Source organism: Ambystoma mexicanum, chromosome 5p (assembly GCF_040938575.1).
Source record: "Ambystoma mexicanum isolate Mex_15411 chromosome 5p, UKY_AmexF1_1, whole genome shotgun sequence".
Taxonomy (NCBI): domain Eukaryota; kingdom Metazoa; phylum Chordata; class Amphibia; order Caudata; family Ambystomatidae; genus Ambystoma; species Ambystoma mexicanum.
The window spans coordinates 834379796-835533228 of record NC_090930.1 but is presented as its reverse complement, the minus strand read 5'-3'; the positions used below and the strand labels follow the sequence as shown (position 1 = coordinate 835533228).

The 1153433-nt window shown below is 46.7% G+C and overlaps 2 protein-coding genes, 1 long non-coding RNA gene and 1 pseudogene across 5 annotated transcripts in view; 3 read left to right on the top strand and 1 right to left on the bottom strand.

The window, feature by feature from the left end:
* The window catches only part of CFAP70 (cilia and flagella associated protein 70), a 1359754-nt gene extending 1236663 nt beyond the window's left edge, over window positions 1-123091 (bottom strand). For all 3 annotated transcript variants that reach the window (XM_069613256.1, XM_069613257.1, XM_069613258.1), the window contains exons 1-2: window positions 123010-123091; window positions 89681-89768 (exon numbers count right to left, since the gene is read on the bottom strand). In XM_069613256.1, the coding sequence (XP_069469357.1) occupies window positions 89681-89768; window positions 123010-123011 (90 nt within the window). In that variant the 5' untranslated portion in view covers window positions 123012-123091. The remainder of the gene's footprint in view (window positions 1-89680; window positions 89769-123009) is intronic.
* Window positions 123092-321968: 198877 nt separating this feature from the next.
* LOC138481714 (uncharacterized) lies at window positions 321969-322954 on the top strand. The gene is made up of 3 exons (XR_011274350.1): window positions 321969-322143; window positions 322677-322790; window positions 322875-322954. It is a non-coding gene; the product is annotated as an uncharacterized lncRNA (long non-coding RNA).
* Window positions 322955-435192: 112238 nt separating this feature from the next.
* On the top strand, window positions 435193-436392 carry LOC138480588 (52 kDa repressor of the inhibitor of the protein kinase-like; annotated as a pseudogene).
* Window positions 436393-483850: 47458 nt separating this feature from the next.
* Window positions 483851-1020338, top strand: MATCAP2 (microtubule associated tyrosine carboxypeptidase 2). Its single transcript, XM_069613255.1, has 7 exons — window positions 483851-484153; window positions 556930-557591; window positions 611942-612085; window positions 661314-661446; window positions 723354-723659; window positions 880333-880430; window positions 1019853-1020338. The coding sequence occupies exons 1-7, from the start codon at window positions 484129-484131 to the stop codon at window positions 1020012-1020014; spliced, it is 1530 nt and encodes a 509-aa protein (XP_069469356.1). The 5' UTR covers window positions 483851-484128; the 3' UTR covers window positions 1020015-1020338.
* Window positions 1020339-1153433: the final 133095 nt, after the last annotated feature.

Here is a 1153433-nt window from a genome sequence, read left to right as displayed (position 1 = left end):
TTTTTTTGACCACATGTCCCAACTAATTCCCGATCACCACCTCATTGTCATTGGTGACTTCAACCTCCCCTTTAACTCTCTACTACTTAACCAATCTCTATTCCTGTTTCTTCCTCACTCCCTCCATCTTTTACAACTATTACCAAGCACAGGTTTCCCTCCTCCAAACTCCCAGACTACCTGTCTTATCTACACCACTCTCTCCTCCTATGCCAAATTCACCTTTTCATCCACTGAAGAAGCCTTCACTGACTTTAACACTGCCCCTTATGTCCCTTCTCCTCTCAATACACTCACTCCTAAATCCTCCCCTCCATGGCCCTGGATTACACTCGTCATCCGCACCATGAAAACAGGAATGTGGAAAAAGCTTTGTACTTTGCAAAGGTCAAGACAATGCTCTGGTCTCCAAATCTATCTCACTGTTCTTCTAAACTATTCCTCTACCCTTGATTCTGCCAAATGTGACTTCTATCTCTCTCTCATTTTGTCTCACTCCTCCCAACCCAGGTGCCCGAGAAAGTCTCACAATTCAATTCTCTTACCTCCTAAACCCACCTCCATCTCTGCTACTCTTTGTGCAAATGATCGTGCTCTCTACTTTGCTTCTAAAACTTCCATCATCCACAATACCCTTGAAACTTACCTTCTATCTCCTCCTTCAGCTCATGCCTTCCTTTGACCCCACCAACCCTGATGAGATTCTTCCCCTACTCCTCCAGGCTAACCTTTCCTGTGCCCCTACTGAACCACTGCCCCCACACAATGTGAAGCACATAGCCCCCAATGTTGCTCCACATATTGCTTCCCTCTTCAACTCCTCTCTTGACAATGCCACATTTTTCTAATCTTATAAGATAGCTACTGTCATCCCTCTGCTTAATTAACCTGATCTAGATCCTATATGTCCTGCCAACTTTCACCCTGCCTCTCTTAAGCCACACTATATCAAAATTGTAGAGAGAGCTGTATTCAATCAACTCAAAGAGTTCCTTGGTACTCAAAACCTCGACTTCAATCTGGCTTCTGAATTCGGCATTCTACCGAGACAGCTCTCCTCAATGTCAGCAACTTCATCTCTTCCGCTCGTCATGCAAACCTTTCATCTATTCTTATCGACCTCTCTGCTGCCTTGGATAGTGCCTAGATTATGTCTCCTTGGCATCAGAGATAAGGCCCTCCCCATTGGTTTGCTTCATACCTTGCCTCCAGACACTCAGGTGTCCTGGAACAAACCTACAGCCCCACTCACCCCCTTAATGTTGTAGTTCCCGAAGGATCTGACCATGGTCCACTTCTTTGCACTCTCTATACTTCAGCTTGTGGTGCCCTGATCTCTTCTTACGGCTTTCCTATCAACTCTTCGCTGACGACACTCAGATCTTCTCCTTTCCAGTGGTCGAAGTGTATGAAACAAAGTAGTGGAACTACCTTCCCTGCTGACCTGCCCCTGCTTCCCACAAATCCCATCACCACGCCCATCCCACGACCCTCCCACGCATATTCCAATCCTCCAAAAAAACGATACTGGTGTTTGCACTGAAGTGCAAGTTTCAACTTCTTCCTACACTTATTTTAAAAAGAAACCATTCAGGAGTGGTATCTTTTTAAAATAAAAGTATAGGAACGGAAAAACATGATTAACAAAAATAGAGCAGAACAGCTCCCGCCCACTTCCATCACTGCTTCTTTCACTCCGTATCCGAAAAGCTGTTGTCAAAAATGTCAAAATGTCTCTCCACTATCCAATATTGGAAGCCGTCTCACTCGCTCATGCTCCAATCCACTAACACTCAAGTTCTTTACTTCTCAGCCAAACAAGCTATCTCTTCCTCTCACCCTCTTGTTTTCTTCTCTCCTGAATACCTTCCTTACTCTGCTTCTGCTCGTAACCTTGGTGTCATCTTAGACTCATCACACAATTTCTCGCCCTTCATCTCCAAATCTGCCACTACAACCAGACTCAACCTTCTCAATACCAGAAAAATGTGTCATATTCTTCCTTTCAATAAAGCTAAACAGCTAATCTCCTCCTTATTCCTTTCTAGATCTTACTACTGTGCCAGTCTCCTCTATGGTCTTTCCAACTATGCTTTTTCCCCTCTGGACAAAGTCCTCAACTTTGCAGTCTGCACGCTTTGACCTTTCTCACTTTGCCTCTGCCTCCTCTTCCTGTCGCCAGATGGTCTGGCTATCTATAAACTTCTTCTCATCATCTTCAAAACTATCCATTGAATTGGACCACTCTACCTATCTGCTCATCATACTACCTACTGTCCTACTCGCTCAATACAATGATCCTCGACTAACCTACTTGCCACCATTGAACGCCTCTGTGCTCCCACTCATTTCTGCTCTCTCTCTCCTCACTCCCCTACTCCGGAATGCTCTTCCTCTCCCTCTCTGTACTACTCCAACTCTACCACTATTTAAATCCAACCTCAAAGCTCTCCTTCTTTCTGAAGAATCCTATTTCTAGCACTCTACGCTACTGCAGCACCCTGTTTTCTTTTCACTCTACACTTCATGGACAATCCCAGAGCACTTTTCCGTCACCCCTCCATCATTAATTCAGCACTTTCTCCACCATCCCATTCCTATGTCATTCTGTCCTGTCCTCATCCCTGGTTTCTGTTTTCACCTTCCCCTGCAACATTTGGTTTTCAAGTCACATTCTCTCACCCCATTGTAAAGGACCAATGTCGTCCACTCTGTTATCAACAGTACATTTTGTAAGCGTTTTTGTGCCAAAAAATGCATTACTTTCCCTCTAGTTTTTATAAATAAATGTCACCTGCCAAAAATATATAAATAGGCAGTGAAATATGGAAAATATTTAGGAACAGTGATTGTAAATGTAACGATAATTTTTTTTTAAACGTCTTTTATACTATTGAATAAAATGATGTAATGGGAAACGTGTCCATATGTTATATGTTAAGGACCAATAGGTACACCAGGAAGGAGTGGCTTAGTAGAAATTGGTTGTAAGTTCCCAATAGTTTCCATTCCTCAATCACCCACAATTCAATAATGATTGTGGTCCTTCCATAAGTAGAAGAAGAATCCAGTGTAGAGACAGGAGCAAAGCTCTTATCCCCACAATAGTGTACCTTATATAAAAGGGCAGCAATCTCATGTCCACATTCTAATACATGTGTCTTATTCAACTGCATAGATCTATTATTAAGAGTTGGTTACTAATAAGATCTTAAATGATACCTCTGCTGGACACGAGTTGAGAAATCATCAATGTTGGCTAGGAAATATTCTCCTCCTTCACTTGGGATGATCTACAGGGGTCCCTTTAGCCCAAAGCTCACTGCAATCGCACATAACTCACCGGATCCCAAGAAATCTTCTTTGCTCCTGCAGCTAACTCTCCTAATTCTCCCTACAATGAACAAAAGGGAGAACAATCCTATTTTACACTGAATATGCTAAAAGCAAAGATCTCACTTTCAAGTCATGGTTAACCCTGTACACCTCTAACTAATACATTTTTGCCTGGCGTCCACAGGGACCACTCTGTATTTTTAGTAAGATGCTTGATAGAGAGCTTTCACAATTAGCCCACATCAGATCTAAATTAACATCAGAGTTTGAGATATCATGAGCTTCAGTAACCACATCTTTATGGGTCACAGTTGTCCAGGGCTGGTGAAAGTAGGCATGGAAGGACAGAGTTAAATTTGAGGGAAATGACAATGTGCATTGCTCTTCTTTTTGACCTCTGTGGTTGATGGTAGGAAGTGACATGTTGCATATCTCCCCACCCCAATTTATTACAGGTTTCCTCCGTTCCTCTGACATTATTTGAGGATGACTAGATGATTATTTGTATAGTTTCGTCCCTGTGTAGAGAGATATGCAATTCATCGCACAGACACCAGAATTCTTCGCATGAGTTTACCCAACAAGAATATATCTTCCAGGTTCATAATGCCAACATGAACAAAAAACACATGTGGTGTGAACTCAAGTCATTTTTAATTAACATACTGCAAGGAATGAAGAATTGCCAAATTGCTTGTGGTTGACCCAATTCCAACCCATTTATCATGAGATAACATTTAGCAAAGAAACAACAAGAGAGCTGTGTTTAGATATGCTCACTACATGCACCTGGACAAATTCCACTGGAATGGGTGTACTATCATGAGCTTGTAACGATGACAGAGTCCTGAAAACATTCATAGAGGGCGCCCCATGATTACACACATCCACCCCCTGATGTGGAGCAGGAGCAGTCACATTTTTCAAACATGCATAGGCAACATTGTGGCTGGAATCCTATTTGTTCACGGTATTATGTTTCACACTTAGGGTATTATGTAAGAATCATACATCTCTTTTTTGTCATTGGCCAAAAAGCATCTACATTAAAATCTACAACTGGCAAGGTGGCTACCCCTTTGCAGAGGATACGTAAAGTGAAAAGACAGTGCTCATTGCCTGTTTAGGGTCTTCTTTAGCATCCAACCAGAATGTGCTTTTAGAAGTTTTAAACAAGAATTTCTTGTGTTAGTACTTGTTAGCTTTAGTCAGCCCTTGCTGCTTCATTAGTCAAATTAAACATGTATGTATGCAATCATGTCCACTAACAGTCTCTTTAACACAAGACTGAAAATATTAAGCTCAGCCTTTCTTCATATGCCAACCCTCCTGCCCTCTATTTAAATAATTGCACATTTCTGAATGCCCGGTTTTGATTGTGGTGACCACAATCAGGCGCGGCTCTAGGAATTTTTATCTGGGTGGGCCGGTTTGGTGATCAGGGGGGGCCAAACTTTTCTCAGATTTGTGATCCGGCAAAACATGTCTTCCTGGTCTGAAAAATCAATTTGCCCTTAATTTGCCCGCAAGTTCTTTAGTCTGTTAGGTTAGACTGCTTTATAAAGTGCAGAAGAATGGATTCAAACCCAGGTTGCTAGGACCAGAGTTAACATATTTACCCACAAGACTACTTGAATGTCTGATAAAATGCTTTTTGGGATTGCACTCCCTGGCAGGTTTAAGCCAAACGGATTCTTGGGCAAGGCTGACAGATGGTCCTGGGTAGGTGGGGCATGGGTGTGCATGGGTGTGGAGCTTATGGTGGGAGTAGTTAATCACTGTCATGAGTGCAACAAATGTTACATGTTTTTTCAGTTGTCATTTTCTACTATTGGAGCTGTATGTTTGGGGTATGACTCTAGCTGGAAACAGCCTGTTCACCTCACCAGGTTTTGCTGACATGAGGTGATTTGCCCAGGTTCACTCAATTTGTTCAAATGGGAAACCTGCTCTCGCCTTCCACCTGCTCATCCCTTCCAAAATCACAGGCTCTCCAGCAACCCCTTCCACAGTCTTCTGCTCTCTTCTTCCATTTGCTCCTTGGTTTCCTTCCAAAAGCTCCCTCACTACGTTGACCTTCCATTGGCTACTCACTTCATCTTCCATATGCTACCCCACCTCCACATGGAAAATGTATGCCACAAATGAAAAATGAAAGCTGTATACTGCGTTAACAAGAGTCTGAGAGATTAATCCCAATTATTCATGCCTTAAGAAATATGTTTTGTACCTTTTTTCAACATACTGCTATAATTGAGATTTATTAAAAAAAACAGTACAGAGCAAAAGAGAAGCAGAAAAACAGTGTGGCAATATCACCCCATGTCACCTTCATCAGCTCCCCCTGACTACCATTCCCAGTTACAATCACTCCCACCTACCCCACCATGTCTTTGTGGTCTGGCTGGGGAGAATCGAAGATGCCACCTCCTCCTCTGCAGGGGTTGAGCAACGAGGACGCCAGTCCTTATTCCATCTAACGTAGTGTGCACTCAAGAATACCTCCCTGAATACTGTGGCTACTCCCAGGAGTAGGAAGTGCTTGTGGTCCAGCCATTTCGATGTGAAAGACAGCCCTCTCCTCCTCGATAAATATTGAAGCAAGGAATAGGATATTTCGTTTCTTACAAATGACATTCTGAAGCACAACATTGTATTTTTCTTGCAATTTTGCAGCTAATTTTAATTGAGTTGAGGGTGTGTGGGAGTGCTAGCATGCAAGTGAGAGTGGGATCAGGAGGTAGACAGTGGAGGTTGATGGGTTTCCGGCCTCCTGGCATCGCTCCCGGTTGGATGTGGTAGGTAGAAGGGGCCGCCGCTCCCCTGCCACCCCCTATACGTCATTGTCTGGTACATACTTTTTCCATACTGTTTATAATATGCAATTGTCCATGATGACTTCTTATTTGACATGTTTACTTTGCTATTTTGAATGTCACAATTTTGATCAATAAATGTGACCTTATATTTTTCCAAAGAAAGATGTGTGTATATCTCCTTGGCTGGCCCAGACCCCTGCACTGCCCATCTATTAAACCCTACTGCAAACTGGATCACTTCTAGGGGCTCCTCATTTTGTCAGGAAACACACAGTGAGATTAAATAATTTTCCCAGGATTACACACTTCAGGTTAAGTGGTAAAGTCAGAATGTCAGCATAGCCTGAAATTTAGGTACTTGACCAACCATCTTGCCAGCTAAAGTTGGTACAAATATGTATTGAAGTTTGGTTTTAAATACCTAAAATATTACAATTCTGGGTCTTTGAACACAAGTCACCTTTTGTACAGAATTTTGAAATGGTACTTATGCCCTGCTTACCATGGCCATTACTCTGTATATAAAAGAAACTTTAAGTGATAGGGATGATTTATAGGAAAAAAAAATTATTGTCATGAATTGCATACTTTTATTCCAATGATTGTAATCCATGAAAATTAAAATGTTGTTTATTTTGTAAGTTTCTGAATCCGATGTTTCTCTTTACTTTTCTTTTTCCATTTATTTAGTTTCTTTTTCTTACTTTGCTAACTTTTATTGTAAAGGTTTGTAATAAGCCATAAACAATAACAAATAATAATACTCACTTTTATACAGATTAGTTTAAAAATGCACAAGTCACATGACAAACAAACCCGGCAATGTGTTCATCATTGTAGAATCAGGTTGATGAAAAAGAGTATTGGGGCAATTTTGTTTTGAATCCTAAATTGCATAGACGGGACTGCTACTGTTTGCACCTTCTTTGCAAAAGGGCCCCTACAGGCAATCAGAATTGTTTACACAAAGTACTGGAAAAGTAAATAGCAAAACATAGGCAAAATCGCCTTTTCACCTCACTTTTGCACCATGTGTCTGGAAAAGTATAAATCTCTCCCATAATTAACGATTTGGAATCTGCTTGCTTTTACCAATAAAGTTACAATCATAGGTGGTCGTTTTCTAAGTCCTGTGGAGTGGAAAAAGTGGTGGTAAATGATTTTTGATTGTAGCTTTATTTTCCTTGTTCTGATTGGAAGCCTACAAGCTCCAGAATGATAATCAATCAGAACTTACAAAAGTTCCCATACAGACACAAAGTGAAATAAAATTCATAACAAAGTCATTGGGCCTCATTACGAGTCCGCCGGTCCGGAATGCGGTGATTCCGTGACGACGGTGACACAGTTACCACGACCGCAAGGTTGCGGAATGAACGGCGATTACGGCTTGTAGGTCGGCGCACCACACCAACGCGGTAACTGTGCTTGTGGAGCATATAGTGGAGCATGCAGAAATGCTTTTCAGTGCAGACCAGAGGCGCGCCACCCAGCAACGCTGTAAGGAGGTGTGGGCTGAAGCAGCACGCAAGTGCACAGCAGTAGGGGTGACAACACGCACCGTAAAGGACTGCCACAAGAGGTGGGATGACCTCAGGCTCAGAGTGCGCAACCTCATTGCTGCACACCGCCAGCACAGCACTGGCCCCGGTGGAGGCCCTTCATACCCACTGAAATTGCAGTCGTGGGAGGAGCGCTGCAGCAGTGTCCTGCACCTTGAGGGCACACACAGCATTAGCGATGAAGAGGCAGGAGTGAGCCCACCTGTAGATGCCTGTAAGTGCACAAAGTACAAAGCCATGAGTGTGAATGGACCCCAGAAGTGACCCAATGGACCCACTGATAACCTCCCCCACCCCAGCCAGAGCAGAAGTGACCCAACAAACCCACCAATTGCCCAGATGACAAGCAACACACCCCAAATACATGGCCCCTGGACATGCACACAGTGCGTGACTGAGTACAAGCAGAGAAACACACACACACCTGAGTGCATCAGCAGTCATATGTGTGCACATACAAGTGGTCACAGATTGTTCAGTTTGATGCATGTGATGGACCCATCAAGTACCACCACACAACTAACAGCATACCCTCTGTATCCCCACAGCCATGTCAAGGGACAGCGACAATGCCCAACAGGCGACGCAACGTCCACCTGCACGTGGCCAACGCAGCACTCCTGCCCAGGAGGACGAGGCAAGCTGCTCCGGAACACAGGCACCAGCACCAGCTGCATCTGGCACGGATGCACCAGCCGTCGCCACCATCCCCATGCAGGCTGCCGCCACACAACTGGCACACACTCCCACCATGGCCACAGATTCCATCCTGCAGACCATCTGCACTCAGGAGGAGGTGGCATCCAGTGACGACAGTGCCCCAGCCATGCAGGCCTAAGTTGGAGGACAGGGGGAGGGGGACAACATGGATGACCCGTCATCCCTCCACAACCTACAGTTCAGCCCCACCTCAATGCACAGCCCCATGAGGTCACCAACGCCCTCCATGGCAGAGCTAAGTGCCCGCATGCAGCAGATGGAGGAACAGCAGGCCACCCTAACGCAGCTTGTGGAAAGGCAGCTGGAGGAGGCTAGGCTGCAGCGGGAGGAGGCGATGCAGCAGCAGGAGGAGGAGAGGCAGCAGCGGGAGGAGGCGAAGCAGCAGCGAGAGAGCAATGCCACATCGGTGCGTCGGCTTTCCAGGGCCATTGGACATTTCGCCACGACCATGGTCACCTTGGCACGCCATGTCCAGGAAGGCAACAGTGTGACATCCACCATTGCAGAGTCCATGTTTATTTTTTTTAATTTATTTATTCGGATTTATTTAAAGCGCACGTCAGCCCGGGGGCATCGTGGCGCTGTTACATGAAGACATACATAATCTGGTTACCGTGGAAGGAAGATGGTTACAAAGAAATTTTCGTTACAAGACACATTTCGTATCAGACACATTTCGTATCAGACGTATGCGAGCTGGTGTGGGTGAAGGAAGGATGGAGTTAGTTGAATAGACTGGTTTTGAGAGATTTGCGAAAGGAATACAGAGAAGGTTCTGCTCTGAGTGAGTTAGGGAGGGCATTCCAGAGCTTAGGAGCTATGTGTGGGAAGCCAATGCCGCCGGCTTTGGCTCTTTTTACAGTGGGTACTCGGAGTTGGTTGGCGTGATGGCTTCTTCTGGGACGGATGGAAGAGTTCTTAGTTATAGTTTCAGATAGGTAGGGGGGTGCTGTGTGATTGATGCACTTGTGTGTGAGAGTGAGGATTTTAAAGTTGATTCTTTCCTTGACTGGGAGCCAGTGGACAAGTCTTCTGGCCTGTGAAATATGGTCAGTTTTGGGGATGTGTAGTGCAGCACGGAGGGCTTTGTTTTGCACTATTTGGAGCCTGCTTAGGTTTTTTGACGATGTGCCTGCCAGGAGGGCGTTGCAGTAGTCCAATCTGGCTCCTATAGTAGCTCTGGCTATGGAGAGGCAGTTGGGCGTGGTGAGGTAGGGTTTTATGGCGTAAATGAGTTTGGTGGTCAGAGCAGAAGCTGAGGCGATGGCGCTGGTTTGTCTAGTCATTGAGAGTGTGGCGTCAATGTAGACTCCTAAGGTCTTGACGGCAGAGGAGACAGGTATGCTAATACTGTCGATGATCATGTGAGAATAATTGGGGCTGAGTTTGGTTAGTGTTTCGTTGGGGGCTAGGATGATGATGATTTTGGTTTTGTCTCCGTTTAGGCAGAGACCATTGATAGCCATCCAGGTTTGGATAGTCGAGTAGATTTTGAGGAGGGCTTCTGAGTCTAGGTCGTAGTCTCCGGAGAGGGGGAGGAGAACTTGTGTCTCATCTGCGTAGTTTGTGTACGCTATGTTGAGGGAGTCCAGTAAGTCAAAGAGGGGTTTGGTGAATAGGTTGTAAAGGGTCGGAGCAGTGCAGGACCCTTGTGGGACTCCACAATTTATAGTGGTGGGGGGGCGCTGTCCTGGTCAGAGTACACTTTCATGGCCCTACCTTCAAGGAAGGATGTGATCCAAGTGGTAGCCTTGTGAGAGAAGTGTGCAGCATTGAAGAGGTGAGATGTGAGAATGCTGTGGTCGACCAGGTCAAATGCTGCAGAGAGGTCGAGCAGAAGGAGAGCAGGTTTGCCTGTGTCCATTATTTTGGTAATTTGATTTTTTAAATCTAGAAGGGCAGTTTCAGTCCCATGGCCTTTGCGGAAACCTGATTGTCTTTTGCCTAGGATGGTGTTGGTTTCCAGGTTGTGTTGGATTTGATTGGTTGCCCAGCAGGCGTTTCTTGGGCGTGTGCCACCAGTCACACCACTAGTGCCGTTCACCAGCACCACCCCATCAAGCTCCACCACTGCCAGCCCATAGAGGCGCTCTAGTCGGCTGACTGGACCCTCCAGCAAGGACGCTCATGCGCATAAGCGCCCCCGGAAATAGTGCCATGTGGGAATGGCTGTCCACAAGACATTCTGGGACACAATCGGTGTATGGGGATGGTGGTGGTTAGTGGTTTGGGGCCTGGTTGGGGGTGGGTACGTTTGGGTAGTGGGTGGGCACGGATGTACAGCTTTCCTATCCAATACACCTTCTTTCCTGCTTTTTTTTTTTTACAATAAATCACCTTTTAAAACTCTTTCACGAGTGGACATCCGTAATTTAATTTCCAATCAATCCATTTATTAACCTGCATCTTCATATACATGCAATTATGTTCATGTGTAGTCTCTCAAAAGTAAATGCGAATGAGTGTATCCCATGCATGTTGACCATCTTGTGTCCCCCCGCGAGAGAGTGGAGCCATCCCATCCCCATTTTCATCATCATCTCCATCATCATCCTCTGTGTCTTGGGGCAGCGGAATGTTCCTGCGCATGCACAGATTGTGCAGCATGGCACAAACGAGCACTATTTTACCCGTCTTCACTGGGTTGTACAGCAGTGATCCGCCAGATCTGCTCAAGCAGCGGAACCTGGCCTTCAGTAGGCCATATGTCCTCTCGATCATGCCATGTGTGCGGACGTGTGCCCTGTTTTACGCCTCCTCATGCCTGTTCCTTGGCCTTCGTACGGGCGTCATCAGCCATGGCGTGAGTGCATATCCTGCATCACCTACATGGGATGTAAATGGAGGGGACATGTCAGTGTTTGTGGTATACATGTCTTGATCAGATGCAGTGCAATTATCTGTCATTAGTCAATCATCCATATGGGCCAAGCAGTGGTCTGACCAGTGGGTGATAGCCATTCCTGGGTCATTGTTGTCCACATTGTCGTTTGGACATTGCCCAATGACTTGCTGTGCATATGAAGTTGCCCTTGCGGCCAGTAGTGGTTGGTGGGTATGGCATTGTGCAGTGATTTACACACATGGAGGAGTCAGTCAATGGAGTGTGAGTATGTGGTCGATGCAGAATGTCTCATGTGCACACATCATGTGCATTAGTGGGCAGTGGTGCATAGTGTGGGTTGCTGTATTAAGTGACTCAAGTTGTATGAGCTTGTACTAGTCTTGGTTGTGCATCTCCTTTGGCAGGGTGTGTACGTGCACACTGTGGCCACCTGTCATGTGTAGCTTTGTGATGCGTGGGTTGTGGTGATTGTCCATTACATGGGCCAGGGGGTGATGCATTTGCAGTTGTAGCAGGACAGTCACACAGGTCATTGCCCTGGACACCCCCCTTTCACAGGGCCCGTGCATTGGCAGTTGTACTCACCCAATAGCCATGTGCTTTGTCCAGCATAGCGTTCCATGTACCGTGGCATTCTCGAATTCCTAAGGACCATTGAGTCATGTGTTGACCCCGGGAAACGTGCACAGCAATGTGTTATCACTTGTCCAGCGTCACATATCATCTGTACATTCAATGAGTGGTACAGTTTCCTATTGCGGTACACCATCTCCATTGCATGTGGTACTGTGAGCTCTATGTGGATGCAGTCTACTGCACCAATGCAATTTGGCATGGCGGCAATGGCATGGAAGGCCAACTTGGTGGCAATGACCTGGGCAAGGGTACGGGGTAGGGGGATGTATTCTTGAAAACAGGGTTGTGAGAGCCCAGGCAGCTCACCAACAGTGTGCTGATACGTTCTAGTGCCAAGAAAATGCAGTACCGACACCACCTTCAGAAGGGGGGGTTGCGGTCGAAATGCCAATGCGGCTGCTGATGTCGTCCTCAATCATGGTGGTAATGTACATGATTGTTGGACGGTCCAGCCGGTATAATGTGTGGACTGTCCTGGGATCAGGTTCCAGGGTGAGGCCCTGATGCGGGGTATTGCAGGCTGCCTGCGGGGTCCAAGGTCGGAATTCGCTGATCCAGTAAACGGTGCCAGTATGGTTATACCGGCAACGTTAAGTCCGGACTGGCAGACTCATAATGAGGCGCATTGTTTCACACAGTTTGTTCTGTACCCCCATCATTTCTAATCACCCAACAGCCACACTTAAATAGCTTATTAAAAGCGTATATAATTTTAAGAAAAAAGTACCTTTACCTATCACTAATCACTTCCTATTTTAAATAATCTGCATCTGAGACATGTTAAAAAGATAAGACGTCACTGGAAGGACCTGTGCAGCCCTGACTGACTTTGAGGGGAGAAAGGCAAAGCAAGGTTGCCCCATGAACATTTGTCCATTGTTTGACTGTTAAATCCACCTTTGAATGCACTCTGCAGGAAATATTTCAATACCCTTTTTTTCGGTTTAACAGATGTGCATCGTTTATACGTTGCAAGAAACATATAAAGAAATGCTCTTTTCTTGTGTTATTTTCAAGGTTTCTTAATCAATCTTCTGAGAGCCAAATGTTTACTGGGGGAAGTGGGAACAATCCTCCAGTCCGGAACCCCTCGAACCCCCTCTGTCACTGGTGGGATCCCACGGTAAATAGCTTCAATTTCTGGCACTGCCTAAACACCTAGCAGTTATATCATACTTTTCAAACAAGACCCACAATACACATGATGTATTCAGTTTGCATACAGACATTGTTAATTGTTACTCCAATAGTATGATGTTATTAAGGCAGTACTCATCTGCCCATTTCATTAAATGTTCTGGCCAGGCAGCCTAGGCTTCCACACAGACAAATATGCATACTATTTAGGTCAAGAACCTACTGGTAAGTATGCATGAGAAGATGATCTGAAGTTGGTCCATACTTGCCATCCTGACCTTGATATATTCAGGTAGGTTCTTGTTGGACCAACTCAGTGAGGTGCAGTTTGTGTCCTTAGGAGTTCCAAACAAGGCTCCCACAACAGGGCATATATACTTTCACTTAGGGAGATAAACTGAAACCAAAACACATTGGCAAAGCCAACAGTTAGGGCTTTTGAATGCACATGGCAAAGGCCTTAGCCTGGCACTGCCATAAGGGTACCACCTGGCACTTAGGTGGGAACATCTAGAAAATGGGGCGAGTACCTAGGCATATGATGTCATTGTCTGGAAAATGCCTGTGTAATACTAATACACATGTCAAAACGGTTGACTTTACGATTGCTTGTTTTAGGATTCCAGTGCAAGGAACAGATGTGAGGACGCCATGTTGCTTTTAAATCTACTGGCTGAAAACACACCATGTTAAGAGATTTTTTATTACAACAGGAGCTCATTTACAGTGGCAATTAAGTCATTGAACACTCAAAAGAATGCTTAGATATAACACAAGCAGGCCCAATGCAGCACAAAGTTTGATGTTACTTTGTGACAGAGCTAGCTCAAAGAGTACCCAAGAGGGTATGTTTCAGCAGGGAGGGGGCAGGTAGTTGGTGGGAATACCATAGAGATTAACATGGCAATGGATGGGTAAAGGACCAGACGCATCCATTGAATGTGTATCCCTCCTAACATCCTTTATGCATCCTATCTGTGGTCCAATGCAATTGTTCTGGCTTACACCTAATAGCATACTTCAATGCCTTACAACAAATCACTTTGATTTTACTACACTCTCCCCTCCAGAAGTATATTGTTCTTACTACCATCCTTATTGTTTCACTTATTCTCAAGTAGTTCATGCAGCCGAATATATACTTTGAATGGAATTTGTAAGGGCTCTCAGTCTAATTTACCACTGACATTGCTTTAGTCAGGCATCCATACTGTTCTTTACGAATCAACCTTGCCTCCCTGCCATTAATGTGAGAAGCCCTGCCCAAAATGCTGGACCACAAGGCCTATAAATGCTTGTGGTATCTTGTGTTCCAGTGAATGAAACGTGTCAAGGTCTTCAGCCATTTATGCAACTGGTGTAGAAATCTGTGTCCAAGCATAATCACCTGCCATTTATTGTTTTCTACAGTTAACCATCTTATAAGGCATGATTTGAACAGTTATATTCCCACACATAAAAACCTACATTCAATTACAGAAATCTACTTGATTGACGGTTTGAAACAATAGCTACCTTATAAATGAGAGGTTTGAAATGTAAGTAAGATTAAAAGTGCAGTTAAAAAAGCAATGCAGGATCTTGCTAGAAAGTTGTAGGATGACTTCTCAAGCAAGCTCGTTTGACTGTCAATACTACTCCACCTTTACCAGCAGTAACCCCTTTGCTTCTATTACAGCTATTCACAAAACTGTGCTAATGGACCTCACTCCTAGCCAGCAGCAACCCCTGTTTCATTACAGTGGCTCACACACAGATCTGCCAATGGACCCTCCATCCTGGCCTGCAACACCTCCCGTTGTTCCACAGTCAGTGGCTCCTTCACACGCAGCTCTACCAGTGCAACTTAACCCTGGCTAGAAGCAACCCCCATTCTTCCACTACACTCACTCCCACAAAGCTCTGCCAATGGACCTCAATCCTGGCCAGCCGTTCTCTGATCTTTCATGCTTGTGGTAGGTTGTGAGGTCTGCATGCCCCCAGAGTTGGCCGTGATAACCAGGTATAAGACAATGCTGTTTCTGGACAGGGAGGAGTTGTGTGTGAGGGGGGTGTTCCAGCGCCCCCCTCTGATAACCCCTTATCTTATCTGGTTGTATTTTGGATGCCCTAATAATGCATCTCTGCTTTTGGGCCCCTGAATCTCTGCAATAACAATAACACATTCCAGAGATTCCAGACATTATTTGGCTGCGGAGGGGGGCTGCAGGTTGTGCAAATGATGGCCAAGGCCTGCAGGTGGCACTTAGCAAGGTGCTTACCTCCTTGTGCTGTAACATTCTCAGTGGAGGTAGTGTGCTCTCCCAGTGCTGTACTCTTCAAGCCACTTGCTGTAATATTCTCACTGTCTGCTGCACCATCCACTTCCCGATGTAACATTGGCCTCTTCTGCTGGTACATTCGCTCCCTGTGGTGTGCACCTCTCTTCCTGCATTTTAACGCTCCACCCTGTGTGCTGTAATATATCAGTGTGGTGTGATTTCCCCAAAATACCTGCACTAAATCTCTCCTTCCTCAGCAATCGTTGGTTAGTACATTATGCCCTGCCCACTCCCTTCCTCCACACACTCTCTGTCCTCCCCTCCAACTCCCCAATCCTCCAGACTCCGATGGTAATTTCATATCTTCCCGGCTGATTTATGGGTGCCTGCCTGCCTATGCAGTTGTCTTCTCGCTGCGCCGAGTACCCCACACCACAGCTTGTGCATGCTGTGTAATCCTCCAACCCGCCACTGGTCGATGGTTCTCCTAGTGTGTAAAACCCCAGCCCCATGCTGTAATATTTCTTCCACATAAGAAAAAAAACCTTCCATATTATGTAATCCCGTAGCCCAGCATAAAGCCAGCGCTGTGCTGTAGCATGACCTACCCAAAACATAATATGTATCTGGGCCAAAATCGTCCAGCCCTGTGCTGTACTATTTCACCCTCTGCTTTAAAAATCACATTTGCCATCACCCCCCATGCCGTGGGATCCCTCTGCCGTACTATTCACTACACGCTCTCTTATCCTCATCTATGTGCTGTTTTTTGATTAGTTTGGGTTTCTAAATGGCACTTGCACCAGCTATAAGCCAAAAACTATTGCATTAAAGTATAGATGGGGAGGAATCGGCTATGAGGAGGGACACCCAGCGTGTAGGCGTTGTTTGGTTATTTGCCCACCCATTGACTGCCCATGATAATCCCTATGGCTATTCCCACCCAGCTTCTGTCCCTCCCCGCCAAAAACACCTCCTTCAGAGAATTCTTTGACTTTGCTTTAAACAAGCCTTACCATCAAACGTTGCACTCAAAGTGCCTGCCAGTGTTTTGTCGAAGCAGCCTTCTGAGAATTAATGACTGAATTGGAGTTGTAAACCCACTAATGGTGTAGTAAAAATTTCTTCACCAGGTCTGCTTTTAGCCACTCGATTTATAAGCACTATGCATGCCCTTCACTTAAGTCCTGTTAAAAATAAACATTGGTAAAGCCAACAGTTTTGGCTTGTGTATAAGTATTAGGAATTTTCCAGGCACTGCTAATATGTGCCCAGGTACTCGCACCGTTTTACACCTGCTACCATTAATGACCAGTTAATACCAATACAGCGGTGCTTGAAAAGTGCCCGTGCCATGCCTACACAAACTCTTGGCATTGCCAATGCTTGTTTTCAATATGATGGAATCGACCAGCCTTATTTTGCAATAGTGCCCCTTGGTGCAGACATATTTTCCTGTGCACTAATATTGCTCATTTATGTGGTGAAATATGGAGCCCCTTTGATCAAATTATCCAGGGTCTCATTTGGTTCCCAGTCCGGCCCTGATTTCTAGGGGGGCCAGTGGCTGGCTTTGGGGGGGGGGGGCTGACCCCCCTGCTGCAGCCGGGCCTGCCACAAATGAAGATAGGGTCTAAACGGGTCTTATCAAAACACTATGAATGTAATGTATTGCTTCTCTATTTACTCCCAATACACTTGGATGTCGAAGTGAGGGATAGCTAACAGACACTCAGACCAAGGACAAAAATTAGCCGAATTATAGAGGACAAAATAAATAAAAGTAATGCAATTATGGCCCACTTTGTTCATGTCGTCATGAATTGGCTCACCACTTGTTCTCATCTTTGGGCTTTTGTACAGGTAACCTTCAGGGGAGGGCCTCCACCATCTGCAAATGCGTTATTCTGAGTCATTTCTAATTGAAATTGAAATCCATGTTCTTCTAATAACTAGAAATACAAAGATATTTTCACAGTTCCAGATTAACTTTTGCAGTTCAAGTCAAGGCTCTCGGAAAGTTAAGGCATTACATCACTGGTCTCAACTATTTGCTGAAATGCATTACACTTTGGAACAAAGCATTTTTCAAAAAGTTCTAAAAAGAATTGAACAATTCTGATCTGCAAAGCAGGGGAACTGTCCCTTAGGAGAAGAAACGCTGCGTGTACTGACTGAAATAAATATTTCAAGATCAGGAGATAAAACGTGTTACTTGCTACAAGCTTAAAACAACACAAGTGGGCCCTAATAATGTAATTGTTTTCGGATCAACACGTGTAACTCATTCACACTGAGATCCCTAAACCTGGATGATTTTGGCTAATTCTTATTCTTATTAGTACATATTATATTATTATTGGGAATCTATAATGTACTTATGTTGTTTCACTTGTGTTGTTTTAAGTTTTTGTATTTGTTTTATGCTATATGATCATTTTTATGATTGTTTTTAAGGAACACCATGTTTTTTGATTAATAAAATGTGTTATATTTTGTGAACGTGATACATATATATCTCAGTATTATTGAAACTGTTCGATAAGATACCCTACCTTTAGGCACTTTTTAGATATTTGAACTTCTTTTGGAATATGATAACCAGAAACAAACGCCATTCCCAAATGAAAACTCAATCCACTGCAAACAGAGTGTGCACTCCTGTGGAGCCACTTGCAGCCATGTATGCTGCTGTCTGTCTACACATGCAGGGAATCCACAGCACCGCGTTGCTATACAAGCTCGAATAGGAGCAAGCACCGGATAATTGGGGAAAGGAGATTGACACAACTGTCTGTCTGCCCCAACTGAAATGAGGTCCAAAGCAGGTGTTAATATCATCTTGAAGTGTGGCCCCGCACTTCGCAGAAACCAGCGTAATTGTGGTTGAAACATTTTGATGTGAGGTCATTACTTCATGTTGTTCCAAACTGCACACGTGTGCCTATTTGGGAGAGATACTCATTATTTAAAGACCTGCATAAGCCCTTTTAGTCTTTCCTTTCCTTTCCTTTTAAAACACCAATATATCTGATGCATGCCTATGGTGATTGTCGTACTGCTCGTTTCTGCCTCAAACCCTCCGATGCTGTAGTAAATCAACATTTTGGTAAGTATGCACTGCACGTGAAGAAGCATACATTCATTATAGTATACAGCTCTGCTGTTCTGCTTAAAAGAAATGGGAGAATCGTGATGGGGCAAAAAACAGCCTATTTCATAGACCTATCCTTTCAGCATTGTGTGGCTCCATTTCATTTCCTGTTAAAGCAAAAGTTTACCATTATATACGCACAGCTTCTCTTGGACCACTATGTGGTCATTATCAGCATCTCTGAGAGCTTGTACAGAGCAGAGGATGAGGGGGAGAATAGGCAACATTATTAAGCTACACAAAAATGTATTATTGTACAACACGGTAAAATGTCATATCATGATTCATAAAAGGAAATTCTGAATGTCACTTTTTCTATAATGCCCTTTTAGTTTTGGCCGATTGGTGGTGAATCCAACAATTTCCAGATGTTGTCATGCATATGGAGGATAAATTAGTAGACCCTCCTGCATACAAAGTGTGCCACACTTAAAGTTCGTTTGTTCCAGGATTGCAGTTTTTATTTGGCACATACAATTCTGGAATCCATTCTTAACAGGTTGCCCTATTTAAATAGAATGTTAAGAATGGATTCCAGAATTGTATGTGCCAAATAAAAACTGCAATCCTGGAACAAACGAACTTTAAGTGTGGCGCACGATGTATGCAGGAGGGTCTACTAATTTACTATTCATATAGAGGCGGGGTCTTGGACCTCTATCTCTCCAGCAAGTGCGACAGGGGTACAAGCACAATCTAACTCTATGCAGCAAGGTCGCAGAGTGTTAAAACAATTCGGCTTTAAATACCCCTCATCTTCTCATGCATATGGAGGAGGCTGAGGAGATTGAATGGACTAAGTACTGGATCCCACAGATTCCATGCTGTATCTTTCCTTCCATATGCCAATTAGTGCATTGGAAAAGGATGCACATGGCAATGCTGTGAAGTACTTGCTCTCCAAGGCCGGTAGTGAGCATATTAAAGCTTTACACCATAAATGGTAGCGGTAAGGGTTACCATTGAGGGCATTTTTTCAAATTTCCTCTGCAGATGCACAATACTTGGCATATGGTGAATGCCCGAGCATACACCTACATGTACAAAAGTCAAAATAATTAGCTTAGTTAACGCTAGTGAAGAATTATCAGGAGAAGTAACCGAAAAGCAGCATAGCAGTTACATCTCAACTTCAATTAGTGTTGACTAAGGAGAATAACATGAAAAACAATCCAGGAGTACTCGCTGCCTTTCTCCATCCAAATCATTAGCCCTCCATCAGACTACACTCCACCACACGTCCTCCGTATAACCTCGGTTCACTTCCAAGGTCATAGTACCACTACTTTCTTAGTCCACCTCTTCCTCGGAGTGTGACTGTGTACTCCCACACGCACAACACCATCTCCAGGGTTCTCTGGGCCAGCCAATAGGCAAAGGCATACATGCCAAATCATACTTTTCCTTTCACTGTAGCATCCCTGGATGGGTGACCAGACAGTTGCTGAATCTCTCAATCTCATCATAAGGTCTGGGGCTCCAAGTTGGATCATGCATAATAGTGAAGGTTATTAACATCATACGAGAGTATGGCCAGCCTAGGACTGCATGCATCAGAGCATCAGTTAATTTTACCTTTCCTACGTCCAATGCACGATTGTAAGACCAGCAGGCTGTGGCTTTTATGACTTTGGAAATTATTTCTAGCTGCTGCTGGCTGATTTTAGCTTACATGAGTGGGAAAAATACTATTTCTAGATCTCATAAATGCCAAGCATATTTATTTATTTTATTGAATGCAGTAAAATATGCACAAATTGGGACATTGGGCATGGAGAACAGTGTACAATAAATGTACATCGTGAAATTTGTGAGCAAAATATAAGACAATTCAAAATGATAAAATCAATGAAAAAATAACCCAACCTAAAAACAATCCATAAGCCAGTCTATAATGTGGTGTTTGCGAATGCAATAGCATCAACATCAGGCTAGTGTTAGGGACCATGCATTTTGACATTGTTGGGTGTCTTGACCCACGTTCAAGTTGTTATGCTGCAACATTTGGTGCTGTGGGCTTAGAAAATCCAACATGGCCGAAAAGCCCACATTTGCGCCAGAATCCAGGAAAACCACGCAGTTTTGCGCACACCAAAATGGTTGCCTGACCTGCCACCCACCAGTGCGAGCGTGATGGGCCAGAAGCACCATGAGTGAAACGTGGTGCCAAAGGAAAAACAGCAGTGCCTGTTATCTCAAAAAGCGCTTTGAAATCACCTTTGTTTCTCTGAAATGCAAGCTAAAATGCCTATTTTAAACATTGCAAGATATTCAAAAATCTCACTGAACACCAGCAGACATTTGGCAGAATGTAGTCTTGTGTGCATACAAAATCTGGAAAGATGAAGAGCCTAAAACAACCCTTATAACAAAACTGGCTGAGCTGTGGCTGTCAGCAGCTTAAGTGAAATTGGAGTTAAAACCACTAAAATCGAAATGTTAAAATAAATGAGTGACCTACTTTTGAGTGTCACATAGGTTGCAATTGTTTGGGCCTCATTACACGGTAGGCGGTAAAAATCGGAATTTTACGGCATGGCGCCATTAGCGTGTCCGCCCTCGCAAGAGGCCGCTAATAGCGTCCCATCACGAGTACGCGGACACGAGCATAGCGCCATGCCGTAAATGACCGTTCCGCCCTGCCGCTAAATACCCCAAAAAGCCCCTTACCGGCGCCCGCAAAACCGCCGATAGTGCCTCCGCCCTCCCGCTACCTGCAAATAGCGGACACCGCTATTACCGGTCACCGTTAAAAGGCGGAACCGGAAATTACATCATCGCACAGGAACGGGAAAGAGCACAGCGGCCATCTTTAAAAACACAATCCATTGCCATCCTCTGCATCCAGGACATATATCCATGCAACTCCGACCAGGAACCATACCGGATAGCTCGAAGATGACGAAGGCGCTTAAAAAAACTGCTGATCGCCAGCGCAAAGAAAAGTTTTCTAATGAGGAACTTATGATGCTGACCACCACACTTGCTGCAAATGCAGAAGTAGTATTTGTGAACGATATGCGGCGGGAGGCCCTCCTTAAGAAGAAGGCCATCTGGGCTGAAGTCGCGCTAAAAGTCAGTGCGGTGGGCACCACCACCCGGAGTGTCAGGGAATGCCGCAAGAGGTGGGACGACCTCTGGATGCGTGTGCGCAATATTTTATCTGTGAACCGCAACATGGCAATGGCCACAGGAGGTGGCGCAGAGTCCCCCTTGAAGATGAAGGAGTGGGAGGAGATATGTGCCTCCACAATTGGAGTCGAGTCGATAGAGGGGGTCGGCGATATGGAGCATGGCATGGCCGTTTCATCGGATGGAGGTGAGTGTATGCACCCAAAAATGCGCAGTGAAGGGAGAGGGGTCCCACAATCATGTGTCCATATGAATGCCGTGGATCCAGCCACAAACAGACATGCATGCATCATCACATACCCGCCAACACAGGGCCAATCATGCATGAGCCAGCCAACATCCCCATTCCATGCCTCCACAATGATGACCCCAAAATGCATCAAACTGCATGACGTATACATCTGCCATAATGCAGGTAGACCCATAGATGATGATTTACCCTTTTTATCACCCCTGCAGGATCACACACGGAAAATGAGGAGCCACGCACGTCAGCACCCACTCCCACACCCATGAAAAAAGCCAGGAGGAATGCCACCGGGGACCACGCAACATCCTCTTGGGGACCCAAGAGTAGTGACCGGGACAAAGGCAGCAGGAGCAGCAGTGCCATGCAGCCAGAGGCCATGCCTGCCGCTGTTGTGGTAACCACGGGAGTGTGTCTCCTATCAATTGAAGGCAGCATGGAGGGAGTGCACTCTGCTGCCACCAGCTCTACGGGTGAGGCAGCAACCACTGCCCCACTTATCGATGCGGAGGAAGCACCGGTGATTGAGGATCTGAGTCAGAGCCCCATCCCGACACGCCACTTACTCACATCCCCAATGTTTTCACCAGGTCCGTTTAGCCAAGGCGGATCGCCCACCCACACACATGATGTGTCATGGAGCCCCCTGGAATCCACACCTGATGCCAGTGCTATTGATCCAGGCGCATCAGCCATTCCACCGGCAGACACCGTGCAACTTGAACTATCAGCCATCTTCCAGAGGCAGACCGAAATGGCTGGTCTGGTAGGTCAACATGTGGCTGAGACAGGGCGCCTGAGGGAGGACATTTGTAACGCTCACCTGATTCCCGCAGAGGCGCCGGTCTTGACTGGGTGAATGCCGTATCTTCAAAGGTGATGTGTAACACACGGTTGGCTCTTTGGGCTGGACCTCTGTGCACTGTATGTCTAACTCGAAGAGTAAGATGTCTGCAGATAGAAAATATGGGATTAATGAACTGGGGTTATTGGGTGCCTCTCTCCTCTTCCCTTTCTCTTCTCCTGTAGAACCCCAAAGGTTAACGCCCTCACCTTAGGTAAGTGAACGCCGAGCTCTCCATCTGCCTCGGGGCAGGGTGCCGTAACCAGTTTCTTCACTGGATATGGGTGCAGGCCTCTTGACCTCAGAGGACTGCTGTCCGTCGTTAACTGCACGAACGGTAAGTTCTGGGCACTTCAAATGTCTTAAAAGTCTTTTGTAATGATATCTCTTGTTTTGCAGGGTTCCGGCGATGGCGGGCTGATGAGAGTTGAGGATCGAACCCGCGTGAGGAATAGAAGCGCCTGGAAGCACGTAAGTAAGCGCTTGTAGCCTGCTTCACGATGCGCACTAACTGTCCCTTTTATCTTGCAGGTACAAGTTCGGAGCTTTAGAGAAGCTGAAGGGTGCTGGAATACCCACTGGATTCGGCGTGGGAAGGAGTAATGGCACGTGAGTAATAAAGTTGCCCAATGTCTTTAAACGCACCTTCTTTTGTCTTTCAGATGCGGGATGCAGCGCCGAAGGCCTCCGGAGCGTGCGAAGAGCTGGTAAGCTTTTGTCTTTCAGATGCCGGAATGCAGTGCGAAGACCTCCGGAGCATGCGAAGAGTAGGTAAGCCTTTGTCTTTCAGATGCCAGAATGCAGCGCGAGGCGTTGGTGACAGCCGATGGACCAGGTAAGAGATGCGCTGCCACTGAAGACCGTAGTGCTAACCTGTTCTTTCTTTGTCTTTACAGGTGCTGCTGAAGACTGGATTCCAGGATGGTAAGCCTTTGTTCCCTTAGGCCCAGGATCAGAAGCAGAAGACACGATGAGCGTTCTGCTGCAGAGAATGCAGAATAACACAAAGCAAGATTCATCCATCGGGTGTGGTTTAAATAGCCTCCTGTAGTGCTTAGGTGTCTCCTTCCACAGCCACGCCTAGGTAAGAAAAGAGTTCCTGCTTTCCAGAAGAGTTCCAGTGTTCTGAACCTAGGGAGTGGCTCCTGCCCCACCCAACAGGAAAAGTAGTCCCAAACAGAAGAGGATCAGGGGTTCAACTGGCAGGTAAGTAAGCAGCATGGTCTGCTGCAGGTAAGTCCACCCAAGCATTATGAGCCCAGCGCTTCCAGCGCTGGGACTGGGCATCTTTATGAGCCTGGTGCCACTGGCGCCAGGACAGGGTCCAAAAGGTCCCAATTGGGACTGGTTGGCACTCGGAACCGGGGTTATGGGTCTGCTTCCAAGGGAGTCGGGCAAGTCCTGATCTTTTGGAAGCAGAGATCATGACAGCACCCCCCCTCAAGGCCCCTCCCAAACCGGGCTTCTCCGGGGGTTTGGGCTTGTTAGGAAATGTTCGATGAAATCTTTTGATTAGACGAGGCGCGTGGACATATTCTGCAGGTTCCCAGGATCTTTCTTGGGGACCGTAGCCTTTCCAGTCAATCAGGTAAAATAGTTTAGATTTGGAGATCTTGGAATCCAGGATGCTTTTGACTTCAAACTCGAGTTCTCCATCAACTAGAATAGGTTTTGGAGATGTAGTTAGTCGGGTTTGAGGTTGCACAGGTTTTAATAGAGAGACGTGGAAGACCGGATGTATGTTCATGTGAGGGGGCAAGTCCAACTTGACCGCTACTGGATTTACTATGGTAGTGATGGAATAGGGACCAAGGTATCTTGGGTTGAATGTGCGTGGTCCTTTTAGAGGTAGATATTTGGTGGATAACCAGACTTGATCTCATACTTGATATTGGGGGGCTTCCTTCCGATGTTGGTCTGCTCCTTTCTTGTATGGTTCTTTAGCCCTTTGAAGGTGAGAAACGGCTTCCTTAAAGGCTTGGGTGATTGTAGAATGCAGGTGGTCTACTGCTGGTGTTTCAAGATCTTGGAGTGGATCCAACTCCGAGGTTCGAGGGTGACTACCGTATAAAAGAAAAAACTGGGTTTTCCCAGTTCCCGAGTGGACAGAGTTATTGTAGGCATATTCGGCTATCCAAAGGATATCTTTCCAAGTTTTTTCAGTTTGTTGTAGCATGCAGCGCAAATACTGTTCCAGAGTTTGATTGGTCCTCTCGGTTTGTCCGTCGGTTTGAGGGTGGTGGCTGGTCGAAAGTCTCACATCAATTTGAGCCGACCGACAGCAACTTCGCCAAAAATGAGAAATAAATTGACTACCTCGATCCGAAATTAGAACTGAAGGAAAACCGTGCAGTCGGACGATGTTTTCGAGAAATTCTCGGGCCAGAGTTGCTGCTGTTGGTAAGCCTTTGAGTGGAATGAAATGCGCCATCTTGGAGAATAGGTCCACGATTACTAGGATCGTATTGTATCCGGAGCATGGAGGTAGATCGGTGATGAAGTCCATAGAAAGCGTATGCCAAGGGCGAGGCGGGATGTCAATAGGGTGTAAGAGGCCGGCTGGTTTTTCCTTTTGACTCTTGTTTTGGGCGCATACTCCACAGGACATTATAAAGTCTCTGATATCTTTTTTCCAAGACGGCCACCAGAAGTAGCGCTTGATCTTTTCCGAGGTCTTGGTCATACTGGGATGTCCTTCCATTAAAGAATCGTGATAACAAGAGATTACCTTTTTCTGTAAATCTGTGCTGGGCAGGTATAACCGTTCTTGGAAATATAATAGGTTGTCCTTCACCGTAAAGTCCTTTCCCTGCAGATGCCAATTCTGTATGTCTGCTGGAGTTACCAGTAGCCTGGCTTTATCCTTAACTTCCTCTATGGATTGTGTGGCGATTACACTTAGAATTCTTTGTTCGGGAATGATAGGTACAGGTTTAGGATTGATCAAATGTTCTTCCACTCCCATCCGAGAAAGGGCATCAGCTTTACCGTTTTTTGTACCAGGTCGATAGGTAATTATGAAGTCAAACTCGGCAAAGAATAGTGCCCAACGGAGTTGCCTAGAGGATTGAGCTTTTGCGGTTTTCAAATATTGCAGGTTTCGGTGATCTGTAATCACAGTAACGGTGTGTCGGGCCCCCAGAAGATAATGCCGCCAAGCCTTAAAGGCGGACTTGATAGCTAGAAGTTCCTTATCAGTAATAGTGTAATTGATTTCAGGAGGCGAGAATTTGCGGGACCAAAATGCCACGGGATGCAACTGATTGGTTACTGGGTCCTTTTGTGATAGAACTGCCCCCATGGCAAGGCTCGAAGCATCAGTTTCAACGATGTAGGGGAGTTCTGGGCGAGGATGTTTTAAGATCGGTGCAGAGATAAATCTAGTCTTCAAATTCTGGAAAGCTTGTTCCGCCTCGGTAGACCATTCAAAACGTTTGTTTTTCTTTAACAAGGCGGTGATGGGCTGGACCATTCGAGAGAATTCGGGGATAAACCTGCGGTAAAAGTTAGCAAAGCCTAACATGCTTTGAACACCTTTTACAGAGGATGGCGATGGCCATTTGAGAATTGCATCGACCTTCTTTGAATCCATACGCACTCCGCTAGGTGATAATATGAATCCCAAGAATTCAACTTCAGTCACGTTGAAAACACATTTTTCCAACTTAGCGAAAAGTTTGTGTTGACGCAATCTCTCGAGGACCATTTTCACGTGTTTCCGATGTTCAGTTTCCGATGAAGAATAAACGAGGATGTCGTCAATGTAAACAACAACACACACATCTATGAGCTCTCTGAGGACATCGTTCATAAAATATTGAAAGGCGGCCGGGGCATTGCAAAGTCCGAAGGGCATGACCTGATATTCAAATAGCCCATACTTGGTGCGGAAGGCCGTCTTCCATTCATCGCCCCCTTTTACTCGTACCAAGTGGTAGGCTCCTCTAAGATCCAGCTTTGTATATATGCATGCTTTTCTGACTTGGTCCAGGAGTTCAGGGATCAAAGGTAACGGATATCTATTCTTAACGGTGATCTGGTTCAGGGCGCGATAATCTATACAAGTTCTAAGGTCCCCTTCTTTTTTTGGAACGAAGAACAAAGCTGAGGAAGCAGGGGACTTGGAAGGATGAATAAACCCATTCGCTAGGTATTGATCCAGGTATTGTCGGAGGTGAAGATTCTCAGGCTCGGTGAGGGCATAAATTCTACTACAAGGAGGAGTAGATCCAGGTATCAGGTCTATCTGGCAGTCATAAGACCTATGAGGAGGTAGAGAGTTAGCCTGATCCTTCCGGAAAACATCTTGGAATTCTAGGTATTCAGGAGGTAACTGGGGAGCCTCCGAGGAAATTGCTGCCAGTGCAACACCAGGTCGAGGGTGACAAGTAGAGACACATTCTGGAAACTGAACCGTTCTTGCTCGCCAATCGATCTGAGGATTGTGCTTCTCTAACCAAGGAATTCCTAGAATAATCTGGAACTGAGGGGCCTTGATCACATCGAACACGATCTTCTCACGGTGTCCATCTTGACTTACTAGCGTCACTTCTTGGGTGGTATGCGTTACTGGTCCGGAGGCTATCTCCGTACCATCCACCGTAGTAATGATGTCCTTTACAGCCTTTGGACAAAGAGTCAGATTCATCCTCAAAACCATTTCATGATCCACATAATTGCTGATGGCACCGCTGTCGACGTAAGCTCCAATCGCATGTAATCGATCCGGATGTTCAGGGCTAATGAGGACCATAGGTATCACGAAATGCGAGGTCACGGAACTGGTTTTAACGCTCGGCAAGAGGACCTCTATTCTTGTCGGGCGAGGTCGTTTCCCTGCTCAGAGTTTGTGACCCTGGTAACTGCAGCTCCTACTGCCTTCTTGGCTGGTTTCACCAGACAGTCTCGAAGAAAGTGCCCAGAGTTTCCGCAATAGAGGCATAATTGCAGCTGTTTTCTCCTTTCCCGCTCCTTTTGTGTTAGTGGTCCTTTCAGGCCCCCTATTTGCATGGGTTCCCCGGAGTCTACTCCTTTGGTAGGAGTTGGTGGTTTGGAAAATACTCGAGCATCAAACTTGGAACGATCGGCCTTCCTGTTCTGCAGTCTTTGGTCAATTTGAACGACTAAGTCAATATAGTCCGAACAGTCTTGCGGGGGATTCACTACTTGGGCTAACACATCTTTGAGCTCTCCACGTAGACCTCTATAAAACAGCGTAATCCTTTTGTTCTCAGGCCATCGAGTTTCCACTACCAGTCTGTTGAAAGACGCAATATAAGCCAAAAGGTCTTGATTACCTTGTCGCAATGAAAGGAGCTCATTGTCCAAGGCCTGCCCCTGTGAATGGCTTGCAAACAGTTTTTCCATACTGAGCTGAAAAGCTTGAAAATCATGGAGAACCGGATCATCTTGATTAACTAGAGGGATCGACCAGTCTGCCGCATTGCCACTAAGGTACGAAAGCACGAAAGCTACCTTAGCTTGATCAGTTGGAAAGGCTGCTGGCCAGCATAAGAAGTGCAACCGGCACTGATTAATAAATACTGCAAACCTCTTTGAGTCACCAGAAAATCGTTCGGGCGGAGCCAGAGGTACATTCCCAGGTAGGTTGATCTGCACTGGGTTCGTAGAGGATGATGAAGGAAGATTTGCCCCTGATGCGGATAACAGAGCTTGTCCGGCTTGTGACTGTAGCAATTGTCTAGCGAGATCGTCTGTTCGCTCCTTGGAAATAATCAGTTCCCTTCTTAGAGCATTCGTTTCCTGACGGGCTGCATGCACTTCTGCTCTTAGTTCCCCAAGTAACTGGGCTAGCTGGTCGGTATCCGAGGTTTCCATAGCGCCTGGGTGGGAGTTTTGCGGTAGGCTTTGTGTTCTGTAACGCTCACCTGATTCCTGCAGAGGCGCCGGTCTTGACTGGGTGAATGCCGTATCTTCAAAGGTGATGTGTAACACACGGTTGGCTCTTTGGGCTGGACCTCTGTGCACTGTATGTCTAACTCGAAGAGTAAGATGTCTGCAGATAGAAAATATGGGATTAATGAACTGGGGTTATTGGGTGCCTCTCTCCTCTTCCCTTTCTCTTCTCCTGTAGAACCCCAAAGGTTAACGCCCTCACCTTAGGTAAGTGAACGCCGAGCTCTCCATCTGCCTCGGGGCAGGGTGCCGTAACCAGTTTCTTCACTGGATATGGGTGCAGGCCTCTTGACCTCAGAGGACTGCTGTCTGTCGTTAACTGCACGAACGGTAAGTTCTGGGCACTTCAAATGTCTTAAAAGTCTTTTGTAATGATATCTCTTGTTTTGCAGGGTTCCGGCGATGGCGGATGGCGGGCTGATGAGAGTTGAGGATCGAACCCGCGTGAGGAATAGAAGCGCCTGGAAGCACGTAAGTAAGCGCTTGTAGCCTGCTTCACGATGCGCACTAACTGTCCCTTTTATCTTGCAGGTACAAGTTCGGAGCTTTAGAGAAGCTGAAGGGTGCTGGAATACCCACTGGATTCGGCGTGGGAAGGAGTAATGGCACGTGAGTAATAAAGTTGCCCAATGTCTTTAAACGCACCTTCTTTTGTCTTTCAGATGCGGGATGCAGCGCCGAAGGCCTCCGGAGCGTGCGAAGAGCTGGTAAGCTTTTGTCTTTCAGATGCCGGAATGCAGTGCGAAGACCTCCGGAGCATGCGAAGAGTAGGTAAGCCTTTGTCTTTCAGATGCCAGAATGCAGCGCGAGGCGTTGGTGACAGCCGATGGACCAGGTAAGAGATGCGCTGCCACTGAAGACCGTAGTGCTAACCTGTTCTTTCTTTGTCTTTACAGGTGCTGCTGAAGACTGGATTCCAGGATGGTAAGCCTTTGTTCCCTTAGGCCCAGGATCAGAAGCAGAAGACACGATGAGCGTTCTGCTGCAGAGAATGCAGAATAACACAAAGCAAGATTCATCAATCGGGCGTGGTTTAAATAGCCTCCTGTAGTGCTTAGGTGTCTCCTTCCACAGCCACGCCTAGGTAAGAAAAGAGTTCCTGCTTTCCAGAAGAGTTCCAGTGTTCTGAACCTAGGGAGTGGCTCCTGCCCCACCCAACAGGAAAAGTAGTCCCAAACAGAAGAGGATCAGGGGTTCAACTGGCAGGTAAGTAAGCAGCATGGTCTGCTGCAGGTAAGTCCACCCAAGCATTATGAGCCCAGCGCTTCCAGCGCTGGGACTGGGCATCTTTATGAGCCTGGTGCCACTGGCGCCAGGACAGGGTCCAAAAGGTCCCAATTGGGACTGGCTGGCACTCGGAACCGGGGTTATGGGTCTGCTTCCAAGGGAGTCGGGCAAGTCCTGATCTTTTGGAAGCAGAGATCATGACAACATTGGTGCATTCGCACGGCAGACGAGGGAGGGCATGGAGGCATGCACCAACCGGATCTGCAATGAGATGGGGCAACTCAGGCAGGCCATGAACCGCATTGCAGAGGCTATTGAGCGCAGATGTCCACTCCCTACCCAGGAGGAAACAGGCCCAGCCTCCTCTGGGAGTTCACGGCAAACAAGCCCCCTACGCCGCTCTATGCGCAACCTCAGGCGCACAACATCGCAAACAACGGAAGATGGAGCGGACAAATAGGGCCATCAAGGAATATCGGCCACATTTGGGGAAGGACATGTTCACGCTTTGAGACTCACGTGGGAGTGTTGTGGGGGGAGGGGGTGGAGGGTGTATTCGGGGGTGTTGTGGGGGGAGGAGGGGAGGGTGTATTCGGGGGTGTTGTGGGGGGAGGGGGGTGAGGGTGTTTGCACAGTTGGGGTAATGCATTTTCTGTTCAGGTTATGTTCAAAATACACTCTTCTGCAGTTGAAAAACAGGCATGGTCTCCATCATTGTGTATGTGTGATTTTCTTTGGGAGAGGGCCCTTTGTGGGCCTCAAGACGGCCACAAGGGCAACAATGCACATCTCTCCATGCATGATATTCCACCTTTGTTCCTGATGCTATTCCTGATTCAGATGCTGACGCGGATCCTGTCCCGCCATGCCATCGCCTCTTGCATGTCCGGGCTGGGCATTTCAACAATACTCATCCACATCCACATCATGCTCATCTGGTGTTTGCATGGTGCCATGGGCACATTCTATCAGATGCACATTTAGTTGTGCCTTACACATACCATGGTCATCTTCGCCTTGATTCCGGGGGTTTGTTGGCTGCCCTTGTGGTGTTTCTGGGTGCCCCGGTGGTGCTTGCTGCGCCAGTCTCGTCCTCCTCCTCCTCCTCCTCCTACTCCTACGTCTCTTCGGTGCTGCCTGTTGTTGTTGGTGCTGCACTGCAGTCATGTACGCAGGCCCATGTCATGCTGCTGGTGTTGGGACCATCTTGCTGTGGGAAGGGGTGTGGGAAGGGGTGTGGTGTGCTCTTTAGTGCTGGCTGTCTCCATTGACTCCACCTGTGCTGGTTGTGTCCACCTGGGGCAGATGGGAACACTGCTCAGGTCTCTTAACGTGTGGTTTTCGATGCTGTTATTAGCGCCATGCCGGTAAATGCTTTTTGGGTCTTTGGGATGCCGGTATTGCCGTGTAGACATGGGTTGTGATTGCGTGCTATTAGCGCCATGGCGCTATTTAAGGTGTGGGGGTCGCGTGCAAGCGGCCACGCCGCTATTGGTGGCGCCGTACTTTACAGGTCCACTAATAGCGGTGGGTCCGGGTCGTGATCGGCTTGGGAAAATACAGTTACCGGTATTTCGTTACCGGTAACGGTATTCCCTTACCACCTACCGTGTAATGAGGCCCATAGTTTTGAACTTAGAATCAGCGTTCTAGCTGCATGTGTAAAAATTGTAAGTTTGATTTGAATGAAGAAAACTGGAACAAAAGTGACATTTAGCTGAAGCCTGGCTAAGAGATTGAATTCTGCCCGGCAACTACCCCCGACAGGAGTTGAAACTTGCCCAGAAACTGCATTTGCAGGCCTGGCTGCCTTCTGGTGTTCTCACCAAAAGGAGATTACACCTCTCTGATTGAATCAGGGGAGGAGCACCTGGGAGCAGGGAAACAGAACAATGAGCTTTCCTTGGCTCAGGCAAATGTTAAATTAGGGGGGGTCGTAAATGGCTTCCTCTTGGAAGAAACTGGGAGGAGCAGTGCCTCTGTGAGCAACCTGAGTTGGAGGAAGTGGATAAACCAGAAATTCCACCATGTGCTTTGGGAAACCACACCCCTCTGGTCCAGAGCATAATTTTAAAAAGATGGATAATTCATAGTACGGACTTGTCAAAATTATATAATTAATATCATTATTCTTGTGATTTTTCTGTGCACATTTTAAGAGGTGTTAGGACTCTGTGGTATGTTCTGGGGGTTAGTAGCAGAAAATAAGGTATTACTCCGAATGTCTGTATGTTAAAAATCTGAGACTTTATCATCTGATGCCCATATTCCTTGTGCATGTTTGTGTAAATTCTGGAAAAGTTTAGAGGTTGTGTTCTTAATGAAAAGGGCAGAATTCTGTCATAAGTGGACACGACATCTTACAAAGACAGGGATCGGATGGTTTGGTGCTACAGAAAATATGTTAACTGGACATATAGTATTAGAAAAATGGTACATAGATAAATATGTATTTGGATCAAAAATAGATTTGTGTGCAAATTGACAAGGCGAGTGTTCTTTCTGTATGCCATAAAATTGATGCCTGATGACACTCCATTCCTTCCCCCAATCAAGGAAGAGAGGAGAGCTTGGCCAATGATAAGTTGTGAGGGGCAGGCTTAGTTATGCCCACGCACACACCCATTTTCAAAAGACATAAAAAGAACACTGAAACCCAGGAAGGGAATTCACTGTCCCCTTTCTTGGAAGCATTTTGCCGGACCAGACAAGAAGGACCATCTCCAGAACTTAGAATCCAGACTTCAGAACTTGTAGCAGTGAGGCCTGAACAACCAGCTGAATCCTTTTTTTTGGGCAGGAAGGCCTTCAGAGCCGATTGCCCGCAGCTCCAAAAGATTTATATGTAGTTTGGATCCGATGGAGACCAACGACCACTGTCAAATCGTTGGCATGGGCACCCCACCCCGTGAGTGAGGCGTCCGTCACTTCTGTAATCTCCGGCCATGGTTGCCAAAATGGTTTTCCCTTCAGAACATTTTCCTCACAGCCCACCACAGAAGATCCTGTGAGACCTTGGCTGGAATCTGAAGTCTGTCCGACATCTTTCCTGAGAATTGGGACCATTGTGTTCTTAGAGCCCCTTGAGATACCTTCATTCTCAGGCAGGCTTCTGGCACCAAAATGCAGGATGCCATGAGGCAAAGCAACCTCAAGAAATCGAAGGCCGGAAGAGTCTGGGCATTCTGAAATTTGGATATCATCTGAAGAATCTCTTGAGCTCTCACTTTGGGAGGCAAGCTCTTTCCCAAAGGCGTGTCTAACACAGCTCAGATGTATTGGAGCTGTTGGGAAGGTGTTATATGAGACTGCTTGTAATTGAGGGAAAGCCCAATCTGTGAAGGGAGTGGCAGGTGACGCCGAGATGATCCAGGGCTTGTTTGGGAGAAGTCGCCCTGGTCAGCCAATCGTCCAGGTATGGGTAGACGTGAATTCCCCCTCTCCTGAGATTCGCTGCCACTACCGCCATCAGTTTGGTGAAAACGCTTGGGGCGGAGGTTAACCCGAAAGGCAGAACTCCAAACTGATATAAGAACTGCAAACCTCAGGTATTTTCTGTACTTGAAATGGATTGGCACAGGAAAATAAGCCTCCTGAAGGTCTAATGACACCAACCAATCCTGGAGTTGGAGGACCTGGAGGATCTGAGAAAGTGTGACTATCTTGAATTTGTCCTTCCTGAGGAACATGTTCAAGTATCTCAAGTCTAGGATGGGTCTCAGTCCTCCATCTTTGTTGGGGATCAAAAAATATGGGGAGTACCATCCCTTTTTCCTCTCCGCTACAGGTACTGGTTCTATAGCACCTTTCTCTAGAAGAGTTAAAACTTCCTGCACAAGGAGCGGATCCGGAACCATCAAAGAGCGGCTCCCCAGTGGATTGTTTTGAGGTCTTCTTATAAAAGGAAGGCAGTAATAATGGGCTACAGTTTCCAGAGCCCAAGCATACAAAGTAATGGCTCGCCATTCTTCTAAATGCTGAGACAGTCTGCCCCCCACTGGTGAGCTGTGATTCAAGACCTCAAAGTGGTTTTGAGGCAGCTGTTGCAGAGGCCGATGGTAAGGAGGCTGCTTCTTGAGCTGGCTTGGCACCTCTACCTCTACCTCATCCACCACAAGGACATTTTCTCTGGCCTCTTTGACTGGCCATTCCTCTCGCCCTTCCAACTGAGGAGTAGAAGCAAAAAGATCTACCCCTTCATGGTTGTCCACTAGTACGAAAAAGCTGAGGTTGCCTAACAGCGGCACCTAAAGACTTGGCCTCTGCCACCTTAGAGGTCTGCAACTTCTCAAGGCTCTCGTCAGCCTTGCTGCCAAAAAGATGAGACCCATCAAAAGGCATGTTGAGGAGCCTCTACTGCACATCTGGTGCAAAACCGGGCTTCCTCAACCACGCATGTCTGCGTATTACGGTGCTGGTCGCCATGGATCTGCTGACGCTATCCGCAGTATCCAACCCAGATAGAAGGGATTCAAAACTAGCTTCTTTGCCGTCCATAATAATAGCTAAGAAGCCATCCCTTTTGCTGTCCGGTCAAATGGTCGAAAATAAAATATTGAATGACCATTTGATCAAAAGTCAAATGGTGGGGAAAAAAAAATGGTCGACTTTTTTTATTTATTTATATATTTTTTTTTAGTTTTGTTTGGTAAAAAAATTAATATAGAAAAAGGGGAGTTGGGGGGAACCCCCCCCATAAAAAAAATAAAAATAAAAAAATCAACCATTTCACTCTCGATCAAATGGCATTCGATCAGTTGGTTTTCGACCAAATGACCTAGAAGCATCTCTTTCTATCCCCCTCGGGGATATGCTCTGCCGCCATAGATATGCAATCCCACAGAGTGTATGAAAATTTTGCCAGGGCACAGATGGAGTTGGCTAATTTAAGAGCCATGCTCCCCGCTGAAAATACATTTCATGCCCATCCATCTACACGCTTGTCGTCGCTATCAGGAGGGATGGTAGCGTACGCTGCCTGCTTCGACGGTGCTGTAGCTGCCAGAGTCGGTTGTTTTGACAGGTAGTCAGGGTCACTACTGGAGGGGCGGAATTTTCGTGTCAGATTTATATTAACTGCCGGATTGGTATATGGAGTTTCCCAATTTCCAGCCACCCTTTTTGTAAAGCCATGTGGAATGGCAATACTGGTTCAGTTTGGGGATCATAAAACAAAATATCGGTTAAATCATCCTGTTCATAAGGGAGTGGTGGTCTGCTCCGTCCTAGATACTCTACAACTCTGGACATGAGTTGTCTATATGTAGCGTCAGCATGTTCACCAGGCTCAGGTCTACCGAACTCTAGCTCGAGTGAAGTATCAACTCCACTCACTGACTGTAAATTGTCATATAGATCTTTAATCCTGTACTCCTCTGAAATCAGACACTCTGGAGCATTGGGCATCCCATATTATATTCCAAATTCCAAAAGGAGCATCCTCCCCATCATAGTGTTCATCATCTTCACATATTGAAGAGAGTGATTTGAAAAACTCCTTTCTGGGTAGACTATAGACTTTTTCAGATGAAGTCAGTGTAGGCTTCGATGGCGTCGAAGGCTTCATTGGTGCCGGATGAGGAAAAGCGCCTGGCTTCGGTGAACAGCCAGCATATCCAGCATAGCTGTCTTTGAAGTTGTCGATGTCGATGGCACCGTTGTGGACAAAGGTTTAGTAGTCGTCGATGACACTGTTGGTGTCGACGGATTTGATGGCGTTGAGGGTCTCGATGGTGTCGAGGACCTCAATCTAGATTTTGATCGACAGAAGGCCTCGAGGGCTCTCAATGTTTGTGAGGCTGTTTACCCGGGCTCGAGGGCACACAGGTTTTTGGCTGAGACCTATCCTTACCGGCTTGCTTGGAAGGCTCGGTAGGAGCATGACCCTGTTTTTCACTCTGAAAACTTCCTATTCTGCTAGGCAGATGTTTTAGTGGGACATGCAACCCTTACAGGTGAATCGTCGGAGGAAGACATCGATGAAGGTGACCTCCGCTGCCGCTTCTTCGACTTTTTAGCAGACGATGACGAGTGGTGCAAACCACTCCTTGACCTAGAGCGCTTCGCCTTCTTCTTTCGAGGAGAGTCTCCTCTCGACTCGTCAGTCGAAGGCTTAGCAGGTCGGTGCCTAGGAGATTTAGGTAATTTTCCTACCTGGAGTTTCCCCTTTCACTCCCTCAAGGCCTTTCCTGTCATAGATTGACATTTTTAACAATTGGTCGTGTCATTGGCCGTGTCATGGTCCTCGCCAAGGCACCACAAGCAGACACAGTGCAGGTCGGTAAGGGACATCTTGGACCTGCAGTCCCGGCATTTTTTTAAACCAGTTTTCGGTGTTGAAGTTGTCGAGGATGAAGACATCTCGAAGGATTTGTCAAAGAATTTCTTTAGAAATCAAATCGTTAGACGATGAGGCGTGCCGATTCTCATTAGACGAAGCGATAGCTGTTGCAGAAAAACGGAACTGAGGCCAACGGGCACCACACGTTCTATATATGATCTCCGATGACCTCACCCTCGACAGAGGCCTTCGAGGGACATCAACTCAATGCCATCAACGCCCAGCGCCCTCTGCCGAAAAGTTTTCCCGAAGCAGCTGAAGCTGGACATTACATGTCAAAGATGAGAAATACGTTGGAGAACACAATCCATTTGAAAGGGCCTATACTAAAAAAAAAAACTATTGCCAATCCTTACCACTAATTTACGTATAATGCGGGGGGGGAGTGTTCATGAAAAAGAAAGAAGTGCTCACAAAATGATAGGTCAGGATATTTGGGCTGTTCGCCTCCCTTCCCCACGTTTTCAGCACAGCACAAGGCGGTTCACTCGAGCAAAGCACACACTTTGGCTTCTGCGGCATGAGGATACAGTTCCATTTTCACAAAGTCTCTGTCCAAGCCAAGCCTCTTTACATCTTGCAAGTCTCTTGGCCTGGTATACAAAAATAACACAGAAACATTATTTTCCTCTTCCAGTATTCAATTTGGGTGCTCACCCTGGATCCCCTGCATCCGGGCTCAGACCCTTTTCAAAACAAAAGTTCAACGTTGGCTCCCCCTTTTCTGGGCTCAAATCCCTTTCCAACTATATTCAGACAATTCTTTCTCAGGTGACTCACAGTTCACCCCGAACCCCCCTCAGCCGGGCTCTGATCCCTTTCTTTCGCTCAATTAGTTTCCACTAGCCGGTGTCATGGGTAATAGGTTCGGAGGCACTATCCAGACGATTTCATACCCAGTTCATGATAACTGGAAGAGAAATTGGTCAGGAGCATTATGGGTAAAAGCATGGAGCGCTAGGTCAGGGTTAATATCCATGTCTCCCATAGGAACCTCCTACGCCCATAGGATAACATGAGACTTCCTGTTCCATTAACATGAATCCCTTTTGTGCCAATCCGGAATTTATGCAACGCTCTAGTCTTTGGGCGAGGCCCTCTATAAAAGCCACGCCCAAATAACAAGACTTGCTTCGTGTGATTTCTGTAGCAGTGAGCACGCTCTTACCTGGTTTCAGTCTCCGGAGCTTCTCCCACGGCTTTCTGCAGATCCAATCCCCGGCAGGACAGCATCCTCGCTTCTACGAGCTTTGCATCTACAAAAGAGAACAACAAAAAGCATTAGTGAACTTCGTTTTTCAACTCACCTGTTTGGGCCTTCAGGTCACCCCCGCACGTTGGATTCCTTTCCAAAGAGGTATTTTCTTGACAAACCAGCTAGGAGAAAAAACAAGGGAAAGGGGGATTAGACACTAAAGACAATTCTGGGTGCAAACTTCAAAAAGACAACTCCACGCTTTCTCTTACCAGTGCCTAGTGAAGTAACTGGGTAACCGAGGACACTTGAACATTTGAACTCTCAGATCCACCGCATAAGGGTCCAGTGAAGTAAGTAGTCTTCTTTCCCGCAGCATAACCACGACTAGTGGGAACAGCATCACTACCGCACAACAGCCGGGCTCGGACCAATTGTGATGTACTTGAAACTATTGCTGCCTTCTGAATGTGCACCGGGTTTAGCTTGACCCGTTGCATGACCACTTCGATCTTAATATTCCTTTTTCTCACACTCAGCATCAGTTCGATAGCAAACAGAGACTTTTGAATGAGCACCCACGTGGCTCCGGACCACCCTGTGTATGGTATCTTTTCTTGGCCTCCCAAACTTCAATTATAAAGTTCAACTACTTCCTTTGGCTTCCAATTATATTTGCGTTGCTCATCCCAGATGCTTCACACACTGTTCTCTTTATACAAAGTTGGCACTTACAACCTTGCTACAAAACACAAGCTGGTTTGGTATCAGTCTCTCCAACTCTCTGTCTGTGCTGTGTTTTCTGACGCCGCTTTGTTATAGGAGCCAAGGACAGTACCACAGCGGCAATCGCTCCTCCCCGCCTTGATTATTGATGCAGGAGAGCCACAGGTTCCTCTGACACACTGTGCAGGTTTGATCAGCTTCAGTTCCTGGCCTTCGGTTTCTTACTTTGCAAGGCTTGCAAAAGCAACAGTCTTTGCAGGTCAAATGTGCTTCCCTCCTCACAACCCTTTCTGGTCTCGCCATCTTTCTCCTTGTATTAAATCGCCATCTGGGAAATGCTGTTTCCTCGTGTGTTTTGCCTCACTCAGAGTGTGCTTTCATGCTCCGCCTTTTATCTGTGTAGGGAAGTGTGATGGAAGTCAGGTGTGTGTAATGATCCGTAATTGCCTGAACTTGCGGGACCATGGTGTTGGCGCATGTCAGTATACGGCTCTGGTGTTAGTCTGTTGTGGCTCACTGTGAACTATCCGTGAGAAAGAGATTGTGTCGGGAAAGGGGATGGGGGGTTGAGTTCCTAGGTATCCTACCTGGTAGGATGGGGAAAAAATGTTAAAAGGAAGGGGATACCGCGTCTCACCCTCCGGTGTCCCACTTCCACTCCCCAAACACCCCTCATCTAGGTGATCATCCCGCAATGGTCCACCCCCAGGTACAGGATCCAAAAGCGATGGCCATGTCCTGGCCACCTGGATAACAGATCCCCAGGGACTAGCGGGTGATACACTTTCAGGTTTCTCATACAGGGCACAGGTGTCCCAATAAGAAGGATTTATGTCTTACTGACATTGATACAGAGATCATTAACCACACACAATGCCTGAATGGCGGTCAGACAATCGGAGATTAGAGAGGGAGAGCAGAAAGTAGTCGAGGGAAGTTTCAAAGAAAGCTGTGTGTCATTGCCATGACAGTGGAAATGAGGAGAGACGGAGAAGATCAGGTGAACCAGAGGGACGAGATACATATTGAAGAGCCACGGCAATAGGGTAGAACCCCGGGAGACGCTGCAAGTACAGAGTGAGGTGGTAGAAGAGAAACGGCCCAGTTGCAGCTGAGAAGGGCAGTTAGTGAGGAAAGAGGTCAGTCAGTCCAGTGCCCGGTCCGTAATGCCAAAGGTATCATTGAGCCGTTTAATAAGGATAGAATGGCTGACAGTGTAAAAGGCAGAGAAGAGATCAAGGAGCACTATCCTCAATTGTACTACGATCATAAATACCATAAACTCTTCATTGATATAATTCCACCATATTCCAAATATGGTATACTACCTTATAGTTCTTATAATAACTATACATCTATTACTATAGGGTTTGTGGCGACTGGCCACAACCACCAAACTAGAATATAACCATAAAAAGTATGTACAATACACCTTCAAATAACAAGACTCACCCAGACCCCTCCCCGCTAATCCCAATAATATCCATGAACCAGAAAATTCCAAGCACACACGCAAGCACCTACACAGTTTTTTTACACCCATAAAAAGAGCTGTATAACAACTTTTTTCCTCCCCCCATGCTTTCAGGCCTCTTTCATCCTCAAAATAACCCCAAATATATTTTCCAGACTTCTTTTCCTCACTGCCCTATCTGCGGCCATAGGCCGTGATCCGCCCATCCAATATGGCCACTGTTTCAACAATTATGACGCATCTCACGTTTTCAAACATCCAATCAACATGCACCTCTCTGCAAAGTTTGGTTACCAATCGTCATAGGGCGCCAAAGTTATAAGCTGCCTAAAAAGTACTCTTTCAATAAGTGATACGGAGGAGGATGACGAGGAACACAAAGAAAAGGTGGCGCAAGTGCCTACCTCCAGAGACAGTCATGGGTGTGGCAGTTCATTAAGACTGCAGGGAGGGTCCCAAAGGCTTGGCCTCCCGTGTTCAATGCACTGAGTGTGGGGGTCATACTTAGCCATAGACAACACGGGCAGTACTCCTTTAGGACCACCTCCATGCATGCCACACCAGATCCAACCACCCCGGTGCTCTGAGAAAAGCTGTTCCTTTCTCAGGGAGAAGTAGGTTAATGTCCTCTACCCCATCTTGCTCAACTGCTCCTGCCACCACACGTGTGGCGCAGAGGATCCCACAGGCTGCCTTGTATGCCCTACTGGAGGCTGTCTATCATTAATTTTCGAGGGTCACAATTCTCTGCATGTACATTAACACACCGCTCTGCAGGGGGGAGCCGTTTTGGAATGCTTTCGAGGCTTCGGTCAAGGACAACGAGAAACATTGCCCCCTACCTTAGATTTAAGGCCCCTCCAACATCTTCCCCTGTCCACATGCCCCTCTTTGATGTCCTGGGTGTTAGTCTTAGCAATGTACATAGGTGGCGCGAGTTATGGTTGCTTAGCTTACCATAACTAGCGAATGTCAAGGGATTTTCGGTTTTACTTTGAACCAGTTTTTTACTGAATATATATATATATATATATATATATATATATATATATATATATCAGTGAACAAAAACAAAGGGGCTACACATGTGATATCATCAGTGATGTCATCAATGATGTGATGCCACCTTTCATGTCCTGGGTGTTAGTGTTAGCAGTGCACAGTGGGGTGGGCAGGTATGGTTGCTTAGCCTACCATAACTGGCGAATTTCAGGGTTTTTTTCGGTTTTACTTTGAACCATAATGTCACATTTGTGAAGTTTGTTTTGTGAATTTCACATGTTTTTAGTAGCGCAACTTAACCATAACATCCCCTTAAAGTTTTTTTTTGTGTGAATTTTACGGGTTTTTAGTAGGGCAACTTAAAAAATCTTTGTCAAGGGGACATTATGGTTAAGTGAATTTTACGTGTTTTTAGTAGGGCAACTTAACCATAATGTCCCTTTAACAAAGTTTTTTTTTACTGAATTTCACAGGTTTTTAGAAGGGGAACTTAATCATAATATCGCGTTAATAAAGTTTTTCTACTGAATATACACTTTCCTCATGTCATTTTGGGAGTTGTGTACGATAATTTCCTTACTTTATATACATGTAACATAGAACATACTGAATCCCCTGGCTAATGATATTTGAAGATGGAACTGTCCGTAGAACAGGCGCGGTGGCCGGCATGTCCGTAGTCAAACAAAATGGAGGTGTCCTAAGGACACTGTACCTGTCTGTACAGTCAGCAGATCATGTACGCACATGCGCGCAACACCCATAAGTACTGCGAACATCGCGCCTGTCCGTAACTGTCCGTGTCACTTGTGTCGCACTTTTAATTAGTTTCAGGAGCCGAACACTGTCCGTAGAACACCCGCGTGCATGCGCACGTCTGTTACTCTGCATTTGCTGTCCAGCGGGCACCCATTTTCCTTGCGGATGTGTTCACGACATCATCATGTGACCACACCCACGCTGAGCGTATGGACTAATTTGCGCAGTTTGTCTGCTTCTGCAACATTCCAAAAAGACGTATACAAACATGGGAAAGTATTTTACAGTATAAAATCACCATTTCACATGTCCCATACAATTGGCCTACTTTTGAACGTATTGTTTAGAATTTTTGCAACGATTTTGAGTGATCATTGTGGTCATGAGCCGCCCCCCTCGAACCCTATAAATGGCCACACCCCCGAGCGCATCTTCATTTTCCTTCTGGCTATAGCAGATTGAGTTGTGCTGCCTTTACTGCTGTAGCGAACATTAGCCGACTACTCCTTATGGCATCCATGGCTACTGTTGCTTCATTAGCCTCAGCACCACCCCCAAACCCTCCACCACCACCACCACCTCCCCAAGGGCCTGCAGAGGGAAAGTCGGGTGAGGATGTAGAGATTGAGGAAGAAGAGGAAGAAGAGAATGAGGTGGAGGAACTCCGCACTACAAGCACTCGCCGGCAGTCGTGGGTGTGGTGGTCATTTACTGTTTTTGGTAACGTACCAAAAGCACGTGCGAACCTGGTCAAGTGTAACCAGTGCCAGTTGGTGCTGAGTCGCGGGAGACCTGGTGCATACAGCTTTGTTACGACAACCATGAAACGACACCTAACTTCGTTCCACAGTGCAGACATTAGCAAGGTGGTGCCATGTGAAGAACGTAGTTGTTTGAGTTCCTCCACAGCATCCTCCGTGTCCGATCCTCTCACCACAAGAGACACTCCTATGGGGGAGCGCATCCCTCCAGCTGCCTCACAAGCCATTCGCGATGCTGTTGACCCTTACCTTTCGAGGATCACAATATTGTGTATGTACTGCGATGCAGTACTCTGCAGGGGGGAGAGTCTTCGAAGTGCTTTTGGAGCTACGGTCACAGAGCACCAGAAGAACTGCCCCCTACCTAAGTAAAGGGCACCCTACATCTTTCTCTCTCCACCTGCCCTTTCTTATCCCCGTGGCTGCTGTCCCTTCCTTACCCCCCTTTGGCCTCCTCTCCTAGTGTGTCGTGTGCTGAAAAGCAATAAACTTGAAAACAACAAAAATTACAAAAAAGGCTCTTTTCAGAGCCGCCTTTCTCAGTTTAACCATAGAAACTATCAAGTGACCGTTGTAGGCCACCACGCATTTTTCAAAGACGCACAAAAATGGAGGGTGCAACGGGGCAAAACCAATGCACTTTTCGCTGGGAGTAAGTGGTGGCTCTGAAAAGAGCCTTTCGGTGGTGTTTTGTGTGTTTCAAAAACTGTGGATTCGAAAAAACGGACTGCCAAATAGGTGACTATAAATCCAAAAAAGGTTGCAATGCATTTTGTACATTGCGAAGAAAAATCTGATTGCCAGCATATGTGAGATAGACTCCATCACTGCGTAAAATGAAAGTGCTGCGAAACAAAATATTTTCATTGTGGAATGAGGACATGCCAACATCTCTTAGAAAGGCACAAACAGCCTTATTGACATTGCGCCTCGCTTTCTCCATTTGTGGACCAAATGCAGAATAGCGCAGCCATATTTGTCTTTGTGCAATACAGGAAAACACTATTTGGCAATTTAGAAACATGTCCATGACCTTCGCAAGACCTTCCTTCATTGCAAATTGCAAAGAAATTCCAGAGACATGGCCTAAACGGTTTCTTCTGCAATGAATGATAAGTATGTCAGGATGTCGCTCTGTCTGTAAAGTAGCACAGAGAGGTACCAAGTCCAGCCACCTCATTCCACGCACGCCATGCCAGTGTACTTCCACATGAGGAAATCCAATATTTGCAGGTAGACCACAACTTTCTGCATGCACCTTCAACCAATGTATCCATGAGTCTCCCAATATCCAGATAATCTGTTTTCGAGCACACAGAGCCATGGCTGTCTGGTCTCCTGTCAGGGAAAACACCTTCTCACTAAATTTCTCAGTTCAGAACACACCCACTGAACTTTACTGACCAATCCCTATCTTCGCACATTTTCATTTGCATTTGTCTCCACCCCAGAATCCCCGTTGGTAATACGCGCTGCCGGAAAACTCTCGCCATGTCCGCGGACACGTAGAGGATCAGACCGTGATGACTGTACATTTAAATATTATTCCTCTTTTCCCCTTTAAGGTGGGCTCTGAAAAGAGCCGGTTATTTTTGTTTTTTGGGCAGATGCCTTACAGACACCTTGTTATTTTGTTTTTTTTAAATATTTTTTCTTCTTACTTTACTTCTACAACCATTACAGAACCTTCTCCAAAAGAACATGGCATTTCCCAAAGAATATAACGCAACACCATCTGCTTCAAAATAAGCAGCATTACTGGGAACAATGTTCTCGTGGCTGCAAAAAACATACCAGCTCGTAACATGAAAGCACGCATGCCGCGATTGAGGTTACACCTCCCAATACTTTGATCAGGACAGAAAACAGAACTGTTGTCCCATTTTCCTCTAGGGAGTAACCCAGAAAAAAAATTACTTTTGCACTTGGAAAGATGTTAATGACTGCTTGTGCACCAACTGTTCCAAATCTTCCAACAAAGTATGTGAACTCATGTAGCCCAAATGGCAAGCACTGTAGTGCAAAAGTACCACATGTGGACTGGCCATCCTACGCATGTCTCTGCAAACTTGGAGAATTGCCGCAATTGAGATCAGTCTCAGCGCTCCACACCACCTCCACTCCTCTCACATCGAAATTGTGTGCCACATGACTACTTTCGTAATAGTGCTGTAAACCATGGACAAAAATATCTCCAAGCACCAAAACCCTGACTCTCTCCACCTCTGCCATCTTCAGTATACGCACCGTCTTTCGACACAAAAGAGCAATGTGAACATCTGATTGGCTGATGCCTACAGTCCCCTTTCCATGCTGGATTTGCTGTAGAACCCTGTATGTGACATGCCCCACCCGCGGACAAGCGCTGTCTACGTGCGGCATGTAACTCTTAGCCAGTCCTTCTACCCTTTCCACATCACTCGCGAATCCATTCCCTCATTGGCCAGAGCTAAGCAGTCACACAACCATCCACCAATCACATTCAACATCTCTACATCTAACTCCGTCATCAAAATTTCGCACTTCAAATGTACTATTGATCACTCTGAATGCAAGTCGCATATTATTGCAAAGCACCTACTTCAAAAACTACTGTGCAAGTGTCGTGGATTTCTACGTACAGCTCCATGCATGCGCACATGCATGAGTATAAAGTACAGGTATGCATATTTTAATCATAGAACATGTGCAACCTTTATGATTTCATTTAAACAAATGAATGCCACTAAATCTGCATAGCCAATACATACCAACGCTCCCCCTTTAAGTGCAAGACGTCAGATTTTTCATTGACAAACCGCACTACTTCTTACTGTCCCCCGCATGACCTATACATACGTAACAACCCTCCCTATTTAGCAAGAAACTCGATTTTCCATTAGAAAATGTCACCATTTTTTACTGTGTACCGCCTACATTAATGCTACTTCCAATGTGATCGTATGAGAAAAATAAACTCTCCCGATTGCTTTGGTGACATCTCCCTCTGAGGATGTCCCGATTTTTCGGATTCGTACTTATAAAATGAAAGTAGTGACATTTTTCTCATCTAGTAGAACGACCTATCACTTACAAACCTCTCTGCTATGGATAACACAGCTTAAACAAACAAGGCATTTTCATAAACTAAACATTTTACTCATTTCAGAATCACGTTCAACTAACATACTGCAAATAACATACAAAGGCAGCACATAGTGAAGTGAAATGCACCCATGCACTGTGTTGAGATATCAAAGGAGAATACTCCGACAAAAGATGCAAAATTAACGTGTACAGTAACATCACTGCTTTAAATGCACAAAGTTACTAACTTCTTCTTTTTACAATCGCAGTGAAGACTACTCTCCTGAAAATCAACAGCATCTACACTGCAAATGACATATCTGAAGAAAGCTGGTCCTTTGGCAAAAAAAAAGTAAGTACAGTACTACCTTTATATTCTTACTGTTCCTCAAAGAGATTGTGTGGGTTATTTATTTAATTTGCGCACCAAAACAAACATTGATTTCTGAACCATTCTACCCACAAATCCCCATTTATTAAACAAAGAATAACAGGCAGAATGGCTCACAAACCCCTGTGTTTTTGGAACTCAAATAACATACAGAAGCCTTAAATGTTAGTACTAGAAAACAAATAGCTGTTTCAATTTTATACCATTACGTTTACTATTAATGCTTCTCCTCACCACTAGCTCCTGTTGTACTCTCATCTGAAGCACAGTGTAGTAGTATATAAACAGAAAAATAGCCTTCCCAACTCATTGTAACAGCCCAATGCACATTCACATACCACCACAAAGAGCTTCCCCATCAAACTCATGCATGCATACAGTACACATATATTGTACAACAGACCAAACCATGCCTTCTTTTTTTTTCAACAGACCCCAAAGAATGCCTACCAAAAAGCAAGTCCGTAGAAAGGAACGCAGAAATAGAGCAAATGAAAATAAGTGTCCAAAGTAAGCATCCTTCAGTAGCAGAGTTTGTAGAGAATGTTGTAACAAAACAGCTAATACAGTCGTTTAAAGGAAGCTTCAACTACCGAAACTTTACCTCCTCTATCAAAATGTGGCATGAAACACGAAACGCTTCACAAAAAAAATCGGCTACCAGTGCTGCTAACAATGCTCCTATTAATCCTGTTATAGTAACAAGAACCCATAGTAAAAAAAGTATTTTAGCAAAAATGTTTCACCACAGAGTCCTTCAGAATCTAAGAAGAGGACCAAAATCATCCTCAACCCTTAAAACCTACCGTAGAAAAGTAATCCTACAAGCTTTCGTACACAGTGCAATACTTCTCAAAAGGAAGTTGTTCATATTAGTGTTAAATAGGATGAAACCACTAACAAAACTAAGTACTAAACTACAAAAGAAAATGATCAATAAACGGAATGTCAACAAAAATAACTTCTTAAATATTTGTGGAGGTGAATGGAGTCACACAACAACCACAGAACCATATTTTAATGAAGAAGCATACAAACAAAATGAAAGTAACACAATTGCCATCCATAGCAGTGGACGAGGGTATGAACAAAAATCAATAATACCATCATGTAACAAGAAACACTGCTTAGAAAAGTATCCCCTGAAAACTCAGAATTACCTCTCGATTCAACTGAACCAGATCGTCCAGTATACAAATGGCCGTGCACGTCAATGTGTGACATTCCTAACAAATCTTTCAAATCTTTACGTCAGTTCCTCAATCAGTATGTGAAAGGTAAAGACAAGGTTAAAATGAAAGTGCTGCAAAATATGGATATCTGTCCAGTGCGCAAATACAAAGGACTACAAGGACATTCATTAACCTGCATTTCAGGACCTATTTGCAAAAGCACCTTCCATGATATCAAAAGGATATCAATACATGATTCAAATATAAGAAATCTAGTGTATAAAATATACTATGCTAAAAGTCCAGCTTTAGAATTAGCCAATTTAAAGAACACTCTTCTGCATGGTACACCCAAATACCAACAAGAAGAAATCGACTGTATCCAGAGAAAATATTTTGGAAGTGAAAGCCACTTACAAAATGCAATAGTTTTACAACAGACTAGCAACAATTCTGCACATAGAAACCTTCTACTACACACATACAAAAAAGAAATACTAAAATTTAAAAATGAATCGGCTGAAGTACCAAACCATGTGTGTGTGTGTTGCCACAGAACGTTTTACAAAAGGAACACAAAAAATATAGGCATAGCATACAAAATAGAAGAGAATGAAGATTCCAAATGGTTTGAATGAGCTCACTACCTTTTAGCAGAAAACAAATACCAAATAAGTGAACCCCTAATCTGTTGCAGTTAGTGCACTACAAAACTGGACAACAACCAAACTCCTTCACGTGCTATCACAAATAATTTGGAATTGTTCCCACTACCAAAACCCCTGCAACAACTCAATTTGTATGAGAGCATCATAATTCAAACAGTTTATCCATTTCAAGCAATTATATGCCTTCAACCAAAAACAGCAAAATTACCTCCCTCTGAAAGGCATTTGTGGCAAAGTAGTTTATTTACCATTAGATCTAACAGAAAAATGTACACACTCAAGGAGTGCAACATTCAATAGAGCATTCTTCAATTGTCTTGGTAAATGGTGTACCAACAAAAGACAAACAAATTTGGCAACAACTGGTGGACTTACATAAAGTTAGAGAAGCCTTGCAATATCTAAAAGACAATAACGAATACTACAAGGAAATAAATACTGAAGAAAGCTCAAGGGAAACAACTGAAATAATTCAGAGTCATCAGAAACTGGACAATTTGAACTTCTGGATCCTGCTGCAGTATCCACTCTTTTAGACCATTACACAATTCCTCCATTGCATTCCAATGAAAGCATAGATGATGCACTAGAAACTTAATCAATGCGACAAACCAAAGGGTCACCAATGAGCATATGGGAAAAAAATATAGAAGCACATGCTTTTCCAATGCTATTTCCTACTGGCAAAGGCGGAAGATACGATGATAGACCCATTACGGCATCAGAATACCGCTCATTGAATGTATTTGCAAGATCTCAGATTTAGACAAAATGTGGAATACATATTCCACCTACTCTTTGAAAGTGAACTAGCAACCCTATGTTACGGAGTTGCACAAATTTTGAAATCTGGAACCCACTTTCAAAATATGTCAGCTACGCAATTAATACAAAAAGTACAAGAAAAAGATGAGGTTTTACAATCAAGTATAACAAATCTGTTTGCAAACATGTGTGGTACAAAAGAATACTGGTTCCGACGGCACGGAGACGTACGTTGTATGATCAGAAACCTTGGACCACCGACTTGGTTTTTTACACTAAGTTGTGCAGAATATGCATGGGAAGATTTACAGGAGTTCCTACGCATATCAAACAACCACAAAACCAACATAGATATATTAACACCTGGAGGACTTTGCTCTCTAGATCCAGTTAATGTGTCAAGATATTTCCATCATCTGTTTCATTGCTATGCTACACTTTATTTGCAAGAAAACTGTTCCTCCCCTTGGAGAAGTGCAACACTTCTTTTGGAGAAAAGAATACCAAGCGAGAGGAGCACCACATATTCACATGCTTTTATGGATCAAAGGTGCACCTAAATTTGGTCACGACAGCGATGCCACTGTTTTGCAGTTCATCCACAAATATGTCACTTGTGAAATCCCTTCACGACGGACACATAGTGACCTGCATGGGCAGATTTTACAATTTCAAAGACACAAATGTGACAAATATTGTCGTCACAAATACAAAAGCAAAGGGAAATACTACACTAAATGCTGCTTTGGTTTCCCTAGACCAGTTACAGAAACAGGTGAAGTGAACAACTTCATGTCTTCAGTTCGACATAGTGTTAAAGGTAAATCACCTAAGAACACGTATTACATAAAAAGAACAGAAGAATCAAAATATATCAATGATTACAATGCAATCATTGCCCTCTTATTGAATGCAAACCTAGATGTGCAGTACATTGCAGACAATTCCACTGCAGTTGCACGATATGTTACAGCCTACTTAACAAAAGCAGAAAAAAACAGAGCTTCAAGACCTCTGGAATGACCTATCATCAGACAAAACACTATCTCAGAAATTGTACAGCCTAGGCATAAAAATGCTCTCTCATAGAGAATGTGGCACCTATGAAGCGGTGGATCGTTTAACCAGTACTGCTTTGTATGGAAAATCAGACAACATAGTATGGCTAAGTCTTGGTCCTGCTAGATCTTGTTCTGAAATCATATGAGGACATAGAAACAATTGCCAGAAATGATCCCAACAGCCAAGACATTTTAAAAAACTATTTACTGGACACGTACTATCCGAACAGGAGTAGCACTTTGGAAAGCATGTGTCTATTCCATATAGCTCAAAACTTTGCATACAAAAATAATATAAAACCTGATGAAAGCAAAGGTAGATAAAGAGTGACAGATTGGGAAGGCAGCTTAGTAAAACTTACCAAACGAAGCTTAATCAATCATGTCAAATTGTCATTAAAAACTCCTCAACATAAAGAACTATATTACATGTCTCTGCTACAACTTTTTAAACCATGGAGAAAAGAGGAACAGATACTAGATAACTATGACTGCTATGAAGATGCTTTCAAAGCAAATGAAAGCGCTATCACCAAAGTGAACTTTACGCAGTACAAAACAATGTTGCACAATGAACAGCAACACGAAGAAGAACTTCAGGCCCAACTAGATGAGGACACTTCCGACAGTAGTCAACCTTCTGTAACAGGAAGCCAAGAACCACTAGGACAGCCACTAATAGCAAATGAGGCAGAATTAGCTATGACAGAAGTGGAAAACACAATGTGTCACTATCAAGAAGACTTAACTGTACAACAAGCAGAATTTAACAAAGACCAGCGCACCATTTTTGAAGAAGTAACAAAACAAATTGCACATGGTGTACAACACAAAAATAAAGTATGTACCTGCCAAAATTACAAACCTATACTGCTGTACATCAGTGGTGAAGCTGGGTCAGGAAAAACATTCTTAATCAAAATCATCAGCAAGTTCCTTCAACAAATGACAAACAACAAACTGTCATCTATTGTAACTGCCCCCAGAGGTTTAGCTGCCTACAACATAGGCAGTGTCACTTTACACCGATTACTACTCCTTCCAGTAAAACACCAAAACAAATTAGACCATTACAAACTTTCTGCAGAAGCTGCAATGGAACTACGCAGAGTATTAAAAAAAATGAAAATGCTACTAATAGTTTAAGTGAGCATGGTCTCCAACCTAATGTTGACTTTGATTCACCTCAGATTGCAAGAAGTACTTAAAACAAACTACAAAGAACTCTTTGCAGGGAAACACATTATCGTTTTCGGAGAACTTCTACAATTGACACCAGTGAAAGGTGAACCTATTTTTAAAACCTTATGACACAAACTCTGCCGTAAAACTGTTGGCAGCATAGGAAATGTCAACCTTTGGCAACATTTCCAATACAGAGAATTAACAGAAAACATGCAACAATCTGCAGATCTCACTTACGGCAACATTTTAAAAAGTATTAGAGTTGGTTTACTATCTCAAGAAGCACAAGTAATATTGAAAAACCGGCACATTCATGCACTTTATGGCGATAAAGCATGTGCTACTGATGATATGTAGCAATTAGCGCACAAAAATGTCAATTGTATGGCCTTAATGCCAACTCTAGCAAGCTGTTTCAAATTCAATGAAACAATGTTAAAAAAAGAAATGCAACCAATAATGGAAATTTGCGCCACAGACAAACTAGACGTACATGGTATGACACTACCCATGTGTGAGCAAGTCACAACAAGACTAAATACCTTAGAAAATTCAATTTCCAACACAGCTGGGTTGGAAAAAAGATTAAAATTATCCTTAAATTGTAGAGTAATGCTTTAGCGTAACCTTGACGTGGAGCAAGGGCTAGTTAATGGGGCACTGGGTACAGTTGTTGGCTTTCAAACATACCCACGTGACAACAACATTCAGTTTGTCAATATTCGCTTTGACAAACTTTCAGAAGTGAAAAGGATAGGGCGCTCAACTGCTCGATTCCTTCTCTTCAAAGACATGTATGTATGTAGAGAACAATTTTCTCTAACTCTTGCATATGCAGTCACCATTCATAAATCCCAAGGTCTTACCCTAGACAAAGCACTGATAGATATAGGAAACACAGTCTTTAAAGAAGGCATGAGCTACGTAGCACTATCACGCTTACGTACACTTGACAGTCTATTTCTAATCAACTTTGATGCAAGTAAACTGAAAGCTGATATTCCTTGCATTTTAGAATACAATAAACTGCGTTCAGTGTACACCCCCCATCTGAAACCATATCCTGTTCCAGAAAAAGTAAAACGTGGTAAAAGAAAACTAATTCAAAACAGAAATGCAACAGAATCTGATGGCAAATCCTTCAAAGAAAACAAAAGAAGCTAAAACTTCATCAATTACCACAAGCAAAGAAGAACCTATTAGGGAAAGTAAATCAGGTACTTCTTCAAAGAAGGAACAGAAACTCAGAAAAAAGGACTCACAGACAGAACTAGGTGGTCCATTCAAATTTTCAAATGAAACTGGTGTAAATTGCTATGCAAATGTACCAATGAATATTCGATTTCAATTGCCACCAATTGTTAACAATATTTACTTACACAGTACAGACCAATTGTGTTTGCAAATGTTAGTCCTTCATAGAAACGCAACAAACAATCCTGACAACACGTACAGTGTTCACGGAATAACACAAGAATTGGACTACTGTGCTGGAATGGTGAGATTCACTATAAACTCACAGGAAGATCCACAAGAATGTCTAATGTACTTACTACAAGTAGTGGAAAACAAAAACATACCTATAAATGATATCTTCCAGATTTCATACGTGTGGAAACATACATGCACTCTCTGTAACAATGTGCTACAGGAAGAAATCCCAAATGAGCGATTTGTGTATGTATCCATACCTAATTGTGAATCCATTCCATATCAGCAACTTGTACAGAATGCAAACCATGGCAGATTATGTACTATGTGCAATTCAGAGAATCGCTCCACCTTACTGATACTAACACATAGTAACTACATAATACTTATGCTTCTACGTTATAATGCAGATGGTACCAAAAACAACTGCAAGCTGAATAGTTTCACACACGGTCAAGTGTCACTTGGAAAGAAATCCTTTACAACAATAGGTATAATCTACCACACAGGAGCTACAACCACGGCAGATCACTACACTGCATACATTAAAAAGAAATGTGGATGGTTCGAATGTAATAATAGCACCATTACTCTAAAGCAGAGCTTGCCTGCTAATCTTACAAATGCATATTTAATCTTCTTAAAGCCAAAGTTTAATAACTAATGTGTACTTCAACATTACCAAAAAATAAAGTAAAAGACTATAAACAGTTAAAATACGCCAACAGGTATCTAACTGCCCAAGAGTGTATAACAACTACACAGATAAATTAATACCACCGATCCGTAACAACAAATGCACAGTTAGAATACGCCAACAGGTATCTAATTGTTTTTAAAAATCTGCAACAAGGCAACAGACATAACATTAATCAGAAAGAACAAGGAAACACTCAAAGAAAAAAAAGAAATAGTTTGCAGCATAGCAAAGAAAGGGTTTTTTTAATCCGACATTTTTTTTTCCCCAGACGCAAGGATTTGAAAAACAAACACAGAAACTGAGCAAAATGCACAGTACACTGGTTTGTAAACTAAATATGAGGGTAAAAAAAAGCTAAAATGTCTATTGTACAATGTTATAAGTCTTCATAAAATACAAACACTAACATGCTCTTTTCTTTTATCACAGAAATTAAAAAAAGGATATTTCCGCCAAGTACTAAAGTCATGTAAGAAATATATGGATTCTCAACAAAGTAAACAATAAGTATAATTACAGTCATGTCATACATATTCGAATCTACACGTCTAATCTATGGCAGTAATATGGTGCAGTGGCTGTAGGCTGGGCCTACCGTCTTGGATGTATAACCTACCACCTACACCCTGCGGCCAAGCAACCAAGACTATAGGTCCTAGCCACAACCATTGCAGCATATCAAAGCCATGGTGCTTATAATTTCACTACTTAGAAGTTTACTCTTGGGTGCATGGTCTGCAGCCAACCACCTAAGACGCTAGGTCGTGCACACAACCACCGAACCACAGCACACCCATGTTCACTTATAACCTCACTGCTTATGACTTCACTCTTGGGTGCATGGCCTTTCGCCATGCACCCAAGACTCTCGGTCCTGGCCAGAACCACCACAGCATATCGCACCCATTGTGGCTTCTAACTTCACTACGTATAAAGTTGGGTTTGGGAGCATGGCCTCCGGCCATGCACCCAAAACGCTACGCCCTCCCCACAACCACCTGAATGATGTTTGATACTACGAGTGTACCTAAACCTGTAATATGCTGCAGTAGTTGAGGCCACAGGCTACAGTCTTGGGTGTAAGGCCATAGATGTTTCAATGTATGGGTATGTAGTATATACAATCCATAGTGGCTTATAACTGCAGTGCTTATACCTTTGTTCTTGGGTGCATGGCCTTGGCCTTCGGCCATGCACCAAAGACTATGTCCTGGCCACAACTACCACACCCATTGTGGCTTGTAACTACACTACGTATAAATGTGCTGTTAGGTGCATGGCCTTTGGCCATGCACCCATGACTGCAGGCCCTCCCCACAACCACCTGAGTGATGATCGATACTACAGGTGTATCTATAGCTGTGATATGCTGCAGTGGTTGTGGCCAGAGGCTACACTCTTAGCTGTATGTCCATAGATATTGCAATGTATGGGTGTGCAGTGGCTTATAACTCCAGTGCTTATAATTTTGTTCTTGGGTGCATGGCCTTTGGCCAGGCACTCATGACTCTACCCACTCTCCACAACCATCTGATCGATAATCAATACTACAGGTGTATCCATTGCTGTGACATGCTGCGGTGGTTGTGGCCAGGTCCTAGAGTCTTGGAAGTATGGCCTACGGCCTACAGCCTACGGCCATGCACCCAAGACTCTAGGCCCTGGCCACAACCACCGCAGCATATTACACCCATGGTCGCTTATAAATCATTAGCACACCCATAAAATGAAACATTATAACTGTAGCATGTACTCAATTTGTACCCAGGACTCTAGGCCCTGCCCACACCTACCAGATACATAATCGAATGTATGGGTGTGATGTATGAATACGATATGCTGCAGTGCTTGTGGGCAGGGTCTACACTCTTGGGTGTATGGTCTACAGCCTGCAGCCATGCACCCAAAAGTCTACGTCCTGCCCACAGCCACCGCACTATATAAAACCGATGTTGGCTTATAACTTCAGAGCTTATAACTTTGTTCTTGGGTGCAGGCCCTCCCCACAACCACCTGAGTGATGTGCGATACTACGGGTGTATCTATAGATGTGGTATGCTGCAGTGGTTGTGGCCAGAGGCTAGACTCTTAGCTGTATGTCCATAGATATTGCAATGTATGGGTGTGCAGTGGCTTATAACTCCAGTGCTTATAACTTTGTTCTTGGGAGCATGGCCGACTCTACACACTCCCGACAACCATCTGATCGATAAGCAATACTACAGGTGTATCCATTACTGTGACATGCTGCGGTGGTTGTGGCCAGGGTCTAGAGTCTTGGAAGTATGGCCCAAGGCACTGATCAAGCCAGCCTGTCCCTAAAATAGCTGGCACAACACCAGCATTCAGCCAAGATCGAGGCTGTGTATACGTTGAAAATGCAAAGTATATAGAGCACACAGAGAACTACATCAAAGCTCTCCACTCAGACAAAGGTTCTGAAAGCAACAAGACAGCACCAGTAAACAAGAGTTTGCAAAGCATCTCAAAAGCAATGGTCAGGGATTTCGAGCAAGAGTGAGAGGGGTGAGAGAAAAGGGAGAGAGACCCCAGGTGACAGTGGTGCCCACAACAGTAGGAACAAAGGACGATCGTGGGGTTCCCCGAAGAAATTCGGACCCTCCAAGGGCAAAAGATGCCACAGGTGTGGCAGTGGTTCCCACCTAGCATATGCATGGAGTGTGTAGCAATCCACATAATTTGTCGCAAGTGTAGACGCAAGGGACACGTAGCTCGCTGTTGGAAACATTTCAGATCCTTTGGGCAAGTGCAGGAAGTGTTTGAGGACAATGAAAACGACGAATATGGAAACATGGGAAAAGAAATAATAGGTTCAGTGCAAGTAGTGTCAGGAAGAGTGAGAAGGCGTAAACCTTATGCCACGTTAACTGTCAAAGGAGTGCCCATCTCTATGTTAATAGACAGTGATGTTAATTACACCCTCATAAGTGTTCAAATATGGAGAAACACACATGGCTGTCATGGAAAGGACATTTCAGTATATGCTTGCCCCGCATGCAGTGACGGGTGTGCCTCCATTTGAATTGTTGCAGGGAAGGAAACCCAATACCCATTTGTGCCCGGGTTGGATGGGTAGGTAAGAATGTGAAAGCTTGGATGTGGAAGGGGTGAGAGAAAAATTACTGATAAGTGGACACAAGTTCAAGCACAGATATGACAAAAAGGATTTTTTCAGAAGTTTCACAGTAAACCCGGGTGATGTAATCAAGGTGAAGTTGCCGGTGAAGGTGAGAAAGGGCAACTCAATGTTATCTGAGCCCAAGGAAGTTGTTAAAGATCTGGGTCCTTCCATTTTGGTCAAGGGTGAAGGAATTTGGAATAAGCAGAGAGTGGCTGTGGTGCGCAGGAATGAGGTGTCTGTAAGAGAGTAGAAGGAAGGGAAGGCGGTGTTAGGAGTGCTCAATGTACTGTTGAAGATCATCAAGATGGGAGTAGATACATGCCTCCTTGATGAGCATACATGCAAGCCATTCATCACTATATCCACTTCATGGTTGTTCATTACTTGTATATAGTTATCTTGGTTGCATATGTTTGGTTGCTCTGCCTCATGGTACCCGTAACCTTGATCAGCTCCAAGGGTTCCAGATTCCAGGTTGGTCAGTTGAAGGGGAGACAGCTGGCTGGAGGTCACTAGGCAGCGTCTTGTCTTACCTTGAGCTTAATAGCAGCTTCAAGTACACGTTGGCTCCAGCGAGTGTGATTTCCTATACTTCCCACACTTAACAGGAGGCTATTAAAATCAATGTTGGGACTCCCTAAAATGGTCTCGGTGAAGGCATTGAGAATGGAATTGGGTGTGCATCACTCGCAACAGAATGGAAGTTGAGATTTACTAAACTTCTAATGAAGATTTTTGCCGCTAAGATCAGTTCTTTACCAAGTACACTACTGATGTTGTTAGAAGCACATAGCACTTACAAACCTAGTAACGTGGCTAATTTGCGATTGATGAACATAGTCAATACATTTCTTGAGGACATTGGTTTGTCATTTCCCCGAGAGCAACTATCTGGGTCCTTTTTTTGTTGACCTAAAGAAAAAAGCTCTTCTTCAACAATGGAAAAGTTAGGTCAGCGAAAGTGATGCGCTGAGTTTGTCAAACAGGGGTTCGCTTGGTATGAACCTCAAAGCTGCCTTACGAAAAACTGTGGCTTAACATTACGCCATTTTATTCTATACCTAAGGTTGAATATACTTCCTGTTCATGAGATTACAGAGGCCTGGGTCCAGAAGCCCTATGAAATCAGGCTCTGCCGTATCTGTATGGAGAAGGTGGAGTCCAGCAGGCATACCTTAACCAGTTGCTCTGAACTATTTTCCCTGTATGTCAATGGCTACATGAGATGTGGCTCAGCTTATGAGGGGCATGGGATCAATTCTGGGCTACAATGCACCTGGCGGAACCCTTGATTATAGCTGTGGCAGCATATCATATTTGGGAAGTTGCCAAAGTTAGATTTTGTCTATTCCATCTGTCAATTTTATTGATTAGTTGTGATTGGCCGTTAGGAGGGTGTGGAGCGAGAAGCTCTTGGGAGAAGAAATGATTAACCCTGAAATTGATACCATCGGTCTGTCACTTTGTTTTTTCTCTTAAGTTGCAATTGTATATGAAAGTGTAAAGTGTATTTTATATTTTATTTTATTGTATTTTATTAAGTGTTTATTTGAGGATGAAATGTTTCTTTCTAATAATCTTTGTTTGGTGTATTATGTTGATGACATTTCATTTTATTTTCAATTTTGTATGCAAAAGGCTTCAATTAGCCATAAGCATTAAATAAAAAATAAAAAAGTATGCCAGGAGATGAACAGTTGTGTAAGAGAGAAACCTTGCCATTTTGAAAACGTTATTCTATGAAAGAGCCATTTGGCTTTGCCTTCCTCAGAAAAGTGTTCTGCGGAAAAGACATGTGTCTGGCTATTCTGACAACTGTATTCTATGGATGAGACATTTTTGGTTTGCTAAAACCGAAGAGACATTTTCATTCATTTGGACAAAACATTCTTGGAACAACATATTTCAAATAGGCTTCCTGAATTGGGTCAGGGTAAGGGAGCCACATTCTGAACACAAGGATTGCTTTACTGGAATCACTTATTTGAACTTTCTTTTGTTGGGTTGGAACTAGAGACATTTACCTTGCACAGTTTTGCATAGGTGAATTTGCTTTAGTCTTAGTTTCGTAGGTAGGGACATTCTCATTAGGATAGAGACAGCTAGGCATGTATCCCACCCTTTTTGTTTTAATAAACATAGCAAAGTTTGAGAACCCTACAACTTTGTGTCCGTCTCTCATTTCTGACCCCTCACAATTATCGCTGATGGCTGACAAGCACCTTAGTTAGTTTTGTGATGTAGGGAAACCCCATACTATGGTGAAAGAAAGGCATGTATTCTTTTGTTTAAGAAGCTTTCAGTGAGATTGATAATCAGAGTCAGCATCCTTCTTCTGACCCGCCACAACTGACATAGTTCCTAATAAGCCCTTGAACACCTGAGCTCATCTACCCATAGTGCCAAACTGCAACAGGTTGCATTTACTGTGTTTCTGTACAGGAGGTGGTTTTTGCTTGTGCTTTTAGCTAGTTACTTGCATTTTTTATGTTTAATTAAAAGTCTAGCTAATGAAACAAGCAGAGAAAGTGTGATAACTCAGTGCGTGATAAAAAATGCATATGTTACACAGGTCGTGTTGATAATGTCCCCCATTTTTTTACTGTTTTGCAGAGTATTTTCTGACATACATAGAAAACATTTGGGGCCTAATTCATAGAAGCGTTTTATAATGGCAAAACCCCATTGGAAAACATTCTGTGAATAAGGGCCTTAGTCCTCCAGTTTAGGAATTTTAATATTATGTTTTATGCCAATTCGTTATCTTTTATAATTAATTTTAATGCCATACATTGTACCCTTGTACCTAGTATATATGAATTTGTAAAGAAGGCTCTCCTGAGATGGGCCTATCTATTAAACTGCGCCCAGTTCTATATGTTATTATTGTTTGCATGATCTTAGCACAGTGACTTTTCGAATATGTTTCTGGCTTTTGTATTCTGATTATTCTTTAAAATCTCTAGGTTGCTGTGTTTGTGTATGGCTGTTATCTTTGTGTTATTTATCATTTGTAAATGGAGTAGTCCGATCTAAAAAGGTTTAATTCTAATTTCTACTATTGATTATATTTTTACAGATGATTGGCTATTTGAAAGTTGTAAAGCATTCAGAATTTTGCAGACCGAATTGAGTGATCATAGACAGTTGACAGTAGAACGTGATCTGAGGATTTGTATGGGTGAGACCAGTGGACCTCATGACCTGATCATTAATTCTGCAGGAAACAGGGTTGACTGGACTCAGAGTACAGTTAATCGTATGAATAACTTACCCTAATCGATTGTTACAAATTCTTCCCTTGATTGGAAACTCTACTTTTTTAATGCTAACACCTTTGATCACTTCTTGGAGAATACATTGAATGCCACCTTGTCTAAATGACATGAACTGCCTTTAAATATAACTAGTAGACATGCACATTCCTATGATGCTTTAGTGGTGCCCAAGAAGTAGGATATGTGTGTGCAGATTAGATCTCTAAAGTCAACAGTAGGCTTAGATCTTTTGGCCTTATTGAGTGCAATCAGAAAGGTGAAATTAGCATATAAAAATTGCATGAGAGGTCAGCGTGCCCTAAGGATTCAGAGGGACACTGAAGATATGATCAATATTCTGTGCAATAAAAATTCCCACGCATTTTGGAGACTTGTAAATGATCAAGGTGACCCTCAAGCTGTACTCCAAGTAAACTCTGAAAAAGATTGTGTGATGCATTTTGAAACAATGTATTCTGAAAATGACCAATTAAATTATACACAAAATTTAGATCTTATGGCTGTTACTATGAGTGGAAACCTACAGTTACCCATGATAGCATTGAAGAAGTTCTAAAGGGGATTAGATCATCACACGCTCTTGTCCCAAATAAACTTTCAAATGTCTTATTTAAAATTTAAAAGGTAATTCGGCTGTATGGGCCACTATTTCATCCATCTTTTTGCAACAAGTGGCTGATACACAGGTCTTCCCAGAGTCATGGCGAACAGCACATGTTCCCATACATAAGAAGGGCTCACGATTGGACCCCGCAAACTACAGGCCCATAGCAATCTTCGTTGCCGATAGTAAGATCTTTGATACCTTTTTTCTGGGGCATCTAGAAAATTAGAAGAGTGAAACAGGAACACTAAAAGTGTCAGACTGGCTTTAGAAAGCACTTAAGTACCCCCATCAATGGTTTCATTTCAAAATGTATGCAAAATCTGGCATGGTCAAAAAACTAAGATTCTATTTTTTAGCAACAATAGACATGTCAGCAGCTTTTGATGCAATAAATAGAGGACTTTTATGGACAAAGCTGAAAAATTGGGGAATTTCCATCGGCCTGTAATGTCTTTTTTTGGGGGTGGGGAGCGCTTTTAAGAACCTTATTTTTTTTTTGCTTGGCAGGCAAGTACAATTCAATTCAACACAGTATCCGAATTGGTGACATAAAACAAATCATAACTATAAAGCAAAAAAATACAACGACATCCTGAATACTAACATCATGCAGTATCATCTGCTTTGAGCTGGGCCTCCTTGTATAACATAATTATGCATTCCTATAATAGTACTACTGATGGGGCTTATGTCGCCTGAACCTGAGCCAAGTAAGCTCGTAATTCACAACATATGCCCCAGGGTTTTGAAGCCCCCGACAATGTACTGATAAACAGCTCTTCACACTCTTCAGCCCATGTTAACTCTCTTAACCAGTCTCGTCCCTGTGGGGGATTGTGGTATTTCCACCTCTGTAGTATGCATCTTTCAGCAATGAGGCATCCCATATTCAAGAAGAATCTGAGCCTTTTTTCTGGGATTCCTTTCAATATCACAAATAACGCACCAATGGGGATCGCCCCAATGGGCGACTCACTACTTTATCTAACATACTAAACACATGTTCTGAAAAATAGTGCAGCTCAATACAGGACTACAGCATATGTAGGTGTCCCGCGTCCTCACTTTTACATCTTGGGCATCTGCCGTTATTACCCAGGTATATTCTCTGGAGTTTACCCAGTGTAAAATGCAATCTGTGTCATATATTAAATTGAATTAGCTTGAATATTGTATTTAACAACACCGAATTTGTCAGGGAGCATATCTTACCCCACTGTTCCTCTGAAATCTCCAACCCCATATCCATACCTGCCAACCCTCCCGATTTGGGCAGGAGACTCCCGATTTTTTCAGCAAAAATGTTGCTATTTTTTAGTTTCTCCCTCCTAAAATATTGTTAACCTCAATTTAATCCAATGAGAAAATTCACTTCTCCCGATTTCTGTTATGAAATCTCCCTCCCAGTGGTGGCAAAATGTTGGCATGTATGCATATCCTCCACCCAACGTTCCCTTGCTTTGCATGTCTGAACCCCACTTTTCCCAGTATCAGCCTATACAGTCAGAAGAGAAGTTCTACACATGGGCTGCCGTTGGAGTTTGATATATTGTGAAAGGGTCAACTCGACAGAGGTAGTCCTCGACGGAAAAATGGCAGCACAGAGCATTCTGGCAGGGAAGGGATGCAAGGCTAACTGGAGGAGGAGGAGGGACAAGGGGAATGAATGAATGCTGCTGCAACAAATCAGGGAAAGACAGCTGAAGACTAATGTACTTTCCTGTAATGCTTTGGTTGTTGACAGGAAGCACCAAGGAAGGATGAAGTAAGATATGAATGGGCATACTGAGAGCCTGTGAGTAGAAAAGAGAGCGGTCACGAACAAAGAAAGCTGGAAAGAATTCAGCCCTGGTGGGCTGGAGAGAGAGTGTTGTGAATTTCACATTCAGCGCCACCGGCGAGGGAAGTGGCCGATCGATGCACATTGTTTTTGTTCTGATGTTAGAAGGAGAATCCTGCGTGAAACTGACTAGGCTCGCGTTTGGAGCCGGAACACACTTTCAAAGAGAAAGACTTGTCAGTTACACAGCCGCGCCTACGGAGAGGGAAGCAGCCGAACTTTATAGTTTGTTTATTTACACGCTGGTAGAGAACACTGAGTGAAACTGACTTGGCTCGCACCTGGCGCCGTGACATAGCGGGGGCATCCCATTACTGCGCCTCCCCCTACTCGGACACCACACATCTTGTATGCCACATTCATACAACCCCCCGGATGAATTTCCCGGAATAAAGGACCAGACAAGTTTTCAAGATGGAAATCACAATGCCACAAAAGTCTTTATTTGCATAAGGTCGAGGAGTTATCTTACAGGTGATCCGTGTATCCACCACACCGTAGGTTCTTATACGCCGGGTGTGGTTTCATAACTACGCCCCCCCTAACCACTAACCCACCGTCCGTGTCCGGTGGACCCTTCCGGTTGAGCCCGGCCCTCCCTACTGATTTCTCTCTACCCATGGTCATTCGTTGTTTGCATTTTGAACTTTTTCCAGACACTTTTCCCGGTATCCTTATTCCCCGTACACATTCCCCAGACACTTTTTTCGGTGTCCTTATTCACAGTACACGTGTGCGACCGAAGAGCTTATTTTATCGTAAACCAACACCCTGTGTACTGCACACGAACATCGCTTGCCTCAAGACGAACTATTTTGGATCGAGAGCAAAGAAAAATGCAAATCGCTGAATATTCTCTAAACATTGGATGTCAAATAAATGTACTTTGCCAAATGTACAATCTTGCAGTTTGCTTTTAAACCACAGTTTCATATTCCGAATTGTGGCGCTGTATTGTGAGATGATCTAAGACCCTGTGTACAGCAAAGGAACATCGCGTGCCTCAAAACGAACTTTTTGGAACGTGAGCAAATAAAAATGAAAATGGCTGAATATTCTCTAAACATTTGATGTCAAATAAATGTACTTTACCAAATTTACAATCTTGCGGTTTGATTTAAAAGTACAGTTTCATATTCCGAATTGTGGCGCGCTGTGTTGTGAGCTAATCTGTGTTGATTTCCGGGTTCTGTGTAGAGTCGCGTAGAAGACGCCTGGGCGCGTTTGCCTACGCAGCACAGTCACGTCACGGATAGAGGCGGGGAATATGAATGTTTTGATAAAGTCTGTTTCAGGGGCGGGGGATTTGATTTAGTGCCGCAAAAGCAGGTGAGCCAGGTCGATGGGGGGAAATGATAGGATTATCATAAAATGGCGGCTGATTTCGAGTGCGTTAATGGACGAAAAGTCGGGTAAGGTCCATAGGAAAGTTTTCTACGATCTACCGATTTATGCTTAAAAACACATGGCCGAACCGTAGGGACAATAAAAAAATAGTCCCGGAACTCTCCTTTAATCACAGTACATGTTTCTACTCTGCTCTGGGCTCCGGTCCCCTTTTGTACCAACTCTTCCTATTAAACGTTCGTCCCCTTGTTCTACCGGCCCAACCAACCATCTAATTCTAGCGCTAAGTGATCCCTGCTTCATTCTATCTCCCATTTCCTGTCTCGGTGTGCTCCGATTCACCTTTATTCCATTCCTCCTTGTTCTCTCTCTCCCTTATCTATCTTCAATAATCTTACCCGGGTCTACCTGTGTTCCATATCCCTGGCACTTACACTTACGTTCCCCAGGCTCACTCCTCCTCCCCCTTCGGTTCTCTTTTCCATCGCCCGACCCCCCCTTGCCTCCATGCTCTGTTCCCTATAATCCATTACACCCGCACCCCCTGGTCTCCATGTTATGTTCTCTCTATTCCCCAAGTTGCCCAGTCTCCCCCCCCACCAGCCTTGCGCTTGCCCAAGCCCTTCCCCGTCCCAAGTTACCCTTCCCAGGTATTTTCCTTCAGTTATCCCTTCCCCTACTTGTTTCCTTACCAACTTTACTGTGCCACCTTCTTCTTGTCTCCGCCCCCGACTTCCCTTCTTGCCCTTTACATTTTCTTCGTTCTCCTCTTCCCACCCCCCCTCCGCATTTGGGGTTGGAATGCGTTCCAAGCCCCCTAACCCCTCCCCGCCTTCCCAGGGCCTCCCCTGAGTCTATTACTCCTGGGCGCCGTAGATTCTAAGCTGTTGGCTGAGCAGCCCCCTACGGGTCTGCCGGTGCTTTCTAGTTGATCGGCCTGTGATTCCGCCAAGACTCTCTGCTGGTTGCAGGCGGCAGAGAGTTCCCCCCAGAGAACAGGTCGTAGCTCCTTGCAGGGATCCGAAACTACCCCCAATAGCCCCATGCATCCACCTCAAACACCCACATTCACACGCATTTACATGCAACCCGACATTAACGCATTTGTAAGAGGACTCCGGACGTGTCCGGCTGTGTGACAAAGCACACTGGCCCAGTCTTTCACCCTCGTGTGAAGTGTCTCACTTGCGACCCCCGAGTTTCCACTGTCACTTAATTGAAGCCCACCCTTAGCCAAGGGTGACCTGCTTGTTGTTGCTCAGAAACCTTCTGATCCATGACTTAGCCCTTCGGCCTGGGCAGCCAGACATCCCTTTATGTGTAATCATTTGTGTTAGGAGTGGGGGTGGATTTCGGGCACAAGGGAGTAATGTTAGCCATCCTCTTGTATTTGGCTGGACGTAACTCTTATAAGGTGCCAGTAGCGGTCTTAAACGGCGTGGACCGCTGAGTGTGGCTAGTCAGTACCAAATAGTGCGCTTTTGGTTGCCACGACCCCCATAATGTTATGCTTTAATGCTCCCACCCCCCCTAATTTCCCCACCAACCCCATCGCTATCGCGGCTTTGTCGTTCCAGCTTGATGTTCCCAGGTGACCGCATCCAGTTTGCCTCTATCCCTGCCCCTCACCGCTCCTTCCAGCATGCCCATTTCTCCCCCTGACAATTTTGCAATACCACGCCACCCTTTCAAACGTTGTACGCAATTGATTGCCTTGTGGCTTCAAACCATGATTACCCCGCCTAGTAGTAGCCAGGGCATTTGTGCACATGTAGAGACGCATCACCCGGAACATTCGCCGGCCCAGTAACCTCTTCTTAACAAGTGCCCAGCGCAATTCCGTCCTATGGAAAACGAACTTGCGCATATGGATTTGCGAAATGGAGGGACCCCATTCTGAGTCTCAGGGCTCCGTAATGACACCATCTGGTGCATGCGAAGACAGATAAATGGGGCACCCTCTAGGTAATGGGGCTTTCTCACGTGACAAATAAAATGCACTACATCGCAGTTCAACTCAGGTGTGTTTCAAATGCGCTCAATCGAACAAACTAACTCAATCTGTAACTCTATAATAACACAACATGCGCGTACCATCTCCTTGTTACATCCCTAGAGCAGCCTGGTGCCCTCCATTTGCAGACTAACCATCACCAACAAGAGCAATAACCCATTTGTACTTTCGCAACACAAACACTTAGGCAATTGCAACACATCTCCTATGCTGCTGCGCGGTTTCCTGCCATAGAAAACCCACTTATGCGTTTGAATATGTGTTCTCCCTTAGCCGAACTTGGTTCTTTTGCGTTATAAAATAGCCAGAAACAACTCTGCATTTCGTTTTAAACCGAAATTTTGCATATCCCGCACTGCATCGTGCCATCCTCCCTTATAGCAAAACTGTTTCATATGCATGTGCACAATTATAGTGACCAACTTGAGTTCTTGCAATTTCCAAATCGTACCCATCCTACCCCGCGCCGCCTCGTGTATCCCCCCTTAAAAACCTGGATTCAAATTGATTAGGGCCCACCACCCTCGTGGGCCCACATGCCGGAACAACCCACTAGCGTATAAAACCCTAAACTCGTGCTTTCCTATACTGGTGTGGCCTCTTTGCTGCAAGCCCGATCCCACCTTGGTCTGCTCTTCCGCGCTTTCATAACCCCTTTGTACTTCCACAGCGCAACCACTTTAGACAAAAGCAACACATTTCCTCGGCCGCCGCGCGGTTTCCCGCCATAGAAACTTGGTTCGTTCGCATTATGAATAGCCAAAAACATTTGCATTTTGTTTTGACCTGAAACTTTGCATACCTCGCGCCTACCTCCCTTAGAGCAAAACAGTTGATTATGTGTTTACAAGTTTATAACGACAAACTTAATGGTTTACATTTCCCCAAATCGTACCAATCCTACCCTGCACCGCCTCGCGTTTCCCTCTCATAGAACATAGATTCAAAACAATTAGAGCCCCCACAACCTCATGCGCCCACATCACATATCGAACCAACCCCTAGTGTTTCACACCTGCACGCTGTTGCCTCTTTGCCACAAGCCCCATCCTACCTTGCCCTGCTTCTCCCACCATTCATGTCCGCGGCCTCCCACCCCTTTAGTTTGCCTTCCGTCGACCCCCTGTTCACAGTCACGCGGCACCACCCCCACAGTAGTGCAACTAATATCGCGTCTCCGACCCGTAACGTTGTTGACTGTCCCGGGCTACAAATTATTGACCACGCCCCCCCCCCCATCCCTGACTGCACCACGGAACTACAACCAACGACATAGCCTCACAACCAAGGAAGCGGGGGAGGGTAATCTCCAAAGCAATCCCACATCGTGCCTGTTTATAACCTAAAACTTGCAGTTAATGTGTTGCACGAGTTAAGATTCCACTACCACCACCCGCGCTGTTGCCTCGTAGCCAAATTGTAAACGTTTCCCCAAGGCCAGCTAAGATCATGGTTCGCCTTAAATTAAAATATTTTTTCAAATAGGCGCGGCGGCCAGTGAATGTAAGCACACCAGTTAACTACCATCATTACGGAGCTTTAAAACTTGTGCCCAAAAGCAACCCACCATTTTACCTGCTAGGTGATTGGGCTTATAATACAATGCAATCCAATACCAACGATACTGGCGGGTACCATAAATACTCCTTGCCAAAGTCGAGGTCACGAATATGCCATCACCTTACCATGATATAAATACAATAATTACTGCAGCCCTGCGCATAGCATATACCTTGCACGAAATACGTATTTTGCAAACAACCATGCGATTTACCTTACATACACAATAAAACAGTGTTATTATTACTCTTTGAGCTAAGCGACCACAAAACAACTGCCTGCTCCCATCACACCTGGCGCTCACTTAGAACCCCCCGCATGCTCGGACGGACCCTGTGGCCCTAACCCGCGTGGCCTGGGCAACATGTCCCACACAGTATGCCCCCCTCCGAGAGATATACCTTTCCATCTTTGAGGCACCCTTGCCAGTGCATCGAACACGGAAAATGGCACAGAGACCACTGGACGCTCGCACTGGGAACACATGTTGATCAAAAGTCAGTTGTTAACTAGCGTTCATATTCAAACTCACAGCGCTCAAATACATCTGATGCCTTGGTATATTAGTACCCGGCCCCAAGTGTCTGTAGATCAGCTAGGTGCTGCCTTGCAACTATCTCCTAGTGCCCGCACTGTACACCGTTTGTGTTCCCCCATGCTTCCCTGCGGTAGCGCGCTCCCGCCGTTCCCAACTCGCGTGTCTCCTCCTGAAACGCTCAACTGCCCTGCCATTAACAAGCCCCACCCTTATCGTGAGTTAACAGATCCTTCCCTCGGATATTCACCTCATGTTCATCTTCCAACACGCAGAAGCTAAACATAAGGTGAACCAAAAGACGAGAAATGAATTACTAACAGCCACAAGAAAAGTGAAAACAGAACCCCCATTGGTATTTGTCACCATATTCTCAACACAAAGCACGCGCATCAAATCAATCATAAAAAAGCACTGGCAAGTGTTATCTTGTGACCAGCAAACAGAGACACTCTTCAAAGAACTACCAACATTTGCCTATTAACGTAGCAGGAACTTTCGAGACAGCTTAGTGCAAACAAAACAACGCAAGAAACAACCAGACACTAAACGTGTTGGAACTTTTCTGTGTCTGCACTGCAGCAACTGCAGTTAAGTGTTGAAAGGATCGACCATTAATCACCCTCATACCGGGAAGAAAATCTTGCTGAAATCATTCGCGACTTGTGACTCAATGAATATCATTTACGGCATCAAATGTCCCTGTGGGCAATTCTATGTGGGCCAATTCCAAAGAAAAGAAAAGCTTCGTTGGAACGAGCATCGCTCGTGTATACGCAACAAGAACTTAAATTCTGCTGTCGCAAGACATTGGATTAAAGAGAGACATAACTTGACTCAGATTCGGTTTATGGTGTTGGAAGTAGTTCAAAGCAATGATCCTCATGAGAGCATACAGACCAAACTCGACAGAAGGGAATGTTATTGGATTGAGAACTTGGGGTGTCTAACCCCACGAGGAATGAATGAAGAGATCAACTGGGCGTGCTTTTTATAAGCACGCTCGTGATCGCAAGGTTTTGAGGTTAACACCAACATGGGCATATTGTCCGAGGATTAGCTTTACTTTATTAAAATGTAATAAGTGAGCGAAGTATGGGTACAATGAAAGAGATGTTTACCAGTACACAGGACTCACAAAGTAGATTATTGTTGTATATGTATAATGCATTAATTACTCATTATGATTGTTTACTACTTTCCGAGTATGGATACTGCAATGAGGTTGATATTCAGTATGTTGAATGCACTAGGATTGCGAGTTTAGTAATGTTAATGCACTCTCGAACATATTTTGAGTCTAACGCTCAATATAGTGTCCAGGATAACAGAGAAGTGATTACTAACAAAGGTGAGAGAGCTCACTTAATTCCCTTCATATGTGCACCCCTTCCTTCCCGTCTCCCCATTTCCATGGGGACACGGGACGCGAGGCGTTGCTATGCGGGCCACGTGCCTAGCAATAGCACACGCAGATCTGGGTTGCCATAGGAACATGTACGTTAACCGGATCACCACTTATACATTGGTTACACAATCTGAATTAATGTGCAATGCCTTATCTCAACGATTACAGATTGACGATCGGAAACAACAGAGTAAGTACCTATTAAACTCCACAGACTCCGGCCCCGCGTTCATCCCGTTTCCCCGTTTCCATGGGGACGCGGGACGCAAAGCATTGCCACGTAGGCCTCCCGCCACGTGACAGCGCACGCAAAACGGGGTCCCCATAGAAACTGGTATATAATTGCTTCCCAACGCGCCGCAAGCTTGCTGCAACTTTCCCTACATTGCAGAACGCTAGCAGAGTAGATACAGCCACAGAGTGAGAGGACGCAGAAGCACACACTCTGAGGGGTAAGCATTAGACCCACATTTAAAGTAATGTATAGGTACGCACAAGACTCGTACAATGAAGAATAGTGAATTATTAAGGTTTCGTCATTTTTTCACAGACGATTGTAATGTTGAGAACAGAGGGTTATCTACCCCACAATGGTGTCAGGCACCATAGGACATCACGAAGGTAATCTTAGTGCATTTCAGACATGCACAACACTACAAAGTCGCTAGTGCATTTGTACAACTGTTTAGTAACATTAATCTAACGAAGATGCCATGTTGTTGTTTTCCCCTCATAACCTTAACCTTCTGTCTAATGGGAACTACCTTCATTGGGTATGTATATTTTAATTTACCAATCATACGTTGACTGATGTTCTTCAAAATGGCAGACTGTAACATTTGACATACATGGATTGATGTATTGCCTAAATTTTCTTTCTTTCTGAAACCACATTTGATTTATGATTTCCTTCACATGGGATGTACTCTTTGTTGTTACCTTTTTGATTTGTTTATTTACTGTGTGAAGTGATTTCGGCTGATAAATGATCAGTTGAATATAAAAGTGTTGTTAACGCCCTGAAGAAGGAGATTCGCTCCGAAATGCATTGGCATTAAAAACAACCATACAAATATTGAACAAACCAGCTTCTTATTTGATGAATACCTAGCAGTTTTCGAAACTAATGACTCAAGTACTAATTTAGGGACCAGGTCTGGAAGTTTTTTCCAATTCTACTTTGGATATCAACCCTTAGGTGCAAATGAACCAACAGTTGGATAAAACTCTTTATAAAGTTTTGTATCAAAAAAATATTTAACCAAATGAATAAGCTCCACAAGAGCTCACGTCGAGAGCGCCAGACTTAGCTGGATGAGCTCATCCATCTTCTTGTATATGGTGCATCTTCCAACACGAACCACGACGCTCCTTCACTGGAACCGAAAACCACCCTTTGCTGGAACTCCTGGACGGTGGACCCAGGAACACACGAACCAGCAGCCAAACCAAAGCAGTTGAATTCCGCTCTGCTGCCAGGAAGGAAGGCGGGGTCCAAGAGAGAAAGCCACGCGCGTTGAGGCCTTTGTAGGCCTGACTCTCTCTCTGTCCCGCGCCCCCTTCCCATTCCCATTCCCATTCCCCTTCCGGCGTCGTCCCCGCTCCACTTCTGGCCCAGACCTCCCGTTGGCCCCACCCTATGCTCCGAGTGGGGGTAGGTAGGCTAGCCAGGAGCCCCCACTAAAGGGCGGCGCCCGCCATGGCCTCCTCCGTCGTCGTGTTCGCCCGCCATTTCAAAGAGGGAGAAGTGTCAGTATCAAGCTGCGCTGCCGACAGGTAGAAGGGGCCAGTAAGTTTACTTTGGATGTCATGGTTACAAGGGGAAACCCTTACTAGAAATTGACTGTGCTCACAATCGGAGCCATAAGGTAGAGGAAGAGTGCCAATCCTTAAGGCTGGGAATCACCCAGTAAAGTGGGGTTAATCTACCCACTCCCTTTTCCCATAGATGGACACGACCTGTGGGGAAAAACAGAGAAAATACAAACTGTTCTCCAGGACAGTTGGAACAATTACCATCAACAGAGAACAGTGAGCAACAGAATAAATAACTGAACCTTCAGTTATCCCAGGAGGAACTAAGATGGTTTTCCCTCAACTTGTGTGTTGTTTTTGCCACCTGAACGTTATCACAGGAGAGTGTTGTAAATTGGCTGAGCAGAAGAAAGAAAGGTTCACGTGAGGAAAACCTATAGGTGTTCTCTTTATTCCCACATACGAATTGTGACACATATATACACATGAAGTTCACTTTCTGGAGGTTCGAAATATGAAGCACCATGCTTTGAATGTAGATTGTACTGGGTGGTATGGGCATTCGTCTTTATAAGCAGCATTGAGTATTAATGTTTTCATGTCGATGTTGTCTCCCGCTAGGCGCTCCAATCTGAAGAGAGGTAGGATGCAAACTGTGCCTAGGCAGCTAACCAATAGAGTTCAAAGTGAGCCCCGAGAATCCTCCCCTCTTGTAAGGTATAAGCAGCTGTTCCCATTTTGTTTCAAACTGGCCCCTCATGCAATGAGAACTGCGAGAAGGAACTGTGGAGTATGGCAAAAAAATCCTTCCCAGGTCATAAAGTTACCTTTGTAAATAAATATAGCAGTTTCAGAAGGAGAAACATCTTAACCAGTGCTAATTTGCCCGTCAGGGAAGGTGGTATGCGCACCCATTTGCTAGGTTTTATTGTTACATATGTCTCATTCATTGTATAGTTCTAAGAACGAACGAGTTTTCGTCCCTTGTTATCAGAACTCCTAAATTTGTGATCCTATTCGGCGTCCATTTCAGTGGGTATTACCCCGGGGGCCTCTCCGCCCATCGGTTAGTGGAAATATTTTGGACTTAGTGTAATTGACCATGAAGCCTGAGTATTTACCGAATTTTGTGATATCCCACATTTTTGGGTCTCGACGTATAGCAACACATCATCCGCATACAGAGGGATTATTTCGGGAGGTCCAGTTAGGCAAATCCCCCATACCTTATGGCCTTCCCTAACCAGGTCAGCCATCAGCTTGATAGCCAGCGCAAACAGTATTGGAGAATGGGGGCAGCCCTGGCGGGTGCCCCTTTCAAGCTGGGGGGACGCAGAGTGGCGAGAGTTTACAAGAACTCTAACGGTTGGACTTGTATACAGGAGTTTAATAAAACGTATAATTTGTGTCACCAATCCCACAGTTTTCCAAAACTGTAAATAATACTCCCACGACACCATGTCGAACGCCTTGTGTGCATCGAGAGTTACCGCGGCAGAAGAGGTATTAGGGGCTTGTTTTGAGATTACATTAAACACACCGCAGATTTTTAACATAGTGGACCTTCCCGGGATGAAGCACGCCTGGTCAAAGTGGACCAGGTGGGGCATCAGGGGAACCAGCCTATTTGCTCTGATCTTTGAGAAAATCTTGGTATCTACATTTAATCAGTGACAGGGACCTATATGAGCCACACTCATTACCTGGTTTCCCTGGCTTGAGAAGCATAGTTATAGTGGCCTCTCATAGTGTTTGTGTGAGCAAAGAGATCTGCAGGGATTCTTCCCAGACCTGTAGAGATGAGGGCACAACAGTGGTCCATACGCCATATAGAACTCGGCAGTCAGCCCAACTAGGCTGGGTGCTTTGCGTCTAAGGGAGTTCTTTCATAACTTGCATGATTTCTTCGACTGTGAATGGTGTATTAATTTGGTCCTTGGCATTTTCAGATAATCTGGATAGCAGGATATTGTCCAGTAAGGCGTGTATTGCTTGTTCAACTTTCGGTGTGTTGACATGATACTGGGTCACGTAGAAGCATCTGAAGATGTTATTGAGATCTTGCTCCGTGTATTTATCATTACCATTTTCGTCTAGTATAGTCTATTTGGGTCGGGCCCTCTCTCAGCCTGTATAAACCGTATCAATGTCCTCCCGGGACAATCCCCCTCACTGTATTGTCTGTCAGCCCTAGGCTTTGAAAAATACTTAAATTTCCCTCAAAGCGTATTCACGAAATTGCTGTAGTGTAGAGTGTACTTTTGCAAGCGTAGCGGGACTGAGCATTGATGTGCATGGTCTCTAGTTCCTTTAGATTACTTTCACAACAAATCAGACGCCTTCCGATGGTTTTGAGCACCCCAAATTCCCTGAATGTGGCCGTGCCCCTAATGTACGCCTTGAAAGCTTGCCATACCATACTATCTAAAATTTAGATGGAATTTGTACTACACTGAAGGAATATTAGTTAGATATGGAATTGTATCTTCCGATTTTACCTTGTACAGATTGTATATTAATCGTGGAACTTAGGAAACACTGAAGCACATTGTAGTTCATTGTTCTGCCATGATTGCTAAATGGCATTTTTTTTACCCAGAGGTTTCTGAGGCATTATACAGTTAAAGAATGTGATACTTTTTGGATTGCCTTTCAGGGTGCACCACTTCCATCATGGTGGCTGTTGTTGGTTTTTTAGATTCATTACACTTGGATCAGAAAGATTTGATTTTCGGACTTAGTGATTCAAGTCTCACAGAGAATATTCTTTGGATTGGAACAAGTGACATTTTTTGGATGTATAGATTTTACCATTTTGTTCTGTTCTAGTTTTTTGATAATGTCATATTTTATTTCAATTGTTGTTTTCTCTTTTTCTGCTTTCTCTTTTTTGTTAAAGGCTATTGTTTTAGCCATATAGCAATACAATAATAAATAAAATAAGGTTTATATAATAATAAGGCAATTCAAATTATATACTTATATAGAACTTGGATTGGACATTCTTTTAATTTTGAGTTTTTCTACTATTGCTGTTTAGGTTTCTACTGTTATCAGCTACCACCCCTTCTGAGGATACAGAGCTGCCCTCGGCCTGTGCTACCATGCAAGGCGAAGGAGGTATACCTTTCCTGCTGTGCCTGTTTCACCTTTATGATTGGGATCAATGCTGGTTTCGAAGTAATGTGAGGCAGAATAGACGGTTTAGCCACTGCTCAACCCTGTAACCTGCAGAGCAGTAGTCATTTTGACACACATCTACTGGTACAACCGCAGTTTTTTCAAGCTTCAGAAAATACTGTCAATGTATGGATTGCCTGAAATACTGAAAACAGACAATGGCCCCCCTTTCAAAGATGGTGATCCAGAAATTCTAGGACAAACTGGAAATTGAGCAAGCATGAATTACCCTGTGTAGGCCACAGGCAATGGCGACACAGAGGTGAATGCAGACTTTACAAAAAAGAAATCAAGGACTGCTGAGGAGCAATGCAAAGCAATGCACAGGTCGACCCCACATGCATCAACCGGAGTTGCCCTGTGACATTGGTGATGGGCAGCTCCCAGAGAACCAGAATTTCTACATGTGTTGTGGAGCCCACCCAACATCAATACCCATGAATTGTAACCAAAATGGCTTCACAAAAATGCAAGACAAAATGTTCCGCTGATGGGCCATGGAATCTGTAAAAGCAGTTAGTGAAGGAGTACATGTATAATAGAGAAAAATGTACAAATAAGTTCAGCCCTTTCAATTGACACCCTTTACGGTGGTGGCCAGAGTGGGGGCCAGCATCACTGCTCAAAGAGGATCATCAAAAGAGGCCAGAAATCTCTATTTCAAATGACTTAAGCCTAAGGCAGAGGTTGAGACTCAAAATCGACAGCCACAAGAGCCGCCACACAAATCTAATACACTTGGGTCATCTCAAGGTCAGGAAAGGCACCCTCTATCCAGCAGAACTAGATCCCCCCCAAAATTGCCCACTACTAATGGTCTGTCATTAGACCATGCTCGTACTGTATGGTCCAACATGATCATTGCCATATGTAACATGGTGCTACCAATCTTTAAGTATCCTTGAGTTTTTACATTTGTTGCACTTCTGCATTATTGCATTTTCTGTATTTTTCTAGGGGCCATACGTCATTAACCACCCTTGAGATTCTTATTCACGCATATTAAGGTATTGTTTGTTTTTCTACTACTCTGTATTCTTCAACCATTATTTTTACTACACAGCCGGTTATTTAAGTCCAGCGTTTTTAATATTATCTTTTCAAAATGTTAATTGTGAACTATTTGCGTGTTTACTGGATTGTTGTCACTTGCTTAACTTGATATATACTTTGTGATTAAATTTGTTTATGGTCTTTACATTACCTTTGTTATCATGAGACACCACCCACTATTGTTTACTGCTCAAAGAGGATCATCAAAAGTGACAAGAAATCTCTCCTATTTCAAACGACTTAAGCCAGAGGCAGAAGATGAGACTCAAATTCAACAGCCACAAGAGCCGCCAAGGAACACCCCAAGGACACACACATCTAATACACTTGGGTCATCTCAAGGTCAGGAAAGGCACCCTCTATGCGAGCAGAACTAGATCCCTAAAAACAAAAAGCATTTGTGGGGCATAAACCATCCGAGGGAACCTCCCAACTCTACCCACAATACCCGGTGACACCACGGAAGCCCCTGCCATGGAAATTCAAAGTCTAACGTGCTTGACTAATCCTGCCTGGGAACGTTTTTTCATATGAATATACAATTAATATTATGTTATTCATGTTTGGGGAGGAATGTGGTATTCACAAACTTAACAGAGTCTGTGTCAGGACAGCGCTGTGTTCATGGTATCTGACATGTACCCAGAATGATGCTGGGGATGTCATCCTGCGAATAAAGAGCGACTTGACCTGCACATGTGCAGATAGACAGGAGCATACACAAGAGCATGTGTCACATTGTGCAGCTCCACATTCAGCACAAGGCACAGCTAGGCTGCACTGAATGAGCTGAGAGTAGGAGCTAAGGGACTACCCAATACACTAAACAAAAGGTTGAAGACTACTAAGTAGGTGGCCACAAATCAAGAAAACATTAGTATCTAGAAAAAAAGAAATGTCTTGCGGCTCTTATAAAAACCTCAAAATAACTGGGCAAGTAATAGTATAATCAGAAATGAACTACAAAGACTTCAGAAACGTGGGAAAAGGCAATATTACAGTAATGAGATTGTGTGGGCAGTGGAAAATACAGACTGAAAACTCATTTACTTCTTATGACATGGGTCCTCCCTCCAGAGTCGGATAGCGGAGCGGGGATTAATAAGAGGGTTGTTAAAGAAAAATTGCTTCATATGCAAGATGCTTAGATTCAGTTCTGACTTTAAATGGCAGCCAATCATGAGAATACACCCTAGGGGAAATATGATCGTGTTTCATCACCCTAACCACCAGTCTGGCTGTAGATTAAACAAGCATTGGCAAAGCCAACAGTTTTGTCTTGAGTATAAGTACTAGGCATTTGCCAGGCGCTGATATTAAATGCGCACGTACCTGCATCATTTTGCACCTGCAACCATCACTGCTACCATCAATGGCCAGTTAATACCACTGTGGCAGTGCCTGGCAAGTGCCTTACCCACGTCTACACAAATGCCCAAACTGTTGTGATTCCCAAATGCTGGTTTTCTTCGGTGTTGTGCCCAGAGGAACGTCCTCATAATTAAGGACTGGGCAGAGGAAGTGGTAGGTAATACTAACAATATACACAGACAATTTTTACAGTCTGGAAAATCATTTACGTTTTTGTCCCATGTCTCTCTTGCTTGGAAATGAAGCCCAGAGAAGGTAAAAAAAGCCGTTTGAGTGACAAAGACATCAGGGACAAGAGTGGATGGCAAGTTGGCGCCTTTATGCTTGGGGCAGTGTTAAACCCTCCAGTCCGCACACGAGTTAAGGCATTACATATTGAATACATTAAGTCCTTGGACACACGTCCAGTGCAGTGGTCAGGGCAGAGGCCATGATGTGTGCCACTTCCATTAACGGATTGCAGGGGCAGCCGCTAAGCGAACCAACAAAGAGGCGCCAAGAAAAGTGTGCTCTAGCACTTAAAGCGTCTCTTGTGCTAGATGGACTCAGATCTCATACCCAAATAACCGGAAAGACTCAAGGAATATGGCAAAGTACTACTTTGTTATTAGCAGATCATAAAGTAGGGCAACCTGGCAAATATCAGGCTGAAGTCCAAACACTCACCCACAAACTTGAGGTTTTATACCCCAATGTACGTCATCTATGACGTCATCCTGCGTGGCAAGCCATACAAACTATTGAAGTAAGGGATTGTTGAAGGGAGCATATCTACTTATAATATACATAAGTGTTAATAACATCATTGGCAGCCCCATAACTGTTAGGCACGCCTTAAACCACCTCTAAATATGCTTAATACTGATTATATTAGACAAATGGAAGAGGTTTGGCCCATGCAACATTATAGGACGTTGTTTCATAGACCCTCTGATTGGTTGGCATGTTATCCCAACCTTGGACTTTACTTTGCACACAAAGTGGTTTTTCCAACGTCTGACTCTGCAACCATTGTCTGTCGCTGAGGTAGCTTGATTGGTTTTAATACGAGTCTGATGCCCATCTTTCCATTATGGCCGTCATAGCCACATTATGTTTTTCTCTATAGCAAGCTTCTATAGGTCTCATCTACCTTGCAGTTCTGTTTATGTACACTTGTTAACTAGCAGGTTACTTTATCTTCTCTGTATAAATTATTTCTTCCTCTTTGAGTACATGTTTCTTATGTTACTTCAGTTACATCTTTGATCTTATATATTTTTCAGATGCATATTTGTCTGCCTCCTTCATGACTTCACTCTGCCCTTGTCAGATTTCATTTATCGCTTCATTATTGCCAATGGTGTGTGCTGACATTGTTCCACTCTCTCAGTGCAAGAGTACATTCGATACGGTTGTCTGGGTGCATATCATCTCTCATACCCTCAATGCGGCATTGGGACGATACATGGTGTCCCATAAAGGGCTTTTCTCCTGCTGTTCCAATATGACAGAGGTGAGGGGGCGGGAGCTAGGGATAATGCGTCTACCAGTCCACCTCCCAACAGGAGGAGGATCAACCCACATACGAAAGTCTCCAATACCAGAGGTAAATCTCTCCATAGCCCTCTCCTAACCCATGCGCCACGGAAATATGTCACCTTTGAAACACAAAGCATAGAAGCCTCACCCACTACTCCACCCACTATTCCACCTTCTATTCCAGCTCTCAAGGGCGCTTTAATAAATGCCAGATCTTTGGTTGCACATGCAACAGAGATCTCCGACATCATACAATCAGAAAACCTTGACTTCCTAGCAATCACTGAATCATGGCTACACGCCGCTGCAGGCCCAGCCCTCTCACTGGCCATCCCCAATGGCTATACTATTTTAAGATCTGACAGAATCGAAGCGTGAGGAGGAGGCATAGCACTTATTGTGAAATCGAATCTACCTATTAGACTAGCTCCACCCCTAGATATCAAATCTTGTGAAAACCTCACAGCTAAACTGACCATCAACAATTCCCAGACCCTCAAGATCCATCTCATATATAGACGCCCAGGCCACAACAGAACCTTTGAGGAAGATACCTCCAATATCCTGTAGAGCAATCTAAAACATTCTTCCCAAATCCTCCTTCTAGGGGATATGAACTTAGGTTTTAATGACCCTAAAGATACGCATGCAATCAGAGTGGCCAACATCTTTTTTTTTTAATTTGTTTTTATTATTTTAAAACAAACCAAACATTACAACTTTGAGGACGTTCATAATCAATAACAAACCAACACATTATACATTTCACGTCCTCCCCTCTCCCTCCCCACAAACTCGAGCCGTAAGATCAGTGTCATCTTCATAAGCATTTTTGGGAATCTCAGTGCTTATTGACTCATCTGAGTCTTCTGTTTCATGTCTGATCTGGTGAGGTGTAGCCATTGAGGTCACCAATTGCCTCCAGGCCATCAGGGGGCCCACTTCCTCTTCTCCTCCCCTGGTGGCAGCTTCAAACCAAACCGCAGTTTCAGCTTCCGCCCATCTCAAGAGGTCTGCCACCATGTCTCCACTCTAGGCCTAAGGGCTGCCTTCCAACACATTGCAATCCTGCACTTAGCTAGGACATATGCCAGGTCCTTCATTTTGTTTATATGCTTTAAATTACGTGGCCTGGGGAAATTCCCAAGCATGCATGCCCCAGCAGACACCACATCCAGCACCACACCCCCACTGGCCATTCTCGTCTTTATTTCTTCACAGAATCTATGCACCTCTGGGCAAGCCCAGAACATGTGCAGCAACCCTGCCTCCTCCTCTCCACACCTGGGGCATTTCTGTATAGCTGAGCCTCCAAACCTGGCTATCCTTCCAGGGGCCAAATAGGCTCTGTGGGTGCCATACAGCTGGATCTGCTGGAGTCTCGCATTCCGAGACACCTTTTTGTGGTACCTCTGTACTCTGTCCCATTGTCCATCGGTCATTGACTCTCCAATCTCCTCCTCCCAATCATGCCTCAGCTGGAGTAGCTCCCTCTCTGCCTTTGCTTTTAAGAGCTCATATATCCTAGATAGTTCGTGTCCTCCCTCTGAGACATCATACATCATTTCCAGGGTGGCATCAGGTTCTTCCGCCAGCGCCGTCTCAGGCCACCTCCCCCTTACCCGTTTCAAGAGCCTGATGTATGTGATATATTGGCTGCTATGCACCCCTGTCTCCTCATGCAACCTCTGAAATTCCATTACCTCCCCTTCCTGCAATATATCTCTGAGGATGGCTAGGCCCACCGGTTCACAGTATCTGCGGACTGCTTCAAACAATTGGGGGTCATCACCACATAAAGCCACCAGCGGGACCTGCAGAGAGAGCGGATCTGGATCGCCCACCATTTTCCATGCTCTGCGCCAAACTTCCCAGCCCAACTCCAATAGTCTCCCCCTCCCCGCCATCTTATTTTTATGCATCCACACTGTCTCTCTAAGAAAATATGGGACTGAGTCGCCCCGCAAGAGCCTGGCTTCCGCCAAGTCCTCCGCAGACAGCCACCTGGCCACATACAACAGCTGTCCCGCCAAATAATACAATTCAAAGTTTGGCAGGTTTATGCCCCCCTTATCACAAGTGTTCTGTAGCTTCCACAGGGCCACCCTATTCCTGGAGTTGCCCCATATAAAGCCCCTGCACATACCATGGAGTCTCTCAAAGAAGTGTCTGGGGATCAAGTATGGGACATTCACAAAAAAGTGCAAGAGTCTGGGCAGAACAACAATTTTGAGCAGAGCTGCTCTCCCCATCATGGCCAGGGGTAACCTAGACCAGAACACCATGCTATTCTTAATACCCTCAATCGCTTTCACTGTATTATGTCTGTGCTCCATCTCTATTTTATGATAAATATTCACACCCAGGTACTTGAATGTCACGGTCTGCCAGGGTATCAGCAGGACAGGTAGCCCTGCCGATGGGGTGCTCCTATACCTTCCCAAGGGGAACAAGCTGGACTTCCCGGGGTCCACCAATATGCCCGAGAGGGTGGCATAACGATCCATCACCTCCAGCACATATTGCAGGTTTTCTTTCGGGTAATGCAGGTAGAGAAGCATATCGTCTGCATACAACGATATCAGGTGTGTGCCCCCCGTTGTGCGAATCCCAACCTCCCCGTATTGTTGCCGCAGGCATATTGCTAGCGGTTCTAATGCCAAGATGTATAACATGGGTGACCAGGGGCAACCCTGGCTGGTCCCCCTGCTGGGTTGCCATTTGTCTGAAATTGTGGGACCAGTTTTAACTCTAGCAATCGGGGAACTGTATAGCAACTGGACCCATCTAGTATATACAGGTCCCATTCCGTACCCTTTCAGGGTCGCCTTTAACCACGGCCACCTCACTGAATCAAAGGCTTTCACCGCGTCCAGCGACGCGATGGCCATCTCTCCCGAGTCTTCCTTAGTTTGATCAATAATATTGTGCAGCCTCCTGTGGTTATTTGTGATATTTCTACCTGGGACGTAACCCATTTGGTCTGGGTGTATCAGCTTGCTGATAACCTTCTTTAGTCTGTTGGCTAGCACTGCTGTGAGTATTTTGCTATCCTGGTTAAGCATGGACAAGGGCCTATAGGACTTGCATTCCGTGTCCAGCTTACCTGGTTTCAGGAGCGGGACGATCACCGCCTCGCGGAGGGACGCCAGCAGTTCCCCCCGCTCATATGCTTCGTTAAACATAGCCATCAGCGGCTGGAGTAGCTCCTGCTTGTAAGCTTTATAAAATTTGCTGGGTTACCCATCCGACCCGGGCGCTTTGCATGTAGGGAGGTGTTGGATCACCGCCTCCAGTTCGTCTACGGTGATGGGGGCGTCCAGATCCGCGCGTTCTAGGTCATCTAAGGTAGGCAGCCCCACATCCTCTATTGTTTCCAATATTTCCTGGCTCATATACTCTCCTGTATCCTCATATAAACGTCTGTAGTACTTGAGGAACTCCCCATTTACCCCTTCTTGGGTGTTATAAGTTTGACCTTCCGCATCCCTAACCTCTCTGATCACAGGACGGGGAGTCTCATTTTTATATAGCCAGGCCAGTAGTCTACCTGGCTTATCCCCCCCCCTGCATGTAACCTCTCCGTATATGTCCTATAATTTAATTTGCATAATCTATCCCAGAGTTCCATACAAGCTAATTGTAAGTCTTTTATCTTAGCGCTGTTCTCACGGGCGGTCCCCACACTACGAGTAAGGCCCTCCAGCTCTCTTTCTGTTTCCAGCCGTTCCCGTTCAATACCCCGTTGGAGCCCTTTAGATTTTGTTATGGCTACCCCACGCACCACCACCTTGAATGCCTCCCATACTGTTCCCACAGAACGTACACTGCCCGTATTAATTTCAAAGTATTCCTCAATGGCCACCCACAAATCCTCTCGAAATTCTGCATCCTGTAGAGCCTCAGTTCTGAGCCTCCATGTCGGGATACGCGCTCTGGGGGGTTGATGCTGCCACTCTACCACTAAAGGCGAGTGGTCTGATAGTACCCTGGCCTTGTATTCAGCCCCCACCATTTCTCCTGCTATCTCTGCCGCAGCAAACACATAATCCAACCTTGTGTGCAGGTCATGTGGCGCTGCGTAGTGCGAATACTGCCTATCCGTTGGGTGTAACCTTCTCCACACATCCTCCAGACCGAGGTCTATCAATAGGGTCCTCAATGCTTTAGCTGCTAGCGCTGGCTTCCCTGATTTGTCATCTGACCTGTCAATCCAGAGGTTCAGGGTGCAGTTGAAATCCCCTCCCCACACCATCGTACCACCCGCCAGGGGGCTAATTTTACTGTATAGGGACCTAAAATATGCTGCTGTATGATGGTTAGGGGCATACAAATTTACAATGTTCACCTCCCTATTTTCCAGGATCCCCGCCACCACCACCATCCTGCCCTCTGGGTCTATTGTCGAGCTAAGCAAACGAAACGGCACATGCAGTGCCACCCAGGTGATCACCCCCCTTGCAAATGCAGAGTATGTGGCGCCTATGACATTCCCTTTCATTTCCTTCTAACCACCTCCAGCTTCTCCTTGGTGAGGTGGGTCTCCTGTAGCAAGGCTATGTCAATGCGCATCCTCTTTAAATACATCATCACTTTGTTGCGTTTCAGATAGCTATTGAGGCCCTGCACATTCCAGGTAACCACTCTGAGATTACCCGACGCCATCTACTCGATGTACTCCCCCTCCAGGGCATGGATTCCACATATTCTGTTGGATTAGGCCCCTCCATTCCTTCTGGCAGACCAACCATGCGAATATTATTGCGTCTAGCGCGCCCTTCCGCCTCCTCCGCCCTGTTCTCCAAGTTGCCCACACGCTGCATGAGGGCATGGAGCTCCGAATCGTGGGCAGCGCATGCCGCCGTATTCGGGGCCATCTCCTTTTCCAGGTTTCCAGTGCGCTCCGCCAGCGTCCGCACATCTTGTCTCAACAGATTGACTTCCTCCTGGACCGCTCCGATCTGGAGGTCCAAACCCACTTTCAGTTCATCCATTGCCAAGCCCAGTTTAGTCTCCCAGGCGACTTTCAAGTCTGCAATCGCTGCCAGCACTTCCTGAATCGTGCCCGGTGTCTCCGCTACTGCAGCGGTAGTGTCTTGGCTCTTGCCCCCTTCTGCGCCCGGGGGCGACTTGGCATAAGCCTCCTACGTGGGCTGTTTGTTCTTGGGTCTGACAATTCTGGTAGACATCCTGCTATACTGTTCGAGTGTATGCCAGCGGCACCTCCCCTTGTGCAAAAGTCCACATGGCGCCAGGCCACTCTTGGCGTACCAGGGGCCGTTTCAACGGTGTACGGGTGTGTCTTTAGTGCTCTCCCCACACCTGGAATGGGCTGTGTCCTCCCACGTACCTGTGCTCCCGCAGTGTCTTTATGCGCCGAGGCCGGTCCAGGTCCTACCTCCTCCAGGCCTGCCGACGTGTCCTTGGCACCACTGGCCTGCCTAGTGCTGACCTTGGCTCTGTTTTGCCCCACTTCTTAATAATGGGTGCTCGCAGAGCTCAGTTATTTTCGGGGGCACTATGTTCTTTAAGGCCTGTGTGCATTACTCCCGGACTCCAGCACTTCAGTGTGCCCAGAACTTTCATCAAACTTTGTAACTAAAATGTAACTAATGTCTTCCCTGCACTTCCCAATGCTTCGCGCAGGGGAGCTGCGTTCTGATGCGTTTCACGGGGCTTCTTCCGCCCCTCTCCTCCAGTATTGCGTGTCCCCTCTGCATCCGGGGGGGCTCCCACAGTGCGCCCCGGGTCACCGAGGCCTCTCCAGCCCTCCGCCGGAGGATTAGCTTGCCCTAAGGGGCTAACGTCCTGCAATGTGCATGATCCTCCTCGTGCACGGCCCGTGTGGATGTAACATGTGTTCACGGCGGGGCGATGTCCGCCGCTACCTCGCAGAGCACCCGGCTCCTGTCGTGCTACTCGGCGCCAGCCCCGGTTGCCCTCTGCCCAGCCCAGGCGGGCCGGGCTCTGGCCGGGGACCGTCCTCTGCCCCTTCAATGGCCCAGTCGGCCCCTCTACGGCTGGAGCTCTAGTGCCTCCAGCGAGCCCGAGCTGCCCTCTGGCACTGTGTATGCCGGAGGAGATGCCACCACGGCCACCCGCCCCCGCCGTCTGTCCCACTCTGACGGCGGTTTAGTTCGCGGCCATCCGCTGCCCAGGCAAACACTGGAGCTCCTCGCTCGGCCAGACAGGCCACTCCGCAGCTCTCCTGCACAGAGCATACACCGCAGGGCCCCGCACAGATCACAAAGCCACAGCGGGTCCCTTCCCGACGCCGTCCACTGCCACTCGCCGCCGCACTGTGTGATGGTCAGTTTATGACCCTTTGTTGAGAGTCCGCCATTTTGGTCGTCCCCACTCGTCGGATGCCCGGCTTTCTTTTCTTTGCCACGGCTCCTCTCTCGTTCGTCCGATCAGCCTCGCACATCGACCAACAGAGACTCTGGAACTTCATATTTCACAGGGCGTGCTGCCAGTCCATCTTGTCGTCCGCTTTCCGCATTTTTTAACAGGATCGATGATGAATCTGCGGGAGCGCCAGAGAAGAGCAACCTTTCATGTAGCCATCTAGCCACGCCCCCCGAGTGGCCAACATCTTAACTGAATTAGGCCTTACACAGAGAGTGCTCCACCCTACTCACAACAAAGGGAGAATACTTGACTGGGTGGCAGATTACAACTGCAACGCCGCTATCTTATCCATATCACACCAGATCTGGACAGACCACCACCTTGTAGCCTTCTCCCAGTCACTAAAAACCCATCTCCACTCCCTTATTGTTACCTCCACCTATACCCACAAGGAACAAAAAGAATATTACACCTGTGACAACCTACTCCCCCTCATCCTACCTACACTTGATGCGCTCGCTGACAACTTGGGGCCTGATGTATTGGTCAAAATGTTTAACAAAGTCATGTCCTCATCACTTGACTCAATAGCGCCACTTAAAATGAGAAGGAGCAAGCAGAAAGCCCACCTTAACTCATGGTTTACACCCCACTTAAAAACACTACGATAAAAAAAAAAAAGACAATGCGAGGTCTCCTGGAGATTGTCACCATCTGAGGAAAACAAGACCAGCCTCAGCACCATAAACGCTCTCTATAAAAATGAAATACTTCTAGCTAAACGTGAAACTTACAACTCTAGAATATCACAAGCTAAATCAAGTACGAAAGAGCTCTTTGTTATTCTGAAAGAGCTGAAAGCTCCCATCCCAGTGCCTGACAACTGTGTAAAAGACAAATTATGGTGCTCAAACATACAGCAAGCACTTGCCAATAAAGTTACGAACCTACAGTCTAAAATTGCCAAGAAAAAAGCCTCCCTAACTTGTACCACGCCACCTACTGTCGCCCTTGCACCTCCCAACAATACTGCTGATCCCCTGCGCTTTAAGTTCTCTAAAGTTACCATACTCGTAACAGAAAAAAACATTCTATCGCTCAAACCTTCAAACTACTAGGGCGATCAATGCGCTGCCCAACTTATAAAGGATGCAGCCAGAGACCTGGCCCCTTTCATCACACAACTCATCAATGCCTCCTTCTCCTCAGGCATTATCCCAAATAACCTCAAAGAATTGTGGCTGTTACCACTACTTAAAAAACAGACCTTTGATCCAGGTATACCCACTAATTACCGACCAATACTACAGTGCCTTTTCTTTTGAAAATCATAGACAAGATGGCCTACTCACAAATACAAAAACACCTCGAATCCAACCTCTTACTTGGAGCACGTCAGTCAGGTATCCGGCCCCAACATGGGACCAAAACAGCTTTAATAGATCTGAAGGCCCAGATAGACGAACTCAGGGACAAAGGAAAATCAGCCCTTCTCCTCCTGGATCTTTCGGCTGCATTTGACCTTGTGGACCACAGGGTCTTATTCAGCCATCTGGACTCTGCCGCCTATTTTTCTGCAGAAGCTATAGCATGGATAAAATCCTTTCTAAGTAATCGAACTATGAGAGTCTTTTCCAGAGGCGTTGCTAGGGTGGGGAGCTGAAGGGGATATAGCCCCGGGTATTTGGATTGTAGCCCCGGATAGCAGCTCATGGACTACAACCAAAAGGTTATAGCTAGCCCCGAATCCCACCAGTCGCGACATTAGCTTAGCCCCTGATCTTTTCCAGACCTAGCAACACCCCTGGTCTTTTCCCCTACTGCAGCCGCAGACCCCATCCCTATCACTTGCGGAGTGCCCCAGGGTTCCTGCGTCTCACCTACCCTATACAACATCTTCACAAAGCCCCTTTTCGACGATCTGGACCATCTTGCTATCACCTACACTAATTATGCAGTTGATACTCAGATCCTCCTACCACTTACTGGGGATTACGACAAGGATTTGGCCTTAGTGAATAGGGTATATCTCATCATCCAGGCATGGATGGCCACCCATGGACTATGCCTGAATGATGACAAGACTGAGATCATTATCTTGGGCATGACCTCAACCCTTAAGAAACTGAGCCCCAACTAAACCGCCTTTAATATTGACAATAACACCATCACTGTTGCTAAGGAGGTGAAAACCCTGGGATTCTATCTAGACTCTACATTGTCTCTCAAGGTTTATAGTGATAATATTGAATACAAAAATGTCGAAAGTCATAATTTCGAAAAAATAATGTAAAAAAAAAAAAAAAAATCACATTTCTTTTTCACTACATTTTTTATTTGAAAAGGGGGGTTCCCCCCAAACACCCTTTTTTTGTTTTACCTTTCTTTTGTACTCGCGAAACCCCCCCAAAAATATATAAATTTAAAAAAAAGAATTTGATTTTTTTTTCGACATTTTTTCGAAATTATTGTCTTTCGACATTTTTTTTCTCGATATGACTGAACACTGTCTCTCAATAAGCAAGTAAATGCCATGGCCTCGGCCACAGCATATACTTGCAAACTGATTAGAGCAGGTAAACCCTTTCTGTCCAACAACAGCTGCATTATCTTGGCCAGAGTGCTTATTTTGTCCAAGCTCGACTACTGTAACGCACTGTACATAGAAGCCAACAAACAAACTATTTAAAAAAATCCAACTCCTTCAAAATAATGCCCTGAGAGCAGCACTCGGAATAGCCAGGAGAGAACACATTTCCGAGATTAGAAGAGCCAATAACTGGCTTTCAACTCATGATAAAATGAATTTAAAAGTTGCCTCACTCACATATAAATGCCTGAACAATGCGGCACCTTGCTATTTGACTGAAAGACTTACTAGAAAATCCTCCACAAGAACCATGAGATTATCCAATACCAATTGCCTTCTAGTCCCAAGATTCAAGCTATCTAGAGTTGGGGACTATGCCTTACCCCCACCCTATTGAGAGCAGACCAATCTTACCAGAACTTCCGCCAAAAATTAATAAGATGGATCAAAGACTCAGATAAATAAAGTCTGCTTTCTGACACCTATAATTGATCTTCCACCTACCTGTGATTTTAAATGTACAGTTTTGACTAGCCATTGTAAATGACCATTCGTCCATTTTTTCCCCGACTATGTTCTGCTGCTTTCTATGAAACCTTGATGTATGCATGACTATATATCTGTGCTTGACGGATATTGGTTCACTTGTATAAATCATATGCACTGTATTGTATTTTCTCATGGATGCCGGTTATGAAGAATAAATGCAGTGAGTAAGTGCGGTATGCGGCGCCTCTAGATGTTTCCACGCTAACCTGGAGTGTCTTTTCCCTCTTGCAGATGGATGTGAAGTTCCGGAGATAGAGTTCCCCCAGAGCGGCTGGGATTCAGGTTAGCGTTTGAAGCTCGTACAGTCATTAAAAAATAAGCAAAGATTTGCTGAATGCTTACTAATGCCTTTTTTCTGTTCTTTTCCCTTTTCCTTAGGAAGCGGCATGCCGGGATGGGAATAACACCGCCGAAGATGCCCACAGAACAGAAGGAGTGATGAATGATGGGCAAAAGCGCCGCAAGGTAAGGCTGTTCCTAATGGTGTTCTTGTTCTTGCAGGAGCTGAGCGCAGAAGAAAGATGCAGGCCTACTGGAGACCGATCCGAACACGGTGAGTGTCACGCTGCAGGTGCAGAAAACACAAAGCATGTTTCTCAGCCTGGGCGTGGCTTAAATAGTCTCTGGGTATCCCAGGTGTCTCTGGGCTGAACCACACCCAAAAGACTAGATTGCACATGCAGTTCTGGGAACCGAAATATGTGGGGGCATCCATCTTGTCCCCATCGATGCACTACAAGTCCAATCCCCAATGTTATCCTATGGGAGTGAGTGAGTCTGGTGCCACAAGCGCCAAGTCTGACTCCAAGTGGGTCTTTGGAGGGATGGAGAGGCCCTTAAGGGCCATGTAGGTGATCGTGGCCTGGCTCCAGCCTGACATCTTGGAGGGCTGGGGACATGAGGGGCAGGAATCATGACATCCTTGTATCGGGACATGTCAGGTTAACAGTTTCATTACAAGTCCGTTACAAACCAGTATTCATGTCGGAAAGGGGACAGGTTGGAGTGTCGGAATGTCCTATGGGATAGGATGGAGAAATTGTGCTATTATACAAAGGGGGTCGGTTGGTAGATTGAGAGGATGAAATGGGAAAGGTTTGTGAAATGGATGAGAAATGACCGGGATTGTGAACAGAACATAGGGGATGGTGGGAATTGTAATTGTTGGTCACTTTCGACTGGGAGTTCAGAAAGTGACAATCAGATGGACAGGACTGGCAGGTTTGCGGAGTAAATGGGAATTGCCGGGATCATGAAATAAACAAGGGGGATTGTGGGAACTGTAGTCATTTACCTGAGCAGTTGGGAGTACAGAAAATAATAATCAGAGGGACGGGAAGAACAATGATTGGGACAATTCAGATAGGGAACCGGAAAACAGGGTTTTTGGGAAAGACTGTTTCTGAATGTGATGGGTTAGAGATCCTAGGGGATTGGTTCTCTAAGGAGGGGTTATTGGGTTTGGGTAGGAGAGATTTAATGGGAGGAAGGGGGACAGATGTGGCACAGCCCATAAATGTCTCAGATTACAACCTCCTCTTCTCCTTCCTTGGTAACATACTGCATCTCCCTTTGGGCATTCTCCTGAGCATAACCCTGGGTTCCCCTACCCAGGTAATCTTTCCCTGCTCATTTGCCTTCAGGATTGGGTTAAGAGAGGGCAAGTCCTTTTGTGGCCACCTGAATAAGGGGTCTCCGGGATCTACTTGGTAGAACACCCTTCGGTTTCTCACAGGTCGCAGAAGGATAAACTGGCTGCCCTGCCTGCACAGCTATTGGGAAAGAGCACAGTGTGTCTAGCTCATCGCGCGGTTCTGGACAATAGATAAACTTTGAAATCTTTCATAACCCAGCAAAGGTGGACACAAGAAGCATGGAATCTTCCTTAAGCTTGGACACGGCACTAATGGCAGTGCACCCATGCCCGCAATTACAGCCAGTGCCTCTGGGATGAGGCCTTACACCCTCTGTAACGAATACAGATTCTGGAGGGCTGTCACAATAGCCAAGAAACAAGAGCATTCACTCCTAGAACACAAACGCATCACCCAAGAAGGACTGTGTATAACAACTGCATAAACAAAACACAAAAAGAAAATAATAGATACTTGTGGAAAAACACAGACTGGAGAACCAATTACATCATTCTGACATCACTAACTGCACATCAAATCAGGTACTGCTTACATCACACAATATTAGGGCAACCCACACAAATCAGTACATGGACATTTTCAGAGACATTTTACAAAACACATATCTATAACAGTAACTTGTTTATTTTTAAGCCAAAATACATTCAAATACATTACATAATTTTAACTTGTAGTAAATATTTTTTGAAGCATCTAACAAGTCAAATTACTTTTTATTAACATTAACATATGGCGGCCACCATTTTGGACGTAAAAATGGCTGACAAATTCAGCACATAATAGAAATGCAGGTAAAGAGTGCAAAAGGGGTGTGGGTTTGGGTGGAGATGGGTGGGAATGGGTGGTAAATCATATAAATTTGACTTCGAGATGGGGATTAAATGGGTGGACACATAGCCAAACAACACAAATCCATCCTCATATGTCATCTGTATTGAAATGTTTTAGACCCTTATTCAAAGCCCCTATTTGAAGCTCTTATGTTAAAGCTCTTATGTTAATGACAACAGTTTTGGCTTAAAGGTAGTGTTTTCAGTGCCACCTAATAGCCAAAACTAAAAGGGAGACTTGAGAGGACTCAAGACGCACTTTGCCACCCATGCCAGTATACCATTCCTTGTCAATATGGGATAAAACCAATGCCCGGACTGCCAAATAAAAACAGTCAACAGGCATGATGCATCACATTTTGAATCCAACAGAGCAGTACACACTTGCATTTATATCATTGCTTTTAATGTATTGGCGTTTTAAAAAGTAATAGCGCCAGCCTGTCAGACTGACAGTACAAAAAACAATACCTAACCATGAAATACTCCCATGCTGGGGTTTTGAACTAGTCATCGCTGCCCTGCTCCTATATTTGGTACCTTATTTTAAGAGGAAACTTACCAGTCCAATTCCACGCAGCACTGTTATCTGCACCAGTCCAAGGGAGCGGGGTTTCTTCTCTGCCTGTGCCGCATCCAGTATGATAGACCTGTGAAGAAATGGTGAACTAGTTAAATGAGAAAAGTTCTCAGCTTGTTTAATTTTTGTATTTGTATTTTTATTGTACTTTATATAGAGCCTTTGTCCAAAACGCTTTACATAGAAAGGAACAACGGTACAGGGTAATGATCAGTAGTGTATGTCAACATTCAGACACTTCCGGTAACAGGCAATCAAGGACAATGAAGCAGGTGAATTTTCAGGGAACAACGAAACAGAGTAAATAGTAATGGAGCGGAGAGACAGAGGAAGCATGTTCCCATGAAGAGGCGCAAGGAACTGAAAAGAATGAAAGCGGGATTGAGCACAGGGGGACCGGGGGACATTCAGCCTTAAAAGAGATGTAGAAAGAGGTACTCAAGCTAAATCAAAACGTGAAGTACATTGGTCCTTTTCTATCCTTTATGTAATTACTATAGTGTTACGCATGCTGTGGGTGGTATGATACAGAACAGAAGTGGGACATACATGTTATTGGAGCTGTGGAAGCTGATTTTAATGGTGGCCTAGGCACGTGTGAATTGTCAAGTTCTGGAAAGATAGGGTTTGGTTGTGTGTGTTGTGTGAAGTATGGATGTGGTGGTGGATTATGTTGATCTGTGGAGGGTGATCTGAAAGTGCAGGCGGGCAAAAAATGATGTTATGAGTTGTGGGGAGATAGGGCATATACAAAATATGAATTAACAGACAATTACCCTCATTACAAGTTTGGGGGTCCAGGAAACAACGGTGCCGGGAAACAATGGTGCTGGTAGAACTGTACCGGCACCGTTTCTGGACCGGCACATTCTGACCCGTGATGGCAGAAACACCATCCCGCAAAGCGGCCCCCACGGTGCTACTGCACCCGGTAGCAACGTGTGCACAAACAGTTGGACGACTCCCAATTACCAGCAAGGTGCAATACCGGGTTCATTACGAGTACCACAGACACAGAAACACTGCCACAAATATGCCGGTAGTACTGTGAACACCACACCTGTAACACCAGCACCACAATATAGGCGTTAAACAGTGCCGGGTGAGCTGCAACAAGCCCCAGGTGTGCACAATTAGGCCAGCTGCACATCATAGGCCACTGGGAGCCTACAAAAGGGCCACACCCAACCCACCTTCCAACACAACCATGCTGTCAGTCGGCCTAGCAGCAATTGGGATGGGGAACCTGCAAGCAGCAGTGGAGTTAGAAGCAGCACTGAGGCAGAGGAGGAGGTGCTGTAGGTGCAGGAGGCAATTGACGAACCCGGCGGCCATCCAAAACAACAATGTACGGCAGGTACCACCCCACAGGCAGCCAGCAATACCCTGGAACCTGACCCCAAGTCAAATACATACATTATTCCGGCTTGACAGGGCCACAATATCAATTGTCACCCTCATTGAAGAAGACATCTGCATCCTCATTAAAATCCGGACTGCAATCCCACCCCTGCTGAATGTAGTCTCTGTACTGCATTTTCTTGCACTGGAACCCATCAGCACACTGTTGGGGAGCTGCGCGGCTGTCACAGCCCTGTTTTTCAACGATATTTCTCCAGGTACTGGATGCGCTGCTGCGCCATGTGTCTATGTCTATATATATATATATATATATATATATATATATATATATATATATATATATATATATATATTTCAGCGAAGGAGTTGGATGAGCCAAAGAGCCAAGGTCTTATCAGAACTAAAATTGGCTGACATTAGATACAATTAACGTGAAAGAACAGAATCTCCTGTTCAAGAAGGTCAAGTGAAAACAACAGACGTCAGAGGACTGTTGGGGAATAAAATTGAATACAAAAAAGGCTCAATTCATGGTGTCCAGTCTCGTGATGGAAGAGAGTTGAACGCATGAGGAGATCACACCTACGCATGGAAGCCAGACAGTACCCATACTCCTTAAAAAATCCCAGAGAACAGTACAGACTCAAGGCCAACTTCAAACACTACTTGCCACTGAAACATTGAGGTGATGAAGGAAATGTTCTTTTAATTGGTGGAAAACTGGTAGCAAGACAAGCTCACCCGCACCTGGTTGTTCAGTCTGCACGCTGCTCACGTAAATGGAAAGTTATTGACGGGGTTAGAAGCCACCCATTTGTAGAGGACCACGTAGTTGGGGTCCTATAGTTTGATTAGCAAATGGGACGTCGTACATTTAGTGATGTTCATAGTGGCCATTTCAAGGGAGGGCTTAGTTGCCCCACATGTTGTTGAATATCCAATAATTTCTTTCTGTTACTCTATACAGATATTACACCTATACTTAGTAGTTCACTTAGAGCTAATCCAGCTTCCCGATAGGTTTTAGTGGTTTGCCACATAGGATGACGCTGGTAATGACGCAGGTCTTCACGTCAGTAGTGCAACATGTGGTCTATAAAAATACAGTTTTTTCTTAAATGAGTTGAGAGTTGAGTATCGAGCAATTGCTGATGTTCGTTCTACTCCCTGTTTTACTTACTTACATTAAGACAGACAAACCTTTTGCCAAGCTATCTGTGTCGTCAGAATTATTGAGGTTTCATTAAAATCTGCATCCCCATCCATCTCAAAGGTATTGCTACTCATCTTAAAGGGCTGGAAAGTCTCCAGTTCACGGGCACCGTGTTTCCGCATCCGTTATGTCCGGCATGAATGAGGCGGATACAGATGTACCGCTGGCATTTGGGCCGGTGCATCCATCTCCATAGGTGCTAACGCAATGGCGGTGACACCAGTACTGCACTGTGGTGAGGCGCGCAGCCGCCAACCCGCAATTCATCCTTGTTACCGCATGCATGCGGTGACGGAACTGGTGTCATGGCCATCACGGTAACACCGGATTTCGACCGCCAAACTTGTAATTAGGGCCAATGTAGGTTTTATCGATGCAGACACTAGAAATGGTCACAGAGAATACTGATAGTCAGGTTACAGTACATCAGTGAATAAACTTTAATTCATCGTTCTCAAACCATTGACTCCTAGAAAGGGAATGAACTATGGTTAAGCAGGCACTGGGGTTCTTAGAAAGACAACACCTTAGGCTTATGCTTATTGGAGTGATGCTATTGAACCATGAGGCGATACCAGTGTTTTATTGCATTGAAATACATAGAGGTAGAGTAATTGCAATGTCCAGGACGGCGATAACATTGCAAAAGGAAGATTTGAGAAGTATGTAGAGCCAAACAACTAATACCACTTTTCTCCCACTATCAACGATACTTAGCACTGTCTCCTCCTGCTGACTTGTTGTAAGTGTCTGAAAGGATTAAAGAAGGTTCACCTGCTTCTTCCAGATAAAAGCTGTTGAAAATGGTCTACATATGTACCTAATAGCTTGCCACGACTAGTGTACCTTGTACTTTCATGATCACTCTTGTAAATTCCACCACCCATCCATCTTTAGATGGAAACATGATTGAGGATACAATTTTTATGGGCCAGGGATTTTGCTGTAGCACCGCATTTCCACAGTGCTACTTTTGCAATAACATATTCAGGACTCCTCGTTTTCAGGCCTGCAGTGCCGTGCAGGGAACGAGGTTTAACTGAGTACACTTGCAAAAAAAAGGATCCCCGGAGATGAATTACAATAACTTCACAGATGCCGAGTGGAAGCAATTAAACACACCTAGTTGTAATATTAATGATATTTTATTAATGGCAATAAAAAAAACAAATTATCAAAAGTACACAGAATGTATGCTGGCAGTAAGTTCAGCCTACAAAACATACTGCAATGAAACTAGCAAAATCTATTAATGCAAGGACATCTGTCTCTTGCCAAGCACTACCCTATCAACCTCACCTGCAATCATCACATACACTACTTTTATACACACGTATACCAGATTTACTACACACAGAAAAAACTATTAAAACGTATGGGTGCATAGAATCACCACATATGCAATTGATACTCGAAGAACCATGCACAATTATGAAAAAACACATCAGTAAAATTGGATGTGGTCATTCAGTGATTATGCATAGTGCTCCCCTAGTATTCCCCGTCCAGCATGTCAAGACTGCAAACCCAGCCTAAACCACGTGTGCAAAAAACAATCAAATCAGAGGACTCACTAAGTTATCTATGCAGCGTTGCGCTTGAAAATGTATGCATATCAAGCATTCGCATTCAAGAATGTTGAGACCAGAGCCACAAAGAATGTCATCTACTCTGTTGGGCAAGGACAGCGAGGCGCCTGCCAAGAAAGGCATGACATCCATTTAAAAGACTGCATATTCTGACATGGACTGCAGTGAAACCCCTACCAAATGTGTTCTGCATGTTGGCCAATGAGCCAAACCATACCGGATGTGAATTTTTCAATTTGAAGAAGGGGGCCTGAACGCAACGTCGAGGCACTAACTGGCATTGTTCAGGTTATCATATTGACCTGCGATCTTCAGCTGCCTAAAACACGGAAGTTCAAAGGTGTGCCACTGTAGCGCAATGCTACACCAAGCGGTGATGAATGAGCACATGAGCTCTGGGCGGGGTCACATCCCTAATGCAGGGATATCACTGTGGCATACGCTGTCTGGTGTACATCCTAGTGCCAGAGTCACGATGCATGTATTGTCATAGTAGAAGCTTGTCAAACCTGCCGTTTCTCTAATATTACAATGTAATATATGTGCGAGCAGTGGATTAGCATTGGAAGATATCACTGGGACCAACCAGGTGAATTACTCAACTGAAACCTGAATCACAAAATGATGTATAAGCGTGTTGAACTCCCAGCGGCCATCTTGTAGAGCACAAGAACCCTTGTGTGAAGATAACGCTCCGGTACATGCAATCTGGTGTGAAACCATAGGCCTCAACCAATCAAACCCTAGGCTTCAACCAATGAAAACACAGTCATGATGGCAACTGAACACAAAGTGCCCTCTGGTGAGGATACAACACATAGCTTATGTGAGCAGTGCAGACCACTGGAGGTCATCACTTGGACCATACAGATGGGTGTACAACCGAAGTATCCATTGTTCTTCTAATTTAAATAACCTATTGTTTATGGAAAAATCACCCCGCATATTTTTAAGTTGGTCTATGACTGCCCATCTTACATCATCTGCTGAACGGTTCATTGCAAGATAATGTTGAACAAATGGTGCAGTACATATTGTATTTCTTATCCGTGATCGATGTTCATTGATACGTGTCCCTACCGTCCTGGTGGTCATGCCAATATAAAGAAGGTCACAGGGACATTTGATGATATATATCACGTTTTCAGACTGGCAATTGGTAAATTTACATAGTTGCCACATAAAAGCTTAATGTGTAAAAACAGTTGTTTTTTGAGTGAATTGACACACCCAACGGATACCACATGGGAAATGTCCCATGACTGGTGTGCACTAATGGGCCCATGAGACATGTAAACTGTTGTGAATCGAATTGGTGGATAATCCAGACATGCGGGAATGGACAAGCTTGTCCCTAATGTGTTTACCTCATCTAAGAGCAAATCGATGGGGGCCTTTGGTGCAGCCAGTGCTGACAAAAGTTTAAGAATAAGTTGCTTAATGGAAGTTAACTGGGCGCACTAGCATTTTTTGCCAGCCCTGTTATGACTCCATGGTTTGCATGAGAATCACAGAAGCTGCAGCTCTGGCACTACAATATGTTAAAGAAAAAGTTATAAAAAAAATTAAATATGCCACCTCACCCGATGCTCTAACCCAGTTGGAAGCATAAGCCCCATGCAGGAACTCTAGTATTCTACATTTTTCTTTGAACAGCACCTGTACCAAAATGCAGGTTCTGTGCAAAATAAAGTGCACGGACAACACCCCATGTTTGAGGTGAATACTTCTCAGCTCAGTTCCACCCTCCGAGAGTATTATGTAGGTTTTTTTGGGGTGGGCTCTCTGTCCTCTGGCGGCCTCTCTGTTCTAGTGCTCTAGTCGCCAGGGTGTTTCCCCCTGCCAACCCCTGACATAGTCCTCGACAAGGTTAAAACCCTGGGTTTATTTCTGGACTCTACCTTATCTATGCGGGACCAAGTCGATGCAGTAATCTCATCATTAGTTTATTATTTGAAGCTACTCTGCCGCATTAAGCCTTTCATTTCCAAGGAGAATTATGCCACTCTTGCTCGATCTATAATTGGCATCAAAAGTGATTTCTGCGGCAGCCTTCTTGCTGTTTCTGCACAGAAAAACTTTACTAAGTCTCAAGTTCTACAAAATAGTGCAGCTAGAAGATTCTCTAACCTTAACAGAAGAGCACACATTGCACCTGCGCGAAAGGCATTCCACTGGTTGCCTGTGAAAGAGTGCATGAACTTCAGAATCCTCTCCATCACACAAACACATCTATGGAAGACGCCCAGCCTAGCTTAGAAGGAGGCTGGATTCAGGAGAAGCAACATTCACGATTGCTGAGCTCCAACCAAGGCAAATCTGTTAGTGGTGCCATAGGTGAAACTGGAGAGGGCAGGGAAATGCTCTTTTAACTTAATAGCACCCTATTTGTGGAAAAAGCTTCTGAGCACGCTAAAATAAGACACTTCTTTTTCTTCCTTCAAGAAAGCTCTTAAGACCTTCGTTTTTACTTGAAATGTCTAGCTTGTCCTGGTTAGTTGTATCATGCCGATCTTATAGTGCTGTTATTCTTAGTGATTTTATTACTGTTGCTGTTTTATGCATTTTTTTGTTTTTATTATTCTTTTTATCTGTTTTTATGGTCCTGTTTGGTCTTACTGTTATTTGTGCACCCGTTTGACTTCGGGCCTAAGGCGCGTCACGCATTTCCAAACTTAAAACATAGCGTCCTTGTTAGGGAGAATTCTCTTTTTAGGCTGAATTTCCTAACCTAGTGAGTCCCCCAGCAGCTTTGCTGGATTTCTGGAGTTTGTTTTTTTCCCTTGCCAAGAGTGAGACTCTTTTTCTCCCACTCTTGGACATGATTTATGGTGTTCCTTTGACTGTTAATGTGTTTTATGGGCTATTGGGTCCTTTACTCCATAGGGTCTCATGTGTTTTTACTAAGTGTAGTGCAGTAACACAGGGGTGTCATAGTGACACCCCACCATAGACTCGCCCCCTGGGACTGACTACTGTTTCCCAGGGCATGTAAAGTCACCATTGGCTTTACTAGTCCCAAATTATGAACAGAAACCAGTACAAACCATCATATTGTGGACGTACTGGTCGGGGCAATTTGATTGCCCCGGGGTCTGTTAGTCGAGGGGGCACGTCTCCGTCCCCCCTGATCGAGTTTTGGCTGGTGGCAGTGGATACTACTTTTTATATTCGACCGCGAATATATCCCTGCGGAACCGACTCGCCACTTCCCGACGACAGAGAAGATCTCCCGGCTGGAGAGGCTTCTTCCCCTGACTGGTGGGCACAACCAGTTTATCTTCTTCTCTTCGCATCCCAGGCCGTCTTGTGGTCGAATTGCCCATGCCAAGCACCCCGGCAACCGGATAGCCACTTACCACTGGACCGCGAATAAAAGGACCGCTCCTTTTACCTGAGAACTCTGTGGCTGGTTTCTTCCCTGGCAGTGCAACGGACTCCTGTCTTCCTCCCCGACGAGATCCTCTCTTCCCCCGGACGAAGCACCGACTTGCATCCGCTGCCAGGAACAACTGCCCCCGCTGGAGTATTCTCACCACTTTAAGGTACCGTGTCCGGCAGGCCTCCCTTTCTAAAGATTGCTACAAGGTAATAATAATCCCTTAACCTTCTGGACTGGGCTGGCCGCCTTGACCTTCTAACTGGTCCCTTTCTTTTGGTCCAACTCTTTTTGAACCTTTGCAAGACTCTTGTGCACTTCAACCGTGTGACCTTGGACACATTTAGTTCTGATCCTCTTAAAGTGGATCCGGCCTCCTGAACTCTAACTTCACAGTTTTACTTGCCTTCCTCTCTTGTTTTGTTCTTATGAAAGTGTTGGGATCTGTTTCATATTATACTCTGCTTTTCTCTCCCTTTTAAAACAAATTATTAGAGTGCCATCTGCGTTAAGCGCTCACCGCTGTCTGAAAATAAGTGGGGCTTTACTTAAGACTTGTCTAAAATTCTTCTAAGGGAGTGTATATCTTTTAGTGACCGTGTTTTTGAATTGCTTACTATTAGTGCCTGTGTGTTTTTCTAGATGTGGTTTTAAATAAATAATTATATCTCTTTTACACCAAGCTCTGGTCAGTGTTTACTTGTTCTACTATGTTCTTTTGACCTATTGTGAATACTCTGTATACTGCCTAACTCTTCTTGAGGGAAGTCTGACTGCTCAGCCACAGCTACCAAGTGAATCTGTGTGGTACAGACTGCTACCAAGTGGGTTTTTCTGCCAAACACCTGTAGTCTTAAATCTTTTGCAGTGGTCCCAGAGGGAACTGCACAGGTTTCTGCCTAACAGTCCTTGTCCCCCAATGGGAATGGCCTGACTTGTTTCTCCTGCCTCCTATAAATCCTCCACTACTTGATTTGGACTGCCAAAACCTTTATGGTCTTGATAGCTAGTAAAAGGGGCTGTTCTCCTACCACCTCCTGTAGTCTTGCAGCTATCTCACCCTCTAGCTTATCTCCGTCCACCTCCAGCAGATAGTGACATTTGCCTCCAACCCTAATACAACGCTCCCCCTGCAGACCCCATAAATCTCCTTCCTACTCTCTTTTCAATACACCTCTTATTTGCCAATCTCCTTCCAATACTTTCTTCCAGCTCCTTCTCGAACACCCCACCCTGGCAAACTGAACTTGCTGCTTTTTATGTTGAGGTCTCAACTCCCCTTGCGAAGAGCTTCAGGACATGCATGGCACCTGCGTAATGTGGGATATGTTGCTCTGTGATTGGGCCATGTGCTTGGGCTCAGGGGGGCTGCAAGGCATTGGCCTAAGCTTACATTAAGACCGGATGCCATTTTGGACTTCCAAACTGCCTTGGACACGTGTAAAGTCACCATCCTTTCGACGTGAACCTCTATTGCTGTTGCCTTCTCCCACCTAGGACCCGCGCTTATCCATTGTGTAGGGCTAAAGTTAGAAAAGCCTCGGGTTAGCCATTGCAGCTATTTGGAGAATATGTCGCTTTCAATATGGGGAATTAGCAACGTTGTAGCCCTGTGACATTAACAGGAGTGGGATAGTAGTTTAGGTTTATTTTCTTCCTCTTGCATATAACACAAGTAGTTTCAGATTGTTTGCATTCAACCTTGCATCCATGGGCCAACTGCAATCTGCGAGATTATGATTCAGAAATATTTCCTTCGGCATCAAAGCCAAAGGAAGAAATGTGTTTCCCTGCTCGGTGGTGAATTAAAGCAGTTGTAACATTGCTTATTTAAAGGGCAAGGTTTTTTCCATTTGCTGGGTTTTTGGATGTGGCCAGGGAGCTGGAATGCATCTTAAAGATTGTCAGTGTTATAAAAGGGGCATCTTTACACATGTTTTACTTCCCCATTTCTCCTTGGTGGTCATTAGTGTTTGTGGGGTGGGAGGTGGAGCTCTGAGTGCAAATATTTGCTAGGACCAGTGTTTCCCAGCTATCATAGTAGCTGAGAGTTAATTGCAGTGAAGTAGGACAGCCTTGCCAATGCCAGTTTCAATTATGAATAGTAAGGGCACATCCTACGATTCATAGGTATCATAAGAAACTCAGATTACATTATTGTCAACAGCAGACACAGTACACCCACATTCCATATGCCCAGATAGTACTATAACACCAGATTTAATGGAGGCTGTATCTGTGTGATAATTGTGAATGTGTGATTGAGGCAGTGCATTATTTGTGGCAGGGGTTGTGTGTGTATGTGTGGAGTGCTGGGGTTGTGTACAATGCAGTAGTGTGTGTGTGTGTGTGTGTGTGTGCGTGTATAGTGCTGGAGGTTGTGTGTACAATGCAGTGCTGGGTGTGTGTGTGTGTTTGTGGAGTGCTGGGGGATGTGTGTGAAATGCAGTGGTGTGTGTGTGTGTGTGGAGTGCTGGAGGTTGTGTTTACAATGCAGTGCTGGGTGTGTGTGCGTGGGGGGAGGGCTGGGGGTTGTGTGTGCAATGCAGTGTTGGGTGTGTGTGTGGAGTGCTGGGGGTTGTGTGTGTGTAGGGTTGTGTGTGCAGTGTGTGTGTGTGTGTGTGTGTGCGCATGCGCGTGCATTTGCGCATGCGCAATGCAGATGCTGGGGTGTGTTGTGTGTGTGTGTGTGCGTGTGTGGAGTGCTGTGGATTGTGTGTGCAATGCAGTGCTGGGTGTGTGTGTGTGTGTGTGTGTGGAATGCAGTGATGGGTGTGTGTGTGTAGTGCTGGGGGTTGTGTGCAATTCAGTGCTGGGTGGGTGTGTGTGTGTGTGGAATGCAGTGATGGGGTGTGTGTGTGTGTGTGTGGAGTGCTGGGGGTTGTGTGTGCAATGCAGTGCTGGGTGTGTGGAGTGCTGGGGGTTGTGTGTGCAATGCAGTGCTGGGTGTGTGTGTAGAGTGCTGGGGGTTGTGTGTGCGCAATGCAGTGGTGTGTGTGTGTGTGTGTGTGTGTGGTGCTGGAGGTTGTGTATGACCTTCCCATCTGCAATGCAGTTCTGGGTGTGTGTGTGTGTGTGTGTGTGTTGAGTGCTGGCGGTTGTGTGTGCAATGCAGTGCTGGGTGTGGGTGTGTGTGCGTGTGTGGAGTGCTGGGAGTTGTGTGTGCAATTCAGTGCACTGGCGTAACAGGGGCCCCCGCCAGCACATGTCCCTGGGAGGGGGCCCAGTAAAAAAACAGAAATCAAAACAAAGTATTTCTTTATGAAGGCAGAGTGATTACAAAAAGAAACTTTCTTTTTGAAGTCCGAGGGCCCCCCTACCCCATGACATGGAAGACCCTAAGCTGGAGGCCTCCATGTCATGGGGTGGAGGGGGAGCCCTATGCCTTCTAAAAGAAATAGTTTGTTTTTGAAGTCACTCAGCCATCATAAAGAAATTATTTTGGTTATGGTTCGGTCCTTAACTGAAATAATTTCTTAATGAAGTTATAGTGACTTAAAAAAGAAACAATGGGGCTCATTCTAACCATGCCGGTCCGGAAACAACGGTGCTGGTAAGCTTACAGGCACTTTTGTTTCCGGACCGGCATATTACAGGTCTGCCTGGCGGGGCTGCCGTGCCCGACAGGTCTGACCCTGCCAGGCACAGCAGCCACGGTAGGCAGACCTGTCACGGAAACACCGGCACCGTTAACAATGGTGCAAGTGCTTCCGTGTCCCCATTCTCATGGAGTCTGGGGATTAACGAAATTACCGGCACCTGATTTCCCAGCCGTCGGACTTGAAATAGCACGGTGGGACCGGGAAGTCGGGCACTAGTAATTTTTTACGGGTCCGGCGGCAACCCGCCGGTAGCACCGGCATGGTTACCGCTGGACCCGTAATGAGCCCCAATTTCTTTTTCAAGTAATAGGGCTCCCCTCAACTCCATGACGTGTGCGAGTCTATGGTGAAAGGGTGCACACTCAAATGTATAGCTGGCTGCCTGCGTGTGTATGGTGAAAGGGTGCATACTTAAATGTATGGGTGGCTGTGTGGGTGTGCCTGCATGGTGAAAGGGTGCACACTTAAATGTATAGGTGGCTGCCTGTGTGAGTGTATGGTGAAAGGGTGCACACTTAAATGTATGGATGACTGGGTGTGTATATGGTGAATGGTGTGTGTGCTTGTTTACAGGGGCACAACAAAACCTTCATTTCGGGGGTGCTAACCCTTCAAATGTTGGGAGAGGCGCTAACTTCACATGCGGTGGGGAGGGGGAAACGTATTTGTGTGGGCGCATCCAAATTATTAACGCATTTTAATGAGACTATTCTAGTGCAGATTCAATGTTACAAGCAGTTAACTCTCTCCTATAAGTCTCCTGTTCCCTCTCTACCCTTCCAATCACTCCCCTGAATTGCAAGTACTAAACCCACATCATGATTTCAATTGCCTAAACAATGTGGCATTTGAATGCAGGTGCTAACAGTGAAATGCTTTACGTTGGTAATTGCTGGGTTCTTGTCAACAGCAAAAACCAGGTGCCGTTTAACATCTGTGTCCTGTTCGGTCCGGCAACTGCTCTAAAGGTTAGCCAGGTTGAGTCAATATAGCCTAAAATGTCAGGGGGGTAGTGCTGAAGCCCAGTCAACTCAATGGTGTTGCGCTACTACTTGTGTTTAATGCCTTGCTTACTCCTAGCCCTATTCTTCCTCGTCCCAGTACTTATGTATGAGGCAGTACGTGTGTGTGAGGCACTCTGCCTCATAAACAAGTACTAGGAAGAGGTAGAGGTACATGGAGGTAATGCCTGATTTAGCTACCTGTAATCTTCATCACTCCTAGTCCCACTGTTCCTCATCCCAGTACTTACCTATGAGACAAGGAGCCTCATACGCAAGCTCTGGCACAAGGAAGAGGGACGCAGAGGTAATTCTGGGCCAAGGAGCTGATTGTGGAGGTTGGGGTAGTGGGTTGGAGGGAGAGGGGATGTGTGGGGGGCGGGATTGTGTGATAAATCATAATGGTTGTCCATGTCCAGGCTAAGCAGGCATGATATGTGGTATTAGTGGCTAGAGAGGCATTTTGATGCAGCCAATCTAGTTCTTCCTCAGTTTGGTATGACTTTCTTTTAACTGGACATTTCTGATAAAGCAGTCCTGCTAACTTTAATTACCTGGCTAGATTGGCATTTGGGTGCTGCCAGTCTAGCAATTTCTTACTGCGGCATTGTATATTTTTCTGGGCATCTGTGATAAAATGATATGATGTGATTCAAGTCATTTATAACGCGCCTGTACACAAGGGAGGGATGATAGAGGGAGGACAAGACAAACGATCTCACTAGGCCTTGTGTCATTGCGAGAACGAGAAGTGCAAGGGGAAAGGGAGGGGGGGAGTGCAAGTGAGAGGGGAGGGGAAAAAGGGCAGCACTGCTCTGAGTAAGTGCAACCAAGGCAGAGCAGCTATTGGTTGTGCAAGGAGAACAAGGGACTGCAGGGTTACAGTTACAGCCCCTAAGTGCATGGTAGGCCCGGAGGCAGTGCAAGGGTGACCAATCAAGAAAGAGTCTGGACTGAAGTGCTGGAAAAAGAAGGTATTTTGGAAGAGAGCATTGGATTTAGTGTGGGCACTGGCCCCAGAAAGCCTTGTGGGCAATGCAAAGGTTCTTGAACTTGATCCTTGCAGCCAGTGGAGAGATTTCAGGGCTGGAGAAATACAATCCCAGGGCTTGAGGCCAAGGCTAGGTCTTGCAGTCCTGTTTTGTATTATTTGCAGATGACGGAGACTAGAGGAAGACAGATTGAGAAAGTGGCTGTTGCAGTAGTCCAGCCTAGAGACAGTGAGCTTCTGGTGGAGAGTAAGAAAGGGAAGAATCCCTTTGAGGAGGAGCAGCTGGTAGTGGGACTTCTTGGTGATGTCCGAGATGTGAGGAGAGAAAGAGAGTGTGGTGTTGAAGATGACACCAAGGTTTTTTGCCTCGCAGGAAGGCAAAGGAAGAGGGCCCAAGGTGGTCTGCTATAGTGAGAGAGGAAACGCAGAGGCAAGGGTCCCAATGAGAAGGATCTCTGTCTTACTGGCATTAAGGCAGAGATCGTTGAAGGCGCACCAATCCTGAATCGTGGATAGACAGTCAGGAATGAGCAAGAGAGGAGAGGAGGCTGAGGGGAGCCTGAAGAAAAGCTGAGTCATCTGCATAACACTGAAAGTTAGAGGAGAAGGTAGAGATCAGGGAGGCCAAAGTGGCCAAGTAGAGGTTGAAAAACCAGCGTGAGTGGATAGAGCCCTGGGGAATGCCACAGGTAGAGAGAGGTGGCAGAGAGAATGGGACCACGATGGACCTGGGAGCGGAGTGGCGGTCCAAGTGGAAGTAGGTCTTTCACTCTAGGGTCTGATCCGTGATGCCCAGGCTCTCACAGAGTCGATTGATCAGGATGGCGACGTTGACCCTGTCAAAAGCAGAGGAAAGATGAAGGATGAGAACAGAAGGAATGCTGTAATCAAGATTAGAGAGCAGCACAGGTGTTAAGGAGAGCAGTTTCCATGCCTCTGGCAGCTCTGAAGCCAGACTGATGGTCATGGAGACAACCAACAGATTCAGTGTGGAGAGTAAGCTGGGGGATGGCAAGCTTTTCCAAGAGTTTGCTCAGGAAAGGGGTGATGGTGATTGAGCGATAGTTTTCCGGGCAGGTAGGATCAGCAGACGGCTTCTTGAGGAGTGGGTGTACAAGGGAGTGCTTAAAGGGAGAGGGGAACATTGCAGTGGCGAAAGAGTGATTACAGAAATCGGCCAAGGCTGGAGCGAGGGTGTCAATATTGCCTTTGGCTCTGGAGGAGCAGCGGAGCACCTGTTTGGACGACACTTTCATAGATCGGACTTGTCTAGAAACCTTGTCAGGTGTTGTCAGAGAGAAAGAGGAAAAAGGAGGAGGAGAGGTAGAGATGGCCAAAAGGGAAGAGGAAGAGGACAGAGGACAGGATGTCCTGAGATTTAGCAGAGAAATGAGAGACCAGAGCTGTACATAGTGCCTGGGAGGGAACTGGAGAGGCATAGACCACAACAGGATTGACCAGTACCTTGCTGATTTTAAAGAGTTTGGCCGTGTTGTTCGAGGCCGCGGAGACACATGCTTTAATGTGTGCTCTCTTCTCTATGAGTGTTATTGCTTTGACTGGTATTTTGCTGCAACCAGTCTAGGTATGTCTAAATGTGGCCTGGCATGCTTTAATATAATGTTATTACGTGTTTACAATGGTCTACATTGTGCAGCCAGTTGGACATGTTTTCATTGTGGCATGGCATTCATAATAGCAAAGCATTAATGTTCTTGTGCACTGTTGGTGACTTGCATGTATTGGATTGTGTTACCCTACAAAACAATTGCAAACACTCTGGCTTTATAGCCAATTTATCTCAGAAAGTGTGCTGTATATTGCATTAAAACACATATTTATATCTTTTTCCTAGTGCAGTGTGCGGCATACCCCTTCAGCAGCACGTTCATGCGTAGTGCGCAAGCGTGACAATCTAGGCCGGACCAGAGTGTGGCACGACCCGTGATTTGTTGCCGAGTTGTGTTACGCCACTGATTCAGTGCTGGGTGTGTGTGTGGAGTGCTGGGGGTTGTGCGCGCAGGGTTGTGTGTGCAGTGCTGTGTGTGTGCGTGCGTTTGCGCGCGCACAATGCAGATGCTGGGGTGTGTGTGGAGTGGTGGGTGTGTGGAGTAACATAAAAAGGGCTGTGAAGTGGAAGATGGAGTAGAGGTGGTGTCAGGAATGTAATGATTTAAGAATTAATCCAATTAGGATGTGCTTGGTGTTACCATGAAGGTTCAGGAAACATTTTACTCAATAAAGGCTCTATAGGAAGAAAACAACAATCCCAAGTGTTGCACCATTATACAGATACATTAGTATTTGTAGCAGTGAGTGATATATAAAGACAAGTCGATACTATTATAAGGCAGTAGACCGGCTCCTTTTTAGTTCTGGCTCATATTTAGCACACTATGAGGCTACAATTAAAGGATAAAGTATGGATGGGAGGCACCATTTGATGACATTGGAGGGATACGCCAGTTCTTTGGTGTTTTTGTGGATGCAGATTCTATTTCCTGAATCCCCTGCTTCATTAAATGGATTTTTCGTAATTGACCATGTCCAAGCAGCCTCTGCCATCACAAGCCCTCTTTACGTTAAATTGATTTGTATTGAAGGTAGTGCATTGCAGAAGTGGGAGAAAAACATATGTATATGTTTAAGTTTATTTGGTTGAGTCATCGCAAAACAAGGATGTGATATTAAATCTGTCTCCAATTAGTGAATTTTGGTTAGTCTAACCACCAATAGGGACAGGCACAAGCATAGAATGAAAATGAGTATTTTGAAATTTTATTGGAAAAGGAAGCATAAACATGGACATTCTTGTGTTTATGCATTATTGTTCAAGGTTAAATTGCAGCCTTTTGCAATGGAATTTACTGTTAAGCACAATGCTAAGCTATGTGTTCTCATCTTTAATGCAATTTTTATATTGATATGGCTAAACAGAAGAGTTTATGGAACATTTGCCCAGGCATCACATATGCAGACACATGTAAAGAATAGGTCATATAGAAAGTGCAAGCAGCCAGGTGTTTCGTACCGTAGCACTGTGAGAAACCAAAGATGGTTCACCGACTAGTCCCCGGGGATCTCTCTCTCGAGTGGCCAGGTCACGGCATTCGCCTTTGGATCCACACCCTCTGGGCGGACCAGTGCAGGAGAATCACCTGGGTGAGGGTCTTCGGGGGAATGAGGTTGAGGCGACCGATGGTGAGGCGCGGTCTTCCCACTTTTCCAATATCTACGACCCACTTCTATTTCATAGGATTCTCCGATGTCCCAATTCCCCCCCTTTTCCACACAAACACTGGGCCGAGGAAGAGGGTGACAGAGTAACAAGGCTAACCCTTACGCATCCCATTGGACATGTCCCGCTAACTGGGTCAGGAAAATTCAGCCATTTGACTTTAATCACATACATCTGATACCCATTAGCTCTCCCCACACGTATAGAAGGCGGAACATAGAGGCACACTCTGAGCAAGGTGGAACATGGGAAGCAGCAGAACTTCTGGGGCAAAGGCGAACCTACTGGAGCAGAGAGACGGATCGAGGGACAGGAATGAAGGGTAAAGGAGCCCAGGAGGTCGTTGCCTCCAAAGAATTGTAGGAGATACGTGGAGAAGGCCAAATTCCAGAGTAGAAGACTGCATTGTGTTTCAAAGGCACCTGCGACCCTCTCAGGTGAACGACAGAGTTGGGGAGGCGAGGCCAAGCCTGTGATATTACCCTTGACTCGTGAATCGAAGACAAAAGACAAGAAAGGAATGCACACAGCCGGTGAGTTGGCGAGTGACACGAAAGACTGGTGTGTGTTAAGGGAAGATTGAAGTTGCAAAAGTATATTGCACAATTGAAGGCTGAACGTGTGTGGATGAGACACGAAGAAAGGCAGACCTTTGGTGAACTTTAAAATAACTGATAACTGTGAAGCCACTGATACAGAGTAGCAAAGCGGTCCAGTGAAAGGAAGTAGCCCACTCAAAAATCTCAGCGAAAGGTGAAATATGTTATTATAAAGAAACCAAGTGAGTGAACTTTAAAGAGCGCGATTATCAAGATTGACCCCAGCTAAAGGGGAAGTAAAGAGTGAATATTGAACTCTTGTGCTCAAGAGATTGAACTACATAGACCAAGAAACACTGGGACAAATAATACAAGGGTGCAAGTTGGAGGGAAAGTCGAAGTGGTCCTGCGGAAGTCTATAGTAAAAGCATCAAACATTTGAAAGTCTTCGACATCTGAAAAAAGGCCAGAGCCCAACTGAGGGAGACTGGAAGTGAAGTGTGATAAGTTAGGCGAAGGGAACCCCTACAAATGTTGTGAGTGAGAGGCCCGAACCCGACCGAGGGAGGCCTACATGAACCTTTGTTGAACTGCAAACTTTTTGTTGGACTGTGAAAATCTTTTGGAACATTGGATAGTGACTTTAACGTGGAAGGCCAGGTGGGCTCGATCCATGTTTTGAACTGCTTTGTTTTGAGAACCTGAGCCAGAGTGTGTCATCCTATCTACGGGGACCACCTTACTCCGTGCTGTCCAACGTGGGGAGGAAAGCTGACTCAGCCACTTTGATTCTTTACATGCGAACACTGATTTTCCTTTGCATACATATTCCCCTTTACACACTTTTTGTACAAGAGATAGGGCAGGCATTAGGTTTTGTTAGTATAGGTCATTTTGATTGGTCAAAGACTCACTTGGACTGTGTTTTCTTTATTACTTGATAGTAGAGACCAATCCTATCTTAGCTTATAGGGCAAAGTAGGGCTTTTCCAAACCCAGAGAATTGAATAAAGGTTTTATAAATTGTACCTTTTGTGTCAGTGTCATACTTGTGATACCATGCCTCCATTACAGCACCCACATCACCAATAAGCCTGCCATGCGAGACTTTGCTTGTTTCCCTTGTGTACCACAGTCCTGCTGAATATCATAGTTCAGCAGCAATGTCCTGATTTAAAGCTTATGCATTTTTTCGTTCAACCTGGACATTTAACTACTAATTGGGCCACTGTATAGCTTCGCTGTCCCGTTGCATGGTTCAATATGGTTTTACTTTGTTCACTGTAGTCATGTGTGCCATACAGTTATCAGACACTTGTTTGGGGAATGAATAACAGGGTTGTGACAATGACCTGCCATCCACAGCACCCTTAAACATACTTTGTCTGTACATGTCGTTGAAGACATTGCTGGGAGAGGCAGGGGCTACAATGCATCAGTTCCTTGATAGGGCTCTAAATTACCATGCAACCTATTACAGCCAGGCTCACAAAATTTATAATGGGATGCAACGGATGATGTTTAACCTCCAAGCCATTTATCCACACCGAAGACTAGAACAGATACGGTTGGCCAATTGTCTTGTGCTGCTGGCAGTTAACTATGCCTTGGGATCCGACTGTGCATGAAACAGGACTAGTGTTGAAGTACTTTGAGGCATGTGATCTTATATTTACATGATACACTCTGATCCTTAAAATAATGCGCTACTGACTGAGATTGCTGCTCTCGCCTGTGCACTGAGCCAATTTAGCCGTTTTAAAATGTGGTTATAGACCCTCCCGCGTGAGCTCCTTCCCATAGAACAGGTTATTTGGCTGTGTTTGTTCTCAGTAAAAGGGCTCCCAGACCTTTCTGTGAATTTCTAGGAATGTGGGGTTGTTTCATCCTAAATTACTGTGATGAATCATGAAGGGTCATCACTAATCCCCAGCCTAAAGTCTCCTCCCATGTGGCCAGGGGAAGGCAGCCACTACCCGATCACGACCCTCGGGTTGGCATTATTCGGGAGGATTACATGGGTGGAGATGGATGTCGTGGAGCAGTGGTGATTCCCTTGGGAGAAAGGAGGTATTCCTTTTGTGAGCATGAAGATCCTATAACCCCTAAATACCTGATGGCATGTTGCAACTACACAAAGCCCACCCATGTAAAGGCCCCAAAGGTAAAATGGGAAAGAGTACCAAAACAGAACATGTTTTCATTTTTTGTGTGATAACCCCTGACTGCAAGAATCCTGTTTTGGGGAAAAATTCTAAATCAAGAAATGTATTTATACATAATGTTGATATGACCTCTAATGTTTCCTCTAACCATCACTTGAAACAAAGTAACTTTGGGAAGCATAAAAATAAGATGGACTTCAGTGCCCAGAATGCCTTCAGTACTGAGATGAGGAAGAAGAGGCAGAGTTGAGGAGGATCACTGATGAGGCTAAACAGAACATGCAGTCTATTTATTCTAATTCTGAACACCTGAGCAGGACATTTAAATGGGAATCCCAACTCGCAGCTGAGAAGGAGGAGACCAGGAGTGACGGAGCAAAGAAGGCGAAGGAAAGCGACCGGAGTGGCAGAAGTTGCAGTGCCGGAAACCTGCAGTGTGTGCACAGCAGAAGCGAAGGCCCTGACAGAAGCTGTAGTGGAAGTAGTTGGGCAAGTGAACAAGGTCTTGGGCTTGGTTGACTCCCTCTTTCCCCCCTTGGAAGGGGACAGACCGTTCCCTTATTTCTCAGCTGTGCATAACTCTTATGTATAGACCTGATCGTGGTAGATACAACCTTGAAGGCACAGGTATTGGACTCTCAGGTCACCCCAATCCCATGGTCGGACAACGATATGGTGAGGATCTCAGTGGGCGTGGGACAGGCAGCGAACTCAGGGGGGGTTGGAGGTGCAATGACTTTCTGCTGAAGGATAGGGAGGTGCAACAGGAATTGCTATCGGGAATTAAGGAGTACTTCCTCTTCAATGACACCCAGGAGGTGAGGTTCCAATCCTTGTGTGAGGGCTTTATAGCAACAATCCGGGGGACACTGATTAGGATAGGGTCCCAAAAGAAAAAAAGGAGAGGGTAAACAAGGAAAGCAAATTACGCTGAAAGATTGCACCAATTCAACAGGGGGCAGCCCAGGGGGTTACATGTCTCCAGCGGAGGCGAAGGAACTCCAGCACTATAAAACACAATTGAAGGCTATCCTCATTCAGGATACAGAAAAGAAACTTCTGTTCTTGAAACAAAAATACCACAAAAAGGGGGACAGGGCGGACTAGATCCTTGCATGGAGACTGAGGGTGGAAAGGGAGCGGAGAATGATTGGAGGCATAAAGACCGAGGAGGATGCGTCCGTTTATGACCAAAAAGGCATTGGTGGGGAATTTGCTACATTTTTTAGTAACCTCTATATGTCGGAACGGAGTGCTGAGGAGGCACAGATAGATGAGTTTTTGGGGGGCTCCCCCTCCCAGGACTCTCTCAGGACATAGTGGAGAAACTTGTGGGCCATACAACTATAGAGGGGGTGCTGCAGGCCATAAAGGGAATGAAGTCAGGGACAGCACCGGGGGAGGATGGCTCCTCAATGAAATTCTACAAATTATTTTGATCAGTGCTAGCCCCATGCTTAGTAAAGGTGTACAACGCCTGCCTACGGGGGGAGGCCTGGGCCCCCACTATGTTGTTGGTAACGATAGTAGCAATTCCAAAGGAGGGGAATGACCCTACTAAGTGTGCCTCATATAGGCCCATTTTCCACCTGAATTGCGAAGTACACAATTCTGGTCGAAGGTCCTGGTAACGAGATTGGAGGGTGGACGGCCTAAACTGGTCACAGAGACCAGGAGGGCTTCATAAGAGGAAGACAGGGTTTCGGATAACATACGGAAGACCATAAACCTGATACAATATGCACAGAAGGCAGGTCTGGATTCCGGTTTGGTATCCCTGAGAAGGCATTTGATAGGGTCGAATAGCCCTTCATGCTGAAGGTCCTAACAAAGATGGGGTTCGGAACGAACTTTCAAAGATGGGTGGCGGAGCTCTACAATGAGCCCAGGGCTAAAGTTTGTGTTAATGGGGGGCTTTCTGAGGTTTTCACACTAACAAGGGGCAGAAGAGGGGTGTCCCCTCTCTCCATTACTCTATGCCCTGGCAATGGAACCGTTAGCGGTTGCAATTCGAGAAAACAGGCAGATCTGGGGCATAACCGAGGGGGAGATTGAGTACAAGCTCTCGCTTTTTGCAGACAATATTTTGAGGTACCACACTGATATCCAGCATTCAATCTCTGCGCTAATGGTACAGATTTCAGTATATGGCTGCCTATCAGGCCTCAAGGTCAACATAGAAAAATTGTGCATCTTGCTTTACTTAAGCAGAGCCTTCTCTTTGAGGAAGAGATACCAAGGCACGAGAGTTGAGGACAAGAGCATAAGGTATGTGGGTATCAGGGTAACTAGAAACCTAGAGGAGTTGGCTCTGGTGAATTATAACCTGTTCTGTATGCAATTAACAGCAGATTTAAAAAGGTGGGACCCTCTTGTATTGACCTGGTACGGGCGGATGGCCTCTGTAAAGATGAATGGTCTCCACCCCGCCTCCTGTATATTTTTGCAGCCATCCCTAACGAACTCCTGGAAGGTTCTTCCTAGAAATAACGGGAGAGCTCTGTAGATTCATATGGCATAATAGGACGCCCAGGGTGAAAATGGCGACGCTTACACTCCTGAGGGATAAGTGGGTATTCGGGTTCCCCGATGTTAGACTGTACTGCAAGGCAGCCCAGCTGAGGGTGCTGCTCGAACACATGAGGGACGACTTGAAGACCTATTGGACCTACCTGGAAGATCTGACTGCCCATCCATTGAAAGTGAGGGACTACTTCTGGGCCCCTCATATGCCACGCTGTATTTATTGTTTTTGGTCCATCTGGCACAACACAGAAAGTAACCGCAGGTTCTCGACATGGCCCTCCCCTATGTCTTCAGTGTGGGGTCCCCAATTTGATTTTGCATCCAAGCGGCTGGCTCTCTCGCAGGAATGGTTCAACATGGGCCTGTAACAGGTGGGACAACTATTCAAAGGGGGCTGGGTGCTTTTTGGACCTGGAAGCAGTCTGGGAGGTACTGGGGAGGGACTTGGTCTCAGTTTTCAGTATCTTTGAATTAAGGGCATGTTGACCGACCAGAAATGGGGAGGAACCTTGGCGAGGGAGCTAACTAAGCAGACCCTCCAGCTAATAGCGATTTTGAGTTGTTTTTTTTACTCAAGAAATGAAATGCGCAACCACATTTCATCACTTGCACAAACAAAAGAGCAGCCCAATCGAAAAATGGACATCTGAATGGTTGCATCTTATATGCGCCCATTCAGATGGCCTTTTCCCCCCTTTTTGCGCAAATCGAGGGGAATTTCTGCGCATTTAAAAGTGCATCACAAATTGACAAGGTGTGCTTTTAAATGTGCAGACATTATACCCAACCCCAAGCGCTCGCTTTGAATAGGTGCACGGGGGTGACAGGGTCTTTACTAACTCCTGCAATACTTTTAAGTGTGACAGCTGCTGTCTCACTTGCATTTCTGTCCCTCAAACGTGATAGTTTTTTTGGGTCTCATTTTACAGTGGCAGGCCCAAAGAGCCTGTCACATGAAATGTGCAGGGAGCCTGTAGAGCATTGTCGGCAGGGCGCTTCCAACACAAACGTATTCAAGGCAGTTGCCCAGCACATCATATGCGCTAAAGCTCAGTCCCGTGGAAATGCACAAGTCACCTTTGACAATAAGGTGACCTGCTCATTTCCAAAAATGGGTCATCTAAAAATAGCATATCCTCTGCTCCATTTTTAGATGCCCCATTTTTGAGGAAAAAAGGGTCACAATATGTGAGGCAAAGGAGAGAAAGGGGGAGTGATGGGTGAGCTGTGGAGTGGTAAGCAAGAAAGCAGAGGGAAAAATCGGTGGGCAAGAGAGCAGAGAGGAAGAAGTGGGGCGATGGGCCAGAAATCAGAGAGGGGCATTCTATGTATCGAGGCTCTGTCCTCATTGATTCCTCTATTGTCCCATATCAGCTCCCTCCGAGGTCTCCCCTCCATCCCCCTCAAGGCTTCCATGCTCAGGACTCCTCACCCCTCTCTCATCCTCCTCCCACTTGCTTAGTAGCCCATTCCACACCATACTGAACACACTCATTTTATCGTGCACTACAGCTGTCAACCTCTCCATGACCATCATGCTATGAACTTTCCTCTCCCAAACTTCCTTGGACGGAAGCGTTTCGCTTTTCCAACTTTGGGCTATGGCCTGTTGCTCCACTCTCAGCATGGATTCTAACATCCTGGGGTGTCTATACTCCTCCCTGTTCTTCTCAGGGACCCCCAGGGGGACCTGCAACAGGTCCAGATCCAGCTTAACTCCCGTGATCTCTTCCATACAGCTTAACACCTTCCAAAAGATATGTACCTTGGGGCAAAGCCACCACATATGGGCCAGAGATCCCCGCTGGCCACAACCCCTGGAGCACATGGGTGAGGCCCCCGGGAACATCCTAGATAACCTCAGGGGATCCCTATGCCAGCCTATCAGCAGTTTGAAATTGGACCCCGAAGTGACATCACTGCAAGTGGCGGAACAAGAACTTTCCCCCAATGACAACAGGAAGTGGCATCACATAGCATTGTTCCTAAATTCACTATGAAAAACATGGTTACGATATCACTGTAATGCGATATACATTTCGTACAAGAGTGGATCACCATATGTATTGTTAATATCAGTGTGTATAGGTCCATATTACAAAACGAATGTGAATGTAAGCAGACGTCCAAGGCCATATGATAATGATGTGTTATTATATAGCACTTACACTTAAGCGCTTTATATAGAACAAATATACATACAAAATTACCCAACCTGTGTTAGTACTCATTTATCAACCTCAGAAAAATGAAAGGCTGATTTGGCTTTGCCGGGATTTGAACCTGCAACCTGCAGATCACACACACATTGCAGCAGCGAGCGCTAAATCAACTCAGCTATCTGGCCGGCTATAGCTATTTTACCAGCTATAGTAAAATTAGCAATTACATGTCTGAATGTTCTCAAAGTCAGAAAGCAAATTACACTGTGTAGTGGATACCATTAAACTGGTTACAGATTAGACAGCAGGCCAGTTCATCTGCAGGTCTGGTGCAAAGTTGGCCACATGTCAAGCTTGCATGGATCTTCTTTTCAGGCTTCAGGGGGTGGCAAAAAACATACCATTGCGAGGGCTCATAACTGTGTATTAAAGAATTTAGAGTAGCGCAGGGAAAGCAGCGTCCTCACACGGCATCCCATACTCTGGGCACTGTTACCTCATACATGCAAACAAACATCCTGAACAGCATGCCATGGAGATAGGAAATATAGACACATTACAACACAGCATTAATTGTGGCACAATGAAATCAAGGGCCACTATATATGTGCTATGGTCAAATATTTCTACACTGTACACAAGCTTTTAAGCGCAAAGATTTTGTCAAGTGACCGAGGACACCGAGATGGAATGTCTTGTGATGATTGTAACAGAGACAACAGCAGAAAAACACATGCTATAACTGCAACTTGTGAAAAGCAAAATACATAGAGAAATGGATGCTCAGTCTACTCTAAATGCTTTTTGGACGTTTTTGTCTGCATTGTGAATTTGAGGTGTTTAAGAACAGACTAAATCAGTGACTCACCGCCTGAAGTGTGCCTGAAATAAACCTTTAATGAGTTTAGCAATTACTGTATAGAATTCCAGAAAGACAAGTTATTTGTTATTCCTATACTTTCTTATTTAGGGTCACTGCTCAAAGTGTTACACTTGTGGTACCCCGTTTATTTTTTTTTAAGAGGCCTGCACAAGAAAGCCAATCAGTCCAGAAACAGAGCCACATGGTGCTAGCCACAGCCCAGGAGCTTCCATTGAAAAACATTTTTTTAAGGATTTCTTTTTTAAATATATTTTTTAGAGGTAGAAAGGGAGACCAAAGGGGTAGCTAGGGAGGGCTCGGGGGTCATGGATGCGACCACTGGTGACCCCCAAATGATTTCCCTCTCTTCCAGACGAGTTTTATGTGCTATTTCGGTCTTTTCCCTTTATTTTTGGGTTGTGTCCTTTAATTGCCCCGTTGCCAAAACCTGTTAAACCAGGCGGATGCCATGCCGGCAAGAGGAGACAGACCTTACCTATTCACCAAACGCCTTGGTCAGAAGCTGAAGAAAACAAGGAAGTCAGTTAAGGAACGCCCGCTAATTGGCGCAATCAGTACTGTAGGTGAGAACAATGTCTTACCCATTGTAATGGAGGTGCTGGGGTAAACATAAGGTACCAATAACTGAATGCAGTAGGGACCCCCCCCACTTAAAGCCAGGCACAGAAAGTTGTATGGACTGATTTAATATTGTAATTATGTGAAAATAGTATTCATAGTGGTAAAGGATATTAGTATTCTAAAGGTTGTAATGTTTATAAAGTTGAAAATGCATTTATCATGGTTTAGTAAGTAGGCAAGGTACAGAATGCATATTGTAAAAATTGAGTAAGAAAATGATTAAGGGTTTTTCTATACACAGACAGAAAAGAACTCTGACAATGCCTTTAAGTGACAATGCTGCTAAATGGGTGCATAAATGTAGAAAAGCTGCGGAGCATGGTATCATGAGTCAGTCCTGAAAGTTGAAACATTCAACGCTACCGTGCCTTCAGAAACCAGATAAAACGCGCTGAAACGAGACAGTTAATTGGGCTGTGTCCAGAAACTCAGCTAAGAGAAACAGCTGCTGACCATAATTGGGACAGCACCACCGGGAAAAAGAAGAATGTATCACATGTTTGAAGTTTTAAATAGATGAGAAATAATTGCCTTTTGTACAAGTATGTTTAACGAAGAAGTCTTGCCCGGACATGTTCAGGAAAGGTGGGGGCTGAATCCTCTCTCTCTTTCTCTGATCAGATATAAAAGGAAGGTCCATTCTCAGAAGGGGGTAGGAGTTTGTGTACTTGACAACGATGCTGATTTGTGCTCTGTGTCAGCTTGGCATGAAATAAAACTTGATGAACTTGACTCTGCCTCCTTGCCTGCTGACAGGTCACCTTTGCTGAAATATCGGAGAGCTCCAGAGAGTGCCAGAGAGGCTCAGAAAGATCCAGAGGGTCCCAAGGAGCAACAGAGGGCACCAGAATGTCCGGGGGGCCTGACAGAATGGAAAAGGTAAAAAAAAGAGCATGATCGGGGTCTTGGCACTTCCTCTTCACTTGGCGAGCCAAACCAGGACGGATAGGATGATGGACGACAGACTGATCAGATTACTGAACAGAGTACATCTCTTCAAGCTGAAAAGAGCCAGGACAAGACGATTAAGACCAAGAGACTAAGGTGAGCCATACTTTTCTGCAAAAGATAAGAGTGGAGTAAGGGGGATAGAAAATAAGATAGGGATGGGGCAGACCGCAGCTGCCCTAGCCGATAGGGATAGGGACACAGGGAGGGAGAACAGTATGGCAGAAGGGTACTATATATGTATGGCAACATTTCAGGAACAAATAATGTCAGAGTCCAGATTTGGAAAAAAGCCAAGAAATCAAAAAATGAGCAAAAACTCTGAGGCTCTTGCAGGCCTGATAACATGACAGAGGGCCTTGCCATCTGAGGATAGGGGAGGAAATTATTGGGGTACCCCATGCCAAATGTTGGGTTAACCCCCCAGAAATTATTGGGGTACCCCCATGCAAAATGTTGGGGTACCCCACCAGAAATTATTGGGTTACACATTATTGGGGGGCCATTTTTAGAAATCATTAGGAGACCACTTTTAGAAAAATATTTTTTCAGTTAAAGTTTTAACAGCTTTTCAGAAACAACTGTAAAATATTCGTGGGGAGCCCCAGCAAAAGGTAACGGAGGGAGGTGGGATATGAACAAAAATAATGTTAGAGTAAGAGTATAATGTATATAAGGTAAAAAATATTGACTTAAGATACCTGAGCAATAGAGAGAGATACCAGGAGGATACCTGAGAGAGAAAGGATACGCCATTTGCCTAGCGTTTAAAGATGGCTGGATGGAGTTTGCACCCAAAGCCCAGTTAAAAGGGGTGATTAGGAGACCAAAAGAATGTGAAGAATCCTTGAAAGGGGTGGACTCGAGTTTTGTAAAGAAACACACATATTTAGGGGCACATATGCATGCAGCCGGCTGGAAGTCTTGTCTGATTTTTGTCAGATGTCATGTTATGTTGTGCTTCTAATTGTTATATGTTATGGTTGTTCATTTGTTTCATTTTATTGCGTAACTGTCTGTGTGCACTGTAAAAACATTGAAAATAATATAAAAATGATATTTTCAAACTAAATAAAAAAATAGAAATTGGCGTTCAGCCAAGGTTTTGAAAATGTCAAAAAATAACAATAATGTAGATCAGATGCTATGATTTAAGGCACACAAATTTGTGGTAATTTCATCTCAAAAAAGTCAAACAGTTCTGAGAAAAGTGTAAAAAGCTGTTGCACTTGTAAGCCATCACAAAAAAAAAAAATTCAAACCAGCAACTATGGAGTTCAATTTGTGATTTCCCCGTACTAGGCAAGATAACTGATGAATCGTGCTAAGTACAGTAGAGTTTCGCATTTAAATGACAAAGTTATAGTGATTTAAAGGGGCTGTTGTATGTGGGCACTGAAACTGCGCAGAGTTGAAAGACAAAATGAGAGGTCGGGACCTTTTAGAAACCTTGTGCAAACAGAGAATCGCATTGGATTTACAGTGATTGATGGAAAAGTAACGGTGCAGATGTGAAGGAAGGATATAATGAGGTATAGATAAGAAGTGCAGTATTGTGGAATTTCAGTCTGTGTGTGTTTGAAACTAAGCGCATCTTTGTAAAATTAATCTTAAAGTGTAGACATGTTGGTTTTGTAGATTGAAGAAAAAACAAAAATATGTGTTTTGGGAACGAGGGAGACAATGAGAGAAAAATGATGATGTGCTTAGACTACGGTTTTTGTTGGAGAAATGCAGTGTTAAAACATTGTTGAATATAAAGTCAGAGAAAACTGTTTAAAAGTGCACAGTTAAGAACCATCTGAGATTTAAAACAGTGTTGCCATGTGCAAATTGAAGAGGGCAGACTGGCACGTGAATAGCGATTATGTTTTTGTTTTATTTAAGCAAGGCGAGAGCTCAAATGAAAGAGCTTTTGGCCAGGAATGCACTGTGCAGAAGTGTCTTTTAAGTGTAAAGGATAGGAGAGTCTAGATAAAATTATGAACTGTGAGCCTGTGAGGTGTGCAAGATAATTGGGTTTTAGGCAAAAAACGATTCAATGATTTTAAGGCAAAAACAGAGCCTGGTAAAATGCTAGCTGAGGGTTTATTTGTGTTTGAATTTGGAAAGGTGTTGATAAGGATGTCTTGTTGAATTGAAACAAGCCGTGGGTTTTTATTGGAATGTTTTTGTTTGAGGTTTGCATGCCGTGGTTTAAAAGATAGTGGGGTTTTATATTTTAATTGGCTTATATTTGTGAGATGACAAAAACATGAACATATTTTGTGTAGCATAAAAAATAAAAAGTCAGAGCAGCTGTTTGAAAACATGCAATTGAAAATGAATGTTTAAGCAGGATGTGACTAAGTAATACAAGAGAAAAGAAAGATGCTTACATTATGGCCCACAAGAATGAATGCTGTGATTTATCAAGAAAGGAATGTGCGATGGCAGTTCTTTGAGATAAGCACTGCCAAGCTTAGCGATCGCTCCATGGTGAAAGAAAAACAAATTTATCGTGTGTCTTGTAAGACCGTATTTATTGCACGCAAATGCAAGTGCAGTAAAAGACAGGCTTTATTTTATTTAGAAACAATGTGTTAAATACAGATTTCAGATGCGAAAAGTCATTCTGAGCATTGTTGCGCATCATGGAATAAGATGCCCACACTTGGAAGTGTGAAACATTCATAAGTGTAGTTGCATCGTACCCATTTAATAACCCAGCGGTAAGGGGTTACATTTTAAAAGAGACAGCAGCTGAATATTTTAGTGGGACGGCTGGTGAGCGCAGGGCTCAGATCTGGTTGGGTCATTATATTTTTTCATTATGACTCAAGGTGGTCATTTTATAGCAGAGCGGCAGAAAAGGACACATTAAAAGGAGAAAAAATGTCATGTTATTTGGCAGTCATATAGCGCCTTACATAATCAGTGGTATTATTTTAAAGTACTGACAGATTGAACACCCTCGAGAACCATAGATTAAATGAGTGGAGAGAGACAGCTGTGCAAGATGGCTTCCACTGGCTTCCCGTTAAACAGAGAATCATTTTCAAAATCCTCTCCCTCACCCACAAATTCCTCCATGATCTGGCACCCCCCTACCTTGCTCAGCGCGTAGCCATGCCCACATCCGCTAGGCCATCCAAACTAGCCTATACCAACATGATCACCAAGCCCATAACACGCAGAGTGCGTGCAGGGGGCTCCAGCTTCCCAGCCATTGCTGCCACCCACTGGAACGCCCTACCCTCGCATATCAGGGGAATTGACTCCCACCTAGCGTTCCGCAAAGCCATCAAAACAAGACTATTTGCCTAACTGCTATCTGTTAATTCCTAAGATCTTACTCTGTACACTATTTCAACCAAATATGAACACCCCCAACTGTACTTTGTAACTTAACGCATATGCTCTAACCAAGTAACCGCTTGTCTTAATTGTAATCCTGCTTACATACACTTTCTTGTAAAAAGCACCTCAATGCCTTTGGGCTGTAGTGCGCTCTACAAATGTAAACAATATAATAAATAAATAAAGATGCATGGCGTATCAGCTACGTGTACAGCTGGGGTAATTGTTAAGCTATTTTAAATTATCTGGAAAATGTTCAAGTGAGTGTGGTTTATATGTTGCTTTTATTATAAAGCGCATTACATACAAAATGAATTTGGTGCAGTGGATGAGTAAGTGAGTGTATATGTAGGCTCAGCAATACGCAAACACAGGATACACAGAGGCACCTGGGAATAAAAGGTGTCAACCTGAAAATAGGAAATATTTTGCAAAACAGAAAAATGAATGTGTTTCACAGTGGGACAGACCGAGAGGAAGATCAGATGTGTTTAGGGAGTTAAGTGGCACTATGGTTTTGGAATGCAAGGAGAAATATGGCAAGAAAAAACGATTTTTGGTCTAATGATAAGACAGTGGGACTGGGTATCCATGTAGCAAAGACGGCTTTTTGGATTATAGATGTGGCATTGGTTTAGCAGTCTTTTGGGGAAAATATGTCAGCTGTGGTGTGATTTTAATAGGCACCTTTAAGTTGTAGTTATTTAAACGTGTAGACGCACATTAGCCCAGGGCCATTTTTTTTTAGGCGCGAGTACAGAGGACGCAGTGGTGCAGGTACAGGAATACATTGAACAAGAGAAGAATTAGCACATGGATGGCATTGTTGTAGCCAGCCTAGCTCTTTAACATGATGAGACTAGGAAGGGGATTGATTGCACATTAATGCTTTCAGGATGTTAAGGAAAGAAATGCAAGATTCTTAAATTTTTAGTGCTGGTGGGTGGGCATTCCAGTTTTTAGGAGCCGGATGGCCAGAGCTGGGCCCCCAGTTGTGGATTTATAAAGGCAGGCATATATATATTGGACTGACCAGGAGGGTCTGATGGACTGACAAGAGGCATTCCCTCGGATAAGTTTGGAGGGGCGTGGACAAAAAGGCATCTTTTTTAGGTGCTGCCCATGAGTTTAATAAAGGAATGCATTTGTTTGTTGATAGCCAGTGTGCTTTCCTTCTGGCTTATGAGAGGCTTCTGTATGGGAATATTCAGTATTGCCTAGAGGCATTATTCTGGGTGATACATATTTTTTGAGTTGTTCATGAGTGCCCAGAGAAGGGGTATTGTAGAGATCCAACAGTAGTGCCGACTGTAGTTGGGCAAGGAATGAGGAAAAATTGGGTTAACCAAACAAGGAAAAATCACACACGAGCCATTTTAAGAAAAATAGTGAGGTGAGTAAAAAACAATTTTTCAAGTGCCTGTAACAATTTTGATTTATTTTATAGATAAAAGTTATGGACCTTTGCGTGGAAGCACGAGAAACGTCTGCATGGCCTTAAATTAAGGAGAAAAAGAAAAAAGGTAAGTACTAGTTCATGCTAAAAGGGTGTGGACACACAATTGGTCAGCACTAAAAGTAAGAGGATCCAGGTGAGTAACAGGAAAATAGGTAGTAAGAGGCAACGTCTTCAAGTGTTTAGATGTTTTTCCCAAGATAGGTGGAATCAGGTGTGGAAAGAGTAGAAAATAGATGACAACATGGCCATTTCAGACAACCATAGAAAACAGGAAGTCAAAATTGAAAGCGAGTACTTATTTTTGTGTTCATAATGTCAAAAAAGTTTGATGTCATAAGGGGTGTGCAATTATTAAAAGAGGCAAACATTGTTGGGTACGATAAAAATGGAGGAACATAGTAAGAATTGGTGCCATAGTCTCCAAAAAAAGGGGTAGACTAGATTAAATTAGGCAGGGACGTAAGGCAGTGAAACGCTTCTGTTTTGTCTCCATAGGATGAGTGCAAAGGCCATGGTCCAACAAAAGGCAAGAAGAGAAAAGGAAGAATGGCTGCTGAGTTGAGGAAGCAAGTGCAGCAAACCAGCAAGTATTTATTGCTAACGTAGGAAGCACGTGCAGCTAAGCTGAGCAAGGAACCATGCTTAACCTAAGTCTCCTGCGGGGCGGTTGGAAAATAGTTGTTTATGTGCACCAACGAATAGGGGAGAATGATCCAGAAAGTATTTTGATACCAGAAAAGAAGGAAAGGGTTGAAGTTGGGAAGAAAACCTGACCTCTTACCAGTGCCTGAATGACTTTTGTCCCTATTTTGACTTTCTACAGGCGACGGGGATCCCCAAGGAAGTTTCTATCATCTGCTACGGACATGTCTAACTGTCTCTGTACAACTTAACTCATGCGTAGACCGCTAACATGCGGTCCCTCAGAGTCATCAGAGTAACCACTCATCTTAAATTTGTGCCATGTAATTAATGCACAGTTTTCTGGGGTTGCCCCGTCAATTTGCTTATCTTTTGTTCGTAGCTAGGCGGGTCCATAGTAATATTATAGTTTTTCCTGGGACTAAGCCCGTCTGATCGAGAGAGTTAATTATTATTCAATACCTTAAAAGGTATTACCTCCTAAAATAGGCAGTTAATGAGGGGTCTGCTCGTAGTTTCACTTGGGACTGAGCCTGTCACTTACTTTGAAGTGCAGCAATGGCTAATCAAGCCTGCGGTGCTACTTTCGGTTACCAGGTGGCATCTGCAGTGCTTTGACAGAGCTTCGCTTTGCTCTCTTCCCCCGTGAAGCATGCGTTGAACAAAGGCTGTCACTCACTGTTAAAGAAGTTTGCCCTTTTTCAGACGCTCGTAACTTGAAATGATTCCTGATCTCTATCTATGAATTTACGCAATGGCGCCGGAACTGAAAAGTCCCGTCGCGCTGTTGCGAACACTTCCGTTCCACAGTGCCTCCTAACGAGGCGAGATAAGATGCCGGAACGAAAATCCCATCGCGCCCACTCCTATGCAGATATGTTCCGTCAATGATCCCTGCCGCGCCGCGTGCTTTGTCATACATTATCTACGCGCATTCATTCATGCATAATAAACGCTATAAACATTCACTCATAACGATTGTGATAATAAGCAAGTTACTTATCTCGGCTGCTCGAGCAGCAAAAAAAAAAAGAGGAAGGACTGTGGTTTAAGCAGTGTTTATAGGAAATAGTGAGATATGATTGGACTGGAAAAATCACATGGTTATGTGAGCTTATGAAAAACGGACTACAAATTCACTGCAAGTTTTGGGAATTGTAGTTTTTTATGTTTAATGGTTTTCATAATTGTTTATTGATACTTTGCTGCTGGAGAAGTAAAGGAAAATTGATCATAGTCTTTCGCCTCCAAGTCTTTAATAGAATCATGACTTTCTGTAACGAATGTATGGAACAACTGTATTATTTTTCCATTTCTAGTATGGGCTGCAGTGGGATAAAATGAAAGCTCTCCAAATAAAATAGTATCAACGAAGATATCTCTCGCGGCCCGGGTACTTTGGCCATTGTAAACTGGGAGGTCTCCATGCCTATCACAGAACGGTTCGAATAGAATAAAAAAAGGGGGGGCTTGGCACACACCCGGCAAGTGCGAATAGCGTCTCCTTCTGTGCAAAGTATTGCAAAGTGCGACAGAGCCGTGCCGACTACCAGGAAAACCGACACCGAGGCGTGAGCGCAATTAACCCCGGTTCTCCTTGCCTCTGCTCCCCCTCACGCAGCCCCCATCCCAGCAATGCGCCCCGTTCTTACATTGTAGCGATTCTCTGAAGGGTCTTCGTTTCTTCTCAGTCTCACGATATGCTTCCCTTGTCACCACGACAACCGGGGCGTGGCCAACGAGAGGACGTCACGGCGTCGAAGACGTTCAGCACGTTGTAATCAGCTAGTTACTTCAATTACAGAGAGCTACCAACGGGGTCCTTACGCGGAAGGGTACCACATCTTCCGTGAAATGCCCTTACCATTCGCATTTTAATAAATAGGTTATGGTTTTAGGAAATGGATTGTGTGTTTTATGTTACACTAATGTTTTTACGCGCTAAACGTGGGCGAATTTTGATAGGGTTTGCTGCTGTTCTTCATGCCCAGTTAGTTGCGGTTTGGGGTTGCATGCGCTGAGCAGCTGTGGCTTGCGAATGCATCGTTGCTGCTGCAGGAGGATGGGGAAATTGCGGCTTGCATTTGATGCATGACACGCATCTAGCATATCTGTGGCATCCCCCCATTCCCATTGCGTGTCGCCCCCATAAATAAGTTATAGGAGAGTCATGGTGGTAGTGGTAGTAGCGGATCGTGCTCACTTTATGTGTTTTTAGTTCCTGTATTTCACTTCTAAACTTCTCGTCTTTATCTTTCAGATCCTCATTCTCAACTCTCCAACCCATTTTGTTGCTTCCCCCAAACCAATCTCAAACACTTCACATTGTTCTAGACTTGAGTAAAGCTACCATTTTTTGTTAGTACCTCTTCGTAAATTTTGACTCTTAGCCAAATCCCAAAAACCTTGCACGCGCAATTGTTATTCTGATTCCTCTGTTACGATGCTCGAGACCTGATTCTCATATTGATCTCTCACTTCCGACATCTTCAGAATGAGGCTTTATCTTGGGGTTTTATTAACCAACATTTATTTCATGCTATTTCTAGCTGAACAAAAATAATGACACGCCATTGTTTCTAACAACTTACAAACCAAAAAAGTCAACACTTGTTTCAACCTTTCACAGGTTTTCATCAGGCCTAAGATACAACATTTATCCAAGTTTCATAGTCGCCAATAAAAAAAAAGGCTCAATAGTTTAGGCTGCAATCAGCTCGGTCTTTTAAATAATCCATCCCAATGGAAAAAGAATACCACTCTAATGCCTGTGTTCAGAGTGCTCTTACATTCATCTGCCTTGTTGTCGGGCGTGAACGGTCTTGTCTTGACTGAAGCTACAATACCCAGGGTTCATTACCCATGTAGGTCACATATATCCAATGAGACAACATTTCCAGATATCTATATGTTAGGGACTTTCATGGAACCTATAGGGTGTCAATGAAACACACATCATTTGTTGGGTTAGAAGATACTTTGAAATTGAGATATTAAGTGGTTTTAGCACTATATTTGGATCTTTTAGACTTATATGTATTTGTACAAGACTCGAAGGTTGGGTCTTGGTCTGATCCTTGGTTATTCCTGGCTTGCCAAGCACACTGGTTTTGAAATTGTGAGTGCATACAGAACACTAGGTGGTGTATCTCAGACTTGGTGCAACCTCAAATTCGAATGCAAACTTTCAAAATGACCCAATTGTTTCAGCACGAACCTGCTCTCGACTCCCCCTCTTTGGTCTGGCACCACACTCAACGCCTTTATATCTTTGCCCCACCCTTCATTTAAAAAAACAAATCTGTTTCCCCCTGTTCCTTCCCAATTATGTTTTTCCCAAACCTTTCCCTTAAATGGGCCTGCTTTGATTCTGTTAAAATTAAATAAATTGCCTTTTCGTTCATCCCAAGAAGAGACACCAACGTTATAGGCGCCCCTCCCTTGAAAAACCTTTAGAGGTTTCAGTTAAGTCTCCTTCCTATTCTTTTGTATACACACAGATTTGAGAGGGATCAGTCAGCTACTCCTGTTACTGGGCATGACGAATCCAAGTCACGACAGAGCCAGATTTGGCAACCCTTGCAATATATATCTAACATGATTACCACAACAGCAGCAAAAGAGTTAAGTGTGTTACTGCTCAGCTTCAGAACAATGAACAGAGAAATTACTGCTCAGCTTCAGAACAATGAACAGAGAAATTGGAAGAGTATTCCTGTTGCGAAAATGTGCCCCCTAAACCCCAAGCACCCATTTCTTTTTTTTTTTTTTTTTTAGGGTTTCACACAATGAGAATCATACTTAAACAATTTCATTACGTCGATTACATGTGAACAATGTGCTTTTTAACAAAACATCTTCTCGAGGGTCCACCTGTACAGTTCTGTTCGGCCTACTCGCGTGTCACAATCTCCGCCCACACTGGAGCACTCCATCCTACATAACAAGCCACTGTCTGGTGACCATGCTCCCCGCCCTCATGTGTGACATGTCATGTGCCACTGGGAATACCTGTGTCCCGAGCACAGCCATCTAGGTCTTCCAGAACTGTGCCAACCAATCACGTTTTCTGACGGTTTTACCATGTAACATCACTAAGCATGACTGTGGTGTTGATCTACCAATTACGGCTTCATGGCCAGTGCTTTTCATCAAAGGATAATCAACCACACAAGGGCAATACGAATTGTTCTTAGATATTTTGCGGGTTGGCCCTGCCAGGTGCTCAGGGTTAGAATTTCTCTTGCTCTAAGCGCAGAGATCCAACTATCTCCAGAGCCTTGCATCAGGTATAGCACTGTTCACTGCAGCAAAACCTTCCACAGCCCCAGGCGCATTATTACCAACTATGGGGTGTAGGTTAAAATCTGGCAACCAGGGTATGATGAAAATCATGGCACCTTTGACTTTGAGATATTTACGGTAAGTGTTGTGTCGTTTTGCTTCTAATATCACTCTATCCCCATTTTCTTCAACTGAGCTGCTTGTGTTTACTCAACCATGCTCTGTCCATAATGCACACAGGCGTCTTTAGATGTGCTCAGTCATGCGTCATTGTCAGAACGATATTGAGCCAGCTTTTAGAACACTCATATGGGCAGCAAGCGGTCACAGGAGCTGTGGGTTCCATCATCCCCACTGATGAGCTCCTAATATTTAATAATATACATGTTTCCACTCCCCATTATTAATTACATGTCTTTGTGCACCTAGACTAGATCTTCAGAAATGTTCAAAGTAAAGAGCGTATTGTACAGTGCAGTAGGTAGTTTAGGGAAACTGATTGAGTAGATAATGCAACATACTGATATCGCTAAACCATGTATCTGGACAGTGTGGTTTGCCTTAAGCATAATACTGAGGTGAGAGCCGAGAGGTTTTGTTAGTTTTCTCTTAGGTATATCCGTGACGGGGGAGGGAACAAATGGAAAGCGGAGCCACTCCACCAGCACTCTGCTTTAGTCAGTCTAAATGGCATTGGCACCACTCTGCTCATCTAATGACTGGTAGCACTGCTGCAGCAGAGTGTGCGGCTTGGGCATGTTGTGCAGGAAGCAACCAGGATTCTTAGTGCAGCGCACTAAATCAGAGGACAGGTGGAAGCGCAAATCTATATGTTCCAGTCTCTAAATGACACTGGTTTTGCTGTGTCTCTGCAGGCATGGGCACTCAGCGTGCACATGCAGGGCATTTTCGAGAGGGGCACTTCCTCTTTTTCTTCTGATATGCAGCCAACATGGGGTACACCAATGCACAGGCAGGTGCCTGCCCACCAACTCACTAGGTCTTAAACACACTTGCAAATGAATGTCACCAGTGGCATTAGTGGGGTAAAGTGGCACCCGCCACAGAGAGTCCAGCAACAGGACAATCACCAGCCAACAATGCTACCAAAGGGGCAAGTCCAGGGAAAAGGCCACTGCTGAGGAGTTCCAACCCAAATAAAAAGATCTTGCTGAGGTGTTTCATAGGCAAGTATATTATTTCAGTAACAATATTGTCTGCATTAGTTCTTCACTTTACTACAGGAAGGAAGCACTTTTGCTCTATTTTCTGTGGCTAGATGGCCAACATGTTCCACTTGCCAACAATAGAATCCTAGGACATTGATAACGGGAATGTGTGTTTAAAGAAGCAGGTAGACAGTTGGTGTCTCTTTCCAACACACAAGTGCAATGTATTTTGATTGGTATTTGTAAATTGTACATCTGCCATGAGTAGTGCACACATCATCTCCAATGAGCTGGTGGAAGTTGCAGCTGCTACCCCAAAATATGTTATCACTGTGAGGAGCGGGGGGGGGGCAGCAGTGGGTGCTACCATGACCTGGCACAGTCATGTTGACAAATATTAGGGCACTAGCACTCATTTGATTACAAATTAAGCAATGGAGCCATGCCCGGCATGGAATACAGGTGCCCACATACCATCCCATCGCAGCACATCTGCAGCTAGGCTTACAGGTCCGGCCCCTCATTACCCCTTTGCCCACCACTGCCACAACCTAGTGGTGATCCGATGTTGCCAAAAGAAAGCTTGTTTGCCACAGTTAATCAATGGGATGAGAAGGAGGATGAAGTCTGTAATGTATGGTAGCGTTGGACCATCCACATCTTTTCTGTTTCAGACAGGTGTGATGAATCCCAAGAGATTGTCACTACTTTAGATGGGGGAGCCCCTTTCCATGAGGCCAGGGAGGCAAGGCTGCTACCCGATATTCCCCAAGCGGTGGTGCTCGTTGAGAGGGTCTCCTGGGACGCAAGAACCCTATTGAGAGTACTGATCATCTCTGGAAAGCACATTATCCTTTTCCCCCTCCCTCCTTCCTTCTAAACCGATCCATCACTACATTACCCAAGACTCCTATCTGTTACTGCAATACATTCCAAGGAACAACTACTGGGACGAGGAAGATCACGCAAGGAATGATGATCATCCAACACGAGTGACAGCGAGCGTTCTAGCTTTTGCCAGAACCAGAAAGGCAGAGAGGCAGCGGGAGAATGGTGTCTTCGCTCTTGAATTGGCACAGACCACGAGAGGCTGCCGGGACGTGGAGTCCGGACAGAGAGAGCAGAACACGTCCCACAGAGAACTGCAATCAGAGAAGGCTTGCCAAAAGGTAAGCACATGGAAGCAGAGGCAAGCCGACTTCTGTGGAGTGGAGCCATGAGAGTGCAGGGGAACGGACACCAAGCAGTGGAAGAAGCACAGAGAGGTCAGGCGAGAGCGCCATAAAGCCTAGGAAGACGTTGAAAGCCCTGGGAGACCCACAAGCAACCAGAGAGGGACGGCCCAGACCCTAAAGGTAACAGGGTGGCTGATCCCAAGGTTGGGGAGATCCAAAGAGAGCAAAAGGTGAGGAGCAAGAGACATGAGAAGCATGTGAAGGGAATCTGGGACCCATTTTGAAATCTAAACCACGAATTACAGAAAATACAAACTTTGCCTATTTAAGCTCCTGCATCCACAGACCTTGGCAGGAGAGTAAACCAAGGCTGTAGGGGGACAGAGAAAGAGAACTGTGAAAACCTACAACTGAAGGTGGTCTGAGACCCATACTGGGTGAACAAACCCCTGGGCATCACAAAAGGGAAACAAAGCTTTGTGGATGCAAGAAAGTATCACAGACCTTGGCAGGAGAGTGAACCAAGGTTGTGGTCGGGAGAAGAAGAGAGCCGGAAACTTAATCAAGTGATGGGTGCCTGGGACCCACAGGGGGGACAAATACCCCAAAGTCTAAATTCAAAGCTTGGACATGCAAGGGACACTCTAAGACCATGGCAAGATACTGCACCAAGGCTGTGGGTGAAAGAGGGGAACGAGTACCACCCTTGGCAGGAGAGTAAACCAAGGAAGGGGTGCCAAGGTAGGGAGAGGAGTCCCTTCCACACAAGGCAGTTAACAAAGGCACACATACAGTGGAAAGACCTTGGAGAAAGGGAGCCAAACCGTTGGGTATTTGTGGGACATTTACTTGTTTTCACGTGCTGGAAAGACAGTGGGGAAAGGGAGACAACCCTTGAGTCCAGTGGATCTTTTGCTTGATTTTCTACACATTTTAGAACGCTTGTGTTTGGCTGACAAGATCGGGCTGCAGGTCAGCAGTCAAGATCCATTTTTCCCTTACACATTGTACTTAGTTTATCTTGTGAGGGACAGAGTAGGCATTGGATACAGGGCGGCAAACTTTGCTTTGGACATTCTAAAACAGACCACTTCATTAGTTCATTTTGTTGAGGCAGGGAAACCCCTCTTAGAGAAAGGCTAGTTAGGTTTTCCTCCAACTCCCCAGTTTACTTTATAATAAAAATCTTTGCCAATCAACATGCGACCCTTGTGTCTGTCTCTTACTCCTAGAGCCTCATATGTGGTGTCAGGAGTGGGATCAGATCTGATTGATACAAGTTCAGTGACGCAAAGGTTTACGAAACTCTCAGCTCATGCCTCTGCCCCATCTGTCGCCACCCAAAAATCCATTGGCTTCGACCTTTGTAGTTGTCAAGAATTGACCATAGAATCTGGGGAGAGACAAATAATTTCAACTGGCTTAATGCTAACTCCACCACAGGGCACGTACATCTGCCTAACATCTACATCTGGGTAAGCATGGGAGCATGGGTTGGATGTTTTAGCTGGAGTAGTGGATCCCAACCATAGGGGAGATGTTAAAATCTTGATACAAAACAGTTGGAAGCACTCTTACCGTATTAAGATAGGAGACTAGGTGGCACAAGGTATTCTGGAACAAGCAGTATTCCCCAACATAAAAGAAGCCCAAAACTAAGATTAAACAGATTGTGGTACAAAAGGGATTGGGGAGGCACATCTGTTACCATCCACCAGTACCAGGGCTCCTGACACCCAAAGTGACCAGGAAGAAGTAGAGTTCATGCCAGACCTGGCTTTTGTGCAAAGAAATTACCCCATCTTGTCTGAAGCCTTCTTCAAGTTGATACCCGAAGGGAAGGGAAGAGGAAACCAAAGTCCATTTTCTTTTTAATCAAGCATGGGTTACTTTTATAGGGGTGACACTACCAGCAAGTTTGTGACTCGGCCTCGGCTAGTTCTACCCAAGAGTCATCAGAGGGTGGTACTTGAGATTGCCCATCTTACTGCTGGAAATCTAGGTATGATAAAAATGCAAGGTCAAGGGGTTGAAAGCTTATATTTGCCAGGCATCTTTTCTGACATTAAAACTTATCTCACAACATGCCCATTGTGCCAGAAAACGGACTCCCAAAAACCTCCTTCAGTTCCCCTGCAACCTTTACCTATCATAGAGTTTGCCTTTCCAAGAATAGGGATGGACATCACAGGGCCTTTGGGGACTTTTAAGTTGGTAAACAGATATATACTAGCCATTTTAGATTATGCCACATGTTTTCCTGAGGCTTTTCCTATACAGAATAATACAAGTCAAAACATTTTGAAACACCTAATCAAGAGTTGGTTTTCCCAAAGAGATCCTGACCAACCAAGGTACAAACTTTATGAGCAAGGTTATAGCTGAAGTGAAAGACGTACTCCAAATAAAAATCTTGGGATGTCTGGGTATCACCCACAGACTGACGACCTGGTTGATCGTGGGTGGTACTTGAGATTGCCCATCTTACTGCTGAAAATCTAGGTATGATAAAAATCCAAGGTCAAGCGGTTGAAAGCTTATATTGGCCAGGCATCTTTTCTGACATAAAAAATTATCTCACAACATGTCCATTGTCCCAGAAAACGGATTCATAAAAACCTCCTTCAGTTCCCCTGCAACCGTTACCTATCATAGAGTTTGCCTTTTCAAGAATAGGGATGGACATCACAGGGCCTTTGGGGACTTTTAAGTTGGTAAACAGATATATACTAGCCATTTTAGATTATGCCACATGTTATCCTGAGGCTTTTCCTATACAGAATAATACAAGTCAAAACATTTTGAAACACCTAATCAAGAGTTGGGTTTCCCAAAGAGATCCTGACCAACCAAGGTACAAACTTTATGAGCAAGGTTATAGCTGAAGTGAAAGACGTACTCCAAATAAAAATCTTGGGATGTCTGTGTATCACCCACAGACTGACGACCTGGTTGATCGTGGGTGGTACTTGAGATTGCCCATCTTACTGCTGGAAATCTAGGTATGATAAAAATCCAAGGTCAAGGGGTTGAAAGCTTATATTGGCCAGGCATCTTTTCTGACATGAAAAATTATCTCACAACATGCCCATTGTGCCAGAAAACGGATTCCCAAAAACCTCCTTCAGTTCCCCTGCAACCTTTACCCATCATAGAGTTTGCCTTTTCAAGAATAGGGATGTACATCACAGGGCCTTTGGGGACTTTTAAGTTGGTAAACAGATATATACTAGCCATTTTAGATTATGCCACATGTTTTCCTGAGGCTTTTCCTATACAGAATAATACAAGTCAAAACATTTTGAAACACCTAATCAAGAGTTGGGTTTCCCAAAGAGATCCTGACCAACCAAGGTACAAACTTTATGAGCAAGGTTATAGCTGAAGTGAAAGACGTACTCCAAATAAAAATCTTGGGATGTCTGTGTATCACCCACAGACTGACGACCTGGTTGATCGATTTAACCAAATCTTGAAAAGGATCCTGAAAGAACTGGTTGAGGCAGACAAGAAGAACTGGGATATGATGGTGGCCTGGGCACTGTTTGCTATAAGAAATCCCCCTTAGAGTTCTCTCAGGTTTTCGCCATTTAAACTTTTGTATGGAAGAGACCTGAGATGTATTGGATATGCGTCGGGAAATGTGGGAAGAGAGGGAGGAAGCCATTCTGCTGTGTCTCAGACTGCGCAACGGATTAAGGATCACATACGTTGGTCAGGGACATAGCAAACAACAATATGGCCAAAGCTCAAGAAAAACAGAAGGGCTATTACGACAGGAAGACCACTCGTTCTTTCTCAATTGGGCAAAAGGTCCTTACCCTACTCCCTACATCAGAAAATAAAATGTTGTCCCGGTGGTATGTCCCAATGAAATCTTAGAACAGACCGGATCCTGTAACTACCGGGTCTCCCAACCAGAACAACGTTTAAAGGTACAGGTGTACCATATTAATCTCCTTAAAGAATGGAAGCAAGACCCAGTAAAATCAATATCTGTGGTCATGGCCACTTTGTTAACTGAAGACAAAGAGGGTTTAAATCTACTCCCTAGTGACCTCCCAACACAGCAACAGCAACAGCAGGAGGTTCAGGATCTCCTGATATAATTTCCTGATGTTTTCCGATACAAACCAGGAAATGTAAAAGGCGTATACCATTATATCCTCACCCGTCTGGGTACAGTCATAAAAGTGAGGCCCTACCGGATCCCAGAAGCTCAAAGGGAAATCATTGTTTAGGAGGTGGAGAAGATGCTGGCTGAATGGGTTAAGGTGAACGAGCACCACCTAGGTTGATGTGTTGGTTATTCGGTTAGTTCAATGTAAATGCGATTCAAGACGGGGTGCAAACCCGCTGGTGAGGTGCCTCCGTGAAGTAGCACGCTAAAGTATACGAAAAAAGTGGACCAAAGCTGTGAGGCCAGCGGTGCGGGCTGCACTCCCAATAACCACAGAATGGTATAACTGTTTTCAGTCGGTCAATCAGAGGTAATAATCATTCAAATACTCTGTTAATATTTATGAAGAAATAGAGTTTAATTTCCTTAGTGCTCTACAGTTATATATCACTGTTTTAGCAGATGCGTCACATGAGCCCAAATTGGCCTATGCATTTCGGAGTCAATATCCTTCCTCAGGGCCAGCTCATGTACTCTTCAATGTATCAGAGACCTATCATCGGTTTCAGTCTTGGTGTGTATCCAGTGTCAGTACTTCTACTGTAGAGTAGCACGGAAAAACTGCTCAGTATGGCTGACTAGCGAGGACTGCAGCGCTGATGCTGCCTGAAATCAGAACATGAGATGCTGGCTGAAGACATCATAGAACATTCTCAGAGTCCATGGCCCTCGCTGATAGTATCTGGAATCGATAATGTGGGAGACCTCATAATCCTTGGAACCAGACTCATGCACATTCAAACTTCGTTCTTACTTACGGTGATACCTGTCAGGTAGGTAGGGTTTTAAAAAAGCGAATGAAAGACTGGATGGAGCTGACTGAGGTTCTTGGGCAATTGGAGTCAGAAATCTACAGGACTAACTTAAGAGAGGATCTTAAATGGTCCAATGTAGCAGGGTGACAACTTAGATGGTCATATCTATCTGCGAAGATATTTTGTCGACTACCAAACGATGAATCCCTTTCACCAATCAGGGCATTTCTCGGGGCCCTCTATCCGCATACTTCTTGTTCTTTCTCTTGCTTTGTTCCAGATTGTGGGGGGTCTCCTTGTGGACTCTGTTAAGTCTTTCCAATAGGGACTTGACGGATGGCATTCAGGAAGGAGGAAACACAGATGTAGGCAAATGCTTGGGATGAATTCCATAGGTACAATAAAAAGGGCTCATGCCCATGGCCGTATGTAGGGTATTATTATAAGTGAATTCCACCATTGGAAGTAGGTTGCACCAGTTATCTTGTTTTTCATTTGATGACACACCTGAGGTATTACTCTAAGGTATGTTTTAACCCCTCTGTTTTCCTGTTGGTTTGGGGGTGATAGCCAGATGATAAGGTTCTGCGGATACCTAAGAGACTGCATATTAGCTAGACCAAAATAACGAGATAAATTGGGGACCTATATTGGTAACCATGCTTTGTGGTAATCCATGCAATCTGAAGATCTCCCTGAGAAACACAATGGCGGTTTGAGGCGCTGTGGGGGTACCAGATAGGAAAGAAAAATGTGCCATCTTGGTAAAAGAATCCACTGTAACCATAATGGCAGTATGACCCCTGGACTGTGGTAAATCCACGATACAATCTGTAGACACATGTTGCCAAGGTCCTTGAGGTAGAGGTTCTTGTTGTAGATATCCCATAGGTCGAGCTGTGAAGTATTTGCTTTGGGCACAAATGGTACAGGAAAGAACATACTCTCATACATCTTTCTTATAAGTGGGCCACCAAAAAGTATGAGAAACGAAATCCAGTGTGGCTGTTATTCCCTCGTGTCCAGCCGTCTTGAGATCATGACACCAGGACATAACCGTCTTCTGTAATGCAGACGGAACAAACATGCGACTGCCTAAAAACCAAAGGCTGCATTCTTTCTTTAAACAAAAAGGGGAATTCAATATCCGTGCATGTTGGGTGTCTTTGGAGGCAGAATCGACTTTCTATAAAAAGGTATTTACTTCGAACACAAACCTTTTTCCCGGTAATAGGGATTTTTTGATGTTGGTTTCTTATGGAGCATTTTCCATGCTTCTAGAGAGGATATGGGCCAGGATATTCTGATTTCCTGGGAGATAGGTAATGTAAAAGTCAAACTGGGAAAAGTAGCATGCCCATCTGGCATGTCGGGAATTCTGACATTCCATTTGTTGGAGCACCCGTAATTTTCAATGATCTGTTCGAACTTTAAATGGATGAACTGCGCCTTGGAGGAGTCGGAGATGTCGCCAGTCTGTATAGGCCTGTCGGATCGATTTTCTAGATGAGTAGTTTCTTTCACTAACAGTAAGAGTACAGGAGTAGTAGGTGATCAGGTGTTCTTCCTGATCCGTGTCTGTCTGTAGGAGAACTGCTCCAATGGCACCCACAGAAGCGTCTGTTTCGATTATGAACGGAGCAGACTGATCGGATTGTAGAAGAATAGGAGAGGAGCAGAAGGTGGATTTCCGTTGCTGGAAGGCTGCCTGCACTTCGATATTCCAAAGGAAGCGTGTGTTCTTCTTTAGCAGAGTATTGATCGGAAGGACTATGTCTGAGAAGTTCTTTATAACTTTCCTGTAGAAATTAGATAGTCCAATGAAACGTTGGGCGACTTTGACTGATCGGGGTGTTGGCCATTGCATGATAGCGCATACCTTTGGGGATCCATTTGGTTGCCATACTTCGACAGAATGAATCCTAGATAAGGAACTGAGGAAATCTTAAAGACACACTTCTCTGGTTTGGCCAGCACTTATGTCTCTGTGGCCTGCTGAATATGAGTTGTTGTGGAAAGAGAAAAAACTTAAATATCATCCAGGTTGACTATGACAGAACGGAAAAGAAGGTCAGCAAAGATCTTATCCATACATCTTTGGAAGACCGCAGGTGCATTGACTAACCTAAAGGGCATAACCTGGTATTCAAAATGTCCTAGGGACATCCGAAAGGCGGTCTTCCATTCGTCTCCAGTTCTGATTCGCAGCAGATGGTATGCTGCATGCAAGTCCAGCATGGTGAATACTGTTCCTCCACAGGCTGCTTCTATTATGGCCTTTGTGAGGGGAATGGGATAACGGTCCCTAAAGGTGATAGAATTGAGGCCATGATAATCGATACATAGCCTGAGTTCCTTAGACCCTGTCTTCTGCATAAAGAACAGAGAAGCTCCGCCAGCCGACTTGGTCTCTCCAATCAGGCTGTTTTGAAGGTTAGATGTAAGATATTCTTTAAGTGCTTCCTATTCCGGAAGAGATAGAACATCCTACCTAAGGGTATGGTGGTGGTGGGTATCAAATCTTTAGCACATTCCTTTTGTCGATGTTGGGGTAGTTCTTTGGGATCTTTGTCCTCAAAGACGTCCCGATAAGCTTCATATTTGACAGATATACAGAGAACCACTGAAGTGGATAGGACCAAAGGGACAGCCTCTTCTGGGATCTTCTGTTCCTGTACCATACAGTTGGTGGAGAAATATGCAGACTGAAACAGTATGGTGTTTAATGACCAGTCAATCAAGGGGTTATGTTTGCGTAACCATGGCATTCCCAGAATAATGGGGGAATGCGCAGTGCGGATTAGATCGAAGGATAAGCTTTCCTTATTGCCAAACATCGTCATCTGTAAGGCTTGAGTGTAACATAGGATTGCACATCGGGAGAGCCTTGACAGATATCCAACAAGGACTTGTGAGAGGAAACGAGAACTTCGGCTTTTTCAAACCTGTCTCTGAATAGCCGAATAAAGGCAGCGTTTTGCAGAAGGGCCGGGTTCACCCCATGACCAAGGGGGTTACCCAATCCAGGGCATTTCCTACCAAGATGGAACTCAGAAACCACACTTTAGCTCGATCGGAATCATAAGCTCTGGGTCGGAAGGTATAATAAACAGTACAGGCATCAAGAAACTCATTGAGTCTACGAGGGGACCATCATATTTCCCAAGGGGAAGGACAAAGGCGGAAGGTCGCCTCGCTGGTCTTCTCTGGTAGTCAGCAGCTGTCATAGGGTTTGTTTTTGGTCTGCATCTTTTGCATCTCATGTGTGAGTCCTTGTACTGCTGCTACCAGCTCTTGATATGGTTCTAAGGTAGCCATCTTTTGGCGTTGCAAGCCCTTAAGGTCTGCCTTAGAGGGAATCGCTGGTTCCTCTTCTGGAAATCTACTCTCCTCACCTGAAGTATCCGGCGAGGCTTCAGACAGCTTCTTCTTTTTCTTTCTTTTATCTTTGACAGTCCATCTGCCAGAGTGAAGATATGGTCTGTCCCAGTTGGAGGCCACCACGCTTGGTTTGATTAACAACACAAGTGCGGTGAACCCCTGGGAGGCAACCAGTGTGGGAAAAAACCCAGTGGCTAAAAAAAAAAGTTATTTCTTGTTGGTAGCAGACGGTGTCCGGATTGATGTTCCATTAGGGAGGACTTCCTTCAGGTAGCCAAGAGTAGAGTGAGCAGAGAGGCGTACCAAAAAGCCCAGCACGCTAGACTCAAGTAAGAAGATGTTCTGCGCGAGGGAGGAACACTATGCTCCAGAAGTGAAAGGATTGCAAAACAAATGGAAAGAAGCGGAAGAAAATATGAGGGAGGGATACAGAGAGCAAGAACAGGGAAAACTAGCGTTTTACCCATAGTGGATCATGGAGGGTTACAAGGCAGTGGGCTGTCGGGCTGCGAACAGTGAAATACAGCATGCGGCCATCTTGGTAAAGACTGCACCCTTAGTCAACGTTGAGTCGGAAATGTGACGGAACCTCGTTATTCCATCTTCCATCTCTACACAGCATGGTCTAGCCACAGCTGGAAAAAGTAAAGGCAGTCAGGGAGATCCCTACACCTAAGACAAAAAGAGACCTGAGAGCCTCCCTTGGACTCGTAGGGTATTACAGAAGGTTCATCCCCAACTTCTCTTCCATGACTTCCTGTTTGACTGACAAACTAAGAAATGCAGAGCCACAGAAAATCCAAAGGGGCAAAGAGGATCAGTCTTGCTTTGACTCCCTAAAAGCAATTCTTTGTGGTGAGCCTGTCCTAAAAGTGGACAATTTTAATAAAGAGTTTGTCCTACAGAGAGATGCCTCTAAGGTAGGTCTAGAAGCAGTATTATCTCAGAATTATGACATAATAGAATATCCGATCCTCTTTACTAGCAGAAAATGGTTTATTAGAGAGAGAAACTATGCTACCAAAGAGCTGGAGGCCTTAGCAATAGAGTGGATGGTCAGACATCTCTTGTACTACCTTACAGGAAGAAAATGTACATTGGTCACTGACCACTCTCCATTGGTATGGTTCACCCTTAGGAAAAATACCAATCCCTGCATCATGCAATGGTTTCTAAACTTACAACCATATTGTTTTAGTGTAGAGCATCGCAAGGGCAAAAAACAGGGGCATGCACACTTTCTCTCACGTTTTCCTTTAGGAGAGGGAATAGTTGAAAGCACAAGGGAAAGAGTATGTGACAAATCCCAAGAGAATGTCACTACTTTTGATGGGGGATCCCCTTTCCATGAGGCCAGGGATGTGAGGCCGCTGCTCGATATTCCCTGTGGGGGTGGTGATCAGCAGGAGGATCTTGTGCGGAGGGAGAACCCCATTGAGAGTAGTGACCAGCTTGGGAAAGCACATTACCCTTTTCCCCCTCTTACCTTCCCTCTAAACCCATCCTTCAGTGCATTACTTGAGACTCCTATATGTTACTGCAATACATTCTAGTTAAGAACTACTGGGACGAGGAAGAGGACGCAAGGAATGATGATCACCAACGCGAGTGACAGCATGCATTCTAGCTTTTGCCGGAAACCGATTAGCCCAGCGTAATTGAAAGACAGAGTGGCAGCTGGAGAATAGTGTCTGCATTACCGGTTCAGCGTGGACCACAAGAGGCGGCTGGGACACAGAAGCCGACCAGAGAGAGGGGAACAGCGCAGCCCATGGAGAACCCCACTCGGAGAAGGCTTGCCAACCTGGAAGCAGACCGAAGCAGATGCAAGGGAGATGGACGCCGGTGAGGATGCCGGAAAGCCCAGGAAGCCACTGAAAGCCCTGGGAGACCCGCGAGCAACCCGAGAGGGACGGCCCAGACCCTACAGGTAAAAGGGTGGCTTATCCCAAGGTTGGGGAGACCAAGAGGGAGTAAAAAGCGAGGGTCAAGAGACATGAGAAGCATGTGAATGATTTTTTAAATCTAAACCGCGTATTACAGAAAATACAAACTTTGCCTATTGAAGCCCAAACATCCAGCCAATGAAAACGAATGTTTAAGTTGCGCAACCAAGGTGTTATATCCGCCTTGCGTCCCGCTACGTAGTGACGCAAGGCGCTCAATAAAAGCCCCGCCCCTGCGCCGCAGAGGCATTTCCGGGGCAGGCTGACTACACAATGGTGTCCGTGTGTTTTGTACTCCAGCGCGAGCTGCGCAGCAAGGCCCACCCATGCGGGCCTGCATCACTCTAATCCCCGCCGACGCTCCGGGCGGGATTAGAGACTTAACACTGGCGACGAGGGACACGAACACGACGGCACGCGTGCCGCCGCCTAAACAACTGATCAAGGCTTCGTTCATCGGCCACATTTTTGGAAACATGTTGTGGGGAGCACACAAACCCCCACCCACCCAAAAAATAAATGTTTTTTTTTTCTCTTCTAATTTTTTTTCTTGAACATCATTCCTCCCACAACATCACCAGCCTGCTGACAACACCGGACTGACCACGCCACGCAGCCGTGCGTAGGCTACAGGTAGCTGGAATGGGAAGACGCACTAAATCACGCCCAGCACGGGGAATCACGCAGAGAAGGCCAAGGACTCCCATAGAGGCACGCCAGGTGAGACAGCAACCCCCACACGTGGCCAAGTGGCTCTCCAACATGGCGACAGGCACGTCGACCCCCAGGCCCGGCACGCCATCCCGAATGGCCGCAAATCTGTCGATGTCCACGCCACAAACTCGCCCACAAGGTGGCTCTGCAGTGTCTATCTATCCTTTTGACCCATACACCGACCCATCATCAGTTCGGCCAAGATGGCAATTTTGGCTGCAAAAGTTCGAGATGGCCATGGAATGTAAAGACATTACCACCGCAAGGAAGATGAAGTCGCACCTACTGCTAAATGTTGGGGATGAATTATTACGCATCTTCAACTCACTGACCATCGACAGAAGCCTTCATGTCTACCAGCAGCCGAAGGATGCCCTAACGGCCCATTTTCTCCCCCAATTCAACTCAGATTACAAGACATTCATATTCTGCACAACAATCCAGACGGAAGAGAAGACGCTAGATGCCTACCACACCCGACTCCGGAAGTTGGCCATATCGTGTGAATTCACAGACATTGGGAAAGAAATCCGTCGGCAACTTATAAACGGCATCCAGTCAGAAAAACTGAGAAGGATGGTACTAAGCGAGAAGGGCATTTCCTTGACTCGAATCCTTGAAATGGACCACCAGAGGGAACTGGCACACGCCAGGGCAGCGTATATGGGCACGACCCTTCAAAAGCTACAGCCGGCCCTCACATCGGCCACCGTGGCACAGATCACCAATCGCCAACCCACGAGGGATGAAATTGGCGGAAACTACACACACCCCAGATGACAGCCCCGAGTACCAGGGCCCACGGAATGTGAGTGGTGTGGAGGGCCTCGCCACGGAAGACGCAACTGCCCAGCTCAGGGAACAACACGCGGTGCATGTGGCAGGAAAGACCATTATGCCAAGGTATGCAGGTCGTCAGGTGCACAACAACAGACATCACAAGCACCACAGGACAGGAGTGGGGGTAACAAAGAAAAACAGGCCAACGCCAGACAGATCGAGACCATGAACTCTTCCACAGAGGAGGAAGGAGATGACGCAGCACAGCTCCAACAAGACTCCGCGAAGGAGCAATGGAAGAAAGGGAGGAAGGTTTACTTGGTGTCCGCCCTCAACCACGGAGACACCACGCCAAAGAGAAAATTGAGAAGACGAAGATGCCAGGTAGCGATCCAGGGCCAGAACATTCTGATGACCATAGACACCGGAGCGTCCGTAAATGTAATGCCACTAACCACTTTCAAGACACTAATGCCCTCACCAGCCTTGAAGGTAACAGACACGCTACTATTTGCATACGGGTGCAAGACCCCCCTGCCCACAGTGGGTAGGTTCCGAACCACCATCAGGCATGGCGAAAGATCTCTGCAATCAAAGATCTACGTGGTGAATGCGGGCATCGAATGCCTCCTAAGTGGAGACGCAGCCGAAGACTTAGGGCTGGTAAGCTTTGTCTGTGAAGTGAATGACTCGCAAGAAGTCGAGAAGGTGCTGGAAAAATACCCTAACCTACTCAACGGCATAGGGTGCCTGAAAGGAAAATCGATCAAATTACACACCGATGAGTCAGTCCAACAAATAGCTGTACGACACAGAAGATGCCGTTACACATTCGCAACCAAGTGGAAAAGGAACTAAGGGCACTGGAGAAAGCAGGCATCATCGAGGAAGTCACGGGGCCCACGCCATGGGTCTTTCCCATGGTTGTCACAAAAAAGCCAAAACAACCTGAGAAGGTCAGAATATGCACAGACATGCGCTTACCCAATGAAGCCATCAAGCGAGAGTGCCATATCACCCCGACCCTGGATGAGATAGTGGCAGACCTCACTGGGTCCAAGATATTCTCTAAGGTCGACCTGAACGCCGGTTATCACCAGCTGAAGCTGCACCGGGATTCCCGGTACATAATGACATTTTCAACCCACATCGGCCTACGCAGGTACAAGCGCCTGAGTTTTGGGATCTCTTCAGCCGCCGAGGTCTTCCAGCAGACAATACAGGAGGTGATCCGAGACATACCGGGAGTTTTAAATGTCAGTGACGACATTCTGAACCATGCCAGCAACAAAGAAGAACACATGAGAAGTCTGCACATGCTACTCAACAGGTTGGAAAGCGCAGGCCTGACAATACACAAAGAAAAATGTGAATTTCTGAAGGATGAGATCTCATTTTTTGGGTACACGTTCAAAAGCACAGGCATCTCAGCGGACCCCCATAAAGTGGCTGACGTTCAAGCTGCCACACCTCCTACCACACCAACGGAGGTGCGCAGTTTCCTACTGTGGGAGGTTTATCCCGAACCTAGCCATGCTCTCGGAACCTCTGCGAGAACTAACGAAGGCCAACATGAAGTGGGAGTGGGGACCCGTCTGCCAAGAGGCATTTTTAACACATCAAAGCGTCACTGTCGGCAGACACCACTATGGCCTATTACGACCCAGCACTCCCCACTGAACTGTACATGGACGCCAGCCCCGTGGGCCTAGGGGCCATTCTCATACAGGTGACGAACATGGGAGAGCAAAAGACCGTCGCTTATGCCTCCAGGGCATTAACGCCAACCGATCAGCGGTATTCCCACATCGAGAAGGAGGCGATAGTCGTACTATGGGGCTGCCGCCACTTCCACCTATATCTGTACGGTCGGAAATTCAAAACATACACAGATCATAAACCTCTGCTCCCCATCTTCACGGGAACATCATCTCACCCCGCTGCCCGAATTGCTAAGTGGCTGTGGCACCTCCAGCAATATGACTTAGAGCTGGCATACCAGCCAGGCAGCGGCAACCCGGCTGACTTCCTCTCAAGACATCCGAGAGCGGCAACACCAAAGGAGATCCATGTAGCAGAAGAGACGAAGGAGCATATCTGCCAGGTGGTACACGCCATGATGCCTCGGGCGGTCAGCCTGGAGGACATAAGAGAGGCCACGCAAAGAGACCCCGATCGGATAAAGGACACGATCATCTCAGGGGAATGGAGGTCATACCTGCGAAACATACACAACAAAACAACAGAAGCTAAAGAATTCCTCACAGGAATCTTCGCGGTCCGAGAGGACCTCTCCATCACGGAAGATGGACTGATCCTAAGAGGTACACGCATCATAATTCCCCTGAGCCTACAGGACAAGATCGTAGCCTTGGCACACGAGGGCCACCAGGGGGTAGTACGGACCAAAGCCCGCATTAGGCACTGGGTGTGGTTCCCCCGGATCGATGGCAAAGTTGAAAGGCTGGTCAGCACATGCCTCCCATGCCAAATAACCGGCCTCTGCCGAATCCAGAGCCCAATCAGGTGGCTGTGCGAGGATCCACTAGATGGGACGTCATTAGCATAGACTTTTGTAAAATAAGGGAAGGTACACACCTAATGGTGGCAATTGACGACCACTCCAGGTACCCGGAGGTCAAGATTGTCAACTCTACGGCAGCGGAAGCCGTCATACCGTTGATCGAGAAAATGTTGGCGCCGCATGGACTACCAAGAAGAATCAGGAGTGACAATGGTCCACCATTCACGGGGGATGAGTTCAAGAAATACCTTAAGGAATTCAACATACGATACCACCACATCATGCCGAGATGGCCGCAGGCGAACGTCGATGTAGAACGCTTCATGAGGACAATTAACAAGGTATTGCGCCTGTCACGCGTCAATGCCAGCCCATTGCAAGTGGACTTGTACCGATTCCTGCAAAACTACAGGGTCACACCCCACAGCACGACAGGGATACCGCCAGCGGACCTAATGTATGGCACACTCATCAATTCCTCCATATCACATCACCCGAGCAGGAGCCCAGACATTTTCGACCATGAGCGCACCGAATCAAGGAGGACAGGGGCGAATGCCCACATGAGCAACAAAAGGCATGCTAAGCTGTCCAATCACTGAGTTGGTGATCAAGTGGTCTTGGTGAGGAACCCTTCCAAATCCAAACTGGACACTCGCTATGATGCAGCCCCGTGGACAATCAGCAGATGGCAAGGCACCATGATAACGTCAAAAAGGGGGCAAAGACAAGTGACGAGAAATGCATCGTGGTTTAAGGCAGTGCCCAGGAACTTGTGGACTGACAGCGAGTGCCCCCCAGAAGAAGAAGACAATCAGTTGAGTGCAGACCCGTCGATGGTCGAGGAACTGACAAGCACACCAGACGGAGAAGGACTGAACGAAGAAGCTGAGGAACCATGGGATAAGCCAGAACCGGGTGAGCAGGACAATGAAGGTGAGCAACCCGAGGTGACCCAGGGGGCCATACCCAGGGGTGGAAGGTATGGGTTAAGAACCGCCACCCGGCCTCCAACCAGACTCAGAGACTATGAGTGGTAAAGAATCCATATGAGAGACTTGATGCGAAAGGGTTAGCCCGTTGGCTGAGGAATGCATATTTGTTTGTTGTTCAGTTATATTAAAGGAGGAATGTTATATCCGCCTTGCGTCCCGCTACGCGGTGACGCAAGTCGCTCAATAAAAGTCCCGCCCCGGCACCGCAGAGGCAGTTCCGGGGCAGGCTGACTACACAATGGTGTCCGTGTGTTTTGTCCTCCAGCGCAAGCTGTGCAGCGAGGCCCACCCATGCGGGCCTGCATCACTCTAATCCCCGCCAACGCTTCGGACGGGATTAGAGACTTAACACAAGGCATTCCAGAAATGCTGCACGGTAGCCCTATTGTCATCAGTTCACCACCTCAGTGAAAAAGGGTAGCTACAAGATAAGGCAGGATACACATTGTTAAAAGACAAACTTATGCCAGTAAAGTGAGAAAGGTGTGCTGGGTAGAAGCACATATGCACTCATGCAAAGTTACCTGAAATATTCGGGCTTCATCAGCAGGAAAATGGCAGAGGGACCTATGAACAGCGAAGTGGCACTACCAGAATAGATGGCTGACGGAAGAAGGATTGAAATAGCTGATGATTGTTACAGGATTATCTGCGTAATGAGGAATTGCAATTAGCTTGTACATAGATTCGTTTGGGTTCTCACTAGGCAAGATACCTAAGGCTTTAACAATATTAAACATTTGATGGTAAATGTATATTACTTTTATGATTTAAATGAATCTATTTTGCCATTTTTGCCTCATTGCTTTAGCACTGACTTTAATCAAGAATAACATTCAATAAGATGGCACCAAGGTGTCTCTAGGGACGTCTGGTTGTTCTCAACTGCCTGGAGTCTGTCATCCATTCTGTCGATTCTAACATTTATTTTGTCCACTTTTCCTCCGATGTCAGCTCTCATCCCCCTTAGCTCCTCCAGGAGTGAGGCAATGTCCCTCTTTGTGGACATGGGGCCTCATTACACGGATTGCAGTAAGGGAATAACGATACCGGTATCGTTAAAAACCCTTGCCAATTACGAGCCGGTCAACTGCTATTAGCGGCACCGCTAAGAACGGTGCAACTAATAGCGGCTAGTGCGCGTGCATGCGACCCCTCATCCCGTAAATAGTGGCATGGCGCTATTAGCACACCATCACAAGCCATGCGGACATGCTAATAGCGGCATGGAATAGCCCCAAAAAGGCCATACCGGCATGGCGTAAATTCCAGCATCGCGAACCACCCGTTAAGAGAAATGAACAGTGTTCCCACCTGCCACAGGTGGACACAATCAGCACAGGTGGAGGCAATGGAGACTGTGGCAGCACAAAAGGAGCACACCGCACCCCTTCCCACACCAAGATGGTTCCAATACTAGCAGCATTACATGGGCTGGAGGACATGATTGCATTGCAGCACCAACAACAACAGGCAGCACAGAGGAGACGCAGGAGGAGGAAGAGGAGGGCGAGACAGGCGCAGCAAGCCCCACCAGGGCATCTAGTAATACCACAGAGGCAGCCACCAATCCCCAGGATCCAAGCCAGTCCATTCAACCTAACCCCTGAGTAGATACACACCCTGTACTGTCTGGACCGGGATACCATCACCAGCATCGTGGACATGATACATAACGACATTGTGAGCCTCATAGACATTCGAACTTCCATCCCCCCTCTACTGAAGATGGTAACTGTGCTCCACTTCATGGCCACAAGCACCTACCAGCATACAGTAGGGCAGATGCATGGCATCTCACAACCAGAATTCTCACGCATGCTGACCCAGGTGCTCGATGCCCTCCTGAAGCACACAAGTGAACACATATCCCTGCCACGGACTGCCCAGGAGATCTCCCACACCAAAGTTGGCTTCTATTCACTGGCAGGCATCCCAAGTTGCATCGGGGCCATCGACTGTACCCATGTGGTATTGGTGGTCCCACATCACAATGAGGCAGTCTACCGAAACAGAAAGCAATTCCACTCCATCAATGTCCAAATGGTATGTGACTCAAACAAGATAATCACACATTGTTGTGCCCGATTACCCGGATCAACCCATGATTCAATGGTCCTGCGGAACTCAACGATACCACGCTACATGGAGCGACAAGCCGGACAACGTTCGTGGCTACTTGGTGAGTAGCAGGGCAAGCACATGGCAGTGTGATGTGGGGTGTGATTGGGGGGGGAAGAGATGCATACTCCAACTGGGTGTGATTGGGGGGGGAGATGCATACTCCAACTGGGTGTGATTGAGAGAGATGCATACTCCAACTGGGTGTGATTGGGGGGGGAGAGATGCATACTCCAACTCGGTGTGGACTATCGTCCGTAGAACAAATGGACATACAGCTGTACGCCAATGTCCACCAAGGCAGGCCACAATTGACCGGAAACAAAACCACATGCAATTTGAAGCTGCACAACATTGAAAACAATCCAAGATGCCAAACATGACACATCCATCCACATGCACATTGCACATCATACCACACCCCATATGACACAAATCAGCAACATGCGCCAATATGCGAATAGAAAATTTGCGCTGCACAACATCACTACAGCTATGCGCCCTTGAGTGCATGCAAAGGGATCACCTCTAGCCATTGTACTGAACCACACCCCTACACCACTACTGAAGTGACGCTTCACAGCATGGCGACATCGATTTCAGAATGGCAGTACACTAGCAGTGTGGTACCAAAATTGCCTGGGCCCAGGAACACCTAAGACCTGTCCTCACCCAGGACATGGCAATAACTGCCGGAGGCATGCATGGTGCATGTCCACTTGCAGGGACTAGCTCACCTTCTCACATTGCAGTTACCAGATCGTATCCATGCATGCTGGGATTCGTGGGTGCCAATCACAATGCAAAGTTGATTAGTGTGATATGTACAGGTTGCACTTGAGGTGAACAGTAGCAAGTCCCCATTGTTCCACCCATGCAGGTGATGCTGGCTATCCCCTGAAGAGATGGCTCCTTACCCCTGTACGGAACCCACAGAACAGGCACGAAGAGGAATACAATCGTGCACATACCCGTACCCGCATCGTGATTGAGCAGACATTTGGCCTTTTGAAGACACGGTTCCGGTGCCTAAGCAGGTCGGGTGCGGCTCTCCTGTACGGCCATGAGAAGGTGGCCAAGATCACCATGGAATGTGTCATGCTGGACAATATGTGTATCAGACGGAATGTGCCACTGCCCCCTGACGTTGAAATGCAACCACCTGATGAGGATGATGATGGGGATGAGGAGGGAGGGGACGGGGCTGCAGGTCATGCAAGAGGCGATGCCCAGGTGGGACGCGATGTGCGTCACCATCTGATCAACCAAATATTCTGAACCACATGGTTTAACTCTGTTGGATGGATGTGGGTATTAGTGCACTGGCGTTTGTGGTGAAGCACACAATGGGCCCTGTCCCCCAATAAAGTTCACATACACAATGATGAAGTCCAAGCCTGTGTTTTAACTTGTCACCAGTGTATTAAACACATTTTGAGAAGAAAAAGTGCATGGCCCCAACTATGCAACCACCCTCCCCACCCCCCACAACACTTCCAAAACACCCTTTACCCCTCGCCCCACAACACTCCCAAAACACCCTTTCCCCCCTCACCCCACAAGACTCCCAAAACACCATTTCCCCCCGCCCCCCACAACACCCCCATGTGTGGCTGGTACAACGTTGCTGTCCTGCTGTACATGTGCCAGCTACATCTTGCTGGCCCTACTTCCCATCCCCACCACCACCATTAGGAGGTTGGGAGGGTGTGCGCCTCGTGGTGCGCAAGGAGCGGCAGCGGGGGCTCGTCTGTCTCGAGCTTGCAGAGGAGGAGGTGCCTGGTTGTTCCTGTGGTGGTGGGGGGTACTGTCGGTCCATAGCGTCCGCTATGCGGGTGAGGACCTGCCTCAGTTGTGCCATCTCCTCACAGAGCCTGTTGGTGCAGGCTTCCATGCCCTGTCTCGTCTGCCTTGCATTCTCCATTAACTCCTCCCTCAGACGGGCTGCCTCATCTACATGCTGGCCAACCAGCGCTGTGATCTCCTCCTGCCGCTGTCTGATGGTAGCCAGGTCATGGCCACTGTGTCCTGCTCGTGGGGTGGGTGCCGCACCTTGATCTATGGCTCGGCCATCAGGTGAGGGCAGCTGTGGGCTCCAGCACCCTGCCATGGTCTCGTCGCCAGACTGGCCATGGCTGCTGGATCGTGACGTTGGCCGTGGGCTTGCTTCTCTGGATTGGGTGGGGCTGGGGGTGTGCATTTGCATGGGCAAGTCACAGGTCTCCTCCACATCGGACATCGGCGAGGTGGCTGCTGCCTCACCGGTCAAACTGTTGGCAGCAGACAGTGGGCCCTCCATTGGTGTTACCTGTGTTGGGGGGATCACTGCAGTGGGTGCAGCAATTGTTGCAGCCGTAGCTTCACGTCTTGGTGACGTGGGTGGCTTGCTTTGATTGCCCCTCTGCAGGAGCGCACTCCTCCCTTTGCCCCTTGATGTGCCGGCAGTGTTACCTGGCTCCTGTGCCCTGGCTTGTTTCTTGGCAGGGGAGCCTGTGTTGCAGTATCCGGCTCATCGCTGTCGGTCTGTGAGCCTGTGGGGGACAAAGAGGGAGATGGCATTGGTGATGGATCAACGTGCTTCATGCAGATGTTGTTCATCATGCTGTTCTATGCATTGGGATTTCATTAGTGGGCATTCAGGTCATGGGACTGTCTGGTGGGTCATTCATGCATGGGTCTGGGTGGCACGTGTCTGTGGTGATGCGTGCATGTGTGTGTGTTGGGGTGTGACACTCACATGGGCAGGGTTGTGTGCATGTATGTTTGTGGCCGGATCCATGAGCTCATTCTGGGCTCACATTTGGGGGTGCCTCACCTTTCACAGTGCATTGTTTTATGTGGACACTCACCTCCATCTGATGTTGTGGGCGCACCACGCTCCATGTCGCCAACTCCCTCTATGCATTCAACGCCAATTGTGCTCGCGCAGGTCTCTTCCCACTCCCTCAGTTTGATGGGTGAATCTCCGCCACCTCCTGTGGCCATGGCCAGGTTCCGATTTGCAGTCAGTATGCTGCGGACCCGGAGGCGGAGATCGTCCCACCGCTTCCTGCAGTCTTTCGCAGCGCGGGTGGTGGTGCCCACCGCACTGACTTTCTGGGCCACCTCTGCCCAGATGGCCTTTTTTTATCAGGGTCTCACGCCGCATGTCATTCACGAAGACCACATTCGCATTTGCAGCAAGCGTCTCCGTGAGCATGATGAACTCCTCATTTGTAAATTTCTCTTTCCGCTGCCGATCCGCACCTTTCTTAATCGCCTTGGGCATTGTCAGGGGATCCTTGATGGTTTGGTATGGCACTGGTGTGGAAGCACGTCCTGGGGCAGAGGATGGCAATGGATTGTGTTATTTAAGATGGCCGCCGTGCTCTTTCCCATTCCTGTGCGATGACGCTATTTCTGTTTCCGTAATTTTACGGTGACTGCTAATAGCAGTCACCGCTAATAGCGGTCACCGCCAATTGCGGGGACCGCTATTTGCGTGTTGCTGGTGGTCGGAAGTGCTATCAGCGCTTTCGTCGGTGCCGCTAAGGGTCTTTACGGGGTCTTTAGCGGCATGGCGGTAGGATCATTACCGGCATGGCGCTATGCTTGTGTCCGTGTACTCGTAATGGCACGCAATTAGCGGCCTCTTGCCATGGCGGACACGTTAATAGCGCCATGCCGGTAAGGGTGGTATTTTACCGCAATCCGTGTAATGAGGCCCATGGTGTCATCCCCCGCTTCTGACATGGTAGGTTCAGCGGTGTTACTCTCCAGGCCCATTCTCTTGTATTCAAACTGTATTCCCTCCAGTTCATGGGCGGCTAGGGCCCACTGTCCTGGCCTCGTCCTGCCCGCCTCAGTGTTCAGGGCTCTGGTCCCTATCTCCTACTGCCCCCCTGGTCGCTGCCCTCTGCTCACCTCTGTGGCTCTTCCAGGCCGACTCTATCTGCACCCTTGGGGGCCATGGCACCAGGTTCCTGCCTCGCCACCCACTCACTTGATTGCTGTGGTCCCTGGGCCCTGTGGTAATCCTGCCTGCACCTGGCTATTTCACTCTTCACCTGGGTCCACCTTAGTACTCCCCTTCTTCCTCAGAGCTCTCTCCTGGGCGGGCACATGCCCCAACCTGGGGTCCTCACCCGGTCGTTCTCCACCTTGCATGATTGTCGCCCAGCAGGTCCAGGGTCTGGGTGGCCGGCGTGCCGTGGGCAGGCACATGCCCCTTTTCTTCTTCTGTCCTTTTGGGGGCCCCCTCCTCCACCAAGTAACACCTAACTCCTATAGGACCCCCGTCAAGGCCCTCCGTGGGCAAGGTCTCCCTCAGGCTCAATTAAGATTCCCACATCCCTTCCTGCACTGTCTTGGGGTACGGTGTGCCCTGTCCCCCGCTCCTCTTCCCTCGTGCAGGACCTAAAGTGGGGACACACACCAGGATCAATCCCGGGGGCCCACACATAGACAGCTAGTTTTGCAAGTTATCAGGGGCCCGGCGGGGCAGCACACGCCCACGTTCTTCTCCTGGGGGTCCTCACCTCCACCACCAGGGTTGCAGCACTGAAGAGCCTTCAATACCTCCGTCCGGGGGGTCCGAGTGGGGACTCAGCCCACTTTTTCGGGACCCTTCGGGATGAGAGCAATGTGCTCAGGCTACTTTTGTGCACGTGCCCCCCTGTGGCCTCCCAGATTGTCCTTTCTAAATGCTTCATCGACTGCAGGACTATGGAACTGCACACAGTACATGGCCGAAAAGACCTACTTGGTCTTGTAGGCTTTATGAAAAAACATCAGCTTTGGGATGGACCAGATTCCAGACAATCACAGCAAATCAAATCATAACCATATCAATTCCGACCATTCCAACTGACCATGGGAGGGGTGGGTCAATGTATCATCTGTAGATGAATGTAGTGACTGACATACAAAAATGGGCAAAGTAAGATAGCACAAGCCATTCTCACACCACAGACGTCCTCCCGCTTGTCCACACGACTGAGGCCCAGGAACACCAGGATCTGCAGACCTGCACAGGAACAGAAGCCAGCTGGAACTACTTTCTTCTAACCAAAGGTCCTGTAAACTAAGGGGTTGCTTACCTCTTGTCATGTAGCCGTGTAGGAGTCTTGGGAGGATAGCTCAGGGGCAACGTGCTCACCTTGGAAGCAAGATGACACAAAGCAACACAGGTTTGATCCCTGGTCCGCGCTTAGAAACCTATGGGTATTAAGCATATTATAAATATCATTTGTAAGCTCTGGGACAAGGAAGAGGGACGTGAAGGTAATTCCGGGCCAAAGAGTTGATTTTGGAGTTTGGGGTAGGTGGTAGGAGGGAGAGGGGGGCAGGATTGTGCAATAAACCATAATGGTTGTCCATGTCCAGGCTAAGCAGTCATAATATATGGTATCAGTGGCTAGAGAGGCATTTTGGTTCAGCCAGTCTAGTAATTCCTCAGTTTAGTATGACTATTTTTAACTGCGCATTTCTGATAAAGCCGTCCTGCTAAGTGTAATTACCTGGCTAGACTGGCATTTGGGTGCTGCCAATCTAGCCGTTTCTTACTGCTGCATTGTATATTTTTTTGGGCATCTGTGATAAAATTATATAATATAAGTCATTTATAAAATTTCTGTACACAAGTGTTTCTAGAGGAATCGGTAGAAATTACTGATAAAAAAGGTTCGACCAATACAAAAAGGTCGAAAATGCATAACACCAAAGGTTTGCACACCAAAAGTTCAAACCTTTGGTGGCATGCATTTAACAAAAAATTTAAAACCCTGCGGAGGCTGCGGGGCTGTCCCCCGCAACACACCGCTCACCGTGAGCGGAGTGTTGAGGGGGACACCCCCGCAGCACAACTGAAAAAAAGAAAACTAAAAAAACGGGGGCTGCAGGGGTGTCCCCCGCAACACTCAGCTCACTTTAGTATACAGTATAGTGAGCGGGGATTGCATGGGGAAACCCCTGCAGCTGCCCGAAAAAAAAAAAGACATGCCGGTACCCGTTCACAAAAGTGAAGGGGAACTAGTGCAAGGTAAGTAGGGTGTGCGTGGGGGGCTGTCGGGGTGTGGGTGTGGTGGGGGTGTGTTGTGGGTGCGGGTGGGTGTGTGGGTTTTGTAGGGTTATTAGTATTATGCTTGCATAGGAAATGTACGAACATTTTGAGTTTGTGCATTTATCATGCAAACTTTTCATTCACGAACAAAGCATCCGCAGTCAGATCACACAGATCCGTTTCTGGGCGCGACAAGACAAGGGAGGGAGGACAAGACACACTATCTTACTATGCCTTGTGTCATTCAGATCGTGTAAGTGCAAGAAAGAGAAATGCAAGGGGAAAGGGAGGGGAAAGTGCAAGGAAGAGGGGAGGGGAAAACAGGGCAGTAATGCTCTGCGTAAGTGCAGCCAGGGCCGCGCGGCTCTGCGTAGTGCAAGGAGAACAAGGGACTGTAGGGTTACAGTTACAGCCCCTAAGTTCATGGTAGGCAGTGCAAGGGTGACTAATCAAGAAAGAGCCTGGATTCAGTGAGACTCTGAGGGTAGCCAAGCAACCAGTCAGTACAGCAGACAGGTAGGTCAGTTAGGTCAGCAGGGGAGGGATAGAGAGAAAGAGGAGGAAAGTTTTGAGCTGCTTCTGAAACTTCAAGTGGTCCGCTCAAGTTTGAGAAGGGCAGGGAGGCCAGAAGGAATTCTGGAATCAAGGTTAGAGAGCAGATCTTCACGGGTGTTCAGGAGAGTAGTTTCCGTGCCTCTGGCAGCTCTGGAGCCAGACTGATGGCAATGTAAACAACCAGGGCTGGACTGCCCCACCGGGACACCGGGACATCCCCCGGTAGGCCTCTGGCTGCATAGGGCCTCTTTGACGTGGAAGGATACTCGTCGCGTGAAACCGTCTCTCTGCCTTTATGGTTTGCTTTGAATTGCCTGCCGGCTGCCACCATCGGCGCTGTGCATTTTTTTCTTCTTCCCGCTCGCGCCTGCGCATGAGTCCCTGGGCATGGGTAAAATGCGCGTACACTGCACAGTGCGCAGGTCAGCAGGGCAGGCTGCAGGCTACTAAGTGCGGGCGTGAGGCCGTCGGCTGCCATGTGAAGATCGATGTCAACTTGAAGGTAAGGGGAGACAGGGGGGGGGGGCGGGCAGGCTGGGGGAGGGGGTGCGGTAGCAGTGGGTCAGAACGACAATGTTCAAAACACGTTTTGCTACATGGCCAAATGATTTTTGAATGTAGATTCAGCTATGGCAGTGACCTGTAGACAAGTATTAATGAAGTAACCAGTTGCTCTTTTGGTAACATCTATGTAGGACTGCATTTTACGCATTGGCTCTGTGGCCATCACACAACACTCTAGGAATACAGTTATTGCCTGATAGGCTAGCTCATTAATTCACTGAAAAAGAGATATTTGCATGCTATAAGAGAAAAGTAGGTTATCAGATTTTGAAAAGAAAGCGACAATACGGAAGGCTCAGTGTGCATGCACACTTACAAGTGACAAGGAAGTCAACGTAACTGTATTAATGAGTTAGTTGTGCATAGTGCCTTAATGGCATGGCGTGTAGAAGTCATGCAATCAAATATCAGCGTTCGTGTGTGATCCTGGGCACAGTGCTTCATTCCCCTTCGCTTCAGTGCTCAGAGCTGCCAAAATCAGGTGCGTTAGCGGATTGCAGTGACACTGGAATAGCTGGAAGTTCTGTTCACACTGTTACCTTGGACTATCCATATTTACTTATAGTCCCCAGAACATGCATGTCCAGCAATGTGTTTCTAATAAAAGGCCAGATTTACTATACCATAATTGTTCGCTTCATTGCACGGTGAACGTCGGTGACATTTCAAATTCGCGTGCCTTGTCTGCTATGTTAAAACATAAATGGCATATACATGCAGCACATAAATAGCCTCGTTTGGGGTGTACTAAAGTCGGGTTTAAGATCTGCCAGTGAAAGGCTTTAATGCATTTCTTACACTTTTCAGGAGGAATAAAAACCCAATGTATTCACAGTTAAAATCTTTTATTCAACTTTTTTTCCAAAAATAACCATCTTCATATTACAAAAATATAAACAATTGTTTTATATAAGCAAACCACCACCGTACGTGAATTTTCATCCTTGTGACTCGATTTTAAAAGTACATATCAGTACAATTACCCAATGTTAGTGACTGCCTAGGCACTGGAATTATATCAGATTCTTACTTTTTACAGCACTGTTTTATTGCAAGACCTTTCAGCTGAAATGGTATTGATATGTACTTTTTAAATTGAGTCATAAGGGTCATGCAAGGTGGTGGTTAGTTTATATAAAACCAGTTTTTATATGTTTGCAATATGAAGATGAAAAAAAGTTGAATACATCATTTTCACTATGTGAATACATTATTCCCCCCCCCCACCCCCGCCCCTCGATAAGTGTAAGAAATGCATTGAAGCCTTTCACTGGTAGATGATGTTATAAAGTTGAGTCCGGGGCAAGTAAAAGATAAGCACCCCGATTGGTAGTGCTAATCCCGGGTGTCCCATATAGTGTTATATATAGCTGAAGTTTGGCATACCATAACTCTCATATTCAGCTTTGGAAACATGATGTCATGATTGACTAACACATGCCAAGGCAGTAAAAGTCATTCAAATGTAAAGATTCTAAAATTGAGCACTTCCTATTTTGTGGCTTTGATGTTTTATTTGCTAAAGGTTTTCTGATAAAAATAAGTGGAAGATGATGAAAAAACGTAGGAGTTATTTTGAATTACTTACATAAAGTGTTTTTGATCAAGTTTTGAAATTCAGCAACACAAAAATGTTGAATTAGCCACTTGGTGCCAGACCACAGAGGCACACACACACACACATGTCCTTTTTCGACCCACAAGAAGCCAACTTCAGCACCACTAAGAATTGGGCCATTGCCACTCTTCCCACAAAATAATAGAGCTCTAACAAATATCAAGTATCGACAAGACTCAGATCTGGATTTCAATTCAGAATTGCACATTTGCTAACAATGCAAATGATCACTTCAAGTGTATCTTTAAAGAGGATGCAAGACTGCTCCGGGCATGGTCCCTGTCATTCATTTATCTCACCATCACCTTCGCGTACTGGCGGCCTTTTTTGTTTCTTCCTTATTGCAGGATTAATGTCGTCTCAGCTGTGATGATGAAGCCCTGTGTTAGTCATTTTGAGGGATTTCTACTAGTATTCTTTGGGATTAATCTGCACAGTAATGGTTCATAGAAAGATAGGGAGAAAGGAAAGGCAGTAGTGAGTGAGAGGGTCGGGTAAGCAGGTAAGAGAATCAAGGTTAGGAAGTTAGAATGGAAGAGAAGGGCAGGCTTGGGGACTGTGGTCACAAACAAGGGGGCATTGGGATGTGGAGAACATTGAGGACTTTAAAAAAAGAGGAAGAAATCAGAGAGTAGGATTGTTTGCAAGGAGCATGATGGCAAGGGTGCAGTAGTAAGATTGAGAGAAAGGAGAAGAGAGTGCAAGAGGCTGGGAGGAGGTATTGGAAGGCAGCTCAGAGTGGGGAAAGAGGTGTAAATCGACACCAAGTGCTTTGTAATTTTAATATGAAGAAGGTATGACCATGCAGGATGGGGATGTGGCAAGACTGAGGTGGAGGGTGAAAGGGGTGCAGCAAGAATGTGAGGGGTAGACGTACAATGAAGCAAGAGGAAGGCGAGATATTTGGTATTGGACAGCGGGAATGAAAAGAGTGGCAAGAGTGAGGAGAGGGTGGCAAGTGAACAGGATGGGAGGGAGATATGACAACAGAGGAGAGAATAGAGTTTTGGCGGGATGGAGAGGTTGAAGAGAGGATACGAGTAGATTCAAGAAGATAGTTCAGGGAACTGGGACACAGGAGGGGAGGACTAAGGGAGAGTTATGTGACAAAAAGGAGAGCAAGAAGGAATATGTGGATTTCTTTTTTAATTGGAGAATATGGTGGTAAGAAATATGTTGTTGAGTCTCAACCCATCACTTTTCTGACAGTGTAACTGCCAGCAAGCTTATCCAATGTGCAATGGGTGAGTAGAGGTGCCCCATTAAAGGTGGGAGACTGACACTCGCTCTGTGGGTGGAATATAGGGCCACTTTAATACAAAAAGTCCATGGCCACTTTTGGTTCCCAGTCCAGCCCTGTAAACAACAGATTCAGTGTGGAGATTAAGCTGGGAGATGGCCAGATTTTCCAGAGTTTGCCCAGGAAGGGGGTGATGGAGATTGGGCGATAGTTTGCCAGGCAAGTAGGATCGACAGATGGCTTCTTGAAGAGTGGATTTACAAGGGAGTGCTTAAGGAGAGAGAGGAACACTCCAATGGTGAAAGAGTGATTACAGAAATCGGCTAAGGCTGGAGCGAGAGTGTTAAAATGGTCTTTGATGGTTCTGGAGGAGCAGGGGAGCACCTGTTTGGAATACACTTTCATAGATCGGACTTGTCTAGAAACCTTGTCAGGTGTTGTCAGAGAGAAAGAGGAGAAAAGAGGAGGAGAGGTAGAGATGGCCAAAGAGGGGGCCGAGAGAGGAAGAGGGAGAGGAGGAGTAAAAGGAAGAGGAGATAGAGGACAGGATGTCCTGGGTTTTAGCAGAGAAGTGAGTGGCAGAGCCATACAGAGGGCCTGGGAGGGCACAGGAGAGGAAGAGACTGCAACAGGATTGACCAGTTCCTTGCAGATTTTAAAGAGTTCACCCGTGTTGTTAGAGGCTGCAGAGACTCAGGCTTGAATGTGTGCTCTCTTCTTGATGATTGTTATTGCTTTGACTGGCATTTTGGTGCAACCAGTCTAGGTATGTCTAAATGTGACCTGGCATGCTTTACTGTGATGTATTACATGTCTACACTGGTATACATTGGGCAGCCAGTGGGACATGTTTTCAATGTGGCATGGCATTTTTAATAGCAAAGCGTTAATGTTCTGTTACGCTCACCTGGTATCCACAGGGACGCCACCCAGCCGGGTTACTCGCTGGTATGCTTCTCTGCTTTGCCCTGATGTGGTCTGTGGGGAAGGTTCTGCCTGTAAATACAGGAGGACTGTGTTCAAGACTGACCGACTGGGGTAAGTATCCTCCCTCCACCCCCGTATGATTTCAGTCCCTCTGGCGCCCTCTCCTCACCTTGTGGTAGAATTAGGCGTGCTCTCCGTCCTGCCTTCCTTGCAGGGGTGCGTTGTCTTTCATGGGCGAGTGCGGTCCAGTTACTTCACTGACGCTGGCCCGTTTGGTATTGTTCAGGTAGGTCTTATTGCTGTTCTTTAGTTTTGTTGCTATCCTGCATGCCTTTCTTTGTTTAAAATGTCTCTTTTTTCTCCCTTAGGTATGCAGAGCTTCAGCGCGGTGAGCCGGCTTGGTTGAGCCCCGCTGGTAAATGATGGCGCATTAAGAGCGCTATGATGCGGTAAGTAAGCGCTATGCGCAGCGCTGCAAAGTCTTGCCTTTGCTAACCTGTGTTTTCCTTCCTTGTAGGTCGCGGTGTGCTTCAGCGCGAGTGGAATGTCCGGAGTGGTGCCACCCGACAGGCGACCAGCCAGGTAAGCCTTTTGAGGAGTTCTTAATTTGTAAATGTCTCTACTGCTTTCTTTAATGTTGCCTCTATCTTCCTCTTTCAGGTCGTTCTGTCCGGGAGGCATGCAGATTCGAGGAAGCTGTTCTCAGTAACTGCGAGTGTTTAAAGATGAAGACTGCAGGTAAGATGATGCTGCTAATGATGTTCCTTTTGTCTCCTTGCAGGTTCTGCTTCTCCGAGGTTCGAGGGAATAGCTGGACACGGTGAACGTCGCGTTGCAAGCTGCAAAGTAACACGAAGCGTGTTGTCTTGCTCGGGTGTGGTTTAAATAGCCCCAACAAAATAGTCCAGATAAAGTAGTCCCTAGGCTACCATACCCAAAACACTAGACCGCATAGCTTGGTTCTTAGGAACCAAGCTATGTGGATGCCTCCATGTTGGCTGACAATACAATAAAGTAGTTCCCAAGCACATTGTTTTTCATGGTGTATGAGCCTGGCCCCATGAGGGTTTTTGAAGAGGATGCCAGGCTCTAGAGGCCCGAGTCCTGACTCCACCTGGCCAATGGGTTTGCCAGAGGGGGTTTTGGGTGAGGGTCGTGACAGCACTCCCCCCTAATGCCCCTCCCATGGTGTTCCTTCTGTCTGGCCCAGGTTTGGTTGGGAAGTTCCGATGGAATTTCCTGATTAGACGTGGTGCGTGGATACTCTCACTGTGCTCTCAGGATCTATCTTGTGGTCCAAATCCTTTCCAATCGACGAGATAATATAGTTTGGTCCTAGAGTATTTAGAGTCCTGTCAAACTAGAAATTATATCGTGCCTCCTATTGCTATGAATATATGTATATTGGCCTACGCCAAGCTGCTAACAAGCTGCTTATAAACTACATGTGAATAAACTCGCATTGCAAGGTCCTGACCTTAGAAACCATGTAAACTGTCATTTTGGGTCAAGCCGCCATTTTAGGTTTTTCTTGCTCTATAAAGTCACCATGTGAGCTAAAATGGTAGCCGATGTTATTCAGAACAGAACTTGATTGTCATGACCTCTGTACAGCTAATGTATAACTTGCCTGGAGGCCACTTGTTAGGGTCATGAGCTGAGATCTTGTCCTTCTGCTGACCTGTGTGCAATGGATTACCTGTATCACCGAAACTGATCTATAATTGAATGAGAACACCTGCTTAACTATATTGTATAAATTAAGTCCTGCATTGTAATGTTAGGCCTAGAGCATACATTATTACCATTTCTTCTTGTTAATGTATAAACCTAAGATGAACTAGATTTGACCTGGCAAGAGACCCTAGAGCAGTAACTTATTTATGGAATGGTTAACCTGAAGAAAGGCTGGACAACAGGCTGGAGAAATGTATAAAAGCCTGACTGTTTCAATGAATATTTGCACTCACTGAGCACACCGAACCATGCCGGAGTTCGCTGTGTTGTACTGAGGGTCGATAGCTATCTGAATTTTGTTCTGTTCTTTTGTAACTGGATTCAGTATAAAATAAAGTACTTTGTATGTTCCTTTGTAACCTGTGTTTGGTGTGTTTCCTTTTTGGTTACCTTGCCTCATATTATTTCCTTGTTTTCACAGTTGGCGCACAGAATAGGGACCCTCAAGATTTATGCCGGATTATTGAAGGTTGACGCACGCTATCGGACCGGGATCGGACGGTGTGACATAACGGGCCCGACTGAACGAGACGCGACACCTCAACAGCGCTGCACGATCCGTTCCCTGGACGATAGCCGTGTGGTCTGAGACGGCATCTTGACGAGGGTCAATTTTTTGAGGCGGGCAGATTTGCCGAAATCACCATACACAAGGTAAAATTCGTTAGGTAAGTCCTTTGTAAACCGATCGGTCCTCCTTAGGTTTGGTCAGGTGAGTCGTTACCCGACTCTTAATTCAACCCTGACAATTTGAATTTGGCGCATTGTATCTGCAGACACAATTATTGACCAGGTAACACTGAGTATTTGAGAAATGCCTGGGAAATTGTCTAGCTGCTTTAGGGCATTATTCCACAGCGATAGACAATCTTTGGAATTTAGCCATCCGGCACCACAGGAGGGGTCACCGGCATGTGCTATGTACTGTAAGCATGGCATTGGAAGTGTAGTATTTAATAAAATTTGGCACAGACAAACCAGACATGCCTCCGAACTTCAGTGGCCAGTCAATGGTAGTTTTGAGATCCCTCGTATTGAATATTTAGAGTCAGTCTTGTTAAAAAAAGAAGGCCAGACCTGCAGCATTTGATGTTTTGCAAAATTGGAAAAGAGAAGCGTTGCAGCAGCTTAAAAGTAGGGAAAAACATGCGCGCCGTTATAAAACAAACGCTGAAAAGGCGTTGTTATATGATCAGGACAAACAGTCTGAGTCGGTTAGGAATATGGACAGGGCTTTCTCACTCGGTATTCAGAAAATCTATCCTTCTAAAGATCTTCATGTTTCTGATGAGTTTATCGACAAATTGTTAAATGAACGAAGGCCTGGTGCCTCTGCACCACCTCCGTATGTTCCTCTTCCTCCTGCTGTACCTCTTCCTGCTGTTATTCCTGCTCTTCCTGCTCAACCTGTTGTTCCTATTCCTCCGGTTGTTGTTCCTCCACCTGCTCCTCTGCCTCTTCCCATTGCACCAGTAATAGTACCTCCATTGAATTTGCCTGCACCCTCACTCCCAAGTAGTTCTGTACCGCTTGTAGTTGATCAGGGTGCGGGGTCGAGGATTGTTACTCGTAATACTGTTCCTACAGAAAAGAAACAGGATTTGTTTGCATGGGCTAAGCATTGTATGGAGAGAGATGATCGAGCTAATGTTCTTGCCACACTTTCTAATATGGATAATTTTCCTGAGAAAAATGTTTTCATTGAAGGTTTAGGGATTCATTTATGTGTAATGTGGGGTAAATTAAATAATGCAGACCTCCCACAAGGGTTGAGGGACCTGAATACTTTAGCGTTTTCGACACTGTTGAGAAGGTACATGAGCATGTTGAGAGGATATTTGAGTATAGAAAGGAGTTGGAAAGGTTACGGAATGAGGATGACGAAGAAGAAAGTATGTATGTACAGAAACGATTTCTTCCGTGTCGAAAATCGACATCTGAGGAGGCGCGAATTTGTACAAAAGATGCGATTGGATGGATTTCAGACATATCGATAACTCCAGTTGAGGTATATGACACATACAGTCAATATACGCTAGAAATGCAGAGGAAAGTGATACAGGTAATGGTAGAGTACCTGCAGGATGAATGTTTAAAGAGAAAGATTAGTTGTCCCACAGAGTTATTGAGCATTTATAAGAGAGCTTTTTCACTTGACACTTCTTCAACTGCTTTAGCGCTCGACTTAGCTCTGTTGCTTAGTAAGCGTTCAGAGTTGCCTACATCTCAGTTGCCTATGAGAGAGGTTCCTCCGACATTTGTCCCAAAGGTTGAGATTCCTGCTAATGCTGCAGCAGGTACACCTGCTGTGGACATTCCTGCACATTATGTATCGCAGTTTGTTCACGTCCCGTTTTCACGACAGGAAGTGAATACTATTAGACAAACTATTCATGACATTAGGAAAAATCCGACAGGGTTCTATAAAGAGATAGAGTCCATTTTGCAGTCCTCAGTGTTTACCCTAGGCGACATTGATTTGCTATTCCCTGTGCTCCTGCCTGTAGATTTGTGGAAACAAGTTAGAACTATAGACGATGTACCAGGGTTGGGAGATACATGGGCTAACATAGTTAGGCTTGATGGGGAAAGGCCAGCTGGTGAGAGACCACCTCAGGTGATACTAACTTTGCCTGACAGAATCGTTGCAAAACTGAAAATTATAATCCCCGAAAAGAGAATTATTTGGGACAAGCTTACGGCCTGTGTCCAAGGAAAATCTGAGGGTGCTACCGAGTTCTTTAATCGGTTCGAACAGGTATTCTCGGATTTCAGTGGACAAGACTTAGGCACAGAGTCTGGGAAAAGATAATTTGTGGACAAATTTGTACGTGGATTGCTGCCTGACATCCAGTCACAAATTATGTCTTCTGAGAGCGCTTGGCAGGCGAAATCCCAATCAGAAGTACTGCACACGGCTCAGTACTACGAGAACCGTGTCAATAATGAAAAAGATAGAGTAGAGAAGAGAAAAGGCGATTTGAAGACTAAAGAATTGTTACAGCAAATTGTTAGAGGCCCCAGAGGGGGTAGTTCGCAGATTAGAGGTCAGTATGTTCCACAAGGGAATGTGCCCTTGGGTCCTGTGAATATTAACCAGTGTGCCTATTGTCGCCAGGAGGGTCATTGGCGTGCACAATGCCCCGTCCTTCGACAGAGGTCGAATAACACATTTGGAAATATGGGTAGACGATCCAGAGGTCGCCCGGGTGTAGGGGGTCCTGTTAGAGGCCAGTTTTCGCAGGATCCCCAACAACCTTTTTCACAGGATAATCAGACTTCGAGTGTGGATACTAGAAACATATTTGATCATCCTTCTGCTGCATATCTATCTGAAGAGCTTCCTTTTGATGATATTTTGTTTCGTTAGGATTGCCCGAAGCAGGGTTTGGAACCTACACCTATTCCCGTTAATCAGAAAGGTCCCTACGTTGAAATGGTAGTGGGAAATAGGAAACATCAATTTTTGATAGACACTGGAGCACAGAAGTGCTCCATTGATCATTCTCGGGTTCCAAACATTCCACTGTCAAGGCAAACCAATGTTTCTGTAGGGTTTTCTGGCACACCAGTTGTTTGTCCGGTTTCTTCACCGGTACCTATTTCTTTGGGTCCCTTTACGGACCACTGTCCATTTCTCTTGACTTCGAATTGTGGAGAGAATTTGCTGGGGTTGAATCTGTTGAAGGAATTAAATGCAGTAATTCATTGTTCTTCTGATGGAGTGCGTTTGACGATTTCACCACAGCAATGTTCTGTTTCGCAATTCTTGACTAGACCTTTGCCGCCAGAATTCAGTAATGTGCCAGAGTGTTTGTGGGCAGTTGATGACAATGATGTCGGTGTTTTGCAGATTGAGCCTGTTAAAATAGTTTTGAAACATGGAATTAAGCTGCCCCGTATTCCACAGTATAAGATCTCAGTTGAAGGCGAGCGAGCTTTGAAGAGCATTGTTTCCGATTTTGTGCATCGTGGGGTGATTGAGGAGATTGCAGGAAGTTTGTGCAATAGTCCGATTTTACCCGTGTACAAAAAAGGTGATAATGCAATTCCATTTCGTTTTATAATTGATTTACGTGCCATTAATAAAGTAGTCGCTCCGCAATTTCCGATTGTGCCTGATGTGACGACAATATTAACCATGATTCCAGCTACGGCTACTCACTTCAGTGTTGTGGACCTAAAGAATGCTTTCTTCAGTATTGCTATACATGAGGATAGTAGATACTTGTTTGCGTTCACCTTAGGGGGACGCTCATTCACATTTACTCGTGCACCTCAAGGTTACACTGAGAGTCCTAGTATTTGTAGTAGGGCTTTGAAAGAGCAGCTTGATACCCTTGAATTGCCCCCTACTTGTACGTTGCTTCAATATGTTGATGATTTGCTTTTAGCCGCTGACTCTGAGAGCTCTTATAAAGAGGGCATTGTGTTGTTGCTCATCCATCTAGCTAAGCATGGTCACAAAGCCTCGCTTAAAAAGTTTCAATATTGTTGCCAGGAGGTCGCCTGTTTAGGCTATCTCCTGTCAAAGGAGAGAAGAAGATTGACACCTAAAAGAATAAAACACATTTCTGGCATGTCTGTCCCAAATACACAAAAGGAAGTTAGAGCCTTGATAGGTATGGCTTCTTACTGTAGGTTATGGATCCCAAACTTCTCACTAGTGATAAAACCGATGTTGGCCTTGACGAAGAAGGGTATTTCTTCGCCATTGCCATGGAATACGGAGCATCAACATTCATTCGAGTTGCTCAAGACTGCATTATGTTCGGCGCCAGTTTTGGGCACACCGAACTATGAGAAGGCCTTTGTGTTGTTTGTGCATGAATGTGATGGATGTGCTTTGGCTGTATTAACGCAGGAACATGGAGGGAAGAATAGGCCATGCGGTTACTACTCTTCCGCCCTTGATCCTGTTGCATGCGCTTTGCCAAGATGTTTGCGCGCTGTCGCTGCTGCTGCTTCGTCTGTAAATCAGAGTGAGGGAATGGTCCTAGGCCATGATTTAACCCTGATGGTGCCTCACTCTGTAGATATTCTATTGAACAAAACCCAAACGCAACACCTCACTTCCGCACGACTGACAAGATATGAATTAATCTTGTTTGCTCCCCACATTCAAATTAGGAGGTGCTGCGTTCTTAATCCGGCTGAACTCCTACCTTTCCCGCAAAATACTGTTTGCGGTGACGAAGAGTCACATGACTGCCTGTATACTACTGAACAAGATACAAAAGGCAGAGTTGATTTGAGGGACACTCCTTTGGATAACCCACAAGGGGAGCTGTTTTGTGATGGCTCCTGCTTCAAACTACTGGATGGTACATCCACAGCTGCTTATGCAGTCACTACATTGAGTAGGGTTGTGGAGACCAAGAGAATTACGCATAACTCTGCGCAGGCCGCAGAGATTATAGCATTGACTCGAGCTTGTGAGCTTTCCGAAGGGCTAACAGTAAACATATATACTGATAGCCAGTATGCCTTTGGGGTGGCTCACAACTTTGGGAGACTTTGGTCAGAGAGAGGGTTTTTAACTTCGCATGGCACCAAGATCCAACATGGCTCCCTGATAGTACAATTGCTTTCAGCGCTTGCGCTCCCTAGTCAGTTAGCAATCATTAAGTGCGCAGCACATCGCAAGATTATAGATGATGTAGGGAAAGGGAATGCTTTCGCTGATCAAATAGCTAGACAAACTGCCTCTGATCTCTTCACGGAGATGTATGTTTCAAGGGAGACTGTAGATGCCTATGCAATGGATGAGGGTGTTGGGTCTGTACGGGATATCCAAGCCGATGCCACATAAGAAGAATCCAAGAGGTGGGCTGAGGGCTTGGGGAAACTCGATGATGATGGGTGTTGGGTGGACATGGTTGAAGGGAAATGGTTGCTTCCTAATGCCTATATAGTAATGATGGTTACCATGGCACACGGTCCCACACATGTGTGCGCTCAACAGATCACGAGAATGTTAGAGAAAGTCTGGGTAAATGATAAGATTTCAAAAATTGCCCAGCATTATGTCCAAAATTGCATGATTTGCCTACAACACAATGTGGGAAAGGGGACAGCAACTCCAAGAGGTAGCTTTGGGCCTCCTTCTGTCCCGTTTGAAGTGATTCACTTTGACTTTATTGAAATGGAGCGATGTAACAATCTAAAATATGTCCTTGTGGTCATTTGCGCCTTCAGTAAGTGGGTCGAGGCTTTCCCTGTTAAAGGCGCTACAGCCATGACCACTGCAAAGACCATGTTAAAGGAATTCTTCCCACGGTTCGGTTTGCCGAGAGTTATCTGGTCGGATAATGGTCCGCATTTTATCGCTGCTGTAATTCTACAGATATGTACGGCAATGCAAATTGACAAACGATTCTATTCGGCCAGACATGCTCAGAGCGCCGGATTAGTGGAAAGACACAATGGTATCATAAAAAACAAGCTCGCTAAGACGTGTGCCGGCACCAAACTAAAATGGCCGGACGCCTTACCAATCGTGTTACTAGCCATGCGTACAACCCCTCAAACTAAGACTGGGCTCTCTCCATTTGAGGTGGTAATGGGGAGACCTGCCAATATCTGGGGTCTTCCGAAGCCTAGGGCATTGAGGAATGTAGAAAATGTATTGCTTTCAGACTATTGTAGCCAGTTGACTAAAAACCTGTATTTCATTTATCACCAGGTACGAGACGCTTTACCCGCGTGATACGAGGGCCCAGGCCACAGTATACAACCTGGAAGTTGGGTTTTGGTCAAATCCTTTGACCGATCTTCCTGCCTTGCACCTCGGTGGCGGGGCCCGTTCCAGGTCCTGCTGGTCACCCAAACAGCGGTGCGTGTCGCAGGCCGGAAGCATTGGATCCACGCGACGCATGTCAAGAAACTTCCTCACCCAGTGCCACACGTTACAGAAGAAACAGAACCCCTCGCTAACGCTGCAACCAATGATCCCAAAGCAGTGAGTAGCACTGAGAGTGCGTCGGAGAATCTTTCTGAGCCCGTGAGGCTTGGGGAAGCTGCCAATTTGTCTCCGCACTCTCTGAAAATTTTGCTCCCGGAAATTGCTGTTCCAACTTCACTTGCCTCTGATACGTTGCTTCCAACGGGAAGTGACGACATCTTGTTCTCAGATCAAACAATACCAGGCACAACAAGATACAACTTCCGGCCACGAAGATAGACATACGGCACGGTTTTGCTGTGCATCTGATAGACATACGGCACGGTTCGGCTGTGCATTCAAGGAAGGAAAGGATCATCAAGGGCTTGCTTTTGCCCAAAAAGTTGAGGAAGGGGATTGTGTTGGCTAGGGGTTGTGGAAGGACTAAGAAGCCGCACGACCGTAGTGTCGCCAGCAACGAACATTGGGGTCGTCAATTGAAAATCTACAATGCCTGCTACCGCCACCGCTGCTGCTCGTATTGGACTTATAAATAAGGGGGTGACCAACTCGGACAATGAACAATGTGCCTGGGCCCCGAAAACGTATTGCTGTGTTTTTATGATAATATTTGGTTTTATAATAGTCACTGTCTTAGGCCTTTGGTATTTCGAAGAAACTCCTCCTTTAGAGTCTTTGCTGCCGACTGAAATTGTACCCACTGTTCCTACAGCTTTTGTACATTTGCATACTCTGTCACCTAGGGACTCACAGCATAGACAGAAGTATCACAATAATACCTTGTTGCTTATAATGAATGCAACACATGCCATTTTTTATAAGACTAATTGTTGGGTCTGCTCGCATTTACCGCAACATGGGGATAAGGGCCTAGGTTGGTATATTCACCCTTTACCTTTGACAACTGCTTGTTATGCTTCACTTAGAGCACTGTTCTTTGGCCGATGGAACGATAGCATCTCGGGGAACTTTGATGGAACTAATTTGAATAGTTTCGAGAAACGTGTCCTGACTCCCCTGGGATGCTCGCTTTTCGCAAATAGGAGTAAGCTCAATATTGCTTCTATTAGGCCTTCTGATAGACTGTCTCGTCCTTTCCAATCTTTGATTTTTTTTAAAATGGCTCCGATAGGCAATAAGGATGCCGTGCCTCCTTCTTATACTGTTAACCATAGCCCCGATTCAGTTTCTTTCTGCATACAGAGGAATGGCACCCGGTCAATGGGAGATTTTAAAGGTTGTGCCAACGTTGCAAATTTGACTGGGGAAGACGGACCTTTGTATGTAGGCGAACCTATCTATTTTGTTTGCGGTAATGTAGCATTTCCATGGTTGCCCAGGGATTGGCAGGGAACTTGTTATCTAGGAATCCTGTTACCTGGGGTGTTTATAGCAAGTACTGTAGAGGTTTCGAAGGCTCGTCCAAGGCTGGACGAGAATGGCGACACTCCAGCACAGGTTTTAGGAGATGTAGCAAAATCATTCCTTCCATTCTTTGGGCAGATAGCGAATCCCGAGGATATCAGGAAACTAGCGAGAGTACTGGAGAGAACCATCAACCGGACCACAGATATACTCTATAATATGACTTTAGAGCAGAAAGCGATCAGATTGGTAGCGCTTCAGAACCGGATGGCATTAGATGTCATTCTGGCTGAACGTGGTGGAGTATGTAAACTAGTGGGGTCCGCTTGCTGTGTTTTCGTACCGGATTCCTCCCCAACTATTTTTAAGGCAATATAGAATCTGCACATTCTTAGTTCAGAAGTGAATGTTCCCGAGGGAAATTGGGATCTTAGCGCTTGGTTCTGGGACTTCTTGCGGTCTTGGGGTTGGAAAGTGCTTTCAGTCTTGCTGATTATTTTGGGAATTCTGCTATTTCTTTGTTGTTGTATCCAATGTCTACCAAGTATATGTTCAATGCTAGGGGGATGTTGCGCTCAGGCGATAGGTACAATAGGACATAAAGTGTATGCCCCGGATAAAACCTCTAAGGAGTATGTACTGAAAGAGATCTTAGTAAAAGATCTAATGGCGATAGATATTTCTGACAGCTATTCAGGGTGTATGGACGATGACACATGGAGTTATTTGCAGGGAGATCAGAAGTAGTTTAGCACTTGGCATAGGCCAAAAGGAGGGTTTCTCAAACTAGAAATTATATCGTGCCTCCTATTGCTATGAATATATGTATATTGGCCTACACCAAGCTGCTAACAAGCTGCTTATAAACTACATGTGAATAAATTTGCATTGCAAGGTCCTGACCTTAGAAACCATGTAAACTGTTATTTTGGGTCAAGCCGCCATTTTAGGTTTTTCTTGCTCTATAAAGTCACCATGTGAGCTAAAATGGTAGCCTATGTTATTCAGAACAGAACTTGATTGTCATGACCTCTGTACAGCTAATGTATAACTTGCCTGCAGGCCACTTGTTAGCGTCATGAGCTGAGACCTTGTCCTTCTGCTGACCTGTGTGCAATGGATTACCTGTATCACCGAAACTGATCTATAATTGAATGAGAACACCTGCTTAACTATATTGTATAAATTAAGTCCTGCATTGTAATGTTAGGCCTAGACCATACATTATAACCATTTCTTCTTGTTAATGTATAAACCTAAGATGAACTAGATTTGACCTGGCAAGGGACCCTAGAGCAGTAACTTATTTATGGAATGGTTAACCTGAAGAAAGGCTGGACAACAGGCTGGAGAAATGTATAAAAACCTGACTGTTTCAATGAATATTTGCACTCACTGAGCACACCGAACCACGCCGGAGTTCGCTGTGTTGTACTGAGGGTCGATAGCTATCTGAATTTTGTTCTGTTCTTTTGTAACTGGATTCAGTATAAAATAAAGTACTTTGTATGTTCCTTTGTAACCTGTGTTTGGTGTGTTTCCTTTTTGGTTACCCTGCCTCATATTATTTCCTTGTTTTCACAGTCCAAGATATCTTTGACTTCGAATTCTGGTTCTCCATCAACAAGTATGGGCTTAGGTGGTGTCCCAATACGTGTGCCGGGTTGCATTGGTTTCAGGAGGGACATATGGAATACCGGGTGGAAGTGTAGATTAGGTGGTAAATCCAGTTTCACGGCTGCTGGGTTTATAATTGCCTTAATGGTATAGGGTCCTAAGAATCTGGGATGAAAGGTCCGGGTTCCCTTGATGGGTACGAATTTAGCGGCTAACCAAACTTTGTCTCCTACTTGATAATCAGGGGCCTTTTTGCAGTGTTGGTCGGCGAATCTCTTTTGTTTTTCTTTGGCATGAATAAGGTGTTCCTTTGCCCTTTTGAAAGCCTGAGTAATGGTTGTGTGTAGAGTCTTTACCACTGGCATTTCCAAGCTGGCTGGAAGGTCTAGTTCAGAGGTACATGGATGTCTGTCATAAAGGGTATAGAAGGGTGTTTGTCCCGTGCTTGAATGCCAAGAATTATTATATGCATATTCGGCTATCCATAGTAGGTCTTTCCAATTCCTTTGTTGGTAGCGCAGCATGCACCGTAAATATTGCTCGAGTGTCTGATTGGTTCTCTTAGTTTGGCCGTCCGTTTGGGGATGGTGACTGGTAGATAGCCGAACGTCGATCTGCGCCATTGCACAACATTTTTTCCAGAAGTTTGAAACAAACTGGCTGCCTCGATCAGAGACCAGAACCGAAGGGAAGCCATGTAGCTTAACCACGCCCTCCAGGAACACTTTTGCTAAAGTGGCTGCGTCTGGTAGACCTTTGAGAGGAATAAAATGGGCCATCTTCGAGAATAAGTCCACAACTACAAGGATGTGTCATGATCTCTGCTTCCAAAAGGTCAGGGTTTTCCCAACTTCCTTGGAAGCAGATCCATAACCCAGGTTCCGAGTGCCAACCAGTCCCAATTGGGACCTTTTGGACCCAGTCCTGGCGCCAGTGGCACCAGGCTCATAAATATGCCCAGTCCCAGCGCTGGAAGCGCCGGGCTCATAATGCTTGGGTGGACTTACCTGCAGCAGACCATGCTGCTTACTTGCCTGCCAGTTGAGCCTCTGATCCTCTTCTGTTTGGAACTACTTTTCCTGTTGGGTGGGGCAGGAGCCACTCCCTAGATTCAGAACACTGGAACTCTTCTGGAAAGCAGGAACTCTTTTCTTACCTAGGCGTGGCTGTGGAAGGAGACACCTAAGCACTACAGGAGGCTATTTAAACCACACCCGATGGATGAATCTTGCTTTGCGTTATTCTGCATCCTCTGCAGCAGAACGCTCATCGTGTCTTCTGCATCTGATCCTGGGCCTAAGGAAAAAGGCTTACCATCCTGAATCCAGTCTTCAGCAACACCTATAAAGACAAGAAAGAACAGGTTAGCATTACGGTCTTCAGTGACAGCTCTTCACTTACCTGGTCCATCGGCTGTCACCAACGCCTCGCGCTGCATTCCGGCATCTGAAAGACAAAGGCTTACCTACTCTTCGTGCGCTCCGGAGGTCTTCACACTGCATTCCGGCATCGGAAAGACAAAAGCTTACCAACTCTTCGCACGCTCCGGAGGCCTTCGGCGCTGCATCCCGCATCTGAAAGACAAAACAAGGTGCGTTTAAAGACATTGGGGAACTTTAATACTCACGTGCCATTACTCCTTTCCACATCTAACCCAGTGGGTATTCCGGCACCCTGCAGCCGCTCTGAACTTGTACCTGCAAAATAAAAAGACAGTTAGAGCGCATCGTGAAGCAGGCAACAAGCGCTTACTTACGTGCTTTCAGGCGCTTCTATTCATCATACAGGCTCCATCTTCAACTCACTTCAGCCCGTCATCCGCCATCGCCGGAACCCTGCAAAACAAGAAACATCATTACTAAAGACTTTAAAGACATTGGGCCTCATTACGACCCAGGCGGTAAGTTACCGCCTGGGCCGTGACTTTACCACCATGGCGTAAACTACGTTTACGCCATGGTGGTTGGCGGACTTACCGCCCCATTCCGAGGTCGGCGGGGCGGTAAGTCCCCAATCCCCATTTACCCTTCCCCATTCCCATTTTTGCCCCATAGGGCATAATGGGAGTGGGGAAGGCGTTAATTACGCCACCGTAAATTACGGTGGCGTAATTAACATCAAGTTCCCTTACCGCCATGGTTTTTTACACCCGCTAGAAGCAGGTGTAAAATCCGCCATGGCGGAAAGGGAACTCGTGATTGGCGGTAAGGGGTCGGCGCAGCTAACGCTGGCGCTAACCCCTTACCGCCAGGGTCGTAATGAGGCCCATTAGAATTACTCGAAACTTACCGTTCGTGCAGTAAACGACGGACAGCAGTCCTCTGAAGTCAAGAGGCCTGCTCTCCTTATCCAGTGAAGAAACTGGTTACAGCACCCTGCCCCGAGGCAGATGGAGAGCACGGCGTTCACTTACCTAAGGTGAGAGCGTTAACCTTTGGGGTTCTACAGGAGAAGAGAAAGGGAAGAAGAGAGAGACATTCAATAACCCAGTTCCTTAATCCCATATTTTCTATCTGCAGACATCTTACCCTTCGAGTCAGACATACAGTGCACAGAGGTCCAGCCCAAAGAGCCAGCCGTGTGTTACACATCACCTTTGAAGATACGGTATACGCCCAGTCAAGACCGGCGCCTCTACGGGAATCAGGTGAGCGTTACAGAACGCAAAGCCTACCACAAAACTCCCGTCCAGGTGCTATGGAAACCTCGGATACCGACCAGCTAGCCCAGTTACTTGGGGAACTAAGGGCAGAAGTGCATGCAGCCCGTCAGGAAACGAACGCTCTAAGAAGGGAACTGATTATTTCCAAGGAGCGAACAGATGATCTCGCTAGACAATTGCTAAAGTCACAAGCCGGACAGACCCCGTTACCCGCATCTGGGGGAAATCTTCCTTCTACATCCTCTATGAATCCAGTGCAGATCAACCTACCTGGGAATGTACCTCTGGCTCCGCCCGAACGATTTTCTGGTGACCCAAAGAGGTTTGCAGTATTTATCAATCAGTGCCGGTTGCATTTCATATGCCGGCCAGCAGCCTTTCCAACTGATCAAGCTAAAGTAGCTTTCGTGCTTTCGTACCTTAGTGGCAATGCGGCAGACTGGTCGATCCCTCTAGTAAATCAAGATGATCCGGTCCTCCATGATTTTCAAGCTTTTCAGCTCAGTATGGAAAAACTGTTCGCAAGACATTCACAGGGGCAGGCCTTGGACAATGAGCTTCTTTCGTTGCGACAAGGTAATCAAGACCTTTTGGCTTATATTGCGTCTTTCAACAGACTGATAGTGGAAACTCAATGGCCTGAGGACAAAAGGATTACGCTGTTTTATAGAGGTCTATGTGGAGAGCTCAAAGATGTGTTAGCCCAAGTAGTGAATCCCCCACAAGATTGTTCGGACTATATAGACTTAGTCGTTCAAATAGATCACAGACTGCAGAACAGGAAGGCCGATCGTTCCAAGTTTGATGCTCGAGTATTTTCCAAACCGCCAACTCCTTCCAAAGGAGTAGACTCCGGGGAACCCATGCAAATAGGGGGTCTGAAAGGTCCTCTAACACAAAAGGAGCGGGAAAGGAGAAAACAGTTGCAATTATGCCTCTATTGCGGAAACTCAGGGCACTTTCTTCGAGACTGTCCGGTGAAACCTGCCAAGAAGGCAGTAGGAGCTGCAGTTACCAAAGTTACAAACTATGAGCAGGGAAACGACCTCGCCCGACAAGAATAGAGGTCCTCTTGCCGAGCGTGAAAACCAGTTCCGTGACCTCGCATTTCGTGATACCTATGGTCCTCATTAGCCCTGATAATCCGGATCGATTACATGCAATTGAAGCTTACGTCGACAGCGGTGCCATCGGCAATTATGTGGATCATGAAATGGTTTTGAGGATGAATCTAACTCTTTGTCCCAAGGCTGTAAAGGACGTCATTACTACGGTGGATGGTATGGAGATAGCCTCCGGGGCAGTAACGCATACCACTCAAGAGGTGACGCTAGTAAGTCAAGATGGACACCATGAGAAGATCGTGTTCGATGTGATCAAGGCCCCTCAGTTTCAGATTATTCTAGGAATACCTTGGTTAGAGAAACACAATCCTCTGATCGATTGGCGAGAAAGAACGGTCCAGTTTCCAGAATGTGTCTCTACTTGTCACCCTCCACCTGGTGTTGCACTGACAGCAATTTCTTCAGAGACTCCCCAGTTACCTCCCGAATACCTAGAATACCAAGATGTTTTCCGGAAGGATCAGGCTAACTCTCTACCTCCTCATAGGTCTTATGACTGCCAGATAGACCTGATACCTGGATCTACTCCTCCTTGTAGTAGAATTTATGCCCTCACCGAGCCTGAGAACCTTCACCTTCGACAATACCTGGATCAATACCTGGCAAATGGGTTTATTCGTCCTTCCGAGTCCCCTGCTTCTTCAGCTTTGTTCTTCGTTCCAAAAAAGGAAGGAGACCTTAGAACTTGTATAGATTATCGCTCCCTGAACCAGATCACCGTTAAGAATAGATATCCGTTACCTTTGATCCCTGAACTCCTGGACCAAGTCAGAAAAGCATGCATATATACAAAGCTGGATCTTAGAGGAGCTTACCACTTGGTACGAGTAAAAGAGGGCGATGAATGGAAGACGGCTTTCCGCACCAAGTATGGGCTATTTGAATATCAGGTCATGCCCTTCGGACTTTGCAATGCCCCGGCCGCCTTTCAATATTTTATGAACGATGTCCTCAGAGAGCTCATAGATGTGTGTGTTGTTGTTTACATTGACGACATCCTCGTTTATTCTTCATCGGAATCTGAACATCGGAAACACGTGAAAATGGTCCTCGAAAGATTGCGTCAACACAAACTTTTCGCTAAGTTGGAAAAATGTGTTTTCAACGTGACTGAAGTTGAATTCTTGGGATTCATATTATCACCTGGCGGAGTGCGTATGGATTCAAAGAAGGTCGATGCAGTTCTCAAATGGCCATCACCATCCTCCGTAAAAGGTGTGCAAAGCATGTTAGGCTTCGCTAACTTTTACCGCAGGTTTATCCCCGAATTCTCTCGAATAGTCCAGCCCATCACTGCCTTGTTAAAGAAAAACAAACGTTTTGAATGGTCTACCGAGGCAGAACAAGCTTTCCAGGATTTGAAGACTAAATTTATCTCTGCACCAATCTTAAAACACCCTCGCCCCGAACTCCCCTACATCGTGGAAACTGATGCTTCAAGCCTTGCCATGGGGGCAGTTCTATCACAAAAGGACCCGGTAACCAATCAGTTGCATCCCGTGGCATTTTGGTCCCGCAAATTCTCGCCTCCTGAAATCAATTACACGATTACTGACAAGGAACTTCTGGCTATCAAGTCTGCCTTTAAGGCTTGGCGGCATTATCTGCTGGGGGCCCGACACACCGTTACTGTGATTACGGATCACCGAAACCTGCAATATTTGAAAACCGCAAAAGCCCAATCCTCTAGACAACTCCGTTGGGCATTATTCTTTGCCGAGTTTGACTTCATAATTACCTATCGACCTGGTACAAAGAACGGTAAAGCTGATGCCCTTTCTCGGATGGGAGTGGAAGAACACTTGATCAACCCTAAACCTGTACCAATCATTCCCGAACAAAGAATTCTGGGTGTAATCGCCACAGAATCCATAGAGGAAGTTAAGGATAAAGCCAGGCAACTTGTAACTCCAGCAGACATACAGAATTGGCATCTGCAGGGAAAGGACTTTGCAGTAAAGGACAACTTATTGTATTTCCAAGAACGATTATACCTACCCAGCACAGATTTACAGAAAAAAGTAATCTCTTGTTATCACGATTCTTTAATGGAAGGACATCCCGGTATGGCCAAGACCTCAGAAAAGATCAAGCGCTACTTCTGGTGGCCGTCTTGGAAAAAAGATATCAGAGACTTTATAATGTCCTGTGGAGTATGCGCCCAAAACAAGAGTCAAAAGGAAAGACCAGCAGGCCTCTTACGCCCTATTGACATCCCACCTCGCCCTTGGCATACGCTTTCTATGGACTTCATCACCGATCTACCTCCATGCTCCGGATACAATACGATTCTAGTAATCGTGGACTTATTCTCCAAGATGGCGCATTTCATTCCGCTCAAAGGCTTGCCAACAGCAGCAACTCTGGCCCGAGAATTTCTTGAAAACATCGTCCGACTGCACGGTTTTCCTTCGGTTCTAATTTCGGATCGAGGTAGTCAATTAATTTCTCATTTTTGGGCAAGTTGCTGTCGGTCGGCTCAAATTGATGTGAGACTATCGACCAGTCACCACCCTCAGACCGACGGACAAACCGAGAGGACCAATCAAACTCTGGAACAGTATTTACGCTGCATGCTGCAACAAACTGAAAAAACTTGGAAAGACATCCTTTGGATAGCCGAATATGCCTACAATAACTCTGTCCATTCGGGAACTGGGAAAACCCCGTTTTTTCTTTTGTACGGCAGTCACCCTCGAACCTCAGAGTTGGATCCCCTCCAAGATCTTGAAACACCAGCAGTAGACTACCTGCATTCTACAATCACCCAAGCCTTTAAGGAAGCTGTTTCTCACCTTCAAAGGGCTAAAGAACAATACAAGAAAGGAGCAGATCAACATCGGAAGGAAGCCCCTCAATATCAAGTAGGGGATCAAGTCTGGTTATCCACCAAATATCTACCTCTAAAAGGGCCACGCACATTCAACCCAAGATACCTTGGTCCCTATTCCATCACTACCATAGTAAACCCAGTAGCGGTCAAGTCGGACTTGCCCCCGCACATGAAGATACATCCGGTCTTCCATGTCTCTCTATTAAAACCCGTGCAACCTCAAACCCGACTAACTAAATCTCCAAAACCTATCCTAGTTGATGGAGAACTCGAGTTTGAAGTCAAAAGCATTCTGGACTCCAAGATCTCCAAATCTAAACTATTTTACCTAATTGACTGGAAAGGCTACGGCCCCCAAGAGAGATCCTGGGAACCTGCTGAATATGTCCACGCTCCTCGCCTAATCAAAAGATTTCACCGAACATTTCCTGACAAGCCAAAACCCCCGGAGAAGCCCGGTTTGGGAGGGGCCTTGAGGGGGGGTACTGTCATGATCTCTGCTTCCAAAAGGTCAGGGTTTTCCCAACTCCCTTGGAAGCAGATCCATAACCCAGGTTCCGAGTGCCAACCAGTCCCAATTGGGACCTTTTGGACCCAGTCCTGGCGCCAGTGGCACCAGGCTCATAAATATGCCCAGTCCCAGCGCTGGAAGCGCCGGGCTCATAATGCTTGGGTGGACTTACCTTCAGCAGACCATGCTGCTTACTTGCCTGCCAGTTGAGCCTCTGATCCTCTTCTGTTTGGAACTATTTTTCCTGTTGGGTGGGGCAGGAGCCACTCCCTAGATTCAGAACACTGGAACTCTTCTGGAAAGCAGGAACTCTTTTCTTACCTAGGCGTGGCTGTGGAAGGAGACACCTAAGCACTACAGGAGGCTATTTAAACCACACCCGATGGATGAATCTTGCTTTGCGTTATTCTGCATCCTCTGCAGCAGAACACTCATCGTGTCTTCTGCATCTGATCCTGGGCCTAAGGAAAAAGGCTTACCATCCTGAATCCAGTCTTCAGCAACACCTATAAAGACAAGAAAGAACAGGTTAGCATTACGGTCTTCAGTGACAGCTCTTCACTTACCTGGTCCATCGGCTGTCACCAACGCCTCGCGCTGCATTCCGGCATCTGAAAGACAAAGGCTTACCTACTCTTCGTGCGCTTCGGAGGTCTTCACACTGCATTCCGGCATCGGAAAGACAAAAGCTTACCAACTCTTCGCACGCTCCGGAGGCCTTCGGCGCTGCATCCCGCATCTGAAAGACAAAACAAGGTGCGTTTAAAGACATTGGGGAACTTTAATACTCACGTGCCATTACTCCTTTCCACATCTAACCCAGTGGGTATTCCGGCACCCTGCAGCCGCTCTGAACTTGTACCTGCAAAATAAAAAGACAGTTAGAGCGCATCGTGAAGCAGGCAACAAGCGCTTACTTACGTGCTTTCAGGCGCTTCTATTCATCATACAGGCTCCATCTTCAACTCACTTCAGCCCGTCATCCGCCATCGCCGGAACCCTGCAAAACAAGAAACATCATTACTAAAGACTTTAAAGACATTAGAATTACTCGAAACTTACCGTTCGTGCAGTAAACGACGGACAGCAGTCCTCTGAAGTCAAGAGGCCTGCTCTCCTTATCCAGTGAAGAAACTGGTTACAGCACCCTGCCCCGAGGCAGATGGAGAGCACGGCGTTCACTTACCTAAGGTGAGAGCGTTAACCTTTGGGGTTCTACAGGAGAAGAGAAAGGGAAGAAGAGAGAGACATTCAATAACCCAGTTCCTTAATCCCATATTTTCTATCTGCAGACATCTTACCCTTCGAGTCAGACATACAGTGCACAGAGGTCCAGCCCAAAGAGCCAGCCGTGTGTTACACATCACCTTTGAAGATACGGTATACGCCCAGTCAAGACCGGCGCCTCTACGGGAATCATGTGAGCGTTACAGGATGGTGTTGAACCCTTGGCTTGGAGGTAGATCAGTGATGTGTAACGCTCACCTGACTCCCACAGAGGCGCTGGTCTGGTCTGGGTTGCTGTGGCCTCTTCAAGTGTGATGCGCAGAATTCGGACCACCAATTGAACAGGACCCCCAAATCTTGCTTGTCGGGCCCGTAGGAATATCCTTCTGCAGATGAGAAAGGGGATTAACTGTCTGCTAATTAGTGTGCTTGCTCCCCCCTTCCCCCCTTCGTTCTTCTCTGATTCCTCCAAAACCCCCGGTTTAAGCTCACCTTATGGTTTGGAAGGATGAACTCTCCATCCTGCTTCTGGTGCAGGGGCGCGCGTACGTCCAGTTACTTCACTGGTTTTCAGAATGGCGCTGGCACATCCACTTGACTTTTCTGAGCGATACGCCGTAAGTATGAAGATGCAAAAGTCCAAGTGTGAGCCTCCTTTCATGTTGTCTTTTCTGTCCTTTATTTCAGGTGCAGAACAAAGGCGATGCGTTGAGGGGTTAAATTGCCGGTGATAAAGTCAGATGAGTTAGTGATGAGGGCGACCCCTCTAAATGTCTTTATAATTCCCCAGTAATGTCTTTTGTCCTTTCCCCATAGGGGCCGGGGTGCGGTACCTGCCAAAGATGCGGCGCCGACCCGAGATGTGGAATGGTTCACCAAGAAAAGCCGGTAAGTAATATGGCTGAAAATTCGGCTTTCCTCTTTTGTTCCCTTGCTCACCTTTTGTCTCTTCTTCTCTCCCCTAGGTGCAGAGATGTGGCGACCAGTGCTGAGAGCCGCGATGTAGCCGGGCGGCGTCTCGGGAACAGGTGAGTGAAGCACGGCGCTGCAGCGAGCAACACAGTGCTTTTAAATGGAAGTCTTCCTTCAGGAATGCTGGCGTGAAGATTCCGGATGCAGGTAAGAAGGTTGAATAAGTTCTTGGTTTTCACCTTTCTCTTTTCTTATTCCCTTACAGGTGTTCCAGGTTCGAGGCGGGCGTGGCTCGAGTCCAGGTGCAGGAGCTGACACGGTGAGCGTTCAGCTGCTGGGATGCAGAACAACGCGAAGCACGTGTGGCTGTCCGGGCGTGGCTTAAATAGCTTTGGAAGAAGTTCCAGGTGAGTATTCTTCCACAGCCCCACCCCAGTAACAAAATAGTTCCTTCAGAAAAATAGTCCCTCCTAAGCCTCATTTGGCTTGGTTCTTCATGCAGCATGGTCTGCATCAGGTGAGTGTGCAGCATGGTCTGCTTCAGGTAAGTGCACCAAACACTTCCCCTTATGAGCCTGGCACCTATGGCGCCAGGACTGATGTCCAAAATGAGCCTGGCGCCAACGGCGCCAGGACAGGGTCCAAAGAGCCCCTATAAAGGGCCGCTGGGCTTTTACCCGGGGGCGTGATGCCTCCCGGCGGTGCTGGGCCTGGCCTGGTGCTCCGGGGGTAGACATCATGACAGCACTCCCCCCCAAGGCCCCTCCCAAGGTCTTTTCCCCAGGAGGTTTCGGTTTGTTCGGGAAATTCCGATGGAACCTTTTTACTAGCCGAGGTGCATGTACGTGGTCGCTGGGTTCCCAAGATCTTTCCTGAGGCCCGTACCCCTTCCAATCAATTAGATAGAAAAGTTTTGATTTTGAGATCTTAGAGTCCAAAATGTTCTTCACCTCAAATTCAGGCTCCCCATCTATCTGGTTCTGGTGGCTTTATTAATCTGGCTCCTGGTTGCACTGGTTTCAAAAGCAACACATGAAAAACGGGGTGAATCTGCATGTTAGCTGGTAGATCTAGCTTGACTGCCACTGGGTTAATTATAGCTTTGATTGAGTAAGGGCCTAAATACCTTGGATTAAAAGTCCGAGGTCCCTTGAGCGATAAGTGTTTGGTAGCCAACCATACTTGATCCCCTATTTGGTATGGAGGCGCCTCCTTTCGATGCAGATCCGCATTCTTTTTGTATTTCCCTTTCGCATGTTGTAAGTGTGCAGTAGCATCCTTGAAGGCTTGAGTAATCGTAGAATGCAAATGGTCCACTGCGGGCATTTCGAGGCTCAAAGGTGAGTCCAAGTCTGAAGTACGAGGGTGATGTCCATGTAGGGCATAAAAGGGGCTCTGACCAGTTCCAGAGTGTATCGAGTTATTGTATGCATATTCAGCCACCCATAAAATATCTTTCCAATTACCCTCCGATTGGTGCAACATACATCGTAGATATTGTTCAAGGGTCTGGTTTGTTCTCTCCATTTGACCATTGGTCTGTGGGTGGTGGCTGGTTGAGAGTCTTACGTCGATTTGTGCCAGCTGACAACACTTTTTCCAAAAATGAGAAATAAACTGGCTTCCCCGATCGGAGATTAGTATGGACGGGAATCCATGCAGACGGATGATATTTTCGAGGAATTCCTTGGCAAGAACAAAAGCTGAAGGTAATCCTTTCAACGGAATAAAATGGGCCATCTTGGAAAATAAATCCACCACAACCAGAATAGTATTGTACCCATTACAAGAGGGCAGGTCCGTGATAAAATCTAGTGACAAGGTGTGCCAAGGTGCTGGTGGAATGTCTAAGGGCTGAAGAAGACCGGCGGGTTTTGTTTTTTGACCTTTGTTTTGAGCGCAAACTCCACAGGACATCACAAAAGATTTAATATCCTTTCGCCAGGACGGCCACCAGAATTGTCGTTTAATCTTTTCCTCTGTTTTGGCAATGCCAGGATGTCCTTCCATCAGAGTATCGTGATGATGGGAAATAACCAGTTCTTGCAATTCCTTTTCTGGCAAAAATAAACGTCCTTGGAAGTAAGGTAAGCCATTGTTGATTGAAAAGGCAGATCCCCTTTTGATCCAATCCTGCAAGGCTGAAGAGTCCAGGAATAGTTTTACCCGTGCTTGAATGTCTTCAAGGGTTTCTAAAGTGGTTATCCCCAAGATTCTTTGTTCGGGAATTATCGGCACAGGTTCTGAGTTTATGTCCATTTCCCCCATTCCGATTCGAGATAACGCGTCCGCTTTGCCATTCTTACAGCCGGGACGGTAGGTGATTACAAAATCGAACTCAGCAAAGAATAAAGCCCATCGGAGCTGTCGTGAAGACTGAGCCTTGGCAGTTTTTAAATATTGTAAATTTCGGTGATCAGTGATCACGGTGATGGTATGCCTGGCGCCAAGAAGATAATGCCGCCAAGCCTTAAAGGCGGACTTAATGGCTAATAATTCCTTATCGGTGATTGCATAATTTATCTCCGGCGGCGAGAACTTTCTGGACCAAAATGCTACGGGGTGCAGTTGGTTGGTTTCAGGGTCTCTCTGAGACAGGACAGCTCCCATGGCCAAGCTGGATGCGTCGGTTTCGACTATATATGGGAGATCAGGACGCGGGTGTTTCAAAATAGGTGCGGACGTAAATTTAGCTTTTAATTCCTGAAAGGCCAGTTCAGCTTCCTCGGTCCATTCAAAACGTTTATTCTTCCGCAAGAGTGCAGTGATGGGTTGCACCACCCGTGAAAATTCCGGGATAAACCTACGATAAAAATTGGCAAAACCAAGCATGCTTTGGACACCTTTCACCGAACTAGGTGATGGCCATTTGAGGATGGCATCCACTTTCCGTGAGTCCATTCGGACCCCTTTAGGTGTCAGGATGAATCCAAGAAACTCAACCTCGGTGGTATGGAAAACGCATTTTTCCAGCTTTGCAAACAGTTTGTGCTGGCGCAATTTCTCAAGGACGGCCCTGACATGTTTTCTGTGATCAGATTCCGAAGAGGAGTACACCAGAATGTCATCGATATACACGACAACACAGACATTGATGAGTTCCCGAAGGACATCATTCATGAAGAATTGGAAGGCAGCAGGCGTGTTGCACAACCCGAAAGGCATCACCTGGTATTCGAATAGTCCATATTTTGTAAGGAAGGCCGTTTTCCATTCGTCGCCTTCTTTTACTCGTACCAGATGATAAGCCCCCCGGAGATCTAACTTGGTGTATTTGCAAGCTTCCTTCACCTGGTCAAGGAGTTCAGGGATCAAAGGCAGAGGGTAACGATTTTTAACAGTTATCTGGTTCAATGTGCGGTAATCAATACAAGTTCTAAGGTCGCCTTATTTTTTTGGCACGAAGAACAAAGCCGAGGATGCCGGAGACTTTGACGGGCGAATGAAACCATTGGCTAGATATTGGTCTAAATACTGTCTCAAATGCAGATTCTCCGGCTCAGTAAGGGCATAAATCCTGCTACAAGGGGGATGTGCACCGGGCACCAGATCGATTTGGCAATCGTACTATCTGTGAGGAGGTAACGTGTTGGCCTGTTCCTTTTGGAAGACGTCCTGTAAGTCTTGGTATTCCGGAGGTAGTTGCATGGAGACAGAGGTTACTGATGCTAGACTGATCTTCAGATTTTCTGGGTAGCAGGTTCGTGCACACTCCGGAAAGGTTATTCTCTTCGCTCGCCAATCAATTCGAGGATTATGTGTCTCTAACCAAGGGATTCCGAGAAAAACCTGAAACTGTGGAGCCTTGATTACATCAAACACAACTGCCTCCCGATGGCCGTCCGGACCTACAAGTGTCACCTCAGCTGTGGAATGTGTTACCGGTCCCGAGGCAATTTCGGTTCCATCAACTGTGGTGATGACATCTTTGCTGGTTTTAAGATGCAGGGGAAGGTTAATCCTGGAGACCAATTCACGATCCACGTAGTTTTCTATAGCCCCACTATCGATGTATGCCTTTATTGCATGCAACCGCTTAGGCTGTTCCGGATCTACGAGCACCATTGGCACAGTGAAATGCGAGGTCTGAGAGTTTGTTTTCAAGCTCGGCAAGCGGACCCCTACGCTTGTCGGGCGGGGTGGTTTCCCGATACAGAGGTTTCATGGATTTTTTCAGCGGCTCCTACCACCTTCCTGGGCGGCCTTGCCGGGCAATCTCGTAGAAAGTGTCCAGAGGATCCACAATAAAGACATAAGTGCATCTGCCGTCTTCTTTCACGTTCCTTTTGCGTTAAAGGTCCTTTAACTCCTCCGATTTGCATTGGCTCAGAGGCTTCAGCCCCCTTGAGGTTAGCGTGGGTCTTGACTAACACCCGGGTCTCAAACTTGGACCGATCAGCTTTTCTGTTTTGCAGTCTGTGATCCAATTGGACAACTAAGTCTATATATTCTGAGCATTCTTGGGGCGGATTTACAACTTGGGCCAGGACATCTTTAAGTTCTCCGCGTAGACCTCGATAAAATAACGTGATTCTTTTACCCTCTGGCCACCCAGTTTCCACAATTAGTCTATTAAAGGTTGCAATGTAGGAAAGGAGGTCTTGATTGCCCTGTCGCAGAGATAGAAGTTCGTCATCTAGAGCCTGCCCCTGGGAGTGACGAGCAAATAACCTTTCCATACTTGCTTGAAATCCTTGAAAATCACGAAGAATCGGGTCATCTTGAGTTACCAGTGGAACTGACCAATCGGCAGCACTGCCGCTGAGATATGACAATACAAAGGCTACCTTGGACTGGTCATTAGGGAAGGCCCTAGGTCTGCACAGTAAATGCAAACGACACTGATTCATGAATACGGCAAATCGTTTGGGGTCCCCAGCAAAGCGTTCGGGTGGGGCCAGCGGCATGTTTCCAGGTACATTAATCTGCACTGGGTTACTGGAAAGCACAGGAGCGGGGTTCCCTCCGGAACCGGGTAAAGGGATTTGTCCAGCTTGACCTTGTAAAAGCTGTCTAGCCAGGTCATCAGCTCTTTCCTTTGTTACAATCACTTCCCTCCTGAGAGCATTAGTCTCTTGACGAGCGGCGTGTACTTCGGCCCGTAATTCCCCCAGTAGTTGGGCTAACTGGTCAGTCTCGGAAGTTTCCATAGCGCCTGGGTGGGAATTTGTAGGAGGGCTTTGCGTTCTGTAACGCTCAGCTGGCTCCCACGGAGGCGCTGGTCTGGTCTGGGTTGCTGTGGCCTCTTCAAGTGTGATGCGCAGAATTCGGACCACCGATTGAACAGGACCCCCACATCTTGCTTGTCGGGCCTGTAGGAATATCCTTCTGCAGATGAGAAAGGGGATTAACTGTCTGCTGATTAGTGTGCTTGCTCCCCCCTTACCCCCTTCGTTCTTCTCTGATTCCTCCAAAACCCCCGGTTTAAGCTCACCTTATGGTTTGGAAGGATGAACTCTCCATCCTGCTTCTGGTGCAGGGGCGCGCGTACGTCCAGTTACTTCACTGGTTTTCAGAATGGCGCTGGCACATCCACTTGACTTTTCTGAGCGATACGCCGTAAGTATGAAGATGCAAAAGTCCAAGTGTGAGCCTCCTTTTATGTTGTCTTTTCTGTCCTTTATTTCAGGTGCAGAACAAAGGCGATGCGTTGAGGGGTTAAATTGCCGGTGATAAAGTCAGGTGAGTTAGTGATGAGGACGACCCCTCTAAATGTCTTTATAATTCCCCAGTAATGTCTTTTGTCCTTTTCCCATAGGGGCCGGGGTGCGGTACCTGCCAAAGATGCGGCGCAGACCCGAGATGTGGAATGGTTCACCAAGAAAAGCCGGTAAGTATTATGGCTGAAAATGTCCTTTCCCCATAGGGGCCGGGGTGCGGTACCTGCCAAAGATGCGGCGCCGACCCGAGATGTGGAATGGTTCACCAAGAAAAGCCGGTAAGTAATATGGCTGAAAATTCGGCTTTCCTCTTGTGTTCCCTTGTTCACCTTTCGTCTCTTCTTTTCTCCCCTAGGTGCAGAGATGTGGCGACCGGTGCTGAGAGCCGCGATGGAGCCGGGCGGCGTCTCGGGAACAGGTGAGTGAAGCGCGGTGCTGCAGCGAGCAACGCGGTGCTTTTAAATGGAAGTCTTCCTTCAGGAATGCTGGCGTGAAGATTCCGGATGCAGGTAAGAAGGTTGAATAAGTTCTTGGTTTTCACCTTTCTCTTCTCTTATTCCCTTACAGGTGTTCCAGGTTCGAGGCGGGCGTGGCTGGATTCCAGGTGCAGGAGCTGACACGGTGAGCATTCAGCTGCTGGGATGCAGAACAACGCGAAGCACGTGTTGCTGTCCGGGCATGGCTTAAATAGCTTTGGAAGAAGTTCCAGGTGAGTATTCTTCCACAGCCCCACCCCAGTAACAAAATAGTTCCTTCAGAAAAATAGTCCCTCCTAAGCCTCATTTGGCTTGGTTCTTCATGCAGCATGGTCTGCATCAGGTGAGTGTGCAGCATGGTCTGCTTCAGGTAAGTGCACCAAACACTTCCCCTTATGAGCCTGGCGCCTATGGCGCCAGGACTGATGTCCAACATGAGCCTGGCGCCAACGGCGCCAGGACAGGGTCCAAAGAGCCCTTATAAAGGGCCGCTGGGCTTTTACCCGGGGGCATGATGCCTGCTCCTGGGGGTGCTGGGCCTGGCCTGGTGCTCCGGGGGTAGGCATCATGACAGATGAAGTCAAGGGAAAGAGTGTGCCATGGAACTGGAGGAATGTCCAATGATTGTAGGAGACCAGATGGTTTTTGTTTCTGTGAATTATTTTGTGCGCAGAAACCGCAGGACTGAATATACTGAATGATGTCCTTACGCCAGGTAGGCCACCAAAAGTTCTCTTTCACCTTAGCTATGGTTTTGGCGATCACAGGATGCCCTTCGATCAGTGAATCGTGATAGTTTGAAATAATATGCTGTTGTAATTCCTTCTTGGGTACATATAAGCGATCCCTAAAAAAGGGTAGATGGTCCTTGATGGTATATTGTTCTCCTTGAGTTTGCCATGGGAGGTAGGCATCAGGATTCATTGTCCGTTGGATTTCTTTTCGTAGTTCTGCTTGTGTTAAGGCTGTCGTGATACCCAAGAGTTTGTCTTCAGGTATAATAGGTACTGGGTCTGGAGTTGTATATACTATTTCATCTATGCCCATGCGAGATAAGGCATCCGCCTTTCCGTTTCTGACTCCTGGTGGAAATGTGATTACATAATCATATTCGGCGAAGAAAAGGGCCCACCATAATTGACGTGAAGACTAGGCCTTGACTGTTTTGAGATATTGCAGGTTTCGGTGGTCTGTGATGACTGTAATGGTGTGTCTGGCCCCCAGAAGGTAGTGCCTCCAGGCTTTAAAGGCGGATTTGATAGCCAGAAGTTCCTTGTCCGTGATGGCATAATTAATCTCAGTAGGTGAGAACTTTTTCGACCACAAGGCCACAGGATGTAGCTGGCCGGTTTCCGGGTCTCTCTGTGAAAGGACAGCCCCCATTGCGAGACTGGATGCATCAGTTTCAACGACATAAGGGAGGTCTGGACGAGGATGTCGCAGGATTGGAGCGGAGGTAAACCTTTGTTTAAGTTCCTGAAAGGCTTCTTCTGCTTCTTCAGTCCAAGCAAACTTTTTATTGTTTTTTCTTAATAGTACTGTGATTGGGTGCACAACCTGAGAGAAGTCTGGGATGAACCGGCGGTAGAAGTTCGCAAAGCCCAGCATGATTTGTACCCCTTTCAGAGACGTTGGTGAAGGCCATTTCAGAATGGCATCTACCTTGTGCACGTCCATTCTGATGCCTCCTGGAATAAGGATAAAACCAAGAAATTCTACTTCGGTGACGTGAAAAAAGCATTTTTCAAGCTTTGCAAACAAGCGATGTTGACGGAGCTTGGTGAGGACTGAACCAACGTGCCTGACATGATCTTGTTCCGAGGCTGAGTATACTAAGATGTCGTCTATGTACACTAAGGCGCACACATCCATTTACTCCCTTAAAACGTCATTCATGAAATATTGGAATGCTGAAGGAGCGTTGCATAACCCGAAGGGCATGACTTGATATTCAAACAAGCCGTACTTGGTACGGAAGGCGGTTTTCCATTCATCTCCTTTTCTGACTCGGACCAGGTGGTACGCTCCTCGAAGGTCCATTTTGGTATAAATCTGGGCATCTTTAACTTGGTTTAGCATCTCAGGGATAAGTGGCAAGGGGTAGCGGTTCTTTAAGGTGATCTGGTTCAATGCGCGGTAGTCAATACAGGTTCTCAAGTCTCCTTCCTTTTTCGGTACAAAGAACAAAGGACTGGCTCCGGGGGACTTCGAAGGACGGATAAGTCCGTTTGCAAGGTACTGGTCTAAATAGGATTTCAAATGAAGGTTTTCTGGTTCTGTGAGAGCGTAGATCCTGCCGCAAGGGATTTGTGCACCAGGAACAAGGTCGATCTGACAGTCATAGGGCCTGTGCGGCGGCAATGTATTGGCTTGGTTCTTTCGGAAAACATCCTGGAAATCATGGTATTCACTTGGCAAGGTATTAGTTGCACCCAGGGTTGATACTGTCGCTCCGGGAGTCATGGGGATACACACGTCAGGTTTCTCCTCTTGGTAATAGCAGGCAGGGGAGCAGTCACCGGGGAAGGTTAATTTTCGTGCCCGCCAGTCTATCAAAGGGTTGTGAGCAACCAACTATGGCATCCCTAGTATTAGCCTGAACTGAGGTGGCTTGATGAGATCGAATAAAATAGACTCCCGAAGTCCGTCCTGGCACAGCTAGGTTACCCTGGCTGTGCACTGGGTTACTGGTCGGGAAGCGATTTCTGTCCCATCCACGGTGGTTACCTTGTCCATAGTTGGCTTAGAACACAAAGGAAGCCCCATCTCTGCTGCCAGTTCTTAATCAATATCATTTCCAACTGCTCCGCTATCAATGTATGCTTCAACGGCATGCATTCTTGACGACTGTTGGTGGTTAATTAAGATCAATGGTATTGCAAAGTGCGAGGTCAGCAACTCTTTCTTCTCACTCGACAAACTGACCTCTACGTTTGTCGAGCTTGGTAGTTTTCTGATTCCTTAGCTTCATCCTTCTCTGTGGCACCGACTGTTCTTCTTGGGGGTTTTACTGGACAGTCCTTCAGGAAATGTCCTGGTTTTCCACAATACAAACAAAGCTGTTGTTGTCTTCTTTTGTCCTGCTCTTGTTTTGTTAATGGAGGCAGTATTCCTCCAATCTGCATGGGTTCTACAGCATTTTCAGGTACACGGGGTGTGTATTCCCTTGGTCGAACATACACGGTCCGAGGGTCCGTCTTAGACCGGTCTGCCTTTCGTTCATGCAACCAGTGGTCTAGCTGCACAACCAGATTTATGAATTCTGCACAGTCTCTGGGTGGATCAACCACCTGGGCTAAGAAGTCCTTTAATTCGCCTCGTAAGCCTCGATGGAATAACGTGGTTCTTTTGTTTTCTGGCCACCTAGCTTCGGCAACCAGTCTGTTGAAGGTAGCAATGTACGTTAACAAGTCCTGATTCCCCTGTCGGAGGGACAAGAGTTCATTGTCTACTGCTTGTTCCTGGGTATGGCGAGCAAAAAGTTTTTCCATTTCTCTATGGAACCCCCCAAAGTCATGTAATAGAGGATCGTCATGGGTAACCAACAGCACCGACCAATCTGCTGCACTACCACTCAGGTATGATAAGACAAAAGCTAACCGAGCTTGGTCGTTTGGAAATGCTCCAGGCCTACAAAGAAAATGAAGGCAACACTGATTGGTGAATGCTGCATACTTCCGTGGGTCACCTGAGAACCTTTCTGGTGGTGCCAGGGGCACTGTTCCTGGTAACGTGATCTGTACCGGAGTGGGTGGTATGGCGGGGTTTTGCATCATTGCATTGCTTCCAGGTGGAGGCGTCTGTCCTGCCTGTGATTGCAAGTATTCGGAGAGGTGAGTGGGCACCACAAGGTAAAAAATCTTCCAAATGTTAAAGTCAATATAAAGGTAAGGACTAAATGTGCAAAAATGTGGTTTAGAAGGAGCTGGCTGTGACAAGTCTGGAGACACCCTGACTCAAAATTGCAAAAAAGGCTGAAGACCGAGTAACAGTACTAGGTCACACAGCCGCTCTCATTTGGGCCCAATCTGGGCAAGCAATTATTCAGAGTTCAAAGCAGTTAGATCCGGTATCAAAAATATAGTGCTTGTTCAAAAATAAAAGAGTCTGTTGGTAGTTTGTATCAAAGTGGTGATTTATCCAAAGAAATTCCAAACAAAGCTATCACTAATGAATTCTTAGTGAGGAAGCAGTTGCCACAACCCATACGTAGTTCAGACTAAATATGCCAATGCATTTCGGAAATCATTTCCTTCTTCGGGGCAAGTCTAGTAATTTTAGTAATTTCACAGGTAAGTAACATTATACATTAATATCATCATGATAACAAGTCGAACAAACACACATTATTATAAAAAATAAAAATAAAACATACCAATCAGTCGTGATGATAAGTGAAAAGAAAAAATAAACAAAAAGACACAATGGCCCTCATTACGACCCTGGCGGATTTTTTCCGCCATCGACGGACTTTTCGGCCATGGCGTAAAGTCCGTTTACGCCATGGCGGATGGCGGACTTACCGCCCCATTCCGAGGTTGGCGGGGCGGTAAGTCCCCATTGACCCATTTACCCTTCCCCATTCCCATTTCGGCCCCATAGGGCTCAATGGGAGTGGGGAAGGCGTTAATTACGCCACCGTACATTACGGTGGCGTAATTAACACCAAGGTCCCATAGCGCCATGGATTTTTACGCCCGCAAAAAGCGGGCGGAAAAGTGACCATGGCGCTTTGGGAACTCGTAGTTGGCGGTAAGGGGTCGGCGCAGCTAACGCTGGCGTAAACCCCTTACCGCCAGGGTCGTAATGAGGGCCAATGAGTGCTTGGTCATGTAAATAGATTGAGCAAAAAAGATATGTAAAACTAGGTTTACCTTAATGGTGTGGCAAATGGCACAGAAAAGAACGTTCATAGTTCATGCCCACAATGGAATGGGCCAACAAAAATGCAGTGGATACCGCGGCTGAAGTGCAAAACACAAGCATCTTCACAGAAGGTGGGTTGTATCTAGTAATGGAAAAGGATCCAGTTAGATGCCGTGACATGATAGGCAAGGATGTATATAGAAAGGTAAGTGAGGAGAGCCAATCGTATCTCTTACCTTGCAGCACACAGAGCGTTCGATGGAGTGACATTACTTGTTGCTTTTATAGCCCGTTCTTTTCTTTTCTTTCTGTTGCCTCGGTTCCCATCGGGCTCTCATTTGTATTTTTGAGAATTATTTTCTTTTCCATTATTTTTTCTATTTTTTCTTTTTTCTTTTTTGGATATAACGTTTCCATAATTGTGGGCATTGATTTGGCATGCCCCATAATTACTTATTTTTCTTATCCGTGCAGACTATCACTTGCCATACATCTTTGTTCGTGACCACCAGCCTCTCTCAGATGCGAGGTGATCACGTGCTTTACAAACGAGCCGTTGTCCCAGCAACGGCCTAACAAGGCAGTCTGAGACACTGCCCTGCAGCTGCACACAGGAGGATTCGAACGCTCCGTGTGCTGCAAGGTAAGAGATACGATTGGCTCTCCTCACTTACCTTTCTATATACATCCGTGCCTATCATGTCACGGCATCTAACTGGATCCTTTTAGAAGAATGTGACATGAAAGTGCCACTGCTATATTCAAGACAGACACCAGTGAATATATTGGGATGAGACCTAATGACAAAGTTAAACATGACAATCTCGTTCACAGAAAAGGGCATAGTATGTTCAACTCCAGGAATGCATTATTTAAACGTGTGCGAAATGATTAGAGCATATGCAGTACAAAAAGCCATGAGAGCTATTCCATAGGAACCAGAAATATTTGCATATGGAGTGCGTATATTAATGTCATGGCTACCAGGCCTTGCAGATAAAACAATCAGAACCCCAGATGAGTTTCTGTTCAGGCCAGGAATACCTATGCATGAGGAAAAGGAACAAGTGGTTCCCTTGACAATACAAGCAGCCATAGTGCGAGGAGAAATGGCTTTGCTTGATGGTAGTGATGATGAAGGAAGACAATGGTGCACAGTAATCGCCATTGGGGAAGGGTACAGATTGACTAGCGTCACTGATGACGATCTGTTCGAAGAACAAATAGGTGAAGATGAGATGACAGTTGAGGTTTATCTCATTTATTGGGTGAAAATGATCAAAAGAGAGGGGCCTCAGAGAATGATGCTGGCACAAAAACATCCTGAATATTTTGATGATGACATGGCAAAGGTGCCTGTCTCAGTATGGACTACAGGCCCTTATGACGTAGGATTACTGAAAGGAGTCGGAGAAGTGAAGATTAAATTGAAACCAGGAGCAATTTTACCAAAAGCACGACAGTATCCCATGTCTAGGGAAGCAGATGAAGGGATTTTTAAGACAATTTCTGCCATGATGGAGCAGGGGATCTTAGTGATGTCAGAGTCATCATGCAATACTTTGGTTTATCCGATTAACAAATCAAAGGGAGGGTCTTGGCGTTTAATCTAAGATTTACGACCAATAAACCAGATAGTCGAGGGCGAGTTCCCTCTAGTCCTGAAACCGTCCACGATCCTATGTAATATACCCGTTGATGCAAGGTATTTCATGGTGATTGACTTAAAAAATGCCTTTTTCTCAATCCCTTTGCACAATGACTCACAAGATTTGACACTTTTTACGTTCAGACAAGTTCGTCTGAAAAGTACAAGGCTACCTCAAGGGTACTGTGAGTCTCCTTCGATTTTCAAAAGAGTCCTGTAGATGGACTTAAGCAATATTGCATTAGAGAGTGTTGTCTTGCAATACGTGGATGACATTCTAATTTTTAGCACAACAGAGGAAAAGTGCAGACACGGTTCTATTCAGCTATTAACTAGACTGGCTGAGAAAGGATATAAGGTTGACAAAGAGAAGTTACAATAATGTCAACAAGAAGTGATGTACATAGGCTAGCTGATCTCACATGAGGGAAAAAAGGTTACCCCTGAAAGAGCTTAAGCCATTTCAAAGACAGCCAAGCCACACATGATAAAACAAATGCAGAGTTTTCTAGGATTATGTAATTATGTCAGGGCATGGGTCTTTGACTACAGCTCCTATACCAGGCCCTTGTTACAAGCCTTAAAGAAAGCACAGGCAACAAAAGAAAAAATTGTGTGGACCGAGACCATGGAAGAAGGGCTTGTTGAACTAAAAAAGGCCATTTGCACAGCACCAGTTTTAGGGATTCCCAATTATGCAGAGGAATTCTACCTGTTTTCACACATGAATGATATTGTTATGACAGCAGTACTCACACAGAAAACCACGTTTGGGTACAAGCCCCTTGCATACTACAGTGGGAATTTAGACCCAGTGATGAGGGGTCACTTCCCGTGCAAACAAAGTTTAGCTGCTACAGAATTTGCCATAGAAAAGCCTACAACTATTGTGATGCCCAATGACGTAGTTAGTCGAGCACGCATTATTTGCCATTTTAGAGAAAGCCAAAGGACCATTGACATCTCAGAGACCTTCTTCTTATCAAGTGGTCATATCAAATCCAACGATTAAAATAGTTTGATGCAAAATAGTGAACCCAGTATGTTTATAGCAGAGCCAGTCACTGAAGGAGAGCCAATACATGATTGCGCGGACTATGAAGAATTCTATGATGAGATTCCCAGAGTGAAAGAAAATGCATTAGCTGAAGGTGAAATCGTCTTTGTTGATGGTTCTTCGAGGATCAATCAAAATGATGGACAGAGATATACAGGTGCCGCTGTGATGAGACACATGGCAAATGGAGAATTTGGAGTGCTCATTAGTGCACAATTACCCTCACATTATTCAGCACAAGCTGCAGAATTATTGGCGTTGATACTCGCACTCGAGAATCACGCAGACAAGGAAGTAACAGTGTACAGTGACTCCGCCTATGTGACATCAACAGTGCACGCAGGCCTAGCGCATTGGAAAAGGAGGGGCTGCCTCAGAGTGGACGGCACGCTATTGCAGCACGCACCCTTATTGGACAGGCTGATTAAGGCACTACAACTCCCAGTGGGCATAGCAGTCGTGAAATGCGCCACCCACACGAAAGGGACAGATTTGATCTCACGTGGAAATCAAGCAGCAGACACTGAAGCCAAGCATGTACAATCAAAGACGAAATGATAATGAGTGTGGAAATAATTGATTTGCATGAGAGAATGACTGTTGCACGAAGCGAGCTGGAACGGTATAGCAGTATGGCAAAACCTCAGTTAATGGCGCTCCAAGGAGAAGCACCACAGGAAGAGAAGAACCTATGGAAGCGACGAGGGTGTTCTTTAAACCCCTTCGAGAGCTTGTGGCCACAAGACAGCACTGGTAAACCGGTGATGCCTATAGCCTTATTAAAGGAGAATCTAGCAGCAACAATTGCCGAAGACTGGTTCATACCGAACTTGGCAGAACAAGTTGCATTTGTTATGGTAAACTGTATAATCTGTCAGCAGTTCATGGCTGGGCATACACTACAGATCATTAGAGGAGTTATCCCAAGGCCTAATGGTCCTTTTAAGCACTTGCATATCGATTATGTCGATATGATTCAAGTATGTAACGGGTACAGGTATGTAATTGTTGTGGTGTGTCCATTCTCTAGATGGATAGAAGCAGGTCCATATACACACCCAGACTCTACCTGTGCGGCCAAATTCTTGGTGAGGGAGGTGTTTCCCAGATGGGGAGTGTGCGAAGTCATGAGGTCAGACAATGGTCCTCACTTTGTTAATGCAGTATTTGAACAGACCAGCTTGTTGCTTGGTATAAAGCACAAGTTTTCTTCGGTGTATCATCCTCAAGGGAATGGCATATGTGAGAAGCTCAATGGCTTGTTAAAGGAAAGGATAGCCAAGTTGAAGCTTACTCTGAAGAAGGGATGGCTGCAATGTCCTCCACAGGCACTGTATGCACTCAGAAACCAGCCTGGTTCTGACCATCATCTCACGCCGCACAAAATCGTGATGGGCAGAAGGATGCACATGCCATTAACACCTCGAAATAGAGCTAGATGTGATGCTCAGCCAACAGGAGAAGTGTTAGGATCAGAAATGCAAAATTACTTGAATTGCATGACATCTTGTCTTACAGTAATTTCAGGACAGCTGCAGCGACGACAAGAAGGGTGTAGGGCAGTACAGAACACAGAACGAGCTGCTGCAACAGACCATGTTCCAGAATTACGTGTTCCTCCAATATTCCCTGGCGACACGGTCCTGGTGAGAAACCACACAAGAAAAAAGTGGGATGAGCCAAGGTTCGACGGCCCCTTTAGAGTGGAGGACGTTACACCCTCTGCAGTCAAGCTCCAGGGAAGAAGAGCTTGGATCTTTCTGGGTGACATCAAGCCATACATCGGAGAAGACCTTCTGCCTGCACCCCAACGCGAAGAGACTACAGACAAAGGGGATGAACCACAGCACGTGCAGACGATATCCATAACAAGGAAGAAGGACGCATGACCAGCAAAGCAAGGACAAAGAACTTTTGTGCAAAGTTGTGGCTTAGTTCTGGACACTTCCTTTGAGCAAAATAAAGGGAAGAAGGACATACAAACACAGACACTCTGTGCATCCTAGTTGCAGGGTGAAGAAGAAGAATTGCACTTATAAGCCACAAAATAGCTTGTTGACTTTGAACTTTGGACTGATGCACACTGAAGCCTTGATAAGAAAAGATATGCTAAATTTTGATCGAGGATACATAAATTGGAAGAGAATACAGTATCCTGACTCTTTCCACACGGAAGCCTTATTTGGACTTACTTATGGTGTCATGCAATAGTGACCTCACCAAGGACATTCGGATCTATTTCGAGTTAGTATTGAGGTCATACCCGTCGTTGGTGGGAAGAATCACAAGTATAACAGAGTTTCTTCAAGATCCTGAAAACGAAAAGACAATAAGGAGGCTGCTCACAGTGATTGCAGAGCAGTTTCTTTTGCTCCCGGAGTACAGCAAGGATAAGACAAATGTCCCTGTCACCAGAGAATAGCAGACTAGCCAGTATTGTATTTTTTCGCTTGATTGAAGACTTTCCAGAACTTGTGGGGAGACATACCAATGTTGACGTCCTCACTTTCATCAGAGACCCATCGAACACTACACATATGAGTATACTCCTGCATGGAATCGTGATGCAGGTCGAACTTTCTAGTCAGCATCAGAATCACAGGAGAAGTGTATAAACGTTTCTTCGAGGGACAGATCGTGAAGTTGTTGCCAAGGACTTCACTTCTGTTTATGCTGACAAAAAGCCAACATGTCGTCTGGAGTGAAATAGATTAGAGGCATCGATTGGGAATTGGTTTACATGGAACATGTGAATTAGCATTTGCTGAACGTATTGCCTCATTTGGAACTTTCGTTTATAGAAAAAGAACTGTTTCCAGAGACAAGAGACAGTCTATTATTCAGACAAAGAGCATAAGCAGTCCAGCATTTGTGACAGAGACAGCATAATCCAGACAAACTGGCAATATTTAGCATGTATTAAAGAGTTAGGTTGGCTTCTGTAGATGATTGAAATGGGAAACCAGAACAGTAACGCTGTCCTCCCTCATGAGGAGAGACATTCATATTGGCCAAGGAACAAATGCTGTAAACTAACCTACAAATGTATTATTTATACATGCCTACTATTCATTATCATACTACTGTCATTGACGATTAGAACTGCATTTTACATTGGTGCACAAAGCATTTAGGTTCCCGTGCACCCACCCAATGATGTATGCATGAAACCTACAAAGGTAACCATACCTTACATAGTCATTCCAGTTCCTAGAATGAATGATAGAGTGACTGAACTTGAGATGGATGTGACAAATAATGACACACACACGAAACGTGTGGTAACAAATTAATTGCAATGCCTGAGACAGGGTCGGCAAATGAAACCCGAGAAGGGGTTGATGAAAGGTACATGTACACAAATAATGAGTACATACACACCTAGTCTAGTGTCAATAAGTTCAGAATCACATTCCAGAGAATGGGGGAAGCTTGGACAAACAACGATGAGAAGTTCCACTCCAAGAGAAGTTGAGAGACAAATGGAGAAAGCTGAACTTTTAAAGAGACAAAAGGCTTTAGAGAATAAGCAAACAGAGGCAACACCTGCAAGCACACCTGATCCTGCAAGACATGAGATCAGGGCAGTGCCCGGAGAGAAGGCACGAGCAGAAATTATAAGAGACATTTTCTTGCCTGGTTGGTATATTGAAAGGATGAAGCAAATTGCACAAACTCCTACAAGAATAAGCCAACATAAGGACATGCCTGGATCATTGCAAGAAGAAGCTACACGGATGTGTTTAAGGATGTGGTTATAGCAAACTACAGGAAGACCTTAAGAATTAGAAGAAGCACTCAAGAAGACAATAATGAATTGAACGATTACCTGGACAGCACAGCACACTTGGAAAATAACATATGGTACCAACATATGAAGGAAATTGGAAGATGAACTTCAGAAGAAGAATGTTTTGAGTGTGCACCCCTACTGTACAGCATGGGGAAGTCAAAAATCTTCGTAGCTTTTGAAATAGATGTGCAGACAGCACACTGTCTGTCACATATAGCAATGTGCACGAGGCCAGTTCATGGGAAGTGATGCTTCACTCAAGTGGGCTACTGAAGCAACTGTCCCAGATGAAGATGATTATGTCTAAGACATAAGGACGAGAAACAATGGCAAAACAAAGAACACTGTGATCCAATATGAGAAGCCTGGAGTTAAAGGAGCGGAGATCAGAAGAGAAACAAACAAAAAGCCGAACGTCAAGGGAAATCTCCAGAAGAAGCTCGAAGATGGAAGAACAGAGGTCAAACGCAAATCTGAGGAACAGTGCTTTAATTGGCATGGCTTCATATTGTAGGCAGTGGATTGCTAACTTTTCAATGATTGTGAAACCGATAGTGGCATTGACAAGGAAGGATGTTACCTTACCTTTGCCATGGAACATGGAATGTCAAGAAGCATTTGACCTGCTCAAAGCTGCATTGTGTTCAGCTCCAGTTTTGGGCATGCCAAATTACGACAAGAGTTTTAAGTTATTTGTGCATGAAAACAATGGATGTGCTTTGGCTGTTTTGACTCAGGAACACGGGGGAGAAATAGACCATGCGGCTATTTCTCTTCCACATTGGATCCTGTTGCATGTGCTTTGCCGCGTTGTTTGCGAGCTGTTGCCACAGCTTCTGTGTCAGTAAAACAAACCGAGGGAATGGTTTTAGGTGACGCTTTAACTGTAATGGTACCTCACTCAGTGGACGTTCTTTTAAATAGAACTCAGTCGCAACATCTTACATCAGCCAGATTAACAAGGTATGAAATTGTTCTATTTGCACCGCATATCCAAATTGAGAGATGTAGCTCTTTAAATCCGGCCGAATTAATGCCTGCTCCAAATTAGAAAGGGGATGGAAAACAATTCCCCCATGATTGCTTAATGGTTACTGAGCAAGAGACAAAAGGAAGAATTGACCTAACCGACTCTCCACAGAAAGAGCCAAATGGAGAACTATTTTGTGACAGTTCTTGTTTTAAATTACCAGCTGGCACATCAACTGCTGCTTATGCCATCACCACACTGAAAACTATTATAGAAAGAAAACGAATCCCATATAACTCAGCACAAGCTGCAGAAATAATAGCGTTAACAAGAGCATGTGAAATTTCTGCAAACCTCAATGTAAACATATAGACTGACAGTCAGTATGCCTTTGGGGTTGGACACAATTTTGGCCGATTATGGGCGGAAAGGGGTTTCCTGACATCACACGGAACCAAAATCCAACATGGCACTTTGATAGTGAAACTGTTGTCAGCACTTGCGCTTCCCAAGTGATTAGCGATAATGAAATGTGAAGCACATAAAAAAGTAACATGTAATGTTGGAAAGGGAAACGCATTTGCAGACAAAATTGCGAAACAAACTGCCACTCATTTACACACAAAAATGTATGTCGAAAGAATAGAAGAAGTACCCTGCATGATAGAAAACAGAATTGCAGCAGTTAAGGAGATCCAAGCAGAAGCTACTGTAGATGAAATAAAAAACTGGTCTGAGGGTCCAGCAGAATTAGATTTTGAGGGTTGTTGGGTGGACAAGCAAAATAACAGATGGATGTTGCCAAATACCTATGTGATGGCCATGGTCACCATGGCTCACAGTCCGACACACAAATGTGCTAGAAAAATGATTCAACACCTGGATTCTGTATGGCAGAATCCACACATTAGAAACACTGCTGAAAATGCCCTCCCCCTCTCGGTACTCTCTCCCAAAACCATCAGTTCTCTCGACTCTCCCTTTACCCCTGAAGATTTCTCAGACGCGATAGACTCACTTTCCTCAGGGAAATCCCCGGGCTCAGATGGCATTCCAATTGAATTTTATAAACGCTACAAATCACTCCTACTTCCCCGCCTAATAGCCCTCTCGGAGGAATCAGTGGAGGTAGGCAAATTCCCCCGTTCATTCTGCGAGGCCACGATAACTGTTTTACTCAAACCTGTCAAACCCCCCACACAATGCGGATCGTACTGTCCACTTTCACTCATTAACTGCAACGTCAAAATGTACGCCAAACTATTAGCGCTACGCCTGGCCCCCTACATGCCCCACAATATTCACCCTGACCAAGCTGGCTTTATTCCAGGACGCTCCACCTCCTTGAATCTGAGACGCCTCTTCAATATAATTAGCAGAATACACCCAAATGTTCACGCAGTAGCCGCCACACTCGATATGCAAAAAGCGTTCGACTCTGTGTCATGGAAGTACCTTTGGCGGGTTCTTGAAAAGTGCAAATTCGGCCCCTCCTTTCTCTCTTGGGTTAGATTGCTATACTCCGATCCAGTGGCAAGGGTCCGCACTGAGGACCGATGCTCTCCCCTTTTCCGAATTGCTAGAGGGACGAGGCAGGGCTGCCCATTCTCCCCGATGATCTTCGCTATAGCGATGGAACCATTTGCGGACATGCTATGACAATCTCATGCACACAGAGGCTTACGAACTGCAGGCCAGTCTGATATAGTGTCCTTGTATGCTGTAGGGGAGGACTGGTCCAGGAGACCCCCCTCGCCTGCGCTTCCTCCCCAGGTGAGGACTATGGCTCTTCTGGGCATCCCCTCATGCCACCCGGGCCCAGGTGGTGGAGGGTTCACCCACTGGAGACATTGCCCACACGTATTAAAATTGCCCACCTGTAGTAAAATTTAGCTAGGCCCAGAAACCATTTTGTCTGGTAAAGATGGTGTGAGCTCAGCGCACTGTAGCGCGGCCCCCACCCTTGGAGGGTTCCAGTTATCCTTGTTGCCGCAGCACCATGGCAGATCCGCTGCGAGCACGTTCCCACGGACAAAACGGACATGAGCGAGCGGAATACACTAACATTGTAACAATTCACCTCCCGCAGTGTACCATCGCTCCCAGCATTACCCGGCCAGCAGGCCTGAGCAATGAAAAGAACAAGTAAAATGGTCATCAGATGGCAGACAGTCTTTATATATTAATGTCAAGATTACTCGCAAAGTATGCTTTCCCCCACCAGATCCCTTTTTATTACAAAAGCCTGTAGAATGTATAACTCCAAGAAAGCATGCTTCCTTGATATAAGCAATGGCGAGCCCACACCATTGCAGTTGGGTGCTAATAATAAAGGAACGCACCAGGAACATATTTGTCACGTGTATCACTGGGAGACTTACACCCCATGGGCTTACGCCTCAACTGAACTAATGCTGCTAGAGGACACAAGAAAGATGAATGTAACCATACCGAGGGCCCACGTGAAGGATGCACAAGAAGGCGCATGTCATGTGTGCATATCCCGGTCCCATATGTGCCACCACCGTCACGAATAGTGGCGGGGTACTTTCTATGTTCTCCACCAATCCTAATTCTACCTCACTTATTGCAAATATATATATGCATATAACTAAATACTGTACTTATTGAAACATAATGTATGAATAAGGTGCTCAGACTGGGTATAATCGAGACACATCCAGCAAAGTTTAAATGCATGTTTTGTATTGTTTTGAATAAGTATTATAGAGTGTTCAAATGTTTGTGATGTCTTTACCTAAATCGGCAACACACGAGGGAAATACCTTTGTGAAATACGTGCAAGGCCATTCCCCCTCCCACCCTGCGAAGGCTGCCAAGGCATGAGAGCAGAGACCGCGCCGCGCTGCTTTACCTCCCCCAACCAGACTGGAGCCGCTTCAAAGACTTGTAACCCCCTCTGTAGCACCCAAGGCCGCCACCCGCCACCTGCATTATTTACAGCACAGCAGTAAACCTCTGCCTGAACACACGCGCCCCCTCGTAAACCTCACAACCCACCGGACCATCTCAGACTTATGGCCCTGTGCAATCAGGACACCCGACGCTTTGACAACACACAGCGGAACATCCATAACAACTTCTAACAAGGCAGAAAGACCTGTACCGCCCGTCCCAGGCCCTGATGCTTAGCCCCCCGACCTATGGCCCCGGTCAACAGGACACTGGTAACCATGTCCTGACGTATTACCTCCAGACCCCTCACAAGGTACATTCCTCCTGTGTTGCATTAACCTGTTGTATAACCTATTGAAAGATTTACTAAAGAAGATAATATCAAAATGCCTGAGTGACTGCGGTGTGCATGGCCTAGGGCTAATAAGTCAGGAAAAGACATTTGTCTCTGCCACAGGCCGCGATGGCCCCACAACACCGCCTGGATGAACTCCGCCACCCTGCCAGGCCCAGCCCAACCCACGAGGCTGACCAGTGACGTCTTCCAGCCAAAGCCAACCACAATGCAGCAGCACCTATAGTTAGTCGTCGCCACCCAATCCCATTGAACTTGTGCCCCCTATAGTGTGTAGGTTTTTATGACGCTTTTTGTAAATATATACGCCTGTCTTTGCTATTGTCGGACAGAGCGCTCTCGGAGTTTGCAGAGTCCTTTGCATGCCCTATTCTGATTGATAAACTCCCATTTACGCTCACCCGCACTCTGTCTTGGCCTTATTCCCATTTTGGGAGAGTCCTTCATTGTCTCTCATTGCGGGGAGGATCGTGCTGTTTGGGGACGCTTGCTTTCAGTGGTGACCCCGATAGCGTGATATTTACTTCTTCCTGACTCATTATAACCGTCCCCTTTTTGGCACGAGAATCTCCGGTCGAAAAGGGATACGCACGGTGAGCCGGCTCCGGGAGGCTGCCCGCCAACGGCGACCGGTACACTAAGAAGTGCGCACTCAATAGAGAAAGGGTACGGGATCCCGGTTGAAAAATCCCCTTTGAGTACCGCTCGCCGGAGCCGGGGCTGACTGTTGAGCTGACGGCGACACTGCCTGGACGGACCCAGTTTCGGAGACTATCGGTTCAAGACGGGCACGTGAGTACTGAGTGTGAGCGATTGTAAAGGGAGTGGGGAAAGAAGTGTAGAACCGGGAACGAGAAGGGGGTACAAAGATATACTAAAGATCATTCTAAAATTTCCTTTCTTTTTCTTTGCATATGGCCATTAGGATAAGAGGTGAATAAGAGATAAAAGTGACGGGAACCTAGCTCCGAAAGGGGGTGGAAGGCGGCGCCGCATAGTGCTATATTGACTAGTACTGGGAATATATGACGAAGTGAAATACAAGATAAAAGTGTTCAGCAAAAGGGGACACTGAGAATATATTAGTGATCGCTATTATTTCTTTCTTTTCTTTTTCTTTAAGGGTAGGGGGAGAATAAAAACAAGGTTAGCACGAACCTGGGAAGGAGGTAAAAGAGATAGGGGTCCTACTATAAGGGGGGAGAGCAGGTTAAAAAATATAAATATATGCATATGCGCATCAATCTATCTAAGTAAGACGGACAGGGACAGCCGGCTAGGGAGGAAAGGGAGGACTGCTTGAATGGTGCATTGAGTGTTCCAAGAGGTGTGTGCACCTCGTACGTGTCAGGAGACGACTTGAGGTTGTGAATGTGCATAACGGTTATAAATGTATAATAGCTAAACGGTCTTGATAAGCGTGACGTACATGTTTTGATTTTCAGATTGATACTGTCAAAATACATGATGGGTTGCCCTTGTATGTGCCCCTCCAACAGAACAGAGTAGAGGCTGTGTATAGCTAGTTTTCCATCGTGCAATCAGAGGAAGGGGGGGAGAGCCCAAACGAGCCCAACATTGAATGTGAAATAGCATAAAATATATATATATATATATATATTGATAATCCATTTACCTTGTAGTGGCAGACGCACAGAGACACACAAGCCCCAGGAGAGTATAAAGATGGGGGCTGAAACACCCTTATCACATATTTGTAAAAGTCTTCCGGGTTACGCGGAGCGAATTAAAAAATATCACGACCAATGGGTAACTGAGTTGAAGGGAGAGGGTTTACCCCAGATATGGCCAGAGGGAGGGTCATTTGATAAAAGTGTTCTGGATATGGTGGTCACATGCATTTTCTTGAAGTACAAAGGGAAGCAGTTGCAAAATAGGAGGGAAATATTAGACCTTTGGAGGTTATTTGAAGAGATACCACCACCTAAAGCTCCAGCATTAAATCCTGATCTCCCGTCCACCACCGACAATCCACTAATGATACAGAAAGATGTCAAAGAACCGTCCAGTGTAGCGCCACCAGTAGAGGTAAAAGCTTGTACCCAATATTAAGAAAACCTGTACCCGCAGAAGGATACAGTGATCCGATGTATGTGCCTCCCCAGACAACCACTACACCCCACCGGCCCACTGCACCCCCACCATATGAAAATACAAGGGAGCGAGGCCAGGTGAGTACACAAAGGGTGGACATAGAGAAACTCACAGAGGATTTACAATCAAGACTCTCAATAGCCAAAGATGAGCTCTCAAGGATAAAAGATATGTGCGGACAAACAGCACTTAATGCGGCTAGATCAGGGCGCACGTCTAGAGCACCAGGCGAGACTAGAAAACCCGAAGAGGGGTGGAAGAAAGGTGAGATACTGTTTAGAATTGAAGAAGAACCAACACGAATAATTGAAATAGAGACACGAGAGGGAGATACTGACAATGATGAAAGGCCTATGGGGGATCGAGAGGAATTACTATGCGACATAAGGGACGAATTAGAAGAAAGTGACAGATTGAGCATGGCTATGGGAGGGGGAAGCGAAGGGGGGGATGGCACATGTTCAGTGAGAACACTGGACGATGAGTGGACGGGACGACTAAGGAACAGAGTGGGGAAAATGGCATCACTAGAAACATCAGCATCCAAATCTGGTCCGGATGCCCTAACAAAAGGAAAGCTACAGCTCCCGCTAATACACAGAGGAGGAGGGAGGCCTAACTATATCCCATGGGCACAAATGGATAAAGCCAATTTATTAAAGCTATTGCCCCCTTTATCAGGAGGGGCAAGTAAGTGGATATACGCCTTTGAAAAACATACTGCTGGGGTACCCCTAGCTATAGGAGATGTGAAAAGTCTGCTCGTATCAGCGGTGGGCGATCAGGCTGAAAGAGTATGGGTCAAAGCAGGGTTCCCGGGAGTAACGTTAGATTGTGACCGCCATGATGGGGCCTCCTTTAATACAGTACGGGCCAGGGTGTGGGACGCCTTACGCGAAACATTCCCAGATTCACCGGACTTACAGTCAGTGATGCAATGTACCATGAATGAGGGGGAGGAGGCTATGGATTACATTTTTCGGGTCCAAGAGATGTGGAGAGCGGAGACGGGCACGCCCTGGTATCAATCGACATCTTTATTTTACTTCATTATAAAAAGAGGGCTCCCCAAGGAAGTGCAGAAAGCGCTCGACAAGATTGCAGGCATTGAAGCGAAGGGATGGCCAGAAATCCAAAGCATAATAGTACACCATTGTAAACGAATAAAGGAGAGGGAGAAGGAGGTGGCGCAGAAAAGGTTGGCAGACGAAGCAAAGTTAGTACAGACAAAACTGGTGAAGGTCGCAGCAGCAGTAGCTGCGCTCCCACACAGCAGGGAGGGAGAGGACGAGGAGGAGGGGCTGATAGCAATACAAGGAAGGATGGCAACTAATTGGGCGGGAACAGGACAGCGGCAGTGGAATGAGCAGGAGCAAGGTGGAGGTCCGCAGTGGCAAGAGTGGACCCCTCGAGGGGGACGAGGTGGGTACAGGGGCCGAAGGGGAGGTGGAACGGGATACGGGGGAATGGGAGGAAATGGATGGCAAGGTCCTAGAGGTGCACAAGGAAGTTGCTGGAACTGCGGGCGATGGGGGCACTATTCTAGAGAGTGCAGAAGCAGACCTAATAGCGGGTTCCAAGAGGTAGAACAATATGGCCATCCCCACCCGGGAAGCCCATATGGCCTCCCAATGGGACAACAACAACCAAGGAACCCAGGCCAAGGTAATGTCGGCCAACAACAGGGACCTCAGTATAGAATACAGAACCACCCACAAAGCAGCGACAGTATGCAATATACACCAGGTAACCCTTTCGCGACAACAGCAAACGGGGCCCCCGCACCTGCACCTTACAACGGCATGTCAGTGGTCTCAGGAAACGTATTTAATGAGGGGGGGCGATGAGACACCCCGCATAGGACAGCCCACAGAGAACACTTGCGTGTCCAGTTCTATCTACCACCTACAGTGCAGCTGAGGAACCATTGGTAGGGGCGCAGATAGGAGACAAGCAGTTTATATTCATGGTTGATTCGGGAGCGGAGAAATCATGTGTCAGAGAGGGCCGGTTCCCGTTATCTAACAGGAAGTTAGAGACGCAGGGGTTCTCTGGGGCTGTAATTGAAGTTCCTTACACAGAAGTTTTGGATGTAACAGTGGGGGGCAAGACTGTAAAGGCACCCTTACTGTATTACGAACAGTCCCCGATAAATTTGTTGGGGAGGGATCTTATGAGTAAACTTAACATGACCATATCATTTACTGAAGGAGGAATAGTGTGTTCCACACCCGGGATATGCCCCTTGCGTGCAATGTTGGTAGTACAAGCCTACACAACCACACAGGAAATACGAGGGCTGCCACAGAATGGGGAAATGTTTATTGAAGGGCTAAAGACTTTGGCCTTCATAATTCCAGAACTAAGAAACATGGATTGGAGGATTCCAGCAGAGTTCCTCTTCCGCCCCATAGTGTGTCCAAGCACAGCACCAGGATCAGTGGTATCGTTGGATTTGCACGCTGTGCAGGTATCAACGAAAAGGATCGCTGTGATTGGAATGGACAGGGAAGGATGTGAGTGGCGCACAGTGTTATGTACAAACGCCAACCTCGCCCTACGCGAGGTAACAGATGAGGATCTCTTTTCAGACACGGAAACAGATGGTGAGATAGTAATGGAAATAGCGATGCCCTGTGACATTTTGATCCAAGCCAGGGAGATCCCCGTCCAATTGATGGCAGTGGTAGGAACACCACCGTCATTTTTTGATGACGACATGAGGCTCGTACCTAACAATTTATGGACAACAGGCCCCCATGATGTCGGGCTGTTACATGGAGTACAACCTGTGATAATAAAACTAAAACAAGGAGCTATCTTACCCCGAGTAAAACAGTATCCATTGTCCCGTGAAGCTGAAGAAGGGATAAAATAAACAATAAATGCACTACTAGCACAAGGGATAATAGTGCCATCAAACTCCCCATGTAACACATGTATTTATCCAATCAAAAAAGCGAAAGGGGGATCTTGGAGGATGATACAGGACTTACGCCCCCTCAATGACGTAATTCAGAAAGAGTTCCCTCTAGTCCCGAACCCTGCATCAATACTATGCAGCATCCCAAAAGCGGCATCACATTTCACAGTAGTGGACTTGAAAAATGCATTTTTCTCAATACCCCTGGCTGAAGAGAGTAGATACCTTACAGCTTTCACCCTGGGGGGAAAGAGATATGAACACTGCAGACTACCTCAGGGATACTGCGAGAGCCCAAGCATATTCAACCGCATATTGCATGAAGACTTGGGAAATCTATCAGTTGAGAGCACGATTATTCAGTACGTAGACGATTTATTAGTGTGTGCACAAGATGAGGAAAAATGTCGAAAAGATTCAACAACACTCCTGACCTTACTAGCAAACAAGGGATACAAGGTAGACAAGGAGAAGTTACAGTACTGCCTGACTGAGGTCCTATACCTGGGGCAGCTCATATCCAAAGATGGAAAAAGAATAATTCCTGACAGAGTAGAGGCAATAAGATCAGTAGGAGAACCCACGACAGTGAAAGATATGCAGAAATTTTTGGGGATGTGCAATTATTGCCGAGCATGGATACTAGACTATGCAGCATACACGAGGCCCCTCCTACAAGCACTCAAGGAAGCACAACAGGAGAATGAAAAAATAAAATGGTCAGAAGAAATGAGCATATCATTTCAATCATTGAAAGAGTTAATTTCAAGCGCTCCAGTACTAGCAAACCCTGATTATGGACGCGAATTTTACCTATTTTCACATTGCAAAGAAACACTTATGACAGCGGTACTGACACAAAAAACATCCTTAGGACACAAGCCATTGGCTTACTATAGTGGTACTTTGGATGCTGTGATGCAAGGTCATTTCGCGTGCGAACAATCACTCGCCGCAGCCGCATTCGCGATTGAGAAAAGTGCCACAATAGTAATGGGTTGCCCTGTGACATTGTTTGTGGAGCACTCATTATTTGCAATACTTGAGAGGTCAAAAAGCACACTGACCACACAGCGAGCAACAGCCTACGAGATTATATTGTCCAGCGCTAACATCCATATAGTGAGATGTAAGACAGTGAACCCCGCCACATTCATCACAGAGGCATGCACATTAGAGAATATGCAGAGCCACGATTGCGCAACCTACACAGGAGAAGGAGGGGACAACACAGTGGTGTGTGAGAACGCTCTAAGCGAAGGGGAAGTGTACTTTGTGGATGGGTCTGCATCAATTGATGTGGACACGGGAGAAAAACACGTTGGCATGGCAGTGGTGAGACTAGAAGAGGGTGAGTATGAAACATTAGTACAATACCGCCTCCCGTCACATTACTCTGCACAAGCCGCAGAACTGATTGCGCTCATAGAAGCACTACATGCAGCAAAGGGTTGTGCAGTGACAATATACACAGACTCAGCTTACATGACGACGACAGTACATGGAGGTCTAGCAAGATGGGGGCGTAGGGGATTCAGACGGGCAGACGGAACACCAGTACAGCATGCAGAATTGTTAAAAGAATTAATTGAGGCCCTACAAAACCCTACTGCAGTAGCAATAGTGAAATGCCAGGCCCATACATCCAACACAGACGTTGTGTCTTTAGGGAACGCGGCAGCGGACGCTGCCGCCAAGGAGGCTTCCTATTTTGAGAAATACGACACAGGTGAATTCATGATTAAGAACAAAACAACCGAAGAACTCCCAGAAGGGTACAACATGATGTCCGTATCACAGATACTAGAATTACAGGAAGGAGCTAGTGCAGAAGAAAAATTAACATGGACAAAACGGGGATGCAGCCAATCGGGAACAGACCTATTATGGCGGCAAAATAACTCAGGAAAAGTGGTAATGCCACTACAGTTACTAGAAATTGCATTTCAACAGCTACACTTCCCTGCACATAATACTAAACAGCACATCGCAGCAGAAATACAGGAAGAATGGTTCGTGCCCTGTCTCCAGGAGCATGTGTCTCGATTAGCAATGGAATGTACAACATGCCAAATATACAACTCAGGAATGACATTACGTACACTCCGGGGAACAATTCCCAAACCCATTGGCCCATTCAGAGAGCTGCATATAGATTATGCAGACATGGGGGAAAGGTGCAATGGCGCACGGTATATGATTGTGGTTGTGTGACCATTTTCAAGGTGGGTAGAAGCAGGACCCTGTGCGCGACCTGATGCCAAAAGCGCCGCCAAGTTCCTAGTAAGGGAAGTGTTCCCACGCTGGGGAATTTGTGACGTGATTCGCTCAGACAACGGCTCTCACTTTGTGAATGAACTTTTTAAAGAAGTTACCACACTATTGGGTATAAAACATAAATTGTGTTCGATTTATCATCCCCAAAGTAATGGCGTAGTAGAAAAGATGAACGGACTGTTAAAGGGCAGGTTGTCAAAACTATGCTTCTCATTAAAGAAAAATTGGATTTACTGTCTACCCCTGGCGCTATTTGAATTGAGAAATCAGCCAAGCAAAGACCATTATTTGTCCCCGCACGAGATCGTGACCGGGAGAATAATGAATACAGCACACTCCCCACTGCGCGAACACTCAGATGCTCACAGAAGCGCCACAATATTGGGAGACGAGTTTACAGACTATTTACGAAAATTGACAAGAGCAGCGCGCGCGATTTCAAAGCAACTCTCCCCACCCTTCACTAGAGAAGAGGGAAACGTAACAACATCTGTCACGGAGCCAGAGCAACAGCTACAGCTGATGCCAGGCGACTCAATTTATGTCAGAAGCTTTGTGCGTCGGTGGAATGCACCACGATTTCATGGCCCATACGAGGTAATATTTTGCACGCCGACAGCGGTAAAGGTGAAGGGCTTGAGGTACTGGGTGCACTTGACCGACGTACGGAAAGCATACAGCAATGTACAAGAGGAAATAGATGAGGAGGCACAGACAACAGCAAACGATGCAAATGAGTAGGATGCTCAAGTATGAACTTGTGTGTGTGTGTGTCAGCACTGGACTACAGTGGGAGAATAACTGATAAGGATATTTGGAAAAAAAAAAAAAAATGTGTTTTCTTTTTATCTTGTTGAGTGGTATGTAATTAATGAAATAACAAAATTATAACCTGTATACACCCTTGTCTGTGAATACCCTCCCCGCATCCCCACCCGCTTCCATTCCCCGTCAAGTTTATATTGGCACCCATGGTGCTAGCAAAATGTTTACATCCATGCACTTAATGCACTTTTATATCTCAAACAGGAGCTTCCATGGCATCTAACGGGCAGCCTGCAATGGATAGAATTAGTAGAATAAGAAATTTAGTACATGAGAGATTACTATATTCGTATGAGTGTGGATTATCTGTATGCATCACATTGTTTTTTATGCTAATGTTTGGCCTGGTTACATATTGGTTTATAGCGTTCATCTCTATCGAGATGAACGAGGGGGGAGGGATTAACAGTACTACAGGGCCCAATGCAACTACAGGTGTCGATACCAAGGAAGGTGATTTTTTGATATGGGACGGAAATAAACTTGTATGGGGGTATCATACCACACCATCCAGTGTTGTCACCTTACAAAGAAAAAAGCAACAAGGTGAAATGCAGAACAACACAGTGTCCCCACCAGAGGTATCTAATTACAATGCCCACAGTCTAAATGACCGAAATCCGTCTGCCATATCGTGGTTATACAACACCCTCACCAGCCAGCCTGCCCCCATACTAAAAAACAACCTGCCAGCTAACGTCAGGAAGGATGACGAAAAGTTACTAGAAATGCACAAAATATTATATGATGAATGGGCTAAGGGGGGCGGGAATGAGAAAGGGGGGTCCAGCTTGTCCATTGCCCAGGGAGGTGGGAAGTACATGAGGAACAAAAATAACAGACGAAAAAGGGAAGCAGGGAGGAGGAAGTATGATGAGTACTATGGGCTAGGTTTAGATAAGATGGAAGACCCATGACACCCCCACCAAACAAATAAATGGTATGCAGACATGAGCGCCACAGCTAAACAAACAACCAACGAGAGCTGCTATGTCTGTTCCCTCATCCCTCACGCATCAGGTACACCCAAAGTATTACTACCCAAAGAGCTGCCAATTGTAGATGCCCAGTGTCTCCTTCATCTCACGTTATGCAGGATTAAGAACACCTTCCAGGCACACGAAGTGACTTCTCAAATGCTGCAGAACGAGAAAACGTGTTACCCAAAACCGGCAGGGGTGGTATGTTTGAAAGAACCATTTTTTGTAATAGCAGGGACATTTTTTTCTGACAACAAGCGGAAGGATGAAGAAGTACTGTGCAAAGCGGAGGCACTAAGAGGTGTGGCACCGGAGAAATTGCAGTGGATAGAAGAAACATGTACACCAGTATGGAGAGAACACATTTCAAAACTAACTTGGGTAACTGCCATTGAAAAACCGTTCAAACTACAGAGTGAAATGGACTATGAACTGTGTTTTAAAGGAGAAGGGAAAACCCCCATGGGAACGAACAAGAACTGTAACAAGACCCTCACCATTCCAGATCTAAGAAAAGGTACTGCAGCCCTCATTGACACGTACTGGGTATGCGGCAACCAGGCATACCTACACCTCCCCCAATCCTGGAGTGGCAGCTGCTCAATGGCCACTCTGCACTCAGCCCTGATGGTGATACCAGAAAGCCACATTGATGGGAACAAAAAGACCCAAGAACGCGTGAAACAAAGTGTGGCTCAACCAACGGCAGAGTCACAAATATATGTCCTGTCTTCCGGAAGCAAGGAAGAAGTGCTGACCCGTAACAGAAGAGCATCAAACTACATATCAAAGGCATCATCAGAACTATTGGCTCAGATCCCAGACAAATATCGACTATTCAGCTCAGCAGAAACATTTTTTGCCTCACTCGTCTCAAGTGTCCAAGCAAGGGCAAACGCAAAGTGGCTCCAGATAACCCGCTGGGAATTAATTCAGCTGGCAAACGACACTGAAGAGGGATTCAATATAATAAAAGTGGAACTAAGAGCTTTACGACTAATGACCATGCAAAACAGGTATGTCCTGGACCTGTTGATGGCGATGGACGGCGGTGTTTGCCGAAAAATAGGAAGTGCCTGCTGCACTTTCGTACCGACTGAAGACGCAGAGAATGGCTCCCTGTCCCATGTGATCGAAGCAGTCCATAACCTAGGAGAAAAAATGAAAATGGAAGGTGGAGCAGAAGAGAGTACATGGTTCGACAACATCTTCTCCTGGGTTCCCTCATGGCTTGGAATGACTGTGAAATTTTTGATACCAGCTGTCGTGTTCCTCCTTTTACTTTTTTGCCTGTGCCAGGTGGGTCTTCGAGTTTGTGCTAACGCAGTACCAAATGGTGCAATGATGATGGTGACAATGGGCAACTCACATGGTACAATAAAAACGATGCAAGAAGCACAAGTACAAACAGGGATAGACAACACACCCAGGTACCAGCTGGTGCCTATGTACCACGATAAAGATATTGTAGATAAGTTGTGGCACACCACCATCAAAGAGCCCCGTATACTAGAATGGTATGAGGAAGTCTGGGTAGATTTGGAAGGAGATGGTGGATGTATATATCTAATGTGTACCCCAGATGAATACGCCCGGAGAGGCGAAAGCTTAAGAGGGGTGTGCAGAGCATGGATGCCCATTAAAGGAACTCCCGCATGGGATGAGGCGGTGATGGACGAGGCAGAATGTAGGAGGATAGAAGATTTAAAGAATTCGTTACTTTAGTAACGAAAGGGGGGAAATGTAGGGGAGGACTGGTCCAGGAGACCCCCCTCGCCTGCGCTTCCTCCCCAGGTGAGGACTATGGCTCTTCTGGGCATCCCCTCATGCCACCCGGGCCCAGGTGGTGGAGGGTTCACCCACTGGAGACATTGCCCACACGTATTAAAATTGCCCACCTGTAGTAAAATTTAGTTAGGCCCAGAAACCATTTTGTCTGGTAAAGATGGTGTGAGCTCAGCGCACTGTAGCGCGGCCCCCACCCTTGGAGGGTTCCAGTTATCCTTGTTGCCGCAGCACCATGGCAGATTCGCTGCGAGCACGTTCCCACAGACAAAACGGACATGAGCGAGCGGAATACACTAACATTGTAACAATTCACCTCCCGCAGTGTACCATCGCTCCCAGCATTACTCGGCCAGCAGGCCTGAGCAATGAAAAGAACAAGTAAAATGGTCATCAGATGGCAGACAGTCTTTATATATTAATGTCAAGATTACTCGCAAAGTATGCTTTCCCCCACCAGATCCCTTTTTATTACAAAAGCCTGTAGAATGTATAACTCCAAGAAAGCATGCTTCCTTGATATAAGCAAAGGCGAGCCCACACCATTGCAGTTGGGTGCTAATAATAAAGGAACGCACCAGGAACATATTTGTCACGTGTATCACTGGGAGACTTACACCCCATGGGCTTACGCCTCAACTGAACTAATGCTGCTAGAGGACACAAGAAAGATGAATGTAACCATACCGAGGGCCCACGTGAAGGATGCACAAGAAGGCGCATGTCATGTGTGCATATCCCGGTCCCATATGTGCCACCACCGTCACGAATAGTGGCGGGGTACTTTCTATGTTCTCCACCAATCCTAATTCTACCTCACTTATTGCAAATATATATATGCATATAACTAAATACTGTACTTATTGAAACATAATGTATGAATAAGGTGCTCAGACTGGGTATAATCGAGACACATCCAGCAAAGTTTAAATGCATGTTTTGTATTGTTTTGAATAAGTATTAAAGAGTGTTCAAATGTTTGTGATGTCTTTACCTAAATCGGCAACACACGAGGGAAATACCTTTGTGAAATACGTGCAAGGCCATTCCCCCTCCCACCCTGCGAAGGCTGCCAAGGCATGAGAGCAGAGACCGCGCCGCGCTGCTTTACCTCCCCCAACCAGACTGGAGCCGCTTCAAAGACTTGTAACCCCCTCTGTAGCACCCAAGGCCGCCACCCGCCACCTGCATTATTTACAGCACAGCAGTAAACCTCTGCCTGAACACACGTGCCCCCTCGTAAACCTCACAACCCACCGGACCATATCAGACTTATGGCCCTGTGCAATCAGGACACCCGACGCTTTGACAACACACAGCGGAACATCCATAACAACTTCTAACAAGGCAGAAAGACCTGTACCGCCCGTCCCAGGCCCTGAAGCTTAGCCCCCCGACCTATGGCCCCGGTCAACAGGACACTGGTAACCATGTCCTGACGTATTACCTCCAGACCCCTCACAAGGTACATTCCTCCTGTGTTGCATTAACCTGTTGTATAACCTATTGAAAGATTTACTAAAGAAGATAATATCAAAATGCCTGAGTGACTGCGGTGTGCATGGCCTAGGGCTAATAAGTCAGGAAAAGACATTCGTCTCTGCCACAGGCCGCGATGGCCCCACAACACCGCCTGGATGAACTCCGCCACCCTGCCAGGCCCAGCCCAACCCACGAGGCTGACCAGTGACGTCTTCCAGCCAAAGCCAACCACAATGCAGCAGCACCTATAGTTAGTCGTCGCCACCCAATCCCATTGAACTTGTGCCCCCTATAGTGTGTAGGTTTTTATGACGCTTTTTGTAAATATATACGCCTGTCTTTGCTATTGTCGGACAGAGCGCTCTCGGAGTTTGCAGAGTCCTTTGCATGCCCTATTCTGATTGATAAACTCCCATTTACGCTCACCCGCACTCTGTCTTGGCCTTATTCCCATTTTGGGAGAGTCCTTCATTGTCTCTCATTGCGGGGAGGATCGTGCTGTTTGGGGACGCTTGCTTTCAATGCCGATGATGCGCTTCTCTTCATCCGCTCTCCCTCTACCAACTTGGATCCGATATTGGAGGACGAGATCCGTTTCGGACACATTTCTGGACTCAAAGTGAATTGCTCTAAATCCGCTCTCTTCCCGCTCACAGACTGCAGGCGCCCCCCTCCTGGCACCCTGGGGTTTGCATGGGCTCAGTCAAAATTCACTTATCTGCGAATAGAAATAGCTCGCCATCCCGAATTGGTCTTCAATGTACAGGTTCACCAACATCCCTCTATGGCCAGGTGAAGAGTTCTTCCGAACATTGACTTGTACGATTAACACTTTTTTGTGGCACTCAGGTGCGATCCGTCTTAAACTCAGGACCTTGACCACCCCAATGGAAGGAGGTGGCTTTGGTGCCCCTGACTTCCTCAAATACTGGCTGGTGGCACAGATCCAATTCACGTCACATTGGTTCAACACATTGGACCCCCCTCCACATGTCAGACTCGAAAAACTGACAGTTAGCGACTGGGACATTCGGTCCCTGGTTATTAAACCTATGCTGACAGTCCTGGATTCACTTGACCCAGTGGCTTGCACGTCCCTGGCCCTAACTAAAACATGGAAACTACTTGGTACCGCCCACCCCTTCCATGGTAACCTCCCACTTTGGAACTTTCTCCCGGGGGTCCCACATGAATCACCGTCCATAGTGCACCGATTGCCCGAGGCGGGATACGAGCTGATCCGTGACATCTTTGAACAGGGCAACTTTATTGAATGGCCAGACCTCCCACTGTCCCTGAGACGGAGACCGTCTATATGGCTCCAGTACTCGGCTCTCCGGAAAACCCTTAAATGCAAATACCCTACTTTCCCAGCGATACCACAAGATGATCCCGCAATTATGGAGTTAACCTCCTCCACGCCCACGAGGGGTAAAGTATCCAGACTCTATACCATGGTTCAAACTAGATCCACCCCTGTGTTTACCAAATTGAAACACGCATGGGAGTTGGAAATGACCGACGAACACTGGCCCACATGTGCGCACGCATACACGGGGTATCCTTCAACTCCCGTTTCAAATTAATTCAGCTTAAGGTTCTCCACAGATATAACTATACCCCGAACAGACTTCAACATATGCTTAAGGACCACTCCCCAAGATGTCCCAGATGTGGCTATGATACCGCTGACTATATTCACATGATCTGGTCCTGTCCCCGCCTCGCCCAGTTCTGGAGTTTGGTATGTTCTACCATGTCAACCATTCTTGACCATCCTGTCACCCCATCCCCAATGAGATGTCTTTTCCATGACTTCCCCGAACTCTGCCGAGACTCCAAAAAACTGGCCGGCCTCTGCATGCTACTTGCAGTATGGTGCATTCTACTCTGCTGGCTTCGGTCTACACCACCTACTCATGCGCAGTGGCTCAGAACGGTCACTTGGGCCTCAGACACCGAAGAATCCTGGACCCTACTACAGCCAACTAACTTGAGACCCAGAGATATTTGGCTCAAGTTTCGATCCTATATGTCCTCTATGGATATCAGATGCCACACCTCCAGCTTCCTCCCCTTCTCCTCCCCGATCCCCCCCTGAACTGCTGTCTCTCCAGTCCCGCACCCACTTTGTGTACACCCCCCAAATGCATACTCAAGTTATAAGCTGACTCTGTGTACCTGTACTATGTATACCGTTACTGTATTGTACCTGCCTTGTATGTTGCTCACCTGTTCCTGTGCTGCCAAGCTAAATAAATAAAAGTACAAAAAAAAAAAGAAAAACTGCTGAAAGATTGGTTCAGAATTGCATGACTTGTTTACAACATAACATTGGAAAGGGAACAGTGACACCAGTAGCTAGTTTTGGCCCACCGTCTATGCCATTTGAAGTCATCCATTTTGATTTCATAGAAATGGAGAGGTGCAAAAACTGTAAGTATTTCCTCGTGGTGGTCTGCGCATTCAGCAAATGGGTAGAGGCCTATCCCCTGAAAGATTGTACAGCTATGTCCACAGCTAAAGCCATGCTAAAAGAATATTTTCCCCGATTTGGGCTACCCCCTGTCATATGGTCAGGCAATGGTCCACACTTTATTGCGGCCGTGATATTGCAAATTTGCACAGGTCTCCAAATTGATAAACGATTCCATTCGGCCAGACACCCGATGAGTGCCGGTTTGGTAGAACGCCAAAACAGTATCTTGAAAAACAAGCTGAGTAAAATCTGCGCAGGGAGCAATTTGAAATTGCCCGATGCACTACCCCTAGCTTTACTTTGCATGCGAACAGCTGTACAGGCAAGGACTGGTCCCTCCCCTTACGAGATCGTGATGGGGAGACCAGCAAATGTCTGGAACGTGCCCCGACCAAAATGGTTGAGGGATATTGAATACCCATTACTTATTGATTACTGCCAACAGTTGACTCAACACTTGCGTTTGATTCATCAGCAGGTGCAGGAGGCTCTTCCCGTCAGATATACCAGCCCAGGACATTGTCTGCAGCCTGGATACTGGACTCTGGTGAAAAGTTTTGAAAGAAAATCTTCGCTTGCACCGCACTGGACGGGACCCTTCCAGATGCTACTGGCCATGCAAACTGCAGTCCGAGTGAATGGCCGCAAGCACTGGATCCACGCAACACACACAAAAAGAGTTCCGTTTCCTTTGCCAAGTGAGAAAGAGATTGATGATCCTGATGTCAAAAGAAAGACAGCTGTACTTGATCACAAAGATATCATCGCCAGTTCCCTGTCAGAAGTACTTCCTAAGCCAGAGAAAGGGCCTGGGGAGATTGCAACGAAGATCGAAAGGCCAAAGTTGCCTCGACTTTGTCTGACTGCTGCCTCATCATCACGCAGTACATCACAAGTTGGCACTGATCCTGCATCTGGAAATGAGAGTGCATTGTTCATCGATCCTACTATATCTGGAGCTGTAAGGTACAATCTATGTTCACAAAATCGGAAGTAATCAGCTTTTGTTTCGCCTTTGTTCCTAGCTCAAGGATGAAGCTGGGAACAGAGGCCTAGGGAAAAGGAGCGTATGAGCAGTATCAAGTTGCAAGCTCGGACACACGGTTTCCCGGTGCTACCATTGAAAGTGAAGGACCGTTGCAACCTAGCACGGAGAAGCGGGGGCAAATGGTACTGACACTATAAAATTGATACTTCCTCCTGCCTTTTTGGAGCTCTGTGCAGATTAACATCAGCTTGCTGTCATTTATAAGCAGGCTAGCCTGGACTGGCCTGAACGTTTGTTGCTAACGTGTGTTGCTGTGGAGAACTTTCCCCGACGGACACTGAAAAACCTTTCTTGAGATAAACATTACAGACAATGCCTATATTCGCTCCTGCTCCCTCCTGCACCGATGATGTCGATGATATAGAGATAGAGAATAAGCCTACTCCAAGAAAGACTTGGTTCGGAAAGAATAATATGCTAATGATTATGATACCGCTTTGCATTTTGATTACACTGATCCCAATATTTTGATATCTAGAAACTGTGCATCCCTTAAACTCTCTCGTGACTACTACCAATGCTCCTACTATGAGCAGCCCAGTACATGTGCTCTCTTATACTCTCCCTTCACAAGAAGTGAAACATAGAAAAGGATATGATAATAATACATTGCTACTGATTATGAATATGACCCATGCTATCTTGAATAGGTCTGTTCCCATTTACCCCAGCACGGGGAAAGAGGAATGGGTTGGTATGTACATCCTTTGCCACTTAATACCGCCTGTTATGCATCATTAAGAGCGCTATTATTTGGAAAATGGAATGATAGTGTCACTGGTCAGTTTTATGGAACAAACATAAATGAATTTGAAAGATTGGTATTGGAACCGTTGGTTGTTCCGTATTTACAAGCAAAAGCAAAATAAAACCGGTAATAACAAGTCCAGTAGATAGGCTCTCTAGGCCTTACCCGTCCCTAATCACCTTTAAAATGGCTCCGGTAGGAAATAACGATGCTGTGCCTCCCTCCTATACTATTAATCATAGTCCACGTTCTGTCCCATTTTTCTTGTGGAAAAAAGATTCCTACCCAGTGGGAACATTCACTAGATGCATGAATATTGCTGTACTTGAACAAGAAGAAAAACCATTATATATAGGAGGTTCTGTCCATTTTATGTGTGGAGATCAGGTCTATCCATGGTTACCTACAACTTGGGAAGGGACCTGTTATTTAGGTATACTTTTACCTGGTGTATTTCTGTCCAAAACTTCTGAAATAGCAAAATTATCTAGACCTCGGCCACAACGAGATGATACCGCAGAACAGATCATTGGGGATATAGTGGAATCATTTATACCATTTTGGGGACGAGCAATAAACTCATAGAATATAAGAAAACTGTCCAGGGTGTTAGAAAAAATGATAAATAGGACAACAGATATACTCTATAATATGACACTGGAACAAAAAACAATCAGATTAATTGCACTTCAAAATAGAATGGTGCTTGATATAATTTTGGCTGATCATGGAAGAGTATGCAAATTGGTGGGGACAGCGTGCTGTGCATTCGTAAGTGACTCCTCCCCCACGATATTTGAAGCAATTAAGAAATTGCATGTCCTAAGTTCTGAAATTCATGTTCCCATAGGTGGTTGGAATCTGAATATAAATTCATGGTTTTGGGAACTGCTACGATCATGGGGATGGAAACGAATTGCAATTTTCGTTATGATATTTGGAATCCTCATATTCTGCTGTTGCTGCATAAAATGCCTGCCAGTCCTCTGCTCCCAAATTTCAAATGAGTGTGTTCATGCAATTAGTACAAAACCTCCTCGCATGTTAAGTGAAGGTGCATGACACGAAAATGAAATAATTAAAGAATTTATGGCAATTCATATTTCTGATGACGATTATAGCGACATGGGTAGTTCGGAATCAGACACGTGGTCCGATGAAGACGCGATGTATGAATGATGCTATTGGCTTAAGGCCAAAAGGAGGGTTTGTTAGACCAGAAAAGCAACCCTATAGTCGAATGATATGTATAATATGTTGGCCAGAAGCCAATCGCATCATGTGACAGACATCGCAATCTAAGAATCGTCAATGTAACCAAAGGGCGTCCATTTTGTGAAATGTCGGCCATTTCCTTTTTTCTTTTCTGTCAAAACGTTTTGCAAATGTATTCCATGTTTTAGACTCGCACACTGTGTGAGGCCATGGCTTGAACGCTGAAATACTAACACAGACAGGAATGTCAAACTGTGCAGAAATACATTGTTTTTCTCTCTCACAAAGTCCTTGAATTCGAGCAAAGCTGCATCTAATCAGTAGTCCAGGTGCCGGTTTGTCTTGCAAGCTCTGTTGTAAAAGGCATTTAAACATGAATTATATTCTCCTAACGGTGCTCCTTCGCGGAGAGTGGTATTTTCTGCTTCAGAACTATTTGACCCATAGTTTATGAGCCGAAACACACAGATAATGCAGTAAGGAATGTTTCCCTGCTAAGAACACGATATCCTTGCCGAGCCAGAGCTCCACGTTCCTCATAACAGAAAGCTGTCTCTGCCGCCTTTGCTAAAATAACTATTTTTAGGCGGAATGAAGACTTGTCATAACGTGTCATAATTGTCATAATTGTCAATCACTGAACCCTAGCCTGTATGACATGTATGAGGGCGGGTCGAATTGCCGTAACAAAGGATATGTCTAATGTATATATATTGCTGCTTGAGCGCTGTTCACGCTCACTCGCATCTCACAGTGTTTAAGAACACACGTCGTGAGGCGGTGAGACCCAGTCAGCCGACTGAGAATACTTTGAAATAAACCAGACTTGTTTGGAAAACGAACCTCGCATCTGACGTGTCATTTTAGTATATGGTTATTGTGCCTTAGTTTCCATATGTGGTCTTTATGGCCTAGCAAGACGGATGGGAATAAGGACTAGTGATCTGCAGAGCATGGGTAGTTATTGGGTGTTACCAGGCTACCATTGACATAGTGCAAAATGGATGCAAGCCATTATGGCCAAAGCTTGCTAAACTATTGACATGGGTCGAGGACAGAGGAGGACCCTTGCAGATAGTGCCATTGGAAAGTCCAAAATTCTGCTTCAGAAATAATGGCACAAGGAAAATGGGAGAGAATCAGAATTGTGGTCGAGTCTTTGACGCTCCAGGAATGATACATGGTACTGCAGTGATCATGGATCATTATTGGGCATATGGATCCAAAGCATATATATCCGATTGCCGAAGAATTGGGGAGGTATATATACATTGGTGAATGTCCATGTTCCAGCGTTGGTGATTCCAAAAAGTGATCTGAATATTGACAGTTTTCCTAAGCAGATGCTCACTTGAGGAAGAAGAGATCTGTGGAACTGATAACCAGGATGAAAAGAGAAAACAACTTCTCTGCCAAATCAATAGAAGCCTTTGATGCTATCCCATATGAGCATCGACTGTTCAGTCAGACTTGTTCAGTATTCACCTTGATCTTGATGCCAAGAGCTCAGGTTGGAGCAAATACTAAATGGTTGAAGATATCCAGATGGGAGTTACTGCAGACCATCAACACAACCATAAAGGGATTTAATGCCATCAAAGAAGAGTTAAGAGCAATTCAACTAATGACGCTCCACAACAGATATGTCCTAGACATGATCACAGCTAAAGAGGGAGGTGTTTGTGCAAAAATCGGAGAATCATGTTGCACATTTATACCGTCACACAATGACGAACATTTAACCTTAACAGAAGCCATAGGTATGCTGACAAAACTACAGAACCAGATGATAGATGAAGTTGGAGAAGTTGATGATGACAGTTGGTTTGGATCACTGTTGTCATGGGTTCCACAATGGATGGCAGATGCATTCAAGTTCCTAGGAGCCTTGTTGGTGATGATATTGCTTGGATTCTGTATAATCAAGATAATAATCTCTCAGTGCCAGAAAACTGCAAAAAAGGCCATAGAAAATGTGTGGAAAAATGGATCTATTGCAAGTGGAGAAAGTCAACTAATGACATGGAACAAAGACAAGCACGTAAGAACAAGAAGATGTTTGAAGGGAGTCATAAGATATGGACCCCAAAGGAACATTTCTGCAGACCTAGATGTCTAGATCCAGAAGATGACAGAAAAGTGAGTGCAAAGGAAGAAGTGAGAGTGGTCGATGAATCGCCCAGAGGGGGGAGTGAAGAGGAAGGAAGGGGAGTATCATCCGCAATCCAGCCACCCCCTTTGAAGTGCCAGGTACGTTCACGCCAAAATATGTGACGTATGGAGAACAGATAAACCAGCAGAGAGCTGCAGCTGGGCTCTGCCCAGTGCCTATCAGAATAACAGCACCTATTGAAGTACCAACACATAAGAAAACCTGGACAGTAAGGTACCCATTGAGAAAAACATATCTACAGGCAAGACAAAATGACGGTTCTCAGAATGTAATACCTGAAGAAGCCAAGAAGATACTAAAGGAAGACGAATGGTGACATCATGAGCAATCGGACTGACACACATAGAGAAGATATAATGACCTAAGAATACTGACAAGGAAACAAAATATCATGGATAAGGGACATCCTGAGCCTAAGATAAAGAAATTGGTGTCAAAATGCAGAAACTTATGCCATATGCACGATAAAGATATTCAGTTAGTGTAAACGTGTACAGATGCAAGAAACCGCAAGAAGCGAAGAAATCGTGAAGCTTGCTTATGCTTAGTAGTATAATAGATTGTTTTAAGCCCCAACTATACATATATCTACCTCAAAAGCACTTTATAGATTAGTACAAATCCACTACGCACATGAGCAGAATTGAACAAAGGTTACTAAAGGTCTCAAGAGGAGAGTGCTGCAGCAAACAAATCGAGAATTAAGACAGAGAGAAACCTAGCTGAAGGTAACCATGCCAAGAAGCCAAGGTCGTATCAGGCTGGAATAGCCCAACAGTGGATACAATCAAAGAGAAAAAGAACAGAGTATCCTGTTCAGAAAGGTCAAGATAAGCCACAGATGGTCGACAACTGGCAGAATTAAATCAAATACACGAAATTGCATGAAGAAGAGGCTGATTTCATGGTGTCCTGATCATGTGACAAGGTAGGCAGGAAGGGATGAGACTTTCACACCTACAAATGGATCCTTGCGACACCCATACTCCTTAACTTTCTCAGACAAAGAAACAGACTCAAGGCCAAACTACAAAGAAGTGATTGACACATGACCACTGAGGTGATGAATGATTGTAACATAATTGGAGGGAAGCTGAGGTGCAGACTAACTCCCTGCACCTGGCTGGTTATTCTGCATGCTGCTAAGTGCAAGTGGAAAAGTATGAGTGTGGTTGATGCCAACCCAATCATAGTGCACCGTGTAATCTAGGGTCCTATAGTTAGTAGAACCAATGAGACGTTGTACTTTTAGTGACGTTTATAGCGTCCATTTTGAAGGAAGGGCTTAGTTCCCCCACCTGACATTGATTATCCAATCCCATCTCCCCGTTACCACATACAGTTATAGTACCTATGTTAAAGTTACCTTCCTATAACCAATCACGTTGCATGATAGGTTTTTAAGATTGCGCGTCAGTGATGACGAGTTTTGGATATACATATTGTATTTTTTCTGAAAGTAAGTGGAGTTTAAGCGAGAAGGAAGATCGAGCGGTTGCTGATGTTTATTGAACTCCCCGTTTTTTGTACTTGTCATTAAACGGACTCCCTTTGCCAAACTATTGAGTTGTCATTATTATTTGGTGCAAGAGTACAAATCTGCATCCCCATCTATCTCGAGGATGCTGCTACTCATCTTAAAGGGCTGTTTGGAGACCCCCAGTCTTATGGGCTGAACCGGCTGGGGTCCATCCAGTTTACTAGAATTATAAAATTGTGGGAGCCCCTTGTGATGAATCCAGTGGAGTCATCAAGGACTCTGCGGTGGTGGCCTCCTTCCATGTGGCCAGAGCACTGCAGCCGCTACTGGGACCAGGATGCTTGGGGCGGCTATATGAGGGAGGATCACATGGGAGGAGACAGCTACCAGGGAGATGTTGTGACTTCACTGGATGTGATGGGGTATTCCCTCTTTCCCATGAAGAAGACCCTCTAATACCAAATGCCTGTATTGGCATATTGTCAGGTATTGGTTTCCTTGTGTAGGGGAATTAAAGAAACCTCTTCTAATTTTTCCTTAGGGTCAAATCTCCAACTTTGACCTAGACACACAAAGCTCCAACAGAACCCTTTTTACTTTTATTGCACCTTTGTATAAAGATGTCTGCTCATGTAAAACCTCTGAGAAAAACAACCTAAATGCTATGAATTCAATGACATCTAGGAATCCAACTCCCGCAATACTTGAAGTACTGAGATGAGGAGGATGAAAGAGTTAGTACAAGATAACAGAAGCCTGAAGATCAATGTGCAGACTAGTTGTTCTGCAGAAATACCTGTGCACAGGACATTTAAAGCTGACAACTGCACTACAGGCGCAGGCAGTGTAGGAGAAGACTCCAAAGAGAAGGCTTTCTAGTGCAGGAGACACGTACTGGTGTGGCGCAGCATAGGCATCTACAGGAGATACGCAGAGCAAGAGCAGGAAGTGCTGTGGAGATGCCGGGAGCTGCAAGAGAGTTCCAGGGCGCTCAGCAGCTCTAAGAAGCAGCGTTCTCCAGACCGGGTCCTGAAGGGAAACAGGCGTCTGACTGCAGATCCGCGATAGGAGCCGGAAGGACGTCTGCAGTATCCAGAGTGGGAGCGAGCAAAGAGCCCCGCTGCAGGAGTGCGAGCAGGACCAGAGATGCTGAAGAGAACCAGTGAGTTGACCCAAAGCACGTGGGGACCCCGTCATTCTGGCAACTGTGCCAAATGCAGTTTGAATGTTTTGAGATTACGGATACTGAAAATTGAAGAATTTATTTGAATACAGAAAAGGCAAATTGCAGTATCAAAGCCCAATAAGACATTTGTTTGAATGCAGAAAAGACAAAGTACAGAGTCAAGCTCCCACAAAACGCAAAAGATGTCTTGGCAAGAGAAAGATACAAGGCAATTGAATGGCATAATAAGTCCTGGCATGGTAGTATACTAGGCAAGTGAAAACACAAAAGAGATCCTGGCAGGAGAGTACACCACACCAGGCAGTTGGAATTGAACAAAGAATCCTGGCAGGGGAGTATACCAGGAAAGTTGCAAAGCTACTAGCAATACTAAAAGAGGAACTGTGTTTGTTAAACAAAAGAAACATTTGTGTTAAAGAAAGACTGTTGCAGAACTTGTTGCCTAACAGGAACATTGTGAATCCAGGAGAGACACACAATTACTGTTAGTAAAAGAGACATTGTAAAGCAACAACCAAAATTTGGAATGAAGGTAAAGAGGAATAAATTAATTAAATATTTATTTAATTTGTAGTCATTTTTATACAGCTGCATTATGCTGACTTTGGCACAACAAAGTAAAAAACAGATGAACAACATACACAATTACCCAAACCATACAGTATATATAAAGTGCAATGTGCATAAGGTGTGCAGAAAGTGCCTCCCGAAGGAGGAGAAATAAAGAAAGGAATTTAGAAAAAATATCAACAACCTTTGCTTCCTATTAACTGAGGATAACGGAAGAATTTACCAATTGCTTCACACTTTAGCATAATAGATGAATGAATTCCTCAACAAAATTTAGAAACAAATTTAGAAACATAACAGTCATCAAAATATTTTGACATTATGCGAAGGTCTGTCATAAATCACAGAAACACAAGAAGTCAGATCTGTCATAGTTCACAGATCAACAAAATGTCTACTAGGTGAGACAATCTGAAATTACATTGATTGTCTTCAAGCAATTGAATATCTTAAGCTCTACAGAAGGGAGTTAGACAACTTTCCTTTCTTTGTAGTTTCAAAAAATCCCCAACCATCTGTTGGGATAGTTTTCATCAGCACTTGTTGCTTGATTGCAGTGAAAGTGCATGGTTCACTAAGGGCTTCAATGCTTGATCTACAAAAGGAACAATATCTGATGATCAAAACTAATTGTATGTGGATCGGAGATCCCAATAGGACAAACAACAATGACTCTAAATGGTATGCAGGTGTCATATGGAGGCACAATTCACCAAAAGGCCCATGGCGTGCTAGCGTTCGGGCCAGATGAGTAAAAGAGACATTGCCATCCATTTTGAATCCAGGTGAAGGGAATCACCCTCTGGGTGTAAGGTCTTCCACCATGGCGAACATTTCTGTTGGAGTTATTCTAATCTTCCGTTGTCAACACTTTTTGCCAATATCAGGTTGAAGACATTTCCTTGCACCCTTTATTGTTTTATTTTTAGTGTGATGGTCAGGATGGGATGTTTTGGACACAAGGATGGCTTTTCAGTTATTGACATCCTGACATAGACAGAACCTTAGTTTTTGGTTTGTAGGTAGGGAAACTCCTCTATAGCACAGGGTCAGAGAGGCATTTTCCCAACCCATTTCCATTTACATAAAAGTATTTTAATAAAACATGACAACTTTGTGTCGGGTTTTCATTTCTGATCCCTCACACCATTTACCGAGACTGAACACAGTTCAAATAACCTTGGGAGGTTTCCCACTGAGGAAGGTCAACAGCCACTTTTTAGCTCAATGTACCTTTCACAGACGAGAAATATCCATTTGCACATCAGTCTGGTCCAAGCCAACAGGGCAGTCCACTCCCGAAATGCTAGGCAATTCTTCTTTGAGCAAGAGTACCAACAGAAACTCCAGACACATATTTTGGCCTTGTTGGCACTCCTCAGTCAGGTGAAGCTGTGCCTGTTTAAGTACAGCGAGCAACGGGTCCACTCTCTCCAACTTCCTTGTTCAAAAGTGACTTTTATCAGAAAGGAATTCAGATAGACCATTCATCTATTGCAGATAATGCTAAAGTGCTTGGAAAGGCTCAGAGATCTTTCCTCATTGTCCATTCAGACTATTAAGCTGAGCACATTCAATTAAGGGGATCTCCAATGCCTAAGATGGATACAGCATATCGAACAACAAAGGGATTTTTACTTCTGCCCCAGCGTTTCGATTGGAGAGAAATACAAGACTTCAGGGATGTGCCACCAGATGTGGTCCTATTTGAACTGGAGTCCATGGTTTCTTCAGGAGTCTCTATGGCATATCATCTAGCGATTCTTGCGAGCGCCTTTGTGTTTCAGTTTCAGAAAAACGTACTCTCACTGCGTGACCCATCTACTCTTAGGCAACCTGTCATTCTGTTACATAAGCAAACTGGGGAGTGGAGGAAATCTAAATCCCTGTCTGATCTAGCCAAGACATTTTGGGAATTTTGTCTTCGGTACACAATAACCTGGCATTCTGCACTCAGAGTTTGGTGGCAGATTGGTGGTGGATTGACACTTTTGTCATTGGAGGAATTAAAATGATTGCCACCTAACAGATTGGTCTTTCTGCTTTCGGGTTGGTGGGATCCCTTCCCGGTGGACCTCTTTGCATCTCAACTGACCACCGGTCTTCCAACCTTTTACAGCAGGAGGCCCGACCCAGGGGCAAGTGCCACCAACACGTTTTTTGAAAACTGGGGCAGGGTGGTTCATGATGTATTCTTCCCTTTTCCCATGATTGCATGACTCTCTTTCATGCCCAGTTCCCAGGGACATAACAGGTGTTGGTAACTCCATTTTGGCTTTCTCAGTCATGCTATCCCTTGGAGCTGTAATTATCGATGGACAACCCTGTTCTTCTCTCAATAATTAGGGATCTTCCCTTGAACCACTGGCCCCTCTCTCAGGCTCTTGTTCTCACTGATGACCTACAGCTGCTGGCCTGGCAGATATCAGGAGCAGATGGTCCCTGAGGCCCTGTTGTCAGATGTTGTGGACCTCATATGCGAATTTTGGGCTTGTAGTATTATCAGAGCCTACATTTCTGATTCGAAGGCCTGGGTTTACTATTGTGATTAAAGAGGTCTGGATCCTTTTTGGCCTGGTTTAATCCAGGTGGTAAACATTTTTGAGTACTTAGCCACAGTTTTCTCTTACTGCACTTTAAATATATAGTTTATATAGATTGGCTTTTCCATCCATGGATGGATTATTAGTTTGTGGACATACATTGGTGGGTTTTGTGCCCTAAGGTCTAAGTATACTGGTCTTTTAGAAGGTTAAGAGGGTTCTTTCACTTTGTCAGTTCAGTTTATACATTGTTTATTCGACATCAGTCATAAAGTACATAAATACAACACATAAACTATTAATGAAAAAACACCTGAACAGACTGCCTCCCTGATGAGTGCAAGAGGCATGAACGCGCTTGGAGGAGAAGATCAACTGGACTGTAGAAGGTACACTGAACTGGGAACCAGAGGGCGCCCCTCACCCCCCCCCCCCCCAGTTTGAAAACATGTTTGGGAGTTCCGGACTCCAGAGGTGCAGCACTGGGATGACACATGCCCCACTCTGGAGAGCCATACTGCTGGTTCCCCCCTCCCTCTGTTGTGGGATTTACACTATGTAATTGGAGGGAGAGTTGGTTCCTGGCTACCTGCATTGACTACACCAACCAAAATCCCCTGAGGCCATATTCGTTAGTAGCAAGCAACACCTTAACAGACTGCCTCCCCGATGTGAGCAAGAGGCATGGGAGCTCTCTGCGTCCCAGCTGCAGTAAGCTCAAACAGTCCAAAGCTTGTCTCCTCCTAGCGCGCTTTCATGCCTCACCAATCTTCAGGGAGGCTGTTTGGATTCAGGTGTTCAAGGTTGACTCCCTCTGGTAAGTACCAGGGTGTGGCAGCAGAGAATTCTGGTAATTGTAGTGTAGAGCCAGCCAGGATCCAACTCTTCCACATTTTTCAATATTAGCCCTCATTGGGAAGGGGGTGGAGTTACCATCAGTATGGCACTCCAAAGTCAGGCTTGTCTAGCCCCGGTGCAGCCCCTCTGGAGCCCCAGTCTCCAGTTAGATATGCAAACAAAAAGGAGGGGTGGCAGGGGCGCTACTCTGGGTTCCAGCTGCAGTAAGCTCAAACAGTCCAAAGATGTTCTCCTTCTAGCGCACTTTCATGCCTCAGCAATCTTCAGGGAGGCTGAATGGATTCAGGTACTCATGGTTGACTCCTTCTGGTAGGTACCAGGATGTGGCAGCAGGGAATTCTGGGAACTGTAGTGTAGAACCAGCCAGGATCCAACTCTCCCCCATTTTTCAATATTAGCCCTCTTTGGGGAAGGGGGCGTTTGCCATTAGTATGGCCTTCCAAAGTCAGGCAGTATAGCCCTGGTGCAGCCCCTCTGGAGCCCCAGTCTCCAGTTAGATATGCAAACAAAAAGGAAGGGTGACACTCCTTATAACTTCTATCATAAAATGAATGTTATAACAGTAGATCTGGAAAGATATCTATAAGAAATCTGATAGCAGTTAAAGTTAACGACAATTATCATTCACATAAAAACCTTGGCCAATAGTACATACTGGCCTTCATTACGACCTCGGCAGCAGCCATGCCGCTATTGGCAGCATGGCTGCTGCCGAAATCGCGTCCGGGTCCACGGAATGAGGAATTACCGGGCCATTCTGAGTTCGGAAGGCCTGGTAATTCCTCCCTCCAAGGACCCGGACCCAGTCCTTCCCCATTCCCATTTCAGCCCCCATTGGGTTGAATGGGAATGGGAGAGGGAGCAAACAACGGGCCATTACGAGTTGGCCCGTTGTTTGCCCCCTATTCCCCTCGCGGGACCCGGTAAGCACGCCTGGTTTGACCAGGCGTTACTTACCAGGTCCCGCGAGGGGACCTCGTAATGAGGCGGTAAGGGGTTAAAGGCGCCGGCACCTTTTACGGCGCCATTAACCCCGTACCGTCAGGGTCGTAATGAGGCCCACTGTGTATTATGAATACACTTCGTAAAATGTTTGATTAAAGACCCAAGATTAGGGTAGTGGGTCATAACATGTTCTGGAGTCTCCAAGATGACAGTCTAGCATAGAAAGCGCCAAAATATATCTCTGCTTAATAACTTAATTCTTACTGCAACAACTTTTAGGGATATGATATGATAGGTTATTTATAACGCGCTTAATAACGAGAGGTTTCTAAGCACGGACCCGGGGATCGAACAAGTGTTGCTCCGTGTCAGCTTGTTTCCAAGGCGAGCACGTTGCCACTGAGCTATCCTCCCGGGTCTGGATGAGATTTACTCGGAGGCAACTTCATTTGGGGCATGGGAATTTCACCAGTCTATCATAAACAGTGTTATAGCATTTATCTTTCATAGCCATATGGTAGAATAATTTGTATGTCCCAAGTATATCCCTAGTAGTACACCAATCCGTGTTGAACTACTTTTTTACTGAAGTAGGATTACTTACTAACAAGCCCTTGGATGTAACCAGTTTAATTATTAAACTCTTGCATTGAGTTGCCCAAGAATGTTATTCGGTACAGCTCTTATTTCTCAGAAGTTGATTTAAGTTCATATATAAAGAGTTAGTAACAGGAACAAATCCATGTTCTGTAGGAACATAGTAATTTCCAATTTCCAATTTATAAGCGCCAACAAAGAGAGAAGACCAAGTTAATGTCTCAAAAGTGAGATAGGGGTACAATTACAAAGGGATAGCACACTACGCCAAGACAAACCTTCAATTGTATACCAGACTCGCTCAGCTTCAATATGCAGCATCTCTGCCCCATATGGAAGACATGGAACTACCTTACTCTTTTAATAATTAAATACCGGCAATAGTGATAAACTGCCATATTCTAAGTTACATTTTTTTTAACTGCGCTGCAAATAATTACCTCTGCACTCAGCCATTAAATATTGAGGCCTATTTGCGGGTTACTATGAATTATAAATCCTAGATAGGTCAAATGGCTCACTTTTTCCAGAAGCCTATCACTCTTTCTTCCATTGGAGAAGATGATGACTTTAGATTTTTGACAATGTGCCTCAAAATCATTGGACATCATATAGAGTTCTAAAGCTTGCAGGCTATGCTGAAGACCAATAGGTGTCTGATCGTCAACATAAACCAACCTATGGGTTGCTCTATTACCCTATTTAGGGGGAAGGGAATAGGATTCCCCTAGGAAGAGGCCCACGTCAAACATGTATACATTGCATAATGTTGGAGCCAAAAAACAACCCGGACAAAGACCTTTAAATATTTTAACTGCTCTTGAGATGGATCCCTGCCCATCCAACCTAATCATGATGCTGGTATCTGTATATAAATGAATCAGCAACCCCAACAGCCCAGCAGAAAAGCTCTGGTCTTCTAATTTGTTCCAGAGCCTATTCCTATTGACTTTGACAAAGGCTGCTGATAAACCAATTGCTTCTACATAGATAGACCTTTTTTGGGACCGGCAGCTCCTCTAAAGCAATAAGAGAATAAAACTATGCAATGCAATTCCCACCCCATTACGGAAACGAGCTGGCATATTCATTTATTTTATTTATTGGTCACTTATTAGGCACATATACTATTAGCAAAACTATTTTAAAGCGTCCACAGGGCAAACAGGGTGGGGACAAAGGAAGGTAGACAATGAATTACAGCCAGGATAAATAATTGCATTAATAGTACAAACAGATATGGAGAATAGAGGGCAGGGGAGACAAACCTACTATGCCTTGTGAGTGTTCAGAACGTGCAAGTGCAGAGCGGGGTAGTGAGGGATAAGGTGATACGGTGCTTATGGAGAAGTGCTCAGGGAAAGTGCTGAGAGGAGAAGAATGTAAGTGCAACCATCAATGAGTGGGTGAGACAAGTAAGTGCAGTAGTGTCTGTGATGAGAGATTTGAGGGGGGTCAAGGCCCTGAGGACACATAAGGGCCCTGCGCATCAGTCACACTGCTGTAAGATTAGCAGGGAAGAGAGGAGGAGAAGGAGGAGGTAAAGAGAAAGGTCTTGAGGCTTTTTCGGAACTTAAGGAAGTCATGCTCAAGATGCAGAGTGAGCGGGAGGCTGTTCCACCGGAAGGAGCCAGCCGAGGAAAGTGATCGCCCACCAGCTCTCTATATGGCAAAGCGCTTGACACGCAGGGAGATGGTGCAAGAGGAACAGAGGAGTCTAGAAGGAGAGTATTTGGTCAGGAGGCGTTGAAGACAGGGTGTTCCCTGGCCTCAGATAGCCTTGTGTATGGTACAGAGGGATTTGAATTTAATCTGTGCTGAGAACGAGAGCCAGTGAAGGCGTTGTAAGGCAGGAGAGATGCGGTCCCTGGGCTTGAGGCCAAGCATAAGTCTTGCTGCCCTATTCTGGGTAACCTGGAGGGGTCGCAGGGTGGAGGAAGGAAGATTAAGGAGGAGGCTATTTCAGTAGTCTAGCAATGGAGAGAACCAGAGCATGGGTAACATTGAGTCTCTGGGGGAAAGTGAGGAAGGGTAGAGTCCCTTTGAGAAGGAAGAGCTGAAAGTGGGACTTTGTGACAATGTCCTGAATATGAGGGATGAAAGAAAGGGAGGAGTCTAAGATGACTCTGAGATCCCTAGCTAAAATGGAGGTGGAAGGGGGGCCCATGGAGGAAGGCCAGAGTGCAGGGAAGAAGTAAGGTGCAGGGGACCCAATAGGAGAATATCTGTTTTGCTGGCATTGTGGCACAGGTCATTGGCAGAGTACCAGGCCTGGATGGCAGAGAGGCAGTTAGGGATGAAGGAGGGTGCATGGACATCAGTGGGAAGTTTGAAGAAAAGTTGTGTATAGCCAGCGTAGCACTGGAAGTTGGAGCTGAAGGAGGAAATGAGTCATGCCAGTAGAGAAAAGTATATGTTAAAGAGCCAGGAATCCAGACTGGTGGTCATGTAGACCGCCAACAAGTTCTGTGTGGAAGCTGTGTTGGGGGAGGGTCAACTTCTCAAGCAGTTTTCCCTGTAAGGGAGTGATGGAGATGGGGCGGTAGTTGGCTGGACAGCAAGGGTCGGCAGAGGGTTTTTTAAGGAGGGGGCACACATGGGAGTGCTTGAGGGAGAATCGAAAGGAACCAATAGCAAAGGAATGGTTGCAGAGATCAGTCAGAGCAGGGACGAGAGAGGCGATATTTCCCTTGATGGTTCTGGAGAAGCAAGGGGCAACCTGTTTGGATGAGACCTTCATGGAGTTGACAATTCTGTTGACTTCTTCAGGGGAGACAGGAATGAAGGAGGGGAAGGAAGAAGGAGGAGAAGGGTGCATGGTAGGAGGGGGAAGATGGGGGAGGGTTGGTTTGGGAGAGTGTGTGACAAGGCTGTTCAGTATGTCCTGGGTTTTGGAAGTGAAGTGAAAGGCGAGTGAATTGCAGTGGGCCTGGCAAGGAGTGGGGTCAGAGGATGCTGCGGATGCGTTGGCAAGTTCACTGCAGATTTTGAAGAGTTCAGCCGTGTTGTTGGACGCATTGGACACTCATGACTGAATGTGTGCTCTTTTTTTTAGAACAGATGGAGCATCTGTAGTGTCTCTGGATCCAGCGGCATGCCAGTTTGTCGGAGGGTGAGCCTGAAGTGTGCCACTTCCGTTCAGCAGCCCTACAATTACGTTTTTTGTCTGCAAGATCGGAGTCATACCAGGTGTTACGCTTAGAGGCAGGTTTCAGGCAGATCCTCATGACTGGGTCAAGAATGTTAAGGGTGTTGGTGATGGACAGATAGAGGTTGCTGAGGGCAGAATCAGCAGACACATCTGTGTTAGGTGGGCATGGGGGAATGAAGGTGGAAGAGAAGGCGGCAGCTGACACTCGTTTCATTGGATGAATGTTCGTGAATGAGGTTGGCAGAGCTTTATGAGGAGTTGTCACAGGGCCATAGGGACCCATGTGGGAAAAGAGGAGAGAGTGGTCAGACCAGGAAAGAGGGGTGACCAGGGGAGAAGAGAAAGTGAGGTTGGAGTGGATGATGGCATCTATAGTGTGCCCAGCAGAATAGGTGGGGCCAGAGGGAAGAATACAGAGGGATAGGGAGGAGCAGAGGTCAGTGAAGAGGGTGGTTGCTGTGCAAGAGAATCTAGGTGGATGTTGAAGTCACCTAGTAGTAGCAGGTTGGAGGTGGGGAAGAAGCGAAGAAGTGCCAGGGGGACCAATTAATGGCAGCAATGTTCAGGGTGGAGGAAGGAGAGGTGACCAATCTGCACACTAGGCTCTCAATGGACTAATACTGCTGAGAGGTTAGGATGGTAGAAGGAATCCACTCTGGGAAGATTAAGGCAACTCCACTGCCAGCACGTGGGCTCGAGGTTTAGAGGTGATCTTATAGCCTTCCGGGTAGGATGGGGGCACAGCTAGAAACGATTTTCACACAAATAGGTACTTTCAATGCAGGAAGTAGGTACTTTCAATGCAGGAAGGAGGCACAGCTAAAAACGATTTTCACACAAACAGGAACTTTCAATGCAGGATGGAGGCACAGCTAAAAAGGATTTACAGACAAGCAGGAACTTTCAATTCAGGAAGGAAGCACAGCTAAAACGATTTTCACATGAACAGGTAGCTTCAGATTCCGTAATCCATGCTTCAATGTATCTCAGCAGGATTGAGGCAAAGATTGTACTTCCTATGTCAAGCAGTCGAATGAAATGATAGTTCTCAGGTGCCAACCTGTTTCCCTTCTTGAAAATTGGAATTAGATGGGATTGCCTCCACAAAACAGTCAATTCCCCTTTAGATTATATGCTCCCAAACAGGATGATCAAAATATTGGCCCATAGCCATGTGTATATGGGTCTCCTTTCATTATAACATTTGCAATGCCAACAGGGCCGGCTGCTTTTGATGTCTTAGCATTCTTGATCAGGAGAATGATGTCCAGATCAAATTCTAAGTGCCACCTGATTTAGTCAGAGGATACTAATCTTCACAATACTCAGGGCCTCATCACGACCTCGGCGGTAACCCTTAAATCCGGCAGTAGCGCTATTACGCTCTGAGCTGGTGTGAAATCCACCGAGAATGCGCGCTCATACCACCGGCGGGAAATCCGCCGGCGGTATGAGCGCGAAATTTCCCCATTGAGCCCAATGGGGAATGGGGCATTCCCGAATGGGCTCAATGGGGAATGGGGACTTCCAAGTCCGCCCAACTCGTGATCCCGCGCTATTAGCCCCGGGTGCTATGGCGGTCGCGCTAATAGCCCCCGCGCTAATACCGCCGGCGTTACCGCCGAGGTCGTGATGAGGCCCTCAGTCTGCTACAGGATTCATTTGTGCCTCAGCTTGAAACCCTGATCCTGTATTAATTACTTGCCAAAAACATTTTACCTGCCTTGTCAGCATAATTTGAAGCATTGACTCAGTGTCCGATCCTCATTTTGAACATTTATGATACTTCACCCAGTTCTTATCTGATTGATTCGATAACTTTTTTAAGTCTGGAGCGAAAAAGATTATCACTATGTGAAATTGCTCGTAAATCCCTACGGAGAACCCTTTTCCTAACTAAATCTCTTTATCAGAGGTTTATAGCGCCTGCCATGTAGCCCAGTGGAGACCATACTGGGTCTGTACAACTCCGTTTTTAGTCCACTTACGCCAGAGAATTCCCTTTAACATTGCTTTCCAGACGTAGCTTTCCCAATCCCCCAGTAACTATAATGTGTGCATTTTGGTGGTGCATCTAGTCATCTGGACAATGTGTTGTATCAGTTTGTTTTAAAGTACATTCTACAGTTTGGCACTGATACCACGTGGATTTCTAAAACTCTGCAGTGCAGAGGATCCCGCTCGGCGAGCAGTTACTTTGATTGACAGGTGTACTGGCTTTCCCTCTAAGACATTTGTGGGGTGAAAAATAAGAGGATGAAAATTGTTTGCCTAAGTGAGTAAAATCATAGAAACTAGTGTTTGGATTCTTCCTGTACCATTGACAGAGAGCACAGTCAAGGCAAGAGCACATCTATTGCAAGCATCTGAGTCACATGTCTATCGGGAAGAGAGTGTCCAATACAGGAGGGCTGTCACTGGTGAGATCTGTCGCAGTTCCCACCGATCGTATGCCTAGCATGAATCTTGAGACCCGGAAGTAGATGTGAAGGGCAAATCCTAATAGCTAAGGACAGATAGAATACATTCTTGCCCTCACACAGTTCCGCTTGTGACATAAGCCCAGAGGAGAGCAGAGACTCACACAAAGACAGTGGCCCTCATTAGGACCCTGGCGGTAAGGGGTTTGCGCCAGCGTTAGCTGCGCCGACCCCTTACCGCCAACTACGAGTTCCCATAGCACCATGGTCATTTTTCCGCCCGCTTTTTGCCATGGCGCTATGGGACCTTGGTGTTAATTACGCCACCGTAATTTACGGTGGCGTAATTAACGCCTTCCCCACTCCCATTGAGCCCTATGGGGCCGAAATGGGAATGGGGAAGGGTAAATGGGTCAATGGGGACTTACCGCCCCGCCGACCTCGGAATGGGGCGGTAAGTCCGCCATCCGCCATGGCGTAAAGGGACTTTGCGCCATGGCGGAAAAATCCGCCAGGGTCCTAATGAGGGCCTGTCTCCAGAGAGAACTGAGAATGGTGTACCTCTTCAACATATCAAAACTAAGCTCAAAATAGCAAGCATTTTTATTTTTTAACATGTACACTGCAATTAGACGTGAAAATGGCGAATAAACACTTTAATTCTGAATACCAGCAAAAATACCATTCACAAATGACTGTTTTAGACCAAGGTGAATCAAGTGACTAAGGGCCTGATTCAAAGAAGGTATTTTAATGGTGCAATCCCAGGGGTTGAATAACCGTGAACTGTTGGTTTAATAATCGTAGGATCTAACAATTACATTCACATCGTTGTATTTGTCCAATTTAAAAAGAAATATATCATTTGTTCTGTTTTAGAAAAATCCAATTTGATATAGCCAATACATCACAGTCACACTGGTCCTCATCACGAGGTTGGTGGTAATGCATTGCAAATTTGTTGATGGTTACCACCACTCAGTCCTGTGGAACTACTGCAGGATTACGAGTGGTGACTGTGTTGCTCCCCATAGGACCCCATTGGGATTTTTGCAGATTTTAGCACAAGCAGTAATTATGCCACAGCAAATCAGCTGAATTCTGGAGGCAGAAGGGAGGATTTACTTTCAGCAACACACTGGAGGTAAATCCTCTACTTCATCCCGCTTCCCTGGGCCCTCTCCCGAGCCCAGTAAGTAAGGTTAAAAAACCTGGGTGTCATTCTCTCTGCTTCCCTTTCCATGTCTAATCAAGTGACGGCTGTGTGCCAAGCCGGTCACTATCAACTCAGGGTCTTCAAGAAGGTTCTACCCATGATACCTGAACCTATGCGCCTTCCTGTAGTCGCAGCGCTAATTCTTTCTCGCTTGGATTACTGTAATTCGTTGTACCTGTCGCAGCCTATTGGCTTAACACAGCGGCTACAGCGCATACAGAATCTGGCAGCTAGACTAGCCACGGGCACCCCGTATGGAGCTCACATCTCCCCGGTGCTGCGTTCACTCCACTGGCCCCCGGTTGGCCAGCGTGTTCCTTTCAAGGCCCTGTGCATAGTTCACCGGGCTATCCATGGTCAAGGGGCCGAGTTTCTGCAGGCCACATTTTCTCGTTATCTCCCAGAGCGGGATTTACGCTCTTCCACCGCGAACCTTCTTGTTGTTCCAAGATTCCATCATACCAGGGTCGGTGGTAGGGCTTTTTCTATAGCAGCAGCCAACCTCTTGAACGGTCTTCCTCCTGTCATGAGGAAAATTGCCAACCACCTTGGTTTTAGAAGAGCACTTAAGACCGTCCTCTTCTAGCTCTCTACTCTACGGCTTTCTCTCCTACCTGAGCAGTCCTCCTCTTCAGCGCCATGATGCCTTCGGGCGACCGTGCACTCTACAAATGCAGATAACATAACAAAGGCAGAATTTGGTGGCATGATAATCACCACCAAAAATGCGCAGCACCGCTGAACTTGTAAGGATGCAGACTGTACTATTAGAGCCTGTTACACTCACCTGGACCCCACAGGGGTGTCGATCGGACCCGGACAGCTGCGGTCTCCTTCAACGTGATGCGTAGTGCAGAGATGACTGTCTGGACTGGCCCGCCTAGTCTTGTCTGCTGGACCCGAAGAAGTATTTTCCTTATGTTCGTAAAAGATGAGCTCTCCATCCTGCGTGTCTTGCAGGGGCGCGTAGATACCAGCTACTTCACTAGTTTGAAGGTGTTGGGAGAGTTCCGGTAAGTATTGACTCTGAAGTCCTGGCGGGATTGGTAAGTATCAAGTTCAAAGAGTTCAATGTGCCCGATGTTCACTCTTGTCCCCTTCCTTCCTTAAGTTGCAACTGAGTTTGTGAGAAGAAGGTCTCGTAGCTGCTGCTGGCGTTCAGGTAAGAGTCTGTGTTACCCAACGCTGTCCGGTAACTATTGCATGCGTGAACGTGTTGTTTTTCTCCCTCTTTACCGATGCAGCATATGAAAATGTGGAGAGTTATGGAATAATACTGCCGGTGGTAAATCAGGTAAGTCTATGGTGGTAAGAGGTTGTATTTGTTGATTCCCTTGGCTCACCTTGTTTTTTCTTGTGTCCCCTCGGTGCCGGATTACGGTGAAGAAATGATGGAGACAGTGCTGGATCGAAAGATGCAGTGAGAACTGGTGAGTATGGCGCCGTGCTGGAGCTGGCGAAGCGACGCGTGTAGGACTGATGTACTTTCCAGGTACGGAGATGAAATGGTTCCGGAATTAGGTGAGGAATTTGAAATAAGTTTGTTTTCTAACCTTGTCCTTTTCCTCTTCTTTATTCTAGGAGCTCCGGATTCGAGGCGGGCGTGGCAGAAGACTGGATGCTGGCTGCAGGCACGGTGAGCGTCACACTGCTGGATGCAGAATAACGCGAAGCATGTGCTGCTGTTCGGGTGTGGTTTAAATAGCCTCCAAAGTAGTTCCAGGTAAGAAGTTCCCTAGAGCCACGCCCGAGTAAAAAATAGTCCCTGTAACAAAATAGTCCCATCCAGGCCTCATGTAGGCTTGGACTCTTTTGCAGCATGGTCTGCATCAGGTAAGTAAAGTTTATGAGCCTGGCGCCTATGGCACCAAGACTGATTTCTATGATGAGCCTGGCACCTAAGGCACCAGGACTGAACCCAGTCAGCCCCTAGCCGGGGCTGCTGAGGTTTAAACAAATGTCTGGATGCCTGCTCCCGGAGCTGAGGGCCTTGGTCCTGATGCCCGGGGGTAGGCATCATGACAGCGCCCCATAAAAGGGGTTTGCATTGCCGCACTTTAAGCGATGTACGGAGCATCTATTTGCAGCAGTCATCTTATAGCACATACACAAAGACTTTAACTGGAGCAAATCCAGAGATGCCTCCATCATCTTAGAGATGCTCATGTGCGCAAGTGGGTTGGAAAAATGCTTCGGCATCTTCGGATCTGCTCCAGTTGACCTCTTTTTGAATATGGTGAGTAAATCCATAATGCTGCAGGAACCTCCTAATTTGCTCCAGTGCAAATCTTTGTGAATGATGCCCTCACTGTTTACTTTGATATTTGTTGTACTTGTATTGAAGTAGTGCATACATCCCATAATTCTCCCTTATCACTATTATGTGTACTGCACATGGCCTCTTTCTTTAGAATTCGATGTACCTAGTCAATGCACTGGTGTATGACCCAAGTCGCTTTGATCTGCGCACTCCTACGCTTCATTTGAATGAACTTCAGTCAAGGCATCCATCAAGAGGGGGCTTTGGATGTGCACAAAAGGCAGCAACTAAAGTGTGTCACTGATTGGAGCATGTCAGCACTTGAAGGGCCAGCGGCTGCAGATACCATGTCCTATGTGTTTGGGGAAGATGAAAATTACGTCAAGTAATAAAATGGGTTATGATCAATACACATTACTTAAAATAAATCAAAAAGAGATGATTCTAACATCCTTCCCACAAGTACTCAGGAACTCTGATACTATAATCTAAAAGACACGTAAAACATACTCACACCATAATGGTATCCCCTATTTCCTCACAGTTGTTTCCCCTCATTTGTCTCAAGAACATTTTGTCTCATTTCTATCGCATTTTTTAGCGGGTAGCAGGGTTTGGAATACAGAAAATGGGAGTCTATGGTTATGAGGGTAGAGTAGGTGTAAAAAAGGCGAATGTTGGCTTGCCCCCTGCATACAAATGCCACAAAGAATGTGGTGATATGTCCCATGTGGCGAACCGTCACAGATCCCATCATAACATCATTGTTTACAAATGCTACTTATCAAGGTCTGCTTGGAGTCAGCAAACAGTATTGACATTAATAACCAGAATCCGTTTCTCTCCGCCATTACCAAGCTGTTGCTCAATGATGCCTCTGATCCCGTTTTTTTCTACTGGGCTACCCCCAAATGTGTTGACTGCACAGTAAAGTCAACGCCTGAAAAGTTGTTTTTATCATCACGGGTGCCGCTGTTCATTTCCAGCTACGTACATTGGAACCACTTGCTTTCAATTTAGTTGAGTTAAATATTCAATTTGGCCAATTTTGAGGCCTTTCATTCCAATAATGAGAGCTTTGGAATGTTGACAGTTCAGTTTCAGAAAATGCAGAGAAGTGGGGACAGAATGGCTGGTATACATCTTCAGTCTCAAGAGTGCGATAATTCTCCTTTGCTTTTTTTAAACAGAACATTCTGTCCTCAATTGGTGGATGTTCTAATAGAAATAATGCCTATCTCAGCAGGCCTTTACCATCTGGTTACGTTCCTTGGCCCTCATTAAAGGCCCTAACTTCTCCCTGCCCTATTAACTTGGTCAGAGCGCCAAGCAACGAAGTTGTTGTTTAGGGCCTATTGGACGCCGGAGAAACTATTCAGGAGACAACTTTTAGACAACAATCTTTGCTGGAAATGTAAATGTTCTAGAGGATCTCTGAGTCACTTGATTTGGTCCTGTCCTAAAACGATGCAGTTCTGGGAAAAGGTATGTGAGAGATTAAGCTTGGTCTTAAACATTGCAATCCCCATGAATGCCTCATTATTGATTTTAGGCGATGATTTTCTTCTGGAGGAAATTGACTTTGGAAAGAAAGTTTGGCTGCTACGTGCATGTATGGTTGCTAAAAAATTCATTTTGAGGTCCTGGAAATCGAGTAATTCTTTCAACATTGATGATTGGGTGGAGGAGCTTCTTACAATTTCGACATATGAAAGAGCTATTTACAAACTCACTGATGACATTGACAAGTTTTGGGACATTTGGGGCTGCTTTCTTGATGCCTATGAGTAAAGCAGAACTTTGATCTGGGACAATATATACATATCCTTGTACACTATTGTGTTGTATGACATCTATAGGATGTGCATTGGTTGTTTTATTATTGCATTTGTTGTATGGTTCATGCAATTAGTATTCTTAGTCCTTATTTCCTGCATTTGCTATCTTTTTTCCTTTCTCTTTCCTTTCTTTTTCTTTCCTTTTTTTTTAATTTTTTTTTTTTTTTCTTCTTCAACCGGTTCTATTTTTAGTACATTGATGATTATTTTTAAATTGGTTGTGATATGTTGCTTATTTACATTGAATTGATTGGCTGTGTGTTTATTGGATTATTCATGTTTATTTATGTAAAAATAAAAATTGTAAAACATAATGCCTTAGAATGCGGAATAATCATAGACAATATTGACTATGAGTTTGTTAACAGACTATCTTTTTTACGGTATTGTATGTAAGTACCTTGATAACAGGTGGTTTCAACATGTGGCATGACAATAGTAACAATAAAATACCAGAAGCGCCCTTCAGTATCCTGAGTATCTTTAGTGCATTCATCAAATGTTTTCCCTTAACAACTTGGGTGAATGTATCCTACATTTAACTCTATGTATGAAGGTAACTGTAGTCCTCCTTGAAAGTTAAATAAACGGCAAATTGTGTTTAATGTATGTGATTAAGTCTGTTCAATGTCATTGGAGGATACGGAGAGCAACGGGTTAATTATGCCTCATGGACCCTGCTAGAGGAGATCCGGTTGTAATGTCACACCCTAAGAGACAGATGGGCCTATCTGAGACGGTGGGTGGCGTTGTTTAGCCCCCGAGGGAGAGACCTAGTGATCAACTTAAATAAGATCTGAAAGAGGGAAGAGAGAGAGAGAAAGTGATTGTTATGTTTTCACTGGTTGGAGAAGATAACACACAGCGATATAGCAGGCAATGCAAATATAAGTAGAATTCAAATAAGGCAATAAATCAGGAGACGTGGCTGGTGCGACTTGACATCTCTTTAGTCAAGCGCAAACTGACTTCTCGGCGGTAACCCCGCCTCCTCATACACGTGGGACGCAGCCCACCAACGAACAGTGATAAACAGAGGACTGTTCCTCTAACATTACAATGACAATAAAGGAAGGACACTACATCTCCCTGTCACTTAAACAAACAATTTAGCTTAATTAATTAAGTTCCTCAATCCACCTTGTGGGTCTTCTGATAACCCTCTTGGATGGACTTTGCACTGGTGGGGACGGTTTCAACAGAGTCCCATCACCATCGCTGTCTCTGTCGTCAGCGTCCCTTTCCTCTTCGTGGTACTCAGAGTCTATGTCTGAAGAGTCCTCTGTCAGGGCCCTTGAGCTGTTGACATCGGTGTCTGGGCCTCGAAATGTCCTGAAGAAAGATGAATTTCTGGTGATGGTGCCCTGTGTGCTGGCTGCTGTTACCATTGAACCCTGAATGTGAGTTACTGTCATGGGGTCTGGTCTGAACGCGGGCATGTCTTTTGTAGTTTGATTTTGCCGTACCAGGGCTCGATCTCCAATTTGAATTCAGCTGGGTCTTGTGTGTCTCTTGGTGTCCGCATACACTTTCATCCTAGATTTGCTCTCTCGATCCTTGCTTCTGGCGTACTCTACCTGAGTTGCTTCATTCTTGGATCGTGGGTTGTGTGTGAGTCTTGTCTTGATGACACGACCAAACATTAGCATTGATGGGCACTCACCGGTTGAGCTGTGAGGTGTGTTCCGGTATTCTCGTAGCAATGTGCAGATGGCTTGCATGAATAACCCATTTGTGATGGAGCATATTTGGAGGGTGTGCTTGAGGTTTCCCATAAATCGTTCCACCATTCCATTTGCTTGTGGCCACAGTGGTGTGACCTTGTGGTGCTGGAAGCCTAAGTGTTCTGCGAACGTTGCAAAGTCATTCCCAGTGATTGGAGGCCCATCGTCTGATTTTACCCTGGACGGGATGCCATAATCCAAAAAGGTCTTATCCAGAGCTGGCATGACAGCTTGAGCACTGGTGGAGTGGATCAGGTGTACTTCTGGGAATCGTGACATTTCATCTATAATCACTAGGGCATATTTGCCGTTTGCTAGTGGTCCGCACATGTGTACTGCTTCCTCATCCCACACTTCTATAGGCATTTCAGATGGTTAAATTGGCTCGGGGAATATGCAGGGTGCCACTGCCTGGCATGGTAAGCACTTCCATAACAGCTGTTCCATTCTTTCGGCTATGGATGGGAACCACACCTTGGCCCTCAGTTGTCGTTTGGTTGACACAATGCCTCTGTGGCCTGTGTGTGCGATGTCTAACATTTGGTCTTGCAGGGCTGCAGGAATTACTATTCTATTTTCCTTCAGTAACAGGCCTTCTGGAGACGTGGACAGAGTATTGCGTACAAGTTTGAAGGTGCGAAAGCGTTTCTCCTCCTCCGCGTACATGGGTGATACTCCTCTCTGTTGCTTTGCCACTGATTAGATCTCAGACAGGTTTGTACTGTCTGCAGTAGTTGGTCCTTCTGTGTCGCTTCCAGTAATGAGCAGTGGTGACAGATTTGGGTAGTGCACTGCTGAACAGGTAGCGTAGATATTGGTTTGCTTTGTGTGATTGCTGCTCATCTTGGGCTGGAAGTGGATAACAGGCCCCACCAGGCGATGCGTGGCGGCCTTTTCGCTGTTGGTTTGCCGTAGATAGTGGTGAGAGCCTGGTGATCTGTGATTATGGAGAAGGGTTGTCCATACAGGGACAGGTGGTAATGTTCGCACGACCATACTACTGCCAGGCTCTCCTTTTCAGTTTGTGAATATGCGCATTCTGTGGAGGACAGGCTGCGGCTTGCATATGTTACGATTCTCCTCGGGGAGTCTGGGGATACTCCACACTTGGATTGCGCTAGGATTGCTCCTAATCCTACCGGGTTGGCGTCTACTGAGAGTTCTGTGTCAAAGTCGGGGTCGTAGTATGCCATGCATGAGGCTGTGGCGATTCGTTTTTTAATCTCTTGAAATGCTTCTTCACATGCGTTTGACCATTGAAATTCTTAATTCTTCCCCGTGAGGGGTCGAAGAGGCGTGCTCACGCATGCAAAATCTTGAATATATCGTGTGCAGTAGCTCGCCATGCCAAGAAACGAGCGTACTGCAGAGACTGACATGGGTGTGGGGGTTTCTACTAGCGCTTGAACCTTTTCGGGATCTGGTTTCAGGCCGTCTTTTGAGAAGATATGTCCGAAGAATTTGAGAGTGGATTTACTAATCTCATATTTGTCCGGGTTGAGTGTGCGGTGGGCGTTATCCAGCGCCATGCAGACTCTTCTCAGCGTGTCATCGTGACTATCTTGTGTGGTGCCGAAGATTAATATATTGTCGGAATAGTTTAGGCAGTTGGGAATGTGTTTTATTACCTGATGTATTTCGTTCTGAAATATTATTGCAGCTGAAGATACCCCAAAGCTAAGTCTTTTATATCTGAACAGACCGAGGTGTGTTGAAAAGGTTGTGATATATCTTGAGGCATGATGTAACTCCAGCTGGTGGTACCCCTTGTTCAGGTCCAACTTTGAGAACACTTTGGATCCGTGAAGCAGATGCATCATATCAGTCATTCCTGGGGCAAGGTGTCGTTCGCGTTCTATGGGCACATTTGGAGCCCTCATGTCGACACATATGCGAATACTGTCAATGTTGTCCTTTTTGGGTACTGGCACGATGGGGGACACCCACGGCGTTGGTCCCGATGCTGGTTCTATGATGTCCTGCTGTAACAATGATTGAATTTCGTCCTCCACATGTTTCTGTATGTTGAGGGGTATGCCTCTGTAGTGTTGTGCCGTTGGCAGAATTTGTGGATTTTGATTTGCTTGTTCTTTAACTTTCCCAGACCTGTGAATAGGGATGGGAACATTTTCTGCATCATGACTTTTGGACTAGTGGTGTAGGCTGACATCATTTGGTACATTATTTGAATGAGTCTCATATGAATCGCAGACTTGAAGCATAGAATGCTGACACCTGGTACATCTCCTTTGATGACATATATTTTGATCTTTTGACTCTTATCCTTGTATTGACAGTGAGCCATGAACATCCCTAGGCAGTTGAGTGGCTTGTTGGAGCCGTATGGATATATTAACGTGTCTGCTTTTTTTAGTGCTTTCTTGTAGGTGAGTAGTTTATATGTCTATCATTTATGACGTTGACTGTCGCTCCTGTGTCAATTAGAAACTCTTTGTTTTGTCCATTCACTTGTAATAACAGGGTGGGGCTGTACTCTGTGGCTATACTGTTTCTGATGGCATGTAGATATCCCCTTTTCCTGTCCCTGCTTCATGAGGATGAATGCGACTCACGTCTTCTGCGAGGCGAGTCATCTAAATATCTAATCTTTTGCCTGGAATGACGTCTTTGCGACTCATGTCTGGTGCTGGTATGACTCGAGTAGTCCCTTCTTTCTTCCCGCCTTCTCTCCTCTCATGGTGTGCCACGTGATGAGCTTTCAGATTGATGTCTGGAGACCGCGGGTGAATGTTTCCTGTGGGATCCTGAGCTTTCCCTCCCTGAGTTGTGAACTTGCCTCCTTTGTCCCTGTTCGCTTCAGTCGGTTGAAAGAAATTGATATTTCTGCACACGGACTGGAAGTGGTTTTCGCCACCGCATTTGTCGCAGTTGTGTCCAATGGCAGGACATGGGCCAACATGTGGAAATTTGAAGCCACCCCTGTAGCAATTCTTTTGCTCTGCGGGATGAGGGACTCTCGTTGTTCATATGGGGCATATCGATGCAGTGGAAGCTGACTGTGTAATTTTGATGTTGCCTAATGATTCCGTTTGTAGCATGAGGGCAGAGTCAGCCCTTGCGAGTTGCAATATTTCCTCTACTGTCCTGGTCTTTTGAAGTAGCTTTTTCCTGAAGTCATGTGATGCACAGCCGGCTATGGTTTGAGATTTTAAGGCTTCATCCGTTGAATATCTGTCAAAGTCACAATATTTCGCTCTTTTTCTCAGTCGCATTACAAAATCGTCAATATTTTCACCACTTTCTTTTGTAGATGTGTGGAAAATGTGTCGTTCATAGTTAACATTGCGCAGTGGTGCAAAGTAGGCATTTAGTGCATCAATAATACCCTGGAAAGTGTCTGTGTTGGACTCAGGCATTTCAAAGACGATGATGTCCCGTACCACTGGGCCCAATGAATGTAGCAAGATTCCTCTTAGTCGTTGCTCCTCTATTACCCCTGACGCATCTGTATAGATGTGCCATCTAGCCCATCTGGGGGGCGAGGCTGCTAGTGTCAGCCATGTCGAATGGTTGCAGGTCTTGTAGCTGTAGAGATTCAGATCCACTGTCCTCTTTGTGTGTGTGTCGAGGTGTGGAGCTTGAGGGGGGGCTCTGTATCGCGCTATCCTGGTTGTCCTCAGACATGATTACACTTGCTGATGATGGTAGTGCTCTGCTTGTCTGTTGGGGCCCTCAGGTCTTGTGATGTGCTGCTGGGTTGAATGTTGCAGTACGCTTTAATGAGAGCGTGTTAGGAGGCCGAGGCAAAGTTTCACTTTGAAATGTCTCTGCATTTAATTGGAGCGCACGCGTCTGATGCAACGTTTCAATATTGTCATGCACGCTTTATGCGGAGTGTGTTGAAATGTTGCGGAGGGTTTCACTCTTTGGCACTCTCTGAAGTTCGTTCTGAGCACACGCATAGGGATATGTCAGCTCCCTCGTGTACGACGCGCCGCGCGTAGCATGTGTGCTGACAGCTTCCTGCTCCTTGAATGAGCGCTGCAAGACGTGTGCCGGGGATTTCCTTACTTGAGGTAGGTAATGATGCCGCGTGTGTTCTGAGCGGCTCCGGTGCAGCAATCAGGGCAAATCTGTCCTTGTGATGCATCAGAGTGGCTGGGCTGGTCTCTGGACACCGGTGCCGCTTTAGACAGACCTCGTCACCATTATTATGTGTTCACTGGTTGAAGAAGATAGAGCAGGCAATGCAAATATGAGCAGAATTCAAATAAGGCAATAAATCAGGAGACGTGGCTGGTGCGACTTGATATCTCTTTATTCAAGCGCAAACTGACTTCTCGGCGGTAACCCCGCCTCCTCATACACGTGGGCCTCAGCCCACCAACGAACAGTGATAAACAGAGGACTGTTCCTCTAACATAACAATGAAAATAAAGGAAGGTCACTACAGTGATAGAAAAGGAAGAGTTCCAGTATGCTCCTGAGTTGCAAGGACCTATTCCATCACTGTGACAGAGAATCTCCTTGTTGTCGAGGGCCTGGGCCCCTTAACTTCCAGCACAGGGAGAGATCCCCAAGTCACAGTACAAGTAATTATTTTTTATTTTTTTTGTTTTATTGGTTAATCTCAGTTAAACCTTAAACATTACTTCCTTAATCCATTCCTAAAATCCTTCTCCCTTTATTAAAATACCCTTCAGACGCTACAATCCAGTCCAGTAGCGTATGCCCTTAGTTGCCTTTTCCATCGTTACAATTTTTTGTTCCCTAAATTTGTTTTACCAAGCTAATTGATTGGTTAATTACTCCAATCTATTTCTCAATTTCTTTCAAAATCCAAATCCATCTTCCTCTTGTTTCAGTTTCAATGCTTCGACGAATTTTAATGCATCGAGAGTTTTTCCAGTCTTATCAACAGTTAGGAGACGCTCCCAATAATCTTCTTCCGTCTCCCAGTTGATATTCCTTACATAACTGCCCATATAGTTCTCTCTTTTTGGCTTTAGTGCGGGGCAGATTATCATGACGTGCCTAATCGTTTCTAGTTGATCCTTAGATTTACAGAATCTGCAATATGCTGCTGATTTTTCAATTTGTCTCCTTAACCATTATAGTTCTCTGCAGTGCTAGATGTTTAATCTGCATCACAGCAACAAGTCCCGATAATGCTGAGATGGGAACTTCATCAGATACGGAGGTAATTTATTTAGGCCTTTTTTTCCCAGACAATGTTGTAGCATAATCTTCTTTTCAATCTTAATTCCTGGGTTTCCTCCCAATCCTTATCCCGGATAAATCTTTTTGCCTTATCAGGGTTGTTCTTTAGAGTATCATCCGAGATGTTTATTTGGTCCATGGAAGCTTTACATCTTCCTTTCCAGTTTTTAAGGATCTCATCTTCATTTACTGTATCCCTCTGTATTAAGATTTCAAATGGTTTTGGTGGTTTATCCAGTATGCACTTTCTGTACAATGATAGAGATTTCCAGAGTGCAACTGAGGCCACCGATTGGAGTCTAAGCTCTGTTCTTATGTGTTCCACAGGTAATGAAGTTGGTAGGTGCAAAATCTTACGCCAAAAGTACGCCTCACACAGATTCCAGACTTCCCATTTTAGGGATAATAGGGCCTCTGCACCGTAAGTAATGACCGCCACAACTTTCTGCTTAAAGAAGGTTACAATTGGGGTTAAGGAGTATTTCCCATATTTACGGTGTATACAAATCCCTTGATTTGTCAGAGCCACTAATTTTTCCCGAATTAGGGTATACTGTGCCTGTTCAATGCTGTTTTTATTGATCATTATCCCCAAGTATAGTGTCGATTCTACTTCTTCCAGTTTTTCATTATCTAATGACCATGTCGCAGTTTTTCCAGCCAATTTTCTTCCCTTACTTGATTTCATGGTTAAGATCATAGATTTCTTCACGTTCATTTTCATGCTATTTTCTTTTAGATATTTATTGAAGGCCGCTATTCGTCTTTGTAGGCCTATTGGTGCTTGATCTAGAAATACTGCGTCATCTGCATATAGCATCCACGGTATCTCTTTCCCATTTATCCTCAGCGGGAATGCTCAAATCTTTTCTTGGGCAGTCTTCATATCGGCCATGTATAGCACAAAAAGGAAGGGAGCTACCGCACAGCCCTGTTTGATTCCTCTGCTGGTATTGATCCTCCTAGAAAGTTCCCCATTCTTTGTAATTTGGACTTTGATTGAAGTGCCAGTGTATAGTGTTCTAACGGCTTCCAACAATTCTTTTGGGCATCCCCAGATCCTCATTTTTGACCACAGATGTTCTCTGTTGATTCCATCGAACGCTTGTTCGAGGTCAATAAATGCTAGGTAAAGTTTTTTTTCCCAGCCAAAGTATTGGCCTTCAGCAGACTGATCAAAATAAATTCAGGGCGTTGCCAACTCCACTCACAAAGGCTGTCTGTCTTGATTTCCGCCTCGGACGCCCATTTTTTTAGATCTCTTAATAAGAGGGATGCAAATATCTTGCCAATCGAATATAGAAGCGCTATTGGCCTGTAGTTCCTCGGGTTTCCCCGGTCCCCTTTTTTATATACTGGCACAATATAAGCCTCCTGTCACGCTTACCGGGAGACCGGGGTTCGCCACACGCGCTCTTCCTTCCTGGCGCCCCTATTCGCGATTTCGCGCGTGGGGAGGTGCCGGAGGGAGAGCTTCGGGGACCAGGGCTGCAGCTCCTCGGCACATGCGCGGGAGACCTCGGTCACGGTTCCGCGCATGCTCTGTGGAGTGGTCACCCGGTATTGGAGCGGCTTGCTGTCCAAGCCTCGCTCTGGGTCCGCCGGCGCCCGGCTACAATCAGGCTTGCGTTCCAGGCCTCGCGGGCGCCGGCGGCCCATAAAGGGAGAGTGAGGATCGGGAGCAGATCGCGTCTCAACGCGTTCTGTTCCAGATCGTGCTACTCGCTCTTCCTGTGTTCCAGCGCCTACCCTCGTTCCATTCTGCAGCCTGGGGATTCCCTTCCCTTGTCCTCTCCAGTCTGCCTCCAGTTTCTTCCCCTTGGGTTCTCCTGGATCTTCCCTTGGTTTCCTTTGGTTTTGCTGGGGTTCCCTGCCTTGCAGTTCTCCTCTCCCAGCCTGGTCCTTGTTTGGTTTCCCCATTTTCCCGGGTTCCCTCTCCATTTGCCTGACCAGTGTTCCCTGCCTTCTCTTGCCTCTTCTCTCCAACCTTGCGCCAGCCTGTGCCCTGTGGTCATCCTTCCAGTGCCTTCCCTGGTGCTTTCCTCTGCCATTTTTGGACTCTCAAGCATCACAGCATCCAGTGTCATCTTCTGGAGTACGGCCCTGTCTTCTTTGGACTCTTGAGCATCACAGCATCCAGTGTCATTCTCCGGGAGTACGCCTTTGACTTCTTTGGACTCTCGTGCCCTTTTTGCTTCAGCTTCATTTCTTGGAATCGCCTCTCCCATCCTTGGACTCAGGAGCTTTGTCACTTCAAGGACTTGTTCCTTCAACCTCTCCTACCTGTGCTTGCACAGTCCCGACGTCACAGAAATCAGGAGAGAGCAGCTTGTGGCGTTGGGAATCAGTCCATCTTTTACCCAGTACCCATTCTGGGTGGAGGAGAGGCTGGTTTCTTTTGTCACCAATTCTTCTCGTCAGTCTGGCTGCCCCGTCGAGATCAACCAGATATTCAGGTACGCAACTTTCCCACGACTCCCACCTTAACACCTCCGTCCAAGTGGCTGGAATTTGTTTTGTTGTCATGATTTGTTGGAATAGGGCGTTTATTAGCTCAGTCCAGTTCTCTCAATTTTCTTTCAATAGTACAAGTAATCTTTGCATGACTTAAAGAGTACCTGAGAGCCAGCCCACAGCGAAATTGAAAGGAGTTAGTCCTTTTCGGGCCTCTGGAGGGACTTGAGAACCCAGGTGGGTGTAAGATCTACATATTACGATACAATGCATATACTTAAAATCCCACTTAGTGTCAGTCATCTAGGTCGGTCCCCTTTAGCTCTTACTCAGAAAACTAAACGTGCCTGCACCTTAGACGGTTTTCCTCTTGGGTCTGTTTGCTGTATCCCCCCTACAGAGAACTGAGCATGGAACGACCCACCCAGTGTGTTTCTGAAGACCAGTCTGTCTAGATCCGAGCTTGATCTGATTGCAAACATCTCCTTCAGAGGTGTGACTATTCAGCTGATATTCTCCAATGGGATAAGGTATATCTCATCCTTATTAAATAAATAAACCTGAGATAAGAAGTATCTAGACTGTCCATCATGTCGTAATGTGTGAGTTTAGCAATATTAATTAGATAGGCCTGACATATCAAAGCTTATGTGCTAATCTTTTATAAAGATATTCATTGCTGCACAGATCTTCCCCAGAGGTCTTGAAGTAGCTCAATATGCCATTATTGATTTGATGACAGACAGCTTTTTTTTTTATAAACGAACTGACTATGGAGAAGAAAGTGTATGGTTGCATTTTTACCGGCACATGCGAATGTGCAAGAACTGGGTCATGCCGAGTTCAGCAGACCCGGTAATTGCCCATTCGCGGGTGCCGGCAATAAGGGACTCCCCATCCCCATTTGGCCCAATAGGGCTGAATGGGAATGGGGAACTCAGATACACCGGCACCATTCATAATGGTGCCGGTGCATCCGACATGTTGTGCTCCCGGGTGCCCTCTGCCCGCCAGGTGAGACCTGGGGGGCTGACAGGTGCCCACGAGCACATCTCATAGTATGGCGGTCTGGGAACTACAGTACCGGCATGCTTACCGGTACCATAGTTCCCAGACCGCCAAGCTTATAATGAGGCCCTATGTTCTTTATTTCAGCTGAGTCCATGTTTATAAACTGTTGTTTGAATGCATATTTGCACTTACAAAGAAGTGCATGAATCATCACACTTATTTTTCTTCTCTCAAGATCTCTGTCCACCCTAAGGGACAGGTGTAGAGACTGTGCACCACAACACATTAGGCACCATTGAGAACTCAAAACCCTGAAGCAAGTGTGTACAAAGTAGGTATTGGGTAGCCAAAGAGGCGTGGGAGAGCATATCCAGTCATTTGGCTCCTGTATTGAATAACCAATCCTGAATGAAACTGAATGAAAACAAACATCTAACAGCTAAAGACAGAGGTAAGTGAGAATGTGGCTATTCACTATTCTCTGAACTCACGTCAGAAGTGTGTACTAGAGAGCAGAACGACCTCTGAACGGTCCCATGAGATTCAGAGCTCACCCTCAGGCACCTTAAAACGAGATAGCTGCAACTTGAGGAGGATGGGGTGCAGGATTATCTTACTCCAACACCAATCAATAAGGACAAGTCAGTGGTTTGGCAAAGGGAAGTCCGTTTAATGACAAGTACAAAAAAACGGGAAACAAATGGAAATCAACAGTGATGCGATCGCTTGTCTCGCTTCAACTCCCAAGTTCTTCATTCAGACAGCAATAGTTATAGAACATTCTCGTCATCATTGACGTGTAACACTCGAAGTTTGTCATGCAATTCTATTGGTTGAGAAAAGTAACTTAAGTAGAGGTACTATATCTGTATATGGTAACAGAGCATGAGGATTGGATAACTCTTATCGGGAGGCCGTCTACGCCCACCCCTCTACATCACTCGTGATGGACGTCACTATAAGTACGACGTCTTATTGGTTATACAGCTATAGGACCCTAGATTATTTGGTCCATTTTGATTGGGTGGGTTACACCCCTAGACATAAATCTCCACTTTAATTAGCAGCATGCAGAATGGATATCCAGGTGTCAATTAGTTTGCTGAGGATGGCCTTGAAACTGTAGCTTCTTATCAGCAAACGTTATGGCATCCTCGGGTTCTGGGTGACATCAGACGTTGGTACCTCTTCGCCCTTGGCTGGTCACGTGTCTGTTCACTGTGAATCTGCTTCATTTTCCTTCTTTTCGTGTATTTGATTCTTCCGTAGCCTCGCCACCTGCCTGGGGCCTTTTTATCTCGACCTTCACTGGCTAGCTGCTATGCTCTGAAGTTTCGATTCTTCGAGGTTGCCGCTCTCCTCCCTTTTATGGAGTTGACCTCGAATTCCCATGCATGAGTTACTTCTTATTGAGTTTCGATTCCGCTCTTCCCTTCTGGCTTTAGCTGGAATATGAATCTCGGCCTGGTTTACCCTTTGCAACCTGGGCTTAATACTGCTTTTACAAAATGGAGTCGCACTTGTATAGTGTGCTTCATTGAGGTAGTTACATAATTGGTGCTTGCCGCTCTATTCCTCTACTAAGCATTGGAAGCAGAACCGTTTCCTTGGGTTCTTGCATTCCAAGCCTATTTACGGGCATTTTAGACAGTTACGTGTAATCATGCTTTCTTCATGGTTACGTTCTTTGTGTGTCATCCTTAAGCCGTTGTTTCATTCATCTGTGAGTCTGTCCTGGCCTGTGTGTCGTCACCACTCGCCTTCCATTATGGCTCTATGGGTCTCTTCGGGGACAGTCTGCAAGTAGTCTTCATTTCGTGTTAACTGCTTGTATGGTTGTCTCAGTTGGTACCGGGCTGCCTACGGTTGTCTAGTTATAGGAGCTTCAACAGGTATTGCTCTTCTGGTGGGCCCTGGACAGAATCCCAGAGCTGCTCTCTGTTGGCTCATTTGTTCCTCATACGTCACATACCTTGGCGAATATGTTCCTGCTACCTCGAACTGGAGGGCTCGGGTGCAGGCCATGTTTGGGACCTCCTCTACACTTCCCCTCTGGTCGGTTCATCGACCACTTCTGCATCCTCCTTTGGATTTGTCTTACTTGGCTCTTCTGCATCTTGTTCATCGTCTTCTGAGTTCGTACATGATGGTGTGAACGTGTGTTTCTTTGGAGTCCATACTTTTATTACTCCCTTCAAACTTCCTGCTGTCTTTACATGTTCACCTTTGTTCCAGGTCATTAACTGACATCGTCCATTTGGGCTGCAGTAGATCCATTTTCCTTCATATTTTCTTCGTTTTTTGGGATACACAAACTTTGTTCCTTCTGGCGTGAATTTGCTATGCTTTACACAGTCTCTGATTTCTTCATCAGTCAGGTCTCTGGGCTTCCATCCTGGTTTGACATCGATCATGTTCTTCATTCCAATGGCTTTCTTTGCAGTTTTCTGGCATTGTGTGATGATTATCTTGATAACACAAAATCCTAGTAGTATCATAAATAGCAGGGCTCCCAAAATCTTGAATATGTCTGCTATCCATTGTGGGACCCATGAAAATAGTGTTCCAAACCAACTGTCATCATCACCTTTGTCAGTTTCATTGATCATCTGGTTCTGCAGGTTTGTCAGCATACTTATGGTTCCATTTTATTCATCATGCAAAGATATAAACGTGCAACACGATTCTCTGATTTTTGCGCAAACACCTCCATCCATCGCAGTGATCATGTCAAGTACATATCTGTTCTGGAGGGTCATCAATCGGATTGCTCTTAGTTCTTCTTTGATCGCGTTGAAACCTTTCATGGTGGTGTTGATGGTCTGCAATAACTCCCATCTGGTTATCTGCAACCATTTAGTATTTACTCCAACTTGGATGCGTGGCAGGAAATTCGTTGTGAATACTGATGAGGTGAGGCTAAACAGCCAGTGTTCGTATGGGAATGCATGAAATGCTTCTTCTGATTTGGCAGAAAAGTAGTTCTCTCTCTTCATTCGAGAGACCAGTTCCACACACCTCCTCTTCCTTAGGTGAGCATCTGCTTTCGGGAAACTGTCAATATTCAGGTCACTTTTCGGGATCACAAGTGCGGGAACGTGGACGTTCACAATTGTGCATATGCCTCCCCAGTTTTTCGGTAGCCTTATGTATGCTCACACGCCCAGTAATGATCTATAATCACTGCCGTTCCCTGAGTCATTCCGGGAGCTTCAAAAATTCGTCCGCAGTTTTGATTCTCTCCCATCTTCCTTGTGCCATTGTTCCTGAAGCACAATTTTGGGCTTTCCAGTGGTACTATCTGCAAGGGTCCTCCTCTGTCTTCGACCCATGTCAGCAGCTTTACCAACTGAGGCCATAAAGGTTTGCACAGTTTTTGTGAGTTTTCTACTGCTTCTTTGCAGGCTCCAAGGACCATCCATGCTCGGCATATCACTACTCCTTCTTCCCATCCGTTTGGTGAAAGCACTGTTCCCCAAATCTGCATCTGGCCTCTATTCTTCCAAATTTTGGCTTCTTCTGGAGTTTTTCTTTGGACGTTCAGTCTCGGGTTAATTTCCCATCTTGTTCCTGCTCCTTTCGCTTCTGGCTTTGCACACTTGATCACGTGATTCCTGGTATGAGCTCTGTTTCTTGTCTTAATGTCTTGGACATAATCATCTTCTTCGGGATATGCTGTTTCCGTTGCCCATATCAGTGAGGCATCTTTTCCCATGAACCTTCATCTGGTGTTGCACATTGCTACGTGTGACAAACAGTGTGCTGTCAGGACATCAATTTCTACAGCCACGAAGATCTTTGATTTTCCCATGCTGTACGGTAGGAGTGCACAGACATAGCATTCTCCTTCAGATTTTCATCTTCCAACCTCTTTCATGTGTTGGTACCAAATGTTGTTTCCTAGATGTGCTGTGCTGTCCAGGTAATCGGTCAGTTCATTGTTATCTTCATGTGGGCTTCTTTTGATTCTTAGTGTCTTTCTGTAGTTAGCTATAACTACATCTTTAAATGCGTCTGTGTGGCTTTTCCCTGCTGGGGGACTCTCAGGCATGCTTGTCGGTGAAGCAGGTTTCATTATCTGTATCGCTGTGGTAAGAGGCGGTTTTGCATTTCTCTTCGTCTCCTCTTGTATTCTTTCGTAGAGTGCCTTTATCACCATCCGTTTGACATCAGCCCAACGTGAGGCCGCATCGTGGGCCTGGTGCTTGTCATTTTTGTTGGAACTGGTGTGCTTATCGCTATAGTCTCTGCAGTTTTATTTTTAGTTCCTCATGTAGTTTCCTCGCTCTAGCTATAAACGGGAATAAATGGTCTATCAGCATTTGTGTCCTTGCAGTGAATTCTCTCGTAGCTGCTTCTGTCTTCTTGAGGGCTTTTGCTATATCTTCTTTAGTTGGCTGTTCATTTGCTTCTTTTCGGTCACCTTTATTATTTTCAGGAACTGGTTGTTCGGTAAGCAGTCTCTTACTTTCCGTTGTCTTCGTTCGAGGTTCTGTAGCCATTGACACTTGCCCTTGTTCATGTGCATTCAGTGTGTGTGTGTGCGTGTAGTGGTCAGTGCTATATTTTCATTCATTCCGCGCTGACCCTGTCTCTAGATTTTCTCTTCATTTGTTACCTCAAGTGTGTATGAATCACTGCTAATTGCATTCAATTTTAGTTCTTTTACCTTGCCATCAGATTTTCTTGGAACCGGAATGACCGTATAGGGTCTGCGTGCTTTTGTGGGATTCATACGTACATTATCTGGTGGGTGCACTGAAATTGGGATGCTTCGTGCATCAATAAAGAGTGCAGTTCTGATTGTTAGTAACAGAAAAACAATAATAATCACTAAGCATATACACATAATAGTGTAGCATGACAATTTGCAGCATTTTCTTCCAGGGAAGTGGGGGCGCTCCTCTGGTTGTGGGAGGACCAGGTTACTGTTCCGGGCCCCCATCTCATCATATCACTGTTAAAATTCTTTCTTTTCACTTACTCCATGATTGTCTCTCAGAAAGTTTGTAACATAAACTGTCTTGTGCTTCGTAAGTGTCCCCCTTCTTGCGGGTGACGATTGTCTCGGGTTACGGGATACAGTTCCCTTGCTAGACTATGGAAAAAGGTTAGACTAACACCTTTGGTGAGGCACGTTCATTATACATATTCAAAATAGATCAATTCCCAGTCCACCCCCCGAATTTGCTTCAGTCTTGAAGACATGTTGGATCCTGTCGAATGTAAAAATGGAAAAATGGCAATCAATCAAAATCAGAGTCAAATAAAATAACAATAAGAATAAAAATAAAATGGTGTAGTTCTCGTCTCGGCTCTCTCGATCTGTCCCTCAGCGGAAGGTTTCACTGGAATCTCCTTAGATATTTTCTTTGGAAGTTTGACAGCTCCACTTGGAGCTTTATTCCATGGAGGAGTGTTCCTAGGTGTGCGACATTAGCTGGATTTCTGATGAAGGTGATGACGTCAACCTCGGCAGGTCTCCCCACCATTTCTGGAAAGCCAGTGACTAGACGGAACAGGACATTATGCGCCAGGTGGCTGTTCTCAGGTGACAGGGACATGTGTCCTGCTTTGCTGGGTTCTGGATCACAGGCCTTTCTTTTGGCGTGAACAGTCTCTACACTTTCCTGCTGCGTGGATTGGAACCAGGTAGTTGAGCTTGATCCACAGTTGGTTCTAATGTTCATTGTTGCTTGGATCTCTGATGTATGAAAGTTTGTCTGTGGTTCCCCCGACGAGTGCAGGGCATTCCTCTATGATGCGAAAGAAAAGTGTATACGTGAGCTCATCTATGATCACCTGTGGTGGAAGCATTTGTGTCCTTATCGCTGTGTTCAGGTAACTCAGCGAAGGCTTCCGCGATGACAGTCAGCAGTCGCCAGATTACTTTCTTGTTGGCCGGGTCTTGAACAAAGTCTGTGACACAGGTTACTCTCCCTACAAGTGATGGATATGATATTACTACCAACTGGAAGTAGGTGAGTACATCCCTTGTGAGATACTGCTGGGAGATACCATAAGTTCTGTAAAAAGAATTCTTGGCGTTGGTTGCTTCAGGACACTGTGTTAGCTCTTAAAAGAAAAGTCTTTGCTCACAGTCTATCAAAGTCTTATTTATCAACAATGCTTAAGTGCGGCTTGGTTCAAAAGTTTGTATCATCAACGTGTTGTGGTTTTGATGCACAATTCTCTTCTTCACCCTGCAACTATGATGCACAGAGTGTCCGTATTATGTCCTTATTCCCCTTTTTTGGCGGAAATGTCCAGTTTTTTAAGCCACAACTTACAAAAGAGTTCTTTTGTCTTGGTTTTTGCTGCTCATGCGTCCTTCTTCCTCGTCATGGATCTCGTCTGCACGTGCTGATGTTATTCCCGGTTGTCTGTGATTTATTCACAGTGGGGTGCAGCTAGAGGGATTCTCTGATATAGGGTTTAATGTCATTCAGAAAGATCCATGCTCTCCTGCCTTGCAGTTTAACAGCTGAGGGAGTGCAGTCCTCTACAATGAAAGGGCCGTTGAATCTTGGCTCATCCCACCTTTTTCTCGTATGGTTTTTTACCAACACGGCATCTCCAGGGAAGATGAGAGGCACACATAGACCTTGAACTGCGTCTGTTTCAGCATCTCCTGCTGTGTTTTGTGCTGTGCTGCACCCTTTTCGTCGTCGATGTAGTTGGTCTGAAACGATAGTAAGGCTTGATGTCATGCTGTTCAGGTATTCCTGCAGCTCGGTTCCCAAGACCTCTCGGGTTGCCTGGGCATCACATCTAGCTCTATCTCAAGAGGTAAGGGGGGTGTTCATTCTCCTTCCCATAACTATCTCGTGCGGTGTAAGATGATGGTCGGAGCCTGGTTGGTTCCGAAGAGCATACAATGCCAGTGGTAGACAGTACAGCCATCCCCTCTTTAGAGTAAGCTTCAACTTGGCTATCCTTTCCTTTAACAAGCCGTTGAGCCTCTCACAAATACTGTTACCTTCTGGATGATAAGCCGACGAGAACTTGTGCTTTACACCAAGCAGCAAGCTGATCTGCACAAATACTGTGGTAACACAATGAGCCCCATTATCTGATCTCATCACCTCACCACCCCCCATCTAGGGAACACTTCCCTCACCAGGAATTTGGCAGCACAGGTTGAGTCTGGGTGTGTACAGGGACCTGCTTCTATCCATCTAGAGAATGGACACACCACTACAATTAAGTACATGTACCCGTTACACACTTGAATCATGTCGACATAATCGATATGTAAGTGCTGAAAAGACCCATTTGGCTGGGGGATGACTCCTCTCACTACTTTTAATGTGTGCCCAGCGGTGAATTGCTGGCAGATTATGCAGTTCACCATAAAGAATGCAACATGCTCCGTTAAATTCGGTATAAACCAGTCTTCTGCGAGCGTCGAAGCAAGATTTTCTTTTGTCATGTGAAATGGGTAATGCAACTGTTCCAATGCTATTTTTAGTAGGGCTACAGGCATTACTGGATTACCAATGCTGTCTTGCCACCAAAATCCATCTGAGGGGTTTAAAGAACACCCTCAATGCTTCCACAGGTTATTTTCGTCCTGCGGTGCCTCCCCTTGAAGCTCCATCAGTTGAGTCAGCCCCATATTACTATAGGCCTCTGGTGTGGCTCGAGCTACCATCATTCGTTCATGGGTGCGTGCCACTTCTACTTCCATGATCATTTCACTCTTGGATGCCATATGCTTGGCTTCTGTGTCTTCTGCATGGTTTCCACACGAAATCTGTCCCTTTTGTGTGGGCCGCGCATTTCACGACCGCTATGCCCACCGGGAGCTGTAGTGCCTTTATCAGCCTGTCCAATAAGGCTGCATGTTGCACTGGAATGCCGTCTGCTCTGAGGTAGCCCCGCCTTTTCCAGCGTGCTAGCCCTGCGTGCACTGTGGACGTCACATAGGCGGAGTCACTGTATACCGTTACTTCCTGGTTTGCGTGATTCTCAATGGCGAGTATCAACGCCAATAGTTCTGCCGTCTGTGCTGAATAATGAGATGGTATTCGTGCACTGACGAGTACTTAAAATTCTCAGTTTGCTTTGTGTTTCATTACGGCAATGCCTGTATATCTTTGACCGTCTTCTTGGTCGATTCTCGAAGAACCGTCAATGAAAACGATCTCAACACCCACCAGGGCATTTTCTTTCAACCTAGGGATTTTGTCACAGAATTCTTCGTAGTTTGCGCAGTCATGTATTGGCTCGCCTTCAGTGACTGGCTCAGCTATGAACGTAGCTGGGTTTACAGTTTTACATCAAACTATTTTGATCGATGGATTGGAAATGATCACTTCATATGCAGAAGCTCTCTGATGTGTCAATGTGCCTTTTGGTTTCTCGAAGATGGCGAATAATGAGTGCTCGATGTATAACGTCATGGAGCATCCCATTACAATGGTTGTCGCCTTCTCTATGGCGAATGCTGCGGCAGCTAAGCTTTGTTCGCATGGGAACTGGCCTCTCATAACTGGGTCCATATTCCCACTGTAACACGCCAGTGGCTTATACCCCAACAAGGTTCTTTTGGCGAGCACTGCCGTCATAACTCTGCCATCTGTGTGCAAGAACAGGTAGAATTCCTCTGCATAATTAGGAATCCCGAGAAATGCAGCTGTGCAAATTGCTCTTTTGAGTTCTGTAAACCCTTTGTCCATTGACTCAGTCCATTAAAATTTTCCTTTGTCGCCTGGGCCTTCTTTAGGCCTGGAGCAAGGGCTTGGTATACGAGCTGTAGTCAAAGACCCATGCTCTAACATAATTGCACAGGCCTAGAAAGCTCTACATTTGCTTTATCGTGAGCGGCTTAGCCGTGTTCATGATAGCTTCAGCCCTTTCTGGGGTCACCTTTTTCCCTTCATGCGAAATTAACTGGCCTATGTACAGTACCTCTTGTTGACAGTATTGTAGCTTTTCCTTGTCAACCTTATATCCTTTCTCAGCCAGTATAGTCAATAGCTGGATAGAGTCACGTCTGCATTGCTCTTCAGTGGTGCTGCAGATGAGAATTTCATCCACATACTGCAAAACAACACTGTCTACTGCAATATTGATTAGGTCCATTTGCAGGACTCTATTAAAGATGGACGGGGATTCACAATACCCCTGTGGCAACCTCGTGCTTTTCAGACGCATTTGTCTGAAAGTAAATGATGTTAGATCTTGTGAGTCGTGGTGCAACGGGAATGAGAAAAAAGCATTTTTTAAAGTCAATCACCCTGAAATACTTCGCCTCAGTTGGTATGTTACGTAGAATTGTAGATGGATTAGGGACTAGAGGGAACTCGGCTTCAACAATATTATTTAATACTTTTAAGTCTTGGATTAAATGCCAAGAACCTCCCTTTGATTTCTTGACGGGATAAATCACCGTATTACAGGGTGATTCTGACGTCACTAGGATGCCCTGGTCCATCATGGCGGCAATTGTCTTCGCCATCTCTTCATCCGCTTCTCTGGACATGGGATACTGTTGTGTTCTTGGTAAAATTGCTCCTGGCTTCAGTTTGATTTTCACTTCTCCTACTCCTTTCAGGGGGCCTACGTCATAGGGTCCTGTAGTCCATACTGAGACAGGCACCTGGGCTATATCATCATCAAAGTATGCAGGACGGATCAGCGCCAACATCATTCTCTTTGGCACTTCTCATTTGATCATTTTGACCCAGAATATGAGACTTACTTCCACCCTTGTCTCTTCTAAGTCAGGGTGTTCTTCGAACAGTTTGTCATTGGTGACGTCAGTCACCCGATATCCTTCTTCAATGGCGATAATCGCACACCATTGTCTGCCTTCGTCATTGATCCCTTCGACCATTGCTACTTTCCCTCGTACTGCTGCAATATGTATCGTCAAGGGAAATACTTGTCCCCCTTCTTCATGCACAGGTATTCTTGGTCTGAATAGAAACTCGTCAGGGGTTCTCATGGTCCTATCTGCAAGACCTGGCAACCCCGCCATAAGCACACGTATGCCATATGCAAAGACGTCTGGTTCTAACGGTATAGCTCTCATGGCCATGTGTCCTGAGTATGCTCTGATCATTTTGCACACGTTTGAATAATGCATTCCTGGAGTGGAGCATACTATGCCCTCCTCTGTGAACGAGATTGTCATATTCAATTTTGTCATTAAGTCTCGAACCAAGATGTTTACTGGGCTCTGACGTGAATACAATAATGGCACATTCATCTCACATTCTCCTACGGAGAGGGGAGATTGTCCGTAAAGGGAACTCTACTGTGAGCTCCTGTAAAACTCTGAGAATATATGGCTTGGCCGGACAAGGAAAACTTGCCTTCTCTTATGCACGAGCGAGTTGCACCTGTGTCAACTAAGAAGGAATATTCTTTCCCCCCTATGACAACATTCACCCTTCGTTCCCTGTTAGGAACTGGTGTCACTGATAGGATAGAGCACATCAGAGTTCCCAGTGAGCTGTCCTAGTTCATATATAAGTTTGGTCCACTGTATGCTTGTGGATTTTCTCCATTTCCAGGGTTGCCTCCCCTTCCGGAGTTTGTGCCCTGAGACATTTGCGGTGGTGCCTGTTGGGATTGCCCTTGTGGCAGGTTCCCCATGTTCGAGGGTTGTACCTCTTGCTGTGCACCTTGTTGCAAGCCTGGTGCTTGCAGTTGCACTGTTTGATTTTGTGCACCGCCCTGTTGTGGGATAGCAGTCGGATTCACCATGCCTGCTCCCATTCCTTGTCCATTTTGCCATGTACCTTGGCTTCTGCCCAAGCACGCCACATGCCCTGTTATACCACACAGCCAACATACTGGCGGTGGTCTGGATATCTGTCCATTTGACATATCTGGACTGCCCATCCGTACATTTTGAAAGCCTCCTTGATTACTCTGGAAACCTCCCAGATTACTTTGAAACCCTGCATGATTACTCTGCCATCCTCTTCCCCTTCCCCTCGGGTATAATCCTGCGTTACCCTGGTTGTTCTGCGGCGAGTTAGTAGCTTGTTGTACGTTCGGCTCAGCTGGGCTTGTCAGCATGGCTCCCTCGAGAGCATCCTTCGATAATTTATTTTGCACCAGCTTTGCTTCCTCACCCTTACGAGTTGCCTGCTTTTTTATATTCTTTTCTTGCAACAATCTACAGTAGTGTGCAATAGTCAACTGTATTTCGGCTCATGAGTTTCGAGCATCCACACGTCTTGGAAATTCTGGATATAAATAAACGGTTCTTCTGACTCCTTCATTTTCCGAGTCAATATAGCTCCCATATCTGAAATGTCTGGGTACAGCACTAATAGTGCTTCCCACACTGCTGCTCTACAGTTATTAAATGGTGATCCGTCATGGGTAGTGTTAATTATGGTTACACAAGGGTACCTTGCTCGTTTCCACACATCGTCTGCTCTCTCACCAAGTATGGCAATCAGGAGGCCCTTAATGTCCCCTATAGCTAACGTGACACCTCCTGTCATTTTTTCCAACTCGTGTATCCACTTTCCAGCTCCCGATGTCAGCATTGGAAACTTGTTTTTCAGGTTCTCTCGATCCATGTGTGGCCATGGAATATATTGTGGTCTAACTCCCCCTTTTTCTAGCAGCGGGAATTAGAATGCGCAGTCTTCCTTCCCTTTCCCCATGGCTCTCCTGTCTATCGCTGGGGTAACATTCCCGCATCGCCGTCTACCTGGCAATGTCCTCAATCTGTCTACATAGGCAGGAGCTGACGCCCGCCCTCTGACCGTGGGGTATTCCCGTGGGGTGTTCTCATATGTCGGTCAGGCTGCACGGCAGACTTTGATGTCCTGGGTGCGGACTCACTAGTGTCTGACCATCGTACCCCTTTGTCCCTTGGGAGCCGCTTTTTGCGCCGTCTCCCTTCTTCATTTATCTCGCCCTCCATTTCCCCTCCGGAGTCGGACATTGATTGTTCTGAATTCACACAACTCCTAGCATCTTCGTCGTTCTTACTAATTTCTAACCTGTCCAGGGACAATCTCCTGCTCCCACTACTTCGGGTGACATCCCCTGTTTCATATAACTGAGTGCTTTCCTAGAGCTCATTTTCCCTTCCCCCGTGGGATGTCGGCTTCAGCCCCATTTCATCATATAGTTTATCGATCGTTTCCCCGATGCTTCTGGTGTCGAAGTCATCTTCGATATTCGCCCCACTCGTGCCTGGTACTGAATCGTACGCAGGAAAGAATTCTTCAATGTCTTCCCATTCTACAACAGGATTGGGTTTTTTAACTTCCCGCTCCAAATATTTGAGATCCTACGTTCTATATCCTCATCGATTTCCTTTTGCTTCCTCGCTTCTTCTCTAGTCTTATCTTCTTCTCTTCTCCTTTCATTTCTATGTTCACTTGCCCTTCTAACTTCCTCATCTTCCCGTCTCTTTATTCTTTTTTCACATACTCTTTGCTCTTCTTACAAACTTTTCTGATTCTGTCTGTACTGGTCATAGGCTGCCTTCTGTTTGCGATCGAGCAGTTTTTCGTGCTCTTCGCGATATAGCTGTTCTCGCCTTAGCCTATCTTTCCTTTTTATTCTTTCATCCCCTATTTCCTTTTCCTTCTCTTTTTCCCTTCTCTGTGCCTCATCAGACCTCTCTCTCTCGGTCTCACATCATCACTTCCTTTACCATCAAGTTTGAACAATATCTGTCCTCCCATCCATTCGTCTTTTGCGAATGCTATCTCATCAGTTCTGTCTTCACTTCCTTTCCGTTTCTTTCCCTCTCTCTCTCGATCGAGAGGTGCACTAATTTGTGCCTGATGCTTCCTTTCCTCATCTCGTCTCTCCTAGTCCCTCGTCACTACTGTAAGTAGGTGACTCATATGCGGGGTTGCTATGCCCTGTGGTTGCCTTAAGCTCTCTTAGCGGGTAGAGTCCCTCTGACTTACTTCCCTCAATCTCTGGCTCATGCGGGGCTCGTGGCGCGGTAGTCATCTCACTCCCCTCTGTGCATACGTTTAATATCCAGTCTGCGGGTGGCTCTTCCTCCTTCGGCTGTTCGAACATTTTCCAAAGTTCCAGAACAGCAAGGCGTTTCTTTAGTTTCTTGCCTGTATATGTGGCATGCAAATAAGTTGTCATATGTTGTAAGACGGCTTTCAATAAGGACCCGTTCTGTGGCCACGGCATAAACATCTTGTGGGCGGTACCCTTAACCCACTCGGTGCTATATTTATTAAGCTTGGGTGCATGTTTAGGCAGTTGCTTACATAAGTGGGCGAGTGGTGTAACCCCTCCATGCTTGAATTCTATTTCCAACAATATTTTCATGCAATTTCAATACTCTCAGCAACATGAGCGAACACCAAATACTGCAAGCTCCAATCCAATCTTTCCCGCCAAATTTTATATCATCAATTTACTCAAGAACATCAATCTGTGTGCGATTCCCTCTCAATTACTGAATCGCGTAAAACCCAAACCTTTGTTTCAAACAATCAATGATGCATAATTCTTTACATGTGACATACAACAGAACACGTACAATAGACACTTGACAGACTAGATAGACACCAGCTGGACACATACATCTCTGCCTTCTAATCAATACCCTGACATGGGGTTTAAACAAACTCCCTTAACGACGTCTTTAAACGTGATCGTATCCTAATCGTCCTCTATTCTGTGGGCTCTGAGTTCATGTTTCTTCTGACCGTTATATTAAAGTGCAGGAACAAGGCGAATCCTCTTATTTTTTTATCTCAGGTGTCCTTCCTGGTATCCTCTGTTTTCTGTCGGGTGTCTATCCTGGTAACCACTGTTTTCTCTCGGGTGTCTGTCCCGGTAACCATTCTCTATTGTACTCGAGTCATTATCCCCTTATATATATACAGTCTTCTCTACTTCTAACTATTTTGTTTTTTCCGCTACCCTCTGTTACCGTTTCCCTTACTTGTTCTAATGCCTACAAGACTTTTGCCAAAGTATTGAATTTTTTGGTTCACTCACTGCTTGTCATGATGCCTGTTCCCGAGGAGCCAGGTCAGGCCCAGCGTCCCCGGAAGCAGACTTCATACTCACCAAGCAGGACCCAGCAAACCCCTATAGGGGCTCTTTGGACCTTGTCCTGGCACCTTTGGCGCCAGTTTCATAAAAGGCATCTGTCCTGGCGCCATAGGCGCCAGGCTCATCATGGCAGAACATATGGTAATGCTTGGGTGAACTCACCTGAGGCAGACCATGCTGCATACTCACCCGAGGCAGACCATGCTGTCTGAAGCTCCAAGCCAACTAAGGCTGGGGAGGAACTATTTTCTTTCAGGAACTCTTTTCTTACTCGGGTGGGGCCAGTGGAAGAACACTCACCTGAAGCTCTTCCAAGGCTATTTAACCACGCCCGGATGGCCACACGTGCTTCGCGTTATTCTGCATCTGCAGCAGGACGCTCACCGAGTCGGCTCCTGCATCCTGGCTCCTGCCACGCCCGCCAGCACCTGGAACACCTGCAAGAAGAGAAAGGCAAGCATTAGGACATTACCTACCTTCATCCAGCATCCGGATTCTTCACTCCGTCGATCCTGCAAAAGAAAGTCAAGGGTTAGAAACGCATCTCATCGATCGCTGCAGCGCCGCTTCCACTTACCTTCACGTGGCGCTGTCTAGCTCTTCAGCGGTCATAGGCGACATCGGCCGCATCCCAGCACCTACAGAAAAGAAAGACAATAGTTAGAAGCGCTCCGCTTCTCACGCTGCCTCGCCGCTTCCACTTACCTTCACGTGGCGCCGGCAACCTTTTCAGCACCCATAGGCGACATCGGTCGCATTCAAGACCTACGGAGAAAAAGGACAAAACAAGGTGAGCAACAAACTAATTGCAAAAGGACAGATTACTCACCTTACGTCTTACCTGGATTTTATTGGGACCTCAGTTCCCTTTTCGGGTCGGAGCGGCTTTTCCGGCTTTTCCGTACCCCAGCCCCTATGGGGAAATAATACACACTCATTAAGGTGTCGGAGCAAACCACTACGGCACACCTTCATTAAAAGTACTCACCTGAGCTTACCTCGGCGAATCCATTCCTCCACACGGATTCCTCACCTAGTCCCTGAAAATTAAACAAAGGCCAAGGGTCAAATAAGACTTGATCTTTTGAACTATATACTTACGGCAGCATTTTAGTAAAGGCAAGCAGACATCAAACCCTCGCCAAATCCGAGATCCAGTGAAGTAACTGGAAATCTTCGCGCCCCTGCGTCAGAAGCAGGATGGAGAGCTCGTCCATACAGAAATTAAGGTGAGAGTCTGCGGAAGGCACAGCTAGGGTTCGAGGAGGGTGAGAAGGGGAAAAAGGGGGGAATCTCACACACAATCTAGCAGACAGTTAACTCCCTTTTCCCATCTACAGAAGGATTATTGTACGGGCCAGACAGACAAGGTTTGGGGGTCCACTCCAGTCCATCTTCCAAGCACTACGCTTTACCGTGGAAGAAGTTGTAGCAGTCCAGAACGGGTCGGCGCCTCCGTGGGAATCAGGTGAGCGTTACAGAACGCGAAGCCTACCAATAACTTCCTACCCAGGCGCCATGGAAACTTCCGAGACAGACCAGCTGGCTCAGCTATTAGGGGAATTACGGGCCGAAGTTCATTCCGCTCGCCAGGAGACAAATGCCCTCAGGAGGGAGTTAATTGTGTCAAAGGAACGAACTGATGATCTTGCCCGCCAGCTGTTGCAGAGTCAAGCTGGTCAAACTCCTCTACCAAGTTCAGGGGGTAGTTTCACCCCCGTGGCGTCAACTAATCCAGTGCAAATCAATCTACCTGGAAACATGCCACTGGCCTCTCCTGAATGTTTTGCTAGAGATCCCAAAAGATTTGCAGTATTTATGAATCAATGCCGATTGCATTTCCTCTGCAGACCTGGGGCCTTCCCGAATGACCAAACCAAGGTAGCCTTTGTACTTTCTTATCTCAGCGGCAGCGCAGCTGATTGGTCAATCCCATTGGTTACTCAAGACGACCCGATCCTTCAGAACTTTCAAGCCTTCCAGACAAGTATGGAAAGACTTTTTGCGAGGCATTCTCAGGGACAGGCCCTGGACAACAAACTCCTATCTCTACGACAGGGTAATCTGGACCTCTTAGTTTACATTGCGGCCTTCAATAGGTTATTTGTGGAAACAAGATGGCACGAGGATAAGAGAATTACGCTATTACATCGAGGTCTACGTGGAGAACTTAAAGATGTCTTGGCCCAGGTCGTAAATCCACCCCTGGACTGCTCGGACTATATTGACTTAGTGGTCCAACTGGATCACAGGCTTCAAAACAGAAAAGCAGATCGGTCCAGGTTTGAAACCCGGGTTTTTGCCAAAGCCCAGGTTCACCCCAAGGGTGTCGATGCTACTGAACCTATGCAGATTGGAGTAGTCAAGGGACCTTTCACCCGAAGGGAGCGTGAAAGAAGACGGCAAATGCAATTGTGCCTCTACTGTGGAACTTCAGGACACTTCTTACAAGACTGCCCTGTAGAACCGCCCAAAAAGGTGGTAGGAGCCACAGATAAAGATCTTGTAGAATCTGAGCGTAGAGGTCCGCTTGCTGAGCTTAAAAACCAATTCTTTGACCTCGCACTTCACCATGCCAATGGTCCTCGTAAATCCAAAGCAGCCTGAACGGTTGCATGCAATTAAGGCATACATCGATAGTGGGGCTATAGGAAACTACGTGGATCGTGAATTGGCTTCTAGGATGAACCTACCTCTTTGCCCTAAAACCAATAAAGATGTCATCACCACTGTGGATGGAACCAAAATCGCCTCTGGGCCGGTAACTCACTCCACCACGGAAGTTACATTGCTGGGTCAAGACGGGCATCGGGAGGCAATGGTGTTTGACGTAATCAAGGCTCCGCAATTTCAAGTAATTCTAGGGATCCCTTGGTTGGAAACACACAATCCTTAAATTGATTGGCGAGCAAAGAGGATAACCTTTCCAGAGTGTGTACAAACCTGCTATCCACGAAATACAAGCATTGGCTTAGCTACCGTAACTCCTGTCAGTTTGCAAATACCGCCAGAGTACCAAGAGTTTCAAGACGTCTTCCAAAAGGAACAGGCCAATACTCTATCGCCCCACAGGTCATACGATTGCCAGATAGATCTACTACCCGGTGCAATACCCCCTTGCAGCAGGATCTATGCCCTTACCGAGCCCGAGAATCTTCATTTACGACAATATCTGGACCAATACTTAGCCAATGGTTTTATTCGCCCGTCTAAGTCTCCTGCATCCTCGGCTTTATTCTTCGTACCAAAAAAAGAAGGCGATCTCAGAACTTGTATAGACTACTGCGCGCTGAACCAGATAACTGTCAAAAACAGATACCCTTTGCCTTTGATCCCTGAACTCCTTGACCAAGTGAAAGATGCCTCCATATACACCAAGCCAGATCTCCGGGGGGCTTACCATCTAGTGCGAATCAAAGAAGGCGATGAATGGAAAACTGCCTTCCGCACTAAATATGGGTTGTTTGAGTACCAAGTTATGCCTTTTGGACTGTGCAATGCACCGGCTGCCTTCCAATATTTCATGAACAATGTCCTCAGGGAACTCATCGATGTTTGTGTTAGCGTATACATCGATGACATTCTTGTATACTCCTCTTCAGAATCTGATCATTGAAACCATGTCAGGGCAGTCCTTGAGAAATTGCGCCAACACAAACTATTTGCTAAACTTGAAAAATGTGTTTTCCATGTCACGGAAGTCGAATTTCTAGGTTTTATCCTGACACCTAAAGGAGTCCACATGGACTCACGAAAAGTGGATGCTATCCTCAAATGGCCATCACCCAGCTCTGTAAAAGGTGTTCAAAGCATGCTTGGCTTTGCCAATTTTTATCGCAGGTTCATTCCGGAGTTTTCACGGGTGGTTCAACCCATCACTGCACTCTTAAGAAAAAATAAACGTTTTGAATGGTCTAAAGAAGCTGAGCAAGCCTTTCAAGAACTAAAAGCTAAATTTAATTCTGCACCCATATTGAAACACCCGCGCCCGGATCTCCCTTATATCGTCGAAAGCGACGCATCCAGTCTAGCTATGGGAGTTGTCCTTTCTCAAAGGGACCCAGAGACTAACTAACTGCATCCCGTTGTGTTCTGGTCCAGAAAATTCTCGGCTCCCGAGATTAACTACGCCATCACGGACAAAGAACTGTTAGCGATTAAATCTGCTTTTAAGGCCTGGCGACATTATCTCCTTGGCGCAAGACATACCATCACGGTGATTACCGACCATCGGAATTTACAGTACTTGAAAACCGCCAAGGCTCAGTCCTCTCGACAGCTCCGTTGGGCTCTGTTTTTTGCTGAATTTGATTTCATAATTACCTACCGTCCTGGCTGTAAGAATGGCAAAGTGGATGCTCTATCCCGAATTGGAATGGGGGACACAGTCACTAACACAGAGCCTGTGCCGATAATTCCCGAACAGAGGATTTTAGGTATGACTTCTTCACAATCGCTAGAAAATATCCAAACTAGAGTTAAACAACTCCTGGACCCAACAGACTTTCAGGACTGGGTTAAAAAGGGATCCGATTTTACTATAGATAACGATTTACCTTATTTCCGAGGACGATTATTTCTCCCACACACGGATTTACAAAAGCTAGTTGTTTCTTGTTATCACGATAAACTAATAGAGGGACACCCCGGCATTGCCAAAACTTAGGAAAAGGTGAAAAGACAATTCTGGTGGCCTTCTTGGCGAAAATGTGTAAAATCATTTGTGATGTCCTGTGGTGTGTGCGCCCAAAATAAAGGCCAAAAGAAAAGACCAGCCGGTCTTCTTCAACAGTTAGACATTCCACCATCGCCCTGGCACACCCTGTCATTGGATTTTATTACGGACTTACCCCCCTGTTCAGGATATAACACTATTCTTGTTATTGTGGATTTATTCTCCAAGATGGCACACTTCATTCCATTAAAAGGTTTACCTTCAGCTTCGGTTCTAGCTAAAGAATTCCTTGAAAATGTTGTCCGGTTACAAGGATTTCCGTCTGTGCTGATTTCAGATCGAGGAAGCCAATTTATTTCCCACTTTTGGCGTAGATGTTGTCAATTGGCACAAATCGATGTAAGACTATCAACCAGTCATCACCCCCAGACCGATGGTCAAACAGAAAGAACGAACCAGACTCTCGAACAATATTTACGTTGTTTGCTGCAACAATCTGAAAGTAACTGGAAAGACATTCTTTGGATAGCTGAATATGCATATAATAATTCTGTGCAATCTGGAACTGGGCTAAGTCCTTTTTACACTTTATATGGGCTTCACTCTCGAACCTCTGACCTGGATCCACCTCATGATCTCGGAACACCCGCAGTGGACCAGCTGCATACCGCAATTACCAAAGCCTTCAAAGAAGCAACTGAACATTTACAACAAGCCAAGAAAAGATACAAGAAAAGTGCTGATCGGCATCGAAGTGAGGCACCTCAGTACCAGATTGGGGACCAAGTCTGGCTTGCTACCAGACACTTATCACTCAGAGGACCTCAAACTTTTAATCCCAAATACCTGGGACCATATTCCATTACGGCCATAACCAATCCTGTGGCCGTTAAACTGGATTTACCAGCTCATATGCGAATACATCCTGTTTTTCATGTGTCACTTTTGAAACCTGTGCAACCTGGAACCAGACTAAACAAGCCTCCAGAACCCATTCAAGTGGAGGGAGAACCTGAGTTCGAGGTGAAGAACATTTTAGATTCTAAAATGATTAGATCAAGGCTTTTCTATCTAATCGATTGGAAGGGTTACGGGCCTCAAGAGAGGTCATGGGAACCCCATGACCATGTACATGCTCCTCGGTTAATTAAAAAATTTCACCGGACCTTCCCAGACAAACCAAAACCCCCGGGGAAAACAAACTTGGGAGGGGCCTTGCGGGGGAGTGCTGTCATGATGCCTGCTCCCGAGGAGCCAGGTCAGGCCCAGCGTCCCCGGAAGCAGACTTCATACTCACCAAGCAGGACCCAGCAAACCCCTATAGGGGCTCTTTGGACCTTGTCCTGGCGCCTTTGGAGCCAGGCTCATAAAAGGCATCTGTCCTGGCGCCATAGGCGCCAGGCTCATCATGGCAGAACATATGGTAATGCTTGGGTGAACTCACCTGAGGCAGACCATGCTGCATACTCACCCGAGGCAGACCATGCTGTCTGAAGCTCCAAGCCAACTAAGGCTGGGGAGGAACTATTTTCTTTCAGGAACTCTTTTCTTACTCGGCTGGGTCCAGTGGAAGAACACTCACCTGAAGCTTTTCCAAGGCTATTTAAACCACGCCCGGATGGCCACACGTGCTTCGCGTTATTCTGCATCTGCAGCAGGACGCTCACTGAGTCGGCTCCTGCATCCTGGCTCCTGCCACGCCCGCCAGCACCTGGAACACCTGCAAGGAGAGAAAGGCAAGCATTAGGACATTACCTACCTTCATCCAGCATCCGGATTCTTCACTCCGTCGATCCTGCAAAAGAAAGTCAAGGGTTAGAAATGCATCTCATAGCTTGCTCAGCGCCGCTTCCACTTACCTTCACGTGGCGCTGTCTAGCTCTTCAGGGGTCATAGGCGACATCGGCCGCATCCCAGTACCTACGGAAAAGAAAGACAATAGTTAGAAGCGCTCCGCTTCTCATGCTGCCGCGCCGCTTCCACTTACCTTCACGTGGCGCTGGCAACCTTTTCAGCGCCCATAGGCGACATCGGTCGCATTCAAGACCTACGGATAAAAAGGACAAAACAAGGTGAGCAACGAACTAATTGCAAAAGGACAGATTACTCACCTTAAGTCTTACCTGGATTTTGTTGGGACCTCAGTTCCCTTTTCGGGTCGGAGCGTCTTTTCTGTACCCCAGCCCCTATGGGGAAATAAGACACACTCATTAAGGTGTCGGAGCAAACCACTACGGCACACCTTCATTAAAAGTACTCACCTGAGCTTACCTCGGCGAATCCATTCCTCCACACGGATTCCTCACCTAGTCCCTGAAAATTAAACAAAGGCCAAGGGACAAATAAGACTTGATCTTTTGAACTATATACTTACGGCAGCATTTTGGTAAAGGCAAGCAGACATCGAACCCTCGCCAAATCCGAGATCCAGTGAAGTAACTGGAAATCTATGCACCCCTGCATCAGAAGCAGGATGGAGAGCTCGTCCATACAGAAACTAAGGTGAGAGTCTGCGGAAGGCACAGCTAGGGTTCGAGGAGGGTGAGAAGGGGAAAAAGGGAGGAATCTCACACACAATCTAGCAGACAGTTAACTCCCTTTTCCCATCTACAGAAGGATTATTGTACGGGCCAGACAGACGAGGTTTGGGGGTCCAGTCCAGTCCATCTTCCAAGCACTACGCTTTACCGTGGAAGAAGTTGTAGCAGTCCAGAATGGGTCGGGCGCATCCGTGGGAATCAGGTGAGCGTTACACCGCTTGCATGGTTCCTCTCTGGATCTTCGGGATCACTGCCCCTCCTTTTTTACCCTCTTCTTCGGTCTTTTCGTCCGATCGGCTGCCCGTAGGAATGAGAAGGGTTATGCTCTGTAAGGCAGGTTCCTTCAGACCCACTGCAGTTTTTTATGGACTTACACCATCACTGTCCATGGGAAGCTTCTCAGTCTACTCAGCCGAATGGCGAAGGACTTGTGATATTGCCGAAGACCGACAGTAACTTTGTGTCGTCGGTCAATAGGTGTCTTATCAATAATCGATATTCATTAATCAATGGTCAAAACCATCCTCTGCTACCAAGTATACTAGAGGGCGGAGCGACCTCTGAACGGGCCCATGAGATTCAGAGCTCGCCCTCCGGTACCTTAAAACGAGATAGCTGCCCCTTGAGGAGGATGGTGTACAGGATTCTCTTACTCCAACACCAATCAATAAGGACAAGTCAATGCTTTGGCAACGGGAAGTCCATTTAATGACAAGTACAAAAAACGGGGAAACAAATGGAAATCAACAGTGATGCGTTCGCCTGTCTCGCTTCAACTCCCACGTTCTTCATTCAGACAGCAATAGTTATAGAACATTCTCGTCATCATTAACGTGTAACACTCGAAGTTTGTCATGCAATTCTATTGGTTGAGAAAGTTAACTTAAGTATAGGTACTATATCTGTATATGGTAACAGAGCGTGAGGATTGGATAACTCTTATCGGGTGGGCATCTATGCCCATCCCTCTACATCACTTGTGATAGACGTCACTACAAGTACAACGTCTTATTGGTTATGCAGCTATAGGACCCTAGATTATTTGGTCCATTATGATTGGGTGGGTTGCACCCCTAGACATAAATCTCCACTTTAATTAGCAGCATGCAGAATGGACACCCAGGTGCCTTGTGCCCCAAGATTCAGCCTGCCTCCCTTCCATCAATCAGTACTTTAGGGCAATGTGTCAATTAGTTGGCTGAGGATGGCCTTGAAACTGTAGCTTCTTATCAGGAAAAGTTATGGCATCCTCGGGTTCTGGGTGACATCAGACGTTGGTACCTCTTCGCCCTTGGCTGGTCACGTGTCTGTTCACAGTGATTCCGCTTCATTTTCCTTCTTTTTGTGTATTTGATTCTTCCATAGCCTTGCCACCTGCCTGGGGCCTCCTTATCTCGACCTTCACTGGCTGGCTGCTATGCTCTGAAGCTTCGATTCTTCGAGGTTGCCGCTCTCCTCCCTTCTTGGAGTTGACCTCGAATTCGCAGGATGAGTCACTTCTTACTGAGTTTTGATTCCGGTTTTAGCTGGGATATGAATCTCAGCCTGTTTTACCCTTTGCAACCTGGGCTTAATTCTGCTTTCATAAAATGGAGTCGCACTTGTATAGTGTGCTTCATTGAGGTAGTTATATAATTGGCGCTTGCTGCTTTATTCTTCTACTAAGCATTGCAAGCAGTACCGTTTCCTTTGCTTCTTGCGTTCCAAGCCTATTTACAGGCATTTTAGTCAGTTACGTGTAATCATCCTTCCTTCATGGTTACGTTCTTTGTGCTGCAACGTTGTTTCTTCTTTTTAAGTCTGTCGCAACATTATTCATAACTTGTATGTCATCCATAAGCCGTTGTTTCATTCATCTGTGAGTCTGTTAGGGCCCGTGTGTCGTCACCACTCGCCTTCCATTATGGCTCTATGGGTCTCTTCGGGGATAGTCTGCAAGTAGTCTTTGTTTCGTGTTGACTGCTGGTACGGTTGTCTCAATGGGTACCGGGCTGCCCAAGGTTGTCTAGTTATAGGCACTTCAACAGGTATTGCTCTTCTGGTGGGCCCTGGGCAGAATCCCAGAGCTGCTCTCTGTTGGCTCATTTGTTCCTCATACGTCACATACCTTGGCGAATATGTTCCTGATACCTCGAACTGGGGGGCTGGGGTGCAGGCCATATTTGGGGCCTCCTCTACAAGTGGCCAAGGTTTCCGGTGCGGCTTGAAGCATTGAGGAGCCCATTAGAAGGTCCTCTCCTCTAGCACCGCCGTGAGGCTGTTGGTGCTACTGGCAGGGGTGTCAGCCGGCATGCCACTGAGTCGGTCGGGTTGTTCAGCCTACTGCCGGCGTTTCCTTTGCAGTGCCTTAGAGTTGTGGTCCGTGTTTCCCTTTCTTACTGCATGTGTTGCCGTGGTCATGCAGTGATTATATCGAATAAAAACACAATAATAACAAATAGTAATTATCGAATTTCTTCAATAACTAATGAAGATTACCCCTTCTAATTGTGCATGGAGTCTTGATTCTATTAAAGACTAGGAGGCGAGCATTATGCTTCAACTTCTTTTATTCACTCTTCAGCAGTTTCAACTACAAAACATGAAGGTGACTTTTCCTTCAACCCTTTTCTTTTTCTTGCTTAAAAACTACAAGTCCCACTGTCTCTGTAGTCCTTCTAACATTAGTCCAGCTCATGACTACCTCCTACTACTGGACTACTCTTCTTTTGATGCTCTGAACTATATCCTTCCAAACTTGAACAACAAAAGTCCATCCAATGGGGTGAACCCTTTCAACTGGTGCTCGCTCTAGCTGCGTTCTTCGTGGCGTGGCCTCTAACTCTCTCCAGGCCTGCCTACTTGGATATCCTCACTCTCAATTATTCTTTTGATCTTCCTCTAGGGAACATACAAACAACAATATCAGGGCGGAGTCTTTGTACTGTCATTCACAACAGTTTAACAACTACACATCAGTACAGTACATACGAGGGTTGGAAATTAATGCTCGCCTCCTAATCTTTAATAGAATCAAGACTGCCTGAGCAATTAGCAGGGGAAATCTTCATTCTATGTCAAGACTGGAGGCAAGCATTATGCTTGTTCAAAGCTTCCCTAATACAGCTGTTGCCACCCTCTCAATTGGTTTGAAATAAAACTCTTTAAACGTACAATCGCTAGCTCAGTCAGCTGCTTGCATGATATCTTGCAGAGTTACTCCTACTGTAAATGCTTTGGACGCCATGGCCCCTCTCACTGAATGTGTGCTGTATTCTCTTAGATTGATGCCTGCTAATTGAATCACTTTGCGCACCCACCTGGCTATGGTGGATGTTGCTACTGCCTGAAATGTTTTCCTACGAGCTATTAGTAATTGCTTGGTACCTGCCGCTCTGCATTTTGTGACACATCATTTGGAATTATTTGGAAAATAGGGGTAATGCAATGAGGTGGACCCTGTATTCGTTCTCCTTGCTATTGAGAAGGTCACTCCCTTGGGCCCAAAAGACTTCCTATGAATCTTTAGGGCTTTAACATCTGCTACTCGCTTGCAATACACTAGGCACAAGCGCATCGCTAGCTTGCCTGACAACTGCTTCAGCGATAGAAATCTGTCTGCTGGCCAGCTATCTAGTAACCTCAGTACCACTATCAAGTCCCACAACTGTCTATACCTTGGCTCTGGTGGTATCGGGCTCCTTTTATAAGCCTGGTCACTGCTGGATGCTCTCCTGCTGGCATACCCTCTACTGGCAAATGACCTGCGGAAATGGTCGACCTGTAGACTCCAATCGTCCTGAAGGCCTTGCCATCTTGTAGTAGATGCGCCAGAAAGTTTAGGATTGCTACTATAGGTGCTGAAATGGGATGAAAATGTCTCCGTCTTCACCAGCTCGACCACTTGGCCCAAGCCCCGTTGTAGCTCCTCCTAGTGGAGGGAGCCCAAGATTCTGCTATGAGCTCTGCAGCTTGCGTCGAAATACCTGGCAACTCCCAGCGTCTCCTGTTATTCTGCATGCTATCAGTGGGAGAATCCCTCTCACTCTCAGAGGGTGAAATGACCCAGCTGGGTCCGTGAGCAGGTGCTCCACTTCTGGGAGCACGCGTGGAATGTCTACTGTCATCTCCATTAGCGTGGGAAACTACACTTGCGATTTCCAGATCAGAGCTATCAGAATCAGCTCTGCCTTCTCTCAACAACACTTCGCTAGCACTATGCTCAGCATCGCGAAGGTGGGAAATGCATAATGTATCTCCCCTGCCCATGGGTGTAGGAAAGCGTCTGTGCCTCAAGTGGCTGGGTCAAACTTCCAGCTGAAGAAGCTGTTCGTCTGGGCGTTGAGGCGCGATGCAAAGAGGTCAGAGTGTACTGGACCCCACCGCTGGTTCAGCTGCCAGAAAGTCTCCGGGTATAGCTTCCAGTTGCTGGAATCTGTCAAGTAACGAGAGATCCAATCGGCTACTGCGGTGAGTTCTCCCGGCAGGTACTCTGCAGTGACTGACGTTCCTGACTGGAGGGAAAAATGCCAGAAGTCTTTCACCAGTTATGCTAGGAGCTTGGATCTTGTACCTCCCAAGTGGTTTATTTACCTGACTGCCGATATGTTGTCCATCTTGAAGATAACGCATTAACTCACTCTCCCATTCGTGAATGCCTTAATGGCAGAGGAGCCTGCCAGCAGTTCCAGGCAGTTTATGTGCAGGTGAAGTTCTTCTTCGCTCCACTTTCCTCCGGTCTCTAGAGACCCGCATCTCGCTCCCCATCCTACTCAGCTTGCATCCGACTCTATCACTAGATGCGGTCGGTCTCCATATATGGCACGACCATTCCAGGTGTCCATATTCTTCAAGCACCATTCCAGTTACGTTATAGAATCTCAGACCAGGGGCACTGTCTGGTGATATCTTAGACCTTGTTGTAGGTTAGGTTATGTTATGTTATGTTAAGTTAATTTCTAAAGGGCACGGTCACCCGAAGGTATCATGGCGCTAGAGAGACGGACCATATACAAGCCAGGTGTCAAGGTCACATAAGTACTTTACCTATCCTTGTGTGTCGAAACCTGGGGACAATAAGAAGATCTGCAGTAGAAGAACACAGAGTGCCCAGGTTGATATCGAGAGAATTTAGTTTGAAGGAACTTGGTGTCCTGGGAGTAGATAGCGTGATGAACTATACACATGTATTTAAATTTGATGCGCTGGTTGACTGGTAACCAGTGGAGGGAGCGTAGTACCGGGGTAATATGGGCTCCATAGGGGCTGCCAGTTGCCATCCACACAGCCAAATTTTGTAGACGCTGCAGCCACTGTATGAGGCTGAATGGTTGGGCCAGATACAGTGAATTGCAGTAGTCTAGGCGAGATAGGACCAGAGCCGCAACCACCGGGGGACAGAGAGGTTTGGGGATCATAGGAAGAACCTTCTTCAAGACCTTAAGCTGGTAATGGCCTACCTGGCAGACAGCCGCGACTTGGTTTGCCATAGACAGGGAGGCAGAGAGGATAACCCTCAGATTTTTCACCTTGCCAACCGGACTAGGGAGAGAGCCAAGAGTAGAAGGCCAGAAAGTGGAAACCCAAAGTCAAGGATCAGGGGGACACCCCACCACCAGGAACTCTGTCTTGTCTCCGTTCAATTTGAGCCAATTGTGGTCCATCCATTCACCAACGGCCAACAAGCAACTCTGAAGGCATGACGACACCTCAGCTCAATCATGGTCTAGCCGGATCAAAATCTGGGTGTCATCGGCGTAAGAGTAGCAATTGAGGCCGTGGGAATGGATGAGGCACACCAGGGCCCAAATGCAGATATTAAATAAGGTCGGAGACAAAGACGAGCCCTGTGGCACACCACAAGTGAGGTGACAGGTGGTAGAGACGAAGGGCGACATGGCAAGAGTCTGTGTGCGATCCTCCAGGAATGAGGTGAACCAGGCCAGCAGTATTAGGGCGACACAACAAGCCTAGATGGTCAAGCCGTGTCTACACCTTATGGGAATACCCTATATTGCCTTGTCTACTCTGGCTCGCGACCCTACCATGGACGCTCCGTGTAACTCTCCCACTACTTTATTTCGTACACCTTACATTCCAAAACTTGGCAACTTATAAATATGATGTGAAGTGTATAATACTATTAGACTTACTTGATGAAAGTGTCTGCTGAGAATAATCCTGCCAAGTGCTTTGTGATTGCAATTTTGATGTTTTGCCTCCGTGCGCTATTTGTATGAGATTAGGTTGTGTGCCCCCCTTGTTTTCTATCACTGACTATAACCGCAATATCTGCCTCCCACTAGCTGGTCCGGTCTATGTATTATAGCCTTTCTCCTATACCAGCTAGGCCACTCGATCCCTCTGACGAATGCCTACCTAAACTAGATATGCCCTTAGCAAACCTAACGAACCTGTGCATTGGTCTCCTATGATACCTAAATGTATTATAGCACGCTGCACATTGCCCATTGGATCTGTATATTATAAAAAGTGCATTGACCATTGGATCTGTTTATTCTAATCTTCCGCTATGTGATAAATTTCATGCTTAATGGTTCTCTGCAAGATCTTCTACGTCACAATATGATGTCTACTGCTTGCTGTACTTGCCTATTATACTCACACACTAGGTGATTGATTTCATGCTCACGTGTCCTAGACAATTTCACGCTGTGTTATAGTATACTACCTACTGTCTAGCCTATGTACCTACTGTGCCCTATACCACTAGTGCCCATTGTGCACACATGTTAACTAACTACATACAGCTCACCACCTGTACTAGTTGAACTCATCTGCTGTACCTTCCATTCTGTGCCTGGTGACACTACTATGTTAAATTAACTAAGGACTATTCTATGTACCCACACTACTTGTATGGTGTGCAACTGTGACCGGGTGACTCCCTCACCAAGCATCAGCATGTCCACTAAAGCTATCAGCCAAACTATCTGCATACTAGTACTTATATCAAGTGTCACATTCTGCCTTTTTAGACGACACACAGAGATATTCGGGGACTATCCTCCTGCCATGGAAGAACCTCCACACCAAATGTTGAGTAACCCATGCACTATGGAATATAGGAACACACATCTTAGAGCTAGACTATCTAAAATACGCTACCCTTCTCTTTAGGAAAAAGAACATTTAAAACTCTGCCTGCCCTTATGCCCACACGCACCGAAACAGCTCATAACCACCCTCCTAAGATACAAAGAGGCCTAGGCCAGCACCTGAACCCTAAAGATCACTTAGCCTCCCATCCAAGAACCACAGCTCCCACTAGCTCCATCATTAAAGCTGTCTTAATAAACTCTAGATCACTAGTAGCTCATGCCACAGAGATTGCCAACCTGATTCTCAGGGATATTTTAGGCTTCCTCGCCATCACCGAAACATGGCTACATGTAGCAGCAGGCCCTATGCTCATGATAGAAGTGCCGGATGACTATACTATTCAAAGACAAGATAGACAAGGGACTAGAGGAGGTGGCATTGCCATTATCTGTAAATGCAGCCTCTCTATGAGATTAGCGCCCACCTACGATATACAGTCATGCAAAGCATTCTCAGACAAAGTACCTCTGAATAACTCTCAAACCTTGAACATCCACTTGATATATCGCCCCCTGGGTCCAATTGGGACATTTGAGGATGACGTCAACACGATCCTAGCTAACAACCCCAAAAACACCACTCAAGCAATACTATTAGGCGACCTCAATTTGGGTTGCAACGACCCCTCAGACCAGCCTGCCATGGCAATCGCAAACACTCTCTTAGAATTAGGCTTTACCCAAAGAAGTACAACCCCTAACCATAACAAAGGTAGAATACTAGATTGGGTGGCAGACCACATTTATCATGCCAATATCCTTTCCATCCCACCGCTAGCCTGGACTGACCAACACCTTCTCTCATGTACGCTCTCTACTAATAGACCCTTGCCTACACCTGACCTCATGGCCCCACCCACTCTAACCAGAAATAAAAAGAGTATCACTGCCGATAGACTCATCCCGGATATATTCCCTACCCTCAAATCACTTCCTGACAATGCTGACCCAGAAAGCATGGTTGAGGAATATAATAAAATTATGACCTCTACCTTAGACCAGATCGCACCCATTAAACTCAGACCAAGCAAGACAAAAAAACCATCTGAACAAAAGGTATACACCCTTCCCAAAAATCCTAGGGCAACATAAAAGAAACTGCGAGGCTGCCTGGAAACTAGCACCCTCGGAAGCTAATAAATCAAAGCTCACCAAACTCTCTTCCTTATATAAAAAGAAATCTACCTAGCTAAGCGGGTCTCCTACGACACTCGCATCTCCCAAGCTAACTCGAACGAATGACCTATTTACCATATTCAAGGAATTAAAGACTCCCATTTCTACTCCGGACACTTGCAACAATGATAAAAAATGGTGCGCCGATATCCAACATGCACTCACCAACAAAGTATCTACTCTACAATATGAAATATCCCAAAAAAAAGATTCCTTAAAGAACCCCCCACCACACAAAATAACGGGAAACACAGCTGAAACCCAACCTACCTGATTTAACTTCTCCAATGTATCTATCCTTGAGGTGGAAAAAATCATTCTGGCCCTCAAACCCTCTGTCAGGGGGACCTCTGCCCTGCACAGCTCATCAAGGATGCGGGGGGCGTGGCTAACTAGCCATGGAGTAGGACATGATCCGATACAGCAGCTCCAGATGATCCGACAGCGATCCGACAAAACGCACTTTAATTAACTTAAAAGTCCCTGGAAACATCAGCACATGCGTCGGAATGCGTGTCCCACGACAGCGCCAAACCGCAAGCTTGTTGGAGCAAGTGAGCCGAAGATATAGCTCTTTATGTGCAGGACATGGGTGGGCATAGAGGCCCACAAAATGGCGGACTACAAAGACATTAGGACCCCATTCGCCGTGATCGCGGAGCTGGGCAGGATCAGTGAGCGAGGAGCTGGCCTCTGATGGGGTGCCCGGAGAAGCATATTTTGATACTGTAGCGCTGAGCGGAGGAGCGCGGCAGGCATACGGTGGAAGATTGAGCAGTTACAGTGGCAGCTGGCGGCACTCCCCGAGCGTTTCATTGCGAGGAGCAGATTGTGCAGGCTGAAGTGACCAGGCGCCACGCGATCCAAATAATAGGAGCGGCTGCCCGAACGCTCCCCTCGGGAGATGAACAGGAGCCGCGCACCAGTATTGTAAGAAACACTGTAGCGGAGATGGCGGGTGCGCTATAGCAGCACAGTGTAACAATTGTAGCGAGGAATTCGGGACCGCGCAGTGGGAGGAGGCACGCGAGAATCGTGCTGCAGGGGCAGCTGGAACAAGAGACGGCTGATCTTTAATAGCACACGCAGCTGCCCACTGGGTAAACTGACACTGGTTGACAACGGCCACAGGTGAACGCACCAATATATCAATGAGCTAGTACGGGGGGGAGTGATCCTGTGCACCTAAAGGCAGATAGAAGTGCAACACAGGGAGCAGAGGGCTCTCTGTGGGGCGAAGGATAAGCAGTCGACCCTGAGGGGCAGGGGAGTCAGAAAATAGACGCTGCCATGGAAAGGCACAATATATGGAGTGGGCTCGAGCTGATAAGGACATCAAATTGACAGACACGGACACAGGCAGTGATGGAAGGAATGCACAGAGCCCAAAAGCTGGGGGACCAATATATTAGAAAAGGGCAATTCCCAAGAGGCAGCAGGCAGTTCTGAAACGTGGGAGAACACAACCCACTCGATGAAACAGCCCAACATACACAAGCCAATACAGGAATTCCTCTGAGACAATTGCTCCGGACGTGGAGTGACACACTGGTGCTGCATTACAACAGACGAGCAGGACTGATACACTGGAGACTAAGCCGCCCTGGATACACAACTAAAGCTTCAAGATGACGGGTAGAGGGGCCGTCAGCAAAAATAAGAACAAACAATCCACAATGGAAGCATTTGCTAAGGCACAGAGCTCTCCTACGACCATAGCTCCCAAAGGCGAGACGGCACCAGCGGTTAGCACCGCAGTAACTGAAAATCACCAGATACTAGCGGCTATTACGGAGCTGACAGACTCATGGGGGATAGCGATGGCAGATTTGTGCACTTCCCTGGAAGCCAAAATAGACGCAGTGGGCACAGAAGTCACCCTGCTGCGACAAGATGTCAGAGCTGTCATGATCACTGCTTCCAAGGAGCCAGGACCAGCCCAATGTCCTTGGAAGCAGGCCCCTAACCCTAATCCTAGGCAACCTTTTGGATCATGTCCTGGCGCCGGTGGCACCAGGCTCATCAGAATCATCGGTCCCGGCACTGGAAGCGCCGGGCTCATAATATGTGTGCTGATGCTTGGGTGGACTTACCTGCAGCAGACCATGCTGCTTACTTACCAGCCTCTTAGAAGTCCTCTGTGAACAGGAACTACTTTCTTACCTGGGTGGGGCAAGCTCCACTCCCTGGATTCAGCACTGGAAAGCTTCTGGAACTGGAACTCTTTTCTTACCTAGGCGGGGCCGTGGAGGAAGACGCCTCATCACTCCAAGGCTATTTGAACCACACCCGATAGACGAAACGTGCTTCGCGTTATTCTGCATCTGCAGCAGAACGCTCACCGAGTCTGTTCCAGCCTTTCTTCTTACGATCCCGAATCTGCAAGAGTCATACTCACCATTCCTGCATCCTGAATCTGCAAGAAGCATACTCACCATTCCTGCATCCAGTCGACAGCAGCACCTGCAGAGACAAGAAACAGCAGGTTAGCAAGGCAGCCTTATCTCGCAGTGCTACTCACCTGATCCATCGGCTGCAGTCATTTTCGGCACGCTGCACCTCCGCCTGCGAAGACAAAGGCATTGTCACTACTTACCGGCACTCCGTGAATTCTGGATTTCTTCACACTGCATCGCCGCCTGCGGAGATAAAAGCATTGTATCTACTTACGGACATTCCGCGGACTCCGGCGCTGCAAACCAACTTCTGAAAGACAAAAGAAGAGACATTAGACAGGTATTTACTTACGCCCATCGCGCTCTTCGCAATAGACTGCTCTTCAGCACGAACTACGCTGCAAGGAAAAGACAGTTAGAGCGCTTGCATTTACTCACGCATTTCCAGGCGCTTCACTCCATCTTCCTCAAGAGTCCTGCAAGACAAAAGGGAGGAAAGCATTATACGAAGTCCTGTTCAATGTTAACGTGCCTTGCACCTAAAGGCACCTAAAGACTATAAAGACTAAAAAGGTGTCTGGAAACTCACCGCTCGTGCAGTTAACGACGGTAACGGTCTTCTGAGTCCAAGAGGCCTATGTTTCACCAGTGAAGGAACTGGCAACAGCGCCCTGCACCAGACGCAGATGGAGAGCCCAGCATTCACCTATCTAAGGTGAGCACGTTGACCTGGGGGCTCTACGGAGAGGGAGAGAGAGGAAGAGGGACATTGAACAACCCAGACCATTAACCCCCATATTCTTTCACCTGCAGAAACCTCACCCTACGAGTTCGACACACAGTGCGAAGAGGTTCGACCCCAGAAGCCCATCGGGTTCTGCACATCACCTTTCGAGTCACAGACACCTTCCTGCCAAGATCAGCGCCTCCGTGGGAATCAGGTGAGCGTTACAGAACGCGAAGCCCACCGCAAAACTCCTACCCAGGCGCAATGGAAACCTCAGACACTGATCACTTAGCCCAGTTGCTCGGGGAATTAAGAGCAGAAGTACATGCAGCTTGTCAGGAAACAAGCTCTCTAAGAAGAGAACTGATAATTTCCAAGGAGCGAACAGAGGACCTCGCTAGGCAATTGCTACAAACGCAGGCAGGACAGACACCCCTGCCCGCTCCAGGAGGAAGCTATCCTGCATCATCTGTAAATCCAGTGCAAATCAATCTACCTGGTAATGTGCCCTTGGCTCCGCCCGAATCTTTTTCTGGTGACCCAAAGAAATTTGCAGTGTTCCTCAACCAGTGCCGCTCACATTTCTTATGTCGACCAGCTGCATTCCCAACAGACCAGACCAAAGTGGCTTTCGTGCTTTCTTATCTCAGTGGCAGCGCCGCAGATTGGTCGATCCCTTTAGTCACCCAGGATGATCCGGTTTTACATGATTTCCAGGCCTTCCAGTCCAGCATGGAGAAACTGTTTGCAAGACATGCACAAGGGCAGGCCTTGGACAATGAACTTCTTTCATTACGACAGGGTAATCAAGACCTCTTGACCTATATAGCCTCATTCAACAGACTCATAGTGGAAACTCAATGGCCCGAGGATAAGAGAATAACGCTTTTCTACAGAGGCCTGCATGGAGAGCTCAAGGATGTGTTAGCTCAAGTTATGAACCCTCCACAAGAATGTTCGGACTATATTGACTTAGTCGTCCAATTGGACCACAGATTACAGAACAGGAAGGCTGATCGTTCTAAATTTGATACCCGAGTGTTTTCTAAACCACAGACTTCTACTAAGGGAGCTGACATTGTGGAACCCATGCAAATAGGGGGAATGAAAGGTCCTTTAACCCCAAAGGAGCAGGAAAGAAGAAGACAGCTGCAATTATGCCTCTATTGCGGGAACTCGGGGCACTTTCTTCGAGACTGTCCAGTGAAACCAGCTAAGAAGGCTGTAGGAGCCGCAGATTCCACTACCTCAAGTTCCGAGCAGGGAAACGACCTAGCCCGGCAAGTGTAGAGGTCCTCTTGCCGAGCGTTAAGATCTGTCCCGTGACCTCACATTTCGTGGTGCCCATGGTCCTCATTAATCCTGCACGTCCGGATCGTTTGCATGCAATTGAAGCTTACATCGACAGCGGAGCAATCGGCAATTATGTGGACCGTGAAATGGCATCAAGGATGAATCTACCCCTTGTCCCTAAGGCAGTAAAAGACGTCATTACTACAGTGGATGGCACGGAGATAGCCTCCGGACCAGTAACGCACGCACCCAAGAAGTGACGCTAGTGAGCCAAGATGGACACCGGGAGAAAATCGTGTTCGATGTGATCAAGGCCCCTCAGTTCCAGATCATTCTGGGAATCCCTTGGTTAGAGAAGCACAATCCTCAGATCAACTGGCGAGCAAAGACGGTTCAGTTTCCAGAATGTCTTACCACTTGTTATCCTCGGCCTGAAGTTTCAGTGGCGGAGATCTCTTCAGAGGTTCCCACATTGCCTCCCGACTACCAAGAATTCCAAGATGTCTTTCGGAAGGATCAAGCTAACACCCTGCCTCCTCATAGGTCTTACGACTGTCAAATAGACCTGATACCCGGAACAACTCCTCCTTGCAGTAGGATTTATGCCCTCACTGAGCCAGAGAATCTTCACCTCAGGCAATATCTGGACCAATACCTAGCTAACGGGTTTATCCGTCCTTCTAAATCTCCAGCTTCCTCGGCTTTGTTCTTCGTTCCGAAAAAAGAAGGAGACCTTAGAACTTGTATAGATTACCGCGCCCTGAATCAAATGACCGTTAAAAACAGATACCCGTTACCTTTGATCCCTGAACTCCTGGACCAAGTCAAAGAAGCCTGCATATATACAAAGTTGGATCTCAGAGGAGCCTACCACTTGGTACGAATAAAAGAAGGCGATGAGTGGAAGACCGCCTTTCGCACCAAGTATGGGCTATTCGAATATCAAGTGATGCCCTTTGGACTTTGTAACGCTCCTGCCGCTTTCCAGTATTTTATGAACGATGTCCTTAGAGAACTCATAGATGTGTGTGTTGTTGTCTACATTGATGACATCCTTGTCTATTCATCATCTGAAGAGGAACATCGGAAACATGTTAAAAAGGTTCTCGAGATACTGCGTCAACATAACCTTTTTGCCAAGCTTGAAAAATGCGTTTTCAACGTAACTGAAGTTGAGTTCTTGGGATTCATATTGTCACCTAATGGGGTTCATATGGATTCAAAGAAGGTCGATGCAATCATCAAGTGGCCGTCACCAACCTCGGTAAAAGGAGTTCAAAGCATGTTAGGCTTCGCTAACCTTTAACGCAGATTCATTCCTGAATTCTCTCGGATAGTCCAGCCCATCACCGCTCTGTTAAAGAAGAACAAACGTTTTGAATGGTCTACAGAAGCAGAACAAGCTTTTCAGGACTTAAAAGCTAAATTCATTTCTGCTCCTGTTCTAAAACATCCTCGCCCAGAACTCCCCTACATCGTGGAAACGGATGCTTCTAGTCTTGCTATGGGGGCAGTGTTATCACAAAGAGATCCGGTCACACACCAATTACATCCAGTAACCTTTTGGTCCTGCAAATTCTCGGCTTCCGAGATCAACTATTCAATTACAGACAAGGAACTTTTAGCTATCAGATGGGCCTTTAAAGCCTGGCGGCATTATCTTTTGGGAGCCAGACACACAGTCACCGTAATGACTGATCACTGCAATCTACAATATCTGAAGACGGCCAAAGCTCAGTCTTCCAGACAGCTTCGTTGGGCTCTGTTTCTGGCTGAGTTTGACTTTATAATTACTTATCGACCCGGCAGTAAAAACGGAAAAGCAGGTGCCCTCTCTCGGATGGGAGTTGATGAACATTTGACCAATCCAGAACCAATACCCATAATCCCAGAACAAAGGCTTTTGGGGTTGGTCAACGCTCAATCCTTTGAAGACATCAAGACTACAGTCAAGTCACTCCTAACTCCGGCCGATTTGCAGGACTGGCAATTAAAGGGAAAAGAATTCTCAGTGGATCAAGACCTACCATATTTCCAAGGGCGATTGTACTTGCCCTGTGAGAAAATACAAAAACAAGTAATTTCCTGTTATCACGACTCTCTAATGGAGGGTCATCCTGGCATTACCAAAACCATGGAAAAGATCAAAGATCAAGAGACATTTCTGGTGGCCATCATGGAAGAAGGATATTAGAGACTTTGTAATCTCCTGCGGTGTGTGTGTCCAGAATAAAAGTCAGAAGGAGAAACCAGCCGGCCTGTTACACCCTCTGGATATTCCTCCCTGTCCATGGCATACCCTGTCCATGGATTTCATCACGGACTTACCTCCATGCTCAGGGTATAATACCATTTTAGTAATCGTGGATCTATTCTCCAAGATGGCTCTTCATTCCCCTGAAGGGCCTACCTTCGGCTTCGGTATTGGCTCGAGAATTCTTAGAAAACATCGTTCGGTTACACGGTTTTCCCTCGGTTTTAATCTCCGATAGGGGAAGTCAATTCATCTCCCACTTTTGGCGAAGTTGCTGTCGTCTAGCCCAAATTGATGTAAGACTTTCAACCAGTCACCATCCCCAAACTGACGGACAAACCGAGAGGACAAATCAGACTCTAGAGCAATATCTGCGTTGCATGCTCCAACAAACTGAAAACCCTTGGAAGGATATTCTTTGGATCGCTGAATACGCTTACAACAATTCGACTCATTCTGGAACCGGGAAGACTCCCTTCTTCCTATTATACGGACATCATCCTAGAACCTCTAATCTGGATCCTCCCCAAGAATTCGAAACACCTGCTGTGGATCTTTTGCACTCTGAGATTACCCGTGCTTTTAAAGAAGCAACTGCCCATCTGCAAAGAGCTAAAGCTCAAGTCAAAAAGGGAGCAGGTCGACACCGTAAAGAGGCCCCTCACTATGCAGTAGGAGATCAGGTCTGGTTATCCACTAAGCACCTGCCTCTAAAAGGACCTCGCACCTTCAACCCGAGATACCTTGGACCTTACCCCATCTCTACCATAGTTAATCCGGTGGCGGTCAAATTGGAATTACCTGCACATATGAAAATACATCCAGTATTCCATGTCTCCTTATTAAAACCAGTACAACCAGAAACCCGATTGGCTGAACTCCCAGAACCTGTTTTGGTAGATGGAGAACTCGAATTCGAAGTAAAGAACATTCTAGACTCCAAGATCTCCAAATCTAAGTTATATTATCTGGTTGATTGGAAAGGATACAGCCCCCAGGAAAGGTCTTGGGAACCCTCTGAATATGTCCATGCACCTCGTCTGGTCAAGAGATTCCATCTGAATCACCCCGACAAGCCAAAACCCCCGGAGAAGACACGCTTAGGAGGGGCCTTGAGGGGGGGTACTGTCATGATCACTGCTTCCAAGGAGCCAGGACCAGCCCAACGTCCTTGGAAGCAGGCCCCTAACCCTAATCCTAGGCACCAGCCGGTCCCCACCGGTGGCACCAGGCTCATCAGAATCATCGGTCCCGGCACTGGAAGCGCCGGGCTCATAATATGTGTGCTGATGCTTGGGTGGACTTACCTGCAGCAGACCATGCTGCTTACTTACCAGCCTCTTAGAAGTCCTCTGTGAACAGGAACTACTTTCTTACCTGGGTGGGGCAAGCTCCACTCCCTGGATTCAGCACTGGAAAGCTTCTGGAATGGGAACTCTTTTCTTACCTAGGCGGGGCCGTGGAGGAAGACGCCTCATCACTCCAAGGCTATTTAAACCACACCAGATAGACGAAACGTGCTTCTCGTTATTCTGCATCTGCAGCAGAACGCTCACCGAGTCTGTTCCAGCCTTTCTTCTTACGATCCCGAATCTGCAAGAGTCATACTCATCATTCCTGCATCCTGAATCTGCAAGAAGCATACTCACCATTCCTGCATCCAGTCGACAGCAGCACCTGCAGAGACAAGAAACAGCAGGTTAGCAAGGCAGCCTTATCTCGCAGTGCTACTCACCTGATCCATCGGCTGCGGTCATTTTCGGCACGCTGCACCTCCGCCTGCGAAGACAAAGGCATTGTCACTACTTACCGGCACTCCGTGAATTCTGGATTTCTTCACACTGCATCGCCGCCTGCGGAGATAAAAGCATTGTATCTACTTACGGACATTCCGCGGACTCCGGCGCTGCAAACCAACTTCTGAAAGACAAAAGAAGAGACATTAGACAGGTATTTACTTACGCCCATCGCGCTCTTCGCAATAGACTGCTCTTCAGCACGAACTACGCTGCAAGGAAAAGACAGTTAGAGCGCTTGCATTTACTCACGCATTTCCAGGCGCTTCACTCCATCTTCCTCAAGAGTCCTGCAAGACAAAAGGGAGAAAAGCATTATACAAAGTCCTGTTCAGTGTTAACGTGCCTTGAACCTAAAGGCACCTAAAGACTATAAAGACTAAAAAGGTGTCTGGAAACTCACCGCTCGTGCAGTTAACGACGGTGACGGTCTTCTGAGTCCAAGAGGCCTATGTTTCACCAGTGAAGGAACTGGCAACAGCGCCCTGCACCAGACGCAGATGGAGAGCCCAGCATTCACCTATCTAAGGTGAGCATGTTGACCTGGGGGCTCTACGGAGAGGGAGAGAGAGGAAGAGGGACATTGAACAACCCAGACCATTAACCCCCATATTCTTTCACCTGCAGAAACCTCACCCTACGAGTTCGACACACAGTACGAAGAGGTTCGACCCCAGAAGCCCATCGGGTTCTGCACATCACCTTTCGAGTAACAGACACCTTCCTGCCAAGATCAGCGCCTCTGTGGGAATCAGGTGAGCGTTACAAGAGCGTTGGCAGAAAGAACAAGCAGCCTGGGGAGTACGGTGAAAATCAACACGGACACTAGCACCAACAATGCAAAGGAGGTCCACGTACTGAAGCAGCATGTGGCCAACTTAGAAAACCATGCGGAGGAGGCAGAAGGGAGAGCGAGAAGGAATAATATCCGCGTGGTTGGCCTGCTGGAGGGGGAGGAAGGCCAGGACCCCACAAACTACGTTGGGAACCTAATCTTACAAGAAATAGGAGCTGAAAAACTTTCGCAAGGATTCGCAGTGGAACGTGCACACAGAGCCCTCATGAGGAAGCCGAAGCCTGGGGCCCCTCCCCGGGCGATAATCGCCAAGATATTGAACTATAAAGATCGCAGGAAGATCCTGGAGTACTTTCGCAAAGGGGGAACGATCGAAAAGGCCTCGAGCACCGTACGGCGTATCCTGACTATACAATGTTGGTCCAGAGACAACGGTATAGCTATGTGGCAATCAAAAGCAGGTTGCGTGTGGCCGGAATTAAATACATGCTTCTATATCCGGCAAAATTGAAAGTGATACACAAAAGCGCGATGTACTTTTTCGATACCCTGGAAGAAGCGACGACATGGCTGGACCTTCAGGGTTGCCCAGAACGTGACACGGGGCAGGCTCAAGAAGAACACGATAAGTGATTGGGATATTGCATGTATATTGACAGGGCGCAGTGCGTGTACCCCAGTAGAGACTATGATAGAGAACAAAAGAAAAATGGGTGCGACTGTGTAAAGCTGATATTTGGCGGGGATGCCTATGATTGTGTCGAACTTAAGGGACTAGAATATAGCAGTTTGCATAATATGCAGGCTGAGTAGCAATGTGCGGGTGGACCAAAATAAATGGGAGCGGCTGGACGTACGCACCCTACTCCCCGAGCAATAGTGGTAGTAGTAGTAGGTTGCCAATAGGGCGACCTCACCCTGTGGAGCTTCGAGTACAGGCGATTGCCAGAAAGAGATAGATGCGGGGGAGCCTGAGATCCAGGGATGGAGCTAGGCAACAGTTAAGAGGGGGTATGTTGCGGATGGAAGGGGACGGGGGAGGGAAAAGGAGTGGGGAGTTTGGTGTGTTTTTGGTTAAAGGGAGTTTATATTTGAGAACGAGCCTATGTAGAAGGGTATGGAACTTAGAGTTGGACTGCACCGGTGGAGGGTGGAATGGAACCTGGAGAAGCCATGGGGGACCTTAAAATAATAACATGGAATGTAAGAGGGCTAAATAGTTATCTGAAGAGAAATAAGGTCATGTTGTACCTGCGCAGGCAAAAAATAGATATTGCACTGCTACAAGGGACTTACCTGACACGTGAGAAAATGGATACGATTGCTAGGAAGTGGAAGGGGGTGATGGTGAACTCATCATATTCTGCTTATGCCAGGGGAGTGCTTATTTGGGTGGCGCCACATGTCCCATTCCAACGGTTACAAGAGGTGGCTGACACAGACGGGAGGATGGTTATATTTAGGGGACTGGCGGAAAACAGGGAAATAAGCATAGTAAATACATACGCCCCGAACCAGAACACAGTGGCATACATCAGGACATTGTGTACTAATTTGAGCAAGTGTGTGGGGAGCGCTGTGATTTGGGGAGGGGATTTTAATTGCGTACTTAACCCAAGGGTAGATAGGTTGGATGGGAAGATGGATAAACCCGCCCCTGCTGCTAAAGCGCTGCAGACATTGTTGAGTGACTTTGGTCTAGAGGACGTATGGAGAATGTGCCACCCCTAGAGAGGCAGTACTCGCATTACTCTGCCCCACAGCAGTTACACACGAGGCTGGATTACTTCTTTACTACGCCTGAAGTGTTAGCCGAGTTAACGCAAATAGAATATAAAGCAAGGGTTCTTTCGGACCACTCGCCCCTGATTCTCGGATGGCAATATTGCCCCCCGAGAGCGAGGATTCCGATGTGGCGCCTGCGAGCGGAGGCATTGAGAGACCCCCTTGTTAGAGAGGACATGAGGGAGGAGATTGTACATTTTTTCGAGGTGAATACTGGGAGTGTGGATTCGGCAGGAACACTGCGGGAGGCCTTCAAAGGTGTGATGAGAGGGGCAGCCATAGCAAAATCTAAAGGACTACAAGGTGGGATTTTAGCTGACCTATGAGAGACGGAAGAGAAACTGGAGGAGGCCTTAAGGGGTGAAGATGGCTCTAAAGAGAAATTAGAATTGATACTTATGCTACAGCAGAAATGTGCAGAGCACTGGGACAGACTGTGTAATCTCAATTATAAAAAATATGTAGAGAGGCAGCACGCAGGGGGGGGGGATAAACCAGGATGACTCTGGCGTGGTTATATAAGAGCGAAACCCCCAGAGTCACGATCAGGACTATTACAAGGGAGGATGGTAGTGTAGCGGATACCCCAAGAGGAAGTTAACCAAGAGTTTGTAGACTATTATAAGATATTATATGCAGACGATGGGGAGAGCAGCCGAGCTACGATAATAGACACACTGGAGGACATAGGGGTTGCCCAAGATCAGTGAGGAGGAAAAAGAAGAGTTAGATGCACCAATCACCCTAGAAGAACTGGGGGAGGTGGTGAGACAGTTACCTAATAGCAAGACTCCAGGGGCAGATGGACTCCCAAGCAAATTTTATAAAGTATACATGGAAGAGGTTCTCCCCCATTGTTAGAAATGTTGAACGAAACGTTTGAGACGGGAAGTTTGCCAGAGTCATTGAGAGAAACGATTATAATACGGCTACCCAAACCTAATAAGCCTGGGCACAGCTGCAGCTCATATCGCCCCTTGTCGATGCTGAATCAGGACAGCAAGATACTGACGGCTGTCTTGGCGAATAGATTAAAAAGAGTAATTAGTAGATTAATACACCCTGATCAGACGGGATATGTCCCAAGCAGGAACATTTCTAATAATCACAGGCGACTCCAACGAATTTTTGAAAGTGGTAACGAAAATACAGGTGAGATGGCGATTGTGTCCTTGGACGCAATAAAGGCCTTTGATTCGGTCAAGTGGCCATGGCTGATGGCGGCCCTAGAAGGTTATGGGTTGGGGCCCGGATATATACGGTGGGCGAAAATACTGTATAGGGAGCCGCTGGCCAGAGTTAAGACAGGATCAGTGATATCTGAAAGGTGGCAGCTCAGCCGGGCACCAGACAGGGTTGTCCGTGGTCTCCAATGCTCTATATACTGGCCCTGGAACCTCTAGCAATATATCTTAGGTAACAATATGATACAATAGGCATTGAGGTGAAAGGGGAACGACATCTGATCTCTCTATACGCAGATGATATGTTGCTGTACTTGAGGCACCCGGAAGAAAATCTCCAATATATCCTAGAGGTAATGGATAGATATGCAGGGTTTTCCGGTATAGCGGTGAACCCCCAGAAGTCAAGCATGTTCCCATTGGGCAGGTACAAGGGGATTACGGTGGAGCGGTTGCCCGTATTGCAGGTGCCATGGGCGGTTGAGACATTTCGGTACCTAGGGATAGACATTTACCACAATGTGGAAGAGGAGCATAGGTGCAACACGGAGGTGGCCATTAAAAAAATTGAAAATTGCATGCGATTTTGGGTGAGGTTGCCCTTAGCAATGATGGGGCGGGGAGCAATGCTCAAGATGGTGGTTTTGCCTAGGCTCCTAGGATTTCCTGTGGCATGGCCCGCGGATCAGAGCGGCATTATGGAAGTTACAGAACTTCTATGAAAGGGGGGGATACAATTGCCCTACTACGAGGTTTATTATGTTGCGAGCCAACTGCAGTATGTTGCTAAATGGCTTTCTGATGAAGAGACCTCTAAATCCAGGCTGTTTGTGCAAGATTGTACACCCTTTTATTTGAAAGAAATGATGTGGGTACCCAGGGCAGAAATGAAAGGGCACCCCAGGATGATGTTGCTGGGATGGAAGATGTGGCGCAGAAATGATGTGGGTACCCAGGGCAGAAATGAAAGGGCACCCCAGGATGATGTTGCTGGGGTGGAAGATGTGGCGCAGAGCATGCAAGATGATGGAGAACCCATCTCCATGCTCTCCGCAGGTACCACTGGTTGCATTAACGGGGGCAGATGAACAGCTAAGGAAGATAATCAGAAACCACTGGGAGCCGGTTGGGCTAGCAACCATGGGAGATATTTGGCAGGAGGGCTCAATCTTTGCCTTTGAGGGGCTGCGGGATGAAACTGGGTTACATTTGGGCCAGTATATTACATATCATAGAATGGTGCAGAGAGCTAAGAAAATATGGCCCGAAACCGTGCTGGAGGAAGAACCAGATGCCACTATAGATATGATCTACGACATAGCGGAAGGGGGGCATGAGATAACTAGATTATATGAGATGTTGATACTTAAAGTGGGGAAAGAGATCATCCAGTTGAGACTAGATTGGGAAAGGGAAGTAGGATCCCCCATGGAAGATGGGATGTGGGAACGGGTACAAGGGTATCATAAGAAGGTTTCCAGAAACACGAGATTGAAACAGATACAACTGTATATCGCGCACAGGGCATACATGACACCCCAAAGGATATTGAGGTTTGAGAATGTAGGACGGCAGGCATGCCCCAAGTGTGATGAGGAGAATGCGGGCATGGTGCATATGTTCTGGTCATGCCCGGTCATTGAACGCTTCTGGAGCGATGTGGAATGGAAACTGGCAGAGAAGGAGGTCAAGATCGTAGTGGACACGGTGTGGGCTTGTTTGTTATGGGGGTTCCAAAGATCAAAGAAGCTAAAGCATGTGAGCAAACTGAAAGATTTGGCATATGTGCTGGCAAAGAGAAGAATCGCCATGGGATGGAAGACATGCCATAGACCGAGGGTGGAGATGTGGTGGAAAGACTTGCAGAAATGGGCGGAGGCAGAAACTATAGTATGGCAAAAAGCGAGCAATGCCGGGGGGTTGGAGGAGACAGAGTCCCTGATGGCCTATCGTTAATAGCAGAGCTGTTTGGGTCAATCCGAGACCCAGCTGAACCCATAGAAGGAGAGAATCTGCCACAGGATGCAGATACAGAATGTGTAGATGGACAGGCTCGAAATGGGGGGAGGGAAAGGGGAAGCAGTGGCTCGAAGTAAATAATGTACAATGGATCTGTTGATATATGCACTGCCTGTTTGGTTTGTATTGTTTGGTTGGAATTTAATAAAAATGTTTTTTTAAAAAAAAAAAAGGATGTGGCTCGAAACCTCGAAACCTATCACCTTTTATAGTCAAGCTCATCAACGCTTCCTTCGCCACTGGTACTATCCCCACTAACCTCAAACAATCATGGGTACTCCCACTCCTAAAAAACTATTTTAGATCCTTCTACACGTACCAACTATAGACCTATCACAACTGTCCCCTTTCTCTTAAAAATATTAGACAAGGTCGCTTATACGCAAATACAAAAACATCTGGAATCAAATCACCTGCAAGGTGCTAGATAATCAGGCTTCCGTCCACAACACGGAACGGAGACTGCCCTCATTGACCTCAAGACCCAAGTTGACAAGCTAAGAGACAGGGGCAAATCAGCCTGGCTCCTCCTCCTAGATATCTCAGCTGCTTTTGATCTGGTGGATCATACAATATTATGCAACCATCTCGACACAGCAGCACATTTCTCCAATGACGCCATAACTTGCATTAGATTGTTCCTAAGTGGTAGAACTATGAGAGTCTTCTCGTCCCCCATGGCTGCAGACCCTATACCCATCACTTGCGGCGTACCACAGGGATCCTGCATTTCACCCACATTGTACAACATCTTCACCAAGGCCCTTGATCTGGTCCATCTGGGTATCACCTATACCAACTATGCAGATGATACCCAGATAGTCCTCCCACTTTCAGGGGATTATGACAAGGATTTGGCCTTGGTGAACAGTGTGTACATCATCATCTAGGCATGGATGGCCACGTACGGTATATGCCTGAATGATGATAAAACAGAACTCATCATCTTGGGCACCCCTATCAACTTAAAAAAACTGGGACCTGATTACTCCTCATTTATAATTGACGGTAATTGTATCAATGTAGCACAGAAGGTAAAAACATTAGGTTTTTATCTTGACTCTACGCTTTCATTCCATAAACAGGTCAATACGTTAGCGTCCACAACGGCTTATACGTGCAAACTTATAAGGACAGGCAAGCCATTTCTTTCCAACAATAGCTGTACCACCGTGGCCAGAGCCCTCATCCTTTCCCGCCTGGACTATTGTAACGCCTTGTACATAGGCTCCAACAAATCCATTATTTCAAGAATCCAAATTTTACAAAACAATGCCCTCGGAGCGGCATTAGGCATCTCCAAAAGAAATCACATCTCTGAGAGTAGGCGACAGAATCACTAGCTTCGAACTAACGACAAAATCCCCTTGAAAACTCTATCTCTTACCCATAAAGCTCTCAATAACGCTGCCCCCACTTACCGATCAGAGAGATTCCACAAGCCGATTTCCACAAGACCCACCAGATCTGCAAATAGGGACCCTTTGTCCATCCCTAGATTTAAACTATCTACAATCAGAGGCAACAGTTTCCCTGTTAAAGCAGCTAAACTATAGAACTCCTTGCCCCCCACTCTGAGAACAGCCCAGTCCTACCATAATTTTAGAACCAACACCATCTTGTGGCTGACATCCAACGACTACCAGTCACACGTTGCTAATCCTTAGCCCACTCAACTGAATGGCAACTAACTACCCCAACCTCAGTATGCCCTCCCCTATTTTGTGTACATTCTGATTATCATTGTAAATACTGTATCTCCTGCCACTGTAAAACTGAATCACCTCATGTCTTGCTATATATTACCCACTGAGATAAACTGTATCCCTTAACATAATGCCTGTAATATTTGTAAATAACTGTAAACCCTACCTTGTATATATACTGTACCTTTGACCCTATGTAACCAAGCCTCGCATTATCTTGTAACTGCTGCGCCCTGTTACCCCTGGGTCTGTTGCGCATTATAAATAATAATAATAAACAAACCTGGCCAGATATTCCTATCTGGGCAACGCAAGATAATAGGATTGGGTGGTCAACAGTTTCGAACACCGCTGATAGGTCTAATAAAATCAGGGCCCCTACCCCACCTGAATCCACCAGCCTGGACATGTCATCCTGGACAGATACTAGCACACTCTCCGTGCCTCTGCCAGGTCTAAAACCAGCCTGTGCAGAGTTAAAGACATTAGTAGATTCGAGAAAAGAGGAAAGAAGGGGTGCAACCAAAGATTCCAATAGTTTAGAGAGAAAAAGAAACAGAGAAATAGGGCGGAAATTAGCTAGAACAGTTGGATCGAGAGAGGGCTTCTTAAGAAGTGGAACAACCCTGGCAGATTTCAGCTCAAGTGGCACAGTCCCTGATTGATATGAGTCATTTACATCCGTTGTTAAGGCTTCTAAGAGGTCTGATGCAATCTTTTTCATAATCTCCACTGGGATAGCATCAGATGGAGAGGAAGATTTAATCTTTAGGATGGCTGTTAGCACTTCTCCTTCTGTAAAGAAGGGAAAGGTGGACCAATTGACAATATTTTCTGAAGATGTGGCAATAGGTATCCTACTCACATTAGCAGCAGGTATGGCTAGTGATTTGACGATATTAGTCCGAATATTGTCGATTTTAGTTCAAAAAAGTGAGAGAGACACTCACATAATTATTGAGTAGGTTTAACCCTAGAAGTGAGAGAGTCCAAAGATCCCAATGTTTTAACAATGGAGAACAGCGTTTTAGGCTGACATAGGGCTGTTTCAATCTTGTGAGCAAAATATGTTGCTTTGGTGATTTTGATGTCTGCCAAATCGGTAGGAAGGCATGATTAATATGATTCTCTAAGCAGGGAATCGTACGATTTGTGCTATTTGCGTTCGGTCTGTCCCAGCTTTAGACGAGCTGCTTTGAGTTGGTCTGAAAACTATGGCTGCCAAGGCAATCTACGGCATTGTATCAATTTCAGAGGGGCAAGCTTATCTGCTGTGTATTGGAATACCTGAGACATCCATGACAGAGATATGGGTGCTGAAGAGTTTCACTTAGAGGTTATCAGTGCGCTCAGGTCTTTAATATTAACCGAGCGCCAAGAGCATGACAGCATCTTGGGTGCCGGAATCCTGGTAGGAGGGCTGTGGGGCTTGAGTATACAAGTTATCAAAAAGTGATCTGACCAGACAACTGGTTCAATGGCAATAAGGCGCAACAGAGATTCTTTGGAGAAAATCAAACCAAGAGTGTTGCCCAGTATACGTGTAGGACCTTGGACTAGTTGATGTAGCTCGAAGTCAGCTATACTGTTGAATAGAGAGTTCATCTCGGCAGGTCTGGACGAGTTAAAACGTAGATTGAGATCTCCTAACACTATAAGGTTAGTATGACGCATGTGCATGTCAGATAGTAAATCTAAAAAGGGTTCCCCAAATCCTCCCGAGGGGCCTGGAGAACGGTAGATGAGGAAGAAATGGCACTAAAAAGTAGGCAAAATAGTGCATCTAAAAAGGAGTACTTCCATATTGAGCTTGTGAGAGCAGGGTAGTTGGGTAACGGCATATTCAGCACGAAATATGACTGCAACCTCACCCCCATGCTGTGTAGGGGGGTGTTCAAGGTGGATAATACGGTATTCTGCTGGAATGGCCTGGACCAATACTAGCGAGGAGCTAGGTAAAAGCCAAGTCTCAGTAAGGCAGAGTAGCGCTGGCTGCATGCTCATCAAAAGGTCAAATATTTCACCTGAAGGAGCAGGGAGGGAGTGTGTATTTAATAGTAGTAAGGAAGGAGACTGGGAAGAGAGCTCCTCCACTGGTAATGATCTGCCAAGAGTGGAGCAGGCGGGTGGAGGGCTGTCCCTCCATCCCCTGGCAGTATGGTGCCTACTGGAGCAAGTGAGAGCAGAGAGCGTCTGGTGTAGTGCCCATCCTGCCTGTCTCTGGCACGGACGAGCACAGACGGGCTTGACTTAAGCGCGCCTTTGGCGTGCTGACGGGGCTCCCGCTGCGCCTGTCTGCTGCGCGGGCGGGCGATCTGGCACATAGGTGCCGGACACAGCGTGAAAGCGAGGCTAAGGTCCTCGTGTGATAGAGCTAGAGAGAGGACTAAGCCTCTATCATAGCTCGTGAAATAATGTTGCAGTAGACTGCAGTTATAACATGAGGCACAGTAAATAAATGCAAGACACACTTAAAAACCAATGGTTAGAAATTAAAACAGTAACACTGAAGCAATAAAATAAGCCTGAAGCGGCAAGTGGCTGAGTGACTTTATAATGGCAGTCCAAGCGTGGAACAGTCTCCCCTCTGCAGACGCAGGCGGTCGATCTGGCACATAAGTGCCGGACTTGGCGTGAAAGCGAGGCTAAGGTCCTCGTGCGATAGAGCTAGAGAGAGGACTAAGCCTCTATCATAGCTTGTGAAATAATGTTTGCAGAAGACTGCAGTTATACCGTGAGGCGCGGTAAATAAATGCAAGGCACACTTAAAAACCAATGGTTAGAAATTAAAACAGTAACACTGAAGCAATAAAATGAGCCTAAAACGGCAATCGGCTGAGTGGATTTATAATGGCAGTCCAAGCGTGGAACAGCCTCACCTCTCCAGACGCGGGAGGTCGATCTGGCACATAAGTGCCGGACTCAGCATGAAAGCGAGGCAAAGGTCCTTGTGTGATAAGAGCTGGAGAGAGGAGTAAGCCTCTATCATAACTCATGAAATAATGTGGCAGAAGACTGCAGTTATAACATGAGGCGCGGTAAATAAATGCAAGGAACACTTAAAAACCAATGGTTAGAAATTAAAACAGTAACACTGAAGCAATATAATAAGCCTAAAGCGGCAAGCAGCTGAGTGGCTTTATAATCTGTTACACAAGAAAGTAGGGTAGCCCCTGAAGTGTCAGTGTGGATTCAGGGCAATATATAACTTAAGACAAACAAATAGAAGTGTCCACACTGTGGTCAGTCTGAGTTACTGTCCTAATTTTACTTTTCTACAACAAAAAATATTCTGTGCTCATATACAGAGTCACAGATAAGAAATACCAAAGATATGTCTGAAAAACAATTGACCATTTATTAGTGATAATTTGCTTCTCTCATGTGCGGTAAAGCTCTGTCCTCAGCATGCTCCTCTCCCTCTGCGTCTTCTTGGGAAGCGTCCTCTTGTCGGGAAGAGTGCTACTCGGACCCTGAAGTTATAGGGTCTTCTGCCTCCCTGGTAGCGACCGGCCGATCGACCCCTAATACGGCCAGTCCTGGCAAAAACTCTGCCTGGGAAAATCTTGCGTATGGATGCTTGGGCTTTTTCCAGGGAGGTATATGTGCCCACAAACCTTGCCGAACGCCCCCCCGAAGAGGAGGCCTTGGGCCGCTTCCCCGGCTGCATAGGAAGCTAGATCGCTTAGCTTGGCATGGAACTTGAGTAGGAGACCTCTGCTTCTCTTGGATGAGATGGCACAGTTGGCGTTGTCTAGTAGGCATACCGCCCTCTGGATCCAGCTCGCGAGGGCTTCGTGGTCGATCTCCTCCCCATTGTCCCTCGCCCTCTCAGCCAGGTCTATTATCTTTGCCGGAGGCCCTGAACTATCTAGGACCTCCTCTTATCAGCTCTGCCAGGATATATCGATCCCCTTGCGTGGATCTTTGCTGGTCTTTGAAATGAATGCCAGCATCTTTGGATCTAATTCCGGTGTCTCTGCCACCTTGCCTGGCAGGTGCGGACGGGGGCATTCCGCCCGCAGTCACTGCCTTACCTCTTTGTCCAGTGCTTTCCTCAATCTGATCACCATGTACTTTGTCACCCTGGGGGAGGGTTGCTAGTCGGAGGATCTTGGGTTCCGAATGTTGTCTGGATCAAACATGTCAGAGTCTTCCTCTGGCTCTTCATCCAGATGTTATTCCTTGCAGGCTTTCTTGCCTCTGCTGGGTTTTACCCATTCTTCCTCCTCCTTCTCTTCTCATTCTTGGGAAGATCGCTCATCATCTGCTGGCTCTTTTTCCAAGCCTAGGTCATCTTTGCCCATATTTTCTTCCACTCGGGAGGGGGTATTGAGGTCTGGCACAGTCGATCGATGCATGGACACTTCTCTGATCTTTGTAAATGTGTCAGCAGCCTCTGGGGCCTTGTCATGTACCCCATATGGTCAAACCGGGGGTCATCAGAGCCCTTCCTCTTGCAGGTCTGGTTACTCCCCTTTGCGCCTCGAGTCGAGGACTCTGTGGGCGAGCTGTTCTTTTCCAAGGTTCTTTCTCGGTGCTGGCTTAGCAGGGACTCTAGGGTCTCCAGCCTCTCCTGTAGGGGTTTCATCCCTTGCGCCACAGTTTCCACCAACAAGCTCCCCAGCACTTCTTTAAAGCTGGAGGTGAGGTCTAGGTTTCTCCTCCTCGCTCCACTCAAATTCAGACATGTTGTTGAAGTGCTGTGTGCCCTGTACTTTCACAGTGTCTAGTGCACGCCCACTGCTGCATTGGTTCTTGTGCGAGAAGGCAAGGAAGCAATCTCCTGTCTAGTACATTGATGTACTAGGCCCACTGTATGTTTCTTTATTGTTATTATTATTATTATTATTATATATTTTTTTTTGTGTGGCTAGCACCTGTGTCACTGTTTCTCTTTTTGCGTGCTTGTTTGCACTCAACTTCAGTGCTTGTTTGCACTGTTACAGGCTTCTTAGGCTGTGATATGGGCTGAGTAGTCAGTTCCAGCCACGTGTGCTCTACGCGTAATAATGTGCTTCCTCTCTGATTGAGAGAATCTCTGATGCATGGGAGACTTCCTGCTAAGCCATTCCCTCTCTGGCTTGCACTCGTAGCTTTTATCTTTGTCTAACGGATTACCGCCAGGCCCCGCTCGGTATAATTGTTTTTTTCCGTGTCACGCAATGGGTTGGAGGTGGCCACCGTGTGGCTTTTTGCTCTGGCCCCCCACCCCCACGAAGGTGGGGTCTTCGGTGCTCCGTTGGCTTCGAAGGAGGACGAGACCCCGGGCGTGAGGGAGGACGAGCCCCCGGGCGTGTCGAGAATGAGACACGGGGCTCGCCTCCCTCAGATAATAAATACTTTGTCCCTAAGAACCTGCGCTACTCTGTGAACTTTACTTCGCACGGCGCTATGCACTGTGTGCTATTTGTTTACCAATACACCCTCCGGTACTTTTACAGAAACAATCAGTATAAACTCAGACATTCCCACAGGAACTATTCCTTATAACATGGTTCTGAACGGTTATCATTGGTCCCATTACTAACGTCACTTATCATTGTATATCATTTTAAAAACATCCTTTTAATCGGGAGTAGGTGGGAAAGTGTACTTATCTGGTTGAAGAGCAGGAAAAGAAGAGGAGGAGTCCAGGAGTAGGAAGTGGTCATAAACTGAACTAATGTTAGAAGGACTACAGAGACAGTAGGACTTGTAGTGTTTAAGCAAGAAAAAGAAAAGGGTTGAAAGGAAAGTCACGTTTTCAGTTTTTCTTATGTTTTATAGTTGAAACTGCTGAAGAGTGAATAAAAGAAGTTGAAGCATAATGCTCGCCTCCAGTCCTGACATAGAATTTTAAAATAACCATTTCGATATTATAATAGTAATGCATTTCGAACTATGCATTGCCTTTAAATAATTATATACTGTTATTTTTTTAAACATAAACTTAAGTTGTAATTTTATATTTGTCCATTTGGTGTTGCTCGCGTCTATGGGCTTTATCATTGTGATGTAAACGAAAGTTGTTATCCACCATTTTCTTCAGTGCTTCGGATGCGATCGGATGTGCTGGTGGACCTTCCTGGATTTTTTATGTTTTTCCTTTTTGGGATGCCAGTGGATTATTTTTGTGTGGATTTTTTGGGTTCTCTACTGGACTTTTGACATTTCTTTTGGTTTGGGCATGGTTTCTTTGACTTTTCTGGATTCCATTCTTTTTTTTCCTTCCGGAGTGGATTGTTATACCTTATTTCCTTCATTTCTATGGCTGCGATCGGTTATGCTGATGGATTTTCCTGGATTTTTAATGTATGACATTTTTGGGATGCCAATGGATTATTTCTTTCTGGATCTTTTGGGCTTCTCTCTTCGACTTTTGGCTTTTTTTCTCGATCGGGCACGGTTTCTTTGTCTTTCCTTGATTGCATTCTCATTTTTTTCTTTACGTTTGGATTATCAATTTATGGATATTTCATGATGTGTTTTTTTCAGGTTTTTTTGGTTCTCTGCTTTTTTTGCTTTAATGGACTTTTCTTGGGATTTGGATTGGCGTTGCTTAGCAATTTAGACTGGATTTGTATAGCCGTGAAGTCTACATTGGTAAGTCATTTTTTTTTTCACATTTGTGTTTTTTCTTTGTCTATGGTATCCATTTTCTTTTAGATCAAAGTAGTTTCTTAGTCTTTTTTGTGTCAGTACTTTAAGTAAAATGCAACACTCTGTAGATAAATTGCTTCCAACTTTTCAAAGTTAAGTATGCTTTGCTTTACTCTACTTGCCGAATCTCTGTACTTTTTTCACTGAATTCCTGATTTTTCTCCTGATACCGCCTGTGCAATCTGTAATTCTGTAAATGATTGTTCATTTCTCAATTGTTTAATTAAACTACATAGTGTAGGATTTATTGTGCTGAATTTGTGGCGTAGACCATTGCGCCCGTCTTCCATGGAATTGTTTGTTTTTGGGTTGTCTTGGATGCTGGCTAAATAGCAATTCCAAATACTTTTGTGAAACCGTGGGTTTCCTCTCTTGCCACTTGTTGGTAGCACACCTAGCCAATTGGTGTCAAAATAATCGAGCAACGGTTCAAATAATTCTTCATTGTTCTTGAAATAGTCTGCCTGAATTCGTTTTTCATAATACTCTTATATATTCTGTTCAGGTACAAATGGTAGTGAGAAATGCAGCTTTATATTGAATTGGAACTCTGTGTCCTCTGCATAACATGCCTGCAGACCACTTGTTTGGACCTTTCTCCATATAGCCTATGTATAAGGGAAAAAACAACCCTGTATCCTTGTATGTTTAAAGGTTTCTCTCACACATTTTATTTGCGCGAACTCAAAATCGATTATTATGGTCTCCGTTGGATTGGTGAAATTGCATTACTAATGTATCTATAAAATTCTATGTTTTAATCGTAATTTTTATTTGGCATTAAACTGTATACGAAGATTGTTCTTTATGTTTCCATGTATCGGATAAAACTGACTAAATGGCCTTGGGCACACTTTGTAAGTTCCGTCAACTTGCCAGTGTTTTGAATTTTTTTAAGGATTCACACCTAACACTGTTGCGAATACGATTAGTCTCCCTTCTGTTTGTTTATTATCATATATTATAAATGCTTCATTCTTTTCCGTAAACTGCAATTCAATTGGTATTTTTATGTCCTCATTCGACTGTGGATTAGGCGGTACATTTTCTTTTTTCTGTATTTTACTGGTAATTCTCTTTCGAAGTACTTTAATATTCGGCATTTGCTAAGCAATGTGAAATGGCAAACTTTTACACACTTTTCTAATGATAGACCCACTTGCCTGTTCATTATCTCGTACCGCTCTTTCTTTTATTGCTGCAATTCTTTTTTTATATTTCCACATAAGTTCTGCCTGGAATGTGATTTTGTTTGCTCTCAAGAATTAAATCATTTCATTTGTTATGGCCCTACCATGGCAGCCATGAGTAAAGTATTGGGAACATCGCCAGTATATTTTATCACCCATTTCTTTGTCTTTACCGAGCACATATCGTGCAATATTAACTGTCTACTTCCTTTTTGCGACAATGCGAATTCCATTATCTTTTCTATAATAAGTATTCCTGTGTGTTTAAAAAATAAATGTAAATACTTTGAAATTATAATTACTTTTATCCTTCATTTTTCGTTTTTTCACTATATTTAAACTGTTTTCTGTTTTTTCATTTACTTCAAAGAAACGATAAGACTTTTCTTTTTCTGTTTCCTCAACTAATTGTTATGCTGTTACCTCAGACTGTCAACCTTTTATGAACTTGACCTTCCATGTGAATGAATCTGCTTCCGATTTGGGTTTGTTGTTTTGCATTTGTTATTTTTTCACCATTACATTGGCATTCATGCAATTCGTCATTATTTCATTACTTATTTAGTATTTGTTATTTTTTCTGTTTGCTATTTTAGTTTCAATTAAATCACATGCAACCGTTGCCGTGCAGATCACTGGTGCTGCAGTGTGTGTCTCTCCTTTTCTGCGTATTATTTCTATTATGTTTGCAGTAGAGCATGCGCTGTAAGGCAGGCTTTTGTTTGTTTGATGGATCCTTCTGTACAAAGTAAGGTCATCGAGATAGGAACATTTACACAAACCTTACAACCTACTCCTAATTTAAGGTCTGGGGATTTGACTCTCCTGTATCCCAGTATTATAAGTGGGAGTGGGTGTGTGGCCCCTACTGCAACCAAGCGGAGAGGGAGTGTGCCCCAAGCGCAACCCCGAGTCAACTGTCCATAGTACTTGCAAAGAGCTCCATGAGAAGGCAGCGCCTTCAGAAAGATAACATTTAATTTATTAACACGGACATGGATATGGATACTAGCCGTGAATCAGTTAAGGAAGTTGTCCTTTGCCAGAAAGGATGATGTCAACTTGTTCAATGAAAAATCCATAGACTGGCCCTGGGAAATATGACTCCTTCCTCATCTATTAAGAGTTTGGAAATTTCATTTGTGAAGCTGGTTTAAAGACCCCCCCGGATAGAAAATAAGTTTGCCAGTGTCAGAAGCTATAAAGAGAATTGGCAACCCATTAAGGAGAAAATAATTATTGACATTAATCAATGTTACAATAGTAATGATTTTGGTCATTGGATCAAATCCTTTGACATTACTATGCTACAAACATCATCTGCTAGGCTGGATAAACAGTGTCAAACTGCTGTTAGTCAGATTTGTCCTCCTATGGCGAGTATAGCATGTGAAAAAAGGAGAGCTGACTCTAGTCCATCGGTTGGGAGTTGTAGCGAAGATGATATCCATTTGGTGGTTGTCAAGGATACTGCCCCAAGAATTTGGCCAACCCCCTTGGGCATTGGCAAATCTCTATCCATAAGAGATGGGGTTGTGGGGAATCTCGGTGGCAAGCCCACATTTCCTCCAATGAAGAAGAATTCCTATCCTAAGAAGCAGAGTATGCTGGAGATTTTGGACCCTAATCTGAGACGTTGCATTATGGACCAAAGAAACTTCATACTAACCAACCTAAATAAGACTGAGTGGTGGGAATCCACATCCAGACAGTCATTCAAAACAAGGTTTTCTATTGGCTATATGCAAGAACGGGGCCTGGTTGTGCTATAATGGAGGATCATAGATTTCTACGAAGGGTTTATATTAAGGGCTGGTCCACTGAAGACGACAGTGGCTGCATTATTGTGGGTTGTGGATTTAGCAACCTTCCTGCTTTTTTAAGTCGTTGGAATTGTTCTTCGGATTCCAAGATCAAGATTGTGATAGGATTGAATAGTGGACATTTCTGGTTCTTGATATTATTTTTAGTTCAGTGGCCTTTTGTGTTGTATGTTATGTTTTGTGATTTATTTGTTTGTATCCTTGTGTTTATGTGGGCCTCGATGCCTGCATGCTTTGGCACGATATAAATAAATAAAAAATTAATAAGTAGATTATGCAAGTCATCAAAGCATTTTGTAAAATCTATATATAATGCAGCCTAGCAACTGTGTTTTAGGATCGTGTGGTGTTAAAAGATCTTCAAATAATTATGTAAGGACAGTGTATTTCAGTACAGATTGAATGGGATCTCCAAAATTAATACCGATTAAGACATGATCAGTGTTCATTCATGTCTTTCGAGAACACAAAAGGCAATTGAAAAGACTTGATTACAAATGTACTTAATCAAATAATAATGCAGGTAAACTAGTTTATTAGCTTGACAGAGGTACCATTAATGTTACTCAAACTATTGACATTTAGTGTGCTAATTCTTTTTTACATTTTTTAAATGTGTTATGGTCAAATTAATTTAACTTTTCTCATAAAACATCGAACCAAGACATTTAAAATACAAGGCCATATAAAAAGAAGCAATTCATTATTGATTACAATCTGACATCAAAATATGCAAATAAATCGATCTAGTCCATATATAACACAGCATTACACACTACTAAACAACATCTAAGACAATAAAGTATTAACAAGATGATAGATTTGACCAGATCCATGCATCTGTCATGTTCTTGGATTTAACAAACCAATATTACATACAAATTTGGCAGCCTCTAAAGTTAAAATGTGATGGCCCGAACTCACCCTGTCCCAGAAATCCTCTGTGTTGAGCCACTCCATTTTATCTACAAAGCGACCCTAAACTAGCTTTCGAGTTTCCTGGATGGCTGGGCAAACCACCATAATGTGTTTTAACGTTTGCTTCATCTTTAACTCAGGACAAAATTGGCTTAGACCATCTTTCGGCTGCAGCTTGCCGTGTACTGCAAGCACCTCATTTGTATGAGGCAAATTCAAGCGGCATCTCAAAAATTGATTCCCCCAAAAGGCATTGGGGAATCTGCATAAATATTTTATTTGTTTTATTTTATTGGGCATTTGTAAGGTGCTTATACATAAAGAAATTGTGTTTCAAAGCGCCCACATGGCAAAGGGAATGGGACAAGTGAACAGCAAGACAATGGAATATAATAACAGTGATGAGGAAAATACAGACGTGGTCTTACTAGGCCTTGTGAACATTCAAAGCATGAAAGTGCAGTGCGAGAGAAGGGACAGGGGAAGGAGGCACATTCTAGAGGTTCCACGGAGGGGGGAAGTGCCAGAGTGCCACTTGCAAAGGCAACAGCTAAGTGCCATAGAGCCAGTTGCAAAGGGGCGTCACCAGCCAAAACAATAAGCGCAGGCCTGTGAGACATCACAGGCCAATGGTACCTGAAGGCAAGTGCAGGGGGAGGGCGGATGCTGCAGGTGATTCGATAGAAGGCCAGGATCCAGAGGGACACATAAGAACCCAGTCCCCCACTCACAGCGACTGGGGGGTTTAGAACGGTGGGGAGAGGGGGAAGGAGGATGAGAAAAGGAAAGTCTTGAGGTGCTTGCGGACCTTGAGGAGATCTGGCCCAAGAAGATGGAGAGAAAGGAAGAGGCTGTGCCAGAGGTGGGAGCCAGCTGAGTAGAAAACAGCTGCCCGCTCTCTGCTCAGAGAAGCGCTTGACAAGCACAGAGTTGGAGCCGGAGGATCGGAGGGATCTAGAAGGAGAGTATTTGGTGAGAGCAAGTTTCAGATAGCGTGGTACTGGCCCCAGACAGCCTTATGGATGATGCAGAGGGATTTGAATGTGATCCTTGCAGCAACTGGGAGCCAGTGGAGAGATTTTAGAGCTGGAGAGATATGGTCTCTTGGCTTGAGGCCGAGGATAACTCTTGCAGCCCTATTCTGGATTAGCTGGAGGGGGCGGTGAGTAGAGGAAGGTAGATTAAGAAGTCAATGAATGGTTTAATTAAGCAATAGAACCTTCGTTCGGGTCCTTACCTATGGGCCCCGGGGCATTACCTGGGACGGTATTGCCCCCGACCCCAGGGTTCTATTGCTATTAGTACCCCGGCCTGCAAAAATTGCGTGACGGGGGCACTAAAAGCTTTTTTTTTGTCCCGAAACGCTGCAGCGTTTCGGGGCTGCAGCGTTTCGGGAAAAAAAAAAAAAAAGAAAATGGACGTCGCCATGGAAAGGGAAAACGGAGTCCGTTTTCCCTTTCCATGGCGGCCATCGGGAGCGGACGCGCTGGGAACACAAGTGTTCCCAGCGCGTCCGCTCCCGAAAAAAGGATAAAAAGAAGGTAAGTGGGGTTGGGAGGGCGGGAGTGGGACGGGAAGAAAAAAATAAAAATAAAATAAAAATAAAAAAGTACCTGGCCCCGCTCTGAGTCACCACACGGCTGGAGGCTTCCCTCGTCCCCTGCTGGGGACGTAGGACCAAGAAGGTAAGTTTGGTGGGCGGGTGGGAGGGAGGGAAGGGATTTAAAAAAAAAAATAATACTTACCCGAGTCCCCGGTGGGGGGCGAAGGCAGCCTCTCAGCCGCAGGGAGGCTCGAAGCGGGGATGGCCCCGCTTGGAGCCTCCTCATTGGCTGAGGGGCTGCCATGCCCCCCTGCCAGGGACAAAGGCCGTAGAATCCCGACAGAGGGATTCCCGACCGGGTAGGGACCTGGCGAGAGCCAATCAGAATGCTTGTTGCATTCTGCTTTGCTCTCACCGGGTTACTAATTGAAAATCTGCAACATCTAAACGGTATTCTGTGCCTTTGATAGGAGTATTGATCTATCTTGCTTTCAAGGTAGGTTCAAAGCCTAGGTATGTAAACTTTTTTACGGGGATTACTTCCACCAAGTCCAAGTTCCACCTTAACCCATATCTATATTTCTGTAAAGCAAATGATGTGAGATTTATTACGAGATTATTGGCAGTTGCATAACACACCAGGGCATTCAAAAGCCTCTGGAGGCATGCTGGTGTTAAATCAACTAAAACGACATTGTCAGCATAGGCCAACCACTGATATCCACTGATATTTGGATTAATAACTCCAGCTTTCTTCAAGACATCCCCAACGTCAGCTAGACATAACTTGAATAGGCAGGGTGCCAGAATACAAACTTGGCGTGGCCCTCTACCAGTGTTAATCGGGTTTATCAGCCTACCCTGCCCATCCAATCTAATCCTTACCATGGTGTTATCGTGGATGTGTTTAATAATAGCCACGAGAGGCGACGGTAGTTACAGGCTTTTCAATTCTTGCCCTAATAAGCCTCGATTTATAGTGTTGAAAACCTTTGAAAACTCAAGCATAAAGGGGAGAATGGCTATTGGTCCATGCACTGCCCCACAAACTACTTACCACCAGGCCATTTGGTTTCGCGATCATCCCCTTTCTGAAGCCGGTCTGGTATTTCTGCTGCGCTCCTATTCTTAGTGTGCTAATAGAAATGCTCATGCCCAATACTTCTGAGGACAAAACTGTTTACATTCCCAAAGAATTTCTAAATCCCACCATCTTCAAAATTCAACCTGTCATCATACAACACTCTGAGCATTTAAGGCACGTCATCGACTCAGCTCCAGTTATTAAACATGAGAACTGCTTGGTATGTGTGCTATGCAAGGCTGTAGGTCTGTACAGCAAAAATATGTAAACAAATACGTGCTAACATAAAGGAGCAAGAGTTGCCTAAGATTAAGACAATCAAATCCAGGTGATGGCAGGGATAAGCAAGCACCTTGAAGGGTGATAAGAGAGAAAGGAGGGACTAGACTCTGGGTATAATGTGCACACATACACAGCAATTAGCAAGGGCAACATTAGGTTGCTCAGGGGCAACGCGTTTGTCCTGGACGCAAGGCAACGTTGGCACAACACAAATTCGAATCTCAATCCTAAACGCATTATAAATGAACAATAAAATAAATTAAAATGTTGTAAGAAAGTCAAGGGTATAAGACATTGCAGTAATTTATTAACCTTGTGTAAGCATATGTTCAGGGGTGGACTTGCCTATGGGGAACTCTGGAGATTTCCCGGTAGTCATCTGCTCCCTGGGCCTCTTTTGTGTGGTATTTTCAAATGTTCTCATAGGAAAGGGGCTGGGCCTGCTAAAAATGTCTAATATGGGGCCACTTTGAAAATTACTTGCAGGGCCTCTTTTGGTTCCCAGTCCACCCCTGCATATGCTGCACATACCTTATACAGCCTGAAAACCTGCCAGCCATGGAGGCAGGTGGGGGAGGTCATTTGGATTTTTTATGCAAGAGTATAGTAAGCTTTAGCTCCCTCACACACCGACTGTTTACATATCTGACATGGGCTCAGCTGTCAATGAGCTGCTCCCGTAAGCACAGAGAGGCTCATTTTCAGCAGAGCCGTAACGTACATGCATGGCGTAAAAGCCTTGGATAGGGCTATTATGCAATGCATCCACGTCATGGATGATTTTCGTCCATTTGTATGGTGGAGAGGATCACAACTTTGTTTCCGCCGCCACCATACAAATGCCATAGCATTTGCGCCAGAATCCATTTTCATGCAGATGGAAATGCTGGGGATCCTTTTCATGCATATGGAAATGCTGGGGATATGTATGGAGTCCGCTGGCTTTATGCGCCAGCCAGGCGGACTCCATAGGGATCCATGGTAAATGCTGCCTTCCATGCTCGCACATGGCAGGCAGTGTTTACTTCATTTGCACGGCGGAGTGCAAAAGTGTAGGGCAAAATGAGGTTGTAAACTTGTGTACGCCGTGTTGTGCCCTGCACATTTGTACTATGCCGTGCTAATGACCAAAAATGTGTGGCGCAGAGCCGCTGTTATGTTCTGTTCCCCGGCCTAGGCGTCGGCTGAGAACAGGAGATTGGGGCCTCGGGCTGCAAGGCCCTGCTGTGCAGCTCCAGCGGGAGCAATGATGACACGGACACCGAGGTGTTGCTGTCCTGCCCCGGAACTGCCCACGCAGAGCGGGGGCGGGGATTTTATTCAAGATGCCTTACGTCACCTCGTAGCGGGACGTAAGGCGGATCTAACATTCCTCCTTTTTTCCCAACAAAACATTAACAAACAATAGTGATTTTAACAAGTGACTTTAAACAGAGAGTTCAGTAGCCTCGAAGGCTGGTATTTTACCACTCATAGTCTTTTAGTCTTTCAGGGGGTCTGTGTGCAGTTCTTAGGGCATACCGTCCACCCCTGGGTGTTATCCCTGACTCCCACTGGGTCGCTCACATTCATTGTCTGCCTTGTCCACCTCTGGTTCTCTCGGCGGCTCTTCCACTCTGCCGTCCACGGGTGCGTCGTGTTCCTGATGATAGCGCTCCTCCTCATTTCGCGGGTCCTCTTCTTTCACTGGTGCGGCTCACTGTCAATCCACAGGTCTTTTGGTACTGTCTTGAACCAAGACGCGTTTCTTGTGACTTGTCTTTGTTCCCTCTTGACTGTTATTATGGTTCCGTGCCTTTGGGTTATGGTCCATGGGACAGAGTCGTACTGGGTGTCCAACTTTGACTGGGATGGGTTTCTCACCATTACCACCTGGTCATCGACTCAGTGAAGGGACCTCCTGGTGTTTCTCATGATGCTCATGTGTTCGTTCGCCACGGTCCTGCTTTGTTCCGTGCGTGCCCTGTTACACATGTCCGTACCCCTGCTCGGGGGGTGTGGGATGGACGAGTTGATTATGGTTCCGTACATAATGTCTGCTGGTGGTATCCCTGTTGTGCTGTGGTGTGTTACTCTGTAATAAGGAATCTGTACAAATCCACTCTCCAGGGGCTTGTGTTGATGCGAGACAGGCGCAGAACTTTGCTGATTGTTCGCATAAATCGTTTTACGTCACCGTTGGGTTGTGGCCATCTGGGCATTATGTGGTGGTAGTGAATGTTGAGGTCAGTGAGGTACTTCTTGAATTCCTCTCCTTGGAACGGTGGACCATTGTCACTCCTAATCCGCCTTGGAAGGCCGTGAGTGGCGAACATTTTCTCCATTGCGGGTATGACCACCTCTGCTGCCGTGGATGTTACGATTTCGACCTCAGGGTACCTGGAGTGGTCATCGATCGCCACCAATAGGTACGTGCCCTCCTGTATTTTATGCTGATGGCGTCCCATCTAGAGGACCCCCACTCAGCCAATAGTATGGGCTCGGGATTGGGCGGGGCTCCCGTTATTTGGCATGGGAGGCATGTTGTGATGAGCTGCTCCACTTTTTCATCGATGTGTGGGAACCAGACACGGTGTCTGATCCGGGCCTTGGTCCTTACCATTCCCTGGTGACTTTGTGCACCAATGCCACGACCCTGTCCTGCATGCTTGCGGGGATGACGATTCAGGTCCCCCTTAGGATGAGCCCTTCCTCTGTGATCGATAGGTCTTGTCTTACTGAGAAGATGCCAGCGAGGAATTATTTTGCTTCAGCCGTTCGATTGTGCATATTCTGTAGGAAAGATTTCCATTCCCCAGAGATGATTGTGTCTTTTACTAGGTCACAGCATGGGTCAGCTTGCGTGGCCTCTACAATATCTTCAATGCCGATGGCTCTTGGTTTCATTGTGTGGATCACCTGACAGATGTGTTCTTCCGTTTCTTCCACCACGTGTATCTCCCCCCACATGGCCGCTCTTGGGTGCCTGGGCAGGAAATCTGCTGGGTTTCCTCTGCCTGGTTGGTGTGCCAACTCAAAGTCATATTGTTGTAGGTTTAGTAGCCACTTTCCAATCCTTGCTGGGGGATGTGATGAAGTGCCAGTAAATATGGGGTGGAGTGGTTTATGGTCCGTGTAGGCCTTGAACTTTCGGCCGTACAGATATAGATGGAAATGGCGGCAACCCCACAGCACTGCGATCGTTTCCTTTTCAATATGGGAGTACCGTTGCTCCGTTGGTGTCAGGGCACGAGAGGCATATGCGATCGGCATTGACTCTCCTGTGTTGGCCACTTGTATGAGGATAGCTCCTAGACCCAGTGGGCTGGCGTCAACATACAGTTTGGTCGATAATGTGGGAGAGTGATGCCCTGATTTGTTCAAACGCTTCTTGGCAGGTGGGACCCCAAACCCATTTCGTGCTGGCCTTCGTGAATTCTCTTAGGGGTTCCGATAGTGTGGCCATGTTGTGGATGAACCTTCTGCAGTAGGTTGCCATTCCTAGGAAACTGCGTACCCCCGTTGGTGTGGTAGGGGGCGAGGCAGCCTGGATGTCCGCTACTTTTTGGGGATCTGCCGAGATGCCCACGCTGTTGAAAGTGTATCCAAAGAAAGAAATGTCTTCCTTTAGTAACTCACACTTGTCCTTGTGGATTGTTAGACCTGCACTCTCTAACCTGCTGAGTAGCATGTGGAGCCGTCGTACGTGCTCTTCCTTGCTCTCTGAGTGGATGAGAATGTCATCACTGATGTTGAGTACCCCCGGGATGCCGCGTATCACCTCCTGGATAGTTTGCTGAAATACTTCAGCCGCAGGGGAGATTCCAAAGCTGAGCTGCTTGTATCTGCGTAGGCCTATGTGAGTGGAGAACGTTGTGATGTACCTAGAATCCCGGTGGAGTTTCAGTTGGTGATATCCGGCATTGAGGTCGACCTTGGAGAATATTTTGGATCCTTTAAGGTCTGCTACTAATTCATCGAGGGTCGGGGTGATGTGTTTTATCGCCGCGTTGGGGAGGCGCATGTCAATGCATATTCTCACTTTTCCAGGTTGTTTGGGTGATGACCATGGGTGACACCCACAGTGTTGGTCCGGTCACTTCCTCAATGATGCCCGCTTTTTCAAGTGCCCGGAGTTCTTTCTCCACCTGGTTTTGTATGTGGAATGGCGTTCTTTGATGTTGCACTGCTCGTGGTTGGACGGATATGAAGCTTGATGGACTTTCCTTAGAGGCATCCAATGCCCTTGAGGAGATTCAGGTACTTTCCGAGAATGCTGTCGATGTCTTGTGACTGCTGTCCGGTCATTTGGTCGACAGAAAATTGGTCGACAGACAATGGTCGATGCAATTTGGTCGAAAGACAAATGGTCGAATTTTTATTTTTATTTTTATATATATTTTTCAGGTTTTCGTTTAGGAAAAAAATGGTTTTTAAGCAAAAAAATGGGGGTTGGGGGAACCCCCCCAAAAAAAAAAAAAAAGTGAAAATACAAAAAAATAAATTCGACCATTTGTCTTTCGACCAAATTGCGTCGACCATTTGTCCTGTCGACCTTTTTTTTTTCGACCAAATGACCAGTAACCCTTGTGACTCAGTCACCTCACATATGAAACTTACGAGTCCCAGATCCTCTGCCGCGTCTCCACTCAGTAGACACTCAATTCCTGCGTTCACGATGTAGATCTTGGACTGCAGTGATTTATCACCCTTGCTGAGTGTGGTCCAGAATCTACCTACTATCGGCAGTGGAGTTCTGCACCCATACGCAAACAATAGTGTGTCCGTTGTTTCCAGGACATGTTGGGGCCGTAGTCTTCTGAATGCGGTTAGTGGCATGATGCTAATGGATGCCCCAGTGTCTATGATCATTTGCGTATCTTGTCCTTGGATTGCTACTTGGCATTTCCTTCTTCTCAGTTTCCTTTTGGGTGTTGTATCTTCATAGTTTAGTGCTGAGACCAGGTACACTTACTTTCCTTTATCCATTGGTCGTTTGCAGCTTCTTGCTGGGTGTGTGTCACATCGTCCCCTTCCTCCTTGGTCAACGAATTGGCAGTCTCGTCTCGGCGAGCACTGGATTGTTTTTTCTTCTTTCCCCAGGTTTTGTCTTGGGGTGTTTGGGGTTGTTGTGGCAGCCCCGACGACCTGCATACCTTTGCGTAGTGGTCTTTTCTGCCACACGCACCGCATGTGGTGCCTTGGGCCGGGCAGTTGCGTCTTCCGTGGCAAGGTCCTCCGCATCACCCACATTCTGTAGGTCCTGGGATTCTTTGTTGCCATCTGGGGTGCGTGCTGCTTCCGCTGGCCTCTTCCCTCGTGTATTGGCGGTTCGTGATTTGGGCCACAGTCGCCATCGTAAGTGCCGGCTGGAGTTTCTGCAGGGTCGTGCCCATGTGTGCTGCTCTGGCATGCGCCAACTCCCTCTGGCGGCCAAGTTCCAGGATTCTGGTCAGGGATATGCTTTTTTCGTTTAACACCATCCTCCTTAGCTTTTCTGAGTGTATCCCATTGATAATCTGGCGTCGGATCTCCTTTTCAATGTCGGTGAATTCACATGAGATTGCGAGTTTCCGGAGCCTGGTGTGATAGGCATCCAGAGTCTCGTCCTCCAGCTGAATGGTGGTGCAGAAGATGAATGTTTCATAGTCTGGGTTTAGCAGGGGCATGAAGTGGGCCGTCAAGGCGTCCTTAGTTTGTTGGTAGACATCGAGGCCATCTGTGATCGCCAGCGAGTTGAATATGCCTAGAACCTCATCCCCGACATTCAGTAGGAGGTGCAACCTAATTTTCCTTGACATGGTGATGTCTTTGCAATCCATGGCCATCTCAAATTTTTGTATCCACAGCTGCCACCGAGGACCAACCGATGATGGGTCGATGTATGGGTCGAAAGGGCTTAGTGCGATCGCTGTCTCTCCTTGCAGGCGTGAGTGTGGCGTGGATGGTGACAGGTTGGCGGCCATTCTCGAGGGTCAATGTTTTCAATATTTGTTACTGGATGTTTGGAGAAAACGAAAAAAAAAAAGAATCTTTTTTTTCTTGTTGGGGGTTGGGCCCCCCACCGTGATTCCAAAAATGTTGCCCTTGCCGAGGGCTGTATACGATAAGCAGCGTCACGTGTGCCGTGCTTACTGCTTCCCTCGTTGCCAGTGTTATGTTCTGTTCCCCGGCCCGAGGCGTCGGCGGGGAACAGGAGATGAGAGCCTTGGGCTGCAAGGCCCCGCTGCGCAGCTCCAGCGGGAGCAATGATGACACAGACACCGAGGTGTTGCTGTCCTGCCACGGAACGTAGCGGGACGTAAGGCGGATCTAACAGCCGCCTACGTGTATGTCTAAACTTAACGGCTCCCCACCGCCGAATTACAGGGAACTCGAAAATTAACCCCAAACTGTTTCTAACTTTCCCCTTGCCCCTTCCTTTGTTGTTTTATTGGTATATTGCATTTTATTTGTCCTGGTCGTTAGAGGCTGATGTGGCATGTTAGGGTCAGGTTCATGGAATGAGATGAATGCAGAGATCGTGTATGGTTGTTTTTTTGTGAATGGCTTAAAGATGGCTTCTTGCACTGCAATGAATACGAGTTCCCCTTTCTTTCCTTTTATGTTTCATTTCTATGTCTCCCCTTGATGTTCTTGCTTCTCCTTGCTGCACTCTAATCGCTAGCCCTTTTGTTTTGCCTCCACTCCTCTTTGCTGTTGCAGCATCCACGCCTCCAATCACCCGCATGTGGTGAGTTTCGCCACACATATTTAGGTATTGTTCCAATTTATGTAAAACTGTGTCAATTAAAAGTAAAGCTCTGTGTAAACCTATATTTTCTGCGTAAACCTACATTTTCATTTAAGGATTAATATCCAAGACAACAATACAATGGACTCTGTTACCATTTTCGCTTGTGAATCTTAGCTGAGGAAGAACCGATTTATTCTGTGCATTGAACCAATAAGGTTGCCTCAGAATGGCTGCAGATTGCACAAGGGTGGCACATAGAAAGAAAGAGGCGACTCACCAAGCGAGGGATGTACCGATGTAATTAACGCCATGCATAAAGTAAGTCCAAAAAACCACGTGCAACATATGCGTAAATCCCACATGTACTTGCAAAGGTTTTTTTTTTAGGGAAAAGGGAATCAGAAAGAAAGTGCACTTAGGCCTACATATGTGGCCCAGTGTGCGTGGTCTGTACACAAGGCACACAGCATGTATGTTTAAGGATACAAAATAGGAATTTTGAAGTACTAACTTTTGGTTGAACTTTTTCTGATGTTTAACAATGTTTCCCCACAACTGTCGGCCCTTTTCACACACCTGCTGTAAATATCACTCGGACTTGCACACATGCTCACAGTTACTGCGCTACTCAAGCATAAACTGGTTAAGCTGCCAATAAGTTTGGCAAAGGCATTGGAAAATGTCTGTGGACATTCAGGCAAGGTAAGACTAGGTCATCTGCATTGCATTTACGTGTGCGTAATGTACAGCTGTCCTCACAAGTTCGATCTAAAGCTTCTAAAAGCTTGGTAAACCAGTCCGTTTGGACCAAAGCCCCAACACTGGTATGAAGAGGGACATGGCGCTCCTAGGTTATATTGATAGCTTCTGGGATCAACACATGTTCATAGAGCAGTAAGGGGCTCATTTTGGTAAAAGGCTTGCATAGGGCTTGTACGCCTTGCATTAACGTCACGCCCCATTTTAATTAATTTGTATGGTGGAGAGGAGGGGCCAATCGCATACATGCCAACATTCCGAAGTGGCTGGGAGGGAGATTTCTACAGGGAGACAACAATTTCGCCATAGGAATGCATTGAGAACGTGAAAAATAGTATTTTTTACTCGAAAATCGGGAGTCTCCTGCCTAAATCGGGAGGGTTGGCATGTATGTGTTATGTCGAGACGTTGCCGGAGGCCCAGCACGAGGGGCTGGCTCCGGTCCAAGAGGCCGCATGGCCTGGAGCGCGGCCTAGGCAGGAGAGCTTACAAAAACACACACACGCGCTGGCTTAGCTTCGCCCGGAACTACCTCCCACTCAGGGGGCGGGGCTTTTATTAACTTGCCCTACGTCACCGCGCTGCGGGACGTAGGGCGGATATAACATTCCTCCTTTATTTCAAAATGACCTAACAACATCAACATAAACATAAACATGAACAGCAGGCTCAACTATAAACTTCTGTCATCGCTGCTGGAATTAGCATACATAGTCATTCAGCCTCGCAGGCGGCCTCGTGGCCTTTCTCAGACTGTACCGCTTCGCTTGGGGGCTGTCCCCGCTCGGTTCGTAAGTCTGCTCACCTTCGCTGCCTGTGTACTCACTGCTGGGCAGTCTCGGTGATTGCCAGCTGCAATCCCCCGCAGATTCTTCCTCGGGGTCTTGCGCCGGCACGTCGCTGCTTTGTTGCTCGTTGTCGTCGTGATGTTCTTCGCCATCCGTCCAGAGGTGCTGGGGCACGGGCTTGAACCAGGACGCGTTCCTTGTTACTTCCCGACCTCCCCGTGTGACAGTTATCATGGTCCCACGCCGATTGCTGACGGTCCATGGCAGTTCATCATACCTGGTGTCCATCTTGGATTTCGTGGGATTACGCAACATGATGACTTGGTCGCCCACTCTGTGGTTTGAGGGCCTTGCTCTTCTCTTGGCGCTCATGTGAGCATTGGCACGTGTTCTCCTCGTTTCCACGCGTGCATGGTCGACGTCGTCAGGGGTTCTACTTGGATGATGAGGAATCGACGAGTTGATGACTGTTCCGAACATAAGGTCAGCAGGTGGTATGCCCGTGGTGCTGTGGGGGGGTGACCCGATAGTTCCTTAGGAACCGGAATAGGTCGATCCTCCACGGGCTGGCGTTGGCTTTTGATATTCGGAGTACCTTGTTGATAGTCCTCATGAATCGCTCGACGTCCCCATTAGCTTGCGGCCACCTTGGCATAATATGGTGGTATTTGATGCCCAGTTCCTGTAGGTATGACCTGAATTCCTCCCCTGTGAATGGGGGCCCATTGTCGCTCTTAATGGTCGTGGGCAGACCATGGGTGGCAAACATCTTTTCTATCACCGGGATGACCACCTCCGCGGCGGTGGACTCCAGTATCTCGACCTCTGGATATCGTGAGTGATCATCGATTGCCACCAGTAGATGTAGACCCTCTCTGATTTTGCAAAAGTCAATGCTGATCGCTTCCCATCGTGCCCGGCCACGCTCGGCCGATAGGATCGGTTCTGGGTCTGGGGGTCCACTCGTTATTTGGCAGGGCAGACATGTGTTTACTAAGTCCTCCACACGATCGTCAATTTGAGGGAACCATACCCTGTGTCGGATCCGTGCCTTTGTTCTCGCAAGCCCTTGGTGTCCTTCATGCGCTAGGGCAACTATCCTGTCTTGCAGCCTTGGGGGTATGATGATGCGGTCACCCCTTAGCAGGAGTCCTCCCTCAGTGATTGAGAGGTCTTGTCGAACCGTGAACATACCTGCTAGGAACGCCTTGGCCCCCTCGGTTCTGTTGCGTGTGTGCGACATGAAGTCTTTCCAGATGCCTGACAAAATGGCATCTTTTACCAGATCGCAACATGGGTCATTCTGGGTTTCTGTTGTAATGTCCTCGATGTTTATCGCTTTGGGCCTCATGGTGTGGACCACTTGACAGATGTGCTCCTCCGTCTCTTCGGCGACTAACCCTTCCTGCTGGGTGGCTGGTCGTGGGTGCCTCGACAGGAAGTCAGCGGGGTTGCCGCTGCCCGGTTGGTAGACAAGTTCGAAATCATACTGCTGGAGGTGTAGCAGCCACTTGGTGATTCTGGCTGGTGGGTGTGCCGATGACCCAATGAAGATTGGTAGCAGAGGCTTGTGGTCGGTGATCGCCGTGAACTTGCGCCCATATAGGTACATGTGGAAGTGTCGACACCCCCATAGAACGGCAATTGCTTCCTTTTCTATGTGGGAGTACCTTTGTTCCGTTGCTGTGAGCGCCCTGGATGCATAAGCAATCAACCTTTTTGTACCCTCCTTCGTGACCTGCATCAGGATTGCTCCGAGTCCGACTGGGCTGGCATCCACAAATAGCTCTGTCAGGAGGTCCGTGTCGTAATAGGCCATCTTGGTATCCGTTGACAGGGAGTCCTTTATGCTCTCAAATGCCTCCTGGCATTCGGGTCCCCAGTCCCACTTGGTGCTGGCCTTTGTTAGCTCCCGCAGTGGTTCGGATAGGGTTGCTAAGTTCCGAATAAATCTGCCACAGTAAGTGGCCATACCCAGGAAACTGCGCACCTCGGTGGGAGTCGTGGGGGGGCTGGCAGCTTGTATGTCCGAGAAAAAGTTTGTGAAAAAACAGATCGACTACCCCTCTCTTTAAGTCCTGTATGGGTCACAGGTGAAGATGAAGGTTAACCTGTACAATTTGTTAGTAAGGTTATCGCCTTTTTGGGAAGAATTGCAAAAAAATGCAGCTAGGTACAAAAAATTCTATCTTTTTAATAGTCACAAGAATACCTAAAAACATTACAAGCTTAACAAAACATAGCAAACTTAATACATTTTCAATTAAAACATTCAGTCATCATTCATCTATTCTAACAGGGGAATACTACAACTTAAACAGCTTTGTGCATAACAGTGAGTCAAAATATGCATTAGTGACAGGGGAAAAAACATTAGGTTTTCCCTTTAGCAGTCGACATATGTTTCGGCCCTTTGTAGTGTACCACCTCTGTCAACAGTGATCACTAAGGTAAATGTTGGGCCATCTTCAGGACAAATGGTTACTTTGTGGTAGATTATTCTTGTTCCCCATTAGGCACACTAGCACATCTAAAAGGATAAATATACATATATTAATGTATAAAAATGAAATAGAAAAAGAGTTGCAATTCCCAACTGGATAGCATCAAGGCGATGGCTAGGTTACACTGTTCTAGACACGCACACTAAACCCACCTATGGTCCATAGACTGAAGTTAGGACTATTGAGACTGGTCAGACTCTCGGATGTGGCCGGGTATTGCCATCTCTGGTCTTGGTTCCTATAATTAATTAGAAACGACCATTACTTAGTGTTATGTTACTGCTACTACAGGCTATTTATTAAGTGAACTAAATTGACTTACAGATTAGCAACTTCTGTGGCTTTGTTTTCAAGGTTGGTCTTTGTATTTCTGTATTTCACTTGGTACCATTCATTGGCAGGGCATGTACCGTTATTCTGGTGCTGTTCAAGAGATCTATTGATACTAATCATAGATACGGCAGAAGAAGAAGCAGACCTACAAAAAATAGAAATTGCAGCTTTAGAAGACAAAATCAAACGAGACAAAACCATCAAAGATATTAAAGAAACTTTAGAAAAGATTGAAGATGAAATAAGTAAATTCAAAAAATTAACTCTAGACAAAAAAATTTGGAAGTTGAAGAAAGACGTTGAACAATATAAGGAGACAAAAACATACCCTTATCTTGTAGAAAGTTATTATGAAGACCTACAGAAGGTCAACCGAGGTCGAACATACAATGCAGGCAATAGGAACAAACAATTTGTCAATTTTTCCAACTCCTTAAATGCCTCCTCAAGTAGCCGTTCAGATACTAGCCAAGCAGGACCCCCGCCCCAATTTTTTCGGGGCCGGGGCAAACGCGGCCGCAACAAGAATCCAGGACCACCCCGGATGAATACCAGGAATTGGCAGGGCCCACCTCCAACTTGGTAGTACCGATCTTCAATTTAACTTCACACACCCTTTCTTCCACGGAAATTAGTGTCCTTTCTAAAGGTTTGTCTTTTGTTCCTACTACTAAGGCAAAATCTTTTGAGACAGAAATAGAACTTCAAAAGTTCTATAGAACAATACGCCTAAAATATTTTTTTAGGAACTCGACGCCATCGAGAAAAGAACCGTCCATTACAGGTCTAAAACCACCCTCCAAGTTTACACCTACAAACGCAATGGTCAGTCCAGCGATACTAGCGTTTGAACAAAGAATGTCTCACGAAATTCAAAGTATGATAAAAACCAAAAAAAAACTCGAGAGACAATCTCACAAAGGCTGAGAGAGAGGCTCTAAAATCTTTACAGTCCAACGACTTATTTATAATCAAGCCCGCAGACAAAGGGGGCAGAATAGTGCTATGGGGCAAAGAAGCATACGAAACAGAAGCAATGAAACATCTCAATGATAAAACTGCATATAGGGAACTGGCGCAAGATCCCACACCAAGGCTCCAAGATGAGATAAGTAGTCTCATGAAACATGCAATGGATGAAGGATGGATAGAGCCGGAAGAAAAAGACTTTTTGGTCAACACACAACCTACCATTCCGGCTTTTTACATCCTTCCAAAAATTCATAAAAATGAAAAAACACCCCCCGGTAGACCTATTGTAGCGGCGATTAATTCTATTCTTGAGCCGCTTTCAGTCTATTCAGATTGGTTCTTAAGACCCTTTGTGTCCCAAATGAAATCATATGTCAAAGACACTACCAGTATGTTAAAAAAATTGGAAACTTTTCAACTCAGTCCATCAGACATCTTGGTGACCTTTGATGTGGTTAGTCTCTACACCAGCATCCCACAACAGGATTGCCTGAAGGTGATGGCAAAATACTTAGACAGACGTACTAGAACACTTAATAGTGTCCCCACTGCATTCATTTTAGAATGCATTAGACTCGCTCTAACAGAGAATTTTTTTCTATATAACGGACGTTTTTACAACCAACTCAAAGGCACAAGCATGGGAGCAACTTTTGCTCCAGATTTGGCAAACTTATATATGGATGACCTTGAAGAACAATGTATTTTTGATTCTTCTAACCCTTTCTCTGCATCGATTATGACATGGCTACGGTACATTGACGACATTTATATGATCTGGAGCGACACATTTGACAACTTGACAAAGTTCCATGAATGGCTAAATGCGCAAAACTCTAATATACAGTTCACAATACATACTGACCTGCATACCATACCGTTCCTGGACCTTCAAATACAAAAAACTGAGACGGGAAGTATAGAAACAATCTTATACAGGAAGCCCACAGACAAAAACACATTGCTCAGTTATCACAGCTTTCATCCGCTGAGTTTAAAAGAAGGACTCCCCTACGGGCAGTTTCTGCGGATTCGCAGAAACTGTACACAAGTTGAAACGTACAAAAAACATGGAAAATGTTTACAAAAAAGATTACAAGATAGAGGCTATCCGAAAAAGACAATCCACCGGGCATACAAAAGAGCATTGCATAGTAATAGGATGACTTGCCTAGAGTCCATGCACCGGCGTAAGGAAGAGGAAAAAATAACATGTGTCAGCACATATAGTCCTATTAGTAACCATCTCAGAAAGATCATTAAAAAACACTGGCACATGATCAAAACTGAAGATTTTAATCCCCTTATGCCTCGTTTTGCCTTTAAAAGACAACGTAACATCAAAGATACCTTGGTTCACACTTACCCTGTTGCGCCCAAGGCTGTGATTACCCAGACACAACTCTGGGGCCTACCACCAGTTGTGGGGCATCACCGCTGTGGAAAATGTTCAGTCTGTGCACAGACCACCACTATGAAAAGTATCCAATTGCGCAACACCCTAGTACAGCTAAAGACATTTACCAACTGCCTTACCAAATGGGCTGTATATGCCATAAAATGCCCTTGTGACCTAGTATATATAGGGAAGACCAAACGACAGGTACGTCAAAGAATCTGCGAACACAAATCTTGTATTCGGAATGAAATTGACAATAAACCCTTAGTGGCCCATTACATTCAACAACAACATAAATGCACAGATCTACTATGGTGTGTCATACAGGTCATCAAACCCTCCCCCAGAGGAGGTAATATGGATCTTGAGCTCACAAGATGCGAGCAGAAATGGATTCACAATTTAGATACGGTTAAATATGGCCTGAACATTGCCATAGAATGGAATACATTCCTTTGAAGCCACCCCTATTTAACTTGTTGATGGGTGGTTATATCTGGAGGCTCCCTTTTTAAAAAGGGTGCTTGCTAGAATTAGCTGTCCAGTATCAAGATCCCTTACTCTGGAGCAAAACTCGTACAAATAGGACCCCATGACTGCCACGTAACAAATTATAGCACAACCTATAGTGCATGTCGACTCTCAGCTACAATCTTGGAAGGATAGAGTACATCTCCCCTCATACAAATATCGCTAGGGCGCCAAAAAACAATGGCCCGTGGACACATCAAATGCTAGATAATGAAGGCCAGGCTGCGTTCTGCATAACAAAAGGAGTTGGCGATCTTTAACACAGTAACACTAAACAGACCACCAACACATAGAAACACTGCTTTTCCCCACACACTATTGCAATACCGATAACACTATCTATAGGTGTCATTTTTTGGAATTAAACGGAGAAAAGAAAGGGGGCCATGCAAGTGCAAAATTACCCAATATAATTGCGGCACAACCGGATAATACAAAGGCGCCTTCTAATATATGATGCCAGTAGCTGTTATAAATCACTTGAGTATATCACATTACCAGGTGCAATATTACAAAAGGTGTCATTCATACGGCCGGCATTTGATTTGCAATAATACAAAACATGGCCTTTTTTGGCCCTTGACTACAAGTTCCAGCAGCCTTATAGTCACGTTCCAAAGGCTACAAATGTGAGGTAAATACGGGTCTCTTATCACGTGACTCGATTCAAAAACACACCATTACTCTGCAGAACGAGCTCTTGCCGCTCTTGCAGACTTCCAGCTTTCACTCGGACATAAACAACACAGATCAAGGTAAGCGTTAGAACAGCTTCAATGAATTCAGAGTTTTAAATTATACAAGCCTTAACCGCACTGTCAGCATGACACAGTGATCACAATGACTGATAAGCTTGCTCGTAAAATCTGACACGAACGGCACTGATTACAACAGGTCATAGAAACACGTGCATTTTAAATAAACATGCAAAAGTCAAGCTGCAGTTTGCAAGGCGGTGAACACGGGGCCAAATGCTTGCACATTGTCTATCTTTATAATTCGTGACAGTAGTACATTCAAAATAACTATAGAAAATAGAAAAATGAACCATAGCCATGTCATGCATCTTTGGGCAATATCCTTTAGAGTTTCACAAGCAATAATGCAAAAGGCGCTTTGTAAGCCGACTATATTATAGCACAGGCTTTCATTAATTGCAAACAGCCTGCGGCCCACAGTCCATGTTTAAATAAACACAGCAACAACAAAGTCATAAAAGAATGATGACTATTCTAACATGCTGTAATATATCCATTCAACAGCGAGTTCTTTTTCTCCTTTGATTTAGGCAGCACTATAACCACCAGAATAACGGTACATGCCCTGCCAATGAATGGTACCAAGTGAAATACAGAAATACAAAGACCAACCTTGAAAACAAAGCCACAGAAGTTGCTAATCTGTAAGTCAATTTAGTTCACTTAATAAATAGCCTGTAGTAGCAGTAACATAACACTAAGTAATGGTCGTTTCTAATTAATTATAGGAACCAAGACCAGAGATGGCAATACCCGGCCACATCCGAGAGTCTGACCAGTCTCAATAGTCCTAACTTCAGTCTATGGACCATAGGTGGGTTTAGTGTGCGTGTCTAGAACAGTGTAACCTAGCCATCGCCTTGATGCTATCCAGTTGGGAATTGCAACTCTTTTTCTATTTCATTTTTATACATTAATATATGTATATTTATCCTTTTAGATGTGCTAGTGTGCCTAATGGGGAACAAGAATAATCTACCACAAAGTAACCATTTGTCCTGAAGATGGCCCAACATTTACCTTAGTGATCACTGTTGACAGAGGTGGTACACTACAAAGGGCCGAAACATATGTCGACTGCTAAAGGGAAAACCTAATGTTTTTTCCCCTGTCACTAATGCATATTTTGACTCACTGTTATGCACAAAGCTGTTTAAGTTGTAGTATTCCCCTGTTAGAATAGATGAATGATGACTGAATGTTTTAATTGAAAATGTATTAAGTTTGCTATGTTTTGTTAAGCTTGTAATGTTTTTAGGTATTCTTGTGACTATTAAAAAGATAGAATTTTTTGTACCTAGCTGCATTTTTTTGCAATTCTTCCCAAAAAGGCGATAACCTTACTAACAAATTGTACAGGTTAACCTTCATCTTCACCTGTGACCCATACAGGACTTAAAGAGAGGGGTAGTCGATCTGTTTTTTCACAAACTTTTTCTCCATAGAAAATCCCTTCTTACAGTTTTGACCCCCCGTTAACAAAAAATAGGGATTACCCATTTATATATACCTACCTAGGACAACCCTTGGTTGTTGGGTTTAATCGTGTCCGTTACGTATATCAGTGATTTGAGAACCGTTAAAATGGACAGTGGAAATTTGGTTTCCTTTTCCGATGAATATTATCAAAAAATTTTGAGTCTGCCATCACTATTAGGAGACAATATTGAAAAGGCAGCTTCCACATCACAATCCAATGATGCAGATCTTTTGACTCAAAAAAAGAAGAAATTGATACGTACTGAGTCCCATGGCCAACTTATGCTGGCATATCTGAAAGCAGGCACAATACCAGAGGGCTTGCAAATCAGAAACATCCCCAGAGTATTCACGAATAACTCAAAGTTTAAAAGCAAGTTCAGTGGAGTAAGCAATAAGTGTTCAAGAGATCTATTGATACTAATCATAGATACGGCAGAAGAAGAAGCAGACCTACAAAAAATAGAAATTGCAGCTTTAGAAGACAAAATCAAACGAGACAAAACCATCAAAGATATTAAAGAAACTTTAGAAAAGATTGAAGATGAAATAAGTAAATTCAAAAAATTAACTCTAGACAAAAAAATTTGGAAGTTGAAGAAAGACGTTGAACAATATAAGGAGACAAAAACATACCCTTATCTTGTAGAAAGTTATTATGAAGACCTACAGAAGGTCAACCGAGGTCGAACATACAATGCAGGCAATAGGAACAAACAATTTGTCAATTTTTCCAACTCCTTAAATGCCTCCTCAAGTAGCGGTTCAGATACTAGCCAAGCAGGACCCCCGCCCCAATTTTTTCGGGGCCGGGGCAAACGCGGCCGCAACAAGAATCCAGGACCACCCCGGATGAATACCAGGAATTGGCAGGGCCCACCTCCAACTTGGTAGTACCGATCTTCAATTTAACTTCACACACCCTTTCTTCCACGGAAATTAGTGTCCTTTCTAAAGGTTTGTCTTTTGTTCCTACTACTAAGGCAAAATCTTTTGAGACAGAAATAGAACTTCAAAAGTTCTATAGAACAATACGCCTAAAATATTTTTTTAGGAACTCGACACCATCGAGAAAAGAACCGTCCATTACAGGTCTAAAACCACCCTCCAAGTTTACACCTACAAACGCAATGGTCAGTCCAGCGATACTAGCGTTTGAACAAAGAATGTCTCACGAAATTCAAAGTATGATAAAAACCAAAAACAACTCGAGAGACAATCTCACAAAGGCTGAGAGAGAGGCTCTAAAATCTTTACAGTCCAACGACTTATTTATAATCAAGCCCGCAGACAAAGGGGGCGGAATAGTGCTATGGGGCAAAGAAGCATACGAAACAGAAGCAATGAAACATCTCAATGATAAAACTGCATATAGGGAACTGGCGCAAGATCCCACACCAAGGCTCGAAGATGAGATAAGTAGTCTCATGAAACATGCAATGGATGAAGGATGGATAGAGCCGGAAGAAAAAGACTTTTTGGTCAACACACAACCTACCATTCCGGCTTTTTACATCCTTCCAAAAATTCATAAAAATGAAAAAACACCCCCCGGTAGACCTATTGTAGCGGCGATTAATTCTATTCTTGAGCCGCTTTCAGTCTATTCAGATTGGTTCTTAAGACCCTTTGTGTCCCAAATGAAATCATATGTCAAAGACACTACCAGTATGTTAAAAAAATTGGAGACTTTTCAACTCAGTCCATCAGACATCTTGGTGACCTTTGATGTGGTTAGTCTCTACACCAGCATCCCACAACAGGATTGCCTGAAGGTGATGGCAAAATACTTAGACAGACGTACTAGAACACTTAATAGTGTCCCCACTGCATTCATTTTAGAATGCATTAGACTCGCTCTAACAGAGAATTTTTTTCTATATAACGGACGTTTTTACAACCAACTCAAAGGCACAAGCATGGGAGCAACTTTTGCTCCAGATTTGGCAAACTTATATATGGATGACCTTGAAGAACAATGTATTTTTGATTCTTCTAACCCTTTCTCTGCATCGATTATGACATGGCTACGGTACATTGACGACATTTATATGATCTGGAGCGACACATTTGACAACTTGACAAAGTTCCATGAATGGCTAAATGCGCAAAACTCTAATATACAGTTCACAATACATACTGACCTGCATACCATACCGTTCCTGGACCTTCAAATACAAAAAACTGAGACGGGAAGTATAGAAACAATCTTATACAGGAAGCCCACAGACAAAAACACATTGCTCAGTTATCACAGCTTTCATCCGCTGAGTTTAAAAGAAGGACTCCCCTACGGGCAGTTTCTGCGGATTCGCAGAAACTGTACACAAGTTGAAACGTACAAAAAACATGGAAAATGTTTACAAAAAAGATTACAAGATAGAGGCTATCCGAAAAAGACAATCCACCGGGCATACAAAAGAGCATTGCATAGTAATAGGATGACTTGCCTAGAGTCCATGCACCGGCGTAAGGAAGAGGAAAAAATAACATGTGTCAGCACATATAGTCCTATTAGTAACCATCTCAGAAAGATCATTAAAAAACACTGGCACATGATCAAAACTGAAGATTTTAATCCCCTTATGCCTCGTTTTGCCTTTAAAAGACAACGTAACATCAAAGATACCTTGGTTCACACTTACCCTGTTGCGCCCAAGGCTGTGATTACCCAGACACAACTCTGGGGCCTACCACCAGTTGTGGGGCATCACCGCTGTGGAAAATGTTCAGTCTGTGCACAGACCACCACTATGAAAAGTATCCAATTGCGCAACACCCTAGTACAGCTAAAGACATTTACCAACTGCCTTACCAAATGGGCTGTATATGCCATAAAATGCCCTTGTGACCTAGTATATATAGGGAAGACCAAACGACAGGTACGTCAAAGAATCTGCGAACACAAATCTTGTATTCGGAATGAAATTGACAATAAACCCTTAGTGGCCCATTACATTCAACAACAACATAAATGCACAGATCTACTATGGTGTGTCATACAGGTCATCAAACCCTCCCCCAGAGGAGGTAATATGGATCTTGAGCTCACAAGATGCGAGCAGAAATGGATTCACAATTTAGATACGGTTAAATATGGCCTGAACATTGCCATAGAATGGAATACATTCCTTTGAAGCCACCCCTATTTAACTTGTTGATGGGTGGTTATATCTGGAGGCTCCCTTTTTAAAAAGGGTGCTTGCTAGAATTAGCTGTCCAGTATCAAGATCCCTTACTCTGGAGCAAAACTCGTACAAATAGGACCCCATGACTGCCACGTAACAAATTATAGCACAACCTATAGTGCATGTCGACTCTCAGCTACAATCTTGGAAGGATAGAGTACATCTCCCCTCATACAAATATCGCTAGGGCGCCAAAAAACAATGGCCCGTGGACACATCAAATGCTAGATAATGAAGGCCAGGCTGCGTTCTGCATAACAAAAGGAGTTGGCGATCTTTAACACAGTAACACTAAACAGACCACCAACACATAGAAACACTGCTTTTCCCCACACACTATTGCAATACCGATAACACTATCTATAGGTGTCATTTTTTGGAATTAAACGGAGAAAAGAAAGGGGGCCATGCAAGTGCAAAATTACCCAATATAATTGCGGCACAACCGGATAATACAAAGGCGCCTTCTAATATATGATGCCAGTAGCTGTTATAAATCACTTGAGTATATCACATTACCAGGTGCAATATTACAAAAGGTGTCATTCATACGGCCGGCATTTGATTTGCAATAATACAAAACATGGCCTTTTTTGGCCCTTGACTACAAGTTCCAGCAGCCTTATAGTCACGTTCCAAAGGCTACAAATGTGAGGTAAATACGGGTCTCTTATCACGTGACTCGATTCAAAAACACACCATTACTCTGCAGAACGAGCTCTTGCCGCTCTTGCAGACTTCCAGCTTTCACTCGGACATAAACAACACAGATCAAGGTAAGCGTTAGAACAGCTTCAATGAATTCAGAGTTTTAAATTATACAAACCTTAACCGCACTGTCAGCATGACACAGTGATCACAATGACTGATAAGCTTGCTCGTAAAATCTGACACGAACGGCACTGATTACAACAGGTCATAGAAACACGTGCATTTTAAATAAACATGCAAAAGTCAAGCTGCAGTTTGCAAGGCGGTGAACACGGGCCAAATGCTTGCACATTGTCTATCTTTATAATTCGTGACAGTAGTACATTCAAAATAACTATAGAAAATAGAAAAATGAACCATAGCCATGTCATGCATCTTTGGGCAATATCCTTTAGAGTTTCACAAGCAATAATGCAAAAGGCGCTTTGTAAGCCGACTATATTATAGCACAGGCTTTCATTAATTGCAAACAGCCTGCGGCCCACAGTCCATGTTTAAATAAACACAGCAACAACAAAGTCATAAAAGAATGATGACTATTCTAACATGCTGTAATATATCCATTCAACAGCGAGTTCTTTTTCTCCTTTGATTTAGGCAGCACTATAACCACCAGAATAACGGTACATGCCCTGCCAATGAATGGTACCAAGTGAAATACAGAAATACAAAGACCAACCTTGAAAACAAAGCCACAGAAGTTGCTAATCTGTAAGTCAATTTAGTTCACTTAATAAATAGCCTGTAGTAGCAGTAACATAACACTAAGTAATGGTCGTTTCTAATTAATTATAGGAACCAAGACCAGAGATGGCAATACCCGGCCACATCCGAGAGTCTGACCAGTCTCAATAGTCCTAACTTCAGTCTATGGACCATAGGTGGGTTTAGTGTGCGTGTCTAGAACAGTGTAACCTAGCCATCGCCTTGATGCTATCCAGTTGGGAATTGCAACTCTTTTTCTATTTCATTTTTATACATTAATATATGTATATTTATCCTTTTAGATGTGCTAGTGTGCCTAATGGGGAACAAGAATAATCTACCACAAAGTAACCATTTGTCCTGAAGATGGCCCAACATTTACCTTAGTGATCACTGTTGACAGAGGTGGTACACTACAAAGGGCCGAAACATATGTCGACTGCTAAAGGGAAAACCTAATGTTTTTTCCCCTGTCACTAATGCATATTTTGACTCACTGTTATGCACAAAGCTGTTTAAGTTGTAGTATTCCCCTGTTAGAATAGATGAATGATGACTGAATGTTTTAATTGAAAATGTATTAAGTTTGCTATGTTTTGTTAAGCTTGTAATGTTTTTAGGTATTCTTGTGACTATTAAAAAGATAGAATTTTTTGTACCTAGCTGCATTTTTTTGCAATTCTTCCCAAAAAGGCGATAAACTTACTAACAAATTGTACAGGTTAACCTTCATCTTCACCTGTGACCCATACAGGACTTAAAGAGAGGGGTAGTCGATCTGTTTTTTCACAAACTTTTTCTCCATAGAAAATCCCTTCTTACAGTTTTGACCCCCCGTTAACAAAAAATAGGGATTACCCATTTATATATACCTAGCTTGTATGTCCGCCACTTTCTGGGGATCAGGCGATATGCCGGTGCGGTCGAACCTGTATCCAAAAAAAGTTATTTCTGGTTTTAGGAATTCGCACTTCTCACGATGGATAGTGAGTCCGGCGCTTTCCAGCCTGCCCAGTAGTGCCTTCAGTCTCACGATGTGTTCCTTGGTGTCCGGTGCATGTATCAGGATGTCATCGCTCACGTTCAATACCCCTGGTATGCCTCTGATGACCTCCTGGATGGTTTGTTGAAAGACCTCCGCGGCCGACGATATGCCGAAACTCAGGCGCTTATACCTCCTCAGGCCTAGGTGGGTTGAGAACGTGGTGATATAGCGCGATTCTCTGTGTAGCTTCAACTGGTGGTACCCCGCCTTTAGGTCTACCTTCGAGAACACGCACGATCCCGTGAGGTCAGTGATGATTTCATCGATTGTCGGCGTTATGTGTCGCTCTCTCTTTATGGCTGCATTGGGCAGGCGCATGTCAATGCAGATCCGAACTTTCCCTGGCTGTTTGGGTTTCCGGGTGACCACCATCGGGGAAACCCACGGTGTTGGTCCCGTGACTTCTTCAATAATACCAGCGGCTTCGAGTGACCTTAACTCCTTCTCGACTTGTTCCCTCATGTGGAAGGGTGTCCTTCGGTGTCTTACTGCGCGTGGTTGCACTGATTGATCAATGTGTAGTTTGATGGTCTTTCCTTTGAGGCAGCCTATCCCCCTCTGTAGCATGGGGTGTTGCCTGAGGAAGTTCTCGACCTCGGATGTGTCGTCAACGTGGCATATGAATTTGACCACGCCCAGGTCTTCAGCCGCATCTCCGCTCAACAGGCTTTCAATTCCCGCCTTGACGACATAGATTTTCGACCACAACTTCTGTTCGCCATGCTCAAGCGTGGTGCGGAACCTCCTGATGACAGGTAGAGGTTTCCGACTGCCGTAGGCAAATAGTCGAGTGTCTGTGGATTTTAGCTCGGGTCGTGGAGTGAGGGTTCGGAAAACGGTGGTTGGCATGACGTTTACCGAGGCCCCCGTGTCAATGGTCATTTGTATGTCCTGGCCTTGTATGTTGACCATGCATTTTCGTCGCCTGGCGGTTCTTTTGATCGCCGTGAACTGTGCTGGCCCGTGGTTTAGTGTGGATACTAAGTACACCTTTCGGCCCTTTCCTTCATTCTCCGTGCCTGCTGTTTGTCGTAGGGCTGAGAGGACATCTCCTTCTTCTTCCGTCGAGGAGTTGACTACTGCTACCCTCCTCGCGCTGGCTTGTTTCTTTTTCTTCGATGACCCTTTCTCCTGGGATCCTTGTGGGGGTTGCAGTGGCGCGTTCACGGATCTGCACACTTTCGCGTAGTGGTCCTTCCGGCCACATGCTCCGCACGTGGTGCCTTGCGCCGGGCAGTTTCGTCTTCCGTGCCTTTGGCCACCACACCATCCACATTCGGTTGGTCCTGGTGCTCGAGGCTGCCACCTGTTCTGGGTGTAACCGCTGCCATTTTCGCTCCTCGTTGATTGTCTGTCCGAGATTTGAGCAACCATCGCTGTGGACAGTGACGGCTGGAGTTTTTGTAGGGTCACTTCCATGTTGGCGGCCCTGGAGTGGGCAAGCTCCCTCTGTCGGCCCAGTTCCAGGATGCGTTGTAGAGGGATGCCCTTTTCACTGAGCACGAGACGCCTCAGCTTCTCTGAGTGAATTCCATTTATGATTTGCCTCCTAATCTCCCTTTCAGTGTTCGTAAACTCACACGACATGGCCAGCTTCCTCAGCCTCGTGTGGTAGGCGTCGAGAGTCTCGTCGGTGGCCTGGATAGTCATGCAGAATATAAAGGTTTCATAGTCTGTATTTAGTTGCGGGAGAAAATGTGCTGTCAGAGCGTCCTTCGCACTCTGGTATGCATCTTGGCCGTCGTCCACATCCAGGGAGTTAAAGATGCGCAGCACCTCGTCGCCCACACTGAGGAGTAGATGAGCCTTCATCTTTCTGGATGACGTGACGTCCTTACATTCCATGGCCATCTCGAACTTCTGTAGCCATAGCTGCCATCTGGGCCCACTGGACGATGGGTCTGTGAATGGGTCGAATGGTTGGATCACCGTCGACGAGCTTCCCTGCGTGCGAGGCGGTGGTGACGCCATGGACAGGTTTGCCGCCATTCTGGACGGTGTGGAATGTCCAGGGGTAGATAGCCCAGTCGCTATGGTGTTGCGTGCGCTCGGTCGCCGACTGTCTGCCCTTCGGGTTCGTGCGTGCCCTGTGGTGAGGCAGCGTCTTACCGGCACATGTGCTCCGATGGATTGATGCAGGAGACGACGTGCTGGTGGTGACCGGGACGATGCGTGAAAAAAAACTTTTCTTTGGGTGTCCAAAAATTTACACGGAGCGACCGTGTGGTCTCCGCGTGCGAACTCGCGTTGGAGCGCGTGGATGCTCGCTCACTTCCTCGTCGCCATTGTTATGTCGAGACGTTGCCGGAGGCCCAGCACGAGGGGCTGGCTCCGGTCCAAGAGGCCGCATGGCCTGGAGCGCGGCCTAGGCAGGAGAGCTTACAAAAACACACACACGCGCTGGCTTAGCTTCGCCCGGAACTACCTCCCACTCAGGGGGCGGGGCTTTTATTAATTTGCCCTACGTCACCGCGCTGCGGGACGTAGGGCGGATATAACAGTATGCATCGCCACATGTGTTTCTTCCACCTCTCTTTTTGCCTGCCATACAAATGCTGCAGCATTCGCGCCAGCATGTAGTTTCATGCTGGTGCAAATGCTGGGCATCCCTATGGGAGCAGCTTTATGCCAGAAAAAGCAGGCGGTCCCCTTAGGCAGCCATTGTAAACGCTGCCTTCCATGTGTTTACAATTATAATGAATCCAGTTTAATTGTAATTGTAAATGATGCCTGTCATGCAAACACCGCAGACAGAATTTACTCATTTGCACGTGGAATGCCCGGATCACTTACAGTTAATCTTCTTCACTCCCATTCCTACTCTTCCTCGTCTCAGTACTTACCTTTGAGTATGCACATGCTCGCTGGAACTTTTTTTCAAGCTGGCCTTCTCTGGCCCCTCCCCTCCCATGAGGTATAACCTGCCACTCACCCAAAACACCACAGTAAATCCAAAGCCAAGTCATGGGCAACTTCCATTGAAGGGCGGGAGGGAAGGGTAGTCCATACGGGACGATGAAGAGTAGGACTAGGAGTAATAAAGATTAGCAGTAAGTAATCCAGGCCTTACCTCCACATCCCTCTTCCTCCTCCCACTACTTACCTTTGAGTCATACCGAAGCAGAAACAGGAAGGATGCCCACAAAAGACACAGACACCAACTGTAATGCAAAACCAGCCCAACACCAATTTATTCAAGGAAGGAAAAGCAGGTAGACCAAGACCCCTGCCACCCCTTCAACCTGGAACAGCCCCCAGAACTCCCACACCAAAGGAAGTGGAATGAGACACCCTCCACGTTGAGCTGGTAATGACGAATGAAGGTGTTCGGTGTAGCCCGGGTGGCCGCCCGTCAAATGTCCAGCAAGGGCACCCCCCTTAAGTTAGCCCAGGAGGCGGCCACACCCCCCTAGTGGACTGGCCCTGAACCCACCCCACCAGGCAGAGGCACTCAGAATCATAAACTGGGGGAATCAAGGACTTATTCCAACAGCTGATAGGAGTGGAAACCCTGCGGTCACAGCCCCTTGCCCCAAAGGTGGTCAAGAGATGGTCAGTGAGAGGAAAGAACTCTGTCCAGGAAAGATAGTGCAAGACCACCCGCTTGTCATCCAAGCAATGCCAAGCCTCCTCTTCAAGAGAGGATGGAACAGGGAAGAAGGCATGAAGGACCACCTCCTGATACCGATTGAACCAAGAGGAGACCTTAGGCACAAAGGAAGGGGCACACTACAGGACCAAGGCCTCCTCCCGGACCACCAGAAACAAAGGCCGATACAGGAGGGCCTGATTTCCCCCAGACGATGAGCAGAAGTGACCACAACCAAAAACGTAGTCTTCAGCATCACCCGCTTCAGCTCAACATTCTCCAGCAGCTCAAAAGAGGCTTCTGTAACATAGCCAGGACTAAAGGAAGGTCCCAAGGAGGATCGCAAACCGGGCTCAAAGGATGAGAGTCTGCCACCCACCTCAACAGCCTCAAAACTAGAGCCCCCCTGCCAGAGGGAACGAGGAAATCCAAAATGGCCGAATGGCTGCCCACTGAAAATGGAGAGTAGAAGCAGCCAACCCATTCTCAGCCTGCTCATAGAGAAACTGCAAAATGTCAGGCAGCCACATACAAGCGCAAGAACACCCCCCAGGGATCACCAAGACAGAAAATTGCCCAATGACAGTCATAAGACTTAAGCGTAGAGGACCGATGCACCCTACGGACCATCCCAGCAACAGCCACCAAAAGACCTAAGGCTTGCAGCCCTCTCCTCTCAGTTTCCAGACCCCCCCAAGGGATGGGAGAGGAGAACGGGGAACAGCCCGCCCTCGAGGGGGGCGGTCAGCTGTGCAACACCCACAGAGGAACCAACTGCATCTCCAGAAGACACAGGAACGCCCCCCCCCCCCCCGAGGCCAGTAAGGGACCACCAGAATAAACACCCCCAGAGACACCCTGATCCTGCTGATGGCCCTCAGAACCAGAGGGATTGGAAGAAAGTCATAAAGAAGCCATGGGGCCAGGCCATTGAAAGAGCATCCACCTCCAGGCCCCTGTGGCCAGAGTCCAGGAACAAAACCAGGGAAGCTGAGCATTGCAGGGGGAGGCAAAGAGGTCCAACCAGGAAAGTCTGAACCACTGACACACCTCCAGAAAATCCTTGCGCAGCTCTGCGTCTTTCAGGGGCTGCGTTCCAGGAATGATCCCGTGGCAGGACAGTGGCGATTTCTCTGCTCCTGGTGAACGAATCAGGCCAATTCTGCTGCTGCGAGTCTGAGGGCAAAGGGGGGCACAGAATCAAGGCACCTACGAAGTTCGTCACAACACAGCTGAGCGACACACTGACCGTGTATGCTCGGGTTCAGGCGTACCCTCCTAATTCCAGACCTTGGAATGCTCGGTGTATGAAACTCGGCAGCAGAGTGCCTTATACCCAGAGCTTTGAGTCTCCAAATGCTCAAGTGTTAACTCGAGACGGCATCAGTTCCAGGGCAAAGGTCCTGTGCAAGCTCGTCAGTTTACTGGGTGGTCCAGGAACACTTCAGAGAAGGCTTGCTTACAGGTTAAGTTGGAGGTGCCGAGAATAGTTAGTCCCACTACTCCAATGGGTCAAAGCGCCTTTGCAGACCTTCTAGGTTCGATCAGAAACAGGGGGTCCAACAGGACAACAGCGGCCACAGGGTGCCAAACCTTCCTGCGGGTCACCAGCGGTTCCTCAGCTCTGCTTCTTGGTTTCAGGATACTTGGCTCCTTTCCTAAGTCCTGTGTGAACTCAAGAATAACCTGGAATGGGTGTAAGATGCGTTCTCTTAGAATCTCCTTCATGCCAAAAACTAAGAGGACCCAATGAGAGATCTGCTCACATACAGCCATCCCAGACGTGGACCAATCACGGGCACAGTGGTCCCACTCATTCTCAGCACACCAGACATCCTGGCACCCAGGATGTGTATTGGAACTAGACAGTCCAGCCCACATCCTGGGCGCGCACACACAAGGTATGCGCAAGCCCGCAAAAGCTTCGGTTTGCGTGGGGGTCTGCATTACCAAATAAGGAATTTCCCGGGTCTGCTCGACCCGGGGAAGGCAAAGGGACAAGATGGGTAAAGGACAGAACAAAGGACTTCATGGCATGGTCATTTTAGGCACTGGCCACTGGCCTGGGCCTAATGCGGTAAACGTGGTATGGACCTTAGAAAAGGGTTAAAAATACATGAAAAGTAACAGCTGCCACCAGCTCTGTCCAAGACACATTTGTACATTCACTGAAAAATCCTTTGAAGGTGTCTAAGGCTTTATAAATGAAAAGGGGACCCCAGCGCACTGTACTGTAAGGTACTTTGTGCACTGATAAAATGTTGCTAAAGACTAGCAGCAAAGTGAAAAACTCCCAGTACTGACTGTTTTAAGGGCATGTCAGCTTCCCCATAACAAAATGAGCAAAAGCCCAGTCTAGTACAGCAGAAGGCTCGGCTCCACTGGAAAAGGTCAGGCTAGGATGGTCAGACAACAGCAAAAAGTTGGGGTTCACAACTGGAGGGAAAATTACACATAAATGGAAATCTTTCCTAACAGGTATCGTTCTGCTAGCTTAACCATTTAAGAGGAGGATGATCAGTAATGAATCAGAACTTCCGTCCTGTTAGATAGTATTTCAAGTATGTTATTGCCCATTTGATGGCAAGGGCTTCCAACTCTAGAGTGGCATATTTCTTTTTCCGATCAAACATCTTCCGACTAATATTGAGGATTGGATGTTCTGTACCATCATGGAGCTGAGATAACACTGTTCCTAAACCAATATGGGAAGCATATATTTGCAAAATAAAGGGTCTGTTGAAAACTGGCACTTTCAAAACAGGTTCGCTACATAGCAGGGGCTCTATCAGGAGTTGGACGGTGTCTCTGCGATAAATTTGCCGGGATACCTCCCAATGCATTCAGCATTACAGCTACTTGGTGCAGGACTATTAGCGTCGGATCACAAGTTGCGGTGGCAGGGTAAGTCCACATTTTTTTGGAGTCCATAAGACTCAATGGAGCACTCGCCTCGACTGACTGGAAGAGGTGGAGGTGTCGTACACCTACTCTCTTCCCATCCAGTGCCTTACAGATCTCCAATTCCATGTTCTCTCCTACCACTCCTTTCCAACTGTCTATCTGCCATTAAATATTGGATGGCTTCACACTCGCTGATATTACACTATGCCAAAGCAGAGGTGCTCTTCTTCCCTACCAAAAGCTCTCTTTCACCTCATCCTCTGCCTATCCAGTTCCCACCTGACACTCTCCTCTACTCTTCTTCAGTAGAAACCTTTGCGTCATCTATGGCCCTTCTCACACCTTCTCTGCGGTCATCTCCAAATTTAGCAAAGCAGCTTGCCTCAACCACCTTAATATTAGGAAAATCAGGAACCCCCTTCCTTTCAACACCACCAAGCATCTCTTATTCACTCTTTTATTGTCTAAACTGGACTACTGTGCCAGCATCCTCTTTAGTCTCTCCCCCTATACTTTCTGTCCTCTTGACAATATCATTAACTTCGCTACCAGGACTCTCTTTGAACTAACTCACTTCACACCGCCGTCACCTGGCTGGGTGGGTGACAATAGAAAGGGCCAGATTTACATTTCTTCTACTGGTTCACAAATCTATCCACGGTAAGGCATCACTGTATCTACTCTCCCCTTTCCAACTTTACAAGCCTTCTCGTAATCTGCGCCCTGCCTCCTTGACTACCCTTGGGGCTCCTCGCCCTCCTTGTGCTTCCACTCTTTCTCTCTTCTTGCCCCACTTTCATGGAACGCTCGTATTTATTTATTTTATTTTTGCATTTGTAAAGAGCACTAAACTCGTGGGCACCTAGGCCCTGGTTACAGACAAGAGGAAGGTCAGAATAAGGAAGGGCTGGTAAAACAAGTCAGTCTGATTAGACAAAGAGCACATCCGGTAAACAGTCCACATGGATTTGTTCAAAAACAAACTAAAAGCCTACCTCCTCGCCTCCGAGCTGCCCTCTTTACATACCTCTCATGTGCCTGCTAGCTATCATTTTTCCCCTCGCCTCTAACCTGCCTCTGTCTCTCACTTACTCTGCCTCCGCTCTAGCACTTCACCCATCATAGTCACATCCCGAGCACAGCTGACTGAACCGCCTACCTGCACTTAAAAATGTCCAATGTTGTATGTCTTTAATATATGTATGTCCACTTATGTACTGTCCCCGGTGACTGACCCATTTACTCCCCTGGAGAACTCACCCCATTGTAAGAAGCTCACAGTTTACCATCAAATCTGATTTCTTATCTATTACACATTCTTTTGTGATCAAAAGAGCATTGCTCCCCGGTATATAAATAAATAATAAAATGCAGCAATGGAAAGACATGGAACCTCAAGAGTCCTGTCTCCTAATTCCATTGTAAGATGCTTAAGTTGCACTGATAAGCCTCTCTCCCACTATACAGGTCTCTCAAATTTAGCAGGGGTCCTGTCTCCTAATTGCATTGTATGATGTTTAGGCTGCACTGATAGGCCTCTCTCCCACTATACAGGTCTCTCAAATTTAGCAGGGGCTCCGTCCCCAAACTGCATTATATGATGTTTCGATTGCACTGATAGGCCTCTCTCCCACTGTGCGGGTCTCTCAAATTTAGCAGGGGTCCTGTCTCCAAACTGCATTTTGTGATGTTTAGGTTGCACTGATAGGCCTCTCTCCCACTATACAGGTCCCTCAAATTTAGCAGGGGTCCTGTCTCCCAATTGCACTGTATGATGTTTAGGTTGCACTGATAGGCCTCTCTCCCACTGTGCAGGTATCTCAAATTTAGCAGGGGTTCTGTCTCCTAATTGCACTGTATGATGTTTAGGTTGCACTGATAGGCCTCTCTCCCACTGTGCGGGTCTGGCAAATTTAGCAGGGGTCCTGTCTCCTAATTGCATTGTATGATGTTTAGGCTGCACTGATAGGCCTCTCTCCCACTATACAGGTCCCTCAAATTTAGCAGGGGTCCTGTCTCCTAACTGCATTGTATGATGTTTAAGCTGCACTGATAGGCCTCTCTCCCACTCTACAGGTCTCTCAAATTTAGCAGGGGCTCCATCCCCAAACTGAATCATGATGTTTAGATTGCACTGATAGGCCTCTCTCCCACTGTGCGGGTCTCTCAAATTTAGCAGGGGTCCTGTCTCCAAACTGCATTGTATGATGTTTAGGTTGCACTGATAGGCCTCTCTCCCACTATACAGGTCCCTCAAATTTAGCAGGGGTCCTGTCTCCCAATTGCACTGTATGATGTTGAGGTTGCACTGATAGGCCTCTCTCCGACTGTGCAGGTATCTCAAATTTAGCAGGGGTCCTGTCTCCCAATTGCATTGTATGATGTTTAGGTTGCACTGATAGGCCTCTCTCCCACTATACAGGTCCCTCTAATTTAGCAGGTGTCCTGTCTCCTAACTGCATTGTATGATGTTTAGGTTGCACTGATAGGCCTCTCTCCCACTATACAAGTCCCTCAAATTTAGCAGGGGTCCTGTCTCCTAACTGCATTATATGATGTTGAGATTGCACTGATAGGCCTCTCTCCCACTGTGCGGGTCTCTCAAATTTAGCAGGGGTCCTGTCTCCTAATTGCATTGTATGATGTTTAGGTTGCACTGATACGCCTCTCCCCCACTATACAGGTCTCTCAAATTTAGCAGGGGCTCTGTCCCCAAACTGCATTATATGATGTTTAGATTGCACTGATAGGCCTCTCTCCCACTGTGCGGGTCTCTCAAATTTAGCAGGTGTCCTGTCTCCTAATTGCATTGTATGATGTTTAGGTTGCACTGATAGGCCTCTCTCCCACTATACAGGTCTCTCAAATTTAGCAGGGGCTCCGTCCCCAAACTGCATTATATGATGTTTAGCTTGCACTGATAGTCCTCTCTCCCACTGTGCGGGTCTCTCAAATTTAGCAGGGGTCCTGTCTCCTAATTGCATTGTAGGATACTTAGATTGCACTGATAGGCCTCCTCCCACTGCGCGGGTCTCCCAAGTTTAGCGGGGGCTCCGTCTCCATACTACACGGTGTGGTGTTTAGGTTGCGCTCAAGGGCGTCTCTCCCACTGTGCAGGTCATTCAGACTCAGCAGGGGCCTCGTCTCCGAACGGCACTGTGTGATGCTTAGACTGCACTGATAGGACCCTCACCCACTATACAGGTCTCTCAAATAATCTAACGGCGCTTATTACAGTACTCTACCAATCCCGGAAACCCACCACCACCTAACTCAATTAAATCCCATACCAGCAGACCGTCAACACCCTAACCCCCCTGACAGTGCACCCTTAGGAAACACACCCTACCCATCGACAGAAAGCAACACTGAGCCAGAGAACACTCCAGCACATCCTGAGAAGGAAAACCGAGATCACTGCGACCGCACAACATAACCTAGAGGACCAGCTACCATACTACACCTGCGCCTTGACTGGAAAATGGCCCGTACCAGAAAAGGACGCCGAGAAAGAGAACAAGATCGTGCAACAAGAGACGCGAACACACAACACCGACAGAACCACAAGAAACAGCCCCATTGGAAGAAAACACACCTAAAACAGCCACAACCGGAACAAAATTCACAAGAGAAAAGTCCTTATACCTCACACCTTACCTCGCAACAACCACGGTACACCGACACCCCGACACGGAAACCTCGAAACATACAAAGAATTTCCTGACACACGCGGAAAAAAGATGGGGGCACTCAACAAGAGAGTGGGAGGGCTCCGACCCCATTACCCCTTACATTACAAGAACAGAGGGGCAACATCGATTTCCACTACATCCCGCACACTACGGCGAAGTACCAACAACCAGCAACGCCCCCTCCCACTCAACAATCGGACCCAATGAAGAAGCCACTGCTGATCTTCATCCGTGTAGCATCACAGCAGAAACACCAAGACTAATCAGCCCTGTTATCAACTTACTAGACCACTTCAATGAAGAAGCAGCTGTCGCCGTTCTTCATCCTACCAACATCAATGCGGGAACTTCACGAACAGACAATTACAAACTCGAACAACAAATAACCTCAAAACAAAATCTCACCCAGAGAATCCACTTTAACCTAATAAACGCAAGGTCAATGTCCACACACGCAACGGAAATATACGACCTCCTGTCAGAAGGAGGCATAGACATCCTATTTGTAACCGAAACATGGCTAGACAACAACTACAAGATCACCCTCAACAACTGCCTGCCTGAAGACTTCAAATGCATCCAAACAAACAGAAAATCCAAAAGAGGGGGGGGGGATTAGCGATCATCCATAAGGAACAACTGGCCATCAAAATGGAAGATCCACTAAACATCGATAAATATAAATCCTTAATACTACGACTTTCAGTAAACCCCAAAACCAACCTGAAATTCATACTGATATACAGACCGCCAACCTACGATGCGACTTTCATAGACGTTTTCACAGAAGCAATCACTTCCATAGCCATCAAGTACAATCATCTGATCATCCTCGGAGATTTCAACATCTGGTTCGACGAAGAAACCACAACCACACAAAAATCCCTAACCGCCCAACTAGCACCCATGAACCTACAACAACTAGCCAAAGGAGCAACCCACTCAGCAGGGCACACACTTGACGCAATCTTCGCCAACAAGGATCTCATCACCACAGCACCTGCAATTCAAATACTTTGGAGCGACCACCATTCCGTTCATAATCACAACGGCCGCTCCAACAAAAAAGCAACAAGAAAAACAACCCATCATGATGAAAAGAAACTGGAGAACCATAAAAAACTCCAACCTAACCGAGCTCCTAGAACTCAGCAAACCACAAGCATCAACCATGGAAGAAGCAGACCTAGACAAAAAAGTTGCCCTACTTCATACCTGGATCGCAACAACCCTTGACGACATCACCAAAGAAAAGCCCTTCACCCCATCATGCAAGAAAACTACAGCAAAATGGTTCACCCCACTACTCAATGCCATGAAAAGGAAAAAACGAAAACTAGAATCTGAATGGAGGACCAACAACACCACCGCAAACAAACTGAAATTCCTACAACAGATCCGCACATATAAAAAGGAAATACAAAAAGCGAAGAGGAAACATTACGACAACCGAATCTTGAGAGCACCAAACGTTCAAAAAGAACTATAAAATCATAAATGAAATAAAAAACCCACCGGCCTGCAACAACACCAATCCCATCGACAAAACTTTGCGAGGACCTCGGAGACCACTTCAAAAACAAAATAACCTCCATTCAACACACCATACAAAACAGACCAAGCGTTCACAGCTCAAACCCCACCGACACAGACGAGGAACACGCAAACAAGCTACGAAACTTCCCAGAAATATCAGATGAGGCTTTCGCCAAACTGGTAAACCAAAGCAACAAGTCGGGCTCTCCTGAAGACCCTTGACCCCCGGACATATACAAATCAATTCTCAAACAAGGAACCCCCATGGAATACCACAGGAACCTCCTCAATCTCTCAATCTCAACAGGTAAAGTACCGTAGGCCTTCAAATCGGCTTACATCAAGCCACTACTCAAAGACACAACAGGAAACATTGAGGACTTATCTAACTACAGACCCATCTCCAACATACCCTACATAGCCAAACTGCTAGAAACGTACGTCTACCAAATAACCCAAGAATTCATAGAAGAGCGTTGCCTACTAGACCAGGCACAAGTTGGCTTCAGACCTATGAGAGGAACAGAATCGTCTCTCCTCTCAATATGGGACGACCTAAAAACAAACGCAGACTCAGACAACAGCACCGCCCTGATTCTCCTTGATCTGTCTGCAGCCTTCAACACTGTCAACCACGCCATCCTCATAAAGAGACTAGTAGGACTAGGGATAACAGACACTGCCTGCCCTACTTTGGATCAAATCCTTCCTAACAAACAGAAAAGAAACAATAGGATGAAACCTTGTAAATCCAAACCCAGAGTCTCCACATGCGAAGTACCACAAGGATCATCCTTCTCCCCGCTCCTATTCAACATCTACATGTATCTATTAATCAAACTCATCAAAAAACACGGCCTCACATGCTACAACTATGCCGACGATATTCAAATAATCTTCAACATACAAGATACCTGAGAAGAAAACACCACACTAGAGAATTGTCTTTGCGACATATTCAACTGGATGAACCTCAACCATCTCAAAATCAACCCAGGCAAAACAGAGATAATTGTCTCAAAAAAGGGAGGAGACATCACCTACATCCCCTGGCCAAGAGAGCTCGGCACCACACCAGAACCATCATCAACTGTAAAAATCCTAGGGGTCCTAATGGATAACAATCTCACTCTGGAGCCACAAGTAAACTCGGTAATCAAGAAATGTTTCTTCCTCCTGCGAGCAGCAAAAAGGATCCTTCCGTTCCTGTCATACGCCAACAAAACACTTACCATCATCGCTCTGATCATGTCCAGAGGGGACTATGCCAATAGCCTATACCTGGGCATGCCAGAACGACTTAAAAAAAACTGCAACGCATACAAAATGCAGCAGCCAGACTCCTCCTCAAGCTACCCAGAAGAGAACACATCACACCTGCGCTAAAAATACTACACTGGCTACCACTCAAACAACAAATAATGTTCAAGGCCATGTGCATCACGCACAGAGCAATACACAAACAAGGCGCAGAATTCCTAAGCGACAAACTACGCCTACATCAACCGACAAGAACACTAAGATCAAGCACCGACATACGCCTGGAATCAAAACCCTACAACAGAAAAAAACTCGGAGGATCGTCTTTCTCTCACCAGGCACCCAAAAACTGGAATGACCTACCTAAGAATATACAGAATACAACAAACCACCTAGCATTCAGGAAACTCCTCAAATCATGGCTCTTCAAAGCGTAACCACAACGGAGACGCACTAGAATGGCCAGACATTAAAACAATGATGGAAATAACTCAAACTTCAGCCACTCTCAAATTGGACAAACACTCAAACCAAAGAACCAACCATTCAACAGAGCATAAGACATCATGGAAATAGCCACAAAGGAAGGCTGCAGAGACTGACCACACCCCGAGACCCTGACGAAAGCCCTCAAGTGTCTCTCCCACTCGTACGTACCGGACGAACATATCCAGACCCGCAGACGCACCTAGATAGACGTTGGCCTGCGTCACATCTGGATAGGATTGATTGAAGGACAACATGCATGCGCCTAGGAAAAATGTGAATGCTAGAGTTGCCACACCTGGAGTTGTGAATATTAGCAGACCCACACCTGGACGGATCTCTAAACTCTAGCCTGCGCCACATCTAGATGAAAGTGTCAATGTTGGCATGACCACACCTGGATGAAGTCCTAAACATTGGCCCACGCCGCGTCTAGATGGGAATGTAAGGGCCAACAAGTGCCACACTCAGAACTGTAAATGTTAGCATGGTAAAGGTCAGGTAACCCACTAACCAATATAAGCTCAAACTCTGCATACTTATCTCACTCAAAACACTCACACAACCATCTCTCGCACAACAAGTCGCACGCACTTCACAACACTGCAACAACACATAAGCCGCAACAACAGCACACGCAGACTGACTCCGATTCGATACCCGCGCCAAAGCTCAGCACCCGGTGTATACTGAGCTGAAGCTGCCAACAGAACACCACTCCTCTCACTATCCTACTCCCGCCTTCACCTTACTAACCCATCCCACCTTTATCATTTACAGATCCACCTGAGTGCCTGGGGACCAATTCCGTTGGTGACGGTGCGCGGTACAAATACCTTTAACATTTAACATTTAACACTACATTGAAAGGACGTTTTTCTACTATGTTCGTTACTGATCGTCTCTGTTTGGTGTCAGGTTGTTCATGAGGGCTCTGCAGCCCGCCCACATCGTTGTGTGGGTAGACCGCCGTTGGGGTCTTATTCCCCTGACAAGGGGAAGTGACGTCGGGCTAGGGAGGGGGCTAGGGGATGTTGGGGCAGTTCCTGTTGTGCACTGAATAAAGATAGTGGCACGTAGCCCGGCTCCCACGTGATACTTGTACTACGCGGTTTACGGGGCCCGCGCAAAACCCAACAACTGGCGACGAGGGGTACATCGTACCCACTCGTGACAACAGGAGGCCCGCAGGCGAGCGGGTGCAGCGTGTCGGTGCACCTCCGCCCCTGGGGCCCGGGAGATTCACTGAGGTCCGCATGTGAACGGGGACCCGCTGGACCAGCCGCAGGCACGAAGTCCCGAGGAAGCAAGCAGCCCTTCGCAGGCACCACGTGGGTGCGTTCGCGCTCTAAGAGGTGAACGCGGCTGACCCGCAGGCAGGCGCGGGCGCTGGTCCCGCCCCCCCCTTCTCTCACATCAACCCGCAGGCAGCGGGAGGCCCCACGAAGATGCAGGAACCCAAGGGACAGCATAAAAGGGCACACGATAGCCCGCAAAGGTGCTGCATACTACCAACATACAACACGTGCGCCGCAAGGGAGCCGCACGTGCTGAGGGCTACAGCACAGCACGACAAGGGACTGCAAAGGCGCGCCAGGCATCCACCGGAGCACTACAGCCACAGCGGACATGTCGGCCCCGGCGAGCCGAGTAGCTTCCTCATCTGACGGATCTGGAGCCGTGGCTGATGGCCCCCAACAGGCACCAACATCAGGTACCGCCTCCCAGAACTTACCCTTACCGGGCCCATTCGATGTCAGGGACACCTCCAACCTAGGACCCAGATGGGTCATATGGCTCAGGGATTTTAAATTCTACACAGGGGCAATCGGCTTAACCGATGACGCGATGCTTAAAAACACCTTATTCATGACAGTAGGCCCCGCTGTCAGGGACATCGCAGGCGAACTGATGAACGTAGACACGGTCACCTATGGAGAACTGCATGGGAAACTATCAGAATACTTCACGCCCCATACAAACATTGACTACGAGCGCCATGTCTTTCATACTACTAGACAAGAAAAAGGAGAGTCACTCGACAACTTTGTGATGCGCCTACGCATCAAGTTAAAATACTGTGAATTCCATAAGTACTCAAATGACGAGGCTCTACGATCCCAAGTCATAGCCGGCTGCATCTCGCAGCCCTTTAGGAAGCAGCTGCTCCAGAAACAAAGGTCCCTCGAGGAAATCCTTGCACTTGCCAGGATGGAAGCCTCAGTTGAGTCGCAGCTTGACAGCCTAGGCAAGGTCACCATTCAACACCCGACTCCGAATGCAGACGCGATTAACAGACTATATGCTGCGCCCTCACTGGGAGGGAAAGGCACAGACGCCACGTGCTACAGATGCGGGTTCGAGTATCCACACGTGGGTGACTGCCCAGCAATAGGACAAAAGTGCGCCGCCTGTGGCGGAATGGACCATTACAGAACAGTCTGCAAGAATCCTCCGGGACCAGGACCCAGCAGACCGAGACAACAGGAGAGAAGGAGAAGCTCGTGACACAGCCCACCAGCAGGGAGAGGAGAAGAACAGACGGGACCCCGGAGGGAAGAAAAACCTCGAAGGAGCTCCTACGTCAGAGACGACAGAAGGCCATCCGACGGATCAAGGCAATCACAAAGAAGACGGTTCGTCCGGTACATTGAGATGAGATCCCCATCAGGCAGTGAATCTCAGTCGTCAGAGGACGATCAACGAAAAAAAAGGGTACGTGTGGGCACTCAACAACGCCACAGCCACCCAACACAGTCCGACGCTCATCTTACAAGTCAACAACACGCCTCTGGAATTCCTCATTGATACGGGGGCACAGTCAACATAATAAGTGAACAGGCGTACAACTCACTCACCAACCCCCCAAAGATCCGAAAGGCATCAGTGGACATATACCCTTACGGAACTACAACCCCGCTACCCTGCAAAGGGACAATATCCGCATGGTGCGTGCACAAATCGCACGCGGCAAAGATCCCGCTACACATCCTGAAGACGGAAGCCAACAGCGGGTGCATCTACAGCTTTAAGACCGCTGTCGAGATGGGTTTGGTGCACATATTATATCAGCTCATGGCCCATAAATACTTCGCCAGACCGGATGCCATTGAACAGACATTCCCCAATCTGTTCAAAGGCCTAGGAAAACTGAAACACCGAAAGGTACAGCTGCATATAAACCCGAGTGTAACGCCTGTCGCTCAGCATTATTGGGGCATTCCGGTAAACATACAACACCAGGTCGAAGAGGAGCTAGACAAGCTAATTAAGCTCAACGTCATTGAACCAGTCTCAGGACCCACCCCATGGGTGTCCCCCATCGTTCCCGTCCCCAAAAAGTCACCGGACGGATCGATACGCCTGTGCGTCGACATGAGGAGAGCCAACGTGGCCATTGAAAGGGAAAGGCATCAGGCGCCCAGGATCACTGACATGATACACCTCCTCCACGGGGCACAGGTTTTCTCCAAATTGGACCTCACAAAAGGTTATCATCAAATTGAGATCGCTCCCGAATCCAGATACATCACGACATTCATCACATACCTGGGTTTATTTCAGTATAAAAGGCTCAGCTTCGGAATATCCTCCGCAGCCGAAATCTTCCAAGAGGAAATACACTGAGTCATCAGACACGTGCCCAACTGCCTGAACTACTCGGACAACGTCCTCGTATTTGGAAAGACTAAAGAAGAGCACAACACAGCTCTCCACAGAGTGTGTGCTGCACTGCAAGAGGCCGCACTAACACTTAACAAGGCCAAATGCGAGTTCGGGAATGGCTCACTGAGGTTCTTCGGCCACATATTCTCCGACAAAGAGATGCGACCAGACCCGGAGAAAGTCGCAGGGCTCAACTCAGCTGCACCCCCGACGAACACGACGGTGCTTCGATCCTTCCTAGGGCTGGCCAGTTATTGCTCCAGATACCTAAAGGACTACGCAACTATCAGCAACCCGCTGCGCCTTCTAACGTGCAAAGACCAACCCTACACATGGTCCACAGATTGCCAGAAAGCTTTTGAGGCGATACGAGATGCCATTTCGAAGGCAGAGGACATGGCCTACTATGAAGCCAAAAGACGCACCGAGGTAATCGTGGATGCCAGCCCCGTCGGTCTGGGCACCATATTAACTCAAATTGACCCACATGAACCCGCAAAAGTATACATAGTCGCATACGCCAGCAGGAGCCTAAGCCCGACAGAACAAGCCTTCTCCCAGGCCGAAAAGGAGAGCCTAGCGGTGGTATGGGCATGGGAGTACTTCCACCTGTTCGTGTATGGCAAGGAGTTCACCATCATAACGGACCACCAGGCACTGCTTACAATCTACGGAGACCCCAAGTCAAGAATGCCGCCAAGAATTTCCCAATGGGGTTTACGCTTGTAGGACTATAAGTTCATCATCAAACATCGGCCTGGAAAAGAAGACAACCCAGCGGACTATCTGTCTCGCCACCCGACTGGCCCTGTCAACTCTCAACCATCCGTCGCCGATGAATATCTCAATTACGTTGTCCACCACTTGCAACCCTTACCAGTGGGGTGGACAGACATCATAGCACATTCAGAACAAGACCCGGCTCTACGAATCGTGCGACACTGCATACAGGAAGACAGAAGGGCACACATGCGTCAACAGGCGCAGCACGAATCGGAAGAGATCCAAGAAGATATCAAGCAAATAGACCATGTCCGGGACGAACTCTCCATTGTCGACGATCACGTAATATTAAAAGGGTGCAAAGTGCTCCTCCCGAAGTCACTGTGCATCAGAACAATCCAAGTAGCACATGAAAGCCACCGAGGAGTGGTTGCCACCAAGAGACTACTAAGGGAAAAAGTGTGGTTCCCCAGGCTGGACACGATGGTGGAGGAAATGATAGGACAATGCACGACGTGTGCGCAGGTAGCACCGCCTCCACACCCAAACCCACTCCACATGTCACCACTACCGAAACACGTATGGGAAGAACTGGCGGTGGACTTCTTTGGACCCCTCAGAAATGGCACCTATGTGTTAGTGCTAATAGATGAACACTCCAGATTCCCTGACGCACAAATTGTAGACAGCACCGCAGCCTCCAGTGTCATCCCTGTACTGGACCGCATGTTGTCCACATACGGAATACCCAGGATCATAAAATCCGACAACGGAGCGCCGTTCATGAGCACGGACTTCGAGAACTTCGCAAGATATATGGGGTTCCGCCATCGGAAGATAACTCCGAGATGGCCACAGGCCAACGGGATGGTCGAGAGGTTCATGGCCAACATCAAAATAACCCTGCAAATAGCGACCATCCTCCATAAACCATTCGAACAAGCACTCTATCAGTTCCTCAGGGACTATCGTCACACCCCTCATAGCACGACGGGCATATGCCCAGCCGACTTGATGTCCGCAGACCAATCCAGACACGGTTGCCGGAAGACACACACTCGGCAGTGGCCTTAGCCTGGAACAGGAGGCCAGACACAAGGACGACACAGCTAAAGCCAAAATGAAGGACAACGCTGATCACAAAAGAAAGGCACAGGAGTCTTTCGTGGAACTGGGAAACCAAGTGTGGTTGTGGCAACCCAAGCAACGCAAGGAGGATGCCACGTTCGCACCGGAACCGCTGACGGTCACGCACAAGAAAGGGGCGATGATCACGGCCCAGAGAACCGACCAATCCTCCGTCACTCGAAATGTGTCGTACTTCAAACCCAAGAGGCATTACTTGGAGGACGTACAGGACAGAGAAGTAGACAGTGAGGACGACCACATTCAGGACAGCTATTACGTGGAGGAGAGCGAGGCCTCAGAAGGTGAGGACATGTCGTCACCCCAGGGCCTGGCCGAGCGGACGACTGGTCACAGTGGTCGACCCCAGAGAAGCCGCATCAAACCCCACCGACTCATAGAAGAAATGGAGTGAGGAGGAGAAAGCACCTCGGTTGCTAAAAAGGGGGGGATGTCAGGTTGTTCATGAGGGCTCTGCAGCCCGCCCACATCGTTGTGTGGGCAGACCACCGTTGCGGTCTTATTCCCCTGACAAGGGGAAGTGACGTTGGGCTAGGGAGGAGGCTAGGGGATGTTGGGGCAGTTCCTGTTGTGCACTGAATAAAGATAGTTGCACGTAGCCCGGCTCCCGTGTGATACTTGTACTACGCGGTTTACGGGGCCCGCGCAAAACCCAACATCTGAAAGCACTAATTTACAGACAGGTTTGGAATTAATGGATATGTGGAGTCCAAGGGGCAGATTCTCATAAAACGAGTGCCAAGAATGCACTTTTATATTCAGAAATGTGTCGGTCGCCATTTTCTCAAAGGTGACCTGCACATTGTGCATGGGCAGCAGCGCCAAAGATAGACTGGTCAGCAGCCCTCTTGCACACACTAGCGGCTGGAGCATGTATTACAGGCCCTTAGTCTGGCAGTCCTCTATATGAGCAAAAGAAAATCGTAATAACTTCCAAGCCTTTTAGGACACAATAATTGACTGGAGGTGCTGTATCGATTAGGTGCTGGCGAATGGGGCAGGTGATCTGATATCTTTAGATAATTTCTTTGAGTGTCTGAACAATGTCATCATAAATATTCAATTTATTAAATCGGAAAGTCATCAATAAGGCAGTGTTAGCAGCGAATCTTGAGCTAGTACTTTATGCAGATTTTTCTGAACCTTTCTTTAAGAATGTTATGGATCGATTGGTCCATACTGCGTATATATTTATATGTTGTGATCTTTATCTTAATTTCTATAGCGAGTATTAATTTTCTTTGGGATTGGCTATATCTGTGTTTATAATGCTGTTGTAGTATGCAATGGCTTTTGGTTTTTTTCTTTGATGAAAATGGTGTAATCCTTTTTACATATAAAAATAATTCTTATATATGCGACATTTAGTAAAAGTGTGGCTCGATTACAAGGAATGATGAGAAAACTGAGTGATGTCATATGTTAAATGACTAATATAATTTGCCACGAGATACGAGGAGGAACCTTTGTATGCCCCCCCCTCACCCCCGTTCCAAACAGGGGGGGGAGGAATCTTTTTATTTTCTATGCATTTTAAAGCGCATCCTGTTTCTGAATGGGGGTTGCATTTATTTATTTTATTTTGGTATCGTGCACTGGGTTGATAAAATATAACTAACCTTAAGCACAGTCGCAAATCCATAGAATTAAACTACATATTACACAATAGCTATAATCCAGTTATCTACTCCTCATAAAAGAAATTAATAAACATTAGAATACACATTTCATCCACCGTTTAATATTCCTTATAGCATGGTCACATGACTTCATGGACATGTTAAAACCAATCATCATTTACACTCACAACATCCATTGGATCAAAGTTATTTTACAATAAGGACCCAATGCAGCATCTCAAGCGAAGTTGATGGTTAAACGTCAACCTTATTACATCCCAGAGTCCTGAACAGTATCACGGTTTCCATGGACACATTGATTAAGGTTGTATGTTATGACACCCTTTAACTATTCTCAATACCTCCTTCCATATATAATATAAAACATTCGCAGATACAGCTACGACCCCTGATTTGCACAAATGCTCCCAGGGTATAAATAATTGCCATTGAATGTGCGCATCTAGGATGCTCACGTTCCAATTCCCTTGGAGAGTAGAATGCACCTCACCCTCCCTGAGTATTTACACGCCGTTCCCTCCTTTCAAAGAAAGGCGAACCAACCAACCAGACAAGAACATTTCAAATTAGCTGCCCTAACTGCTCCTTAAGCTGATGTTAAATTGCATAGAGGGTGGAGGCGAACCAAAGAACTGCATAATGGCAGGGGGGTGTGGACCTGCAGTTGCAAAAGATGACTACAATTACACAAGCCACTGGCTAGACTTTAGATGCCTCGCAGGACGTAGCAAATGCATTGCTAGTTGTATACTACTGCTGTCTGCTGCAAAAAAATATGTCCATAACCTCTACGACCCTGCCACCTTCTGGACAAAGACAATATTTCACACGAATCGGAGGCGTCTGCGGTTAGTCTATAACAAACTGGAGTTAAGAAACCTGAATGGTCAAAGAGGCCAACCCACCCGAAACAATCTGGCATCATTTTTTCAATGTTTTGTCAGCATTTATTGATTGAGTTATAATTGTATATTGCACCCGCAGTGAATAGTTTAAAGAGCATGCTTTCATGGGTCACCCGGCCTCACAACTTCTATCCCTCTCTCCAGTTCTTTAGAAAGAATACAACATGCATTCAATGTTATCACACAACAAGAAGCTCAAAACGTATTTGTTTTTTCATTCAGTGTTTTTCAACAGCTGGATTCAGGCTGGCCATCCGACCACTGGATCCGAGGAAAGACACGGGTTCAGGAATATAAGCAAACGGATGCAATCAGGAAGGCTAGAGATCTCTGCCTATGCCACCTCATGCCCTGATTGCATAATGTTGTCCTCATTCCTCTGAGTCCAACCCTCCTCTCCACACTCATCACTGATATGAAAGGATGTCCGCATCCTTTGCCGGGCATCGCTTAGTATCCCCTGTATACTTTCCCAATATAACAACAACCCTTCCAGACTCCCTCGCGCCACATCAACAGGATGTGCGTGCATGTCTCCCTCTCCCTGGAAGCACTCGAGCTCCTAGCTGGGGTGGTCCGTTAGGCCAGGTGTGGAGGAGGGTTGCGAAGTGGCTGAAGGCGGTGAGGAAGTTGGCCTCCTATTAAGGAGGATTACCTTATGTAATAAGGCCATTACCCTCTCGTCACCTTTATCACTGATATGAAAGCATACTTAGCCATCAAGCTCACACCAATAGGCAAGAAACGAGAGGCGTAAACATTTCCCACAAATATGTCAAAGCGACGGGGAGTAGCGAGGTGGCCTGAATCAACCAAGGTGGGCTCAAGTGATTCCCATCCCCCCAGCCGCGCAATTAAAAAAATATATATATTGGGCTAACATGGTGCATTATACAGCGCACTTACTGTGAGAGACTGGGTAAAAAGCAAGTTTACAATTGGTTGTGTAGGATAATTCCAATCCAGAAATGCAGTACATGCAAGTCACCAATAGTGCACAGGAGCATTTCTGAATGCATTTTCATGATGCCTTCACTTACAATGTGTTAAGATGGATTTCTGAACTCGGACCTGGAGGGGCAGAGGTTCAGAAAGCCAGCCTCGTTTCTTGGAACAGGGTAACCTTCTGGACAAGCCAGACCAATCAGGGTAGCGATGGCGGCAGTCAAGACTAAGGGCCTCATTACACGGTAGGCGGTAAGGGTTTACCGGTACCGGTATTTTACCGGTACCAGTAAACCCTTACCGCCTTACTACGAGGTCCCTTTGCGGGTTGGTACATTAACGCCTGCTTTTAGCAGGCGTTAAAAAATGAACCCGCAAAGGGACCGGGGTGCTAATTACGGTACCGCAATTTGCGGTACCGTAATTAGCGCCTTCCCCAATCCCATTATGCCCTATGGGGCCAAAATGGGAATGGGGAAGGGCAATGGAGGAAGGAGGAATTACTGCCTTCCCAACCTTGGAATAGGGCGGTAAATCCCCTTTCCTCCAAGGCGGTACCGGTAAATTACCGGCATGAACCATGGCGCTTCCGTGTAATGAGGCCCTAAGTCTCAAGAGGGGTGAAGGTGATGGAAAGACCTCAATGAGCACACAAAGCAAGGACACTTACAAATTACTCCAGACAGGTGATATATTAAAAATATAGACACATTTATTACAAGGCCTTTGTAACATCGACCATAGCAAAGAATCACAATAATTCGAAAGTAAACCAACACATCACAATCAATACAACATATATACAAGACCGAGGGGTCTAAGGAGTTAGGAGCGCGTAATGTGTAGACCACCTAGGAAAACAGGCATTGCAAGTAATCATTAGGCCCAGTTCGACATCCGAAATACACCTTACTAGGAGGAAGTCCGAGCCCTACGAATAGAGGAGCCTTATGCTAAAAAGTACCTGCACGCGCTGGTGCCAATGGTCAAAAGAGGGCCTCTTCGAGGATATCAGGCAGTTCAGGAAGGTGAATGGAGCGATGCAGAACCAAGTCCCCACTACTCAAGCAAAGCCTCCACTTGGGGGCACAGGCAGGGTGAGAGTGCGGGATAGAGTTGCTATTTCGCAACAGCAGTAGAAAAGAAACGGGCTCCTGCGCTAGGGGCCACCGGTTGGGGTATGGACTACTCACCGGTCCCCGACGCAGGCAGACCCAGACTTCTCCAGTTCAGTTAACGTTGCTGGCAGGTTCAGCTGCGATGATCAGGACGTCTCGACACTGTGTAGATTCTGCGTAGCAGGGTCGAGGGTGTCCCAAATGCAGCGTACGTGCACAGGTTATTACCGCAGCAGGGCAAGATGGCAACCGCGTTTACTCTAGCCCGGGCGCATTAGTCTCACTTCAGACCTGGGAATGCCAAGTGTACGAAATTCGGTGTGAGGGTGCCATGGACGCAGAGCAAGCAGTAGACCAAGTTTCGAGGGCTTCCCCGAAACGGCGGCGGTGACAGAGCAAAGCGTCCTGCGTAAGCTGGTCAGCCCACTGGTTGGTCCAGGGACACTTCCGAAGAGGCTTACTTGCAGGCTTTGATGAAGGTGCCGGGAATAGTTGATCCCACTATTGCAATGGGTCGAAGTGCCTTCGCAGACCTTCTAGGACGATCAGATGCAGAGGGGTCTCACAGGACGACAGCGGTTCAGGGTGCCAAACCTTCAGCGGGTCACCAGCGGTTCCTCGACTCAGCTTCTTGTTGCAGGATACTTGGCTCCTTATCCCTTGTTCGGTGTGAACTCAGGAGATCGACATGGTAGTGGTGTTTTCAGCCTCCTCTCACCCAAAGTTCCCTTCGCGCCAAAACGGAGAGGACCCAATGGGAGATCTGCTCACAAACACTCACACCATACGTGGACCTATCACAGACCACGGTGGTCCCAGGCATTCAGGACACTCCAGACTCTCTGGCACCCAGAATGTGTATTGGGAACAGACATCCTAGCCCACATCGTGGAGGCACACACAAGGCATGCAGAAGCCTGCAAAAGCTTTGGGGTTTCGCGGGAAAGTGCATGACCAAATAAGGACTTCCTCGGGTCGGCTCGACCTGGGGGAAGGTGAAGGGGCAAGATGGTCAGCGGACAGGACAAAGAACCTCGTGGCATGGCCATTTTGGGAGCCAGGCCATCTATTCGTGCCAAACGCGGTAAGCGCGGATAACATGGCAAAAAAGGGTTCAAAACACAAAAGAATACGATAGCTGCCACCAGTCCTGTCCGTGACATACTTGCACAGTTCATAATAAGTCCAGCGAGAGTTTCTAGGGCCTTTGGAATGACTAGAGACCCAAGAGCGCGGTAATGTAAGTTACGGTGCACTCTTGTTTCATGTTGCACAAAAGCTGCAACATGAGGAAAGGACTAAGGGAAACAAAGTCTCCCCGTACTGACTGTCTTAAGGGCATGTCAGTTTCCCCATAAGAATTGAGCGAAAGCCCAGAGGAGTGCAGCGGAAGGCTGTGCTTCTCTGGCAAAGTGTAGATCAGGGTGTAAAACAGCAGCAAAATGTTTGGGGGTTGACACATGGAGGGAAAATTACATACAATTATGAAATCTTTCCTAACACAATGTATGCCAGTATAAAAACGTTTCCACACTGACTGTGCCCACGTATTTCCATACTGGCGGCACCAATATATGCTGAGAATTCCAATATAAGAAAATACTCACGTTTGCGTTGCAGATAATGGCAGTAATGATACTATGAGAAAACCTGTCGCACTGGCTCTGGAAATATATGCCGGTATTCCCACAAAAGAACACAGTCCTGTCGGCTGTGCCTTTAAAAATGCCATCACACAATAAGCAAATGTCTCCAAACTGGCTGCACAAGGTAACTTATCTTATTTGTGTTTATCATTGATGTCCATTAAAGGAATGCCATGCCACAGTAAGAAATAGCTAGAAGGGCTGCACTAAAAAACCAGCCTAGCCACATAATAACACTAATCAAGCTTACTTTATCTTGGATGCCCAGAATAAAATGCCAAGCCACAGTAAGAAATAGCTATAAGGGCTGCACTTAAAAAGACAGCCTATCCACGTAATAACACTTATCAAACTTACTTTATCATAGATGCCCAGAATAAAATGCCATGCCACAGTAAGAAATAGCTAGACTGACTGCACCAAAATGCCATTCTAGCAACGTAATAAAACTTAACATGCTTGCTAGTTCATAGATGCCAAGAATAAACAAAATGCCACAGTAAGAAAGGGATAGACTGGCTGCCAAACATGCTAGTCTAACCAAGTAGCACATACCATACTTGGTTTATCATAGATGCCCAGTAAAACATGCCATGCCACAGTACGAAAGGGCTAGACTGGCAACCCCAAAATGCCAGTCTAGAAAAGTAATAATACATACCATGCTTGGTTTATCATATATGCCCAGTAAAAAATGTCATGGCACAGTAAGAAAGGTCTAGACTGGCAACCCTAAAAGACCAGTCCAGCCAAGTAATAACACATAATCCTTTCTGTTATCAACTGCTGGTTAGTAACAGAAAGGAGGATGAATTTGTATTGGACGTCTATGACAGTTGCCCAGTAATAAATGAGTTTCTGCCGTGCTTCCAACCCCACGCCCCCCACCAACTCGCTGGCCCAGCACAAACACACTCACACATGCACATTCAGACAACACATTCCTACACAGCTTCACTCACTCATTGGCACGCGCACCCGTACATCATACACTCACACAAATATAATACATACAAAAATAAAATCTTACCTGCACGCATCTCTTCGGCTCGCACGTAGCAAGAAATCACTTCCTGGTTCTTGCATCGTGTAGGAGCCAGAGTGCCTCTAACACAGTGCCTGCTCGGTTTTTAAGTGAGAGGAGGCACAGGAGCCCTCCCTCACATCTGCAAGCATGAAAGTACCCCAGCCGGCATCCCCAATTGGCTGTGCAAGACTGTGGAAGCAAAAGACCCCAATTATGTGAGACATGTGAGACTGGAGAACAGAACTGTCAAAGGGAGACCATGTTTCCCTTTGACAGTTCAAGCCAGCTCAGGAGTTTCCCCTCAGCTGCAGCAAGCAGCTGAGGGAGCGCTCCAGGGCTGGTGCAGCTCCTCCATAATGAGGCAGGGTGGCGGTGGGTCGGCAACCCCTCGCCCCCTTCTTTTAATAGCAGAAAGTAAAGCAATATATGACACAGAAACATACGGAACAACGAGACAACTTAAAACACACAACATCCAATCTGAGTGCTGCTTTTACAGCTTTCATGCACATCTCAATACATTGAAACCTATGAGAGAGGTGTGGATTACAAACTAATGATATTACTTTAAGGAGCCCTCTTTCGTTTCACTGCTTATTTTCAGTAAATTCATACACAAGAAATACCTCTCTCGTTTTCACTGGGCCCGTACTAACCATCCCACAAGCCATCTTGCAGCTGTGAGCTCATTATAGTGGCTTTGCAATTGTTTGTCTAGTTTCGTTTAGATGCTGTGCCGGTCAGTATTCGCCTGTGCCATTAAAAGGGGACAGAGTTTAACAAAACAGCGCACAGTACAGTAGGTTAGTAATGCAAAACAAATATTCTCGCTTTAGCAGGCCAGGATGGAATTCATCTTGAAGGCAAGCGTTCATTGTTTCAAGATGGAGGCATGGAGCCCTCTATCTAACCAGACTGGCGTGGGGTTGTATGGCTTAGTCTAAACTAATATACCAGCTTCAATATATTTGCTTTTCTTTCGCGCCTAAAACCCATTACATTGTATCACGATTCATGCTCATGTTTGTCTAGTTTATAACATACATTTTGCTGTCACAAAATGATTTGAGAGCTCGTTTTCATTATATATTTGTATTAAAACAATAGTGTGAATGAAATAATTGGGTGAGCCAAGGGGGCAGGAATTTGTCTGCATCATTAGCTTTAGACTTTTCCCAAAGCAATTATTTTATGTGCAGATTACTGTTGTGTGACAGAAAAGAAAACATTTACCAATGTATAGATGCACAGGGTTTATATAGTGCAAAGCTAGTTAGCAATCAATGAAGCACTGTACAAGAAAGGGGGAGAAAAAGAGAGTGATCAACATGGAGAGCTTGGGGAGGGTGGCCAATTTAGAGGAATTATTCCATTGGGCCACATTCGCATTTTTATAGATTTACAGAGGTCTGTCTGGAACCCGTATACATATGTTCGAATTCTGGCAGGGTCCATCCTGTTTCTTGTCCTTCACTGTCAATAATATCATTACCATTTACTTGGGTTATTGTAACATAGCTAATATATATTTTTCAAACTTGTGTCTGCCAGGGAAGAAGAGCCCCTCTGTTTTAACATCACAGAGTGCAAAGCCATCCAGTAATTATTGGCAGAGAGAAAGTTGGAAATTTCGATAGAGTGATCAGAGGAGAGTTCAGGAAAAAAGAACATTATTTTGGTGTTGTCCGAAAAGAGTTGGTATGAGAACCCAAAAGAGGAGATTAGTGCCCCAAGAGCAGAAGACTCATGACAGAGCCTTGTGGAACACCACCAGTTAGAGGAGTGAGTTGAGAAGTGTTGTTTCTCCAGGAGAAAGAGAATTGGCAAGGTGCCAGGTAGGATTAATTTCAGGCAAGGGCTTGAGAAGAAAGAGAGCATTGAGGAGTTCAGATTTGCAACCGGGGCAGGGCTCACAGCCAATCAGGTGGCTGGAGAAGCAGGCGAGAACACACTGTGTACCGCCCGCTTTTTCCAGCCACCCCAGGCCTTTCCCCGGGTGGTGCCATCTTGATTTCACAGAGGCAACAGAGAGCTTCTCCCTGTTGCCTCCACTCATCCCACACTCCTCACCACCCCCAGAGACATCCTGCACCCTTTTGCTTTCCTTATGTGGTGGCCATCTTTTTTTTCTTTTTTACAGGAGATTGGGTTTGTGCAATACATGCTTATTTAAGAGAAGGATGACCGTGGCAGTTATGAAAATAGAGGGAAATCAAGTTGAGTCGACTGACACATTGAAGTGTTGTTCAGCGAGGTGAGAGGCCACTTAAGGGGCAATGGGCGTGACTAGCTGAGGAGCAAGGGTGTCTGATGGGGCACAAGAGGGGTTGGCCTTCATATGAAGAAATAGGACTTCTTCAGTATTAGTGTGCCCAAAGGGGGAGATAGAGGCAAAGGATGATGGTAGAGTGTAGAATAAGGGAGGAAGGAATGTGAGGAAGGTCAGGAGTGAGTCTCAGCTAGGTCATTAGCTGTGAGAGTGTAGCTGGTAGTCATAGGTTGAGGAGGAATGAGTATAGGGTGCTTTTTGGCCCACGAGGATGATTGGAGTTAGAGTCAATCAAGGTGAGGTAGACATTTGATTTTGTTCTATCAAGAGAGGCCTTGAGAAAGTTCAGGGAAGAGACGTAGAGTTGCAGGTCCTCAAGCGAGTGGGTATGCCTCCATTTGCACAAAAGCCGATGCACGTCTGTGCGGAGAGAGCGTATCAGGGGCTTGTGTGCAGAGACATGCCCACAAAGCCGAGAGGAGAAAAGTGCACATGAGACAGGTGTGTAAGGAAACTGCAGACCAGAAAGGATATGCAATAACTACAAACAGGCAAGAAAGACAATGAACAGAAAGGGGCAGGGTATACAAGTAAGACAAGCACGCTAGGTTCCCAATTGTGGTGTACACAGAAGGAGGGAAGAGTTTCCCACAGGGTTAGGGGAAACTCTAGCCTTCTGCGCTGGTTACTGTAACAGGGCCCCACTCTGAATGCTCAGAGGTGGGTGAAGCAGCAGGAGTGGGAAAGAAGCAGCAGGAGTGGGTGTCTGTGTCTCGACCCTAGGCCCGAACATGGAAACAGTACTCACAAGGCTGAAGTCTGTACGTGTCCAGCAGGAACTGAACAGTGCCTGTCCCCTGAAACAGGAACCAGCACACTGTTAACAATATGGCATAAGGTACAATACTAAAATGTGACAAAAGAAAGTGTCAAAGATTGCCTGCTGGGAAACACAGCAGCCCAACTCTGAACAAAGGAATTACTCAAGAAAAAGTGAGGACAAAAACAGTAGCAGAAATATCCAGGGAAAGAATAGGAAGACAAAGTGAGCAAAGTCCAGGACAGAGAACAGGAAGAAAGAGGAAAAGCTAGAAGACAAGAATCTAAGTGCAAGGGGACAGGAGACCAGAACTGCAGACTGGAAACTAAGGACCGGAATCAAGGAACAGCGGATTAAACTATAGACCAGGAACAAGACAATTCAGGACCGGAACTCTGAACTAGGATAATAAGGACTGAAATGCAGACTGGTAACAAGGAACTGTAACTATGGACTGGAATAACAAGGGCAGGACTGCAGACAGATAAGAAGGAAACTCAGAACTGAAATCTATGAAGCTAAAACCAGGTAACACGGACTATGGGCACAGATCAAGGAACAAATGAATTGGTGGTAGAGAGCAAGGGACTGCAGACAGGGAACAGAGGACTGCAAGCAGGGGAGCAGGGCTGCAAGTGCAGGAAGCACAGAGGTGCATGGCAGAAGGCAAGGAGTGCAGGCAGAGTAGCAGGGCTGCAAGGCAAAGGGCACAGAGGTGCAGGGCAGAAGGCAGAGGAGTGCAGGCAGAGTAGCAGGGCTGCAAGGCAGGAAGAACAGGTCACTGGAACAGGAGCAGGTTCTAGAAGCAACAGGGCACATCAGCAATCCAAGGATCAAAGCACAAAGGGCTGAGGGAGAACTTGATGCAAGAGCCATGTGCTCCTGCAGGTAGCTGCTTAAATTTTGACCTGCCCTGTGCTAAGCAGGCTCATTAGTAACACCTGGAGCACCACACCTCAAAGTAATCTGCCTTCTTCCTCCCTGGTCCTGGGAAAGTGAACGCAGCACCGATCTCTAAGGCTTCTAGGGATTGTAGTTCTAAGAATGACGCATAGAAATGGCCAGGGAATGAGGACTGCCACAAGGTGCCTTGTGCGATATGTAGTTTGTGAATTTAAATAAGGAAGTACCAAAGTCTTGCAAATGGAAAGTAAAGACAAAATTATGAATGGGTATTGTCTGGGAGGATTATGGTGATGAATGAGTCCCAAATAGTCCACGATGGGTGCCAATTGGTGCTTCAGTGGTACAGTCACGGCAGAGCATATTAATGGGATGACCCATGGTGGAGAACGCTGAGACTTAGAGGTGAAAGTTGGCAGTGGGATGTAAGAGGAGGGGTCAAATAATAGGGATTGACAGCTGGAGAAGTCAGTGTTAGTGGAAGAGGCATAAGGTCTGAAGGAGGGGAGTGAGAACTGCAGATCAGAGAGAAAAGGAGAAACAGTAGAAGTTTTAAATTTCCCTTTAGTAATAGCCGAGGCAAATGATGAGGAGACATCAGAGGGTGGAAAAGAGATGGTGGTGGAAACAAAGGAGTGATCAGATGGGGATGATATGACAATAGTATTAGTCGCTGAGAGAGGCAGAGATGAATAAGAAATCCACAGAGTTACCCCGGTGTGGGTTTATAGGTTATGGATAGAGTGGGGAGTGTGGTCACCAAGAAAAGACTGAAGTTCATATTTTTGAGAAGTCGTTGGTGCGGGAAGGTTAAGGTCAACTAAGGGAATGAGGTGATCTTCAGTAAAAAGAGAAACAAGGTGTTGCCCAAGGTCATCAAAGAATGGTCCAGCGGGAGGAGAGCGATAGCTAGAGATGACATTAACCGAGTGATGCGTAGCAATATTAGATATGATGAATTTAAAAGAGGTAAGCGAGGGCATGTCATTGGAGATGTATGAGGCGTTGAGGAGGGAAGAAAGTAGGTGCCCGACGACACCACCTCTGCCAGTCGGATGAGGAGAGTGAATGAAGGATAGTTTGGAGTCGTGTGGGGCACCAGAGTGGCAGTATAAAAAGGAGAAATCCAGGTTTCAGCAGTAGTAAGGAGGTCTAGGGGAGGAGAGCTGGCGGGAAAGTAGTCCGTGATAAAAAGACATTTTGTTGCATACAGATTAAACATTCCAGAGCGCAATGTTCAGTAGAGAAGTAGTGTCAGAGGAAGAGAGGTGAGGAACATATGTGTTAGGGGAGGAATGGTTAGCTCGTCAGCTTTGTTTGAAGTAGGAAGTGGAAGAGGGAGGGACTAGTGGGAGTTTTGAGATATGAGTTTTATGATAGGGATAGGAAAGGAGGAAGTTGTAGCATGATTGAATAAAGCACAGGGAGAGGTGAGTAGGAGCAGCAGAAGCAGCGAATGGATTATGGATAAGTACTGCAGTCTGGACAGAGACCACAGTAAATAGCAAGCTAGTGGTACTCACAGGTGCAGCCGGTATGAAGGCAAAAGCAAAGGCTCATAGGTTAAGAGGCAAAGAGGCTGGTCAAAAACTGGACTTCACCCATCACTGTGCCACTCTTAACTGGAAGTTCAGAAGTGTTCACACATGCTCACCTGATTGCCTAGCCAATCAGTGGTTGGTGTAAGGATGGCATGGCATCAACAGTAAGACAGACACAAGTTACCACATTTCAAGGGTGTTTATTGAACTTCAAAAAGGGTATGATAAACACCTATCTAAATCTAAATCTACAGATGGGAGCAAGCTACGACCATCAAATAATAATAACACAGTCCTAGTGGTGTCTTGTAAAGATAAAATGGACTATACTAAATAATCTGTTGCCAATCCTTACCTCTAAATACAATAAGTGTGGGGAATCATTTTATGAAAAAGAAAGAAGTGTTCAAAATGATATGTCAGGTTTTCAGGCCGTTGGCCTCCTTCCCCTACGTTTTCAGCATGGGACAAGGCAGTCCACTTTAGCGTATCACAGTCTCTGGCTTCTTTAGCACGAGGCTTATAGTTCACTCATCAGCATCAGGGCCTTCGGAGCGTAAGTCTCCTTGCTTCTCAAAGTCTCTTCACTCAAAGGGCCTGATGCAACCAAATAAACAACAAGTTCTTTTCCCCTCTAGATTTTCACAAGTATTCACATCAGCTGGGCTCAGATCCTTTTAGCATAAAGTTCTGCACATGCTTCCCTCTGAGGGCTCGAGTCTGTCTTTCACCTTTCACTTTATTGCACAATGTTTGTAGGTTCTTCTTTTTCGGGTGACTCACGGTTCCCCCCGGAACCCCCTCTGCTGGGCTCAGATCCCTCCAACACAATTAGTCTCCCTCAGACGGGCTCGGACCTCGATTTCACAATTCTCTTTCTTTTAACATTCGCACCCTTTCGGTTGGATACCTAACAGAGGCTTTCAAATGAGCACCCACGCGATGCCAGACCACTCTGTCTACTATATTGTATCTTAGCTACTAAGTTCATTCACTCATCTGCTCTCTTAATAATCTTCTTTAAACAATGTTGCTGCTTGCAACTTTGGTTCCACACAGACCGGTCTGGTATCAGTCCCTCCAACTCACCGGCTGTGCTAACTTCACTGATGCTGCTTTGTTGTAGGAGCCAAGGACAGTACTACAGCGGCAAACACTACTAACTGCCTTGGCTATCAACATGGGAGAGCCCTGGCTACCTCCGACACACAGTGCAGGATTCTTTAGCTTTAATTCCAGGTCTTACGATTCCTATTCTCAAAGGCTCATGAAAGATGCGGTCTTTCGGTGAAAAGGTCAAGGGTACATCTCTCCTTGCAGTTCTCTTTGACTTTGCCATCTTCCACCTTATATTAAACTGCCATCTTCGAACAAATGCTTCCTCGTGTGCTTTCCCTTGCTCTGAGTTTGCTTTCGTCTTTTATCCATGTGGGGAAGTGTGATGGAAGTCAGGTGTGTGCAATGATCAGTAATTGTCTGACGCTGCTTGGCCATTGTAGTGGGACATGTCAGGTATACGGCTTGGGCGTTAGTCCGTTTTCCCTCACAGTGAGTTTTCTGTGAGAAAGTGTTTGTGTTGGAAAGGGCGGGGGGGTTAAGTCCCTACATATCCTACATGGTAGGATGGGGTAAAGGTGTTACAGGGAAGGGGATACCGTGTCACACTGTCTGGTGTCCCACTTCCACTCCCTGAAGGCCCCTCATCCAGGTGATCCACCCGCACTGGTCCACTCCCAAGAACTGGATCCAAAAGCAATGGCCATGTCCTGGCCACCTGGATGACAGATCCCCGGGGACTAGCGGGTGAGACTCCTTCAGGTTTCTCACATACCCTTTCACTATGCGATGTAGCCGCATTTGTTTCACAAGGGAACCGAGAAGGGAAATCTACGTTCCCTTGAACTTTGCCTTTTAGGTGCTCCACACTGAAACAGTAGAGTTGCAGGTCTAAGAACCGTCGTGTGACTCGAGGGTTAGAATCTTTCCATTGGCTGATCCAAGTGGAGAATGATTTGTGACAAGTGTAAACTTTCATCCTAGGAGGTAATGTCTAAGATGGGTAATGGCCCACTTGATGACAAGGGCCTCTAATTCCAACACAGAGTAATTGTTAAAACTATTCCCCTGGTGGATACGATACGTCTCAATCACCCCCTCAATATGCACACCGGTATAAAGAACGAAATCCTACCTGTTCTTCAACTCTCGCTTTCAAGTGATATGAGTAATCCACCCGGCGCTCTCTCACAGCGTCGGTAAAATTCGACACTGTGTGAAAATGCCGGGGAAACCCTCTAGGGGAAGAAAACCCCGAAATGGAGGTGATGAAGAATCGGGAGCGTGCTGTCTTCTGTGGACTTCTAATGAGATGTGATGTTCTCTGTTAAGTTGTCCGTGGGGTGTCAGAAGTCTGTAGTTATAACAAGAAGTAACAGTTAATAATGGGGACTGAAATCACAAGAAATGTTAAATGCGGAAATATGAGGGAGGTTTTACCCAGGAAGGCTAGTAGGAGGCCGAACAGGTTTGCTCAATGTCCAACGGGAGAGACGTGAAGGAAAGAGGAATCCGCGTTCAGGAAGAAGGGTTGCCAGGGTGTTGTAGTTCGATATTGACTCGACGTGGCGAGTGCTGAGAGACAGAAAAAGCAGATTGAATGAGTGCAAGGATTGGCAGATGGTTGGAAGGGAACAAGGGTTGTACCGTGTTTACCTAGTAGAGCGGAATCAGGTGAATGGGCTGGATAACGTAGATCCTGGGAGAGAGGGGAGAGATTCACGATCGCGCGGGATGTAACCCTGAGGGGTAAAGAGAAAAAGGAAGTAAGTAGGTGTGTCTGTGAGGATAGTGAGTTCGTAAGGATTGAAGGTCCCTAGGAGCGATACTCACGGAGCGCAGTCTCTGGTAGCAGAAGCAACGCAAAGCCGTTCTGTGTCGGGCGCCAGAAGTACTTTCGGTTCGAGGATGGGTGGAGTCGGTTGCCCCGTCTCCCGATCCTCTGGACCAACGCTCTGAGAAACAGCGGCCATCTTGGGAGTAGCTACTTGGAGATTAGCAACGTGACGCCAGCGGCACCACAGAGAAAAGCGCTGGAAAATCCCGTGCCGACGGGAAATCGTAACAGTAATTTGTTCATGAGCAAAAAGTTTGCGACTAGTAAATAAGATAGGATGTTCCACTCCATCGCAAAGTTGTGACAAGACGGCTCCTAGCCCTGTAAGGGAGGCGTCTGTCTGTAATACAAATTCTTTTGAGAAATCTACCATCTTTAGAATCGGGTTCTGGCACAGGGTTTGTTTTAGGTTGTTGTAACATACATCGTCCTCGTCAGTCCAACGAATTTTCTGGGGTACGGCATTCTTTAATTTGTCTATCAGTTTAGCTGTCTTGTCCGAGAAGTTAGGGATAAACCTACGGTAATACGTCTCTCTTGGTTTTAGTCGTTGGGGTATCTAGAACGGCCTTCACTTTCTCGCGTTGAGTTTGGACACTACCATTCCCTACAAAAAGCTGAGGTATTTCACAGCTGATTGGGCTAGCCTACATTTGGATGGATTGGCAGTTAAGCTGGCTTACCTGAGGGCTTTGATAATAGTAAAGAGGTGGAAAAGATGGTCTTCCCAGGTTTACTATAAATGACTATAACATTATAACATCAATACAAGCTTCACAGAAATCTGAGTAGGGATGTAATATTCTGTCCATAAGTTGTTGGAAAGTGGCGGGGGCCCCGTGTAAGCCAAAAGGGAGGACTTTAAACTGAAACAGCCGCAGGCCTGTCGAGAAGGCTGTTTTTTCTCTTTATCAGGTACATGTACTGGGACCTGCCAGCACCCCTTGGTTAGGTCTAGCGTGCATAGAAAGGTGGCGTTTCCGAGTTTATCATTCAAGTCGTTGATGCGTGGCATGGGATAGGCATTGAAATCGGAGATGGCCTTAATTTGGCGGAAATCTATGCAAAACCTCCATGAATGGTACGGTTTGGGGACCAATACTATCAGGGAGGACCAAGGGCTTGAAGATGGTTCGATAATATTCACCCGTAACATTTTATTTACTTCCTCAACCACTATCTGTTTACGGGCTTTCGGGAGTCTATATGGTTTCAGATGGGCCACTTTTCCTTTAGGTGTTCTAATATAGTGCTAGGTGCCCTTCACTCTTCCTGGTCTCTCTGAGAATACATCAGGAAATGATATAACTAAATCCTTTAAATCTTCTTGTTATTGATTAGATAACTCTTCGGGAATTAATTCGAAGTTATCTATTTCTTCTGGTACCAAACAGGATAGTATTGTGGCATTGGAGGCTAAAGGATTTTTCTTCCTCTCTTTTAAGTGATTTACGTGATATAGATGGGTCTTTTGTTTCCTGTCAGGTTGGACTACTTATAAGTACAGTTTCCTGTTCATTCCAATATTTCATATGGCCCATGCCACTTGGAGACAAGTTTGTTTTCCGAAGTGGGTAAGAGGACCAATGCTTTTTGTCCTACGGAAAATGATCTCAGATTTACTTTTTTGTCATAAGTGGACTTTAGTTGTGCTTGGGCTTTTTCCATATGAGTGTATACTAGATTTCGACCAAAGTTCCGTATGCTCTTGCAATCGGGTAACGGTTTGCGAAAGGGGCATGGGTGCCTCTTCTCTTTCTTCCCAGCTCTCCTGAAGCATGTCCAGGACATCTCTGGTTTCTCTGCCATAGAGTAATTCAAAAGGAGAGAATCCATTGGATGCCTAAGGGGTTTTCCTTACTGGAAATAGTGCCCAGGGGATCATACGGTCCCAGTCCTTCCCATCCTTATCTGCCAACTTTTTCAGGATCATTTTGAGTGTTTACTGAATCTTTCTACCAATCTGCCTGTTTGGAGATGGTAAACTGAAGTTCTTAAAATGGTGATATGGTGTAGCTCCCAGACTTCACCCATGATCTTGCTCATGAAATTTGATCCTTGATCCATCAGGATTTCCTTAGGAAAACCAACTCTGGTGAAATACGGTCTGGGTAGTGGTGTTCCGCATAGGAAATGCCTCAGGAAATCTGGTCGCGTAATCGACAATCATGAGTACATATTTGTTACCCAGTCTAGAGGTTTCCAAAGGTCCAATGATATGCATTCCAATCCTTGAGAAATGAACTTCTATTATTGGTAAAGGATTCAAAGGGGCAGGCAAGGGAATGTGAGTACTGGTGTTCTGGCATATTTCACATGTCTGGATAATGCTTTTTATATCAGCATGGATACCTGGCCAGTAATACTTCCCACTGATATGTGCCTGGGTCTTAGATTGTCCTAAGTGTCCCCCTGTCAGATGAGAATGCACAATTTCAAGTACAATCTTCTGGTGTGTTTTGGGGATTACTAACTGAGTTTTACTTAGGCCTTCTGTGGATGTTTCCTTTCTATACAGTAATCCTTGTTTTAGGGGAAAAAAATGACTTCCCTTTTCTACTCACTCTCCTTCGGGAATTGCTTGTAAGCCTCAGCGAGAGCTGGGTCAATTCGCTTAGCGAATGCTAGGTCGGGAAAGAAGGTAAACTCTTCTTCCCTTTTCTCTTCAGCTTCCCCAAAGACTAAGGTACCTCTCTCAGTATCTTCCGGTTCACTCTCTTTAAAATGAGGAAATAAAGCCTTTTCAAGCGACTGAGTGTAGCAAGGGAGCTCAAAATAATGTAGGTGGGTTTCAGGGGTTTAGCCTCAAACATTTTTAAAATGTGTTGAAATTTTGCAGTTTACAGCACAATGATTTAGACACATTGGATAAAATGAAAGACTATTTACGATTATTTATCATGGTAACATGAAAAACCCTGTAAATATCATTTCACCAACAGTACATAGGAGCATTTTAGAACAATTTCATGAAGCTGCGGCCACAGGCTATCTATGCCAGTAATGGTCTTTATAAATCATTTGTATGAGGTTGCAACCACAATCTATCGATGTCAGAAATGGTGATTGTGCGCCACTTACATGATACTAGCATAGGTAGATTGTATCAGTAGTTTCATAAAAGTGATTTGCATGAGTGACCATGACTGGCATAGATATATTCTGGCCACATCTTCATGAAAGTGATTTGAAAGCGTGTGAATCTATCTATGCATGTAATAGTGACTGTTACATCCACAGATAGATAGTGGCAGGAAAGTGATTTACAGTCTGTAAATCACTTTCCTGAAGCTACCACCACAGTGTATCTATGCATGTAAAGTCATTATAAATCACTTTCATGAGGTTGGGGCCACATTTGATCTATGCAAGAATAGTCATTAGAGATCACTTACAGGAGACTGCAGCCATGGTCTATCTATGTCAATGGTGGTCACGAAGTGGTGGCAAAACTTGGTCTCTCCCAGTAATGGTCACTTATGTAAAACATTTTCATGAAGCTGTGGTTCAACCTATATATGCCAGTTATGGTCGCCCATGTAAATCACTTTCAAAAAGCTGCAGTCACAATCTATGCCAGTAATGTGCATTGTAAAGTACTTAAATGAGGTTTTAGACACAATTATCTCTGCCAATATTTGTCCCTTATGTAAATCCATTTAATGAAGCTGTAGCCACTATCTATCTATGCCAATAATCGTCACTCATGTAAATCACTTTTATGAAACTATGAGCCTCATTACGGCCCAGGCGTTAACCATGGCGCTTCTATCGCCATGGTTGACGCCGGATTCCACGATGGCGAATAGCGGAATTACTGCCCCATTCCAAGGTTGGCGGGGCGGTAATTCCCCATTCACCATTGGCCCTTCCCCATTCCCATTCTTGCGCCCATAGCGCTCAATGGGAATGGGGAAGGCGGTAATTACGGCACGGCAAATTGCGGTACCGTAATTACCTCCAAGGTCCCTTTGCGGGTCCCTTCGTTAATGGCTGGTAAAACCAGCCGTTATGGTAGGGACCCGCAAAGGGACCAGTGCCCTTACCGGTACCGGTAATCCCTTACCGCCCGGGTCGTAATGAGGCCCTATGTCTACAATCTGCCTATGCTAGTATGGACACAGTAAGTCACTTTCATGAAGCTGAGCCCACAATAGTTATCAACATTGCTATGCCCCCCAAATCCCTGTAATACAAATACATACACACAGTGCATTCACATGCACACTCATACACACAAACACACACACACACACACACACACACCTTATTATAATTCACATACACACAGACTCACTTAGAACTCTTACACACACTCTGCAGGCATTACATTTAACCATGCCTGCATGCATATATTGCAAACACTTTTTTTAACTTCTTACCTCTAGGTCTTTTCCTCTGTTTGGGTAAGGGGGAACAGGCTACAGGCAGGCAGGAATGTATTCAGGTAGTGCACAAACAGAGACGAGCAAAGGGTGTGCGCCCTCCTTGCGCATGTTTGGTGATTAGTATTATTCTTTTTTACTTAATTTGCGTTGCCTGGCTGCGTGGATTGGCGTTGACTGATACCCACCAGTCAGTCAATCCGTAAAGTTTTGGAATCGGTTGCGCCAAGCCCCGACGTGCCAAGTTCTGAGTCAAAAGTCCAGCCTATGTAAGGCTTAATTATTGGCAGTCTTGTGTTAGTGTATACATAACCTTATTCGTTTTTAGATCAGGTTATAAGTACAGTTATGCCAACATTACTCCCTCTCTGAGGCACGTGCTATTGTTTCTCCCATTCTTGGGCTTTCTCAAGGCACATAGATATTCAGTTCTACTCATTTACAGGTATTACTTTTGCCAATGTGAGTTTGTCTTAAGTCATATAGAATGCATATAAGTTATTTCCCCTTCTTATACATGTGCTTTAACGTTGCATTACAATTCCGTTCAATGTAGAATTTATTTACAATTAATTTCAATATTAAATACAAGTCTTCATTTAAAATAGATTCTAATTGAATGTGTCATCAGTCAGTGAAAATAAATACATATAGTGTTTGAGTTTCACGGGTTCTAAAGTGAGGAATAAAGAAGGGAGAGAAATGGATGGAACAATATATGATTATTTAACAGGTTAGCACCTTAGTTGATTCCATTTTTGCAAAGAATTGCATTTACAAATTGTTTAGGTATTTGTTTCTAGTCTTACCTAGTCATTGTTTGTTTGTTTTTTCTAAATCAGCTAGACCTTCTTAGTCGGGCATAAATAACTGAGCTTCAGTATTTCAATCTGATTGTAACCTGTGGTAGAGATGATGGGAATATATTTTATATTTCTAACAATTCCGCTTTTATTCTTAAATACTCATAGTTACAGGCAGCTCCGTAGGTGATCTACCATTTGGATAAGACCCCATTGTAATTTATCATGGTATGTAAACCTGTCTTTAAAGAGGCTCATAACGATTACTTTGTCAATTAAATGTCTGTGTAGTACAATAATTGTTTTTGAATCAAAACATGCAAATACTGCTTAGAATTTCAGAGAACATAATTGAGTAAGAATGGTCCCTTTTGTTTGCTTAACTTTATTCAGAATGCAACTGTGGCATGCAAGTTATACATTATGGTTACATTTATTAGGGTGGAGGTGAAATGTGTTTTCCCCCATTAACCTAGGCTATTCACAGTCTTCCACAGAAACATATGTTATCTTTCTATTTCAAAAAGAAGCATGGCTGTATTTAGTCCAATCTAAGTTACTGTGCTCAGTTGTGAATGTGCTGGGTTCACCTTAACCCCAAACCTTCAGTGGCTACGATACATTGTGTGGCGTGGCAAAGTGGTCCGTATGGTTCAGATTACGTTCACGTATGTGCGCCATGAATTTCTTTTTTTTAATTCTTTTTTTAATCTTATATCACAACAAATAAATAAAGCATAACAACAAGGGTTCTTAAACGTGTGTTGTAATCCTAATTCATAGAATTGGGTTGATTAAGCCATTGGGTAACTTAATAGTTGTTACTATGTATCCAATATGGGCAGTTTGGTCTCTGAAAAGTAGAGTTAAAAATCGTATGCAGGTTTGCTTTGTAATTTGTTTAGGGCCTCGCTTATTAAGCCTCTGATTGGTCATAGCTGCTCTTAATTAACGGACAAAGCCATTTGTACCGTTTTGTAGTTTGACCTTGTTAGTATGTATATTTAATTTTATTTCGGTCACACATTGTCATGACTCGATGACCTAAAATATCACACGTGGGTATCAGAAGGGCCAGTCTATGCTAATAAATGCTTGTCAATTATAGAGGTATGTTGATACATTAACATCATTAGTAGAAATTACGGTTTAGTGCCACATCAATGGTTACTTGTCTTTTTGGTGTAAATTACATCCTGTGTAAACTACATAAGGGCTTTCAGTCATTGCTTACATTTCAGGTATGTATTCAATTCCGTTACATGGTATTACATTTCAGTTATTTTTCTCAATATTCACACATTTTGGCTATCTGGGTTAGTATTGACACATGTTGTTGATGACTTTTGCTGTGATAAAACATTACATTATTTGTCTTAATATGCACTCATCGCAAGATTATCTGTGTTGCAATTAACACATGATTCTGATGACTGTTGATGTGATAATACATACATTAAATTATTGGCTATCGTTGCTGTGATAATACATCAATGATATTATTTGCTCATTAAGTGGCTATCTTGTGTAATGTGACACATGATGTTGGTGGCTGTTGTTTTGAGTGACATTCATAGGAAGTAATGCATTTCATTGCCTGTGTTTAAACCCCCAGAGATTGTGCTCAGGACACATATTGTTTTAGCCTTATGTTTTGGCGTAATGCCTTTTCTTGGTCTCCCAATCTTGGGTCTTGTTCAATGACCTTCACTCCAAAGACTGTGATATCCTTCATGTTGTTTCTTGCTCTGCTGTGTTCTTTTTGCCAGTGTTCAGCCATGCCACTCTTGTATTCCGGCGATGTTAGGTTTCCCAGGTGTTCTCTGATTGTGGTTCTTAACTCTCAAATCGTACCTCCTACATACATTTTGTTACAGGCACATACTATTACATAAACCACATGTGTTGTTCTGCAGTTGATGAATTCTTGAATTGTTATTGATCGTCCATTGATTGTGGTGTAGTTCAGAATATTGTTCATTGCGTATTTGCACATACTGCAGTTGCTGCATTTGTAAAGACCTTTCAGTGGTCTGCCAGTTAGTATGCTTTTTTGTAATTTCTGCATGTTTGTGTCATGAAGCTAGGGCTCAATCTAGTTCTTAGTGTTGGAGATCTGCTGTAGGTTATCATTGTTTTGGCTGTGATGTAATCTTGTAGTTCCGGGGCCAGTTGTAGTGTATGCCAATTCTTTTGGTAGGTTTTAGAGACTATGCTGTTGTTTTCTGAGCATTTTGTTATCAGTCTTGTTTCATCATCATCAGGTTTAATTTGTTTCACTCTTGGTTTAAGGAATTCTTTGCAATCCTCTGAGGCGATTTTACTTTTAGTGTTGGATATGCAATGAGTAGTGTACTCTTGCATTAGAAATCTTACCTCAATAAGGTTGCATTCTGTATTGAAGGTCAAAGAGTAGCGTTGACCTCTGTTTTTTTGCTAAACCTCCTTGTTTGTAAGAGGCGATTTTCATGTAAATGTTTAGGTCTAAGAATGTGACCTCCATATTGCTAGTTTCCACTGTGAATTGCAGTCCATACATGTTTTGGTTAAGGTAGTTGCAGAATTGGTTTAAGTCTGTTCTTTCTCCATTCCATATGATGAAAATGTCATTGATATATTTTAGCCATTTGATGATTTTGTCTGAAAGGGTTGGGTGGGCATGGACAGGCTTCAGTTCAAATTCACCGACAAATAGGTTCGCAATAGATGGCGCAAAGCAGGTTCCCATAGCAATTCCCTTAGTTTGCTTGTAAAGAGTTTTGAATAGAAATATGTTATTATCCAGTACAAATCCCTGCATCTCTTTTATCATTTCTATAAACTGATGTTATGATGCCGATAGGTCCTAAATGTGTGGTCAACTGTTTCCAGTGTTAATCTATGGTCAATGCATGTATAGAGAGCCTTCACATTCATAGTTGCCATTAGGTAATTCTCATTCCATTTTATCTGGTTGATGTTCTACAATACGTGCATTGTGTCCCGTGTGTATGAGTTCAGTTTGTACACCTCTGGTTGTAGAATGTTGTTAATGTATCGTGACATGTTCTCTGTTGACCACCCAATGCTACTGACAATTGGTCTCACGTCTGGCATGTTAGTATAATCTTTGTGAATCTTGTTTAAGAAATAAATTGTTGGTATTTTAGGTTTGCTATTGATCAGAAAGGATCTTTCATTGTCATTGATCATGATTTTTCTATGCCATTTATATACCAAAGGTGTTTAGGTTCTGTGTTGTTTCATTAACATTGCTTCTATTGACCATCTTGTAGCAGCCTGAGGTGGCCAAATGTACATTTTCTATTTCAATGTAGTCTTTTTTGTTGAGCATTACAATATTTCCTCCTTTGTAGGCCTCCTAGATGATGATGTCCTTGTTTGAAGTTAGGTTCTTGATTGCCGTTTGTTCCATTGGACCTTCTGGATTTCCTTTCATCCTTCTTCTTTCTGGTTTCAATGTCCCTGATAACTGCCTTGTGAAAGGCGTCTGTGCAGTTTCCCGGTTGTATGATTGGGATGAATTTAGATCTTGGTTTGAGTCCACTCTGCTTGAGTATGTTACTGTGTATCCCTAGATGGTCTATTAGATCATTTTCAGCGATATTAATGTTGTCCTCCAGTGATAATAGTACCCTGGTGTCCCCAATGTTGGTGCTAGTCAAATCACTGTCGGGATGCTTTGGGGTTTCCATGTCTTGTGATGGATCCGGGTTGTGAAAGAATTTCTTCAGCTTGAGTTTTCTTACGAATTTGAATGTGTCAATTTGTTGATTGGTATAGTTCATGTTTTTATCTGGTGCAAACAATAGACATTTGTTCAGTGCCCGTATGTCCATCTTACTTGGTATCATGTTAGAAAGGTTTAGTACCAAGTTTATCTCCTTTCTATTCCTGCTCATCTGTATTCCGAGCATGTTCTCATTCCTGGTTTGTCTCCAGTTTCTCCTCTTCTTCCTCTTCTTCCTTGTGATCCCTCCTCTACTGCCACTGGTCCTGATCATGCCGTTGAAGTATTTTTGTGAAGGTAGGATTTGAAATCTTACTTGTTTTAGGTTGGTAATCCTGTTGCCGCGGTGGTACCTTTTGATCTGTTCTAAAAAGAAAACCTTCATAGCTAATTGATTGTTGCTTTTGTTCTCCCCCTCGCTGTCCACGTCGGAGCTTGCTGGTCACGTTCCTGGTGTGCTGAAATGTGATTGTGGTTTGTATCTGTCATATTTTTTTTGCTGGAATGTGTAAACTCTATCAGGCAGCATTGGGGCACCCCAGAAGTAATTGAATAGGTGGGGCATACCAAGCACTGGCTGTTAGCAACTTGCATGGCTACCCGCCCGCTATATTGCAGCAGTTTCACCACATTTGGAAAACAGCTGCTTCACCAAATTTGCGTGTCATTTTTCTAGGGGGGGGCAGCTAGGTTATGGTACATTGAATTATTTTTAGGGTTGTATGGGGGTGTGGAAGCAGGGTATGGGTGCTTGCCACAAATAAAAAAATGCTGCAAAAAAGGCGCGGAAACTGCCACCATGACCAACTATCGCAGATCCTCTTTGATGCTTAGCAATCCGGGGGCAGCACACGTGTGCTGTTGTTTTAAAATGTATTAAAATATTAAATGCTCTGTTCGAGCCAGGCCCACCTGCCAATTGAGGGGGGATATGGGGCCAGAGGTGTGCAACCACCCTCCCATTTCTCCCTGTATCTGCCACTGATTAAATCCCTTGTGCTCTTGCCCATTTGTAAGCTTGATGACTGGCTATTCCTAAAAGTACAGTACACCATGTGAAAGTGCAGCATCATGACCATCCCAGGTATTTTTCTAGCTGAGATTGTCTTTGCAAGCTAGGTATTTTATTGCTGAAACTAGAAAAAGAGTTAATAGAAGCAACCATATCTTTACCCGCTGAATTCAGATTCTAAAATGCTGTTAGTCATTGTCCATCCTTTTCTTGATGATATGTGTGTTAATGGCAGATAATGAACTGAAGATGGCCCAACAATAGAGCCCGATCTCTTCAGCGTATATCAAAAGGTGCCCAAAAGCAATCCAATCGTAAAGGAGATAGCAACGGCCGATCCCTCACATTTGTGTCTTAAATTAGTTTAATAAAACTGATCTTATACTCTTGGTAACTACTATAAGAGGTGGAAGGAGCGCGTAAGCAGTGCCTTATAATGTTGGAGAGAGTGTTACCTGTGGAGAGAGAACGCTTCGTTTTGTATGCAGTTTTTACAACTTTGTTGGCAGTGACTTTTGGGAGACAGTGGCCCTTTGAACTGCCCCAACCACGATAAGAAGGTGGGAGGAGTGCATTAGCGATGCAACAGCGACACGCGCATATGATATGCAGCAAAGCGCATCGCCGTCACGCCACCATCTGGCTTCCCGGGACGGAAGGAGTGGAATGGTGGATATGGATATTGATATAGATATTATATTTCTATCGCGCTCGTACACAAGTGTTTCAGAGCGCGACAAGGCAAGGGAGGGGAACAGGAGAGAACAAAACAGCGATCTTACTAGGCCCAGTGACATTGTCATGAGGGCAGGACGATGGAAGTGTTGGACACGATGGAAGCGCCATTACTTTACCCTTCACGGCGCCCTGTGCAGCGTTCTAGCTGTTACGTTCTGTGCGCCTCATATTGAGGTTAGCCACGCCCCTTCCTTGCGTTGCAACTGTTTCCTGTTCTTCGCTACACGGTTGCCTTTGGTTCCCGTGCCCTCTGTGTTTACCTCCCGTCTGTCATTTCTCTTTCATAACGTCGTGGTTTCCTAGTCTTATTTTTCCACCTTTGGCGTTACCACTCTCGGTATCTTTTTTCTCTTTATGTGTATTTCCTCCGTTTCTCTGTCTCCACTCGGCTTCTCACTTCCAGGTAACTCCGACTCCTTCTCTCGGCATTTTCGTATTGCCTTTCCTCCGGGGCATCGTTACTTTCACCCTACCATTTTCACAGCTCCTTCCAGCTTCTGGTTTTTTCACTGTGCATACTTTCTTTTTCTCCTCGTAAACATTTGGGTGATTTCATCGGGATTATCTGGTTCGCTCCTTGGTTTCTATTTATTCTTGTCTTTGCGGTATCACGTCTAGTTTCACGGCTTCGGGTTGGTAGTTTCTTTTGTCTTTCTCCAGTTTTCATTACTCCCTACCTGCTGCCGATCCTGTATTAGATGGATGAATGAACTTGGTTTCCCAGCCTTCTTCTGTCGGGTACTACGCTGGATTTGTCACCTGGCACTTACCGGATTCCCAGCTGCAGAACCTTTTGGCCTTATTTCCTCGCAGCGCTTACAAGAGCGCACCTCAGTGATTGTTTTCTTCCCGGAACTGAAAGATCGTTGGACTTCCATTCAGCCCTGTGCACATTCAAACAATTCAGGGTTTTTTTCTGCCACTGGCTTTTTCCCCTAACAGGCTGTGCAGGGAATCCTCCGCCTTGGTTTCTGTCTGCCTTCTTACGCAACCACTGTGGCGAGTTCCCAGAACAGACCGTATCTCTTCTCTAAAAAAAAGACTCCGGACCGGACTACGCCATCTGCTGAGGCTGAAATATCTTCCTGCGAATCAGACACCGAATCACAGGTGAGCCCCACCCGTGACAGTTTGCAACGCCCAGTTATGGCCACCGCAGAGCAAGTCCAGGAGTTGATAAATGCGGTACAGAGCCTCTCCCTGGAGATGCAGGGAGTGAAGGCGGAAAATGCTGTGCTCCGACAGCTGGTAACCACCAGAGACGCCCATCTGTCCGACCTACCGCCTTTCTCTCTTGCGGTTGGCAAATTTGATGGACACCCAAGAAAGGTAAGGAGTTTTTGGATGCCTGCATGGTCTATTTTACATTCCGGCCAAATACATATGCCTCAGACCGCACTCGAGTGGGATTTCTCATATCGAACATGATTGGGAATGCCCTAGCTTGGGCTACTCCATTGGTCACGTCCAACAATCCGGTCCTACAAGATTATAACGCCTTCACTAACCTGTTACGACAGTCTTTTGAACGTCAGGAGATCGGCTTCTCGGTGGGAGAAGCTATGTTTGACATCAAGCAAGGATCTACAGACCTAATGTCCTACATCTCGGCATTTAAGAGACTGGCAGCCGAAGTGGGTTGGCCCGAGGCTGTACAATATACTGCGTTCAGAAGAGGTCTGCATGAAGATCTAAAAGATGAGTTGGCAAGGGTTCCTAGACCTGCTACGCTAGCCGAATTATTTTCTCTGGTTCTTCAAATAGACTATCATATTATGGAACGTAAGACGGAGAAAAGGAAGGGTCGATCCCCGATATCCCCAGTTCCTGGACCCCCATCCTCGGCACCTCAAACATCCCACCGGGGAGGGGAAGAACCAATGCAAATCAGCACTGCCAGGGGCCCCCTTTCCTCCGTGGAAAGAAACAGAAGAAAAGAAAGGGGCCTTTGCATGTATTGTGCATCAGACGCCCACCTTCTTAGGGACTGCCCGGAAGTACCCCCACGGCGTCGGGGAAACGACAGACCCCGGTTCTAGAAGGAGCCGCTTACCGGGGTGTAGTGAAAGGCTCACCTTGTGCTCAAACTTCAGGAGAAGATCCACATCTTATGGTTTTACAACTCACTCTGCAGTGGAAAGATCAACCTAAGAAAAATGCCCTAGCCCTCATTGACAGCGGAGCAGCTGGTAATTTCCTCGACGTAAACTGGGCCACACAAGAAGGCATCTGCTTAGTGAATAAGGAGGAGAAACAAAGGGTGGAAGGAGTGGACGGACGCCCCTTGAGTTCTGGACCCATTGTGCAAGCAGCGACCAACATCCAAGTATGTATTTCACATCACAAGGAAACCCTCGAACTCGATGTTATAAGAGCAGCACATTTTCCGGTAATTCTAGGGATTCCTTGGCTACGCCGACACAATCCAACGATAAACTGGTCCCTCAACACCATAAGGTTTGATTCTGAGTTTTGTGTCCAACATTGTTGTCTCCATAATCAAACAGAAAGAGTTGCTGTCTCGTGCCCTTCAGTGGCTTCTGAATCTCTTCAGGTCCATCATATCCATTCAATATTTCAGGAGCATGCTGACGTATTTGAAGACCGATTACCTAAGGATCTACCCCCACACCGTCCTGAAGACTGTGTCATCGACCTGATTCCGGAGACTTCGGTCCCCTTTGGGCGCATGTTCTCCCTGACCATACCCGAAAAGCAAGCTCTAAGAGCCTATTTGGATCAGAACCTACAAAACGGATTGATCCGGCCTTCTAAATCCCCAGCAGGGGCTTCTTTTTTTTTTATCGCCAAGAAGGATACCAGCGATCTGCGTCCTTGCATCGATTATAGAGGACTAAACAAGATCACTGTGAGAGATCGCTACCCAATGCCTTTGATCAAGGACGTACTAGAAGCAGTCGAAGGGGCACGCCTGTTTAGTAAACTACACTTAAGAGGCGCCTATCACCTCTTAAGGGTAAAGAAAGGGGACGAGTGGAAGACGGCTTTCCGTACCCCTTTTGGACTGTTTGAATACAGAGTTATGCCGTTTGGTCTAGTCAATGCCCCGGCAGCCTTCCAGAGGTTTATGGACCATCTATTTGGTGACTTATTGTTTGTTTCGGTAATTGTTTACTTGGACGACATTTTGGTTTTTTCTCGTCACCCTCATCAACATCAGGAACATCTTACCGAGGTTATGAAGCGTTTGAGACGCCATCAACTCTTTGCAAAACCTGAAAAATGTCTTATTGCTGTGTCTTCTGTACCCTATCTAGGATTTATCCTATCCGAACAAGGCATTGAAATGGATCAGAAGAAGGTCACGGCTATTCTCGAATGGCCCTCTCCTTCCAATGTAAAAGAAGTACAAGCCTTCTTGGGTCTCTCCAACTTTTATAGAAGGTTCATTCTCAACTTCTCTGAACAAGTACTCCCCATCACTGCTCTTCTGAAAAAAGACGTTCCCTTCAGTTGGAATCACACGGCTGAACAAGCGTTTCAAGGATTGAAGAAAGCCTTTTGTTCCGCACCCATTCTGAAACAACCTGATCAAAGAATACCCTTCATCGTTGAAACAGACGCTTCAGCTGGGGCTTTGGGGGCAGTACTCAAACAAGAGTATAACGGGGTGGAACACCCTATTGCCTACCTCTCGCGCACACTAACCCCCAGTGAGTACAATTACTCAGTAATTGAGAAAGAGCTGCTGGCCATTAAAAAGGCCTGCTCGGAATGGAGACATCTGCTTCAAGGGTCAAGACACCCATTCGAAATCCGTACAGACCATAGCAATCTTAAGGTATTTCAACAAATGGAGTGCAGGAATTCCAGACAATCCCGATGGGCTTATTTCATTGCTCAATATGATTTTTTCATTACCTACCTTCCGGGTAGCAAGAACATATTGGCAGACTGCTTATCTAGAAGTACTTCTTCTTTCACCAGTCCACCTTTTAAAGGAGAAGGAATGTTCCCAGAAGTTCGATTTGTCCATTCGATTTCAAGGTTTCTTCAGAAAGTCAAAGAAACCTCAGTAGAAGCTCTCAAGCCTCTTCCCAGATGGATAAGAAACAAACTAAGCAAGAAAGAAGGAATGTGGTTCCATCTAGGAAGACTCTTTGTACCCAATGTCAATCTACAAGAACGAGTCCTTCATTGGGGTCACAATTCTCGGATCGCAGGGCACAAGGGCTTCGCTGCCACATCAGACCTGATCCGACGGATGTTTTGGTGGCCATCCATGCTCTCTAACATCAAACAATTTGTTAATTCTTGTCCTATCTGTGCCAGAAGTAAGGCAATCCTTTCCAAACCGGCGGGGCTACTACTACAACCCAGACTACCAACTACTCCGTGGTCACATGTCTCCACAGATTTTGTAACCGATCCTCCGTTATCACGAGGATACACTGCAATTATGGTTACTGTTGACAGCTTCAGCAAGATGGGTCATTTCAGCCCTCTGAAAGGAGTACCTTCGGCTCCGGAGATGGCACAGGTATTTCTCAGAGACGTAATTAGACTCCATGGTATTTCGACTACCATTCTATCTGATCGAGGCTCACAATTCACTTCAACATTCTGGAAGACATTATGTGACCTACTAGGGATTGAAAGAGCTCTCACTTCTGGATACCATCCCCAGTCAAATGGACAAACAGAGCGACTCAATGCCACCATGGAGCAGTACCTCTGTTGCTTTGTCAACGATCAACAAGACGACTGGGTGTCACTTCTCCCCTTGGCCGAATTCTCTTATAATAATACAGTACACTCAGCTATTAAGATGTCACCCTTCTTCTGCATTTATGGACAACATCCCCGATCCTTTCCGCTGGATAAGATCCAACCTTCGAACCTACCAACGGTGGATTCTTTGTTGGAAAACATCCACAAGACCCAAAAGACAGCGGTTAGTAATCTACAAGAAAGTCGAACCCGAAATAAACACCAGGCCGACTTTCACCGCACCCAAAATCCTAACTGGCAAGTCAGGGATAAGGTCTGGCTCTCTACTAAGTACCTACCCAGATGAACTCATCCATCTAAATTGGCCCCCAAATATCTAGGTCCATATTCTATCACTGCTCGGATTAATCCAGTGGCATTTCGACTAAAACTTCCTCATCAACTCAGCCGAATCCATCCAGTATTTCACTCGTCCTTGTTGAAGTCATTTATCCTGGATTTTCACCACCGGAAGAAAAGGTTCCAGATAAAGAGCAGGGAACCTGACCCAGAAGTCTATGAAGTAGACAAGATCCTGGACTCCAGGTATTACAGAGGCAGACTTCAGTACTTGATCCGGTGGAAAGGATACTCTCAGGCTGAAGATTCCTGGGAACCCGTGACCAGTATTTCAGCTCCCAGATGTGTACAGCAGTTTCATGCCCTTCATCCCGCTAAACCCGAGGTAGGTGCCCCTAGAAGGGGGCATACTGTCATGAGGGCAGGACGATGGAAGTGTTGGACACGATGGAAGCGCCATTAATTTACCCTTCACGGCGCCCTGTGCAGCGTTCTAGCTGTTACGTTCTGTGCGCCTCATATTGAGGTTAGCCACGCCCCCTCCTTGCGTTGCAACTGTTTCCTGTTCTTCGCTACACGGTTGCCTTTGGTTCCCGTGCCCTCTGTGTTTACCTCCCGTCTGTCATTTCTCTTTCATAGCGTCGTGGTTTCCTAGCCTTATTTTTCCGCCTTTGGCGTTACCACTCTCGGTATCTTTTTTCTCTTTATGTGTATTTCCTCCGTTTCTCTGCCTCCACTCGGCTTCTCACTTCCAGGTAACTCCGCCTCCTTCTCTCGGCATTTTCGTATTGCCTTTCCTCCGGGGCATCGTTACTTTCACCCTACCATTTTCACAGCTCCTTCCAGCTTCTGGTTTTTTCACTGTGCATACTTTCTTTTTCTCCTCGTAAACATTTGGGTGATTTCATCGGGATTATCTGGTTCGCTCCTTGGTTTCTATTTATTCTTGTCTTTGCGGTATCACGTCTAGTTTCACAGCTTCGGGTTGGTAGTTTCTTTTGTCTTTCTCCAGTTTTCATTACTCCCTACCTGCTGCCGATCCTGTATTAGATGGATGAATGAACTTGGTTTCCCAGCCTTCTTCTGTCGGGTACTACGCTGGATTTGTCACCTGGCACTTACCGGATTTCCAGCTGCAGAACCTCTTGGCCTTATTTCCTCGCAGCGCTTACCAGAGCGCACCTCAGTGATTGTTTTCTTCCCGGAACTGAAAGATCGTTGGACTTCCATTCAGTCCTGTGCACATTCAAACAATTCAGGGGATTTTTCTGCCACTGGCTTTTTCCCCTAACAGGCTGTGCAGGGAATCCTCCACCTTGGTTGCTGTCTGCCTTCTTACGCAACCACTGTGGCGAGTTCCCGGAACAGACCGTATCTCTTCTCTAAAAAAAAGACTCCGGACCGGACTACGCCATCTGCTGAGGCTGAAATATCTTCCTGCGAATCAGACACCGAATCACAGGTGAGCCCCACCCGTGACAGACATTGAGAACGTGCAAGTGCATCGGAGAGGGGGAGGGGAAAACTGCATGCAAGGGGGGAGAAGTGGAAAGTGCGAAGCAGAGGAGAAACAGATAAATAACAATAAATAAATAATAAAGGCAACAAACAGTGGTAGTGCAGCCAGCAATTTGCAAGTGCTAGATTTAAGGCAGCAGACAGGGTAGGTCTGATAAGTGCAGGAAGAAAAGGGGGGGCTGTATGAGTACAGATACAGACCCCAGTTCAAGGGGTGGCCCGGAGGCAGTGCGGGAGGGTGGCAGGGTGAGCAGGTAACTGGGCCCTCAGGACAGAGGATGGCCAGGTGCACGGTGCCAAGAGAGAATAGATCAGCAGGGGAGTGGGGGAGCAAAGGCAGAAGAAAAGAGGAAGGTCTTGAGGTGCTTCCGGAACCAGAGATGGTTCTCCTCAAGTTTTAGAGTGGCAGGGAGGCTGTTCCAGAGGGAGGCCCCAGCCGAAGACAGAGATCTACCCCCAGCTCGTCTCTTTGAAAAACGACTGACCCTGAGGTAGTTGGAGGTAGAGGAGCGAAGAGCTCGAGAGGAGAGGTATTTGCGGAGGGATAGCTGAAGTTATTTTGGACCCAGGCCCCACAAAACCTTGTGGACAATGCAGAGGGTTTTTAATTTAATCCTTGCATCCACTGGGAGCCAATGGAGAGATTTCAGAGCTGGAGAGATACGATCCCAAGGCTTGAGGCCAAGGACAAGTCTCAAAGTCCTGTTCTGGATTAGTTGCAGAGGGTGGAGAGTAGAGGCAGGTAGATTTAGAAAGAGGCTGTTACAATAGTCCAAGCTAGAGAGAACCAGAGCTTGGGATACCATGAACTTCTGGGGTAAGGAGAGGAAAGGCAGAGTACCTCTGAGGAGGTGCAGTCGGAAATTTGACTTTTAAGAGACCTCAGAGATTTGGGCAGGGAAGGAAAGGGTGGAGTCAAAGATGACGCCTAAGTTCTTAGCCTCGCGGGGTAGGAGGAGGGCCAAGGGAGGCCGGCCAGAGAATGAGGGGAAAGGATGGTGAAGGTGTGCCGATGAGGAGGATCTCCGTCTTGCTGGCATTCAGACAAAGATAATTGGTGGCACACCAATCTTGAATGGCAGTTAGGCAATCAGAGATGAGAGACAGAGAGGAGGTGGCTGAGGGCAGCCTTAAAATGAGTTGAGTATCATCAGCGTAGCACTGGAAATTTGAGCAGAAAGTAGCAATGCAGTGGGCGAGTGTTGCGAGGTCTTGGTTGAAAAGCCAGGGCGAGAGGTTAGACCCCTGGGGAACACCACAGGTAGAGAGGAAGATAGATGAAACGAAGGACCCAAGTTGGACCTGGGAGGGTCGATCTGAGAGGAAAGAGGTCAGCCAGGCCAGAGCCTGATCAGTGATACCCAGGTTTTCACAGAGACGGTTGAGCAGGATGGTATGGTTGACCGTGTCGAAGGCAGAAGAGAGATCGAGTGGGATGAGGACAGAGGGAATGTTAGAGTCAAGGTTGGAGAGCAGATCTTCACGGGTGTTCAGGAGAACAGTTTCCATGCTTCTGGCAGCTCTGAAGCCAGACTGGTGGTTATGGAGACAGCCAACAGAATTAGAATGAAGGTTAAGCTGAGAGATGGCCAACTTTTCCAGGAGTTTGCCAAGAAAGGGAGTAATAGAAATTGAGCGATAGTTAGCTGGACAAGAAGGATCCGCTGTGGGTTTCTTGAGAAGAGGATGCACAAAGGAGTGCTTCAGAGGGGAGGGGAAGGATCCCGAGGCAAATGAGTTGTTGAAAAGATCAGCAAGGGCCAGAGCGAGGGTGTCAATGTGGTCCTTGATGGTTTTAGAGGAACAGGGATGAACCTGTTTTGACTAGGCTTTCATAGATCGGACTTGTCTAGCGACCTCGTCAGGGGAGAAAAGAGGAAAGGACGAGAAGGATGGTGAGGGGGTGGCTAAAGGAGGGTCAGCAAGCACAGATGGGAAGGGGAGAGGAGGGCTGTGGGTGGAGAGGTTGGACAGGATGGCCTGGGTTTTTGAAATGAAGTGAGAGGGAAGTGCATTGCAAAGAGCCTGGGAGGCAACAGGAGGGGTAGAGACTGCAGCAGGGTTGGCCAGCTCCTTGCAGATTTTAAAGAGTTCGGCCGAGTTGTTAGATGCCGCAGAGGCACGAGCTTCAATGTGGACTCTCTTCTTGGTGAGGACAGAGAGTCGGTATTGCCTTTGTAGCAGGCGACAGGACAGTTTGTCAGAGGATGAACAGGAAGTCCTCCATTTCCTCTCAGCCGCCCTACACTTACGTTTAAGTGTAGCTTGTCAAAGTCATACCAGGAATTGCACTTGGCTTTGGACTTCAAACGGATCCTCATAACAGGGGCAAGAGCATCAAGCATATCAGAAATTGAAGAATAGAGCAGAGACGGGGCTGTGTCAGGATGTGAGACAGCCAAAGGTGGAGGGGGGGAGAGAAAGTGGCGGCAAAGGCCTCAACTGACACACGCTTCATGGCCTGGATGTCCGAGAAGGTAGGTGGCAGTGTTGGGGTAGGCTTGGCTTGGGGGGAAGAGAGGGAGAGATGAGAGGAGAGGAGGGAGTGATCGCTCCATGAGAGAGGAGTGGTCAGAGGGATGGAGAGGGGGAGGTCAGAGGAGATCAAGACATCGAGTTTGTGCCCTGCAGAGTGAGTCGGGCCAGAGGGGAGGATGGACAGGGAGAGGGAGTCCCAGAGGTCACGGAAGAGTACACAGGAGGAACAAGGAGAGTTCTAAATGTATATTGAGGTCACAGAGGAGGAGGAGTTGAGTGGTAGAGGCCAGGAGGGAGAAGGAGAGGTCTGCCCACTCAGAGAGAAATGAGGTGATTTGACCAGGATGCCGGTAGATGGTAACCACAGTAAGAGAATGGGTAGGCGAGAGAGAAAGCCTACAGACAAGGCATTCAAAAGAGGAGTAGGTCTGAGTGGGAATGATAGAGGCAGGAATCCACTTAGGAAAGGTCTGGGCTACCCCCCCACCAGAGCGGGAGGATCCGGGTGCTGAGAGGATCTTGTAGCCATCAGGGAGGAGAGTGTCAAAGCTTGTGACAGAGCTGGCCGTGAACCATGTCTCAGTAAGACCAAGGACATCAAGGTCTAGTTCTTCAAGGAGGTGGCAGATGTCAGAGGAGTGTTTGACAGCAAAGCGAGAGTTGAGAGTGGCAATATGAAGAAGGTTGCCAGCCTTAAAGACCTTCTGGGGAGGGGTACAGATCAGAGGTAAGCCCTGCAGAGGAGAAAGAGCCCTAGGAGGGGCAGAGGAGGAGGAGGAGAGAGAGTGCAAGGTAGCCAAGGGAGGAGAGGAGGGGACAGCAGGAGATGAGAGGAAATTGATGAGGTGAGGGAAGCGCCTATCAAAGAGGAGGAGATTGGCCTGAGGGCCATGGACCATGACAGTGCCATTTAGGTAGACATTAATGATGACTTTAGAGGAGTCGAAGGAAGCCATAAGAACGCGTGAGTGGCACCATTAATGGGAGAGGAGGAGATAGGGCAGAGCACAGAGACCATATGAGGAGTCCATAGATCTGGCGAAGGAACGACAAAGAGGATGTCGTGAGGGTCTGTCTGGCGGAAGCATTGGAGTAGGTGTTGGCGATAGGAAGACCAGGGTTAGAGGCCAAGATATCCTTTTTGAACTTCTTCCTACCAGACTTAGTGAGAAGGGAAGGATAGTCAATGGAGAAGCAGTTAGAAAAGATAGGAGAAACAGAAAGCGCCATTGGGGTGGAAGCGAGGAGAGGATGGAGATACTGGGGAGGGCTAAGGCAGGTAGGTGTGAGACAAAAGAGAGTGGTGAGGTCACTGGGCTGGCAAGTTACAAAAAAGAAACACTATATAAGCAAAATACAGAGAACTTCGCAATGGGCAGCAAGATTTGACTTTTTAGCACAAAGCAAAAACAGCAAGATTTGACTTTTTAGCACAAAGCAAAAACAGCAAGATTTGATACTGCCCCCTCTTCTGAGCTCCCCTGTAATAACGAGGATTTGCGATGTTGCCGGAGAGAGAGATACAAAAGAGCAAGAATGAAGCAGTAAGAAGTGAGACCTTGTTGCCCTCTTCTGCTTCTACTTGCGGTTATGATCTGCAGCACCCTTGAACATGCCCATTAAAAACTATCAATGTTCCTCAGCATATTCCAACTAAACCCACTATGGAAACAGAAAGTAAAATTACTAAATTTTCCCAGCCTTGTTCACTTAGTGACACTGTTTTCGTCCCTTCTTTGAATAATCATTTAACAAGCTCATTAAGCTGTTTAGGCACAAAAATTATAGAATGTGTGGCAAAGGCGATTTCACTGTTGAGTGATGATTGCCCCCAGTACCAATGAAGCAATTTCATTGGGTGAGAATTTAATTGAATTACAGAAGCAACCTATTAGGAATAGAGAATTGAAACAAAATGAGTTTGAAACACATGATAACTTCGCTGAAGCACTGAGCTGATGCTGATTGTACACACCTCAACTACCGCTACATATTTCTAATTTAGCTAGCGAGGAACACATTGAGTGCAGAGCAGCCTCTCTACCTGATACTGGAACTCAGCTAGCGGTGACTCCTAATATTTCCTCCAGTTCTGACTCATCCATTATGCAATACCAAGCACTGTAAAAGTTACTATTGATCATTCACTTCAGCTCAATCAAATATTGGACTATATGACTATTACTAGGAAAATTATCAATTTCGCTTGTAACAAAGATGAATCCATTATTGAAATACCACAGCCATCTCCAAGTAAAACAGACAGAAGTACTACAATTCAAAAGAAACATCTGCAGTTAAATTCAGTGCCAGGCAACAGCAAAACAAAAATTGGCCCACCTGAGGATAATTATATTAAAGGTCATGGGAATTTGGCTACGGATTGTGATCCAGTAATGGCTAAAGAAGATATCTGTTTGACAGGTGATAATTTGATCAAGAGTCGAAATAAAAAGGAACCTAGGGCTACTAATGCAAAGAAAAATAAGAAAACAAAATCTATTGCTCACGCAAAGAACACTAATTGCACAAAGAAAAAAACTGACGTTAGTGCTATAACTATCATTTGACATGAGCAAAGCAATGATATGAATGTGGATAAAGAGGTCGGGCCTTAACACTATGGGGACGATCAAGAAGAGGAAAAACAAGATAAAACTTTGAGCACTAAGATTACAAATCAAAGATCAGTGAAAAACAAAGGTAATGAAGACATATGTACCTTATTAGGAGGATCGACTATAAATGGAACTAAAATAGCATATAAACCGCATAAATCTAATGTTAATAGGACTAACATATGTGAAGATTCGAATGTACTTGAAAACATACAGCTGCTATATCAGATGGAACCATTAGAACCTAGCTCACATGATACTATGAACAAGGCTCAAGCAAAAGGTAGTAAGTAATATGCGGACTGACCTTTCTGGCCATATTTCCGATAACACGACTAATTGGTAGCCGATTACTGTTGATGCTCCTATGACACAGGCATCACAAAATATAATAGGAGGCACTGGTAGCTTGTGCATTCGATCATTTTCATCTAGTAATTTGTTTAAATCACTCAGGGCTGAACAACCTGTGAGAGAGGCAGGTTTGAATAAACACATCAAGAGAGTCATAATAATGAGTATGCATTGAATCAATCAGATTTTTTGAATCTCTGTGAACATATTCTCCAGCTTCGAGTTAGTTCATCTAAAGATATTGAGCTGATGGAAATCCTTGAACATTGCCCTGTTGCCACCATTTTGGTTCATATACATCATGAATCCACATTGAATTGTATATATGACTGTAAAGTGGAATTTTATAGGCTAAAATATGAATGCTCCATCCAGATATTTATCTATTCCGGAGCTCTTGAAATTATGTGACAGAAATGTAAGATCATCACTTAATTCTCAGCATCTATTCAATAATCAATCCAAGTATATATACAGTTTCCACAATCAGCTGGAGCCATGGTGAGAACAAAAGCACATTTACAACCCAGAGAAGATCTAAGAATTGCGACTAACACATGGGGACAAAGGACTGTTCAAGTAATGGAGAATGTTACATCGCCACTGCAAAGGCAATAAGACGGATTAGTCCTGGTTGACAAGCTTTCTGCCAAACAGTTTTTTTAAATGTCCCTGACCATGGTTTGCTAATGTGCTGATGGAATTCTCTAGGCTTTAGTAATTTATTTGAGGAAGTTGGTCTATTTAGTAATTTAAACTTGTTTGGTATTATAGCTTTGCAGGAAACATGGCTATTAAATGAAATTGAGTTGGAGGCTTGGATTATTATACAAAAGGTGGCCACTAAAGGTCCAGTGGGACAGCCTTGCTCATTAGCTGTAAAAATAAATTCAATGTAATTGATCTGAAGATATCAGCAGAATCTGTGCTAGCTGGTCTTCTTAACTGGAAGCTGGCCAAAAGATCATTCTTCTTATGCTTAATTATTAATTTATATGATCCCACACACTAACATTAACATTAGTTTGCTGAATAATGTTCATGATTTAGTGAGAGCTTACATGCATAGTCACCATATATTACTCGTGGGAGATTTTAATTCTAAAGTACCTGCTAACCTATACAAATATGAAGGCATACAGGATGCAGCTCTGATGCAATCTAGGTGTGATAAACGTGGTATGGATTGGGCCAATAAGCTGGTGCCTTTGGGTATATACATATGGAATGGTAGGTGCACAAATGACTCACCAGGAAAATACACTCGAGTCTGTGGAAAGAGCGCCACTACCATTGATTAATTGCCTGGATGTGAATCACTATTCTAGTATGAGCTGGATATGATCGTCGCACCAAGAGAAGAGAGTGGTAATTTTCCATTACTGCCTCTGATTGATGTTTTGTTACCGACACTGGATTATGGCAATATTAGAGCGGTGGGACTGAATGAGAGTAAAAGCGGAATCATATTGACATGGCCTAACATTAGGTTAGCCAATAACAAATGAAGGAAATTGAAAATAGAAGTCTTAACAATGATATCTGGAAAAAGTTAGAGAATGGGCTACTAAAGTTTAACCCTTTGTCAGGCATGCCCAATGAATGTCTGAGTGAACCAGGGAATGATGCTGACAAACTAATAATAAGTATGCATAGTGACGCCATTGAGTGCAAAAATACATAATACAATGGTCTACCAATGATCAAGAGAAAAACAAAACAATAATGGAAATTGTCATGGTTCACATAAACAGAAATTTAATAGAGAGCTAGAGAAGAATCATAATACATAATGATAAAGAGCCTCTTCTTGCCAGTTGGCTTAAAGAGACAAACAAGATCTATACCCGATGGTCTAGGTCTTACAAAAAAAGAGAAATGACAGAGCAGGGATTTTCATCACTGAGATAATAATACACAGCAATTATGGCAGTTAGTTGGACCTCCAGGGGCTTGCAAATAACTTTGGCCAACTTATCTAAATAAGTTTGGGAAACATATCAAGTCTACCATAGGAAATTGTTAGAACTCATTCGACTACAGAATTGATTTAAAACAAATGGTGGTTTAGTTTGCTACCCAGATACCTATAGAAAATCATTAAGACGCTGAAAGATTCTTGGACACACGGGTCCAGAGGGAATTTGTAACTCGCTGATAAAACTTAACCGGGGTGGTGGGCCATATTGTTGTACATATTGTATACTGTGATTAGTTATACTGGTACCATAACTAACACTTAGAGTGAGAGTATCATAATTCCGATACATAAAAAAGCAAATAGAAGAGAGGCCAAAAATGGTAGGCTGTTTGCTATGTTGGATGCCTATGCTAAAATCTTTACCAATTGAATTGGATCAGTGGGCCACTGAGCTACTTTTAATACCCATGTACCAAACTGGCTTCTGCAATGGTGCAGGCACTCTGACCAATATTATGACTTTGGTCAGTATGATTAAATACACCTGGTTTACAAGAGGCCAGGACATCTATGCTATCTACATTGACTTCAGTGCGACCGTTGATATAGTTCAGCGTGACCATTTGTGGCAGAAATTAATTAACTGGGGGATACCATTAGGTCTGCTGAGAATGATGGTGTCCCTTTTGACTAATACTATGGTAAATGTGAGACTTAATTTAGGTGGTGCAACAACTGTTTCCATTAAAACTCATGTAAGACATGCAGGGCTGTATACTGTCCCCTATTATATTTTATTTGTCCATGGCTGACTTATCGGATGCAATGTATACTGATTCTGCTTTTCCTCCGAGATTAGGTAGCACACGGATACAGTGGCTTGGGTATGCTGATGACATGGTCATACTCAATAGCACCATTAGGGGTCTTCAGAGTATACTGAAAAAACATACCACTTAAAACAAAAAATCTCTACCAGTAAACTAGACCTGAGGATTGGAGAGCAACTCATAGAACTAGTCACTATGTATGATTACCTGGGAGGAACAATTGATCATACGCTTACGTGGGAAGCCCATAGAAAAAGGTTCATGGCCAGGGTTAGCAAATGTTTGAGTGGGATTATGACTTTTGCTAAAAGCCACGCTGGTTCCACTTTAACATCAATTCTCACATTGTACAAAACCAAAATTCGACCTTTGATGTTATATGGTGCTGAAATATGAGGCCCTAAACACATACGAAAGCTACAGCATATGGAAAATCAATGTATTAAATCTATCTTGAAAATCAGGTGGCAAACTCCTGTTGAGTATGCACTTTTGGAAATTGGCTTAAAAAGCATAAATAGCGTACACAGACTGAGTAGATAAGGCTTAACTATTATCTAATGTTAAACAAACGAGTCTTAGCGCCTTGAAATAGGAAGCCAGCATTTGGCATACTCGGCTAAAGAATAACCCAATTGATATTTCCTTAATTAGATATAAAGCTACTCTCAATAAACCAGTTATGATTTAGATGAGGAACACAATATTATTGAATTATCAACTAAATCTCTTCATCAGGAGTACGTTGCCCAATGCCTTCATTATAACAAATGTCAGACTTATCTGAGAGAATACCCTAATAATCGGATTACCACCAAGTATATGAGAATAACATTCAATAACATTACAAAATGTGGAGTCTTTGGAGGTGTTGGGGGACAGATATGAGTGAACAGAGAAAATCATCACTGTAGACTATGTGGGGAGAGGTCTACACTTTTAGCATGTTGCTGCAATGTTCTTAATGCAGACTTGAATTGTGTTTGGGCTGTTTTTTTAATGAAGGAAAATTGTGGATGACGATTGAATTGATCATGGACTTAGTATGGAGCTAATTGTGGAAAGTTAAATTATTTTCAGGAGATTGTACAAAAAGCCTTGATGGTCTATCCTGGCTTTGTTTTTGTGTACTCCTAGTAGCGGAATTGTGCACGTGATGCTGATACTGCTGCCTGTCATAACTGTGTCAAGGCCCTGCGTTCATTTTAAAAGTTGGATTTCGATATTTTGTCTAACACCATCCCCTGCAGCAGTTACTTCCATGCTCAAGGTGAAAGGTCTCTGCAAAGCACTGCTGGCTAGCTGCACCTCCCTCCTCCATTATGGCTTCTCCCATCCGTTCTTTAGTGGATCTTCCTCCCTGCCCTCTGCGGTGCAGCTCTGTGGGTTTGCTTGCTGTGGGTTGGTGACATTTGCAAAATCACCCCCAGAGCGGGACAAGCTCAGCAGGCAAGTTCTCTAAAGAAACCATTGGTGGTTGTGCTTTGAACAGGGCTGCTGAAAATGTGTGGAATGCCCATAGTTTAAGTGGGACTATGAGTGTGCAATTGCTAGATTTATAATCCAAAAACACCAACAAGCTGTGTCCCTCATTTAATGTTGTCATCTCCCCATGTAGCACTCCCATGACAATAGTTTTGACTCACAAAGACTAGCACATTACTTATGATTGTGTAACACTGAGCTGGGCCTAATCTGATAGAGAAATGGAACAGTAACTCCTACGCCTCGTTTTTATATATGTAAACAGATTCTCAAGGTGATGGGGCAAATCGCTACCTGTAGGTCACAGGAGCAAGGCATGGCAAACAAGCCACCTCTTGCGAACTCCCCACATACATTCCCGAAATTCCTGACAGTTGAGCAGAAAAGCTGCCTTCACCTACTTACCTGAGGGACAGGTGGAAGCCTCGGGATACATGATGTCTCATTCCCAGGCCATATATTAAATAACATTATAATAAGCCTAAGTAATAAAGCAGACTAGAGGCATGGCATGACACCTTTCTGCCTTTAGGAAACTAATGGTATGTTGGGCAGGCTTTTGAATCCATCTAGATTATACATGTAAGCTATATACCAGTGATCCATAAATAAGAAAAGCTTATCAATTCATGTATCCTTAGCAGGCTTGAGTGATGCAGAGTCCCACTGTCTGGCTGGCAGGCATGGGTAGGTCCACTTTTTGTAATTCATCTTCAAGAGATCTGATAAGCATTTTGATCAAACCTCCCAGCAGAATGTAAAGGCGAACATCGAAAGACACTCACATAATTTATTTACTGACTGCGTCCTCCCACCCACAGCTCTATGATGCCTTATGCGCGTGCGGCAGGCGCAACTCCTTTCTTTGATTCTTCGCATGCACCTCTGACGGAGGCCCCTGTAGGGCACCTCAGACTACCGGGCCACTAGAAGCAAGGCACCTGTCCAGCGCCTATATTTCAAGAACCAAGCCTAGGCCTTTGCACTTTTAGAAGAGCTAGGAAATGAAGTTGCTGATAAACCCTCAACACCTAATCGAACTCCACCTGGAATCAGGCATTAAGGGCTGATAAACCCTCACCAGGTTTTGGGCACAATAGGGCTGTAGGACCCTCGCCCTCTGACTAGTGCTTTCAAATAATTATGGGGCTGATGGACAGCCACGGTCTCATTTGTATTTTAAACATACCTCTGTCATGCTTCTGTCGGGTCAAAACCCACAGTTTCACAGTTTCTTGACACCAAAAACAGACAGACCTCTATCATGGCTGAACCATAGGGATTCTCCCTCAGGGATGACTTACATCAGAAAACGGCGAGATTCACATGCCAGCTAGTCCGTGATTGTAAATAGGACCCCCTCTCCTCCCGGAAAGAGGGACCCAAGGACCCTCTTTGTTGGGGAAACTGCAGTCCTGAGGAATGTTGAAAAGATGTTCCCTTACCTGAAATATGTCTAGTCTTAAGTCACCTTCTGCCCAGAAGCCTCAAGGTCAGATACCAACTGCCAAACATGCCCCATTCTGCCCTTCTGGCATAGGTCATCTCAGCTGTCAATTATCTGTATCCTAGAGATGGGTACTCCCCTGTAACACACCGACTGGTCTTAACACTGCCCCTGTGGGGAGTAGTCTCTCAACATAGTGCAGGAAAGCTGTCCAATTAAATACAAGGTTGATGCCTTGCTCAGGTCCGAGGAGTCACCCAGTCCAGAGATCAGCCTTTAAAAGGGTTTAAAAGAAACAATAACAACATGCTCTGTTTGGCCCTAAATTGGCATGGGAGTAAGATTCATGAGCACTATCAAAAAAACCTCTAAGTTGCTTTGGAAGTAACTGTTGACATTGAACCGCAAAAATACACACTCCAAAGAAATACCACTACACACCTCACTCGCCCGCATGCCTACTAGCACACATGAGTGCATGAGTAACGTTATCAAGGGACCAACACTTCATCATCCATGAACGGTGTAAGATATACAGTTAAAGAACTACACTTCATGTGTGACAAGATTGACTGTATATAGCTGTAAACGTTCTCGCAGCAAAATGTATGTGGTAGACAAATCTCACCCACCAGAGGCAGGAGCGACGAACAGGACAGAACAGGAATTTGAAGCCCTTGTGGTGAGACAATTTATCGAACAACAGCCCACACTGACTAAATAAGGATTCCAGATTATGGACACGCCACATAAGCATCCAAGGAACGCAGAACGCCAGAAAAGATTGTTAGAAAAAAGAAAAGGTTGTTGGGATTTTTAATTAGAAAGCCAATCCTGAAAGGCATTAGCAATGAGCGGTCAGTAAGTTCCTGTTGTACAATGTGTTAAAGAGACGAAGCTCACACAAGATATTTTGACGAGTAGCAAAGGAAAGGGACAATAATGGAAAAGACAACAGATGGCATATCCACTTCTAACCGTCTAGCAGCAAATTGCTGCCACCCACCAGACCGTGACAAATATATAGATTTAATTCTGATAAGAAGAATGAAACAGATTCAGAATATAAGATAAAGGATAGCCTTGACTATGCCGGGTGAAAATGCCATGGCAGCATAGTATGGCTAAGTTCTTTCTCCACCTCTGGACTAGTCTTTATCGAGGCAGATGCACCTGCTACTCTGTTTATGTGACTCACAATTTTCTGGAAGGTTCCAGTCCAAGTGGTAACCTACACTTACCCATCTCCTTCCTCATATGGCAGTAACTTTCCAGTCACATATTTACACCCATAATCATACATTAGTCAATTGTCCAGACCATGTGATGCTTCCCAATGCCCAAGCCTCAAAGAGCAGTGTCAGCCTGATTAGTGCCAACCATCCAATACTGCACTGGCTTATTCATTAGCATACCATCAGCTCTAACAGCTGCGGTCTCGTGAGCTTTAACAGTGACCCTAACCAATGCAATCTCATAATGGCATTTATAACTGCAAATATAGTTCGGTTCCATGTGATAATATCCCCGCAAAAATGTCGCCATACAAGAATGGCACCTTTTTTTTCCGACGATATTACCTTATGGAACCTGCAAGGGACACCCCTGCTATCCCCAAATAGTTTTTAAAGGGAGCGGGGGACACCCCCGCAATCCACCCACCCATTTACACCATATATTGTCCCCATAAATAATGCTGCCTATGCCGTTTCCCGGCGACTATATGTATGGCAACATTATTTATGGGGATAATATTTCCTGATACCTATAGTTCTATGTTATAATGTCAAAAGTAGAGGAAAAGGTAATGATAAACAATGAAGTAGATGAAACATAAAACAAGGGAATGATGAAACATAAAGATAACCAGAAAGCGAGAAACTGGAACAAAATGAAATATTCTTTTACACTCCTCATTTTGCAACAAAACACTTTATCAAAATCGATGCATTGCCCTTCTACATAATCGCTGATTACATGGGGGCCGTGCTAATGCAGACTGACCTCTATTAACCCCCTCGCATATTTAAATTCATCAGAGCATCAATTTCAACTTGTAATTGGTCATGAATTTCATCATCATTGTAATCTTTTATTTGGTCAAAATAAAACTCCTTATTTTCTGTGGTTAGAGGAGGTCTGTCATTATAAGTATTGAGAGGTTCTCTGTTAGTGTGACATCTACAACAAAATACTATTATACCTGCTAAGACAATATAGAATACTGTCGCAATCATGCCTGAGGAAATAATATAGATTTTCTTTATATTCTCAGGTGGTAAATATGTCACAACTGAAGGAGTGCACAGGGTGAGATACCGGTCTGCCATTTGAAAAGGCCCTGATCGACATAAGGAAGAGGCCATCGTGACAGGTGTACCCTCTTGTTCAATTCTCTTATGTCCCCATTGTCCTTTGGGTTTCCGTAGTCCTAGTTTAGGGTTATTAAAGGTACTGTGAATTGGTAGAATGATTCCACGGTATTCAAAGTTTTTGATGATCTCTGCGAGCGATTCCATGGATGCTACAGGTAACCAGTGTTGGTTGCATAGTGAAAATACATATGTCCACAATCATGAGAATCAACAGACAAGATTTTCTGGAAATCCAATAATACTTGTCTTAACCTTTGCTCTCGTTCTTCTGTCCCAAAGGTATTAGCCATGCTGATCTGTTCTTCAACCATCTGATCGAGGCCTGGAAGTAATTCTGGGTTAGCTTTCTCTGGGGTATCTCCTAATTGGGCGGACAAATCCTTATTTATGGCTTCTACCTGGGCAAATGAATCCTTAGCTTTGGGGTAGTTACTAGTGACTCTGAATACTATCTCATCTTTTAGCATGAAATGAAATGAAATGTCACAGGTAACATCCTCCACCCCTAAGGGCACAAGAAGTACACCATAGAATCTCCAGCGTTTCTGATATAGTCCTGGGAGGATAGCTCAGCGGCAGCGTGCGCGTCTTGCAAGCAAGACGACACGAAGCAACAACAGGTTCGATCCCCGGGTCCGCGCTTAGAAACCTCTGGGTGTTTAACTGCGTTATAAATTCGTAACTAAGACAACAACAAAAAACACAATTACACAACTAAGAAAAACAAACAATTCCTGTAACAGCGCCTCGATGCCTGCGGGCTGTGTGAGCGCTTTATAAATGTAAAATAAATAAAATAATAAAAATAGAGAGTTTCTGTATTATCATAACAATCTTCAGGTATAGGACCAATGATGGGGCTGGTTAAATCCATAGAAAAGAGGCTGGAATCAACTGCCATTCCAATGGAGGTATCTTGAAACAAAAAATAAAATGATGCTTTGGGGATCGTTATTATCACCCCATATTTTCGGATGGTATCATCTTTGAGATCTACTAATGGATTTGATTATAGAGACAGGCACTGTCACTGAAGAAGAAGACTACTATTTAAATTAAGAAAAGCTTCTTCATGAAACAGGGTCTGTCATTTTCTGATCTTCATTGGCAATGTGTAGTAGAGTATTTCCAGTAATAATTACTTTTTTTATTTGAACTTCAGCAGCATTTGGGCTGCCCTAAATGCCTTTTCAGTCCATCGAGTTTCCCCTGGATTCTGGACAAGACTTAGGTATTAATAAAATCCAAATTAATTGTGAATCTATTTAATATGACATTCCCGATATAAATGTCAGACATAACATTTCGTATGGCCCAACAATTATTATTTATCTTTGTTTCCAATTTTGATCTCCAGCAGACACCTGCTATTAATTGGGTGATTTGAATTTATTACATCAAGTCCATAGTCCCATTTCTCTATCAGATTAAATGTGGGAACTTTCTGATCCTTTTGTAATTGCCGCAGCAATATTTCACAGATCAAGCTTCTTTCTTAAGTTAAAAACAAATTTTGGAGAGCACTGGTTCCTTACCGTCTTCTGAGTTGAATAGGGAAGAATGTGAGTTCTTCTTTCCATTGTAGATGAGGTAAACTGCAGATTTGATCTGCTGAGTTATCCATGAGTTGACCTTTATCCTCACTGAAGGTCTGCAGTGGACAGCATTTCAATTTATTTCCCTTGAAAGTGGAGAAACACTTTTTATTTGGAGCATGATTTACTCTCAGAGGTTCTGTGGGAGTCATTTCACTATCATCTTGCTCTTTCAAAGATATGATAGTGATGACTGGGAGTTGAGTGTTCTAGAAATAAATCTCCACTCATGGCCTCATCACGAGTTGGGGTGTAGCCCTTAAATGTGGTGGTAACAGTATTACAGCCGCATTTAAGGGCTGGCCCTATCACGAGTAAGGCGCTAAATGGGCTGTTTTACCTCCAGCCTTTCTCTGGAGGTGAAAATCCCCTGTTTTCGGCTGTATTACCGCCGGCTGTATTAGCCCGCATAATTAGCGCTGAAAGTTCCCCATTGAATCCGATGGACCCAATTGGGAATGGGGATTTACCGTTAACACCCAACTCGTGATCCGGCGCTAATACAGCCGAACCGGTCGGTGCTAGGGCTATTACAGTCGACGGTATTACAGCCGGGAATTCAGCCCAACTCGTGATGAGGCCCTCAGTCTGTAATTTGATTGTGTGCAAGTGTTGGTCCAGAGTACCTGGTTCACACAATCTATCAAAGACACAAGCCTTCAAAGTAAATTGTTTCCCAGTAAAACAGGTGTGCTCCGAGGAGAATCTATGTCACCCTATTTTGATTTCTACTTCAGTACCCCATCTACCGGGATTTCCTTTCCATCAGAAGGATGTAGTGCCCTAAGGAGGGGTTTGAGGGCAATACAGTGATTTCCCCTCTTTCTTGGTTCAGAGTTTCAAGTACTTCTCATGACACCAAGGTCACCTGAGACCCTTTATCCATGAGTGCCAATAGGTCATACTATGCTTGAACTTGTATAAGCAAGAAAAACCTATCCTCTTTCATTTCCAACTGACAGAGAAATTGTGAATTAGTGGTTAATTCGGATTGCATTTTGTTGACATTTGGGATTTCTGTAACGCTCACCTGGTTCCCTCGGAGGCGCGGGTCTTGGCTGGGCGATGCAACCGTCTTCAGTGTCAGGCGTAGGATACGTTTGGCTCCCGGATTCGGCCCCTTTCTCACCGAAAGTTTAACCTGAAGGGTGAGGTGTCTTAAATAGGTAAATGCTAGGCTCTCCATCCTGCGTCTCAGGCAGGGGCGCTGAGTCCAGTTACTTCACTGGATATGAGTTCAGCCTCTTAATTGCAGAGGGTAAGTTGAGAGCGATGCCGCCGTGTGCTGCACGAGCGTGACTTGTAAGTATAAAAGTTCCCTTTAGGTTGCTCTCTTCAAATGTCTTATCTCCTTAATGTCTGTCTTTTCCCTTTCAGATGCTGTCGGTGCCGAAGAAGATGCTCCCCACAGGTTCGTGGCAGAGAGCGTAACAAGATGATGGGCATACGAAAGCACGTAAGTAGACAGGCTGCTCTAGGGCTGTAGAATGCACCTTAATGTCTCTTTTGTCTTTACAGGTGCCGGAATGCAGCGCGAGCAGAGTTGGAGCGAGCGTAACACAAGTAAGCAGTTTTGTAACTAAGCGTTACTAACCAATGTTCTTTGTCTTTGCAGGCCCGATGCCGTACGAGATATGCAGAAAAAACGCCTTGAATGCTGCCGATGGATCGGGTAAGTTGAACCGCCAACTCTGCCTTTGCCTAACCTGTGCCTTTTGTTTTGCAGGAGCTGCTGAAGACTGAGGATAGGTTCCCAGCAGGTAATTTTCGTATTCACAGGATCCGGAACTGAAGATTCACTGGAGCTGACACGGTGAGCGTCCTGCTGCAGATGCAGAATAACGCGAAGCACCTTGCATCAATCGGGCGTGGTTTAAATAGTCCATAGGAGTGCTTAGGTGTCTTCTTCCACAGCCTCGCCCAGACAAAAGAGTTCCTGCTTCCAGAAGAGGTCCAGCATCAATGATCCAGGGAGTGGTGCCTGCCCCACCCAGAAGGAAAAGTAGTCCCTGCCAGAAGAGAGTGAAACATCATCTTGCTGGTAAGTAAGCAGCATGGTCTGCTGCAGGTAGGTCCACCCAAGCACTCTCACACTTGTTATGAGCCCGGCGCTTCCTGTGCCGGGACGGGTCCATGCTATGAGCCTGGCACCACCGGTGCCAGGACAAGGTCCAAAAGGTCCCTATTGGGACTTGCTGGTGCCGATAGTATATGTTATAAGCCTGCTTCCAAGGATGTTGGGCAGGTCCTGACTCCTTGGAAGCAGTGGTCATGACAGCACCCCCCCTCAAGGCCCCTCCCAAATTTGTCTTCTCCGGGGGTTTCGGTTTATCAGGAAAAGTTCGATGGAATTTCTTAACCAGACGGGGTGCATGAACATGTTCTGACGGTTCCCAAGATCGTTCCTGGGGGCCATAACCTTTCCAGTCAATCAGATAGTATAATTTTGATTTGGAAATCTTGGAGTCTAAGATGTCTTGTATTTCGAATTCCAGTTCTCCGTCCACAAGAATAGGGTCTGGAGATTTCGTCAAACGGGTTCCAGGTTGCAAGGGTTTTAGTAGAGAAACGTGGAAAACTGGATGTATTTTCATATGGGCAGGTAGGCCCAATTTAACTGCCACTGGATTAATTATGGCAGTGATTTGGTAAGGTCCCAGGTATCGCGAATTGAAAGTACGTGGTCCTTTTAGCGGTAGATGTTTGGTGGATAACCAGACTTGATCTCCCACAAGATATTGAGGAGCTTCCTTTCGATGTATGTCCGCACACTTTTTGTATTGTTCCTTGGCCCGCTTAAGGTGAGACGTGGCCTCTTTAAAGGCTTGAGTGATTGTAGAATGCAGATGATCTACAGCGGGTGTCCCAAGATTTTGAGGTGGATCAAGATTTGAAGTGCGAGGGTGGAGTCCATATAAAAGAAAAAAAGGAGTTTTTCCGGTTCCGGCATGGACTGAATTATTATAAGCGTACTCCGCAATCCAGAGAATGTCTTTCCAAGTGTCCTCCGACTGTTGTAACATGCAGCGCAGATACTGTTCCAGGGTTTGGTTGGTCCTCTCGGTCTGCCCGTCTGTCTGGGGATGGTGGCTGGTTGAAAGCCTTACGTCAATTTGGGCTAGGCGACAACAACTCCGCCAGAAGTGGGAAATAAATTGACTTCCTCTATCTGAGATTAAAACTGAAGGAAAGCCGTGCAACCGAACGATGTTTTCGAGGAACTCTCGAGCCAGAATTGAAGCTGTAGGTAACCCTTTCAATGGGATAAAATGGGCCATCTTCGAGAATAGGTCCACAATCACTAAGATTGTATTAAATCCCGAGCATGGTGGTAAATCCGTGATGAAGTCCATGGAGAGAGTATGCCATGGGTGTGGAGGAATGTCTACTGGATGTAAGAGACCTGCTGGCTTCTCCTTCCGGCTTTTGCTTTGAGCGCACACACCACAGGAATTTATGAAATTTTTAATGTCTTTTCTCCAAGACGGCCACCAGAAATGTCTTTTTATCTTTTCCGACGTTTTGGCAATGCCGGGATGCCCTTCCATTAAGGAGTCATGGTAACAAGAGATCACCTGTCTTTGTAAATCGGTGCATGGTAGATATAATCTTCCTCGAAAGTATAGTAAGTTCTTATCCATTGTGAAATCTTTTCCCTTGAGTTGCCAGTCTTGCACTTCTGCTGGAGTCAGAAGTTCTTTAACCTTAGCTTCAAGGTCTTCAATGGTTTGTGCACTTATCAAACCCAGGATTCTCTGCTCCGGAATTATGGGTACTGGTTCAGGATTGGTCGTGAGTTCACCTACTCCAATTTGGGAGAGAGCATCTGCTTTACCATTCTTGTTGCCTGGTCGGTAAGTTATCACAAAGTCGAATTCGGCAAAGAATAATGCCCAGCGAAGTTGTCTAGATGATTGAGCTTTGGCTGATTTAAGGTACTGTAAATTACGATGATCCGTGATGATGGTGACTGTGTGTCGGGCTCCCAGGAGATAATGCCGCCAGGCTTTAAAGGCGGACTTAATAGCCAAAAGTTCCTTATCTGTAATAGTGTAGTTGATTTCGGGAGCTGAAAATTTGCGGGACCAGAATGCTACTGGGTGTAACTGGTTTGTTTCTGGGTCTCTTTGCGAGAGCACTGCTCCCATTGCGAGACTGGAAGCATCAGTCTCCACGATATAGGGAAGTTCCGGGCGAGGATGTTTTAAAACTGGAGCCGAGGTGAATTTTGTTTTTAGTTCCTGAAAAGCTTGTTCCGCCTCCGTAGACCACTCGAAACGTTTATTCTTTCTGAGAAGGGCAGTAATGGGTTGGACTACTTGAGAAAAATCAGGAATAAATCTACGATAAAAGTTGGCGAAGCCCAACATGCTTTGAACTCCTTTCACAGACGTTGGTGAGGGCCACTTACTGATAGCGTCCACTTTTCTTGAGTCCATGTGGACTCCATTAGGTGACAAAATAAATCCCAAAAATTCGACCTCCGTGACATGAAAAACGCATTTCTCCAGCTTTGCAAAAAGTCTGTGTTTTCGGAGCCTCTCCAGTACTGCTGTGACGTGTTTTCGATGATCCGCCTCAGAGGACGAGTAGACCAGAATGTCATCAATATAGACAACTACACATACGTCGATGAGCTCTCTGAGGACGTCATTCATAAAATACTGAAAAGCAGCCGGTGCGTTGCATAACCCAAAGGGCATTACTTGATACTCGAACAGTCCATATTTAGTACGAAAGGCCGTCTTCCATTCGTCGCCCTCTTTTATTCGTACTAAATGGTAAGCTCCTCTGAGGTCCAGCTTTGTGTAGATACAGGCACTTTTAACTTGGTCAAGAAGTTCAGGGATCAATGGTAACGGATATCTGTTCTTAATCGTAATCTGGTTCAGGGCACGGTAATCTATACATGTTCTCAGGTCTCCTTCCTTTTTTGGAACGAAGAACAAAGCTGAAGAGGCTGGGGACTTCGAAGGACGGATGAATCCATTAGCCAGGTACTGGTCCAAATACTGCCTCAGGTGAAGATTTTCAGGTTCTGTGAGGGCATAAATTCGACTGCACGGAGGAGTGGATCCCGGAACCAAGTCTATCTGGCAGTCGTATGTTCTGTGAGGAGGCAGCGAATTAGCTTGATCTTTTCGAAAGACATCCTGAAATTCCCGGTATTCAGGAGGCAGGTGATGACTCTCAGAAGTAGTTGCTACTAGCTTAGTGGTAGGCTGAGTATAACAGGTAGGAGCGCATTCTGGAAACCGGATTGTCTTTGCTCGCCAATCGATTTGGGGATTGTGTTTCTCCAACCAAGGGATTCCCAGGATAACTTGAAACTGCGGAGCCTTGATCACATCAAACACGATCTTCTCTTGATGTCCATCTTGGCTTACCAACGTCACTTCCATGGTGGTGTGAGTTACTGGTCCGGAAGCTATTTCCGTACCATCCACGGTGGTGATGACGTCTTTCACCGTCTTAGGACAAAGAGATAGATTCATCCTGGCGGCCAATTCACAGTCCACGTAATTGCCGATTGCGCCACTATCAATGTATGCTTTAATGGCATGCATACGATTGGGTTGTTCTGGACACACGAGGACCATGGGCATGAGGAAATGCGAGGTCAAAGAACTGGTTTTAACGCTCGGCAAGCGGACCTCTACACTTGTCGGGCGAGGTCGTTTTCCGACTCTGAACCTTTGGCACCTTTATCGGAAGCTCCTACTATCTTCTTCCTTGGTTTCACGGGGCAATCTTGAAGGAAATGCCCTGAGTTTCCACAATAGAGGCACAATTGCAGTTGTCTTCTCCTTTCCCTTTCCTTTTGGGTTAGAGGTCCTTTCACAACCCCAATCTGCATGGGTTCCACGGTATCATTTCCTTTAGCGGAACTCTGTGGTCTGGAAAAGGTTCGAGTCTCAATTCTGGAACGATCGGCTTTTCGATTTTGTATTCTATGATCCAATAGAACCACCAGGTCAATGTATTCGGAACAGTCTTGTGGAGGATTCACCACCTGAGCCAGAACGTCTTTGAGTTCTCCACACAGGCCTCTGTAGAAAAGGGTGATCCTCTTATCCTCAGGCCATCCGGTTTCAACCACTAGTCTATTGAATGATGCAATGTAGGCCAGAAGATCTTGATTGCCCTGTCGTAGTGAAAGAAGTTCATTGTCCAGGGCCTGTCCCTGAGAATGTCTTGCGAACAATCTTTCCATACTAGCTTGGAAGTCCTGGAAATTGTAAAGAATTGGGTTATCCTGAGTCACTAAAGGAATAGACCAATCTGCGGCACTGCCACTAAGATATGAGAGCACAAAGGCCACCTTAGCCTGGTCCGTTGGGAAAGCGGCAGGTCTACACAAAAAGTGCAAACGACACTGATTGATGAACACAGCATATCTTTTCGGATCACCTGAAAAGCGTTCGGGCGGGGCCAGAGGTACATTTCCTGGTAGATTAATTTGCACCGGATTAGAGGAAGTCGTTGGAGCATGGCTCCCCCCAGGGGTAGGCAGAGGAGTTTGTCCCGCTTGGGCTTGCAACAATTGCCTAGCCAAATCGTCTGTTCGTTCCTTAGAAACCACTAACTCCCTCCTTAGGGCATTTGTTTCCTGGCGCGCTGCGTGTACTTCTGCCCTCAACTCCCCGAGCAACTGGGCCAATTGGTCCGTGTCTGAAGTTTCCATTGCGCCTGGGCGGGAAATATGTGGTAAGGCTTCGCGTTCTGTAACGCTCACCTGGTTCCCTCGGAGGCGCGGGTCTTGGCTGGGCGATGCAACCGTCTTCAGTGTCAGGCGTAGGATACGTTTGGCTCCCGGATTCGGCCCCTTTCTCACCGAAAGTTTAACCTGAAGGGTGAGGTGTCTTAAATAGGTAAATGCTAGGCTCTCCATTCTGCGTCTCAGGCAGGGGCGCTGAGTCCAGTTACTTCACTGGATATGAGTTCAGCCTCTTAATTGCAGAGGGTAAGTTGAGAGCGATGCCGCCGTGTGCTGCACGAGCGTGACTTGTAAGTATAAAAGTTCCCTTTAGGTTGCTCTCTTCAAATGTCTTATCTCCTTAATGTCTGTCTTTTCCCTTTCAGATGCTGTCGGTGCCGAAGAAGATGCTCCCCACAGGTTCGTGGCAGAGAGCGTAACAAGATGATGGGCATACGAAAGCACGTAAGTAGACAGGCTGCTCTAGGGCTGTAGAATGCACCTTAATGTCTCTTTTGTCTTTACAGGTGCCGGAATGCAGCGCGAGCAGAGTTGGAGCGAGCGTAACACAAGTAAGCAGTTTTGTAACTAAGCGTTACTAACCAATGTTCTTTGTCTTTGCAGGCCCGATGCCGTACGAGATATGCAGAAAAAACGCCTTGAATGCTGCCGATGGATCGGGTAAGTTGAACCGCCAACTCTGCCTTTGCCTAACCTGTGCCTTTTGTTTTGCAGGAGCTGCTGAAGACTGAGGATAGGTTCCCAGCAGGTAGTTTTCGTATTCACAGGATCCGGAACTGAAGATTCACTGGAGCTGACACGGTGAGCGTCCTGCTGCAGATGCAGAATAACGCGAAGCACCTTGCATCAATCGGGGGTGGTTTAAATAGTCCATAGGTGTGCTTAGGTGTCTTCTTCCACAGCCTCGCCCAGACAAAAGAGTTCCTGCTTCCAGAAGAGGTCCAGCATCAATAATCCAGGGAGTGGTGCCTGCCCCACCCAGAAGGAAAAGTAGTCCCTGCCAGAAGAGAGTGAAACATCATCTTGCTGGTAAGTAAGCAGCATGGTCTGCTGCAGGTAGGTCCACCCAAGCACTCTCACACTTGTTATTAGCCCGGTGCTTCCTGTGCCGGGACGGGTCCATGCTATGAGCCTGGCACCACCGGTGCCAGGACAAGGTCCAAAAGGTCCCTATTGGGACTTGCTGGTGCCGATAGTATATGTTATGAGCCTGCTTCCAAGGATGTTGGGCAGGTCCTGACTCCTTGGAAGCAGTGGTCATGACAATTTCATGAGCTTGGCCTTGGGTAGCCACCTGAGGCATTCTCCTCGGGATCAGGTTTGTGCAGGTTTTGCAGGGACACTGTAGGAATGGAAATGCACTTTGATATCATCATTGGTAAGGGGCTTCCCCACCCCCTTCGGTGGGGTCCATGTCCCCTCTACTGCTTGGATAATGATAATTAGAAAAAACTGCATAGGAAGGAAAATCCTTTTGTTCTCTCTGTTACCTCTGGTGTTGCTCCGGGCAACCCTCCAGATCATTGTTCTGCACCTGCCATGCCATTGCAGAAGGGGAATGACCATGTGCAAATCAGGCATGGTCCCAGTCCAAAAGGGGCAGTCCAGCCCGAACTACTAGGTCACATCCCTTCTGCATGAGACCACAAGCATCCCCAGACATCTTTCGGCCTTGTTGGGCCTTATCAGTGAGGAGTAGCTTGGGCCTCTAGGCCAGCAGGTACGGGACCCATGTCTGGGAATACCAGTCCCAGATTCCCTTTTTAGCTACAACTAAGGAATTCACTGTTGGTAGTATTTCACACTGGGTTTGTTGAAAGCAGAACTCTGCCTCTAGCCAGTTATGTTAATTTAAGTCCATGAAGTTTCCTTGAAATTTTTAGCAGCCCCGTAGCAATGAGGAAGACACGTATACATAATCAATATGTGAATAGCTGCAGCCTCTGTGCCATGTAGGGACCACAGGGACCTCATTATTGGTGAAATATGGTATTTACTTTCCTGTGTAACTCACTGAGGGGAGAAAAACACTGGGGCGGGGGCAAATTATGGGGGTGGTTTAGACCTTTTTTGGACAAGGAGAAAACAAAAGCTACCCACCAAGTAGGCACTGTAGAAGGAAAAATAAAAAGAACTCCTGGGTGTCCCTAATAGGAAAATCATAGAAGGTACATTGGAAGACTACCTAAAAGCCATATCAGGGAAGTTTAGAGGAAATGATACAGATACAAGAAAGAGAATTGGCCAATGCACACCAGAGCACTATCACTGAGAGCCCACCCTCAAATGTAAAGGCATCTTGTGATGCTGAAAATGCCTTTAGGAGGGACAGGGCTTCTTAGTCCATGTCCTACCACTTCTCTGTGTGTGTTTTCTTTAGGTTTGCTGCCACTGAGGTCCTGCATGGACCTATGGCAGTGCAGATCTTCATGTTTACCTTTTTGTGAACAACATCCATGGGATACCCTTATGGCACCCATGGGTTGGGGTACACTCTTGTACCCCTTGTGTGTGTTTTTGGGCACCTGTGTGTTGCCCAAAGAGTAGGGTATGGGCTGGTGGCAGCTACATGCTGACTGGCAGTGGCTCTGATTGTCCTCCATTTTTGGGACACCCAGGCCCTGCCAAATGAATCAATGGACTCCTGAAGGAAGGCATGATGGCCACTGTCGCCTCTTGGTTTCTTTTGCCTTTTAGCTTGTTTCCCAAGGTCCTGGCAAGCCCTGACTCTGTCCCTTCCCCCTGACTGGCTGTTGGGTGGACATAGCATATGTGGCTCTGGGGCTGCCCCCTGTCTGACTGACTGGAGCCTTCCCAGTGGCTGTGGGTTATTGGTACACCCTTGGGGTGGGACCTGTATGAATGGAGTCTGAAGTGAACTCACATTCTGTGTTATGGTTGTCTGGGTGTGGTGTGTTTGATCCTTGAGTGAGACAGCCCTGACTGAAACTGGTATGCATGCAGTGTAGTGTGCTGAAAGGTTGGGTGCTTACCCCAATCCACATTGTTTGTTATGGGTGTTTGGGTGGAGTGAATGGCCTGAATGCCTGTGAGCCTGATTGGCTGCCTGCATGAATGCCCGTCTGCGTGATTGGTTGACTGAGCTTGGCTCAACCTGAGTGAATTGGAACCAATGTGTATAAAAGGTGACCTCTACCCACCAATTTGTTAAGAAGCTGAAGTCGAAACCGAAGCTGATCCCTGGAGTCCAGGTGCAGCCGAGACAGTAGCTGTAAGATATGCTGTCAAGCAGCTCTCAATTGATTTGAAGCCCTGTGCTATCCCCAGTGCTACCATCAGATGAAGCCAGGACGTTTAGTCGTAGGACACCACAGAGGAACACATGGACATAGTGGACACTAAGGACCCCCAGGGAACGCCCACTAAAGGGGCATATATGGATCCGTAATTAAGGCAATCACAGGTTCATGTTAGCATTTTCCTCAAGGAGCACTCGCGAAGGACACAGACAAGGGAGACACAATCATTTGGCCCAGAAGGAGGAACACCCACTCTAAGCCGATACGTCAGCGGACTTAGCACAAAGGGTGCTAAACAGTCCTCCAAACATCTAGAGACAAATACCTTGACGTAGACCTAAGGATTGGTCACTTGTTTGCCTGGCAATTGACCCCAAAGGGGTCAAGATAAAGGATACATATTCAGCACATCTTTTGGCAGTATCTCTGACATTAGATTAGGAGTTGCTTTCTAATAAATGTCATATTGATTGTTACACCGTCTCTACATGAATAAGGGTGGTGGTATTGATTACTTTTTGTTTTACATATATGTCTACTTGAGACAAGTTCTTGCTTATGTTAATCACATTGCACTGTTTGTATTTATTGTATATGTAAAGTGAAAATTAAAAGAAGAATGAAAAATAGCATAACAGCTAATTAATAAAAGCTGATAATGTTTCAAAGGAATTGTAAATGTCTTTGCAAGATTGAATCAGCGAATACATGGTCACCTCTTCTGAGGGTTAGAACGGGCAGATTGCTACAACCCCGATAATCAGAATAATTTAAGAAACTAGTACAAAACTTACATGTTTAGAGTAAGTTACAAAATACGAGTGGCAGGACGCCACCATGTTTCATTGATCACTGGAGTCCAGCTGGAGCAAGAAGATTGCGGCTGCTACTGCTCATTGAAATTCAAAAGCTGCTGTGATGATCCCAGGACTGAGCAAAGAGGGGACCTGCAAAGGAGACCGCTCCCTGAGCTACGAGGGACCATAGTGCAACCTGCTGCTCTTCATCAGAAGTACCCTGGAAGCCAGCCCTGTGTGCCAGCCATCCAGAGAAGGTGTCTTTGTGAATTCAGAAGAGGAGTGCCTGGACACTTCGAGTTGAAGAAGTCCATTGGTGTCACCCATGGTCCAGAGGAGCATTTATGACCACTGGAAGCCCATTGCAGTCTATCGCCCAGAAGAGGGGGTACCCTGGCATAGCGCTGCTTGACACCTAGATCTTCAAATGTTCCAGACTGCTGAAGAATACTTCAAGGGGCATCCTTGCCATCATCACTGACCACTTTTTCTCGTCGAAGAAGGACCAGGGTTACTGAGTGCAGAGCAAGGTCTGCCATGGGTTTGCCACCACCAGAATCCAACAAAGATGTGCTGAGAGTCCAGACTTGGTGAGGATCCGTGGTCCACTCCAGTGGTTGAGTCCAGGAAGCAAGAAGCCGTCCAGAGGTCCGTGCTGCGGCTGCAGCACCGAAGAACGAAAAGTCAAAAAAACCACGTAATCCTGAATCAGACACCAAATGTGACCTATGCACCCGCCGCCGCCAGAAGCCATCGAAGGTCCACAGGGGACTTGATCTCATCTGCCCAGCCTTATATCTTGGACCCCTTTAAATTGGCCAAGTTGGCTGATAAGTGGTCTCCCACAGGGTGTTCCCTAAGGATCCCAGTTGGAAGGATAAGGACAAAGAAAAATGGACCCCTCAGAAGGCTGAGGAGTCCAAGAAGCAGCCACATCCGAATAAAACGAAACATTCTCCCTCTAAGGTCCAAACATCTATTGGGGCTAAGTCTCATGGGGTCGTAGTAAGAGTAGAGGTGCTCTTTCTGCAAAGCAGGCTACCAGTGGATCCAATTCAGTTCCCGCATTCCTGGCACCTATTGGGTCTGTGGGGCCTTGGACCACAGAAAGGGTGACCCCCCAAGTGATAAGGTTAGGCACTTGGTGTCCAGGCTGTCAGCATGACCTACGCTTACTCTATGCCTGAGGTGGAGGCCACTGTCCTCCCCTCCAGTCCAGGAATCACCTTTGGTGCTCCTGCAAAGATTTCCTTCGTGCCCCTTGGGACCTGGGACCAGTACTCAGAAGTACTGGCTACTATCCCACAGAAAACACATAGATTTCAGTGAAGTGTCCTCATAGATGGCCAGCCTTCGACTGTTTTGAGAGACACTGGGGCTAGCATGACAGTGGTGGACAGGACCCTGTTCAGGCCAAGGCCTCTTTAGGTGCTCCTCAGAGAACCACCAGGTTAGCTGGTGGGCCTCCCAAACGTTCTCCTGCAGCCCTAGTCACCATTCAGATTGATGACAAGACAGCAAAGCTTCCTGTTCTGGTTCAGGACAATGTGCCTGCCAACATTTTGTTGGGGAATGACTTAGTAGAGATGGGGTTAATTTCCGATGGGTTACCCCTGATTGCTGCTGTAGTCACTAGGTCACAGGTCACAGGTTAAACAGGGTGTGACTGACAGTCAGTTACCCAAGCCAAAGGGCAAACCAAAGGTTAAGAGGAAGAGTAAGAAGACTGTGAAAGGGGCTCCTTTTCTTCCAGCTGTTTCAGCAGCACCCACTGTGGTCCCAGCTCCTGAGGGACTAGGCCCAGTGGTGAGCCTTGACTCAACTCCTGAGGGAGAAGAGCCAGAGGACCCTCCTCACAGAGAGGTTCTCTCACCAGAGGATCACCCAGACCTACAGTGCTTGCTAGCTGAAGGTGGGCCCTCTAGGGCGGATTTCTGTAAAGGTCAGAGAGAGTGCCACTCTCTTGAGGGGCTAATAAAACAGACCCATGCACAAGGTGAAGTGCCTAGGTCTTTTAAGATTTGTTGGGACGGTGATCTCCTTTACAGTAAGCCCACTCAGCCTGAACCTGGTGCAGTCAAGAGGTCGGTTGCAAGCAAGGTATGCAGGCCCCTCCTTTTGCAGTTGGCACATGAGGTGCCGAAATTAGGAAAACCGCGTAATCCCGAAACTCGACACCAAAAGTGGTCTGTGCACCCGTCACCACTAGAAGTCATTGAAGGTTTACAGTCGGATAAATCCTTGACCAACGGGGGAGCACTGCGAAGAGCAAAACTGTTGCACTTCCGAAAGACTTTGGTTACATTTTTCCTCTTGGACTCAGCATCCCAGTGGCTCCTTCTTCCAAGGGGGTCCATCCTCGAAGGGAATCATCGAGTTCAACTGAGGAACTCTGACACTTCGCCTGCCAAGGCACCAAAGGTACTGTGACGAGGAAGAGCATCACCTAGCCTCATGAGTCGCCCGGGGGTGCCAGATTCTGTTCTCCTGCAGCCCCTCAGGTACTTTCAGGTGGTAGAACCTTTAAAAAGAAAATGGAGGGTTATTGTAAATTTTTGGACTGGGCTGTAAAAGACAAGATAAGTGACTCCCTACCTTTCCCATTACAGGTTGTCCAGATGGGGTGGGCGGCCCTCGCACAGAATTGTTTATCTAGTCTAAAGAAAGCATTCTGCCGCCACTTTTCACAACTAACCAGCCTTTCTTTCCTAATCTATGCTGTTACACCTCACTTAAGAATTCACATGCCTATTTGAAACTGTCTGCAGTGTGTGCATTTATTACTGAATTTAAGTATTGTGTGGTACCACATAGAATGTATATATTTACCATTCTTTGAATAGAACTGCCTGAGTACAAAGTGTTATTATCTATATGCATATATATATATTACTGAACCTTATATTATTATTATTATTATTATTATTATTTATTTTTTATTGTCTTGGCTGTATGAACAACCTTTCAATTTTAAGTAGTTGTAAACATAATTTAAAAGAATGATTTTCAGCTTTTACATAATAACAGGTTACATGTTAAGAAAATATATAAAATTACAATATAAATTAATCGATTAATATTCATAAAATAGGAATAACATGCAAATAGCTCTCATATACAAAATTCACATATTTTAAGAGTCATGATTTGAGATTAGAAGTATAGTAGAATTTGTTTACACAGTTTTGAGATTTAAATTGGAGAAAACCCTCTTGATCAAATACATCTATTGTCATTTTTATATCTTAAAAATAACTTACTGAACTTACTGGCACCCTTGTGTCCGGACCGCCACACTTGTAATGATGCCTATTGCATCAATACCCAAATAAGGGGACCCAAAATAAATCCCTGCAGCATCCACATGGTCATAAGATCGTCTTGGGTAGGAAATAAAACAAAAAAGCTAATGGGGGATTGTATTACCATTACTTTCTCCAACTGGAGTATTAAACAGAGGGTGATAAATTCCAACTTGGCTGCCATATATCTTATGAAGAATACCTCAATTGCCCTTTTAAGTGATTTTTATAGCACTGAACCGATATGGCCAACATTGCCTTCTTTTTTTTTTTATAAGGCACGGTTTTTGAAAGACCCTAATCAGAGGTTGATTTCACTCCCCAGATTAAAAATAATTTGTGCTTGGTACAAGGCACGGGCATACCTAAGGCTCAAAATTAGAGGACACTCGTCGGTACCCCCTTGTCATCTAATAAAATAGATTTAATATCTTATCCACCTTGGAAGAAATTGATTGACAATCCCAGAATCCCTCTCAGCCCAGATGAACATTTTTAAAAGGGAAACCTGGGATAGAAGAGAGTAAAGGTCTGGATTTAAAAGGTCTTCTCATATTGACATGGAACTTAACAGGGCAATCTCATAGACTTTTGGCAATGGAGGACATTTCTATACTAGAATCATATGACGTGATCTTGCTCCAGGAAACCAGGGCTCTAACCTATATAGGGTTGGATGGCTATACTACCTTCCAGACCAATGCAGTTAAAATACCTAGAGGCTGCCGCTATGGAGACCTAGCAATATCAAGCGACTCTTCAACTTATTTCAGTCAAACCATCCATGGAGAGACTCTCACGTTATATCGCAAAATTTTACAATCAGGTGAGCAAGGATGGGGTGCATCTTCATTAAGCAACCTAAAACTAAACTTAGACCACCTTTTGACACAGGCAGAAACTAAAAACCCTTCTCTTATTTTGGGGGGGATGTTTTAATTTAAAATAGGTAATGCACCGCAAGAGCACCTTCTAGACGATATGGAGGATGTTATGTTTGGAATTCCCTATCTCTGTATGTTAGATACTCACACTTGTTCCAGTGGCCTCAACTTCTATAGTTGGCTAGGTGAGTGGGGTATGAAGTCAATCAATGGTTCTTTTAAGAATGATATCTTTGGGAAATATACATTCATGAGCACAAGAGGGAAATCAACAATAAACTATATATGTATTCCACTAAGGTTCTGGGAACTTACTAAGGAGTTTAATGTCAGAACTGATTTAGCTTTTGACCATTGTGCAGTACCTTTAACATTGGGCGGATCACAAATCCACTTTCTGTAACTGTAGTCCCAATGACCAACATGGTATCCTCCGGGAATAAAATAAGAGTTACATTCTGAATGAAAAAATCAAAGAGACGATTATAGGTAATAATAGCTGGACTGGTATGTAGTGATTATATCGAATAGGAAATAACCAAGGCAATTTTACCGAAAGAAATACTGAATGCTAAATATATAGGGGTTGGGGGTAAGGGTTTAAAAGGTCTGGGGGTAGTTCGGGGTGGGGTTAGAAGCATGGGTAAACAGGGGTTTTGTCCCCCCATAAAAAAAAATGGTATTTATTTTTTCTCAGTAAAATTTAATTCGTTATTTCTCAATTCATTATAATCACATCTAACCAGATGGACTCTATCTGTATAATTGGCTGATGGAACCGAACCAGAAATGGTTCTACAGCACTACCACGAGCGTTTATTGAGTATTACATCTAGTTTTGTCGTAGATTGCAAGGAACACAAAGGTATGGGAACAGGTAGGAGGTTTAATGAAGAATGTAAGGAAACAAAAGAAATCTTGATGAAAGTATTAAAAACATCTCCCCTAGACAAACAAGAAGTTATAACAGCAGGTGCTGCTTTCAAAAGAGCATTTTCAACTAGGAAATTATAGCTCAATAATGAAGTTTGTGAAGACCTATTAACAGCTGAATTGCTCCCTAACTCGAAAAACCTTTGGGAAAAAATGAATCACGGCCAAAATCATTGCTCTCAGAGCAACAAATTAATGGGCAACATCCAAGATAGTTTATGGGTAAAGCATTTCACTGCTTTATTTGAAACACAAACAGACTCCCCTAATAGGGAAAATAGAGTGTGGGTCTGTGGAGTATTGTACCGTTCGAATATAAGGACGTTTTAAATGCCATGCAGGCAGAGGCATGGGGAAAGAGTCATGGGCTGGATTCTATCCCCTCAGGTTTATTTTTACGCTCCTATGCTATATCCTGGGCCCCGGTACTCATGATTGCTTTTAATAACATATTGGATCAACAGGCATATTGGTCTCATTGAAGCAAGCCATGATAGTCACCATCGGAATCGTACCAAAATGTCGACCTGACAATTGCGACGGCTGAAAATGCGACATTTTTAATATACATATGTATGTGGGGGGTATACAATATAATATTAATATGGGGGGCTACGAGGGGTCTCACCCTGCATATACGTGGTGTAAAGGGTTAAAAAAAAGTCGCCATTATCGGCCGTCCCAATAATCACATAGATCCGTCACCATCTACATGAAGGGTCCCAGATATTCCCCAACAGCGTATAGACAAATTTCCCTGCTAGATTCTCAGCAGAAAATATTTGGCAGAGTGGTGTTGTCTCGCCTAATGCAGAGGGTGGAAGAGGTCCATAGTCCCGTAGATAATCAGTTGGGGATCCAAGAGGCTCTTGGAACAAATAAGCAAGCTTTGTATCTTAATTGCAGCAAACTCCACATGCATAAAAATAGAGCCAATATATATGGCATTCATGGCTCTGAGCATTCAGATCCATGAATTGGCCACCGTATTTGGTCAATATCCTTTCAGATTTGCACACAACTAACATGGCGTGTGTCTGCTGTAAGGAACTCATGGTGGCAACAGTAAAGGCAGACACAAGTGATCACAGTTCAAGGGTGTTTATTAAACTGTAGAAGCAGGGTGGAAAAACGCCTAATCTAAACCTAAATCTAAGATGGGAGCAAGCTTTGACTATCAAATGAAAAATAAGGCAGTCTTTGTGACGTTGTGTCAAAAATAAAAAGGCCTATACTAAAAGAAACCTATTGCCAATTCCTTAAAACTAATTACAGAAAGAGTGTGGGATTTGGTTTCAATAAAGAAAGAAGTGTTCCAAATTATAAGTCAGAATGTGATTGCCGGGGGTCTCCCTTTCCCACGGTTTCAGCACAGGGAAGGTGGGACCTTGAAGCACAGCACACGCTCGAGCTTTCTCAGCACGAGACAATTCCTTTCCAGCGATCAGGTTCTTTGATGGTTAAGTCTCTTTCAATTAAAAGTCTCTTGCCTTTGAGGGCCTGATGTGTTCAACAAACAAACAACAGTTCATGCATATTTTGGTTGATGGCTTCACCCCTGGGGCCCCTCTTCCGGGCACAGACCCCTCACAAATCGTATTCAACAAAACAAATAAAGTTATTTTCCCACTGGACTTTGGGTGATGACTTTTCATTTCTGGGTCTCCCTCGGCCGGGATCGGACCCAACTGACAAGGGGGACAATTCACTTGCCCTGGTCTTCCAATGCTTCTCACTTTCACAAGTCTTAATGTATTTTTAAACAGCTCTTCAGCCTTTGTGCTTATTTGTCGGCTTCCCTCTGCCAGGTTCACTCTCGCCAACTTTTACAGACAGTTCACTGTGGACACCCTTTGGTAAGGTTTACTTCGATCATCACACTGTTTATAGGGACTTCAGGCCTCGCCCTGTTTTGTAAGCATCCCTCCACTTGGTTCACTTCTGCCAACCTTTGCTAAACAGTTCACTTTATTTCGGGACTTTAGTCTTTACCGCTTTTTGTTAGCATCCATCCTCCGGGTTCACTCCTATCAACCTTTACGACAGACAGTTCATGCGCTTATTTCACCAAGCGTTTTTGTTAGCATCCCTTCGCCGGGTTCACTCTTGCCAACCTTCACAATGCACTGTTCATATACTGCTTTCACCATGTGGGATTCATTTCCCTTAGCTTCACAATCATCTGTCAGTCAAAGACTTACGACGGTACAAAGGATTTTACAAGACCCGTGTAGGACAACTTGGACCTCTCTTGGCCTCTTCCCTAGGCCTTCTGGTTACGGTAGTCTCTTACCATCGGGTATTCGCACAGAATTTCCTGTGTAAGCACCTTCGTCATGCCGGACTGCTTTGTTGCTGGTTTTCCCCCTCTTTTCTCAATAGTTCCTTTAAACCTTTCAAAGTTCAAATTAGCCACTTGCTACTCTCGGTTCAACACAGTTCGCTTTCTTATCGACTCTCCCCTCCACTCACAGACTGTGAGGACCACCTGGCTTTCCTTCTCTTTGGAGTCAAGGTTGGTACCTCAGAGACAAGCGTCTCTCCCCGGCTTGGTAATCAGAGGAGGAGAGTCTTGTGTACCGTTGACATCTGTTGCAGCGCACGCTGGCTATTGTTCTCAGTCTTAGGTTCCCATCTGCAGAGGTTTCACAGGACTTGGTCAGAAAGGGCAAGGTTGCTTCTCTCCCTGTTACCCCTTCGATATGTGCCGTCTTTCGCCTCCTTTTGAACTGCTGTGCTGAGTTAGCTCTCATGTCCTGCGGTCTACCTTGCCTGTCTTGTGCTCTTTTGCTTCACCTTTTATCCCTCTGGGGAAATGAAAGGGCCGTCAGGTGTGTATGTTTCGGGTCAATTGCCTGACTCTGCCTGGCCCTTGGGTTGGGACAAGTCAGGTAAACTGCTTTAGAATTGGTCAGTGGTCTTTCGTGGTGTATGAAAGTGCTCATGTCGGATAAGGGGGAGGGTAGAGTATCTGACTATCCTACATGGTAAAATGGGATAAAGGTATTATAAGACGGGTGTTGGTTGGTTAACTCGGAAGGATGAGATGGATAGGGTTTGTGGAATGAACGAAAATGACCAGAGTTTTTATCGTGACCTGGACAGGGGGGATTATGGGACTGGTAGTGTGTTGTTAATTCAGTATACTGGGGTTTCAGGAAAGAATAATCAGAGGGACGAGAGGAAGAAGGGTTGGGAGTATTCGGGTAGAAAATCAGAAAACAGGGATTCTCTGAGATGGGGGTTTTGAGTCTAATGTGGTCTGTGGTTCTAGTTGGTTTACCAGAGGTGTAGGGGTGGTTGGATTTTATTAAGGGAGCTTCTTCAGGTGGAAGGGAGGTAGATGTGAAATACCCAAAGAAAATCTCAGGGGCTTTGTCCTCCTCTCCGCCTTCCGCGATGTAGTACTGTATCTCACCTGGGGCATTTTCCCAAGCATAACCATGGGTTCCCCTACCCAGGTGATCCTCCCTCGCTCGTCCACCCCAGGGTTGTGATCTGAGATTGCAAGCCCTCCCCTGGCCACCTGAATAAGGCATTCCCAAGGCTTACTCGGGAGAATACCCTCAGGTTTCTCACACTGCCCAGGCATTAATAGGAATTGCACTCCATGGTTTCCTTTGGAGTCTGGAGTACACCAGGGGTGTGTCCTTTATTGTTTTTGTTATATACAAACAGCCTTACAAATGTTTTATCAAAAACCAATGCCATGTGCTGCATTTTGGACCATGTTATATCCCATTCCTAGCATATGCGGATGACACGGTTCTATTGGCAAGGACTCTGCAGCTCTTAGATGCCTTTGTGAAATGTATTAATGGGTTAGACGTACAGATTAATATTTTTAAATCTACGGTCTTAATAGCTAACTCGATAGGTAAAAGTCCAAAGTGAAAGGGCCAGTATTTTCTCGTTAATAGTAATCGTCTTCAGATCCATACAATTATCCAAGAATTACTTTTTCTGGTACCCTTAAAGTGGAGGCACATAGAAGGAAACAGGCATCCAAGATGGCCAAAGCAATAGGGGCCATAAAATGATTTTCTAATAGTTATAAGGCTCAACCAATCCTTATTATATCAAAATTGGGGAGGGAGCGCCAAGATGTTTTAATGCATCTCTGTTGGTCTCCTCCTAAGGGTGTGTAAAAAGGGATTTGAGCCCCCCAACCCCTCAGGAGAGAAGGTCTGACCCCCCCTAGAGGCTTTATGAACCCCCCGAGCTCTGGATGAGAAGGACACTGGTCTTCCGAGGTGGCCTGTGACCAGAGATCCGAGCCTGTTGACTACGGAGAGGGAGTGTGTGCCCCTTCCCCCGTCTGCGGCTCCACGGCTGCCAAGCAAACGCTGTGGAGGGGGAAGGAACTGCGGCCTTTGACCAGCTTGCTCCCCTGCCGAGGACTGAGGGGTCATCCGCCTGCCCTGACCACCCCTCTCTGCCGAGTTTGCACTCTACTTTGCCCCGGCGGACCTGGAGAGGAAGACGCCGAGTGAGGCGGGGCTGCCAGTGCTTGTGCTCTGCTCCGTGTCCCTCCGCACTTGTGGCGTTGCACTGGGTGAGCTGTGGGCGAGATTGCCCGGACATTTGTTCTGCTGTAAGGTAACCCACCCCCTGTCTGCCCGTGAGGACCTGGCCTGCAGCTCGGAGCCAGAGACGTCTGGGGCCAGTGGGGCAATGATGGCATGCGGTGCTCTGTTGACCTGTGACTCCACCACTGAGGGCCCCCACTGCCACCGGAGGCTCGCATGGACTGTTGCCCAGCTGGGGGGAGCTCCACCGGCCGACCTCCGCTGGCCCTGAGTGCCCCTGCAGCGGATGGTGTCTCCCCCAAGGGGAGTGAGCCCTGGTCGCTGCCGCAGGCCCCGGCCCTAGACCTGGAGAGCTCTGCAGCAAGAGGAGAGAGACGCCGCATCGGAGGGCGGCGAGCCCCTGCTGGACGCAAGGTTAGTGCTCTGGGCCCCCCCCCACCCTTCACCGCCCAGAGGAGCTCCTCCAGCCTGCCTCGCACCAACAGCCTTCAGGGTAGGGAGGGTCCCAGGGCCAGGCATCTACTCCTCGCTTTTTGTGAAGCGCCTTGCCCTGCTCCCGGGACATTCTTGGAGTGGGGTGGAGACAACTCCGGCATTGACCTGCGCCCCTTACCACCGGGAGGACAAAACACAGAGACTTAGTGCCCCCAACAACGCACGTGTGTCTCGCTACCTGCTCTGGGGCCATCCAGTGCCTAGCAAACATTTGGAGCACAAACCCTATGCTCTGAGGAGCCCGCTCCACCACCCTCGCATTTGGCCTGTACAGCTTTCCACTCACGCCTCAATCCACTGGTTCTAGCTCCCCAATCTCACAAATCTGGCCCTCTCTATCCACCTATCCGCCGCCAGACCCTCTGGCAAAACTTCATAAGGCAGCTATACCCCTACACAAACATTTGAGGTTGGAGGCGGTGTGATCTCTGTGTGCTTCCCCAGTCTGAGGGTCCTAAGAGATGGAAGCTAATTGTTACGCCGCACACGGGCAAAGGACCCCAGAAGTGACTTGCCCATTTGACTCCTGGTCCTAGTTACATCTGTTGTGTAACCGCACTTTTGGGCCCCTCACCACACCTCTATCGCATACACTAGTGGTTCATAGCGCCCTCATCCGGCTGCACCCCATAAGCTACCCGGATTGAGATCCTGTGCCACTGGTGTCTTCATGAACTGGGCTGAATCCCTCCAGAAGTTCCAACATACGCCAACCTGTCACCCTCTGTCTCCAGCATGTCGGCCCCAACACAGCTAGAGCCAGTGGATGCTAACTCAGCCACCAAGGGCATGACAGCCTTGCTGGAGGAAATTCATGGCTTTAGAGTGGACATTGGTAAAAGGCTAGAAACCCTAGATAAAAAAGTGGATACCATGGATGGCCGGGTTCAGGCTCTGGAAGCAAACACTGCATCAATTGACCTACTTGAGACCCAGTTTGATATGTGTCTGGCTGAATTGGAAAGGAGAGAAGAGAAGTGCACTCTAAAGCTTGACGGTTTAGAAAATAGGGAGCGCTGTTGTAACCTGCGATTCCTGGGCTTCCCGGAGAGAGAGTGCGAGACGCAGTCGGATATCATCAAAGCTGTCAATGCTGTAATTAGGACACTTTTTGACAAGGCCAATACCAATGAACCAACGATCGACAGAGCGCACAGGGCAGGTGCTTCCAGCAAGGGTCCCAGATCTGTCCTAGTGAGGTTTCCCTACTTTGCCGCACAGATAATGAGCCCGATCAGCTGGGAAAATGTGCAAATCTCAATTGACTAGTATTTCTCAGCCCTTACCCTGGCAAGGCACTGACTTTGCGCCCCCCTGACAAAAATGCTACAATCCAAGGGGATGCGGTATGGGTGGGGATATCCCTTCTCGCTTTCTTTTGAACTTGAAGGCTACAAATATGCCCTGGTCACGAAGAACAATATACACAGAGTATCTCAGGACTGACGAGGTCCCCGCAGCGGCCTGACTTACCTTGCAGGGTTGGAAGAATCCGACCTTGATCTGGATAATATGATAGCCTTTGTGGGGTCCTTGGGCTCTTGTTCATTCAAGCTTTTCTTGCTGAAGAGATGATGATGTTTCTCTTTCTTTTTCCCTCTCCATTTCTGGCCTCGGCCGGGATGTGAGGAGGGGACTTATAATACCTACTGTATTAAGTTGTGGGGGGGCTCTCAATGATTTTAATGTGGAGTTTGGAAGCCCGGAGGGGGTAGACACAGGTGGTCTGGCCTAGCGACAATTCCTGCGTCGCTGCAAGGCCAGGCGCTCAAGGATGGGGAAGTTGGCGGGTGGGAAGTTCTGTTTTAGTTAGTTCTTACTGATTGTGTTTTTCTACTACCAAGCCCTAGATGTCGTTTCAAGGGTACAGGTCTTTTTAAATGTAACCAATGTTCATGGAGACAAGACGGGGAGATGGATATTATGCGCTCCCTATGTGGAGCCTTAGGAGGTTCTCATCTCCCTGAGGGATGACTCGATCCACACACTGACTTTGGGGTCATTAAATGTGCTTGGGTTAAACTCAGGGCCGGTCTTTGTGTCAGGCAGCTCAGGCGGCTGCCTGGTGTCAGTCAGCCTCTAGGGGGCGCCGCACAGCGGTGCTCTCTCTGAGTCCTGATTTATTTTGATGTGTTATTAAGTGAGCAGTGATCACTGCTGGCCTTTGCCCTCAGGTCAGCAGCAAAGTGCACTGCAATTGACTCATAAATATGCAACTAGCATTTAGCAGCAACATTTGTTTGTTGCTTTTAAACTTCCCCCCAGGGCCCCGTTGGCGCTGGCGCAAGGCCGCCAGCCAGGCCCATGCCATGGGCGCACGTGCAGTGTGTGCCCCTCAGGCTATGTGCGCGTCTGCGCACTGATAGCTTGGGGCTGGCTGGCTCAGGCTGCCTGGCGTTGTTGTCAGCCCCTGCGGCCCCACCGAAAACAGGAGCGAGCAAGTGTGGATGCACATGACATGCTGCATCACTATCAGGTAAATACAGTACTGTACTACTGTGTTGGGGGCTTGGGGAGTTGGGGCGTGCGTCGCACTATAATACATTTTTTAGCTGCATTAATATGCAACATGTGGCGGCGGCGCTGCGCACGGCCCGGGTGCTGTATTATCAGGCATGTTGTTGTTCCATTAATACAGCACCCGGGCCGAGCCACGAGACAAACTGACGGCCTGGGTGCCGTGCTGCATTAATGGAACAACATGCACGTGAGAGTCTGACGGCCGCCATCACGCATATCACTTCAAGTGTGCACTTCAAGTGATATGCGCGGCCGTCAGACTCTCAGGCATGCTGTTCCATTAACACCCGACCCGGGCCGAGCCATGTCGTGTGTTCCATTAATGCAGCACTCGGGGCGGGCCATGTCGTGTGTCTCGTGGCTCGGCCATGGGGGGCGCCGGGGGCCATGAAATGCGGCTCGATATGCTAAATGTTCCAGCCACGGGCAGTCAGTACGATTGTTGCTGCATCAAGGTTAAAAGAAATCACACATTTCTGGATCTATTTCTGCTACAGTCGGAGAACAATATGCTAATTCAATATCTGTCCAGAATCCTGGAAGCATTCATTAACAACTGTTAATGGGATGGTCCAATGCTGAGGACGCGCCGGTAATTAGCATGCAGAATGCTATAATTCTGCAACTAAATGATTGTTTCTCCTTTTTCTCTCACCTTGTCTGACAAAGAAAGGAATCTAAAAAAAAAAACTGCCCTGTTTAAGCAGAAACTCTTAGCAAAAAGAAGTGTGTCTATTGCAGTAACTGATATTGCACAGCGGCTCATGAACATCTCTTTATTCCTTAAACAGAGTGATTTTCCAAGTCCCCGGTGCGGGAAAGCGTGGCGTAAAAGTAAGGCATAAGGATTTTATCTTTTATGCCCGCCAGATTCTCCTTCAAATGCCCCCAAGTCCTGCAGATTAATGGCCTAATTCACAGAGCGTTTTCCAGTGGGGTTTTGCCATTATAAAACGCTTCTGAGAATTAGGCCCCAAGTCTAGAAAAACAGTTGTTAACACCATCCGTGTAAGGCAGCGAAACAAGCGACCTTAGTTACCACCATACTTGTATGCCTTTTGAAAAACACCTTTTGCTGTAATACTGCAATAGTACAACTGTACTAGCACCAACTTCTTCTTAAAAAAATACAACCTGCTCAGAGCAGGAGATACTCATAACATTGAAGCAGATTACAACACAGGAGGGTCAAATTTGCAAAAATAAGCAATGTCAGCACCCAGAACCAGGAACACACGGAACAAATTAGGCCAGCTGACCAGCACATAAACAACAGTTCAAATATAGTACCATTTTTTAAGTGCCAAGACAGGAGGAGCATGTATATCCCTCCAACTGAGACCGCTAGGAAGAGCCCTCGTCCAGGCACAGCTGACCCAGTAGCAGCATCCCACACCCCGTGCAGTATATCAACCTGCACCGCAGTCTCTGCCCCAGGTAGTCCATCGACCTGTACCCTCTCCCCTACCTGCAAAAGTTCACAAGCCTGCACCCCAGCCCTAATGCCAGGCAGTCAGTACCCATAAACCTGCACCCCAAATACCCACACCTAAAAGCCCACCAGCCTGCACTCTAGCACTGAACCCAGGCACTGCAGCCACCACCTGAGGCAGCCCATCAGCCTGTACCCCAGCCCACATAACAGCAGCACAAGGACAAGAGGACGGGTAGGAGAGATTGAAGGCCCTAAACACCAAGGGTGTGCAGGCCAAGACTGTCCTATGTCACCATCACTCACCAGCAGGTCCTTGCCACCCGGGTGCTGTATTAATGGAACAACATGCCTGACAGTCTGACGGCCGCAATGAAAAACCTTGTGAAGGCTTTGTAAAGCCCTCACCCAGAAAGCGTTTAATTAAAATGGGTCTGCATGTGCTGAGGCACAGTCCTCCTGCTATATTCGCCCCCTCCTCCCTTTTTTAGTTTTGGCCATTACGCCACCTATAAGCCAAGCCTATTGCGTTCAAGTACAGCATGGAGAAATGGCATACAGGGAGGGGCACACATCTTGTCAGTGTTGGAACCATCCCGTTGACTGGCCATGCTAATCCCTATGGCCATTCCCACCCACTTCCTGCTCCTCCCATCCCAAAGCACAATCCTGGGATCTCTTTGAGCTAACTTGATCATTATCAGACTTTGTGCTTTAAGTGCCTGCTGGTATTTTTTCAAAGCAGTCAACTGAGTTCAATACTAAACGGCCACTCTTTGGAAGCGCTATGCATGTCGTTCACTGAAGGCCTGTTAAAAACCAGCATTGGCAAAACCAACTCTTGGCTTTAGTGCCAGTATTAAACACCATTGATGTCTAGTTCATACCGCTGCAGCAGTGCCTCACCAATGCCAAAACAGTTGGCTTTGCCAATACTCTTTGCCTTTCATCCCAGTTTGCTCATGTCTGTCACTTTGGATGGTAAGGGGCATGACCAAAACCAAGCTTTTATTTATTTATTGGACATTTGTATGGCGCCTATACAGTAGGAAGTGTTTCCAGTAGCCACAAGGCGGTGGGCATAGGTGGAAAGCAACTGTCCTATGCCTTGTGACATTCAGAGCGGGCAAGTGCGGTATCGGGAAGAAGGGCAGGGAAAAGGGATAGTATAGGGGTAGGGAGCCAAGGGGGCTGCGCAAGTGCGAAGGTGTTCCCATGAGGGCTAGTGCCAGGGGTAGAGTGATAATGTGACTGGGCAGCCTGGTATGAAGCGGTGAGTAGGGGACACTGGACGAGGGATGACCGGAACCTGGTGAGATTCATATGGGACACATGCATCCAGATGTAGCAGCAGGAGGAGACTAGGAAGGTCTTTAGGAGCATCCAGAACTTGGAGAGCCGGATCAAGACAGATGGGCAGGGAGGCTCCTGCCACACACACACACACACACACACAATCTGCTTGGAAGAAAAACATCCGCTCTGCAGAGTTGGACCTAGAGAGGACTGGAGGACTTAAGCAGGGAGGTATTTAGGGTCCCGGAAAGTCCAACCCTTGAACAGAGTAGAATCAGATTTTGTAGGCATCCTGAATGTTTCGATGCTGATGTTTCTATGGAAATGTGGGGGGGGGGTGTCTTTGATAAATGCGTTATGTCCGTTTGAAAGTATTGTATTTGGTTATACTCTGTGCTTTGTGGTTGGAACGCCCTCGGTGACCGTAGTCAATGTTATGTTACTTGGCATTTATATAGCGCTCTGTATAGCATTGGTATGACCTCAAAGCGCTGGTAGGTTGAATGCCATCGGGAACCGCAGTTCTGGTCAGAGAGAGATCGCGTTGTATGGTGCATGGGTGCACCAGATATCTGCAGCTGATGTAATTGCCGGGTGGTAGCTACATCCTATCGTTTGGTGTGGTGCTGGAGATATCAGTTGGATGTGTGCAGTCTGGTGGATGGACACCCAGATTTGGCTCTGGCTGTGTTAGGCCTGAGGAACGCATATGTGAGCAACTAGGCCGGAACATTTTATTAGGGTGATGAGGGGTTCATGGGGTCGTATTCGTATGTGAACAGCTAGGCCGAATTAATCCGGGGTATAGCTGTGTTCTAGTTGAATGATGATGTATAGTAGAGTAAGCGTATTGATGTGATATGATGGTTATCTTTAAAGCACCCGAGACCAGGCACGTGAACAGGATGGCAGGGAACAGAGCGACACATAGGCACTATACTATAGTTGAATTTGGAAAGAGTGCCCAATACCATCACTGCGCTAAAGATAAATCTAGAAGGTGTGTCTACTAGCGTCACTGTGTTAAAGTTTGAATTTAGAAAGTGTGCCTAAAAGCGGCACTGTGTTAAAGTTAAACTTAGAAATTGTACCCTAGTGGCGTCACTGTGTTTAAAGTTGAACTTAGAAAGTGTGCCCCAATAGCGTCACTATGTTAAAGTTCAATCTAGAAAGTGTGCCCTAGTGGCGTCACTGTGTTAAAGTTGAACTTAGTAAGTGTGCCCCAATAGCGTCACTGTGTTGATGTGGAATCTAGAAAGTGTGCCCTAATAGCGTCACTGTGTTAAAGTTGAACTTAGAAAGTGTGCACTAATACCGTCTCTGTGTTAAAGTTGAACTTAGAAGGTGTGTCCTATTAACTTCACTGTGTTAAAGCAGAACTTAGAAAGCGTGCCCTAATAGCATCTCTGTGCTAATGTTGAATCTAGGCGGTATTCCCAACATTATTGAGTGTGCCCCAATAGCATCACTGTGTTAAAGTTGAACCTAGAAGCATCTCCTAATAGAGTCACTGTATTAGAGTTGAATTAAGATAGTATTACCAACAGCATTGAATGTGCCCTAATAGCGTCACTGTGTTAAAAGTTACATTTAGAAAGTATTCCCAACATCATTGATTGTCCCTGATCGCATACACTTACTGATTACCACAAAATCACACTACTACGCTTACTATCTCCTATACACCACCATTCAACTAGAACACAGCAGTACTATGACACATTCGGTAAAGCGGTTCTCATACTAACATGACCCATCAAACCACCCATCATCCTAATAAAACACAGGTAGCTAGCACACACCGGCTAGCTTAGTCATCTCCTCAGGCCTAACGCAGCCATAACGCAGTCTGGATGTCAACCCTACAGACTGAACACATTCAACTGATCTCCTCAGCACCACATCTACCGCTAAGAAGCAGTTATTATGCAATAACCACGCCAGCTGCACACATACCTGGTGCGCCCACGCACTTTACGACTCTCTCTCTCAACTGACTTGAACTGCGGTTCCCAAGGGCGTTCAACCTACCAGCACTTTGAGATCCTACCAATGATACATAAGGCGCTATACAAATGCAAAATAACATAACATAACAAATCACTTCAAGCGTGCACTTGAAGTGATATGCGTGATTGCGGCCGTCAGACTATCAGGCGTGGTGTTCCATTAATGCAGCTCCCGGGCCGAGCCGCCGGTATGCTGGGATGTGGCCTTATGTGGCGGCATGTCAAAACAGCAAAATTCACGTTTTCTTATTATTTTTTACATGCGTTTTAAGACTGTCTTCGTCGTATCAAAACCTTCAGAACTGTGCACAATTTGTGCTTTGGAGAGGACGGGGCCACCCTAATTGTAATGCCATGCTCTACAAATGAATTGTACTGGAATATACTACTGTATACATCTGAGTTGCAAAGTGGTTTAAGCACTAATATGTGCCTTTCTGTGTGCAGGAAAAACAGAAAGGCTGTAGGGAAACACATCCGAAATACACCTTTGATTCTCAACTTTGCCCAAAGTGTCCACAGATGCATCCTCAGGGTGGCACATCGATTTAAGAGAGTTGCCAGTACTATACATGGAACAATAATCCTTATTTGAGATTCGTGTGGGTGCTTCCTAAAATGGATTCTCCTTCAATCATTTTACACGGGAATAGCTTTGATTTTTACACATTTTCAGTCAGTTGTTTATGTTAAGGGAGTGGGGAGACAGTCCTTAATTGTGCACCGTGCAATGCAGCACATGTACATTGCGCTTCCTGGAATATACTGAGATTCCTGGTATCGTCATAATAGCGAGAGCCTTACTGTTTATGCAAACTATGTAATGATAAGTAAGGCCATCCCTTTTGTATAGATCAGTGTAAAAAAGAACCTGGTCGCATTGCATGTCATTAAGACCCAAACGTGGCCCAAAGAGCACCTCTTTTGCCATTAGGAATGTCCGAGACACACGGCCCGGGTCCTGTTGTTCCATTAATGCAGCACCCGGGCCGTGTCGTGTGTCTCGTGGCTCGGCCCGGGTGCTGTATTAATGGAACAACATGCCTGAGAGTCTGACGGCCGCAATCACGCATATCACTCCAAGTGTACTGATATGCGTGAATGCGGCCGTCATCAGGTTTGGAGGCCGGACACTTCACCACACTGCATTATATAACCTGATGAAAAATAACAAACAGCTAAAGGTGAAATGTCCCATTTCGGTACTGCAAGGTCCCAGGAAAACATTTGTATTGGTTCTTAAAACAGGCACACCTTTTAATGTTTTCAAAAACACTATTAGAAGAAAATGTCCTCTATTGGTTTTGTGTGTGTTGATTTTATGAAAAGTCAAATGCCATTCGTCCTGTGCAATTTGGGTGGTTATGCAAAGCCAATTTAACAAAATATTATGTTATGTTATATTACTTGCCATTTGTGTAGCGCCTTATGTATCATTGGTATGATCTCAAAGCGCTGGTAGGTTGAATGCCCTCGGGACCATAGTTCAAGTCAGTAGAGAAAGAGAGTGTTGTACAATGTGTGCAGCTGGTGTAGTGTGCTTATTTCACCTTGCTATGCTAATTTCTGGCAAAGTCACATCCCATTGCATTTGTTTATGAGTCCCCTCACTTTGATTTTTAGGACTTGACCCCTGCTGAGTAGGGTTTATTCACTCAGCTTGGAGGAGAGCTGCTGGGCATGGGCAGCCTGGCCTTCTTGACCTGCTGTCCCGAGACTAGTCTTTGTCAGTCCAAAATTGTGTCGAATCGTGAACGAATCAGAAGGCCCAGCCGCAGCCAGACCCAGTGAGCCAGAGCCTGCTAACTGGGGCACTGTGACCGGTCTGTGCAGCCCACGGGTGCCAAGTGCTTCTGCTTCTCTGACGATCAATAAGGTAAGTCTGTGTGTTGCTGGCATGTATGCTATAGTATGGTTTGAATAACTTCTAGGCTCTTCGAATTTTTTCAGATAAGCCACAGTGAGATAAAATCATGTGTCCAGGATCACACACTTTCTGATGAAGCTGGCATTTGAGACCAGTCTGTAACTCAGGTAAGCAAATATGGTCTCATGTCTAATTATTAGAAATGTGAGCTTAGGATTGGCTTTTAAGAATACTCAGTTGTATAGAAATTACTTAAGAAGTGCAACGCAACAGATCCATGCATTACATATTGAAATGTGTTAAGCAAAAAGAGTGTGCTCATGTTCCTCTTGGGTAGAAGCCTAAGAAGACGACTGAGCGTATTGGGACACTTGGAAATGATGGGACCCCAGGATAGAAAAGCCAGATTCTACATATCAAAGTATTCCTTTCAGTCAGTCCTGATTGGTTTTTGGAGAGGGGATGTTCACTTTCCTGCCCCTACTGAAGTTCAGGGACAGTCAGGCCCTCATTCCGAGGTTGGTGCTAGTCATGGCGCTATTGGCACCATGACTAGCACCAATACCGGTACCGCCACGACGTAGTGGTATGGGGAGTTACCGGTCCATTCTGCCCTTTGCGGGGCCGGTAAGTCCCCATTTGAAATGCCATTCCCCATTCCCCCGGTACCCCTTTGCGGGTCCCGTCCTTAACGCCTGCTAAAACCAGGCATTAAGGAAGGAACCGCAAAGGGACCTCGGAATAGGGCACAAAGGGATTACCGGCACCAGTGTCCTTACCGGTGCCCGGTATCCCTTTGCGCCCGGGTCGTAATGACCCCCTCAGTGTTACCCATTCTCTGTGGTAATGTCGGGACATGTATATCGAATGTGTCATAACACAAGGTAAAGAAGACTGGCCCGGCCTGTGCTCATTTGAGTTGTTTCTGCCATTTAATTGGCACATCACTTACTAAGCCATTAGCCAAAAATTCACAATCTCAGTTTCACCAATGATAGACTACTGCAATGTTTGATGGCTGGGTAGGGAACCTTTCACGATGCCTAGCTGAGTACTGTTTTGTTTATGAATCCATATTTATCAAGACACTGAAAAGTTAAAATAATGGTGTCTTGTTTAATTTAAGGAGAGAGAGAGTATAGAAGATGCCTCCAAAGAAACTGTCAGGAGCTCAGAATCGGAAGCAACGTGATCAATTTGAATCTGATTTGCAGAAATCTGCAAAATTGATGAAAACATTTTTGGGTCAGTCAGAGGACAATACTGTCAATACAGTGCAAATAGTGAGCAGTGCGCAGCCTGGAAATGATGCAGAATCATCAGATTCACCATGCAGCTTGAGTCAGAATAATGAGAACAATACAATGCAAACAGTGAGCAGTGCGCAGCCTGGAAATGATGCAGAATCATCAGATTTACCATGCAGCTTGAGTCGGAATAATGAGGACAATACAGTGCAAATATTGAACGGTGTGCAGCCTGGAAATGATGCAGAATCATCAGATTTACCATGCAGCTTAAGTCAGAATAATGAGGACAATACAGTGCAAATAGTGAGCAGTGCACAGCCTGGAAATGATGCAGATCATCAGATTTACCATGCATCTTGAGTCAGAATAATGAGGTATGTGGCTCACCTGAAAGGAAGGAAAATGCAGAAGAAGAATCTATGCCATATGAAAATGAAAGGGACTCTGAAAAAGAGTCCAACTCACCTGGAGAAGGAACCAGCAGTAAAGCAAATTATACATCAAGCTTTGATACATCAGATCCTGCTTTGTGGCCAGAGGTCCTACGTTCTGCTGATATAGACCGGATCATTTTGAATGGACCAAGTAAAATCAAAGCCATGAGATTCCCAGTGAATAAACAGAAGTGACGCTTTTCGTTATTACACTGTCAAAGAATGCATGACAGCGGTGAGATGATACATTTACTCAAAATCAGTTGATAAAATATTCTGCCTTTTTTTAAAATATTTGATAGGGCTTTGAAATCAATGCTTGCACTTTCTGGTTACAACTGTTGGCATAACATTGCTGATGCTCTAAAGAATCATGAAGTGTCAAATGCTCATTTTATCGCATACTCAAAATGGACAGAAGCAGGGTCTAGACTCAGACAGAACAAGTGCATAGATTCCGAAAACCAGCGGATATTTAATTCAGAAATCGCTCATTGGAGAAATGTGCTTCAACGTTTAATCTCTATTACTCTCTTCCTCACAAAGAATGACTTAGCTTTCCGGAGCTCATCAGATAAGTTGTTAACTGATCACAATGGCAATTTCCTAGGTTTGGTAGAGCCCCTTGGGAAATGTGATGATGTCATGTGTAAGCATTTAAAATGAGTAGTTCGTAAAGAAGTCAAAGATCATTACTGCAGCGAAAGAATTCAAAATGAATTGCTTGACATTATGGCAAGTAAGGTGCTTGAGAACATATTGATGCGACTCGGCAAAGCAAAATTCTACTCAGTTATCATGGACTGCACTTCTGACATTAGTCACATAGAACAGATGTCACTGACGGTGAGATTTGTTGATGACAGTGATGGACAAATCAAAGTAAAGGAACACTTTGTCTACATTAAGCCTGTGGACGACTCTACTGGAAAAGGCTTAACTGAACTGTTTATAAATATCCTGAATGAAAATAACATAATGCTTGAACACTGCCGTGGTCAAGGATATGACAATGTGTCAGGCCTTACTCCTTCCTCCCCCGACTCCTCACCTGTGTCTTCGGTTTCACTACTCTGCAGAGTGGCTGTCTGCTTCTTTGTGAGTCTGGATGATACCTTGATTGACTTTTCTTTAGACCTTCTGTCATGCAAGTAGGGTCTGGCTCCCCCGGATGCCACCCTGACAGGGATGGGGACCTGTCGCGGGGGGCCTCCGAGGAGCCAACCCCCAATCATCAGGGAAAAAGCCAAAACGGCACAAAAAACCCTGGAGTAGTCCTTGGAGAGTCTTGGGCTTTCAAAGGTAGGAACAGCCTGCAGATGTATTCGAGACACAGTGGTTTCAGGCGCAGCATCAATGCTGGGCTGGTATCAGTCCAATTAGTAACCCTTCGGCTGTATACTGAGAGCAGGTAAAGTCTTGTAGTACCAGTAGTCTGCCCGAGAGCAGGGAACAGTAAAAGGGAGGAGAGAAAGGAAAGCTAGAGGAGAGTAGAACAGTTCTGATTTACCAGTAATAGAGTAAACCTGAAGGATAAGGGTAGAAAGCAAAGCGTCGCAAGGGGCAGAGTCAAAACAGAGCCGCAAGCACGGAACAGCAAGAACGCTACAGGTAAGTAAGTACAAAGGAATACTGAACGGCAGAGTGCCGAAAGGAAAGCTCTACGAGAGGGAGGAATAGAGCGGGGTAAATCCCCGGTCTAACTGACAACAACGGATATTCACAAGAGGGCAAAGAGAACGTATCTAAAGGAAGTCAGCTACAGAGCTTGATATTCAAGGCAGATACAACACACCATTTTGTGGGCGGAGACTAGCTTTATAGCCCGGGCAGCCATATTAGTTGAGGACTATACCGCGGACCGTGGAACGACCGTGCACAGTGTGAAACTTCCATGAATGCCAGAGTTGCCACGGTCGGGTCCTGACAGTATGACCCTTCCCCCACTGGAAGCCCCCTGGTTTCCTCGGGTACTTTTGATGGAACCTCCTTAAGAGTCTAGGAGCATGTATGTGATGTTTGGGTTCCCAAGTTCTTTCCTCTGCAGGGTAGCCCTTCCAATGAACCAGGTATTGGACACTGCCTCTTCGGTAACGTGAATCCACCAGGTATTCCACCTCATACTCCTCAGGTCCTTTCCAGACGGGTATCTTGGTCTTCTCAGTCTTTCGTAGAAAGGGATCCTCCTTACATTCCTTGAGTAAGGATGTGTGTAAAAATGGATGTATCCTTTGACGGCTCTTGGGTAATCGCAATTTAAAGGCTACTGGATTGATTCTTGCTAGAACAGGGAAGGGTCCCAAATATCGTGGAGCAAATTTGCCTTTGTGAACCCAACGAGGTAGGTATCTTGTGGACAACCAAACCATCTGTCCAGGATTCCATTCAGGATTGTCAAGTCTGCTACGGTCAGCCCACCTCTTGTGTGTTTGCCGACTGTTCTCCATGGCTCTTTGGGCTAGTTTGTGGACTTCCTTGAGTTCAGTCAACATGCTATCTATGGCCGGTATCTTTGTTGTTTGCATTCCCGTCCATGGGATCTGTTGAGGATGATAGCCATACATGCACATAAATGGGCTCATCTTGATTGAAGTATGATAGGTGTTATTGTAGGCGAATTCGGTTGAGAAAGGAATGTACTCCATCTGTCTTGTCTGTTGCTGCAAAAACATCGTAGATATTGCTCTATACTTGCATTGAGTCTTTCGGTCTGACCGTTGCTTTGAGGATGGTAGCCAGATGAAAGTGCGTGGTGTATCCCTAGTTGTTGGCAGAGTGATGCCCAGAACCTTGAGGTGAATTGGGTGCCTCTGTCTGAGACTATAGTACGGGGTAGGCCATGTAGACAAAGGACATCCCTGAGAAAAACAGCTGCAGTTTCCGGAGCAGTGGGTAGCTGACGTAAGGCAGAGAAAGGAGCCATTTTACTATATGTATCAATAGTTACCATGATGGTCGTCTTGTCATCCGAAGTTGGCAGGTCTACTATAAAATCCATGGAAATGTGTTCCCAAGGACGACCTGGTAGGGGTGGTTGTTGAAGTCTTCCTAGGGTCTTGCCTGTAGGATACTTATTTGCAGCGCAGATAGGGCATGTAGACATGTACGTCACTATATCTTGACGTAGGTTGGGCCATCAAAATCTACGGTCGATAAGATCATGAGTCTTCCTTATCCCTGGATGTCCAGAAAGAGGCGAATCATGGCACCATGAAAGGACTTGTTCTTGGAGTTCAGTAAATGGAAGATATAGTCGTGCATCGTGATAATACAGATCGTCGCTACCCTTGACTACAGATATCGGGAAGTGGGATAGTTGTTTGTACTGAGCAACCAGCTCATGAAGAAAAGGTATGACGCTGGCCATCACTCTTAGTCCTGGAAACAACAGATCACGACCCTTCCCGAGGTCTGTATCTCCTTCTTGGCTCAGAGAAAGAGCGTCTGCCATCTTGTTCTCCGTACCCGGTATGTAGGTTATGTCGAAATCAAAGTGGGAAAAGAAGTATGCCCATCTGGCATGTCGAGCATTGGAGCATTCCATTTGTTGTAATACTTGGAGGTTGTTGTGATCTGTTCGGATTAGAAAGCAGTGTGCCGCCCCCTGGAGGTGATGTCTCCATTCCTGACAAGCTAGTTTAATGGCCAACAATTCTCTTTCCAATACTGAATAGTTGCGTTCACTCTTAGTCAAGGTCTTCGAATAGTAGGCCACCGGATGAGTAAATCCCTCTTCAGCTTCTTGTAAGAGAACCGCGCCCACTGCTCCTCCTGAGGCATCGGTCTCCAAGATGAAGGGTCTTTCTTGGTTTGGTTGTACCAAGATGGGTGCTGAAGTAAACAGTTGTTTAAGCAGAGAAAAGGCTTCTTTCTGTTCTGGGCCGAATAAAAATGTGACCCCCTTCTTAAGTAACCCTGTAATGGGTAGCATTAGCTTGGAAAAGGTAGGAATGAATTGGCGATAAAAGTTTGCTATTCCTAGAAAAATCTGGATGTCTTTGACACATTTTGGTTCCTTCCACTCTACGATCACCATTACCTTACTGGGATCCATTTCAATACATTCCTTCGAGAGGATGCAACCCAGATAGGAGACCGAAGTTACTTCGAACTGACATTTCTCCGGTTTAACAAGGAGTTGATGTGATTTAAGATGATGTAATACCCTCTTGACTAGGTTCCGATGTTCCTGGAGTTCCTGGGAATATATGAGTATGTCGTCCAAATAGATAACAACCGATAAAAATAACATGTCGGAAAAGATCTTGTCGATGAACCTTTGGAATATCGATGGGGCATTCACTAGGCCAAACGGCATTACTTTGTATTCATATAACCCAAATGGGGTTCGAAAGGCTATCTTCCATTCGTCCCCACTCCTTATTCTAAGGAGATGATAGGCTCCTCTAAGGTCCAACTTAGTGAAATAAGAGGCTCCTCTTACAGCCTCCAGGATATCACGTATAAGTGGCATCGGGTACTTATCCCGGATGGTGATTTGGTTTAGTCCACGATAATCAATACAAGGACGCAATTCCAATGAGACTTTCTTAGAAATGAAAAACAAAGACGCACCCCATGAAGATCTGGATTCTCGTATGAGTCCATTCTGTATATTGTCATCCAAGTACTGTCGTAATGCCTGTTTCTCGTACAGTGACAAAGGGTACATCCGGCCGAAGGGAACTACAGTTCCTGGTTGAAGGTCTATAGCACAGTCTGCATTTCGATGTGGGGGTAAGAGCTTGGGTATAGTATCCTCAAACACTTCTGCATATTCCTGGTATATCTGAGGAATCAAGGAAATGATTCTATGTTCGGATGGTTTACTCTTCGTAATCACTTTTTCACTCTGTGGGATGGACATGCAGTGGTCTTTGCAAAAAGGTGAGTCAAATCTAACTCAGTTTGATGTCCAGTTGATATGAGGATTGTGTTTCCTCAGCCATGGTATTCCCAGCACCAATGGGAAATGGGCAGCTCGAATCAAGTCGAATTCTATGAGCTCGTGGTGTTCACTAATGTCTAGGTGTAATGGGTATGTCTCGGTACGAATGGGACCTGAAGACAGTGGTGTACCGTCCACTCTTTCGACCGGTATGGGCCTTTCCTTTTGTCTGAGGGGTATTTGGTGATCCTGAGCCCACTTAGTGTCCATAAAGTTCCCTGCTGCTCCGCAGTCTAACATGGCAAAGATTTCAAAGGAATCAGGTCCAGTGGTCCACAGCTTGACCCGAAAGACCATTAGACTGTTGTCTTCTCTGGCTGCGATGGTTCTTGTGAGATTGCAAGGATTGTGTGTGATTCCCCCGTGACCTCCCTTGCATAAGATCGGGGGCTGAAGTTTTCCTTCCATCTCAGAGGTACCTCTGGACAGTCCCTGAGAAGATGTTGTGCAGAGCCACAGTATAAACAGAGGCCTGAGTCTCTACGCCTCTTTCTTTCTGTAGGTGTTAATGGTCCTCTGGTAGCTTCTATCTGCATAGGTTCTTCGGTGGTTGGAGCTTTCTTGGATGTCAGGGGGGTCAGGTTAGGGGTTGGAGTAAATATACGAGGCCTTCTTCTCTCCTGTCGACGTTCCATTAATCGGTACTCAATTTGTAAGGATAGTGTCATGAGGTCCTGAAAGGATGCAGGGCGAGCCACATGGGCTAACTCGTCCTTTATCTCGTCCTGTAGTCCTCTCCAAAATATAGTCTGCTTAGCTGAATCCGGCAAGTCGTCCTTGGTTGCCAATCTTAAGAAGCAAGAGATGTATGTCTGGACATCTGTAGTTCCCTGTTTAACATCAAGGATTGCTTCATACGAGGTGTAAAGCACTTCAGGGCGATCAAACCTTTCCTTCAACCGGTCCACAAACCTGTCATAATCATTTAAGGCTGGGTCATTGTTAGAGACTAAGGGTGTGGCCCACGCGAGTGCGTTTCCAGTCAGGTTGGATATGAGAAACCCCACCTTGGTTCTGGCGGTTTCAAAGGCTTGTGGTCGAAAGGCGTAATAAACTTGACATGCGTCTAAGAATTCCTTAAGCCTTCCAGGGTAACCATCATACTTTCCAAAAGATAAGGGCATGGGAGGTAAGTCTCCTTGGTCATCTCTGTGTAGTACCACTTGTTGACGGAGTGCAGCGTTCTCTGTCTTGAGAGATTGAACTTCAATAGTAAGGCCTTGTAGAGCCACTACTAGCTCTTGATATTGTTCCAGGAATGCCATCTGTTGGGTCAGGCGTTGTATTCTGTCAGGCCTTACTCCTTCCTCCCCCGACTCCTCACCTGGGTCTTCGTTTTCACTGCTCTGCAGAGTGGCTGTCTGCTTCTTTGTGAGTCTGGATCATACCTTGATTGACTTTTCTTTAGACCTTCTGTCATGTTAGTAGGGTCTGGCTCCCCCGGAGGCCACCCTGACAGGGATGGGGACCTGTTGCGGGGGGCCTCCGAGGAGCCAACCCCCAATCTTCAGGGAAAAAGCCGAAACGGCACAAAAAACTCTGGAGTAGTCCTTGGAGAGTCTTGGGCTTTCAGAGGTTGGAACAGCATGCAGATGTACTCGAGACGCAGTGGTTTCAGGCGCGGCATCAATGCTGGGCTGGTATCAGTCCAATTAGTAACCCTTCGGCTGTATACTGAGAGCAGGTAAAGTCTCGTAGTACCAGTAGTCTGCCCGAGAGCAGGGAACAGTAAAAGGGAGGAGAGAAAGGAAAGCTAGAAGAGAGTAGAACAGTTCTGACTTAGCAGTAGTAGAGTAGAACCCGAAGGATAAGGGTAGAAAGCAAAGCGTCGCAAGGGGCGGAGTCAAAACAGAGCCGCAAGCACAGAACAGCGAGAACACTACAGGTAAGTAAGTACGAAGGAATACTGAAAGGCAGAGTGCCGAAAGGAAAGCTGAACGAGAGGGAGGAATAGAGCAGGGGAAATCCCCGGAGTCACTGACAACAAGGAAATTCACAAGAGGGCAAAGAGAACGTAGCTAAAGGAAGTCAGCTACGGAGCTTGATATCCAAGGCAGATACAACGCACCATTTTGTGGGCAGAGACTAGCTTTATAGCCCGGGCGGCCATATTAGTTGAGGACTATACCGCGGACCGTGGAACGACCGTGCACAGTGTGAAACTTCCATGAATGCCAGAGTTGCCACTGTCGAGTCCTGACACAATGGCGCAAACATGAATGGCAAGCACAGTGGGGTTCAGGCTAGAATTCTTGCTCTTAATCCAAGAGCATTTTTTGTGCCTTGTGGCTGCCATTCCCTAAATCTGGTTGTATCCGATGCAGCATTGTCATTTTTGGATTCAGTAACTCTCTTTGGATTACTACAAAGAATATACACTCTTTTTTCTGCATCTACTATTAGGTGGAAAGTCCTCACAAATAATGTTAGAAATCTCACTGTAAAGCCGCTAAGCAACACCCGTTGGGAGAGTCGCATTGACAGCGTGAAAGCAGTAAGGCTCCAAGTGACTGACATCTATGACGCACTAATGGAATTAGCACAGTTAAGCAAAGCTGATGCTGGAGTCAGGCATGAGGCCCAAAGTCTAGCTAACCAGATAACTGACTTCAAATTTCTGGTTTCTCTTGTAGTTTGGCACAATATCTTGTTTCAGATTAACATTGTGAGCAAGACAATACAAAATAAGTCAGTGGACATTGTGACCGCTACTTCTTTGATGAAAGGATGCATTCAGTTCTTTGTAGCCTACAGAGGCAATGGATTTGAAAATGCCATCATTGCTGCCAAAGAAATGGCAGCTGACCTAGGAGTTGAGCCTGCCTTCAAGGAGATTCGTATTCGTCAAAGAAAGAGGCAGTTTGATTATGAGGGCAGAGATGATCTAACACAGACCCAAAGCCCAGAAGAAAAGTTCAAGAGGGAGTTTTGTTAGGTGCTTGTTGACACAGCCCATGGTTCCATTGAAGAAAGGTTTGGACAAATGAAGGATCATGAACAATGCTGGGGCTTTCTGTATGACCTTAGCAAGCTTCCTATGGACAAAAAAACACTATTGGAACATTGTACAAACCTGCACCAGACACTAAAACATGGTGAATATTCTGACATCAATGGCAAGGACCTTCATGTTGAATTGGAAAATATACGCTATGATGCTAACCTGAAGAACATTTTCCCAAATGTCTGGATATCATTGAAGATTCTGATCAATCTGCCCGTCACAGTTACAAGTGGTGAGCGCAGCTTCTCCAAACTGAAGATCATTAAAACATACCTTCGATCAACAATGGCCAATGAAAGACTAACATCGCTTGCTATTTTATCAATTGAAAATGACATTGGCCAATCCCTGGATCTATCCGACGCTGTGCTTCAATTCGCAAGGGCAAAGTCAAGAAAAGTTACTTTTTGAACACATAATACAGGTAACATTCTAAGACTGTCACCTAGTGTCTAGTGTATGCATTTTCTATTGCATTTGTATTTCTATCTGGTTCTTAATGAAGTACCCTATTTACAACACTTGTAGCACATTTTTTGGTTGTCATTTGTTAGGGGTCGCGGGTGGGGAGCGCCATCGATGCTTTCTACCTGGGGTGCAATCTAGTGTAAGACCTGCCCTGGTTAAACTCGCCTACCAAAAGCTTGATGGTGGTTAGAGAATTCAACAGGCTGCAATTACACTTCCTATTCTTACAGGAGACACACTGTGTTAAGGGGAAAGAGCTAAGGCCATACAGCACACATTTCATGCATCATACATAGCAAAGAAACGTGGGGTTGCACTCCTGGTATCTCCCAAAGCTCATTTCTTACCGAAATCCCAATGCACCGACCCAGAAGGGTGACATATTATGGTTAAGGGGGAAGTGAGAGGTAGTATGGTAACAGCGGTTTCTGTATATGTCCCAAATGAGGCCCAGGATCACTTTTGTGAAGAAATGAAAGGGACAATCATGGCCTTTACAGAGGGTACCTTAGTGGTGGGTGGGGATTTTAATATGGTTCTCAACCCGGAGAGCGATAGAAGGTCGGCGAACCTGCACATTGATATGTGCTTATAGAGGAAGATGGCTGCCACATTCCAAAGGGTTAACGAGGAATTGGGCTTGTCCGACTCACACACATCAAAGCAGGGGCACTATCCATACTTTATGTTTTTCTCCAGACCCCATGCAACCTTCTCTAGGATAGATTATATCTTGGTTGACACCTCGCTCCGAGAGTGCATTTCCGACTTCAATGTCGAGTCTATCCTGTGGTCGGAACAAGACCTGGTCAAGACCTGCATAGGTGTTCCTCCACCTCACCACCCCCGATAGGTCACGCTGGTCATGTAATGACCTCCTGCTGCAGGATAAGGAATTTTCCCAAACCCTCTTATCCACCATAAAAGAGTACTTTGTGATTAACGGCAACGGGGAAGTGGGCGTAATGGGGGTCTGGGATGCGTTCAAGGCCACAATTAGGGGTACTCTCATGGAAATGGGTTCGAGGAGGAAGAGAGAAAGGTAAAACGAGGATATAAAGTTAAGAGAGAAAATAAGAGCTATCCAACCAGGGGGAAATTAAAATCCCAAATGTGCCTGGGAAACTGGGTGGAACTTCAACAGCTTAGGACAAAACTTGCAGCCCTCCTTGTGGGCCAGATGGAAAAGAAACTTGCCTTCCTAAAACAAAGGTATATGGAGAAAAGGGAAAAAGCGGATAAGAAAATGGCTTGGAGGTTGAGGGAGCGTAGAAACAGCAGGAGAGTGGACGCCCTCCATTCCTCTGAGGGGGAGAAATGTATAAGTGATGCCTCGATAGTGGAACAATTTCGCCAATACTACGAACACTTGTATACATCGGGATACTCTGGGGATTGTACCGACATTGACCACTTTCTAGATTCCCTGCCCATTCCCTCACTCCCTCCCGAAATGGCCGACACCCTTGAACTCCCCGTTACTCCACAGGAGATAATAGACACCATTGGCACCCTGAAGGGAGGCACCACCCCGGGAGATGATGAATTCACGGTTCACTTTTATAAATCCTTCCACTCCACCCTGGCCCTGTTCATTTTCAAAATGCTTAATGCAGCCCTGGAAACAGGATCCCTCCCCCAATCATTGATGTTGGCCCTTATTGTGGTGATCCCTAAGGAGGAAAAAGACCCTACCCAGTGTCAATCTTATCGCCCCATTTCATTTCTAAAAACAGATGTCAAGATCCTGGCCAAGCTCCTCGTCAATAGGCTCCCATCCTTGGTGCACAGGGATCAGGTCGGTTTTATCCCCGGAAGGCAAGGCGCAGATAATGTAAGAAAGACCCTGGATCCCATGCAAGAGGTTTCAAATCGGGACTTAGAGCCCTACCTCCTCTCGTTGGATTCGGAAAAGGTCTTTGACCGGGTCGATTGGCGCTACATGGGTAAGGTCCTTCAAAAAATGGGCCTGGAATACAAATTCTGTGGGTGGATCGCAACTTTGTAAAACGGCCCCTCGGCAAGGATATCAGTCAACAGCACCATTTCGGCATCCCTAAGCCTCTCTAGAGGTACCCGTCAGGGGTGTCCTATTTCTCCCCTCTTATATGCCTTAGTGATGGAGCCCTTGGCCATTGCTATCAGGTCAGACAACAGAATTACTGGAGTTCATTTTGGTGATTATGACTTCAAACTGTTGCTCTTCGCCAACAACATTCTAGCTTATTTGACCAATCTCCGTGACTCCCTCCCGAACCTGCTTGATTTAATTCATACCTTTGGGGTTTTCTCCGGTCTCAAGATTAACTTATCTAAGTCATGCATAATGCCAATGGGGGATAGAGACCACGAAATCGGAGGAAAAAGAGAACTGAAGGGAATGAGAATAGAATGTGGGGCCACCCCGTACTTGTGGGTATCCATCCCTAGGTACAGGGGAATGCTGTTTGAAACAAATTTTTCCCCAATCCTGGAAAGGATAAGTAAAGATGTCTTACGATGGGCTCCTCTAACTCTCTTGTGGTTTGGCCGCATGGTCACAATCAAAATGAATATTCCTCCCCGGCTCCTCTACCTCTTCTCAGCCCTTCCCATTATCAATCCAGAAGCTTTTTTTACAACACTGCACGCTCGAGTTCAACGCTTCTTCTCGGGTGGCAAAAAGCCAAGAATTAAACACTCAATCTTAACCTTGCAGAAATCCTTCGGTGGTTTTGGACTCCCTGACTTTAGGTTATACCACAAGGCGGCCCAGCTTCGAGTGATGTTGGAGCACATGAGGGACGACATGGGTACTTATTGGAACTGTATTGAAGACAACTGCGCCCATCCTAAAAAAGTCAGAGATCTCCTGTGTGCCCCTCCCAAGTCCCTTCCCGCCCGACTCAGAACGCACCCGACTCTGGCCGTGCTATGGGAATCCTGGACAAATGACAAGGACAACAAACTGCTATCCTCCTGGCCATCCCCCCTGACCTCCCTGTGGGCCCCCCTTTAACCTGGGTGCTAAGGGATTCCGAGATACCCAGTTCTGGTCAGACTTGGGCCTGGAGAGAGCAGCCCAACTCTTCCGCCAGAATGCCTTCATTGAATACGACCAACTGACTGCAGAAATGGGGGACAACCCGCTCACAGTATTTGAATACTTGCACCTTAAGGGATCTTTACCCACTCCAGCCAGATGGTTTGCTGACCTGACCCGCCCCCTCAAACCCTGTGAGAAAACTATGGTGGAGTCTACTACAAGGAAGGGCTCTCTCTCCAGGATTTATAAAACTCTAATTACAGCGAACCTAGAGGGTAGACAGTCCTTCAAACGAGTTTGGGAGGAGAGGATGGGGATGGTTCTCGAGGAGGAAACATGGGGAGTGATCTTTAGGATTGTTTTCTCGGGGTCCCTATGCACCTCGGCTATGGAGCACAACTTCAAGATGTTAGACTCTTGGCACCACCCCCCAGCTAGCCTTTCCAAGATGTTCAGGGGGACGTCCTCTCTCTGTCCTAGGGAGTGCGCGCAACATGGAACCTGGTATCACATGTGGTAGGAATGTCCAGCGGTCCAGATCTACTAGTCTGAACTACTTAGTTGGATTAAAGAGATTGTGGGCATCAGGCTCTCCCTGAACCCTTTGGAGATTCTCCTGGGCACACCAACCCCGGATTCTGATGCGAACGCCTTTCCAAAGGTGGTTGAGGCGAAGCTGAGGGCCGGAAGACTGGACCTCGCCCAAAAATGGATGAGCCCCTCTATTCCATCCAAGGCTGAGTGGCTCACTAAGTTATGGGCCATCTTTACGTACAAAAAATTCTCAGCAATAACCAATAACAAAATGGACTCCCTCCTGTTGAACTGGTCTGTGGTCCTCTTGAGTGAGGAATGTAGCGCTTTGAGACTGTAGCCCCCTCGCGCTGAAGGAGCCACTGTGTCTTTACTTCCTTTGTTTATCAACTGTAACCTGCTTCTTACCGTGATTCACTTGTCAACCTCATTATGTCAGTTTTACTAGATTGTCTTGCTCCATGGTTGTTTTTTCAATGTTATTTGTACCCAACATTCGGTTGGGCTTGGTAGTGTCACGAGCTGGGGGAAGGGGAGGGATGAGGTTTGGGGAATAAAGTTTAGCATTCTCCTGCTGTGTTCCTTACGGTTGTCACCACGGAACTCCTGATGACTTTTGTATGTGTTAAAATGCTCAATAAAAACAAAGTGGAAAAAAAATGTACAACACAAAACCAAAAGCTATAGCTCTTTATGGGGCTAGTGTATGGGGGTTTGGAATATCGGCACAATTCTCTGTGGTGGAAAATTCCTTTTTTAAAAATATATCCTAGGCTTTCCAATATCAGCACCAAACTATGTTGTTCTGAATTAACTTAACATATTTCCAATTGAAGATTTGATTTTTGATTTTTGATTATTTCTAAACGCGCACCAGGCAGACCAAACTGCGTTCGGGCGCAGTTGTTAACTAAGAAATGACATTTGGCTGTGGGGAGCTGAGGGGAGCTGTATATGCCCTATAGTTAGGTTCACTTGAATAGGTAGGCTTCCAACTCTTTCCTGAAACCCTCTAGAGACTTACATGATCGTATGGCAACGGCTAGCACGTTCCATACTTTTGGGCCAGTTACAGAAAACCTCCTATCGCCTTTCGAGGTACATTTGGTACGTGAAACATCCACCAGAAGTTTATCTCCTGACCGGAGGTCTCTGGTAGGTTGGTGATGGTGAATTCTTGTGATCAGGTATCTGGGTGCAGTTTTATATTAGCACTTAAACATTAGGCATGCCACTTTAAATTTTATTCAATACTCCACCATAAGATGCGCTGATAACAGAACCAGTAACACTTTGGCAAAGGGTTTGGTCCAAGAAAGCAGTGCTGACTAGAGAAATCATCTCATCATTGCTGGGAAGTGAAAAAAAACTATTTGAAGATACTGTGGCTAGCATTTGTAAGGAAATGTTGGAATACAATGAATTTTTACAAATGCACGCATTACTTAAGCGACAGCTGACTCATACATTGCTGCACTTAAATTAAGATATAAGCTGGATGGAGAACAAACGGAATTGGAAAAGCAATCTCTGAGAAGCTATATACTTCTGGCAGAGAGTCAGTTCCCTGGCTCCTCGTTTGGCCAAGGCTAAAAAAAGATAGTCTTAATTACACATGCTAGGCTCAATATTATTTGTTTAAATGGGATCACTGGAAGGTGTACGGGAAATACTTTAAATGATGCGATATGCCCGATCTGTAGGTAAGATATAGAGGACTTTCTGCACTTGATTTCTTTCTGCCCTGGAAATTCCATAGCCGCCCTCACTTCTTGCTCTCACTTCTTAGGCGCTGGCTTACAAACAATGTAGACCAGCTTTGTTATCTGTTTTAAAAGCAAGCCCACCAATAACAGTCTGGTTATCTTTAATGTATCTTAAGTCATTCTTGAATATGAGAGCCAAAATTTTAAAATCAATAGATATATGAAGGTTTTCTCAGTGCTTGCTTATGATATACTTTTTGGAACGTAAGAGGACTTATATTTAATAAGATACTTTTTATAATGTTTACATATGATTTATGTTTTTATGTTTATGTACCATGGGGCCATTTATATCTGTACACCTGTTTATTGCTTTTTTATAATTGATGAAATTGTGAGTACTTATATTGAACATGAAGTGTTTTTAATAATGTTACAGGGATGACCCACCTCCAGCCAAGAAAAAAACATTTCAGCAAGAGCATCAACACAGCTCTCCAGTTTAGATGTATTAGGGTTCCAAAAGAAATGTATCATTAACAGCTCCCCGATAAAAGGGAGCAGCCTTGATTACACTTCAACTGCTAGAAGTCTGTAATGTATATCCGTCTAAATTGCTGCATTAAGGAACCTGTTATCTATCGCAACCAACAGTCCTACCATGGGCCTTCCTTTACTGGGACGGAACACCTTCTGTACTAAAGTGGTATATCCATTAAGGAGGGGTTATCAGAGAGCCACACTTCTTGAAGAAGATTCCCTCCAAAGCAATTAAAGACAGAGGCCTCAATCATATGAGGGAACAAAGAACATTGGCCCGCGACTTCGATGAAATGTTTAAGTTGGTATTTAAAAGGATGACTTAACCCTCTGAGTCTCTCCTGTCTGGAGAACTGAGGATAACCAAGCCCACTCTAATGAGTCCTTAAATGAGTGCCCTTTGTCCTGCAGAAAGTGAGCAGTACACCTGCTAGTATCCGTATTGCAAGATTTTTGTAAAAAACAGTACTGTTACTTCAGTGAGCTCTGGTTCATTTTTCAGGAGACAACACTATGTAGCTATTTACCTACCAGCAATTCTTATTTAAAGAACCATGCCCCAAGCTTAATGCTGGTGTCCGTACACTTTGAAACCTCTGCTTTAAAGTGTTGTCTTGGTTATCAACAGGAGAAATGTTAAAAACACATTTTGCATCATAACCGAATAGTAAAAAACTTTGAGACTCTTCCAACAAGAACCAACAAAGATGCTTGAGGTTTCACAGAGCATAACCGCGGACCGTTTGAAATACCTTCTTGCAAGAGCTTTTCAGGCTGCTTGGAGGCCTCTAATGATAAGTTCTCAGGCGAAGGAACTGGGTCAAGCACCTCCTCCTCCTCATTAATTATACATGATTCTCTTATGTCCAGTGAGCCTTCCAGATAGACCCGATCCACTCTGCAATTACCATTCTGTAAATCATTTTGTTGAGAATTTCTGAGCTATTTATTGTCTGTTCTTGCCTTTCTTCTTCCTGTTGCTAAGAGCTTTAACTTCCTGTGGTACAAGGACATCTTGAGACGGTTCAGTGCTCATAATTTCAGAGACTTGCTATGAAGCAACTTTTGCTTTACCAAGATTATCTTGCATCTGCCTCTGGAATTAACTTGAAGATTTTCTATCAGCAGCCGGTTGAAGGTATACATTCTTTGATTTTTTAAATTTTTGTTGAAAAAACAAGACTGTGGAGAATTAGGTTTTAAAGTAGATCTTGACTGATCCCCCATCAGGTTTTCAACCACTAACATTTCCTGCAGTGCTGTGGGTGATGATGAGGAGAAGTTGGGCACAGAGTCAGTCTCATGGACAAGAAGACACAACACTTGAGCTGGATGTTGGATACATGTTCTTCTCTTAGGGATCCACATCTAATCCATTCCTTATCCCAAAGCTCCAACCATAATTCTAATGCACATAGGCCCAAGGTATGTAGTTCCACAGAGATATTATCACACAGCTTGACCAAAGCGTTTAGTTCAAAATGTAACGCTGTAAAGGTGTTGTGCCACTGTTGTATGGAGTTTTTACATGATTCCAACATTACGCACAGTGTCAACAGACACGAAGGAGACCAGCAAAGAAGCTGAGGAAATGGAGTCATCTCTGCCTAATACCGTAGAGGCAGAAAGACGCATCTCAGAGTCTCCCCCATCAGTGCTTGGCATGCAGTCCCGGTATCACCAACTATGGGTCGCTGACATGTGTTAATAGAAGGGGCAGGGTCTATACAATCATTTAAATCCCCCTTCCCTGTGGCAGATCGACTGCTGCAAATGATAAATGCCTTGACCACTCTGGTGGAGAGCTACTATATGCACCACCAGGAGTGTGCAGGATCAGTGTGGCAGCATGTGTCCTGCACAATGTTGCAACACAGCATGGCGTACCGGTGGGCATGGTGGTGCCCCCACGTCCCCAACCACATGCACAGCCGCTGCCCATGGGAGGGGATAGGGCACGTGGCGAGGCTGCCCGTACCCAGTTTGTGGCACAATTTTTCACCAAAAATTCAACCTTAACACCCTGAGAATCTGTCCTTGGAAGTGTTTCATTGTGTGCATCCCTTACAACTAAAACAAAACCAATCTTGTGTGCACAAAAGACACACATGGAAGATGTAGTATGCCACCAACACCATGCAAAAATACACATCCAAATGGCGGTATGTCACCTAAAGCCTCCCAAAATACAGGTCACCTGTTTGGCACGCCATGCCAAGCAACGTCAACAGTGACACATAAATGCCCAACGCATAACAGTACTGTCACAAAGCACCCAACGATAAACTAAACAAGTACTGAAATAACTCCCTCTCACACATCAAAACAATCATGTACACAGGAACATCAATTGACTAGCATGACATACCCGAAACACAGGACACAACAGTGAATATGTCTGACAGTCACCAGTCAGAACACCACAAGTTCCTCAATGTGCCCTAACTACCACATGGCACCCTTCCATTAGTAGTGTTGGCCTGCCAACTAAAGGTGGCATGGAAGCGCATACAGCAGGAAGGCCAACAACAATGGAGACGGGCAAGCAAATACATGAAGATGGAACATGAACAAAGGGATGGCAACCATGCACTGGACAAACAATCATGAATCCCACTAGGGGTTTATACACAGTTTGGACTTGAGACTGCCCACCGATGAAACAGAACCTCAATCCTCTGTGTAAGTAACTTTGTATTTGTATTTGTATTTTTTGTTTTATAAAACGCCTTCATCCAAGGCGCTTTACAATGAACAACCAAATAGACATTAAACATGGAACAGTAGAAGCTATAACGGTAAACATGAATCAAACCAGAAAATCAGCATGTAGAACCATTTACATATGAGAAAGAAGAGGAGAGGGGTGGGGGTGGAGAAAGAAGGGGGAGAGAGAGAGTGGTGAGTAAAGTGAATAGTAGGAAGAAGGGAGATTTAGAATACAAGGAGGAAGATAAATAACAAAGAGAATGGTAGAAGAAAGAGGGAAAGAAGGGTAAGAGGCGTTAGGGGATCAGGGAGGGGAATGAAAAATAAGAGATTTCAATGAGGAGTGGAAGGAAGAATAGGAAGGGGAGGAATGGATAGAGAAAGGTAGGGAGTTCCAATGTAAGGGGGCAAGGATCTGAAAGGAACGGAAACGAGAAGAGGCACAAGGGGTTGGGGAAACTGAAATTAAGGAGAGATCGGCAGAACGAAGGGAGCAAGAGGGGGTGTAAAATGAGAGAAGAGAGGAGAACTTTCACATGCTGCACTCCTCGCAAGCCCATGGAAAGGGGAAGCAGGAGCCGCATGTGTGTCTGGACCCTAAGGCACAAACAAGAAGAGTACCAACATGAGACAAGCCTGTATGGGCCCATCTGGAACCTACAGTGGATGCCCTCGGATGCCACACAAAGCAACACACTGTCACATAAATGCACAATAGACCAAAAAATATAAAAAGAAATAGAAAATGCCCATGGTATGGTGGACCGAGAGGGAGAGGGGGGACCGCGCAGGAGGGTGGAGGGGCAGGGTGCACCTCAACACCCAAATGTGTTGATGCTGAGGAAAAAAAAACTCCATGGGTTCGTGGTCCGCACGGCCATCATGAATTGGGAGAGCTGTTGCTGCTGTCGCCACCCTCTGGTGTAGCAATAGAAGGTGTCAGTGGTAAGGGAGGCTCACAAAGTATTGCCCTGGCCTGTTCCTCCATGGCAGCGGCCATGCAGAACTGAGATGTGCGCATCTGTAACATGATGGCAAGATGTCTGCATGCAACACCTCACGGGATGCATGTAGTTCTGCTTGCAAAACCTCACAGGTTGCTCACAGTTCCTCAGAGATGGTATGCGTCAACTGTTGCATGTGCTCTTCTGACCGTCTACTGCATGCTGCCTCGAGTGCAGTCAGTGTAACTTGCAGTGACCTAGCCTCTTCCCTCAGAGCAGCCATGTGGGCACGACCCTCTGCAGCCATGGCTGCGCACAGAGACCACATTTCTGCCCGTCGGCACATGTTAAAGGCCTGCATCTGGAGCATGTGTGAGCTGCATGTGGACCGCAATGCCTGCTGCTGGAGCTCCATCTGTCTTTCTGGGAGCAGCATGGAATTAGCCATCCTATTCATGCCCTGAGCCAACATCTCATATGCAGCCCCCTGCTATTGTGCAACAGAATACATGGACTGCTCCCACACATTATCGCCTGTTGGCACATGGCCACCACGTTACCGTGCCCCATGCCGGCTAGGCCCAAAGAAACCTGGCCCTTGATGTGCTGGCGCTGTCTGTGGCTGCAGGACTGCATACCTCCCTTGAACAGCTGTCCCAGGACCAGGAGCCAATACTGTGGCGTATGGCCTTGCACCGGTAACCACCCCCAACACTGACTTTCCTTGTGAGGGGTCCTCCCCCACTACAGATGTTTGGCATAGGCCAGCACCCACAGTTGATTCACTCACCTGCGACAATTCCAATGAATGCATGTCAAATTCACCACCAGATATATGAAAAGAAGAGAACAAGAAAGGCGATTACCCAGTCTCTTGACCTTGTGATTTTTAGGTTGGTATAGCTTAACAGATCAAGGTCGTAATATCAAGCAGGGATTCAACAATACCCTATGCTTAAAGAGAAATTCTTCCTCATGGCCACAACAAAACAACAAATGTTAGACAACACACCCTAAACTAAAAAAATGTTTTAACACAAATACAAGGAAAATCAGTCTTTATATTCAAGCTTTAATAAACTACATAGTTTTGTAAAAAAAAAAACTCTATAAATAATAAACTGGTACACTTCTTTTAGAAGGGTTGGATAAAATTATTAACCTCGGTGCACCATATTATCTTACAACATTTCTCGCAATTTTATGAAAAGTGGGGTTACTACATGCACATGTGTGTTTTGCATGGTGAAATTCTTTTCATTTCAAGGGAGCCGAACAATATTGTTCAGAAGACAACACTCTGTCAGTGAGAAAGCTGTTTGGAAATCTCAAGCTGTAGTGATGGTCGACATATGTTTCGGCTATAGGCAAAATGTTAAATCAGGCAAAATCACCAATTGTCTGTCTTTGCTAGTGTAGCCGTCCTCAGGACAGGGAGAACAATATAGATGTGATACTTATAACAACTCCTTATAGGATGTTCATAATTACTTCGAATTTCGGCCCACTTAATAATTGTAAAAAAAAGAGTCAGAGAAACAAGCGGGAAAAAGAGCGTTAGAAATAAATCGCCCTTTTGGAGTACAACTACTCTGTTCAGACTCCCCAAATTTTCAAGAGTTCGATTTTGAGAGGTAAATTCTCCTCTTCATGGATTTATATCAGTTTTTGGGAGGGGTGAAAATGTTTCTTTGTTATTTTGTGCTCATTATTAGACATTCCCAAATTCGAGATATCTGTTCCTTATGTTTTTGCTAATCTTAATTGGTGGTTCTGGCACTGTTCGTGTGTTCTTTATGATTCTTATTTTCAGGAGGCAGACTATACAGAAGGCTGCTTCTATGTAGTTCTTGATTGCCTTTTAAATCTATTCTAGACAATTCGAAAAGGAGGCCGTCACTGTAAATTCTGAGCCATCATGATGTCATCATTTTTGTTTTCATTTACGATGGACTACGGAAGGATTCAGTGTCGGGGGACAGACAATGCCCTAGGGCACAGAAGCCGAAGAATATCAGCATCTGTTTTATTTTGTCTTGGGCTAAATACCATCCGCCAGGGAAACCTCATCTGCTACCGGTAACACACCAGCCAATTTACCTGCCTCTGAGTGCCCCAAGCTGCCTCCTACGAGCCATCTGCTGCTGCCAGCCAACTCTGTGTGCCTGCTGCCCACATGCCCTGCATTTTGGTGCCTGCTCTGAAGCCATTGCCAGTGCTCCTGTCGTTGTGACCACCTCTGCTGATCCAGAAGACTCCGGATGTGCCATACCATCGCTCCACAGCCCAGCCCCAGGACCACCTTGCCCACCCACACCTGTCTTGAGGGGTTGCCATGTCTGACCCATCTCCATCTGAGGCAAGTGGCAACCCCCGGGCAGCGAGGCAGAGGGCTTCCAGCTTCTCAGCCAGGGTAGTTGTCATCCTGGTGGAGCAAGTCCTGGGGCATCATGATGCCCTCTTCCATGGATCATCGCAAGTCGGCAATGAAGGACAGAGGAAGATCTGGGCGGACATCGTGGGTGCCATCCCCGCGGAGGGGGTGGCACCCCGCGACTACCATCATGTCCACAAGTGCTGGGAAGACTTCAAGTCCAGGACCCTCAACAAGGCCCGGCGCCTCCTCAAGGCTGGTAATGATCAAGTGGGACGCCGGGGCCGGTTGACCAACAACGAGATGTGAGTCCTGGAGCGCTTCTTCCCAGTGCTGTACGCCCAGGTCTTGGAGCTGGTGCTCCGTCTGGAGTCGACTGTTAAGTGTTCATGTGTTCTTGTCCACCATAGTGCATGTGCATGTTGACGTGTGGCTGGAGTGTGCACCTTGGCCTTATGTCTGGAATGCCTCCTGTACAGATGTCTGTGTGCATGTCCCTGACTGTGCTGCATGCGAGTCCATACAAGCGTGTGCCACATCAATGGTGTCTGTGTTGCAATGCGTGATGCGCACCGGCATGTAACAATGTGCACATGTTTGCATACCTTTGTCTGAACTGTGGCATGCGAGAGGTGTGACACACGGGTGTTTATGTCAACATCATGAACATGCATGGTGTACATGTGCATGTGTCTGAGTAGTGAGTGTGTGACCGGCCATCATTCCGGGATGTATGTTACTTGAGTTCTTGATTTGTGATTGCCTCACGCTGCCAATTTGCCCTTGAGTGCACCGTGATGTGATAGCTCCAGGGCCTGCTTCATGACTGTCAGGTGATGTGTGTGAATGGGACGTGTATGACCCATGATGCGTGTGAGCTGGAGGCACAATTCGGAGGTGCTGCCAGGGCCTTGTCCAAGGATGTGAATGTCTGTTGTGAATGACAGACATGAGTGTGCATGTGTGTGAATGGCAGTTCCCTGTGTGTAGTGGACAGTGATGATGCTTGTGACCTCTGACAGTGCTACTGATGTACAGTAGCATTGTGACAAACACACATGTGTTTATTACCCTGATTTTTGTGTTCTATGTTTCCCTATCCACAGCGACAATGGAAGAAGAGGGCGGTGAAGGCGCTGTGGAGCATGGCAGCAGGGAAGCCTCCAACAGGCGTAGACGGAAGGCCCAGTCGTCCTCCCAGGTGATGTCATCTTCCGAGAGTGAGTCGACTGGCGCCGCGTTGGAGTCAACGGCTGCAGCTGCTGAGGGTAGGTCCGAGGGCAAAGGTGGTGGGGGACTCCTTAGCAGTGGGGAGGGCATGTGAGCCCGCACAGGAGAAAGACAGTGGGGAGGCATCCAGGTTGGCAGGAAGGGTGAAGAGGAGGTGGCCACATCATCTCAGCCCATGCGGCCCGGCGGGGGTGATGACGTAGGTGTGACTGGTGCTGTCCAAGGTCAGGGGCCAGAGGCAGTGCAGGCCGCTGTGGAGGTGCCTGTGCCTAATCCTGTCCCTGGCACTGTGACTGTACCAGTATGCACCTGCGGGCATGCCCCAGGCCAGACCCATCCGCAGGCGGTGCATGTTTCCACCCAGACAGAAACACCAATGCCTGCGGATTTCGCCATTCGGTACAGGGTGGAACCACTGCTAGCCGGTCTCACGAGGGGGACAGACTCCATTCTTGATGATGGGCAGGATTCCATTTTGGGGCTTGCAGGTCATCACAGGGAGATCTGAAGTCTCATTGACTGGCTAGCACATTTCCAGGTATCGCAATGGGTGCGTGGGCAGGCCACTTATGTGAACCCCCTCCTCGTTTGCCTCCTCTGCGCGCCAGTCGTCCTTCCTGCCATCTTCCGGCCCAGATACCACTAGAGCCCCCTGTGCACCTGTCCCAACCCGGCGGCCAACCTGGTGGAGATCCCATCCCTGCCAGAGTCGGGAGTCGAAGGAGGATCAGCACAGGTGGTCACCACAGAGATCCAGCAGGCAACAGGACACGTGGCGATGGAGAAAGAGCAGGCACTAAGCAGCAGGGCACATGCACGACAGCCCGGAGTTGTCATCATCCTGGAGGCTGTCCTTGAGGTGCAGTCACCGGGCTACTCGGCGGCAGCAGGCTCAGCATAGGAGGCAATAGGACTCGGGGCTTCCAAAGGAAGTGAGGCAGGTATCAGCCATCGGGCAGGAGGAAAACGTGGACCTTACTACAAGGATGTCTTCCGTGTTGGAGCGTTCTGGCCAGCAGATCGGAGCACAGCAGCAGCGTGCACGGGAGGCTAGACTCACCATCGCCAGGGCTGAGAATACACTGCGTTGGGCAGAGAGGCGGGCAGAGGTCCTCGAGGAGACTTGCAGGGAGTTTCAGAGAAGCATGTTGGAGTCTCTGCAAGCCCTCGAGGGGAGAGCTGAGGCCCGCCTAGGGGAAGTGGACGCAGTGTTCAATAATGCCCTGGCTGAGACATTGAGGGGACATGGCGAGTCGAAGGACTAGCCTGCTGCCATTGTCAATAGTTCTTTAGGTGTAGGTTTCATTTTTTTATTTTTTTATTTGGAGTTATTGGACTTTGCTCCACTTTTTGTGCATAGTTCTTTTTTGATTATATACTTCTGGATTATTGCACATGGTGTGGGCCAATGGGCCCTGGTTATTTGGATACAGTTCTCTTTTTTCACATTTTTTTATGTTCACCATGAAGGAATGGTTTTCTTTTCATTTGTGTTTTCATTTGGACATACATTTATCGACATGGACCACATCTTTGATTTCATTTTTAGTTTGTTCGCAGCCAATGTTTTTGCTTTTTGACACTCTTATTTATTGACTCATTTCATGGTGCTTCTATTTAATTATTTTTACATGAGTATGACTTGAAAACTGTTTTTAATATATATTTGTTCATGTTAAATCAAAGTGGTGTCTGGTCTCAATGGTTTCACCCATGTTTGGCTCTTGCTTACTCTGTTCCATGTCCAGGATGTTGCCCTATGTTGTTCATGTGTGTGCACACATGCATGCATGTGTCATGTTTGACTTCCAATGGCATGTGGCATGTTGTGGTGTGCATGAACAATGGATGAGTGTTAAGGTGCACTTGGAGTGTGCAGCATGGAGTCTCATTTCATTTCACATCTGCTGCATTTATCTCTATCGGTCCACAGTGTGTTGGGGTGTGGGAGTTTTCCATGAGTCAGGGCCTGTCTGCAGGTTACCGTCACAGGTATGGGGGAACATGAGGTGGGGCCTGCCTCCAGTTTGCCGTCAAAGGTGTGGGGGGATATGAGTCGGGACTGCCTGCAGGTTGCCTTCACAGGTGTGGGGGGGGTGGACATGAGGCAGGGCCTGCCTGCAGCTTGCTGTCACAGGTGTGGGGGGGGGGGACATGAGGCGGGGCCTGCCTGCGGAGTATGACCACACCCACAGGTGATGGGGGGGACCCATGTGGTGTGGGCTGCCTGCACGGTATGGTCACGGGTGATGGGGGGGCCATGTGACGTGGGCTGCTTGTGGAGTATGGTCAGGGGTGATGGGGGATCGCATGTGGTGTGGGTTGCCTGCGGGGTATGGTCATAGGTGATGGGAGGTCCCATGTGGTGTGGGCTGCCTGTGGGTATGGTCATGGGTGATGCGAGGGCCATGTGGTGTGGGCTGCCTGTGGAGTGTATGGTCATGGGTGATGGAAGGGGTGCCATGTGGTGTGGGCTGCCTGTGGGGTATGGTTATGGGTGATGGGGGGACCATGTGCTGTGGACTGCCTGCGGGGTAGGGTCACGGGTGATGGGGGGCCATGTGGTGTAGGCTGCCTGTGGGGTATGGTCATGGATGATGGGGGGTTCCATGTGGTGTGGGCTGCCTGCAGGGTATGTTCACGGGTGATGGGGGGCCATGTGGTGTGGGCTGCCTGTGGGGTATGGTCAAAGGTGATGGGGGGCCATGTGGTGTGGGCTGCCTGCGGGGTATGGTCACATGTGATGAGGGGTCCCATGTGGTGTGGGCCGCCTGGAGTGTATGGTCACAGGGAATGGGGGGCCATGTGGTGTGGGGGGGCCATGTGGTGTGGGCTGCCTGTGGGGTATGGTCATGGATGATGGGGGGTTCCATGTGGTGTGGGCTGCCTGCAGGGTATGTTCACGGGTGATGGGGGCCATGTGGTGTGGGCTGCCTGCGGGGAATTTTCATAGTGATGGGAGGGTCCCATGTGGTGTGGGCTGCCTGCGGGGTATGGTCACAGGTGATTGGGGAATCCCATGTGGTATGGGCTGCCTGCGGGGTATGGTCATGGGTGATGGGGTCCCATGTGGTGTGGGCTGCCTGTGGGGTATGGTCATGGGTGATGGGGGTCCCATGTGGTGTGGGCTGCCTGCGGGGTATGGTCACGGGTGATCATGTGGTGTGGGCTGCCTGCGGGGTATGGTCACGGGTGATGGGGGGTCCAATGTGGTGTGGGCTGGGGTGCGGTAGGGGTACGCGTGGGCCTTTACATGCGATTTGGCTGGTTCGACTGGGGTACGTCCTGCATTTTCACGTGATTTGGCTAGTGTGACCGGGGTAGTCACGGGCATTTCCACACGATGTGGCTGGTGTGACCAGGGTATGCGGTTACGCTGGGGTGCGGAAGGGGTACGCCTGGGCCTTTCCACATGATTTGGCTGGTGCAATCGTGGAACGTGTGGCCATTTCCACGTGATTTGGCTGGTGCAACCGGGGTACACGATTACACTGGGGTGCGGTAGGGGTACGCGCTGCCCTTTCCATGCAATTTAGCTGGTGCGACTTGGGTATGAGATTATGCTAGGGTGTGGAAGTGGTACACGCGGGCCTTTCCACACGATTTGGCAGGTGCGATCGGGGTACGTGCTGCCATTTCCACGCGATTTGGCTGGTGTGACCAGGGTACGCGATTAAGCTGGGGTGCGGTAGGGGTACGCGCAGGCATTCACACGTGATTTGGCTGGTGCGATCGGGGTACGTGTGGGCCTTTCCACGCGATTTGGCTGGTGCGGCCGTGGTACGCGTGTGCATTTCCACGCAATTTGGCTGGTGCGACCGGGGGAACGCAAATTCACTGTGGTGCATACGGGGTACGCGCGGCCCTTTCCTAGCGAGATGGCTGGTGCGAGCAGGGTACGCACTCATTTGTCACGTGATTACGATGGGGTGGCTGTGTGCTGCTGCATGGATGGCACGGGGCCTTGCACCGTATTAGGCAGTTCACTGGCTTTTTCCTGCGCATAAGGGTGTGTTGGGGGTGTTACTGGCGCTGCTTGATGTTCATTGCGCCACGGCTACTGATGACTCGCGAAGTCCATGAATACGCGTGTCGTGCAATTGCTGGTTTGCGCCACAGCAGGTGCACGCGTGGCGCACGCTCCTTCTCAGCGTGTGCGCTTGCGCTACTTCTGCGCTGGATTCCATGAGTTGGACCCTTAATGTGCACTAGTGCGGCGGAGCAGCATTTGTATTCTCCTTCGCGGCCAAACAAGCAGCTGATCACACGAAACACTGGCTTCAGAAAGGAGAGAGATTTAACAGCATGGCACTCTGCTTCAGTGCGACAACTGCACTTAATATGCACTTTCACGTGGAGGATTAGCTTTTGTAGTCTCTGTCCTGACGGCCAACGAGCCGCTGACCACTGGAAACATTGGCTTCAGTCAGGAGAGAGAATTAACAATCTTTTCTTTGTTTTTGGGAGTTTTTGGGTTCTGAACTTCATAGATCCTCGTAGCTTGTGTGATGATCCACTTGAGAGTTCTTAAGTCATCAAAATCACAAACTAACTGAGTGAGTCACTGTGCATTTTGGAAGGGCATGGAGGGATGTATTTTTGAAATCTCGACCTTTGGTATCAACATGTTGAGAAATGTGGGCAAATGTACACTAGAGTTCTTGAGCAATATCTGTAGGAGAGTGACCGTCACGACACAATAATTTATAGGCTTGCTGTGAGTTGAAAAATATTTCAGAATGGCACCTTGTAAGAGGACCATTTGTAATCATTTTGATCTTCCAGCCCAGCAAGGAAACTGGAAAATACAGGAGAGAACATCCATGTTATGAATTCAATGTTGTTTTGAAAATTCTTCAATCCAGATGATGCCATCATCTGTTCCTACAGTTCTAGATGTCCCCAAACAGACAATTGTGCATTTTTATACTACGGGGTCATAAAGCGTTTTATGTCTTTAATCAGTTTGATCTGAACTGTGATTAATCCAATGGTATAATCACTCACCTTCCAGCAGTAACGTACTCCCATGTAGCCAGGGGATGGTAGCCGCTACCTGACCCTGACCCTGGCCTGGGGTTGGCTTTATGAGGGAGGATCACATGGGGGGAGACAGCCTCCGGAAGGGAGGGATGGTATCAGTTGGTGTGACATGGTACCCTCCTTCTCTCTTGCAGGATAAACCTCCCATTTGTGGCATTCTAATAGTCTATTGTCATTCCTTCCCTGCTCCCTCTATGGAGAGTGTTGAATCCAACATGTAGACCAACACACAGACTTGCCTTGTAAATCTTCTAAAGTCCTCTGCTTTTATCCCACATATCACTCCTTCATGACCGATCTGTCTTCAAAAACTATTTTCATGCAAGTTACCAGAAAGGGACTACAGTTCCCAGAAACACCTTAACACTGTTACGAGGAAGAGGCGTGGAGGAATGCAAAGCAAGAGAAGCCCCGAACACAGGCAGCGCTCTAGTTGCTGGGAGCACACACCTGCGCCAGGGTCATTTAAATCAGGACTGCCAGAAACTGAGGTAGACTGCTGCTGAGAGTGGGCTGCTCCTCTCTGTGCAATCGACAGGCTAGAAGAAGGACGGTGGAACCAACCGGCTTAGGTGCTGAGAATCAGAAGGCTGCGTGAAGGAGGTTAAACATGGCGGGAATGCCAGAGGTCAGTGCCGGGCTCCTGGACGTTCGCTGGTGACGGGAAGCAACATTACACCTACCGGAGACCCATGCGAAGCAGAGAAGCCCAGCTGGAGCCGCAGGAACGTGGGAAGGTGATGGTCGTGAAAAAGAAAGCATCCAAAGATTGTTACTGGCAGGCTGTGAGAATAAAGATGAACGCCATGAAGAGCCGGTGACAAAGGGAACAGCGGGGCGTATTGGTGAGCACGCCGCATGTGAATAATTGAACAAAACAGAATTTAGAGAGAAAGAGATTCATTTTCTAAACCATGAAGAAAGAAAGTGAAGAAGGAAGTCTTTGAAGTTTGCAAATATGTGTCACATATGCATATAAGAAACACTAACAAAACAATATGTAATGGACAGAGTGAGTAGCCAATAAGGCTAAGGTGGTGAATTACCAAGAGTGGGGAAGTGTGAGCAAAACACTAACAAGGCAATATACAATGGACAGAATGAATTAGCCAAAAAGGCTAATGTGAATTTTCAAGAGTTGAAGAGTGGACCAATGCACACAAGTGAAACGCATTGGCAGGAGAGTATACCAGGCAATTACAGGGGTACGATTGCAAGAAGCCCTGGCAGGAGAGTATACCAGGCAATTACAAGTGTGTGAATACAAGAAGCACTGGCAGGAGAGTATACTAAGCAATTACAAGTGGGTGAATACAAGGGAGCAGAGAAACACTGCAGGAGAGTACACCAGATTTCTTGACAAACAAAGGCCAAAGAAAGTTGTGTATGATTTTTGTGTTGATCAAGAGGAAAGACAAGATTGCAGAGAGAGTCAGCTTCACCCAGATCCCGCCTAGCTCGAATGATTGGATTGATGAGATGACTTCTTTGGTGTCTATTGAAAAGGGAATGTACAGGAGGATGGGAAAATTGCACCTACATGCTAAGGTCTGGGATGTGCTTTTAAATTTGTACTAGGGTGGGGGGTTAAATTATTATTATATTTTCTTTTTTTCTTTTCCTTTTTTCTTCTTCTATTCATATGTTGTTTATATTGTTGTTCATCATATGCAATGTTGTATAATTGTTTCTTATTTGCGGTTTTCTTGTTTGGTAAAATGTAAATAAAGAATTTAAAAAAAAAAGAAATTTAAAAAGAGGAAAGACAAGGGGCCTCATTACGAGTACGGCGGTAACTGAGGCAGTAAAACCGCCTGGTTACCGCCGGACTCATATTACCATTCCGCCTCCGTGATTCCCGGAATTACCGGGGCATTACAACCCCGGTTTCCCGGGAATCACGGAGGCGGAATGGTGTTAATCCCCATTCCCATTGAGTCCTATGGGACTCAATGGGAATGGGGATCATGGAAACGCCGGCAGCATCTCGTAATGCTGGCGGTGTTTCCTCGCCCGCCTGCAGGCGGGTGGTGTTAAACCCGCCAGGTCAAACCTGGCGGGAACATCACCTCCCGCCTGCAGGTGTCGGGATCAGCCGGTCCGGAAACAACAGTGGCGGCGGGTTTACCGACACCGTTATTTCCGGACCGCCTGATTTGTAATGAGGCCCAAGAACTGTTATTTGTAAGAAAACCTGAAGAAGAATCCGGGGGAAGGGAGACACCCTCTGGAGTAAGGAGCAATATCCTTGAGAGACATTTTGTTGGAGTCATCTATTGCTTTGCCCATTTGAACATTTCTGAACACACAATATCCTTTTTACTTTAAAGTTCATTTATTTAGAATGTGAGGATCAGAATAGTACTTTCGACACAGACGGTTTTGTTTTGAATATTCTGACACTGACAGATTCTTAGATTTGAGTTCAGGTGCAGGGACAGCAAGGCATTTTCCCAACCCCTGTTGCTTTAAACGCTTGGGAAAACCACAATAGTGGCTCTCTGTCCCAGTAGAGACTAGTAGAGAGCCTTCCCCCCAGCCCAATGAGTGAGGCAACATGAACAGCGGCAGAAGGAGATTCTGGGGTATAGAGATCACAGGGACCGGGGGAAAGTTGAGGCTGTGCGCTCGGTACACTGCATACACCTGCTAAAAAAATGTGAAAAAACATGCTTTGTGTCAGACAGTTATCACCTGCCCACAGAGGCATCTTACATCCTGGATGGGAGCACTTGGCACATGCTCCCTCTATCTACCCCTCTCCAAACTGGTGCCACTGGGTACCTTGAGGTACTTGTACAACTTTGTGTTCTTGCAGGGCACAGAACCTGCAAGACCAGTCTATGCTTGAAAGCATGCACCGGTAAGATAACCCAATGGGTGACTACACCTGCTGTAGAAATTTGTGGAGGCATGTTGTGGTATCAGGTGTGACCTGCCATACAGAGGCATCTCACATCCTGGAGGCTGGACTTCAGTACTTTGTACACACTGCCTACATCCAGCTCACTTTGTTGGTGCCACCTGGTACCGTTGGTAATACCACAACTCTCTGACCTTGCAGGGCATAGCTCCTGCAAGAACAGTTTATGCTTGATGACATGCACCAGTAAGATAATACAGTGGGTGAACACACCTGCAGCAGAAATCTGACAAATGCGGCTGTGTGTCGCACAGGCATCACCCGCTGCTACAGAAGAATCACAGATGCACCCCATGTCCTGGATATGAGTACCTGGCCCATGCTCCCTGAATCTACCCCTCTCCATTATTGCCATAGGGTACCCCAAAGCGATCTGACAACTCACCCCTGCAAGAACAGGCTATGCATGCAACAGAGGAGTGGGTTAAGGCATGTGCTGTACAATTCTGGGGACTGTGATGTGTGCAGTGGGGGAAGTGGAAAAAAAGGAACTAATGTCACTCTGGCTGCATCCAAAAAGAAGGGAGTGGGATGGCCGGAAAGCTGGCAGAGGGTTTACGGGGGACCAGGATCACAAACTTTAACTAAACAGCGAAGCGCCACTCTTCAAATTTGATCACATACCCTCCAAGCTTTACTCTGTACAAATAGTTCACATTTCAAGGTCTACAGTAATGATGTTTTATAGCGGTTACTTACAAAAACACAAATTGCATAATAACGCCACATAACAACATGTAAATCCTTATAGCAACCTGTTAAGCAAAAAGAATATCGTGAGTTTAATTTTCACATCCAAATGGTAAACTATAAATCCCAGAATGCAAGATAAAGTAAACCTGAAAAATCTATTGAAGCCCACTGTACTTTCAGTGATTTAAACAAGCAATACAATAAGTTGTGTAATAAACACAGATAGATATGGAGATTCTTTGTCACAAACCCCCAGCTCGTTGTTATTCATGATGTTAAAACATTTTATTAGTGTCATAAAGCAACTTTTATTTTTGGTTTTTGCATGTCATGATGGATATAAACAAATCTTTAAATGGGTGCTTTGTGTTGCTCACTGTAACTATCATAGATTTGCAAGGTAACTGCTTTAAGGTGCTTTGCAAGCTCTTTGTGTTGGAAATGTTCCATCATGCATAGGAAAGGCTATGCCACTGATAAACGAAATATGTTTGGAACCTGAGCACCTTAACAACCTGCAGAGCCATGAACCGTGTGTGTGTGTCTGCCTAGCTGTGACTTGGGAAACTGACAGTGCTTGAATGTCTGGCCTGCGCTGATTCTATATTTGGCTCAGGAGTCAGGAGAAAGAGAAAGCGCTCTGTAAAAAGCAAACAAACGAGCTACCCAGGCCCAAAGATATCAGTAAACAAAAACATCATGACCACAACAAAAGATAAACCCTCCAACCGCACACACTGCCATCCCTGTCAGACTGAGCCCAGGAATGTTGTGCAAATAACAGTACTAAACATGGATTCATCATGTGCAGAGGTCTTATGTACAGAGAAAGAAAAGTTCTTACCTCTAGCCCTGAAGAAAGAAGAGTGAGCAGCATTCACTGGAAGGCTTTGCAGGCTTCATTTCTCTGCAATATGATTGATTGACTATGTCATGTGCTTTTCAGCATGAGTTATACTCAGAATTCAGAGCACCTTATCCATTCTAAAGCATGCTACATTCATTTCAATCTGTGTCATAAGAATTTCAACCCAGGTTATATTAATTTCAATGATTGGCATATTCATTTCAAATCATGTCCATTTAAATGCATGTTACGTTAATTTCAATCAGTTACATTCATATCTATCAATGTTACATTCATTTCAGTGGGTGTCAAATATATTTTAGTGTATGTCCTATTAATTTCAAAGCATGCTCGAATTACTTACTGGTAATCTTCATTACTCCTAGACCTACTCTTCCTCGTCCCATTACTTACCTTTGAGTATGTTCTGTGCTCACTGGAACTCTTTTCTTTTCAAGCTGGCCTCCTCTGGCCGCCCCTCCCCTCCCAGGAGGTATATCCTCCCAACCAACCAGCCCAAGGCAGTAATCCAAAGCCCAGGCATGGGAACCTTCATCCAGCGCGGGAGGGAAGGGAAGTCCGTACTGGGGCGAGGAAGTGAACGACTAGGAGTAATGAAGATTACCAATAAATTAGTTATATGAGCATTACCTCCATGTCCCTCTTTCTTGTCCAAGTACTTACCTTTGAGTTGTACCAAATCAGAAACAGGAAGGACGCCCATGCCCATGACAAAAGACACATACACCAAGGGTAATGTGAAACCCACCCAACAGCAAAAAGCAAAAGGCAGGCCGACCACGCTTCCTGCCACCAGCTCATCCAGACACAGCCTCCAGAACACCCACACCAAAGGAAGAAGACTGGGGCCCCTCCACGTTAAGTTGGTAATGCTGAATGAATTTGTTGGGTGTAGCCCATGTGGTATCTCAGCAAATGTCCAACAAATGTACCCCCCCGCAGGCGTCCCCAGGAGGCAGCCAGACCTCTTGTGGACCGACCCTGGACCTGCCCTGCAGGACAGAGGTCCGCAGACTCATAGGCCTGCAAATCAGAGATTTAATCGACCGACTAATCGTTGGAGTGAAAGCCCAGCAACCACAGTCCTCCGCCCCAAAGGTGACTTAGAGATGATGGATCCATGTAATAATGTTGCCGTGAAAAAGTCGTCCGAATCATGCGACTTTTTCCTTGCTACCAAAATTCTTGCACCAAATATTCTAGGAGTGGTATAATTATATATGATTACCTCCAGTCCTAGAATACTTGGGGAAAGTGTTTGATAGCCTGGAGGGTGCATCATTAAACTTTTTTCATGACAACATTATTACCTGATACCAAGATGATCAGTGAGACGAAATTAGTCAGTCCAGGACAAATGATGTAAGGCCGCCCACTTGACATCCAGACAATGTCAAGCCTTCTCCTCGGGAGAGGTCAAAGCAGGAAAGAAAGCTGGGAGAACCAACTCCTGAGACCAATAGAACCAACAGGCGATCTTTGGCACAAATGAGGGGTCACAGTGCAGCACCAGTGCCTCCCCCTGGACCACCAGAAATGGAGGCCTACGCAAGAGGGCCCCAATTTCCCCCAAACACCAAGCCGTGGTAATGGCAATCAGGAAGGTAGTCTTCAGCGTCAATCACTTCAGCTCCACCTCCTCCAGGGGCTCAAATGGAAGCTTCTGCAACATGGAGAGGACTAAAGGAAGGTTCCACGATGGATCCCCAACTGGGCCCACAGAACAAGAATCAGCTACCTCTTTCAAGAGCCTCGAGACCAGAGACTTCCCTCCCCGCCGGGGGGGCCAGGAAACCCAGAAAGACTGAATGGCCACCCAGTGAGAACAGAGAGTAGAGACCGCCAACCCCTTTTCCACCCCCACTATGAAGAAATTGCCAAATGGAAGGCCACGCTCCAGTCCCAGGACACCCTCCGTTGAACACCAACCCAGAAAATTAGCCCAAAGATGGTCATAGGACCTAAGTGTAGAGGACCAATGCGCCTTCAGGACTGTCCGAGCCACAACAGGAAGGCCTAACACCTGGAGACCCCTGCTCTCAGTTTTCATACCCCTCAAGGGATGAGATAGGAGACAGGGCCATTGACCACCTTCAACGGAGAGGCATCTGGGCAACACCAAAGGAGTAGCTAACTGCATCTCCATAAGGCCCGCGAACCATCCCCTCTGAGGCCAGTAAGGGACCACCATGATAAACACCCCCGGAAACGATCTTATTCTGCTGATGACTTTCGGAATCAGGGGAATTCGAGAAAAGGCATAAAGAAACTCTGGGGGCCAAGTCAAGGAAAGAGCGCCAGCCCCAGCCCGCAAGGGATGGAGTCCTCGAGCAGAACTGGGGAAGTTGAGAGTTGCAGGCGGAGGCAAAGAGGTCCATCCAGGTATGCATTAACCGCCAACACACCGCCTGAAAAACCTTGGGACGAAGAGACATCTCCCCTGAGACTGGATAAACACGCTGCTGAGCCAGTCCGCAGTCACATTGTCCACCCCCCGGATATGGACCACTCTCAAGGAGAGCTGGTGTGCCTTGACCCAGGTCCGGATGGACAAAGCCAGATCCTCCAGGGAATGGGACCCCGTACCACATGATGGTTGTAAGCCAGAGCCGAGGTGTTGTCTGTCCAATCCAGAACATGCTTCCCCTGGATTTAAGACCTGAAGATCACCAAAGCCCTTAGAACAGCCGCCAACTCCTTCCAATTGGAGGAGCTCTCCTGGTCCTGAAGAGATGACCTTGCCTGATGAGAGAAGTCCAGGAGAGTTGCCTACCAGCCCATGCTGCTGGTTTTGGTGGTAAAAATGATCGAAAAGCCCGGGGATAAGGGCACACCCCTCCGGAGATGGGACCGGACCAATCACCACCAGAGGGACTTCCGGAGGGGAGACGCCACTAGGATCAGACAGTTGAACTGAAGAGATGCTGGTGTAGAGGAGGTCCCGAGTGAGGCCTGCACTCCAGTCGCCCATTTTGAAGTACCAGCAACGTTCACACCGAGATAAATGACGTATGATGAGCAAATAAACCAGCAGAGAGCCGCAGTAGGGCTCTGCCCAGTGCCTTTCAGAAGAACAATACCTATTGAAGTACCGATAACCAGACAACCATGGACAATAAGGTATCCATTGAGAAAACCCTACCAGCAAATGAAACGAAATGAAGATTGCTTAAACGCTGTCCCGAAAGAAACTCAAAAGGCCTTAATTGAAGACAAATGGTGATGTCACGAAGGCCCAGACAGACTCACAGATGAAAGAAACGACAACCAAAGATGACACACAGAGACGAAACGCCATGAATAAGGATATCGTGAACTTAGAAGGAGAGACAATGTTGAAATATAAAGAAACTTAAGCAGGATGAAGATATTCAACCAGCTAACGCCTGTACATATGCTTGAAACCGCAAGAAGCTAAGAAAACAGTGCGGCTTGCTATGCTTAGTAGAAGATAGACCGCGGCAAACGCCACTTATACATATCTCCCTCACGAAGCACATTATACAAGTGCGAGTCCACTTTACACAAAAGCAGAATTAACTCAGGTTACTAGAGGCAAAACAGGACAGAATTTGTATTCCAGCTGAAACGAGAAGAGATGGCTGAATCGAATCAAAACCTAAGAACAGAACAGCCTATCTCAGGAAGGCCGAGATAAGGAGGCCCAGGCAGGTTTCAAGCCGAATAAAAATTAAATGCACAAACTGGAGAAAACTAGGCAGATCCACGGTGTGCTAGCACATGATCAGCCGAGCGAGAAGGGGAACAGTTTCACACCTATGCCTGGCTGTCGCCCAGACAGAGTTATCATAACTTTTCCTGACATGAAGATACAGCTTCAAGGCCAACCGCAGCCAACTAATTGACACATAGCCACTAAAGTAATGATTGATTGAAGAGAGGCTGGGTGAATCTTGGGGCATCCTGCACCTGGTTGACCATTCTGCGTGCTGCTAATTAAAGTGGATATTTATGCAAGGGGCTGATGCCAGCCCAATCACAATCGACCAAATAATCTAGGGTCCTATAGTTAGTAGAACCAATGGGACGTCGTGCTTTTAGTGATGTCTACCGTAGTCATTTTTGAAGGAAGGGCTTAGACACCCACCTGATAGTGTTTATCCAATCCCTGCACTCCGTTACCATATATAGCTATAGCACCTATATTAAAGTTACCTTTTCCTAACCAATAGAATTGCATGTTAACTTTTCGAGTGTTACCCGTCAATGATGACGAGTTTTGGGTATAAATGTTACTGTTTGTATGAAGTTTTTGGGAGTTGAAGCAAAACGGGCTATCGCATCACTGTTGATTTCCATGTTTCCCCATTTTTTGTACTTGTCATTAAACAGACTCCCCTTTGCCAAACCACTGAGTTGTCCTTATTGATTGGTGTTGGAGTAAGAAAACCTGCACCCCCATCCATCTCAAGGTACAGCTATCTCGTTTTAAAGTACTGCAGAGCAAACTCCGACTCTATGGGCTGGCTGGGGGTCTCTCCAGTACACTTGGTAGCAGAGATTGATGGTTATCGACTATCGATTATTTGACTGAAGTAAGACACCTATTGACCGTCAACATAAAGTAACTCTAGGTCTTTGGCAATATCACGAGTCCTTTGCTATTCGGCTAAGTAGACCGTGAAGCTCCCCGTAGACAATGGTAGTGTAAAAGAAGTCTGCAGTAAGGGCCTGAAGGGACCCGTTTTCCCACACATCCCTTCCCATTCCTAAGGGCAGCTGAGTGAGCGAAAGACCGAAGAGGGCGGTAACAAAGGCGGTGATCCCAAGGATCCAGAGAGGAACCATGAGAACAGTGAGTGAAGAAAAAATGGAGTGCTTTGGCAAACAGTGTATACCTTAGAACAAGTAAAGGGAAAAGGTAACGGAGGGAGGAGGAAAAACAAAATAGTCAGAAGTAGAGAAGACTGTACATATATATGTAAGGGGATAATGACTCGAGAATAATAGAATAAATAGAGGTTCCCGGGGTAGACACCCGAGAAGAGAGAGGTTACTAGGGCGGACACCTGAGAAGTGAGAGGATTCACCTTATTCCTGCGTTTTAATATAGCAGTCAGAAGAAACGTGTACCCAAAGTCCCACATAATGGGGAATGACTAGGCTACCACAACGTTTAAAGACGTTGTGAAAGGGGTTCGTTTACACTCCATGAAGGGGTAATGATTAGAGGCAGAGATATTTGTTTCCAGCTGGTGTCTGTCTAGTTTGTTAAGCATCTGTCTTACATGTTTTCTGTCGTGACGTCATATGTATTGAACATTTTCTTGAGGAAATTGTGTTAAAATTTCATGCGATTTGATAGCTGAGACATAATCGCACATGAATTGATGTTTTTGAACAAATTGGAAGTATAAACTTTTCGTAAACATTTTTTGGATTGGAGCTTGCGATATTTGGTGCTCGCTCATATTATTTGTAGTGTTGAATTTGCATGAAAGCATTGACAAGTGTTATATAGGAGGAAAGGGAACAGATATAAGCATGGAAGACATTACTCCATTAGCACACTTATGCAAGCAATTGCCAAAACACGCACCCAAGCTAAAGAAATATAGCACAGAGTGGGTTAAGGGTACCGCACACAAGTTGTTTATGCCATGGCCACAAAATCGGTCTTTATCTAAAGCTGTCTTACAACATATGACGACATATTTGCACGCCACATATACAGGCAGGAAGTTAGAAAAACGCCTTGCTCTTCTTGAGTTGTGGAAATGTATTAACAAGTAAAGGAGGAAGAGCCACCAGCAGATTGGATACTGAATGTAGGCACGGTGGGGAGTGAGACGCCTACCACGCCACCTGCCCCACCCGAAACAAAAATTGAAGAAAGTAAAGACGAGGGATTATACCCGTTAAGGGAGCTCAAAACAGCCCCTGGGTACAGCAACCCCGCATATCAGTCACCTACACATAGTAGTGACGAGAATCAAGGGAGAGAAAAGGACAAAAATATTGCCTTCATAGTCCCAAGGGACAAGGGGAGACGCGTATGATGAAAGAAAAGATCAAGCACAGACAAGTGCATCTCTCAATAAGGAGAGAGAAGGAAAGAGATGGAAAGGGAGCGAAGACAGAACTTATGAGGTAGCATTCGCAAAAGACAAATGGATGGGAGGATAAATCGTATTGAAACTCGATGGGAAAAGCAGTGATGACGCGAGACAAAAAGAGAGGTTAGATGAGACACAGAGAAAGGAGAAAGAGAAGGAGTTGAGGGACGAAAGGATAAGAAGGAAAGACAGACAAAGGAGAGAACAGCTATATCGCGAAGAGCAAGAAAAACAGCTTGATTGCAACCCAAGAGCAACCTATGATCAAGACAGACAGAAACAGCAAAGGTTAGAAGAAGAGCAAAGGTTATGTGAAAAAAGAGTAAGGCGACAAGGAGATGAGGAAATTCGAAGGGCAGATGAACGTAGAAATGAAGAGAAGGGAAGAAGATAGGGTCAGAGAAGAGGCGAGGAAACTCAAAGAATTTGATGACGATATTGAACGTAAGCGAAGACAGAGAGCATGCGATCTCGAATATTTGGAGAGGGAAGTTAAAAACCCTATCCAGTTGTAGACTGGGAAGACATTGACAAATTCTTTCCTGCGTACGATTCAGTACCAGGCACGTCTAGGGCAAATATTGACTTCGACACCAGAAGCATCAGGGAAACGATTGATAAAATATATGATGAAATGGGGCTAGAACAAATACCCCAAGGAGAGGGGGAGGACGAGCGCTTGGAAAGCACTCAGCTGTATGACACTGAGGATGTTATCCGAAGTAGTGGGAATAGGGAATTGTCCCTGGATAGATTAGAAATCAGTAGAACAATGAAGACACAAAAAGTTGTGTGAATTGGGGACAAACAATGTCCGACTCCGAAAGTGAGGAGTGCAAGGAAAACAAGGAAAGGAGGCAGAGCGAAAGACGACTCCCAAGGGAAAGAGGGATATGATGGTCAGACACTAGCAAGTCTGTACCAAGGGCATCCGAGTCAGCCACGCAGTCTGACCGACATGAAGGAGTACCTCATGGCCAGAGGGGGTTGTCTTCACCGCCCTATGTAGACAGACTAAGGACATTGCCAAGTAGACGACGATGCGGGAATATTACCCCTGCAATAGACAGGAGAACTATGAGAGAAGAGAAAGAGGGCTACGCATTCCAATTTCCACTACTAGAGAAGGGGGGAGTAAGACCACAATATATTCCATGGCCAGACATGGATCGAGAAAACTTGAAAAACAAGCTTCCAATGCTGACATTGGGAGCCGGAAAGTGGATACATGAGTTAGAAAAAATGACAGGAGGAAACACGCTAGCTATAGGGGACATTAAAGGTCTCCTGATCCCCATACTTGGTGAGAGAGCAGACGATGTGTGGGCACAAGCAGGCTATCCTGGTGTAACCACAATTAATATTGCGCATGACAGAGCCCCATTTAACAATTGTAGAGCAGCAGTATGGAAAGCGCTACGAGTACTTTACCCAGATACTTCCGATATGGGAGCTATAATGACTTGAAAAATGAAGGATTCTGAGGATCCGTTGATTTATATACAGAATTTCCAAGACACCTGGGTACTCGAAACGCATGACTCTTGGACGAAATCAATACCTGTGTTTTACCATATACTGTGCCAAGGATTGCCAGAACCAGTACAGAAACAACTCAAGAAGTTGGTGGGAATCAAAGCCAAACCTTGGCCAGAAATACAGTTGACCATCGCACATTATTGTAGACTGTTGCAAGAAAAGAATCGCAAAAAGGAAGCAACTCAAAAGGGAGAGGAAGCGAAATTGGTGCAGAAGAAACTATCAAAGTATGCTCTTGAAGGAGCCATGTTAACTAGCGAAGCTGAACAAAGCATGCAGCAGGTGTCTAGTCCACAGAAGAATAATCAGGGTAACATAGGGTTTTACCCACAGGGAAAAGGATTTAGAGGAAGAGGATGGTAGAGCAATCAGGGAGGTTTCCAAAATAATCAAGGAGGCTTTTAAAATATGCAAAATGGAAACCCGGATATGTCAAATGGGCAAATAATCCGACCACCGCCAGTATGTTGGCTGTGTGGAATGACATGGCATTTGGCGTGCACATGCAGAGGTCAAGGCATGATGCGGAACGGCCAAGGAAAGGGAGCAGGCACGGCGATTCCACCTGCCATTTTACAACAGGGCATTGCACAGAATCACACAGTAACAACAAGCACAAGGAACGCAACAAGGGGTGCAACCGGAAAACATGGGCAATTTTCCACAAAGACAAACCCAACAGGCACCGTTGCAAGTGTCACACAAGATGAGCATACGGCAGACCCAGAACCCTGGAAGGGGAAGTAACAATGGGAATGGGGAAAATCCACAAGTGCGCAGTGGGCCAAACTTGTATATGAACTAGGACAGCTCACTGGGAACCCTGATGTGCTCTATCCTATCAGTTACACCAGACCCTCATAGGGAACCTAGGGCGGATGTCGTTATAGGGGGTAAAGAATATTCCTTCCTAGTTGACACGGGTGCGACACGCTCGTGTATACGTGAAGGCAAGTTTCCCTTGTCCGGCGAGGCCATAGATATTCAGAGTTTTACAGGAGCTCACAGTCGAGTTCCCTTTACAAACATACTCCCAGTCTCCATAGGAGAGTGCTAAATGAATGTACCTTTATTATATTCGCATCAGAGCCCAGTAAACATTTTGGGTCGAGACTTAATGACAAAGTTGAACATGACAATTTCATTCACGGAGGAGGGCATAGTCTGTTCCACTCCAGGAATGCACTATTCAAATGCATGTGAAATGATTAGAGCATACTCAGGACACATAGCCATGAGGGCCATACCATTGGAGCCAGAAATGTTCGCATATGGCATGCATGTGCTTATGGCGGGCTTGCCAGGCCTTGCAGACAGGACCATGAGAACCCCTGATGAGTTTTTATTCAGACCAAGAATACCGATGCATGATGAGGAGGGACAAATATTTCCTTTGATAATACATGCAGCTGTAGTGCGAGGGAAAGTGGTTTTGTTTGACGGTTACGATGATGGAGGAGGCAGACAATGGTGCGCGAGCATTGCCATTGAAGAAGGATATCGAGTGACTGACGTCACCGATGACGACCTGTTCGAAGAACAAGCAGAAATGGGAGAGACAATGGTGGAAGTGAGTCTCACCTTTTGGGTATAGATGATTAAAAGAGAAGTACCTCAGAGAATAATGTTGGCACTAAAACGTACTGAATATTTTGATGACGACATAGCTAAAGTGCCTGTCTCAGTGTGGACTACCGGACCCTATGATGTGGGTCTCTTAAAGGGGGTTGGAGAAGTAAAGATTAAACTGAAACCAGGAGCAATTTTACTGAGAGCCCGACAATATCCCATGTCTAGAGTGGCAGATGAAGGGCTTTCTAAGACAATTTCTGCCATGATGGACCAGGGCATCTTAGTGACGTCAGAGTCACCATGTAATACGTCAGTGTATCCTATTAAGAAATCAAAGGGGGTGTCTTGGAGGCTAATTCAAGATCTTAGACCGATAAACAATATTGTTGAGGCCAGGTTCCCTTTAGTCCCGAACCCGGCTACAATATTATGCAATATACCCATTGAGGCAAATTATTTTACGGTGATTGACTTGAAAAATGCATTTTTCTCAATCCTGTTGCACCGTGACTCACAAGATCTGACGTCATTCACGCTCAGACAAATGTGTCTGAAAAGCACGAGGCTGCCACAGGGATACTGTGAGTCTCCGTCTATTTTCAAAAGGAGCCCTGCTGATGGATTTGAGCAATATTGCACTAGAAAGTGTGGTCTTACAATATGTGGATGACATCCTAATTTGCAGCACCACATAAGAGCAATGCAGGCACAATTCTGTTCAGCTACTGACTTTACTGGCTGAGAAAGGTTATAAGGTTGACAAGGAAAAGTTACAATATTGTCAACAGGAAGTGCTGTACATAGGTCAGCTGATCTCACATGAAGGCAAGAAAGTGACCCCAGAAAGGGCTGAAGCCATATTGAACACAGCTAAACCACACACGATAAAGCAAATGTAGAGCTTTCTAGGCCAGTGCAACTATGTTGGGGCATGGGTTTTTCATTACAGCTCTTATACTAAGCCTTTACTTCAGGCCCTAAAGAAGGCCTAAGTGACAAAAGAAAAGATTGAATGGTCTGAAGCCATGGAGAAAGGGTTTGCTGAACTCAAGAGAGCTATTTGTACAGCTCCAGTTCTCGGAATTCCCAATTATGCAGAGGAATTTTACCTGTTTTCACACACAGATGGCAATTGTCATGACGGCAGTGATCGCCCAAAGAACCTCATTGGGATACAAGCCCCTGGCATATTACAGTGGGAATCTGAACCCAGTAATAAAATGTCACTTCCCATGCAAACAAAGTTTAGCTGCCGTTGCATTCGCCATAGAGAAGGCTACAACCATTGTAATGGGATGCTCCATGACGTTGTACGTCGAGCACTCATTATTTGCCATTATAGAGAAACCAAAGGGCACATTGACATCTCAGAGATCTTATCAGACCCATCGATTAAAATAGTCTGATGTAAGATAGTGAACCCAGCTATATTTATGGCAGAGCCAGTCACGGAAGGAGAGCCGATACATGACTGCACAAATCATGAAGAATTCTATGATGAAATTCCCAGGGTAAAAGAAAATGCCTTGGCAGGAGGAAAGATCGTCTTTATTGACAGGTCTTCGATAATCGAGCAAAGTGATGGGCAAAGATATACAGGCGTTGCTGTGATAATGCACACAGCTAATGGAGAGTTTCAAGTGCTTCTTAGTGCACGAATACAATCTCATTATTCAGCACAGGCTGCAGAATTATTGGCATTGATACTCGCCATTGAGAATCACGCAGACCAGGAAGTAACGGTGTATAGTGACTCTGCCTATGTGATGTCAACGGTGCACGCAAGCTTAGCACGCTGGTAAAGGAGGGGCTACCTCCGAGCGGACAGCACGCCAGTGCAGCATGCAGCCTTATTGGACAGACTGATTAAGGCACTACAGCTCCCAGTGGGCATAGCGATTGTGAAATGCGCCACCCACACCAAAGGGACAGATTTTGTCTCATGCGGAAATCACGCAGCAGACACGGAAGCCAAAAGTATGGCATTCAAAAGTGAGACAATTATGGAAATGGAAGTGGCGTGCACCCATGAAAGAATGATGGTTGCACGAACAACATCTGAAGCCTATAACGATCTTGGGCAAACGCAGCTAATGGAACTCCAAGGGGAGGCGCCGCAGGATGAGAAAAACCTGTGGAAATGTTGAGGGTGTTCTTTAAACCCCTCTGACAGCTTGTGGCGACAAGACAGCACTGGTAAACCAGTAATGCCTGTAGCCCTATTGAAAATAGTGCTGGAGCAGTTACATTACCCAGCGCATATGACAAAAGAGAATCTAGCAGCACCTGGTTCATACCGAATTTACCTGAGCATGTTGCATTTTTTATGGTGAACTGCATAATCTACCAGAAATTCACCACTGGGCACAGATTAAAAGTATTAAGAGGCGTCATCCCAAGGCCAAATGGGCCTTTTCAGCACTTGCATCTCGATTACGTCGACATGATTCAAGTATGCAACAGGTACAGATACTTAATTGTTTTGGTGTGTCCATTCTCTAAATGGATAGAAGCAGGTCCATGTACACACCCCAACTCTACCTGTGCGGCCACATTTTTAGTGAGGGAAGTGTTCCCCAGGTGGGGAGGGGGTGTGAAGTCATGAGATCAGATAATGGGGCTCATTTTGTTGCAGTGTTCGAGCAGATTAACTTGCTGCTTGATATAAAGCACAAGTTCTCGTCAGTGTATTATCCACAAGGTAACAGAATCTGTGAGAAGCTCAATGGCTTGTTGAAGGAGAAAATAGCCAAATTGAAGCTTACTTTAAAGAGGGGATGGCTGCACTGCCTTCCACTGGCACGGTATGCACTTCAGAACCAACCTGGCTCCGGCCATCATCTTACGCCACATGAGATAGCCACAGGAAGAAGAATGAGAACTCCCCTGACACCGCTAGATAGAGCTAGATGTGCTGCCCAGTCAACAAGAGAGGTGTTAGGGTCTGAAATGCAAACCTATCTGAACTGCATGACATCTTGCCTTACTGTAATTTCAGACCAGCTGCAGCGATGACGAAAAGGGTGCAGTGCAGCATAGAACACAGAAAGAGAAACTACACCAGACTCAGTTCAAGTTCTACGTGTTCCACTCATCTTCCCTGGAGACGCCGTCTTGGTGAGAAACCATACAAGGAAAAGGTGGGACGAGCCAAGGTTCAATGGTCCTTTTACAGTGGAGGACTGCACTCCGTCCGCTGTGAAGGTACAGGGCAGAAGAGCTTGGATATTCCTGGGTGATATCAAGCCATATATCGGAGGAATCCCCCTGTCTGCACCCCACCGCGAAGAGACAACAGACAACGGGGAAGAACCACAGCATATGCAGACAAGATCCATGACGAGGAAGAAGGACGCATGACCAGCAAAGCAAAGATAAATAACTTTTTGCAAGTTGTGGCTTAACTTGGACACTGCCTCTAAGCAAAAAAGGGGATAAGGACATAAAAACAGACACTCTGTGCATCCTAGTTGCAGGGGAAGAAGAAAATTGTGCATATAAGCCACAAAACGTTTTGTTGATTTGAACTTTGAACTCAGGCACACTTAAGCAGTGATGAGAAAAAAGACTATGACAAATTTTGACCAAGGATATTTACAGTAGAAACAGATACAGTATCCCGATTCATCCAAAACCGAGACTTTGTTTGGAAGCACTTATGGTGTCCCACAGTAGGGATATCACAAAGGACGTGGTCACCTATTTCAAGCTAGTGCTAAAATTGTACCCGTCACTGGTAGGGAGGCTCACCAGTGTCACAGACTTTCTCCAAGATCCTGAAAACGAAAAAATAATAAGACAACTGCTTACTGTCATTGCCGAACAATTCATTATACTCCCTGAGTACAGCGAGAAAGAATCAAATGCTCCCAACACAGGCGGAAATAGATGAGCTCATCAACACACTGTTCTTTCGCATAATCGAAGACTATCCAACTCTTACTGGAAGGACGACAGACACAATCACGTTTCTTCGAGACCCAGCGAACACTGAACATTTAACATCTTTTAAATAAAGTAGTCATTTTGGTCGCACTCCACGGAAACGGACAGTGCAGACATTCTTTACATCAAGGAAAGAACATATGATCCTGAATCCCAAAGAGAACAGAACAGATGTCCTTGTCACCAGAAGACATCAGAGTGGCATACAACGTCTTCTTTCACCTCATTGAGAACTTTCCAGAGCTGGTGGGAAGACCAATCAATGTTGACGTACTAACATTTCTCTGAGATCCAGTAAAGTGTACCCAGCTTAACATGCTCTTACACGGTATTATAGCTCAAATCAAAATTTCCAATCTCCATCGAATCTTTAGGAGAAGATTGTGAAACCTTTCCGCCGAGGGACAGATCGAGGAAGAAGAGTTGAAAAAACTTCACTTGTTGCACCTGTTGTTATTTTACCTTCCTATTTTCTTCTTATACTGATCAGTGTCCAGCATGTCCTCAGTACTAAAGCAGATTCGAGGAGTGGACTGGGAATTCACGTACTTTGAACATGCACAGTAAACGTGACTCACCGAAGTATTATTTTAATCTATTTTTTCCATAGTCTAGCAAAGAAACTGTATACTGAAGTAAAAGACAATTGTCGCTCGCAAGAGGGGGGACACTTGTGAAGCACCTGACACTTTTGACATAGAACTCGAAGAACGATATTGGGTGGGGGAACAACAAAATTGGCATTGGGTAAATGATCGAGATGGGGGCCCAGAGCAGCAATCTGGTCTTCCCACAAGCAGAGAGGCACCCTTGCTTCTCTGGAAGAAAATGCCGTCACCTGACCTATAAGGGCATAATGTACTTATGTATTATAGTTGTCATTCTTTTTTTGTCATTAACGATCAGAGCTGCATTCTTTATTGGTGCACAAAGCGTTCCAATTTCAGTGCACCCACCTGATGATGTACGCATGAAACCTACAAAAGCACCCAGACCTTATATAGTAATTCCAGTCCCTAGTAGATCTGATGGTGGAGTGAATGAACTCGGAATGGATGTGATTAGCAACGATACACACACACTTGTGGTAATGAATGAGCAGGAAAGCCGGAGACAGGGTTGGCATGGAATGAATGAAGGAAAAACACTGACAACTACACGTACTCACACACTGAATGTACACAAAACAGGCCTAGTGTCAATCACCACAGAATCACAAATGAAAGGAGCATAGAAGATGAGACTGCCTGTCATAAAAACCTTCACAGAAGATAGTGCGAGAAAACAAGAAGAATTAAGAGAAAGACCAACAGATGCAGTCATATCAGAAACCTTTAAGAAAACAGAAGCGGCCTCAGAAAAACTCTCTGCAAGGACACAGATGTTAGTAAACTTATTATTCCCACACATAGCCAGAGCAAGGAAACTACAAGAGGAACTGAAGAATAAAACGGCAGAGACTGTATCAACAAACACACATGTTCTAACACAAGGGACAAGTACCAGGTCTACAATACAGCCACATACCGGACCAATGTCAGGCTGGTTGGCATGGGCATTGAATGTAAGTGTTGCCAGAAACGCACCCCCCTTAGTGAGAGGCAATAATGGACAAACCCCAGAAGGGGAATGAGGCCAGGACCAAGCGCAGGTGAGATCAAAAAGAGCTTTATATAATTCAATATAGGGCATGCAAAGGACTCTGCAAACTCCGAGAGCACTCTGTCTGACAATAGCAAAGACAGTCAGTTATATTACAAATACACGTCATGCATGAGGTAAGCTATAGGGGCCACAGAGTCTTAGGGATTGGGTGGTGATGGCTAGGTGGTATACAATGTATACAGTTGCTTCTCCAGGATTGACAGACGTTGGTGCTGCGCCACGTGGGGTGGGAGGTCAGCTGGGCTCATCGGGGTGTAGCGCCGGGCCGGACATGCCTTGTAACAACGATTGATAACTAAACTAACATTTGCCCTTTTGGCCACACATTCCCACCCATTCGTCACACTTCATGTGTCCTGTTGATTTGCAACTCTTGTAAGCGCTGACCTTAGATCAATGCATGGCCAGGAACATTGATATGCGATCTGGAGTGTCTCATTATATCAGTTTGGGGGATAGCTCAGGTTCAAACAATCAGGTCTCATGGGCATGGTCAGGGGCATGGGCTAGGGTGCTTGACAAACCATCCTTGGCAATTTCGGTGAGGGATGGTATTACGATCTGTTGGTACACGTGTGGGCGCCCCCCTTTCTAGGGTTATTAACTCGGGGTCGATGGAGGTACTACTGACTCGTGGGGGGCATGTGACTGGTGCCTGAAAGGCGGTGGGATTTGGGACCAGGTAGCTCGTAAGTCATGGAGTCAGGCTGTGGCAGCCTCTGACACAGGGAGGGTGGCGGATGCTTGAAACGGGTCCAGCAGCGCTGGGAGGGAAGGCAGGGCTGTGCTGTTTGAACACCGTCTATCTCGAGAGGGCCTGGGCAGGAGGAGGGGGAAATGGCCTTGCAGCTCCGTGTGTGGCATCTTGCACGAGGCGGTTTACTGTCGTATGGGTGAGGGGCGACTAACAACACATGGGGTTTCTAAAAGCACTCATATGTATTTGCATTGACATGGGATACTAGCTGGGGATCATACTTTTTTACATAGCATTTCACATCTACAGTTGACATACGAACATGAGGTAGTATCAGGCAGGTGTGTATAAAGAGTGTATAAAGAGAGCAACACAGGTTATTGTTCACAGTTATCAGCTGTCCAGTTTTTGTACATCTCTTCATTATATGCAATATCGGTTGCACATTTTTCTCTTTACCCATTCTCCTTTACATTAGCAGTGAACGTTAGTCAACAAGGCACATGTTACATAAATGGTTTCTACACATTGCAAGGGCATTTGGGGTGGGTATGGGTGCGAGGCGCCACGTCGTCTATAGTTGGGGGGGCTTGGTGCAGGGGTCAGGGCCTGCAGGGCTGGTCTGAGTTACATCCTAATGTTCCTGTTCATGGCTGGGGCAATGATGTACTGAGGAAGGTTAACAGCTACAGTGTTTTGTTTTGTTGTTTGCTCGCGTCTGGTGACTCGTGAGAACGAGTCCTCAGCGGATCTGCCATGCAGTGGGAGGTGGGGTGGGGGAAGTGTGGGCCTCTGTGAGCGCGGTCAAGTGGGGGTCACTCTGCAGCGTTCAGTGTCTCTGCCTTGGGTTAGATATGCATGTTTCTAGTAAGATGGGGATGGCTTAATACAAGATGGCGTCTATGCTCTGCCACATAACGTGGTGGTGCAGCCCCACGTGTCGGCCTGCAGCCGCCCCGCCGCCTGGGCCCGGGAGGCCGGGGGCTGCCAACGAGTCATGGGTCTTAACCAGGGCGGGACATGTAGTGGGAGGGGGGTCCTATTGACCTACCCTTCCCTACAGCATTTGCACGCAGTAGAGAAAAGATGCATGAGGACCGGGAATGAGCTGCCAGACTCCTGTCCACTCAAATGGCACAGATGGAGGAGCCTGCACCATGGGCCAGTATACCGGAGGATCCTCTCGCAAGAAAAAGCCGTACAGAGGCAGTCAGAGATGTAGTTTTAACAAGCTACAGAAAAATCTTAAGAATAAAGAGAAGCATGCATGAAGATAACAATGAACTAAACAATTACCTGTATAGCACAGCACACTTAGGTAACAACATTTGGTACCAGCACATGAAAGAAGTTGGAAGACGAAATTCAGAAGGAGAATGCTTTTCCTGCCATACAGCATGGGAAAATCCAAGATCTTCGTAGCTGTAGAAATCGATGTCCAGACAGCACACTGTCTGTCACACGTAGCAATGTGCAACACCAGAGGCCAGTTCATGGGAAGTGATTCCTCATTGATATGGGCAACTGAAACAGCTTATCCTGATGAAGATGATTATGCTCAGGACATTAAGATGAGAAACAGAGCCCATACTAGGAATCATGTTATCAGGTACGAGAAGCCTGGAGTTAAAGGAGCAGGAATAAGAGGGGAAGTGAACGCACAACTAAATGTCCAAGGGAAAACTCCAGCAGAGGCTCAAATTTGGAAAAACAGAGGCCAGATGCAGATTTGGGGAACAGTGCTTTCACAAGACGGATGGGAGCAAGGAGTAGTGATCTGCAGAGAATGGATGGTCCTCTGAGGTTGCAAGGAAGCCATCGAAAACTCACAAAGACTTTTCAAACCACTATGGCCTAAACTTACAAAATTACAAACATGGGTGAAGACAGAGGAGGACCCCTGCAGATAGTGCCACTAGAAAGTCCCAAATTGTGCTTCAGGAACAATGGTACAAGGAAAATGGGAGAGAATCAGAACTGCGGATGAATTTTTGAAGCTCCAGGAATGACTCATGGGATTGCAGTGATCATGGATCATTATTGGGCATGTGGACCCAAAGCATACATCAGACTGCCGAAAAACTGGGGAGACATATGCACTATAGTGAATGTCCACGTTCCAGCATTAGTGATCCTGAAAAGTGACCTGAATATTGATAGCTTCCCCAAAGCAGATGCTCATCTGAGGAAGAAGAGATCTGTGGATCTGATAATCCGAATGAAGAGAGAGAATTACTTCTCTGCCAAATCAGAAGGAGCATTTAATGCAATCCCATATGAACACAGACTGTTCAGCCTCACCTTATCAGTGTTCAGGACAATTCTGATGCCATGATTTCAGGTTGTAGCAAACAGTAAATGGTTGCAGATAACCAGATGGGAGTTACTGCAAACCATCAACACGACAATAAAAGGATTCAATGCGATCAAGGAGGAGTTAAGAGCCATCCTACTGATGACTCTCCAGAACAGATATGTACTTGACATGATCACAGCTATGGATGGAGGAGTTTGTGAAAAAAATGGAGAATCATGTTGCACATTTATACCTTCTCATGACGAAGAAAATGGAACTTTAACAGAAGCTATAGGTATGCTGACAAACCTACATAACCAGGTGATCAATGAAACCGACGAAGTTGATGATGACAGTTGGTTTGGATCACTGTTTTCATGGGTTCCACAATGGATGGCAGACGCATTCAAGTTTCTGGGAGCCCTGCTAGTGATGATATTACTAGGATTTTGTGTCATCAAGATAATAATTTCGCAATGCCAGAAAACTGCAAAGAAAGCCATAGGGATGAAGATCATGATTGATGTCAAACCAGGATGTAAGACCAGAGATCTGACTGATGAAGAAATAAGAGACTTTGTGAAGGCTAGCAAACACGTACCAGAAGGTACGAAGTTTCTTTACCCGAGGAAACGCAAAAACTATGAGGGAAAATTGATTTATTGCAGCCCAAATGGGCAATGTCAGCTAATGACATGGAACAAAGATGAACATGTAAGGACAGCAGGAAGCCTGAGAGGAGTGATAAAAATGTGGACTCCACAGAGACACTTCTTCAAACCATCATGTACAAACACAGAAGATGAAGAAGAAATGAATACAGAAGAACCAAGTAAGATGAATCCAAAAGAGGAAGCGGAAGTGGTCGATGGATCGACCAGAGGGGGAGTGTAAAGGAGGTCCCGAGTGAGGCCTGCACTCCAGTAGCCCATTTTGAAGTACCAGGAACGTTCACACCGAGATATGTGATGTATAATGAGCAAATAAACCAGCAGAGAGCCGCAGTAGGGCTCTGCCCAGTGCCTTTCAGAAGAACAATACCTATTGAAGTACCGATAAGCAGACAACCATGGACAGTAAGGTATCCATTGAGAAAAACCTACCAGAAAATGAAACAAAATGAAGATTGCTTAAACGCTGTCCCGGAAGAAACTCAAAAGGCCTTAATTGAAGATGAATTGTGACGTCACAAAGGCCCAGACAAACTCATAGATGAAAGAAACGACAACCAAAGATGACACACATAGACGAAACGCCAGGAATAAGTATATTGTGAACTTAGAAGGAGAGACGATGTTGAAATATAAAGAAACTTAAGCCGTAAGCAGGATGAAGATATTCAACCAGCTAATGCCTGTACATATGCCTGAAACCGCAAGAAGCTAAGAAAACAGTGCGGCTTGGTATGCTTAGTGGAAGTTAGACCACGGCAAGCGCCACTTATACATGTCTACCTCAACGAAGCACATTATACAAGTGCAAGTCCACTTTACACAAAAGCAGAATTAACTCAGGTTACTAGAGGCCAAACAGGATAGGATTCATATTCCAGCTAAAATGAGAAGAGATAGCTGAATTGAAACTCAGCAAGAGCAACTTGTGCCTGGAAAGCCAAGGTCAGACCAAGAGAAGGAGCGAGCAGTAGCTTAGCGGAATCGAAATCTAAGAACAGAACAGCCTATCTCAGGAAGGCCGAGATAAGGAGGCCCAGGCAGGTTTCAAGCCGAATAAGAATTAAATGCACAAACTGGAGAAAACTAGGCAGTTCCACTGTGTGCTAGCACGTGATCAGCCGAGCGAGAAGGGGCACAGTTTCACACCTATGCCTGATTGTCGCCCAGACAGAGATATCATAACTTTTCCTGACAAGAAGATACAGCTTCGAGGCCAACCGCAGGCAACTAATTCACACATAGCCACTAAAGTAGTGATTGATTGAAGGGAGGCCGGGTGAATCTAAGGGCATCCTGCACCTAGTTTACCATTCTGCATGCTGCTAATTAAAGTAGAGATTTATGCATGGGGTTGATGCCAACCCAATCACAATGGACCAAATAATCTAGGGTCCTATAGTTAGTAGAACCAAATGGGACGTCGTACTTTTAGTGATGTCTACCGTAGTCATTTTTGAAGGAAGGGCTTAGACGCCCACCTGATAGTGTTTATCCAATCCCTGCACTCCGTTACCATATACAGATATAGCACCTATATTAAAGTTACCTTTTCCTGACCAATAGAATTGCATGTTAACTTTTCGAGTGTTACACGTGAATGATGATGAGTTTTGGGTATAAATGTTACTGTTTGTATGAAGTTTTTGGGAGTTGAAGCGAGACGGGCTATCGCATCACTGTTGATTTCCATGTTTCCCCGTTTTTTGTACTTTTCATTAAACGGACTACCTTTTGCCAAACCATTGAGTTTTCCTTATTGATTGGTGTTGGAGTAAGAAAACCTGCACCCCCATCCATCTCAAGGTGTAGCTATCTCGATTTAAAGTACTGCAGAGCAAACCCTGCCTCTATGGGCCTGTCGGGGGTCTGTCAGTAGACTGGTTGCCAATGGAAAGAAGATGACGCACCAACAGTCTCAAATGCAGCCGCGCCCAAGGGACCACATAAACGCAGGAAGCCATGTGCCTCTGGAGACATAAGAATTCCTTGGCCGAAGCCCAATCCCTGTCAAAAACTGTCTGCAGCAGACACTGGAGACCCGGAGGCCCAGTCCAGTGGGAGCCAAACCAGTCCCACTCTGGTGCAGAACTGTGCACTGATGAACTTTAGAGTCTGAGAAGGGGGCAAGTGAGATTTCAGAAGATTGAGCAAGAATTCCCACCTGCATAGGGCCTGACAGAAAAGTCAAAAATGGACCAACCTGGAGCCAAGACCCGGCCTTCCAAGTAAGAGTACACCTGAACTCCGGACAGGTCTAAGGAAGCTTGGTGGCCACTGCGGGAGACCCGCAGGCTCGGCCACCAGCCCCCACCAAATTATTGATGCTCAGAGCAGGGCACGGAATCCCCTGCCCCTAAACCAGCAGAATGGCCAACTTCCAGAGGCCAACGGGGACACCCTGCTTGCACCTGGCTACCGGACTCCACATGTTGTAACCCAGAGTGCAGCAGGGCAGGCATCCTGACACGCGGGCATCCTCCAAGCCCTGCAGAGGAGTCGCCGAGTGAAGGCCCCAAGCCGTTACACCTCTTGCCAAGCACGGAAGGATTCACCAATTTCAGCGGGAATGAAAGAACTGCTGTGGGCTGGTTGGTTGGGAGGTTATACCTCCTGGGAGGGGAGGGGTCAGAGGAGTCCAGCTTGAAAAGAAAAAAGTTCCAGTGAGCACGGAACGCACTCAAAGGTAAGTACTGGGACAAGTAAGAGGGACGTGAAGGTAATGTCTTATTCATTCTAATGCATGCTATATTAATTTCAATGCATGTTGCATTCACTTCAATGTGTGTCATATTCATTTCAATGGGCTTCATAATCATTCTATGGCATGTCCTATTCACTTCAACGTGTGTCATATTCACTTCAACACGTGTGTCATATTTATTTCAATGGATGTCCTATTCTTTTCAATGCATGTTACATTCACTTCAATGTGTGTCATTTTAATTACAATGGGTTGCATAATCATTCCATTGCATGTCGCATTCACTTCAACATGTGCCATATTAATTTCAATGGGTGTCATATTTATTCCAATGCATGTCTTATTCATTTCAATGCATGTTATATTCATTTCAATGCATTTTACATTCACTTCAATGTGTCTCATATTAATTTCAACTGGTGTCATATTCACTCCATTGTATGTTGTATTCACTTCAACGTGTGCCATATTCATTTCAATGGGTGTCATATTCATTTCAATGCATGTCTCATTCATCCCAATGCATGTTATATTCATTCTAATGCATGCTACATTCACTTCAATGTGTGTCATATTCATTCCAATGGGTGCCGTATTCACATCAACACGTGTCATATTGATTTCAATGGATGTCAAATTGATATCAATCAGTGTCATATTAATTCAAATGTATGTTCTATTCATTTCAATGCATGTTTTATTCATTCCAATGCACGTTAAATACATTTCAATGCATGTTTCATTCACTTCAATGTTTGTCATATACATTTCAATGAGTTTCATATTCACTCCAATGCATGTTATATTCATTTCAATGCATGTTACATTCACTTCAATGCATGTCATATTCATTCCAATGCATGTTCTGTTCATTTTAATGCATGTTACATTCACTGCAATGTGTGTCCTATTCATTTCAATCAGTGGCATGTTCATTTCAATGCATGTCCTATTCATTTCGATCCATGTTTTATTCATTCCAATGTATGTTATAATGACTTCAATGTGTGTCATATTCATTTCAATGGGTGTCATATCCATTCCATTGCATGTTGTATTCACTTCAATGTGTGTCATATTCATTTCAATGGGTGTCATATTCATTCCATTACATGTTGTATTCACTTCAACGGGTGCCATATTAATTTCAATGGGTGTCATATTTATTCCATTTGCATGTCCTATTCATTTCAATGCATGTCTCATTCATTCCAATGCATGTTACATTCACTTCAATGTGTGTCATATTCATTTCAATGGGTGTCATATTCATCCCAATCCCTGTCAATTTGTTCCATTGTAACGTGTGTCATATTCATTTCAATGGGTGTCATATTCATTCCAATGCATGTCCTATTAATTTCAATGCATGTCTTACTCATTCCAATGCATATTATATTCACTTCAATGTGTGTCATATTCATTTCAATGGGTGTCATATGCATTCCATTGCATTTCGTACTCACTTCAATGTGTGCCATATTCATTTCAATGGGTGTCATATTCATTTCAATGGGTGTCTAATGCATTCCATTGCATATCATACTCACTTCAATGTGTCATATTTATATTTCAATGAGTGTCCTATTCATTTCAATGCATGTCTTATTTATTTCAATACAACCGCCTCTGTGATAACATGGGTATCACTGGTCAGGCCCTGGCTTGGCTGACCTCTTTCCTCTCCGGTCGACCCTCCCAGGTCCAACTTGGGTCCTTCCTCTCCTCTATCTCTACCTTTGGTGTTCCCCAGGGGTGTAACCTCTCTCCCTGGCTATTCAACCAATACCTGGCACTTCTTGCCCACCACATTGCCGCTCTCTGCCCCAACTTTGAGCGCTATGCGGACGACACTCAGCTCATTTTCAGGCTCCCTTCCGCCACCTCTTCTCCTTCTCTCATCTCTGACTGTTTAGTTTAGTTTAGTGTAGTTTAATTAACTTATAATGCACAGCAATGAGCCCATAGGCATGATGGCGCAGACAAGACAAAGACAACGGAGAAACATATCTAAAGAAACAGTCCGGAGAGTGGCCAGGGTTGATTCAGAAGAGATTTTATGAAACAACCATGTTTTGAGCTTTTCTTCAAGGGCTCAAGTTTAGTTTCCAGCCTTGGGTCAAGCGGCAGGAATAGCAAAAGTTCCTTTTTCAGCCTTTTTAGAATTAATTCTCGGGATCATGTCTGTCCGCTATCCAGGAGTGGTGTGCCACCAACGATCTCTGCCTTAATGCCAGTAAGACTGAGATTCTCCTCATTGGCACACATGCTCCCTCCTTTCCTGTTGCTCTCTGGCCTGCCTCTCTTGGCCCTCTTCCTTCTCCCACCTTTGAGGCTAAAAACCTAAGGGTCATCTTCAACTCCACTCTCTACTTCTCTCCTCACATCTCTGACGTCTCTAAGAAGTCATACTTCCAGCTGCACCTCCTCAGAGGTATTCTTCCTTTCCTCTCCTTCCCCCAGAAACTCACTGTCTCCAGAGCTCTGGTTCTCTCTAGGCTGGACTACTGCAACAGCCTCTTTCTAAATCTGCCTGCTTCTACTCTCCCCCCTCTGCAACTCATCCAGAACAGGACTGCAAGACTTGTCCTTGGCCTCAAGCCCAGGGATCGTATCTCTCCAGGACTGAAATCTGTGCACTGGCTCCCAATGGTTGCGAGGAATAAGTTCAAAACCCTCTGCATTGTCCACAAGGCCTTCTGGGGCCTGGGGCCTCAATACCTCCAACTCTCTCTTCCTCAATATCTTCCTTCTGAAGCTCTTTGCTCATCCACCTCCAACTCCCTCAGGTTCAGTAACTTCTCCAAGCAACGAGTTGGTGGTAGATCTCTTTCTTCGGCTGGTGCTTCCCTCTTGAACAGCCTCCCTGCCTCCCTGAAACTTGAGGAGAACCATTTCTGGTTCCGGAAGCACCTCAAGACCTTCCTCTTTGCTTCTGCTTTCTCTCCCCTGGTGAACTCCTGACTGAAACTGCACTGGTCACCTGGCTACCCTCTGATCTCGAGCCCAGGTCCCCTCCCCTGCCAGTTGCACACCTGCACTGTCTCCCAGACAACCCCTGCACTTGATGGCTGTTTCCGTATCCCTACAGTCCCCATCAGCTCTTGACACACAATGTCTGCACTTACTTCTGCACTTGCCACTATCTGGCCGCACTTTTACCTATTGTTTCATTATTGTATTTATTCTTTACTGTTGATCCTATGTATTGCACTGCTCCCACCCCTAAACCCCCCCCCCCACACTTACCCTTTCCCCGTCCCCTGCACTTGCAGGATCTCAATGTCACCTGGCCTAGTAACATCTTTGTCTTCCCTCTGTTTCCCTATCATATCATGTTGTATTCATTTCAATATGTCACATTCATAAAGGTTTAATTTTGATCTGAACAGCTTCCCATAAGTGAGTATTGTGACCAATCAAAATAGAAAAGTTCATTATTCGCTTAAAAAGTTTTCTTACTGAATCACTATAACATTTAACATTGTGGACATTATGATGTTCCCATAATGCTCTTTGCTTTTATGCAAATCGCCAGGATTGGGCTCTATATAGAGATACGCTGTGTTGCGCAACCTGACCGGGGGCAACGCCCTTCCCCCAATAAATGTTTTCCATTTCCAGCACCCATGCTGGGATCAACATTTTGTAAAGGGGGTTCCTCCTGCAGCGTCCCTTGACTTGCTCCTTGCATTCCACCTCACGCTGCAGAGTTCCATTCACAGCTGCTGCTCTGTGACGTACCAAGCTGGAGTCATAGCAACGACGACGACTGTACTCGGAGCGCTGTTGCCGACTGCAAAGAAGAACTTAGGCGCCCGGTGCAGGGGCGGCTGTGCGAGGAACCGGGAAGCCAGCCGTCGCCTCCAGCCAAGATCTCATCCCCCAACCGCCGTGCTGGCGCAGCGGGAAGCCGAGGAGAACATGCTCGAGTCCATCCGCGTCACGGGTGAGTACATCGAGTTTAGGCTTCTGTCAGGGAGGGGGGCTTGCACCCGGACAGCGACCGCTCGGCGCGGCCTTTTCAGAGATGCTGGTGCCCACTGCCGCACTGCAGCGCCGCTAAGCCGCGAGCTTTTAAGCAGGTAGCAGCCGGCCGGGTCCCAGGGCCAACTGGGCATAACAGCAGCGATATTGACCGCAGCTCTGGTGGTGGCGTTGGCTTTTGTGTATAAAATGCCACCATTCGTGGAACGGTTGGTGGGTGATATGCATCGCCCTTTCTAATTCACTGCTCAGGCCCACTGTCTTCTCAAGCCGCAGTCCATTGGGAGTCTGTTATAGTGGTTTATGCTTCACAGACCATTGTATTACAGTCAGGCATACCTGCTAACCTAAAGCCACAGCTACAGAATGTCTCTGAAGCGCTGCAAGGCAATGACATGAACAGGTGCCATGGGAAAGCAATGATAGCCTTGGGTAGAGAAATAGGAATCCTATTGAACAACACCCCCTGTTAAAGAGGGACATCGTGGAGCCAAACATCACAGATATGCCTTTTATTACATGTGCAATCACAGTTGCCACGTAAACACTCCTGCAAATTATGCTTTCACATGGATCATGCGGCTGGATGTTTTTAATTGCGACGGTACCTGTCCACTGATTTAAAACATATATTTAGTATTTTGTTTTCAGCGGCTCCATGGTGACATCAATGTTCTGTTATTGTGATTTATACCGCACACCGCTGCCATTTTCATGGTCACCTGGTGGATCTGGAAAGGAAGGAGAGTTGGGATAGGTTCGTTTTGATGTGCTGTTTTCAGTTCGTAAAACACGGTCACTGTGTGCTGGTATGTTTTTAGTTGATCGACATTGTTTGGTGGGTGGTTGTAAGTGGGTCACGTCAGTGGCAGAGCCAGGGGGTGTTGTAACGTAGGCAACGAGCTACAGTGCTCCTGCCTAATCACATGTTATGGGTCCAATAAAGGGGTCGAGCCTGTGTCTGTGCATTCTTTGGCGCATAGACCATGAGCCTGCTAGGCCACCCCGCATGATGGGCCATCCGCACTATCTGGGGCCCGTATCTTGAGATTATTTTGGATAACGCGCTGCCTAATAGACATGAACAATTGGAAGGTGTGTATTTTATCAATAATGCAGGTAATAGATTGAAATGGACTGACAATAATACAAAAAATAAAATGATTATATTATGTATCTATTACTCAGGGATGATTTGCCAAGGTTTACTGATTTAAAACAGCATTGTCCAATCACACTATGATTATTTTGCTTTATTACAAAGCAAAAAAATGACTATTAAGGGTAATGCTCAAAATAAGATGTATGATTCGGCTGTGGTGCAAAATAAAACATTGATCATTTCAACAGTGAGCAAATCACAACTTTGTTTGATCATTTCGCCATTGCTTTTAAGACATGGTTCTGTATGACAAGTCCCTTTTGCATTAATAAAAAGGTGTCCAAAGAGCCAACAATGCGATGCACGAGATATGAGAAATACATAAACGTATTGCAAACTGCCAGTGCAAGGAAATATCAAAAAGATATTAAAAATCTAGTAGAGTGAGTGCATGGTAATATCGGGTTCACAGAAAGCAAAAAGCAAAAATTTGTTTTGAGTTTCTTCACCAGTTATTGGCTGGCAAGAGCTTCAGTATACATGATTCCATACATTACACATTTTCATTGGCCTATTCTAAGCATGTGGTAATAGTGACATCCATGGTGGTTAGCTCATACTCAGTAAAGTCACTTCCTTTCCCATACTCTGGGATTGGATGATGGATGTTGAATCATGTAACAGTCTGACGTCTGACTCGATCTCCCATTGGCTGTTCCAGGAGGAGTAGATGTGGAGTGAGTGAGCTCAGAGCTCTTTACCAATCATTATTTTGAGATGTGACAGTGTGACACAATTATAACATTTAAGTTCAGTCCTAAGTATCGTAAGTGGTTTGGCACAAGAATACTGTTCTCACCATTAAGAACTGGGCATTATCAATTAATTTGTGTAACTTCGTTTGATGGAAAGGCTACTCGCCTGTCCTTCCTGTTTCTCATGAGTTCACCTTGTTCGAATTCCGACCTTATGTCCTGGATCCTGCTGGTGGCAAACTTTGCTCATTCATAATGGCACAAATGTGAATGTGTTCGTTGTTAGGAAAGATTTCCCTTAGGTGCAATTTTCCCTCCATTTGTGAACCCCCAAACAGTTTGCTTTTGTTTGGCTTACCTAACCTGGCTTTTGTCACTGGAGGTCAGCCTTCAGCTGCACTCCTCTGGGCTTTCGCTCATTTCTTTTGGGGAAACTGACAAGTTCTTCAGGTTGTCAGTACTGCAAAACTGTTTCCCTTAGTATTAAACTATGTTGCCATTTCTTGGTAACTTTTAATCTATGTGCCAACTACCTTACAGTACCGCGCTTAGGGGTCCTTTTATTTTATAGCCCAAGCCACCCTCTAAGGATTTATTTGGTGTTTGTACGAGTGTGCCTAGGACGAACTGGTGGCAGCAGTTCACTTTTAAAGTATTTTTAATTCGTTTTTATGTACCATACCGTGTTTAGCCCAAGACAGTGGCCAGTGCCGAAAATGGCCGTGCCACAAAGTCTTTTGTTCTGTCTTTTGGTCATTTTGTCCCTTTGCCTCCCCCCAGGTCGAGAGACCTGGGTATTCCTTATTTGGGCATGCAGCCTCCCGCTAAAACCACATCCCGCTAAACCCACCGTGGGGCACTATTGGCCCATGTCTGACAGGCATGCAAGAGAGCAGATCGTCAATTGGCTATCTGAGATTTGAGCGCAAGCCGAATCTTGGATAAGAGAAGGGGCTTTGCATCCATTCCAGGTCATTCTAATGTGGTTCACACCAAACCTCATAAGTAGCCAGGTATCCTTAACAAGAAAGTAGACTTGAGGAACAGCCAGTCACAGTTTTCCAGTGAAGATTTGGAACCCTGACCCTGCTGTTGCTCCCTCTGAGCCCTTTTTCTTCATCAAACCAAGAAGGCCTACAAGGGCACTTCGCCCCTTTGGAGTAGTGGGAACATTTACTCTCGACATCTCCTACTTACCCTCGCAAAGAGTCTCTTCGGAAGTGTTCCTGGGCCATCCAGTGAACTAACTAGCTCGAACCCAGGGTATCGCACAGGAACGCTGCCGTCCCTAGTTGAGACCCGAGACTCTGGGAATCGCTAGCTTGTGGTCCTGGTCCCTCTTCCGTCAATACTCGTCGTCCTAGCTCCTCTGGGTCACGATTTACAAGAGTGCACCATGCCGCGAGCATTTGTGGTTCTTGCGTCGTCCTGCTGTGGTGACCTTCGCTGAAAGTGCCTACAGTTCTTACCTACTGTGTCCTGCGACGTGATGCACCGGAACTATCCTTCTCCTTTCTTCGAGAGCTGAGTAAAGGCTACTGTTCCTCCATGGACGATCGTCCAGTCCCGCAGCCGCTGAGAGCCGGAGCATCCTGAAACTGCAGGGTTAATACCGTGGAGCGAAGTGGGCTAGACTGCCAAAGTTTGGTCCGGACTGTGTCGAGGGTCAGTGAGTACTGTCCTAACTTACCAGTGTCCCCCTGGCACATCCATCCCTTTTTACGCTCAAGTGTCCCTCAAAAGACACTCACCTTGGCTGGGATAGCCTGTGCTCCCCAGCTATTCCTGAACTCCAAACGTTGCTCTATCCGCAAGGGTAGACCCTCTTCTCTGAATAGGAACTTATTCTTCATTGCCTCAAGCCGCTCACCTGAAGAGAACCTACTTTTTCGTTAACGCACAACCGCGCGTTGTTAAGGCTAGGCTCCTCACTTCGTAGGGCCGAACTACATAAGTTAGGGATTGTTGATGAAGGACTGCCCAAACTGATATGTGTGCCAAACTAACCCCTTTCTGTTGCATTATTGTATACATGTTAAATAGTGAATAAGCATGTGTGGTAATTGTTTTCTTGATAACTGTGCTTTAATCGTGTTTTGTTATAAAGGCCTATAATAAATGTATTTTTGATATACATCTGCCTAATGGTAATCTGTGGAGTTTTACTGTGTGTGCTCATTGTGGGCTTCCAATCACTCTTACCGCTCCTCAGACTTAGTCTTGACTGCCTGCCAAGTTATCGTCTGGTTTGTCCAGAAGGTTCCCTTTTTCCACTAAACCAGGCTGGCCTCCTAAACCTCTGTCCACCGGGTCAGAGTTTAGAAATCCATCTTAACATTCGTGCAGTGCATATTGCCATAAAAGTGTCTCCATTTTGCTAATACATTCAGGCAGTATGATTTAAATGTGGACTACTGTACTGACCTCTGGTGCCTGGGTAATACTATAAGAAGTGTGTAACTGCTCATGTGTATGACCTCACACCTTTTTCGGAAAGCGCTGTTTTGCCAGGGCAGTCATAGGCTGCATGACGCTCTGCTCCTGCTACCCGGACCGAAGCTGCTATCCAGTGTGTTGCTATCTGCGGGGCACGCGGTACTCTTAACAAAGCACTGCATTCACGGCAAAGACTTGAAAGTTGCTACGCAACTTTAACTGGTGTCCTTTTCACTTTTCTTGTAGGAAAAAACTACAGAAAACTGCATAAGTGCCTTAGCACCACCTCTTTACCCACAATTCTATTTACTTTGGGGTCATGCGCTTTTTCGCGCGCACTTTTTCTGAAAGTGCTGTTTTGCAAGGGCTGTCATAGGCTGTCATCGGCGGTGTTGGAGGGGTTGTAGTGGTAAAAGTAATTTTAAATCATTTACTTATGTCCTTAACTGAGTCGCTCTCGACTTCATCTTAAATTTACATCCCTATACTTTCTATTAGTCTGATTTAGTGGACAGTCTTGCTGTGGAGACTCTATCATGTGTGATTCTGAATTCAGTTTGCAATATGTCCGTGAAGCTGTATTCTTTTAGATCTGCAATACCGGCACTCAATCACGCCAGTAACCTCACTCCAATCACCACTCCAACTAAAAAAAATATATAATTATTACTGTATCTGATAAAAAAACCTCTGGCAAATTGTGCCGTCGTATGCAATCGATAGGGACTGACATTCGCTCATATTGTAATCCTGGTGAAACCCTTATATAAAGAACAGGTGACTCTAATTCTGAGCATAGCCATTTAGGCTGTCTTAATTTATGAATTAACAATGAGATTTCTGCTTTAAAAAATTCGAGGCCCGTGACAACTACCTCATTGAACATGGGATCCAGGCTCTCTGACAAAACAATTGAGGCAGCTTTTATTCACTGTGACCCTGCTCTTGTGTTAACAGGGCCATCGGCCACGGGGCCCATTTCGAATAAAATGAAACCATGTTCTGTAGCTGCCCAGCAAGAGCAAAGGGAAGCATATCAAGCTTTAAAAGTAATAGGGCAAATCGATGATGAAGCTTTAGACTTTATGAATCTAAGCAACAACTCATGTGTAGACTCAGAATAGGTGTTATTTATACACTCAAATACTGGAGATCTAATGCAAATGGATGAACTTCTCCAATTTAAGCTCTAACTGAAATTACCACCTCCCTATTAGCTAAAGATGGCATCTCTCTAGATAACACTGTAGGCAATAATACAACCTTCCAATCACATGATTTGATTGACTCCTCGATCCACCAGGTGTCCTCGTATTCCATTTCCTTTATTCCCTCAACTCCACGACATTTTAATCCCTCTTGGTGCGTCCAACAGCCACCCCAAAGCTGAAGACCCTAAACTATCCCAAGGTTTGTATTCAGTAAATAATACACTCACAGCCATGAATACAGCCTGTTCACTGTAGCTAGGTTATATGAGGCAATGGACCAGAAGCTTAACCACCAGACAATTGTTCTTAATTAGTTGGCAGGCTCCAAAAATTTGATTGGGAATCAAGATAATATTAATGCACCGATCCAAACGTATTAAATTTTCAGACACTGTGAGCAAATTAACAAGGATCACAACCTGAATATGATGCACAATCGTACAGAATGCATAACAATATCGTGTCTACAGTAATCACAGGCATAGTGACTGACACCCCACTGACTCAAACTACAGCTGAAATACAACTGGCGCTATCTATTGTATTGACAAACCCAATCGGAATTGTGAACAAAATACTAGCCACTGACAGTTGTGTAAACGTTACTACACCTTTGACCTTGCCCACAAGTCAAGCAAGTGAGCAGGTAAATCCATCATTGCCTTGTTCATTTAATATATTCTCAAAAGAGAAATCTATATGGACTCATAAATTAAAAAAAAGACTCTGGACACCTCAAAACAAAAAAAAGTGGGCCCAACACAAAAAAGGCTAAAGTAAAAACAAAAACGAGGCGTATTGTTAAAATATTAACTACGCCGTCTAAAAAAAGAGATACTATGAAGCAACAACAATCTGTAGTGCCCAAAAACTTCGATACACAACAACGCAATATATCTACAACATTACCTATCAAGTACAAGCCGCTGGACGATTTAGTTGCTGCTTCAGCCCAGCTAAAGGCTCTTGAACATAATTCACAGCCTAACTTGACATTTTTGCTTTTAAAAACATTAGGTTCTGATAAATCCATTCCGTCGATAGCATCCGAAGGTCCGTGTTTAACAAACAAACAAATATGAGATGAAATAAAGAAGTCAGTTGCCCAGTATATATCAAGTGGCCAAGAGAAGCAACACATTCAGGAAGAGTCCAATCTAATTCAACTGGCAGTTCCCTCGTATATGTTAACAGGTCCTCAAAACTTGAATACTACGACGACAAGCACAACCTTCCCAAATCTATTCGTGGATCAGAATCTACCCTCAGAAAAGACTCAATCTCCAGCGTGGCACACATTAAATAGGAATAAATTACCATCTGGCAAACAAGAACTACATGTGAATTGTCATGCAGGGACATACCTAAGTTAAATAACATCATATCCGCAGACATTGATGCAGTAGAATTCCTAGATGACGGTGACCTCTCCAAAGCACGTCTATTAATTCGATCAGGAATGATAGCAAATATCATCTGGGAAGAAAGATCATTCTTATATGAAATGGGCTTTATTCCAAGAGCCAAGCCATTTGTATATCAGCGAGGCACAAGTAGAATCAAAAAAAGTTCTGAGGATTTATAGCACTGGCCAGCCCAAAACCTTGCCCTTCCATCCTGAACAGTTTAACTTTAATCAGCAGAATCACTGAAATGTCCAACATCAAGCATAACAATGCACTATGCAAGAAACTATTCATCTTGTCTCTTGCAATACTCGTGGATGCAGGACTATTTATCAATTCAAAGGAAAGTGATCTGAATACATACGATATCGTAATTTTACAGGAGACTTGGTTGATGTATTCACTTGCCTGGGATGCATTTAATGTAGTGACCACAGCAGCCCTATCACAGTCTAGAGGCCGTCCAAATGCAGGTTTACTTGTAGCCACAAAAAATTCTAAGAAGTTCAATGTTCAATTATACAAGTCTCAAACCCCGTTTATACAAGTGGTAAAGGTCGAGAAAGAAATTTACATACTTGTAATAATAAACATCTATTGGGGGTAGAGCCCATCTGCCATCTGATATCTTTTTTGAACACATCACGTTTATCTTTGACAATTTAATGACAGAAAGAAACATCAATTTTATCATGATTGCAGGAGATTTAAATCTTCACTTATTGCCCTCTGGAAGTGAGATGTGGAAATAAGAAGTCAGATGTTCTAAAATGGTGCAAGAGAGACAGTATATAATGCTTAATGGAGCTGTTGAAGGCGACATCCCGGCCCATCATACATGGCGTAGAGGTTCCATAAAAGCCACTATTGACTATATCTATACCAATCGCGAGTTCCTAGATATAGTGGACTCTTTAATTATCAATCCAACAGAATTGAGCGATTACAGTCAAATGTGCCTAACATGGAAATTGTCAAAGGTTCAGAAATTGCATGATCACTTCAGAGGGATCATCATGGCCAATAATGGCAGAAATCGTCTGAGATGGTCGGAAGCGACTATAGCTGAATTTGACAACCTCCTAACAGCTCAGCAAGAAACATGTTATATAACGTCCATGCAGAAATACGTTCAAATAAAAACAAATATTCAACATCATGGTAATAAACATTTACATGTTTTTGACCGTATATGAAAAGATAGGAAAGCAACCTTAAGACACTCCATTCGAAAGTTAAAACATCTTCCAGTATCGGAAAGAACTATACAAATAAAACATCTCAAACTGGCATGCAAGAACTGGCTACACGGAAGAAAAGCGCTCCAATATTAACTAGATGGTGAGCAAATGTTGACCTGTATGGCATCCAGTCGACAGCTGATATATGGGTGCTATTCAATGAAGCACTTTTTAAATCTCAAGCTTCGGTTCAAACTAATCCCATTTCAGAAAGTTCATGGAATAGCTACTATCGACAGGTCTATCAATCCACGTTTCCTGAATGTCAACTAAATTTAAGAGAGCGCGATTGGAATCATATAATACTCTTCGATCGGGCCATTTACTACACTATATGTCAAAACAGTCTATCGCTAGCCCCCGGACCAGATGGTCTTGATAACAATATGTTCAAGAAGAATCCCGCTATTTGGGCCGCAATATTTAACTCTTTTTTTCACCCAAATCATGTGTAAAGGCATGATTCCATTATCATGGAAAAAAATCATTTACAATTCCGCTCTCCAAGAAAGGAGACGGATTAGACCCAAGGTCCCAAAGACCTATAGCCCTACTTGATTGCCCAGGGACAATCATGGCTTGCATGGTACTTAAGGAATTTAACCAATGGTTAATAAAAGAAAAATTGCAAGACCCGTATCAGACAGGTTTTATTGCAGGCCTTGGAACCAGCATCAATCTCTTAACTTTAAATTCACTTATAGCGCATAACCATCAAAAGAAGCAGCCTCTATATGTAGCATTTGTAGATTTTCTAACTGCTTTTGATTCAGTGCCAAGAGAATTATTGTTCAAGAAGCTGATGAACTGTGGGTGCCCCTGCAATATACTGAAAGGGCTAATCGAATTTCACGACAACACAACCATGCAAATGAGATTGAGTCAGGATGGTACTCTGTCTGCTCCAATATCTACATCAAGAGGGCTGAAGCAAGGATGCATGCTTGCTTAAACCCGATTTAACTTTTTTATATCTGATGTGGGTATTGGCTTCAAGGTCACTGTTTCAGACTCTCCTAAATTGGGAAATCAAACGATAAAATGGCTACTTTACGTGGACGATCTCGTTTTAATCTCGAAAACACCTAGAGGTCTCTGCAACATGCTAAAAGTCCTAGATAAATATGCCTAGGAAAATATGATTACCATTAATACAAAAAAAAGATAATTCATTTTGGAAATCAAAAACAACGTCATTCAACCAATGTCTGGGAACTTGAGAAAGTACCTTTGCTAGTAGTCTCGAGCTATGTTTATCTAGGCCTAAATGCGAACAACCACCCTGCTGACCTGCCTTATGACATAAGCATAAAAATGAAACTATCTACAACTCTATCTCAAGCCCGTATCATCAGCAAAAGGCATTGTACATTTTCGATTTGTCCAATTGTAATTTACTATAAGCAGAAAGTTAGGCCAATAATATTGTATGGCTCTGAAACTAAACAATGGGAACCGGAGGTATAATGGGATAGGATAGCGGCTAAATATTGGAAGACATTGTTTAAATTACCATCTTCTGTTCTAATAGCCATAGTCAGATATGAATTGTGCTTAATATCAATGCATGCACATTATAAATGGAAATTATGCACACTGTATCAAAAATGTCTGGATGAAACAAATAATAGTGGTTTACCGGCAATTGTATCAGAGTATGCCCAGACTTCCCAAAACACCTTTATTCGATGCATGAAATCTAAGGTGCATGAGTACTTGCACGATGCTGACATTTCTCATGAGTTACTCCTCACCAATCCCGTTAGTGCAAAAACTAAACTGTGGCAAACTGATTGGATTAGGACTAGTGGTCAATGTCTGAAATACGAAGATTTTAAGAGAGATCGGTTCGCATCAATGCTATATGGAACAATTGCACCATATTTGGAAAAATCTCCAAACTCACAGCATCAGGCGAGTCTCCTACGCTTTAGACTTAATCTATGGCATACTAGAGAGATCATAGCAAGATGGTATCCGCTAAAACAAACAACTGTATTGTGTCGATTCTGTCAAAAATCGACTGAAACATTGCAACATATCATGGTAGAATTTACTAATGTAACAACACTCAGAATTAAGTATTTTAGGAAGTACTTTGGGACCTATGATGTGATAGATGAGAAAATGTTATGGCATTATCTTTTTCATATAGAATCGAGAACCCTAGGCTATGCAATGGTAAATTACTTGAAAGAGTTAAAGTTGGAAAAAAATGATGATGTCACGCTTTCCCCCGCACACCCTCTCCCTGCTCCCTCCGTACGCACGGCCTCTGCCAAATACCATCAGGGGATCCTGCGTGTGCACTCTGGCAGTCGGAGACTGCATCCTCTTACCCGCCATACCGGGACACTGTTTGGACCAGGGGTTTACCGGCCATCCCAGCGCTGGCAATTACAATGGAGACTCCCACTGGCAGCCCGCAACAATCCACATCGTTTGTGAAGATCCTCGCGTCACGTGAAGGCGCCAACACGATCACGCATCACGTGAGGGGGCTAGCACCGCCAGGAGTCACGTGGTGACAACGCTTCCGCATCACGTGACGCGCATCTCGTGTCATTCCGAAGCATCACGTGAATTCTCCCAATGATTCAAAAGCGCCCAGGAACACAGAAGTGTTGCTTCACAGCTGAACTCTTTCAGTACTGTACGGCTCTTGTTCCTTGTTTTGAACCTTGCTCCTACAATCTTTGCACAACCTCGGATTTGTCTACTGGATTGCTTTGTCTAACACTTGGCATTTTGAACTTTGGCTTGAACTCTGTCACAACCTCGGATTTGTCTACTGGATTGCTTTGTCTAACCCCTGGCACTTTTGAACCTTGGCTTTTGCATTTTTTCACGACCTCGGATTTGGATTTGGACTGCCTCACAGATTTCGTTTTTGTTTTTGGTACTTTGGCCACCGGCCTCTGCAAGGCGTTCGCCTGGCTGCATAACCTGGACTGCCTCATACCACAGTGTGCGCCCATCCACAGAGTTTCGCACACCAATCCCTGACCCTCTGCTACTGGAAGTTCAAGCCCCGTCCCGGGCCCCACTATCCTTCAGGGTGACACTTCCTATACTCTTAGGTAAGCGGTGCTCTCTTTCCTTGCTGGGTATTCATTGTACACACGCACATTGTTTGATAATCACTTATTGCCTTGCAGCTCTCCAGGGGTCCTTCTGGCCGTTCCCGGTTCCAGACCTGACGGCTCACAAAACAACCTGTGGCCTCAAAGACCGCACAGGCACTGAATATCTCGTTGTCTGTGTGGTACTTGGGGACGGAGGCATTACTAATCTACACAACCATCAAGATCAAGTCCATAGCAGACTGTGAAGCCTTCTTGGTCGTGCTGATTATGGATACCTCCCCCGGGGACCCTGTGACCGCTTTAATGCAGGCTGTCGCGGCCCTTAGGACCGACATGGCCGCCGCCACCACTACCATTCACCATCGTCTCGATGACTTACAAAGCGCAGGTCAACCTGTGACTGTTGACGCCGAGTTTGGGGATCCCAACCCTCCACTCCAGCCTGCCCCTACTCCACCTCCTGCTCCCACTCCTGTGCTACTCCCAACTCCTCTTCCCCTGGTGGCTCCAGAACGCTACCAAGGCGATCCCTGGAAATACCGCACATTCATCAACCAATGCAAACTACACTATCCGTTACCAAGGCCGCTTTCCTTCTGTCCCACTTATCCGGTGTAGCCGCTACTTGGGCGAATCCATTACTAGAGAACGACCATCCAGCTTTGTACGATTTCAAACTGCTAGTGTCTGAAATGGCGAAAGTGTTCGATACTCGTTATAAGGCCCAATCACGAGACCTGGAACTCCTTGAACTATCACAGGGCAAGCATTCTCTGATTGAGTATATCACTCGGTTCAACCAGCTTGCAGCAGAAACGTCCTGGCCAGAGCAGAAAAAGGCGATTGTCTATTACCGAGGGCTATGCAACCCCATGAAAGACGCCCTCGCGGTGGTTCCATCCCTTCCTTCTGTTTTCTCTGATCTAGTTGATCTCACTCTCCAGGTGGACGCTCGCAGAACCGAGCGTAAAGCAGAGACGTCTTTTTCTGGCCAGCTCTCTCCTGCTTCGACTGCCACTGATGGTGAATCTATGCAAATTGGTGGCATCCGTAGTCCTATAATCCCAGCTGAGAGGAAACGCAGGAGAACCAGTAATGCATGTTTTTACTGTGGGATTAGTGGGCATTATGTAAAAGAATGTCCCTGTCGGCCAAAAAACAAAACTCCGGGTTTTCCGAAGGCTCGCCCTTGAGATCGGGGGTACCGGCGAGCCCCACATTGACCCCAACTGGACGCGTATTTGGCCCTATCAGACCCATAGTGGTACATGCACTGCTGAAACCCGCTAGGGAGGTCATGCATGCCGTACGCATTGTGATTGACCCAGGGGCCACTGGCTGTTTTCTTGACATCACTTTAGCCCAGCATCTCAATCTGCCCCTAGTTCAGAAAGAATATCCTGAGCCTGTACAAGCGCTTGACGGCACCTCCCTTTCATCTGGTCCGATTAAACAGCAGACTGCTCCTCTAGAAGTGGTGATTCAGGACACCCATAAAGAAACCATGTCTTTCGACCTTATCACCACGCCCCAGTTTGGTATCATACTCGGTATTCCCTGGTTAAGACAACACAACCCCTTGATCAATTGGGGCACTGGGCAGGTAACATTTGAATCAGATGTATGTCAGCATTTCTGCTTAACAGAACCCGAGACACTCCCCTCTCCCGCCGCTATTCTTGGCGCCATGGCCTCTTCCCAAATTGAGGATGTTGATCCACCCACACCTACACATACCGTGGGGGCTGTTACAGCTGGTATTCCTACTGATTACCATGATTATCTGCAGGTTTTTGACAAAGCCACGGCAGAGGGTCTCCATCCGCATAGGCCTTATGACTGCCCCATTGACTTGATTCCCGATGCACCAATACCAAAGGGTAGGATTTACTCATGATCCCATTCCGAAGAAGCAGCTTTGAAGGACTATATACAACAAGCCCTACGGTTAGGTCACATTCGTCCCTCTTGTTCCCCAGCCGCCAGCCCTATCTTTTTTGTGCCCAAAAAGGAGGGTGACCTACGTCCATGCATAGACTACAGACGGTTGAATGCCATCAATATAAAGAACAGGTATCCCATCCCGCTCATCTCCACCTTGCTTGATAGATTGATACGTGCGTCCATCTTTACTAAGCTGGATCTAAGGGGGGCATACAACTTGATCCGAATGCGCCATGGAGACAAATGGAAGACAGCGTTCTGCTCCCGACAAGGGTTATATGAGTATACAGGAATGCCTTTCGGGCTGTGTAACGCCCCTGCCACCTTCCAGCGTTTCATCAATGAAGTCTTCTCTGACATCCTTGATGTATATGTTGTTGTCTATCTGGATGACATACTGATATTTTCGTCCTCCTTGGAAGAACATGTCATGCATGTCAGAGAAGTCCTATCCCGTCTCAAGAACAATGCTTTATTTGCTAAACCAGAGAAGTGCTTGTTTCACTCGAAGGAGGTGGACTTCCTGGGTTTTCACATCACCCCTGGGGGTCTCTCCATGAATTTGTCGAAGGTTCGAGCCATCATGGAATGGCCCGCCCCGGTCAATGTTAAACAGCTTCAGTCTTTCCTTGGCGTCGCCAATTTTTACCGACGCTTTATCGCCGGTTTCTCTGCCATTGTTTCTCCCCTCACAGCCTTGACCAGCCCTCTTGTTCCGTTTTTTTGGACTCCCGATCACCAGAAGGCATTTGAGGCACTTAAATTTAGGTTTGTCTCGGCTCCGGTCTTACAACACCCAGACCCAGAACTCCCGTTCATCCTAGAAACAGACGCCTCCTCTTTCGCATTAGGGGCAGTCCTTTCCCAGCCTTGTCCAACCACAGGCCGTCTCCATCCGGTAGCCTATCATTCCCGGAAATTCACACCAGCCGAATCCCACTATACAGTTACCGAAAAGGAACTGTTAGCCATCAAGGACGCCCTCCAGACATGGCGGCACCACCTCATCGGGGCAAAACACCAGATGGTGATATATACTGATCATAAGAACCTGCAAGATCTAGCAACGCTGAAGTGTATAAAAAGCAGACATGTCCGCTGGCATCTCTTTCTTGCAGCATTCGATTTCGTGGTGAAACATAGGCCTGGTCTCTCCCACAGCAAGGCGGATGCACTTTCCCGGTCTCCTGGGGGGGAATCGTTACCTCTATTTCCCGACACATTGTTAGAAAAGGCCAAAGTCATCTGTATGTGCACGCCATCCCCTCCTATGCTTGCCATCATCAGACACTGGGTTTCCCAACACCCACATGCCTTAACAGAGTGGGACGTTCAACTACAGGAGGGGTTGCCTTTTATTCAAGGAAAACTATTTCTCCCAACCAGCGATGTACGTAATCAGGCAATCGCTTGGTCTCATGATGCTGCAATCAACGTTCACCCGGGGCAAAAACGCACCCTAGAACTCCTACAGCGGTGGTGCTGGTGGCCTTCAATGAGGAGAGACATAGAGAATTACGTCAACACATGTTCAATATGCTCTCAGTGCAAGTCGTCTAGGGGACGGCCTCTGGGGTTGCTCCAACCACTACCAGTCCCGCCCAGGCCCTGGCACACAGTCTCTATGGACCTTATCACAGACCTACCCCACCGACGAGGCAACGACACAATCTGGGTTATCGTTGACTCCTACACAAAAATGGCCCGCTTTATACCTTGTACGGGAATACCCTCAGCACCCACATTGGCCCGTTTGTTCTTTCAGTCCGTTTTCTGTCTGTTTGGTCTCCTGCAGGTCATTGTTCGGACCGAGGGTCCCAGTTCACGTCTTGCTTCTGGCGTGCCCTCACTGCCCTCTTAGGTATCGATTCCCGCTTCTCCTCTGCCTATCATCCAGAAAGTGACGGGCAGACCGAGAGAGTGAACCAGGCCCTGGAGCAGTATTTGCACTGTCCTACCCTCCAGTACCAGGATTCTTGGTTTAAACTGCTCCACCTGGCTGAGTTTACCTATAACAATTCCCCTTTTTGTTCCTTATACGGCCAGCATCCTCGTGCCCTTCCTCTTCCTGACTTTCCCTCCGCCACTCCTGCTGCTGACGCCTGCGCTCGTGACTTGGTCGCGATCCATGCCCAAACCCTTACCCACTTGCGCGAGGCCCAGGTGGTTATGAAAGCAAAGGCGGACAGGAGGCGGCTGGCGGCTCCTAAGTATTGTGTGGGTGACCGGGTTTGGCTCTCGACTCGCCATTTGCATATTCCTGGCAAGGCGTTCGCCTGGCTGCATAACCTGGACTGCCTCAAACCACGGTGTGCGCCCATCCACAGAGTTTCACACACCAACCCCTGACCCTCTGCTACTGGAAGTTCAAGCCCCGTCCCGGGCCCCACTATCCTTCAGGGTGACACTTCCTATACTCTTAGGTAAGCGGTGCTCTCTTTCCTTGCTGGGTATTCATTGTACAACACGCACATTGTTTGATAATCACTTATTGCCTTGCAGCGCTCCGGGGGTCCTTCTGGCTGTTCCCGGTTCCAGACCTGACGGCTCAGAAAAAAACCTGTGGCATCAAAGACCGCACAGGCACTGAATATCTCGTTGTCTGTGTGGTACTTGGGGACGGAGGCATTACTAATCTACACGACCATCAAGATCAAGTCCATAACATGAGATGACTGTATAACTGTGTAATGAAATGCCAATTTTATTTTAATTATATATATACTTTTTCTTTTCTTTTTAAATTACTTTTATGCTTCTTTGAATATCTTATTTATGTCTTATCCTTGTATACTTGTTATTTTGTAAGAATGGAATTTGTTTTAATTGTTAATACTATGTTTAAGCATATTGAAAGGTGTGAAATATCAGCCAAATAAATAATACAAAATAAATGAAATAAAACACATGAATGCCATAATACTTTGTGTAAATATCTCTGTTTACTGGACTTCACAGAAGGAAGTGGTGTTCCGCCTTTCTTAAAAGAGAAAAGAGTTTTGTACCTGCGATTTATCCTACAGATGGCAGTGTTGTGCTTTGATCAGTCTCTGTCTACAAACATACGTTCCCGTGTCTCATTACTTGACTCCTGCCAATATTGACCTTCATTAAGTTACGTTCGGCTATTTTGCTTATGGACATGAATTGTTATATTGATTTGGGACATGACGATGGGAAAGCAGCAAACATTATGCAGTCCGGTCCATCAGAGTACAGTGTATGTCTTTAAACTCCGGGTTTTAGTATCATTTTATGTTGCTTTCCATGATCTTACTGCTGCAAACTAAACCCTGGGAAAGCTTTTGCTCTCCCTGCTCTAATCATGCCCTGCGCGGCATCTGGCCTGTGGCTGTGTAAATGTTACAACTTGGGAATGTGTGCCTTTTAGCGAAGGGCTGACTCATATTATGGGGTGATGGGAGATTTTCATGCAGCAGGAAAAGCTATCTAAATTTTGAAACCTACGTGTAGTGTATTCAAGCAAAATAATGTCTATCATGTATTTGACAATATAAACACTTGTTCTACATTTCTCTAATAGATGTTAAATGTAGCTGGGTTTGGGTAAACGTCTGTGACTATGTTAGTGTAGAAAGGTTATGTTATGGCCTTGCCGAAGCATTGCTGTTGGTGCTGTACTGGCCCAAGCATGAGGCATTTTCCTAAATGGGGCTGCTCGCTTTGTCAAAGTGACTTGCAACTTATATTTTTGCACGTGTTTGAGACATTGCATTAATGTGTCCATATTCTCAAACTCCCATACATGTCCCCCCCTTTCATCCCTTGTGGGATGAATGTTTCTCTAAGCTCCCCTTCTAAGCTTTCTTCTTCTTCTTCTGGTCACTCATAGACACTCCTGGGTATTCATATTTTAAATACATCTCTCAAATCCCTGCTATACATGATGTAATCCCAAGGGTTCAATTGTAAATAGCTATGGGGCCATTCTAGAGTGGTATCAATGTAGCACTCTTATAGGGTCACTGGGTTGGGACCAAAGGGCATTGGCAGGGTAGCTGCATATGTTTGTGGGGTGGCTGCTCGTGTGTTTTCTCACCTGTGGGTGCTCATCTATTGGACAGCTTTCGTCTTTCCACTGAGGAATTGCATTTCGTGTCATTACCGCAAATACATTGTTTTTATTGTTTTGGGAAACACAACAGGTGATAATCAACTGAACTGATAGATACACCACAACAATACCAAAAGGATGAGGATAGGAAACAAATTCTGACAGAATTTAGTCAACCAGTGGGGCATCCATGATGTAAGCAGCTTTAACCAGTTGTCTTCTTTACCAATTCATCCTTTTTCTATGTCCTTTGCCAATAGGGCCATTTGCTTGATGGCTACAGTTAATGTACCATTATCTGCATCATTGGGAGGGTGGTAAGTGCAACCTTCTTGCAGACACCGCCCTCCAATACTGTGATTAGTTCGAGAACCAGGTAGTTCTGGAGTGCTACAAGCCTGAGCGCATGGAATTCTTTGCGCAAGGATTTAAGACCGTGTTCTGTTGCATTTGAGAGTTCCATCAAGTTCCAGCAAAGCAACTGTAGCCATTTGGATTTGGTGAATACTTGTATTCCAGGGGCGAACAACAAAGTAAAAAACTTCAATTTTAGTGAACAGGTGATACTGAGGTGGCATCTTTTCCAGTACTTCATCAGCTTTGCTTGGAAAATAACCGCTCCTTTTCGTTGTATGCACCCTAGGTGAGTCCAAGTGTGCTACATTTGTTGGGGGCTGTTCAGGGGACTGGGACTCCTTCCTGGGCAATTGCACGTGTTTTTCAGGAACTACCATCACTGGTGTGTGTAGGATAACAAGGGAGCAAAGTCCACTCCTAGTTGGTGGTAGATAGTAGCAGGCCTTTGACCCACACGGCCAGACAATATCCATTACTGTGTAGGTGCCTTCATTCAATGCTGGCATCTGCTAAGTCTGGTTGCAATTTGAATTGACACCAATTGGCACGCTGCCCTTCCCTCTGAAACAAAATGTAGATCGAGTGAGCTTCTGTACTTTTATAGGTTGTTCATATTGATGCAGGCTTGTCAATTTGCTCACATGCAATACCCATATATCTCTACATAGTTTGTCTGTTCGCTGAACTTCATCTTCTGTAAATCCCATTAGCCCCTCAGCGTTGAATACTGCCTGCCCCTTTATCCACATCTTATTCCAAATTGTTGCTCCTTCCATTACCATCAGTGTTTTTTCTGGACACTGTGTGCCTCCTTGCTTTTCCATCTTTTCACATTCTTCTGCTGATCTTTTCTCTTTTCTAATATACACTGTGGCTCCCTGGAATTGGCCCTGGAATTTCCAAGTTACTAAATGTGCTAAGCACTGCGCCTCTAAAGTCGGCATTTCCTGCAATAAGAACAGTCTGGGGGTGCCAACCGCATGTGGGATCAATCCACAGATATAGCATGATTCATTTACTTGGGTCCTACTTAACTCGTTCATCATTTTGTACCATGTGTTTACACCATATGAGTGACGTTCATCTAACACTCCACTTGCTTCTGTGCTTACTTGTCTTCTATGTATAATCATAACATTATTCCTAAGTGCAAATACATTTTCTACTTGTGTATCATTTTGCTTAATACCTCTATGCCCTAGTCTCAACAACTCTGTTAAAAGGATTGAAAGAAGAAGAGAGGAAAATAGACAGCATATCCCTATAAACAAATGTTTCATATTTCTACCACTATTCTCTTTAGCATTTTGCATATCTACTGTCGTACTTGTCCTGCTATGCCCTAAGAGTCTTACGTTCATCTTATGTTTGTTTTTAAAATCTCTGAATGCACTCAATTTTTGTGGCTTGTTCCGATGTTGGAGACCGTTGTTCATCAGAGCTGAGGTGCTTGTGTCCTTTCGTAGGTAAGTTAGGTGCACCAAAGCACAGCGATTTTTAAGTTTGGCAGCTGTTTGCAGTGAACCTGGGTACACACCATTTACGCAGGTGCTGTCTTGCATAGACCTTGTCACTGCCTTGTAGCTGAAGAGGTACATCTGTTGTGGCGCCTTGTTGATCCATTGGGGCGCGTCTCTCTGTTATACTGTTTATCTGTGAAGAAGAATTAACACAAGTTGCACAAGTTGACATGCTCTTGAGATACACATCAAATTCATTTCCTAGCAGGTCTGCACCGCGATGAGCATCTGACACTGTTCGTGAAGGTACTGCTGCAACAAACATTCTCCTGTCTGTTACCACCTCATGAGGTGTGAGGTGGTGGTTCTTGCTAGGCTCATTTCTTAAACTGAAAAGGCCATCGGCAGGCCGTGCAGCCAGCTTCTTTTGAGGGCGACACATTATTTGGCCAGTTTTGATTCCAGGAGACAATTTAGTCTCACTACAATGCAATTTGCTTGTGGGTGGTAGGCAGTGCTCAGTTTGTGCCCTATTCCCAACAATTGAGTGACCTCTTCCAGGAATTCATTCACAAAGTGGGGACCATTATCCAACCGCAATGTCTCACAGATGCCCCATCTAGGGAACACTTCCCTAAGTAGAAACCTTGCAGCAGATTTGCACTGTATGCTTCTGGTAACCCTCTGTGTTGGACTGCAGTAACAGGTATTTTTCTTTCTGGACGCAGCTGTGTTTCCGCGTGACACTGAGTCTGTTCATTTGGAGTGCGCTGTGCACGTCACGACAGCTATGTGTACTAGGCCTTTCAGTGCTTCAATTAATCATGCTAGCAAAATTGCATGCTGAACTGGGGACCCATCTGCCTGTCTATATCCCCTTCTCTTTCATCTTGATAAAGCCGAATGTACTGTAGATGTCATGTATGTAGAATCTGTGTATATGGCAACATCTTTGTATGCTGGTTTTTCTAATGCTTCAATGAGTGCAATGAGTTCTGCTGCTTGTGCTGAAGACCTGCTCTCCAACCTCAATTCTAACATTCCCTCTGTCCTCATCTTACTCGATCTCCCCTCTGCGTTGGACACGGTCAACCATACCACCCTGCTTAATCGTCTCCATGACAACCTGGGTATCTCTGATCTGGCTCTGGCCTGGCTGACCTCTTTTCTCTCGGATCGACCCTCCCAGGTACAGCTTGGGTCCTTTCTATCTTGAAACACTTGTGTATAGGCGCGTTACAAATACCATATCATATCATATCATATCTTCTAGCTCCCTCTCCACCTGTGGTGTCCCCCAGGGGTCTAACCTCTCTCCCTGGCTTTTCAACCAATGCCTGGCAACTCTCGCCTACTGCATCTCCATTTTCTGCTCAACTTTCCAGTGCTATGCTGACGACACCCAACTCATTTTCAGGCTTCCTTCAGCCTCCTCATCTCCTACCCTCATCTCTGATTGTCTAATCGCCATTCAAAATTGGTGTGCCGTTAATGATCTATGTCTAAATGCCAACAAGCCCAAGATCCTCCTTATTGGTACACCATCTCCATCCTTTCCTCTCAATCTCTGGCCGGCCTCCCTTGGCCCTCCTCCTACCCCCACCTGCACAGCCAAGAACTTTGGGGTTATCCTTGACTCTACACTCTCTTTCTCCGCACACATCTCTGACATCTCCAAAAAGTTGAACTTTTTATTGCACCTCCTTATAGGTACTCTGCCTTTCCTCTCCTTCCCTTAAAAGCTCACTGTCTCCCAAGCTCTGGTTCTCTCCAGACTGGATTACTGTAACAGCCTCTTTCTAAATCTACCTGCCTCCACTCTCTGCCCTTTAAAACTAATCCAGAACAAGACTGCGAGACTTGTCCTTGGCCTCAAGCCCTGGGATTGTATCTCTCTAGCCATGAAATCCCTTCATTAGCTCCCAGTGGATGCAAGGATTACATTTAAAACCCTCTGCATTGTCCACAAGGTTTTCTGGGGCCTGGGTCCAAAATACCTTCAACTATCTCTCCGTAAATACCTCCCCTCTCGAGCCCTTCGCTCCTCTACTTCTAACTCCCTCAGGGTTAGTCGTTTTGCTAAGAAACAAACTGGGGGTAGATATCTGTCCTCAGCTGGTGCCTCCCTTTGGAACAGCTTCCCGTCCACCTTGAAACTTGAGGAAAACCATCTCCGGTTCCAGAAGCATCTCAAGACCTTCCTCTTTGGCTCTGTCTTTGCCCCCCTTCTCCCCTGTTGGTCTGTTTCTTCTCTTGGCATCATGCACCTGGCCACCTTCTGTCAATCGGGCCCAGGTACCTGCTCACCCTGTCACCCTCCAGCACTGCCTCTAGGCCACCCTCTGCACTAGGGTTCTGTATCTGTACCGATACAGCACCCCTCCCACTCTTCTTCTGCACTTATCAGATATACCTTATCTGGCCAACTTTCACCTGCCACTTGCTGGCTTCACTACCATGACTTCATCACCCTTATTTATTTATTTAAATATTTATTCTGTTTTCTTTCCTCTGCTCTGCACTTTCCACCACCCACCCACTGCCATGCACTTACCCCCTTTTCCCTTTTCCATGCACTTGCGCTTTCTTAGATGTCACTGGGCCTAGTAAGATTGCTGTTTTATTTTTTGTTCTCCCTTGTTCCCCTCCCTTTTTGCCTGGTCGCTCTCTGAAACACTTGTGTACGAGCGCGATATAAATAAAATATAATTTCATTTCATTGTGAGGGCAATTTTTGCTGCATGATTATCTGGAACTCTTCCTCCTGGTCCTCCACATATTTCGCTACTGCTGCACATGCATGCCTTTGTCTGCTTTCCTGCTCTATGCTCGATGACCCATCTACATAGAGTGCTTCTCCTGTCTCAAGAGGGTCGTCACTGATCCTGCTAAATTCGTCTGGTTCTCCCTCATATACTGTACAGTCATGAACTCTGTCTTCTGGTCCAACTCGCTTGGCAATGTAAGTTGCTGGGTTAACTTGGTGGCATTTCACTATGGTTATAGCTGGATTTGTCAAAGGTACCGCATATCCACTTGCTCTCTGTGTGGTGAGTGAGGACTTGTTTCTCTCCAGTATGGAAAAGACTGCATGCTCAATGTACAAAGTGAGTGGACACCCCATGACAACTGAGGCAGACTTCTGAACTGCAAATGCGACTGCTGCTAATGTTTGTTCACTTGGAACGTTTCCTTGCATTACTGGGTCTAGCAGGCCACTGTACAATGCCATGGGTTTGTGTTTCTGTGATGATCATTGTGTCAGTACCGCTGTCATGACTTGGCCATTTGAATGTGGAAATAATAATTTGGCGTTTCTAATACAGGTGCACTGCTGATAGTTTTTTGTGGTCTTCAAAGCTTTCTGCCATTTCCATACAATTGTATCTTTGATATTCTGGGCTTCCATGAGGCCCTGCAATAGGGGTCTAACATGTGTTGAGTAATCCAACACCCATGTGCAGCAATAATTGCACAATCTTAGGAATTGCTGCATCTCTCTTATTGTGTTTGGCTGTGATGTGTTTCTCACTGCTGTAGCTCTGTCTGGGCTTATCTTTCTTTTTTTATTTTATTTTATTTCGGGTTTTTACAGCTTATAGACAACAACCATCTTGCAAACACAATAACGCGAAAACCCACTTTTCTGCCACCCCTTTCCCTCCCACCTCCCCCCGAGAACAGTGTCTTCTCTAACTCAAAGAAACCTTAAACAGAAATCTTTGGTTGTCTTACGCAGGGTTGAAATGCAATAATGAGTTCCATGCCTATTCGTGGACGCCTCCCGCTCCCTTCCAAAATTCTTGGGTCATAGTCCAGTTTATGGGGGGGGTCCCCTGAGGGGTAGATTCTCCCTGTACCCCATGCCCCATGGTAGTAGGGCACTCCATGAAGTGCCTTCAACCTAATAATTAACATTGCCTAGCTTTAATTATACAAATGATTGGTCATAAATTCCCCCCACATAGCCTCATGGGATGCTGCCCTCCCGTGAAGTGCCGCTGTGATCCTTTCCATGGTCCATATATTCAGTGCAACATTGATCCAGTCCCTCTTACCCAGTGTCTGGGCACTTTTCCATTTCATTACCAGACAGGCCCACACTGCGAGCAGTAGGGACACTGCCAACCCCCCAACCTTGCTCAGTTCGCCGTCAATTTCCTCCATACCAAACAAGATCAGAAATGGCGTTTTGGATCGTTGAACTCCATCAATATCCTTAATCCAGCCCAACACCTCATCCCAGAACACCTTTACTCGTGGGCAACCCCACCACATGTGCCAGTAGTCGGCCCTTTCCCCACATAGGCGCCAACAATCCGGGCTCACCGTTTGAAACATCTTCGAAAGCTTGACGGGCTCATATTGCCACCTATGGAGGAGCTTGATGGTATGCTGTTTGTATTGGCTCAAAATTGATGGCTGAGAGGCCCCCTTACACAATCTCAGCCACATCTCCAGGACTATCTCCCTCTCAAGATCTTTTTCCCATCTCCGTCCCAGCTTTTCCGTGGACCCCTTCCCTGCGATAACCAGTTCCCTATACATGACCGAGATCAGGCCCTTCATTTCCGTTCTTTTATCTAAGGTCTTTTCGAACAGGGTGAGATGCCTCTGTGTCCTGTCTCTCCACTTTCTTCTTGTGAGCACCCCTTTCAACTGAAGGTATGAGAAGACTGATAGTGTGCCCAAGCCGAACTCCGCCTCCAACTCCGTTATAGTAACAAAGGTGCTGCTTCTCCATAATTGACTGACACGCTCGAGGCCTTCCTCATACAACACTTGGAATTTTTCTGGGTTTGGGATCACATCCCGTATTTCTGGGGCCCATAAGTGCCTCAGAGGGGAGGGCCAGGTCGTCACATCCTTCATTTCCGTGCCCTGTCTCCATAGGTCCCATACTCTGCCTAGAATAGGGTGTTGGCGGATTATGCGGGGGAGCCTGCCCCTAGGCACCCACATCCATTCCCCAACTGAGGCGGGGATAGGTGGAGATTGTCCAAACCTACCCATTAATTCCCCCTCTGCATTATTTTTTTTCTTCCAACTTTGTTTTTTAAAGGATCACGTTGATAATCACATATTACAAGAATGTACATTCACAGTGCATAGCATTTCCAACAGCAATTTGTCATTTAAAGTTGTATCCTTCATGGCATAGAGGCAACAGAAGAGTAATTATTGGATTTTATATTGTATAAATAGTTTCTGAAAGGGGCCCAAATATCCTTGGGGCGATTTGTAATGGGTCTGGACAGTACAAATTGTTCTTCACATTAATTTACAAATGTTTGTTCACAAAGAAAGTGGTCAGTTCGAGGTGCACATGTAGGCTTCCAGTATTTCGATAAACATCGTTTGGCAAAAGCACATATTACATTGAAAAGTCTTCTTGTGGTTTCAGCTACTTTACCGATGTCTCCGAACAGATATTTCAGGGGAGTGCGAGAGGATGGGATTTGCGTTATTTCTTCAATAATCTCAGCAACCCTACCCCAGAACACAGCAATCGGGGGAAAAGCATCGGCTTGCAGGCCACTGCATTTTGGGCATTCCCCAGAACAGTGTTCCATACATTTGGCCATTTTTACAGGGGTGTAATGTAACTGATTCAGGATTTTAAACTGGATTAGGTGCAAGCCGGCATTCAGGGACAATCTTTTTGTCAGTAGCCAGTATTTGCACCATTGTTCCTCACCTACAATCGACTCCCATGTCGCTTTGATAATGTTCTGGGATTGGGCATGTGATTGTATTAGGTTGGATATGCCTATGTTCGCGCCACCATTGGATGTTACAGCACGTATACACTCATGGCCCTCATGCAATGATATTGCAGTGATTTCAGCTGCCCTCCCCCAATGGTGCCCACAAAAGCCTCTAGACTCTCATATCTTCCCTCCGGGTACATGTCTTGCATTTTCAACTGTTTATCTGGGTCCCAGGTTCTCTGTAGGGCCACGTCAAAGGCGGGGGAGATTCCAGGGAAACTCAAAAGTGGGGCCTCCGGGTCATATGGTGTCTCTATGACAATCCTTTTATACATTTTGGACCAGGCTTGAACGGTGACACTAACAGGGTTGAATCTACAGGAATCTTTGTGGCGTGTGCTGAATATAAAGAGTGAAGCTTGGTGGGGGACGCTGCATATCTTTCCAGTGGTATGTGAGTGGCAGTGTCGTCTTGGTTATACCAATGCTTAGCAAACTGGGCCTGCGCTGTTAAATAATACAGGTCAAAATCGGGTGCAGCAACACCACGTCTCGCATATGGTTCCACCAATTTCTCCCATTTCATCCTTGCGACCTCAGTTCCACAAACAAACGCAGTAACCATGGATTGGAGTTTAGTAAAGAACACCCTGCCAGGCCATAGGGGGACATTGCCAAAATAATATAAGAGTTTGGGAAGGACCACCATCTTCAGGAGAGCTACCCGCCCACAGAGAGATATAGGAAGCTTGGCCCACAACTATAGCTTCACTCCTAACAACTGTAGGTAAGTATCATGGTTATCAGCATATTATATTTGTTGTTCCCTTGACACTATGATGCCCAGGTAGCGTACACGGATGGGTGCCTATTTGAATCCACTAATTTTCGGAGGGCAATCAGTAGTAGGTATAAGTGGGAATAGTTCTGACTTGCCAATTCATGTATGTCTTCCATGATGGGCTCAAGATTCAGTTCCGGGTCGCGGACATGCAGGAGGGTATCATCTGCGAAAAGTGATATTATTTGCAGAGGGCCTGTCATCCTTATTCCCCTGTGCCCGTGTTTTTTTTACGTACGAAAGCGGCCATTGGTTCTATTGTTAGGGCAAAAAGGATGGGGGAGAAGGGACAGCCCTGCCTAGTGCCCCGGCCAAGTTGGAATAGTGCATATAGGGTGTGGTTCTTGAGGACTCTTGCTCCAGGGCTGGTATATAGGAGCCAAGCACATTGTGTAAAGTGTGGACCATCCCAAAACAGTCAAGCACCAGGAATAAGTATTTCCAAGAGAAAGAATCAAATGCCTTTTTGGCATCTAAGGCAGCTACCGCAGCCTTTTCCTTCAGGCATATCTGTGCCATCACCCCAAACAGACGACAGATGTTAAGGGCAGTGGACCTCATGGGAATAAAGCTGGATGGGTGTGGGTGCACCAATTTGGGCATATGGGAGAGGAGTCTGGTCGCAAGGATCTTGGCAAATATCTTCACATGAGTGTTTATCAAAGAAAGGGGTCTATAAGAGCCCATATCATGTGGGGGCCGATGTGGTTTTAATAATATAGTTATAATAGCTTCCCGCATTGAATCTGGGAGTATGTCCCGCTCCATACCCTCCTCCCATATGTTTAACAGGATGGGGCTAGTTCCCCGTGGCATTCTTTATATAGTTTGATTCCCAGACCATCTGTTCCTGGGGCTTTCCATGACTACAGTGCCTTGATTGCCTCTACTATTTCCTCTTGAGTGATTGGTAGATCTAGGGCGTGCCTAGCCTCGGGTGGGAGCACAGGGAGCCTCGGGCTATTTGCGTATTCCAAAGTCTCCTCCACTGACCTCTCGTCGTGGTTGGAGTACAGTGTTGAATAGAACTGGGCGAATTCATCGTTTGTCTTTTTCTAGAGTCACCACCCTGCACTTGCAGTCTGGATTCTGGCAATGGGGTTATGGTAATTCTCTGCCTTCAACATATTAGCCAGGGATTTGCCTGCTTTGTCCCCCTCCCTGTATCTGCAAGCTCTGTGATGCCATGTATATCACTTCTCTATCGGCTAAATTATGGCAGTCGCTTAATAATTTGTCAGGATCTCCTTGTTGTGCGTAGCGCTATAGCTTTTCTCGTGCTCCTGTGGTTGGGATTCTACCTGGCCTAGTTCCTTCCTAACTGTTTTGAGTAAGCCAGTGGTTTTGGCCATTAGAATGCCCCTAACCCAGACCATAAAGGATTCCCAGAGCGTTGCACGAGCCCTATCAGAGCCTTTGTTGATTTCAAAGAACTCTGCGATTTCTGTGTGCAGTGATTCAGACACATTGGTGTATCTGAGGATATTAGGGGGCATCCTCCATCGTTTAGTATGTGGGGGTGGGGGGTATTGTGTAATTGGAGACACAATGAGACCAGAGAATGGCCAGAGAGCGTGCACGGATGAATTTCACAGCTCAGCACCATGATGAAGAGTGAAGTGGACAGCAACCAGTAATCTATTCAAGATTCTGAGTCATGTACCGTGGAGCAATATGTAAATTGTTTGTCCTGTGGGTGAAGAGTCCTGCAGGCATCGGCTAGTGATAGCTGTAGTAGTATCTCAAGTACAGTGTTAGCAGACTTCGTAAGCACCCGGGGGCTGTCGGATGATCGATCTAGGGCTGTGTTAAGAATTGTATTTAGGCCCCCCCACCACTCCATAATACCCATGTCTCGTCCAGCGGGCTAAGCATGTAAAACACGGTCTGATAGAACTCTGGGTCGCCTATGTTGGGACCGTAGGTATTCACTAATACTGCTAGGCGGTCAGCTATTTCATCCCACACCAACACATAGAGTCCCTGTGGGTCTATATTGCTTCCTGTACATCGAAGACCTAGAGAAGGATGGATAAGTTTAAGGACTCCCCTGGTTTATGTGGAATACTCAGTATAATATCAAAGTGGGCCTCAATTGGTAATGAAGTCGGGGTTAGCTTTCTTTAACGCATGAGTTTCTTGCAGCATTAGAATCTGTGGATTATGTCGTAAGACATATGCGCCCACCTTTTTTGCCTGTCCCGGGTTATTGAGACCCCTGACATTCCAGGTTAGTAACTTAACCTTCAGCCCCATGCCCGTAGATGTGCTGTGTGCCATTTGCGATTGCCATGAATATCACTATCATGACCATTGCTTTTAAATCGTTTAACACCCCCTACACAACAGGCCCTCATAAACCCTACCTCCCACCCTACAGGTTAATTTGGAATTGGCCGTAGAACCCCCTATGGCTCCCCCCACCCGCACCATCAGCCCCAACATGATGATGTTGCCCCTTAACTTTTGGAACCTTCCCGGGGTGCGAATGCTACAGCCTCGTTACTGCCGCAGCTGGTCACCACCGATCGGGCATCAACTTACATGTAAGCATTGGTGCCACCCATTCACTTAACTCTTCAATGAATATATAGGATATATCAATCTACAACATTCAGTTTGTTGGGTTCTCTCCTCATTGGGTCGCAGGCTCATGTTCTGGTCTATTCCATGATCGTGGGGTGGCATTGGGATTGAGGCTTCAATTTAGTCCATGGCTGCTGTAGGGTTCTCAAAAGAAGTGAGCTCTGCCACCGTGCTGTATCCGCATTTTAGCCGAGAATATCAGTGCATATGGGATTTTCGGCACAGCTGGAGTTATCTCTCCACTTGCTCATAAGATCTCCATTGAGCCTGTACTCCTGCAGCAAAGTCAGGGTAGATATGGATGTTGTTTCCCTCGTGGTGTAGCATTCCCATCTCTCTCGCCATTCTGAGTATCGTGTCCTTGTAGTTGAGCAGCCGGGCATCGCGGCCAGGGTGCGGTGGGCTCTTTTGACCAGAAAGTGATCCGAGAATGATGTGGCACCAAAGAGTGACTTAAGCAGGGATCCGATATTGACCTCCATTGGACCTTTACCCGAGGATTCAGCAACCCCCCTACTATCCGGATGTTGTTCCTCCTGGATCTGGACTCCAGATCCTCACATCTGCCTCGCATCTTGGAGAGTTCACCTTTCAGTTGTGTGATGTCTCGGTCGTGCCGGCCGATGGAATCTTCGTTCACACTTATCCTGGCCTCAGTTTCGGTTATACGGGTACTTTCTTTGTCCAATTTTGCTTTGAGCGATCCGATGGGGGCCACAATGTGATAGGATATCCGTTCTGCATAGTGGCGGGCAAATGGTCATCTCTGGAGTTTGCTGCGGATGTTGTCGGGGTGTCACCAGCCGGCGGCGCCACTGACACTGTTGCTGGGGGTTGGGAACTCGCAAACAAGTCCATCGGGCACTTCTTAGCACCAGCGCTCATTGTGGTTGTCGTCAGGTTTCCGTATTCCTAGTGTTTTATGGACTAGGTGAGGTGGACCACAGACCTGTGTCTGCGGAAGGATATTTATCAAGGGACAGTAGCTCTGTAAGCCGGGAGATGTCTGTGCGTGGTACGGTGACGGCAGTCGTTGTGTTGGGTATTCCTTACCAAAAATGTATACCTCCGCCGTTGGTCAGACCCCTGCGCTGCATCTGATAAGGGATTTAGTATTTGGTGTGCGTCCGGCTCCCGGTGTCCAGGGGGAACTCGGGGGCGCTATTGGCCGCCAACCAAGATGGTCGCCTGAGTGCAGAGCTGAGTGCAGAGCTGCGCGCCAACATAAATCCTGAATAAAAATCCTGCAGATTAGAGAAGACCCGAGGGAAGCTGATACCAACCTAAATTATCGGAAAGGTCTGAGGCAGCTGTGGTCTGATTGCGGAATAAATCCGCTTAATAGAAACCAGAAAACGTAAACTGGGAGCGAACTGCGTGAGACGCGGCCTGTTGGTGAAGCGGCTGGCTTGGCTGGGATTCCGCCCTCCCCCCCGGCTGTGCAGTGATCAGTGGCCCAAAATCCTGTCCCCTCAAGCAGAAGGCTACCCAGATCTGCCGGGACAACATGCAAGAGTGACGGGGCACAGAGGGGACTGGAGCTCTGCCGCGCCTGCTGCGCGGACGACACAGTGAGATCCTGAAGGTAGGGTGCGCTGTGGGTGAGCGGCAGGCCCTGCTAGGTCGGAGGGGACTGCGCGCCTACCCTATACGTGGTGTGGGGAGCCGCGCGGTGGAGTGGCCCGGGCAGCAAGGCCCCCCCCCCCTGGTTGGACTTGCGGTCTCGGCCGCGGCTCTTGTCTGCCTGCCGGCTGCCTGGGAATCGAGGGGGTGAAGGGAGCAGCGGGGGTTCTGCCACTGTACTGGGCTGGCGGTGGGGGCCTGCGCTTCCACGGTCAGGCACCATATTGAGGTAACATACCAAATCATGGGCCCCATCTACTCATACTGCCCCGTCTCCCTCAAGTGACACTGATAGCTAAGGATCACAATCCATAAACCCGCGCCAGGTCCCGTTGAAACCCTGTGTTGCCCTGTACAGGTGACGGTGCGTGGATTGGAAGGGTATATGGGAGAAACAGGCTGAGGACACGAACAGGAGAGTGCGGAATACATATTCAATAAACTCAGCCTCACTCACGGTGGTAACACAAAGAGGGCATCATTTGCGGAGGCGGTGGAAAGCACAAAATTACGCCAACAAGAGACCTGGCTGAATTGACTGTATACCTTTCCCACGATCTGGCTTAGAAATACAATAACAGGTGTGCCCAAAATAGGAGGGCTCAAACCTAACTGGAATAATATATCTACAGTCTGCCAGAAACAGCACATACAGTATAATACAAAGAACACTGTTAAACCAGGGCATGCCAAGGGGCAATAAAGGGAACAAGAAAGGTCCAATGGATGAATATACCAGCCTAACATGCCGCAGCAGGGAGGGGGAGGTACGCGGCCAAGCGTAGCAAGTGGTACGATACCTGGAAGCAACGACACTGATCCCTATATGATATCGCTCCATGCAGAATTCGCAGGAGTAAACAGTAGACTAGATAACATAGTCAGTAACATCTCCTCCATCAAGACTGACTTATAAACAGTGAATACTAGAGTCTCTGAAGCTGAAACCAGAATCGGTATACTGGAAGACGCATCCAGTATGCAAGGCAAGGACATTGAGGATATTAAGAGATGCATGAAGGCGGTTCAAGCAAAGTGTGATTACTTAGGGTCGAGATCACGCTGGAACAATACCAGGGTGGTGGGCCTGGCAGAAAAGCCCCTGAATATTCCAATGGAGCTGCATGTGGAAGAAATGATTCGCTCTGTACTCCCAGAAGCTCAGTTCTCCCAACAATTCCATATATAACGAGCGCACAGATCCCTCGCCCCGCCGCCCAAGCCAGGTGCCCCACCGCGCACTGTGAACGCGCGATCACTCAATTACCGGGACAGAGACCTGATACGAGAAAAAGGAACTCTGATGTATAATTCTGTAAGGATTCACATATATCCAGACATATATCTTCACATGAGTGTTTATCAAAGAAAGGGGTCTATAAGAGCCCATATCATGTGGGGGCCGATGTGGTTTTAATAATATAGTTATAATAGCTTCCCGCATTGAATCTGGGAGTATGTCCCGCTCCATACCCTCCTCCCATATGTTTAACAGGATGGGGCTAGTTCCCCGTGGCATTCTTTATATAGTTTGATTCCCAGACCATCTGTTCCTGGTGCTTTCCATGACTACAGTGCCTTGATTGCCTCTACTATTTCCTCTTGAGTGATTGGTAGATCTAGGGCGTGCCTAGCCTCGGGTGGGAGCACAGGGAGCCTCGGGCTATTTGCGTATTCCAAAGTCTCCTCCACTGACCTCTCGTCGTGGTTGGAGTACAGTGTTGAGTAGAACTGGGCGAATTAATTGTTTGTCTTTTTCTAGAGTCACCACCCTGCACTTGCAGTCTGGATTCTGGCAATGGGGTTATGGTAATTCTCTGCCTTCAACATATTAGCCAGGGATTTGCCTGCTTTGTCCCCCTCCCTGTATCTGCAAGCTCTGTGATGCCATGTATATCACTTCTCTATCGGCCAAATTATGGCAGTCGCTTAATAATTTGTCAGGATCTCCTTGTTGTGCGTAGCGCTATAGCTTTTCTCGTGCTCCTGTGGTTGGGATTCTACCTGGCCTAGTTCCTTCCTAACTGTTTTGAGTAAGCCAGTGGTTTTGGCCATTAGAATGCCCCTAACCCAGACCATAAAGGATTCCCAGAGCGTTGCATGAGCCCTATCAGAGCCTTTGTTGATTTCAAAGAACTCTGCGATTTCTGTGTGCAGTGATTCAGACACATTGGTGTCTCTGAGGATATTAGGGGGCATCCTCCATCGTTTAGTATGTGGGGGTGGGGGGTATTGTGTAATTGGAGACACAATGAGACCAGAGAATGGCCAGAGAGCGTGCACGGATGAATTTCACAGCTCAGCACCATGATGAAGAGTGAAGTGGACAGCAACCAGTAATCTATTCAAGATTCTGAGTCATGTACCGTGGAGCAATATGTAAATTGTTTGTCCTGTGGGTGAAGAGTCCTGCAGGCATCGGCTAGTGATAGCTGTAGTAGTATCTCAAGTACAGTGTTAGCAGACTTCGTAAGCACCCGGGGGCTGTCGGATGATCGATCTAGGGCTGTGTTAAGAATTGTATTTAGGCCCCCCCCCCCCACTCCATAATACCCATGTCTCGTCCAGCGGGTTGAGCATGTAAAACACGGTCTGATAGAACTCTGGGTCGCCTATGTTGGGACCATAGGTATTCACTAATACTGCTAGGCGGTCAGCTATTTCATCCCACACCAACACATAGAGTCCCTATGGGTCTATATTGCTTCCTGTACATCGAAAACCTAGAGAAGGATGGATAAGTTTAAGGACTCCCCTGTCTTATGTGGAATACTCAGTATAATATCAAAGTGGGCCTCAATTGGTAATGAAGTCGGGGTTAGCTTTCTTTAACGCATGAGTTTATTGCAGCATTAGAATCTGTGGATTATGTCGTAAGACATATGCGCCCACCTTTTTTGCCTGTCCCGGGTTATTGAGACCCCTGACATTCCAGGTTAGTAACTTAACCTTCAGCCCCATGCCCGTAGATGTGCTGTGTGCCATTTGCGATTGCCATGAATATCACTATCATGACCATTGCTTTTAAATCGTTTAACACCCCCTACACAACAGGCCCTCATAAACCCTACCTCCCACCCTACAGGTTAATTTGGAATTGGCCGTAGAACCCCCTCTGGTTCCCCCCACCCGCACCATCAGCCCCAACATGATGATGTTGCCCCTGAACTTTTGGAACCTTCCCGGGGTGCGAATGCTACAGCCTCGTTACTGCCGCAGCTGGTCACCACCGATCGGGCATCAACTTACATGTAAGCATTGGTGCCACCCATTCACTTAACTCTTCAATGAATATATAGGATATATCAATCTACAACATTCAGTTTGTTGGGTTCTCTCCTCATTGGGTCGCAGGCTTATGTTCTGGTCTATTCCATGATCGCAGGGTGGCATTGGGATTGAGGCTTCAATTTAGTCCATGGCTGCTGTAGGGTTCTCAAAAGAAGTGAGCTCTGCCACCGTGCTGTATCCGCATTTTAGCCGAGAATATCAGTGCATATGGGATTCGGCACAGCTGGAGTTATCTCTCCACTTGCTCATAAGATCTCCATTGAGCCTGCACTCCTGCAGCAAAGTCAGGGTAGATATGGATGTTGTTTCCCTCGTGGTGTAGCATTCCCATCTCTCTCGCCATTCTGAGTATCGTGTCCTTGTAGTTGAGCAGCCGGGCATCGCGGCCAGGGTGCGGTGGGCTCTTTTGACCAGAAAGTGATCCGAGAATGATGTGGCACCAAAGAGGGACTTAAGCAGGGATCCGATATTGACCTCCATTGGACCTTTACCCGAGGATTCAGCAACCCCCCTACTATCCGGATGTTGTTCCTCCTGGATCTGGACTCCAGATCCTCACATCTGCCTCGCATCTTGGAGAGTTCACCTTTCAGTTGTGTGATGTCTCGGTCGTGCCGGCCGATGGAATCTTCGTTCACACTTATCCTGGCCTCAGTTTCGGTTATACGGGTACTTTCTTTGTCCAATTTTGCTTTGAGCGATCCGATGGGGGCCACAATGTGATAGGATATCCGTTCTGCATAGTGGCGGGCAAATGGTCATCTATGGAGTTTGCTACGGATGTTGTCGGGGTGTCACCAGCCGGCGGCGCCACTGACACTGTTGCTGGGGGTTGGGAACTCGCAAACAAGTCCATCGGGCACTTCTTAGCACCAGCGCTCATTGTGGTTGTCGTCAGGTTTCCGTATTCCTAATGTTTTATGGATTAGGTGAGGTGGACCACAGACCTGTGTCTGCGGGAGGATATTTATCAAGGGACAGTAGCTCTGTAAGCCGGGAGATGTCTGTGCGTGGTACGGTGACGGCAGTCGTTGTGTTGGGTATTCCTTACGAAAAATGTATACCTTCGCCGTTGGTCAGACCCCTGCACTGCATCTGATAAGGTATTTAGTATTTGGTGTGCGTCCGGCTCCCGGCAGTCCAGGGGGAACTCGGGGGCGCAATTGGCCACCAACCAAGATGGTCGCCTGAGTGCATAGCTGAGTGCAGAGCTGCACGCCAACATAAATCCTGAATAAAAATCCTGCAGATTAGAGAAGACCCGAGGGAAGCTGATACCAACCTAAATTATCGGAAAGGTCTGAGGCAGCTGTGGTCTGATTGCGGAATAAATCCGCTTAATAGAAACCAGAAAACGTAAGCTGGGAGCGAACTGCGTGAGACGCGGCCTGTTGGTGAAGCGGCTGGCTTGGCTGGGATTCCGCCCTCCCCCCCGGCTGTGCAGTGATCAGTGGCCCAACATCCTGTCCCCTCAAGCAGAAGGCTACCCAGATCTGCCGGGACAACATGCAAGAGTGACGGGGCACGGAGGGGACTGGAGCTCTGCCGCGCCTGCTGCGCGGACGACACAGTGAGATCCTGAAGGTAGGGTGCGCTGTGGGTGAGCGGCAGGCCCTGCTAGGTTGGAGGGGACTGCGCGCCTACCCTATACGTGGTGTGGGGAGCCGCGCGGTGGAGTGGCCCGGGCAGCAAGGCCCCCCCCCTCCCTGGTTGGACTTGCGGGCTCGGCCGCGGCTCTTGTCTGCCTGCCGGCTGCCTGGGAATCGAGGGGGTGAAGGGAGCAGCGGGGGTTCTGCCACTGTACTGGGCTGGCGGTGGGGGCCTGCGCTTCCACGGTCAGGCACCATATTGAGGTAACATACCAAATCATGGGCCCCATCTACTCATACTGCCCCGTCTCCCTCAAGTGACACTGATAGCTAAGGATCACAATCCATAAACCCGCGCCAGGTCCCGTTGAAACCCTATGTTGCCCTGTGCAGGTGACGGTGCGTGGATTGGAAGGGTATATGGGAGAAACAGGCTGAGGACACGAACAGGAGAGTGCGGAATACATATTCAATAAACTCAGCCTCACTCACGGTGGTAACACAAAGAGGGCATCATTTGCGGAGGCGGTGGAAAGCACAAAATTACGCCAACAAGAGACCTGGCTGAATTGACTGTATACCTTTCCCACGATCTGGCTTAGAAATACAATAACAGGTGTGCCCAAAATAGGAGGGCTCAAACCTAACTGGAATAATATATCTACAGTCTGCCAGAAACGGCACATACAGTATAATACAAAGAACACTGTTAAACCAGGGCATGCCAAGGGGCAATAAAGGGAACAAGAAAGGTCCAATGGATGAATATACCAGCCTAACATGCCGCAGCAGGGAGGGGGAGGTACGCGGCCAAGCGTAGCAAGTGGTACGATACCTGGAAGCAACGACACTGATCCCTATATGATATCGCTCCATGCAGAATTCGCAGGAGTAAACAGTAGACTAGATAACATAGTCAGTAACATCTCCTCCATCAAGACTGACTTATAAACAGTGAATACTAGAGTCTCTGAAGCTGAAACCAGAATCGGTATACTGGAAGACGCATCCAGTATGCAAGGCAAGGACATTGAGGATATTAAGAGATGCATGAAGGCGGTTCAAGCAAAGTGTGATCACTTAGGGTCGAGATCACGCTGGAACAATACCAGGGTGGTGGGCCTGGCAGAAAAGCCCCTGAATATTCCAATGGAGCTGCATGTGGAAGAAATGATTCGCTCTGTACTCCCAGAAGCTCAGTTCTCCCAACAATTCCATATATAACGAGCGCACAGATCCCTCGCCCCGCCGCCCAAGCCAGGTGCCCCACCGCGCACTGTGAACGCGCGATCACTCAATTACCGGGACAGAGACCTGATACGAGAAAAAGGAACGCTGATGTATGATTCTGTAAGGATTCACATATATCCAGACTTTTCCAGCGGCATCCAGGCGGCCCGTCGTACATTTGACCGAGTGAAATGAGCACTCAAAGCTAGGGGGATACTTTACGCCATGATGTTCCCGGCCAAGCTTTGACTGCAACACGCTGGAAGAGCCCACTTCTTGGAATCACCGGATAAAGCCATGGGATACATAGAGCGAAACATCCCGCTCCCACTGTACGGGAAGAACCTGTCGACACAACCCAACACTTGATCAAGATAGCAGCCTCCTGGAGTAGAACACTGGCTACATCAACCCGGATACGCTAGAAGATGGTGCAACAACCCCAAGGGACGGCCTGCAATGTTCAGAACTGTGGTGGCCGTACAGAACCCCTCAATGTTGCAGAATTTGCAGGTTATAAATGGGGATACACTGTCCAGTTCAGTTGGAGGGATGCTGAGGGAGGGGGTGATGGAAGGGGCAAGCCGAGGGTCTACGAATGGGGGAGTTACGGAGGAGTTTAATTATACACGGGAAGTGTATTAATAAGTGGGGGGAGTTAGGGGGGTTAATTGTTCATTCTAAAAATCTGACGAACACACAAAACTGGAGCAGGTCCAATCGAGCATATAGCATCATGACATACGATGCTACATACCATGGAAGGCAGCAATCAGGATCATCCAAACAATTAGACTACTAACCTGGAACATTAGAGGTCTGGGGAATCCGATAAAAGCCAGGAACATTGTGGCATATGCTATCAGACACAAGATCCTACTTTTAAACGAAACCCATGCCATTAGAAAAATCACGGACTCATTCGCCCTTAACAGTGGCCAACAAAAGATAGCAACAGACTATTCTACACAAGTTAGAGGGGTGTTGACGATAATTCACTGTTGCATCGGTTTCCAGATGATGGGTTCCAAGGTTGACACTGAAGGGAGGTATGCTATTATATGGGGGACAATACAGGGTCAGGCCTGGATCCTAATCAACACATATGGCCCGAATATCTACTCTCCAGAATTCTATCTTCAGATACTGGCACTAATCTCCCCAGTAGGAGAGGCGAGAATAGTCTGGGGAGGCAATCTCAATACAATTCTGGATCCCTTGAAAGACAGATCATCCAAAGGCCACAGAAACATCACCAAATCAGCACTGACCATTCAGCAGGCCATGGCCACGGTACCGATGGCAGATGCGTGGAGGGAATTACACCCACTCCAATAGAAATTTACATTTCACTCACACGTACATGCATCCAGCTCCCGAATAGACTACTGGCTGTGCTCCCCGGTCCTCCTTTCATATATAGGAGAATGTGTGCTACTGCCACGCACCCTATTGGATCACTCCCCGGTCCATGTAGACCTACTGCTGGCGGAGCCGGACCGTCCCAGGCCCACATGGCAAATGCCACCGGACCTGTTGAGGGACGAGGAGCTGATAGAACCGTTACGGACAGATGGGCCTCATCACGACTTCGGCGGTAACCCTTAAATCCGGCGGTAGCGCTATTACCGCCGGATTTAAGGGTCCGCCAAAGCAGGACTTCGGCGGATTTCTCCCCAGCTCTGAGCTGGGATAAATCCGCCGAAAATTCGCGCTATTACCGCCGGCGGGAAATCCGCCGGCGGTATTAGCGCGAAATTTTCCCATTGAGCCCAATGGGGAATGGGGCATTCCCGAATGGGCTCAATGGGGAATGGGGATTGACATTACCGCCAAACTCGTGATCCGGCGCTATTAGCGCCGGGGAGTTCGGTGGTAGGGCTAATACCACCCGCGCTAATAGCGTTACCGTTACCGCCCAAGTTGTGATGAGGCCCACAGTATAGTTTTTTGAGCATAATGAGGGTTCGGTGGGTTCGGTCTCCACGATAAGGGAGGCTTTCAAGGTTTGGCTGAGAGGGCATCTCATGTCACGAGTATATGGCACTCTCCAAATTGTCAGGAAAGAACTATCCCAAGCTGAAAGCCTACTGAAAGAGCTAGAAGCTGCACATGCACAAGCGCCAGGCCCTGACACAATAGCCCCCCTACACACACAACTTTCTAAGTTCAGAGCTCTAGTGGAGCGGGAGATCTTGTATATGACACAACCGGTCAGGGCAAGACGATATGGCGAGGGAAATAGGGCTGGTAAAACATTAGCTAATCTCATTAGAACTGAGCAACGGAATACACACATGAATAGCATCACAGACCGCAATGGTATAATCCACACAGATGCTTGTATGCAAATGCGGACAAAGTCACGACAGACGAACTCCGGGAGTACATGGAATCTTTCATGTTGCCCCAGCTGGAACCTGCTGACAAGGAAGCCTTAGACCTCCCCATGGGGATAGAGGAAATTGAACAAGCAGTCAAAGACCTACGGGCAGGCAAGGCGCCTGGTTCAGATGCAATTCCCGCAGATCTGTATAAAATATTTCAAACAGAGCTCACCCCTTAACTCCTGGATGTTTGGGAGGAGCCCTGGGAAAAAGAATTCTACCGGGGTCTATGAGAGAAGCCATAATTACAGTACTGCTCAAACCACATAAGCCCTCACATGACTCCACCTCATACCGCCCCCTTGTCATTAATTAATATAGACAGTAAAATATATGCCAAGGATATTGCCAATCGTCTGCTCCCCTATATGAATAAACTAGTACACCCCGATCAAACTGGCTTCATCCCCACCCGATCCACAGCCCTGAATTTACGTAGATTCTTTGCCATATCCTCACAATTAGATCCTAAAGCAAAAACAGTGGCGATAGCATTGGATGCTGAAAAAGCATTTGATTCCGTATCCTGGAATTACATGTATGCCATATTATGCAAGATGGGATTTGGACCGGGATTCCTAAACTACATTCAGCTTTTCTACAAAGACACTACGGCCATGATTCGGACTAACGGGACCCTGTCACCTGGGTTCAGCCTCGATAGAGGCACGAGACATGGCTGCCCTTTATCCCTCCTCATCTTTGCACTCACAATAGAAGGCATGGCAGCAAGACTACATTACAAAAACGCATGGAGGGGAATTTGTATCAGAGGGGCCCCACAATTCATCTCGCTATTTGCAGATGACACAATGCTGTATATTAGGAACCCCGAGGCCAATCTGCCCCCAGTTATGCAAGAGATAACTGAGTTTGCTAAATATTCAGGGTATAAAATAAACCGAAATAAATCACAAATAATCCCTCTGACCCCCTCCACAAAACAATCAGATGCCACTTCCCAATTCCGCTGGCTCTGCCATCGTCAAGATATTTGAGTATTATTTTTGCAACAGATAAACGTACCTTGTTCACTTATAATTATGAACCATATCTAACCCTCTTAGAATGCAAGCTGAATACGTGGAACAAACTCCCGCTATTGATATATGGCCGAATAACTCTGTTAAAAATGGTAGTTGTCCCGAAGCTAATATACTTGTTTAGTAATATCCCAATTTGGCTGGGACGCAAATTCTTTGACAAGGTACAGACACTGGCATCAAGGTTTGTGTGTGGAGGGGGCACGGTTAGGTTTAGCTGGTCCAAAATGTGTGAAAGCTATGATACAGGCAGTCTGGCCGCACCAGATTTTCTGCTTTACTTCTATGTGGCGCAGGCACAGGTTGGTAAATTCTGGACAGACTCCACAGAACACTACGCACATATACAAGCCGAGAAATTTGCGGCCTCCCCCTTGAGCTTGAGAAATATGATATTTGCCGCGCTCAAAGAAGACGGCGAGGTCGCAGACCCCTTGATCTACACGGTTCAAGCCTGGTCTAAACTATTTAGTAGAGTGAAGTGTGAAGACTTATATTGGCGCCATTTCCCCTCTGGCATTACCCGGGCCTCAAACCCATTCTAGATACCACATTACAAAGGAGATGGGACCCCGGGAAAGAAATGCGCCTCGGGGACCTCTATCGGGAGGGGAAATTTGCGACCCTGAAAGAGGCCCAGAACAAAGTGGGGGCAGACCTTATCACAACACTCCAATATCATCGCCTGAGGGCAGCGTGCAAAAGAAAATGGCCGTCATTCCCCAACGAGCCCCAAACACACCAATTTATGTCTGCCATTTTAACGCAAGAGGGGTTTACTGGCAACATATCCTCACTGTATAAAGCGGTTCATTCGCATAACCCATCTAACAACAGAAGGAAAGAGAAATGGGAAAGAGACTTGGGCATCATGATAGAAGAACATCAATCGGCCAAATACTGCCAGTACGCCAAAGCCATTTCATTATGCACTAATTTCAGATTAATTCAATTAAAAATGCTAAACCATTTACACATCACTCCCAGCAAAATATCCAAGTTTGAACCCTCCAAACAGGCACTGTGCCCAAAATGTGATGCCCCAGCAGCAAACTCTATTCATATGTACTGGAAATGCCCACACATTCAACTATACTGGGAGGAAATCGCTTCCGCGATTAGCAACATACTAGATATGCACATTCCTGTAACTCTGCTGAAATACCTGCTAGGGGATATAGGCAAGGTGCCAGTTAAGATCCGCAGACTATTCTCGGTGGCGGGAGCAGTAGCCAAAAGAAATATACTGAAAAACTGGAAAAATAGCCCCCCACCCCACAGTGAAGGCATGGTGGAGAGACTTACTGGACGTTCAAGACTGTGAAGAAAATTACGTCAGGGGAGTAAATGCTACCTCCAGACCAAAAGACATATGGGGCCCCTTAGGAGGTACCTAAACATTACTCAGGAGGAACCGGAAATAGAAGATGGCCATTCGGACTGTTAAAGCTAGGTGGTGTATAATGCATGTGTAGTATATTGTAATATATCCAGATGTATTTGGTCGGAATCCTGTTACATGGTTTAGAAATTATGTATTCGTCAGCTTGAAAATAAAGGTTTTAAAAAAAAGAACAGGGGGAACTCGGCCACAAAACAAAGACCAACAGTGTCTGTCTTGATATTAGAGGATCAATGACAGGGTTTAAGTAGGTTCGCGTAGGTTAGAGGCCCTGTTGACCATCTTTGGCTGAGGTGTGTAGAGTGGTGCGGGTTTAGCCGGGGATGTAGATCATGATGTCCACTGAGTTAGACCTGGAGGGCCCAGAATATCATCAGCTGGGTGCCAGTATTTCTGGAGCAATTGGTGATGTTCCGGCATGCATGGACTTTTGTGGATATCTACTTCACGGTTTTAATAAGCGTTCAATGTACAATTTGCATCGTATAACAGAATGGATTGTGCTCTCCCATGTTGTCAGAAAGTGGTGGTTACTGTACAGGAGTAAGCGTTGAGGGCTCCGAAAGCGCATTTCCACTGATGCGCTGATTATATTATATACTGGATGCAGACATCTGCACCCTCATGTGTTTCCCCCCCGTTGTCCCATGGGTCTGTGGTCTCACCCACATGGGTCGACTCTGCACCAGTCCACTTGTAGCAGGGCTTATAGTTAAACAGGATGGTCGATAGCCGCTGTGCATATGGTGCTAGACACACGTGAGGGTGTTGAGCGTTGCCCTTCTCGTTGTGTGCTAGGTGTCCCTAGCTAGGAGTCCGCTTTCATGGAGCAATTGATAGAGCTCCAGCCACTTGGATCCCACTGAATTTGCACCCTGTGGCTGTAAATAGATGTTTGGTATACAGTGTGCTGCGTATGATGGGAAGCAGTGTGCCCTCCCACGTTTTTAGGCGGATAACTGCTGTTCTGCTGGGCTCAGTGTTGAGAGTTGTGTATTATAGCTCAGTTGATGTGCTGGTTGTATGATTCTGTAAGGATTCACATATATCCAGGCTTTTCCAGCGGCATCAAGGCGGCCCGTCGTACATTTGACCGAGTGAAATGAGCACTCAAAGCTAGGGGGATACTTTACGCCATGATGTTCCCGGCCAAGCTTTGACTGCAACACGCTGGAAGAGCCCACTTCTTGGAATCACCGGATAAAGCCATGGGATACATAGAGCGAAACATCCCGCTCGCACTGTACGGGAAGAACCTGTCGACACAACCCAACACTTGATCAAGATAGCAGCCTCCTGGAGTAGAACACTGGCTACATCAACCCGGATACGCTAGAAGATGGTGCAACAACCCCAAGGGACGGCCTGCAATGTTCAGAACTTTGGTGGCCGTACAGAACCCCTCAATGTTGCAGAATTTGCAGGTTATAAATGGGGATACACTGTCCAGTTCAGTTGGAGGGATGCTGAGGGAGGGGGTGATGGAAAGGGCAAGCCGAGGGTCTACGAATGGGGGAGTTACGGAGGAGTTTAATTATACACGGGAAGTGTATTAATAAGTGGGGGGAGTTAGGGGGGTTAATTGTTCATTCTAAAAATCTGACGAACACACAAAACTGGAGCAGGTCCAATCGAGCATATAGCATCATGACATACGATGCTACATACCATGGAAGGCAGCAATCAGGATCATCCAAACAATTAGACTACTAACCTGGAACATTAGAGGTCTGGGGAATCCGATAAAAGCCAGGAACATTGTGGCATATGCTATCAGACACAAGATCCTACTTTTAAACGAAACCCATGCCATTAGAAAAATCACGGACTCATTCGCCCTTAACAGGGGCCAACAAAAGATAGCAACAGACTATTCTACACAAGTTAGAGGGGTGTTGATGATAATTCACTGTCGCATCGGTTTCCAGATGATGGGTTCCAAGGTTGACACTGAAGGGAGGTATGCTATTATATGGGGGACAATACAGGGTCAGGCCTGGATCCTAATCAACACATATGGCCCGAATATCTACTCTCCAGAATTCTATCTTCAGATACTGGGACTAATCTCCCCAGTAGGAGAGGCGAGAATAGTCTGGGGAGGCAATCTCAATACAATTCTGGATCCCTTGAAAGACAGATCATCCAAAGGCCACAGAAACATCACCAAATCAGCACTGACCATTCAGCAGGCCATGGCCACGGTACCGATGGCAGATGCGTGGAGGGAATTACACCCACTCCAACAGAAATTTACATTTCACTCACACGTACATGCATCCAGCTCCCGAATAGACTACTGGCTGTGCTCCCCGGTCCTCCTTTCATATATAGGAGAATGTGTGCTACTGCCACGCACCCTATTGGATCACTCCCCGGTCCATGTAGACCTACTGCTGGCGGAGCCGGACCGTCCCAGGCCCACATGGCAAATGCCACCGGACCTGTTGAGGGACGAGGAGCTGATAGAACCGTTACGGACAGATGGGCCTCATCACGACTTCGGCGGTAACCCTTAAATCCGGCGGTAGCGCTATTACCGCCGGATTTAAGGGTCCGCCAAAGCAGGACTTCGGCGGATTTCTCCCCAGCTCTGAGCTGGGGAGAAATCCGCCGAAAATTCGCACTATTACCGCCGGCAGGAAATCCGCCGGCGATATTAGCGCGAAATTTTCCCATTGAGCCCAATGGGGAATGGGGCATTCCCGAATGGGCTCAATGGGGAATGGGGATTGACATTACCGCCAAACTCGTGATCCGGCGCTATTAGCGCCGGGGAGTTCGGTGGTAGGGCTAATACCACCCGCGCTAATAGCGTTACCGTTACCGCCCAAGTTGTGATGAGGCCCACAGTATAGTTTTTCGAGCATAATGAGGGTTCGGTGGGTTCGGTCTCCACGATAAGGGAGGCTTTCAAGGTTTGGCTGAGAGGGCATCTCATGTCACGAGTATATGGCACTCTCCAAATTGTCAGGAAAGAACTATCCCAAGCTGAAAGCCTACTGAAAGAGCTAGAAGCTGCACATGCACAAGCGCCAGGCCCTGACACAATAGCCCCCCTACACACACAACTTTCTAAGTTCAGAGCTCTAGTGGAGCGGGAGATCTTGTATATGACACAACCGGTCAGGGCAAGACGATATGGCGAGGGAAGTAGGGCTGGTAAAACATTAGCTAATCTCATTAGAACTGAGCAACGGAATACACACATGAATAGCATCACAGACCGCAATGGTATAATCCACACAGATGCTTGTATGCAAATGCGGACAAAGTCACGACTGACGAACTCCGGGAGTACATGGAATCTTTCATGTTGCCCCAGCTGGAACCTGCTGACAGGGAAGCCTTAGACCTCCCCATGGGGATAGAGGAAATTGAACAAGCAGTCAAAGACCTACGGGCAGGCAAGGCGCCTGGTTCAGATGCAATTCCCGCAGATCTGTATAAAATATTTCAAACAGAGCTCACCCCTTAACTCCTGGATGTTTGGGAGGAGCCCTGGGAAAAAGAATTCTACCGGGGTCTATGAGAGAAGCCATAATTACAGTACTGCTCAAACCACATAAGCCCTCACATGACTCCACCTCATACCGCCCCCTTGTCATTAATTAATATAGACAGTAAAATATATGCCAAGGATATTGCCAATCGTCTGCTCCCCTATATGAATAAACTAGTACACCCCGATCAAACTGGCTTCATCCCCACCTGATCCACAGCCCTGAATTTACGTAGATTCTTTGCCATATCCTCACAATTAGATCCTAAAGCAAAAACAGTGGCGATAGCATTGGATGCTGAAAAAGCATTTGATTCCGTATCCTGGAATTACATGTATGCCATATTATGCAAGATGGGATTTGGACCGGGATTCCTAAACTACATTCGGCTTTTCTACAAAGACACTACGGCCATGATTCGGACTAACGGGACCCTGTCACCTGGGTTCAGCCTCCATAGAGGCACGAGACAAGGCTGCCCTTTATCCCTCCTCATCTTTGCACTCACAATAGAAGGCATGGCAGCAAGACTACATTACAAAAACGCATGGAGGGGAATTTGTATCAGAGGGGCCCCACAATTCATCTCGCTATTTGCAGATGACACAATGCTGTATATTAGGAACCCCGAGGCCAATCTGCCCCCAGTTATGCAAGAGATAACTGAGTTTGCTAAATATTCAGGGTATAAAATAAACCGAAATAAATCACAAATAATCCCTCTGACCCCCTCCACAAAACAATCAGATGCCACTTCCCAATTCCGCTGGCTCTGCCATCGTCAAGATATTTGAGTATTATTTTTGCAACAGATAAACGTACCTTGTTCACTTATAATTATGAACCATATCTAACCCTCTTAGAATGCAAGCTGAATACGTGGAACAAACTCCCGCTATTGATATATGGCCGAATAACTCTGTTAAAAATGGTAGTTGTCCCGAAGCTAATATACTTGTTTAGTAATATCCCAATTCGGCTGGGACGCAAATTCTTTGACAAGGTACAGACACTGGCATCAAGGTTTGTGTGTGGAGGGGGCACGGTTAGGTTTAGCTGGTCCAAAATGTGTGAAAGCTATGATACAGGCAGTCTGGCCGCACCAGATTTTCTGCTTTACTTCTATGTGGCGCAGGCACAGGTTGGTAAATTCTGGACAGACTCCACAGAACACTACGCACATATACAAGCCGAGAAATTTGCGGCCTCCCCCTTGAGCTTGAGAAATATGATATTTGCCGCGCTCAAAGAAGATGGCGAGGTCGCAGACCCCTTGATCTACACGGTTCAAGCCTGGTCTAAACTATTTAGTAGAGTGAAGTGTGAAGACTTATATTGGCCCCATTCCCCCTCTGGCATTACCCGGGCCTCAAACCCATTCTAGATACCACATTACAAAGGAGATGGGACCCCGGGAAAGAAATGCGCCTCGGGGACCTCTATCGGGAGGGGAAATTTGCGACCCTGAAAGAGGCCCAGAACAAAGTGGGGGCAGACCTTATCGCAACACTCCAATATCATCGCCTGAGGGCAGCGTGCAAAAGAAAATGGCCATCATTCCCCAACGAGCCCCAAACACACCAATTTATGTCTGCCATTTTAACGCAAGAGGGGTTTACTGGCAACATATCCTCACTGTATAAAGCGGTTCATTCGCATAACCCATCTAACAACAGAAGGAAAGAGAAATGGGAAAGAGACTTGGGCATCATGATAGAAGAACATCAATCGGCCAAATACTGCCAGTACGCCAAAGCCATTTCATTATGCACTAATTTCAGATTAATTCAATTAAAAATGCTAAACCATTTACACATCACTCCCAGCAAAATATCCAAGTTTGACCCCTCCAAACAGGCACTGTCCCCAAAATGTGATGCCCCAGCAGCAAACTCTATTCATATGTACTGGAAATGCCCACACATTCAACTATACTGGGAGGAAATCGCTTCCGCGATTAGCAACATACTAGATATGCACATTCCTGTAACTCTGCTGAAATACCTGCTAGGGGATATAGGCAAGGTGCCAGTTAAGATCCGCAGACTATTCTCGGTGGCGGGAGCAGTAGCCAAAAGAAATATACTGAAAAACTGGAAAAATAGCCCCCCACCCCACAGTGAAGGCATGGTGGAGAGACTTACTGGACGTTCAAGACTGTGAAGAAAATTACGTCAGGGGAGTAAATGCTACCTCCAGACCAAAAGACATATGGGGCCCCTTAGGAGGTACCTAAACATTACTCAGGAGGAACCGGAAATAGAAGATGGCCATTCGGACTGTTAAAGCTAGGTGGTGTATAATGCATGTGTAGTATATTGTAATATATCCAGATGTATTTGGTCGGAATCCTGTTACATGGTTTAGAAATTATGTATTTGTCAGCTTGAAAATAAAGGTTTTAAAAAAAAGAACAGGGGGAACTCGGCCACAAAACAAAGACCAACAGTGTCTGTCTTGATATTAGAGGATCAATGACAGGGTTTAAGTAGGTTCGCGTAGGTTAGAGGCCCTGTTGACCATCTTTGGCTGAGGTGTGTAGAGTGGTGCGGGTTTAGCCGGGGATGTAGATCATGATGTCCACTGAGTTAGACCTGGAGGGCCCAGAATATCATCAGCTGGGTGCCAGTATTTCTGGAGCAATTGGTGATGTTCCGGCATGCATGGACTTTTGTGGATATCCACTTCACGGTTTTAATAAGCGTTCAATGTACAATTTGCATCGTATAACAGAATGGATTGTGCTCTCCCATGTTGTCAGAAAGTGGTGGTTACTGTACAGGAGTAAGCGTTGAGGGCTCCGAAAGCGCGTTTCCACTGATGCGCTGATTATATTATATACTGGATGCAGACATCTGCACCCTCATGTGGTTCCCCCCCGTTGTCCCATGGGTCTGTGGTCTCACCCACATGGGTCGACTCTGCACCAGTCCACTTGTAGCAGGGCTTATAGTTTAACCAGGATGGTCGATAGCCGCTGTGCATATGGTGCTAGACACACGTGAGGATGTTGAGCGTTGCCCTTCTCGTTGTGTGCTAGGTGTCCCTAGCTAGGAGTCTGCTTTCATGGAGCAATTGATAGAGCTCCAGCCACTTGGATCCCACTGAATTTGCACCCTGTGGCTTTAAATAGATGTTTGGTATACAGTGTGCTGCGTATGATGGGAAGCAGTGTGCCCTCCCACGTTTTTAGGCGGATAACTGCTGTTCTGCTGGGCTCAGTGTTGAGAGTTGTGTATTATAGCTCAGTTGATGTGCTGGTTACATTGTTTGCATTCTCGCCAGCCCCGAGTGGGCCCCCCCACCGTCCCTTTGATTTATGGCCTCCACCCACGAAGAAGAAGGGCAAGGCCTAGCTGGTCCACGCATACCAGGAGTTGAGATCTCAGGATGGTCTCTGATTGCTATATGTGCGATGCGGGGCACATATGGGAGGAAACGTTGCTCCCCTTGCTGACTGAATGTACATTTGTGGTGGTCTGTGGCGGAGCAAGTAGTGAGGCCAAGATATAGGCGAGGGAAGGGGCCACTGCCTTACCCGCTGTGTTCTCTGTCGTTGCTCGAATGTGGCTCATAGAGGGGTGCCGCCCGTAGGTTGTGGGCCAGCACCAAGTTGTTGCCCGCTTCGGAGCTCGATGGTGTAGCTCCAGGAGGTGGGCACGGGAGAGGTGGTGGCTTTTGATCAAAGCTGACGAGTGTCGTTGCCGGTGCGGCCGTGACCACTGAGCTTGTTTGCACTGTAGCCGTAGCCGCATGTGTGCAGCACTGGACACCGACCCCCGGGGTCTCCGCGGGGTCCAAAAGGCTGACCTGCCTCCTGGCCCCCAGCTCCACGACTGTGGGTCAGCGGGACGTCACGAGCCAAGTGTGGCCATGGCAAAGAGCCACAGGATAAAGTATTGAATGCCACTCCAGGATGATCAGCCGGTTTGTGCTGCACACAGGGTCCTCAACAAAGTAATCAAAGCCTGCAGCGTCCTGCAACAGAGAGTGGCACTGCGCTGTGTGCTATGTGGTGTGCCAGGCATCTTGTCGGGCTCCTCCCCCTCTGCGGCCTTCACAGTACAGCTCCCCCTATGACAGTAACGCCCTACCACATGGTTCTCGTGGTCAGCTGTCTCTCTGCAGTGTCCTAGCTGGTTCTGTACAAGAGTAATTCTCAACTGTTTCTGATTGAATTGACTTCAGTTTCACCAGCTGTTCTCCGAACCTTTATAGGCAAGGATTCTAATGTTTCTCATCGCTGGGTGGCTCCGATACGGATGTATTTTAATGCAGGATTTGGCTCAGATCAGAGCTCTTCAAACAGGACGCCATCATGTGCCTGCGCAACAGCACCTCCTCCCTATGCATTCTAAGGCGTGGGATAAGGACCCGCAGTTGCAAGGCTTTGTAATACAATTTTCACATTCGGAAGCCCCACCCCACCCCTATCTTTCGGTAGAGTTGGAACCTCAAAGGATATTCTCGGCTTCTTTCGCTACCATAGGAATTTTACCATAGCCAACTTTACTTCCTGGAAGAATGCTTTGAGGATACCAATCGGGAGCATTTGAAATGCATAGAGGAACCTCGGTAGGCACATCATCTTAAGGACTTTGAGGCGTCCGAGCCACAAAATGGTCAATTGTCCCCATCTTTCCAGATCGCACCGAAACCCGGATAGGAGTGCTGGGAAGTTGGTCTGAAATAGGTCACCCAGGTCTCTCGTGAGGTTAATCTCCAAGTATCTCAATGTGCCCGATTCATCAATAATCCCAGTGGGGTAAACCTATGTATGTCCCTGTCTCTGTCCAGCAGGAACAGAACCGATTTCGATCTATTAATCTTAAATCCGGAGTGGTCTCCATATTGTTCAATCAACCCGATTACCCTGGGTTTGGAGGTTAGGGGTTTTTTCATGTGCAATAGCATATCATCAGCGTATAATGCTACCTTATATTCCCCTCCCCCCACCGTGAATCCCTCTACACCTGGATCCTCTCTGATTCTCTGAGCTAATCGTTCTAGAGAAGGCGCAAATAGCATCGGAGAGAGAGGGCACCCCTGTCTCGTACCCCTACTCAGAGCGAACCAGCGTGAGAAGCCAACATTAACAGCCACACAAGCCTGGGGGGACCTGTAAACCGCCATGATACCCTGTCTAAACCTAAGGCCCACACCCACTTTGCCCAATACCTCCTTGAAAAAGTCCCATTCTACCCTGTCGAAGGCTTTCTCCACATCATCGAGAGGAGAATAGGGTGTCCCCCCATACCCTGTGCCTCATGGATCAAATGTTAGGTTTTCCTAACTGTGTCCGCACCCTGGCATTCTTTTATAAATCTCACCTGGTCAGAGTGGATCAATTGGAGCATGTGTGTATCTAGTCTCGCCGCCAGAACCCGTGTATAGATCTTAGCGTCAATATTAAGGAGGAAGATGGGATGGTAAGAGCCACATCTCTGGGGGTCTCTGCCCTCCTTTGGTATGACCGTAATCATTGCTCGGGAGAACGTTTCCGTGGATTCCCCTGTCTCCAAAATATCATTCAACAACTCCAAAAATTGAATGAGGGGGGTAAGAAAGGACTTTAAAAAAGCCTGCTGAGAAGCCATCTTCCCCTGGGGCCTTTCCCGTAGGAACCCTTGCAACTGCCCTCCTTACTTCTTTGGCCGTTATTGGGGTTTCCAATGCATCTGCAACCTCCGGTGAGAGACTGGGTAACCAAATCCCCTTCAAATAATTTGTTATTTCTGTGGTGTCCGCACTGGTACCCGTTTTGTAGAGGTCTTCGTCGAAGGATGCAAATATCTCTCGGATCCCGTCTTCCCCTTGGCCCTGCGTTTTGTCCACTCCCTATATGGCCGTCACTCATCGTTCCGCTCGCTGTCCCCTCAGTCTAGTGGCCAACATTGCATCTGCTTTATCACCCTTTTCATAGAACTTTTGTTTCAGAGTGTTCCTCACTCCCGTGTCCAGCTGGGCAATTTCAGCCCGCAACCTGTTCTCAATCAAATTCCGCTCCTGCTTCTTCCGAGCCCCCTCCCTAATCAGGATCCCTCTCCCATGTCGCCTTCCTTGCTTCCCACACCATTCTCCTGGAAACCTCCCCTGTGTTGTTTATTTTGAAAAATTCAACAATCTCCTTGGTCAACTCCTCATGAAACACTGGGTCTTTCCATAGAGACGTGTTACATCTCCATTTAGACCCCCTGGGTAGCATCCCTTGCCAATCCAGGTCAACTAGAACCAGGTCATGGTCTGACCACATGATCGGGGAGATCTCAGTGCTAAGTGCATCCTCCCATAGACCCCTAAAGACATACAAATAATCAGTTCTTGTGAAGGTGCCATGTGTAGCTGAATAGAAGTTATACTCTCTTTCCCCCCGGTCCAAATACCCCCATATGTCCCGTAACCCATAAACTTCCTACATTCCCAAGACCCCACCATGCCCTGTTCTTGACACTTCTTCCATACCCCCCTCCCGGGTTTGTCTATCCGCTCTGGAATATGCCCACCTGTTGAAATCACCCCCTAATATTATATGGCCCGAAGCATTCGAACATTATCTCTGGGAGGGTTTTCAACAGAAACCTCTGTTGTCCCTGATTTGGGCAGTAGATAGTCGCAAATGTGAACCCCACCTTGTTTATAGTCCCAGAGACCAGAAGGGCCCTACCCTCTTCATCGGCCCAGATCTTTGTGACCTCCATTCTTGTTCCTTTACCAAAAGGATTCCAACCCCCACCTTTCTTAGGGGGCCTGACCCCCAGTATTCCTTTTCCCAGTGCACTGCCCGGGACCCTCCGTTCTTCCCCTCTAGCATATTTTGTCTCCTGTAAGAACATCACGTCGAAGCCAGCTCTACTAAATTCCCTCGCTACCAGAGACCTCTTCGTGTGCGAATTCATCCCCTTCACATTCAGCGTCCCCACCCTCAGGAGGCCACACCCCTTGTCACCTGGGACTACCGCCATCCTCCTAATTTCCCAAACCTGAATCCCCTTAGTGCTTGGGGCGGCGACTACACATAATTCTGCCCCACTACAACCGATAAAGACCACTTTGAGAAGACAGGTATTCCGCACCTTTAAAAAATAACCCCCCACCCCACTTAATAACCTGCAGTGGTTTCCGATTACCCCCGGTTAACATCACCAAAGTAAGATCGGACCACCAGTTGGAACCGACTCCCCACCAGTCCCGCACCCATAGAACCTCATAAAGTTTGAGCCCCCCCTGTAACACCAGTATCAAAACCACCATTTCCCCTTACCCCTCAAACCACCCACCCACCCTCCACAAATCTCCAGTGTCAAGTCACGGCCTACCTCCTCTGGAAGGCCCCTGTCCTCCACCTATAGGCCGCCATGGCGACCAACTTAATCATACATCCCCCAGCTACACCTTGATGGGGGATGCTCTGGCCCCAAGTCCACCTCCCAGATGGCTTCCCATCTGAGTCAAGTGTCGGCTATGGGCGACGTGTTCAATTTTCTATATTTCCTGGATCCAGGCATCCGTTGTCTCCTAGATCCTTTGATCAACCGCTGCCTGTCTCCTGTCGCCTTGTCTCCTTGATTCTCTGAAGTGTCGGCTTCTCCAAGTAACTCTCTGGTGGCTTTCCGAATGTCTTCCTCTGTCGTCAACTTGTATTTCTGGCCATCAAATTCAAAGAAAATGTAGAACGGGAACCCCCATCTGTACCTCACTCCCTTCTCATTCAGCCATTTGGTCAGGGGGGAGCAAATGCTCTGCTTGGTTAAGGTCAGAGCGGACACGTCTTGAAAGATCGTCACTCTGGATGTGCCGTATGGGACCGGGTCCCTCCGTCTTGATTTTTCAAGAATTTTCACTATGTCGGTATAGTTTTGGAACTTGGCGACGACCGACCTCGGACCTCCCGCAGCCCTTCCCGCCCTGTGAATCCTTTCAATCTTGGCTTTGTCTATGGCGTCGACTTCGAAGACCAGTTTTGTTACCTCATGTAACGCTCGCTTCAGATCTAGTTCCATCTCCCCATCCCGATTTTCTAGATCATCCATCTTCATTCTGACCTCTTCCTCGCGTCTCTCCATTTCAGTGAACCGCATGTCCATTTGTGTCTCTAGAGTGTCAAGAGAGGATTGATTGTGCTTGACTTCCTCAAGTCTCTCCTCCATTTTGTCTGTTTGTTGGGTGATTCTATCTACCCTGCTCCCAATGTCTGCCCTCATATTTCTTATTTCCTCCATTAATGCGGCATGGTGCGGTGACTTCCCATGCCACTTGAAGTATACTTACAGGCCACCAACTTCTGCCTGGCTTCCATGCACTTCCCCCTGTTGTCCCCATTTGGTCTTCTGTGGGGTATCCCCCTCCGTAGGCTGCGGGCACCCGTGGCTGATGCACTACAGTACCTTGTGCTTCCACGTCCCAGTTCCCAGTGGGGTTGGCAAAGTGCACTTGGCTGCAGTGGCTAGGACAAACCTCTCCGTTTCCCGGATCCTTCAGTCTCCCTTGGGAGGCAGGGTTACGCCTCTGGATAGGGCACCCTCAACTCTCTATGGCTACATCTGTCGCACCCCTAATGGCTCCTCCCTGTAAACTTGACCTCACCTCGCCAAGTTCCAAGAAGGGAGACGCCCTTGTGTGAACGCACCTTGACGTCTCTGTCTCTGTGGTTAGACCCTGGACTGGCAGTCCCTTAATCATATGTTTTCCTTCAGTAGGTTAATATATGCCCTTCTGGGTAACACCTGGGCAGCCTAGGTCAAGGGACGTGCAGTATGCAGGTTCCTTGTTGTATCTTAGCACTGAAAGTTAGATGTGCCGACTGCACTTGGCTGTGCGAGCACAGTAGTGGTTTCCCAGCTCGCCTCCGTTACAGATACAAAAAGCCACAGTCAAATGGAGCAGGTCATGTCCTGGCTGGGTGACAACCACCAACCTTACTGCAACGGGGTGCACTAGTAGGGGACCACGCACTGGGGGCCACTGGGACCCTGCAGTATCATGAATGCAGCAGTTATCTTCCCCTGGCTCAGGCTCGTCGTAGGGGTTTTGACACCAAGTATGATCCTATTGCACCCACTCTGGCCGAGGCAAGTTGGTTCTGTGAGACCTAATCAAGGCCCCTATAGGTTCCCACAAAGAAAGTCCTCCACTTTGTGGGTTACCGCTAAAGCTTTTTAATTCCTCCTTTTTATGGCTCTTTCCCACTTTTCTTTCTTACTGTGTTTTATTACCCAGCTACCGTGGCTCAATGGGAGGGCATCCACAGCCACTCCCCTGGTGTTACTGGAAATTTCCAAAAATCGAGTTAGCAATAGCTTTTCGCGCCCATAAGTATAGTAGGAGTTCCCTTTCCCCTCCATGCAGTAGCTTAACAGGGCTCGGATTTTGCAGGGGGGAGAGCCCAGTCCGTTCTATAGTTTCGGTGCTGGGTGAACAGCGTCCTGTGCTGCACCTTGCAGATGGTCCCTCTTGAGGGGTCGGGGGGACCGCTCCTGTCCCCCACCCAGGGTTGGCCGCTCTGTCTAATTCAGTCCCCCTCCTAGGGGTAGAAGGGGGCAGGCCGCCTCGGATCGGGTTCTCTGCTGGATGTGGGTGAGTGGATCTTCATCCCCTACTGCCTGGCCCTGTTACCACAACCTCGCGTAGGCGAGACTCAGAGCCGTATGGCGGCCCGGAGTTGCCAGGAGCTCCACTTCAGCGCAGTGCGCTATCTTCAGTATTCCGGGTCTCCAGTCCCCATTTTTTGCTCCCCGTAGTGCGCCCTATCCAGTCTCGGCAAGGGCGGGTGGTACAGCCCTATGGGAGATACAAGGGGGGTGCTCTACTCCCTTGACAGCCTTACCGGTAAGGAGCTAACGCAGACGTGTCACCACATTCCTGCGCCCCCTGGTGTCCACTCCGTCTGAGCTTATCTTTCTTCCTGCTGCAGATATGATCTGACCCAAGTATACCACTTATTTCTGGCAGCACCGTAATCTGCCTCTGTCCACCTTGTATCCTTTGTCTGCTAATATTGCCAGAAGCTGTTTTGTGTCCTTTCTGCACTGTTCTTCTGTGGTGCTGCACAGTGGCAAGTCATCTACATATCGTAGTAGAGTACTGTCCATGTTGATGTTTCCTAAGTTCATTTGGAGGACCCTGTTGAAGACACTGGGGGACACAGTACTGCTGGGCAACCTACTGTGTTGGAATCTCTTCTGTGATATGAAAATGTTGTCAAGTGCTGGGAGTCTGGGTGTAATGGTATGGTGAAGAATGCATTTTTAAGGTCTACTACAGAGAAGTAGACAGCATTTGCAGGTATGTTGCATAAGATCAATGCAGGATTTGGGACTATTGGATATTCTGCTTCCACTATGTCATTTAGAGGGAAGAGATCCTGAATAAATCTCCATGAACCCCCTTTGCTTTCTTCAATGGGTATATAGCTGTGTTGCAAGGTGAGTCTGAATGCCCGATTATGCCTTTGCTGAGTAATACTTTGATTGTAGCATGAATTCTCTCATCTGCTTCTTTGGACAGTGGATATTGCTTTACTCCAGGGAGTATGGCACCTGGTTTGAGTTTGATTTTAACTGCCCCTATGTTGGTCAGTAATCCTATGTCATGTGGGTTGCTTGTCCACAGTCAACCAGTCACTTATGCTAGATCCTCATGTGCTTGCGTTGGCAATGTGGTTGCAGGCATTACTGTCTGTGGGACTTCCCTATGCTGTATTACCAAATGACCAGGTATGCCTATTTCAAAGATTACTTCCCCCATCTGTGTCCAAGTTTGCAAATAGCTGTTCTTCAGTAATTTCTTTCATTTGCAGTGTGGGGTCTATCCATAGTACACTTCTCAACTCCCTCCCTTCCTCATCTGTGCCTGTTACAACGCTTGTGTCTTTCCACATGATCACTGCATTAATGTGTGAGGTGAAAATCGTCCCTGGGGCTTCCTCACATGGTAATGGCAAGCAAAATATCACGTTCTGCATTCCAATCATAATGGTAACTGCATATCAATCTATCTATCTATCTATCTATCTATCTATCTATCTATCTATCTATCTATCTATCTATCTATCTATCTATCTATCTATCTATATATTTTGTATTGCGCCACAAACCAAGAGGCCTCGGAGCGCTGACAGGAAAGACGAAGTACATTGAGACATGAAGGAGAATCTGTTTTGCCAAGAGTGTCTTATGCTTTACCTTTATCAAAGAGATAAGTCTTCAGACTCTTTTTGCAATGGGACAGAGATGCTATTGACCTCAGAGTGATTGGCATTGCGTTCCATATCACAGGGCCCCATAGCATCGGACCTGGAGCATCCAAGCCTTTTCAGATTAAAGCGTGGGCATGCCAGAGATTCATCCATATTAGGTCTCAGGGTTTGTTTTATGTGGGCTTTGTTAATGCGTGAGCAGAGGTCCGGGGGGCATCACCTGACAGGCACTTGTGCACAAGGGAGTTTGCCTAATGCTGTGTTCTCTGCTCCACAGGGGGCCAGTGTAGTTTACAGCGTGCCTAAAATAGACAAGCTTGTTTCTCAAGTCCACAAAATAGTGCAAATAATGCCTCATGCAATTGTAATGCTAGAATTGTGCTGGTGCTGCAGAGTTCCTGATTGACAATGGCTATTCTGTTGTAGTGCATACCTAGTGCTGAACAGGTCATGTTGAGGGTTTTAATGAGATCCCTCCCTAGTAGATTCACTTGTGTATCAGTACTGTACAATAATGGTGCAATTATCTCTTGATTCCCTATTATTATTATTTTATTGTATTTGGTTTAAATTTAACCTTTACAAAACACAGTTAGGGGTAGATTGTCTGTAAAAGGAACCCTTAGAATTGCCCCAGAGAGGCCTTGAGTGTCCATGATGTTGTCTGCTAGTGGAAACCTTCCTTCCCTTATACAAGATCAGGTGGCTCCTGTGTCTTCCATCAAAGTAAACATTCTGTTCCCTATCTTCACCCACACTTTGGGTTCCCTGTCTGCATTTGGAGTGATTGAGAGAACTGGCCACATCAAGGCTTGCTGTGGGCTGTCCTAGTTCGTATAGGTGTTGTTTCCTGGAAGAGGGAAAGTATTGTTACTTATATCACTGGCTCCAGTGTAATGTGTAAGTGTTCCCCTTGGTAGGGCATTCTGTTCCCCTGGTGCTGAAGTTGGCTGTGCTGGAGCTTGCTGTGCAATGTTCTGAATTGCATTTGGTGTAGGGTACTGTATGGGTTGTGAATGTGTGGGAGCAATCATTTGTATGTGTCCTACATTCTGGTGTTGGGCCGACCAATGGGCATACATTGGCATGGGGGCTGCAGTCTGATGTGGGGCATAGAATCCCTGTGGTGTCCCTTGTGTGTAATATGGGGCTGTGCATGCTCCTGGATTGCATTGCATGGGGGTGTCTAATGCAACATTCTTTAGACATGTGTCCCATCTTCCCGCATGTCCAACATTCTCCCAAATCGTGATCTTAATCCTCCAAATCCTCCCCCATGTCCTTTCTGTAAATTGCCTCGTGCTCCCTGGACCCCTCCCCTATCTTGTCTGTTGTTGTGCTCATTTGAGATTCCCCAGTCTTGTGATGGTCCTGTCTGCTGTTATGTATCAGTGGGGTTTGTAACTACTGCTGCATCCATACTGACCTTTGCTAGTTTCTTTTGGCCTAATTTAGCTTCTCCTCGCTGCACTTTTTCTTCTACTGTTCTCTCACCTTTGTGCTTTTTTAGCAGAAATTCACTATTTGCGCCTGTATTTCTCCTCATGCCTTCGCTTCCACACCTACAATTCTGTCTAGCTCTGTTTGTACTTCAGTGGGCAAGCCCTTCCTTAACAAATGGTAAAAGAATGGTATGTTCTGTTTCCACATTTCTCCTATCTCCTGTCGCCACATTTCCTGAATGGACTGAATATCATTGCATGGTCTTCATCATGTTTCATTGTTCGTGCCATTATAGCACCTACATCAGGTCTATCAGGGTACAGCCTCCTTAATGCATCCCATACACAGGCTCCACAGTTATTAAATGGAGCACCGTCATGTACATCACTCTCTTATCGGACACCTGGGTCACCTACTTGCTCCCAAATTGTGTTTTTCTGATCTCCTATGATACCGGCTAGCAAGCTCTTCATATCCCTGATTGCTAAGGTAACCACTGCTGTATGCTTTTCTACTGCACTAATTCATTTACCTGCACCTCCAGTAAGAGGTGGCAACATCTTCATCAAATTATTCTTGTCCATATGTGGCCATGGTGCATATTATGATCTGCCCACTCCTTTCTGTGTCAATGGGAACTGCCTTCCCCACTTTTGGCTATGCTGTGTCCTACCCTTCTTCTTCTCCCTAACCACTGCCACTGTTCTAGCATGTGGTCTCAGTCAACTCCCCCATGGAGTTTACTCTCCCAGGTCCTCCTCACTTTCCCAATTCTCCTCACCTCTCTTTGGCTCACTCTCACTTCCTGTTTAATCTGTCCCATATACCCTGCGGTTCTGGTTCCTCGGTTTTTACTTGGACACCCTTAGTTACTGTCTTATGCATTTTCAATAGTACCTCTCCTGCTGCCCATATTTCAGCATCTCCTGTTGTACTTATATGGGTCGCCCTGCGCAACTCTTCCTCTGCCTTAGATGCTGCTGCTTCTAAATCTTTGTGTGCTTTGCTTTCTAGTTTCACTATTTCTGAATCTCGTCTGTCAGGGTGCACTTGCTCCTTTCATGAGGCTTGTTTCTGAATATGCAGGGGGCTTGTATTAGGGGTTTGTATATCCTGCGGCTTGCTTTAAAGGATAATTGCCTACTAAGTGAGGGACTGTCGGCTGCGCACACGCATAAGCAAGTGCTGACTGAGTGCCCTGCTCTATACTCACCAGAGTCATCGACTGAACAGGCATTGAAGCCTCTGCCGATGTCGTACTGTCTGACAGGGGTGGGGCGGAGGCACCCTCAGCATTCCCCTTGTCCTTTAGGCTATTTGCTGCTTCTCAAATATGCACTCTTTTCTTTAATTGTTTGCCTTTATATGTGCACAGTAAATGGGTATACATGTGTGCTATTATGGTTTTATCATGGGTGCCCTCAGCTGTCCAGGCTGTGAACATTTCCCCCTCTGTTCCTACTGGCCATTCCTCATAATACTTCCTACTTTTCTCTCTGTAAGTGGATAGTTCCCTGCACAGTTGCTCTAAGGGAGTGCTCATCTTTTGTCTCTTTCTGCAATAAACACCCCACTAAACAGTTTTATTTTTTGGGTCACAGTGCAGAAATCAAAACTATTTAAAAACTTAGAGTCTAGTGAATTCATGAGACACAATAATGTCTTCAACAATTATCACAATGTGCTGATCTTTTTTGGTGCACTCCTCACCAGTTTGTAAAAACCTCAAAATGCAAATTCTAATGCAAAATCAATACCAAAATTGAAAATCACAATACACTCTTGCGCAACACTACAAAATTACCACATCACAACCTCCCCCCACCATTCAGTCTCCACCCCAATCTTATCCCACACAAAAATCTCATCAGCGTTCACCTCTGATTGCTCATCAACACATGTAAATCATCATCATCATCATCAAGAAACTTTACTCGTCTGTGTGGCCATCAAAGTACACCCTAGCACAATGCATTCTAAAACAATTTACATTTTACATTACCCAAACATAATGCAACACATCATGGAACATGACCAAAACAAATAATAAGATAAGTAGAGTCATCGGGAGAGCCCCACCCCTTTCAAACAAATTCCAGTGCCCCGGGGACACCCTCAATTAACCCCACTAACTCCCCTTCCCAAAGGAGTGAGGTTTGCGCCAGTTAGGGGAACGTTCCTCTGTTTTTGCCTGGTTAGACCAACTGGACCAGGACACGGGTACAGGCTGATTATAATCCCACTGTTGGGTGGCCGGCCATCCCTCCCCCCTCTTTCCCAGACCTCCTCAACCGCTCTCCGGTTCCAGAGAGTCAGTTCCACAGTGTCGAAGGCGCTCTGCCCATTGCTTGAGAGTCTATGGCATCCCGCCCAGGTGTCCCTTCAAACAAAGTCACAACCACCTACTGTCCGTAACCAGTGCAAGCTTTTGTTTAACAGAGCATCTCTTGGTTCAGGTTTGTTCAGCAATAATTTTGGGACCCCATGGAGATAGATAGCAGTGCTACGGGACGGTTCTTGGCCAGTGGGCTTGCGTCTGCCCCTTCTTGACCAGGGGGCTAGGGCTCTAGTTGCACTTAGTCTTGTGCATTTTATGACCACTGGGCTTGATGCGAGGTCCTCCTGGTGGATAGTGTTTGGCTTGTGGTAGAGCACCCCTCTAGCCGCACCTTCTTTAGTAGTAGTATCATGGGGTGCTTTTGTATTGGCGTGCTTTGTTTCCCAGAGACCATGGTGTGACATTCATTGACCGAGACAGATTGGCATTGGTTTGGGGGCATCTGTGCAACAAAGCCTTCAGTAGGTCGGTGGAGAGCCCCCCTGCCGGCAATAGGATAGATACAAGGTTCCTCCTTCCCCTGCACCCCCCGCCTCCCTTCATCAACAGGGTTTCAAGCAGTTTCTTTATAATTACCAACTCATCAAGTGCCTGGTTGTACGTGCACCTTCTGGTGGCGCAGTCATCCCCATGGGTTGATCGGTGACAGTCCCCGCACCCACTTGGATTGCAAATCATTGATGCTTGGGTGGCCTGAGTTGGGATAGATAGAGATAAGAGCTAGCCCCTGAGGAGGTTAGCAAATGGTCACTCCAGGCGTTGCTGGTTTATCCAGAGGATGGTTTAGTGGCCTGGCGGTCAGTGATTGCTCTGCCTGGTTCATCATGGTGGGACTTGGCATGCGTTGATCATGGACAGGGGTAGAGGCTGAGGCCAGGCAAGAGCTTGTCAAAAAGGAACTCAGGTGTCACGACCCTCGCCCAAAACCCCCTCTGGCAAACCCATTGGCCAGGTGGAGTCAGGACTCGGGCCTCTAGAGCCAGGCATCCTCTTCAAAAGCCCTCATGGGGCAGTCCTGGCTCCTATGGTGCCAGGCTCATACACCATGAACAACAATGTGCTTGGGAACTACTTTATTGTATTGTCAGCCAACATGGAGGCATCCACATAGCTTGGTTCCTAAGAACCGAGCTATGCGGTGTAGTGTTTTCGGTGTGGCAGGCCTGGAACTACTTTCCCTGGTACTACTTTACCTGGGCTATATAAACCACACCCTGATTGCAGAACATGCTTCGTGTTACTTTGCAGCTTGCAACGTGATGCTCACCGTGTCCAGCTATTCCCTCGAACCTCAGAGAAGCAGAACCTGCAAGGAGACGACAAAAGGGACATCATTAGCAGCAGTATCTTACCTGCAGTCTTCATCTTTAAACACTTGCAGCTACTGAGAACAGCTTCCTCGAATCTGCACGCCTCCCGGACAGAACGACCAGAAAGAGGAAGATAGAGGCAACTTTAAAGAAAGCTGTAGAGACATTTACAAATTACGAACTGCTCAAAAGGCTTACCTGGCTGGTCGCCTCTCGGCTGGCACCACTCCGGACATTCCACTCATGCTGAAGAACACCGCGACCTACAAGGAAGGAAAACACAGGTTAGCAAAGGCAAGACTTCGCAGCGCTGCGCATAGCTCTTACTTACCGCATCATAGCGCTCTTAATGCACCATCATTTACCAGCGGAGCTCAATCAAGCCAGTTCGCCGCGCTGAAGCTCTGCATACCTAAGGGAGAAAAAAGAGACATTTTAAACAAAGAAAGGCATGCAGGATAGCAACAAAACTAAAGAACAGCAATAAGACCTACCTGAACAATATCAAAAGGGCTGGCGTCAGTGAAGTAACTGGACCGCACTCGCCCATGAAAGACAACGCGCCCCTGCAAAGAAGGCAGGACGGAGAGCACGCCTAATTCTACCACAAGGTGAGGAGAGGGCACCAGAGGGACTGAAAGCATACAGGGGTGGAAGGAGGATACTTACCCCAGTTGGTCAGTCTTGAACACAGTCCTCCTGTATTTTCAGGCAGAACCTTCCCCGCAGACCACATCAGGGCAAGCTGAGAAGCATACCAGCGAGTAACGTCCCTGTCGATACCAGATGAGCGTAACATCAGGGCCATGCAGTGACGTGCAAGTGCTCCCGAGATAACATCATCCTTTGTGGGTTCCGTTTTGGGTTTTGATTAGGAGGACATTGACTTGATTATGCCTGTGTTTCGTGGTTCAGGTATCTTAAGAACTGATGTGTTGTCCGTGGGTTCTTGAGCCATGGTAGAGATGGCACATCGACCCTCTTGACTTTCAGAATTTAACTCGGCACGCACCTTCTGCAGGATCTATAGGGCATCCTTCCTGTGCCTCCCCCCCAGGAATTGGTAGATTTCCTCAATCAGCAGGTGCGCCTCCACCACGGGGATAGTTGAGATCTTGGACGAGGTCACATATTGCCCATCCCCCCCCCCCCCGAGGGTCAGGTTCACAAGGCATGGATTGGACCAGGCCTCCCTGTTTCTGCTGTCTCATTGCCACCACCTAACGCTGTGATGTGAGTCCGGGCAGAACTTTGTCTTGGGCATCAGGCAGGGCACAGAAGAGGAGCGGGGGACGAGGGGAGGTAGGTGTAGACTCCATGTGTTGGGCCCAGATACAAAAGGGACCAGGGCCAAGATTCGGGATGCAGTTAGGGGTGCAGTTAGGGGTGCGGTTACCCAGAGAACAGTTCCAACAGTTTCCAGCAATACGCAGGCAGCTGCAACCCAGTCCGTCCAATCCAATCTAACCCTACCTTGCTTGTAGCTTTGGACCCACAGTGGTGCCACTTCTTTTCACCAGCTGATGAGTAATCTGCTTCCTCCATTAGCTTGTGTGGAACACCTGCAGTGCCAAACACTGCGCCCTTGCCCCTGCACAGGCTTCACCGCTGCAGGGCCGGCGTGGGAATGATAATGCCATGGGGGCATGGCCACAGGGACTGCAGGGAAGAAAGACCCAGGAGGGGTCTACAATGCCGGCAAAAACTGCGCCCTTGCCCAACCGCAGGCTTCACTGCTGCGGGGCCGGCGTGGGAGTGATAACACCAAGGGGGAGTGGCCACTGGAACTGCACGGAAGGAAGATCCTGGAGGGGTCTACAGTGTCGGCAAACACCGCACCCTTGCCCCGCCGCTGTGTTTATACAATGCAAATAAGAAAATTACAATTCTGCAATGTTCCACTATTGTCTCCCTCATGCCCCCTTAACTATAGGCAGAGGGTAGGCCCTCGCTCACTACTGCAGGACCTCCCACTCTTATTTTTTAAGCAGCGCTGTCCCTCCCTTCTTATACTAAGGGATGTGTCCACCTCACTTACCAATTTCTTTATCGTGGTGCCACAGCTCCTCGCTACAGGATCCCTCTTCTCTTTCTACTAAATAAGAATAATGAATACTTTGCCAAAAAAAATCACATGACTCACACCAGCATTCACTCTACTTCTGCATTTATTCTCACTCTCTCCATAATTCTCGTATCAGATGCACCGGCTCACTGTGATCATCCAAAGTCTTCCGGACTGCTTCTCCCCTCAATGGCCTGCACCCAAGGAGGCAGGCTGCAAGCTTGGAGCAGCCAGGCAGGGTCCTGGCACCTGCTACCTCCCTCGTGGGTGCAGTGCAAAATTCTGTTCTCACCAGGTGGACCTCGTTAATCCCTGAGGTGTAGCAGAGGAGCACACAGATTTTCCGGAAGGACCTGGATTCCCTGTGCGGGCCACCAAAAATGTATGGCAAATCCCTTTCACATTAATAAAATGGAGTCCATATAGCCAAAAATGTGATGCGAGAGATTTGAGAAATACACAAATGTATTGCAAACTGCCAGGGCAGGGAAATGCATTAAAAAAGAAGATCTAGTAGAGTGAGTGCATGGTTATATTGTGTTCACAGAAAGCAAAAAGAAACAATTTGTTTTAAGTTTCTTCACCAGTGATTGGCTGGAAAGAGCTGCAATATACATGATTCCATACATTACACATTTATATTCATTGGCCTATTCTAAGCATGTGGTAATAGTGATGTTCATGGTGGTTAGCTCATGCTCAGTAAAGTCACTTCCTTTTCCATACTCTGGGATTGGATGATGGATGTTGAAACATATAACAGCAGAACCTGATCACCCATTGGCTGTTCCAGTAGGAGTAGATGTGCAGTGAGTGAGCACAGACACCTTCACCAATCATTATTTTGAGATGTGACAGTGTGACACAATTATAACATTTAAGTTCCGTCCGAAGTGACCTAAGCAATTTGGCACCAGAATACTGTTCTCACCATTAAGAACTATGCATTATCAATACATTTGTGTTACTTTGTTCAGTGGAAAGGCTACTCGCCTGTATTTCCTGATTCTCATGAGTGTGTCTTGTTTGTATTCTGATATTATTTGCTGGGACCTTGCTCCTGGCAAACTGTGCTCATTCATAATGGCACAAATGTGAATGTGTTGTGCGGCGGATATTGCTATTTTGCTAACACATTCAGGCAGTGTGATTTTAATGTGAACTACTCTACTGACCTATTCTGCCTGGTTAATACTAGAAGAAGTGTATAACTGCTCATGTGTATGACATCACACGTTGTCCTTAGCACTATGGCATTCATGTGATGTGAGATATCTGTACATATCTGTGTTGTTTACTAACTCCTTATTGGAGCTTCAAAGCAGAAAGTGGTGTTCTGCATAACTGTTTCTTAAAAAAGAGGTGTTTTGCAGCTGCGATTTTCCTACAGATGGCAGTGTTGTGCTTTGATCAGTCTCTCTCTACAAACACGATTTTCTGTGCCTCATTGCTTGACTCCTGCCAATGTGTGACTGTCATTAAGTTACGTTTGGCTATTTTGCTTAGGGACACAAATTATTACATTTATCTGGGACATAACGATGGGAAAGCGGCAAACCTTATGCAGTCCGGTTAATCAGGGTACAGTGTCTTGTCTTTAAACTATGGGTTTTAGTATCATTTTATGTTGCTTTCCATGATCTCTCTGCTGCAAACTAAAACCTGAGAAAGCTTTTGCTTCTCCTTGCTCTAATCATTCCCTTTGCGGAATCTAGCCTGTGGCTGTGTCAATGTTTCAACTTAGGAATGTGTGCCTTTCAGCAAAAGTCTGACTGCTGCTTCCTTTTGTGGAGTGATGGGGAGATTTTCATGCAGCAGGAATGGCTACCTAAATTTTGATACCTACGTGTAGTGTATTCAGTTAATGTAAAATAATGGTAATCATGTATTTGACAATATAAACACTTCTACATTTCTCTAATAGATGTTAAATTAAGCTGGGTTTGGGTGAAGGTACATGACTATGTTAGTGTACAAGGGTTATGTTACGGGCTGGCTGAAACATTGCTGTTAGTGCTCTGTTGGCCTAAGCATGAAGCCTTTTGCTAAATGGAGTTACTCGCTTTGTTTCAGTGCGCTTTTCTCAAAGTGACTCTTACATTTTCACACAGGTTTGGGACGTTGCATGAATGTGCCCATATTCTTATACTCCCCTACAGTTCTCTCATAACAAGAAGTGAAACAAATTATGCACTGCATTTATTTCTTGGGCAAGGGGGCTTGCTTTCGGCATGGGCCTTCACTATGTAAGGAGTCTGCGAGCTAATTTGTGAATGGCGATAGGAGGCACTCTCCAATTGGGCATGGGACATAGTTGCCACCTGCCACGCAGCACATTACTTCTTCTCCCCTCTGTCCCACCATTCAGGAAGTGTAGGTGAAGGCTCCTGCTCCTTCTTGTGTCTGTTTGGGGACTAGGGAAAACTTCCTTAGTGCTTAGGATTGCCAGCAGCTCAGCCCTGCTTGCTGCTTTCCCCCTCTGCAGACAGTGCGGCATGAGTCAATTCAACGTTACTGATTTTATTAGACTTATAAGGATGAAATGCTCTGCTGGCTCATCCATGATACAAACATGTGACCTACAGCATGCCCGCAGATCTCTGCCATGTAGCAGCAAGCCACTGTGGTACCTTACAGACTAAATAGCAATGTTCTATTGCATCTGTTTGCTAACTTAACGATAGTTGAAGAAAATAACGGTTGGTAAATGGAGAGGAAAGCGGAGTGAAATCAAAGGTGAAGGATGAAAGCATTTCAATTAATCATAACTCCTTTCATTGCACTGGGGAGCTTCCATAGAACCATTCTTTATTTGAACTGTACGATTACAGAAAGGGACCAACTATATGTAAATAATTCTTGGTTGCGCCACCCAAAGGAGTAGTTCACTATGAACTGCTAAGCCAAATGCTGCCTGAACAAGAACACAAGCAACCCAAGCCATGTTTCAGCCTTGTAGTATAGTTGTGTGATGCTGTAGAAGGTTGCCAAAAGCAATAGCATTGGTTTTCATTAATTCAAAGCCTTCCATATATTAATATTTGATTGCAGATTATCTCTGTAAGTGAGAGATTTCCTAATCAGATGTGGATCCCTTGCTTGGTACTGCCAGGGAATGAAGCTTCTTGTCATTGATTAGGTCCAACAAGACCTAGCTGAGGTTGTTTTTGTTCCCATATAGAGGGGAAATAACCTAGCCGCTCTGACTAGACTGTTCCTATTGGTGGTAGGATTGAGGCTGGTTTGCAAATGGATGGCCCCTTTTTTAATGGCCCAGACCAGCCAACTGTGATGGGGAAGGTTGCCCTGGGCAATGCCCTTTGTTATAATTCATGAAAAGCCTTCAGTCCATAACTTGATTGGTGCGGGTGTTTTCGTTTGGAAGTTAACAGTTTGCTGTACTGGAAGTTAACAGTTTGCTGTCCATTTTTCTTTTTTTGGGGAGGGCTATAAAACACCTATAGGCAGAAACTATTTCATTGGAGCACAGATAGGGAGGAATGGCATACGAGGAGAGATATAGAGGAATGGCATCTAGCTTGCTTTAATCAAGCCTTATTAGCAGGCTTTGCATTCAAAGTGCCTGACAGTGTTTGTTCAAAGTAGTCTTCTGAGAGTTAATGACTTAATTGGAGTTGTAAATACGCTACTGGTATAATACAAATGTCTTATGAGCCACTCGATTTATAAAAATGTCTTCCTTCAGCCACTCGATTTATAAACACTATGCTTGTCCTTCACTGAAGTCCTGCTAAACACAAGCATTGGCAAAGCCACAAAGTCTTCTTTCGAACTAGTATTGACAAAGCCAACATTTTTGGTTTGTGCATATGTTTTAAGCTTTTGCCAGGCACTGCTATTAGATGCCCAGGTGATCGCACCATTTTGCACCTCCTACCAACGATGGGTAGTTTATACCACTACAGCTGTGCCTGTCAAGTGCCTTTCCCATGCCTACACAAAATCCCAAACCGTTGGCATTGCCAATGCTTGTTATTATGTGACATGGCTTGTTATACAAACCTTTCAGAAAACATTACAATAACATACATTGCAAAAAACAGAAGAGATTACAACCGCTATAGATTTTCTTTATTTCATCCCACAATTATGAACCTGAGTGTCCGGGAATTGATCATACCTTGCACAAACTCATTGGGCCTGATTTGCGCATGGTTTTTCATTTGCATAGTGCCATTATAAAACGCTTTTGTAAATCAAGCCCATTGTATTTTATATTCTATTCTTTCAAATGATTAGGCGCTAGGCAACCCTTTTCCCCATTGTAAGGCACCACCAACATGTGCAGTACAACCTATGAAGCCAAATAAATATTTTGCTCCCAAAAGACATGGAAAGAAATAACCATTTACGATAGTGTGAGGCTTGTCACAACATTAAAATCTAATCTCAACAGTGATGTGAACCTGGTAGTTTACTATCATGTCAGCAGTTTGCCTCACCAGTAGGTGTGAGTAAAGCTTACGAGGATCATATAGGAAGCCTATTCATCCATGTTTAATGTAGGCTATTGATTTTCTTTTGTTCACAGCGTCCGTGGTGATTATAGAGGGGCTGGCGTCATCAATGACTAATAACACTGTGTACATGCGTTTAATACTGCCATCAGAGAACAGACTGTTCAGTCAATGACTGGAAACCGCACCAAGACGTCAGTCAGCACAATACTGACATGCATGCACATCCTCTCACTTCTCACATACATGATTGTTCATGCAACAAGTTGAGGTATGTGGTTTAAAACACAACTTAGCTCGCTGACTAGAGGCTCCAATGTAGTCACTTTGTTAAACTGCAAATATTGTTATTGTTTTTTGTGTTAAAAAAAAGCATTACGTTGTTAAAAATATGCAATAATTCCATGATATGGTGAGTAAGCAGAGGCTGATACCTACGTTCTTTGGGTGTTTATTGTTTTTGTATTGGCTCTGTGCTATTGCATGTTCAACCACCTTGATGTTAAATCAGTTTCTGTGTAGCGATACCATGAAGGGAACAATGTTGGAGCAAGTATGTATTTATTAATTGTTTGCTTGTTAGGCACTTATACAGGAAATACATTCTGTTTCAAAGCGCCCATAGGGCAGCAGGGAGGGAACATGGGTTAGCAGTACAATTAAATACAAAAATACAGAGGAGGAAGGGATGGCCGAATCTACTATGCCTTGTCAGTATTCAGAACGTGCAAGTGCAGGAAGGAAGAGGGCAGTGGGGGTAGGTGCTGAGGTGTCCGTGCTCGAGGGTGAGCCACAGATGAAGTGCAGGGTATGGTAAGTGCTATGCGGCCAGGAGCCACGTTGGGTGGAAAGTGTGAATCTCCAGTGCACAGGGTGTGCTGAGGCAAGTGCTGATGGAAGACAGGTGCTGGGGAGATTGGTTGTGAATCGTCTTAGGCCCAGAGGCTGCATAAGCGTCCAAGACACCAAAATAAGCAACTGTGGGATAAGCAGGGGAAGGAAAACGGGAAGGAGGAGGAAAAGAGGGGAGTCTTGAGGTATTTTCCAGAACCTCAGAAGTTCCTGCACAAGACGCAGCAGGAGAGGGAGGCTATTCCAGAGGAGGGGGACCAGCGGAGGAAAGCAAGCAGCCTCCTGCTCTCTGTTTAGTGAAACGCTTTACACACAGAGAGTTGGTGCCAGAGGAGCGTAGAGGTCTAGAATGAGAGTATTTGGTAAGAGAGAGTTGAAGATAGTGTAATCTCTACCCCAGGCAGCTTTGTGGATGATGCAGAGGGATTTGAATTTGATCTGTGCAGCAACCGGGAGCCAGTGGAGGCTTTTTAGGGCAGTAGAGTTGCGGTCCCTGGGCTTAAGGCCAAGGATACGTCCTGCTGCTCTATTCTGGATTAGTTGAAGAGTTTGCAGAGTGGAAGAAGGTAGATTGAGGAGGAGGCTGTTGCAATAGTCAAGCCTAGAGAGAACCAGGGCTCGGTAAACATTGAGCTTCTGGGGGAAAGTGAGAAATGGGAGAATTCCTTTGAAAGGGAAGAGTTGGAAGTGGGACTTCTTTGCAATGTCCTGCGTGTGAGGGTGGAAGGAAGGATAAAGAGGAGTCAAAGATTAATCCAAGGTTTTTGGTGTCAGAAGAAGGAGCGGGGGGGGGAGCCCAAGGAGGGAGGCCAGAGAGAAGGGAAGAAGGTGGTAGCAGGGGTCCCAATCAGAAGGATCTCAGTTTGCTGGCATTGAGGCAGAGATCATTGCAAGAGCACAATGCCTGAATGGCAGACACGCAGTCAGGGATGATGAAGGAAGGTGCAAGTGGGTCAGCAGGAAGTCTGACAAAGAGTTGGGTGTCATCTGCATAACACTGGAAGTTGATGGAGGAGGAGATGAGGCATGGCAGCTGTACAAGGTAGATTTTAAAGAGCCAGAGAGAGAGGATATATCCCTGAGGGACACCACAGGTGTAGAAGGAAGTAGGAGAGGGGAAGGTGCCTAGGATGACATGGGAACAGAGCGTCTAGTTGGGAAAGAAGTCAGCCATTCCAGTGCCCATTCCGAGATACCAAGGGTGTTGTGGAGCCTTTGTATGAGGATGGAATGGTTGACAGTGTCAAAGGCAGAAGAGAGATCAAGTAGAATGAGGACAGCTGGGGAGTCCAGGGCTGCGAGCAGTTCTTCACGGGTGTTCAGAAGAGCAGATTCTCAGAATCCAGATTGATGATCGTGGAGACCACCGACAAGTTCAGTGTGTGATTTGAGCTGGGGCAAGGCCAGCTTCTCCAGCAGTTTCCCCAGGAAGGGGGCGATTGAAATAGGGCGGTAGTTGGATAGACAGGTAGGGTCTGCTGAAGGCTTTTTCAATAGTGGGCTCACAATGAAATGCTTGAGGTGGGAGGGGAAAGAGCCAGTGGCGAAAGAGTGGTTACAGAAATCAGCGAGTGTGGGAGGAAGAGAGACAATTTTGTCCTTGAAAGTTCTGGATGAGCAGGGGGAAACCTGTTTGGAAGAAGCCTTCATAGATCGGACAACTGTGAGAACTTCTACAGGTGTGATAGGGGTGAAGGAGGAGAAGGCGGAAGAAGGAGGGGGAGTCGCCAAGGGAGGCAATGGGTTGTGGGATGGGTTAGGTGGCTTAGTAACAAGGGTGTTCAGGATGTACTGAGTTTTGGTGCAAAGTGTGTGGCCAGTGTATTGCAGAGGGCCTGGGAAGAAAGAGGTGAGGACGAGACTACAGAAGGGTTGGCTAGCTGCCTGCATATTATGAAAAGTTCAGCTGTGTTATTGGATGCACCAGATGCCCGTGCCTGAATGTGGGCTCTTTTCTTGGCATGGATGGCGAGTCTGTATTGCCTTCGGAGCAGGCGGCAGGCCAGTTTGTCAGAGGCACTTTTGTTTCAAAGCTGCAAGTTTGGAGTTATACCAAGTGTTACGCTTAGAGGCAGGTTTCAGGCAGGTCTGTGGCAAGGATGTCAAGGGTATTGGTGATTGCTGAGTGATGATTGCTGAGTGCAGAGTCAAAGGTGGAGCCTGAGGTGGGGTGGGGGGATGAAGGTAGAGGCAAAGGCAGCGGCTGACACTCGTTTCATCGGGCGAATGTTTCAGAACGAGGTTGGCAGTGCTTTTGTGGGACCCAGGTCGGAGGAGAAGAGAGCATGGTCTGACCTGGAGAGAGGGGTGACCAGAGGGGGAATGAGCGAGAGGTCAGAGTGGATGATGGCGTCCAAGGTGTGTCCAGCCGAGTGGGTAGGACCGGAGGGGAGGATAGAGAGGGAGAGAGAGGGGCAGAAGTCAATGAAAAGAGTGGATGCTGAGGCACACAAGTCCAATTGGATGTTGAAGTAACCCAAGAGGAAGATATTGGAAATGGAGGAAAGTAAGGAGGAGCAGAAATCAGCCCATTCACAGAGGAACAGGGTGTTAGCGCCTCGAGGCTGGTAGATGGTAGCAATGGTCAGAGTGGAGGAGGGAGAGATGACCAACTTGCAAACCAGGATCTCGATGGAAGTTCAGAATTGGGTGGGTACGATGGAAGAAGGAACCCACTCAGGATAGATTAAGGCGACCCCACCGCCAGCACAGTGAGGTTGAGGCTTGGAAATGATCTTGAAGCCGACAGGAAGGACGGAGTCAAAAGCAGTGACAGAGCTGGCATTAAACCAAGTCTTGGTGAGAGCGAGAAAATCGAGGTCAGTGTCTTCAAGAAAGAGGCAGATATCATTAAAGTGTTTTTTAGCAGAGTGGGCATTAAGAGTTGCCAGGTGGAGGTGGTCTCTGCCTTTGAAGGTTTTCTGAGGAGAAGTTCAGGGGCGTGGTACTCTGGTCAGAGGCGGAGGGACAGTGAGAGTGGTGAGGGGAGAGGCAGCAGAATGAAGGAAGTTGATGAGGAAGGAAGGATCCAGTCAAAGAGTTAAAGGTTGGGTTGAGGACCCTGGACCAGGATAGTGCCAGTGTGGTAGACATTTCTGATGCACCATGAGGATGGGGAGCCCGCCAAGAGGACTTCTCACTTGGTCCCACCGTTAATGAGAGAGGAAGTGAAAGGGGAGAGAGTAGAGATGAGATGAGGACTCCAAAGAGCAGGAGAGGGACAGAGAAGAGGATATCTGTGAAGACCTCTCTGGAGGTTGTTCTGACGTAGGTGTCTGCGATGGGAAGGCCAGGGTTTGCACGCAAGATGTCATTTTTGTGCTTTTTCATTCCAGACTTAGTGAGAGAGGGGGGATAGGAGAGTAGCAATTGGAGAAGATAGGGGAGATGGTGCGTGCCATTAGGGTGTCATAGGGAAGTTGAAAGGGGAGGGGTGACTGCACTGCACAGTTCTGACCTAATCTCACAGGTGGGATAGCAGTAGCAAGGACACAATGCAATGAATTTAGAGTGCAGGATGTAAGTACACACAGCGAAATTCGATTTTCTATGCAAGGCCACGAATGCAGTAGATTAGGGTGCGGGATGTAAATAAACACAGCTAAATGCGAATTTGTCCAGAGGACACACCAGGGAGAAGAGAAAGGTGAAGAGTTTGAGCAAAGTGAGATATACAAAGATAGAGATAAGAATGCTAGTGGGGGAGGCAAAGGAATAGTTCACCCATTACTCACTGCAAGCTCAATAGTTTTTAGGGGTGCTGAGGCAATTGGACAGCAGGATGTATCCAGCAGGCTGCAGCATGGTTTGTGGTTGGGAGAGCATGTGGGGGCCCACCCACGCCCAGACAGGCACAGACATTCGATGCCATTTTATTCCAGGATCTCCAACATGTCATTGTACATGCTGAGCCTTACTCCCTCCATAGAAGTAGTTGTAGATTAGAATCAGCATCATGCAGCCGTATCTTCAACAGTGGGAACCCAAGTCACTGCAAAGGTGCTAATAAAGGGTATCCAGTTAAATTGTCAAACAGATTTTCGAAATGCCATTTTGTCAAAAATAAATGCCGAAAAAAATACATTCCCAATGGTCTTTTTTTTATTTTATGTTTTATCTTTGTTTCGTTTGTAAAAAAAAAAAAAAGTGTCTATAAAAAAAACAGGGAGTCGGGGGTGGGGGGAACCCCCCATTTAAAAAATAAAATAAAAATAAAAACATTAGAATTTTTTTTTTACAGCATTTTGGTGTCGAAAAAATGGCATTTCGAAAATATGACGTTTGTAAATGTCACTATGAACCCTAATAAAGACAACAGAGCCAGTGTTTGTATTTCAATTTTTCCGGGGCATTCATATTCGCCATTTAAGTGGCGAGAACACAATCTACCGTTTCAATTGTTTCATGATTTCATGAATATGAGAGCTATGCTGAATTTTAATTTCCCTACCAAATAAATTAGAAGTGTGTACAGTTTTAGTAATTGGTAAGTATGAGACTGATGGTCAACCCACACTAGTGCATATTGTACTCATTCCCTCCAAAATGCACTCTTTTTCTGCTAGAAAGGCAGAAAATGGGTGAAGCATAGAAGTTCTTAAAACAGGATATAAAGCAGCTATATTCCTTGCTGGGTAATAAAGTGCTATGTATTGTATCCATGATACATTTGCAACACTAAATGCTGGGCCTGCCTGTCATGCTTACCAGGTTGTATGATGCTAAGAAAAGATTCACTTTGAAATCACTACATCTTTAATTTTTCTTTTGTAAATACAGAGAAACTCCACTGGCCTAAAAAAGAGCTTTCCAGGAAGTCAGTCTTGAGTCCAGAAATCGATCTATGCCTCAAGGTAGAAAGACATTTGCATCTGCTGTCCTCCACCGGAGTTCTCAAGGACATTTTCACCACAGGAACGAGTAGCGACAATGTGTTTCTCCAGAGCAAGGAGGAGAAAAAGTACCATGGGCAAAAGCAGTCCTCATGCACTCATCACAAGCGGCAGAGGAAGTCCACGAAGGGGTCTTCAAAGAGCAAGGAGCGTCGGAAGATCAAAGCACCATCACTCCTACTGAGCAGCACTTGGTACTGCAACAGCAAGCCATCCCCTCTTTACATCACCAGCCCAGTGACAAAGCTCTCGCAAAGTATTGCCATAGCAGGCAACCGGGTGGGACTCTCTGCCAGAACCAAGACAAAGTCCAAGAGGCAGTACTTCTCGAGCTTGCCAAAGCCAAGTCCACCACCCGCCTCCAAAAGCCAGGCAAAAGAAGGGAAAGTGTGCATACTTAACGCCATCAGGCCTTCCAACCTAGAGAAGGAGAAGATTAAATTCTTTAAATCGGATTTCACCTACAATCCTATGTTTGAATATTCAAATCCTGCTTTGCCAAATGTCTTGGCAAAATACAGCCGGGCCTCTGACAGATTTCTGAAACAGGTATGCAATCAATGCTTTGTATTTGTGGGTAGAATTCTGAACTCCTGATAGGAAGTCTGTGTAATATTGCCCTGCTAATGTAAAGAAGTGGCAATGTGCTAGAACATGTCACATTCACCCATGCACATGAGCAAAGTGTTGTGTGACGGTTTCATTAAGTCACTCTGACAGTAGTATGGCTTTAGTGGAGAGCTATGTGCATACTTTAGCATACTCGTTGACTTTTTTTAAAAGATAGGCTCACGCAGGAGTATAATGCACACGCCTACTGAATTCAGTGGGGAGAACATAACCTGCTTCAATAAACCAGCTGACTTCACTGAAGACAGAGAAACATGTGTGAACTTGAACACATTACATGCTGTTATTTATTATTAATGTTTACGATTTATTTTACACTAAAGTGTTATTGTGAGACTTTTTCATTCTACTGTATGCTTTAAATTGAAAGAAAACAAATTATATAAAAAAGAATTATACTAGTGGGTGGTGATGGTGGGTTTGCATGAGCAAATTAGTCATATTGCGCCCAGAGACACTTGTATACAGGCACGTTATAAGTGCCATATCATAAGCTTTTGTGGAGACTGTTTTTGGTTTTGGCACATTTCTATGGTACAAAGCACCACCATAACGCTGTAACCATTGCTACAGATAAAAGAGAAAGAGATGGGGGTTTGGAGAACAGAGTATGCATGTAAAGGAAAATGCACCATTTTTTTTCTTTTTTCTTTATTGTTTCATGGTTTAAAAAAACCTTTACAAATTTTCAATATAAACATATAGAATTGAAATACAATTAAAATACAATTTATATTATACTCAGACATTTTTTTTTAAAATTAATCCTTTGAACATTCAAAATCACTTTCATATCAATCCATATGAACGAATTTCATCATTAAAATCTCAAACATATAATAAATTCATCTCTTTTGTTAAAAGCAAGTTAGATTTCAATTTCATCATGTAAATTGTGTTTCTACGATCCACTTTATTAGCCTCAATAAAATGATTTCCTTTCCACAACTTTTTATGTCACTTTACAGATGTTTGTTAAGAACGCTATAACCCTTATTTTCAATCTGATGTCACGTCCATGCAGCATTTGGTACCATACTTGCTCTCTTAATACACAAGAAGTGTCACGTACAAAATCTGAAAAGTCAACAAGCCTATCTTTCATTAGCATGGGACAACCTAATAACAAATGTGCCAATGTCTCTGTTATCTCCTCATCCTTACAAAATCTACATATCTTCATATTTTCAGGAATCAACTTTCTTATTGCCCCTATTTCATTAGTATTCAACACATTGAATATAAATCTCATTATACTATGCCGCAGTTTCCGTGAAGGACATTTTACAAGATATGGGGCCTCATTCCGAATATGGCGGTAAGGGATAGCGGCCACCGGTAACGAGACCGGTGGCGGTAATCCCTTACCGCCATACTCCGAGTTCCCTCTGCGCCCTCGCCCTTAACGCCTGCTTTGAGCAGGTGTTAAAGTCGAGGGCGCAAAGGGGCCTCCAAGCCAATAACGGTGACCGTAATGAACGGTCACCGTTATTTGCATCTTCCCGATTCCCATTGAGCCCTATGGGGGCTCATTTGGGAATGGGGAAGAGCCTTGGTGAATGGGGAATTACCGCCCCGCCAACCTTGAAATGGGGCGGTGATTCCGCCATCCACCAAGGCGCTGCCGGTCCGGGTACGGCGTCAACCAAGGCGTTAATAGCGCCATTGGTTAGCGCCGTACTCGGAATGAGGCCCATGGTTCTGGGAACCATTTTGTAACCGATATGACTTGTGCATACAATTTTGAGTTTATTATTATTGAGTTATTCGCTACCCAATCGAAAGCTTTGATCATTGTTTTGGTTTTGGCAGGTCTCTCTACAAGGCATTTACTTGTGACACCTATGTTGCTTAAAATGCTTTGCACCTCCACTTTTAAATTCGTCATATACTTACCCGTGTCGTTGATACATACATGATACAATGAATTCTGTTTAGCAAGAACACACTTTCTATATAGCATTACTTTTTTACAATCCATACAACATTTTAAGGAGATGAGACCAAACTCATATCTGATTAGTTCAAATGGCCTTTAGCTGCCAAGCTTCTTTCTCAGGATAAAATGCCAATCCGTAAACCAATCTAGGAATCACCTTCAATAAGTAAAAGTCCCTACATGCGCCCATAGAGAATTTACCATATTTACTTTCGATAACTCTCAATTTGTTTAGCCGCATCATTTGCTTTAAGTTCCAGACATTTCTTCACAAAACTAAAAGACATATTACTTGCAAAAGAGTAGCCTAGATACTTAAATGCTCTCTGTGAACGGATTGGTATACCTTCAACAAACCATACAGGATTTACACATTTCTTGCTGTTGCCTCCCGAGTTAATCACAACTGTCTTCTGAGGATTAATTTTCAATTTCAGATCTCTAACAAACCTAGCAAAAGCGTCGATAAGCCTTTGTAATCCAATTTTAGTTTTGTCAAAGAGCATGAAATCGTCAGCGTAAGCCACCCACTTAATCGCAAAACCACCCACCTTGGGAGTTAGTAAACCTGAAAAATCCAATCTCTCATTTGCTCCAGATACATACAAATTAAATAAAATAGCTGCTAAGGCACAACCTTGTTTCAGGCCATTCCTAGATAGAATGTCCCTAGACAACAGACCTTCATTATTGAGTCCGACCTTTAACACTGTGTTTGAATACAGATCAATGAGCATAGCAAGCAGTCCCGCCTCTATATTTAAGGTTTCGAGTCTCTGCCATAGCAGTGGCCTGTCCACCATATCAAATGCTGCCGAGAGGTCCATTGACGCAGCATAGATAGGTGTATCCTTCATTTTGGAGGTTTGATTCTGCAGAATGGTTACTAATAGACTACAGACATCAGTTCCCAAGCCTTTGCGAAAGCCAATCTGACGAATATCGAAAATATCTTTCTCCTCCATCCATATTAACAGATTTTCTAAAATAATGGTGAGAAGATCTTCGCCTCAATACTTATCAATGATATGGGTCTGTAATTTGTCGTACACAGTCGATTACCTTTTTTATATATTAGTATAACATAAGAGACTTTCCAGGAGTCTGGCATAAGTGGTCTGTCAATTACATCCGAAAAAATCAAGTGTAATATTCTTGCCCATATGGGTTCGTTTTCCCTTATCAAAGCCATCGACAAATTATTGGGTCCAGGAGTACTAGAGGATTTCATTTTTCTTATAATAGATAAGATTTTGCCCACAGATACATCTTGTGTCCAGGCATAATTCACCTGTCCCAGTACAAAATCATCATTACTGGAGTGAGCATATAATTTCTCGAAATATTCACACCAGACCTTCTCACTAATAGGATTGGCATTTAGTTGAATTTGTGCGATCTCAGTACTATTGATCAGAGCCCAATAATTTCTCGAGTTTGATTCCTTCATGGCTTTGAGCATTGTTTTGTCATCCTTCTGTAGAACATGGGCATGATGGTGAATCCTCCAATTCCTATAAGCTTGTCGTTTCGATCTACACATCTTGTGAAATTCATCTATAGGCATCTTCTGCTTTTTTAAAATACGCAAGTCCTTATTCAACCTTGCTCTTTGCAACTTTATATCAAGGTCGAACGTATGTTTATGCCTTTTGTATATGTACCTATTGTTGTTTGAGAGCTCTTGACATTGGCAAGCATCATCTCCAACATATTACCAAATTTATCAGCCGAGAACTTATTCTTTTTCTCCTCTAAAAAAGTATTTTCAAAATCGTGCAACATTAAGTTATTAAATTTAGAAGTTTTTCTACTATTCCACTTTATTCTCATGCCGCTAACATTTACCACCGTATCTGCACAATATTCATTGCGGAGTTTGTTTTGTTTCCTTATGTTGATAATCATAACTAACATGGCATGATCGCTTGCGACATTCTCCTCAACAAGCATGTTCACCTTATTGTCAATTAGGAGTTCACTTGCGAATATATAGTCAATAATAGACGAGACACCTCTAGCTTTCCAGGTCGGTTTCTCATTATATAACCGTGTCAGGCCCCAAGATTTTGCAAAATTGCACCATTGCGCCCCTCTTTGCTGTTTGTTATCTATTTGAGCACATTTTTCACCAGTTCCACTTAATCTCCAGATTCTCTCACTACTTGATTGCGAGCAGTCCGCATTCATATCACCAGCCAAAATTATGAGGCCCTCCGGATTGGAAACAATTCACTCCTCTAACAATTTATTTAAGTCCTGGAGCAATTTTCCAAGCATGCCATCAACATTATCAGCATCATTCTAATAAATATTAATGATCATTAAATCAATAAAATCCTCTGCAGTCGCAATTCTAAAGGTAGCAGTTAAACAGGCCGAATGCAGATGTGTCTCGTTCATCATTGATATATATTGGTTGTTACGATAAGCGAGCACCAAGCCACCCTTAGGGCGCCCTCTTAGTCCTTTCGTGCCAAACAAACCTAGAACAACGAAACCGTCCCATAACAGTGGTCCACAGGCCCACGTTTCCTGTAATAAAACAAAGTCAAATTTCTCTAGAGACTTGCAAACCATTTTATTTTGGACCAGGTACATATGGCCTCTGGAGTCCCAGGACACCAATTTAAAAAAGTTATTGTCGCTAAAGCGATTTTCCCATACATTTCAATTGCTCTAGAGATTCCCTAAGTGAGACCGCCATAGATCTCTATTCCTTCATTTCACTTAAGATTAGGTTGTCTCCATCAGCTTGCTTCATATCACTTGGTTTCTCTCTCATATTATTACTTCTGGCTGGGTAATCCTCATTTCTCTCTGAAACAACAACATTGTGATCCACATACTCGTACGTATCAAAGCCCCTCTTCTGCAGTGCCCCAGCCTCCTTAAGAATCAGGCCACGCACTATTGGTGAAGCAATAACCAATCGAACAAAATCCATCCTAAAAGGGTGGATATAATCCACTAATTGTATATCACAAGATGATATGAAATTTAGCTCTGGGATATCGCTGAATAGACTCAGTATGTACGGTCTGTTAAGGATGGATGAATACCCATCATTGAAAACATAGTGTAAGATCAAACTTGGTTTGTTGGGCCAGTGAGGCCGGCGCAATTTTTCATTAGGATTACTGATCGGTTTAGTCCTTTTCACATATCTTTCATTTGCAAGCTCATAATTGGGATTACTATTCTGATTCGACCCTTTCACATACCTTTCATATGCAAGATCTTGAGGTCTATGCTCATACATGGAATCCTGTCACACCTCCCTTTCTCTCGCATCATCTTCCAAACGAATATTCAAACCAGCTTTAAAGCTAGCATCATGCTTTGAGTTGGGTCCTAAGCCTTTACTGGGGTCACAATGACTACTTTCATTAGTGGATATATTTCCTGTAATTTCACTTTCTATATTAGGTTTCCTACCTAATTTATTCCACAGTATTTCATTTATCAATACTCGGACGTATTCATCAGTCAAAGGACGTTCCCTATCATCAGAATCAGCCTTTCTAATTGGATGGTCATCTTTTTTTCCAATCCCCTGGTGTATCATAGGAACATCTATATGTACAGGAGCACTCGACAAAGAGTCACTATTAGCCGGTATCTCATTCACCAACCCCAACTGTGCTTTCAGTGTATCTTCTTTATTTATACCATCAGTGTATATCTTTTCCTTCGGATCCACTTTCATATTGCCCATTGGCCCGACTTGTGTCTGTTTCCCCTTTCTATTGCTCTCGACAACCTCATCGGCCTTCTGAGCCTCAATCTTGTATCTTGGAGGAATTTTTATTCGCATCTGAGCATCAGGGTTCTTAAATAAATCAAAAATGTCAAGCATTCCCAGTTCAAGATTTTTTAAATTAATGTCAATTCTATCAGTGAATATTTTGTTTTTCATGGCATCAGATAGTTTAGTTACAGCGTCAGAGTATCCCGACACATTTGAGTCAGTACCTGTAACGTTGATGTGGGACCCCGACCCCTCCCGACCCCTTTGGTTCGATACCTGCAACGGTGTCTGTCATGGGCTTGCCAGTATACATCTCTGTTTTATTCATACCAGACTTTGTAAGCAAATCGCCTGCCCTTGCACCTCCAATCCCCATCCTACCACCCTTAGGGCATCCATCAGACCCACCCTTTGAGTGTAATGCTCCTTTGGTCTCGTCAATTACAACATCCGGGTCACGTATCTTAATGTCGCTCATAAACTTTAGGGAAGATGCATTCAGTGCTTTTTGAGCATGCACCTGTTTCTGCCTGTTTTCTTTCATTTTCTTTTTTGATAACTTAATATTAAATATTTCCGCGACCTTCATAGGCCCATTAGCTGCAGTTGGCAATTGCAGATCTACCGCATGGTTATTGGTGATCGCGGTGTTAGGTACCTCTATGATGCTAAGATCTATATCAACCACATCCTTCCTAGGTATAAGCAAGTTATTGTCACTCAAATCGCGTGCTCTTTTACATGGAGTAACAATTGACTTATTAGAGTTGCCTTCGCCTGGGGGTGGGTACAGCTTAGCCATGTTTTCTACTATCATTTCTGGAAATGCTATCATGGCTAGCAAAATTTCTTTCAAAATTCCGGTCTGTGATTTAACTTTTTTTAGAATGTCATCTTGTGTCTTGTCGAATCCCTCAGTAATTCTAGGGAGGCCACTCCTCCTGATCTCACTCATCACCTCTGTTGGATTCAATGTACAGCACGTTACATTAGAGCTTTGTGTGGATGATTCCAGATGTTCTGATAGACCCAGCATTGTTATTTCCCCTGAAGCAAAAATGGGTGGTGTATCCATAAATGACACAACAGTCTCACTTTGCGTGCACTCATCCATTTCCTTACTTCCCGTTTCAAGGCCGTTACCACCTTCACTCACCGGTTCCTCATTATACAGAGACTGCGGGGACGCATGGCTTGCTTCCTCATGCCTCTCTAGAAGCATTTTTGCTGATTCATTTTGAGCACATTCTATAAGGTCCTCATCTGAGTCCGACGTAACAGGAAGTGCTAAGGCAATGGCATGGGCAGTACACATGCGCCGGGTTTTAATACTATTCTTAGCCATTACCAGGTCCCGTTTCCCACCCACAAGCTTTCTTTTCATTACTTACACAAACTTTGGAAAACGCAACGCAGTTACTACGTCACGAAGTGCAAAGCAGTTATAATGCCTAGGCAAACACAGCAGAATCGACTTTGCAGCAATCAACTCAACTTCAGCGTCAAAGTGGCAAACTAATTCTACGTTACAGCGAGCAAAGCAATTTCGCAGACTAGATGTTCAAATGAAAACAACCTTATCACAGGACGCACAATTACAGCTTCTGAGTTCGTACTCTCCGAACAGTTTATCAATCCCTGCACAATCCTGCAACAACAAACAAAACACCCGCCGTTACAGGTATTAGAGCACTAGTATCATACCTGACTACCTTTGTTCAGATTAGAAATCTGTACGCATGATACACATAGCTGTATGCTGTATGACAGCGCAAAGCAGCAAACAGCCAGTACTTCTCGTACTTCACACCTCGTATTTAACAAATCCAATGGGCAGGGGCGGGTTTGCAGCGTAGGAGACCAATCACTGTGTCTTTGGTGCTCGCGAAGGACAGGCAACTTCCGAGTTGCTTAGATGTACGTCCTCTCAGCGGTCACAGTGTGTGCAGACTTCCCAGGCAAAGCGAGCGAGCGAGCGACGTTCCAAAAGCGTTTGCAGCCAACAGCCAGTATTTCTCGTACTAATGCACAATTTGTTAATTTAAATGTCCTTCTGCATTTTAAACCACAGATTGTGGGTTTTACACGAATTTTGCCAGTGGGGAGTTATGTTTCATATCACGTTTCTCTTTTCAGCAGTGCGCAGTGATCTATTATGTGCTCAACCTCGCCTGTGTGCCCATAGTTACCTGTTCAGACAGATGCAGAGCTGCTTTCGGAAAAAAAGGCTGCAATTATACAAAACAACCAAAAGATGTCTTCACATCATATTTAATTGCAGATGGTGCAGTACCACTGACAAATATGCACATAAGAAATCACATTGAGATCAATGCTACAAATAGGCTAACAACGACCTGTCCTCAATGTATTTAATTGGAGAGGCTGCAATACTACTGACAACATATAGATGCCCTCATTACAAAACACTTTGAGATCAGCACTGTAATATAAAACAACGACCAATTTGCCTCATATTTCTATCACATGAATAGAGAACCACAGAGCCAGCAAAGCTACCTTTTTCTCATATTGCCACTTTGTTTTGACATGTGGACTTGCATGTGGTCATTATAAAAATAGGTGTGCATTTTCTTTTCTGGAATGTTGCCACTTCATATTTATGTGGATTGGTTTCTAATCAGTTTGTACCATTGTGTGACTAATTGTGTGGCTTTTTTGGATTTTAAGTCAGTAATTTTGGACTTTTTTCAGCAGTGTGTTTGACTTTTTGCTTCTAACTTAGCAAAACAAGAGCAGGTTCGTGTGCCAAGGCAGGCGCAGCGCCTCAAAAGGAGAGCAGTGTTTTTTTGGTTTTTTTATCTGTGAACAAACTCCTAGCAAAGGAATTATGCATGAGAAGGAACCCACCTACCTACAAACCTTTAGACTATGGGCCTCATTACACGGATGACGGTAAGGATTTACCGGTACCAGTAAAATACCGGTACCGGTAAATCCTTACCGCCTTACTATGAGGTCCCTTTGCGGGTTGGGGGATTTAACACCTGCTTTTTGCAGGCGTTAAAAACCAACCCGCAAAGGGACCCAGGGAGCTAATTACGGTACCGCAATTTGCGGTACCGTAATTACCGCCTTCCCCATTCCCATTTAGCCCTATGGGGCAAAAATGGGAGTGGGGAAGGGCAATGGTGGAAGGGGGAATTACCCCCCGCCAACCTTGGAATGGGGCGGTAATTCCCCTTTCCGCCAAGGCGTTGCCAGTAATTTACCGGCATGAACCATGGCGCTAATAGCGCCATGGTTCTCCGCCATCCGTGTATTGAGGCCCTATATCTGTATACCAGAGGGCAACATTTCCACTTGCCACTAGCACTGGCTAGTGACATCCGACTCTTGGCGAGTAAGAAATGGTCTGTTGTGCGTATGTAAAGAATTGAGGTGACAAGTGTCTTTTTTATGTGTGTCTAGTAACAGCTTGAATTTTTACCTCCTGTGTATACCCACCATTGCTTGTACTATATGTAATTACCTGAATACCTTTAAACAATGGGCCTCATTACAAGCATGCTGGTCCGGAAACAATGGTGCTGGTAAGCTTACCGGCACCGTTGTTTTCGGACTGGCACACTACAACTCTGCCGGGCGGGTGCCCTCCATCCCGGCAGGTCTCACCTGCCGGGAGGAATAGCACCCGCCTGCAGAGTTTCACAGAAGCACCGGCCCCGTTATTAATGGTGCAGGTGCTTCCGTGGTCTCCACTCCCATAGAGTCCTATGCGACTCTATGGGAATGGGGAACAACATTTTACCGGCGCCCGACTTCCCGGCTGCCGGGGTTGTAATCCCCCGGTGTTACTGGGAAGTCAGGTGCCAGTAAATATTTACGGGTCTGGCGGCAACCTGACGGTATCTCCGGCTTGGTTACCGCCGGACCCGTTATGAGGCCCAATGTCTCACCAGTCCCATTTGCTTGTGTAGTTCATTCTCATGGAAAAAAATATCTTCTCAAGTGTAAAACCGATTCTGTTGCGTCAGTGGTAAAGGCACTATGTGTGCATGGACTTGAGATTTATTTTTCCACCACCCAAGTATTTTATGCTGGAAGAGTTTGATGAGCTGGAGCTATTATCATTGGTGTAGCCTGAATACTGTACGTGCCCTGCACTCATAGTGGCAGTGATAAACCAGTAATACCATGTTTGTGGCACTTCTGTTAAGGTAGAGGTCTGTGACAGCGTGCCAAAGAAAAACAATATATTTGAGCTGGTGTTTTTAAACAAAAAAAAAACTTTATTTAAGTTTGGCAAGCATAGTCAGGGCACATCATCATAACATCAATCAGAATTACAAGCATGGCAATACTAACCATGTGGTTCAGGTACAGTGTTTACTCATTATTGTCTTGGTTGTTAGCAAGGAATGACAGAAATTCGCTCCATATGTCTTTCGGTGGGCTGAAGGCGGCTGCAGCATGAGATGTGTACCTTCACAGTCATTAATCCATGTCAGCTCTCTCAGCCAAATTGTCACATTAGGAGGAAGCAAGTCTTTCCATTTGCACAGAATACAGCGCTTGGCCACCAAACAACCAATGTTCAGAAAGGAGTGTAAGCGTCGCTCAGGTGGCACGCTCCACACCCCGAATAACATTGTCATCGGAGACAGTTCCAGCCGTTTAGCAACTATACAGATAATTCACTGTACACATTTTCCCAGAATCTCCCCAGTTCCGTGCAAGACCACAACATATGTATATACCCAGCATCTTTAGTACCACCTCTCGGGCAGCGCCTCCCATTTTGCAGCATACAGTTTGCCTGGTTTACACGGTGCATAGTGTAAAATATGCAATATTTTATACTGGATTATTTTCAATCTCATATTCATGGGCACGCTTTTAGTGAACATGCACATGGACTGCCAGCATACATCAGTCACCTCCGCTCCCAGTTCCACCGCCCACCTCCCTCAGGCTTTGTCCCCCATTGCTGGGGTCCCATCCATAATCCCTTTATACAGAGCAGCGAGTACCCTGTGGCAGCCATGTGAATTCGATATAAGGGTGACCAATGTGTTCTCAGGGGGTTCAACTGGATAGCATTCCCACTTTTTTTGCACAGCAGTCCGCAGTCTATAATACTGCAGTAGCTCCGTGCGTATACCCCTATTCTCTGCCCACCGGGTGTGGGGTGTCAAGAACTGACCCTCTGGTAACAGCTCCCCCATTGTTTGATAGTCGATTTTGGCCCCTTTTAGCCTGTGAAGCATCCCACGTAGGGGAGAGGCCTGGTAAATTCCACAGTGACAGCCAACGGTAATACAGTCTGCACGTTGCAGTTCACTCAAAAATGGTTCTCGAGGCGACCAGTGTTGTCTGTACAGGATCATAAGGGCAGTCATCAGTATAGCTAGTATCAGGGATTTCATATCCACCTTCCCTGCCGTCGCCATTCCAACTTTACAAGTGGTGGGAGCCCATCTGAAGCATACCAATAAGTGGCAAACTGCGCTTGGGCAACCAGCCAGTATACTTCCATGCGCATGTTGGTAAACCCCCCTTGGTTGTAGGGTCTTGCCATGTCCTCTCATTTTGTCCTGACTGCCCGTAGTGCCACAGAAAACTGGACATATCCCTGTGTAAATCTCTAAAGTACTGCTTCCCTGGCCACAATGGCACATTGACAAACGTGTACAGAAGCTTGGGCACCAACACCATTTGAATCAGCGCTACTCGCCCAGCCAAAGACAGCACCTGTTTGGACCAAAGCTCCATTTTGTATGTGCATATGTAGCACCGGAGAGGTAATTGTCAGCCATCAATGTGCCTCTATCTCTAAAGATTATAACACCTTGATACTTGAATCAGTCGGGTGACCATTATATGGGGAAGGCCTCGGGGGCGAGCCGTGTTATCAGTCAACGGAAACACCTCCGACTTCCCATAGTTCACGGTGAATCCCGAATACTGACCAACCCAGATGACATACTCCATAATAGGGTCTAAGTTGTCATGAGAATCTCTGACATACAAAAACACATCATTCACGTACAGCGAGATCATCTCAGGCTGGCCCGCTATTTGAATTCCCCGGATCCTATGTCGGTGCCATAACAAATCTGCCATTGGCTCAATTGCCAGGGCAAAAAGTATAGGTGATAGTGGGCATCCCTGGCACGTACCTCTACCCAACGCCAGCGGCCTGGAGTGTATCCCATTAACTTGCACGGTGGCAGTCGGGACGTGTATAACAGTTTGATATAGTGAATGAGGCGTTCACCAAGATTACTTTTACACAACACCTCAAACAGGAATGGCCAGAACACCATATCAAATGCTTTTTGGACATCTAAAGTGACTGCCATCATCTATGCCATGGCGAGATGCAAGACATGACATTGAATACCCGCCTTAGGTTTAGAGACATGGATCTGCCTGGGACAAAACCGGCCTATTCATGATATATCAGTGCATGCATTAAGGGCAGCAGCCTATTTGCAATTACTTTAGCATAGCTTTTAGCATCCACGTTTATGAGAAACAGTGGCCTATGTGAGAAACCAAAGGGTGTCTCACCCGCTAGTCCTCAGCGACTTGCCATCCAAGTGGCCAGGACACAGCCATCACCTTTGGATCCAGTTCCTGGGGGTGGACCAGTGCTGGGGGATCATCTGGGTGAGGGGTATTCAGGGAGTGGTGGTGAGGCAGCCGATGGCGAGACGTGGTATTCCTCCCTTTTCCATACACATGGCCCATCCTATTCTTTAGGATTCTCCAGTGTCCCAACTCCCCCGCCCCCTTTCCACACAAACACTGTGCCGAGGAAGAGGGCGACTGAGAGTAATAATGCTAACTCTTATACATCGCATTGGAAATGTCCCGTTAATCGGGTCAGGCATAGTCAGGCACTTGACCTCAAGTGCATACACCTGATACCAATGAACACGGATAAAAGGCGGAACATAGAGACACACTCTAAGCAAGGTGGAACACGAGTGAGAGCAGAACTTCCGGGGTGAAGGCCAACCTACTGGAGCAGAGCAACAGTTCGAGAGACGAGAGCCACAGGTGGAGAACCCCAGGAGTTCCATGCAGGAGATTTTTGCCTCCAAAAGGCCGCGAAAGATACGTGGAGAAGGCAGAATTCCAAAACAAGAAGTCTGCATTGTGTTTCAAGGATGCCAGCAGCCCTCCCGGGTGAATGGCAGAGTTGGGGAGGTGAGGCCAAGCCTGTGGTACTAACCTTGGCTCGTTAACTGGAAGACAGCAAAGAAAGCAACGCACAAAGCCGGTGAGTTGGCAAACGACATGAGAGACCGGAGTGTGCAGAAGAAAGATTGAAGTGGAAAAATGATATCACACAATTGAAGGCTGCACACGTGTGGATGAGAACCGAACAAAGCCACACCTGCAAATGAACTTTGATAGCCGTAAAGTCAGCGATACTGAGTAACAGAGTGGTCCTTCGAAAAGGAAGTAACCCACTCGAAAGTCTCTGTAAAAGGTGACAAGTTTTTTAGTGATGAAGTGAACAAACTTTAAAAGTGAGGTGATTGAAATGAACCCTGAGAGAAGAGGAAAGTAAAAAGCTGAATGTCGAACTTTGGTGCATAATACAGTGAACTACCCAGATCAGGAAGCACTGGGGCAAACAACATAGGATTGTGAATTGGAAGCTGGAAAGTCGAAGTGGTCCTGCGGAGGTCTGTAGAAAAAAGCCACGCACATTCAAAGTCTTTGACATCAGGAAACGGTCTGAGCCTGACTGAGGGAGACCTTAGGTGTAAGGGCAAGGGAACCCCTAAAGGCGGTGAACTAAGCTTGGGAAAGTGTTTTTGTTGAACTTTTGCTTTGAGAAGTCTGAGCCCGACAGAGCGGGACCGGTGTGAACGTTTTGTCAAACTGTGTGTTAGAACCAGGAAAGAGCGACTTTAATGTGGAAGGCAAGGTGGGTCTCGATCCACGTTTTGAACTGCCTTTGTGTTAAGAGCCTGAGCGAGAGTGTGTCATCTTGCCTACAGGGACCGCCTTACTCCGTGCTGTCCAACTTTGGGAGAAAAGCTGACTCAGCCACATCTATTCTTTAAGTTTGAACACTGACTTTCCTTTGCATACATATTCTCCTTTTCACACTTGTTGTACACGTTATAGGGCAGGCATTAGGTTTTGTTAGTATAGGGCATTTTTATTTGACAGACTCAACTGGGACTTTTTTGTTTATTATTTGATGGTTGAGAATACTCCAATCCTAGCTACATGGCAAAGTAGCAGTTTCTCCAACCCCATCGAAACTCCAATAAAGGTTTTACAAATTGTTCCTTTTGTGTCAGTTTCATACCATGCCTCCCTTACACCTATAAGAGCCACATTCCTCCCTGCGTTTGCCAGATTTTAAAAGTACTATAATTGTAGCCTGCCAAAGTGTCTCTGGGGGGTGTCCCACTTGCACCGATTCCTCCCACACTTTCAACAAATGGGGGGCCAGAAGGGCCCTGTATTTAATATAAAATTCTGTAGTGAACTCTTCCGGTCCTGGAGATTTATTTCTCAGCAGATCCTCCACTACCTGTAGAATTTCCTCCACTGTGAAGGGAGTGTTTATCTGCTCTTTGGCGCTACCTGAAAGAAGTGACATACGGATAGAATCCAGCAGGGCCTGGAGGTCTTGCGCTCTTTATAGTGACTCGTAAAATTGCAAAAAAACCCATTAATGTCTTGGTCAGAGTATTGCACCTGTACAGGTTCATTGCGCACTACATAATTCGCCCCTTTCTCTGCCCGGATGAAATTGGTGAACATTCTGCCTCGCCACTCCCGCTCTCCATATTTTCTGGCTGTGGTGGGTTTAGCCAGGTATTGAACTTCACGGTCCGCAAGTCTAGCGGAATTTTAATATCAGCCAGAGTGGCCTGAGTGGGTGTAGCCACATATTGATTTTCCAAGGTTTTGAGGGTATTAAAAGCAAGCGTCACCCATAAGGCAGTAACCTCCCCACAATGAGAGGCAATAAAGGACACACCCCAGGAGGGAATGAGACCAGGACCAAGTGCGGGTGATGTAAAAGGGTTTTTATCTAACCAATATAGGGCATGCAAAGGACTCTGCAAGCTCTGAGAGCGCTCTGTCTGACAATAGCAAAGACAGTCATATTTATTTTCAAAACTATGTCATAAATCATGTAAGCTATAGGGGGCACAAAGGTCTCGGGGATTGGGTGGCGTTGACTCAGCTATAGGTGGTGCATCGATGAGCTGCTCTAGGATTGGTGGACATCTGCGTGGACCAATGTGGGGTGGACGGATCAGCTGGGCTCGTTGGGGTGGAGCTGCCAGGCTGGACGTGGTATGTGTCGATGATTGGTGGCTGCTCTAACACTTTGCCCTTGTGGCCACACACACACAAACACTCATCACATTATATGACTCCAGTTGTCCTGCAAATCCTACAATAGGTTAATCTACTATCACATGAGAGACAGGGGAAGCAACATGCAATGTGAAACTTCACCAATACATCAGTGTACAGTTGCTTTTGATCTATCGACCGGGTGTCATAAGTCCAGGTGTCTTGTCAGAGGGCACGGGGTGAGCTGCCTTGTCATTTTATCCTGTTAGATGTGGTGAGAGATCACTTTACGATATGTTAGTACAGGGGTGAATAACTGTCTCTATGGCCCATTAACTTGGGGTGAACTGGAGTACTATTGGATCAGTAAGGGCACATTTCTGGCCCCTCGGGGCGGTGGAATTTAGGACCAGGTTGTACATAATTCACTTGGCCAGGCTATGGCGGCCTCTGACATGGGGAGGTAAATACTTGAAACGGGTCCAGCAGGAATGTGGGGAGGTGAGGCTGTGCCGTTTGAACACCAGTAATCCCTGGCGGGCCTTGACGGGAGGACGGGGAGATGGCCTTGTAGCTCTAAGCGTTTCTCTGTTCCTGAACTACACAATATACCATAAGGGGAGACAGTTACTACAGTTAATGGCATTAGGATGATTACATGTTTCTATCGTTTACAAATTCGTTTACTGCTTCATACGTAACAATGGGGGTCTGGCATCGACACATGTATTACATAACATTAGTTGAACACATATTGATAATTCATAGGACATACAAACGAATAACAACGTGAGGTAGCGTCAGGTTAGATTGTATACGCAGGATCAGAGAAGCAATATGTTTGTTTACATTCGTTTTCATAGCAAAAACCGGCTCAATGCCCTTGACGGCTGTTACACTTTTTAAACTGTATTTCACTACATGACACACAAGTATTCTCTGTAACGCTTTTCGTTTTATCCTTTGTAAATTAGCAGCAATCATTAGTTAGTATAAGGCGGAATCTAACAAGCCCTTTCATTAGACCTTCAAAGCACATGGTATTTTGCAGTGGGCAGGGGTTAATGGAGGTAGGTTATTGACACCATATATTTTAAATGTTGGGGGTTAGATGCAGGGTCAAGACTTGTTTGATTGGGATGGTTCTTGTTATTTTCCAGACTCGAGCTGGAAGTCAGGTCACTACTAGGACAGTGATGTACTGCGGAAGGTAAATGATACAGTGTTTGTTCTGATACTTGTTCGTGTCTGGTTGCTCGTGAGAACGAGCCTTCAGCGGATCTGCCATGGGGTGGAGGCACGGGGAAGTGCAAGGCTCCCTGTGCACGGTGAGCAGAGGCGCAGCTACAGCTTTCGCATGCAGGCTATTTCGCTTGGGGTTTGGCCTGTACATCTAAAATGGAGTCTTGGCGTTTTCAAAATGGTGTCTATGATATGTTACAGTATGGGTCGTGTGGCCTTCTGTGTTGATCAGCAGCCATCCTGCCTCCTGGGCCAGGTGCATTGGGGGCCGCTGACGAGCCACAAGCCTCACGGAGGTGGGGAATGTTGGGGAGGAGGTCCTAACGACCTGTCTTCCCATACAGTATTCTCAATGTAAGCTATAGCCCTATGGATGGTTATGTGTATGCTGAATTCTCTAGACATGGCCATGCCCCTTATCACAACCTTGAACGTCTGCGAAAGTGTATGTTGTGTCACTGCATTGACGTCATTGGTTTGAAATAATACGTGGATTTCGTCCTCTATACTCCTTTTAAATCCTGGATCTTGAAGGGCCAGGGACTTAAACCGCCACATTGCACGATCCCAGCAGGCCGTCTCCCAATTTAGGGAGAGTATTATAGGAGAGCGATCCGAGTATGTGCAGGGGAGTATGTTGGCTAGTACTGTCTGTCCTACGAGACACTCTGAAATGAAAAACAGATCTATCCTGTACAGATGAATAATAAGTAAATCCCCTGGTAGTCAGTTGCAAGGCGCACCATACGTCGCACAATTTATGGTCCTTCATGATAATACAACAGGCTGCCTTTGACAGTGCCCTGGGCGATTTTCTAGTGCGGTCCCGGTCTAAATTCAGTATGGTACTCATGTCCCCTCCCCCCAGATAATCGGCATGAATGGGTAAGTTATAAGAATCTCTGGAAATCTAAGGTGGGCCCATAGGAGTTTGTCAGCAACACTTCCTTACCCATCAGCTTGCAATGCAATATTACATAGCGACCGTTCGGGTCTATGTGTGGGTGTAGGCATTCAAACTTTACCTCCTTGTGAATCAGGGTCAGCATTCCCCTGGACTGCATCGAGTAATTAGTATACAATCTGCTGGTCCCCACAGCTTTTAGCAAAGGCGTCACTCACTCCCCGACGGACATGGGTTTCTTGTAAAGATAAAACGTGGGCCCTCTGTCAAGTAACGTAAGATGCTAGCTTCCGTGCCTTGGAGTAATTCCCGAGCCCTCTCACGTTCCAATTTAGGATGTTAATGGTCCCCATATAAGCCTAGGGTGGATTGCATGGCACCTTGACCCAATCCCTGCCCAATCGCAGTTGGGAAGGAAGTATGTTAACAGCAATGTCTGTACTGCATGCTTGCCTAATTATTTTTTTTAAACCCCAACAGTCCTTCTGCCTCTCCCCACCGTCATGGCCTCGATTTAGGGCCAATGCAATCCCCACCCACCCTAAGCCCAACCATAGCGCCAATAGAATACCAGTGACCTTGCATAGGGGGACCGCCACTTATACTTCCATCAGCCTCTGTTACTACTGCGCCCAGTTACATAAAGGATATTAGAACAGTTCACTTGCTTGCTGTATAATGCTGTGCAGCACACCAAATAACATGATACCCCCGATAAGTGCGCAAATGAGAGCTGCATTGGGCGCCAACCACCTGCAAAAGTCACAGCAGGTATAACCAGATCAAGTTCAGTGTGCAGAGTTCTCAACAGATAGACAAGGCTGCCATTTCCGACTCCTCATTGACATCCTGTGGGGCCTTCAATGAAGGCAGCTGCCTCCTCTGGTATTGTGAAAAAGTGAGTTTTACCCTTATGTTGAATTCGCAACTGCGCTGGGAAAAGCATAGCATATGGGACTGCCCTCTCCCTAAGCAGCCTCTTGACAACCAGAAAGGATCTGTGTTCCAGTTGCTCGGCTGTCGAGAAGTCATGGTAGATATGAAGCATGGTATCCCTGTATCTCAGGGGGCCCTTCTCCCTCACCAGTCTCAATATGGTGTCACGGTCCCTATAATTCAGGAGTCTCAAAATGACAGACCTGGGTGGGGCCCCCGGCTTAGGTCTTATCTAAAATGTTCTATGTGCCCTCTCAATCAAAAATGTAGATGAGAAAGCCTGTTTCCCAAGCAGTTCTTTGAGCAGGGCATCCACTTCCATGGGGCCGCAACCAAAACCCTCAGGCAGCCCCACGATGCGGATGTTGTTTCTCCTGGACCTGGATTCCAAGTCTTCACATTTGAGTAGCGCCCTCTTGAGATCTTTGGCCATCCATGTCACTTGATTCATGAGGGTTACAATGTCATCCTCCGCCACACCGATACGCGTCTCTGCCTCAGACACCCTCGAGCATACTCACTCCATTTTACCATTGAGAGTGCTGATATTTGTGGTTATGCCATCCAATTTATCTAGCAAACCCTGCCTGCATATTCTCCCTCAGCTGCTTAAGATTGGGGTGTCATTGCTCGCTCTGCTCTGGCTGCGCACCTTATCCCGTGGATGGCTCGGCGGGAGGCCTACTGGATTGGTGCATGAAAAATGCCTCTAAGTTACTGTGCTTCTTTTGGCCGGCCCCGCCTTTTGTCTTGGTAGCTGCTGGTTACGATTTAAGGTGCTGAAGTACAATGTTAGAGAAGGGGATTCCTTAAGTGTCTATTGTAGTCCTTTGCCTGCTTTGAGCGCACCACCAATTCACAAAAAGGCCAAATGGTCAGTAACTAAGCACAGTGCCCCGCGCCCCCACCTTGATGCTGCACAGTGGCCCCCAGGGCTGATAGTAGCATAATGTCAGTTGCATTCAGGTGAGTTGGACATTGCCCTCCCTTTACAAATCCCCCATGCCCCGCTTGTATGATGCCAACAACCTCTGAATCCTGAGCACCAGATTATCCAGGCCGCAGGGTGCCATGTAAATTGTGCAGCTGCATAGTGGGCAGTTAGGGCATAGCCTGCATGCAGCCACTCCTACAGAACCAAGTCTGTCTTCCACAGTACATGTATGGTTTCTGCACACACCACTTCCCAGCACTTAAGGAGATTGCAGGACGTTTCAGGCAGAGTAGTAATGGCTGGTATAGATATTCTCCCCTGAACCAAGCCAACGAGAGTCCGTAGCAGATGTTTTATTGACCAAAAGTAACTGGGGGCTGCCGTTCACACAGACAGCGCCAGGCAGGCCCAGTGCTCCCGGCTCACCTGACCTTGCAATGTAGCACAGTGGGCCGGTGGCTGCCCGCAGCTGATGAGACCCTCGCGGCAATCTGGCAACGCCCACCTAGTATTCTCAGCGCTAACCAGGTCCTCCTTGCTCTCGTCCTCCTTCCGCAGCCCATTTGCGCACAGATCCTCAGGTGCAGGCCGCCAACAGGGCTGCTGGGGCAAGTCTTCCTCCTCCTCCTTAATGCACCGCCAGTTCTCTTCGCCCAGGGCGCTGAAAATGTGGATGGAGCGGCTCACGCAGTCCTCCAAAGACCCGGGCTGAGTCCTCACCCTATGTGCGGCTCCAGAGTGCAAACCACCGGCAAATGTCCCCCAGGCCTTGCCACAGGCTGCGTCACTCATTGCACCGCACAGAACCAGCCAAGGACGGCTACAACGCGTCCTCCCCAGCAGCTCCACCTCCGCTGGTTGCAGGCCCATACTACGGTGTACAGGAGGGGAGTTCCGGTTCTTCGACCCTGTGTCACTTAGCCCCCACAGGTTTAACCAGGGTGTGCTACAGGGATTATGCCAGCTCCCGGTCCACTTTCCCAGGGGCGAACACCTGAAATAACTGCAAATGGGCCGGATGTTTCCAAGCGGGAAACAGAGAACTAAAGAAGTGCTGCCATTTTCCAGGCTGCTCAGCAGCGCCTCCCATAGCTGGTGGTTCTTAATACGAACTGGAGCATACTTATAGCTGAATTTTAGTTTTAGTTGTGTGTCACCTACAACCCAAAGCACATTGGAGTGCAGATAGGAGTGAAGACGATGCGATAAGGGGGACACATACTGAGATGTTTGGTTATTCTACCCACCCGTTGAATGCTATGGCCATTCCCACCCATCTACTTGACTCTTCCCACCCATAAGACATCCTTCCAAGATCTCTTTGCGCTAGATCTATCAAGCAGTACCATCAAACTTTGGCCTGTCAGTATTATTAGTAAGCAGTCTGCTGAGAGTTAAGTGGTTAATTAAACCTGTATATACTGCTGGTGTAATAAAAATGTCTTAAAGGGTTCCTTCAGCCACATGATTTTGATCTATTCCTTGCGCAGATGTCCTGTTAAACACAATCATTTACAAAGCCAATAGGTGTGGTTTATGTATGCCAATCTCGTCACTCTACTTTTTTCTTTGCGTTCTCCATCATTGAATAACCTATCTGGTAACTTGCCTGGAGCTCGGATGCCAGAAGGCTCAACATCTGCCAGTGCTCCATGTCCCCATGCATGTCAGAGCATGATTGAGAGGGAGGTTCCAGGGAGGAGTGGGAGAGGGATAGAAGGTCAAAATACAGCCTCACCCACTTCTTCCCAACATGATAGCCAATGGAACATGGACCCATGCTCCACTGGGCCCAGGATGCAGCAAATGATTCCAAGCCCCGCTTTAAGCAATAATAGGCTTGGAAATTAAAAATAACACTCACAAATTAAAATGGAAAGACCCGTCCCACCAAAGTCCTTCAGGTTTTTCGTCTAATGACCAATTCTGTAAGTGTGACAAGAAATCGAGGGGTTGAGGGTGTCGAAGCATCCTGACCAAAGGGGAGAGCAGAGCAGCTATAATCTCAAGGAAAGTTTGCAAAAAGTGTGTGCGTTTGTGTTAAGAATGACATTTGTGTGCATGCATGTTGGTCTGTTTGTGTGAGTGGGAGGTTCAGCAGCATATAAAGCACCATGGAATGTAAAGGTATGCCTGTTAGGGTACACTGAATGAATACATGGAACACTTGGATATGGTCTGTGCTCTGCTCCTCATTTATGCAGAATTCCTACACACTAAGTCTTGCTTTCTTGTGTTTGATAACCTAAACAAAGTTATACCTTAAAACGTTGTTGTCACAGAGTGTCCAGGGTTCGGAATTGAGGGGAGCTGGGACCTATTTAGCTCTTGCTTCCAGCCTGGGAGAGGAGCCTGGTTAGCTTAAAACCAACAGCTACTAGGAGCTACTGTTGGCTCCCCAGGCCAGTTGGTGCCTTACAAATATGCATATATGACATTAACTTTGAGTATTTGAGAGTGCTTATAAACAAGAATTAGGGCACATCTAGTACACATTTAAACATAATGAATCATACAAATGGACAAAAAGTCCATCTCATGTTGAAGTGAGATTTGGGGTGCGCTGGGTCTGCAGGTCACTCTTTATTTGGCTCAAGCAGCAATCCCTACTTTCTGGTGAATTTGGTAGTATTTTGACTTTGTTCTACTGAATTGCTTTTTAGTCCAACTAATACAGTTTAATTATGGTTTAGTATTGTCGTTCAAAAGACCCCAGCCACCCTCTTCTGAACACTAATTTACCATTTCACCGCAATCAGCTGTTATGATGCATATGGGCAGAAAGAGTGAAATGCTTCCACAACCAGCAGGCACCAAACCCACACGCTGCAATCTCAGCACCCTGTGTGGTTCAGTTCACAATGTGTGATTTACAGCTGAAAAATGTCACTGTGATGTTAATTCCCTTAGTTATTGTAACACATGTCTGAGAAAAGAGACTAATGCTAACATTGCAATTTGCCTTAACACTGACATTTGTGACTAGTGTCTCTTGGAAGAGCTGCGTGCATTCTCCGAAGAGCTGCGTGCATTCTCCTATTTGCAGTTCAGTCAATGACCTTGGGTTGTGCGAGACCTGGATGCTGCGCACCATATATTTTGCCAAAGACAACATGAAAATGTTACATACTCCTACGAACCATCCCCTTTCCTCCATAGTGCATGGGTGTCTCTCAATAGGGACGGGAAACAGAACCATTTTCACCCAAAAATGGTCTATACCCCTTTAAATCTATGCATGCAGGGCATGGCCCCGGGAGCACACGCTCCCTTGACTGCACCCTCCGGCGCCACACCTCAGTCCTCTTTTCTGCATCAATGGTAGGAGACCTACTTCACCAGAGCTGTGGTTGACGCCCTTTTTCTATGCAATTCCACTGTCTTTTTTTCTAGTTAACCCCGGGGACCTTGGTGCCAAATTACTAAACACTTTTTTTGTAGCAGTTTCACAGCCTCTGGCACCTCTGCCCAGCTCATGTCGGCCCAGGCGGGCTTTAGTCTGTGCCCTTCCTGCGAGGGACCCTTTCCCACGTCGGATCCGCACACGCTCTGCCTCTGCTGCCTAGGCAAAGACCACGGCTGGGACGGCTGCTCGGTGTGCGACGCCCCTTCTCCCCGGTCCCTTAAGAACCGGCTTACCAAGTGGCGGGAACTGTTCTCCTGGTCTCACCGGAGCACATTAAGGAGTACGTCTGCAGGAAGACAAAGGCAAAAGGTGAGTGTTCTCTTTAACAAAGCATCCCGCAAGGGTTATTCCTTTCCCAGGAAATAGCCGTGCACAAGGGGCCAGGAAGGCTCTGTCACCAGCTCCGATACCGAGGCTCATCGAGCTACCGACCTAGTGGCCGAGGGTTCCTCTGACCCTACCGGTTCCATTGCTGAGGGGCTTGTTGGCTCTGTCACTGGGAAATCTCCCGAGGGACTCTGCCCTAGTACCGGGACCATGTCCAAGGGGGCGCCCGCCTTTATGCGACAGCACTACTGGTCCTTGGGTCAAGGAGGCACAGCTTACCAGGCAGGAGACTGAGGTGCGGAAAAAGCACAAACCTCCCCGTAGCAGTATGCAGGGGCGGGCTAGGCCTAATACATCACCAGGCGTGTCGGGGCAGCTCAAAATGGCAGCACATTAACATGCACGTCAGTCAGAAGGACGGCAAGACACAGCTCCCACTTCTAGGGGGCAATGGACCCCCATGGTCACCCCCCATAGGACTCCTGGTGCACGGCATATCCGCCTGCGGGACAGGGATGCTACCTACTATGTGCAGATTGGACAGGGCGCGGCAAGGGCACATCCATCCACGCTGACCATGCCCACAGCAGCGTGCATCCCCAGACTGTGAGGACATTAATCAGGCTTATTAGATCCCCCCAGATGGGCAACATTCTCAGGGGCATCATTTGGGACATGCTTCCACCGGCTCCAGTGCCGCCCCACGCCCCAGTGCAGTGGCAGCAAGCCACCGCTACAGGTGCAGTGGAGTCTCCTCCTGCACCGCTACAGGTACCTGTGCAGCCTAACATAGTGGCGCTGCTGGCTACACTGGTCCCCCACCCTACTCCGATACCTCCGACTACACCGCCTGTGGACCCGACCGCCTCGGGCTCCGGACCAGACAGACACTGAGGAGGAGGCGGACCCTGCCACCTTGTCATCAGCCAGGGCCTTCTATGATAGGCTGGCAAGACTGGCAGACTATCTAGGCATTCCACAGCCCCAAAAGGAACAGCCTGGGGGTGAGGTAGGGGGAGGATCAGAAGAGGCCCTTACAGTAAAATCATCCTCCAGGTCAGGCATCCCATTTCAGAAGGATGTTGAAACCCTTGCAAAAAAGGGTTGGACGAAGCCTCACTCAACACAACCCACCAACGGGAGACTGGAGGCAAAGTACAGGCGGGCTGAAGGGGATTTCCTGCTCTTGTCGGTGCACCTGCAGACACATTCATCAGAAATAGTAGCAGCGTCCATATATGCGAAGCCCCAGTCCACATCGACCTTGGCCTTGTTGGGCAAGGAGGAAAAGATGCTAGAAGCATACAGGAACATTTCTTTTCTCCAAATACTGCTCTCCACCCGCGACAGGCAAATGCGGACGCCATGTTAGCCGCAGCAAACCAAAGGCTATGGAGGGAGATCTCTGACTTCCTACCAGACAGGCCTAATTTAAGGATGGTCTGGCAGAAGCCAAAATAGTGGCGCTAGATATTCTGGAATCTACTGTAGGGCATAATGACGTGGCTGGCAGAGCAATCTGTGTAGCTACAGGTATGAGAAGAACGGCATTGGCTTAGAGCCTCAAAGTTCATCATGGATGTGCAAGACCGTATCCTGGACCTGCCGTTTGAGGGGGGGAGAGCTCTTCCACTCATCCACAGACGAGGAACTAGACAAAAAGAAAAATAGTTCCCAATCAGCCAAATCACTGGCCATTCTGGCAAAGCCGATGCCCAGGGCATTCGGACAGAGCCAAAGCAAGCCTGACAGGGGAAGGACCTTCATCCGGTTCAGGGGCTTTGGAAGGCAAGGTAACTAGACCGGTACCCCAGCTATCAGAAGCGCAAACATCAGCGCATTTCACACAAAGGCTTCTTTCAGTCCCCCTCCCAAGCACCAGCTTCAGACCCAAAGAAGCAATGGTGGCCCCATGAAGGTGCACAGTTCTCCAGTTGGGGGCAGGCTTTCTCTCCACACTCAGTCCTGGTGGACTCTCGTTTCGGATCCCTGGATCCTTCTGTAGTTTCGCTCGGGTTTTGTCTCCATGTCCCTGCGGAACCTCCTTTGTCTCCTCCCCGCCCTCAAATTAGGACACTTACACTCCTCGCAGAGATGTGTTCACTGGTACAAAGTGCAGCAGTGAAGGAAGTTCCCCCCTCTAACGAGGCTCGGGGTTCAACTCGCAGATTTTAGCGATACAGAAAAAGAACCAGGCTGGCCTGCGAGTGGTTTTGGATCTGTCCTTCCTGAACCTATCCCTACCCATCCAAAAATGCAAGATGGTTAGGCCAGGGCTGATAGCGGAGTCCCTGTGTGGGGGAGACGGGGCATGCTCCCTAGACCTGAATGATGAAGAACAGTACCATTCTTGCTAAAGATTCTGGATAGGGTAGCCTATAACCAAATACAACTATACCTAGAAACCAATCACATCCTAGGGATGCGCCAATCAGGCTTCAGGCAAGGTCACAGTACAGAATCTGCATGACTAGATCTGAAAATCCAACTCGATTCTTTCAGAGATGAGGGCAAAGCAGCACTCCTCCTAGTCGATCTGTCGGCTGACTTTGACCTAGTAGATCATAAAACATTGTGCCACCACCTTGCAGCCTCAGCCAACTTTTCCCTGGCAGCGGCATCCTGGATAGCCTCCTTCCTGGAAGGTAGATCCATGAGAGCCTTCTCGGACATTGCGAGTGCCCCACCTATCCCCATTGCTTGTGGTGTCCCTCAAGGTTCCTGAGTCTACCCCTTCCTCTATAACATTTTCACCAAACCCTTTTTCGACCTCATGGATGCCATCAGCATATCGTACACTAACTATGCCGATGACAGCCAAATCCTCCTTGCACTGTCAGGCTCCTATGATGATTACTCCCTCACCATCAACCAAAATGTACTCTACAATCCAGGCCTGGATTACTACCTGTGCCTTAATGACAATAAGACGGAGATCATGGTGGAGGACCCTCCTGCTATGCTGAAGATCAGATCCCCGTCTCAGCCTCAGAAAAAACATTGGGTGTCCATTTGGATGCATCCCTCTCTCTCACCAAACAAGTGAACACGATCGCCTCCTCATCAGCATACACAGCCAAGCTCATCAACGTAGCCTGACAGTTCCTGACACCGAATAGCTGCCTGACTAACTATCGCCCAAGCAAGTATCGGTCTGACATTGGATTACTGTAATGTCCTCTTTGCTGTGAACTCCAAACTGAACATCAACAAATTACAGGTAATCCAAAACTATGCTCTCCGAGCAGCGCTGAACATCCTGAAAAGAGACCACATCTCAGCTGGTAGAAAACAGTCTCACTGGCTTCCAATTCGTGAAAGGATTATTTTCAAAACATTGTCCATTACCCACAAATGCCTAACCAATACGGCCCTGCAATACTTGTCTCAGATAATTGTGAGAACAAAGACCACCAAACTGGTAAGGTCTATCCATGCTCATCGCTTGGCCCCACTGGAAGTGAAAAGATTCAGAGGAGAAGGGACCAGCTTCCCTAAAGTGGCTGTGAACCACTGGAATGCCCCCAACCTAAGAGCAGAGGACTCTTATTCACCTCTCTGAAAGGCTGTAAAACATGGCTATGTGCCTAATGGGGCCCTTTGTGACAATGTCTTTACCCCAGGACTTGGGTAAGAGTATCAGATATGTAAGTAACCTGTATAGATGATTGTTAGGTCTGTATGATTAGTGGCCGAGTAATGCACCGCTGGAGGAAGTTGATTCTTGTGTAACTGGTTTGCAGCAGCGCCCTGATGCCCTCAGGCTTAGGTGCTTTACAAGTGAAAAAATAAAAAATAATGAAATAATTTTAAAGTTATTAGCAGTAATATTTTTAGTCAGTGGATCTAAGGTTCCACTTTAGCTATTGGGCGACAACCGTCACCCTATAATATATATATTTCTGAGGCTTGTGGAATCTGCTTAGATCACATGCTGTGCATAGGCCGACATCTAGTGGAAGCTGCGGAGTATTACAGTTTGTTTTTCGAAACTCGAAAATGGGCGTCGACACAGGCGTGCCAGTAATACTATCCCTAGTGTGACGTCCACTGTACCCAAGATCCCGCACGCATCTGGGATCCTCAGATTGTTTTTTTCCGCCATACTGGTCGGAAGCATCTTGCGGAGTCCCCTGGCCTTAGCCATACTTTTGCTAATTATAGAAGTTTAAAATTATTTACTGACATCCTTCCCCACCCCAACGTCGACCCTCGACACTCGACGACGGCTGGAGAAGACATCGACCGTCGGCTGCTGCACGACGGATCTGGGCCTCGGAAGGCTGCTGGCCTCGGCCCGGGCCTAGTAGGCCGCTGGCCTCGGCCCTGCAAGTAGGGAGAGTGGGGGGTGGTACATACTCTTCACTCTTGGTATATAGGTACACCTTATATATTTCCTACACTTACCAGCCCGCTGCCTCAAGGTGCGTATGGAGGGTACCCCTTTCCAATTCTGCCCCAAGTGCAACCGCAAATACCCTTGGGTCGACAGGCACGCCACGTGCAATCTCTGCTTGCCGAGGGACCACCCCGAAGCGAACTGCAGAGCGTGTAGTAGGTTTAAGCCTAAGACACTTAAGGACCGTTCGACAAAGCGTTGGGCTCACCACGCCAGGCAGGCGGCCATGGCAGCAGAGGGCGCCTTCAGCGATGGCAGCGACGCCGTACTTTCGGACGGCGAGGGCATTACGGCGTCGAAAGACTGCCGAGCGCAGGTCCCTGACCTCGGAAGGTTGTCCGGCAGGGCGGCTATGGGGAAGACCCCCGGCGACGCAAGCGCTACACACCCTACACACACTAAGCACACTAAGTCCAACCGAACCTCGACGACGTCGACTTCTCGGAAAGAGGCACAAATAGAACGGTCCGACTCGGTGTCCTCTGGGCGCTCTCGATCGAGATCGCCTCATGACGCAAGGCAATCATCCACTCTTGCCAAGAGTGCCTCGTTCCCTAGATTAACGGAAGTTCGATCGTCGGAAGACGAAGACGACTTCCACCCCCAGGCCGCGCTCCAGGAGACCGAGGCCGCAGTTAACACCAGCGAGGCCCCACGCTCGAAACAAGATACCTCTCCAGACCCTCGACGCCAGGCGTCGAAAGTCTCTGGGGCATCCAAGGGGCAGGGAAAACATTTTTCCACGCACGGGGAGGGGGGGAAACAGCGGAAAGCACAGCCTTCCACTCCTGTAAGACCATCCTTCCACCCTAAGCAGACAGACAAACATAAATCTACTGGGACATCAACATCCAGCAAAGGTACCCTTGATAAGTCCTCTAAGTTGCCTACTAAAGTCATACCCTGTTCCAAAGAATGGTCCAGTGAAGACATAGACAGCGTCATGTCAAGGATGTCTTCCTTAGCTGATTTTTATGACAAAAACCCAGAACATTTCCTTTCGTATGACCCTCAAGGGGCCACACCCTCAGGCTCCTCTGATCCTATCCCCCTAAGTAAAAAGGCCCGGTTCGAAAGACCTGAACCCTTCGAGGTGCAGCCTTTCTCTACTCCATACTCTACTCCACACCCCAGATACCAAGGACAGCCTTTCCCTGAAGGGGACCAGGAGTTTACAATTATGGAGGAACAAACCGGGACTGAATACTATGCGGATGATGAGGACCTGGAGGAGGTAGAAGATGAACAGGAAATTTACAGGGTAGATTCCCCGGTAGAGAGCGAAGCCCCAGTTACCGACTCGCCAGTTGATAACCAGCCCCTCCTTAATGAAGTTCTCGCTCGCGCAGCAGAACATTTTCACATCGACACCCACGGTGTACAAGAGGAAAGGGACTTCGCAGAAGAGTTGGTGGGAGAGAGGAGGCCGGTCGCTCAGACCATCCCTATCCTTAAATCCATCCAACGTAGAATAGATCCATCCCTGGTGAATCCTAACCTCACCAGAGCCGTCAACCCCAGAGTCGAAAAACTTTTTCGGGCAGCCCAGTCTGACCCTCTTTATATAAGAGGACATCTTAAACCAGACTCCCTAGTGGTTACCAACACTCGGAAGAGGGCTGGGACACCCTTATCGTCGTCAGAAGCTCCTCCCGACAAGGAGAGCAAAAGACTGTACGGGTTTGGCAGGAAGGTAGCCTCAACGTCCGCCTACCAAGCAAGGATTGCAAACTCCACCACCCTGTTGGCTAGTTACAACTGCCATCAATGGGAAGAGGTCGCGGCGCTCATAGCCTCTGCTCCTGAACCGTTAAAGGGCCAGTTGGCTCGGATCTCGGCAGAAGGGAGAGCCGTGTCTGGTTGCATATTAAAAGCAACTTTCGACGCCGCGGACAACGCAGGAAGATTGATAGCAGAAGGTACTGTTATCAAAAGACATGCGTGGTTACGGCAGTCGGGGTTCAAAACAGAAACCCAGGCTTCATTAATAGACAAGCCGGTGGAACCCGATCTATTGTTTGGGAAAGCGGTCGAAGACGCACTTAAAAATGCCAAGGACGAGTACGAGACTCTCAAATCCCTTGGCCAGCTTACCAACAAACCCCCTAACCAGAGGGGGAACAGTAATTTTCGTCGCCCACGCGGCCAAAATTCACAAAGAGGCAACTATGCCCAAGGACAGGGTACACAATGGAACAACAACCAGCAGTCTACCCAAAGTTACGGCAGGGGTAACAAGAGAGGTCGTGGAAGAGGCAGAGGCAGCCCCAACAAGGGAGGTGGCACGCCTCCACCAAAGCAGTGACGCTCAGTTCAGGGTCCCTTCTCACGCAACCCCAGTAGGGGGACGCATTTCCAACTTCACCCAGGCTTGGGAAGGGATCACCTCAGACAGATGGGTGCTGTCAACAGTGTCCACAGGATATTGTATAGAATTACTGCAGCGTCCCCGCAACCACCCTCCACGAAAAAGAATACACTCCTTAGAACATCAGAAGATCCTTCTCGAGGAGATCGCCATTCTGCTAGAAAAGGACGCGATAGAACTCGTCCCAGGACACCAGGTAAACAAGGGTATCTATTCAACTTACTTCCTTGTGCCAAAGAAAGATTTGACAATGCGCCCAGTATTGGACTTACGGCCTGCCAACAAGTATGTCAAGCCCCAAAAATTCCGTATGACCACGCTACAAGAGGTAATCCCCCTCCTAAAAAGGGGGGATTACATGGCAACCTTGGATATGAAAGATGCTTATTTTCATATTTCCATGCTCCCAGCGCACAGAAAATACTTGCGCTTCAAAGTGGACAGTCGCCACTACCAATTCAAGGTACTGCCCTTCGGGATAGCTTCAGCACCAAGGGTATTCACCAAGGTACTGGCGGTGGCAGCTGCACACCTACGCAGGGAGGCAATCCCAGTGTACCCTTATCTGGACGACTGGCTCATAACGGGGGAAACCCCAGGAATTTGCAGGTCAAACATTCAGAGGACTATCGACCTCCTCCACGAATTAGGCTTCTCTATCAACGAGAAGAAGTCAAGTCTGGTGCCAAGCACCTCAAAACAGTTCCTAGGAGCAATCCTAGATACTCAAAAAGGGTTGACCTTCCCTTCGGAAGAGAGAATTCGGAATATACTACTGCAAATTCCACATTATCAGTCAGGTCAACAAATAACGGTACGCAAAGCAATGCGGTTACTGGGCATGATGGCGTCATGCATTTACCTGGTCCCCCACGCGCGTCTGCGCATGCGTCCCATGCAGGAATGGCTGGCGAAACAGTGGTCTCAGGCAAGTGGTCAGTGGGACGATCTAGTGGTCGTTTCGCCAACACTCGTACAGAGCTTACACTGGTGGACAAGAGAGAATCTCGCAAGGGGAAAACCCTTTTACGATCCCGAAGTACAGGCAGTGGTGACTACAGATGCATGCCTGACTGGGTGGGGAGCTCACCATCTCCACCACACAGCTCAGGGTCTCTGGTCTCACTCAGTAGCCAAGAACCACATCAACCTGCTAGAGCTTCTGGCAGTATTCCGAGCGCTTCGGGCGTTCGAGCCCCATCTGCTAAACTTGTCGGTGCAGATCCGGACGGACAGCACGACAGCCATGTTCTATCTGAACAAACAAGGAGGGACTCGTTCGCCAAATCTGTCCAAGCTTGCCCAGAAAATCTGGATATGGGCACTCAGACGGAACATCTTCCTGTCATCACAACATGTTCCAGGGGAGCTCAATTCCCTAGCGGATGCCCTAAGCAGAGACTCCCTCCCAGAAGAACACGAATGGGTCCTTCACAGAGATATCGTAGAAGATCTCTTCTCTCAGTGGGGTGTCCCCACTATAGACCTATTCGCCACAAGCGAAAACAAACAATGCCCAGGATTTGCATCCAGGTTCCCCCAGCCAGACTCCCAAGGGAACGCCCTGTGGATGAACTGGTCAGGGATGTTTGCGTACGCTTTTCCACCAACTCCTCTCATCAGGAAGGTGGTGTACAAGATGAACAAGGAATCGATGACGCTCATCCTAGTTGCTCCCATGTGGGCGAGACAACCATGGTTTCCACACCTACACAGGATGGCGGTGTGCGAGCCCATCAAACTCCCAGCCTGGTACAACCTACTGTCCCAGCAACAAGGTCAAACAGTGCACCAGGAACCCAACTCAATGAACCTGGCAGCATGGCTCCTGAGGTCATAGAGATTGGGCATCTCAATTTACCACAGAGGTGTATGGACATCCTAAAAGAATCCAGGAAACCAAACACAAGGCACTGTTACTTTGACAAGTGGAAGAGATTCGTTATTTGGTGCCAGAATAAACAAATCAACCCAGTTGATTGCACTCCTTCCAACGTTGTAACATACATGCTCCACCTGCTGGACGCAGGTTTGGTTTTTAACTCTCTGAAAGTACACCTGGCAGCCCTCTCGGCTTACACCACATCCCATAACAAAGTATCGTGGTGGAAAGTACCAGTAGTTAAAGCCTTCATGGAAGGAGTAAAGAGACTTCACCCTCCTATTTCGAACCCACCGCCAGGATGGGACCTCAATGTGGTGCTAGCTAAGCTCATGGGCCCCCCTTTCGAACCCATGCATAAAAGTAGTCTCAAACACCTGACTTATAAAACGGCCTTCTTAGTAGCCATTACCTCTATAAGAAGGGTCAGTGAAATTCAGGCTCTGTCAGTGCAGGATCCTTTCTTTACTATCCACAAAGACAAACTGGTTTTACGCACACACCCTAGGTTCTCACCTAAATTTATATCTAAATTCCATGTAAACCAGTCCATCGAGCTTCCGGCTTTCTTCCAGAACCCGCAAAGCTCGGCTGAGGTGAAACTACACACCCTTGATGTGCGTAGGGCGGTCCTCTACTATGTAAATAAAACCAGACCGCTAAGGAAAACAGATCAACTGTTTGTCTCCGTAGCTACAGGCAGAGAGGGGGATCGCGTCTCTAAAGGCGCGATCTCGAAGTGGATTATCAACTGTATACAGCTGTGTTACTCTCTTTCTGAAAAAACTCTGCCTTTTACGCCAAGGGCCCATTCTACTAGAGGCATTGGGGCCACTCTGGCTTTCATTGCAAATGTTCCCCTCGACACCATTTGCAAAGCAGCTACTTGGAGCTCTATTCACACTTTTACTCAGCATTACTGCATTGACACTCATTCCAAGACAGATACACAAGTGGGACAAGCGGTTCTAAGACACCTGTTTGCTCATGACCCTTCTCACATCCCACCTCCTTCTTCGGGTACTGCTCGCTAATCTATGCACAGCATGTGATCTAAGCAGATTCCACAAGCCTCAGAAGGGATACATTACTCACCGTAATCGTATTTCTGATGCTTGTATCTGCTTAGATTCACATGCGACCCACCCTTCCTCCCCTCCGAGAGAAGGCGCATGATTGCTTGTAGTCTTACCTTTCTGTCTATCTGCTTGGATTATCTGTACTCACGCTACTCCTCATGCTTCCTCATGTCAGAAAAAATACAATCTGAGGATCCCAGACGCGTGAGGGGTCTTGGGTACAGTGGACGTCACACTAGGGATAGTATTACTGGCACGCCTGTGTCGACGCCCATTTTCGAGTTTCGAAAAACAAACTGTAATACTCCGCAGCTTCCACTAGATGTCGGCCTATGCACAGCATGTGAATCTCAGCAGATACAAGCATCAGAAATACGATTACGGTGAGTAATGTATCCCATATATATATAACCCTTGAAATTCAGCGGATGTGGGAAGGGATGATTAACTTAACTCAGAGTTCCTGTTGATGTCCCCCATAATATGTCCATAAGCAAATAACAAGTGGGGTCCTGGGAGACTCTCTGCCAGACATGAGTCCTGGTTACAAGAGCCTTACCCAGAGTCTTTAGCTCACTATCGTTCACAGAGGAGAAATATCCTAAACATATCAGTCTTTGTCCTGACCTGGGGCAGTCCAGCACCGAAATGCTAGGCAATTCTCCTCTGAACAAGAGTACCAACAGCAACCCCAGACATATGTCCCCCATAATTCTATTTTGTATGTTCTTGTGAATCCCTTCTCTTATCAAATGTATGTGCTCATGGGCTTTGTAACAGGAACCCACTGAGATAAATCTGGTCAACATAACTAAACTTTAATTTACGTTTTTCAGTGTATTTCAAGGGTTGTGTTATACAATATTTTTTTCCGCACCACTGCCCATGGCCTTTAGCCATGGCCAGTGGCCACGCCCTTCGACCGTGTCCTCCATATATGTTCCCCTAACATGTTTCTTTTAGACCACTAGGTGGCCACGGTTTTGGCTCTGCCCATGGCACTTTACATGTCTTTCAAGCCCACTAGCCGAGCACAGCCTTCAACCGTGCCCACTGTATATTTTAAAACATTACCGGGCCACATGGCCAGTGGCCATGGCCTTCGGCCGTGTCCACTGCACATGTCCCCCCTATTGGGCCTTTCGCCGTGCCCACTGTATATTTTACAACACTGCCAGGCCACTAGCCATGGTCTTCGGCCGTGCCCACTTTCCACCTCCCCCTCACTGTAGCTGTAAAACCCCTTTTTTCTTTTTTGAAAACCTTTTTTCCCATAACCTCGGTTATAATAGTAATGTACTACAGATAGCCATGGTTATCTGTAGTTATCTGATACCCGCGATCATCCATGCACTCACCAAATGCCCCCCTAATCTCGACATGTTCCCCCGACTCCCCTCAAGTCCTCCTCACCTCTGCAGCCCTCTCCCATTCCCCACCAACACTCATCATTTCCTGTGATGCACTTACAAACCGAATCTCGTTTTCTTTGGTAGCCGTGGTTATCACACCGAAAACCTGCAGCTAGGAGAACATTGTTTTGCTCTGAACATGGTCCCTATACCCCCTCCAACTCCCAAATTTCACATTGTGTCCTCTTCCCCCTGCTCCAGATCTCATTTTCTGCCTTTTTGCTTTCGGGTAGCTGCAGGTATACCAGCGGTTATCTCTTGCATTAAACCACCAAAAAATGGCAGCTTTGTCCTTTCTGAAAAACCTCTCTGCTGAAATGCACCATGGGAGATATAGCTATAATTCAAATAATAAAAACATTACAGGATGCAATAACCCCAGACACCCCCCCAAAAATCGAGTCAACGCGTTGTTTCGTACCTGGTCCAATTGCGTCCAGTGATTTCTCTCTGTGCAAAAATGAATGGAGACTAGGCTGATACTGTTTTCTTAATAACTTCTTTATTTTGTAGAGGAGGAGGTCCCGTCTTCTCCTTAGGCCCCGCCCCCTTGCCACCATCATATTGGGATGACAGACGAAGAGCCATGATGGGGAACCCATGCTTGAATCCTTGCAATGATCCTGCACCTCGTCGAGTATATGAGAGACGATATGCACTCAGACAGCCCTTCAGAGTATACCCACAAGCTGACATAGTGGAGGAAAGTTACCAAGAAGGATGCACTTTGTCAACCTGTCGAAATGCAGACATGAACAGAATGGATGTGCGTTAAAACAAAGGAATGGCTGCCTTAGAGCTGTGCTCCTGTGCCTGAACTGAACTCTCACTCTGCTATGGCTGACAAAAGTACAACTGACTCAACACAACCTGCGAAAAGGCAGAAGGGAGGTGGAGAGATGGCCCCTGAAGAAAGGGAGGACAAAATACTGGAGCTTCTAACAAAAGTGACTTGGATGTCGCTGAAATCAAGGAGAAGGTAACAAAAGCAGAGGGGAGACATGTGGAGCTGTCCTCAAACATCAGCAGAATTGAGACTTACATATCTGAGACAGATGACAGAATACCGAAAATGGAGGAGAGGATAAGAGACCTGCAGATCAAAAATGACAAATGGACTTTAAACGTTTCAGAGCAGGAAAACATTTCGAGAAGAAGTAATATCAGAGTCGCTGGCTTATCGGAAAATATTGAAAAGGGGAATCCCATGGAATTCATTGAGAAAACTCTGTTTTATATACTTAAATTGGACCCAAAAATCAGACTGGACATTCAAATGGCACATAGGAGCCTGAGACCAAAAACCGCCATTGGTCAGAAACCTGTTAACGAAATAAACCAGTTGAAATTCAGGAAGTGTTTTAAGCTCTGCCACCTTAACTCTAAGCAAACTAATGACATCATAAATGATATCACTTCTGACATCACTTATTACATCATTCATGACCCCACTGGAAAGTAGAGCACACTGATGATATCAGATATAACATAACTAATGTCATCACGAAACTTAAGTGACAGGTACTTTTGGTCTGTTTCAAGAAAGACATGTGGTAAATAGTTTCAATTCAACTGTTTCTTTGCTAACGTTCTTTTCACTGAATTTAAAGGGTTTTGTTCTGTTGTATCTCATCCCACCTATAGTAGTAAAAGACAGTTGCCCCCACAGTGAACATGGTCCAATAACCACAGCCTATGGCCATGGCTACAGAGCGATTGGACAGAATATTTTTTTTGTTACCCTCTTTCATTCCAAGAGTTTTTCACATCAGATATGTTCATGAGAACCCAGCGCGAATTTTATTTCCATGAGAGTAATTTTCACAGGAACGCAACCATTGTTGGTACATAAGAAAAGACGAAATCGTCATGAAATAAAATCTCTGCCCAGGCCCCACAACTTCCAATATATACACTGTAAAGAACTTTTTGATCTGCCAGAGGAAATGCAGCGCATATAGTTTTCCATAGTGAAATGATAACAAAAGCCTTTCTGAAAGAGTGAGAGAGGTGTCATTCACAAAATGATGCTTCCTATTGGATTGCACATATTGCACCCTGCCATGATGGTAAGGATGCATCTGTAAAACGCGAAAAATGGAAATAAAGGCGCGCACCCAAGAACATTTTTCAAAAGAGTAAAAGTGAACTCCACAAACTGCGACCAATGCTCAGGTCTTGTTAAGGTTGAAGATATCCCAAGAACTCAATATATTTACTATACTTCTTACATGGGAATTCTCTACATGACAATGTTAGAGGTCTGATTTCATACTTTTGAAGACACAAATGTGAATAAGGTATTTCTTTAACTATTGCCTCATTTGTATGAAAGGACTTGCACACAAATGCAGAGTTATTGGAACTGTGCCCCACGTAAAAGACAAGTCCCAGACCTTTTTCTACCTTTTTTGGGGTCTCCTTTGAGGGTTTTTTAATTTCTCCTTCTTCTGTGGCCTCTTTTGGCTTCCTCTTTTCAGGACTCTCTTCTGTCAGTCTCTCTCTGGATGGTTCAGTCATTTCACGACTTTTCAGCAAGTCTCTTTTGGGTTCCTCGTTTTAGGGCTGTCCTCCGTCACCCTCTTTTATGACGGTTCCTCCATTTCACCTCCTCTGGGGATCCTTTTTGTATTCCCCTTTATGGCTGTCTTCCGCCAGATTTTCTTGGGTGGGTTTGTTTGTTTCTCCTTCTCCTGGGGCCACTTTCAGGTCCTTATGCGACTGGCTTTTCTCAGGTCTTCCTTGGCCTCCTCAGCAGCTTCGTTTTGCTTGTCAGCTTCCCTCTCTGCATTTTCTGTTCCAAAATCCCTTTCTGCAATGGCTGCTCTTTTCTTCTAGGGTTCGACATTATGCGCATTGAGTCCCTCAACCACCTTACGGCGCTCTTCCCCACTTGAATGCCTTTGTCTCTCACCTATACCTTAGGGAGACAATTATACCTGAATGGGTTCCCTGTTCACCGATATGACGATTGACTATTGAAGCACAGGTTACTTTCTGGCCCAGCCAGGATTTGTCGCTGTTGCTCCAGTATTGGCTCCACATTAAGGTTGCATGGATCCTGTGACCAGTAGGGAAAGTAAATACTGGAGCACAGGATCCTCCCTTGTCCAGTCATGATTTCTCTCTGTCACTCCATGATTTGCTCCCCACTGTGGTTGGGTGAATCCTATAACCTCTAGCGAAATTGAATACTGAAGCACATGCTCCTTTGTAGTCTGGCCAGGGTTTCTTTCTGTTGCTTCAGGAATGGCTTCTCGCAGCAGGTGTGCATTTCCCAGGGACTCTCTCACCTCCTGACAGAACCTGTTCTCTTGGTGAGGTTTCTGGGAATGGTCTCCCCCTACACTGTGGACCGACCTCCCTTTCAGTTCACAATAGCCATGTGATGAAGGTGGCCCATCCAGAGTTGGCAAAACTGAGTGCCCGCTCTCCTCTTGGCTCCACAAGAGCGGTTGATCCCTCCAATCCTCGCTGGCCTTCCACGTAGCTTGAAGCCAAGTCCTGCACAACAAAGCGTGTCTCTCCCTGGGCTCATGCCGTTTTATCACCCTTTCAGCAGGAGTATAACCCACATGATTCTCAGGCTGGAGCTTCGACCCATATAGCACAACATTGTTGTGTTATCTGTTTTCCTTCCAGTCCCTCAGTCTCTTCCTCCTTTGAGAAGGGTAGTTCTGGACGATGGAGTATTTGGCCCCATGTTCCTCCTTGGCTAGCAGGGATATTGGTTCCTTATGAGTACAATGATTTTCCTTTGTCTTAAGGAATTGAGGCTCTTGCACCCAGGTCCATGTGATAATGACTTTGGGGCATTTTATCACAGGACATACAGTGTATGCCGAGGGATGGTTGAGAGGCAATGTCACTGAAAACAAACCAACGCTCTGTTCTGCAAATGGAGCAACTGGAAGGACACAGACACCCGCAGGTAGGATTGAGCAGAGCAGTGAGCAAAACAAGTGTCACTGAATACTGCTACACAATATGAGAACTTGATTTTAACTCTTGATTCGCAAAATGAATAGAACGCACGTGCTCATTTGTTTAAATGGTGTCAGGCCAGGCAAAATAACCAATTGGGCTTTTTCGATTTCATGCCACAGTTTTGCCAGTTACCAGCGATACCAGCTAGACTTCTTTCCAAACCCCTTCTATATCTTTCTTCTACTCGGTCTTTGCTCTGTAGAAATGGGATTGACACATATGGTGATGGATTACACCAAAACAGAAAACGAGGGAGCCATTTTAGTGGCTAATGGCAATATGATCTTTGAAAAAGTATTGCCTGTCTCAATTTCTTGAATATTTCTTTATTGAGCGTGCTTTGGACCTTGTGCAGGAAAAATGATAATTTAATATAATATTTTGATGGGGGTGTGTGACTTTGAATCTGTTTTAATTCCTGTTGTATTTGACAGTTTCAAAAACTGTTTTCAAGTATGAGTGGAACACAGGACTGTAAAAGTTATTTTTGCATATGCGTTAAAGTGAATCTAATGCGCGTGAGTGGAACTTATGAAAATGCAATTCTCAAACTAATGTGTGCATTATCGATCCTTACATTTGGAGGGAGGATAACAAAGGGGCAATGGGCCTCATTAGGACCCTGGCGGAGAGGGTATTACGCCAGCGTAGTGCATGGCGTACCTCTCCGCCATACTACGAGTTCCCGTAGCGCCATGGAGGTTTTCTCCGCCTGGTTTTACCAGCCGGAGAAAACCATGGCGCTACGGGACCTCGTTGTTAATTACGCCACCGTATTTTACGGTGGCGTAATTAACTCCTTCCCCACTCCCATTATACCCTATGAGGCAAAAATGGGAATGGGGAAGGGCAGAATGGGGATTGGGGATTTACCGCTCCGCCGAGGTCGGAATGGGGCGGTAAATCCGCCAACCCCCATGGCGCTATCGGCGGCTTTCCGCCATGCTTCGCGGTGCATTTAGCACCGCGAAATCCGCCTGGGTCGTAATGAGGCCCAATGCGTTTGACTTGGAAGCAAGACAACGCAGATCAACAACGTTTTGAATCCCGGTCCTGCGCTTAGAGACTGGTCTTCAGTAATTAGCATATTACAAAAGATTACTTAATTTGTTTCCAGATCTGTGTTCCTCAGAAAGTGTCAGGGACACACTTAGGGTTGGCAATGCAACTATTGGTGAACACTCGTGCAGTTTTAACATTCATGGATATTCTAAAACATTTTCCGATGCATTTCCACACTTGTTTGCACACCTAATACTTGCCTGAATGATGTCGGCGAGGTGGTGTAGTATGTGTGGCAAAGTTTACCAATTGGCGTCCCATTGGATGGTTTTGTATGTGTGTGTAGGAAGGGATAACAGTTAAGAAGAACATTTTAATCAAAAGTTTAATTCCTTTTTGAAACCCAAATACACTTGAAATACTATCTGTACCTGCATTATTGCTGAATTCTCTCAGTTAAATACATTGGGCCTCATTACATGTTTGCTGGTATTGGAATACCAGCAAACTGTATTACCGTTTCTGCCTCTTGGTCTGCTAGAATTACTGGAAGATTCCAAGTGGCGGAACTGGCGGCAAATCCCTATTCCACAGAGTCCTATAGGACTCCATGGGCCTCATTACAACCCAGGCGTTAAGGGGTTAACGGCGCCGTAAAAGGTGGCGGCGCCATTAAACCCTTAACGCCTGATTACGAGGTCCCTTTGCGGGTGGCACTTTAATGCCTGCTTTTAGCAGGCGTTAAAAAACCAACCCGCAAAGGGACCTTGGTGCTAAGTACGGTGCCGCAATTGCGGCACCGTACTTAGCGCCTTCCCCATTCCCATTGAGCCCTATGGGGCAAAAATGGGAATGGGGAAGGGCCATGGCGGCATGGGGAATTACCGCCCACCAACCTCGGAATGGGGCAGTAATTCCCCATTCCGCCATGGCGGAGTCGGTAAGTTACCGGCATGGACCATGGTGCTATTAGCACCATGGTCCAACGGCTGGGTCGTAATGAGGGCCCATGTGTGGATTTGTCGTTATTACCAGCACTGGTATTACCGGGTCGGTAAAACGGGCAGTTTTTTGCCTCTAGGTAAATCTGCCAACCTACCGGCACACTTGGAGTGTGCCGGTGCAGTAACATGCCGGTATGCAGTAAAACTGACATGTTCTTACCGCACCGGCACACTCATAAAACTAAGGTATAAATTAAGCCGTGTTGCATGGTAATTTTGAAGGTTTGCTAATGACTTTGAAAATGGTAATTTAAATAGCTAGCTGTGCTGGAGAAGTGTACTGAAGAAGTGTCAAAAAAAACACAGCTCACCCTGCATTCTTCTCTTGCCCTCAGGGATCTCCCCACCCTTTTTTTTCTCTGTCGACTGTAGTTCAAAGGGGGTAATCAAGAGTGTAGCAGTAATTATCTCCTCCATCTTAAAAGTGCAAAATGCTTGTGACAAAGTGCTAGCTAAGAAAAGTTCTTTCTTTTTCAAATAATTATTAAGCTAACTATATTCTGTTGTGAAAAAAGACCAGCTTGTGTTAATGAATATAGTTATTAATTTATATAGAAATACAGTTATATATTTTTAAAAGACAGTCCTTAAATTGTTAATTAATGAATGTTTCCAGTATTTCTACTGTCAAACAATACATGCGTTTCCATGTTTTTCAGTAAAGCTTAGGGTAGTGTGTTAAATCTCATAGCGTGAACTATATTTCATTTTGTAGGGGAAGGTGTATCATATTGAAGAGCACGAGTGAACACTTTTGAAAATGTACATGATCAGACAGGCAAATGCTTTTGATGGAAAACTTAGTTCTGTGACCTGCTGGTTGCATTCATCTGTGCATCTTGGGCTCAACCAATCGGCTGATCCCAAACTCCTTGACACTCTGTCCTATCAACCTGTTGCTTTATACCAGCTACCCTGAAAGTGACAGATGCCCGAAAGCTCCACCTTGTTTGCTTATTTCTCTGCCTGCTATGGCATCCACTCTGCTTATTCTCTTACTTTCTCTCCTCTTACATAGTGAATACACAAAGCTATTTAGATGTTTAAACAAAGAAGCGATCAATAGTTCCATGCAGTCTGTACATCTACAAGACCTACTGCAATACGATACACTGTAATTAGTCTTCTGGGCTCACTCCTACGATTATGATTGCATTATACATTAGTACCTGGGGAGAGCTCTGCCAATCAGAAGTCCAGGAATACGAGTGGAATCCGCAAGTAGTCATCTGCATTTCATGCCGGCCCACTGCGCCTCTGTCCGGCCTTTACCTTTTTCTTGGTGGCAGTGCTCCAGGCTGACTCTCCACTGGGGTGCCTTACTGTGATCCCCCTTACCCACTAGAGTCTCCCAGCCAGCCCCCTGCCACTCACCTGCACACCTCCTGGTCCACATCCTGGTCCTAAAAATCGTTATTGCCAATCCGGGACCTATGTGTAATTTGTTTTTAAGGGATTCATGAATTGTGCAAAGCTTGGTTCCCTAAAAAACAAACAGAAAAAGTATCAGCAACCCAGGGGACAGAGTGCTAATAGCGATATATACCGCTTGTGTGGGCACACAGGGTTGGAATGATGCGCTTGGGCATACCTGACTCGGGCTTGAGTGCCATTATTGGCCCTGCCCTAACACTTTATTGAAAACAGGTGATATCAGTGACAGTCAAGCGCCACCTTGAGCATCATAGGTTGACATTGACCCTGCCTGCTTCACCACCATATTATGAACTTAGTCTACATCTATGACCTTCCTTTAATAATGGTCTCCCCCTACACTGAACCCCTCATTACACAGCATATGATAGAGCAAGCATACAGTATAAAATGTACTGCATACTGTGCTGAGTAACACAAACTGCACCCAGCTGCACAAAGCTTTGCACAGAAAACTATTTTCAGAGATGTTTTATCATTATTATTTATTTGTGTCGGTTAATGCAGCTAGCCTTTGCATTTTACAGAAACCCATCTCACTAATATCTTACTTCTGAGGTACAGAAATGCTTTATTGTTGCTCATTTTATGTCTTGGGAAGAAATAACTTCTTGTGACATAAAATATTAGTCCAAAATTGCTAATGGAATATGTTTGTTTGCTAATGGACTATGCAATGTTTTTTTAAACTAGTCTTTATTAGCATTTATGCAAAACAATAGCAATAACCTCTGGAACAGAACTATTTCACCTCATGACTTCTCAAATAAGGAATAACTGTTCCTCCCTCTTACCCCCCCCAATTCCCCTCCCTAACCCATTCACCACTAACTGAGGTTTTCAGGAACTTAGAAAATTGGACCTTGATCATAGGCAATATGCTGGGAAACCATGACCATATCAGGTAACTTCTTTACTAGTGCTCGAGTACTTGGCAGGTGCTGATTTTCATAGCGTCCTGTAGTCTAACCACATTGTGCTGGACAATGTCTCCCCCTCACAGATTTCCCCCTCTGTCTCTTCCCCCGACCCCACCTCCAGCGCCCTCCCCTTTTATCGCTTTCCGTAGTTCGGTGTACTTCCCATCCCCATGCTTGCCTCACCCCGACCCAGGCTGCTCGGAAGGTGCCTGGGTCATCGTTGACCAATGCAGTCAATTTATCCATTAGGAACATGTTCTTCAACTTATTTTGCCAGTTTTCTTTAGTTGGGGCTATCAGGCTCTTCCATCTCTGTGCCAGGGATACCTCCCCCTGCTCGTAGCATTGTTTCTGTACATTTCAGAGCCCCTTAAGGGAAGGCCTAGTAACAGTGTCAGTGGGTCTTGTGGCAGTAAATCCCCAGTGACCTCCTTGATCCATCCCCTCAAGTCCTCCCAGTATCTCTGGATCTGCTGACAGTGCCACCACATATGGCCCCCTGTTCCCACCTGGCCACATCCCCTCAGGCTTTTAGGTGAAACCCCGGCAAACATCTTTGATAACTTAAGTGGGTCTCTGTGCCATCCCTGCAAGATTTTTAGGTTGTGCTCCATAGCTACCTTGAATAGGCTCCCATGGAAAGCTATTTTGAAGACCTTATTCCATACCTGTGAGGACCTCCCCTGCCAGTTCATTCCAGTAACGACAGAACCCCCTCCTCTGCGCGAGATTATTGGTGTTCAACAGTTTTGACACCAGACCCTTCCTGGAATCAGTGGAGTCGAGTCCAATATCCTTTATCAAAAAGGGTTAGAGTTCTCTTGAGCTTTTGACCCCATGTCTGCTCACACAGGATGCCCTTCAGCCTAAGGTACTTGAATATGAAGATCGTTCCAGGGCCCAGCGCCTCTTTAACCTCCTCGTATGGAAGGAATTCACCTTCCCTGAACAGTTGGCCTGCCCTTTCCATACCTTTATCCGACCATGACTGCGCATGCTTGAATTCCCTGTTTCCTAACCTGAATACCGGGCCCCACAGCAAGGCCAATGGGGAGAGCCATGTCGTCAGATGGTCAGTTTGTGTCCCATCCTTCCAAATAGACCAGAGTACCCCTAGGGTTGGCCGGTCCATTAGCCTTTTCGGAATGGTCTTACGTGGAGCCCAGAGGAGGTCCCGCACCTTTAGAGGATGAGTGTCCATGTCCTCCAAATAGGTCCAATATGTCCCGTTGTCATATTTCATGTGTTCTAGGAGTACCCTCAACTGGGCTGCACAAAAGTAGAGGCGAAAGTCGGGCAGACCAAAGCCCCCTTCAACCCTAGGGAGGGTGAGAATAGTTCTCTTAGTCCTCGGGTCTTACCCTGCCAAATGAATGCTTGGACGGATTTCTGGAGTTCCCTAAAGGTCTGGTCTGGGACTCTCGTAGGCAGGGCCGCGAAGAGATAGAGCAGTCTTGCCGTTCATCTTCACTGCTTTCATACGTCCATACCGCAACAGAATCATATTACCCCACCGCCTCATATCTATCTTGATCTCGGCCATTATAGGGTCACAGTTGGCTGGCGCCAGGTTTGAGAGATCCCTACTGAGATGGATGCCCAGGCAGCAAATAGAGGTTTTCTCAACTCTAACCCTTAGTAGTGGGTCTCCGTCTCGGGCTTGGATAGGGAGTAACATAGATTTTGATTTATGAATTTTCAGACCCGAGAATTGGCCGAAAGCTTCTATTAAAGTGAGACGGTGCGGGAGTGACTGGCCGGGCTCAACCAAGTATGCCAAGATATCATCTGCAAACAATGAGAGTTTGAATTCAACCTCGCCCCTTTAAATCCGCTTGATACCCGGGTGAGTTCTCATGGCTATGGCAAGGGACTCCATTGTTAGGGCATATATTAAGTGGGAGAGGGGGCATCCCTGCCTTGTACCCTGTGAGAGGCTGAATGAGGCCGTAAGCTCTCTGTTTACCTGCACTTTTGCTGTGGGGACCCTATACAGGGCAGCTATCCACTTTCTCAATTGTTCCCCAAGCCCCATCTTCCGGAGGAGTAGCGTCATGTACCGCCATTCAACTCTATCGAAAGCTTTCTCCGAGTCTACAGAGAGCAAGCTTGCATCGAGGTCCGACACTTGTGCATAGTGTATCAAATCTATTATCTTCTGGATATTTTCTGAGCCCTGGTATCCCCCTATGAACGCCACCTGATCCTCGTGAACCAGTGACAGCATAATTCCCTCCATCCTTCTGCCTAGTACTTTAGCCAGGATCTTGACATCTGTGTTAAGTAACAATATCAGTCTAGAAGAATAGCATTCGGTCGGATCTTTTCCCTCCTTAGGTATGACCACTATAATTGCGCTCATTGTTTCGGGCAAGATGTCCCCTGCAAGGACCACATTGAACACCTTTGCCAGGTGGGGGGCTAGTATGGAGCGAAACATGTTATAAAATTTCACTGAGAACCCATCTTCCCCGGGTGATGTCCCCCCCTTCATTCCCTTGATTACCCGAACTATCTCCTCCTCTGTGATAGGGGTCTCTAGGTTATTTGCCGCCTCTCTCGCCAGGGCTGGAACTGGGATGGTCTCGAGGAAGTCCTCGATCCGGGAGTCATTACCCCCAAACTCAGACTCATAGCTTTTCATAGTAACGCTGAAAGGCCACACCAGTACTCGGGGTGTCATATCCCAGTATCCCAGCCTTCCTTTTTCATGGCTTTCACCATCTTGCTTTTCTGGGCCTCCCTCAGTTTCCATGCCAATATTTTATATGCTCTATCCCTGTTTTCATAGTATTTTTGTTTAAGTAGTTGGAGACTCTTCTCCATTTTGTTTAGTAAGAGTTAATTCAGTTGGAACCTATATTGTTCGAGGACTGCTACCTGGTCCGAGGTAATGTGTTGATCTGGGGCGCGGCCCGGTTGCAGTTCTGCTATTTTCTCTCTGAGGGTTTATTCCTGGGCTTCCCTCTTTTTTTGCGCTCCAATTTTAATCAGGACTCCCCGTATGGTTGCCTTGAATGCATCCCATAGCGTGTGTGGGCTGACCTCCCCGTTATCGTTTAAGGTGAAGTATTCCAATATGTTATCTAGCACCATTTTTGCGGTCTCCTCTTCCTTTAGTAGCGTGTCATTGCACTTCCAGCGCCCTCTCTGTTTTCGGCTCCATCCTCCCATCAAGGTAATCCGCACAACGTCATGGTCGACCAGGGAACTGGGTCTACCCTATGATTGATCGCATTTGGAAGAAGGGAGTTATCTATCAGGATGTAATCGATACTTGAGAAGGACTTGTGTATCCTAGAATAGTATATGTATGGTGGGTCACCTGAGTTCGTGCTAGGGAGCGTGTCTTCCAGGCCCAGCTCCTGATTAACCTTCCGAAAGCTTTGCGAAGTGGGGTCGTCGGCTGCCCTGGTGGCCTGGGGTGTCATTCTCTTCCTATCGCTCGCGGGGTTCAAGACCATATTAAACTCCCCCCCACTATTAGTGTGCCTTGAACGAAGAGTTGGAGCTTGTCCGTCACCTTCTCCCAGAAATGAGCCTGGCCTTCGTTGGGCCCGTATACCACCGCCAGAGTCAGTGGGGATCCCTGGAGTGTACCCCTAGTAAACAAGTATCGACCTTCTGGCTCTTTCAACGTTGCCTCTGTTTTGAAACCTATGTCCCTCGCCAGCAAGATTGCCACCCCCCTCTTTTTGGTTCTGTGCGATGCCTACAGGATCTCCCCTAAATCCCCCCCCTTTGTATGTTTCGTTCTTTCCCCCTTGCCCAGTGTGTCTCTTGAAGTAAGAGCAGGTTTAATTTCGCCCTTCGAAATTCCCTACCCAGAGATCTTTTGGTAGGAGTGTTCAGTCCCCTGACATTCAGGGAGCCTATCTCCAGCATGGGTAAGTGATCAGCCATTCTCATGATTTGTGTTTACGTCATTCAACTTCAACAGAGTACCTCCCTGTCTCAATCCCTTGCCGTTGTTTCTCCTTAGAAAACCATTCATTGCCCGAAGTCGTCAACAAACTATTAGGCCCGCTCCTTCTTTCCTCCTCCCCCTCTGACCCCTGGGTGGGGCTTAACCCCTACTGCCCCACCCTTCATCCCCTCGATTAACTCTGTCTCCTCCATCCCCCAGCGCCCGGCCAAGTGATACGCCCATTCGTGGCACTTGTCTAGACCACCAACTAGCCCGTCTCATGGGGCCTCTCCCTGGGTTAGCTTCAAACCTTGAGCCACCACAGATTCTGCCCTGCCACCCTGCCACCCTGCCTCCCTCCCCTTGTCTTTGTTCTCTAGTCTTCTTTTTCCTCTCCCCTTGTCTGTTCCCCCTTTATACTTGCTGTTCATTGGGGGGGGGTCACATCGCTATGCGATCTAAGTACTCAGGTCTGCTGCCCTGCATCCCCTGTCATCCTTCAGCGTCTCTCGAGCTCTCTTCATGAGAATGGGGAGGGGGGTGCAGCTTCTTTAATTTTTCCTGGAGCCCGGGATTCTTCTCCTATCTCTCCCGTTCCCTCTACCCTCTGTTATCCCTGCTGCCTCCCCAGTGGGCCGGCTCTGATCCTCGCTGGTGTCCACATATTCCCGGATCGCTTGTCTGATATCGTTCTCGGTGATCACACACACTTTATGCCCCTCGTACTCGAAGGACACCAGATTCCCTTTTCTCTTAGTGTTTGCGTTAGGGGGCGGCATATTCTCTGTCTCGCCAGTGTGAAGGCAGAGAGATCCTGGTAGATCGATATTTGTGCGTTATTGTATGTTATGCTATTGGCTTTCCTCCCTTCATCCAAAAATGTGGTTTTCTCTTTATAATAGTGAAAGCGTACCAGGATAGAGCGGGAGTCCTGCCATCCGCTCTATGAGCTCTGTCTATCGTGGGCTCTGCTGTCGCTTCATTCCCGAACAGGAGGCGGACCACCTCCCTAACCACCCGGCATATGTCCCTTTCTGTCTAACCTTCCGTTTCTGGGATGCCAAAAAAACAAAGATTGCTCCTCCTCTCCCTGTTCTCGAAGTCGTCCATCTTTGAAGTTCTTTCCTTGTCCGTCCTCTCGAGTGCCACGCGTCTTGAATTGATCTGCGTTTCCATAATTGCCGAGGACGTCTGGTTGGGTTCCAGTAATTGCAATCTGTCCTCCACTTTGTCCACACGTTGGTCAATTTTCTTGAATTTTTGGCTGGTGTCGGTACTCAAATCCCTTATTTCTTGTAGCACGGCTGCAAAGCCTCTTCCATGGTCGTGGTATCTTTTCCCGGTTTCTCGTGTTGTTCCATCTTGTTGTCCGGGTTCTAGTCTCCCTCGATCTTCTTCACCTCTCGGAATCTGAATTCCTGGAGGGTGTCCTTCCAGCTCATCCAGCTGTTGTGTGATGGTTCCCAGGCAATCCGCCGCGTAGATGTCGGTCGGACGTGGCGAGGTGCTCGCTGTCCCTCCGTGGAATCGTTGAATATCTGGGTCTGTGTATTCCGCCCAGCGGCCACTGATGCTATGCCCAATTGGAGGGCGGTGCAGATCAAGGCAGGCACATGCCCGGCACTGAATCTCGGGGGCCCTCACCTCGATCAGGGGTCCTTTCTGCTGTCCGATACCCCAGTGCAGACCCCGGGTTCCCCGTTTAGAGTTCTGCGGTGTTCACCTAGGTGTTCCTCGCTCTCCACCACACTAGTCAGTGCGCTCGGTCGTGATTTCCTCCGTGATGGCCTGTGGTTCGTAAGGTCTCCCCTCAGGTGCTCCCCGCTCCGGTGTTAGGGGTGCCTAGTTAACCCTTCTCACGGCTATGGACTTCGGTGCCTTCTCGAGGGGTGTCTCTACTTCCGCCGCATCTATTCTCAATCCTGTTGCTCTTCGGCGGACACACGCCCCGGGTGTACTCCCGGGGGCCACCACCTTGTTGCACCCACGTTCGGGATCTTCTGCCCCAGTGGGTTCAGCTGCTTCAGAGGGTGACTGGTCAACAGCTGTCTTCTGCAAGGGAAAGTGGGGTGGCACCCCAGGGCCTCTGGCCTCTTCTCACTGGGCCGTGGGTTTGTTTGAGTGCTGCCAGACCAGGCCCTGTGATCCGCGGGAGCCCAGCGGTGTGCCCCTGGAGCTGTCTGAGAAGGGTTGTCTGCTTAGGAGCAGGTCCTCTATGGCGGGGGCCCTGAGGCACAACTCCCCCTTGATGGCCTGGGGGCTTCCCCCGCCCAACTTGGCCTGTGAACATCTGCCGGGGGCTCCTCCTCCGCTCCCCCTTCACCTGGGTTATTCTTCGTTACACCCTTTGGACCCCCTGAGCCTCTCAGGCCGGGTGCATGCGGGTTGCGCTAATCCGCTGTCCCTGGTTCTCGGTGAATCTCTTAGGCCCATCCCCCTCACATCTGTGGTCCGTGTGCAGCTTTGTCGGGGGTTGGGCATGTGCGGCACCGCTGGCTCGGGCATCTTGGTCCTCGATCTGTGGGCCGGTATTCATATGCTGGGAGCCCTCTACCGCCATCCGGAGTCCCAGCTCTCGGCTCGGGCTGGCACCCATCCAGGGCTCCGGGGATCGTAGTTGTGCCACCTTGAAACTCCTCTCCCACTGCTCTTCTCGTACGGGGCGGCCCGCCCCCTGCCCCTGTATTCGTTCTTTAACAACTGGCCCCCCAACTGCGCCTCGTGGCGGTGACAGGGCGTGAGGGAAGCTTCCCCTGCCGGTAACGTGGCCGGAGAGTCCCAGGAGCGGTAGTGTTCCCCTGCGGATTAGCCCACACAGTTCCCGCTCACCGTCCTCCTCTGCAGGCACTCCCAGCTGCGCCTCCAGTCACGGGCTAACGCAGGCTCGTTCGATGGCATGTGGGGGAGCTGGGACGTCGGATTTTCTCCTGTGACTGCCCGGGGAGTTCATCTCCCGGTCGCCCCACTCTTATGCTCGCAGGAGGGTCTGCAAGGTGGGGCTCAAGTCCCTTAACGGCCCTTCTTCACCGGAGCTTGGCACTCAGGCTGTCATTTGCTGTGCGCCCCCTGGTGGCCTTCCCGACTATGCAATGTTTTGCTCCTGATCTGTGCTGTGGAATACTTTACACCCCATTGCTATCCGGGTCATTGGATTGCTGCCAATTAAGTTTGTGTTAATGATTAATGTATTCCCCCCACATAATTCCACCCTATGTTATTCTTCTTTCCAATAATATTTGCTTGTTTTAATGCACACTGTCATACTCTTGGAAAAGTTGGTCCTCCCCCAACTCACCCTCCACACTGATCTTGTTGGCTGCCTTCTTGACCATCAATCTGGATTCCGATCATCCAGAGGCACATAAACTGATCTCCTGAACACCTGTGAAACCATGCTTGCAAACCTCATCTCCAACTCTCCTGCTGTTCTCATTCTACTCAATCTCTCCTCTGCCTTTGACATGATCAACCATTCCATCCTCATAAAACAACTCTATGACACCCTCGGCATCACTGACCGGGCACTGGACTGGATGACCTCCTTCCCCACTAACCTACCTTCTCAGATGCAACTGGACCCTTTCTTCTCACTACCACACTCTCTACCTGTAGCGTACCCCAGGGCTCTATCCTATCGCAATGGCTCTTCAATATCTATCTTGCCCCTCTTGCTCACCTGATCCCCTCCTTTTCTCCTCTTCCATCCAGTGTTATGCTGATGACACAGAGCTTTCCTTCAAACTTCCCTTTACTTCCCCCTCTTCCTCCTCTCTCACCCCGACTATCTGTTGACCATTCAGGCATGGTGTGCAGCGAATGATCTCTGTCTCAATGCTAGTAAGACAGAGATCCTCCTCATTGGGACACCTGTGCCCTCCTTTCCTCCTACCCTCTGGCCACCCGCTTTGGGCCCTCTACCCCACCATCTTGTGAGGCCAAAAACCTTGGGGTCATTTTTGATTCCGCTCTCTCCTTCACCCCTCACATCATGGACCTTACCAAGAAGTCACACTTCCAGCTCTACCTCCTCCGAGGCATTCTTCCTTTTCTCACCTTCCCCCAGAAGCTCTATGTCTCCAGAGCTCTGATCCTCTCCAGGCTAGACTACTGCAACAGCCTCTTTCTCAATCTCCCTCTTTCCTCCCTTCTCCCCTCCAGCTAATACAGAATAGGGCTGCAAGACCTATCCTTGGCCTCAAGCCCAGGGACTGTATCTCTCCAGCCCGTATATCTCTCCACTGGCTTCTGGTGACTGCAAGGATCACATTCATGACCCTCTGCCTCATCCACAAGGCCTTCTGGGGCCTGGGACTTACCTTGCACTTACCTTGCATTTGTCTCCAACTTTCCCTTCCTAAATACTCCCCTGCTAGAGCCCTACGCTCCTCTAATTTCAACTCTCTTACTGTCAAACGCTTCTCCAAGCAGAGAGTGTGGGGCAGATCTTTCTCCTCGGCTGGTGCCTCCCTGTGGAACAGCCTCCCTGCCCCTGTCAGACTTCAGCCGACCTCCTTAAGTTCTGTAAAAGCTGCTCAAAACCCTGCTCTTCTCTACTTCCTTTCCTCTTTCCCTTCCCTGCAAATCTTCCCACTGCCACTGTGACTGCGGCCTGATCCTCATGAATCCCACAAGATCCCAGGCCCTGCTTCCCAGTCAATACAAGCATCCCTACCCCAATGCACTGCCCTGCGGGCCCCTTCTTGGCATCACATCCCACCTTGTGAGTCGCCTGTACCAGCCCTTAGGCTGACTTCTCCTCCTGGCTCTCCTCAGCACTTCCCTCTCAGATGCTCCTCCAGCACTTGTCCACTCCTCTGACCCTCGTTCTATCCCCTTCCCCTGCGCTTCCCCCCAATGCACTTGCACGGCCAAATGCCACAAGGCCTAGTAGGACCACAACTGTATATAGCTGTTTTTGCCACTGTTTTATTTCCCCTGCCCCCTTCACATTCAGCCTTGTAGCGCTTTGAAACACTATTATGTTGTATACAGATGATCAATAAAATAAATTAAAATAAATATTATACTCCTGTTTGATGTTTGGCACCTAAACTACACCATGCTAACCTTACAGTCTCCTACCATAACTGACACCACATCTCGCCACACAAATTAACACTCACAACACTACACCAACTGCAACTACCAGAATCATCTCGAAAAATAGACATGAAAGAGACAACCTGATAGGTGTCACCACAGAAATACACACTTTGAGCAAAGGCATTACCCCACAGACCTCACCACTCAATCATCATGCTCAAACGTACCACAGTAGATGGAACCACATACACAACATGCATGCCCACCTAAGTTTATACCCAGTTTAGTTTGTTGCAGTTTAGGTCCCAACGAAATACTTGCCCAAAACATCTGTCTTTCTGAAGAAGGGGAAGGATGATACTCAGCCCGCGAATTATAGACCTATTAGTCTTATAAATGTTGATAACAAAATTGTGGAAAAATTACTGGCAATTCGGATTGAAAATTTGCTGCCGACACTGATCCATGTTGACCAATCAGGATTTGTAAAAGGCAGGAAGACCTCTAGTAACATTAGGAAGATATTGACTACTGTTTCGAAATTGGAGGGACGTCAGGGAGATTGTGCTATGTTGTCGTTGGATGCTGAGAAAGATTTCGACAGAATAAATTGGGATTTTCTTTTTTCTGTTTTGTCCAGGATGGGCTTCGGTGAGAAATTTGTTTCTTGGATTAGGCTGCTGTACGCTGCTCCGACTGTTGAGGTTGTCACTAATGGTTTGCGATCTGGGAAGTTTGTGCTGGAGAGGGGGACTAGACAAGGGTGTCCTTTGTCGCCACTATTATTTGTGATTGCCATAGAACCTTTGGCTGAGGCTATTAGGGAGGCAGATGAGGTGGTGGGGCTTATGAGTTTGGGTTTGAAACAAAAGATTTGGCTGTTTGCGGATGATATGCTGTTGGCTTTTGATGATCTGGAAAGATCTGTTCCGGCGCTTATGGGGATAGTGGCTGATTTTCAGCTATGCTCAGGATTCAAGATTAATTGGACTAAATCGGAGGTTATGCCTTTGACACATTTTGTGGACAGGAGATTTATGGTGGACCTGGGCTTTTGGTGGTGTCTTGATAAGATGCTGTATTTGGGGGTGTGGTTGTCTCCTGTGATTAGAGATTTGATCTCGGAAAATACGAAATCAGTATGCAGTGGGTTGAGGGTTGAGCTGGACAGATGGAGTTTGTTGAATCTCTCGCTTTGGGGAAAGCTGAACGCCCTGAAGATGATCTCAGCCCCAAAAATGTATTATGTTATGAGTATGCTACCTTTGGTATTACCATCTTCATTTTGGAAGGATTTGGACAGGATACTTCAAGAATTTTTGTGGCATAAGAAGCCTCCAAAATTAAAGTTGTGGAAATTACAACTGCCATTAAATGAGGGTGGTTTAGGGGTTCGTAATTTCAGGGCCTACCACTTGGCTTTCATGTCTGATTTTTTGGTACCGTTTGTGGATGAATTGCAGGATATGTGGGTGGAGGCTGAGACTAGCTTTGTTGGACCGTTGACTCCACGGGCGGTCTTGACTTCAGTTTCAAGGAAAAGATCCGCTGGTTGAGAATTTGAGGAGCTCATAGAAAGGTATTTGCGAATGTTTGGGTGTGGACGCATTTAAGGAACCTGGTGCGTTGTTGTTGTTTAATCCTGCTATTAGGATTAATGGTAATGTGATGTTTTGGGTGGATTGGTTTTTGAGTGGAGTGCAGTGGGTGGCTGATCTGTTTAAGGACGGTATTTGGATGACAGCGAGGGAATTGCAACTGCGCTTTGACATAGAGAATTTTAAGGCCTTGGACGGACGATTGGGGTTGTGGACTTTGACAGGAGAATTGATTTGTGTTTGTTTACTAGGAAACCAATTGAGAGGGAAGGTGGCCTGGCCAGTCGAGTCTATAAGGAGATTGTGTCACATTACAGTGGTAATGACTAAGAGAGGAGTGGGGTAGGAGAAGAGGCTCGGATATTTCTGAAGATTTGTGGCACCGGATGTGTGAAAATGTTAAGTTATGTTCTTTGGGGCTCACAGAGAGGTCGAGACAGATAAAGATTCTTAATTGGGTTTTTTGGACGCTGGAGAGAATGTTGAGTAGGGGGATGTCGGAGATCTCGGATTGCTGGAGGTGTATTCATGTGGCAGGTACGTTGGAGCATATGTTGTGGGACTGCAGGTTGGTGAGGTTGTTCTGGGGTGAGGTTGGTCGGGTGTGTGGTGAGGTGATTGAGGGTTTACCTGCTTTGGACTTCAAAATGGTGATATTGGGGGATGATGTGTCTCTGGAGGATCTTACTATGAATCAGAAGAAGTGGTTGTTCCGAGGGGCAATGATTGGTAAGAAAATTGTTTTACGAAACTGGAAGACTGTTTTGACTCTGAATGTTGAGACGTGGTTGACTGAAATGGAAGATTTGCCGGTTATGGAGAGGACACTTTACAGAAGAGAAGGGGAAATGGGTTTATTTGAGAAGATCTGGGGTGAATTTCTTCATCTATACTAGGTTTTAACTTGTAATGCATATAGTTGTTTTGTAAACCGTTTTAATAATTTTGGAATTTAATGTCTTCTGGATTGTATTCAGATGTATGTGATTTTACGGTTTTGTAAATAAAATTTTTAAATAAAAGGTTAACCAAACACAAAAAAAAAAGATTGCCTGACACAGAACGAGTTTCCTTAGGATGGCCACACATCAACAGAATAGTACAAGCAGTCTTGCACTGCACCCTGTATTCATACTAACCAAACACAACACACACACCATTTTCCTGCAGGTCTCAAAGTACCAATTATGCATAGGAATGATAGCAGTTGTGCTATATAAACTTCAGTAACATAATATGACCCTGCTGACCGGTGTCCTATGGTAATAACTCCTTTCTCCTCACTGTTACAAACAAACATTAAAATGGGTTTGTAAAACAATACATAATTAATTTCTTCTGAGAATTCTGATGAAGGCAACTACTGAAATGAAATATGTTTTGATGTCGGACTTTTAAAAATAAAGATAACCAAAAACCAGTGACTAAGTTTGAACAGTGTTTTTACATTAATATTGTATTTATTGCTCCTCATCCTATCTTTTTGTAGGCCATCAATATTATGGATCGAGCACTGGAGAAATATGGAAGCTATGAAACATTTGAACAAACAACAGGAGGAAATCTGCTTCCCAAACCTCGTATCTGGTATCAAGTGAGGAAATACATGGAGAAAGAGGGCTGTCTTGGAGAGGTAGGCATTGCTCTAAAGTATAACACATTCAAAGGGTTCTCAGATCTTTATGTTACCCTGCGCTAATAACAGAAACCTATGAAGCAGTGTTGCCTTCATGGTGCATTCCCCTGATAGTGGTGCAAGAGAAGGTGAAGACTTAATGACTTTTACACCAACACGCAAACACCAGCTATTCGCAGACAGATGTCAACGAAGTCCCATTAGGATTCCATGGATCATTTTTTTAAATATCTAGATATGCTCAGGTCTTAACCTTTGCAGAGGTTGAGAGATTCAAGAAAACGCATCCACAATGCACAAACATGTAAACAGTAAAAAACACTGAATATGCAGACAAATAGAATTATAGGAAAATAAGAATGTTTTAGACTACAAAATATAAAAAAAATAGAAATGATAACACAACATGAGCCAATCATTAAATAGAGCTAGGTTAGTTTAGTCAAATAAAGGGCTATTTTAATGGCCCATTGTAGTCTGTGGTAGTAAAAAATCTTACACGGTATAGTCTTGAATGGATCACTTACTCTGGGTCAGGGGCACAGGCCCGCTCACTGATAAACTACAGAAAATTACTCTTGTACTTAGAGACCTTTCTGTGATGTATTTATGTTTTTTATTAAAGCACCACCATTTTACATGTAATGCCCTATGCCGGACATGGTCCACTCATCGGCCCAGAGGGTGCTTATGGTGATGAAAATGAAGAGAGAAGAAAATGTTCCAGGGAGTTGGGGGGGTTGGCTGGCATTGCTAATGGTGTCATGGACTGATGGTTTCTTGGATTGATAATAATCTGTCACTGGGTTTGCTATTTCGTACCAGTTCTTACAGGACAGAGTTGTCTACCGTGATAGAGGCTTGAGGACGATATCAAATTAAGTCTGAATTGTCAAAGACCATTGGAAGGTAAAGCATGTGCAGATGTTTTAGAAGGTATCTTTTAGTAGAAGAACATGACAAAGTACATACCATGTTGCTCTCAGAGCAGGACAAGAGTTCACATGAACTATAAACGTCTGGAGATGCTGAAAATAAAGGACTAAGAAAGAAACACAAAACCTGCCCAAATACAGGGTAATAATATTTGATCTGAGTAAGGGGTCTACTGATATATTTTAAGGTGGTTGGAGGTTGCCATGAGGAAGCCATTGGAATCAAAGTATTCAGATGACTCTTAACAACATGCATACAGCAGAGTCACACCTCGTACATGTTGATGAAATTGTTGTACTCTGTGTAAGATTTGAACCAGTGAAAAGTATATTAAAACTGGTAAGACTCAAAAGGATTAGGTCAAAGTAACATATCGCTTTCCCTATGTGATCCGGAACTGAAACCAACCCAGGAGTCAAACTGTTAATAAATGTGGAGCCGATGCAACTACAGTGGACCGATTTGAAACTCAAATGGAACAACAGTGAAATGGATTGCAAAGTATGCATAAACGGAGATTAATAACAGTAATAATAATATTGATATTAAAATGTGTTATATGAATCTTCTTGCCAGAATCCTTCAGCTTCTGATAATAGTTGTTGTTATTACCCATTTTAATTATAGTCAATTTATTGATCTCTGAAAGATAAGGTGATTAGTTGGTCCATCTGAACAGAATATGAAAAGCCAGACAGAACTAAAAGAGCATCCAAACAGCTAAACTAATTCTGAACCACCCTCAGAAGGTAAGCGAAGGACAAGTAAGCACAAGGAAGAAGAGCACAGAAAACACAACGAATGGCTAGACAGCGGGATCAAGACACAGTGAGCTACTATTGGAAAGGGTGAGTGCAAGGGACAGATGAGTCGCTGCCAACACAGCGAATACATGGAAAATAAGTAATAATGAAGCAGTACAAGACAATGAGTCACTAAAGGAAACAGTGATTTCAAGACATAATGGGGTTCCTGTCAACACAACAAGTAAATGGAAACTGCATACCAGCAAGGAAACTTGGGAAAGAATTCCAAAAGTAGGGAACTTCGGGTAATCGTCGGTCAGAAGCAAGCCTGGAAGGCAAGAAAGCCTGAAGGCAAGGGAGAGAGCTGCAATATCAGCACAGTAAACAAGCAATTGTAGTGCAGTAAACAGAAAATGCGCTGTAGAAATGGCATAGGAAAGAAGCAGGGTACTAAGGTCTGCATAGTAAACAAGCAAAGAGCTGGGAGTCAGTATTGCAAAGGATGCAAAGCATGGTTCAAGTAAGAACAGGAAATTCCAGTTGAAGATGTAGAGAAGAGTATTTACAAGCATACGGGTAAGACAGCGTCCTCCCTTCCTCAGGGTTAACTCTCAGCTGAACTCTAGAGCTTCCTTCTCTCAAGCCATAAGCCTCCCTGCCTCCCTGAGACTTGAGGAGAACCATCTCCGGTTCCAGAAGCACCTTAAACCTTCCTCTTTGCTTCTGCTTTCTCCCCCCTTCTCCCCTGCTTTATTCCTGCCTTTAACTGAAACTGCACTGGTTAACAGGCCACCCTTCTGATCTCGGGCCCAGGCACCGCCAGTTGCACACCTGCACTGCCTCCCTGGCAACCCCTGCACCTGGGACTGTTTTTCTGTATCCCTACAGTCCCCCTACCAGCACCTATGTCTGCACTTACCGTGCATTTGTCACCAGCTGGCCGTATTTTTTATTTATCATACTTATTCTATTATCCCATGTACTGCACTTTCCCCTTCCCCTTCCCCTGTGCACTTTTCCCCTTCTCCCTCCCCATGCACTTGCGCTATCTAAGTAAGATTGTTGTCTGTCTTCCCTCTGTTCCCCCTCCCTTGCCTCATCGCGCCTTGAAACACTTGTGTATAGGCGTGTTATAAATGCCATATCATATCATATCATAACCCAGGCCTTCCTATCGCCGAAACCTACGTTAGTGCTTCCGCCAGAGAAACTCTCACAGACATCCTCTTTGTCGTTCCCTGACATGACCTTTGAACTCTACATATGGTCACTCTGCTCTCCCCCTACTCTTCCTCACACATCAATAGTGGCACCTGTTGGGAGGTCCTTCTTGCCTTCTCCTCGACCTCCAGGGTCATCATAAATGTATATCGCAATAGTATCGTCTTGGTACAAGGGCCTCAACACAACCTCCTTCTTTTTGATAAGCTCCACCCTTGCCTTATCAACCTTCCACCTTCCTCCTCAATGGCTCCCTTGCCATCTACCACAGTCTTCTCGGCTCCCTTGCCTGCACTCCCTTCGACCCCTCTGCCTTCTCTTGTCTCTATCTCTCTGGCACCTGCGCGGCTTACGGTGGGGACCACTGTCCCTTGCACCCCTCCTGCCCCTGTAAGTCTTTCAGAAATGGCAATCTGCTCCACGTTGCCATGCTAAACTCTCGCTCTGCAGTCAAGCACTCTTCTGACACTGACATCTGCCACCTCTTGGAACACCTGGACCTTGATGTGCTTGCTCTCACAGAGACCTGGTTTAAGGACAGCCCTATCACAGGTTTTGACACTCTCCTCCCTGAAGACTACAAGATTCTCTCTGAACCCAGGCCCAAAGGACCAGGAGGGGGAGTTGCCCTAATGTTTCCAGAGTGGATCCCCGTTTCCAACCTCCCCATTCCTCTTTCGAATGCCTGGTCTGCAGGCTCTCTCTCTCTCTCTCCTGTCTCCTCTCTAATTCTGGCCACCTTCTATCAGCCACCAGACCAGTCCACCCTCTTCCTCTGGGAATGGGCTGACCTGGCTTCTTCTCTCCTTTCCTCCCCCTCCCTACTCCTCCTGTTAGGGGATCTCAACATCCATCTGAACTCTCCTGACACTTCAGGAGCTTTCTGCAACCTATGCAACTCGCTCTCCCTCTCCATTCTACCTTCTGGTCCGACGTACACTGCCGTCCACACCTTGGATGCTCTTATCTCTACATACATTCCTCTTTCTATTCCTCTCACTAACCCACTCTCATGGACTGATCACTCTCTTCTCTCCTCTCACTTGAAGCTTTCCTCTTCATTAGCACTTGCACACCTTGCGCTGCCTCTGACCTTCATGGTCACCCGACCCATGAAAAAAGTGTCAGTGGCTGCCTTTGCCTCCACCTACTCTCTTCCTCCTACACTTGCAGCTGTCTCCCACCCTGAATCAGCCCTCTCTAACTTTCACCTTTCCCATCTCCAACACCCTCAACATCCTTGCCCCTGTCATGAGGGTCCGACTGAAGCCTGCAAAAAAGTGCAACTCTTGGTACGACTCTGACCTGGCTGACCTTAAACGCAAGTGCAGGGCAGCAGAATGGAAATGGGGATCTTCAGGCGCACCCTCTGACAAGCTGGCCTGCCGTCTTCTGCAAAGGCAATAAAGACTCTGCATTCGGTCCAAGAAAAGAGTCCATAGTAAAGCCTGCATCTCTGCGGCATCCAACAACACAGCCAAACTTTTCAAAGTCTGTAAGGAACTGGCCAATACTACTGCAGCCTCTCCCTATACCGATCCCACCCAGGTCCTTTGCTCGGCCCTCGCTGCACACTTCACCACCAAAACACAGGACATCCTGTCTTTTCTCTCCTCCGCACCCACTCGTGCACCAACATCTCCTGGCCCCCCTCGACCGCCCCCACCACTCCCCTTCTTCTTTCCTCCCTCTCACCTGTCACACCTGAGGAGGTCTCTAGACAAGCCCGGTCTATGAAAGCTTCTTCCAAACAGGTGAACCTCTGACCCTCCAAAACCATCAAGGGCAACATTGACTTGCTAGCTCCAGCCTTGGCAGACCTCTGCAACCTCCCCTTCGCCACTGGAGTCTTCCCCACTTCTCTAAAGCATTCTCTTGTGCACCCTCTGCTCAAACTACCCTCTGCCGACCCTACATTTCCAGCTAACTATCACCCATTCCTGGGCAAACTCCTGGGGAAATGTTCTATCTCTCCGCTTACCCTCCAGACTGAATCAGTTGGTTGTCTCCATGACCATCAGTCTGACTTTAACTCTAAAATACTCATTCATAGGCACAGAAACTGCTCTTCTGAACACCTGTGAAGACCTGCTCTCAAACCTTAACTCTAACTCTCCCTCTGTTCTCATTCTTCTTGACCGCTCCTCTGCTTTCGATACAGTAAACCACAACATCTTGATCTCCCATCTTCGTGAGACCCTGGGCATTACAGATCAAGCCCTGGCATGGCTAGCATCCTTTCTATCTGACCGTCCTTCCCAGGTGGACCTTGGCTCCTTTCTCTCCGCTATCACTCTCTCTACTTGTGGTGTTCCCCAGGGATCTAATCTATCTCCCTGGTTTTTAAATGTCTACATGGCCCTTTTGGCCCACATGACCCCTGCCTTCACCTCCAACTTTCAGTGTTATGCGGATGACACACAGCTCTCCTTCAGGCTACCCTCGGACTCTTGCTCCTCCTCGCTCCTCCTCGCTCATCCATGACTCTCTGTCTGCAATTCAGTCCTGGTGTGCTGCTAATGATCTCTGCCTTAATGCCAGTAATACAGAGATCATCCCTGCTCCTGTTTTCCCACTTTCACTCTGGCCGATCACCCTTGGTCCTGCACCCTCACCCACTAGTGAGGCAAAAAATCTGGGGGTCATCTTCGACTCTACTCTCTCCTTCTCTTCTCACATCTCGGACATGTCAAAAAAGGCCCACTATCAGCTGCACCTCCTCAGAGGTATTCTACCTTTTCTCACCTTGCCCCAGAGGCTCACTGTCTCCAGAAACCTGGTTCTCTCCAGACTGGACTACTGCAACAGTCTCTTTCTCAATCTTCCCACCTCTACTCTTCAACCTCTTCAATTCATCCAGAACCTAACCGCAAGACTTATCCTTCGACTCAAGCCCAGGGACTGCATCTCTCTGGCGCTGAAATCCTTCCACTGGCTGCAAGGATCAAGTTCAAGTCCTTCTGCATAGTTCACAAGGCTTTCTGGGGCCGGGCCCCCACTATCTACAATGCTTTCTTCCTAAATTCTCTCCTTCCAGAGCCATCCGCTCGGCCTCCTCCAACTCTCTGCGGGTGAGCTACTTTTCCAAACCAAGATTTGGGGGTAGATCCTTATCCTCTGCAGGTGCCTCCCTCTGGAAATTCCTGCCTGCCTCTCTCCGTCTTGAGCCAGACCTCCTTAAATTCCAGAAAATCCTCAAGACATTCCTCTTCTCTTCCTCTTTCTCTCTCCCTCTCCCTTGCTAACCTCCTTTCTCTTCTCTCCTGCTTCCCTCCTTCGTTCTCATCCCTAACATGTTCAGTCAGCTAACTGGTCGCCTGGTGCACCTCCAAAGCCTCACAGGTCCCAGGCTCCCCTGCCAGTCCCGCACTTACCTCCGGGCCTCCGCACTCTGCCTGCATTACTGCACTCAGAATACGTTCCATGAGAGTGGCATCCTTTCTGCACTTAACCCTGGCCCCTGCTGAACTGGGCGCACTTGTCCCCCTCCCTCTCCCTCGCACTTCTGTTTGCTCACTTGCACGACCTTGAATGTACTAGGCTTAGCATGTTTGTCTGTCCTGTCTTCCTCTATCTCCCCTCCTCAGCTTTGCTGTGCCTGCATGCATAGGCGCATTGATTACCAACCTTTTGTCTTGTATGCCCCCTCTACTTCTCCCCCCACTCTTTGTCATGCACTTATACTAGTTGAAATGCCCTGGCCTAGTATGCTAGTTATTGCTGTTAGATCATTCGGAATCTTCAAGGCCTAAGAATGACGACGATATCCCCTTGTTCCCTTCCCGCCTTGAAGCGCTTTGTAGCACTTCACTTGTGTAAAAGCTTTACAAATAAACAATTACAATTACAATGGTCTTGAAATCACTTCTGAAACCACTCAACACATGGGCTTCAAAATCAGTGATCTTTGACAGACTGAAAATCCTCTACACACTCCGAGGACCATTCAAATGTTACTCCTTTTCTCGTGAGCTTCCTAAGTGCATGTGTGCGTCTAGCCAATCCTTTCACAAACTTGCCATAGTATTCAACTAAACTAGACGCCACTTCCATCTTGCTTTCTAGTGCCGGCATCTTTGCAATGGCCTTGATCATACTGACTTTAAGTTTGAAGCCTATCCCTGACAATTTGTAGCCAGGATATTCCACTTCACCTTATCGAAAACTACACTTTTCAAGTGTAAGCATCAAACCAGTCTACCTCTCTCATGGTTTTTTTTTTTTTAAATTTATTTTTTATTTTCAAAGCTAAATAAACAAAACAACACACAATATAACTGTTTCAGTATGTAAAGACATCGTCAAACCATCACATTTCGCCATATATTCCCCCGCCCCGCCCCTCCCCCCCTCAAACTAGAGCCAGCTCATCCATATTATCGGCAGGACCATTATCGGGTAGAGCAGTGCTTATGCACTCATCATCCGAATCCTCCGATTCGTCGTCACCCTGGTGAGGGTTTGTCATAGAGGCCACCAATTGCCGCCAGGCCAGCAGGGGTCCTACTTCCTCTTCACCCCCCTTAGTGACCGCTTCAAACCAAACTACGGATTCCGCTTCCACCCATTTTAAGAGGACTGCCCACCATAGTTCCACCCTAGGTCTTTGGGCCGCTTTCCAGCTCATAGCAATCCTGCGCTTGGCCAGGACATATGCTAAATCTCTCATCTTGCTTATATGCTTTGAGTCCCGGGGTCTGGGAAAAAACCCGAGCATGCATGACCAGGCTGATCCCACATCCAGCACCACTCCCCTTCCAGCCAGTTTCGTTCGGACCTCCTCCCAGAATCTGTGCACCTCGGGGCAAGCCCAAAACATGTGTAGTAGCCCGAGCTCTATCTCCCGGCACCTGGGGCATTTCTGCGTAACCGAGCCTCCAAACCTTGCTATTTTACAGGGAGTCAAATAAGCCCTATGGGTGACATACAGTTGAAGTTGCTGGAGTCTCGCGTTCCAGGACACCTTTTTATGGTACCTCTGGGCTCTCTCCCATTGCCCGTCTGTCATGGTACCCCCCACCTCCTCTTCCCAATCCTGTCTCAGTTGGAGCAATTCCTTCCCAGCCTTCGCCCTCAGGAGCTCGTATATCCTCGATATTTCGTGCCCACCCTCCGAGACATCATACATAGTTTCCAGGGAGGCATCAGGGTCCTCGGCCAGCGCCTCTATGTACCCCTGTCTCTTCTTGCAGCCTCAGAAAGCCCAATGCCTCCCCTTCCTGCCATATGTCCCCAAGGGTGCCAGGCCTACCGGTTCCCAGTATTTACGGACCGACTCAAATAATTGGGAGTCGTTCCCACACAGCGCCACCAGTGCGGCCTGTTGGGAGAGCGGTTCCGGATCACCCATCATTCTCCATGTTCTGTGCCAAACCTCCCAACCCAGCCTCAATAGCCGCCCCCTTCCCTTCAGTTTATCCCTGCTCAACCAGACCACTTCCCTCAGAAAATATGGGGCTAGGTCTTCCCGCAATAGCCTGGCTTCCGCCTAATCCTCATCCGACAGCCACCTGGCCACATACAGCAGTTTCCCCGCCAAATAATATAGTTCAAAGTTTGGCAGGCCTATGCCCCCCTTATCACACGGGTTCTGGAGTTTCCACAGGGCTACCCTGTTTCTGGAGTTCCCCCACAAGAAACCCCTGCACACACTATGAAGTCTCGCTAATAGGCTCCTGGGAATCAAAAACGGGACATTCACAAAAAAATGCAAGAGTCTGGGCAGAACCACCATCTTGAGCAAGGCCGCCCTTCCCATCATGGTCAGGGGCAATCTGGACCAAAATACCATGCTGTTCTGGACCCCCTCTATTGCCTTCTCTGTATTATGTTTATGCTCGGCCTCGATCTTGTGGTAAATATTTATTCCCAGATACCTAAATGTCTCAGTCTGCCATGGAATTGGCAGGACAGGCAGCCTCTGCAACGGGACATTTCTATATCTGCCCAAGGGAAACAGATTAGACTTTCTAGGGTTCACAGATATGCCCGAGAGGGTGGCGTAGCGGTCCATCACCTCCAGCACATACTGCAGGTTCTCTTCCGGATAACGCAGATAAAGGAGCATGTCATCCGCATACAGTGATACCAGGTGTCTCCCACTTACTGTACTAATGCCCACCTCCCCATATTGTTGTTGCAGGTATAATGCCAACGGCTCAAGCGCTAGTATATATAACATGGGTGACCAGGGACATCCCTGTCTGGTTCCCCTGCTGAGTTGCCAGATATCTGAGACCGTGCATCTCGCCATCGGGGTGCTGTACAACAATTGGACCCACCTGATGTATCCAGGTCCAATTCCGTATCCCGTCAGGGCCGCTTTCAACCAAGGCCACCGCACTGAATCAAAGGCTTTGACCGCATCTAATGACACGATAGCCAGCTCGCCCGTATCTTCTTCAGTTTGGTCGATAATGTGGTGTAGTCTCCTATGGTTATCGGTGATATTCCTGCCTGGGACATAGCCCATCTGATCTGGGTGTATAAACTTGCCGATCACCCTCTTCAACCTATGAGCCAGCACTGCCGTAAGTATTTTACTGTCCTGGTTGAGCATGGACAAAGGTCTATAAGACCCACACTCCTCGGCCGGCTTACCTGGTTTCAGGAGTGGGATGACCATGGCCTCGCGGAGGGACAGTGGAAGTTCCCCCTGCTCATAGGCCTCGTTGAACATGGCAAGCAGTGGCTGAAGCAGCTCCTGCTTGTATGTCTTGTAGAACTCACTAGGCAACCCATCCGACCCAGGCGCCTTGCACGTGGGCAGATTCTGAATCACCACCTCCAGCTCATCCGAGGTAACGGGAGCGTCTAACTCGTCGCGTTCTAGGTCGTCCAGGGTGGGCAGCTCTATGTCCTCTAATGTGTCCAGTATGTCTTGGCACATATCCTCCCCAGTGTCCTCATACAAGTGCCTATAATATTTGGGGAACTCCCCGTTTACCCCCTCTTGGGTGTTGCGGATGCGACCACCCTCATCTCGAATCTCCCTGATCACTGAACGGGGGGTCTCCCTCTTGTACAGCCAGGCCAGCAATCTGCCCGGCTTGTCGCCCCCTGCGTGGAGCCTCGCCGTATATTTCTTATAATTTAATCTACACAGCCTATCCCAGAGAGTACTGCAGGTCGACTGTAGATCCTTTATCTTAGTTCTGTTATCACGGGCAGCATCCACATGTCGCGTGAGGTCCTCCAGCTCCCTTTCCGTTTCTTGAAGTTCCCTTTCAATACCTCCCAGGAGCCCTTTAGACTTGGAAATGGCTACCCCACGCACCACCACCTTAAAGGCCTCCCATAGAGTTCCCACAGAGCGTACGCTACCCGTGTTTATGTCAAAATATTCCTCAATGGCATCCCTCAAATCCTCCCGGAACCCCTCATCTTGCAGTGCCTCTGTCCTAAGTCTCCATGTCGGGATTCGCGGTCTGGGGGGCTGGTGTCGCCATTCTACCGCCAAGGGCGAGTGGTCAGACAATACCCGGGCCTTATATTCCGCACCTACCATTTCTCCCGCTATCTCCGCCGCTACAAACACGTAATCTAGCCTCGTGTACAAGTCATGTGGCGCTGCATAGTGCGAATATTGCCTATCCATAGGATGCAGCCTTCTCCAGACATCCTCCAAGCCCAGGTCTACCAGCAACGTCCCAAGCGCTTTGGCAGCCGGCGACATTTTCCCCACCTTGTCAGCTGACCTATCCATTTTGGGGTTCAGGGTGCAGTTAAAGTCCCCTCCCCACACGACCGCGCCCCCAGCCAGGGGGCCAAGTTTGCCATAAAGGGACCTGAAATAGGCCGCAGTGTCGTGGTTGGGGGCATACAGATTTATGATATGCACTTCCCTGTTTTCCAGGAGCCCTGTTACTGTCACCATTCTGCCTTCCGGGTCTGACGCTGTACCAAGAACCTGGAGCGGCACGTGCGGCGCCACCCAAGTGATTACCCCTCTGGCATACGCTGAGTATGGAGCTCCCACCACAGTACCCCTCCATTTTCTCCTGACCACCTCCAGCTTCTCCCTAGTAAGATGGGTCTCCTGCAGCAGGGCTATGCCAATGCGCATCCTCTTTAAGTACAGCATCACTTTATTACGTTTCAGATAGCTATTGAGGCCCCGTACATTCCAGGTCACTATCCGGAGATTACCCGATGCCATCTATTCGGTCTGCTTCCCCCCCACCTCTCTCTTTCATACTCCCCTTGATGGCACTCTTCTCGTTTCTCAGCCCTCTACTCCCGGCAATGCTCCCTTTAAAGGTTTGTTTTCTGACTCTTCCCTTTCCCTCCTTCAACAGTTCCCCCTCTCCCTGATCCCCAACTACACACCACAGCACACACCCCAACCCCTCCCCCCCGCCTACCCTACCCCAACAAATGCCCAGCTCCATCCCTGGATCTCAGGCCCACCCGCGTCTGGTCCTGTCTCGTGTTTGAGAACTAGGGCCCCGCGGGGCGTCACCAATCTAACAGTGACCGAACTAAGTAAACAATTAGTGGGGTCAAGGGGTGCCTCCCCGGAGCTCCCTATTGTCTATTGTTAGGAGAGTGCGTCCAGCGGGTCCAGCCGGCTGATATCACCACTCCCATCCCACAAGCATGATATAACTCTATAATCCAGTCCCAATGTCTTGGCTATGTCACCACAGGTGCCACAGCAACACGCTACTTATCTGCCGCGGCTTCCATCTGGACATCCGATTCCTGGGGTCGGCCCTGCATGTCCAGCCAGTCCATCGCTTCAGACGGCGTATCAAAGAAGAGGGATCTGTTCTTGTAAAACACCTTCAACTTGGCTGGGTAGAGCAACATGTAGCGATGGCCCGCTTCTCTTAGCCGTCTTTTCACCGACCCGAAGTTCATTCTGCTTCGCTGTACAAGCATCGTATAGTCCGGGTACGCCGTGATCTTTGCTGCCACCCTCTCAATCGTTCCTCCCTTCCGGAAAAATTCTAGGATCTTCTCTCGATCTCGATAATTCAGGATCTTGGCGATCAGCGGCTGCTGGGGGGGGGGGCCTGTGCGCTCTTTCAACTGCGAACTCCTGGGTCAGCGCCCCACCAATTATCTCCTGTAGGAGTAATGTTTCCACGTATTCTGTGGGGTTAGGTCCTTCCATTCCTTCCGGTAGGCCCACTATGCGGATGTTGTTGCGCCTGGCGCACCCCTCTGCTTGCTCCGCTCTGTCCTCCAGATTGTCCACCCTTTGCAGGAGGGCATGGAGCTCCTTGTCATGCGCGGCGCACGCCTCTGTCGTCGGGGCCAACTCCTTCTCCAAGGCCCCAGTGCGCTCCGCAATTGTCCGCACATCCTGCCTCAGGAGGTTCACCTCTTCCTGAACCGCCCCAATCTTGAGGTAGACCTCAAGAGCCTCCTGCAGCTCTGTCATAGCCAGGCCCAGCTTCGTCTCCCAGGCCACTTTTAGATCAGCAATTGCTGCCAACACCTCCTGGATCGTGGCCGGTGTTTCCGCTACAGCGGCGGGGGCCTCCTTACTTTTGCCACCTTCCACGCCCGGGAGCGATTTGGCATAGGCCTCCATCGTGGGCTGCTTGATCCTGGGTCTAACCGCTTTGGAAGACATCCTGCTGTGTCGACTAGCCGGAAGGATGTCGTGCTTCCCCCCGACACGAATGTCCGCGTGGTCACAAACCACCCTCACCGATCCAGATGTGCGTTAGGCTCACCGCTCGCACCCAGCGTGGGCCGTGTCCTCCCACGTGCCTGTGCACCATAGGTGTCGCGATGCCGATCTTTGCCGTGCCCTGTCCGTGGCCAGTGCTCAGGTGCGTGCACCCTTCTTCCGCACCCTCCTCGTGTTCCCTCAGCCGTAGTCACAAGGCCATACGGGGCTCAAGACAGTCTCAGATGTGGAACTCCCTCAGCCAGGACTAGGGGGGCTAACGTGGGCACCAGGGGACCAGTCAAGAGTGGGTTATGTCCTCCCACGTCTTCCGCCGCTCCTATTTCACAACAGAGGCCGCTCTCCCGCTCCTCTTTCGCTGTCCTTTGCCGAGCACAACACTGCTTCACGGGCACGCCACTGCCCTGGATCTCCCCAATGGGGGCTTGCGCTTTCCTTAGCGCCGCTAGCCCTAAGCGTCTCAGGGTGTCACCTCAAGGCCATCACACGGCTGCTCGCACCACAGCGATATGGTCTCTGTGTGCGTGCACTTTGGGCTTGCCGGTTGTACGCCTTTTCCATGTAGGTCGCTTGGGTTGGGTGTGTGTTACTCTGTATTTTGTGCTGCTTGCCCAGCAGGTCCATTTGCATGGGATTGGCTATCGTGGGTGTGCTGACCCGCATCCGTATCCTCAACCGTTATAATTTGTGCCCCCAGGGACCAGGGTCTGCGTCTGCCAGCTCAATCTCCCCCTGACCCCAACGCTGCCACCTCCCTCCGCCTGTCCGTGTGGTGTTTGCGTGTGCTATGGCGCCATCCCGCTGGTCTGTGCCTTGCTCGAATGGGGGTCTTTGACTCTGATCTCGTTCACCGGGTGGCTCGCCGAGTGCGAGCGTGTCAGCTACCCGTGCTTTGCCTCCATCGCAACATTGTTCCTTGTGCGCCTCTGCGCAGCGCCCAGCGATGTTCTCGACGGTCCCGTCGCTACAATGTAGCACTCTGTGGTCCTCCAGCATACGATTGCGCTCCAGCGCCGATCCAACGTCCACCAGCTGTTTGCTCGCGCACGGCGGGCACTAATTGGGTACCCGCCTTGCATGCGCGGGCTGGGGGCATACGCCGTCTTCTTTCACCTGCCTGCGAGGCTGCCACACAGCTTGGGCAGCCCGTCTCCTCCATCCGCTCCTTTGCTCACCAGCCTCCGCAGGCAGTCATAACGGGGCCTTGCCGAGCTCCCGATGCATCCTCGTCGCGGCTTCCTGGTTCTTCACAGGCCGTTCTTTGTTCTCACCGCCGCCATCTTGGTTTCGTTTTCCTCTCCGGGACTCGGAAACGTACAATGGGTGTAACTTTACATCCTCGCTTTTCTCGTGCCCCAGAAGTACAGCGAGTGCGCTTGACACGCTCACAAGCCTGTGAGTTTAATTCAAGTGCCGACAGGGATCTGCACGCGCGCTCTCTCGCAGGATCATCTACGGATCAAGGGAGCCCCCTCAAAAGCACGTCCTGTTACATGGCCATCCTAGCCACGCCACCTCTCTCATGGTTAACTCTCAACTGAACTCTAGAACTGCCTTCTCTAAACCAATAACAATTCCACAGGGGCTCAGGGAATAAGGTAAATACCTTCTAAGAACCTAACAACTGTGTACAATTATGAACTATGTTAAGTATGAACATTGAAGAGAAATTGGTAACTATGAACATTGATAAACATTTGACATAGACTAGAGGTAGAATTATAACAGTCAGCACAGTATACACGAAAGGAGCTGGAAGTGCAGTATGGTAAACAAGTGAGGAGTTGTAGAGTCAGCAAAACAAACAAGCAAGTAGTACTGAGTCAGAAGCTGGAAGGGCCGCACAGAAAACAATTGAGGAGTTGCAGAGTTTTCAGGATTCTGCAGTGGTCGATGTGAGTTGGGAGCAGTTGGGACCGGTGCTCCTCTACTTTTTTTGTAATGTTTTACTGTTCCTATACTTTTATTTGAAAAAGAAATCATTGGTTTAGTTTAAAAATAAAAGTGTAGGAAGAAGGTGAAACTTGCACTTCAGTGCACTGCACTGAGCATTCCCTCAAACAGCCGGTCTGTTTGTTTGGGGGTTTGGATTGCGCACAGGAGGGGGTGTGGTGATGGGGTTTGTGGGGAACAGAGGCAGGTCAGGAGGGAACATAGTTCCACTACTTCTTTTTGTACACTTCGACCACTGGGATTCTGGCTGGACCGGATCAAAGTGTTGCAAATTGAAGCACTGAAACCGAAACTCACTGCAAAACCAACAGCAGTGGAAGTAAGCTTATGTGGGGTCTTCCAGAAAATAATTTTTACAGCTCCCAGAAAGCAGCAAGCACATGGGCCTGGATACCGTATTAGATTACTGTAGGAAGGCAGGTTAGATTAGGAACATAGGCAGAATGCTTTCTTTAGAGTAGATAAACAATACTGTGAAAGGATCCCCCCACCTGAGCAACCTGGAAGGAAAAGTTCCCTTTCTCTACAACAAGCTAATAAATGTGGCGGCTGCCTTTTGCCATTGCAGAAAGATTCCCATCTACCCCTGCTTGGAAGATGGACTTGTAAGGGCCTCTAGTCCTAGAGAGGCCACCTCAGCACTCCTAAAGAGGCCACCTCAGCGCATAAAGATCTTCTATATGTTTGTCAGTGAATCAGTCCAAGGTGACATTGGTTATAGTTCATTGTCTCATATTTGTTCTAGTTACCTTTGGAACTCTACAGAGGGCTGGATTTTTCCCAGCATAGACAATATTCTGAACCACTTTCTCTTGCTTCACCACAGCCTGGTGGTTTCAGTGGCTGTTCTGCTCAATGGCCTTATGTGTGCAAGCAGTGCCGTTTGCAGGATTCCAGATGAGGCAATTGTAGAATAATTCTCCAGCCCAGTGAAACCAGTCACACCAGCCGCAAATGGCCAGAATCCCAGGCATCAAACATGGAATATTCTGGTGGGTGTTAGGCTTTAGCCAGCTTCAGGATTTCCCTTTCCTTAAAGTATAGCAGGTGTCCTTTTTGGTCATCACAAACCTGTCACAGCTTGGTTGGGGAGCAAATTGTGATGATTTGTGGTCTGCACAGGCCACAAAAAAGTATATCAATGTGTTTGTTTCAAGGTGGTTCAATTAAACCTCATAAAATGTATTTCTGTCAGGATGCATTTTCAATTTAATCTATTTGTTTTTTATTTAAAATGTTTCCTTCATGGAAAAACAAAAGAAAGGCGTGCGATCCTAAAGGTTCCTAAGAAGGGAGAGAGAAAAGAAAAAGGAAAGAATAGAAATGAAAAACGGAATGAAATGGTCTGTTTCTAGACTTTCGTGAGGTCGATGTTCTGCAGGAATTGAGTCACCGCGATAGACTTGTGCGTTCTCTCTCCCTCCATTAAGCAGTTCCACCAAAACTCCTCATCATAATGAGATATGTTCTTGTGCAGATGTATCATATGAGTCAGTCTCTCTTTCTCCAAACCTTTACAGTCCAAAAGGAGATGTCTGATAGTTTTCTTTTGTTCCCTCTTATCACAGAACCGACCTGAATTCTAGTGTTTTGAATCTCATAAACAATCACAGAATCGACATAAGTGTGAGGTTGAAATCCCTCTGATGGCTCTGACTTTGTTTGTAGCGATGATATTCAAACAAGCTTTCATAAACGTTTGCCGGGACTGACGATTTGGACATTTCCTCAAATAAGGTCTTGTGTCGTTCAATTTCCTGCTTGCCAGTAGAAGGTGTGATACTGATTTGTACGCTAAAGCAGACTCTTGGGTTCTTATCCAGTCCCACGTTTCCAGTTTCGTGGTCACTTTTGTTGGATTGTTTATGAGATCGAGTTTTGTGGATCCTATATCAGTCAGGATGTCTTTGGCTTTCTGTTCCCATGATTTCAATAGACTAGAATTCAGGTCGTACAGTTCATTATGAATGATGTTGACAATTTTTGGGCATTTAGGGGTAATCAATTTTCTGAAGAGACTTAGACGGTTTCTGTCTAGGATGGCACTTAATGATGAAACGCAGAGCTTCCTTCTGATCAAGACCATTGGGGTTGATGATGGAAGATTCAACAAGCTCCTCCAGAAGAGGCTTTCAAGTTTCTGCCATAGATCGTCCGAGAGGGTTATCTTCTGTTCCGTATAGAATCGCAGGAACAACTTTTGTTCTGTACAATTGAATGATCGGTTTACAGAATTTTCTTTCGATTCTCTTTGCCTGGGCAATTAAGGGTTTCATCTTCTCCCACAGTTTCTGTTGGATGTTCTTGTCTGTGGGGTTGTTACTTAGAGTGACACCCAGGTACTTAAATTCTTCCATAGTCTGAATTTTTTCTCCCTCCTGAAGCCAAGTAAAGTTGGCCTTTACTTTAGATAATTTTGGGAATATCATAATCTGTGTTTTCGATGTATTGATTTCCAAGTTGTTGTTTCTTATGTACGTACTCAAATTGTCCAACTGCCTCTGGAGGCCTATTGGAGTTTGATCGAAGATGATTAAATCATCTGCATATAAAAGACGCAAAATCTTAAACCCAGCCAGTTTCGGTGGAAAGGATCTGACCTGAGGCTCCGTATCTTTGAAATCCCATAGGTACGCGCAAAACAGGGTCGGCGCCAAGGGACAGCCCTGCTTAACTCCTCTCGACGTAGGAATAGATTTGGAGATGGTTCCTAGTTGGTCTAGTCTTACAGATATTGATGTTTCTGTATGGAGTGCTTGAATTTGTTCCAAGATGGAATCTGGGCATTTGTTTCTTTTTAACTTTTTCCAGAGAAGCTCCCTGTTGACCTGGTCGAAAGCCTGGACCAGGTCAACACAGCCCACGTAAATTGGGGGACCTCCATCTTTTGTTTTCTCCTTTAAGGTGTTAATTAGGAGGATATTAACCAGGGTTCCGAGATTCTTAACAAAACCTAATTGGAATGGATCAGTGACGTTTGCTTCTGCAGCCCAAGATTGAAAGAAGTCCAGTAACGTAGATCCATAGTGCTTGCCAATAACGTCAAGCAAGGCTATTGGTCTGTAGTTCTTAGGATTGTCTCTAGGACCAGCCTTGTAAATTGGCACTATGGTTGCTTTTTTCCAAGATAGAGGTATTGATTTTGTTCTTATAATTCTATCAAAGACAGCTGTAACAAACACCGCCCATTGTCCCGGGGTTAGTTTCAGATGTGCATTTGTTAAGTCATCCGGTCCCGGGGCTCTTGAATTTTTAAATTTTCAAATGTTTGTTTCAATAGATGTTACGTCAATAGGCAGCGTCCACTCCACTTCTGGTTTAGGCTGAGGATGTTGGTACTCTAAGTTAGGATTTTTAAAGAGTTCTATGAAGTGGGACGTACATTTCTGTTCACCAACGCAGTTATGTAGTATATTAGCCTTGCTATTTGTTGATGATTTTATTATTTGCCAGAAGTCCCTTGAATGGCGGCCATTTAACAACCGAAAAAGCGCTTCGGCATCTGCTTGGTACATTACCGCTTTATGCGCTTTTAACCAGTTTTTATAGGCCTTCTTCACCAAGGTTGCCGACTGTAAGTCCTTTATGAACTTCATTTTCTTCGCCAAACGGAGAATTTTCCTCAGTTTCTTCCTCTCTTTGACCAAAACCTAATCATATTTATGTCAACCTCAGTATGTATTTGAATCAGGTCACCCACGTCACTGGCTTTAACTTTAAGTTTTATTCTTCCACCAGATTCTTCGATTTCAGACTGCATCTGCCTTTTTATCTACTGAAAGGATGTTCACGTAAATTCCAACAGGTTGTGATCACTGTTTTTGGTGGATACAACTCGAAATTTAGTGATGTGGGAAAGGAGTTTGCGGCTGACAAAGATGTGGTATAATGTCGCTCTTGAATCGCCTTTTTCCCAAGTTGGTATAAAGTCTTCTTTGTTTCCTCTTAAAGAATGGAGGTTTAACATATCATAAACCTTCATTATTTTTGCCCACTTGTTTCCTCTCTTACTTGCCGCAGTGTTCAAGCAGCACGTTGTTGTTCCTTCTATAATATCTGGGAATTATACATTTAAATCACCACATATTATCAGATGGGCCAAATCATGTTCCGAAGAGATTTTCTGAAGAATGAGGTTTGCTTTATGTAGGAATTGTTCGTCGCTTTGGGCCATAGGATTCCAGTAAGAGTTGAATAGTACGATCTCTTCCCACTTTAGTTGGAGGACTTGAAAAAATAAAGATGATTCGATCACCTTTATAACTTGTAGTTCGTTATGTTATCTTACTATGGTCAAAAGGCCTGAGGACGGACGGCCAAAAAGTCCCTTTATTGCTGGTGCCAAGTAAGTTTCAAATCCATCCATGTATGGTTGGTCCCTAAGCCATGTTCTTGCAGACATAGTATATCGTAGTCTCCCAAGTGGACGTCAGAGGGTCTCAATAAGTGATCGAAACCTCTTGTGTTCCACAAGCCAAATTTCAGAAGAGTACTCTTTATGTTAGAGGACACAAGTAGGTCTTCCGTAGCTTGCCCTTCCTGGGGTGGCTAACTTCGGTTTCCAGGGTCCAGGGCTCTCAAGATCCAGGTCCATTGCTTCCCTTCCTTTGATACACCTAGTTCTTTCTCTTTATGTTGTTTGATGATTGCTCCCCGGCTCCGCTTTTCTGGTGCAAAAGTTATTGTCAATTTGTTTAGAGGGCCTTTAGGTTTTCGACCCACGTTCATGGGGCCAAAGTGCGGTTTGGTAACATCTGTATCTGAAAATGTTTGGGTTCCTGTTAGGGTCTTATCAGGAGGAGAACATTCCCCTCCCATGATAATAACAGAATCAACATCTTCCTTTCTCTTGGTTTGCTCGTAATCCCTAATCACTATTTCATTGGCATCAGTTGTTCTTGTACTGGAACGAGGCATTGTTTTATGTTTACTATGCGAGTACTGTGACGTTACTATCTTTGGTTTAGGGATCAACTTAAGAGTCCAAAATCCTTGCGTTGGTGCCACATTCAGTTAGGTCATAGCCTAAAATAATGAAGCTTTCCACCGCTTGTAAGATTAGAAGGTGCACCACCAGGGAAGGGACATGTAAGTATACATTGTCCAATTTGCCTTTGAATCCAAACTGCACGATTTTTATATCCTCTGTTCTGATTACTCTTAGTGAGGGAATACACTGGAACAGAGCCTTGATGTTCCTTCTGTTTAGAATCACTTTATCTAATTTTTCTGTTGCCTTTAGGAGAACATTTCTTTCACTTTTTGTTTTTTCCTTATAGGTGAGCCTTTCCCCCTTGTTTGCTCTCTCTCTTGAATTTGTCCTTCTGTGGCATTTCTGGTCTCTCCTTTTTTCATTGTCTTTTTGATATTTTGCGTCATGATTGTCCGACCTGTTCCTTCCTAGTTTGGAGAGTGATGACCTGTGCTTCTTACCCCACTGGGAGTCTTCATGACAGTCGGTGGATTCAGGGTTAACGATATCCTGATTCCTTGAATCCACGAAGGAGCAGTTCTTCTTATGAGCTATGTGAGTCGGGCTCCCTTGATGCGATAAAACTGCCTTTTCCCTTCTTTCAGCAAGAGACATGAAAGGTGGGGAATAAGAACTCTGTTCATCCTTATTAGGCTCTTTAGGTGGCTCTTGTGGGAGTTTATTCACCTCCCCCTGATAACAGAGATCGGGCTCCAGATCTTCTTGTGAATGAACCGATAGATCCGTCAGATCTACCGAATCATTGTCTGAGTGTTCCATTACTCGAGACACTGGTGTTGGGATTTGACTTAAATCAGTATGAAGGATTTTTGGCCTAGGTGTTGAAATCAATTTTTTTTTGGTCTCTTATTTGTGCTAGGACTGAGAGCGCCCTTTCGTCTTCACTTTCGTCAGTCTGGTCAACAACTGAAGTATCAGGTGGCGATTTCTCCATAAAAGTTACACTCCTTGCTACTGATCCTTTAGCGTTCGTTAAAGGCCTAAATGCCGGGTATATGACATCTTAATCTATTTACAATGGGATGTCATAGCACCAGTGTAAATAAATTGGGCCTCAATATGAGTTAGTCAGTAAATCAGCAGTAAATCTGCCGATTTACAACCACATTCGTTTACCATTATAGCCACTGAGTCTTATGAGTTTACCACAGGATTACAGGTGGTGCCACAATGCTTTTAGTCCCCATTTCTGCAGTCCATTGGACTCCAAACATGGCCATAACACAAGTGCCCTGCCACCATACCACCAATCTGGCGCACTCAATCATAATTACATTCTCCAAGCTCTCCTCACTGCTGCATATCCATCTCAGTCTACTAGATAACTGCACACAGAAAACATTTACTGTCTGAAAGAGCTAGATCACAAAGAAGACCAGCAAATCCAGTGTCTTAAATGTATGTTGTAATGTTCTGTGCCGACAGGTTTCTGCGCCATACTGCTTCTCAGAGCACTGGGTAGTTGTCAATGCAGTCTGTGAAGTGCCTGGTGTTTAAGCCTGATGTTGGGGAGTTGGGAGTGCTGCCTTGCCATAAATCTGTTTCCACTTTAATGTAAGGGGGTTAGAGCTGTGAAAATACCCTGTGGCTTGCTTCCCCAGTGGAGTGACCAAGGGAGCTGGTTACCTGCCCGAGCCAGTTAATGATAGGCTTGGTATGGTATGGACAGGATTACTTGTTCACACCCACTTAGTTCCTGCCACTGGACAAGGGACCACCACATGCCCAACCAAAATAGTTCTGACACTTTAAGAAATGCAGCATTGTATGGGACAGTTAATGGTTCTGCAACAGTCTGCCAACTTTCCCTACAGCAGCAAGTGTGCACAAATGAAGCAAGGTTTAATGATCACATCACTCTAGTATCTAGCAACCCACAATCTCTCACTGTACATAGGAATACAGATGTGGGTCTGCTTTAGGAGCCGAGTACTCACACGCATGTGCAAAAAGACCTCTTGCCCCATTCCAAGATGGCAGACATGGCTTCTAAAGCCACGGTACCCATTGTGATAGAGGAAAACCCTTCCAAATCATATGCAACTAATCCCAGTGCAGTAATTATAGAGAGCCATTCCATAGTCACGCACAGTAGTCATGCACAATTAAGCCTCACAGTTGCAGATTCTTATTGTTAGTCTGGCCCAGGAGGAGCAACGCCTATGGTACGAAGGTTCCTGTCCAAAGGTGAGCAGTGTGAGTGTTTGAAGGAAGGTACAAGCTGAATTTGGAGCAAGTTGGCCATTCAGGAGAGAAACAGGCGAAGAAGGCTAGAGTGGGAGAGGTAGAAGTGGAGGAGTTTGAAGACAAGAAGGGGAAAAGGAACACCAGCAAGTGTCAAGAATAGGGTATGATGAGGTTGCAGGAGGTGCATATCAGTAGGTGGTAAGAGGAGAATATCAGAAGGTAAACATCAGGTGGTGGCATGAGAAGAGTATAAGGAGGTGGAAACAAGTCACCATCAAAAGGTGGCAAGAGAGGAGTATCGGGTGGTGGCAGTAGGGGAACATCAATAGGTGGCAGGAGCAGAGAAACAGGACGTGCTAGGAGGTGAATATCAGGTGGAGGTGGCAGGGACAGCAACAGGAGACCGCAAGAGGTGATCATCAGGAAGTGGCTGAAGGATAAATCTGAGATGATTGGATAGAAACAGCAAGGGGAGGGAGGCTGGGAAGCAGAGGGAAGCCAGAACCATTGAGCTCCTAAATGGAGAGGGAAGGATGAAACAAGAGGACAAGAATCACCCAAGTCAAGAAGAAGGGGGAGGGCCTTATTCTAAAGGGGTTGAAATAATGTTGGGAACACATAGCATGGTGTAGAGGAGAGCCAGGTACAGGATGTGAATAGAGAGCACGGACTGAGAATATGATGTGATATGATTGTTTATATTATGAAGCGCATATACACAATATGTTTCAAAACGCTTCAAGGCAAGGGAGGGAACAAGGGAAAATACAATGACATTCTTACAGGCCATGAACAGTAAGGATGTGAAATTAACTATAGTACTCATCCTGGCGACATTTCAGATAGTGCAAGAGCTAAGGCATAGATAAGGAAGGGAGGGGGAGAGTGGGATAGAAATTGGGACCCTAGTGAAGGGTGGTGATCAGGCCCTCATGTTCTCCTGGGAACATTTGAGGAGAATATCTTAGGTCTCCCCATAGCGGAAGGAAAGGCTTCCAAACATCGTCCTACTTGCTGCAGAGACACAGTGATAGCTTCAGAACCTGGAGGAAGCATCAGAGGTGGCTGTGTGATAACATCACTGGGAGACAAGCCGGATAACATGTTGACTTCCGTGAGAAACAACCAAAGAAACTGTGTGTGTTTCTTTGGTGTGATTTTTACTGCTTCACGTTTGTCCCAAGGAGGGATCCTTTTGAGATGTGGGGAACAGGAGATGTGGAGGAAGGGACAAAAACGGTCTAGGAGCAGAACATTACATTGAAGTTCAGTCTTATTCCCACAATCAGTTGGTTGTTTTTTCCTGTTAGGTAATTAAAAGAACAAGACTTAATAATAAACTGAGACTGGTCTGGTCTGTTTTTTAAAAATAAACGTTATTGTCTTTAGTCATTTATAGTTACCATCACATTCACAACTGTGTAGGTGCAATACAGTCATATGCTTATATAATAAGGTTATCGAACCATACTGTAGAGCTTATCTAGATATTACCCACAACTTGCCCTTCCTTTCCCTCCCTCTTCTCCCTATTTATCTGCATTTGCCTTTAACACAGAGCTGTGAAATTGTGTAAATTCCTCCTAAGGTGCTTGTGCATTTATACTCACACGAGTGCTACCACATTCGAGCATACAGGTTCAGGATGGGTTTCCTCGGGGGCAAACAAGGCCTGTGTCAGTGCATTCCAAGACGCAATGTTCTCTTCAGTTCCTGACCAACTAGTGTGCACCGCTCGCTGCCATACTACTGTTTCAGCTAAAGCCCATTTATGTAAATTGCGCCACCAATCTTCTATTCTGGGGCCCGTTGGTGATTTCCAGGACATGGCAATTCTGCGCTTGGCTAATATCTATGCATGATCTTTCATTTTATGTATATAGCTTGCATTTTTAAGGCGTGTGAATTTTCCCACTAAGCCTGCAGCTGGGGATAGGGTGTCAAGTTTAAATCCCCCCTGCACATTCTGGTTGCAATCCTATCCCAGTAGTCTTGTATACTCGGGCATGTCCAGAACATGTGTAGCATTCCTGCTTCTCTAGCGCTACATCTAGGGCAACCCTGATCAGAAGAGCCCGGGAAGGGGGAAGCTGGAAATTCTCAACAGCCTCAGGTACACTGTGTGTGTTATAAATAATTGGATCAACTGCAGTTTAGCGTTCCTAGATACGCGCTTGTGATAATAAAGTACCTTTGGCCCTTCCGAGTCCGTAAAGGGGGTGCCTAGGTCTTTTTCCCACTTGTCTCTGACTGCGAGTGCTGTTGAGGGCGCTCCGGCCAAAAGCATTTAATATATTCTAGATGCTGCGTTTCCACTCTGTCACTCCCCACATGAGATCCGCTGTTGAGTTTGTATCAGCCATTTCACTGTAGGTCGGCCATCTGCGTGCTATTGCGCCCATGATGGTGTGGTACTGTAGGAACTGGCCTTGGTGTAGGCCGGTTCTGTCTCTAAGCTCCTGGAAAGGTATGAAAGAATTACCCTGTATTAGGGCTCCTATTGTGGCTATACTACTTGTTTCCCATTATGTGGGTATGTTCAGCCTCGTCTGCAGCTTGCTTGGGACTACAGAGACCAGGGGAATGTCAGTGGAGAATGGATCAGCTCTGCGTAGTAGCTTAACGCTCTATGCCAGAGCTGTATTCCCAGTGCCACTAGATATGGGCTCGGACTGACGCGGGCGGTTTCATCCACAATAGTTCTCATAAGTAAAAGTGTGGTATTGCTGGTTGGAGCAATTGGGTGTCCAAGGTGGGTTAATCCGCCAGCCAGCCTGTCACGAACTGTAACTGCCCGGCAAGCAAGTACAGTTAGAGCCCTCTTCATGTTGTCTCTGAAATGTGGTCAGAGCAATTCAACTCCTTTTGTTTTGCCAGAGGAACTCCCTGCACAAGGTATTCAATGCTTTAAAAAGGATTTGGGGATGTTGTACGGGATATTGGTCTCAGGAGTATAGCTCAGGGGCAACGCGCTTGCCATGGAAGCAAGACGATGCGGAGCAGCACAGGTTCGATCCTCGGGTTCGCGCTTAGAAACCTCTGGGTATTAAGCACATTATAAATAACCGATTAAAATTAAATTAAACAAAAATATTCACACAAAAAATGCAGTAGCCTGAGGAGGACCACCATCTTTAGCAGTGCTGCCCTGCCCATCAAAGAAAGTGGTAACCGTGTCCAAAACCTCATGGAATTCTGTATACTCTCTAGGGCTTTCAATGTGTTGTTCTTGTGTTCTAACATAGGGTCATGGTAGATGTGTACCCCTAGGTATTTAAATGTTTCTATGTTCCATTGCAGTGTCAGAACCGGCAATCTATCCTACTTCAGCCCGGCCAGTTTTTCCAACGGGAATAGGCATGATTTGTCAACACTAATTGCGATACCTGAAAGTGCTGTGAACCGTGCTAGGACATCTAGGATGAGTTGCAAGTTGTCTTCTGGGTTCTGTATGTATAATAACGTATCGTCTGAGTACATAGATATTGGGTGGCATGTCCCATCTATGTTGATTCCAGCATCCCTGTATTCGTTACTAAGGTATACCGCATTTGGTTGCATGGCCAGGATATACAGTAGTGGGGAGAGCGGGCAGCACTGCTTTGTGCCTTTTTCTAGTTCCCAGAGGTTTGAGAAGTGCCTACCCGTTTTAACCCTAGCATCCGGTTTAGTGTATACTAGTTGTATCCATCTTATATATATCTGTCCTAGGTCGAATCATTCAAGCGTGGCATATAGCCATTCCCATTTGATGGAGTCGAATGCTTTAATAGCATCCAGGGCGGCTATCGCGCAGTGTGTGTCCTGGGATTTGTTGCTATCAATAGCATGGTATAGGCGATGTAGGTTCCACATTATATTTCTACCAGTCACTTAACCCATCTGTTCGAGGTGTATTAGTTTATTAATAACCTTATTGAGCCTGTTTGCTAGTAGCGCCATGAGTATTTTACCATCCTGATTGTGCATGGACAGGGGTCTATATGACTCGCAGTCTGTTGGTGGTTTATTTGGTTTCAAAAGGGATATGATTATTGATTCTCTCAAGCTAGGGGGTAGGACGCCTAGGTCAAATGCCTAAGTGAGCATGTTGAGTAGAGAAGGGGTTAAATCTGTAGTGAATTCTTTGTAAAACTATCTCGGTACACCATTAGAGCCTGGGGTTTTACCCGTGGGCAGTGAGCGTATTGTTTGTGTTAGTTCTTCAAGGGTGATGGGAGCTTCTAAACTTTCTGATGCCACACTATCCAGATTGGGATGGTTAATTTGATCAAGTGCTTCTATGTCCTTTTGAGGAAGAGTAGTATTATTTTGGTATAAGAAGCAGTAAAATTCAAAGAAAGTCTTATTGATAACTGCTTGTGAATTATGAATAGTTCCGGAGCTTCTACGGATATAACATATGGGAACTCGCTTTACATCACTTTTGTATAGCCAGGCTAGAAGTCTACCGGGTTTGTCTAGTGGGTTTGTCCACTTCTGCGTGTTGTTTCTCTATGTATTTAGTGTTGCTGTGCCTACCTAGTCTTTCCCAACATTTCAGGCACTTCTGCTTCAGTGCTTTCCCTTTTGAAGTAATGTCGCATTGGTTAGTGCAGCTCTGCTCAATGTCTTCTAATTCTTTCCCAGCTGATGTTAGTTCTGTACAGATCTCTGCTCGTATACCACCCGATTTGGCCATTGCTATTCGCGACTACCTTAAATGCCTCCCATAGTGTTCCTGTCAGGGGGACGCTCTCCTTATTTTGCGTGAAGTATTCTGTTATGTTTTCTCCAATGTGTTCTTTAAATATGCCGTCTTGTAGTGCTTCTCTCCTGAGTTTGGGGGTCCTGGGAAGAGCGTACTGCCATGTCAGGTGCAGCAGAGCATAGTCTGAAAGGCCCTGCTTTTGTATTCTGCCTCTGTAAACTCCTTGACTGTTTTTTCACCAGTGAAAACATAATCTAGCCTAGTCTGCAGAGTGTGTGGGGCAGAGAAATGCAAATAGTGTCTAGTTTTTGGGTGGGGCACTCTCCAGACATCTGACAAACCAAACGAGTTCAGGAGTCCCTGTAGTGCCCTGGCTGGGGGAGCCGGCTTCTTAAATGTGTTATCCAACCTGTCTAGTGTCGGGTTTAATGTGCATTGAAGTCGGCCCCCCAAATCAGGGTGCCATTTCTAAAGGGGCCAGGTCTGGTGTATAATGACTGAAAAAAGGAGGCCGTATTGCAGTTGGGGGCGTATGTGTTATTAATGCAGATTTCGATATTTTCTAAGAATCTTTATACAAGTGCCATTCTGCCTTCGTTGTCTGTTTTGATTTGAACTATTGTGAGGGGCACTGAGGGCGCTATCCAAATCAAAACCCCTCTAGCATAGGCAGATTATGTGGAGCCTATTAATTGTCAACCCCATTTCTTGCTAATCGTGTTTTGCCTATTTGCAGTGAGGCGCGTTTCTTGAAGTAGGGCTATATCTATCCTTTATCTTCGCAAGTATGTATATATCCTGTTCCTTTTGACGTAACTATTGAAGTCCCGCACATTCCAGGTCAGCAACTTGAAATTGACAGTCATGAATTATGTGGTATAGCGATGGGACCAGGCTTACTTTGTCCTGTATCAATAGCTTGGTCAACCTCGATCAGTGGCTGCCCGTTTGTGGTATTGCTGTATGCATGTTTTCCAACCTCAGGAGACTTGTTACTTTGTGCACGGTCCCTTTTGCTCTTAGAGACTAACTTAGGTTCCCCAACTTCCTCTCAACTTCCCCAACTTGAAACCTATGCCCAGCCATAAAGTGTTTCCTCAGGCTTGTCCACTTCTTGCCCTTTCACTCAGCACTGAGGCTGTGAGGCAGGTACGCAGTGGGTGGGCCCATAAACAATTTTTTTTTATTTTTTATTATTTTAGTGCCCTAAAGAAAAAAGAAAGAAGGAAGGCGTGGTGACAGCTGCCAGGGGACGATGTTCCGGGATGCAAGCTTGGTCCTGCCATAGAGATAATTAGTGAGTGTCCCAGGTAGTTAGTTGGTTGAGTGGATGTTGAGCCAGCCCTTCAATGTTCACAAACCTCTGCGGGTTTACTTAAGTCTCATCCATCTCGTCCATTTTCACTCGGCATCAGGGTCGCATTAGACTCAACTTGCTTGTTCACCAGTTAGTGGAGTTGAATGTTAGGTCAATCTGTGGGTGACCCCACCTTCTCCGTGTCCATCCATGTGTGTACCTCTTCGGGTAGTTTAAAAAACAATGATCGATTCTTTTACAGGATCCTTAAGCAGGCCGGGTAATTAAGCATGTATTTCAAGCCTGCCTTACGGAGACGTTCTTTAGCGGATGAAACTGGGCTCTGCGCTTCTGCACTTGTATGGCGTTGTCTGGATAAACCGCTAGTTGCGCAGATGCCCTTTGGAGTGTGCCACCCGTACTTGAGAAGGCCATCATTTGTTCTTGGTCCTTGGAATTTAATATTGTCGCAATTATCGGCCTTGGCAGGGCTCCTGGGTGTGGTTTCATGGTCAAGGCTTTCTGTGCCCTTTTTACTGTGAAGCCTTGTGGTAGATTTCCAGGTCCTATTTCTTGCAAAAACATGTTCTCGATGTAGGATGTAGGGTTGGTGCCTTCTTCTCCTTGCAGTAGGCCCAAAATGCGTATGTTGTTTCTCCGAGCTAGGCCTTCAGCCTCTTCCGCTCTGTTTTCCAGCAATTGAACTTTCTGTTGTAGTACATGTACATCTGAGTGAGTGACTCAGATCGCTGAAGAGTTCTTGCTTAACTGTGTTTCTATGCTTGTGGTTCTTTCTGCTAAAGACCTAACGTCTTGATACAGTAGTCCGACATCTATCATTACTGCATAGTTAACCTGAGACTAATAGATGCCTAGAATTCGTAGCTTATTAGGGCATAAGAGTACGTCATTGTATAGAAATTGTAGGACCATTTCTCAGTCCTTTGTGAATTTGGATTGAGCGCCTTGAATAGCGTATGAGACCCATTCTAAAGCGACAAAGTTCAAGATTTTCACAAACCAGGCATGCATATGGGATGGTTCCCTTGCTTTCCAGTGTTAAGCTAGCACAAGCTGGGCTGCCAACAACAAAACATCAAATGCTTTCCACGCACTCCTCTGCCCATGTTTGTGTTCTGACGTGGCAATGCTTCGGCCCCGCCTGGGCCTGAGTTCCAAATATTTGTACCAAGTGTCTGTTGATTGTCCGCCAGTAGTTGCTCAGCTTTGGACAATCCCAGCATATATATATCCAATCACCCCTATTACCGCATTCCCTCCAGCACCTGTCGGTCTTTGCTACTTTCATTTTGTGTAGCCTATGTCGGGTGTAGTGCCAGTGTGTCATAACCTTGTACCAGGTGTTAGGGAGAATTCTCTGTAAAGGCTAATTTCCCAAACCTAGTGAGTCCCCCAGCAGCTTTGCTGGATTTTTGGGGTTTATTTTTTTTCCAGCTAAGAGTGAGACTCTTTTTCTCCCACTCTTAGACATGATTTGAGAATGTCCTTTGGCTTTGTAATGTGTTTTATGGGCTATGGGGTCTTTTACTCCATAGAGCTTCATGTGTTTTTGGTATGTGTGTTACACAGCACCCTCAGTGCAGTAACACAGGGGTGTCATAGTGACCCCCAAACATAGACTCCATACCCTGGGACTGACTACTGTCTCCCAGGGCATGTAAAGTCACCATTGACTTTACTAGTCTTAAATTGTGAACAGAACCAGTACAAACCGTCATATTGTGAAAGCACTTGTAGGGGTAATTCGATTGCTCCTGGGTCTGTTTTTCAAGGGGGCACTGTCCAGTCCCCCCTTGTCGAGTTTCTGGCTGGTGGCAGTGGATACCATGCGAAATATTCCACCGGAATATTTCCTATGGGATTATCCCATTCATTTTAAACGCACCACTTTTTTGGTGCAGTCTTAAAGATACCGCTGGGTTATTTATTTAATGTTTATTCCCTGGTTGGGTCTTTTTGGCAGGAATCGGTTTTAAAATGGCGTTTGTGTTCGCCTCTGTAACTCCAACCCAAGTTGAGCCCTTTGTTCCACTTTTGGTGGCCTTCTGCACAGAAGCCTCCAAAAGTGTTGCCACTCTGTCTGGGTCTACAGGATGTGTGGGAGGGGGGAATAGGCACCCTGGACTGAGTTGCCTCGGCAACTCAAGTCGCACTTTTGTGTGACTGGCCCAGTGGTGAGACATCCGGCTCACCTGTTTGGTGTCTTGACCCACGTTCAAGTTATTATGCTGCAACATTTGGTGCTGTGGGCTTAGAAAATCCAAGATGGCCGAAAAGCCCACATTTGCGCCAGAATCCAGGAAAACCGCTCAGTTTTGCGCACACCAAAATGGTCGCCTGACCTGCCACCCACCAGTGCGAGCGTGATGGGCCAGACGCACCATGAATGAAACGTGGTGCCAAAGGAAAAAACAGCAGTGCCTGTTAGCTCAAAAAAGCGCTTTGAAATCACCTTTGTTTCTCGGAAATGCAAGCTAAAAATGCCTATTTTAAACATTGCAAGATATTCAAAAATCTCACTGAACACCAGCAGGCATTTGGCAGAATGTAGTATTGTGTGAATACAAAATCTGGAAAGATGAAGAGCCCAAAGCAATGTTTATAACAAAACTGGCTGAGCTGTGGATGTCAGCAGCTTAACTGAAATTGGATTTAAAACCACTAAAATCGAAATGTTTAAAATAAATGGGTGACCTACTTTTTGAGTGTCACATAGGTTGCAACTGTTTAAAGGTCATAGTTTTGAACTTAGAATCAGCATTCTAGCTGCATGTGTTAAAATTGTACGTTTGATTTGAATGAAGAAAATGGGAACAAAAGTGACATTTGGCTGAAGCCTGGCTTGAAGAGATTGAATTCTGCCCGGCAACTACCCCCGACAGGAGTTGAAACCTGCCCAGCCCCTGCATTCGCAGGCCTGGCTGCCTTCTGCTGTTCCCACCAAAGGGAGATTACACCTTTCTGATTGAATCAGGGGAGGAGCACCTGGGAGCAGGGAAACAGAACAATGAGCCTTCCTTGGCTCAGGCAAATGTTAAATTAGGGGGGGTCGTAAATGGCTTCCTCTTGGGAGAAACTGGGAGGAGCAGTGCCTCTGTGAGCAACCTGAGTTGGAGGAAGTGGACAAACCAGAAATTCCACCATGTGCTTTGGGAAACCACACCCCTCTGGGCCAGAGCATAATTTGAAAAAAAAGGTGGATAATTCAGAGTACGTACTTGTCAAAATTATATAATTAATATCATTATTCGTGTGATTTTTCTGTGCACATTTTAAGAGGTGTTAGGACTCTGTGGTATGTTCTGGGGGGTAGTAGCGGAAAATAAGGTATTACTCCGAATGTCTGTATGTTAAAAATCTGACACTTTATCATCTGATGCCCATATTCCTTGTGCATGTTTGTGTAAATTCTGGAAAAGTTTAGAGGTTGTGTTCTTGATGAAAAGGGCAGAATTCTGTCATAAGTGGACACGACATCTTACAAAGATAGGGATCGATGATTTGGTGCTATAGAAAATATGTTAACTGGACATGTAATATTAGAAAAATGGTACATAGATAAATATTAATTTGGATCAAAAATAGATTTGTGTGCAAATTGACAAGGGGGGTGCTCTTTCTGTATGCCATAAAATTGATGCCTGATTACGCTCCATTCCTTCCCCAATCAAGGGAGAGAGGAGAGCTTGGCCAATGATAAGTTGTGAGGGGCAGGCTTAGTTATGCCCACGCACACACCCATTTTCAAAACACATAAAAAGAGACTGCTTTGGACAGGCAACACACTCACTTTCCATTTTCTTGCGAAGCATTTTGCCGGACGACTTCAAGATCCAGAACTCAACTCCAGATAGATCCAGAACCAAGCCAGAACTTAAAGCAGAGAGGCCTAACCCAAACAGCTGAACTCTTCTCAGCGGGCCTCAGCATCCAGCAAACCTAACCAAACTATTCAACAGCCGGGCAAGCTGTTTGATTCTGGCCTAGAACCCTGTGCCAGTACCCAGAAAACAGTGCCGTATCCAGAATCCACTTGATCCAGACCAGCAGAACCAGAGACCCAGACCAGACTGCAGTACTGCTAGCAGACCCAGACCAGATCGCTGTGAGCAGAACCGGTACCAAAGACCGTCCGTGGCGAGAGAAGCGCAGCCAACCGACCAGATCTTGACGGCCTATTTCAAATTTATAGTGTGAGTACTCAGCTAGAACTGTGCCAGAACCAATCTCTTAGTCTAAAATAATCTGATTCAAACCATTTTAACCTGTCCAGAACTGCATCATAGAATCGTGTGTCCCTTCTCTGATTTTAAACCTGTAAAAGTGTCATTTTGCCATTTTGAATCATTATTTAATTTCTGAAAAACTACCTTCACAAAATCGTCCGTATCTTTGGAACCGTGTGTGCTAGGAACAAGATTTAACTTTCATTTTAAAGCTAAGCCCTAAAACAAGCCCTAAACCGACTTTCTACTACTTATAGTTTTTCCGTAATCGCGCTCAACGCATTCGGAAAAATTGCTGCGAATTGTCATTTCGCTCAATTTCTTTTTCTGTCAAAATTGCAGCTTTGGCTTGCATTGCTGAAATTCGTTTTCAACCTGATAATCCCTTATTAATCATTGTTAGGTTGACCTGAACTAATTCAAAGTAGCTGGCACCTACCCTGAATCTCTTATCGGGAATTAAAATCATGTTTAGCATATTTTTCCCTTCTTTGCATCCCACATTTAAAAGTACTTTTGCCTGTGTTTAAAACCATCCCTGTTTCTCTAACTTGCTAGGGGGGAACTGAAATTCGTATTGTATTGTGATTGTATTCCTGAAAACTGTGTGCTTTACTTCCATCTCCTTATATTACATAGGGGAGGAGTGAATTGACACCAGGGGAAAAGGGAACATATTATCTCTTGTGAAACCCTATTAGTTTATTTCTGTACTGCATTCTTTCCATCATTGTTTTTCCTTGAAACCATAAAAGCATTCTCAGTTACCTTTTCCTTCCTATACCAACTCCTAAGTAATTAAATAAGCTTACAATTGTAATATTATCCATTGTTGATCACTGTCATATTCTTAAGTGTGATATCAAATATTAATTAATTATAAAAGTGTGATATATATATATTGTTTAATTTTTCCAGTAAATCTTTCAAATTGCAAAACAATCCTACTTCTTGGCTCAGTGAGGTCAGGGGGATTCAAAGAGAGGGGCGTTATATAAGGGTTTATCATCCAGAGTATAACTTGTCATAATAATATATAAATAAGGGCTTCCCTTGGGCGTCCCAGACGAGGCACTGACTTAGTGGGATTGCTGAATTGAAGTCACTTAACAAACCACTTAGCATGTTTGAGTGACAGCTAGGACTGATGAATGGGGGTTTTTGTCATGATGCCTACCCCCGGGGACCCAGACCAAGTCCAGCAACCCTGGAATCAGGGATCAAGTTATCCCAAGCAAGCTTAACAACCCCTGCTAGGGGCTATTTGGGTGCAGTCCTGGCGTCTATGGCGCCAGGCTCATATGGAGAGTCAGTCCTGGCGCCATAGGCACCAGGCTCATAGATTAAAACTTAGCTGATGCAGACAATGCTGCAAACTTACCTTGGAAGGGACTACTTTACCTAGGGACTATTTTTTTACTCGGGTGGGGCTGGGGAGGAATACTTACCTGGGACTACTTTGGAGGCTATTTAAGCCACGCCCGAAGAGCAGCACACGCTTTGCGTTATTCTTCATCCAGCAGCGTAACGCTCACTGTGCCTGCAAGTCTGCATCCAGTCTTCTGCCACGCCCGCCTCGAGTTTGGAGCTCCTAGAAAAAGGGAGAAAGAAGGAGAAAAGGTTAGAACAAGAGCAATACCTTTGATCCTTACCTGAATTCCCGATCCATCGCGCCTTCGAGCTGGAAGAGAGAAGTTATTTTATGCGCGTCGCCTCGCCTGCTGCAGCGCCGCGTTGAACTCACCGGCCTTCGCACCATGTTCACATTCCACCACATCCTCCTGCATGTTCCCGCCACACTCCGGCACCTAAGGAGAAGACAAGAACAGCAAGGTGAGCCAAGGGAATACACAGAGGAATATTAGTTACCCCCCCATAGACTTACCTGATTTTACCACCGGGGGTACTATTCCTCTTCACGGGTCAGCGCAGCTTCCAATGCATCTTCGCCGAACCCCGGCCCCTAAGGGGAAACAAAAGGACAGCAAAGTGAAACAAAGGGACTAACAAGGGGAACCCTCCTCACCACAATAGACTTACCTGATTTTACCGCCGGAGGTATTATTCCCCGAGACTTCATACTTTCTCTCAGTGCCTGAATAAGGGAGAAAGCAACAGGTTACATATTGACATTATTTTATCGAACTGTGTTGGAAAATACAAATCCTTACCAGAATATTACCGGTTGCCACGAGGAACTCTTCACTAGGGTCAAGCTGCAACCTGCAAGGAATCGGACAAGAGTGAAAGTCAGGCATTTGAACTCTTACGAACTACATACTTACGGCGTCTTGCCGGGAATCTCGGAGTCAATATTGTTCTGGAACTCACCAATTCCTTCGAGCCAGTGAAGCAACTGGTTATCAACGCGCCCCTGCGCTCAATGCAGGATGGAGAGCTCATCTTTTCAAACCATCATGTGAGACTATAAGAGGGGACATCAAAGTTGATCTGTGGGGAGAATAGCTGGGTTTGGGGGATTTACGCTCAAATCCACGGGTGGTTAATTTCCTTTCTCCATTTGCAGAAGATTACAAGCAAACGAAGCTAGGTGGGCCAGTCCAGTCCGTCATCTCGGCCCTACGCGTCATGTTGGTGGAGACCGCAGCTGTCCAGTTCAGATCGACGCCTCTGTGGGAGCCAGGTGAGCGTAACAGAATGCAAAGCCTACCCACAAATTCCCACCCGGGCATTTGGATACCTCAGAGACTGACCAATTGGTCCAATTACTAGGGGAACTGAGGGCTGAAGTGCATTCCGCCCGTCAAGAAACCAATGCTCTTAGGAGAGAACTGATTTTGTCAAAGGAGCGAACTGATGACCTTGCTAGGCAACTATTGCAAAGCCAGGCTGGACAAGCACCCCTACCTGGTTCCAGGGAAAATCCAGCTCCTATGTTATCGAGTAACCCTGTGCAAATAAACCTACCAGGAAATATTCCATTAGCTCCACCCGAACGCTTTGCCGGAGATCCCAAAAGGTTTGCCGTGTTTATGAACCAATGCCGCTTGCACTTTTTATGCAGACCTGGAGCCTTCCCAAACGATCAAGCCAAGGTAGCTTTTGTATTGTCATATCTCAGCGGCAGTGCAGCTGATTGGTCAATTCCACTAGTTACTCAGGATGACCCGATTCTTCGGGATTTTCAGGGCTTTCAAACGAGCATGGAAAGACTATTTGCCCGGCACTCCCAAGGACAGGCCCTGGATAACAAACTTTTGTCCCTAAGACAGGGTAACCAGGACCTTCTATCCTACATCGCAACCTTTAATAGGTTGATAGAGGAAACTGGATGGCCTGAGGTAAAACGAATCACGTTATTTCATCGAGGGCTTCGAGGAGAACTCGAGGATGTCTTGGCTCAAGTCGTGAACCCACCTCAAGACTGCGCTGAATATATAGACTTAGTGGTCCAGTCAGAGCACAGACTTCAGAACAGAAAGGCTGATCGAGCCAAGTATGAGAATCGGGTGTTGGTCAAAACCCACGCTAACCCCAAAGGAGCAGATGCTTCAGAATCCATGCAAATCGGAGGGGTTAAAGGACCTTTAACCCAGAAGGAAAGAGAAAGGAGACAGCAGATGCAATTGTGTCAATATTGTGGAACTTCTGGGCATTTTCTACGGGATTGCCCTGTAAAACCACCCAAGAAGGTGGTAGGAGCTGCTGATAAAAGCCATATGGAGTCAGACTGGGGAAACGACCACGCCCGACAAGCGTAGAGGTCCGCTTGTCGAGCTTGAAGAAGGATACTCAGACCTCGCATTTCATCATACCAATGGTCCTCGTAGATCCGGGGCAGCCATCGTGTATGCACGCAGTAAGGGCATACATTGATAGCGGGGCCATAGGAAACTATGTGGACTATGAATTGGCTTCTAGGATGAATCTACCTCTCTGCCGAAAAACCACCTCAGATGTTATCACCACAGTTGATGGACTGAAATGGCCTCTGGGCCTGTAACTCATTCCACCGCATAGATGACACTATTGGGTCAGGATGGGCATCGAGAGACTATTGTGTTTGATCTAATCAAAGCCCCACGGTTCCAAATAATACTGGGGATACCTTGGTTGGAAACACATAATCCTTGTATTGATTGGCCAGAGAAGAGAATAACCTTCCCGGATTGTGCACAAACCTGTTACCCAAAGAAAAATCAGAACGCAGGCCTGGCCACAGTAACCACAGCAGTCATGCAACTACCTCCAGAATACCAAGAATTCCAGGATGTCTTCCAAAAAGAACAGGCAAACAACTTACCTCCTCACAGATCGTACGATTGTCAAATCGATCTCATACCCGGTGCACAACCCCCTTGTAGCAGTATCTATGCCCTTACGAAACCTGAGAACCTTCACCTATGACAATACTTAGATCAGTACCTTGCCAATGGCTTTATTCGCCCATCCAAGTCCCCTGCATCTTCAGCTTTGTTCTTTGTGCCCAAAAAGGAAGGTGACCTCAGAACGTGCATAGACTACCGCGCATTGAACCAGATAACTGTTAAGAACCGATACCCATTGCCTCTGATCCCTGAACTACTAGACCAAGTGAAGAACGCTTGTATAAACACTAAATTAGATCTCCGGGGGGCATACCATCTGGTATGTGTAAAAGAGGGCGACGAATGGAAGACTGCTTTCCGCACTAAGTATGGGTTATTCGAATACCAGGTGATGCCTTTCGGTTATGCAATGCACCAGCAGCCTTCCAATACTTCATGAATGATGTCCTTCGTGAACTCATTGACGTTTGTGTTGTCGTATATATATTGATGATATTCTAGTATACTCCTTTTCAGAATCTGACCATGTGAAGCACGTCCGAGCAGTCCTTGAGAAATTGCACCAGCACAAACTATATGCAAAACTGGAAAAATGCGTTTTTCATGCCACAGAAGTTGAATTCCTTGGGTTTATCTTGACCCCAAAGGGAGTCCGAATGGACTCACGAAAGGTGGATGCAATCCTTAAGTGGCCATCACCAAGTTCAGTTAAAGGAGTACAAAGCATGCTCGGCTTTGCCAATTTCTACCGCAGATTCATCCCGGATTTTTCACATGTTGTACATCCCATCACAGCACTCTTGCGAAAAAATAAACCCTTTATGTGGACTGAAGAAGCTGAAAATGCCTTCCAAGAGCTTAAAGCGAAATTCACGTCTGTACCTGTATTAAAGCACCCGCACCCTGAACTTCCATACATAGTGGAAACTGATGCATCCAGTCTAGCCATGGGAGCTGTCCTGTCTCAAAAGGACCCTGAAACTGGCCAGCTTCACCCAGTAGCATTTTGGTCCAGAAAGTTCTCGGCACCCGAGTTAAACTATGCGGTTCCTGACAAGGAGTTATTAGCCATTAAATCTGCCTTCAAGGCTTGGCGGCACTATCTTCTCGGTGCCAGGCATACCATTACTGTGATCACCGATCACCGGAACTTACAGTATTTAAAGACAGCCAAGGCCCAATCGTCACGTCAACTCCGATGGGCATTGTTCTTTGCCGAGTTCGATTTCGTAATAACCTATCGACCAGGTTGTAAGAATGGTAAAGCAGACGCCTTATCCCGAATAGGGATGGGAGAGGCAGAAGTGAACCCAGAACCAGTACCTATAATTTCCGAACAAAGGATTTTTGGCATGACTACTCTACAGACAGTAGAGGGCATTCAGGTAAAGATCCAGCAACTCTTTGATCCTACAGCCCTGCAGGACTGGGTAAAAAAAGGACCGGACTACTCTGTCACCAATGATCTGCCTTATTACCAAGGGCGGCTATTTCTGCCACACAAGGAACTACAAGAGCTAGTCATTTCCCGTTATCATGATACCCTAATGGAGGGGCACCCAGGTATTGCAAAAACTGAAGCTAAAATTAAAAGACAATTCTGGTGGCCCACCTGACGAAAGGATATTAAATCATTTGTGATGTCTTGTGGCATTTGCGCCCAAAACAAAAGTCAAAAGAAAAAACCAGCTGGACTCTTACAACCTTTAGACATTCCGCCTACACCATGTCACACCTTATCGTTAGACTTTATTACTGATCTACCCCCATGCAATGGATTTAACACCATTCTAGTTATTGTGGATCTTTTTTCCAAGATGGCCCACTTTATTCCTTTAAAGGGATTACCTTCAGCTTCAATCCTGGCCAAGGAGTTCTTTGAAAACATTGTTCGCATACACGGATATCCGTCCATATTGGTCTCTGATCAGGGCAGTCAATTCATTTCACATTTTTGGAAAAAATGCTGTCAATTGGCGCAAATCGATGTGAGGTTATCGACCAGTCACCATCCCCAGACCGATGGTCAAACAGAGAGGACCAACCAGACTCTCGAACAATACCTGCGTTGTATGTTACATCAGACTGAGAGTAATTGGAAAGACATTCTTTGGATCGCCGAATATGCATACAATAATTCAGTACACTCTGGAACTGGACAAAGACCCTTTTATACCTTATATGAGCACCATCCTCGAAACTCAGACCTTGACTCACCCCAACACTTAGAAATGCCCGGAGTGCACCATCTGCACGCTACGATTACACAAGCCTTTAAGGAAGCAACTACACATTTAAAACAGGCGAAAGAAAAATACAAGAAAGATGCTGATCGGCATAGAAGTGATACTCCACAATACCAGATAGGGGACCAAGTATGGTTAGCCACAAAACATATACCTCTAAAGGGAACACAGACCTTTAACCCCAGATATTTGGGACCTTACTCTATTAAGGCCATTATCAACCCGGTGGCTGTCAAGTTGGACTTACCTGCTAATATGCGAATTCACCCCGTCTTTCATGTGTCACTTTTGAAGCCAGTGCAACCAGGGCCAAGACTAACCAAGCCACCAGACCCTATCCTTGTAGACGGAGAACCCGAATTTGAAGTTAAGAACATCCTGGACTCCAAGCTGGTAAAGTCAAAACTTTTTTATTTAATCGACTGGAAAGGTTACGGACCAAAGGAAAGGTAATTTATTTTCAAATATGTTTATTGTTATTATTAGTGATCAACAGCAAATGGTATGCAATAGTCAGCAAAAGCCTTGCGATATACAGCATATGACCATACATTTGACCATGTGTAAGGAGTAAAACAAAAGTGAAATAACATACATAGAAACAACAAATAAAGAAATGGTTCTCCAGGCATGCTAACTGGGCTCCAATATTGGATAAGTTGGGTTTACTAAGCACAACGAATGTGGAGTAGTATCCTGGGCACTCTAGGGTGATAATCTGAGAAAGAATAACAGTGGGTGGAGTCGGATTCAGGATGGGGGGAGGGAGGGAGGGAGGGAGAAAGCAGAAAACAATCACATTTATACATTTTAAGTATGTTGAGTTGTAGGGAGGGCATTCACAGTGGCTTATCGTCGGATGGATGAAACATATTGAAGAAAAGCAATTTCCAAGCTTTGTATGTGTCAGCAGGAGCCTCACCAAGACAATATAGTGATCTAGCCCAGGCTGTGGTCTCAGCCTCGCACCAAATTTCAAATTTGCGATAGCATTCGTTGTATTGCGGGTCCCCTTGCAGATTTCCAGGACATGCCAAAACATTGTTAGCAAGGATGCAAGCCAAATCCATAAATCTAATGATGTGTTTGTATTTTCTGTTCCTGGTACATGCGCCAAGAAGATATTCCGATGGGCTCCAGTTATATCTAACAACACCCGCAGCCCTACAAGCTTGTTCAATTCGGGACAAAAAACTTTGCAATTTTACACATTTCCAAAACATGTGAATTAGATCAGCATCATCTTGATAACACCAGGGGCAAGTCGAGTGCTTGCCTTTGTTGAATTTAGCAACCCTGTTCGGGGTCCTGTATGTACGATGGAGTACACTTAGTTGGATTAGTTTAAAACAACCATTCCGGGACACATTTTTAGGGAAACTGCGCACTCGTTCCCACACTATTCCGTGATCACAGTTCCCACATCTGGTTTCCATCTTGCCTTCAGCTGTGGATTTAGGGGGCTTGACTGGCCCAGCAGACAGCCATACAATCTTGTCACTGGCCTCCAGCCATCCTCTAATGCATACATTAGTGCCAGTAACCCATTTCCTTCTTGCTCTTCAGGTCACCCACACCATTTACGTCTCCCCACCCCCACCACTTTCATATATCTCAGGAATTGACCCTTCGGTAGGCCTGTATGCCGGATCAGGCAGTCTAGGTCGCTAAATCTACCCCGTTCGTACATAACTCCCCAGGTGGAGATACCCCATTCCTCCCTACCGAGGTCGACTTAGCTTTTCCCCAGGCAATATAAGTGGCTTTACCACTGTACATTCTCTGTGTGGCACCTTTGGGAATGACTGACACCTGATCTTACATGATAACATTGCTCTGTTTTAATGATGCTTATAGCTGGAGACCATGCCCACGTGGAAACTCTTGCATAAGATTAAAGTTGTACCAAACGGATCTCCCCAAGTGTGCAACACCACAGTGCCTCAGCTGAGACTTTTCCCGAGAGCTGGAGCCGGAGTTGAGCCGGGATACGGCCTGCGATCGTCAGCCCGGTGAGAGTCCTGCTCCCGAGCCGACAGCAGAAACCAGACAGAAGAGACCTGAGCCCGGGGTCCTGAGAGAACAGGCACCGCGGCGGGCGTTTGGTGGCCTTTGGCCCCCCCGGGCGTGGCCCTGGAGGCTGGCGGTCCACCTTCCCGCTCGTCAGAGGTGTGAAATATCCCCAGATCGTTGGGAACGGAGATGAGGTGTGAGGAGCGGATGGGGAATGGTCAAAGTCCCCCAACCCCAGCCACAGCGTGCCCGCGCCTTCCCCGGGAAGAGGGGATAGGCGTGGAAGATGATTCCTTTTGAACAGTGTGTCTCCTCAGGGAGGCCACTGTAGAGGAAACTAAGGGACACATTCAGTGCGGCCCTAGAGAAGGAGCCACATAATGACTTTAGCTCTGAGGAAAGGGCCCACAGCTGAGGGGGAACACCAGCCACCAGGTTAGCGCAGATGCTAAGGGGGGGAAAGGAACGTTCCCCTGGACCCCTGTTGGGGAAAATTGTTGTGTGTGTCCGATCCCTCACTTGCCCTCAACTAGTCAGCAGGAGAGTGGGACTGCTTCTTCAGTGGATCCCCTTTGAAGGACTTTACGGCTAGAGCCAGGTGAGCCTTGGTCATGGCTCTCGAATTGGCACTCCCCACCAAACCATTTTCCTTGATAGCACTCAAGGAAGGCTATACGACACTCGCACAACCAAATGACCGGTGCAGTCAAGGCCCCACCCTCCCTCCTCTTATACCTCCAATCCTTAACTACAGCCACTTAATCAATCCCCATAACATATCCAGGGAATACCCAGTCTTGGGAGAGTTCCTTTTGAATAACGATCCACACAGGACCTCTCACCCTAAACAAAGAAAAATAGGCTTTAATTTGTCACCTGGAAGGCCTGGCGCCCCTTGCCCCACAGAAAGTACAAGATCCCCCCACAGCAACACAGTGCCCTTGAACCAAGGGCCACTTCAGCAGCCACACGTGGGGTGCTCAGCAGGCGCAGGAGACTTGTGGAGGCAGGTACAGGATGCTGCAGTGAGTGTGCTCTCTTCCCCGGGGATACCTACACCCATGAGTTGGTCATCCTCGCTCCAAAAATACCACTACGAGGCAGGACCCCGGCAACCCCAGGAGACTATGCCCTCTTCAACGACACCAGTCATGGAGGACACCCAATCCATGAGGAAGGCTATGGCGGCACTTCTAGTAGAAATAAAGGGCTTCAGAGTGGACACTGGCAAAAGACTTCATGGGCTTGATAAGAAAGTAGACACTATGGAAGACAGAATCCAGGGACTTGAGGCAAATCAGTCCTCGATCGACATATTAGAAACCCAAATGTACATGAGAATCTCAGAATTGGAAAGGAGGGAAGAACAGGGTGCCTTGGAAATGGATGATTTTGAAAACGAGAACGCCAGAATAACCTAAGGTTTTTTTGGTTTTCCAGAAAGAGATGGAGAAGCGCAAGGCGATATAATTAACTCCATAAACTGCATCATTAGGAAGGTTTTCGATAACACTAATGAGCCTACCATCGATAGAGCACACAGAGCAGGATGGGCAGCCCATGTACCACGGTCAGTGCTGGTGAAATTCCATTACTACATGGAGAAAGCAAAGATCCTGGACATGGTGAGAAAGAAGGGACCGGTAGACTGGGGAGCTTCCCAAACTACCATATTACAAGACCTATCAGCCTTTACCCTAACCCGAAGAAGGCTCTGCACCCCCGTGACTAAATTACTCAGCTCAAAGGGAGTGCGATACAGTTGGGGGTTCCCCTTCGCCTTTGAGTTTGAAGGTTACAAATATAACCTTGTAACAGAAGACGATATCAACAGAGTGATGTAGGATATTCTTAGAGAGGCCTCCCCGGTGGCCACCCTTGCAGGTTTCCGGAGGGGACGCAGAGTAAAGCCTCGAAAAGCAAAGGCTCCTTGGATAGACGCTGAGTCAAGGGACTTTAAGAAACTGAATCCGGCTTTTCCCCCTCAACCTTTAGGGGTCGAGATAACCCTTGGCTGCTCTGGGAAGGGGCCCGATAAACATTCCAAGCCTTAGGAGATGAGCAAGTATTCAACATTCCTCGAAGTGCTGTGAGGCTTCTCATATTTCATGTAATAGATCTGTTCTATCTTTCTTCATGGTATAGGACTTTGGTCTGTTTCTCCTAAGTGCATAGAGACTGGGTACTGTGCTGATTGCATAGGAAGGGGGCTTACTTGAGGGGGCTCAGAGGTAATAGGGTGAGAATAGAAAGCCAATGGGTGGGGTAGCATTTGGTGGTCTGTCTTAACAATGTCACAGATGTCCACAGGAGTCCAGATGCCAGGGGGAGGCGTAGGGGGTAAAGTTGGGTGTTGGGTTGGTTACAAAGGGGTTTTCACGTTATATATTTCAGTCTAAGCCATTCTACATATGATTGGGATACTAAAATGCAGAAATGTCAGGTTTAAGACATCAGTTCGCATATTAGACAGCACTAAAAAGAGGACGAACAATGCCTCGGTCCAGGGGCAACACGCTCTCCTTGGAAGCAAGACAACACTGAGCAACACAGGTTCGATCCCCAGATCTGTGCTTAGAAACCTCTACGTATTAAATGCGTTTTAAATAACCAATTACAATTAAAATTACATACCTAAATGGCTAATGTGGATAATGCTATGGCACTGGGTTCACTGAATGTTAATGGGTTAAACTCCCCGAATAAGAGATCCTTAACAATACGTGAATTTAACCGATTGAAGTTTCTGCAGGAGACACACTGGCAGAGGGCGAAGAAGCCGGTCTTGAGAGCTAGGTCGATAGATAAGGTCTTTCATGCCTCCAGTCTATCCAAAAAGAGAGGTGTGGCCATAATAGTGGCTAGCAAGCTACATTTTGTTTTTAAGGCGGAATCAAAAGATCCTGGTGGTCGATTCGTGATGGTTAAGGGGGAAGTCAAAGGCAATTTGGTTACCTTGGTTTCACTGTACTGTCCGAATAATGGGATGCAATGATGGGTAGGATTCAGTCGTTTGTGGAAGGTTTTTTGATTATAGGGGGTGATTTTAATATGGTCCCGGACTTTAACTTAGACAGGAAAAGAGCAGATCTGCTTGTAGCCTCTCAATTGAGGTACAACAAGGCTCTCTGATTTCAGCAGACCAATGCAGAGTTGTGGGAGGTGGACTCACTTACCCAGGTGCGTGGCTGGGACCCCCCTTTTACCTACTACTTGAAAGTGTACGACACATTCTCAAGAATAGACTACCTCCTGATAGAAAGCCCATTAAAAAAACAGAGTGCTGGATTCAACCACAGTGCTCATACCGTGGTCATACCATGACCTGGTGAAAATCAGAATAGGGGAATGGTCATCAGATAAACACGTCACTAGATGGTCCTGTAATGACCTGCTGCTAAATGATAAGGATCTTGCACAAACCCTGTTGAAGTCAATCAGAGAATTCTATCATTTTAATGACAATGGTGAAGTGGGGATTCCAGGAATATGGGAGGCATTTAAGGCTACGATCCAAGGCACCTTGATAAGAATGGGAGCCAAAAAGAAGAGGGAAAGGGCAGCGCAAGAGTTGGATCTTAGGGGAAAAACAGGAAAACAGCAACCAGCGGGCGAATTGAAGTCCCAAATGCTGTCAGGTGATCGGGAAAAACTCCAGAAATCCAAATCCAAATTGAAAGCCCTTTTGATTTACCAAATGGAACGTAAGTTGGCATTCCTCAAACAGAAATACATGGAGAAGGGCGAAAGAGCTGATAAAATTCTAGCCTGGAGGTTAAGGGAGTAAAGACATTCCAGAAGGGTAGTTGCAATACAACCAGCAGGAGGAGATAAATGCCTTCATGTTGCTCAGATAGCCGAAGAATTTCATATATTTTACAAAACCCTTTATAGGTCCGAATACAAAGAGGACGGTTCTCTCATTGACCAGTTCCTGAACTCTCTACCCATCCCGTGTCTCCCACCGGATAAAGTGGCTGCGTTAGAAGCCCCTATTACCGAGGAGGAAGTAATTGATACCATTAGTAGTAGGAAGGGGGCACAGCGCCAGGGGAAGATGGCTTCACGGGTCCAATTCTTTAAAACGTTCCGCTCTACTTTAGCCCCATTCATGCCTAAACTATTTAATAGTGCACTGGAAACAGGCAAGCTCCAGAGATCCATGCTCTCAGCCCGAAATGTAGTCACCCAGAAGGAAGGAAAAGACCCATCCCAATGCCAATCCTATCGACCCATATCCTTATTGAACACAGACGTAAAGATCATAGCAAATGTGTTGGCCAATAGACTCCACCACTTAATGACATCTTTGATCCAAGCGGGCCAGTTGGGGTTTATCCTGGGCCGTCAAGGCTTTGATAATATAAGAAAAACTATCAACTTAATACATGAGGCGCAAAGGAAGGGAATGAGGGCTTAATTGGTTTCAATAGACTCAGAGAAAGCCTTTGATCGAGTAGAGGGGTGCTACATGGGAAAGGTCTTGCAAAAGATGGGGTTTGGTAGTAACTTTAGGCAATGGATCTTAGCCCTCTACAATGATCCAGTGGCTAGGGTGGCAGTGAACAGCACTGTTTCGTCCCTTTCCACTTGTCCAGAGGAACTAGGCAATGCTGACCAATGTCCCGCTTGATATGCCCTTACGATGGAGCCCCTAGCAATTGCAATTAGGGAAAACCAAGGGATTGCAGAAATTCAGTGTGGGCCATTGGGCCTTATTACGCGCTTGGCGATAACCCTGTAACACCAAATCCGGCGCCTGACTTTCCAGTGCACCCAGGACATTACAAGGCCAAGCGGCGCGGGAAGTCAGGCGCCAGAGAGACTCCAGGGGATTGGGGACTCGGAAGCACCGGCACTGTTGCTGATGGTGTCAGTGCTTCCATGGCAACTCTGCCTGCAGGGGCCGCTGCACCCGGCAGCGTCAGACCTGTCTGGCACAGCGGCCACGGCAGGCAGACTCGTAGTGTGGTGGTCCGGAAACAAGGGTGCTGGTGAGCTTACCAGCACGATTATTTCCGGATCGCCACACTTGTGATGACGCCCATTGACTTTAAACGTTCTGTGTTCGCAGATGACATACTATTTTATTTAACAGATATAGAAAAATCCCTACCTGAACTTGTCACTCAAATAAGAATTATTGGTTGTTTCTCAGGCCTGAAAATAATCATCCCCAAGTCTAATGTAATGCCCATTGGAGCCAATGTCTCCGCAACTAGAGGTAAGAGAACTATCTGTGGGATGAGAGTCAAGAACACAGCTACTGCGTACTTGGGAATTCAACTTCCCAGAAACCTCTCAACGCAGGTAGAGTGTAATTTTGCTCCAATGTTGGAGAGGATTAGAATAGACCTAATACGCTGGGCCTCGTTAACTCTCTCATGGTTTGGGCGAATGGTTACAGTAAAGATGAATGTTCTTTCCTGGCTGCTGTACTTGTTTACTGCTCTGCCGACTCCTCTACCAGAATCCTTCTTGGCCAAATTAAAGCTGATGGTAAATAAATGTATATGGAAAGGGAAGATGCCCAGAATTAAACGTAGTAATTTGACCCTCCCTAGAGATTTTGGTGGCTTTGGACTCCCCGACTTCTGGTTATACTATAAAGCAGCCCAACTACGCGTCCTGTTAGAACACCTTAGGGATGAGTTAGGTACATACTGGACTTACATGGAAGACCTATATACCCAAACAAAGAAAGTCATAGAATTGTTGTTGTCCTCAATGAAAGCTATTCCTGACAATATTAGGAGACACCCAACTCTTGCAGTCATGTGGAGTCTATGGAAAAAGGGTACATTTAATAACCTCCTTCCATCCTGGCCATCTCCGCTAAGCTCGGTTTGGGGGTCGCTGCTGGATGTTGGCGGGCTGGGCTTCCGCCACTCACAGAGATGGTCACACAAAGGGCTAGAAAGAGCCAGACAACTGTTCTCAGAGGACTATTTCATTGAATTAAATTCTCTGATTGAGATTCTGGGAGCTGAGTCGTTGAGTGCATTTGAGTACCTGCGCCTCTAAGGTATTATGTCTGACCCAAGATCGTACTCCAAGATTTCACAACCCCTTACACCCTTTGAAAAAGTCGTTAACGAAGTCACCTCAAGAAAGGAAATACTTTCTAAACTAAACAGTGATGATCACGACGGAGCTAGAGGGGAGACAGAACTTTAAGCAATATTGGGCCGAACAAACAGGGCGGGAAAGTCCAGAAGAGACCTGGGGTAAGATATATATACTAATGTTCTCTGGCAACCTTTATACCTCTGCAATGGAGCCCAATTTCAAAGTTTTGCACTGCTGGCATCTGCCATCCCTGAGACTTTCCAAGATGTACTTGGAATCGTCCCCTCACTGTCCCAGACACTGCGGTCAGACTGGTTCAAAGGTAAATGTTTACTAGTCCGAAGTTCTTAGCTGAATCAAGGACACAGTGGGAATATCCCCCGAACTGGAACCCTTACAAGTACTCCTGGGCGTCCTGATGAAGATAGTAATGATTTAAGATTCCCAAACATTAGTGAAGCGATGTTGAGAGCTGGGATAGTGGCCTTAGCCCAGGAATGGAAAGGCAATTCCATGCCTTCCAAAAATGACTGGATGAACAAACTCTGGGATATTTTCACGTATGAAAAATTGTCGGCAGTGGTTAACGATTGTGTGGAGTCGTTTCATGTTGAATGTGGAATTTTTATTTTAAAATGGGGAAGTGACAAATTGAAACACTGACCTCTGTCACGATACTCACCATGATGTGCAAGGCTTGACCCTAGGCCAGGCTAATTTTTGCAGGGGGACTAATGAGTTATGCAATGAACCTGTGTCGCTGTTAAATTGCGTTCTTCTGTTTTATGTAACTGATCCACTGTCCTGAATGGTAGGATGGTCATTGTGAGGTACACTTATGGAGGGGCGGGGGGAGATGTGGGTTGGTCAAGGAAGTTTGGAATGTGTGTGCTTTAATTCAGAAAGTTGTATTTCCTTAAGAACATGTCAATACACATCTAAGTTTAAAAAAAGATACTATAGAGAGGTCAAAAGTCCTCGAAAAACATGTCTATGATTAGCCCTGCATATTAGGGAGCCAGTGGACACACTCTTTAATTTGATTTGATGATTTGTAATGCGCACTTCACATATCATCCGGCAGAAACTGCATCTGGGTGCAGATGTTAAAATCGAAAGAGCAGGAGCTGAACAATAGAGGATGGTTTTTAATCTTTTCCTAAAGTGAGGAAGGGAATCAATTTCACGAAGATCGGCTGGTAACCGATTTCAGGCGTGTGGGCTCGAGATGGAAAAACATGTTTCACCCCGATGTTGATGTCCTTGATGCTGTATATCCACCATTAATGTATGTGTATAGCTGAAGACAGGGCCTACAATCCAGATTTTTCAAGGATGGGGCCAGACTCTGTGAACTAGCCTTATTTTCGTGTTTGAAGACAGGTAGGGTTTGTTTAAAATGGTATACACTTGGATGGAATTCATGGGATTATTACCACTGTGCCAATTTCTCCAATAAGTCACATGACAATGTAGATACATGTTCAACTTATATTCTCATAATATGTACAGAAAAGGGACAATTGGGGTTCCCAGTGTAGGGGATGTCTGTGTACTCTTTTCCCTCAGCCTTGAAGGGGGCACTATGCTCAAAACAGGTCTTTTAACAGTACAGATTCTCTATGGCGAGGTGACCTGCACTGTCTGTATATCTGTGTCTTAGGGAGGGCCTAAACATTGTAACCTCATCTCTCCAACTCCCTCATGTACTTTCTATGTGACCTACCTTGGTAGTTTGATCACTGTGGTGTGTCTTTCGTCTGGATGACCGTCTTTCAACCAAACTCATTACTCTCCTCTCATTATGCCCGTCTCCAACCTCCTAATACTTGCTCTCACTGTCTCTCTCTTTCTCACTCACTGCCTTAATACACTCTGTCTCCTGACCATATTGCTTCTCTCGCTTCTTCTGTCTCTACTCTTCATCTCCATCCTAATCCCGTCATAACCCAGGGATATGGTGCCCTGCTCTTCTTCCAGGAATGTACTATCCTGCTCACTGTACTGGCCCCAGGAATATAGTGCCCTGCTCCAAGCCAAATAAAAGTGCTGTGCTGCTATATACACCTGGTGATAGTGAGTGACTGAGCCATATCTAGCAGATGGTGGTTTCCATGTAACTGTGTTGAGGTTGTAGGCAGTGACAGGACTTGGACCAGAACATTAGGTCATTTTAGATGATAACTTTGCTCTTTTTGATTTCCATCCTGCCACCATTGAATTTAAGTGATGTCCTTTTTGTTTTCTAGTTGAAACCATTGTGAGTTTTTATAACTCATGCCCTTGTACCTAATCTATAGGGGTCACAGCAATCCAGCAGATGACTCCTTGACCCTTCGAGTTCGATCCCAAGGCTTGGACGTTTATTTGTCCCCGCAAGTGTATGTATCTTCCCCCACCTGTTGCACTGTATAGTCAAATGTGCTTTTTTGTTTTGCTGTCTCTCCGTTAGCCCTTACCTCACCAAGGAGTAAAGACTGTTGGACAGTTTCCTTGGTGTATGAAATTGTCTTTTCTTCCCCTGTATCGACACAATCCTATGCCTTGGTAGTGGGCCTGCTCTCCTCAGTGGTGCGATGAGTGCTACCGTGTGAACCACTAGTTTTCCCTGTTTCTAACAAAAGAAATGGTTGAATACAGACCTAGTAAAAGCAATAGAGAGTGATCATTTGTTTATTTTTGTTTTGCCCTACAGATTGTAGTTCAACTCTCAGAGGATCTTCTTTCTCGGGCTTCAATGACAGTGGTAAATGGTCGCCCAACCTTGACAATCAATGTCTCAACTGCACGTGAACACTGGCTGGAAGGGATGCTGAGGCATGAAATAGGTAAGATTTATTTTACCATGAATGATTATTCTGTTAAACCCTTAACATTTCAAATCCCCCTTTACATTTTTTCTAATTCCTTTCTTTGAATGAGAAACCCTATATTCAAAGTGCCACTACTATAGATAATTATGATTGTGAGTGTTTTCTTGCAACCAAAGCAGTAGGAAAGTAAGTGTGATCATTTGCATAGTTGGGCATTCTGCATTTGCCTTTTTTGTGAGTTACAGATCATAGATAATGGGCTCTAGGGTGTGTGCATGACTTTTATGTGCTATTTTCTACATTTAATTCTTCGACCAGTCATTATTTTACAGTCATTATTTTGACCTGGAAAAGTTAATCTATGTCAAAAATGCTTTTCTCTACAATTTGGTTACATAAGAATATTCTGGTACTGGCTTACTCATTTTTCTAAAATAGAGACATTTTGTCATAATAAAAAGCTGTTGTTTCCCATGGATTTGTCAAACTTTACATTTAAATGATGCTCTGGTAAATTGAGTGTTATAAGTGCTTTTTTGACAGTTCATCTAACAAATTCTTTAAAAACAGTAAACAAGCATCACTTTCTCAGGGCATCGACATAACTACAAAAAAGGGGAAGATTGATCATGTTTTTGACTTGCCCACAACGACTTAAACCTGGTGGGTTCGGTGATGGGGACTGCGCTTGAACCCTGCCCACTTGGAGATCGACTAGTGTAGATCACACATAGCAATGCTTTTGATGCCATAAAATCAAAATACATTTGTTTCGCAGATGGTTGTTTGTCTTCCAAACAGTACACGGCTATGGAACTTTCCTTATTATAGAAAGGTTGTCTCTCTCATTCTTTTCCCAGTAACATTGTTTGACTATTTTAGGATCCTTTGCACCCTAGAATGTTGGATTACTGAAAACATATGACAATCCGATTTCCAAGAATGTTTTTCCCGACACCATCCAATGAATTCTCATACATTGCAGTTTCAAGATCATATTCTTTCACAAGGTCGTTATTAGTTTTCATGAACATCATAAACATAAAAACCAAACACAATACAGACGTCAACAGAATCCCCAGTCCCCGAGTGCAATAACATAGAGCACAGAGCACAACCAAGGATAAGGAGACAGTTACAACCCCGTCTATGTGACAGACACATGATCTGAACCTTCGGAAGCATCGCTACCTGCAGAAAGCAGGTATACTGTTTAAGGTCCCCAAATGTCCTTCGACCTCAAAGCTGGGTGTACCATCGCTCTGTATTTGGATTACATGTCATAACAATATAGAATGCCTGTCTTTCCTCCATTGCTCATATACAGGGGGACGTCCTCTCCCCCAAACCACGGCAACCCTCCTCCTAGCCAGCAATAATACCAACCCCAACAGCTTCCTGACATATTTGGGAAAATCCTGGTTGTATCCCAACAGTGCAACCATGGGGGATGGATCCACTGCCTCCCCGGCTATCCCCCCAACCGTGTCAAAAACCCATACTCAGAACAAATGAATACTGGGGCAGAACCACGCTAGGTGCAAAAAGGTAGCTGGCATACCGCCGCACCTCCGGCACGTGTCTGCTGTTTCAGGGATGAATCTATGAATATCCGCCGGAGTAAGGTAGAACTGGTGAAGATATTTGAAGTGTATCAGCTTAAAGGCACTGTTGACAGCCACTTTCCGCATCTGTGTACAGCAATACCTCCAGACTGCATCAGAGATGGGGGTACCCAAAGCTTCCTCCCATTTAACACGGGAGTCCCCTGCCCACCACGCCGATTTATCAATTATACAAGCATATAGCTTAGAGACCAATTTGGACCGGACCCCCGAGCTAATCACCCCAAGTAAGACCGGTGCAATGGGGGGTTCGCCAGGGAAGCAAAATAACCTGTCTTTCAACCCAGTACGCAATCTATAATATGTGAAGATGTCTAACACAGAGACCTCCACCCTCCGTTTGAATTCTTCTAGTGTAAAAAATTGCCCATTCGGAAATATATCATGCCAGCATGAGAAGCCCAGCCTTTACATAAATTGCGTAAAGACTTTATCCCCCGCCAATAAGATCCTTGGTATGTGCTTAATGGGAAGAAGTGGGAAGTACAAAACCTCACTGCGTGTCTTTGTCGCGATACGCTTCCAGGCCACACAAGTGAGCTCAACCATGTTGCGATAAGTGCCCTCAGTAGCGACGTGGCGACCAGCGCCTTCTCAATCTGGACATGCACCCTATCTGGGACTGAGTTGTACCGGTAAGCTAAAAAGGAAGCCTGTGCAGCCGTCCAATAGGCTTCAAAATCAGCAAGCGCAAGGCCCACCTTTCCAGTGAAGCCACAAGTTTACTCCAACGCACTCGCGCCTGCTTCCCCTTCCATCTGAATTTATATATTAAGGCCTTTAATGCCTTTAATGACTTGAAAAAAGCTGCTGGGACAGTTATCGACACATTGAGGAACACATATAAAAATCTTGGTAGGATGACCGTTTTAATTAGCGATATCCGACCGTATAGGGTCAGAGGCAAGTTCATCCACCTCCCCAAGGTCACCTCTGTATGGGCTAATTTCACTTCATAGTGCTCACGATAAAGCACGTCGGGGGACCTCGCCACCATCACCCCCATGTAACGAGTATAATCAGAGTGCCATTGGAAACTAAACTCCTCACAGAACCTCTCGGTTCCATCAGTTAGGGGAAATGCCACTGATTTGGATGGGTTAACATTAAGCCCAGAGTAAAGTCCAAAATCCAGAATATCAACCATGACCAGTACCAGATTGTCTTTTATGAACAGGATTAGGTCATTGGCGTAGAGGGAAATGACCTGTTTGTGAGTAAACAGCTGCACTCCCCTGCTATGGCCCCATCACGAGTTGGGCGATAGCCCTTAAATGCGGTGGTAATGGGGTTACCGCCGCATTTAAGTGTCTGCCCAATCAGAAATCTAGTGTGTTTACCCCCAGCTTAGAGCTGGGGGTAAACACACCGGAAAAAGGCTCATTTTTGGCTAAATTACTGCACGGTAATACAGACAGCAGTAATTGTGCCAAAAATTCCCCATTGAGTCCAATGGACCCAATGGGGAATAACGTTTAGCGCCCAACCTGTGATCCGGTGGTAATACTGCCGGGAGGGTGGGCGCTAACGCAAATAAAGTTGGGCTGTATCCCAATCAGGATACCGCCCAACTCGTAATGAGACCCTATGTGCCTGGAGCAAACCTAGCTCTGCGAGAGGCTCAAGAGCCAGTGCAAACAGGAGGGGAGACAGCGGGCACCCCTGCCGCATCCCGCTCTCCATCATGATAGGGACTGATAATCTGCCATTCACTCGCAGTCATGCCACTGGGCCCTCGTATAACTAGGTTCCCCAGCATTGGGTCTGGCATGGATTCACATGCTCATGAATATTCCCCTTCATCAGGCTGGGAATCCTTGGTGAAAGAAAAAACTGTTTCACGTTCACTTTAAAACTGTATTTCTCCTCTAGACCAATCACTGTCCTCTGGGTCATGCTTCTCCCATCCAATGACAGTCTTCTCCCTAAGCTACACCTATGGTGACCATCTTCAGATTTTTTTTAACAACTTTATTTAAATCGGCGGAAAACAAGGAGCAACAGTAAAACTCAACTTCTTTGTCGATTAACTAGCAATATACAGTTTGGGGCAATTCACCCCCCCCCCCCTCACCCAAAGAACTGTCCCCCATCCCATTACCTCCCCCTAGTCCTGAATGAATAAGCTTGGCAGCCGCGGCTTGTGTGTCTGTGCCTGAAACTCTTGGTTATACTCCAGGAACGGGGCACAAATGTCTGTTAACTGGTGCAGCCTGTCTTCCTTGGCCGCAGTGACTCTTTCTGCGACCAGGATATGCCAGATCCTGATCCACCATATGTATAGCAATGGGCCCTCACAGGGACTTCCAAGTACGGGAAATCGTAATTTAAGCTGCCAAGAGGAGCTGGGTAAACAGTTTAGCCATCGCCAGGTAATGTACAGAAATACTACAATTCCATCACTGCGCATTCAAGGTATTTGTAAATGCTGACTTACTGCGACTGTGACCCCCGGCGACTGTGACCCCCGGCAACTGCGATGCCCACCACCTGCTCTCGGTGGCTTTTCCGCGACCCCACTTAGAGATCATGCCTCTCCCGGCCCGCCTCGGCATCCGGATCTGTACAATGCGGGCACATAAACCAACGTTTTCGCACGATGTTATTCTTATGTATAAGGCGGTCAGGCAAAATGTTTTCCTTTCTTGATTTTATGTACAATGTGGTCGGTCATAATAAAATGTTTGAAGAAACGGCTGTTTTTATGAACGATGCGGTCGGGCAAGTTGCAGCACTCATTGAATTTATTTACCATTTGTTTCATTTTCTTTCGATATATACATGAGCTAACACGTTAAAATATCATTTTGTGTATACCACTACAAACATTTTCCTACCTCTTGGTAAATATGAGCAAATATATACTATTTCACACGCAAACTCATTACAATACTTTTAGAACTTGCACTATTATTTTACAATTGTTGGAGCGTAAATCAAAAAAATGATTATACTTCTACGTCCCGTCCCCTTTCCTCCATACTTGTTGGGACATTCCATCCATCAGGACGGGACTGGAGCACTTTTTAAGCATCAAAAAAGTAACTTTTTTGTCCTTCTTTTATTTTAATGCGAGGCCACCGCACGTGACCACAGCCTGCCTTCCTGAGCTCTGCCCCGAGCATTGCCCTTCAGTCCTTTTCTCTGCGTGGTCGGCGTCAGACGCACTTGCATCTTAGGGAATATTTTTTTGTTTTGTTCCCTTGTCTTTCATATTCCTGCTCCGGTTCCACAGTCTTCTTTCTTCCGTCTATGCAGGAGTGTCTGGGATTCATGTCCTGTTCTTCGTGCGAATGTTGTTTCGCGAGGGCGGATCCCCACTCTATCTCTGTCTGGAGTGCTTGGGGCCGGAAAACACCGGTGGGACGCTTGCTTCTTCTGCGACTTCCTCTCCGTTCATGCACTTCAGCATCGGCTTGTCAGGTGTAGAGGAGGTGTTTCAGCGGATTCCTCCTCCTCATTTACAGCAGTTCATTGAAGAAAAAAGGAAGCGCCCGGTAAATTCCTTCCTTTTTAGGGCACTCCAGCCAGGGGGCTCCTTCCCGGGGTCTTCTGGTTCCATAAAGGGATCTAGCCTGGACTACAGAGTTGCCTCTGAGGTTCCCTGTAAAGGGGCTATTAGGACCGAATCTTCATCCTAGGTTCACATCTGGGGCCTAAGGTTAAGCCCAGCATTTCTGGAGCTGTTTTCACTGGGGTAGTTCCCAAGATTATCAAATCTGGAACCAAGTGTACCGAGACTCGTCTCGAGATTTCCAATAAAGTGACTAAAAGCACAGTGGTTACACCTGAGGATCCCCGACTAGGAGCTATATCTAAAACCACCAAGATCGAGGGGCCACCTCTGAGGTCTCTGGCTACGGGGGCTGACCCTAAGCCTTTCCACACACAATATATTGGTCGGACCGAACCTGCTGAGGGAGCAAAGAAGGCGGGCAAACACCTTAAGTCTTCAAGTATCGGCTCTGCCAAGGTTCCCTCACTGAGGGCTTATTCTTCAGTACACTGTAAGGGATTGCAAAAGTGTTGTAGACATGCTAGCACTGGTTCTGCCGAGGTTCCCTGTCACAAGGCTAAAATGGAACATAAGTCCCCTGATAACCCTGTGGTGACAACGGCCTCACTAACAGCTGTGACGCAGTTAACCTTGGGCCTTTCATGACTGGGTAGTGGATATGATGGCGTTGCTAGATATTCCAATACCCGAGCCTTTGGCTCCAAAGGAATATGTACTTTCCGGAGCCTTTACTCTGTCGACACAGGAGCGCACATGCCTTTTCCTTCAAAAGGATGTCCTTGCCGCAGCCCGGCAGGTCGGGGAAAAGCCTAATTCCGGGCAGCATGTGAACAGAATAATTGTTGCTCACTACAAGCTGTACACGTCAGAAGACATTCCCTTGACTGCATGTCCACTCCCCTCATGAACGGTGGTGGCAGCAGCTACGCTCCAGTCTTAGCCGTCCTCTACATCCTCAACTGCGCCGTCTCAAGTCCTTTCCAAGGAGGACAAGCTTCTTGATGCCATTGTGGAAAAAAAAGTATTTTCTAATTCGGCTCTTCAGCTGAGACAGGCTAATAATGAGGTCATTCTAGCGGCTGCTAATCTCAAGCTGTGGAAGGAGCTTACTGAGTTTCAGGAATGTATTTCTCCTGACAGGCTCGAAGATTTTAAGGGCGGCTTATCAGATGCCAAAGTTCTGGCTCAGGATCTGCTGGAGGCTGCAGCCCATCATGTCGACACTTCAGCTCCGGGCCTTATGGTTGGAGTAGACATCTCCCACCAAGCGTGGCTGCATGCTACAAAGTACGCAAAGGAGGATCAGGACAAGGTACTTTGACGTATACTACGAGGGACCAAAAGCGGATGCAGGGCATGACTGATGCTGAACATGAGGGGCAATCCTGGAGTGAGTTGAGCCGACGTGCTGGGAGACGGAGGATGAAGTGCGGTTCCCAACATGAAGTGCCAGTTTTAGTGTGGAGTTTGTATTGTTGTTAATGTTTGTCTGTTGAGTATTAAAGTTTAATAAAGAGTTTTAAAAAGAAAAGAAAAAAAACTTTCCACAAGGATAAGGTTGTGCTTCATACTCATCCTTCTTTCCTTCTAAAAGTTGTCTCTGAGTTTCACTTAAACCAGTCAATATCCTTACCGGTTTTCTTTCCGAACCCGGTCTCCGATGCTGAGAGGGTTTTACACAAACTAGACATCAGAAGAGCTCTGAAGTTTTACCTCAACAGACAAGCGAACTTAGAAGTTTTTCACAACTCTTTGTTACGTTTGGTGACCCAAAAGGGAATCCTGCATCCAAAGCATCCATCTCTCGTTGGATAGCTTCATGTATCTCCGAGGCCTACAAAATTCAAGGCCTTCAGCCCCCAAAGGGCATTCATGCACATTTGGTCCATGGCAAATCGGCTCCAGTTGCCTTCCAAAAATATGTCCCTTGTCAGTCTGTAGCCAAGGCTGCTACGTGGGCTTCCCCTTTGGTTTTTGCCAAACATATTGTCTTGACCTGTGCTCCCGAGCAGATGCCCAGTTCAGTCAGGCAGTTCTTAAGAATTTGTTCCAATAAGGGAAATTTCCATCCTCCTGTTTTTCCTTTCTCGGTGCTTGGAAATCTCCCACAAGTATGGAGGAAAGGGGACGGGACGTAGGAGTATGACAAAGTTACTCACTGTAGTGACTACCTTACCCCTAGTCCATGGCCTCCTTTCCTCTTTACACCTGCCTGCCGCCCCCTGTAATAAGTACCCTCTATTTTGCTAAATGGTCCTTGACCTGGCGATAGAATAGTACTGAAGGGGCGGGCGGAGCTCAGGAAGGCGGGTTTGCGCTCACATCCAGTGGCCCCACGTAAAAATAAAAGAAGGACAAAAAAGTTCATTTTTGAATGCTTAAAAAGTGCCCCGGTCTGGTCCCGATGGACAGAATGTCTCCACAAGTATGGAGCAAAGGGGACTATGGACTAGGAGTAAGGTTGTCACTACATTGAGTAACTTTGTTATTCTCTTCTATTGAATCATAAATGCCACATTAAATGCAAGACTAGTGATGTAGTCTCTGACATTCATTTGTGAACATTTCTGCACTATTTCCTTTATCTTTTACTTCTGTTTTATTGATTTTTCAAGTGGGCTACCATTGCTGTACCACTCATGTGCTGCAGTATATTGATTTCTTGGACGCTTTCTTTTATTTTTAGTGAATCCAAGAATGTCCATAATGTTGGTTTGCCTCTCCCAATTGCCACATTTAGGCTGTGTTGCCACCCTGCAAGCTAATTGTTTGTTTTTGGTGCCTCTGTTATTATTGCTTCATAGCAATTCCAATAGTCTACTGAGATTCTTGGCTGGCGTCTCCCATGTCTCGTCTGTTTTTCCAACCAGGTTTCCTCAAAGTCATTCATAAAATTGGCAATTGAGTCTTCTTTTTCCCTCTAGTATTCACTTGAAATGATTTCTTCGTAACTTCAGATTACTGCATCTTTTGGAACATATGCTATAATGCACACAATTTTTTTATGTGGAACTGAAATTCACTGTCAGATGTATATTTGGATTGTAATCCATGCTTCTGGATATTCTTCCAGAGATTTTGGCTGTAATGGAAGAAGCATCCTTGGTTTTGAATATTTAGGAACATTTGCTGTAAGGCTTTCATTACCGCTAACTCATAGTCAATACCACATCGAATTGTATGCAAAATCTGTTGTGGTAGTTTATCTTTAATTTTTCAGAAAATTTCTGCATATTATTTTTCCAAACAGTTGCTCATCAGAATATATACTAACGGGAAGCAGTCACTATCAATCCTATCATGTATTATATAAAGTTGAGAAAAAGGCCTTGTAAATCATGAGAAAGAAGGAGTGTCGCTGTGTCGTGGATTTTTAGACAGAGATGGGGGTCATTTGGTTCCTGAGACTCCCTTGGTCAACCCAATGTGGAAGCAATAAATGCTGCGATATTTTGTTTTAAATCTAATCCTCTTGACAAAACATGTAAGTTACCAAAAGGAGGCAAGTATCTAAAAAAATATATTTTTAATATATGTAAAATAATGAGGAAACAATCAACAAGAAATACAAAAAAAGAAAAGCAATAACATAGGCCTCAAATCACATGAAACAATTTGGTGTAGTGTGGCACACATCTGAACTTAGTCTGTTATTTAATCACAGAAAAAGATATGCTTGATTCAAAGCGGTGGTGTCCAAGTAACAACAGAGATGCAGAAAGGAGAAAGGTAAAAAAGTGAGGTAGGCTGAAAATATAGACAGGAAAAGGTACAGTGAGAGTTGGCAGCAAACAGTGGGGACAGGGGTGTATCTGCCTGTCCAAACACAATTTCAGGAGCAAATCAAAGCAGTCAATGTTGTGTTGTTTGTTTGTTTGTTTTATTCACTTGTAATGCGCGGCAGACCCGAGGGTAACCAGACGCAACAGTCAAGAAGATGCAAAGCTTAGGTTACAAGGTAGCAATGGTTACATACAAAATACAGGATACATATACAGATATTACAAGTCGTAGGCAATTATAATTTACAAGACACAGACATAGTTACAAAGTATATAGTATATATAGTAGGGGCAGTAAATATACAGGTGCCGGATGGTAGTAGGGACAGTAAATATACAGTCCTAGTATAGTAGGGGCAGTAAAATATACAGTAGCCGGATGAACATTATCTCCTCAACCAGGAGGGCAGAGTGAAGAGGTCCAAGGGTCAGAAGGAGCAGGGTCAAGATATGTAAATACTGGGTAGTCTGGGGATATTTGTGCAACAATGGGCTAATCATTGGTAGACTTCAGCAGGTTGATGTAGTTGGTTCTGAATTTCAGAAAGGGCTGTTCCTCACGTAGAGGGTTAGGCAGTGAGTACCATGGTTGGCCCGCTTGAACCTGGAAGCTGCTACCCCCCACCTTAGTTAGCCTAAATCTTGGAATGATGAGGCTATTGGCATTAGCGGTTCTAGCTGGGCACATACGGTTTCTTTTTGCGAATGTATTGGTCAGATAGCTCGGTGCGGCATTGTTTAGGGCTTTGTGAACCAAGGATGCTACTTTAAGGTGGATTTTGCTTTGGGTAGACAGCCAGTTGTTTTGGCATCTGATCTTTGAAATGTGTGATCTTTTAGAGATACCAAGGGCGGCTCGCAGGGTGTTGTTTTGTAGAATTTGATTGCGGTGGGTGATGGATTTATTTGCTCTAATGTAGGGGGCATTACAATAGTCGAGCCTCGAGAGGATTAGTGCTCTCGCTAAGATGAGGCAGTTGTTGTCAGATAGAAAATGCTTGCCAGCTCTGACAAGCTTACAGGTGTAAGCGGTAGCAGATGCCAGGGACTTCGCCTGTTTGTCGAAAGAGAGAGTGGCATCCAGATAGAATCCAAGTGTCTTCACATCTTTAGACACCCTGATGATATTGCCATCAATTTCAAATGAAGTGTAGTCCCGGCTAAGTTTTTTAAGGTTGGGGTGCGTCCCCTGGATGATAAGCTCTGTTTTATCATCGTTCAGGCATAGACCGTGGTTTGCCATCCATGCCTGGACAATGGTATACACGCTGTTCACCAAGGCCAAATCCTTACCATAATCCCCGGAAAGTGGGAGGAGAATCTGGGTATCATCTGCATAGTTAGTGTAGGTGATGCCGAGAAGGTCCAGATCATCGAAAAGGGGCTTAGTGAATATGTTGTACAGAGTTGGAGAGACACACAATCCCTGAGGAACTCCGCACAGGATGGGGATTGGGTCGGCCGCTGCCGAAGGGGAGAATACCCTCATAGTCCTGTCGCTAAGAAAGGATTTGATCCAGGTTATAGCCTCACTGGAGAAATGTGCAGCAGAGTCTAAGTGACTGCAAAGTACCCCATGGTCCACGAGGTCAAATACTGCCGAGAGGTCCAGCAGTAAGAGGAGGGCCATTTTTCCTTTATCCCTTAGTTCGTCTATTTGTGCCTTCAGGTCAATGAGGGCCATCTCTGTGCCGTGTTGAGGGCGGAATCCTGATTGGCGCTCTCCTAGGAGTTTGTGTTGTTCCAGGAAACTTTGAATTTGATTATAGGCAATCTTATCCAGAATTTTAAGCAGAAAGGGGATTGTCGTAATGGGACGGTAGTTCGTGGGTATAAGAGGGTCTAGCGTTTGCTTTTTAAGCAGTGGTAGTACCCAGGATTGTTTTAGATTGTTGGGCACTATGCCAGACGTTAATGAGGAATTGACAAGTTTTGCAATAAATGGAGATAGATCCCTAGCAGCATCTTTTATGAGCTGGGCAGGGCAGGTATCGCCCTGACAGTTTGAAGGCTTTAGAGAGAGGATGACTTTTTCCACCTCAAGGGTGGAAGTTTTAGAAAACGTAAATCGTGTTGCTGGGTCCTGTACCTTTAGGGCAGGGTCTATAATTGGGTTATTGGTCTTAGGTGGCTGTGTGAGGGAGGTTTTCTTATTTGCTATTTTTGTTTAGAATAAGGAGATTTTATTTGATAAGGCTTGCTGGATATCGGAGCACCAAGTTTTATCTTTAGAGCATATTTCTGGAATGGGGATGGGTGACTCTAGTTCCTTGAGGATGGTGAACAGTTCTCTCATGCTTGAATTGGCATGACGCGTACGCGTGTTGAATGAGTTTTGTTTGGCCAGATAGATTTCTTTTTTATAGTGGGAGGAGATTTCTGTTAGTTTCTTTTTGTGATCTTCTGAAGGGGTAAGCCTCCATGCTGTTTCGCAACTCCTCTTGAGTAGTCGCAAGTCCTTTAGTTTAGGAGAGAACCATTTGTTTAAGTGAGATTTAGGTTTACTTTGTCTAAGTTTCATAGGTGTGATATTGTCAATGGTAGTTAGCATAATTTTATTATATTCCTTGACTAATGTTTCTGGGTATAAATGATCCTCTAATCCATTAAGGATGGGTAGAATGGCCAGGATTACTTTGTCTATGGTGATGCTCTTTTTATTTCTTGTTGGACAAGGCGGGGCCATGATCGATACTGGAGGAGGTGGTCTGGAGGTAGATAATTCAAATAACAAGAAGAAATTATCAGTCCATGGTTGGGGGATGATGGCGCTGATGTTGGCGGGTGCAGTTGTAGTCTGCTAGCCAATCAAGGATTCTCCCTTTGATATGAGTAGGTTCTATAGTTTTTTGCATTATACCCAGGTTAGCAAGGGAGTTCGCAATGATAGTGGCATTTTTATCTGAAGGGTCGTTGAAACCCAAGTTGAAGTCCCCTAGGACAAGTAGTTGGGAGGAGGTTTTAAGGTTATTAGAGAGTAAGTTATGGAGGTCCTCCTCGAATGTCCCTATGGGTCCAGGTGGTCTATAGATGAGGTGGATAGTCAATGTTTGGGAACTAGCTAAAGGAAGTTTGATGGTGAGTGTTTCGCATGAATCAGAAACTGTTGTAGGCGCAATCCTCATACCTAGGCTAGACTTAACAATGATAGCAATACCACCGCCACGTGTATTGGTTCTGTCTTGTCTAAGTATTGTTAAGTCTTCTGGGATTGCTAAAGAGTGTAGGGGTCCTGCAGCGTCATGCAGCCAAGACTCTGTGATGGCGATGAAGTCCAGGTTGTTGAGCACTATTAGATCGCAGATGTCTGTTGCATGTTGTGCTGCTATAATTGGGAAGTGAGTCCGCAATGTTCCCAATAAAAAAGTCTGGAGAGATAAATGCAAACAGAAGGAATCCTGGTATTGCTTCTCAGGTATATCGTCTTTTTCCAAGGTTCCGAGCAAAAGGCCTTGGACAACTCTTGAAAGTTCCATCCATTAACCAGTGGTCGCTTTTTGCTAATCTTTCTAGGTTTCGGTTTGTTGCAAATATGTAAAATTCCTTTTCCTCTGTATCACTATCTGCAAGCAAAAAATGCTCTCCTTTGCTTGTGACTGTATATTGCGACAGTAATTCTACTTCCTCCTTACATTTGGACATTTTTGATTGATTTTCCTTTATTGATTTTCTGTTTAAAACTGCATACTTGCCAACATTCTGTGACCAAAAAGATGTAGGATTTTTCAAGTTTAAAAAAAAATGATTTGCATAACAATGAAATCACCGGAAAATACAGAACATACAGTGTTGGAACCATTGCATTATTCTAAAATACACCACCCATCAAACAGCACAACATGGAAAGATGTTCAAATGTTAAAATGTATAATTCTGAATGGCAAGTTAACAACAAATCCAATTACCTAACTTCACAGAAGGTACTCACGCACATCTGGTAGGCAACATTTGCCACTGCTCTGTAGCAGCAGCTTGGGCAATACATTTGTATTCCTGCAGTGCAAGTTGAACACTGAATGACATGGAGACTAAATAGACCCCTCAGTCTGATAGGCAGATGCTGTGTTGATGGTGTTACACTCTGCCACTTGCCTTCACTGGTGGATCACCTAAGGGTTGCACCGGCAAGAGTGCAGGACAGAGTCACGTAGCTGTCAGGTCAGTGGATTGGTCTGAACCCAATCAAAGTAATCACCTACCTGTCAACTGTACAGATAGACTAATTAATGTGTTGCATGCTTTGTCCTGCAGCCTGCCTTAGTCACATAAATTACCTTCCACTGTAAAAAGCAGTAGGATCTGTTACCGAAATCTGTAGGCGGTAGGACTGCTTAAAAAGCAGTAGCCTATTGCCTAAATATGTAGGGTTGGCAAGTATGTAAAAGTCGCCTTTTCAGTGCCCTGCCATTCAGCATTTCTCCTGCAAGATGTTGCGGTAGCTCACTTAGGACCTGTCTCACCACCTGACCACTTGTCATTTGTTCGTGCTCTGGTTTACTTTTCATTTTGTATATTCTCTCCCTTATTTCTATCTCACTAATATTGCATTTGTGTTTATGTTCCCTGACATACTTTATAGTTTCAGATTAATGATCAGTGCATGCCCATCCACAGCAATTATTTATTGCATATTGTGTACATTTCCATAGTGTTACGGCACTTTACATTTTTTCCTTAAAATAAATATAACCTTTCAGACTCAGCTGTTTATTCCCTTTGTTGGAAAAATGTAAGTTGTTTTCTCAATTTTTCCACATTCACCTAGTGTAATAGAAAATATTAAAACAAATACTAAATGCTATCTAGTTGTTTGGATACAGTTGTATTTTTACTGTCAAATCTTTTAAAGAAGTCACCCTTTTCATCGATTGACTTTCTTTGCTTTCACTCAAAACAGCGTTCTTGTGTTTGTATGATCCGTGGTCACCTTTCTCCTAATCACCTCAGTTTCTCATATGACTGTTTTCTGTGATTCATTGGCATTCTTAACGACTAATTTTCCATTATTCTCTTGGTTATCAAACTCATTTCAATGTTTGTATGAGGACTTAAATATGCTTTCACTATTTCGTTGAGTGCGGACACAACAACATTTAAAAAAAAAAAAAAAATCCCCTCTGCACGTCTTACGCAGATACTAGATTTAAACTTCCACAGTCTTCCGCATCTGCTGCAGACGGTATCTTTCATATACATTTCTAGTCACATGTTAAAACATTAATGATCACATTTAAATGTAATGTTCCTACTGACTGCGAGTGACATTTTGAATAACTGCCTTGAACACATACAGAATCTGAGTTATCACTGCGTCGCAGTGAATGTCGTCTGCAATTTTATTGCCAACATTTTCGGGGTTGCAGTGATAACATAGATTCCTTCGCCCCAGACTTCGGGTAGACCCCTGGACCGGGGTGCCCAGTAAAACCACCTCAGGGCACATCAGAAGTTTAATGTGTGTGATGGCTCATTGAGGCGAGTAACTCATCCCAAAAGATTTGAATGCGGGGGCAGTCCCACCACAAGTATTTCCCTTCCAGCTCACAGTTTCGCCAGCATTTAGGGTTTAATGAGTTCTGGGAGTGGTGTAGTCGTACTGGGGCATAGTACCAGCAAAAATGCAAATATCAAATATCTACCCAGGTTTGGTTTTCCAGTGGGTGGCCCAGGTCTGTTTCCCAGTGAGACATATAGTTTGGACGGATAGCTAGCATATCGTCTTGCAAGAGCCTATATATCTTAGAAATGTTTCCCCCCGATAGACCCTTGTGTAAGGTGAGTTTGATGGGGCCCAGGCCATGCGTGGCCCCTTTTTCTAATCAGTGGATGTGTGATCCAATGATGGAGTTGGCCGTAGGAAAATCTATCCGTCTCAGACAGTCGGAACACCTCTTTACAATTCTCAAAGGTATGGGGCTGACTGTTTTCAAACAATTGCGATAAAGTTTGAAGCCTTCTCTGTACCCACTGTTTTAAGTTTATGGGTCCCAGGCTCGGCGTAAAGGTTAGACTGTTAAAGACTGGAGTGTATGGACCCAAGCTCTGTGGAATTCTTTTTGTTTTCATTGCCCAGTCCCACATTTTCAATGTTGTCTTAGTGGAGGAAAGCATTACAGGCCAATGTTTCTGGGCAGTTAGAGGGATATATGGTAGAGAACGGTGGGAAAGCTGCACTGTGGACTGTTCAATGTCTACCCATTTCGGGAGGTCGGAGGGAGTTAGCCAGGCTAGGGCACGTGTTATTTGCACTGCCACATAGTATTTGCGCAGATGTGGAACTCCCAACCCACCTAGGCGAGCATTGCCCATCATCCCCTGTTTGGGGATCCTCGCTTTCTTTCTCCACCAATTGAAGCAGAGCATTTTTTGTTGGATTTCCACTGGGCGTGACGAGCAGGCATAGAGGAACCGGGGGAGCAGATACATTTTTGTGGCTGTTATCTGCCCCATCAGTGAGATCTCTTGGGATGACCACCTCTCCAAGTCAGCTTCAAGTTCTTTAAAGAGGGGTGAGACGTTAGTTCATACAACTCCCCCGGGAGCGCCGGGATGCGGACCCCCAGATAATCTATGGCTTTCTTATTCCACTTGATCCGTTAAGCGGGCTGAAGGGAGTGAATCTCTTCTGCAGTTAGTCCCAGTCCCAGAGCTGCAGATTTGCAAAAGTTGATTTCAAATCCTGCCACCTGGCAAAAGGAGTTCAGTTCTAGAAGAGAGTGTCGCAAGGAGGGCTGGATGTTCGTTAGGGTAAGCAGAACATCATCCACATGAAGAGACAGCTCGTGTTGTTTGTGGCCTAACTTGACCCCCTCGATCGTGGAGTTAATACGTATCCGTTGTGCGAGGGGTTCCATTATCAGGATGAAAAACAGGGGGGAAATGGGGCACCCTTGTCTTGTACCGCATGTGAGTGGTATTGGGGCCGTAAGCCCAAAGTTAAGCTGCAGGGAGGTCTTATGTGATTTATAGTTAGCCAGAACCATCTTTCGGAAGAGCGGCCCAAACTGAAATGCCTCAGGAGTGAATTGCATGCAGGCCCAGTCCACTTTGTTGAACGCTTGTGTTGCGTAAAACGCTAGTAGGGGCAGTTTTTGCTGTTCCAGAGTTGCTGTCTCCACCAAGTTTAGGGCCAGATGGATATTATCACCAGTTGTTCTGCCTAGCACCAACCCCGTCTGGTCCGAATCGGTTATTGTGGGGAGTACTTTAGCCAGACGAATGGCCAATAGAGTAGATGTTAGCATCTATATTAAGCAACGAGATTGGCCTCTAAGAGGCACAAACCTCTTGGGTCTTTCCCTGGTTTTAACAGTAGAATTGTGGAGGAGACCTGCATAGAAGTGATTGCGCAGCCAATATCCCGAAAAGAGCTGAAAAGACCCATTAGAAGGGATAGAAGTTGGGGATAGAATTTGGGCCAGAGGCCCTTGCCTTTAATGACTTGATCACTAAGTCTACTTCCTTCGATTGTAATCAGTGCCTCTAAGCCTCCCTGTCCGCCCCAGAAAGGCGTGGGAGGGAAGCCTCTTCGATATACTGCTTTTGTTCCACCGGGGCGTAGCCATCATAGTTTCGGCCAAATGGGAAGCTGCTAATTGCAATTTAGTTTCTTCAGCATATTGGACCATCCCCTGTAGATCCTGTAGGCCCACAATTGCATTTCTAAGTTTAGACTTTGCCAATTTCTTGACCAGAATTTTGTTGGCTTTATTACTCTTGACATAGTATCCCTGTTTTGTCTGAAGCAGTGCTGTCTCCTCGGCATAAAGGGCTTCCAATTTATTCCGGGCCAACTGCAGGGAACAATGCGTCTTAGAGGACCAAGCCTTTTTAGGTTTACTTTCTGCCTCTACTATTTCTTTTTCGAGCCGTGTTTGCGTTTCTCGCCTACATTTCCAGTGCATTTGTGACGTAGGCTATCAGTTCCCCCTTATTACTGCCTTCATGGCCTCCCATGTGGTCGCTGTTGAAGTGAGGTCAGTGGGGTTCTCTTGGAAATAGTTCTAAATAGCCCTAGCTTTACTATCCCCGAGCGCCATGTCATTCAGGATTGGGTCATATATGTTCCATTGGGGCCTGGGGGAGGGCTGCGGGGAGCAGACTCGGGCCGTTAGAAGAACTGGAGTGTGGTCAGACAGTAGCCTCGGGTTTATGACCACCTTGTCGATGTAGGACATAAGTTGAGGGGAAGCCAGAAGTAGGTCTATTAGATAGGAGGTATGGTGCACATGGGAGAAAAAAGAGAAGTCCTTCTCATCTGGATGAAACACCCTCCAGGAGTCCACCAACCCCATCGACCTAAACAAGCAGAGTAGACCTAGGGAAATCTTAAAGTCATTGGGTGTGGGTTGGTGCGTTTTGTCGAATAGAGGGTCAGGTACCCCGTTAAAGTCCCCTCCAATTATTACTTGGCCCTCATGAAAGGGGAGCAGTTTGGATTCCAGTTCCAGTTGGAAGGCCTGTTGACCATCGTTAGGGGCATAAACAGAAATCAATGTGTGGAGCTGGCCAAATAGATATACCTTTGACTCCTGTGTAGAGACCATCCAGCCCGCATTGCATCTGTAGTTCAATGAACGGGGTCCCTTTCACCAGGAGGATAGCGGTGCCTCCTTTTTTCAAACCGCTAGAAGCTAGGTATTGTTTCAGAATGTCTCTGTTACGGAGGCGGACAAAATCTGGCGGGATCAAATGAGTCTCTTGTAAGAATACCACAGAGCTGTTCAGGTCTCTTTGGCGCTGCAGAGTCGATTTGCGTTTAATTGGGGAATTTAGGCCTTTCACATTGAGTGATACAAACTTCAACTTCTGGTGGGAGGGAGGTGTCAGCTGGGCATCCAGGCCTGTCGAGGAGGGGGGATCTGGGTGAATTTCACCCACCATCTGACTCCATCAGCGTCTCAGCTCTGGGTAGAAACCGGGTTTGCAGCATATTAACCCAACATATGAACTGGTACTAGAGTAGGGCCTTTCGCCCCCTCTGCCCTTGGGAGCCATAGTACTCCTGGCCAGGCATAGACTGTGTGCAGCCCGGGTTCGAGAAAGTTATTACTTCTAAGTACATTGCCGGAATGCCTGCGGAAGAACTGCATGCTGGGAAGAGTACGCCAAAGTTCTGTCGGAAAGAGATCAAGTTTTTTACAGGGGAGTTCTGGGCTTCCGTCCCCTGGCTATCTTTGCCCAGGTGTTACGTCTTGGTTTAGAAGCATCCCATTTCATTGGTGTGGGAGGTTTCCAGGGGGATCCCACATCTTTGTTGGGGGTGGCATCCTTCAGGATGTCTTCAGCTTCCTCCAGAGTGCCCATGGTTCAAGTCGTGCCGCCGAAGGTAAACTGTAGCACAGAGGGAAATAGCCAACGGTATCAGAACTTTTGGTCCTGCAGAAATGCGGTCAGCGGCCTGAGCGCCCTCCTCTGTATCGTTGCCGTTGTAAGGTCTTGAAAGATTTGCAGCTACGCCCCCTGAAATGTCAATTCCTCTGGTGTCCGACTAGCTGCTAGGATTTCTTGCTTAACTGTGAAGAAGTGGACCTTTGCTATCACATCTGGAGGAATGTCAGAGGGAAGCCCCCTGCGGGTACGTAGCCTGTGGGTATGATCCAGAAGAAGCATTACCTTGTTGAGGTGCGGCAGAAGCGTCTGGAAGAGTTCCCCTATATAGTCGTTCAGGGCTTGGTCTGAGATCAAGAAGGGCACCTCTTTGACTTAAGGGTTATTCCTACGGGCTCTAGTCACATATCTTCTTGTTTATTCTCCATGGCTTCGCTTTTTCCCTCCAACACCTGAATCCTGCATTGTAGCTCCGCCACCAGCATAGTTTGGTCTGTTGCATGGTTTTCAATCTCTCCTAGCCTTTGCTCCATCTCTAGGACCTGCTGATCGAGGCGGTCCACTTTCGACGAGATCTATGCCATGCAGCTACGAAATTCCAGTTTAGTTTCTGACATGAAAGACTGAAGATCCTCCCTTGTGGCTAGTTGTCCTGTGGGGTGCTCCGGAGAATGGGTCTGGGATTTTGCAACTTCTACTTTTTTCTCCCCGTCTAGAGTTTGCTGGAGGGTGGCGATGTCTGCAGTCTTTTGAGGCTTAGAGCTGTCTGGGGCTTCCCTCTGAGCATGCCGCACAGTTATCTGATTGTGGCCACTGCAGCAGTGTTAAGGCTGAAAACTCTGCAGACCAGGGAAGTTGCACGCTCTGATTCTGGTGTACTCCTCTATCTAGGAGCTCCAGGCTCCAGGGTTACAGAGTTCGAGACCCAGAGCCCAGTGGGCAAGGCTCCAGCGGTGAATGCTTTGCTGGAGCCCCGGTTGGTTCCCCTCCGGACTCCTCCGCTTCACAAGCCACAGAGGGTTGGGTCCCAGGGAAGTTAGACAGTAATCCTTATGTAGCTCTCCTTCCAGCATCTACGTCGGACTGTGGCGTCAAGGTGCCTCCACTCACTGGGGTTTGATTATCAAGCAGAAGGGACCCCTCACCTCTTTTTCGTGTCGGCCGCGAGTCGCTGCTGAATGTTCGGAACTTAGAATGAGGTCTCTTCACTGCTGGAATCATCCCGGCGTGTGACCGTAAGCTGTAGCGTGCCTTCCAGCTGCTTAGCCCGGCGGGTCCTTCTCTTCTCTTCTTGCACTTCTCATGGACAGTCTCCAGGGCTGGGTGACGAGGTCAACGTTGCTTTGACAGGCGGCCCCATTTTAGAGGAGCCCCGCCGCAGACGTGACAGAGCTGTTATTTCATTTTTCTCGGCGCCCGGGAGATTCCCCACGCTGCCACTCTCCTTGATTGCTCTCCTACCATTTACGCATCTGTGCAGTGCAGGAACCGACAAATTTCCCCGGCTTAACACAGAGGCTGTTACAGAAGCGTCCTCATTGTTGGCACTTCAAGCCACGCCCCAAGAAGGTCCATCTTCAGATTTTTACTGCACACTTCAGTGTTGGGAGTCCTCAAGTTGCTCTCTGAGCTATTTTTGTGCTCACATTTTTTCCATACAAAGTTTTAGAATTTCTGACCGATTTTTGCTAGATTGTATTCGACGAAGGACAGAGACCGACATCGGGGATCCGCTGCCAGCGAAGATCTTCATCCACTGTTGTGTCATCATCGAAGTTTCGAGAAGATCCGGCCTTGGGCCTACTTCACGCCTTTCAGCCATGGATGAGGAGAAGAAGGAAAGCAGAAGGCTCTTCAAACTCCACGCAAAGTGTGGATTAAGGAATGTATTCGTGGAAGATGGGCATCATAAATGCTTATATTGACTGCATCCGGACCGCGATGAGGAAGGATGCAAGGTGTGCTGTGGTTTCTCGAAGGAAACCAAAAAAAGACAGATACAGCAGATGGCAGTGTGGCTCAAGTCGAGCAAGGCCACTGACTCAGCCTCTGGGCAGGTCAGGCCTCATCTAGGATCGGCCGGTCCAAGGAGCGAACTCCCTCTAGATGCCCTCTGCAGATGCCCCGCTTGTGGGGGTCCAAGAGAAGGAAAAACTCTGCGACACTGGCTCCACTGGGTTCGCTGCTGATGCGGGTCCCAAGTCTGGCAGAAGTCGATTGCCATCACCATCAGCCTCCGCAGTGAGCCTGCCGACGAAATGGGCCAATTCTAAGAGAAAGTCCCTAACCCCGTCCAAACTCTGGGTGTCTGCAGATAAACCGATGAGGGACAAGTCTGGAGAGGACTTGTCAAAGCTAAGACCACGCAGCCTGCCAGGTCAACTGAGTGAACGACAACGCCATCGGCGAGGGCCTCGACGAGCACGTCGTTGACCAAATCGTCGACGACCACCATGACAGCGTTGAAGGAGAGTGGATCCGTGAAGGAAGTGTCTGCCATGACCACCACACGGTTCTCCTTGCCCCTGAGGCAAGATATGGCTGTGGAGGCAGCGACGAAGGCAGCAGCCAGTCCCATTTTGGGGAAAGACCCGGCGACTGCATCGACCCAACAGCCTCCTGAGAGGGAGGGTAGAAGGCCCCCTGGAAAGACCCTCTTCGGTAGGTGGACCCACGGCCTGCTCCAAATAGACTGGAGCAGATTTACTCAAGTTCCGACGAGGGAGACGATAATCTGCCTGAAGATTACGACACAGATCACGAAGGCGGAGGATCTGGGGGCGGTGGACCTAGGTCCCCTGCTTGCAAAAGGTGATGCGTCTACCCAGACCCTATGCCACTGGCCCCTTTCACCCCTAGACCGAGGGACGTGTCGCTGGAAATTCTAACGACTCTGCACACACTGGTCATGGAAATCCAGCAGAGAATGCCCTTGCCACCGGGGTCTATGATATGATATAAGTCATTTATAACGCGCCTGTACACAAGTGTTTCTAGGTGCGACAAGACAAGGGAGGGAAGACAGAGGGAGGACAAGACAAACAATCTTACTAGACCTTGTATCATTCAGATCGAGCAAGTGCGAGAACGAGAAATACAATAGGCAAGGGAGGGGGGAGTGCAATGGAGAGGGGATGGGAAAACAAAAAAGCGATGCTCTGAGTAAGTGCAGCCATGGCAGCCCGGCTCTGGGTAGTGCAAGGAGAACAAGGGACTGTTGGGTTACAGTTACAGCCCCTAAGTGCGTGGTAGACCCGGAGGCAGTGCAAGGGTGACTGATTAAGAAAGAGCCTGGTACCCGGTGAGATTCTGAGGGTAGCCAAGCAACCAGTTGGTACAGCAGACAGGTAGGTCAGCAGGGGAGGGAGAGAGAGAAAGCAGAGGAGAAGAGGAAAGTTTTGAGCTGCTTCAAGAACTTCAGATGGTCCGGCTAAAGTTTGAGAGGGGTAGGGAGGACATTCCAGAGGGAGGCAGCTTCAAAGGAGCGATATCTACCCCCCTGGAGAAGCGTCTAACCCATAGAGAGTTAAAGGTAGCTGAGCGAAGGGCTTGAGAAGGAAGGTATCTTGGAAGAGAGCGAGGATATAGTGCGAGGCCCAGAAAGCCTTATGGACAATGCAAAGGGTCTTGAACTTGATCCTTGCAGCTACTGGGAGCCAGTGGAGAGATGTATATGCCGCCACAGGACCCTCAAATTCCTCCAAGGTTGAGCCTGCCCCCGTGGAAGAGAAAGTCTAAAGGGGGTGCCGGTCTTCGGCATCGTCCGACCCCTCCACCACCACCACCTCGTCGCGACACGACAACACCCCACCCGGAGCCCCGGCTCCGCACACGGACATGGTTGCCACGGCTACGGGCACCGACGAGGACGACGACTTTGTCCCGGCTGACGGAGAAACACCACACGCTGTCCAGCCCCATTGGGCCTCCCCACCAGACAAAGTTGGATCTTTTCATTCCATGATGTCAAGGGCCTCTCAGCTGTTTGATTTGGTTCCTGTGGAGAATAAGAAAGAAGGGTGCCTGGCTCAGTGGTCTCGCCGCATCCAGGAAGCGCTCAGCGAATCCTTTGTCGGCAGCCATGGTACCTCTGGACCAGGAGGGGAAGAAGCTGGATACAATGGGCAAGAGGATAATTAATACAACAGCCTCTGCCGTCAAGGCAGCTAACGCCCAAGCCATTTTGTCCTAATATGACCGGGAACTATGGTACAAGCTGGGTCCTATTCTAGACTTCCTGCCTGAGGACAAGAAGGTTGAGGCACTGGAACTTTTTCAAGAATGGGAAGTGGCCTCGGACCACGCCATCACAGTGGAGGTGGGCATTGCAGACACAGGTTTCTGCCAGATGGGTAATGGGGTGTGAATGCGTCGTCAAGGTTGGTTGAAGGCAACAAACCTCTGCCAGGACGTTCAGGCTAAGCTGCTGGATATGCCGTTTGTTTGGGAAAACCTCTTTGTCAAGGCAGTCCACAAATCTTTGCAAGCAATAAAAGCCAACACAGAGACGGCATGCTCCCTGGGAACCCTAACACAACGACGGCTGTCGTCCTTTCACTCATCCAGAGGAAAACCCGGCAGATCTTCCAAGGGTTATTCTACCCCGTACCGGCAGCCTTTACGCTCCTTCACACAAGAAGCGTATGAGGATCATTCTCAAGGCAGCAGAGGACAGGGCCGGCGCCGGCGCAGGGCAGAGGAGTTGTGAGCCATGTTGCAGAAAGCGGCAATAGAACCCGTCCCCCAGCGTCTCCGGGGCTCTGGAGTATATGCCAGATACTTTCTGGTTCGAAAGAAAACGGGGTGGGACCGATCCTGGATCTGTATCATCTCAACAAGTACTTAAAGTCCCAAAAGTTCTGGATGGTCACATGCAGCACATGCTCAGCCAACTGGAGGAAGGGAATTTTCTGACATTGTTGTATTTAGAGGATGCCTACTTCCAAATCCCTATTCACAAGAAACACTGCAAGTGCCTACGATTTGTGGTTCAAGGTCAGCACTACTAGTTCAAGAAGTCGGGCCAGAGGATCTTTACGAAGTGCGTGGCCCCAGTGGTGGCACATCTTCATCTGCAAGGCATCCATGTATACCCTTGCCTGGACGACTGGCTGGTGCCTTCCCGCTCACGCCCTCTGGCAAGCGAGCACACATCGAAGGACCGTACGTCTGCTGACAGTTGGATTCTCCATGAACTCGCCAAAGTCCTGCTTGACGCCATCTCCGGATGCGCTGTTCCTAGGTGCCCGACTCAACACAGTGACGTGTTTGGCATCTCCCTCGGAGGAGAGGGTGACAGCCATACAAGGCAAAGTGCAGCGCTTGTCATTGGCACAGACGGTGACGGTGCAGTCCATCAAATCGCTGCCGCTGCTGGGTATGATGTCCTCCTGCATCGGCCTTGTCCGCCTTTGCAGACTTCACATGAGACCTCTCCAGGAGTTCCTGGATTCAAGGTTGATGCAAGTATCGGTACCTTTGTGGACAAGATATCCCTCAACGAGGAGGTCTGTTGGGTAATACAGTGGTGGGGTGTAAGACCGCTTCTCGTCCAGGGGATTCCGGTTCAAGTTCCGCCGTACCAGGAGACTGTCACCATGGATACCTCCCTAAAAGGATGGGGGGCACACACCAGACTATTGCACGTCAGAGGCCTCTGGCAACCGGCTCCACCTCAACCTCCTGGAACTTTGGGACGTATTCTGGGCTCTCAAGTCTTTTCTAAAGTCGCTGAAGTGCAAGGTGGTGAGGATCTTCACAGACAACACATCATCATGTTTTACATCCGGAAGCAAGGGGGGACCAGCTCTCCAAGGAAGCCCAGGATATGTGGCTCTGGGCCATTCAGTATGGCAGGTTCCTCATCCTGTTTCACCTGGCGGGCGTCAAGAACACCATTGCGGACTCGCTCAGCAGGGAGTTACGTTCAAGCCATGAATGGGAGCTTCCCAGGACCAGTTTGACCTTCTGTTCGACAAATGGGGCAAACCCTATATCAATCTCTTTGCGACAGCGGTGAACGCCAAGCGCCAGATGTTCGCCAGCAGATTCCCTAAACCGAGCAGTGTGGGGGGCGCATTTTCATTTCCATGGCAGGGACGGTTCCTGTACACTTTTCCTGTTTCCACTCCTGCTACGTGTTATCAACACACTCAGACAATACCACTGCAAGATAATACTCGTCGCTCCAATGTGGACGAGGCAGATCTGGTATCCGGACCTGCTGCATCTGTTAGTGGCCCCGTCCATCAGGCTACCGCTGTTCCTGGACCTTCTCACCAGAGAGGGAGGGGCGATTCTACACCACGACACAGGGTCGCTGAATCTGAGGGCATGGTTTCTGCAGCTTTAGAGTTTGGGGGTTATGCTTTACCAGCAGAATATAAGGAGATCCTGGCCATAGCCAGGGCCTCATCACTGTTAAAATGCTACAGCCATAAATGGAAGTGCTTGTCCGTGTGGTGCCGGACTCAGAGGATTACCCCCCTGCGGGTTACAGCCCCTCAACTTCTACCCTGTTTGCTTTCCTTGACCAAGGCAGGATTGTCACACGCCTCTATCAAGGTGCACCTCGCTGCATTTCCCAGTACACCAGGTGTCCGGGTAGACCCTCCCTGTGGTCGCACAGACTTGCGAAAGAGTTCCTCAAGGAGCTCTTCAGGACTTTTACGTGGGTGAAGGCTCCAAATCCGGCTTGGGAACTTAATGTAGTACTGACTAAGCTCATGGGAGCTCCTTTTGAACCTATGCATCAAGTCCCTCTCGTGGAGTACGGCTTTCCTCGTGGCCGGGGCCAGTAGGGTTGGGGAGATCCAGGCCCTGTCGTACAAGCAGCCTTACTTGTCTTTCCAAGCTTCAAAGGTGGTACTGCTTACACATGCCACCATTATGCCAAAGGTACTGTTGGAATTCCACCTCAACAAACCTTTGGTGTTACCTGTCTTCTTCCCGAATCCATCGTCACCAGCGGAGAGGGCCTTGCATATGCTGGACGTTGCTCGTACCTTGAAGTTCTACGTGGCACGTACAAATAATTTTCGGAAAACCTCTCAGTTGTTCGTCAACTTCAAATCACAGAAAAAGCCTTATCGAAGGGTTCTATTTCCAGGTGGCTCTACGGCTGCATCATGCACCGTCATCGACTGGCGAGCAGGCTGCTACCAGGCCGACCAAGAGCTCACTCCACCAGAGCCATTGCAGATACAACAGCGTTTCTCTCTGGTGTGCTCCTGCTCGACATTTGCAGGACTGCTATGTCGAGGTACACGCACACCTTCACAAGGTTCTACTGCGTTGACAGGGATTTCATGGAGGAGTCCAGAGTCGGCCTAGCAGTGCTACGCAACCTGTTCACTTGAGGTGAGTCGGTTCCAGAGGTGAGTGCGTTATTGCTTCTGTTAAGCTTTGCCACATCCCGTGGTTCTGTATATGTACTGCTGTGTAATCTGTATTAATGAGCATGTGAATCCATGCCAGACACCATGCTGGAGAAGGTTTAAGTTACTTACCTGTAACTATTGTTCTCCAGCATGGGACTGGCATGGATTCACATGCGAACACTCCCTCCTTCCCCTCTGTGGCTCTTCTTGGTTTATACTGCCACTTTGCGTGCTTACCAATTCTGAAGATGGCTAACAAGGGTGGATTTTAGGGAGAGGACTGTCATTGAATAGGGGCAGTATGACCCTGTAATGAAAATGGTAATTCAGCGTGGTAGGATGGGACACACTTATCAGCTGTGAGAGTAGTACTGTAAAAGGGGAGAGGGCTGTTTCTGATGTCTGTGAGATTAAAAGCTTAATAAAAACCAATCCACACAATTCTGGGGCACATGTAAGTATAGTCATGCGTAGTGGTAGAATGAAACACAGTAAATAGGCCATAAAGGCTTGCTTCTGCTTTAAACATGTACAAGCATTTTGTTTGCGGCAGAGGCTGCTGCAGCTGGTGAATTAGTGCAGAGTTTGTGATCCGTGGCCAGCGCTGGGAGAGGAACACAGTGGGTGTTATTTTTCAAGGTCAACAGATTAGAGCTGACAGGTTCCGCCAGCAAGTAATGAATACATGACCATTTTATAATTCAAAATTATTTTATGAAATGCGAATTTCTAATGGAGCCGGCAAGAACCACGGCAGTTTCAAATCGCCCCTTAGAACGTTTTCAGTGGGAAAAGGGTTAGATTGTTCCCGATATGCAACAATTGTATGGTAGTATGTTCATGGTTCAAGGCTCTTATGGTGACATGGTAGGCAGCCATTTTCATGCAAATCGGGATGAGTCGACCAGGGCAGATTATTAAAGTTCTGCTGGTCGTCTCAAATGTTTCAAAAGCATAATTTTGTGCTGTGGAAATTGGGGGTGAATTGTGACATCACAGGGTCTAATTGAGGGCGGTGTGGGAAAGTCTGTGAACCCAATCATTGATTGCAATGTATGCTTTTCCATATGGGTTGAAAGGTCAAGGTCCAAAAAAACTGTGTGGGGAGATGTTTTCATGTCGCACCATCGCAAATGCTAATTATTTTGTTTTCTATAAAAGTTCCTGGAGTAGGGGAGTTTCTTTGACAGCGCCTTTTCATGCATTTCTGTTCCGCAATCTTTTTGAATTTGCTGTCCCAGCTGCATCTGGGGCCCTGTATAAAACTGTGTTACTTCTTTCACCGGCGTATACTCCTTTTTTGACTACTTTTGTAATTTGTTGGTGAGTCTTACGTGGCGACCCCCGATATAACCCAGAGGACAGGGATTGGTTTAGAGGAGAAATACAGTTTTAAAGTGAACGTGAAACTGTTTTTTCTTTTACAGAGGATTCCCAGCCTGATGACGGGGAATTTGTGAGAATGTGAAACCATGCCAGACCCTTGCTGGAGAAAAATAGTTACAGGTAAGTAACTTAAACCATACCATCCTTATGATCCCCTCTCCCATCCACAAGCGTCTCAGAACAGAAAAGAGAAAAGGCCACTCAATCGAGTCGAACGCCTTGTCGGTATTGAGGGGGGGGGCGCTTCTACCTGGGAGTGCCGCTCCAGAGCTGAGAGAAGTCCAAACATTCTGCGAAACCCGTATGATGTGGACCTTTCGGGTACAAACCCTGCCTGATCTGCTAGGACACACCTGGGCATTATCGGGGCGAGCCTGTTAGCGAGCGGCCTGGAAAAGATTGTATTGTCTAGATTTATCAGGGAGATCGGTTGCTAGGATTAGCAATTCTCTGCACTCTTCCCCAGCTTTAGTAGCAAGGTGACGACCGCCTCGCGCATCAATTCAGGCAGAGAGCCCTCCCGTGTTGCCTGTTGGTACAAATTTAACATGTCAGGTACAAGAATGTTTGCATATGCATTGTAAAAATCGTCCGAAAGCCTCTCAGGGCCTGTGGCCTTCCCTGCAGGCAGTGCTTTAATGGCTTGGTCAGCCACTTCCTCTGCTCCTGTGCAACCCAGTACAACCCAACCTGGTTTAAGTAGGTATCCAGCATGGCCAACATTGGTCTTGGAGGAGTATAAAGCACTGTACCATTTCCCCCATTATCTCCTTGCAATAGCCCTTGGTAGAAGATTCTATTGCAGTTATATACGACCGCCCAGTCTCAAACCTTATCATTCGTGCCAACAAGCTCACTGCCCTTTGCCCTTCCCCATACTTCTGCACTGCTGCACGCCTATTGAGGAATCTGACCTTTCTCTCTGCTGCGTCCCTAAATACCCCCAATTCTTTGTGAAAACAAGTCTGGCAACGCGTCTGTGAGGAATCCTGCACTCGCCTCTGTATCTCGTAAACGGGGTTTGCTGGAAGAGAGCTCTGCCCGTATACTCCTGAGATTCGCAGCCTGTTTGGCAATACAGATCCCTCGAATTACACACTTAAATGCTTCACATAGTGTGGAATAAGATGACATTCTCCTGAAAAAAAAGAACTATGATTTCCCGAATCTCCTCCTGAAATACCCAGTCCGGCAAGCTCTCATTCTTGAAAAACCACCTTCTGCCCCCCTGCCAGTGTGGCGACAGCTGGAGCGTGATTGGAAAGTGTGTGTGCCAAAATGTTGCAGTCAGACACCCACCCTGACCCCCTATTAGAGACCAAGATATAGTCCAGCCTGGACACAGAGCCATGTACAAAGGACCTGAATGTGTACCCCCTTTCCAGCCTGTGACAGTACCTCCACACATACACTAGACCTTCATTGTTGCAAACCTGCCGCAGCTTGTCTGTGGCCCTGGCGATCCCCCTATGGAGTTCCTCCGACCTTTCCCACGTGCCGTTCATGACCATGTTGAAATCACCAGCCCACAACACAATGCTCTCAGGGTGTCTCCGGAGTTGCTCCTCAATGAACTCCAGCGTCTCGAGAGAGTCCATGTTGGGACCATAGTAATTCACATAAGTTAAACCCTGCCCTTGTCGTAGTCCTGTAAGGACTAAGGCCCTCCCCTCGGTGTCCCACACCACCTCTAGACATCGGAATCCCATTGTGCCCCTAGTGGCTATGCAGACTCTGCAAGAGTAGCTTGAGCAAGAGGAAAAGTACCTGTGGCAGCCCCATGATACGATGAATCCGACCTCGCTGGAGGCTGAGAGGTGTGTCTCTTGGAGGAAGGCGACGCCCACCTGATGTCTCTGCATATTTAATGGAACCTTCCAAGTTTTAGAGGTGCTATTAATGCCTCAAACATTAAAGGCCATAAATGTTACTCCTTTGCTGACCATCCCAGTGAAGGTGAACCATCCCTGAGATCTATGTAGACTGAGGACGCATCTGCCCCAATGAGACAACCCTTTACCCAGGGGACCCTTGGCAGCCATCCGCTGTATACCGTTCTGAAGCCCCCGTCCCCCAGCCGTTGCAACACGATGATGGGGCGGACCTTGTTAGACAAGAGTTGCGCATAGTGCAGGCAATTGGTATAGTTGCGCCATTTTATTTTTCTCAGGGACTAATATTTTGAGGGACATACACACACGTGTTTTGTGAGTAGCAGCAGTTTATTTTTCAGTGTTGTGGAAAGTGGTTGTAGTATTTGTTTAATGTGGCTATGGACATGAATGAAGGGCCACAGCCGAAATTACGTAAATATTTACAGCGCTGCGTAGCGCACGTTAAAGGTGCAGTCGATTTAAGGGAGGAGCAACTTCTCTTTTAACGTACTAACGTAGTGCATTGTTGTTACGGTGTTGGGCTTGAAGAAAAGGCCATTTGTGTACTAATACAACATAACAAGACAGGCCTGTGGAGAAGGCCAGTGTATGTAAGTGTGGAGTGGGAGGTACGAAAGGACAGGCCTGTAGATAGCACCAGAGTAAATGAAAATAGGGCGAATGAGTAAGTGGTAAGTATAAAATTGAGTGAGTGAGATTGATCGAATAAGGTTTCAGAGTTTGACGTTTTAAATTATAAAGGAAAAGAGGAAAAAGGGAGGGAAGAGTAGTGTGACAATAAGAATTAAGATGCGATAATGACATCCTATTGGATGGATGCACCACTTAATCACATGTGTAGGAAACTGCCTCAATATTGTGACAAGCTAGCAAAGTACCATTTTGAGTGGGTACATGGCACCGTGGGGACATGTTACAAAGAATGGCCTGGAGAGGGAATGTTTGATAAAAATATTATCGACATATTTGTCGGCTACCTACAAAGGTGCAAAGCTTTAAAAAGAGGCAGGACATTGGGGGCGCTGTTGAGCAGCAGTGGAAATGGCTGCCTGATTGCGAAGCTCCGCCACTGGCAAAATCCTGAATGAAATACATCCTCAACGATGCCGGCTATTTAACTAACTTAGGAAGGTGGGCAAGGATCAGAACACGGTGCAGCAGCAGACATGCCCTGAAATCTCAAGGTGCAGTAATATTGCTCTTATTGCCAAAACAAAATGTGCCAGTGAGAGATGCAGCCGGAATCTGGAGCTGACTTCCATGTCAGAAGAGTGTAAACCTGCGAGAGATCGTGGCTTGCAAGGGGGCAGAGCAAGCGACATCACAGAAGTGTGTGGATATGACAGGGCCTAACATGGTGCGAGCATTGTGATCGTCTGCCTGACACAATACCATTCGTTGAGACAGGGTGGCGAGACTGGTGTACCATTGCGGGCCGCCTGACTCTGAACATATTTGGCGGTAGCAAAAGGGTCCGCACAGGGTTTCGGGACCTCTAATCCCCTGAGAAACACTATGGAGAAGTACAACGACACGGCCAAATCTATCCGCCAACGGCAAAGATCTGAGGGGTAGACCCGGCCTGGAACATATGTCATCAACCGAACAACCGAACATCCCCGTTGAGGAAAAACCTCTATCCGTAGAAAGGGAAAGTTTCAGTTTTGCAGAGGTCTCAGAGGAAGAACTATGTTGGGTAATGTCAGGCATGAAACCCACCTCCTGCGCTGAAAACATCCTCCCTACAAAGATCATCCTGGACAACAAAGAACTCTTCGCCCCGGTACTGACAAGACTAGTCAATGCCTCCTTCCTAGAAGGTATAGTCCCTAAGGACTTAAAAAAAGTGACTATCACACCGCTTGTTAAAAAGGCAGGATTGGATCCTAAGGACCCCAACAACCTCCGCCCGATTACCAACTCTAATTTTATCCTGAAAATTCTTGACAAAATTGCCACTAACCAGCTGCAGAAACATGTGGAAACTGCAGTGTTACATGACCAACAATCTGGCTTTAGAGCAGCTCACAGCACAGAGTCTGCCATGCTAGACCTACAGACACACATGTTAGAATTGACAGAGAAAGCCAAGACTGGGTTACTCATGCTGCTGGACCTCAGCGCTGCTTTCGAATTTAGTAGACCATCAACTGCTACAATCAGCACTGGTTAAACTTGTAGGGTGTTCAGCAAAAGCACAGGCCTCGTTGGCCTCTTTCTTGAAGGACAGAATGGCAAGAATACACTGGGGCGAAAACGTCTCCGAAGCAACCCCGATATTGTTTGGAGTTCCCCAAGGTGCCAGTTTGTCCCCTCTCCTTTTTAACCTTTACATAAGAAGTCTCTGCTCGCTGTTAGAAAACATTGGCGTGATTTTCACCAATTACGCCGATGATACGCAGCTAATTTTTGGATTAACAGGAGACTATGCAGCGGACAGCGCCAAGATCGAGAAAGTACACAATATCATTGACAACTGGATGCAGAGGCATTGGATGTGCCTAAACAACACTAAGACCGAATTAATGATTTTCGGATCAAACCAAGCCAGGTCTAAGCTGGAGCCCCAATATTAGACATTTCTTATCAAAGATGCTGTCATACCAGTGGTACCCAAGGTAAAAACCTTGGGTATGATGGTTGAAGCCTCTCTGGGATCAGGAGCACAGGTCAGTTACCTATATAAAAACAACTTGTACTACCTGCGCCTCCTAAGACCTATTAGACCATATATCAATGAGACCAATGCAGCCTCTGTAGCCAGAGCGATCCTGTTATCACGCCTGAACTACGGAAATGCCCTGCTACTGGGAGCCTGAAAAAAGGAGCTAGCTAAATGCCAAGTCATGCAAAACGATGCAGTTCGCATCATTAAAAAGAAAAAACAAAGGGACCATATATCTGATAGTAGAAGGGAACTACATTAGCTCAGAATTGAGGACAGAGTCAGGTTTAAAGCACTAACGATTGTCCACAGATGCCTCTTCAGAAAGGCGCCAGCCTACTTTAAAAAGCACTTCTCCTGGTATGCCCCCCGTAGAGGTTTAAGATCAGCAGATACAGGCCTTCTAAACATCCCAGAAGCCAAACGGGCAGCGGGAAGGGGCAAATCTTTCCCTTTCAAGGCAGCCAAATACTGGAACGAGCTCCCTGCTAATTTAAGACAACAAGAAAACTACTCCACTTTCAGAAAAGCCCTGAAAACCAGACTTTTCCAATAATTAGTGCAGCCTGGTTCTTTCACCCTGCATAGTCCTACTCCCAGCAAACCACTGTAAATTACAAACCGCAAGTGGTTTCTCTTTGCGCTCCACCGCGCCCTGATGCCTGCGGGCTTTCGGCGCGTAACAAGCATAAAGTAAAGTAAAGAGTGGCGAAGAAGGACGACCAGGATCACGTATAACAACGGGAGTTAACACACGACATTGCCCCTCACACAAATGGCTGCGGAGAAACTGAATCCTTGCCAGCCCTGTGTCCGAAACTCCCCCATCCCCCATTGCGTGTAGGATTACAGGACGGAGGACTGCAGAGGTGAGAGCTGTGAAGTGGAGTGGGGAGTAATTAAGCATTCCGTGTGCGCGATACAGAGGGAGAAATACCGCAGCAATTATACAGCAGATATTAAACCCCACTGAGATTAACGCTGAACAGATCTCCGATGCTTTCTATACCCATCTGACCTGAATAAACAAATCCACATAGTGCGATAATAACGGGCCTACAGACACCCTGCTCAGCCACAATAAAGAGTCGGTACAGGGCGACAATGGGCCGGGTGGCATAGGGGAGAAACAAATACACGCAGAGCGTGCCCTGAGAGCCATTGCACACAAGAAATCTCTCCTGCACGGTATATTTATCTGACTAAGAAAAGGCAACGCCCTACTGAAAACACCATTGAGCATACCCAGCAGCAAGGAGCACAAATAAAGACACTGTATCGGCATCCCTGGGGTAAGGGGCTAGAAATAACGTATACAAGGTGAAAAAAGCTACCACCATCTAATGAAAGGAGAGATACGTTGACATATGTCATAGTGCCCTAGCACTGTCATCAGGCTTGCGGTGTAGCTGTGAACACTTCGTTGTGACGTTTGATGCCCCAGATACATCGATCAACCCATTGAGGGTAAGGAAGATATAGGGAGTTCCCTGGAGGACCGTGGATGACCACAAGTGATCTGAGAGCAATGCTGTAGCGGCAGTAGCCGCCTCTTTGTTCATGTCAACAGCTGGTGGGCTGGCAGAGGCACCACGGAAAGGCCGGTGGCGCTGTAATAACCACAGCAGGAAAACACTCACCCCAGGCCTATAGCTAAAGTGCGATTGGGGCACTGGATGAAGTTTGTTTGAACGCACAATTAAGAGAAGGGGCCGGCATTGACTGAACACCGCCTGACAAAGTGTCACAACAGAACAAGCTCGTCTTAACGACTTATCCATCCTGACTAGTAGGAGGTATACAGTTGAAACCAATTTGCCTGGGGAGTACGTTTTTGATTAAGTAGACCAGGGCAAGATGACGAAAGGCGCAAGGGGAGAAGAAAGGCCTGATGGATTCTTTTACTAGCTCGCAGACCCCTACAGCGGGTACAACGACACATCCTAATGGCGACCTGCCATCATCATCTGCAGATAACGCTCGAGATGACCACCTATTAACAACGGTACAAGCTGCTTTTATGTCAATAAATGTCAAACTGGATGACATAGTTGCAACAATAGGGTCGCTCAAGTCAAATCTAGAAAGGGAAAGTAGCCGGATAAATGAGGCTGAAACATGAATTAGTGTAACGGAGGACAAAGTAGATCAGCACGAACGGGGCATAACATATCTGAAAATGGAATAGACTGAGATAAAAGGCAAATGCGACGACTTGGAATCGCAATCCAGAAGAAATAATGTGTGAATAGTTGAATGTCCCGGAAATCAGCCTGTAAAGTTCAGATGGAAACATTTGTGGCGTCATTCCTTAGATCCCTGTCCTCTACAGCCTCTTTCTCCGAACATTTTCTGGTCGAACGGGCGCATCGTACCCTGGCCCCGGTCCCAAGACCTGTAGTCCCACTCCCCCGCAGTATTGTTGCAAGGCTATTGAACTACAGGGACAGGGACCATATCCTGCAGCTTTTAAGGGAGCAAGGAACATTGCAATACGAGGCAAGCAATATACACATATATCCAGACTTTGCAGCGGGGGTACAAGCCCAGAGAAGGACATATGACGCAGTGAAAAAACAATTGAGAATAAGGAAAGTCCCATATGCATCGATATTTCTGGCAAAATTTTGGATTCAGCATAGAGGCAGGGTGCACTTTTTCAAAATCCAGAGGAGGCAATGAACTATATTGAGACTTCCATTCCAATCCCACCTCCAGCCCGAGACGCAGACCAGAACCGGAACCCAAGACCCGAGAACGAGAGAGAAGGGCCTGGAGGTTGAAACTAATTCTAAAGTATCCTTAATGTTATGGTTTAAAATGCTAAAATGTAGCCGGGCACAAACGTAAGTAAGTTAATAATGTAACCTGGGCGGTAGCACAAAGCAGGCAGCCTGAGTTTGGGTGGCTGCTACTAACATGCCTCAGGAAAGTTCCACGAGTTATTGCGGGGTACATCATCTAGTTGGGGCACATGGTGAGGGTGGGGCAAGGACAGGGGGACATATAAGCCAGAGCTCAAGTGGGGGATGGACCTCCGACAGGGAACGAGTTATGTTGGGAGGGTGCAACGAGAAGATGTGGTAAAGTTGGGGTGGAGGGGGGAAATAGGGAAGAAGTTGTGTGAGGTGGGGGTGTTAAAAGTTGAAAATGAAATGGTCATGTTGAAAGCATTCATAAGGAATTCAGGCCGAAGCCTGGTTTACAGTCTCACACAGTATACCATGCATAGCAGCTAAAGGAACCATGGGTGGGGGTTACAAATCAAATTGTTTACTTGGAATGTCTGTGGGCTCAATAATCCAGTTAAGGCTAGAACGGTTAATTCATTTGTGACACAACATGGGCCCAAGATATTGATGTTAGAAGAGATGCACGCATTGGGTAAGGTGAACAAATCCTTTGCTAGGAACTAGGGCCCATTGAGGTATTACACAGAATATTAATCACAGGCACAGGGTGTTCTTACCCTTATACACCCCTCGTTGGGTTTCCGAGTTTCAAAAAGCAGCATGGATCCTCAAGGGTGCTATGTAATAGTGTGGGGAGAAATTGCAGGCCGCCCGACTGTATTGGTTAACACGTATGGGGCTAACATAGATGATCCAGGGTTTTATCACTAAATTGCTGAAATGCTAACTCCCTTGGACAAGACCTGGGTAATCTGGGGGGGAGATTTTAACACAATTTTAGACACAAAGCTGGGTACGTCATAGAGTTCCTCAAGTGTGCTTACCAGATCTGCCCATTAACTACTGGTACACCTCCATCTTACAGATATCTGGTGGGCTCTTCAGCCGCAAAGCAGGGAATTCACATACTATTCCTCTGTCCACGATTCAGAGTCCCGTATAGACTTTTGGTTGTTGACCTCACAGATGGTCAGCATGGTTTGAGATTGCACTATTCTCCCATGCACCCTCTCTGATCATTCTCCGGTTTCCCTGAACCATGAGGTCACTGACTATCCGGTGCAGGCTCCATGTTGGAGAATGCCCTCCTCTCTTCTCAAAGAAGACAATGTGGCTGAGTCCCTACATACTGCATTTTTTAATATCAAGGAGGGTCTGTTCGCACACACTCAGTAATATGGGAAACATTCAAAGTGTGGGTAAGAGGAATTATAATGGTTAAATCTCATGGGTCCTTTAAGAACATTAGGCGAGAGTTGGGTCGGGTGGAAAACCAGTTAGGGGAACTGGAAAACGAGTACAGCAGATCACGGGAAGAGGATGTCTTGGCAAAGATACAAGCATTATTGGGAGAGTTTCATAGTCCGGCAGACAGGGAAGTCCCACTTATGGCCATTCGCACAAGAGCAAGGAAATGTGGAGAAGGGGACAAAGTGGCAGATTGTTGGCAAATCTGGTGAAGACTGAGAATCATCAACACCTAATCACTAGTATCCAGGGCCCTGATAATACACTGTTAATAAGTGAGAAAGATATTAATGAAACATTTTCCAATTTCTATTCCGGCCAATATTCCAATCTCGATGAAGTCACGGAGTATGATATTTCCCGTTATTTATCGGCTATAGAACTGTCGATATTGTTGACTGAGACAGCTTTCACCTTGGAACAGCTCATCACACTTGACGAGATTGAGGGTGCTATAAAGTCAATAGCTGCAGGCAAGGCGCCAGGGTCTGATGGACTGGTGATAGAACGCTACAAGGAGTTCCAACAAGAACTGGCTTCCAGGCTACTAAAGCTATGGGAGGAGTCCCTAGAACAGGGAGCACTCCCACAATCTATGCAAGAGGCCATTATTACTGTATTACTTAAACCAGGCAGACCTCCCCAAGATGTGGCCTCTTATAGACCACAGTGCCTAATTAATACGGACGTTAAATCTTTGCGAAGATCCTTGCTACGAGGCTACCTCTGGTCATGTTCCACTTGGTACACCCGGACCAGTCGGGGTTTATACCCACAAGATCTATGGCTCTGAATTTGCGCTGATTGTTTTGTGTGATGGCACAGGTGAATCCCCAGGTGAGAGCGGTGGTGGCATCCTTGGATGCCGAAAAGGCCTTCGATTCTGTCTCGTGGTACTATTTATTTTCCGTAGTATGTTGGTTTGGAATCGGCTCATATATTTTGCCCTGCATCCAGTTGTTATATTCGAACCCGGGGGCAAGGGTCCTTGCAAATCAAACACTATCCACGCTATTCTGTTTGGGTAGAGTTACTAGACAGGGCTGCCCCCTGAATTAGAATAAATGGTCCGCCCCAGATAATCTTGTTATATACTGACGACACTCTGCTATATGTACGAGACCCTGAACACAACCTCGCCCCAATAATGCATAATATCCATGAGTTCCTCTGGATACAGAATAAATAACACTAAATCGGAGGTGTTTCCCCTTACGCCGTCCACGGTCCCGCCGTTAGAGCTGGGGGGGTTAAAATGGTCGCCATTACACTTCAGGTACCTGGGAATCACGGAGTCGAGCAGTCGACAATCACTATATACAGACAACTATGAATCCTATTTGCAACAATTAACCACCAAATTGCTACTTTAGGCAAAACTGCCATGTACCCAGGAGGGCAATTTCTATCCCAGACCGAATTTGTCAATACTTTAGGAGGAGGTCAATTGAGAGTGCTTCAATATCACCGACTGTGGACTGCTTTCTGCAAAAGGTGGCCTTCATTCCCAACAGAGACAGAAACGCACAGTTGCATTAGTGCTTTGTTGTCAAAGGATGTCACGCTGCAGGGTGTCCATGCTATATAGATTGATACAGACACATCTGCACCACACAATACTACCAGAGAGGTTTGGGAAAAACAAGTGGGAATCCAAATGGGGGATGAGAAATGGAGCAAGTGTCAGTTAACTAAGACAGTATCCCTGAATGCGGGGCTGCGCCTGATTCAATTTAAGATGCTGAACCAATTATACTACACTCCTGCTTAACATTTTTAATCCAGACCATACAGGTGAATGCCTGAAGTGCGTAGGCTCACATGCAGATGCTTTCCACATGTACTGGGTGTGTCCCTGGTCATGACATTCTGGGGGAAAGTGGCTGAGGCTGTAGAGGCTGTAGATGACATGGTGAATATCCAACCTTCCCTTGCCCCACTCAAATACCTGTTTGGGGACATTGGGAAAACCTCAGAAAATACTAGAAGATTTTTTAATGTTGCCTGTACAGTTGCAAAAAGGTGCATTTTAAAATGTTGGAAATCTAAAAATGCTCCTAGTTTTGAAGACTGGCTACACAAATTAACCTACGTCAATGAATGTGAGGATAGATTTGTTTTAACTGTATCCTCAGTATGTCGTCCTAAAGACATTTGGGATCCGTTCAGACTGTACTTAACTGGAACTAATTCCGAAACGCAGAGTAGTGGGTGACCTGGTATTGCTTACCTGTTAACTTTAATGTAGTTGTTTAAATGCAAATGCTTGGTGCCAAACTATGTAATTGTAACTGAATGTGCTTGATATATGACCATTGAATAAATAAATGTTATTAAAAAAATAAAATGAGCCAGAACGTTATAGGACTTTGGAAATTGTACAAAGAAAAGGAAAAAGACACATAGAAAGGGAAGGAGGAAGAGGAGCAGGGTAGTACACCACCCCGTCCATATACAATATACCCCTTGAAAAATCCAGCTGCGGGATATACAAATCCTAAACGAGTGTCTCAAGATAAGGAAGGAACACACAAAAGGAAAGATGAGGGTGAAGCGAGTGCCATTAGTAAGGATGAGAAGGGGAGGCAGAAGTATTTAATAGACATTAAAAAGATCACCCAACAGCAACTTGACTCTGTATTCAGGGAAGCTGAGAAAGACATGGAAAAGGAGATAGAGAAAAAGGAAAAGAACAAGGAAAGGCAGCTAATGAACATGGGTGGACAGCAGGACGAATAAAATGTCAAATCGACGACTTGGGACAGGACTTGGACAATAGTGAAGATGACACAACAGAAGGTGTGCGCACTGCATTAGATTGGGAGGACAGTGGTGACAGTGATCATGGGGTGATGAATAAGACACGTGCAATTTGACGGACATGAGCAAGGGAAGGAGACGAAATGAGAGAGAAAGTGAGGAAAGAGAAGAGTCATTGGGAGATTGGGGAAATAGGCTTTGGAGTAGAAAAACGAGAATAGCAGTCGCAACAAGACCACAGTGTGGTAAAATACGCAGAGCTTGCACACTGATGCCTCTTTTGCAGAAAGCGAGGGAAATATGGCAACAAGCCGGAAATGCCAGAGTAAAATTGAGCTCTAGCATACATGATGGAGCACCCTTTAATAACTATTGAGCACATGTTTGGAAGGCTCTAAGGATGCTGTATCCAATACATCAGGCATGGGTTTAATATTGGTTTGTAAAATGAAGCCTGATGTGGACCCTGCGGAATATATACGATCCATACAAGAAATGTGGACACATGAAAATAAACAGTCTTGGGATGACAACATACCTTTGTTTTACCACATCTTAGTGAGGGGGCTTCCCACAGATGTGCAGACATTCCTAAAGAAGATTGTGGGAATTTGAGGCAAAAGGGTGGCCTGAGATACAAGCAACAATCGTACATTATTGCAAAAGAAAGGAGGAGAAGGAGAAGGAGACAGCTGACAATGCAGGGTGTGGGGGGCTTGTGTATGTTATAACCATAAAGGCTACTCAAAACAATTTTTTTTAACAAAAGCTGTAAACAAATTGACTCAGAATAAACTGATTAAAATAAACATGCAAGGAGCAGTGCTCACAAGGCCAGTTGTCGTTCCACAGTCAGGGAGAGGATATTGCACACGAGGAAGGGGAATAGGGTACAGGGGCATGGCGCTACGGTTTGGGGGACAGTGCTTTGCATGTGGAAATTTTGGTCACTTTGCACCGACACCTCAACAAATACAGGTGATGCCGTAGCAGCAATTACAGATGCAGCCCACACAACCACAGTGTATATCCACCCAGGGACAAGTGCAAGGGCAGGGTGGGGCGATGGCAGGAACCCCAGGCACAGTAAGTATACTCAAGGCACCAGTACAGACACAAGTACTAGATAGGGTCACATTACTGAGACAGAACACTGTACCCCAATACACTGCAGTGACAGTGGTTCGCAGTAATCTGTTTACATCATCCACCAATACATTTTCCCAATAGGGGGTCCCACGGGGAGTGCAAGTGTGTCCTGTTCTAGTAGTAAATGAGGACCCCGAGGAAGAACCAGAGGTAGCAGTGCAGCTAGGACAGAGGGGATTTTCCTTTCTTATAGATACTGGAGCAGCCATATCATGCATAAAGGAAGAAGAATTTCCATTATCTAACAAATGTGTGGACACACAAGGCTTTTCAGGGACAATTTTGAAAGTTCCTCTGACAAACGATTTACCCTTGACAATAGTGGCGCAGATTATTGTAGCACCATTATTGTATTCAGAAGATACTCCCATCAAAATTCTGGGAAGAGACTTAATCAGCAAATTGAATGCCACAATCTAATTTTCAGAGAAAATGTGCTCCACATCCTGAATGCATCCAGCTAGAGTGGCAGTCTTGATACAGGCCTATTACGCACACAGCATGATGATAGGGATACCTACACACATGGAGGTGTTTTTGTACAGGGTGCACGTGTTGGTGGTATGGATACTAGGAATTGGAGGAAGGGTGTTTCGGCTGTCCAATGAATTATTGTTCAGGGCATGTTGTCCCTCCTCTGTTAGTTCAGGTACACACACACTGCTGTATCTAGAGGAAGTAATGGTACGGAAGGACATGATCATATTGGTTGCCACTGATGAAGACAACATGGAATGGCATTAAATATTATGTATTGAGCCCACACTGAGATTAAAATCAGTAAGTGACACAGAGTTGTTTGCAACAAAAGACAATGAAGGAGAGGTAGTGTTTGTACACATAATAGAAATGGCAGTTTCCAGATGACTCAGATAACAAAAAAAGACTACAAAATATTTGCAGGAAGTTTTGGAAAAGTTGCCAAAAAGCTTATGGACAACAGGACCCCATGATGTGGGGATACTTAAAGGGGCCGGGCTAGTACACATAAAATTAAAAGAAGGAGCACTATTGCCACAAGTAAAGCAGTACCCCCTTTCTAGAGAATCAGATGAAGGCATTTATGTGACACTGCATGCCCAATGGCTGCAAGGCACAATACAGGAAAGCACATCACCTTGCAACGCGGCTATATATCCGATCAAGAAGCAAAAGGAGAGGCATGACGTTTTATACAGGATTTACACCCTCTTAACAATATTATTGAGGCAGAGTATCCACTGGTCCCAAATATTGTGATGATTGTTTGTAGCATTCCAGCGATGGCACACTATTTCACCAGGGTAGATTTGAAGCACACATTTTTCTCCATCACACTACACCCAGACTCCAGGTCTCTCACTGCATTTATGTATCGTGTGACCAGGTTCACACACACTAGAAGGCCCAAGGGTATTGTGAGCGACCTAGCATCTTTCACAGAATTATACAAATGGATTTGAGCAACTTACAGGTTGAAAGTACAGTGACGACTTCTTGGTGTGCAGCCCGACAGGAGATGAGTGTAGAAAGGACTCAGTGAAACTACTGACTTTGCTAGCTGACAAGGGATACAAAGTGGACAAAGAGAAATTGCAGTACTGTTAAAAAGAAGTGGTATACCTGGGTCTGATTGTGTCAGCAGACGGGAGAAAAATAACACCAGAAAAAGTAGAGGCAATAAATAAGACTCCATGACCAACAACAGTAAAAGAGATGCAGCAATTCTTGGGCCTATGCAACTACTGCAGGGTATGGGTTTTTGATTACTCCACTTACACCAGGCCATTGCTCCTCAGCATTAAACAAAGCTCAGAAACTCAAAACAAACATAAAATGGACAGCTGAAATGGGCGAGAGCTTTGATGAACCAGTACTGGCTACACCCAATTATGCCTGTTTTCCCATTCAGATGGAAAAGTAATGACAGCTATGCTGACACAGAAAAGGTGACAGAATCACAAACCTCTTAATATTACAGTGGATCCTTAGATGCAGGGACATTTTCCATGCGATCAGGCACTTGCTGCGGCTGCTGCATTTGCAATTGATAAGGCTTCCACAATAACTATGGGGTGCCCGTAATTCTATACGTGGAGATCTTCAGGGTATGAGGTATTACTGACACATCCAGCAATAGAAGTGGTGAAATGTAGGACTATAAATCCAGCAGAGTACATTGTAGAAACAAATTGAAGCGGTAGATTATATACATGACTGCATAACGTGCATAGACAGGAGCAAAGGTAACCCCCTGGTTAAGGAAGAGGTGAATGAAGCGAGACACATGATTTTTAGTGACGAAAGCTCCAGTATTGATCAGACCATCGGATAAAGGCATTCAGGTTCCGCAGTGGTAGGGCACAGACATGGAGTACACAAAGGGGAGGAGTTGATTGTGTACTCACAGACGAGACTAGCAGACCACCACTCTGCACAGACAGCACAACTGGTGGCCTTGATTGTGGTACTGAACATGTCAGAGGGTCAGGTAGTAAACATTTTCTGTGATTCGGCTTATGTTACTTCCACGGTGCACTCAGGACTAGCAAGATTGGAAAGGAGAGGGTTCAAAAGAAGTGATGGCACACCTGTTCAGCATGCAGGATTACTCAGTAAATTATTAGAAATGTTACCACTCCCAGTAGAACTAGCTTTAATAAAGTGCAAGGCCCACACAGGAAGGCAAGATTTTATTTCATTAGGAAACGAAAGATCAGACAGAGCAGCAAAAGAAGCAGCATATCTACCAGAAGGAATACATTTGCTGTTCCCCGGAGAAAAGGAAAAAATACCCCTACTATCAATACTAAAAGTGAGCAAAGAAAAAGATGCATTACCAGAAAACTTTAATGGAACCCCAATAATGCAGATAATCCAGTTGCAGGGAGAAGCAGCCGATAAGGACAAAGAGTTGTGGAAGAGGAGAGGATGTTCTTTATCCCCAACTGATTTGGTATGGTGGCATTATAGCACAGAAAAAGTGGTCATGCTAACGAAATCATTGCGGGTGGCATTGGAATAGCTTCACTACCCTGCTCATGTATCGAAAGAGCATGTTGCTGCAGGGATAAGTGAAGACTGGTTTGTACCAAATTTACATGAGAATGTTGTGAAGTTTGCGAATAACTGCATGATATGCCAAAGTATTCGCGAGGTCACACATTGAGAGTTGTGCAGGGAACACTTTCGCAACCAGAAGGCCCCTTCTGGCACTTGCATATTGACTATGTTGATATGCAAGAGAGATGTACCTATCATAGGGACTTGCTTGTAGTGGTGTGTCTATTCTCATGTTGGCTTGAGGCTGGTCCCTGTGCCCATAATGACCCCTGATTTGTGGCCAAATTCCTTGGAAGGGATGTGATCCCAAGGTGGGGGATTCCAGATGAAATTCATTCTGACAATGGTCAGTATTTTGCTAATGGTTTAATTAAGGAGATAAGACCACTCCTGGGGATAAAGCATTAATTATGCACAGTTTATCATCCACAAGCCAACGGTTTGGTATAAAAGAAGAATGGACTGCTTAAAATGCAGTTGGCAAAGCTTCCACAAACGCTTGGAAAGTCCTGAGTGCACTGCTTGCCTCTTGCTTTGTTTGCATTGCACAATACGCCTGGAGGAGATCATCACTTGACTCCTCATGAGATTGTTACAGGACGGAGAATGCATGCACCTATTCCGCCCTCACGTACAATCTCTGATGTGCATTCCTCTTCTTGCATTCTGGGGGAGGAATTTGATACGTATCTCAAACAACTTACAAAATCCCTTTGATACATATCCTTTAAGATGAGGCCAAAAACTCAAAGCAGACAATCGGGACAATTTCCACAAGCAGCACCTCTTTACCGAGGGGAGAAGATATTCATCAAGAATCAAATTTGCAAATGGAAGGAGGAACGATTCACTGGCCCACATACCGTGATCTATTTGACAACCACAGCAGTGCAAATATCGAAGGGCGCCGAGGATGGGTCCACATCACTGACATGCGCAAAGGCAAGAGCTCTGTCTCCCCAATCACAGCATGATGGGAAATATATGGGAGATTCCTTTAAGTTTTTTCTATGCCTTTAGACTATATCGAAAACCAGCAAAAAAAATTATGAAAATGTCTTTAAAGAAAATGTTTTAATGTTTAATGAAGAAGAAACTGAAGTTTTAAATGTTTTGGAGTGTGATGATATTAATATGTTTTAGTATAGGATTAATGCTTTTGATCTATTTGGTTTTAAGAGAAAAAAGTTGAACACAATTGAATGAAAATATAAATAGGGGAAAAAAGTAGTTTAATGAATGAGGAGGGTTTTCATCATAGAACTGAAGTAGAGCCAGATTAGTCAACTGGAAATGTTTGGTACAACGAGATGTTACATGTAGGGAGAGAAAGGGAGAATGGCACTTGCTACGTCTGCTCTGTCACGTGATAGGAGTGCCCAAACATTTTCTACCCCTTGCTGTGTTTTATAAGGAAGCAGGATGCCTGATGCACCTGTCACTCTGCAAAACAAGAAGTTTATTCCAGGGAAAAAAGGTAACGGTTCAGTGGGTGGATGAAGGGGAAAACGTTTATGAAATTATTAAAAATGAGGAAACCCGGCATAAGGTAGTGGAATATGTGACAGAAGATCCTAGACAAGGGGAATTACAGATAAGAGACCACAAGAGATTATGGTGCACAAGTAAGGAAAGACAAAGCATACCCTGGTGTAATACAAGGCCATTGTTGAGGGTTGAGGGAGCAGTGTGGTATGGGGACAAATAGGAAGGGGAAATAATGCAATGTTGCTCTGAGGGATTGGTAGCTTTTGAACAAAATGTGGCTGCCACGGTGAACAATAGTTGCAGGGCAATTTGGGGAAAATATGTACATACATTAGCTTGGTTACATGAAAAGCATCAAACATTTGACATCAAGAGCTTTACACAATTCCCTTCGTGTTTCAGGTTGAGTGGGTCTATCTACCTGGGCACTAACTCTGGATCCACAAAGGTGGGCCTGTGGATCAAAGGTTTATGCCCAGCTTCTGCCTGACTGGAGTGTTGTTTGTGATCTTGTCACTTTGCACAGTCCTACACTGATTGTGGCTCAAAATAGCACTACCATGAAGAGTGCTTTGTAGGGGAAAATGGCACAGCAAGAGGAGGAACAATAATGAGGAAGAAGCAGGCAAATAATTATTTTTCGGAGAAGAGCGCAAAATTCCCAGATGAATTCAGACTATTCTCCATGACTACAACGTTTTTTTTTCCATCACTACTTTCTTCAGGAGTCCAGGCTGCCACTAATTCAAACTGGCTGCAGCTCACTTGATATGAGCTGCTACAGCTGGCAAATTCATCAGCAAAGGGTTGGAATACAATTAAGGAGGAGATGAGGGCGCTACGCTTGTGGCCCTCCAGAAGAGGTATGTACTGGACCTGTTAACGGCTATCGAGGGAGGGGTGTATGTACAATTCAGGAGCAGCTGCTGCACAATGAGACCTGATGCAGAGGCTACAAATGGGACATTGGAAGCAGCCATAACAGAGATACGGACACTCCATGAAAAAATTACCAGCAAAGTTAATGGAGTGCAATCAAGTAGCTGGTTGGACAGTATTTTCGCATTGGTACCCACCTGCCTTTCCGGACTGTTTTGAGTGACTGCACCCGTGTTGGTGCTCATTCTCGTTACTTTCTGCCTCATTAAGAACATTTTTAGATTCTATTCTGACAAGAAAAAAGGACAGTTGATGTTACTCTTAAGTGTTGATAAAAAGGCAACCGAAAAGAAGGGTGGTCATAAAGTAATTGGGGAAAATGAAGAATGGGATCCTGATGGGTGGGTCTTTACAAAACCAGCAGATTTAGAGAACTATCAACAATTTTCGATTTCATGCCTAAAGGATGGCACATGGTGTATATGGGTGGAGGAAACTCTGGATGGTAGGGAGGAGATTGATTCACAAAGATAACGTAGCAGAAAGAGAAAGGGAGGCGCAAAAAGAGTTAGTTATTGATAGATCAATAAAAGGGGGGAATAATGTAATAAAAATGCAACTTCTGCGCAGTGAAAAGGTGTGCACTTATCAATTGCAAGAGTAGCTCTGTAAAAGAGGAAGGGCTCCTTTTAATCATTATATAAATCAAGCCTAAAATAAAAATAACACACATATCAAACAAATGCAGGGGCACAGGTAAGTATAACCAAACCTAGGGGTAGGCTGAAACGTGGTAAATAGGCCTTACAGCGTGCTTTTTCAGAAAACGGTGTTAGCTTTTTATTAGTCTGCAACAAAGCCCCAGTGGCTGGTAACACATTGGAGGTCCCATGATCCCAGGCTGGCATGGTAAGAAGCAAACAATTGTTGTTATTTTTTTGAGGTCACAGATTAGAACCCATGGGTCCCACCGACAGGCAAGGAGGGCATAACCATTTCATAATTCAAAATGATTTGCAAAACACCATTTTTAGATGGAGTCAAAAGAACCACAGCAGTTTCAAGCTGCCCCTTAGTACGTTTCACCTGGGTAGAAGGTTGAAGAGTTCTTAATACAAAACATTTTTATAGCATTATGTCTGTGGTTCAAGGCTCTGACAGTGCCATGGTAGAGAGCACTTCTCATGAGAAAGTACACGAGAGAACCGGGACAGATGAATAAAGTTCGGCTGGTCATCTCAAATATTTCAATGAATTGTCATTACAATGTGGGATGTGGGGGTTGGATTGTGATGTCACATATTATAATTAAGGTCGGTGTGGGAAGGTTTGTGGACCCAATTACAGAACATAATGCATGTATAATGTGCGAGCACCAATCATCTTGGTGTGGGGAGATTTTTTCATGTTGCAAAGTTACTAATGTTAATTAGCTCGAGTGTTATAAAAGTTTTAGATTTAGGGGTTTTTCTTTGACAGCACCTTTTCACACAGTTCTGTTCTGCGATCTGTTTGAATATAACTGTGCCTGGGCTCTGAATAAACCTGTGTTAATTCTTGCCTTTGTACACTCCTTTTTTTACTACTTTTGTAATTTTTTATTGGTGAGTCCTGAGGCGACTCCTGACGCAGGGTCATGGGCAGAAGTAGGTTGCCCAGGCTTCACAGGTCTCCAAAACCCCTTCAGCATATGCACTCTCCGCCTGGAAGGCAAGAACAGGAAGAAGGGGAACTCATGGACACCATGGGGGAACCCCCAAGACACAACATCATCAACCTTGTCACACTCACCCCAAAGAGATGACGGCTGGGATATAGACTCGCCAGTTGATAAACTTCTAGAAGAGGCACAAAAACCCTCCCTGCCAGAAGACATCTCAGCTTTTCACAATATGATAATGAAGACGGCCTGTCAAAAATGTGGCCTAATTGCATCTGAGGACAAAAAAGAATGCTTCCTCTTCGATCACATGGGGAAGAGAAGGAATATCAGCGGTGGTCTTCATACCAATTTTAGATCATGCATGGGAGGAAGGTCAGAAAACGATGAGGCATCTTTTACCAAACCTGCAGTAACTGGCTGATTAGACAAAAGGTTTAATCCTCTGGAATCGACACCAAAGTGCCTCATCTCACAACCGTTCGCAGAATCAGTCATTTCAGTGGCTGTTGGTTGGAAGGCCCCATCGGACAAACAAAAGTGGGCATTGGCCACAGAAAACAAGGGCCACAAACAGGATGCACAGTCGAGGCAGCCACCTCCCTGGCCATTGTCGCTCGTTATGATCGGGAAATGTGGCATAGGCTAGCCCCCATACTGTTACATCTCCCAGAAGATAAAATAAAGAAGGCCAAAGCAATCTTCAAGGAAGGGGAGGAGGCATCAGACCACAGTATTAACATTGCAGTAGACCTGGCTGAGACAGGTTTCAAGCAAATCGTCAATGGGGTGGTATTAAGATACCAAGGTTGCTCAGGTGCAAAGACTTTCGACCAGAGACTAGACATCACAAGGTGGTCAACATGGCTTTTGAAGGTGATGACTTCTTCAGGCCAAAAATAAACGAAGCCCTCAAAGCAATGAAAACCGATCCGGACACAGTGCGCTCCCTAACGTCATTACAGACCTAGCGGTCATTTTGCCCCTTTAGGGGAGCCTCAGGAAGAGCAGGATCTTCCAGCTCCACAAGCAGAGGTACACCTTATAACAAAGGTTCCTCCTACTACTCACAGGGTTATAGGAGATCCTACCAAGGACATCAGAGGTCAAAGGACTTCAGGCAGACGCAGAGGCATAAGCAAACTCTGGGTTCCCAGAGAGGTCGACAAGGGATGCAACAACAATGACTGTTACCCAAAGCAGAAGCAGGTGCGGGTAAACGTGGCACAGCATGTCCGAAATTGGAAACACATAACATCGGACAGGTGGGTACTGGAAGCAGTAACCCACGGAGATCTACTGAAATTTACACGGCTTCCACCCGAAATCGCACCAGATCGTCACACACCAGTGCACATAAAGGTGTTGTTAAAGGAGGTACAACACATGTTGTCAAAAAGGGACATAGAAAAGGTGCCAAGACGGTACAGAGGATGGAGGGGGATTTACTCCTGATATTTTGTCGTTCAAAAACCAGACGGCAAATGGCGACCCATTTTAGATCTGCGTAAGCTGAACAAGTTCATAATAAAGCAGAAAATCACCATGGTAACGCAGCAGCATGTCATAAAAGCAGTGCAGCCTGTGACTATCTAGACCTCTGGGACGCATACTTCCACATACCAATTCATCCAATCCAAGGTGCAGGAAGTATTTACGCTTCGTGGTACAAGGTGCCCATTACCAGTTTTGAGTGTTGCTGTTCTGCCTAAACTCAGCCCCCCGTACGTTCACCAAGTGTCTCACTCCAATAGCCACCAGCCTCTGCAAGTAGGACCACCACATCTACCCCTATCTGGACTAGTTGGTGCGAGCACCCATGATAGCCGGGGCACAGCGCTCATTGTCGCAAACAGTTCCACACCTCCAAGACCTGGGATTCTCCATAAATTACAAGAAGTCCTCGCTTCTGCCATCCAAGAGATTGCTTTTTTTTGACACAGAATTCTCCATGGAAGAACTGAGGATACAGCCATCAACAGACAGAGTACACACACTTGTCACTCTGATCCCAACCTTCTGGCCAGGACGATGGCTCACAGTGCACCACTGCATGCAGCTCCTGGGAACTATGGCATTGTGAATCCCATTTATACCAAACTGCAGACTACATATGAGGCCTCTGCAGGAATTTGTTACAGCAAATTGGTCCCAGACGTCGGGAACATAGAGAGACAAAGTGCAGGTCTCAGCCAAACTGGCCCAAAAAATACAGTGGTGGGCAAACAGACCCAACATCACGAAAGGCAATCCATTCCAGGATCCACCATATCATAAGACACTCATCATTGATGCTTACATATTGGGCTGGGGAGCCCACATCGACCAACTTCATGTCCGAGGGCTGTGAACAACACAGGAAGAGACTCTCCACATCAACGTGCTGGAACTAATAGCTTTGAGATAGGTGCTAATGTCCGTTGTGCCTGTAATAAAAGGTCAATCAGTCAGGGTCCTGACTGACAATACTACAACAATGTATTACCTCACGAATCAGGTGAGCACGAGACCCAGGAACCTGTCCCTAAAGGCACAACAGATTTGGCACTGGGCAAAACCCTATGGCATCTATCTACAGGCATTCCAGAGCCAAGTGGCAAATGGTTTGAGCAGGCAAGCAACTGAAACTAACTGTTTGTGGGAACTCAACAACCGCCACCTATAGTTGCTATTTCAGAAATGGGGTCACCCATCCGTGGACCTATTTGCCACAATTCTCAACAAGAAGTGCACCCAATTTGCCAGCAGGGCCCTGCAACAGGGTTCATTGGGGGATACATTCTCCTTCCCATGGGACAAGCTATTTGCCTATGCGTTCCCTCCCTTCCCGGTCATATGCCGGGTAGTACAAATGATCAGAGCATACCCGTGCTGAGTGATCCTCATCACTCCGAACTGGCCATGCCAAACGTGGTACTCGGACAGGCTTCAACTTTTAGTGGATCAACCGATATGGCTGCGCGATCACCCAGACATAATTTTGCAAGATCATGTAAAAATCTTGCATCACAAGTTTCGAAAGTTTACAGTGTGGCTCCTGATTTCACAGAATTCGGATGCCTAGCGATTCCTCAAGACTGTAAGGACATTTTGTCAGCAGCCCTTGCCACCAAGAAGTCGTATAGCCTCAAGTGGAAAAGATTCTGTGCTTGGTGTACAAAATAGTAGGATGTGAACCCGCTCCAGGTACAACTGGAACAGCTCCTGCCATACCTTCTCTACATAGCCAAGCAAAGTCTAGCACATTCACCTCGCAGTGATCTCCAGATAAACAAGACGGAACAAAAGGCATGCCACTGTACAGTAACAGAATAGTAAAACGTTTTCTCAAAAGCATGTTCAGAACGTTTCCACCAACAAAAAGAATTCCAGCAGACTGGAGCCTCAATACCGTCTTGGCGAGTCTCATGAAGAAGCCCTTTGAACCAATGGTCACAACCCAACTCAAGCATCTCTCTTGTAAAGTGGCCTTCCTGGAGCCATCGCATCGGTTAGAAGGGTGTCAGAGATACAGGTTCTGGCAGTAAACAAACCATACCTATGATTCCGGAAGGCTAATGTTCTGCTCATGACCAATCGAAGATAAATAAATAAATAAAATAACTTTTGTCGCCTTCTTGTAACAGCGCCTCGATGCCCTTGGGCTGTTTGTGCACTAAATAAATAAATAAATATGATTCATCCCGAAAGTCCCAATGGACTTCAATAAAAATGCAACCATTGCTTTACTGGTTGTCTTCCAAAAGACTACATCACCAGCAGAGGTAGCTATGCACTCTTTGGATGTAAAAAGGGCAATTAAATACTACATCGACAGGACGAAGCCCTTTAGGAACTCAACACAACTGTTCCTAGCTTACGGACCAACGAACAAGGGAAAAGCTTTGTCCAAACTGCATTTCGAGATGGATTTCAACTGTCAATTCCTTCTGCCATGTGGCAGCAGGGAAACCATTAACCGCTCTGCCCCATGCTTGCTCTACGACGGCCTCGGCAGCCTCTGCATCTCTCTGGCAGGCGTCTCCAACGTAGACATTTGCCAAGCAGCTACATGTTCGTGCTACGTAAGTTTACAAGGCACTACTGCTTGGAGAGGTGGCACGCAGCAGATGTTCAGACAGGGAGAGCAGTCCTGCAGCGTCTTTTTCAATAAGGTACACGTTTTACCTATTCTACATACCACATACCACGTTGAATCTATGAAAGATGCAATGCTGGAGAATGAGTATGTTGCTTACCTGTAACTCCTGTTCTCCAGCATTGGCATCTTTCATAGATTCACATGCGCTCTCCTTCCACCCCTGCAAGGGAAAAACCTTACGTATCTGGCCAGCGTGACGGGTCAGAATCTGAGGAGATGAGGACGAAGTGGAGGGTCTAAGGTTCCAGCTACTCAATGTCCCATTGGTTGGGACCAAAAACACCAATAAGGAGGGTGACAGCCTACAGAATGGGAAGTTTTCTTTGCTTTAAACAAGGGAAAAAATAAGGTAACCGAGGATTTCCAGCCTGATGCAGGGGAATATTCACAGCATGTGAATCGATGAAATATACCAATGCTGGACAACAAGAGTTACAGGTAAGCAACATACTCTTTGTTGCTTGTGAATAGCAACTTTGAGCTGTTAGATGTACAAGAGAAATAAATGCAGTATACCGATTTGGGGAGTACTTGCAGATTAATGTCTTTCTAATATATTGACATTTTGACATACCACTCTTTTTCTTTGCTCCAAACAGCTGCTTCCTCACCACATATCTCTACTATTTTGGCTCCCAAATCGGACAATAAAGTTGTGAGACTTGTTTTGTGGTGTTGTTTTGCTTCAAGTGTCACTGTATGCCCATTTTATTCAACTGAGCCGCTTGTGTGTGCTCAAACATGACCTGTCCGCAATGCACACACGCGCCTTTAGATGCACTCAGTCAGGCGTCATTGTCAGAACGATACTGGATCAGCTATTAGAACACTCATAAGGGTTGTAAGTGGGAACAGGATCTGTGGGTTCCATCGTCCCCACCCATGAGCTCCTAATATTATACATTTTTCCTCCACCCATTATTAATGATATGTCTTTGTGTACTAAGAATAGATCTTCAGAGATGTTCAAAGTAAAGAGCTTTTTGTACAGTACAATACTACTGACCAACACCCAATTCTCATACTTAAAATCTGATGCACATATTTGGGGAGGGTATTGGTAGCTTAGGGAAACTGGTTGAGTAGATAATGCTAGCCTACCACGTAAAGATTGGGCAGGCAAACCCAGAAAAACGTTCACACACTGCAACCTTAATATATTCGGTAATTCAGAGGATAAACATCAGACACTGTACAGGCATTCAAGAAAACACTAAAGGATAATGTGCCATTCGGGCAGCAACTTAGGTATAGGAGAAATCGCTCTGAACTCTACCCAATCCCTATGTCAAAAGAAGTCTTGGCTGACTAAGAAAAAAGAGAAAAAGAAGGAACTGTATGTAATTACGTTCTGTATTTTTTTAAGACTGTCACGAAGAAGGCGCTATGTCGATATTCGCTGAAACTGGTTGACACAAATGTAGAGATGGTCAGGGAGTGCCTGCCACAAAACTGCATTACACCAGATGAGTTGAGCTGTTAATATAGTGCTCTCTTCTCTGTTAAGTCTTCTTAGCTATCAAAGTGTTCTAGCTATTTTTTAACAAGGTTTGGACACCCAGCATATCACCTAAAAAAGTGATTTTTTTGCCAGAGATACTAGATTGGGTGTTCTATCCCCTTTTTTTAAGTAGTTTTCCTCAATGTTGATTTTTGAATGAGGTGCTATGATTGTTGTTTTTGTTCAGTGGCATTCTGAAGATGATTCAATGAAGTTTCCTGACCACAGGGTGTAGGAAAGCAGCTATTGCTCTTTTTCTATCCACTCTTAAATAGGCGGCTCATCAGCGCGGACTAAGGAAACATCTATCCGAGGGAGGGACAGCTAAACATTCTCCCTGTCCCCTCTTTGTCCTACAAAAATCAACGTTATGAGTACCTCAGGGTCTTGAATGCCTGTACAGTGTCTGATATTTATTCTCTGAATTACAGAATATAGTGAGGTTTCTGTGTGTGAAAGTTTTTCTGGGTTTACCTGCCCAAACATGTTGTGGTAACATGTTATATAGCTTGGGCATAACCTGCATGTTTTTTCTTTTTTTAGCACTTGCCCCCCTTTTGATTCATGAGTAGATAATGCAACACATTGATATGGCCAAACATTGTGCCTGGACAGTGTGGGTTTGCCTCAAGCACAATACCGAGGCGAGAGTGGAGAGGTTCAATTAGTTTTCTCTTAGGCATATCCGTGACCCGGGGGGCGCAAAAATAAATGTGTGGGCGGTGGCTTGCTGAGATGCATGGTATTGTATAACAAATAGTGACAAAGAACTGTATCGTATTGCTGAGAAAAATTGAAATGTAAGGTGACCTTTTGACGCCCAACCTGTATGTAAAAATAAAATGATTTACAGGAATTGGGCAACATTGTATCGTTCAAACAACAGACCCTTGTAGGTGTCCTGAGGCAGGCACGGTATCAAGAGAGACACAGACTCAAAAGTATCAGTTTGAAAACCTTTATTGGAAATCTTTGTTGGGTTGGTGTAATGCCTAACTGGTGTAATGCCTAACTGGCCCTCACTCTAAGGGGGTAGTTCCCTCAACTGATGCTTCTAAGGGCCGTCGATGTATGTGAGTCCAAATCCTAAGTCTGTCTGTGTCAAAACCTATGCTTGCCCTCACTCTTAGATAAAATGTGATCAGGGGTCTTCTTAAAGAGAAAATGGTGTCTCAAAAAGAAATGTAAAATAAAGCTGGTTTCGGATAGCCTTACCATCAGGTGTAGTTCTGCCAGTTTCAAAAATAGTTCAACTCAAAAGGATTGCCCACATAAGCTTCCACGTAGGGCTCTTGCAGCAAGTCAATAAAGTTCACAATGTCTCTGGGTCTTCCCAAGCTTTGATTTTTCCAGTTTCAAACAAAAAAACACAGTTCCAGTTAGGCCTCTCAGGGTTCCCTTCCCCAAGACTAGGCCTCTCCTAGAAAGTTCACAATGTCTCTGTGGGCCTCTCAGGGCTCCCTTCCATAAGCTAAGGCACCTCTGGTCTCAAATAAAAGTTCACCTTGTCAGCATGTAACTTTTAAACGCACAGTTCTTTCATGGGGCAATATCAGAGACTTTCAAGAACGCCAAGCTTTTGCTCCTCCCATGCACCACCACTCTGACTTCTGACCCCTCTCCTTATTCTCTGTACCTTTCCTCTGGCACCTTTTTCCTCCTGTTCCTCTTTCACTCTGTCTTTGTCTGTATTCCACTCTTGCCTATCTGTGCCCCATGCCCACTTTCCTCTTCGCCATGCTTCTTGCCCCCTTTCTACTTTGCGGTGCACACTTGCACCTTCTTTTCACTTTGCTGCACCTCTTGCACGCTCTTCTTACTTTCCGTGCACACTTTCACCTTCTTTCCATTTCTCCATGCCTCTTGCACACTCTTCTTCTGCTTTCGTGTCGCTCGCACCCTTTCCCCGACTATCGGGTCGCTTGCACCCTCTCTTTGCTTTCTGCACTCTTTAAGTTCACTTTTTCTGTCTTTTTCTGTTTTTGTGCCGCTAGTGCACTTTCTCTTTCTTTTTCTTTCTTTCTTTATGCTTTTCCGCTTACTGTGCCGCTTGCAAACCCACCCGCTAATGAGTTTCTCTCTCTTTCTCACACAACTCACCCAAGTAGCGTGGCGCTGGCAAGCAATTCCTCAGGATATGTGTGTCGAGGTCAGGGTCTCACCACCTGCTCCTCAGACACCCCTTGAACTGGCACACGTCCCAGGGGAACGAGCACTAGCCTGGATACGGCCACTCTGGCTCCTGGGAGACACGGCTCCCTCGCCACGCTGCAACCCTTCTGACACAACGGGTCAGCATCTTGGCGTCCTGCTCTCCGTCGGATCATCTTCCTGTTGCAGCCTCATGCTCTCTGGCTTCCACATTCCATCCAGCAACTCCAGCTCGCTCATCCCCTTTGGCAGAACCACACCTTTTATACCCTGACAGTCAAGTGGAGTCAGGTGTGCATGGTTATGGTGAACTGCCTGACCTTGCCTGACTCTATTAGTTGGACAGCCTAGTGGTGAAATGTAGTAGGCCCTTCCCTGCATCCCAATGTTTTTCCTATGGGTAATCTTTACTACTCTCAATCACCTCTTCCTCGTCCAAGTACTTGTTGGAAATTGGGAGGGGGAGTTGGGGTGAGACTGTAAATACCCCATAAAGGCTGAGGGGGAGTGTGTTTGGGTACGGTGTGCAGTCATAATGTCGAAAATAAAAAGTAGAATGACAAAAATGTCAAAAAATGTGGAAAAAAAAGTCGAATCTATTATTTTTTTATTTATATGTATTTTTTGGGTTTGGTAAGTATACAAAATGGGTAAAATAAAAAAAAGGGGGGAGACGGGGAGGAACCCCCCCATTTCGAAAAAAAACGTATATTGAAAAAAAAATGAGACTTTTTTTTCGCCTTTTTTTTCGACTTTTTTTTTTCTACATTATGACTTTCGACATTTTTGTTTTCGACCAAATGACTATAAACCTTTGGGTACAAGTGGGAAAGGGAATACCATGGCTCACCCTTAGGCATTCTGCTTCCAATCCTCCATGACCCTCCACTCAGGTGATCCTCCCTCGCTTGTCCACCCCCAGGGTCGGGATCCAAAAGCGATGGGCCATCCCTGGCCACCTGAATGGAAGATCCTGGAGGAGTAGGTGGGAGAATACCTTTAGGTTTCTCACAGTGTGCAATTGAGATCTTGCACATTTTGAGAGAATGCACAGATACATTAAAACAAGGATGAGGCTGCAGTGCAGAAAGGAAGCTTGATAAACTGGCTGACATTTTCAAGTAGAAGAATAGAGAATTTTCCTCAATTTCAATGTACAATTAAAAATAATTGGCAAAGCCAATAGGTCTGGTGCAAATGTATAGTGTAAGTCTATTTTCATTTGGAGGCTTTAGAAAACATTTCAAATGGATTGTGTACTCCCACTTATTCCTCATCTTTGATATTCGATATCCAGCTTCAGCTGCTTAGGAATGTATTTTTTCGGCATAGGGCGCTGTGCTTCAATGCAGTCGTCTCGATGTCCCTCGAAGGGCCTCCATCTCGAGGATGATGTCATTGAAGGCATCTATAGCACGCACAGCGCCCGTTGGCTTCAGTTCCGTTTTTCCATGTAAGCTATCGCTTCAAGGAATACTGTACTCGTCATTTGTACTTCGTGATATGTCTTCGTCGACACCGACTACCCCGAAGGCCGGGTTCAAGAAGTGTCGAGATTGTGACTCGAAAATGCCATTAACCGACCCACACCGTATATGTCTATGGTGTCTCGGGGTGGAGCATAAGACGTTGGCCTGCTCCAAGTTCCAGTCTATCACCAGAAAGGCCCTAACGAAGCAAAAGGGGAAATTGGCGGTAGGTAGAAACCCCAGAAAATCTCCATCTACCTAGACCAAAAAACCTTCGACTGACGAGTTGAGAGGTGACGTTTCTCAGAGGAAGAAAGTTAAAAGATCAAGATCGAGGAGTGGCTCCCACCACTCCTCATCGTCGTCCAGGAAGTAAAAAAAGAGGCACAATAGGTCGCCTTCTTTGACTTTGTCATCAGACACTTCCCCTGAGAAAGTTTCTTGCCTCACTAAAAACTCCACACCTGCCGAATGGGAAGCATTTAGAGCAGAAATGATGAAAATATTTCAACAACAAAAACCCATGGCAAACCATGCTCCTACTGCGCCTTCCAAAGAAGCCGGTAAGGAAAGGGTTCGAGCCAAATCCTGTGCTCCCCTGAGCCCGGGACGAAGGCCTGATCCTCATCGAGAGCATCGAAAGATCCTTTGAGCCAAAAACATAAACATAAGTCGAGGTTGCCATCGACGCCCTCAACGCCAGCCAAGCCCTCAACATTGGCGTCACTTCTGACATCGGCTGTGCCATCGACGCCAGCTGTGCCACCAAAGCCAGCTGCGCCATCTAAACCTATGGCGCCATCGAAGTAAAAAAAGATTTTGATGACTCCCGGAGCGTCAAATCCACAATTTATCAAATCCTTGATGCCTAAACCTGAAAAAACCTATGTTCCTTTACCAAGGAAAGAATATTTTAAGTCTCTCACCTCAATATATGAGGAGAATAAACCTTCAGACAATGATGCACCTTTTAGTCTCCAATTTGGTACACCAAATGTGCCTGAAAGCTTTATTTCTGAAGAATCAAGGTTGAAAGACCTTTATGACAATTTACAGACAACAGTGGGGTAGACACCTCACCTGAGCTGGATTTTGGAAGACCTGAAGCTTTGCAGCACACTGATGCTTCATATAGACAGCTAATGTCCAAGGTGGTAGACTATATGGAGTGGAGTAGGCCTCCCCTATCATTTGAAAAGGATGATCTGACAGACATCCTGGAGAAGGGTCGACAGATGGATCCTATATAGCATTTTCATATTGCTCTCCAAAAAAGGGTGGCAGCAAATTGGGGGATGCCAGTAACTAATCTGGCAGTGAACCAAAATCTGACCAAAAAATACCACCCTTCAAGTAGTGACCCTGACTACCTGCCTAAACACCACACTCCAGAGAGTCTGGTGGTACAGGCAGCTACCGCAACTTCTAAGCAAGCAGCTTATCCTACTATCCCTCCAGATAGGGATGACAAGAGAGTAGATGGCTGGGCAAGGAAAGAATTTTCTGCAGGGAGTATGGCGCGCAAATCAGCCAACTCCACATATGCCCTTGCAAAATTCTCATTCACTCTATGGGACTGCATTTCCATGGTGGCAGAGCACATTCCTGAGGGGGAGGAAAAAGATGGGTTATTGGCTATTGTTAGAGACGGCAGAGAAGCCATGTGTCAGTCGCTTGAGTTGGGTGTGGATTCTGCTGACAGCATCAGCAGAGCCATGGCTACTAGCACCGTAATACGCAGATTTGCATGGTTGAGGAGGTCGGGTTTTTCTCCAGATGTGCAATACAGACTCCTCAACATGCCCTTTGACGGGTCTCACCTTTTTAGCAACAATGCTGACGAAAGCCTTGAGAAGTTGCAGACATCAAATGTGGCAGCCAAGTCTTTAGGTGCCGCTATTAGGCAGCCTCAGCCCTTTCGCCCTACGGACAGCCTTGGAGGGGTAGATCTTTTCGCTACTACTCCTGAGTTGGAAGAGCGAGAGGAATGGCTGGTCAAAGAGGCCAAAGAAGATTCCCTCATGGTGGACGAGGGAGAGGTGCGAAGCCCGCTCAAGCAGGGGCTCTTTACCATCAGCCACTGCATCAGCTGCTTCAAAACCTCTCTGGGGTCTTGAGTCAAAGATCACCGGTGGGAGGCAGACTGCTCAGCATCTAGAAGAATAGCGAGACATTACTTTGGATGCTTGGGCATTGGAAACCATAGCCCATGGGTACTGCCTTCCTTTCATTTGGAGACCTCAGAGCAATCCACTGCGGAGCCACTCTTTGAGGATTCCAGATCCGCTCCTTATGCAGGAAATCTTAGCCCTGCTAGAGAAAGGCGTTATAGATCCGATGCCTGAAGCGGAGAGGAACAAGGGATGGTATTCTCCATATTTCCTAATACCCAAGGACGAAGGACTGAGATCCATCTTGGACTTGAGATATTTGAACAAGTTCCTCAAGATGGTCAAACTTTCTCAGATCCTTCAGGCCTTCCAACTTCAGGATTGGATGGTGCGCTTATTTTCATGTACCAATACATCTCAAGCACAGAAAATACCTGAGGTTCGTCGTTGGCGGTTCTCATTATCAGTTTTGAGTTCTGCCATTCGGGCTAATCTCCGCCCCAAGCTTTTCACCAAATTGATGGCTGTGGTGGCAGCGAGTCTCAGGAGAGGGGGGATTCACGTCTACCAGGACGATTGGCTGATCAGAGCGCATTCTCCCAAACAAGTCCTGCATCATCTCAGCGTGACCTGCCACTCTCTTCACAGACTGGGCTTCTCCCATAATTACAAGAAGTCCCATATGACACCTTCTCAAAAGCTCCAATTCATTGGGGCTGTACTGGATACATCCTTGGGAAAGAGCTTGCCACCCAAGGTGAGGGCTCAAGACATTCTGCAGATGGTTACCAAGTTTCAGAGTGCCCAGAATTTCCTGGCCTTCGCTTTTGTGAGGTTGCTTGGCCTCATGGCATCCTGCACTTTTCTGGTGCCAGAGGTCTGCCTGAGAATGAGCTCCCTTCAATGGGCCCACAGAACACAATGGTCCCAGTTCTTGGGAAAACATCTTGGTCCTACTTCAGGTTCCAAACAGGGTCACACAGGATCTTCTGTGGTGGGTCTGCGAGGACAATATTCTGAAGGGAGAACCCTTTTGGCAACCATGGCCAGAGATAACAGTAGTGACTGACGCCTCACTTACGGGGTGAGGAGCCCACATCAACAATCTGACATTCAGCAGTCGTTGGTCTCCATCGGAGTCCAAACTGCATATCAATCTTTTGGAGCTGGCGGCAATCAGACTAGCGCTGAAGGCCTTTCTGCCCTCTTTGCGGGGAAGAATGTCCTGATAATGACAGACAACACAGTGGGCATGTACTACCTCAACAAGAGAGGAGGTGTAGGGTCACTACCACTGTGCAGAGAGGCAATGCAGCTCTGGTACTGGACAATTCAAGAAGGAATCTCCCTATCTGCAGTTCACCTAGCCGGAGAAGAGAACACAGCGGCGGATGCTCTGAGCAGTCTGAGCACAGTCTTCCACGAGTGGGAACTAGCTCAGGAAGTCCTTCAAGAGACCATCACCCTTTGGGGAACCCCTCAAGATGATCTGTTCACGACCAGTGTCAACCGTAAGTGCGAACTGCTCCAGGGAATTTCCCCCAAGAGGAGCTCTAGGAGACGCGTTTGTAGCGGACTGGGAGTTTCCACTCTTGTACGCGTTTCCCCCAGTCCCTGTCATTCCTCAGGTGATCAGGAGGTTGAGAAGGTTCGGGAAACGCATGATCCTAATTGCCCCGGATTGGGCCAGGAGGACATCCATCTGCCCTCCAATATGTCTTCCAATAAGAGAGGACCATCTCTGAAGGGAAGAGGGTCGGGTTCTCCATCCAGAGGTCAAGACACTCAGCCTTCATGCATGGTTTCTGAAAGGCTGAGATACAAGGATCGGGACCTCCTGAATGACGTAATGGAGATTTTGTTTTCGGCCAGAAGGCCAGCAACAAAGTCCTTGTACCGTTGCCGTTGGAACAAATTCTGCAACTGGTACAAAGACAAGAATGGAGACCCTTTTCTGTGCAAAACACCGGAGGTGTTATCCTTTCTACTATCTTTAGCTAATCTGGGGCTCCAGGTTGGAACTATTAAAGTCTATTTAGCGGCGCTATCCAGCTTTAATCGCTCGTCAGAAGAATATTCATTTTTCAAAATTCCACTGATGACACAATTTCTAAAGGGGCTCACCGATGTGTTCCCCCCCATCTCCCTTTCAGGTTCCAGTTTGGGACCTTAATCTGGTACTAACATTTCTAATGTGTGCATCCTTTGAACCTTTAAACTCATGTCCTTTAAGGTTGTTAACTTTTAAAACCATTATCTTGGTAGCTTTAAATTCAACCATAGAGTGAGTGAATTGCAGGCACTTTCAACCAAGCCACCCTTTATTATCTCCCATAAGGATAGGGTTGTTCTGAGGGTTAAGCCTTCATTTTTACCCAAAATCATTTTGGATTTTCACACAGGGCAGAACATTGTTTTACCTTCTTTCTATCCTGCACCACATCCTGGCAAAGAGGAGGAGAGATTACATAGGTGGGACCCACGCAGAGCTCTAAACTTTTACATATCTAGGCTATCAAACCTTTGCATTGATGATCAGCTTTTCATTGGCTGTCTAGGCCACAATTTGGGTCAGGCTGTTACTAAACAGACCTTATCCAGGTGGATCATTCTGGCAATTTCGGAATGTTTCAAACTGGCAGGCAAGGATCCTCCTGAAGGTTTAAGGGCCCATTCCACCAGGTGCATGGCTACCTCTACAGCCCTGCATAGGGGTGTACCGATTAAAAATATTTGTGCGGCAGCAACGTGGTTCACAAAACATTACTTCCATTGAGTCTTCCCTCAGTCAGGATGGAAGCTTTGGTAAAACTGTTCTGCATTTGGTTCATAAAAACCTTTAAAAAACGAAATTCTTACTCCTTTCACCAAATCTAATACTGCGTTGGGAGTCTATCAAAGATGAGGAATACGTGGGAGGACACAATCTATTCAAAGAACAAGTTACTTACCCAGGGTAACATTCTTTCGACTGGATATTCCTCCCATGTATTCCTCATTGCCCACCAAACCTACCCCACAGTAGAGTTTTCCGTGCTATTACAGCTTTAGCTCCTTCAAAGTTGAGTACAGTCAATCCTGTGGTTATGCAGGCATTTCTACTGTAAGAAAAAACAGAACCGAAGCCAGCGTGAGCTGCACGTGCTATATATGCCTTTGATTGCATCATCCTTGAGACAGAGGCCCTCGAGGGACATTGTGTCGACTGCATCGACACACAGCGCCCTCTGCCGGAAATAAAATTCTGAAGCAGCTGAAGCTAAATATCGAATATCAAAGATGAGAGATACGAGGGAGGAACAACCAGTCGAAATAACATTACCTGGGGTAAGTAACTTGTTCATTGCCTGTGCATTTACAAAGCCACCAAATGGCTTTGCGAATGCTTGTTTTTTCGGGTGACCGGAAGTGACATTTCAACGAAAAGCTTTGTCTTCATTTGTAAACATAACTAGTCACTGACCTGGTGGGTTTCTAGATACACATGTTCTGGTTCACTTTGTGCGATTTCAACAAAGATGACAAGAATGTGATATATGGGAATTGTTACATCATATCTGTAAAGAAAGAATATTTCCTGTTTGGCTGTGAATGAAGTGAGGATTTGATTAAGTGACATAACTGAATGTTGTAATATGAACAGCTGTAAGAATGGCCTCCTTGACGGTTCTATAAGTATCAGTTGGTGATTCTTTCCTCCCTGTATTCTTTAAAACCTGTGATTTAAGAGAAAAAACGAACCCTGAAGATGTACCTGAGACTTCAGCCTAGTCTACCTGCATGCTACAAGTTACCTTAATGAATACCTGACAACTGTCTTCATTGTTTGCAGGAACCCATTACTTCCGTGGTATGAATAACAGTCAGCAGCCCTGGTCAAACGGGAATGGACGCAAAATATTTGGGCTGAAGCCATTAAACCCCACAGAAGAAGGCTTGGCAAGTATCCACAGTGTCTTGTTCCGAAAGGATCCTTTCTTGTGGAGGGCTGCTCTGCTTTACTACACTGTCTATCAAGCCAGCAGAATGTCCTTCAGTGAACTCTTTCAAGATGTCGGAAAATTTGTCAAAGACCAGAACACAAGGTGGGATTACTGTGTACGTGCCAAAAGGGGCTGGACTGATACATCTCAACCAGGTATGGTCAATTAGACCCCAATAATAATGTGCTAAACTATGTGGTCTTGACTATATTTGCTGTTTCTCAAAAATGTCTAGGTTGCCTGTACATGTTTTCTTGGGTTGATTTATAGAGAGGTCTCGACCCTCGATTTATAAACCTTACTGTCTTGTGTGAAGCCAGACACTTGAAATGAGTACTTATCAGTTTTTAAAAATAAGTTGAAAATCCATGTTAACGTTTTCATGAGTACTATTCAATCATTTAAAGTGATTGTCTGCTTTTCTCATACATAATTTCCATGCAGGATTCAATTGAGGCAGAATAACTGTGTGTACAATCTCTCTTTTTTAATTTTTTTAATATACCCCAATTTGCATAACATAGTGTTTGACACGAAGAAGCCCAATGGCCCCAAAATAGATATCAAGATGTCACCCATTCATGAATATTTTTTGATGAACTCACCTTGACATGGAGCAAGGAGCCAGTAGACCCTGATTGTGTTTTCACACACCTGAAAATGTTTTCTGAGAATCTTAATGGGGAGTAAGGACGTCAAGTTAAGACCTTAAATGAAAATCCACCATTATAGCAATGAGGAATGAATTCTGGTTTCTCCCGGTCATCTGAGACAAAGAGGAGGCAGTTGACACTCAATGAAATGTGGGACGGGAGGGCAGAAGTAAAAGATAGGAGTAGATCTGAGGAGAAAGGGTGTGCAGTACTTCAAGATCTTTGCAAGAAGAGTCCTCCTTAGCTGATCGATCTGGGGTGTATTAGCCAGAGTCCCAGATATGCGGCGTATGCTTCCGGTCCGTGACACCTCTAGGACATCCTAAGTTGGGAGGCTGTGTTGTGAGACCAAGCAAGAGCAGAAAAGTTGAAGTACCCTGGGGTCCAACCGCCATCAGATGACCTAATGGAGCTGACCGGCTGTGCCTGGTAGCGCTGTCCTGGAGGAACAACGTGAGTGCCGGATGTCCTCTGCACCAGTCAAGAAAGACAGGCCTTTAAGAGACAAGTGTTTGGGACAGTATAAAATTCGAGGCAGTCAGACGCTCTTTGAACCAATTAGGGGGCATCCTGAATCCAAATCAAGGCATACAATAAGTAGTGCTGCATAGCGATTTGCTATGCAATTCTGTAGGCTTGCTAATTAAACTGACACTAATATAGCAAAGCTAGATATTTAAATTACCCTGTTCAGTGAAAGGACAACCCGGTCTGCATGCCTCTCTTGCCCTCAAGGCTCCCCCACCCTACTTACGCTGCTCACAACAAGTTCAGAGGGGCGAATGGAGAGAGAGAGTGCAGCATGTATCTTCTCATTCACTCGTAGAAGTGCCAAAAGCCTGTGTGGGAGTGCTAGCCAAGATAAGTTCTTTCTTTTTAAAATAATGCAAACCAAAAGTAATTAGGATGATAGCTTAATAAAAGTATCTATGGTCTGTTTGGCAAAGACCATTATGTATTAACTGTAATTTAATTCCCAAAAAATGAAGTTGCTACATAATGCGTAATTACAGTATTGCTACTGTAAAGGACTGCATTGTTTCCATGTCCAAAGTTTCGACTAGTGTATCTAAATCTCATAGAGTCCACTATATTTCATTTTGCTGGGCAAGATGCGTCATATTGACGAGTGAACACTTTTGAAAATGTACATGATCACACGGACAAATGCTTTTGATGGCAAACCTAGTCTTTGACCTGCTACTTGCATACATCTGTGCAACTGGTCCTCAACCCATGAGCTGATCCCAAACTCCTTGTCATCCTAGCTTTTCATCCTGTTGCTCTATACCAACTACCCTTAAAGTAAGATGGCCGCAAACTACAATATTTTGCCTAATGTAGGGTAAGGCCCAAAAATCAGTATTGGAAAAATAATCCAATGAGCCAATAAAGTGCACAGAAGCAAGAAATACAAGAATTTATTACATGCAATCGCAGCTGGGAACACTTCACGAATCATTCAACATTACATCATTAGTGAGAAGAGGAGTTGATTCTTACACAATGTTTCAAGATGCATGTAAATTCACATTCGCGGATTGGACAGTCTTGGTTGTGCTATAGGTGATTCTATACAATACCTAGCCCTATTGGCCTATCCTATCCCTTGTGACCATGGTAATGATCTCATGGTGAGGTCATATAGTTTCACACAGGTTGGATTGGACAGTTGACAGGTTAAAATGTTTCACATGCAACTTGGTTGCTCATTGGCTATGTCTCTTCGAATGTTCTGGGTTGGGTTGCATCCATTTTCATTATCCAATCGTATTGGAATGTGTACACAGTGGTGGCAACAAAAAAGAAGACTTCACATCCTCTGTCATTGGACTCAAAGCTAGACACGAACGTCCAGCCCTCACCGTTGTGAGTATTGTATTGCGGCTTCTCATTGGAAACAAGTTACCCTTCTCCTTCTGTTTTCGTGATGTGGCTGCATGACTTCATGGGCATGCTTGTTGGCCTCTTGCTCCGGGACTATGTGCACGTCTAAATAGTGTATTTGTGTATGCGTCATGGTGAATCGCCCTACTACTTATGACCACCTATTTATTATACAGGGGTTGTCAGAAAACAATATATACTCTAAAATATATTCCCTATTATGTACAAGAACCTGTAAAGGAACTCATAGTGGCAACAGTAAAGACGGACACAAGCGATCACAGTCCAAGGGTGTTTATTGAACTTTATAATGGGTGAGATAAACGCCTAATCTAAACCTAAATCTAAGATGGGAGCAAGCTATGACCATCAAATAATAACAAGGCAGTCCCAGTGGCGTCTTGTCAAATAAAAAGGGCCTATACTAAAAATAAAACTATACTAAAAATAAAACTATTGTCAATCCTTACCACTACATTTACAAAAAGAGTGTGGGATAATGTTGTTCGCCAGAAAAGAAAGAAGTGTTCACAAAATGATACGTGAGGATGGTATGGCTGGGTCTTTCTTTCCCACGTTTTTATCACGAAACAAGGCGGGACTTCTGAGCACAGCACACTCCTGGGCCTCGCTAGTATGGGGTTACAGTTCCATTCAACGATACCAGGACCTTCAGTGGCCAACTCTCTTTTCTAAAAAAGTGTCTTGCCTTAAGAAGGCCTGCTGCACAAAAACAACAAACAAACAAAAAGTTCTTAAGCTAATCTTGTACTGTGGGCGTTTGTTCTTCACCCCTTGGATCGACCTCTGTCGGGCTCGGATCCTTCTTGCAACTTAGGCCTCCCTCTGTCAGGTTCACTACGGCCTTTCACTCTTTGTATCAACACAATGTTCTCGGGTGTGTCAAACTTCACCCCGATTAACAGGCCTCCCTATGCCAGGTTCACAATTGCCAATTTCACAGTCCACTTTAGTTTCAACACAAAAAAAAGTATCAGTACCACAGATTGCAGCTCTGAGTGCCAATAGCGATAAATACGGCTTTCCTGGGTGCACAGGGCTGGAATGTTGCGGTTGGGCTTACCTGGCTTGGGCATCAGGGCCGTTAACGGCCCTGCAATCCCCCAAAACTGGTATTTAATGCTATATTGAAAACAGTGGATATTGATGCAAGGTAAGGGGCATCTTGTCCACCTGACATTGACAATTACCCTGCCTGCCACAACACCATGTTATTTATTTTTGTTTATTTAATATGAATTGGTTCAATTAATTCAACGTTACATATATAAACACATGTACAAAGTGAATGATTAAAGTAGAGACCAACATATTAAATACACATTTTACATATACACAGATATACATATACAGTCTTCAAAACAATTACTATATCATAAATTACAATATTTTCAGCTTTACAATAAAATATTCTCAGCTCTCCCCCACCTATTGTGTTTATAAAGTCCTCCAGGGTCACGTATTTCCCGTTTGGGAACATGTCCCGCATTTTTATCTCCTTATTAGGGTCCCATGACCTCTGTAGGTCTTCGTCAAAGGAGGGTGAGATACCTAGGAAATTCCATAATGAAATCCCTGGGTCGTACAGTGTTTCTATCCTTAGTTTTTTACAGATTGTGGACCAGGCATGTACAGTAATACTGACAGGGTTGAATTTGCATGGGCCCCTGTGCTGTGTGTGAAACAAGATGGATTGAAGTTCGGTCAGGGATGCAGGATAGCTCTCTATCGTGATGTGTGGGGCGGCATCTAGTGTATCGTACCAATGCCTGGCAAATTGGGCTAGCACCACCAGGTAGTATAGCCCAAAATCTGGGGCAGCAATACCACCCTTGTCGTAATGCTCAATTAACTTTTCCCATTTCATTCTGGCTGCCCCACCCAACCCCTCCCGTTCCATATGAATGAGGTGGTCATGGATTGAAGTCTGGTCAAAAATTGTTCTGCCCGGCCCGATCGGGATGTTTCCGAAGAGATACAGGAGTTTGGGGAGGACCACCATCTTTAAGATTGTAATCCGGCCATAGAGGCAGATTGGAAGCCTAGTCCACAGCTGGAATTTGGTAGCAAGTGTTTGTAGGAGTTGCTCATGGTTGTCTGCATATAGTGTCTGTCTTTCCCCGGACACAATAATGCCCAGGTATCGGATGTGGGTAGGTGACCATTTAAGTCCATATACATTGGCAGGACATACAGTGGCTGGTGTAATTGGGAATATTTTGGATTTGGAATTGTTTATCTTGTAGCCCAAGTATTCAGTAAACTTGTGTATATCAGTCATAATGGGGCCCAGGTTTATATAAAGAAGTGTCATCGGCATACAACAATATGGACTGGGTTGGGCCTGTCATTCTGATACCCCTCTGTCCGTGGTTCTGCCACCCAAATGCCGCTATCGGTTCGATGGTTAAAGAGAACAGTATGGGGGAGAACGAGCATCCCTGTCTGGTACCCCTGCCCAATGTGAAAAGTTTGGATATAGTACGATTGGTAAGGATCTTAGACCCAGGTTTAGTGTACAGTAAACTGACACATGTAAGTAAGTATGGGACTATCCCAAAGTTTTTTAACACAGCAAACAGATACTCCCAAAACACAGAGCCAAAGGCCCTTTCAGCATCCAAGGAAACCACTGCCGCCCATGCCTCGGGATCTATCTGCGCCATGAAACCGAGTAATCTACGGAGATTTAGTGCAGTGGAACCAGTTGGTATGAAGCCACATTGGTCCTGGTGGACCAATCTGGGCCTACTGGGGAGGAGCCTAGTGGCCAGGACCTTCGCGAATATCTTTGCGTCAAAGTTGATCAACGAAAGGGGTCTGTATGACGGCATGTCATGGGGTGGCCATCTGGATTTTAGCAGCACTGTTATCACTGCCTCCCTCATAGATTGGCTTACCTTCACTAGGATGGGGGCAAGCTTGTACTTATATTCCTTGTATAGCTCCACTCCTAGTCCGTCTGATCCTGGGGCTTTTCCCGATGTTAGGGATTTGATAGCATCTGTTATTTCTTAGCATGTTATCAGCAGTTCCAGGGCTGAATTATCTTCCAGTGAAAGTTTGGGCAATTTTTTGTTTTAATTATTTTTTTAAAAAATTCGTAATTTCAATTATTTTCATATGTAGACATACAGTAAATATTGTTGATGTTGCATATTGTACTTAATACTTCTTACTACATTGCAAGCTTATTGTAAAGCTTAACTACCTTTCTCCCCCCAGCCCTCCCTACTAAACTTTTTTTAAAACAGTTTTTTATTGAAATTACATGTAAGCAAGCTCACAAAAACAATCAACAATAACCCCACCCCAACCTAAACCCCTCATGCTCCCTTCCAAACCTCACCCACCCCAGCTGCAAGTTGCACAAACACTTCATGTTAAGTGGTACAGACAGCAAAACACAAAAACAATATATCATAACACAATGGGAAGGATTCCCCTCCAGTCTACTTTCCGACCCTTAAACTAAACAATCCTACTTTCATATCAAACTTGGTACCATCAGGCTCAACAAGTCCACAAATACATTATTACGTCATCTGATCACAGTCCTTTCCTGCTCCATCCGGTAACATCTAAACCAAGTCCAATAGTCCATGGGTCTACTGGTGTTTGTGTATACAGCGATTCTTGTCTCTCGTACTTAGACATGGCAGAAATGCATTTTGAGAAAGTCAGAGCTCTTGAAGACCCCCAAGCCCCAGAAACTAACGATCTTGCAACAATCGTGGCAATGCCCAAGAGCTGCCCCTCACTCCTGGATTCCGTCTCCACCAGTGCCAACAGCCACAAAGCTGGGGAATCTAGAATTGGTATGTCAAGAATAGCAGCCCAGGAAATGGCAGCTTGAGTGATGTGCTCCTGTCCTAGGTCTCAATTGATAATCTTACTTAGAAATGCCTGTGCCAAGCACTCCTGAACTGGCTCAGCCAGCTAAAAGAGAGAAAGGAGCTTCACAAGAGAACAAAGGGGGATGCGGAGAAGACAAGCTTTTGGATTTGCTTAGTGAATGGAAACAGGACATGGCTGAGATAAAAATGGCCCTTGTTAAGTCAGAAGAGAGATTTGAAGCAGTGACTAAAAGGGTGGAGTCAACTGAAGAGCATCTTACTGTTATGGATGAAAGGACTTTGAAATTGATGGATCAAATTAGGGAACTGAAAACAGTTAATGAGAAAATAACCTCTAAGCTGTCAGAGCAAGAAAACATCTCGCGAAGAAATAATCTCTGTCTGGCTGGTTTTCCTGAAAATGCAGAAAGGGGTAACATGATGGACTTTCTGCTTAATAATTTACCAGAAATACTGCAACTGGATGCTGCTATTAATTTGGAAATTGAAAGAGCACATCGGGCACTTGGACCCAAACCTTCATTAGGTGAGAGACCGAGACATATCATTGTGAAGTTCTTGAGGTTCCCAGTTAAGGAACTTATTTTGAAGAAAGCGTGTGAACTCAAGGATCTTGCATGAGGAGGAAACAAGATTATGGTTTTTGTGGATTTAAGTAAAGATGTCCTGGAGAGGAGGAAGGCATTTGACAAGGCAAAGGTTAATGCTTGTGAAAAATGATTGAAATACTATATGGTCTATCCTGCCATCCTGAAAGTAGTGATTGATGGGCAATAACATACTTTTAGTGATTGTAAAACTGCAGAGGCTTTTTTAACAGATTTAGATGTTGATCCAATGGAAGGAACATCATGGGACAGTAAATCTACTAATCTGATGAGAAAGAAGAAGGGGAGGCCAAACTACATTGACTGAGGATCAACTTTGCCTTTCACATTGATATTAATATTATTCATTTTTAATTATTAAGATGGGCGGCAGCATTTTTTGGCCGTTTCTACAACTGTTTGGAACTTGTGGAACACTTGAAAATATACAGAACTATTTGCCTGTGAATTTCGCATCTGATCCTTCTCCTTTGTCTTATTTCTGAGTAAGGCACCCTGTGCATGTGATAGTAACGTGAGAGACTGATGAGGAAGTGTGGAAAAGTTCAGCTCCTGTTGCATTGAGCAAATGGTCCATATATGTTGTGGCTTTGTGGACAAGCTGCATTCACTTCATCACATTTGTCAATCACCACGCCGGGACTTGCATACTACTGAGGCATTTTACATGATCCGCCCCTGCAATTCATTAATGCTGTATTACAGCCAATCCATTCACATTATCCACAGGTTTCCATATTTCAATGCCATCCGAGCATGTGAGTTCAGATTTAACTCATATTGGCCGCTTTTCTTGAAACTGCTTTCTGTTGAAAAAACAAGGGTGTTGCAGAGGCGATTGTCATGATTAACAGTGTACTATCCGGTTCACTTGTCTGTAGGCTGGAAATATATCTTTATGAACAATCCATGAAAAGGCTGACATGCAAGTATCAACACAGCTTTTGTCTATGACTATGTTTGGAGTTAATACTTTCTGCACCGGGCTTGGCATTTATCCTCTTGACGCAACAACAGCAGGCACTCTATTTACAGTCTGATATCTCTTGACAACGAGGATACCTGCTTACCTGTATTACCAGTTATCTCGGAATCTACCCCTTAGTATCAGGCACTGGACATAGGCTCTAGTTACGGGCCGTTTCTCTGGTCAAACTCTTTGATTTGAACACAGGCAGCCAAGTGTAAATCACATTGACCATGGAGCACCACAAGACCATTTCTCTATTATGTTGTGGCACTAACATTAGCAAACTGTTTTCAACAAGAAATGGGGAACTACACACGGCCAGCGTCATCGTGGTTTCAGTGCCATTCTGGATTTCATGTGTTACTACGACATTGGGCAGCTTTATTTATTCTCACTGTGCACTAATGTAGTTATTCAATCCTTCAGTCTACATGGAGGTGTCAGGGGGTAAGATGGGACTGGAAAGCTGTAGAGAATTCTACGAGGCCTTCCTTCGGGTGCTACATTGACATATAATAGGGTCCTTGTGGAGTCAACAGGATAAAAAAACAGCTATTCTTCATCTTCAATATGCATGATGCCGGAATTACAGTTGTTTTAATATTTGCTTTGTTCAGGTGTCAGGCACCATTGTGTGATGCTAACCTATCTTGGTGCTTCTAGATTCATATTAAAATGCAAAGTATTGGCTATGTACTATGACGAATGCGTGTATCAGAACACCTTGTTACTCTGGAAGTTCATACAATTGTTTATTGGGTCGTAGGGTCATTAACTCTGCAAAAGTTGATGTTTAGAGTAGATATAAGATAATACATATTATAACTGGGTATGATTATATTTGCCTACATGCCTAAATAATATATGTATAGATTGGGTATGTGTATTAGATGGTATGCTACTTTGTTATTGTGCTCACTTCTGACAGGATGTCTTCATGTTTGTTGGAAGAACACTGTTCTGCACACTCTACCCAGGTGTCTTAATCTCATCGTTTACTGAATTTTTATATACTGTCTCAAATGTGCTTAGTTGAGATGAGGGGGCGTTCTCCCTGTCTTTGTGGGAACTGGCAACAAACAGTTTGTGTGAATATTATTGCACTTTGGTTACTTACAATTTATAGGTTGTTTGCGGGGCCTCTCATAGTTGGTCTTAAATGATACATTTGTTGGTATAAGTTTGTATATTTAGAAAAACTGTTGCAGACTAACTGACTTTTTGACCGCTGTGTTATTGAAATTGTTAGGTTATTTGTGTTAACAAGAAATCTAGTGTTTGTGATAGGCGCCATAATGGAATGCTAGTAATCATAAAAGATATTTTATGTGGTTTGGTAGGGGTTCATACGGGTTTATTGCTATTTATAGCTTGTCAAAAAAAGGGAAAAAATAAAAAGAAATAAAATTATATTCAGGTTAGTAAATGCTGTTATGTGTCATGGTGATTTGGTTAAAAAGAATGAATTAGATGGAGTGAGTGATGCCTAATTGTTGTGTCCGAGAGCTGATGAGAAATCATGTGATGGATTGTTGTAGACTGATAACTTCTTGTATTAGGCCTAGTTTAGTTGAGAGTGACTGAGGAGGTATGGGTTGGTTGTAACCTAGAAAGTATAGGCCAGATATACGGTACAGTGGTACAGTGGGTTAGTAATCTGTGTGTTATATAAAGGATATGTGTGGACGGTGATGAATGTTGAGGGATTATCAGATTTTGGGTTTAATAATATAGATTTAGGGGTTTACATGTCATTAGAATATTTGGGGTGAGGGGGAAGAAGAATGTGTTTGATGACAAATGTTCAAGATGTTGTTAGGTAATTAGAATTATAGTTTGCAGTGGTATGTTATGGGGATTTACTTATAAATACATAGGAGTAGACTTGGGTTGTTATGGCTTAAAGTAAGGTAGCAGATTAGTTCATATGTTGTGTATAAATTGGCCTAGGATGTCTGGTAAGTATAGTTCTGAATGGATGTTGGGATGTATATAATTTTGCTTATCATAAGCCTGATGGTTGTTGGGCTTCTGAACTGGTAGATATGTGTGTTTTGTGTTTGTTTTCTGTGAGCATATGAGTGGGGTTTTCTTTATCTTTTAAAGTTATTTTCCTATTTATTTTTTTATTTTTCATACTTTTCACACGCTTAGGTTGGAAGTTTTTTTTTTCTCACGAATGGATTTAGTAAAACATATTTATATCTGTAGATGGGAATTTAAATGTGTAAAAATGCAAGTAATTTTAGTGGTGAGATATTGATCCTTTAAACTTTGTTTCATGGAATGTTAGAGGTATTGGATGTGTGTTCAAAAGAAGGAAGGTTTTGGCACGGATATGGAGGAGTAGGGGGGATGTTGTATTTCTTCAGGAGACTCATTTGAATGATCAAATTGGTGGTTATTTGTCTAATCATAACTACCCACAGGTGGTATCGAACTATTATGATACTAAATCTAGGGGGGTTAGTATATTGTTCAGGAGGGGACTGTCTATCAAAATTGAAAAAATAGTAAAAGATCAGGAAGGTCATATTCTACTCATAGATGTATTACATAATGGATGGAAACTAACTATTGGGACAGTATATGCTCCATGTGCTCCAGATATGTTTTTTTTAGATAATTAGATGGTCTTTTGGTGGAGATGGAGGGAGAGGCGGTTATTTTGGGTGGGGATTTTAACTTGGTGATGGATAGTGACCTAGACAGGAAGTCAGATTGCAGGTATAATAGTGGGAGTTTAGGAGAAGAATTAAAACAGTTTGCTTTTAAATATAATCTTGTTGATATTGGGAGGGTTCATCATCTAAGAGCTAGAGAATATTCATTTTATTTGACGGTATCTAATTCGTATTCACGGATAGAATTTTTTTAAATTAGTGATAAATTAGTTGATCAGATGTTTAGTTCCGGTATTTGGGAGAGATATATTTCTGATCATGCGCTAATAGATTTGAAAGTCAATTTGCATACTATTCATAAAAAGAATAACAGATGGAGAATGCAAGCCAATTCCCTTAATGACCCGTTGATTAGTGTAGGACTAGACGACTTTGTTCGAAAATATTTTGAGGAAAATAATGGATCAGCAGACGTTAAGATTGTATGGGACTGTTTTAAGGCTGTTTTGCGGGGTGAATTGATTTGTAGAACTTCACATGCTAAAAAGGAAAAAAAGGAGATTGTGGATTTACAAAGGAGCTGTGCACAAGAGGAAAAGAATTGCATGAAACATAAATTGGACAAATTAGAAGAGGAATTAAAGATACTTCTGCAATCACAAACGGGGAAGAGCTTATTTTATACAAAACAGCTTTTTGGGGAATTTGGAGACAAAATTGAAGACTTCTGGCAAATAAGCTTACTGGTCTAATGGCAGACAAGTGTGTTTCATCAATTGAAAATGGTGAAGGTGAAGTATTTCATAGGAGTGATGATATTTGTGAAGAGTTTAGACTATTTTATAAAGAGTTATATGAGGAGCAGTTATATCCTAATGAAACAGATTTGCAGTCTTTTTTTGATAAAGTTAAACTTCCAGGACTTCAGGATGACAAACAATTGATTCTTGAATCTACGATAGATGTGGCGGAGGTTGCTAATGCAATATTGCAATTGAAAGATGGGATTGTTTCAGAATTTTATAAAAAATGTGTAGAGCAAATATCGCCAATTTTGTGTGTTCTCTTTAATGATTTTTTAGAGTCGGGAACTGTATGTGAATCAATGACAGATGCAGTGATTATTGTTATTCCTAAGCTCGATAAGGATCACAAAAAGTGCAGTAATTACAGACCAATTTCATTGTTGAATGTGGACTTTAAGATTTTTACGAAAATATGGGCAAATAGGCTTATGGTAAATATGGGAGATCTGGTGGATGAGTCTCAGGTGGGTTTCATCCCGGGAAGATATGGATATGATAACATCAGGACTGTTTTGAATGTCATTGGGATGCATCATAATAAAAAATCAAAGGGGGTCATAGGGTATTTTGATGCGGAGAAAGCGTTCGACAGGGTTAATTGGAGGGTTTTGGAATACACCTTATTAAAAATGGGCTTTGGACCAACCTTTATGAAAATGATTAAGTTTATTCATTATGAGGTTAAAGCAAGGGTGACTGTGAATGGTTTGATTTCAAAGTCTTTTTCATTATCCAAAGGCACGCGACAAGGGTGCCCTCTGTCACCTTTTTTGTTTGTCTTAGCACTTGAACCGTTGGCTGCTTATATTAGGCAATGTGGAGAAAACAAAGGTTTTTGTGTTGGAGGAGTAGAAGTTAAAGTTTTGTCTTATGCGGATGACATGTTGGTCCTACTATCAAACTCAGAACAATGTGGTTTGGTTCTGAGACAGATGTTTGAGGAGGTGGGTGAGATTTCTGGTCATTAGATAAACTGGGACAAGACTGAGATTTTCCCACTGTCTAAAGAGTGTAGTAGAGACATTCTAAAGATATGGAAGTGCAAATGGTCCCCCAAGTGTGTTAAGTATCTTGGTATATACATCATTGGTGATTTGAAGAAAATTATGCAATATAATATTGATAAACTCATGGATAAAATTGTGTTTCCAATAAGAAGATGGGAAAGACTTCATTTATCATTACGGGCAAAGATAAATGCGATAAAGGTGATTTTGTTACCAAAAGTATTATATATAATTCAGTCGATTCCATTATTAATTTCCAAAAAGTGCATTTTGCAAATTGATAACATTTTTCAATGTTTCCTGTGGGGGTTGGGCAAACGACCACGGATTCCAAGATTTATGTTGATGCAGAGTGTGGAAGAAGGAGGTTTTAGTTATCTGGATTTATATAAGTACTGTAAGGCGTTTCTACTCAAGAAGGGAACTTATTATTATACAAATGATGATTATAAAGGTGCTATCTGGCTGCGCATGGAGAGAGATGTTTGCAGTCCGTATCGTTTAAATAACCTTTATACCATAGGTAATATGTCTGCCAGTAGATTTAAGATAAAGTCAATAGTGGCAACCAGGCAGACCATGCGGTTATGGTTTGGAGAGAATAGTCAGTCATATGGCTTTAGTAAAGATGCTTCTCTCTGGCATAATGAGGTATTGCAATTAAACAACAGATGCCTGATATGGCAGAATTGGGTTCGGAAGGGTGTTTTGACACTGGGTGATGCATTAGATGGAGATCATCTCTTGACGTTTGAGGAAATACTGAGGAAGTTTGGGCTGCATGCAAGAGAAAGAAGGAAATATGTAGAATTGAGCTCCCTGATTAATCCCAGGAAAGGCATGCTTAGTAATTCCTTAGAAACCAAACCCGCATTGTGTCAACTGCTTACTGGACTGGAATATTCTGTGCGTACGTACATGAACTTTATGCAATTAGAAAACAAACATGTTGTGGCATGGGATAAATTGAGAACAGTGTGGTCGGATGATATAAATACGAACTTCACAGATATGGAATGGAAGGATATACTTAGGGTGAGTGCCAATGTGGTTACTGATTTGAACTTGCGTCTGATCAGACAGAAAATAGTAGGTAGGGTGTACTGGACGCCAGTTAAAATGTATAAACTGGGGCTACAAACGGATCATTTATGTTGGGGGTGTGGCAATGAAAATGGTACCCTTTTACACCTTCTCTGGAGTTGCTCAAGAGTTCAAAATTTTTGGAATGATGTGATTGATAGGATTAATTTGATTTTGGATGTAGTTTTACAGAGATCGGGTGGGAATATTATATTACTTCTACATCGAGATAGGTGTGAACTTTCTTTGAAATATTGCAATTGGATAGATAAAGCTTTATTAATGGCTATGAGACTGATCCTTCGGTTTTGGAAAACCACGAAGAAGCCAACTGTCGAAGACTGGTTGGTTGATTTACGCACTTTATTGAATTTTGAAAAGCTCTTGTTTAAGGTAAAAGACAAAGAAGAGGTGTACAATCTATTTTGGAGACCATTCAATGCCTTATATGATTGATTATATGGGCTGTGGTTAAATGTAAGGAGTGGGTAAAATAAATATAATTAATTGTATTTGTTTAAAAAAAAAAATCTTCTCTTGTCTTCTTCTTCTATTTATTCACTGTTATACTTTTTGGGGGGTTTGGTCTGGTGTTGTTTGTGTGGTGTTGGTGTTTGTGGGTGATTCTTATATTGGGTGTGTTTTCAGCTATTGTATTTTGCTCTTTTATTGTCTGTATAATTTAAAAGTTTCTTAGTGTGTCTGGAGGATGACTTGATTGTGATTTTTGTTTATTGATATGCAATTTAGTTAAATGATTTTGAATTGTTTTATTTGGTTTGCTATTCATCTCTGTATTATACTGCTGTGTAATATATTTGTTGACATACTAATAAAAAGATGTTTAAAAAAAAAAACAATAGCAGCCATGGTTTGCTGGATCCTAGACCACAAAGCTTGTAAATGGGGGCACACGCAGGCCACATGGAGAAAAAGTTTGGGCAATTTTAATGTGCGAGGTATTCACTCATTTCGATATTGGTTTTAACATCATGATTTGCATATAGTTCTTTAAAGAAACGAGTGAACTCCTGGTTGATACCTTCCTCCTCTGTGATTACCTCGCCTTTAGTTACATGCATACTCGTAATGGGATTGTGATGTCTTTCCGTCAGAGGGCGTCCAGCCTTGTTACCTTCCCCATATCTACGTGCTCTCATAGAAGCTTGGGAGCAGCCATGTATTGAATCTCCCTGTTTGCCAGTTTATGGAATTCCTGCAACCATTTATTAATGTCAGCAAGCGTTTGGGTATCATGGGTGTTGCTGTATTCCAGTTCCAGACCTCGCAATCGTCCCTCTATTTCTGCCAGTTCTAACCTTACGGATTTTAGTAGGCCAGTGGTTTTAGACATGAGGACCCCCCTTACTCAGACCATGAACGTCTCCCAAAGCGCTGCATAGAGGTCCACAGACCCCTTATTCAGGGTAAAAAAATTCACCAATTTCCGTGTGGAGTGATTTAACTATATTTGGGTCTTTCAGGATATTGGGAGGTATTCTCCACCGTCTGTATGGTGGTCGACTCTTGTGGAATTTTATTTCTAAGGAAATCAGGGAGTGATCCGATATTGTGCGGGGTTATATATTGCAGCCTGCCAGCTTGCTGGAGAGACACGAGGATAGGAGCCAATAATCAATACGGGATTCGGAATTGTGTACTGAGGAATAGTACATGTACTGTCTATCGAATGGGTGGAGTGTGTCCTCTACGCATCGATCAGGGGCATCTGTAGCATCATCTGGTTTAGGGTGATGGCCGTCTTGGTAGGTACCCTATGTGTGTCAGATGACCTGTCAAGGGAGACGTCCAGGATTGTGTTGAAGTTGTCTCCCCAGATTATTAGGGCTTCATCTGACGTGGTGAGCATGTCCAAAATATTTATATAGAAAGCGGGGTCATCTATTTTAGGTCCGTAGGTGTTAACTAGTACCACAGCCTGTCCAGCCATATTGCCGCAGACAAGCACGTAACGTCCCAGGGGGTCTAATTTGCTGTCCATGCAACTGAATCCTATCGATGGGTGCGCCAATGTGAGTACCCCCCTGGCCTGGGTGGAGTATTCCGTGCCATACCTTTGTGTGTCCCAGTCTGAGAGAATGTCGGCGTTCACTTTTTGAAGTGCATGTGTCTCCTGCAACATCACTATGTGTGGATGATGTCTGGCGATGTATGTACCCACTTTCCTAGATTTGGTCGGGTTATTGAGTCCACGTACAATCCAGGGCATAAGTTTAATTTTTAGCCCTTTGTCCCTGGGATTCCCGTGTGCCATCTGAATTTGTCACTAAAATCCTCACCTGTGCATGATAATTCTAGGAGGGTGGCGCCTGCAGCGGCATGACCATACCTTTCCATACATTTAACTTTTTCAACGGGTCCTCCATTCCGCACCTTCATCCACACCCTCGCTGGTACCATGGAGAGTGACGATCAACTCCCACACCCACCCACCCCCCTCCCACATCATCGCCCCCAACTTGACAATGCATCATCTTAAACTTGTGTAGCTCTCCTGAGGTGCGCTTGTTGCGGGTACATGGCTGCCGTCATCGCGCGTCCTCGACCCGGAGTTAACAAATAGTGATAAGAGCCACCCCTTATCGTAAACGTTTTGACCAATATAAAGGATATGATATGTCTTTCAATCTGTGGGATCTCGCCTCTCCTTGCCTGGTCGGGGTTGCATGTTTTGGTCGGCCCCCTGTTCTCTGGGGGGAAGAAGGATGGATGCATTGACATATGCCAAAGCTTCCGATGGAGTTTCAAAAAAATGCGATCTTCCCCCATGTTGAATTCTCATCTTTGCCAGGAAGATAAGGGCGTAAAGAATTCGGCGCAGACAGGGTTGTCGCTTAACTGACTTGTATGACCTCCTCTGCACATGTATATTTGCTGCGAAGTCTGGGTAAATGTGTACCCTGATCCCTCGTAATATAGGGTACCTTTTTTCTCTGGCCAGTCTCAGGATCATGTCTCTGTCCCTGTAGTTGAGGAGACGGGCAATTATTGCGCGGGGTGGTGCACCGGGCCTGGGAGACGGGGCTAGAGTGCGGTGGGCCCTTTCAACCAAGAAATGTTCCGAGAAAGATTCTGTGCCAAAAAGGGTTTTAAAAAGGGTTTCCACGTGCCCCTCCATTGGGCCTTTACCGAAGGACTCCGATACTCCGACAATCCGGATGTTGTTCCTCCTGGATCTTGATTCGAGATCATCGCACTTGTCCTGGATCTTTGATAGGTCGCTTTTAAGTTGTGCTTTGTCACAGTTATATTGAGTGATCGTGACTTCATTTGTGGTGATCCTGTTTTCCATTTCAGTGATTTGTGTCCTTTTCTTGTCTACCCTTGCCTTAAGAGAGCCGATGGTTGCCATTATGTCGTCCAATTTGACGTTTACAGCTAGGAATCCGTTCTGCACGATAGTCATTAGGCGGTCTTCTCAGGCATCGGTAGGCGTTTCTGTTTGGGTGTTGGCGGGCGTTGATGACATCGCTGCAGACCCCTGAGGTTGGGAGTTTATAAAGGAGTCCATCGGGCCGTTTCTTTTGGCGCCTGTGCCCTTCTTCTCGTGGCGGACCATATGTTGCAATCTATAATGGGGAGTGGACTGTGTTCTCCCCCGTAGTACAAAGGAGGTTATCGTTCGCAGTTCTCGCTGTGGACCTTCAGGCCATGTACCTCTTGATATTACGGCTGCGCGGCACGGTCAGTGTTCTGCCAAGGCAGTTCCAGCAGCAGTCTAGTTAGCGCATACTCAGTGTGTTATGGGTATCCTCAGATTGCGTTGCGTTGGCCTCAACACCTCTGCTACTTATTATGCAGCATAATTATTTCTCTATTCGTGCAGTAGGTCTGCTTGCAAGGGTTGTGCAATCCCCCACACAGCTGTGTTGTTCACTTCCTGCCGTGGTGCACCCTCGGGTGCGCAGTAGCGTGGGATGCAGCTTGGGTGTGGTGCTGCCCTGTTCGCCCCAGCTCCCAGCGTGAGGATAGGCAAGCATTATGTTACAAGATTTCACCCGGACTGCAGTATGAGGTGTGGACTAGGGTGGTGACTAGGATTTCGAGGCTAGTTGCCACAGCAGTAATTTTTTACATTCGTAGTGGGTCACCTCCACGTATCTTCATGGGGAGGCAGGCTGGCGTTGCAGCAGGCCCAATGTGGTCCACGTGGATATAACGTAGTGTCAGGAATGGACTTTGTTCTCCCACGTCGCTGAGACGATATATTGCCCACCCCTGACTGGGGCGTAGAGTATTAGGGAGACAAAGAGGTCTACAGCAGGTGCATAGTTCGCCGAATATGGGTCGCCCACAAACTCGCTTTCCCAGAGGCACACTATCCACTCTCACTTATCCAGCCAGCCAAGAGCTTCAGGGGAGATATAGGGTCCTGACCAGGATTTGGAGGCTAGTCATTACCCATGCTTGTAGTGGGCCAACTCCACAACCTCTGTAAGGAGGAAGGCTGGTGCCTCATTAGGCCCCTCCAGGTTCGTGAGGATATTATGCAGGATCAAGGATGGACTGCATTCTCCCACGTCGCGGTATAAATGTGTTGACCTACTTTGAATGTGGCATCGGGTGTTAGGGATACAGAAAGGTCTCTAAGCAGGTGTTTATTGCGCCGGATACAGGTTACCCATAAGCTGGTGTTCAAAGGGGTACACCATCCACTTCACCTTGTTTAGCCAGCTATTGTCTGCGAGGGAGACGTAGTGCCCACCACGTAAGCACCACCTGGTGGCAGGATTTTGATATTGTGTTGCCACCCCTGTGTTGGCCGGTATAGTCCCAAGGCACCCCAGGTCCGAGTAGCAGATTGAGGTGGTGGGTAGGGGAAGCTTCACTCACCGTTATTCCCACGATAGCGCCCCCCTGGTGTGTCTCCAGGAGGTCCGCGGCCAGTCGCACAGGGTAGGAGAGGCCCAAGTGAGGTGAGGTCAGGCACCCCAAGCCGCCTCAGGTGACTCTTTGAGGGGCCAGGGGACCGCAGTCCTGCACTTCACAGCGCTGATTGCAGCCAACCCAGTCGAGCACCCCCAGGCCGCCCTGGGTACAACGGGATGCTTCTGTTTCACTTGTGTGATGTAGGTGTGGTGCGCCCCACTGCAGGGCAGTTGAAGACAGAGGACCGCGATGTCGTCCCAAAACCTTCTCTCACCCGGTGTAGTCGTCTCTCCATGCGGCACCTCTGGGGTAGGGCGGCTGTAGAGCTATGCGTAGCACTCTGGTCGCCGGGTGCAAGTAGCTGAACAGCCCGGCCCTGCGGCCGATGACACGATCGCAGTCAGAGGGAGGCTGTTCCTGCCCGCTCCAGCCCCATCCACTGTGCTCAGCGGTGTCCACACCAGCGAAGAATTTGCGGGACTTCCACTGTTCCCCCAGCTCTCCCCGGTCACCGGGTGGCTGGCGCCCAGCAAGACCCACAGGTGATCCCACGCGGCGTAACTGTCTGCTGCCAGGTCCCGCACATCCAGATCTCGAGCAACAGGCAGCGGGGCAATCACACCAGTCACACCAGCTGGGCAATTTTGCTGGTACCTTGGTGTGCTCTGTCTCGCTGTCGTCCTCCGGTTCGTTCGGAAGGCTTCCAAGGATTGTATTCAGGTTATACATACAATCCTTGGAAGCTATACATACAATCCAATCGACTTGCTGTCTATGGCTGCGTAGATAGTTACTGCAAATACGAAATGGGTGTGATGGTGCCGGCTCACAGCTCCTCCTCCTTCAAGGCCTGCCACTGGGCTTCTCCTGTGTTCTCGAGTGATCTCTGTTCGGAAATCACGTCCACCCCATGCCCGGCGGCGCTGCCGCTGAGGACACCAACACTGATATCTTTGCAGATGCACATCGGATTTCAGCCAGAACTTCGGGGTTCTGTTCTCCAGAGCGTCATCAACCAGCATTGCTGTGTCTTTGGTATTCGGGTGGCCCCTGGAAGGATTCATTTTAATTAGGATATTTCTCGGGTCGGAGCTCCTCAGATCAGGCTGCCATTCTTCACGTGCGCAACAGCGCCCCCCGCCCCCCATTTCCAGAGCCTTTTTGTCATATCTACTTATTTATGTCCACACAGCTAACCTTTGCCTTTTACAGATGATCATCTCACTAATAGCTTACTTCCGTGGTACTCACAAATGCTGTATTGTTGCTCATTTTATGTCTTGAGTACATACACATTTTAGTAACACATTGCCAATCAAATAAGTTTGCTAATCAAGAACATTTTAATCATCAAACTCTGCTAATCTATTTCTGAAAACTAATTTATGCCTTGCAAAGGGTGAGAGGAATAGACTTAAAGGAGGTTAAGCCTCTGGTTCAGTTCTAGACTTATCGTCATTACATTTTTAAACCCACCACTGTTGCCTACTCCATTGTGTGTTAAGAAGAAAATAAGTAGATAACTTCAACTTGGTTTTGAGTTGTCTATTGATCCAGCAACCATTGTAGTGGTCTGTGATGGAATACAAATAAAAACATAGGTTTCAGAATAAGGTTGCAGATGGCAATGTAGCAATGTAGCATAGCATTTCATGGAACAAAATCATCTTTGGCTATTTTGCAGTTGTGAGTTTGAAAGACCTAAAGTGTAATTCTGGCGAGTGGCCCTTGAATGTTTGCTTTTTGTCACACTGTTCAACCAAACATTTTCCCTGATGAGGCCCCATTCAGTGCCTTATAAAGGATGCAAATCATTTACGTGCCACTGGGAGACCCTTTGCCTCTCATGGCTGTGGCGTTCCAAACATGCACTGTTTTCTGTGTGAGCCTCCACAATGGATTGTGTGGGCTTCACATGTTGATGGCAGGTTATCATGTACTATTCTAGAGGGATACAGCCTTCTGCACAGTGGGGCAATACTTACCAGAGACCTTTGTTTAAAATGCATGCAGAGCTGTAATGTGCTCATCTGGCGTACCTCTTGATTAGCATCTTGCGGTTCATGCTGAAAGACCAAAGTCTCCTTCCTTGAGAGGTAGTGTCCCCACACAATCTGCAACTCAAGAAAACCACCATGCAATCTTGGCCCCCAATCCTCCACCCAAACATTGCCAGCCACCACCCAGATTTTTTCCTTCCAGACTTGACCCTATTTTCCCCCGAATTCCAAGGAGGGGTGTATGGTGCATTTTAGTGCTCACTGGGACTACGGAATTTGAAAGGTCTGGTAGCCATGATGAAGAACAGGCTATTTAAACCACACCTTCAGTTCATCAAGCTTAACATTAGTAAGGTGTCTAATGGGCTTAATGACACCTGCTTTCTCCTATCCCAGACTCTCCTGCTGTTCACTGAATCCTGACCCACTGCAGCTGTAAGAAGAAGAAAGAAGAGCTAGGAACTAAGTAAGCTTACCCATTTCTGTCGGTTACTGGTTGCTTACGACAACTAATCTAGCCCAGTTTGCTCTGTGACATATTCTTAATGAAACCTGTTTGCTATGAGATATATTCCAGGAGTACTGGGAAAAACCTAATCAAAGAGTTGCGCACTGTATTGTGCGTGGGCATGGAGTAACACCTAACTGTGAAGAATTTGGGGATTTGTTATTTACATTTCACCAAACTACCAATATCCAAAAAAGGATTTGGATACAAAACAAGGTGTAGCTGGTCTACTCAGCCAATTCAGTGAAGATAACTGTGAAGTGTAATCCAGGTCATTCTTCTCTTCAAGAAAGGTATGACAAGGGAGTTGAGGTGGGTTAAGCATACGGCGAACAAACCAAGATAGGTACTCAGTGGCATAATTTCTCGTTACAGCGAGAACATCACAAGTAATAGAATCAAGCATAGAATCATTCAGGGAATCATCGACTGACCATCCCCATTCTGCCTTTTGGGTTCTTTCCTGCACTGTCTCACTCAGCAGTGGAGAACCTAGCGGAGGAATTGGGAGTCCACGGTGTACCAGCAGAATCTTGAGGTAAGCTCTATATGAGCCCACCAGCCTAGCGTGGTGGCCTGTTAGATTGTGGGATACTGATTTCTCCCTGTATGTTCTTGACATTTGCTGCCTCCAAAGAGGGAGTACTGCAGAGACAAGACCAGGAAAGAATGGACCCTCCGCCTGCGATGATGGATCAACAAAATGCACAAGCCAGAAAAGCAGCGCAGCATCTATAGTCACAAGCAATAGGATGGGGTTGGATGAGCACCCATAAGGTGTAGTGTTTCCTTCTAAAACACAACATGGATACAGGAATTAGGATGGGTGTACTACAATGCTTCATGGGCCTACCCAAGGGACCACCACCCCTTTTTGGATTCCTATATTTAATCCACAGTCTCAGTGAAATAGCACCCAGCTCAGGTCTTGGCTGCCCAGTCTCCAGGATATAGCACCAAGCTTTCTTCTTGAAATTCTTTTACCCGAAACTACTCATCCCCCATTGCATTAGGGTAGAGATCTGGCATTTCGTTTTAGCCTTACTGCGTTTACCACGTTTGGCTACTAACAGTGGAAAGTGGTCAAACATGGCCATGCCACAAGGTCTTTTGCTTGTCCTTTGGCCATCTTGTCTTTTAGCCTTCTTCCTGCCTCAGAGGCCAGGAAGATCCTTATATGGACTTCCATTACCCGGGAAAGCAGAGACTTTTGGCGTGGTACCGGAGGGCTATGTGTGTTTGCTGCCAGGAAGTGGGCTGGGACTGTCTGGTCCCAATCCACATACTGGTGCCAGTGTGTCTGGGTGGAATGAATGTGTTTTGCTGCCAGTGGTCCTTATTGGACCACTGCTGGGGGGTGGGGGGGGTATGTGGGCCAGATCTGTCATTGGCTAGTGGGGGCTGCTGCCCTTACCTGGATTTTGGGATAAGAAGAGGACCCCAGCACCCACTCTAGAGAGATCCTGGAAGAAACTGAAGCAGCCAAGAATCCTATCCAGCTACAAGACTTGCGCTGAGACCATGGACCCGTCGGAAGAAGGCTTGGCAACCAACTTCTGCTGCTGCCCTGGTAGAGCCGTGTTCTGTGGAAGATCACCAGCAGTACTGTGAAGGAGCTACAACCCTTGGAGTGTAGGGATCATCCATTCTCGACGTCAGCTCGGAGTGCAACGAAGAAGAGCCTTCGGAAGTGCCCCAGGACGGCCCTGTGGCTGACCAGCTCTGGGTTTGGGCTACGGCGCTGCAGCCGTCGCTGTTTCGAGTTGAGGCCTCTAACTTGGGTGATCCTCAGCTTGTGCAACATGACTTGCCTCTGCGAGATTGCATGGTCCTAGCATCAAGGGGACCCGAGATAAGAGGGAAAGTCTGACTGCGACAAGTGATTCCCTTTGTGTTGCCGTGCATCAGTGGCCATCGTCTGAAATTGCTTACCTGCGTCCATTTCTGTATCGAGTTTTGCTGCATTCTTCCACTGACAGTCCTTGCATCAGCATCAGACACCGACCGGAGATCTGCTCAAACCTGCCACCCTTGGGGATCAAGGACTGAGGCTGATGGCATGAAAAGCAACCTTAGGCCTTCTTCAACCGACCTGCCAAGTCTCATGAAGAATCGGAGTACTGGGAGTGAGTTATAGCGATACTTACCTGCTCTCCAAATTCCCTTTAAAAGTTTGTATAACTTTTATAAAACGTTTCTAAAACGTTGGCTTTGCCATTGCTTGTTCACACAAGCACTCAGAAACTTGGGAACACGTTTATTAGTTAGATTAACTTGCCCCCTAACCATTGGAACTGTGCACTGGGCCCCAACTACCCTACCTTCATTTTTTCCAGCTTCACAAACTGTGTGGAACCTTGCTGGACCTTTGGGCACAATGCCCCATACAACTTAGGGATGGACCTCTGTAGTAAGAGTTGGTCTCTGTGGACTTGTAGTGCTAACACTAATCTGTATCTTTCTTTTCAGGGGTTTGATATGTATTTTGCCATACACCAGTAAGTTTATATGGTTCCATGTGATTTAAACGAATCAAATAGCAGAGATTTTTTTTTTATTGATTGTTATAGCTGACTTAATCAACTTTACAATTTTTTGTATTTAATAATAAAGGAACATAAAACGTTAAAACACAATAAACCATACTAAAAGAAAATAAATTTGAAATTTCAGCATAAGCAAGAATAAAAACATTTACATTTAGAAGTAGCAATATACTTATATAGCACAGATTCAACATATATTAACCTTCAAATAACTGTGTAAGTATTGACATACACTGTTATTTCTTTGTTTGTTACATTACTTAATTGTTTCAAAATACAGTTTTTTGTGCTATGGTACAAAACACTTAAATATTTAGATCAACTTATTACATTAGTTTTCTTCCAATTTCAATGCATGTAACAATTTGATTGCACCAATTCGACATGAGGTCAACTGTCCACAGAATATAAGTTGCCAAAATAATTCTGGTGAAAGTTCTCTGTATTCTTCAAGAGATGACTTTAAATATTGAAAACGCAATGCCATTAATGCTTCACACATTATCAACAGATTTCGTAATGTTTCTTCATTACCTATAATGTTGCAGAAGCGACAAACATTTTCATAGTTTTTTTATCATTTTTCGCTTGGCCTGGACTTCTTTAGTAAGCCATAAATTGAACCTCAGTCGCATGAAGTCAGATCTGGGATTTCTGTAAGTAAAGTTCCAGCTCATTCAATTTTTTATGGCCAAGAGGCTGGTTTACAAAATCCTGATATTCTAAACATTTGGCTGTCGGCTGGATCCAATCAAGTTGGAATAATTTGGTTGTGGCCCTTATTGGGTTCTGGATCAATACATCCAATGGGATTTTATTTATTTATTTATTTACATTTATATAGCGCGCAATCAGCCCAGGGGCATTGAGGCGCTGTTACTTGCAATAACTTAGTTACATGGTACAGGCATAATAGCGGTTGTTGACACATTGTGAATGTTACAGGAAAACATACTGTTTTTACAGATATTGCTTTTGGTCATATAATACAGTATACATGAAAAGTATTCGTGTTGGCGTGTCTGGCCTTATGTGAAGAGGGTAGTCTTCAGCGTTTTGCGGAAGGTGGTGAGGGAGGCCTCGCCACGGATAGTGGGTGGTAAGGCATTCCAGTGAGAGGGCGCGAGATAAGGGAAGCTGGATCCGCCCGCTTTTACTTTTTTTACTAGTGGCACCGAGAGCATGTTGGTGTACGGTGATCTAGTTGGCCTGGTAGTGGAAACGGGGTGTATCCTTTGTGAGAGGTATGCAGGAGCAGTGAGGTGGATGCACTTGTGGGTCAGTGTCAGGGCTTTGAATAAGATCCTTTCTTTTATTGGGAGCCAGTGGGCTAGTTTTCTGGCCTCAGAGATGTGTTTTCTTTTTGCAATGCCTTGGGCTGCCCGGAGCGCATTGTTCTGTATTACTTGTAATCTCTCTAAGTTTTTATTGGAGGTTCCTAGAAAGAGTACGTTACAGTAGTCTAGCCTAGAGCCGGTGATGGCTCTGGCTATGTTGGTGCAGTTCTCTTTGGAGAGAAAGGGTTTGACTGCATTGATAAGTTTGGCATGATATGCAGCTGCAGAGGCTATTGCATTGATTTGTCTGTCCATGGATAGGCTGGAATCCAGATAAACTCCCAGAGTTTTGACAGAGTCGGAAACTGGAATTTTGATGGAATCAATGGTGAAGTGGCTGAATTGGGCATCTAGATTGTTTAGGGTGTCAGGAGAACCTACCAGGAGGAGTTCCGTCTTGTCAGAGTTGAGGCATAGTCCGTTGTCTGCCATCCAGGCTTGGATGGTGTTGTAGAGGTTGTTGAGGGTCAGGGAGTCAGTGTTGTAGTCAACTGTGAGAGTGAGGAGGATCTGTGTGTCGTCGGCGTAATTCGTGTAGGAGATGCCCATGGCGTCGAGGATGAGGAAGAGGGGGCGTGTAAAGATGTTGTATAGCGTGGGGGAGAGGCAGGAACCTTGGGGCACCCCACAGAGTATAATGGTTGGTGATGCAGCGGCTAGGTCAAAGAATACTTGCATGGTTCTGTCTTGTAAGAAGGAGGGGATCCACGCTGTGGCTTCTGGGGAGAATTTGGCAGTGGTGGAGAGGTGGTGGCATAGGACGCCATGATCCAAGAGGTCGAAGGCCGCTGAGAGGTCAAGGAGTAGGAGAAGGGCTGGTTTACCCAAGTCTCTTGCATCGTCCATCTGGTTTTTCAGGTAATGTGGGGCTGTTTCGGTTCCGTGTCTGGGGCGGAAGCCGGATTGGCGGAGTCCAAGGAGTTTGTTCTCTTCAATGAAGTGTTGGACCTGCAGGTAGGCTGCTTTGTCCAGTATTTTGAGGAGGAAAGGGACAGTGGTGATGGGTCTGTAGTTGTTGGGGGAGGTGGGATCGAGCGTTGGCTTTTTTAGAAGAGGGCGGACCCAAGCTTCCTTGAGGGAGGCAGGTACTTTCCCTGTGGTAAAGGAGGCATTTACAAAGGCTGTTAGGAAGGGAGCTAGCGTTTCCGTGCAGTCTTTGATCATGGAGGCTGGGCATGCATCACCTTTGCAGTTAGAGGGTTTGATGTTCCTCATTATGTTGATGTGTCTTTTTCCTGAATGGGTTTGAAGGGGAAGGGTAGGGGGGGATCAGGGGCAGGCGGTAGGACTGGGATGTGCTTGTTCGGTAGGGCTTGTTTAGTGGCTAATATTTTGTTTTTGAGGAGGCTTAGTTTGGTTTGCATGGCCTTTTGTATTTCGTCACACCAGTCTTTGTCTTTGGTGAAATTCTGGGGGGTGGGAGTGGGTGTCTCGAGCTCTCTGAAAATGGCGAATATTTCTTTAGTGCTAGATTGGGCTTCCGAGATTCTGGATTCAAAGGATTTGGCCTTGGCTTGGGTGATTGCCTTTTTGTATTTGGTGGAAAGGGCTTTAAAGATCATCTTATCTTTTTCGGAGTGGGACGTTTGCCACTGTGTGAGTGCGGCTTTTTTCTCATTGCGGAGTGAGAGGAGGTCAGGTGCGAACCAAGAGTTGGAATGGGTAGTGGGTTTGGATTTGCGAGGTTTGAGTGGGGCAATGGCGTTGATAGCTGCTTTGATGGCATTATCATAGGTTGATGCGAGAGTTTCAGGGTCTGAAGAGAAAGGTGGTCTGAAGGCTGGGCCTTGGAGGAAGGGAAGTAGTCTCTCCTTAGTGAGTTGGCGGGAGCTTCTAGCGAGGCAGGGAGGAAGTGGTTGAGGTGAAGGGGTAGCTGGGGAGCTCGTGGTGAGGATGCTAAAGGTGATGATGTGGTGGTCAGACCATGGGATGGGAGTGTTTCCTGTGATGATGAGTGGACAGTTGTGCTGTGCTATCCAATCAAGCGTTCTGCCCTTGGTGTGAGCTGGGCTAAGTATGGTGTTCTTGTAACCCAGAGCCTTGAGGACAGAGTCAAGGGATTTTGCTGCTGCGTCCTTACTATCCCAGAGCCCTAGGTTAACATCCCCAAGGAGAATGGCTTTAGACTGTTTTTTGAGGTTGTCAGAGAGGAGGTGGATGAGAGAAGCTTGAAAGTCTCCTGTTGGGCCTGGTGGGCGGTATACAGTGTGCACAGTAATTGTGCAGTGGGGGGGAGAGGGTTATTTTGACTTGGAGGTAGTCGCTGTTGTTGTTCAGGGATTTCTCTACCTTTCTGACAGGGAGGCAGCCTCTGGCGATAATTGCTACACCTCCACCTTTGGAGAGGCGGTCTTGTCTAGTGATAGAGTAGCCAGGGGGTAGGGCGAGTGAGAGCGCAGGGCCGGAGGCCTCATGTAACCAAGTTTCTGAGATCATGAGTAGATCTGGGTCTTGGGAGGTTAGGAGGTCGTGTATGTCTAGAGCGTGGGCATTGATGGATCTAGCGTTAATCATGGCGCATTTCAGGTGGGGTTCAGTAGTGGCTGGGGGGGGTTCGTGAGGAGAGAGGGTGGTGTGGAAGGGCTAGGTGCATTGAGAGTGTTGGGGGAGGTGCCCATTACAGGTTTTACACTGGATGGCATATTTTCAGAGGTGGTGGACACATGTGGCATAGCATTTGGCACAATAGAATTCAAAATGGTGGTAGAAGATTTGCACATCACAGATTTTACCCCGGGGGGGCATATTTTCAGAGGTGGTGGACACATGTGGCATAGCATTTGGCACAATAGAATTCAAAATGGTGGTAAAAGATTTGCACATCACAGATTTTACACTGGGGGTGGTGGTGGACACATGATTAATCACATTTGTTATGGGGGTAGGACCGTCGTGTGGCAGGTAAAGTACTTTGTTGGTTGCTGTATTGGTAGTACTAGTAGTGGATGCAGCCTTTGAGGTTGTGCGGGGGAGCCTGGCCTTATCAGCAAGTATAGGGGGTTGTATAGTATGTGAGCAAAGCCGTGTATTACGGGTGCTTGTGGGGGATGGGTGTGAGCTGAAGGCGGCTTGAAAAGTACGGGTGCGCAACCTGAGAAGCCTTGAAGAGGCACCTGGGTTGGCGAGAAGCTTGCTAGGGTAGTGCTTCTTACCTTGTAGGTGCTGCAAGGGCATTGGGCAGACGGCAGACAAACAGGGAAGAGCTGCAAAGAGGACCGGAGGCCTTTCCTTACGGCCTTCCCTGCTCGGATTCGCCTCTCGGCCCTCTCCCCCTCCATATAAAGCAGGAGGGGAGGGGCGGGCGGGGCGAGGCAGCGAATCGGGATGTCCGCATTTGTTAAAGCTTGCTTAACTGTCATTCTCCATTTCCGCACAAACAAATCATCAGCTTCACATATATGTTTTCAAAGTGTCCTAATTAACAACATTGATTCTGTGTCCATGATAAATGTTCTGTACAATGCTATCAGATTCCACAGATATCTTGCATGTAACGATATTAAACTTAATTCATGCCTAATCCATGAGCCCGGAACACAGTTTGGCAGCTTCAGAAGCCGCTTCCAATACCTAGCCTCAAGTCTATTCCACAATTGTTCAGAAATATTTTTTTTCGTTTCCGAGCCATATAGAAGTGTAGGGGTTGTCTTTTGCAGATAGAACTTGAGGACAGGAGTAAGCGAAAATGTTCCATATTTGTTTTGGATTAAAACTGCTTGTGACATGGACTTTTGCCTCCAGACAAGTCATGTATACTCTCTCATCATCATGGCCTGCAATAGTCACATCCAAATAAATGTATCGTGGGACGCATTCTAGCTCTTTGTCTTGGAGCGACCACTCAATGTCTTTGTACCTCGCTTGCCGTTTCCACTGCTAACCATGATTTTGGTCTTCTCTAAATTAATGGAGAGAACATTTTTCTGAACATAGGTATCCAGTGCATTTAGAAGTCACTATAATCCCTGAGATGTCTTTGACATGAGGACTAAATCGTCTGCATTAAAACAGTGCCGCAATGGTGCTAGACGCCAGTTTTGGAGCATCAGATATTACCTCCTCAAACGCTCCCTGGATATCTGCTATAAAGAAATTGAAGATGGCCGAAGCAAGAATGCATCCCTGCTTCAGCCCTCTTCGTGTATCAATATAGGGAGTCAAGGTCCCCTCAAGATCAACTCTAACCTGTATCTTGGTTCCAGTATGTAGCACTCGAATCAAATCAACAAGATAGGCCCGCAAGTGTCAGTTTCTTAAAAAGCAGCTCTCTCGAAACAGAGTCAAAAGCGGCTCTCAGGTCTACAAAAATAAAGTATATTGGTTGTTTCATAGGAGCGTAGTGTGCTGTAGTGGATTTAATGGTAGGCAAGTTAATTGCTGTTCCCATTACGGCAATGAATCCGGTTTGAAAGGGATCACTGCGCCTGTTGTACCTTGTAAAAAATGTTCCCAGTGCATCAAGGAGGGCGATCGGCCTGTAGTTAGCAGGACAGGACTGATCACCCTTCTCGAAAATAAGCACGGCAACTGAACATCTCCACGAGCGAGGGATGGTGTTACTGCTCAGTATTTGGTGAAAAACAACATGACGAATCTTAGCCCATAACTGGGGATGTTGTTTAAACATAACTAGGCCGATTCATGGAATAATTAGCGCGGAGCAAGTGGGCAAAAACGTGCGAATCGCAGTGGAATAGCGAAAATCGCAGTGCAAGTGCGAAAATCGCACAAAAAGCAGCGCACGTCGATTCATGGAAGGCCGTGCGCGAGAAAACCAGCGGATGTGCGATAAAAAAGTGCGCGGCGCACGTTGGCGCACAGGCCATCTAACAGCGTGCGCCAGGTCACATCGAAAATCGCACAGGCCACAGCGAAATTCGCACATAGCGCGGCGCACGCAACAAAAGTAGGCGGAACACGGGTTATGTAACACCTAGTTATGTAACACTCGGAATGGGGAACAACTTGCCAAAACGTGGGCGTCACGGGGGAAGTACAGGGCACAAGTGCGCGGAACGCCCACACGCTCGCCTACAACACGTATTCATGGAATAGAATAGGGGAAAAAAGCGCACGCTCAAACCAGCGCACAGGCACAAACACGACCGCCACAAGAAAGCAGGCGGTAGCGTCTCTGCGGCTGTAAGAAATGTGCGCCAAAAGGTGCGCCAACAAATAGCACCTATATACTGCCATGATGAATGTCCCATACTGTGGCCCTCCAGGAAAAATGACGTGCAAAGGGGTACCCACAAACACGGACACCCGCTGACAAAAAATACGTGTGCGTGTATACCGGGGTGCGCGGGAAGTCTCACACGCGATTTCAGCAGGGTACGTGCATCACAGGGGTTCGCGTGAAGTCATTCACGCGATCGAGCCTGGGGGAGCGGGCTACGTGTATTTCAGGGGTTCGCGTGAAGTTTCTCACGCGATCGGGCCTGGGGGAGCGTGCTACGTGTATTTCAGGGGTTCGCGTGAAGTTACACACGCGATCGGGCCTGGGGGAGCGGGCTACGTGTATTCCAGGGGTGCGTGAGAAGTTCCACACGCGAATAGCCTGGGCGCGTGTATTTCAGGGGTGCGCGGGAAGTTCCACACGCGAATAGCCTGGGCGCCTGTATTTGAGGGGTGCGCGGGAAGTTCCACACGCGAATAGCCTGGGCGCGTGTATTTGAGGGGTGCGCGGGAAGTTCCACACGCGAATAGCCTGGGCGCGTGTATTTCAGGGGTGCGCGGGAAGTTCCACACGCGAATAGCCTGGGCGCGTGTATTTCAGGGGTGCGCGTGAAGTTCCTCACGCGATCGGGCCTGGGGGAGCGGGCTACGTGTATTCCAGGGGTGCGTGAGAAGTTCCACACGCGAATAGCCTGGGCGCGTGTATTTCAGGGGTGCGCGGGAAGTTCCACACGCGAATAGCCTGGGCGCCTGTATTTGAGGGGTGCGCGGGAAGTTCCACACGCGAATAGCCTGGGCGCGTGTATTTGAGGGGTGCGCGGGAAGTTCCACACGCGAATAGCCTGGGCGCGTGTATTTCAGGGGTGCGCGGGAAGTTCCACACGCGAATAGCCTGGGCGCGTGTATTTCAGGGGTGCGCGTGAAGTTCCTCACGCGATCGGGCCTGGGGGAGCGGGCTACGTGTATTCCAGGGGTGCGTGAGAAGTTCCACACGCGAATAGCCTGGGAGCGTGTATTTCAGGGGTGCGCGGGAAGTTCCACACGCGAATAGCCTGGGCGCCTGTATTTGAGGGGTGCGCGGGAAGTTCCACACGCGAATAGCCTGGGCGCGTGTATTTGAGGGGTGCGCGAGAAGTTCCACACGCGAATAGCCTGGGCGCGTGTATTTCAGGGGTGCGCGGGAAGTTCCACACGCGAATAGCCTGGGCGCGTGTATTTCAGGGGTGCGCGTGAAGTTCCTCACGCGATCGGGCCTGGGGGAGCGGGCTACGTGTATTCCAGGGGTGCGTGAGAAGTTCCACACGCGAATAGCCTGGGCGCGTGTATTTCAGGGGTGCGCGGGAAGTTCCACACGCGAATAGCCTGGGCGCCTGTATTTGAGGGGTGCGCGGGAAGTTCCACACGCGAATAGCCTGGGCGCGTGTATTTGAGGGGTGCGCGGGAAGTTCCACACGCGAATAGCCTGGGCGCGTGTATTTCAGGGGTGCGCGGGAAGTTCCACACGCGAATAGCCTGGGCGCGTGTATTTCAGGGGTGCGCGTGAAGTTCCTCACGCGATCGGGCCTGGGGGAGCGGGCTACGTGTATTCCAGGGGTGCGTGAGAAGTTCCACACGCGAATAGCCTGGGCGCGTGTATTTCAGGGGTGCGCGGGAAGTTCCACACGCGAATAGCCTGGGCGCGTGTATTTCAGGTGTGCGCGGGAAGTTCCACACGCGAATAGCCTGGGCGCGTGTATTTTAGGGGTGCGCGGGAAGTTCCACACGCGAATAGCCTGGGCGCGTGTATTTCAGGGGTGCGCGTGAAGTTCCACACGCGAATAGGCTGGGCGCGTGTATTTCAGGGGTGCGCGGGAAGTTCCACACGCGAATAGCCTGTGCGCGTGTATTTCAGGGGTGCGCGGGAAGTTTTACACGCGAATAGCCTGGGCGCGTGTATTTCAGGGGTGCGCGGGAAGTTCCACACGCGAATAGCCTGTGCGCGTGTATTTCAGGGGTGCGCGGGAAGTTTTACACGCGATTTCTGCACGGTACGTGTATTTCAGGGGTGCCGGGGAGTCCCACATGTGATTTGACAGTGTGGGTCCTCCCAGGTGTACCCTGTACACCCTCCACGGCCCCTGCAGGCAGCCCACACCACAGGGGACTACCCTGCATCCCTGGTCATGTCCCGCAGGCAGCCCACCCAACATGGGCATGCCCCCCAGCAAAGGCACATGTCTCCTTGAACTAATGAACACCAACTCATGTCCCCTTGCACCCCCACCCCCCAGCACTGTGGGGCACCTGCCAGCAGGCCCCCACCCATGTCCAACTCATGTCCCCCACCACCCCCACCCCCCAGCACTGTGGGGCACCTGCCAGCAGGCCCCCACCCATGTCCAACTCATGTCTCCCACCACCCCCACCCCCCAGCCACCAGGGTCACCCTCCACCAGGCCCCCACCCATGTCTCCCACCACCCCCACCCCCCAGCCACCAGGGTCACCCTCCACCAGGCCCCCACTCATGTCACCCACCACCCCCCAGCCACCAGGGTCACCCTCCACCAGGCCCCCACTCATGTCACCCACCACCCCCACCCCCCAGCAGTGCAGGGGCACCCTCCACCAGGCCCCCACTCATGTCTACCACCACCCCCCCCAGCCACCAGGGGCACCCTCCACCAGGCCCCCACCCATGTCTCCCACCACCCCCACCCCCCAGCCACTAGGGTCACCCTCCACCAGGCCCCCACTCATGTCACCCACCACCCCCACCCCCCAGCCACCAGGGTCACCCTCCACCAGGCCCCCACCCATGTCTCCCACCACCCCCACCCCCCAGCCACCAGGGTCACCCTCCACCAGGCCCCCACTCATGTCACCAACCACCCCCACCCCCCAGCCACCAGGGTCACCCTCCACCAGGCCCCCACTCATGTCACCCACCACCCCCACCCCCCAGCAGTGCAGGGGCACCCTCCACCAGGCCCCCACTCATGTCTACCACCACCCCCCCAGCCACCAGGGGCACCCTCCACCAGGCCCCCACCCATGTCTCCCACCACCCCCACCCCCCAGCCACCAGGGTCACCCTCCACCAGGCCCCCACTCATGTCACCCACCACCCCCACCCCCCAGCCACCAGGGGCACCCTCCACCAGGCCCCCACTCATGTCTCCCACCACCCCCACACCCCAGCAGTGCAGGGGCAGCCTCCACCAGGCCCCCACTCATGTCTCCCACCACCCCCACACCCCAGCAGTGCAGGGGCAGCCTCCACCAGGCCCCCACTCATGTCACCCACCACCCCCACACCCCAGCAGTGCAGGGGCAGCCTCCACCAGGCCCCCACTCATGTCACCCACCACCCCCACCCCCCAGCCACCAGGGTCACCCTCCACCAGGCCCCCACCCATGTCTCCCACCACCCCCACCCCCCAGCCACCAGGATCACCCTCCACCAGGCCCCCACTCATGTCACCAACCACCCCCAGCCACCAGGGTCACCCTCCACCAGGCCCCCACTCATGTCACCCACCACCCCCACCCCCCAGCAGTGCAGGGGCACCCTCCACCAGGCCCCCACTCATGTCTACCATCACCCCCCCAGCCACCAGGGGCACCCTCCACCAGGCCCCCACCCATGTCTCCCACCACCCCCACCCCCCAGCCACCAGGGTCACCCTCCACCAGGCCCCCACTCATGTCACCCACCACCCCCACCCCCCAGCCACCAGGGGCACCCTCCACCAGGCCCCCACTCATGTCTCCCACCACCCCCACACCCCAGCAGTGCAGGGGCAGCCTCCACCAGGCCCCCACTCATGTCTCCCACCACCCCCACACCCCAGCAGTGCAGGGGCAGCCTCCACCAGGCCCCCACTCATGTCTCCCACCACCCCCACACCCCAGCAGTGCAGGGGCAGCCTCCACCAGGCCCCCACTCATGTCACCCACCACCCCCACCCCCCAGCCACCAGGGTCACCCTCCACCCGGCCCCCACTCATGTCACCCACCACCCCCACCCCCCAGCCACCAGGGTCACCCTCCACCAGGCCCCCACTCATGTCACCCACCACCCCCACCCCCCAGCCACCAGGGGCACCCTCCACCAGGCCCCCACTCATGTCTCCCACCACCCCCACACCCCAGCAGTGCAGGGGCAGCCTCCACCAGGCCCCCACTCATGTCACCCACCACCCCCACCCCCCAGCCACCAGGGTCACCCTCCACCAGGCCCCCACTCATGTCTCCCACCACCCCCACACCCCAGCAGTGCAGGGGCACCCTCCACCAGGCCCCCACTCATGTCTCCCACCACCCCCATACCCCAGCAGTGCAGGGGCAGCCTCCACCAGGCCCCCACTCATGTCACCCACCACCCCCACCCCCCAGCCACCAGGGTCACCCTCCACCAGGCCCCCACTCATGTCACCCACCACCCCCACCCCCCAGCCACCAGGGTCACCCTCCACCAGGCCCCCACTCATGTCACCCACCACCCCCACCCCCCAGCCACCAGGGGCACCCTCCACCAGGCCCCCACTCATGTCTCCCACCACCCCCACACCCCAGCAGTGCAGGGGCAGCCTCCACCAGGCCCCCACTCATGTCTCCCACCACCCCCACACCCCAGCAGTGCAGGGGCAGCCTCCACCAGGCCCCCACTCATGTCACCCACCACCCCCACCCCCCAGCCACCAGGGTCACCCTCCACCAGGCCCCCACTCATGTCACCCACCACCCCCACCCCCCAGCCACCAGGGTCACCCTCCACCAGGCCCCCACTCATGTCACCCACCACCCCCACACCCCAGCCACCAGGGGCACCCTCCACCAGGCCCCCACTCATGTCTCCCACCACCCCCACACCCCAGCAGTGCAGGGGCAGCCTCCACCAGGCCCCCACTCATGTCCCCTATCACCCCCACCCCCCCGCCACCAGGGGCACCCTCCACCAGGCCCCCACTCATGTCTCCCACCACCCCCACCCCCCCAGTCACCAGGGGCACCCTCCACCAGGCCCCCACCCATGTCTCCCACCACCCCCACCCCCCACCATCCAGGGGCAGCCTCCACCAGGCCCCCACTCATGTCTCCCACCACCCCCACCCCCCAGCAGTGCAGGGGCACCCTCCACCAGGCCCCCACCCATGTCTCCCACCACCCCCACCCCCCAGCAGTGCAGGGGCAGCCTCCACCAGGCCCCCACTCATGTCTCCCACCACCCCTACCCCCCCGCCACCAGGGGCACCCTCCACCAGGCCCCCACCCATGTCTCCCACCACCCCCACCCCCCAGCAGTGCAGGGGCAGCCTCCACCAGGCCCCCACTCATGTCCCCTATCACCCCCACCCCCCCGCCACCAGGGGCACCCTCCACCAGGCCCCCACCCATGTCTCCCACCACCCCCACCCCCCAGCCACCAGGGTCACCCTCCACCAGGCCCCCACTCATGTCACCCACCACCCCCACCCCTCAGCCACCAGGGTCACCCTCCACCAGGCCCCCACTCATGTCTCCCACCACCCCCACACCCCAGCAGTGCAGGGGCACCCTCCACCAGGCCCCCACTCATGTCTACCACCACCCCCACCCCCCCAGCCACCAGGGTCACCCTCCACCAGGCCCCCACTCATGTCACCCACCACCCCCACCCCCCAGCCACCAGGGGCAGCCTCCACCAGGCCCCCACTCATGTCTCCCACCACCCCCACCCCCCAGCAGTGCAGGGGCATCCTCCACCAGGCACCCACACATGTCCCCCTGCCCCCAGGTCCTGACGATACTCAATCATGGCAGTAATGGCCAGCATACCCAGCACAAACACCCAGGCAAGGATTGCATCCACCCACATAGTGAATGCAATTACATGATACAACCGCAATGGCAAGTCTGTAAATGAACACATCTCCGTCACACACACATACACAATGGGTGCAAGTGAATGTCAAAACCCATATCATGACATGTATGAAACCAATGAGAAAATACCACAAGTGAAAGTTAAAAAAACATGTATTAAAGATGAAAAATAAGTAAAAAAATCAAACATACAACAATGGGGATAACAAAATAAATGGTCCATGTCCGAGAACAAATGTAAAAATAAAAAAAACAAAGTAATCCAAAAACAAATGTTGTCCAAAGCAAAATCATGTGGAAGTAAAATAATGAAAAACCATTTCCTCATGGTGAACACAATAATTAATAAAAAAAATGTTTCTTCAAAAAGCAAACTATATACACGAAAATTCCAGGGTCCATGAGCCCAACACCATAAATGAAACCTACTACTACCTAATGAAAATAATATATACAAAAAAGTGGCCATTGTCCGAGCGGTCCAAAAAAACAAAAATTAATAAAGGAAACCTAACACTAACTAACTAAATAACTATATACAAAGGCAGCGGGCAAGTCCTGCGGCTCACTCGGTGATGTTGCTGGCCAGGGCATCATCGAACTCCATGTCGATGTCCTGGAGGCGGGTCTCTGTCCTGGCCCCGAGGTCTCGCAGGGATAACCCCATGTCCAGCTCAAACTCCCTGCGAGCTTCCTCGAGGCACTCAGCCCGCCTCAACGCCCGACGCATGGAGAACTCCGCCCTGACCATGGTGAGCCGCTCCTCTTCCGCCCGCTGCCGCTCCGCACCTATCCGCTGGACCAACTGCTCCCACACGGAAGACACCACCATCCCAGGGTTGCCCTGCCCTCCGGCCGATGCCTGCCCCTCTGATCTTGAAGGCCCCGAGCCATGATGCCTCCCACGTCGAGCCTGCTGCTGCCTCCGACGCCACTGCCTCTGCCAGCACGACGGCATCCAGGCTGATGGAAACCACCGACGCCGTCGTGCACGTGCCCAGCCTGATGATGCTGTCACATCTTCCATCTGCTGGGGTCCAGTTGCTGTGTTGTCCACCCCTGCTGGACCTCCGACTCCCAACTGTGGCAGGGATGGGATCCCCACCGAGCTGGCTGCATTGGTCGGGGCAGGTCCACAGGGTGCCCTGGTGGCATCTGGGCCGGAAGACGGCAAGGAGAACGACTGGTGTATAGCCTGCACAGAGGAGGAGAGGGCCGCCAGATTGGACAACACATGCAGGAAACCCCTGAACATGGCCGATCCCAATTGGGCCACGTCGGCACGGTGCACTTCGTGATGACGTGCGTCCTCCTCCCGGGAAGCACGCACGGCATCACGAATCACAGCCGTGCGCATCGCGACCCCAATCAGGACCTTCTCCACACGGCCAGGGGTTCCCACGTCCGCAGGTGGAGGGGAGTCAGGTGACATGGACATCCCCTCTACCTGCGGACGGGCCTGGGACGGGGCATCCCTGCTGGTGCATGGTGGTGCACTCACAGGGTCAGGGACAGCGACATGCACAGGCCCCTCCACGGTGACCTGTGCTGCCTCCTGCCCCTGGCCCTGGACTGCACCACTTGCACCAGCAGGGATGCCCCCACCAGGCCCCATGTGTGCCCCAGTGACGGCCTCCTCCTCCTCTGTGCAAACCACCAACCTGGATGGCTCCTCACCGTCTCCCACCGTAGCAGGCCCCTGTGGGGGCTCACCCACCCCTTCCGCTGCAGCCGTGGGGGCATCCCCGCCGCCTTGCTCCACAGCACCGTCTCCGCCCTCTTCTTCACTAGCTGCTGCGTAGAGGGAGACAAAGAACACAAGCATCAGGGCACTGTACAATGGTCCCCTAGACAGGAAGCAATAGCAGATGAGCACCACTGTCAAAGTACACTTCCATCATGTCCCTCCACAACACATGGGTCAGTCCAGGCAAAACACACACAGTAACGGGCATGGTGCATGCCATGGACATTTCCATGGACTCTTGAAACATTCAATGATATGTAACTCACATGCATCATGGCTCATGCCTATCACATGCACACACTTCACCTCAGTCACATCCATCTGGCCCCAAACACACCAAACACAGCGGATACAAGGGTAATTTGGCTGCTTCACTGAATCTGTGCATTGTCACACACATGTGTCATGCATCCATGGCATGCACAAGTCACAGACACGCAGGTCAGGCACACAGACATGGCTACCATATATGTACCTGGCATCAGCACCCATCCCTCACCCCCACCCATGTCCAGGTACAGAGACTGGCATGCTCTCATGTTCAAAATCTGCATAGGGCTCCCCATGCGGCATTTGAACACATGCAACAACCATGTGGGTCACTCATCACTGGTCGCACATGCATTACCATGATGTCCCTGCACACATACATGCATACATGGCCTATGGCACACATACAGGCAAGTATCATAGAACCAGCACACCGCAACATGCCCTGTCTCACACAGTAATGCTTGGACACTTACCGCTCAACTCCAGACGGGCCTCCCTCTCAAGGATCTGGGCGTGGAGCGCTGGGCGTACGCGTTCCAGGACCCTCATCTGGATGGAACTCATGCGGCCCGGCCCCCCTCCACGAGGCGCCGGGCCTTCACAAGGGTCCTGGACCTCAAGTCCTCCCAGCGCTTCTTGATCTTCAGGACGTTGCGGGTTGCCACCCCCTCCACGTTGATGGCAACCACACAGTCGGCCCAGATCCTCTCCCGTCCTTCCATGCTGGCGCGGGACGATCCAAAGAGGGCATCATACTGCCCCAGGACATGCTCCACCAGGACACCAACTTCGGTGTCAGTGAAGCTGGTGCCCCTCTGCCCCTCTGGCCTGGGGTTGCCACTGGTGCCAGATGTGGAAGTGCCCGACATGGCAACCCCAGAGGCAGGTGTGGGTGGGCAACTGGGTCCTGGGGCTGGGCTGTGGAGCGATGTTATCCCAGTCGGGAGTCTTCAGTTCCAGCAGGGGTGGACACAGCAACTAGACCCCTGCAGATGGCTGATGTGCAGGCACCAAATGGCAGGGCACGGTGGCAGCAGGCAGGCAGGCAGGCAGGCAGCAGCAGATGGCACGTGGGAGGCTGCTCGGGGCACTGGGGGGCAGTAACTCGGCCTTCTGGGCAGGAGCGTGGTCTTCCGTGTGTTTTCGCGTGGCCAGCTTGATACGGAGTGATTTGGCACGTGAAAATCCTGCACGTCAGCGTGAAATCCGAGGAAAGGCCCTTAGCGCGTAAGCGCGTCAGCACGCATACGCGATTCTATTGGACCAGAGTCCCTCAGCGCGTAAGCGCGTCTGTGACGTGACCCGCACGGGTGTTCCCCACTCAGCACGTGATGACGGAGCACACGTGGAAATACTGCACGTCAGAGTGTCATCGCGTGTAATTGGACAAAAGTGCGCGTACACGCGATTGGCCTATGTACGTGTATTTCATGGGTGCGCGGGCACTTACACACGCAAGTACGTCAGCGAACCTGTATCCCGTGGTGCGTGTGAATTTCCACATGCTATTGGACTGGGAACTGGATTCCAGGGGTGCGCGGGTCACACGCTCGCCTAGAACACGCGCAAAGCATAAATTTGCGCACTTTAACAATAACAAGCTCAGACGCCAGGATGAACATACCGTTCCTAGCAGCAGTGGCAGTGGGCTACCAAAGGAGGAGGAGGAGGATAGTCAGGGCCAGAATATTCACACCCAGAACCAGCCTTTTCGGGATGCCTGATGACCAGGTGTATGGGAGGTACAGGTTTCCACCACACATTATACTGGACCTGGTGAGTGAGTGGGAGGATGACCTCACATCACCCACCCTGTGCTCCCAAGCACTCAGCCCCCTGGAGAAGGTCCTCAATGTACTGCACTTCTTAGCCACTGGATCATTTCAGCGGACAAGTGCCATAATGGGTGGGGTGTCACAGGCCACCCAGTCACGCTGCCTACACCAGGTCTTGAACATCATCACTGCACGCCCATCAGTCCGCAGGCACATATACCTGCCCAGAACACCTGCAGAAAGGCATGCTGCCGCCCTGGATTTTTACGGTGTGGCACGATTCCCCAAAGTGCTAGGTGCCATCGACTGCACCCATGTGGCTCTACGTCCCCCCAGGGCATCTGAGCACATCTATAGGAACCGCAAACACTGGCATTCCATCAACGTGCAGGTAGCATGTAATGCCAAGGGAATCATCACCTCAGTATATGCCAACTATCCCGGCTCCACCCACGACAGCTTCATTTACCGAATGTCCACCCTAAGCCGGGACCTAGAAGCTGGGCGGCATGGCGATACATGGCTGCTTGGTGAGTATGTATGCCACTGCACATGCATGCATGTTGGATACTGAGCAAGGTCACAACCCCACCAATGATACCAATCACCACCTCCACAGGGGACAGTGCCTACCCTCTCAGCCCCCACATGATGACGCCAATTCGGAACCCCACCACGCCACCCGAGGTAAGATATAACACAGCCCACATTACGACCCGGGGCATAGTGGAGCGCACATTCGGAGTGCTAAAGTCACGCTTTCGCTCCCTTGACCGTTCTGGCGGGCAGCTGTTATACGCTCCCCCAGTAGTGTGCAGGGTCATAGTGGCAGCATGTGTCCTGCACAACGTTGCAACACGCCGGGGCCTGGCCGTGGACATGGTGGTGGCCCCACATCCCCAACCACATGCACAGCCGCTGCGCATGGGAGGGGAAAGGGCACGGGGGGAGGCAGCCCGTACACAGCTAGTGGCTAATTACTTCACATAGAAATCACACCCCTGTGGAGTGCACACTGCCCTGGCACATTCCATCTGACAACCAATGATGACTCAACCTGACACTGATCCTGAATGTCTGGAGAATGAACCGTGAATACCATATCAGCCTGAGATTGTGCACCTGGAAGTGTCACAATGTGTGCATCCCTACCCACACAGACACCACCAATGCAGTTTTGTGAAGTTACACATTCAAGCAGCTAAAATGAATACCCACTTGCAAAATGCAACAAGAGGACAGTGCCATGTCAGCCAACCCAACCCCAGCACCGCCACACGACACACCGTGCCATGTCATGCTAATTGCAGGTAAACAAAGTAATCCCCACAACATGACACTAGTCTCACTATGTACAGTGTCCCTATTAGAAACCTGCAACACCTGAAATGCTCACAGCAATGCCGGACCAACAACATACTTGAGCACGTACTACCATTAACATGACATCACAAATGTTACATATTAGTAGTCTCACCACCTGGAAATGCCTGCACTCCCACCACTACCAACTGTGCAGTGATGGCGCCATGTAGAGTTGTAGGTGCACTGCTGCCAACATGGACCCCATCTCCAGACTAGAGGTCCTTGTGTAGACATGAGGAAGGGACCTGCAAATTGGGAGGTAGACACAGAAGAAGAGTTACACATCAATGCAACATGCAGTGTACAACACAACAGCAATATGCACTAGGAATGTATACACAGTATTGACTACAGACTGCCCACACAGCTCATGGGAGTCCAACGTCACTGTGTAATTCACTGTCACTTGGGCACACCCTTTGCAAGCCCATGGAAACGGGAAGCAGGAGGGGTGTGTGTGACTCAAACCCAAGCATCTGAACCAAATAGATTACAAGCCTGCATGTGCCCAGCCACAATGCAGCGTATGCCCACAGGAACCACGGAAGCCAACAAATCGTCCCAAAAAAATTGGGAATAAAAAAAATCAAAATAAAAATAAAAATAAGAAACAATCAAAAATGGCCATTGATGGGCCCGGGGGGGTTGGGGAGGCCACCCAGGAGGTCCGAGGACAGGATGCACACCAGAACCCACCTGCGTGGATCCTGGGAAGATAAAACACCTCCATGGGCTCATGGCCCACACGGCTACCCTATTGTGGGAGTATCACTGCTGTCGCTATTATCACCCTGTGCAGCTGCATCCGGAGGTGGTTGCACTATGGGAGGCAGCCCACGCAAGGCCCTAGTCTGCTCCTCCATGGCTGCAAGCATGCGGGTGTGGTAGGTCTGGTTCTGGAGGATGAGTGTGCGGAGGTCCCCATGCAACAACTCACGGGATGCCCGGACCTCCGCCCTCGTTGCCTGCATCTCAGCTGAGAGCGTACGGGTGAGACGCTCCAGCTGCTGTTCTGTCCTTTGGTGTGTTGAAGCCTCAAGCTCAACAAGAGTCGTCCTGAGGTGAAGGAGCTCCTGCCTCAGGGCTTCCCTGTGGCCTTGGGACTCAATGGAGATGGCCTCCTGCAGAGTCACCAGTGCCGCCCGCCTGTCCCTGTTGGACCCCAACATGTCCTCCCTGTGTGACTGGCAGATGGAGTCGGTTGCCTGCTCTAGTCGCTCCATCAGCCTTTCTGGGGGGACAATGGAAGTGGCCACCCTATCCATGGCCTGAGCCATCATCTCGGATGATGCAGCCTGTTGGGTTGCCATACCGTAAATGGATTGCTCCCATGCGGTATTGCCGGGTGGCGTACGGCCACCACGTCGGCGGGCACCACACCTGTCTGGGGCAAGGCGAACTGCACCTTGCTGTGCCGGCACTGCCTGAGGCTGCAGGACTGCATTCCCCCTCTGATCTGCTGGCCCAGGAACAGGATCAGATGTCGCAGAGTGTGACCCTGCATCCGTAACCACCGAAGGCGTAGCTGCCAACACTGACATCCCCATGGAGGGTTGTGACCCTGGTGCAGGTGGGTGAGACAGAACAGAATCCCTCCTTGGAACACTCACCTGCGACGGCACGTAGGTCTCATCCGAATCAACACCTGAGTACAGCTCGGGGGAGGTGCAGCCAGAGACACCCCTTGAGAGCACGACCTGCAGCACTTGTGGGTTCTCCCCCACCACCACACCACGTCCCTCACTGGTGGTTGGTCGGCCCTCGGACCCCTCCTGGGTCTGCACCATCTCCACAACCCCAGCAGTATCAGGTGCGTCTTCCCCTGCAAAGACATGAAAACAAAGAAATGGAAACAGGCATTAGCACCATGGCACACAATGAGGGCTGAGAAGCAGGAGAACCAGTACTTGATTGACACATGTCCCACATGACTAAAACCCTCCCATGCATGCACCCTCACTGCGTATGTAGTGCAGGCAAATGGCACACACTGATGACACCAAGATGGAAGATGAACACATTTTCTGCATGCTGCCTGGCAGTGGCATCACACATTGGCCTGTGATTGCCAGGTGAAACACACATGCCATCACACAGATGGCATGTACCATTGCTATTGAGTGAAGATGGAGAGGAGGGCAGCACCTATTCATTCAGTCCAGTTCCCGCATGTAATTGCTTTTCTAATTCTAACAGGTCAGATTTTTCACCTGGAGCTGCCAGTCTGAAATGGTCCAATTGCACAGGGACATGTGTGTACAAATGATATCCAGGTAACAAAGTCACTCCACTTTACCATAGCCATGTCAGACATGTGACTAGTGGACAGCGACATGGCTATTAAAAGTGGGGGAATGCAAACAAACTGACTGAATGAACAGTGAAAAATAAGCAACTATGTTGTGGCAAGGTGACACTTCAAGGGCAACTGGCGTGCAGTTGGGCTAGATGTCTACTGTTGGCAGAAGGGATACTGCTATGGCCAAATGCAGCTGCGCAGGAAGTATTGCATGAAGCACATGGCTGACCCATACGACTCAGGCGCACACACTCTCACCTGGCACACAAACAGAAGCCCTCACACACACACCATGCACATGGATGACACACACATGCATGTGCACTCACCGGACAATGCCTCGTAATCAGCCAGATCTCCCACGCCTTGGATCTGTTCCTCCGTGACGTAGGTCCCAGCGACTGACTCATGTGGAGTGAGTTCCATGTCTACTACTGGAGACCCACCTCCAGTCACTAGAGTTGCGGCATGACTTGAGGCCAGCTTACTCTTTGCCCTGCGCTTTAGGTCATTCCAGCGCTTATAGCAATCATTGGCTGTGCGCCTCACGATTCCAAGGGCACTTACGATGTCCGCAACGGTCTGCCAGTGTGCCTGGCGTTGTGCAGGTGTGGTCTTGGATCCTGCAACAATGACCATCTCGTTGTCATGTCCGGACACATACTCAACAAGTGCATTCAGTTCGTCATCCGTGAAGCTGGGCTTCCTGGACGGGCCGGACTGTGTAGCCGTGTCTGGGGCATCAGCCTGTGCCGGACGAGCACTCTTCCTCTTCCGCTTGGAAGGTGGTGGTGATCCTGAGTGTCCTGCGCCGCTCTGGACACTAGGGGCAGGAGCCCTGGTGGACTCTGTATCAGGAGTGTGGGATTGCACACTCAGCATGGGAGTTGGTGCAGGCATTGGCTCTAGTGTGATGGTGTCAGGGGGAATGTCAGCAGCATGGACTAGGACCGACACTGTCCTGGCTGGGTGTGTGAGGGCTGGGGTGGATGGAGCCGCAGCTGCCCCTGCAGCCTCTCCGCCCTGCCTCCTTGGTGCAGCAGATGACCTTGCTGCCCCAGATCCACGTGGCATGATGGCATCAACGTGCACCAGCGCACGTGTCGTAGCCCTGCTGACCTGGAAGTCAGCCATGGAGTCAGCCAGGTCTGGTGCCACAATGGGCTGGTCCAACAAGGGCTGAGCATGGATGGTGTCAGCCACATCAGCCTCAACGGGAGGGGGGGGATTATGGGTGCCCGTGACTGGTCCTCCACACATGGGGGGACAGGCTCACCCTGCAAGTTACGACCACGTCCCCTACCGGATCCACCACGGCCACCACTTGTGGCTCTTCCACCTTTGCCACCCTTACGGAATCCTCGCCTCCCAGCCATGGCACTGATGTTAATGTGCGTATGGGAGTGGATGTAGACTATTGTCCTGGGCAATTGGGTGTCAAAGGGGTTGGGTACCAGATGGTAATTGTACCCTAGTGCTCTAGCAAGGCTGAATGTAACCCCTGGGGAAAGATGACGGGTCACGCAACGCACAGGAGGCCCAAAAAAGGGAGATGACGTGCACGCAACCCCTCCTAGACCACGTGTGCAGAAAGAAAAACCTGCACTACGCTGTGGCACCCAGTAACACAAGAATGAACGTATGCGTGTCACACGCAGCCTAGAATGACCTCTGAAGGGGTAGGCTACACACGGGGCAAGCACAGATGTTAGATACGTGCGTGACTCACCGTCTGCCAGGTAAAAGAGCGTGAAAAATGAGCGCGTTTGGTTGGCAACACCCCCGCCAAAAGAAGATATGTACGCTGTCTGAGGAGACAGGACAACAGTAGAAGGGAACACTGTTTGAGGGAACAGGCCCAGGTAAACCAGTACAAGAGAAAAAATAGAAAAAGCTGTCAGAGGTAACAGGGAGTACGAACTTGAAACGCCGTGAAGTAAATCGCGTGTGAAACGACAAGAAGTACAGAATTCACCCACTCGCTCTCCACGAAAAGCAGTACAAGGAATTGGTGTTCTACACGTACCTTATATGCAGGCCCACACGTACAGCGTCACTTACGCGGCGTGTACGTGCTAGGGCCATTCCCACCAATTACACGCTTTGTCACTTCTGCGTGTAGGTCCATTTGCACCAATTACACGCTTTGTCACTTCTGCGTGTAGGGCTATTTCCACCAATAACACGCTTTGACACTCGGACGTGTCACGCAACTTTTTCCTACGCGTGCACGTGACTTCATAGACGCGCATACGCGTTTACGCGCTAAGGGCCTTTCATCGATTTACACGCAGACGTGTGGGATTTTCACGTGCAAAATCACTCACTACGTATCAAGCTGTCCACGCGTTCACACACGAAAGACCACGCTCCTGCCCAGGAGGCCAAATTACTGCCCCCCAGAGCCCTGAGCACGCTCCCACCTGCCATCTGCTGCTGCCTGACTGCCTGCTGCCCACGTGCCCTGCCATTTGCTGCCTGCACATCAGCCAGGGGTGCTGTTGCTGTGACCACCCCTGCTGGAACCAAAGGCTCCCGACTGCTTTTCCGTCGCCCCACAGCCCAGCCCCAGGACCCAGTTGCCCACCCACTCCTGCCTCTGGGATTGCCATGTCGGGCACTACAACATCTGGCACCAGTGGCAACCCCCGGCCAAGGAGGCAGAGGGGCACCAGCTTCAGTGCCAGGGAAGTTGGTGTCCTGGTGGAGGATGCCCCTGGTGGCTGGGGGGTGGGGGTGGTGGGAGACATGGGTTGGACATGGGTGGGGGCCTGCTGGCAGGTGCCCCACAGCGCTGGGGGGTGGGGGTGGTAGGAGACATGGATGGGGGCCTGGTGGAGGGTGCCCCTGGTGGCGGGGGTGGGGGTGATAGGGGACATGAGTGGGGGCCTGGTGGAGGGTGCCCCTGGTGGCTGGGGGGTGGGGGTGATAGGGGACATGGGTGGGGGCCTGGTGGAGGGTGCCCCTGCACTGCTGGGGGGTGGGGGTGGTGGGATACATGGGTGGGGGCCTGGTGGAGGGTGCCCCTGGTGGCTGGGGGGTGGGGGTGATAGGGGACATGGGTGGGGGCCTGGTGGAGGGTGCCCCTGCACTGCTGGGGGTTGGGGGTGGTGGGAGACATGAGTGGGGGCCTGGTGGAGGGTGCCCCTGGTGGCGGGGGGGTGGGGGTGATAGGGGACATGAGTGGGGGCCTGGTGGAGGGTGCCCCTGCACTGCTGGGGGGTGGGGGTGATAGGGGACATGGGTGGGGGCCTGGTGGAGGGTGCCCCTGCACTGCTGGGGGGTGGGGGTGGTGGGAGACATGAGTGGGGGCCTGGTGGAGGGTGCCCCTGGTGGCGGGGGGGTGGGGGTGATAGGGGACATGAGTGGGGGCCTGGTGGAGGGTGCCCCTGCACTGCTGGGGGGTGGGGGTGGTGGGAGACATGGATGGGGGCCTGGTGGAGGGTGCCCCTGGTGGCGGGGGGGTGGGGGTGATAGGGGACATGAGTGGGGGCCTGGTGGAGGGTGCCCCTGGTGGCTGGGGGGTGGGGGTGGTGGGAGACATGGATGGGGGCCTTGTGAAGGGTGCCCCTGGTGGCGGGGGGGTGGGGGTGATAGGGGACATGAGTGGGGGCCTGGTGGAGGGTGCCCCTGCACTGCTGGGGGGTGGGGGTGGTGGGATACATGGGTGGGGGCCTGGTGGAGGGTGCCCCTGGTGGCTGGGGGGTGGGGGTGGTGGGAGACATGGATGGGGGCCTTGTGAAGGGTGCCCCTGGTGGCGGGGGGGGGGTGGGGGTGATAGGGGACATGAGTGGGGGCCTGGTGGAGGGTGCCCCTGCACTGCTGGGGGGTGGGGGTGGTGGGATACATGGGTGGGGGCCTGGTGGAGGGTGCCCCTGGTGGCTGGGGGGTGGGGGTGATAGGGGACATGGGTGGGGGCCTGGTGGAGGGTGCCCCTGCACTGCTGGGGGGTGGGGGTGGTGGGAGACATGAGTGGGGGCCTGGTGGAGGGTGCCCCTGGATGCTGGGGGGTGGGGGTGGTGGGAGACATGAGTGGGGGCCTGGTGGAGGGTGCCCCTGGTGGCGGGGGGGTGGGGGTGATAGGGGACATGAGTGGGGGCCTGGTGGAGGGTGCCCCTGCACTGCTGGGGGGTGGGGGTGGTGGGATACATGGGTGGGGGCCTGGTGGAGGGTGCCCCTGGTGGCTGGGGGGTGGGGGTGATAGGGGACATGGGTGGGGGCCTGGTGGAGGGTGCCCCTGCACTGCTGGGGGGTGGGGGTGGTGGGAGACATGAGTGGGGGCCTGGTGGAGGGTGCCCCTGGTGGCGGGGGGGTGGGGGTGATAGGGGACATGAGTGGGGGCCTGGTGGAGGGTGCCCCTGCACCGCTAGGGGGTGGGGGTGATAGGGGACATGGGTGGGGGCCTGGTGGAGGGTGCCCCTGGATGCTGGGGGGTGGGGGTGATGGGAGACATGAGTGGGGGCCTGGTGGAGGCTGCCCCTGCACTGCTGGGGGGTGGGGGTGTTGGGAGACATGGGTGGGGGCCTGGTGGAGGCTGCCCCTGCACTGCTGGGGGGTGGGGGTGCAGGGGGACATGAGCAGGTGTGCAGGGTAGTCCCCTGTTTTGTGGGCTGCCTGCAGGGGCCGTGGAGGGTGTACAGGGAACACCTGTGATGACCCACCCAGCCTAATTGCGTGTGGTAATTCCCGCACACCCCTGTAATACACGTACCCTGGCCAATCGCGTGTAGAACTTCCCACGCACCCCTGTAATACACGTACCAAGCCAAATCGCGTGTGATAATTCCCGCGCACCCCTGTAATACACGTACCCAGCCGAATCGCGTGTAGAACTTCCCGTGTACCCCTGTAATACACGTACCAAGCCAAATTGCGTGTGATAATTCCCGCGCACCCCTGTAATACACGTACCCAGCCGAATCGCGTGTAGAACTTCCCGTGTACCCCTGTAATACACGTACCAAGCCAAATCGCGTGTGATAATTCCCGCGCACTCCTGTAATACACGTACCCAGCCGAATCGCGTGTAGAACTTCCCGTGTACCCCTGTAATACACGTACCAAGCCAAATCGCGTGTGATAATTCCCGCGCACCCCTGTAATACACGTACCTGGCCAAATCGCATGTGAGAATTCCCGCGCACCCCTGTAATACACGTACCCAGCCGAATCGCGTGTAGAACTTCCTGTGTACCCCTGTAATACACGTACCCAGCCAAATCGCGTGTGATAATTCCTGCGTACCCCTGTGATACACGTGCCCTGGCTAATCGCGTGTAGAACTTCACGCGTACCCCTGTAATACACGTACCCTGGCTAATCGCGTGTATAACTTCACGCGTACCCCTGATATGCACGTTACCCGCTTTGCGTTCCTTGTTTGGCAGCCCTGTAGACTGGTCCAGGGTTAGCGCAGCCCTTTGCGATGATTTAGCGATTTTGATGGCTTTTCCTTGCGCGAGGGCGTTCTTGGGGGCGTTACTGGCGCTGCTGCAGGGTCGCTGCGATACTCTGCGCCACGGCTGGTTTGGGAGCCTAAAATCCATGAATACGCTGTGCGCGGAAATCGGTTTTAGCGCACGTGCCTGGCGCAGACAATCGCACGCGGACACTCTGCGCCAGCCGCTTGCGACACTTTTCTGCGAAATTCTATGAATTACCCTGAAAGTTGTTTAAGCCATCAGGGCCTGGAGTCCTGGAACTACTAGATCTCATTATGTAAAAAAGAATATCTTCTTCTAAGATTTCTGAGTTCTCAAAGCCAATGTCTGCATCTGAAATCTCAGAGAATTAATTAATGACAAATTTATAACAACGAAAAATATTGATAAAACAAATAATATTAACAATACAATTTTGGGGTTTTACCTCCCAACCCCCCTGTTTCCATATGTTTGAAAGCCCACCGCAACCCCATCCCCACCCGTTTTAACCCCTTAACCCCCAACCCATATATATTTTTACCAACTAATTCGTTTTTTTCTGTTGTTTTCGATTCATTATGAATTCATTTGTTATTTTGGATTTGTTTAAATCGCTGCATACCATTGTATATATATATTTAATTTTTAGGATTGAGTGATAATATTACCTGCTTGTAGTCATTTTTCATTGTGTTGTTTTGGCTATAAGTAAAGAAGTATTTTTATACCTGTTTGTCTAAGTGTTTTCCTTGACTGCTTTACTGTGTGTGCTCATTGTGGACCCCTTACAAGCTCACCAACTCTTGAGTCTTAGCCTAGACCACTCGCCATGCTACCATGAACTGGTTTGGCTATAGCAACTCAGAGTTGTCCCTGTCACAATATAGGTTGGCCTTCTATATATCTCTGTGCTCATGCTCTACCGGACAGATGTTATTCTACTCAGGGAAGCATGCTCCTTTCCTACTCATGGGTCAGCTTTGAGGTTGCCTGATTCTTGCATGTAGGAAGCTGACAGTCTGTGGGAATGTTTGCCGCTCACTTATCTATCCTCTGCCCCTCAATGATGAATGGGTGGGGTAGCAGGCAGAATTCTGTTCACTTCGGCTGCAGGCAGGGTGTCTTCTTTGTTCATCAAAATGCTTCACTGTGGAAATTATGGAAATTACCCCAGAGGGATGTGGTGTTGGGTGCGGCCAGCTCAAAGGGTAGGTAGAGGGCTCTGTCTTATTCTACTTCCACAAGTGGCACTCCTCTAGTAAAGGCTACACAGCATTTGTTTTTTTCTACTACGAAGCAAGATGGGTCGGGAAAGGTGGAAGGGCTCTGCAATATCTCCTATGTTGCCTCCATGAAGCTCTTTGCACAACTGTTGAGCATTCCTGGTCCCCAGAAACCAGTCCGTAAAGCAAGTTTCCCAATATGAAATCATGACAGGCCTCTCTGGGTACGTTTGCAGCAAACGAACCATTTTTCCTATACAACGTAAACAAGTTTACGAGCATTTTGGCACGTGTGGCCTCCATTGGTTGCTGGCAGACTATAGATTTTAGTGAAGTATAGCTTGCTGGCCTTCCGGGTGACCCTACGGGGAATCCTTATGGAAAATATAGTGCTGACCAACCTGCGAGAGCTAATTGGGATTTGGATGGTGTCATTTATGGTCATGATATTTGCTTGTCCTCTGATCGCTAACTGTGACATCTCCTACCATGGGAAAGCCAGGGCTCCAGAGGTGTCTGGATAACTGGAATCCACATGTGCGTTAAAACCCTACAAGATGCTTGGGAATGTTTACATTTGGCAACACCACCATACTTTTGATTGGCTCGCTGAAAAACGTTGGAACGTATTGAACGCTTGCATTCAGCTCCCAGTATCTGAATTCAACATGAGGGTCTACACGCATACCTCATTTGACGATGAATGTCAAACACAGAGGAGTGTCTGATAGCGCAGAAGTCGAAGAAAAAGCCAACCGAAGACAAATTGTGAGGAAGCTCTGCTGATCCACACACCTCCAAAACTCTCTGGAGCAAATATCTTCCAGTGTATGCATACACCAAACTTATTCATTCGTAGCACTATATTTCTGTATGAGCTGTGGGCGTACATCAGCCACGGAGAGAGCAAAGCTGTAGCCAATAGTGTAGGTGATGCGGCGGGCGCAGCCATGTTGGGGGAGGTGGTGCGGAGCAAAATCCAGTTGGTTGGCACACACATGGAAGCCCATGAGGCTGTGCTTATCTTATATCAGGTTCTGCCACGGCTCAGGGGTGTCCAGATTGCCAGCTCATCATCATCATTGAAAGTGAGCTCTAACATCTGAAAATCGCAATGAGAGTCACGTGGGCACTAGGTGTCGGGTCAGGCTGTATTACATAGGATGAAAGTGCCACACCACGTGACTAGGCTAAGTAGAATTGTACAGGGCTTGATCAGTGCTGTAAAGCCATACCCTCAAAGGCCGAAGGAGGTACGGTTAAGAAGTCCATTGTTATTGTAACCGACTAAATGCATCATAGGGCTGGGAGAATAGCTCAGGGGCAACGTGTTTGTCTTGGAAGGAAGACAACATGGATTCTCGCAAATTCAACACCTGGTCTCACACTGGTCTCTTGCATGAAGTGCAATATTAAAAAAAAGATCAATACTGACTTTACTGCATTAGGCGGTTTGTGAAAAAAGTCCTAATTAAAATATGTGGTTTCTGTGCAAGGGGACACAATTTTGGGACGGGATACTCTGCCTGTTTTCCTGGCCCATTTCTGCAAAGCTGTCTGGAATTAAACCTTTTTGCTATCTTTACTGCATGGTTTCCCTATTGGATTATTTGTTAATGGGCTGAAGGTCTCTTCAGAAGGAACAGGGACCAGCGTATTCTTGTATCCTGTCCAGAGAAGGGTATCACACCGGCCTTCTGAAAGTGATGACAAACAGCAGCATTTTCAACCTGTGGCTTTGACAAATATCATGTGAGGTGTCTGTGCCTGCGGGTGTGGGGGTATTTCATCTTGTGAGTCATCTCTGTGGCCTGCTGCATCATTGAACAGCACATGGAAACTGCAGATTGATACACAGGCCAGTGAGAATGCGAGAAAACCATTCAGAGGCTTTGTGAAGAAATGGTGTTACTGCTTGACAAGAATGTTTTGTCACGCAAATTTGGTTAGTATATCTGAGATAAACCTGAGTGCGAGGTTGCGAAGGGAAATGTTGGGCTGCAACATGCAGAACTAGCCAACCGGATGAGTTGTAGCATCTGGCGTTCACCAGAGCACGGCTCCAATACATTTTGAACTCTGATCATAAGGACAGTTTGAAACCAACGAAGAAGAGTGTAACCCACATTCATCAGGAACTCATTGGGCTGTTCTTTGAATAGGACCACCCACTTAAAGTGTATCATGAAAAGACTGAACAAAAGACTACCATTACATTTGCTCTTCTTTTGGGGACTCAAGGGTTGCGCCACAAGGGAGCCACCAGTCACTCTACCCGTTAAATAACAACCAGCAAATCCCTCAATAGGATTGTTGTTACTTTTTGACTGTTGGGAGAAACGCAAGGCTAAAAAAGTGTAATGTTTTCTGACACCCTGCATAACCTCCTAAGAGTTAGGTTTCGCTGCTTGACCATAATTACCTTGGGTGAGTTGGGGATACTTGAGGGAGACAACCAAAGCTTCAATAGATAAATCAAAATATCCCATTATATACTTTCAAAAATGCATTTGTATTTTAAGGAACACCTATAACCTATTTTGGAAGGCGTCTTAAACCGGACCTATGGGTAATATGCCCTGCATCAGAACACACCACCAGCATAAGCCATGTTGGGGTTCATTTAGTCAAATATGATAATTTCATGCAAGTGGCCACCAACTTTAGCACTTACATTCTATTGGATCTTGTGCATGCAATTTTCAACTTTTGCAATGCAAAGTGCAACAGTAAATTGTAAAACCAAGCAAAATCACCTTTACTCTTTTCATTTACTTTCCCTCTTGTAAATCTTGAAAATGGCACTTTGCATACAGCATTTACCATATGGAATCCTCCCGCTTTTAACGGGTGCTTAATCGAGTCAGATTTCGTAGGAAATCAATACTTTTGCGCCAGCATGAAAATGTCATGCTAGCATAAAACAGAGAGCTTTTGCAGGCGGAATAGGAAGTAGGAGGCAGAAAACTTGTTTCGCCTCCCATCCCCCACTCTGCCATCAAACCCTTTGTAAAATGTAACTGAGCGGTATAGCAAGGCGTAAATCGCATTATGCCTTGTATTTACGCCTTGCTATGCCACCAGCTTTAAAATGACCCCCACTAAATGTTTCAATCCTTTTTAGTATTTACTCTGATCATAGTTTGCACAACTATGTATATGAGCATATATTGTATTGTACAGCCAAGCATGCTTTTTCGTTTCACATAACCCACTCCAATCCCTCCCCAATTGCCTCCCCAACTTGGGCAATGTTGACCCAGACCCTAATACATAACTGAACAAAAAGAACATGATACAACCTAGCATGATGGGTAGTTGCTTGCTGTGCTCCTTAATGGTTTAAGCGCTCTCATGTGGCCTGCAGGCCTAGCAATTAACACATGTGATCTAAGGGTGACTAGCGTGAGGCTACAGTATGCCATTCAGGTATCTTATAATAGTAGCGAACGAATATTGGCTAACAGTTTTGACAATGTCAGGTATCTCATCATTGTCGCCAGTTGTCTGCTTCCCGAGCCCAGCGTTTTGGAATGTTCCCGTCAACGAAGTGTGCCGCCTCTTCCGGTATTGTGAAGAAGTAGGATTTATCATTGAACTGAAGTCTGACCGTGGCTGGAAATAGCATGGCATATTCAATTGATCTCTCTTGCAACAGTTTTTTCACACCCATATACAGTTTGCGCTTAGCCTGTATAGTGGTTAAGAAATCAGGATATACCTGTCCTCTTCTGGACCTATAGTGTAACGTGCCTTTCTCCCGGGCAAACCGCTGGATTCTGTCTCTGTCGCTATAGTGAAGCAGACACGTTATAATAGGTCTCTGAACAGCAACAGGCCTAGTTTTATGGGCTAGTGCGCAGTGCACGCACTCAATCATGGAGTGAGGTGATAATGCAGGATTATCCAGGATTTCTGTGTTAAAAAAACTTCTGCCTAGCATCAGTCATAGGGTGAGCAACAGCTAAAGCGCCTACTCTGCCCTCAAACTGCTACAATCCAAGAGTGATGCCAATCGTAAAGGTAAAACAGCCACAGTTATGAGCTATACCGCCTTTGCCTTTTGTGGTAAAGTGTGCTGAGTTAAGGCTATACACCTCAAGAGAGATGTGAATGTGATTTAGTAGCAACCCAAATAGCAATAGTGCAACAGTCCAAAATAAAGGGAATTTCCAATAAAGGTTGTATAAAAAAAATGGATATACTTTAATGAAACTCACCATCTGCAAAATAACAAACTAGGAAAGCACTATACAGAACCCACACTTGAGAAAAGAATACACAATATGTACAGATAGAAAGATGTAGTAATCTGGGTCATGAATCAGGGGTGCAAGGGAAGTAAAGACCACCATTTTTGTAAAAGGATATGTTATTGGATGAGAAAAGGGAATTAATGACCTAACCAGTCTCTAGGGCCTAAAACTGGACCAAGGGGGCAGTTATAAGGCAACAATACCTTCTTGCAGTTCTTGGCGCTTCAACAGCGTTGAACCAGTCCATTTGGTGCTGTTTGAATCAGGCTTGACTGTGCTAGTCGCGCTGTTCCAGATGGGGTGGGGTGGCAGGCATCGAGCCGAGGTCGAGCTGAAATTCTTTGCGGTTTGAAGAAGTGGGGATCGTGAGTGCCACCATGGTGAGTTTGATAGTTAGTTCTACGGCAAAGATGGTGGTGACTGAATGTGCTGTTTGAGTCGTATTGGCTCAAGTACATCGTTCGAAGATCGCAGTTTGAAGGATTCCACAGGGTCTGGTTGACTGCTGATGGTGAATGGCAACGAAGATTCTGGCGGTTTGAAGACAGTGGTTGCAACAATGAGCTTCAGGTTCGAGGTGGGGCAACAACGCACTCAGCTGGCACTTTGCAATGGTGAATTGGTTTGAAGGGACTGTTCCGCAGTTCAGATGCAGCAGTCGCATTGTTCTAGACGGGGAGCGGTGTCAAGCAGAGTTCGAACAGGTGCTCGCTGCAGTTCGAAGATGATGCTTGAGAAGGGTGAAACGTAAGGGCCACCAAAGTTGATTCTACAGTTGGTTCAACAGCGAAGATAGTGGTGACTGGATGTGTGGTTCTGCTCGATTAGTTTTATTGCGTGCTTGAGGAGTGTGGATCGTAAGGGCCACCAGGGCCAGATCAAAAATCAGTTTGGCAGCAGTTGAACGTTGGGGCTCAATGATCCTCCAAGTTCGGTTCAACTGGCAATGCAGATTAGCAGCTAAAATGCTGGTGCAGCGGTTCGAAGGTCGGCAGGTGCAATAAAGAGCTTGTAGTTTGAGCCAAGGGAACGAAGTGCTGGGCTAGCGCGGTGCGGCAGTGAAGAGGCTTCAACACACAGTACATCAGTTTGAGGTGGTAGATTGCTAAAAGCAGCTCCAGAGAGTCCTGTAGGTTTGCAGGCATAGAACAGGCTCAAATCACAGTTGTAAGTAGTTTGACTGGAGAAACACAGGTTTCCTGGCTGTCTTGGTCCTCTGTTTGCTGTGAGTCCCAATCCAGAGGCTCAAGGATAAGTTTCAGTCCTTGTTCAGTCCTTGTTCTCATGCTTCCACACACACAGGGGAGGCTTAACCACAACTGCAGGTGCCCTTCAACACAGTGAGGTCCTGGGTACCATTGTGACTGGCAATGAGGCAGGTCGTGTCCCAACAGCAGCTCACCCCCAAAGGTCCCTGGGGATTGTTAGAGGACAGAGCTCACCTCTGCTTTGGACACACAGTCCTCACCTCACTGGTGGAGGACTTTAGAAAGATCAACTCTTCCTGCAGAGGTCCAATGAATTCTTTCTTAAGTGTTTGTCCAAACTTGAATCAAAGAAGGCATGGGAGACCCTTTCTTTTAAAGGCAAAAGCCCACAGGCGATTTTACTAAAGCTAGCATGCATTAGGGGTCCAATCCCTGTTCTTGAAACAAGTGGACCTTGCCTTCTGACATCGCACCCAAAGTGCTTTGTGCTAAAGGAAGTTTAGGGGGCCGGCAGGAAAGATAGAGGTAGAGAGAAACAAGATGGCGGAGCCTTCCTCAAGCTATAAAGAGCTCTTTCTGTTTACACTAACCCCTCCCCTTCCCTTCTAAATAGGTTTAAAGGCCCTTTTTGGGAATGTGAATACCCTTTGATTCCTGTACCCAGGACAACTTCCTGTGGAGCGGCTGTCACTCTGGGCAGAATGTTAGCTGCCTGCACAAAGAAGAGACATCCCCAAGCCTATAGTCCTGTCAGCAGTGGCACGGCTCTAGAATACACAAAATCCTTTCGCAGCTGAGCTCGGCTTACAGGACTGAGTCATGTGTGATATCAAACTGCTGCGGCTGTGATAAATATGAGATATACCGTCCATGCTATCATAAATCAGGTATGGCTTATATTTAAAGATGTATCTGCCACCAGGACAGACAACTCATAAATACAGAGTTGAGGTTCAGGGATACATGTTTTAAATGCAGCCCCTTTGCTGCAGCAACTTGGTTGATTCAGAGTGCAGCTCTGTGCCACTGGTACAGCAGGCCCTGCAGATCTAGATACTGATGCAGCAGGCCAAAGGTACACACTATGCTTTTGACATGGAGCTTATGGAAGGGGAATCTTATTGGCAGATTACCCATCAGAGATGGAATGATCTGTAGGCTTTTATTAACAAAATACAACGTTGCCAAATGGCAATCTGTCACAATCTCCTTTAGCAGGCTCAGGGACCCCAATAATGCTTATGTGGTTACACCTGCAGCACTATTGGAGAACCTCACATTTCTTTGAGGCTTGCTTTAAGACCTTTCTTAATTTTGTTGTTAGTGTTTTAAGCCCAACCAGTTGATATTCCGCAACGCTGATCCCTGTATTCAGCTTCTGTGATTCATGCACTTTCATTATCAAGATTAGCTCTCCAGGAGTTTACGCTGGCTGTAATCTCATTCGCAGAAGTGAACCCAGCCTGCCTGCAGTTTAAAAGTTGATACATATCTTGGGTATCTTGCGCTACATGGTGAGCTTCTGAATATGCCGGATTGTTCACTTACCCTTTGATTTCAGGGTTTGCTTGGTATAGGAGTCCATATTGCCCCGTTTCTTGCCCCACCACCGCCTCCTCCCTTTGTCATTTCTATCACCTCAGTGGGGTATGAGCAGTGCTACAGCAGCTCAAACCTCTTCCCTCCCTGTGAGGAGGAATCTGGCAAGGGTGCAAATACCTGGTGTTTTAAAAACATTTTATTATCACATAAAATGATGCAGGTAATTCCATCTCGAAAAGGGTAATCTTCTAACCAGATTCCCATTTTTGTCTTCTCCTTGCCAAAAATATACTGTATTTGTGCTCTGCTGCATCAGTAGCCTGATCCGTAGCACCTGCTCTACTGGTGGCATAGAGCAGGTTCAAAGGTCACAAGATGCCCACTCGACAGCCTCAGCGACAGTGCACGGGCGGCATTTAAGATATCCTCTGCTGTCTCAAAACTGCGATGATCATAAGTAATCCATGCTGGTGGCAGGGTAAACTCTAAATAAAGCTATTCCTGAGTTTAGGCCTGGTGCATGGTACTACTTATGACCATGGTCGCCACATACCGACTGATATCGCACATGTGTCAGCTCCTGTGAGTCAGCTCTGTTGTGGAAGCTGATGTGTATTCTGGTCAGCCGGGTGGAGACTGCCAAATGGCAGGACAGGCACCTACAGGACCGGGCCCTTTTTTTAATCTCTTTATGAAGTCAGGTAACATCCTCCGCCAGAGACAGCTTCACAGCAGAAAGCTGTGCTGGGCATAAAACGAGCACACCTATTCAAAAGGAGTAGCCTCATACCATGGTGCTGCATCTCAAAAGACCTTTGTTCTCAGTGAGAAGAGAAGGGAAAGGGCGGAATTAGAGAAGGCAAAAGTGCTCTGGTCAATGGAAGCAGACTTCCACCATCTTGTTTCTCTCTGGCTCTCTTTCCCTTTCTTGCCCCCTCCACTTCCTCTGGATTAAAGCACGTTGGGTGTGACATCAGGAGGGCAAAGTCCACTCCATTAAAGAGCAGGTTAGAAGACTAAGGCAGGCTAGCTTTAGTCCAATCACCTGGGATTTTTGCCTTTGAAAGAAGGGGCCTCCCACCCCTTCAAGAGATTTGTTCAGATGCTCTTGGATCCACTTAAGGCTCAAGATTTGCTCTGAAGAACTTACTGAACTTCCTTTGGGAAAGTTGTACTTTCCAAATCTCTCAGACTGAGGTGAGGGAGGCATCCAAAGCATAAAGAAGATCTGTTCCCTACCCACTCCCAGGGCATATTGGGAGTGACCTGTGCTGTGGACCAGGACCTACCACTCTGCACCAGAATCTCCTATAGCTACGAGAACATAACCTTAACAAAACCATCCTGTCCTCGAGTCCCTCTGAGTGGGCCTCACAGCAAACTGAGGGCCAGACCAGCCGAAGCTCCCTGTTCGACCGCACCAAACCGGTCGATCCATGTTTACCGATCTTTTAACAAGAGGGAAGTCACTGATGCTGGCTTTTGCACTCCTCCACCTCTTTGAACTTGCTTTCATTTCAAACCAGCTTGACGCTGCATCGTGCCCTAGCTAAGCTAGACCCTAAGGCCCTAAGCGACTGCTTGATGCCTGGATCTGATCCAAATCACTGGTGATTCACATGCTTGACCAGGGGTTACAACCATGGCTTGACCAGCTTGCCCTTGAACGGCCACCTTTTCGGCCTGCACATTGAGGCACCAAAGGTCACCACTTGGACGGTTGCCTGCTGCCTCAAACTACTGGAGGGTCGCTTATCGACCCCTCACAGTGGCCCATCTCAGCCTGGCCCAACTGTGAAGCGATCTCAGGACCGTCCTGATATGCACCTTTGAGAGCTGCCCCTCTACCGCACACAGAGTAACCACTTTCTCCCCTGCTCGACACCCGGTTGCTGCTTGGGCCAACATGGGCCAACACGATCCAACATGCTCGAACTGAGCTTGATCCGTTCGCATCCTCGTTCGACACTAAGGTCTGACTCTGTTAGCCCGCCAAGAACTGAATCCAGGTACTGCTGACTCTGCACTGCCCCCTTGGTCCCTTGCACCCTAGATTCTGGATAGGTCACGATTGCTCCTGTTTTCTCCAACAACATATCCTGTTTTTGGCTAGTAACTTACCTGCTACCCCTGGAACTACACTCAGAGTGCTACTTTCCTCAATTTGTCACATCTTCTCTGTTCTGCCTTCGGGTGGGTTTTTGTACAGTATTTGCTATTCATCCTATTGCAGATGTTGTGCTTAAAGGCATGGTCTAGTAAAAAATGTTATTGTCCCTACGGGTCGGCAATGTTTTTTTAAGCCTAAGTGGCTCGATTTTAGAATATTTTCCTATGGACCTTACCCGAGTTTTCGTCCATTAAACGCACGCGAAAACAGGCACCAGGGAGCCGCCATTTTGTGATAATCCTATCACTTGCCGCATCGCCCCCTGGCTGACCTGCTTCTGCGGCACTAAATCAATTCCCCCGGCCCTGAGCCTGACATTATCCAAACATTCATATTCCCCGCCTCTCTCCGTGACGTTACTGTGCTGCGTAGGCAAACGCGCCCAGTCGTCTTCTACGCGACTCCACACAGAACCCGGAAACCAACACAGACCATCTCACAACACAGCGCGCCACAATTCAGAATATGAAACTGTACTTTAAAATCAAACAGCAACACAGTACATTTGGTAAAGTACATTTATTTGACATTAAATGTTTAGAGAATATTCAGCAATTGCCATATGAACTCCGAAAGCCATTTATTTTCTTTTATCTGCATCCGCCATGGTACACAGGGTGTTGCTTTTCGTTAAAAGAAGCACTTTGGAAGCATGGTGAACCGCAAGGCTGTTCCATCAACTAGGCACTAGTCCATCGTAAAGGTTGATATGTTGCTTCTAGCCACTAGTACAGCGTAAGGGCATGTGGGCCCTTGGCGATCGTCCCATTAAATTGTCAGTGTGTTCCAGTTGTTCACACGAAGCTGCAGGTGTCTACTGTAAAAGCAATCTGCTGGTGTCTCAAACCGATGGCAGTAGCAGAAGGGGAGCAAATACCTGTTATGAAAACAAAAAAATTATAATTAGTCTCGCCAGCCGATCTTCATTAATATTACTCATTTTATTTATTACAGCCGATCAGAAACTATTTGCTTGCAGGGATAGTTCAATGGAGTATGTTCGGCTCTAAAATCAATGCGAAAAGTAACGAAATATATTGAGGCCAACACACAATGGTAAACGACAGTTAGTCTACATGCGTGAGGAATGATATGATATATGATATGGCATTTGTAACGCACCTATACTCAAGTGTTTCAAGGCGCGACGAGGCCGGTGGGGAACAAGGGCAGACAGACAACGATCCTACTAGGCCAGGTGTCTTTCTGATCGCGCATGGGGAAGGGGGGGGGGGTAAAAGTGCTGTACATGGTTAGTTGAATACAAATTAAATAATAGGGCCAGTTGGTGGCAAGTGCAAGGTAAATGCCGGGAGAAGGGACTGAAGTATACAGAGACAGTCCCGTAGTGCAGGTAGGCAGTGCAGGGAAAAGTGGCTGGGCCAAGGACCGAGATCGGTGAGACCAGTGGACCTGCATGCCCATGTGCCCACTACGAACACGTTCTCCTTGCTTTTTCTAGCTCTTCATTCATTCATTTATTCATGCATCCATTCAATAAATCTTCATTCTGGTATAAAAGTGTGTAAAGATTTACTTACATTATATTTGAAATTTCCATTGTGTCTCTTCGTAATGCAGTCTGTAAAACGGACCGTGCTCTTGACAACGCTTTTTCGTATACTGAACTAAAATGAAACTCGGTCTAGTTTCTGAATTTTCTGCCTTATCGTCTCTTACGTTATTGCGCACCCCCTTCAAATGTAGTTCTTTCGGCATGGTCCCTGTCTCAAGGTCAAAAAACAATAGACCCTTATACTTCCAGTGCGACTTGGGGGCCTCATCTGGGCGCGAGCTGAAAATCAAAGGCGCTGTCCTTCGCATTCTTAATTTGCAACATCACGTAGTATAGGCATCTGTGAGAACTTGAAGTTTACAATCCCTCTATGTAGTGTTCCTCAATGTGCAAATGCGAACTCGCTTCTCAAATGCCACAGCCCGCTTGGCGCGTTCTAAGTGCCCCAATTTTGTCCCCGTTGTCTGTGAGCTTTGCAGCCCAAATTGAGACATTTAATTTTTGGCGGAAGGTCAAGGAAAGTATAAAGTAGCACAGGAGTTCAGTTAAAAGTGAGATTTATTGTTTGTTTGTTTGTTTTATTATTTGCAATACGCAAGCCTCCCCTCTGTTAACAGTGCACAACAGTGCGCAGCATTTACATTTACATGAGATGAGACATGAGAAAAATATATACATACACATATATGAGGTGAATATAGAGAATTCAAAGATGACACCCAGCTTGTTCGCCACACATAATGGTGAAGGTAGGGGTTAGGGTTACAGGTACACTGTACAATAACATTTATTTACAAAAAGACAATCGTATTGCAATTATTTAAACCGGGATTTGTACTTCACAACCAGCTGTGCTTCGGGTGGGCATGGCACAGTCGCAATGTTCGGTGGCAATGAATCACTGCTCTGCACAGAAACGTCCAAAATTCCATATCTGTGCTTCTCTAACACAGCAACAATAAGGCCTTTCACAAAGTCGAACTGCATTTCATCATAGACTGGTTTGATCACCCTTTGCTTACTTAGTTTTGAAAACACCTTAGTGCAGCGAGGCATCCTTACATTACCCCTAGTCCTAGATTGTTCACGTCCGACATTGCTGTTATGGGCCAAGACCGCTAGTAGAGTGCGATGTTTCATGCCCCGAAAGCTAAAATGTAAGCGCTTTGGCCTCTACATTAGGCACATATTATGGAGCATCTCCAAATCTCCTGTGTGACAGAATTCTGTCAGTCCTCTCAAATCTCTTGATAGAGTTTTGTCGAAAACAATCTTCTCAATGGCTTTCTGTGTCGGTGAAGATGGAATCAACCACTTCTTCTTCCGTGCCTCCTCTGGGGACAAAGGGCCATGTTCACATTGGTGGAAATGTTGATTTGCTGTCCAGCGGTGAACGTTGGTACAGTGGTGCATCAGTGACCGCCATTTTTCAAGTAGTATTTCCACTGACCCTTCGCAGGTTTTTGAGCTCCACCAAAGATGGTTGGTGATAGAATGGGACCACTGCAAAATACTTTCAAAACCTTTTTTTTTTCCTGCAGCCGAGATTTTCTTACTGATTGATTTAGCAAGATGCCATAAGTCAAATTGATGATTAATATGTGGGAACTGTTCTCTCATTGTCTTGGCAATTGAAACGTGTCTGTCCGTGGCTATGAGGTCGATGTGCATTCCCCTTGATTGTAGATATTCCACTGATTTTATAAATCCTAGTTTCTCCATGGCCACTGACGATGTACATTGTGTTACCTGCACGACCACCGAACTCACAATTTTCTTACTATCCATGTCCTGAAAGTGGTAGGTGCAGTACTTGGCAGAATATCCAGGGCTGTCGCACTGTCCATCGCCGGCTAGCCTGAAACGTTTCCCTTCGAATGTACTTGCTAGAGACAAATCTTCAATTTTCCAAGCATCACTAATGGCCGGAAACAGATAATCACGTTGGTATATGTAGTACAGCGATTTAGAAATGAAATGGAGTCCCACAAACTGAAAGAAAGCCTCTAACTTTCTAAAACTGGAGCCACTAAAAAGTGATGCAGCTGCACACAGTATATTGCCTGCTGGCATTTTCCCCAGCATCATTTGTGCAGACCATGAGAACCTATGATTTAATCGACATGCGGCATTTATTTTGCCGTTACTGCCTTTTATTTGACGAGTTACATTAATCAATGGCTTCCCACATATTTTCCCTCTAACTGAATGGCCACATTTCAGCATACTTATAATTTCCATCAAACAACTGTCGAATACAATGTATTTGCTCTCTTTCATTAGACTGTCATCCTGCGTCAACGTTGTTTCGGCCTGTGACGTTGTGGAGATTTCAACACATTGGAAAGTAATATCGCTGATATCAAGTTCTGATGCGTCTATGGATGCTGCGGCTGGTTCATTCTCTGTCATTTCGACATCTATTACTTCAACATTGATGGGAGAACACAACAATGTCGACAGGTTTTTGGGTGGCAAATTTTTGGCGGGTATAGATTGTGTGAATTGATCTGCAACTACTTCAGAGCTATCTTCAATACATTCAATAACATCTTCTTGTGGTGGTGCGGTCGCACAATAGCAATGGTCCAATGCAACTTTGCTGTAGTCTCCAAACACAGTTAATTCATGTTCTGGCCATTGGACATGAGCATCTCGAGCCTGAACACGCCTCGCCTCAATTAATAGTTCCTCCATAGTGTACATGGTCTGGCAAGCAACATCTCTCATTCGCTTCACTGTCTGTGTATGTATAGTTCTGACACCCACGGGTAACTGGAGGAGAGATTGGAAAAGGGATGTTCAGTTTAAACACAAGATAAAGTGTAGTCCAATTGACTGGAAAAAAACATAAAATAGTCCCCAGCACAAACATTTTTTTAAAGTTATGAACTGTTTGTAACTAACCTATTTTTGTTTTTTTTTCTTTGCAACTTTTTTGACTCGACCTTCAACATATGCACGCTGTAGCTCCGATTTGTTTCTGCATGTCCTCCCTTCCTCTTGCGCTGCAACGACTATATTTTCTGTATCCGCATAGACAGCACAGAATGAGGCTCCATCGTCTCCCTGAAACATAGTACTTTCATTACTATGCATCAAAATATTGTTAGCATAAAACACACGTGAGGACGAACACACGGGTACATCTCAATAGCCAAACACGATTTAAACATTGTGTGCAACAATCAAACGACAAGTATTCAATCAGTGAAGATCTATTTCGATGGAGCTGTCAGTATCTATACCTCTGGCTCTGCATGGACTGCCATGAATGGTTGTATTGGAGAGGAGGCATCCACATCTCCCTGAAACACAGTACTTGCATTAGTATGGTTTTCAATATTGGAAACATAACACACACTTGTGGTCGAACGCAAAGGTACATATAAAGAGATAACCACAAATGATGCATTGTCTAAAAGAATCAAGGAAAATCTAAATATCTAAATTGGATGTTGTGATTATAGTGGAAGCTTCGTCGTCTCCCTGAAACACAGCACTTGCGTTAATAGGGAAGAAAGTATAGCAAATGGAATCATGTTATATGATCACACATGATGGAGCTGTCAGTATCCATACCTCGTGCTGCTGAAGAATATCTATGGATGTTGCAAATGTAGTGCGCACTTCCGAAAGCTGTTGCGCCGATTCGTATACGCATGGTCCCGCTTCCACTTCCCTGGAATTACTTGAATGTCAGGCTCTGCATCAAGTGCAGGGGTTGACGCTCCATCAACTGCCTGAAACATAGTACTTGCATTAGTGAGGATTACAATAGTGAAAACATAACACACACCTGGGGTCGACAGCACAGGTACATATCAACGGCTAACCACGAATGAAACATTGTGTAGAACAATCAAACGACAAGAATTCCAGCTCTGATGATGACACTCGATGGAGCTGTCAGTATCCATACCTCCTGCTGGTGAAGAACATCTAGAACTGTTGTAGATGTGGCGGACGCTTCAGCATCTCCCTGAAAGACAGTACTTGCATTAGTATGGATAACACTAATTATAACTGAAAACAAACACCAGTGGACGATAACTAAGGGGTATATCAATTGGAAAGCACTAACCAAACATTCGGTAAAATAATTACACGATAGAATAAAACTATTACTTGACATGCATAAAACAAGTGTGTAGCGGATTAGCCTAGTAAGATTACCTGATACGCGCTAGAAGTGGTTGATAACTGCGACCACGTCAAGGATGTAGAATGTTCTTTCTTCAGATTCAAGGGATAGTCAAGAAGTTGTAAAGGTACATTAATGATTGATAATGAAATGCCAATATTAAAAATAGCCATGTAAGGCGACAGAATACTTGAAAAATGCTCAATACAGCACAGTTCCCTGTTCCCATATATATATACATTGCGTTTGTGGGTTATGAAATCGAAAAAGAATATATTGATAAATGTCATTATTCAAAAAACTATACACTCATATCAATATCGAAATTATTAAGGGATAGAACACCTACAATATCAATTAATCCATTTGGCTACCTACACACTACCGCAAGACATAAAGCTAAATCCGGACACTTGACTCACCGGTGGCGGAATGTGGACGAATAGAGTGGGAATAGCGTTTTCGAGCAATTTCCGTGTCGTTCGCCGTTTATTCTTCTTTGTTATCCAAGATGTTGTGTACATGTCCAAGGAAAAGTGCCGGCTGCAGATGCGGTATCGATCACCCCTCTTGTCCTGTAAGACTTGTTGGACTCTAATTTCCAGCTCATCGAGTGGATATCCGCAATGTCTGACCCATTCTCTTAGTCGATCAACAGTTTTCAGGAATACATGCATTGTAGTGCCTTCAGATTTCGCACGGGTTTTCGAAGGGCAACCGCTAATCGAACAGGCAGGCATTGTTGATAAATCTGAAAAGTAAATATCGACATTTTTATACAATCTTCAAGAATAAAGATTTGATACAAAAGTAAATGAATCATACAATGATCAATGCAAGGTTTGTTTTAGTCGCAGGAACTATACCAGTTCATTATGTGCGGCTTAGTATTTGCATAAGTTGCAGAAATGTATAAATGATGTGACTAAAATCTGAACATGTGACTCGTCCCTCGGATGTTCTGTCTTGCACGAGAAGGAAACATGCTTACATTATAGACTGGACCCCCGAAGGATGCAATTCGATGACAATAGACACAGATGAAAATAAATAGATCTATTGATAGCATAGCAATGGAAACTCAAGTCAATAGCAATGAGACCAATGAACATAGCACTATTGTGTACTCTACTCGCAAATAAATAGATACATTTAAAAATCTGCGAAATATGACTAGGATACATGGCCTTACCTTGACCAACAAACAGTTGGATTCAGCAAGCAGAGCAGTATGTTGCAGGAGAATAGGTGGGTGGCCACAGGTAGCACACTGATGGGTTTGCTCTAAGCGGTCACAGAAGTTCACGGATAGCACGACGACGAGCAGTTTATCGTAGATCTCAGTGGTTGCCAGGTAGCACGTTCAGGAGTTGACTTGTAAAGCACAAAGATGTTCTCATGAGACATATCAAGTGGTTTATAAAGTATTAGAAACAGGGGTGTGTTTGTGAATGAATGACGTATGTATGTCGTGGTCTTAGGGGGGCGGCCTGCTTGAAGGGGAGGCCTGGCTGGAGACACGGGGTCTGAGGAGGCCATGTGACCGATGGCCCCTTGGCGTGGGATACCTTTTGAAGTGTACATGTGGTTTGGCACCTTGGCCTTTCGCGCCCCTGACAGTGCGCATTCACTGGCGCGAACCGCCTTTGATAGAGGGTGGGTGGGATGGAGGGGCCTGGGGCGTGCAGATAAGGCACAGGAAGACTGCTGAATGGAGACACACTTATGTGGATTGCAGGGGGGCGGCCTGCTTCAAGGGGAGGCCTGGCTGGAGACACAGGGTCTGAGGAGGCCATGTGACTGATGGCCCCTTGGCATGGGATACCTTTTGAAGTGTACATGCAGTTTGGCACCTTGGCCTTTCGAACCGCCTTTGATAGTATACCGTTGCTTATCAATAACAAATGCCACATACATGAGATTCTTGTGAGCACAGACCCACACTTCAACTGGTGTGTTATAGTGGTCAAGACCCTAAGGCCTGTATAATCCAATGGTAATTGTTAGTATAGATATATGTGTGACTTTTATAGAGACATAACCTACTGAAAGACTTTGAACAAGTGTTATTTAGTGCATGCATTATCGAGAATATGTTATGTTAGCTTAGATAGATAGTGACCACCCTGCTTCACAGCGACCAGACCTTCACCCATTCGGAGCACAGATATCTGACGACCATCCTTGAATGGAGACACACTTGATTCATTTAAAAAATCGAAACAACCGTTGTTAAAATATATGTGGTGTTTTATTTTGTATCTTATTTTCATGACACAAAAATACAAGACTTTAAAGATTATACAGGTCAGGTTGCAGCACAGCGAGAGAAAATCCTCTGTACTGATCGTTGTCACTCGGGAACGTTTCTCTAATGGCACGAACGGCACAGGCAGGTATCACTCTTCGAGCGCGGTGTCCAAGCCTCCCGTGGAGCCACCATGTAAAGGAACGATAGGCCACCAGCCTGTACCACCTGTGAAAAGGAATGAAACAAACTGTTTTTAAATGACCAAGATAAGTTTAATAAACGTTTGTTGTCAATGACAATTCTTGTTACTAATGGCATTCTGCACGGACAAATGCTATCTAGACAATGCACACTATTGAACGACTTACATGCGTTACAATGATATGTAGATGTAATTTTGGATATAGTAGAAGAACATGAAATAGGAGTGGCATGACAAGCAGAGTATACTTACTTGTTATTCGGATTACGAGGACGAACAGTTGCGCAAAGTTTGTGCATAAGCACCATCATTATTCTCAACACGGCCCGTGTGAGGCAGGCTGCCCTGAAGTCTGGCAGCTCGGTGATGCATTGAGGTCGTGGCTCGCCTTCCGAAATGTAGGCCAGGCATCCCGAGTTTTCTCGGCGGCAGCAGCTCTCCTCCTTGGTTGGCATTAGCTCGCACCGATTACATGTGCACCAGGTGGAGACGCCGTCCATGCGACTAGGCCCAGGCTCTTCATCTGTTGATTCGTCCTTCAACTGGCGTCCGAATCCCCATCGTTTTCGCGTGCTTCCCTTTCCAGTAGTTCCTCCTCGGTATACTCGGGCTCGTACATGTAGGGCATTATTGTAGCCATTGTGTGGTAAACAAAGTAAAATAATTTACCGAGATGGTACAGGTGTTCACACGGGCTACAAGCGGCGAAGGTAGCTGACCAGAGCACAGAAACGAGTCACAAAATACTCTAAGTAACACAGAGAGAGGAATGGAATCGAAAATCTGCTGCTGTGTGTTGTGAAACGGTCTGTTTATACTTATTGAGGAAAGAGGCGTCCTGCCATTTCCATGGCGACACGTCATTAGCTGAAGCGCAGCGAATGTTGACACAAGACGTGCTTTGGCGTTGGGAAATGGGCGATACGAGTCTGCTGATGACAGGCTCAGGGGCGGGGGATAAGATTTAGTGCCGCAAAAGCAGGTCAGCCAGGGCGATGGGGGAAATTATAGGATTATCACAAAATGGCAGCTCCCTGGTGCCTGTTTTCGCGTGCGTTTAATGGACGAAAACTCGGGTAAGGTCCATAGGAAAGTTTTCTAAAATGGAGCCACTAAGGCTTAAAAAAACATGGCCGACCCGTAGGGACAATAAAATGTTTTACTAGACCATGCCTTTAATTAAAGTATATATATTTTTGTAGAACCTTGATTGGACATTTCCCTTTACTTTGGACTGTGTTACTGTGTTGTGGGTCACTGCTGGTTCGGCTTCACACCCCTCTTAAGAGCATAGCCTTCCCTCGGCCCACGATACCACAAAAGGCAAAGGCGGTATATCTCTTAAGTGTTCCTGTTTTACTGCCAAGGTATTTTTACAATCAGGGAACTCAACATGAGCAAAGTGCAGACCTTGAGCAAGTGTCTTCCGTGACCTCTGCCGAGAGAGGTGTCTCCCGCATGGCAGTACGGTTAAGAAAACAGAACTGTTAAAAAGCCTCCAAGCTTTCGAGGAAGCTGGGGGTTTGGAGGGTTCTCAGGGGACCAGTGACGTACTGGATCCCCTTGCCCTATTGCCGATGCATCTGGGGAGAGTGACGGTGATAGCGCTTTTTAGCATTCATCCCAACAGGGGGGAAATTTGGTATCCAAAAGGTCACAAGTCTCTGGCAAATCGCACTCATCTGCGGGTTCCTGTGCTTCAGCAGGCCCCGGGAGCATCATGCTGTGCTCGACCCTGATAGGCACTACCTCCTGGAAGAAAGGAGAGTAGCCCTGGAAGAATGGAAGCAGCAGGCTGCTGAAATCTTGGCAGAAAAGAAGCAGAGAGACTGGGTGATGTTGCGCAAGATGGAGCTTGAGACCCAGAAAGAGGCCAGCAAAACTCCTGGTAAAGAAGGAAGCATCTCCAGCAGTGGCTCCCAAGGAAGGCCTAGGCACCACCTCTCCAAGGTCTTAGTCAAACTGAATGAGGAAAGGTAGGACATTTTCAACTGGAAGCTGAAGCTAGCTTTCTGCCTGAAGGAGGTGGAAGACGAATTGTGGGGTGCAGCCCTTATGAGCTGTCTACCAACGGTTGGGACTGATGTGATTATGCAGCTGACTTCTGAAGAGAGGCCTATCTATTCCAAGATGAAGGCTGCAGTCCTTAAGATTTCTGCAAATACCCACAACAATACCTCAAGCGCTTTCGAGAGCTCACCAACAAGGGGAGTCAAAACTTTGAGGCGTTTACGCCAGTGGTCGAAGTGGGCGGGAATTGTTGGGAGCTGTGCTCCTCTACTTTTTAAAATAATGTTTTACTGTTCCTATACTTTTATTTTAAAAGGAAACCGTTGGTTTAAAATAAAAGTGTAGGAAGAAGTTGTAACTATCACTTTCAGTGCACTTCACTGAACAGTCGCTTAAACAGCAGGCGCATATGTTTGGGGGTTTGTATTGTGCATGGGAAGGGGTGTGGCGATGGGATATGTGGGGAGAGAGGCAGGCCAGTACGGAACTTAGTTCATCACACCCTTTCGTACACTTTTACCACTGGTTTACGCATCAGTCCCTGAAATATCTGAGTGGTTGGGTGATGGGTAACAAAGTTGACATAACTGAGGGCATGTTTAATCTGATTTCATGTGAGAGCACACTTAAACTATGTGAGATTTAATTACACCAGCATTTAGTGGGAAAGAATATCACGGACCCTTGGGAGCTTGCAAAGGTGGCTGATTGGTTTGTGGCTACTCACGTCCAGAAAAAAGTTGTAGTTAGCGCATCTAAACCAGATGACAAGGGGGTTGAGAAGAGTAAATCCAAGCAGGGTAAGGACAAAGATTTGCATCCTCTTGCTAAGAAAGAGTCCCAAAAACCTGAGGGTAAATATCAGTTATCTGCATCATCCGCTCCATCAGAAAGGCGAAGTGAGGGCACCCATAGCACTGGAGCACCCACATTCATATGCTGCCACACCTGCAGAGATCAGAGAAATAGGAATGGAGATCCTTGTCTGCAAGGATAGGCCCAAGCTGGCAATATTTAGCGCTACTCTCATGGTTGAGGAGGAAGAAGAGATAATAAAAATGGACACCTTAGATGATAAATTCCCACTTGGACTGTGGCTGGTCAGATGTACCTTTGTATCACGAAAGGTAATGGGTCTCCCCCTGAGGCCCTCGTTCCTGTTAGCACAGAGATCTTCTTGGACCATTTGTTAAATATTGGTAACAGAGCCCCAGCACTTCATGATACGGTAACAGAGCCCCAGCACTTTGTGATAAGGCTGCGAGTATCACCACCGTCCAACAACAGTGGGTGCGCAAGGACCAGATCATCCCTGGTCCTCCCAAGCTACTTAGGGGATTCAATGGTCTCACCCGATGCCCACTGGCTATCATGGAGTTCAATTGGAGGGAAGAAACCTCACAGCTCTGTGTCACTGTTAAGAACACCATTCTGGTAGACTGTCTATTCGGAAATGATAAACCTAACGCTGAAATCATTACCATGTTTACACGATCTAAGGCACAGGAAACAGCTAGAGAAGCAGCCTGATGACCATGGGTCCAGGGGTTCTTCCAGCTAATGATGGCGAGAGACCGGCACTGACCAGTCCAGATCACAAGTCCATAGAGACACTGCTCCTACCGGAGATGGTATAGTGCCCCCTGTGTTGCCTGCTGCAAAGGCATCAGACGCATTGACCTCCTGGTTGCCTACAAGCGTAGAACCAGAACCTGGGATGAAGGACACAGTAATTTCAGACCTCAAGGGTATCCTAGAGCGAAGTAACTTGTCCTTAACTGGAGCCCGAACCAGGCTGACTTTTGCCAGGTCCAGCGCAACTGTCCAACTTTGGCAGACCTGTTTAAGCATGCAGAAAAGCAGGCCCAGCAAGAAGCACCTCGGATGTACAGGGTGAATTGGGAGAACAGCCTCCTGTACAGTGAGCACAAGAATGCTGAGGCAGGAGTCAGCCGGAATTTGGTGGTCCCTAAGTGCCACAGGAAGTTCCTTTTGGGTTTGGCTCAAGATATACCATCGGCAGGTCATCTAGGAATGACAAAGAGAACTGACAGGCTGTCTGCCCATTTCTACTGGCCCCAAATGGGTTCATAGATAAAAGAATGTGTCTGGTCCTGCCACATTTACCAAGCATCCAGCCAGGCGGGTGCTGCTATCAAGGCCCCCATAATTCCAGTACCCATGGTTGGGCGGCCTTTCGAGGGGATATGTATGGACATTGTGGGTCCTTTGAATCCCAAAACCTCCTGAGGAAACGAGTAAATTTTGGTCACGGTAGATCACGCCTTCAGTCCCCCGAGGCTGTACCTTTGCGGAGTATCAAGGCCCCTGTGGTACAAAGGCCATCATCGGAATATTCTCTTGTGTGGGATAACCTAAAGAAGTAATTTCCGGCAGGTGATCCAACTTCATATCGGCGTATAGGAAGGCGATGTGGGATTTATGTGGAGTAACCCACAAGTTCTCCATAGGCTTTCACCCAAAAACCAATGGGCTTGTTGAGCAATTCAGCAAGACCCTCAAGGGCATAGTAGTTGGCTTGGAAGAGCCCCTCAGGAAAAAGTGGGATATTCTGCTGCCATGTTTCCTGTTCTCCTGCCGGGAGGTGCCACAAACAGTGTTGGGTTCAGTCCCTTTGAGCTCCTGTTTGGCCATCCCGTTAGGGGTCTGTTAAGTCTAGTATGGGAAGGATCGGAGGACAATCAACAAACTCCTTCCCATGACATAGTGGACTATGTGCTTGGCCTTGATCCAAAATGGCCAAGTACAGAGAGCAGTGCACCCAGAACCTGAAGGCAACACAGGAGCTTGTGAAGCACTGGCATGACCAGAGGACCACAATGACGGAATAGATGCCAGGCCAGATGGTTTGGATCATGGAACCTGTCAAGCACGGTGCCTTGCATGACAAGTGGACCGGACCTTACATGGTGCTGGAAAAGATCCGTGAGGTTAACTACCTCATTGACACCAAGGCCCCGAGCCAGACGCATCAGTCTTCCACGTAAACTGGCTAAAACCCTATTACAGCCGGGATGACTAAGTGATGGCTCTGGTCATGGATGACGATTCCCTCCCCGACTTCTTACACGCCGAGCCCAGTGACAGGTCCTTAGAGGGAGTTCAAATCTCCCCATGCCTCAGCAAACAGCAAGTGCAGAAGTGCCAGTGGTTGCTGGATCAGATCGCAGGACTATTCTTGCTGACGCCCGGGAAGATTGATAGGTGTCTCCATGATATCGACACCAGAGACAGTAAGCCGGTGATAAGTAGGATTCACCGGGTGTCTGATAAGGTCAAAGATACCATCAAGGAGGAAGTCTCAAAGATGTTTACCTTGTGGGCTATCAAGCCCTCCCGCAGCCCATGGTGTAGCCCGGTGGTACTGGTCACTAAAAATTCCAGTAGTGGGAAAACTGAGGTCTGCTTTTGCGTTGATTACCGGGGCTCAGCTCTGTGATGAAGATTCACACCCGATCCCTTGGGCAGACAAACTAAATGACCGGCGAGCTTCTGCCAAATTCATGAGTACCTTTGACCTCACAGCAGGGTACTGGCAGGTCCATCTGACCGATCATGCAAAAGTGAGGTCTGCATTCTTCACCTCAGACTAAAGAATGCCTCTGCCACCTTTCAGAGTATAGTGAACCAGGCCCTTAAGGGACTGGAAGACTTCATCATTGCCTACCTAGACGATGTTGCAGTATTCAGCAATACCTGGCAAGACAGTCTATCCCATCTGGAACAGGTGCTTCAAGCCATGCGAAAGGTTGGCTTGACTATGAAGGCGTCCAAATCACAGATAGCACAGGGCATTGTGACATACTTAGGACAACAAGTAGGTGGTGGTAAAAAACAGCCTCCCCAGGCCAAAGTCTAGGCGGTGATGGATTGGGACGTCCCTACCACCCAGACTCAAGTGAGGGCTTTTCTGCACCTCGTGGGTTATTATCAGCCTTTTATTAAGGTGCATGCCCTTTCCCTAAATGATGTAACATTGAAGACATTGCCGAGGAAGGTCACCTGGACCCATGCCTGTCAGTCATCCTTCCAGAGGTTGAAGGATGGCCTTTGTCAGGCCCTAGTTCTAAAGATCCCACCTTTTGGCCAAGAGTTTGTCATTCAGACAGACGCTTGTCAATTTGGCATTGGTGCAGTGTTATTGCAACTGAAGCCTGGAGGGGTTGAACAACCATGTGCATATCTAAGTAGGCGCTTGACCAAGCGAGAGTGCAACTGTGCCACCATTGAGAAGCAGGCATTTGCTGTGGTTTGGGCGGTATGAAAGTGGAAACCCTATATTTTTGGATCTCACTTCACTGTCCAAGCAGACAATAATCCTCTTAGGTGCAGTGACGTAACACAAGATCTGGGGGCCTCCATGCGAGCCATGCTGACGGCCCCCCCCCCAAACCGGCAACAAATTACGGGTCGCTCCACACTCTGGGCCGGCCTAGATTACCACACTTGCGCAATACGCACTAACGTGCTGCTGAAGGGGTATGCCACACACTGCAATAGGAGAAAGATATAAATATGTGTTTTAATGCAATATACAGCACACTTTTTGAGAAAAATTGGCTAAAAAGACACATTGTTTGCTATTGTTTTGTAGGGTAACACCAATCTAATACATGCAAGTCACCAACAGTGCACATGAACATTAATGCTTTGCTATTAGAAATGCCATGCCACAATGAAAACATGTCCAACTGGCTGCACAATGTAGACCAGTGTAGACGCATAATAACATCACAGTAAAGTATGCCAGGCCCCATTAAGACATACATAGACTGGTTGCACCAAAATGTCAGTCGAAGCAATAAGACTCATCAAGAAGAGAGCATCCATTCAAGCCTGCGTCTCTGCGGCCTCTAGCAACCCAGCTAAACTCTTTAAAATCTGCAAGGAACTGGCCAATCCTGTTGCGGTCTCTACCTCTCCTGTTCCCTGAACAGGCCCTCTGTATGGCTTTGGCCTCTTGCTTCTCCGCTAAAACTCAGGACATCCTGTCTACTATCTGCTCTTCTTCTCCCTCTTCCTCTCTCGGCCCCCTTTGGCCATCTCTCCCTCTACTCCTCCTTTCTCCTCTTTCTCTCTAACACCTGACAAGGTTTCTAGACAAGTCCCATCTGTGGAAGTGTCATCGAAACAGGTGCTCGCCTGCTCCTCCAGAACCATCAAGGACCACATTGACACCCTTGATTCAGCCTTGGCCGATTTCTGTAATCATTCTTTTGCCACAGGAACTTTCCCCTCTCCCAAACTCTTGGAAAAGCTGGCCAACTGCTAGCTTACTCTCCACACTGAATCTGTTGGTTGTCTCCATGACCATCAGTCTGGTTTAAGAGCTGCCAGAGGCACGAAAACTGCTCTCCTGAACACCTGTGAAGATCTGATCTCTAACCTTGATTTCAGCATTCCTTCTGTCCTCATCCTCTTTGAACTTTTCTCTGCTTTCGACACGGTCAACCACGCCATCCTGATCAATCGACTCTGTGAGAACCTGGGCATCATGGGTGAGGCCCTGGAGTGGCTGACCTCCTTCCTCTTGGACCGCCCCTTCCAGGTCCAACTTGGTCCCTTTCACTATGCCACCTCTCTCTACCTGTGGCATTGCCCACGGCTCTATCCTCTCATCTTGGTTTTACAACCTCTACTTGTCCCCTTTAGCCCACCTGATCTCTACCTTCTCCTCTAACTTTCAGTGTTATGCGGATGACACTCCGCTTTCATTCAGGCTCCCCTCAGCCTACTCTCCTCTCTCGCTCATTCCTCGTGTCATCTTCAACTCCACTCTCTCTTTCTCTCTTCACATCTCAGATGTTGCCAAGACGTCCCACTACCAGCTGCACCTCCTCAAAGGGACTCTTCCCTTTCTCACTTTCCCCCAGAAGCTCACTGTCTCCAGAGCTCTGGTTCTCTCTAGGCTGGACTACTGCAAAAGCCGCTTTCTCAATCTGCCTTCCTCTACTCTCCGCCCTCTGCAACTAATCCAGAACAGGACTGCAAGACTTATCCTTGGCCTCAAGCCCAAGGACGGTATCCCTCCAGCCATGAAATTCTCCACTGGCTATTGGTGGCTGCAAGGATCAAGTTCAAGTCCCTTTGCATTGTCCACAAGGCTTTCTGGGGCTGGGATCCGCACTACATCCAACCCTTTCTGCCAAAGTACCTTCCTTCTCGAGCCCTAAGAGTTCGATGCTTCACCAGGCAGAGAGTGGGGGGGGTAGATCCCTCTCCCCTGCAGGTGCCTCCCTCTGGAATGGCCTCGCTACCCCTCCCAAACTTGAACCGGCCCACCTGAAGTTCCGGAAGCAGCTCAAAATGTTCGTCTTCTCCTCTGCTTTCTCTCTTTCCCTCCCCTGCTGACCTACCTGACCTTCCTGTCTGCTGTACCACCTGGTTGCTTGGTTACCCTCAGTCTCACTGAGTCCAGGCTCTTTCTTGATCAGTCACCCTTGCACTGCCTCCGGACCAACCACGCAGTTAGGAGCTGTAACTGTAACCCTACAATCCCTTGTTCTCCTTGCACTACCCAGAGCCGCACTGCCCTGGCTGCACTTACTCAGAGCATTGCTGCCCTGTTTTCCCCGCCCCCCTTCCTTGCACTTCCCCCTCCCTTTCCCCTTGCACTTCTTGTTCTCGCACTTGCAAGATCTGAATGACACTTGGCTTAGTAGTTAATTTGTCTTGTCCTCCCTCTTTTTTCCTTCCCTTGTCTTGTTGTGTCTAAAAACACTTGTGTGCAGCCGCATTAATATATGACTTACCATATGATATCATATCATTTTATCACAGATGCCCAGAAAAATATACAGTGGCGCAGTAAGAAACGGCTAGACTGGCAGAACCCAAATGCCAGTCTAGCCAGGTAATTACACTAAGCAGGACGGCTTTATCAGAAATGCCCAAAAATTCATACCAAACTGAGGAATGACTAGGCTGACTGCACCTAAATGCCACTAATGCCACATATCAGGCCTGCTTAGCATGGACATGGACGACCATTATGATTTACTGCACAATCCCACCCCCTCCCACACATCCCCTCTCCCTACCCCAACCTTCAAAATCAGCCTTTGGCCCAGAATGACCTCAACATCCCTCTTTCTTGTCCCAGTGCTTATGTATGAGGCTCCGTGCCTCATAGGTGAGTACTGGGATGAGGACGAGTGGGACTAGTAATAATGAAGACTACAGGTAGCTATGTCAGGCATTACCTTCATGTACCTCTACCTCATCCCAGTACTTGTTTATGAAGCATATTGCTTCAGGCACATGTACTGCCTCATACACAAGTACTGGGATGAGGAAGAATAGGGCTAGTAGTAATGAAGATTACCAATAAGTAATCAAGGCATTTAACACAAACAGTGGTGCAACACCATTGAGCTGACTGGGCTTCAGCACTCCCCACCCTGATATTGTGGGCTATGTTGACTTGATCTGGCTGACCTACAGAGCAGTTGCCGGAAAGAAAAGGACACAGATGTTAAACGGCACCTGTGTTTCGCTGTTAACAAGGGCCCGGCCCAGCCATTACTAATGTACAGCATTTCACTGTAAGTACCTGCATTCAAATGCCAAATTTTTTAATCAATTGAAATTGTGATGTGGGTTTAGTACTTGCATGCCAGGGGAGTGATTGGAAGGGTAGAGAGGGAACAGGAGACCAGTCATTCTCACAGCAGTCCATAAGTGGGTGCTTCCATACTTAAAGGAGAGAGTTAACTGCTTGTAATATTGAAGCTGCACTAGAATGGGTCTCATTAAAATGCATAAAGAAGTTAGATGCCCCCACACAAATAAGTTTGCTCCTCCCCACCACATGTGAAGTTAGCGCCTCTGCCAATATTTGAAGGGTAAGCCCCCCTGAAATGTAGGTTTCGTTGCACCCCTGAACACAAGCACACACACCATTCACCATATATACACTTGCACACCCAGCCATCCATACATTTAAGTGTGCACCCTTTCACCATGCAGGTACAACCAGGCAGCCACCTGTACATTTAAGTGTGCAACCTTTCACAATAAAGGCACACACACCGGGGCACCCACCCATACATTTAAGTGTGCACCCTTTCACCATCCAGGCACAGCCAGACAGCCACCCATACCTTTAAGTGTGTATCCTTTCACCGTACACGCACACCCAGCCACCCATACATTAATGTGCACCCTTTCACCATACACTTACAGAGGCAGCCACCTATACATTTAAGTGTGCAGCCTTTCACCATACAGGCACACCCAGGCAGCCACCCATACATTTAAGTGTGCACCCTTTCACTATACACGCACACACGCACACCCAGCCACCCATACATTTGTGTGCACCCTTTCACCATACACTCACACATGCACATGTCATAGGGTTGAGGGTAATCATAATACTTCAAAAATAAATTGTTTCTTTTTGAAGTCACTCTGACTGCATAAAGAAATTATTTCCGTTAAGGACTGAACTATAATGGAAATAATTTCTTTATGAAGGCAGAGCGACTTCAAAAATAAACAATTTATTTTTGAAGTCATAGGGCTCACCCCACGCCATGACCTAGTGGCCTCCAGCCTCGGGTCTTCATGTCATGGGTTGGGGGTTGCTCCCGGACTTCAAAATGAAAGTTTCTTTTTGTATTCCCTCTGCCTTCATAAAGAAATAAAGAAATTATTTCTGTTACAGAAATAAATTCTTTATAAATGCAGAGTGAATTCAAAAAGAAATGAAAAATAATTAGAAAGTTTTTTTTTTTTTTTTTACTCCAAGTGGGACCCCCTCCCAGGACATGTGGTCGTGGGGCCCCCGCACCACGGGGGCTTTGGGGGCGTCTGTTACGCCAGTGCTTAGGTGGTTTATGGCCATGCAGGGAGAGAATCCCAAGTTACTGCATCAGGTCATATCCCTATAGGGATCGGACATGAACATCCAACACAAACCTGGGTCACAGCACCTCATTGCAGATTGCCTCAGTCGGTTCTTTCATCAGGAGGATGAGCAAGACCCGTAGAAGGGTGATGCTCCACCTTTTTGGCTGGGGGTGCGTATGAGGAATAAGGGTGCAAAGCCCTGGCTTTTTAACATTTCTATTATCACATACAATGATGCAGATAATTCTATCTCTAAAAGGGTAATTTGCTAACCAGATTCCCCTTTTTGTCTTCTCCTTACCAAAAACATAGTGTACTTGTGCCCTGCTGCATCAGGAGCCTTATCCGCAGTGCCTGCTGTACTCGTGGAATAGGGCAGGTTCAAATGTCATAAGTAACTCGTGCTAGTGGCAGGGTAAACTCTAAATAAAGCTATGCTTGAGTCTACGCATGTTCATATCACACATGTGTCAGCTCCTGTGAGTCAGCTCTGCTGTGGAAGATGATATGTATTCTGGTCAGCCGGGTGGAGACTTCCCAATGGCAGGGCAGGAACCTGGAGGATTGGGCCCCCACCCTCCGCCAGAGACAGCCACACAGCAGGCAGCTGTTCTGGGTCCAGATATCAAAAGAGCACACCCATTCAAAAGCAGTAGGCTCACAACAGGGTTCTGCATCTTCAAAGGCCTTTGTTCTTAGTGAGAAGGGAAGGGGCAGGATTAGAGTGTGAATGGAAGGAGACTTCCACCATCTTGTTTCTCTCTGGCGCTCTTTCTTTTTCCTGTCCCCTCCACTTCCTCTGGACCAAAGCAATTTGGGTGCAACATTAGAAGGGCAAAGTCCACTCCGTTCAAGAGCAGGGATTGGACTCCTAAGGGAGGCTAGCTTTAGTCCTATCACTTGGAACATTTTCCTTTGAAAGAAGGGGCCTGCAACACCTTTGGGAGAGTCTCTCAGATCATCTCGGATCCTCTTAAGACCGGAGATTTGCTCTGCAGAACTCTCTGGACTTCCTTTGGAAAAATTGTACTTTCCAAGGTCCTAAGTCTAAGATGAAGGAGCCGTGCAAGGCAGACAGAAAATATGTCCTCTACCCACTCCCAGGGCACATCGGGAGTGACTTCTGCTGCGGACTAGGACCTATCACTCTGCATCAAAATCTCCTACAGCTGGGAGAATAGACCCTAAACTGAACCATCCTGTCCTTGAGTCCCCCCTGAGTGGGCCTCACAGCAACCGAAGGGCCAGACCGGCCTAAGTTCCCTGGTCTACCACACCAGACCGATTGCTGCGTGTTTATTCCACCTTGAACGAGAGGCAAGTCGTTGGCGCTGGCTTTTGTGCTACTCCACCACTTCGAACTTGCTTTCACTGCAAACCAGCTCGACGCTGCATCGTGCCCTTGCTAAGACTGTCACCTGCTAGGCCCGAAGTGACTGCTGGACACCAGGACCTAATCCGAATCACTTGTCAGTCACAAGCTGACTATTATTATTTGTTTAAACTTTATTTATTAAGTTAAGATTCACGTCTCATACAAGTAAACATAACAACACATTTACAACCATCAAATCAAGGTTTTCATTAGTAAGTGAAACACTCAGCAACAAACATTCAAAATAATAGATATACTGTATGTTCCATCTTGCTTCCTCGGACTCCGGGCACTGCGCCATGAGGTATGCTATCAGTGGGCCCCATATACTTTTGGGCCTGGTCCGCACCCCACATAGGATCCAATACACCATGTCCGTGTCACATAACCATATCAAATCTTTCAGCCAGATCTTGGCAGCGGGGGAAACTGGGTTAGTGCATCTCATCAAGACACACCTACGCACCATTATCATACTAGTTGCTAAAAGCTTCCTTCTACACTTTGGCACCCCTGGGTGCTACCCAAACATGCAGCACAGTAGGTCACAAGGTATCTCCCCATCCAGGCCACTTGAAAGAATCCTCATCACTCTCTTCCAAATGTTTTGCAACCAAGGTCATGATCACATCATATGGAGAAAATCTGCTGAGTCTGCCCAACATCTCGGGCTTCTATTGTCTAGTGTAGTCAAAGAGACAAGGCAAGATACACCCTATGCAGAGTTTTAAGATGGATCAACTTAAGTTGCGTACTAAATGCACTGCTGTGTGTACGCTCACAGAGCATCGCCCCCAGTGCCTCTCCGTAAAAGGTGAACCGACATATGCCTCCCAACGTCCCTTACATTTCAAAGCCACTTGTGGGGAATCCCGCTGGATCATCCCATATATAGTGGAGACAACAAGTTTTGCCAAAGCAGAGTTAAGAAGATACTGTAGTAACGCAAAGAGGGGGGTTCCTTCTGAAACGTGCTGCACCACACTTTAAAAGCATGCAAAATTACTGAAGCTTTTGGCGGAACCCGGTCCCCAGCTTAGCTGTGAATTGTTCCTGAGAAACAAATAGCCCTTCAGGATACAGGTCTGACATGTGCTCTATTCCCAGCCCCCTGAATTCCCAAAGCAATGCTGGATCAGAAGTCGGACGCAGACACTCTATCCCCCACAGCTGGAGCCCCGAAGCAAAGGGAATGTCCACCCCCAACTGTTTCAAGATTCTATTCCACGCGTGCACTGTGCAGGTGACTGGGTCAAATTTACACTTATCAGTGATCTTCTGGACACCAGTACACCATGTAGCGTGTATGGACGCACTGAACACCGCTCTATTTGCACATGCGGATAAGGGGGCGAGCCTGAAATCCATTAAGATATAAACTGTACCTGCACTGCCAGAAAATACAGTTCCATATCATATCTGGCGCTCAATAACACCACGGTCCCACGGAAGAACCAATGTGTCCGAGAGAATCCGGGGGGACCTTGGGTGCCATGCTAGCTTAACCATCAAGGCCTTCAACTTAAAGAAGGCTGTATCCAGCTAGACAGGTATGTTCTGAAACATATAGAATCATTTGGGGACCATCACCATTTTAGCTATAGCTACATGTCCCAACAAAGTTAAAGGAAGATTACACCACCTATCCACCACACCTGTAAGAGCTTGTAGGTACTTCAGGTTGTTGTCCTCCAAGATAGTTTGAGAACGCCTGCTAATCTACACACCCAGATACTTCACAGAGGTCTATTCCCAGCTGTATTCTCCATTATTGGCCAGTCTTATCATTGCCTCAGTAAGAGGAAACCAAATTAATTTTGAGTAATTTACTGTGAGCCCTGAGTATCTACCAAACACTCCAACTTCCCGCATTAAAGGATGCAAATTGACTGCCGGGTTCTTAAAATATAAAATTGCATCATCTGCATACAGAGGCACCGATTCTAGTGTTCCCCCCAGCACCAGACCCCTATCTAAATGGAACTTCTGCAGTCCGGCCACCAGCGGATGTATCGCTAGTGCGAAAAGCAGCGGCGACAACTTGCACCCCTGTCTAGTTCAGGCGACCTAGTGCAAAGGCAAGCGAGGGCTTACCAAACAGGCCGATCCTGGCATTTGCCCCAGGATATAACAATCTTACAGCATTTTGGTAATGCTCGGGGATTCCCACCTGTCGCAGCACACCAAATAAATAATTCCACTTAACCGAGTCAAACTCTTTTTCCATGTCTAATAGTGCTGCAAACGCTGCACCTCAGGGTCTAACTGCGCCAGTGTAGCAAACAAACGATACAGGTTCAACAAGGCTGACCTCCTGGGAATAAATCCAGACTGATCTGGATGAATGAGATCCCAGACAAATGGAAGCAATCAGTCGGCCAACAAAAATGTTGGTATCTTAGTTTGAAAGTGTTATTGGTCAATATGATGTGCAGCCCAGGGGGTCCTTTCCAGCCATCAGGATCAAAGTCACCACTGCCTCATGCATCCTAGGGGGGAGCAGACATAAACCCATCACCTCATCCCACACATTCAATAAGTATTTTGCAATCTCTGGCCCAAACTCCTTATAGAACTCTGCAGTTATGCCATCAGTAACAGGTGCCTTAGCTGTGGGCGACGCTCCGATTGCCGCCAAAATGTCATCTATCGTAAACAGAGCTGCCAGCAAACCCACTGCGTCCTGACCTAAAGTCGTGATGGACGTAACTTTTAAGAACTTTCCCAAAGCTTCTTCATCACTCCTCCCTCACGACACGTAAAGTCACTCATAATATGCCCGGAAAGTATCTAATATAACGTGCGATTCCACCACCACTTTCCCTTCCACCGTGCGTATTGAGGCAATGTCCGAGTCACCTCCCTCCTGGCAAAGCACCGCTTCCAGGAGTCGCCCCGGCCTTCCCTCTTCCCCATAGCGATGAGCCATCGCCGGGCACGCCCTGTATTTGACCTCACGATAAGCCGTCTCATTCAAAGCCATCCACGATTGTATGGCTAAAAAGACCTTGTTAATTTTCTCAGAGCCATCAATTTAAGAGCCAGAAAGCTTCAACACAATCTAGGTATCATCCGCGTAGATTGCGAACGCCACCCCTAAAGCAGACAAGATCACATAAGTGTCTCAAGTAAATAATACAAAGCAAAGGCGACAAGCAGGAGCCCTGAGGGACTCCACATGTAAGGGAGGTTCTACATGATTGCGCACTGCCTTTGACCACATTCATGGTTCTTGGACCAAGAAATGATTTGAACCAAGAGGTGGAAAAGGAAGTACATTTGCCAACCTTGATTAATCTATCTGCCAAAAGGCGATGGTCCACTTAATCAAAGGTGGCAGAAAGATCTAAAAGCAGAAGTAATGCTGCATTCCAATACTCGATAATGCCACCAATATTTGATTTCAAATCCAACAGAGCAGTGTCCGCCCCATGATAAGGACGAAAGCCAGACTGTTCTACCACAAGAATGTCCTGGTGCTCTATGAACACTTGATATTGATTGTACGCAATTTTGTCCAGAATTTTTGTACAAATGGAACATTTGTAATGGGCCTATAATTACCGACCTCTTCTAACGTCGTCCTCCCTTATCGGTACCTCCAAGATTTCTGCCTGTTTTTGTGCCGGTCTCAGCCCCCTCCAACCTGCTGGATCCGAGTTTTGTTCCTCCTGATCACATGGTTCCTCTTTGTATAGTGTGGCAAAGAACTCTCTTATCACTATCCTTTTATCAACCTCTGACATAACCATGCGCTTCTTTGCATCTTCTAAACTTGTTATGAAGGATTTTTGTTCTTTGGCCCTGAGTTGTCACGCCAGTATTGTCCCAGTTTTATCCCTTTGCTCATATAAGGTTTGTCTGCTTTTTAGCATGGTGCTTTCCGAGCGTTTTATCTGTTAGCTGCCTCAATTGCACCTAACATGTTTTAGCTTCTGAGCTAATTTACATTACGCAGACTGTTTATATGTCTGTTCTAGGCCCTGTATTTCCTTCTCTAACTTCCTCTGCCTCTACTCTTATCTCCTTTAGCTCTTTTGCTATATTTGTTAAGAAATTCCAGAGGCTCACCTTAAACCCATCCCACCTCGTTCCCTTATGCCCCCCCCCCCCCCGGATCTTGCTATGAGCATTATTCCCTTTTAATTTCCCCTTCTATTAATTTTCTAGTTCCTTCATCTCTGAGTAGGTATTCTTCCATTCGTCATCATTGCTTCCCCAACCAAACTCTCCCCTCTTCCCAGCTCAGATATACTAGAGCATAATTTGATATTGTAATTGTGCCTATGCTCACGTTCAGTCCCGCTCTTGCCACTCCTTTTATGACAATTAAATGTGATCTATCCTAGAGTGAGACCTATGCACATGTTAATATAACCTGACATCTGTTTGTAGGGGGATTCAACATCCTCCATGCATCTGTGAGCCCTAATGCTTCAAGTCTCCCTTTCAATGAGCTAGGCATCACCTCTGCATAATGCCCACAGTCTCCCCTGACCTATCTTTCATGCACCAAACACCAAGTTGAAGCCGCCAGCTACCACCCATTCTCCCTCAGCAAACGTATTTTTTTTTTGTGTGTGTGTGTACATTTGTATGGTGCCTATACAGCCAAGGTATTTCCAGGCACAACAAGGCGGGGTAGGGGGACAAGGAGAAAAAAAAAACAATAACGGTCCCACTAGGCCTTGTGACATTCAGAACGTGCAAGTGCAGGATAGGGAGTGCTGAGGGGGGGGGGTGGTCAGGGAGTAGGAAGTATAGGGAGAGGGAAGGGAGAAGTGCAGAGGAAAGGGGACCCAGGGGCTAGGCAAGTGCTAAGGAAGCCAAGAGGGCGAGTGCAGGGGGCGGGGGGCTCAGGAGCTAGGAAGTGCTAAGGGGGCCAGAGGGCAAGTGCCAGGGGAAGGTGCAGGGATGGACTAATGTGAGTAGGATGGACCAGACTCAGTAGGCTAGTTGTGGAGAAGTACCCAAGGACAAGTGCTGGTTGAAGAGAGGACTGGGCAGGGAGTGGTTGAGGAGGGCCTAGCCCCTGAAGATGCATATGGACCAGGGACCACTCGAAATGGCATGTGGCAATTAGCAAGGGAGGCGGAGAAATTTCCCCATGAAAATCCTCTCCCTGATTGGGTTCATAAATGGACACTATTGTGTACATCTGGCCATCTATTTTCCCCTTCACAATCGTGTAGCTTCCTCCTGTATCCCTTTTGACTGTGCTCTCCTCTATTCTTAGAGATTTATGTATTAGGACCGCAACTCCTGCTTGCTTGCTTGCTGCATGCGCTTGGTATTGGACTGGATATTCTCTGCTTGCCAGCCTCCCTTCTAAGATGTGTTTCTTGAAGGCATACTATCTGTGCCTCCTGCTTGCTTAGCACTCTTAGTATGCTCACCATCTTGTTTGGGGCATTTAATCTCCTAACGTTCCATGATTGTAACCTAACCATTGCCCTTTAGCAATTTGTCTCCTCCCATTCGTATTCTTCAAGACATTCCCCTTCTTCTCCCTTCCTTTAATAGTGTAGGTTCCTATTCACAATATAACCCCTTAGCTCCCTTTAGACCAGCCTCCCTGTGGTGAATGATGCCTGTTATCCCTGGAATCACCATTCAGGTTTTTAGCATGTCCTCCCTCCTACAAACTTGTCTGCAAAGGCTCCCTTTCCTGACTATCATATTTAACACCACTCGCTTCTTAACACCCTCGCACATCTCCACCCTATCCCAGTCAAGCCATATGCACCCCATTCCATTGAGTCTCGAGCTTCCCCGGCTAATTTGCCTTCCCATCACCTCCCCTTCAATTCTCCCTCAGACTATGAGCAAGGGCAACATTCCTTTTTTTCTGCCTTTCATAAACCATCGATCTTTAGCCATCATTTTCTTTTGTGCTGCCATCGCGGCATTTTGCTCACCATCACCCATTGTCCTGTCCTGGCTTCTCACACTGAGGATTGCTTTCCCTTCTTCCACCTTGGAGATTTTCTCTTCATTGCCCACTCTAACTTGTAGCCTGGTCGGGTACAACAATCAGTATTTTAGCTTCCACCTGGCAAGCTGCTCAGTGATTTGCTTTTAAGTGTTCTCCTTTTGGCCATCGTCACCTGCGCAAGTCCTCAAATAGCAAAACTTCACACCCCCTGAGTTGTATCATCCTTTTCACTCTGACCGCCCCATCATTTTCACTTTGTCTCTATAATCATGCATCTTTACCAGGACATCTCTTGAGCGGGCCCCCTGGTCATTCCTTCTCTTGCCTACTCTGTGCACTCTTTCCATGGCCATTTGTTGATCTGATGCCCTTTTCAGCAATCCGACGAATAGCTCCTGAATACAGGCTTCCAAGTCATCTCCTTCTACTTCCTCTTTCAGGCCTTTAATCCTAATGTTCTCTCTCATGGACCTGTTTTCAAGAACTTCACACTTTTCTTGTAATGGTTATAACTTGTCAGCCATCATTTGCGCCTACTGGGATAGATTGGGTAACATCTCCTCTTCCAGTTTGCCTTCCACTTCATTGACGCGGCCACCCAGTTCATATATGCTCTTCCTGTTAGCCACAATACCGAGGGATATGTCATCCTTGATATTTGCTGCCTCTGCCTTGACCGTCTCTGTGATGTCATTTCTAAATTTGCACAATGCTGTATCTAGGTCCTCCCTTGTGATTGACATTTTGTCTCTGGTTTTCTCACCCTCTTTCAGAAATTTCAGGAACGTCTGTCTCCGATCACTGCTTTTCTCACTACTCTATTGTGTATTGATCTTGAGATCTAGCTGCTTCCCCTTGGGTTTCATTTACATCCTCTCCCTCTTTAGATTGCCTGTGGGGGACTGCAGTTTCTTTATTCGAGTGCACCCATAGCCACCTTTCTTTATGTTTCCGGCAGGTATCTTCTCACTCCTGCCCACCACTGTGAGCATCAACTGGGTCCGACTGTTTCCTCTAATATACCCTCTTCTCAGAGGGTTAGAGCCTTCGATAACCCTTGCCACCTCTCCTGGGGTCTCCAAACCTCCCTGCAGTGATCTTCTGCCTCTCTGGGCCTTCTTCCGTCGCTGCGATGCAACCTGGCTGCCCTATTAATTAAAGTTCCTGGCACTAAACTCTGACCTTTCCCTCCTCTGGGGTACTGGTTTTGAAATTGTGCCCCTGGTGCAGGATTGGGCCCTCCGGCATGGCTTCCCGGGGAGGTGATGTTGAACTTGGGGCCCCCACCCTCCTGCCCCAGCAATGTGTGTTGGTGGTGCCGGTCGCTGCCCTCCCCTCTCCTCACCTCTCTAGGTGTTTAACCCCTTGCTGCTGCCATCTTGCTGCCGCCTGCTACCCCCTTTCTCCCAGTGCCGAGCTTGTTTTTGGCCATAATCCAGCTTCTCCCCCATGCCCAGCCGGTTCCGGGTCTCTGCCCGAGATCGTTACTTCCTCCGCCTCATTGCTCCAGATCTCTGCGCCTTCTCGCCTCTTCTCCGGTCCCCGCCTTGGTGTCCAGCGCACTCCCAGATCCTACCGCTCGCACTTTTGTCTGCTGGCTTCTGTCCACAATAGAGGGCCCTCACGGCTGCACTCTGCCACTGTCACCGACCGGCCTAGCTCTCCTCCTCAACGATCCGCGGGGCCACAGGCAGCTTCCAACATCGCGGCTGCCGGCTTCCTAGTGAGCAATCTACCTCGTTGCTGGGCTCCGCTCCACAGCCCTCCGCCTGCGCTCGCACCAGGCCGTCATCTCCACCACAACTGTCTGGGTTTTTACTGTATAATAACTTTTGCGAGCCGGGAGCCTCTGCCTTCCAGGTAGGTTCAGCCCTCCATCTTGGACACACACCAGTGGAGACTTTCCGAATGGTAACTATGTCTCAGATCTTGGCAGCTCTCCAACACCGACCAGGTGGCCTCACTAGATCTCCAAGACGCTTATTCCCCATAGCTGTTATAAAGGTGCACCATCAATATGTGAGGTTTTACAATAGGAAAGAACCATTATCAGTACACATGTCTCCTTTGGTCTAAATTCAACTCCCACAGTCTTCACAAAGGTGTTGCAGTGCATAGTTACACCTATCTAGAGATCGGCTGATAAAGACTCATTCACCGGAAGAGGTGATGCAGAAGGTGCAGTTGACATGCGATACACTCTTCGAGTTGGGATTTTCGATAAATGTGCCCAAGTAAAATTGTATTCCATCACAGAGAATTCAATTCATTGGAGCAGAGAGGCCACTACTCAAAGCAAGGTCTTCCCTCCTATAGACACGGTCTTAGCAATACCACAAGGCATTTCTATTTTTATGACTCTGCAAACACTGTCGGCTTGGTGGTTTCAAATACTACTAAGCTGGATAGCATTTTGCATTTATCTAGTCCCTTACGCAAGACTACGAATCAGGACCATACAATGGCATCTCGCCAGCAGCTGGAATCAGGTATGGGCTCCTCAGAGCATTGGAATTTCCGTCCCAGATCACATTCAGGAATTGCTGATTTTGTGGATCAAATCAGAAAACGTATTGATGGGATTCCGGTCCAACCTCCCCATCCTCAAATCATGGTGACAACAGATTTCTCAAAGTACAGTGGGGTGCCCATGGTCATTATTTAACAACACACAGTCTTTGGCCACACCATGGGGTAAAGGACCACATAAATGTTTTGGAGCTCAGAGCCATTCTGTATGCACTAAAGTAATTTCTACCCTCCATTCAGGGGAAGCCGGTACACATTTTTGTGAACATGTCTTCTGGCGGAACAAGTCTTGTAGTGGGCCGGGGGCCGTGGCTGCAAGCCATGAAGTAACCTGACTCTCATAGTAGCTCTCGTCTGATCTGACGAAATCCGCCCCAAAGGACCGGTTTGCCGAAGTTAGGCGGCCTGAAATTGCAGTCTCTTCAAGTTAAACGCTCCAGGAGTGCGTGGAAGTAATAGCGGAGCGGCAGCTCCTGTGGAACACCTATAAAGCGGCCTCATAAACGTGACGTGTGCCGGCAAGTGAATATCGAAGATGGCGGCCGCGACTATGGTGAGAGGATAGCCGTGCCCGTGTTTCCCTGGGAACAGAGCGCAACTCCAGTAAGCACACGAGGAGGCAGCGGAAGGGAGCAGAGGTGGCCCCTGGGCACGGTAGGGCTCGGGGCATGATAGAGTGGGGAGGCCTGTGCAGACTTGTGCCAGCTGCCTAGTGCAGGCTTTGAGCTGGGCTTGCTATGACCTGCTGTGCACGGGGACGGACCCCAACGCCCCCCCAGAACACAATGGGCCTTGGCACCACAGCGCTGTGAAGTAGGGCTTCTCGCACCCCCCAGGAGCCTAGCACCCCAATGGGACTGCCTCAGTCCAGCGAGTCAGAGGCTTGGAGCCTACGCCGTGCAAAGTACGGAGCGAGCAAGGCTGCTCAGCATATTAGAACTACACTAACGCACAAAGGACCTGGGCGGGGTGGCCGCTTTGCTATCACCATGGCTATTACCCTAGAGAGGGCGAGCGAGGCACAGATTGAAGGTGCAGCTGTTACTGTGTAAGAGGAGTTGACCGAGACTGTTGAAAAATGAGTTGCCCCAATGTTTGGACAACAAGCCAGTATGTTAGCCATTCCTGAGAAGGCACTAGTAAAACAAGACCCAGGGAACCGCCTAGAGACCCCCTGGTAACCTTCAGGTGCTAATTCACGGCATTGGCTCTGCTGACCAGATGCCTCCTAAAGCTGCCAAGCTTAAGGCAACCCAAACAATGCTGGATAACTACGCCAGGATCCCTCTGCTGACTCCTGAGGGAGAGATGACGACACCATGCACAAAGGAAGACTACACCAGAGAGATGCATGACCAGGTGATGCAGGCCATAGCAGATCTTAAGGCCACTCTAGGCAACCCAATTGAAGTAGTTAAAGTAGATGTGGGTTTGCTGCGTCAGGATATCAGGAACCTGGCAGAGTGCACCACGAGTCTGGAACGTCAATCTACAGAAAATACCAAAGAACTTGGCGAAACGCACGCTGATGTTCATATTCGTCAACAGAAGGTCAGTCTACTGGAAAACAGTGGAGGATGCGTAAGGCAGAGCATGAAGAAACAATGTCCGCATAGTGGGCCTGCCGGAAGGATAGGAAGGAGATGATATGATATGGCATTTGTAACGCGATATGATATGATATGGCATTTGTAACGCGCCTATACACAAGTGTTTCATGACCCTACGACATACATAGAATATATGTTTCAAATGGATTGTGTCCTCCCACGTATTCCCCATCTTCTTGTGATCATTTGTTATCGCCAGCTTCGCTGCTTCGGAAAAAATCTTGGCAGAGGGCGCTGTGCTTGAGGTCGTGGCGTCAATTGTCGCTCGACGGGCTCCATTCCGTGTCAACGTCACTGCTAGTATAAATAGCTGGAGCCGCGCCCGTTGGCTTCAGTTCCGTTTTTCCGATTGCTTCGCTCTCGTGAACGGCACGCTTCGAGATTTTCTGTCAGAAAATGTCTTCATCATCAACCGCTTCTACACCCAAAACTGGGTTTAAGAAGTGTATCGACTGCGGGTCGAAGATGTCTATCACTGACCCTTACCGTATCTGTCTTTGGTGTCTGGGTTTGGATTATCGAACCGGGGACTGTGGCTTCTGTCAGTCGATGACGGAGAAGGCCCTCCGTGAGAGGAAAAGTAAGTTAGAGGTGGGGCGGGAGGCTGCGACTATGGTGAGAGGATAGCCGTGCCCGTGTTTCCCTGGGACCAGAGCGCAACTCCAGTAAGCATACGTGGAGGCAGCGAAAGGGAGCAGAGGTGGCCCCTGGGCACGGTAGGGCTCGGGGCATGAAAGAGTAGGGAGGCCCGTGCAGACTTGTGCCAGCTGCCTAGTGCAGGCTTTGAGCTGGGCTCGCTGTGACCTGCTGTGCACGGGGACGGACCCCAGTGCCCCCCAGAACACGATGGGCCTTGGCACCGCAGCGCTGTGAAGTAGGGCTTCTCGCACCCCCCAGGAGCCTAGCACCCCAATGGGACTGCCTCAGTCCAGCGAGTCAGAGGCTTGGAGCCTACGCCGTGCAAAGTACGGAGCGAGCAAGGCTGCTCAGCATATTAGAACTACGCTAACGCACAAAGGACCTGGGCAGGGTGGCCGCTTTGCTATCACCAAGGCTATTACCCTAGAGAGGGCGAGCGAGGCACAGATTGAAGCTGCAGCTGTTACTGTGTAAGAGGAGTTGACCGAGACTGTTGAAAAAGGAGTTGCCCCAATGTTTGGACAATAACCCAGTATGTTAACCATTCCTGAGAAGGCACTAGTAAAACAAGACCCAGGGAACCGCCTAGAGACCCCCTGGTAACCTTCAGGTGCTAATTCACGGCATTGGCTCTGCTGACCAGATGCCTCCTAAAGCTGCGAAGCTTAAGGCAACCCAAACAACGCTGGACAACTACGCCAGGAACCCTCTGCTGACTCCTGAAGGAGAGATGGCGACACCATGCACAAAGGAAGATTACACCAGAGAGATGCACGACCAGGTGATGCAGGCCACAGCAGATCTTAAGGCCACTCTAGGCAACCCAATTGAAGTAGTTAAAGTAGATGTGGGTTTGCTGCGTCAGGATATCAGGAACCTGGCAGAGTGCACCACGAGTCTGGAACGTCAATCTACATAAAATACCAAAGAACTTGGCGAAACGCACGCTGATGTTCATATTCTGCAACAGAAGGTCAGTCTACTGGAAAACAGAGTGGAGGATGCGGAAGGCAGAGCACGAAGAAACAATGTCCGCATAGTGGGCCTACCGGAAGGATAGGAAGGAGATGATATGATATGGCATTTGTAACGCGATATGATTTGATATGGCATTTGTAACGCGCCTATACACAAGTGTTTCATGACCCTGCGACATACATAGAATATATGTTTCGAATGGATTGTGTCCTCCCACGTATTCCCCATCTTCTTGTGATCATTTGTTATCGCCATCTTCGCTGCTTCGGAAAAAATCTCGGCAGAGGGCGCTGTGCTCGAGGTCGTGGTGTCAATTGTCCCTCGACGGGCTCCATTCCGTGTCGACGTCACTGCTATTATAAACAGATGGAGCCGTGCCCATTGGCTTCAGTTCCGTTTTTACGATTGCTTCGCTCTCGTGAACGGCACGCTTCAAGATTTTCTGTCAGAAAATGTCTTCATCATCAACCGCTTCTACACCCAAAACTGGGTTTAAGAAGTGTATCGACTGCGTGTCGAAGATGTCTATTACCGACCCTCACCGTATCTGTCTTTGGTGTCTGGGTTTGGATTATCGAACCAGGGACTGTGGCTTCTGTCAGTCGATGACGGAGAAGGCCCTCCGTGAGAGGAAAAGTAAGTTAGCGGTGGGGCGGGAGGCGTCAAAGGCCACTTCGAAGGCCTTGTCGAAAAGGCATAAAAAAATCGTCCGATTCAAAGGAATCGGAACGTCATAAAAAACACACAAAGAGATCCCGATCTCGTAGTAGATTGCGACGATCTTCTTCGTCTTCTTCTAAAAAACTAAAAATGAGACATAGATCTCCATTGTCATCATCCGATACATCGACTGAATTGGTTCAATGTCCAACAAGATCGGATTCCCCTACAAAGTGGGGACATTTTAGAAGAAAAATGATGCAGGTCTTTGAGAATGCAGCCTCGACCCCCTCAAAGAAACCTCAGAAGAGCTAGACCCCGGTCGCTCCATTGGACGACAAAGGGAAGTCGGGAACTACGGCGGTAAAACCCAGTACTATGGATGAAGCCCGTAAAACTCGAGTCGACAAGTCGTTGAGAGATCCTCGAGGATCGAGTGTTTCTCCGATCCCTCATAAAAAGCAGAAGTTGTCGTTATCGAGTGCAACTTTGTCAACACCATCGGCGCCAACAGCTTTGACATTGAAGCCTATACTATCTTCGACGCCCTTATCGAAGACTTCATCGAGTGTGTCAAAGGTTCCTTCGACCCCTTCGAAGAAAACACCTATTCCTTCGATAAAAAATCTGGAGGAAGAGAGAAGGTTTACACCTTTACCCAAGTCAGATTTTTTTAGGTCCATGTCTTCAATTTTTGAAGAATCTGGCTCGGAGGATGAAGATGTCACTCCTTTTGGAGTAAAATATGGCACTAGACAGGTTCCAGAGAAACTTATAAACCCTGAATCTAAAATGAGAGACCTGTGCGAAACTCTACATTCTGCTAGTGGTGTTGGCACGTCACCTGAATTAGAGTTTGCTGCACCTGATCATGCAGAGAATGCAGACTCAGGGTACAGAAGTTTGATGAACAGGGTGATCGAATATATGGGTTGGGGAAGAGCCTCACCTACTTTTGAGCAAGATGATATGACGGACATAATAGTCTGAGGACCCCAGAAAGATCCAGTTCTCCCTTTTCATAGGGCGCTTCAAAGGACAGTTGAAAGGAACTGGGAAAAACCTGATAACATTGCTGCAGTAGACAGCAATCTTCCAAAGAAGTATAGAACTTCTACTTCTGATCCAGAGTATCTCAATAGACACCCTACTCCGGAAAGTCTGGTTATTCAAGCTGCTACTACTTCGAGACAGACAGCATACCCAACCATACCTCCGGATAGGGAGGAAAAGAAGGTGGATGCTTGGGCTCGTAAAGTTTTTACTTCAGGTAGCATGGCCTTGAAATCAACCAATGTCACCTGTACCCTGGCCAGGTTCACACATACCCTGTGGGAAAGCATTTCGGCGGCGGCTGAACATAATCCGGAAGGCGAGGCAAGGGAAGGCTTCCTGAATATAGTCAAAGACGGGAAGGAGGCAATGGGGGAATGTCTCCAGTCCGGACTGGATACTGCTGATAGTATTAGCAGATCCATGGCATCAAGCACAGTGCTACGCAGATTTGCGTGGTTGAGAAAGTCGGGGTTTGCACCAGATATGCAGACCAGACTTCTCAACATGCCCTTTGATGGCTCGAGGCTGTTTGGTAGTAAGGCTGATGAGAGCCTAGAAAAACTACAGACCTCAAAAGCAGCAGCTAAATCCCTTAGTGCCTCCATGCGACAGCCTCAGAAACCCTATTCAGGCTCATTTTCCTGGAGGGGTCGTCCTTTTCTATACTACTCTTCTGTTGGTAGAGGAAGAGGAGAGGCTTTTCAAAGGTGCAAAAGGAATGTCACTCGTGGTGGACGAGGAAAGACTGCAAAGCCATCTTCAGGAACGGCATCTATGCCCTCAGCCACTCCTGCAGCCGCCTCCAAATCACTCTGAGGTCTTATCATACAAAACACCAGTGGGAGGCAGAATCTCTCAGCATCTGAAAGAATGGCGGGGCATTACTTCAGATGCTTGGGCACTGGAAACAGTAGCTCAAGGTTACTGCCTTCCCTTCCTAAAAAGGCCTCACGATCATCCACCGGGAGCCAGCGCTACCAAAATTCCAGACCCGCTCCTTTTGCAGGAAATTTTAACCCTGCTAGAGAAAGGTGCAATAGAACATGTACCTGTAGCAGAGGACCAAGGGTTGGTACTCCCCTTATTTTCTCACCCCAAAGAAGGACGGAGGATTGAGACCCATCCTGGATTTAAGAAAATTGAACAAGTTCCTCAGTAAGGACAAGTTCAAGATCCTCCAGGCTCTCCAACTCCAAGACTGGTTGGTATCATTGGACCTTCAGGATGCTTATTTTCATGTGCCAATCCATCCCAAGCACAGAAAATACCTGAGGTTCACAGTTGGTGGTTCTCACTATCAATTTCGATTTCTGCCATTCGGGCTGACCTCTGCTCCAAGGGTTTTCACCAAGCTGATGGCCGTAGTGGCAGCGAGTCTCAGGAGAGGGGGGATTCACGTCTACCCCTACCTGGACGACTGGTTGATCAGAGCACGTTCTCCAGAACAAGCTCAGGAACATCTGTTGATCACCTCCACAACCTGGGCTTCTCCCTCAATTTCAAGAAGTCCCACATGATACCATCCCAAGAACTCCAGTTTATCGGAGCAGTCTTGGACAGTTCCTCTGGAAAAGCCTTGCCGCCCGAGGTAAGAGCTCTCCACATCCAGCAGATGGTAACAAAATTCCAGAAAGACCAGCATGTGCCGGCCTTTGATTTTCTGAGGTTGCTCGGCCTCATGGCATCCTGCATTTTTCTGGTGCCAGAGGCCAGACTGAGAATGAGATTCCTCCAATGGGCCCTCAGAACTCAGTGGTCCCAATTCTCACGGAATATGTCAGATCTTCTGCAAGTCCCGAGCGCAGTTGCTCAGGATCTATTATTGTGGGCTTGCAACGACAACATCCTCAAGGGAGAATCTATTTGGCAACCATGGCTGGAGATAACAGTAGTAACGGACGCCTCACTCACGGGTGGGGACCTCACACCAGCGATCTGACAATCAGCGGACGTTGGTCTCCATCCGAGTCCAAACTACACATCAACCTATTGGAGCTGAGGGCAATCAGACTGGCGCTGAAGGCCTTCCTGCCCTCTGTACAGGGAAAGAATGTCCTGCTAATGACGGACAACACAGTGGCCATGTACTACCTTAACAAAAGAGGAGGCGCAGGATCACTACCTCTGTGCAGAGAGGCAATGCAGCTCTGCTTCTGGGCAATACGAGAAGGAATCTCTCTGTCGGCAGTTCACCTAGCTGGAGAGCAGAACACACCGGCAGATGCTCTGAGCAGGCAGAGCACAGTCTCCCACGAGTGGGAGTTAGCTCAGGAAGTCCTTCTGGAGATCTTCGCCCTTTGGGGAAGCCCTCAAGTGGATCTGTTCACAACCACAGTAAACCGGAAGTGCGATCAGTATTGCTCAATGGAATTTCCCCCCGAGAGGAGCTCTAGGAGACGTGTTCGTGGTGGACTGGGATTTCCCCCCCCCCCCCCCCCGCTGTACGCGTTTCCTCCAGTCCCCGTGATTCCTCAAGTAATCAGGAGGTTGAGAAAGTTCAGGAAAGCCATGATTCTAATTGCCCAAGGACTGGGCCAGGAGGACGTGGTACCCGGACCTTCTGGATATGTCCATCTGCCCTCCAATACGTCTTCCGCAAAGAGAGGATCTTCTCTCGCAAGAGTAAGGTCGGGTTCTCCATCCAGAGGTCAACCTACATGCATAGTTTCTGAGAGGTTGAGATACAAGGATTGGGATCTTCCGGATGACGTAATGGAGATTTTGCTTTCGGCCAGAAGGCCAGCAACGAAATCCTTGTACCGTTGTCGTTGGAACAAGTTCAGCAACTGGTGCAAAGATAGGGATGTGGACCGTTTTCAATGTGGCACCCCAATGGTACTTTCTTTTCTGTTACATCTAGCCAATCTGGGCTCCAGATTGGAACAATTAAAGGATATCTTGCTGTGCTGTCCATTTTTAAGCGCTCCTCGGAAGAGGTTTCCTACTTTAAAATTCCATTAATCATACAGTTCCTGAAGGGATTTACCAATGTATATCCACCAATACCGTTTCATGTCCCAACTTGGGATTTAAACTTAGTTCTTAAATTCCTAACTTGTATACCATTTGAGCCTCTGCACTCCTGTCCATTGAGGCTTTTAACACTAAAGACTGTCCTTCTTGTGGCATTAACATCAGCTCGCATGGTTAGTGAACTACAGGCTTTCTCATGTAAACCTCCATATACCATCTTTTACAAGGACAAGGTAGTTCTTAAGGTTAAACCATCTTTCTTACCGAAAGTAGTTTCTGACTTCCATTTGTCACAAAAAATTATTTTACCAGCATTCTATCCTCATCCTCATTTGGGTAAAGAAGAGGAGAGATTGCATAGACTGGACCCCAAGAGGGCCCTCAGTTTTTACATTTTAAGAATGGCAAAATTACGTCAGGATGACCAACTCTTTGTGGGTTACACAGGCCGTAAATTGGGGTTAACAGTGACAAAACAAACTATATCCCGCTGGATCATTCTGGCTATATTTGAATGCTACAGATTAGCAGGAAAAGACCCACCGGATGGGCTACTTGCTCACTCCACTAGGGGAATGGCTACTTCTGCGACTTTGAACAGGGGAGTCCCTGCAAAAGACATTTGCTCAGCTGCAACATGGGCATCAATACATACCTTTATCAAGCATTACTGCTTAGATGCCTCCTCCTTCAATGAGGGGTTATTTGCCAGGGCAGTACTTCATTCCATCCATGAAAACAAGAACTAGCACTCCCACCTCCAAATTGATCACTGCTATGGGAGTCTATCAAAAGATGAGGAATACGTGGGAGGACACAATCCATTCGGAGAACAAGTTACTTACCAACTGTAATGTTCTTTCGACTGGATGTTCCTCCCACGTATTCCTCATCGACCCTCCCAGCCTGCCCCGCAGTACAGTTTACATTTTCTTACACTTTCCATACGCCTGGATGTTCCACGAGTATTTCCTCGAAAAAACAGAACTGAAGCCAACGGGCGCGGCTCGAGCTATTTATACTAGCAGTGACGTCGACACGGAATGGAGCCTGTCGAGGGACAATCAACGACACGACCTCGAGCACAGCGCCCTCTGCCGAAAAACTTTTCCGAAGCAGCGAAGCTGGCGATAATGAATTATCACAAGAAGATGAGGAATACGTGGTGGGAGGAACATCCAGTCGAAAGGACGTTACAGTTGGTAAGTAACTTGTTCTTCTACAGGAAGTGGAGCTGGGAAACCTGTCACAAGGCTTCACGATAGAAAGGGCGCCCTTCCCGAGGCCCCCTCGCCCCAAGACCTATTATCGCGAAGGTCCTGAACTATAAAGATAGGGAGAAGATTTGTTCCTGCTCTAGACAAGGAGGAACTCTGCATAGAGCTTCAACGGAACTGGCGATCTACCCTGACTACACTTTCCAGGTGCAGAAGAACAGGGCAAACTTCTCAGCAGCAAAGGCGAGGCTGCAGACAGCTGGTCTAAAATATATGCTGATCTGCCCTGCGCGCCTTAAGGTCCTGTACAAAAATCGTGCCCTGTTCTTTGAACTCCCAGAGGAAATACAGGCTTGGATGGACAGGGAGAAACTGTGACCCGACGGAGCAAGTGAAGACACCCGGCCTAAGCATAAGAGGCCCACTAAATGGTTGGAGAACAAAGGATAGGTGGAGAGTCGTTGTCAATCGCACCAGGTATGCTTATGCAGTTTGTTATTATATGCTGGTTGGATACTCACTAACTCTGTGGTCCTCTACACTGACACCGGATCTTTTGTTCTTTTTCTCCTGTTTAAAGGGGGCGGGAAGGTTTGCGCTGTGGACTAAATAGCAGACTCATGGGTGAAGTGCGCGCTCAGAACGGCTGCTACCATGCCCCTGAGACCTCTTTTCTAGGGGCGCTTGTTTTTGTGCCCACCCGCCGTGCGGGAACCTCTGCTGTGGATGCCGGAGGTGGAAGCGAGAAGCCGGAATGCCTAAGCAAGAGCAGTAAAGCTGGACGATTGTTTGCAGTTTGGGGAAGTTGGGGGAGGGTATGTATTGCCTGTATTGGTCATCGGCTTGAATTGCAAAATGAACACATGGCGTGGGTGGTGGGCCGGATTGGGGGGGGGGATTCCTTAAAACGGAGAGAGGCACAAGTCTTCCTTGTGCCTGATAAGTGCTCATGGCAGGCTCTGTAAATGTGCTCACATGGAATGTTAGAGGTCTGAATGATTACATGGAAAGGAACAGAGTTTACTCATACCTCAGACGATGCAAGATAAACATTGCCTTGTTGCAAGAAACACATCTAACCCCTGAAAAACAGTCCCTGTTGGCCTGTAAATGGAGTGGACAAGTCATAGGTTCCCCATGCTCTGCATACTCACGTGTGGTTGTGATTTGGATAGCGCCCACGGTCGTTTTCAATGTCACTCATATTAAAACTGACGATGAGGGCAGAATGGTGCTAGTACAGGGCCTCTTGGAACACGTTGATATATGCCTTATTAATACCTACGCACCCAATCACAACACTGCCACTTTTTTCCAAGCACTGTACTGAAGACTCTGCCCCCACAGGAATAGTAACATTATATGGGGGGGGGGGGGCGATTTCAACTGAACCCTGAACTCTATGTTGGACCGCTCTGACAACAAACTTCATAAACCATCCCCATCCGCCAGGTCTCTGCAGACGCTCCTTACCGCATTTGATTTGGTAGACTAATGGAGGACACCACCCGGATCCCTGGCACTACTCCCACTTTTCCGCACCCCATGCCGTCCACACCAGGCTAGATTATTTTTTTGTTGGCCTGGAACAAGTGGGCTACTTCACACAGGGTGACTACAGGAGTAGGGTATTATCGGACCAGGCCCCCTTCGACTACTATGGCAGTATGTACCCCCTATAACTCCAATAACCACCTGGAAGCTTAGAGGGGAGTCCTTGAGGGTTGCCCCCTTTCGGGACTGCATCAGAGAGGGTATTACAGACTACTTCAGCATTAACACATGTAATGGTGCTAGTACAGTGCCGGTACTTTGTGGCAAGCTCTAAAGGTGGTGATCAGGGGCACAGCCATTGCCAAGTCTGACGGAGTGCAGGCGAGGGTGGGCTGAGAGTTGGCGGAGGCGGAGGAGCAACTAAGGTAAGTTCAGCAGTCCCAGTGAGGCCGAAATGACAAAGATTCAGAGGAAAAGACCCTGCTGGTAGAGATTGGTCCTACATAGCTACTCTACATCGAATGGCAGCATAGAGAGGGAGACACGACGGGCAGACTATTGGCATGGTTATATAAAAAAAGAAGATAGGCGAAGTCCGATTTATTTGATCCACACACTAGAGGCGATCTCTGTCACACCCAGGAGGAAATCAATGAGACCTTCTGGGATTTTTACGACTCCCTCTATCAGGAAAGGACTCAAGTGTCGCAAGCACATATAGAAGAGGTGCTGGCTGATATAGCTCTCCCGAGACTAAGCCAAGAAGAGTTAGACATATTTGATTGGCCCATTACACTGGAGGAGTCACTAAACACGATTAGATGTTTGCCATCAGGCAAAACCCCAGGCACAGACCGACTGCCGGGAGAATTCTACAAAGCATTTGCAGAGGAATTAGCTCCCCTGCTCCTTAATGCATTTGCGGTCTCCTACCAAGCTGGTATCCTTCCCCTCAGCTTAAGGGAATCATTTATAATACCCCTTCTCAAGCCACACAAACCCCCAACGGAGTGCAGCTCATACAGGCCCCTTTCCATGCTTAACCAAGGCAATAAGATTCTGACGACCTTACTTACTAATAGACTTAAGGGGGTGATCCACACACTGGGACACCCAGACCAGACTGGGTATGTGCTAGGGAGAAGCATGGTCTGTAATCTGAGGCGATTGCACCACAATATGGACAGCACAGCGTCCTGGGAGATCCCCTGTGCGGTGGCCATACTTGACGCAGTAAAAGCGTTCGACTCCGTCAGGTGGGAATGGCTCTATGCCACGCTGCGCAGGTTTGGGTTTGGGCAGGCATATATAAGGTGGATTTGGTTGATATATACCCAACCAGTCGCAAGGGTCAAGACAGGTAGACATATCTCGGACATTGAAGGCTATAGACGGTATTAGGAACTTCATAAAGTTATGAGGCAAGCTACCCCTCTCGATTATGGGCAGAGCAGCTCTTTTGAAAATGGTAGCCCTTCCCAGGCTACTACAATATTTTGTTAATGTCCCATATTATATACCTTGATAATTTCTTAGGACCCTAGACTCTATATGTAGTGTGTTTTTGTGGCAGAATGGTAGGAGAAGGATAGTGCTCTCTACCCTACGCAGAACCCATGAGGAAGGTGGGATCAGTGTCCCGCACTTCGAGTTATATTACCTTGCTGCGCCATTGCTGTTTGTTGTAGACTTGTTGGCTGATGACCCCACTCTGGACACTCAAATTCTCCAACCCACTGTGTCTCGTTTCTACCTGAAGGAACTGTTATGGACCAGCAGATCCCAAGACTGACAAAGCTCACATCTAGTGTCACTGGGTGTGCAGTTATGGGACAGAGTGCTGCTACTGATTGGGTTAATAGATCCCTTTTCAGTACAGATCCCCCTCGCCTCGATAGCATCTTCTGCACAGGCGTTACTGGGGCTACGTTCCTACTGGGAACCTAGTGGTGTTGCCACGATGGGAGACCTTCTGTAAGACGCCTCCTTCATACCCTTCCATGAATTAACAGAGCACACAGGCTTACATAGCAGCCAATACTTGTTATACTGCAAAGTCAGGAGTGAGATCATAAACAGGTGGCCTACATACAGTGAAATAATGGGAAAACACGCAATAGTAGACACCATGTACGACATTTTAGAGGGCAGACACACCATATCCAGGATATATGACCTTCTTTTGAATGGGGGATCAAGCACAGGGTTGACAGTAAGATGTAAGTGGGAGGAAGACCTTGGAGCCCCTCTCTCTGACGCACAATGGAAGGACATACTGGGTTATCATAGGAGGGTGTCCCGGAATGCTAGACTGCACCTGATACAACTGTTCATAATGCATAGAGCATACTTGACACCCTTGAGAATCTCCAAGTTCCCCGGAGCGAAGGAGCAACATTGTCCTAGATGCAACGCCACAGATGCTGGTATACTACACATGTTTTGGGCTTGCCCCACAGTTAGAGTATACTGGGATAATGTGGCAGAACGGATGACCAAGGGAGGGCTGAATATGGCCTCACACTCTCCAGGTGCATGCCTACTGGTGCGGTTTATGCGCCGTAAGCACACAAAATGTGCACAAAAGATGAAAGACCTAGCGTATATATTAGCCAAGCGCAGGATCATCATGGCATGGAAGTCTCCCGGGTGCCCTAATATAGAGAATTGGTGGAGGGATCTGAAAAGATTGGTGTTATCTGAGGCAGCTGCGTTGAGGAGGGCGGCCCCTCTAAGCGCAGCGGTCATGAATGATGACATTCTAGCGTGGTATGCCCTCATGCTCACAATGTTTACATTGACAGACACTGCACCTGATCAGGAGATCACAGCCAAACAATCACAGTAGCTAACCCATGCTTAGTGTGGTATCATTATGTTGACCAAGACTCAGAACTATAGGCAACGGGGTTGGAGGAGTACCAGGGGTGGAGGGGGTGGGACAGTTGGGGAATGTTAATGAGTGCATACTATGCACAGAGTGTTTGTATGGTTGACCTATCTCATATGTTGTTTGGTGTTTGTTAAGCAAAAACAATAAAAACCTATTTTAAAAAAAATCTTGCTGGGCCATCCAAAGCCACCTTTTTCTAATATCATCCCATCTGAGGGGAAGAAAAATGTCTTGGCGGACAACTTAAGCAGGATAATGTCCGCTCTGCTGAAATGGGAACTAAAACCTTCAGTTGTGAAGATGGAATGGGGTCATCCAAAGGTGGATTTATTCACAGCCCAGTACAATGCACTCTGCGACCCAATACTCATCGAGGAAGGGGAGGGGAAATCATTCTTTGGGAGATGCTCTGCATCTTGGATGGTCGAACACAATGCTTGATGTGTTTCCTTTGCTTCCCAACACAAGATGTTGATGAAATTCAAAGCAGCAAAGAACTCAACAATGATCCTTGTAGTTCCATTCTGGCTGCGCCAAATTTGGTTTGTGGATCTTCTTGATCTAACAAAGGTTCCTAAATTAGATCTAACTATAACGAAAAATCTCTTATCTCAACAAAAGGGGCATGTTCTTCATCCCTCCTCTCAATTACTGAAATTGAAAGCTTGGTTCCTGGAGAACTAACCTTCGCTAATGTACTAGGGGTGTCACGACATTGGTTTTATGGCGGTTTGATAACCTTCTTGCCAAATGATGGTATATCATGGTTATCGCGGTATGGCAAGTGGAGTTAACTAATCTTAACAAATATTTTCTTAAATGTCATAAATTGTCAGCATTTTGAAACTTGTCTCTGCACATTTTTAGCTGATCCTCCAGGAATCTAAGGCTGCTGCAGATTTGGTCTTTCATGGCGCACACTCGTTGATTGCCTTGAATGAAAGAGTGACTAGTGGAAGTGTTAAAATGCACATTTTGAGCAATGAGCTTGCTGCTCAGTCACCGGTCATCGCTTTGACAATCGGCCTCGACCTGCATTATTTTGGAACCACATGGCCTGGGCATCATGACCCCTCGCTGCTATCAATCATAAAAGTTTGGTTTGATAACGCTTTATCACATTTAAGGGAGAAAAGTCACTCATGTGAGGTCTGATTGCCCATGTCATTGTTTTTCTTTTGTCAGAATGTCATAGCCAACACACACTCACCAAAAGGTTGCATATTGATCAAATCACTATAGCTTGTTTACCATCTGCCATATATACTAGCACAAAGCACTGATAGGCCCAGTGTTCATATAGTATACAGAGCTAACATTTTGGATGTTGGAGTTACCACTGACCATGTAATCCGAACAGGACACCGTTCAGTGGGCGCTGTTGAATTCTTTCTTGATTCTTGCAATACATGTTCATTTACCTTCTTAAAGATAGTGGCACAAAAACTTTTTGAAAATGACAAAGTTAAAATACATATCGGCACAAATATGGCCTAGGCCAGCACATCACCACAGCCCCATCATTACCATTTTCCCCAGGTCTGAGCGCATTAGGACCGTTGTCATGTGAGTTGAGACGGAGGAATGCTTTCATGGGTAGTGTCACAAATCGAGGATAGACCTGAGAAATATCTCACCCCTATTGCTCTGGACACTTCAAATTGAATGTAGAATCTGTCCTGCCTGCTTGAGTCCAGTGCCATAGGCAGAAGGCAGGTGAAAGATCAAGCGAAGCAACAACTCTAGTGCCAATGTGTAAATCTACACCGAGGACAGTGGGGGTTGGGGCGGGCAGTTTATATACTAGCACAAAGCACTGATAGGCCCAGTGTTCATATAGTATACAGAGCTAAAATTTTGGATGTTGGAGTTACCACTGACCATGTAATCCGAACAGGACACCGTTCAGTGGGCGCTGTTGAATTCTTTCTTGATTCTTGCAATACATGTTCATTTACCTTCTTAAAGATAGTGGCACAAAAACTTTTTGAAAATGACAAAGTTAAAATACATATCGGCACAAATATGGCCTAGGCCAGCACATCACCACAGCCCCATCATTACCATTTTCCCCAGGTCTGAGCGCATTAGGACCGTTGTCATGTGAGTTGAGACGGAGGAATGCTTTCATGGGTAGTGTCACAAATCGAGGATAGACCTGAGAAATATCTCACCCCTATTGCTCTGGACACTTCAAATTGAATGTAGAATCTGTCCTGCCTGCTTGAGTCCAGTGCCATAGGCAGAAGGCAGGTGAAAGATCAAGCGAAGCAACAACTCTAGTGCCAATGTGTAAATCTACACCGAGGACAGTGGGGGTTGGGGCGGGCAGTTTATATACTAGCACAAAGCACTGATAGGCCCAGTGTTCATATAGTATACAGAGCTAACATTTTGGATGTTGGAGTTACCACTGACCATGTAATCCGAACAGGACACCGTTCAGTGGGCGCTGTTGAATTCTTTCTTGATTCTTGCAATACATGTTCATTTACCTTCTTAAAGATAGTGGCACAAAAACTTTTTGAAAATGACAAAGTTAAAATACATATCGGCACAAATATGGCCTAGGCCAGCACATCACCACAGCCCCATCATTACCATTTTCCCCAGGTCTGAGCGCATTAGGACCGTTGTCATGTGAGTTGAGACGGAGGAATGCTTTCATGGGTAGTGTCACAAATCGAGGATAGACCTGAGAAATATCTCACCCCTATTGCTCTGGACACTTCAAATTGAATGTAGAATCTGTCCTGCCTGCTTGAGTCCAGTGCCATAGGCAGAAGGCAGGTGAAAGATCAAGCGAAGCAACAACTCTAGTGCCAATGTCTAAATCTACACCGAGGACAGTGGGGGTTGGGGCGGGCAGTTTATATACTATCACAAAGCACTGATAGGCCCAGTGTTCATATAGTATACAGAGCTAACATTTTTTTGTGGACATGCATCAAAAGGGCATCCAGTTCATTACCCCCTTTGAATTCTGGGATGTCTAGTTCCCAATCTTTCAAATTGGTGGGAAAACTACAAATCGGCTGATCTTTAACCCGACTCTACTCATCACAGAGAAAGAGCAGTCACAGCATCAAAGCTGCATTTACTAATGTGGCCTCACTTTCCCTATGCTCTTGCCTGCGAAATGCCACATCCCACAGAGCAAGATCCAGAATGCGCAGCACTTGGTTACTTCAGCCTTTCCAAATCAGATTGAAACGCTCACTTAATAGCTGCAGGCCCTAAAACGCTATACTGGTATAAACAACGTGACGGTTATTATAGTTCAATTAAGCTGTTCACCGTATCTATAACGGTATAACGTTATACCGTTACACCCCTATAAAGTACATATATATGTATATATATATATATATATATATATATGTGCAGAAACTAAAAATCATGACAGCTGGCAAGAAACAATCCACAAAGAAGCAATACAAAAACAAATGGTTGCGTGTTTGCTATTGGACTCAATGTAAATCCACTTAGATTGTCAGCAAACCATGTTATGTCCTCCATGTCCTCCCTAGCCTAGACAGGAGTAAAAGTACACACTTGTAATCATTACCTGTCATCAATAGGTGCATATTTGGAAAATAATCCTTTTTTCTATCAAACAAGGCGATTTAATGGCATTTCGATGGGCTTCTCAGATTTTATGCCCCTTTCCGCGACCTTCCACCTCAGTGGGATCTAAATTTGTTTTTAGCAGCATTAATGCACAAACCTTTTGAGCTAATGGCCTCTTGTGAAATTGACTTTTTAACGTGAAAACTGCCTTTTTAGTGGCTATTACTTCAGCAAGAAGAGTAGAAGAGCTTCCAGCCCTGTCTTCAAAGGAACCTTATATGAGGTGATCCTTCATACAGTGCCTTCTTTCCTACCGAAGGTAGTCTCGGAATTTCATCTAAATCAAGAGATTTTGCTTCCAATTTGTCATTCACAGCTCATTCTTCACAAGCCGAGGAGGCCTTACACAATCTGGACGTTTCTAGGGGACTAAAGTTTTGCTTACCTCAAACCAAGCAGTTTAGAAAATCAGAGCAATTGGTTGTATCATATTGTGGTCTTTTGGCTGGTAATAATGCTTTTAAAGCATCCTTTGCCATGTGGGACGTCCCGTATATTGCAAAGGCTTACGACTTGAAGGAACTCTCTACTCTGCAGAGACTTCGGGCTCATTTAACAAAAGTCAAGGCAGCATCAGGGGCTTTTATTAGGCATGTCGCTGTTACAGAATGTGTAGAGCTGCTATTTGGGCTACCCCTATTACGTTTTTCAAGCTTTACTCTTTAAAAAAAATGCATTGTGAAGGTATTTAAAATTGCATTGTAAAACCTAGGCCTTTTCCCCTTTACATGACTCTCAGACTTAGGTGTGTTTTTCACGAGTATCTAAACTACATTGCAAAAGTAGTGCCCTTCTGCAGTCTGACTTCTTAGCAAAGCATTCATCTAGCAAACTTTCAACCAATGTCTGAGCACCTGTCATCTTGCCCAATTGTCTACCATTGTCTCGACTCTCTGCCTAGTCTGCTTGCTCCCCTCCCTGCGTCCTTCCCTAGTGTTCTCCCCGCCCCTGCCTTCTTTCTTCCCCCCTTCCTCTTCTCTCCTCTCCTCACCTACTCTATGGTGCTCTCTGTCGCTCCTATCTTTTCCAACTGCTTCTCTATCGACTATCCTGCTCTCCTCACTAAATCTGGTAGGAAGAAAAAAAGGACATCCTGGTTTCCAACCCAGGCCTCCCATCACTGACACCTATACCACTGCCTCCTCTAGGCAAACCCTCACCGACATCCTTTTTGTCGTTCCCTCACCAGACCTATGTACTCCTCATATGGCCTCTGTGCTTTCTCCTCTCTTCTTCTCCCATTAATGGTGGCACCCGGTGGGAGGCCCTCCTGCCCTCCTTCGACTCTTCTGAGGTCATCATAAATGTTTACCTGAATGGTACCGTCTTGGTTCAAGGCCCTCAGGCCAATATTCTCCTCTTTGATAGACGCTTCTCGCGCCTCATCAACTTCCTTCCTTCTCCTGCTGTCCCCTCTCTTCCCGCCACGGATTCCTTGCCTCCCCTGCTGTCTCCTCCTTGGCTACCTTGCCCTCTCTTCCTTCCTCTTCTGGCCCCCCTCAGGCTTCTTTTACACCTCTGCAGGGCGTACCTCTGATTTGTACCCATCCCTGGAAGTCTTTCAAGGATGGCAACCTTCTCCATATTGCCACTCCCAACTCTCGCTCAGCTGTCAAACACTCCTCTGACATCTGCCGCCTCCTGGAAGAACTTGACCTCGATGTCCTCTGAGATATGGTTCACGGCCAGTTCTGTCACAAGCTTTGACACTCTCCTGCCTGACGGTTACAAGATCCTCTCCGCGCCCAGGCCCAACCGTTCCAGTGGGGGTGTAGCCCTGATCTTCCCCGAGTGAATTCCTGCCTCTGTCATTCCTACGCAGGCCTACTCCTCTTTCAAATGCCTTGTCTGCAGGCTCTCTCTCTCTCCTATCAGTTCCCTTACTGTGGCCACTTGGTCAGATCTCCTCCTTCCTCTCCGAGTGGGCGGACCTCTCCTCTTCCCTCCTGGTCTCGACCACTCAACTCCTCCTTCTTGGAGACTTTAACATCCACTTGGATGCTTCCTGTCCTTCCGCTGGACTCTTTCGCGACCTCTGCGACACTCTCTCTCTCTCTCTCTCTCTCTCTCTCTCTCTCTCTCTCTCTCTCTCTCTCTCTCTCTCTCTCTCTCTCTTCACCCCTCTGGCCCAACTCACTCTGCAGGGCACACCCTGGATGTTCTGATCTCTTCAGACCTTCCCCTTTCTATTCCTTTCACCACTCCTCTCTCCTGGAGTGATCACTTTCCCCTTTCCTCCCAGCTCACCCTCTCTTCCCCTCAGGCCAAGCCACCTCCAGCACTGCCACCCACCTTCTCAGTAATCGGACCCATGAAGTACGTGTCAGTTGAGGCTTTCGTTACCACTTTCTCACCCCTCCCTCCCCCTTTGGCTGACTCACACCCTGACACAGCCCTTTCCATGCTCCACTCAGCTATATCCGATACTCTTGATGTTCTTGCCCCTGTCATGGGGATCCGCTTGAAGCCCAAAGCCAAGTGCAACTTCTGTTATGACTTAGACATCATCACCCTCAAACGCAAGTGCAGGGTGGCTGAGGCGAAATGGTGTGCTTCGGGTACATCCTCTGACAAACTGGCCTGCTGCCTGCTCCGAAGGAAATACCGTCTCTCTGTCCACACCAAGAAAAGAGCTCACATCCAATCCCGTGTCTCTGCGGCATCTAACAACTTGGCCAAAATCTTTAAAATCTGCAAGGAACTGGCCAATCCTGCTGCAGTCTCCACCTCTCCTGTCCCCTCCAAGGCCCTCTGCACCACTCTGACTTCTCATTTCATCTCTAAAACTCAGGACATCCTGTCCTCTCTTTCTTCCTCTCCCCCTCACCCCTCTACTCCCTGCTCTTACTCTGGCCTTTCTTCGGCCACCTCTCCTCCCTTCTTCTCTGCCTTTCCCCTGATCTCCACTGACAAGGTTTCTAGACAAGTCCGATCTATGAAAGTCTCATCAAAAAAGGTTCACCCCTGTTCCTCCAAAACCATCAAGGACCACATTGACACCCTGGCTCCTCCTCTGGCTGACTTCTACATCCACTCCTTCACCACTGGAGTCTTCCCTTCCCGCTGCCATGGTCATGATGTCAGGGGCACAGGCATGCAGGGGTAGCATGCACGGGAGACCTGGGTGGACACTGTCCTGGTGCTTTTGGCACCAGGCTCATGAACAAAAGTAAACAAGAACATCCATTTAACACCAAAAAGCTTTTATTATGGACATAGCACTTCAGATGCATTAACCTTTAACATTCCATCCATTAAGCAGGATACATTAACCTTGAACATTCCATCCATTAAGCAGCCCCAGGTGTACTCTTGGGTGTGGCTGCTAATGGATTGCCTTCGCACATGCTCACTCTCTAGGTGTGGCAGGGTGTGGCTGGTAAACCGGCCGGAATGGGCGTGCCCACGATCTCAGCTATATATGCTGCCCCGATCCTCAAGACAGACGCTTCGCATTATTCTGCACTTGAAAGCAGCGTAACGTTCACCGTCGCCTGAGGTCAGACTTACCTTTGAAGATCCTGCTTCCTGAACATCATGCTTCCTGCCAGCATACTTACCAACTGGGGGAAGCTGTTCTTACCTGTACATCTCTTCGGTGAACCAAGTTTTCATCTTTACACTTTCCGGAACGCTGAAATCTTCATCTTGGCACTGCAGCATGACACGCTCCATCGTCGACAGCAGCGCCTGCAAGGAAAAACAGAAGACAAGGTTAGCCATCGAAAAAACAGTCAGTTTAAGGTTGCGCTTCGCCATACTTTGCGCTTTCTTTAAACCATTACTTACATGCTGTCGAACATTGCGGTAGCATCCATCTTCCATCCGACCGCGAAGAAAACAGAAGAGAGACATTGTTGCAGGCATAAATAGGAGCAACATATAAAGGCCCTCATTACAACCCTGGCATTAAGGGGTTAACGGCGCCGTAAAAGGTGGCGGCGCCGTTAACCCCTTAATGCCTGATTACGAGGTCCCTTTGCGGGTTGGAGATTTTAACGCCTGCTTTTTGCAGGCGTTAAAAACCAACCCGCAAAGGGACCTTGGTGCTAAGTACGGTGCCGCTAACCCCTTAACGCCTGATTACGAGGTCCCTTTGCGGGTTGGAGATTTTAACGCCTGCTTTTTGCAGGTGTTAAAAACCAACCCGCAAAGGGACCTTGGTGCTAAGTACGGTGCCGCAATTTGCGGCACCGTACTTAGCGCCTTCCCCATTCCCATTGAGCCCTATGGGGCAAAAATGGGAATGGGGAAGGGCCATGGCGGCATGGGGAATTACCGCCCCACCAACCTCGGAATGGGGTGGTAATTCCCCATTCCGCCATGGCGGAGTCGGTAAGTTACCGGCATGGACCATGGTGCTATTAGCACCATGGTCCAACGCCAGGGTCGTAATGAGGGCCAAATACATTAAACAGAACAAACAGCATCACAAGAGCTCAAGAAAGACTTACCAATCATAAGGAGAAGCATAGTCACAGCTGGACTGGACTAATCCTTATCAGGGATCCATGAAGGAACCCATTCGACGCGCCCCTGCCACAAGTAGCAGGATGGAGAGCTTATCTTCCATAATTCACAGGTGAGCTTTATGGGCTGGCGTATGCTCACAGAAACGTACTTTGGGGTGAAGGGTTCGAGAGGTACAACAATCACAGATTGCCGCACTCACACACTCTTATCTCCACGCAGGAGCAGTATCACCACGTACCACCGCTCACAGCTTTTCTACTGAGGAAGAGGCCTGAAGGGGGTGATTCAAGTTCAGGGAGGGCTGCAACCGTGTCCCAACACCTCCGCAGAGACCAGGTGAGCATAACACCCCTTGTGAAGCACTCCCTTGTGCACCCTCTTCTTAAGAAACCCTCTGCAGAGCCTTCCTGCCCGGCTAACTATTGCCCAATCTCCATCACTCCTTTCCTGGGCAAACTCCTGGAGCAGCTGGCCATTTCCCAGCTTAATCTTCACACTGAATCAGTTGGCTGTCTCCATGACCATCAATCTGGCTTCATAGCTGCCAGAAGCACGGAAACTGCTCTCCTGAACATCTGTGAAACCTGCTGTCCAACCTCGATTCCAACACCCCCTGTGTCCTCATCTTACTTGATCTATCCTCTGCATTTGACATGGTCAACCATGCCATCGTGCTCAAACGTCTCCGTGATAACCTGGGTATCACCGATCAGGCCCTGGCTTGGCTGACTGCATTCCTCTCCGATCGACCCTCCCGGGTCCAACTTGGGTCCTTCTTCTCCTCTATCTCCATCTCTACCTGTGGTGTTCCCCAGGGGTCTAACCTCTCTCCCTGGCTGTTCAACCATTACCTGGCACTTCTTGCCCACCGCATTGCTGCTCTCTGCCCCAACTTTTAGTGCTATGCGGATGACACTCAGCTCATTTTCAGGCTCCCTTCAGCCACCTCTTCTCCTTCTCTCATCTCTGACTGTCTGTCTGCTATCCAGGAGTGGTGTACCGCCAATGATTTCTGCTTTAATGCCAGTAAGACCGAGATTCTTCTCATTGGCACACCCCCTCCCTCCTTTCCTGTCTCTCTCTCTCTCTGTCTGGCCTCTCGTGGCCCTCTTTCTGCTCCCACCTGTGAGGCTAAAAACCTCAGGGTCATCTTCGACTCCACACTCCCCTTCTCTCCTCACATCTCTGACGTCTCTAAGAAGTCACACTACCAGCTGGACCTCCTTAGAGGTATTCTTCCTTTCCTCTCCTTCCCCCAGAAGCTCACCGGCTTCAGAGCTCTAGTTCTCTCTCTAGGCTGGACTACTGCAACCGTTTCTTTCTAAATCTGCCTGCCTCTACTCTCTGACCTCTACAACTCATCCAGAACAGGACTGCGAGACTTGTCCTTGGCGTCAAGCCCAGGGATCGCATCTCTCCAGTACTGAAATCTCTGCACTGGCTCCCGGTGGCTGGGACGATTAAGTTCAAAACCCTCTGCGTTGTCCACAAAGCCTTCTGGGTCTTGGGTCCTCAATACCTTCAACTCTCTCTTCCTAAATATCTTCCCTCTCGAGCTCTTCGCTCATCCGCCTCCAACTCCTTCAGGTTCCGTCGCTTCTTCAAGCAACGAGTTGGTGGTAGATCTCTTTCTTTGGCTGGGGCCTCCCTCTGGAACAGCCTCCCTGCCTCTCTGAAAATTGAGGAGGACCATCTCCGGTTCCGGAAGCACCTCAAGACCTTCCTCTTTGCCTCTGCTTTCTCTCCTCCTCTCCCCTGCTGAACTCCTGGCTGAAACTGAAACTGAAACTGCACTGGTCACCTGGCTACTCTCTGTTCTCAGGCCCTGGTCCCCTCCCTGCCAGTCGCACACACACCTGCACTTCCCCCCTGGTAACCCTTGCACTCTGGAGCTGTTCTGTATCCCACATCCCCCTACCACCACTTGACACCTCATGTCTGCACTTACCCTTGCACCTGCCACCAGCTGGCAGCACTTCTTATTTATTGTTCCTATTTATTGTTCTATTTATTACTGAAATCCTATGTACTGCACTTCCCTTCCCCTTTCCCCCTCGCACTTCTCCCCTTCCCCACCTCCCCTGCACTTGTGCGATCTCAATGTCACCTGGCCTAGTAAGATCGTTGTCTCGGTCTTCCCTCTGTTCCCCTCCCTTGCCTTGTCGCGCCTTGAAACACTTGTGTATAGGCGCGTTATAAATGCCATGTCATATCATATCAGGTACATCTTTAAAGAGGGATGCCACTTTTGTCCAAGAGGTGCTTCACAATCTATTTGCTTGAGTCTCAAGTATATGCAGTCTCCTCCACCCTTACTATTATCAAGGCTTTTTAGTCAGGTCCCAGCCAGTTGGGAAGGAGGGAGAGCAGGATGAGCGAGAAATTAAAAATGACCTTCATGGTGATTCAGGTTCTTAGTCCTGGCTTTCCCTCCTTCACAAAACCCACCCAACCATCCCCAATAAAGCACATACCTAACCTCAACCACATGTACTTCACTGAGAGACTGTCATTTCTAATTTTCTTATTTTGATATTAGACACTGTGGTTGTATGAATAAGCATTCTTAAATTAGAAATCCTGTTACTTATAACAATTGATTAGTTTTTGTATCTCACTGGAGTTGGTGCATTTTCCACAATTACTGTAAGTACTAGCATATTAATGTCACACTTAGTGGTAGGAGTGTATTTTGCTGGAATTTGCAGATAACTTTAGTACTATAGCATTTTGACATAATAGATGCACAGTATTGTTATTTCTATTACCCTGTTTTATTTTCAAAGTTTAGTTCTAGTTAATCACTCATGAGAAATACCAATAACAGGGATGGTTTTCAGGATGAGTCTTACTCTTACTCTCCTGGGTGCTTGGGAGTCACATAATGACCTAACAGCTTGTTAGTCTGAGATATAATATAAATGTATCACTCAGATATTCACTCCCCTCTAGTCCTATCGTGCATGAATATGAACATTCATCTTGTGAATGTTCATCATAATATGAACATTAATGTTATTACTGTTGAACTGCATGCATGCAAGGCCTCAAGTAATGGTAATGGGACAAAAGTACATCAGGCTGGGGCAGCCAGGCCCATTTACTCCCACTGCACAACTATGATCTGCCTGCTCCATTGGGCCCAGGCAGTGACTTGCTGTAGTGCTGCCAAAGTCAGGACCCAGTTGCTGCTATAGTCAATGATATGGCTTCTGAGGTTTGTTTCTGCTATGGGGTTGGGTCTAGTGTGGTAGTCTAGGTCCTCATTTTCTGCACCCCACTACCTATCAGTCCTATACTGGTCGATATTTCACTTTTATAGATGACATGTGGAATACAAAATCTGACAGCATATCTGTCCACCAGCAAACATTACTCAAGGAGGGGGAATTCACCAGCAGTAACAATTTGGGTAGCAAGATAGATTTTCTTGATTCTTATCGCCGGTCCCAACACCACAACTGGTTGGTAAAGCCCCTTTCCGAGGGGCATTTATGGTACAGGTACCCTGGGACTTATTTAGGGGCATTTATGGTACAAGTACCCTGGGACTTATTTAGTTGAGCAGGTTAGATACAGACAAGCCGAAAGCAGGCAGGACTGCATATCTGGGGAGGTGCTGAAACAAACAAAGGATGCTGGATGGAGTGGAGCCTGAGGGAGGCCAGAAACAGGGGGAGACTGGGAACCAGAAGATGAAGGACTGGACAGGAGGCGGCGAAGATTAGAGCCAAGGCACGGGAGCTGATGAGGGAATTATGTGGATGAATGCAGAATATGATGGAGAGACCAGTGAAAGCATGCCGTGAAGTAGATTTATAAGTCGAACGTAGATCACTGAGGCTTGGCTCTGAGGCTAACTTTACCATCAGCCTGCCATTTAGACAATTTGAATGTCTTTTCATCCTGCAGAGAGTACCAATGAAATATATTCACTTGATCATGCCCTGTATTCATTAACGTACATAAACCTATGTTGGGAGCAATGTTAAATATAAAAGAACCCACTGAAGCAGAACAATGAAGCACAGGTTGCAAACATTGTTATCCAATGTGGGGGTGGCCCCCTTAATCACCTTAAACCAAGCAGGTCCACCACCTGAGGAACGAGTGCACGTTTTGTATGTAAAGCAAGTTTATTGTAAAATCGTCCACGGTGGAGCTAGATGACGCCGTGGAGTCAAACTAACACAAGTCTCACTGAGCCACATAAGTTGACACATTATATACATGTTTGCAACAGTTAAAACACTCACATAGATTTTATTACATTCCGCCCCCACATCTGATTGGACAAAACCTCTTCAAAGAAAGCCCATCTTTCTCCAATTCCTACATTCTCATTGGTAGCCTTTATCTTAACTACCATCTTCAATCATGAGTAGAACACACCTCCTTTTAGGATTTGGCTGTGATAGGTCATGAGATCATCAACCAATTAAACATTTGTGTGCGCACAACTTGCCCAAGCCCTTTAACCTTAAACATAATTGCACATGGTCCACATAGATCCTTCAAGTGATATGAAGGAGGCTGAGTAAACAGGTTCTCTTTGAACTGATGATAGCTATGGTATGATAAGATTATGCCCTGGTTTACTGGCTCCATCGAAACATTCTAATCTAAATAATCTAAATAACTGTCATTTCATCACGCACAGCACATCTGAAAATACAATTGAAACTCCTGGGTTTCAATCACTTTAGTCCCTAACACCACTTCCCCCCATGGTTTATTGCTGGTCAGAACAAATAGCAAAAACCCTCTGTCAAGCTTCCATGTATTCAATACATTACAGCTGCTTCCTGTGACACTATCAGGCCATAAAAATATCCTTTAACTGCTATCAGATTTATACTACTCATAGAATTAGTCAATTTCTTGCTGTCTGCTGTTAAAACTCATATTCATACAATGGTATTTGTATGTCTTGATTGCTGTTTTGAACTCCCTGTTGGTCTTCTTGTCCATGCGTCTGCTCCTCTCTGGTATATTTATTAATTCTGCTGTCTCCTTTGCATGCTTCCACCATGTTCTCATATCTTTCAGTACCTGGCGGCTCTTCATTAGCTTCCTTATACCTCCCACCTCCATTTTAGTTCTCTGTGCATTGTTTTTAAATGCATTCATGCACTTGACCACCTCTATTAGCTTGTCTCTCGGGTATTACCAGTCCTACGTGCCTACTTGCACATTTCTCTCCTGTTTGTTTCTTTTGACTGTGCCCTACCCTCCCCCCTTGTGCTGAATCTTGTTTATGCACCTTTGGGGCCTAAACTTTGGAATACACGTTCTGCTTCTAGCCTTTCTACTTTCTGTTCTTCTCTTAAAACTCCCATTCTTCTATCTTGAATGGAATGTGTACTGTATGTTGATAATTTTGTAATTAAAAGTATTGTCCTTCAGAATAACATCAGCTATAGTGGTATCTACAAAGGTATTGGCGGGAGACGAAGCACATCTACCCAGGCATGCAGTACATGTTTAGCCATGCCCCGATGACTACCTGGTAATGTCAAACACAGCCAATCAATACAGGCACTTCACTGCAGAAACAATAAAGGTCCTTCAGCATTTAGGATTCAAGATCAATGTTGAGAAACTCAGTCTACAATCTAGTCAAATTACTTTTTTGTTGTTGGTGATGTTTTTGTATTGATTTCATAATGAAATAAGTAACAGAAAACTATGAATATAATAGAAACATAAAAGCAGCAGCCCTGACATTTTGCAAATAAACACAGGGAAATAAAGAAAAGGAAAAACAAAAAACAAAAAAAGAAAAGGTGGGGAGAAGACGAAAAGCTAATCGTATAAATCGTTGAAAGCATCCCAAATGGACACATACTTATCAGGTTGCTGCTTGAACTGAAAGGACCCTTTCTCTCTGCTGGAAAGGATCGACAGGCTGTGAAGCTAGTCATCAACACTGGGTCTAACATCACTGCTCCAATACTTCAAAATATGCTTTTTAGCCACCACCAGGGCGCTATAGACCCAGGAGAGCTTACTAACAGGCAGGTTAATGCTGGCCGGGAATAAACCCAATACACATATCAGAGGTGTGCGAGGAAGGGAAAGACCAAACACAAGATCTATACGTTGAAGGACATCCCCCAAAATGACTGAGCTTTTTGACATGACCAAAACATATGAAGAGTGGTACCCACTTCGCTCTTTCAAATCCTGACTTGGCGTGCGGGACTGCATCTTCTGTGTGGACCAGTAAATATAACGCGTGATTCTTTGCTGTGTGGAGCGCAAATCCAAGTCAACCTTAAATCTGCTGGCACCAGCACATATACTAGACCACTCAATTTCAGATGGTGTACGTTTTAGTACTAGATCCCAGCAACTCCCTGCCATGCAAAGAAGACAAGTTAAATTTGCAAGGAGTAAGAAGCTTATAGAGCAATGAGGAAGACATTTCTGAGAACAATCCTATTTCCCAACAGGCAATGGATTGTCCTTGCACAGAAAAGACACATGCCTTTATGCCAGCAGTTCCACTTTATCAGTCGTCATAGTTTGACAATGAGGAAAGCAATAAAAATATTGGACAAGATGTCATCATCTACATACATTGTCCCACGTTCACTCCTAATCATGGGGCTCATGCAAGAATGGCTAGGTTTCCGTGGGTCACAGTCAAGAAGAGACTAGGACGATCTAGTTGTTTTAACAGAAAAAGGCATATCATCGCTAAAATGGTGGAATGTAGAGAACCTCACATGGGGCCGACATTTCACTGCCCCAGCCTGCATGTTGCACTGACAACATATGCCTCACTCACATGGTCAGGATCACATGGAGAGTCCATGAGATTAACAATGAACTGGACATGCCACCAACAGCTAATGCAGATTAATCTTCATGAAATGTAGGTGGTGTTTCTAGCCCCGAAGAGTTTGCAAGCACAAATCCGGGAGAAACATGCACTAGTGCAGACAGACAACACAACCTCAATGTTTTACATCAACAAGCAGGAGAGACACTCTCCCATGTGCCCTCTTGCATCGCACAACAGATGCAGCACTGGTGCCTTCAGAGAGGATCAGCTCTAGTAGCACAGCATGTGTCCTGGATCTAAAACTGTTCAGCAGATATTCTGATTCGCCACGATCAAAAGCGTCATGAGTGGGAAATAAACACCAAAACATTGGCAGCAATATTCTCCACTTAGGGGACTCCAGCCGTAGATCTCATTGTCACAAATGAACATGCAAAATTCTTAAAATTTTACCTTTAGGTACCCAAAACAGCGGTCACTAGGCAATGCACCATGGATCAGTTGTCCGGGGATATTTGCATAAGATTTTCCACCAGACCCAACAATACATACAAAATGAGGAAGACACAGATGACTCTTGTTAGGGCATAATTACATTTTTGGAGGTTCTGCTGTCCCGTTTATGGGACGCCAAAACCTTTTTTTTCCCATTAGTTGTTTTCGGACCTCTGGCTTATTTGTGTGGTCCTAGAAAGTTTACTGAAGTCCCCCTGCCACTACAAGCCATTTATTCCTATTTGGCCTTATGGTAGCCAATATAGGTCTTGATTTTTTATTTGTATTTTGAATCACTTTTAATGCACAAGGAAACCACACAGAAATAATTGCACTAGGGTGCAGAATGGTACCAGTAACAGAACGATAGCAGAGGGACTAACTTATTTAAAGAGTTCATTTTTTATGTTTTTCCTGGAGAGTCTCAACGATTCTGTGCTTCTCAAACTAATAGGGAGAACATTCCAGAGGTGAGGGCCCAGGCCAGCAAAACGGTGGTCACCTTGAGATGCATAAGGTGAAGTTGGGATTGCTAACAAATGATTCGGAGTAAATCAGAGATCTCTCTTTGGTCAATATGTGCAGATTCTTCATACAAGATAACCTGGTGCTTGTTCATGCGCACATTTAGAAACAAGACACAGGATTTTAAACATCCTCTGCTCAACTAGCAGCCAGTGTAGAGACCTTGGTGTGGAGAAATCAATGAGAGTTTTGGTAGGTCTTAGTTATGTCTTAGCAGCTGCATTTTGCGCAGTCTGAAGAAGAGCCACTTGTCGCTATGAGATACCTGCTAAGGTGGCATTGGCCTAGTTCAGTCTAGAATTAACCATAGCCCATACTAGAGCAGAGTGATCTGTGGCTGGTACATAAGGAAGACCTTCCCAACTCATTTGTTCACTCAGTGAAAAAATGTGCTGCTATTGGTGCACCCCATACGTACAGTGCTCTTCTTAGCAAGATTTTCCCTATATAAATCCTATGCATACCAACCATACATAATGTCTTTCTCATAGTGACCCGAGTCAATGGAAGGGCATACCGGGAGTCTTTGTCCTCACCCAAACCTCCTGAATAACCACATTGTCTTGGATAATTACAGGTTTTGTAGTCATTTGCTCACTATTTCTTCCCATTACAACATATTGTAAAGGTTCTAAAATATTTTTTATGTATAGCATCTAATATTTTATCTCAATGTTTTCTGTATTCTAAGGTCTGCTGGGTTTTTAGGATCCGTGTATGTATGTCTTAAACCCGTTTCGGCAGTTTAATTAGTTGTTTTGGGTTCAGTAGCCCCTCACTTTCTTGACTCTAGCTTGCACAATAGCCATTGCCTTCTCATTATTATTAATATGGTATTTATTGAGTGCGGACCAAGCTGTGAGAAGCAACGGAGCGCTTTACAGAGGTATACATTGATACAGATACATAACAGAGCCCTTTACAGAGGTATACAACAGTGCAGATGCATAATGGGGTGCTTTCCTGAGGTAAAAACAGAACAGATATACAGCAGGGGTTAGGATGCAGAGGGACACACAGGGTGGGGGGGGGAGAGGGGTGGACGGCGTCTAGCGAGTCAGGTGTTTGGGTTCTCATATGTCTGACTTATTTTGTTCCTTTTTACCATTCAAGTTTCTTCCAAGACACCTCCCTAAATCTCTGATAAGCAGGCTGAGAGTCAAATCATCTAAATTAGGAACCTCATTGTATACCTCATGCCTCCGAATAGGAAAAATATAGGGAACAATGTGCATGCCTTACTTGGAGCCGGGCTCCTTCCTCATTCCTTAATTTGTTATCTTCTTTGGTTGAGGGGGTGGTGCAATCCTGTTCAAAACAACCATTTTATTTTTTGTGACCATTCGACCTGGGTCTGGCACTGTAGAAATTTCATGGGATCTCAGTTGTGCCAGAATTGCACTCCCACTTTTACTTGCCCCCCCAACACATTTACCTGCAGCTCAATGGGACTGAAGTACACTGGCATCTCTTACTATAAAAGCTTAAAAGGGACACCCAACCATGGGACCTATCACTAAAGTGTAACATGAGTATTCACCAGTCTTTGCCATAACATCTAACAGTTATCAACACCTTTGTTGCTCCATAACAAAACACACATTCTCTGTTTGGCTCTAATAATCTTTTATCGCAAATTTGAAGCTGGTCACAAATTCGAAAAATGCAATCTCCCCTAATGCTTGCATCATTTAACCAAAATATAGGGCCATAAAACAACTTAGTAACATAGCCCCCTAACATTAAACAGAAAATCATTGAAACCAGCCTCATCCTGAGAGTGGTGGTCCGCAAATACCGGTGCCGGTCGCACCGTACCGGCATCCTTTACTGGGCCAGCACACCACGAGTCACGATGGCGGAAACTTCATACCCGCAAATGCGACTTGCGGTGTTAACTTTGTCACCTGCACCTTGAATGCCAACAACTGTTGCTACCTGGGGCTGTGCCGGAAACACCAGCACAGCGATAGTACGGCTTCATTTCGAGTACCCTCAACACGGAAACACTGGCATGAAAATGCAGATCCCACTGTGAATACCGCTCTGGAAGCCCCAGCACCGCCGAGAAGGTGTTAAGCAGTCCCAGGTGTGCATCAAAAGGCCACAGGTGGCCATAACCAGCCCAGCTGCACACCATGAGCATTAGGACCACACCCCACAGACCGTCCAAAACAACAATACTGGCAGCTACAGTAGCAGTGATGGAGCTGGGGCCCCTGGATGCAGGAATCCAATGTGAACAACAATTGGAAGAGGCAGACAGGCAGAGGAGGCGGTGGAGGCGCAGGAGGAGGAGGGGGTTTGATGGCCATGCACATGAACAATGGCCAGCAGGTAGCACTCCGCAGGCAGCCACCCATACCCTGCTTAAGGGCCACACCCTGGAGCCACACTGGCACACAGATCCACACCCTGCATCGGCTGGACAGGGAGGCCATAACATACATAGTGGACCTAATCCAGGAGGACATCCAGAGCCTAATCAACATCAGGACCGCCATAGGCCCCTTGCTCAAGGTGGTATCGGTGCTGCATTTCATGGCTACCACCACCTTCCAACACACTGTGGGAGAGCTGCACGGGTTATCCCAACCTTGTTTTTACAAGGTGCTTGTCCAGGTCCTGGATGCCCTCCTGCGGTACATGTCAGACCACATAGCCCTCCCCAGAACACCTGCCCAGGTCAATGCGACCAAAGTTGGGTTCCATGCCCTTGCAGGCATGCCCAACGTAATAGGTGCACTGCACTGGACTGCATGCACGTGGAGTTGGTGGCCAGACATGCCAATAAGGCAGTCTTCCGCAACCGGAAACAGTACTCCTCCTTGAATGTCCAGATTGTGTGTGATGCAGACCTCCTCATTACCCACTGCAGCGCACACTTCCTTGGATCTACGCACGATTCCATTGTGCTGCGTAACTCCACACTCCCAGGGTGCATTGCATGATACAGCGGAGAGTGGACCTGGCTATTGGGTGAGTGAAAATACTGACACATAGCATGTGCACTGTTGAAGGGGCGGTGACCACTCTCACCAGTGCGCGTGCGTTATGTAACAACATGTCCACATGTTGCATGTATGAGTGGGAGGGCATGTCTGGCATGTGGTGTATTGGCAACTGGAGCACACCCCATCACATTTAGTCCACAGAATGACAGGCACAATACATGCACTGCAGGTATCAGAATGCATCACAACAATGCCACCTACCCCAGCATGTACACACCGTGCACATCCCCACCGCTTGCGTCAAAACCATGTCAGACAAATGTAACCTACCTCCCCACCAGCACTGTACCCCACAGCATGAAGCCAGCTGACCTGCCTGTCACAAGCACACATAACCATATGCATGTGACAAGATTCTGAACAATGGTGTAACACAGAATGATGAATGGGAGAGATGACCAAAAAACATGCAAATGCCAAAAAATACATGGCAGATGACATTGGAAAAGTAGATGGCTGTGTCGCCATATAGATAATGGGCAAGGTGGGAGTCATATGAGGCGGGGAATGTGGACGCAAACCACCCCCTCTGCCTTACAATGGACAAGAAACCAGGCTCATCTGTGCCATTCGCTATGTCTTGCGGTAATCCCAAGTGACACTGACCAACATCCAGACATAGCTGCATTGACACCTCCACCACAATTACTTTGTCCCCCTTGTGTCCCTCCCATGCAGGTGATGCCGGATACCCCTTGATGCCATGGCTCATGACCCCCATCAGGCAACCACAAAATCAGCATGCCTACAACCATGTACACATCAGGACAAGGTGCACCATTGAAAAGACATTTGGACTGCTGAAGGCAAGGTTCTGCTGGCTGAGTAGATCTGGGGGTGCCCTCATTTACAGTCCCGTGAAGGTGGGTGAGATTGTCCTGGCCTGTGCCATGTTACATAACATGTGCACCAGGCCAACATTCCCCTTCCCCCAGACATGGACATGCCTCCAGCGGAGGGGGACGACAACAGTGACACAGAGGCTAAAATACCATTGCCCGATCCCAGGGATGACATTAATGGGCGTGAGGCAGGCTATCAACTAACCACCCACTACTTGTGAGCACATAGCACACGCACATGGCCTAGGCAATACACCACTATTGACACCATACAGCAAATAAAGCACTCTCTCACGTAAAAAATGTATGTCCAGTTGTGATTTGCAATGCAACACCCAGTGTATTTACATGAATGGAAACATTTACAGGCGGAGCTACAACCCCTCCCCAACTATCCCTCCCCACTCCCGCTCCCCAACTTGTGTCACACTGTCAATAATGTCTCGGTCCAAGGCACACCCATGGCACATGTTTGATCAGGGCCTATTTTCATGGCTGCTTACCACCTGGCACGCCATTGTGTCCTGTAGCAGACAGTTAAATTGACCTCCTCCTTGGGCTGCTCTGGTGAGAACTAGCAGGCGTGGAGCTTGTGGGAATGCTCACTGGCCTGTCCATTCAGGGCCCCCCTGCAGGGAAATTGCCAGTGACTCGGCCATGGCCGACATAATGCTATTGCCCTCGCGGAGCTACCTGGCCATGAGTACAATTGTGCACATTGTGTGTCCGAGGGCATATGCAGTGCTGCGCCCAGTGGCCTGCATGCTTTCCTGCATGAGCTGTGCCTCAGTACATAGCAGGGCTGCCTCCCCAGCATCAGGCCAGACTCCTCCAGGTGCTGCTGCACCAGGGCCGATAATCCTTACTGCCTTTCCTTGATGTGGCGCAGACGACCATCCATGTCCCTGACATTGGGGAAAGGCAGGCGTGGGACGGGCTTGTCAGGTTCAAGGGGCCGAATTTTCGCCAGCTCATATCTGGCATTATCCGTGGTGTCCCCTGTGGTGTCACCTGCATCATCATTAGCTTCCTCATCGCTGTACTCAGGCACATTGGAGACTGATGGGGTGGGGTTAATGACCGTCCTCCTGCCATCCTCCTTGTAGGCATTTGCACCATGGCTGGAGCTGCCTGGGCTGGAGGGGCAGCTCGTGTGGCCACTGCAGGGGCTGCCTAGGTTCGAGGGCCAGCTGGTGTGGCCATTGCAGGTGCTGCCTGAGTTGGAGGGGCAGTAGTGACAGTCACAGTGTCTGCGGACATCTCCTGTGTTGTGGTGGTGCATGGAGTCGACCGCCTTCCATGGCTGGTGCCCCTTGAGGTGCCTGGTTGTCCTCCATCGCTGTTAGATGATGTGCCTGAGGGTGGAAGAAAAGTATGATGTTGGGACCAGTGTGGCTTCAAAAGACCCTGATACATGCAATGTGTTGGTTGTGAGGCGGGCTGTTTAGGTGACATGCAGTGGCAGATGGCATGTTGCGCTCATTCTTGTGTTGTGCGGCCTCACTACAGGTTGTGGGTTGTTGGGAAATGGCACACAGATGTACTGTGACTACTGGCATGGTGACCTGCCATTTGCTGGGGACGGTGGCATGGGGGTCTGTCGGGGTGTGGGGTGTTGGGATGTGAACAGGGGAGTGGCGAGGGGGGGGGGGGGTTTGGAAGGTGTATGACAAAAGTTGATGGCTGACACAGTTGCAGGCCCAGCATGTTTATTGGTGGTTTGTGGTCGGTCTGGCAGGGACGTGGAAGGCCCATGCTATGGCCATTGGATGGCAGGGTGGGCATGTGTGTGTGCAGGTGAGGGCTGGCATTGTTGTGTTGTGGTGGCACGGCAGGCACGCATGCGGTAAGCAGTGGCAGGGTGCGTTGTGTCTGTGTTGGGGCACATGATTGTCCACTTGGCAATACAGGGTGCCTAAGCAGTCTTCCTCAGGGATTTCAGGCATGGGTCATTGTGATGGGGCCTGGGTGTATGGCCTCAACAGCGCCGTGGGTGTTGATGCAGGTGTGTGTGTGTGTGTGTGCAGGGTGTGATTTGGGGAACGGGACTGTGCAATTGCATTTTAGTGCAGTAGTTGTACAGTGGTGAGTGCAGGGTGGGCAGGGGGTTGTTGTTCATATTGGGGCTTCATGTACTCACCAGCTTTGATGGGTGTCCCGGCACCAGCCTGTGCAGCGCCCACTCCTTCAATAGCCTCCATGTGCAGCATGCTGCTTCACTTTCCCTCCCAGGAAATGAGGTGGATTGGGGAGGAGGTTCCACCTCCGGTGCCCATGCATTGTCTGTGGTGTGCAGACAGGAGGTTCTGGACCCTCAGGCGGAGGTTGTCCCACTTCTTGTGGCAGGCTTTCACTGTGCGCGGGGTCGTCCCCACTGCTGACACCTTTTTTTCCACCTTTCTCAGATCTCCTTTTTCCTCTGCTGAGTTCTGTGGTGCTGGTCCGTGGAAAACAACTCCCCAGCATGGTGGACTATGGTATCTGCCAGCATGTGCAGCTCTACCTCTGAGAAGCGCGACTTGCGTTGCCGGATGCGTGATGCCATACTCAAATTTTGATTTCAACAGTCAGGAGGGGTGGATGTCTACTGGATACTGCAGATTGCAATGGATTGTGTTTTAATGATGGCCGCCGGCCTGTTACCTGTTCCGGCAATCACTTTATTTCTGGTCACAGTATTTCCGGTGCCACTGCATCTGGCATAGTCATGTTGGAACCATCTCCCGGGGTGACTGTGTGGCTGAATTTTGACATTTTTCACTGTTTCCGTGATGCCGGTGTCACCGTTTCCGGCATGCCGGAATTCGCACGGCTGATAACCCATGATCGTTCGTTGTTTCCGGCAGTATGGAAACGGTGGGACCGGCTTCACGGAAACACTGATTTTTTTACTGCCTCACTCGGAATGAGGCCCTATGTGTTGGAGAACAGTTTTTTGAGGTCTGGCTGGCGCAAACTTTGATTTGCTGCCAGCGAGATCTAATGAAGATACTTAAGTAAAAGAGAGAGGGTTCTGGTGTTGGTGATCACAAAAACAATGCAACATGCGTAAAACAGCTGAAAACATTAAAGAGAAGATGAAGAAGCATGCAACTCTCTGAAAATTGAGCAAAACGTCTTCTAAGTACACCAGATCAGCTGTTTTGCAGAAACCTAAGCTAATATGGAAGTTGGGGCTAGAGTAATCGCCCATCTGATCTGCCCTGCCTATTGCATGGATTTGTTTCCTACCTTTTTTTTGTAAAGGTGCTGAATGTTGCTTTAAAGGGATTAAGTTCTGTTTTCATGCTGCCTGTTACAGTGATTGTTTTCACCTTAGTGCTGCAAATGGAACGGCCTATATTGGGGTGAGAGCTGTTCAATTATGCTTTTAAGCGCATGCTATGTTTCCATGCTGCTTATACTATCAACTATCACACTGGTGTAAGTATTCTAGTCAAACGGATAATGCGTCCAGGTGATTGAGCATTATATCAAGCCGTGTATACATTTTATATGACAGCATGTCAGTAGAAAACTGCATTTGAAATATACACATGCTTTGAGCAAGTCTGGGCTTCGAGCCAAGTTAATCAGTTGTTTTGGGACACAGAGGGACATTGCAGGCAGTATAACCTCTGGGCTGAAATCCAGTGGTCTTGGCTGCATTCCAGTGGCTGTTTTGTTAATGTAAATAGTACCCAATGTTCTAGTAAACAATAAATTAGTTCCTACAATACTACATGGGAAGATTAATGTGGCATTCGGACTAGAAATAAATGTGCCCACTGTGCATCCGAGAACTCCATTCTTCCCTCAGGTTCGACGACGCACTCTGCCAGACACACCTTGGATGCTCTCATCTCAGCAGACATCCCCATCTTTAACCTTCTCACTACATCTATTTCCTGGTCTGACCATGCTCTTCTGTCCTCTCACTTGGACCTCTTGTCTCCCCCGGCTAAGCCCCTGCCCGCACGGCTAGTCTCATTCTCCGTCATTCAACCTATGAAGCTAGTGTAAGTTGCTGCTTTTGCCGACACCTTCATTCCCCCTCCCACTCCTGCCACTGACTCTCACTCTGACACAGTCTTTACTAACCTTCAACTCTCCATAACCAACACTCTGGACATCCTTGCCCCTGTTAGATCCGCATGAATTCTTCCTCCAAGCGCAACGCCTGGTATGAGTCTGACCTGGCCTCTCCAAAACGCAAGTGCAGAGTTGCTGATCGGAAGTGGCGGGCTTTGAGCACATCCCCTTACAGACTAGCCTGTGACCTGCTCCAAAGGCAATACAGTCTATCCATTCGCTCGAAGAAGAGGGCCTCTATCCAAGCCTGTATCTCTGGGGCCACTAACAATACGGCAGAACTTTTCAAAATCTGCAAGGAACTCGCCAATCCTACTGCAGTCTCCATTTCCCATCTGCCTTCCATGGCCCTCTGTACTGGCCTCTCACTTCATTACTAAAACTCAGGACATCCTGTCCTCACTCTCCTCTACATCACTCTTCCGCCCTCCTCTCCTCTTCCTCTTCCTCTCCCATATCACCTGATGAGGTCTCTAGACAAGTCTGCTCTATGAAAGTCTCATCCAAACAGGTGCTCCCCTGCTCCTTCAGAACTATCAACAACAACATTGACTTCCTTGCTCCAGCCGTGGCTGATTTCTGCAATCACTCCTTTGCCACTGGATCCTTCCCACTACTCCTCAAGCTCACCCTTGTGCACCCTCTGCTCAAAAAGCCTTCTGCCAACCCCTCCTGTCTGGCTAATCTCCATTACTCCCTTCCTTGGCAAGCTCTTGGAGAATCTACTGGTTGTCTCCATGATCACCAGTCTGGCTTCAGAGCAGCCAGTGGCACGCAAACTGCACTCCTGAACATCTGTGAAGACTTGCTCTCGAATCTTGATTCCAACTCACGCCTCTGTTCTCATTCTTCTTGACCTCTCCTCTGCCTTTGATACGGTCAATCATGCCACCTTTATGAATCAGCTCTGTGATACCCTTGGCATCATGGGCCTGGCTCTGGACTGGTTGACATCCTTCCCCTCTGACCGACCCTCCCAGGTTCAACTGGGCTCTTTTCTCCCCTCCATCTCAATCTCTATCTGTGGTGTCCCGTAGGGCTCTTCAAAATCTACCTTGCCCCTCTAGCACACTAGCTCTCTGCCTTCTCTTCTAACTTTCAGTGTTATGCAGATGACATAGCTGCACTCCACTGCTTCCTCCTCTTCCTCTCTCATTCCTGACTGCCTGTCTGCTATTCAGGCATGGTGCACTGCTAATGATCTCTGCCTTAATGCCAGTAAAACTGAGATCCTTCTCATTGGGACTCCAGCTCCATCCTTCCCTCCTACACTCTGTCCGCCCTCCATGGGCCCCCTTCCCTCACCCTCCTGTGAGGCAAAAAACCTTGGTGTCATCTTTGACACCTCTATCTCCTTCTCTCCTCACATCAGGGACCTTGCCAAGAAGGCCCACTTCCAACTGCACCTCCTCAGAGGCATTCTCCCTTTCTTCACCTTCCCCCAGAAACCCAATGTCTCCAGAGCTCTGGCCCTCTCCATGCTGGACTACTGCAACAGCCTCTTCCTCAATCTTTCTTATTCCTCCCTTTGCCCCCTTCAACTAATCCAGAATAGGACTGAGAGACTTATCCTTGGCCTGAAGCCCAGGGAGTGCATCTCTCCAGCCCTAAAATCTCTCCACTGGTTCCCCGGCACTGTGAGGATCAAGTTCAAGACCCTCTGCAGCATCCACAAGGCTTTTTCAGTCCTGGGTTCCCGCTACATCCAACTGTCTCTCCCTGGATTCCTCCCTGCTAGAGCCCTTCTGTCTTACTCTCTGCAGATCAGACGCTTTTCCAAACCGAGAGTGGGGGCTAGATCTCTCTCCTCTGCAGGTGCCTCCTTCTGGAATGGCCTCCCTGCCCCTCTCAGACTTGAGCGGTATCTCCTTAAGTTCCTGAAGCTTCTCCAGACCCTCTTTTTCTCTTACTCCTTCCATCTCCCCCACTTAAGTTCCCCTCTGCCTCTTTTGACTGGCGGCCTGGTTCCTTCAGATTCTACCGGGCACCAGGCCCTCCTCGGCCAGTCTACCCCTGCAATTGTCCCCCCTGATTCCCTCCCCCATACCTGAACTTGCCCTTCTGGGCACCCTCCCCCTGCACTAGCCTGGCTGGTCCTGCTCCTCGTCGAGCCCTTCCAGCCCTGTCCCTCGCACTTAGCAAGTTGCCCTTCTTTCCCCTGGCACTTGTCCACTCCGCCTCCCCTTGGCACTCGCATAACCCATGGGCCCTTCCACCCTGACCTGCACTTCCACGCTTCCCTATCCCCCGCACTTCTTGTTACTGCTTTTGCACGATCCGAAAGACACAAGGCCTGGTAGGACCATTTTAGTTTTTCTTCATCCCTGTCTCCCCCCTTTTGTCTTGTTGCGCATTGAAACACCTTGGTGTATAGGCACATTATAAATACCCAATGAATAAAATAAATGAATAAAATACATCCCTCGGTGCATGTAGAAAAACATGTTTTTACCATATTCCTGAGGATTCTGGTGAACAAGCGAGCTAGAAGCTATAAACATCCAGTTTATGGGAGGGAGAACTCAGAACTGTTCAAGCGGTCCTGGGGAAACACTGTCAGGCTGGAGGCAGGCCGCAAGGATCGGAAGCAGGCTGGAAATTCTCACCCCATTATGACCTCTGCGGAAAGGCTGAATCTGCTCCTTGCTTTTCTGCTTGGACTCTGAAACAAGGAAATTGCAATTTTGGGCTCCACAGGCTCATAGCTTTTTCTTTTTGTTTTCTGGGAGAACTACTCTTTTTGATTGAGCTGCATAGGGAAGCATTCCTTCCTATAGCAGTCAGCTCAATACCCATTGAACTATATTATACAGATTTGGCTTATGTTTACATCATGGTCAATTCCAATTGCCACGACATCTTTTTTTAAGGCTTTTTCTACATCCATTTAGGCACCACGATGGGTTTAAAGAGCTATTATGGTTTTCAGATGGTTGACACATTTGGTGTAGAGATATAGGCTAGAAAATGATAGCATTTTTTTCATTTATAACCTTTTTCATATTGAGTGTGTTATGCGTAGTTACAATAATGGTGGCAATGCTTTTTCATTACTTATTTCTCTGAATAAAAAGAAAGAGTGTGAGAGCATTCATTGAGTGTTCTTTCTTGAGAATCAATTCATGAGCATGTGTGTATGTGTACGTTCTATGTGGGGTATACATGTAAAGTGCTGTATATTGTTCTACTGCATATGGTGCACGTTCTGGTAAGGAAGGGGTTGGTAGAAAGTTGAACAGTAGAACCTTAATAAATTACATGACATTAATCAATCAGTCCAGTGTGGGTGAGTGAGGGTGGCTAACCCACTGCATAGGTTTACTGCCTACTCTTTCTTTTTTTTTTCTTTTTTTTTCTCGCACCCTGCCTACTCTTTCTTTAGATGCATAGTGACAGGTATATCCTTTTATCTACCTCTATTACTACCACAGCCCCTACTAGAGTGGGGAGAGGGGATCTAGCACACTTCCCGTGGGGTGGGAGGAAGGCTGTGTAAGGTTCAGGCTGGTGATAATCACATCAGGTTAATAGGTGGCACTGTGTAGTCTGGCAGAAGTCATGCGTGTTTTGTGACTGCATAAACGATGCACCATTGCCCCCAACCCAACCTTTAACTGTTGATAACGAGGGAGACCTTGAACAGAGAGAGGAAGAAGGCACTCTCCATGAAAAGTGAACAAATCACCCTCTGAGTGCATAGGATCAACCCTTTTGTAGAAACTGTGGCTAGTGTGCAACTTGGGGCTAGAGTTGTAAAATATTTCCTTTAAGAGCTCATTTAGTCTACCTGCCTAGTGCATTCATTTAATTCCTCCTATGTATTGCATGGCGTATGGCTAAATGACAATTATTTAGGCAGGACTACATTCTGGTGTGCTTGCCTATGCCACCATTTTAATGCATGTACCATGGCATTTTGCAATACTATGGAGCCAGGCACAGGCACTTGGTGTGCAGGAATGCCCTATCACTGGCTTTAAACATTGAATGTAGGGGTGTAATGTACCGCAGCCTGTTAATTGATGGCTATATGCAATCCAGCCCTACTACATGCCTAGAACAGTACAATACAACATATAGTTAATAGGTGGTGCTTTGCAGCCCAGCACAAATAATGTACTGGTAGACATAGTGCCTCTGGGTTACTTTTGTGCAGCTGAAACACGGCCATGAATTTGTGCTTCTTGATTTTTCGCAAGCTTTTGCAGTGCGTTAATTTTGTTCTCACCTATGTGTGGTGTTAATATACATTCTACTTCATTTGGTAAAGGGAGCAGGCTGCTCCATGATGCATGGCCAAAAACTGACAAACATTTCACGGGGCATTCTGATGTTCTTGGGTATGCCACCATTGTAATATTTGTACCACAGCATTCTGCATGGAACCAGGCACCGGCAATTGGTGTACAAAGTGCATTGCCACAGGCTTTAATTTGAAGCAGTGCACCGTTGGGCACCAACATTGGATGTACAGGTTTACAGTATTATAGGCTGTTAATTGGTCACACTATGCCATCTGGTACTATCACATGCCTAGAGCCGACTAGAATCACATCTGATTTGTACGTGGTGCTGTGCGGTCTCGGACAAGTAATCTACCTGCTGATAAGCTATCCCTGTGTCACATTTGTCAAGGTGAAACATAGGGCTATGATTTTGTGCTTCTTTGAGTTTCATAGGCTTTTGCACAGATGAGGTAGCTCACTATTGCAGACCTCTAACAGACAGTGGTGTGCATAAGTATTGGGAGTGTAGTCAGATTAAACATGTGCCTCTATTCCGTTTGACACAGTGAAACATTGGGTTATGAATTTGTGCTTCCTTGTTTGCCACAGTCACTTGCACCAGCCTGGTTGCAGATCTATTGATTTATTAATTCGCCAGTTGAATTGATGTCATTTTTGTGTTGCTGTAAAAGAACAGATTTGGAAAGCACATACACACTTGTGTTCCTAAATGTGTGTTTGTTAATGCAAACACAATTCTCATTCTATTTGTTAATGTTCACACATCTGTCATGGTACTTATGTGTTTCTGCACAATGGTTACCACACACACATTTGTATCAGAGAACGCACAAATCAACCCCATAAACCCTTGTATTTCCTGTACATATATGTCCAACAGGCTCTAGCAATGCTAGCTGCAAAGCAGGAGAATAGGTGAAACAAAACATTCTCAGGGGGGATGAATGAAAGTGAGGGGATGTGCTAATGGGGCATCCCATCCTCACCCAAAAACCAAATTGCAGTGTCGCTATGTGCCTTCAAAATTCTGTGTGTATTAATATCGTTTTGGAGACAAAAGACAGTGTGGCAGTATTACAAACATAATTATTCTCTGAACCGAATAAACAGGAGCAGGAGCTGTGGCCCAGTGTGGCCACAAGCATGATCAAAGCCGCATCTGCAAGAGATGCTTGAAGTTTCAATTATCCGGCCAGGGCTAGGCAAGGTTTAATGTAGCTCATGACAGGGTTTTGGAGACCGTAAAGGAGAGTTTAATTCCATATTTACGCTATAATAAATTCATATTTTCTCCCAAAAAAACATCCATCAAACCATTTTCATGCACAACTGTCACCATCCAATGTTTTTGAATAATCCACTTTGGTTGAATAATGTTTACAAAATGATTATCTATTCACTTGTATAAATTAAGAGGCAAATGTGTCTCTATTTCATAATCATGCCTATATCTCAGGTTTTATTTTTTCAGTACAACTATTACATATTTCATTGACCATTCTTTTTTTTTCATAATAAATTTTATTCATTTGTAATATAACAAGAAAAGGGATTGGTCATAGCATTCCCAGGTACACAGAACAGTTGCATGGCCAAGGCTCAGTGTTCCAAGCTCCCACCGTTAAGCACACTTACACGCCACCCTGCCCCCACATATCCTACACATCCTCATCCCATCAACCCCAGATTCTATCAGCCTTGGCCGGGCAACCTCTCCATGCATATATGCGACGTTCCATGGATGCACAAGTACTTACATCAGTGACCCACTGGCTAAAGTGAGCACTCTCCGGAGCACCCCATTCTATCGCAATGTTCTGCTTTGTTAGTTCAATGGTTGTAGACAAAAACAGTTTTTCATATCTCTTGTACTGAGTCTCCCCCCACATCCCCAGAAATAACAGCCTAGGGTCCAATGCCACCTCGGAGTCAAGGGTCCTGGATAGTTTATTGTAACACTTCGACCAGAAGGGCTGGATCCTTGAGCAGTCCCACAGTATGTGGATAAAGATGCCCTCCTCCCCCCCTGCACCGCAAACATTGACACCTGTCGGCCCTTCCCCATCAAAACTACAAAACTCTGGGATAATACACCCTGTGAAGAATTTTAAGTTGCACAAGTCGGAGCCTGGAAGATATTGCCACCGCTGATGGGAACATCAGGGCTCCTGTCCCACATCTGCCTCACAATTTGCTTTGAGATTAGAGAGTTCTGGGGTTGCAAAGGCATTGGTGACCTAATACAGGGTGGAGGTAACCTTGGAAATGATGTGTCCCATTAAGATATTCCACTCAAGCGGGGAGCAGTGTTGTAATTCTGGCTGTTGTGCAAGATGTGTATGCAGTATTTGCAGGAATTGATATTGCTCCTTGTCCCCCAAATTGAATTTCTGTTGCAGTGACATAAAGGAAGAAGCAGAGGCAGTACTCCCGTCCAAAACACCCCCAGTGGTTTTAATACCGTATTCCATCCATCCCCTAAATACCGACAGTTTGTTTATTTCTAGCAGCAGGGAGTTTCCCCAGAGGGGCTGTACCGGGGTCATTTTGTTAGTCCACCCGATGTGCTTGTGAGCCGCCCACCAGACATGCACTACGTGTTGTGTCATAGTTATAGGGTGGATTTGTGCTGCCCGTTGTTATAGATAACACAGCAGAGGCACACCCTCAAGCCCCCTCCTGTCCGCCTGAATATGGGGAAAGCTAGGTTCCCCATGTAGTAGGTAATTTATGACCGCCATTTGACTCGCCCAGTAGGAACACTGGATGTGTGGTAGCCCAATTCCTCCCTCGCAAACTGAATGCTTAAGTGCAGTCAGGGCAATTCGTGGCATGCGTACCCCCCCCCCCTCCCCAAAGCAGGTCTCTGAGGGCGTAGTCTTCGCAAGGGAGCATTCTGCATAACATATAAAAAACGCGGCAATCCCAGCATTTTAAACAGGCGCGGCTTTCCCCAGTAAAGTCAACTGGAGGGATTGCCAGTGTTGGACGTCCCTAAGAACGCGATCGGTTATGGGATGCAAGTTACAGTGAATGTATCACGTGTGATCGATATCCACGTAGACATCCAGGTATCGAAATCCCTCTTTCTCCACCCAATAAGGACAGTCCGGGGGGACGCTAAGTCGGTGCCCTAGACCGGGTATAGTACTGATTTACCCAAGTTCACTCGTAATCCACTAAACGCCTCAAATTCCATCAGCCACTGTGTCACAATGGGGCAGGAATGGGTGGGAGACCCCAGATAACTCAGTAAGACATCTGCATACAGCAAGACTTTGTCCCCCCACCCATTGGGCAACGAAAACCTGCCCATGACGCATCCTGACAAAGCCGCGCCGCCAGGGCTCAATGGCCATTGTAAACAACAGAGGGGACAGTGGGCATCCCTGACACGTACCCCGTCCCAGAGGGAATGTTCTAGAGATCCTCCAATTCACCCTTACCTCTGTGACTGGTGACACATATAAGAGACGTGCCCAGGATATAAATTTGTCCCCAAAACCCATGCTAGCTATTATTTCCCATATTCCCATATACTGTCCCATAATACTGAGTTTTTCAAAGTCCACAGCCAGAAATGCTAAGGGCTCATGTATAGTGGGAGCTTGCTCGAGACCCAGCTGTAGCCTTCTAATGTTCATGCGGGTTGATTTATCCAGGAGAAATAAACATTGGTCAGGGTGAATAAGTACTGAGATGACTGACAATAAACAGGTTCCTAACACTTTAGTACCTTTGCCTCCCCGTTGATCAGTGAGATTGGTCTATAGGACCCACAGAGCTCCGGTGGCTTAGATGGTTTGTGAATAACCACTACACTGGCCTTTTCGAAGATCCTGGGGAAGGGCTCCCTGCTCCTTACTAAGTTGGAACATATTATAGAGGTTTGCAACCACCGCCTCTGCCATCTTTTTCCATGTCTCAATTGGGAAGCCATTGGGGCCCTGTGTTTTACCTGAATGCAGTTGGGCGATGGTGGCAGCGATTTCTTCCTGGGTGATCTCCGCCTCCAACTGTAAACTTCAGTCAGTTGGGGAAGCTCCAGAGCGTCCAGTATGCCTGCAGCTCATGGCGCACCAGGGCTCCGGTAGAGCTCTGCGTAATAGTTTGCAAAGGTCTCTGCAAAGGTCTCTGCAATCTCTTGGTCCGTCCTTACCCCAATGCCTCAGCTGTCCCGGAGCTCCCGGACACATCAGTGTCCCTCATCCCTCCTTTCCAACCAGGCCAACATTCTGCCAGCCTTATCCCCTGATTCATAAATGTGAGAGCGCATCTTCCAATTAGCATGCCTGGCATTATCTAGAGAGACGTTACACAGAATTTCTCTGGCTGCTAAGAGCGATCGATGCGCTTTGGTAGAACCCAGGGCCAAATATTCCAATTCCGACCTCTCTGCTTCCCCTTCGGCATCCCTGACTCGATGAAGCTGAGTCTTCTGTCGGGCTGCTACCCAAGAGATCATTGCACCCCATATAACCGTCTTGTACCCCTCCCACAGTGTCACTGGGCTATCTACTGAACCATCATTGATGTTGAAGTATTTCGCTGTCCTTGATTGAATATGTTCTATGAAATCCGGGTAGCCCAAATAATAGTTGTTAAGCCGCCAGCTCGGGGTAGACTTCGCTACACCACTCCGGAGTTCTATCACCAACGGTGAGTGGTCTGAGAGTAATCTAGTCTCAAGAGGGAGTCATGGGCCCCGAAATTAAATGTATACTCCCTTTCACACATCGCAGAGTCCCAGCAACGAGGCAACGATAGCCAGTTTGGTGGGAATGGTCAGGTTTCTCTTCCAGGAGGGTATACAGTCTAATAGTACATCCATCATGTCATTGAAGTCGCCCCCAATGATCCACAAGTCTGCCTGAGCATTTAGGAGCAAGTCTTGAATTTCTGAAAGGTTCAGCCGAGCGTGGAGGAGTGGCATACACTCCTAGAATGCCAAGCGTCGACCCCCATAATTCGCCCGTTAGGAGTAAGTATCTACCTCGGGTGTCCTGCCGTACCACTTGTGCTTCAAAGGGGAGATGTTTATGCAATAGGATTAACACCCCATGGCACCCATAGTAAACCCGGAGTGTAGTGCGGTTCTGTAGTGTGATCTGCGGAACAACGTGCATATTGACCCAGCCATATGTGTTTCAGTAAGCAGGGCGACATCCGGTGTCGGTTAAGAAGCTGGAGGACCAGCCTTCTTTTAATACCAGAGCGCAGGCCATTGATGTTCCATCTGAGGAGCTTAAGTGGTTCGCCTCCAACCATGTCATGTGTGTGGATAAAGCTGACCATATACATGTGCGTGTGGGTCAGCCCCACAATCTCGGAGGGTACGCGCTTGGTCGCTTCCATTTGTAGAAGCAACAACCCAATCCAATGAACTGGAACTAAAATGTTCCAAGCCCTCCTCCCCGTACCCCATCCCAACCTGAAGCATCTGAAAACTCGTAATCATACTAAAAAAACATACCCAACTCCCTGCATTTCTCCCCAATTGAAGTACTTGTCGCCTAGGCTTGTGCAGAACTTGCACAAACCGTGAACCATTAATCTAAATCTAAATGGGGTTCCCGCTGATACAGCTAGCAGGAAGCCCCGACCGGGCCTGTCCTCCAACTTCCTGTGATCCAGAGTCCAATTCTTTAAACAGAGTCAAACTTAAGCAATAGATTTTTCAGACTACATCTGTGTCCAGAGTCACTTTCTGCCTTCCGCTCAGAGTTCATCCTTCCTCTTCGCAGTCTTAGACATGACTGGCATCCGCCGGCGACTCTGGGTCCTGCGAGAACAGTGGAGCAGATGAGGGCACTGGGTCAAATTCCAGTGTTGGTTGCTGTTTCCCCCTCTGCGGCATCTTGTCCATTGCTTGCTGAATATTAGTCTCATACCACTCCCATGCCTCCCCTGGAGTGCCTAAGAGGAGTGCCTTAGTATATTGGGATGGGACGAACAGGGCGTACTTGATGCCACTGGAGAGGAGCTTACGTTTAATGGAGTCGAATGACTGCCTCGCCCGCTGCTCCTCCTATGTGTAATCCGGAAACAGTCCGATGTGGGAACCATTGTAAGTGATCGGGCCCATGGCTCGCTCCATCTGCAGCAGTGAGTCTTTGTCCTGAAAGTGTCACAGCCTTGCAATGAAGGTTCGAGGGTGCGCTCCTGGTACTGGCCTGCCTGTGGGCACCCAGTGGGCCCTCTCCACCGAGAAAAAGTTGGATGATTTATTTGGAGCCACCAGCTCAGCAAGCCACTTCTCGAGGAATAGCTCCATTCCAGGACCCTCGCCTTCTATGGGAGACCCAAAATGCGAAGGTTGTTCCTCCTCGACCTCCCTTCACTGTCCTCTGCTCTGCTCTCCAGGACCTACAGCTTTTTTGTTACCTGTGAGTTGTCGTTCCATCCTCGTCACAGCGTCTTCCGCATCTGAAATCCGCTGTTTCACCTCACCTTTTACTGACTATTCTTGAAGAGATACATACTTGCTATTAAAAGGTTAATTACACTGGTTCTCATTCATTTTATTAACTCCCTAGCTGTTAATTTCTTTTTTGTTTTACTTGGTTTATGAAGATTCACATCTCACACAGCTACATCCATTACAATAGATTTTGACTGTACATAAACAAGGGCCATAGAACACATTTCTACACCATAAGCGACATATCCTCCATTAACATTCTAATACTGTTCCCATTGCTCTTCAGTCTGAGAGTAACAAGCACAGCCATGCATTACCATACTGTGCGCTCTCTGCTCCCATCCGTTCCACCACGACGGCCAAGTACCTACCAGCTGCCGTCCTCCCCATCCGTCCCTGGAGGGTGGGAAATCCCCTCATCAGTAGGCTGTTGAGCATGAAGGTAAGACACCAGGGGCCTAGATATCCTTTGGTCTCTTTTTAACCACATAGAGTGTACCATATTCCCTATCAAGGCACAAAACCAAATCATATCTTCCACCCATGACATAGGGGTAGGGGCAACGAAACTCATCCATCGCACTAAAATACTCCTACGTGCTATTATAATGCCAGTAGCTAGCACTTTCTGATAGCCCTCCGGTAAACCCGGAAGCCACCCAAACAGCAACTTGCAAGGAATCTTGTGGCCCAACATCTTTGTAAAATTACGACCTCCCACAAAATGTTCCCATTCAGGGACATGTGAATAAAGCCTGCAGTCTCCCCCTGGCACCTGGTGCACCTGTCATCCCTAGCGGGATCGAATAGCCAGAGGCGTGAAGGGGCAAAATATATGTTTTTAATTGAATAAGCTTAAATCTGATATTAACTGGCCATTATATGTGCGATCACATATCATACCCCGCTGCTTTTCTGTGAATGTAGAGCCCGTGTCCTACTCCCACTTCACTTTGCACTTCAATTCTGCCTTTGGGGAGTTTTACAGGATCATTTTATACACCAAAGAGACAATGGGCCTCATCACAAGTTGGGCGGTATCCCAGCGGTAATTGCGCCGAGATACCACCTAACGCTATTAGTGTTACCGCAAGTTGGTCTGGCGCAATTAGTGCCAGATTCCGAGTTGCGGCATTCTTTTAATACCCATTTTTGTTAAGAGTCCATAGGACTTACTCCATAGTAACAATTTCAATCATCACGCCTTCAGAGATTTCACTGAACATGAGGTCCTTAACCTCATCAAAAATCTCAAACCATCTCTCTGCAAAGCAGACATCTGCCCACCTAAAATCATCAAGGAATGCGCTAATGACCTAGCACCCTTGATTACTGCCTTCATTAACGCATCATTCCAAACAGGAACTGTCCCAAACAGTCTGAAGGAAGCCTGGGTGCAGCCACTTCTAAAAAAAAGCCACACTTGACCCAGCGCAACCCAACAACTACAGACCGATAACGACAGTCCTGTTCCTCTTGAAAATTCTGGACAAAGCAGCTCATAACCAGATCCAATCATACATAGAAGCTAATTCCATACTAGGCAAAAGGCAATCTGGCTTCCGGGTCGGCCATGGAACAGAATCTGCCTTATTAGACCTAAAAAATCAAATCGCACAGATCATGGACAAAGGCAAACCGGCCCTGCTCCTGCTTCTCGATCTATCAGCGGCTTTTGACATGGTAGATCACCAAACACTTACCACCAACCTCACCCATGCAGCCCATTTGCCCAAACAAGCAGCATCCTGGATCACTTGCTTCCTCGTAGGAAGAGCCATGAAGGTCTACTCCGACACAGCAAACGCAGATCCTACTACAATAAATTGCGGTGTCCCCCAAGGATCATGTACAGCCCCCACCCTCTATAACCTCTTCACAAAACCCATTTTCGACTTACTTGACTCCATAGGTGTGGCATATACCAACTATGCAGACAACACTCAAGTACTTATACCCTTAACTGGACTCTACAACCAAGACGCCACTAACCTCAACAATATCTACGCTACGATCCAATCATGGATGGCAATCAATGGCCTCTGTCTCAACGGAGAGAAGACTGAAATTATCATTCTTGGACAAAAAAACACAATAACGAAGCTAAGCCCCCAATACGCCAACTTCAACATAGACAACTCAACCATATCTGTATCATCCTCCATCAGGACACTAGGTGTTCACATTGACGCTAACCTATCAATGAACAAACAAGTTAGCGCCATAGACTCTGCATCAGCATTCAGCACCAAACTCATCAATACCACCAAACCTTACCTATCCGTCCCCAACCGTGTGGCCATAGCTAGAGCAACTATAAGCGCTAAACTCGATTACTGTAACACTCTCCTAGCTGGCACCTCTGCCAAAAACATACACAGACTGCAAACCACAGAAGATAACGCCCTCAGAGCTGCTATGAGCATCCCCAGAAGGGAGCATATATCTCATGCCAGGCATGCAGTACGGTAGCTTCAGGTCAAAGACTGAATCACGCTGAAAATCCTCACCATCACGCACAGAAGCATCAACAACACTGCTCCCACATACCTATCTGAAGCAATATCAAGAACCACTTCCAACCGCCCTACCAGAGCCCAGTACACCAACCAGCTACACATACCACGTATCAAGAGAGCTACAGCTGGAGCCCTAAGCTTCTCCTATATTGCACCACAACTCTGGAACTCTCTCCATGCCACCCTTAGAGTTGAAACCTCCATCTCTGCCTTCCGCAACAACCTCAAGAACACCTTCCTCAACTAGTACCACGACTGCCTCCTCTACTCATGCCATGTATATTGTAATATAATCAGAAATGTAATATAACTTTATTGTAACTTTGTATATAGATTGCTCAAGACTATGTAACTAAGCTTTGTACTGTAACAAGTGCCACAATGTCCTCGGGCTGATGTGCGCTATATAGATTTTAATAAAACAAAACAATAAAACAAACTCTATGGGGCTTCTCGGCACTATTACCACGGCAGTAATGGCTCCAGAAATGGGCAGAAAGGAGAGGTTTTTACCTCCAGCAAAAAGCTGGAGGTAAACCTCCCACTTTCCGCTCAAAATCAGGATTGGGCGGAGCGGTAATGTGGCGGTAACAGCGTTACTGCTGCATTTTTACTGCTCCGCCCAACCCCTGATGAGGCCTAATGTACCTTGCCGAGGCCTAATTTAGAAGGTATTGTACCAAAGGCAACGATGGAGACTAGGCTGGGAAAGAAGACGACCAGGCTTTAAAACGCAGCATGTACCCCGAAAGTATTGGAACCTGCGACCAAACGTATTCCTCACCTTATACACAAATTGCCTCTGGGAAATAAAAACATTGTCTGGATATAAATGAAACATATGGCCAATACCCAATTCCCCCCACATTGAAACTATCGCATCATCACAGGTTGCCCCCGAACATTCTGTATTCCAAAGCTTGAATGCCAAAGCTAGTACAAGCCATGGGTTCGAAATTACACACGTCCTTGACCTTTCTGCCAGAGTACCCTGCAGGGAAAAAGGGTGCACCAAACACCTCACAATGTGCACATGCAGGTAGGGGGCAGTTCCTGGCATCCAATAGGATATAAAGTGTAGCTGTGCTACCATGGCAGGGTCAGGGTGTCCCAGCAGATCTGAGGGGACTTAGGATGTCACGCTAATTTGACCATCAAGGCCTTTAGCTCTGAGAAAAAAGTAACTCCCGTCCATTCTGAAAACTATACAATAGCTTAGGGACCACCACCATTTTGGACAAAGCAACACGTCCCAGCAGTGAAAGAGGAAGAGCACACCACCTAGCAATTTTAGCCCGAAGAGTCTGGAGGTAAGCCAGATGGATTTCCCTTAAGAGGGTATCAAAACTCCTGCTAACCAAGCTGTGCTCCCATCTGTGCGCACCTATCACATCTGCCTTTTTCGTAGCTTCAGTCAGCGGAAACAAAATCAATTTCGACCAATTAATGCAAAGACCGGAGAATCTGCCAAACTTTACCAACACCCATGTTAGGGGGCGCAGGTTAACATCCGGATCCTTCAAATACAGAATCGCATCATCAGCGTACAAAGAAACCAGCTCCCCCTCCCCACCCACAACCAATCCATCTTGCAGTGATATTTCCTAAGCCAGGCTACCAGTGGTTCAATCGCTATAGCAAAAAGGAGGGGCATTAGCTGGCAGCCCTGCCTTGTCCCTCGTTCCAGTGCGAGAGATGCAGACTGCTCACCAAAGATGCCTATACGGGTGTTCACACCAGCATATATGAGGCGCACTGCTGCTAAAAGGTACTTCGGGTTGCCCTACTGACTCAGCACCGCAAACAAGTAGACCCCCTCAATGGAGTCAAATGCTTTCTCTGCATCCAATAGGGCTGCCCTTTCCTGTACTTCAGGGTCAATCTGGGAAAGAATAGCAAAGAGACGCCAAAGATTCTGTGATGTCGACCTCCCAGGGACAAGCCCAGATTGATCAGAATTAATTATGGTTTTTACATGTGGAATTGACCTATCCGTCAATATTTTGGCACAAATATTTTCGTTCCCAAGTTGAGTAACGATATTGTCCTATACAAGGCACAATCCTGGAGGTCCTTCCCTGGCTTCAGTATCAAAGTAACCACAGCCTTGTGGAGGTTAGGGGGTGGCAAAGCAGAGCCCATTGCCTCATGCCACATACTCGACATATAGCCAGCCACTTCACAGCCAAACTCCTTGTACAACTCTGCTGTGATGCCATCAGTGCTGGGGGCCTTGGCCATAGGTAGCAGCTTTACAGCTGCCAAAATGTTGTTGATTGTAAATGGTGCATCAAGCGCCACCACAGCTTCCTGACCCAGGGACGGCAAAGAAGCATCAGAAAGAAACTCGCCTAGCAAGTCCTCATCGACCCTACCACGTAACACGTACAGGCGCTCGTAATATAGTCGGATTGTGTCCAAAATGTGGTCTGAGTCACCCACCTTCTGTCCATTGACATCTCGCACTGTGGCTATATCCGTCTTACCCCCTCCTACCTTATCATTGCTGTCAACTGCCGTCCTGGCCTCCATTCCTCCCCATATTTCCTAGCCAGTACAGGCGTGCCAAATATTTAACTACACAGTCTGCTTTAATATGAAAATTCAAATCCTGATAGTTGCCACTTAATCGCCTTCAACACCCCAAATTCTAGAGACATGTATCTGCCTCGCAAAACTGCCTTAAAGTCCTCCCAAGTAGTGGCCATAGAAACAACTGGCGCCAAGTTGACCCTGAAGTATGTTGAAATTGTGTCTAGCACCTTACTCTGGACCACTATATCAGCTATCGCTGTCCACTGTCATATGTGTTACAATCCAGGTGAATCAAGCAGAATGCTATTAAATAACATTACTTTTATTTCAGGTACATAATTACAGGCTGCAGCTCTCTCCCTTGATCAACCATTAACTGACTCCAGTTCCAACATAAACATCCCAAAGATCCGAAAGATTTAATAAGGAGTACACTTTTGAACCATTTAAGTCCGTAATCATTTAGTTTATTTTTGGCAATGGGAACCTGTCCGTGATGATGTTCCTATTGACCTCCCTGAGATCAATACACAGTCTTATAGTGCCATTGGCTTTTTTCACTATCCCTATTGGGCTGATCCATTCTGAGGCCTCTGACCTCTCTATGACACCTTCTTCCAGCATTTTCTCTAGCTCTACGTCCACCTCTTACAAGCCAGAGGTACTTGTCTTTGTTTGGCAGCAAACACTACAGTATTTTCCTTGAGTTTTATCTTATTTTCAAAATTCTTCAAACAACCCACACCACCATCAAAAACTTTGGGAGCCCATCCAGTTGTGGCAAGGTCTCCCCTCTCTACCTCACCTCTTGACTCTTTGTTGAGGCCAACTCCCGCAACATAAGATTTGTGGTATGCTTGCTCTCCCCTATTAGGGTCCAATTTCATTCCTAAAACAGCCTGACAGCTCCAGGATAACAAATTCCCTCCAACAGCAGTTACACAAATCTTAGATTCTGTGGTTTTTCCTTTGAATTCTAACTTGATATTCATATCTCCTATTATGGTGATGGGGTTCTCACCATAGGCATTTGCCTTTACCGTGGCTTCCTTTAAACACAACTGCCTAAACTTTCTTGCCAAGATTTCTTGCTGATGAGGGTGTAATCTGCACCGCTATCCACTAGCATTTTAATATCAGTGCCATTGACCCCAACAATGGTGCAGGGTTTCTTAACCTTTACTCCTCCCACAATATTGACTGCATCAACGACCTGTATGATATTAATCCTCTCACACACGCCGAAACCACCATCATCACCCTCATCTTCAGTATTGCCAACATCACCTTCCCAAAGCCTGCAATATTTGGACAAGTGTCCCCTTCTATCACATCTCTCACATTCTACAAATGTGACAGTGCATTCCCTGTCCCTGGCAAAGTGATCCATGCTTCCACATTTGTAGCACCGTCTTGAACCTCTGTAATTCCCAGAATTACTGCTAGTCTCTCTGTACTGTGGCTGAAAACCTCTCCCTCTTCCTCAAGGCTTCCACTTAGTGTCTTTGACTCTGTCTCTGTTGTTAATAGTCCCTTTCTTTTGCATATTGTTGTATGATTTCTCTCTCTTTACTAGAGTGGTCTCTGTGCATTCAGGACTCTTCTTAGCTTTGTCATCAACCTTTCCTTCCTTAGCTAATTGTTTGATACATTATGATGTGTGTTCAACATTTTTTGCTATCTCCACCACTCTGTCCAGATTTGGATCTTTCTTTTTCCATAATTCTTCTTGCACCTTATCTTCAGCACATTTAATCATCACCTGATCTCTCAGGTGTTCCTCTTGGCAGCATGGTTTGAATTGGCACTTAACCGCCATTCCTCTCAACACCGTGAACAATTCTTCTATGGCCTCTCCCTTGTTTTGCTCTCTCGTGGCAAATCTGTATCTAGCTAAGATCTTATTTAGCTTAATCTCAAAGTGATTATCTAAGTTTTGAAAGCTTGTATCAAATGGTCTCAAATGTGTTGCTTCATCCACCGTAGATTCAGGTAATCATTTTAACACTTTTTGTCCTCCATGCCCTGGACAATGAAACAATAATGCATCATTTCTTTCCATGGTGTAGTTTGACCCATAATCTGCTAACACAAACTTCAAGAAATCTTCTTTCCATTCTTTCCACCTAATCAGTGGTTCTCCACACCCTTGAGAGAGAAATATGGCTGGTCCTGGTACGTTTACCATCTTGATTCGGTGTAACCAGCAAAGTAACAGGTGTCTTTTGGTGTGACCTTATTTTCTACTGTGCTGGGGATACATTTCTTTTTATTGAGGGAAGTTTATTAATTTGTCACACATAACCTTTTTTTTGTGTGTGTGTGTGTGTGTGTGTGTGTGTGTGTGTGTGTGTGTGTGTGTGAGTCGCTTTAGTACCCACTTGGTGTCACACTCTTCTTGTTCTCCCCACAAAAGAATGATTTTCCTACGCATTTATTTGTACTTGAGGCTGTTGTCTCTTCTATGACATCCATCTGCAGATTCTCTCTCTCCTACCAAACAGACCCTTGTAGCGCATTGCTGCTTGAAAGGGGTCTTCCTGTGAACAACGCGAAGAAAGAGGTTGCTATGACAACCATGATACTGTGGATGCCGGCTGACTTTGCCTCGCTCTGTGTGCCCTCTCCTCTAATGACTATGGCGTCTTCGCATGCCTCCGCTGTGCATTAATGGCTCTATGGCCTCCTACTAGGCCTCCGTGACACTCTTAGTCATGCCTTGGGGGGCTGCCCAAACCCGCTCCCACACCCGCTGTATGCTTGCTTCACAAGCCGCAGCGTCTGGAGTGTTGATTCATTCTCTATTGCGTCACCGGATCAACCAACTTGCGGTCTCCATACGCAGCGCCCCTCACCTGCTAGCTTGAAGTCTGGTGTGTTCAGTACTGCGCCACCAATGCCTGCATGTCGTCAGTCACTCTGGCTTCCCTCGGGGCAATTTGGTGATGCGTGGTGAACTTGGCTGGTGCGCCGTGAGGCTGCATCAGACCCTGCCACAATCAGCTGCACCCCAGGCAGTGGTCATCCTCGTTGCCAGTATTACAATCCAGGTGAATCAAGCAGAATGCTATCAAATAACATTATCTTTATTTCAGGTACCTAATTACAGGCTGCAGCTCTCTTCCTTGATCGGCCACTAACTGACACCAGTTCCAACATAAACATTCCAAGGCTCAGGGATCCTAAAGACGACCCAGTTGTTGTGTTCCAACATGGAACTGTACGACATAGCTATAGCAGTAAATGCAGAACACTATGTACAATATAACAATACGCACCAGCGCTGGGCCGGCCAGGATATAACCCTTGCAGAACGACATGTTGTGGACCAATGAGTAAAAGGAGTATTCCCTGTCTTCAGGGTGCATTCTCCTCCACACATCCATCAGACCCAGGTCGTCCACACCCTTCCGGACTACGCGTAAAGAGGGCCGAGCACTCCCTGCAGACCTGTCCTTCGACCCATCCAGAATAACATTGAGGTCCCCAGCTCACACAATATTAGTATGCACATATTTATAACAATTATGGAGAAGCGTCTCGTAAAACTCTGAGTCATCCACAGTGGGGCCCTAGACATTCACAATGGTAACAGGCATATGAGCCAAGGAACCTGACACAATCACAAACCTTCCCCTCGGATCTATGACTTTCTTCACTAAGCGATACCCTAGCCACTTATGGACTAATTCCATAACCCTACCGTAGTAAGTAGAAAAGGATGTAAAATACCTACTGTTCCCCCATGATCTAGCCACACCGTCATTCGCCGCCCCCCACAAGTTGGGTCTCCAGTCATAGAATCACTTTGGCTCTGTGCCAGTCACAATAATTAATAACTTTGCGCACCTTGCACAGTTTATTAAACCTGCAGACGTTCCAGCTGATAATACTACATGTCCGCCTTAACTATGCAATAGAAGATATGAAAGCACAGACCCGCCTTCATCGCCCATTACTGCTGGCAGCCCCCACATACAGTCTGCTGTGTTCCAATCGTAGTCCCCAGAGATGTGTAGCATTTTTTTAACACAAACACCCACCTCCCCCAATCCTTCCTCCCACAATGCTCAAACCCAACCGCAGTCCCAAAACACCCCCCTCCACACACACTGCCTAACTCCAACACAGAGTGAAATTCCCCGACCTTACCCCCTTCCCAACCATCATAGGTGTAAGGAAGGCATGGTATCAAACAGTGAAGACAGACACAAATGATCATAGTTTAAGGGTATTTATTGAACTTCAAACAGGGTGGTTGAACGCCTAACTAAACCTAAAGCTAACGTTGGGAGCAACTACGACCATAAAATAATAATAACGCAGTCCTAGTCAAGTCTATGTCAAATAAAAGGGCCTATGCTAATAAACCTATTGCCAATCCTTACTTCTAAATACAAAAGGGTGTGGGACAATGGTATATACAAAAAGAAAAGTGTTCAAGAAATAATATATCAGGAGAGTTGAGCAGTTGGCTTCCCTTCCCCATGTTTTCACCATGGGGGCAAGGCGGCACGTTTGAGCTTCGCACACACTCTGGCTTCTCGGCCACGAGTATACAGTTCAAAGCACAGACATCAGGGCCTTCTGCCAAAGCCTCTTTTCAAATAGCAGTCTTTTACTGCAGAGGGTCTGCCGTAACAAACAAAGTCTCAAAGTTCCATTCCTATCAGTATTTTCACATGCACAAGTTCTCGCTTTCAATGTTCATCATGGGTCTCCTTCTTCAGGCTGAGACCCCCTTTTTATTGCAATGTTCACACTTGGTCTCCCTCGTTTGGGCTCGAAACATGGATCTCCCTCATTTGGGCTTGGATTCTCTTGATATGGATCTCCCTTGTTTTGGCTCGGATCCTTGATATGGATCTCCCTCTTTCAGACTCAGAAGATCCTCTTGATATCAATATCGAAGACTTTCGAATGTGCAATGGGTTTTGCTTAAACCGTCGCAGGACCTCTTTGATTAACTTCACACAATTCTCATTAATCTTCTACTTTAGTTTCTTTTGGCGGTATACCTTAAGGAGACCTTTGATTGAGCACATCCCCGGTGTCGGATGACTCTGTCAACAGTATTGTATCTTTCCTTCTCAAGTTCAAACATTCATCAGCAGTTGTGCTTTACCCACGTCTTTTATCATATGCGTTTAACAATGTTCGTTGCAGCGCTCGTTATACAATGTTACCGCTTGTAACCTTGACTTCAACACAGACCGGTCTTGCATTGGTCTCCCTAACTCACCCGCTGTGTTGATCTTTCTTCCATTTCTTTGTTCTTTGAGCCAAGGGCGATACCCCACCGGCTGCTGCTGCTCCTCCCCGCCTTGGTCAGTTACACGGGAGGGCCTTCAGTATCTCCGACACACAATGCATGCTTTCTGCCTCGAAGGTTTCTTGAAAGTAACAGCGTCTTTCCGAAAAGGTCAAGGGTAATTCCTTTCTTACGAACCCTTCTTGGTTTGCCGTCTTTCTCCCCTTGTTCAGCTGCTGAGTTGCCTTTTATCTGTGTGGGGAAGTCTAATGGAAGTCGGGTGTGAGTGATTTTCCGTAATGCCTGATCTCGCCTGACCACAGTAGCGGGACATGTCAGATACACTGCTAGGGTGTGAGTCTGTTTTCTCCCAGAGGGTGCTGTCCATGTGAAACTGCTGGGAAAGGAGGGCCGGGGGGGTTAAGCTTCCCACATATCCAACCTGTTAGGTTGGGGTAAAGGTGTTGCGGGGGGGATACCGCATCTCGCCATCAGGTGTTCCACTCCCACTCCCCGAAGATCCTTCACCCAGCTGATCCTCCCGCACTGGTCCACCCCCAAGGTCTGGATCTAAAGGTGATGGCCGTGCCCTGGCCACCTGACATAGAGATCTGCAGGGACTAGCGGGTGAGACAGCTTCTGGTTTCTCACATAGGCTAACAAGGGTAACCACCCAGGTTGTCGGACTCTACAACCACACAGACCTGACCCGGCCAGCATCCACTCATGGGGGCCAACTTCTCAAAGGATTATAGTAGTTAAACTGTACTGTTAGATAGCTAAAGTAAAATGATATAAAACCCAGAGCACCCAGCACATGGCCATATCTCAATTTTACCACACAATTCCCCTCAAACCTATCAGCAGATATATACACTGAAACAGACCAAGGGATGTGCATCACAGAACAAGCCAAACCCCAGCAGGATCCCAAACAAACAGCATTGCAGGGCTAATCGCAATGTCCTCCCAAAGCAGCACATCACTACTTCAGCAAGGGCTGAAAAAAAGTCCTGCACTGCCACAGGCTTTGTAAAGAAGTGAGTCTTGTTATTATGGATCACCCTCAGCCTAGATGCGTAAAGCATGGCGTATTGCAGGCCCCACTCCTGAAGAAGAGAGCATTTTGCCGCCAAGAAGGAGGGAAAGGCCCTCTCGACTGATGGACTGAAATCCGGATAGAACAAGACTCTAGCCTCTTTATACTGGAGATTTCCAAGGTCTCAGGCCCTGCAAACGATCACATTGCAGTCTCCATAATTCGGTAGATATGCTATAACTGGTTGAGGGTTCTGGCCCAGCCTGGGCACCAGCAACAACACATGGTGAGCTCTCTAAACAAGAAATTGTAACGACAGCAGAGGGTTACCCAACACCTCACTTATGAACTCCTCCTTAAAGACCTCAATGTTCTGCTGCGGCGCCGACTCAGGAATCCCCACCACCCTTATGTTGTTCCTCTGAGATCTTGCCTCAAGGCCTTCATTCTTCTCTTTACTCTCCTTAAACTCCTGCTGTAGTGTGCAGATCACTTTTGTCACCTCAAACCAGTATCCTCAAGCATGCCCACTCTGTGTTCCACTTCGGAGATCTGGTCACTCTCCTTTTCTATGCGTTCGTGCATGCAACCAACCTTATAGGCCATACCATCCAGCTTGGTATTGATTGAAGCAAAGCCATTTCTCATCTCAGCTAGTACTATGCCCAAATCTGGAGCGGGAGTGCACCTACCAGTACTGGAGCCCCCAACACCAGAACCCACTATGTCCTGCCTCTCAGCAGCTATATGGGGTGAGGTCATTTTCTCCCCACTAGTGGCCAGATCCTCCTTGTGTGAGAACTACAGGCAGCACTGCCTGTTATTGCTCTTCACCATATAAAGGGTGCACAATGTGTCCCGTCGAGCCGTGGGGTGTGTCGCAGTGGGATTCAGCAACCCCCAGTTAAAGGGTGCAAAGCAGATGTTCAGCAGCACCCCCTATCGGACTAGCCCTGAATCATAGTGTTCTGCAAAATAGAGAAGCAAAGTGGATCTGCACCCAGCAGATTTGCAACCTGGGTCACTGCAAAGCGGACACATGTGGTATCCACTGTGGGGCCTTAATAGTAATTGCTACTTAGTCAATTAGAATTTCATGGCTACGGATATCCCTGCCAGATATCGTGTAAAGTGTTCCTTGAATAATGATCTAAAAAGACAGATACTGTGTACAAATGGCAAGTTCAGAGAAGGTGGAAAAAGAAACGTTGTTTATTTAGGTCAAAAACAATTGGTGTATATAAACTTGCAACACATTAACAAAATAAATTCTAACTCAACAACAGTTAATATGAGTAATAAAATAGAGAATGTATAGAATTTTATAGAGATATTTTTTTATGTATATATAAAAATACCTCTTGGTATAGTTCCTTGAGTACAGTTATAGTATACCAGAGAAATGAATAAGGTGTCCACAGGGTGTAAAACCAGAAAACACACAATAGAGAAATGAAAAAACAGTATTAATAAATGTGTGAAGTAACTGATTCAGCGAATCACGTAAGGTGTCTGGCTAAAATGAAGACATTGATGTCCAAAAGTCAATTTTCCTAGGTTAGGGTCTGCCAACTTGTTGGTAATATCAAAATGATCTTTTACAAGGTCATCTCAAGTTATTCAAAGAGAAACCATGATCTGGCACGTTCCAGCAAGAAAACCTGCCTTGGCCTATGATTAAAACGCATATACTGTGTACCCCACAGGGTCTATGAATATGCCCTGACGAAGGCAAGCTGATTTAAAAGTGTTCTCTATTTTATTACTCATATTAACTGTTGTTGAGTTAGAATGTATTTTGTTTCTCCAGCATTGGATCTTTCATGGATTCACATGCTTTAAATATTCCCTGTCGTTAGGCTGGAAACCTCAGTCTTTTTTTAAAATTGCGTTTACCCTTGGAAAACTTTGACACTTTAGTGTCCTATTGACGTCCTTTTGGGGTGCTTACGTACCACCCAATAGGACGTAGGGTATGAATGGACCCGCCCCCGTGGCTTCTCCTCAGATTTCAACCGTCTCCAAAGTGTCGGGATCACCTCGTGGTTTCTAAACATTGGTGTTGTGGTCATTTTTCTTTCCCAATGTCGGGGAAAGCGTTGTTTCGGCCCTGCACTACTTGCGGAATGAAAATGGTATACGAAGGGGATGGGCACATGGACTGCCTCTGTTGCCTCTACCCTCATCACTCCGCCGATATCTGCGACATCTGCAAGGGTTTCTCGCAGAAAACATTGAAGGACCGCAATTGGCGGCTGATATCGTGGCTGAACAATGGGGCATACCCTCCATCGGAGGTAGGATCAGTGCGCAGTATAGCATCGGAGAGACCTTCTCCTGCAGTTCCTCGCCGGGCGGTGTCGGCTGAACCGCCAGCAAAGAAGTCACGGCCTATAGAAAAGAGTGGTCGCTCCTCTTCGGGGAAACACCTGATGAAAGGGGCTCCTTCATCGTCTAAACATGGTCAGTCTGACCAGTCCTGAAGGCCTGAGAAAGGTTCTTCTTTTTCTTCTTTTTTGAAAAATAGACAAAAAGGACTCTTCGAAACACTTCTCTTCATGAGACCATCATAGGTCTTCCTCGAGTAGAGAATCTTTGAAGCACCTATCCAGAGAGTCAAAAAAGGCGGGATCGCCTGACAAATCAGCGCCACAGCTGCCAGCGCCGTCGTCGGGAGTCCCGTCGTCGACGGCTTCGCTACCGACCACAGTGTCTGTCTCCAAAGCGGTGTTGTCGTCTCCAGAGGCGGCAATCGACGAGGGCCCGAGGTTTTTATCGTTGCTGGTCGACGTGCTACCAGTGAGTGGATCTTGGCAGCCTTCGGCGTATGACACCCTTCTGCTGGACACATTATTACAGCAGGAGTCTGTCCTTTCAGTGTCGTCGATGGAGGAGGAATGAGAGCCTGTGGTGAACCCAACAAGCCTTGGCTTACAGTGCGTTGGCCCTTCGACGATGGCAGTAATACAGAATGTTCCACCTGCGTCTCCTCTGCTGAACCCGCAGTTGGTTCTGTCTCTACAGGTCTTACCTACACTGCACTCCCTATTAAGTCAGCTGGATGCAAGATTGCCTCCCGTGGGTACGCCTCTGGTAACACGCAGCAGGTGCCACTGCAGGTGCCTCTCAGCATTCAGCGTCCACGGCTGAGTTACTGGCTTCCTGGCTAATGAGCAAAGAGCCTCCTCGTTCCCACCCGGAGGAGGGTGAGCTGCAGGACTCTGATTCCGACCAGGGTCCCAGGGGCTCCATCTTTGACATTTCGTCATCGCCATGAAGAGACCCGACATGGGAGTCTGATGTGGAAATAAAGGCTCCTAGGAGTCCGGCGCAACCGTCGCCCCCGGATGACATTGGGGCATTTCATGCCATGATGGCAAAAGCCTGTATCGAGTTTAGTCTGACCCCTATTTGACCACATGTGAAAGAGAAGGAAGGCGGTTTTCTCCGTTCCAATCCTGGTCCATGTTTGCCAAGAAGGCCTACGTACCATGCGCCACCCATTTTCAGAGCCTGCAGTTAAAGGCAGGTTGGAGAAATAATTCAAGGCCCCGGACTCTACGCCAAAGTGTTTGGTTGCGCAACCTACCCCTGAATCAGTGGTGTCAGCGGCGGCTAGCAGGAAAGCCAGAACACAGCACAAATGCGCTACACCTCCTGACAGCGACGCTAGAAGGCAAGATGCCTTTGGAAAGAAGGTGTTAACAGTGGGGGTGACCTCGAAATGTGGTATCGGCTGCCCTGTATTAGAACATCTACCCGAGGAACACCGAAAGGCGGCCATGTTACTGGTGCGTGAAGGCGAGGAGGTGTCGAATCACAGCATTAACATCGCTGTAGACTTAGCGGAATCTGGGTTCAAGCAGATAAATAATGGGGTGGTACTAAGGAGGCAAGGCTGGCTAAAGTGCACAGACTTTAGGCCGGAGGTTCATTACAAGGTACTGGACATGCCCTGTGAAGGGGAACAACTGTTTGGAGAAAAAATAGATGAAGCCCTCAAGGGCATGAAAGAGGACGCCGATATAGCGAGGTCATTGGGAGCTTTGCAAAGCGGGCCATCGTTTCGTCCCTTTCGCCCCTTCCGTGGAGCTTCAGGAAACACCCGGTTTTCTGCCTCCAGAGACTGGAACTACAATCGTCCTGGATACTCTTCACAAGGATATAGACAAGCAGTACAGTCTATACGAAGATGCCGTGATTTTCCGGCATCCAGAAGGAGAGGAAGACAGCCCTCTTCCGCCAAAGGTAAACAACCGAAATCACAACAGTGACGGTCTTCGAGGAAATGTGCTGGGCGGCAGAGTGGCCGTACACATCGACAAATGGGACAAAATGACATCAGACCGTTGGGTATTGGACACAGTGAGGTTGGGCCACTCTCTGGAATTCAAGGACCCACCGGTTCCCATTCCTCCCGTGTATTCTGCACAACCTCATCTTCACATCTTACAGCAGGAGGTTGTATTTATACTACAGAAAGGGGCTATAGAATTGGTTCCATGGCCGAGAGAGTTCAGGGGATTTACTCCTGTTACTTCGTGGTCAAGAAACCCACCGGCAAGTGGCGACCCATTCTGGACCTTTGGCACTGAACAAGACTCTGCAACGCCTAAAGTTCAAGATGCTCACACTTCAAGAGGTCATTCGGTCAGTACAGCCGGGCGGGAGAATTTTTGGCATCGTTGGATTTGTAGGACGCATATTTCCACATACCTATGCGTCGACGACACAGAAAATTCCTGCGATTTCTAGTGGGTCAAAATCATTACCAATTCCTAGTGCTCCCGATCACCCTAAAATCATCCCCCAGGACATTTACGAAATGTTTAGCGCCGGTGGTGGCGTGGCTCCGACGAGAAGGTCATCACGTCTACCCTTACCTGGACGACTGGCTGATACGCGGCTCGTCTCCGGAGGTGACGCGGGCAAGTCTCAACGTTACCATGCGGCTGTTCCAACGGCTAGGCTTCGCTGTCAACTTCGAAAAGTCATATCTATCTCCCTCCAGGAGCTTGGTGTTTTTGGGCACAAAATTCCAAACTCAGTCAGGCCTGGTGAAGCCTTCCGTTTGAGAGAATTCAAAAACTCAAGCAGAAAGCCGCAAGAGTGTCGGTCAGAAAGTACATGTCACTGTTGGGAGCCATGGCATCATGTATTCCGTTTGGTGAAGGACTGTCGTCTCTTCATGAGGCCAGTGCAAGAGTTTCTGGTGGACCGGTGGGCTCAAAGTCACGGGTTATGGTCCGACAAGGTGGTGGTCAACAGCGACTTACAGGAAGCTCTTTGGTGGTGGCAGCTCTCGGACAATCTGACTCGAGGAGTGCTGTTACTGCAGCCCGAATTTCAAGCTACAATTGTGACGGATGCCTCTCAGGCAGGGTTGGGGGCGCATCTGGGGACCTTCCAGGTTCAAGGTTTGTGGTTTCTAGTCGAATCGAGTCTTCACATCAATGTTCTGGAACTGAGAGCGGTTCATTGGGTTCTAAAATAGTTTTTGCCGCGCATAAGCGGCTCTGTCGTGAGAGTGTTGACGGCCAATGCAACCACAATGTTTTACCTCAGGAAGCAGGGGGGCACACATTCCAGGATACTCTCAAGAGAGGCTCAGAAACTATGGCATTGGGCCCTCGAGCAAAACATCAATATTGTGGCGTTTCATCTGCCGGGATGATGAACGTGCAGGCAGACTCTCTCAGCAGGGAAATGAACCAACTCCACGAGTGGCAGTTGAAGGAACAGCATTTTCCGGAAATGGGGTCGTCCTTCATTGGATCTCTTCGCCACCCGAGAGAACAGAAAGTGCAAGGAGTTTGCCAGCAGATGGCCTCTGGGGGGTGCGTTCTCGTTCCTGTGGACGGGCAGGTTCGTGTACGCATTCCCTCCATTTCCACTCATTCGGCAGACCCTCCAGTGGATTTAGAAATACCCATGCCGTGTGATTCTGGTGGCCCCATGCTGGGCCAGGCAGCCGTGGTTCCCAGACCTACTCCATCTATCCGTAGCAGAAGAGGTGCGGTTACAAGTGATGCCGGACGTTCTGTTTCAAGACAAGGGTGCAGTTTGGCACCACGACCAGGGCTCTCTCAGCCTAACAGCGTGGCTCCTGCCTTCTCCGAGTTTGGCCATCGGAACATTCCTATTGACTGTCGCTGCATTTTGGAGGTGCCTAGAGCTCCGTCCACGAATGTCTCCTATGCATGCAAGTGGAAGAGGTTTTGTGTGTGGTGTAAGGGTCAGCCTGGGATGGACCCTTTAAGCATTTCATCGGAACAAATTCTGCCCTACTTATTGCACTTGGCAAAGAAAGGTTTGGCGTTCTCCTCCATAAAAGTATACCTGGCGGCCATTTCTAGATTCACTCAGAAGAGGCATGCTACCCCTTTGTTCAGTGATCATCTGGTTAAACATTTTCTAAGAGGATTGTTTCGGACTTTTCCTCCTGCCAAGAAATTCCCTCCTGGTTGGAGCCTCAATCTGGTGCTGTCGGGTCTGATGAAAGCCCCGTTTGAACCTATGTCGTCGACGCCCCTGCAGTTCTTGTCGTGGAAAGTGGCGTTTTTAGTGGCCATTACTTCGGCAAGAAGAATATCGGAGTTGCAAGCCCTAGTGATTTATCCTCCGTACTTACGTTTCTTCAAAGACAAGGTGGTGTTAGCTACTAACCCGCACTTTATTCCAAAGGTGCCAACTACTTTTAATAAACTCTCTTCTATTATGCTGCCATCATTCTTCGCTTCTGCTTCCTCATCGGCAGAAAAGGCTCTGCATACGCTGGATGACAAAAGAGCATTGAAGTTTTATCTGAGTCGTACTCGGGAATTCAGACGTTCAAGACAACTCTTTGTGGCTTATGGACCCTCAGTCAAGTGAAGAGCAATCTCCAAACAGGACTATCTTGCTGGGTCTCATCGGCTATTTCCTTTTGTCACTCTAAGGTGGGAAGAGGTGCCCGAAGGCGCACTCGACGAGATCCACCGCGTCATCAGCGGCATTATGGTCGGGGATTCCGCTGGTTGACATCTGTCAGTCGGTGCTGCATACATTTACTCAGCATTATTGTCTGGAGCAGCAGCATTGTGCAGATGTACAGATGGGACATGCAGTCCTGCAACGCCTGTTTCAGTAAGATAAATTCCCATAACCTTGGGGTATCTGTTTCAATGTTACCACTGCTAATGTCTTCCTGATGTATTGGTTTGCATTACACGCCACCATGCATGATGACTACTGCTATGTAATCTATTCAAAGCATGTGAATCCATGAAAGATCCAATGCTGGAGAAGGGAGTTGTTTCTTACCTGTAACTCCATTCCTCCAGCGTTGGTATCTTTCATGGATTCACATGCGCCCGCTGGCCTCCCCTGCATGCAAACCTAGTTGGTGCCTCTACTTTGGGGGTTAAAATCTGAGGAGAAGCCGCGGGGCGGGTACGTAAGAGCCCCAAAAGGACATCAATAGGACACTAAAGTGTCGAAGTTTTCCAATGGAAAATGCTATTTTTAAAAAAGACTGAGGTTCCCAGCCGGACGACGGTGAATATTAAAAGCATGTGAATCCATGAAAGATACCAACACTGGAGAAATTGAGTTACAGGTAAGAAACTACTCCCTTATGTGTTGCAAGTATACACCAATAGTTTTTGACCTAAATAAACAACGGTTTCTTTTTTCACCTTCTCTGAACTTGCCATTTGTACACAGTATTTGTCACAGTATCAGTCTTTTTAGATAATTATGCAAGGAACACTACACAGGATATCTGGCAGGTATACCCATACCCATGAAATTCTAATTGACTAAGTAGCAATTACGATTAAGGCCCTACGGTGGAATCCATATTTGTATGCATATGTATCTCACCCCAGTCACCAGTGGGAGTAGGGGTTGATCCTACCTATGTAAAACACTGCAAAGCGGACACCTTGTCCTCCAAAGCAAAGCTACCACAAAGTATCCATTCGCGCTGGACAGCACACAGCCTGCCAACAATTGTCACCTCTTCAGAAGACGCAGATCTCAATAAAGCAAGACCGCTATCACTGCTGCCGCCAGCCCACTATTACCAGCAGCACGGCCTCAGCACCATCACACCTGAGCAGACCCTGAAGCACCACAGATCCGCACAAATCAAAAAGCTGCAACAGGTGTCGGATCAATGAAGCAGTCACATAGGTCCGGCACCTCCTCCCGTTGGCAACTCTCACGTGGTATTGCAGCAGCTCTTCTCAGCAAAGTAAAGCAGGTATACGCCAAATGCCCCTGTCTGTGTGCCTTTCCAATACGCAGTAGCCACACACTGTTATAGTCCACAGCCTGCCTCTGCTGCAATGCCCAGGAGGCCCTTAATGGCTTGCATGACACGTGGAAGCCCGTAAGGGGGGCACACCCAAGCTCAGGGTCACCAACCCGCCGCCACCGCTCCTCCTCCAGAAGTCCGAGCTGCCCGTCAGCCGAGGGTCTCCACCACAGGCCCCGTCATAGACACAGACCCAAAGCTGGGAGATCAGCTAGGAGTACAGGGTAGTCCCCGATCACCGCCTCACACCATCCATGCCCCCGAATGGGACGCCAGCAAGCAGGGAGGGCAAGAAGCACACAGAAGCACACAGTGGAGCGAGTGACCCCCCCCTCAGCCTATGTCTCTGCCACACACAGGGTCAACCACCACGTCGGTCCTCGACAGAGCGGGGCCGGCAACCCGCTCCACACACCAGCCGCCACCGCTCCCAGGCCTAGCACGCACAGTGCTGCCGAATCCTTCATCGCCAAGCAGCCATTTTTAAGACATGCCTACGCATGTTCCAATCTATTTAGAGATCAGTCTGGCCACATTGCTGCAAAGGAGTGGGTCTATTCTTGGGATCACAGTGTGGGTTTGAGGCAGTGCACCGAAATCCAAAAGATCATTGGTATACACAGTTTAATCATTGTAATTCTTAGACTGTACACTTTTTTGTCACAAGCACATTAGACAGAGGATAATTCTTTCACCTTTTAAATCACCAAGTAGATCATACGACAAAAGTTTTAGATAATAGATAAGGCTAAATGAGGTAAGACATGTACTGTATAAAAGGATTGTTAGATGTATTACTAAAGGTTTATGGGTGTAAATGAAATGTTGTAAAATGTAATCAAGTTTTCTTAACCTCTGTGTTTTTATGTAAATCTCATATATATTTTTTATGGATGTAGCAATTGTGAATAAACATACATTGCTTGTATGAATTCTCCTGTTCTGATAATGTGTACGCATGAACTGCATGTTATCACGACAGCCTTTATACATAAAAGCCAGCAGATGAATTGTAGTTTTACAAACAATTGCACAAACAAAAATGTGATCTAGTAAAATTATAGAGTGCTCTTTCCTCAAATCATATAACTGTAAATTAAGGCAATTCTGTTACAAAGGCAAATTGGCAGAGCTTTATGGAGAATTCAACCCTCACTTTTTATATTTTGAGTTTATATTTTTGTATGTCATCTCTAGCTTATTTTTTGATTCCCTTAGGTTGTTTCAGTAAAGACCAGGTGTACTTGAATGGCATACTTCAAATTCTAAGGCATAGAGAGACGATCGACTTTAGTTTGTTAACAGCTCTTGGAAAGGTGAGTACACATGAAATAGTGAATCACAAGTGCTGTAGATGAATGTGACATGAATACATGTATTGGTGCATTGAGATTTGGTGGTTCAGTTTCAACATCAAAAACATTCCACAATCAAAAGATGGTAACTAACCAACTACTACATTTAGAGGAGATACTGAATTATTGGTATTTACCGTCAGTGGCTATTGGCGAAATAAACAATCATTGATCACAACAAGCTCTATTCCCATTCATTTGTTGTTAATTCTTTTTTGTATTACTGTCCAAATCATATACTGGTTCTGAAAGAAGTGATGGTTACATACAGGATCTGGATATTACAGCATCTTAAATGGGATTACAAGAATACACAGTTTAGGGCTTCATTTACATTAGTAAATGCAGGTATTACAGAATGAGCAGACATTTGCACAGGATATCATTTGTAACAAGGAAGTGTCACAAAGCAGATTGGTATCAACATGAGGCAGACAGGAGAAGTTAGAGTTCAACAAAGGTTTATCAGGACTAGTTACACGGTTGGACCTAATTAGGTAAAAATACAATGTACAACTTCAGTGACACAACAGGACAGCTTCTATTCGCTTGTCATAGTTGATATCCTTTTAGAGTGCACATCTCAGCACAAGTTCCCAACCTGGTGTAGAAGATCAGTTCAAAGTCACTCCAAAAAATGTGGGTTTTTAGTGTCACTATTACTTCTTTCTTGTCACCTTCTGTGGTTGACAGCTTCTTGCCCTTTGTTTTGGGAGACACCTCCTCCTGTATCTCTGTGCCCCACATTCACCCACACGTTAAGCCGCAAGAAGTCCAGATGTTTGGGTTTCATAATACTGAACAAAACCACAAGACTTCCACCGAGAGGCCATGAATCTGAGTGCGTCTAGAGGCTTAACTCCTGTTGTCTTTCCACCTATTTGTCCCCAGTTCCTGGCACTTTCCGAGAACATCCGGGCTGCACTCTCCTCCTTGACACATCACCACATTCTCATGCCTGGATGAATCTCTCTTGCATCTCCATTTCTCTTCAGCCTCTTTGCCCTCATACAGCTCATCCACGCTCCGCCAGGCTCTCTCCACCCTTCCCAGGCTGACATATGGGGGTCGGGAATGCCTTCTTATGATCTTCCACCTTCTTTCCTTCAGATGTTCTCATAACCTCGCCGAGACACCTCCTTCAACCCTCCTCCTTCTCTCCAATATCTCCGACAACTTTCTCCCAATGTCTCTGTAGACACCCATCCGAAAACATCCAATACGATTACAATGGCAGCAGCAAGAGAGTCAGGTTTTATTTCTTTTACAGCTGCAGAGAAATGGATACAGAAACTCGCAGAGTAGCCCTCTCCCAAAAATGTGGCCTCTGAACACAAATTTCTATGTTTTTTTTTTAGGGTTTTACCCAATAAAAATAATACACAAGTCAATAACATTCATTTAGTTGGTTACATGTGAATAATACTTCCAAATGTAAACACCCTGGGATCTTAAAGGGCATGATTTGGCAGCTAAATGAAGTGACTGCACAATTCGACTTGGCCTACCCACGTGAAACAATCCACACTTCTGGCAGATTGCTCCACCTTACATAACGAGTCACAGCGTGGTGACCTGCACCATTGTGTTCCTTAATACAGTTCTCAGGCAAGAGAGCCTTACCCCCATGTATGATATGTCACGCCCCACTGGGCATGCCATGCATATGTCCCATGCAGAGACTAATGTCACAGCCACACAGCCTTCTGGATTTTCTAGAGCTCTGCCAACCAGTTGTAGTTTCTCGCAGTTCTAATGTGTCGTATCACTAATCATGGCTTTGGTGCTGCTCTACCCATTACAGCTGCTTGATGACTGATTATGTGAAAACATAAAGTACTGTCGGTTTTCATCAGTGTCCCACTTTCATGTTTACACGCATAGTTTCTTGCATTTTATTTTTCTTCATTCCGTCCCTTTACATTTCAGTATTTCTCTTTCCCTCGATATTACAGGCCTCTGCCTATAAAGAGTTATTTCTTAAACATGTATTCAAACGTGCTAGGTACCATGTTAAATATATATTTTTTTATTATTGTTATTTGGTTAACAAGTAACCTTTAACAAACACAATAAGAAAATATACATACAACAATTCATTTAAAAAATACATTAAAAAAGAAAAACAGAATTTTATAAATTACTAAACTATACTAAAAGGACATAATCCAAATAACCATTATGTCAAACAATTTGCCCTTTCACATACATCTAAAACTTCCTTTAAAAAATTAAAATGCAGCAGTCATCCATTTATTACGGCCAAAGGAATTCATAATCAACTGCCATACTCTGCCAGTGTGAACCTGAACATAAGGTTGGATTAAGTGGCCAAAGTGTGACATACGTTTCACCTCTAGTGATTTGCACTCTAGCCATATGTGGCGTAGCGTCTCCACCTCCTCAGAGTTAGACCCGTGTGGTAAGGGATTACCGTTACCGGTAAGGGCACCGGTACTGGTAATCCCTTACCACCCTATTACGAGGTCCCTTTGCGGGTCCTCCCTTAACGCCTGGTTTTACTAGGCTTTAAGGACGGGACCCGCAAAGGGACTTTGGAGGTAATAACGGTACCGCAATTTGCGGTACCGTTATTACCGCCTTCCCCATTCCCATTGAGCCCTATGGGGGCTCAAATGGGATTGGGGAAGGGCCCTGGTGAATGGGGAATTACCGCCCCGCCAACCTTGGAATGGGGCGGTAATACCACCATTCACCAGGGCGGAGTCGGTAAGGGTTTGGAGGCAGCCATGGCGCTAATAGCGCCATGGTTACCTCCAAACTCGTACTGACCCCCAATGTGTTAATATGTGTTCACACTATGGGCCTGATCACGAGTTGGGCGTTATCCCAGCAGTAATACCACCAGGATACCGCTCCCAACGTTAATTGCGTTAGCCCAATAGCGCCGGATCACGGGTTGTGTGATAACGGGAAATCCCAGTTCCCCATTGGAGCCAATGGGGCATTTTTTTTGCTATTACCGCGCGCTAATACGACCAGCGCTAATTGCGCCAAAAATGGGGCGCTAAATGGGATTTCCAGCTCTGGCAAAAAGCTGCAGGTAACACAGCCCATTTAGCGCCCAACTTGTGATCAGCCCAGCCCTCAAATGCAGCAGTTTTAGCGTTACCGCTGTATTTAGGCATTTACCCTGGCCCATACCAACTCGTAAGAATATAGAGATTTTCATTTCGGCGCCTAGGTGGTGGGCACTTCTGACCTGCAATCATTAACACCACTGGTCTCTGCAACTGCGTTCCAGTTGCCAGTCTAATCACACCCTGCCTGCCTTTTTTTACAGAGTCACGCACAGCGATGCCAACATTATTGTCTGCAAGGGCTCTATATAGCACTACTTTTCCTTGCATTACATGACGCAATATATCTTGAATTGCAGAGAGTAACTATTTCATATGGTAGTTTGAAAGCCTTTTCTCATTCTCAAAGTCAGTTGTAACATGTGCAATTCATGTTTTACTTTGTCAATCTTCTTTATTTGGGGCAATACTTCTAGCATTATGGCACTATGTATGAATAGTCAAAATGGATCTCGCATCTTAAATGTAAATGCACTCTCAGTTCTGCTGGCCAATACGTGTTACATTTCTGTTAGCATGGCCAACACAAAGTTCACCTCGTATGTCAGTCCTGCAACAGGGTTAATACAGCTGTCATTAGCAACAAGCAGTATGCTTTGCCTTCCCACAAAATCCAACCTTAGATAGTCAAAACCTGGTCATGCTTTATTTTGCCCATTCTTTGGCATTGAGGTTCTGAGCCATAGTCTCACTTCTCTTCGAGAACACTCACAGCATAGTGACTGGGTATCTTAGGGACTTGGATCACCCAGACACCATGATGATCACCTAGACCCATCTGCAACCTGCCCGTATGGTTGGGTATTACTAGCTATGTTGTGGCTCATACTCCCTTGACCAGCCCGTAAGCGTTGAATGAACATTGCGTTGTCTCACTGCCAGATTGCCAGCTCGAAAACGTACGCAGATCACGCCAGGGTTATGGCATAGTCGGTATTCCTAAACTTTCAATCAGCACTTCTGGACAGGGTTGATCGAGAGATGCCCTCTGGAATCGCTGATTCAGGTAGCCTTGGATTTCTCCACATGCAATTTCCCCATTGATCTTTCGACCTGCAGAGGTTTTGTAAAATTTGAGATTTGTTGGCACGTTTTGCATGAGACTACTTAAATCTCTGATTACATGGTGCTCTCACATGCTTACATCATTTTTGAGAGTTGTGCCCATTTTATCCACCTTGCCGCCTTCTCTTGATACACCAACCTTTCCTCATGCACCTGGCTTTGACATATATTCCAAGGTAATGCTACTTATTTATCCCCATCCCAGATACAACCTTGTAGGTGTCTCCTCTTCCTTCTTTTAAACGCCAGCATGTCCTTCGGTTGCACCAAGCATATTGCAGCTCATATAGAACAATTTGGAAAATGAGATTTCAAGTACAATATTGGCAAGAAGAACTGAATCAAGCCTAAAATCGTATTAATTGCTGTCCATTTGTATTGCCCAGTGACTTTAACGAAGGCTACTGGGTTTTTAGCACACTCGTCTCTCAATCATTTACTCTTGGGGTAGTGGGATAAAAAATACATTGGATAAGGGTACAAATGAAACTCTACACAGGTAGTTTGTCCAGGCAGACGGTTTTCATGTTCTTAAAACTTTATTTTCATCACAGCACTAATGTTTTTTTACAGTAGGGTATCAAGAATAGTACTCCAGACATTCCACCTATTACAGCATCAAAGTCATTGGCGGATAGATCAGAGTCTTCAGAGGGGACCTACCACTTTGTAAACTGGGCTAGAGCCCCTACCATCCACACCACAACTGTCCAGCTCGTGCACAGCTGTTGATCCCATTGTCTCACTATTATTTCGCATCAATTTCAGCCTGTTTTTGAACTGTCGGAATGGAACCCGGATATTTTGGGGGCGTTGGTTCAGGGCTACTCGTGTACAGTAATCGGGTTTCATAGCACAACTCCAAGTCAAGTGTCTTAACCATTTCTGAGTCATGGAGGGTGTGCATTTAGTCCAGTTCAACATTATACAGCCTTTAGCCACTGTCATGCACACTAATAATAATCTGCTGGCAGTGTTAGGGAACCCAAACACTTTACCAAAAAGACAACGAAGAGGGTCCAGGGGGATATCTTTAGATAATATTTAGGATACCAATGAGAGACTCGATTCCCAGAAAGTAACAGTCATGTGACATGACCTCATTAAGTGTATGGAACCTGCTCCATCAGCCCGACGTTTCGGACATTCACCATTGTCAGTGAAGTCAAACTTCATTTGATGGGACGTAGTCATATAAGCTTGGTGGAGGACTTTATATTGTATTCATTTGAATCTAGTATTAAGTGCAACCATATGGGCGTATGGGTGTATTGGCAAAGGGAGGCCCACATCTGATCATCTAGTTGCACTTTCAGGTCTCTTTTCCATTTTGCTCTACTTGCAGACTGAATTGGGAGGTGGATACGTGTGCCATTTGAAAAATTATGGAGACGATTCTTCGAGAACTTGTAGAGTTTACAATATAATGTGATATGGAAATTTTGGGGGGTTCCTGAGGAAATTGTGTGGTCCATACACTGAGAGCCATTTATAGTGTGAAATACTGAAGGTCACCCGAAAGTAATTCCCCACTTTACTAGCAAACTGTTCCCTGGAAACAAATGTGCCTTCCGGGTGGATATAATTCCTTTATCTCACACCTAGTCTGAACTCATCACATGTTGGGTCAAGTTCTCTTATACCCCACAAACCTAATTCTGCTGTATATGGGAACTGAATCTGCAGACATTTGCAGATTCAGTGCACTTACTCCATGCACCGGCTGTACATGATACTGGGTCATATTTACACTTATCTGTAGGGGTCAGGTGAGAAAGGTAGCATGTAACGAGTAGGGGTGCACAGACATTCTCTCTATTCTGGGGGCAAAGGGAGAAATGCAAAATGCTTGGGACCCTGGAATCCAGTATGTACAAATTGGGCTGGTGCCACAAGAAAGTAAAGCTCCATGTCTGGTGTGCAAGCCCCCCCTAAGGGCCGGGTCATTGTTTCACAATTAAAAAACGTTGGAGATTTTGTATGCCAAACCAAACTCACTAATAATGAGCACAGTTGTCTGAAAAATATGGTACCGGGCCAGACAGAGATTTTCTGAAACAAATAAAGTAATTTAGGGACTGTTAACCATTTTGGCAATAGCTATCCTCCCATAAGTGGAGATCGGGAGCGTGGACCATCTTGTGATTTTTCGCTGTTGGTGATAGGATAGAGGTTTAGTCTTTCCTTATAATAATACCAAGGTAGATTACCCATATTTGTTACCATTTACTAGAGCCTATTTCCTGGTCTTTTGGGGTCCAGTTGATTAGGGGAATAGAATTGACGTAGTGTAGTTAACTTTCATGCCTGAGAATTGTCAGAATCGTACTATTTCGTGTGTAAGGGGGGGAGAGGTAAGATTGAGGATCTTTGATATAAAGTATGATATCATCGGCATATAAGGACACAGTTTTTCTCCTGCCCCCCATAGCTAGGCCTCACCCCCTACAAGAGTCTAATTTTAACTGCCAGTTGTTTGATTGTGAGGGCAAATCATAGGGGAGACAGTAGGCACCCCCTTTCTAGTTTCCTAGCTCAGATAGAAAGGGCTTGCGTGCCTACCTATTAGGCCAATAAATGCATTAGAGTATGAGTAAAGGAGTTTTATACATTGCAGGAAGTAGCCCAAAATCACTACTTTCTCCAGTATTGCAAAAAGAAAGTTCCACTCCACAGAGTCAAATGCATTTTCAGCGTCTAACAGTGCGCCCAGTGCGTGGAGCTTAGGATCAATTTGGAAACCAAATTTGCAAATAGCCGCCATAGATTCAGCACTGTTGCTCGACCAGGCAGAAATCTAGACTGATCAAGAGGGATCATTGACCATATTTGAGACCTCACACAGTCGCCAAAATCTTTGAGAAGATCTTGGCATCCAGATTTATCAGTGATACAGGCCTATTGGAGGTGCAATCAGTGGGGTCTTTCTCTGGCTCCAGGATAGCATAATTATGGCTTCACGCATAGTAGAAAGAGGGGGGCCTTACTGTAAAGCTTCTTGCCAAACTTTCATCAAGTGCAGGGCCACTTTAGGACCATATTCTTAAAGATAACCATGCCGTTAGACTGTCCGATCCTGGGGCTTTGGAGGTGGGAGTGCCACAATGGCATACATTATATTGTGTGTCGTTATTGGGTCATATAGGAGTTCTAGGGGGGGTTGTGTAACCCTCCTAGCATACAGTTTCTTGTAATGAGTATGAAACGTGTTTACTATGTCACTTGGATCTGACATGAGTGTCCCCTCATAATTCAATATGTCGCTATGTTTGTAGGGTCTTGTTCAGAACGCAACAGTCGAGCTAGGAGGCAGCCAGGTCATCTGTCCTCTCCATAATTTCAGGTCTGTATCAGGGCAGAAATTAATTTTACTTCCCGTTCTGCCAGTGATCGGAATTAGTCCACTTTATCTTTAATAAAGGGCAGCAGAATCTTCTTGTTGGACTGACACATTTCAATTTCAAGACATCCGATTTCTACCTTCATTCTCTACCTCCAATCTCTATGTCTATACAGCATCCACGAGGACTGACCCAATACTAGTTTCAAACAAGGTATTAATCACCTCAATGTCAGTTTTAAATACTAAATTTGACTTTGCATGTAACCGAAAATGCCCGGGATGTCGCTCAATCACATCCTCCTCAAGATGAAATGTCCACAATAAGGGGGGGTAGTCTGATAGAGTGCTATGGAGGAGAGTACACTCATGAGTCCTATGTAACAGTCCTGTCCCTATTAGGATATAGTCAATCCTTGATGGCAAATCATGGACTGAAGAGTAATATGAATATCCCCATCACTTGGATGGAGTGTCCGCCCTGAGGCCTTTGGGCTAGTGGCGCAATACAAGAACACAGATAGATAGATGGTGTCTTCCACATGTAAAAAAAATGCTCAAAATCTTTCCATTCAGACAGGGAAAGAGCTCTGGGAGCCCTGCTGGATCTATCTAGGAAGGAGCTATCCGGATCTTGCTCATGACTATGTATGACTATGTATCTTGAATCTAAGGACTTGTGAATTAAGGTGAGGTCTCCGCACGATTTAGAAGAAAAGGATGTGGAGGAGCCCCAGGGCTTATCAAAAGACTTATTTGCTGGTGCCTGAGAGGTGCATTTCTTACAGTAGGATACTTTTCTCCTGTGCCTTTCACAGTAGGCTTGTACCCTGTGGCCGTTTATCTGGGTATTGAGACCCCTAACATTCCAGCTTAATAATGTACATATATCTGGGAGGGGGTTGTTGGGGTCTCTCTCTAGAGGTGGTTTACTGGAGGCCGAGGTGTGAAGCTAGTTGCACCAATGAGGCTGCATTTTTAGATAACCCTGTTCTGTGATTTTAGGCTTTGCCTTGCTTTCTGGAGCTGTGCCCCTCCCTTTCCCATCCCACTGCCAGACCGTAACACACAGTGATAACACCCACCCATGCCATCAAACAAACCCAAACATCAAACCTTGGGCAACTGCCCTGGGGCAACTGCGAGTCGCTCATCCATCGACCCCAGTCTGAGGGGGAGAGGACACGCACTAGAAACGTCAATTTTTTAAAAAAGTGGACTCAGGCATTGCATCCTTAACCATATGCTGTGGGACGATACCCCATTAGGTGTCCCTGTGATAGAATCATAGGTGTGTTTTAAGAAAAGAGTTCAACCATTACATTGTGCGGATATCTGGGATGCTACTTCTTCAACTTCCATCATTCCAGGAGTCCAGAAAAACGTGTGCTTCCTTTGGGTTAGTAAAGAAGTGTGTTTTGTTGTTGTGAATGATACAAACCCTGGACGGTTACAACATTGCATATTTCAAGCCTTTGTCTCTCAATTTGAGCTTGACATATTTGAATGATAGGCCTTTCACAGTGCACTTCACTAATGAATGACTCCATAAAGATTTCCATGTGACTCACAGAAATAGATTTGGGTATGTCAACCAACCATAAATGATTTCTTCTTGAACTCGCCTCCAGATCTTGATTCTTGACTTGGATCCCCTTTACCTCCTGTTGCAGTACTCGTATGATGTGGCTCACCTCTGAACTGTTGTCTTCCAGAATCCCTACTTGATGCTCCACTTCAGATATACGTCCTCTTTCCTTCTCAATCCTTTATTGCTTCCTGTCCACCTTGAAGACAAGGTTGTCTAATTTCTTGTTAACTGAGGCGAACCCCCCCGATTTCATTTGGGTAAGGTTGATGGACAATTTGGACTGGCCACAATGTTGTCCAGTGCCTGAGCCTCAGGCATCAAGGATTCCGAGGCCAGCAAAGTCCCATTAGATTGTCTAGCCAATGTCAAGGTGGGAGCCTTCTGTCTGGGTTGAGCCGGTAGGTCTTTATTCGAAAAGGATAATTTTGATTTTCACATGGCCAGGGGCAGGAAGAGATGCCTGGTGGCTCTCATGACTTAGGTAGGGCTAAGCACCATAGATCTATTCGGGTGCATTACCCTTGTGCCAGGGGCGTTTTAAATGGGACCCTGAACATATAACAATCCCAGCCACTTTGCTTACAGGGGAGAGATGTTGGGTCCAACTAGTTAGGAGCAGGGCCTGAGAGCAATTCTGGCCATGGTGTGGTGCCCGAATTGAGGGTTAGTTGCGCAGAAGGGATTATCACACGAAACCAAACAGTTTCACCCACAAGTCTAAAACCACATGGAGCATAACTGTTAGATACCATCCATCTTCTTTGTCTCTTGAATCTCACCTGCGTAGCCATATGTCCCCAGTGGAATATCTCGATAGATCCTGAATTCTGAGAAATGAGCGGAGTGGGGCAGTGCTACTGAAAGTAACCACTATATCGATCGTTGCCACCCCAGCTCGCCAGCTTTTTGTAGGGGAGAGCCAGGCCACAGGGTTCTACCCCGCGGCTCCCACTTCAATGCATGCTGCAGGCTCAGGGACTCCAAGGGAAAAGGCCACCTGTGGTCTGCGCTCCTCGCCAATAGGAAGGGGAAGGACGGTGCCTATGAAAAAGAGAACGCCCCCTCCAGTGGCCCCACCTGGCTCACCGGTCTCACCACCAGGGATGGTCGGGCCTCCGGTGTACTCAACGTGGTCACTAAGGTGGGGGAAAGTGTTCCTATATTTGTAAACTCGGGGGACAGCTGGGCCTCCCAGCACAGTCCTGTGGTTCATGCATCGATATGTGCGGCTGCCGCAGCCGCAGCCATAGCACGTAAGAGCAGGAACGAGGTGGGTTAGCGCAGGGAAGTGGGAATGGGTTATCGCTCGCAGCCTCACCAGGCTGGCCAATCGTTCAAGGGTAACGATCGGGCCGTCTGTGTATGCCGCGCAGTTTCTTGTTTCTGTGTCAATTTTTGCACACCAAACTGGATATGAGGAATCTTCCAGGTCGCCCCAGAAGTACCTCCGATTCAGAGTAATCGGTAATCTTTCGCTCACAATAGTTGGCTCTCTCCTTCCATCCCCTCATTCGGAGCCAAGAGATAAGCAGCAATCTAGGACTTTAGTTTGTGAGCGCCCCCCAACAGTTTCCTTTTTGGATAAACAATGTTTCTCCACTGTAAATTAATTGTGCACCTATTGCAAAACCAGATTGCATTTTCCATTCTGTTCAGTTTGTTTGTTATCTGCTATGCAGAACCCAGTGGCTTTTGCAGTATCTGCCTGGTCATTTAGGTGTTTGTGATATAACATCTCATCCTGGAAGCATGTCTCCCCATCACCTTCTTTGTTTTGACTTTCATTGTGACATCAGTAATCTACTGGATCACTTTCTTGTGCTATTTTCAGATCGGTCAGACAAAAAGAAGTCAAATTAGTTTTCCATGTTGGTCTTGGATGCCCAATTTGTTTGACAGTTGGAACGTTAATTTTAGTTAAATCCTTTCCAATGTTTGGACATACCTCTTTCTTGCCCCATTATGCAAGAGACTGTCTTTCTAAATCATTGGGAGCCCAATTAGGGCGAGGGCCAAAAATTGTAGGTACTAGAGGTGGTGAAGCCAGAGAACTCTAGGGTAGGGCCGAGCCAGGGCCGAGCTTGGGGGTCTGGCCTGGCTCTAGGGGCACAATGCGGGCCGACTTGGGGGCCAGTCTAGGGCCCTAGGTGGAGTTCGGGCCGGCCCGAGCCACGCCGGTTACGCCCAGCTCTAGTAGGTACTCTCTGGCTCTTATGGACATTCCCAAGTAATAAGTAACCCCATATGCCCATGATGCAGTCCCATTATTACCTCAATGGCACACAAGTATTGCCCTTCCTTTTCAATAGGAACAGTTTCTTACTTCCTCCGTTGTCTCAATCTGAATGTATGTAACCTCCATTCTGGTTGCTCCTAAATTACACTCAACAGTTTTTCCCTCATAGTTCTTCTCGCATGGTTATAACCAAATAATAAAAGAGGCGTGTTAGTTGTTGACAGAAATTAGAATGGATCCAGGGTAGCACATCTCTGCAGCGAACGGTAGTATTTGTCGTGAGGAGGACCTCAATAGGGCTGGCTGTTCTACCTAGGAATAAAGCAAATCTTGCGAAGATGGTTCCTGACATAGATCTAGTTCCCAGGCTTGAACGAACGGGTAACACAGCATTTCAGGTTCCTTTGTTAGTGCCTGCTACCTACGAATGGATAGGCCTGGCCACTTTGACCAGGGTTTGACAATACTGAAACACTACATCATCTAGTAGGTGCACATTTCCCCGACTCAGTGGTTATGGGAATGACGCTGCTAAGCGCATCTGTCTGACAGTGAGAATTTCAGAGGGACTCAACCCATTTTCCTGTTTGTGGTGCCTTGCATACTCATTAAATTAAGCAGCAGTACATTTACTCACTTCAAGCCATTTTGAAAATACATTTTGAGGTTTTTTTCAGGACCACATTTTGTCTTTCCACTGCCTTGGCTGATTGTTGGTGGAAGGGGGAAATGCAGCTTCTGCTGAATTTTAGGTATGCGACAGAACCCCTGAATTACCTTTCCTGTAATGTGTGTTACGTGTTCACTATTAATACTCACAGGCACTGAACATGGCATACAATCTCTGACCAGTGCTTTAACCGCTACCTGAGTGTCCGCTTAGCGAGTATGATTCTACTCTGTCCAATTCGAGAGCATAGCTAGAATTACAAGGACAAATTCCCTCCCGCCACGTTAGTCAATAGGATAAAATCTTTTTGCAGAGTAGCTGAAGCCATCAAGAGTATGGAATGTTATCCTTGACTGGCATTGGGACGTTTGCTCACATAGTACTAGTGAGACACCAGGCACTGCCATTGATGAAAAAGCCTGCTACATACCACTCTCTCCCACCTGAGCAACCATCCCCCCTTTGCCTACTTGTGTAACCCTGTGTTGCAAACATGCAAAGTAATGGAGGGGAAATCGGGGAACCACTAAAAGACAATTTTTGGAGGGTCAAAATCTCTCTATTTGTAGCATGCACCCTGTCTTGCTCTATGCATTCTTTCCAACAACTGATGCATGTTCCTGTATTTCAGGAAGTTCTTCAAGAGTACAATAATTAGGTGTAAGTGATTGCACCGGAGTTTGGGGAAATAACCTCACAGCCTAGGGAACATGTTCAAGGCAGCCCTCTTGCCTCTCTATCGATGAGGGCGTTCCACAGTGTGACATCGTCTTTTGGAACTTGATGAACTGACAACCGCTATCTCTTTTATCAATAATAGACATATCAAACAGCTTTATTTCAGCAATAAGTCATAAAAGCTTGCATTAAGAAAATTTCAATACGGTTAAAAGAACAAGGTAACAATAGTCAATAGTAAAAACAAATACAAAATGTATCAGTCAATAAATACAGTAGAATCACTCCTGCTTTATACAGTATTGTATATGAATGTATTGCTAATAAGCACTTCTTTCTTAATATCCTGACATTCATTAAATAACTTGATGTAATGATATCATGCAACTCACTAAGTGTTAAAGTTTTTTTTTTTTTAAATGGTGCGTCCATCATGGTTAGTAATGGGAGGAAAGTTTCTGTGTACAGAGCATTCTTTTTTTAATTTTCAAACAATTCATAAACATCACATCTGGGCAATACGGAAGGAGTCAAAGGTTATAGATCATACAATGCGCACCATCCCATTTCCCCCTCCGTATGAGCATCATGGTTATTTCTGCATACTTTCCCCCGTCCTACCCTCCTTTCCTCTCCCCATGCTGTCTCTGTAGCCAAGCACACTCCTGGCAGAGTACAGTTCGTTGCAGTCCAAAAGGGTTCCCATGTTGTCATTGCCCCTAACCGGCTCCAGCCCATTCTTGAGCTCCTTCAATCTCCCTGTTATGCCTATCAGTCCAGATTAACTTCCCCTTTCCCCCTAGAGCTCCCCCCTCCCTCTCCGTCCCGACCTCACCATCCCTCCCTCCCCAACTTTGCCCAACTCCCTCCCCCCGTTCCCTAGTGCCATCTCATCCCACCTTGTCCCATAGCCCCCTCTCTATGTTTCTCATCATTGTAGGTGAGGGGGATCCCCCCTATCCCGCCTGGTCCAGGATTACTTTGCTTCCCACCTATCTCCATCACCCTGTTTGCTTTCAGGTTGGTTTTAAATCCTGCAAAGATGCAAGCTCGTTTAACAGTTGACCCCAATCCACCACCAACTCACTTTCCCCTTCTAAGTCGCTGTGTCTATTCAGGTAATCAATTTCTGCCATACCCCAGCGGCGTACCTCATGCAACCACCGTTTCACTGATGAGCCGGCCTCCCTCTTCCATTCTATTGCTAGCTGCCTCTTGGCCAATATCAGGAGGATTTTGCTCCCGGGAGGAGCCCCCACAGACACACCTCATGAGTGCATTCATAACTACCTCCTCTGATGGCATTCATTTTACTGACCACCTCTTCCCAATATTTTGCCACCACTGGTCAGCCCCAGACCATATGCCAGAAGCCGGCGTGTTCCCCTCTGCACCTTGTGCATGCGTGTGGTGCTGCATGGTTGATTGTGCAAATTCTTTCCGGCGTCAGGTACACTCTGTGTAGGTAATAGAATTAGGTGAGCTGGAATCTGGCGTTCCCAGATGACTTCTTAACCTGCTCCCACATCCGTGCCCACTGTTCTTCCGAGATCAATGCCTCAGAGTCCCTCTCCCACTTACTCTTAACAACCAGTTCTCCATCCACCCTTGCTGCCTGCAATGCCTTATACACCTTCGACACACTGTGGACGAATGTCTCTGCTACCTCGTGGTAGATTTGGATCCCCAGATATTTGAAGGATTCCCATTCCCAACTGAGTCCCCCGCATGAGAAGTCTTCCCCCCCTCCGTTCCCTTAGGGCCGCCATTGGAAATACTAATGATTTATCTTTGTTCACATGGAACCCCAACAATTTCCGGAAGTTGTCTAGTACCTCTAAAATTGCCTGAATTTTCTCTACCGGGTTGTCCATAGCAGCACATCATCTGCTTAGAGTGAGATGTTGTGTGTCACCCCTCCCACCTGTATGCCTGTTTCCACAATGTAGTCACGAAAGTACCTCACCAGTGTTTCCAACGCCAGGGCGAATATAATGAGAGACTGGGCATCCCTACCTTGTACCCCGTTCTAAGCTCCAACCATGCAAGACCCACTCCCCTGTTTTGACTCTGGCTGTGGGGGCATTATATAATAGCCATAACCACCTCAGGATTGTCTCTGCCATGCCACATGCCTCTAATACCTTGAATAGCCATGCCCATTCCAGTGAGTCGAAAGCCTTGACCGCATCAATCGCCACCAAAGCCAACTCCCTTTGCGTATTCTTAACTAGGTCCATGACATGGTGCACACTACGCAGGTTCATGCTAGTGTCTCGTCCCCCCACGTATCCACACTGGTCTTGATTTATCAGGCCGGGGGCCACTCTAGCCAGTCTGTTCGCTATCACCTTGCCCAGAATTTTCGTGTCCACATTTAGGAAGGAGATCGCCCTGTACGAGGTACACTGTTGTGGATCACCCCCATTTTTAAACAAGACCGTAATCACTGCTTACCGCATTGATTCTGGTAACATACCCTTCTGGAGTGCATTGTCAGAGACACGTTTCAGTTGAGGGACCAATATGTCTGCATATGTTCTGTCAAACTCCACCGGGAAGCCGTCGCTGCCTGGTACCTTGTTAGTCTGCATTCATTTAATTGCCTCTTTAATTTCCCCCTCCTCGATGGGCGAGTCTAGGCTATCCCCATCCTCCATACCAAGCTTCGGCATGTGTACCAAGTCGAGTAAATCCAAGGCTTCTTGGTCTGAGAATGTTTTCTCTGACTGCTACAATCTCTCATAATAACCCTGGAAAACCCCATTTATACCTTGTTGAGATAACACTAGTTCTCCCTTAGAGTTCCTGATCTGAGTGATTGCTCTTCCTTGATTTTCTTGCTTTATCAACCAGGCCAGGAGCCGCCCGCCTTATCGCCCTCCCCATGGAGTCTGGCTGTATATAACCCCTGTCAAATCGCTCGAGTGAGTCGAGGACATCCTTGTGTGAAACCAGTTTTTCTGCCAGTGCTTCCCCCACCTGTTGGCCACCTTCCTGATCAATCTCCAGTGACCTGATTTCGCCCTGCAGGCGTTTAATTGTGGTATCCAGCTTTTTCGGGATCGCAACCGTTTGAGACATACATACCCCTGTAAGCGTCACTTTAAATGCCTCCCATTGCACTCCCACATCATCCACCGATCCCTCATTTAGTTCAAAGAATGATGTAATCTCTTCTCTCAAGGCTTGCACATTACCTATGTCTCCAGCCCTTGCCTCATGCACCAAAGTTTTAGATCAGAGTGGTTTCGTCCTCCATTAATCCCAGCGCCTAATGATCAATGATCCAATATTGTTCTATCCAGATATGTCGGGTCGGGACCGATGATAAAGTTCCCTTCCCACAAACAGATAATTCAGTCTAGGGAATGTCCCATGCACACCAAAGTGGAAGGAGTACCCCTGCTCTGATCCATGTGTTTCTCTCCAGAGCTCTACTAGGTCCAGCCTCTCCACCATCTGTCTTAATACCTCCCTCGCCATTGGTTTCGTCACGCCTCCTCTTCCTGTGCTGTCTATTTCTGGGCCCATTGCACAATTAAACCCCCTCCCCCCCAGATGTACAGTCCCACCCGCTGGCTACCCGTCAATTTCATCACCGATGTAAAGTAGGACTAGTCCACATTCGGGGCATATGAGTTCACCACACAGATATCTGTCATGATGCCTACTCCCGGGAAGCCAGTTCAGGCCCAGCATCCCCGAAAGCAGACATGTCCCCAGGGAGGGACCGAGCAACCCCTTATAGGGGCTCTTTGGACATTGTCCTGGCGTTTTTGGCGCCAGGCTCATAGAAGGCATCAGTCCTGGCACCATAGGTGCCAGGCTCATTATGGGAGTGCTTGGATGGACTTACCTGATGCAGACCATGCTGCCGTATCCAGACCTCTTTGAGGTCTGAAAGGGACTATTTTACCTATGGGACTATTTTAGCACTCGGGCGTGGCTGAGGAAGAATACTTACCTGGAACTACTTTGGGGGCTATTTAAACCACGCCCAGACAGCAGCTCACGCTTCGCGTTGTTCTGCATCTAGCAGCTGGACGCTCACAGTGTCTGCTCCTGCATCCTGGCTCCAGCCACGCCCGCCTGCAACCTGGAACACCTGAAAAGGAAGGAAAGGAGAGAAAGGTGAATAATTGAACTTTACCTACCTCCATCCGGAGTCCGGAACCATCACTCCGACGATCCTGAGAAAAAACATTATTTTTAGAAGCGCATCACATCGCTCGCTGCAGCGCCACGTTCCACTCACCTTCACGAGGCGCCCTCGGGCTCTTCAGCGGCCATTGGCACCATCCGCCGCCTTTCAGCGTCTAAGGAGAAAAAGAGACAAAACAAAGGTGAGCGAAGGAACAGATTGAGGAAGGCCTGATTCTTCCACCTTAAGACTTACCTGATTATTGTTGGGACAATCTTTCCTCACCTCGGGTCGGCGCCGCTTCTTTGGCACTTCCGTACCCCGGCCCCTAAGGGGAAAAAGACACACGCATTAGTGGGTGAAAGCAAGATCACTAAGGAAACCATCCATCAAAAAGACTCACCAGAGTTTACCTTTGGCGAATCCGTTCCTCTACGCGGATTCTTCATCCTGCATCTGAAAAAGAGAAAAGGACAACGGATAATTAAGGCTTGAACTTTTGCAACCGAATACTTACGGCCTCATATCGGAAAAGTCAAGCGCAGTTGAATACTCACCAAACCCGAGATCCAGTGAAGTAACTGGAAATCAACGCGCCCCTGCATCGGAAGCAGGATGGAGAGCTCGTCCTTTCAGACTCTAAGGTGAGACTCTACGGGGAATCGCGGAGGGGGTTCGAGGAGTGTGAGAGGGGGTAGGGGGGGAATCCGACACATTATCCAGCAGACAGTTAATCCCCTTTTCCATCTACAGAAGGATTCTTCTACGGGCCAGACAGGCGAGGTTTGCGGGTCCGGTCCAGTCCGTCTTCCGAGTCCTGCGCATCACCTTAGAAGAGGTCATAGCAGTCCAGAACAGGTCGGCGCCTCCGTGGGAATCAGGTGAGCGTTACAATATCTTGCCCCTCCCACTGGCCCACCAAGGCTATCGTCATGCCCTCTGTGTCGCCCATTGTGCGCTCCACCTGTAAAGGGAGTCTGGGGGCCACCCAGATCAGGACTCCTCTCGCGTATGTGGAGTATGAAGTCCCATGCACCTTGCCTCCCCATTTCGATTCCAACCTCCGCAGAGCATCCCCCTGCAGGTGCGTCTTCTGTAGCAGGGCCAATTGCACCCCTTGTCTCTTCAGGTATTGTCCCACCTTGATTCTCTTCCCACCGCTCCCAAAGCCCAGCACATTGCATGTGCCTTTTCTAAGGCTGGTCCCACCCTTGTCTGTCTCGGTATCTCTGCCTTCCGGGTGCGCTATGGTCTAATGGCATTTGGTCCGATGCCTTCCCCTCTGAATCTGGTAAACACTGAAGTCCGAACTATCCCCCACCCTCTGTGAATAACTGTCCCATAACTCCCAAACTCCACCCTCATATCCTATTCAACTAACTTTTTCCCCCTCCTCCCCCTCTGTATCCCCTTGAGCTTTCCACCCCCCTCCCCACTCTCCCTTTCAAACCCCTGTCCACCTGTACTCCCTGCAACTCCCCAACTGCATCTCCCTCCCTCCCCCTTCAACTTGTTTCAGTCGGGAAGGACCTCCAGCTCGCATCCTTTACATGATGCGTTGGACGGGTCCCAATTCCAGGGTGGGTTTGAGTGTTTCCCTGCCCCAGCCACCTCTATACACTCAGTCTTCCTTGAGCAAGCATCGCTTCCGTCCTTGCTCTCTCGGGGCACTGAGCCCAGCTTCCAGAATCAACAACAACCAGTAACCTTGGCCTCGGCCAGTAGGGACCGTCTTCATTACTTCTGTTGGCAGTCCTCCGGGTCCTGCGCCGTTTGCTCAGAGCCTTTTCCCTCCAGCCAGTCACAGGTGACTTTCGGAGAAGTGAATATGATGGAGCGTCCGCCGTCCATTATCTTTAGTTTCACCGGACAAAATGTCATGTAGCAAAGATTCAGTTTGTGCAGCCTGTTTGTGCAGTCGATGGACCTTCTCTGTTTCTGCACCTCCTGTGTGACGTCTAGGAAGATTAGTATCCTGGCGTTGTCTGCTTCGATGTATGCAGCTTTTCGTGCCACCTGCAGTACCGTGTCCCTATCTCTAAAGTTCTAGAGCTTGGCAATTATCGCCCTGGGCTGGCCCCCTGGTGGTGGTTGTCTGCCTGGTACCCTGTGCGCTCTCTCAACTGTATAGAGTTTCAATAGGCCTTTTGGTTGTACGGTCCAATGATGTGCGGGACCCTTCAATAGCCGCCATAAGCCCTTCCAGTGTAACATTTTTGCTTCCCCCCACTCTGTCCAATGGCTTGTCCTTCTTGTCCTGAGTTTTGGCCGATTTCTGTTTAGGGGCTGCAAATTGATCCATCTTCTGTTGCCCTTTCACCATTGTGCTGGTGCTGAGGGTGTTACCCCGCTCTGGATGTGCAAGCTGGCTGTTGAATTTGCTGCCTTCAGGCGTGGATGTAGTGCCTTGTCCTGTGTCTGTGTTCCTTGCTGTTTTGTTTGTGAGGCCCGGCCTCTGCCTCCTGTGTACGTATGGTAATGGTGCCCCTGTGGCGGTCGGCATGTAGTAGATGATTAAGGCCTTTTAATCCATGTGACATTAGGCCGCTTCCTCTACTTGGCCTCTGCGCTTCCTGCCCTTTGCAAGAGTCTTGTATCCCTTGTCCAGACTCTGTCTTGGTGTCCCGTTCCTCCCTCTACCTATCTCTTGCTGCCCTTCTGACTGCGTACAGAGGTTGGTTGCACCCAGTCCCACATGGGGCCTGCCTTTATTTATTCCTCCACATGCCCATTGTGTGCTCCCACTTCCCTGCGTCTTTGTGGTATGTTGTTGTGTGCCCCCCGCTCGTCCGGAGGGCAGCTGCTCTATTGTCAGTGGTGCCCCACTTCCAGGTCAATATGCAAGGGGGCTGGTCTCTCTGTCTGCTGTTGATTCCCCAGCCCAGGCGCGGGGCTGGGTCTCTCTTTACCTGTGTGCCCCTTAGGGTCCACTTTGCACCTTCCAGTGTGCCATTTCACCCCTGTGATATAGTTGCCGGCAAACATGCTCTTGTCCAGCAGGAGTCTCCCCCAGCTCCTCACCTCGGTGTCTGTGCGTCTCCAGACCTTCCAATCTGCAGTCCTCTGCCTGCCGCGTCCCCCTGCTGGGTGTTCCGTGCTTGTGCTGTCGGATTTCTCCGCTCCACCAACGTTCTTCCCCTCTCTCCCACCTGGCGTGTGGGAGCGGGTGTCTCCACGGGACGGCCTCCCGCCTTCTCCCTCAGCACAGCTCCTCTGGCACTCACGGTTTGCATGCCTTGTCTCTGTGCGTCCGGACTCACGGCGACACCTTCTTCTGCTTGCAGGGTTTGCCTCACTGTTTCATCCTCCCTTTCACCTTTCTGCTGACCCCCGGTGTCGCAGGCAGCATCTGATGCCGTTCCTCGAGCGGATGATCTTTGCTGCGTGGAGCGCAGTAGTTTCGCCTGCTGCTCCTCTGTTCTTGCCGTCCGGGACTACCAGCACCCGCCCCGCGATTCACTTTACTGGGTCCACTCGCGGGCGGCTCAATACTGCAGGTCTGAGCTGTTCATTGTCTGCCGCATTCAACGTGTCCCAGCAGCGTCGTCCATCTTCTGGAGAAGTGTTCTGGCAGTTTCCCTCGCTACGACTTCTCTCCCGTTGGGGCATAAATCAGGTGTCCCATGCCATCTAAGGCACTCAATATGCGCGCTCTGCGCTCCGGTACCCTGTGCTGCTTGAATCTGCTCCCTGGGTAGGGTTAGACAGGATGAATTGCAGATGAATGCATGGCCTGGGGCAGGAGCTCTGAGGTTTCAGCACCTCCTCTGCCACGCACTAGCCACGGCCCCCATACAGGGCATTCTTTATCGGTCGACCAGCAGCAGTTAAGAACCACCTTTCTTTACAGCGCAATTTCCCCATTTTTACTTTTAGAAAAGACTGCATCACCTTTGCAGCTCGTGTGAGAGGGGTTCAAAACAGATATTTCAAATGGATTGTGTCCTCCCACATATTCTGCATCTTTGATATATTCAAGTCTGCTTGATTCAGATTTATTTTTTTCATATGGTCTAGTGGCTTGCATCGTCAGGTCATGGCCTTCGTCGGCCTCCATAGCATCCCTCGCTGTTATGTTGACATTGGTATATGAAGCATGTGTGGTGACCGTTACCTCAGTTCTGTTTTTTCTGCATCCTGCATGCTTCGGGGCAATCACCTCAGTGAAATTTCGATCACCTTTTCACTTCAAATCAAGTTGATTTGATATTCATTCGACATGTTCTCGACACCGAAGACGTGATGTAAGCGGTGTGCAGACTGTCGGGAAAAAATTTCCATTACAGACCCGTACTGTGTCTGTCTGTGGTGTTTGGGGATAGGCCACAAGGTGGACGACTGTGGCTCGTGACAATCTGTGACAGTCAAGGCCTTGTGGAAACAAAGGGGAAACATGAAGCAGGTAAGCCCTCTCCCAAATCCCCATCCATTAACCCGTCCAAAAGAAAATTGCTGCCTGGCCCGAGGGATGTATCCCCTGAGAAAAGGGGTCCTAAACACCAGAGACGTTTGAGATCAAGGTCACAACGCTCGTCGTCTTCTCATAAAAAAAGTAAGAAGCAACGTCACAGATCCTCGTTGTCTTCTTCCTCCTGTCCCGATAGTGTCTTTCCCTAAAAATTTTCCACTCCTACGGAATGGGAAGATTTCCACTTAAAAATGCTGGAAATTATTCAGAGACAGGTTCCACCGAGTGTTCCTCTTATGGAGTCAGGGAAATCAAGCCACCCCTCTGCGTCTACGAAGACCAGTAGGCAGTCTCATGTTTCTCCTTCCTGCGTGCCTAAGAACCCGGGAAGAGTGCCTCCTCGACACAAGTCAAAGGAGGCTTCATTGACACATAAGAAGAAACCGACATCTTCCTCCTCAAAGGAAAAAGAATCAGGGCCATAATCGCCGGTCTCGAAGCTTTAAAGTTATCGAAGCCGTTGTGTATGTCGCCTAAATCATTGAGGCACATAATCAAATTGAAATCATCGAAGCATTCAAAGATGTCGGCTCATTCACAAGCCATTTCTGAAGAGTCATCGAGACCCTCTGTGCCTTCCACACCATCGGGGCATTCTGTGCATTCGAAGACTTTAAAACCTGTAGTTAATCCAACCAAGTCTTACAAACCCCTACCTCGGCCGGATTTCTTCAAGGCTATGGGTTCCTTCTTCAAGGAGGATGAGGAGGTAGACCAAGCTCAATTTGGGTATGCGTTTGGAACACCCAATGTCCCAGAAGAGCTTATATCTCCAGAATCTAAAATGCTAAATCTGGTAGAAACACTAAAAGAGACCAGCAGTTTGGAGACATCTCCTGAAACAGACTTTGGGAATCTAGCAGTGGCTGGTTATTCTGATCCTTCCTATAGGTCAGTAATAAATAAAGTTTCAGAATATTTAGGCTGGTCAAACCCCGCTGCAATTGTGGAAACTGATGCCATTACTGATATTTTAGTGGTCCAGTAAAGGAAGCTGTGTTACATTTTCATGCTACTTTAAGGGTGAGGGTAATGGAAAATTGACTGAAGCCAGATTCCATTAATGTTAATAAGCTGTTTACTAAAAAAGTACAGAATAGCTTCAGTAGATCCTCTCTTCCTCAGCAGGCATCCAACACCAGAGAGCCTGGTCGTTCAGGCTGCAAGAGTATCCTCTAAGTCTACGGCTTACCCTCCAATTCCTGCCGACAAGTATGATAGGAAGGTTGATTCATTGGGAAAGACAATGTTTAGTGCAGGAAACATGGCACTGAAATCAGCCAATGTTACAAGTGCCTTGGCGAAGTACACGCACACTCTTTGGGGTGTAGCTGCCCTTGCAGCAGATCATATACGAGAGGGAGAAGAAAGGGATGGGTTTTTAAACCTAATCCAAGACGGGAAGGATGCCATGAGGCAATCTTTACAGTCTAGTCTGGATACTGTGGATTCAGTAAGTAGATCTCTGGCTGCCAGTACTGTGCTAAGACTCATGTCATGGCTCAGAAAGTCCGGATTTTCAGTGTTTGCCCTTCGATGATACTTATCTTTTTGGTGAGAAAAGGCTGACAACAGCTTGGAGAAGCTGCAGGCTTCAAGGGCAGCAGCAAAATCTTTTGGGGCGGCAATCAGACAACCAGGGAAAGCTCAGGACAAGGGTAGAGAGGGCACCCTTTTTGTTTCTTTTCTTCCATCTCTAGGAGAAGAAGAAAGTTCTCACAAAGGCAACAGAGGAAGGCTCCTCGTGGAGCCACAGGCGGAGGAGGTAGAACTCTTGGTGCAACACCCACTGAATTACCGTCAGCTGCAACTGGAGCAGCAAAATGACTATCACCCTCAAGTCTGTGGTAGGAGGCAGACTGTTGCAGCATCTTTGGAGTTGGTGAAGCATAACTTTGGATACATGGATGCTACAAATGGTAAAGAAACCCCCAGATTGCCCTCCTAAAGCCAGATCGACCTTGGTTCCAGACCCGCTCCTCCAACAGGAGATTTTCATCCTATTGGAGAACGGTGAAATAGAGCTGGTGCCTGCAGTGGATAGAAACCAGGGTTGGTATTCTCCCTACTTCCTAATTCCCAAGAAGGATGGAGGAGTGCAACCCTTCTTGAACTTGAAATGCTTGAACAAGTTCCTCAGGAAGGACAGGTTCAAGATGGTAACCCTTTCGCAGTGTCAGGGACAGCAGGTGTAATACGGGAAGAGTCAGGCTAAGATCTAGGATACACAAAGTGAATGGGGTCCAAAGGTTGGAGGGTTGTGCAATTATGTACAATTCTAAATGGTTTTCTTATTTCCTGAATGCCTGTTCTCAGAGCTCTGCAGAGTTGATCACTTAAAATGGTGGATTGGGCTCGTACCAAGGCCAAGATGGAGGACTCCCTGAGTAGTAATCTAATTTGGAATCCTGAGGGCAGATTGTCTTGACAGACAATTCTCAACTGCCTTTCATCAAATCTCTTAGAGCGTTCAGTCATGTTTTGTTTAGCTCCCTTTAGGCCTACCCTTTGTGACATTTGAAACTTGAACAAAGAGCAAGTTTGAAGAGTCCAGCTGTCTACTAAATACTGGTGGGAGTGCAGCTTTTTGGCGAGCTAATTGCTAAGTTCATTTAAATAGAAAAGTCTTTGAACATTGTGTCAGGGAAGGGAAGGCTGCGCAGGAAGAAGGTAGCAACTGCCTAATTGTATGGAATTTCATGTATTGACTTTCATTCCTTAAGTGATGTGAAGGATTCAGTGAAGATTCAGCTTTAACATGACCTTCGCGCTTCTTTATCTTATTGAAACTGTCCCCCGTATCTACATGAGTTGCAGCTTAGCAGCGCTTGTTTTAAAAGTATTTTCTACGTGCTGTTAACAGCATTGCTAAATGTTCCTGAACTGTTTCGCTGATGTTCGAGATGTATTTTAAGGAAACGCGACCTCTCACGTATGGTATGTTTTCTCTGTGTGAGGTTGCGTATAAATAATTGCTACATTGCAGTCAAGTAAGCTGCTTTTTATGGTTTCCCGAACAGTTCCGTGCCCGAGAAAGGCATTCTGAGTGAACGCATTCATACGCGTGTGTTACATTTTTCCCGTTGTGAAGCTCGTAAAGCTGCGTATGTGTTCTACTATATAAAAAGGTTAACATGAGTTCTGCCTGACGACGTTACTCCGATCTAGGTGGCACATTAAGGCAAAACAAGTCTGCAAGCTTATAAACCAACGAACTAGAAAAAATATTCAAGAAAGCTTGTACTTGCAAACACTTCACAAAGTAATATATTTCTTGAAGCCTCATAATTGCAAAAGCTTTCTGTGACACATCTCACGCACTCACAATGCCGGAAGCCATCTTAGTAGGGCATTCTGGGAATTGTAGCCAGTCAAGCGCATCATAGGTAGTTAGTAAGTTTTCATTTAGAAATGGAACTGCATTTTCATTTTTAATTTCTTTTTAGAAGTTTTACTTTCCAGTACCAAGATACGCCGAATTAATAGCAGAGACACAACTAAGGTTCTTACAAGCAGCACATTTTATTAACTCTGTGTTGTTCTTGTTCTAACTCAACTCAAGGAATGCAAGTAACCTTGGAGGTTTAAAGGTGAAGTCTGAAGTTAGGCAATAAAGCCCAGGAAGGTTTGAATTTCAAATGACAATTTTAACATAACAAATCTAATCCATTCTCCATGCTTGGAGCGGAGGAGTCACAGGTATTTAATTGTACCAAAAGTAGAACTGGAAGTATTTTGAATTGTTTATGCAATTGTGTTTTAGCACACTTTAATTCCTATGCAGGGCGTGAGCAAGAAGCAAGAAGAGCTCCTGTGTCGTTTATTGTTTTGTCCCATTCCCCTTTCCCCCTCCTATCTGATCTGATTCACACTGTAAATCGAAAGTGGGGCACAGAACAGCTGGAGAGGGACTGCAGGGTTCAGCAGCTCTTACGGAAGGCAAAACAGAACCCTGAGTCGCAGATCCTTCAAGCCCTTCGGCTCCAGGATTGGTTGGTGTCATTGGACCTTCAGATGCTTACTTTCATGTGCCCATTCATGTGAAGCACAGAGAGTACCTGAGGTTCACGTGTGGCAGTTCTCATTATCAGTTTCGGGTTCTGCCATTCAGGCTCACCTCAGCCAAGAGGGTCTTCACCAAGCTTATGGCAGCGGTGGAAACAAGACTAAGGAGGGAGGGGATTGACATACCCCTATGTGGACGACTGGTTGATCAGAGCTTGTTCTCTGGAACAGGCTCTGAGTCACCTTAGTCGCACCTGCCACTTCCTCCACGAGCTGGGCTTCTCCCTGACCTCCAGGAAGTCCCACTTGACACCTTCACAGAAGCTTCATTTTATTGGAGCAGTCCTGGATTCAGCCTCGGGAAAAGCTTCAGCACCCGAGTTGAGGGCTCAACATCTCTCGCAGATGATTCAAATATTTCAGAGTGCCCAACATCTTCCGGCCTTCGACTTCCTAAAGTTGCTTGGCCTCATCGCATCCTGCATTTTTTTGGTGCTAGAAGCCCATCTCAGAATTAGACCCCTTTAATGGGCTGTCAGATCCCAGTGGTCTCATTTCTCTGGCAGAATGACGGACCTTCATCAGGTGCCAACAAAGGTCGCTCAGGATCTTCTGTGGTGGACCAGACGAGAGGATGTGATGAGGAGATAACCTTTTTGACAACCATGGCCGGAGATGACAGTTGTGGCAGACGTCTCCCTCACAGGATGGGGAGCGCACATGAAAGATCTTTCAGTAAGTGGACACTGGTCTCAGTCCAGACTCCATATCAACCTTTGGGAGCTGAGGGCAACCAGACTAGCGTTGAGGGCCTTCCTGCCCTCAAAATGGGGGAAAAATGATAATGACAGACAACACAGTGAACATGCACTATCTCAACAAGTGAGGGGGCGTAGGGTTGCTGCCCCTGTGCAGAGAGGCAATGCAGCTCTGGTTGGGGGCACTGAGAGAAGTAATCTCTCTTCTGGCAGTTCATTTAGCTGGAGAAGTAAACACAACGGCGGACGCTTTGAGCAGGCAGAGTACGATCTCCCACAAGTGGGCGCTAACTCATAAAGTCCTTCTAGAGATCTCTGTCCTTTGAGTACCCCTAAGGTGCATTTGTTCGTGACCAGTGTCAACAGGAAGTTCCCCAAATAGGATCGCTAGGGGACGTGTTCATAGTGGACTGGGAGTTTCCACTCCTGTACGCGTTTCCTCCAGTCCCCGTCAACTCTCACGAAATCAGGAGGTTGAGGAAGTTTGGGAAAACCTTTATCCTGATTGTGCCAGGAGAACGTGGTACCCGCACCTTCTAGAGATGGCCATCTGTCCTCCCAAAGGTTTGAGGGCGCATTCCACTAGAGGGGTGGCTGTTTCCTAGGCTCTAGGAAGAGGATTGCCAGTGCAAGACATCCGCAGAGCGACAACCTGGTCGTCCCTTCATACTTTCAGTACATTTTACTGTATAGACTCTTTATCAGGCGAGGAGGCCAAATTTGGCAAAGCTGTCCCCAATAACATCAATAAATAGAAATTCTCAGCACCCCCGTCCTCACACAAACTGCTGTGGGAGTGTATCAAAGATGAGCAATACGTGGGAGGACACAATCCATTCGAAGAACAAATTACTTACCCGTAGTATTGTTCTTTCGACTGGATGTTCCTCCCACGTACTCCTCATCGCCCTCCCATCCTTCCCCTCTCGCTTGCCTAGAATTTCTGTGCCTTACACCATCCTTTCTCGCAACATCAAGAATGTCTCCTCCTATGGCAGAGCATGCGAATTAAAGGGGAAAAAACTATAACTGAGGTAACGGTCACAGCGTGTGCTTCATATACCAACGTCACTGTCACAGTGAGGGATGCTATGGAGGCAGTCGAAGGACATGACTTGACGCAGCTCGACCCTATGAAAAAATCTTTCCGAAGCAAGCTGCATGCAGACTTGGATATATCAAAGATGAGGAATACGCGGCAGGAACATCCAGTCAAAAGAACGTTACCACGGCTAAGTAACATATTCTTCTCATTCACATTTCATTGAATCTGCTTTATGTAAGGAAGGCATGGTATCAAACAATGAAGATAGACACAAGTGATCACAGTTCAAGGGTGTTTATTGAACTTCATTGGGTTGGTTGAATGCCTATCTAAACCTAAATCTAAGGATGGGAGCAAGCTAAAACCATCAAATTATAATAACGCAGTCCTAGTATAGTCTGTCAAAATAAAACGGCCTATACTAATAAACTTATTGCCAATCCTTACTTCTAAATACAAAAATGGTGTGGGACAATAGAGTATGCACAAAGAAAAGTGTTCAAGAAATTATATGTCAGGATAGGTGAGCAGTTGGCTTCCCTTCCCCATGTTTTCAGCCCGGGGCAAGGCGGCACGTTCGAGTTTCACACACACACTCTGGCTTCTCTGCCACGAGGATACAGTTCAAAGCATAGGTATCGGGGCCTTTTTCCAAAGCCTCCTTTCCAGTAACAGTCTCCTACTGCAGAGGGCCTGTCGTAACAAACAAGCACCAAAGTTCCTTTCTTATCAGGATTTGCGCATGCACAAGTTCTCGCTTCCAGTATTTATCATGGTTCTCCCTCCTTCAGCCTTGGACTCCTTTTTACCACAGTGTTCACAACTGGTCTCCCTCGTTTCAGCTCAGACCATGGTTCTCCCTCGTTCGGACTCAGATCCATTTAGCACAATATTCACATTTGGTCTCCCTCATTTGGGCTCGGACCATGTTTTCTTCTTGATATCAAAAATCAAAGACTTTCAAATGTGCAATGGATTTTGCTTAAACCGTTGCAAGATCACTTCGATTCACCTCACACAATGGTCTTACTTTCATTTCTGCCACTTCTTGGCTGAATACCTATACAGAGAACCTTTGATTGAGCACCCACGCGGTGCCAGACCACTCTGTCATTGGAATTGTATCTTTCTCCCGTAAATGTTCAGACATCCATCAGCAATTAAGCTTTCCTCGCATCTTTCATCACACGCGTTTCAATCTTCGTTCTTGCGCTCTTTGCACAATGTTGCCGCTTGCAATGTTGACTTCAACACAGACCGGTCTTGTATTGGTCTCCCCAACTCACCGGCTGTGTTGATCTCTCAGGCACTGCTTTGATCTTGGAGCCAAGGACGGTACCACGGCGGCTGCTGATCCTCCCCGACTCGCCCACCATGCAGAAAGGCCCCAGGTATCTCTGACACACAATATAGGATTCTTCAGTTTGGTTTCAAGGCCTTATGCTTTCCAATTTGAAGGGTTCTGGAAAGTAACGGCTTCTCGCTGAAAAGGTCAAGGGTATCTCCCTCCTTGCGTACCCTTCTTGGTTTGCCATCTTTCTTCCCTCGTTCAGCTGCTGTCGGAAACGTACTGTTCCTTCGTGTGCTTTGCCTCGCTCAAAGTGTGCTCTCGTGCTCTATCTTTTATCCGTGTGGGGAAGTTTAATGGAAGTCAGGTGTGAGTGATTACCAGTAATTGCATGACATTGCCTGACCATGGTAATGGGACATGTCAGGTACAATGCTCGTGTTTGAGTCATTTTTCTCCCAGAGTGGGCTATCTGTGTCAAAGTGTTCGTGAAGGGAAAGGGGTGGTGAGTTCCTAAGTATACTATCAAGTATGCTGGGGTAATGGTGTTACAGGGAGCTGGATAACGCGCCTCGCCATCAGGTGTCCCACTCCCACTCCCCAAGGACCCCTCACCCAGGTGATCCTCCCGCACTGGTCCACCCCCAGGAACTGGATCCAAAATCGATGGCTGTGTCCTGGCCACCTGGATGACAGATCCCGAAGGACTAGCGGTTGAGACACCTTCTGGTTTCTCACATTTAACACTATTAAAGTCAAACAAATAAAGGGACTAAGAAGTCTTGTTGTGAATGGACAAGTCGAGATTCTATTTTTGATAGTCTTGCAAGGCAAGCCAATAAATGGACAGCTTTTCGTTAGCCCACCCCCAAGCCAATCCAAACTGCCTCCAATTTGCATTCCCTTATATCAGGGGTGCACAACTGATTTTGACAGAGGGCCGAAAGTACCCTACATGATGGCTATAGTGGGCCGAAAAGTAAATGTGGGTGGGGCGGTAGGCGTGTCGTGGCGTGGCAGGAGGCTTTTTCAACCCCTAATTTTTATTAAACACTATGCCCCATAGCCCCCACCCCTCAAGCAAACACTATGCCCCATGGCTCCCACCCCTCATGCAAACACTATGCCCCAAAGCCCCCACCCCTCAAGCAAACACTATGCCTCATGGCCCCCACTCCCCAACCAAACACTATGCCCCATGGCCCCCACCTCTCATGCAAACACTATGCCCCAAGACACCCCCCCTCATGCAAACACTATGCCCCATGGCCCCCACTCCCCAACCAAACACTATGCCCCATGGCCCCCACCCCTCATGCAAACACTAGGCCCCAAGACACCCACCCCTCATGCAAACACTATGTCCCATGGCCCCCACTCCCCAACCAAACACTATGCCCCATGGCCCCCACCCTGCATGCAAACACTAGGCCCCAAGACACCCAGCCCTCATGCAAACACTATATCCCATGGCCCCCACTCCCCAACCAAACACTATGCCCCATGACACCCACCCCTCATGCAAACACTAGGCCCCATGACACCCACCCCTCATGCAAACACTATGTCCCATGGCCCCCACTCCCCAACCAAACACTATGCCCCATGGCCCCCACCCCGCATTCAAACACTAGGCCCCAAGACACCCAGCCCTCATGCAAACACTATATCCCATGGCCCCCACTCCCCAACTAAATACTATGCCCCATGACACCCACCCCTCATGCAAACACTATGCCCCAAGACACCCACCCCTCAAGCAAACACTATGCCCCATAGCCCCCACTCCCCAACCAAACACTATGCCCCATGACACCCACCCCTCATGCAAACACTATCCCCCAAGACACCCACCCCTCATGCAAACACTATGCCCCATGGCCCCCACTCCCCAACCAAACACTATGCCCCATGGCCCCCACCCCTCATGCAAACACTAGGCCCCAAGACACCCACCCCTCATGCAAACACTATGTCCCATGGCCCCCACTCCCCAACCAAACACCATGCCCCATGACACCCATCCCTCATGCAAACACTATGCCCCATGACACCCACCCCTCATACAAACACTATGCCCCAAGACACCCACCCCTCATGCAAACACTATGCCCCATGACACCCACCCCTCATGCAAACACTATGCCCCAAGACACCCACCCCTCAAGCAAACTCTATGCCCCATGCCACCAAGCATGCACCATGCATACATACTCATACAGACCCCAACCCCCCCACCCCTGCATACAAACTAACAAGCATACACCATGCACCCATACAGACCCGAACCCCCCACCCCCAACTCAGCACACAAACCCACAAGCATACACCATGCACCCATACAGACCCGAACACCCCCCACCCCCAACTCACCATACAAACTCACAAGTATACACCATGCACCCATACAGACCCGAACCCCCTACCCCCAACTCAGCACACAAACCCACAAGCATACACCATGCACCCATAGAGACCCGAACCCCCACCCCCAACTCAGCACACAAACCCACAAGCATACACCATGCACCCATACAGACCCAAACCCCCTCCACCCCCAACTCCGCACACAAACTCACAAGCATACACCATGCACCCATACAGACCCCACCCCCAACTCACCATACAAACTCATGAATATACACCATGCACCCATACAGACCCGAACCCCCCACCCCCAACTCAGCACACTAACCCACAAGCATACACCATGCACCCATACAGACCCGAACCCCCCCACCCCCAACTCAGCACACAAACTCACAAGCATACACCATGCACCCATACAGACCCCACCCCCAACTCACCATACAAACTCACATGCATACACCATACATCCATACAGACCTGAACCCCCCCACCTCCCAACTCACCAAACAAACTCACAAGCATGCACGCATACAGACCCGGACCCCCACCCCCACATCTCAACATACACTGAACGTGCCCACAACAACAACAAACATTCAGGCAGACCCAACCCCTCCAGCCCCCCCTCCCCCCCGCCCCCAGCATATCAACATACACTTCACTTGCACACAAACACATTCAGGCAGACCCGACACACACCCCACCCCCGCATCTCAACAAACACTGAACTTGCACACAAACACATTCAGGCAGACCCGACACAAACACCCCCTCTGCATCTCAACACACACTGCACTTGCCCACAAACACATTCAAGCAGACCCGACACACCCCCCCACCTCTGCATCTCAACATACATACAAAAACAAAAAACACAGTCAGGACAGACCCGAGACAGACACACACACACACACAAACATACAGCCCCACCCACCCCCAATGTACTTACCCAGACATGCTGGAACACTGGCGAGGCTTCTGGCACTACGGCTGGCGTGGCAAGCAAGGCTGAAATGCCTTCCGGCATCAAGCCTTACTGGCCACGCCAGCTGTAGTGCTGGCACTCCATTGGTGCAGCACACACGCACTACGTGGCTCGTAGGAGCTGCGTGGTTCGTGTGCACTGAATCAATGAGGGCCAGTGTTTTGTCCGGCCCGAAAGACAACAAAGACTTTCCTAATGGAGGGCGGCCGATACTGCTTGCGGGCCGCCCTCCATTAGGAAAGTCTTTGTTGCTGGCGGGCCGGACAAAACGGCATGGCGGGCCGCAACTGGCCCACGGGCCGTATGTTGTGCACCCATGCCTTATATCCTCTCATGGTCAGGCCCCTTGCAATACATGTCACTTTCGAATGACCTCTCCCGCCCCCAAAACATCACAATACTACTCTTAGTGTATTTCCAAAGTCCCTCTACAGTTTCCAACTCGTCTCCTGTCGTCACGTGGTCTTCCACGTCCGGGTTGGTTGCTCTGGTCTGACAATGTCCGGTGTCCACCTCTTCAGGTGAGGGGCATAGGGCTGCCACCCCATTACGTATTTCTGGTGAAGAATAGGGCTCTATTGTTTCGACCGGTGCAGGCCGTTCTATTCCAAAGATGGTGGTTGGGTGGCCTTCACCCAGTTACCCCGAGAGCCTCCGAAAGCATTGTCTCAGCAGTTCTACAGCACATGTCCCTCTAGAGAGCCCTCTGGGACAATCATTGCCTCAAGTCAATAAATGGTGACTTCCCTACACTATGTCAGCTAGGATTTAAAAGTAGAGGAATAAACACTTAGGCCTACACGAAGTGAGTGACAATTCAGGCATTCAGATATCCTCACAGACTCCTCCTCCCATATCTTAATTTACCCACGTATTCTGACCACCTGTTACAGCATGCCTTTATTGCGTCATCACAGTATGAATCCTTTTTCTCCTTCCCCTGGGGACCATCAATATTCACAGACCCCCTGTTGCGCTTACTGTCCAACTAATCTAGCTGTATCTTTTATTCCACTGCGCTAGTCCCCAATTCACCTGTTTTTCCTTTGCACATCCCTCAACTATGGTCCAATCCTGCTTTTCATTTGCGCAGGTAAACTATCTGTACAATTATTACATTTCATAATATATACAAAAATGTTCATTAGGTTGCAGCAATTGCCCCAATTGCTTCTGCAGTGTGCAGTAGCACTTCTTGGGCCTATCTATGTGCAGAATGGAATTGCCACAACAAATAATCTTGGACCTGAGGAAAAACCAGAGGGTGTTTCACAACCTAGTCCCTGGATATCCCGTACTCAGGTGGCCAGGAGAAGGACATTGCTTTTGGATCCTGACCCTGGGGGTGGACAAGCGAGAGAGGATCACCTGGGTAGGGGGTACTCAGGGAGTGGGGGAGAAGCACCCAATGGTGAGACATGGTATCCCCTTTTTCCACAACCTATCTAACGCCTATCCCTGCTTATTTTATGGGAAACTACATCTCCCATAATTCCTCTCCACTTTACATTGACAGCATTACTGAGCTGAGGAAGATGAGGAATGAGGTTAGAAAGATTACCTCCACTGACTTGCATTGGCTCTGTCCATGTAATGAAGCCAGGCAGGGTCAGATGCATAGTACGAACAATGCACACCTGCCACTTGTTAACACTCCCTGTAGGGATAAAAGGTGGCGTACACAGGCACGCTATGAGCGAGGCTGGGCACGAGAAGGAACAGCTCTTTTGGGACAGATGCAAACCAGGCTCTGGATGTTGGAAGGCCAACAAGCTAATTGGCAATTGCAAGGATCAAGGGAAAGCCAGGCATGAAATCCACACTTTTGGGAAGCCGTAAGCGTTCCAAAACCAAAACCGAGAAAGCAGAGGAAAGACACCTTCAGGTTGCCAGAAACCAGCCTGCAACCCTGCTGTTTGAATGGTGGAGTTGGAGAGGAGCAGAGGAGGCGCTGGTAGTGGCCTTGACTGCTGCATGAATAAGATGAAAGAGAAACATGACCGCTAAGCTATCGAAGCTAACAAAAGTCTGGTTGGTGTTGAAAGCAAAAGTAAAAGCCAGATGAAAGTTGAAGGTTGCACGTGTGCCGATAAAACGCCAACTGAAAGGACAGTTGCTAAACAGTAAAAGGAAAAGATACCAAGTAACACAGTGGTCCTGCGAGGTAAGTCGCACATTCGAAAGTCTCTGTGAAATGTTATGAGAGTTGAAATGTATTACAGCAGGAACCAAAGGAAAGAAAGTAACCACAATAAGGAAAGAACGTTGAATGAGAGGAAATCGAAATATGTGAACTTGGAATATCCAAAGAGGGCAAAGTATATGAACTATGCAAAAGGCCAAGAGGGCAAACTAAAGAGAATAAGAACTACAAGTACCAAGAGGCATTGGTGTTGCAAGATGAGAAAGATTGTGAATTGTGGAATTTTTAAGGTCGAACTGGTCATGCAGAGGTCTATGTAAAATCCTTGCAGTTTTGAGAGTCTTCAACAGTGAAAAGATACGTAAAATAAAACGTGGGAAAGGAAACCCCACGAAAAAGAAGACAGGCTCGCGCCCGGCAGAGGAAAGCCTGTGCAGAACTGTATGATAAAGTGAAAAGAGACAGGCTCGACCCCGGGAGAGGGAAGCCTGTGCAGAACTGGTTGATTAAGTGTAAGATGAATGGACAGGCTTGAGCCCGGCAGAGGCAAGCCTGTGCAGAACTGTGAGAAATTGAAAAAGTGAATGTGAATAAAGTATTGATGACAAGGCGGACCTAGCCTAAGGAAGTGATTGAACTACCAGAAGTTTGAAGCCCAAGAATCAACTGCTGAATCGTACCAGTAAGTCAATGTGTGCAAATCTGATAGAACTGTGCCATCCACCTATCCTTTTTAAGAAACTCTCTACACTCTGTGACTCTGTGAGGCTGAACGTGGGGAAGGGAGTTGTTACTTAAGCCATTCTGATATTTATTTTGAGACACTATTTTCCTTTTGTATTCTCTTAACACATTTGTCATTTTGAGAAGGAGGGCAAGGTTATGTTTTTTCAGTATAGGCCTTTTTCTCCAGCATTGGATCTTTCATGGATTTACATGCTTTGAATATTCCCCACCGACAGGCAGGGAATCCTCAGTAACATTTAATTACAGCTTATAATAGAGTTTTTAGGCTCACTTTAGTAGCCCATCTATGCCCTTTTGGGTGTATTGTGCCTTAGCCAATGGGATGTCGTGTGACAACCCCCACCCAGGAGGCCATCTTCAAGCTGAGGAGTCCTCAAGGCTTTCTCTCCTGGAGAAAAAAGTCAAGAACCAGCAAAAACCAGAATTATTTTCTTCACAACTTTACAATTACATCACCTACACAGATAAGTGCTTCTTATTTCTTAATATGGAAGAAAGACGAAAGGCTCTGTTCAAGACATGCCAGTCATGTGGCATTAAGAATGTTTATGAGGGGGATAAGCATTTTGAAAGCATATACTGCCTCTATCCTAATCACATTCAGGAGGATTGTGAAAGCTCTGCAACTTTGAGCACAATAACCCTCAAAGATAGGAAGAGACGATTGGCCCATTTGCTCAATGAAGGAAGATACCCCCCTTCAGAGGCAGAATCCTCTAAAAGTGTGGTGGAAGGCAAGTCAGATGGGTCAAAAGCCTATAAGAGGGTCAGATCAGAGGAGAAAATAACATCTTCCTCTTCATCTGTGATCCACAAAAAGAAAAAGGAGGAAAAAACGGAAAAACGGTCCTTCTGTCGACGACATTGCCGATGAGCAGCCCTCCGAAGACGTAAACGGCGACAGAGTTGGCAATAGGCGCTCCATCAACAAATATCGCCAAGAAACCACCGCTGATGCCATTTCGACCGCCCACGAGAAAATCATCATCGACAACGGCCAAACCATCGTCGTCGGCCTCATCATCGACGACCATCAAACCATCATCGTCGACGGCCGCAAAACCATCGTCGGCGGCCTCATCATCGTCGACAACACCATCATCGTCGACCTCATCGACAGGTAGACAAATTAAATCTTCATTAACAACAATACCGTCTGCATGTTCATTGACGACACTCACCCCATCGATGACAACGTCAGCTTTCGTCCCGTCCATGGAAAACAAGGCAGCATCACTAACAGTACATGGAAGTTTACCAACACCTTTCCTGTCAGCGCCGTTCACAGGCGGGCAGACAAAAAAGGACATTAAAGTGTCCACGTCTACTGGGACACCCAAGATATAAAAAAGTGGAAAAACTGAAGGTTTCGCAAAACAAAAGCACAAACACAAGTCGGATGACAAACATATGTCAAATAGGAAGGAGCAAAAGCAAATGCAAGTGTCTGCACCGGCCCAACAAGGTCCGATAGTCTTAAAACTGCATATCAAGCACCTGCACTCGCCTAACATCATGGATTAGCACGGCATAATAGCAGTTGAGGAACATTCTTCACCTCAGTCACCTGAAGGGAACACTGATGACCCAATAACAACCAAGGATCCAACACTGTCGCCGGTCTCATCAATTCTTCCAGACCAGATACTAGAGCACCACCTTGATTCAAAGTTTGAAAAAGGTTTCTCACCCCAGTCATCTGAAGAACACCAGTGGAACCAATGATACAACGGTTACCGCAACCGACATTACAACCAACAGAACCGCTACTCAACCCACAGTCTCGGTTATTTCTACAAGTACTATCTACTCTTCAGAGCCTACTCAAAAAACTAGAGACCAGTCTACCAGTAAGCCATCCCCTCCCACAAACACCCATTGAGGCTCCAGGCCCTTCAGGGGAACCCAGCAGACCTGACAGAAACTGGTTGAATGAACCAAGGGAAACGCCCATCAGGCCTATGAAGCACAGACGACCCGACAGGACCAGCAGCCCCATTACATCACGAGGGGCCTCACCAGGACCACACTATTAGCCGGTCAAGTGGCACAGCGAGTAGAGCGCTCGCTTTGACATCCGTGCAGAGCCTGCCGACGCAGGTTCGAATCCTGGCAGGGCCAAACTCAGCCTTTCATCCTTCCAAGGTCAATAAATGAGCCCCACACTGTGGGTAATAATAAGCAGCGCTCAGATACCTGAGGTTTCGTAGCGCTATATAAATGCGAAAATTATTATTATTATTATTATTCCCCATACAGTCAAGAGGAAGGGGAGCTCCAATCCTCTACCACTGACGATGAGGAAGGTGACAGAGACACAGATACCTCGACCTCAAAATCCACACAACCAGATAACTGGGAAGACACAGACTTTGGTCTGATCCAAGATTCTGAATAACTGTCGCATCAGTCTCCACCAGATGAAATAACTGCTTTCCACAATACCGTACAAAAGGCTTGTGAAACATTTGGCCTAATACCATCGGAGCAGAAAAAGGATTGCTTCCTTTTTGATTTAATGCACAAGCGCAGGAAGGCGGTAATGTCCACTCCCATCCTAGACCACATTTGGGAGGAAGGGCTATTACTCATGAGAAAACCTTTCTCAGAACCAGCATTAAAAGGCCGTTTGGAGAAGAAATGTAAGGCGCCTGAGTTGTCTCCTAAATGACTTACATCCAGCCGACACCTGACTGTAGTATCAGCAGCAGCATGTAGAAAGTCAAACGCACAAGGTCAAAAATGCGCAGTACCACCTGACAACGACAGCAGGAAGCAAGATGCTTTCGGTAAGAAAGTCTAGCCACAGGAGCCACAACAGTAAAAGCAACTAACTCGCTTGCAATAATCTTGAGATATGACTGTGAGATGTGGAACCAGCTCACACCGCTGTTAGAATACCTTCCAGAAGATACAAGAAAACAGGCCCTGGACATCCTCCGAGAAGGTGAAGACGCCTCAAATCACTCTATAAACATAGCAGTCGACAAAGCGGAAACAGAGTTTAAACAAATCAGTAATGGAACATTACTTAGAAGACAGGCATGGTTAAAATGCACAGACTTCAGAACAGATGTGCAATCAAAGGTGCTAGATATGCCCTTTGAGGGAGACCAACTCTTTGGTCCCAAAAATGATGACGCCCTAAAAGCCATAAAAGCAGACACTGACACAGCAAGATCGCTCACCACACTGACAGGAAGGCACAATGTTTGCTCCTTTCGTGGGGGGCATCTGGTCGTTCTTAAGGGACAAGAAGAGGAGGCAAGGCATACCAAAGGAAATCCTCATATTCGCAAGCGTACTTCCACATCACCATTCGCAGAAATAACAGGTAATTCCTAAGATTTGTAGTGGGCACAAACCATTACCAATTCAAAGTCCTGCCATTTCACCTTTGCTCAGCCCCGAGAACATTCACAAAATGCCTGGCTCCTATAGCCGCATCGCTCAAGAAAAAAGAATGCCATGTATATATATATCCATATCTGGACAATTGGTTAGTACGAACACCATCGCACAGGATGGTGGAGCAATGCGGCATGTGTCCAGCACCCTCTTACGCATCGGCTTCGCAATAAATCCCTTCCTGCTTCAAGCATTCAAACATGTTAGTGTTCCTAGGAGCGCAGTTAAACACCAATGAGGGCTGAGTAAGCCCCTTAATAGAGAGGGCCATGTCAATACCCCGTCTAATCTGAAAGTTCTACCCTGGTGGCCAACATTACAATCGTATCCATCATGCAACTCTTAAGAACCATGTCGTCATGCATCCCCCTAATACAACATGCAGGTTACAAATGAGGCCGCTACAAGAATTCTTAGTGGATCGGTGGTCTCAGCTAAAAGGAACATGGAACGACAAGCTGACAGTAACAAAGCCGCTCACAGACAGCTTGCGGTGGTGGCTCATACCATCCCTCATCTCCAAGGGAGTCCCATTCAGGGATCCGCCTTTTCAAGAAACCCTGATCACAGATGCCTCACTAACAGGATGGGGCGCACACACACACCAACTGTCAGTGAAGGAGCATTGGCCCCCGATGGAGGCACAACTCCACATCAACATACTGGAGCTGAAAGCTGTGGCTCACGCCCTCCACTCATTCCAGCCATTGCTCAAAGCCAAAGTGATAGGAGTGGTCACAGACAACACAACCACAATGTATTATGTCCGAAAACAGGGAGGCACAAGATCTGCCACATGTGAGAATAAGAAAGGCCCGCTGAAGCCAGGGGAAGCAGATATCAACACCATCAATCACTAGGCAACGTGTTTGCGATGTCATGGGAGCGAATCTTTGCATATGCATTCCATCCAACGCCAATCATACGCAGGGTCCTACAAATAATTGCAACGTACAAGTGCAAGTGCACAGTCATCCTCATAGCGTCAACATGGGCCAGACAACCGTGATTTTCAGAGCTTGTTCACCTGTCCCAGGACCGTCCACAATTCCTCTGGGTCAAGACCCGGATCTACTAACCATGTGCAACAAACAGGTGCAGCACCCCATCCGGGGGTGCTCAACTTAAAGGCCTGGCTCCTGCCTTCAATGACTTTGGGCAACTCGCAATCACGCAGGAGTGCAGAAACATCCTAAAGGCCACCAGGGCAGAGTCCACAAACAAATCATACAAATACAAGTGAGATAGTTTTTGCACTTAATGTTCTCAAGAACGATTGGATCCATTGGGTGTGGGGCCTCACCAAATCCTACCGTACCTGCTAAAAGTAGCCAAGGATAGTTTATCACACTCATCTAACAAGGTATATTTGGCAGCAATTTCTAGATACACCAGAAAGCATTGGAAAGCTCCCATTTTCGGAGCCCACATCGTAAAACACTTAATGAGAGGCCTATTCCGCACCTACCCCCTCAGAAAAAAGCACCACTTCAGTGGAGCTTAAACACTGTGCTGTCTGCTCTAATGCAATCTCAGTTTGAACCAATGGCGACCACAGACATATAGTTTGTGTCTTGGAAAATCGCCTTTCTGGTGGCTGTCACGTCTTTCAGGCGGATGTCAGAAATACTTCTGCTATCTGTTAAACCTCCATATCTCCGGTTTGAAAGGAACAAGATAATCCTGAGAGCAAACTCCACGTTCATTCCCAAGGTACTATCCACCTTCCACTTACAATCTGAGGATACTTTACCAGTTTTCTTTGCACATCCATCTCCACCAGCGGAACAGGCTCAACACTCGCTAATGCCTTTCGAAGAGTTATAAAGTTCTACACAGAAAGGACAAAAAACTTCAGGCGCATGTCTCAATTCTTTGTGGCCTTTGGGGCCCCTAACAAAGGTCGACCTATTTCAAAACAAGGTATTGCTAGATGGGTCTCTGCCACAATTTCCTTAGCGCACACCCAGGCCAATCGGCCTCTACAGGGACCTGTTCATGCTCATTCAATGAGAGCAGTGGGATATTTTGCAGCACTGTAGGCAGGGATTCCCCTGTCAGACATATGCCAGGCAGCAACGAGGACAGTCCCGCACACCTTTGTCAAGCATTACTGCATGGAGGGACAGTAGAGGCCGAAGCAAAGGTCGGAAGAGACGTCCTGCAACGCTTGTTTCAATAAGGTATGCCTTTCGCTTTGCACCTCCTATTACAAGATGTTTACTGCTGTGGCAATCTATTCAAATCATATGAATCCATGAAAGATCCAATGCTGGAGAAGGAGTATGTTTGCTTACCTGTAACTCCTGTTCTCCAGCATTGGTATCTTTCATAGATTCACATGCACCCACCTACCACCCCTATGGGAGAAAGGCTACATTTTGCCAACTCTGATCTCTCTGGAGTTAGAATCTGAAGATGGCCTCCTGGACGGGGCTTGTGACTCGATGTCTCATTGGCTGAGGCACAAAACACCCAAGCCGAAAAACTCTATTATAAGCTATAATAAAATGTTACAGAGGATTCCCAGCCTGTCGGCGGGGAATATTAAAAGCATGTGAATCCATGAACGATACCAATGCGGGAGAACAGGAGTTACAGGTAAGCAACATGCTCCTTATTTGACTAGACTGACCTGGACTTGTTTGTTATTTGTTTAATGGTTGAGACTACACCCATTCCAGAGTTAGGGCTAGTTAGGAATTCTACCAACCCAACAAAAATATTAAATAAAGGTTTTTGAAACTTGTATCCATTGTGTCTGTGTCTACTACTCGATACCATGCCTTCCTTACAGACCCAAATAACCGGACAGACTCAAAGAATATGGAAAATTACTACTTTTTTATCAATTCAATAAAGTAGGGCAATCTGGCAAACAACAGTTTGTAGTCCACACACTCACACTGCAAATTAGTTACACAAAGGCATTATACCTCAAAGTGTGTCAGCTATGACGTTATCCTACGTGGCAAATAATAAAACCTATCAGGTTTAGGGATAGGTTATGGGAACATACTTATAGAGCCTATAAGTGTTAGCTACTTTATTGGCTGCTCCTCTCTGGTAGGCAAGCCTCGAACCTCCCTCTAACTACGTATAATACTGATTATACTAGTATAACAGTAGTGGATTGCCTTATGCAACATTGTATGCTCATCGTTGCCTAGGCCCTCATGATAGGGTGGCATTCTCTCCCAACCTTTGACACTCAGCTCACTAGCAGCTCGTAAACAAAATGAAACTCAGGTGTGGAGAACAATGTCAGACTACTGCCCACTTGCCTAATTAGCGCTAGCATCTCTCATCAGCCAAGCCTTTAGCCAAGGCCTCTTCTTTGTAGCTGACCCTGTGGACTGTTCTCTTCTCTGGGACGTTTAAGGGAGTCTAGGTACACCACTACCTTCGTCTGGAGCTCAATGATTAGGCATTGTTTTCAATTTCTGAATCTCATGTGAGGAGACCACGATTTTGTCCATTTCAACCTTTTATTTAGTGCTATTTGATTCAATAATTTCAAGTGTCTTCGGTCTCCAAAGACTTGGTTGGTCCGTCTCATATAGGCTTTTCTGCATCTTTATTGTCAATATTTGGTACTTATAAATGTTTGCTCATTTACTTAATCTGTGAGAAATGTGTCCTCCGTATGTTACTTATCCTGGTTACATCCCCTTGTACCCTTCAGTAGAATCTTGCTGTTGCATCCTTGATCTCTGGCCAGCATTCTTTATTCATGCACGGATTTGTATTTGCAGCCTCTGTCAACTCTCTATCCCTGATCCCTCTCCTTTGAGCTCTCCGCTTACTATAATTGAGAGCCGGAGTGCATCTTTTCATCATCGTTTCATCATGGTCGCTTCACCCGTGTTATGTTTTCTATTACAGCAAGCTTCTATATGGCTCATCTACCTTGCGTTTCTCAGTATATACATTCACTACATGCACTATTCATCTAGTTACTTATCTTCTTCCTATATATGGTTTCTTCTCACTCGTATATATTTTTACTTTTGTTTCCTCAGTTACATCTTCTTTCTTTAAGTATTCTTATATTGTTTCAGTGCGTCATTGTATCTTTTCATTATGACATCACTTTGCACATGTAAGATCTTATTTACAACTCCTCGATATTTAGTGGTGTCTGCAATTCTCCTGCTCCCACCTCAGTACGAGGGTACATTCAATGCGGTTGTCTGAGCACATAACATCTCTCATCCACTCAATGCGGTATTGGGAGGATACCTCGTGTCATGCACAGTGTCTTCCTGTCGTTCATCCAGTATGACAGAGGTGGGGGCGGAGCCTATCAGTGACGTTCACGTCTGCTCCTCTACATTTCCCTCCTCTGGTTAATTGCTCAACCACCTCCTCTTCCTCAATTTTCCTCATTTTTCTACAAAATGACTTCTTCAGGATCCATATGGTCGCCTGCATTCTTGACCTGTTCAACCACATTCCAAGTCATATGGCATTACTTTGCAGTTGGTTTACAGAACACCCAACAACTACATAGTTCTTATGATTCTTTGGGTAATAGAACTTCGTTCCTGGGGCTACCAGGGGACATCCTTTCAAGTGCTCATGAAGAACATTTCTATCCTGCCTGTGCTCAGGTGGTACATCGTCTAGTGATGCTTCTGACTTTGATGAGAAATAGTTATCTCTTTCCACTCTACTCGCTTCTACTGACCGTTTCTTTCTTGCTTTCTGTTCTACTTCCACGGATCTCTTCTTTCTTTTGTTGTCATCCATTTTAGGGAAGTCATCCATCTTGATGTCCTTTTGTGGCACCACCAGTGCTGGCATATTGATATGTACAAACAAGCAAACTCCTCCCCAGTTGGGTGGCAGCTTCTCGTATGCCTTGGATCTGCACGCCCAATAGTGATCCATTAATACTGCTGTGCCAACCTTCATTGCTGGATGCCTTTCTGTGTACCTACACTCTGTGTTTTCTCCAACCTTTACTGTACCGTCATTCGGTAACATAATTCTGGTTTCTTCAGTGATATTATGGGCATAGGTCCAGCATCATTGTACACCCAGGTGAGTAACCTGGTGCTCAAATCCCATTCTTTCAGGAACTTGTAATTTTCTCCTTGTACTGTGTTTACCGCTGCTTAAACTAAGGTGTGGGCATTGCTGCCTACTATTCCCTCCTTCCATCCTTCCGCTGTGTGTATACCTGGCCATACAAAAGCATTTGTGGTCTTTCCCAACATCTGGGTTCTCCTATTTCCTTGACCCCCCACTCTTCAGGCAGGGCAATTCCTTCAGTGCTATTGTTTTTGTCTTTCCTTTCTGTGGGCCATCAGTTATGTATTGTATGGCCTGATCTAGTGGCCAGTAATTGTTCATGTCAAGAGTCTTTATATAACTGCCTTCATAGGGAAATGTTGCCTTGGACATCCATCTCAATGTTGGTGTTTTACCTTGGAATCTACCTCGGGTTGTAACCATGGATAGGTACATAAGGCATTGTGTTCTTGCTGCTGGTATTTCAGTTGCTATAAACATTCTGGAGGCACTCATGGCATAGGGGATTAGTGAGCAGACATAGCAACTATCCCCAGTGGTTTCTTTGCCTACTTTGGTCACGTTCTTGTACCACATGTTGTTGGATATTCAAGCAGTATCAGTGAGATGTATGTTCACTCCTCCCATGTCTGCATCAGCACTGCGCTTACCGCTCCTTACTGTGCTTACATTGCTCTCCTGTCCACCTGACATATTTGTTTCACCTGCTGGAGTTAGGGTAGGGTTAGTGGAGGATAGCACTAGCGACAAGGGATAGTTGCCGAAAAAATGAAAGCATAAACACCACTTGGAAATAAGAGACAATACAAGATAAACACTTTTTTAATAACCGTCTCCATTACCTGTGCTGGTTGGGTCCTGGTGCAGCTTGAAGTTATCAGTTGCCCGCCTGAAATGCACAAAAATGAGCGTTATGATATTAGTATGGTATTAATTCAAGCCCTGCTGACCATGTAGTTGGCCATGACAAAAATGCATAGTTGTTCCCACACAGCTTTAATTCTAGGGTCGCGGAGTCCTGCAAGGACAGATGGGTTTCCTCTTTCAAGTTGTGGGTATATTTGGGTCAGATATGCTATGAACACACGGAAATACACATTAGGTTGATATTTCCGGGTTCTGTTGGATCTCCTAACAAATTGGACGAATTGGCCTTGGAAGGTTTCAGGATGGGGATCACTGGGAAGCATGGAAGAAATGCAATAAAAACAGTCACACTTTCACAATGAATGTGTGTGGAAAGAAAAATAACAAACAGTGTGAGCTCACTCTGGATGTGTAGGAAGTCCTTGCCCTAACTCTGCAGCCTGTTAGCGAGTAACTATTGGGTGTCCTCTGCTCGGCTGTGCTAATTCCAGATGATTGTTTTGCTCTTCTTGTTGAGGATCGTTGGCCCTGTCGATGTCGTTGCTAGGAGAGGCCACTGCTTTGTAGGGCTTGATGTCGCTGAGATGATTCCAAGTCGTCTTCCCAACCAATTTCACTGCTCTCTCAGTCACACGTTTTACCAAATGTGGGCCTCTAAACCGTGGGGCATCCCACTTGCGGGAAAAGTTTCGCAGGAGAACTTTATCACCTGGATACAAGGGTGGCTGCTTAAGTAAGTCCCCATTGATGTCAGTGATGTTGTTCTCTTCTCCGGCTTCAGGCCTCTCCAGTTGTCTTTGAAGCTGGCGAGAAATAAAAGAGGCACTAGCAATCAAGGAAGTTGTATACACGTAGATTCCCGGACCCAATACATAGGACACATTTTCAGCATCCTGTATTGCTTTAGTGGGAGAAGCCAGGGGAAGTCGCATGCACCTTCCTGTCACCACCTCACGTGGCGTTAAATGGTGGTCAGACCCAGGCTTATTGCGCAGTGTGAACAAGGCTAAGGGAAGGCAAAGCAGCCAGTTTTTATTCAGGGTGTTCTTTATTTTGGCGGTAGCCTCCTTCCGCACGCCGGTGAGATGCTTACACATCCCGTTTGCTTGCGTGTGATAGGCACAGGAGAATTTGTGTTGGATTCCTAGCAGAGTTGTGATGTGCCGGAACATCTCATTGGCGAAGTGTGGGCCGTTATACAGACCGCAGGACCTCACAACCTCACACACACCCCATAGTGGGAATATCTCCCGGACCAGAAATTGCACCGCTCTAAGGGCATCAGGATGGGAACACGGACTGGCCTTGATCCAACGGGAAAATGGACACACAACCACTATCATGTAGCGGTACCCTTGGCAAACTTGGATCATGTCGACATAGTCGACATGCAGGTGTTGGAATGAACCGACTGGGTGAGGTGTGGCACCTCTCACTACCCTCAATGTATGACCTGCAGTATATTGTTTACATAGTAGACAATTAGTCATGAATTTGGCCGCATGTTCCGCCAAGTTAGGACAGAACCATGTGGGGGTTCTCCAATATGAACAGCAAGCACCTCCTTGCCTGTATGGGGTAGATAGTGTAATTGTGTCAGTGCTGTGTGCAATAATGCAAAAGGCATTACCACCTTATGTAAGGAACTCATGGTGACAACAGTAAAGACAGACACAAGTGATCACAGTTCAAGGGTGTTTATTAAACTGTATGCAGGTTGGAAAAACGCCTAATCTAAACCTAAATCTAAAATGGGAACGAGCGTCTACCAACAAATGAAAATAAGGCAGTTCTAGGGACATTGTGTCAAATAAAAAGGGGCCTATACTAAGAAACCTATTGCCAAACCTTACAACTAATAGAAATAGTTATTAAGAAAAGAAAGACGTGTTCTCAAACAATATGTCAGGATGCAGTAGCCTGGGTCTCCCTTTCCGACGGTTTGAGCATGGGGTAAGGTGGGATCTTGGAGCACAGTACGGTCTCAGGCTTCTCCAGCACGAGACAACAGTTCTAATGGCATGCTCTCAGGACCTTCGATGGCCAAGTCTCGTTTCACTGGAAAGTCTCTTGCCTTCTAGGACCTGAGGTCTTCAATTACCAAAAACAAAAGTTCCTTTAACAAATGAAAGTGTGTTTCCAATGTTCGCTGGGTGATGGGTTTACCCCTGGGTCCCCCTCTTCTGGGCGCTGACCCTTCTCAATTGTTTACCACAGTTATATACTTTTCTCAGTGAACATTTGGGTGATAGCTTCATCCCTGGATCTTCCTTGGTCAGGCTTGGGCCCATCTCTTTAGCGGGTTTCACTTCCGTTGGGTTCTCAATGTCTTTTCAAACAGTTCATAGTTGACATCCCTCATCCAGGTTTAACTCTGCCAACACACTGTTTCTCTGGACTTTAGACTTTGCCCCTCTCGTCAGCATCCATCAGTCAGGCTCACTCTTGCCAACTTCACATTCACTTGCTTTCACATCGTTTGTAGATCAAAGTCTTTCTATTGTACAGGGATTTTACTAGACCTCCTGTATGACCACTTTGACCTCTTTCAGCGACTCTCCTACGGCCTTCTGGTACCCATAGCTTTGCTCTGATGGGGATCGAACAGAGTCTCTTGAGTTAGCACCCACGTGGTGCCGGTTTCCCTTTGCAGCTAGTCTCCTCTTAACACTCTTTGCAGTTCTTTACAGTTTATTAAACTTCGTTCACACTTGCCACTTTGCGATTCTTACTCAACACTGCCTGGTTCTTATCGGTTCTCCCCTCGACTCAGCGGCTGTGCTGAACCACTTGGCTTTCAGCTTTACTGTAGTCAAGGCCAGTACCATGGTCGCGGGAGCTTCCCTTGCTCCTGCATTTCGGTGTAGGCTTGCCCCGTGTACTGTTGACATCTGTTGCAAAACACTTGTGCTATTGTTTGCAGTCTTAGGCTCTCTTCTACGACGGTTCCCCAGGCATGGGACGAAAAGGGCAATGTCACTTCTCTCGTCGCCACCCACTCGATTCCTGACACCTTTCTCCTTTTCTTGAACTGCTGCACCTGCTTAGCCGTGCCGTCATGCTGTCTGCCGTGCTTGCATTGCTCATACTGCGCTCTCTTGCTCTACCTTTTATCCCTTTGCGGAAAAGGAAGGGCAGTCAGGTGTGTGTAATTAAGGTTAATTGCCTTACTTTGCCTAACTCTTGTATTGGGGCCTGTCAGATAAACAGTTTTATCAGTCTGCTGCCTTTCGTGAGGAAAGACAGTGTTCGTGTTTCAAAGGTAAAAAGTTGAAGTGTCAGAATATCCTGCAGGACGTGGCGGGGAAGAGGTTATATAGGGAATTAGGGTTGGTGATTTAGGAAGGGTGGGTTTTGGAGGGTTTGTGGGAACTGTAATTGTTGGTCTCTTATGATTTTGAGTTCCGAAAGTGACACTCAGAGGGATGGGATTGGTAGCGATTGTGGGACAAAAAGGAATAGCTGGGATCGCGAAATAAACAAGGAGGATTGTGGGAACTGTAATTGTTGGTCTCTTACGATTTTGAGTTCCGAAAGTGATACTCAGAGGGATGGGATTGGTAGGGATTGCGGGACAAAAGGGAATAGCTGGGATCACGAAATAAACAAGGAGGATTGTGGGAACTATAGTATTCTATCTGAGCATGTTGGGAGTGCGGAAAATAATAATCAGAGGGACAGGAATAAGAATGATTGGGAGTATTCGGATGGGGAACAGGAAAACAAGGATTCTGAGAAAGATGGTTTCTGAATGCAACGGGGTGTGTAATGGATTCCTCAGAGACGGAGGGGATGATGGATTGTTGAAAAGGAAGTTTATCTGATGGAAGGGACGTCGAGTTGATACAGCCCATAAAAGCCTCAGGGACCTCGTCTTCCTCATCGATTTCTCCGGTATAGTACAGCATCTCACCTGGGGCAATCCCCCGAGCATAACCCTGGATTCCTCCATCCAGGTGAACCTCCCTCACTTGTCCATCTCCAGGGTTCGGATCAGAGATCGCCAGCCCTCCCCAGGCCACCTGAATAAGGGTTCCTCGAGGTCTAATTGGGAGAATACCCTCAGATTTCTCACACTTCCCTGTATTGTTTTGCCACCATAGGGCGTGTATCGTAGACGCTGTACATCCCCTCTTTAGCCACAGCTCTTTTTCCTCCCTGGGCGCAGCTCCCTTCAGCTCAATAATTTGGGTTGTTGGTAATGTGTTATACCCCTCGTTTAGTATCATAGTTCTTGCATAATTGTGCATGTGGGATGAGGCCTCCATTTCTAAAATGTCCCCAAAATAAGCGGTGCGCTTTGCTTCAGCGTCTGCTGCTTCATTACCACTAGAAATGAGATCCTGACCTTTTGTGTGTACTTGGCACTTCACTGTTGCTATTCGCTCTGGGTGAACTATTACCTCTATCAATCTGCCCAATAAGAGTGCGTGCTGCACCAGTGACCCATCAGCAGGCCTGAAGCCCCTCCTCTTCCAACGTGACAACCCAGAATACACTGTGGATGTCACGTAGGCTGAATCCGAGTAAATTATCACTTCCTTTTCCCTGCTGTGCTCCAATGCCAATATTAAGGCCCTTAATTCTGCTGCTTGTGCTGAGTAATGTGATGGCAGGCGTGCACTCGTCACTACCTTGCTTGTCCCGTCCTCTCTGTCCCACGACTGCTGTCCCATTATGCCTTTTCCCAGTCGTTTGGTCAACTGTTGAAGTAGTGTCAATGTAAAACACGTCTCCCCCTCAAGTACATCCTCCTGTACTTTGTGAGTGTCACTGAATTCTTCTATATTTGCGGCGCAGTTGTGTGCATAGTTGCCCTTCTGTAAAACATTGTCGAGAAAGGTTGCTAGGTTGACAAGTTTGCATATCACTATCTTGAGAGCTGGGTTAGATAGTAACACCTCGTACCCTCTGTGTTGTCAGTGTGCTCTTCGGTCTTTCTATTATGGCAAAGAGAGCATGTTCCACGTAAAGAGTGGTACTACATCCCATGATAATACTCGCTGACTTGTCCACTACGAATGCAGCTACAGCCAATGCCTGTTCACATGGCTAGTGTCCTCTCATGACTCGGTCTAATTTCCCACTGTAATAGGCTAGAGGCTTGTGCCCCATGCTTGTCTTCTGTGTCAGTAGTGCAGTCATAATCACGCCATGACCCCCATCGCCTTTTTGACAGGGTGCACAGCCGTGTTGCATGGTGATTCTGATGGCACTAGGATGCGCTGATTCACTAGTGCTGCAATGCTCTCTCTTGAAGGTGGGTATTGCTTAACTTGTGGTAAAATTGCTCCTGGTTTCAGCTTTATCTTCACTGCTCCTATCCCCTTCAGAAGCCCCACATCATAGGGACTTGTGGTTCATAAGATGCTGGGGACCTTTGCCAAGTATTCCTCGAGAAAGGTTGGCGGTGCTTTCAGAGTCATCACCATTCTATGTGGTACCTTGCTGTAATGTATCCTCACCCAGTATGTGATGCTCATTTCGAACACCATCTCATGGTCTGGTCTGTTGTATTTGAAAAGTTCTTTGTCTGTGACTGTAGTCAACCTGTATACTTCTGTCACCGCGATCACTGCTCACCATGGTTGCCCTGTGTCATCTGTCCGATGCACTGCTATCCAGTCACCCCCCATTATTAATGCCTCTAATTCTAGTGGCACTATTGTCCCTTCCTTCTCGTCTAATGGTACCTCTGGTCTGAATAAGTACTCGTTTGGAAGTCGCCACATTTTCCCCAGGATCCCTGGGAGCCATGCTATTATTTTCTCAGTCCCATACTGGAACAGCTCCTCGTCTACTGGCCCCCACCTCCATACCCTCTGTCCACAATAGGCCTGAATGATTTCCCTCAGGTTTAGAAAGTGTATCCCTGGTGTGGAACACACTATCCCCTGGTCAGTGAATGAAATGGTCATGTTAAGTCTGCTCATGATGTCTCTCCCCAGTATGTTCACAGGTGTCTGTCAGGAATAAAGTTGGGGCAGAGCTGAGTCATGCTCCCCAATAGAAAGTGCAGTGTCTTCTGTAAAAGGAACTACTTCCACCCCCCATAGAACCCTTGAGCATTCATGTCATCGCCTGACATACTGTGTTTCCCTTCCCGGATGCAGGATTTGGTCGGCCTTGTGTCTACAAGAAACGAAAAAGTGTTGTCACTTATTGTCACCCCTATATGTGGCACCTCCGCAGGGTTGGGTGCAATCAATAGGATGGAACACATCAAGTCCGTCTGTGGTCTGACCTATTGTGGGTTTAATGACATTTTTTCCTAAAAATGGGTTGACCCCCACTACAATGACCCCCCCCACCCAGTTTCCTAATAGGAGGCGTCATGGAGTCAATGTGTGCCACTGTCCCGTTGTTTGGTTGTGTGCTGTTCTGCATCTGCAGTATTTGCTGTTCCGTGTATGCGTGTTGTGTGTTGCCCTGCAACTGTGGTGCCTGTAAATACTGCTGCACAGGCGCTTGCATTTGTGGTGCCTGTATCATGGGCTGGTGTGCCTGCGGGTATGCGTTCAGTGTCTGTCCTTGGTGTTGTGTTTGGTGCTGGGCATAGAATGTGTTCTGTTCCCTTTGATATGATGGCTGGTATTGCATTGCCCCATTTTGTTGTATCCCTCCCCTGCTTCTGCATACCCTCGAGATATGCCCTATGTGTCCACACAACCAACACTGGGGTGGTTCTCTCACTTGCCTCTGAAACCCCCCAGAAATCCCTTTTGGGCCCTGCTGCATTTATTGCCCATATCCTCGAAACCCCCCGGAAATCCCACTTGGTTCTCCCGTATCTGATGCCCATATCTGCGTCCCCTTTGTGGTCCCCCTCTTCCTCGGAACCCATGCTCTGCATCCACCCGCCCCATGAACCCACCTCCTGCGGGCAGTGGTGCGTATTGCGTCTGTGGTGCCCATTGCCCTCTTGTGCTTTTTCATACTGCCCTTCCATGGCATATTTAGATAGCTTCTTCTGTACTAACTTCACCTCCTCCTGCTTTCTTTCCTCTTGCTTTTTCCTTGCATTCTCTTGCATTAATCTGCAGCAAGTAAACTATCCTGAGTTGTATTTCTGACCATAGTTTTGCTTCCATTCCCACCAACTTCTTCAGTTGCCTTTGCACCTGTTCTGATAGCCCCTGGCATAGTATATGATAGAATAATGCCACCGTTTTGTCCCACGATTCTCACGTTTCAAGGTGCCAGAGCTCTTGAATAGTCTGAATGTAGTGTAAGGGGTCTTCGTCTTCCCCCATCGGCGTGTGATAATCGTACTAATGTCTGACGTGTATGGGTACTGTGTCTGTAGAGCTTTCCATACCACTGCTCGGCAGTTAGCAAATGGTGCACCATTGTGCGCCGTGTCCCAGGAGGTTACTCCTGGGCACCATATGTCATCAGCAGCTTCCCCGAGGATCACCACTAGTAGCCCCTTTACGTCTCCCACTGCTAATTTCTGTCCCACTGTCATCCTTTCCATTTCATATATCCATTTCCCTGCACCCGCGGTTAACAAGGGTAGCTTACACCTCAAGTTTTCCTTATCTATATGGTTGAATGGTATGTATTGAGGATGCTCCCCTCCCTTTTCCAATAGGGGCAACTGTGTAAACCAGATTTCCCATTCGCCCCTCGTGTCAGCCTGATCTGCCCATCCGGCCTCTCTGTCTTTAATGTCAGTACATGCCTTTGCCAGCTCTCCCTTCCTTTGTCCGGGAAGGTCCCTAAGCCTCTACACATGTGGGATTAGGTTGTCCATACTGCAGGATGGGTCCCTGGACTGTCGTGATCTATCGTCCTTGTCAACCTTAGATCCCCCTGTGTCTTTTCCTACCTCCCATGTCACGCTTCTATCTGTGCTTCTTCCCATCGATCGATGCCTGGGTCGCCCCCTTCCCTCGTCCTTACTTCCTTCTGCGGCCTCATCTAATTCAGTGTCCCCCATGTCACTGTCACTATTGTCTGCAAAACTGAGCCTCCTTGAGGTCGTGTCCCTGCTTAGCTTCCCCTCATCAAAGTCAATCAAGTTCCTGCTATCCCTTCTCCCGGAAGACCCCGCGTCTGGCCTGTCCCATGGTGTAGCAGCCCTGTCCTGTGTGGTGCTGCTGTCTTGTTCCATTCGCCTACCTCCTCCCACGTTGTCATCTATCATGCCCATTCCCCACTTTGTCCTTATGTCTCTCACTGCGCGCTCCTGCTCCTCGCGTTTACGCTCTCTTACGAGTCGCTCTATTTCCCACTTCTCCGTTTATGCTTACTTAAACTTACCTTTCCCTCTCGTCTTCCTCCCTTTGCTTCTCTAACTCTTCGAGCTCCCTCCTTGTCCTCATCTCTCGCTGCTCCTTCTCTTCTTCCCTTTGCTTGTCTCTTCGCACTCTCTCATGCTCATGCGTCTCTTCCCTCTCTCACCTTGCCACTTCCTCCATCATCTCTGCCGATTTTTGTGCTTCGCTGCTCCCCTTATGACCCTCTATTTCTCTACTCGCCCCTGCGGATTCTCCTGTTGTCTTCCCATCCAGTTTCAGAAGTATCTGCCCTTATACTCATTTGTTCGATGCTATGCCCTCTCCTTAGTGTTCGTCTGGGGTCTCGCCGTGTGCTGCCTTCCCACGATCTGTCTGTCCGACCCCTTTCTGCCCCTCCTCCTTGGTGTATGGTGGAGGTTGAAATGTTGGATTTGTGCGCTTCTGCTGCAGCCCCTTCTTTTTCATGCTCAGGAGGAGGTAGCGGAGTGGGGGCCAAGGGTGCTGCGCCCAGTGTCTCCTGCTGCCTCAGCATCCATTGACGCCTCGCTACTTCCCCTTCGTCCTCCTGGAACATTTTCCAGAGTTTAAATATCGCCATGCGATTGGCCATTTTCGTCCCCTTATAAGTGTCTTGTTTGTGTGTCTGTAATGGTTGCTGCACATTTTTGGAGAAACTTCCTCATTGTTGACAATGGGTAAGTCAGTTTACCCTCTGTGCTCTTAGTCCATTCTGCCCTATATTTACAAATGTACAAATCTTGTCCTTATATCGCAGAAGGGCCTTATATAGGTGCTGTAGGGGCATATGCCTCCGCACTTCCCCTGATACATTGCCTTATACTTACTTGACCTCAGTCGAGGATTTCGATAATTCTGTTATTATACAAGCACAATGAATACTTTCAACTCCGATTTATTAATTTCACAAACACCAGTTCTTAACAATTCTTCCCGAGCCTCTCTGGCTCCCAAACAGCCTGTCAGGTGTGCTCAGCGCACAGCTCTTCTACAACTCTCTGCCTCGTTAGGGACACCCCCAATCTTGCGCATGCGCCTTCTGCGCACCGCCATCAAGCAGCCTCCTCTGTCAATTTTACGTTTTCAACGCCAACTTCTGTACCTCCTTGTGCTGTCCCAGTCCTATGCACAGGGTGACATCACCACTTCACTAAATAAGGGAGTGCTAGAGATCACTTATGTCACGCACAATACTAATTTCTCATTACACAAACATTTCCACAACCCCAACATGAAGCCACAGCTGTCTTCCTGCCTCCTAACAGGAATACCAATATTTCTCGTGTTCAATCTGTACCTACAGTATTGCCTTGTAGATAAAACGCCTCTGCAAGACTTACCTGAAGAACACCTTCCGTAATCTAGGCTAGCTCCCTTTGCTAAGCCTTTACACAGGGATACCATCATCCATGACCTGAACTAAAATGCCCTATCCACAGGGAATCCACTATTCACATAACCTCTGTCATCCGTACCCTTAAGTCAATAGTCTAGGTTATTCATCAGAACCTTTTACCTCAAGACCGAATGTTCCCTAACCACAGAAATGACATCTACCTCCGCTCCTTTCCCTACTATGCTTCACAATACTTGACACTACAAAACAACACTCAACAATACTTTGGAGATACCCAACAATACACTTTACCACCTCACACCGAACATTACTTTACCACCCTCCCAGTTGCTGTGTGGCTGAGTCAATACTTACACTTCACTGACGCTGTCCGGGTACTGGCACTCCCAAAGCTGCCATGTGACCCTTCTGGTCTGCTGGACTCCTCATGGAACGCCGGCAGCATATTTCCAAGCTGGGTCCTGATGGCCTTTGCACGGGGTGCACTTCCTCGTTGGGCTCGTTTTCCATGAGGCGCCCCGCAGCCCTCCAGGCTCGGCGGCGGAAGAGGTGGCTTATGCTGAATGGGCGTAGTTAACCATACCTCTGCTACCAACTTGTTGGCTTAGATATGCCAGAGTTCTGGGGGTTACTACGAGCGTACCCGTTCAGCTCCCAGGGCCCAACAATCCTCCCTCAGTAACAAACGGAGGGCTCAGCCAAGGGCAAGTTAGAACTGTCGTTTATTACACAAACCAACAGGGATCAAACAGGACATTTGAAAATTGTCGGGCCATTTTCTTGCCCCTTTGCGTCACAACATGGACCCTTCCCCAAAAAACTGATCGGAGTGGTATCCCTTATAGATTGCCCCTATAAATGTCTTGTTATTGGCCCTTACATGTCAGGTGGCTGGCCTGCTTCTTCCCCAAGAAACTATCTATTACACTTTTGCAGGGTCGCAGGATTACCATTGGTCCTTGCCCTCTGCCATCAATCCCTGGATTTCTGTTCCCTGATTGGCTGGAACTGGTCTCCCCAGGCCTGGGACCCAGTTCTGTTCTCAGTGCTCTGTGCACCTTTTCAAGGTGATACGAATGACTGTGTTCCCAATGTATCTGTTAGCAGTACCACTTTTGCCTGTGAGAGTGCCCTCAATATTGCAACATTGTTAACGATTCCATGTTTCACTTCATGTCTGTGTCACTGAGAACTGCTCGTCTTCCCACCGTGGGTGAATAACCATTGTCTATCTCAGCTGCATCACATGGTTGAGGACCACGAAATCGAGCTCTTCTGGCCTGCAATTTATGAGGATTTCTTCTGTTTTTCTGCAGATGGCCCTTTATCGTTTTAGGTTTGGAATGTGTTGCTTGTCTCTGTCCTTGTGTGCGAGCCCTGTCCTGCTGTTCTGTACAGCCTGGTTCTGCTTTCCCTCATCTCTTGTCCTGCGGCTTGTGGCCTCATGTAATCCTCATTATACTTCTACTATGATTTCTACATCTGTATACCGTGCTATGTTTCCCGTAGGTTAGTCGTATTCGGTCCTTCCAGGCTCCTTATGTGTTCCTGTAGTTCCCAGTTGAAACATTTGTGTATAAGCCCTGTTATAAATGACATATATCATATCATATAATTGGGTTATTTGCCATAAGCATTTGCAAGCTTGCTCTGCTTCTCCTCGTTCGCCTTGTTTTCAGCGTTTCTGCACTTGGCTAATGAGAAAAGTAATAAATGCTTTGACAGCATGTATATGTATCTGTCCTCTATCTACAGAACCGTGTAAGCATGTTCTTCATGTGTTCACTTGTATGTTTGTGTAACTTCTTGCATGGCTGTGAGTGTACTTCGTGACTCACGTTGTTATGTCGTGGTGTCACTAATGACATCAGCACATTGGTTTCTTCAGCATTAGTCAACGTCATCCATCGAGGCATTTGGGTCCATGACCAGTGTTGGAGCACCTGTATCCATAATATAAGTATGCCGGTCCAGAAATAAGGGAGCCAGTAGCAACATACCAACTCCCTTTACGGACCGGCATACTACAACTTTGCCTTCCAGGGCCTCTGCGCCAGGCACAACGGCCCCAGAAAGCAGAGTTGTCACGGAAGCACCAGCACCATTAGCAACTGTGCTGGTGCTTCTGTGTCCCCACTCCCATGGAGTCTTATGGGGCTCCATGGGAATGGGGACTTAAATTTTCCGCCTCCTGATATCCCGGGCCACTGGTACTTGTAATGTCCCGGTGGCACCGGGATGTCAGGCGGCGGAAATAGTGTTTCAGTCTGGCGGCAACCCGCCGGTAACACTGGTGGGTTACCGCCGGACTTCTAATGAGGCCCACTGACTGAATAAGGTTTGAATGGCTGCCTAAGAGAATATCTCTCTGCATATGTAGATGTCACTGGCCCTCCTGGGGGCTGTCCGAATAGCAAGTGGCTTTGTGCGTTTTTGACTCTTCGGGCCGTCATCTTCATGGTGGTGAGCAAGGGCATTCCAGGGACCCTCTCTTCAACAGTCATGTTCTTCAGAGTTGCCATCTATCCCTTCCCACTGGAGTACGTTGTGATAATTAGCACAGGGCTAGATCCAGGCCTATCAGTACATTCTCTTGAAAAATCCACAATTGCAGTCCTTCCCGAATCAAATGCGTCGCTTGCATGAGCTTTTAATCCTCATCTGCTGGATCCTAATGAGACAGAAAATTTGGAACCAGGGGTTGCAACTGAATATGCGCCCAAGGCATGAGAAATATTGTGGCTACCATACGGCTTTGGCCTGCAAGACATTCCTGGGCCCTTGTTTCGCCAGGGTTGGTTGCTTCTGTTGTAGATTTTGTATTTGGGGTTCAGGGAGGTGCCCCTTCCACACCCAGTCAGGAAATATGCCCCTTTGAGGAGGCGGTACCTCATTTAGTCCCAGTTATGACTTCTGGGTTTGTCATGAAAAGCCCCAATAAAGTGAGTAAGCTCATGGTGATGCAAAGGTGATCTATCAATATCTCCTGTCCTGGAGCATGCAGGATCTAGTCATTCAGATAAGAAGACTGTACAATCCCCTTCTCCTGCAGTAGAGGTACCACTGGCGCCATCACTTTCGAAGAAACTCTTGATGCTGTTTTGAATTCAAAGGACAGATCTGTATATTTATAGTGAACTCCTGCAGCGACAAACTGTAGAATCCTCCAGTGGCTCAGGTCAATTGGTATCTGGTGATATGCATCCTGAAGGTCTGTTGAACCTGAGGCCTAGACGGGCATCACCAGTGCGATCGCATTCTGGAGAGTGTCCATCTTGCAGTGAATAGTTTCCACCAACTTATTTTGTCTCTTTAGATCTAGCACAAGCCTGAACTTTCCGGATGCCTTTTTCTTCAGGAACACCACTTGAATAGAAGTCTTTCACCCTGTCTTGCATAAGAAATGCAATGATGTTTTGCTTTCCCAACTAAGTTCTCACCACATCTCGGAAGGCTGAATTCTGGGTGCCCAGGTTTCTCACTGTCCCCAAGTCAGGAGGTCTCCAGGTAAACACTATTCTTGCCGATCCATTGGGCCTTGATATTTCAGTCCCAGGTTGCTAACATTTCTGCAATCTTCTACCCACTTGACCCTGCTTGGAGCATAGTTAGGACTTCTGAGTTTGCTGCTCCCTTTCCAAATGTGGTTTCTGGCACCTGGGGCAGTGGCTGAGGGGCCTGTGGCTTGTTAGTTTATCCAGATTCACCAGAAAAAGAACAGGATGAACTGCTCATGTGGCTCCCAGCTACAGGTAAAGGGAGAGGTGGAGTGGGAAGGGCAGGGACACCGGATCTGTGGGAAAAGAGAAAAAAAAGACTACATTGTGTGGGACCAGATCAGTGGACCATATGAGTCAGGACTGAGATGAGATATTCAGACAAAGGGGTTATGATATCTTGGTTTGTTTTATGAGTCAGCGTTGCTCCCTTAAAATATGTGTGATGTAAGTGAATTTGTGAGGTACATACACTGGTTTTTCATCCCATTTCATGGTACCTTTCTGACAGTTATGTTTACAGTTTGTTTCAGGCTGTGGGTATTTTGGTACAACCAGTCATTTTCGCTTTTTGGGAGGCATCTGGAAAGAGGAAAGCATAGAACTTAAACAAAATTCAAATTTCTCCAGTGCGTTACAATGCAAATACCTTGGAAATGGTGCGCCCTAGGGCCTTGAAATGTGGTTGTACCTTGTGCTGAGAGGCTGAAAATTAGCTTTATCCGGTCCTTCTATGACCACATTGATGTTTTGCTGATTTCAGGCAACCATTTTATGTGAGAAGGGGCTGAAATATTTATCCTGTGCGGTGCATTGTGTTGCAAATATCTCAGAAATAGTACTTCCTATGGCCTTGAAACGTGGTTTTCAAGGAGTTTTGTTCCTCGCGTCAAGACGCTTAAAGTGAGCTTTACCGGTCCTTCTACAACCACATTGATACTTCACCAATTTCAGACAACCGTCTCATGGGTGAAGGGGCTGGGGTATAACAGCTAACTATGCCAAATTTGGTGCAGATTGGTGGAACAGTGTGAAATTGTATAAGGAACAAACTAAAAGATGTTCTGCTTTATGTATAGAGATTATGCAAAACAGTAGCATGGAATTAGTGGTGAAACTCTGAGAACAAAGGGGATTCCATTGTGCCACTGCAGAGTCAGGGCGACTGGTAGGACAAGACCGCCTGACTCCAAAATGGTGGAACACCTTTTTATGGCTTTGGCCCGTGCAGCCACGAGCCACCTAGCAGGCTCATATGGTTTAGAGGTTTCAGCTGGGTAGAAGACGAGAGACCAGACAAGCTCTCAAATCCAGAACAATCAGGTGGCACCAATGCAGTATGCATCAGCCCAATTACCTGGAGAGGGCAGACATAAAGAGGTGCTTCTCATGGTCAGTAGTGTTGGAATTAGGTGACTGAGCACAAAGAGTGTTGAGAGAAGGAGTGCGAGAGAATGCATGATAGAGGGAGTTGAGAGTAGCGTGAAGGAGAAGTTAGTGGAGAGAAGGAGAGAGAGCAGAGGCGAGGAGGAGGAGGTATGAGACAGAAAGGAAAAGAGCACAACTGAGGGTGAGAGAGAGAACTACTGGTTAAGGAGAGAGAGAAGGAAGAGCTAGTAGGAAATACAATGAAACAAAAATCTGGAGGAAAATAGGCTGAAAGAGATACTGGATGGAGTCGCAAGAGGGAAAGAACAGTGTTAACAACAGCAGAAGGAAGAGAAAAGAGGAGATTGGAAAAAATTAATAACACTGGGGATACGGAAGTAGACGAGAGAAGGAAAAGAAAGGAGTGCTAGGAGGTTGAGATCAGGGGAGAGACAGGGAGGAATAAGGTGAAGGAATTGTGCTCGATACTATGGGCCTCATCACAAGTCCGGCGGATCAAGAGCCGGCGCAAATACCACTGGTTGCAAAAGCAGCCGGCGCTATTACCTCTACCCCAAACACTGTTTCCAACATCATGCTGCCACTGTGAGCTGCGCCGGGAAGTAGAGAAGCAGGACAACCAGGGCAGGGCACAGTGAGTACAGGGGAGAGGTTGGGAGGGGGGAGGAGCAGGAGCTGGAGGGTGCAAGCAAGGCGTGCACCTATCGGCAGGGTTAGGCCCTCACCCTGGTCCCTCACTGACAGCCAGTTGGTCACCCTGTACCTCCTCAACAGGGAGACCATAACAGAGCTTCTCACCATAGTGTAGGACAACATAGGGAGCAGGATCAACATCCGGACAGCTGTGCCCCACTACAGAAGCACTCTGTGGCCTTGATGCATGGCATTGCACAGCCGACATTCTGCAGAGTGTTGGTCCAGGTACTTGAAGCCCTTCTGCGGCATGTGCAATGCCACAACTCACTGCCTACCACCCCAACCCAGGTCAATGCAATGAAGGCACAGTTCTATGCCATTGCCCAAATGCCAAATGTTATCGCTGCCCTGGACTGTACCCATGTTACGCTGGTGACCCCCTAGGCCCACAAGCAGTGAACCGAAACCGCAAGCACTACCACTGCCTGAATGTGCAGGTGATCTGCGACCCCAACCTGTACATCACCCACTGCTGTGCCCGCTACCCTGGTTCTATGGAACAGCACACTGCCAGAATACATGGAGAGGCACAGAGGACAACAGACCTGTATAGTGGATGAGTAGAAAAGCCAGCACACATGCACCTTGAACCACAAGCCCGAATAACTACACAAAGGAGGACATGACAAGTTAATGCAAAATCTGCACTTCACCTCCTCCTGCACCATCATCACATTACAGGCCAGGGAGCATGCACATGTCAGACTTACCTGCATGGAGAAGCAGTAGTACATATACAACAGTAGCAACCATGTACACCAACATGACTACAGGTACCACAATGCAACATGCACTTACTAAATCAATGCTGACAAATGGCCATGTTGCCTCACACAACAACCCTGCCAGTACCATAGCCATGAAACCATGTGCAGCCTGCCCATGATGCCCACCCATTGGCACCAGATGCCTAGGGAGTGCCCATGGGGAACCCAGCATGCCACATGCACGGTGGAAATACACAGCCACATTGCAGCCACCATGTCTGCTGCACATGTCACTGACAGACACCATACGCAACATATGCTGGCATGGTACTTTGTGCATGTGAAGCACCAACAATGCATGACACGAATGACATTGCTTGCACAGACATAGAATAGTTACATGCCGTGAAATTAATGTGCATGCACAAGTAGTCCATTGACCTGATATTGTGTAAGTCCACCCCACACCCTACACTGTATCTAAATCCTGTGCCTCCTACCATGCAGGTGACTCTGGTTACCCACAGCTGCCCAGCCTAATGACCACTGTGCATGATCCACAAACACTGCAGGATATTGCCTACAACCACGCTCACAGCAGGACCTGTGTGTGCATCGAGCGTACCTTTGGCCTCCTGAAGTCACGTTTCTGCTGCCTTGACTGTACTGGTGGAGCCCTGATGTACGAACCAGAGAAAGTGGGTAAAATTGTACTTGTGTGTGACATGCTGCACAATATCTGCCTGAGGAGCAATGTTCCACTACCCCCTGATGTGGACATGCCACCCCCAGAGGATGAGGAAGCAGTGCCTGTGGTTGAGGCAAATGCATGCATTGCCAGAGATGACGTGAGCGATGGGAGATTGGCACGCCAGGGACGGATGGACAATTTCTTTTGACACTTTCAGATGGCACAAGCCATGCACGACTGCGTGACACCACCTCAATCAATAAACACGACAATGACACAATCATGAATGTTCTCGCATTGATAAAGTTCAACAGTTTTTATGTAATGAAGTGCCCCAACTATCCCACCTCCCACCACCAACTCCCCATCACACTATCCTCCTTCCCCCACCAACTCCCCATCACACTACCTCCCTTCCACCACCAACTCCCCATTCCACCATCCCTTCCCCCCTCCCACCACCAATTTCCTAGCATGGCACTCATGCCAATCAGTGTCTCAGAGTCCTTCACACCGGTGGCCTCTTTCCCCCCCTGCCAGCCCCTGGGGATTTGACTGATGCCTCAACGTGTCCTGCTGTGAGCCCTCTGTGGGTGTAGTGGAAGTGGAAGGGACGGAGTCTGTCCCCAGGTTTTGTTGGCGTTGCACCTCCGTGCTCTGCCGGATGGCCTCTGCCAGGGCAGAGATGCCTTCTGTCATCTTCCTGACCCTCTGGGCGTACAGTGTCAGGGCGGCTGTGTTGGCTGTCTCGGCCCTGTTGCGTGTGATGGCCCGCACAATCCTGCAGGTAGCCCCTAAAGGCCTGCAGGTGTTCCGAGTGCCTGTGGCCAATTGCATTCATCTCCTGCTGTCTCTGATCCATGTCCTCAAGCCTCTGCGACAGAATACTGGTGTGTGCTGTGTGGGTGAGGGGCTATGCACTGGCACTGGGCTGTATTCAGGGCAGCTATATGAGGGTTTATCAATGTCCGTCTCAGGTGTCCGTGCACGCTGGTGGCATGGTGGGCTCTCCGGGGAGTGTTGGTGCTGGCGGCATGGTTAGCCGTCTGGGGTCTGTGGCCCTTCGGCAGGTGGTGACACTGGGCTGGTGTTCCCCTGTGCCTCCTCAGTCGCCCTGCCAGCAGATGTGACCTCAGTGTCTGTGCCTCCGGCTGCGGGTGTGGATGCATTGTGCTTTGCACTGCTCCTGGTGGCCTGTGGTGTGGGCGTTGGCTTGGCCCTGCTCTGTTGCAGTGTTAAGCGGCGGGACATCCGCCTCAGTGTGGTCTGAGTGGGCCTTTGCAGGGTGGTGGTGGTGGCAGACCATGAGGGCCTGGATGCACCGCTCTCAGATGGGCCTGCAACGCCCTCTTCCTCCTCTGATGCCTCTGGCAATGCGTGAGTGCCTGTAGGGGACATAGGAAATGTAGTCAAGTATGGTTCCCCCACGTAGGACACAATTGCTATGGTACAGAGTGGGACCCCACACATATGGGCATGGTTGGTCAGGGGAGATTGCATGTGGGCCCAGCATCATGGGGTTGCTTGTATCGATGAGTGTGTGGCACATAGCCAGTTGGTCTTTGGCCTGTGTGTGGGGAGGGCTTGGTGTTCATGCTGGGGCAGCTTACATCTGACATGCATCCGTGTTGTCCTTCTTGCCTCCACATCCCCTCCCTGAGTGGTACTCACATTGTGGGGGTGGTGGCTTAGTCCATGGCACTGTCATGGCTCTATGGGGCACTGCTGTGCAGCCAGCAAGGCTGGGCTGTAGTGCACAGTGATTGGCAGGCTGGGCACATGTCGGTGTGGCGGACGTGTACTTGACTGTGGCTTGTCCGCCATGCCAACATGGGGCAGGTAAACTGGTTGGAGAAAATTAATAGATGCTGGTCTGTGGTCAGTAGATTCTACAATCATATGTGCAAGCAGGACATTACAAAAATAACTGTACTTAGTTATTAAAAGACATCAGAACTATAGGACATCATCTTAGTCTGTCGAACCCTTCATGCCACCACATACTGGGTCTATATTTATTTATTTATTTTAATTCTTGTAATGCGCCAACATGCCCGTAGGCCTCAGGGCGCACATAAAACTGAACAAAACAAACAGACACACATGGCAAAGAAAGAAGAAGGGTCAAAGAGTTATTCCAGATTGAAGAAGTGGGTTTTTACAGCACATTTGAATACATTGTAGTCCTGGATCTGCCGCATCTGGGCTGGGAGTTTGTTCCATAGAAGGGGACCTTGAGCGTCAAGAGTGGTACCTCCAAATTTGGCTGTAGTAGGTTAGGCATCATCTCTCAGGCACTAGGGATTTTTTGGTTGTTTTGAGAGATTAAGGTGTGCAGTGCTTTGCACGGGATAGCGAGTGGTTTAACTCTTAAAATCCTTTCTAAAAGTTTAACTGTTCCTACAGCCCACGGCTGTAGGCCTGAACTCTATCAAAAAAAGTTCCCTTGATGGGAGGAGCTGTGTGAGCATTGTTGTAGGCACGACCCAATAGACATGATTTTTATGTTGTGGTGTTACACATTTCACGTTCTCTGTGGGAACACCTTGCTAAGAGACAGAGGCCTTGCCATCCTGTACTGAAACTTTCTAATTACATCTGCTTATGTATTTTCCTTTCGAAGGGACAGAGCCCTTTCATGGGACCAAGAAGCCAGTGGACCTGTGTGTCATTTGCAAGACTCGCTCTTATATGTGAACTCATAATGATTGCAATGCATTGTGTGTACTGTGACAACGTCCTCTGTTTAGCTCTTGGGACATTTAGTTGGGTGACCAAGGGGCCCAGTGCCTCCCTCAGCTGGTGGATGATGGAGCTGGTGGGTGCAGAGGTCCCTTAGTCACCCTGACACAGTCCTTGCCACAGAGTAGGGGGCAGCTAAATGAGGAAAATGCATGAATCCCCTCTCCGTATCAAAGAGCGTGAAGCTCCTACTATCCAGGCCCCAAGTCGCAGAGAGAAAATACAGTCACCTAGCCTCACAGCATATGTTAAAGCTCTATTAAAGCACACACGCTCAGCATGTTGGTATGAGTGTTTGGAAAGGGAGTTGTTGGAAGGTGTTTTGAGGGGATTTGCAGATGGAAGGAGTTTGTAGAAGAAGAGGAGATTGGAGAATACAATGAGCTTGGAGAAGAGGAGGGGTGAGACATCAGTTGGCTGTTTGTTAAAGTCAAAAGGAGGTCGTAGGAGTGAGGCATCTGGAGGAGGTTGGTGCAATCAAAAGGTGGTGGTATAAGATAAAAATCAGGACGATATTGGTTAAAGTCAAAAGGAGGTGGTAGGAGTGAGACAGAGGTTGATGAAAGTCAAAAGGAATTGGAAGGATTGAGACATCAGGATGAGATAGGCGACCCTGAAAGTGAGCTGTAAGGAAATGTGCCTGAGATTGTTTATTGGATTACTTGGTGAATGATTCGGGGCTCTCAACTGTTCACATTATCAGTGAATCAATGAGCTGTAAGAATATATACCTGTCTTGGTCTCATTCCTAATCACTGGTCCCTTTGTCATAGCACTTATATATGTCCCAGCCCCCCGGATGAAGTCAAATATTGGGGTGCATGTGGCCCCTTGTAGCCAAGAAAATGTTGCATGCTTCTTAGCCAAATTGCCAGGTCATTGACTGAAGCTACACTGTTGAATGTTGCATTGTGTGCAGCCATTGGTTAGAACACTCCATTGCTGAACTTCAGCAGAGCATGAAAGGGCCTTTTGTCTATTGTGCTGAGGTCAGATATATGCAGTGAAGCAAGAACATGCCACTTAGGGGAAATTCAGCCTAATATGATTACAAGGCTGCTGAGAGATCAAACAGTTCTTACTTGATCTAGATGCCACCTGGCAATCTTCCTAATATACACCTGTCAGTTGTAGCCCCTCCCAGTTCACTTCCACTGAAAAGCCATGCTTATTACGAGTTTGGCTGTGCAGGAAAAAAGTGGAGGTCATACCGTTTACCTCCATTTTCCCGCACCACCAAACTACAAGTCTGCAGGTATTACAGCGATTTTTGGAGGTAAAGTGGAAGGGTTACCTGGAGGTAACTCCTCCACAAATTGCCGGTATTACCATTCGGTAATACCGCCGGAGGTAATACAGGCACAAATTCCCACTGGATTCCTATGGACTCTATTGAATGGGGATTTACACTGTCAAACCGCCACTTGTAGTATTATTGCTGGAGGTAATACCTCCAGTGGTAATACTGCCTGACCAAGGGGCAGTATCAGTAATTCCGTTTGTTGGTATTCTGGCAGATTTACCACAAAAATGCTGGCAAACCCGTAATGAGCCCTACTTTGGGCCTCATTACAAGTTTGGTGGTAGTTCTGTGATAAATCAGAAGAAATACCACCAAACTTGTAATGAGGCTAAGTCTTTGTCTTGTGTGTGGCAGGCTTTTCTGTGAAAGTGGACTGGGAGGAGAAACAATTGATAATTGTATGTTAGGAGGATTGCAAAGTGGCAGAATTACTGTTACCGCCACTTGGTCCCAAGGAGTTTCCACAGGATTACCAACAGTGGTAATTCCCCATTTTTGTAGTGCCTAGGACTCTGCCTTTTTGGCAGATTTACCGCTGGTGGGATTACTGTGCAGTAAATCCGCTGATTTTCAGAGGTAAAGTGGAGGATTTACATCCAGCTATTCTTCATTTGACATCCACAAATCGAGGTATTCACCACACAGTAATCCGCCAGCGGTAAATCCACCAAAAATTACAATATGGCAGTGTGGCAAAAGTAGTGGTAACGAAACTACTGGCACTTTTTTCACGCACTGCAAACCTTGTAATGAGGCCTTCTCTTTAAACTTACAAAGAGGAACAGGGACCTTCTATTCCCCCGATTTTGGTACAAAGGCTGAGAGGCCAAAAAGGAATGTGGTTTACAGGTAGTCCTTGCTTTGGAGAAAGACTCCCAGTTTTTTACCCCAAAGTGTAGGTATTTTATATGGCGTAAGCACCCGTTCCAAGGGCTGGAACGGGTGGCAACGGCACAGCCGAGCGAAGCGAGGATGTTAAGCGAGGGCCCCGGGACGTTACCACCCTTTCCAGCCCTTGGAACGGGTGCTTAATGCCATTGGCACTTGTCCCCTGGGCTGGGTTGGGGCTAATTTGAAGTATTTTCGTTCCGTGAACAGGTCACCTCGCGGCATCCCGTTCATGGAATGAAAAGACTGTTCAAAGATGGCTGCCATGGAAAAGGAAGTGGGGCTCCATATGGAGCCCCTCTTCCCTTTTCATGGCAGCCTCTCAAAGAGGAAGAGGAAGTAGTGGCGGCGAGTGCCACTGTTGTAGTGAGGTAAGTGGGGACGGGGGAGTGGGGATTACTTAAAAAAGGGTGGGTGGGGGAAGACTGCTATCAAGTGGCTTGGAACACGGTCTAACATCTGGAGATTCAGCCCACGCTCCTAGCCTCCCGATTGGCTGGGTCCCCCTCCAAGGGAGATAATAACATTTATTTACTTACACCTACAATTTGCTTTATTCCAATTCAAGCCAAGGAGCAAAAACCAAAACTCCCTCTTCATTATGCAAAATCTCCCTTGTAAGTGTTCTCAAATATTGAACGTTATGGTTTTCTTTTTTCTGGATACCGTCTTAAAATACCCTGACCCTTCTATTTCAGGGAGCTGCAACCTTTGGCTCTCCAGATGGGGTGGAGTACAACTCCTATTAGCTCTAGCAAGCAATGTCAATGGTCAAGTATCAAGGATTCATAGTCCAAAACATCGAAAGAGTCACTGGTTAATGACCATTGTTCTATTTATTTCCTCTGTAACCCAGTGCCACAAGTGAGCCTGAAGGACCCTCTCCATCCACTCTAGAAGAACGTCAAACAGCACGGTTGCTGTAAGCCCTGGACAGAGAGAGACCACAACAGTCTTCAACAGGCTGGAAAGCTAGCTGAGGAAAGTTTTTAGCTAGTCGGAGAAACAAAGGCTTTACCAAATTCAGGAGTCTGCAGTGTTTTCACGTGACCAACATTAGACTTTTTTTCAGGAGGTCTTACTCCCTACCTTCTCAGCCTCAATACTCCATTAGTCCCACTGAACTGTATCCTACTCTGAGACAGGTCATCTAAAAGTTCTGCCAACAGGATTCTTTTGATGTGAACAGAGAATCTGTCGGAGCGGAATGTGGCTCACATTTGTACCGGCTACGTGGCTTAGTTAAGAGTGAAAGTGCTTTTGCCAGACTTATCCTTGGCCCCAAGCCCAGGGGCCGCATCTCTCCAGCCCTAAAATCTCTCTATCAAATTTAAATCCCTCTGCATCATCCATAAGGCTGTCTGGGGCCAGGGACCACGCTATCTGCAACTTGGCATCACCAAATACTCTCCTTCCAGATCCCTCTGATCCTCCGGCTCGACTCTCTGCTTGTCAAGTGCTTCTCTAATCAGACAGCGGGCCGCCACTCCCTTTCTTCTGCTGGCTCCCTCCTCTGGAACAGCCTCCCCTTTCCCTCCATCTTGAGCCGGATTTCCTCAAGTTCTGCAAGCACCTCATGACTTTCTTCTTCTTCTCCTTCCCTCACTCCCTCCTGTGCTAAACCCCACAGTCGCTGTAATTGGTGGCCTGGGCCCTTATGTGTCCTCCTGGGTCCTGGCCTTTTTTCCAATAGCCCACAGCATCCGCCCTCCCCCGGTACTTGCCTTCGGCCCTCTCTGGCCTACGTTATCTCACAGGCCCTGCACTTATTGCATTGGCTGGTGACCCCTCTTCCATTTAGTGGTCACTGCCTGGCACTTACCTGTTGCCTTTGAAACAGACTTTCTGGTACTTGCCCCCTCTGTGGAACCTCTAGCACTTACCCCTTTCCCCTTCCCTTCTCTGCACTTGCACGTTCCAAATGTTCACAAAACCTAGTAGGACCGTTTTATTGGTTCATCACTAAGATCATACTCCATTGTCTTACTGTTTTCACTTGTTTCCCTCCCTTGCCCGGTGGGCGCTTTGAAACACAATTTCTTTATTTATAATCACCTTACAAATTCCCAATAAAATAAATAAATACATTTTGCCTCATTTCATTCTTCACAATTACCCTTTGCCTTGCAGGTGAACATTGCGTGCAATGTACTCGACAGCATGTAAAGTGCTGAAGTTGGCAGTCCTGTGCATGCAATTTGCACTTTATTAAAAGGACCCCCAGAGTGGATTTTCCGCTCTGCATTCTACTCTGTGCAGGGAATCCCAGCCAAATTGGCATGGAGGTGTATATTCTTGCATCTGTGCCATTTGCCGTCTGGTGAAAATAAGCCCTTAAGTGTGACCAAAGACAAAAGGGGAAAATGACCGAAGACAAATGGGGAAAAGTAGCTTAGTGACTCTGACAACTTGTCCAGCCCCATCTCTCATTATGCTTTATTCCTATGTCCTGTCCCCTTTCCTCCATACTTGTGGAACATTCCGTCCATCGGGACGGGAGCGGAGCACTTTTAAAGCATCAAAAACATTTGTGTCTTTTTATTTTTACACGGGGCCACCGCATGTGACCATAGCACCGCCTAACTGAGCTCTGCCCTGCGCATTGCCCTTCAGTCCTTTTCTCCATGCGGTCGGGGTTGGACGCACTTGCATCGGAGGGAATATTTTTCTTTTTGTTCCCTTGTCCTTCATTGTCCTTCTCCGGTTCCACGGTCCTCTTTTTTCCATCTATGCCGGAGCGTCTGGGATTCGTGTCCTGTTCCCCATGCGAACGTCGTTTCACAAGGGCGCATTCCCCACTCTCTGTGTCTGGAGTGCTTAGGCCGGAAAACCATTGGGACGCATGCTTCTATTGCGACTCCCTCTCCGTCCAAGCTCTCCAGCGTCGGCTTGTCAGGTGGGAGGAGGTGTTCCAGCGGATTCCTCCTCCATATTTACAGCAGTTCATTGAAGAAAAAAGGAAACGGCTGGTAAATTTGTTCCTTTTCAGGGCACCCCGGCCAGGGGACTCCTTCCGGGGGGTTTTTGGGGTCCGGGAGAGGCTCAAGTGGCTCTGCTACCAGGGATCTTCCTGGGGTGTCCCGAAAGGGAACTAAACGGCACTCCCGAATTTCCTCCGAGGTTCCCTGCAAAGAGTCTGCCAGGACCAAATCTTCATCCGAGGTTCCCTTTTTCAGGGCTAAAGTTAAGCCCGGTACTTCTGGGGTTTTTGTCACCGGGGTCATTCCCAAGGTTTCCACATCTGGAACTAAGTGCACCGATACACATCTCGAGGTTCCTGTTAAAGTGACTAAACTTACCGGAGTTACCCCTGAAGTCCCCCATCTTGGGGTTATATCTAAGACCAGCAAGATCGAGGGGGCCCCTTCGAGGTCTCTGGCTTCAGGGGGTGACTCTAAGCCTTCCCACACTCAGGCCTGTGGTCTAACCGATCCTGCTAAGGGGGCAAAGAAGCTGGTTAAACACCTTAAGTCTTCGAGTACCGGGTCTGCCAAGGTTCCATCACTGGGGGCTAATTTATCAGCAGTCTCTAAAGGGTCGCAGAAATAGTTTTCACAAAGCTGAAATGGAACATAAGTCCCCTGATTCCCCCTTGGTGAACACAGCCTCACGGACACCTGTGGTGCAGTTCACCTCAGGCGTTAATAAAATGGCAGTCCAACCCCTGCGGTTAATTGCGGCCATTTTGTCTACCTCTCTCACACCAACGTTCACAAGGGCTGGTACTGAGAGACCTGTTTTTGGGGCTGAGCAGCCTTTTCCACGTTTTGTGGATATCAAGAACTCGTTCCGCCCTCCAATGGATTGGCGTGCTCAGACTCCGATGCTGCACACATTCTCGCTCCCTCCTACGTCCGCTCATTTGGTATAAGTGGATCCAGTTGGTGGAGAACCATCCTGGCAACCATCCTCTCTGCGATCCTCGTGGTATGCCCTTTCCCAGAGGCCTTTACCCACTCCAGCGCCTAGACCTTCTTCTGATGATGTGTTTTTTGGCATGTTTTCCAACGCTTATGCATTCTGATCCCATGAAGGGGTACTTTAAGGATTTATTTAAGGAAATGTATCCTAACCCTCCAGAACCGCCCCCTGCTCTGGCACTCCCTCTGCAGGTCCTGGTATTGCCACCTCCCCCACCACTTCCTGTGGGGGCTCCTCCTCCACGGCCTCCGCTGCCTCTGCTGCCTCCACTTTCTCCTGTGGAAAAGACTCCTGTTGCACAGTCAACTCTGCCCTTGGGGCCTGAGGCGCCATGTGCAGTGGATCAGGTTTCTGCTCCCGCCTCACTGGATGAGGATCAAGCGGACTAGAACAGCGACGACCCACCTTGCTCTATTAGAGCCTTTCACGACCAGGTTGTGGATATGATGGAGTTGCTAGACATTACAATACCCGAGCCTCCGGCTCCACAAGAAAGGGGTCTTTCTGGAGCCTTTACTTTGTGGACACAGGAGCGCACTGGCCTGTTCCCTCAAAAGGATGTCCTGGCCGAAATCTGCAAGGTCTGGGAAAAACCTCATTCCGGGCAACACCTAAACAAGAAAATTGACGCTTGCTACAAGCTGCACGAGTCTGAAGACATATCCTTGTCTGCATGTCCACTCCCCTCTTTAACGGTGGTGGCAGCAGCTACGCTCCAGTCGAAGCCGGCCTCTACATCCTGCACTGCAGCATCTCAGATCCTTTCCAATGGCTTCTTGACGCCATTGGGAAAAAAGTATTTTCCAATTTGGCTCTTCAGCTGCGTCAGACTAATACCAAGCTTATCCTGGTGACTGCTAATGTCAAGCTGTGGAAGGAGCTCGCTGAGCTTTAGGAATGTATTCCTCCTGATAGGCTCGAAGACTTTAAGGGCGGCTTATCCGATGACAGATTTCTGGCGCAGGATCTACTGGAGGCTGCTGCCCATCATGTAGACACTTTCGCTCGAGGCCTTATGGTCGGAGTAGACATCTCCTGCCAAGCGTGGCTGCAAGCTACGAAGTTTGCGAAGGAAGTTCACGACAAGGTGCTTGATCTCCCCTTCAAGGGTAAGGAACTGTTCCACTCCTCCACTGATGAGGAAATCACAAAAACCAAGGCAAGCACGTAAACTGCCAAGTTATCGTCGGTCCTTGCCAAAACCTCAGCAAAGGCACCTTATACTCAAAGGTTAGGGTCTCAAACAAGGTCCTTCTCTGGTTTCAGAGGCTTTCAGGACCGCCATGTGCGCCGGGGCAGAGGCTCCTGCTGGTGGCCCTCGCCGTAAACAGCAAAGAAAGGGTGGCTGGTTTTTCGCTCGGTCAACAGCCTCCTCTTCAGCAACGGGTAGTCTCCCCACCGATAACCCATCTAAATGATGTTTTTCATCAGTGGCACGAGACTGCGTTGGGAGAACAAATTCCGTCTCTTCTGGAGGTGTGGCAGACCATCACAGAAGACCGATGGGTTTTGTCCATCGCCCAGGTGGGCCCCTCCCCCTATCCCACCCCTATCCCCCTATCCCACCCTCTCACCCCCCTCTCCAGCAGACTGGGTCGCCCTCCCTCAGAGCCGAGGTACAGAAACCTCTAGACCTCAGAGCAGTGGAACCTGCTCCCTTGTGGAAGCAAGGAGAGGTCTATTACTCCTGTCTGTTGACAGTGCCCAAACCCACTATCCTCGACCTCTCCCAGTTCAATCTCTTTCTACCCCAAGAGAAATTCAACATGATTACGCCCTGCCAGATAAAGTCCTCTCTCGATGAGGGTGATTGGCTCAATGTGGTAGACCTTCAGGATGCCTACCTGCATATCCTGATCTGGAGCCTGCATTGAAATATCTGCGGTTCTCCGTGGGAACGGAACACTTCCAGTATCGTGTTCTTCCGTTTGGTCTCAGGTCAGCACTGCGTGTCTTTACGAAGATGATGGCGGTCATCGCAGCATTCCTCAGACTGCAGGGAGTTCATGTAAGTCCTTGCCCACAGGCCGCTATGGCCAATCTTCAGTTACTCCTTCAGCTCCTGTTCCATCATGGGCTGTCGTTGAACTGGCGGAAATTGTCGGTGACTGTTACTCAAGACCTGATCTTTCTGGGTTTCTGTTGGGATACCGTCAGTACCAGAGTGTTCCTGATGGAGGACAGGATTGCAGACCTTTCAGTCATGTGCCAGCTCTTCCTGCAGTCTTCCCACATGTTGGCCTGGTGGTTCCAGAGATTCCTGGGCCTCATGGCCTCTTGTGTGCTAGCTCTATCTCTTGCCTGAATAAAAATGATGAGCACTCAGCTTGCTCTTCGGAGCTGCTGGTCCCAGGCTACGGATCCGGATTCCAAGATGATTCCAGTCCCATCCTGCATGACAGAGGATCTTCAATGGTGATCATCCGCCAGCAACCTTTCAGTGGGGACCTCCTTCCAGGATCCCTGCCCACAAGCAACGGTTACTACAGACTCCTCCCTTCAGGGGGAGCGGCAGTGCATCACCTCGAGGTGTATGATTTGTGGACGCCTCAGGACAGGCAGTTCCATATCAATTACCTAGAGCTCCTGGAAGTTTTTCTGGTGCTCAAGGCTTTTCAACCCTCTATCACCAACAGTGTGATTTGAATTTGCACTGACAATTCTGTTGCGATGTTCTACATCAACAAACAGAGGGGCACCAAGTCTCCTCCTCTGGTGGACCTTGCTATTCAAATTTGGAATTGGGCTATCCAACACAATGTCTACCTTCAACTCTCCCTTCCTAAATATCTTCCTTCTCCAGCTCTTCCGCCTCCAACTCCCTCAGGGTCAGCCGCTTCTCCAAGCAACGAGTTGGGGGGAGATCTCTCTCCGCAGCAGGGGCCTCCCTCTGGAACAGCCTTCCTGCCCCCCTGAAACTTGAGGAGAACCATCTCCGGTTCCCGGAAGCACCTCAAAACCTTCCTCTTTGCTTCTGCTTTCGCTCTCCCTCTCCCCTGCTAAATCACTGAAACTGTACTGAATCAGCAACTGGGCCACTCACCAATCTCGGTCCTTGGCCCAGCCACTCTCCCCTGCACTGCCTTCCTGGAAACCCCTGCACTGCGGGACTGTCTCTGTATCCCTACAGCCCCCCTTCCCAGCACTTGTCTGCACTTATCTTGCACTTGCCACCAGCTGGCCCTTATTATTTATCTTCTTCATTACTAACCCTGTACTGCACTTTCCCCTCTCCCTTTCCCCCTTGCACTTTTCCCGTCCCCCTTACCCATGCACTTGCGCGATGTGAATGACACCTGGCCTAGTAGGATCGTTGTCTGTCTCCCCTTGCCCCCCCCCCTGCCTCGTCGCGCCTTGAAACACTTGTGTATAGGCGCGTTACAAATGCCTTATCATATCATATCAAGCTGTGCACATTCCAGGTCACATCAATCTGCTTTGAGTTACGAGTGGGAGATGAACACTAATGTTCCCACCAAGATCTTCCAGCAATGGGGTTCTCCAGCGGTGGACCTCTTTGTGACCTCATCAGACCGGAAACTTCCTCTTTATACTTCCAGGGACAGGCTCGGAGTGTTTTCCTTGGGGGACGATCTCGAGATCCTGAGGGACAACATGGAAGCTTACGCTTTTCCTCCTTTGCCGCTGATTCATCAGTCGCTCTGGAAACTCAGGAGTGCCTCCAACTGCACTCTCCTCTTCATAGCCCCTTGGTGGCTAGCCAGGTTCTGGTTTTCGGAACTGCAGCACCTGTCGGTGTACTCCCCCGATCACGCTACTACAGATTCACGACCTTCTTCACCAGAGCAATCACCAGTTGTGCCACCCCTCTCTACAATCCTTCAGCTTGGTGGCCTGGTGCGTGAGTTCTGATCATTAGCGCAATTCAACCTCTCCGAGGATAACATGCGTATAGTTCAAGCAGCACGTAAGTCCTCTACGAGAGATCAATACAGGAGCAAGTGGCTCTGATTTTGTCATTGATGTCTAGCCAAAGAGCTTGATCCCATGCAGGCTTCTATTGACTGTGTCTTGTCTTTTATATCTGACCTTGCAGCCTCTGGCATCCATGGCTTATCATCTAGGACATATTTATGCGCCATTGCGGCTTATCTGTCTACAGACAGTTGCTCTTTTTCACTGGTTAACCCTGTCATCAAGAGACATTTTGCAGGTCTTCTCCATTTTTTTCCCGCCGGTTTGAGCCCCTCATCCCAAATGGGATCTGAATGTGTTCCTCACTGCTTTATGTCATAAGCCTTTTGAACCTATGGCCAATACCAAGCTCAAGTACCTTTCTTGGAAGGTGGCCTTTTTGATTGCGGTAACATCTGCAATATGAATAAGCGAGCTTCAGGCTCTCTCTGTCAAACATCCATTCCTAACTTTCCACAATTATAAGGTTGTGCTTCGCACTCACCCTTCTTTCCTCCCCAAAGTGGTTTCTGAATTCCACTTAAACCAGTCAATGGGCCTCATTACAACCTCGGCAGCAGCCATGCCGCTATTGGTGGCATGGCTGCCGCCGAAATTGCGTCCGGGTTCCCAGAATGGGGAATTACCGGGCCATTCTGAGTTTGGAGGGCCCGGTAATTCCTCCCTCCAGGAACCCGGGCCCGGACCTTTCCCATTCCCATTTCAGCCCCTATAGGGCTGAATGGGAATGGGAGAGGGAGCAGACAACAGGCCGATTACGAGTGGCCCGTTGTTTTCTCCCTCTTCCTCTCGTGGGACCCGGTAAGGACGCCTGGTTTTACCAGGCGTCCTTACCGGGTCCCGCGAGGGGACCTCGTAATGTGGCGGAATGGGTTAAACGGGTCCGCCTCCTTTTGCGGAGCCCGTTAACCCGTCCACCAGGGTCGTAATGAGGCCCAATATCTTTACCGGTCTTTTTCCTGAACCCGGTCTCCGATGCCAAGAGTGTTTTACACAATTTAGACATCAGACATGCTCTGAAGTTTTACCTCGACAGAACAAGCAAACTTAGAAGTTCTTCACAACTATTTGTTACGTTTGATGTCCCAAAAGGGAAACCAGCCTCGAAAGCGTCCATCTCTCGTTGGATAGCTTTATGTATTTCCGAGGCCTACAAAATTCAAGGCCTTTAGACCCCAAAGGGCATTCATGCACATCTGGTCTGAGGCAAAGCAGCTGCTGTTGCCTTCCAAAAATACATCCCTTGGGAGTCCATAGCCAAGGTTGCTATGTGGGCTTCCCCATCGGCTTTTGCAGACATTGGGCCTCATTACGACCCAGGCGGTAGGGGGTTAACGCGCCGGTAGAGCTGCCGGCACCGTTAACCCCCTACCGCCTCATTACAAGGTCTGCTCACGGGACCCGCTTAGCGGGTCCCGTGAGCAGACAAGGATGCTAACAACGAGCCTGTCATTAACAGGCCCATTGTTAGCATCCTCCCATTTCCATTGAGCCTATGGGGGCTCAAATGGGAATGGGGATGTACCGGGTCCGGATACCTTGAATGAGGAAATACCGGGCCCTCCAAGGTCGGAATGGCCCGGTATTTCCCCATTCAAGGAACCCGGACCCCTAAAAGCGGCATGGCTACCTCCATACTCGGAATGAGGCCCATTGTCTTGACCTGATCTCCCGTGCTGATGCCCAATTTGACCAGGCAGTTCTTAAGAATTTGTTCCAGTAAGGTATTTTCCATCCACCCGTATTTCCTATGGTCAGTGCTTGGGAATCTCCCACAAGTATGTAAGATAGGGGACGGGACGTGGGAGTATGATGAAGTTACTCACCGTAGTGATTACCTTGTTCCTAGTCCATAGTCCCCATTCTTCCATACGCCCGACCGCCTTCCCCTCTAATAAGTATCCTCTATTGTTGCTAAATGGTCCTGGACCTTGTGATAGAAAAGGACTGAAGGGCGATGCGCGGGGTGGAGCTCAGGTAGGCGGGGCTACGGTCATGTGCAGTGGCCACGTGTAAAAATAAAAGAAGGATAAACAAGTTAATTTTTTGATGCTTTAAAAGTGCTCCGGTCCCGTCGTGATGGACGGAATGCCCCACAAGTATGGAGGAAAGGGGACTATGGACATGGGCGTAATTTCAGTGAGGGGCAGGGGTGTTTGTCACCCCCAACTTTCATGGCACACCATTTTGTCCCCATTCATTTGGCTGGGGCACTATTTTTTCAGATGTCATGTTCCCACTGCCTATGGACTATGAGTAAGGTAGTACTACGTTAAGTAACTTTGTAGGTGCTCTTGTTCCACAGTCAACAGGTCTTACAAGCGATAGATAATATGCTTAATTGGTGTCATCATTCAAAAGATTAATTTTCCAATTAATTATGTTTATCCTTGACCGGAATGTTTCTAAATGTCAGAATCGCCATGTCTTTTGCACACAGTGCTTTCTAAAGTCTAATTTACATATGCATACACTTTGTAGTGTTCTGCAGGAAATCAAAATCATGCCAACCTGATGAATATTTCCAATAAAAGTAATTGGAAATGTACATTTGAAAAATAAATACTACTAGTAATAATAATTTACAGTAGCTCTTGAAAAGGATTACATAATCCTATATAATGAGAAAATGACATTAAACAGTCAGGTGTGTATAAAGGCGTGTCAGGCGGAGTTTGTGTGGAATTTGATCGACACATCATTGCATTATTTAGAAGTGATATGCGAAGGCACTGTTAGAGTAAAGGCTTGGGCAACAACAGTTATTAAAAAGTGACTGAAAAATGACTACCTGAAAGATGGCTGCCAGTTCCAAGGTAGGTCTTGGGGCTGGCCTGTACCTCCCTTTGGGTGGCCCTCTCTCCTGGGTCAACTCTGGCTCTGCCCTCAGGGTTGACTCCCTTAGCCTATCTGCTCTTAACTGTATGAGAGTGGAGGCCCTGTGTGAGGACTAGTTGACTGCCTCTCAGGTTTCCCGTACTAGCTCAGGTCCCTCTCGTTATTTCTGTAGACTGAGGAGCATTTTCTGCACCTGCGAAACTGGAGGCTGGTGTGCCAGTGCTGGCTGCTGCCGTTCCCTGATTCTGGTGGCAGTCGTATCTGTAGTGGCAATGTAACTGTCCCTTGTCCTGAGGTGGGACCTAAGTCGGGATGACCAGGAGATTCTCCCCATACCACTCCCAGGCCCATCATCTTCTACGTTAGGGAGCTACCCACAACTCAAATCCCCCCCACTCCCCCGTAGTGTGTCCACATAATCAGGCAGGGGGCTTTTTCCCAGCATTTATTGCATATGAAAGAGGAAACCGGTAAGGAGAAATAATAGGGAGTGGGACTAAATCAGCAGAAGTGTTTTCATTCAGTGAATTTCTACTCCTTAAAACCCCCTGCCCACCATAAGACACTACTGATGTTTGCTTTTACAGAAATGAAGAAGCCACTGAAGTCCTTTTACTGAAATGCTGGAGCCCCAGAAGTTTCAAGGCTGAAGTTGTAATTCTTCCAATGGGCACACGATGGCAGTGAAGCTGTTCTAGAACAATAATGTTAGCTTTTTCTTCCCTCTAAACCAGCAGTTGAATCCGTAGTCTGTGCAGCATGGTGTATTGTGTGCTGGCCTTTGGCAGACAAAGAAGTCTATATAATATGTCATATTTTAAAAAGTAGTCCACAGAGAAATGTGCATAATCCCATCGCTTAAATGGAAAATAACAGCTGTATCAAGCCGGCGCTGGCCACGGAATCATAATACGGATGAGAAAAAATCCATAGACAGAAAATGTGCCGTTTCACAAAATGTGTCGCCGTTGAAACGAATCAATTTGCGTGTGTGCGAAAGCTTTGTAGGCTGCTGTTCTAACATCAGATATATGTTCTATCCTCCGCCGCCGGTGTGCCGGCAAGGGAGAGAACATGTGGGACCCCGCGGGCCGAGGCCTGGCTGCGCAGCTAATGAGGAAAGCACACACACGGCTCGTGGTCTGCCTGGAACTGCCTCCTCGTAGCGGGGGCGGGGCTTTTATTGAACGCGCCTTACATCACGACGTTGCGGCACGTAAGGCGTACACAACATTATAGTCAGCCCAAACCCCTAATCTAGCACTCACATCAGGTACTACTAACGCCTATCATGCACAACCTCCTAATCCAGCACTATTGCATGATGAATAATCCCCCTCAGTAGCGTGAGAGGGCGTTTAGATTCTGTTAAAGACACGGAGGCAAGTATTATGTATTACGATTCTTTACTACTAACACCAGAGCAGCAAAGAAAGAAACTTCAACAGAACAATTTTCTCTTTTAAAAGAAACGTTTTTTTGTAACAACATAACTTTAGAGGGGGAGACCCCAAGGCCCTAGCGTCCCCCACCATATAAATCCTTTCCTCCATGATGACATCATTTTCTGCAGCTGCCCCACGATAAGCACCATCCTGAAGAACCAAACACTGCCAAACCAAAACCGAATCTGCGACTGAAGCCAATGCTTGCTTGCACAACTGTATTCCTTGAAACTCCTTGACCGGAACCCACCTCAACCCGAAACTGTATGAAACAGAACAAACAGATGGGCGGGATAATACTCGCCTCTGTGGCTTTAATAGAATCTAAACCCACTCTTATGCTAGTGAGGGGGATTATTCATTCTATTTCAAGACAGGAGGCTTCATATTATGCAAGTTTAAAGCCCCTGCATAACATCTATAGCAACATGCTGAATACGCTTATAATAAAATGTCTTGAACGTGTACTCTTTGGACCAATCAGCTTGCTTATTTATTTATTTATTTATTTAATTGTAATGCACCGAGCAGCCCATAGGCATCAAAGCGCAACATCAACACAAGAAGACAACAAAAGCACGGGACACTGGACAACACGAGTGTACCCTAGAGATTATCAGGGTCAGATAATGAGGGCATTGGATCCTATGAGTTTGCCTGAAAAAGGTGTGTTTTCAGGGTATTTATTAAATGTCTCAGGTTTGATGTTGCTCTGATAGCTAGGGGTAGGGTGTTCCAGAAAGAAGGCGCAATAGCCCTGAAGGACCTACCTAGACCCCTAGATCTTGTGACTCTGATTCCCTGCAGCTGAGCAAGAGAGGAAGATCGCAGGTTTCTGGTCAGTTTATGGGGTCAAACCAATGCGTTAAGGTATTCCAGGGCCTTGCCGTAAAGAGAGCGATGTATTAGTATGCCCATTTTTAACTGGATACTTTCCTGTACCGGAAACCTGTGAAGCTCTCTCCTAGAATTGGATATGTGTGACCTTCTGGGGCTGTCCAAGGCCACGTGGACTGCTTCATTCTGAATAACCTAGCAGGCCCAAACATTACATTTCGAGGCTCCACTCAACAAGATATTACAATAGTCCAGCCTTGACAAAAGCGTTGCGCGAGCGATGGTTACAGAATTCTTTCAATTAAGGTCAGGGCGAATGGCCTGAAGGAGCTTGAGGTGATAATTACATGTCTTGCAAAGGTTTTGCACCTGAGCATCCAAGTTCAAAGAGGCCTCTAGGTAAACTCCCAGAGTCTTAACTTTCAATTGGGTCCCGATCTTGTTGCCTTTTATCATGTTATCAAGTTTACATAGGCGGGGTCCAATTTCGAACAGGCCTGGGGAGAGCTAAATATAAGGAGCTTAGTCTTATTGCCATTAAGACTTAGCCAATTGGAAGACATACACCCCTCAATGGAATTATAGATGTTGTTTAATGTCAATGAGTCCTGGGAGTAGTCCCCACTCAGCTCGATGACCAACTGCGTGTGATCAGCATAGTTGGTAAAGAAAACCCCCAGGTCTTCCAACAGTGAGCAACAAGAGCGCAGGTATAGATTGAAAAGGAGTGGCTACATAGATGCTCCCTGGGGGACCCCATATAATTGATGAAAGAAACGGGAGGCGGCTGAGCCCCATTGAATGTTAGACACGATTGGACAAGAAGGACTTCACCCAATTTACCGCATCGGAGGAACAAGCCCCTTGATGTTGTAAGCACACGAGCAAACGCTTATGGTCCACGAGGTCGAAAGCTGCGGACAGATCTAACAGGATCAACATCCCGGCTTTCCTTTTCTCCACAATTTCAGAAGCCATGGCACCTCTTGCTGAATGAGCCCCGAATGAAAAGACATCAATTCCCACCTTCTTCATAACCCACCGAATCCACCTGGCTAGAGTGGCTGCGGACACAGGCTTATGACATTTAGGGTAAGAAATTAGCAGCTGAGAGGAACCTGGAGCTCTAAGCCCCAACGTCTTGTGTTCAAAACATTTTAAACATTGAACTACACACAGTTGGTGATCCTCTGGAAAAAAAGGTTAAGAAACTGAAGAAATCATAAAAACATTTCTCAGAGAGACAAAGAAAGTTACCCCTTGCAGGGAATACATCTTATTATTATCCACAGCCAATGCCTTGATAGCCGAAACACTTTAAAAAGAAATGAAGCACAATAACATAGCCAACTTGGAAAAGAGTTGCTGTAAAGTTAAGTCGTCATTATCAGGCCAAGACTGAAACAACCTCAACACCAAACTGACATCCCACAAGATTGAATACCTAGCTTTAAGCAGAAGCTTGATGCAAATGGATTTGAGAGCTTTACGCACCAAAACATTTCTCCCCATGCGCTACCCTTAACTAGAACATGCCCAGCAGAAATGGCTGACCTGCACCCATTGATAGTTCTGTAGGCTTTTCCCTCTCTAAATAGTTCCACTAGGAAATGAACCACCTCTACACGAGGGGCAGAAACGGGATTGACGTGTTGAGCCACGCACAAGGGCACAACTAATAGTGTCCACACAAATCCACAAGAAGCACAAAGCGTCCAAATAAATCCACAAATAGGAGTTGTACTTGAGTGACAAAGAAGTGTTTCAGCAGGGCGTTCAGATGTCACCAGTAAAGAAAAGAAAGGTTAGTGGGTGCACTAGGGTATGAAACAACAGAGCGTCCAAAAGGAAATTGTTGTAGTGCACGTGTGCTATTTAGCAGCAGAAAACAAAGTGGGAGCCGAGGTAAAGAGGAAAACGTGGTCAACACCGGAATCGATGTTCCATGGAAAAGAAGCGATTCCAAGCAATGGGGTTGTTTTGCAATAGACCAAAAACAACATAGCTGAGCAGGGTATCAGTTCAGGGATGATTACTATGAGCAGAATCGTGGGCAGGCAAAAGGGTTCGGCAACTAGGCATGCAATCAAGGGGAGGGACCGAGCTTCAGGAAACAGGAACGGAACGAATACAAAACAATCCGGAAAGCACTCCAAGGTCAGAATATAAGGATAACGTAGAAATACACAGTGAGACTTAACAGGACAAAATACTCAGTAAAGGAGCACTAGAGGAGCGTTCCCCAGGCATACATATAGTTACCTACGTGGAACACGTGACTCCCTTTAGCCCGAGGATAGTGGGAAATGTAGTTTCCTGAGCACCGACGTATTGAAAGGTGCCAAGGCAGTTTCCATGTATTCATTGCAGGATGTTTGAGCGATGCATTAGAGAGCCGGGTCATGAAAGTACCCACCCCCCTGCAAAGGAGCCCCACACCGGGCGCTATACAAGCGCTTTGACCAAAACAAATGCAAAAGGCGGGGAGTGTGCAAGTTCGAGGCGGGTTCCCAGGTCCTTTCTTCTGGGCCGTAGCCCTTCCAATCCACCAGGTAATACTGCACACCGCGGCGAAGCCGGGTGTCAAGTATAGCATGGACTTCGTATTTGTCCTGGCCCTGAACCACGATAGGGACAGGGGATGAAGGAAGCCGGGTACTGGGTATATAGGGGCGGAGCAAGGGGATGTGGAAAACAGGATGGATCCACCACCGCGCAGGGATGTCCTACCGGACGGCCAGAAGGTTAAGGCATTTCAGAACCTCATAAGGGCCCACGTAACAGGGCAGCAGTTTACGCTTCCCTTTGATGGACAAGTGTTTCATGGAAAGCCAAACACGGTCACCAGACTGATAGACGGGGGTTGGGGACCGATGCTTGTCCGCCTGCGACTTGCCCCTAGACTGGGCAGCATTTAAATGACCAGCAACCGATGAACGGACTGTTATCAATGAGTCTTGTATGCCCTTAGCTGCAGGGATTTGTTCCAAAGATGGTAGGATAGGTGGACGGATTCGAGGGTTTTGACCATACATAGCATAGAATGGCGATCAGCCTACAGAGGAGTGTCTGGAATTACTGTATGCGAACTCAGCGGCCCCCAAGACTGACAACTAGTTGGATTGATGTTTTAAGCATAAACAACGCAGGAACTGCTCCATGGTAGCATTGGTGTGTTCTGTTTGTCTGTCGGTCTGGGGATTATATGCTGAGGATAGGCACGCATCAATGCCCAGGGAGTTGGTTAAGGCACACCAACAGCGTGGCGTAAACTGAGAATCGCCGACTGAGATCATCACCGTAGGGAGCCCGAAATATCGGACCAGGTGATCAAAGAACAAAACCGCTAACGAGGTGGCTGATGGTATGCCACGGCAAGGGATGAAGCGTGCCATTTTCGTAAAGACGTCTACCACCACAAGAATGGCCGACATATCATCCACCACTGGTAAGCCCACCACGAAATCAAGGGTCACTGTGTGCCAGTGACGAGGGGGCAAAGGCATCTTCATCAAGAGACCCACCGGTTTTCCTGGTTGTCTCTTGCACTGTACGTATACAGCACATTGGGAAATGTACCGATTACGTCTTCCTCCATACCTGGCCACCAACGGCGCAATAGGTCGTAAGTCTTTGCCTGACCTGGGTGTGCAGCTAGATGCGAATCATGGGACCATTCCAAGGCGCTGGTCCTGGAACGACTGTCAGGTAGATACAACAAGCCCCGTATGTAAGGAAGACCTGAAATGAGTTTGACATCCAGTCCTTCTAGGAGAGAGGACTGCTCCCTATCCCATTGTTGTAGGCAAGCCAAAAGAGAAGAGGAAACGGAGCAAACACAGGTCACTGAGCCAGAGGGCAGTATAGACGGTGGTGGCTTAGGCGTGTCAAGGTCCATGCCAATGCGAGACAAGGCATCCGCTTTTCCATGTGATGGGCCAGGGCGATATGTGAACTTGAAATTAAACTGTGTAAAGAACAGGTGCCACCGTACCTGTCTTGCATTAGTACACTTGGCATGGGATAATGCTTGAAGGTTGCATTGGTAGGTATAGACAACAACAGGATGCCTGGCACCTAGGAGATGATGCCTCCATTCCTTGAACGCTGCTCGGATGGGGAGCAACTCTCTTTCCATAATCGTATAGTTACGTTCTGCCGGGGTCAAGGACCGGGAATAATAAGCCACCGGGTGCAACTGACGTGTAGTGCAGCACATCTGAGACAAAATAGCCCCAACTGCCAAAGCAGAGGCATCAGCTTCCACAATGTATGGAAGATTGGGGTTAAGGTGCTGGAGGACCGAGGCAGAAGTGAACGCCTCTTTTAAAGTTTGGAAAGCTGCTTGAGTAGTCTGATCCCAACAAAACGGGACGGATGGACTAGTAAAACGGGTAAGAGGAGCAGCAATTTCAGAAAAAGAGGCAATAAAGCGTCTATAGAAATTAGAAAAGCCCAGAAATGATTGTAAGGCTTTCACTGAGGTCGGGACAGGCCATTCCAGCACCGCTTGCACTTTGGATGCACACATGTGTACCCCTTTGTCAGATATGCGGAATCCCAAGAATTCAACTGAGGAGGCATGGAAAACACATTTCTCCAGTTTGCCAAACAGGAAATGTTCACGAAGACGTTGCAAAACCGAGCTAACGTGTTGAACGTGATCCTGGGAGTTGTCAGAGAATATCAAGATATTGTCCAGATAAACCAGTACATAACAATCCAACATATCATGGAATATATTTGTAACACTCACCTGGTATCCACAGGAACGTCACTCAGCCTGTTCTGACCTCTTACGACCTCGAACCCTTCCCTGGAGGCTATTCGACTGGAGACTGGGCCTGAAACACAGGATTGGTAGAGTTTAACTCCCTATTGTCTCTGTGTGCTTGAACCCCTTCTTCCCTGGGATCCAACCCTTCCCTTTGATCCACGGCTCACCTTATTTTCTTGGATAGTGTGCTGTCCGTCCGCCTTCAGCGCAGGGGCGCGTTCATTGATGCGGCCTCGTTGCTGCCTAGTTACTTCACTGGCAAGAGTCCGACAGGTAAGTATAATGAGTCTTTTGAACAGTTCTCTAACTTCGTTCCTTTCCTTCCTTAGATGATGGCCGGCGTCTGGGCATGGCGGCGTGCTGCTGAGATGAGTAGCGCTGAAGGTGATTGAGAGCACGATGCGCGATGCACCCCTTTCGTATTTGCATTGAACTGAGTTCTTTTTATGTGTCTTTTAGGTGCCGCAACGTTTGCAGCGTGGATGCCAGTTATGAAGAACTCTAGATGCTTCCACGCTAACCTGGAGTGTCTTTTCCCTCTTGCAGATGGATGAGAAGTTCCATAGACAGAGTTCCCCCAGAGTGGCTGAGATACAGGTAAGCGTTTGAAGCTCGTACAGTATTTAAAAATAAGCGAAGATTTGCAGAATGCATACTAATGCCTTTTTTCTGTTCTTTTCCTTAGGAAGCAGCGTGCCTGGATGGGAATGACACCGCAGAAGATGCCCACGAACAGAAGGAGCGATGACTGATGGGCAGAAGCGCCGCAGGGTAAGGCTGTTCCTAACGGTGTTCTTGTTCTTGCAGGGGCTGAGCGCAGAAGAAAGATGCAGGCCTACTGGAGACCGATCCGAACACAGTGAGTGTCACGCTGCAGGTGCAGAAAACGCAAAGCATGTTTCTCAGCCTGGGTGTGGCTTAAATAGTCTCTGGGTATCCCAGGTGCCTCTGGGCTGAACCACACCCAAAAGACGAGATCGCACATGCAGTTCTGGGAACCAAAATATGTGGGGGCATCCATCTTGTCCCCATCAATGCACTACAAGTCCACTCCCCAATGTTATCCTATGGGAGTGAGTTAGTCTGGTGCCACAAGCTCCAAGTCTGACTCCAAGTGGGTCTTTGGAGGGATGGAGAGGCCCTTGAGGGCCATGTAGGTGATCGTGGCCTGGATCCAGCCTGACATCTTGGAGGGCTGGGGACATGAGGGGCAGGAATCATGACAGCAATCCCCCCCAAGGCCCCTCTCAAGGTGGCTCTTCTGTCTGGTCCTGGTTTGGTTGGATGGTTTTGATGAAATTGTCTAAGCAAGCGAGGTGCATGGATGTACTCACAAGACTCCCATGTCCTGTCTTGTGGACCATACCCCTTCCAGTCTACTAAGTAGTATAATTTGGATCTGACATACTTTGAATCTAGGATGTCCTTGACTTCGAATTCTGGCTCCCTGGCGACTACTACTGGCTGCGGTGGTGTTGCTACCCGGGTCCCAGGTTGAACAGGTTTAAGGAGAGACACATGAAAAACAGGATGAATTTGCATGTTTGACGGCAAAGCTAGTCTGACCTCCACAGGATTTATCACGAATGTGACGGTGAATAGACCCAGGTATCTTGGATGGAAAGTTTGGGCTCCTTTAATGGACACGTGTTTAGACGCCAGCCAGACTTTGTCTCCCACTTGGTAGTTGGGGGCCTTTGCTCGGTGTTGATCAGCAAACTTCTTTTGGCGATTCTTAGCTTGAAGTAGGTGTTCAGCTGCCCTTTTAAAGGTTTGAGAAATGGTCGTGTGCAAGGTTTTGACTGCTGGCCTTTCCAGGGTTGTAGGAACGTCCAACTCAGAAGTCGTGGGTGCCTGCCATACATGGTATAAAAGGGTGTCCGCCCAGTGCTGATGTGTAGGGAATTATTTAAGCATATTCAGCTATCCATAATAGGTCGAACCAGCTTCCTTCAGCTTGGTGTAACATGCAATGCAGATACTGCTCGAGCGTCTGATTTGTCCTCTCAGTTTGACCATCCGTTTGGGGATGGTGACTGGTGGATAGCCGGATGTCGATCTGGGCCATACAGCAGCATTTTCTCCAGAAGTTAGATACGAATTGGGTACCTCGGTCTGAGACCAAAACTGAAGAAAACCCATGGAACCGTACGATGCCTTCAAGAAATACCTTTGCCAGAGTGGAAGCATCTGGGAGCCCCTTAAGAGGAATGAAATGTGCCATTTTTGAAAATAGGTCCACGACCACAAGAATAGTGTTAAACCCTTGACTGGGTGGTAAATCAGTAATAAAATCGAGGGACAACGTGTGCCAGGGTGCTGGTGGGATTTCCAATGGTTGTAATAGCCCAGCCAGTTTCTGCTTGGATGACTTGTTTTGAGCACACACTCCACAATATAGGATGAATTGGATAATGTCTTTACGCCACGTGGGCCACCAATAATTTTGTTTTACCTTGGCTAGGGTTTTAGCGATTCTGGGGTGGCCCTCGATCAAGGAATCATGATAACCGGACATGACTTGTTCTCGTAGTTCTTGGTTTGGTAAGAATAAACGATTCCTGAAGTAGGGCAACTGATCTTTTATCATGTAATGTTCTCCTTGTGCACTCCACGCTTATAATTGCTCCGGACTCATTAGGTTTTGGATTTCTTCATGTAATTCTTTTTGAGTTATGGTTGCTGTGATTCCTAGGAGCTTGTCACGCAGGATGATTGCTGTTGGGTCAAGGGTCTGATACCCTTGCTCTTCCACCCCCATACGGGAAAGGGCATCGGCCTTCCCGTTTTTCACCCCTGGTCGAAATGTAATCACCTAGTCATATTCAGCAAAGAAAAGAGCCCAAGGTAGTTGTCGTGAGGATTGGGCCTTTGCCGTTTTTAGGTAGTGGAGGTTCCGGTGGTCAGTTATTACTGTGATTGGGTGTCTGGCGCCCAAGAGGTAGTGACGCCATGCCTTAAAGGCTGACTTAATGGCCAGGAGTTCTTTGTCTGTCATAGCGTAATTGAGTTCAGACGGTGTGAATTTACGTGACCAGAAGGCAACAGGGTGTAACTGGCCCGTTTCGGGGTCCTTTTGTGAGAGGACGGCTCCCATAGCCATGCTTGAGGCGTCCGTTTCCACCAGGTATGGGAGATCAGGGCGAGGGTGGCGGAAGATTGGGGCAGATGTGAATCTTGCTTTGAGTTCCCGGAAAGCCTCCTCGGCTTCTGTTGTCCACTGGAACTTTTTGTTGCTTTTCCTTGGTAATGACGTGATGGGATGCACGATTTGTGAAAATCCTGGGATGAACTGGCGGTAGAAGTTTGCAAAGCCCAGCATTCTTTGAACCCCCTTGAATGAATTTGGGGATGGCCAGTTCAGGATAGCATCTACCTTGTGCACATCCATTCGGATTCCATTTGGGCTGAGAATAAAGCCCAGGAATTCCACCTCGGAGACGTGGAATGAGCACTTTCCGAGCTTGGCGTAGAGCTGGTGTTGACAGAGTTTCTCCAATACGGATCGGACGTGTTTAACGTGGTCCTGCTTTGATGCGGAATATACTAGGATTTCATTGATGTACACTAGAGCACAGACATCAATCAATTCCCGTAGGACATCGTTCATGAAGTATTGAAATGCAGCAGGCGCGTTGCAAAGGCCAAAGGGCATTACTTGATATTCGTACAAGCCATATTTGGTGCGAAAAGCGGTTTTCCATTCGTCCCCCTGTTTTACGCGAACAAGGTAATATGCCCCCCTCAGGTCTAGTTTTGTGTAGATTTGGGCATCTTTGACTTGATCAACCAATTTAGGGATCAGTGGCAGGGGGTAGCGATTTTTTACGGTAATCTGGTTCAGTGCGCGATAGTCGATGCACGTTCTCAAGTCCCCCCCTTTTTCGGTACGAAGAATAGAGGACTGGCTGCTGGAGACGTCAAGGGACGGGTGAACCCGTTGGCCAGGTATAGGTCAAGATAGGCCTTCAGGTGCTGGTTTTCTGGTTCCGTGAGTGCGTAAATTCGCCCACAAGGGATTTGTGTGCCGGGTATCAGGTCGATTTGGCAATCGTATGGTCTATGCGGTGGCAGGGTATTAGCCTGTTCTTTCGGAAAGACATCTTGAAAGTCCTGGTATTCACTTGGTAGGGTGCTGATTGCCACAGACCCAAGCATGGAGGTTCTGGTGTCTATTGATTGTTTCTCTTGACAATAACATGTGTGGGCCCTAGTCTCGGGAAAGGCCAAATCTTTTGCTCGCCAGTCGATGTGAGGATTGTGAGCTACCAACCATGGCATTCCCAAAATCAAGCGTAACTGTGGTGCCTTAATGAGATCGAAAACGATAGATTCTTGGTGTCCATCCTGGCACAGAAGGGTTAAATCTGCAGTGCATTGGGATACTGGACCAGAAGCTATTTCTGTGCCGTTGACAGTGGTAACAGTGTCGGTGGTTGATTTAGGGCGTAACAGAAGCCCCATCTTTGCTGCAAGATCCTGGTCAATGTAATTCCCAACGGCTCCACTGTCTATGTACGCTCTTACTGCGTGCATCCGAGATGGTTGTTGGTGATTGATCAAGACCACAGATAGTGCAAAATGGGAGGTTTGTAGTTCACTTTCTTCGCTTGACAAGTGGACCCCTACACTTGCCGGGCTGGGGAGTTTTCCAATTCCTTGATGGTATCTTCCTTGTCCGTGGCCCCTACCGTCCTCCTCTGTGGCTTCACAGGGCACTCTTTAAGGAAATGACCTGACCTTCCACAGTAAAGACATAACTGCTGCTGTCTCCTTTTATCCCTTTCCGCTTTAGTCAAGGGGGATCTGACCCCCCCGATTTGCATTGGTTCTCCTGAACCTTCCGTTGTTCGGGCAGTATTGTCCTTTGAACGCACATACATAGGGCGAGGGTCGGTCTGGTTTGATCTGCTCTTCGGTCCTGCAACCTATGATCCAGTTGAACACCAAGGTCAATGAATTCTGAGCAGTCTTTCGGGGGGTTCACTGCTTGTGCAAGAACATCCTTGAGCTCCCCCCCGCAACCCCTGATGAAATAACGTGGTTCTCTTCTCCACTTGCCATTCTGCTTCAACTATGAGTCTATTGAACGTGGCTATGTATGTTAATAGGTCTTGATTCCCTTGGCGTAGGGACAGAAGTTTGTTGTCTAATGCCTGCCCATGAGTACGATGGGCGAACAGCTTTTCCATCTCCTGCTGAAAGCACCTGAAGTCATGCAGCAAAGGATCGTCTTGGGCCACAAAGGGTACAGACCAGTCCGCGGCGCTACCACTCAGGTAGGATAGCACAAAAGGGACCCGTGATTGGTCATTCGGAAAGGCCCCTGGCCTACAAAGGAAGTGCAAGTGGCACTGGTTCATGAACGCTGCAAACCTCTTGGGATCCCCGTAAATCGTTCGGGCGGGGCCAAGGGAACTGCCCCAGGAAGGGTTATCTGAACGGGATTGGCTGATGGCACTGGCATCGAGGGCACGCTTCCCGGCAATGGTGCAGGCCCTGCCTGTGACTGGAGAAATTGCCGGCTTAAATCATCAGTGCGTTCTTTGGCTACTATCTGCTCTCTCCTCAGGGTGTTGGTATCCTGCCTGGCTGCATGTACTTTGGAACGTAGCTGCCCCAACATGTGGGCCAACTGGTCAGCTTCTGACGTTTCCATGACGCCCAGGTGGATTTTGATGTGAGGCTTTGCGTTCTGTAACGCTCACCTGGTATCCACGGGGACGTCACTCAGCCTGTTCTGACCTCTTACGACCTCAAACCCTTCCCTGGAGGCTATTCGACTGGAGACTGGGCCTGAAACACAGGATTGGTAGAGTTTAACTCCCTATTGTCTCTGTGTGCTTGAACTCCTTCTTCCCCGGGGTCCAACCCTTCCCTTTGATCCACAGCTCACCTTGTTTTCTTGGATAGTGTGCTCTCCATCCTGCCTTCAGCGCAAGTGTGCGTTGATTGATGCGGGCTCATTGCTGCCTAGTTACTTCACTGGCAAGAGTCCGACAGGTAAGTATAGTGAGTCTTTTGAACAGTTCTCTAACTTCGTTCCCTTCCTTCCTTAGATGATGGCTGGCGTCCGGGGATGGCGGCGTGCTGCTGAGATGAGTAGCGCTGAAGCTGAGTGAGAGCGCGATGCGCGATGTACCCCTTTCGTATTTGCATTTAACTGAGTTATTTTTCTGTGGCCCTCATTACGACCCTTGCGGAAAGCGACTGACCGGACCGCCACAGCGTAAATAGCGTTTCCGCCATTGCACGAAGGAGCAAAGTGCGGCCCATTCCGACCCATCGGGCACGAGCACCACGGCATGGCGGAAGTGCAAAGTCCGCGATGGCGGAAATGACCCCAAAACGGCCCACACCGCCGCCGTACGGCGCCCCAGGTGCAATACCGCCACCCCTCTTAGCGGTCACCGCAGTGTGCGCCTACCGGAAAGTACGGTGGCCGGAAATATACGGAAACGGAAGTTAAAACACGGGCCCGGAACGGGAAACATCCCGGCGTACACCTATAAATACACTAAAACCACACAACCACTAAAAACACTACCCTGAGACACACCCCACCCCGTCAACCACCCTAGCGAAACCAAGAAAAATGGGAAAAGTAGCGAAGAAAGCGTGCGACCGCAAGCGGCAGGTCCACTTCTCCCGTGAGGAACTCACCGTGCTAACAGAGACCCTCCAGGAGAATGCTGCCGTCGTCTTCTCCATGCAAATGACCAGGACGGCACTTGCAAACAAGAAGGCCATATGGGCTCTGGTGGCACAGCGGGTAAGTGCGGTGGGGACCGCACCCCGCACCCCACAGCAATGCCGCAAGCGATGGGACGACCTGCGGATACGCGTCCGCAGCATACTCTCTGCCAACCGCAACATTGCCACAGCCACCGGGGGAGGTCCTGAATCACCCATCAAGTTGACCCCCTGGGAAGAAATCTGTGCCTCCACCATCGGAATGGAGAGCATAGAGGGAGTCGGAGGGATGGAGAAAGGAGTGCAGACATCCGAAGATTCAGGTAGGTGGGCCAGATAAAACAATCCACACAGTCCATCCATGTGAAGTACCATGCGTCCACATAGTGCAACAGAAACACATGTCCAGGAGAACGTCCACACACATCGGCCTGATAGCGCACGTTAAAAACCACAATAAATACATAAATAATTAAAAACCCCTAAAACACGCACTACACGTGCAGCAGGCACACCCTAACTGCAGGCTGCCAAACAACTGCACCCTCACTCCACACACAAATGAAAGCACCTCCAAGGCCCCGACCCAAATCACCCTCAGGTACCACCCCAATGCATGTGATACATTGCCATTCCAATTCCCACAGACCCATCAATAACCCTCGCCCTCCTTTACTCCACCACAGGGTCCGATCCAAACGACGAGCTACAGGACACCCCTACCAGCACACCTGCAAAGAGGGCCAAGACCAACGGCCAGAGACCCTCCACCTCAGCTGCACGCATCAAGACACGGCAGCAGCACAAATCAGGTGGCAGCACAGAGGAGGGAACATCAACAGGCACCCCAGCAGCCAGCATGCCCACAACACCACCACCACAGGTCCCCCCAATGGATGCCACAGAAGGCACTGCCTCTGGTGGCAGCAGCACCATAGGTGACACCCCATTGATGGCAGCATGCTCGGACACAGAAAACGGGGATGCCGAAGTCAGATCCATCCATGACCTGTCCCAATCCCCCTGTCTGTCCCATCCCGTACAACATGAGGATACCACGCAGGGGCACCCACAAGACGACGACTGGCCATCCCCCCCAAGCCCTGTGGCAAGGCAACATGAGGACAACAGCCCCTCTGCGACACCCCCGCAAATGGCCATGGCCCAGCAGAGGCAACAGTCCCTCGACCAGTTGATCGAACAACAGCAGCAACTGGCCACACTCCTCAAGGACCATGCCGATGAATGTGGGGGCACCAAGGCAGACATAGAAACATCAACTGAGACACTTAGGGCAGAAATGGAGAGAGGCACAGAGACGCTAAGGTCACAAATTGAGAGAAGCACCGAGAGCCTGAGGGGGGAACTGCATGCGACGTCCAAAGACGTATGTGCCGAACTTGCCGCAGTGCGCCGTGTGCTCACTGAGCTCTCGCAAACCCTTAGGGACATGCATGGACGTGAGCAGGCAGACACATCATCCGTTGCAAGTTCCGTCCAGGGCAGCCCCCAACGTAGATCTGGGAGGACCCGGCGCTCCACAGGCAGGGGTGCCCCTGATACCCGCAGAGGGGGCATGCAATAGCGACAGCCCACTGACAATGAGCATCTTTGAACACAGGTGTTCGGGGGGGAGGTAGGAGGGTGGAGGGGGTGTGTTGGGCTCACTTGGGTGGCGGGTCGATAGGGTGTTCAACATTATATCACATATGCCATAAACAGTGCACGATCAACCAATGAGATGTGTGGACATTGATCTTTGTGTACTAGGCCATCATAGGCGTACAGTCCATTTTGTGCATGTTCCAGACACACACAGTGCCACGTGTCCCGTGTCCATGTATCAGCCACCAGGCATGAGTGCTAGAAGCATACATCAATGAGATGCTGACGAATGTCACGGGCCTCCGGTGCCTCGCAGACTCCTTGAGGTGCTGCCACATCCCCACCCTCATCATGACCATCATCCGGTGCTTGCAGTTCTGCGTCAGGGGGCATGGGCACATTTCTACGTACGCACATGTTGTGTAGCATGACACATGCCATGACCATCTTTGCAACCTTCTCATGGCGGTACAGGAGTGCCCCGCCAGACCTGCTGAGGCAGCGGAAACGGCCCTTCAGTAGGCCGAATGCCTGCTCAATGACTACACGGGTACGTGAGTGGGCATGGTTGTAGTCCTCCTCATGCTGGTCCCGTGGGTTCCGGACTGGTGTGAGGAGCCATCTCTTCAGTGGATATCCAGCATCACCTGTATGTGGACGAGAAACGTAGGATGTGGAATGCCATTGGTACGTACGCACACCCCCCCCCCTTCCTGCCAGTACATTGCCAAATCACATACCCCACATCATCATGCATGCAATGAGACTCACCGAGTAGCCAGGATCTGTTCCCTGCGTGTCGCTCCATGTAGCGTGGTATGGTAGAGTTCCTCAAGACCATGGAATCATGGGTTGATCCAGGGAATCGGGCACAACAATGCGTAAAGATCCTGTTGGAGTCACACACCATTTGTACATTCAGGGAATGAAATTGTTTTCGGTTGCGGTACTGGGCCTCCATGGCATGTGGGACGACCAATTCAACATGGGTGCAGTCGATGGCACCAATGCAACCCGGTATGCCGGCAAGTGCATGGAATCCCACTTTTGTGTTGGTTATTTCCTGCTCCGAGCGTGGTAGAGAGATGTAGTCGTCTGCGTGCTGCAGGAGGGCATCGAGCACTTGGAATAGTGTCCGTGAGAACAGTGGCTGAGAAATGCCATGCAACTGTCCGACTGTGTGCTGGTAGGTGCCTGTGGCCAGGAAGTGGAGTATAGACGCCACCTTCAGTAGGGGTGGGATGGCGGTTGGGCTCTCTATCATGCTGACTAGGTCAGCCTGTGTCATGGTAGAGGGTGTGGATCTGCTCATCAGTGAGGTTGAACGGATGTGCTCGGAGGCGTGGGATTGCGGGCTGCCTGCGTGGTGGTAGTGGCTGTGCTGCTGGGCCTTGCTGGCCCTGCCTTGGCCTCCTCCTCCTCCTGCGTCTCCTCCGTGCGGCTGGTTGTAGTTGTTGTTCGTCTTCTTCTTGGAGTCGGAGCACTTGCAGTGCTATCAGGTCCCCCAGGGCCAACATCGCGAGTCCTGCCGGTAGCATTTCGGTGTGGTTGTGGGAGGAGACTGGGTGTGCAATTTATGTGTTTCCAGGCTGTATGGCCTCCACCTGTGGTGATTGATTCCACCTGTGCAAACTGCTCTCCCCTTTGGCCGAGCATGTCCCGCGCACAACGCTGCAAATCGGGTAATTGTATCTTGCTATTGCATTCATGTATTTGTACCCGATGGCCGTGTAAGATTGGTTGATATGTTCATTCTGCTGTGGTCCCATTGTTTCCCATACTATCTGTGCAGTCGCGAACGGACTTGTGAAGGGTCAGTGGAACGTAGTACTCGAGTAACGGTGGGCCCTCATGCATCCCTGTACCGAGTTGCAACGACGGGCGTGGCTTCCCATTTGTGGGTGAAGGCAGTTGCCATTTTCACACACAGCCGCACTCGATGGAATAATTAGTGATCTCAAACGGCCACAGATGCCTTCTCGACGTGATGTTGCAAATGAGGAATTCGAAGGGCGGCGCTTTCGGTTTCCAGCTAGCGGCGAGGAGATGCCCACAGGTCTGACTGCAAATATAACGTTCTATTGTTCTATGTCCTTGAGACAGGGCCCATGGCGAGGGAGCAATGATTGATATGAATAGTTTGGGATGCGCAATAGCTACGTGGGCGATGAGGCCGGCCATTCCCAAATACATGTTACTTCACAACACTGGATTTACGGGCTGGGGCACTGTGGATTTAGCAGGCTGCATTACGCACAGACTCAATGGATGTTTCTAATGTCATGTGAGTAATTATTCAGGCGTTTTGATCCCGGGATGAGGGAATGATGAATGGATGCATGGGCAGGTGATTTGATGCAGAGTTTGCCATGTACAGGGCTTCTTGGGATCTATCCGCCTCCCCTACGCTATGTGATGCAGGGCTGCCATAGTGGGACCATCGTCTATCTGGCCTTGTTGAGCCCTCCCTGTCTCGACGCGCCCTCAGACACTTGTGTCCATGCACGTTAACATTCCCATGTGATGGATTCTGTTATGGCAGACGCATGCACAGGTACACTCGTTTGTGATGGTGTTTACACCTAGGTATAGATGGTTATGAGTCGCAAGTGGCTTTGGGGTGGTGATGATCCTTTGGAGTGGGCTAGCATGCATATGGCTGTGGATTTCGTGTGCTCATTGAAGTGAGTTGTTCGAATGTAGTTCTGATGGCCATTCTGTTCTTGTTCTTTTCTTTTGGTTGACAGGTATCTCCTCCCCTTTTGCCACTGCCATCTGTATGCCACTCCTGCAGATGGATTTTACTCCCGACACCTGCTGCTTCGTGTTAATCGGTGGAGCAGCATTACGATCTTATGGGACGATCGCCAGTGGCCCACATGCCCTTACGCAGTACTGGTGGCTCGGAGCAACATTTCGGCCTTTCAGCTGGACTAGTGCCTCCCCATTGGGACGGCCCTGCGGTTGTGTGCGCTTCCATGTTGCCTTTTCGTACGTGATTGTGGCTCTGTGTACCATGATGGAACAGGGCGTCACACAAGTAGTGGCTGGTCATTTCTTGCGGATGCAGCCCACAATGGTGAAATGTGTTTTGGAGTTCATGGCCTGATGGCTGTATGGGCTTGGTGATTTTGTTGTGCATTAAATTTCTATTCTGATTTGGCCCGTGTAGCGTTTTTCTTTGCAAGTGATGTGGCATGTGCCTATTTGTGGGGCGATGTATTGTGAGGAGATCTGCATTGGGTTCCTGCTTCGGGGTTTAGTTGCGTGGTACTGTACTGGGCGCGTTTGCCTACTGAGCCCGTGAGGTCAGGGATGGGGGCTGCCTATATGACAGTTTGAATGTTGTCATGCTCAGGGGCGGGGGATTGGGTTTTGTGTAACAGATGGCGGTCAGCCAGGTGGACTGGTGGAATGATGTGATTTTCGGAATGTTGCTGGGCACAGGTGCCTGTGTTTGCGTGCGTTTCTTGGTGGGGGACTGTGGTCATGTCCATTGGGATGGCTTCTGTATTCGTGCCATCTGTGCCCTGCAGCTCCCATTGGCCCCTCTTGTGTTGCTTTTGTTCGTTGGCATGCATGGGTGCTTTGTACATTTCAATGGTTGCATTGTGACTTCTTTGCACCTACAGGGAGTTGTACTTTGTGGGCAGGGAGCGGTGTACAGGCACTCAGTGGGGCCGTTTACGGTTGATTCGCGATGCCGTACTTCTCGCCATGGCGGAATGGTCCATTCCGCCATGCCTGATGGCGTTAGGTACATGTCCGCTAGGGTCGGAATTGGCGTACCGTTGCACCATGGTGGTGTTTGCGGTTTGGCATGGCGCGCGCGCGCGTGCTTAGTGCAGTTAGCGTTGGCGTTCACTACGGTGTCGCTAATGGCTTCGTACTTTGCGGTGACGGGTCATAGTCGCACCGAGCGCTATTCGATGGCGGTATTGCATTTCCGCCATCGTTTTCCCCTTTCCGCCAGGGTCGTAATGAGGGCCTGTGTCTTTTAGGTGCCGCGATGTTTTCAGCGTGGATGCCGGTTATGAAGAACAAAAGCAGTGGGTAAGCGTGGTATGCGGTGCCTCTAGATGTTTCCACGCTAACCTGGAGTGTCTTTTCCCTCTTGCAGATGGATGAGAAGTTCCGGAGACAGAGTTCCCGCAGAGTGGCTGGGATTCAGGTAAGCGTTTGAAGCTCGTACAGTATTTAAAAATGAGCGAAGATTTGCAGAATGCTTACTAATGCCTTTTTTCTGTTCTGTTCCCTTTTCCTTAGGAAGCGGAGTGCCGGGATGGGAATGACACCGCCGAAGATGCCCGCAGAACAGAAGGAGCGATGACTGATGGGCAGAAGCGCCGCAGGGTAAGGCTGTTCCTAACAGTGTTCTTGTTCTTGCAGGAGCTGAGCGCAGAAGAAAGATCCAGGCCTACTGGAGACCGATCCGAACACAGTGAGTGTCACGCTGCAGGTGCAGAAAACGCAAAGCATGTTTCTCAGCCTGGGTGTGGCTTAAATAGTCTCTGGGTATCCCAGGTGCCTCTGGGCTGAATCACACCCAAAAGACTAGACCGCACATGCAGTTCTGGGAACCGAAATATGTGGGGGCATCCATCTTGTCCCCATCAATGCACTACAAGTCCAATCCCCAATGTTATCCTATGGAAGTGAGTGAGTCTGGTGCCACAAGCGCCAAGTCTGACTCCAAGTGGGTCTTTGGAGGGATGGAGAGGCCCTTGAGGGCCATGTAGGTGATCGTGGCCTGGCTCCAACCTGACATCTTGGAGGGCTGGGGACATGAGGGGCAGGAATCATGACAATATTGTTAACGGAGTGCTGAAAGGTGGCTGGGGCATTGCACAGCCCGAAGGGCTTGACACAATACTCGTATAGACCGAATTTGGTCTTGAAGGCGGTCTTCCATTCGTCGCCGCTTCGAACACGTACAAGATTGTATGCCCCTCTCAAATCGAGCTTGGTAAACACAGTGGAGGAAGACAGCTTGTACAGAAGCTCCGATATGAGTGGTAGTGGATACTGGTTTCTTATGGTTACCTTGTTAAGGGCTCTGTAGTCCACGCATGGATGCAGGTCCCCTTCCTATATGACCTAAGCGCAACACCTTCTCCACATACTCCCGCAGGTGGTCTTCCTCCTTTTTGAGTGAGGGAGTATATACGGCCATGAGGTATGACAGCCCCAGCTACCAGATCAATGGTACAATCATAACTCCGATGAGGAGGACGTTTTTTGGAAAGGCCTTTGTCAAACACATCTGCGTAACTTGCATATTCCGAGGGTAACTCAGAAACAGGGCTTTTCAGCGTGGCGCTTACTGAAGGAGCATTAGCCAGCATTGCCAAGCAAGGTGATTATGCAGCTGCAAAATGGTTTCGTAAGCATTGGTTAGCACAGTAATCAGAGGAAAACTGGACAGTTTGTTGAACCCAATCAATGACAGGGTTGTGTGTCTTTAGCCAGGACAATCCAAGTGTAACCCTGAACTGCGGAGTCGAAATGAGGTCAAACGAGATTCGTTCGGAGTGTCCCTCAGAAGTGGACATTACAAGGTGGCCCATGCTTTCAGTGACACATCCGGAAACCAAACAAGAACCATCCACGGCCTGGACTTCTTCAGGTCTGGACTTAGAAAAAAAAGGCAACCCATGTAGTTTAGCTACCTGAATGTCCATGTAGTTGCCACTAGCACCGGAATCTATCATGACAGGGCAGGAGAAAGATACATTGACTGATGCAGAAAAAGTCATGAACAGATATATATGGGATGAAAGACAGGGACAGTCCGGACAGACTAGGGGTAGGCTCATCATTCCGGTTCGGTTCAAGGACGAGTCCTGGCATTTCCTGCTATCTTCAGTGGTCTCTTAGGACATACACGAATAAAGTGACCCGATTGACCACAATAAAAGCACAGGTTATTTGCCATACGCCTTTCCCTTTCGACTTTGATTAGCGGCCCCCTAATGGCCCCGATCTGCATCGGCTCTGACTCCCCTGACGAAGGGGAAAGGTCTGTGTTGGAGGGGCGCAAATCAGGTACTCGACACTCATCCCGTCGTTGTCGTAGCTAGGCATCCACCTGTAGGACCAAGTCCAGCAACTCAGGAAATCCAGAGGGGATGGAAGGCACCACCGAAAGGGCGTCTTTAAGATCTTCTGTTAGCCCTTTATAGAACACTGCAGCTTTCTTTTGTTCGGGCCACGTTGTTTCGGCTGCCAACTGATTAAAACAAGCAAGGTAAGGTAAGAGGTCCTGTCTCCCTTGAGAAATGGCAAGGAACTCCAAGTCGGATGCTTGCGCCTTATACCGGGCATCAAAAACGGCCTTCATTGCTCATATCAGGGTGTCCAAATCATATAAGGCAGGGTCATTGGCCTCCAATAGCGGGTTGGCCCATGCGGCTGCTGTCCCACCCAAATGGGACAATACAAACGCCGCCTTCGTGCCGTCAGGGAAGGCCAGAGGACGGCATAGAAAATGCAGCCGGCATTGGTTTATAAACGTCCTGTAGGACTTCGGATCGCCTGTAAAACGCTCTGGCGGGGCCAATGGAAAAGGCCCTGGGAGAACCACCGGTGCTGGAGCAGGGGGTTGCGGTACTGGTTGGGGTGCGGCAGCTGCAGCATCCACGAACTCCTCACCAGAAGGCAGGGGGTGCACAAAGCTATGTAGTACGTCCATGCGCTGATGAAGCGTTGCATGGGCGGATGCCATATCGGTACGGAGGTCAGAAAAAGCCTGCATTAATGCAGCCATAGGATCTGCCCAGGATCCATAGCAACAGGTGCTATAGGCTCCTTAATCTGTCTTGAACCACTGGAGTTTTGAAGCAGTGAACCTGCGAGATACCCTTCGCTCCCAGACTGTTCAACTCTAGGAACGTATACAGAAAAAAAACCTTCCCACCAAGAACACGGCCTGCAGGGGATAAAAACACCTGACAAGCCAGAGGCTTGGGTGAAAAGTCAGGAGCAGCAATAGAGCTAGGGAAAAACAAGGGTAAATGCACAGGTTCAATATCAAAACACCAGACAGCAGAAGATAACTGCACCCCCGCAGCAACCCAACTCTTAACCTGCTGTGAAGGTGAGAAAAGCGTTGGACCTACTTGACTAGAAGGGAGGAGCCAGGTGCAAGATTGTTGCTCCGAGTGCTGTAGTCCCAACAATCCAAGTGAAATAATCCCAAAACCCTAACCCGAATGGCACGAGGGCGCAACTAATAGTATCCACACAAATCCACAAGAAGCAGCAGAGAGCGTCCAAATAAATCCACCAATAGGAGTTGTAGTTGAGTGACAAAGAAGTGTTTCAGCAGGGCGTCTAGTAAAGAAAAGGAAGGTTTGTGGGTGCACTAGGGAGTGAAACAGCAGAGCGTCCAAAAGGATCTTGTTGTAGTGCACGTGTGCTATTCAGCAGCAGAAAACAAAGTGGGAGCTGAGGTAAAGATGAAAACGTGGTCAACACCGGAACCGATGTTCCATGGAAACGAAGCCATTCCAAGCAGTGGAGTCGGATCACAATAGACCAAAAACAACGTAGCTGAGCAGGGTATCAGTTCAGGGATGATTACTATGAGCAGAATCGTGGGCAGGCAAAAGGGTTCGGCAACCAGGTATGCAATCAAGGGGAGGGACCGAGCATCAGGAAACCGGAACAGAACGAACACAAAGCAATCCGGAAAGCAGTCCAAGGTCAGAATATGAGGATAACGTGGAAATACACCGGTCACAGTGGCACAGTGTTATTATAGAACTGGAAGAGCCTTTGGAAGCGAAGTGTGACCTGAATCGAGCTACAGACTTGAGGTGCGTGTGCCTTTAAGAGGGAGAGTCGGCTCTGTCAGCTGATCCGTCTGACGCCCTCTTTAAGGCCGCCTCGTCGCCCTTGCGGCGTAAGACCGCGCAGAGAAAGGGCAAGTTGCTCCTGTTGTGCTGTTGTGCGCAGTGGCCGCTGTTGGCGTGGCGGTTTGTTATCCGCCCCCAGATTGGAAACATACTGCTCCATGTCACTTAAGGAAGTACCGCGCCGAGTGGGGCCAGCCTCCATCAGTATGTCATCTGAGCCGAAAACGCGAGCACAACTTAAGGTCTGGAGAGCCCTGCACGGATCCGCAGAAGGGCAGTGTCCCCCTCCTCTTCCTGGCGACGACGTACATCCCCAAGTAAGTCTTATACAGTCGGATTCTTCCGCTGATTTTGATGAGCGTTGTCTCATGTCTGATGTTGTGTCTGAGAAATGCTGCACGCCTGTGATTCGGAACGATGGACACAAAACAGCGGTTATGGTCGCCGCCGATACAAATAAAATGACTACCTCTTCCTCTGAGATAGAAATTTCGAAAGGTGATTTTGTACTTCCGACTATCACAATTAACCCACCTCAAGATGTGGCAACGTCGCTGACTGATTTAACATTTTCTCACACACCATCCGATGGTGTGACGGATGCAAGGGTCTCAAATGATGTACCTATTGAGTCGATTGAGCGACCCAAAAAACTGTGAGAAGGTCCTCTGTGTTTCCAGTGGAGAGTAACCACAGTGTTGCCAATGTTATTGATCTATGTAAAGGGCCACCTCTGGCTCTTCCTCCACTGGTTTCTGCTAGCACACGCCTGCAAACTGCAGCAATTGACAACAATGTTGTGTACCAAAGCTCCAATACGCGAATCTATACACATTGTAATGACGTGTTGACTCATCGGCCTGGGTCCTCGCACTGTTCAGACCTGTCTGCCCCTAACCTGGTTGCAAAGGGCCCTACACAGCTCAGCTTGAACGAAGCGGAGCGCAATATCAGTGCAATTGTGTTAGAACCTAATGTGAGCTCACAAGTCGCTACTGATGAGGATGTATTTGTGCCGCTTGCCACGACTGCAATCAAAATGTCCACATCCGAAAATCGTTGCAACTCTTTGTAAGTAATAAACAAGATCTTAACAGACCTGACTCACATCAACAAAGAACGTGCACTGAAGACTGGACCTTCTATGATGGTCGTATCCCAATCTCAATCTACGAGTATTAGTCCAGAAACTTGTCTCTATGATAACGTCACACATGCAAAACCGCCGCAAGGTTTTAAAGCATCTAAACGAAGAACAATCACCAGAAGCAGTTCAGGAAGTCCAAAATGCTCTCAAAGGAAAAAACTGAAAGGTGTAGTGAGTCACACAGCTTATGCCGATTCAGAGGAGAGACAAGGGAGATCACCAGTTTCTAACGTTAACAAAATCAGACACAAATTGGGGTCCCAGTCTTCTTCTACTGACTATTCATCGGATGAGTCTCGGCAGTCCGAACAGCCCACACCTTTGGGGACGTTGCAAATGAACGCTCGCAAGCAAGACACAAAGGGGTTCATTAAAGGGCATCCTGGATGAATAATGCGAAGTGGACAAACGAGATTCAACCAACACTGATAGCTTCAATGGCTATCAGCATGGCCCCATTTATGAAACTGTATGAGCAGCTAAAAGAAAATATTAAGGATCTTACAACTTTGGTTGCCATGCTAAACTCTAAAGCTATTGACCGGGAAAAAAACTGCAGTATGCTTAAAGATGACGTACAGACGTTACTGCTCAAACAAGATCGTATGGACGACATTGTTTCCACGCAGTTAAAAAACAATAATATGGACAAAAAAGTTTTAGCTGAAGTAGCCAAGGAGGCCCTGAGCATTTTTAAACACAAGATCTCTGTTCAGGAATCGCAGCCTGTGTCCTTGACAAACAGCCTAGGAGGTCAAGTGGAGGCTACGATTCCGCTTATTACAATCAATTCTCAAGCATGTGACAAAACCTGTATGCGACAAGTCAAAACAGGGGGTGAACGAGATGGACCTTGTGCAACTTGTGATGTTCAGCACGTACAAAACGATGTTCCCCCAACCCGTTTGAACACCGCTACGAGCTCCTTCTCAGAAGTGCTTTTACTGAGTCAGGAGCCAAATAATTTGGCTCTACTTAATCCCCACTCTCGTTCTTGCTCTACTAACATCAATGATGAAGCTCAGTTACCCGATGGCTGCTCTACCATGCCAAGCAGAGGAGCTGTTGCGACTCAGGAGATCTCGACTTCACTGACTGAACAAACTAATGCAATCACTGTTTCACCACAACAGATGCAAATTGCCAACCTGGATGTCGGAACCGCATGCCCAGTCTTCGACATCTTCAAAAACGCCTCCACTACTGTGCGTGACAAATCTGTTACTTTGCAGCCTAACTGCGCTAGGATGAAAAAGACCAAAAACCAAACACTGAAAAAATCGAAACAATGCACAAACTCGAGAAAGTTTTTGTGTAACTTAAAAACAGTGCATGTAACAGTCAACACCAACAGCTCCAAAGGTCCAAAGCAAGCTGTAAATGAGGCTAATAAATTGGTGAGCAATGAAGATGAAAGCGAAACGGCTGGTGAAGAACTGATTGACCTCATTAACCTATCCACTTACGAGGACAAAGACCGAACGGACGTCATGCAAACCAACGTGACGGACCTAACGCCTGACGAATCGAGGGTCCTTGTCCCAGTGAACTCAAATGATACAATTCCCAGGGCCACTGATAAATACCAGAAAGCTCTTCGAATATGCAAAATGACAGAGAAGACAGAATCTCTAACAACAAAAGAAGGGCCATGCTCTCCCCCTTTTCTAACAATGGAGGAGAGAAGAAAGCTCATAACTAAGGACGGTGTAACGTCAAATGCCCTATGTCTCTTGAAGGGTACGCCGTCCCACTTTTCCCGCAATAAGCAGAGCGACAGGGAGAATGTACTTACTAAACACAACGCAAACGTGTCTGAGCACCTGAATGTGGGCACAATTCAACCTTCCAGAAGTGACTCCAGGATCCCCAGCTGTGACGTCGAATCGTATCAACGAACCTTGAGGAACCCTGATAAAGCTCAAGCTGACACAAAGAAGTCGGTAATCACCTATAAGGTAATTTTAGAGCGAATTGGCAATGCAGACAATCTGATACTGAATCGCCACAATGTAATGCATTTGTTCCAACTAATTCCAAGTCTGCGAACGATTAAGTCAGATGACTTGAGAATTGTGGAATTTTTCGACAACTTCAGAAACGATAAAGTACTCTTACACATAAAGTCAAAAATAATTTTTCAAACTTTGCTAGAAGCCAACCCGACTCTGCTATCTCTCGGTTTTGACATCTATAAGCTAAGTGAAAAAATGGTGGACGTGACGTCTCAGTCATCTCATTCTGGACCAAAACTGATTGGCACACGATTCACAGAGAAGAAAAAAAATAACCGAATGGCTCGTGACCATGACATGCAACGGGAAGAGCTCACCGAAGTCAGGAGTGCTGATGGCTCTCCTAAATACGATGACTCTATACAAATAACCATTAGTGGACTTGCACGTTCATCGAGCTCAAGGAGTGTGGATGTCGACAACACAGGCATGTCAACTGATTGGAACTGGATTGCAGCCACCATAAATGGAAAATGGAACTTATAATGTGAGGAATCAAATTTAGGGTCCCTGGTCAGGATCGGTTCTTGGAACACCAGAGGCTTCAATCACCTTCTCCACACATCTTGGATGCACGATTTAGACGTAGTTTGCCTGCAGGAAACATGGTTGAGCAGTACTCCAATACTGCAAGATTTTGAAATTGCCCATAACGCCGCCATAAGACAATCGAAGGGAAGGCCGATGGCTGGGTTACTGATTGCTGTTAGGAAATCAACTGGACTTAGAATCGCGTCCTTCACTAATACTTCGCCTTACATACAAACAGCGAAGATGTGTTCTACAAATGCAACAAACAACATCCACGTAGTCCTCAACATCATCAACGTTTATTGGAACCATAAGGCGATAGAAAGTACTTTTTTTATCGACCAAATAACCACAATAATAGACGGTATACTCGAAACTGAGGCGTATCCAAATTTGATTATCTGCAGTGATCTAAACATCGATTGCACGAAGCACATAAATAAGAAGAACAGGGCTGTGGGATTCACAGCCTCTGAAGATGCAATAACAAAATGGTCCCAAGAAATGGAAGTTAGAAACCTGTTAATGATGAATGGTAACGTGATATGCGATATTCCAGCTAATCCAACATGGAGAAGGAAGAACCAACACTCCGTGCTGGATTTTATATTTGTGTCAGAGGCAGTTTCTACACGTGTATCTCGTTTTGAGATCAAACCAATGGCTTACAGTGATCATGACATGGCGAAATTAACCATAAAATCCAAAACACAACACAAAATTCTGTTTGGGCACACAACGTGTTAGTTCGCTCTAACAGAATCCGCTTGGAACTTGCTGACGCTGATGTAAACAAGCTTGTGAAAACCCTAAATGAAGCTTCTAACGAAATTGAATATCAATTCCTAACAAATTTTATAGAACATAACCAAGGTTTAAAACACAATCGATTTGCACACAAACATAACTTCGATTTGCAACTCCAACAGCGGAAAAGACTGATGCGACAAGAGCACCGCAGGGTATCGAAAGAACAAAATGTACTCTCTGTGCTCACCTCGAAGAAAAAAAAGATTAAACAAGCTTTCCGAAACTGGTGCAAACTTCATAAAGTGACAATGATACAGACAGACTCCGAAAAAATGTTGGCTAACCTGTCAAATAAAAATACAGCTGCCTTCTGGAAGATTATAAACAACAAATTCGCCCCTCAAGACTCTCTGCAGGCAAACCAAATTTCCGAAGCAACGTGGTCTGCTTACTTTAATGAAATGTTTAATGCAGAAGGCTGTACAAAAGACATCTACAACTCAGATCTGGTAAAATGGGACTTACACTTTGAGCGGCCAGACATCCTAGCTGTAATTAAAAAAGCAAAAGCTTCTAGAGTCCCAGGGCCCGATGGGCTCACAAACTATACTATTAAGCGAAATCCAGAGGCGTGGGCCGACTTCTGCACGACTCTTTTCCAAAGAATTACTGACAAACGTAGGACGCCCCTGTCTTGGAAGAATGCCATCATAGTGCCTATTTTTCAAAAAGGGCAACAGGGCAAACCCCGGGGATTATAGACCAATTGCTCTGCTGGATGTGATAGGGAAAATATTTGTGACACTATTGCAACAGAAGCTACTAAAGTGGGCTGTCGACAGTGAGCACATTGACCCCAGACAAGCGGGGTTTGTAAAGGGCGTGGGTGTAGTCTTAATTTGTTAATTCTAAATCTATTCGAGATGGAAGCGATAAGACGGAACACCAAAATACACCTAGCCCTCATAGATTTCTCTCGCGCTTTTGATAGCGTCAACCGAGGAATCCTCTGGAAAAAACTAAGAGAATGGAAGTGTCCAACGAGCCTGGTCGAAGCTATCAGAGAGTTGCACTCAAATACAAACATCAGAATCAGGCTCGATCGACAGGGGACTCTTTCTAAGCCCATAGAAACCTTTAAAGGTGTACAACAGGGCTGTCCGCTTGCAGCAACCATCTTCAACCTTTTTGTATCGGATGTTGGGAAAGTTTTTAGTGAAGTGTCTTCGTTCCCCCCAAAAATGAATGGTACCCATATAAGCTGGCTTGTATATGCGGACGATTTGATATTACTAGATATGACAGCTATTGGTCTACAACGCAAACTCGATGCACTAGAAACTTATGTCCTGAAAAATGGCCTTCAAATCAACAAACAAAAATGTGGGATCCTAACGCTTCAAAATTTACGCTCTGCGAAAAAAAATCAGAAGAAACAAGCCTGGTTTCTCGAAAAAACAAAGATCCGCACTGTATGCGATACGAGATACTTAGGCATGCAAATAAGTGCTAACCTAGATGATTCACCATGGGCTGAAACTGCTAAAGCTAAATGTCGTCAACTAGTGTGCTAAGCTGCGACTCTAAAGCGACAATACGGCAAATTCTCTTTAAAACCATTTGTGTCATTTTATCAACAACAAGTGGTGCCAGCATTAATCTATGGAGGGGAAAACGCCTTAGGATGCTCGCATGAGCTTTGGAAAACCCTTGAAAACATCTTTTGGGTTAGAGTGTTACAACTACCTCGGGGAACGTCAACTGACTGCATCCGATATGAATTAGGGTTAATATCTATGCATGCTAGAGTTTGCTGAAACATCCTATGCCTCTTTAGGAAATGTAAAGTTGTGAACCCAGCTCTTCAGTTTGAAATACTAAATCCATACAAAGAGGCAGTTGGTTCGACCTTAGAAATGTGGATGGAATACTGCCACGAGATAATGGAATCCTATGACATCAAACTAACCACACTTTTAGAGAATCCGACTGTAGCAAAAAAAAAGGGTGTGGTCATGGGATTGGCATCGAACTTGTGATCAATCTCCCGATTAATGGCTGACGTTCCAGGAGAAGCGAGGGAATATGGCAATTTACAGGACTATTTAGCCAAATTTCCGGATGCGCTTTCAAGATCTTTATACTTGAGATTCAGACTGAATCTAATAAACACTAAAGAACGTCAAGATCTACTTAATGGGAGAACAATCTCACCTTGTTGTTTTTGCAAATTGGCTAACGAAACACTGAAACATCTAACGCTGTTTTGCCCACATCTGCGTACTTTGAGATCCCGGGCCTTTGGGTCGATATTTGAGAAATTCATACACTAAGTGCGGACGATTGGTGGCATCAGATGTTTGAGGGAACAGACCAAAAACTTATGTTTGCCTTAGTGGTGTTTCTTAAGAACCTGGAATTAAGGCTAAAAGAATCCGGAACTTCTACTCAAATAACTGCAAACTGTTTGCCAACCTCTAAAGACCCTAAGTCACTCTCGTTGGATCAAGCTTAATAAGTTCTGGTGGACGTCCTTCAGGATCGGTTCTATAAACTGCGATATTTTTGGAGAAGCTGGGACGTCTTGATGAACTTTTTACTCAATTTGGACAGTGTTTCAGTGTGTGTATTGTTCTTTTTAGTCTCTTCTCCCGTTTGATTGGGTTTTTCTTTTTTTTTGAAGGTTTGTAAAAACCGTATATAAAAAAAAAAGAGGAAATACACCGGGCAACTTAACAGAACAAAATACTCAGTTAAGGAGCACTGGAGGAGCGTTCTACGGGCATATATATATTTACCTATGAAGGATGACGGGAGGCACGTCGCGTGTGGATCACGTGACTCCCTTCAGCCTGAGGACGCTGGGAAATGTAGTTTCCTGAGCACCGACGTAATTAAAGGCACCAAGGCAGTTTCCATGCATTCATGGCAGGATGTTTGAACGATGCATTAGAAAGCCGGACCATGACAGCTGAGGAGTAACCAGACTTGGTGGAGGCTGCCCATGAGTCTTTGATGATACAAAAGGGTCCTACGAAAGACCTTTGCAGCACCAGTAAGAGCTCAAATCTTCCAAGCAGAGAGGTGTCCCTAAAGGACCAGACCATAAGAGCGACCCGCGGGATCTGTTATTATGTGAGGTTGAAGAGGAAGAAGTAGAGGAATACCGACCCCTAACTCTAACAGGGCTGGAAACCACACCTGCGAGGGACAAAATGGCATTACTATTATCAACGTTGCAGACTGCCTGCAAACTTCTCATGGCAAAGGGGGGGAAGGTGTAAACCATAATGCCCAAGCAATCCTGAAGGAACGCATCTGTTGCTAGTGCGCTGGGATCTGGCCTCCAATTGGAAAAGCCAGGCACCTGGCAGGCAAAGAGATCTACTTGAATCGGACTCCAGAGAGCAAGGACCATGGCAAATATGCTCCTGTCTAACATCCAGTCACCCCTGCCACTTCATTGATGGACCCCAGAAGATATTGTGTCTTCAGCAGAATGTCCCTGTCTAGGCAATAATGCCTAAATGTTCTCGCCAGGTTTGCCAGGGCCTTAAAGTGAGTACCTTCCAGATGATTGATATAACAAACTGTCAACATTTTGTCCATCCGAAGAAGGACACAGTGATTCCCCTGATCCTTCAGAAGACTTTTGACTGCAAAGGATCCTGCTAAGAGTTTGAGACTGTGTATATGCAGTGACTTCTCCTGATCTGACCACCTCCCGCCCCCGTGAACACCTGCCCTATTCTGGCCCCCAACCTCCCCTGCTGACATCTGACTCCCGGATAACATCTGGAGAAAGCTTTTGTGAGCTTGAGCCACCAGAGGAGTTCTATCCTGGCTTCGGGAGAAAGGTCCATTAATTGAGAGTATGGCAGATTCCTGCGAAGATGCCTGGCTCTCAGATACTGCAAAGCACTGTAATGAAGCAGGACTGGAAATACAGCCTGAATTGACACTACTAGCATGCCCACTACCCTGGCTAAGTGTCTGAGGGAAACGGTCCCCTTCCCCAGGAGAAGGCATATCTCCTTGCAGATCTTGGACAGCTTATTGCCTGGAAGCAGGAGGATGCCCTGCTTAGAATCTATACTGAAGTGCAGAAATTGGATACATTGCATAGGCTGGAAAATTGACTTCTTTGCATTCATGACAAACCCCAGCGCGTGCAAGAGAGAGAGACTGTTATTGCTAGGTGTGTATGAAGTGTCTGAAAACTTTGACCATTAGGAGCATGTCGTCCAGATAGATGATTGTTCTTTTCCCCCTGGACCTGAGATAGGCCATTACTGGCCATATTAGCTTGCTGCAATACCATGGAGCTGAGGAGAGACGGAACTGTCAATTGCAAGCCCTCCAGAAAAACTGGAGAAAGTCCTAGTCGGGAAGAAAAATCTGAAACACCAGGTGCGCACCCGCAAGGTCTATCTTGATCATCCAGTCTTCGGGGAGACACATATCCTTGAGGAGGTGAATGTCCTCCATCCTGAAATGCTGGTAAACCACAAAAGACTTAAGGCCTTTTAGATTTATGACAGGATGAAATCCTTCCTCAGGTTTTGGGACTAACAAAATTGTGCTCAGGAATTGGAAGGCCGCAAAGGTGGCACGAACCACTGTTCCCTTGTGAATGAGACATTGGACATCTCCATCGACTGCTCTTTGCTTGGACTTGTCGAATGATAGGGGAACCAGACTGACTAACTGGATGGAGGAGAGTAGAATTCTATGTGGAAACAAACTCTTTACTGTTTGGAGTACCCAGGGGTCTGATGTGAGTGCTTCCCACTGTGGAAAAAACCTGGCCAACCTTCACTCTAGATCTCTGAGGGAAGAAACATTTAAAACATGTGGCATTACCTGGAGCTGTCCTTCCTCTCCTAAAACCTCTGGCGGCACGTCATCTCCATTGGTTCCCTTTCTGGGGAAAGAATGCGGCTTGGACACCTCTAGCAGCGGAGGAGTTGTGCACTCCCCTGGATGCATATTGTCTTGGATGAGACGAGCCCTGGGAGGGACGGCCAGAGGAGTGGACAGTACCTTTTCCAGCCCTGCCAAATATTTTAGGGGCAAAAACCTTTCGGATATTCAACTGCGCCTTGTCTAATGCCATTAAGGTGTGGACATAAGCAGACAGGTCTTTTATAAACCTCTTCCTAAAGAGAATTAATTGGGCTTTCAGACTTGCCCCCCCCCCTCATATCTACCCATTTGGAGTCAATCCTCATGAGAAGCCCTGTACGGCGCTCTCTGGAAATGGCGGCGTTGGCATTGCTGATCAGGCAAATAGCCCTCTGCACCGACCCCGAAAGGGGGTGCACATCCACAGGGGAGTTAGAGAATGCAGCATCCTCTGGCATTTCAAAAATATGTGTAATGGGAACCAGGAAATCCAACAACCTATCTTGGCAACGCCTTAAGGCCTTATCTACCTCTTTCTTGGGGTCCTTCCCTTTCCTTCCCTTTCTGGGACAGAAAAGAACCCATGGACTAGTCTATATCTGTGGTAAGGGCCACCTTATCAGGGAGAACTGGCCTGGGGAACTCTGAGCGCAGCTTATTCCTGTCCTCCTTTAGGGCCTCCTGACCCAAGGTTTCAAGAAAGCAGAGGCAGTTCCTGATGTATGCAATTCAGCTGCTCTGGGCTGCTAAATGAGGGAAGGGTCGAAGAAAGCCAAACCACTATCATCCAGCAACAGGGCATCAGCACCCTGGGCGAGATCTAAAGGAACCCCCTTCTTTTTACGCCTCTTGGGCGGAGAATTCGAGTGCTCAGAACTATCTTGGGAAGATATAGACACAGACGGGTCCCTGGGAGCCTGACACCCCCCAACTGATTTGCCAAAGACAGAAGGCTGTGGGAGAGACCTTTGTCAACTAACCTTCGCTTTAATGCTCTCCTAGGGGAGATGGGAACTGGAGCCTTGAACCACCATGCCTTGACTTGGCCGTACAGTATTGAGGCACCTGCAAGGGAAAGGAGGACTCTGGGTTAGCATGAGGGTGAAAGTCTGCAAACCTGTTTATAAGCCTATGAAAAGCAGAGACAAGGGTTGATTAAGCTCTTGAAGAGCCAAGTTCATAGTATCTTGAATGACCCTGGTTACTAACCCTGGGGCTTGAACCCCAGGGAACTAGCCAATCCATCTGCAGTCTTTTCCTCACCCCTCCCCTCCCAGGCCCTCTGCAACGCATTGGCCACACACTTAACTACTAAAACTCAGGACATCCTGAGCACCCTTGCGTCGCTCTCCCCGACTCCTCATCCACTCCCTTGCCTCCTAGGGCCTCCCACCCTCCTTCCTCCACTCTTTCCTCCTTCTCCCCTGTCGCGGCTGATGAGGTCACCAGAGTTGTTCACTCCATGGAGGTCTCCCCCAAACAGGTTTCCCACTGCTCCTGCAGAACCAATAAGAACAACATTGGCTCTCTTGCCCCTGCACTTGCTGATTTCTTGAACCACTCCTTTGCCACTGGATCTTTCCCCTCCTCCCTCAAGCACTCAGTTGTGCACCCTCTCCTGAAAAACCCTTCAGCAGACCCCACCGACCCAGCCAACTACAGCCCTATCACTATCAACCGCTTCCTTGGGAAACTCTTGGAGAAACTGCCCTTCCCCCAACTTACTTCTCATACTAAACTTGTTGGCAGTCTCCACGACCATCAATCGCAATTCCAGGCATCCATAGGCACGGAAACTGCTCTTCTGAACACCTGTGAAGAACTAATCGCATCTCTGGACTCTAACTCTCCAGCTGTCCTCATTCTACTTGATCTCTCCTCTGCCTTTCACACGGTCAACCATTCCAGCCTCATAAAACGACTCCACAATACCCTGGATATCTCGGAGCGGGCACTGGGCTGGCTGACCCCCTTCCTAATTGACAGTCCCCCCCCCCAGGTTATTCTGGGCACCTTCTCCCAAACTACATCTCTGTGTCGTGCGACAAAACCCCTCCTCATTATCAATACATATTCATTACATTGTAATTCAAGTAATTTACAGACAAAATCTAATGTGAAAACACAGCTGTTGCTTCCCAAGTAAATGTTTTTTCTGTCACATGCTCTTAGGGAAGGCCTTGTCTGAATGTAGTTTCAAACTGTCGGTACTTACTCACTGCGGTGTGGCCAGCCTGCCAGGGTCTGAGGGCCACTGACCACTGGCCCTGTGCTGCAGGTGTTCTGTTCGTACCACCATCTCACTTGTATTTCGCAAGCAGCAATTCTAGACTAACCATATAAATGATTTTGCGATAGAAGGTTATCATTCCAAGATGGACAGTCTGGTATACTCTTAATGTACTCTTTCAAAATACCTCTATGATAGTGGTAAAGGGGGACAAATAGCACCAATGTGGTTTCATGTTTACTATGCATTAAATCACAGAGCCTTTCATAAATATAACAGTAATCGGAGATCTCTATATTTGATAAACAAGTCTGTGATAAAGGAATTGTATGTGTGAATATCTAAATTCATAACAGACACATGCCTTGGTACTCACATCAGGGTTCACAACACTCACCCTAATATTAAAACGTTTGTAACCATGAACCATACACACTCATTCGAATAGCTTACGTTTTTGGATGTGGGTATAAAATGGCTGCAACATCAGCCAGTCAAATGGGGTACAAGGGCTCTTTTGCTTCTTGTTTCTGGAGAATTTTAGATCAGGAAGGGCTGGGTCTCCGTGTGAGTAGGCCCAACCTCCAATACAGAAACATCTTTAGGGAATTATATCTATAGACAGGACAGGATACCATACAAGAGACACCCAATACACAATGTAAAGAAAGGCTACACAGAAAGGATTGTACCTCTTACAAACTTTAGCCTGACCAAAAGCTGATGTAGTGTTTTAAACAAAGCCGGCTTGTAATGCATGGAAAAAGGTCCAAAGATCCTCAGCCACTACCTCCACACCGTTATTCAGGCATAAGCGGTTATTCCTGCGATAAAGAGCAGGCCCATGCTTTATCTAACAGAGCTGGCATTAGCATCTCTTATTAGTGCTGGCCTGCAGCCAGTGAAAGTCATGGTGTGAAAGTGTAGAAAGGGCGTATGGCCTAGTTGATGTACAATTTGAGGCAACTTCTTTGATTGCTTTATGTGTTTAAGTGTGGGCACAGTATGACATACTCGTCAGAGCCACATACACAAACTGTTCCAGTGTGCTATTGTATGGACATTGGACACATCAGACAAAAACAGACATATGTGCTGGTGCATACGGGAGCACCACATAGATGCCATTAACCAACAGGGTGGTGACTTGTGCATCACACAAATCATTGCTGCACACATATCTCTGCATTGATTTGCCGTGTACCACTGTCTGCATGGTGACACACAATTAACTATACAAAAAAGGTAGCAGGTTCCCCTCTCTCGAAAGAACATGGCATTATAACCTGTTCTGTGTTTTTTTAGCACCAAAATGCCAGGCAAACCTCCTTTGAACAAGAGTACCAACAGCAACTCCATACACATGTTTCAGCCTTACTGGGCCTCATCAGTGAGGTGGAGCTGTGCCTCTCTGAGCACAGTGAGAAAGGGTTCCACGTGTGGGTTGCACCAGGTAACTTAGGGTGACCAACCCCAAGTTCCTTTCAAAAATACAAAAAAAGGTAGCAGGCGCCCCTCTCTCGAAAGAACATGGCATGATAAACTGTACTGTGATTTTTACCCACTTTAAAAGTTCCCAGCCATTGCTTTTAGCTTACTGTACTTTTCACAAAGGAGGACTATCCATTTGCATATCAGCCTTTGTCCCGCCCACAAGGACAGTCCAGCACTGAAATGCCAGGCAAACCTCCTTTGAACAAGAGTACCAACAGCAACCCCATACAAGTGTTTCAGCCTTGTTGGGCCTCATCAATGAGGCGGAGCTCTCTGAGCAGTGAGCAAGGGGTCCATGTCTGGGTTCCCCCAGGTAACTTAGGGTCACCAACCCAAAGTTCCTTTCAAAAATACAAAAAAGGTAGTAGGAGCCCCTTTCTCGAGAGAACATGGCATGATAAACTGTTCTGTGGTTTTTACCCACTTTGAAAGTCCACAGCCATCGCTTTTAGCTCACTGTACTTTTCACAAAGGAGGAATATCCATTTGCATATCAGTCTTTGTCCCGCCCACAAGGGCAGTCTAGCACCAAAAGGCCAGTCAAACCTCCTTTGAACAAGAGTACCAACAGCAACCCCATACACGTATTTCAGCCTTGTTGGGCCTTGTTGGGCCTCATCAGTGGGGTGGAGCTGTGCCTCTCTGAGTACAGTGAGCAAGGGGTCCATGTCTGGGTTCCTCCAGCTAACTTAGGGTGACCAACCCCAAGTTCCTTTCAAAAATACAAAAAAGGTAGCAGGCGTCCCTCTCTCGAAAAAAACATGGCATAATAACCTGTTCTGTGGTTTTTACCCACTTTGAGAGTCCGCAGCCATCGCTTTTAGCTCACTGTATTTTTCACAAAGGAGGAATATCCATTTGCATATCAGTCTTTGCACCGCCCACAAGGGCAGTCCAGCACCGAAATGCCAGGCAAACCTCCTTTGAACAAGAGTACCAACAGCAACCCCATACACGTATTTCAGCCTTGTTGGGCCTTGTTGGGCCTTATCAGTGAGGTGTAGCTGTGCCTCTCTGAGCACAGTGAGCAAGGGGTCCACGTCTGGGTCCCTTCAGGTAACTTAGGGTTACCACGTTCCTTTCAAAAATAAAAAAATGGTAGTAGGCGCCCCTCTCTCCAAAGAACATGGCATGATAACCTGTTCTGTGGTTTTTATCTACTTTGAGAGTCTGCATCCATCGCTTTTAGCTCACTATACTTTTCACAAAGGAGGAATATCCATTTGCATATCAGTCTTTGTCAATGAACTATGCTTTCCTATTAAAGGTGACAAGTGACATTGAGGTGCCATCTTGTGTGTGCTAGGCAGTGGTTGGCTTGTTTAGACAATTAAAAGACCTTTGATGCTGAACGGATGCATTTAGTCCATGTCCCAAAGCAGTCACTAGAATACTTAAGAAAGAAAATGACACTTAACCTTCCAGGGATGCACCATATGTAACTAAAAAGTATATACTTAAAAAACGTTTTGGTTTGTCAAATAAAGAGACATGAAAATAAAGACAATATTTTAAACCTTTTTCTGTGTGGCACGTTAATTCTGTTTGAAGAATGCATAGGTTTGGTCAGCTAACTGATGCTTGTGCTGGCCTTCTGAATATAAATGTGCTATGTTCGGTTCTTAACACTGGAATGTTAAGCATATACTGTGTAATAACAACGGCTTGTTAAATGATCTATCACTTATAAATGGCCCCACTTTAAAAGGCTGTCAACACAAAGAATGGAGGGCATAGGGTGTGTGACTCCAGAGCATCTCACATGCTGCGTTTGCATCACTTTGTTTGCTTATTCCGAACTCATCGTAGTCATCCACAAGTCAGCAGAGAGCAGCCAGCCGGGCATTACAGAGGAGCCCCCACCGGCACAGCAGACTGCTTAATCTTTTCTCTGGCAAGCTCAGAAGCAGCTTTCTGGGTGGGCCCCTTCCTGCACCCTCACCCTGAGCTATTTAGCTCTGCGCCCAGGGCCGTCGCCTGCTCCACCCGGGCCAAGAAATAGGTCGAAAGGCAACCCATGAAAAAAATAATAGATGCAAGTCATAAACATTGAACAGGAGCATTCAGCTCATTTCATGATGCCTTTGCACACAAAATATGCATGAATAACAAACATTATCTTGTTTGTGTCCATGCATGTCCATGGGGGATGCACCAATGTATGCTAGTATTACCATATAAAAACATACTTATGTTGGCGGTACCAAACACCATGCCACAGTAAGAAAATATGTCTAGACTGGACCCACCAATGTGGGCCAGTACCACAAAGGAACAGTCCAGCAGCTTCCCCTTGATGCCCGTAAAGAAAGCCCTGCCAGTGTAAAGAAATGGATGTAGACAGGACCCACTATGAGAAACACTCAAAACGATGACTTCACCCTTTTGGCTTGTAAAAAATGACCTACTTCAGTAAAGAAATATGCCCAGACTCAACCAACTAATGTAGGCCAGTACACATAGAAACTCTCATTATGCTGCCTTCACCCCTGATGCCCAATACAAAATGCCATGCCACAGTAAAAAAACAAGTCCAGTCAGGACCCACCAATTTGGGCCAGTAGTAACTCTAGTGATGTTGTCTTCCCTATGGTGCCCAGTAAAATAATTCTATGCAATGGTGAATATTTGATCAAACTGGACATGCCAATAAGAACAAGCATTGGCAATGCCAACAGTTTGGGCTTTTGTGGGCATCTAATAGCGGTGCCTGCGAAATGCCTAATAGTTTATACACATGGTCAATCAATGGGTGAGCAAATAACCAAAGACCTACAACCGTTGCGTCATCTCCAACATACGGTACTCAGACAATCCAAAGAGATGTAACAAAGTGCACCAAAACGGATGTGCCTACAACTTCAAGCAATCAGTTCTGGGCTCTTCTTGGCTGCAAGATAAGCTAGCAACCAAGAGAGTGTTTGCTGCAGCACCATTTCAGCACTGCGATACTAAAAAGAAAAAAATATCCAGAAACGTGATTGTCCGAATTCTGGTCAATCACAGATGGATGAAATCCTGATTTCACCTCAATGGGATTCAAGCACGTGATCTATAGATTGCATTCTGTGCTCAGTCAGTAGCATTTGCTACACTCACCCATCTATCCTAATTAGCAAAGCTAACATTTTTCCCTCGCCTCTAACCTGCCTATGTCCCTCACTTCCTCTGCCTCCACTCTAGCACTTCAGCCATCATGGTCACATCCTAAGCGCAGCTGGCCGTACTGCCTACCTGCACTTTAAAATGTCCAATGTTGTCATTAATCTATTTATGTCCACTTATTGGGGTGCAGCTTTCGAGCAGCAGCGAAGGTGCAGAGATAGTGTGTGGCATTCCTGTCCTGGTGTTAAGCGGGTTCGACATGAGCCTCCCATGCAGGGAAAGCCATCTGCATCACCCTTCTCAGCTAACAGAGGCAATCATTAAGCCAGTAAGGGTTCAAGCACTACATGACATGTATCACAACATTGCCGATTTTGTCTTGTAAAACATTGATCATATTAAAACTGATTTAAAAAAGGACTAGCAACAGCCCTAGCTATATTAAAAAAAAAACAAGGAAATGAAATGCAGAATGGACAGAAATAATGACTGCTGTCGAAAGTATTGTAAATCACTGTAGCGATTTAAAAAAAGATTATACTGACACGATTCAATGTATCATTTTATTTGGAAGATGCATGGTACCTTTCCTATTCAAAGATGGCCACTAGTTTCGGCTTGTTTCCAGAGAGCTTGCTTAGAGGCAGTCATCCATGATGGCTGCCTCCATGGAAGAGCTCAAAGAGTTTTGAGATGGGCAAGAATGGGTGGGATTAGCCATAGGGGTTAGCATGGCTACGGGCAGGGAAAGGGAGGGATTCAATAGCCTAACTACTGTGTATCCCTCCTCTAATGCCATCTCCATTGGAAAAGCATTACAGGCCCTCATTCAAAGCCCATATTTGAAGTTCTTACGTTAAAGCTCCTATTTTAATGACAATAGTTTCTGCTTAAAGGTAGCGCTTTCAGCGCCACCTAATAGCCCAAACTAAAAAGTGCTCCTTGCTGCTGTCCCACCCTCCTCCACACCACATCTGCATTCGTCAATAATCAATCATACAGCATTCATTCAGTCATCATTCTCTCTCACATTTACACACATGCATCGGCATTCATATTGCATATTCATTCTTTTTTCACTCCCCATTCACAAACACACATCAGCATTCATATGGCATCATTCATTCTTCATTCACTCTCCCATTCACACACACATCAGCATTCATACGGCAGCATCATTCTTCATTACCACCCCATGCCTCTTCTTCATCCCAGTGACGCAGGTTCTGTGATGAAGAAGAGTTGGACTAGGAGTAATGGAGATTACTGGTAAATAATGTGCACATTCACTCTCCCTTTCACACACATGCATCAGGTTTCATAAGCCAACATTCATTATTCATCTAGTGTACCATTCACAGCTTCAGCATGCATACATCACTCATTCTTCATTCACTCCCATTCTCTCACACACATGTGCATCAGCATTCACACAGCATCATTAATTCTTCAGTCACTCTCCCATTATCTCTCTCTCTCTCTCTCTCTCTCTCTCTCTCTCTCTCTCTCTCTCTCTCACACACACACACACACACCAGCATTCATACAGCATCATTCAATCTTCATTACCTCCATGTCCCTCCTCCTCATCCCAGTACTTAATTGTGACACAAGTACTGTGACAAAGAAGAGTTGGCCTAGGAATAATGAAGATTACTGGTAATTAATCCCAACATTCACTCTTCCAGTCACGCACATGCCTCAGCATTCATAGGGAATCATTCATTCTTCATTCACTCTGCCATTCATACTATAGGGGCGGGCCCCTAATCACCTTAACCAAAAGCCAGCCCACCACCTATGAAGCAAGTGCACATTTGGTATGTAAAGCACGTTTATTGTACAATCGTCCAGGAGCAGCCAGGTTGCTCTATTGAGCCCAACTAACCCAAGTCTTAATGAACCACATATGTTGGACACATTACATACAATTTTGCAACCGTTAAAGCACTCCCATATATTTTATTGCAATACAACCGCCACACATGATTGGACACAACATGTACAAAGAAATCCCATCTTTCTACAATTCTTCCATTCTCATTGGTCATTGATTATCTCAACTACCATCTTCAGATCATATTCAGAGCACACCCCTTCTTGGGATTCGTCAGTGGTAGGTTGTGACATCATCAAACAGTTAAACATGTGTGTGCAAACATAATTCATTACTAGTAGCAACTGGCCTAAGCCCTTGAACCTTAAACATAATTGCATATGGTTTGCATAGATACTTGAAGCGATATGAAGGAGGCTGAGTGAACAGGTTATCTTTAAGCTGACGATAGCTATCTCATCCGCCACGGATTACTGGCTCCATTGAAACATTCTAATCTAAATAACTGCCAGTTCATCATGCACAGCACATATGAGAATACAATTGAAACTCCTGGATTTCAATCACTTTAGCATAGGGTACTACTTCACCCCATATTTATTGCTGGTCAATGAATGCTCTCATGTACTTACGATTATATCTGTTTTCTGCGATACTATCAGGCCTTCAAACCATGATCAATTTCTTTAGCTGAGCTGACCCTCAGCTAAGGTAGTAGTTGCTTACTTACCCATCCTCTGGCCTCTGAAACTCTGCAAAACCAGTTTCTCAAAGTCAAACCCTGACTACTGTGTTTTAATCCGTTTGTAAAATAGGCCCACTACATTTTTATCAGTTCCCTGTGTATGTACATCAGTGTGAATGCATGTTTAACTGTCATATTTTCTTCACAGTGGGTTCTCTATTACCAGTTATCTTCCTTGCATGTGCATTATGAAAACTCCTTGTTGATGGTGTTTTATATTTCATTTGGTGCTTTTGGCATTTGTCTTTCGAATGGATTGTGTCCTCCCATGTATTCCTCATCTTATGATATTTTTGTTTGCAGGTTCAGCTGCTTCGGAAGAAAATGTCTCTCGGCAGACAGCACTGTGCATCCAGACAGTCATCTCGATGTCCCTCGAGGGCTTCCATCTTGGCTGACATTTGTCAAGTGCATATACCACGCGCAGCGCCCGTTGGCTTCAGTTCTGTTTTTCCACGAACAATTGCTTTGAGAATTATGGCCTGCTTCCATTTCGAGATGGCCTTGTCTTTGACTCTGACTACTCCGAAGACGGACTTAAAAAAGTACCGAGATTGCGGCGCCAAAATGTCCATCACAGACCCGCATTAAAATATGCATCTGGTGCCTGGGCGTCGAGCTTAAGACCGCCAACTTCGGATCCTGTCAATCGATGACAGGTAAGGCCTTAAAACAGCATAAAGCCAAGCTGTCAGTGGGTAGGATTGTCCCCAAATCCCCGTCCAGTCCTTTGAAATGTGGCTCATCCCGCGAGTCGAGAGATTTCACCAAAGGTCGAAAAAATAATCCCAATCAAGGAGCACTCACTCCTCTTCGTCATCAAAAAAATCGAAGAGAAGGCATAGATCACCCTCTCCTTCTTCTTCGGTGTCTTCCTCTGAAGAAAGGAGCTTAGTCTGCCCAACTAAATCCTCCAAAGATTAGTGGGTACTCTTTAGGAAGATAATGTGCAAAATCTTCGAGGATCAGGCCCTGTCCTCCTTGAAACATAAGAAAAGTGGCCATACTACGGTCGATGACAAGCATGAGGCCGAGGCGAAACCCTGCGCTCCCTAGAGCCCAGGTCATAAGCCTAAGACTAATGGAGAGTCTTCAAGTACTTGACGAGACGAGAAATCGACAAAGAAAGCATCGAGTCGAGGGTCAAGTCCCTCGAAGTACAAGGCCAAGGTCAAGCCATTGACACCATCGACTCCACTGCCGTCGACCCAATTGATGCAGATGAAAAAATCATTGATGCTGACTGTACATTCTTTGATGCCTTTGCCTCAAAAAAGTCAGGAAAAGATTTTTAAACCTCTTCCTAAAAAAAGTATTTTTTCAGATCCTTAACCTCAATTTATGAGGTCTATGAAACATTAGATGACACACCACCAGTTGGTCTTCAGTTGGATACCCCTGGTATGGGTAAATATACTAATGCCCCTGACTGCTTCATTTCAGAGGAGACCAGGGTTATGGAACTACATGAGACACTACAGACAGCTAGTGGGGTAGACACCTCCCCAGAGCTGGATTTTGGGAAACAGGGACCTGGCGGATCATGCAGATGCATCATACAGAAGCCTAATGTCCAGAGTGTAGAATACCCAGGATGGAGTAGACCAACTCCTGCATTTGAACAAGACGCCCTAACTGACATATCAGACAAAGGACCTCAATATGACCCTATTCTGGCATTTCATGTGGCACTCCAAAAAAGGATTGCAGCAAACTGGGAGGCTCCAGAGTCCAGCCCTGCAGTAAACAAAAATCTAACAAAAAATAATACAGGCCATCCAGTAACGACCCTGGCTACCTGTCAGTACACCGACTCCGGAAAGTATAGTAGTGCAAGCAGCTACATCTGCCTTCAAGCAAGCTGCGTACCCAACAATACCCCCTGATAGGAATGACAAACACGTTGACTCATGGGCAAAGAACGTCTTTTCTACTAGCAGCATGGCTTTAAAGTCTGCTGATTCTACATGTGCCCTTGCAAAGTTCACATTCACCCCGTGAGGCTGCATAGCAATGGCGGCTGATGTCATTCCTGAAGTTGAGGAAAGAGATGGCTTCATGAACCTGATAAGGGATGGTAAGGAGGCCATGTGTGAGTCTCTTCAATCAGGTCTGGACACTGCTGACAGCGTCAGCAGGGCCATGGTGGCAAGCACTGTCATACGCAGATTTGCATGGTTGAGGAAGTCAGGGTTTGCACCAGATGGACAATCCAGACTCCTTAACATGTCCTTTGACGGCTCACATTTATTTGGTTATAAGGCTGAGGAAAGTCTTGAAAAGCTGCTGATCTCAAAGGCGGCAGCCAAGTCCTTAAGTGCCGCCGTCAGGCAGCCACAGCCTTTTCACCCAGTGGATCATCTTGGAGGGTTAGGTCCTTTCGCTACTACTCCTCAGTTGGAAGAGCGAGAGGACAGGCTGGTCAAAGAGGACAAAGAGGATTCCCTCACGGTGGACGAAGTTGAGGTGCAAAGCCCACCCAACCAGCAGCGTCTTTACCCCCAGCCACTGCTTCAGCCACCTCAAAACCACTCTGAGGTCTTAACTCACGACAGCCTGGTAGGAGGCAGACTGTCACAGCATCTCAGAGAATGGCGAGGTATTACTTTGGATGCATGGGCCCTGGAAACAGTATCCCAGGGTTACTGCCTCCCTTTTATACGGAGACCTCGCGATCATCCAGCGGGAAGCCATTCGCTAAATGTTCCAGATCCATTCCTGTTGCAGGAAATGTTGACCCTGCTAGAGAAAGGTGCTATAGAACTAGAACCTGTGATGGAGAGGAACAGAGGATGGTATTCTCCTTATTTCCTAATCCCCAAGAAGGGCAGAGGACTGAGACCTATCACGTCTACCCCGATCTGGACGATTGGCTAATCAGGGTGCGTTCACCCGAACAGGCCCAGGAACATCTCTGCATTACTTGCCACTCCCTCCACAGGCTGGGCTTCTCTCTCAATTACAAGAAGTCCCACATGATACCATCTCAGAGACTCCAGTTCATTGGAGCGTTCATGGATGTATCCTTGGGAAAAGCCTGGCCACCCGAAGTGAGGGCTGTACACATTTTGCAGATCGTCACCAAGTGTCTTCTGGCCTTCCACTTTCTGAGGTTCCTCTGCCTCATGGCATCCTGCATTTTTCTGGTGCCAGAGGCCCGCCTGAGAATGAGATCCCTTCGATGGGCCCTCAGAACTCAATGGTCCCAATTGAGATGTCAGACCTCCTTCAGGTTCCGAGCAGAGTGGTGCAGGACCTTCTGTGGTGGGCCTGCAAGGAAGACATTCTGAAGGGAGGACCTTTTTGGCAACCATGGCCGAGAGATAACAGTGTTGATGGACACCACACTCACAGGGTGGGGAGCCCACGCCAACAATCTGACAATCAGCAGTCGGTCTCCATCAGAGTCCAAACTTCACATCAACCTTTTGGAGCTGAGGGCAATCAGACTAACACTAAATGCCTTTCTGTCCTCTGTACGGGTAAAGAATGTCCTGATAATGACTGACAACACAGTGCCCATGTACTACCTCAACAAGAGAGGAGGCTTAGGGTCACTACCACAGTGCAGAGGAGCAATGCAGCTCTGGTTCTGGGCAATTCTAGAAGGAATCTCCCTTTCAGCAGTTCACCTAGCCAGAGAGGCGAACATGGCGGCGGACGCTCTGAGCAAGCAGAGCACTGTCTCCCACAAGTGAGAACTAGCTCCAGAAGTCCTTCAAGAGATCTTCAAGAGAAGAATTTCCTCCAAGAGGAGCTCTAGGAGACGCGTTCGTAGTGGACTCGGAATGTCCACTCCTGTATGCATTTTCTCCAGTCCCTGTCATTCCTCACGTGATCAGGAGGTTGAGAAAGTTCAGGAAATCCATGATCTTAATTGCCCAGGATTAGGCCAGGAGGACATGGTACCGCTGACCTTCTGGACATATCTGTTCTCCAATATGTCTTCCACGAAGAGAGGACCTTCTCTCGCGAGAGGAGGGTCAGGTTCTCCAGCCAGAGGTCAAGACACTCAGCCTTCACGCATGGTTTCTCAGAGGCTGAGCTACAAGAATTGGGCCATCCCAGATGAAGAAATTGAGATTTTGCTTTCGACCAGAAGGCCAGCAACAAAATCCTTATACTGCTGCCGTTGGAACATATTCTGCAGCTGGTGTAGGGAGAAAGATGTGGACCCTTTTCAATGTGATACACCTACGGTGTTATCGTTTCTACTACATCTGGCAAATCTGGGGCTCTACATTGGAACAATCAAGGGTTGTCTAGCAGCGCTTTCCATATTCAAGCAAAACCTCAGAAGAGGCATCCTACTTCAAAATATCCTTAATAACTCAATTTCTTAAAAGGACTCACAAATGTGTTTCCTCCTACACCTTTCCAAATCCCCATTTGGGACCTTAATTTGGTTTTCAAGTTTTTGCTGTGCGCTCCTTTCGAGCCGCTCCATTCCTGCCCTTTAAGGTTGCTAACTTACAAAACTATTTTGTTAGTAGCGATAACATCAGCAGGGTGTGCGAGTTGTAGGCATTATCCTGTAAACCTCTGTTTACCACCTTTTACAAGAATCCTTAAGGTCAAACCCTCTTTTCTACCTAAGATTGTATCAGATTACCATTTAGCACATAAAATGGTGCTTCCGGCCTTCTATCCTCCACCTCATCCTGGCAAGGAAGAGGAAAGATTTCATAGACTCGACCCAAGGAGATCTCTAAGCTTTTATATTTCAAGAATGGCAAAGTTGCGACAACACAACCAACTTTTCATTGGATATACAGGACACAAACTAGGTCGGTCAGTCACCAAGCAAACCCTATCCAGATGGATAATACTGGCTATTTCGGAGTGTTAAAGGCTAGCTGGGAAAGATCCACCCAGAAGGCTTACAGGCTAATTCCACTAGGGGTATGGGAAGTTCCTCTGCCCATAAGAGGGGAGTAATATCTGCGAGGCAGCTACCTGATCCACCATCCACACGTTTACAAAACATTACTGTTTAGACACCTCTAACAATGAGGGAAGATTTGGGAAGGCAGTTCTATGCTCCATACTTAACAAACATTAACTCTCAAATTCTTACTCCCTCCTCCAAAAGAACCTAATACTGCTTTGGGAGTTTATCATAAGATGAGGAATATGTGGGAGGACACAATCCATTTGAAGAACAAGTTACTTACCCCTGGTAACGTTCTTTCGACTGGATGTTCCTCCCACGTATTCCTCACCGCCCTCCCAACTTAACCCACTGTAGAATGTCCGAGCTTTAGGCCTTGAGCTCTTTTAAGGTCTGATAAATTAAAGGCACTTATCACGGGTGGTAATACTGCATATGGGCGGTGAAGAAACAGAACTGAAGCCAACAGGTGCTGCCCGTGGTATATGTACTCGACAATGACGTCAGCTGAGATAGAAGCCCTCGAGGGACATCGAGTTGACTGTCTCGACGCACAGCACCCTCTGCCGAGAGAATCTTTTTTCAAAGATAGCTGAAACTGGAAACAAAGATATCATAAGATGAGGAATACGTGGGAGGAACATTTGGTCGAAAGAATGTTACTAGGGGTAAATAATTTCTTCTTATGCGCATGTGCAAAGCTAATATGTATCAATTTAACCAAAAAGTAACGCTAATTAACATATTCCATTCACATTTAACTACACTTCATGCATATGAAATTGCAACATCGCGCACAGTTCGCCGCACCCCCAGTCACACATATGGCACCCGCAACAGGAAGCCCTCTTTATCGTTGGGACCTTTCCTGACCACCCCAATATTCCCCCCTTTAGTTAATATTTTAACTAACAAATCATAATCATCTTCTTGGGGAGCAACCCTGCAATCATCCCTCATATCGGTCCCAATATGGGCATGCTCCTCCACTGATCAAACACAACTCGTCCCCCAACCATTTACGCCATCTACCCACTGCTCCACACCGTCATCCCAACTTGGTAGAGGACAAAAACCAGCTCCAGTCTGAGTACCCATGTGAGATGAAATAGTAGTGATTCCTGCTTTGGACACGGTCACAGTCTTCATAGCAGCTGCTTTCGGTACCTTGGCAGAAAAGCATTGTAAGAGCATTTGGCAGGACCATAAGATAATAAGAAGGAAGACAAAAATAGGTATAAAAATCTTCACACCGAGGAATGTCTCTGTGTGACTAAACAGTCAGTACTGCTCAAGAATATCCATATGGCTTAGGATAATGCCACCAAAAAGTAGTTTGAGCGCTTATTCCGTTGCAATAGTTCCTGCTTCTCAGCTGTCACAAGCCAAAGATACAGTATGCTACGATGAATTTCCTAAGGAGTTTGAACTTAACACAAGAAGTTGAAAATAGTATTACTCACATGAGGAGTAAACATTGAGTGGAGGGATAATTGTAGCCAACTGTGTATTATTGATTGTAAATGCTTGTGAAGAAAAAATTGAAGAAAAAAATAAATTGTCATCAACAAGTCATGAATTGGGAATACATATTGCGGAAATGAATTTTGAATGTGTATATATGTATTAATGAATTGGGAAAATGTAGATATTAATTCATCCTTCTTTTTCCTTTTTAGAAATTGTTGAACAATTGTATAATTAATTGTTATGTTATTAATGTTTTTTCGAATGAATTCATTTAATTTTTTTTTGTCTTTATGTATAAATGTATTATTGTAAGTTTGATTAAATTCAACTAATTCAATAAAAAATAATAATAAAAAAAACAGTTCCTGCTTCCTGATGTCAAATAAAGTAATTTATTTGTCCATATGCGATGATGAAAGGGATGCAAGAGGTACAGGGGACAAAGGGGCACAGATGTGACTTTGTGCATTGGGCGGACCAGGATCAAATGTTCCTCAGGGATTATAAGGATTGGCACGTGGAGTGTAGAGAAACTCTACACACCCCGCCAGGCTGGAGGAAACTGTCTGGAGGCATAAGATCCACACGTCCCAAAAATGTTCAGAAGGGCAGCTGTACCTGAAGCCAGATCAGCGATGTGAAACGTGTGGCTGCAGTTCCCAGATGTGCCAACGGGTACCGTGCCATCGCCCTTAAAACAGAGAAAAATGGGTGTTTCTCGACAGGTTTTTCTGGCTCCTTGAGCCAAGTCAGATGCTGCAAATAACCTTGCAACACATTTCCACATTCTTGGTTTACATGTGCCACCCCTTCTTCTGAGAATCCCTTCACTCCCCTCGTTTCCCCGGCTCTGCAACTCTTCACCCCTTGCTCCCATCGATTTTTGGTAAAAATAGCCCCGTCTAAACTCAATTGGGCTCTTTGTACACTGGACATTCTTCTGCTCTTTACGATCTGCAGCTGAACATGCTTCATCGATAGGCAAAACGGATGCTGTGACTGATTGCCATTTAAACTGCCCTCAAACCCTGCACAATGCTAGGTGCGCTAGACATAGTGCGTCTGCTACCTCTATTTCCTTTGGGATAAACACCCTAGGGACACCAGACATGTATGGCATGAGAGAGCAAATGTATCCTATTGATCTCTCCCAACCTTCCTCATATGGATGTTCCATACATTATCTACTGCGAAACCATGTGTATTTGTTTTCGGGGTTAGTTCATCATCCCCATTATGCCAAAAAATCAGCATCAATACTTCTTCTGAATCTTGACAATAAATCATCAGATTCTATAAAACCAGATAAATGTAAGCATTCTACATTTACACTTGTTGCCATCATGATGACCAAGAAAACACAAAGAAAATATAAACAATCAATCTAACATATATTATGAATTTTAATATTTCTTATTTTTCTAAATAAAGAGATTCAAGTCCAAGATTTTTGTCCACACACCCCTTTTCCACTAGAATGAATTGCAAATCCTTAGGGCATACTTGACTTTCATCCTGCTTCTGCTCCTGTACCGGTGGAGGGGTACCGGTATCCCTTTGTATGTTGGTGACGTGGATCCAGCTGTTGTTGCTCTCCACCGTCACATCAGTCGGAAACGCCCCTCATTCCAACAGCATACAAGGTCAGGATGAAAACCTGGTCTCCCGGGAGTATCTGTTGCTTGCGTTGATCATCGGTTTCCTTGCCACTTTCTCCTGTAGTCTGTTGGTAAGAATACGCAACCTGTGAAGATATAATCTTAACATTTATGCTTAAAGCCATATGGCACTCCCTAAACTCCTCTCCTAGGACCTCTAAGTTTGTGTGTTCATCTGATGCAGTGTGTGTAGGTGAGAGAGGGGTGTGTAGCATATACCCTTTTCCTGGCGAATTTCTCAAATAAAACAGTGCTAGGGACCGACAATAGTGCCATGACTTTTTTAAATCATTACATTAATCTTTCCATGATACCATTACCTGGCAGGTGGTACATTGAGCACAACCTGTTCTTGATTCCCAAAAGCAAAGTCATTTCTCTGAACATGACATTATAAAAGTGGGTTCCATTGTTAGATTTTAAGCCTCACAATTTCCCACTGTGGAAATTCAAACCCCACCAGAAATGTAGCTGCAGACTTAGCAGCAGGATGTACACAGGGACCAACCTCAAGCCACCGGGAGAATGGACAAATAATTACTATCAAATACCGGTAGTTGTTACATCTCATGAGCACGTCCCTGAAATTTATATGGAGCTCTCTGAATGGCCCATAGGGCCCAGGCAAGACTTCCCTTACTGACCTCATGGGGTTTACGGGATTTAATTATTTGCAAACTGCACAGTTTCCTACGAATCTACTTACCTGTTCCTGGAGGTTCCTCATAAATCATTCTTCCTGGAGCTCTGCTGCAGTTTGTCGCTGAGAAGTGTGCAACGGGTAATCTAGTTGCTCTAGAGACACAAGGAGCAGTTCTACAGGCATTACTACCTTCCCTGTCAACTCCTGTCTTCACAGCAAATCTGTGGGCGGGGGGACACATCCTCTCTCTCTCTTTCCAGAGCTACTTTTCTCCTCTAGGGGCCTTTCCCTGCATCGCTATGATTTTAAGCACCGGGACTGTGGTTTATGGGACTGGCAACTGCACCTGCTGTGACACAGTTTACTTTTTCTGGGAATCTGTAAATGGTAAGGAGTCCACTTCCTTCATCGCCTTCCACAAAAAGTACCTCTGCTTCCTCAAAGGCATCCTCCATAACACCCATCCTCTCTTCTTCCCTCTCATAGGTTGCATAATCATGAGCAATCAGGTTGCAATGGCTTGGCTACCAATGCCACACTATTGACTAGGTGACACCGCATAGGATTTATCGATGTGTTCGATTAAATACCATTGTCTCCTGAAACTCTTTGGGCCATCAAAGCCGACTTGGATTTTAATATGATTGCATGCTCCACATACAATGTCACTGAGCAAACCATGCTAATGGTTTAGACTTTTGAATTGAAAATCCGCTGCCACTAAAGCTTTCTCACAAAGGAACTGTCCCAGCATCACTGGGTCTAGGAGTCTGCTGTAGTAAGCTAAATTTGAGTAGCCTAGGGATGTTTGCTGGGTCAGAATCACTGTCATCACCTGCCCATTCGAATGAGAAAACAGATCAAATAGTTTCTTGTAATTTGGTTTCACCAGTACTGGAGCATTGCTGATCGCAGCCTTGAGTTCCTGAGAGCAAGTCACCATTTCTTCAGACCATTGTATTGGACCCTTCACCCTCTGCACTTAAGGGCCTCACATAACTAGAGTAGTCAAAGATCCACAATAGTTACAGAGCCCCAAAAACTGCTGCATCTGTTTCACCGTAACTGGCTGAAGCGTATTCTGAACTGCAGTGGTTCTCTCTGGCTAATCCTTCCTTCCTGCGGATGATATCACTTGCCCCAAATAAACTACTTCTGCCTGGCAGTACTGCAATATTTTTTCATCCACTTTGTACCCCTTCTCTGCAAGCAGGGTGAGGTGCGTTATTGAATCTCCTTGACACTGCTCCTCTGGAGTGCTACAGGCTAACAAATCATCCACGTACTGAATTACTGTACTGGACCCATGTAAATTCCACAAAAACATTTCAACCACCCTGTTAAAGACATTTATAGATTCACAGTACCCCTAGGGCAATCTTGTGTGCTCGAATCTCTGACCACGATACGTAAACGCCATGAGGTACTGAGAATCTGGGTCTAAGGGGACCGAGAAAAATTCATTTTTTAAATCGATCACTGTGAAGTGGGTCGACCCAGTAGGGATATTACAGAGAATGGTGGCAAGATTCGGCAGCACCAGAAATTATACCTCAACAATATTATAGAGGGGGCGCAAACTCTCTGCCTTCCTCATCTGTGCCTGAGAGAACCACCCTCTTCTTCTTGATCACTACTGCCTCTAATATAATCGCTAAAAAATGGTGCCTGGTGTTACTTCCGGCGGGACAACAGGCTGAAACAAAAACTCAATTGGTACCCTCCATGTCTGATTTCTGATCCCAGGGACCAACACAACAAACCCATTACACCATAAAGAAACAAAGTTGAATGGACAGGCATCGCGCTGTCACTGCAATATGCATGCAAATGTGCTGCTTCTCTTACAGATACAAACCTGGATTTCAGCATACTATACCTTCTTCCATGAAAGCAATCGCCATCTGCAACTTGCTCAAGAGGTCTCGACCCAGAAGATTTGCTTGGATATCTGTAAAATACAACAAAGGCGCAGATACATTTTGAGTACCTACCTTAATATGCAGATCTTCAGTGTAAGGAACCGACAGGATAACTCCAGAGAATCCCTGTGTGTCCATCTTTTTGCCTGAAAAGGGGAACTCACCTTTCTTTGTAGCCCCTGTGTCAACTTCCAGCATGCCTATCCAGGGTTCCTCTTCCAGATCAGTGGTAATGGACAGATTTGGACACCTCAGAGACCCCTGTGCGCTCTGCTACTCCTGGTACATATTAGCACCGGCGTGCGAAAAAGGACTCCCTCCAAAACACTTGCTCCAATGTAATGAGGAACCTTACCTTGGGGTGAAGGATTTTTCTCCCATGTCTCTACCAGTGCCTGTGCTGGCATGGTCGGTGGGATCCCATAGGTCTGTGCAGCCCCAGTCTCCGGGTTCTGTTTAGCCCATACCAGCTGCGATTGCACAGAGCCTGAGGCACATGGTAGTGTCACGGATTGCATCTGCTGAGCTTCCATGTTAAAATACTGTGATCTGTCTCAACAATCTTTGTGAACATGTCTCAACCTTCCACACGACCAACACTGAATTCCATAGAACCCTCCATAGTTGTTTCCCATTGGCCCATTAAACCGGTGCCCCATTCCTCCGAACCCTCCAAATGACCCACTTCCTCATGGAAATCATCCCCTACCACTCGGAAAACCTCTCATTTGCCCTTTGCATACACATTCATTGAACCCTGTGTCATACCCAATTCACCCTGTCCATGTTGTCCCAGTTGCCCCTGCTGTCCCTCCATGGAGTTGGTAATTACTGCCCCTTCCAAACAAATCTTTGCCAATTTTTACTGAACAAGCTTGTCCTCTGCCTTTTGTACCTGTTCTATACTCTACATTTCCTTTTCTTGCGTGGTTTTACAAATATGCACAATATGTGCTTGAATTTCTGGCCAACTTTTGGCCTCCATCCCTACAACTCTTTCTAGATCGTGCTGAACTTCGTTGGGAATTCCCTTCTTTAGCATGTGGTAAAAATATAACCACATGTTTGTCCCATGCTTCTCCCGTCTTTGCCCGCCACATCTCCTGAATTAATGGGATGTGTGTGGCAGGATCATCATCCAATTTCATTGTTTTGGCTAGAATTGAATTTATATCAGGCGTCTCGGGATACATAATCTTCAATGGTCCCGCCATACCGGTGCCCTGCAATTATTAAAAGCTGCCCCATCAGTGGCATTTGTATCCAACTGAACTCCCAGATACCCCAATCTCCTTCAAAGCTTGTCTGACCGCTCACTCATTAGGGCTGTGAATAAGCTCTTCTTGTCCCCTATGGCCAACATGACACCAGCAGTATTTATTCATTTATAGTTTGCTTGTAGGCACTTATAAAATAAGAAAATACTGTTTCAAAGCTCCCACAGGGCAGGGAGGGGGCAAATACATTAAAAACACAATATTTAAGTGCGGTGGGGGGAAACCTACTATGTACGCCTACCATGCCTTGTGAGTATTCAGAACGTGCAAGTGCAGCAAGGAAGAGGGAGGAGGGTCTAAGTGCTGGGGAGTCCAGCTCATGGGTGAGCCACAGATTAAGTGCTAGGGATGTTGTGTGCTACACAGATTCGGCCATGGGAGGTGTAAGTATGTTTCTCCAATGCATAAATCCACTTCCCTGCCCTTGCAGTGAGCAAAGGCGATTGTCTTCATCAAGTTGTTCCAGTCCATGTGTGACCACAGGACATAATACGCCTCTCCTAGATCCTTTTGGAGCAACGTAAACAGAGTTACACCAGATTTTACTGGGGCATCTTCTAACTGCTGGTCTCACTCTCTCCAGTTCTTCCACCCTTAATCTATCTGCTAACTTAGTAGTAAGGGGAGTTATTCCCTTTCCGCCCTCCATTCTCAGTCTTTCTGTAGCCCTACCCATCGAAGGAGTTACCCTTCCACTTTCCTCGCTCTCCGACTTCATAGGCATTGCAGCTGATGGAGGCATCACCTGTGTCCATCTCGCAACCACTGGAGTGGCTGCTAGGGATAATGGAGGTTCGAGCTCAGGGCATGTGTACCCCTCTGCGGGCGATGAAGGTTAGCACCCATCCTGCACCATCCTTTTTCAGTGCCTCCTCTGAAACTTTAACACTTTGGGCCTTTCTGCTTTTAGCTCTAAAATATTTAACTGATTTTCTAGTTTCTAAACCGTTATCTTAGGTCCACTCGCTGGGCCAAGAATGGAGCATTTTACCTAGTTTTCCGCAACCATTCCCAATTGTATTTTAGAATCTTCGCCCTATAACCAGTAAGAACCTGACACAAATGATTCAACAGAGTCCCCATACACCAACCCAAATTATCCAAAATAATTTCACCAAACCAAAGCCGGACCTGCGGCACAAATAATCTCCACCAAAGAGCCCCTTCTTTCCCCTTCCCACTTTCTTATTAGCTATCCACAATCATTCACCGTACTTGCTTGCACTGCAATTACTTTGCTCAACTACTTGCTTTAATTCTACTTCTCACTCTTACACAAAAGATAGCATCTTATCAAAAAACACTTGCCGGCCAATGCTTTTCACTACAACACAGCTGCTCTCACTCTCTTAATCACTCTACTACAATACCGTATTTTCCTAGCTACAGGAAGTTTCCCCTTCACTACTTCGACTAACCAACAAAAGCAAGAGCTCCGCCCACACAGTCAATACAGTAGGAAGAATGCCCAGGGGTATACCTCAGGAACGTATCTACAGTTGGACTTACCATAAAATGCCACTCCACCTCTGTGAGGGCTCGAGCCAACCAGACAAGCAAACTAAAGGGTATCAAGGCAAACCTCACAGTGGCTGTGCTGGGTGGGATACAAACTCACACCTCTAAAATAACAAAGTAGGTAAAAATTTATACAAGGGACTTACAACGTAAAACAGTTCACTCACTCCTTCAAAGCACTCACTCTTTCCATCCCATCATACTTGACTAGCTTCACAAACTCACTCCAAGCCTACCCTTAACAAACCCTTTAAATCAAAAAACAGCTCTCCTTTACCCCGATTTCCCCTCTTACTTTACCCCCCAAAGGTGCACTTGCATGAACCCGCAGAGCTCCAATGTGGTGCTCTGTCAACTTGTCCTGCATATCTGGGCCATGGCACCATGCTCCCCAGGAACAGACGGGCCTTTAACCAATATGGTGCCTGCGAAACCTCTCTTTTTCACTGTGCACAGAAGACTGGTCCCCACACTGAGGCGCTGCAGCCGAGTTGTGGGGACAGGAGTCCCCCAAAGTCTCGGAAAGCCAGGGGTCCCTTTGTAGTCACCAAATTGTAGGGGCAGGCCCCTAATCACCTTAAACCAAAGCGGGCCTGCCACCTAAGAAGAGAGTGCACATTTTGTTTGTAAAGCAAGTTTATTGTACATTTGTCAGGGGAGCAGCTAGATGACTCTATTGAGCCAAACTAACCAAAGTATCAAGGAACCACATAAGTTGACACATTATATACAATTTTGCAACAGTTAAAACACTCCCATATATTTTATTGCAATCTACCCCCCACACATGATTGGACAAAACATGTCCAAGAACTCCCATCTTTCTCCAATTCTTCCATTCTCATTGGTCATTGATTATCTGAACTACCATCTTCAGATCATATTCATAGCACACCCCTTCTTGGGATTCGTCAGTGGAAGGTCAGTGGTAGGTCATGACATCATTAAACAGTTAAAAATGTGTGTGCAAACATAATTTATTACTAGTAACAACTGGCCTGTGCCCTTTATCCTTAAACATTATTGCACATGGTTTGCATAGATACTTCAAGCGATATGAAGGAGGCTGAGTAAACCGGTTCTCTTTGAACTGACAATAGCTATGTCATCCGCTCCGGCTTACTGCCTACATTGAAACATTCTAATCTAAATAACTGCCATTTCATCATGCACAGCACATCTGAGAATACAATTGAAACTCCTGGGTTTCAATCACTTAGCCTAAAGTGCTACTTAACCCCATATTTATTGCTGGTCAAAACAAATAGCTGAAACTCTTCTGCATGCTCCCATGCACTTGAGATTACATCTGCTTTCTGCGATACTATCAGGCCATTAAAACCATGACCGGTTTCTTTAGCCAAGCTGACCATCGACAAAGGTTGTAGTTACTTATTCACCCATCCTCTGGCCTCTGAAATGCTGCAAAACCAGTTTCTCAAGGCCAAACCATGATTGCTGTGTTTTAATCCATTTGCAATAAAGGCCGACTAACTGGAGATTTTATCAATTCCTTGTGCATGTTTATCAGTGTGCATGCATGTTTAACTGTCGAAGTGGGTTCCTATGACCAGTCCTCTTCCTTGCATGCGCATTATGGAAACTCCTTGTTGATCGTGTTTTATATTTCATTTGGGTCTTTTGGCATTTGTCTTTTTACGTGCGTGTAAAGCTAATATGTATCAATTTAACCAAAAAGTAACACTAGGTAACATATCCCATTCACATTTAACTACGCAGGATACATATGAAATTGCAACATCACGCCCAGTTCGCCGCACCCCCAGTTACAAATATGGTACGCGCAACATAAACCCCTGTTTATCGTTGGGACCTTTCCTGACCACCCCAACAATACACACGCATCAGCATTCAGACAGAATTCATTCTTCATTCTCACATTCATCCTTGCACCCATACTCCATTCAAACACACTCTCCAAAACACGAACACCCAAACAACATACACTCTCATTCACATACCCACTTAAAAACACAAACCCTTGCATACACGCGCACACAAATATATGGTACCAGTTATTTCATTGCTAAAAAAAACATTGAGGGGCACTCAATATATATATATATTTTTCAAATTTGATTTTATTGGTTTTGTACAGGAGGAAAAAAGTAACATATTCGGCATCATAATTGTATCAACATCTCTACCAAAGCTTAGTTCATACTATCCTTGTGAGATACTGTGCCAGCATACATTGTTGAACGACCCTCCCCCCTCCCACGCCCCCAGAACAGGTTATTAGCACAGTTGAAGTACATTATCATGCATGCATATGCAATCCACTTGGGGTCATCTTTCTGCTTAACCATACAGGCGTTCACAATGTTATCAGCAGGATACTTTCCAAATCACTGGGCTGGTCACAGTGAAAATACAGTTGAATGGGCTACCGGTCCCATCCTCCACCAGCATCACATTCATACAGGGTTCTGTGCAGGGTTAGATGCGTGTATATCCACAAAATCAATCCACAAAAGTTCATGTTGGGCTGATTTGTCATGCAGAGCAGCTGTGATCCTTTCCATTGTACATATATTTGTAGTAATAGTAAATAATAAATAGTAAAGGGGCTGCTATTCCAGCCACTCTAGACACTCCCTCCTCATCGTCTTCCAGACCAAACAATACTAGGAGAGATGTAAGTACTCTGGAGATACCCTCTACCTGCTTTATCCAGCCCAGGACCTCATCCCAGTACACCTGTATCTGAGGACATTCCCAGCTTTTTTTCCACATTCTCGACAGCACCCAGGACTAGTAGTTGGAACATTTTGGACAGTCTGTAGGGGTCATATTGCCACTTATGCAATCATTTAATAGCATGCAACTTGTACTGTGCAGCAATTGATACTTGTGAGGGTGTTTTACATATCTTTGCCCATGGCAATGGTCAAATTCTCTTCCAAAATCTAGCTCACACCTCTGTTTAAGCTTTGTGATTGATTTCAAGCCAGTTTCTAGTAATGCTCGGTACATGTGGGTAATAAAACCTTTAGTCTGAACCATTGTATCGAGAAGCTTTTGAAACAGTGTGAGGTCTCTTTTCGTGTCTTTGTTCCTCAGCCCTCTCTTGACAGTACACCTTTAAGCTGTAAGTAAAGGAAGGCTAAGATCGGGTTTAATAGGAGTGCCTCCTCTAACTCTGAGATGGTCAAAAATACCCCCTCCCTCCACAATTGCCCGACCCTCTCCAAGCCTGCGTCTAACCATGATTGGTATTGTGAATGTTCAGGAATCTCTTCACAGATCCCGGGGACCCATATATCGCCTAAGGGGGACGGCCGCATTGTGACACCTACCATGGTCGCTCCTTCCTTCCATATGTTCCGTGTAGTACCGAGTATGGGGTGGTCTTGAAGTCTTCGCAAGAGTTTGGGTCGTGGAACTCATAACCATTTTGAAAGTGTGGCCGGGGCTAGATTATCGTTGTCCAATTGCACCCATTGTAAATCTTTCCTATTTCTTAAGTGTGGGATCAGCACTCGCAATTGGGTCGCTTGATAGTATAGCTTGAGATCAGGGAGGCCTACCCCACCTTGCTCCTTAGGGAGTATGAGGACTTCATATGCTATTTTCGGTTTCTGTCCTTCCCAGAGGAAACGTAGCATAGCGCTCTTCACCTCTCTAAAAAACCCGTCCGGAACTTTCAAGGAGAGGTCTTGGAAGGGATATAAGAAACGAGGGAGACATACCATTTTGATAGCGTTCAATCGACCCATCCAAGAAATTGTGAGGGGCCGCCATTTAGTCAAATCGGCGTGGAATGCGGAGAGGAGCTGCGGGAAGTTGGCCTTGTACATTTCATCTAAGTTTCTCATTAAATATATCCCTAAGTAGCGTAGCGTTGAGCCGCCCATCACCAGACCTAATCGGCGGAGTTCTCCGGCCAAGTTGGAAGAAGGTTCTTGGAAGGGAAAAAGGATAGATTTTGACCGGTTGATCTTAAACCCTGATAACAAGTCGTAGGACTCGATAAGCTGTATAGCCCGGGACACTGAGGTCCGAAGATTCTGTACATGGAGCAGGATGTCTTCCACATATAATGCCAATTTGTATTCTCTTCCATGTACCCTCAAGCCTTCAACATGGCTTTCGGCCCTGAGTGTTTGGGCAAGAGGTTCGAGGGAATGGGCAAACAATATTGCCGAGAGGGGACAAGTCTGCCGTCAATATTTTTTTTAAACCTACTTTACAACACTTTGCCCAAATATTCTAGGGCTTGAGTTTGTTTATATAATTGCACCATTCCTAAAATATGTTGGACAGGGTGTTTGGTGGGTTAAAAAAATACTGAGTACCCTCAATGTTTTTTCCCAGCGATGAAATCACAAATATATATTATTTATTTTTCTTACTTGCAGCCTCGCTCCGGATTCCGGTCTTTTCAGCTTTGCACAATCTTCTGTAATGAAGGCCCTTCGGCTCCCGTGCAGCATACAACAGGAACCAGGAATTATAGGCTGATTTCTGCATATGTCTGGAGGAGCCGGAGCGTTTCCATCACACTGCCTCTTTGGTCTTTGGGCCCTGGATGTGAAGCAGGTGGAAGAGCACTCCGTCACACATTCAGGCCAGCAGCAACCCAGCCTGCATCCTCAATGGGCCACACCAGGTCGGGGAAGCAAAAATGCCCCGGCCTTGCATGACTTATTGGGTATGCGCTACTGCACTTGCACGATCTGAATGCAGCTCTGCCTGAAGATCGTATGTCTGTTCTCCCTTATCCCTTCATCCCTTAATGTGCACTTGAAAAAACTGCATAATCGCCGTCAGGCTTATTTGCTGTATCTAAACTGTTAAATGTATCATATTCACTTACTCTGCCTGTGCAGACTGTTATCGTCTCAGAAATTCAAGGGCTCTGAGCAACTGTTGTTTTGCCCCGTGTTCCCACCCTGCTTGAGCGCTTTGAAACACTGCCTGTATATAGGTGCTTTATAAATAAACATTACCATTACTACTGAACTATCAAAAGGAGACCTTGTTTCCCTTATACAGTTGAGAGAAAGCTAGCCTAGGAACGCTCCCTTAGCTGCTTGCTGTGTTTTCACTGGGCTGGCTTGGCTCGTCCATAATGGGGGCAAGTCGACACCCCATTGCTAATTATGGACGGGCCGCCCCTGCACTGGAATGTGCCTGTGTCATGAGTGAGGCTAAGAGCATATGGCCTTCCACTCACCATTTATTTTTAAATTTCTTGTTTTGTAATTGAACAAGAAGCAGAGTACTTCGATCAGAAACACTGCATATGTGGATGTTAACAGAGAGCGGAGCAGTCCCGTTGCAAGGTGCTTTATAGGCTGAAAATAGAAATGGGTATGTTACACATTAGAACACAGAATGGGGAGCAGTTGCATACCGACCTGGAGCAGATAGGGGGACAGCTTTCCTCGCACAGGTTCCACCGAGGGGACATTTGGGAGCAGTTCCAGGTGCTGCTTCTGCGAGAGATGTTAGGAGGGCCCAGCAAGTAGACAGTGTGCAGCCGTTGGTTCATCAGCGTCCTGTGCAGTGAAGACTTTTTCACATTTCTCTTTGTTTCTAGCAATGCCCCTCTAATGGGCAGCATTTTAATCAATGGCTGTAACAGACATGACAAACTATGTGAGTGAGGCCCTTTCCTCACAAAAGTCTCAGCTCTCGTTAAGTGTTACGATGGATTGTTTGATGTGCAAATGTCTATATTATTCATAACAAGAAGATGCATACGTTTGTCAAAAGAGGACTACCATAAAAGGGATTTATCACAAAGGCTCGTCTGGCTCTTTCTAAGTAAAAAGACCCGTCAGGCAGGTTAGGGAGATCTTACATGTTCTAATGTAAAGTCCGAAGATATGTGCAGTAAAAATGTGTTTTATATGTTCGTTTGCTCAAATGTACTCGTGTGCATGTGCATTTGTATTTATTTGAAGAACATGGATGTCAATTGTGAACACAAATGACTTACAATAACGCATTTACAGATCCCGGAAGCATTCCCATGAAGGGTGCCTGTACAATAGCATAAATGTGAGCCAGTTTATGATGGTCTAGAAATATTAGGACATATACAAGGGACAAAACAAACAGAAACAAAATGTATTTAAGAAAACAGATGACATTAACTTGAGGGGGCAAGCGCTTCAGACTAAAGAGGAGTACTAATTAAATATACTAAATAGCATTATTAAGTGTCACTGCAGGAGGTGGTGGGGTCAAGTATGGTGAAAGGGAGAGAGGGCAGAGGGAGATCCCTCTTTAGCAAGAGAAGTGTAAGCTGAGCTTTGAAGAGATCCACAGCTGGACTGGCTTTGATTGCTATGGGCAATGGGTTCCAGTGGAGCAGGGTGTGTAATTAGAAAGAACGGAAGCGAGAGGTGGCACAGGAAGGGTATGGGACGGTGAGGTTGAGTTCAGAGGAGGATCGGCGGGAACCAGATGGTGATTAAACTGAGATACAATCAGACAGGCACTGAAGAGCAAGTCCATTGAGAAAGCTTTGTAGACTAGAAGAAGGAACTTGAACAAAGAGCAGTTGTGCCTGGAGAGCCAACAAGCATGTTGTTGGTAGGTAGAAGTGGAAGGGGGTTCTGGGTAGGTTGTTGAGGGTGCGTGTAGCAAAGTTGACAACTTTGTCTAGAGGTAGGAAGGAGTAGAGAGGAAGGACAAAGAGTAGGCTTGAACAGTAGTCCAGTTTGCCGAGCACAAGAATGGAGATTAGGGTTTTTGTAGGGTGGTTAGATGTTCCCATATGGCTTTTGCTCAGGCTTCCTTGCGCGCATCGCCGTTGAGCGAGTGCATATGCACGTCTGAGACACCGATTTCTGTTGCATGGAACAAGACTTTTCTCTTCTTTGTGGGCATTTGCCGTGAATTTTCCCTCCCTATCTGTAGTCCCCCAGGTTTACGAGGAGGCGGGTTAGCCACCAAACACCCCTTAGTGCGCTTCCATCACTTCCCTTGAGCCTCACTCCCCCACCTTCAAGCACATTTCCCCCCCTCTTCTTGAGTTTCCTTTGATACTGCTCCTCTGGCTTCCACTCCCAATTCAACTCCTTTGCCCCAAAACACATGTATGGTGTGTGACTGCATACACCTGCACGTGGCCCTCTCTGCCACAGGGTTGTCTGTGTGGAGAAGGGTTAGATGCTATAGAAATCTACACCTTAAAGGTCTTTCTTTTGGAGAGGCTTTTCCCAGGTGACCCCTAACACATGAAAGTCTTAACAGCCCCGCTGACTGTGTGGAACTGATAGTCAATATGTTACACTGTGCGGGTCAACGTTGCAGCATTCAAAACGAATGAGATGAGTGCAGTATAAGAAAGAAAGAGCAAGTACAGACTGATGCGTCCGTACGACAATGCATACACCTAAACTAATGCATTATTTTGCCCACTTCATTAATATTATGGTCTAGTAATGTCAGGAAGGAGTACTGCACCTTTAAAACACTTGAGTAAAAGCATACACATCTGTAATTGGAATGCATTTGATGGGCATTAGACAAGACATTATGAAGGTCGAATTGACACAAAGTTATGGTTTCTGAACTGCAAAGCCAACGCAATACAAATCATACATTTGTGTCAATTCAACTTTCTAATAACTTGAGTATAATCATAAAGGTTTACGCGTTTAGCTGTAATGTTACTCTTAAGCAGTGTCCATTTCTGCAAACAGTTAAAGTGACTACTCTGCATTATTGGTATAATCGCAAGTGTGCCTTTCACACCAAGCTGTTACATGTTTAACAGTGAGTTTGTCTGTGAGAACAACTAATGGAGCCTTCACTTTCCACAGTGCCAGCATTTTCCAAATGAATGCAGCCTATAACGCGTGCCTTCTTGTGTTTCGCCAGATCTCCTACGAGGACGTGGATCGCCTGAAGCCCCATGGGATGGTGCAGAATGCAAGGATACCCTACTTCCTGCAGGACAGGACCCGCTACATGCAGTATTTGCAGAAGATCATGGAAGTGAATGATCTGAGTGATGCCGAGCTCCAGGAAATTGTCTTCTAGGCCGTCCTTTAGGGCTGTAGCTGTCTGTGCTCAAATGGAACCGACTTGACTTTAACAGAGACTGTAAATTGCCAGTATTAAAAAGAGCGAGACCAACGCATTTATTTCTTTATGATAGCCTGCAGTATTTATATCCTGTTACCACATTTGATTAAACAATGCAAATGACAGAGTACTGGTCCTGGAGAAGTTGTTCGAAACATGTCTTTCTTGCCCTCCTATCTGGGTTTCCCCCAGACTATTTACGTGTACATTTATATGGTATTTGAGAAGGTTTTTGTGTGTTCTGTATTGTTATGATTAAAACCAGACTGTACATTTCTATATATTTTCTTTATGCGATATCTGTCCTAAAGGCTTGCAGTAATACGTGGAATTCTTCTATTGGAAATAATTTTGAAGACAATACCTATGTATATATATTATATATATATATATGATCTATATATATGTTTTATTCTTTTTTGTGTCTTAGTGTATACAAACTTTTCACAAACAAATAACTTACTCAAAGAACACAGTTCATGAAAAATACAGGTCTCGATACAAAGATGTATGGACAATTGCTGAGCATTCACTTCCCCCTTATGGTACATTTCATAAATAAATAGATTCTCCTAAACGAGCAATGAGAATGACCCAACAATTAATCATAACTATAATTAAGCCATTTTGAAACCCATTCATTAGAATGTTCCAAAAGGAGACTGATCACAAATGGGTTGGATTAAAAAAAAATTGCTCAAAACATTGTTCTTTTTTATTTAAATAAACGGTTTGATTATCTATAGAGTTTAATGAGTTTAATGAATATGTCATGTTTATTTGTTGAGAAATAACCTTAGCTAAATGATCTTTTCCTACACATGAAACTCAGGTACCTTTTAAAAACCTGGCTGTTTCAATAAGTCTCTTTATATATTCATTTTTTAACATGAACATTGCATGTTTGTTATGTTAATAGGCTTGTATACTGTGGCATATCACGGTTTGATTATCTATAGAGTTTAATGAGTTTAATGAATATGTCATGTTTATTTGTTGAGAAATAACCTTAGCTAAATGATCTTTTCCTACACATGAAACTCAGGTACCTTTTAAAAACCTGGCTGTTTCAATAAGTCTCTTCATATATTCATTTTTTAACATGAACATTGCATGTTTGTTATGTTAATAGGCTTGTATACTGTGGCATATCACCTCCATGGTAATATCAGAGCTCCTAGGCTTGTCTGTAGAGTGCTGTACTGTGCCCCGGGTAGGGGTATCCAGAACCTGGTCTGCTGGAGGAAAGAACTTGCACATGGGGAAGATAAGAGGATAAGAAAGTGGGAAACAGATGCTACAAACAAAAGGGATTGAGTGAAGCAGCAAAGGAACAATGTTCTGGGATGCAAAGTGTGCATGGCAGTCCTATTAGATGGACCATAGTTCTGGAAACGAGAGGAGGGGGATATGTTCTTACATGTTGAGATAATTGGGTTGAATTTCCTAGGCAGATTTGGAGAATGCAGGATGCATGATATGCGGTATCCCGTGTGTAACACATAGAACAGTCCGTCTTTTATTCTTTTGTGTGAGGTTTCTTCAGTGCCTTGTAAAGCTACCCAATAGTAAGCACTGAGAACTACTTCACCTCCCCAAACAACATTATGCTCGTTTCCCCTTGTTTTTAGCAGTGATGGCAAGTGAATTGAAGAACTCTTTTCAAACAGAAATATGTACCTCCCACCAGTCCTCATTTTCCTAACGAACCCATTGGGACACAAGCCAATACATGTTTTTATTGTGCTGAATTGGCAGGGTGGTGTTTTCATTAGTAACATAGCACTACCCAAATCGGCAAAGCACCAGGCATCAGGCTGATTCCCTCCTCCCCCAATTATGTTTAAAATATTTAGACAGAAAAACCTGCGACTGAGGAAGGGTATAAACGTAGAGGTTAAGAGCATGTGTGGGTGGTGTGGCCTCCAGTGGTATACAGCTCATTGAATGCAGGTTCTGCCTAAATGCTCTAGTGGGAAGCTGGACCTGGGTCGGCAAGTACCGTAACCCCAGACCTGAAGAGGAGTGGGGTGTGAGACCTGGAGCCTTGAACCTAGCAACATGAGGACTTCTTTGCCCCAAACAGAACAATGCATGCCTTCCTTGCTTTTCACTCTATTCTACAGGCCACTTGACCAGCGACATGTGGGGGAACCAAAATGCATCGCGACAATGACCAATCAGATGCCAAAAGAAAATGAAGAGCATAGTAATCACCAATTAAAAATGTGACTTACTCCCAGTGGCATTGAGATGGTGCCTGTGCTTTTGCCAGACCATACAGAAAGCCAGGATATCTATCAAATGCATTTGGCCACTTATACGTTGGCCAACTAAGACGTTGACAGAACAGAGTCTATTTTACGAAACTAATACAGGAACCAAAGATCTGATAATCTTTATTAAAAAAAGTGTATGATCTTGAAACATGTTCCATATTAAGTATAAACAGATTGAGTGAGGAAGGCTGACGCACACACCACACATATTTATAGTGCTACAGTTTTGTGTACGATCCAGGTGTGACTACATGCAGCCCCAAAATCGAGCCAGGTGTTGCACAATACCAGGCATGCCCTGCTACGCAGAGACAGATGTTTCAATGCTGTGTGCCTTTGCAAAGTTTATCCTGGATAAGGTCCAATTTGAAGCCCATGTCTGAGGTTGCTAATGCAGGATCTCACCACCAGCAAGCATAGCCATGCATTTACTATAACACCAAATGCACCCGTGAGTGGTGGGAGTTGCTCAATAGGCGAACACTAATCTGATTTGCCCTTGGTCACATATAGGACCCCCCTTGGAACCACAAACCCGCACTTGACATAGAACAAAGCACATTTTTCATCCTGTGCAATTGTATTTAGTAGGGCCCTTTCTGTTAAGTAACACTATGTACAGAGCTTGAAAAGAATAAACAACACAACAGCAATTCTAAAGAAAGAAAATGGTAAAAAATAGGACCTGTAAGATAACTCAGCGGGTTGAGCGCTCACTGCTGCTATCTATGTGGGATCTGCAGGTCGCAGGTTTGAATCCCATTAAGGCCAACCTGGCCGTTCATCCTTCCGAAGTCGACAAATGAGTATCAACTTAGGTTGGAATGACAATGATGTATGTAAATATGTTCTATGTATAGCGCTTAGGCGTAAGCGCTATATAAATAACAAATCATTATCATAAATATTCTCTGATGGTGCGTGGGGGACATTGCTGTCTGGTAGTAACCTTAAGCCCTGGATTGGTCGGGCCTATCACTCATTGCTGCTTGGCAAAGCCCCCGTCCACCGCCATTAATGCTATAACTAAGAAATGAAGAAGCTTGTTTTTGAGTTCAAGGTTTCAAGCGCTGCGGAAGTCCCGGCATGACAAGAACACTGTATACAAAGGTATGTTCAGGGTTGGACAGGGCCAATGGGCAATTTGGCATGGGCCGAAAGGAAAACAAGTTGCTGTGGGCCGGTCTGAACACCTTAAACATTGGCCGTTTCTATGCAGGCTCTATCTATATTTTATTTTTTTGTTAAATAATTTTTATTAAGCATTTGTTTAAAATACCAACAGTAGTTGGAACCTAATACATTAGAGTGCATAAGTAATGACATGGAATGATAATGGTACAATTGGCTATTAAACATTAAAATTCACAAAGAACAATTCCGTGTATCAAGATTAAAAAATGACAAAATACTTGAAAGAAGCTAATATCGACTTGCAATGAATACATTATTAATAATGAACCAATACATCCACGCAACAAGAAACACAACTAACAACTAACAGGACACGGCACACGAGAGGGAGAGACAAGGAATTGCATAATGATGATACAATGAATAAGTATTTACATAGAGGAATTTAAGAAATCAATAAATACATTCCAATTTTGATTATATCTTTTAACATCGCTTCATGAGTTTGCACAACATTTTTCAAGCCTGTGAACGCAACAGACATAGTTCCACCAGGCAGACTATGCAGGCTCTATATTGTAATTAACACCAGTTTCCTTTGAGCATTTTTCTCTTCCTTCACTGAAAAGCAGAGGTTATTGATTTTAAAAACTATTCTTTGTCAGTGCCCGCATGTGCTGGAGAGAGGCCAGAAAGAGGTGACCTCTGCTCTGTAGCCACAACATGTTGCCTCAAAATGAACAGAGCCTAAACTCTCGTGCATCTCCTCTGCATGTTTTCATGTTTCTGCCTCACAGGCTGCACTGAGACACTGTGCTCCATGTCTCTGCCCTCGGAGTCTGATTAAGCAGGTGGTCTCTGTCCCCATCTGTCACCCTGACTGTCAGCCCAGCCTCGAGATCCCCTTTTCTGGGCTGGCACAGCCCTTGTTGCCACTTGAAGGTGAGTTTAAAAAACGTGTTTCTATATATGTGCTTTGAATTAGTATGCAGTTTGTATGTGAATGATTCTGTGTGCTGGTGCCAGCATTTTTGTATGTTGTGAGTGTGAGAGAGTGATGACGCATTTATTTTACTAACAGTGCAAGTGAGACGACATTAAATAGCCTACTCAGCACTGACATGTTGTCTGCAAATCATGTGTATGTTGTAGCCTCAGAAGGATTAATGGCTAATTTGGTACTGCAGGGTTACATGCAACCATGAGATTGAATACAGAGTTCAGTAGTGAGCGATTAACTCACAAACCTATGACAAGTGAAAGGGTGACAGTGCCCTTAGAAAAATAGATGCACATTGTGTGCACCACTAATCCACTTAAAGTGAATTTCCTTTTGGTGAGAAAGCTGTCCACCTTTCAAGGCTGGCTGGCAGACTGTAGGCCACTAGGAAGGATGGGATATTACTTGACACGCTAGTGGCCTCAAAAGACCATCAGGCTGGGAAAAAGAGCCATGTGACATGAGATCCTCACCAGTTGAGTGATCCGTTGACTTCACTCTAGATCAGTCCACCTCTCAGTAGAGGAACTACTGGTTTGGATGGGTGACCACCTCACAATCCTCTAAACGTCCATGATGATTATCTGTAATGGATTTGTAGGTTATAACACACTGTATCATGGGGGTGTTAAATAGTGCCCATTCCTCTCGGAATGTTGATATGTAGATGTGTCCATTATATGATCGAACACCACCCATTTAAGTAAGTCCCTAAAAAGCTGTAGGACTTTCAGGGATGCAAAGTATGGGGCAAAAGAAAAGCACATTTATGGAATCGTACAAAAATGTCGACCTGGGAATTGCGCCGGGGCCATCAAACACAAAGCTCCCGCCTCTGTTGCGGAGTGCTTGGGAGTGTTGCATCGTGTTGAACCCCTGTCACATGCTTTGGTGTTTGTTACTGCTGCTGAGCTGTGCTGAGGATTTCCTTGCTTACCATTGGGAAGGCAGAGCCATCAAACACAAAACCCCAGCCTCCGTAGCGGAGCAACGCGGAGTGCGTAGGAGTGTTGCATCGTGTTGAACCCCTGTCTACGTGCTTTGGTGTTTGTTACGGCTGCTGAGCTGTGCTGAGGATTTCCTTGCTTACCATTGGGAAGGCGGAGCCATCAAAAACAAAACCCCAGCCTCCATAGCGGAGCGACGCGGAGGGCGTAGGAGTGTTGCATCGTGTTGAACCCCTGTCTACGTGCTTTGGTGTTTGTTACCGCTGCTGAGCTGTGCTGAGGATTTCCTTGCTTACCATTGGGAAGGCGGAGCCATTAAACATAAAACACTAGCCTCCGTCGCGGAGCGACGTGGAGTGCTTGGGAGAGTTGCATCGTGTTGGTCGGGGTGAGCGGCTCTGCGGTTGCAGTATGGTTGCGGCTTGCTCTCATCCACGAAAGCCCGATGATGGCGGTAGTGGTACGGCTGACCTGCTCGGTCTGCACATGACCGGAAAACCTCCATTTACAAGGCTACAACACATCGAAGTGGAGTGACCTTAAAAAGCAACCGCATTTGCAGCCACAATCACTGCTCCAGCAATCTCATAAAGTAAGTGTACTACATGAACTAATTTGTTGAGCTAGTGGTGCAATGACTTTTACAGAGCCTGCGCATAGTTTCTTGCCCGCTAATGTTGAAAGTCATGCTGCCGTGAGCGGACATGACAGAACTAATGCCAGCGAGTCAATGATGTCTGCAGGTGAGCAGTACCATAATGTCCCCCGCTTGCGAGTTTTGGCGTGGCGAATAGCAGAGCGCCTTGATCAAGCCTTTGAAAACCCTCACGCGCCTAAAGTTGCATCCAGGGGAGAGAAGGAGAGCGGTGAGAATGAGGAGAGATAAAAAGTTCACAAAGGAAACGCTGAAACGGAACTACAACTGGCGCGTGTAAAAACGCAAGGGTCAGCAAGAGGTGCACAAACTGGAACAAAGGCGCCAGGCTTCCTCATCCAAAAAGCTCCCCAGTGAAAACATCTTAAGAGCAGAATTAATTCTGACCAAAGAGGCTTGTTCTGAAGCTATGCCGAGCACTCAGGATTATGACTACAATTGTAGTAATAGCCCTATGAATAGTAGTCCAACATCGCCAACTGTGAACGTAAACTAAGTGTCCTAGACGAGGTCTTTAGCAACTCAGACACTGCTGAAATGGAAGAAGCAGTTGGACTGACCCAAAACAACCCTAATCATGAAAATACCATCACAATTGACAACTCAGAACGTCGTTGTTCTGTAGCTCTTGCAGATAAGGTCCTGAGAGTCTTGATACAAATGACATATGACATCAGCAACGAACAAATAAATGAGGGTGTAAGCGAAGCACACACTACAAGGAGAGCGGTAAAAAACTCTAATACAGAGAGTGAGATACTGCAGAAAGAGCCCTCAAACGACAATCAGAATGCTGGAACGCCGGCTCAGCCATTGTGAAAACAGAGAAAAGTTGTATCTGGAAGTGAGTCACCTATAGCATGTTCACAGCGAAAAGCACAGCTACATTGGCGTAGAAAAGTGCATAAGGAAACTACAAGTTGTAATCCTAGACAATGGTGCAATAACAATTTGGGTGACAGGGAAGACTCGTCTGAATCATCGGAAGACTCCTCCCCAGACACATCAATAGTTGTCCGAGACGTCCCAAAAGTGAGACGTAATGAAACGAAAAGTGACCAACAAAACAATCACCTCTTACTGGAGACCAACACCACAAACATAGTGGAAAAAGTCATTGCGACCGACCGTAAACCCTAATATCATGTCGGCATTAACAATCTCAGTGTCTCCATTCTTAAAGCCGTATGAACAACTTAACGAGAATGTGAAAGCAAACAAGTGCAGCTAAATGATAATGAAAAGGTGGAATCATAGACTAAACTGCTGATGGAACAGATAGAAAACAGTGCCAAGGACAAAAGACTGCTAGCTGACGTGGCACGCGAGGCCCTATCTTTATTGAGGAGATCACAAAACGATGTTGTAAGAGAAAAAAGAAGTAGCTCACCAAACATTGCTTCTGACTTGCGGGACAGTAGGACGACTGACACAGTGCCTAACCTTGTCAGTAGAAAACTCCTGACGCTCAACAATGATGAGAATAAAATAGTATTTGAAACCATAAACACCAAAAGTGATAAGTCACTAATTACTGCTGCAAAGTTGTCTATACAAGAGCCTTCCATCCAAGGTACTATCGTGGATAGAGGGGTACTTAGGAACTTTTCCCCTCCCTCAACATCCGCAAATGCAGAAGGAGTGGAATTAAATGTCGTTGGAGACCTTATTGGCAAGAAAGTGCATATAATGACCACTACGCCACCCTCCCATCATGAAAATAGCAAAAGTGGAGAGTGTAGCAGTAGTCAAGAAAGTGCTCTCAAATAACTTATTTCACTTCCTAGTACGACAACTGCGGAAAAGTTAGATGGCATCCATGTAGGTAATCCGACTGATAATGTGCCATAAATGAAAGAAACAATGACCAGTGATGGAAAGAAGGGAAACAACATGACCGGTGAGAGAAATGATCAAGCAGTTGCCAGCAGAGAAAAGGCAAACTACTTGATATACAAGCAAAACAGGAGTGGGCCGAACATATGCAAAAAAGAACTTGCCAAAAAAACAAAAAATCAGCACAAAGGCAAGATGCCCCATGCCAACAATTCAAGAAAATTCTTAAGGAATATCAAATCGTTATCCATTACAGTCAATTCTGGTAATGCAACAGATAACAAAATAAGAAAGGCACTGGGAGAAAAAACAGCAACCTTGTAATAAGCTGTAGTAAGACAAGGAAAGCTGTGCTCGACCTCGAAAGACGAGGAAGCTCTAGCAGAGATGCTAAACTTTTCCACATATGAAATTGATGAAGGAAAAGTAGTAAGTGATGAGACTTTAAATAAAAGAGTGATTTGTATCGACCATGAGGCTGAAGCCCCCGAAGCCCAAGTCGTGAAGGTAAAGATCACTAATAACGTAGGAAATGCGAGATCCTGTCAAATTGTTTCGAACACAGAAACGAGCTAGGGAAAAGAAAACGAGTCAAATCAAACAGACCTCATCTCGCAAAAGTTCCTTACCCTGGATGAGAAAGGATCCTGTGTGCGCAAAGGGCGGATTTCAGAAGGTGTACCTGCTGTTGTGCTGTGGCTGCGTTGGATCAGCTGCCCCATCAGCTGTTTCCATTAGGAGATACTCGCCGGAATCGAGCGAGTAAGGAAAGAGCCGTTGCGCTATGAAGCCCTGCCCCCTCTGCTCCAGGCCCCGCCTTGCAGGAAGTGTGCAGATAAAACATTGTCCCAGGCACCTTTGTGGCACTAAGCCTGTGTGTGCAAAGGGCGGATTTCAGAAGGTGTAAATGCTGTTGTGCTGTCTGGCTGCTTGCTGTGGCTTTGGCAGCAAACTAACTCCACGACGGGGGCTAGTTGAAGCTAGGTTCCTGCTAATTTGAGTGTGACCCTAAATGAGGAGCTGCACGATGAAATGAAGCCGTCACCAGTGGAAATGCCGACCGCGGTTTTAAGAACTCGCCTACAGGTAAGACAAAGATTTACCTCTCTCCCAGAAGCTGAGGCCAATTCTGACCACTTACCCAGAGTGGTGCACAGAGACCTGCCAATGCTCAAACAGACACGCTTACCATTGAACCGCAAGAAGCGAAAGAGCCTTTCAGTGGGGGCGGACACGATTACTGAAAAGATCATACCGATACCGTTGGGATTAGAGGACAAAGGGGACCCTGCCATAAAACCGTATGATCCCCAAAGTGCCCTTCCCACCCCAGTCTCAGTGGAGAGTACAAGTCACTCACTTCTGGACGCCGGTAGAACCCAAAGCACTGAAGAGCGGTTGGGCGGCGGTGAACTGGGTGACCATGGTACTAGCCACGTAGGGGAAAATGGCAGGATGGTCAGTTCCTCCCCCATTAAAAGAGCACGATAGCCCTATGAGTCAAACAAATGAGAAATCATGTGAGATCTCTGAAAATATTCTAGATAGGTTGGCAAAAGAAACCGAGGAAGAGAATACAGAGCTTACAGATAAATGAAGACCAAGTGAAGAGGATTGCCTTGATCTTTGCCCATGCGGATCGCCACAACTCCCTGACAAGGGTAAAGGAGTCCAGGGTGAGGGTCATAATTCAAAAATTGCTAATGACATCGAGCAGGCCACTCCGATTGGGGAGGGGAGGCCCTCTCCAATTAAGGAAAAGAGTGACTCCTTACCACGAAATGCGAAGGAAAACATCTCAGAGGAGGATTCTAACTTATCCATTAATGGCCCCAAAGGAGCAAAGGCCCTGGCTGAACAAACCCCATGCTCAACCTCTACATCGGAGGCCTTATGGGAAAATGTAGGTCCCTGGGATAAGGCTGATCTAGGCCGCTTGGAGGAAGCCCTACATGACTCCTATCCTGTAAAGGTGAAGCATTTCCATCACTTAGAACCCACATGGATTGCCATCTTCCTGCCTTATAAGGAAGACAACCTATACCAAGGAAACAAGTTGCCTCAACATCAAAAAAACCACAAAAACGAAGCTGGGGTTATGGAAAAAAAACGGAGGAGACAAAGGGAGACAATAATTAAGCCCCTTCCAGGAAAAGACCATGGCAGAGCCTAAAGATGGGTGGTGTGATGGTCAAATCCTGATGCTGGCAGAGAGCCCTAAACCATCAGGAAGCCCAAGAGAAAACGAAAGTGAAAAAACGCCTGCAGCTAACCTGAGCAACTCAAGATTAGCGAATAAAATCATGCAAGATATAACAATCCTGATGGGCAAAATTGAAAGAGAGAAAAGGAAAAGCTTCTCCTTCATAAATGAGAAGATGGCAGCATTAGATAAAGAACAAGCTAAAAAGGGTGCTCTGGGTGATAATGTCCATGGGAAAACCTGACTAAGCCTTATGAGAACGAGCTGGACCCGCCGGGAGGTAACACAAAGGCTGAAAAGGGTCCAAAGAAATTGAACCAAGGAGAAGGTACCCAACCAGAACAAACAGACTGACCCCCAGATGATGCAATCCTGATCTCTCCACAAAAGAAGGCCGATGAGAGAGGAGAGTCCGGGCCCAAACCGGATCAAACAAATTTTGCAATCTTCGCAGGCGGCAAGAACATCATGGGGGAAAAGTGGCTTAAAAAAAATGGAAAAGGTAAAAAAATCAAAAAATGAAACCCTAAAACAGAAAGTAAACGGCTCCAGAGCTTTTTTGAGGAATTTAAGAACGCCGCCTAAAAGAGAAAGCTTGCAATGTGCAAAGAAGCCCAGAAGGGAAATGACACTTAGCGAGCCAGGCACGCTGGATAAACACAGGACGAATGGTACTAAAAACACTATTGAAGTAGACGAGGAGGACTGGGATGAGACAGACCAAACTGCAGACTTAAGTGATCTCATTGAAATAATAGACAAAAACAACGAATAGGAGGAATGGGATAGCATCAGTGTATCTGATTGGCAAACCATAGATAACTGGGAAACTGCTGACCTGGGAGCCCAAGTAAAAGATCATAAGACTTTGAAATCCCAAAGAGAGAAACTGACAAAGGCGTTACTGAAACCAGATAAAAAGACAGTCCCTTTACAGAGGGCTCCCCTCCGGGAAGATCAAAGAGTTCCCTCTCCATTTAAAACCCTGGAACAAAAAAGGAAGCAGCAGGACATCAAAGACAAAAAAGTCCAAATAGACCAGGAAAGCTCCAGCCAAAATTAAAATTGAAAAAAAACGAGGGGGAGAAAGTGGAAGATGATCAGCACGAAGTCTCCCCTCCCCGGAGTCCCAGGGGAGCAAGGCCACCTAAAGGCTGCTACCTAAAGCTTGAAACAACATCAAAAGGCCCTAGACGGGCAGTGCTAAATAGGAGCTACTGTTAGAACTGATATAATATTGTTTTGTCCTCATTATATATGTTGGCCTATGCCCAGTCGCTTTGCGAGGAAATCCGTATTACAAGGTCGTGACCTCAAGTGAATCAAGCCTCCATTTTAGGTTAGAACCGCCATTTTAGTTTATTGTACAAAGTCTCCCTGTAGTCTAAAATGGCCGTCTCGTGTGCTCTTGTTCTTGCCTTAACCTCCTCAACCTCTGTAGGAGGGTTAATGTCCAACCTGCCTTAAGGCTACATGTTAGGATCATGTAGACCTTGTCCTTTGTTGGCCTCGGGATCAGGGGATTACTCGAATTAGCAATGTTAACCTACAAGTATACAAGAACAAATAATGCTATCCAAATACGAAACATTTGTTTGATCAGTATTAAAGCAATATGTAAAGAGTGTAACGTTAAATTAGAGAATAATAATGTTTGTTAGTAAATGTATTTAAAAGTAAACCGCATGCACTAGATATGTAAATTAGGAAACGAACCTGGCGTGACCCTAGCCCAGTGTATAATTAACTTGTAAGAGGCTGGACATCATTATAACAAACTGTATAAATATGCTGATGTCCAGCTAGCCAATTCTGCTCACTGCTCACATTGAATCCTGCTGGTGGTCTCTGTGATGTATTGACAGCCAAATAGCTATTTGTGTATTTTGTTCAATACTGTTCAGTTTTTGTAATAAAGATTCTGGGAATCTTTACAAGCCCGTGTCGGTGTATTTTCCTTTGCATGGTGTAACAGCCTTAATATTGTATTTTTCTGATTCCACAGATGGCGCCCGAATAGGGACCCTCAAGATCGACTTCGTCTCGTTGAAAGTTGGCTCGGCTATCGGACCGGGATCGGACGGTGCCAACAGAAACGGCCACTCTAGACGAGAAGCGAATTCCTCGACAAAACTGCACGATCCGATCCCTGAACGGTGAGCTGTAGCCCTAGACAACGTCTTGACGAGGGTCCATATATCGAGGTGGGTAAATTTGCCGAAAATCACCAGACACGTAGGTCCTTAGCATTGTCCTAAGTAACCCGATCGGGCCTCCCAGTCCTTTGGTCAGGTGAATCGTGTCCCGATTCTTAATTTAACCCTGACAATTTGAATTTGGAGCATTGTACTCGCGAGCACAATTACCTGACCATGTAACACCAGAACTTTGATATGCCTGGGAAATTGTCTGCCTGCTTTAGGGCATTATTCCACAGCGACAGACAATCTTTGGAAGATAGCCGTCCCGCACCACAGGAGGGGTCGCCGGCATGTACTATGTACTGTAAGAAAGGCTTTGGTAGTATAGCATTTAATGACATTTGGCACAGAGAGACCAGACATAATTCTAATCTTCGGTGGCCAACCAATGGTAGTTTTGAAATTCCTCGTATAGAATATCTAAAGTCTGTATTAGTAAAGAAAAAGGCTAGACCTGCAGCATTTGACGCATTACACAGTTGGAAAACAGAAGCTTTGCAGCAACAAAAGAGTAGAGCGAAACATATGCGTAGACATATGACAAGTGTCGAAAAGGCACGGTTATATGACCAAAATAAACAATTAGAGTCAGTTAGGAACACGGACAGGGCGTTTCAATTAGGCATTCAGAAAATCTATCCTTCAAAAGATTTTCATACGTCAGATGAATTGATTAATAAACTTTTGCATGAACGAAGGCCCGATGCCTCTGCGCCACCCCCGTACGTCCCTCCTCCCGGCGCTTTGCCCCTTCCTGTTGTTGTTCCCCCTCCTATAGTTCCTCCAGTCCTCCCTGCTGTTCTTCCTGTTGTTCTTCCAGCCATCGCTCCTTTGTCTGCCCCCTTGCCTCCACCTGTTGATATTCAGAATGTGCCTACTCTTCCTCTTCCAAGTGATTCTGCATCGCTTGTAGTAGACCAGGGAGCGAGACCAAGGGTTGTGGCTCGTATTACTGTGTCCCCAGACAAAAAGAATGAATTGATTGCTTGGGCTAAACATTGTATGGAGAAGGGTGAACAAGCTGATGTTTTTTCCACACTCGAAAATTTAAAAGGTATTCCTGAGAAAAATGTTTTTATTGACGGATTAGGGACTCATTTGAGTATAATGTGGAATAGATTAAACGATGAAGATTTCCCACAGGGGTTACGGGATTTGAATGCCTTAACGTTGTCCAGAGATATTACGGAGAAGGTATATGAGCATGTTGAGAGGATTTTTGAGTATAGGAAGGAGTTGGAAGGGTTACAGAACGAGGAAGTAGATGGTGGTAGTTTAGGTATTATGTACTTACAGAAACGTTTTTCTCCTCGCCGTGAATTAAAAGGTGAGGAAGCGCGAATTTGTATGATAGATGCGATAAGATGGATTTCGGATATGTCGATAACTCCAGATGAAGTATATGACACATATAGTCAGTATACGTTAGAAATACAAAAGAAGGTGATACAGGTGATGGTAGAGTACCTGCAGAACGAGTGCATAAATAGAAAGATTTGTTGTCCCGCAGAATTGTTGAGTGTTTATAAGAGAGCTTTTAGGGTTGATACTTCTTCGACTGCCTTAGCGCTTGATCTGGCTTTGTTGCTTAGTAAGCGTTCGGAGCTGCTTACTTCTCAGTTGCATGTGAGAGAGGTCCCTCCGACATTTGTCCCGAAAGTTGAGATTGCGGCCGATGCTGCGCGAGGAATACTCACGGTGGACATCCCTGCACATTACGTATCACAGTTTGTTCACGTCCCGTTTTCAAGACAGGAAGTGAACACCATAAAGCAATCTAGTCCCGATGTAAGAAAGAATCCGACCGGGTTCTATAAAGAAATTGAGTCGGTCTTACAGTCGTCGGTATTCACTTTAAGTGATATTGATTTATTATTTCCCGTACTCCTGCCAGTTGATTTATGGAAACAGATTAGGACTGTAGATGATGTACCTGGGTTGGGAGATACATTGGATAATATAGTTCGGCTAGATAAAGACCAGCTGGCAAATGACTCCCTCAAGTGATATTAACCTTGCCTGATAGAATTATTGTAAAATTGAAAACTATAGTTCCTGAAAAAAGAATCATTTGGGACAAGCTTATGGCCTGTGTCCAAGGAAAGTCTGAGGGTGTTACTGATTTCTTCAATCGGTTCGAACAGGTATTTTCAGATTTCAGTGGACAAGACTTAGGCACAGAGTCAGGGAAAAGGCTGTTTGTCGACAAATTTGTATTTGGATTGCTGCCTGACATCCAGTTACAGATTATGCCTTCTGAAAGCGCTTGGCAGGCGAAGTCTCAATCAGAAGTACTGCATATGGCTCAGTACTATGAAAATCGTATAAATACTGAAAAGGAAAAACTTGAGAAAAAAAGGGTGACCTGAAAACAAAAGTTTTATTACAACACATTGTTAGAGGCCCAAGAGGGGCTAATCAATTTAGAGGTCAGTACATTCCACAGGGAAGTGCGCCCTTGGCTCCGGTAACCATTAACCAGTGTGCCTGTTGTCGGCAGGAAGGCCACTGGCGCGCACAATGTCCGACCTTGCAGCAAAGGTCATTTGGGAACATGGGTAGACGATCCAGAGGTCGCCCAGGCGCAGGGGGCCCTGGCAGAGGTCAGTTTGCACCAGAATCACAGCAACCTCCTTCACAGGATAAGCAAGTTTCGAATGTGGATAATAGAAACATTTCTGATCACCCTTCTGCCGCGTACCTCTCTGAAGAACTTCCTTTTGATAATATTCTGTTTCGCTAGGATTACCCGAAGCAGGATTTGGAACCTACACCTATTCCCATTCATCAGAAAGGCCCCTACGTTGAGATGGCGGTGGGAAATAGGAAGCATCTATTTTTAGTAGATACGGGAGCACAGAAATGTTCCATTGATCATTCACGGGTTCCAAATATTCCCCTGTCAGGGCAGTTCAACGTTTCCGTAGGGTTTTCAGGCACGCCTGTAGTTTGTCCGGTCTCTTTGCCGGTACTGATAACACTGGGTCCCTTCACGGAACAGTGTCCATTTCTACTTACCACAAACTGTGGGGAGAACTTGCTGGGGCTAAATTTGTTGAAGGCATTGCATGCAGTAATACATTGTTCTCCGGTCAGAGTTCGGTTAACAATTTCACCTCAGCAATCACTCGCTTCTCAGTTTTTGACTCGACCTTTACCGCCAGAATTCAGTAATGTTCCAGAATGCTTATGGGCAATTGATGATAATGACGTGGGCATTCTTCAAATTGGACCTGTTAAAATTGTTTTGAAACATGGAATAAAATTGCCTCGCATCCCACAATATAAGATCTCAGTTGAAGGCGAGCAGGCTTTGAAATGTATAGTTTCTGATTTTGTGCATCGTGGAGTAATTGAGGAAATTACGGGTAGCCTATGTAACAGCCCCATTTTGCCAGTATACAAAAAAGGTGATAATGCGATTCCCTTTCGTTTTATAATTGATTTACGTGCTATTAACAAAATTGTGGCTCCTCAATTTCCTATTGTACCTGATGTTACAACGATACTAACCATGATCCCGGCTTCTGCCACTCATTTTAGCGTTGTTGATCTTAAAAACGTGTTTTTCAATATTCCCATACACAAGGATAGCAGGTATTTGTTCGCGTTTACCCTAGGTGGACGCTCGTTTACATTCACTCGTGCACCACAAGGGTACACTGAGAGTCCAAGTATTTATAGTAGGGCATTGAAAGAGCAGCTCGATACTCTCGAGTTGCCTACTACTTGCACATTACTACAGTATGTAGATGATCTCCTCTTGGCTGCTGATTCTGAGAGCGCCTGTAAAGAAGGCACAGTGTTGTTGCTTTGTCATCTAGCAAAACATGGCCACAAAGCTTCACTTAAAAAATTTCAATATTGTTGTCAGGAGGTCGCCTATTTAGGCTACCTCCTGTCAAAGGAGGAAAGACGGTTGACACCTGAACGAATAAAGACTATTTCTGGCATGTCTGTCCCAAATACACAGAAGGAAGTTAGAGCCTTGATAGGTATGGCTTCTTACTGTAGATTGTGGATCCCTAACTTTTCGTTAACGATTAAACCAATGCTGGCTTTGACAAAGAAGGGCATTGCTTTGCCATTGCCATGGACTTTGGAACACCAGACAGCATTTGATTTGCTCAAATCCACGCTGTGTTCAGCGCCGGTTTTAGGAACTCCGAATTATGACAAGGCCTTTGTGTTATATGTGCATAAACATGATGGATGTGCTTTGGCTGTGTTAACGCAGGAACATGGAGGGAAGAATAGGCCATGCGGCCATTTCTCATCCGGCCTTGATCCTGTTGCATGCGCTTTGCCGAGATGTTTGAGAGCTGTTGCTGCTGCTGCTGCGTCTGTAAAACAAAGTGAGGGAATGGTCCTGGGCTATGCGTTAACCCTAATGGTACCTCACTCTGTAGATATTTTATTGAATAGAACTCAAACGCAACACCTCACTTCTGCAAGATTGACAAGATACGAACTAATCTTGTTTGCCCCCCACATTCAAATTCAGAGGTGTTGTGTATTAAATCCGGCTGAACTTTTACCTGTCCCGCAAGACACTGTTGATGGTGACGAAACGTCACACGATTGCCTTTATGTGACGGAACAAGAGACTAAAGGCAGAATCGATCTGAAAGACACGCCTTTGAATACCCCACAAGGAGAGCTATTTTGTGATGGCTCTTGTTTTAAACTTCCAAACGGTACATCCACGGCTGCTTATGCCGTCACTACTTTAAACACGATTGCGGAAACCAAAAGAATTATGCATAATTCCGCGCAGGCCGCAGAAATTATAGCGTTAACTCGAGCTTGTGAACTTTCTGAAGCGCTCACTGTAAATATATATACCGATTGTCAGTATGCTTTTGGGGTGGTCCACAACTTCGGTAGACTTTGGAAAGAACAAGGTTTCTTGACCTCGCACGGAACGAAAATTCAGCATGGCACTTTAATAGTGCGATTACTTTCAGCACTCGCACTCCCTGTTCAGTTAGCTATTATAAAATGTTCAACACATCAAAAGGTTATAGATGATGTAGGAAAAGGGAATGCTTTTGCTGATCAGAAAGCTAAACAAACTGCCACTGATTTCAGTTCAGAAATGTATGCTGTAAGAGAAACTGTAAATATTTGCACTTTGGGTGAAAGTATCGATTCTGTAAAAGACATTCAAGCAGATGCTACCATAGAGGAAACTAAGAGATGGATCGAGGGTGCAGGGAGACTGGATGATGATGGGTGTTGGGTGGACAATATTGAAGGAAAATGGTTACTCCCCGACGCCTACATTACAATGATGGTTATTATGACTCACGGTCCGACACATGTTTGTGCACGTAAATTGACTAAAATGCTACACAGTGTATGGGCCAATGATAAGATTTTCAAGGGTGCATGGTCTGCTTGCACCCTTGCAGCACAATGTAGGAAAAGGTACCTCGACTCCTAGAGGAAGTTTAGCTCCACCTTCTGTCCCGTTTGAGGTTATTCACTTTAATTTTATTGAAATGGAACGTTGTAACAATCTTAAATATGTGTTGGTTGTCATTTGTGCCTTTAGTAAGTGGGTTGAGGCCTTCCCGGTTAGAGATCCAACGGCCATAACCACGGCAAAAACTCTGTTGAAAGAGTTTTTTCCTAGGTTCGGGCTGCCGAGAGTCATCTGGTCGGATAATGGGCCACACTTTATCGCTACTGTAATCCTACAAATTTGCAAAGGATTACAGATTGATAAACGGTTCCATTCGGCCAGACATGCCCAAAGTGCCGGATTAGTGGAAAGGCATAACGGCATTATAAAGAACAAGCTCGCTAAGACGTGCTGAGCGTGGAGGAGTATGTAAATTAGTGGGGTCCGCTTGCTGCGTTTACGTACCAGACTCCTCTCCGACAATCTTTAGGGCTATCCAAAATCTACATGTTCTTAGTTCAGAAGTACATGTTCCTGAGGGAAACTGGGAATTTAGTGCATGGTTTTGGGACCTCTTACGGTCATGGGGATGGAAGTTGTTTTCGGCCCTGCTGATTATCTTGGGAAGTTTTCTGTTTCTTTGCTGTTGTATACAGTGTCTCCCTGGTATATGCTCAGTATTAGGGGGATGTTGCAAGCAACAAGTGTATTAGGGCATAAAATATACGCCCCAGAGAAGGTTTCCAAAGAGTATGTGTTAAAAGAAACTCTAGTGTCTGATCGAATGGCAATAGATATGTCAGACAATGATTCGGGATGTATAGATGTTGAAATGTGGAGTTAGTCGCAAAGTGATTAAAGGTAGTTTAGCGCTTGGCATAGGCCAAAAGGAGGGTTTGTTAGAACTGACATAATATTGTTTCGTCCTCATTATATATGTTTACCTATGCCCAGTCGCTTTGCGAGGAAATCCGTATTACAAGGTCGTGACCTCAAGTGAATTGAGCCTCCATTTTAGGTTAGAACCGCCATTTTAGTTTATTGTACAAAGTCACCCTGTAGTCCAAAATGGCCGTCTCATGTGCTCTTGTTCTTGCCTTAACCTCCTCAACCTCTGTAGGAGGGTTAATGTGCAACCTGCCTTCAGGCTACATGTTAGAGTCATGTAGACCTTGTCCTTTGTTGACCTCGGGATCAGGGGATTACTCGAATTAGCAATGTTAACCTACAAGTATACAAGAACAAATAATGCTATCCAAATACGACATGCGAAACATTTGTTTGATCAGAATTAAAGCAATATGTAAAGAGTGTAACGATAAATTAGAGAATAATAATGTTTGTTAGTAAATGTATTTAAAAGTAAACCGCATGCACTAGATATGTAAATTAGGAAAGGAACCTGGCACGACCCTAGCCCAGTGTATAATTAACTTGTAAGAGGATGGACATCATTATAATAAACTGTATAAATACGCTGATGTCCAGCTAGCCAATTCTGCTCACTGCTCACATTGAACCCTGCTGGTGGTCTCTGTGATGTATTGACAGCCAAATAGCTATTTGTGTATTTTGTTCAATACTGTTCAGTTTTTGTAATAAAGATTCTGGGAATCTTTACAAGCCTGTGTCGGTGTATTTTCCTTTGCATGGTGTAACAGCCTTAATATTGTATTTTTCTGATTCCACACTACGTGATGACTCTCTTCAATCAAACTTCAACCCTACGCACGATAGTAACAGAGGACATAAAAATTGTGGAATTTCCGGATGAAAGGCGGATGGACCAAGTTATTTTACACCTACACTCCAACAATATTAAGCACACATTGCTGGAGGCCAGTGATAGCCTTAGAAAAAGGGGCTTCCGATTAGAAACCCTGGAAGATAGATCAAACACACAATTCAAAAGAAACAAATAAGGATATGAAAGAAGACAAGGAGAAGAAAAAAGCACATAAAGAAAAAAAAGACACAGGCAAGAAACTGAGTGAAAAATCCAGACCGATCCCAGGGGGTGAAATTAAAAAGGACTTAAGAGAAAATGCAAAAGAACAATCGAAAACTCAGAGGAAAAGTCCATTCACAATAAAAAAAAGTGTGGAGCAAATGAAAACCCTGAGGTGTACTGTGGATAACTCAGGGAATATGAGGAAGAGCAAAACCAACCCCAAGGAAGGAAAAAAGATCCCCAATGACTGGACATGAATGGCAAGTACTTTAAACACAAAGAAAAAACAATAGATTGAGGAGGAGCCCCAAAGAATCGTCTACTGTGCCTCATGGAACACCAGAGGCTTTAAGCATTTGTTTACTAACGACAGTAGTTTCCTGGGCAAATATGACCTAATTTCCATCCAGGAATCCTGGCTGTGGGACACACCAGTCTGTGAGGGATACGAAAAGTGTACATTAATCCTGCCAGAAAGGGGCCTAAAGGGAGACCATACGTGGGCCTTATGATTTAAAAAAAAAATAGACAGCCCCCTGCATGTTCTGGAACACCACATCCCAAATCCCTATGTGCAAATATTAAAAATAGCACTCCATACAGAGGAGAATGAGGGGCCATCAGAGATGCTATTGATAAACACCTACTGGAGCGAAAATATGCCTAACCTGGAAGGCTACTTAAAAGACATCATGAATGCCATCGATAAGTCAATGACGGAGGTCAAAGACCAGCTGATACTCCTTAGCGGAGATCTAAACATCAAATTGCTGGATATGGAGGGTAAGATCAAAAAGATAGAACATCTAGTAGGGAAAGAACAAAAATGGATGGAGGAAATGCAAATCCGAGACATGAGGATGCTAAATAGCCAGACGAGAGGCGACCTGACAGTAGTCAACACATGGCATTGTGGAAAAGCCAGAGCTTGTCTGGACTATTGTTATGTACGAGCCAATACCCTGGAATGCATAAACTCCTTCACAATAAAGAAACAATCAAACAGCGACCATAGCTTACTGGAAACGGAACTCGCTTGGAAAATAAGATCACCACCGAAGAGAAAAGGAACGATGGAAACGGAAGTCTCCTGGGGAAGAAATCGATTAAGGATTAAAAAACAGTCAATCCCACAGCTGGTGCAAAAATACAAAAATTCCATAGGGAACGGAGAGGATGTGGTTGAATACAAATGGCTGCTTAAAGCCTTTGAGGTCAAGCATGATCCAAATAAGGTGAAAACCATTCAAAAGAAACATGCATATGATGAGCTCTTAGTGGCCAGAAGGATGACATGCATTAAAAAGGCTAACTCTAGTGATAAAGATGAACAATGGAGGAAGTGTCGGCAAACATACAAAAACTGGCTCCGCTCAACTCGATTTATGAGAGCACAAGGAGACGCGGAAAAACTGCTTGCTGCAGTGTCAGCTAATAATGCAAGAAGCATGTGGGACATAATAAATAACAGAGACCTTAGCCAATCGGCAGTAGGTTTAAACCAAGTTTCGGAGGAAAACTGGTTTCATCACTAGACCTCATTATATGAGGGGAAAACTAAGAAAAAGGCTATAGATAGGGCACCTGAAGATACTCCCTGGGCTCTAGAATTCTAAAGATACGACATCCTAATGATGATAAAAAAAACTAAGCACTTCCAGGGCAGCGGGCCCAGATGGCATCTCGAATAAGATGCTGAAAGATAGCTGTGAGGAATGGTCAGACTTAATCTATGCATTATTTCAGCAAATAAGATGATCGAGACAAATCCCCTCCTCCTGGAGAGAGGCCTACATTGTACCAATCTATAAAAAAGGGGACAGAGGGAACCCGAGAAATTATAGACCAATAGCGCTTCTGGACTCTATAGGCAAACTATTTGCATCTATCTTGTTAAGAGACCTGAAAAAATGGGCGACACATGCCAAAATCCTGGATGAGAGACAAACAGCTTTTATCAGTGGAGTAGGAACAGTTTTAAATCTGTTCCTAATCAATCTCATGAAAGCAAACGCCCTGGAAGGAAAAAAAGCCATCTATTTAGCCTTTATTGATCTCGAACAGGCGTTCGATGGGATTAACCGGGAACGCCTGTGGCAAAAGATGGAAAAATGGGGATGTCCGGTACACCTTTTAGAAGCCATCCAAGCAATGTACACCGACACCACGATACAGGTTCAAACTACTGCAAATAGAGGGGTGACCAAAAAGATCGGAACAACCCGTGGAATTAAGCAGGGATGCGCCTTGGCTCCTTTCCTCTTTGTCATATACATAGCAGACATGAAGAATACGCAAGACCAGACCCGCGCTTTCGTCCCAAAGATAAACGGGACGGAAGTGCCATGGATGTATGCTGACGATGCGGTATTCGCCGACCAAACGCCCATCGGATTACAGCGAAGGATAGGGGCCTTTAACAAGTCAAATTTAAGAAATCAGTTCCGGGGGAGTGGTTTGCGCTCAAGGTTGACCTTGAGCGCAAACCACTCCCCCGGAACTGATTTCTTAAATTTTACTTTTATTTACAAACTTTGTGGGAAGTTTGAGGGGGTAGGACGTGTTTTGCTGCCAGGGTAACTTTTATAAATTTCAGGAATCAATCCAGAGTGGACACTAGCGCACCAACAGGGACCGATCCCACATTAATACAATGCCTTTAACAATTCCCTAATAGAAAATGATATGAAAATAAACATCAAGAAATCCATGGTACTAATAATGAAGTCCAGTCGTGGAAAAAGCGCAGCAATGAAAAATCGCGCTTGGTTGTTAGAGAATGTAAAACTGGAGGTGGTGGACACAACATTATATCTTGGACTAAGCATAAACAAAAACTGCAATGAAGAAGGCCACTATGCATTGATGCGGGAAAAACTAACAACGTTGACTACCCAAGGGCTGATAATAAATTGAAGGTATGGAAAGTTCTCCTTGACGCCCATTACAACCTTTTATAAACAAAAGATGTCAGCTGTAATTAATTATGGAGCGGAGGACCTGCTAGCCCTGAGCTGGGAAATATGGAACGTATGTGAGTCTTACTTCTGGTGGAAAATCTTAAGTCTCCCAAACTCGCTGCCGATTGAGCTCATAAGAACTGAATGAAGGCTCCAATCCTTGGCGTCAATTGTGCTGTGGAAAACTCTATCTCTCTACCGCAAATGCATTCTTGACAAACCACCTCAACCATATGAAATACTAGCCCAGTCAGGGCCAACAAATAGAGAAATACGATACTCCAACGCTGGAAAATGAAATGCAAGGCCATCCTAGAACAGTTCAGTATCTCTGAGGACACCTTGAAATACAACCCGGATAAGGCAAAAATAACGATCCAGGAAAAAGACTGGGATGAAACTCAAGTGAAGAAATTGACAAGAAACCAGTGTCATAACATCATATGGGAACGAAAACATTGAACACCCTCCCACCATACCTAAAGAAGTTCCCATCAAGCCACTATAGAGACCTCCTGCTGAGATGCAGACTTAACATCTGAAACTCTAGAGAGGTAAAATGGAGGAGAAAGCAAATAGAAAAATCAAAAGCATATTGTAGATACTGTGAAAACAAAGATCACTTGGAATCCGTTAGACATGTTATGCTAACCTGCCCGGCCCTGGCATTGAAGCGCCAGACGGCTATGGGGAGCTATACTTCCAAGATCTCACCAGAAACGGAGGAGGAATATTGGGAGAGAATATTGACAGTTGGAAAGGTTGGCAGAACAATAGACGCCCTAAAATTAGTGGAATCCTTGAAATTGGGATTGGAGGAGGAAAGAACTGGAGAGAAAGGGAAATAAATGGGCTCACATTACTTCCCTGCTTAAATAGCTAAGGAGAATAACACTATAGATCGTCATATAACGATCTTTTGCCTGACGTGACGAGACTGAAACTGAAAGTGAATGTGAAAAATGTTAAAGGTTTAAATGGTTTAACCAATAAAACAAAAAAAAAAGTGGAGGCTCAAAACTGTAAGGAACTTAGAGGGTAATTCATAGAATTACGCAGAAAAGTGTCGCAAGCGGCTGGCGCAGAGTGTCCGCGTGCGATTGACTGCGCCAGGCACGTGCGATAAAACCGATTTCCACGCACAGCGTATTCATGGATTTCATGCTCCCAAACCAGCCGTGGCGCAGAGTATCGCAGCGACCCTGCAGCAGCGCCAGTAACGCCCCCAAGAACGCCCTCGCGCAAGGAAAAGCCAGCAAAATCGCTAAATCATCGCAAAGGGCTGCGCTAACTCTGGACCAGTTTACAGGGCAGCCAAACAAGGAACGCAAAGCGGGTAACGTGCATATCAGGGGTACACGTGAAGTCATACACGCGATTAGCCAGGGTACGTGTATTACAGGGGTACGCGGGAAGTTTAACACGCGATTGGCCAGGGTACGTGTATTACAGGGGTACGCGGGAAGTTTAACACGCGATTGGCCAGGGTACGTGTATTACAGGGGTACGCGGGAAGTTATACACGCAATTAGCCAGGGTACGTGTATTACAGGGGTACGCGGGAAGTTTAACACGCGATTGGCCAGGGTACGTGTATTACAGGGGTACGCGGGAAGTTATACACGCGATTAGCCAGGGTACGTGTATTACAGGGGTACGCGGGAAGTTTAACACGCGATTGGCCAGGGTACGTGTATTACAGGGGTACGCGGGAAGTTATACACGCAATTAGCCAGGGTACGTGTATTACAGGGGTACGCGGGAAGTTTAACACGCGATTAGCCAGGGTAAGTGTATTACAGGGGTACGCGGGAAGTTCAACACGCAATTAGCCAGGGTACGTGTATTACAGGGGTACGCGGGAAGTTTAACACGCGATTGGCCAGGGTACGTGTATTACAGGGGTACGCGGGAAGTTTAACACGCGATTGGCCAGGGTACGTGTATTACAGGGGTACGCGGGAAGTTATACATGCGATTAGCCAGGGTACGTGTATTACAGGGGTACGCGGGAAGTTTAACACGCGATTGGCCAGGGTACGTGTATTACAGGGGTACGCGGGAAGTTATACACGCGATTAGCCAGGGTACGTGTATTACAGGGGTACGCGGGAAGTTTAACACGCGATTAGCCAGGGTAAGTGTATTACAGGGGTACGCGGGAAGTTCAACACGCAATTAGCCAGGGTACGTGTATTACAGGGGTACGCGGGAAGTTTAACACGCGATTGGCCAGGGTACGTGTATTACAGGGGTACGCGGGAAGTTTAACACGCGATTGGCCAGGGTACGTGTATTACAGGGGTACGCGACAGTTATACACGCGATTAGCCAGGGTACGTGTATTACAGGGGTACGCGGGAAGTTTAACACGCGATTGGCCAGGGTACGTGTATTACAGGGGTACGCGGGAAGTTATACACGCGATTAGCCAGGGTACGTGTATTACAGGGGTACGCGGGAAGTTTAACACGCGATTAGGCTGGGTGGGTCCTCACAGGTGTTCCCTGTACACCCTCCACGGCCCCTGCAGGCAGCCTACAAAACAGGGGACTACCCTGCACACCTGCTCATGTCCCCCTGCACCCCCACCCCCCCAGCAGTGCAGGGGCAGCCTCCACCAGGCCCCCACTCATGTCTCCCACCACCCCCACCCTCCCGCCACCAGGGGCAGCCTCCACCAGGCCCCCACCCATGTCTCCCACCACCCCCCGCCACCAGGGGCACTCTCCACCAAGCCCCCACCCATGTCTCCCACCACCCCCACCAGTGCAGGGGCACCCTCCACCAGGCCCCCACCCATGTCTCCCAACACCCCCACCCACCAGCACTGTGGGGCACGTGGCCAGCAGGCAGTCAGGCAGCAGCAGATGGCAGGTGGGAGCGTGCTCAGGGCTCTGGGGGGGGCAGTAATTTCGCCTCCTGGCCAGGAGCGTGGTCTCTCGTGTGTGAACGCGTGGACAGCCTGATAGGTAGTGAAATCCCACACGTCAGCAAAGGCCCTTAGCGCGTAAACCCGTCAACAGCATATGCGCGCCTATAGTCACCTGCACGTGCAGGAAATTGTTGCGTGACACGTCCCAGTGTCAAAGCGTGTGATTGGTGAAAATGGATGTACACGTAGAAGTGACAAAGCGTGTGATTGGTGAAAATGGATCTACACGCAGGAGTGACAAAGCGTGTGATTGGTGAACGTACACGCCGCGTAAGTGACGCTGTACGTGTGGGCCTGTATATAAGGTACATGTAGAACACCATTTCCTTGTACGTGCTTTTCGTGGAGAGCGAGTGGGTGAAATCTGTACTTCTTGTCGTTTCACACGCGATTTACTTCACGGCGTTTCCAGTTCGTATTCCCTGTTACCTCTGACAGCTTTTTCTCTTTTTTCTCTTTTACTGGTTTACCTGGGCCTGTTCCCTCAAACAGTGTCCCCTTCTACTGTTGTCCTGTCTTCTCAGACAGCGTACACATCTTCTTTTGGCGGGGGTTTAGCCAGCCAAACGCGCTCATTCTTCACGCTCTTTTACCTGGCAGACGGTGAGTCACGCACGTATCCAACTTCTGTGCTTGCCCCGTGTGTTGCCTACCCCTTCAGAGGTCATTCTAGGCTGCGTGTGACACGCATACGTTCATTCTTGTGTTACTGGGTGCCACAGCGTAGTGCAGGTTTTTCTTTCTGCACACGTGGTCTAGGAGGGGTTGCGTGCACGTCATCTCCCTTTTTTGGGCCTCCTGTGCGTTGCGTGACCCGTCATCTTTCCCCAGGGGTTACAATCAGCCGTGCTAGAGCACTAGGGTACAATTACCATCTGGTACCCAACCCCTTTGACCCCCAATTGCCCAGGACAATTGTCTACAGCCACTCCCATACGCACATTAATATCAGTGCCATGGCTGGGAGGCGAGGATTCCGTAAGGGTGGCAAAGGTGGAAGAGCCACAAGTGGTGGCCGTGGTGGATCCGGTAGGGGACGTGGTCGTAACTTGCAGGGTGAGCCTGTCCCCCCATGTGCGGAGGACCAGTCAAGGGCACCCATCATCCCCCCCCCTCCCCCCCCCCCCTCCCGTTGAGGCTGAAGTGGCTGACACCATCCATGCTCAGCCCTTGTTGGACCAGCCCATTGTGGCACCAGACCTGGCTGACTCCATGGCTGACTTCCAGGTCAGCAGGGCTACGACACGTGCGCTGGTGCACGTTGATGCCATCATGCCACGTGGATCTGGGGCAGCAAGGTCATCTGCTGCACCAAGGAGGCAGGGCGGGGTGGCTGCAGGGGCAGCTGCGGCTCCATCCACCCCAGCCCTCACACACCCAGCCAGGACAGTGTCGGTCCTAGTCCATGCTGCTGACATTCCCCCTGACACCATCACACTCGAGCCAATGCCTGCACCAACTCCCATGCTGAGTGTGCAATCCCACACTCCTGATACAGAGTCCACCAGGGCTCCTGCCCCTAGTGTCCAGAGCGGCGCAGGACACTCAGGATCACCACCACCTTCCAAGCGGAAGAGGAAGAGTGCTCGTCCGGCACAGGCTGATGCCCCAGACACGGCTACACAGTCCGGCCCGTCCAGGAAGCCCAGCTTCACGGATGACGAACTGAATGCACTTGTCGAGTATGTGTCCGGACATGACAACGAGATGGTCATTGTTGCAGGATCCAAGACCACACCTGCACAACGCCAGGCACACTGGCAGACCGTTGCGGACATCGTAAGTGCCCTTGGAATCGTGAGGCGCACAGCCAATGATTGCTATAAGCGCTGGAATGACCTAAAGCGCAGGGCAAAGAGTAAGCTGGCCTCAAGTCATGCCGCAACTCTAGTGACTGGAGGTGGGTCTCCAGTAGTAGACATGGAACTCACTCCACATGAGTCAGTCGCTGGGACCTACGTCACGGAGGAACAGATCCAAGGCGTGGGAGATCTGGCTGATTACGAGGCATTATCCGGTGAGTGCACATGCATGTGTGTGTCATACATGTGCATGGTGTGTGTGTGAGGGCTTCTGTTTGGGTGGCAGGAGAGAGTGTGTGCGCCTCAGTCGTATGGGTCAGCCATGTGCTTCATGCAATACTTCCTGCGCAGCTGCATTTGGCCATAGCAGTATCCCTTCTGCCAACAGTAGACATCTAGCACAACTGCACGCCAGTTGCCCTTGAAGTGTCACCTTGACACAACAGATTTGCTTATTTTTCACTGTTCATTCAGTCAGTTTGTTTGCATTCCACCACTTTCACTAGGCATGTCGCTGTCCACTAGTCACATGTCTGACATGGGTATGGTAAAGGGGAGTGACTTTGTTACCTGGATATCATTTGTACACACATGTCCCTGTGCAATTTGACCATTACAGACTGGCAGCTCCAGGTGAAAAATCTGACCTGTTAGAATCAGAAAAGCTATTACATGCGGGAACTGGACTGAATGAATAGGTGCTGCCCTCCTCTCCATCTTCACTCAATAGCAATGGTACATGCCATCTGTGTGATGGCATGTGTGTTTCACCTGCCAATCACAGGCCAATGTGTGATGCCACTGCCAGGCAGCATGCAGAAAATTTGTTCATCTTCCATCTTGGTGTCATCAGTGTGTGCCGTTTGCCTGCACTTCATACGCAGTGTGGGTGCATGCATGGGAGGGTTTTAGTCATGTGGGACATGTCAATCAAGTACTGGTTCTCTTGCTTCTCAGCCCTCAATGTGTGCCATGGTGCTAATGCCTGTTTCCATTACTTTGTTTTCATGTCTTTGCAGGGGAAGACGCACCTGATACTGCTGGGGTTGTGGAGATGGTGCAGACCCAGGAGGTGTCCCAGGGCCGACCAACCACCAGTGAGGGACGTGGTGTGGTGGTGGGGGAGAACCCACAAGTGCTGCAGGTCGTGCTCTCAAGGGGTGTCTCTGGCTGCACCTCCCCCGAGCTGTACTCAGGTGTTGATTCGGATGAGACCTACGTGCCGTCGCTGGTGAGTGTTCCAGGGAGGGATTCTGTTCTGTCTCACCCACCTGCACCAGGGTCAGTACCCTCCATGGGGATGTCAGTGTTGGCAGCTACGCCTTCGGTGGTTACGGATGCAGGGTCACACTCCGCGACATCTGATCCTGTTCCTGGGCCAGCAGATCAGAGGGGGAATGCAGTCCTGCAGCCTCAGGCAGTGCCGGCACAGCAAGGCGCAGTTCGCCTTGCCCCAGACAGGTGTGGTGCCCGCCGACGTGGTGGCCGTACGCCACCTGGCAATACCGCATGGGAGCAATCCATTTACGGTATGGCTACCCAACAGGCTGCATCATCCGAGATGATGGCTCAGGCCATGGATAGGGTGGCCACTTCCATCGTCCCCCCAGAAAGGCTGATGGAGCGACTAGAGCAGGCAACTGACTCCATCTGCCAGTCACACAGGGAGGACATGTTGGGGTCCAACAGGGACAGGCGGGCGGCACTGGCGACTCTGCAGGAGGCCATCTCCATTGAGTCCCAGGGCCACAGGGAAGCCCTGAGGCAGGAGCTCCTACACCTCAGGACGACTCTTGTTGAGCTTGAGGCTTCAACACACCAAAGGACAGAACAGCAGCTGGAGCGTCTCACCCGTACGCTCTCAGCTGAGATGCAGGCAACGAGGGCGGAGGTACGGGCATCCCGTGAGTTGTTGCATGGGGACCTCCGCACACTCATCCTCCAGAACCAGACCTACCACACCCGCATGCTTGCAGCCATGGAGGAGCAGACTAGGGCCTTGCGTGGGCTGCCTCCCATAGTGCAACCACCTCCGGATGCAGCTGCACAGGGTGATAATAGCGACAGCAGTGACACTCCCACAATAGGGTAGCCGTGTGGGCCATGAGCCCATGGAGGTGTTTTATTTTCCCAGGATCCACGCAGGTGGGTTCTGGTGTGCATCCTGTCCTCGGACCTCCTGGGTGGCCTCCCCAACCCCCCCGGGCCCATCAATGGCCATTTTTGATTGTTTCTTATTTTTATTTTTATTTTGATTTCTTTTATTCCCAATTTTTTTGGGAGGATCTGTTGGCTCCGATCTGTTGGCTCCGATCTGTTGGCTCCGATCTGTTGGCTCTGATCTGTTGGCTCCGATCTGTTGGCTCCGATCTGTTGGCTCCGATCTGTTGGCTTCCGTGGTTCCTGTGGGCATACGCTGCATTGTGGCTGGGCACATGCAGGCTTGTAATGTATTTGGTTCAGATGCTTGGGTTTGAGTCACACACACCCCTCCTGCTTCCCGTTTCCATGGGCTTGCAAAGGGTGTGCCCAAGTGACAGTGAATTACACAGTGACGTTGGACTCCCATGAGCTGTGTGGCCAGTCTGTAGTCAATACTGTGTATACATTCCTAGTGCATATTGCTGTTGTGTTGTACACTGCATGTTGCATTGATGTGTAACTCTTCTTCTGTGTCTACCTCCCAATTTGCAGGTCCCTTCCTCAAGTCCACACAAGGACCTCTAGTCTGGCGATGGGGACCATGTTGGCAGCAGTGCACCTACAACTCTACATGGCGCCAACACTGCACAGTTGGTAGTGGTGGGAGTGCAGGCATTTCCAGGTGGTGAGACTACTAATATGTTACATTTTTGATGTCATGTTAATGGTACTACGTGCTCAAGTATGTTGTTGGTCCGGCATTGCTGTGAGCATTTCAGGTGTTGCAGGTTTCTAATAGTGCCACTGTACATAGTGAGAGTGATGTCATGTTGTGGGGATTACTTTGTTTACCTGCAATTAGCATGACATGGCACGGTGTGTCGTGTGGCAGTGCTGGGGTTGGGTTGGCTGACATGGCACTGTCCTCTTGTTGCATTTTGCAAGTGGGTATTCATTTTAGCTGCTTCAATGTGTAACTTCACAAAACTGCATTGGTGGTGTCTGTGTGGGTAGGGATGCACACATTGTGACACTTCCAGGTGAACAATCTCAGGCTGACATGGAATTCCCGGTTCATTCTCCACACATTCAGGATCAGTGTCAGGTTGAGTCATCATTGATTGTCAGATGGAATGTGCCAGGGCAGTGTGCACTCCACAGGGGTGTGATTTCTATGTGAAGTAATTAGCCACTAGCTGTGTACGGGCTGCCTCCCCCCGTGCCCTTTCCCCTCCCATGCGCAGCGGCTGTGCATGTGGTTGGGGATGTGGGGCCACCACCATGTCCACGGCCAGGCCCCGGCGTGTTGCAACGTTGTGCAGGACACATGCTGCCACTATGATCCTGCACACTACTGGGGGAGCGTATAACAGCTGCCCGCCAGAACGGTCAAGGGAGCGAAAGCGTGACTTCAGCACTCCGAATGTGCGCTCCACTATGCCCCTGGTTGTAATGTGGGCTGTGTTAAATCTTACCTGGGGTGGCGTGGTGGGGTTCCGAATTGGCGTCATCATGTGGGGGCTGAGAGGGTAGGCACTGTCCCCTGTGGAGGTGGGGATTGGTATCATTGGTGAGGTTGTGACCTTGCTCAGTATCCAACATGCATGCATGTGCAGTGGCATACATACTCACCAAGCAGCCATGTATCGCCATGCCGCCCAGCTTCTAGGTCCCGGCTTAGGGTGGACATTCGGTAAATGAAGCTGTCGTGGGTGGAGCCGGGATAGTTGGCATATACTGAGGTGATGATTCCCTTGGCATTACATGCTACCTGCACGTTGATGGAATGCCAGTGCTTGCGGTTCCTATAGATGTGCTCAGATGCCCTGGGGGGACGTAGAGCCACATGGGTGCAGTCGATGGCACCTAGCACTTTGGGGAATCGTGCCACTGCGTAAAAATCCAGGGCGGCAGCATGCCTTTCTGCAGGTGTTCTGGGCAGGTATATGTGCCTGCGGACTGATGGGCGTGCAGTCATGATGTTCAAGACCTGGTGTAGGCAGCGTGACTGGGTGGCCTGTGACACCCCACCCACTATGGCACTTGTCCGCTGAAATGATCCAGTGGCTAAGAAGTGCAGTACATTGAGGACCTTCTCCAGGGGGCTGAGTGCTTGGGAGCACAGGGTGGGTGATGTGAGGTCATCCTCCCACTCAGTCACCAGGTCCAGTATGATGTGTGGTGGAAACCTGTACCTCCCATACACCTGGTCATCAGGCATCCCGAAAAGGCTGGTTCTGGGTGTGAATATTCTGGCCCTGACTATCCTCCTCCTCCTCCTTTGGTAGCCCACTGCCACTGCTGCTAGGAACGGTATGTTCATCCTGGCGTCTGAGCTTGTTATTGTTAAAGTCCGCAATTTATGCTTAGCGCGTGTTCTAGGCGAGCGTGTGACCCGCGCAGCCCTGGAATCCTGTTCCCAGTCCAATAGCGTGTGGAAATTCACACGCACCACGGGATACAGCGTGTGACCCGCGCAGCCCTGGAATCCTGTTCCCAGTCCAATAGCGTGTGGAAATTCACACGCACCACGGGATACAGCGTGTGACCCGCGCAGCCCTGGAATCCTGTTCCCAGTCCAATAGCGTGTGGAAATTCACACGCACCACGGGATACAGCGTGTGACCCGCGCAGCCCTGGAATCCTGTTCCCAGTCCAATAGCGTGTGGAAATTCACACGCACCACGGGATACAGGTTCGCTGACGTACTTGCGTGTGTAAGTGGCCGCGCACCCATTAAATACACGTACATAGGCCAATCGCGTGTACGCGCACTTTTGTCCAATTACACGCGATGACACTCTGACGTGCAGTATCTCCACGTGTGCCCCGTCATCACGTCCTGAGTGGGGAACACCCGTGCGGGTCACGTCACAGACGCGCTTACGCGCTGAGGGACTCTGGTCCAATAGAATCGCGTATGCGTGCTGACGCGCTTACGCGCTAAGGGCCTTTCCTCGGATTTCACGCTGACGTGCAGGATTTTCACGTGCCAAATCACTCCGTATCAAGCTGGCCACGCGAAAACACACGGAAGCCCACGCTCCTGCCCAGAAGGCCGAGTTACTGCCCCCCAGTGCCCTGAGCAGCCTCCCACGTGCCATCTGCTGCTGCCTGCCTGCCTGCCTGCTGCCACCGTGCCCTGCCATTTGGTGCCTGCACATCAGCCATCTGCAGGGGTCCAGTTGCTGTGTCCACCCCTGCTGGAACTGAAGACTCCCGACTGGTATTACATCGCTCCACAGCCCAGCCCCAGGACCCAGTTGCCCACCCACACCTGCCTCTGGGGTTGCCATGTCGGGCACTTCCACATCTGGCACCAGTGGCAACCCCAGGCCAGAGGGGCAGAGGGGCACCAGCTTCACTGTCACCGAAGTTGGTGTCCTGGTGGAGCATGTCCTGGGGCAGTATGATGCCCTCTTTGGATCGTCCCGCGCCAGCAAGGAAGGACGGCAGAGGATCTGGGCCGACTGTGTGGTTGCCATCAACGCGGAGGGGGTGGCAACCCGCGACGTCCTGAAGATCAAGAAGCGCTGGGAGGACTTGAGGTCCAGGACCCTTGTGAAGGCCCGGCGCCTCGTGGAGGGGGGCCGGGGCCGCATGAGTACCATCCAGATGAGGGTCCTGGAACGCGTACGCCCAGCGCTCCACGCCCAGATCCTTGAGAGGGAGGCCCGTCTGGAGTTGAGCGGTAAGTGTCCATGCATTACTGTGTGAGACAGGGCATGTTGCGGTGTGCTGGTTCTATGATACTTGCCTGTATGTGTGCCATAGCCCATGTATGCATGTATGTGTGCAGGGACATCATGGTAATGCATGTGCGACCAGTGATGTGTGATGCACATGGTTGTTGCATGTGTTGATATGCCGCATGGGGAGCCCTAATCAGATTATGAACATGAGAGCATGCCAGTCTCTGTACCTGAACATGGGTGGGGGTGAGGGATGGGTGCTGATGCCAGGTACATATATGGTAGCCATGTCTGTGTGCCTGACCTGCGTGTCTGTGACTTGTGCATGCCATGGATGCATGACACATGTGTGTGACAATGCAGAGATTCAGTAAAGCAGCAAAATTACCCTTGTATCCGCTGTGTTTGGTGTGTTTGGGGCCAGATGGATGTGACTGAGGTGATGTGTGTGCATGTGATGGGCATGAGGCATGATGCATGTGAGTTACATATCATTGAATGTTTCAAGAGTCCATTGGACATGCATGGAAATGTCCATGGCATGCACCATGCCTGTTACTGTGTGTGTTTTGCCTGGACTGGCCCATGTGTTGTGGAGGGACATGATGGAAGTGTACTTTGACAGTGGTGCTCATCTGCTATTGCTTCCTGTCTAGGGGACCATTGTACAGTGCCCTGATGCTTGTGTTCTTTGTCTCCCTCTACGCAGCGGCTAGTGAAGAAGAGGGCGGAGACGGCGCTGTGGAGCAAGGCGGCGGGGATGCCCCCACGGCTGCAGCGGAAGGGGTGGGTGAGCCCCCACAGGGGCCTGCTACGGTGGGAGACGGTGAGGAGCCATCCAGGTTGGTGGTTTGCACAGAGGAGGAGGAGGCCGCCACTGGGGCACACATGGGGCCTGGTGGGGGCATCCCTGCTGGTGCAAGTGGTGCAGTCCAGGGCCAGGGGCAGGAGGCAGCACAGGTCACCGTGGAGGGGCCTGTGCATGTCGCTGTCCCTGACCCTGTGAGTGCACCACCATGCACCAGCAGGGATGCCCCGTCCCAGGCCTGTCCGCAGGTAGAGGGGATGTCCATGTCACCTGACTCCCCTCCACCTGCGGACGTGGGAACCCCTGGCCGTGCGGAGAAGGTCCTGATTGGGGTCGCGTTGCGCACGGCTGCGATTCGTGATGCCGTGCGTGCTTCCCGGGAGGAGCACGCACGTCATCACGAAGTGCACCGTGCCGACGTGGCCCAATTGGGATCGGCCATGTTCGGGGGTTTCCTGCATGTGTTGGCCAATGTGGCGGCCCTCTCCTCCTCTGTGCAGGCTATCCACCAGTCGTTCTCCTTGCCGTCTTCCAGCCCAGATGCCACCAGGGCCCCCTGTGGACCTGCCCCGACCAATGCAGCCAGCTCGGTGGGGATCCCATCCCTGCCACAGTCGGGAGTCAGAGATCCAGCAGGGGTGGACACCAGAGCAACTGGACCCCAGCAGATGGAGGATGTGACGGCATCATCGGGCAGGGCACGTGCACGACGGCGTCGGTGGTTTCCATCAGCCTGGATGCCGTCGTGCTGGCACAGGCAGTTGCGTCGGAGGCAGCAGCAGGCTCAACGTGGGAGGCATCATGGCTCGGGGCCATCAACATCAGGGGTGCAGGCATCGGCCGGAGGGCAGGAGAACCCTGGAATGGGAGTGGCTTCCGTGTGGGAGAGGTTGTGCCAGCGGATAGGTGCGGAGCGGCAGCGGGCAGAGGAGGAACGGCTCACGATGGTCAGGGCGGAGGACTCCATGCGGAGGGCGCTGAGGCGGGCTGAGTGTCTCGAGGGTCTTCGCAGGGAGTTTGAGCTTGACACTGCGTTATCCCTGCGGGACCTCGGGGCCAGGGAACATGCCCGCCTCCAAGCCATTGACCAGGAGTTCGAGGATGCCCTGGCCCATGACGACAACCAGTGAGCCGTCCGAATAGCCCGCTGCCTTTGTATATAGTTGTATAGTTAGGGTTAGGTTTCCTTTGTTTTTTTGAATTTTTTTTTGGGTTGCGATTGGACAATGCACCACTTTTTTGTATATAGTTCCCTTTTTAGTTAGTAGTCAGTTAGGTTTAATTTGGTAGGGCTCATGGACCCAGGATTATCTTCTTGATTGGCTTATTTTAATTTTTCATAATTTTTTCTTGGACATTCATCTTGTTTTGTTTGATTTGCTTTGTGTTTTTTCTTATTTGCTGTTCAATACATATTATTTTATTAATCTTCAATGTGTCGTATCATCTCATTGCTTTCAGGCATGTCATGTTGGGTGTTTTGTCATTCACTTGCAGCCATTGTGTGTGACAGACATGTGTTAAATTGCATTATTTACATTGGGGGTGTAACATGTAATTGGCTTTGATATGTGGGTGGGTGTGATAGTTGGTTGGGCCTTTTGGCAGGGGAGGATGGGCATTACGGACATGATTGGGGAATGTTGGGACCCAGGTGCAGGGGGGCATGGATTGGACATGGGTGGGGGCCTGCTGGCAGGTGCCCCACAGTGCTGGGGGGTGGGGGTGGTGAGAGACATGAGTTGGACATGGGTGGGGGCCTGCTGGCAGGTGCCCCACAGTGCTGGGGGGTGGGGGTGGTGGGAGACATGAGTGGGGCCCTGGTGGAGGGTGACCCTGGTGGCTGGGGTTTGGGGGTGGTGGGAGACATGAGTTGGACATGGGTGGGGGCCTGCTGGCAGGTGCCCCACAGTGCTGGGGGGTGGGGGTGGTGGGAGACATGAGTGGGGCCCTGGTGGAGGGTGACCCTGGTGGCTGGGGTTTGGGGGTGGTGGGAGACATGAGTTGGACATGGGTGGGGGCCTGCTGGCAGGTGCCCCACAGTGCTGGGGGGTGGGGGTGGTGGGAGACATGAGTGGGGCCCTGGTGGAGGGTGACCCTGGTGGCTGGGGTTTGGGGGTGGTGGGAGACATGAGTTGGACATGGGTGGGGGCCTGCTGGCAGGTGCCCCACAGTGCTGGGGGGTGGGGGTGGTGGGAGACATGAGTGGGGCCCTGGTGGAGGGTGACCCTGGTGGCTGGGGTTTGGGGGTGGTGGGAGACATGAGTTGGACATGGGTGGGGGCCTGCTGGCAGGTGCCCCACAGTGCTGGGGGGTGGGGGTGCAAGGGGACATGTGTTGGTGTTCATTAGTTCAAGGAGACATGTGCCTTTGCTGGGGGGCATGCCCATGTTGGGTGGGCTGCCTGCGGGACATGACCAGGGATGCAGGGTAGTCCCCTGTGGTGTGGGCTGCCTGCAGGGGCCGTGGAGGGTGTACAGGGTACACCTGGGAGGAGCCACACTGTCAAATCACATGTGGAACTTCCCGCGCACCCCTGAAATACACGCGCCCAGGCTATTCGCGTGTGGAACTTCCCGCGCACCCCTGAAATACACGCGCCCAGGCTATTCGCGTGTGGAACTTCCCGCGAACCCCTGAAATACACGCGGCCAGGCTATTCGCGTGTGGAACTTCCCGCGAACCCCTGAAATACACGCGCCCAGGCTATTCGCGTGTGGAACTTCCCGCGCACCCCTCAAATTCACGCGCCCAGGCTATTCGCGTGTGGAACTTCCCGCGCACCCCTGAAATACACGCGCCCAGGCTATTCGCGTGTGGAACTTCCCGCGCACCCCTGAAATACACGCGCCCAGGCTATTCGCGTGTGGAACTTCCCGCGCACCCCTGAAATACACGCGCCCAGGCTATTCGCGTGTGGAACTTCCCGCGCACCCCTGAAATACACGCGGCCAGGCTATTCGCGTGTGGAACTTCCCGCGCACCCCTGAAATACACGCGCCCAGGCTATTCGCGTGTGGAACTTCCCGCGAACCCCTGAAATACACGCGGCCAGGCTATTCGCGTGTGGAACTTCCCGCGAACCCCTGAAATACACGCGCCCAGGCTATTCGCGTGTGGAACTTCCCGCGCACCCCTCAAATTCACGCGCCCAGGCTATTCGCGTGTGGAACTTCCCGCGCACCCCTGAAATACACGCGCCCAGGCTATTCGCGTGTGGAACTTCCCGCGCACCCCTGAAATACACGCGCCCAGGCTATTCGCGTGTGGAACTTCCCGCGCACCCCTGAAATACACGCGCCCAGGCTATTCGCGTGTGGAACTTCCCGCGAACCCCTGAAATACACGCGCCCAGGCTATTCGCGTGTGGAACTTCCCGCGCACCCCTGAAATACACGCGCCCAGGCTATTCGCGTGTGGAACTTCCCGCGAACCCCTGAAATACACGCGGCCAGGCTATTCGCGTGTGGAACTTCCCGCGAACCCCTGAAATACACGTAGCCCGCTCCCCCAGGCCCGATCGCGTGAATAACTTCACGCGAACCCCTGTGATGCACGTACCCTGCAAATCGCGTGTGACACTTCCCGCGCACCCCGGTATACATGCACACGTATTTTTTGTCAGCGGGTGTCCGTGTTTGTGGGTACCCCTTTGCACGTCATTTTTCCTGGAGGGCCACAGTATGGGACATTCATCATGGCAGTATATAGGTGCTATTTGTTGGCGCACCTTTTGGCGCACATTTCTTACAGCCGCAGAGACGCTACCGCCTCCTTTCTTGTGGCGGTCGTGTTTGTGCCTGTGCGCTGGTTTGAGCGTGCGCTTTTTTCCCCTATTCTATTCCATGAATACGTGTTGTAGGCGAGCGTGTGGGCGTTCCGCGCACTTGTGCCCTGTACTTCCCCCGTGACGCCCACGTTTTGGCAAGTTGTTCCCCATTCCGAGTGTTACGCCCGTGTTCCGCCTACTTTTATTGCGTGCGCCGCGCTATGTGCGATTTTCGCTGTGGCCTGTGCGATTTTCGCTGTGACCTGGCGCACGCTGTTAGATGGCCTGTGCGCTAACGTGCGCCGCGCACTTTTTATCGCACATCCGCTGGTTTTCTCGCGCACGGCCTTCCATGAATCGACGTGCGCTGCTTTTCGTGCGATTTTCGCACGTTCACTGCGATTTTCGCTATTCCACTGCGATTCGCACGTTTATGCCCACTTGCGCCGCGCTAATTATTCCATGAATCGGCCTGTTAATGCTTAATGAATATCGTTCAGGAAACATGCAAATGGAGGGTGACAAAACAAAAAAAACAAGTAGATAAGAGTGAATCTGTCAACAAACAAGCTCAAGAAAAAGAAAACTACTTAAGATCTGAGGTGCCCATATTCACAAATGTAAGTCGATCTGGAGAATATAAGTCTTTTACCCAACACAAAGTGCATAGTAAGCAAAAACAAGAACAAAAAAAATGTATCCTAAATATTCACTTAGACTGGAAAGAATTATAGGTGCAAGAGATGGTCTCATACTCAATAGAAAAAATGTACTGCGGTTATTGCATCACATCCCAACTTAAGAACAGTGGTTTCTGAAGACATTAAGACCGTCGAATTCCCTGATGAAGAAATGCACGACCATGTAATTTTGCACACACAATCATCTCTGATTAGGGATATGATTTTAAATGCAGCATCCCTTATGAATCCCTTTGGATTTGATGTGCGAGCAATTGCAAAGGTTGATGCAAAAGGAGGTGGTCTAGAATATGTGGCGTTACTAAAGGGCCCGCACCAAAACCTAAGGAGTGCACCCAACAAGTAGGCCCTAGTAAATACAGAGGAGCAGGTCACAATGACGTGGTCCAGTGTGGACCATACATAAGCTTTAACAACGACTGCGTGCAGAAAAATGCAGCCCTTATGGATGATACAATAAGAATAACAATTGTGCAAGAAAAGAATCAGTGCGATGTAAAAGACACAAATGGAGATACCCACCGAAAAGATGAAAGCTATGAACAATGGAATTGGGTGGCTGGACACTTGGGCACAACCAATACTAGTTAACAGACAATAAATTCAACAGAAGAAAGACTTTGTTTTGGTGCATGGAACACGAGAGGCCACGCACACCTGTTTACAGAGAAAGTGAAGGAGCTAAGGCATTTGGATGTGCTAAGCCTACAGGAGACATGGTTTGCGGAAGCTCCGATAATAGAACGTTACGAGATCGCCTTTAACCCTGCTATAAAAAGAGCAAAAGGGCACCCGATCGATGGCTGGCTTATCATTACTAATCAAAAAAGAAAGTGGATGTCGACTAATTACCTTCAAAAATCAGTCTGCATACATACAGGAGATACTACTCAAATTATCAGAACATTTAAATGCAGTGGGCAGTGACGTCCACATAATAAATATATACTGGCAACATTTGGCAGTAGGGCACCTGCAGTTCATCAATGAAATAGTGGACATAATGGATGGAATAAAATCCAAAGTGCCAACAGCGGACATTGTAATATGTGGTGATTTGAATATAGACTGCATACATAATAGAACCACTGAAAAGGGAAGAATGAGAAGATCAAAACTGAACAAACAAGTGGCAAACAAATGAATTGAAGAAATGGATGCGTGGGAATTAGTCATGCTCAATGGACACACTATGGGAGATATCCCGCCCAAACCGAAATGGCAGAGAAATACACAAGAATCAATCATTGATTACTTTTTTGTATCAGAAACAATTTGCCAAACAAAGCGCCACACTACATGTAATTCAGAGGAATCATAGCGATCACAATTTGGTCAAAATCACCTTTGGAATATTTACTAAAAGCAAACAGAAAATAGGCTACCTATGGTATCCGTTGCCCATGGTCGTAATAGACTAAAGTTGGATGACGACAAAGTGGTTTGGCTAACTGACACCCTAAAATAGAAAGACTCACCCAATCAAAGTGCGAAGATCAACTATAGCACCATGTTAGATCAATTTAGAGAAAGTAATAGTGGGTCACGAACAAAGTCCCATTCACAAAACGACACGAGTGGGACCGTCAGGTCATTGTAAAAAAAGAGAACTTCGTAAGAACATCAGAGACATCGTAAAAAATGCCAGAAATCAATGTGAGAGCGAAGTCAAAAAGGTGAAACAAAGATATAAAAACTGGCTAATCTCTCAGAGGCATATATTATATCAATGAGACTCTGAGGAAATGATGAACTCCCTGAGTTAAAAAAATACAACAACCTTCTGCAGCCTGATAAACGCCTCTGCTGCCCAGCAACCAGCCATACCCTGTAATATGGTATCTGAAGTCCAGTGGACAAAACACTATACAACGGTGTTTGCAAAGTATGCAGAGACAAAAGACACAGTTTTTCCTGAGTTAACGCGATGGGAGATAGAAATTGAGAAGGAAGACATTCTCGCTAACATCAAGAAGATCTGCTCATCTCGAGCCCCGGGCCCTGTGAAGGGTTTTCACCCATGTTGAATCAATAGACTGGGTAGATGTGGGGATGAGCTGTCGCCGCCCATTATTCTATCCCAGAACAAACTAAATCAATAGACTGGGTGGATGTGGGGATGAGCTGTCGCCGCCCACATTCACGCCAGAATCCCGGAGAACTGCGCAGTTGGCACAAGACCACTCCAAAGATACAACCTTCTTGTGGGGGGTTCCACATCACCACTCTACTGTAAGGATGCCATCAAAACAATGTTAAGCAGGGGTCCTATACTATCAAGCAAAAGACCACTCTATTGAAATGCAGTAATTCAAGACAGATCCCAAAAATGGATGCAATACCGGTACTCACCACTATCAGAAAGCCAGCGTTTTAAAACCACCAGACTTCTGTGTAAAACTGAACAGAGGAACCCAAACCAGGCCAAGGAAAGACTTGCTAAGAGGTGGATATAATGTAAAACTATATTCTGAAATGACTTGAAGGAAGTAATTATTTAATGTATATGTAAAAATTTGAACTGGGAACTAAAGTGACATTTAGCTGAATTCTGCCTGAATTCTGCCTGACAACAACCCCCGACAGGAGTTGAAACTTGATAAAACTGCATTCCCAGGCCTGGCTGCCTCCTGCTTCCCCACCAAAAGGAGATGACACCTCTCTGATTAGATTAGGGGAGGGGCACCTGCAGGAGGTTGAACAAAGCCTTGTCCTGGACTCAGGCAAATGTTATATTGGGGGGGCCGTAAAGTGGCTTCCTCTTGGGAGAAGTGGGAGGAGAGGTGCCTCTGGGAGCCACCCGAGCTGGAGGCAGGGACAGACCTGCCTCGCGCACATGAGCTCAGGGCCACGGGGATGGCAGATTACTATCCAGCTAGAAGTATGGGGCTCATAGGCCAGTACCTCCCAGGAATGGATGGGCGGGCATGTGGGTATGGGCACCCAAGCACAGTGCAATTTAGTGGGGAACCCCAGGAGAGTAGGCCCATTAAGGGCATCCTGAAAACCTCTGCCCAGTTAGGTCAGTGGGGGGGGGGTACCCATCAAATCCTGGCAGCAAGGAGGGATCTGAAGATTCCTCTGAGCATTACAGGACACGGGAGACCAGGTCCCCACATTCTGCCAGCCATTCCCAGGCTTGCAGAATCCGGGAAAACCTGGAAGATCAGACGGGCACCTGTGGGAGCAGTGCTTCTGAGTCAGAGGATGAATGGACCAGGGTTACCCGAACCAAAAAGGCCAATAAGGCTAAAAGGGCCTTGCTTAAGGACCCATTGAAACAAATAAAGGCAATAAGGAGTGTCATCACGCCTTATCATAAGAACGTCAAGTATTCTGTTTGGGAACACTTGGAGCTCTATGAGCAAATGATGGAGACTTTCCATTTGAAGGACAGCAGTAGCTGCATCCAGTACGTCAAATGGACCTTCTCACCAGAATACTCCAGTTTCTTTGCAGGGCTGGAGGATCAAAACCATTCAAGGTGGTCCACATGCAGGGCGGCCATCTTGAAACATTTTTCTGTGCACAGAAATCCTCAAGTGGCTCACAAGGCAGCCTACAATTTGCAATGTGGGGAGGATCAGGCCCCACAAGAACTTGTGCAAGAATTGAAGCGTGCCTTTGCGCAGACCACCAGAAGGGTGCGCACAGACAGCAGAGAATTTGTCAATACTTTTTTCCATGCCTTGCCCAAATACATCATGACCCAGCTAGTGAGAGATTTTCACGAGAAGAGGTCACTAGACTGGGTCATTGAATAGGCTACCCGGATCTATGAGGTGCAGAAGCCCATAGAAAATCAAAGTAATCCTCAGAAAAACCCCAAAACCAACAGCACCCCTGCTGCTGTCAAGGTGGCGGAGGTAAAGGTTGCCCCCGTTTTAGATTTGGAGATGGGGGGGGGCTAAAAATCTGCCTGCACCAAATAATTCACAGCCCAGAAGGCCCTCGGGCCAGTCACAGACAGGGAGTCGAGGAGGTAGTCCCACAAATGGGGTCCCTCGCTCCCCTGATTATGTAAGTCCCTGCTACAAGGGAAACCCACCCATCCTGGGTTATGTGTGGACTCCTCAAGCCCAAGGGGGGGGATCTAGCCAAGCACCTGACCCAGGGAACTTCCCTCCAAACGTCCCCCAGGAGGGCAGAAATTCACCAAATCCTGGGCAGAACTTTTTCCCCAGGTATCCACCCAATTTCCAGCCCCAAAATCATCCATCCTTCTTTCCCCAATTCCCTGAGCCCAGACAACCTAATCCGGGAGAGGGGAGGCCAAGGGTGGAGGGGTACCCGAATCTTCCCAACCCAGGGTATTACCAGAGAAGGGATAGCTACCCTTCCCGGGATCAGCCCAGGGGAGAAAATAGAGCCCCGTATCAGCCTAAGCGGGTTACCCAGTTAGAGCGCCAGGTCCAAAATATGGCACGGGATCTGGGTCACATACTGAGGGCTCAACAGAACCCTCAGATGAGCATGCCACCGCAGAAGGCCCCAAACTCTGGACCTGGTGCTCCAGAACAATGACGGGGCAGCACCCGATAACCCACCGGTTCCCAGGGAGGAGGCACAAGGGGAAGGGGGGTGTAAAGCCTTGGAGGAAGCTTCCTTCCCAACTTGTAAACATCCCCTGGAAAACCAGGAACCAGAAACAAAATCTCCTGCCCCTGAAAGCCTGCCTCCCAATGAGCAGATGGGGGTAGGAGAAACAAAGGACCCAAACAGACCCACTTTGTGGAGGAGGTACAGATCTTCCAATTTGAGGGAGAGGAATCCTCAGAGGATCCTGGGAAAAGGATCTTCTCCTTTAGAGATGGGGGAACTCCTCCCAAAGAAAAATGGGTCCCAAGGGATGCCAATTCAGACTGAGGAGATGTGGAGACTGAGCTACCGCCACCCATCATCTCATCCCAGAACCGACAATACCAAAATCCCATGGGTCAAACCCATCCTGATGACTGCCTCCAAAAAGGGGGGGGCGGCCCAGAACCCGAAACCATTTCCAGTTGCCAACTTTTTCTTTCAGATTCCCCAGGCTCTCCACAGAATTCTGCCCAAATCTCTTCGCTAGCAATGTCCAAAACCAGAAAGTTAGCCCACCAGTTGTCCAACAATGTGCATTATCTGTGCCCCCTTGAGGAGAAGGAGGGAAGATATTATGCCCCGGTACAAGTACAGGGGCAGGGTACAATTTTGGCACTGGTGGACACTGGATCCCAAGCTACCCTTCTGTCCAAAAGGGCCTTTGATGAACTAAATGCAGGAAGGGGGAGAATTACTGTATTCCTCTCACCTCTCTTCCTGGACAACTGCAGAACTTTGACGGGAACCAAATTCCTGTCGAGGGGACTGCAGATTTGGACATCAAAATTGGGCGACACAAGGTGAAACACCCGGTCATAGTAGTGACTCCAGAGGGCACCCCTTGTTTACTAGGGAATGACCTCCTGAGAAGGTTGTCACCCCTAATAGATTGCGTAAACAAGGTCCTCTGGACCCAGACTAGCCGACCAATAAAACAGAGTGTCAACCATGTTAGTTTAAACAGCACCTGCCACATGGTGGAACAAAAATCTGACCAAGTAGAATTTCACTTCCAGAACAACCAAATTCCAGACGTGACAGTAATAGCAGTAGGACAACAGACTGGTGATGGGGGGGTCCTCTCTATTTCTGAAAATCAACCTTCCTTCCAGTTTAAGGTGGTATTCCACACTGGAAGGAAACACTCTGAAATTCTTTACCAATCCACAATCAGACACTCCGACTCCTATAGTCCAGAAAGAGTTGAAATCAGCTCAGAGCCTGGCTGATATTCAGCAAATTGGAGAGCAGTTGTTCATCCCTGTTCAGTTAAATGATGGGAAGGACTCTGTTCTCACCCGAGTCCGTGTGAACAACGGTAAGAGCTTCATCAGCGAAGCCATGTTCCGCCAACTCCCAAAATATCCAGCCATTCCCACATTCAAACTGATAGACAAATGGGAAATGGACCTGGAAGCACCCAATTCGAAACATCTCCTGCCAAGCAGGTGTATGCTCAAAATCTCCATTGGCAACAAGAACATAGTCCATAATTGTTGGGTCGTGCGAGATGTCACTGCCGCCTTTTACTTAGGCAGTGACATTCTCAATCGCTTCGCCATTAGTTTGGACCTAATAAACTTCAAAGCTTGGTCCCGATTAGCGGATAATCCCATGGGCTTTGATGATCCAGAAAAAGCATTTAGGTCCGCTCAATTGCTACCTTATGCAGTTGAAATTCAGCTTAAAGAGGAAGTCACCATCCCAGAAAGGACCCGACAATTCTCCCTGGAAGTGAAAGTTAAAAGAGGACAAAAATTGAAAAACCCTGATGCTTATATTCATCTAAATGCTTCTCTCCAACAGCAAGGGTTAGGGGTAAACCCAACACCATTAGTCAACATAGAACATGACACCATTCCAATAGAGGTGGATAACAGCGCCTTAAAGAGTATTACTCTAGCCGCAGGCACCATTATTGGAATGGCGGTTGATGACCGACATTTCTCCATTGATTTAGGAAATGAACTGTTAGGACCAATCCCCACGGACTGTTTTGACAGTGACAGTGATGACAATACAACACCAGACAGGATGTTCACCCGGCATGGGGGGAACTTCCTGGTGTACACTTCTTGCTCTTATGGTAAGGAAGATGTGACTTGTGACTTCAGGAGGTATGAGGTGATTTTCCAGGTCCATGAGGGCTGCCTTTGATATGATATGATATGATATGGCATTTGTAACGCGCCTATACACAAGTGTTTCAAGGCGCGACGAGGCAGGGAGGGGGGAACAAGGGGAAGACAGACAACGATCCTACTAGGCCAGGTGTCATTCAGACCGCGCAAGTGCAGGGGTAGGGGGAAGGGAAAAAGTGCAAGGGGAAGGGGGAGGGGAGGGTGCAGTACAAATAAGTAGAATAGAAATAAAATAATAAATAAATAGGGCCAGCTGGTGGCAAGTGCAAGGTAAGTGCAGACAAGTGCTGGGGGGTGGGGAGGCTGTAGTGATACAGAGACAGTCCCGCAGTGCAGGGGTTGCCAGGGAGGCAGTGCAAGTGAAGAGTGACTAGGCCCAGGACCGAGGTCGGTGAGAGTGGCCCAGATTGCAGAATCAGTGCAGTATTGGTGAAGAATTTAGCAGGGGAGAGGGAGAGAGAAAGCAGAAGTGAAGAGGAAGGTTTTGAGGTGCTTCCGGAACCGGAGATGGTTCTCCTCAAGTTTCAGGGAGGCAGGAAGGCTGTTCCAGAGGGAGGCCCCTGCCGCGGAGAGAGGTCTACACCCAGCTCGTTGCTTCGAGAAGCGGCTGACCCCGAGGGAGTTGGAGTCGGATGAGCGTAGGGCTCGGGAAGGAAGATATTTAGGAAGAGAGAGTTGAAGGTATTTAGGCCCCAGGCCCCAGAAGGCCTTGTGGACAATGCAGAGGGTTTTGAACTTAATCCTCGCAGCCACTGGGAGCCAGTGTAGAGATTTCAGTCCTGGAGAGATACGGTCCCTGGGCTTGAGGCCAAGGACAAGTCTCGCAGTTCTGTTCTGGATGAGTTGCAGAGGGCGGAGAGTGGAAGCAGGCAGATTAAGATAGAGGCTGTTACAGTAGTCCAGCTTCGAGAGAACCAGGGCTCGGGAGACAGTGAGCTTCTGGGGGAAGGAGAGGAAGGGAAGAATACCTCTGAGGAGGTGCAGCTGGTAATGTGACTTATTAGAGATGTCAGATATATGAGGAGAGAAGGAGAGTGTGGAGTCGAAGATGACCCTGAGGTTTTTTGCCTTGCAGGTAGGAGCAGGAAGAGGGCCAAGAGAGGCCGGCCAGACAGCTGCAGGGAAGGAGGGAGTGGGTGTGCCGATGAGTAGGATCTCAGTCTTACTAGCATTAAGGCAGAGGTCATTGGCAGCACACCATTCCTGGATATCAGACAGACAGTCAGAGATGAGGGAGGGAGAGGAGGAGGCCGAGGGTAGCCTGAAAATTAGCTGGGTATCGTCCGCATAGCACTGAAAGTTGGGGCAGAGGGCGGCGATGCGGTGGGCAAGGAGTGCCAGATACTGGTTGAACAGCCAGGGAGAGAGATTAGATGCCTGGGGAATGCCACAGGTGGAGAAAAAGATGTCAGAGAGGAAGGACCCAAGTTGGACCTGGGAGGGTCGATTGGAAAGGAAAGAGGTCAGCCACGCCAGAGCCTGACCAGTGATACCCAGGTTATCACGGAGACGGTTGAGCAGGATGGCATGGTTGACAGTGTCAAAGGCAGAAGAGAGATCGAGCAGAATGAGAACACACGGAGTGTTGGAGTCGAGGTTCAAGAGCAGGTCCATTCCCACCTGAAGCCTCCAGTCCAAATCAGCACTCTGACCAGGGACTTCTCCACCCAGCTGGAGGAGGCCGCTGAGATAGCCAAACCAGAAGTCTTTCCAGGCTTCAGGCAGATGGTGGAAGAAAGAGTCAACCTAGCTGATGCCTGTGTGACTCTGGAACAGAAGCAAAAGTTGAAACAAGTTTTCTTGGATTTCCAAGATCTCTTTGCGGTAGACTCATATGACTGTGGTCGCACTGAAATCCACACAACAACAATTCCCACGGACCCTGGCATGACTCCAGTGTTTGTGAAGCAATACAGCTTGCCTCTCGCATCCATGGAGTCCCTTACTGAAATAATTAAGAACCTGGAGTCCCGGGGAATAATCCGTCCAGTCCACAGCACCTTCAATAATCCAGTGCTGGGAATATTGAAGCCAATCGGCCAGTGGAGACTCTGCGCCGACCTTAGGGAGCTCAACAAACAGGTCCATACTTCCCGATGGCCTCTGCCCTACATTGACCAAAGGCTGGCCCAGATCCAGGGGTCACAGGTATTCACTGCAATAGACCTGACCAATGGGTACTGGACCGTGCCTGTCAGTAGGGAGGACCAATACAAACTGGCTTTTACCTTTGGGGGCCAGCAGTACACATGGACCCGGACTCCCTTCGGATACCTCACCTCCGGCAATGAATTCAACATTTTCCTACATAAGGCCATGCCCGACCTGGGTGCGAGGGGTAACCTGGCTTATGTAGATGATGTCCTCATCAAAAGTTCATCTGTGGAAGAACACATAGCGGAGATCCGTTATGTTCTGACGCAGTTGAGGGCCGTCGGAGCAAAACTTTCCTTTCAGAAAGCACAGTGGTGTAGAACCCGTGTTAATTTCTTGGGGCATGAGATTACTCCTCAGGGTCTCTGTCCCCAGGAAAAGAAAGTGGAAGCACTTCAGAAACTGAAAGACCCCACGACTCTGCGGGAACTAAGGAGCCTCCTTGGACTGACTAATTACAGCAGAAAGTTCATTGAAGGCTACGCAGAGATCACTAGACCCCTGATTCATCTCTTGAAGGGGGGGGTCAAGTGGGAATGGGGTCCAGAACAATCTTAGGCAGTAAGACAACTCAAAAGAAGCCTCTCACAAGCGACCTTGCCTAGCTTACCCTGTCAGAAACAAGGAGTTCTTCCTGGAGACAGTGTTCTCTAATACGTGCTTGACGGCAGTATAATACCAAAAGCATGACAAGGTCAATAAAGTAATCTCCTATGCGAGCAAAACTTTATCCTCTGTGGAGGAAAAATTCAACGATTGTGAGAAGGCACTCCTGGCAACGGTGTGGGCATTGAAAAATTACTGCCCGTTTATCCAGGGGGAACACATCATAGTGGAGACTCCACACCAGCCTCTGCAATATCTCCAGAGTGACAGAATCCGGACCGGAAATGTGAGTAATTCCTGAATTACTTCCTGGATTCTGTCAATGAAAGGCTTTCCTGTAGAGGTCAAATATGGCCAAAACAAGAAGAGTCCCCTCGCGCAAGGTCTGGCTGACTTGCATGATTGTGCCAGAGAAAACTGTCTCGAGGACGAAAGTCTAAAAATCAAGGACAACATGGAGGCATACCTCAATTCCCCACACAAAGTCTTTGAAGACAAGTGTGAGGGAATGCCCACTGTCTATGTGGATGGATGCTCTTACCATGTTGACAACAACGGGGAGAAAGAACTGGTGGCCAGCGTAGGGAATGCATGGGTGAAGGAGTTTCCAGAACCCTTGGCTGGATACAAAATTGGTCCCCGAACTAGTCAGGTGGCAGAATTGATGGCTGTGCATCAGGCCATCCTCACTGCTGTCCAACATCAACTCCACGAACTGGTCATAATCACAGATTCGGATTATGTACGGAACGGGTTCGTGGAGCACCTGGTTAATTGGAAAACCAGAGGCATGTTATGTGCTAATAACAAACCCCTGAAACATGGGAAGCTAATCCAAAATATTGATGATCTGGTCACATCGAATGGGATGACCATCTACTGGAAAAAGATCAAGGGTCATTCCAAAGTAGAGGGACCAGACAAAACTGGAAATGACTTAGCTGATCAAAACCGGGGCCATCCAAGGGGATCTAATCGAAATAGAGTCCCTGTTGGGGGAAATCCAGGTCACTGCTATCACTAGGTCCCAGACAAATGCTGACAATGATCTTTCAACTGCACAATGGAGTAAGGAGACCCCTGATGCTGATTTGATTACAGCTCAGAAGGGGGATCCAATAATTGGTAAGTTTTACCAACACATTGAGGACCCTGAGAACTTTCCCCTGACGTATACCGATTACATTGGGAAGGAGGACCTAAGAGTGTTGATGAAATGTCCAAAAATGTTCCGAATCCAAGACGGTTTGTTGGTAAGGAAATCCCAAGCTGGCCATGATCAGTGGGTGGTCCCTACCTCATTCCAAAGCCTGATGTTAAGTCACGCCCATGATGCGGCCACCGCCGGTCATAGGGGGTTTCACACAACACTTGAGATCTTAAGAGAGATTGCATACTGGCCACACATGGGGCAGGACCTCGACCAATACTTGAAGGGGTGTCTTGTGTGTGCACAGTTTCAGCCATCATCCCTCACACACCGTGCGCCTCTCCAAAAGAGGGGGATAACACTGCCATGGTCAGATTTGCAAATCGACTTTGTAGGCCGTGTAATTCGCTCATCTAGGGGAAACAAGTACATGTTGACCGTTACATGCTTGTTTACCAAGTGGGTGGAATGTCCCCCGGCCCCAAACTGCAAGGCAGAAACAGCAGCTGCCCTGATGATTAACTACATCTTTTCCCGTTTTGGTCTACCTCAAAGGATTGAGTCAGACAGAGGTAGCCACTTCACCAGTGAAGTAATGACAAAGATGTGGGAGATACTGGGGGTTAAAAGGAAGCTACACATTGCTTACAGGCCAGCTTCTTCTGGAGCAGTGGAGAGATACAACCGAAGCATTGTGAGCATATTAAAAAAGTTTGTGGCAGAGTCTGGGCCAAGTTGGGATATCCGACTACCTCTGGTCCTAATGGCCATCAGATCTACCCCTTCATCTGCAACTAAAATGTCACCATTTGAGTTGATGACCGGACGCAAGATGGTGCTTATCCAGCATCTGCTCTACAGGACCCAAGAGCAGACACTGATAAATGCCTCCACAACTCATGAGTATGTGGAGAATTTAAGGAAACACCTTCAGCAGTCTTTTGCCTATGCTCAGCGGAATCTAGAAAGATCAGCTGATAGCATGAAAACCCACTACGACCTGAAGACCACCAGGAAGGAATATACTGTGGGGGACCGGGTCTATCTATACAATTTCCAAAGGAACCAGGCCAAACAGCGAAAATGTTTGCCTACATGGAAGGGACCGTTTGAAATTATAGACAAGATCTCCCCTGTAGCGTACAAGATACGCATCCCCAAAGGTAGTCTGGTGGAAGGGGAAGACAAGTGGGTACATATAAATCAGCTAAAGTGTTGCCATCCCAGGCACACGCTGCTGCAACTGGAGGAGTCCTCTGCAATACCAGAGGGGACCGCTCCAGATTAATTCAGTTCCAATCCTAAAATATCCCACATATAGTCTCTAAAATATTATGATGCTTGTAAGCCACTGTCTCTGAATTATATCTTGTTTTTCAAAATTGGAATGCTATGTCTATTAAAGTATAAAATGTATATGTCGCCCCACTATATCAATAGTGGGGGAGAAATGTCTATGAATAGGTATTGCTGCTTTCCTTTGTCGTCCTAGGAGAAAGAAAACCTGGGGACTGGCCAAGGAGGACGCCCGGGGACCGGGAGTAAAGACCCGAGGGGCCCGGGGTACCGCCCAATATTCCCATCAGGACCGGCGAGCAGAACCGATCGATCCAACTGGGTGGAGGAAAAGATGCTGAACTGTGCCATCTACAGAATTGGAAGAAGATAATGCGGACATACCAGCGCAAGGGCTCAAAACCTCCTTTGTACCCGACTTCCCCTCGACTTGAATCAAAGCGTAGTCGGGCGGGGGGGTTTGTGAAGGGTTTTGACCCATGTTGAATCAATAGACTGGGTATATGTGGGGATGAATGTCGCCGCCCATTATTCTATCCCAGAACAAACTAAATCAATAGACTGGGTGGATGTGGGGATGAGCTGTCGCCGCCCACATTCACGCCAGAATCCAGGAGAACTGCGCAGTTGGCACAAGACCACTCCAAAGATACAACCTTCTTGTGGGGGGTTCCACATCACCACTCTACTGTAAGGATGCCATCAAAACAATGTTAAGCAAGGGTCCTATACTATCAAGCAAAAGACCATTCTATTGAAATGCAGTAATTCAAGACAGATCCCAAAAATTGATGCAATACCGGTACTCACCACTATCAGAAAGCCAGCGTTTTAAAACCACCAGACTTTTGTGTAAAACTGAACAGAGGAACCCAAACCAGGCCAAGGAAAGACTTGCTAAGAGGTGGATACAATGTAAAACTATATTCTGAAATGACTTGAAGGAAGTAATTATTTAATGTATATGTAAAAATTGGAAGTTTTGATTTAAACTGGGAACTAAAGTGACATTTATCTGAATTCTGCCTGACAACAACCCCCGACAGGAGTTGAAACTTGATAAAACTGCATTCCCAGGCCTGCCTGCCTCCTGCTTCCCCACCAAAAGGAGATGACACCTCTCTGATTAGATTAGGAGAGGGGCACCTGCAGGAGGTTGAACAAAGCCTTGTCCTGGACTCAGGCAAATGTTATATTGGGGAGCCACCCGAGCTGGAGGCAGGGACAGACAGAAGCTTCCACTGTCATGACCGCAGCCTCCAAGGAGTCAGATTTAACCCAACTGCCTCGGAAGCTGGGTCACAACTTCATTTTCAGGCACCCATCGGCTCCCATAGGGGCCTTATGGACCTTGTCCTAGCGCCAGTGGCGCCAGGCTCATAAGGGGACCCAGTCCCGGCACAGGACGTGCCGGGCTCATGATGTAAGGAATGGTGCTTGGGTGGACCTACCGGCTGCAGACCATGCTGCTCACTCACCCGCAGGATGAAATCCTCATCCATCCATGGCTGGAACTACTTTACCTTCTGGGTGTAGCCAGCACCACTCCCTGGGACTGGATACTGGAACTATTCTGGAAGCTGGGACTTTTTACTTGGGCGAGGCTGCTGTGGAAGGAGACACCTAAGCACTCCAGTAGGACTATTTAAACCACGCCCGATCAGAGCAACGTGCTTCGCGTTATTCTGCAATAGCAGCAGGACGCTCACCGCGTCAGCTCCAGAGAATCTTCAACTTCTGCATCTAGGGAAGAGAAATCCGTAATCTTACCTTCTGAAATACCATCTCGTCTTCTGCAGCATCTGAGAAGGGAAAAGAACACCAGGTTGGCACGAGATAAAAACCAGCGCAGCACTTACCCAATCCATCGGTGCATCTCAAGCCGCGGGCTGCAGCTTTCCATTTTTCGGCACCCTGTGGAAGCAAGGACATTGGTTAGTAACCATCGTGAAACCTTCCCTACCTGCGCTGCATTCTTTTCGCCTCCGCCGACGCTGCTACTCGCATCTGCAAAACAAAAGGACATCATTAAGAAATACAAAACTCCATCCATACGCACGTGTTTTGGGCAGCTCTCATCTTTCTCACTCCTCGGCGCATTCCTCGACATCTATTTTTCTACCCAGCTGCTTCTGCAACCTGAAAATGGAAAAGAGACATTAAGAAGTGCTTTAAACTTCAAATTGACATTTTCTACTTACTTGCCTGTAATACCTTCGCCATTCCATCGCTCTCCGGACCTCCACATTCAAGCAACCGCCGTTCGTGCTGCTAACGACGGCCTAGCTCCAAATCTTCATCCTCTGCAACCAAGAGGCTGGACAATTAACCAGGGAAGTAACTGGCTTCGGCGCCCCTGCACAGACGCAGGATGGAGAGCTCCGCTTTCACCTATATAAGGTGAGCACATTTAGCCTACGAACTACTTGGGGAGTACCAGGAAGGGGAGTCAGCTTGCCCAGTCAGGCTTATAGATCCTATGAACCCCTTGCTCTCCTAATTGCAGACACCTCACCCTTCAGATCAAGATCTCAGTGAGGAGAGGGCCTTTCCAGGGTGGCATTCGAGGCCTGCGCGTGACCCTAGAAGACTCCGAGAACTCCCAGCCCAGACCTGCGCCTCCGAGGGATTCAGGTGAGCGTTACAGAACGCGAAGCCTACCGCAATATTCCCACCCAGGCGCAATGGAAACCTCGGACACAGATCAACTGGCTCAATTGCTTGGGGAACCAAGGGCAGAAGTACACGCATCTCGCCAAGAAACAAACGCTTTACGAAGGGAGTTGATCATTGCCAAGGAACGGACTGATGATCTGGCCAGACAGTTGCTACAGGCTCAAGCGGGACAGACGCCACTGCCTCCCTATGGAGGGGGCGGCACTCCTACAACCTCAAGTAATCCGGTGCAAATTAATCTGCCAGGGAATGTGCCTTTGGCCCCGCCCGAACATTTTTCCGGTGATCCAAAGCGATATGCAGTATTCATCAATCAATGGCGCTTGCACTTTCTGTGTAGACCCGCCGCATTCCCAACGGACCAAGCCAAGGTAGCGTTTGTACTTTCCTATCTTAGCGGTAGTGCTGCAGACTGGTCCATTCCTCTCGTGACACAGGATGACCCGCTCCTCTATAACTTTCAAGACTTTCAGACCAGTATGGAAAAGTTGTTCGCAAGACATTCGCAGGGGCAGGCCTTGGACAATGAACTCCTGTCACTTAGACAAGGTAATCAGGATCTCCTGGCTTACATAGCGTCCTTTAATAGACTGGTGGTTGAGACCAGGTGGCCTGAAGATAAGAGAATCACGCTCTTCTACAGAGGTCTACATGGGGAACTTAAAGACGTTTTAGCTCAGGTGGTGAATCCGCCCCTAGACTGTTCAGATTATATCGACCTAGTGGTCCAATTAGATCATCGGCTACAGAACAGGAAGACCGATCGATCCAGATTTGAAACCCGGGTATTTTCAAGACCTCAGAGCGCCGCTAAAGGGAATGAGTCCGTGGAACCAATGCAAATAGGAGTAGTAAAAGGGCCATTAACCCAGAAAGAACGGGAAAGAAGAAGGCAATTACAGCTGTGCCTATACTGTGGGAATTCTGGACATTTCCTTCGTGATTGCTCAGTGAAACCGGTCAAGAAGACCGTAGGAGCTTCTGATAAAACTGCTGAGAAACTGGAATCGGGAAACGACCTCGCCCGACAAGCGTAGAGGTCCGCTTGCTGAGCGTTAGAACCAGTTCCTTGACCTCGCATTTGGTAATGCCTATGGTCCTCATATGTTCCCATAGACCAGATCGCATGCATGCTATCAAAGTATACATCGAAAGCGGAGCAATCGGTAATTATGTGGACCACGACTTTGCTACCAGGATGGATCTTCCCCTACGTCCCAAGATGGTAAAGGACGTAATCACTACAGTGGATGGTACTGAAATAGCTTCCGGACCAGTTTCTCATACCACCATGGAGGTAACGTTGTTATGTCAAGGCGGACATCGGGAGAAGATCGTGTTTGATGTAATCAAGGCCCCGCAGTTTCAGGTGATTCTGGGAATGCCTTGGTTGGAAAAGCACAATCCTCAGATAAACTGGCGAGCCAAGGTGATTCGGTTTCCAGAATGCGCTTCAACCTGTTATCCTCAGCCCGAAATCAAGCTAGCAGCCATCACTTCCGAGGACCCCTGATTACCTCTGGAATACCAAGAGTTCAGCGACGTCTTTCAGAAAGATCAAGCCAACACCCTGCCTCCACATCGGTCATACGACTGCCAGATAGACCTGATACCTGGGTCCACCCCTCCGTGCAGTAGAATATATGCCCTCACTGAACCAGAAAACCTCCATCTCAGGCAATACTTGGACCAGTACTTGGCTAACGGATTCATCCGCCCCTCGAAATCCCCGGCTTCCTCAGCTTTGTTCTTCGTCCCGAAAAAGGAAGGTGACCTAAGAACGTGTATCGATTATCGCGCCCTGAACCAGATTACAGTCAAAAAACGATACCCGTTGCCCTTGATTCCTGAATTATTGGACCAGGTAAAAGGCGCCTGCATATGCACAAAGTTAGACCTCAGAGGAGCTTACCATTTGGTACGCATTAAGGAGAGCGACGAATGGAAGACGGCCTTTCGCACTAAATATGGATTATTTGAGTATCAAGTAATGCCCTTCGGACTATGTAACGCACCGGCCGCTTTCCAGTTTTTCATGAATGATGTCCTCAGAGAACTTATTGATGTGTGCGTAGTCGTTTATATTGACGACATCCTGGTATACTCAGCCTCAGAATCTGATCATCGTAGACACGTCACAGCGGTTTTACAGAGACTTCGCCAACACCGCTTGTTTGCTAAACTGGAGAAGTGCACCTTTCACGCAAAGGAAGTGGAATTTTTAGGGTTCATCTTATCACCCAACGGAGTTCACATGGACTCAAGAAAAGTGGATGCTATCACCAAATGGCCTACCCCAACTTCCGTGAAAGGTGTGCAGAGCATGCTGGGCTTCGCTCATTTTTACCGAAGATTCATTCCTGAATTCTCTCGGATAGTCCAACCTATCACGGCTCTTCTGAAAAAGAATAAAAAATTCGAGTGGACTCCAGAAGCCGAACAAGCCTTCCAAGAACTAAAAGCCAAATTTATCTCTGCTCCAGTCTTAAGGCATCCCCGTCCAGAACTTCCCTACATCGTCGAGACAGACGCTTCCAGTCTTGCAATGGGGGCGGTGCTGTCACAAAGAGACCCCGAAACGCACCAGTTACACCCTGTAGCCTTTTGGTCTCGCAAATTTTCGGCTCCTGAAATCAACTACACAATTACGGACAAAGAACTCTTGGCAATTAAGTCCGCCTTTAAGGCCTGGCGGCATTATCTTTTGGGAGCCTGGCACACAGTAACTGTAATCACGGATCACCGTAACCTCCAGTACCTGAAGTCAGCTAAAGCTCAATCTTCGAGGCAACTACGCTGGGCTTTATTCTTCGCAGAATTCGATTTTGTAATCACATTTCGACCAGGCGTTAGGAACGGAAAAGCAGATGCCCTTTCCCGGATAGGGGTAGACGAATTTACAGCTAATCCGGAGCCGGTGCCAATAATTCCTGAACAAAAGATACTAGGAGTAATCAACACATCATCCCTCGAAGAGATTAAAGCAAGGGTCAATCAACTCATAACTCCCGAAGATTGATCGAATTGGCAATTGAAAGGAAAGGATTTTACAATAGATCAGAACCTATTGTATTTCCAAGGAAGACTATTCTTACCCTGCGCTGACTTACAAAAACAGGTCATCACCTGCTACCATGATTCTCTAATGGAAGGACATCCTGGAGTTGCCAAAACCTCAGAGAAAATTAAAAGGCATTTTTGGTGGCCATCTTGGAGGAAAGATGTTAAGGAGTTTGTGGCTTCTTGTGGTATCTGCGCACAAAACAAGAGTCAGAAGGAAAAACCAGCAGGATTATTACGTCCAATAGACATACCACCAGGCCCTTGGCACACGCTCTCGAAGGATTTTATCACGGATTTACCCCCTTGCACCGGATACAACACAATTCTAGTGATCATGGACCTTTTTTCAAAAATGGCTCATTTTATCCCACTGAAGGGATTACCAACAGCTTCCATTCTAGCCCGAGAATTTCTTGAAAACATTGTCCGGTTGCACGGTTTCCCTTCAGTACTAATCTCTGACCGAGGGAGTCAATTCATTTCCCATTTTTGGCGGAGTTGTTGTCGTTTAGCACAGATTGATGTACGACTTTCCACCAGCCATCATCCTCAAACCGATGGGCAGACTGAGAGAACTAACCAAACTCTAGAACAATATCTGCGCTGCATGTTGCATCAATCCGAGGGTACTTGGAAGGATGTCCTTTGGATTGCTGAATACGCTTACAATAACTCAATCCATTCTGGGACGGGAAAACCACCTTTTTTCCTGCTGTATGGAAGTCATCCTCGAACCTCAAATCTGGACCCACCTCAAGCTCTTGGAACACCTGCTGTTGACCATCTGCATTCAACGATAACTCAAGCATTTAAAGAAGCCACAGCTCATCTTCAACGAGCTAAAGAATCATACAAAAAAGGAGCAGACCAACATCGAAAAGAGGCTCCTCAATATCAAAAAGGAGATCAAGTCTGGCTGTCCACTAAACATTTATCTTTAAAAGGGCCACGCACCTTCAACCCAAGATATTTAGGACCCTACTCGATCACGGCCGTGATTAACCCAGTGGCTGTCAAACTAGAATTACCTACTCGAATGAAGATACATCCTGTCTTCCATGTTTCTCTCCTGAAACCTGTGCAACCCGGAACCCGTTTGACTAAACCTCCTGAGCCAATCCAAGTTGACGGAGAATCCGAATTTGAAATTCGAGACATCTTGGACTCCAAAATTTCCAAATCAAAACTATACTACCTGATTGATTGGAAGGGATATGGACCCCAGGAGAGATCTTGGGAACCCTCAGAATATGTACATGCACCTCGTTTAGTCCGAAAATTTCATCGGGCTTTTCCCAACAAGCCAAAACCTCCGGAAAGGACAAGCTTGGGAGGGGCCTTGAGGGGGGGTACTGTCATGACCGCAGCCTCCAAGGAGTCAGATTTAACCCAACTGCCTTGGAAGCTGGGTCACAACTTCATTTTCAGGCACCCATCGGCTCCCATAGGGGCCTTATGGACCTTGTCCTGGCGCCAGTGGCGCCAGGCTCATAAGGGGACCCAGTCCCGGCACAGGACGTGCCGGGCTCATGATGTAAGGAATGGTGATTGGGTGGACCTACCGGCTGCAGACCATGCTGCTCACTCACCCGCAGGATGAAATCCTCATCCATCCATGGCTGGAACTCCCTGGGACTGGATACTGGAACTATTCTGGAAGCTGGGACTTTTTACTTGGGCGGGGCTGCTGTGGAAGGAGACACCTAAGCACTCCAGTAGGACTATTTAAACCACGCCCGATCAGAGCAACGTGCTTCGCGTTATTCTGCAATAGCAGCAGGACGCTCACCGCGTCAGCTCCAGAGAATCTTCAACTTCTGCATCTAGGGAAGAGAAATCCGTAATCTTACCTTCTGAAATACCATCTCGTCTTCTACAGCATCTGAGAAGGGAAAAGAACACCAGGTTGGCACGAGATAAAAACCAGCGCAGCACTTACCCAATCCATCGGTGCATCTCAAGCCACGGGCTGCAGCTTTCCATTTTTCGGCACCCTGTGGAAGCAAGGACATTGGTTAGTAACCATCGTGAAACCTTCCCTACCTGCGCTGCATTCTTTTCGCCTCCGCCGACGCTGCTACTCGCATCTGCAAAACAAAAGGACATCATTAAGAAATACAAAACTCCATCCATACGCACGTGTTTTGGGCAGCTCTCATCTTTCTCACTCCTCGGCGCATTCCTCGACATCTATTTTTCTACCCAGCTGCTTCTGCAACCTGAAAAAGGAAAAGAGACATTAAGAAGTGCTTTAAACTTCGAATTGACATTTTCTACTTACTTGCCTGTAATACCTTCGCCATTCCATCGCTCTCCGGACCTCCACATTCAAGCAACCTCCGTTCGTGCTGCTAACGACGGCCTAGCTCCAAATCTTCATCCTCTGCAACCAAGAGGCTGGACAATTAACCAGTGAAGTAACTGGCTTCGGCGCCCCTGCACAGACGCAGGATGGAGAGCTCTGCTTTCACCTATATAAGGTGAGCACATTTAGCCTACGAACTACTTGGGGAGTACCAGGAAGGGGAGTCAGCTTGCCCAGTCAGGCTTATAGATCCTATTAACCCCTTGCTCTCCTAATTGCAGACACCTCACCCTTCAGATCAAGATCTCAGTGAGGAGAGGGCCTTTCCAGGGTGGCATTCGAGGCCTGCGCGTGACCCTAGAAGACTCCGAGAACTCCCAGCCCAGACCTGCGCCTCCGAGGGATTCAGGTGAGCGTTACACCTCATGTGCTTTGAAACCTAAACCACACCCATCTGGGCCAGAGCATAATTTAAAAAAAAGATGGATAATTCATAGTACGGACTTGTCAGAATTATATAAGTAATATAATTATTCTGGTGATTTTTCTGTGCACGTTTTAAGAGGTGTTAAGACCCTGTGGTGTATTCTGGGGGGTTGCTAGCGGAAAATAGGGTCTTACTCCAAATGTCTGCATGTTACAAATCTGACACTTCATCAATTAATGTCCATACTCCTTGCGCAGATGTGTGTAATTTTTGGTAAATATCCGATATTGGTAAACCAGTCAAAAAGCGCAAAATGTTGTCATTTTTGAATGCAAGCCCCCAGGAAGATCAGAGGCGGACAATCAAGGACCATAAGGAATATATAATGTGTACATGTAATTTCAACAAATTGTGTATCTGGGAAATATGTATTTGAAACAAATATAGATTTGTGGGCAAACTGACCAGGGGAGGATCCTCTGACCCATAAACAGACCTCATCATGATGACAATCCATTTCCTTCCCCCAATCATAGGAGAGGGGAGAATTGGGCCAATGACAAGTAGAGAGGGGCAGGCTCAGTTATGCCACGCACACACCCACTTCCAAAACACATAAAAAGAGACTGCTGGGACAGGTAGAGACATTCATTTTCCATTTCTGTGGAGCATTTTGACGGCCGACATCCCATCCAGACAGAGACCAGAACCAGAGACCCATAGACTACAGAACTTTGAACCTAGAAGGCCCACTGCAAGCAAAAGTATTATCAGCAGGCCTTCAGAATCCAGCAAACCTAACCAAACTATTCAACAGCCGGGCGAGCTGTCTGAATTCTTTGCCAAGAACTTTTGCCAGTACCCAGAAAGCAGTGTTACATCCAGAATCCACTTGATCTGGACCGGAAAGCAGAGCAGTATCCAGAACCAGAGGCCGCTGTATCCAGAGAGGCTAGACCAGCAGAGCAGAGCTGACCCAGACGCTGTGAGCAGAACCGCCCGAAGTCCAATTCAGTTGACCAGATCCGTGACGAGGCCCATTCATTTCAAAATTAGGAGTGAGTATCCGCCAGAACTGTGCAGAACCCAATCTCTTAGTTAAAATAATCTAATCCAAACTATTTTAGCCTATTAGAACTGCCTCCTAGAATCGTGTCATTCTGTCCTCTTTTAAAGCTGCACAACTGTCACCTGTCAATTCTGCAGCTGCAAGCTGTCACCTGTCATTTTGAGTTTTACTTTAAATCCGAAAATCTACCTTTATTAAATCGTCTGTATCTCTTGAACCGTTTGGGCTAGGAACGAAAGCTGGGATTCTAGGCTTTCCAACGAACCTAGAACCAACTTCCTACTCCTTATACTTTTACCGCAATCGTGATTTACGCACTCACAAAATTTACCGCGATTTGCGATTTGGCCTGATTTCGTCATCTGTAAAAAGATAGCCGCTTTTTGCCTGAACTGCTAAAATTCGTTTGCAACCTAATAACCATCCCTGAACCATTGTTAGGGCTGACCTGAACTGATTTAAAGTGTCTACCACTCACCCTGAACCTCCTATAGGGAATTAAAAGCAATTTTAGCATTTTTCACTTCCTTGCCACCACATTACAAAGCACTCTTGCCCGTGTTTTAAAAAGCATACCTGTTCTCTAAGCTTGCTGGGGGGGAACTGAATTCCGTATTGTATTTGATTGTATTCCTGAAGACTGTGTGTGTTACTTCCATCTCCTTGCATTGCATATAGGGGGGGGGGTGAATTGCCACCAGGGGAAAGTGAACATATTATCTCTTGTGAAACCATATCAGTTTAATTTCTGTACTGCATTTATTCCACCTTGCATTTCCTTGAAACCATAAAGCATTTCAGCTACCTCATCCTCTATACCACTTCTAAGTAACCAAATCAGTTTACCAGTAGGACATTATCCATTGTTGATCACTGTCATATTTTAAGTGTTATATCCAATATTAATTTATTATAAAAGTGTGATAGATATATATTGTTATATTTCTCAAATAAACCTTTTAAATTTGCAAAACAGTCCTACTTCTTGGCTCAGTGGGGTCAGGGGGATTCTAAGAGAGGGGTGTTATATAAGGGTTGTCCTCCAGAGTACATGAACTGGACCTAAAAATATATCAATAAGGGTTTCCCTCAGCATCCCAGACTAGGCATTGACTTAGCTGTAGTGTTGATTGAATATCGCTTACAGCCCGGACGGCTTAACCAACCAAATCCTTAAACAAAGCCCAAAATCGATGAGATGTGCCTGGACTGAATTTTGTCAAACATTTTTTAATTTGATCTTAAATAATTGTATGATGCCAGAGTCATGGAGGAGAGCAATTGTGGGGCCCATTTTTAAAAAACGGCAACACTCTGAACCAAAGAACTATCACCCGATTTCGCTCCTCGACGTGGTTGGAAAAATATTTGCCAGACAATTCCGACATAAATTAACAATAACAGCATGGACTAAATCATCAAGCAAATATGACAAGAGGCAGACTGCTTTTGTTAAGGGGGTGGGCTGTGACCTGAATTTGATGCTAATCAACCTGCTGACGATGGAGACGATCAGACAGGGGAAAAAGATATATCTAGCATTCATCGACCTAGCTCACGCGTTTGACAGTGTGAATCAAGAATTGATGTGGGAAAACTGGTAAAATGGAACTGCCCGGCTAGTCTGATCAGTGTTGTTAAAGAACTCCATTCCAGAACAGACATAAAGATCCGACTTGATCTTGGAGGCTCTCTGTCGGACCCTATCAAGACCTATCGAGGTGTTAAATAGGGGTGCCCATTTGCTGCAACTCTGTTCTGTCTTTTTCTCTCAGACATCGGAGAAACATTGAAAGAAGTACGATCATTTCCACCTAACAGTAAAGGACACAATGTCAACTGGATGCTTTATGCAGCCAATGTCTTATTATTGGACATGACGCCCATTGGGCTCCAGCGCAAGTTGGGGGCATTAGAAAAGTATGTGAAGAGTAACAACCTCGAGATAAATCCTACAAATCCTGAGATTCTCATCTTGCAGGATTTAAGAAGAAAAGACAGAGCAACCAAAAAGAGGTTTGTGTGGCACCTTGGAAACAAATCACTTAGATGTGTAAATAAAACATTATACCTTGGAATGTGGATAAATAGTAACATCAACGATGGCCCATGGATACAAAATGCCAAGGTAAAATGCATACATCTAGCCAATCAAGGTCGAATCATAAACATGAAATATGGAAAGTTTTCGTTGCAACCAGTCGTCGCTCACTATAAACATAAAGTAGTGCCAGCGTTAATACATGGCACGGAATGTGCACTGGGTGCATCACATACAACATGGACCCGACTGGAAAATATATTCTGGCGCAGGGTGTTAAGGCTCCGAAGAGGGGTGCCGACTCTAAAGACTGGTAGGGGGTGTCTGTACTTCCGCTCTCTATATGGTAGAGGAGAGGCACAGCGGACCCCAGCCAAGATTCTCTATATGGTAGCAGTGGACGAGCAATCAAGGCCTAGCTTCTCAGGAGGTGATGCAGGCTGGTTCTTAAGTACAGTGTAGTCCCCGAACCCCCACAAAGGAATGTCCACACACTGAATTACTGAAAACACAGTCTTTATATAATCAATATTCAAAGGTATGTACACGATCACAATAACGCACTTTGTACTCGGAAGTCAATAATGATAAATATATACAATTCTAAAGTGGTACCACCAATGTTATCGAATTTCATTAAAGTGCATCAACTGTACGGTTAAAATGTCACACAGATCAATAACGAGTAAACCAGCAATAGAGATAGGAAGGAATGCAAGAAGGTTGAAACAATAGGCAGAATTCTGACCCCTACCCTTAGGCACAGTTCTGTGTGGAGATCCCCCCACCTGGGCAACCTGTAAAATAAGGATATATCGCACAAGCCCAGTCCATATGTTCAATAGTCTCACTTCTTCCTATTAAGGTTTTTACCCCCCCAATGTACCTGGTGGAGTAGAGTTCTCCGACGATGCGTTGACCGATCCTTCTTGAGTGCCTTCCTGTCAGGCGGGAGCCACGGATCGTCGAAAGGTGTCAGGGAACTTGGCGTTCGGTGTCGGGGAATCGATGGTCCTTCTTGAGTGCCCTCCATTTAAGGTGGGAGTCACGGTTGTCGAACGTCCGACGGTGAACAGGTGGAACTACGCAAGTGAAGTGGCAGCTTCGTTCCTAGTGATGCTGGTCGACGACAGAGCGTTGGCGTCCTGCAAGGAAGAGGCGTGCGGGGCACCTAGGTGACGATAGTTCTGAACCGCAAAGAGATGATGAAGAACTGTGGCCCAGCAAGGCCGTCGAGTCGTCAGCGTCTCTGTGGTCCTTAGGTGGTGGGAAACCCACCGGTGGATGCTCCTCAGCGCATCGACGGTCGGGCCTTCTCCAGCGGGAGACAAGCGGGTGACGATGCAGACGAGAGCGTCTGATGATCAATGGAAGTTCTTAGGCAAACGGGAGCACGGCGGCTCCAGTCGGCGACGGCGGTCATCGACAGTGGCGGACAACAGTCCGAGTGCTTCTCCTTGGAGTTCCGCAGCAGTCCCCGTATCGGGTCGGCAGCCTGTCGAAGGTCTGTCTACCAGGGAGCGTTGGCAAAGATCAGCTGTGCACGATGGTCCCTCGTAGCTCGGGAAGAGGTCGCCTTAACAGGTCCTCTCTGGGTCAGTCCTTGGAGGCACAGCAGCTTTCAGATTATGAAGGAGAGCAACAGCAATTCCTCTCATCCAGCAGGGCTTCAAGGTCAAGCGTCAGTTAATCCAGTTACTCGTCGTAGTGGACTTCAGCTTCTGGACACGATTCCTAGCAGTGAGAGGTCCCCAGATATACTGTTGATCTCCCATTCATTCCGCTGGGTCACACTCAAGCATCCAATCACGACTATGGGCATTCATGCAGGCAGGCAGCCAATCAGGCACACGAGGTATTCAGGCCATTCACTTCTCTCCAGACACTCACAACAAGTTATGTGTATTGGGACAAGTACCGAGCCATTCAACACTCCAAGCTGCATTCATACCGGTTTCGGGCAGGGTTGTCTCAGTCATTGTGTCAACCACCAGATACTAGGCACCCACAACACAGAATGCATATTCGTCGCACACTCTATTCACCCAGGTCCCAACCACAGGAGATACTCATAACATACATCACCGGGAAGGCTCCAGCCAGTCTGGCCGGGCCTTCACAACAACACCATATATGGCATTTCCACCCAACAGCCAGTCAGGGGGAAGGGACAGAGTCAGGGCTTCCCAGGACTTTGGGAAAACAAGGTAATGGGTAATACAAAGCAAGAGGCCACCGGGGCCATCTTGTTTTCCATCAGGAATCAACTGATCCCAATGGCAGGGCCGGGGTATCCCAAAATGGAGGATACTCCGCGCACCTGTCCAATTCAGCATGGAGCTGCCACCAGCCCATACCCTGCTCTGCGGGCCACCCACAGGTGCCCAAAAACATACACTAGGGGCACAGGGTTGTACCCCCACCCATGGGTGCCATAAGGGTATCCCACGGGTCCGTTCACCAAACCAAAAGAAAGAGAGCTGCACCGCCAGGAATCCCACATGAACTCCTGCGCGGAAAACATGACAGAACACACAATAAAAAGCAGTAAAGGACAAGGATGCGGAGGCCCTGTCCCTCCGATGCATTTCCAGCATCACAGTCGCCCCCCTCCCAGACTGAGGTGGAGGGTGCCTAATCTCCCACGGGATAGACAGCCTCATCCAGACGGTCAACATACCTTCTGGAAAGGCCATCTGCATTATTGTGACTCTTCCCTGGTCTGTGCTCTATGGTGAAGTCTAGCCCTTGCAGGCTAATGGACCACCTGAGCAGTTTCGGGTTCTCACCTTTCATCTGCATAGCCACTTTAGGGGCTTATGATCTGTTTGGACCTTGAAGGTAGACCCCGTAAGGTAGGGCCTAAAACGCCTAAGGCTCCAAACTATACTAAAACATTCCTTTTCAACAGTAGCCCACCTAAGTTCCCTACCCTTGAGTTGTCTACTGATGAATATGATAGGATGTTCTCTCCCTTTGTCATCTAACTGGGACAAGACTGCTCCAATTCCGGTGTCGCAGGCATCCGTCTGGACAATAAAGGGTCTGCTGTAGTCAGGCGCACACAACACAGGTGCCCGACACAGACTTTCTTTCAAGCCATTAAAGGCCCTCTGACAGTCTTCAGTCCAATTGACCTTCCTAGGCTGCTCGGGTGAAGTCAGAGCTGTCAGTGGTGCAGCTATGGTTCCATAGTCCGCCATGAAATTGCAATAGTACCCAGTGAGACCCAAAAAGGCTCTCACCTAGGTTAGAGTAGTGGGAGTCTCCCAGTCCTGTACATCCTGTACCTTAGTGGGGAGAGGTTGGATTTGACCCCTCCTACCTCATGACCAAGATACGTGACTTTCCCCTGAGCTATCTGACACTTGGTGGCCTTGATAGTGAGGTTAGCCCTTTTTAAGGCCTGCAACACTCTACCCAGATGTGTCAAGTGCTCTTCCCAAGTGGCACTGTAGACGGCAATGTCGTCTAAATAAGCTACACAAAAGGCTTCCAGCCCACTGAGAGCATGATTGACCAATCTCTGGAAGGTGGCAGGGGCATTCTTTAACCCAAAATGCATGACCCTAAACTGGTAGAGTCCCTCTGGTGTGGAGAACGCCGTCTTTTCCTTGGCATGGTCCGTCAGAGCTATTTGCCAATAGCCTGAGGTGAGGTCAAAGGTGCTCACAAATTTGGCAGCACCTATGGTGTCCACGAGTTCATCAGCCCTGGGCAAGGGGTGCGCGTCAGTTTTGGTGATGGCTTTGACTCCTTGGTAGTCCACACAGAACCTCCAATCCTTGGTACCGGCCTGGGAACTTGCCTTGGGGACAAGGACCACTGGACTGGACCAGGGACTGGTTGAGGGTTCAATAACACCCAGATCCAACATCTTGGCGACCTCAGCCTGGATGTGGTTCTTAACCGTATCTGACATTCGGTAGCTCCTGCTCTTGACAGGCGCGCTGTCACCAGTGTCAATCTCATGCTTACACCACGGTGTAAGGCCTGGCGTCAGCGAAAACAGAGAGGCATACTGCTGGAGCAAAGTCTGGCAGGCCCTCTGCTGCTCGGTTGTCAAATCTGGAGACAGCTGCACTCCCTCCACTGAGCCATCCTGAGGGTTGCTATGCAGCAAATCAGGAAGGGGCTCACTCTCATCCTCTTCTTGCTCTGAAGCCAGCAAGAGACATGAGACTTCTGCTCGCCTGTGGAAATGCTTGAGCCTATTAACATGGAATACCTAAGGGGCTACCTCTGGGATTCCCATGTCAAGCAGATAATTGACCTCGCCCATCTTGGAGATTATCCGGAAGGGTCCAGTCCATTTATCTGCCAATGCCCGATGCTTGGTAGGCTCCATCACGAGGACCTCCTGTCCCGGAGTCCAATCCACTTGCGATGCTTTAAGGTCATGCCAGTATTTGTTCAATTCCTGGCTGGCCTTGAGATTCGCCGTTGCTTGACCCATCATCTGTGTCATCCTCCGTCTGAGGCCTAACACATAGTCCCCCACTTGCTTGGCGGGACCGGGAGGGGTGGCTTCCAAGCCTTCTCTGATCAAGGCGAGGGGCCCCCTCACGGGATGTCCAAAGAGCAACTCAAAGGGGCTGAAACCAACACCCTCTTGAGGTACCTGTCTGTAAGCAAACAGCAGGCATGGCAGGAGGAGATCCCATTTCCTCCTTAGGGGCTCTTCCAAAGCACCTAGCATGCCCTTGAGAGTTTTATTAAATCTCTCAACCAGACCATTGGTCTGGGGGTGGTAAGAAGTGGAGAACTTGTAGGTTACCCCGCACTCTTTCCACATGGTTTTCATGTAACTAGACATGAAGTTGGATCCTCGGTCAGAGACAACCTCCTTGGGGAATCCAACATGGGTGAAAATGCCCACGAGGGCCCGGGCAACCACCTTGGCAGTAACAGTCCGAAGGGGTATAGCCTCAGGGTGCCTGGTGGCATGATCTACCAAAACCAGGATGAACCGATGTCCACCTGACGTGGGAGGGTTAAGGGGACCGACGATGTCGATGCCCACCCTCTCAAACGGTGTGCCAACCACTGACAATGGCTGCAGTGGGGCGATGACACTGCCTCCAGTTTTGCCAGACAACTGACAAGTTGGGCAGGTCATGCAGTGGGACTCCACTTCTACTCCCATCCGAGGCCAGTAGAAATGGGCAGAGAGCCTCTGCTTAGTCGTCTTGGTACCAAGATGACCAGCCAAGGGCACCTCATGCGCCAACTGCAGTAGGAAGGGCCTGTAAACCTGGGGTACCACCAACCTCTTGAGGGTACCAGGTTCAGGCTTAGTGGGCTCACTAACAAGGAGCTCACCCTCCCAATAAATCCGGAAAGTCCTAGGCACTTCTCCTTGTGCCTGGGACAGGGCCTGTTTCCTCAGACCCTCGAGAGAGGGACACTCTCTCTGTCCTTTACAGAAGTCTGCCCGGGAGGGTCCCCCTTCAGCTAACAAGCATTGAAGATCGGGATGATCCTCCGGGTTGAGAACATCTGCCACAGGAGAGTCTTCTGGCTCTTCTCCCACAGGAGTTGAGACAGGGTTTACCACTGGACCCAGCCCGTCCTGAACATGGATCCCAATGGGTGCTGTAGGAACAGCAGGAAAAGAAGGAGCTCCCTCCACAGAGGTGGCCTTCTTGCTCTTCCTTCATCTTGCCTTAGGCCGCGCCTTCGGCTCGGGTACCTGACTCACAGCCAGACCCGGTGTCACCTGGGACCTAGTGACCGCAGCAGCAGTCATGGGAAGACCATTCGCGATCAACCCCAACTCTACTAGATCGTTACCTAACAGAATGTTAGCAGGGACATTGTCCTGAACCAGGACAGGAAGCTTTGCTGTCTTGTCTCCAATTACGAGTGTGACCCGGGCTTCAGGCGATAATTTGGGAGGCCCACCAGCTAACCTGGTGGTTCTCAAAGGAGCATCTACATAGTCCTCTGGCTTGAGCAGTCCTGTCCACCACTGTCATGCTTGGCCCAGTGTCTCTCAAACCAGTAGAAGGCTAGCCATTCAGGAGGACACTTCTCAAGAATCTATGGGTGTTCTGTGGGATAGTTGCCAGTACTTCTGCGTACTGGTCCCAGGCCCCAAGGGACACTAAGGAAATCTCTACGGGAGCACCAAAAGTGATCCCTGTAGAGGAGGGGAGGACAGTGACCTCCACCTCAGACATAGGGTAAGGGTAGGTCAGGCTGACAGCCTGTACTCCGAGTGCCTTACCTTTACACTTGGAGTCACCCCTTTTGTGATCCAGAGCCCCACAGTCCCAACAAGTGCCGGGAGTGCGGGGTACGGTACTGGAACCACCGGGAGCCTCCTTTGCAGCAGGTGGACCACTACTCTTATTCCCATCCACAGATGACTTATCCCCACTAGATTTTTGGGTCTGAGGAGAGGAGGGTTTAGGTTTATTCGACTGTGACTGCTTTTGGGACTCCTCAGCTTTCTGAGGGGCCCCTTTTTCTTTGCCCTTGTCCTTCCCACTGGAGTCCTTAGGGGACACCCGGTGGGAGACCCACTTGTCAGCCAACCTAGCCAGTTTAAAGGGGTCCAAAATGTTCCGGTCAGCAACATACTGACGCAGCTCCGGTGAACAGGCTTCAGAAAAATGCTCAAAAAACAACAGGTGGGACAATTCAACAAAAGTTTTCACCTTGTAACCATCAATCCACCCCATCATATTCATGTGCGCAGCACTCACCCAGTCAACCCAAGACACATTCTCTCTTTTCTTAAAATCCCTGAACCTTTTAAGGTATTGGGTAGGAGTCTTGCCAAACTTGGCAAACAAAGCAGATTTCATACACTCATACTGACCCCTTTCTTCCACACTTAGCTTCAGAATACAGTCATATCCAGTTTGAGGCACTCTGCTTAGCAAACACTTAGCCCAATCTCTTTTGTCAACATCATGAATTGCACAAGCCATTTCAAACACTTCAATCCATTGGAGGATATCAGAACCCTCCGAAAACACACCAACCAAATCCTTCATAAATTTTGTTGCTGGGGACCTGACACTCTGACTGGGTTTCGCTGAAGTCTCCACTCAAGCTTTCTCTAGCTGGATTCTCTGACATTCAGTGTCCTTGTCTTTGAGTTCAAGATCCCTATTCTTGAGTTCAAGATCCCTATTCTTGAGCTCCACTTGTTGCGCCAGCTCCTCTTTCTTAAGCGCAGCATCTATTTCCAACTTGCGATATTCAAAGGCCAATTTCATCCTTAATAGGAACAGAGGCAGTAGGAATGGCGGAATTCCCAGAAACAGATTTAGTAGAAACCCCAGAGGCAGAGTCTTCATTGGTTGCATTCCCCCCTCATCAAGAGTTTCACCATCGGTCTGGTAGTCCACCAGCCCTAGACTTATCCACAAAGTCTAACTCCCTGGCTTCACAAGCACTCTGGAGAGCCTCTAAGCTCATCCGAGTCAATTTACCATTCGCAATAGACTCCATTGCTTGTAATGCAGTTATTTTGTACACACCCAAACCTTAATCGAATAAAGTGCAGATATTTTGTAAGTGGCACGGTTATACACTGATTCTTAAAACCATAAGCATCCCACCGCTGCCACCAGTGTAAAGACTGGTAGGGGGTGTCTGTACTTCCGCTCTCTATATGGTAGAGGAGAGGCACAGCGGACCCCAGCCAAGATTCTCTATATGGTAGCAATGGACGAGCAATCAAGGCCTAGCTTCTCAGGAGGTGATGCGGGCTGGTTCTTAAGTACAGTGTAGTCCCCGAACCCCCACAAAGGAATGTCCACAGACTGTATTACTGAAAACACAGTCTTTATATAATTAATATTCAAAGGTATGTACACGATCACAATAACACACTTTGTACTCGAAAGTCAATAATGATAAATATATACAATTCTAAAGTGGTACCACCAATGTTATCGAATCTCATTAAAGTGCATCAACTGTACGGTTAAAATGCCACACAGATCAATAACGAGTAAACCAGCAATAGAGATAGGAAGGAATGCAAGAAGGTTGAAACAATAGGCAGAATTCTGACCCCTACCCTTAGGCACAGTTCTGTGTGGAGATCCCCCCACCTGGGCAACCTGTAAAATAAGGATATATCGCACAAGCCCAGTCCATATGTTCAATAGTCTCACTTCTTCCTATTAAGGTTTTTACCCCCCCAATGTACCTGGTGGAGTATAGTTCTCCGACGATGCGTCGAACGATCCTTCTTGAGTGCCTCCCTTTCAGGTGGGAACCACGGATCGTCGAAAGGTGTCGGGGAACTTGGCGTTCGGTGTCGGGGAATCGACGGCCCTTCTTGAGTGCCCTCCCTTTAAGGCGGGAGTCACGGGTCGGCGAACATCCGACGGTGAACAGGTGGAACTACGGCAGTGAAGTGGCAGCTTCGTTCCTAGCGGTGCTCGTCGACGACAGAGCGTTGGCGTCCTGCAAGGAAGAGGCGTACGGGGCACCTCAGTGACGATAGTTCTGGACCGCAAAGAGATGATGAAGAACTGTGGCCCAGCAAGGGCGTCGAGTCGTCTGCGTCTCTGTGGTCCTTAGGTGGCGGGAAACCCACCGGTGGATGCTCCTCGGTGCGTCGACAGTCAGGCCTTCTCCAGCGGGAGACAAGCAGGTGACGATGCAGACGAGAGCGTCCGATGATCAATGGAAGTTCTTAGGCAAACGGGAGCACGGCGACTCCGGTCGGCGATGGCGGTCGTCGACAGTGGCGGACAACAGTCCGAGTGCTTCTCCTTGGAGTTCCACAGCAGTCCCCTTATCGGGTCGGCAGCCTGTCGAAGGTCTGTCTACCAGGGAGCGTTGGCAAAGATCAGCTGTGCACGATGGTCCCTCGTAGCTCGGGAAGAGGTCGCCTTAACAGGTCCTCTCTGGGTCAGTCCTTGGAGGCACAGCAGCTTTCAGATTGTGAAGGAGAGCAACAGCAATTCTTCTCGTCAAGCAGCGCTTCAAGGTCAAGAGTCAGTTAATCCAGTTACTCGTCGTAGTGGACTTCAGCTTCTGAACACGATTCCTAGCAGTGAGAGGTCCCCAGATATACTGTTGATCTCCCATTCATTCCGCTGGGTCACACTGAAGCATCCAATCACGACTACGGGCATTCATGCAGGCAGGCAGCCAATCAGGCACACAAGGTATTCAGGCCATTCACTTCTCTCCAGACACTCACAACAAGTTATGTGTATTGGGACAAGTACCGAGCCATTCAACACTCCAAGCTGCATTCATACTGGTTTCGGGCAGGGTTGTCTCAGTCATTGTTCAACCACCAGATACTAGACACCCACAACACAGAATGCATATTCGTCACACACTCTATTCACCCAGGTCCCACCCACAGGAGGTACCCACAACATACCTCACCGGGAAGGCTCCAGCTCGTCTGGCCGGGCCTTCACAACAACACCATATATGGCATTTCTACCCAACAGCCAGTCAGGGGGAAGGGATAGAGTCAGGGCTTCCCAGGACTTTGGGAAAACAAGGTAATGGGTAATAGAAAGCAAGAGGCCACCGGGGCCATCTTGTTTTCCATCAGGAATCAACTGATCCTGAAAGGGGCCCCTAGGGGTCCCTCGTGCTATGAAAACAAGGCAATAACCATACACGAAAAGATGCGCCAGACACAGGGTTCAAATTCCCAATGCTAGGGTTTATTGCAAGCAAAAAATAGTATCAATTGGCCAATTCTGATCTCACGCCCCGCGACGTGAGTTTCCTAGACCTCGAGAGACGCAAGAGAGCGAATTACGTACATCAGTTACATATATACAAAATGCATATCATACAATCAGCAAAGTCATGTTCAACACCCCTCTTTATTAAGTTCCTTTGAACTCGGGATGACGATGGACATATCCGACGAGTATGACGATTATGACATTTTCGATGTCTATTCTAGTAACAATGTGCAATTAGAAAGTGCGGAGGCATCTTTTAGTTGTTGAACAGAACACGGTGGTTCTGTTCTTGGAAGCAAGCTGCACACGGGGGAAGAGCCACATTCCAAGCTTTGCTATCTATGAGGTACTATTCGTGTCCTGGGAGCCGACACGTTCTAAAGGGTTTTGCGAGGGGGGGCCGTAAGAAGAGCATAATTCAAGCCTTTAGCTGTTTTATTCTAACACATTCTACCATTGTACGAGACTGGCTGGCAGCTGTGAAGTGATTAAATGCCCTGCAGCTCTCTCCCAAGGCTACAGAGAGGGAGCGTGGGCATTCCTCTCTGGGCTACTCATGAGGAGTTTTAACAAGCTCTTCAGTCCCGCGACCTTGTCCTTTCATATTCAGACAACAATGTTAACAGTTGAGCAGAGTAAGCAGAATCCACAAGAATTGCAAGCTACAAAGCAGTTTTCAGACAGAAAGCAATGAGCAATGGTTAACAAGCAAAATGGCGATTCTTGCTATGTTTAAAATGGCCGCTCGTTGGTCAAGCATAGCAGTTTATATTTCTATAATTCGGTGCATAAAACGGTTGGCCCACGGCCATCAAGGTACGTCTATCATTCCAATGAAGGGTATTCATTTTTCCAGATTGACAAACCCTCCTTTTGGCCGTATGCCAAACATCTTATTTATTCATTGTATCCTCCTCCAATGAGGATAAGTCTGGGGTATCTATGTCTGAATCATCTTCATCATTAATGTCTATCGCCATGAATTTTTTTACTGTTTTTGTTTCCTCAGTGTCTCTGTTATTTCGGCCATACGTTTGTTTTCCTCTCGACACCATGTGCATACATCCCTTAGTACATCCATCAGATATTTCAGTGCAGACTATTGGTAAGCATTGTATGCAACAGCAGCATGTTATGAATATCCCAAGTACCATCATTAGTATTGAAATTAACTACCATCCCCAAGACCGCAATAATCCCCAAAACCAGGATCCTATCCCCCAACCCCCTTCTTCAGTAGAGAGTGTGGAACTTATGACATGTAATTTACGGATCGCTTTAAATATGGTAGGGGAGTAGTCATCTATATACACACAGCATGCAGTTTTTACGAGTATTGTTGCCGTATCCTTCTCTATGTCTCTCTTCCATTGGGGGCAAAGTACCAGTGATTACATGAACCAGGCTTTCAGTAACTGCTTTTGGCAAAAGTGTTTCTAATGGGTGTACGAACTCCAGGAACCATAGTGTAATAGCTGTTATTGTTGGTACTATCATACTTAAGAAACACAGGACCAATGTCCAAATCAGTACCTTATTCCTTTTACCATGCTTTTTCCCTAAATGTACAGCCTCTAAATCTATTATCTTTTCAGCAGGGGTGCAGGAGGAAGCTGAAACCGGTCTTGACTTGTTCTTCATCGTCCTTCTTCTTGCTGGCAAAGTTTGTCGCGAATGTCTCTCGTTCTTGATGCCAGAAAAGTTCAACGAAAAATGTCACAGTTCAATTCTGCCAGCCTTTTCACAGCCTAAATCATTTATCCACTCCGAGCAAGATTAGTTGTTCTTTCTCCCACTGCTCGGACGATTTACGAACAGTTCTTTATTGATAGAGTACTATGTGCATCCAGCTTGTCCCGCTCTGGCTTAGGAAACATGTACTCTTACCTTAGTACTTATGTGCGTCCAGCTTGTCCTACTCTGGCTCCTGACACATGTACTTTTATAAGTGCACCGAGGAGCTGTGAGTCTTGAATTGTCCGATTTGCACAATTCTCACACTTCTCTCCTCTACGCCCCAGGCTCGTACTCCGTCCGTGAGTGTAACCAAAGGCAAAAAGAAAAGCACCAAAGATCTGTGGATCACTTTGCCTGTCGAGGCCGCAAATTATACCGATTCACTCCTGGTATTGTATGATCCGTGAATAGTGCTGTTGCATTTCCAGTATTAGGCTCAGAGTCAGCCTGTGGCACAATGATGGGTAGCGATGAGCGCCGTGGCAATAATGTAGTTTCTTTCTTTGGCTTTGGTGCATTTGCAGGAACTGGTGGGCGCCAAAGGGGTACACGCGTTGTTTCTGCTCGTGTTTGCCATGCAGGGTTTGTGTCCCTCGGCAGTGATGTTGTTTCTGTTGCGCACCGTTGGGGCACTTTTCGCCCTTTCCCCTTACTGGCAGCCTCCTCAGGCTCTGTTTCAACTTTCACTTCTCGCTCAGGCTGATGCTGTGGCACTGGACTGGCAACAGTTTCTTTAGTTTCCGAGACCGTTTCCTTTCTCTGGTCGTCGGAAGTTGTCAGCAGTCCTGGGAATCTTTTGGCATGTGTCGCGTGGATCCATGCCTTTCGTCCGTCTACTCGGATGGCCGTCTGCATTGCCAAAAGTACTTGATAGGGGCCGAGCCACCTGGGTGCTAATGCTGTCTTTCGTTCTAAATTTTTAATCAAGACCCAGCTCCCAGGCTCCAGCGAGTGCCCGGGTCCGGTATATCGCACTGGTAACGCCTCCTGCACCTGCTGATGAATCAAACGCAACTTTTGTATTAAAAGCCCACAATAAGTGCTTAACATTGGATGCTCGACCTCACACAATCTTTTGGGCTGCGGTGCGAACCACACATTTGCTGGTCTCCCCATTATAATCTCATAGGGGGAGAGCCCAGTCTTAGCCTGCACAGACGTGGGCATACACAACAACGCTAGGGGTAATGCATCCACCCAACTGAACTTGCTCCCAGCGCAGATTTTTGCTATCTTTGACTTCAAGATTCCGTTATGTCTCTCCACAAGCCTGGCAGAACTGGGATGCCTGGAACTGTGGAATCTTTTCTCTATCTGCAGACCTGCACAGATCTATAGCACTACTGCGCCCACAAAGTGGGGGCCGTTGTCTGACCACAGGACACGGGGCATCCCAAACCGGGAGAAATATTCTTTTAACATTACTTTTGCTGTGGACATGGCAGTACAGTCTTTTAAAGGATATGCCTCCACCCACTTGCTGAATGCACAAATTACCACTAACACATATTTGTAGTTCTGGCACCTTTCCATTTCTCTGAAATCAAAATGGACCACCTCAAATGGCATAGAGGGTGGGCCGAAACTACCTGCTGAAGTCACGGTTCCCTTCCCTACATTGTGTTGCAGGCACGTAATACAATTCTGCACTAGTCTTTCTGCATTCTTTTTTATGTGCTCATTCTTCCATACTGTGGATAAATGCTGTACCATCTTCTTCGTGGGTAGGGCTATGCGCCATTATAACCATTGCAGTCACGTAACAGTTTGGCAACATCCAGTTCTTTGTTTCCTTGTCCACCCAACATCCTTCCAAATCTAACTCAGCAGAGCCCTCAGCCCACCCCTGAATGTCTTCGGTCGTGGCCTCAGCCTGCATTTCTTTGACTGTGGCAACTCCATTCTCTATCATACAAGGTACTTCCTCAGTCTGTACTGTCATCATTTTATTCCCGAAATCTGTGGCTGTTTGCTTCGCAATCCTGTCTGCAAATGCGTTTCCCTCTCCCACTCTACATGTTACTTTCTTATGCGCCTCGCACTTCACTATAGCTAGGCGCTTTGGAAACGTGAGTGCAGACAACAATCGCACAATCAAAGGGCCATGCTGAATCCTAGCCCCATGTGATGTCAAGAAACCCCTCTCAGCCCAAAGTCGGCCAAAGTTGTGAACCACGCCAAAGGCATACTGGCTGTCAGTATAAATATTCACGTTCAAATTCTCAGAGAGTTCACAGGCTCGGGTCAGTGCTATTATTTCTGCGGCTTGCGCCGAATTGTAAGGGATTCTTCTGCTTTCTACAACACTCTTTAGGGTAGTAATTGCATATGCGGCCGTTGATGTGCCAACAGGTAATTTAAAACAAGAGCCATCACAAAATAACTCCCTATCTGGCTCCTTCTGTGGGATATCGCTCAAATCAATCCTTCCCTTTGTTTCTTCTTCAGTGATCATTAAACAATCATGGGGTGGTGATTCGTTGTCACCAATTTCTGCTATGGGCAGTGGCATTAATTCTGCAGGATTCAATGCGCTACACCTCATAATTTGGATGTGGGGTGCAAACAAGATGAGCTCATATCTTGTCAGTCTAGCTGAGGTAAGGTTTTGCGTCTGCGTCCTATTTAATAGAACGTCTATAGCATGTGGCACCATCAGAATTAAAGTGTGCCCCAATACCATTCCTTCCGTTTGTTTCACTGACGCAGCAGCCGCTGCGACTGATCGCAAACATCGTGGTAGTGCGCACGCTACAGGGTCCAACGCGCAAGAAAAATAGCCGCACGGCCTATTTCTTCCACCTTGTTCCTGTGTCAAAACCGCCAATGCACATCCTTCACTCTCACTCACATATAGTCTGAAGATCTTTTTATAGTTAGGAGTGCCTAAAACTGGCGCAGCACACAATGCAGCTTTCAATTGCTCAAACGCTTTCTGACATTCCTCATCCCACTGTAAAGGCATCTCTGCATCCTTTTTTGTCAACTTTATCATCGGCTTCACAATCAACGCAAAATTACTGATCCACTGCCGACAATAAGAGGCCATGCCTATTACAGCTCTCACTCCTTTTTGAGTTTTTGGAATAGGCATACTAGAAATACTCTCTATGCGTTCTGGTGTTAATCTTCTCCCTTCTTTCGAAAGTAGGTAACCCAAATAAGACACCCCTTCTGATTATACTGGAATTTCTTCAAACCTGCCTTATGACCATGGGTCACTAAGTGTGTCAATAGTAATATAGTACTTTCTTTGCAGATCTCTTTTGTGTCAGCAGCTAGTAACAAGTCATCTATGTACTGCAAGAGTACGCAACCTTCAGGTAATTTTAGCATGTCTAGCTGCTCTTTTAGCGCTCTGCTGTAAATGCTTGGGCTTTCTGTGTATCCTTGTGGAATGCGTGTGAATGTGAATGATCGACCTCCTAGAGTGAACGCGAACAGATATCTACTGCTTTTATCCACTGGAATGCTAAAGAATGCGTTCTTCAAATCGACTACACTAAAGTATTCTGCAGTGGCCGGTATCATTGTCAGTATTGTCGTGACATCTGGGACCAAAGGGAATTGTGGGTCTACCACTTTGTTTAATGCGCACAGATCAATTATGAAACGATAGGGTACCTCATTGCCTCCTTTCTTGTAAACTGGAAGAATCCGGCTGTTGCACATGCTACCTGCAATTTCCTCAACCACCGCCAATCTCACTAGGTCAGTAACAATGCTTTTCAATCCCTTCTTACCTTCAACAGAAATTTTATACTGGGGAATTTGTGGTAGTGTGACACCTTCTTTCAAAGTAATTTTTGCTGGCTCTATTTTCAAGCATCCTACATCGTTATCATGCATTGCCCACAGACAGGTTGGTACTCTACTTAGCTCTTCTGGCAACTCTTTTGACATAAATTCTGTCACTGGTGCATCGTGAGGCCACATCGTGAGGAACACCCCGTCTGCCGTACAATGTATGACTGCCCCCAATTTTCTCAACAAATTTAATCCTAGCAAGTTCTCTCCACAATTTTCTGTCAAAAGAAATGGACACTGTTCCGTAAATGGTCCTATTGTAATTGGGACAGCTTCGGACATGAAGTTAATTACTGGTGTACCTGCGAACCCTACAGAAACATTCTTCTGCCCCGACAGTGGTATCTCCAGAACCAAGTGGTGGTCTATCGAGCACTTCTGTGCCCCTGTATCTACAAGGAAACGGTGCTCCTTATTCCCGACTCTCATTTCTACGTAGGGTCCTCTCTGATTCACGGGAATAGACACTGGTTCCGGCCCCTGTCGTGGGCTGTCCTATCGCGAAAATAACACATCGTCCGATGTGTAGTCACCGCTACTGCTATAATACGTGTTTGGTTGTGTATCAAAAATATTCCCATTTCCCCCTCGATGTCCTCCACTCTGATCATTTCTCTGTTGGCCCTGCCCGCCCTGATTTTGGTTCGAAACACTTTGGTTCAATGCCTGGTTCTGTTGCGCTTGGTTTTGACCATAGGATTGGGATTGAGTAACTCCATTGGTATATCCCTGCTGCTGCTGCATGTTATTTCTGCTTGGGCCGTTTGACCCCTGATGTTCTCTATGAGGCCTTCTCTGACCATACCCACCTCTATTCTGTAGGTGCGGGCATTGTGCTCGCCTGTGTCCTTCCTCCTTACAATACGCACATTGATTTAATCCCAATGACACCCCATGCATATTATTCAAATATCCCCTGCCTTGTGCGTTCCTCTACCTCTATTGTATCCAATGACCTGCTGCAGTAACACCCTTGTTTTTAAATTTACTCTATCCTTCACCTCTCTTTCTTTCACCACATTTACCCTGTTCTCGTAATATTGGGCTATGTGTAATATCTCACTCACCGGTTTTGCTGCCCAGGAATTTTCCGACGTCATTAACATATCTTGAATTGGCGATATTAGTCCCCTCACATATTTATCAACAAATAGCCTTTTCCCTGACTCTGTGCTCACATCCTGCCCACTGAAGTCTGTGAATACTCCTTCAAATCTATTGAAATAATCCGTTACTGGCTCATCCTTGCCCTGTACGCATGTAGTTAATTTGTCCCACTGAATCCTTTTTTCTGGAATTATTTCCCTCAATCTCCGCATTATCCGTTCTGGTAGATCTGCCATGCGGGTTCCCGGATTTTCCCCTACTTTTCTATTTTTGTCCTCCAATAGTAACTCCGCCCATGTGGCGCCAAAAGCCCCCGCGTCATCTACCGTCCTCATCTGTTTCCATATATCTGCTGGCAAAATGACTGGGAAAATCAAATCTATATCGCTCATAGTAAGCACTGCTGATCTCAGGGTTGACTCTACTTCCTTGTAGAAACCTGCTGGATTCTTTCTTATATCGGGAATCGTCTGTTTTATAGTATTCACCTCTTGCCTGGAAAAGGGGACATGCACATACTGGGCGGTGAAATGGGCTGGTGTTACCTGCGCTCCTACTGTTCCCGTCGCAGGGATCTCTACTTTTGGTACAAACGTGGGCGGAACCTCTCTCACTGGAAATGCCCCACTCACAATCCCTCCCCCTTCTCTTAGGTTCAATAGTATTCCTAAGTCCAGTGATAAGCCCGTTTCTCCTGTACTTCGCTCAAGTGCTCTCCTGTATACTGCTAGTATCTCAGGTGGGCTAGCCTTATTATTTTTTATATCCTTCTCCATCAAATGTTCAGCCATCGATTGCAGTGCTTTTCTTTTCATTGGCATGGAATATTCGTCAAATATGTCATGTATAACCATTGTTGGAATACTAGGATTTGATGCCCATTTTACTGCTTCTCGTATATATACTTTCAATTTCTCGCCCTTCTGTACAGATGACGTTGAATGTCTCTGCTCTATGTATGATTCTACTGTCCCTCTCCCCTCTCTTCTAATATCCCAACCCCTGTACCCAGGTGCAGCAAACATTTCGGCATATTCATTATCCAACTCATTTTTAAGATCAAAAAGTCTATCCACATGTTCCTTCACTTCTTCATCCTTTATTCTACAACATGCTAATTGGTTCAAATCTAACAATCGTTGTTGTGGTAATTTGTCAAGTAACTTTTTCCATTCTCCCACCAAAAATTTCCCCATGCATTCCAACACTACCTGTCTCTCGTTGCTTCTTCGGTACCCATACAATGAGGCCAATGCTGCCGTCTCATCATTTCCTTCTATGTACATTTCTGCCACTTGCCGTAATTCAATCTTTCTTTCTTTGCTGATCGCGCTTCGAGTTACCCGTCCAAATCCTGTCCCTTCAGCCCCGCCTCTCGCCTCCCCGGTCTCAATTTCGACTTCGGGAGGGGCGTATGGTGCTGAATCTGTCTCTGGAGCGGGAGGTGCGGATGGGACAAGTGACACAGGTGGCATCTGTGAAGGGCCTTCCTGGATGCTGGGAAATTGTGTGTCTGCGGTCTGCACTTGTGGGAGTGCTCACGCTGTAGGTGGGGCTTGGGTTAACGCTTGCGTGAGGGGATGTGCTTGGGCTACGGGAGGGGGTATGAGAGCTACTGGTTGGGCCTGCGCAGTCAATGCTGGCGTGTTTGGTTTCGATTCTGGTTTTGGGCCTCGACCCGTGTTAGTTAACAAATGTTCCATTAATTTGTCTGCTATGTGTAATTCCCGCTGCGGGTATATTCTGTCTATGTTCATCTGGTCACGTCTCCCTTCCCGTCTTAGACTTGCCGTCCACTCCTCCTCTTCCTTCTCTTCTGCTACCTCAAGCTTCGTTTTGTGCCTACGCGCATGGTTCTCTCTACTCCTAAGTCGGAGCATTGCTTCCCTCCTCCAATCTTTGACAGTCTCAAAAGCTGCAGGTCGCGCTTTCTTCCTAATTAGCACCCTTTCTAGGTTATCTATCCTCCCAATCTCAAAACTACCATTAATCGGCCACTGATGGTCGGGTTGCTTTCTAGTTTGCCTATGCCAAATTTCACAAAATATTATCGCACCCACACCATATTTTGCATACATATCATAAGCCGGCGTTCCCCCAGGCGGTGCACTTTGGCCATATTCCAAGGACTGTCTACCGCAGCTGAAAAGCCCTGCTAAAGTGGACAGTACTCCAGGCATGTTTCTTTAACCTTCCCCTTTGGTTAGCCACTTTTACCTGGACGTTTGAGTTTGCAAAATCAACACTCTACCAAAAATCAGGTTTCTCTTTGAATCGGGGAATGACTCACCTGATAAAACAAGTCGCCTGTTCTAACGCAACCTCTCCCAACGTCGTGTCTGCGCTCCTCTGGCTTCTGCCTCGTCTCGGGACCCTCGCCTCCTTTGCCTTCTGGCCCGGTATGTCGATCAGGGATCAGATGTGTGCAGATCTGCAGAAGGAATCTCTCCTCACTTCTACAGGGCGCCCCGTACACTTCTTGATCCCGGCTCGACCGTCCCATCCTCGCCGTTCTTCCGCCTTTACTCCGTTACAGCGTATTCGATGGGGAAAGTGGGGGAGGGTCCCTATTCGGGCGCCATCTTGAAAGGGGCTCCTAGGGGTCCCTCGTGCTATGGAAACAAGGCAATAACCATACACGAAAAGATGCGCCAGACACGAGGTTCAAATTCCCAATGCTAGGGTTTATTGCAAGCAAAAAATAGTATCAATTGGCCAATTCTGATCTCACGCCCCGCAACGTGAGTTTCCTAGACCTCGAGGGACGCAAGAGAGCGAATTACGTGCAGCAGTTACATATATAAAAAATGCATATCATACAATCAGCAAAGTCATGTTCAACACCCCTCTTTATTAAGTTCCTTTGAACTCGGGATGACGATGGACATATCTGACGAGTATGACGATTATGACATTTTCGATGTCTATTCTAGTAACAATGTGCAATTAGAAAGTGCGGAGGCATCTTTTAGTTGTTGAACAGAACATAGTGGTTCTGTTCTTGGAAGCAAGCTGCACACGGGGGAAGAGCCACATTCCAAGCTTTGCTATCTATGAGGTACTATTTGTGTCCTGGGAGCTGACACGTTCTAAAGGGTTTTGCGAGGGGGGGGCGTAAGAAGAGCATAATTCAAGCCTTTAGCTGTTTTATTCTAACACATTCTACCATCGTACGAGACTGGCTGGCAGCTGTGAAGTGATTAAATGCCCTTCAGCTCTCTCCCAAGGCTACAGAGAGGGAGCGTGGGCATTCCTCTCTGGGCTACTCATGAGGAGTTTTAACAAGCTCTTCAGTCCCGCGACCTTGTCCTTTCATATTCAGACAACAATGTTAACAGTTGAGCAGAGTAAGCAGAATCCACAAGAATTGCAAGATGCAAAGCAGTTTTCAGACAGAAAGCAATGAGCAATGGTTAACAAGCAAAATGGCGATTCTTGCTACGTTTAAAATGGCCGCTCGTTGGTCAAGCATAGCAGTTTATATTTCTATAATTTGGTGCATAAGACGGTTGGCCCACGGCCATCAAGTTACGTCTATCATTCCAATGAAGGGTATTCATTTTTCCAGACTGACAATCCCAATGGCAGGGCCGGGGTATCCCAAAAAGGAGGATACTCCGCGCACCTGTCCAATTCAGCATGGAGCTGCCACCAGCCCATACCCTGCTCTGCGGGCCACCCACAGGTGCCCAAAAACATACACTAGGGGCACAGGGTTGTACCCCCACCCATGGGTGCCATAAGTGTATCCCATGGGTCAGTTCACCAAACCAAAAGAAAGAGAGCTGCACCGCCAGGAGTCCCACATGAACTCCTGCGTGGAAAACACAACAGAACACACGATAAAAAGCAGTAAAGGACAAGGATATGGAGGCCCTGTCCCTCCGATGCATTTCCAGCATCACACCGACAGCCTGCATACGCTATGAATTAGGGCTCATATCAATCAACGCAAGAGTTTCTTGGAACATGTTGGCTACTTATAGAAAAACCATGATGGAAGATCAAGTCCCGCAATTTGCTATACTAAACAAGATGATGGGTGTAAATAAGGAAACAATGGTATGGCAATGGGCTAATGCATGTGAAAGTGTGCTTAAAGAGCCAAACACTGATTCAAAGACACTAACGAACAATCCAAATCAAGTGAAGAAGAAAATGTGGCAACTGGACTGGATAAATCCCGTGGAGATAAGAGGACGGCACAGGGTGATGAAAAACTCTGCACTAGAACAAAAGGTCGTGCATACGTTGGCAGGTTATTTGGAAAAAGCACCAAACTTAAAATACAGAGCTACATACATGACATTTCGGCAAAACATGTTTGATACAAAAAAAAGAATGAATTTGATGTATAGAAAAGATAAGATGAACCCCAAATGTAGATTTTGCAACAAGGAAGACGAAACACTAAAACATTTAACACTGTACTGTCAAGGTTTGAGGCAGTTAAGAACGAAATATCTGGGAAGTCTCATGAACAAGAGACCATCATTATCCGGGCAAGAGTAGTGGGTGGAGCTTGCAAATTCAAACAAAAAACTGTCTTATGCACTCATTAGATCAAATGGACAGCTTGTTAACACATGATGTCACAAAGAAATGAGTAATGAAAGCAATTCATGATAACCTGTCCAATAAGGCAGAAAGATTTTAAGTGATGGAAATGAGATGACATATAGCGATGTGTGAAATTGACTTTGTACATATTTTTTTAAGGTTTGTAATAAACTAATACAAAAATAAAAAAAAGTTGCTTGGCATGCCTGCAGCATTTACTTTTGATTGTGATAGCTGCTTACCATGCTAGCGTGGCAAGGGGCGCTCACAATTACAATTAATCGCTCTCTGACATGCTCGAATGTCAGTGAGCCTTTCATTTTCATTGGTGACTACTGCTCACCATGCACGCATGGTAAGCAGTGTTCACATTGAAAAATGAATGCTGTCCGACATTATTTGTAATTGTAGACACTGCAGGCAGAGTTTACAATGGATCCCTATAGGGTCCGTCTGCTTTATGCTGGTGCAAAAAGCTGGTGGATCCCATGGTGATCTCCAGCATTTGCGCCTGCTGAAAAATCCAAGCTGGCGCAAATGCTGGAGCATTTGTATGGCAGAGAAGAAGGAGGTGACGGAAATGCAAGTTGCGCCCCGCCCCTCTTCTTCACCATACAAATGAATGAAAATCAGCACTGGCATCAATGGAAAGCATAAAGCATTAATGGAAAGCATAAAAGCCTTACATAAGGCTTTTATGCCTTCCATTGACGTTACGGCTCAAATGAAAATGAGCTAGAGGCAGAATTGCTTTTAACGACAACTTCCCTTGTGATGTTGAGCCATGGATCTCTTAAAGAAAAGTGAAATAAATGATGGACTAATACAATGTTTGGTATGTTTTGGGGTGGCGGCTTCCTTGTCATCTAAGTCTACAAGACACAATATAAATAACTAAACATATGTTGCTTCCTGTGGGAGATGGGGTTGCTGGAATTAAGTTTACTTGCTCTGACAAATCATTTTTGTGTCAAACTGTTATTGGCGATACAGAATTTGGAACCAGGGAACTGGGATTACAATTCTGGCTCCCAACATGATCACATATCTGTAATCCTGGACAAATCATCATATCCTTGTGTGTTTGGGGCCACTCATCTGGCATAATTGGGAGTCCCATAAACAGTAACTACTTTGTGCTTTACATGTGCTTAAAAACAGGACTATTCAGTTTTACCTTGTGTTTTTGGGTGGTCGTTCAAATCCCAGTGCTGTGCCATGCACAAGTCTCCTCACTTCTTTGTATGATCGCTCATATAGAGGAAGGTTTCCGTACGCTACACTGGCCGCACCGAAAGCGCATGGAGAAAAAGTCTCCAAGGGTGGTGCAGCAGATAGCACGAAAGGGAAGGGCACAGTCAAGGAAGCAAACGATATGCGTTGCTATTTAGTCTAAAACCAGCCGTGATTATTCTCATGGCATATTTGAAGCATGGTGATTCACATTTCAAATACCTTTGATCCACTCTTGGTTCAATATTTAGGCCCCTGTTAGTCGAGCACATGATATACTCAACTACTGTATGATAACCTGGAGCTTTTATTTGGTCTCAGCTACATATTATTTCAGGAATAAATGATCAGTGATGTATAACCAAGAATGTAAGCATGTATTATGCTCGTGGAATATCCTAAAATATGAATATGTGACACACAGCTTTGTGCAAAGCAATGCATGATGGACCATTGATAATCTCATCTGGGTGCAGATGACAGGCCTATGTATTTTCTCCTCTGGGGATTTGTAAGGAGGGAGAAGTGTTATAATCTCATCTGGGTGCAGATGACAGGCCTATGTATTTTCTCCTCTGGGGATTTGTAGGGAGGGAGAAGTGTTATATATCTGGGTGCAGATGACAGGCCTATGTATTTTCTCCTCTGGGGATTTGTAGGGAGGGAGAAGTGTTATAATCTCATCTGGGTGCAGATGACAGGCCTATGTATTTCTCCTATGGGGATTTGTAGGGAGGGAGAAGTGTTATAATCTCATCTGGGTGCAGATGACAGGCCTATGTATTTTATCCTCTGGGGATTTATAGGGAGGGGGGAGTGTTATAATCTCATCTGGGTGCAGATGACATGCCCATGCATTTCTCCTCTGGGGATTTGTAGGGAGGGAGAAGTGTTATAATCTCATCTGCGTGCAGATGACAGGCCTATGTATTTTCTCCTCTGGGGATTTGTAGGGAGGGAGAAGTGTTATATATCTGGGTGCAGATGACAGGCCTATGTATTTTCTCCTCTGGGGATTTATAGGGAGGGGAACGTGTTATAATCTCATCTGGGTGCAGATGACAGGCCTATGTATTTCTCCTCTGGGGATTTGTAGGGAGGGAGAAGTGTTATAATCTCATCTGCGTGCAGATGACAGGCCTGTGTATTTTCTCCTCTGGGGATTTGTAGGGAGGGAGAAGTGTTATATATCTGGGTGCAGATGACAGGCCTATGTATTTTCTCCTCTGGGGATTTGTAGGGAGGGAGAAGTGTTATATATCTGGGTGCAGATGACAGGCCTATGTATTTTCTCCTCTGGGGATTTATAGGGAGGGGGACGTGTTATAATCTCATCTGGGTGCAGATGACAGGCCTATGTATTTCTCCTCTGGGGATTTGTAGGGAGGGAGAAGTGTTATAATCTCTTCTGCGTGCAGATGACAGGCCTGTGTATTTTCTCCTCTGGGGATTTGTAGGGAGGGAGAAGTGTTATATATCTGGGTGCAGATGATAGGCCTATGTATTTTCTCCTCTGGGGATTTATAGGGAGGGGGAAGTGTTATAATCTCATCTGCGTGCAGATGACAGGCCTGTGTATTTTCTCCTCTGGGGATTTGTAGGGAGGGAGAAGTGTTATATATCTGGGTGCAGATGACAGGCCTATGTATTTTCTCCTCTGGGGATTTATAGGGAGGGGGAAGTGTTATAATCTCATCTGGGTGCAGATGACAGGCCTATATATTTCTCCTCTGGGGATTTGTAGGGAGGGAGAAGTGTTATAATCCCATCTGGGTGCAGATGACAGGCCTATGCTGTATGATTGGGTTTCATGGTTCTGAGTGTTGTGCTGAAGCTGTGGTCACATGGAACCTGGAGCGTTGCTGGAAGGGACTGGAATGTTGGTGTAGGCAGGGCTCTAGAGATTCCAGAGTAACAGTTGAAGTTGTTGTACTGGCCAGGGTGGATGTCCCAGTATTTCTCTCTTCCCAATAAACTTACCTTACAAACTTACCTCTTGACTCCAGCGTGGTGAGTGAGAGGGAAGAACCCCATTACTTCATACACTTGTTGAGGCAAAAGACCATTCTGCAGGGGAGTGACTTGCATGCAATCTCTGATCCCTGGCCATCCCGCTGCCTGCAGTCAGCGTGCAGAGCCTCGTTGCTCTGCTGATCAGACAGAGATCACGTGGACCATCGTTCAAGAATTGTTTGGTTTTGGCATTTCAGCGACTCCGCCTCTTGGTAGCTACGAGTAGTATGGATGATGGGGCCTCGGCGGATGTAGGCCCTTCTGTTGTGGTCCACTTATTATTGTTGTGTGCCACGTTTTTTATTAGCTGCCCTGAGTTTATTTCTTTTGCCAGTCCGACTCAGGATATGTTCACCGCCATCTTAACCAGCGTTTCAAATCAAACCATTTGTGGAAATGGTCGGCCTACAACTGTAAACACTCTATCAGAAAACAATTCAAATATGTTTTAATTCAACCTTCATGCACACACTGCAAACCAACAGACCTCAGCTCTTAGCCTACGTGTAAGCTAGTTCCTTCTCAGACCCCACTGCCAATGGAAAACGCCAATCCTTGTGTGAAATCAAAAGACCCATCCTGCCGAGTGTGCAGGTGGCCCTGTGCTCGTGGCTTTTTTTGACTAGTTTATAAACCTTTTTCTCTAAGTCCTGATATGAGACCTCATCAGATGTGCTGCTATCGTATGTGCTCCTGGGGCCCCTAAGATCCTTTCTAAGGAGATCTATAGGTATCAGCCAGTTCCTAAGTAGGCCTAACATTTGATTTGAGCTACGAAAACAGGCCCTCTTTCGCCTGGTAACAATGACGATGTTACCTTGTTTTCTAAAGTTCATAACGGATGAAGAGGCGAGCATGTCTCCCGAGTAATGCTCTTTTTATAAGGATGGGTCCCGATTCTTTTGAGAGGTTTAAATCGGGTTACTCCCGTAGTGATGGTCCTTCAGCCCTCAAGATTTCAGAATCACACAGTAGACAAACGTATGACTTAAGCAGTGGAATACGAACTGTAACAGTTGACAAATCTTCAAACTGACTGTTTCTTACCGTGCAAAGTTAAACACTGCTGCCTCTGGGTGCAGAGCTCCAAATAAGAACATCAACTTAGGCTACTGAAGGAGTGTTAAGGGTGTCAAGTGAAGGTGGGCAGACAGTAGAACCGTGGAAACCTTGGCCTGCAGACTTATGGGGGCATGAGACACCTTGAAATTGTGAAAACATTAAATCAATTTTCAGAGAATATTTAATGATAATGATTGGTTATGTATATAGCGCTTCTGCCTAAGCACTGTATATAGAACATATTTACATGCATCAAACACCGAGTTGGCTTTGCCGTGATTCAAACTTGCGACGTGCAGATCATACATAGATTGCAGCAGCGAGCGCTCAACTCGCTGAGCTATCTTACCGGCCCTATTTTCTACCATTTTCTTTCATTGGAATTGCCGTTGTGTTCCTCATTCTTTCAAGTGAATTCAGTGTTTTCAAGTGAGCGTCATGGCTGTGCTTGGCGAAGGTGTGATCCTGCCTCAGCAACCTCAGTTGTGGGCTTCACATTTCACCCTAGCTGGGATGAACTTTGCAAAGGCACACCGTGTCGAAACAGCAGGCTCTGCGGAGCAAGGCACGCCTGGTATAATGCAGCACCTGCCTCGATTTGGGGGCACTTAGTTTCAAGCCCATTGTAGCCCTACTTGTAACACTGGGTTTGCATTGCATTTATGCTGTATGTCGATTAAGGAAGAATCTCTTGAACATGCAAGATGTATAGATCTACTATGTTTAGCCATTGATTACCCTTTGTTGCACACAAGCTTATTTCTTTGTGTATTTGCTTTGTTGTCACTGTGTTATTCACACATGGTTCTCTATGAAAGAATCACATTGTATGTTTCTGTCGACTCTTAAAAATCCTGACTAAGTCTAAGATGTACATATCAAAAATGAAAAAAAAACACTTGCAGCTAAATATTAAAAGCTGTACCGATACTAATCAGTCATAATGAGTTTCTCTATGTTACGCTCAGGTGCTCAGTGAGACAAAATATATGTATGTCTTGGTGATATACGATTTAAGAATCAACATTGCATGTAAATTGTTGCAAAATTCTAAATACTGACGGCAGTTCGTCCCCCTGTTTCAAAACTATTTTCAGCCCATAGTTCTGCCGGTTTTAGGGCTGCTCCTCCAGTTACCAGCGAACAGGGACAGTGGCTCTAAAACAAATATCATTGGGCATGTGTAGTGTCCCTCCCATTGTGTCCCTCACTCCAACATTTTCCACTTGACTGACTATCCTGCTCTTCAGGATTCCGCTTTTCGAAGTGGGGCCCTTACACAAACTAAGAGGCCCCTGAACTTGTTGAACTTGCTAGAAAGCAGCTGAGTGAAGAAGGAGCAGTGGACTGACAGAAAGTCCCCGAACTTGAGGCTGAGAAACATGAACAGTGGATTAACAGGAGTGAAGATAGTGCAACAGAGTTTCAGCAAGGTGGTTGCCGGTTCTGGCGAATGGTACCCGTAAAGGGCTCAGTATTTTGGGGTAGAGTAAAAAGAGCATTTCATTTCAGGTTAACCATTCTCCGAGAAGGATGTGACTATGTCTGAAAAAAGGTGGTTGCCGTGTGAAAAGAGAAAAATAATATGAGGCCGGGAAACCCAAAGGAAACACACCAAACACCGGTTACAAAGGAACATACAAAGTACTTTATTTTAAGGTCAAGCAATGACAAAGTCAATGACAACTCGGATAGCTATCGGCCCTCAGTACAACACAACGAACTTCAACGGGGTTCGATGTATTCAGTGAGAGACTGTACATTGGGACATTCAGGCTTTTATACATTTCTCCAGCCTGTTGTCCAACCCCTTTGCGGGTTAACCATTCCATGAATGTATTACTGGTCTAGGGTCTCTGCCAGGTCAACCTTCTAATATATACATCAGTATGCGCATAGATCAGTTACGTCGATACAGGTAATACATTTACACACAGGTCAACAGAAGGACAAGGTCTCAGTTCACGACCCTAACAAGTGGCCTGTAGGCAAGTTATACATTAGCTGTACGGAGGTCATGTCGACCAGATTCTGTTCGGAATGGCATCGTCCACCATTTTGATGTACAGGGTGACTTTTACACAGCAAGAGAACCTAAAATGGCGGTTTGATTCAAGATGGTGGCCTACATCAATTTCTAAGGTCAAGACTTTGTCGTAGAGAGTTATTCGCATACAGTTTTAAGCAACTTGGCGTAGGCCAATATACATACAGTCGTTTACAATAGGAGGCATAATTTAATATCCAGTTTGACAAGCCCTCCTTTTGGCCTATGCCAAGTGCTAAGACTACTTCTGATCTCCATGCAAGTAACTCCATACGTCATCGTCCATACACCCTGAATCGCCGTCAGAGATATCTATGGCCATCAGGTCGTTCACTAAGATCTCTTTTAACACATACTCCTTGGAAGTTTTATCCGGGGCACATACTTTTTGTCCTATCGTACCTATCGCCTGAGCACAACATCCCCCTAGCATCGAACATATGCTAGGCAGACATTGGATACAACAACAAAGGAATAACAGAACTCCCAAAATGATCAACAAAACTGAAAGTACCTTCCAACCCCAAGATCGCAAGAAATCCCAAAACCAAGCACTAAGATTCCAGTTCCCCTCGGGAACATGCACTTCTGAGCTACGGACATGCAGATTCTGAATTGCTTTGAAAATGGTTGGGGAGGAGTCTGGTACGAAAACACAGCAAGCGGACCCCACTAATTTACATACTTCACCACATTCAGCCAGAATGACATCTAATGCCATCCGTTATAGAGTATATCTGTGGTCCGGTTGATGGTTCTCTCCAGTACTCTCGCTAGTCTCCTGATGTCTTCGGAATTTGCTATCTGCCCCCAAAATGGCACAACTTATTTCGCTATATCTCCCATCACTTGTGCGGGGGTATCACCATTCTCGTCCCGTCGTGGACGAGCCTTTGAAACTTCCAAAGTGCTTGCTATGAATACCCCAGGTAACAGGATCCCTAAATAACAGGCTCCCTGCCAATCCCTGGGCAACCATGGAAATGCTACATTACCGCAAACAAAATAGACAGGTTTGCCTACATACAAAGGTCTGTTTTCCCCAGTCAAATTTGCAACGTTGGCACAGCCTTTAAAATCTCCCATTGGCCGGGTACCATTCCTCTGTATGCAGAAAGAAACTTAATCGGGGCTATGGTTAACAGAGTAAGAAGATGGCACGGCATCCTTATTGCCTATCAGAGCCATTTTAAAGGAAACCAAAGATTGGAAAGGATGAGATAGTCTATCAGAAGGCCTAATTGAAGCAACGTTGAGTTTACTCCTATTTGCGAAAAGCGAGCATCCCAGGGGAGTCAGAACACGTTTTTCAAAATTATTCAAATTGGTTCCATCAAAATTCCCCGAGATGCTATCATTCCATAGGCTAAAGAACAGTGCTCTAAGAGAGGCATAACAAGCAGTCGTCAAAGGTAAGGGATGAATATACCAACCTAGTCCCTTAACCCCATGTTGCGGTAAATGCAACCAGACCCAACAATTGGTTTTGTTAAAAACTCCATGTGTTGAATTCATAATCAACATCATAATATTATTGTGATACTTCTGTCTATGCTGAGAGTCCCTGGGTGACAGAGTATGCAAATGTACAAAAGGAGTAATAACAGTAGGTACAATTTCAGTTGGCAAAAGAGGCTCTAGAGGATAAATCTCCTCGACGTACCAGAATCCTAAAGCAGTTACTATAAAAACCCCAATTATTATCATCAAAACACAGCAATACATTTTTGGGGCCCAAGCACATTGTTCATTGTCCAAGTTGGTCACCCCCTTATTTACAAGTCCAATACGGGCAGTAGCGGTGGCAGGCATCGTAGTCTTCGCATGGAAACCCCAATGTTCGTTGCTGGTGAACCCCCCGGTCACGCAGCTTCTTAGTACTTCCCCAACCCTAGCCAACAGAGCCCTCTTTCTCAAGATTTGGGCAAAAGCAAGCCCTTGATGATCCTTTCGTTCTTTTGAATGCACAGTCGAACCGTGCCGTAGGTCTATTTTCTCCGCCGAAGATTATATCTGGTGGTTCCCGGTACTGTTTGATCCGGAAATAAGGTAACGTCACTCCCTGAGGGAAGCAACGTATCAGAGGCAACGGAAGTTGCAGAATTTCGGAGCAATGGTTTCCAGAAATGACTTTTCCAAAGAATGTGGAGACAAAATGGATGGTTCCCCAAGCCCCACGGGCTCAGAGAGATTCTCTGACTCACTCACAGTGCTATTTGCTGCTTCAGGATCATTGATTGCAGCGTTAGTGAGGGGTTCTGTTTCTTCTGTAGCGTGCAGCGTTGGGTGAGGAAGTTTCTTGACATGCGTCGCATGTATCCAGTTCTTCTTTCCAGCCACCCGCACTGCCGTTTGGGTGACCAACAAGACCTGGAATGGTCCCCGCCAGCGAGGCGCGAGGCAAGAAGACCGCTCGTATGCTCTCACCAGGACCCAGCTTCCAGGCCGGATGTTGTGACCTGGGCCCTCATGGCGTACAGGTAAAGCTGATCATACCTGATGATAAATGAAATACAGATTTTTAGTCAACTGATTACAGTAGTCTGAAAGCAATACATTCTCAACACTTTTCAGTGCTTTAGGTTTTGGAAGACCCCAAATATTGGCAGGCCTCCCCATCACCACCCCCACGCCATTTTAGTTTGGTACCGGCACACATCTTAGCGAGTTTGTTCTTTAGGATACCGTTATGTCTCTCTACCAACCCGCCATTTTGAGGATGTCTAGCCGAATGAAATCGCTTATCAATATGTAGTGCCGTATATATCTGTAAAATTACAGCAGCAACAAAATGTGGACCATTGTCCGACCAAAAGACTCTTGGCAACCCAAACCGCGGGAAGTACTCTTTTATCATAATTTTCGCAGTGGTCATGGCTGTAGCATCTTTGACAGGGAAAGCCTCAACCCATTTATTAAAGGCACAAATGACCATAAGGACATATTTTAAGCTATTGCACCGCTCTAACTCAATAAAAACAAAATGAATCACTTCAAACAGGACAGAAGGAGGCCCAAAGCTACCCCTTGGAGTTACCGTCCCCTTCCCCACATTGTGCTGTAGGTAAATCATGCAATTTTGGACATAATGCTGAGCAATTTTCGAAATTTTATCATTTACCCAGACTTTCTCTAACATTTTCGTAATCTGTTCAGCACACACATGTGTGGGACCATGTGCCATAGTGACCATCATGACTATGTAGGCATTAGGAAGTAACCATTTCCCTTCAACTGTGTCCACCCAACACCCGTCATCATCTAATTTCCCCAAGCCTTCAGCCCATTTCTTAGATTCTTCCATTGTGGCATCAGCTTGGATATCCCGCACAGACCCAATATCCTCGTCAATTACATAGACATCCCTAGTTTCTCTTAGAGCATACATTTCTGTGCGAAGATCTGTGGCAGTTTGTCTGGCTATCTGATCAGCGAAAGCATTCCCTTTTCCTACATCGTCTGTGATCCTTCGATGCACTGCGCATTTCATGATCGCTAACTGACTAGGGAGCGCGAGCGCCGAGAGCAATTGTACTATCAGGGGGCCATGCTGAATCTTGGTCCCATGTGAAGTTAGAAACCCTCTCTCTGACCAAAGTCTCCCAAAGTTGTGAGCCACCCGAAAAGCATACTGACTGTCGGTATATATATTCACTGTTAGCCCTTCGGAAAGCTCACAAGCTCAGGTTAATGCTATAATCTCTGCGGCCTGCGCGGAGTTATGTGTAATTCGCTTGGTCTCTACAACCGTGCTTAATGTAGTGACTGCATAAGCAGCTGTGGATGTACCATCCGGAGGTTTGAAACAGGAGCCATCACAAAATAGCTTCCCTTGCGCATTATCCAATGGAGTGTCCTTAAGATCAATTCTGCCCTTCGTTTCTTGTTCAGTAGTATACAGGCAGTCATGTGACTCATCATCACCGCAAACAGTATTTTGCGGCAAAGGTAGGGGTTCAGCCGGATTAAGAACACAACACCTCCTAGTTTGTATGTGGGGAGCAAACAAAATCAATTCATATCTCGTCAATCGTGTGGAAGTGAGGTGTTGCGTTTGAGTTTTGTTTAATAGAACATGTACAGAGTGAGGCACCATCAGGGTTAGATCATGGCCTAGGACCATTCCCTCACTCTGTTTTACAGATGCGGCAGCAGCAGCGACAGCTCGCAAACATCTTGGCAAAGCGCATGCGACAGGATCAAGGGCGGAAGAGTAGTAACCGCATGGCCTATTCTTCCCTCCATGTTCCTGCGTTAATACAGCCAAAGCACATCCATCACATTCATGCACAAACAACACAAATGCCTTGTAATTTGGTGTACCCAAAACCAGTGCAGAGCATAATGCAGTCTTGAGAAGCTCAAATGATTGTTGATGTTCCGATTTCCATGACAATGGCGAAGAAATGCCCTTCTTTGTCAAAGCCAACATCGGTTTTATCACTAGTGAAAAGTTCGGGATCCATAACCTACAGTAAGAAGCCATACCTATTGAGGCTCTGATTTCCTTCTGTGTATTTGGGACAGACATGCCAGAAATGTGTTTTATTCTTTCAGGTGTCAATCTTCTTCCCTCCTTTGACAGGAGGTATCCTAAATAGGCGACCTCCTGGCAACAATATTGAAACTTTTTAAGCAAAGCTTTGTGACCATGCTTAGCTAGATGGATGAGCAACAATACAGTGCCCTCTTTACAAGAGCTCTCAGAATCTGCTGCTAAAAGCAAGTTGTCAACGTACTGAAGCAGCGTACAAGTAGGGGGTAATTCAAGAGTATCAAGCTGTTCTTTCAAGGCCCTACTATAAATGCTAGGACTCTCGGTGTAACCTTGAGGTGCACGAGTAAATGTTAATGAGCGTCCCCCTAAGGTGAACGCGAACAAATATCTACTGTCCTTGTGTATAGGAATACTGAAGAAAGCATCCTTCAGGTCCACAACACTAAAGTAAGTAGCCATAGCTGGAATCATGGTTAATATCGTCGTCACATCAGGCACAATTGGAAATTGTGGAGCGACAACTTTATTGATGGCATGCAAATCAATTATAAAACGAAACGGAATAGCATTATCGCCTTTTTTGTACACAGGTAGGATCGGACTATTGCACAAACTTCCTGTAATCTCCTCAATCACTCCACGATGCACAAAATCGATGCTCTTCAAAGCTCGCTCACCTTCAACCGAGATCTTATACTGCGGAATACGTGGCAGCTTAATACCATGTTTCAAGACTATTCTAACAGGCTCAATGTGTAGAACACCGACATCATTGTCATCAGCTGCCCACAAACACTCCGGGACATTACTGAATTCTGGTGGCAACGGTCTAGTCAAAAATTGTGAAACAGAAAACTGCTGTGGTGAAATCGTCAAACGCACTCCATCAGATGAACAATGAATTACCGCATTTAATTCCTTCAACAGATTCAACCCCAACAAATTCTCTCCACAATTTGAAGCCAAAAGAAATGGACAATGGTCCGTAAAGGGACCCAAAGAAATAGGTACCGGTGAAGAAACCGGACAAATGACTGGTGTGCCAGAAAACCCTACGGAGACATTGGTTTGCCCTGACAGTGGAATGTTTGGAACCCGAGAATGATCAATGGAGCACTTCTGTGCTCCAGTGCCTATCAAGAACTGATGTTTCCTATTTCCCACTACCATTTCAACATAGGGACCTTTCTGACTAACGGGAAAAGGTGTAGGTTCCAAACCCTGCTCCGGGCAATCCTAACAAAACAGAATATCATCAGAAGGAAACTCCTCAGAGAGGTAAGCAGCAGAAGGGTGATCGAATATGTTTCTAGTATCCACACTCGAAGTCTGATTGTCCTGTGAAAAAGGTTGCTGAGGATCCGGCGAAAACTGACCTCTACCAGGGCCCCCCACCCCGGGGCGACCTCTGGGTCATCTACCCATACTCCCAAATGTGTTATTAGACCTCTGTCGAAGGACGGGGCATTGTGCACGCCAATGACCCTCCTGGTGACAATAGGCACACTGGTTAATGTGTACAGGACCCAAGGGCACATTCCCTTGTGGAACATACTGACCTCTAATCTGCGAACTACCCCCTCTGGGGCCTCTAACAATTTGTTGTAACAATACTTTAGTCTTTAAGTCTCCTTTTCTCTTTTCTACTCTATCGTTTTCATTATTGACACGGTTCTCGTAGTACTGAGCCATGTGCAGTACTTCTGATTGGGATTTCGCCTGCCAACCGCTCTCGGAAGACATAATCTGTGACTGGATGTCAGGTAGCAATCCACGCACAAATTTGTCCACAAATAACCTTTTCCCAGATTCTGTGCCTAAATCCTGTCCACTGAAGTCTGAGAATACTTGTTCGAACCGATTAAAGAACTCGGTGGCACCCTCAGATTTTCCTTGGACACAGGCAATAAGCTTGTCCCAAATAATTATTTTTTCGGGAATTATAGTTTTTGATTTCGCAATGATTCTGTCAGGCAAAGTGAGTATCACCTGAGGCGGTCTCTCACCAGCTGGCCTTTCCCCGTCAAGCCTAGTTATATTAGCCCACGTATCTCCCAACCCAGGTGCATCATCTATTGTTCTAACCTGCTTCCACAAATCTACGGGCAGGAGTACAGGGAATAACAAGTCAATATCGCCTAGGGTGAACACTGAGGACTGCAAGAGGGACTCTATCTCTTTATAGAATCCTGTCGGATTTTTCCTAATGTCGGGAATAGATTGCCTAATAGTGTTCACTTCCTGTCGCGAAAACGGGACGTGAACAAACTGTAATACATAATGTGCAGGAATGTCCACAGCAGCTATACCTGCTGCAGCATTAGCAGCAATCTCAACTTTTGGGACAAATGTCGGAGGTACCTCTCTCATAGGCAACTGAGATATAGGCAACTCCGTACGCTTATTACGCAAAATAGCTAAGTGGAGCGCTAAAATATTCGAAGAAGTGTCAAGTGAAAAAGCTCTCTTATAAATACCCAGTAACTCTGTGAGACAACTAACCTTCTTCCTCACACATTCATCCTGCAGGTACTCTACCATTACCTGAATCACCTTCCTCTGCATTTCTAGCGTATATTGACTATATGTGTCATATACCTCAACCAGCGTTATCGATAAATCCGAAATCCATCTAATCGCATCTCTTGTACAAATTTGTGCTTCCTCAGATGCCCATTTACGACACGGAAGAAATCGTTTCTGTACATACATACTCTCTTCTTCGTCATCCTCATTCCATAACTTCTCCAAATCTCTCCTATACTCAAACAACCTCTCGACATGCTCATGTACTTTCTCCACAGTATCTCTTGATAGTGCTAAAGTATTCAGATCCCTCAGCCCTTGTGGGAGATCCACATTATTTAATTTACCCCACATGACGCATAAATGAATCCCTAAACCTTCAATAAAAACATTTTTCTCAGGAAAATTATCCATATTAGACAGTGTGGCAAAAACATTAGCTCGATCATCTCTATCCATACAATGCTTAGCCCATGCAAACAAATCCAGCTTTTTATCTGTAGGGACAGTATTACGAGTAACAATCTTCCACCCCGCACCCTGATCAACTATAGTCAGTACAGAACCACTCAGGGGTGGAGGTGCAGGCATATTCAATGGAGGTGTTATTACTGGTGCAATGGGAAGAGGTAGTAGAGCAGGCGGAGGAACAACAGCCGGAAGAATAGGAGCAACAGGTTAAGCAGGGAAAGCAGCAATAACAGCAGGACGAGGCAAAGCAACAGGAAGAGGATCATACGGAGGTGGTGCAGAGGCACCAGGCCTTCGCTCGTTTAACAATTTGTCGAGAAACTCATCAGAAACATGAAGGTCTTTAGAAGGATAGATTTTTTGAATACCGAGTGAGAAAGCCCTATCCATATTCCTAACTGACTCAGACTGTTTGTCCTGATCATATAACAACGCCTTTTCAGCGTTCGTTTTATGACGGCGCGCATGTTTTTCCCTACTCTTAAGCTGCTGCAACGCTTCTTTTTTCCAATTCTGTAGAACATCAAATGCTGCGGGTCTAGCCTTTTTCTTTAACAAGACCGACTCTAAGTATTCAATACAAGGGATCTCAAAACTACCATTGATTGGCCACTGCAGTTCAGAGGCATGTCTGGTTTGTCTGTGCCAAATATCATTAAATACTACACTTCCAATGCCATGTTTACAATACATAGTAAACGCCGGCGACCCCTCCTGTGGTGCCGGGCGGCTAAATTCCAAAGATTGTCGATCGCTGCAGAATAATGCCCTAAAGCAGCCAGACAATTTCCCAGGCATTTCTCAAAAACTTGGTGTTACCTGGTCAATAATTGTGTCTGCAGATACAATGCGCCAAATTCAAATTGTCAGGGTTAAATTAAGAGTCGGGTCATGACTCACCTGACCAAACCTAAGGAGGACCGTACGGTTTATCAAAGAACTTACCTAACAAATTTTACCTTGTGTTTGGTGATTTCGGCAAATCTGCCCGCCTCAAAAGTGGACCCTCGTCAAGATGCCGTCTCAGACCGCACGGCAATCATCCAAGGATCGGATCGTGCAGCGCTGTAGAGGTGTCGCGTCTCGTTCAGTCGGGCCCGTAGTATCACACCGTCCGATCCCGGTCCGATAGCATGCGTCAACCTTCAATGGTCCGGCATCAATCTTGAGGGTCCCTATTCGGGCGCCAACTGTGAAAAGAGAACAATAATATGAGGCCGGGAAAGCCAAAGGAAACACACCAAACACCGGTTACAAAGGAACATACAAAGTACTTTATTTTAAGGTCAAGCAATGACAAAGTCAATGACAAATCGGATAGCTATCGGCCCTCAGTACAACACAACGAACTTCAACTGGGTTCGATGTATTCAGTGAGAGACTGTACATTGGGACATTCAGGCTTTTATACATTTCTCCAGCCTGTTGTCCAACCCCTTTGCGGGTTAACCATTCCATGAATGTATTACTGGTCTAGGGTCTCTGCCAGGTCAATCTTCTAATATATACATCAGTATGTGCATAGATCAGTTCCGTCGATACAGGTAATACATTTACACACAGGTCAACAGAAGGACAAGGTCTCAGTTCACGACCCTAACAAGTGGCCTGTAGGCAAGTTATACATTAGCTGTACGGAGGTCATGTCGACCAGATTCTGTTCGGAATGGCATCGTCCACCATTTTGATGTACAGGGTGACTTTTACACAGCAAGAGAACCTAAAATGGCGGTTTGATTCAAGATGGCGGCCTGCATCAATTTCTAAGGTCAAGACCTTGCCGTAGAGAGTTATTCGCGTACAGTTTTAAGCAACTTGGTTTAGGCCAATATACATACAATCGTTTACAATAGGAGGAATAATTTAATATCCAGTTTGACAGCCGAGAGTTGAATTCATAATGGGATGTTGGGTTCCCGGTCCCCAAAAACAACACCAGTACACCACATGGTTGGAGAGGCTATTGGTCCTTCAAGAACGCTCTGCATGTCCCTCCCAGAGTTGTAAAAATAAATAAATAAATAATAATGCACTGCACACTGAATTCTATGGAGAAGAAGTATAATAAGGATTAGTGTTATGTGCATTAATGAACCACAGTGTGGCCATCTTTTTTAGCAGACATAGGGAAGCCATTATTATATTTTTAAGACCACAGTTCACAGTAAAATTGAATTTCTACTAACACAATGAAACAGTGGAGATCAGCTCATCAAGGATGAGGCACACAGAGTAGCTAATTAATTGTTTCAAAGGGAAATGTTTCTCATCTGACAAGCCCCAGCTAGATAGCAGCTGCAGTTCCACACAATAAGTTTCAGGAGCTCTGGCAGTGAATACAATAACAATTGAGAATACAATAGCAGGAATTACTTTCCAGCACAGTGCCATTGGGTTTTTTCAGAGTAAAGTTGGCTGGCAAAATGCATGGGAAAATATGGTGAGGAGCAGGAGGGGCTGTGGGGCGAGGGACAGGGAGCCAATCAGTAAGGAAAAAACTGCAATGCACATGGCCTTGCTCGCCTTGCGTTGTCTTCAAACAAAACACAGGGTTCAATTAAATTCATAGCTGAGTATATATATGTATGCTGGACTGTGCCAGCTAATGAAAGCAAAGAGTTTTTCTGCTGGTCAGCAAAAGTGATGTAATTATGGGAGAGGATATTTCTGTATCATGACGTCATAAAAAGTGTGGTAAAGGATTTTGTTCCAGGAAATATGTTGGCCAATAAGATTACTCCACTGTGGAAATTTCCACCAATCAGCTTGTTTGACCTGCCCCAGAATATAATTAATGTTTTGTTGTATACAAAGTGTGTTTGCATTGGGTACGACAGAGAACTTTTTAAACAGTTCAGCTTGCAGGACTGCCTGAATATTCCTTTTCTCCCAGCTGTAGGGAGTTAATAAATGTGTCTGTTTTCCTGCACATTGTCACTCTTCTGTGGAGTACTTTTTGTACCTTCTTTCAGATTATTAATGTAAAGTGGTCCCTCTTTACACACTTACCCCATGCTTTAATAGTATTCTCAACTACTAAAGCAGCACACCACAGCTCCCAAGGTTCCCTGCAGACCACAGCTAACACATAAATAAAATACAAGATGGCAGACTAGCCATGTATACACTTGGTCTGCCTCCCCAGTATTTTAGTGAGCTAAGAAGATCAAATTGACCCTAGCTAATCTGAGACACTCAAATCTGCTGTCACAGCTACAGACCGTCACAGGAGGTCCAAGTCAAGGCGATGTTTTACAGGGCTATATAAGCCAGACCCTGTCAGACGGCATGGGTGTCTGAAGCATTGCAGGCAAGAGTTTGCAGACAGTTGATAGTGAATCATCAGAGTTGTCAGGATTGGAAGGTTCTATGTGATCACTACAACACCCAGAATTCTGACGGACGAATTTGCAGACTTTTATTTATTTATTTTTTAATTCCCCTTTATACCACATACGTATGCGGGGGAGAGCCCCTTGCACCCATACTACTATTATATCCCATACCCCCCACATATATATGTGGTGTAAGGGGGGTTGAAAAGAAAAGTCGGAATTTCGTGAGTCAGAGTTCTGAGGGTGACATTTTGGGCCATTACTGTTTGGAATGTCAGACCCAGATACACCTGGGATTCACCTGCATGGTCTATTGTGATAGAAGGTGTTCCACAGTGTTTCAGATAAGATGCTTGTAAACAAATAAAATACACTGATATAGGTATAAACTTGAAGCGTGTACTGAGATATGTACACATGTGGAATATGTGTAGAATAAATTGTCATGAATGCTCTACATAGGTATAGTCAAAATAAGATAGTCCAAAACATGAAAAGCCAAACTGGAAATAAAGGTGATGGAGGCATTGCTAAAATAATGTTGTAAGACACTATTTTTACTGAAGGAAATGTGTTCTTGCAAATCACTGGAGCTGGTGGTGTTAAGATTCCTGAGTTAATGGGAGATTAAGCCTCATCTGGCAACCAGGAAAGAGTACTCAATGAGATGTAGTTGTATTACTATGTGTAAAGATGTCACCTTTTTGTTATCCCTTGATGGGGACTGGAAACTTCTATGGGCCAGGGAGAGCCCTCCACTCTGTGATGTGACCCCTGGATGGGCACATGAAGGATCCCCTAGAGATTCCCTAGTCTTCTATCTGTGCCCCCTAAAGAACAGACTATCCCCAGGTTACAAGGGGTCTCCCAGGCTAGTTAGGGACATATGTGTACGATGAGGAAAGACGCAGAAGGTGTAACATTAGGCAATGAGGGTATACAAGCTGGCAGGGGGAGAAAAACAAATTCAGAGACAGATGTTTGAGAATGTATGGCATCCACATATGTTTTTCACTTTGGCGCAGCACCACTCTGCAAGCAGCAAACACCAGGTTCACAAGCCCTGTCATGGTGCATGAACCAGAGTCTAATACAATGTGCACTGACAGCAGTAGGAATTCTACAGATTGTACACACCTCTTAGCGCTGGCCACAGGTGAAACACATTTTCCCAGATCATAAACGCTAGTAGTGGAGATCAGCAGAGCGCCTTGAAAAAGATGCCTCATCCAAATATGTCCGGTATTTTAAGCCCTTCCCAGCATGGGCTCAGGCCCATTCTCATTATTTAAAAAAATCCCCACCTAAAACAAGTGGATTTATTGATAGGGAGAAGGTAGAACCATTCAGCTAAGGCCAATCATGCATCACAAAGCTAATGGGGAAGTGGACTCACAAATCAAAGCACACGTTGGAACAAGTAGGACCTTAAAGAAAAGCCTAAATGAGTTTCACCTGTCTTAACGCCTTTTTTAAAGCTCAGTGGGATTTTCAGTGTATTTGTACCTGTAGTTTGTATTTTGGTGTATATTGTGCAAACCTAGTTAGGGGCCGACAGGACCCAGTACAATGTTGGTTGATGATTATAACAAAGGTGTAAGTCTACCCGGGAGAAGATACATTTCCAATATGGATCTGGGAGGTCCTGGCCCACAGTGGTGGTTTTCTCCTTGGACGAGAAGCAGAGGGTCCTAGGTATTCCCCTTGGTACATCTTGAAGAGCAGTGTCTTGACATTGCTTCCTGAACAGCAAGAGCATTAGCCTTCCTAATTGTGACCTGGAGAGTGTTGCAGTAGGCTGGTGCATAGCATCATTTGTGTGCTAGTTTTGTCTCAAGCCTTGTGATCGTCTGACTCTGGGATGTGCACATGATGTTGTCTTTGCAGATCGAGCAGGGGCGGTGAAGGGTAACGACATTAGACCCTTGCATTCTCACTATTTCTTCAAAAATGTTTGGTTTTATGCCACCATGGCATTTTCATGTTGCCATAAAACCAAACGATTCCTAGGGAATCTGCCTGCTTTTAGCGTAAGGAACTCATGGTGGCAACCGTAAAGACAGATCACAGTTCAAAGGTGTTTATTAAACTTTATGCAGGTTGGAATTAACGCCTAATCTAAATGTAAATCTAAGATGGGAGCAAGCTATGGCCATCAATTGAAAATAAGGCAGTCCTAGTGGCGTTGTGTCAAATAAAAAGGGCCTAAACTAAGAGACCTATTGCCAAACCTTACACCTAATACAAAAAGGTTGTGGGATAGTTTTCAGGAAAAAGAAAGAAGTGTTCACAAATAACATGTCAGGATGCGGTAGCTTGGGTCTCCCCTGCCCAGGTTTTAAGCACGGGGTAAGGTGGGATCTTGGAGCACAGTACAGTCTCAAGCTTCCCCAGCACGAGACGACAGTTCCACTTGCAGCTATCAGGGTCGTCGATGGCCAAGTCTCGTTTCTCTTGAAAGTCTCTTGCCTTCGAGGGCCTGACGTATTCAAATAACAAAACAAAAGTTCCTTCAACAAAAATGAACGTTTGTTTCCTGGTTTTACTTAGGGTGAGGATTCTTCACCCCTGGCTCCCCCTCTTCCGTGCGCTGACCCTTGTTCCTTGTGGTGTTGGGTGATAGCTTTTCACGCCCCTGGATCTCCCTCTTCCGGGCTTGGATCATAAAACAGTTCCTATCGATATCAATGCCTTTAGTGATTGTGTCTCCTGGTTCCGAGGGTCTGATAGGTTTTACAAAACAACAACCACAAAGTTCTGTTCTACGTATATTTCTTGGGTGATGGCCCCACTCCTGGATTCCCCTCTTCCGGGCGCAGACCCCTCTTTGCTTTCAGCCTCCCTCCACTGGGTTCACAATGGCTTTTCCAGCATACACCAATCTTAATGTCCTTATAAACAGTTCACTGTGGACATCCCTCTACCAGGTTCACATTTGTCAACGCACTGTATCTTAGGACTTTAGACTTTGCCCTCTCTTTGTCAGCATCCCTCTTCCGAGTTCACTCTTGCCAACTTCATATTCACTTTTGCTTTCAATATTTGCAGGATTCACCTCCCTTGCTTTCTCACAGTTCTTATGTCAAAGGCTTTCGACTGTACGGGGATTTTGCTTCACCTCCTGTATGACCACTTTGACCTATCTTAGCGGCTCTCCTACGGCCTTCTGGTATCTGTAGTTTCACTCAGACGGGGATCGACCAGAGTTTCTCGGAGCAGCACCCACGTGGTGGTGGTCTCCTTCTGTAGCTGATCTTCCCTTTATAATTTTACAGTTCTTTGAACTTCTCTCACTTTGCCACTTTGCGACTTTCATTAACGAGAGCCCGGTTCTTATCGGTTCGCCCTTTGACTCACTGGCTGTGATGAACCGCTTGGCTTTCATCTTAACTGGAGTCAAGGCCGGTACGTCGGAAGCAGGAGTCTCCGTCCCTCCGGCTTATCAGCGTCAACACGCTCTGTGTACCATTGACATCTGCTGGAGCACACTTGGGCTATTGTCCTCGGTCTTAAGATTCCCGCTGCAGAGGTTTCGCGGGTCTGTGTCGAAAAGGGCAAGGCCGTGTTTCTCCTTGTCAACCTCTCGGTATTCGCTGCCTTTCTCCTCCTCTTGAAATACTGGGCCTGGATAGCTGTCTCGTTGTGCGGTCTGCCTTGCTCGTACTGTGTTCTCTTGCTCCACCTTTTATCCCTTTGGGGAAAGGAAAGGGACGTCAGGTGTGTGTGTGAATCTGGTTAATTGCCTGACTCTGCCTGAATCTTGTGTCGGGACATGTCAGGTAAACAGCTGTAGGGTTAGTCCTTTGGTTTTCACTTCGGGGAAATGTTTTCGAGTCGGGAAAGGGGAGTGAATAAAAATGATTGAAGTTTTTATTGTGACCTGAACAGGGGGGATTGTGGGAATGGTAGTGTGTTGTCAAAGCAGTATACTGGGGTTTCGGGAAAGAATAATTAGAGGGACGTGAAGAAGAATGGGAAGGGCAAAGACCGGGAGTATTCGGGTAGGGGACAGGAAAACAGGGATTCTGGGATAGATAGTCTTGTGGTGCAAGCAGGTTCGGAATCTTAGGGGATTGGTTCTGTACGGAGAGGTCATTGGATCTAGGTAGGAGATATTTAATGGGAGGAGGCAAGGCAGATGAATTGTAGCCTATAAAGGCCTTAGAGATATCGTTTGCCTCTCCTTCTTCCTCTGCATAGTACCAGTTGGTCAGTACCGTTGGTTGATCGAGATGATCCCGTTCTAAATAACTTTGCACAGTTTCAGCAAGAAATGGATAAACTCTTCTCCCGCCGCACTCGCGGTCATGCTCTGGATGCAGAGCTATTAGGTCTTCGGCAGGGATCACAAGACCTATTGGTATACATCACAGCGTTCAATCGTTTGGTGGCTGAGACTAATTGGCCGGAGGATAAGAGGACCACCCTGTTCTACCGAGGTTTACGAAACGAGTTGAAAGATGTTCTTGCTCAGGTCGTGAATCCGCCTGATCGCTGTGCTGAGTATATCGACTTGGTGGTCCAGCTTGATCATAGATTACAGGAAAGGAGGTCCGACCGGGCCCATTTTGAAAGCCGTGCCTTGTATGTCCGTCCCCGGGACACAACACGAGCCACTGACAATGCACCAGAACCGATGAAGTTGGGAAGTATTCATGGCCCTCTGACCAAGGAGGAAAGAGAATGACGCAGAAAACAAATTATGTTTGCACTGCGGTAAAGCAGGACATTTCTTGAAAGACTGCTCAAACAAAACAACTCGGAAACCTTTAGGGGCAATGGAAGCCACAACAGAGCCACCAGAGCCATCGGAAAACTACTTGGCTCGACAAGAGTAGAGACCGGCTTGTCGGGACAGGAAGAGACGTCAGCGGTCTTGCATATAACACCAGTCATCCTACTATGCCCCGAGCAGCCACAACGGATGCACGCCTTGGAAGCGTATATCGACTGCAGAGCAGTAGGCAATTACATGGACATCACCTTGGCTCAACGGATAGGGGTGCCTACCCAAAAAAGGGAAAAGGCTGATACCATACTTTCCGTGGATGGAACTCAGTTGACTTCTGGGCCAGTGACCCAATGTACTGGAACTGTTGTGATGCTATGCCATGACGGTCATCGGGAAAATATCATCTTCGATTATCAATGCCCCTCAATTCCAATTGATTCTGGGAATGCCCTGATTAGTAAATCATAGCCCTCTTATAGACTGGCGTAAGCATACAGTGAAGTTTTCGCCCGAATGCGCTCAGGTCTGTTACCCAGCTTCAGAAGAAACCCAAGGAAAACCCAAGTCAGCAATGCAGACAGCAGAAGCTGTCCTAGGAATCGTAGGCCAATTGCCTCCAGAGTACGGTCATTTCCAGGATGCTTTTCGCAAGGAACAGGCCAATGTATTACCACCTCACAGGCCCTATAATTGTCAGATAGACTTGATCCCAGGGGCACAGTTGCCATGCAGCCACATCTACGCCCTCACTGAAAAAGAAAACCAACACTTACGTGAATATCTGGACCAATACCTTGCCAATGGGTTCATTCGCCCTTCCAAATCTCCGGTTGCCTCAGCTCTCTTCTTCGTCCCTAAAAAGGAGGGAGACCTAAGAACATTTAAAGACTATAGAGGGCTCAACAAAATCACTGTAAAAAAATCGGTATCCGTTGCCCCTGATCCCTGTACTCTTAGCCCAAGTAAAAGGGGCAAAGATCTATACAAAATTGGATCTCAGGGGGGGCCTACCATTTGGTTCGCGTGAAGGCCGGGGACGAGTGGAAGACGGCCTTCCACACCAAATTCAGGCTGTTTGAGTATACTGTCATGCCCTTTGGGCTGTGCAATGCCCCAGCAGCCTTTCAGTACTTCATGACAGATGCACTCCGAGAGTTACTGGACGTTTGCGCTATGGTGTACATTGATGACATCCTGATCTATTCCGAAACCATCGAACAACATGTACACCACGTATGAGCAGTCCTCGCTAAATTGTGTCAATATCACCTGTTTGCAAAACTCGAAAAATGTGCCTTTCATGTCACGACAATGGAGTTCCTCGGATACATACTCAGCCCGCAGGGCATCCAGATGGATTGACGCATGGTAGAAGCAATTCTGCAATGGCCATCTCCCTCTTCCATCAAGACTGTTCAGAACTTCCTAGGCTTCGCAAACTTCTACAGGAGGTTCATTGCTGACTTCTCAGAGGTAGTCCATCCGATCACATCATTGCTCAGGAAAAACCGCATTTTTCAATGGACCGCCGAAGCTGAGAAAGCTTTCCAAGAACTAAAAACACGATTTACTACAGCACCAATACTCTGTCACCCAAACCCAGACCTTCCCTTTTTGGTTGAAACGGACGTTTCCAATGTGGCAATGGGGGTGGTGTTGTCCCAAAGGGATCCTGGCACCAACCAACTACATCCTGTGGCCTTTTGGTCTAGGAAGTTCAACCCAGCAGAGCTAAACTATGCGGTAACCGACAAGGAACTTCTTGCCATAAAAGCAGCTTTTAAGGAATGGCGGCACCATCATCTAGGTGCACGACACCCATTTGCAGTACTTACCGACCATCGTAATCTGCAAAACCTGCGGACAGCCAGGGCCCAAACACCTAGACATCTACGATGGGCTCAGTTTTTCTCGGAATACGATTTCACAGTCAGCTACCGTCCCGGAGTGAAAAACAGAAAAGCGGATGCACTATCACAGATCGGCTGGACCACTGAGAAAATGGACGCATACTCGTCTCCACCCTCTCCACCTATTATATCCGAAGAAAAACTGATTGGGTTAATCAGTAACTATCAGACCACACTAGAAAAACTACATGAAGAAATCAAAACAATCATGAACCCCATGGAAGTGCAAAAATGGGTTTCACAGGGACCTCAACGCTTAGCACTGAACGATCTACCGTATCACCAAAATCGCCTTTATTTACCACATCAGGAAATGCAGGACTTAATCTTGAAAACTTATCACAACGCCCTTACAGCAGGACACCCTGGCATAGCAAAAGCCATGGCAAGGATCCAACAACATTTCTGGTGGCCTACTTGGCGAAAAGACATTGTACAATACGTGAAGTCATGCGATGTCTCTGCTAGCAATAAGGCATCCAGAAACAAGCCTCAAGGATTACTTCGTCCCTTGTCGATTCCACCGACTCCCTGGCACACAATTTCCTTAGACTTTATCACAGAACTACCCCCCTGTGGAGGCAACAATACCATATTGGCGGTAGTGGACCTCCTAACCAAAATGGCACACTTCTTCGCTCTGAAGGGGATACCGAATGCAGGGCAGTTAGCTCAAATCTTCCTAACCAATATTGTCAGACTACATGGATTCCATTCAGTGGTAATTTCAGACCGGGGGAGCCAGTTTGTGTCAAAATTTTGGAAAGCTTGTTGTGCCAAGGTTCAGATTGAGGTCCGTCTGTCTACTAGCCACCATCCACAGACTGATGGACAGACCGAGAGAACAAATCAATCACTCGAACAATATCTTCGGTGCATGCTTGGCCAAACAGATCAGGACTGGAAGGAACTACTATGGGCCGCTGAATATGCATATAACAACACAGTGCATAGCTCCACCGGAATTTCGCCCTTTTTCTTCCTATATACTTCACCTTTAGATCCACCAGTGGCTTTGGACATGCTGGCGTGAAGACCTGGCACCAGCATTAAGGAAACCCTAAAAAGGCTATGCAAACCGTCCAAGAAACCAAGACAAACCAAAAGTGCTTTGCAGACAGGAAAAGAACACCTGAACCCCATTATCAGATTGGAGACAAGGTATGGCTGTCCAGAAAGCACATACAACTAAAGGGACCTAAGAAATTCCATCCCAGGTACATCGGTCCATACTCAATACGAAACATCATCAACCCTGTGGCCATGGAACTGGAGTTACCACCAGTACTCCGTGTGCATCCAGTATTCCATGTTTCGTTATTCGGCGCATCCAGGCACTCGAGACACCCTTAAAAGACCTCCACCTATAATGGTACAGGGAGAAGCCAAATACGAGGTCAAAAACATCTTGGACTCCAAGATAGTCCGAAAGAAACTTTATTATTTAGTGGACTGGAAAGGCTACGGAGTGTTAGACCGGACCTGGGAACCAGTGGAGCACCTTCACGCGCCTCACTTAGTGGCCCAATACCACAGGGCACATCCAGAAATACCAGGACCGGGAGTGGCTCTCATTGGGGGGGCTTTGAGGGAGAGTGCTGTCATGACCCGGACCAATCCCAAGGCTCGAGGAAGGACCTGGACTGAGAAGGTGGCTGCCTGGCGTGAATCCAGACTGTTGCCTGTGTAGCCCCTTCCAAAATGGCCCACGGGACTGGACCCATTAACAGGATTCAACATGGCCACTAGAGGGCCATAATACAAGCTTCCCTGATGGTCTAGTGGTTCTGGGTGGGCTCAGGGCTATATAAACCCCACCCTGGGCCACACCCAGTGCTTAGCATTTTCTCCGGCTGCCAGCGTGACGCTTGCCTGCCCCGGAGCTCCTCGTTCTCTGCGCTATGTGTCAAGACATCCCGAAACCAGCTCTGCACTACGTGTCAAGACATCCTGAACCAGCTCTGCACTACGTGTCAAGACATCCTGAACCAGCTCTGCACTACGTGTCAAGACCAGAGCAGCACAGACTTACATGGCGCAAGGCAAGATCCATTGAAATACTCACCGGAACGTGTGCAGGTCGCAGACTTCTACCGGTTCTGTTTCTATACCATCCGCTGGATTCTACTTGCGCCTCTGTTCTTCGCGCACTGCAACATCTGAAAAAAGGCAGAAGAAAGACATAAGGGTAAGCGGAGATCGTTACAACTGTTCTTATCCCACCCACCACCCGTGCATTACTTACCAAGTCTGCTGGGCTCAGGAATACGGTGCTGCAATCTCCGTGTTGACCCTTCAACACTGTGCCTGGGGGGAAAAGAAGCAGAAAGACATTAACATTTTGGAACATTTACCCATTCGGGAAGGGTGGATAGTGGAGGTCGCAGCTGGACTGGGCATTCCACAGGCCTAGTGGCGCAACTAGTCATCCACCTTGCTTCAGTGAAGGAACTGGGGCAAAATAGAACTGAACTGTAAGAGCCTCAGTGAAGGAAAACTGGGCCACAGCATCACTACTACCTGGAAAGACATTGGCGAGACGCCTGGAGGCGCAACACAAACCAGAACCAAGTCTTCTAGATCACTCCTGCTTCTCTGAACACTGGGTGTTTGGAACCTGCAGTGAGCAGAGGGGACGGAGTGGTTTGGGCAACATCAGGAGGTGTGCACAGACCGGACCGTCATCCGTCGAAAGACCGGACCAGGCACTCCTGCAGGGCCCCAGAGGTAAGTGTTACAGGCATTCCCCTGAACATATGATATGATATGATAGTTTATTTATATAGCGCCTATACACAATGTGTTTCAAAGCGCTTCAAGGCAAGGGAGCGAACAAGGGAAAATACAATGACATTCTTACAGCCCATGAGCAGTAAGGATGTGAAATTAACCATCATACTCAGTCTGATGACATTCCAGATAGTGCAAGAGCTAACACATAGATAAGGAAGGGGGGAGGGAGAGTGGGAAGGATATGGAAACAGACAGGAGACTACCTTACTAGTCCTGACGACATTTCTGGTAGAGCCGGAGAAAACAAAAGGTGAGGGAGAGGGGTGCAGAAAGGGAGGGGAGGAACAAAACAAGCGACTATCGCACTAGGCCTTACGACATTTCAGATAGTGCTGGGGGGGGACAAGTAAGGGGAGGGGGAAGAGACAGACAAGGTTGCTATCATACTAGGTTCAGGGACAATTCTAATAGAGTAAGTGCATAGAAGAAAGTAAGGGGAGGAGGGGAGGAGATAGGAAAATGGAGAAAGGGAGAGGAGGAGAGAACAGAGCGTAAGCAGTCAAAAAGAGTGGAGAAGCAAGAGGGGAGAGCGAATACAATTGCAGAAGTCAGTAGTAACACATAATGTTGCAAGCCTGGATACAAGACGAAGATGGGAACAGCATGATTCAGGGCCACCATGAGGAAGGGGGACACGCCGTGAAATAATGATGATGTCCGTAAAAGTCAAATCCAGCAATGGCCGCAAGACAGTGATGGTAAAACCAAAATGTTTTCTGGACAGACTCCTGCAGAAGTAGACTGGAGGATTGGGGGGGGGGTGCAGAGTAGAAGAATCAAGCAAAACAGGTAACACCTGTGTGCGAGAAGAGGTGGGCACAAGGGAACATCACGGGGCAGAGGGGTGGGGATGGCCTGTGGGGACAGAGGGAGTAAACACATGTTGGTGCATTTTTACCTGCTGTCTGAGCAGGGGTTTGGGCCCTGGATCCTCCTGTTCCAAACAGGAATTGCCCTTTTCTTTGTCTGCCCTTCACTTCGGACACCCGGGCAAGAGACGCCCTTGAGTTTAGAGTTAAAAGCAGGAAGGAAGAGGCAGGGCTAAGAAAGTGGATGGTGCTTAGGCCAGGTGACCTAGATCCACTTGCACCGGCTCCCTATCTGCAAAGTAAAAGAGGCTGCAGGGCTCCTTAAGTAGGTAAAAAGAGCACCAACCAGGAAGGCACCAGGTGGGCAGGGCTTGCTAAGTGGGAAAAAAGAGCGGCAACCAGGAAGGCACCAGGTGCGTGGGGCTTAGGCCAGGTGACCTAGATCCACTTGCACCTGCTCCGCATCTGCAAAGGAAAAGAGGCTGGAGGGCTCCTTAAGTAGGGAAAAAGAGCTGCAATCAAGAAGGCATGAGATGGGCGGGGCTTGGTAAGTGGGGAAAAAGAGTGGCAACCAGGAAGGCACCAGGTGGGCGGGGCTTAGGCCAGTTGACCAAGATCCACTTGCACCTGCTCCCCATCTGCAAAGGAAAAGAGGCAGGAGGACTCCTTAAGTAGGGAAAAAGAGCGGCAACCCGGAAGGCACCAGGTGGGCGGGGCTTGGTAAGTGGGGAATAAGAGCGCCAACCAGGAAGGCACCAGGTGGGCGGGGCTTGCTAAGTGGGGAAAAAGAACGGCAAACAGGAAGGCACCAGGTGGGCCGGGCTTGCTAAGTGGGGAAAAAGAGTGGCAACCAGGAAGTCACCAGGTGGGCGTGGCTTAGGCCAGGTGACCTAAATCCACTTGCACCTGCTCCCCATCTGCCAACCAAGGTGATCCTTACCGAGGTGATCCTCCCTCGTTCGTTCACCTTTAGAGTTGGGATCTGAGTGCTTCGTTAGCCACCTGAATAAGGGTTTCTCGAGGTTCGCTATGTGAGATACCCTCAGGTATTTCACATTAGTAAATGCTAAAAGCAGGTGGATTTCATTGTAAATGCCTCCTGCATTTGTTAAATGATGGAGGCATTTACATTAAAAAACTCAGTGTTAAAAGTGTGCAGGTGGTTTTGCCCGTTTTAACAGCTTTTTTCCCACTAGGCCTTGAAAATTATTAGAATTTGACAGAGGGACTGATTTGCAAGGAAGTCTCCTCCGTGCAATAAGCACTTTCTTGGAAATTATGCCCTTACTCTTGAAATACGCTCATAAAAGTAGGCAGATGCCTCCTGAAGCTGAGAGTGTTTGAACGGCGGTGCATAGAGCAAGGTGTGTTTCAGTTAGAGGAGAGAGAGAAGGAGAATTAGAGAGAAAGATTCTACGCTAGCTAAGTCAAATAGGCCACCTACTCTGTAATAGAGGCGGCTACAATCAGGCTAAGTTGAAAGGAGAGACTGGAGCCAAAAGCCCACTGAGAATGGCAGCATTCACGCCTTGAAAGAGAAGCCAGAGAGCTGCCACCTGGGGGCGCTAACCCATATACTGGCGAGGCCTGCAGAACCACCAGCCGAAAATAAAAAGCGTGCATCTTGTTAAGAACCCAGGCAGGCGGGATAAAATCCTGCCCAGAAGTACTAAACAGGCATGGGGATTCCTGGGCTTGCCCAGGTATCAGATTTCAAGTCATCACCCATTCTGAGAAGACTAGAGGAGGAGAGGTTGGCCCAGCCAAGATAAAGACAAAATCCCTGTGAGTGAATAGGCTGGCCATGGAGGGAGTGATCAGATAGGAGGGAGTTAAGTTCAAGGAAGGTGGCTACAAAAGGCTTAGGGAATTTAAAGTCCACCAACATGACAATGCAGATGCTGATCGGAAGTGACTTAAGGGGAAGGTTCAAATCAGGGAAGAAGTAGTTGAGAGGACCAGGGGCTCAATAGAGAGCCAGAACTGTGAGGAGTAGGAGGAAGTAGTTGAATAGTAGCATATTCAAAAATGAAAGAGGTGATGTCAGATGGGGTAGAGAGGCAGTGTTGAGAGCCTAATTGATAAGGATTCCCACACCACCACTTTTCCCAACAGGTTGGGGGAGAGTGGAACAAGGTAGCAGAATCTGTGTCGAGAGCTGTAAGTGTATCAGAGTCATAAGGGGAGATCCAGGTTTCTGTGATAGCAAGAAGTGAATGTTCAGGGTGATAAGAGATGAAGTGATCAGTGATATAGGAAGGCTTGTTGCAGAGTGACTGTGCATTCCAGAGGCCAAGTTAAAGAGTGATGGGAAATGGGGGAGAGGAGCAGGTGTTTAGATTAGTCTAGTTTAGTCTTGCATTTAGTTCCACCCAAACCCCATAGGTGTTTGTTGACCCCTTCCAGTGCCTACGATGAAGAAAGTGATCCTCATGTCGGTTGCTTCAGGTATTTTGTTGATCTTCACCTAAATAGTACCTAGCCACTAACATGCTCTCAGCAAGTTAAGTGCTCTCACTGGAGGGAGGCAGGGGCACTGACATAGAGGAAACATATCTGTTTAGGGGGCACACATTGGCCCAAAGTAAATGTATCACTGCCTCCAATCAACTTCTGAATAACTACAGTTTATGAACCCCAAAGAAAATGATTGCAACTAAAAAGCTAACCTATGTTAATTAGCCATGCTCCAAAATGCTCATCACTAAACACGTTCCAAAGATATTCATGCGTATGTTTTCCCCAGAATTGGCAGTTTAATTTGCACATGTTGCATCTTAAAGAACGTTTAAACAAAAACAGTGGAACTTACCCTCTCTTTAAGTGCCCAGTGTTGTAAACAACATATGTCATATGTAAGAAATGCTGTCAGTGATTACATGCTAGGGTGGGAGGGTGCCTGGGTGGGAACAGCTGGCCAAACTTACACCAACTACACTCTCGTCAAAATGGGCCTCACTACGAGTTTAGTGGAAACACTGCAGTACATCAATAGAATTACTGTTAAACCTTGAGGATCCGCCTCCAGAGAAATGGAATTAATGCCACTGTACGGCAGCTATTACTGCAGCTTATAATGAAGCCCAGTGCTTTGGTCCTGCATTATATATTTTATATTTGTATACGAACATATGACTCTTGCTTGGGTTCACGAGTAAATGATAAATGCAGCACTCAAATTAAGTGGGGGACTCATTAACATACCAATGAAATGTGGCGTCGCCAGAAATTACCATAACAAGGTGCCCTCTGGAAAAAGTGGGGGACTCCTGAAAAAAGTGTCGGGGGCTCTGTCCGCCTGCCTGCGTGTACCCTCGACTTGAGCCCTGCCTGCTTCACGTGCTTAGGATTTCTGAGGAGATTTCTCTCCTACAACGAAGACTGTCGCGAAGGGCGCGGATCTACTCGGTTCCCTATCACACTTGACCCAGAGCAATGAGGTTTAGTGATCTTTCATAACAAATGCAGCAGCATGGATCGCTCACCCAGGTGCAGTGATATGGGGGCAGAGGAAGTAGACAGAAACAAAATATGCCGTGTAGTGACATTTGATTACTTGTTTTGTCAAAATGTACCCGATTTTGAACTTTACAGTGAACGTCTTTTTGACGATTCCTCCAGTGTTGTGTACGGTGTCTGGGGGTCACATAGTGGGCCACACAATTGTAGTGTAAACTCAGTTTTTTGCACTGTTTGTGGTAGAATGCATTCGTTGTATTTGCCTCACAGAATTCTTCAATGGCAGACACATGGGTAAGTATCATCAAGGTACATTTATTATTAAAACATGTATTGTTTTATCATTTTTCACAGTGCTGTAAAGTTGAGAGCTTAAAAAAAGACAATACAAATTATAATAACATGTTAACAAATCAAATGAAATCCTACCAAAACAGGTAATGTTAAAGGTATTGCACCACATATCATTTTCTGTCTATTCAGTTTCCTGCCTTTGTGTCCTTAAGAGTTAAAAGAAGCTTTTCAGATACATATGGAAACTCCTGGGTGTACTTGCTTTCATAGTTTGCACACCCTGAGGGAAATGCTTGCTATCTGGACAGTTATAAATGATTGTTGTTGGATGAAGTAGTTGGCATCCATTTTACAGAACATCTATTCACCCGCCATTTGCCTATTATGCATAATAAAGTCTATGATTATTGTTTCAAAGTCCTTTTTACCTGAAGAAAAACATGCCCAATAACAGCTGTGCCCAAAATGGCAAATTAAAGACAGAGGTAAAAGGATTCGTTCTAACGATATCATTACGATAGCCAAGGATAAAACGTAGAAAAAAGGGCAAACAAACGAAAATAGGCAAAGAAACAAATAAGGGGCAGAAAGGCAAGTAAAAGGCAAGGGAAAAGTAACAAAAGACGATAGGAGGGATGGGGTTCTTATACAAAAAACAAGCACAACATAAACAAAAGAAATGCAAATGGGCAAAAAACAAGAAACATATTTGCGATAAAAAAAAGAGGCGGTCATTACATGTTTTCCGGTATCCCGCTGGTAATTAGGACGGGATACAGGCATGGAACAAGTTACTTACCTGTAACTGTTGTTCTCCAGCATGTGTCTGGCATGGATTCACATGCTCATGAATATTCCCCGTTGTCAGGCTGGGAATCCTCGGTAAAAGAAAAAAATCTGTTTCAGTTTAATTTCTAAACTGTCTTTCTCCTAACAACCAATCACTGTGCTCAAGGTCATACTTCCCCCAGCAAATAACTGCCCCTTACCTAAGCCCCGCCTCAGGCAGCCATCTTCACATTTGGTAGCATGTAACGTGGCAGTAGGACCAAAAGAAGAGCAGCAGAGGGGTAGGCGGGAGGGTTCACATGTGAATCCATGCCAGACCCATGCTGGAGAACAACAGTTACAGGTAAGTAACTTGTTCCTTCTACAGCATGGGGTCTGGCATGGATTCACATGCTTGTGAATAAAGAATACATAGCAGTACACACATGCACAACCACGGGAGGTGGCAAGGCTTAACATAAGCATCTCTTACCTCCTCACCAGTCTCACCTTCAAGCGAACAGGTTGCGCAGGACCGCTTGGCCGACTCAGGACTCCTCCCTGGAATCCCTGTCGACGCAGTGGAACTTCGAGAAGGTGTGCGTCGACCTCCACGTAGCAGCCCTGCAGATGTCCAGCAGGGGCACACCAGACATGAATTCCATTGTAGCAGCGATCGCCCTGGTGGAATGGGCTCTCAGACAGCCAGGCAGCGGTCGGTTTGCCAACCGGTGACAGTAGGTGATACAGCCGGAGAGCCATCTAGAAATGAAAGCCTTCCCATGGTTCACAGGACCAAAGTTCACAAAGAGCTGAGAAGTTTTCCGGAAACTGTTTGTGCGGGCCACATAAAACATCAGCACTCTAGCCACATCCAGCGAGTGCAAAGTCCTTTCAACCAGCGACAAAGGCGTCAGAAAAACACAGGCAACATCAAGGGTTCGTTTAGATGAAAGTCCGACGGCACCTTTGGCATGAAGGAGGGGTGCATCGCAGCACCACCCTCGTCTTGTGGAAAGTCAAGTAAGGTGGCTTACAGGAGAGGGCCTGAATCTCACCCACTCATCGTGCAGAGGTGATGGCCACGAGAAAAGCTGTTTTCCATGACAGAATCGTGCAGAGGTGATGGCCAAGAGAAAAGCTGTTTTCCACGACAGAAACATGAGCGGAAACAATTTCATAGGCTCGGCACATTCCTTGACCAACCGGTGTGACCACAAGGAGGGTCGTCCTGGGGCAGGGTTGTCCTGGGGCTCTGGTTTAGTGGGAGATAGCCACCGGATGGACCTTGATGAAGGCGTGAGCCAGCCCCGATTTGGCCAATGACCAAAAATATGGAAGTACCTTAGGGGCCTTGACCCTCAGAGGGTCGATCTTCTGGGAACGGCACCAAATAGCAAATCTCTTCCACTTGAGTCTGTAACATTTCAAAGTAGATGACGACGCTATAGCCTTGGCGAGAACTTCCTTGCAGTCCGCCGGGTGATCGTAGCCACCAAATTCTAACGTTGCAGGAGCCAGGACTTCAGGTTCAGAGACCCTGGATCGTGGTGAAGAATGGCACCTCCTTCCCTGGCGAGAAGATCTGTGACTGCTGGCAGCTTGACTGGTGGGGCCACTGACATGCTGAGAAGGTCCGGGTACCAGATCTGCCTCAGCCACACCGGTGTGACGAAGACCATCCGGCACCAGCACCCTTTGAGTTGACTAGTGACTCAAAGTAACGATGACAATGGAAGAAACACATAAAGAAAGAGGCCTTCCCAAGGAAATGAGAATGCATTCCCCATGCTCCCCTGCTGGGAAACCTGCTGGCAAACCTGGCACTTGGTGTTCGTCGCCGTCGCAAACAAGTTGATCTGGGGATTGCCCCATTTGAGGAACAGGTTCTCCACTAGGTCCTGCCGAAGCTACCACTCGTGGCAAGAGCGGAGTTCCCTGCTCAGAGAATCGGTGACTGTGTTCTTTACTCCTTCCAGGTGAAACAGGATGAGGAACATCCCTTGGGTGACGGCCCAGTGCCACAAGTCCTGCGCCTCTTTGCGCGTCTCCTGTTTCCTGATGTAAAACATTGCAGTGGTATTGTCTGTGAAGACATGCACCACCTTGCCCTTGAGGGATGGCAGGAACGATTTGAGGGCCCAAAACACTGCCCATAGCTCCAGAACGTTGATGTGCAACGTCTTCTCCTCCGGCAGCCACAAGCCTCTGGCGTGCAGACTTCCGGTGTGGGCTCCCCATCCTTCCAGGGAAGTGTCCATCGTGACCGTCTCCTGGTGTGGTGGGGCCTGGAAATCCACCCCCCCTCATCGAGCGTGATCCTGTCCTGGAAGCTTCCGGACACCTGAATCCAACGGGCGTCGAGTGGGCGCATCGTAACCTGCAGAGTTGCATGAGATAAATGCATGACAACATCATGCCGAGCAGAGACTTGATGGTCCTCAGTGTGGCGATCTTCAGAGCTAGCAGCCGTTGCACCTTGCCCAGGATGGCCGCTACTCTCTCCTCCGATGGTAATGCCTGGCATGACACCGTGTTGAGCCGGAATCCCTGGAACAGCACATCCTCTGATGGAGTCAAGCAGGACTTTGCATAATTCACTGAGAACCCCAGATCCTTCAGTAGGCGGACGGTCCTCGCCGTGTGGTCGACAGTGATGTCTCTTGAACTGACCCAGATGAGGCAGTCGTCCAATTAAGGGTAGACGTGGATCCCTTGTAGTCGTAGATGGGACGTCACCGGCTGTTAGGGAGAATTCTCTCTTTAGGCTGAATTTCCTAACCTAGTGAGTCCCCCAGCAGCTTTGCTGGATTTCTGGAGTTTGTTTTTTTCTCCTGCCAAGAGTGAGACTCTTTTTTTCCCACTCTTGGACATGATTTATGGTGTTCCTTTGACTGTTAATGTGTTTTATGGGCTATGGGGTCCTTTACTCCATAGGGTCTCATGTGTTTTTACTATGTATGTTACACAGCTCCCTCCGTGCAGTAACACAGGGGTGTCATAGTGACGCCCCACCATAGACTCCATACACTGGGACTGACTACTGTCTCCCAGGGCATGTAAAGTCACCATTGGCTTTACTAGTCCCAAATTATGAACAGAAACCAGTACAAACCATCATATTGTGGATGTACTGGTCAGGGCAATTTGATTGCCCCGGGGTCTGTTAGTCGAGGGGGCACTTCTCCGTCCCCCCTGATCGAGTTTTGGCTGGTGGCAGTGGATACTACTTTTTATATTCGACCGTGAATATATCCCTATGGGATTTTCCCATTGTTCGAGGCTACCAACTTTAATTATTTAATTCTCATAGCCTCGAACATACCGCTGGTTTATTTATTTAATATTAATTCGCCGGTTGGTATTTTTTGCCAGGACTCGATTCTAAAATGGCGTTTGTGTTCTCTTCTGTGACTCCAACCCAAGTCGAGCCCTTTGTTCCCCTTTTTGGCGGGCTTCTCCACAGAAGCCTCCAAAAGTGGTGCCACTCTGCCTGGTTACCACAGGGGGTGTGGGAGGGGGTTTAGGCACCCTGGACTGAGTTACCTTGATAACTCAAGTCGCACTCTTGTGTGATTGGCCCAAGTGGTGAGCCGGCCGGCTCACCACTTAGCATGTTTGATTGACAGCTAGGCTGAGTGAATGGGGGTGTGCTGCATAAAAGCAGGGCTTTGGGGACTGGAACTTCAGAGGTCGCCACAGGACCTGAGAATCCAACGAGGGAGAAGCTGAGCCTACCTACCACAACGCCACCAACGGTGGAGCCCTGCGGAACCGACTCACCACTTCCCGACGACAGAGAAGATCTCCCGGCTGGAGAGGCTTCTTCCCCTGACTGGTGGGCACAACCAGTTTACCTTCTTTTCCTCACATCCCAGGACGGCTTGTGGTCGAATTGCCTGTGCCAAGCACCCTGGCAACCAGATAGCCACTTACCACTGGACCGCGAATAAAAGGACTGCTCCTTTTACCTGAGAACTCCGCGGCTGGTTTCTTCCCTGGCAGTGCAACGGACTCCTGTCTGCCTCCCCGACGAGATCCTCTCTTCCCCCGGACGAAGCACCGACTTGCATCCACTGCCAGGAACAACTGCCCCCGCTGGAGTATTCTCACCACTTTAAGGTACCGTGTCCGCCAGGCCTCCCTTTCTAAAGATTGCTACAAGGTAATAATAATCCCTTAACCTTCTGGACTGGGCTGGCGCCTTGACCTTCTAACTGGTCCCTTTTTTTTGGTCCAACTCTTTTTGAACCTTTGCAAGACTCTTGTGCACTTCAACCGTGTGACCTTGGACACATTTCGTTCTGATTCTCTTAAAGTGGATCCGGCCTTCTGAACTCTAACTTCACGGTTTTACTTGCCTTCCCCTCTTGTTTTGTTCTTGTGAAAGTGTTGGGATCTGTTTCAAAGTATACTCTGCTTTTCTCTCCATTTTAAACTAATTATTAGAGTGCCATCTGCGTTAAGTGCTCACCGCTGTCTGAAAATAAGTGGGGCTTTACTTAAGACTTGTCTAATATTCTTCTAAGGGAGTGTATATCTTTTAGTGACCGTGTTTTTGAATTGCTTACTATTAGTGCCTGTGTGTTTTTCTAGATGTGGTTTTAAATAAATAATTATATCTCTTTTACACCAAGCTCTGGTCAGTGTTACTTGTTCAACTGTGTTCTTTTGACCTATTGTGAATACTCTGTATACTGCCTAACTCTTCTTGAGGGAAGTCTGACTGCTCAGCCACAGCTACCAAGTGAATCTGTGTGGTACAGACTGCTACCAAGTGGGTTTACTGCCAAACACCTGTAGTCTTAAATCTTTTGCAGTGGTCCCAGAGGGAACTGCACAGGTTTCTGCCTAACACCGGCGCAAGGCACTTGGTGAAGGCTCTGGGCGCTGACTTCAGCCCGGAGGGAAGGGCCTTGAATTGGTTATGCTTGCCTGTGGAACGACAAAGTGCAGAAACTTCTGGTGTCCTTTGTGAATGGGGATGTGGAAGTACGCATGCTCCAGATCCAACAACGACAGAAAGTCTCCCTCTTCCAGTTGTCCGAGCATGTGTTAAAGAGTGATTATTCGATAATTCTGGGACTTTATTGTGTATTTGTGCAGTTGTCGCAGGTCGAGAATGGGCCTCCAGCCCCCGGTCTTCTTTCTTACAAGGAAGTACCTTGAGCTGTGGAACCAGCTATATCGCCCCTTTCTTTAGCATAGCCCGAACCTCCAGCAGCAGCTGAGGGACGTGGTTTTCCTATCGGGCCACCAGAGGTATCTTGGGACACTTCCGTTGGAACTCTAGAGTGGGTCAGTGGGTGAGAGCATCCAGCACCCAATGGTCAGTGGAGATAGTCTTCCACATGCTTATGAAGTCCATCAGCCGGCCTCCCACTGTGGTGTATGAGTGGGGGTCCGACATCCCGGCCGGTTCAGACTTGCTTGGAGGTTGATGGGCCGCCTTGGGGTCCCTGGCGATGGCAGCGTCCTCCTCTGAAGGCTTTAGGGCCGTCCCTGTTGGTTTCCTGGGCCAAGGAGCAGGAGGTCTGGCGGTAAGAAGAGGAGCCCCCACCGTAACCCTTCGAAGATCAGGGAGACTTGCCTCCTGAGGACCGAAAGGATGGCCGTCGCTGCTGTACTGTGCCTAGGGCATGTGCCGTCTCTATGTCCACCTTGATGGCCTGCAGAGACTCATCCACAACCTTCCCGAAAGGATTGTCTCTGTCAAAGGACATGTTCAAAACCCTTATCTGGACCTCCTGTCGAAAGTTGGTGGCCTTGGGCCAGCCACGACGGCAAAGGCAAAAGACATTGCCCATCTGGCAGAAACCTGAGTCCGCGATGTCCGTGGCCACCATGATGGCGTGGTCCAACGCCACCTCGCACTCTTATCATCGGGGAGGAAGTCCAGCAGAGGTGCAAGCTTCAACTACAGCTCCCGGTCATAGCACGCTACGATAGCGAGGGCGTTGGTGGCCTTGATGGTCATCACTGCAGAGGAGATAACTCGCCTCCCCATTGCATCCAATTTCTTCCCCTTGCTGTCCAGAGAGGTGGATGCTGCCGAAGACGTAGAGCCCGACGACTTCTTCTTGGCTGCTGCAGAAATCTGGTGACGGTTGGGCCTACAAGTACGTAGGCACAGAGTCCGGCACCCTGTACTTCTTCTATAAGCGATCCCTCTTCGCTGGGGCTATAGAAGGGCTCTTCACAAGTGCCAGTCCTTCATCACAAATGTCATCCAAGAGCGGGACTGAGAGGATGGTCTTCCTCTTCACCTAGCAGCGCTGGCATAAGAAGCTCTCCTCCTTCTCCTCTGGCAGGAGCTGGAAGAGCTCTGATGCTCTGGAGATCATTGCATGGAATGATCCTATCTCGTCCGGTGGAGAGGATATGGGCGTCGTCATCTGTGCCCATCATCGTCGCTGTGTCCGACTCCATCTGGCCCATGGGGGGTAGTTGAGAAGGAGGCGACGGGTGGAAAGGGGGCAGCCGGTGCCTCTTCCTCTTCTTGGATGGAGGTTCCCCCATCGTCAGCGGATTGGTCGGCACCGGCGCCGCTGGGTGAGCGGGTGGCAGCAGCGTCAGCATCCTCTTCTGTATCTCAGATACAAGTGTATGAAGGGTAGAAACAATGTCCATGGAAAGATCTCTAGGTGGCAGCTGTGGTGTAAGGACCGGCAGCTTGTATGCGGGAGCAGGGCCAGGGCCCTCGTTATCCTGGGGCTCCTTGACGGTATATCCGTCATCGTCGCCCTCATCGTCGCCCTCGTCGACGCCTTCATCATAGGGTGCGACTCCGACGTTTTCTCTCAGCACCAACCTCCTCCTGGATAGTCTGGAGGTAGATGAGTTCCTCCTCCTCAGCAGAGGATATATCTGTGCCCTGCAGGACGTCAACACCCCACTTTCTTCGCGTCCAGAGGGGATGGTCTTGGGGAGATTACCGGCATCTACTTCTCCGAGGTCTTCTCAATGGGCTGGAATGAAGACTCCCTCCTGGCCGGGAGGGACACTCTTGCCTTTGGAAGGGTGCCCTGATGGTCCGCCCTTGCGGCCTTCAAAAGGGATGCTACCACCACCTCGATGGAAGGAGCCGCCTTTGACTGGTGCACCTGGGCTTTCACGGTCAGTCCCCTTGTCTTGCTTGGCCTTTGTGGTTGCCCCAGACAGCTTGTCCTGCTTGGCCTTCTCCTCAGGAGCCAACTCAGAGGCCCGGTCCCCTTTCGCCTTCTCCGCCGAGGGTAGGCTGGACGCCGTACCCTGTTTGGGCTTCTCATTGGTCGTTTCCGGGGCCACCTTCAGCTTGCCCGTGTGATCCGACTTCCGCTTGGATGAAGATTTGGAGCATTGGCTGGGGACCGATGCGGCTGGGGATGTCGAAAGCACCCTGGCCGCCAAGGAGCCCACCGCAATGCCGCTCCCGGCGGTAGCAGACTTGTGGTACTTGGTCTTTTGTTTGATCCCCGCGGGAGGGGTGCCTTCAAAAGACTTAGAAGCCCGCTCAGCTTTCCCGGTTCCGAGAGAGGCATGCTCCTGGGAACCAGACAGTGCAGATTTCCTGACCTGCAGCCACTCCTCCTCCGTTTACGCCGATCCTTCAACGTTCGTTTCGAGAGTTCACGGCAAAACGCACAATCTTCCTCTTTGGTCCACGCAGCGTAGGCCTGAAGAAGCTTCCACGAAGAAACTCGATGAAATCCGCCATTGAGGGGCACTGAAGAAATCCGACAACAGGTCCCCGTTAATCGGAAGGATGATCGATGGAGCACGAGGCTTGATTGACCGAAAAATAGAGTAAAACTCTTCCAAAAAGTAAAAAACGGAGTAAAAGCTCGAGAGCTAAGCATGAGGATTCCCAACACTTGAAAGTGCAGTAAAAATCTGAAGATGGCTGCCTGAGGAGGGGCTTAGGTAGAGGGCAGTCATTGGCTGGGGGCAGTATGACCCAGAGCTCAGTAATTGGTTGTTAGGAGAAAGACAGTTCAGAAATTAAACTGAAAATGATTTTTTCTTTTACCGAGGATTCCCAGCCTGACGACAGGGAATATTCATGAGCATGTGAATCCATGCCAGACCCCATGCTGGAGAAAAACGGTATTACTGTTCCCACCGCCTGATATCCCAGAATTACTGGGATATTACACAGACGGCGAGAATACCGGTAAATCCCCATTCCATGTAGTCCCATAGGACTCCATGAAGGGGATTGTGGGTATTACAGGCACCAGTATTACCCGCTGTTTTTTGCTGGTGGAGGCCTGATTTACCTTCAGCTCTTGGCTGGAAGTAAATCAGGTAACCCCCACCGGCAAACTTGTAGTTTGCCGGTCCAGAAAAGTGTTGTTATACGGAAATACCTGCACTTTTTTCCAGACCGGCAAACCTGTGATGAGGGCCCAAGTCTAAGTGCTCTGAGAGCACTGTGATGATTATTTCTCTCAATTTAAAAATGTAGTAACCTAAAGGGTGAAAAAAATGGAAAGTTTTGCTAATTTTTGAGGGAGTGGCAATGATAGCACATTCACATTTCTGACAACCCCTCCCAAATGTATTTTTGTTTTATTAAAAGGATATCACGGTGTACAATCTGTGCAGATCACCATGTTTCTTGCCAATGAGCCTAATTTGGAGCACATCTACTTTTGTTTCATGCCCATACCCTCCACTGCGGCTGGTTGGTTGTCTAAGGGGCTCCTTAGTGCTGATCTTTGGGCGCATTGTAGTTCACATTGTTGCCTCATAATATGAAAGATACCCTTCCTTCCTTCAGTCTGGAGAGGTGGCCCGATTGTGACATAAAACGCTCTACAAGCAAGAAAGTGTGTCATAGCCTTGTGGTAACAGTCACAGCACAGTAAGGTAAGGTGAGTGGTCTGGTAAGATTCCCTTCTGACAACGAGGCTTGCCTCGCGGCATGTTGCTATGTAAAGAAATATGAGTGGTGGTGGGGACTGGGAAAAGGGTGAGGCAGATGCAAAAAACTGTTGTGTTGATGATTGCAGGTCTGAAGCACATGTTACTGGTGTTGGGTTAGGGATTCTCTGTATTCAGAGGAACAGAGGGCGATGGGCGGGTTATCTACAAGGAAAGCCTCAGGGCTGGGAGATCTACAGTGAATGCTGTGTGGGTGTTGGTAGCAGGAGGGGAGAAATATGATTTACACGCTAGGCCTTGTGGGTCGTCTCATGGGCAGTGAGTGTGGTGTAAAATGTGTGAGGATGCTAGTGGGGCTGGAAATCTAGGGGAAGGGAGGAAAGGTAGAGAGCATCCCCAAAAAAACCACCGCCAGATGCAATATGTGGTCCTTCCTTGGCGGCAGTGATTGTAGTCCGAATTGAGGATTGTTGATAGGAGATAATCCTTCAGGCAAAGGCACGTGTTGTGGTCTGTCTGTGGGATGTCCATGAGACCTATAGTAGAAACTCTTTGCTCAGCTTTGGGTAGGTGGTTATAGCAATTAGTTGACGAGCCACACCTTAAGGTGTTTCCTGAAAGTCCAATGGTCCTCTTCCATGCAAGGATGCTTGGGAAGTACTCCAGAGTTTGCTGGCCAGTAGCGAGAATGAGGATCACTCCTGCCCTTTTCTGATGAAGTGGCCTTCAATGCTGTGTAGTACTTGAACTTCATAATAAAAGAGACTGTTTCATTTCCATGGTAAGCATGGTGTGGGCAATGTATAGGATTATGAAGTGCTATTGTCTTGCCTGAGAGCCAATGAGGATTAAGCAGCGCTCTGGTAATGTTTTCAAACCTTTGATTCGAAGGAATTTACTGGCTGCTGCTTTTTGTGCGGTCTGAGGTTTTCCCATAATGTATTCTGGGAGGCTGCGATAGAGGCTGCTTGCGGAGTCCAGTTTAATAGAATTAGCAATATGATGGTGAACTATCCTGAATGATCCACAGGACACAGGTACGCAGATTTCTGTAAAAGTATTTATTGTCAAAGAGGCCCTCCTGATCAGAGTTTTGTGTCTCTCTCTTCTCTTGAACACTCACAGAACCTGTATTTATACACCTGAGCATAGAATGTTGTTTGATTAGCTGCCTGGGAGATCTGACAACATGTTATGATGCCAGAAGCTAAGAACCTGGCAACCTCCAAACAAGTGAACATTAGAAACATGGCACCTGCCACAACATGTTTACAAATACTGGTTAACAGTAACAATAACCAGTATATTTCTGACAGTTTGTTATGCTGTACAATGAATACAAGTATATAACTGTCATTATCAAACATCCTTGTATGTACATAATATACATTTGTGAAATTATATAACTTTGTGAAAGCATTGAACAGCTATCATACACCTCCCCCCTTGCACCAGTATAAGCAACGTTTGCAACCTCAGTGTTTTACCAGATTCTTGAGTCTCAATGATAAGTTGCGTTTGTTCCAAATTCCACCATCTTCTAGCATACCAGCATTGTCTAATACTTTGTGCACCTTTAAGGGCCTGTACAATTAGCTTTCTCCCTTTAAAACACCAGTAGGTCTTCTTACCCACACTTTATCCCGTGTATATCCTTGTGAGTCTTGTATGGAATTTACTGTCATGCGATTTTTTCATTGCATCATTTTTATCTTTAAATCGTTCTTTTAACCCTTTCTCATCCCATTCTACAATACATTCTTCATAACCATGAGGGACAAACCAAATTTGCAGCTTTCCTCCTTTGTAAAACTTCAAATGGAACCAGACCAGTGGTTGAGTGTGGTGCCAACCTGTAGGCAACCACTAATTTGAAAATGTCCTCTTCCCATGATTTGTTAGCACTGATTGCCATGCAAACTGTTTGCATGAGAGTAAGGTTAAATATTTCGATTATTCCATTTGTGGAGGGATGAAAGAGGGATTATTTGTGGTGTTCAACTCCTATTTCCTTAAAAACATTTTGCAATTCTTGATGTGAATTGCACACCATTATCAATTGGTATTTTGCGGGGAATACCCTTCCTTTGAAAAATATGAATATGATCTAAAAAATGAGTCACCGTTCTGGAGTCTGCCTCAGAGACACATTTGATTTCAACCCATTTGGAGTATAAATCTACAAAAACAATTACATATTTCTTAGTTCCACTTCTGGAGATTATTGTCTCTAGAATGTCTAACGCAACATATTCCCATGGAATACTGGGAAATTCTTCTGGGGTTGTACCCAGGTTTTTAACACTTTGTCAGAACATGAGCATGAGGGATATTCTTGAATCATCTCCTCCACTTCATCATCTAACCCTGGCCACCAGTAGTCTGCATGTAATCTACCCTTGGTTTTGGACATACCAAGGTGACCAGCATGAGCTAGTTTCAAAAGTATTTTTCTCACTCCCACAGGGGGCATAATGTGCCCAGAGCGAACAACCCGATTATCTTCTACAGATAATTCATCTTTTACTCTATGAAAGGAGTTGTACCCCATCTCAGGTTAAGACCCCGACTAATCAGAGAAAATCAATTATTTGATTTCCTTTAATGTCTGATCCTCATCCAATACTTTGTCTGATTCATCTTGCGAGACAGAATCCTCACAAACCTAAGAGACATTGCGAATGATGTCTTCTGTATCTTCATCTTTGTTGCACACTGCGTTTCTTGACAAATAATCTGTGATAACATTGTCTTTACGAGCGGCATGCCTAATTGCAAAGTCATGACCCTGAACAGCAGTCATCCACTTCATTATATGGCGTGGCACTCCATCAAGACCTTTGGACATAAACAGAACCACTAATGGTTTGTGATCCGTGCTTATGGAAAATCTCCTTCCCCACAGAAATGTTCTAAACTTCTTAATGGCCCAAATAATAGATAACACCTCTTTTTCAATTACTAAACATCTAACCTCAGTTTCTTTCAGCATCCTTGAAGCAGAAGCCACAATGGGATCTACATCATTATCTTTTTGTATTAGTACAGCCCCCAACCCAGTGCCACTTGCATTAGTCATCAAATATATGTCTTTGGATATGACAAACGCAGAAAGAATGGGAGCATTTCAAATTGTTTGCTATTTGTAAATTCTTCTTTGTATTCTGTTGACCATTCAAAGTTAATTCTTTGTTTATATAACGCTCTAATGTGCATGCACCTATCAAAGAAATTGCGTATGAACCTGTAGTATTATTAGACAACCCCCAAGAAAAACATCACATCATGTTTATCCTTTGGGGGGGATCTATTTGCGTGAAGACATTAACAAATCCTGCCCTTGGTGCCACCCCAATCAACAGACAATGTGTGCCCCAAATAATCAACCCGGGACCCTCTAAAACAACATGTAGCTTTTTGAAGAGTCAACCCTGCCTTACTGAGCTTATTTAACATAATCTTAAATGTATTATCCTGATCTTCCAACAGTGAGACCATCTTTAGAACATCATCCTGGTAGAAGAATACACCATCTAACTTACCCAAAACATCATTCAATGCTCTCTGGAAGAAGAAGCCAGCAGACGCTAACCCAAAAGTAATTCTTTTGAATCTGAAGGTGCCTTCATGCGTTAGGAAGGTGATCAAGTCTCTGGGTTCGGGGTGTAGCTTGATCTGATGATATTCCGATGCCAAATCCAAAGTTCAGAAAATGTTGGCACCAGCGTTGAGACTAATTAGCTCACCAATGTTGAGAAGTGGGAATCTATCAATGATGACATTCTTATTAAGCAGTCTCAAACCAAAACATAAGTGAGCACTGCTGTTTGGTTTTTTCACAACCACTACGGGGGAGCACCCCTCAGCTGTTTACATCAGTTCAATTATGTCTTCATCTATTAATCTCCTTGGTAATGTGTTCCCAGAGAGCAAGCAGGACACACCTTAATTTACCCACTACTGGACTTGGATTCTCTTTTAATCTGATTTTATGGCACCTTCCTATGAGACAACCTAGTTTTTGTCTAAAAATATCAGGTAATTGTCATCATCTCCTGCAGTAATGGTTGCCATGCAACCTGGTATCCTAGGATTTATGATCAAGCCCATATCACTCTGTTGCTACTGATACCAACCTAACAGACAACCACCTTTATCAGAAACATATACATTGGCCCTGGTAAATTTGTTTTAACATTCAGGTTTGGCCATAAAATAACCAAGTATTGTGATCTTGGAACCACCATAGGCACTAGCTTTGATGTGTGGGTGTTTCAACCCTATTATGGAAAATGTACCTTCCCAGGTTTCTTTAGTTATAATGGTGTAATCTGACTCCGAGTCAAATAACATTCTTACACCCACTCCATCAATCTGTACTATTGAGTGAGGTTTTTTTATCTAATCTTTTGGTTGGTCCAACATCACAAACAGGGCATGTCACACCAGCCTCTTCCGCATCAGATTTACTCACATCAACACATTCACAATCATCAGAAATGTCCTTTACCCCTTTGTGGGATAGGGTCTGACAACATCTGGCAAAATGTCCCTTTTTCCCCACAATTACCACAAGAGACCTTGTGGCCTGGAAAATCCGAATTATTTGCCAAACTAGACACGCTTCCACAACTAAAACATTTTCTGATTGCATTGAGTTTGTTGTAAGGTTTTCTTGAATAACTATTTTCATTATGATTTTTCACCTTGTAATGTTTGGTGTGTGCACCCACCGTTTATTTTCTTTTTAACTGGTTCCTTAGGTTCATGTACCGATATGGCATTTATGCAATCTTTGCAACCCTTATCATCTAATTCTTTACCACATGCCATCATGTGCTCCAATCTTTTGGCTATTTCTAAAACCTCATCTGAACTAGGGTCACCCTTTGGCCAGATTTCCTTGCTCATTTTAACTGCTTTTACTTTTAACATGAATTGATCCCTTAGTCACTCATCGTACAATGAGCCAAAATAACATTTGTTTGCAAGTTCTCTAAGGGCAGTTATGAAGTTGTCTATAGGTTCCTCTTTAGCGTGCTCTGTGGTTCTAAAATGATAACGTTGAAGAACGATACTAATCTTCTTTTCATAATGTTTGTCTTTTTTTCAATATACCATATGTTGAGGGTATCTCGGCACCTTCTTCAGAGGCATGTGAGGCAAAGGGAAGTTCTGGGAGACTCTTAAGAATGTGTCTACCCTCATGCCCCAAACAATGCATAAGGATTCAGGCCATGTATGGCTGTCACATAATCCCAAAAAATCAGCCTGTCAGGGGTCCTAAGGAACTGTTGGTTCACCAGGGGACTGTAGAAATTGAGTGGGCAAATTGGACATGACAACTTCAGGCAAATTTGGAAATGGGCAACACCAACAGAGAAAACACACTAAAGGCGCAAATGACAGGTATGTAGTATGAATGTCCTAAGTGTGTGGTGTAACAAGTATCTCAATAAACACAGTACATGTACTAACAGAAGCAAATGCAAAATCTGTTATCACAGTAATCGGTAACAGTTGTTTTACATATATGAACTAGTTGCAACAATATTGTAGCAAAAATGACGACATAGTCCACAACATAAAAGCACAAATTGCTATATGGGCAGGGCTGCAGCATGAGATAAATCAGTAGTAGGCATTAGTTGAATGGTACATATGAATGAAACTTAGTAGACAGGTAAGACAAGCACATATTCCACACAAAGAAAGCACAATATAATCTAATGTGAGAGGAGTTGATCGTCCCTTGGAATGTACTGTGCAGTCACTTAAGAAAATATAAATGCCCCGGTATACAGGTGGTGGATTTCCTGTAGGTTCTCGCAAGCATCTACCTAGAAGCTGTAGGAGACGGAACAGTTCATGTTGCAGGAGTCAGAGAAGTGATCAACAAAGGGGCGCGACTCGGAGGGAAGGGGTCGTGCTGCAGCAGAAAGGTGTAAAAAGCACTGTGCTGCAGAAGAAATGCTGTGATGAGCCTCACGGTCGAAACTACGCCGATTACGTAGCTACGAGCCGCCAAAACAAAGTCCAGCGAGCAGGACACAGCAGCACCATGGAAACTACTCTGACTACGTAGCTATGAGCAGCGAAAGTGGGGCGTCCAGAAACCAGGAAACAGCAGGTAATATCTGCAGTGAGCATAATCTCACAGCGTAGGCAATGATAAAGCTGTGCAAGGAATCAGATGATCGAAGCGAGGCAGGTCTGTGAAACAACACTGCGAAAACAGCATCCAGAGACTGGGAAGGAGCCTATATGAACCACAGTGAGGGTACTCTAACAGCATAGCCAATGAGGAAGCTGAATGAAGAATCAGCTGTTTGGTGCTGGAGGCAGGTCCCTTCCTCTGTGGGAGGAAGCCTCACGGAGTGGAGAGAAGTCAGTAGTTTGCTTCTCGCCGGCCAGCACAAAGGGTAAGAAATCAGGAAGCAACAATTCCTTTGCGGCAAGTCTTGACAGCAGGATCAAAGCCAATGAGCAGCAGTAAGGGAAACAGAAATGACAAAACAAAATGCAGACACACCTCAATGCCAGTCTCCTGGAACAGCGGAAGAGTCAGGAAACAACTAACTCTTCATGTCCAGCCCTCCTAAGTGGAATTAAATCTAGAGATGCAGCAAGATCAATGGAAAACCAGTGAGACAGAAGGAAGCAGGCAGGCAAAATCTCAGGAGGGCCTCCAGAGGGTTCAGCTCAAAACCAATCTGAAGTATCCCGAATGAGCCACAGGAGACATGTAAGTTGACTTCTGTAAAAGCATTTATTGTCAAAGAGGCCCTCCTGTTCAGAATATTGTTTCTCTTTCTTCTCTTGAACACTCACAGAACCTTTATTTACACACCTGAGCATAGAATGTTGTATGATTCTAAGCTGCCTGGGAGACCTGACAACATATTGGATTCTAGAAGCTAAGAAACTGGCAACTTCTAAACAAGTGAACATTAGAACCATGCCACCTGCCACTACATGTTTACAAATACTGTTTAACAGTAACAATAACAAGTTTATGTCTGACAATTTGTTATGATGTACAAATGAATACAACTATATAACTGTAATGATCAAATATCCTTGTATGTACATAATATACAGTTGTGACTTTGTGAAAACATTAAGTAACTTTGTGAAGGCATTTAACTGATATAGCTGGCGGACATGGCCTTTTAGGCAAAGGATAAATAAGGCATGACGTGTAGTAGAGTGTACATTTTTAAAAAGCAGCTTCAGAAGATACCTCCCACTTGTACTTCAAGCTAAGGCAGTTGTTCATTGTAGTTCTGAGGTTCTTTACTGAGGGGTGATGGTACTGGGCACGTGGCCATCTCGGGCCCAGGGACTGAGATGTTGTCTGATGCAGCCCCACTGCAGATCATGACTTCTATTTTGGTGAGGTTAAGCTTCAGTCTGTTTGTTGTCATCCACCAGCGCGAGGCATGTTTTTAGGCCGGATGCCTCTGCTCAAAGCATGTTTTTGAGTTTGTTGATTATCTGTGTGTCATCTGCAAAACTGTAGCTGGGGATACCAGCCCGGCTGATGAGGTCCCGTAGGGGAGGCATGGAAATGTTGAACAAAAGAGGTAAAAAGGTGTAACCTTCGGATACTCCACAGGTGAGTAGGTGTGAATGGGATCTGTAGGAAGCTATGATGGTGGTGGTTTTGGTTCTCCTGTGAGAAAGGAGGTGATCCAGTGTAATGTAGCCCCTTTTATTGCAATGACTGTTTAGATTTTGTGGCTGATGGTATCAAATGCTGCAGAGATGTCCAGTAGAATGAGTGTGCTCTTGGAGTTGTCATCTGTGTTGTTCTTTAGAGTGTCCCGAATAGAGCAGAGAGTGATTCTGTACTCACCATTGGCCTAATGCTGGGCCTTGTGAAGCAGGTTGGTTCTTTCAACCTAGACCTAGACCTGGAGCTGGTGGAATGTGAACCTTTCCAGAATCTTTCCAATGAAAGTTGTGTTCTAGCTTTCCGTGTTGTTTGGGTCAGCTGTTCGTTTTTTAACCAGTGGCCTGACACAATCGGACTTAAAAACTAGTGGGACACATACAGAAGTGATCACACCATTGAGGGAGGAATAAGAAGACATGTGAAAGTTGTTGCTGTTTCATGATAGTACTGCATAATTAAAGGAGCACGGGTCTTCCGGGTATCCGACTGATTTGCATGAGTTTATAGTAGATAGTAAGTCTTGTATGAGAAGAGGTGGAATGATATGATAGGATAGGTTATTTATAACGCGCTTAACACCCAGAGGCTTCTAAGTGTGGACTCGGGGATCGAACCTGCGTTGCTCTGTGTCGTCTTGCTTACAAGGCGAGCATGTTGCCCCTGAGCTATCCTCCCGAGACAATGATGTGCTTGGTGCAGTTGGTGTAGGTTCTTGGTCGGATGAATTAGAAGTGTTGCCTTACAATCCAAGTTTGTCGACAAATGCCTGGCTGTACAACGGTGCTTTGTATATGAGAAGGAAGCCTAGTGATGAGGTCTTGGAGATTTAGCAGATAAGGGCAGATGTTAACATTTAGGACGTTGAGGCTTGGAAGGAATCTTGGTGGACTAGTGATAATCCTCCTCGTGTCCTATTGGCACAATTTGTACATTTGATCTTATACCTTGGCAGGATGCTTTCGTGAATAACCAGCAATTGCTCATCAGAGAGCCAGGTCTCAGTAATGAAGAGTAGACCTGTATAGCCCAGAGAGGAGGTAAACAATGTCAAAGGCCTGTTTGGCGATTCAGAAAGCAATGACCAAAAGGCATCTGGAGCCGACCATTTCCTTGTGGGTCTTGCTGGTGTCCGGATTGTAGGTAAGTTGCACATTGTTGTTTTCAGAGGCTTCCAAATAACAGAACACCTTACAGTAACATAACATAACATACCAAAAGGGTGCCAGACTGCCACTGCATACAGAAAGTGAGACATCTAGCTCTTCTCCCCTACCCACCCTGTTATGTATCACATCACCCTCTGCATTTTACACAGTCCAATAAACTCAGCCTTCTTAGATAGCTCAGGCTATGCTTTGTCACTATGGTGGCGAGGTAGTACTGTACTCTGACAGCCTGCTTCCACATAAGGCACCACCCTATCGCACTGTGAAAAAGAATGAAGTCTAGCATGGCATGACACGGAACAAATGCTTAATAATAACCTTTTGACATCAAGGCGCCCTGCTTTTTCAATTTTACCATACTAGTTCTTCCACTCCATTCCCTTACCTTCTTTTACCAACAACATACACCTTTATAAACAGTCTATTTTTTACTATTCCACTCTTGGCTTAGGCATGGCCGTCACAGAATTGAGTGTTCAATGTATAGAGATGAGCAGGCAAATAAGCCACCAAACCTCCCAGATTGCCTGAGCAGACATTCAAGCCCCTCATGCATCCAACATTACATTTTGTACTTACTTACAATTCTTCAACGCTGCCTTGAAAACAAAACTCAACTACCACACACTTTAGGACATATCCACCTGCTTCCTTTAGCAGAACTGTGGTTCACCTAACAGGACTGACACAGAGTCCGACTATCACAAAACATTCTTCTTCTGCTGTAGCCCTCCCTCTCTGTGCTTGTAGCATTTCTTTCCCACTTTCCCAGCCTCTTATCTTACCCTCACTCATTTCCTCCAGCAGACCAAGTTCTGGATTCCCTGGCCGAGGGCACAGTACGCCAATACACGGACAAGGCTAGGCACCCTCAAACTACTACGGTG

What these genes read in the sequence shown, in the direction of transcription:
- MATCAP2 (XM_069613255.1), top strand. Translation starts at nt 484,129, where the DNA reads ATGCTCGAGTCCATCCGCGTCACGG. An exon ending in GACTGATACATCTCAACCAG is followed by an intron (nt 723,660 to 880,332) that starts GTATGGTCAATT and finishes TGATTCCCTTAG; the next exon opens with GTTGTTTCAGTAAAGACCAG. An exon ending in TGTTAACAGCTCTTGGAAAG is followed by an intron (nt 880,431 to 1,019,852) that starts GTGAGTACACAT and finishes GTGTTTCGCCAG; the next exon opens with ATCTCCTACGAGGACGTGGA.